Source organism: Myodes glareolus, chromosome 8 (genome assembly GCF_982192425.1).
Source record: "Myodes glareolus chromosome 8, mMyoGla1.1, whole genome shotgun sequence".
Lineage (NCBI taxonomy): Eukaryota > Metazoa > Chordata > Mammalia > Rodentia > Cricetidae > Myodes > Myodes glareolus.
Genome location: NC_142033.1, coordinates 54193871 through 55347303, shown reverse-complemented (window position 1 = coordinate 55347303; position 1153433 = coordinate 54193871). Strand labels below are relative to the sequence as shown.

General features: G+C 41.9%; 2 protein-coding genes and 3 long non-coding RNA genes across 7 annotated transcripts; 2 read left to right on the top strand and 3 right to left on the bottom strand.

Moving 5' to 3' along the window:
* Nucleotides 1–273107: 273107 nt before the first annotated feature.
* Nucleotides 273108–906888, bottom strand: Ppargc1a (PPARG coactivator 1 alpha). Of its 3 annotated transcripts, XM_048414959.3 has the most exons (14): nucleotides 906594–906888; nucleotides 722995–723059; nucleotides 362617–362796; nucleotides 314031–314225; nucleotides 311748–311870; nucleotides 310684–310888; nucleotides 306851–306896; nucleotides 306668–306741; nucleotides 292833–293748; nucleotides 292207–292311; nucleotides 291930–292050; nucleotides 282239–282360; nucleotides 281743–281894; nucleotides 273108–277067 (listed from the first exon to the last, which is right to left on the bottom strand). In XM_048414959.3, the coding sequence occupies exons 2-14, from the start codon at nucleotides 723010–723012 to the stop codon at nucleotides 276964–276966; spliced, it is 2361 nt and encodes a 786-aa protein (XP_048270916.1). In that variant the 5' UTR covers nucleotides 723013–723059; nucleotides 906594–906888; the 3' UTR covers nucleotides 273108–276963. The 3 variants fall into 3 exon arrangements, with proteins under 3 accessions (XP_048270916.1, XP_085548030.2, XP_048270915.1); XM_085691904.2 differs by lacking the exons at nucleotides 722995–723059; nucleotides 906594–906888 and adding an exon at nucleotides 380520–380646; XM_048414958.3 differs by lacking the exons at nucleotides 722995–723059; nucleotides 906594–906888 and adding an exon at nucleotides 367711–367882.
* On the top strand, nucleotides 592942–595735 carry LOC146893862 (uncharacterized). Its single transcript, XR_015002731.2, has 2 exons — nucleotides 592942–593807; nucleotides 594775–595735. It is a non-coding gene; the product is annotated as an uncharacterized LOC146893862 (long non-coding RNA).
* On the bottom strand, nucleotides 902845–903967 carry LOC148121171 (uncharacterized). Its single transcript, XR_015738501.1, has 2 exons — nucleotides 903593–903967; nucleotides 902845–903476 (listed from the first exon to the last, which is right to left on the bottom strand). It is a non-coding gene; the product is annotated as an uncharacterized LOC148121171 (long non-coding RNA).
* A 44949-nt stretch (nucleotides 906889–951837) lies between the features above and the next one.
* Dhx15 (DEAH-box helicase 15) lies at nucleotides 951838–992144 on the bottom strand. Its single transcript, XM_085691903.2, has 14 exons — nucleotides 991923–992144; nucleotides 986068–986503; nucleotides 982809–983002; nucleotides 973378–973537; nucleotides 972385–972603; nucleotides 969272–969439; nucleotides 964352–964438; nucleotides 963681–963830; nucleotides 963224–963332; nucleotides 962550–962741; nucleotides 959833–959955; nucleotides 956575–956765; nucleotides 953632–953801; nucleotides 951838–952403 (listed from the first exon to the last, which is right to left on the bottom strand). Exons 1-14 carry the CDS (start codon nucleotides 991991–991993, stop codon nucleotides 952286–952288), a joined length of 2388 nt encoding a protein of 795 aa, XP_085548029.1. The 5' UTR covers nucleotides 991994–992144; the 3' UTR covers nucleotides 951838–952285.
* Nucleotides 992145–1112601: 120457 nt separating this feature from the next.
* On the top strand, nucleotides 1112602–1141827 carry LOC125387515 (uncharacterized). The gene is made up of 6 exons (XR_007227877.3): nucleotides 1112602–1112719; nucleotides 1129270–1129533; nucleotides 1135198–1135278; nucleotides 1136946–1137083; nucleotides 1137646–1137812; nucleotides 1141529–1141827. It is a non-coding gene; the product is annotated as an uncharacterized LOC125387515 (long non-coding RNA).
* Nucleotides 1141828–1153433: the final 11606 nt, after the last annotated feature.

The window sequence follows — 1153433 nt, the reverse complement described above, 5'->3', positions numbered from 1 at the left end:
CTGAAGAATTTTTATTTGTCCTGTTTTCAAAAAAAATCATGATATGTCTGCATTTATTTTATCTTTTTCCTGTTTAGGCATTATTAATCTTGATTCTGTAGGTTTATATCTTTTAATAAATTTGAATATAATTCTGTTGTCATATTTTCATATTTTTTTTAGCTCTCTTCTGGGACATCAATGATATGAAAGCTAGGTCATTTGTTATAGTCCCTGAGACCTCTAAAACTCAATTCATGCAAGTCATTTCTTAAATTCAACTTTCCCTTTGTTATTCCTAGTGAGTGACTTCCATTATTCTATCTTCTAGCTCACTGAATATACCATCTGTGCCATCCATTCTGCTTTTGAGTCTATCCATTGAGCTGTTTATCTCAGTCATTGCTCTTTCAGTTATGAAGTTTCCACTTGGTTGTTCACATGTCTTTTAATTGTTTATGGAGACGTTTTGTCCTTTCTTTCATCACCAGCACATTTTTATTGCTCATTAAAGCACTCTTTTCCTCTTCTAACATCTTATGTAATTTTGGCAGTTTTGTGGTGTTGGTGATGGCATCCCTTGATTTCCATTGTTTAAAAAACTTCGGTTTGAGTTCTTCCTAGTGTTTAATATGACATGTAAATTTTGATTGAAATATGGACACCTTTGTGCTACAAGATTCTCAGTCTTAAGGCATCTCATTTACTTTTTTAGTAGAAAGGTAGATGCTTGCTCCATTCTCCTGCAGCCAAAGCTTCACTAACAGGTTGTTAAAAATAGCATCACCTAGACTTAATTTTTTATAGCATGTTTACTTTATGAAAAATTCATAGATCTGTTCATTTGAAAGATTACCTGGCTCGTGGCGTAGTGGCTGTGCCCAACCTGCCCAAATGTGTGGATTCAAAATGGACTTTTGTGTTGACTCATAATATTGGCATCTCTTCAGTCTCCCAAAAAGCAGAGAAAATGATTATCTACTTTTAATGTTCACTTAATACACAAAGTACTTGAACCAGGCACACCTAACACAGCCATGCATGTAATATTAAGAATAAACAAAAAATTGTCATAAGCCAGACACATTATCTTAATGGATGACCTATTGTTCAAAACTTAACTGACTCTGGTGTCTAGGTTCTTTTTGTTTTGTTTTGTTTTTTTGTGTTTTTCAAGACAGGGTTTCTATGTAGCTTTGGAGCCTGTCCTGGAACTAGCTCTTGTAGCTCTTGGTCTCAAACTCACAGAGATCTGCCTGCCTCTGCCTACTGAGTGCTGGAATTAAAGGCATGCACAACCACTGCCCGGCATAGGTTCTTGATTATTAGAGACTTTGGAAGTTTGAAATATGCACTTAGTGCCCCAGATTGAAAACCACAGATAGTATTCTTGGTCACAAGAATCTTAACATTTAGCCCCAGTGATCAACTTGCAGCTGGGATTTGCACACATATGAGAGAAAGAGAGAGAGACAGAGACAGAGACAGAGACAGAGAGACAGAGACAGAGACAGAGAGAGAGAGAAAGATAGAGGACTGTAGTGAGGGGCTGGCTTGTTGGGGTTTCTGTCCCACCGGGTACCTCACAACTGGCAAGTCTCAAAGAAATCACAGAGTCTACATTAGGTTATAAACTGATTGGCCCATTAGCTAAGTCATCTTATTAACTAATTCTTACATCTTATGGTAACCCATAATTCTACTCTGTGTTAGCCATATGGCTTGGAACCTTTTTCAGTTGTCAGCTCACATGTTGCTGCTTTGGTGGTCTGTGCAGGAGTGGCGGAGGGAGCTTCCTGCTTCCCAGAATATTCCTGTTCTCATTGCCCCACCTCTATTTCCTGTCTGGTTGACCCACCTATACTTCCTGCCTGACCAATCAGTGTTTTATTAAAAGACATGATTGACAGACTACAGACAGTTCTCCCACACCATTTCCCTCTTTTTTTTAAACAAAGGAAAATACCCATAGTCCATTTGTTGGGAATGTGGGCATAGTATTTCAGGCTACTTCCAGCTGGTTGGGGGGCATTGATTATCTTATGGGGACCTAAAGAAAATTTAGAGTTATAATCAAGTCCTGACTGGAGTTTCCTGTGAGTCTTGATCATCTCAGGCAGCAGTCTTGAACCTGTTCTGGATGAAGAACTCTGTCATCTGGGCTATCTGTTCCTATTGGAGATTTCTCCGATGGTCTTCCTTTATCGAATCTGATTTTTCTTAACTCAGAATGAATCCACAGCTTCTCATTTTCTGTGGAAACAAAAGCAAAATCTCTTCTACAAAGTAACATACCTTTTGACTTCAGTTTTGAAGCCAAGGTATTTTCAAAATACCTATCTTGGGTTAGTTCAGCAGCATTTATAAACAAAAGTCTTTTAGCAGCTATTGCGTCTTCCTCAATATTCAAACAATTCAAAGAGAGCATAATAACATACAACATCAAGATTCTCTGTGTATTTTCCATCTTTATGTGGCTTTATTTCAACATCTATTTCTTTTATTTTTACTTTTAACTTTTGGCTTTTGAGACAGGTTCTCTGTATATATCTTTGTCCTGGAATAACTCTGTAGACCAGGCTGTCCTTGAACTCACAGAGATCCCTCTGTCTCTGCCTCCCCAGTGCTGGGCTCAAAGGTGTTTGCTACCACACCTTGAACTCACAGAGACCTGTCTGCTCTGCCTCCCAGGCATTGGGATTAAAGGTGTGTGCTACCACACCTTGAAGTCACAGAGGTCAATCTACCTCTGCCCCTTGAAGTCACAGAGGTCAACCTACCTCTGCCTCCTAGGCATTGGGATTAAAGGTGTGTTCTACCACACCCAACTACTCTCTTTCTTTCTTTTTACTTTAAGAACTTTAACTTTCATTCTGCATATATTTTTAACACACTGTAAGCCATTAAGAGGCTTTCTTCCTCTTTGAATTTCTCTTTACTGTATATCTCTCTTTTTCTGACCACATGAGCCTTTAATTTACTAAGCAATATGGAGAGCCGTGGCTTTGACGGCTAGATCCAGCCCATTTCTTAGCTTTTCAGCCTCATGGCAGAGGTACCGGCTGTAGCCATGTCTATTGCCACAACTCTATGGTGTTTCAAGGTCCCTGCCAGCAAGCAGGCTGCAGCATTCTGCAATCAGACCACACTCAGTCGGACTGCCTGCCTGAAAGAGTCAGTGTTTGCCCTGGCAGGAAGGCCCAGAAAGTCGGTATTTTAAAACAGTGCAGCTTTTTTCCTGCTACAGCTGAAAACTCGAACAGCATGCATTCAGCTTTTCATCAACACCGTTTAAGTGTTTCATGGCAGGACCTCTTAAAAGAGCTGCAGGGTTTTGCAGCTAAAGCTGAGTCAGGAGTCAGGAAGCCTCTCTTAGATGAGAGCATTTGCTTGCCTCTTACAAGCAGAGCAGACCTGAGAAATTGCTGCTACCAAGAAAATATGCTTTACTCTATTCTTTCCCAAGCTTTTTCAGGCTTTCTGTGGATTCAATTATCCATGTCTGGGCACCATATGTATCATGAGGGGCCGGCTTCTTGGGGTATCTGTCCAACCTGGTACCCCACAGCTGGCAAGTCCCAGAGAAAATCAATTACACAGAGATCTCTGTAAGTTATAAAGCTGATTGGCCCATTAGGTCAGGCTTCTTATTAGTCCTTGTAACTTATATTAATCCATTATTATTATCTATGTTAGCCACATGGCTCAATACCTTTCTTGGCATGGCAGCTCACATGTTGCCTCTTCAGTGGTCTGGGCAGGAATGGCGGAGGGAACTTCCGGCCTCCCAGAATATTCCTGCTCTCATCGCCCCGCTTCTACTTCCTTTCTGGTTGACCCATCTATACTTCCTGCCTGGCCTCTCAGCATTTTATTAAAATACATGATTGACAGAATATAGACAATTCTCTCACACCAGAGGACTGTAAAAGAAAAGGAAATTATGAGTTCACAATTCAGGTCAGTGTGAACTTGACCCATTTGAGGGAACCTGATAGAGATTTAAGAGTGGTGAGAGTAGTTGTGGAACTCATAGGGAACAGAACACTTTGTTCCATTTTCTCCAACATTGATAAATAACCATAAATCATGTTAATAACAATGATGAACAAGCAATCATCTTGCCACACAGCAAGGGCTGAGCTAAACCGTCACATACATGTTAATAACAAAGGATATACCTTTGGCTCAGGCTTGTATTAAGTGTCATGGATTTTCCCTATCAAATTCTAAAAGGATACACATAGGATCCCAGCATCCAGCACTAAAGGCTTCAGAATCCTTATGGAGAAGTAGTGCTTTTTCCAGAAACTAATGGATCATAGAATGTGAATCTTGGACTTTGAGTTTATGGTGATGTAAACATTGTACCATGAAATTTTAATACAGTGGGTGTCATCCTTCCTCATGCTATGACTCTCTAACAAGGTTTCATGTTGACTGAGGTTTCGGTCACACCCGGTCCCACAGCCATTCAGCCCCAAAGAAATATACAGAGGTCTACATTAATTATAAACTGGTTGGTCTATTATCTCAGGCTTCTTACTAACTAATTCTTACATCTTAAAGTAACATATTATTCTTCTCTGTGTTAGCCACGTGGCTTGGTACATTTCAAAAACAAGGCATTCTCATCTTGCTTTCTCTGAAGCTGGGTCACAACTGCAGACTGAATCTTTTTCCTTCCCAGAATTCTCCTGTTCTCATTGGACCGCCTATACATCCTGCCTGGCCTCCCCGCCTATGTCTGGCTACTTGTCAATCAGCAATTGTTTTAAACAAGTACAAGAAACAAATCTTCACAGGTTAAAGCTGTTGTCCCACAGCAGTTTCTCATCTTATGGTCACACCAACCATAAAATTATTTTGTTGCTACTTTATAACTGTGATTCTGCTATTGTTATGCATCATAACATAAATGTCTGTATTTTCTTATGGCCTTAGGCAACCCCAGTGAAAGGGTTGCTTAATCCCCAAAGGGATTATGACCCACAGGTTGAGAACCATTCTCTCTCTTTTTCTTTTTCTTATTAATTTTTTCATTTATTTTACACACCAACCACAGTTTTCCACCCCCCCTTTTCCCCATTTCTTTTCCCCACTTCCTATCTACCCCCTCCATTCCACTATTCCTTCATTCAGAAAGGGGCTGGCCTCCCATGGAGTCAACAAAGCAGGGCATATCAAGTTGAGAAAGGACAGTGTTCCACCTCTTGCATCAAGGCTGGACAAGGCATCCCAGCATGTTAAATAAGTTCCAAAAAGCCAGCTCATGTGCTATAGATAGGTCCTGAACCCACTGGTAGGTGCCCTGCAAACAGATCAAGCCACACATCTGTCACCCACATGCAGAAGGCCTAGGTCTGTCCCATCCAGACTAGCTCCCTAACAGTTAGTTCAGAGTCCTTGAGCTCCTAGGAGCTCAGGTGGACTGTCTTTGTGGAATTTCCTGCCATTATCTTGATGCCCCCTTACTCATACAATCCCTCTTATCTCTCTTTAACTGGACTCCCAGAGCTTGACCCAGTGCTTGAGTGTGTATCCTCCTTGTTACCTAGCTTCTCTGGGATTGTATGTTGTAGCTTGGTTATGCTTTGCTTTACATCTAATATTCACTATGAGTGAGATCATACCATGTTTGTCTTTCTGAGTCTGGGTTATCTCACTCAGGATGATTTTTTTTTGTAGTTTCATCCACTTTCCTACAAATTTCATGGTGTCATTTTTTTTTATTACTGAGTAATACTCCATTGTATAAAAGTACCACATTTTCTTTATCCATTCTTCAGTTAAGGGGCTTCTAGATTGTTTCCAGTTTCTGGATATTATGAATAACACTTCTATAAACATAATTGAGCCAGTGTCCTTGTGGTATAATTAAGCATCTTTTGAGTATATGCCCAAAATTGTTATAGCTAAGAACCACTCTCATAAAGAATGAAAATTCTTATCTTTTTCCTGTTCCCTGTTAAGATTGGCTTAGCAAACTTTAACAGATCAGCAGTCTATACATATTAGAAAAAATTATCCCAGAATCTATTATATTCACTGGAGACACCCATAATGATCAAATGCAAGGGTAGAAATCAATAAAAGGTACTGTGCTGGCTAGAGTCATCTGAAAGAAGGGATCCTCAGTTGAAAAATGCCTCCATAGATAGGGCTATAGACAAGCCTGTGGAACATTTTCTCAATTAGCGATTGATGTAGGAGGGACAAGCCCACTCTGAGTTGGGCTAGTTCAGGATTATGACCCTGGGTTCTATAAGAAAGGAGGCTAAACAAACCAGTAAACAATACCCATTCATGACTTCTGCATCAGTTCTTGCCTCCAAGTTCCTGCCCATTTTTGAACTCCTGTTCTGATTTCCTCTAATGATGGACAACACTGTGGAAGTGTAAGCCAAATAAATCCTTTTGGTTTTGGTCATGGTGTTTCATCACAGCAACAGTAGCCATAACTAAGACAGAAATTGGTACCAGGTAGTGGGAGTATTGCTGTGACAGACCTGAGCATGTGTTTTGGGAAGGATTATGGGAGGACTTTGAAACTTTGAATGAGGAAAGTCACTGAATGTTCAAAGCTTGGCTACCTGCTCTATGAGAGCTGAGAAGATAAGAATGTTGAGAAAAGTTGCAGATGATGGGAGGCATCATTGAGGTGAAGTTTGGTAGGAAGAGTTTCCTGAGCCTTAGCACATCGAAGCTATGTTCTAGAAGTGGCCTAGGTTGTACCTTGTGTAGCTGCCAAACTTGGTACTGTACTAGAGTTTCCCAGGCAGTACTTGTTTTGAATGTATGAAGGAGTCATGGAGAGCAGTTGAGGCTTGGCACTGTGACAGACCAAGTTAGGCCATTGATGAAGTTGTAGCCTCAGCAGCAGGTAAACTCCAATATCAAAAGGGTCATGAAGAAAAGTTGAGGCTTGACACAATGAACAGAGGCCAGTAGAGGTTATTGGCAAAAGTACAACCCAGTGTCAGCAAGAGACCCCAACATTTTGGAGATTCCAGTTACATGGAATGACCACTAAGACAGAAGCGGCAGTGGAGTGGAGCCATCTGCAGCCTAGAACAAGCTAGATGTGCTGCAGAACACAAAGCAGAAGAACCCATGCCCTGTTGGGGAGCCTAGAAAATCGTGAGTGGATCCCAGATATTAGATACTGAATTATTTGTAGTTGCAGTTTGGTTTGGTTTTGTTCAAATTATGACTGTGCCCTGGTTCTTCCCTCTTGGAATGAGAAAATATTGAACTTGTTTCTCATTTTATAGGATCCCATAGTCGAGAGACATTAGATTTTTAAAAGACTGGATTTTTAAAGGGACTGGATATTTTAAAGAAACTGAAATTTTAATGTGTTTGAATTTGTAAAAAACTGTGGAACTTTTTACTTTTGTAAAATATTTTAGATCGCAATGTCTATATCAATGTATAATCTTGGAGATGAAAAAGAAAGGAAAGGTTGTGACTTTAGCAGTGAAGTATTTTTGTATCAGGTTGACAAGGGGTCAGTTGTGCTGGCCGCTTTATGTCAACTTGATGCAAACTAGAATTTTCTGAAAGAAGGGAGCCTCACTTGAAAAAAATGTCTCCATAAGATAAGACTGTGGGTAAAGCTTAGAGAATTTTCTTGCTTAGTGATTGATGTAAGAGGAATCAGTCTACCCTGATTGGGGCCACTCTCAGGCTTGGGGTCCTGGATCCTGTAATAAAGCTGGCTGAGCAAGTCAGTAAGCAACACTCCTCCAGGGACTCTACATCACCTCCTAACCTCTAGGTTCCTGCCCTGTCCTAACATCCTCTAATAACGGACCACAACGTGCATGTGTAAGCCAAATAGACCCCTTCTTTCTCAACTTGTTTCTGATCATGGTGTTTCATCGCAGCAACAGAAACCATAAGTAAGGCTATTCTTGATATCTTTCCAGCTATCAATGATTTATTCAGTAACTAATTACTGAATATTTGCTCTATGCTGGAATCATGTTAAGTCTTTCAGTTACATAAAGGAACTTTGTTGAGTTGATTGCCAAAAAATGACTACATAACACAGCAGATGCACCAGTTAATCATAGAAATAACATAAAAGAGTGGATTAGCTGCTGCAAAATTGAGGTCTTTCTTGCTAAGAAGGGTTTTGTGACACTGTGCGGCAGAGAGCAAGAGCCCAATCCAAGAAAGCAGAAAACTTTCCCAAGGGAAGTGACATTTAAACAGATGCATTGATTTTGAGTGAGGTGAGCAAGGCCAATGTTAAGACAATTCCAGTCAGACAGAACGACCTACGCAAAAGCCCTAGGTCTTGGGGTTACGCCACAGAATGAAGGAGCCACAGAGAGGTGGTCACTCACCTCTGTGACCACAGAAGTGTGGAGGAGAGCATCTCAAAGGTCAAAGAACAAAGCACACGCTGGCTAGCATGCTTAGAGTGTCTAAAACTGACCAGCTCAGTTTAGTTACTTTGTGGGTGACAGGAGTCTCTTCCTAACTCTGTTGCCTTTCTCTCTTTGTACTGAGTGAGGATGTAAAAGGTGCCCTCCTTGTATATTGAAAACCTCATCTTCTGCACAGCAGGGGTCTTCAAGGCACCCCCACTGGCATTTGGAGAGCAGTACTGACTGTGTCTGGTGAAGAATCATCTCTGAGCAGAGAGAGTTATTTCTGTGTCAGCTCCTCAGATCACAGGCAGCTGGACTTCCAGGATCTTCCCAGCCTGCTCAGGTCACCACGTGGCTTATGAAAAGTAAAGGAACTCATCCAGCTACAAGTACTAGCATGGACTAACTAGACGATATGCTGTAAGCTACTTGGAAACCTGAGGATGGCTTTTCCTCTCTTTGGAGCTCATTACAGCACTGAGCCTACTACTGACAACCGCACTGAGTCTCCTATCAAAGAACAGCAGAGAGGTATAATTTCCTACTCCATTCAGTCATCCCATTTGCCTGAAACTCACTTCACTATAAAATGGCAGGGTCACATAAATCTTATAGACTTTCCTCACTTACATACAGTTGAATTCCTTTGGCAGCATTTTTTGTTTGTGTAGAGAACAGCTATGCTACTTTTGAGGGAGTAATTAGCAACCACGTATTGTTGGAACTATTGCTTACATGACTAATTTCATCAATTAAAAAAAATGCTGGCTGATTCTACTTATCCATAAAGAACACTCCTAGGTGCTAGAGATGCAAGGAAAGAGACCCTTCAAATTCCTAACAATGTAGCTCAAAAAAAAAAAAAAAAGAAACTCCGGCAAAGGAGAGGGCCAGCAAGATGGCTCCTTGGGAATGGTTCCTGCTGCCAAGTCTTATGATTATGATTCAATCTCTGGGCCTTGCATGGTGGAAGGAGGGAACTGACTCCTGACTGTTTCCTCCACCCATGTGTCATGGGATGCACATGCTCACACTCATACACTCACATAGAGATCCACATGCTAAACAGCTAAATTAAATGTAAAATCAAAATAAGATGAAAAGAAAGAGCACAGAAGAGATGAAAGAGGAATAAAAGAAGAAACATAGGCAGTAAGGAGGAGAGAATAGGGAAATGGGGGGGTAGGGGAAAGAGACTTCTGGCCATGTAATTGGTGAAGAAATTCAAAGTGTTTGTGTTAACTACCCTTGGAACATTTTCTGACCAACAGTTACCATATGGCACTCGACTCCAAGACTCTGTGACTTGAAACAACTTGGCACTTTTAAAAAATGGGAAGGTTTCTGGATTAACAATTCTGGAAAGATTCAGTTGAAAATCTCTCTCTCTTTCTCTCTCTCTCTCTCTCCATGTCTCTGTCTCTCTCGTGTGTGCTTCTGTTTCTTTTTATATCCCATAGTATTTCATTCTTGAGATCTCCAGATCGCCATGTAACTTGAGTTCCTTAAAGCGTATTCATCATAAGAAAGTTGCAGTAACTAACTGACTTCTGATGAAAGTAAAAACTTCCAATCATTTCATGTCAAAGCCTAAAGCTAGACATAGCACCTGGCTTGCCGCTTCTCTGGATAGGAAAGCTCACAAACTCCATGAGTCTCAAACAGATTGTATGAAGGCCCACCTTCCAGGGGAAGAAGTGTGATGACATAAGCAGTCATTTGTCATCAACTACAGGGTCTGCGACACAGTATGGAGTGCATATGTATACCGTTTCTCAGGAGATGGTAATGACAACTGAGTGCAAAATGTCAAAAAGAAACTTAAATGTTAGTCCCCCGAGAGCCAACCATACTGGACCAAGGGGTTAACAAGCATGTGACTCATGAAAGGCTGCTATATGTGGAGAAAAGCGTGACGGTGTGGGTGGCTAAGACTTCTCAACCCAGAAACAGACTTTAAGGAGAAGGGTGGGAAATGTAGAATCAATTAATCCTGGGCATGAATTTGAATGCTACCCTTAGTGTGCATGATAACACTAGAAGCTTTAGAAAATACAGTGAATGAACTATTAAATATTTCAAGGACCACAGGAGCTCATAAGCAGCACTTAGTGTAGACACAGAGAGGTAAGATGCACTCGTGCAATCTGGACAGCATGGTTCCTCGCAAGCTCTGCAAAATGACAATATTAGTCAACATGCCAATGTTGATGAGGGAAATTTTACAGGTCTTACTCCTAGATGAGAAGCTAAAGGTAATCAATGACTACTAAGAGACGGGAATCACTTTTCTCTAGGGATGAGATTCCTGATAGATTTTCTGGTCAATCCTAAACACATGTACATGTGAGTAACATTAAATAGACTCAACAGGTGTGTGTGTGTGTGTGTGTGTGTGTGTGTGTGTGTAAAACAATAGTAATTATTTTATATATCGCTGTAAAAAGTTATGCATATATAGTTATACATCTATATAGGTATGTGTAAAAGCAATAAAGAGGTCATGAATTTAAGAGAGAGATTTAAGAGAGAGTGGAGGAGCATGGGTGGAGTGGAGAAGGATGTGTGGAAATGATATAAATACAGTACTCAAGTAAGAAATTCTCAAAAATACAAAAAAATTGAAAAAAAACCCAGCAGATAGAAGAGCAGTCAGGGTACTATAGTGATAATTAAAGTTTGAGGTGAAAAAAAAAACTTGGACTAGCTTCATTCCATGTGACATACATATCAACGTAGATACATCCAGTGTACTTGAATAAATTAAGTGTGGAGACCTATATGTATCTATAGATGTCTAGGCATAAATACAATCATATATAGATTTAGAGATATATCCACATAAACATTTAACTAGACAGAGATATTATGAAATATATGTGCATATATACAGAAATACACACACACACACACATATATACACACACAGAGGAAACATATCTTAAACTAATATAGAAAATAGTCTATAGATAGAGATTTAGATAAAGATCAAGATAACATTAAAATAGCCATATTGATTTGGACAAAGGTAGATGCTCCAGAAAAGGCTATAGACACATTTGAAATGGAGGCAACACAATCTGCTAATGGGTTATGTAAGAGACTAAGGATGATATCAGCAATGGATGTTAGAAGAGTTGACTTCATGGGAGGATTGGAAGTTGCTCTGCTAGAAGAGAAGAACAGACTCAGGAATAGCCCTTAATTCTGCACTACCTGTATGGGAATACATCATCTCTGTGGGTACCTGCTGATATTTTACCCCATCACCCCATGGACACCTTTCCTTGCCCCTTCCTTTCATCTTTGCATTCTTTTCTCCTGCACTGTTATGTTGGGAGATGATTTGTAATAATTGGAACAAGAAAGAACTGTGATTCACCCAGGTGACTGCCAAGTACAAGATGTATGCTGCAGGCAAATCATCTCACTTCTTGAAGCTTCTGTTATTCAACTTCAAGTAAATAGCATGGCATAGTCTTGAAAGGCTGCATTAAAAAAAAGCATAAAATGTATGATATGTACTTAACATTGTAGCTAGAAACCAGTAGGGTTCATATGATTGTCAAGTGTCTCAAACTTGCTTGTTCTTCAAGATCCAGTCTTTCTTTGATGGTACATGAAATTTTTTTAATCATCCCCAGGCTTGATTGTACTAATGCAATGTATCAAGTAATCTCATCCTACAGCTAAAATATGGCATATTTGTCTTTTAATGTATTTGTTACAAATAATTTGTTTTATTAAAAATATGATAATGATTGAATTTAACTTTAATTGAGTCCCTGATTCACTGTTCAACTTACATTTCACTCTCTTCTAACATCTTCCCAGTCTGGAATGCTTCATAAGTACAATGCAATTCCCTACAGATTAATCCCCATTATTTTTCCATTTAGTGACTAATTCTCCCCTGATATTAAAAGTCCAGTAGAAGGTGACTTTTATAAATTTTTGAAATAAGTTAAAAGTTGTAAAAAAAAAAAGATTTTAATTTTAAGAGAGAGATAAGTTGGAGAAATCTTGGAGGAGTTGAAGGGGAGAACAAAGTGTGAATATGGTCATGATACATTGTATATATGTATGAAATTTTGAAAAATAAATAAAAAAATAATCTGATATAAGATGGTGGAGACATAATGAAGGGTGTGGATGTAGGTTAGACCTTTTGGAGTTCCAGCTAAAGATCTACTCTGGGAGAAGAATCTGTCAAAGAAACCACAAAACAATTCCTAGACTATAGTGAAGAATGATATCATAGGAAAATTTTAAAAGGAATTGCAAAGTTCCATGTTTTTAAGAAATAAATGTAGGGCTAAAAATGTTCATGGCATTTAAAAGCCCTGCTAGATGTGGTTGTACATATCTTTAAGTTCACCACTTGGCAAATCTCTTTGAGTTTGTCTCAAGCCTGGTCCACATAGAGAGTTTCATGCCAGGCAGGATTATATAGTGTGACCCTGTCTCAAAATAATCATAATAATAAGTTATGGGTAAACGGTCAGTAGGTGGAGGGCAATAGGAGTTTTATTATAATGACCCAAAGTATGCATCTACTACAGAAACAGACTCCTATGACAAAGCACCTGACACTTGGTTTCCAAGGGGGCAGACTTGTAATGTCTTCTTGAATAAATTACACGAGAGTTAAGTGATGCAGACTTCTAACACAGAATCTACCAATTAGTGTATATTCAAATGGTTTTTTACATGTTATTTATTTATTTAGTGCATGTCACTGCACATGTGAGGACAACTTGTAGCGTCACTGCTCTCCTTCTACCATATGGATTTGGGGGATTAAACTCGGGTCATCAGCCTGGCAGCAAAGGCCTTAACCCACTAATCTGTCTTGACATCACTCTAAGTTTTTTCAATTCACCATTAATTCAGAGTTAATGTACTCCACTTTGCATGATTTAAAAACAAGGAATGAATTTCACAAAGATGGTGACTCATTTTCTTAACTGATGACTTTTAATGAGGTAATGCTTTGATGCACATTGCCTTTGCAGAATTCTTCTGGAGAAAATGTACTATCATGACTTCAATACACTAGCCAGAAGCATGCATTGTGAGCTTCATACCCAGTACACAGCCTGTGCTATAATAGGGGATGTAATACCCAGCCTCACTGATGTCATCATAACCATAAGGACATAACAGAGAAAGTGCACACATAAAAGGAGATGAAATATTTACCCATCTTTAACTTCTAAAAGTTTGAAAATGGGAGCCTTTATCCATATGTAATAGTACTCTTTAGACTTTGACATGGACAGAGCTGACAGTGTTCTATGTAGGCATTAAGAAACTAGTAAAGAAAGAAAAAGAAACTGGTAAAGATAATGAATCATGGATATGAAAACACTGAACAGGGTATGAGACCAAGAGTACAAATGTAGCATTCTGTTATACAGACACCAGCATGGCAAGAGTTGGGCTCCATTAGTGAGAAGAGTGGAATTTAAACTACATTGACTAAGAGAACACTGTTACTGTTAAGTGTGAAGTGTGTTAGCTGGTTAAGTTATAACCTACGTTCATGTGACTCATCTCCTCAGGAATTATCCTCCCAGGGTGACAATGTTTGATTAGAAACCTGTTGTATCTCTAAATAAATTCTGGAACTTACTGCGTGGCATAGTGCCTATAGTTAATAATACTGTATTGTGTTATTACAATCTACTTTTAATAAATAACAATACTAAAGGGGTGAAAGGAAACACTGGGGGGGGAAGTATCTATGTTTATAGTCTTGATAGTGTTGTTGATTTCATGAATATGTGTTTATCTACAAACTCATAGAGCTTTAGAGACATGCACTAAATATATATATATCTTTTATAACTTTTAAAAAATTAATTATTGTTACTGTGAGGTGCCTAGGTACATGTGCATGCTCAGAGAATGACTTTGGGATTCAGCTCTTTTCCTACGCCTTATTGAGAAAGCTGTCATTTATTTCTGTAGTACGGCATATACCAGGATACTGCCCTCAAGCTTCTGGGTTATTCTTGCATCTCCATCTTCCATTTCCTCTTGGGAGTGCTAAGATTATAGATGTATACCACTGCATCTGTTTTTTTTAATGTGGGTTCTAAAGATCAACTCAGATTGTTGAAATTGCAAAACAAGCATTTTGATCCACTGAGCCATTGTGCTGACCTTAAGTATCTACAGATCCTGATAGATTTATCATATTTCATCAAAGTAGTATAAAAAGAAAGTAGAGAAAAAAACATTTCTTTCTATAAACAGAGACACATATTGGGACACTGGACTTAACTCCTTAGGTCCAAATGAGAAGCAGAAGGAGGGAGAACGTGAGCAAGAAAGGCAGGACCAGAGGGAACCTTCATCCGACGATGAATGGCGATAGAGACGGAGACCCACATTGGAGCACTGGACTGAGCCCCCAAGGTCAAAATGAGGAGCAAAAGAAGGGAGAACATGAAAAAGGAAATCAGGACCCTGAGGGGTGCGATCACCCACTGATACAAGGGGACTGATCGAATGAGAGCTCACCAAGGCCCGCTGGACTGGGACTGAACAAGCATGTGATCAAACCGGATTCTCTGAATGTGGCTGACATGGGGGCTGACTGAGAAGCCATTGACAATGGCACTGGGTCTTGTTTCCTCTGCATGTACTGGCTTTTTGGGATCCTAGTCTGTTTGGATGCTCACCTTCCTAGACCTGGAGGGAGGGCGGAGGAACTTGAACTTCCCACAGGGCAGGAAACCCTGACTGCTCTTAGAACTGGAGAGGGAGGAGGAGAGGGAGTGGGGGGAATGGGAGGGTATGGGGAGGAGGGGAGAAAGTGGAAATATTTATAAACAAATAAATAAGTAAATTTAAAAAAATTTCAAGCAAATGAGGAAAAGAAATCTTTGTTTACAAGTACCATATTGCTGGCTACCCAAACTATTAATAATATCTCTTTGGTAATTAGAATAGTGACTACCAGAAAAATTTATATCAAAATTAGAATCCAATCAAATATTCTGTTTACTTAGATTTTATTGATAAAATTATTCAAAATAAATGGACTAACAAAGATATTTTTTAAAAGATTTTTTTAAAAAATCCTCATTGTTACATTTATGGGCTTTATAAACCCATAGGCATCTCTAGCCTCAATGTTAGGGAAACTTTCTGAGTTTCCATTAGTTAGGAAGTTCCTCTATTGCTAATGCAGAGCATACAGGCCACAGATTCTTTCCTGATCCTGCTGTTAAATCTGCATTTGAAAAATGTCAGATGATGATCCATGTACCTAAAAAGACAAGCTTACAGAAGGGATTGAATGAACTTTTCAAACTCTATTTCTAAATAAATATTTAAAAATAGTAGTTTATGTGATTTTAAATTTTGATTGTACTTTTATGCTTATTGAAATAATTAAATACCTAGATAACTTTGTAGGTTAGTTAGTCCTGGCCCTTCTCAAACTATTGTCTGGCATAATTCTATCAGTAATAATGCAAAAGCTGCATTATCTAGATGTGTTTAAAAACTGTGTGTAATGCGAACACAGTTGGAGGAACACATGGTGGGAAGAAGTAATTTTGAATATTTAAAAATAGACATGATTACTATGACAAACGCCATCATCCAAGAATTGATAAAATACAGATACCAGGGCTCTTCTCCAATGAACCCGTTCCCTTCTGATTCATTCAGGATCCCTGTTAAAACTCATGTGATTATCTTGTCTATATGGCTTGGGTACCCAGAGCACACTGCAATAATCACTGTGGTATCTTCTGAACACAGAATCACTCATTAGAACAACTTCTTATGAGGCCATTCATTTCTCAAGTGTTTCATAAAGGCATTTTACATTCAAACATCTAGAGGGAAAAACTGAGACCTCTAAACACTCTATGGCTAATTCTCTAAATTATTGCATATTTCTCCACTGCATGATTCTGTATTTGATGCATATGGATTTTAATAGAGAACATAGTACCTCACTGGACACTGAACATTACATCTATAAGTAGGTTTGGGAAAATTGACAGGGTGCTAACTTCCTCCCTCAGAATATGCCCCATAAGTCAACACAAAAGAGTAGAAATACATGAACAAATCTCTGTAATATTTAGATTATACCTTCACTCCATCTGTTGGGAATACTGATTGACCTGGAGACATTTTCCAATGCCTTTGCCTTTCTCCTAGAGCACTGATAGAGGAAACTTAACGTGTGCATCATTCTGAATCCATTCTAAATATGCTTGACTGGAACACCAATTGACTTTAGGTCTTTGCAAGTGGAAAGTAGCTTTAGGGTTAAGACCACTTTGGTTTCACTTTTGTACTAGAGAATCAGCATCAGCAGTCAAACGGAACATGTCTACCTGTCTACTTGATGTTGAGACACGTCTGATGGGAAGGAACAGAGCGTTGATAGCAAAATAAGTGACAGTTCCAGGAGCTTGGTTTTTTGGGTTTTCCCTCTGTCCTCCTTCTGTGATATCTGAATAAGAGCCAATGTAAGAACTATCGTATCATCATAGGTCTAGAATATTCCAAGGCCATTCATCTGGGAGTTGCTTCTTTTTCCTTTACATGCTCATTTTCTGATATATTCTTATGGATTTCAGCTGAGGAATATTTTTAATAGGAGCTGTGTCTTTTCATACAACATCATATAATTTGATGGGATAGGGCAGGAAAACTAATTTTTCACAAGACACCATTACAAATGTCCCTGTGAAGTGCTTCCTCCTCATTTCAAATGAACTCTTGACTGAGCCTGGAGTCAGCCAGAGGCATGAATGCATACTTTTAGGAAAAGCGTTTGCATTATCCAGTGCAGGTCTGTGTCAAGGCTTCTTGGCATTTTTAAGCTGCAAGAGAACACTTTAAATACTTAGGTTTTCAGTGAATTCTTGTGTGTTCTGTACATATCTAGAGCTGTTTGCAGGCAATTTCTATGTGGCAGAAGAACAGATCCTGGCGTGGCTTTGTTAGACATATGTATCCGTTCAGCTTCAGATTGATGCATCTGTATATTTCTTGTATATTTTTACCTCTTCGAGGTTAGAGAAGTTTCTAACAGTCTAGTCTTTCCTACAAAAAAGGGAAACAACAAATTCCACCTTCCTTGTCAATTGGGTTCTCAGGACAGGATTACCAGAATCCCATCCTCTACTATAGGATTTCGAATCAGCAGAATTGCAGCTTTATTGCATGGTAAGAACAGATTGTCAAGGCTCTAAGGTGGGATTGCCAACCTCTGTCACTGTTTTATTTGGATTTGGGTTTTAAATTTGTGGAGTCCCAAAACATGGAAAGAATCTCCCCTCCTGAAACAGTGGTATCTGCTGCTTTTCTCTAGCTATTACCTTTGTGCTTCAAGAAGACATGACCAATGATTCTGAATTACAGTGACCTGGTGACTTGTCAGTGGCAGACAGATATGATGGGCTCCTAAACTAGGCACATCTTCACCAACTCCAGTATTGACTTTCTCTTAGCCATTCATAACCAAGATTCAATACTATCTTAGAAACTTTTAAATATCCAGATAACCTCTTTAAGATAGACAGTTGGAATTTGAAAGAGGATCCTGCAATATGGAGGGAAGTACAATTCTTTTGACAAATAAGGTTGGGCTTCAAAGCAAGGAAAACAGTTCAAAGACAAAAAGAAAACACAAAGAAGCAACCCACAAGGATTCTCATTTGTTTCATTTCTGAAAAAACCTCGCCCTTCCAGAAATGGGATTTCTCTCCTCTGTAGAAATATTCTCTAGGAAAATTCTGGTTGCTTTCTGGACTCTGTGGCCCTTTCTGGTCTCACCCTCTTCCCCACCCCACCCCCCCATGTGTGTGTGTGTCTGTGTGTGTGTGTCTGTGTGTCTGTGTGTGTGTCTGTGTGTGTGTGTGTCTGTGTGACCCTACTCGACCTCTTCCTCATTCACAGCTATCACTTTGAGTCACCTTCACAGTTTCTCTCCCAGTCCCCTTGGATACGTGTAAATTCCTGGAGAAGTTACCCCACTGTGGTGTGTTTGCTATTCTGCTGGCTGCTCATCCATGGGTGCGTCCCAGAAGTTCCAATGTTTCCTTTTATGAAATCAACTCTCCCTCACGGACTAGATAGGAGATGGCACTGTAGTTCACTCATTCCCTGCACTACAAATAAAGGCTGCTGAAATCCTTAGAAAGAGGACAGGCTGTTTGAGCCAAGTCTTTTCTTCGCAGCTCATTGTGCAGAGGGTAAGTGGACATTCAACTTAATCAGATTCTTTGTCTTGGAACTTTGAATCTCAGCAAGAGAGATTTAAGATCTGAAAGCGTGCTTGATGCTCATTTATCCCAACCTGACCCTCTTGATATCCTGGCTGAACAGTCCTCCTGTCCTGGTTGTGCCTCTTCTGTTGGGAACTTTGTATGTGTGATCTTGTTTTCTGGTCTGAACATTTATTTCAGGAGCTATCCAATATCTTTCCAGTAAATTTGCTTCTGCTTACATGGTTTACAATAGGCTTTTATTATTGCAGCTAGAAACAAACAAAACAAAACAGAAAGGCTGAGGGATGTATCCATTGTGAAGCACTTTGGAGACGAGGTTAATTAAGTATGAACACAGACTTTTGTCGTGATGCATTTCCTCGGGAGCTGGAGCTTGTTTGAACCCTGAATATCTGTTGTGAGGCAACTTTAATGAAAACTCTAAATATTGATTGCGCTTTTTGTCAACAAAACATAGTAGACACTCACTATGTATCACCTTCCAGGTGGGAACAGAGTGGGTGGTCAAGCGAAGAAGAAAGCACTCTTGAGCAGCTCCTAACACAAGGAATCCAGTCAAAGAGAGGGAGGAGGGAATGCATAAGCAAGGGAGGTCAAGATCATGATGGAGAAATCTACAGAGACAGATGAACCGACCTCATGAAAACTCATGAACTCTTTGCCAATAGCTGTTGAGTCTCCATGGAACGAATTAGGCTCTCTATATGTGGGAGACAGTGGTGAAGCTTGGACTATCTGAGGCACCCCTGGCAGTAGGACCAAAATCTATCCCTGGTGTATGAGGTAGCTTGTTGGAGCTTTTTCCCTGTGACAGGATGCCATGCTCAGCCTTAATATGGGCAGGGGGACTTGGTCCTTTCCCATCTTAATGTGTCAAACTTTGTTGACTATTCATGGGAGCCCTTACCTGTTGGGAGGGATGTATGGGGTGGGCTGGGGGGAAGTTTAGGGAGGACAGAAGGAGGGGTGGAAAGGAGAACTTTGGTTCTAATATAAAATGAAATTTTTTAAAAGTCTATGAAAATAAAAAAGATTAAAAAAGAAAGTTGCTTCTGACCATCACATGTATGTTTTAGTATATGTTCTCTCCAATAAATAAATAAAACAATTAACAAATTGTGAATATTTTATGTTATAAATTTGTAAAAAAATAAATTTGTAAAAAAATAGAAATATCATAAAGGAAATGGTGTGAAAAGAAAAACACCCCAAGATACAATCTATTTCATAAATTAGGATATAAAAGAAACTAAAGTGTGGACAGATAAATAAGAGGAATACATGCTAAAACATCAATGATGTTCTCTTTATATTGTGAAAACAGATGTTATAGAGAAATGATGTTTTAATCTAAAATATCTACTTGAACTACACCTTGATGCATCAAATACTCTCCCCTGCTGGGTACATTTCCTATATGGCCAGCTGACTGAAATCTAGAAGGATGAGTTTGTAAGTACATCGGCCAACTCTCGAGACATTCAGACTTATGTCTCTTAAGAAGCACTCTTATAAACCAGGGGCTCTCCCAAAGAGATACTTTTTCACTGTCAGAAATCCTCTTTCTTTAGGAGCTGGTTAACATACATAAGACTAACTCTCTGATCAAAAAGTTAGTTTCCTCACGACCCAGTCAGAAGTCAGCATAGAAATGATTTAATATCCAGGTGATGACGCAATGGACAAGGAGTACTGAGCCGTCTATGGTGATACAGATCTTCCCCTTCACTTGGAAGTCCTAACGCCCTTTTCTGCTGAGAAGTTCCCCTTCCACTGGACATGACGAGAGAAGATGGAGGAGCATTGCAGCTCAGTGTCTCATAGGATTTGGTCCACAACTCATCGCATTGTCTTGCCAGGGTGTGTGTAAACTGTTAACTATTTCTAAGCAATCAGTTCTACCTAAGTGAACTTAAAGGAGTTTGATATATACTATTGTGTTGGAAATATAGGTAATAGATTTCATACCTTCACTAACTTAATATCATGAGAAATGAGAACCTTACAAATATTGAAGGTAGAAATTCTATGTTAACCAGTTGCTTTATAAGAAACAATGATTATGATAACCTCTGGCCCCCATATGAAAAATAAACCAAGGTAGTATGGCAGTACTTACTCCTTTATACTGCTTCCCAAAAGGCACAAGTAACTAGGTCAGGATTTTTTGTTTGTTTGTTTGTTTAACACTGTCCCAACCTGATGGTCCTCAGCCACGATCTACATAACACTTCCATGTAAAGCACAAGTCATCTCTGCCTATAGAGCACTTGAATCTGGCAGCTGTACAGCCACCTGTCATCCTTTCAAATAAGACTTTAAGTGCAGAATGGCAGGGAGTGCCATGAGTATAAGTGTGGATGTTTCTGCCCAGCTGTATGGCCTTCCACCCCAGGGCCACCCACTCCTCACAATGCTTATTGAAAGAAAACATAAGGCAAAATGTGGCTGCCACATGCAAAGGATTCTTATGCTTATGTTTTCAAATTTAAACAAATCTCCATGTTTATCAAGAAGGGAACCATACACCCCTAACTCCCAGTCAATGACAACTGATAACAATACATACTTCAGCACTATGAAGACTTTATAATAGATTTTATGAAAAATCTATTAAAGGTAATCAATGGCATAATAAAAATCTCAACTTTTACCTCAAAGGGAAGGAGAGAGTTTAGAATCAAATATGAAAGACAATAGTATGGAAACACAAATTCAGATTTCCCTGAACTTCATATTACAGTGTGGTAATAGTTTCATGAAGATTTTATAGCTATAAAAAAGAAAGTCATAAATCAAGACATTTTTTAAATGCATTGGTGTAAACATCGGTGTAGCCGACTAAAGAAAGCTCTGCTATAGGCCTCAGATGCTATCTGATGACAATCTGGGTTTGGGGTTAGAGGAAGCTAGTGGTCTGCTAAGTTAATACAACCCCCAAAATTTCATGTGGTAATCACAGGACGATGAGCAGGATATACAAAGATGGGCAATGAATGACTATGAAGGAGTCTAAGGATAGCCAGAGATAATTTGGTTCTAGGTCTCTGTGGTGATTGGAATAAGAACGGTCCTCACAGGCTCATATATTTGAATACTTAGTAATCAGAGAGTAGCACTACTTAGAAGGATGAGAAGATGTGGCCTTATTGGAGTAGGAATGACCTTGTTGGAAGAAGTGGGAAGTGTGTCACTAGGAGTGGGCTTTGAAGTTTCAAAAGCCCAAGGCAGACCTAGTGCCTTGCTCTCTTCCTGCTGCTTGTGGTTCTGGATATAGGATTCCCAGCTACTTCTCCAGCACTATATCAGCCTGCATGCCACCATACTCCCCACCATTATGATAATGTACTAAACCTCTGAAACTGTAAACAAGCCTCAATTAAATTATTTCTTTTATAAAAGTTTCCATGATCATGATATCTCTTCAGAGCACTAGAACAGTAACCAAGACAGTCTCCAACATTCCACCATCTATCCAAACACTAAATTCTAACAAACCAGTTTTTGGAGACTGTCAGTAAAGATGAAGCATTGTTTCAGAAACCGAAGTTCACATATGAAGTAACCTCATAGTCTGCTTGAAGTTAGATGATATGACAGTCATTTCTTTCCTTCTTTTCCAATCCACATTGAATTAAAGATTGTGAAATATGGACTTAAAGTAACCCAATTGAAATGCCTAGTGTAGCCAATTATTGTGTTTCTTATAAAACTTCATCTGTGATTCTGTTGAAAATTTTTAAAAAAATATGAAGACCAGTTTGCAAATAGTAAATAAATCTTAAAAAGATTTAAGGTTATTTTTGCTTTGTATTAGTGTCATTAGGGCTCTGGCCTCTCCTTGGTTCTAATTCTCATAATCTCTGCAAAAGGAACTCAGAGGAAACACACTTCTCCCCAATGCAAATGACTGCTATGCAACTTTTTTGTCTGAATGCCATTGCTAACCTCTAGGCCTAAATGGTTTTCCCGTCTCTTCTGTCTTTCTCTTCCATGCTGTTGATAAGATCTAGAGTTTGTCTGCTCTGGGTTTTTCTTTAAAACATATTAAAATTTTCCTATAGCCTCTTTCTTAGTGAGTTTTTAAATTATTTTATTAATGAGATTTAGAACCCTAGAAGTCAACACTAAGTTCCCCAGTTACTTATGGCATTCCAGATGAAACGTCCCCAAGTTTCCTGTTAAAAATAAAATGCCCTTCAGTTGTTAGGTGTGGTGGAACACACACCTTTAATCCCAGCCCTTGGCAGACAGAGCCAGAGAGGCTGATGGGTCTTTGAGTTTGTGGCCAGCCTGATTCAAAGCAAGTTCCAAGATAGCTAGGACTACACAGGGAAAACCTATGTTAAAATAAAGAAAAAACAAAAAAGCAGACTAACAAATACACAAAACAGCCCTTCGGACTGGTAGTGTCTAACTAACAATTTCACATTAGCAAACGCACACCATGGGCCTGCAAGAAATACGCTCTCAGTGAAAGATTAAATGAACACGGTGAGGAACACCAGGCCTGCATATGCTCTGTATGTGGTTTAAAAGACAATGCATTTCAGGAGCTTCCTGAAGAAACTCTGAAATAGAGAACAGAGTGAGATGACAACATGAGACTTCTCACCTGTCTTCAGGCAGAGGGATGTATTGAGAAGCTAGAAGGAGAAATACCAGAAGACCATTATGACCAAGTTGTCCTGAGAATTGAATCGCAAAGTGAGCTTCCGTTCAGATGATAATGTTGGCACTCCAAGATCATTCAGTCTATTTTTGAAATTAAATTAGGTTTACCATTATGAAGCTTCTTAAGTGTTCCATATATATACATATATATAATATATAATATATATTATATATATAATATATGAATATTTCTGGAACCCCCATCTTTCCTTCTATTTTGGAACAAGAAGGAGGCTGAACTTTCCTAGGTGACCAACCCAGGGCTTCCTATGCTCAGGCATTCTGATGTCTCCAAGTCCAAACAAAGGAGGCTGAAATGCAGTTGCTATGGAATGTAGTAATTAATTACATTTACTTTACATAATTGGCGTTAGGGCTTTTTGAACAAAAATGCAAATTTATGGAAATTGGTTGAAATCTTTATGCAAAATAATATAAAAGTGGACTCCTAAATTATTGGAAAAAATAAGGTAGTTTTAATTGAACAGCTAAAAGATTTGTACTTCGTTATATGATTACATCTAGTAAACTCGATTTAAAAAATAAGTTCATTTGCTTTTATCTAACCCTTCCATCTCTTGCTCAGTATTGTTGCTATAATTATCACCAATAAGGGACCAATCTTATTTTCTATCTTACTTTGCATCACGCGTTAGTTCTGTAAACAGAAATGGAATATGTTATTCTTTTGAACAGAGCCTCGTGCATTACAAATTAGGCAGAGTTGGGCCAAAGCATAGCAAAGCAGCCAATTATTGCTTATAGGACACAATGCAGCACCCTGTTCATTTGCTGCTTTGCAGCGGGAATGACTTTGCTTTAGAGTCAGCCATTCCACAAAGGATCCTTGTGGCACAGTGGTAAAGATGGCCTTGCACTCAACAGAGTCTACCTGACAACTGTAGCAGGAACCTGTGATGCTGACAGTCCTGTAGTCAGTAATACAACGGAAAGGACGCCGAGATGCCTATAATACAGGAGTGAATACTGATAAATGATACCTTATTTTTCAGGGGCCCAGAAATGGGAATGCACATGGGCAAACACTAAATGACAGAAGGGAGAAATTAAATATTGTCAGGTTAAGAGGCATAGACATTACCACACAATTAAGAAGCTGTAAATTATTGGTGGACAACTACCCAAATTCATAGAGATTCAACTTAATATGCATTCAGTTCACCAAGAAATTAGACTGACCTCCAGACTCTGAGGGAGTATGGTAGCATCACAAGATTCAAATCATTACATTAATCCTGGAACTTTCATATTCAGGATTTTTCTTGGGTGTTTGAAACAGAATGGATGTTGGGGCCCCTAGCACTGGTTTATCCCCTACTTTGAGCTAATTATTCCTTAAAATATGATTGGAATTCAGCTTCAATTATTCTCCTTAGATTCCTACCATTAAGCAAAATGTAATGTGAGATTGTGAAAGAATATTTAAAGCTTGCCAGCTTCTCATCAGGGATGGTGGGTGAATTGATCTTGCTTGACAAAGATGGGGCTGCACTCACACTTTTTGCTCCTCTAGAATGAGAAGTAGCTAAAGGACCAATCTTTGCTTGTAGTTTAAAGCAGAGAAATAAAAATTTTAAGTCTAATGATTGCCTTAGATACTTAGAGTTTTCAGGCTTCGAAGCCTGTGATCTTGTTACTCAGTGCTTAGGCTCATAAGCCTGCTGCTGTTCTTTTCCTGTACCCCAAAGAAACTAAGAAATAGAAATGGGCGAAAGAAAAATGGATTTAACTACAGTTTGGTCTAATAGAGAGGACGGGTGATCTCAGAGTTGATATCAGGGTTCTAGAGTCTCATGTTCCTGAACAAGGAACCGAGCAGAGTGATGCAGTAGCTTTAGAAGCCAAGGTGGTTTAGCACGTGATAACACACTCACAAGTAGGAGGGCACTACGCAGGAACAGAGAGAATTCAGCAGCTTCATTGCCTCCTGTACAAAATGTTAAGTTTTTACGTGACCTTAGTGGGTTTGGCTCATTTGTATAATGTGTGATTTTTTACCTTATTTGCATTCCATGGGCTTTTCCGTGTACACTCTGCCTGGTATATATAATTCCATGCCCAGTTTCATGGCTCCCAAGCTCCTTGCCATCTTAAATCTCTACCCAAGGATAGTCTGGTCAGTTTTGTGAGTTTGAGCCTGTGGTTTTCCACCTTATTACTTTGCAACTGTTTGTCCTTCCCATACATTTTCTGTAAGGCGTTGCAGAAGATCTTCCTGTGGGACATTGCTGTGCTTGATGCTCCACTCTCTCCTCCTGGCTCAGTGGAGAACCTAGCTCCCTCCCTACTATGTCCATGGCCATCTTCAATTCACAGAGAGCCATGAGTCAAAGACTAGAACATATGAAAGTGAATCTGTGATACAAGCTCTCCTGTCAGTTCCCAGAGGGAAAGGAACCTGGACCCTCATGGTGTCTCAACTTCATTCACTGCATGCTTCTGTCACTTCTATTACAGGAAATTAGTCCCGAGAAGAAACAAAGAAATGCAACTCATTCAAGACTGCTACAAAACCAAAGCTTCCCAGGCAACCAAAGTAACCAGGGAAACCAGGCAACCAAAGTAACGAGGTCCTAAGGAGAGGGTTGTCTTTGTGCTGCCAAGCCTGACTCTACCCCCGACCTCTGCTGTCCAGCTAGCCTTAGGGCTTCAGATGGAAAAGGATGATAGGTCTTCAGGCCTCTCACAACTCTCCTCTTCTTCCTTCCCCAAATTTCAGCTGTGCAGAGAAGAAAGTAACAGTGTGTGGAAAGTCCTGAGATAGGCAACAAGAGATAGTTGAGCTTCTGACACCATCTGGTTAGGGGCACATACTCTCCTTTATAGAAATTCACCTAGTGACCTGCTTCCTTCATATGCACATGCTGTGCACACATAACCCTCTCCAAAAAATGCACCAAACAGCATTGGAGACTTCAGCTCCCCACTTGTATCTGGATATGCATGCTCTATCTCTGAGCAATCATGTTTTTCTTCTCCTGGTAATAATTAAGTTGGGGAAGTTTCTATTCAGACGTATTTGCAATGTATCTGGGTATGAAAAATAGAAAGGTTATTTCAGCATGTGCTTTTTTTGTATGCATGCACAATAAGACATAATTGTATCCCTTAGTTAGCTTCTAGGGAGGATCCTGTGCATAATGGGAAGTACATATTATTGGAATCAGGGCATTGTGGGAAAGGATACACACAGAACAGGAATAACTGTTTAACCCAATCTAACAATCAAAATAGAGAACCACCCAAACTGTACCTCTTAAGAAGTCAGTCCCTCCTTCCTTTATACCCCATAAAAAAAAAAAACCTCAGAGGTTAGCCTGGAGCCCATGAGTACTCTCACTCCTGTGGCCTGCTGTCAATCTTGGCAGTATCTGTAATCGGCACCGTCACATTTGTTCAAAATGAAGTTATCTTGCTTCTTTCACAGATCTGTGTGAACCATTATTTCCAATTTTTTGGATATGAAAACAAGAACCTGAAAATACCTGACCTGGACCCCAGCACTAAAAACAAGGCTTACCTAGGTTTGAATGCTCACTGCAAAATTATGATGGCATTAGTTGCCACTGTGAATGTATTGGGAAGAGGGAACTTTACATCACGGGACTGCGCACGTAAGATGACACTAGTGTCCACCTTGATCCTATTCTACAGTGGATAAATTATGCGTGAGTAGCTTTGCTATAAAAGGGAGCCTGTTCTGAATCAGCACTCCCTGGCCCCCACTTTCTCTCTCTCTACACCATACGTTCTGCCATGGTAAGATCCAATAAGCAGGTGCTTGGCAGGTGTAGCCCTTTGATCATAAGCTTCCCACACTCTTCAACTTCAATGAAGAAATGTCTTTTCTTTACAAATTACCCAGTGTGTGGTGGTCTGGGATAGTAGCAGAAAATGGATTCAGACAAGGATATATTAAAAGGTGTAAAAAATTAAAATTAGAGATAATTAGCGTCCCTGTTCCTAGATTAAACATATAACAAATCTGACTGAGAAGTTCACTTCTCCCCAGTTAGTGATTGACATCCCATAGTTCACGTTAGCGTGGTTGTTAGCAGCAATGAGGTGATTATGCCACATTTCCTTCTTCCCTTCTTGTCTCTCTTCATTCATTATTCATCCTTAAGTTAAAGCTCTTCGGTCGCCCTGTCCAAAACTTCCAGGAGAAACGCTTGCCAAAATTATGTGAGGTACACATTCAGAAGGGCATGAAAAAAAAAAAAAACTTGAGATATTCACTTCAAATGTTTGAGCACTGTGATATATAAATTAGATGCCAATAAAATTGCTACAAAACAAACAGAAATCGTGAGTTAACTGGGAAATTGATACCAATAAAATCATCAGAATAATTAAAGTCTGCTTACCAGTTCATTCATAAATTCTCTCAGTGTATTGTTCATTAAACATTTTATGCAACAATGGAATTAGACTCATGCATATAAATCAGCCTCCACCCTGGTGCCATCATCAGGAGAAAAGAGGCAGACGTGTCAAATATCGTTTAGCACAAACAGAAGGGTACCGAGTCAATGCCAACAGCTTCAGAATTGAGATATGGGGAGAGGGAGGTTCAGGAGGGAGGGTGGACATACCAGGAACACCAGGAATGTTAAAAAAAAAAAGATCCTTGGATATGGTGGGCTTGGAGTTTGATTTCTATGGTGTAATAGATGTTAATGGAATAAAATGCATGTCAGGTTTTGGAAAGGCAAGAAAAGGAAGTCACCAGGAGGCAGGGTAAACATGGATTGAACTTCAAGCAAAATATTTTAATAATGACAGCACGGATCTGAAGGAAAAAAGTTCAGTCTTACTGAAGATATTAGTTACTAGTCTTATTATTAAAAAGTATCTGAAAAACAACTTATGTAACTGAGGATTTGTATTGACTTACATTTTAAGTGAAGTCCATCATGGTAGGCAAGACCTGGAGCCAGCCATAAGGTGCTGGCCACATTGAATCCTCAGTTAAGAAGCTGAGAGTTCTGGAATTCAGCTTGATTTCACTTTTATATCACTCCAGGTTTCCCAGCCCATGGAATGGTGTGCTGGCCATGGTTAAAGGTTTCCCTCATGGTCTGTTCGAGACAACCACTTATAGGCACACCCAAAGAACTGTGTTCTAGTGAGTCTAGATCCTTTCAAGTTGACAACCAGGGCAGTGGTGGCATACACCAGTAACTACCACACACGGTATTGCAGAAATGATGAAAAATGGGAATTAGAGTATATAGTTACAGAAATTAAATAAGGTACAGGTCATCTTAAAGTTCAGAGTTTCCCAACTGCTCCACCATATTTACATTTGTATAGTTTAAAAACTGGAGTGGAAAAAGCTCCATTTTAGTATTCTTCATCACAACCTAATTAATATGGAGAAAGATGGGAATAGAGAAACCGACAGAATGCAAGAGTGCTTATGTTGCCCCTCATGGAATAGGTTCTGGGCCAAATTTTGGAATAAAAAGCATGTTGGTTTTTGAAAGGCTTTGAAACTCAATGTCTTGTAATTTTTCATATGGAAGTTCATATTCAGTGCTAACCAAGTACTATATGTAAACATATATTTATCTAATTCTCATAATAATACTAAGATTAATTCCACAATTAGAAACATATAAGTAGTAGGTATTTCATAGTAAATACTATCTGAATCTAAATTTATTATTGAGTCTATTTTCATCATTTAAATGAATGGAGCACTTTGACGTTTAAGTTTCTTGTCTACCAAACTTCTAGGTAGGTGGGAAGGCTGAAGACTTGAAAATTAATGTTACGAAGAAAGTTGATTTCTATAGAAATAATAAGTACAAAAGAGAAAATAATTTTTAAAAGTCAGGGCATGTATTAGAAAGATTTCTCATAATCCAGTGACATTCTAATCCCTACTCTTACAGGAAATTGCTATAAGTACCTCTATTTTATTGAGGAACACAAAGTGTATAAAATATTTATAAACTTTAATCATTGACATCTGAGCTCTTTTTTAAATTATAAGATACTTCTTAGTTTTATTATTCTTACTTCTTGTGTCCTTTCAACCAAATTTTCAGCAACACTCTACCTTTCACATTGCCAAGGTTTATAATACCATCATTAATTTCATAAACTATAATTATGCCATCTGGCCTCGTCTGAACTATTCCCCCCAAAGCTGAAAATTCATTTTATTTAGCTCCAAACAAGGTAGTTTAAACATAACTATAGTAAACTCTCCCTCTTAAAAGAGATTATTTTCCAAATCTAAGTTATCTTTCCTCAACTGCTCATGATCAGGCCATGCTTTTGTAGCACAACTACAAATGCATTTGATCCACTCATGTTTAACCATTTTTAAAATGTATTAAACTGTTGCTACCTGAACAATTTCCTGGAATAATACTCTTTTTAGGATATCAGAGGGGTAGGACATTGAGAAGCTTCCTTTATCCTCTAACATTGTATTTTCTCAATTTTTAGATTTAGTTTTGAAAAAGGTTTAACCTAATTCTTGAACAAAATTATTAGGATTGTCTTAGTCCCTTTTCTATTGTTGGGACAAAGCACCATGACCAAAGTAACTTATAGAAGAAAGAGTTTATAAATGCTTATAATCTCAGAGAGTGATTTCATGACTATCACGGTGGGGAGCATGGCAGTATGCCGGCAGACATGGCGCTAGAGCAGTAGCTAAGAGATTCCATCCTTATCTGCAAATAGGAGGCAAAGAGAAATAAAAAAAACAGAGAGTTAACTATGAATGGCAGGGGCTTTTGAAACCTCAAAGCCTACTCCAAGGAACGTACCTCTTTCAACAATGCCATACCTCATAATCCTTTCCAAACAGGTTCATCAAGTGCAGAATAAATATAAAATATATGAGTCTATGATAGTCATTCTAATTCAAGCCACTCAGAGTGATCATATATACATTGTTTTCTCACCCAAAGAATTTTCTTTTGATGCAAAACATTTCTCTTTCTAAAGGTTCTACGTCCTTTGGTTTATAATAAATTATTTACTTTAAATTTGTGAGACTTGAAGCATCTCCAACAGAGTTCATGCATTCTATCACTTCTTCCTGGATAGTCTTCTCTATGAATGTCTTTTCCTTATCTTGCATACTGATGTTCCTCTGCACTGTACATCCTGCTCAATTCTGATCCCAAGATTTACTTCATGTGCTACTTCCCTGGTTGGGAATGCTGCTGGCTGGCAGCTGCAGTCTTTTCTCTCTATCCTTGAGTCCGTGCTGAAGCAGCTTCCTAAGGGTGAAACAGGATAGAGTATATCATGCAGGATAATTCCAACAAGAACAGAGTACAGTAAAATGTTTACATTTTTGTGTCAAAAATCATCTAGTTTATTACCATATAGTTGGTAGATAGATTGCATGGCTAAATACTTCTTTAAAGAAGAAAATTTCCTTCTGAACTTTTAATATGATTCTTTATATTTTCTAGACTTGGGTTTGCTAGAAGTAAATCACGTCTTGTTCTTCTCTTTTCCAGGCACCTGACCTTTCTTGAAAGCTTTTATGTTCTTGCCTTTATCTCTAAGTTACAAACTTACATAATGATTTCTTACATCCCCCCCTTTCTCTCTTTGTTTCCATCAATTATTTGTAAGAGTTTAATAGTGAAATAGCTATGGAAATTTTAACAAATTAAAGTTGTTAGAACATTCTGCTTTTGTTCTCCGGTTAACTATTTCTTCCAGTGTAGTGGCTCTTACTCTTTCTAAAACAGTGATCATTCTAAGCACCTGAAGAAACTGACTTTGTAACATTGCTGGTGGAGTGGAAGATGGTAAAACCATAGAGAGACCTTGCCAGATTTTTGTGTTTGTCACTTCTGCTTTTTTTTCTATTTGAGAAAAGATCTCCCAAAGTCCAGGTGATCTTGAATTCACCCTATAGGCAAAGATGACCTTAAATGCTTGATCTGTCTGCTCCCAAGTACTAATACCATGATACTATGTCTGGTTTTGTTTTGCTTTATTTTGAAAATGTTTTGTTTATTTGAGAAAAGGCCTCATGTAGCTCACTTTGAACTCCAGCTGATTCTGAAGAAGAAGGAGACTGTGAACTTTCCATCTTTCTGCTTCTACCTCTCATCTAGGGCCTGTCATCACACCCTGAATTTTTTTTTAAAAAAGTCAATTTCCCCTGCCCCCACTGTCACCCTTTTGTCTCCTGTGTCCTTTGAATAACAGCTGTCCCTATTCAGTTCTGAGGAGTTCCAACCAGAGGGCTGAGTCTGGGCTATCCGGGGCAGACTGTCCCGGAAGAGAGCACAGCCCCCATCCATGAGCTTATGCTGCAGGGTTTTCTGTGTTCCACTGGACCCTACCCTGCCACCAAGGTCACTCTTCTGTCTCCTGTGTCCTTGGAATAACAACTATCCCTACTTCAGTGCTGAGGAGTTCCATTCAGAGAGGAAGAGATGGGCAGGCGCCAATGCAAAAATTCCTCCAACAACCTGAAAGGCAACATGACATCACCAGAACCCAGGGATCATGAAACTAGAAGAATTGAACACCTTACTCTGGAAGAAATAGAAGAAATCGACTCTAAGTGGAACTATATGAAAATAGTAGAGGAACTTAATCAGGGGGTGAAAATCTGCCATAAAGAAATGGAAGAGAAGTATAACAAAAAGTTTGAAGAAATAAGTAAATTCATAAATGAAACCCTGGGTAACCAAGAAAGAAACAATCAAACAGGAAATGGAAACAGTTCAAGAATTAAAAACTGAAATGGAGGCAATGAAGAAAACACAAACCAAGGGCCGGCTGGCTATGGAAATCCTAGGTAAACGAACAGAGATTTCAGAAACAAGCATAACCAATAGAATACAGATGATAGAAGAACGAATCTCAGATTCTGAAGATACCATAGAGAAAATAAATGCTCTGACAAAAGAAAACAGAAAATCCAACAAACTCTCATCACAAACCATTCAGGAAATGTGGGACACAATAAAAATACCAAATCTAAGAATAATAGGGGTAGAAGAAGGAGAAGAATTGCAGATCAAAGGCCGAGAAAATATATTCAACAAAATTACAGAAGAAAACTTTCCCCACCTAAAGAATGATATCCCTATGAAGTTTCAAGAAGCATACAGAACACCCAATAGACTGAATTAAAAAAACCATCCCCTTGCCATATAATAATCAAAACACAAAACATTCAGATTAAAGAAAGAATATTAAGAGTTGCAAAGGAAAAAGGTCAAGTAACTTATAAAGGTAAACCTATCAGACTTACACTGGACTTCTCTATGGAAACCATGAAAGCAAGAAAGTCCTGGATAGAGGTACTGCAGAAACTAAGAGACCATGGATGCAAGCCCAGACTATTATACCGAGCCAAGCTATCGTTCACTATCAATGGAGAAAACAAAATATTCCAGGATAAAAACAAATTTAAACAATACGTAGCCACAAATCCAGCCTTACAGAAAGTATTAGAAGAAAAATCACAACCCAAGGAATCCAACATTGCCAATATTGCCTACAATAACTCAGACATTTAGCGACCCTTCACAAGCACAACTAAAAGAAGGGAAACACACAAACTCTACTACCCCCTCGCAAAAAAAGGAAGGAAAATATTCAGGGTCAACAGCCACTTGGTCATTAATATCACTTAATATCAATGGACTCAATTCACCTATAAAAAGGCACAGACTTAGAGATTGGATACGAAAACAGGATCCAACATTCTGCTGTTTACAAGAAACACACCTCAAACACAAAGACAGACACCTACTCAGAGTAAAGGGTTGGGAAAAGGTTTTCCAAACAAATGGTCTTAAGGAACAAGTGGGTGTGGCCATTCTAATATCTAGCAAAATTGACTTCAAACTAAAATCAATCAGAAGAGATGGAGATGGATATTTCATACTCATAACAGGAACAATTCATCAGGAGGAAGTCTCAATCCTGAATATCTATGCCCCTAATATAAAGGAACCCACTTATGTAAAAGAAACACTTCTAGAACTCAAGGCAGTCATCAAACCACACACACTAATAGTGGGAGACTTCAACACACCTCTCTCACCAATGGACAGGTCAATCAGACAGAAACTTAACAGAGAAATAAAAGAATTATTGGGGGTATTGAATCAAATGGACTTAACAGACATCTATAGAACATTCCACCCAAATAGGAAAGAATATACCTTCTTCTCTGCAGCTCATAGAACCTTCTCGAAAATTGACCACATACTCGGCAACAAAGCAAACTTCCACAGATACAAAAAAAAATTAGTAACCACCTGTGTCTTGTCAGATCACCATGGATTAAAGTTAGAATTCAACAACAGTGTTACCCCCAGGAAGCCAACAAACTCATGGAAGCTGAACAGTCAACTACTGAATCATCCCTGGGTCAAGGAAGAAATAAAGAAAGAAATTAAAGTCTTCCTTGAATTTAATGAAAATAAAGACACAACATACTCAAACCTATGGGACCCTATGAAAGCAGTGCTAAGAGAAAAGTTCATAGCACTAAGTGCCCAATTAAGAAAAAAATGGAGAAAGCACACATTGGAGACTTAACAGTACACCTGAAAACTCTATTTAAAAAAAAGCAGATTCACCCAGGAGGAGTAGAAGACTGGAAATAATCAGACTGAGGGCTGAAATCAACAAAATAGAAATACAGAAAACAATCCAAAGAATCAATGAAACAAAAAGCTGGTTCTTGGAGAAAATCAACAAGATCGACAAACCCCTATCCAAACTAATCAAACAGCAGAGAGAGAACATGCAAATTAATAAGATGAGAAATGAAAAGGGGGACATAACCACAGACACAGAGGAAATTCAGAGAATCATCAGATCTTACTACGAAAGCTTATATGCCACAAAGTTGGAAAATATAAAAGAAATGGACATTTTTTAGATAAGTACCATATACCAAAGTTGAACCAAGACCAGGTGAACAATCTAAATAGACCTGTTAGTCGTGAAGAATTAGAAGCTGTTATCAAAAATCTCCTACCAAAAAAGCCCAGGACCAGATGGTTTCAATGCAGAATTCTACCAGAACTTCCAGGAAGAGCTAATACCTATACTCCTTAATGTATTCCACAATATAGAAACAGAAGAGTCATTGCCAAACTCCTTTTATGAAGCTACAGTTACCCTGATACCAAAACCACACAAAGACACAACCAAGAAAGAGAATTACCGGCCAATCTCACTCATAAACATCAACGCAAAAATTCTCAATAAAATACTGGCAAACCGAAACCAAGAACACATTAGAAAAATTATCCATTATGATCAAGTAGGCTTCATCCCAGAGATGCAGGGCTGGTTCAACATACGAAAATCTATCAATGGAATCCATCATATAAATAAACTGAAAGAAAAAAACCATATGATCATTTCATTGAATGCAGAGAAAGCATTTGACAAAATTCAACACTCTTTTATGATAAAGGTGTTGGAGCAATTGGGGATACAAGGATCATACCTAAATATAATAAAAGCTATTTACAGTAAGCTGACAGCTGACATCAAATTGAATGGGGAGAAACTCAAAGCCATTCCACTAAAATCAGGAACTCGACTAGGCTGTCCACTCACTCCATACCTCTTCAATATAGTGCTTGAAGTTCTAGCAATAGCAATAAGACAACATAAGGAGATCAAGGGGATTCGAATTGGAAAGGATGAAGTTAAATTTTCGTTTTTTGCAGATGATATGATAGTGTACATAAGCGACCCCAAAAATTCTACCAAAGAACTCCTACAGCTGATAAGCACCTTTAGTAATGTGACAGGATACAAGATCAACTCCAATAAAATCAGTTGCCCTTCTGATAGGATAAAGAAGCAGGGAGGGAATTCAGAGAAACATCACCTTTCACGATAGCCACAAATAGCATAAAATATCTTGGGGTAACTCTAACCAAGGAAGTGAAAGACCTATTTGACAAGAACATTAAGTCTTTGAAGAAAGAATACCAGAAAATGGAAAGATCTCCCTTGCTCTTGGATTAGAAGGATCAACATAGTAAAAATGGCAATTCTACCAAAAGCAATCTATAGATTCAATGCAATACCGATCAAAATACCAACAAAATTCTTCACAGACCTTGAGAGAACAATAATCAACGTTATATGGAAAAACAAAAGACCCAGGATAGTCAAAACAATCTTATACAATAAAGGAACTTCAGGAGGCATTACCATCCCTGACTTCAAACTCTATTACACAGCTACAGTATTGAAAACAGCTTTGTATTGTCATAAGAACAGAGAAGTCGAGCTGTGGAATTGAATAGATGACCCGGATATTAACTCACAAAACTATGAACACCTGATTTTCAACAAGGAAACTAAAGGTATGCAATGGAAGAAAGAAAGCATCTTTAACAAATGGTGCTGGCATAACTGGATGTCAGCCTGTAGAAGAATGAAAGTAGATCCGTATCTATCACCATGCACAAAACTCAAGTCCAAATGGGTTAAAGACCTCAACATTAATCTGACCACTTTGAACCAGATAGAAGAGAAAGTGGGAAGTAGTCTACAAGACATAGGCACAGGAGACCACTTCCTAAGTAGAACCCCAGTAGCACAGACAATAAGGAAATCAATGAATAAATGGAACCTCCTGAAACTGAGAAGCTTCTGTAAAGCAAAGGACACTGTCAGTTGCTACGGACCGGCTCAGGGGTGCTACTCAGACTGTGAGGGAATCAGGGCGATGGACGAAAGATTTCAGGATATGGCGGAGGAATTGACAGACAGACCACTCTCAATGTATTTTTGAAAATGCTGCAGTGTTTTACTTTTTCAGAGTGAGGTTTTTATATTATTACAAATAAAGAATTTGGTAAAGGCATACATCATCAGATCATAAAAAAAGCATAGAATGGTTTACAAAAAGAATCTTTGAAAATGCTTTGACTTGGGCACAAGGACTTTCGCCCAGTCTGTACCAGGCGGCTGGCAGGGCTAAGTGACCTTGTGCTCAGAATATCTTGGGGTCTGAGAGGAGAAGGCCACTATCATCCCGGGAAAACTTTCTGCTAGGAAATTTTAGACATGATCTCAAACTTGTCTGAATCTGGTTTCATACCATAAATCTCAACTTTCTTCCCTCCCCAACTCTCAGGGTCAGATGTTGTAATTAGCCTAGGTTTGTTCTGGCCATCATGAAGGCTGCATAGGCCTCCTGCATGTAATTCTCAGGCAAACATCTAGTGTTGCTCCAGCTGTTTTCCTGCAGAAGACCTCTAAGGTTTCTCCTGATAAGAGCAACTCCTTTTGCTCCACATCATTAAGGAATTATTTTAACGATAACTTCCCTATTTCCAGAACTGGCTATTTCTTTAAAGGCTTTAATGAATAGGGACGCAAAACTCAAAAATGTCCTCAGCAGTCTTGTTTGTATCTGCAACTGCCTGGAATAGTCTGATCTGTTAGCAATATGCAAGGATCGCAAAGAACACACAGACAAGGGAAAAGACAGACATATAGCACCAAGTACAGTCAGGTCGCATCAGTACAAATGGCAACTCAGGTAGCATTACACCACAACTGATTGCCACGGGACAGCCCAGGACACAACTCCGAGAAGCGCGGATCCTGATCCCTCCGGCAATATTTGCCCATCCAGTCAGCATTTCTGCTACACTGGCGAGACAGCCATGGATGTAGCAGTCAGTAAGACAAAAAGGCTACCTTCTGACTGGGAGAACATCTTCACCAACCCTTCATCAGACAAAGGTCTGATCTCCAAAATATACAAAGAACTCAAGAAACTAGACACTAAAACTCTAATTAATCCAATTAAAAAAATGAGGTACTGAACTGAACAGAGAATTCACAACAGATGAACTTCGAATGGCCAAAAGACACTTAAGGTCATGCTCAACCTCCTTAGAGATCAGGGAAATGCAAATCAAAACCACTTTGAGATACCATCTTACACCTGTCAGAATAGCTAAACTCAAAAACACCAATGATAGCCTATGCTGGAGAGGATGTGGAGTGAGGGGAACACTCATCCATTGTAGGTGGGAATGCAAACTTGTGCAACCACTGTGGAAATCAGTGTGGCAGTTTCTCAGGAAACTGGGAGTCAACCTCCCTCAGGACCCAGTAATTCAACTCTTGGGAATATACCCAAGAGATGTCCTATCATACTATGAAAGCATTTGTTCAACTATGTTCATAGCAGCACTATTTGTAATAGCCAGAACCTGAAAACAACCTAGGTGCCCCTCAATAGAAAAATGATTAAAGAAGGTGTGGAACAGATACACATTAGAGTTTTACTCAGCGGTAAAAAAAACAATGACATCTTGAATTTTGCATGCATGGATGGAAATAGAAAACGCTTTACTGCGTGAGGTAACCCAGACCCAAAAAGAGGAATATGGTATGTACTCACTCATAAGTGGATTCTAGCCCTAATTAAAGGTCTTTGAGCCTATTATTCGTGGTCCTAGAGAAGCTAAATAAGAAGGTGAACCTGAAGAAAATCATATAGTTATCCTCTTGGATATTGGAAGTAGACAAGATTGCCAGGCAAACTTGGGTGCACGGGGTGGGGTAGGGGGTGGAAGTAAGGAGAAATGGCTAGAGAGAAGGGAGAAGGGGAGGATTGGGGATAGCTTGGGGGATGGGATGGGGGGGAGGGAGGAAGGATGGATATGGGAGCAAGGAAGGATATAACTCAACTAAGGCAGCCATTTTAGGGTTTGCAAGAGACTTGATTCTAGAGGGGTTCCCAGGTCCAAGGAGAGGTCCCCAGATTGTTTCCTCTGCAGCAGAGGAGAGGGTGCCTGAATTGGCCTTGGCCCATAACCATACTGATGAATATTTTGCACATCACCATAGAACCTTCATCTGGCAATGGATGGAGATAGAGACAGAGAACCACATTGGAACACTGGACTTAACTCCCTAGGTCCAAATGAGAAGCAGAAGGAAGGAGAACGTGAGCAAGGAAGTCAGGATCAGAGGGAACCTTTATCCGACGATGGATGGAGATAGAGACAGAGACCCACATTGGAGCACTGGACTGAGACCCCAAGGTCCAAATGAGGAGCAGAAGGAGGGAGAACATGAACAAAAAAAGTCATGACCACGAGGGGTGGGTTCACCCGCTGATACAAGGGGACTGATTTAATGAGAGCTCACCAAGGCCAGCTGGGCTGGGACTGAACAAGCACGTGATCAAACTGGATTCTCTGAATGTGGCTGACATGAGGGCTGACTGAGAAACCATTGATAATGGCACTGGGTCTTGTTTCGCCTACATATACTGGCTTTTTGGGATCCTAGTCTGTTTGGATGCTCACCTTCCTAGACCTGGAGGGAGGAGGGAGGAACTTGAACTTCCCACAGTGCAGGAAACCCTGACTGCTCTTAGGACTGGAGAGGGAGGAGGAGAGGGAGGAGGGGGAGTGGGAGGATATTGGGAGGAGGGGAGGGAGTGGAAATATTTATAAATAAGTAAATTTTAAAAAAAGCCAATTTGAAGATATGAAAGAAGGGAACTTTATTGTTTATAAAAATAATAAGAATATTAACAAAATTATCAAAGATCAAAAATTTCAGAGCTGATATTGTAATAATTGAAAGGAATTAAAATTAGAAAATGGATAAATGTTGTGAAGGACAAATTTTAGGATGGTTTAGTTGTCTTATTTCTATGGATCGAAGTAGTCCTGAAAGAGGACTGATAGTTTAACTGAGTAACAGAGTTCACACTTAGCATACAAGTCTGAGTTTAGTCCCTAGCATGTAAAGAACAACAGACAAAGAGAAGGCTTGAAAATTTAGAGCTTCATATCCTCATATCTTTGTGGGGTATGAAAAAGCAACCCAACAATTACTAGGAGATGCTAAGAAGGTGGAAAGCTCCCACCAGAGCTCTGTCACTGGGAATTGTCATGGTTTAATCCATTATTCAACTTTAGGAAGATCTCCATTCACATGATTTGTTTTCATGTGTTCTAACTCAGAGTTCACTCAATGTGTAGACTTCTCTCATGACCCTTGTCATTCCAGTAACTGTTCATTCTTTGTCATTGCTGGTTTCAGGGTGGATATACCAACTGAAGCCTTCGAAAGGATTATCAGGAAACTTAAGGTATAAGAATAAGATAGTCTTTGGTATATTAGAAGCACTGGACATCTAGAAAACAAGATGCATTTGAGAGTTATATACTGAAGAAGGTTGCCATCTCTCACCTTTAGTTAACTATGGACTTTATGTCAGACAAAAGTAAAATCTACAGTAGAATTAAAAAGTCAAGGATAATTGAACATGTATCCCAAACACATAGATTTGTGGAAAAGGAGGGAGACCTATTAAGGAAATATGCTATTTACTCAAGCCAGGGAAGCAGACAGATATTGGAAACAACCTGGATGTTCCTCAACAGAATAGTGGATAAAGACAATGTAGCACATTTTCACAGTGGATATTACTCAGAAAGAGACGGAGGAGGAGCAAGAAGTTGTTTATGAAACTCAGAGTTAAATGGATGGAGCTAGAAGAAAAACGTGAGGAATTTGGAGATAAAAAGACAAATATAATCAGTGCCTTGTCCAGCCATCATTACAGAAGGTTCCTGCTGCAGCAGGGGGGAACCAATACAGAGTGCTCCGACCAGACATTATGCAGAGAGTAAGAGACCCTGCAACCCTCAGCTTTAAATGGGACGTCTTCATCAAATATCTCAACACAGGGCACAGTGAACCCCTCAGAAGAGGAGGCCAGAGTGTAAGAGCCAGAGGGATGCACAGCACCAAGGAAACAAGATCCTCTAAATCAACGTGATTGACACACATATGCAGGCATCTTTGGAGGTTTCTCGTTTCACAGTGTTGCTTTATGGCTTTTCTTTTTTTTTATTTTTAATTCTTTCTTGTTTTTTTATTATTTTATTCATGAATGTTTTTCTTTTTTATCTTTTTGCCCTATAGGTATGTTATGCATATATTATGGCTTCTAGTTTTGTGTTGATATGGTACTCTGAATAGGTGATCTAGTGAGTCTCTGTTTCTTATATCTGCTCTTGGACTCCTTTCCTTCTCTTTGCCTTCTTCAATACTAATGTGTTAATTTTTGTTTTATGTTATTTTGTAATATTTCATTTTATTTTATTATTATCCCTTAGAAACTTCTTTGTTTTCTGAGAGAGAGAAAGGGGATGGATCCATGTTGTGGGGGAGTGGAAAGGAACTGGGAAGAGTTGAAAAAGAGGAGATCAGAATATACATGAAAGAGAAAGTCTGTTTTCAATAGAGGAAAAGAAAAAGACATACTCTGTCTATTCATTACCTATGAAACACTAATTATATTAATTAATCTTAAACATTAATTTCCATTTTGCCATATAAATATTGAAAATAATCAGGTTTCAACAAGGAATTATGAAAGACATGAAGAAATAGAATGTTGTGATTCTTGCATAAGAATAAAAGCAATCAATAGCAACTAACTTCAAGAAAAAACAGAATTAAGAAGTAATAGAGGCTTACATTAACTATGATAAATATACCCAAATGAATTATGGAAATCCTACCTAAAAATATAAGTGTGAGAATGATGTTTCAGTGAATAGATTATAAAGATACAGAAACTATAAAAGCAGCCGAATAGATGTCATTGAACTTAAAAAGAACAATAAATTCACAGAGAATTTAAAATTGGATTTGAATGATCAGAACCAAGAATTATTATGCTTGAAGACAGGTTAATGAATGTATTTAGTCTAAGAAAGTGAAATTAAAAAAGAATTAATAGAAATAATCCTGAAAATCAGAAATGAATGGTCAAATATAGCATAAGTGACTTTAGGGAAAATGAAGATATTCTGATATTATAGAAATAGGATAGTTTAATAAATGTTTGTAAAAATCTGATGTGGTTGTTTTATTTAATTGGTAGATTGATAGGGTACAGGGTCACATGAACAAAAATCTCTGAAATGCCCATGACAGATTCTCTTGCTCACCTTGATTGATGTTGGAAGAACTGACCACTGTGGTTGGCATCATTCTTTGGATATGGGCTCCTGGTCTATATATGATAACGTGGGCTTAGTGTTGTCGGGGGCTGCTAGTTCATTTCCAGACTGCCCTGACTTGAAATAACGACAGAGAAACTATATTAATTGCAATACTGCTTAGTCAATTGCTTAAGATTGCTGTTAGATAGTTCATATATCCTAAACTAATGCACCTCCATTAAACTGGGCATCACCATGAGGTTGTGGCCACCAGCAAAGTTTCAGTGGGCTCTGGTGGAGGTGTTTGTCTCCTGCAGGCAGCTACATGGCTTCTCTTTGACTCTTTCAGCCTGGCTTTACTCTGTTAAGTCATTGACTGAAAACAGCTTATTTAATAACCAATGGCAATAAAATATATTTACAGCATACATCACCTCTCTTTTTCAGTCTAAATAAAAAGGAACGTGTTAACTGTAGCATAGCAAGATTACATGTAACAAAGCATGTATCAAGAAAGACTTGTAGCTACAATATTTATATCTACTTTATCTTTTATTGTAACTATGGAAAACGATAACTATAATGATCTATTCTTCAACTCTATCAAAGCCCCCCAGAATGTTATAATATCACCTCAGTTAACAGGAAGTGTAGTGTAAGCAACTTCCAAAACTCTAGAATTGACAGAGACATCTCGCTGCCTGGATAGATACTGGCCCATAGTATCCAACAGACTTTTCCATGAAGCAGGAAATTTCAAAGACAGTTCCACCAATATTGGCAGTTTGTCAGTCACTTTCTTCTGTGTCCTGCACAATGTCTGGCAGACTCCTTCATAAAGCAGGAACCCAAAAGGACAGTCTCACCTTCTTTAGGCAAGCTCAGCAGTCATTTCTCTGTGGGTCTTGCAAGTCTGATCAAGCAGTTCAGGCAGGAGCAGTTTTTTGCCCAAATGGCTAACAAACTGCATAAGGAGCCTCTTTGATGTCCAACTTCCTCTTGAAGTAGTCAGTGCTGCCAGGAGCAAATGTGTCTCATTGTCATAGAACTGCAAGCTCTTAAAACTTTTTAAATGCCATATTCTGGAGTCTTTGAAAGATCTGAAGAAGATCTATCCGTCAGAAATACATCTCTGTACTTCTAGAAAACCCTGCTAACATGACTACAAGCTTGATGTTCATAGATGACTCTCTATTAACCTATATTTCTTAATTATACATTTCATTTTAAATGAGCTAAATAAACATAATACCTTAATCAAGAATAGAAATATAATACAACAAAATTGACCTTAAATTTGTATCAATAAACCAAGATCCACACCAATGCAAAGTACCCATCTCTATAGCATATTCCCCTTTAAATGTAAACAAACATTTATAAACAATATTTGGGAAGATGGTAATTGTTCTCTAAAATCTTCTTTCTGCTTTTGATTGGGCTAAGTAATTTCTGAGGGTGTTCATGGTGACCTTTTGGGGGGGCTCTTAGTACATGAAACCACATTAGTCTGGAAGGAATCCACAGGTTCTCATCTTCTGCGGAAACAAAAGTAAACCTCTTTTCCAAAGAAACATATCCTTAGACACAAATTTTGAATCAAGATACCTTTAAGATATATATGTTTGTTTGGCTTAGCAGCCCATACAATGAAATGTCTCTCTGTACTTAACTCCTTCACAGTCAAAAAATTCAAAGAAAATACAATAATATGCATAATCCAGACTCTCTGTGTATATTCCATTTTAATGTGGCTTAGTTTTCCTTACTCCCTTTTTTCTGTGACTGTTCTCTGTCTCTTTAAAGACACTCTTTTATTTTTATAACCACTTATTTCTTTTTATAACTGTCTATATTCTTTTTCTTCTCTCTCTCAAGGCTACATATATTTATCCAACACTGCCACTCATTTAGAAGTCTTCTTTATCTGAAACCGTCTTTATTGCATATCTGTAATCCTTTTATGACCAAGATTGCTTCTTAAAATAGTAAGCAGCTTGGTTGCAGTGTCTCTAGATGCTGGCTCCACTTCTGCTTTCAATATGACAAAATTACTAATACTGCCAGTTCTGGGACTTCCGGGTAGGAGCTGTACTCATCACTTTAACTCTGAGAAGGAATGTGCAGCCCATAAACCCTTTATATCTGAGTAATAGGTAAATCTGCCATACAGCGCACTGTGCAGCCTGGAAAAATCTCTGTGTATGGAGGTGGAAATCCACCATGCTCTCCTGTCTATGAGCTCCTAAAAGACCTAATTCTACTGCCTGCTCAGGCAGGACGCACTTAGCTGAACCATGGGCATCTCAGCTACATTTCTCCTGACCCCAAGTGGGCACAGAAGTATCTGGACCCAAAGTGTGTGGTGGGCATCAGCCCCAAATGTTTCTGACCACATTGGTGTGCCAATTTGCTGGCGGAGGCTACTAGTTTGTTTCCTGACCACCCTAACTCAAAATAACGACACAGAAACTATATTAATTCCAACACTGTTTGGCCAATAGCTTAGGCATATTGCTAGCTAGCTCTTATATCCTAAACTAACCCATCTCCATTAATCTGTGCATTACCACGAGGTTGTGATCGACTGGCTCCTGTGGAGGCATTTGTCTTCTGCCAGTCACATGGCTTCTCTTTGACTCCGCCTACTCTCTCTATATATATAGTAGCCTGGCTTTACTCTGTTAAGCCAGTGGCTGAAAGCAGCTTCTTTGTTAACCAATGGCCACCCAAAATAAACCAAACATATTCACAGTGTCCATCACCTCCCACATCAGCTTAAAGCAGCTATTTGTGCACTAATTCATTGTTCTCTGCTCCTTGACTATTGATGTGTCCAGCTGCTTCATGATCCTGCCACTGTGGATTGCTCAAAGTGACTCTGAATTGGAAGCAGTGAGCCTTTTCTCCCTTATTTTGTCGCAGAATTTTATCTTAACAATAAGAAATTAAACTCTAGCAGAAATGGATAACAGTATCAATTGCTGTGATCAACTTGAATATGAGGGTGTTAGGTCTTTGGAGTTATTTTGTTGGAGAAGGATGGAGAGATTGGAACTTTGGGCTAAAAGAAACCAGTTAGTAGAGCATAATATGTAAGTTTTATGGGCACTTCGGAGACACTAATTCTGATAGGAATGCAAGCAGTGAATTCCCAACTCAAGGAATTATGGAAGGGGGAAAGGAGTCTGTGGTAATAAAGCTAGTATTATATTTTGGCCCAGAATATGACATCTTCCTGCCAATATTCTGAGAATTAGAGTGATGTTGAATGTAAAGATATGGGATAATGTTGTTTGATAAGTTAAAGTTGTGTGAGCAGTCTTAAAGTTTCAAGTTACGAATGCGTAAACAACAAAGAAATTGTTGTTGTTAAAAGGTTAGAACTCTGAAAAGAAAATAGAGTGTTCTTTACTGGGCCAAAATTATCTCCTCAGTGTGAGGATACAGTGTGAGGATACACTGTGGTCTAAGAGGGTTGGGCTACATCTTCATTTGATGACACATATGGAGAGGATAAAAACAGACTAGCCTTAAGAGACAAATTGTCTGTGCTATAGGTTTCAGGGCTGGAGAATTGAGAAAGTTCAAGCAGTTGATTAAATTTTAGGTCCCAGATGCCAGACATGGAGCTGAAAGCAGTGTTTTCACTGCTTGATTTTGCTTTTGGGTTTGGTTGCTTGTGGTTGTGGGAATATTTATTTTGTGTCATTATGTGTTAGAAACATATAACTTATTTTGAATATATAGGACCTCAGTTAAGAGACTTTGTATTTTGAACTGCTGGGGTTTAAAAAACGGATATATATATATATATATATATATATATATATATATATACATATATACATATATAGTGTATGTGTATGTATAGATATAAATACAAAATAAAATAAATGTGTGTGTATTTGTATGTGTGATACATGTAAGTGTCCACAAAGGGCATTAGAGAGAATGTAATTCTCTGGAACAGGCATTACATGCAGTTATGAGTCACTAAATATCAGTGTTGGAACAGAACTCTAATCCTCCAAAAGAGTAGCAAGCACCTTTAACTGCTAAACCATCTCCCCAGTCCAAGTATGAGACATTTAAAGCTGTATTGCTTTTTTAAAGCACAAAATAAACATGAGATTTGGGAATAAATAATCGAGGGTTATAGCTAAAAGTGATTCATTTATATGTCAGGATGTCAAAGGATGGTTAAGGGATACTTTTGATTGACAGCTTTTCACAAAACTAGTAACTTGAAAGAAAGGTCACTAAGAATGTCTATGAAAGAGTAGCTCGATTGCCCTTGGTATAGAAAGATTCACGCACTATGGGCAGCATAATCTCTGAGTATGAGGTCCTGGAGAGTATAAGAGTAAAGAGTGCGCTGAGCACAGACATGCCTACAGTAGTTCATTGCTCTCTGCTCTTGCCTGTGGGTGTAATACAGTCAGTTTTCTTCAAGTTCCTGTCACTTTGATTGCCCTGTAATACTGGAATGAAACCCAGAACTATTAGCCAGATAAACCTTTTCTCCCTTAAGATGATTTCATAAGTATATTTTATTATAGCAACAGGAAATGGAGCCCAAACACATATAAAACATGAAGAGAAATCTTATATAAACCATAAAGTCTGGGAAGCAATTATTTACACAGAAATGCTAATCAGCTGTAAAAAAAAATGCCACAGTTGTATGTTGAACCATCCCTGCATCTCTGGGATGAAGCCTACTTGATCATGGTGAATTCTTGAATTCATTTTGCTAGTATTTTACTGAGTATTTTTAAATCAATGTTCATGAGGGATATTAGTCTGTAATTCTCTTTCTTATCTGAGTTTTTGTGTGGTTTGGGTATCAGGGTAACAGTAGCCTCATAAAAAGAGTTTGGCAATGTTCCATCTGTTTATATTGCATGGAAGAATTTGAAGACTATAGGTATTACTTCTTTGAAGTTCTGGTAGAATTTTGCACTGAAACCATCCAGCCCTGGGCTTTTGTTGTTGTTGTTGTTGTTGTTGTTGGGAGGGATACTTGATGACTACTTTTATTTCCTTAGGCATTATGGGTCTATTTAAATTGTCTGTCTAATCTTGATTTAATTTTGGTCTGTGGTACTTATCCAGAAAATTGTCCTTCTCTTTTATATTTTTTAATTTTGTGGAGTACAGGTTTTCAAAGTATGACCTAATGATTCTCTGGAGTTTCATAGTGTCTATTGTTATGCCTCCCTTTTCATTTCTGATTTTGATAATTTGAATATTCTCTCTTCAGCACTATTTGTAATAGCCAGAACCTGGAAACAACCTAGGTGCCCCTCAATAGAAGAATGGTTAAAGAAGGTGTGGAACATATACGCATTAGAGTTTTACTCAGCGGTAAAAAAACAATGACATCTTGAATTTTGCATGCAAATGGATGGAAATAGAAAATGCTTTACTGAGTGAGGTAACCCAGACCCAAAAAGAGGAATATGGTATGTACTCACTCATAAGTGGATTCTAGCCATAATTAAAGGACTTTGAGCCTATAATTCGTGATCCTAGAGAAGCTAAATAAGAAGTTGAACCTAAAGAAAACCATATAGTTATCCTCCTGGATATTGGAAGTAGACAAGATTGACAGGCAAAACTTGGATGCGGGGGGCGGGGGTGGGGGGTGGATGTAAGGGGAGATAGTTAGAGAGAAGGGAGAAGGGGAGGATTCGGTAAAGCTTGAGGGAATGGGATGGGTGGGATGGAGGAAGGGTCGATATGGGAGCAGGAAAGTAAATATCTTAATTAAGGGAGCCATTTTAGGGTTTGCAAGAGACTTGATTCTAGAGGGGTTCCCAGGTCCAAGGAGAGGTCCCTAGATTGTTCCTTGGGCAGCAGAGGAGAGGGTGCCTGAACTGGCCTTGGCCCATAACCATACTGATGAATATTTTGTATATCACCATAGGACCTTCATCTGGCGATGGATGGAGATAGAGACAGAGACCCACATTGGAGCACTGGACTTAGCTCCCAAGGTCCAAATAAGGAGCAGAAGGAGGGAAAACATGAGCAAGGAAGTCAGGGCCACGAGGGGTGCGTCCACCCACTTTTGGTTAGTTTGAATAAGGGTTTGTCTATCTTGTTGAATTTCTCAAAGAATCAGCTCTCTGTTTCATTTGCTTCTTTGTATTGTTTTCTTTGTTTCTATTTTTATTGATTTCAGCCCTACTTGTCATCTACTCCTCCTGGGTGAGTCTGTTTCATTTTGTTCTAGAGTTTTCAGGTGTGCTGTTAAGTTGCTAGTGTGAGATTTCTCTACTTTCTTTATGTAGGCACTTAGTGCTATAAACTTTTCTCTTAGCAATGCTTTCATAGTGCCCCATAGGTTTGGGCTTATAGTTGCATTCATTTTCATTGAATTCTAGGAAGTCTTTAATTTATTTCTTTATTTCTTCCTTGACTCAGTGGTGATTCAATTGAGCATTGTTCAATTTCCATGAGTTTGTAGGCATTCTCTGATTAGTGTTTTTGAATTCTAACTTTAAACCATGGAGATCTATTAAGATACAGGGGTTATTCCAATTTTTTTAATCTGTTGAGGTTTGCTTTGTCATTGAGTATGTGGTCAATTTTATAGAAGGTTTCATGAGGTGTTGAGAAGAAAATATATTCTTTTATGTTCAGGTGAAATGTTCTATAGATATCTATTAAGTTCATTTGAGTCATGACATCTGGTAGGTCTCTTATTTCTTTTTAAGTTTCTGTCTAGCAGACATGTCCATTGGTGAAAGTGGAGTGTTGAAGTCTCCAGTTATTTGTTGTGGGGGGGGGGGTGCGGGGGTTGATATGCAATTTCAGCTTTAGTAATGTTTCTTTTACCTATATGGGTGCTCTTGTATTTGGGGGAATTGATGTTCAGATTGGGACTTTATCTTGATGGACTTTTCCTGTGATGAGTATGAAGTGTTCTTCTCTATCTCTTCTGATTGATTTTAGTATGAAATCTATTTTGTTAGATATTAGGATAACTACACCCACTTATTTCTTAGGTTCATTTGATTAAAAAAATCTTTTCCCATCCCTTTACTCTGAGGTAATGTCTGTCTTTGAGGTTGAAGTTTGTTTCTTGTATGCATCAGAAAGATAGATCCTGTTTTTTAATCCGTTCTGTTAGCCTGTGTCTTTTTATCAGTGAATTGAGTCAATTGATATTAAGTGATATTAATGACCAGTAAATGTTAATTTCTCCTATTTTTCAGTGGTAGTGTTGGTGTGTTTCCCTTCTTTGGGGTTTTCAGTGTGAAATTATCTATTGTCTGTGTATTTGTGTGTGCAGCTAACTTCCTTGGATCAGAATTTTCCTTCCAGTACTTTCTATAAGCCTGGATTTGTGGATAGATACTGTTTAATCTGGTTTTGTCATGAACTATCTTGCTTTCTCCATCTATGGTGATTGGAAGCTTTGCTGGGTTTAGTACTCTGGGATTCCATTTGGGTCTCTTAGTGTCTGTAGCACATCTGTTTAGGAACTTCTGACTTTCAGGGTTTCCATTGAGATGTTGGATGTAATTCTAATAGGTCTACCTTTATATGTTACTTGGCTTTTTCTGTTGCAGATCTTAATAGTCTTTCTTTATTCTATATAATTAGTATTTTGATTGTTATATGAGAGGACTTTTTGGGGGGTCCAGTCTATTTGGTGTTCTTTAAGCTTTTTCTACCTGCATAGGCACATCCTTCTTTAGGTTGGGAAAGTTTTCTTCTATGATTTTCTTGAATATATTTTCTGTGGATTTGAGCTGGAGCTCTTCTCCTTCTTCTATCCCTATTATCCTTAGATTTGGTCTTTTCCTGGTATCCCATATTTCCTGAATGTTTTGTTTTATAAATTTGTTAGACTTAATACAAAGTTTCTTTGACTGATAAACCTATTTCCTTTATCATATTTCAAACTCTTGAGATTCTCTCTTCCATTTCTTGTATTCTGTTGGTTATGCTGCATCTGTAGTTCCTGTTCATTTACCCAAATTTTCTACTTCCAGAATTCCCTTGGTTTGTGCTTTCTTTATTGCCTCTATTTCAATTTTCAAGTCTTGAACTGTCTGAACTATTTGCTTCACCTGTTTGATTGTTACTTTTTCTTGGTTTTCTAGAAGAGAGTTACTGATTTCTTCCAATTTTTTGTTTGTTATTTCCTCCATTACTTTTAGGAATTTTTAAAATTTTCTCTTTAAGGGTCTCTATCATCTTCAAAAAGTTATATTTAAAGTAATTTTCTTCTGCTTCTTCTGATTTAGTTTGTTCAGGTCTTCCTATTGTAGGAACACTAGATTCTGGAGTTGCCATATTGTGCTTTAGGCTGTTGAATGTATTCTTGCATTAGTGCCTGCCCATCTCTTCCTCCAATTGTTGCAGGCATAGTGTTTGCCACATGGTCCAATCACTGTACTTGCTGTCTGTGTCTCAGGGAGCCACTGTTGTTCTACTCTGAGAAGTCACCATCTGTGTCTCAGAGTTGCTGAGGTTTCCAAGGATGGGTAAGTTTGGAGGCAGAGTGGGACTTACAGATTACAGGACCTTATGGGGGACTGTTGTGGGAGTCTCCTTGCAGGAAACTTGCCTTCTGGCTGGCTAATGCAGCTGACGCTGGTGAGGGAAGGTCCCAGTGTTCTGCCATAGGACCTAGAAACTAGAGACTGGGTTGTCCAGCTGAGAGTATGGTCACTCGCCTCTTGGTTCACTCTGTGCAGTCACAGACTGTGACTTGGTGAGCCACTGAGGTCTCTGTCAATGTAAACCACCATATAAATAAACTGAAAAAAAAGATGTATGATAATCTCATTAGATGCTGAAAAAGCCTTTAACATAATCTAATACCATTAATGACAAAGGTCTTGGAAAGATCAGGGATACAATGAACTTCTCTAAATATAAGAAAAAGCAATATAAAGAAAATTTACAACAAACATAAAATTAAAAGGAGAAAATAATCAAAGTGGTTCCACTAAAATTAGGAAAAGGAGACGATTGTGCACACTTTCCATATTTATTCAACACAATACTTGAAGTTCTAGCAGAGCAATAAAATAACTAAGGGGATCAAGGGGATACAAATTGGAAAGAAAGAAGTCAAACTTTCACTCTTTGCTGATGATATTATAGTATACATAAGTGACCCCAAAATTCTACCTAGGAAATTCTACAGCTGATAAACACCTTCAATGATGTGGCAGACTGCAAGATCAACTCAAAAAATCAGTAGCCCTTCTATATATAAATGATAAAGGACTGAGAAAGAAATCAGAGAAATATCACCATTTGCAATAGCTACAAATAACATAAAATAGCTTGGGGTAACACTAACCAAAAAGGTAAAATACCTGTATGACAAGAACTTTAAGTCTTTGAAGAAAAAAATTGAAGAATATACCAGAAAATTGAAAGATCTCCCATGATCTTGGATAAGTAGGACCAACATAAAAAAATGACAATCTTACCAAAAGCAATCTACAGGTTCGATGTAATCCCCATCAAAATTCCAACACAATTCTTCACAGACCTTGAAAGAACAAAACTCGACTCTATATGGAAAACAGAAAAACCCAAAATAGTCAAAACAATCCTGTACAATAAAGGAACTTTCAGAGACATCACCATCTCTGACATCAAGCTCTGTTATAGACTTACAATAATGAAAACAGCTTGGCATTAGAATAAAAGCAGAGAATTGGACCTATGGAATCAAATCAAAGACTCTGATATTAATCCGCATGCCTATGAGTTTTGGCTGATTTTCAAAAAGGAAACTAAAATTATATAGTGTAAAAATGAAAGCATCTTTAACAAATGGTGCTGGGATAACTGGATGTCAACCTGTAGAAGAATGAAAATAGATCCATTTCTATCACCATGCACAAAACTCAAGTCAAAATGGGCGAAAGATGTCAACATAAGTCCAGCCACACTGAACCTCAGAAAAGAGAAAGTGAGAAGTAGACTTAAATGCATGAGCACAGGAGACCACTTCTTAAATATAAGATCAGTAGCACCCCCACACTGAGAGCAACAATAAATATAAAGGATCTCCTGAAACTGGAAAGTTCTGTAAGGCAAAGGACACAGTCAGTAAGACAAAACAGCAACCAACTGAATGGTAAATGAACTACTCCATGCGCAAAATTCAAGTCCAAATGACTTAAAGACCTCTATGTAAATCCTAACACACTGAACCTGATAGAAGAGAAAGCTGGAAGTAGCCTTCAATGAATGGGCACAGGAGACCACTTCACAAATATAACACCAGTAGCACAGACACTAATAGCAACAATAAATAAATGGGACCTCCTGAAACTGAGAAGCTTTTGTAAAGCAAAGGACACAGTCAATTAGACAAAAAGTCAGCCTACTGAATGGGAAAAGATCTTTACCAACCACACATCAGGCAGAGGACTGATCTCCAAAATATAGAAAGAACTCAAGAAACTAGACATCAAAATACCAAATAATCCAATTTAAAAACTGCAGCACAGATCTAAACAGAGAATTCTCCACAGAAGTATCTCAAATGGCTGAAAGATTTGCTTAATTGCTCAACATTTTTAGCCATCATGAAAATCCAAATTAAAATGACTTTGAAATACCATCTTATACCAGAAGAAAGACTAAGATCAAAAATACTTATGCTGGAGAGGATACAGAATTAGGTGAACTCTCCTCCATTCTTGGTATAAGTGTAAACTTGAACAGCCACCTGAGGAAGGTTGTATCTTAATGAAATGATTTTTTAAAAGATTTTGACTCCTTTTAATAGATTTTTAAAATTTATTTTATTTGTCTTTTTAAATTTTGGATATTTTTCCTTTATACATAGTTATTATGGCTACCAGTTATATATAATTTATGTGTCTTTGATTTGTTTAACTAAAGTAAACACAATTTACTTGTAAAAGACATTAGACAAATTTGAAGTTTAATGTCCTTATGAATCTGTTTTAATAAAGATGCTTGAATTTCAATCAGTGTCCTTAGTTTCATACTATATTTGGATTTTTTTATTGTATACTATTCATTGCCTTTTAAAAAAGTTACTGGGATGGGAAAAGGTATTCATCAACCCCACATTGGACAGAGGATTGATCTCCAAAATATACAAAGATCTCAGAAAATTGGTCATTAAAAGAACAAATAATCCAACAAAAATGGGGTGCAGACCTAAACAGAGAACTCTCAACAGAGGAATCTAAAATGGCTGAAATGCACTTAAGGAAGTGATCAACATCCTTAGCCATCAGAAAAATGCTAATCAAAACAACTCTGAGATTCCATCTTATATCTGTAACAATGGTCACGATCAAAAACACTGATGACAACTTATGCTGGAGGGGATGTGAGGTAAAGGAAACACTCCTTCATTGCTGGTGGGAGTGCAAACTAGTACAGCCACTTTGGATATCAGTATGACAATTTCTTAGAAAATTAGGAAACAACCTATCAAGATCCTACAGTACCATTTTTGGGTATATAACAAAAGTATGCTCAATCATACCACAAGGGCATGTGCTCAACTAAATTCACAGCAGTATTATTTGTCATAGCCGAACCTGGAAACAACCTAAATGTCCCTCGAATGAAGAATGGGATAAAGAAAATGTGGTACATTTGCACAATGGAGTACTACACAGTAGAAAAAAATATAATGACATCTTGAAATTTGCAGGCAAATGGATGGAGCTAGAAAACATCATATTGAGTGAGGTAACTCAGGCCAAGAAAAAGAAATATCATATGTACTCACTCATATTTGGCTTTTAGACATAAAGCAAAGTAAAACAAGCCTACAATTTCCAATCTGAGAACCTAAACAGAGGATTCTAAGAGAGACATACATGTACCTAATCTACACAGAAAGTAGAAAAAGACAAGATCCCCTTAATCAATTGGGAGCATGGGAACCATCAGAGAAGGTAGAATAGGAGGGGAGAGGAAGAGAGGGGAGCAGAGAAAAATATAGAGCTCAATAAAAACAATTTTTAAAAAATAAGGTAAAAAAATTCTGAGGCTTGAATTTTCTGTGAAAGAAGAAGAAATTATTTTCTAACCAACTCTATTCATCTGTGGTAACCTCAAGTCTAAGTTTCAGTTTAATTGAAATCTCTACACTATGTGAATCAGGTCCACAAACTTAAGCAATTGAAATTCTAGGACCACAATTCCACAGAAAACAATTGATGCTATTTTTTAAATTCTCTTTTCTTTCTCTTATCACTTGAGCACCAAGTCGATTTACTTCAGATCCCCAGGGACAAAGTGTCACCCTGTTCACCATTCATCTTCCCTAGGCAATGTGGAAATGTCTCCTGTTCCATGTTTGATGGAATCTGCTTGCTAAAATCCAAGCTTCTGGTTTGCTAGTGGCAGCAAATATACTCAGATCAAAAACTTTTTTTACCTTTTCAAGGTATCATTAAGTCCTGTCTTTCCATATTTCCATGCACTTCTCACTTCATAGTTCGTCAGTATCTTTCAACATATTTAATATACAAAATTAAATTTTAATGTTTTTTACAGACATTTTTGTCAAACCTTGAAAAGCATTATTGCAAACAATGTGGAACCTCAAACTGAACTCAGTGTCTATAGTTCTGTTTTCGGCAGTGGTGTTTTCTTTTGTGTTAATTTCCTTAAAATTCAGATACTTTACCAGCATGATTTGATGGGACTTGGGAATAGAAGTTTTATTATTTTATCTTATTTTCATTTGCAAATGAAGTTTTTCTCTAAATTTCAAAATAGCTTCTCTACTGTCTATTTTAATTTTTAAAAATACCTCATATGTTGTATTTTCATCTGCATAATAGGAAACTGCCTTTTTTATTATTACATGTGTTCCATTTTTTTTTCTGTCTTCCACACTGGGAATATTTTCTATAAACATTAAACATTATGTTGCTCTGTTCTGTGCGGTTTCCTCAAACCCACTTGTCATGTTCCTGACAGACTTCCAGTTTAAGTTGTGTGTTACTTGTATTTCTAAAATGAATTGTCTTCCTACTGCTTTCATTGTTCTCTTCTTTTTCCTTCTTGAATTTGTTGTGTTTTGTTTATTTTATACTATCATATTTAAGGGAAATGTCTTTTGTTTAGCATCCTGCTTGTTTTTCTTTGGTTCAATACGTGAGTCTTCACGGCATTTGAATCCATGGCTAATTAATTATCTAAACCCCTCTAGTGCTGTCTTAGCTCTTTTATCACATGAAAATAATTTCTTATTTAATTATGTTTTTTAAAAAAACTGAATGCAGGTTACTGATACCAGGCTACCGAATGGAAATATTTCCTAAGGGATTTGTGGCTTTCTGTAAATTCATCCTTCCCATGTAAAGCACTGGGGGTACTGTGAGACCAGGATTTGGCAGTAGGAGCTCATATATTTAAGTTGAAGGACAAAGTAAAGGGTTTTCCTTTTCTCTATGTAATTACACAACGTACTCTCCCATGTAATATCACAAAGGTTATGTTTTCAGTTTCCTGCTGCACACCGAACTCACTAAGAAGTCATAGACTACAATATTACATGAAAAGGCATTTTTATAAAATGTCTTATACATATGTAAAGGTATTTTGAAAGTATAATACTGTTATTATTCTTGCTAAAAGATTCCAAATGATAGAAATGAGGTATTTCTCTAAAATCCTATATCATGAATCAATTTAAGCATGTCCTTATTACACTTATCTTTGATGGCTAAATCAATGTAGGGACTCTAGTGATTCAGTACAAATTTTGGAAGAAGAGCGTAGTTATACATAAACCCAAATTTGGGAGCAAAAATTGTAACTTTGTGTGCGTGTGTGCATGTGTGTGTATGAATGTGTGTGTGTGTGTGTGTGTGTGTGTGTGTGTAAGAGAAAGGTGAAACCAAAGAATATAAATAGCGCATGAGACAATGAAGGTAGGAGAGATGAAGTCAGGTAGGTCAGGGAGAGGGCTATGCAGGAGCTTCTAGGAGGTTCAGTCTTTACTCTGGATGATATGGGGAAGGCCCAGGAACTTCAGGAGACAAGTGATAAAATCTCACCTGTGCCTTCAAAGGGTCCCACCAAATGGTATTTAAAATAAAACTGGAGAAGGGTAGACATGGAATGAGCAGTTGAAAGACTGGTGAGGTAGTCCATGGGGAATGGACCCCTCTCTATAAAGGAGCATTTGAGAATGTATGGAATATAGCCAGATTCCAGGGAACATTTTTTCTTTTTTTTTTCCACTTTTAAATTTCTTTTTTTTCCACTATTAAATTTTTTATTGATTTTTATTGAGATCTACAACATTTTCAGATATAATCAAAAGAATATTTTAATATGTTGGATACGAGCAATGAATGAAATCACATAAAGGAACAATTTTAACTTTCTGGATTTGAGCAACAGAAGGACTTTGTTGTTAAGTAAAATGGCAAAGACACTGGTTTTATATCTGTTTGGGGGCTTAGAATCTGGTGTTTGAATTTACAAATGTTAATTTGTGATAATTCAGGTACATGTTATCCAAAACAGAATGTGGACTTCTATGTGCTTGGTTAATAATGTGATTCCAAATTCATCTACTTGGAAATATTAAATATGACTCTCTTTGAAATGAAAATCTGAAGATATAATAATATTAAATTAAGTTTGTGACATATACTTTATACATATAATTCTTATATTAATATATATACATATTGACATACATATATTTATATGTGTACATATATACATATATACCTGTAGGAGGAGAGCCTGCTGCTTATTCATCCTGGCCTCCCGGCTAGCTTAGCCCTAAAATAACCACACAGAAACTGTATTAATTAAATCACTGCTTGGTCCATTAGTTATAGTTTCTTATTGGCTAATTCTTACATTTTAATTTAACCCATTTCTACTAATCTGTGTATCACCACGTGGCAGTGGCTTACTGGGTAAAATTCCCAGCATCAGTCTCTGGTGAATTCATGGCATCTCTCCTACTTTTCTTTCTTCCCCCCAGAATTCAGTTCTGTCTTCTCTGCCTATCTAAGTTTTGCCCTATCAGGCCAAGGTAGTTTTTTTATTCATTAACCAATGAAAGTTGCACATAGACAGAAGGACCTCCCACACCATATATCCTTGTTTTTGTTTTCCAACATACAGCTCAAAAAATCCAGGGTATCTCTGGTATGATAGTATGATTGTATAAACTACTTGGTTGACTAATGGCTGAAGGTCCCTCAGAGAATCATGATTAGTTTGACAGATAGAGTACATCATAAGAAAGAAGGTTATGATTTTCAATCTTATCTCACAACCTCCGAGGAGAAGATTCATTTCACTGGATCCTATGAGTCACCTAGCACATTGACTAAAATCTGAAATGCAGTTAAAACAACCTTACACTTGAAGCTCTCACAACAAAGACAGTAAGGGTTTGGATGACTGAATCTCTCTGTATGGGTTTTGATGCATGAGTTAGTGGAAAATCATGTACCAGCTGAGTTAAATTAGGTGGCATCTAGTTGATGTCTACTATAGAACTGACAGTTTTATTGGCATGTAGGACAAATATCCACACCTTTTGAGGTCAAAGAAATGTCAGTTGCTTGGGAAAGTAAGTGAGAGTCAGTCAGTTGTTTTTCTTGCACGAGTGAGCCCAGAACTACCATGTATACTGAGGTTGGGGGTACAGATAGACAGGCGCACAGTAGAGAAGGACACATGAAAAGCAGGTAGATTTGGAAGAAATGCCTACACAAGCAAGCAATGCCAGTTATGGCTGAAAGAGGCCAGGAACGATCCTCTACCAGGAGCTAAAGAGAGATGGGGGCTCTTCTGACACCTCGATTTTAGATTTCCACTCTTTCAGGAAAGGATAACTACCTGTTATAGGATATGCATTTTGTAAGTTTGTTATAGCAGTTCAAGTAGCATATTTTGTGTCACCTGTTCGACCCTCCGTCTAGATTCATTCATTCTTGTCTACCGCCTGTTATATTCTTCTGGGTACAAGTGACCCACAGGACTGACTTCCATTTTTATTTTTATTTTTGAAAAAGACCCATATTTGGTTTGTTATCCTTGTGGTTAGTTAGTTGATTCTTTATTATTATGTGAATAATTTTTCTCCACATAATATATACTTTAGATTTATATCTGTGAGATTGATGGAGTTTCCTCATATAATGAGTTTGAAATTATTTGGTTTTCAAAAAATAGAGAGCTCACTTAACAGCTGTCTTCAACATAGGAAAAAATTCCACAAAGTTTTTCATAGAGATGAGAAGATATTATTAAAACATATCAGTTAATTATAATAAAAAGCAAGCTAAAATGGCCTCATGTTCATGAACTGTAATCATGGAATTTGAACATTTAATTCATAAAACAATCCAATAAACCTTTTTGGAAAACGACAGTAGCCTTTCTCACCTCCTGTGATTGCAAGAAAGTCTATGTTCTCATACTCCAAACGACAGCATCTTATTCAAGAGACCTTGCGTGTCTCCTGTTTTGAAATTCTGTTATCTGAATTTGCTTATGTCTGGTAAAAAAAATAATGCCCATTTATCTTTTATAGTACATCCTTGTCATTTTATTCTCTGTCATTTATCCTCATCATTTTGAGTTATCTGCAGCTGTGGACAGAATGAAGCTGGGATAGTACCCCAGAAATTGCAGAATCTCTCCAAGGGTCAGAACGACAATAGGCTTTTTGGGATAGTAATGGGGATTCCCACGTGGTGAAGATACAATGATAGGCTGTGCTGAAAGCTAAGCATCTGGCTTATGAAAATTTTTGCTGTCGCTGCTGGAGCCAGTCAGCATTATGCAGTCCCTTGATCACTAGGGACTTTACGATCTGTCTTAAGCTATTTGAACACTAAAAATAACTCTCACTCTTCCGTGATTTCTACTGTTTGTAGGGGGAAAAACATGTAAATTGTGCCTAAAAAATATGAGCATAAAGAGAAGTTAAAATAAGGAGCTTGTATGTTAAAACAGCAAACAAACAAACAGAAGAAAAAAAAAACATCATGCCATGCAAGAAATCAAGTGCCTTTAGCACAGGAGGAAGAAAAATAGTAAACACAAAACTGAACTGAAAGATGCCAATAAATAAGTAAATTTCTCATTCAGGATCCATTTGGAGGCTGTGTTTCTTGGCAGAGTTACTGCTTACTATTTTCCTGTTTCGAGTTCCCTGCTTCCTTTTGTTGGTCTATTGAAAGCTTGTTAAAATCTCATTGGTTTTTTTTGTTGTTGTTGTTGTTCTTTTGTTATTGTTGTTATTGGGGCTGTTTTTGCCTTAAATTTGGTATTAAATCATAGACTAGTAACGTAAAGTGAGAAAAGGGTAATAAACCCATATAGTTACTTCAGTGGCTGGTTTTGGGGGATATTTTATACACTGACCGATTTAGGTTTTATTCTAATTTGATGAGATAAAATTGGGAAATAAAAAGATATGTCTTCCATATATATTAACTTGCAACCCGGATGTAAAATCAGCATTTCCTAGAAAGAACTGATGGAGTTTGAATGGGAGAGCAGCATAGAAAAGAAGTAACATGGCCATCTATGGTGGTGCCAAAATCAAAGCCAAACAAAAAGCCCACCCCAGTCCTCTTCTGACATAAAGGGTTCCATACATATTTCTGTACTTAAAAATCTTCCATTTGTTGAAGAATGCTTGACATGTAGCAAACCTCTTATGAAAAAGGGATGGCAAAGGCGAGCAAGCATGCAATCAATAAGTTGATGATACCAGTATATCAGCCAACAGAATTAAAAGCTGTGCTAGATCTGGTGGCTCTTATAAAGTCAAAGGCAAACCGTACTCTTGTCACTTGACTGCCTTCAGAAGACACTAGTTATGTAGTTGTTTAAAAAGCAGAGCCTCTGTGGGCTCCCCTTTCCTTCAAATACAATCTGAAGAGGCAGCTATTGAGAAGGGGAGTGAGAATATGCTTTGCTCATTGTTATGGAGCCGTGCTACTCAGGCTAAATATCAGAGCTCACACATAATGGATACCACGGGCAACGACGGTGCTCCATCTAAAGGCAGAGCTGAACTCACTCCACGCCCCTGATTTTCTACTACTTCCCTAAAACTTGCTTGATTCCAAGCATCCTCCAGAGAATTTCCAAAATTATCTCCATTCTTGGCTGCCTTTCATTATGTGAGTTCATCATGCAGGACCTTGATTTGCTTTATACGTGTTCTTCCTCCTCTGAGTTCAACCCCAGTGAACTCCATATTGTGCTGGGACTTTGAGTGACTGCAATGAAGCTTTCTTGTCCATTTCAATCACACATGTGGGATCCTATTAGTATATTAATGCCTTGCTTGAGCTCAATATATATTTTGAATCCTGCTTTTACCTTCTTTGCTTTTGTTTACCTCCCAGCAAGTACAGACAGATTCACATGCCTACTGGGTACTCTGTTTAGTCATTTGTTATTGTTTTCTTGCTCCATTCTCATCCAACTTTTCTGCAGACCAATTCAATGATCCACCGATCCTTGGTGCTGAAGTCTGAAAAACAGGCATCCCAACCTCTTTCTACAAGAACATCTAGGCAATATCTCATAGTGAAATATTTACCAACAAGCTTAACTATTTATTTTACTAGGGATATTATACAACCCCTTTCTAGAAAACGAACAGTGAATATTATACCTCACTGAAACACAATGAAGTTAGGGCCGGTCTGTCCAAAGTAATAGGAGGAAATGAACCTACAGACTTAATATTACTTCTGCTGGCACCATCCCAACTACCTGCATCCTGCAGCACTGGTGCTAAATATAATCTCCTAGCAGTGTGTGTAATGCATATCTAAAAGTCATGCAGTAGTGATCCTTTAGGGTATCCTCCTTCCTTTCTTTATTAATGAAAAGGTTTTGATTTGTGCCCTCTGTTATTCCCAGAAGTACAACAGAAAACAAAACGGGAAACCGTGATTTATCTTCTATTTGATAAAAACATCTGCAGAATAAAATGAGCCTCTTGATGCCGGAATTGTCATCAATGATGACTTTGACAAAATGAGCAATACATAATTTGCTAGCTCCCTTGTGAAGCTGAAACAGATTGTCAAATAAAACACTAGAGGAGATGCATATGGGCTGAGTAGAGCGGCTTTGAATAGGAACACATGCAGGTGGTAGTTTAGTAGTGGCTCGAAGAAGGAGGACTGCCCTAATTTGGAGGGTCATTTGCATTTGAAAATGCTCATTGCTAAATAGTGAGTATTCCCCATAGCAAAAGAGAATGGATCCTGCCAAGAACGCGGCTATTTTTATTCCTGGGTAACTTGAATAAACCAGAAAGCCCAAGGCAAAAGAGAGTGGGTAACACTCAAGCCAGCCTTTATGGTGGGCTGATAGAATACAGATCAGTAATATATGAAAGAGACACTTCTGAAATCAATTGCTTTTTGGATAAAGATGGATTTTTCGTTGGCAAAAAGCAGGAGAGGTGTACTAATGGGTATGAGCTTATGTGCCTCTTAAAAATAGCAGTCAAACGCTTTAACAGTCCTTATATCTGAATAGTAGGCCAAATTCGTATATTGTTTTAGAATGGAATTTTATGTGTCATAATTATTGTTCCGATAGACCAAAGTTGTTATATGTCAGGAAGATGAGGGTCTTTGGTCTTAGAGATCCTGCCTCTGATGATCCCCAGCTGAGTATTAGACAGAATGTCTTTCAGGTGGAGTTTGCAATTTTCTCAATTAGACTGGGGTTATATGGGTACTAGGAGGGGGACCATGAAACAAAAAGGTAATTTTCTTTCATTTTTCTTTTCATTTTTTTAAAATTATTTTTTAAAACAATTTTTCTCATTTTACATACCAATCCCAGTTCCCTGTCCCTCCCCTCCTCCCGCTCATTTTATTAGAAGTACATACTACAAACAGACAAGTCTTATGCTGAATTTTTATTTTCCATAGGTTAGATAACGTTCTTTAGGATTTTCCACTATTCAGTTATTCTTTTCATTCACTCCTGTGTAGAAAGAAGTCACTAGTACTATCCATATGCAGAATGAGGAGTTAAACCTGATCCACCCAAGAGAAAATATTTGCATTAATTATTTGAAGTTCTCTACTATGAGACATCTGCATTTCCCATCCATTTATTTAATTATTAAATAATTACATTTATTTAGTTAGTATGTATTAATTATATATAAAGGGTCTTATTTTGATACCTTCATATATGTTCATAATACATTTTGAACAAATTCAACTCTGTTTCCATCTCTTATCTGCCTGCTACTTCCAGGCACTAAACTTTCTTTTTCCAAGTTTCCACTCTCCTATTTGTGTGGGACCCAGTGAGTCTCACTAGGGTTGTTTATAGAAGTATAGACACCTTATCAGTGGCAACATTACCGAAGAAAAAGTCTTTCTAACCTCCACCAATCATTAACTCTATATAAATCCTCAGGAGGGACTGGGTCCCATCAGTCTCTCGTCTATCAGTCTTCTACAAGAAGTTGCAGCTCCTGTGAGGACGTGAGCACAGTAGCCATGGCATGCCCCCAAATAGCTTCAGCACACCTCTCCTACCACTTTCTCTAGCTCTTATATTCCTTCTCCCCCTTCTTTTGTTCAGAGACTATGAGGAAATGACATACATGTCCCATTATGGGTGGACATTTATTATCAGTTCTTTGCCTAGTTTTGAGTCTCTGTAGTCATCACTGACTACTAATAATTAAGCTTTTCTGAACAAACTGGACAGCGTCACTAATGTATGAACACAGAAGTAGTTATATGGAAAGCAACTTGACAGGTGTATCTTGTCCATTTAGCAAAGGAACAGCAGTATCTTCTCCTCTAAGCCCACGACCTCCCCAGCAGTACCAAGTACAAATTTCTTTCTGTAGAGTAGACATCAAATGCCATAGATAGCAGTTAGTTGCCCCATAACAAATTTACCTCTTTTGCACCAGTGGGTTCTTCTTGCTAGGCTGCAGAGATCTCTATAAGCACTGTGGCCAGCAGAATGTCCATCCATATGAGGCAAAAAGGAAGTCCAATTTTACATGACTCAGTAGCTATATTGGTTCATACTTCAAGAGTCTGATCCTGGGCAATTTATTTTTTATATTATTTTATTTTATTACTTGAAAAAATACCAATCCAAATTCCCACTCCCTTCCCTTCTTCCACTCCCTCCACAGACCCTTCCCCCCACCTCCTCCAATTATAAGAGAAGGCAAGGTACCCTGCCCTGTGGAAAGTCCAAGGCCCTTCCTACTACATAAAGGTTGAGCAAGGTATACATCCAAAGAGAATAGGATCCCAAAAAGCCAGTATATGCAGTAGAGACAAATCCCAGTGCCACTGTCATTGGTCCCTCAGTCTGACCCAACTGTCAACCACATTCAGAGGGACTAGTTTGATCCCATGCTCATTCACTCCCAATCCAGTTGGAGTTGGTGAGTTTCCATCAGCTCAGGTAAATTGTCACAGTGGATGAACCCCTAATGGTCTTGACTTCCTTGCTCATACTCTCACTCCTTCCACTCTTCAACCGGACCTAGAAAGCTCAGTCCCGTGCTCAGATGTGGGCCTCTGCCTGATTCCATCTGTTGTTGGACAAAGTTGTATGGTGATATTTAAAATAATCATCAGTCTGACTCCAGGGCAAGGCCAGTTCAGGCACCCTCTCCTCTGTTGCTTAGGGTCTTAGTTAGGGTCATCCTGCTGGATTCCTGGAAATTTTTCTACAGCCAGGTTTCTTGCTAACCTCACATTGGCTCCCTCAATCAAGATATCTCTTTCCTTGCTCCATCCATACTGTCCTTCCTCCATCTCAACTATCCCATTCCCTCAAGTCTGCCCCAACCCTCCCCTTCTCCCCTCCTCTTCCCCTTCTCCCCTTCCTTTATTTTAAGCACATTTAAGCTTAATAACAGCACAATTCTGGAAAAAATCTTCTTGTGATAATTAACTCAATCCCATGTATACAACGAAGCTTAAGATAAGATCACGTTGAAACTCTTTCTTAAGTACAAGGGACTTCTGTCAGTTCTATTAACTGAGAAACAACTCTAAGGATAAGTCTATGAAGGATGACTGAAATAAACATAAGAGTCTAGGCGATTCGGGTTTTACTAGCCATATGGATAACACAGAAGTCACCAGGCTATTAACCAACTCTACTCCATTTGTAAAATACACAAAACGATGAGTTTACTGACTGAGAAACAATGCTCAAGGTAAGAGTCTAGGGAGGATGACTAAGATACAGGTAGCCCAGAGATCACCAGGTTATTAACCATATCCATTTCCAGTCTCTGGGCAGAAAACAAATTATGTATCTATTACTTTGAAGAGGCAGCCCTGTGTGTGTTAGCATTCCTGTCTTCCCTAGTGAGTGTCTGTGAGTACAAGGACCTCTGTGTCCACACACTTGGCCCAATCAATATTGTTGTATACAGCGTTTACAGCAGAATAAAAATGTTGCTGACAATTCTATTTGTTGATTTGTTGATGGCAAACCCAGCACCCTATGTAGAAACTGCTGCACTATAAGGGTTATCCCAGCAGAGAGACAGCTACCTACCCACTTCTGGCTTGAATACTTTATGTCCTCTAATCAAAACACGTGTTGTGTCCTCAACAGTGAACTCTTACTACCTGAATCTAGTGGGCAACCTATAGCAGGTGGCAATTGTCTATGTATTTTAGGACCTCAGAGGCCTTTCTGAGGCAGAAAATAGATTATACATCTATTCCATCTACTCACAGGGAGGGAACCCATCCCTGGTACTGGAGTTTTTATTTAATAACCTGTGACATTCGGGAGTATCTTTATCTTGGTAGCAGGGGTATCTTCATTCAAACTTTGTTAAAAACATTTTTATTAGTTTACCAAGAATGTGATTTCCAGGTGAATTTTCTATAGTGTTAGCTCGATTGACTCTTACCCCAAATCTCTTCTTCTGCCCTCCAAATCATATAACTTTGAGCATTCCCTTTCCACCCTTGGATCATATGTGTTCTCTTACCTCTGCCACTTCAGAACCTTAAAGAATCTGTTTTCCCTCCTCTAGTTCTTTATCTATAACAGTCACACATAAATTCACATATATAAAAAAGCTAGAATCTGCATATGAGAGAAACATAGAATATTTTTCATTTTTCTTTCTGATCCTGGGTTGCCTCCATTCTTTTGAATATATTATTATTTAATTTTTGTTGATGACTGAATAAAATCTCATTGTATATCTGTACCACAATTTCACTATTAACTCTTAAGTTGATGAATATCTAGGTCCCATACTCTTGCCACAGTGAATAGAGCAAAAATGAGCATAGATATGCAGAATATAAAGTACTTTTTGTACATGCTCAGTACTATAATATGATCATAAGAATTTCTACTTTTATCTTGCTGAGAAGGTTATACCTTAGTTTCCACAGCAGCTGCAAAGGTTTACATTCCCATCAAGTGGATCCGTGTTCCTTTTATGTACATCCTCAGCAGTGTTAGTGGTCATTTGCTTTTGTTTGTTTGTTTTTAGTTTCTGTTTCATTTTTTTAATGAGAACCATTCCAATTGCTGTGATTGAATTTGAATGTAGTTTTAATTTATATAGTTCCCTGATAGACAAGGGTGTTGAATATTTTTTTAAAAAATTCTGAAATTCTAACCCCAAAAGTGTTGAGAGGTGGGTTTTTGGAAGAGAACATGATCATAAACTTTTACTTCTTGTGTGGGATTAGTATGTTTGCTCCACACCAACATTATAAGAATGGACCGTGTGTAAGCAAGAGAGGGTGGCCCTTAACAGAAACCAAACCTGCTTATGCCTTGATGTCGGACTTGCTAGCTTTTAATACTATAGCTAACAAATTCCTTTTGTTTATAAGCACAGGGTTTATGGTGTTTCATCACATCAGGCTGAACGGGCTAAGATAAGCCACAAGCGTTCCAGTCTGTTTAGTTCTTAAGGGCATCTGCTCCAAGCAAGCAAGTCCGGGCTGTGTCTTTGCAGATTCATCTTCCTCTGAATAGTGCAGAGTGGAGTACTTACCCTGCAAACTCAGTTAAAGCTGAAGTTTTGCCTGAATGCCTCTTGTAAGGATTGTGAGTAACATCATTCAATTACTTCATATATCAGAGCTGTAGCTGGCAATCTGTATTTTCAAGACTATATCTAAACGTTACAGGTATTTTGTGTAACTCACACTGCTCTTTCAACCTTGAATTTTTGAATGACCATGTCATCGAAATTGCCTTTTATGTTCCTCTTCAAATTCACTCTGGCTGTGAGTGGTTATCTAGAGGTGTTCCATCCCTGCCGCTCTTTAAGAGAGTCTTTAGGGACTCTCGTTAATTTCTCTCATTCTCTTCATCTACTACCTGAGTCACACCAGTTCTCCACTGACAGTCAAGCTTTAAAGATATCGATTCCGGCTAAGAGTGGAGACAGAGTTCAGTAGGGAAAATGTTTGACACAAAAATTTGAGAACGTGAGTTTGATCCTTGGAAATCATGTCAAAAAAGCTTAGTGCTTCTGCATACATTTGTAACCCTTACACCAGAGAAGCAGCAAGAGAAGGAGTGCCAAGGCTTGGGGCTCAACCAGGGGAGCTTACTTTCACATTCCAGGCCAGTGAAAAACCCTGTCTCAAAAAGAGAATGGTGGGCGATGCCTAAGAATGACACCCAAATTTGACCTCAGGCCTCCATGCTCATCTATGCAAAGCACAGACACGTACATTAAATGACAGCATTTTGATTTCCTTATGACATCCGTAGTAAATAATCAATCAGACAAACTCCTCTCCTCTTCCTCCCCTCCTTCTCTTCCTTCTGCTCCTTTTTCTTCTCCCCTTCCCCCTTCTCCTCTAATTTCAGCTATTCTGTCACACTGCCTACTGCCTTCTTTTTTTTCTTTCTTTTTTTTTTTTTTTTTTTTTTTTTGGTTAGTGAAATTTTATGAGTTCCCAAATTGAAAACTTAGAGTCCAGACTAACGACTGTGTCACAGCACAGGACAAAGTGTGAAATGGCGCTTCCATATAAGAAATGTTTAATCTTCGTTCCTTGGAGACGCCAGAAAACTCTAGTAATTGTGGAAACAAGGATCTTTAACCCTGGAGCCCAACTCTTTATGAACACTGTGTACTGTATGGCACACAAGGGCTCTTTTAAAAGGAGTCATCGGTTCAGTAAGCTTACCCTTTGACAAATGATTGTTTTACTGTATGCAATCCTCCCTACAAAACTTTACTACTATTACACAAAAGGGTAATAAAATGAGATATACCTTCCCCTCTCTATTTGCCTGTCTCTCTCAACTCGGTAACCAAATATAATGTCTACCTGAGAGGAAAGTAATAATTCCTGAGGATCCCTGTGTGGTACGGATGAACTGAGCTGACCTAACAAGCAGTCACTGGCTTGATACCATAGTTTCAGTGTTTTGCTTTGTGTTTTTTTTTTCCCGATGTCTGTCACACCCATAATCTATTAGTCTATAGTCAAACATCAAGGGACAGTGACTTTGTTGAAAGAATTATTATTCAAGTTTAATAAGGTAATCTCTCTATGACGACCAAGGGGCAGTTCCCATTTACTTTTCATTTGACTGCACAGTCTATTAGAAAAATGATTCCATACTGATGCACAAATTTAGCGGTGTCCCTCCTCTGCCTTTATCACTCCCGCACTGTGTGCCCAAAACAAAATTTTTCCTAAGATGGTATCAGATGGAAGCAACAATACACCCCATTAATTACTCTCTCTAAGGAAGAGGCATGTGACACATCTTACAGAATCAGCTCAAAAGACAGAGAATCCAGAGCACTCATTATGTATTTTCTCCTGACGCAGCACATTAAAATCTGAAGAAAGAAGACCATCTCATAAAGTCAGCAAAAAGGGAAACAAAACAAAGCTCCTATTTGCACACCTCTGGCCCTTGGAAGATTATGCATTATGCTACAAATAATATTTTCCAAAGATCCCACAGTGCAGTCGAGGGAACACAGAATCACTAAATAAGAACCAATCAAGTTTCGCAGACTTCGTAATCTATGAGAGCTTCCAGGAGCTGCTTGAACCCCTCTTTTTCTCATAAAGTACCACCTACCACCAAGGGGGACAGGAAGAGTGCCTATGAGACCAAGAAGGACCACTTTTCAGTGATGTGGAATCACTCTTCTATCTTCCACACTAGTCCAGTCCAGCCTACAGTGACTAGTGGCGACTACCAAAGTCCAGCCTATCTCAACACACTAAGCATAGCCTAGTGAGCTCTGACAACCAAGCGCATCTCATTTTAACGAACTCTTCTAGACTCAGTTTACCTCCAGCAGCACAGAGCTGCACCGCCAGAGTTGTAACTCCATCTCCATGTGTCTTGGAGGATGTTTCAATGACTGCAGTGAAGGTCTGATATTTTAAAAACATCTATGTCTCTGTCTTTATATCTTTTCTCCACCTCCCAAGGCAACTGCAGATCAACCACCAAAACAATCTCAGGAGAAATTTAAAAAGTCTTTTTGGAAAAGCATCTATGTGATTCTAGAAATCTCTATTCACACACACATAGGTTAATGAAAGAACCCGACAAAGTACTGGTGTGCTCCTGGAAGCTGGCCTCATTTATGAAAACTGATCATGTTTGTTTGAAAGCACTCCAAACCCACACACAAGCTATCACATGTAGAATGCCAAAGTTCAGGAAAGCTCACAATGTCTTTATGCTTTAATTAAGCAGGGTTTTCTTTTTCTCTATGGGTATTTATACTGTTAAATGTTCAGGCTTCTTAATTGGAACCAAGTGAACCTAGAAGAGAAATGATTTTTACACTCTCTAAACTTTCCTCCAGGAAACAACAATCATGAGCCAAAGATGGAGGTGCCGAAGGCAAGCAGTGCCCTGAAAAGAAGTGAGAAGTTTTCGTAAGATGTACTGAAGATGTGGCTTGTGCTCATTTTTTTTTCAAGGTTTTTACTAATTCTCTTCTAGAGCGAAGCTTCTTAGACCAGATTACAGTACTACCTGGAATTGAATAACTGAACGTGGGATTCTCAAAATATTTCTCAACAGTGAATGGCTTCTGAACATACAGAGACCAAAACTCAATTTAAAATCAAATAGAAAATGACACCGAGGTATCTCTGCAAGTGTCTGCATTGTGCCACTTTCCAGAAGCCCTAGTTCTGAACACATAACATAAGCCCTTGGCAACTCACATGCCTCACACCAGACTCCTGAAATACCTTGGCCCCCATCAAGGACAACTGTGCGTTAGGAACCACAGTGTCTTCATATATACACAAAGGTTCTAACATAATTACAGAGAAACAGGATTCTGGTATAATCACAGAAAGCAAAGATTTCTAATCTTTCCCAAATATCATTGCTCAGTGTGCAAGAATTTAGCTCCTGTATTTTGGGTTATATTTTGTTAGAATGTTTGGTTTTAAATTTTTCTGTTTGAGTTACTGACTTGATTTTCATTCAAAATCATTAAATGAATTTTGGCTTGGGATTAGGGCAGAATTTCCAACAATTTCTGAAATGGCACTACATACACTTCTGCCTTTTTAAAATGTGTATTTATGTGAAGCTGTGTTCTCAACACTCACAGTTATGAAATCAAAATATTAGTCAACTCTGAGAAACACTGAATATTCTCTATATTCTGCAGTATCAAATATTCATCAAACATTTAGTTCTTTATATAAAAACAAACCAATATTATTGAAATTATGAAATTCAAAACAATCCATTTCATTAATATGACAATATGATTCATATTTAATAAATGTGAGATTATATACACATCAAACAGTTAAAACATTGATTTGTGATTTAGTAATTAAATGTAATTTAGTGAGTAACAAAATGATTTATTTGTATACCTAGTTTATATACCAATATACCCCGAATTCCTCACAAAGTTCTGGTGAACTTTTACAAGTGAGCTAGCAACATGGGTCTTGCCCCTAGATTGTACAATTACTCAAAATACCTCCAAACTCATCCATGTTCAGTGTTATCAAAAGAAGTTGGGGTAGCTACAGTTGTTACACAGCTAAAGTGAGACTTAGGGACACAGATTCATTCAGAACATCACAGCGAGGGTTTAGTGCATTGTTTTCTTCCCTGCCTCTAAAGCCAGTCTGCTGCCACTATCCCCTGAGTAGATGACTGGGTGGGCATTCTAGATGAAAGGGTTGATCATCAATCTTCTTTTACCCTTCCTATTATATACCCCAAAGTTCTTATGATAGTCAGGGCATCCATTACCTCTCTCATGTGTCAATCTTTTCATCTCTTCCCTTCTATCCTAGGAGCAAACTTATTTGTTTGTTGTGCCACAGCAGCATCAACCCAAATAAACAAATGACAAACCTAAAACAGAGCAATCTACAGGGCCAAGAGTCTTCTGAGATTTTCTCCCTCTCTAGAGAAATATTTATCTAGGTTTCCTAAAGCGGATGTGTCTTTGCCATTCTTTGCAAGTCTACCCTTGTGTGTGCAAAGTTCTGCCTGTTATTCTGTACAGAGAGACTATCTTTGCCCATCCTATCATGGTCAGAGGTGAGCTTCTGGCTTGGGAACCACGGCTGGCCATAATTAGCTCTAGTTAAACTGCCTCTGTTCATCCTGGCAGGCAGATCACCTCCATCAATACTGCAGCCAGCTTAAGCTTGCTCTGGGGAGAGATTGTGTGTGACAGACTTTATCTTCAGGGCAAGCTGCCACTGGATGCAGTTGCAGAATCCATTGCTCTGCCCAGTTCAGCTGGAACTGTATGTGATGGATGAGCTTTCCGGGTGAATGTCAAAATATTAAGCACACTAATCATTGGCAGTCACATGGTACCACTCATCCTGGGATCTCAGAGACCCTCATCTGCGTTTATTTCTGACAGAGTGTCCGTGAGTGAAGTGTTATCTTTCCCACTTTACAGATGAGGACACTGAGTAGTGGCAAACTTATGCAGGCTCCCCAGCGTTAATCCACAGAGAGAGGATAGTTTGTAGACAACACCTAAGCCCTATCAGTTACTGCTGCACTTTGATCATTGTTTTCTTAATGTATAATTTCAAGAACAAGTCACATATCACCTACTATGTGACCACCTTTCAATCAAGAAGAGTAAATATTTTTTACAGCAAAAATAAGAGCTGCTGTCAAAGTAAAATCAGGGTGCTTTCCACTGTGTCAAACATCCCCCATCTAGATGCCTTATTTTTCAAAGAAAATCCTTGTTTCTTTATTTTTACTTTTCTGTATGTTTGTCTCTCTTTGTGTACATCTGTGTGCATGTGTACAGGGACTGGAGGAGGCCCAAAGAGTAACAGGCAGCTGTAAGATGCATGACACGGCTGCTGAGAACCAAACTCCAGTCATCTGGAAGAACGTTCATTTCTCTCATCTACTGAGGCCTCATTCCAGCCCCTAGACATATTGCTTGTGAAAATTCTTGTCTGAAACTTTTGGTAAGATATATTCATCTCAGAGTAGTTGTTGGTTATTCTTAAGATGGGCAGCAAACATGTAGTGAGAACATTATTCGGTATGAGAGAAAAACGAATTGTTAAAGCAAAACAAAATGAAAAGGTAACTCCTTATTTTTTATCTCAAAAATAGGGAAGTTACTGTTTAAAAAATGTGAAAGTTCCCATTTTCATTCCTAATGAATCTGCGTAAGGAAATTAGAAATTTCGAAATGGGAAAAAGGGCCCAGCTAGAGCTGCCCAAAGCCCTTACTTTGGTCAGCATGTGATCACATTTCTGCTCTTTGTAGGATTACAGAGTTAATGGAAAGGTGAAGGGCAGAGAGAGCAAGCCTGAGACAGATGTGAAGAAAGGGAAATTTGTTTTCAAGGCCCTGCTGTGACCTTTTCTCCATTTGCTTTCCAGTACTCGGGTAGCATGTGGATCTGAAAAATGCGGGGATTTAGAAATAGGAAAATATTTTGCCACTTTTAAAGAAATACTTTTGAATTTTTTTCCAAATTCCTGTGTCCTCATCTGCAGCCACAGGGTGTTACTCTGTTTGTCAGATTCTAGAAGCTAATGTGAAACTGTCTGAGAGCTGTTTGTGTGGCATTTGACCCTTGACAGGTCCTCGAGGACAGGCAGGTGAGTCTGCTGGGTGGTTTTGGAGCATCACTCAACGCCCTAAACTTCCTAATATCCCCAAGCATTCTTGTATACTTCCTTCAGTAAGCCCTCTATTGGTCCAAAGAAAGCTGATTCTCCCATAGGCTCTGCCTACTTTCCCACCCCCACTGCTCTCATCCTACAGCCCAGTCATCTAGTAGGTCTCTGAATGTGATCAGTTAGAGTTCTGGAATCTCCCGTTGTTCAACAAGAATATCAACTCCCTTCTGCCTTTCTCATTTCCTAAGATTATTACACGGAATAAAAAGGGGACAACCCAAACCAGAATGCATTATAAATGGTAATATGCAACAAATTGTAAGTTTCTCAACATTGTTATTATTATTTCTTAAGGCTTCACTGAAGGAAGAAGACTTATTTTAATTACTCACAGTAAGCTATTAGTGACAGAGAGTAAATACTTTACCTCTGCTAGGTACCATTGGTTCCTTTTAGTGAAAGCCGTTAATGCCTTAATCCAAAACTAGAAATGCTAGTGAAAATTCAAGACACAGTAATGAACATGGAGGAGAATTCATTTTAATGAGGAAACTTCTAAATTATCTTCTGTAACGTTAATTTTCAAACAGGGATCATCTTTCTTCAGGTTTGCATGTGGTACAGCATCAAAAGATATTGATGGAGAGAAGCTGATTCCTTGCTTCATGTGTAGCCAGGCCTGCCTTGCCTTGCAATACTGAGAGACTCTCCAAAATAACCTCCATGTAAGCCTGTCATTGCCTCATCACCAAAGCGATGACAAGCTTTCTGATACACCTAGCCACTGTCTGGGAAAGGATGCTAACCCTCCTCATTGGCAGCAGAGTAGCTATGAAGTACAAAAGATCCAAAGAGCCATCCTTCTCCTCCCAATGGGAAATGCTACTGAGCAAAGGTCTGCTTTCACACAAAAAATATTTTCTAGGTCTTTCAGAGGAAGTCCAATACACATTTAAATCTAAGCGCCAAAAGCTAATAAAATGATAAGAGGATCTTGGCACAGATTTTCAGTTCTGTCAATGATGTGCTAAGTTATGCCAAATCATGCTCAGGAAGAACATTAGGCTTTGCCTAAAAATGGGACCAAAGGATCAGCTAAAGCAGTAGGGTTTAGTTAATATTATTAATAATAGCAAGAGTATGTTAAGTTCACCAATCAGCAAGCAGGTATAATATTGACCTTTCTTTCAAAGACAGCTACCATAATAATATTTACTGCCTTTAGCGTTTTATTTTGCAGTAATAATCACAAAGTGATTAACACAAAGGTGTTCCACGATGCACTGATTTTCTTTATTTCTGTTGCACGAAAGGATGATTACATACCATAATTGAAAAACACTAGGGACAACCCATAAGGAAAATGGAGTGAAAATAAACACTAACCTAGCTAAGAAGAATAACACAAACAATGGTAACTGTATTAATTACCTTTTTTTTTTTGCAGTGATAAAACACCGTGACAAAGGCAACTTAGAGAAGAAAGGGCATATTTGTGACTTACAGTCAGAGGGAAAGAGGGAAGATGGAGTAGAGGTACCAGGTGGGAGAAGATAGAACTAGCAGCTGAGAGCCACAAATAGGAAGCAGAGAGAGCACACTGGGAAAGGTCAGAGACTTTTGAAACCTTCAACTTGCCTCCAGTGGCATACTTCCTCCACCAGGACCGTATCTCCTAATCCTTCTAAAAATGCCCATCATCTATAGACCAAATATTCAAATGTCCAAGAGTTATGGGATACTTTCCATTCAAACTATTATAGTAAACAATGCAATATGTCACATCATCCATCCATCCATTCATTCACCACCCACCAACCTCCTTTTCTCTTGCCAGTCTATTCTGTTTCTTTGTTTTGTTTTTGTTGTTTGATTTGGCACTCAAAAATATCTGTCTATCTTAGCCTCAAAAGAATGCATGACCATACCCAGACCAGCCCATTGAAATAGCATTCTTTCAATACGATGATGAAAGCAAGACCACCCTATTTGATATGGAAGAGGAAGGACACACTAACCTGGATGGAGCCACCAATGTTCTGTTTACCCATCTAACAAATAAAGTTGGTTATTCTGGCCAACACACACATTCCTGGCAGTGGCTTCACTTTAACCTGTTGGAGTATGTTTCCTTACATATAAAACAGATTGGAGCAGATAGGTCTACTTACAGTCATTTTTGGTTCAATATAATTTATTTGAGCAAACAGAAAAAAAACTGTCTAATTACTGGGTCTAGACTATACTTTGTTTCATCTGCGCACATGCTGAAATTTCCTATCATTGAAACTTTTGGAATTTTGGTGGATGTCTCTTCTGTCGGGCTTTGCCCCATTGTGTTGCAAAGACATGTTTATGCACCTTCCTGGGTTAGCATAAGATTGTGATTTCCTTTGGGAACAGGAATCGTCTTATTGTGATCACTTTGTCATCAGAACCTGGGATGGAGTTTAGCAGCCAATAAATTTTTGTTACTGAAATGTAATTGTGATTCTTGAAGAGAAATTTTACAATAGCTCATCTGATTCTCCCCTGTGACAATGAGGAAAAAGAATACCTTATAGGATGTGTAAGGGGTGTAGAGAAGGGGACCACACACAAAAGAGGAACAGTAGGTGAGGAAGAAGGCCTAAATGCACAATTGGGAAAACTGGCAGAGAGAATGGAGATAACTTATTGATGTCAGAGGGAGCACAGGGAAGGCTTGAGGGAGTTAAGCCACATAACATGGTCCAAAAGTTCAGTTTGGAGCACAGGGGTCACCCCAAGCAGAACACATAATCACTTTTTGAAGCAGAAAATGAAAAGTGACTGGGAATTGAGAGCTCATAGGTTGGATGAGCATGTAGCCAATATTTGTGGTTTTTTTTCTTTTCCCTCTAACCAGGGCCATGTATTGCTGGGACTTAGGGAGAATGAAAATTTGAGTTTTGATGGCAGGGTCTCAATTCTCCAGATGTCTGGGCCAAGGATGGCACAGCAGGTGAATTGGTCAGGATGCTGGTGACAGTTTCAAACTTGTTTGACAAGTAGAACAAGACAGAATGATAGACTCAGGTGCCAAGTGGAGAATTGGGCCTCTGGTATTGTCTCAACTAATGTAATCAGGGAAAGAAAACATTCTACTCAGTCCATCCCTGCAAATATCTAACCAAGGTTAAGAATCTCAATAAAACAGATACCTCTTCCACATGCTCCTAAGGTCATTTGTTCTACTATTGGTTAGCAAGTGGGTTTTACGTGTTACCTCCCATCAGTGGAAAGTAAAGCTTGGCCAATACTCTTAACAAGCTCTGCCTGCTGCTTCTCTGTTGAATCTCACCTTCATTAAGCCTCAACAAGCCAGATAAAGACGGTATCTGCATAGACCTCTATCCAAATGGAGTATTAAGTTGCAAGTCTGCAAAACAAAAACAATGATCAAATAAAAACTAAAAACTAGAGAACAAAGTGTTTAAGAAGTGCTCGTATGTCGATACAAGCACCTATGTCCTGAATCGAATCCACAGGCAAAAGTAATAAATAAAATTCAAAGTCAGGAGATAATGGCATTAGAGCAGAAGAGAGGGAATAATGTGTAGGATAGGTCTCTCTCGTTCAGCATTTCTCCCAATGTTTTCGACAGAGGTGGGTCATCTTAAAGTTCGACCTCACTGGGCATGTGCAGGTCTGAAATTGCAGGAATTGGTAGAGCGAAGCAAGAGGACACGTTAGAGGCCGGTGTGGGGATCACAGTGAGATACCAGTTGGAAAAAGAAAATGTTGCCTCTCTATATTAGTTGAAATACATGAGTTACAAAATCAATTCTGCTTTTGAAATTTACTTTTGGCTGTGAATTGTCAACCTCCGTTTCATGCAATCTTTTTTTATTCTCTAGAATTTCATACATGTGTGCAATGAAATATCACATTCACCACCACTTCCCCATTCATGCTCCTCCATATCACCCCAACACATCTTCCTCCCAATTCCTTATCATCTGTGTGTGTGTGTGTGTGTTTGTGTATGTCATGCATGAGTACTGTTGTAATATCATTTCCACTTCTCTTTCTTATCTTTCTAACTCTTCCTATGCCCACTTCACTCCATAACCTCAAATTTAAAAATTATTTATATTCGTATATGTATATGCACTTGAATAAAAGCTGCCAAATCCCTTTTATGATGCTTATCCATACACATACATGCATGTACTCGTGTGTGTGTGTGTGTGTGTGTGTGTGTGTGTGTGTGTGTAAAGTTTGTAAGGTTGATTACTTTGGACTAGATAATTTATTTTGGGTTCATCATTAAAATCAACTGATTTTCCATCTCTCAGCAGCCATTAATTGGTCTCATCTCTTAATCTAGGGATAAGACATTATGAGAGTTTTCTCATCACACTGGTGTATCAATTGGTATTTTTATTGGTAGGTCTTATTTATGTGACTATAGTGTTAAAAGTTGATGGGTACAGCTTCCCTGTCATATATTAAAAGAAACTATGTTATAGCACCTTGGTCTTTTGACTTTAAAAATCTTTCTGCCCCCTCTTCTGTGATATTCCCTGATCCCTCGGTATAGGTTTTTAAATTTATTTTTGGTCAATTGTTCTCTGCATTTTGACCAGTTATACCTTTTTGTCATGGTTTTTGTCTGCTACAAAAAGAAGCTGCCTTGATGAGGGCTGAGAAATACGCTCATGTAAGGAGAAGTACTTAGAACAGAATTAGAAATTATACTAGTTTAGGAAAATTATAGTAGTAGGCTTTCCTTTAGGGTCTCTGATATCACCAGGCATAGTTGGTTGGCTATGTTTATGGTACTCGGTATGAATCCTTCCCTTCTGAGTGAGCCTTTTGTCCAATTGGATGGCTCTTGGTTCCCACCAAAATTTAAGTGTCACTACTGCATGCTTGTGGATATGGTATCATCATGGTCATTTTGTGATTCTAAGTGTTTATGTTTGAGTAGGACTATTGGCTCCTTTTGTATCTTGATAACTTCAATAGTATTTGTATATTTTGAGAGTAATTTGTGTTCCAAATCCATTCCAGCTCAATGCCTTCAAGACCTGTGTCTGAAATGTGTGGTGTAGCCAGTAGTAGCATCTTATCTTCAAGCTACAAAAGGCAACCAAAAGCAAAGAGAAGTTTATATTGTTTTAAAAGTCCTTTAGACTCCCCTAACAGAAATCAACTTCACATGTAAAAACAAAAAACCCAGGCTAGCCACAACAATCATGTACAATAAAGGAACTTCTGTAGGTATCACCATCCCTGACATCAAGCTCTATTACAGAGATACAGTAATAAAAACAGCTAGGTAATGGCATAAAAAAAGAGAGGTTGACCAATGGAATCAAATCAAAGACACGGATATTAATCCATACACTGATGAATACCTGATTTTTGACAAAGAAGCTAAAATTATACAGTGAAAAAAGAGAAAACATCTTTAACATATGGTTCTGACATAACTGGATGTCAACATGTAGAAGAATGAAAATAGATCCATATCTATCCCCATGCACAAAACTCAAGTCCAAATGGATTAAAGACCTCCATGTAAATCCAACTACACTAAATATGATAGAAGAGAGAAAGTGGAAAGTAGCCTTCATCAATACATGGGCATAGGAGACCACTTCCTAGGTAGAACCCCAGTAGCACAGACACTGAGAGCAACAATAAATAAATTGGACTACCTGAAACTGAGAAGCTTCTGTAAAGCAAAGGACACAGCCAATAAGACAAAAAGGCAGCCTACAGAATGGAAAAAGATCTTTACCAACCCCACATCAGACAAAAGACTGATCTCCAAAATACATAAAGAACCAAAGAAATTAGACATCAATATTGCAAATAAACCAATAAAAATGGGGTACAGAACTAAACATAGAATTCTCAACAGAATAATCTCAAATGGCCAAAAGACACTTAATGAAAGGTTAAACATTCTTAGAGGTTAGGGAAATAACTCTGAGATACCATCTTACACCTGTAAGAATGGCTAAGATAAAAAATACCAATGATAGCTTATGCTGAAGAGGATGTAGAGTAAGGGGAACACTCATCCATTGCTGGTGGGAATGTAAACGTGTGCAACCACTTTAAAAATCAGTATGATAGTTTCTCAGAAAACTGGGAATCAACCTACCTCAGGACCCAGCAATACCATTCTTGGGTGTATACCCATAAACAATAATGCTACAAAGACATTTGTTCAACTATGTTCATAGCAGCATTATTTGTAATAGCCAGAACTTGAAAACAACCTAGATTCTCCTCAGCTGAAGAATGGATGAAGATTATGTGGCACATTTACACATTAGAATACTACTCAGCTGTAAAAAAAAAATCTTGAGTCTTGTATGCAAATGGATGGAACTAGAAAACATCATCCTGAGTGAGGTAACCCATACCCAAAAAGATGAATATGGTGTCTACTTACTCATAAGTAGCTATAAACAAAGGACATTGAGCCTATAGTTCATGATCTGAGAGAATCTAAGTAATAAGGTGAACCCTAAGAAAAACATACATAGATCCACCTGGAAAGTCTAAATTGACAAGATAACTTGGCAAAAATGGGAACATAGAGGTGGGGGAAGAAACGATCAAAGAGGAAGAGATGGGGAGAAGGCGAGAGGTGAAGAGAACTTGAGGGAATGAGATAGTTGAGATGGAGGAAGGACAGAGATGAGAGTAACGAAAGAGATACCTTGATTGAGGGAGCCATTATGGGGTTAGCTGGTTCTAGAGAAATTCCCAGGAATCCACAAGAATGACCCCTGCTAAGCTCCCAAAGTGATGTGGGATTCCCCTCTGTATACTGTGAATACCATTGGTTAATAAAGGAACTGTCTTGGGCCTGTTCACGGTGAAATAGAGGTAGACAGGGAAATCTAAACTGAATGTTAGGAGAAAAAAGGCTGAGTTAGTGAGCTGCCATGGATGCCCCAGAGGGGAAAGATGAGCCACCAGTTGCAACCTTGCCAACAGGCTACAAGCCTTGTGATAAAATACAAAATAATGGAAATGAGTTAACTCTAGGCGTAAGAGCTAGCTAGCAATAAGCTTAAGTGATTGGCCAAGCAGTGATTTAATTAATACAGTTTTTGGGTGATCATTTCATGTCTGAACAGCCAGGAACAAATGAGTGGCCTCCTACAACACCAAAGTCCAGTTGAAGAGTAGGAGGAATGAGAATATGAGCAAAGAGGTCAAGACCATGATGGGTACACCCACTGAAACAGTCTACCTGAGCTAATGAGAGCTTGCCAACTCTAGCCAGACTGGGAAGGAACAAGTATAGGACCAAACTAGTCCCTCTGAATGGGGTTGACAGTTGTGTGGCTGGGACAGACTGAGGGGCCAGTGGCAGTGCCACCAGGATTTATATTTTTCTAGGCCTGTTGTAGAAACTGTAACCTTACTGATCATGGAATCCTCATGGGGTCCTAGAAAGGTAGGTATGTGGACATCTGATTTCTCTGTTTCTGTTAGACACGGCAGGCATGACTTATGCTGGTATAATCTATTTCTGCATTAGTTCTTGCTAAAATGGGTGGTGAGGTCCTTAGTTCCCAGTTTCTACTGTTTTTATTAATGGTTGCTGAGCCTCATACTTAAAGCAGACTTCTGTCATGCCTGTTTCATCATTCTGCACTACAAATTGGCTGAGAAATTGCCAGATCTTTAATATTTTTCTTAACAATACCTTCTTCAAAGCATCTCTCTTTTCTTACTCTTTACTATAAGCAGTCAGAAGTATCCATCCCTCTTTTAAACATATGGCTTAGAAATCGTAGAAGAGTATCCAACTTTATATTTTATATTCTGTACATTCCACAATAAAGCAGAACAGTACAATTGATTCAAAATTTTCCTTGCTTTACAATAAGACTTGTCTTTTCTCTATAGTCTACAAAATGTTCATTATTACTGTCAGAATCTTTTCAGAACCTTCCTTAATGTTTAATTTTCTATTGATATCCTAGGAAAAAATATGGATGTTTTGTAAAGAAAAATAAAGGTTTTTTATGTGGGGGTCTCACTCTTATCTGGGCCCTCTGGTAGTACAGAAGTATCCATTTCTATTAGGAACCTCAAAATTCGTTTAGTCACTGAGACAGTCACTAAGACACCAAGTCTTCATCACCTTTTTATTTGTTAAGGAATTACCCAATTATCAATACTAGGATATTCCCTAAAGATAGACCCTGTAATTACCAGTGCACACATATAGAAACTTAAGTATGGAGAGACACAGATGGCAGGAGGCTGGGTGATAAGAGATGAGGAGGAGGAAAGAGGGGAGAGAAGGGAAGGGAAAGAAGAGGAACATGGTGTAGGAGGGTCTTCTTTCTATGCGTTGCTTTCATTAGTTAAATAAAGAAAACTGCCTTGGCCTTTTGATAGAGTAGAACTTAGATAGATGGAGTAGACAGAATAGAATGCTGGGAGAAAGGAGGCAGAGACAGAGAGCTGCCCTCCATGAAGCTGCCAGGTCAGACAGCTTATCTTTCCCGGTAAGCCATGAGCTCGTGGTGACATATAGATTATTAGAAATGGGTTGAATCAAGATGTGAGAGTTAACCAATAAGAGGCTAGAACTAATGGGCCAGGCAGTGTTTGAATGAATACAATTTGTGTGTTGTTATTATGGGGTATAAGCTAGTCAGGCTGCTGGGAACCAGGCAGCAGGACGTGGCCTGTTGCTCCTTTTACAACAGGAAAGATGAGGGAGGGAAAGGAAAGGAAGAGAAGAGAAAGGAAAGGAAGTGAAGGGAAGGGAAGGAGAAAAATGAAGAAAAGTGAAGGGAATGGAAAAGAAAAGTAGGGATAGGAAGGGAAAGGAAAAAAGAGAAGAAAGAGGAAGAGGAGTGGTTTCATATAATTATAGAATCCAAGCTCTACAATTTATTGTCTTTTAACTGGGTACTTGGAAAAACCTAAGATGTACATGAAACATACATCATTTATTGAAGTCAGCCAGCCAATGGTAAGCATTCCAATCTAATGTTAAAAGCAAGAACAAAAAAGGCGACAACAGGAAATCAAAATCCCACTGGAGAGTATCCTCCAGTAATCCTGGGAGAGTATAAACCATCTTTCTTTTTGTTAAATTTGACTCCTACATGAGTTGCATGAAATCCATTCACACTGCAGAGGGCCATCTGATTTATTCACTTTACCAATTTAGACAATGACTAGAAATACCCTTACAAACATACTTACAGATAACAGTTAGCTAGATATTGAGCATTGCATGGTCTGAGCAAGTTGGCCTATAAACTTTTGCTCCTGCAATCCACAAATCTCTCTATTCTATCTATTTTATCTTCAGAGCCTTTCCCTGCCAGAGCAAAGGGGTAGAACAAACTTTCTCAAAGGAACTTCCTACATTTCTTATCCATATTATAACATTGCTTGGCTTGTTATTTTATTAGCCACAATTTGTTCAGAATTCTCAGCTATCTGTTCAAGTGAGTGTAGATGTGTACAAATAAGTGCTTGGAAAAGATGAAAGGAACAGAAAAGCATGCCGCTTAAGAAAGCATTTGAAGATCATTCCCCATTTCAGCCTTTGTAATTTTCATGATACAATATCTGGGAAAACACAGAAAGAGACAAGAGTGCATAATAAACCAAGAAAGAAGGATTGACAACTAATCTCCTGCCAAAATCTTAGAGGAATTTCCTCTAATTACAATATTCATAAAGTGGAAAAGAGAAACACAATTGTCAGCTGACATTAGCACATAACTTGTCACTTTCAGGAGATCAAAGCCGCCAATGTGAAGGACAGAGCAGAAGCAGACCTCCACATCTCCTATGCTTTGGATTGGAAATGCAGAATCCACGACAGGTAGCAGGCCTGACTGTCTGATGAGTTACAGCTGCACTGACCCCAAAGCATCTGTGTGCCCTGCATGTATGTGTGAGCATCTTTGCAAAACTGCATTGAAAATGAAAAAGTTCACATATGTCTGTCCATGTGTATGCATGTGTGTATGAGTATTTTATCTAATTTAAACTGCAACTTCTAAATACATTAAGAAATAATAATGTTGGAGAATGTTTTAGATCTGAGGGCAGTGGAGTTTTGATGTGGGAGATCCCTCTGTATGCTGTGAATATCATTTGTGAAACTGCTTTGGGCCTGTTGATAGGGCAGAACTTAGTTAGGTGGGGAAAAACTAAAGAAAATGCTGGGAGTACGAAGGGCAGAGTCAGAGAGAAGCTATGGAGCTGCCAAAGCCATGTGACAATATACAGATTAATAAAAAAAGGGTTAAACTAATATAAGAGTTAGCCAATAAGAAGTTAGAACTAATGGGCCAAGAAGTGATTTAATTAATATGGTTTCGGTGTGCTTATTTCGGGTCTAAGAAAGCAGGAGGCCAGGAATCAACAAGCGGCCTCCTCCCTCCCAGAGTTTTATGGATACATTTTTATATTTTGAGTAAAACCTTAGTAATAATTGGCAATACTGATTCAGAAAAGAAAAACTACTCACTACTTTAGATCATACACAGATAAACTTTTCTCGGGTCGTAGTCATAGCAAACATTGAAGACAGAAAACTTGCTGACAACTCTGCTGCTTGTTTTCTAAATCTCCTCCTGCATTTTACAGACCGTGTACCTTGCATGGTTAGCTTATCATAAAACTCTGTCAATAATTTTACCTGTAATATAGAAATAAATATAGTCAGGTCACATGTGGTGACCCATCTGTAATCCTAATAGAACTTAAAATAAGAAGATTGTGAGTTCAAGTTTGAAGCTAGCTATATAGCTAGACCTGGATCAAAAATGTTTTTAGAATTAGGGAAATTTGGTATGATGATGTGTTCAAAGTGCTTCTGTTTGCCATATGTTTGATATTAATATCAAATCTACATGTTTGATGGAGAATTAAAAAGCAATTAAGACTTAGAAAGCAAACATATAATAAATTCCAAAGGGAAACAGAAATTGGAATTGTTTTCTACTTTGTAATTTCAATAAAATATAAAAACCACAGACTCTGGCTAAAGAGATGAAGGATGAGATTATATGAAAATAAGTTGAGATAAGAAGGGAGGGGCCTAAGAGGCAAGTAGAAGCTAAGTAAGTTGGTATGATAAAGATTGGAAGGAGATTAAAATTGCACTGAAAGAACAGAAATCTGCCTTAAAAGCAATAAAGGGCAACATTAAGGCTGTAGAATTAATGATGATGAGTTTAAACTCCAGAATCGGCAGAAGAAAAGCAGAACAAAGAAGAAACTCTCAAAGACACACATGTTGGTGATAAGGATGGCGGACTGCAAGAGAGACGGGTCAGATATGAGTGTACTTAGCTCTTACAAAGGCCACGGTTACAAGAAAAGTGATTAGTAAATATAGGCATGGGAATGCATGCTGTTTGCATGCAATGAGGCAGTGCTTTCAATAAAATGGATTATTAATGTGAGATATGTATGTAACTGGCATTTGAATTTTCAATGTGTTTGTAAATCAGTGTGCCTGCTCACCAGATGAATATAATGTGCACTTTCAGGAAAAACTGAAAAAAAGAAAATATTTTTAAATTTGTCAACCTTCTATTCCATAGAAATACTCACAGGTGGTTTTTAAACATAAAGCAAAGAAAACCAGCCTACAAACCACAATCCCAGAGAACTTAGACAAAGATGAAGACACTAAGAGAGACTTACATGGATCTAATCTACATGGGAAGTAGAAAAAGACAAGATCTCCTGAGTAAATTGGGAACATGGGGACCTTGGGGGAGGACTGAAGTGAGGAGGGGAGAGGCAGAGAGGGGAGCAGAGAAAAATGTAGAGCTCACTAAAAATCAATAAAAAGAGGGAAAAAATACTACTAACTGTGCTATTAATTAAATATTGTGTGCTGTTTGAAACTGAACATGAATAGAAATGAGATCATGTAAACATAGTAAATACTAATGAAATTTAATAATGAATGTCTAATACATAATTTTACTTATATATTTTCTGCTCAAAAGCAATATTTAGGGTGGTAATGTGCCTTAGTGGGAGCTTGCAAATTTATCATATGCAAGATGCTACGTTTGGTCTACAACAAACAAACCAGAACACAAAGATCATCACTTGGATGCAAAAAAATCTATGAGTAAAGTAACCAACCATTTGAAAAATTCAAATAATTTCAGAAATTTATAAAAAAATGAAAAAAATTATATCACATCAATTCTTAATGACTCAGAAAGAAATTCTGCTGCCATTTTAAAGAACATTCTTGAAAATATCTTTCTATGCAAATGAAGTCAATACAAATAGGATTGGTCATATAAATAGAGAAATTAAATGATATATAAATCCATTTAGTGAGCAATCTCTTCATATAGTCAAGGCTATATCAACAACTTTTAAAATTTAAAGTATTGTATATATTTCCGTGACAAATAATATAGATTTACCTAATCACATTTACAACATTTAATTATTATATAGGTTTAGTCCTTGATTAACTTACTTAGAGCCCAATAATGAAGCCATACTTATTTATTTGAAGGTCCTAAACTGAGTTTTCTCACATTTATAATGTGGATAAATGATACTACACTTGGGTAAAATGGATAGTTAAATGAATAAGCTGGGAACACTTGTGAAACATAGAAAAGAGTTGAGAACATTGTAAGAGCTACATAAGTATCCGGCATTTGTTCATATTTAGATCCTATTTTATCTTTTCAACAACAACAACAAAAATGGGACTATCTGAAGACAATTTAATAAATTTGAGATTTTTTTGTTTCTCAACAGCATGAGAAGGAAGGACTGAGAAATGTCATTTTTAAGCATAGAAACGGCTGACCTGAGCTCATGAGATTTCATGGACTCTGGACTGACAGCTAGGGAGCATGTATGGAACTGGCCTAGGCTCTCTGCCTATGGATGCCAATTGTACAACTTGGTCTGTTTCTGGGGTCCTTAGCAGTGGGACTAGCATTTGTTCCTGGTGTATAAACTGACTTTTTGGAACCTATTCACCATGCTAGAATAGCTTGTACCACCTTGATACAAAAGAAGGAGCTGAGTCTTGCCTCAATGTGGTGTGCCATGCTTTCTTGATTCCCATGGGAGACCCACCCCTTTCTGAACATAGGAGAAGTAGATGGAGGGAGGGAACAGGAAGAGATGAGGGATGGAAAAGTGTGTTGGCATGTAAAATAAATGATAAAAAACTAATTTAAAAAAGAGAGAAAGAAAGAATTAGAATTTAAAATTAGGCAACAAAATAATCTAAGGCTTGGGAAGAACACACATATGAGAAAAAGAAAGCCATGACAATATCATATATATTAAGGTATATATTTAAAATATAAGTTAGCACTGTCATAGCAGCATGTTACCCTGTTGGTAAATACTGGTAGTGTAGCTCCAAAGTAAAATATCTTTTGACTTAAATTTTAAAGTCAAAGCATTTTCAAAATATATGTATTGGACTAATCCAATAACATTTATAATCAAATGTCTTTTAGCAGCTTTTACTCCTTTCTCAGTCATCAAACAATTTAAAGATAACACAATAACATAAATTATCCAGACTCTGTGTATTTTTCAATTTTATGTGGTTTTATTTTAACCTCTATTTCTTTTATTTTGATTTTTGGCTTTTTGAGACAGGGTTTCTTTGTGTATTATTTGCTGTCCTGGAATTCACTCTGTAGATCAGGTTGTCCTTGAACTCACAGAGATCTGCCTGCCTCTGCCTCTGCCTCCCAAGTGTTGAGATTAAAGATGTGTGCCACCGCACCCAACTACTCTCTTTTTTCTTTCTTTCTTTTAAACCATCTAGAGGTTTTCTTCATCTGAATTTATCTTTACTGTATATATCTCTTTATCTGACTACATGAATCTTTAATTTGCTAAGCAAAATGGCTAGGATTAAAGCCATGACTTTGACTGCTGGATCCAGCCCATTTCTTAGCTTTTTTTCTGAGAGTCTAGCCTCATGGCAGATGTACTGGCTAGAGCCATGTTAATTGCCACAACTCTATGGCATTTCAAGGTTTCTGCCACTGCCAAAGGCATGCAGTTAGCTTTTCATCAATACCATTTAAATGTTTAGTGGCAGGATCTCTTAAAAGAGCTGCAAGGTTTTGCAGCTAAAGCTGAGTCAGGAAGCCTCTCTTAAATGAGAGTGCATGCCTCTAGCAAGCAGAGCCCACCCGACAAAGTGCTGTTATTAATAAGCAATGCTTAACTCTATTATTTTATGTCTAGAATTACTTTCCAAGCTCTCTCACGCTTTATGTGGATGCAGTTGTCCACGCGGGCACCATTTGCTGCCTAAAGTTTCTCTTCCACCAGTCCTACAGTCATTAATTCCCAAAGAAACACACAGAGGTCTACATTAATCATAAACTGATTGGCATCCCTGGGTTGGATTAGATTCAGAGTTCTTATTTTAAAAAGGGGGGGTGAACATGATGTGGGAAAATTGTCTGTACCCTGTCACTTGTATTTTAAATAAATGATGATTCTAGGCAGGAAGTAGAGGCAGGACAGCAAGAATTTTGGGAAGAGGGAAGTTTCAGTCTCAGTAGTTATCCTGACAGAGCATCTCCCAGATGCAGAGAAGGCAAATTATAACCACCTCACCAAAATTGGTACCAAGAAGCCAAGTGACTGACACAGACAAGAATAATAGGTTAATGTAAGATATAGGAATTAATTAATAAGAAGCCTGAGCTAATATGCCAATCAGTTTATAATTAACGTAGGCCTCTATGTTTTTCTTAAGGATTGAACAACTGCAGGCCCAGGTGGGACAGAAACCTCTGTCTACAATCCCTCCATTTATTTTGGTTTTGGTAGAACATTGCTAGGAATTTGGCCTGTTCTTCAGCATGCTTTATTTACCCATTGAGACTCTATTGAAGAAAATTAGTGAGTGGTTGTTAATTAGAGATAGCACCTCGGTTATATCCTAGGAATGGAGGCTTGTGTCTACTTTCCGTCTCAGCACTGTGACCCTTCCTGGCTTAGGCTTAAGTGCAGACCTTGTTCATGCTGCCACTGCCTATGTGAGTTCATATGCACAATGTCCACTTGCAGGTCTCTGTATTTGTTCCCATCTACTGCACAATTGGAACAAATTGGTTTCCCTGATGATGGCTGAGTATGGAACTCATCTTTGAGTATAGCAGTATATCATCAGTAACAATTTTATTGTTATGTTTCTTTAGTAAAAGAGTAGGATTTGGTTTTCTTCTAGCTTCATGGCCTGTCTATGTTCTTGAACACCATAGCAATGCCAGGCATGTATTCCATCTCATGGTGTGAGTCTTAAATCTAATCAGATAGTGGTTGGATATTCCCACCATTGCGCCACTATTGCATCTGTGTATCATGCAGACAGTACACCATTGTAGATCTAAGTGTATGTAGCTTGGTTAAGATCTACCCTTTTCCTCTGGTGGTGTGCAGAGTACCTTCCAGTGTGCTGAGCACTAGTCAGTAGAAGTGAAGGCTCTAGATAGGTGCTAGTTATTGTTGACTTCTCCATGTTCACTAAATTATATTGCTGTTCTATTCAGCAATATGGCCTTACCTTTAGTTTGTAAAGTGATAACAGCCTGGATTTGGGAGGCAGGGAGTTTCATGGGGTATTTTTGACCAACAACTCAATTAGATATAGCTCATTTCTGGCACTGAAGGTTTCCTTTGGTAGAGAGATGTATAGTTAGGGCTTTGTCTCCCCCGTTGCTTGGTGATTCCATTGATAAATTTTCTTTATTTCTTATTCATAGATTTTCAGCTGATTGCTTATGCTTATTTTATTAAAATTGTCTTTTGTTTTAAATATTTATCTTTCATGTATTTTCACATATGTAAGACAGAATAAAACAAGAACAATTGCCCTACATGATCTTACTAGTAGAAATATGCACAGATTCTCAGGGGGGAAAGAAGTTAATACAGCGATAGCAGAAAACCAAATAGATCTGCCATATAACACAGCTATCGCACCTCCAGGTGCACATTCTTATGAAGATGAAAACGAAGTTAATATGCCAAAGAGATATCTGCTGCCTAAATTTATTTCAGCATTATTCACAATAGCTAAGCTAAGGATTCAAGAATGTGATAATCATCAGATGAATGGATAAAGGTAGTTATTATAAATCATGCAATATTGACCGCCATAAAAAATTAAATCCTGTAATTTCCAGAAAAAATGAATAGAACACAATGCTATCATGTTAAGTGAACTAAGCCAGACACAAACACAAAAAATCTCCATGTTCTGCATCATGCATGGGATCTTCACGAAGGATGCCCTACATGACAGATAGAGGTTGCATGGATGAATGGATGCAGGATTTAATTGGAACATGATCTAGGTCATAATACAATATGGCACTAAACATGTTTAATTTGTATCTATTAATCTGTATCTATTAGTCACATCTAAAATAAAATGTTTAATACATGGCATGTGTTTAATCTATTTAAATAGATAATGAAAGAAGGTTAAACATAATGACACTAGCATGGTAAATTTTGAAATTTTTAGTTTATCTTTATGTTAGCAGGGGTAGTGAAAGTGAATATGAGCAAAGATTAAAGATATTTATATATGAAAACATCATATGCAGCCCATTATTTTGTATGCCAACTTAAAAAAAATAGTAAAACCACAGTTTTCAAGTAACAGAGAAAAAAGAAATGTAGTCAATTTAAAGGAATTAATATACTTTAAGTAAAATATTTTATTTGATGAGACATTGAACCTTTTGAATTTTTCTGGGTTAAGCAAAAAATACTGACAGTCTTCAGGAGTTGAGATTGTACCACATCTGGGAACATTGCTGGCATAGAAAACTTTGGGGAATACTTGTTATGGAATATAAAATAACTCAGCACAGATTCCCTAGGATTCATACTTTTGCTTATTCCTGTTTTGAATGTACGTCACTTGCTTTAAACTTGGTAGCATTTATATTGTGCTCTGTGATTGCACTTTCCAGGCAACCTGATCTGTACATTTTGTTATTCCATGTAGGCTCCTCCTTCTTAAAAGTTTTCCTTTTTCTGTAACAATTGCATTTGGGATCTATGTTAGCTTTTTGCTCTGCTGTCACTGAAGCGCCAGATGAACAGCTTCAAGAGGACCTCTTTAATCTTGGCTCTCTGTTTTAGAGGGGTTAGTTCAACATCACATTGCTTGATGTTTCTGACCCCAGTATAGTGAGAAAGTGTCACAGGGGTGAAAGCAAGTGACTGAGTATGGCTGCTTAATTCATAGTAAAGAGGAAGACAAACGAAAGACAAAAAGTAGGCAGGGGCAGTATGCCCTCCAAGGAAACACCCTCTTTGGCCTATATCCTCCACCCAGGCTCTAATACTAGAATTTTGGAAACTTCCTAAAATCACCACTAGCTGGGCACCAAAATATTGATCAGAAAAAGCTACAGGTTCTATTTCACATGTAAACCACAACTGAATTTAAACCACAAACTGAATTTAATATTGTTTAAATTATATATTAAGTAAGCAATTAATTAAACAAATATGCACATTTGTTTAATATATATGTATCATTCTTTTGCCTTTTGCTTTTTCCTCTATAATATCTTATAGTGCAACATGTGACAATCCAAAGGAAGTGTGTTGAATATCCCTGTCTCTGTAGTTTAGGCAAAAGTTTGTAGTGAGGAAAACGGATATTCAGACTCTAACCTTCAATATAAGACTGCAAACATCTGTAAGGCCTGTATCCTAAATTCAAATTTTTGGTCATGAGAAAAGTACCTTATACTGCAAGTTTACAGCACTTCTAAATCGTTCAATCTTTAAAACAAACAAACAAAAAGTTTTAATTGAGATCATCAACACATATCCAAGGTAAACTTTAGGAGACCTTTCTTATTTAAGCTTGCTTGGGTTTGTTTATGATGCTAGTCTGGAACCTAGAAACACAACATTCAAGAAGCCAACATAGATTATAGATTCATATATGTGAACTACTGAGTCACTGAAGATAAACCAACCACACTAATGGAATGATGCAGAATACACATAAACCAAATTAAAAACTCTAATATACATTTATAATTCAGATTCACAAACAATAAAAGGCCTCATTAAAAAGTAGAATATCATCTTTATCTATCAGATTGGAGTGAAAAATATGAAAGTGATTTTTCATATAAGCAAATGAGAGAGAGAGAGAGAGAGAGAGAGAGAGAGAGAGAGAGAGAGAAATGTTCAGATGACTGATGGTCCCCACACAATGAAAGATTATGCAGTCTTTGCTTCTCGCAGAACATGAGATTAAGTAGTCACAGGATTCTACCCTCTGGGCATATCAATAGTAGCATTATAAATTGGATATCATTTCAGCACATTTAAGACTGAAACAAGAAATAGATCTTCTCAGCCACCATGAGTCACATGATCCTATTTGTGAGGCTCTTGAACATTAAATGGCTCTTTGAAAATAGTCTTTTTATACCTTAAGTACAGCTCAAATCAGAAACATATATATTTTGCAGCTATTTGAATCACAAAATGATTGAGTTTTTGTCAGTTTAAGAGGGATTATCAACCCTGCATATCATATCTTTGAAAGGCCGATGGGCTTTCCCTTCCACGGGATTTGGACTGGGAGAAATGCACAGTGCTCTCTGGCACAACTCAGTTCTGACCATTCATTACCTTGTAAATTTTTACATTCTCTTTACATATTTTAGTTTCCTATAAATAGGGATGACAGAAAAATAGTTGTAATGTGTTAAATGTGCTCAGAATCATAAAAGAGACAGATGCATTTATATCACATGCTTGGGATTGTAAACGTGATCTCTGGTTTCCACTTCTCTTTACTTCCTCTGCCTCCTTTGCCTTTTTGTATTTCCTGTATACTAGAAGGTGTAGGTGGGAAAGTCAACGCTGGAAGAATCAAGAGAGCATGGTGGAATGGGGGTATGGTTCTTTAAGCCTGACAGAGAATGAAAGGCCTAATTCCTGTCCCTGTAACCCCAAAGGCCACATGGTACCCAAGATGTAGTTCAACCTAGTTCAAAGAATCATTTGGGAACAACAACAACAAAAAATCCCTCTTATTGAGGAATACCAGGCAAATATGAAGAGGCAGAGACACTTTCAGCTCAGGCCATCTGGGTGACATAAGATTATAGAAAAGTCAGACAGGATATAAAAACCCCAACCTGTCATTCACATAGTCTGAAACTGAGTTAAGGATGCTAAACCTTGTCTATATAAAGGGGAATTAAGGCCTCTGGTGACACAGAATACAATTATACTTGATAACGTTTTAACTAATCTGCAAATAGTTACATTCTTTGGTAAGGGAAGTGATTTATGAAATAATAAAACTTTATAACAAATTGAAATGAATACTACAAAAAGATCTATCCTCAATTTTAAGTGTATATGTGTACATGTGTGTTTGTGTCTTGAAGAAATGCATATGAGGGTAGTATCCGTGACAGTCAGAAAAGGGAGTGGGATCCCCTGGAGCTAGTGTTAGAGAAGTGAGCTTCCCAGTGAGGAAGGAGGTGCTGGGAGTCAAACTCAGGTCCTCTGCAAGAACAGTATGTACTCTCTAGTGCTAAGTCATCTCTCTAGCTCCATGTATTTTTTTTAAAAAAAAAAACTACATCAATTACCTTAACACATTTAGGCAGTGATAACAAAACATGATAAACTAGGTAGATTGCAAGGAAATGAAAATTTTACTGGCACAGCTGAAACTGAGAAGCCCAAGATCAGGGCACTAGCAGATCTGAGTCAGCGTCCTGGGCCGTAGGTGTTATCTTCTTACTACGTCCCTATGTAGTCCAAGGGCAAGGCAGCTCCCCAAGACTCTTTCAAGAAGGCAGAAACCTCACTCAGGAAGTCTTTGCACACATCAGCTAAGACCTTCCAAAGTTTCGGCTCAATCACAGCGTTGGTTATCCTGAAGCTTGTAAATTTGGGGGAAGCGCTAACATCTGGCCCATAGCACAGGATTTTAGAAGGGAAGTATAAGTAAACAATAGTAGAGGAAGAGACAGAGTGAACTGTCCGATATCTGAAAGGTCTTGTCAAGGTCAAGAAGAGCTTGTTAGGAATGGTGATGCCTATCAATAATCCCAGCACCTGAGGGGGAGGGGATAAGGCCTGAAAATTCTTAGTTTATGAATTATGTGGGCCATATAGCCAGACCCTGTCCAAAACAACAATAAAAGCAAACACCACCACCACCACCACAACAACAAAAATAAACAAAAAGAGAAATACGGTTTAGAAGAATAAAGGGGTGGATTTTCCTATGTCAACATTTATTCAGAGCTGAAAGGTATTTATTGCTCTGAAAATTCCTTCAGTTTGTCCTACCCAACACTCACCGTAGAGCCATGTACACAATTTATCGCGGATGACTGTTGGTTCCGTCCTCTGTCTTTTCACACTTGTCCTGTTCTGTGGCATTGAAAAGGTCATCAGCTAGTGATTAGACGCTCTCATCAGGTGCGTCAAATTGTCATGACTGCGGAGGCCAACTGCTATGGCCTCCCCTGGTCCTGACTGCTAGAATCTTGATACTGCAATGGAATGTCATGTGTGGCTAGACGGTTTCCTAAATTTCACATTTTTCTAAACTTTCATCTGAGTAAATTCTACGTCTCAATCTCACACAGTTTACTCTGGAAAATCTGGAAGAAAAATCAGCCTACCAGGATGTTCCCATGTGAAGAAGATAGATGTCTATTTTATTTGAAATTGCCAGTAGTAAGACCCAATTATCACTGTCTCAGTGGTAATTACCAAGAGGGATGGAACTCTAAGTGTATGAAAGAAGCACAGAGGGGCACTTTCTGTTGGAATCTAGGAAGCTGGCAATCCGAATTTATTGGAACACAGGAGTGTGTTCAGGACACAAGAAATTAACATGACTAGTGACAGGGAAGGGGCATTTTAAAATGCCATGACCTTCAGTCCGTTGGAGTACAGAATGGCTTGAGTATGCAGAACACACCACTCAAAACATGCAAGTCAGAAAATGAAGTAAAGTCCTTGACTCATCTGGCTTCTATAATTCTTTCTCCCCTCTTCTATAGGATTCCCTGAATTCTGCTCAATGTTTTGGCTATAGGTCTGCATCTGTAGGAGCCAGAGGGGTCAAGGACAGCAAAGAAAGCTCATATAATAAACTAACCTGGGCTCATAGAGACTGAACTAACAACCAGAGAACCTGCATGGAATTGACCTAGGCGCTCAGTATGTTAGAGTAGTGTAATTGGTCATCTTGTAGGACTCCTAACAACAGGAACATGGGCTGTCTCCAACTTTTTTACCTGTTTTTGGTACCCTACTGCTCATACTGGATCACTTTGCCAGTCTTAATACATGGGGAGGTGCTTAGTCTTATTGCAACATGTTTTGTTGTCATGGGAGACATGCCTTTTCCTAAACAGAAAAATGGGGGAGTGGTTTGGGGCTGTGAACAGAGGGCGGTTGTGGGGAAGATACTAGGAAGAGAGGAGGGAGAAAAAACTGCAGCCAGGATGTAAAATAAACAAATAAATTTCTTTTTTAGTTTTTCATATTTTTTATTCATTTTACATTCTAACCCCAGTTCTCCTTCCCACCTCTCCTCCCACCGCTCCTTCCACCCTCTTTCATCCCCCCCCCAACCCAATGCTCATCCACTCCTACCAAAGGGTAAGGCCTTCCATGGGGAATCAACAAAGCCTGGCCCATTTAGTTGAGGCAGGGCTAGGCCCCTCCCTTCTTCATTAAGGCTGAGCATGGCATCCCACCATAGGGAATGGGCTCCACCAAACTAGCTTATGCACTAGGAATAGACCCTGGTTCTGCTGCCAGATGCCCCTCAGATCGACCAAGTTACACAACTGTCTCCCACGTGCAGAAGGCCTAATTCAGTCACGTGGAGGCTCCACAGCTGTCAGTTAAGAGTTCATGAGTTCCTAGGAACTTGGTTCTGCTGTCTCTGTATTTTAAAAAATGGAGTAAACTCACTTAAAAGTTCAAGAATACAGGGTGCATGAAGGGAAGAGAGTATTTCTAGTGAGTGTTTTTAACATAATAATAGTAAAAGTCACTGGAAAAAATTAATGAAAAAGGAATTATCATTGGCTAAATTATTATTATGTGTCAATTTTATGAAAATTATATAATTCATTTGTTCATTCAACAATTATTTTCAAATACCTAATACATTGTTATGTACCAGGGATATCAACATAAAAAATTAAAATTGAAAAGTATGGCTTTAGATAGCTTAAAGCATGAGAGATGATAAGTAAAATAATAAACATGAAATACATTAGGCATAACTTATGAAGAAAAATATAACAGGAATAAGGTCTGAAGAGTGTGGGAAAAATTTTCCCAGTACAAACTTTACATCAGTATTCAGAAAAATTGATTAATTCAATACTAAGCCATTATAAATGTACCAAAATGCATTTCAAGCTGAAGACATGATTACATGATTATGGTGACATTTGAATTCAAGTGACTTTAAAACACAACTCTTGAGAACATATCTGTAGTATTAATCGTTAAAAGGCAATAAAACTGAAACATATTTAATAATCTTTCTGGATTAAAAGTGATTTTTTTAAAAAATTATTGTATGTTAGCTATAGGGCAATGGAAGTTCAGTAAGTTCATTAATATCATCTTACAAGAGTCAAGTGTTTGAGAGCAAGTGAAAATAAATAATAATTTGCCTATAGAAACACTTTAAATTCTTGCAATACAAATCTGAATTGGAAATATCTTATGTAATTATATTATCTAAAGCAAAATATGCATTTCATGGCCTGAAAGCAATGTGTCTGACTGTGTTCAGTTTGGGGCCCTATGTTATTCAGCAGTGGAGTTAGGACCCTTTGACGGGTAAGGGTCAGGAATTGTGTGTGTGTGTGTGTGTGTGTGTGTGTGTGTGCGCGCGCGCGCGCGCAAAGAATAAGGAAGAATAATGAAGGTAAATGTGCACCATTAAAATGTCCTACAGTACAAACCATTTCAATTTAACTTAAAAACAAAATCTTTGTTTCTCCTCAAACTCCCACACAACATTACTTGCTTGTGTCATTGATCTATTACCTTCAGCAAAGAACTCTAATAATGTGTAATGTTATGTAACATATACACTATAAACAGATGTATGTATATCTCTATATTCATATATGCATATATAGTTCTTAAGACCAAATTTCTAAAACAATGAGATCTACCAGACCACACATGTACTAGAGGTATTTATGCATAAGATTTTATTTCGCTGTTGAATCACCGAAGTGCAAATAATAATAATCCATGAGAATAACATCAAAATACACAGAATACACATCTTCACACCACAATGACTTCACAAGGCAAATTATAAAAACTTAGGGGATCTGAGGGTTCTAGGATGGAATGCAGAATGTGACATAACACAGTCTCTAATAGCATTCTGAACAAACATCACTAAAGGGGTAGAAAGTGTGGGAGATGCTAATCTAAGTAACTGGAAATGAGCACAGACTGTAAGACTAAAGGCAAAAGAAACTAGACATAAGTACTGTACTCTAGTTGATGAAGCTGTGTCTCCTGGGCTTAGAGGTTAATAACTCGGATACGTCTGTATGTGTACACAGTAATTGAAAAGTTAAATGTTGGCAGATGGTAGGAGCCAGATTTCTCACTGTTGGAGAAGAGGATATAGATAAGCAACTGGAAAAGTCTCAAATGTTCTAAATTGCAAGGAATTAGATTCCCGGACATCAGCATGAATTTATATGTAATGTAGCAGATACAGATTGTTGCACATAAAAATAATTATAGATACCTAAGCAAGCACATATTAGTATGTATGATCACATGTTCCCTAGGTATGTAAGTTGAGATGCCTAATAATAAGATACACTAAGAGCAAGAAGTTCATCTAGAGACAAGACCTTGATTTCTAACACTATTCTCCATTGAATTGAACTAGGGTTCCTTGAGAAAATGTTTGATTTTAAATTAGGGACTGGAAAGTGTGCCAATGCCTAAAGAGTACAGTAGCACCAGAAATTAGACACACACAATGACAAATGGTGAGGATTTGGGGCTAGGAGTGAAGGTGAGTGATACTAGCGTGTTGTGGGAGCTTGGCTTCTACCCCAAATAAAAAATAAATGAATACACAAAAGTGAAAAGAGGGATTAAGATGAATAGTAATCAAGAAACAAACTAAAAGGGCTTCAAATAGAAAAAGTAGAAAAACATAAAGTAGGGTAAGATATTAAAACATAAAGAACATGCATGAAGCCATAGTACTCTAAGAGTAATAAACTCCAGGGGGCAAATAGACAAATCTTTTTCAGAATTCCAAACAACTTTCTTACGCTTCAGTTCACCAGCCACATTATAACTCTCCATCTTTAAGTGCAGGCTGGGCAGTGCTTTTCTTTTATAAAATGCAGACCATTTAAGAAGAGAAAGGAAGAGTAAGTTTACAGTGGAGAAATCACTGGTAAGCACACACTTAACTTGATGTTCAAGGTCAACAACAACCATAACAATCATATTGATATGGGCATCTCTATTGCTATAATAAGAACGGTTTGCTCCTTTGTTCTCTATGTAAAACCCATTGATACAGTCTAGTCGTGAGACAAACTCAAGACAAAATGAGAGATACCCTTCAAAATACCTGAGTAATCCTCACTAAACTTGATATTGCTAAACAAAGGGAAATCAGTAAAGTGTAACAATAAAGAGAAGTCTTCCTAGACATAACTACTTGATGTAACACAGTGTCTCAGATGAGATTCTGTAACCAAAGAATCAAAGGCAAAAGTTGAACAAATTCTAATGCAATGTTAACTTTCAGTAATAATAATTTATCAGTATTTCTTTATTACTTATAATCAGTGTATTATACTACTTTGAGATACTAATAATACATGAATTATTTCACTATGACCTCAAATTTTTATATATCTATGATAGTTTAAAATTAAAAACTGAATTTAAAAGCTATATCTGCATGTGTGCTTACTATTTAGAAAGAGGTGAAATTTAGAGATATATCCAGATACTCTTCCATTCTTATCTTACATGAAAAAAAAGATGACATGATGTCCACAGAGACTGACTTTCCTGTGGAAGTTCATGGTACTTGTTCAATACCATGATATTTCACATTGTCAAGACTGGTGACAAGGTTTGAAACTATCCCATATTCATAATTTTATTTTAAAGTGATTAAAATTAATTAAATTCAATCAGGAAAATATTCTCAAACAAATGGGGTCTATCAAGATGATATTTTGCCCAGAGAATTACTAATAGTATTTCCAATAGATATGGATAAATGAAAGCTTAAAGACCTCACTCATATGACTTGAATCATCAGATTAATTCCTATAGTTCTTAATTTGGCCTAGAGTCTTCAAGCCCAAAACTGTTAGGGCTTCAGAATTAAACAAACTTTTAGAAATTCACTCTATTATTCAATTTTTAGAAGAGACCATTTCCTTTAAGAAATGTATTGACTCATATGCAAGAATGTATGTAATTATCTCATAAGCCAAAATTCTGGAGGTAACACAAGGAGCCTTATCTTCCTGTGAAGGCTGATCAACATGAAAAGCCATGTTAAAACAGATAGTGTTCATGCATGCTACAGAAATAAGCAAGAAAATGTTGAACTGTTTGTGAGAGTTAAGTCAGTCTCCTAGGTAAGCCCACTGCTTCCTCACTGGTCTGGGTACTGGTAATGCCTCTGAGTCCTCCACCCAAATTGTTGCAAAATTAGAATTATCTCAGAAACCTCAAAGAAATAGGGATGTTGAAGCCCCTCCCAGAACAACTAATTCCCAGTATTCCCAGGAGGCAGGACTCTAGCCATACCACATTTGTACTTGTATTTAGCACCATAGACTTATTTAACATGCATGACGCTACAGATAAAGTCACCAATTCCATATTCCCTATGTCCCATTAACACTCTGAAAGCCTGTTTTGCTTTGAAACTTCTTTTAAAGAAACATAGGAATATAACATGTAGAATGGCAATACAAACTTTATACTTTGACAGACAGGTGCCACCAGTATAGCAGTGTCCACAATGTAAGCTGATGAATTTTCATGTTCAATTCAAAGAAACATATCTTTATTTATACATACTTCCAAATCATCTTATGTAAGAAAAGGAATCATATTTCTGTCAAAAATCTGAAGTCAGAGCACAACTCTCTGCAACATTTCCTAAGTGTGCTGTGAGGCTTGCCGTCACTGAGGAATATAAAAGAGACGCTAAAGAAGTGGAGTCTTGATTAGTCCATGATTATTTCTGGTTTCAAAGTGTATCATTCCTATGGGTCTAAATGGTCACTTCTTGATGCAGCCCCTTTCCTCCAGTGACCAGGTCTAAAAATGGGTTTTTGAGGTGGCAGAAGACATTGCACATGACTCATTCATGGACTTGTACATATACATTAACTATCTGTCTTCCTGCATCACTTAAGACATGAAAATATCAGCTCTTCGCATCTGCAAAGTGAGAGCAAGGATGAGAACATGGTCCAGACAAGTTTTATATTGGTCTCATCATTAATAGTTTCTTGTTCAATTTGAGAAAAGACATAATAGGCATCATATTTGAAAATAATTAAATTTTAAATTTAACAAGAAGTTATATGATGGCAGTTTTAAAAATAAAATGTGTTTCACAAAAATATAATTGTAAACAATATCTATTCAAACAAAGGCATAGAAGAGGTATATAAGATTTTTTTAAAGTTAAAAACATTGAAAGTCTAAAGCCTGGTAGTTTCATAGTATGGATTTGGCAATAGTCCAATGTGTTAAGTCCAAGAGTTTCTTCATTTCCCTAAGTGTTGTGGTGCATTTCATTTTCTGCTTATACTGATGTTGTTTGATACTCAACAAACAGCTGTATTTTCTGCATCTAAATATTGGTGAAAACTCAGCCACCATCCATATTTACAAGTATGTTTGCTTCCACCTTTCACATTTTTCTTTCAAATCTTTGGCTAAGGAGACATACACACCTCACTGCATTTACACATCTGGCTTCATCAGATACATCTGCCAGCCTATAGTGCAGATGTCGAATGAAAATACATCTGTCCAAATCAAGTGTATGTATCCTTTACCCACAACCATTTTAAGTATAAATTTTGTTGTACCTTATTATTTTCAGTATAGTCTCACAGTTTAATTTTTTCCCTATGAGTAACAGTCTGGAAGAGGAACGTTTCCCTTTTCCAAAGCTTATTGGTTGTGACTTTCATTCCAAAGTTCTAAACTTCTCTGAATTTGAGTGATGGTGTTATTTTTAGAATGGAAGAAAATCAAACAACAAAAAGCAGAAAAAATGAGGTGATGTGGAATTCATCTCTGTATGTTGTGAATACCATTGGCTAACAAAGAAACTGTCTTGGATCTTCGCAGGGAAAAGAGGTAGGCTAGGAAAACTAAACTGAATGCTGGGAGTAAGGAGGCAGAGTCAGAGAGAAGCCATGGAGCTGCCAGGAGGCCAGGAAACAAACCAACAGCTTCCTTACAATAATTGGCACTCACATGGCAAATTAAAATCCACTTAAACCTGAGAAAGCTTAAAAAGGAATCCTAGACACAAAAGAACAGAGTGAAGCAGGTGTGGTAATGACATTTTCTTGTCTGGGCTCTGTTTGCTAGAAGCAAGCATAGGCATGGCTTCTTTAAGAGTGGTTTTCCTGATTCAGTGGTAGCAGAAAAAAAAAGCCTCTCTGTTTTGAAAACTGCAGCTTCCTTGGCTGCAATAAAAATACAAAAAAAAACCCTCAATATGTTAAGAAATAATGGAAGATGTATGCATGAAACACTTGGGGAATTCGAGAGAAGCTCATGGCTGCATCCAGTGATACTGAAAAGGAGAACTGATGACCTACAGATGAGATGTGGACTTAGAGAATAAACATTGAAAGGCCTTTACAGCAAGAAAATGAAGAAAGTAAGAATATCGAGATAGTAAAGGTGGGTGGCTTTGAGAAATTGAACAGGGTTAGTGTGTCTGCTGCACTATGAGGAGGGCAGGCTTTAAAACTGTAGAAGTGCACAGAAGATGATCCTTTGTGATCACAGAATTCAGAATCATTCTTTAGATGACAAGGATCCACTGGAATGATATAAGGTCTAAGGTGATTTTCCAGTACTCTAACATGAATATCAGAAAGAAAGGGAGTGGCCTTTACTGTGTAGCAAAATGCAGGGAGCCGGAAGACATAGACAGGATAGAATGGAAGGCTGAAGTCAGCCTTTGAGTCACAGTGGGGGAATCATAACAGGATTTTCTTAGTAAGTTGTCCACTTTTAAGTGTTTTAAGGTGTGAATGGGATAGAGAGAGAGTCATATGAGTCAACAACATGGAGATACTTCTCAAACTATGAAGGTGTAGAATAATGACCAATGTCAGTCTGTGGCAGGAAGGGGAATAATACAAAGTGAAACTTTGCGGGAACGTATGCCTTGAGGAAAGCAAATGGAATGAATCCGTGTATCAACTTCCTGTAAGGAAATCTCACCACAGTCACTTGTGAGGTTGTTTAAAGTGTGCTGAGGCCTCACTTTTATCCTATCAAATCGGAATCGACACCCTTCAAGAAGGCCCTGGCCATGTATAATCTTGGAAAGCTCCACATTGATTCAGACTCATGCTTCCAGATAAACTGTGAAGTAGAAATAGAGAGTTCAAAATAGCGTAGGGACAGATGTCAGTGAGATAACCTCTAAACTGAAGACCAGAGGGTCATTATATTGACAGCTTGACTACCTTGTTACTTCTAGTAAAATGACTTAGTGGAAAGAAAAGAAGTGAAGAGGGCTTGCATTCAAATGCTGTTCAGTTGACTGTGCTTCAATGACAAGCTACCTCAGTTTCAACCGCACTAAGGAACAAGTTAATAGAAGCTCTGTGGGATATGGGAAATGCTTAACTGGGTCCTCTTCCTCCTGAAAGTCTCACAAGACCAGAGTCAAGGAATGCAGTAGACTACGTCTTCTGAATAGGAAGCCTTAATTTCTAAGCTCACTCACGTTCTCAAAAGCGATTTTCTAGAGGTCCCAACTTATCTGTTGGCTCCTAGATGGAAACAACCTTTAACTCTCACAGTCCCTTATTATCACCAATGCATCTCCAACGGTACCACTTAATTCATCTAGCCAATAAGATTCTGAGGAGTAAGACCACTAGCAAGATTGACCACTGCATTATCATGGAAAAAAATGATGCTTTCCGTCATCTGCATAGTCTTCTTAGCTGAAGCAAGGAACAGAATTTGCCCTTAAGCACGTAGAGGATATTGTTTGAGAACATGGTCCAGGAGTAGAAATGACAGGAGTCTTATAATATTCTCCTATAAAGTCACACATTTTCTATGCTGAAGTTCAAGTTAATATAGAGATAGAAAGACAAAGACAAGGAAAATGGAAAAGTAGACAAATAAAGCTATTAATGTGCTTTTAAGAAGCCAGTGTTAGTCTGTCTTCTGCTGCTATAACAGAACAGGGGGACTCATTTTAAGGAAAGAGTTGGTTTCCCCACAGTTCTGGAATCTGGGAAGTCTAAGAGCATTCAGCCAGTGTCTGACGAGGTCCCTCATGTTGTATCATAATGTGTGTAGAAAGCAGAGGGCAAATGATATGGGAAGAAGATAGGGGTTAAACTGTTGCTGTAATTGTCCTATGCCCAAGATTATAATATTAATTAGCATAAAGGGGCAGGGCCTTTATGGCCTAATCAACCCTGAAATGTCTCACCTCTTTATGTATTTACAATGGTAATTAAATTTTGACATAAGTTTTAGAGAAGAATATACGAGCTACTGCAAAATACCTAAGGGTATGTGATGACATCACTCTCTCCCTTGAAATTCTCTGTGATTCTGGGACTAAATGAGGCTACAAGGTAAAGACCAACAATCTGTAAAACAGCAACATGCGGGAAGACAGAAGGCATGACAGAAACGAGTTCTATACTTCTTTTTCATAGAAGTTTCTTCGTTTTCATTGTCAAACCTTTTGTCATTGGTTTGTTTTGCTTATTTGTTTATCTTTGCCTGCTGCCCTTTCTTATTGAAAATGAACAATCTAGTAAGTCATTTAGGTCTCTCTTAAGTAACTTTTCTCTAGTCTTTCTCTTCTTTCTCCATCCCTACTTCTCTCAATATTATCCTCTCCCACCACCTCTTTCTCACTCTTTAACCCCCCTCACACAACACAACACACACACACACACACACTCCACAACTTCTCATATTCTTTCTCTTCTAAAACAATAAACTCTGGAATCAATACATCTGAAACATCTATCTGCCCAACCACTTCCTAAGCTCTTAGTTTAAACTTTTGGGGGTGGAAATAAGTTTGTTTTGAAAATGTAATAAGGTTATCTGAGACCTACACTGGACACAGTACCTAACACATACAAACTATGTTTTGTTTGATATGGTTAAGATATGTTTGTGGTTAAGATAAATGGCGACAAAAATGATGATACATGGACACAGACATATATTTAGAACTTCACTCTGTGGATTTGTGGACTAGCTGCAACTATGTTGCCTATGTCAACAAGAAAGGAAGCACATCAAATGGCTGGCACATGCTGTCCTAACCCTTACTTTCACCCAAACAAGGGGAAATCATAGGACAAATGACGACTGACAAAATCAATAACTCAGAGTGTGAGGTACTTAGGTGTTGCCCAATGAGAAGAGTAAATAAGCTTGAGAGTAGATTCAGCCGATTCACGTTAGCTTTTGATTCTTGTTTATGCTTCCAGGGAACATCAATCGATAGATTAGCCAGGGACACTTACTGATCATTCATGGAAGGGATTTCTAAGGACAGCGCCCTGTCTTTGGCGTGTGTCTCTCACCATCTGGGGGCACCCTCATTCCAAATTCATACAAATGATACAGAATGTTCACAGGACCTATGTCACCCCATCCAAGAGAGTGTTAAGAAGGCAATTTTGCTTTGGAGGCATGAACAAGACAGATTATTGGGTGACCAGAGGAGTGAGAGAAACCAGAAGGGACTCATGTAGAAAAACCAAATGAGCCATGAAAATGTTTTTGAAAGCTTTAATGGAGTGAAACAAAGCCTGTGGTACAATTATAAGTTTAAAAAAGCACAAAATTGAAAACTGTATACGCAGCAAATATTCTGAGACATTTATAGTCTTGTTCGTCTTTAGACTTACTGTCAGGCCATCCATTCAAATGCACACCCATCATTAGAAAAAAAAAGTACCATCATTGTAATGGTTTATGGTATTTGGATGGTACAACCTACGATAATTGCTTTCTTTATTTGTTTTCTATCATCTCCTATTATCTCAACGTTTCACAATATAGATAAATAAGTTCTACAACTGACAAAAAACAGAACGAATAAAGATTCTTTTCTTTATTATACCACCTGACTCACCTGACTGACCTCTGCTTGCTCATTTCATTTTCACTTTATCCGAGAAGACATTCCGTTCCAGAAACAGAAGCTCAAAGCCCTTTCAGTTATTCCCCTGGCTCTCATGTTCACCCCCGCCACTTGTCCTATCTAGTGTAATTAATTTTCGGTTGCTATACTAGATGGCAAACTCTGAAGACAAAGACCAGGTGTGACCTCATTATTGTGGTGGACCTCATCCACTGTTTAGATTACCTGACATAGAGTAAGGATGGACAGAAGAGAAAACAGAATTTATAAGGAAATTATAAGTATAAAAGAGAGTTCAAATTTGATTTCACTTTAATGATGAGAAAAAAATGGAGTGCAATGTGATTAAGTGAATGAATCCAAAATGTGCCGAAGAAAGAGCATGGTGAAACCTGTCAGGACAGGAATAGTCTGCTAAGGACAGTGACAACCTGCTAAGCGAAAATGAGCAAGTATGGACACTCTGCAGCCACCTTGTGCCCTTTGAAGTTCAGTGATATGAATTTCCCTGATACAAGGGGTAAAAGAGACATTTTCCAGAAGAACATGAACAAGAATTGGCCTGAGGAAAAGTAACACGGAGGAGGGGTTTTCTCTCTACTGCTAGAGAATGTTTTAAGTGGTAGTTCAAGCCTGTTCCCTCTACTCGAAGAGAAAGCACACTTTCATTCCTCTTTTCTCTGGAGTCCTGAAAGTGCTGTGTCATCCTGCTGCAGCCTTTGTGGCAGGAAGCCTGGCAACAGCTCTCTCTCCACTCTCTCCAGGGGAGCTAGGATGGGAGGACCAAAAGGGAGTCTATGCTAGGGGACAGTCCAGGCACACCTACCCCTGCTCTCTCACATGACCACACCGGACTACCCTTCTATGGAGGCGTGGTAGGTCTCTTTAGAAGAAATATATTTACAAGTAAATATGTAATTTTGATGAACTCTCTATTAAGCAAATAAGGTCAGAAAGAATAAAGTCTTTCCTAAGGACAGAACTCCAAGTCAGTTAGTTATGTCAGTTTCTTCTTTGAAAGGTCTCTCATGGAGAATGTTTTCCTCGGTGAGTTAGAGGCGCGTCAGCAGTCTGTATGTTTATCATGGGGAAGGTCATTATGTAAAAGACTGTAGGAAACTGACCTTTGGGGTCTTCGGTCTGCTTCTGCTGTTGTGAGACTTATTAGAAATCCAATGCACCCCTTCGGGAAGACTTGAATTACGAAGACGTTGCATAATCGACCTTCCATCTTCAAAATGTTAGAGGCGTTTTCCACTGGCCAAAAGATATATTCTTCTCAACAAAAGGTCTTGAATAGTCAGGGTAACAGCAGAAGGAAGAACGGGAAAAAAAGATAAAAGAAAAATCTGTGTATCTAAGAAGCTGGGTAATTCGGGAACATCAGATAATTAAAGATTCTACAGCACACTGCAGTCCTCGGCTTCAATTTGGAAAGTGACATTTAATCCCAGGAGTCCACCTGCCTGTGGTCATATGAGAATATTAATTCTTAATTCTGACTAGAGCCTAAAATATGTTTGTGACTTTAAAAACATTTTTCAAAGCGTAGAAATAATACATTGTAGGCACTGATGATTTTTTATTATGCTTTTGTGGGTAAAGTGACATTATAGAATTTAGCCTTTATTTTTAACTTTATCTCTATGCTGAAATTGCTGTCTTGAATTAAATTAAAAGAAAATATTTTCTGGTGATTAAAAGGCAAGGTGATTGTCAAAGTGGGTGTCATCAGTAATTTTGTGTTGAAAGCAATGTACACTTACGCCAGATGACATTAGTGGAATATAATTCACCGAACAAGTAAGAAGAAATTCACAAAGCTAATAATAATTGGAAGCATTGGGTTTACAAATGAACAACAATCAAAAGAATTACACGGTATTAGGTAGGCTAAGGCATTGCAATCATTTCACAACAGTACTCTAAGCAGTTTTCCTTACAGTTAAAAATGTGCTCTCCAGGAAAATGGAGTGAATTTCCTGTGAGTTAGGAAGTAATCATCTCAAAAGTCTCAGGAAGTTTCTGAAACAAGTAAGGTTTACTGGGGCTGTCTTGAAGGCTATGTAAGCAGTAAATAGCTGCTAGGGAATAAAAAGTGAAGTGAGCTGCTTTGGAAGATTCCTGGACCTGTTCAACTACTTATGAGTTATGCAGAGAATTACGAGAATGTGTATTTAGTGAGCCCTCACCTGTGCTAGGTGGGCATCGGTAATGCAGTTATCTTTGAGTTCCCATGCTCATGGAAGTAACCTATCATCCTTACAAACTAAGTAACCACAGTGAACTTATGGATTTGGCAAAAAGAATTTGGTGGAAAAATTGCTTTGATCTTTAACTGGGGTATGAAGATATTTGTTCAAGGCCAAGTAAAGTCTCATAGAACAGGCTGGAAATATCCAGCAAACTGGAAAGAAAATAATTTCTCATATATTCTATCACCACTGGGTAAAGATTTGAAGCCTTAGTCTTTTAAATTATGAACATAGAATGGATGTCTTTTATTAGTACATTCAAAATTGTTTTTCATTGATATTTTATGCTTTTCTGTATATAAGTTCTTTTATTTTTTCCCTGATTGATTTTTATTTATTTGTATGTATATGTTTCTTTGTATGTGTGTGTATATGTGTATGTGCACATGTGTGTAGGCATCCAGGGAGGCCAGAAGATATATCTGCTGGAGATACAAACAGATGTGAACTGCCTGAGGAAGATGCTAGTATCTAACCCTCCTGGGTTCTCTGGAGGAACAGCAAGCACTCTTTAGGGCTGGGTCATCTCTCCACCCCTGACAAGTCTTGACTTACTTAGTTAAAGAGATCAGAGCACTTTGTTTTTCTGAGTTGTATAGTAAATGAGATTGTTTTCTAATCTTTGAGGTTTTTCATTGTTAGTGTGGAGAAGTACAACTAATTTTTGTATGTTGAATATGCGTCCTTAGAAGACTAACAGAATTTTTGGTCAAGCTTTATAGGTTTTGATTTTTTGTAGAGTTTCTCATTTAGAGAATCCCAAAAGCCTAAGACAAGTGTCTCTCTTGGTGGTAAGTTCGTATGTAGTAGGTAAATTATTGCTGTTTGGATGACCAAAATGAGTTCCTTGTGCTTATTTTTCTTTGATACCACTAGGTGATCAATGCCACTTTGGGTTTAAAAAGTGAAGAGGGACAAATTCTTTCTCGCTACTTCTTTAAGCTTGGGGTTCAGTATGAACTAGCAGAAGCCAGACCACAGTGAAATGCCAACATCCTTAGCTGACACTGGTGTTACAGTCTTAAGAGTTTCTCAAAACCTCTTCCAGAAAAGACAGGTTAAACCATACCTGTCTTATTCATGTTTTCTGTCCCAACATCTTGCTTGCTCTCACTTTTGCTGGCAAATTAATATCTTCACTGGCTTCAGAGCCTACATCTTTTGGGATTCTGGTGTATATTTAAGACCCAGCTGAGACATCCAGCCTCATGGGCTGAAAATCTACTGGATTCTTAGACTTTCCATTAGTAGACAGTCATTGTTAGACGAGCTGGACCACAGCCTGTAAGCCATTCTTCTATCGGTTTTCTTCCTCTAGAGAACCCTGACTAACACATGAACATGAGAGCCTGTTTTTCTAAGCTTTATAAAGATTTATTTTCTTATTTATTTATGATTTGTCTCTGAGTGTGTCTGTGCACATGCGCCTGGTGAGGCCAGAAGTGAGGAGAGAATCAAATCCTTTGGAGCTGGAGTTAAAAACAGAGTGAGTTTTCTTGTCATAGGCACTGAGAGCCAACTTCATTCCTCCCCATGAGCAACAAGTGCTCTTAGCCACTGAAATGACCATATGGATATCCAAAGCAGCTGTACCAGTTTACACTCCACCAACAATGGAGGAGTGTTTTCCTTACCCCACATCCTCTCCAGCATAAGCTGTCATCAGTGTTTTTAATCTTGGTCATTCTTACAGGTGTAAAATGGAATCTCAGAGTTATTTTGATTTGCATTTCTCTGATGGCTAAAGATGTTGAGCATTTCCTTAATTGTTTTTCACCCATAGCAGCATTATTTGTCATAGCCAGAACTTGGAAACAACCTAAATGCCCCTCGACTGAAGAATAGATAAAGAAAATATGGTACATTTACATAATAGAGTACTCCACAGCAGAAAAAATAATGATAACTTGAAATTTGCAGGCAAATGAATGGAACTAGAAATATATATAGAATATATATATATATATATATATATTTGTGTATGTACATACATGCATGTATTATATATATATATATTTCCTCTGAAATTTTTAAGACAATATCACTCTTGAGTGAGTATATATCATATTTGTCTTTATGTGTCTGGGTTATCTCACTCAGTATGATGTTTTCTAGATCCATCCATTTGCCCAAAAATTTCAAGATGTCGTTTATTTTTTCTGCTGTGTAACACTAATTGTGTACATGTACCACGTTTTCCTTATCCATTCTTCTGTTGCGAGGTATTTAAGTTGTTTCTAGGCTCTGGCCACTACAAATAATGCTGCTATGAGCATATTTGAGAACATGTCCTTGTGGTATGATTGAGCAACCTTTGGGTATATACCCAAAAGAGGTATTTCTGGGTTTTGAGGTAGGTTGTTTCCTAATTTTCTGAGAAACATGAATATTGCCATATGAATATCCAAAGTGGCTGCATCAATTTTCACAACCTCAACATAAAACTAACTACACTGAACCTTATAGAAGAGAAAATGGTAAGTACACTTGAACACATGGACACAGGAGACCACTTCCTAAATATAAACCCAATAGCACAGACATGGAGAGAAACAATTAATAAATGGGACCTCCTGAAACTGAGAAGCTTCCGTAAAGCAAAGGACATGGTCAATAAGACAAAACAGCAGCCTACAGAATGGGAAAAGATCTTCACTAATTCCACATTGGACAGAGGGATAATCTCCAAAATATATAAAAGATCTCAAGAAGCTGGTCATCAAAAGAGCAAATAAGCTAATAAAAAGAATGAGATACAGCCCTAAACAGAGAACTCTCAACAGAGGAATCTAAAATGGCTGAAAGACACTTAAGGAAATGTTCAACATCCAGAGTCATCAGAGATATGCAAATCAAAACAACTCCGAGATTTCATCTTGCACCTGTAAGATTGGCTGAGATTAATAACACTGACGGCAACTTATGCTAGAGAGGATATAGGGAAAAGGGAACACTCCTCCAGTGCTGGTGGCAGAGCATTAAATGTTTTAAAAGCTTTTTTTAGACTCTTACACGTCATGCTGCACTGCATAAGAAGCCTGTGATTCACTTCTCACAATGATCCACCCAGCCAGGAAGGCAACTTTAACTTAAACTTTCTAATTTCTGGCAGGGCGTTTCTCTGTTCTCAAAATCTTCCTCCAGTTTTGTCGTATTTTACAATACTTGTCAATGCTTCTTTGCCATGTATTGGCAGGGTGGGCATAGGCTACTTCTGTTACCGTAGGTACCTATGTTTCATTGCCGTTTGTTAGTTTGTAGTGGTTGTTTTCCTCCTTGTTTTATGAAAAAAGAATGGATGTAATATCCTTATACTGTCCTTAAAAGTGTTAAGGACATTAAAAACACAAGAATTAAGGTGGACACACAAATAATTAGTAGATTATATCTTCAACCTTGAATATATTAGACTACATGGGAAACCATCTTGGTCACATATAAAAGCATAGTACATTGTTCTATAGAGTAGTGCGAAGACAGTTTTGAAAGGTGGTTTTAGAGAAAAGCTTTGAGAATACACAATGCAGAGTTTTACTCTATATTATGGGCAATCAAATACTATTGAATAAAGGCCTACATTAACAAAAACTAGATATGTAATTCATCTTTAGATGTACTAATCTAGGCTTGTTACAACAGGTCAAAGATTATAGTGTATACAACAAATTCTTTTTACAGGATGTGATACTAGTCTCTATATTCATTTTCTGTATTCACATAGTAAGTCACGTATGGATAGAGAAACTCAAAATAATTTCAGCAGCACAGGATTGCAAATGTACCTCAGAGCATAGAAGACTTTGCACCTTCTCTTAGTGTCAGGCGAAGGTAAAAATCAAGATGTTAACTGGGGCTAAGGGTCCACTTGCTCCTTCAGCTTCTGTTTAGGTTGGCACAATAGTCTAGCAGAATTTATGTTCTGTTTATCTGATATCAGCTTTTTCTTCAGAGCTATAGGATACACTGTTTTCAGGAAAAACCTGAAATCCCTTTCAAGAGATTTTGTGAAGCTATCACCATCCAGGAAAACTATTCCTTTAGATTAAGTTCAATTGACTTGGATCCTTTATTACACCTACAGTATTTGGCTATCTTTGGATTGCAGTAGAATCTAAAGTCGAAGACTGACTGAGTCTCTTTACCTTTGCCAAATAATTTCACTTTTCCATGGTGTAATTCCATGGGTGCAGATCATAGGTCCTCTTGGAATTCTGCTTGTCATCTACCAGGGTGATCAAACAAGGCATGTAGAACCTTTTGCAGATATGTATCCTAGCATTGTGCTTGAATGTAAGTTGGTATGGACATTTAACCCAGGAATTAACTACACATCCATATGTGCTAAACAGAAACATGTAACAGGTAACACATTCATCAGTCAGCCTTCAGCTACTTATCTAAATAAAATAATATATGACACTTTTTGGAAGAGGCATTTCTTAAAGGGATGAATCAGATGGACAAAGCTAACAAATAAAGGATAGGAATATAAAGCAGGGAATCAGTGAATAAATATTGTTATTTTTACAATATATTTACCTTAAATAATGATTCCTTATAGATTTCTGCTTTAACTTTTATTTTTAAACTATTTAATTGCAACATTTATTGTCATTGATTGCTTCGGGGGACATTCTTTTAAATTTTACACTTGAAGAAATTTCTCTTACGTCAATTAAACTATAGCTTCATACCTCTGATAAGACAGCTACCCAGGAAATGTACATGTGTAGGCATGGTGGAAGTATAAGGAGAAAGCAACCATTAAACTAATTGGCTGGGGTAGGATTGTGGGAAATGTTTCTTTGCTACTGAGAAAGAACACAAGATACTTGCCCTGGAGAATTTCAGAGAAAGCAATGGTTTGGAATTGGAGCAGGACCAGGTCAGACATCCTCTAAAAAGATTGTCCTGTAGCAGAGTTTAGTCTGGTTCTCAAGGGGCTGCCATTCTCTGTTAAAGGAGATAAACTAGAAAATGAATGTAGTAATTATATGATCTACATCCCTACAGTTCTGCTACTACATGTTTCATACACTGAAAGTATTTTAATTTTGAGGTCCACCAGGCTAAACTGTGAAGTCTTTTTGGAGAGCATGAAGGATGGCTTTTTTGACTGTCTAAATGGTAGACCTTTGGCTAATTTTTTTCTAAATGGCAATCACATTTACAGTTGAAGCATTTCCATAGCTATAGGCAGCTTATTTCACCTGAGAAAATGTTTTTGATAAGATACAATGTTCTGATACATGATGTCAGGATTGAGTTTGAGCCTATAGCTTTTATTTCATTTATATGCAGTGATGTTAGCTTAGGAGTAAGGCAAATGAATTCTCACCATACAAAATTGAACAGCCCAGCTTTATAATTGCTTCAGGACAGTGGATTGCCTATTTTGTCTCTGTTCAAAGTACCCAAAGGAAATCTTGCTAGGGCTGCTGAAAATATCAGAGTCTGCAGATGGAGATCATAACTATATGCTATTGGCTGTATATTTAATATACAACTAGCAAGAACGATTCAAGGGAGGGAGCCAGGATTACAATTGGATGCTTGATTGGAAGGGCTGATATTAACCAAGAGGCCAATCTATAAAAGGCTCTTTTACATAGTAAAGAAACAGCATATTAAAAAAAGTATTTACTGCCTTGAAAGATTTTAAATATGCAGAAAATAAATGCTGATGGAATCATAGAGCCATTTTATGTGTCAGGGTTATTTAGTATCTCAGATGCCAACCCCTGTTCTTGCATACCCATCATTTAGCTTCTTTCTTTAGTTTAAATAATAAAACTTTGCCCATCCAAATTGTTTTCTCCTTTGTAGATGGAAACCAAAGGCTCCAATTTACTTTATTTATTGGGGTTTTTCTTTTTCAATTAAAAAATGACTTCAGTTTTTAGTGTTTCTTATCATGCAGAGTGACCATCACTTAACTCTCACGATTGGTTCTTGGAATTGGGGACAGAGTTGTTAATTTTAGGGTTGATGGGGAACAAAAGAGGATTCAGAAGATCAACGAGCACCCTGAGTTTCTAGGACACCTAGCTGAGCTGATCTGTGGGGAGAGTGTTCTGACTCCTCTGGCCTTGTAAGAAGGTTCAACCTTTTCCCCTCTCCCCCTGCAAGACATTCCTGAAAGACTTAATCCCAAAGTAAAGGAGATGGGACATGCATGTCAACAGCACTCAGCGGTGCTATCTTATACCTGATCCAATGGATACCTTCAAAATGTCCAGGAGAACAAGTGCTGGGAGAGTGTGGAGAAGAGGAAATACTCCGCACTGCTGCTGAGACTCTGGACTGCTGACTGGGACAGAGACTGTGACAGCCACAACAGAAAGCACTCCAGAGAGTCCTAATGAAATTAGAAACAGAAAGGAGGAAATCAGCTCCTTGGAATGTTCATCTGCACTCCAAAAGCCTGAGTGACTTGTGAGACAATGGACAAGGAAGCAGTGGTACTTCTAAGCATTAAGATGACATGAGGCAAGGGAGGCAAAGGCGAGCTCATTCCTGTTGAGTTCTGAGGTCAATCTGATTAACAAATTGAATTCCAAGGCCACTGGGACTAGTAGGTGAGATCTTATCTCTAATTGTTCTATTAAGCTCTAGAAGATCTTGACATTTATGAGAATATGGTGATTCTGGGGAACATCATGCTAGATGAATGTGAAACAAGATAAAGAGCAATATTGTACAGTTGTACAATCTCGTCTCTCATCTGTAATGGTCTGTCCTGTCACTTTAAGAGACAAGCCCTGCCCACTCTCCTACATCCAATTCAAGGCAGACCAATCTTTCTTAAGTTTCCTTCCTTTCCCTCTCTCTCCTGAAGAGGCAGCTTCTGCCTCTCTCCCTTCTCCACACTTTTCCCTTCCCCCCTCTCTGTTTCTCTCTCTCTCTCCACCTCTCCCTCTCTGATCTTCTCCCTTCTCCCCTTCCTCACTTGCCCTTTCCCCTCCATATCACACTAAATAAACACCCACTTGTTCTGCATGGCATGCCCATCTGTCTAGGACTGTCTACCCTGCTGAGGTCTCTCACCTGCCATGCAACTCCCTGCCTGGGACCTGCTGCCTGCTGCAGCCACTGGGAAAACAGTGTTGCCATTTTTACTTAAACTATAACATTGGTGCTAGAATTGAAATAAAAATTGGATTCAGAAAAAGAGAAGAAAACAAGTCCCCAGAGTAAGTTTGGAGAAGCAGATAGAAGGGATGACCAAGTCTAGAGATGTACTGCACAGCACAGATTGTTGGTAAGAGTGCACCAACCTGTTATATGAGTAGATTTCAGCTAAAGACAAAATAAGGCAATTTTTCTTTGAGACTGTGAGTGTGCTAATTTGCTTCACTTTATACATTTTTACTATTGTCATTTATCCCATAGCATCATACTGTATTCATTAAATATTATTAATAAGGGTTGGGAAGAAGACTCAGTAAATCGCTTGTTGCACAGGTTGAAGACCTAAGTTTGAACTCCTAGCTGCTATACAACAGCCAGGTATAGTGCTGAGTGACTGTAATTCCAGTACAGAGGATATGGAAACAGGCAGATCTCTGGTGCTCACTCATCAGTCAGAAAGACAGTTGGATGGATGAGCTGAGACACTGTCCTGAAAACCAAAATGGAAAGTAGCTGAGGAACACACTTGACATCTGCTCTTCACACAATTGCACGTACATACAGGCACACCTATACATGCACACAGACAAGAACGTATACATACATCACATGTATACAGAAAACTTATCACATTACTTATTTATAACAAACAAACAAAACACAAAACCAAAGAGGAGAGATGCTTGCTTCCATGTAGGACCTCATTTCAGAAGTCCAAAATTGCCTTCCAGGATGCATTATACTTAAAATCCCACTACACACCACACAGTCTTTTATTACATAACAGAATTTGGAAAACAAGGTTTAAAACATAAATCTTCCTAAGAGAGTTTACATTTTAATTAAATTTTTATTAAAGCAAAAATTGCGAGTCGCTGAGCTTTGCCTGGGAGACTCCACATCAAGAGGAAAGTTCCGCTGTAAGCTGGTGATGCCATATTGAGAGATGTGAGGGATGGAGAAAAAAGAGCCACACTGACCTCTCTCCCTTTCTACCTTTGCTCATATTACTAAAAAAGAAACTAAAATGCAAATATTAACTACAAATAAAATAGTTCAGCTTGATGGAATCTTAAAGCAACAGAAAAGTATGTGAAGTAAAGTAAAATTCAATTATTTTTCTTATAAGTGAGCCTATATTTGTTCAAATCCCACCCCAGAGGCCATTGTTAAGAAAGCTTTGAATGCTTCCCTAGGAACACTCTCAGAATATATACATAGATCTTATCTTCAGTAAAGTAACCAGTGTACCATGGTGGCAAAAACTAATTGTCAGTCTCACTCAATCAAATATCACTAGGATCAAAAAGTCTGAGCAAGCCTTAGAGGAAGTATTGAGGTTGAATTAGTGCCAAGGGATGACCCACCCTAACTCTGGGAGTTGCCATGCTATGTGCTGGAGCCCTGAGCTGAATGGAAAAGGGAAAGTGAGTTGACCACTCAGGTGCATTGCTCTCTGCTTCCTGCGGTAGATGCAGTTTGGTCAAGTTCCAGCCACTCTGCCTTCCTTGCCCATAATGGACTGTTCGGTCAACTATGAACTCAAATAAACCCCCTTTATTTAGAGTTAATTTTGTCAGATGTTTTGACATAGTTACAAAAAATTAACTAATATGCATATATCACATGACTGCTATGAATATGCATGTGTACAGTTCTCAGTTATACTAATGGGAGCAGATAATGTCTCACTTCTTTTGTCAGTGTACATCAAAACCTTTCTCTGTCTGTGCATGCATGATGTCCCTCTTTCCTTTCAGGGCTGACTTCTCAATCTTGTCACCTCAAACATTTTGGACAGATAATTGCTTATTTGGGAAGGTAGTCACAGGTAATCTAGATTGCTTAGCAGCATCCTTGACTTCTAGTCACACAAGCTGTGAACATCACGTGACAACCCAAATATTTTCAGATATTACCAAATGTCCCCTGGGGTAAAGAGTACCTCATGGTTAAGAAACAGTTTTAGAGTGATCCTGTTATAAAAAGTGTACTCCCCCTTAATTCGTATTTAGTTGCTATTGATTTTAAAAAATCACAAGCTGTTCACATTGAGCATTTATTTTTTATTATATTATTATTATTATTTTATTACTTGAAAAAATACCAATCCAAATTCCCACTCCCTCCCCTGCTCCCACTCCCTCCACACATCCTCCCCCAACCTTCCAATCCTAAGAGAGGGCAATGCACCCCAGCCTGTGGAAAGTCCAAAGCCCTCCTTACTACATCTAGGTTGAGCAAGGTATACAACCAAAGAGAATGGGATCCCAAAAAGCCAATACATACAGTAGACACAAATCCCAGTGCCACTGTCATCGGCCCCTCAGTTTGTCCCACTGTCAGCCACATTCAGAGGGACTAGTTTGATCTCATATTCATTCACTCCCAGGCCAGTTGGAGTTGGTGAGTTTCCATTAGGTCAGGCAAGTTGTCCCAGTGGGTGAAACCTTCATGGTTTTGACTTCCTTGCTCATACTATCATTCCTTCCACTCTTCAACTGGACCTTGGGAGCTCAGTCCAGTGCTCCAATGTGGGTTTCTGCCTCTGTTTCCATCTGTTGTTAGACAAAAGTTCTATGGTGATATTTAAGATAATCATCAGTCTGACTACAGGGCAAGGCCAGTTCAGGCATCCTCTCCTCTAGATCTTAGGGTCTTAGCTTGGGTCAATATAAATCCAACCACACTGAACTTGAGAGAGGAGAAAGTGGGAAGTAGCCTTCAATGCATGGGCACAGGCGACCACTTCCTAAATATAACCCCAGTAGCACAGACAATAAAAGCAACAATAAATAAATGGGACCTCCTGAAACTAAGAAGCTTCTGTAAAGCAAAGGACACAGTCAATAAGACAAAAAGGCAGCCTACTGAATGGGAAAAGATCTTCACCAACCCCACATCAGACAGAGGACTGATCTCCAAAATATATAAAGAACTCAATAAATTATACATTAAAATTCTGAATAACCCAATTAAAAAGTAGTGTACTGAACTAAACAGAGAATTTTCAACAGAGGGATTTTAAGTGGCCAAAAGATACTTAAGGACATGTTTAACTTCCTTAGCTATTAGGGACCTCTAAGATACCATCTTATACCTGTCAGAATGGCTGAGATAAAAAACACTAATGATAGCTTATGCTGGAGAGAATGTGGAGTAAGGGGAACACTCAGTCATTGCTGGTGGGAATGCAAGCCTGTGCAACTACTTTGGAAATTAGTGTGGTGGTTTTTCAGAAAATTGGGAATCAACCTACCTCAGGATCCAGCAATACCACTCTTGGGCATATACCCAAAAGATGCTCAATCATACTACAAAAGCATTTATTCAACTATGTTCATAGCAGCATTATTTGTAATAGCCAGAACCTGGAAACTACCTACTTGCCCCTCAGCTGAAGAATGGATAAAGAAAGGGTGGCACATCTACACATCAGAGTACTACTCAGCGATAAAGAAAAAAAGCAATGACGTCTTGAATTTTGCATGCAAATGGATGGAATTAGAAAACATTATTCTGAATGAGGTAACCCAGACCCAAAAAAATGAACATGGTATGTACTCACACATAAGTGGATACTAGCCATAAACAAAGGACATTGAACCTATAGTTCATGATCTTAGAGAAGTTAAGTAATAAGATGAACCCAAAGAAAATCATATATAGACTCATCTGGAAATTGGAAACAGATAAGAAAGCCTGACAACATTTAGGAGCATGGGGGTGGGGTGGAGGTAGAAAGAAGGGGAGGAAAGAAAGAGAAGGGAAGAAGGGGAGGGTTGGGAAGATCTTGAGGGAATGGGAGAGTTGAGATTGAGGAAGGACACATAGGAGAACAAGGAAAGAGATATCTTGATTGAAGGAGTCATTATAGGGTTAGCAAGAAACCTGGCTCTAGAAAAATTCCCAGAAACCCACAAGAGCACTGAGCATTTTAAATCCATATCTTTGAGTAAGTGAAAAGCGTATTAATAAGATAATTTCTAGGTTAGTTCCTGTGTCAAAGGGTTATACATTTTATTTGAGCAGGTATTGGCACATTGTTCTTTCATATGTAACTTTCACTTTGTTTTAGCTTTACTCTGTTAGAATTCACTTCTGATCCTGGGTGGGAGGAGACAAGAAGATTCTCAGTCAAGTGTTCAGGTCACATATTCAAAACTGAAGGTGATAACAAGGCAACCATCAATTGCTTTGACCGAAGCTCTCAAGGAAGAGAAGGTAGGGCATCAAAAACTATGTCAAGGCAGAAGGAAAAGGAGAGAAGGAAAAGCAATGAAGAAGTGGGAGGTGGTGAGAGTACAAGCATCTATTACACAGCCTCTATGCCCAGGTGCTGGGATGTGCACTTTGCATGTGTTTGCTCCAGTGTGGTAGGAATTAACACTGTAGCCTCTGCAGGCATTGGCTGAGGGCTCTGGGCAGGAAACCAAACCAGGTGAGCAGGCTTATTTAAAACCTCATCTCTGCCAGCAGCAATGCAGGTGCTGCTTCCTCCGAGCAGAGTAAGCACCACCTCTTCAGCAGCCCGAAGCCAGCCTCTGTTTCACGACTAGTATATGTCAACCAAATAGCCCATTCTGTCAGCCCCACACAGAGTTCGAAGATAGATGCCTAAAATACATTTCAAGCCCAAAGTCCCAAACTATGGACTAGAAGGTTGGATTGAGCCATAAATGTAGCTTATTTGGCTGTTAGTCTTATGAAAATAATGAGCCAATATTAAAAACTCAAGAAAAATTTATACAATTTTTTTTAAATCTCTTTTTCACTGTTCTTTCTTTTTTTCTTTACTATAATACAAAGGCTCAGACAGGTGTAATGGAACTTCCTATGTAACACCAACTGACTCTGAACCCATAACAATCCTGTCTCAGTCTCCAAGGAAACAAGATTACAGGCATAAAAGGCACGATGCCCGAGTATTAAATATTGGTTTCTGTTTCTAATTTTAAAAAAGAAAGGTGGATGGGGAAATGAATCTGTGGTTAAGTGTACCTGTAGTTCTTGCAGAGGACCTGGTTTTAGTTCCTAGCACCCTATGATAGCTGACAACCATCTAGCCAACCATTTGTAACTTAGTTCCAGGATATCTGACACTCTCTTCTGGACTCCACTGGAATAGACACACACAGAGTACACACATTTTCATGCAAAGACATACACAAGATACAAATAAGTGCATCTGTATGAAGAAGAAGATCTCCAACATTGGGCCTGAATTCACTCACCCAGCAGCACTTGGCATGAGCTTAGGGTAGCCGATGCCCCTGAGGATAGGCATGTGCTGTTCATTTTATCCTATTCCTTCTTGTGCCTGGATGATAAGCTTGCATTGGCTTTGAGAACAATAAGATCATCCTGAAATCACAGAGGATGGAAAGGAATCACCTGTCTGGCTTCCTAGAAAACAAAGAAGACCAGTCTAGTTTAGTAGTTCCTACTACATCTTAGAATCACTTGCCTTTTTTTAAAAAAAAGATAAATCTTTAATTCTTACATTTTCATCTTCATTGACTCCAGAAAGGTCATAGACCTAAGTATATTTTAAATGCTTCCAGGTAACATGGAAGACAGACGCTTGGTGCCCATGTCTAAGTCCCGCTCATACCCTCTATTACTTGAGCATTTCAGCTCTGAATTCCTTGTCCAAGGCCAACAACTTTTACCACCACGCTTATAAAACCCATAACCTAAGTCCACTTCGTCTGAGGAAAGTGCGTATTCAAAACTAGGCTTACTGCTTGGCATAATACTCTCAAACAAGCTCTGTAAATTACAGACTCATCTGAGGTCTATGCTCATTACCTCTAAAAAAATCTTTCTAAATTTTAACCAATTAACCCAGTCCATCCATTCTGTCTGTACCATCATACCTATTTCTGTTTGCTGTGTCTGTTGCTCTTTCTCATCTGTTTGCACTGATGAATGAGTTGGACTGAGAGACCTCAACTGACAGGGTAAAGATTATCTTTCTGATAAGAGGCAAACTTGGAATCATCTCCTATTTTTTGTTGTTGTTGTTGTTGCAGAAGTTTTACTCTCTCTTCCCCACTACAATTTGTACTTCAGCACCATTCCCCGTCTTGCTTTTGGAAGTGTTCAACTGGAGACAAAGTCTTTTATTTCACAATGAGAAGGAGCTTGAGGGAAATTGCCCCTTGAGGGGGCAAAGTAATGAAACAAAGCTATGCTGATGTGTGACTAATTTCATGTCACTGTGTTGGGATCAAATATTATATCACTACCTTTGTGTAGTTATAGGAATTTCAAATGCTTACTGGAAGATTTTTGCAGAACAGAGAAAAATAGAAGACATTTTAAGTCATCAGAGACTTACCACTCTTGAAAAGCACTCAATATTTTGATAAAGGTTTTTTTTTTCCACACTTCTTTTTCTTACCCACTTATCCCAAAATCAAAATCATATGCTGGGTACAATTTTCTCTCTGAAATCATTGTGTAATATTACATACTGTTTTACCCACTCATTGAAAATGCTTAGAAATATTTCAAATGGCTGCAAACTATTTGTGTCAATTGCTTCAATTTATTTAAGCAGCACTGCTCACGATGCTAGAGATGGATTAAGAAAGATGTGAGGACATTTCTACAAATGGACAAGGGAATGCAAGTGTCAACATCCACAGAGCTGGGTACTTTCCTAAGAACCGCAGCTGTGACTACTCTTTGCTTGTGGCTGACTATTTGATTTGGATTTGAAGTGAGTCTTTGGAGGGCCTGTGTTTGGCAAGTCTTTCAAGGGAGGGAAATGAACCTAGATTAGAAGGAAAAGAGGCAGCAGGGGGAAGCAGTCAACAAGAGAATTTATGAAGTTGGGAATACAAACAAACAAAGGGAAGTCAACTTTTTTTGATGGTAGACAACTGTGGATCCAGGGGATGAATGTGTAATGTGCTATAACTTGCTCTATAATTAATTAGAGAGTTTAAACTCCAACATTTAAGCATTATTCACTTGACAGATACACTATCCCAAACATAAAGCATTAGGATGTAAGGATGAACAATGCAGACAAACATCTCACTTTCTGATGTTTGGAAAGTTAGAAATTTATACTCCCATTTTCTCTTGTATAAAATAGAGGTATCTACACAATCCTATTTTTTCAATGAAATATTATTTTTTTCTTTTTGTCCACCTATTTCAGAAATACTTAATAAATGCCTATTCTGTTGGATACCCTCTGCCAGTAGTTGCTATTTCCACGTCACATTACTATCAAGAATTCAAACCAATGAATGTCAGTAATAGAAATATGATTTACAATGAAGTGCAATGGCTTGCTGTTCTGAAATAGGTCCAGAGCAATTGGAGTCACACAGAGGAATACTCTGTAACTCCAAAGGTGAAAGGGAAGTTTCAGAAATCCTGACAGGAAGAAAATAGTGAGGCATCACAACACATGAGCCAAAGCTTTGTAGTCAGAAAATCAGAAAGTGGTTTATGGGTTACAGCGACTTGGACTTGTGAGATAACATGGTGGACTCAGGGTAGAACTAGATTATCCATGATATTTATTCATTTATCAATTCCGCAGGCATTTATTGCATATCATGCTTGCTTGGTATTCGACTAAATGCTGAGATGGAGTGAGAGTCAACAGAAATACAGACAATAAATTTCAAGGGCTTAAAACCTGTTGATAGACCCACTTAATCGACAAAAAAAAAATCACTTGTGAGTATGTAGGTACATAGTCACAGGTTAAGAAAAAAAATCTTAAAATAATCTGTGTTAGTGACATTCCTATCATGTGAGATTATGATATCAAGCAGGGCATGTGTTGCCAAAGATCAAAGATTAAGTGTCAATGATCTTTCAATCCCATCTATTCATTGTGTGTGACTTCTCAGTGTTCACAACTACAAACACCAAAACCAGAAGAAGAAATTGGACAGGGTCTGTGAAACTCTAGAATAAGTAGTATTCATCTGCAGGTACGTGAGCCAAGGAAAGAAAAATAAGATTTATGATTTACATCTCATTAAGAGATGAAGAGCTAAAAAAATTGCTTCTATGCTTGACAATTATTAATAAAATTTGAAACATAATATGTTGTTTTAATCAATGGTGTGCATATGCCAATTACTATAACTCATCATGGAAGTTATTAACACTTAACAGTCTTATAGTTCCAGGAAACATTTAAAAAATTAAATCTCAATTCAAGTATTTGGTTTATTGTAGAGATGTATGGTGAGGCAATCAATAAAATCCTACCAAGCATAAAACACATGATCTTAGGATAAAAAATTTTGAATGAAAAAGAATAAATGTACAAGTTTGAACAGTGAAATTAATGCCTTTATATTTAAAGCCGTTCCTTGTTTTTCAATGAGTGCTGGCTAATACTTAATCACTGTGATTGTTAGAATGTATTGGTAACATTTGAATAACAATCTAAGAGTTTTATTTTTAAACGTCAATATTTGCACTAAGCAAGGAATGATATCTCTGGAAGTTCTTAGATCTAGGATGAACACTCTTAGCTGCCTGCTGAAATGTACAGTTCTGAGTACACACTCACTAAATTCTTTTAGGGGTGGTCCAGGAAAACCTTCAAGGCTATTCTAGAAGCTGTACTTATTAGTGGTCATATTTTACCATTCTTAGTATTCCTAAGTGTTATATATGCATGCAAGCTTGTTCTTCCTGAGTTCCTCTCCATGCCTGTTGAATAACCAGTGGTAGTCATGCTCCCAAAATTTAAAGCTCCCAAATAATCTCTTTTTATCACCAGTTCTAATAAAAGTAACTGATGAGCAGTTAACAGAGAAACATGGAATTTGTTGTGAGATGTGTCTCACAGTAATGTAAACGCTTCACCTGTAACGTCTCATCAACAGGACTTTCTAAGCTTGAGCTGAACAAGGATAGCAACAAGCACATGATAAAGTGAATGGGGGTGAGAGAAGCCCTGGACGCCTCAGTCCTACACAAAGAACCACAAGCAAATAATGCTGAGAAAGAGAGAAGTGAACACCAACTATTTATCCAATACCAAGTGTTCATGCCTGAAAACACACACAAGTGATAGCAAATAAACTGGGCAGGTACTATGTATTTAGAAATACACAGAAACACACACACACACATACAGTTGATATGTATGTATGTATGTATGTATGTATGTATGTATGTATGTATAAAAAGGCATGAGTTTGAAAGAGTGCCAGAAGGATTTTATGGAAGTATTTAGAGGGAAGAAAAGAAAGGGAAAAGTGATGTGATCATATCACAATCTCAAGAAAACAAGATGAAAGAAATAGTAAAGATATTACATTGGTGCTGGGACTTTCTCATTTAGTAAAGTGAGATCCAAATATTTTCAAATGAGCTCAGGCCTCTGTCAAATCAACTCTTATTCCAAGACATGAATCTTGCTGTTTTAACCCCTACCTCTCCTGTGACTTCTTCCACTCATGACCATGGCTATACTGGATGCCCATATTTCACTCTGTCCTTTTTCATGGAGGAGAGATTAAGTTCATGCTGTCTTCTTCAGTTCTTTCTCACATGCAGCATGTCTTTTACATAGATAACGTTCCAGATTTTCTTTCTTTGTTTTTTCCAAAGCTCCCCTTAACTTTTCCTTGTGAGGACTTCTGGCTTTCTAGGTACCTGAGTATTGGGGACTTTTCCTTCAAGTAATTGTCTAGAAACTAAAACTTAACAACATAAAAATGACCTTGGTTTGAAAAAAATGTATTTGCAAGATGTTTTTAGGTACTTTTTGTTACTGTTATAAATTGTCATGCACAAAACTGACTAAGAGACTTTATTTGGGCTTAAAGTTCCAAATGTGGAGTCCTTAGTAGAGAGAGGGATGGCACAACCATACCAGAAAATGAAGCTGATTGTTCCCATTTTAACTGTTCAGAGAATGGACGACCATCTAGAAATAGGAGAAGGTCATAAACTCTGAAAGTCCAACTCCAGTGGTAAACCTCCTCCAGTAAGACTCCATGTCTCAAATTTTCCACCATTTTCCCCAAAACACCACCTACTTGGAACCAAGAGCTCAAATACCTGGATCTAAGAAGCTATTTCTTAACTAAACTCCCATATAAGTGATTAAGGTGCTTGGTAGTTACCTGAGCATGACATACACTGCAAGTCGGTTTCTCTTGATTAAGCTGTAGTGAAGTACCTTTGGAAATCTACTGATTGAAGACAAAAGTTTTTCTTTCCAGGAGAAGGAGGAGACAGCACATTCCCTTTATGTAATTGAAAATTGTGTTTCAAAACTGATGAGAAGCTACAACCACCATGTAATTCTCTGACTTTTAGGGTGACTTCTACTTGCAGGGAGGAAGAAAACGATGTTCCAGGCAGCATTTTAGTGTGTGATTTACTATTCCTCCTTTATACCTCGCCAAAATTTAGTCACTAACAATGTAATTAAAGTCAAATAACCAACTTTGAAATTACTGTAATATCAATGCCAAATTGAAAGATGCTCAAGGAAAAATACTGATGCTATCCATTTTCACCTAATATTCTCCTATAGTACTTGAGCTTTCTAACTCTACAAATAGCCCAAAGACACTTAAACATTCAGAAATCACAGTGTGTGTGTGTGGGGGTGAGTTTGTGTGTGTGTGTGTGTGTGTGTTTGTGTGTGTGTGTGTGTACATTGGTTGCTAGGGATGGAATTTGGGCTTTGAGCATGGTAGGCAAAGAACCTCTAGGCCCACAAAATTCCTATTTACATAATTTCTGTGGTCTTCATGGTGTTAAAAACTCAAGTGGATAACAGACAGCCATCCATTAGTATTTACAGTTTATAGGGTGATAAATAATATACAATTACAAGTTTTGAATGCACATTTTTGCAAAAAGATTAATTTAGCATATATTTACTATTTTAATGGAGGGAATAATCACAACAATGCCCTCTTCTTGACTCCATTCCTTCTGCATACGGTTACAGGGTTGAATGTGAGTATTAGTATTCCCCAACAGTGTTCTAAGTAAATTTTATTGTCCACTGAAACATCCTAGAGAGAGGTTGAAATTTTAGGACATATTTTATCTTGGGGTTTCTACTACTGTAAAGAGTCACAATGACCATGATAACTCTTATAAGGAAAACATTTAATCAAGTAGGCAGTTTACAGTTTCAGAGGTTCAATCCATTGTCATCATGATGGAAAGCATGGAAGTGTGTAGGCAGATGCGGTACTGGCTACATTCTGAACAAAAGACAACAGGAAGTGGACTCAGAGTAACACTGAGGGAAGCTTGAGCAAAACAGACCTCAAAAACCTGTCCCCACAGTGACACTCTTCTTCCAAGAAGGCCACACCTACTTCAACAAGACCACTACTTCTAATAGTGTCACTCCCTTTGGTGGACATTTTCTTTCAAATCACCGTATTTTACTCCTTGACCTCCAGAGATTTGTATCCATATCATAATGTAAAAATACATTTGGTCCAACTTCAAAAGTTCTGATAGTCTATTACAGTTCAACGATGTTTAAAAGTCTAAAGTTCAAATTCTTTTCTGAGATTCATGCAGTCTCTTAATTATAAACCCTTTTAAAAATCAAAATTAAAAAAAAAACAGATCACCTACTACCAATATATAGTGAAAGGCATAGGGTATATGTTACCATCCCAAAATGTAGGAAAGGGAACACAATGAGGAAATACCAGACCAAAACAAGATAAGTTTAAGAACCATCTAGGCAAACTCCAAATTGTGCTTCTCCATGTCTGATGTCAAAACATTCTTCAGATCTTAAACTTGATTCAGGTTTGTTGATTGCAAAACACTTCTTTCTCTGGAAATGGTTCCAGTCCTTGTTAGAAGCTTTCCTAGGCAAATATTCCACAACTCCGGCATTTCTAACATCTTGGGTTCTAAGACAATTCAGGATTCAACTTCACAGCTTCATGCAATGGCCTCTCTATTTGCCTTCCCCCTAGGAATACTCCGGACACATGCCTAGCCTCATTTACTTTACTTAGACATGGAGGCAAATTCCATAACCTCTTTATTCTATCTTTTAACTCTAAAGCCAGAACCGTGTGACTGAAGCTGCTAAGTTTTGTTGCTTTCTGGGGCTGAACCATGGCTCCCTTGTTCAATGACATCTTTATCAGCTTTCTGCTTTTTATTGTTTCCTTCCCTGTCTCAGTGTGGCTATGAGCTGGGACTTGCTTTGTAGAGCAGAATGATGTCCAACTCAGAGCTCCACTAACCGCTGACTTCTGAATATTGGGATTAAAGGTATGTACCACCACACTGGTGATGTGGGGTTTCCCTCTGTATGCTGTGAATGCATTTTGTTAATGAATAAAGTTGCTTTGGTCCTATAGGAGGGCAGAATAAAGCTAGGTGAAAAACTAAGCTGAATGCTGGGAGAAAAGAAGGTAGAATCAAAGAGACACCATGTAGTCACCAAAAGAGAAAGGTACCTGCACCGCAGTACTGGTAAACGATGAACCTCATGGTAAAATATAAAATAATAGGAATAGATTAATTTGAGGTGTAAGAGCTAGTCAATAAGAAACATGAGCTAATAGGCCAAGCAGTGTTGCAATAATACAGTTTCTGTGTGATTATTTTTCTGGTGTGGACAGCCAGGAAACAAATGAGTGGTCTTCCTAAACACTGGGCTCTAAACTTTTCTTTATTTCCTTTGTAAAAGTTGGAAACTTAGCTGGGTAGGATGTTGTTCTGAGATCATCACTCTCTGTATTTCATTTCTTAATCTGTTTATCTCTTAGAACACAGGATTTAGCTCTATTCCTCTACCTGGTGCCCCCTTTTTACAATCTGTACATTTTATAATTATTTTGCTCAGTTTGCTCCTTTTCATTATAAATCTTCATTAGAGTAACCACTAATAGCCACAGACAGAGCCTATGCTAAACTGATTTCAGATTTCTTCTTCCAGTGGAATGAATCTAAAACTCTTCATGTTAGCCTCAGGCAGATGCTTTAGATAAGGGCAAAAAGTGCTCACATTCTTTATCAAAATATCACAAGAATGATCCCTATGCAGCATACTAAAATTTTTCTCCTCTGAAATCACTTAAGCCAGCCCCTAACAGTTCAAATAACTCTTAGGACCATTGTCTTCCATGCTTCTACTAGTATGACTCATTAATCAGTGCTTAAAGCATTCTACTCCTTTTGTAACCCAAAGTACCAAAGTCTAAATTTCTCCAAACAAAAACAAAGTCTAGAATATCACAAAAATGCCCTATTCCCTGTTAGCAACTTCTGCCTTAGTTATAATATCTATTGCTGTGAAGAGACACCATGACCATGGCAACTCTTATAAGGAAAACATTAAATCAAGGAGGCAGTTTGCAGTTTCAGTCTATTATAATAATTGCAGGAAGCATGGTGGCATGCAGACAGACATGGTGCTAATTACACCTTGATCAGATGGTAACAGGAAGTGGACTGAGACACTGGGAATAGCTTCAGCATAAGAGAATTCAAATCCTACCTCCACAGTGACACACTTCTCCAACAAGGGCACACCTACTTCAACAAGGCCACATCTCCTAATAGTGCCACACCCTTTAGGGGTCCTTTCCTTTCAAACAACCACATAGCATATTTTAATGTCTATTTCAATTATATGTACTTGTGAGCGTACACATGTGTATGGGTGCTTCTGGAAGTCAGATGCTTCAGATCCCCCAAGAGCTAGAGTTATAGGTGTTATTGAGATATCCGACATCAATGCTAGGATTCAAGCTTGGGTTGAATCAGCAGGTGTTCTTATCAACTGAGTCATCTCTTCAGCCAGCCCCTGGCCTTAGTAATAGAGCAATTTTGTCCCCCTGAATTTTGTTCTTTCACTCTGTGAGACCCGGTGATCAACTTGGCCATTTCCTTTGCAATCTAGTTCAGAACTTTATCCCTCCTCTCCTACAGGAGACAGGGTATGCTGTACATCATCTATCATTTGTTTACATCCTTGGCGCCCAACGTGGTAACGAAATCCACTTAAAAACCTGAGAGAGCTTAAAAATAAGGGAAAGAGAGTTTAACACAGCTTTTTGCTGTTTGCTAGGACGTGCTGTAGAGAGATTTCCTGTTTCAGCATCAGCGGCAGAAAAAAAGCTGCATCATTTTAAAACATGGCTTCCTGGACCCTGCCATCGGTGCAAACTCCGACTATGGAACATTTCTGGGCCCAGACGTTTGTTTGCCCATTCTGGGTAGGAAGCAAATTAGCTGAGACCATGCTCGTGGCTCGGTTCTTCCTGCCTGAGTAGGCAGCAAGATCAGGTCAACTAGAAAGTGGCAGTTTTCTGAGCTGTGCCGCCATTGTAATCTCTGTCTGTCTCCTGTGGGAAACAGGGCTTTTTAATGGAGCATTTGGAGTAAAGTGCTACGGCTTGCTTGATGGCAATGTGGACTGCTGTGTGCCTGGAACTGTGCGGGGCTCAGGGGCACGAAATGGCTCTGAGGCAGAAGCTGCTTAGCTCCACCACAAGGAATTGTGCTGGTCTCAGGCAGAAACTATCGTAATTATCCTAGTAACAGCACAATTAAGGTTTAGACTGGCAGTAAACGGGCTGTACCATATTACTTCTACATGGCGCAACTTAAGTTTTTAAGAAGTGCTTAACATTTTAAGAAATGCTCCTGGATAGTAAAGAATTACAGATTCACAAAAGGACAAATTCAGACATAAAAGACCTCTGTATGGGTCACAGTGTTGGATGACTGTACGTAGGCTTGGGAAAGAGAAGAAAAAGAATATAGAGAATAAAGTTAATGCCTTAAAAAAAAGGTAAAGTCTTTAAAGAGACAGAGTACAAATAGTTATAGATTAAAAGAAATAAAGAAACATAAGCCACATAAAAATGGAAAATTCACAGAGAGTCTGGATTACGTACATTGCATTTTCTTTAAAAATTTTTACTGTGAAGGAGCTAAGTACAGAGAGACATTTCATTATATGGGCTGCCAAGCTAAACCAGAATGGATATAAGTGTATTATGACTTCAGAATTTGGGTTAAGGATATGATGCTTTGGAGAGGTTCTTCTTTTGTTTTCACAGAGGATGAGACCCTGTGGATTGCTTCTATCCCAATATGGTATGATAGACCATGCCCTCCTGAAAGGTTGCTGTGAAGACCCTCAAAAAATTACTTCACTCAACTGCCAACTGAGATGAACCTGGCACACAGGTTACACCATGAAAGATCTGATTAACAGCGCCCCCATTTAGCACGAAGCAGTTTGGAGAGAAAAAAATGCGCCCATATTCGCAAATATTGTTTATAAATGTTCTTTTACATTTAAAGGGGGATATGATATAGATATGAATAATTTGCATTGGTATAAAGTTAAGGTCAATTTTGTTATATGTATATGTATTTCTGATATTGATTAAGGTACTGTGATTGTGTAGTTCATTTAAAAATGTTCTGTATAATTAGAAAGTATAGGTTGTTAATGTATAATCATTGATAATAGTCAAGCTTGTAGTCATTTTAGATTTTCTAGATATATAGAGATATATTTCAGTTAGATAGGCATTCTTCATATCTTTCAAAGACTACAGAATATGGCATTTAATGTTTTAATAACTTAGGGCTTTCATGACAAAAAGACACGTCTGCTCCTGGCAGCACCAAGCTGCTTCAAGAGGAAGACGGGCATTGAAGAGGCTCCTTATGGAGTTTAATAGCAATCTGGGCAAGAAACTGCTCTTGCCTGGACTGTTACATAAACTGGACACAGAAAACCTTCAGAGAGAGGACTGTTGAACTTACCTAAAGGTGAGATGGTCTTTCGGGGTTCCTGACTCATGAAAGAGTCTGCGAGACATTCTGCAGGACACAGCAGATAGTGATTGAACTGTCTTTAAAATTTCCTTCTTCATGGAAAAGTCTGCTGGATACTATAGGCCTAAAAGCTGAAGATTGATGCCCCAACGGTACAAAGGAACTTTGGGTGACTGTACAGGTAGCGAGATGTCTCGGTCATTTCTAGAGTTTGGAAGTTGCTTCCTTCTTGTTTACTTAGGTAGTATTATATCCTTCTGGAGTCTTTGATGGAGTTGAAGAATGGTTAGTTATAGTTACAGTTTTCCTTAGTTATGATCAAAGATAAAATAGATATAAGTGTTGTAACTGTAATTCTTGTTTGATAGCTGTTTTGTTATATATAATTTTACTATGTTAAAGTTAAAGTCTTTCCTTTTTGTTTAAACAGAAAAAGGGGAAATGATGGAGGAGGGTCATTCATCTATATGTTACTTTCATTGGTTAATAAAGAGACTGCCTTGGCCTTTTTGATAGGCCCTTAAGTGGGTGGAATAGACAGAACAGAATGCTGGGAAGAAGGCAATGAGGCAGACGCCATGACTCTCCTCTCCGAGACAGACGCAGGTTAGGACCTTTCCCAGTAAGCCACCACCTCATGGTGCTACACAGATTACTAAATATGGGTTAAAGAAAGATGTGATAATTAGCCAATAAGAGACTGAAACTAATGGGCCAGGCAGTGTTTGAATGAATACAGTTTCCGTGTAATTATTTCAGGTAAAGCTAGCCAGGCGGGCGGTAGGAAGCGGCCCGCTGTTCCTACTATACATCCTTGGTACTACAACTGCCTGTTTTGTGTATCTCAAGATAGTCATTTTGCATACCACACCCCATGTACTTGTTACTTACAGCAGCAGAGAAAACCCTGTCTCAACTAAGACTCAGCTTTAAACTAAAAGCTTTGGAAGTTATTCTGATTTGAACAGTTATAATTATTTTTTAGTCCATTTTAAACAGAAGAGGAGGGGTTAATAGGAAAACAACTAAATTGCTCAGGCAATATAAGAAGCTGATAAGCCTAAAAAATCTACAAAAATTTTAAATTCAAGTAAAATTTAGAGTGTGGAGAGGGGCCTCTCATCACTCATCTGTATATCTCTAAAGCATCCAATTACGTTGGATGGTTAAACCTTGCAGTCTTCTAGGCTTCCATACAGAAATGACTTCGATACGGTGTTTTCTCCAGTCCACATTACCCTCTCACTGATGTTACATATTTTGCCTCTGTCATGGGCATTGAAATGGCCTTTACTGGAGAGTGAACATCAGCTGTTTAATGATGAAGAAGCATCAAACCTCATATTCAATACCACCAGTTGTTTTAAATGCTGGATATCAGCTCATATGCTCAAAACACAATGCTCCAAATCCTACTTTCTACTCATCTAAAACATGTATTTTTGTTCATTTTGTTCATTTATGTTTCAACTATTTCTCTCACTTTGCATATTATTTTTCCTTCAACACATACCCAAATGTTTGATACCCAAATGCTATCAAAAACATTTCTAATTAATAATATTTCCTGGCATGTGTGGTTATTACTTGGAATATGCATTTGGCTCCAGCCATATACTTGAATTGGTTTATGTTCTTACAGGAATCAACAGCTTTCTACCAAGCATATGGAACCCTTCGGGTGTTCAAAATTTTCATATCCCTTAACGGTATAAAGACGGGTAATTTTTAGTAAACACGAATGAAGTGATTAATATTATTATATGTGATTCTTTGTCTGATGGTTCATTTCAAATAGTTTTGTCTATCTGGGATGATGTAATCAAATACTCTAAATTGAGTGACTAGAGAGAACTGCATTTCCTAGTGTTCTGGAGATCAATGTGGTAGCACATGTGGTGTCTTTAAGGACTTCCCTTCCTTTTAGATGGCACCTTTCAACCTTTCCTTACAAGATATAAGTGGTGAGGAAACTTCTGTGTATTTCTGATAAGGACAATAATCAACATTCTCAGGAAGGAAACTTCTCAAATTTCCCTCCTCTAAATCCTAGTCCAAAGCATAGGTGTCAGGGTTCAAATACAAATTTGGGGATCAAGGACATAAACAATTTGCACCACTGAAAGCAAAAGAAAATGTTAATAACAAAGATAACATTTGGAATACTAAGGTGAAAGACATGAACAGAAGATATATTTATGATCAATTGTGTTGGTTTCAATGAGAATGGCTCCTATAGGCTCATATATTTGAATACTTGGTCCCCAGTTTCTGGAACTGTTGGAAGGATTAGGAGGTATGGTCTTAGAGGAGACATGTCATGGAGTGTTGGCTTTGAATTTTAAAACCCCACTATTCTCAGTTAGCCCTCCCTGCCTCCTGCTTATAAATCCTGGTAAAATCTCTAGGCTGCTGATCAAGCAGCATATCTGTCTGCCTGCTGTCATGTTTCATGCTATGATAGTCAGGGACTCTAACTTTCTGAAACTAAGAGTCCCAATATAAATACGTTCTTTTGATGCTTTGATTATGGTTTGTAGTCACAGAAATTGAAAAGTAACTAAGAAACCAATACACTTTTAAAAAACTACTTAATTTTAATAGTTACTGAAAAAAATATAAATGAAAATGTCAATGAGGTGTGTATTTCAATTTAAAAGTCAGATAAACATATTTTTAAGTAATGTTAAATAGATTTGCATAAAAAGAATATCCTTTAACTTGAAGGCCTATAAAGTAGCACAGTCCTTCTGAAAATCAGTTAGTAATATATATCAAGAGTAAAAAACAAGTAATGCCTTTTAGTATATTTCTGAGAATCTCTCATGTAGGAATGGAAGATTTCCCAGAGAGATATATAGAAAACAATATTCCCAATAGCATTGTTGATAAGAAAGAGAATAAATAATTTCATGCTTAAGGCTATTTTATGCTATCATTAAAACTATATCTGAAAGAGTATTTAATGACATGTAAGATGACATATGATGATACACACATGTATGTATGCACACAAGTAGATGTAAGAAGAGGAAAAGAAATGATTCTGTTAGAGACTAAGTTGTGGAAAAGTAGGGAAATGGGAGATGATAGATGATAATTAGAAAAAGACTTTCAAGAATCAAATAATAAAATATTTTTCCAAATATATAAGCATTGCATTAAATAGAAATGAATGAACTCCCTATCTTTCTTACACCTAAGAAACAGCATCATGTCTACTGTGGTTTTCCTTAGTTAAATATTTAATTTCTGATGATCCCAGGAATTCCAGCCTACATGTTTGTTTTTACATTAATAACTCCACCTTCTCTGTGAAAATTCAATACTTACACTTCATTCTTGCTTTACTAGCATATTTTGGGTCTTCTTTCTTGTGCACTGGTAAGCACTGAGTTTGTTGTCTGAAGGAAATGCATTTGTATATTGAGTTTATTAAATGGATTATTACATATTGTTTCAATGGATGACTTACAACTTACAGTTTTTAAATTTTATGATGGAAAAAAATAAATATATCTTCAGCAGAAAATGTACTTCAAATATTTGATATCTTTTCCTGGGTTAGCAACATGTGGCACAAAAGTCATCCATGGCACAGGGCAGTGGCACTGAGCCATGGTCCCAGTCAGTCTTAATTCAGAGGAGAAAACCAATGCTTTACAGTGTGCTGTGTTACTAAGATTTTTACGTAGGTTAAGAGTGCTAAATACATATTTGACTTACAATTTCAATTGCTGTGTATTTTTTCAGGATGAAGCCACTATAAGTGAAAAGCAACAGTGCTTTTTCCTGATAGAGAATAATTCCAAGTTGTTAAATAACGATACAATAGACAATACTCTCTTGAATTTTATGCAATCAATTCTTACAAAATGCTTCCATTGAATTTTTCCAAACTTTTATATGCTCCATCAAAATGACACTTGCTTCTTAACAAAGAAATATATACAGAATATGAATGGTTTTATGGTTTACTTATATCATCAAGCATTATAACAATAAAATTAGATAAACATTAAAGTCTGACACCTTAGCAAGATAAATTTCTTTACTAATACAGATTATAATTAAGCAGCAAGGTTGGCATATTCTTTACTACTTTCTAGACGATAAATCAAAACAATAAATCAGTCTATGAGCTGCAATGTCTACTGATTCTCCTGGTGTGAATGTTTTTCTGATAATGAACTCCAGATCACAATGTAACATGCCCGAGTGCATGCTGGAAAATTTTCAGTGCACTATTTGGAAGCATCCCATACAGAGATAGAATAGATATCAATCATACAAAGAATTAGCAGTCATAGTAAAAATAATACAACAAATAGGGGAGTTTGGTTTTTGAATTCTCACTTCTGTCTGTTAATATGATTTTAGCTGCAGCATTGGACTTTAACTTTTGATAAAATTAAAGCACATATTGAACAATTAGCTTTCAGAAACAGTGAATACTTGCCAGTGAGCTCCTACAAGTTGGTGGTTTCTGACTGAAGAGCCATATTGGAGTCTGTGTGCATTTCAATATTTCAATATGTTAGTCATCTTAAGCATTGGCTTATGTATTTACTTTTTCATGACTTTTCTCTACTTTTATAAACATGTTTAGAAGATGGTAAAATGGCACAACCTAGCAAAAATGAATGTCTTCTAGGATCTTGACCAGAAGGGAGAGTGGTTTCTCTCTTAGAAACTTCAAGATAGGGTGCATCCTTGCTAACATATTGACTACACTTCAAAGGTACTGTGACAGACTTCTGACTTATACAGTAATACTGTGAATTTTATTATTCTGGCAAACCAGGGGTGATGGGTAACAGCAGCACAATGTTAATAAAGTTCAATGGTTAAGTGCATATCAGTGACATTTAAAAGATAGTTGCCATTAATATTTTTTACAGATTAAAATTAATTACATTATCATCTTCCTCTCATCTTTTCTGTTTAGCAGTCAGAAGATTTCTTTTTAGATCAATACCATCTCCTTTGAAAATAATGATTATTTTACAAATTTTTGTTTATAATTTGTTTATTATCTTACTTTAACTTTTCATTATGCTTCTGAACATTAAGCATACACTCCATCTCGAAGCTACATCCCCAGCCTACTTTTATTTATCTTTCAACATTTCTAATACAGTTGCTCAGATTTCTTTGTATTTATATTACTGGGCTCCACTCAGCTCTTGAAATCAATGTTTTCATGTTGGATATAGGCTTTAAAAATAATATGTGAGTATCTACCTGCTCTTTCTTCCATTTTTCTTCTCTACTCTTTGACTTGGGTTACACCTTTTTAGGCTTTTTTCTTTTGCTCTAAATGTCTATTACATCTTCTCTGAATCCTGTTCGTTCTTTCTATGTCTCAAACTGGGTACTTCTCACTCCTGTATTTTCTCTTTTTCTAACTCTGTTTTCTATTGTGCTTGATCTTTGTAAAGAGAGACTATTAAACTTCTGGTATATTTTGGCACTAATATTTCCATTTTACTTCTTCTCCTATGTCTAAATTCTAAGACAATATTATTTTTCTTTCTATCTATTTTGAAAAACATTTATCTTCATTGATTATCTTACTATATCACAGATGTATAACTATAAGTATTTCATTCACTTTTGGGATTTCTGTGTTTCTTCTTTTGCATTTTGATTATTTGATTATGATTTATATGATTTATTTATTTTGATGTTAGATAATAAATGTAAATAATGTTAGTAATTCTAAAGATGTCATTTAGAAAGAATATTTTTCTCAAATGAATAACTAAGATAAGATCTAATCACCTCAACAAATAAAGACCATTTATCAAGCATTTGCCCTTATTACTAAGGAATAGCCATACCTGACTCTAAATATATTTTCCTTTCCTTATTGTTTAAATTCCACTTTATTCCTCACTGTGTTCACCCTGGGGCAGTAAATAGACATACTATTTTATTACTGTTACTATATTATTATAATATATGGCAATAGTGTGATGCTATTTTGTGATCAAGGAACTTGTTTATTGTAATAATTATATCCAGGCCAGTAGCCAGATCAGAAGGTAATTATCTGAATTTTGATATATTTTCATTGTAAATTTGCTATTAGATTTTAAAACTCTGGAATTCCTTTTCGGTAAGATTTGTTTCATTTTGCTCATAGAATGGTTTAGCTAAGTTGTACAGATATCTATCTTAAATACATAGGGCATGTTGTTGTTACTCACTACAGCTTATATTAATAGAAACTTTTATGTTCTTCTTGAACCCACATTGAAAATATTATCTCATATATTTTTTGGTTTATATTCAGATAATGATTTGGAAGAAGATATATAATAAAAGATATATCTCAAATTTCTTACAAAATGCTTTCTTTATATTTCATATTGTCTTAGTATTCTATTAATGTGAAGAAAAATTATGACAACTCTTATAATGAAAAACATTTAATAGTGGGTTGTTTAAATTTTCAGAGGTTTAGTCCATTATCACCATGGTGAGAAGCATGGCAGCACACTAGAAGAAATGGATCTGTAGACAACCGGAAGAAAAAGACACTGGACCTGGATTGAGCTTTTAAAAATGCAAAGCCCATACCCAGTGACACACACTTCTCCTAACAGGCCATGACTCCTAATCCCACTCTAGTATCTTTAAGGAAGAAGCATTCAAATATATATATATATATATATATATATATATATATATATATATATATATATATATATGTATAAGGGGACCATTCTTATTCAAATCACCACATAGACACTCTTTCTAAAAAAGGCAAAACAGCAACAACAACAACAAACCCCTGCTAATTACAAGATTATGGACAACCCAATTTCAACTCAGTAGGTTATATAACCACAGAAAGACTTGAAAGAAGGAAAGGAATATGTTGGAAAGAATGTTAATTTCAGCTGGAGGAGAAGACAAGATAATAGGGAGGGAGAACAGACTTTCAATATGTACATTTATGAATCTGTCAAAGAGTAAAATGATAAATTTTAAAAAGCATATTCTAACTGCCTTTGCATTGACAGATTTGGTAAGCATCTATTATATACCAAATATTTTGTATTTTAAGAAATGTATTGCAAATTTTACTGAGGTGTTTATATCTAATAAAATAATCCAAGCACTAGCTTCATAGCCTTTGTAATAAATGAGAAAACCAGTTCACAAAAATCACACAAGCAGCATGACAATAAGCTAAAATTCAAGGCAAATATCATAATGCTAATATAGCATGATTACCAAAGAAAGAATAAAATGCCTATGTCTATAAAACATGGCAACTTGGATGCCTACTCTCACGCTATCTTTCTCCTGTTCATGAGAGTCTTCAATTAAACACTACAAATATTTTCTGAAGTAGGATAATACTGTTTTATTTTAGCTTAGTACTTACAAATCCTTTCTTTGCTTATCACCACACTTTCTGTAAAATAAGAGTCCTTTAATTTGCGTTCACATATTTATGCCTGAAGGTACACCTTCAAATGGATCAAACTTAATTGCATTGTGGCCCTTAGCTAGTTCAAATTCCTCAATCAATTCACCTCAGACTCATCTTCTTTCAAGACTAAACAACCCCATTTTTCTTAATCTCTTCTCATATGTTCAGTAATCCCTTCCATTCCATTTATCATTTCTGTTGCCCTATGCTCTCTGCAGTTTAGCTATAATGTTCTTCAAATAAGGTCCTCTATCAGATGTGTGCATGCTTAAAACTCACGCCTCAACATTCCTATTAGGCTAAGAGGCTCTGGTGATTGTAGCTTGCATGGTGATTATGAATCTGAAGGCTGTGAAAAGTGAAAGGTTACATTCTCAAAAAGTAGGAACAAATGACATTTTTTCATGTTTCTATTTTGCAAGAACATGTTTTGCCTAGGAAATGAAAAGGTGAGTCTTCAAAGCCCGAGAAAGGAAATGTTTGGTGTGAGAAATTGATTTTGTAATATTCATATATAAAGGCTAATTTGAAATTTCAGGAGATGAGGTCATAACTATCAATAATTAAATACTGCTTGCTTTTCCAAAGTGCCCAATGACATTTCTAGAGATAATTTATCATTATCAAGGAGGTGCACAAGGTTTGAATTTAGGGGCTCTGTAATAATGGAATAAATTCATCATAAAATTATAATCCACTTTTAAAAATAAGTAAAGCAAATATCTAAATAAGTCAGCCTGCAACTCTCCTAGGCATCTCTAAAAAGAAACACAGCTATAGGAAACATCAATTACACAAGCCCCTTGATGATGCATAGCTACTTCCGTGCAAGGAGTAATTACTGTCTCCAGAGCTGACCCAGAGAATCTCTGTAGGGAGTGAATGTAATAGTGTAGTTGAACCATATGCCATGGGCATCTCTGTGCACTGATGGAGAAGACTAATTTGGGAAAGAGCTGGAAGAAGTCATGTGTGTTTATGCAAAACAATCTTGCTATTCTCTTATAAAGCGCTCGAATGCTATATTCAGATTCTTAAGGGAAAGACAGAATGGCAAGATCAGAAGTTGGTAGAAGCAGTTTGCCGACTGAATCTTGACAGTAAGTGCTCAGTTGAGACGGGCATGCAGAGCATGGCTGAGCAGCCCAAAAAGCCTGTAATGCCTACTATTGTTTCTGTTGGATGTGTTCAAGTGCATTGGCTGTTCCAACGATTAGAATGGAAGAGAATGCTTCTATATTGTTGAGTTCAAGTCACAGGGTACCAATCTGTATAGTTAAAGGAACAAAGTAAAATTTGGACCTGGAAACTAATACTTTTAGTCTTAATTCGGCTTCACATCCAGGTAGATCCACAGAAAATCAAATTGTACCCTTATTCGTTATCTATTGTTTAACCGTGCTTCCATGTTGGCTCCATGGTCTCCAGTCATCATGGGAAGAAAGCGCACATTTCTAATGTTTTACTATTTTCTGTTATCATCAGCTCAATTAAAAAAAAACTGTTAAGTTTAAAGGGAATTTCGAAAGCTGATGTGAATGGTTTTTCCTAAATTCATTTAAATCATCCTTCTTTGAACTAAAAGTGAGATGGCCATACTACTCCATCAATTACATGTCATGAAAGTAGTGGATTGGTGCCTTTCAAATATCATAATGCTACTATCAGAAGGAAAATATGAATGGAAAAGTAGAAAATAATATACTAATTCCCTACATAATTGTGAGCTACTATGAAAAACTCATAGGACTATAGACAGCAGAGAGTGGAATCCTTCTCCATGTTGAAATACACTTGTACTGCCACAAATGTTTCAAAGCTGTTGAGCAAAAAGAGCCTTGTGAGAATAAAAACCTCAATGGATTTCTTTGGCCTCTAAGACTAGTCCTATATCACTCAGGCACAAGAGGGCCATTCACTCTGAAAACACTAGAAATCCTTATGCTTTCTTATTTACAGAACGCTTATTTGCTTGTTTGTCATAAAAGACTGAAAATTATGATGATTTACAATTTTGGCCCGTTTAATTATTTACATGAGTCCAAGCAGTATGAATATTGATAACTCTGCATTTGTGAGGACACGTAGTTACAGAAGGCTAAATGGCAGGGCTTGTGGTGTTCATGATTACTGATGGCAAAACATAGATTAATATACAAATTTCTTTGACTGTTTCATACATAATATAGACACCAGCACTCTAAATTAGCAGTACAGAAGGCAGAGAAAGCAAATCTATTTTATTACCAACTGTAAAACTTTCTGGGTAATCACTATATAAAATTCTCTACCTCTTTGTCATCCAGTAGTTACCTGTCCTCACATGAGCATTTTAAGAGAACTTGGAATAGATTCAGACTCTGGGCTTGCACAGTTTTAAAAGACGGATTTACTTATTTTATGTATTGTTTCACCTGCAAGTGTGTATGTGCAGCACATTCATGTCTTGTGGCTACAAAAATAAATCCCCTGGAACTAAAGGAACAGGTTGGTGTGGGAAGTCCTTCAGTATATGTGTGGCTTTTATTGGTTAATGAATAAAGCTGCTTTTGGCCAATGGCTTAACAGAGTAAAGCTAGGCTGGAAATCCAAACAGAGATATAGAGAGAGGGTAGGTGGAGTCAAGAGAAGCCATGTAGTCACTGAAGGAGACAGACACCGCCACTGGAGCCTGCCGAAAATTTGTCGGTCACGACCTTGTGGTGATAGATTAATGGAGATGAATTAGTTTAGAATATAATTGCTAGGTAAAAATATGCTTAAGCTATTGGCCAAAGAGTATTGCAAACAATATAGTTTCTGTGTGATTATTTCGGGTAGAAGCGGCCAAGAACAAATGAATAGTCTCCACCAACAGAATGGCACCCAAACAACAACTGGAACTGACCCACGTGGCAAACCACACACTTCATGTCTGAGTTCTTGTATGACTGCTTGGGGTTAAGAATAAAGCATCTGAGAACATTCCTGCTGCTCAGCACCTTGGCCTGGGCAAGCAGCCTGATCGAGTCTGTTAGCGGTGCACAGACATGAAAGTATAGGAGATTCCTACCACCATACACAGAGACATTTCCAGGCAGTGCAATGCACTGCATGGCCTATTTAGCTTTTACTCAGATAAAAGAAGGGTTTATGTGTTGCACACCCAGAGTTGAAGTATTGAGGGTAGCTCCCACCCAGCAGTCCCAGAGCAGGCAGTAAACTGCCTCTGCCACACTGAAGACGTGAGAGATGTGGAGTCAACATCTAAGGCCACTGAGACCAAGCTGCTTACCATTGTAAAAGCACTCTTGGTGAGAAAATTATAACAGATATGCAATAAAGACAAATTCAGATGCAAAAGACCTCTAAATGAATCACAGTGTCGGATAAATGTGCATAGGCTTAAAAGAGAGAAGAAAAGGAATATAGACAGTTATAAAAGGAAGGAAATGTTTCTAAAAAAATAAAATAGTCTTTAAAGAGACAGAGTACTTTTCATAAATTGAAAAGTACATAAAAATAAGCTAGGTAAAGATGGAAAATATACAGAGAGTCTGGATCATGTGTATTATTGTGTTGTCATTGAATTTTTTGACTGTGAATGAGCTAAGTATAGAGAGACAATTCATTGTACACACTACTAAGCTAAGGGAACATATATGTGTGTGTATATATATACATACATACATATATATGTGTATATATATACATATATACATATATACATATATGCATATATATATATATATATATATTGAGCTCTACATTTTTCTCTGCTCCCCTTCCTGCCTCTTCCCTCCCATTCTACCCTCCCCTTAGGTCCCCATGCTGCCAATTTACTTAGGAGAGCTTGTCTTTTTCTACTTCCGATGTAGAATAGATCTATACACATCTCTCTAATTGTCCTCATTGTTGTCTAAGTTCTCTGGGATTGTGGTTTGTAGGCTGATTTTCTTTGCTTTATGCTTAAAAACCACCTATGAGTGAGTACATGTGATAATTGCCTTTCTGGGTCTGGGTTACCTCACTCAAAATGTTTTCTAGCTCTATCCATTTTCCTGCAAAATTCAAGATGTCATTATTTTTTTCTGCTGTGTAGTACTCCATTGTGTAAATGTACTATATTTTCCTTATCCATTCTTTGGTCGAGGGGCATTTAGGTTGTTTCCAGGTTCTGACTATGATAAGCATTGCTGTTATGAACAAAGTTGAGCACATGTCCTTATGGCACGGTTGAGTATCCTTTGGGTATATACCCTAAAGTGGTATTACTGGGTCTTGAGGAAGGTTGTTTCCTAATTTTCTGAGAAATCACCACACTGACATCCAAAGGGACTATACCAGCTTGCACTCCCATGAGCAATGCAGAAGTGTTCCCTTTACCCGACAACCTCTCCAGCATAAGTTGCCATCAGTGTTTTTGATCTCAGCTCTTCTCACAGGTCTAAGGTGGAATCTCAGAGTTGTTTTGATTTATATTTATCTAATGACTAAGGATGTTGAACATTTCCATTTTAGATTCGTCTGTTGAGAGCTCTGTGTTTAGGTCTGTACTCCATTTTTTATTGGACTATCTGTTCTTTTGATGACCAATTTCTTGAGTTCTTTGTATATATTGGAGATCAGTCCTCTTTCTGATGTGGTGTCACTAAAGATCTTTTCCTACTCTGTAGGCTGTTCTTTTGTCTTGTTGACCATGTCCTTTGCTTTACAGAAGCTTTTCATTTTCAGAAGGTCACATTTATTAATTGTTTCTCTCAGTGTCTGTCAAAATTCCTACAAAATTCTTCATAGACCTCGAAAGAATAGTACTCAACTTCATGTGGAAAAGCAAAATACCCAAGATAGCCCAACAATCCTGTACAATAAAATAACTTCTGGAGTCATCACAGTCCTTGACTTCAAACTCTACTACAGTACTGAAAACAATCTGGTATTGGAATAAGAACAGACAGGAGGACCAAAGGAGCCAAATCAAAGACCTAGATATTAATGCACACACCTTCGAACACCTGATTTTTGACAAGGAAGCAAAAAATATCAAATGGACAAAAGAAAACATATTTAAAAGTTATGCTGGCATAACTGGATATCAACATGTAGAAGAATGAAAATATATCCATATCTATCACCATGCACAAAACTCAAGTCCAAACAGATCAAAGACCTTAGCATAAAGTCGGCCATACTGAACCTTATAGAAGAGAAAGAAGGAAGTACACTTGAACGCATTGGCACAGGAGACCACTTCCTAAATATAAACCCAGCAGGCAACATATATATTTTAAAGTAATCTTGATTTCAAACTTTTGAGTCTAAGAATATGTTGCTTTGGAAAAGATGTACTGCTTTTGTTTCTACAGAAGATGAGAACCTGTGGGTTCCTTCTAGACTAATGTGGTTTAATGAACCAAGACCCCCTGAAAGGTCTCTGAAATCCCCCAGAAGAAAAATATTTCACACAACAAAAAGGAGGATGCAGCTTGGAGAAAACTACACCCAAATTCTCAATGATTGTTTATAAATGTTTGTTTATATTTAAAGGGGAATATACTATAGAAATAAATACTTTGCATTGTGGAGTACTACACAGCAGAGGGTGGCGAAGAAGTTTTTCCCTTTTTATAGCCTGCCATTTTGTCTTGTTGACAATGTCCTTTGCTTTACAGAAGTGGCTTGTTTTGGGAGGTCCTATTTAGTAATTGCTGTTCTCAGTGTCGATGCTACTGGTATTTATATTCAGGACATGGTCTCCTGTGCAGATGCATTGAAAACTACTTCCCATTTTCTCTCTGTGAGGTTTAGTGTGGCTGGATTTATGTTGAGGTCTTTGATTCATTTTAATTTGAGTTTTATTCATGGTGATAGATATAGATCTATTTGCATTCTTTCACATGTCAGCATCCAGTTATATCAGCACCACTTGTTGAAGATGCTTTCTTTTTTCAATTTTATATTTTAGCTAGCTTGGCAAAAATCAGGTGTTCATAGGTGTGTGGGTTAATATGACAGAATTCTTAATAGAAGAATATCAAACTACTGAAAGACAGTTAAGGAAATGTTCAACACCCTTATTCATCAGGAAAATGCAAATCAAAATAACTCTGAGATACCATCTTACACCAATCAGACTGGTTAAGATCAAAAACACTGATGACAGTTTATGCTGGAGAAGATGTGGTTTAAAGAGAACACTCCTCTATTGTGAATGGGATGGGTGCAAACTTGTATAGCCACTGTGTAAAATAGTATGGTGATTTCTCAGAAAATCAGTAGTCAATATACCTCAAGACCCAGAAATACCACTTTTGGGCATCTACCCAAAGGAGGCACATTCATACCATAAGGGCATTAGCTCAACTATGTTCTTAGCAACATTATTCATAGTAGCCAGAACCTGAAAACAACCCAGATGCCCTTCATCTGGAGAATGGGTAAAGAAAATGTAATACATTACACAATGGGATAACTACACAATGGAGTACTAATTCAACTAACAATGGAGTGGTTAAAAAAAAAATGACATCTCTAAATTTTCTGGCAAATAGATAGAACTAGAAAAACCCATCCTGAATTAGGTAACCCAGACCCAGAAAGACGAATATAGAATGGACCCACACATAAGTGAGTATCAGACATAATGCAAAGAATAACTAGTCTATAGAACCCCAGAGAAGCTAGAACCTTCTTCCAGAAACAGATGGAAGCAGATGCAGAGATCCACAACTAGCTTCTTGAGTACAAACAAAGTGAGGGAGGAGTAATAATATGACCAAAGAGGTCAAGACCATCATGGGAAAACCCACAGAATCAGCCAACCTGAGCTAGATCACTGACTCTGGACTGGCAAATGTGAAACCTACATAGGAGAGAACTGGGACCTGTGAATACAGGTGAAAATGGTGTAGCTTAGGCAATATATGGGACCACTGGAAGTGGGGCCAGGATCTAACAATAATATATAAATTAACTTTATGGAGCCCATTTCTATGGAGAGATACCTTGTTCAGCCTAGGCATGAGGTGGTGTAATGTAGGGACTGTGGCTTGTTCCTGCTGCAAGGAGGTGGTGTGATTGTCTTAATTGACTTCCCCAGTGAGGCCTTACCCTCTCTGAGGAGCAGGAAAGGGGGTGTGATGGGGAGAAGCAGGGGGAGGGAGAGAAAAAAGTGGGAACTTGGATTGTGATATAATAAATAATAATAATAACAATAATAGTAATAATCTGGATCATATGTGTTAAAGATTCATGTCTTTTTCTCAGGTTAGCATGCGCTCTCTTTTTTCTTATTGTTTTTCTCTTTAAGTTAGTACAGAAGTCAATGGGTTGCATTACTGTTTATTTTTATTGACCCTGTGCTAGCTAATTTTGTGTGGGTGTGGTTAACTTGAGCAAAGTTAGGGTCATCTGGGACAAGAAACATCAATTAGAAAACTATTTCATCATAGTGGTCTATTGGTAAGTCTGCAGGCATTTCTTAATGATGGACATGAGAAGCCCTTTCTACTGTGGTTATCTCCACCCCAGGAAGACAGTCCTGCATTATATAAAAAAGCAAGCTAGGCAAACCTTAGAGAGTAAGACAATGATCAGGGTTCATTCCTGACCTCTAAATTTAGTTTCTGTCTCATGGTTTCTCCCTTGAGTTACTCCCCTGACTTCCTTTCATGATGGACTATATGCTGTAAACTGAAACAAATCCTTTTCTCCCCAAGTTGTGGTTGGTCAGTGTTTGATCAGCACAGTAGGCCCACTAACATCTTTTTCTTCCCTGCCCCCAGCTTGCTGACCTTCCATGGCCCTATTTCTGCCTTTATAGCCTATATTTTCTATTACCTTTTCCTCCTTCCTCCCTGTTAAGATTTTGTCTTCCCTTCTCATGATTTCATGTCTAGTGTCATAGTCTATGTATAATAGAGGCATCTTTCTGAGTCTCAAGTATTTTACTTAACATAACAATTTATGGTTCCATTAATTTTCTTGAAAATTTCATTTCATTTTTCCTCATGCAAAACACAGTCCCAATGTGTATATATTATGTTTCTTTCATATGTTTCTTTCATCCCATGCATCAGGTTAGTAGATGTTCAGGCAGCATCCATTTCTTAGTTCATTGGGGATAGCGTGGCACTGAACATGGATGATGCAGCATCTCCGTGACAGGACTTTCCGTGCTTTTAAGTACTAGTGGATGAGCTGCGTCATGTGGAAGTTCTAGTTTCAGTGTTCTAAGGAGCAGCCTCACTGATTTAAATAGTGACTTGGTCAGTTCTTGCACTTATTAGCGGTGAATAGGTTACTAAAGTAGTTTTAATTTACATTTATCCAATGACTAAGGATGTTGAACACTATTTCAGATATTTAATGTCATTTGTGTTTGTTCGCTTGTTTGTGTTTGTTTATTTTGAGAACTTCTGTTTAGTTGATGGAAAGATTTTGGGAGAAGTTATGTGATGGTTACATTTTTCATATATTCTAATTGTTAATCTCTTGTCTCATAGGTAGCTGTCAATGATTTTCTCTCACTCTGTAGCTGGTGCTTTACTCTGGTGATTGTTTTATTTGCTGTGCAGAAGTTTATCAGTCCATGTTATCTTTGTCAATTTGTGTGTGTGTGTGGTGTGTGTGTGACTATGTAAGTCTGTGTGGATGTAAGTGCATGTGTGTGAGTATATGTATATATGAGTGTCTGTGCCTGACTCTGTGTGCGTGGTGTGTGTGTGTGTGACTGTGTGAATGAGTGTGTCCTTGTGAGTGAGTATATGTATGTATGTGTATGGGTGTTTGTGCGTAAGTCTGCATGTGCTTGTGTGTGGTATGTATGACTGTGAGTGAGTGTGTCTGTGTGAGAGTATGGGTATGAGCATATGTATGTGTGTGAGTGTTTGAGGCTCTGTGTATGTGAGAGTGTTTGTGTGTGAGTGTGTAGTGTGTGTGTGTATGTGTGTGCTATTCGAATCTTTTTCAGATAGTTCTTGTCTATGCTTATTTTTATATTCTGAAGTGCTTCTGTAGGGTTTTTATCCAACCATTTTAATACTTCAAGTGTTAAGATCTCTTGTTATTTGGAATGAACCATTCTACAGGGTGGCAGATCAAGAGAAAAAATTTGAATTTTCTGTTTTCCCAGCACCATTTGTCAAATAGAGGTTTATTTCACTCATGTATAATTTTGGCATGTTGTCAATAATTAAGTGGCTGTCACTCTGGGTTTACTTCTGGGCCATCTATTCTGTTCTGATGGCTTACCTGTTGGCTTTAGGCCCACTGCCAGGTTTTTTTTTTGTCCCTGTGGTCTTGTAGCACAATTTGAGATCAGATATTGTGATGCCACTAACATTCTTCTTTCTTTGGGCTGCTTTGATCGTTTAGGGTCTTCTGTGTTTCTGTGTAACTTTTAAGATTGTCTTTTATAGTTCTGTGAAGAATGTTATTGGAATTTTCGTGGAAGTTACCCTAAATCTATACACTGCTTTTGGCAATACATTCATTTTACACAATATTAATTCTGCCAGCCCATGAGCATGGAAGATTTTTTTCTATTTTCTAAGACCCTTTTCCACTATTTTATGTCTTAATGTTTTCATCTTAAAGGTACTTTAGTTCTTAGGTTAGATTTTAGGTATAGTAATAATTTTGAAGCAAAATGTGAATATGATCTTCCCCTAATTTCATTTTTTAGTTTATTATTGGTATATAAAAAATCTACTGATTTTATGTTGATTATGTATACTACCACTTTGCTGAAACTGATTATCATATCTAAGGATTTTCTGATTGAATTAAAAGTGCCATTTCTCATATGTAGGAATTCAAATAAGGTTTTTAATTGCTCTGTTTTCAGTGTTCAAAAATTCTAAAGAAAGTCACATATTCCTATGTCTAATAGTTATTTTAAGAATTAACTAAATAATATGTGAACATTCTTTAGAACAGAAACAAAATTTACTCATCAAAATATAGTTTTATTATTGTTGAAAGCAGCTCCTGCTGGGCGGTGGTGGAACATGCCTTTAATCCTAGCACTTGGGAGACAGAGGCAAGTGGATCTCCATGAGTTCGAGGCCAGCCTGGTCTACAAGAGCTAGTTCCAGGACAGGCTCCAAAGTTACAGAGAAACCCTGTCTCAAAAAACCAAAAGAGGAAAAAAAAAAAAGAAAGAAAGAAAAGCAGCTCCTACAAAATAAATCTCAAGAACTTGACAAATTGGAAAGGAGAATCTATGTTTTCTGGTTGGGAAAAAGGATGAAAGCTGTGTGTGAGGAGGTGAGGTTTTATTTTAATATTTTATTAAAAATTTCCACCTCCTCCCCTACTCCCACTTTGCTCCCCTCCCCACCCCCACTCCTCCTCTCCCTTCTTCTCCAGGCCAAAGAGCAGTCAGGGTAACCTACCCTATGGGAAGTTCAAGGTCCTCCCCGTTGGCCCCAGGTCCAGGAAGGTGAGCATCCAAACAGACAAGGCTCCCAAAAATCCAGTACATGCAGTAGAATCAAAGCCCAGTGCCACTGTCTTTGGCTTCTCAGTCAGCTTCCACCATCAGCCACATTCAGAGACTGATGGAGCATCTGATCAATCCGGACTCTCTGAATGAGGTGAGGTTTTAAAAAGCATAGTTTGGAAAACTTTGTTTCAAATATACACATGATTATAATTTATTCTCCAATCATCAAGAATAGATTTGAGCAATGAGAAGAGAGAACAAAGAATCAGGCATCCACACACCATCAATTCTGTAAACTTGTCTCATTTTTCAATTTTTGGAAAATTCAGCTTCTATAGTTACTCATTTGGGATCATCTGTTGCAGGAGGAGGCCGCTTGTTGGTTCCCGGCTATTCAGCAGCTCAGACCCAAAATAACCACACAGAAACTACATTATTTAAAACATTGCTTGGCCTATTAGCTCTAGCTTCTTATTGGCTAAGTCTTACATATTAATTTAACCCAGCTCCATTAATCTGTGTATCACCACAAGGCTCTGACTTACTGGATAAAGTTCGTGTGTCTGTCTCCATGGGGCTACATGGCTTCTCCTGACTCTGTCCTTTCTCCCAGCATTCAGTCCAGTCCTCAGCCTAGCTCCACTCTGCCACCCCGCTGCTCTGCTATTGGCTCAAAGCAGTTCATTATTCATTAATGGTATTCACAGAATACAGAGGGAAATCCCACATCAATCATCTATGCCCAATAATTTCATGCAGCTTTCATGAAACTATGTAATAGCTTGTGACACATGACATATGCCCAACACGGCTTAGAGTTTTGCTTACTTTCATGTGGTAGGGTTCTACTAGACTCATTCGACCCTTGATTGTGTTCCTTCAGTTAGTACTGCTTCAAACATCTATTGTTTTCCTATCAGGCAAACTAAAATTTAGAAAATTTCTGCTTATTGTATGTTCTTCATTGCTATTACATGGCTGAGTTTTATAACCACTTCTTTCTTCAACTACCGAAACTCTTTCTCGAAACACATTTATTTTCTGCATATCAAAACGTGTTCAGGTAATTGTGGGGCAAGACTGAAAATGTATACTGTTATTTCTTTTTCTTTTTTTTTTGTAATTTTATTAAATTATAAAAAGTTTCCATTTACGCCCCTCCTCCCAACGCCCTCCCACTCCCCCCCTCCCTCTCCTCCTCCCTCTTTGTCCCCTAGGGAAGTCAGGGTCTCCTGCCCTGTGGGAAGTCCAAGTTCCTCCCCCCTCACTCCAGGTCCAGGAAGGTGAGCATCCAAACAGACTGGATCCCAAAAATCCAGTATATGCAGAGGAAACCAGTCCCAGTGTCATTGTCAATGGCTTCTCGGAAAGACTGCAGGCCAGCCACATTCAGAAAATCCGGCCACATTCAGAGAATCTGGTTGGATCACATGCTCGTTCAGTCACGGTCCATCTGGCCTTGGTAAACTCTCATTAGATCCGACCCCTTGTATCAGTGGGTGATAGTATCCCATATGGGATCCCAGGTCCAAGGAGAGATCCCCAGATTGTTCTCTGGACAGAGGAGGGGGTGCCTGAACCGGCCTTGGCCCGTGACCATACTGATGAATATTTTGCTTATCACCATAGATCCCTCATCTGGCGTTGGATGACGATACAGATGGAGGCCCGCGTTGGAGCACCGAACTGAGCCCCCCAAGATCCAAACGAGGAGCAAAAGGAGGAAGAAAATGACGAAGGACTGCGAGGGATACTGTTATTTCTTTTATGTGAGTGCTGTTTTTTGGTCTGCCCTTTTAACAGATATAGAAAAACAGACATCAATGACGGTGCCAGATGTGAAAAAAATGTCTTTGTCATAGTTTGCTTTCTCTCGGTGAAATAAACACCACAACAAAAGGAAATTTGGCTTACTCATCTGATCATAGCCCATCATGAAAGGAAGTCAGGGCAGAAGCTCAAGGGTGGAGCCTGTCTGTAAAAGTAAAGCAGAGGTGGTGGAGGAGTACTGCTTACTGGTTTTCTCTCATGGATTGTTCAGCCAGCTTTTCTATACAATCCAAAAACATTTGCTCAATGGGTATCACCCCTAGTGGGATGCCCTCTCAGATCAATCATTAATCAAGAAAATTCCTTACAGACGTACCCATAGGCAATTCAATAGAGGCACTTTCTTAATTAAGTTTGTAAGTTCAAGACCAGCCTGGTCTACAAGAGCTAGTTCCAGGACAGGCTCAAAAGCTCCATGGAAACCCTGTTTTGAAAAACTGGGAAAAAAAAGGTTCCTCTTCTCATATACCAATAGGTTGTGTCAAGTTGACAAAAATAACCAGGGTAGACGGAATTCCAGGAAAGAATAAAGGAAGGGAGGGAGGAAAGAAGGAAGGGAGGACAGAGGGAGGGATGAACGGGTATAGAGGAAAGGATAGAGGGATAAAAGGAGGGTGAAAAGAAGAGAAGGAGGGAGGGAGAGAAGAAGGGAGGGAAGGAAAATACAAAGACTCTTGTTGTCTAACTACATCCAGTCTCCTGATCATGCAGTATTGATTTCTATTGTTAGTAGAGTACATATCATGCAGTATTGATTTCTATTGTTAGTAGAGTACAGATCATGCAGTATTGATTTCTATTGTTAGTAGAGTACATATCATGCAGTATTGATTTCTATTGTTAGTAGAGTACATATCATGCAGGATTGATTTCTATTGTTAGTAGAGTACATATCATGCAGGATTGATTTCTATTGTTAGTAGAGTACATATCATGCAGTATTGATTTCTATTGTTAGTAGAGTACATATCATGCAGGATTGATTTCTATTGTTAGTAGAGTACATATCATGCAGGATTGATTTCTATTGTTAGTAGAGTACATATCATGCAGGATTGATTTCTATTGTTAGTAGAGTACATATCATGCAGGATTGATTTCTATTGTTAGTAGAGTACATATCATGCAGGATTGATTTCTATTGTTAGTAGAGTACATATCATGCAGTATTGATTTCTATTGTTAGTAGAGTACATATCATGCAGTATTGATTTCTATTGTTAGTAGAGTACATATCATGCAGGATTGATTTCTATTGTTAGTAGAGTACATATCATGCAGTATTGATTTCTATTGTTAGTAGAGTACATATCATGCAGTATTGATTTCTATTGTTAGTAGAGTACATATCATGCAGTATTGATTTCTATTGTTAGTAGAGTACATATCATGCAGTATTGATTTCTATTGTTAGTAGAGTACATATCATGCAGTATTGATTTCTATTGTTAGTAGAGTACATATCATGCAGTATTGATTTCTATTGTTAGTAGAGTACATATCATGCAGTATTGATTTCTATTGTTAGTAGAGTACATATCATGCAGTATTGATTTCTATTGTTAGTAGAGTACATATCATGCAGGATTGATTTCTATTGTTAGTAGAGTACATATCATGCAGGATTGATTTCTATTGTTAGTAGAGTACATATCATGCAGTATTGATTTCTATTGTTAGTAGAGTACATATCATGCAGTATTGATTTCTATTGTTAGTAGAGTACATATCATGCAGTATTGATTTCTATTGTTAGTAGAGTACATATCATGCAGTATTGATTTCTATTGTTAGTAGAGTACATATCATGCAGTATTGATTTCTATTGTTAGTAGAGTACATATCATGCAGTATTGATTTCTATTGTTAGTAGAGTACATATCATGCAGTATTGATTTCTATTGTTAGTAGAGTACATATCATGCAGGATTGATTTCTATTGTTAGTAGAGTACATATCATGCAGGATTGATTTCTATTGTTAGTAGAGTACATATCATGCAGTATTGATTTCTATTGTTAGTAGAGTACATATCATGAAGTATTGATTTCTATTGTTAGTAGAGTACATATCATGCAGTATTGATTTCTATTGTTAGTAGAGTACATATCATGCAGTATTGATTTCTATTGTTAGTAGAGTACATATCATGCAGGATTGATTCTATTGTTAGTAGAGTACATATCATGCAGTATTGATTTCTATTGTTAGTAGAGTACATATCATGCAGTATTGATTTCTATTGTTAGTAGAGTACATATCATGCAGGATTGATTTCTATTGTTAGTAGAGTACATATCATGCAGGATTGATTTCTATTGTTAGTAGAGTACATATCATGCAGTATTGATTTCTATTGTTAGTAGAGTACATATCATGCAGGATTGATTTCTATTGTTAGTAGAGTACATATCATGCAGGATTGATTTCTATTGTTAGTAGAGTACATATCATGCAGGATTGATTTCTATTGTTAGTAGAGTACATATCATGCAGTATTGATTTCTATTGTTAGTAGAGTACATATCATGCAGTATTGATTTCTATTGTTAGTAGAGTACATATCATGCAGGATTGATTTCTATTGTTAGTAGAGTACATATCATGCAGGATTGATTTCTATTGTTAGTAGAGTACATATCATGCAGGATTGATTTCTATTGTTAGTAGAGTACATATCATGCAGGATTGATTTCTATTGTTAGTAGAGTACATATCATGCAGTATTGATTTCTATTGTTAGTAGAGTACATATCATGCAGGATTGATTTCTATTGTTAGTAGAGTACATATCATGCAGTATTGATTTCTATTGTTAGTAGAGTACATATCATGCAGGATTGATTTCTATTGTTAGTAGAGTACATATCATGCACTTTGGAGTACCTATTCTATCTTCAGTCTTCATAGATCTGTTGAAGAAGTTTTCTTGGATATCACTGCATCCTGACTCCTCATCATGATCATTATCCCACTTAGACTCTGAGCATTGATTTCAGACACTTGCATTTCCAGTTTAGGATTCCATCATTCCTAATATTACAAAGAGACTGGTTATGTAGCATCTCTGGTGTAGAACCCTACCCTGGTAGGGCAGCCATCACCTCATCTCTATGATGGTGAATCCATCTCACCAGTGAACTTTTTGTTGATTTGGCTATCAGCATCTATGAGTTCTCTTATGAGTTTACACCTAAATGGAGTCTTTTGAGCTCTTCTTCACCTATGAGCTTTGTGATTCTTCTACATTATTTAATGGAGGTCTTAACATTTCCCAAATTCCCAAGAGCCCATGAATACTGCCTCCTGTAAATTCAGTGGGTGAAATGCAGAGCTCTTATGTCTAGTCTCACATGGCACTTGGAGTCAAACGAGTCTGGTTACAAACTCGGGGTTCTTTGAACTTTTGTCTGAGGACTGCAAGGGATATGTTCAAGTATTACAATATTTACTTTGCCTTTGCCAATTTTAATTAATGATCACATTGCCATTTTGGTGGACTGAGAAATAGAAATCACTTAAAAGTTCCAGAAAGGGCACTTGTGTCATAATTGCTTCCTGAATTTATCTGTGCAGGTGATATAAATGGATGGAGCAGCAGTTATAAGCTCACATCATGTAAGCATGATTTATAATTGTGGAATTATTGAGTTATTTCAGACTATATGCAAAATCGTCCTCCATGCTTTTCAAAGAGCAGTTTTCACCATGAGTTTTCTAGCAATCGCTGCCATGTTGGCAGACTAATGTAGACCTTGCTTGAGATGGCAATAGTACAGCATATCCAGAAGGTTCCTGATGCTTGTCAGCAATCTAGATTTAAAGTACATGCATCTTTCACCACCCAGATGGTGGCATGTGGACTTTTGTTGCTCCCTGCCAGGGCCTGTCTCTCCCACGCAAACTGTGAAGTCCTTTCAGAATTCAGCAACATTTCTCGCCGTGATTATGTCACCAGTCTCTCTGATGGGAGGCTCACCTGCTTCCCTTAGAATGAAGATGCAATTGAAGGCTTAACTCTCAACATTTAAGGCACTTAAGGTGCCAAGTCTGATATATTTATGGCTTCTGATCGATGTCTACTTTCTGTGTGGAACATACACTTGGGATCAGGACTACCTCTCTTCAGTGCCCTCACTGTCCCTACACACAATAAAGTTGACTGTTCCTCTCAAGAACTATCCTGTGCTATATACTTACTTTTTGGTACCCCATCAAAGCAAGAGGCTTGTCTCTACGTGATTTGGGAGTTTAATGCTGTAACTGGAGAACTGTCTGGCCAATATATGCATGAAAACAGTGTAAATTCTGGGGCCACTATGAAAAGCATGTATGCTTATTTACCACTGAAGATGTTTAAAAACATTATTTAAACTTAGTGTAAATGAGAACTTGCACTCGGTCCTCAGTGCCTCAAAAGCAAAAATTGTATTTAATTTGATTTGAGTCTGGGTAAAACCATAGTGGTTGATGGGGGTGGTTAGAAAATTTGCCCACCTTTGAACAACATTAGTTATATACTGTTAATATTCTGCTCCTTGTCTGCTTTACCTTTTAAAATAAACACTTCTTAAAAATAAATATGGGGCTTTGTGGTAGGGGAAGGATGGAGCAAGGATGTAGATTGAAGAGTAAGTCTTTGTCATATCACCTATCTGGCTACAAATTTCCACCGCATTGAAATGATCTTTAAGGCTCTTAGTATTCCAAGAACCTATTTTCCATAATACTGATTGTGTTTTATGTTTTATGATTAGGCTGTGAAAAAGTTATAAAAATTCACCTACGAGTAAATAGACAATCATAATAATAACAAAAATTAGAATCCACACAACTTCATTTTTTTTCTCCATATCAAATCCGTAGTTATTCCAGTATTGTCTACAGGTATCTGATTTTATGGGAGTGCCATATTTAAACATTCATTATCAACTCATGCAATCAGACTTAAGTGCATCTAAGTACACCATCTGTCTTTTTCTTTCTTATATATTCCTCTGTAGTCACACGTGGAGATCTGCTATTCTAGTAGTGTCTGGGGCCCATTTAGCTGCACTAGTTACCCTGCAATCAGCAAAGGATGCTTTCCCTTCCCAGCCCTGATTTTTCAGGATTTAAAAGCGCCAACCTTTATAACGTCTCTACCCTTAAATGCAATGCACTTACACCTTTCTACACAGGTGTGTGTGTCTTTTTTTTCAAAGCTCCAAAGACAGAATCTGTCTTAGAGGAATCGTTTCAAAATCTGAACCTCTTTTCCAAAAACCAAAGCATGATAAAATAATGTTTTGCAATTGCAAAAGGATTCTGGTCAAGGTGCACAGCCATGAAAACCATTTTTAGGCTACTGTGCAGGAAGAGAATGACAGTACGGTGTCCTTCTGTTCCATCACTGCAGTCCCAGGAGCAGAAACCTGGACCTTTTGATTGGGTTTTTACAGCCCTGTTATTCAAGCAGTGTGCCTGGTTTTGGCCCAAAGAGGCCGTAGTTCACTCTCTGCAAAGCAAAGCACAACAAGCCTTTTCAACACATCAGTGATGACTTGACGGCAGCGAGATCCGACTGTACAGAGCACCCAGGCTCAGTGGCAGGTCTGGCATTTTGGCAGTCAAAAGCATAAAAATGAATAGGACAGGGGGCTGAACATGAGGCTGCATGGAAATAAAATATGATCTTAAGGATGTGTTCTGGAGTAATCTATCGCATGCCATGGAAATAAAACTCCCCCAAAGGATACTGACTGTCAACACTCACCTTCATTTCTATCTTTGGTCTCTTGGGACAGAAATAATTCTTGTGAAGCAGGGGAATTAGGCTTTGAATTCAATCATCCTTCTCTTTAAGTCCCAAATCTGTCTTATGTTAGTTGTGTAGTTAGGATAAAGTTGCTTAACCCTTGTTAGCTCTGTTTGCATCATGGATTATATGAGAATTATAATACCTGTCTATTTAGTTGTTTAAAAAATTATCAAAAAGAAAGATCAATCTGCTAATTTTATGATTAGTGCTACCTAAGTGAGATAATAAACACACACACACACACACACACACACACACCTAGATAACTGATTCTCGTATAAGGACATATTCAAGTAGTTATCAAATATTATTTTAATTAATTTTCTAATTAGCCAAAATATAGAATTTCTATCTACAGATGAAAGATTTGCATAGGTTAAATCAAAGTCGTTGAAATATATAAAGTTTTTAGTAAGGTTGAAGTTTTAACCCAGGCAATCTCTAAATCCATATCTCATATATCACTCTATACTGATTTGAAGGAAGCTAAGCAATCCGGACAGTTGACTCTCCATCTTGTCCAATACATAAGCATGTTTAAAAAATGCCACTGAGTATGTCTAGTCACTCACGGCCCTGTGGGGATCACAGCACATCTCCTGCCATCACTGATTTAACTATCTGCATGGCCTGGCTTAAAAACTGCCCATGCAGAAAGGTCAGCAAATGATGATTTGACATAAACCTAAGCATAGGAAGTAAGATCTTTTTTTCTCTAGGGACTTTGGATAAAGAAATGCAGAGAAAGTATATCCTTAAACAGTAACAAAACTAGCTTGAACAAGGGATAAATTCTCTTCCAAGAGTCACACATTGCTGAATAAAAAGCCTAGTGCTTAGTGTTGCAAAGTTCTCTCAAAGCTGTTGGTCTGGAGTGTACCAGAGACATCCTAAACAATACAGGTTATTCCTCCTGTGGGAATTTGGCTGGATAAGTCAATGTTTGGGGGGGGGGGGTTGATGAGGGGCTGGCCCAAAGGGCGTAGGCTTCTCTGGAGGTACCTGACATATTAAAATCCATAAAGAAGAGTCAAATGCTCCCCTGGCAGTGAGTCAAGGGAGCACATATGACTGGCAGCTTGGTTCTCATCGGATTTGCCCTTTGGGAACAGGGTTACGTTATGGCTCAGCTACAGAGTGCTGGTTTGCCAATGGGAATAGCTGAGTGGCTGGTGAGGCAACCTGGATTCCTTCTTCGGTCTTATAATCATTGTGCACAGATTTGATATTAATAAAAGGCAAAACTATCCACATTTATTTCCATTGTTCGTGGTTGCCATCAGAATTTCATGACATGACCCTAGTGCTGAAGACACTACAGGCTTGAATCATAGGGCAGAAAGAACTCAATTTGGTACTAATCATGAATCTACCATCCTTTGAACTAGCTCTCATCGTAGAGAAAGGTGCTGTGTGGGCTGCTAGAGGATGAAGTCATCAACAGTCTTACCTAGCTGTCAATCCTGTGGAATGTAGCAATGACTGGCATGGTTAAATATACCCATGAGTGAATGTATGTCATGGTGGATGAAAAGTAACTACTTTCCACTTGGATTTAAGACCCATTCTGTAGAAGGAAACATATGACTGATACCATAAATATGGCCAAGAACAAAACTTGGTGATGGCCCCAGATCCCAGAGGTGAGACTCTTACTATCGTTCTACTAAATGAACATAGTGTTAAATTGCCCTCTACATTTTTTGTCTCTACTCAAATCAGTGTAGCTTTAAGAACTCACGAGAGAAATTTGTGCAGTGCATGGTGCTTAACGAAGAAACTCACAAGAGATGAAGGTGCAGAGAATAAGAGTCAGTGAAGTGTTCACCCACAATGAATATCTTGATTACCCCCGGCACAAACAAGACTCAGTGGCCACCGTGGATGAAGGAGTGAAAAGATTCAAAAGCCAGAGGAAAGCCAGACTAAAACAGTGTCTTTTGACTCTAACAGGACCATTGTACTCACTAACCCAAAGCACCTATAAAATAAAGCCAGTCAGCATTCCAGTAAGTAGAGGGGAGAGACTCAGAATCTCCCCACACATAGCTTAGGAGCTATTGACAGGTTTGGAGAATGGAGTGAAGTTTTTCTTTAAGGGTGCTACCTCTTACAAATTGAGCACTCTCCAGTAGATAACGTCACTTACATGAGTATATGGATAGTACAAACAGGCTTATTCAAAAAAGGAGAGGGGAAACAAGAAGTATTGTAGTAGGGAGGTTAGTGGTAGATCTGAAAGGATTTAGGGGGAGCAGTTGAGATGCATATAATTAAAATGCAGGTTAGTAACAGTGTTGTTACTAACAGAATGGATTTGTTATGCACCCATCAAATGCACTATGATGCTTTGATTGTCAAGGTAAGGTCTTTTCTCCTGGACATGATTGTTTCACACATATACTCAAATCTTGGAAACAGAATTATTTCACGCTCTACAAATACACTAAGGTTAGTGGCATCAACTCAGAGTGGTCCGATCACGTCTCTCCCTTGCTTAAAATCCTTTGAAGGTATTTATATGAAAGTTTCAGCTTTCATTCTTCTGTTCTAGGTGAACCTCTTTTTATGTGTTTATTGATGACTTGCATATACCCCAGGACTGACATGTTTCTCCTCTCATTTGGAATCTCCAATATGAATAAGTTCCAGCAGGCATCTTAATGAACTTAACAACAGGAGAGTAAGTGTTAATAATGGATTGGTAAAAGGGGAATCAAGAAAAAAGAGGATATTCTCCCAGACTCGATTTCTAGTCCCTCTGTCCTTAAAATCTCTCACATTAGCCCAGTGCTAGGCCCGCTCTTGTTTCCTACTCTCTTAACTTCCTAAGTCCCATCCCATCTTTCAGTCCATCGGCACCATGGGAACTATTTTTTTTCATGTCAAGGACCCCATTTTCTAGTCCTCTTTCCTGAGGATACCCTAACAAAGAGATTAGACTAAATTTAATACATCCAAGGATACAGGAGAGCCTGAAAGGGAAATACAAAGCTGTTTCACCCATGTAGTATGTACTGGATCCCAAAGGCTAAGTACAAATGAACAAATTAAAAAATTTAATCTCTTTTATTTTAATTATCTGCTAAATATATAATAGAATTATTATATATATTTATAATATAATTATATATATTTTATAATTTATAATAATTTATATAATTATATAATATAATTATATATTATAATTTATAATAATTTATATAATCATATAATATAATTATATATATTTATAATATAATTATAATATGTGTACACACATTATTGCTAATTTCATGTATTCTCCATTATCTTTTATATAGGAGAGGCCACTTGTTCATTTTCCAGCCACCTGGACTCCTGAAATAACCACACAGAAACTGTATTAATTAAATCACTACCTGGCCTATTAGCTCTAGCTTCTTATTGGTTAGCTCTTACATCATAATTTAACCCATCTCTATTAATCTGTGTATCACCACGTGACTGTGGCTTACCAGTAAAGTTCCAGCTCATCTGTTCCCCATGGTGGCTACATGGCATCTCACGACTCTGCTTTCTTTCTCCCAGCATTCAGTTTACTTTTCCCAGCCTAGTTCTACTTTACCCTATCACAGGCCAAGTCAGCCTCTTTATTCATTAACCAATAAAAGCAACACATATAGAGAAGGACTTCCCACACCACTTTAGTATGACTGTTCTAGCCAATATTAGTAAATTATCATTTTGGTCACTCATTCAAAATTTTAGCAATTAAAATTATTTATATGGTTTACATTACATTTATGTTAGGCCGCACTGATACTGAAGTTGTGAAAATCATCATTTACATTTTGTCAAGATATAGGAATTAATGTTAATGTTGGTATTTTGAAATTACATGAAATACATGCCAAAATATTTATACTGTGTTTTGGTTGGAATCTCAACCATAGAACATTTACTTAGCATGCGTGAGGCCGTGAGATGAGTCTCCAACAGAACAACAAACTTATAGAGTCCTTATGCTTTAGAGCAATCTAAAATTGTGATCTAGTATATGCAAGTCAAAGTGATGAGAATGACTCAGCAGAACTTAAAGAGAGAAAGGTGTGGAGGATACATAGAAGGTCAGGAGCTCAAGCTGTGCGGAGAGATGACAGCATAGCGCCAAGCTGGTGCAAGGAAAGCATGTGAAAGACTGACGCCTGCCTAAAGGGCAAAGGGCGTAGCTACAGCTCTTGAGGCTACCCCCTTTGTGTCTGGAGACATCAACCAGCTTTCCCTACCGTGTCTGCTCTCCCGAAAGTGATACGTAACAGCTGTAGTAAAATTTTCAGATTTCTGAAGCCACCCTTTGCTTTCCTAAGTACCCTGTTCCTGCTGTTTATAACCAAATATGCTATAAGCATATTCAGCCTGTAGTCACTGTTAAATGACAACTAAACTAAAGGCAAAATCACATCATAGGAATATATCTAAAAGCAGTAAAATAGGTTATACCTCAGAGGATTTTGTTTAGTTTTGTTTTCGTTTTGTTTTGCTTTTGCTTTTTCTCTCTTTTTAAAATTCATTTTACATACCAATGAGAGTTCCTGTAATTGGAGACTGTTCCTTCATTTCTTGTCTCCCAGACCTGAATAATCGCACAAAACTATATCAATTTTCACACCATTTGGCCAAGGGCTCAGACATATTTCTAGCCAGCTCTTATATTTTAAATTAACCCGTTTATATTAATCTGTGTATTGTCACAAAACTGTGGTTTACCGGTAAGGTTTTCACATCTTTCTCCTTCAGTAGCTACATGGTATCTCCCTGACTCTGCCTTCTTTCTCCCTGCATTAATTTTAGTTTTCCTGTCTACCTATAATCTGCCCTGCCATAGGCCAAGGCAAATTCTTTATTAACCAATAGTAGTAAAGCATTTTCATAGCATACAGAGGGGAATCACATATCAAGTTCCTCCTCCCTTCCCCATCTTCCACTCTCTCCTACCACTCTACCTCTCATCCACTCCACAGAGAGTGTAAGGCTTCCCATGGGGAGTCAACTAAACCTGTCATATCAAGTTGAGACAGGACCAAGTCCCTCTCTACTGCATCAAGGCTGGGCAAGGCATTCCACTACAGAGAATGGGCTCCAAAAGTCCAGTTCATCCATCAGGGGTAAATTCTGGTCCCACTGCCAGGAGTCCCTCAAATAGACCAAACCTACACAACTATGACCTACATGCAGAGGGCCTAGTTTGGTCCCATGCAGGCTCCACAGTTGTCAGTCCAGAGTCCAGGAGCTCATACTAACTCGGGGCAGCTGTCCCTGTGGGTTTCCTCATCATGATCGTGCACCTCACCCTCATATGATCGTTCCTCCCTCTCTTCAACTGAACTCCAAGAGCTCAGCCCAGGTCTGGGCTGTGGTTCTCTGCATCTGCTTCCATCAGTTACTGGAGGAAGCATCTATGATGACAATTAGGGTAGTCACCAATGTGATTACAAGAGAAAACCAGTTCAGGCCCCCTCTCCGTTATTGTTTAGGGTTTTAGCTACGGTCATCCTTGTGGATTCCTGGGAACTTCCCCAACACCAGGTTCCCCTAACCCCATAATAACCCTCTCTGCCAAACTGTATCTTTCATTGTTCTCCCTTTCTAACCGCCCCCCAAACTCGACTCTTCCATTCCCTCATGTTCTCATCCCCATCCCCTCTCTTCTTCACTCCCCCCTCCCAGTTTACCCAGGAGATCTTATCTATTTCAGCTTCCTAGGGCAACCCATGCAAGCCCCTCTTAGGGTCCTCTTTGTTACCTAGTTTCTCTGGTGCTGTGCACTGTGCCCTGGTATCTTTTGCTTTATGTCTAATATCCACTTCTGAATGAGTACATATCATGTTTGCTTTTCTAGGTCTAAGTTAACTCACTCAGGATGATTTTTTTTCTAGTTCCATTCATTTGCCTGCAAATTTCATGGTGTCATTGCATTTTACAGCTGGATAATATGAATAATGCTGCTATGAACACAGTTGAGCAAGTGTTCTTGTGGTATGATTAAGCATCCTTTGAGTGGTATTGCTGAGTTATGAGGTAAATTGATTCCCAGTTTTCTGAGAAACAACCATACTAATTTCCACTGTGGCTATGCAAGTTTGCACTCCCACCAGCAGTAGAGGAGTGATCCCCTGACTCCACATTCTCTCCAACATAAACTGACATCAGTGATTTTGATCTTAGCAATTCTGACAGGTGTAAGATGGTATTTCAAAGTAGTTTTGAGTTGCACTTCCCTGATTACTAAAGATGACTAAGGACATTTCTTAAAGGTCTTTTGGCCATTTAAGATACCTCTGTTGCGATTCTCTGTTTAGATCTGTGCCCTATTTTTAATTGGATTATTTGGTATTTTAATGTCTAGTTTCCTGAGTTCTTTATATATTTTAAAGATCAGCCCCACAGAGGATTTTTGTAAGTAAAGGTGTTGAGGTGTTGAGTACTCAGGGAGACACAGTTGAGCTAAGCCATGGCAGGTGTGTGTGTGTGTGTGTGTGTGTGTGTGTGTGTGTGTGTGTGTGAGTGAAGACTCATTACGCCAAGATCCAGTAGTCAGGAGAGAACAGAAGACATTCCCCGATGCTTGTCTCTAGGTTTTGAAACTCATCAAAGATAAAGACAAGTTGGAAATTAGTATCCAATGAAGTAGGTAATATGCCCCATGCTAGTGGCTTAAATTTCATCAACTTGTTGGAGAAGCAGTAGGAATTTAATATGGATCCTTTTTCCAACTAACCAAGTAGAAATTTTCTAGAAGTTTGCCTTTGTGACAGAATTTAGAACTTCATCTTGATTCTTGGCTATTCAGTGCTTCACACATCAAGCAATCATCTCATCTAAGATGAAGCCTAGTCGAACAGTCTCCAAAAAGAGGAGTGTGTACATCACTGCAGGAAAGAACTCTATCATGGATCTCAAACCAGTGCTAGAGTGCCCTAGGGCTCAGTATAAAGGCCTGTGATTAAGAATCAGACCCCCCTGATCTGCCATGTGGTGGCATGAGTGAGAGAAAGGTGCCTCACACACACCTATTACCATCTGTAGCAGATGGGAGAGCTGGCCCGGGGGTCATTAGAATGGGAGAGATTGCCTGACCCTGCTGGCTGCACAGGATATAGCAGGCTCGGCAGCCTGTCTGGACAGCACACTAGAGGTGACCTTCACCCTGGTGAGTCAGCCCTGAGGGCATGAGAGCAGGAAAGCTGACCTGCTCTCCCCCCTTGTCTCCTACTGGAGAGAGGGCTCTGCATCTCTCCTGGGAAAAACAGTAGAGCTGGCCCTGGGGAAATGAATGTGGATGACCTGAACTGAAGACCTGGGAGTAGGAGAACTGGCCCCCTCCTTCTGCAGCCTGCATTGAGTGAGTTGGCTGGAGTAGTGCTGGAAAGTTAGCTGGGGTAGTAACTGGCTGGGGGAAGCTGACTACCACCCAGGCCCAGAACCAGTACTATGAGTTGCCCCACCGCAACCTCCACCTCATCTATGAACTGCTGGAGCATGTGAAGCCAGGCTGCTGTATACTAGAGCACATACTGGGGCTGTTGAGTTCTGCTACTTTGCTTTATTCTGGTTGCAAAGAGGTTGCTTCCAATATGGTGACAAAAGACCAGTGTAGACAGAGGTATCTGTCCCACTCAGTCCCACAGTTGTTCAGTCCCAAAGAAGCACACAGAGGCCTACATTAATTATAAACTTCTTGACCTATTAGCTCATGGTTTCTTATTAACTAATTCTTACAGTGTTCATTAACCCATAATTCTTGTCTGTGTTAACCACATGGCTTGGTACCTTTTGTAAGCAAGACATTCTCATCTTGCTTCCTCTACATATGGGTGACAACTGCAGATTTAGCTTTTCCTCTTCCCAAAATTCTCCTGTTCTGCCTGGTCACTCCACCTATACTTTCTGCCTAGCTACTGGTCAATCAGCATTTTATTAAAACAATACATGTGTCAAGTCTTTACAGGGTACAAGACCATTGTCCCACTGCACTTTCACCCTTTTCTTTCAAAACAAAAACTCTGAATCTACTCTACTTTGTTTAGCTTTTTTCCTGCCCATTATCCATAACAACTTGTAACCAATACTCTAAACAAAGCCAAACATCCATAATTCATTTTTTTAATGTGGGCATAGTTTCCCACTGATTGGGGGCACTGATAATCTTATGGAGACCTAAAGACAATTGATAATTATGGCCAAGTCCCAACTGGAATATTCTATGAGGCTTGATTATCTCAGCCAGCAGTCTTGAGTTGGTTCTAAATGTAGAACTCAGACATCTGGGCCATCTGCTCCTACCAGAGATTTCTTAGGAGGTCTTCTTTGATCAAACCTGATTTTTCTTAATCCAGACTGAATCCACCACCTCTCATTTCCTATGGAAACAAAAACCAAACCTCTTCTCCAAAGTAACATATCTTTTGACTTAAATTTTGAAGTCAAGGCATTATATATATATATGTATATATATTTTTATATATATATATATTGCATTAATCAAATGTCTTAGCAGCTGTTACTCCTTTGTCAGCCATCAAACGATTCAAAGACAACACAATAACATACAGTATCTAGTTTCTCTGTGTATTCTCCATCTTTACGTGACTTTATTTTAAAGTCTCTTTCTTTTATTTTTATTTGTGTTTGAGACAGGGTTTCTCTGTGTCTTTGACTGTCCTGGAACTCACTTTGCAGACTAGCCTGTCCTTGAATTTACAGAGATCTGCCTGCCTATGCCTCCAAAGTGCAGGAATTAAGGGTGTATGCCACCACACCCAACAATTCTCTATCTTTTTTTCTTTTTTAAAAAAGGAAGTTATCCTTTTTCGTTTCTCTTCAAAACCTACATATATTTTTAAACACACTGTAAACCATTTAGAGGTTTTTTTTAATCTGAATCTATCTTTACTGTATATCTCTCTTCTTTCTGATCAAATGAGGCTTTAATTTGTTAAGCGATACGGCTAGGATTAAAGCTGTGACTTTGACAACTGGATCCAGTCCATGCCTTAGTTTCTGAGAGTCTAGTTTCATAGCAGAGGTTGCTACAACTCTATGGAGTTTCAAGGTTCCTGCCACCAACAGGAAGTATGTTGTTGGCTATTCATAAACACCATTTGTGGTGGGGGCTCTTAATAGAGTGCAAGGTTTTTGCAGCCAAAGCTGAGTCAGGAAGTCTCTCTTAAATGAGACGTGCTTGCCTCTAGCAAACATAGCCCACCTGAGAAAATGCTGCTACCAACTAGCCATGTTTAATGCTGTTTTTTTTTGTGTGTGTCTAGATTACTTCCCAAACTCTTTCCGGTTTTAAGTAGATTTGGTTTTCCACATTGGAGCCATTTGTTGACAGAGGTTTCTGTCCTGCTTAGACCCACAGACATTCAGTCCCAAAGAAACACACAGAGGCCTACATTAATTATAAACTTCTTGGCCTATTAGCTCAGGGTTTCTTATTGACTAATTCTTACAGCATACATTAACCTATAATTCTTGTCTATATTATCCACATGGCTTGGTATCTTTTATAAGTGAGGCATTCTCATCTTGCTTCCTCTGCATCTGGGTGACAACTGCAGACTTAGCCTTTCCTCTTCCCAAAGTTCTCCTGATCTTCCTGGTCACCCCAGCTATACTTCCTGCTGGCTACTGTCCAATTAGCATTTTATTAAAGCAATACATATGACAAATCTTTACAGGGTACAAGAGCATTGTTCCACAGCAGACCAGGATTATCTGGTTTTGCCATTCATTCTTTTTTCCCCTCAGGAGAAAAAACTGCAAGTCACAACTTTATGAAAGGTCTTCATTTGTAGTGAAATGGTAGCAAGTTAAAACATAATAAAAATAAACCATTTCCATGTGCCAAAACAGGATCTTGACTACCCTGTCTGCTGAGTATCTTATCTCCAATTTATGCAGTTGCTGGTATCCTCAGACCCTCCAGTTAGCATCTTTAGTTAGGAGTATTTATTGTATTGAGTATGTCAAATAGAGTCCAATCTTGGAGTAACCAATTACTTATAATTATTTCCATGATGAGGGGTTTTCTCTTCAGGTGGCCAATTACTTCCTATCAAATTATCACTGAAAACCATTATTTTCATTTCCATCTGTAGACATCTCAAGACTTTATTTTTCATTCGGTACAAGCAAATGTGAAGGAAGTAATAACAAGCACAGCAATTATGACTGTGATCTTATCTATCTGGACTGATTAAAAACCTTTCTTCCAATCACCTGAACTTTTTACCAGTGTGAAGTTTATTAAAATCCAGGTTCAAGTTTACAGGGTTTATTTTTTAAGGATTTTATTTATTTCACCCCCCCACGTGCACATAAGATGGTAAGGGATGCAGAGCAGAACAGCTAACGGAAAGAGAGCTTGATTTCCAAAAGCACCCAGAATTCACTAAAAGTTGGCTTCGCCACAGTGATTTTTGTTAAAAACTTACTGTCCATTTATCAAAACTTCATCTTTGGTGAATTACAATGAATTACAGAGGAGTGTTTTTAATTCATACTAATGCCTGGAAATCCAGTGCAGTGTTTTAAATCAGAGAGTTAGCAAGTAAGGGGGTGAAAAAGGAAAAAAAAATAGACAGTAAGTGGAAGCCACTATATAGCAAAAGTATCTGTTTCTTCATTTGTTTTCATAATTGTGAGTTAGCTTGTAATTAATTAGGCTAATACATCATTGATAGTAATACAAATTATGTACCAGGAGCTTTCCACAATGAAATAATAGTTAAAAATTAGGTGCAAATTTCTTGTGCAGTGAGTTAAAATAATGCCAGAATAGCAAACTGAACTTGATGAAAGTCAATACATTTCCACTTAATACACTATTCTCTCCCATTCCAGTTTGAATCAGGTGTTGGAATAAATGTATTCTTCAATTCTCACCCAAGAAAACTGACCAGTATCCAAGGAAGAATTATTCACTGTTGACCATTCAGCCTGCTTAATAGAATCAGAGCTGGAGGTGTACCTTGAATCATCACGCTGTGCCTCCAGTCTCCAAGAATCCAGAGGCACCTCTGCATGAGTGCCAACTTACCCCTAACCATGTGGCCTCCATCACCTCTTAGTAGAACAAAGAAAAAATTAACTTGGTGGGAAAATCTGAAAATAGAGTAATATTTTAATACCAAGACATGCACATCACCTTTCTTTGTGCCAGTGATGTAGCTCAGGGTCATAGAAAATAAAAAAAGAAAAGGAGTGGATGGGGTGGGGGACAGGAAGAGTGGAAGGAGAAGAAACCGTGATCAGTATGTAAAATAAATGAAAAATGCTAACTAGATAAAATAAAACTTAAAAAATTTCCATGGAGGAAGACTCCCTTCAAGCTCTTTTCATTATAACTACATAACATTTTTCAATGGACTTTGGCTATATTTTCTGCTAACATTTTGCTCGCACAACATAACAGTAAAAGTTTATTGACAAATGGAATCACTCAACAAAGGTCTCTTCAGCAACCAAATATCTGTACTATGCCATGTATTACCAGGTACTAAGGAGAGAGGCCATGGATCTTTCCTTGAAAAAATTCACACTCTTGAAGGAAAGGAAAGAAGAATAAGCAAAGGAAGAGTTTCTGTGACGAAGCTGCCAGTCGTGCAGGAGACGGCTAGGTGATAAAGGGCTCCTGGCAGAAGCTTTACGCTGATATGTTGGCAGAATGGTGAGCAATGAGCTAGGACAAGAAGACTGGAAGGGAGATCCATAGCTCTTTGTAGACAAGGGATAGAGAGATAGGAAGAAGTCCCTAACAGGCTTTGGATACCAGACCAGAGGCTAAAAGTCCACTTGTTTCAATGGGAACAGCATCAAAGCTGGGCTAAAGTGACCAGGCTCAGAGGAGCTTAATGGGGAGATTTACTATTGTGAGTCTCATGATGCGCATAGTTGGCATTGCCCGAGGGCCTTCTTACTGGGAATATTCTTTCCCCCTAGTGGACAGCAGGATTCATGCAAAACAACCTCCCTATGCAGGTTCAGGGTAGAAGCTGAGATGATTTCATCCTGAGCTCAAGCTAAACTCTCATTTCTTCTAAGCTAACCACAAAAGCCCACAGGGAGAAAAAAAAAAAAAAAAACACCTCAGACTGAGTGTTGGATTCCCATGAAACAAATAGGCCAGCGGAGATCCAAGTGGAAGATAGGCCAAGGAATGTTCTGAACTTTACTTGGAGAAAACTGAGGGTGGTCTTCTCATTTGATGAACCAAGACACATACAGGATACATGTTATCGACTACCATAATGCAAATATAAAAACCACCTTACAGAAAATAGAAAGTGTGAGCATGTGTATCTGTGTACATGTGTATGATCATGCATGCATGTGTGCCAAAGCTTGCTTCAGCCTATTCTGACTTAGAACATTAGTGTGACATAGAATTGTGAATTCTTTTTCATCATTTTTGTTATTGGATCATCTGTTCTGTACTATGGATATGCCTATTTCTGGAAGTATCTTAGCTGCTAAAATTCTGGATGATGCAGTGAAGAAATCTAGGAGGCAATCAGACTCCTTCCAGCATCTTCATTCTCAGGATGCCCTCTCACCCCTCATATATCACAAGGTATTCCCAAACAGCAGACTGATGAGTAGAGAAGAATGGCAGGAACATTGCAAAAGTCAAATGACTCTCCCTAAGTCCTCTGACAGCTCTCCTCCCTTCCTCTGTTACTGCCTGTCTTTGGCTGCCAAGAATTTGCTGTTTGCTTCTCACCTCCCTCATCCAATCCACACTGAGAAGATAATGTGCCCAGCTAGCTCCAGCAGAGAAAACTGAATGTCAGCACACATTTTGCCTTGAATGAAAATAACCTACCCACGCAGAGAGGGCCTCTGGTATCCAGGGCTGAGACCATATTGGGTTGGGTGGTTAATTCTTCAGCCTTCTGGTCCGGGGATTTTAGCTAATGGCTTTGGGGTTTTACACAAGTCACATGTCCCTGGGTTTAATGTTGCCACTGTGGATAGGAGCTTGTCATGTTGTATAATATTACACAGTGACTCCAAAGCAGCTTTCTGGCTAAGTGACAGGATTTGACATGTCCCTAATATTGACAGTAGTGGTGACTTTCCAGTGTTCTATTTATGTCAGGTAGAAAAGGAGCAGAGATTTAAAAGAAACAAAATAAGCATGTGCAAAGGGAGCTTCTGGTTTCGTTTAGTAAAAATGTCAAATGCTCTGAACGCCTGCTCTGTGCTTTTCTGCTGTGAACCCTTGGGGAAGATTAGGAGACTCAGTATCGCCATCTGTAAAATAGAAATAATGATAATGCCTGCCTTGAAGAGTCATGATTATATTAACCAGTGTGTCTAGAATGTCTTATGTGATTCCCAGCTCATCATTGAAATTCTGTAATTATACATACGTTAATTGTGATTCCCATGATGCTCATAAACTTTTTCAATTTAATAGCTCCAACCCAGCACTTCACTTCGAGAATTCTTGAGCTACTTTGTCTGTAGCATGGACTGAAATGATTGGAGAATTGACAACTAAACCCAACAATGTCACTTTTTGATGAGGTGGCAAAAAAAATTATGTCTTGCAATCTCAGTTCACAGAGTCTGATAGAACTTCTAGAAATTCTGCAAAGGATCAGGGAGATGGTATCAAACACTCGACTAAAGAGTTTACAAAAATGTCCAGGAGGATAAATATATGTTTTTCTTTGGGTTTACCTTATTATTTGACTTCTCTAGGATCAATGAACTATAGGCTTAATGTCCTTTGTTTACGACTAGAATCCACTAATGAGTGAGTACATACCATATTCATCTTTTTGGGTCTGGGTTATTTCACTCAGTAAAGTCTTTTCTATTTCCATCCATTTGCATGCAAAATTCTAGAATGCTGGGCAAAAGTTGGGAGCATGGGAGTAGAGGTGGGGTGGGGGGAAGGGGAGAGGGGGGAGAGAAGAGAGAAGGGGAGGATTGGGGAGGACTTGGGGGAGTGAGACGGTTGAGATGGAGGAAGTGTAGATATGGGAGCAGGGAAGAAGATATCTTAATTAAGGGAGCCATTTTAAGGTTGGCAAGAGACTTGGCTCTAGAGGGGTTTCCAGGTGTTTAAGGGGAAGTCCCCAGCTAGGTCCTTGGGCAGCAGAAGAGAGGGTGTCTGAACGAGCCTTGCCCCATAGCCATACTGATGGCTATCTTGAATATCACTGTAGAACTTTCATCCAGCGAAGGATATAGATAAAGACAGAGACCCACATTGGAGCACTGGACTGAGCTTCCAAGGTCCAGATGAAGAGCAGAAGGAGGGAGAAGATGACCACTGAAGTCAAGACTGTGAGGGGTGCGTCCACCCACTGAGACGGTGGGACTGATCTAATGAGAGCTCACCAAGGCCAGCTGGACTGGGACTGAATGAGCACGTGATCAAACCGGACTCTCTGAATGTGGCTGACATGGGGACTGACTGAGAAGCCAATGATAATGGCACTGGAATTTGATTCTACTGCATGTACTGGCTTTTGGAGATTCTAGTCTGTTTGGATGCCCACCTTCCTAGACCTGGATGGAGGGGGGAGGGCCTTGGACTTCCCATAGGGCAGGGAGAGGGAGAGGAACAGGGAGGGTGGAATGGGATAAAAATGGGAGGAGGTGAAAATTTTTAACAAAAAATATTTTAAAAAAGAGTTTACAAAAAGAAGAAATCATGTAGGAGAAGAGTTTGAAGGATGATTGAGGTTAGGAGAAAGGACAGATCAAGCAAAGCAGCCAAGTTCAGAAAGATATGCAGAGAGAAAAAAAATCAATGAGAAGATGGTGAGAAAAACAGAAAAATTGAGAGAGAGGCAGGAGAATGTGGTTGAAGAAGGACCAAGTTACATTAATGGCAAAGCATACATTAGACTATGAACCTTTAGAATGGAGACTTAGCCACATCCAATAGATCTTCTTGAGGTGTGATGGTCCCAGTGGAGGGTGTAGCTTGGAAATATGAAAGATACAACTCTAGAAATAAGCCAGACTCATTTTCTGATTTTGTTATTTGTTACCTGTGGCAATCTTAGAAAGCTATTCAACCTTTATGTGGAGGTAAGAGTGGAACATAGAGTTAGAATGGAGATTAAGGAAGTTAATGGGCGAAAAGTTTAGAACCTTACTTCATTGTAGTCTCAATAAGTAAACAAAGCCATTGTCAGCTGGCATCAGCCGTGGTTGAGCAACCTTATAACTCATAAGCTAGTTAAAGGACATATAAAGTAAACCCTCACTCAGCTCCAGTGTGACTTCTGATACTCCCGAGATTAAAATCACTGTTCATCAAAAGAGCCTGTTTTAATAAATGTGTCATTGTTTCCGTTTGAAAACCAAGATAAAGAAATAGTGGCTACACAGTCTATGTTGTTGCCTGTTTTCTGTGCTCTTCACAGTCTCCTTTCTTTCAGGATGTTTGCCATCATCCCTCATCATCCCATCCTTTCCATAATTCTTCAGAATCTCAGCTTTCTGACCTCTGGTTCTGACCATTCTCTGTAACTCTTTTCCCCACTCTTTTGCTCGACAGGGTGTGCCTTGGAATGAATGCCAGTCCTAATGGTCACCTATTCTTTGTACAAGAAGGTCAACCCCACTCTACCTATGTTGAAAGAACATAATCAGGCAACAGAAATGCTCATATGAAGCTTTATTGGATGCTATGCTAATTCTCAGGGGCTGTACACTGGAGAGAGGTGACCCAGTCACTGCTGTAAATGGAAAAGAACGCTGCTTAGGCAGTGGCTTCTGCACACACACACACGAAGCAATCGCGGACAGGGAATGTTCCTTCTCATCTGCAGCCAGTACAGTTATCACGAGCCACAAGGTAGTCATTGACTGCATTATCAGTAGTTATCAGTACTGTGTATGGGGTCATCAATAGGTCACCTGAAGCTGTCACAGCTAAAGCAAACTCCTGAAGCACTACCAGTGAAAGCAACCACCATGATGAGGCAATTCCCAGGACTGGCCTGGAGTCTCTTTGCCCCCTTACTTATCTAAAGTTACCTCCCAGGACTGGTGGCTAATCAGAGCATTCCTGGACATCTGAGAGAAAAACAAAACAAAACTCCATTGTCCTGAGGCAACCCACTGCTGATGGAGAACTGTTTGACAGACAACTCCCAGACCTCTGTGAAAATGGCAGGAGCTACATTGGGGTTGTTGCTACTCTCTTGGAAGCAGGAGGAATGTTCTTTATGGTCTAAAGGGACTTGGGAGCTATGAGAGAACTGACTTGGGTACAACATCTGTTCTTTCCTGCCGTGAGGCAATCCTCCTGTTCCATTCTCCGTTACACCTGTCATTGTGGACAGGTGAAGGAAAGTACCTGACAGCTGTCAATGAAGCAACCCAATTACCTATGCCAGACAACTTTCATCTCATCAAAGGGAAAATAGCAAGAGATGGGTAAAACAGATTTAACATGCAATGGATAGCTTTGTATTCTTCAAACTGATTTTTCTAATAGTATATAACCTCTAGCCAAATAACCCGAGGGACTCTATGATATATCACACAGTTATAAAACTGAAGAAGCAAAAATATTTTCATTGTGTGTACTTTCACAGTACACACAGAAAGCGGGGAGTTCTATGGCTGTTTCAAACTAACTGACAGTTATCCAGGATTCACACTCATAAGACTATGCTACACAGCAGTTACATGAGGGTAATTTGCCCAGTGTTAGCGACACACACATCAGTTTAGGCAACTCTCTTTAGTTATGCTAGGTTCATTTTCAATGCGGAAATCTGTTGTATTCTAAGTCCATATAACAAACATGAGCTCGTGGATAGACACCCCAAGGCAAACTTGGTGACCTCATGTCACAAGCCTGAATCCCATAGGATAGACTTCAAAGTGGGGGAAACTGAAAATCACCACAATAGCACGAGTAGTAGAAAGAAAAAATTATGCTACAAAATAAATGGGAGAAATTTGACTCTGAGGTCATGCATGGTTCATAAGGAAGCACAGATGACATGACACGTGTAAGCATTCCAGGAGCCAGGAGCCAGAGGCAGACAGGGGACTTGGCAAATGACAGTTGCACTGACCTTCTTCATTTGGGTCAGGCTGGGTTTTCTCATCAGGCTTTGAGGGATTCCATGTGATTTGTTTGATATGAGACAGCTCCATTTTAACTGTAGTTAAAAATAGAAAATCACTTTCTCCAAATCCATAGCACATAGGCATTATCCAGGATTCATTTTGCTGATAGGATACTTGACAACAAACAACCTAAGCGGCAGCAGAATTTCTTAGATCAGCTTGTGGTTCCCATTCCATAGTCCTTATCTCCATAGAATATGGATTCATGTTGGAAGAGAACATCACGGTGGTGTGAAAATGCGGCAGGGGCCACCTTGTTTCTTGTGGATGGAACCAGAGAGAGTCAGAGGGAACTGAGGAAAAACAAAACCCCTAAGATGCCCACTTCTACCGTGGGGACCTCACCCCTAAACTATCCAACAGCTGGGGACCAAGCCTTAAAAAGAACTATGAAATATATTTTATACTCAAAAAAAATAATATTCATGTGAGCTAAAATCATCCAATGGAATCATCTCAAAGAACTCACCCCGTCAGGACATAATTGAAGCACGATTAGTATAAACTCAGAGAAAGAAATTGGGGTTCAACCTGAAGATCTGAAAAGCAAAAGAGTCAGTCACTGGATCTTACCTCAATCAAAGTCCAAAAATGGCAACCCTGCCTCTAGGAATCTCACAATAAGACTGTGTCTGAGAGCTGTTTCCTCCTGTTTTATAATCCTCTCTAGGGTTTGGATTAAATGCAGTCCTCTCTAGGGTGTGCACCACTGGGATTAAAGGCATGCGCCGGCCCGGTTTCTATGGCAACTAGTGTGGCTGCTACTGGGATTAAAGGTGTGTGTCATTGCTGGCTTGTCTATAAGGCTGACCAGTGTGGCTGTTTTACTTTCCCAATTACCAGGTAAGATTTATTTATTAAAATACAATGAAATGCCACAACATGAACTGGTGATAAAATTTGGGGCAATAAAGCATCCATCCAAGGTGGGTGGGAGCAAGGAAACAGCATTTAACTTCTGGGTTCCAAGAACTAGCAGCAATAGCAAAATCATGCTGATATGCATGGCTGATATGAGTGACAGATGTTTTTGGTTCCCTTAGGATATTTCTATTGTCATATTTTAATTATATGTAATAATGAGTTTAATCGTGACATTTTCATATATGTAGTATAATTTGATCACATTCACCCCCATAACCCTCTTCTATTCCTAGTCAGCTCCCACTAATTCTCTTTCTCTTCCCACTTAATTGTATTTTCCTCTTGTCTGTCTGTCTCTTTCCTTCCTTCCTTTCTTCCTTTTTCTCTCATAAAATATTTAGCTGAAATCTATAATATGTATTCAGAGGACCTGGTGCAGACCTGTTCAGGCCCTGTGCTTGCTGCTTCAGTCTGTGAGTTAATATGAGATTTGCTCCATTGTTTGTACTCCTGTTGTCCTCATCCCCTTGGCTCCCACACTCCTTGTGCTTTCTCTTCTGTGGAGTTCCCGAGCTTTCATATGGTGAAGGCATCCCATTTAGAGCTGTGAGTTCCAATGACTCTGCGTATTGTCTGGCTATGTGTCTCTGAATTTGTTCCCATCTGCTACAGGAAGAGGCCTCTCTGGTCACTGCTGAATAAGGAACTGATCAACGAGTTTAGCAGAATGTCTTAGGAGTCATTTATTCATACTTTTTTTTATCAACAGTATTTGGTTTTACTCTAGGTCTCTGAGTTATTTAGTGTCTAGTTTGTGGTCAGCCAAGGAGTATCAGGCATGGATTTCATCACTTAAAGAAGGCCATAAGTCAAATCAGTCACCTGTTGATTGCTCCTGCAAACTTTGTGCCACCATTGCCTTAGCATGTTTTGCAGGAGGGGACAGCATTGTAGATCAGTTTTGTGGAGAGTTGGTGTTTATATTTGTCTTCTGATAGCCTGTAGAGCACCTTCCCAAACCAAAGACACTCGAACATGGAGGTGAAGGCTCTATGACGGCACCAGATCTACCTCTCCGTGTTCAAAGTGTTGCGTGACTGTCGTCCTCAGCACTGCGGCTCTGCTGTCAGTTTGTGGAGAGCATCATATTGTCTTGGCAGCAGCCTGGGCTGTTTGGGGATTTCGATGGTACCTCTTTGACCAAAACACAATTGAATGTAACCCAATCCCAGTAGTGGAACCTGTGTTTAGTAACAAGAGATAACTAACTGGCATTCCTTCTAATTATTTGGAGATTTCATTAGGATCTTCATCATATAATTTACCCTACTTCTTCATTTGCATGATGCAAATGAACTTTCTTAGGATTACTTACAAGGTTCTGGAAGAGGGATCATTTCTAGAAACAATCTCCTTACCTGTGTATACACCACTGGAGGGGAAATATGCCTCTCCCTCCTCCAGAAACCATTGACTTCTTTAGTTACTCAGGAAGAGGGTGGCCTCATATACCTTCCTCCCCCTTACCAATGACAAGATATTGGCAAGCCCGATCTTGTGCAGGCCTTGCACCAGCAATTACAATTACTATATAATCAAGAGTGCAAAAGCAATATCATGTTCCATGGGAAGCAAAATAACTTGCTCAACTCCTTCCTCTGGTTCATTCTGCCCAATATCCTGCAATGTTCACTAAGCCATAGAAGAAATAATAATTTTGTCTTGTTGACCATGTCCTTTGCTTTGTAGAAGCTTCTCAGATTCAAGAGGTCCCATTTGTTATTTATTGCTCTCAGTGTCCGTGCCAGTGGAGTTATATTTAGAAAGTGGTCTTCTGTGCCAATGTGTTCAAGGCTATTTCACACTTTCTTTTTTTTTCTTGTTCTTTTTTCTTTTTTGGTTTTTTGAAACAGGGTTTCTCAAAGCTTTGGAGCCTATCCTGGAACTTGCTCTTGTAGACCAGACTGGCCTCAAACTCACAGAGATTTGCTTGTCTCTGCCTCCTGAGTACTGGGATTAAGGGCATGCACTACCACCATGCCACTCACACTTTCTTTTCTATGAGATTCAGTGTAGATGGTTTTATTTTGAGGTCTTTGATGCATTTGGACTTGAGTTTTGTGCATGGTGGTAGATATGAATCTATTTACATTTTTCTACATGTTGATATCCCATTATGGTGACGTAATGATGCTTTCTTTTTTCCATTTTATGATATTAGCTTCTTTCTCAAAAATCAGGTGTTCATAGGTGTCTGGATTAATATCAGGTTCTTTGATTCAGTTCCATTTGTCATCCTGTCTGTTTTTGTGCCGATACCAAGCTGTTTCATTAATGTAGCTCTATAGTACATTTTGAAGCTAGGGATGGCGATGCCCCAGAAGTTTCTTTTTTTTTTTTGGCTATTTTTTTATTCAAGTAACTGTAAATAGAAAATCAGATTCCATTTCCGCCCCTCCTCCCTCCCAACACCCTCCCACTCTCCCCACTCCCCCTCCTCCTCCCTCTCCATCCCTAAGAGCAGTCAGTGCTTCCTGCCCTGTGGGAAGTTCAAGTTCCTCCCCCCTCCCTCCAGGTCCAGGAAGGTGAGTATCCAAACAGACTGGATCCCAAAAATCCAGTATATGCAGAGGAAACAAGTCCCAGTGTCATTGTCAATGGCTTTTCAGAAAGACTCTGGGCCAGCCACATTCAGAGAATCTGGCCACATTCAGAGAATCTGGTTGGATCACATGCTCCTTCAGTCCCAGTCCAACTGGCCTTGGTGAACTCTCATTAGATCAGTCCCCTTGTATCAGTGGGTGATCGCACCCCTCGCGGTCCTGATTTCCTTTTTCATGTTCTTCCTCCTTCTGCTCCTCATTTGGACCATGGTGGGCTCAGTCCGGTGCTCCAATGTGGGTCTCCGACTGTATCGCCATCCATCGTCGGATGAAGGTTCCCTCTGGTCTTGCCTTCTTTGCTCACGTTCTCTTTCCTTCTGCTTCTCGTTTGGAGCTAGGGAGCCTGTTAGGCATTTTCTTAATTCGTGATTGATGAGTGAGGGTCCAATCCATTGTGCATGATGCTGCTCCTAGGTGGATGGACCTGTTTTATAAGAACTTGGGCTGACTGATCTCCAAAATATACAAAGAACTCAATAAACTAGACACTAAAACTCTAATTAACCCAATCAAAAAAATGGGGTGTTGATCTGAACAGATAATTCTCAACAGAAGAACTTCGAATGGCCAAAAGACGCTTAAGGTCATGCTCAACATCCTTAGCAATCAGGGAAATGAAAATCAAAACAACTATGAATACCATTTTACACCAGTCAGATTAACTAAAGTTAAAAATACCAATGATAGCCTATGCTGGAGAGGATGTGGAGAGAGGGGAACACTCATCCATTGTTGGTGGGAATGCAAACTGGTGCAGCCACTGTGGAAATCAGTGTGGCAGTTTCTCAGGAAACTGGGAGTCAACCTCCCTCAAGACCCAGCAATTCCACTCTTGGGAATATACCCAAGAGATGCCCTATCATACCACAAAAGCATTTGTTCAACTATGTTCATAGCAGCACTATTTGTAATAGCCAGAACCTGGAAACAACCTAGGTGCCCCTCAATAGAAGAATGGTTAAAGAAGGTGTGGAACATATGTACATTAGAATTTTACTCAGCGGTAAAAAACAATGACATCTTGAATTTTGCATGCAAATGGATGGACATAGAAAACACTTTACTGAGTGAGGTAAGCCAGACCCAAAAAGAGGAATATGGTATGTATTCACTCATAAGTGGATTCTAGCCATAATTAAAGGTCTTTGAGCCTATTATTCGAGATCCTAGAGAAGCTAAATAAGAAGGTGAACCTGAAGAAAATCATGTAGTTATCCTCCTGGAGATTGGAAATAGACAAGAGTCCCAGGTAACCTCGGGTGCATGGGGGGATGGGAGGGTTGTTGGAAGGGGAGAGGGTTAGAGAGAAGGGAGTAGGGGAGGAATGGGGAAAGCTCGGGGGACGGGGATGGGGGAGAGGGAGGAAGGATGGATATGGGATCAGGGAAGAATATATCTCAACTAAGGGAGTCATTTTAGGGTTTACAAGAGTCTTGATTATAAATGGGATCCCAGGTCCAAGGAGAGATCCCCAGATTGTTCTCTGGACAGAGGAGAGGGTGCCTGAACCAGCCTTGGCCTATAACCATACTGATGAATATTTTGCTTATCACCATAGAACCTTCATCTGGCAATGGATGGAGATAGAGACAGAGACCCACATTGGAACACTGGACAGAAGTTTCTTTATTGTACAGGATTGTTTTGGCTATCCTGGGTTTTTGTTTTTCCTTATGAACTTGAGTATTGTCCTTTTGAGATCTGTGAAGAATTTTTTTAGAATTTTGATGGGTATTGAATAGATTATATAGAATCAATTTGAGTAAGATGCTGTTCTTACTATTTAATCCTACATATCCAATAGCATGAGGGATCTTCCCATTTTCTGATGTCTTCTTTGACTTCTTTCTTCAAAGATTTAAAGTTCTTGTTATACAGGTCTTTCATTTGCTTTGGTAAAGTTATCACAAGATATTTTATGTTTTTTGTGCTATTGTAAATGGTGGTATTTCTTTGATTTCATTTTCAGCTCATTTACCATCTATATAAAGGACTATGATTTTTTTGAGTTAATCTTGTATCCTGTTACATTATTTAACGTGTTCATGAGTTGTAGGAATTCCCTGGTGGAATTTTTGGGGTCACATATGTACTATCCTATGATCAGCAAATAGTGAAAGTATGACTTCTTTTCCAATTTGCATTCCCTTGATCTCCTTTTATTTTTTGTCTTATTTTTCTAGAAAAATATTCAAGTACTATATTAAATAGATATGGAGAGATTGGAAAGCCTTTTCTTGTTTCAGATTTCAGTGGAATCACTTTGAGTTTATCTCCATTTAGATTGCTGTTGATTGCTGTTTTGTTATATATTGCCTTTATTATGTTTAGGTATGTTCTCTGTATCCCTGCTCTTTCCAAGACTTTTATCATGAAGGGATGGTAAATTTTATCTCAAGGCTTTTTCAGCATCTAATGAGATGATCTTGTGGATTTTTTTCACTTTTTTATATGGCAGATTACATTGACAAATTTTCATGTATTGAACTATCCCTGCATACTTGAAATAAAGCCTACGTGGTCCTGCTGGATGATTTTTAGAATATGTTCCTATATTTTGTTTGCCAGTATTTTATTGAGCATTTTGCAATGGTATTCATGATGAAGATTGATCTGTAATTCTCTTTCTTAGTTGTATCTTTGTGTGGTTGGGGATCAGGGTAACTGTAGCCACATAGAAAGAGTGTGCAATATTTTTTCTGTTTCTATTTTGTGGAAAAATTTGAGTAGTATTGGTATTATTTACTCTTTGAAATTTTGAGGGAATTCTGCACTGAAATCATCTAGGCTTGGCCTTTTTCTTCCTTTTCTTTTCTTTTTTTTTTCTTTTTTTTCTTTTTTTTTTTTGGTTGGGGGACTTTTGTTGACTGTTTCTATTTCCTTGGAGGTTATTTGCTTATCTGGTCTTGATTTAATTTTGGTATGTGATACTTATCCAGAAAATTGTCCATTTACCTTAAGTTTTCCAATTTTGTGAAGTACAGTTTTTTGAAATATGACCCAATTATTCTCTATGTTTCCTCCTTGACTATTGTTATGTCCCCCATTTTATCTCTAATTTTGTTAATTTGAATGTTCTCCCTCTGCTTTTTGTTTCGTTTGGATAAACTTTTGTCCCTTTTGTCGATTTTCTCAAAAAACCAACTGTTTATCTCATTGATTCTTTGTATTGTTTTTGTTGTTTCTATTTGTTGATTTCATCTCTCAGTTTGATTATTTCCTTCCACCTAGTCCTTTTTTGTAAGTTGGCTTCTTTTTGTTCTAGGGCTTTCAGGTGTTCTGTTAATTCACTAGTGTGGGATTTTTTTCAGATTCTTTATGTAGGCATTTAGTGTTATGAACTTTCCTCATTAGCACTGCTTTCATTGTGTCCCATAAGTTTGGGTATGTTGTGTGGTGACTTCATTGAATTTTAGGAAATCTTTCATTTCTTTCTTTATTTCTTCCTTAACCCAGTGGTGATTCAGTTGAGCAATGTTCAGTTTCCATGAGTTTGTGGGCTTTTTGCAATTAGCATTGTTCTTAAGATCTACCTTTAAAGCATGATAGTCAAATAAGACACAGGAAGTTATTCCAATTATTTTGTATCTGTTCATATTTGCCTTGTTATCGAACATGTGGTCAATTTTAGAGAAGGATCCATGAGGTGCTGAGAAGGTATATTCTTTCGTGTTTGGGTGAAATGTTCCACACATGTCTATTAAGCCCATTTGAGTTATAAAATCTGTTAGATCATTTATTTCTATGTTAAGTTTCTGTCTGGAAGGCTTGTCCAGTGGTGAGAGTGGTGTGTTAAAGTCTTACACTCTTAGTGTGTGGGGCTTGATGTGTAAGTTTTAGTAATGTTTCTTTTACAAATGAGGGTGCCCTTGTATTTGGGTCAAAAATGTTCAGAATTGAGATGTCATCTTGATGGATTTTTTTCCGGTAATGAATATGAAAGGACCTTCTTCATCTATTTTGATTAATTTTAGTTTGAAGTCTATTTTGTTAGATATTAGGATAGTTACACCAACTTGTTTCTTAGGTCCATTTGATTGGAAAATCTTTTCCTAACCCTTTGCTCTGAGGTAATGTCTGTTTTTGTAGTTGAAGTGTATTTCTTATTTGCAGCAGAAGGATGGATTCTGTTTTCATATCCAAACTGTTAGCCTGTGTTTTTATAGGCAAATTGAGTCCATTGATATTAAGAGATATTAATACCCAATGATTCCTAGTTCCTGTTATTTTTGTTTTTGTTGGTGGTGGTGCTGTGTGTATGTTTCTCTTCTTTGGGATTTGCTGATGAGGGGTTATGTATTATCTGTGGCTTTGTGAATGTAGCTAACATCCTTGGATAGGAGTATTCTTTCTAGTACTATTTTTAGGGTTTGATTTGTAGATAGGTATTGATTAAATCTGGTTTTGTCTTGGAACACCTTGTTTTCTCCATCTATGTTGATTGAAAGCTTTGCTGGATACAGTAGTCTGTGCTGGTGTCTGTGGTCTATTAGTGTCTGCAGAATATCTATCTAGGACCTTATGGCTTTCAGAATTTTAATTGAGAAGTCGAGTGCAATTCTGATAGGTCTGCCTTTATATGTTACTTGGCCTTTTTCTTTTTCTTTTACCATTTTAATATTCTCCCTTTAGTGTGAATGTTTAGTGTTTTACTTATTATTTTCTTTTTTGGTAAGTCTATTTGGTGTTTTAGAAGCTTCTTTTATCTTCATAGGTATGTCCTTCTTTAGGTTGGAAAAGTTTTCTTCTATGATTTTATCGAGCATATTTCCTATGTCTTTGAGCTGGACTTTTTCTTCAATTCCTATTATTCTTAAGTTTAGTATTTTCATGGTTTTACATATTTCATGGATATTTTATTTTAAGAACTTGTTGAATGTTGCATTTTCTTTGACCAATGAATCTATTTCCTCCATTGTATGTTAAGTGCCTGAGAGTCTCCCTCCCATCTCTTGTATACTATTGGTTATGTTTGCATCATATATAAATATGATGATTTACCCATATTTTCCATTTCCATATATCCCTTGGTTTGTGTTTTATTTTTATTACCTCTATTTAAGTTTTCAAGTCTTAAACTATTTCTTTCGCCTGTTTGATTGCTTTTTCTTGGTTTTATTTAAGAGATTTATTGATTACTTTCATTTTTTGCTCATCTTTTCCTCTATTTGTTTAAGTCAAGTTTTCATTTCCTCTTTATAGGCCTCAATCGTCTTCATAAAATTGCGTTAAGGTCTTCTGTTTTATCTGCATTGAGGCGCTCAGGTCTTGCTGTTATATAACCACTAACTTCTGGTAGTGTTGTTTTGCTCTTTATGTTATTGAGTGTATTCTTACCTTGTTTTCTACCCATCTCTTCGTCCGATCAGTACAGGGACAGCCTGTGTTTCAGAGATTGTCCCTTTCCTTCAATTAGTGTAGATGGGGCCTGTGCCTCTGTTTATTGCTCTTTCAAGTGTAGGCAGAGGGGAGTCTTCAGTAATCATTCTCGAGTTGCCTATGGTTTCAGGGCCCAGATGCTCTATCCTCTTTGTGTCAGCAGGGCTGAGGCTGAGGCTCTGGTGGTCAGATAACTTCCGGAAGCCACTGCTGTCACGACAGCCCACAGTGTTGCTAGCAGGCCAGGTCCACAGCGCTGCTGCTTGTGCTTCCCCTCCTGGCGGTCTGGTTGTGGGCACTTCTCAATAACAAATTATGTCAAAGCGAGAATTCCTGCTGCTATTCTGGCTCATTCCTGGGCTTGATTTCCAGTTTTCACCTAATTAAACTCCTTTCATCTTTCAATCCAACAAAATAATTTCTGTTACTTATAACTAAAAAGTCTGGCAACTAAAAATTTCAGATACAAATGACTATATATTGATTTTGGAAAAAGGTAACACAGTAAAGTCTACGGAAGATGAGAGAGACGATGCGTACCTGTTGGATAATTACTATGATGTAGACATTTTCCTATGGATTTTAAGTAAAATAACCAATTTATTCTTAACAATTTACCTTTGCTTCCCCTTTTATCCAATAAATAAATTGTTTACTTAGTTTGAAATTTTTTAAGAGAGTCAACAAAATATTCAAGGCTACAGAATCAGTATGGTAAATTCATTATTCCCCAAACATCCACCAATTCCCCAATACAGCTTCCATGGGAAGGCTATTTCTTGTTCCAATGATATCTAACTTAGGACCATTGAAACTTGATTTGTGTAGATACTATGTAAACAAAGTGTGAAGTGTGCATGCGTGTAGTAGGTCCTTTGCTCCAGAACACCCATCTTCTCTATGTAGTTTCATTTCTCATCAGTATGATCAAACACTCCATAAAAGCAATTTAATATATAAAAGGAGTGGTTTATTTTGTCTTACAGTTAAAGACTGTCATGGTGGAGAAGGCTTGGTAGACAGAACACGTCATAAGCCTGGAAGTAGAAAAAGGGTATCACAGACTCTGTGCTATAGTCGCCCCCTTCCCCCTTTATTCTGCCTTAAATCCTCAGTCCATAAAAAGTGTGACTCATCCTTGGAGCTACCCATTCCCTCTCAGTTAATTTTCTCTGAAAATAACCTAATAGGCATACCCAGTTGTGTGCTTGAATCTCTGAGTTGCTACTTTCTGGTCAAATTGGCAATGAAGATAGTGATCACATTTTGAAATAAATATAGCATAGTACTCTGTTATCCTCAGAAGGTAGATGGAGAACCCAAAGACTGATACCAATTACAGGAGCTTCAATCATATAAAAAAAAGTGCAGTAGTCTTATTGACACTTGAGTTGATAAAATATTCTAGCCAATTTATACCTCTGATCTTGGCATGTTTTGTTTTGCAACATTGTTATAACAATAGATGACCAATACAGCTAGGAAGCAGTGTACCTAGGATATAAACATAATCAATCTGACTTACTAACTCTCTCCTGGTTACTTTGCTATATCACATTGGAAGTTTGTACTGAACTTCACAGTACAACATCTGTGCTTCAGCACATCTATTCATCCCAGTTTCTGACACCTCTATATTACAGAACCCATTATTTAGAAATGCCTAGTGTTTCATCTTTCTTCTGACCAGAGATATATGATATTCTATAAGATCAGCCTCTGCATGACCTTCCTTGCTCCATGCTGGTTCCCAAGGGAAATATTAATTGATATTGATTCTAATTTACACATCACAGATTCTTAACCTGTGTTACAACAAAACCTTGAAGTTCTACCCTTAGCTCATGGTGTTTAACACCAGATCTTAATTTATTTTCACATTTTTCTCTATTTCTGTCTTAAATTCCAAGTTCATAAAGTCATACAAAACTAGTTCAGGAAGTAAGCATATCTTGTGAGCAACGGAGGTGGCTCCTAACTCTGTTGAATATGTGCTTGTTCATACCATAATTAGGAGTTTGTTCTTTTTAGTGTAAGAAGTATATATCAAGGACTCCCCTGAAATATTCTCCCCGCACTTTTACCATTACTATTTCCTGCTCTCTAGAGGTTATCACATATCTCAAACTACCTTTTAACATTCCCATGCCCATTTGTCTGTTGCCCAAAGTTATAGACTCTAGAATACTCATCTCATGTTCCCTTGCATCCTATTGACCTTGAGGAGCCAAGGACCAGATGAATAGGTGGTGGCAACTTACCTTGTCTGATTGTGCCTATGTTGAGAGGAACAAGACAGGATCGATGGTGACTGATTATTAACAAAGGTGATATCCACCATCCACATTCATTTGTTATACTGTCTCCTACATTGCCAAAGAAGAAAGTAAAATATCCATGTCTGGCTTTTCTTTCACAGCGAATATCTTAGGAATATAAACTTTAGTAATCCTAAAGAAGAGGGGAGCTTTGATTTCCTGAGAATAGCTGTTGGCTATGGGTCCTTCGTGTGTCTAACTTTCAGGCACTACATGTGATTAATTGTCCACAAGGACATAAGAACGGAGTGTGCAGAGCTGGATAAGGGTACAAGCAGATCCTGATCCCTTGGAGTAAAGAACAAGTGAGCACTGTTTTTGCTCGTCTGGCCAGTCACAGAAAGTCCTTACTCAGGGACGTTTCCCTGCTCTGTGACTTGATAGCGTGACTTTATGTTGTAGAGACTAGCATATACCAGCCAGGAAATGATAAACTGGATAGAAGCACCCAGGTAGATGTTCAGCAGTATTGACCCAAGCTCATGCTAGGCAGGAAAGAAAACTGACATGCAAAATTTGTATCTGAGAATTTATAAACACGGAGGAAGGATGACTTGGGTCTATGAAATAAAGGTAAAATTCACTAGGGATTAGATCTTCTCTTCTACTGTAGGTACAACCTCATTTATCCAGGAATTTGTATAAGTAAATGACCTTGATTGTGCCACAAAAAGGTTTTAAGTTTTGCAGACTATTCAAACTATTTTAAAAATAGAAGTAATGTCTACTAATATCTAAAAAGAAAGAAAAGATAAACGTGGCAGATGTTACTAACATAAAAGCAATCTGAGGCTCAAAGATGCATAAACCCTTCATAGAAACTCATTTTCTTTCCCATATAGAAAAATGGGTCAGAAAGTCCAACGCCTAATTCTTCCTACAGACTGATCCCTGTTGGGATTACATATTAGATTCTACTTTTCTACTATGCCCACAGAGCATCAAGGTCAAGTGGGGAGGACAGCTGAACTTGTCTGGCTGATGCATTCAAGGGAGAGGTCATCAGTAGTTTTGGATTTTGGATTTTGTTTGTTTCTTTTGTTTTGTTTTGTTTTCCAAAGAGACGTCATGCTATAATCTTTCTCACACTGAGAGAAAAGCTGGAGGCAGGAGCAAAATTTCTGAATTCTAGCTTTAACAGTCACTTACCAGCCATAAGACCTTGGTCTACTTGTTAGTAACTATAGCTTAATTTTATCTTAGTTTCATCAATATGTTAATTCATATATTATTAGTCTTTCTTTATATGTATTGGCCATGATATGTGCTTGCTTGTATGTGTGCCTGTATGTGTGTACCTGTGTAGTTCAGAAAATGGTTTTCCATACTTACTTCTTTGCTTCCACTGATGGTCCCAGAGATCTAACTCAGGTTAATCTGGCCTGTATAGTAATTGCCTTTTCCCAGCAAACCATATCACTACCACCACCTCCCATCACAGTGTCTTTATCTTTTGTGAGGGTGATACCCTTAATCCCTTCAGCACAAAAAGACCATCCATTATCAACTTTATAAAAGTCTATTCATTTTACAAGTTATTTCACCAAAAAAGAAAAGAAAAAAGAAGAAAATTCCTACAGAAACCCTCTAAAGAAGCTGGCTAGTGCTGATTCTCCCCACCTCCAACTTCTTATAAATGCCTTCTGGATCTGAAGGCAAGAAGCAAAGAAATAAAAGCTTAAATGGAATTTTTGACTGAGATTCTCATCCTATATTCAAATCCAAAATTTGCTGATTTATCTCTATATCACAAACGTGTTTATAAAATGTAAATATGTTTTGAAATGGTGATCTGGCCTCTGTGGTAGAAGGAATTATCTGCAATTCATTTTCCTATTGGATATTTCAAGACAGAAAACGAAGCCTTGATTATTGGCCCATGGAAAAACTCTGGAGTAGTAAAAAAAAAAAAAAAACACTGCAGCAGAGTTGAGGTTCATAAGGGAAGGGTTCAGGAGGCACATAAAACAGTCATTTCCTTTATCAGTAATACAATAGCAGCAGCAAGGAAACATGGCATATCAGGTAGAAAGCTGAGGCCAAAGAGATGACCCCACTTGGTACCAAGGGCTTTCTTCAGGCCGAAGAGCAGAATTGCAGTCCTTCTTAGAAATGGGAACCCAAAATGCCATCTTAGGCTGTGTTCTACAAAGAGAATCCATCAGGATCAGTTCTATCTGATGATGACATTGACAATGAATTTCACAAAGTCACATGGTAAGTTAAAGAATAAGTAGTAAGGAATGTTTGGACAATGAGGAAAGCAGCCAGAGGTCAGATAGAATGGGGAAGACAGCTCCTTAGTGATCCCATTGTCCCACAGAAGCAGCCAAGAACCAGAACTTGACTTATGTACGGTACACAGCTGAAATCCAGGGGTAGGAGTACGCCCCACTTGCCTTATGTTGACTTCTGTGAACAAATATGAGCGAACAGGCCTGTCTGTGGAGAATGCACAAGCTGGTTGGCACTCGACAGTCTAACTTTGCATGACAGCTGTCTGCGGGCTGCATCTGCACCTGGAGTCCCTGGAGCCATGAGAACTTGCGATCTTTCTCCTAGACGGAAAAGGTCTAGGACCATGGAAAGCTGAACTTGGGCACAGTTCCTTTCACTGAGGCAAGAGTCATGAAGGGAGCCAGACCCATAGCCTCATTCTAAAGCACTTCAGGAAGGATCCAGGGTCATTGTAAAAGATATGGCTGGCTCCTCCTGGGGTACTGTGTCAATAACCTAGTATTTTGCCATTGTCCTAGGAATCTAGATAAAGATTTGTAAGACAGATGAAGCCTCCTCACCGCAGTACGTTAATGAAATTAAAACATGACTCACAGTGATCCATTGAAAATACATTGACTAAAATGCAATTTATAGTGACTTTTTTTTGTTTTCTTTTCTGGCTACTTAAAAAAAAAAGTTCCAAGGTTATGTTCCATAAGAACATTTTATTACCTGGTTGAATTTGAGTGACTTAATTGATGTAGTTAAAGCATTAACTTTGCTGATAAGAACCAAAATGACTCAGGGCAAAGCCATTGTCACATTGTTATTATTTAACATGGACTGCAAAGAGCTGTGCACAAGAATCTCTGCCTGGTGCACAGTTAGACACGGTCTATGTCCCAGGGGCATGCAATCCCAGCAAGGTTGTTATATGGTATTCATTGCAATTTGATGAACTTCATTTATCTAGACAGCCACTTATTTAGGACGAATTGGGACCTACTGAATCATCTTAATTCAGAGGCTTCTCCTGCACCATGAGTCTGCAGCCACTATTAAACTTGGGAAGATTTGGTAGCCATGACACAATGAATGTATTATTCCGGAGAAATTCTCTGGTGTGATGAATCATGAGCCTTATGGACAGCTGTTGGGCGATACTTGCTCTCACCTTTCTTCCCTTTAGGCTTTAAGTATGATATCAATGCTGCGCTCACTGTTACTCATCTTTTCCAATAAAGAAGTTATCTGTCACTGGTGATGCTGTTCCCCCAATAGCGCAATCATTCAATTCTTGGAGAAAAAAAATCGCGCAGCCTGAAACCCTGGTACAAGACAAGGGTTCCCCTAGGCACTGAGCTCTCTGAAGCTATGAGTTAATGAGGAGAGAGAATTCTTTCGGTGGCGGATACAGCCATTTTACGGCACTCTGTTCCTAATTGAGAGTAGGCACTCCCATAAACTATACAAGGAGAATTTATTTGGGTTATTTACAAGGCAAAGGGAGGAAACATGCAAATAGAAAGGCTTGAATATAGAATGAATCCAATGGCTGAACAATTGTAAATTCTATTTATGGGCCATAGGGATTTTTGGGTTTTCTTTCCTAAGATAGGTAATATGTATGATTTGGAGAGAGGGAAAAAAAAAAGTTTAGGAGTGCAACTCTCTAAATTCTTAGCCTCTTTCTAAGTTAATTCCTGTGGACTCCTTCAATGTGTACCAAGTCTATAGCTGCTGATGCTCCTGTTTAAATTTGAAAATGAAAGGCTGAACAATATGGATGAATTCTTAGATGCCATGGCGAATTTCAATCATCTTCTCAGACCTGAGAAACACTGCATCCTAAGAGAGGCAGAATAAGTAGAACACAGACACACACCACATGTATACAAGCATACAAAATAAGCTCAGTTACACACAAACACACACGTACACATGGACACACACATGCGCATATATTCACATATATACAGACATGAAAACACACACGTATGCACGCATAGCCACACACATAAATATGTGCTTGCACATCTTTATAACGCATACATACATACATACCCATATAAACACAAACACAAACACAAGTACACATACACATATATGCACACATGCACATATACACAAACATACAAACACACACATATATGCACACATATCCATAACCACACATACACACTTACATATATCCATACTCACAGACATGTACATTGTGATACTTTGAATGTAATTGGCCCCAATAATCTCATAGGGAGTGGGACTATTAGGAGGTGTGGTTTTATTGGAATGGTTATGATATTGTTGGAGGAAGTGTGCCACAGTGGGAGTGGGCTTTAAGGTTTCCTGTGCTCAGGGTACTGCCTAGTGTGTCAGTCAATTTCCTGTTGCCAACAAGATGCAGCATTCTCAGCTCTAGCACCTCGTCTGCCTGCATGGTACCATGCTCTCCACTGTCACAATGATAACAATAATGAATTGAACCTCTGAAACTATAAGCGAGTCTCCCCAATTAAATATTTTCTTTATAAGCATTGCTGTGATCATGGTGTCTCTTCACAGCAATGAAAACCCAAACTGAGACACACATACATAACCATACATTCTACCCCCCCCACGTATACAAAGACACATATATACATATGCACATACACAGACACATAGAGCGTATTGGTCATGTGTTTATAGTTTTGTATCTGAATTTAACCAAGCACAGATCAAAACATTCATAAAAATTGTTTCTAAACTTCACCCGTACATGTTTTCTCTTTCACTGTCAGTATTCTCTAAACTATGCAGCATAAAAAGCTATTTATGAGGTATAAAGCATTATTTCTAAGCTAAAGACAGCTTGAATGTTATGGTATACTATAAATAGTATTACTGTCTTTGTTTGTTTGTTTGTTTTGTTTTTTTTTGAGACAGGGTTTATTTGTGTAGTAGCCCTAGCTGTCCTGGAACTAGCTCTTGTAGACCAGGCTGACCTAGAACTCACAGAGATCTACCTGCCTCTGCCTCCTGAGTGCTGGCATTAAAGGTGTGTGCCACCACTGGCTGCCCTATATCATTGTCAATAATGGGTTTGAATTTCAGATTTTGATGTCTGCAGGAGTCCAGGAGCCACTTCCTCATGGGAACCAAGAGATGACAATGCTCTCTATGCACATGAACTTGAAATCACCATTAAGAAACTGGTCTTTGACAAGACAAGTGTGTTGTTTTGACTGGGAATGGCTTCCATAGGCCCATGTGTTTGAATGCTTGGGTCCCACTTAGAGGAACTGTTTGAGAACGGTTAGGACTTGTAGCCTTTCTGAAGGTGGTATATCACTGGGGTGACTTTCAGTTTTCAAAAGTTCTTTTCTGGCCCAGACTCACTCTCTCTGCCTACAACTTATGGATAAGAAGTAAGCTCTGAGCTACTGCTTCAACACTATTCCTGTCTGCCCGCTACCATGATGATCAAGGACTAAGCAAGCTTCCAACTAAATGCTATATGGTTGGTTTTATAATTTTAAATAGGTCTCTTTCATTAAATACCAGAACTCAATGGGTTTTATAAGTCTGTTCAGTAAGCAACAGCTTTTAAATCTATAATCTATTTCTAATCCTTCTGAAAGAGCTATGATCTTAGGGGGTGCATTAGGAATTTTTAAGATAACTATATCTATAATCAGACAAGGTAATTTGGTTTCTCCCAATGATGAAAAATTAGTTTATATTAAGGGTAAGTACATTTTAGCATAAAGATTGTTAATAATCTAGAAGTTGAGAATAGAGATAAACTTCTGCAACACCTTATAGAGATCCAGACTTCAATTGTGCATATGTTAACCACATATAAAATGAAATTTACCACTTCTACTATTTTGAATACTATATAACTTTTTAATAAATGTTTTAAACTGTAAATATCATTCTAAACTCATGGGTCAAGAAAAAACAGACAGGGGCTAATAGCTGTGAGTCACAGTGTGCCAACATTGAGTTCATATGAACATAATAAATACACTTTTTAGCAGAATAATTAATGTCCACAAAAAGTGTGACCTAAGCAAGGCCCAATTACTTTTTTTTTTTGAAAGTAATTTTATTAAATTATAAAAGTTTCCATTTCCGCCCCTCTTCCCAACACCCTCCCACTCCCCCCACTCCCTCTCCTCCTCCCTCTTCGTCCCTTAGGGCAGTCAGGGTTTCCTGCCCTGTGGGAAGTTCAAGTTCCTCCCCCCTCCCTCCAGGTCCAGGAAGGTGAGTATCCAAACAGACTGAATCCCAAAACTCCAGTATATGCAGAGGAAACAAGTCCCAGTGTCATATTCAATGGCTTTTCAGAAAGACTTCGGGCCAGCCACATTCAGAGAATCCGGCCAAATTCCGAGAATCTGGTTAGATCACGTCCTCGTTCAGTCCCAGTCCAACTGGCCTTGGTAAACTCTCATTAGATCCGTCCCCTTGTATCAGTGGGTGATAGCATCCCTCGCAGTCCTGATTTCCTTTTTTATGTACTTCCTCCTTCTGCTCCTCATTTGGACCTTGGGGGGCTCAGTCCAGTGCTCCAATGTGGGTCTCCGTCTGTATCGCCATCCATCGTCGGATGAAGGTTCCCTCTGATCTTGCCTTCCTTGCTCACGTTCTCTTTCCTTCTGCTCCTCATTTGGACCTTGGGGGGCTCAGTCCGGTGCTCCAATGTGGGTCTCCGTCTGTATCGCCGTCCTTCGCCAGATGAAGGATCTATGGTGATAAGCAAAATATTCATCAGTATGGTTATGGGCCAAGGCCGGTTCAGGCACCCTCTCCTCTGTCCAGAGAACAATCTGGGGATCTCTCCTTGGACCTGGGATCCCATATATAATCAAGTCTCCTGTAAACCCTAAAATGACTCCCTTAGTTGAAATATATTCTTCCCTGATCCCATATTCATCCTTCCTCCCTCCCCTCCATCCCAGGCCACCGAGATTTCCCCATTCCTCCCCTACTCCCTTCTCTCTAACCCTCTCCCCTTCCAACAACCCTCCCACCCATCCCCCCCCCCCATGCACCCGAGGTTACCTGGGACTCTTGTTTATTTCCTACCTCCTGGCGGATAGCTAAATAATCTTCATCAGGTTCATCTTCTTATTTAGCTTCTCTAGGATCTCGAATAATAGGCTCAAAGACCTTTAATTATGGCTAGAATCCACTTATGAGTGAATACATACCGTGTTCCTCTTTTTGGGTCTGGCTTATCTCCCTCAGTAAAGCGTTTTCTATGTCCATCCATTTGCATGCAAAATTCAAGATGTCATTGTTTTTTTACCGCTGAGTAAAACTCTAATGTGTATATGTTCCACACCTTTTTTAACCATTCTTCTATTGAGGGGCACCTAGGCTGTTTCCAGGTTCTGGCTATTACAAATAGTGCTGCTATGAAAATAGTAGAACAAATGCTTTTGTAGTATGTTAGGGAATCTCTAGGGTATATTCCCAAGAGTGGAATTGCTGGGTCCTGAGGGAGGTTGACTCCCAGTTTCCTGAGAAACCGCCACACTGATTTCCACAGTGGCTGCACAAGTTTGCATTCCCACCAACAATGGATGAGTGTTCCCCTCACCCCGCATCCTCTCCAGCATAGGCTATCGTTGGTGTTTTTGACTTTAGCAAAGGTCTGATCTCCAAAATATACAAAGAACTCAAGAAACTAGACACTAAAACTCTAATTAACCCAATCAAAAAATGGGGTACTGAACTGAACAGAGAATTCACAACAGATGAACTTCGAATGGCCAGAAGACACTTAAGGTCATGCTCAACCTCCTTAGCGATCAGGGAAATGCAAATCAAAACAACTTTGAGATACCATCTTACACCTGTCAGAATAGCTAAAGTCAAAAAACACCAATTACTTTTTAGCATAAGCGATAATAGCAAAAACAATAGTCTATATGATCCCTGTGTTTTGGCTGAATACAGATTTTTTTTTGTTTTGTTCTGTGTCAGTTTAAGAAAGCACACTGATAAAGGTCATAACATGAACACTGAAAGCTGGGCATACTCCCTGTGATGGTTCATCCATGTGTCTGCTTGGCCAGGTTAGAGTGCCCAGCCGTTTGTTCTAACACGTATAGAGCCATTGCCTTTGGAGTTTCCTGCACATGTGATTAACATCTGAAGTTGATGGTAGGAGAGGACAGAGCAGTGTGATAGGGTCTCATATTATCAGCTGCGGGCTGAAAGAACAAGTGTCTCAGAGACACAATTCCGTCTCAAGGCAGTGATTTACAAACTCTTTTTTTGTTGTTGTTGTTTTTGTTTTGTTTTTAATTAATTTATAAAAATTTCCACTTCCGCCCCTCCTCCCATTACCCTCCCACTCCCCCCACTGCCTCTCCTACTCCCTTTCCAGTCCTAAGAGCAGTCAGGGTTTCCTGCCCTGTGGGAAGTTCAAGTTCCTCCCCCCTCCCTCCAGGTCTAGGAAGGTGAGCATCCAAACAGTCTAGGATCCCAAAAAGCCAGTACATGCAGACGAAACAAGTCCCAGTGCCATTATCAATGGCTTCTCAGACAGCCCCCATGTCAGCCACATTCAGAGAATCCGGTTTGATCACATGCTCGTTCAGTCGCAGTCCAGCTGGCCTTGGTGAACTCTCATTAGATCAGTCCCCTTGTATCAGTGGGTGAATGCACCCTTCGTGGTCCTGACTTCCTTGTTCATGTTCTCCCTCCTTCTGCTCCTCATTTGGACGTTGGGGGCTCAGTCCAGTGCTCCAATGTGGGTCTGCAAGAAATTTGATTCTAGAGGGGTTCCCAGGTCCAAAGAGAGGTCCCCAGATTGTTCCCTGGACAGCAGAGGGGAGGGTGCCTGAACTGGCCTCGGTCCATAACCATACTGATGAATATTTTGTGTATCACCATAGAACCTTCATCTGGCATTGGATGGAGATAGAGACAGAGGCCCACATTGGAACACTGGACTTAACTCCCTAGGTTCAAATGAGAAGCAGAAGGAGGGAGAACCTGAGCAAGGAAGTTAGGATCAGAGGGAACCTTCATCCAATGATGGATGGAGATAGAGACAGTGATTTACAAACTCTTGCTTGAGTTTCCAGTGTGACATCCCAGATACATGCATGGGAGTGATTTCTTTCTTCCTTTTTTTTTTTTTTTTTGTTGATTAAGAAATAGTCTCCTTAGATTGTACAAACTGGTATCATCATTTTTTGTTGTTACCCTGCCTCTATTCCTGAGTATTTGAAAAGGCCAAAGTTACCATACTGCTTCAGATATTTTGGTCTCCAAAAGGTATCATGGGACTTTGCCTATGGATGCTCACCTTCTAGATTATTAACTATCTTAACCTGAAAACTGATCAACTTTTAATAGAAACTAATTATTTGACCATTGGGAGAAGCCAAAGTACCTTGTCTGGCTATAGAAGTATTTATTTGGCAAGGTCCTATGTCCTCTCCTAACGTCATAGCTTTTTCAGAACTATTAGAAATAGATTGTAGATTTAAAAGTTGTTGTTTACCAAATAGACTTATAAAACCCATTGTGCTCTGGAATTCAATGAAAGATACCCATTTAAAACTATAAAACCACCCAGATAGCAGATACCCAAAGCCTGCTGTGACTGTGTCTTTGCTGTCCTTGCCAGCCTCCCTTTGCTGGTTCCATTTTTCCATCACCTCTAGCTATTCAACCTTCCCATTGTTCCCATTTTCCCCCAACATTTCATTTCGATTGATTATTTGGTAATTTCCCATAATGTACGCTGAACACATTCACTTCCCAGGTCTACCCATGCTTGTGATCTTTTCATGTACACACAAGAAGATAAAAAAAAAGAGCTCCAATTAGTACTGCCCATGTACACACTGGAGCACAGTCAAGCTCCCAGTGAATGATCCTTTAAAGAAAACAGTTCTCCATCTCACTCCCACCCAAAGTCATCAGCTGGGAAGAGCTATATTTCAGGATCCCTACCACAATATTTAAAGAATTATCTTCAATGGCTTCCTATCTAGACTGTTTCTTTTGCAGAGAGTAGAGGTGGGTGGGAGAGGTTGTCACGGAAGCCTTCTTGGTCTTTCATTCTCAACTGTGAGTCTTTAGTCATCAGTATCTGTAACATGAGGGCCAGCTTGTTTGGGTTTCTGTCCCGCCCGGTACCCCACAGCTGGCAAGTTCCAAAGAAAATCACAAAGTCTACATTAGGTTATAAACTGATTGGCCCATTAGGTCAGGCTACTTATTAGCTCTTATAACTTATGTTACCCCATTATCCCTATCTACATTAGCCACACGTCTCAGTACCTTTTCTAGCTGGGCAGCTCACATGTTGCTTCTTCGGTGGTCTGGGCAGGAATGGCGGAGCTTCCTGCTTCCCAGAATACTCCCAGTCTCTTTGCTCCACCTCTACTTCCTGTCTAGCTTTCCCACCTATACTTCCTGCCTGGCCAATCAGCATTTTATTAAAATATGATTGACAGAATACAAATAATTCTCCCGCACCAAGTATCACTAAAAAAGAGGCTTCCTTGCTTGCCCCATATAGCAACATGTGCTGTGGATTGTCATATGATTTCTTTTGACAGAAGAACCATGAATATCCACATGGCCTCCATCAGCAAGACAGGCAACAGTCACCAACATGACTTCAAAAGGTGATAGCACGGATCATGGACACTCACATGGCCTTCAGTGGTACCACAGACCTCAGCATGGTCTCCAGCAGCAGCATGTCCACAGTCAGTGCTGACACCTGAAACCATGTTGATATCCAGAGGCCATGTTGCCACTGGAGACCATGTTGGATGTCTGTCATCTGTGCTGCCCCTGAGGGCCAAGATGGGCCATGGTCTGTGCTGGAAACCACGTGGATGTCTGTGAGCTATGTTACCACTGAAGGCTATGCTAATGCCTACTGTTTCCTAAGCAAATCTACTTGGTCTTTTGTCTGCCTTTCAGTTGCTATTGTTACTCCTAGATGAGCTCCTAGTAACTGGTTTCATCTCTTGAGGCAAATGTTCCCAAAATGTGACCTATCTAGACACTCTCTCTTCTTTCTCCACCCTCTTATCAGTTCACTACTGGTTTAGTGATTTATTTTTACCTGCATAAAATTCTGCCTTGAGGTATTTATAGCTTTGAATTTTACACGTAAGAGTTCAGCTATGAGACAGCATTCATCTTGTCTGCCTTAATCATCGCTGTCAAAAGATGTGCATGTATTTCAGGGCCCATAAGAAGTGTTTAGTCAGGAGATAGGCAGTTGGTGAGCAAAGAGAAAGAGCACTGATAAGGCTATGTCCCTGCTTCGTTTTTCCTGTTTACTCTCCATTAGGAGAAAGATCAAGAAAGTGTTGAATATGACCAGGCACTGAACTAGCCTTCCATGAGCATCCAACTATGTCTCAGGTAAAGTACTGGGTTCTGAGAATATATCAGTTAAGAAGTACTAGACCTTTGCCTACAGAGATTCCTCACAAGTAATACATCAGAAAGAGAGAGGGGTTTGATGTAATGTCATATTCCTAAAACATGTCGAGAGTGTATTAGTGACTATATTTTAACTTGCATCATAAACTTTCTGAAACAGCTTTAAGCCAGCATATTTTAGTGTTAACATATTAGATTATTCAGATGTGGTTTTTGAGTAGGTAGGGTTTTGGCACCCTATCAATTCTAATTATAAAGACTTGTACAGATTAAAGCTGAAAAAATTAAAATTGCATATTTTCACTAAAAAACACAATATAGAAAGGGATTAGCTAATCATACATAAAATCATGAATTCTCTGACTGAGCTTTCTTATTTGAAATAAAAAAAGGAAAATGGCTCTCTAAAGATATACACAATACTTTTTAAATTATTTTATTTAATATCCATACATGTGTATAATATATTTGGATCCAATATACCCAACATACCTTCATCTTCATGTGTCCTCTTTTAAAAAATAATACCCACTGAGAAAATTTAGTTCTCTCTGTGTCTGTTTCTCTGTTCTTCTTTCTGTGTCTGTCTTGTCTTTCGGTGTGTTTGTGCACGTGTGTGTGTGTGTTTGTGTGTGTGTGTGTGTGTGTGTGTGTGCGTGCGTGCGTGCATGTAGAACCATCTACTTGAGCATGGGTAGTTTCTCAGGGCCTGTATCACTGATGAAAAAAAATGGTTCTTCCTTTCATTTCTGAATAGCTATTGACTGTCAATAGCTACTTATTTACGGGTGGGACTTCATGAGATCCTCTTCTATCCATGCTGGGAGTTTGGTTGTCTTGAGCTTGTGCCAGCCATTGTGACTTCATATATTCAACTATTCTGTCATGCTCAGCAAAGGCTATTTAAGTAGATATCTATTCCCTCTGGCTGCTGCAATCATTTTAACCCTTCTTCCATAATGATACCTGTGCCTCCAGTGGAGTGAGTATGTTATGGCTGTCCCATCTAGAGAACACACAACAGTCTTTTAGTCTCTAAACACTGACCAATTGTAGGAGACTTCTATAGTAGTAGGTTTCCAACTTGCATTGTCAAATATCTTCAGTGTTAGTTATTCTTCTCCCAGTTTCTCTCTTCTGTTGTTCTAATAACTCATCCCATTCATGCCTTCCTGTTCCATTATCCCCCCACCCCCAGTCGTCCATGTTATATCAACCTCTCCTTGAAATCCCCATACCATGTCCCCTTAATACTTCTATTCCTTTGCTGGGTACTCCAGCTTAAACCCAAATATATAAAGGTTCTACATTAACATCTCATATGAGAGAAATATGTGCTGCTAAGTTTTCTAGGTCTAGGTAATCTCACTCAGAATGATTATTTTTAGTTGCATCCATTTACCTGAAGATTTCACAATTTTATTTTTCTTAATGGTTGAATAGTATTTCATTGAATAAATGTAATAAAATTTTTCACTAGTCATTTATCTGTTGATAGAAATCTAATTTGTTTCCATTTTGGTTGTTTCAAATAGAGAAGTAAAGAATATGAATGAGCAAGTATCTCTGTAGTAGAATATAGAGTCCTTTGGGAATATGACCAGGAGTGGTATATTAGTCTCTAAGGAACAGAACTTATAGAATGAATATATGTGTACACAAACACACACACACACTCACATACATACACACACACACACACACACACACACACACACACACACACAGGATTTAATAGAATTGGTTACATGCCATGATCCAGTCAAACTAACAGTGACAGTCTACTAACACAAATTCTAAGAATCCAGTAGTTGTTTAGTCCACAAGGCTGGATGTTTCTACTAATCTCCAGTATATGCCAGAATTCCAAAACAGTAGGCTCTAATGACAGAGAAGGAATGTGTTTTGTTAGGAACAGCAAAAGCAGGCAAAGAGAGCCAGCTTCCTTTTTTCATGTCCTTTATATAGGCTGCCAGGAGAAGGTGTGGGCTAGATTAGACATGAATTTTCCCACCTCAATAGATTCACATTAAAATAGGTCTTCCCTCTTCAAATTATTTAATTAAGAAAAAAATCCCACAAAGTTATACCTAAGTGCTTGGATTTTAGTTTCTTCCAGGTATAGTCAAATTGACAATCAAGAATAGCCACCACAAGTGGAATAGCTGAATCATATGGTAGGCTCATGTGTTACTTCTTTAAGAATCTCTATAACAATCTCTATAGAGTGTCGAGTCCTTCTGTATATGTGTTGCTTTTATTGGTTAATGAATAAAGAAGTGTCTTTGGACTGTGATAGGGCAGAATAGAACTAGGTGGGCACACAAAACTGAATGCTGGGAGAAAGTCAGCGAAGCCAGTGAGATGCCATGCAGCCGCCAAAGGAGAACAACACTAGGCACGAGCTGGAACCTTGCTGGTAGGTTAAGAGCCTCATCGTAAAATATAAAATAATAGAAATGAATTAATTTAAGATGTAGATCTAGGAATACACATAAGCTATTGGCCAAAAAGCATTGCAAAAAATATAGTTTCTGAGTGATTATTTCAGGTCTGGGCAGCCAGGAACCAACAAGCAGCCTCCATTCAACATATTGGCAGAAACAAGCCAGCTAAATCCACATAAAACCTTAGAGAACATATAAAAAAATTCTACACACATACATGTAAACTAAACAAAACAAAAACCAAAGTTTAGCAGCATTTCTTTTTTAGATGGGCTCATTTAAGAAAGGTCTTCCTGATTCAGCATTAACAGCAAAAAAAGAAAGAAAGAAATAAAGAAAGAAAAGAAAAAAGAAAAGAAAGAAAGAAAAACCAAAAAAAAATCTGTAACATGAGGGGAGCCTACTTGTTTGGGGGTTTCTTTCCCACCCTGCCCCCCAGCTGTTTAGTCCCAGAGAAAAATCACACACGGATCTCTGTAAGTTATAAAGCTGATTGGCCCATTAGGTCTGGCTACTTATTAGCTAACTCTCACATCTTGATTAACCCATTTTTCTGATCTATTTTAGCCACATGTCTCAGTACCTTTTTCAGTGGGGCAGCTCACATCCTGCTGCTTCGGTGTTCTGGGCAGGAGTGGGAGGAATCAACTTCCTCCTCCCCAGAATTCTCCTGCCCTCCTTGCATCATTTCCACTTCCTGTCTGTTTTTCCCGCCTATACCTCCTGCCTGGCCAATCAGCGTTTATTTAAAACATGATTGACAGAATACAGACAATTCTCCCACACCAAATACACATAAGCTATTGGCCAAAAAACACTGCAAAAAATATAGTTTCTGAGTGATTATTTCAGGTCTGGGCAGCCAGGAACAAACAAGCAGCCTCCATTCAACATATTGGTAGAAACAAGACAGCTAAATCCACATAAAACCTTAGAGAACTTATAAAAAAATTCTAGACACATACATGTAAACTAAACAAAACAAAAACCAAAGTTTAGCAGCATTTCTTTTTTAGGTGGGCTCATTTAAGAAAGGTCTTCCTGATTCAGCATTAACAGCAAAAAAAGAAAGAAAGAAAGAAAGAAAGAAAAGAAAAGAAAAGAAAAGAAAAAAAGAAAAGAAAGAAAGAAAAACCCAAAAAGCAAAAACCATGCACTTTCTTTAAGAAACAACAGCTTCGATTTGCATTTCTCTGATGACTAAGGATGTTGAGTATTTCCTTATGTGTCTTTCAGCCATTTCAGATTCCTCTGTTGAGAGTTCTCTGTTTAGGTCTGTGCTCCATTATTTTTTTTATTGGATTACTTGTTCTTTTGAAGTCCATTTTTTTTTTTTTGAGTTCGTTGTATATTTTGGAGATCAGTCTTTTGTCTAATGTGGGGTTACGGAAGATCTTTTCCCATTCTGTAGGCTTCTGTTTTGTCTTATTGACCACGTCCTTTGCTTTACAGAAGCTTTTCATTTTCAGAAGGTCCCATTTATTAATTGTTTCTCTCAGTGTCTGTCAAAATCCCTGCAAAATTCTTCATAGACCTCAAAAGAACAGTACTTACCTTCATATGGAAAAGCAAAATACCCAGGATAGCCAAACAAACCTGTACGATAAAAGAACTTCTGGAGGCATCACAATCCTTGACTTCAAGCTCTACTATAGAGCTACAGTTCTGAAAACAGCCTGGTATTGGAATAAGAACAGACAGGGGGACCAATGGAACCAAATCGAAGAACCAGATATTATTCCAGACACCTTTGAACACCTGATTTTTGACAAAAAAGCAAAAAAAAATCAAATGGGAAAAAGAAAGCATATTTAACAAATCATGCTAGCATAACTGGATATCCACATGTAGAAGAATGAAAATATATTTATATCTATCATCATGCACCAAACTCAAGTCCAAACGGATCAAAGACCTTAACATAAAGTCAGCCATACTGAATCTTATAGAAGAGAAAGTGGGAAGTACACTTGAACGCATTGGCACAGGAGACTACTTCCTAAATATAACCCCAGCAGGCAGCATATATATTTTAAAGGAATCTTGATTTCAAACTTTTGAGTCTAAGAATATGTTACTTTGGAAAAGAAGTTCTGCTTTTGTTTCTACAGAAGATGAGAACCTTTGGGTTCCTTCTAGACTAATGTGGTTTAATGGACCAAGATCACCTGAAAGGTCTCTGAAAACCCCCAGAAGAAAAATACTTCATACAACAAAAAGTAAGAAGCAATTTAGAGAAAACTATGCCCAAATTCTCAATGATTTTTTATAAGTGTTTGTTTACATTTAAAAGGGAATATACTATAGAAATAAGTACTTTGCATTGTGGAGTACTACACAGCAGAGGGTGGTGAGGAAGTTTTTTTCCAGTTTGTAGCCTGCCATTTTGTGTTGTTGACCATGTCCTTTGCTTTACAGAAGCTTTTCAGTTTCAGAACATCCCATTTATTAATTATTTCTCTCAGTGTTTGTGCTACTGGGGTTATATTTAGGAAGTGGTCTGGTGTGGGAGAATTGTCTGTATTCTGTCAATCATATTTTAGTAAAACGCTGATTGGCCAGACAGGCAGTATAGGCGGGAAAACCAGACAGGAAGTAGAGGTGATGCAATGAGAACAGGAGAATTCTGGGAAGTAGGGAGGTTCCTCTGCCATTCCTGCACAGACCACCGAAGAGGCAACATGTAAGCTATCACACTGAGAAAGGTGCTGAGCCCATGTGGCTAACATAGATAAGGATAATGGGGTAATATATGTTATAAGAGTTAACAAGAAGCTTGACCTAATGGGCCAATCAGCTTTATAACTTATAGAGATCTCTGTGTGGTTGATTTTCTCTTTGGGGCATGCCGGTTGTGGGGTACTGGGCGGGACAGAAACCCCAACAAGCCGGCCCCTCATGTTACAGTGGTCTCCTGTGCCAATGCATTCAAGTGTACTTCCCACTCTCTCTTCAGTGAGGTTCAGTGTACCAGGCTTTATGTTGAGGTATTTGATCCATATGGACTTGAGTTTTGTGCATGGTGATGCATATGAATATATTTTCATTCTTCTACTTGTAGATATCCAGTTATGTCAGCGTCATTTGTTAAATATGCTTTCTTTCTTTTTAGATTTTTTCTTCTTGTTCAAAAATCAGGTGTTTGTAGGTGTTTGGATTGATATCCGGTTCTTTGATTCAGTTCCATTGATCTTCCTGTTTGCTTTCGTGCCAATACTAATACTGTCTCTCTGTAGTAGAGTTTGAATTCAGGGATTTCCATCTTACAACTGTAAGAATGGCCAAGATCAAAAACACTGATGACAACTTATGCTGGAGAGGGTGTAAGGAAAAGGGAACATTTCTGAATTGCTGGTGGAAGTGGAAGCTGGTACAGCTCCTTTGGATATTAGTATGATGATTTCTCAGAAAATTAGGAAACAACCTACCTCAAGACCCAGCAATACCACTTTTGGGTTTATACCCAAAGGATGTTCAATTGTACCCAAGGACATGTGCTCAGCTATGTTCATAGCAGCGTTGTTTGTTATTGCCAGAACCTAGAAACAAACTAAATTCCCCTGGACCAAAGAATGGATAAGGAAAATGTGGTACATTTATACAATGGAGTACTACACAGCAGGAAAAAATAATAACATCTTGAAATTTGCAGGAAAATGGATGGAGCTGGAAAATATCATACTGAGTGAGGTAACCCAGACCCAGAAAAACAATTATCATATGTACTCACTCATAAGTGGTTTTAAAACATAAAGCAAAGGAAACCAGCCTACAAATCACAATCCCAGAGGACCTATGTCACAATAAGGACCCTAAGAGAGACATATGTGGGTCTAATCTACATGGGAAGTAGAAAAAGACAAGATATCCTGAGTAAATTTGGATCATGGGGACCTTGGGAGAGGGTTGAAGGGGAGGGGAGAGGTAGGAAGGGAAGCTGATAAAAATATATAGTTCAATAAAATCAATAAAAAGTAATAATAAAATCTAAAAATAAAGAAACAACAGCTTCCTGGTTTGTTATTGTGGTGCATACAGCTCTGGCTCCTTTGGGAAGCCAAGAACTTTAGTGGGGTCAGTGAGCAGCATGTTACAAATTGTTTAATGTGACACACACCTGCTGCCACCCTGGACCTGGGGCAGAGATAATGTAACTCAGAAGCAGCAAACATGTCTCTGCCAAGTTGGAATGAGTGGAACAAGCAGGAGGACCACTGAATTGGTCCTAGCCATGCTTGCTTTGCAGTTAAAAAGTAAAAGTAAGTGCTCCTGGTCAAAAAATAATTACAGTTACACATTAAAGACAAATTCACCTATAACAGCCCTCTAAATGAGTCACAATGTTGGATAAATGTATGTAGGCTTGGGGAGATAAAAAATAGTTTTTAAGAAAGCAAATGGTTTTAAAAAATAAAACAAAGTCTTTAAAGAGACAAAGTACAGAGAGTCATATATTAAAGGAGTAAAAAAACATTAAGTCACATAAAGATGGAATATACACAGAGAGTCTGGATTATATATGTTATTATATTTTCTTTAAATTTTTTGACTGTGAACAAACTAAGTACAGAGAGGCATTTCATTGTACTGGCTGCTAAGCTAAATCAACATATATACTTTGAAGCTATCTTGACTTTAAAATTTAGGTCTAAGGATATTTTGCTTTGGAAAAGAGATTCTGCTTTTTTTCTACAGAGGATGAGAACCTGTGGATTTCTTTCAGACTAAAGTGGTTTGATGGATCACATTATTGGACAATCTCCAATAGAAGTGGGTGGCCCAGAAGATCTTACATTTCAGAGGACCTCTATTAGAATTTTCTCTGAGCTCTACATGAGAACAGCCTCAAGACTGCAGGTTGAGATGAACAAGCCTCAGAGAATAATCCAGTCAGTACTTGACCATAATCTCAAATTTTCTTTAGGTCCCCATAATATTATCAGTGCCCCCAAGCAGAAGGAAGTAGCATAGAAAGCTGCACCCACATTCTCCAAAAATGGATTATGGATGTTTGTTTAGAGTGTTGATTACAGATTGTTATGAACAAAAGCTAAACAAAGGAGATTAGATTCAGAGTTCTTGTTTTGAAAAGAGAGTGAGTACTGTGGGACAATGGTCTTGTACCCTGTAAAGATTTGTCACTTGTATTCAGTTAATAAAACTCTGATATGCCAGTGGCCAGGCAGGAAGTATAAACAGGGCAACCAGAAAAGAAGAATTCTGGAAGAGGAAAGGCTCAGGCTGCAGCCATCACCTAGACACAGAGGAAGCAAGATGAGAATGCTTCACTGAAAAAAAGGAACCAAGGCACATGGCTAACACAGACAAGAATTGTGGCTTAATGTAAGATGTAAGAGTTGATTAATAAGAAGCCTGAGCTAATGAGTCAACCAGTTTAAAATGAATGTAGGTCTCTGTGTGGTTTTTTGGGACTGAACAGCTGTGGAACTGGGCAGGACAGAAACCTCTGTCAACAATAGAGGCTTTGCTACTTCCCCCCACCAACCATTAACAAGCATTAGCTTTCTCTGCATCCATGGCAGCAATTGCTATGCTACATTTTAGCTACACTGAGATGACATTTTTGTAATGATAGTTCATTTCTGAGTGCCTACGAAGACTATTTAAAATTATATTTTGCTGTATCCTTTTTATAAGATTTTTCTGTGTACTTTGTACTTTCTTCATCCTGCATATATAGCTCAATAATAGACTGGTGGCTGTGTGTGTGTGTGTGTGTGTGTGTGTGTGTGTGTGTGTGTGTGTGTTGTACTGCCTTCACCTCAATCACCAACACCGCAGACACACACATACACACACACACAGAGAAACAGACATACATACATACAGACAGACAGACAGAGGAATATACAAAAAGATAGAAAATAAGTAAAACACCCATCTCTAACACTACATTTGATTTTAAAAACTCCAGGTGAATGCCAAATCCCAGGTCTCCTATCCTAAGAATGATCAACAAAAAAGGCTTGGTGTAGATTTGGTGGTGTCATAAGCAAAAATTTCAAGAGAAGAAGAGACTCTTCACACTGCACACGGTGGGTGTGGGTTTTCTACACGGTGCATGTCGTATTTTTAACTCAGTGCAAGTTTATTAAATAGAAAAAAATCTAGCCCCACACAATATATCTTTCTTTATGCGCCTGCCAATATCTGTGTCTCATGACCTTGTTTATTGGAATGAATCTTTCTAAATGCAGAGAAAGCAAGGAGAGAGGGGTGTTGCAAGAGAAGGAGGAATAGGGGGGCCGTTTTCTTATTTACTTCATTATAAATACAATAAGAAAATTTATATTCAGATCAGGACTTAAAGATATTTTAATTTTTTCCTTTTAGAATTTTCTTCCCATCATCAAAATTTGAACTGACAGATAGCATGTTGACAACCACCACAGAAGTGGAAATCAGAAGGTCATGCCAGGGAACACCCCGAAAAATCCTTGGGGGTAAATAAATGACTTTTGTTCCAGATGCATTACTTTCCTCATTAGGAAAATGGAGACATCTTATAGTATCACTTACCTGCTTTCTCCTAAATGTAAATTGCATTGTAAAATTTATCATATGTGTAGATAGATAGATAGAAAGATAGATAGATGCATATATGTATGTGCATGTATATCCACATACATATAATAGGCAGTTAATTTTAAGCAATAAATCCATATAGGAGACAGGCTATTTTCATATTTTTCATGATGGAAGGTGCATACATGTGTCAAAACATGTAATGCTGTGTTCTTTACCTGTGCACTGCCTGCTGTATATCAACTGTGTTTTTTAAAAGCTCCAATAAAAGAAAGCAAGCATGATGCCTGAGAGTGTTATCTTCAGATAATAAAATCAACAACATGTTGGAGAGGGAAAAAAAAACAAACATACAAACAAAAAGACTGAAATGTATTTCCCTGCATGTACTTTTTGGAACAATGAAAGCACCACTGCTTGGACAAGTGAAAACACACACACACACACACACACACACACACACACACACACACACACGAACCCTTTAGTCTCCACTCTGCCTGCCACTGAATAATCTTCTACACAAGACATGTCTTTGAGACCAAGTGAATTGTGTTTATGTCTAATGGAATTTATGAAAACCTCTTGACTTGAATTTTTGCATGGTTATTCTTCATTGTTCGAAAGTAAGAAGCTGTCGAATCTTTACCATTCCATGCCTCCTGTCTGGAAGTGGGGCTTGAGGCTCCACTACTGACAGGCAAGAGGAAGTTCTGTTTACCTGCCAAAAAAGGCCTGGAATAGGCACAGGAAAGTCCAAACAAAGCATGGAAGAGAAAAACAATTAAGTCAGACAGACCACAACAAAAAAGTAAATTTCTCTGAATTGAACTGTATTTTGATAGACTATGTTCAATAAAACCAATTAACTGAGCATCCAGTAGCTTTGGGAACAAGGAGAAAGGAAAAGCAGGAGGAGGAGGAGAGTATGCAAAGGATAGAGGGGGATGGGGCAGTTTGCAGCTTTGCGGACAACACTGATCTTTTCGAGAATCCCCAGGTATCATACATGCCAAGTATGCAAACACAGGAAGAAAAATGGAGAATGAGACCAAAAACTGTGGGCATGAAAGAACAGGCCAAATGTGGAGGAGATCAAAGCAAATTCTCTCTTTACTTTGAATTATACAGAAAAATGGCCTTGGTGATTTGTTTCTCTTTCTGCTGGAAACAAGAGTTTAAGCCAAAAGAAAAGTTGATTCAGTTCTTTCTAATTATTTTATCTGCTTGGGTAATTTAGGAAAAGGACATCTGAATCACACACCCCTTTGCAAATATGTTCTCTTGTTAGGGAACTTTACAAAATTCAGTGATGGTCAAGAAAAACAGTATATTTGTTGTTTTTCAGATACTGTAATAGAACGTTAGAACTTAAGTAATATATATATATATATATACATATATATGTATATATATGTATATATATATATATATATAGACATTTACTTGGCTCATAATACCATAGGTTCAACTGGAGACCTCAGAGAAGATGACATCAGAACAGCTAGAGCATGTAAGAGACCGAGATGGGGGGAAGGAAGCCAAAGACTGAGGTGAGAGAGACTGGTCTCACGTTCATGACAATTCACCTCCATCGAGTTCACAGTGGTCCCATATGAACCATTTAAGCCCTTCTGTACACCAAGATGACTGCAGTGATGATCACCGTATTCATAGTCCCCATCTTTACAATTTCATCACCATCTCCCAGTATGATCACACTGAGGACCATGTTTCAATGTGTGGGCTCCTGAGGGGCACACATGCTCCCAACAGCCAAACCACAGCAAGACAGTGGCAGAAGGTGAGAAGCTATTTATTTGCTCTGGTGTTTTTAGTAAGGTTTTGTTTTGGTGGACGTGTAAGCAGTTTTTTCTTCCTCAACACCAAAATAGACTTCTTGATGAGTTATCTGTGTGTTATAACCAGGTCTCAATTTTTTCTTGCTTTTTTTTTCAAGCCACATAAACAGCAGGAAAGACAAAAGAACGGCCTGGGCAAAGCCAAAGCAATGGAGAAATGCCTTTAGTTATTATTACCAGAATAAATGAAGAAACTGCACGCCAGATGGGTGTACATTATCTATCCAACTAAAAAAGTGTCTTGTTAACAGAGATAAATGGTCTGAAATGGCAGAACATTTTCTTGCAATTTTAAAAAATAATAGCAGCAATATTTCAGAGGATAATTTTGCCATTTTTTCAAGGTTTCTGCTAAAAAACCACATTTGATATTGATAGATATATCCTTAAAGTGCTCATTGGCACATTCATAAATATGTGAAGCTGAAAAGGGATTTTTAAAACTCTCAACTCTAATAATCATCTTGGAAGCTTGAAGACACAACCCAAGTGTCAGGGTCATGGTGCGTGTGTTTCCCTTACTCCTCCTCAAACAAAGCAGAGGCAGTATGGTGCAGTGAGCCTGGCTGTGGCAATGACTTCGGGTGTGTAAAATGTTGTGGAATCAGTTTGCAAGTATCCAGGAAGTAGATAATCATATCACTATCACGTGGGATTGCTATAAGAATTGGTGTGTTGATGTTTTTCTGAAGACCAGAGAAACAGCTTCCAACACCATCTACCTCCTTTATGAGACGAGGTCTCTCATTAGTCCAGTCTTCCCTGTACAATTAGGCAAGACTGACTGGCCAGCAAGCCCAGGGATCACTTACCTATGTCTTCTTGGCACAGGGGTTACAAGTGTGTGCACCTATGCCCATCAATTTTGTATAGATGCTGGGGATCAAACTCGGGTCCCTGTACGTTCAGGGCATGCATTTTACTAAGTCATCTCCCCAGGCCTGCTATGAACTTTTATAAAAGACTCTAAGTATCTTTCTGGTGCCAGCAAGTTGCCACTGAAGTATTCACTTCTCATTAAGCATTATTTGTCCTTAGTATCAGGAGGGGTTTCTATTATACATAAAAGCTTCTCATATTCCACAATTTTTCCAATGTTATGGGTATATCACTCCACTTGGGCAGAGATCCAAACGAGACCGCTGGTATAAATATATAATAAATAACTATCCCCTTATGTAGACCTTGGCCTAGTTAAAGCTATGTTACAGCTAAGCTTAAGATCCATTATGAATATAGAACCATCACCTTCGTTTGCATCCAACCATATTTGTAGGCAAAAGAGGTTGTTTACTAGAAGAAAAATACAATTAATTTCTGAGATGTATTATTTCATTTGGAAAGCCTCATTCCTCTGAGAACATAACAATGACTTACTGATTTATAAAGTGCTATACTTTGAAAGTAGTCAAAATGCTTTCTTTACAATTGTGATGCCCTGAATTTCTAATCTCAATAGTACCTTGCTGCAACTTACAAAGTGCCCACAGAGAAGGTTTGAGCCCTTTTTTTGTTTGTGTCACCTCAGTTGCCCTTGTAGTCACACAGGAGCCTGGAATAGGTTTAATTTTCCATTTATCAGGTGGCTAGTTGGTTTGTGTAATTACTAAGCACACTGAAGATTACATGTGGCTTATTACCTTGACTATATCAAAAGAAGTGTCTGTGTTATATGTAACATCCCAGGCTTTTAAAAGAAAGATGAAGGGCCTCCTTTGAAAATTACAACCCCGTTATATGGAGTTTGGATGTTCCCATCATGCATAGGGGCATAGATTAAAGCACAAAGTGATGGATTATCCAGGGAAAACAAGCTCTTGGAAAGGAAGAAGGGTCCATGTGTGGATCCCACAGTATCAAATCACAGTCCACAATTTGCTCTTTGCAGCTCAAGTTAGAGTTGTTTACTGAACTGAGGAAATTTACCATATGAAAAAAGCAACATTTCAACCCAACATGGTGGCTAAGAGGAATGACAACCCCATCAGATTCTGATACCTGGTAAGGGAGAACTCTGGCCCTGAAAGAGCCTCTTCTTTGCATGTATGGGACTAATGGGTCTTTGCTGAGACTCTTCTACAATAGTATTCTGCAAGGGGAAAATACTCTTCCTGAGACCAACCCCTTTCTTATGCTGCCCGAGTACTCACGACTGCAGCTGCCATGTTTTCATACACCCTCTCTACTTCCTGCTTTCTGGACCAATCCCTGCACGTCCCATGCTAGCTAACATTTTAGAGCAAGGAGTGGGTTATACAGTCTCCCTCTTGTGGTCAAAGTAAAAAAAATGTAAATCTTTGTGACATGCCTTTCTAGAAACAGTAGGGGAGCTGAAAAGAAGAAAGTTGAGATGATTTAAGTGTTTATCCCAATTATTCACAAGACTCGTCCTCCTCTCTATATGTGGCTGCTCAACGTTGCCATGGCTGTGGGCCTTGGTAAACAACCCTTCTAGCCAATAGCTTGCTAAGGGTTCCTTTGCTGACACATTCAGACTCAAACAGTCACACTGGTATTATTTACTGAGCTCAATTTCCTCTGAAACAAAGTGGGAAATGGTAATCTGATGAAACCCCCATCATGGCATAAATGGCTAATGGCGCTGCCTCTGCAAAATATTTCATTTTGACAGTTGGATTTCATAATTTATTCAGTTCCCTGAGTTTTAATGTCCTCATCAATGAAATGTTTGTGATAAATGAGATCAGGGTGCTAATACAGGCAGGAGAGGCATAGCATCCAGGCAGTGGGAGTGTACCTATCCCAACTTCCTTCCTCAAAGACCTTGGCTCTGTTTCAGAAGCTTTCTCAGTAGAAAAACAAAAGGACAACTGACTTTCCTTCCTGGCCTTAAAAGATTCCACGTGACCATGGAAATGCTCTTAACACACACCATTGAAGTGAATACACCGAGTATCCATTTTACGAGTAAGAAAATTTAGGCACAGAGACATTTATGGTTTACTTGAACCATTCAGTCCCTTTGGACCCCATTCTGCCTCTACCATCGAGATCTATGAAGGTGGAAGTAACTAAAAACTCTGTGGAGCCTCCCTTTGTCCAACCTGAGCACAGTGATCTTTACTTGGAAAGAGGGAGAATAGGACAAGAGACTTGATATCCTCTATGCAAATAGCCTGGAAACCTTCTCCTTCCCCCTCTTCCCCAGCCTTCCCTTCCCTTGCCTCTCCCTTCACTGGGCCCTCCCAGGCTTGTCTACTGTTGGTCTAAATCTTCGTTGCTTCTCCCATCATCTCCCTTGTCCTTTGCCCCACCTTACTTTTCTCTACCTCTCTCCTCCCCTGCCTTTCTTCCTTCTTGTCTATCCCTCCCCTTCTCTGCCCAGTGCCCCCGGCTCTCCTCTAGTTTTCACATCACATCAGTACCAGATGTGTGTACACCATATTATGGGAAGGACGCATTATTGTTTTTCTGCAGCGATGTAACCTGGTGGGTAACATTTCCAAAAGGTTTTAACTTGCCAGTGAGAAATAACAAAACCAAAGTGAAGCTGGTTCAAAAACCCACTTCGGATCCCAAGCAGAGATGCAAATTTGGGGTGTAAGTATGCCATTTAGTCAGCCATGCAAATTAGCACATGCTCACTTCTTGCCTGGGGCCCTGAAAGAAACCAGAAGGGGAGCCACAAGGAATTTCAATCTGTTCTTTTTCTCCTTTAGTTGACTTTTTGCCATGTCTTAGTTTATATTTGCTTCTGTGGATGCCTGTGTCTGATGGTGACTGCTCGTTTTCTTTTTCTTTTCTTTCTTTCTTTTTTTTTTTTTAAATCTGGGCATTGAGAAGCAGAGGTGAAGTATAATAAAGGCCTTAGATTGAAGCTTAGTAATGGCAAACCTTAGGCGTGACCTTGGAATAAAAAGTGTGCACACATACACACAAGAGCAGGGGAGAGAAGAGAGAGATGGGGAGAGAGAGATTCTGAGACATTAGATTGATTAAGTTGGAAATGCACTTGTTTTATCCTGCTCTCTGTCTCTGTCTCTCTCTGTCTCTCTCTCTCTCTCTGTATCTGTGTGTGTGTGTGTGTGTGTGTGTGTGTGTTTGCTTATGTGTGTGTCTATGTGTGTGTTAAAGATCACCATTTACTATTATTACTTAAGAGTTTAGGGGTTAGGAGGAACATATTCAATTTCAACTGTTCAAATACACGCTCCTCATAAAAGCGAGTGTCTTACTCTGACAAGGGTACAAACCTCATGTGTCTCCTTTAGCTCTAACTAAAACACAACTATTAGGTCCCATTTATTTATACCTTCTTGGTGAAGATTCCATTTCCCAATTATTGGAACAGTGAGTCAAATAAAAGCAAATGTTGCTGAAAATGAAAATGGAAAGCATCTCACGGTATCTGAAAAATGCTGAGAATGTATTGAACCTAAGGAGTTGGACACACATCTCCACCCATGCCTTCAACTACAAAGATGGTGGTAGGGGTTAAGGGTAAGGGCAAGAGTTTGAAGGAGCTTGGTGCAGAGGCAAGGAGGACAGGAAATTTGTAGAGAGAGAGAATTCTTATCTGGCATTTCCTCTGCAGTTGTTTTTGTCAGGCAGACATTGTGCACATCTACCCAGATTGAGCACACTGCTTTTACAGAAGCAACGCTTTCTTCTAAGATAGATTAAAGAGATAATAGGTGAAACCAGCTGTAAGACGCATCTGCCTTTTTGTTTTTGTTTTTTTTTTTTTTCATTTCAAAGAAGGTGTCCTTGCAAGTGGGAAAATACAGGTTCTAGAACTCTCATGGGATTGTATCTGAGGAGTGAGTCCACAGTTTGTGAATTTGTAACTTACCCTAAGCACAGTGATTCCAACCAATAATTTCACAGTGGCTTCCTCCTCTAAAGCATGGTGGTTATAGGTCATAGAAGGATGCGGAGAAGCAAAGCTATACTTCCCTTCAAGACTTCCGTTCATTACCTTATTCTGAGATTAAGAACTGGGGAGGCTTATAAACAGATACTAGCACTCAAACTATCTTGAACTGCTTAATTCCTAAAGGGATGGGACAGTTACTTCTCAGGCATTATGGCCAAAGGAAGTGATTTGAAATGGGAACTCTGTCACATGACTTGGGGCCACCAAGAAGACTAGGAGAATCAATAGTAATTTTTGAAATGGGATCTAGGGTCTACACAGATTAAAGATTGAAGGTTGGCCAGAGAAAGAAATGTTATCTGGGACAGTATTTATTAAGCATCAATAACATGTCATGTGATTTAAATCTAACATGTCTTACTATATCCTGGAAAGTAAACACATTTATTCTCAGTTTCAGTGAATAAACAAACTTATCAAAAATCTCACCATTCTTAGCTACAGATTTGGGAGGTGTATCCAGTTGTCTTCAGTCACAAAACTCATGAACCATAGAAAATATCCCTTTTAAATAATGTATTGTCTTCTCTTTAAAGTCCCGTTTGTGGAGTGTGGTCTTTAAGACAGTTTCCTTATAGCGCGGACAGACCTCCACCTAGCTACATGGAAGATGATCTTGACCTTGAACTTCGGATCCTCTCGCTTCTACTCCTGGAATGCTGGTATTACAGGCATGCGCCATCATGCTCTGCTTATGTGCTGCTGTGGCAGGAATTCAGAGCTTCATACTTACTAAGTGAGCATTTCACCAAATGATCTACGTCTCCACCCCTCGACGTCCATTTTGAAATAAATAGAAAACTGTTCTGGGATGAAGAGTAACAAAATTGGCTTTCAAGCTGTTCTGATCATGGTACAAATAGCAAGTGAATAACGGCACACTGTGATCCTATATATACTTAACTAGTACACAGTTATAAATGCATATTTACCATCAAAAGATATCTTGTATTTTACATTTGTGGTACATTCTGATATATTCTAAAGTGTACTAGAGTATGGTCATCACTGTATTTATGAATGGTCACTATGAAAACCAGTATCAGGGATCATATCTGAATGTAGATAGTTTTCAGGTATATGATCTTAGGCAGGCAATTCTTCCTATAATAATAGTAATAATCCCATAAAGATAAAATGAGGTCTAAATTAATTTTACACAGAAATCAGTGGCTTTGAAAACTGCCCAATAATATTAACTCTTATTATGTTATGTGCTTTGCACAATATGAAATAAAACTTGAGCAACTTTCTAATAACTGACCCAAAAAATATCAAAAATGTTAGCTATTTATGGTATTATATACACAATATGCCTACTAAGTGGAGGAAGATATGGTTAAATGTTAAACAAAAAAATGGAAGTCTTTGGCAATATTTAAATACATGTGAATAAAGAGAACTGTTTTTCACATTGAGACTATTAATCTAGCCATTTCTTCTTGTAATTTAATATAGAATAATATAACATGTATTCCTGGTTCTCTTATTTTAGATGATTCCTCTATGAGACAGCGAACCCTTTTAAGGCAGAGACTGTATCTATTAATTTGTCACTGTGTTTTCTTGGCCCGGAGCCATGCCTTCTGCAGAGAAGTCACTCAAATTACTGCTGACTGACTGATAAAACAAATGAATGGACCAGAATGATCAGTTTATTGGTATTCAAATGTCAGAGTCTTTCTTTCAGTTTGAAGGAAGCAGTTTCATGGACTATCAGCTGCCGGTGAATTAAACAACTTTCCCCCATGGTTTAGCTCAGTTTTAAAAGTCAGGCTGGGCAGCCACACAATCTATACTCATTGAGAGTTCACTCTGTAGCTCTCCAAGTCCCAAAGCAAAAGGCCAGCAGGAGAGATTCTGCCTTCATTCTATGCACATATCACTACAGAAGCCAACGCGCTTTGGTGAGGAAGGATCCAAGCATAACTTTTAAGTCTGCCAGACCAGGTAAGAGTAGATTGTCCTGACCCCCATTTCAGTCTCCATTTGGAGGAACGAGAGAAGTTAACTGAGATCACAGCCGTGGAAACTTCTGACTGCTGGGCTGGTCAACTTGTGTTTTGTTTTGTTTTTGCTCTTCTCTGTTGATCTGGGCAACCACACAGAGGGTTAGCAGCAGAAGGATTCAAGTCCAAGAAGGAAAAGACCAGGATGCATATTATGACGCACTGTTTCCTGCTGATATTTCCAACATCTCTTCATGCCCACTGGACCTTGTACCTGGACTGCTTCATTTCTATTTCCCACAAAGACTGACTTCTCCTGAGTCCCAAGAGCTCTTGACTCAGAGCAGAGTTCTCATGTCTACAAGGAAGATGGCAGGATGAGCAAGTCCTGAGATGGATCAATCAGGTGTGTTGCCTGGCAGAATACATCCTGTTTATTCAAAATTATCCCGAGCAATGCAAAGGAGGAGAAAGCCAAAAGACCCAGTACTGTTCAATAGCTTTCAAACCTCTTGGGAAAATTATTAAAACAAGGGAAATAGAAAACCATACTCATTATCTCTCTGTGGTGCTCTGCCCTCTGTATCTAACAGGAAAACATGGGTAAGGCAGTGTTTACAGTAAAGGAAACGAGCGGAAGCCTTGGACACTGACATCCCCATCTGAGCTCTGTCATTTCCCGAACAAGTGCTTCTGTGCTGCTAGGACCATGTGTTAGCTGCTGTTTGGAATTTGGTATCTGAAATCCTTGGGCAAAGCGGAAAGCAAGATACGATGCCCGTGTGCATTCAGAAGGAGGCACATGGGTGTTCCCATTTCAGTCATTCTCCTCAAATCCCTCTACCGTTTTCATTTAAATGGTTCAAGCTCCTCCTTTAGTGAGATTTGGCTAATAGTAATCCTTGGCATTATGTTAAAATTAGCCCAAATCAATGACCCAAAAGTAAAGTGCAAAAGGCAAAAAAATTAAGGAGGTAAAAAGACACAAACCTTAACAAATCTTGGGTGGATTGAAATTATGCAATATTCTAAACATATTTCCTGAAGAGAATAAGTTAATCTTTATAAACTAAAGATTTTAAATGTAGATATATCTTGTGTGTTGTAAGAATTATACGATATAAGGTTTGTGATATTTAACACAGTTCTTCATGTACAAATAATTGTTCAATACTGATTTTAATATTTTCCTCTTCTAAACTTGAAATTAGAACATTAATGTTAGATGCAGCCATTTCCTGCTTTCTCTTACTCCTACCTAAGATAGTTCTAAAGGTACTTTACTTCTCTGGCTTCATTGAACACTAGTGTTTCTCACTCTTGTTAATTATGCGCCTTTTTGATTTGTGAAGAATTGATCATTTATTTCATTTTGTTCCAGAAACTCTCAAAACTCTTAATTCCTAAAATATTAGTTTCCCTTCCTGAGGAAAAAAATACTTCATCAAAGATCATTACTGACTTTGGCAAAACTCATTCTTCCCAGACCTTTCGAGGGTATGATCACTATAATTTGTTCCTAAATTTCATCTGACTTGTGATTCCAATTTAGCTAAAATTATGAAATGTCCCTTCAGATTAAGTAAACCACAGAAGCCTTTGCACTATCTGCAGGATGACAATATATCCCATTAGCCCTCCACTACAGATTTCAGGGAAGTCTAAACTCATTTGTAATGGGTCCTGGCTTGGCATTTCTGCCCTTGATCACTATCTTTTTTTTTAAAAAAAAAAAAAAGGCCTATTGATGAAAAGGAAGCACCAGCAATCAATAGACAATGTTTGCTTGCAAAAGGCTCCTGTCACTTGCAGATGGCTACTTACTGAGATGTTGGCAGTAGTTTGTCACGAATCAAAGCATTAAAAAGAGGACCTGGTGAGACAGATCGGTTGGTAAAGGCACCCGTCATCAAGTCTGATGACTTGAGTTCGATCCCAGGACCCATAGAGTGGAAGGAGAGAACTGACTACTGACGTTGTCTCCTGACCTCCACAAGGCAGGTACACACTTACACAAAGAGATAAAAAAAAAATAAGGAACCTTTTAATACAAGAAAATTAAGGAAATGCATTACCATGTATGAATTTAAAAGTGGGAAGGTTAAAATATGGTATAAGGAGAATGACACTCAATATTCCTCAAAGGAAGTGATTGAAGGGAAGCACCCAAGAGTGGACAGTCTGCCCTGTGTCTTCAGAGAAGGCCTGTCTATGTCAAGTGCCCAGAGGGCTTAAGGAAGTGGATGATGTCATGTGAATGTGAGATAGGATAAAGTATTCCATAAAACCACCTTAGGGAAACCTAGAGCATTTTTTTTTGATACCACCCTTTAGGACGCAACCCTTTCTATAAATCTTTAAAGGTTAACCAATATTACCTGGAACACAGAGACAGCAGTAGAGAAGGAAATGGGATTGGGAATACACATCTATCCAGCTTCTGAATCCACAGTTCACACTGGTTACTAGACTAAAGAGCAGATTCATAATTGAGAACATACTATCTTGAAGAAATTTCTGGGGAAAAATGAAATTTTTGAATTATGAATTCAGTTTGCTTCTACAAATAATGATTACTTTTTCTATGTGATATTAGATATTAAACCTCATGCATGCTAGGCAAGAACTCTTTTACTGAACTGTATCAACGACCTCCATTGTACATTATTGTTTTCTTGCCTAATATTGTTTCTTTTGAGGACACTAAATCATTACATATTCAGCTATTTATCTTCCAACTGTAAGTGTTTCATTCCCATTCTCAAGAGTTGAAATTAAGGGTAAGGAGAGGTGGATCAGTGGGTAGAACACTGGCTACTTTTACAGAGGAACAGAATTCAGTGTTAGCTCACTCATGGCAGCTCACATCTACTCCTCCTTCAGTTCCAGAGGACACTATACACTCTTCTAGGCTTCAAGGACCCCAGACATTCATGTGGTATACATATATAAGTACAAACAAAATGCCCACACACACATAAAAAATACCCCTTAAATAGAGTTGAAATTGAGCCACATTCAAAATGTCATTTATTTAGCAATTTATTGAACACTGTCATCCAACCAATTCTTCTATCCACCAAGACATCTCTATAACATATCATGAACAAACGTTTGTAGCAGCAAGCTTAAGGATTCTGTCCAGATAATCTGAAAAACACCACAAAGTTTAAAATGAGAAATAGTCTGCATTACCAGGTATTTCTACTAAAAACTTAAGCCATCCACTTAATAGTCATACTGAAACACAGAAGCTAACTTTGATTTCACTATGTAGCCTAGGTAAGTCTCGGAATTATGTTTCTTCTATGCTTGTTTAGTTAGCATGTCAGTCCCGTACTACCAAGTCCTGCACTACCAAGCCCAGCTAAAATGTCTATCACAGAGTCTATTAGTGTCCTATTGGAGGCGATCTAGTCTAATCGGTATGCCTATGAGATATAGTCAGATTCTTCTTGTCTCCTGGTTTCTGCTCTGCTACTCTAAGTGTGTAAAGTTGGAGAACTGTGCTTAACTCCTTGAAGCCCGGGTATTTCTCACCCTTCAATGGTTTTTAAAATGATTACATGAATAATTTTATGAAAGATAAAGAAAACTTATCCAAGGAAAGTGCTTTCCCTAGAACAACATTTATACAAGGTAGTATTGGTATTGCTTTCATTAGAAAGTTCTGTTTTAAGTGAATATAATCTAGCAAATGTAATTCAATTATTCAATGCCAATGTGATTTATAAGAAGAGAATGGAATAAGAATACCTAAAACACTACTAACCAGGACAAGGGAAGGGAGGGGCCCCATCACCATAACCTTATCCAGACTGAGTGGGTGTTGCGTAGAAAGCAGGACTATTGATGAGTAGACAAGCTCAGGAAAATAATAGGAGCAATATAATAGACATTGAGAAGATGAACTCTTACTTGTCTATTTAAACACATTTTTCTGTTATATATTGAAAATATCAAACAGTACACCTTTGCTAAATTTGGTGACTTAACCTTTGTAGGCAAAATCTATTGGGCAGCAGACACAAAAATCTACACTGGAAGAGCTCGCCACCCCGAGAGTTTTTCTGACCTTTTAAAAAGAATCTGGTTTGCTTCTCCTATTTAATATTCTCTGTTAGCTATTAGTCTAAGAGCTTTGGAACCCTTTGTTGTTTGTTTTGTTTTGTTTTCTTTATCACTTCATCAAGGTTGGTTTCCTATGTTCCCAACCAATGTATTAGTCAGGGGGAAAGGGTGGTAACAGTTGCTAGAAAAGAAATGAGGAGTCTCTGGACACTCCTGTAGGTTATGCTGGCCCACATCTTTGGAGTATATCATGCAGATGAGTGCACCTTTGCCCCGTTTTCTTCTGATCTAGGACAACTGAGAGTCCAGTGGTAGAAATAATGACGGATTCCTCCAACACTGATATGGAATCACTGGCAGTGAATCCTTATGCAGTCCCAGTTCCTTAAAGATAGAACATTCATACCACTTTCTGGGCTATTAGGGTCCCTAAAGGGCTGCCCTTTTGTTTCCAAACAGTGTGTATACAGACCTTCACCAAGGCAACCTTGTTTTATAAAAATTCTCTATCTCATTCTTCTGTAGGAAGTGCTTTCATTGCAATATAGCAGAAAGTGGACCTACCGATGATAGGTTTAGATCTACCTTACTTCATTGCCAGACAGCTCTCAGGAGATTCACTTAGCACACTAAGTGAATTTGGAATTTTTCCAAATCTCAGCCCAAGACAATTCCCTGTGGCTAATTCTTTGTCACCCTCCTCTGGGGTTCACTGATCTGCTTTCCTTTTCTTTCCACCTTCCCCCTTTTCTTTGCTGTAGACATCACTGTTTCTCCATGTGCCTTTCATGCTTTCTACGCTGTAACTTTTTAACTTGACTTTTGCTCAGCTTTTGCCTGGGCATCTTTTTTATGAACTTTGCTCTCTCGGGTATTCTCTCCCCTTATAAACCTTGTCATGGGATTTCTTTCAGAGCTAATTTTCAGATTTTGTAAAAACACTTAACAGGAAGCAAGGTAAATTTCGAAAGTAAGTCTTGACATTCAATACATCCTGAAATATTCACCCCCAACGGAGTTCTTATTCCCATGCTGTTTGTCTTTCTCAGCAGACAGATAGGGTGGAGAAAGGAAGAACACAATAGGTTTGCTCACATTTGTCTTATGAGACTGATATTTTCCTGGGAGGAGCCTGTTTGTTTATAGACAGGGCCCTTGGGTCTCTCACTGTTGGCGGTTGCCTTGGCAGAGGCACAGTATCAGCAGCAGGGATTCACTTCCACCCTTTCTCCACCCCCACCCCCCATTCACTCTATTTGCTCCCGATTCCTTACCAGGCAACAACAGAAAATCAAAACACTATTTAGATGTCTTTGTCAGCGCTCAAGTTTATATTTAGAGCAGCCACGCTTGTGTTTGCTGAACTAAGTTACCTATTTGTCTCCATTTCTAAACACCCTACTCTGTCATCTTCGCCACATTTGATCACCCTGCATATTAACTGTGTAGGTGACTCCAAAGTACCATAGAAGATGGGCCCATTGCTGCTTTTTCCCCAGAAGTCAATGACCCCCATGACTGCTATAAAAACAAGTTTGGTGGAAAAAAAAAAAAACTAGATTACAGTGAACACATGTTCTGCTGGCAATGGGTGGGACAGATACACTTCACTGTGCCAAGGATAAAAGTATCCAACTGACTGATTACTTAACTCAAAAGAACAGTCATATTCCCTTGGATCTGCCTTTCTTGATTTTACCTCTTGTTTCTAGATCTCTCTCTGGTTAACGATATGGTCTTATTTAACAAAAGTCAGCTATGTTTCCATGTCTCCATTTTGGTAGAAATGGACTCTTTCAGGCTGTAAACTAAAAGTGTATTGTGCCACACCTGAGTCTTTTTGTATTAGATGCCTGTTGTATTGACAGTAACTTGAATTTGCCCGAAGACAGCTCAAATGGGACTTACATTAAAAGATATTTGAATTAGATGCATTGGACTCCGGGATCTTCCTAGAAAGAAAATTTATCCAGAGGCATTTGACTTCTAATGCTTCTTAGTAGCTTAAGGGAATGTGTAAGCAGAGATGTTTTTAAACAAATCACTATGTTAGTAGGTTAGAGTCCCAGGAAACTTTGTCTTTCCCCTTCATGTGATGCCCAGCCCACTCTTTCCCATTGCAGGAAGACAGGAGGAAGTTGGAAGGTTGCTGTAATAACTTCATGCCAGTAAAGTATAATGACTAAACAATTTAAAGACAATCACAGGATCCCAGGCGGCTAGGCCTCTTAGTTTTAAATGGCCATGGACTCATTTACACAGTTGTTCACAGAGGGCCAAGAGTCTATATGATGGATCATGCAAGTCAGAGCTAAGTAATGGTTCACCACAGCCTGGTTAATAGTTAGACAAGCTGTTCATGTTTGATTAGGGTTTTCTTCTCCATTGCTATAATTGTATGATAATTAACTCAGCAGACTTAGATCTCATTTGGGGGAAATACGTACATTTTGAAGTTTCAGGAGTAACAGATTCTACACGATGAGAAACAGTCTGAAATTGAACTGTGGGTCTCCTGCTCAGCCATAAAGATTGGACTGGAAAGTGTGTGCCTTGTGCGCTCTTGTCTCTAAAGGAACTGGTGAGTTTCTTTAGCGCTAACTTCCTCAAAAGGCTCTCTACACAAAAGTGTTCTACCCAGACATCTGTTGATAGATGAGAATTGCCAAGTGGCTAACAGCGTGAGCATCTAATGTAATCTGACTTTGGAGCTCGACTTGAGATGGAGCACATGAGGCTTCCCTAGCAGCAAAAACATCCATTAATAGAAGCAACACCCCACGATCCAGTGTTTTACATAATGGAAGGAAATTCTTTTAAAGCAGATGGCAAAGTATCAGAGTGGGCATCCAAATTAAGTCATTTATAAATTGGCCATACTGATAATCACAGAGATCTTCTCCCTCCTCGGACCTCCCATAAACTCAGCTCTACAGCATATCACAGCGACTAATCATTGATAGCCTCGTGGTTATGCTAATTTCTGGAATTACTTATATATTTAAAGAGATATGAGAAGCTTTGGAACAATGACCCATGTTTGTTCCCTCCGAATCTAGTTAGTTCAATGCTAGCCTCTGCGACCTAATCTCTATGAAGTGCCATTCTGTGGGCCCCCAAATAGTGTCACTTTATAGACTTATAAAGCTTCTATTAGCCATCAGTCTTGATAAATGGTTCCTAATTTGAGATTCTAGAATTTTTTGAATGTATCAAAAAGCAGGACTCATATGTTCAATTTGGGTCTTGGAGAGGAACTAGCTACTATTAGAGAAGGGCAGAACTCAGTAGCTGTTTGTAGCCCAAGACTCTGACAACATTCACTCATTTTCTCTTTAAATCTTGGATTTATTCTTCTACCATTTTTTAGCAATTCAATCACATGAGGATTTGAAAAGGTAAAAATCCTTACATAGGGTATCAACATGGGGGTCTTAGAATAGAGTATGGAAAGGTGGTGAAATTCAGTCTACAATTTTGTCCTTCCTTCCTTCCTTCCTTCCTTCCTTCCTTCCTTCCTTCCTTCCTTCCTTCCTCCCTCTCTGTTTCCCTCCCTTCCTCCTTTCTTTCTTTCTTTCTTTCCTTCCTTCCTTCCTTCCTTCTTTCTTTGTTCTCTCTCTCTCTCTCTCTCTCTCTCTCTCTCTCTCTTTTTTTCTTCGTTCTTTAGCTAGGGTCTGCCTTTGTAGTCCTTGTAGTCCTGGCACTCACTATGTAGATCAGACTGGCCTCAAACTGACAGAGATCCATCTGCCTCTGCCTTTGCCTCTACCTTCTGAGTGCTGGGTTTTTAAGGCCACACCACCATGTTCAGCGTTGCCCAAGTTTTGTGAAAGACTGTGATTTTACTTGACAAGTCAGAAGTTGCTTATCACCTTTAACTCTTGTCCATGACTGTCTCTTCTTCCCAGAGTCTTTGGATCTCCCAGTTACTAAAGGAACTAAAAACTAATCATCAAAAGAGGGCACTGTTCTTGTTAAATGTAAAGGAATTCTGGAGACCTAATGTCCCTTTCTTAATCTTTTTTCCCTTATTAGTTCTTTGAGAGTTTTATGAAATGTGTTTTGATCATATTCACCTACTCCCCCAGATCTCCTCACCCCCACTCAACCAATTCTATGTTCTTTCTTTTTTTTCTAAAACCCATCAAGAACAATGTGGGTTATTCTTTGGACATGTGGTCTTCCACTGAAACATGGTCAATTTTCAGGAGTCTATACTCTTAGAGAAAATTGACTTGCTCTTTCTTAACCACAAACAATTACCAATGACTTCATGGTGAGGGATGAGATTGTATATTTAACTCCCATCTCCATGGTGTGACTTGATCTTGCACAGGTTTTGGGCATACTGTTGCAACTGTTGTGAGTCCAAAGATGCACTAAAATTCTATTTGATGATACAATACAAATTTATAGTATTCTCTTGGGACTTTCCCCCAACTCCTACCCATTTTCATGGTGAGAAAGAAAGTTTGCCTTCTTTCTGATGTGTACTTTGGGAAAATCCCTGGTTCTACTTCTTTGAATATCTGAAATCAGCAGATACTCTAAACAGGCAATTAAAACTACCAAAAACCAAGCTGACCAGATATATGGGAGGCTGACTGTCCAAGGTCTCAGCTTGTCTATGCCTCTGCCACACATACCTAAGTAGTAGGGTTATGGACGTGAAAATCTCTGTCCCAGTTATGGTTTCTACTGCTGTGATGAAATACCACAACCAAAATCAAGTTGGGGGAGGAAAGGATTTAATAGGCTATCACTTCCATATCATGGTCGGCCATTGAAGGAAGTCAGGACAGGAACTCAAGCAGGGCAGGAACCAGAGGCAGGAGCTGATGGCAGAGTCTACAGAAGAGTGCTACTTGCTGGCTTTCTTCTCCAGGCTTGCTTAGACTGCTTTCTTATAGAACCTGCGGTGACTGTACCCACTATGGTCTGGACCCTCGTCTGTCAATCGCTAATGAAAAAAAACAATGCCTTACAGCCTGATTTTCTGGAGGTGTTTCTCAATTGATGTTCCCTCCTTTCAGATATCTCTAGCTTTGTCGAGTTGACATAAAAGTACCCGGCACAAGCACCATGTCTGGCTTTTTACAAGGGTGTGTGTGCTGAAGATCCAAACTTAGGTCTACCTCATTCTAGACTATCATATGAAGACAATTATTTTCCACATACTTGTAAAAGCAGTGAAAAGGCTTTATACTCCATATTTCCTGTCCCCAACACAATTATTTCACCCAAAGTTCCTGCTTCATCAGTCACCACATTGCTTCTCTTGCTGTCTGACTGCCTGCTATGTTTCTGAAGATTTATCTCTCAGACATCTCTCTATCTCTCTGACATTCACAGGTGGAACTGCATCTTTATTATAGCTACCAACAGATAGCACCATTATGGACAAAGCCAGCATTTCTGGCTCAAAATATTTAGACTCACAGGATCTTTCCATTCAACTGATGGAGAATTTTAGCTTGAAAAGCAAAGAACTGAAAAGAAGCCTTCTTCTTGTGACCTTCTTGAGTAATTCTACTTCCCCACCTTGGGTTATCAATGATTTTTCACATTTGGGAAAGATAATAAATGATTCCTTGAAGTACTTATCATCATCAAAATGCAAAGAGAAAACGGTTTCAGGTGGTGACATAAATATACAGTTGTTAAAGCATACTTTGAATAAGTATGAGCTTTCTTGAAACATATTGGGCTTATAGACATTGAAGTAATGGGTCTTGTAGTATCCTAATAAGGGTTCCACTGAGTTAAAGGACAGAGTGTTAAGGCTGTAAGTAGCTATAATAGTCAACATTAGGTCCTCTCCATACCAGGGCTTATCTTTCCATATTCTTCAACACCAGGAGGCTTTTGAAGTCAGGAATTATGCAGTTTAAAACTTTTCATCCTTCAGTTAGACCTTTGGTTTACTAACAAATGAACACAGGGATGAAGTCTGCTATGGAGAATTCTGCTTTCTAGGGAAACCTTATTTAAATCTAGATTAAAGAAAATGTAAGCAAATTCAAGTAAAGTTTCATTTCCTAAATGTGTAGGAGAAGTGTTTAGGTATGAAGGACACAGGTCTGAGAACACCTGAGTACCAGTCTTGTCCCTAAAATAACTAGGGATAATATTTTCAGCAAATTATTAATTTTATGCTGTTTCCTTATCTAATAAATGGTAGTAACTCTATTTCACTCCTAAGATAATTGATGATAAAAAAACAATATTTTTGAAGACTTTGGCAAGATGTTGACTCAGTATTCATACAATACTAGGTCCAGCTGTTGTCAGGTATGTATCATAACAATAACAGAAGTAGATCACAGCTGAAGAAACTCTGGGTCAGATGTGTGAAAGTCTGATCATTTCACTATCCAAGCCATCTCTCTACAGCTTTCTAAGATCTAAAACTTACATTAAAATTTGCACTTAAATACCTTACCTCTGTACTTGTAATCAATTGGGCTTTCTTTCACACAACTGAGGGTTACCATGATGCAGGAATCAGCAATGAGATCAGAGCAACAATAACATGTAGCCATCTAGGCCCCGTGAGAATAAAGAACTCATGATGCTGAGAAAAGTCATGACCCTCTAAAGAGTTCCCATTCTCACAATGGATACTAAGCCTGCATATCCACAGCAATGGACACATACTAAGACTACATGCATGTATGTATTGTCTGGAATATCAGACTTAAGGAGACCAGAAGCAGGGCAAAACAAACCAGACTGGAAAAAGTAAGTAGTGCCCAAGGAATGACTACTACATTGAGGTGATGGCTTGTGGCTAAAGTTGCCCAAAGAAGACCTTTGTGGCCCGACTCTATTTATAAGACAAGCACACTTAGTATTTATCAAGGTGAAATCATACTCGTTTGCCCAGGAATGGCACATCAATCAAAATGGGTTCTTACGCCCAGATTGTAGTGAAAAATAGGAAACATGAGATAGTATCAGATGCTTGTAGCATTGTGGCACAACACGGAGAAAGGTTTTGAAAGAAATGTCATTAAAAAATAAAACAAAGTCACAGACATCTATCATTCCTCAGGGTTGAGTTGACCTAAAGAGGCATGTCCCAAAATACATTATTCCTAGTATTAAACTTCTGAGAAGCTCCAGGAAAGAAATTGTGCTCAAGTAACTGAGAAATGTGGCATGCTAAAGCCCTTGCAGAGTTATATTAGCATATTAATGGCCTGAGAAGTCCCGTTAAAAAGCATGCTTATATTGATTTAATCTAACATTTCCCAATCTTGTAGCATCATCATTTTCTTTTCATAGCACTTAATATTCTGTGAAATAACCTTAGGAAATTCTGGCCTGGTGTCACCCATATCATAGTAACTGCATGTTTTTGATTCTCCGTTTTCTGAATTGGATAACAGAGAAACTCAGAACATCATAGCAAGATTCAAATAAAGTACTGTGTACTAAGTACCAACAAATATATACTGATACTCAGAAACAATGGACAGTAATGAGAAGAGCTAGTGAGTGTCGTAGTAACTAAGAAGAGTATGTGTTAAAACCTACTGAGCCTTTGAGACATCAAAAGTAAGTGTTGGGATTTTAGTTCTCTGCCTGCTAGAACCTTCATCGTTAAGCATCTCTTACTGAAGTCTCACACTATGAAACAGCATTAAGGCTTATTGTGATTAGAATGTAACACAAAGCTCTGTTCCATGTCATCGCTGCCTAAAAGCTCAGTGTTGTTTTCTTCCCATTTTCATCATGTACCACAGTGCTGCTTCATATAGCGCATTCAAGAACACCCCCAAATCAGATGGTTTGCTTGAATGATTCCCCCCACGCATATGTATTTTCCAGAACAGCTCTGTGGTCTTCAGCATCACAGCCTACGGATCTCTGTGATGATATTTTGTTTGTACTATAATAAACAAAGTTTGCCTGGAGATCAGAATGTGGAACTAGTCACTAGCACGCCATAGAGACCACGCAGTGGTGGCACACACCTTTAATCCCAGCAATCAAGAGGCAGAGGCAGATAGAGCTTTGAGTTCAAGGCCACTCTGGGTTACACTAGATTGATCTAGTCTCAAAGAGAAACAGCCAGGCAGTGGTGGCTCACACTTTTAATCCCAGTACTTGGGAGTCACACAACTTTAATCCTAACACTAAGGAGATGGAGACAGGAAAGGCTGGGAAGAGAGAGAAATATAAGGCACAAGGAGACAGGAGCTCAAGGCATTCAGTCTGAGGACTTGTAGAGACAGGATACCCTTTTTGGTCTGAAGAATTCATAGAGGTAAGAACCCTAGTGACTGGCTGCTCTGCTTCTCTGATCATTCAACTTTCACCTCCTAATATCTGAATCCGGGTTTTATTATTAGAACTGGGGCTATGGATCTCTCCAAAAATCTCCTGAGTAATAAATCCTGCTTTCATAATGTCATGTAAAGTAAAGCAAACGACACACAGTGGTAAAAATATAAAAAGGATATGGTGGCTTGAATGATAATGGCCTCTATAGGCTTGTGCATTTGAACACTTGCTTCCTAGTTAGTGGAATATTTGGGGAAGGATTAGGTGGTGTGGCATTGTTGGAGGAGATATGTCACTGGTGGTGGGCCTTGAGGTTTCAAAAGCCCATGCCAGGCTCAGTCTTTATCTTTCTCTGAGTCCAACTTGGAGATAAGATGTAAGCTCTTTGCTTTTCCTCAATATAATGCCTGCCTGCTCAGTGTCATGCTTCCTGACACAATGGTCACGGACTCTGAAGCTGTAAACAAGCTCCTAATAAATGCTTTTTAAAATAAATTTCCTTGGTCCAGAATAGCAAGAAAGGCAGAGGCAAGTCCAAGAAGTCCAGTGAAGCTCCATAGAGTTGTGAGAGCACACTAATTGAGGCATGCTGGGAGTAAGACATAGTTCTGCTGCTTTACCTGAATCGATCGCCTGTTGCTCACCACATCTCCATCAGACAGCGGTTCCATTTTCAGATAAGAAGCTTTAGATACATAAAGTATAGTGAACGTCAAAGACAGCACAGCTGAAAGCCGGTGAATCTCGGATTAGAACCTGGTTACTTTGAACTGACCGTGCGTGTTTTCAACCCTAATATAAGTTGTAGATGATTTTGCTCTTTGGATTTAAGTGAATTAAGAGACCGCTTACATAGATGCAGCAATGTTTTGCTGAGCGCCTACACTGGAGTATCATAATGGTAAAGAGAAAAATCCCTGGGAGAGGCAGCAGAGCTCCAAACCTTTCTGGCCTTGAAGGCACTGGTGAGAGCCTTTGGCTTTGATTGGAATGTAATGAGAACTCAGCAGTCATGTGGTCACATTTGCAGATGGGAGGCACTGTCTGCCTAGTGGAAAATGATCTGTAGGGGGCGATAGCGAGTGATAGATGAGACTTCTGGGAAAGGGACTAAGCATGCCCTAGTCCACAGAAGGAGTGAGATGAGGTGCGGTCTAGAATGGAACTGTTGGAACTGGTCAGATGCACAACAGACTTCAGAAGAGAAAGCTACCAGGATTTGCCAGTGCTAGGCCTTCCCCCATGCGTTCTTTTAACTCTGCCTGCTACATTTCACTGTATGACTAGTCCATTCTGTGCTTCATCATTCCCTATTTTTAAGGTATGCCTCCATTCTGCCTTTCTAAAAAATTAGCAGGTGTGCTAAAATGTCTGTTCATATTCATGGCTCTTTATGCATGAGTGATTGCTTTCTATAGGGCTATAAAGTAAAATTGCTAGGGCACAGAGATGTGAAAATTTAATTTTCACACATGCAGCCAAATAAATCCCCAAACTGGGTTTACCACCTAGCCTTCTTACGTTGACGTTTCTTCGCCACTCCTCACAGGTTTGCCAATGTCATTTCAAAATGGCATTGAAAAGAGTGCTCCACTTCTTCCAGTCACCTGTTAACCAATGATAAAATGCACCCTGTTCCATTACGAGTCTTCTACTGCCTGGCAGGTCTGATGCCCAAGAAACCCCCTACTTGCTAATCTTCTTCTGTGCAGAGTTGAGAAGTCATAGGAAAGAGGTGTGGCGAGTCGCAAAGGAGACTGTAAGTCCTGCATTTAGCTACTCTTGTAAATACCCGAGTACAGGGAGAGCCCTCATAAGTCCGGTTATGAAAGTCACGTGTCCTGCAAGTGTCCTTTCACAGCCCTCGTTCAGGGTCAGGAACGGACTGTTAAGAACAGGTTGCCCTGTAATTAACTGATTTGTTACAATCTACTTGCAAGGCCTGTGCTTCCTCTAACCTTGAACACCATCCAGTACCGAGGTCTCATTGACCCATAAGTTGAGGGCTTTCGGGAAAGAAGATAGCTGTGCCCAGTAATCTTTCTGACTAAGGCTTCATAGCCCTCCGCTATCTAGCACACTCACAGGTAGATTGCCTATCAAAACTGACTGTAGACATTCTGATAAACACAGCCTTGGATACTTTCTAAACTTCTGCCCATTAACCCTTTCCACCTCACATGCAGGCTGTGTTACATTATTCTAAGATTACCCAGGTTAATCTGAGGAATAGAAAGGTTAATTGACTTGGCCAATATCATAAAACCAACTACAAAGCGAGTCAAGAACACAATTCAAGTCTCTGCCAATGCTTTCAGTCCAGTGCGGAAAATGTGAGTAAAGGGTTATTTCCCAACTTGACTGTTCTTTTTTACAACCTCATACAACAGGGAAAGCTTTATATTTTAAATTCTTTTAGTTATATTTCTTTGCATTATGTTACACACACTCACACACACACACACACACACACATAATATAGCTACTATTAGGAATCATCAGAATAAATGAAAGGTACTCTTTGTTGTTCAATGTGGTATGCCTTTTTAGGGGAACACATGAAAAATCAACTCTTCACCCCATTCAGGGCACTGATAATAGATGAAAGAACTGATTCCATGTATGCCTAGCTTAATGCATAAGCGAGTTTACTAGAGTTACTTACAGACCATAAGCAAATCAAACAGTTCCATCATCAAAAGGCAGACCCTAGCATGAATAGAAACTTAGGAAAGTTCCCTTCCTTTCTTCCTTTCTGCACCATTTAGGTAGTTCAGTTGGCCAGAGATAGCTATTTCCTCAGAAATTGTCAGTTAGGGATTAGTGAATATTTTAGGCTTCAGGAGTTTCCTGAATCTTGTAAATTTTGTTTAATTCCTGAGTCTTATGAGCCTCTTTCCCCACCTCGAGGATAAATGTCTCAATTTACAGGGAATGGTTATGCACCAGACCAGTTTTGAACTCCAGCTATTACCCATCTACCAGGCTGTGCTGAAGGCTGAAGGTATCACTTTCTCCATCAGCTATTATTCATATGGGGAAAACCCATGGAGAAATTCTCCTGATTCGTACCAGTTAAACTTCATCGTTACCCCTCTGCCTGAGGAATGTCACAGAAGTATGGCAGTATTTATAAACTACTTTCAGGTATTCTGAGAATCTTCAAGACCTTCGGTTTACAGGGGGCTCTGTGTGACTGGAACTATAGCAGACAAGACTTATATGAAGTAGCTAGAAAACAGGGAAACTGAGGGGTGAACGGGCTCTAGGATCATGAGCATGATGTGACACAAAGAAAATGGACTTGACCTCGACACATTTCTTCAGTAACAATGGCAGTGTAGAATATTCCAGGAGAGGTTAGAGATGGCATCAACATGATTGCCTTCTTAACAATTCTTCTTAGTACTCCTATCAATACATCGGCGTACCACAAATACATAATTATCTTCTCCACACAATAATTTAATTGCCCTCCCTATGCAAGCTATAATGATTTCTTGTCAGGTACGGGGTGGGGAGGGAGTCCAGATTCGTTTTCTTGACTTGAAAAATTCTTAAGACTAGTCTCTAGGAATAAGCTATTAAATGTCACCTTATTTACTGCCTATTTCAAAATTGGACATTCAAGCCACACCAAGGAGTGTTCCTCTTACCACACTGAGCTCTCCTGGGTCTTCAGGATGAGTATAGGTTTGGTTTGTTTCCTTTTTAAAATAATTTTATATCAACATATACCGTAATAGGCCTCATTGTGTCATTTGCATACATGTGTCAGTATACTTTGTTCTTATCTACCCCTCCTCCTTTCTCTTTCCCCAACCCCCTTTCCTACTTTTGATGAGCACCTTCTTCCTCATAAACATTTCTCCTTCTTTCATGTAACAAGCCACACACATACACACGCGCACACAAACACGCACACACATAATTTACCTTCTTTCTCTGGTAAACTCCATTCCAACATCTGCACAAAACGTCCTTCTTCTTTACAGTTATCTAATCACAGGTATTACTGGGCCTCACCTTCTCTCTCATACATTAATGCATCTTACAAATGAACATTTATGTTCTATCTCTCCTGCCAGATAATGGAGTTTACCACCAAGATCAGTACTAAGACTGCTAACATCATCTAGCATGGTGTAATGGAAGCATTCCACAAGTGTTTGTTAGAAGAATTGGATAGATAGATGCTCCCTGTTCAAGTATGTTTAAAGACTAAGAAACTGATAACCCTCTCCCTGCGTCCAACATTCAACCAGAAGGTGCCTCAGTGGCACAAGCACACTTACATCCATGCATAACTCTGAATTTCTTATGACTTAACATTTTGCTCCAGATGTCACCTCTCTCACCCAAGAAAAGAGTGCAATGATACAAATTTTACAAAATTGCCATGTCACCAACCAAAAGTCCATCTTTCTTCCTTTCACTCTTCATTGAAGACACTCATGGGTAAATAATAATAAAGTGTACTCCTAATACCAATCTTTATTCCCATTGAAGTCTTCCCTTGTATAAAGTACATTCATTATACCTGTGAATTCATTTACCCTAGTGAAGAGAATCTACTTAAGTACATATGAATACCTGAAAATTTCTTTATAAGGATTAATGTTTCAAATAGCATATTCAAGATGTACCCAAAGAAATAGGCAAACACAAAACATGAATACACAAAAATCAGGTTCCCAAAGTTATAAAATAGGGGGTAATACAATATAGAGGCCAAAACATCAGGCTAGAAAAGATCCTGGTGAATTCGGACAATATCCCTCTCTTGATAGGGATAAGATAAAATTTCAGTTTCCATAATTGCTCGTGGATGTAATAAATATACTTAACTCAAAGACTCATTTTTTTAAAACTCTAAATGTAAAACACTTGGCACAGAGCCTAGAACATTGTATATCCAATAACTGGTATATTTTTTTCTGTTCAAATCATCTTTATTTGTTTGGAGTTCCCCCAAATCTACTAGTATAGACTTCTTCAAAGTCCCTAATGACCTTATTCACCTATTCTTGACATTCTCCCATGACATGAATCTTACCAACTGAGGAGTTACAAAAATAGGTGAAGAGTGGAGTATAGGAAGGCAGGATATGGCCACAGCAATTCTGCTTGGGCAGTTGTCTGATGCCTCTCATTAATCCCACTGGTACCAGCAATGCTGTTATGATTTTATCTCATTCTCAAAACTCTTTGTCCCCTCTTACCGTCTTATACTTTTCATAGTATCCTCACACAGCTGCATCTAAACACTGCTACTGCAGGACCTCCTGTGAGTTGTGTTTATTCCACCAGGCTAAGCTGTTGCCATATCAAAGTTACACCCAGTTTTGGGCTAAAATAAACTTTGCAATCATCTTTGTATTATACTTGTGACATAGATACAAAAATTATTTTGGCTTGTGATTTTATGTTTTATAGAGCTTTTGACATGTAGGTAAAGACCTCAGGCTAGTATCAATCTAGATACTTGAAAGTGTTCTATTCATTTTGATATTGTTCCCTTTGTAATGACAGAATAATAATTATGCATGAATAATTATGCGAGTCAGTTTATTTTTCGATTGCCTTAGAAAATAATGTCACTGTGTGTATGTGTATGTGTGTGTCTATGCATGCATGTGTGTTCTTCAAGCTTTCCTAATCACATTCCATGAGTAACAAATGTAATCTTATGTGAAAACCAACTCTATTTGATGTATTGCCTTTGGTGAATTTTGCATCCTCTCCATGATAATTATATTAACACTGTTCTTATCCAAGATTCTTGGGTCTGCTACACAGCTATGTAGTTCCTTGAATATCACACTAAGTATAAGAGAACTCATACCCTCAGGACGAGCTCCCAGATCAGACTTGGGAAGCATGAGTTCTCTGTCAGGAGAATCCTCTTTACTCATACAGAGCAGGAAAACAGATTGCTGACTTACTCTTCCTATCTATCTGTCAAAAAATCTCTGAAATGGTCCTGCTAGCAAGAAAAAAGCTTGAGGTGAGATGAAATCCTTTGTCTTTCATAGATATCAACACTGCCTCCCAAGAATGTTCAGCAACCTTGGTTTTTATTCTCTCTGCACGTTTCTCTACTAATTGTGAGGTTCTGTTGACTCAGACATCAAGCAAAGAAGATTTTATGTTTACAATTACTGACATAGATTTCATTGCTTCAAAATGTGGTCAACACAAGAAAAACTGGTGATTATGACTTACAGATACAGATTTTTATGGAAATAAAGCTAAAGACAGAGAAAATTAGGGTTATGCAAGGGCATTTAATATCTTCCAGAAAATAAAGTCTGCTCAATTAGTACCCTCTGTGTTTTTAAGCATTTAAAACAATTATAATACATTATATTTTACATACACAACAAGTAAAAATTCCTTAACTGGTTTACTCAACAGCCCCACATGTACAGTTGTTGCAACTCTTTTGCATAAATATCTCTTTCAGATAAGCTTGTCAACCATAGAAAGCATAAAGGACCTACCAGAAGTACCAAAATTATTTTGAAAATGAATGTCTTCATATTTTGGTTTAGTTAGGAATATCAGTCAACTTAGAACTCAATATTAACAGAGTGGCATGAAACTAATTTCTGAAATAGGCAGAAATCAAGAGCAAAATACATTCAGCAAGAACTGAATGTCCAAGTAGTAAATTGGGGCTGTGTTACTATCACCTCCATGACCATGTAGCTTTCATCAGAACAAGTGGCAGTTATCGTCTGAGATATATAGACATACGAAGTTCATTTCTCTCGGCTTTATTCTTTCTAAAAAGCCAAAACCACCTTAATAAGGTTTAAGTACCAATGCAAGCTCCAGTGTAGACGAAGCTAGACAGAAAAGGCTACATAAAACATGGGTCCATGCATATGAAACCCACAGAATAGTCAAATCCACAGATCCAGAGAGGCTCTTCCACAGCCTGTAAGAAAAAGGGTGGATCACTATTGACAATGGATTTCTTTTCTGTGTGATGAAAACTCCATGATGTACTAAACTCCATGGCACTTACAGGGGTGAATTTTATAATAGATAAATGAAAAAAATTCTTCACAGACCTTGAAAGAACAATAATTAACTTCATATGGAAAAACAGAAAAACCAAGAATAGCCAAAACAATCCTGTACAATAAAAGAATTTCAGGAGATATCAAAATCTCTGACTTCAAATTCTACTACAGAGCTACAGTTCTGAAAACAGGCTGGTATTGGCATAAAAACTGACAGGATGACCAATGGAACGGAATTGAAGACCCAGATATTAATCCACACAGCTACAAACATCTGATTTTTGACAAGGAAGCAGAAAATATACAATAGAAAAAAGAAAACATATTTAACAAATGGTGCTGGCATAACTGGATATCTACATCTAGAAGAATGAAAATAGATTCCTATCTATTGTCATGCACAAAATTCAAGTCCAAATAGATCAAAAACCTCAACATAAAGCCAGGCACATTGAACCACATAGAAGAAAAAGTGGAAAGTACACTTGAACACATTGGTACAGGAGATCACTTCCTAAATATAACCCCAGTAGCGCAGACACTGAGAGAAAAAATCAATAAATGGGACCTTCTGAAACTGAAAAGCTTCTGTAAAGCGAAGGTCATGGTCAACAAGACAAAACAGAAGCCTACAGAACTGGAAAAGATCTTCACCAACCCCACATCAGACAAAGGTCTGATCTCCAAAATATACAAAGAACTCAAGAAATTGGTCATCAAAAGAACACATAATCCAATAAAAAAAATGGAGTACAGACCTAAACAGAGAACTCTCAACAGAGGAATCTAAAATGGCTGAAAGACATTTAAGGAAATGCTCAACATCTTTAGTCATTAGAGAAATGCAAATCGAAACAACTCTGATATTCTATCTTAGACCCGTAAGAATGGCCAAGATCAAAAACACTGATGACAACTTATGCTGGAGAGATTGTGGGGCAAAGGGAACTCTCATGCATGGCTGGTGGGAATTCAAGCTGGTAAAGCCCCTTTGGATATCAGTATGACAATTTCTCAGAAAAGTAGGAAACAACTTTCCTCAACACCGAGGAATACCACTTTTAGGTATATACCCAAAGGATGCTCAATCGTGCCACAAGGACATGTGCTCATCTCTGTTCATAGCAGCTTTGTTTGTCATAGCCAGAACCTAAAACAATTGTGGATAAGGAAAGTGTGGTATATTTACACAGTGGAGTACTACACAGCAGAAAAAAATAATGACATCTTGAAAGTTTCAGGCAAATAGATAGAGCTAGAAAACATCATATTGAGTGACGTAATCCAGATCCAGAAAGACAAATATCTTATGTACTCATTCATAAGTGTTTTTAAACGTAAAACAAAGAAAACCAGCATAGAAATCACAATTCCAAAGAACCTAGACAACAACAACAACAACAAAAAGACCCTAAGAGAGACATACATGGATCTAGGTTACATGGGAGGTAGAAAAAGATAAGATCTCCTGAGTAAATTGGGAGCAAGGAAACCATGGGGGAGGGTTGAAGGGGAGGGTAGAGGGAGGAAGGGGAGCAAAGAAAAATGAATAGCTCAATAAAGTCAATTAAAAATATATACTTTAATAAGCATCCATTAAGGTATTGGGGACAAGAAAGGTGTGATAGCAAGTGGAGCTTTGAACCAGGAAAAAGACAAAATATGGCAAAGAAAACAGAGGACGTGGTTAAAATAAAATTCTTTAAAGAGCTATGCTAAATCAGTCATTTTTGTATAAGCTTTTCGATAAGCCCCAAATCATCTTTGGACCTTTGAGTTTCTGTTTTCCAATCCAAAATGCGACAGTTTTCAAGTTGCTAAGATGTTAGCATCCCCTTTGCTTTCTTTGCTTCTTCTTCCCCTGACTGGATTTTCTAGTAATTTTGAGTCAGGTGGCGAGGAGGCCGCTTAGCTAGCGCTGTTCATTATGGAAATTGATTTGACCCTCATTTGCATCTATTTGCACCGCCATCAAGCTGATTTAGAATCTGAGGGTGGCTGCAACCTCCTCTGAAGCCGGCAGATTTGCTCTAAAAACAGAGCCCTGGAACTTTTGCAACCAGCTCTGGAGAACTCGTTCCTTTGCCCTTTTGATTTCTGCACAACATGGGCAGAGTCTCAGAGAAATACAACTAGCGTTAAAGGGGAAGAAAGGAAACCTTTGTTGCTGTCAGCTATAAATAGCCTCTGTTCCCTTGTCTCCCCTCCAAGCTGCTAGTCAACCTTGCAATACTGGTTGCACACAGAAATAAATACATTGGTCAGTGAATCAGGTAGCCACAGGCAAGCTTGTAGGCTGGCAACAGGAAGCAAAGGGCCTAAATCTTAAACAACAAAACGTGGTCTGCACACACGGCAATCATCCTTGCTGTACAGACACACAGGTTTCTCACTGTCCCGGAACACCACAAACTGAAGGACTGTTACCCTACCTGGACCCAAGTGTAACCTGATAGGGACCTAGGAGAAGCATGCCTTAGCCAACCTTGTGGTTGTCCCTCCCCTCTTTTACTCCTTTTACCTCTACCAGCGCTGCTGCCCCCACTGCTCTCTGTCCAATGATTCAGACTTGTTCTTTTTGGCCCCTTAATATGTCTAGCAAGAACCACCACCATCTTTGGTTCCCCTGTGAAACCTACCTTGTCCTTTATTGTCACAGTGAAAATAGCTTCATTGTTATTCATGATTGTAAACCATTACATTTCTACTGTAAACAAAAAAAAAATGAGTTTATCCGAAAATAGCAGCAAGAGGGCTTAAAAATTAACTATGCTCTCCTGACTCAGACTCATCCAGCCTTCCAAACCTTCACATTCAAAAAGAACGTTTCTTTTCCAAAGCCAAAGCTGAAGCGGAGCTAATCGCCACATAGAAGTCCATAGTGTGCATGTTTCCTTTTCAATAAACAGAGATCTGTGCTATCATTTTTAGCAATCTCTATAAATGTAGCTGTAATTGGGACATTTAGTCTGCTGCTTCACACATACATGTGTGTGTGTATGTATATATATATATACGCATATATATGCACACATATATAAACACACATACATGCGTATATGTATGTATATGTGTGTGTACGCTCACACACTCTGATAGATAATACACACTTTCAGACTTTTTTTTCCCTTATGCCCAAATTATCCATTCGGCCCTCTTTCTGTCCTCAAGTTCTCTAAGTCGCACCTGACATCTGGGCCTCCCGCTGCACTGAACAGTCTGCTGATCAGAAGTTACCCATCGTAGACAATTCCTCTTGATACTCTTCTAACTGGAATAACGTCGGCTCACGGGTTAATCAGTGCAGGGGCCTTTATTTAGTTTCCAGGATGACTTGCGAGAGTACTGGAGTTCAGAAATAACCTGATAGGGCATGTTCCTACATTGTAACTAAGAGCATAGGTTACAGTGTGGGCTTTAATGTGACACCAGAACTCCTGGTGTGTTCTCCAGAGACTAAGGTGAGCAATCCGGGAGCCATCATTTAATAAGCTTCCCATGTGATCCTTTTGATCAGTCAATTATTACAACCTTGATTTTTATCAGTCTCTTTATCTTTCAAATGAGGTAACATGGGGCCAAATAGATACAGTTTGTCATATCTGCATGGACAATTAGGGGCAGGACTTGAAGTAGTGTCTCTATTTCTACATCCGCAAGTCTGTCATCTTTTCACTGTATCAGACATACTTAGTTCAGGGGAAAATTTCATTAGAACAAAGGACTTCTTCACAGAATACCGTAGCAGGGAGGATTTTTGCCTGGAACAAAGTGACAATTCTAGAATATAAAGTGGGTTAAAAGAAGATTGAGTCTGAGGCAAGAGTTTCTTATTGCTACGCAGATCATATATCACACGAATAGCTGTTTATAACTTCTATGATGTTGTGGTGTGTGTGTGTGTGTGTGTGTGTGTGTGTGTGTATTTATAGGCTATATGTTCAACTTAGAAAAATTAATTAAAGACCAATATAGTTATTGTGCCAATAATACATTGTTTGAGAAACAGTTCCTAGATTTGTCTGCCATTTGCAATACACAGAGATGTATGTGTATGTCTATCTATGTCTATATCTGTATTATATCACATACACATATATATATATGTATATATATGCTTATCCACAAAGACAAGATCCAATAAAAAGTAAAAATTTCCTTTTATTTGAGTCTGTCTTTTTTTTTCCAGTGCAGAAAAGTTTCAGTAAGACTTCTACTTTTTTCATTTCTGTGGGACTGTATGTAACACACACCACAGTCAGACTAAAAAACAACTCCTTATTGGAAATTTGTGGCAGGATCTTTTAATTCAAAACCCTTAAAAGTAATAAAAGTGATCATTTAAAATTCCCTGATTTCATGATGTAGAAACATATTTGGGAAGTAACCTTTTCTCTGCAGGATATTAGTTTTGTCCAGGAAGTCTTCAGAAGATAGACTCTGTTAATTACAGTGTATAAAATGAGAGTTTTTGTGATTATCATGATACCTGTGAGAGGGTGAATTGTATTCCCCCAAAATATTAGAGTGCTTTTTTTGTGGCTCCGAATATGACCTCATTTGAAAGTAGGGCCATAGCAGATACAAACAGTTTCATATTCCAGTGCCATTCTTTTATGTTATCCCAATAAGAGAGAAGATGGAGCAGAAACACACGTATACACACACAAGAATATATTCTTCCATAGAGACGGGTGAGAGAGCTGTAACAGGTGCTATCATATACCATTCTGAGCAAGCCCAGCCAAGCTTGTACTCTTGATACTTTGGCCTCAACCGGTGAGAATATAAATTTCTGGTTTCTAAACTATTCAGTTTTTAGTACTTTGTTGTACGTGCCTACAAACTAGGATACCTTTCAGAACATACTCTCCACTATCTGACATATTTTAAGTGAAAGTCAAAGCTATGATCAGCTATACTCTGGACATCAACTAGTTTAATTTCACAAAAGCTTGATGAATGTTAAAAGAGGAATGCTCATATCATGACATGAACTTTGAGTCCCTTAACATTTAAGCAATCTTTTCCTTCTTAGCCATATCTGTATTGAAGGTGCCCTAGCAGCTAGAGAAGGATGACTATTTTTTCATGAGTGATTAATTTATGGCTACAGAATTGTAGTCATCAATGAGTACCAGGAAGATGAAACAAAGAATACCACCAAGAACAAATATTTATTACCATTTACCTTATGGTATCAAAAAAATTGGAAAGTTAGAGCTATATCCCTGTGGAAGACAAGAGTACTATGAAGACAGAGGTATGGGATACGTTTTCAGAACAACACCTAACTAAAAGGCAACTGGCCAATAGAAAGTAGAAAGAGAATTGAGCATATAACCTCAGGTGATAGTTAGAACTTACAACGAACCCTCATGAACAGTTACTAAGGTATGATAGAAGAAGTAAATGTTTTATGGTTACTGATTTATATCATGATCTTCATCTGGCATTTCAGTTTTCTACCAGAATAATGAATGTAATTATACCACCACCCACACTGATATAATAGGTTTGTATTTCTTTGTTTGTCATAACCACTTAACAGATGAAGCAAGACAGTTACCAAGTAATTCCTGCCATTCCAGACCTGCTCACTTCTCTTCTACACTCTGCTCTTGGCCTTGGAATGAAAACCTATAGAGCTTACGCCAATAGATTTCTGAACTCTGGATAATGGGAAGTATCAGTGAGAAACCAAGAGAAGAGAAGGACCACTGAGAAATCAAGAGAAGTAGAGAAAGATGTCATGTTGCAATTGGCTGTTAACTCCTCAAATGAGAGAGACTATGAAGTGTCCTATGCTTCGTTTTCTTCTCATGTGAATCTAATCACTATTTTTCTGCCTCCCTATGTCTGTAATAGGCTGTGAGTACCCTGTGCCCTTAATTTAATAGCCTCTACATACTTTCCTCCACATATTGACATTTTAATAGCACTTTGAAATTTTTTTCCCTTTCAAGTACTCTCCAAATTATTCAGTTTGATTATGAAACAATAGAGTTTTCAAGACCTGGTTGAAACAGAAACCCAGATGAAGTGGGATTCCTCTCTGTATGTTGTGAATATGTTTTATTAACATTGGTTAATAAAGAAGGTGCTTTGGACCTATTGCAGTGCAGAATAGAGCAAGGTTGGAATTCCAAGTAGAGATAGAAGAGAGAAGAAAGTAGAGTCAGAGAGATGCCATGTAGCTGCCGAAGGAGACAGAGGCCCAGGAACCTTACCAGTAAACCATGAGCCTCATGGCGATACATAGAATAATAGAAATGGGTTAATTTAAGATGTAAGGGTTAGTTAACAAAAAGCCCTAACTAATAGGCCAAGTAGTGTTTTAATTAATATAGTTTCTGTATGATTATTTTGAGTCTAGGTGGCCAGGAAAAGAACAAATGGCCTTCATTTATACCCAGACATATTTAACTGTATGCACATATAAGTAAAACATAGTACTGAAAACTCAAACTCTATGAAAATAAAATGTTCCTTCCATTTCCTGTGTATTTAATATACTATAGACTCTTGCCAATTGTACATAGCTGTGACTGTCCTCAGAGGGGATAACTGGGCTGCCTTGATCTCTAGCTGACCTTAGATGGTTCCCTAACTATGTCCAGATCAATTTTATATTCAAGTTAATTTGTCTTAATAAATGTGTAAGAGTTTAAGTTTTAGTGATTTAAATTTTACTTGAGTTATCTGCATCTTTATTTACAATATTTATAACGTTTATGCTTCCTAAATTAGTTACTTTTTCTTATTACTGACACACACAAACAAACAAAAACCTGAAACAACTTGAAGAAACCATTGAGAGAGAAACAGATTTATTTTGGGTCATAATTGAAAAAGGTCCATCTTGACAGGAAAGGAATGGTGGGCTTTTGTGCTAACCCAAATATGCAACTGGGTCATCTCACAGTTCAGTGGGACAGGAAGTAGAGAGAATTTAACTTGAAGCAGGCCGAGCTACAACCCATGTGGCCTGTCTGCTTCAGTGACTCACAGCTAAGCTCTATCTTCCAAAATGTCTGTAACCTCCCTGTTGTAGTTTGGGTTGGTATTGCTATGGCGAAACAACATGACCAAAAGAAATGTGGGAAGTAAAGGGTTTCTTTCCCTCACAGTTCCACATTGCAGTTCATCCTCAAAAGCAACAAGGGCAGGGAATCAGCAGAGCCGAACCTGGAGGCAAGAACTGATGCAGAGTTCATGGACTGGTATTGCTTACTGGCTTTTTCCCCATGGCTTGCTCAGCCCAAGTTCTTATAAAACAGGTCCATCCACCTAGGAGCAGCATCACGCACAATGGACTGAACCCTCACTCATCAATCACTAATTAAGAAAATGCCTAACAGGCTTGCCTACAACCCATTATTGTGGGGGCATTTTCTTAGTTGAGGTTCCCTCACCTCAGATGACTTTAGCTCATGTCAAGTTGACATAAAACTATCCAGCATGCTCCCCAAACAGCTCTACCAACTAGTGACAAAATATTCAAACACATGAGCCTCCACGGGACATTTTATATTTAAATGATAACATGATTCTTCCCATACCTTGACAAAATTCTGACTGGTTCTTTTCTTTAAAATGCCCTCATCTGACATGGCTTCTCTTTCTCACTATCCTCTGCCTTCCCTCTCTGCCCTCTTCTGTTCCCTCACTTCTCAACTGTACAGCACTGGGATAAGGACCAGTTTATTCTGAATCTCTTTTAGAAGAAATGCCTTTTTTAAAAAACTAAGAAGTAAGCTCAAATGTATCATGTCTCATTTAATAGTGGCCCTGTCTTCTTGGGATGCAGTGACTGAGCTATCATGTATGTAAATTAAGTATAATCCCTCTCCTGAATGTTATGTAGCAATTCTTAGTGTGACAATGGCATTTGTAAGATATTAATTCATGTTGCAGTCCCATAGTGACTTAGGAGTAGATATTTGATTTTCATTGCTCAGAAAATACTATTGTTCAAGAGATGAAACTCACAATCTTCTCTTTCCTTGAGTTTCAGCCACTCAGTTCAATTAAATAGAATTCATTTTAAATCAAACCTGACGACATACCCACAGTACTTGAACCACATGTTCTTAGTGTTGTCATCACTTTAGTAAGGATAAAGCTATCAGTTTATTCTTAACACTTTCCTATCTTTAGTCCTACTTTCACCTGTATCACCCCCACCTCTTTCCCCTGATGTATCCAGAGCAAGCACATGATGCTGCACAGTGATCAGGAGAAGGTTGGGAGTTCTGAATCCCATCCAGGTGAAGTTCTGAGTCCCATCCATGCTTGATACAAGTACTTCCCAGTTAAGTTGTACAACAGTTTCCTTATCCTAGATGCATTCCAAGCAAGACTTGCTTTAGTCAGTGTATAGAGATCTAGTAAGCACCTAATCTAAGATGAAATGAGCATAGTAAGAACTAGCCTGATTGCCTTTCCCCGGTGTACAAGTCTGTGCTTGTGTAAATGGTACAAGGCAATGGAGGCCATTATGAATACAGATCAAAGTTTGCAAGAATTTAAGTTGGGGAAAAGACACTAGGTGGAAAAGGCCCAGATGTTTCCCACCAATTTTCATCTTGCCAGTAGGGTGCTTTCCCCTCATGTAGAGTCTTTTTCCAGAATTCATCTTCACAAAGACCTTAGAGTGTTCTGTGTTTTGCATTTGCAATTGAGGAAGGTTTTTTTTAATCAAGAAGAACAAACTTTATGCTAAGGGAGATGTTGAGGAGAAAATAGTCCAAAATCATCTACTACAGTCCAGTTGTTTTCTTTGTAGTACATTTATTTGGAGAGTCACATGCCCAATTTTTCACACATATTTTGGCATTTATAATTCACATAGAAGATAAACCATTCTAGCTTTCAGATGCATTGTTCTACCCCACTTGATATACATATAACCCCTCAAATCAGATGGGGAATTTCTTTTTGTACATTCTCCTTTCCACTTTCCATTGTGAGTTCTTTATATGCAATCCTATCCTTAACTTTTCAACACCAATCTGTAATTATTTGCTTTCTTCAAAACATGACATCTGAGAATCATCCACTACTGTAAGCTTCTGAACTTGGATTTCCCCATTTACCATATGCTGTTGACTTTTCTATTTGGCTACATGCTTCAAACTTTTGTGCCTCCTTTTATTTTGCTGAGTAATATTTTATTGAATGATATACCACATTATTAAAAGACATTTGCAACTGAATTGTTTCAAACTTTTGAGTTATGAATAAAGCCACTAAACTTTCCTGTAGATCTTTTTGTGTAGACAAGTATTTTAATTTATTTTATTAATTCTTTGAGAGTCTCATATAATAAATATTTTTTATCATATTCGTCTTACTCCTTCCCCAACTCCTCACAAGGCTACATCCACTCCCCCTTCCACTACCAATTCAATGTCTTTTTGCTTTGTTATTGATGTTGATGTTTGTAATACTCACTAAGTCAAATTTATGTTATTCATACCTGAGTGTTGTGCCAACCACAGAGGTCATACCCTTAAAGAAAACTGGCTCTCCTTCCCCCACAAGTCATCAACTTGTAGTAGCTCTTCAGATAGAGATAAGGACTTTTGAGCCTCTCCCCCTTCTATGTCAGCATATTTCCTGGCTTGATCTTTTTTAGATCTTGTTTAGGTAACCTCGGGTGCTATGAGCCTGTCAGTGGAGCACTCCTTCATATCTAGAGGACACCATTTCTCTCCCTGACTTCTGGCTTTTTACAATCCTTCTACTCCTTTTTTCGTGACACTCTATGAACCTGTGGAAATGTGATGTTCAATTTGTGACTGAGCACGCCCACTGATACTTATTCTTACTCTCTGTACTTTAATCAGTTATAAATGTCTGTACTAACTACAGTCAACTGCCCAAAGAAACTTGTCTGATGTGGTCTTTAAATAAGTGCCCTTTTTTCTCTTTGATAAACACTGAGCCATATCACAGCAATGTGAAGAGTTACAAATTTTCTACGTCATCACCAACATTTTGAATTGCACTTTTTAAATGAGGCTTTCTAGTGTAGTGTATTTCTTTATGGTGGCATTAACACTGGTACGCAACTTTGTCTGTGATTGCTCGCTCTGTATATATCTTCTCTACTGAATGTCAATCCAAAAATTTTGCCTATTTTATATTCATTTCTTACTATTGAGTTGTTAAGGTTGTTTTTAATATAATTTGGCTATTAATCATTTTTCAGGTGTGTATGTGTGTGATATTTTTTTCTCTATTCATGTGCCTGTGTATGTGGTTTAAAATAAAAATTTGCTGGCAAATATTATAAAGTAAAAGATTCATCTTTATTCTCTTTCATTAACTTTTGAGTATCACTCACACATCTTCAAGTATTATATTTTTCTTTCAATCTTTTAGTCTTTCAGAAATGTTTATATATACATGAAATGTATATATATATGTATATATATATATATATATATATATAGCGTTTTGCTTATAAATGTGTACTGTGTATGTGCCTGATGCTGAAAAATTCCAGAAAAGAGCAGAAGATGCTTTGAGATTAGAGTTACAGACAATTGTGATTGCTTGGAACCAAACCTTTGTCCTCTGCAATAGGGGTAGGGGCAAGTGTTCTTAACCTCTGAGACATCTCTCCAGGCCAATATTTTAATCTTAAAATTTTATTAAAATTACTTTAATGTCAAATGCAGACAGAGGTACTATTGTCTCTTCATAAAATTCTCTGTATGCATGTGTGTTTTGTATTCCTTTTTGGAAATCCCTAAGATACCTTCTCCTGTAGTTGCACATGAACTCTGAGCCATGGATCCCAAGCTAGAAACCTATGTAGGAAGCCAGTTACTGTTAATCTGCATCTCTAACCACCTACCTTCTCTAACTTAAGTTGGCACAACTGTTTCCTGATGCTAAGCAAACCACACAACTGTGAAAATTACTACACAACAGATATGCTTTTATCCCTTTTTTTACAGTCTGCAGAGCTACTGTAAAAAATACAGTACTTTTTCCTCATTCTCTTAAGTTTCATGTTTAATTACCACAGAAGCTAGCCAACAAGCATTTAAAACCCTTTTTTTTATTATGCCTTTCCCCTTCACTCCCTGCAGATGATCATGCCACTACTTTCTAAAGAAAGACGAAAAAAAAATCCATTTCATTTGAACTCCTGTAACTCAAATTCAAATTCGACTTTCTTCTATTTATTTTAAATAGAATTAATTATACAAAATGATCTTTTGGGGACTCCAAGTCCATCCTAGCCTGAGCTTGCTGCAAAAATCATCTTCACTGTTCTACTAATGATATCTTTTGAAATTGAAGCATGTTCTCAAGATGATGCCTTATTTTTTTCTCTCTAGTTGCTAAAAAAAGTGATTTCTCTAAGTCTGGGTACTACTTCTCAAGTTTGCCGTCCTTTATCCCATTAATTATCTCTTTTTGAAAAACATTTTAAAAGATGTTACTCTCATTGATTCTAATGGTTCTGTTCCTCCAACCATCACCAACTCTATGGCATGCATTCTCAACACTCTATTAATATTGCCCCTCACAGAGAGTAAATAATTTCGAACTTGGAACTCAGGGGTTGAGACTGCAGCTTTTGGTAAAGCATTTGACTAGTATGTGAGAGGTTATACTTTTATCTCTATCACTGCAAAATACTGGCATACATTTATGTGAACTTGACATTTTCAACCCTTATTTTATTCGACCTTTGGAAATATTTGATATTGCCGACTATTTCCCATGACTTATTCTTCTGTCTTCCCGAGCAATATTCTCTTCAAACTTTTATGTTAATGTCTACACATTTCTCGTGGGTCTCTTTGACATCTTTATTGCTGTACAATACACTGGTGATCCTCAAGCCTGTCTGGTAAATATTATCTTATTCTCAGTATTCCTGGATGAATGAAGGGCATGACACTTTCAACTATCACCTACTTATCCATCAAGAAGTCATAACTCTTGATCTCAGCTTTCCTGATTTCTTCTAATATACCACTCGAATCCAATTTCCCTAACTAGATGTCTCCACTGGTACTTTTCCTAAAGTCTTTTTCAACTTTTTTCTTCCCCTCTTATCTGTAAATCTGTAATTATTCCAACCACATTACTTATTCTCTAAGAGAAAAATCCAGGAATCCCACAAATTCATTTTTTATTGTTCTGATGTCTCAGTAGTTATTTAGTCATGTTCATACCATTTATCCATATAAAAAATATTTACTGGCCACATACCAAGTCGTAGAGACTCCTGTAACATTTTGAGATAGTCAGATATCATATTTACTCTCAAATTGCTTTTGACTTAGTGTTGCAGAGACTGCATAGTATATTCAACGAGTGATTCAGGGAAGGAGAACCTAAGCAGACTGAGGTAAGAGAACCAAAGAAACTAGACAGAGACAAATCTTCGGTTAAATGATGGTATATGAATGAAAGAATAAGGATTAGGTAAACAAAGGACAAAATATTCCAAGAAGCACACAGGCAACATGGTGGTCCAACTTCCAACTTCACTCATGACTGTTACACTTCCGTTGCAGGTCTACTGCCAAAAGCTAGATACTTTCTGAAGAAGCTTCCTGTTTCTCACCCGCATTATTAAAATTACTTCCTAATGGGGCTTATAGGCCTCTAATAGTCCCTTCCCCCCGTCTGTCCTCCACAGCGCTGCTCTGCAATTCACTGCACTAAGCGTCTCTCCTCTACTGGAAAGTAATCGATATTTCCCATTTGTCTGTATTTGCATCAAAAGACACAATGATTTAGCCCCTCGCAGGCCTGACATGTCCAATGAGTGACCGTCAGCAGTCACTATATTGACCGTTCAGTTTCCTGGATGTGCCAATGCTCTTATCAACTTGATCTTTGGCAGGTGTGGTCTCCTCCCCACGAGGAATTGCTTCTTTCTGGCTGCGTGACTGCTACCCATGGGCAAATTCATCAACACTCAGTGTATGCCAGGTCTCTTTAGATGCTCAGGCAGATTTAAGCACTGCATTTTTATGTTCTACAGCAACTTATGCATTTATTTATTATTCCATATATCACATCATAACTATTTACTTCTCTATTTCTCCACATAAACTTAGAGTGTCTTGCGGAAAAGAAAAATGCCACATTCATCTTCACATCCCCAGTGCTCAAAACAGTCCCTGGCATATCCATAGATACTGAAAATATTATTGAATAGACATGAATGAATTAATTAATATTAGATACTGTCCTTGATTAATGAGGAAGATTTCTGTTGTGAGGCTGAGAGAATATGTCTTTCCTCCAACCCTAAGCTGCCAACATGAACTTATCGAGTTATCTCTACGTGGTATCCATTGTGCTGGGTGTTAGTGCGTCAAAGGTAGAAAATACGGTCGCTGTTTCAACCACTTACAGTCCATGAGGGAAGACAGGTATTTGAACAGAAAGTTTAGAAAGAATGAAGAGACTTAATATTGGAAAGAAATAGAAGTGCATAATTCTGTTTGCCGAAAGAAGGCTTTGTAGAGACAAGCAGGGTTATCCTCAGATTGGTCGGATGGATAAACATATGAGATGACTATTTCAGACACAAGGAAATTTTGGATGAAGTTGAAAACACAGCTCTTCCAGAAACATAAAGATCTTTCTGGATAGACCGCAGACTCCCAGGAGAGTAAGTAAAAGGTGAAATTATAAAAGGCTCTAATAGTTCACAGGGATTGCAGCAGGGAACAGCACAGATAAGGTTATGTTCAGCTGCTGATTGGAGGATATGTTAGAGAACTGAACAATAAACACTGGAGAGATCAGAACACAGGCAACTGCAGTCATTCAGGCCAGAGCTGATGACGGTACCCCAGGAACACCTCACTCACCATCCTGTAAGATTTTTATTCTACTGGTAAGAAATGTCCCTAAGCTCTGAAGAACCTTGGAAATGACAAGGAAGCAGAACTTCAATGGAATAAGAGGCATAATGATGCTGGCCAGGGAAAGCCCTCTATCTGATTTCACCTGAATGCCAATTTCCATATGCAATACAATTCTTTATAAGACAAGGCATGAGGAGCTCAATTTCAGAGAATGACACATTAATAATTAGGCCTTCGCTGGCCACAGCACAGAAATGAACTGGTTGCAAACTACTGTCTGAGACAGCAACAATACAAGTATGTACCGTGTGCAAGAAGAAATATCTGGTCTCAATGTTCTGCTGAATAGCAGCTGAAATGACTGGCAGTAAAATATGAGTCTTTTCAATGGGACAAAAGTTAAATTCAATAGAGAGGCAATATAATTCCACAAAGAAGCGTCTATTCATGTACTTCCTGGTTATGAAATGGATGAAAAATGAGGCTTCTCTGGGTTTTGCATCATAGCCTTGCTTGGGCATCTAAGTTGCACCCAGATTCTTCCAAGTTTTGGCTGTCACTTTGCTTTCTTAGAGTCCAGCTCCAAGTCCTTCCTTAAAGGAGAAGTTACTAACATGAAAGGGAAGGCAGAATTGTAGGGTGGGAGCTCTGACTATTTCCTGAAGTCCTTTTTTGTTCAAAGTAACTGTTGTTGGAAGAAGAGTTCCCCTCATCCTCCCCACTGAGACCTATATTTCAGTGCTTTACAGTGTAACTTTCTCTTGGATTCATAATTGAAAAAGAATGAATTCAAATAGCATCCATGGCCCTAATGTTGTAATACAACCAGTCCTTTGCTATAAATATTGAGCTCTATTTTATGAAAATGAGAGGTTCTCTTGTCATGTATTATCAAGTGCAAAAATGTACATTTTGGAGGCACAGCTTTTCCATAATCCCCCAGGCACTCAATTAGATGCTGGAATTATGGCACGAGATCCCAACTCAGTTCTATTTACTCCATATGAGTTGCGATATATGCATGGTATTACATATTCCCTAAGAAAAGCCCACGGCAAGTTCTGCAGAGCTCTACTCCCTAGTTATCAGTCCATCTCATCCACTTTTTAAAATTTTCTAATGGCCATTGTTGTTACTTTCTGCTACTATCTCTTATCTGCGGGAATAAAACTGGAATTTTTTCCCATCCAACCCATCTTCCACACCGCAGGCAGAGCAATTCTTCTGGAAAGTAAAGTAAATGAATCATGACTTTCCTCTACTCCTGGGAAGGGGACACTAATTGATCAGCCAATACCAAATGGTTAGCACTGGAAACACACATACAAGTAACAATGTACAGACCGGCTGGTTGTATACATACATACACACACACACACACACACACACGTGTGTATGTATGTATAAGTAAAGAAAGCAGAGGCCATGAATATGAAAAAGAACAAGGAAGCTGCATATGGGAGGGCATGGGAGGCAAAAGGGAAGGGGGAAATAATGTGATTATATTATGATGGTAAAAAAGTAAAAGAAATAAATTTTAAGCATTCATCAAAGACTTCCCAGTACCATTAAAATAAAATACAAACCTCTGGCCCTTGGTGGCCTGACATCCCACCTTCCTTTCATTCCCGATCTTTCTTCTTCTCCTTTTTCACACTACGGTCTAATCAGGAAATTTTCACTTTTCTAGTTCTTTAACATGTTGTTCCTACTCTCTGATTGTTTATGGGATCTTTGTTATTCCCTGCAGATGTCTTTAAAGAAGCTTTGCTGCCCATTGAGAAAGACTAACTGTCCCATCTCTAAATTTACAATATCTCTTTCAATTTGTTTTGGTGACATCACACTATAAACATTTATTTAATGGTTTGATTCCCTTGATAGATAATAATAGTCTAAGGAAGCTCTACCAGCTTTTTTATTTATTGTACTTTTTGTGTCTATCATAATAGTTTGGATGCAATTGGATGGATGGATGGATGGATGGATGGATGGATGGATGGATGGATAAATAGGTGGGTGTATTGATAAGAAAATATGAAATATATAGAGAACATGTGTATCAAATGTAAAGTAGAGGGTGGCCTACATCCTCCTATTAAGCAAAAATGACACAAAAAAACCATATATCTAGTTTGTTTTAATCAATCCCTTTCAGAATGTCAGTAATCTTTAACAGTCAGAATTGTATTACCAGGAAATTTTACAATTAAATGAATGATTGAGAAAAACTAAGAACAAAAGACATAGTTTGCTAATAAAATCTAAGGTCTTACTGATATCTTGGGCCCACTCTTGGTCAGAGAAAAAAAGCTTTAGGCTTTTTGACAATATGCAGCAACCCACTCACATTTGTCGGGTCTCATAATAATGAGGTCAAGGGAACACTTTCTGCCCTAGGGTCCAAGTTCAACACTTATTACTAGAGTTTCTTTCTGCCAAATCCATAACCTCTGAGACTCTGGAGCCTGATGGTGTTCTAAGATCTATTACACCTTCATGTTCCCCCCGTCACAGCTGACCTTCCTGTCTTTGGTCTCTTGGCTGCCTACATGGGAGGTACCTGATTAATTGGGCTTCTGCTCTTCACCCTTTCTTGCTTGGCCTATATCCAGGAGGGGTCAATGGCTTTAAGGATAAGCCCTGGGCACTAAACTGTGCCAAGATACACAGGAAAGAAATGCCACAGCAGTTGGTCCGCATTAGCATAATTATCTCCTGAATCTACTTTCAACCAAACCATACATTGTGTCTAACCAACCTATTTTTGACCTTCTCTTTATTTTTATTACTTCCCTACAACTGACTCTTACAAGTTAATATTGTTCTTTTAAAAAAAAAAGACTTTGACTAGCATTCAAATAATGTGATATATTCTTGAAAAAATGTCAGAGTTGATCCCATGGGCCCTTATAACAAGTACTATACTTCTATGCTGCCATAACTGGATATAAGCCAGATATACTATACAAAATATCTAATAGCAGAATATTGGTTCATTTAGCTAATGAAATACCTGACATAGTTCTTTTGTGAAGAAGTTTTTAATTAACTTCAAGTTTAGAAAGTTCAAGTACATAGTACAATCGCTCTATCTCACTATACCATATTACAACAGAGGCAAATGGGGCAGAATTTACCTCACCAAGCAATGAGTCAAAAGGACTAGAGTCCCCAAATCTTGTCCAAGAGCATGTGCAGTATTTAAGAGCCTTCTTATTAGGCTCAACTTTCCAATAAAACTATATTACGGCCAAGCTTTGAATCATAATCCACAGTTTGGGGACATCAAAGACAAGCACTAGAAAGTAGGAAAGAAAAGCATCATGAAGAATCAAGTAATGCTGGGAGTAAAACTAAAACAAGGTCCTCAAAGAGCTCTGTATGGTGGTGAGCACTGATCCTGAATGATAGATTCTGAGAGGACAGACTCAAGGAATGGGTGAGCACCTACCTATTCACTAAGGCATAATGCCAACATTTAACAACTGCTTTAGCTATTCCGTCATCCAGATAGTATCTTCAAACAAGACCCTATATCTTTCATATCTTCATAGGATATTGCATATTATACTAATTCCTAAATTTGGGTACTAGGAGGTAGGTTTTCTCATGAGTTCAAATTGAATCTCCACAAACATTTTTCCTCTCTCACTATCTCACATGAAAGATGTCAACAGCGTCATCACGACCATTAGTCCTTTAGTTTGCATAAATAAGAAATGAACTACAAAGTTACACATTCCTTCTCTAAACTCTGCGTCACATGTGGCTGTGAGGAAAATTAGCATATGCATCTCCTGCATCCTTCCAGATACTAGCCTTACTTCCAGAAAATACGGGGAGGAGTGGATTTCTAAGACAGCAATGTATCCCACTACCAGGACAAAAATCTTTCCTATTTGTTGACATAGCTAACTTGTATGTCATTCTCAATCCTCTCTTTTCAAAGCTGTAATGCTACTCTAACTATCCTGGCCTATCATCAATGTTGTATGCTAGAAAAAGGGAAGAGAAAACTTGCCCTTTAGGTATTAGTCACTAGACCAGAAAATCCATATGTGGATCTGATCATGAGGAGAATTCATTCATCACCAGATGATGTTGCACTTTAAGCTAGATTTAAAAAAAAAAAGGAAAAAAGGAAAAAAAACAAATGACAAGGAGCTACCTTCTGTGAAAATGAGATTAGTAAACACAGTGAAAATAAACAGAGAGAAAGAAAAGGCCAAGTATAATATAGCCCCTAATCTGAGGGCTATATTGTGACAGACAGAGTAGTTGGCTAACTAATACTTGCTCCAATGAGGTATTGCCTCATTCATTAGCTAGAAAAGTTAGACACGCAGTCTGAGCTTCCAGTGCCACTAGTTGAGCCACAGGATAAAGTTTTTAACAAACGGTGACAAAGTTCTAAGGACATGTGTATAATTTTTCTTCAGAAAATGAGTAGAGGATTCTGGTACTTTCCTTGGCTCTGCACTTGCTAAAGTAGAAAGGAGAATTGACAATGTGGCTTCCAAGCAATATCAAGGAGAAAAACTCCAAGAGATAGAGACATGAGAAATCTCATGCTCTCTTGGTACTAAACAAATGTCAGCAAAGATCAACTTCCAAATTCTTGCGGTGTGAAAAGCCATTGTTCATGTTACATTAAGCCAATATTGACTCTTGTTTATTCCTGTTCACAACTGCGAGCACAGAGCAACTGAGAGCTCTTCGTGGTGAATTTGAAGGGTCTACTGCTAGGTTTATGATAAAAAAAAAACAGAGACAAAGAAACCAAACAAAAACAAGTAAAGCTCTGCTTTTTTAGATCAAAATACATTTCTTTTCAGTTGAGGTGGGATATGGGCTCTGTTAGAGGTGACAAATAGGGTACAGCTTTGTAGTAGCTCCAACTGGGTAAACAATACAAGGGTCAGATGAAATGTAGAACACATCAATCTTTACTAAACAAAATTTTAATACAAAATTTAGAAACAACAAAGATACAATTAAACATGCTACAAAGCAATAATTAGCCATAAATAATGAAAACTGTGTAGGATGCTTGCCAACATGTCCAAGAGAAATGTCCATGGCTGATATAGCTGATGGTCATTGCTCTTTCTCTCACATATCCCTCTTTTTAATGTCTGTTTTTATTAATAACTAATGGTACAATCACACATCCCTCTTGATATCGAGAACCTCTCTTTAATACACAGCTCTAGGATTCATTTCCAGTCAACTGAAGCTGGCATATAACTTGGATACTCATTGTGTTTTACATATGTATGTGTATGGTGTACATGTGTATGTGTACAAGTGTTCATATATATGGGCACACACATATGTATTATTTACTATACATTATATATTATATATGCATATGAGTGCAAGACTGCACATGTGTGCACATAAACATATGGAGGCCAGACATTGACTTCAGGTATCTTGACCACACTCCACTCTCTTTACTGAGTCCTGACATGTCATTGAACACAAAACTCATCAATTAAGCCGGACTCTTTTTAATGATAGATAATTTGCCCTAATGTAATCCCCTTTCTCTGCCTCCTAAGTGTTAGAATTACGAGTAGACAGCCTGGCTTTTGGTGTGGGTGCTAGAGAGTTCAACTCTGGTCTTTGTGCTTATATGGCAAGTTCTTTGTCTACTGAGCCATCTCCTTAGGCCATATTTCACTATGGATTTCATTTCTTAGCAACTTTATCAACACATTAGGCAAAAATATTGTTCATGACCCAAACACGTATCTGTTCCCCAGAAAATCATATCTTGTTAAAGTAAGGATTCTGAATTTTCAGTCTTGTTCTGGATTCTCCTCTTTCCTTTGAGTCCTAATTAACTTTATCTTAATGGCTACTCAACAGGACATGCATAATCTTACCTAATTTATTGAAATTTCCCCATTATGATGCTAGCAAACACCATCCCCTTCATAGTGATAATTGACACTTATATTTCATCTCTCTTTTCCTTATATCTGAGCATTTGAAACTTGTCTATGAGTATTCTTATTGTTATATACACAATGATGCCTTCACCACTTCTTATAAAAGACTTGATCAGTCCTTTTGGAGAAATTACAACTAGCATTAGAAAAAATTTTTTTCTAGGTGCAACCTGTAGACTAAATGTCTTTCTCCTATCCAATAGAATAGATCCCTGCTGAGTGACCTTCTGTTTTCTATTTCAATTCTACATTACAACTTAAGTGGAAGAATAGATAAAAAAGGAGAAAGATTTTAGGAGTTAATGTTTACCTTCTCACTAAGTAAATGGGAAGGAATTTATTTGACTTAGAATATATTGAAAGAGTACTAAAAGAAACTATAGTACCTACTAAAATAAATAGAGAGTCTATCAGAGACTCAGAAAAATATCTACTAGTGGCTCAAAAGGGAAGGATTGCACATAAGGACAACTGAGACTTTATTAAAAATATAATATAGTATATAAAACAATGAAAGACAAAATTAGGTTTAAGACATTTTGAAAATGAATAGTTTTATATAACAACAACCTAAAAAACCAGGCTTCTACTTAACTAAATCAGAAATAAAAGGATTATAATAATATAGAAAAGTTAATTTAGCAATTCTCTGAGGTTAGTGAGACAGAATTAGCCTCCAGCTCCTAGCTCCTTGTTTTATAGTGGCACAATCTTGAAGAACAACTCTAAGGGCTTTATTGTGGGGATACTGTCAACCTCTTCCCAAGGGAGATACAAGAGATCCGCATAAAGTCACTTTAAGAAAAGAATAAAGGTGTATTGACTTTGAATTCAAGCATTAATTAATTCAGATATTTAATTAGTTTCTACTTGTGCAAGGGATTGGATTTGTAGGGGTTCATCATCTACCAAGAACCTCAAAGCCTTGCCCCTGTGGAACTTGCATTTCTCATCAGGGGAGAAGATGATACAACAAGAAACAGTAGAGATGACATTACTCCATATTGTACAAGGTTGTAAGACGAGCATTTGATAGACAGCTCCTCACACTCCACAGACCTGTTGCCTAACAAAATCAATGTAAGAGAAGAATTAGACATTTGCACATAGGAACCATCTGGCCAGTCATATGAGTGAGCTTCTCCTCCTGTAGGAAACTGTATAGTAAATAGTAACGGCTCGGTTTCCCAATATCCTTTTTCTGAAGTCGGCGTTAGATCATGAAGGTTAAAATAAAAGAGAGGAGATCAAACAAGTTATATCAAAAAAAGAAGCACTGCAAAAACACTCAAGGAAAAAGTATATATAACAATGGGATGAGGGAGTTACAGGTTTGGATAAGGGCTGTTACCCTAGATAGCGGAGCCATCCTCTCTGCCATTTACCCATCATCTACTGGCACACAGATGTTAGTTCATTCTATAAGGGGAGAGAAACTTGTACAAAACATGGGCAAGCTTTTCTAGTGGGAAAGAGCTATTCTTGTGTAAGTTGGCTGACAAACTCATAATTCAGATCTTCTGGTGTTTACTCAATAGACTTGTCAATGCAGTTGACTCCTGAAAAAGCAAAACAAAACTGCAGCATAAGTCATATTTGGCTCAACCCAGGCTCCTTTTTCTTTTGCTGTTTATTTTCATATGCTTGCATTTCTTATTTAATATATGAGTCCCTGGTTCATTCCCCAAAGTAACTGGTGGTCACATCAAAGACTTAAAATCAGAAACCTTTCCTCTTGCAGTTCTGACATGTTTTTGGTTTGACTGATGTGGAGATTCCACAAAGCTTTATGGGAAGCCCTGAGAAACTCATGAACATGTCTTTGAAGCCTATTCCCTAACATTTCCTCAAGACAAAAATTAAATAACAGCCTTCTGTAAAAACATTGAGGATTTATCTTTCGTATCTTCCCACTCATTCAATCTGATGAGCTTTTCATCTTTTTATTATTACTACACACATGCACACACACACACATGCACACACACAAACACACACACACATACATACACATGCATCCTACTGAGTCCATTTAAAGTTATTCGCATGTATACGTGTTTAAGATTGAGTTCTATAGCTTTAAATAGCCTATCAGGGGACTCATTCTTGAAGAAAAAGCTGGTTCTTCCTCTCCAAAGGTCATTGATTGCCTATAACTCTTCATCTATTAGCAGAACCTTGTGAAATTCCCCCATCTATGATGGCAAATCATTGTAGTGATTACATAATTAAGTAAAACTTGTTCAGGCTACCATGTTATTGAGATTTCATAAAAGTAGCTTCCTTGTCGTATAAAGGAGAAAATGCCTCAGAATTCATCTATTATTCTGGTTCTTTCAATCTTTCTGCCCCCTCTTCTGTGAGGTTTCAGAACCTTAGCTGTAGGGTCTGCACTGTAAGTACGCCAATTGAGATTGGGCATCTCATGGTCTCCTACTCTCTGAATTTTGACCAGTTCTGTGCTTCCGTAATAGTTTTCATCTACTGAAAAAGAGTAGTTTCTTTGATGTGGAATGGGAGCTACCTGTGGGCATAAGGATAAGTTTTTTTTAAAATACAGTTTGAAATTATATTGGGTCAGGAAAATGGAAGCAGGAGATTTTCCTCCACAGTCTATGCTAGAAATTGCATAAATACAACACTAGTGTATTGAGTTCTTAAAAACAAACATAAAAATTGTAGTTCCCCTTTAATGTAAAAAGGAAAGAAAAGAGAAAAAGAAAGAGAAAGCTGAAGGAAGAGAGAGGGAAGAGGGACAACGAAGAGGAAAACTATGCAAAATGATAGGAACTTTGTAAGCTCACCCTCCCCTTAGCCCGCCTTGAATCCCTCTGACACACTTTCAGGTCTGCCTTACAGCAACGGGAGAAACTCTGTGAAGTCGAGATTTATAACTTATGACAAGTCAACCTAGATCCTTATGAAACTAGAAATGAGTCAGCGACATTAGAGCTGTTTGAAATGCAGGGCCTTTCAGAGTGAGGGGGAAGAAATCCTCAGAAATTTCACGGCAAATATTTTACTCTGAAAAATTGCTAAGAACTCTTCAGAAGGGAAGCAGTGGATGGCTTTTTATTTTCCACAGCCAGGAGGTGAATTAACCAAGACTTGACAAACCAAGACCAGATGATAGGCACACCAGGTCATCATGGCAATGTTTAATTGCATGCCCACAGATTTTCCTAAAATGAGCCAATGTTCAACGGCCTCTTGAAGAAATGATTCATAATACAAAATATAGAATCCAAGCCCTTCAATGCACAGGGTCCTGATTTTGTACCTATTACCGTATATCACTGCAAACATCAGCCAAATTGGAAGGAAGTATTTTATTTTTTAATAATCAAGTTTTTATTTTCATTGAATTGTTCCTGTTAGTTTCATAATATTATAACTCTCACTACACTTAATAAAATAATAGGTCTCCATGTACTATAATGTTTGCATGCTCTGTATGGGACACGATCCTAGAAAATTACAGATTATGTTCTCATTCGCACAGAACCCTTACAAATGCCAATCTTTGTTAAGGCTCACGAAACCAAAGTTGGACAGGGCCAGAGCTTGTCAAAGTTACCACAAGTCACATGTGGCACACACATGTGAGCTTGCCAGATATTAAACATGCCACTCCTTCTGCCTCCCTTCTTGAGTCGCTGCCCTTGACTTCTATGATTTGGTACACTATGACTGTCCTTAGACAGGTTTGCTTTTTGGCTCTCTGACCTATGGAGAAAAGTAAGAATTTCTCTTGCAACTTGACAAACACTAGGGATTTCCAGGACTCATTGCCTTCACACTTATCTCAATCAATTGTTTATGTTTGTGCCACTTAGAAAGCAAGATCTTGGGACTGTTCTTTATAGCATTTACATTATTGAGCATTCAGTAGGTGCTTATACAATCCCCTAATGTGTGGCCTACACTGAATGAATAAGTAAATTATTTGAAAGATGCTTAGTAGACAATCATGACATTTCAGGAACCTGATGTTTCAGGAACCTGATGGAGCCCAGGAAAGAGCCTTTTCTCTAGCCTTTCTCAGACAGAGCCATCAGAACCTTTGTGGTTATAATCACTTGTCTATGGCAAAGTATTCGGTGCTCTACTTTTTTTATCCCCTGGCCTTACTCTTGCCCAAGTCACCTCTTAAATGATACTGAAACGTAACAGACAAAATTGTCTCACATCAAAAGGAGATTTCTAACTAATAAGAAAAGATGCTGTATGGGACCTGAGAGAGAAGACATAAGAAAGACATTAGGAAGCTTTATTGAACTGCAACCCAGGAGAAATGTGGCCGGACATGTCCAGATGTGGTTAGGGGAACCAGGAACAACTTTTACTGTTGACCTTAAGTAATTTTTCCTTTTGTACAGATCTCTAAATAAGAATGGAGTAGAGGAACGATTAGCAGGTGTGGTGAGAAGAAAGAAGGTTTCTATCAGAGCTTAGTGGAAGAAATGCTTTCCTTCCTTCACTAAGTTGAACAGACTACCAGTGGACTGAGGTTTAGGGAGGGGGCCCTGAAGGGCTCTGCTGAAGATGAATTATGTGTATCCCTTGTCTCTAGTAGGCTTGATGTCCAGGACAAATCCAAGAACAGGACACAAAATCAGGGATCTGCTGATAGAAAACACTGATTATTTTTCTTCACACTTTTGGAAGAAGAGTGAGTTATGTGAAAACGTTTCTGCAAAGTCACTACTGTGTAAAAGTACCTTCCACAACTGTTTAGTGGGGGGTTTCTAGAGTTTGGATATGGCTTGTCTCCCAAAATTTCTTGTCATGGAAGCTTAATCCTCAAGTTTTGAAGTAAAGGAATATTGAAGAGATAACGTAATCATGAAATGTCACCTTTATGGATTGTCCAATGCTGACTTCTCTGGGTTCATTAAGCTCTTATGAAGGGTGATTATATAACAGTGAGTTGAATCACTGACCAGAATCCCCTGCCACAGGACTGTGAAAATTTTACTGATCTTGTGAAGGACCTAGGTTGGGTTCCCAGCACCTACATGGTGACTAGGACTGTAACTCTAGTTCTAGGAAAGCTGACACTTCCTTCTGTCCTCCACAGCTCCCTGCACATATGCAGTGTACATGCATTCACACAGTAATATACACACAAACATTAATAATAATAATAAATATTTAGATTGTAAAAGGCCATACCAGTTCGATAGCATTGCACCTCCTAAATATTGGATTAAATAAACTTCATCATGAAGAACACAGGCCTTTTGTCATAGTTCCTTAAAGTGCACTAAAATAGCAGTTTAAGTTTGCAATAAATTCAATGATTTATGCTGTAATTTGCATGCTAACAGTATCCCATAATTCCTTATATTAAAGATTAATCCCCAAGATGACACTATGGGCAGATGGTAGTAAGTATTGGGTGTGAGACCTTGTTGGAATTTAACGGCATCAGAGGCATGCCCTTGAAGAAATCGTGACCCTCGTCTCTTTCAATTTCTCTTTTGTAAGGGTTCTTGAGTCATGGAGGTGAGCAGATGGCTGTCACAGGCTCATATCTAGCTGTGTATTACTTGTGGGATGCCCAAAGCATTGGCACCTCTTGCTCCTAAGCTGAAGCTTCCAGATCTTGGAGCCAACAAAAACCTTTTCTTTATATGCTAATCACCTGAGTTATTTCATTAGAATATCAGGAAGCTGACTCATAAAATCTTGGCATCCAGTGCCCTGAGAGGACTTGGTAATTGCTGAAGAAGCTACTATATGCCTGTTGAAGAAGAAGAAGCAAAAGAAGAAACAATGTTGGATAAACTCAGTTGTCAACTTTACTGACTCTAGATTCAGCTAAGAGAGATGGCTCTGGGTTGTTCTGTAAAGCTATTTACTGGAAGAATTAAATGAGAAGACATCCCCTTCCCCAAAATAGGCAGCATCTTCTGGCAGTGGTGACCCAGATGCAAGCATTCAGGGAAAAACCTACTTTGCCTATTCACCTTCACTCCTTGTTTTTGAGTACATCTACTCTGCTGCTGCTACTTCTACTACACTGTACATTGACATCCAAATCCAACTTCTTCAGCCTTCCCATGTGGGTTGAATACCAGTGGCTCTCCATGAATCCTCGAGGTCTACATCAGTGATTAGGACTGCTAAGGCCTCCAGCCTTGTAGATAGAGTGGTGATAGGTTTCTCAGGGTCTCAAGTGTGAAGACAGCTATTATTGGACCACTCAGTGTGCATTATGTAAACCACTGGAATAAATTCTCTTTGAGACCTATTATTGTGTCACGGCTGCACTTATGAAATATGCTACATATGAAATAATGGACATGCCTTCCAACAGAGATGGTCTCCACAAAATTCATGCATTGCGTTTTCGGAAAGATAATCATGATACTTATAAAAAGTCACGTCTAGTGATGACTGGCCTGCACACTTAAATCTTACTAAGCTACCAACGGCTATAGCATTCTTTGTTCATGGTCTGGTGAGCAGCAAATGAGCTGGTCAGTGTCTAGCATTGCAAGTGTCTCAACAGAGATACAATCCCTATATCAGTGTGTACTATCATGACAAGCCAGAAGGCTATTATCCCCATTCCTCAGCCTTGGAAACTGAAGTTTAGAAGTTACACATAAAGGAACCAGGCCCTAAGAAATGAACTAGAATGCGGTATGAGTTGTGTTGTGGCCAGTCTGTGGAGGTATATTATTAAAATACAAGCAAGTGAAGAAACAGAAGAGGAGAGGAGCGGGTTCCTGTGGCCCTATGCTTTCACTCGGAGGAAAGCACCTAGGGTTATTTTCCAGAGCTTAAACAGCTTACTATTTTGAGTGGTGAAAGAGTAGCTCTTCCCTGGACCAGTTTCAACAAAGTCATCCCTGACCATCATCTTGGAACAAACCTGTTCACAGTGTATTTACTGGGAACTTTCAATAACTCCTTGGAACTCAATTGCATTCTGACATCCTATTCATCTTGGAGCTTATTTCCCATCACTGACCCTGATCTTATTAGAAAAGCCTTGGAGAATATCAGTAATAGCACCTTTTCCTTCTCGGTGTGACAGGTTACTCCAGATTGCATTTAATATCCTAAAATTGTCATTGATTGAAACTAGTTATTCTAAATGAACAGTTTAAAATGAATATCCCCCTTTTCTATTCCTTAATCCCTTTGCTCCCTAGCCACCTACTTGATCTTTTCAAAGATTTCTTTTTAAGTGGTCAACAAGGTATGAAATTGTCCAATGAGACAGGAACAGAGAAGGGAAATTCCTCTCAGGGACTGGAGCTCTTCCCACTGGTTCTTAGAGCAGAGCTTTGTATCGTCGGCACTCAAGATAAGAAAATGTAACAGAGCCAATAAGTCATTCCTAACTAGAAGGTTGTGTTTCCACACCCAGTTTTTCACTGGGGCTTTTATGGGCAAGGAAGGACAAGCAAGAGACAGCATGTGTTTGAAAAGGGTAGCTACTATTCAGACTATCTATACTTTTAAAAAAAATCTCCTCCAAACCTCATGTGTGTGTGTGTGTGTGTGTGCATCTCTATGTATACATGCATGTCCATGAATGCAGAGGCTGCAGGTTGCCTGCATACATATGTCATTTCTCATATAATGTCTCCCTTGTTTTGGGTATCAGAGTTTTTTCCAGTAGCCTGGAGCTTACCAGTGGGTAAGTGCTCAAAGCACTGCGTCTCCAAGGATCTAGATTTGCATGTTGCAGGAGAGAAATGGTGTCGCAGGAGAGAAATGGTGCAGCATAGTAATGCTGAGTCTGGGATCCAGCTCCATTGCTTTTACTGACAGGGCCAAGTGACTTGCTTTATGTTGAGCTCAACATTCTCATTTATAAAGAGAAGCTACTTGCCCATCTTATTCCAAGGTGCAAAACGGTGTGAGGGAGATCATGAAAATGCCTGATGCGGCACCGCGGGCTCAGGAGGCACAAAGTAAGTCGTGCTTGGTTGTTGTCGTTAACTACTGTTCTTTTAAAGATAGTCTTTTTCCTCAAAGTTTTAATTACACTTATTTTTAAAGTTATACCATTTTTATTTATTTTCTGAGGTGGGGCCATATGGAGATCAGAGGGACAACCTGCTGGAGCCACTCCCCTTTTTCCACCGTAGGCGTCCCCGTACTCAAGACATCAGGTTTGGCAGCAGTGACCTTTGCCCACGGAGTCTTCCCACAAATCCTGAAAAATGCTTTTTTTTCCCCCTGAAAACTCCTTTCTTAATCAAATAGAAAGGAAGAGAAGCCAAGGAGGGAGCAAAGCAATAAGGAGCAGGCAAAGCTGGGCTGGGCTGATCTGTAAGCACTGGCTACCCACACGTACTCAGTCCCTCTTCAGGTGCACACACTTTCCTAACTTCGCTCGGCTCTTGTAATTATGTTCTTCTCACCCAGGCCTTCAGGAACTTCATATACACAAGCAATGGAGATCAATAGAGAAATAGAAACAGCAAGCAAGAGAGGTGTTCTAAATTAACCAGAACCTTGCCTTTGCTGGTCCTGAAGCCCCAGGCAGCCCTTGTGGGGAGGCGGGAGCCCTAAACTGCAAATATGAAACCATCCTTTATGAAATAAGATCTCCATGACTCTCACTGTAAAAGGCCAGAGAAAAAAAAAAGTCTGGCTGAGTTCAAAGAGTGATGACTCTCAACCCCTTCTACCGAGGTAGGCAGCATTATCTCACCGCCTTTGGATATGCTTGCACAGAATGGACTCCATCCTCCCTGTGAGGTTTTCAGCACCTCTTCAGAAGTATTCAAATGAGCTGAGACAACTGCTTCATTTGGCAGGAGGACCAGCTCTTAGCTACTCCGGGGCTCCGGTGCTTAGTCACTTCTCAGCTCATGTCGCTGACACTGTTCTCACATTTGACACTGACTCCAATAACCTTGTAGCATCTGCCCTCTCAATTCCCCTGGAGACCGTGGGAGCAGCCTGCTTCTGCGAGGGCTCCTTTTGGCCTCGCTTTCTTTTCCCCTTTTGATAAGGAAGAGCGCTATCAAGTACCTGGAACATTATTTTTAATTAAACGTATAATTCCTGGAGTCCTTGTCCTCACTTCTTCCCGGACATTTGCTTCAAGATCTGCTCCTTTTTAAACAACGGCCTAGCACGGAGCTGAGGCTTCTAAATGTTAACTCCCTGGCACTTTTCCCATAGGTGCTGAAGGGAATTTTACCTCTGATTTGCACACAAACCCTGTCATTCTGAAGCATGGCCGGGTCAGCTCGGGCTTGTTGCCTTGATCACAAGGTGGTTTCGAGGCCATGGTCAGGGAACAAGATAAAGAAGTCTATTGCAGGCCATCTTTCGGCCACTCTCACCGGAGACTAGGGAAAAGCACACAAACATCCCTTGTTCTTACTGGTACTCTTCCTTGAACATAATGCCATGGTGAGCCCTCACTTACACCCCAGCTTGACAAATTGCCTTTAGGGAAGTCTGCATAGCTCCCTAGCAGCCCACTTGTGTCATTTTCCTGTCTGTCCTCAGAGGAAGCTGTTAAAAATTCTTTTGGTAGAAAAACTTCCTCTCCCCCGGTGTCACCATCAGCATTAACTCCATCAGAGGACCAGGGGACTGGAGTGTCTAGTCTGGGAGCAGTATTGGTTTCACAAGGCCCATGTCCCCCGTCCGGATTTCTAGATTCCCCTGTCCAATTCTTCTCCCTCTTCCTTCATTTTTCATTCCTTTGTGTAGAAGGGGTGGGGTGGGAGTTGGGGTGTGGTGGGGGGTAAGGGTATGGGTGGTTGGATGCTTGTAGCGTTCATAAGAAGGTGGATCTTTTGGAGCTGGAGTTAAAGGCAGTTGTGTGCCTCCTGACAGGGGCGCTGGAAACCAACTCATCCTCTGGAAGAGCAGCAAGCTCTCTCAAATGCTGAGCCATCCCTCCAGCCCCTCCACTTGTTTCTCAGAAAGAAAATGGAGCATGGTAAAAGGAAAAAGAAGATAGGAAAGCATAGGTGAAGGGAAGACGCAGTCATCTATTTCGAATCCATTCGTTAACTCACAAAGGCTTCTTGGGCGGGACTATGTGAAGCTGGGAAAGGGTGGGAGTTCAGCGATGCAGCTTGTGCCGCCCGCACCTCCAGATACTCGAGCATCTGTAGAAGAAGCTATTCCCGGGGCTTAGGAGCAGAACTTACTGTTTTAGAGGAAAATATAAATACCAAGGGAAGGTTCGGGTTCAACCAGCATTTCCCAGGAGGAGCATCCGAACTGAGTCTTGACTGAAACATCTACTCTATGCCAGCTTTGCTGTGAATCAAAGGCAGTGACAAGTACTATACACCCATGCCAGCACAGAGTGAAAACCACCTGGGCATTGGAAGTATGCTTGAGGAAGGGCAGAAGAGGAGCTTAGGATTCAGTTGGAAAGGACAAGTATTAGCTATCCTGTATTGTGTATTATTCTAAATATGTCACATTTAGTCTTTAGAACACACTGTTAAGGAAATATTATTGTTTCCATTATAAAAGGAATATATTCAAGGAGTTATACACACAAGATCAAGTATTTTATTGTAGGTAGGTCTTACTCAAGAGGCTTGATGCTTACTCTCTCTGCAAACATACACACTTCACTTTGGTAGGAAAAGAAGCCATTTCGAGCAGAAGGAGCAACTTCGGCGAAGTTTTGCAAATATGAGGAGCACTGTCAATTCCAGAATCTTCAAAGACACAACAAGGGTACAACTGTAGCACAAGAGAACATTTAAAAGATATACTGATGCTTGCAATAGCTGAGAGATGAAAGGGAACTAATTTGGACAATTTGAAAAGAAAATCAACAAGGTTTGGGAATTAATCTACTGTGGATATGAAATGCTGGGAGAATTTATGGTGACTCCTAATATTTTACTTACTGGAGTTTGTCTGGCAAACTTTGAAAAGAGGAACTTAAGTATGATATTTTCAGTCTGGTCCTAACTGTGTTTATACTACAGGGAGAAACTCAAAAGCAGAGTTCCAATAGTCCGGTTCCTACGCTTTTAATCTTCAGCAGGCGATTTTCATTGGACAAATAGATTTAGAAGTCACCTCCACAGTCTCATAGAATTCGATGCTGCCAGAGTCATTGATCTATCTCAAGGAGAGGGTGAAAAAGGCAATGGGAACTGACAAAAATGACCTAGGGATTCAGCATAAGAAATTCAAGTCAAGAACGAGAAGAGACAAATGACAAGGATACCAGTGTGAGTCAGAGGACCAAGGAAAACACAGAGGTTGACAGACAAATACATCCTCCTGTTTCCTGAGATGCCACGACTGGGAGCTGTCTGCCTATTCATTCTAGAGACGTAGGAGGTGACATACACAGTCCTACGGTGGTTGCCCCTGGCCAGTGTTACAGCCAGAAATAAAAGTCCCATCTTCTAATTCCAACCCACGTCAGAACTACTGTTTGTCTTTGCTTTGGTTTTTATTTTGGTGAACCTCAATGTGGAGAACAGTATATGAGAACTCAACAAAGAACATTGAAAAGTCTGTCTTTCCAATCTCAGACTTTGCTTTAACTTTCCGTTTTCTCAGAGACAGTGTTCATTTGGGCACTGAGAGAAAGGAGTGAGTGTGCACACTGTCTTCCTGGTTCTTCCAGAGAGATGATGAGAGGAAATGTCCTATCCACTGCTGTCAATGGGCTTTATTTTCTCATTTATCTGTTGAAGAGACTGACGCTACAAGATACAAAGAAATGAGGAAATCTAACGTCATATACCAGGATGTCATTATGTCACATTCTGCAGTTCTAACAATGGCTTATGTGAAGTTCATTGCTTACTTCACAGGCAGGTATTCACCACTAAAGGATATAGGGGGCTGGGCAAGGTTGTTAATACTTAGGAAAGAGTAGGTTGGTTTTATAGTTTTGTCATCTATATTGGGGGAGTAGGATGAATTCTAATATATTGCTTCTGTGTTTGTGAACTTGACAATATCTTCGGGGAAATGCCAGTAATTGAGAAGTAACTCCATGGTTATTTAAAGCATCACTGCTTTCTGCCATCAGAGCAAGTCTAGCATTGTGCAAGGGCCTCATGTCTCATGTTAGAAAGGAGTTAATGTAGTCACAATATGACATACTGTTTTTGTTCCTTACCTGGATCAGCCATAGTCTAACAATGCATTTCAAAATACTGCTTGCTGATGGAAGTTCCAACTGAAACCTGTTCTCTCCGATAAGTATCTTCATTCCATTCATTATAGAAGAAAAAATTCTTCCTGCTAGCAAGCATTTTCATATGCTTTGGTTTGAGTCAGAGATAAACCATGCCTACTGAAAACTAATTAATATCAGTCGCATGGAAAGCAGAAATTGGGAGACAACAGGCTTCTTTCTTGATAAACAGATTGCTGGGTAAGGGATGCACATGAATGTGACAATTCATTTAGCCAGAGAATTAGTAAAAATGAGACATTTTTCAAGTAGGTATTTGGAAAGCTTGAGCAACTGTCCCCGGGCTTCATCTATTTGAGTACAAGAGAGTCTTGCACGACATTGCAAGCTTCTCTCAGTCACCAGGAATCTGTTGGCCTCCAGGGAAGTGCCCTTACAATAGTAACTACCAGAGCTGTCCAAAATGACAGGGAGACTGGCTTTGAACCCACATCCTCAGGAGGCCCCTTTGGCTGACTCAAGTTTCTACTGCATACAGAACCAAGAAGCTTGTTCTGAGTACCCTATACCCAAGCAATTCCAATCAGAGTGTGATATATAGAAGGAAGAACCACACAGCTTTCATGTCTAGAGATGATATAGGCCATAGGAAATCATGGCTCTGAAGATAGCCCATGTTCTGCAAAAATCACATGAGGTTAGCTCAAGAGAGGACTCACAGCATTGTCTTAACAGACTGTCGTGACCTGGGTTATTCTATGAATGAGCCATGAAAAGGAAAAAACTATTACACAAACACTGCCTACGTGTAATTTGTCAGAGAAGTCTGGAAGGTTCATTTTTCCAAATGAAGAGTCATATAAGTCATTTATACGAGTTTCAGTAGAATGACACTCTATAAATAATTCATGGATCACACCTTTGGGGATTGGTTTAGTTAACCATCGAACTCTATCCAGTTTTATTTGATTCTCTGTATGCTCAGCCAACATCCATATCAAGGTCATGAACAAAAATAAAGCAAACCAACAACTCTGAATCTGATATGATACCCTCAGTGCTAGATGAAGAAACCAGAAAGAAGGTATGAGGTCTAAAATCTGGCACGGATGGAGGACGGATTGCCCCGGAAACAGCGCTACGACTTTCTGTAGCAATGTGTTCATAAGCACATGGGTACCAACACCTTGGAGGCTCTGAACTCAAGGACATACCTGGAAGAACAGAGTTTTGCTACTCCTGTATGGATCATTGTACATATCATGGACTATCTTAGTGCCTGGAGAATCCTCACTGTCCTTCCTCTCTTGTTAGTTGCACAAACCTTACTATGTAACTGCGGCTATTTCCTTGTTCTTCACTCAAGTCATAGAGTGTACTCATCAACTTCAACTTGCCTGAGAACAGGGTAGCTTGTGAGGTTATTTCTATCACTTTCATGATGGCATTGCTGTCTGAGACATATTGAGAATTCTTTTCATTTGTCAAATATTATATATGTCTCTATTCTTGATTAAGTATTCCTTGGAGGTAGGAATGAATAGATTTGGCCTTCAGATAATTGGCAAGGTACCCCAAGTCCATGTTCAGAAAAAGTTTAAGTAACGTACATAAATGTAGTCTTGTTTCACATTAACTTGTGAAGTGAATGGCACACTGCCTAGTGTGTGCATTTTTTTCCCTAAGCACACACTATTACACTGCGTAGTGAGGATTTGTGTGTCTATATTTCCTCACCTTTGCTCTAATACAACTAGCTCTCATCATGAAATGAACTAAGCAAGAACACATTAGAACACAGTATAATTTATTTTTCCAGCTTAATTGAATGCCCCCAGGACGCTAAACGTTAAACTTTCAATGCTAATTGTAAGGTATACAGGAGGTGGTATAGGTGGACATGCAAGTCTAGTAGGTACCACTAGGATTTTTTTGGTTCTCATGTCTTAAAAGAAGCTATTGGGCAAGGACACATTGTAGAAGCAGAGACTGTTTATTAAGATAGATAGTGGACCACAATTGGGGTAAGGGTTAGAAGCTCAGTCATGCTGTGCCTAGCAGCCTGACTTCTTGTTAGTCATTGCATGGAATGCTTTCCTACATATGCTTTTTCTGTTTACATGGTGGCATTGGTGGACAGGATATCTAGTTTTGCTCTACACCAGTTAGTTAGCGTCTTTCATATGCTTATTCGGACTCCAGTCTCTGTCTAACTCTCCTATTAATGCTGCCTTGTTGTCAAGCCACATGTGATGGAGCATCCATTATTTTTTCTGTCCTTCTAAAACAGGTTGTGCTACATGAGTATGTTTTTATTAAGAGCTTTCTGGTTCACATTCTGGTATTCTGTGATTCCAGGAGACTGCTGTTGTAGAGGAAACCATTTGATTCTCACTTGGTCTGTCCCACTATGTGACCTGAAGCCTGGGTCTTACCACCTGTGGCTCTGAGCATCCTCTTTATGTTCTTCCATAACCACACTCTAAAATCAGTTCTAATTCTTCAAGTCTCTGAAAATGTGCAAATAGAGTATGTACAAAATCAACCAATGCAGGATGTCACTTCATCTTCTTAGGTCTCTTTGGGAGTGGAAGTGTGATGTTGGAGGAATATGATGCATGGCATGGATTTTGTGTTACTTACTGCACAAGATGATTCTCTAAGCTGTCAAGAGGTTCGCAAGCTACCAAAGGCTCTCAGACAACTCCTATTCAGTCCTTTCCCTGATCTATGGAGGAGTCCAGGAAATCTGTAGCAATGGAAATCTATGTAAATAGAATGATTTCTATGTGTGTATTAGATAGTGGAGTGGAGGAACATCAAACTTTTTCCTTCACGGTCATCTCCTTTTAAAATTTAGATATTCATTGATAATGTGCCTGGACTCCAGATGCAGAAGGACCAACATATCATGGAGTGATACCCTGCAAATGGATTCATACACCAACTACAAGCAGACCCATAAATCAATCTTGATCCCAATTTTTCCAGAATTAAATACTACACTTCCTCCATTAAGCTTAACCTCCTAGCAACAATTCCCTTCATGCTTGGTACAAGAAATGAATTATGAAGAGATTATTTTCTGGGAAAATTGGTGGGGAAATCCTGATGCAGACAGTTCCTGTCTGATGGCAAGCTGACTTACATGTTTGAGAAACAAACCCCTGTTCAAGAGTTTCTAAGTAGAATTCAGCAAAAGAGATGGGATAGAAGCCCATGTGACACTGTGTAGTAATCAGATCATAGATCTAAGTGTCAGTGCTGTATGCCTTATTCGCACATTCAAAGCCAACTCAATAGGTCTTTTTATTTACATTTTTACCTGCATGCATGAAGTACTTTGGAATACTGAAACAATTTAGGATCGTATTTAGTTTGAAGCAGTTCAATTAACTTAAGTTCAGAAACATGTGCTCCAGCAAGTAAGTAGTTTAATTGGTTCTATTATGAGAAATAATTTCTTCAGTGCTGGGCTTCAAAGTATCCTCCCTGGAAGAGCATAGACATTCACAAACATTTGGGGATGTAACTCTGAGGAGCTCAGCAGAAATCTATGACTAAAGAAAACACACACACACACACACACACACACACACATACATACACATACACACAACCTAAGGCTTGGTTTCCATTTTCTCCTATGATTTTATTGCATTCTCTTTCCTCAGAATAACTTTATAACAATCCATAAACAAGACAAAGGCATGGGCCAAGGGTTCAAAGACCTTTACAGCTATCGCTTAAATACATTTATAACCATGAGTCAAATTGAAACAAAGAGGAATGTAAAGAGCTTAGTGAAGCATGATTAGCTGGGACAAGGGACAAGCTTCTAAGGCAACGCCACACACTGGAAGAAGAGAAGGCCACCTCCCATAAAAGGCTCAATTGTTCTGATTACATTTTTACTAGAAGGTACAATTAGCAAATTGCAAAAGGAGAATATCATGAAACGGTCCAAAGACACAAGGTAATTTTGCATTGTGCCTTTGTTTGCAACAAAGTGTAATAAAAGAAAATGTCAATGGAAAAAAAATTCATAGAAGCTACTGAGTAGATGGAAATGAGACAAAAGAGGGAAGTGACTTGTTTTAGGAACAGTATTGGGAATAGAGAGATGACTCAGTAATTAAGAGCATTGTTGCTTTTGTAGAGGACCAGGATTCAGTTCCAAGCACCCATGTTGTGCCTAGTAACTGTAACTTCAGTCTCATGGGCCTGACATCCTCCGCTGCTGTGCTAAGGCACTCCATGAATGTTATGTACTTACATACATGTAGGCAAAACACTCAAACACATAAAATAAAAAGAAGTATTTAATAAAAAGAAGGAACAGTTATAGTGGAATAGTGTTGAAATATCATCAATTTGAGAGGCAGTTTTATGTGGTTCCCTTCTGTTACTGTATATAATGATATGTTTATTGCCAATCAATAAAACTTCTTTGCTAATTATGAAAATCCCAAGTCCCAGGGTTTTTTCAATGATGGTTCAAAGACTTCCAAAGATTACACATCACTGAACAACTTCCATTCTTCTTTTCTTCTCAATTCTAAAGGACCTCTTTCTTCCTGAGCCTGGCCACTGCTTGGGATGAAACCCAGACTCTGAAATTTTAAATATTGAGCCCCTTCTCCCTCATAGTAAACATAAAATGTAAGTGTGGACAGGTTAGCATGGTAGAGAGAAATCCAGATACAAATATTCCAGAACTCTTAAGAAGGTATTCTCAATAACCCACTCACATCAAAGTAGCCACAGGAATAAAAAAAACATTTGGTCAAAGGATGTCTTGTCAGTATGTCCAGTGCTTGCCAGGTACTGCTGCCTTAATCCAGAATCTTCTAAAGTTGCTTAAATATCATAAAGAGCTACAATATATGATATTGTTGTTATTTAATTCCTCGGTGGTAAGGCAATCGCATCTTAAACCACCAAATCTCCTTTAGTGCAATAATTGGATTAACAGTAGCTATAACAGAGACCTATTGCCGGTTCTTCAACAAGCCATTTAAAGTTTTAATTAGAAAATGTTGCAAAGACACATGTTGGTTCATACAATACAGTACTTCTAAAGGAGGCTGTACACACATTCCAAGATCCTTCCTTCCGTAGAGGAAATCTGTTCTCTGTCTTCACAGACATTGGTCATATAGATGTTTCAAATTTAAGGTAATTTTAAGATTTTTTTTATATTAAGATAGTCTGTAAACACTACATATTTACTGAAAATTATGCTTCACAGATTGATCTTTTCTTAGGATAGCACTGTTTAATACAGTGTTCTCTTGTGATACTGGACCAGCAGGTGGACTACAGTTACCAGTGATCCCTGCGCTCATGAGGGGAGTTACAGAACTTGGCAATTTCCTATTCTTCTCAACGGTGAGGGCTCAGAGATTATACACATGGGATGATTTCTAACTAGATTAAACATGTTAAACTTCTAGTATGTTTATTGGGAAATAATCTCCATCAGTCACTGATGCAAGCAGTGCTCTTCAGAAAACATGGCAAATGAAAAAGTGTATGTGTGAATGAGGCTCATACAGAGACTCTGAATGACCGGCTGCTGCTCTTACGAAATTTACATTTCAATATTTTTTTTGTACTGGTAGCTAGGTGTGGAACAGGATTCGCATCTATCCTTTTCTGCTCCTTGTATAGGTTGCAATCATCTGCATGTTTGAATTTCACCACTGTACAATGGAAGGCTGTAAACTACAGAGAGTTTTGATACAACCAGAAGAGAACAACAAAGCTACACAAATGCTTAGGTAGCCAATTTCCTCTGACAGAATTTTTTCTCTTTAATCATCAATATTTTGTTCCTGGAGGCTTTATACATTGCATGACAGGGAAATACGTTTTGAGGTCAGTTCAACTTTGCCCTGTTCTAGACAGTAATTGTACCAAACCTCTATTTCCTCATCTATAAAATGGGAAGGGTTATGTTTCTCCTTTATCCTTTGGTTATATGGACTGATTAAGAAAGTGCCCTGTAATCAGCTAGGCAAAATGACTGCTGAGAGGGCAAATCCATAATAAATGGGAACTGATATCATCATTGCAATTTTCATTATCTTCATAGTCTCATGGCCTGCTTATCTGGAGTTCCAACTCGAGGTAGTTTTTTTTGTGTGTGTGCCTTCATTCAGTGAAAGTTTTGCCTTAATGGACAAATTTGCAAATATCTGAATGGAGGATATTTAAGAAAAAGTTTCAGATCCAGCCACACCATTATCTGAGGTCAAATTTGGGGGAAAGGGCAACAACCAGGTACATCTCATAGTAAGAAAAGAAGTCTTCTTTATTTTTTTTATTTTTTTATTCATTTTACATACCAACCACAGTTTCCCTCCCCTCACTTTCCCCTCCCCCATCTTGATCATGTTTCTAAATAAAATTTACATGCCAAAGTTAAGAGGAAAGAAATGTCTTTCAATATCTGCAATACTACAGATTTATATATGCCCCTGCTAACTAACAGATATGGCTTTTAAGGGAGGTTAATGTTAACCTCTAAATTCTGAAAGTCTGCCAGGATCTCTTGTTGCAAACGGCTACTTGGAAATGGCAAGAGTGAACCATTCGGGAGAGAAAAAGGAATCTTTCCGAAAGCATAAATGACATATGGAATACCCTTCGTGTTGTATGTGGGGTGAACCTTATATTTTATAACAGTACGACATGAATGTTGTATCTGAAATCCTCCCTGTGTTTCCATCCTACCAGCAAGGCAGTAAACAGGGCTTTAGTCAGATCCTCTAAGCAAACACAGAGACAACCCAACACATGAAGCCAGTCTACAATATTCATTCTCTTCTTCAGAGACCAGCTTCCTATCCGTACAACCTCTTCCTCTGTTTATGTGACCTCATGGAATGTGTAGACAGAAAAGGCAAATCAGACCCAAGATAGCTTTGCCTGCCTTGCTTTGTACAGGATGTTCAAAGGTGTTTGATTAACCTTCTATTTACTCCTTCTGTTTCCTTCAGATGACCTTTACTTAGTCCATGTGATTGTGTGACACACTGGCACCATGTGACAAAGCAGCCCTTGTGATCTCCCTATGAATTATTTCATTCATCAGGCTCTTGTGCGTCCCTTTATGTGCTACAAAGCACCTGCTGTTGGAAGTGGGAAAGACCAGCCCAGGCGTAGGCACCTCCCACACTGCAGAGGCTGAAACCAAATAATGGGTGGTGAGTTTGAAACTTTCCCTCCAATTATTGTCCTCGTGGAAATCTCCATTGCAATTTAGATCGCTGGCCCAGGGAACAGTCATTCACTGATAGAGACATGCTTTCAAAGGTTGATATCTCTAAGCAAGATGAAACATGTAATGAAAGGGTGTGCTTATCACAGGAAAACCTGCTAAGTGGTTAAGAGAGGAGGAAGAACAGCTTTGCTCCTCTGAGTAGTAAGTAAGACTTTTAAGTGTTCTGTGGAGCCGCTCTAAGAACAAGCAAGGCACCTGATTGGAAATGAAGTGAGAAAATGGTAACGCAAATGAAGACACGACCAAATTATCAGGAACACCCGAGTCAATCAAAGGAAAGCACCTGTGAATTTCCTTAAACGGTTTGCTGGAGGGTATTGTGTGGTAACCACATCACCATAGCTGCTGTTTCTCTCATCAATTAGTATTGTTACGAAGGAACTTGACTATAGAGCACCTAATAGCTGCAAAAAATAAATTCCCTCCAATTAAGTAGTCTAATAAGCTATTTAGGGTTTCGCCACTTAAGATTCTTTCCTCCCCATTTAATTTCAGCTTTCACTTGAATGTCATCTTGTTGAAAATTCATCAGAACTATGTGTGTGTGGAAGGGAGGGGGGATAATGTTCCTAAGTGCCCTGATGCTCAAAGCCCAGCAAAAGCACAATAATTTTCCCCAAGCAACCTAGGATTTTGACTAATAATTTAGTTTCTTCCTCCTAGAAGTTAATATATGAAAATATATGAAAATGGTCAATATGCAAATTCAAATATCACACTCGCTAGTTGCCTTCAGTAACTGCTATGTGCATAAATTTGAAACAATACAATATTTTAAGATTCCTGATTATAATAATGCCTTGGTGTGCATATGTGCATGTATAATTATGTTCATTTAATTTAATCATGAAAATATTACAGGATCATTTGATTTGTCTCCTCTAAAAGTTCTCTCACTTTTTTTCAACTAATTAATTCCACTAAGCTTCATCTGTGAGTCTTCTGGTTACAGGCGAAGAGCGTTAAGCTAACAGGGACATGGTTGCGTTGCTATGGAATTGTGGACAGCAAGACAGCATCGGGAGGGTGGCAGTCTCTTGCCCTTAATCAGTGAGCCTGGCTACGCTTTCCAGTAGAAATGGGTCTTGAAAATATTCTAATTTTATGTTCATTTCTTTCAGCGAGTCCTTGGTACCCTTGAATGCTGAGAATTTGCCCTGAAGCAATCACCTGATTGCACAGAAGAGACCTGGAAAGCAGCCCATGTGACCCACACATTCCACATGCTTCACTGGAGTGCAGCTTTGGGGACGGTGTGTAGTTACAGAATCACATGGGATAGCTGAGACCAAACGGGTGGAGGACATTGAACTTTATGCACTAGAAACACTGACGGCACCCCTATAGCAATAATGGAAGAGAGGAAGGCTGACCTAAAGGGGATTGAATGTTAGCCTTCTCCTGCCAAAGAATCCATGTCTTCTTCACACAAAAACTGTTCCTTTCCTCAACATATTACCAGAGACCAGTAGAAAAGAAATAGGTTGCTTTGTACCCATCAATAGAATCTATACAACATCTTTTCCTCGGGGATTAATTCAGCTTTTGATTAAATCTTTCTGAGATTTAAATCATGATGTTACAAACCTCCAAGGAACTTCTCTCTGAGTTGTGACCTTCTTTATTACTCTCTGTTGTTTGATAAAGTACAAAGATTGGTTTATAATGGTGCACAGCATGCTGAAACAAAAAAAGGGCCAAGGAGAAATCACACAATGTGAGATTAATATAAAGTAAATATTGCAAAAAGTAGGCTTTGTTTAAAGTGTTCCATAATTAATACTGAGTTAAAACTGAATATCTAGTAATACTAGTGTCAGATGAGTGTAATAGTAATATTTGGACTGCAAAAATCATCCAGTGATCTGCTAAATAATCCCACAAATATGAGAAAACTGGCAATGTTGAAAAAGAATTTCAACTCAGTATCACATTGTTTATAGCTTAGACAATTTTAATATGGAAAATTTTTTAAATGAGACAGAAAAACAACTGTGATCAAGTACTTAGTTACTTTTGGTTCTGATAATGATTTTTGCCAATAGTATCATCCAAGATGGAATTAATTTAACATTACGAGGGCAGAAGGAAACAAGCCTATTATCTCCCATCAAGATGTTCCAATACAAAGCTAGCAGTTAAGATCACTTAGAATCCCCATTAACTATCTACCCTCCCCCAAAAGGCTTATTATGGTAAATAGTTAATTCCTTCAGATGTACTTTTCTTATTTTAATATCCTGGCTGCTTCCAAACAGAAGATAAAAAGATTCCCAATACAACATAAGCAAAAATGGAAGGTGAGTCAGCTCTGGAACATTCCCTGGATCTCAGTAATACTCAGGATCTATAGTTGTATATCTGCAGGACTTAACATTAAGATTTTTGTCTCAAATGTTGACAACATATGTGAATGAGCTTTACTATTTGTGTAGAAAAGAAGTAGCACCATAGAGAGTGTGTTTCCTATGTGATTTGCAGGTTTTTAGTGTATTTTAATGATAGTTTAATCACATTTCAATATTCACAAACATTATTTTCTCTGGATTTTGTGGGGTGAGTGGGAGAGAATATATTCAGCTGTGAATCTCCCAATGCTGTGTTTACTCTGGTCTTGAAAAGCAAATGGTTTAGTACAGAGGAACACATAATATCAGCAGAGGCTGTAATAATGACAATGCCTTTTATCGTTAAGATCACAACTTGCTACCAGGCACAACAGACAGCCAGACAGCAGGACATACCTGCCCATTCCACATACAACCTGGTAACATGACTAGGACAAGGCCTTTCTCCTGATGTGAGTCATCAAAAAGTATCTGACTCATCTATAATAGAATCAAGATCCACGCCAAATATTTACCTGATAACCCACCAGGCAATAATTTAACCTTAAAAGTACATACTTTCCAGGGTTACTTGCACAAATAGAGCTGAACCATTTGATAAAGTTCCAGGTCAATTTTCCCCTGCTCAACCTTCATTATAGAAATCAACCACACTTCCCCTTTACACTTTGCAAAACACTAGGTAAAATATGAGAGGGGCACATGTTCTCAGAGCTAAAGCACATCCATTTGTATGGGAAAGCAGAGAGAGAGGGAGAGAGTCTGGGAGGAAATTGAATAGTAAGCAGTGATGTGTACTGATCTGAGAAACATGCCAACAATTTGGTTCCGATAAATAAGAAAAGCAGAAGTAGATTTGAAACATTCGTTTCCCTTTATTAGCTCAGTGAGGCTGATGTGTACTGCACATTAAAAAAAATCACAGGAATTTTTATACAATGAATAAAACCACAACAATACATGTAGAATTGGCAGGTGGAAAAGAGCCGGCAAGGGCTCAAACTAATCGCTCACTTTCCCTCTTCAGCATAGTTCAACCAACAGTGTTACACTTTCACCTACAAATCTTAAAGTAGCTCCATCAAATCAGCAGTTTTCACATTATTGAAAATGTCTGTCACATAGGTACAAATTTAGAATCATCACATTATATTACATGGCTATTCTAGGTCATCTATAGATCAGATCTTAGACTACAGTGATTGAAGTTCTCGGTACAGCCATCAAAAAAGGACACATGATCATTACCTACTGTTAGCTCACATCTAAAGGCATGAAAAGGTTTCCTTTTTTCAACTGACCCAAACACTTTACCCCAATAGTGCCAAGTTCCCTCTCTGCTGTTTTGAGTGTTGACAGCTCAACCGTTGTTCTCGGAGTCCTTTACAAAAACTGATTTTGTTGCACTGAAAGAATTATTCTGCTACATTTCTTTTCTTCTTCTTCTTCTTTTTTTAAATAAAAACCCTGCATTTCTAAAGCACCAGTTCGGGGACCAAAATTGTAGATGTAGTACTTACCACAGCATGAAGGCAATGGCCCATGGTCATCTGAAAGTCTTATAGATCTATGCTGAAATTTGCCTCCCATGATGTTGGGGTGCATGTGTTGTTGGAAAGATTCTCTCCCAAAGGAAGTGGGGAAAAAAAGAAAGAAAGGAACACAGCATACAGCTTACAGTCTGATGGGCTACCCACAGTGTCTGCATAAGATACAAAAGCTTCACTAATTTTAGATGCAATCTGAAGTCCATGGAGGAAAACTATCTTCATGGTAACAAGATTTGTCAGGCCAGAGGGTGAGGGAGATCAATAAATCCTCAACATGAAATCTGTAGTGTTGTCTTTTGATAAGTAAGAAAAGAAACCACGTATTTCAGTCACGTCCATGATCCAGGGCAAACAGATAACGTATTTAAAGTTGGATCACAAAAATTGAAAGGCAAAATAGAGAACGCATCTGGTCCTTAAACACATAACAGGATTTACTAAATATTGATTTCTTAAAAATAATTTATTGCTCTTAATAGTCTTTTGTATTATTATTCTACAACAGAAGATACTCAAAATTCAGAAAGAAAGACTGTAAACTTTAGTTTGGCGTTCACAAAGAGTTAAAATACCTGCATTGAACCTACAGAACAAGAATTAGGCGGATTAAAGATGTGTTACTGTTGTAACGCAGAACCTGTGAACACAATTCTTTTATTTCATAGTTATTTATTGCTTTCTATCTACTTAGAAATAGTAAGCCAAACACTTGAGCAAGCATCCGACAGGACAGACAGTGGATTCACTCAGAACACAATATGCTGGTGATAAATGAACGCAGCCATCAAAATTAGCTGCATTGGCCTGGGGGGTGAAACCCATTTTGTAAGATCGTGTTGGGTGAGAGAAAGGAAAAGAACAATTAAGTAAGTAGTAGGTCTATCACATCTTCCAGAAAAGTCACGTCAGCCAAACAGTAAACACATCTCAATTTGGAAATCTAACACATACTCCAAACTTTAGTGACTTCCATGGCAGCAGCTCCACACTCAGATGAAATCCTGATGCTCAGAATGGAGGGTTTTTTTCTGGCATTTATTAGTATTATTATTATTACCAAATTTAGCAGAAGCAATGTCACCACGAACAACATCATGGTCACGTCAGAGGCCATGCTAGTGAGAGAAGGAACACCGCTTCTGCGAGAGCCGAGTTTCCCAAATGAAGAACTTACACTCCCACCTGACAACCGCCATGCACCCTGGGTAGAAAGTCTCCACTGGCCGTATTATTTTAATCATCTCATAATTTATAATAAATAGGCTATCTGCAACTGATAAATATGTCTCTTTAGTAAACAAAGGAATGAAATATCAGTATTTGTACAGGATGTATAACTGTAAAAAATACAGATTAAATACCATCATCATATTCTGCCAAGGGAAAGAGATACTGGCTTCAAAGATAGTCTTCAGACACACATTAATTATTGTAAAAATCATACTGTAATTATTACCTCAGCATTTTGTATCAAATTAAAATCACAAAAAATTAAAACGAAACAGCATTTTAAAAAGATTTTTTTGACCTCTAGTTTCAAAACTACTGTTGATAGAGAAAATAAAAACATTTCTTAATGGTTCCCCATTGAGAGACTTTACATAAAATCATGATATCGTCTAGAAAAATTTTAGATGAGAAAATTTCATTCCCCTAACAAATCCAGTGTATAAAACTTCAAAGAAAAACAAGCAACAGGAAAATGTGGAAAAATATCGCAGAAGTGGTTAATACCTTTAGGGGCCTAGGACTTTTGTTTTTGTTGACAAGATGCTTAGATCGAAGCTCCTAAGAGGGGATGGATGTGCGTGAAGCGTCAATTTGTAGTAGTTGCACTCAACGGACACACACACACACACACACTGTCTTTTGTTTTGTTTTGTTTTTTTTTTACAATCAAATATATATAAGCAGTAAGTTTAGCTTCTAAATATGTTAGTGTACAATAATTGTTTCACCTCATAATTACATTTGAATATTCTTGATTAAGAAAAATTTAGCAGTTTTGAAAAGAAGGCTGCATTTACAGTGCATAGCTGTAACAAAAAAAAGAACATAGTTGTAGAGTATGTACATAAAATAAAAATACTCCATTTAACATCTGTAAATACTTAACTACATCAGAGAATGTAGCAATTACACGATCTGAACACACCCAGACAGTTCTACTCAACTCTCAGTGGTCATGGAACACCAGGTCTCCTCCTCAGAAGGAACCACCGAACACACTCCCCGCTCGACCAATGACAAGGCTTTGCAAAAATTTCCAGTGGATGATCAACATTTTGGACATATACATAGGTGTCAGGACAAAGGACGAACTACAGAAACTTCAAAATGTTAGGAAAGTTTAGCATCTGTTGCCTGCAGTATCCTCTCCCACCCAGATTCCATGGCAAAAGGAAAGAAAGAGGAAGAGAGAGGGGGAAGAGAGAGAGAGAGAGAAAGAGAGAGAGAGAGAGAGAGAGAGAGAGAGAGAGAGAGGACATTAGTTCTGTGGAACCTGTAGTGTCTTCGGGATTGTCAGGTAATCGTTACGTTAAGAGAGAGAGCTTGCTGCAGGTTGGTTTTGTACTTTCTGGAAAGACGGTACCGGAGGCTGACAACGGACATCAGCAGTGTCATTTTAGGGTGGCTGTGAGTTTTCTTTCCTTTTGATTTATATCTATTTATTTTCCTTTTGTCTAGAATATGAACATTTTGAAGTTCTAGGTTTTAAGTGTGTCTTCATGGATATGCTGCCATTTGAAGGGGTTTGCCCTTGTTCATTCTGGTCAGGTGCCCCCAAGTCCTCACATGTGCACACATGTATGCCCCAAATAAGTACACACACACACACACACACACACACACACACACACACACACACACACACACACACTGTCACCAAGAGCCTCCAGGGAAAGCAAAGCTGACACCCGTGAATAAACGTGTGCTTACTGGATTATCATTCCATCTCTTGCCTCTTCAGCAGCTGTGTTCATGTAAACCGTTGTTGTTCTTGTTCTAATGGTTGTTGTTGTTTTGCTTTATTGTTTTGTACAGAGAGTGTAAAGTAGGAGAAATTCCTAAGTATGACTTGCGAGAGTCTTGGGAAAGGACACGCTGTCCCTTGAGGTATTGACCGTCTCTCTGTCATCCTCAGCCAGGGAACATGTTACCTGCGCAGGCTTCTCTGAGCTTCCTTCAGTAAACTATCAAAATCCAGAGAGTCATACTTGCTCTTGGTGGAAGCAGGGTCAAAGTCATCTGAATTTGAATCTGGAGAAACAAACAAAACAAAACAAAACAGAACACCAAACCAGGTTAGATGCCCCCTTTGCTGGTGGCTTTCAATGCAATTCAAGATACCTGGTTCAATTGTAATGTAATGAATCAATGTACTTAAAAATGGTGCCTGAATTTTATTGAGTATATATATATATATATATATATATATATACATATATATATATATATATGGGAATAGTTGGCTTTCAAAATCAAAAGCCAATTGATTCACTGTATACCTAAAAACTCAGAGAACACAAGGGTATTCAATGCTTCTTTAATATTTAATATTTTTATAGGTGACTACATTTCCCTTATCTCAGCATTTTAAATGACTTGCCAATGATTCCCCAATAACTTAGATGGAAAGGTAAAAGTAGAAACTGGAAATACTTTTCCCATTAATGGATTTAACTTTACTGAGCATAAAATTCAGTAGATTATGATGGACAAAGATCATTCTAGACTGTCTTGGATTTTTCAATTTGTTCAAATCTGATTTTGTGCAAAATCCCACATATTATGTCAAACAACTCTTTTAAAACACTTGTGTTTAACAATGTATGTTAAAGTAAAATACTGTTAACACTTCCAGTCATTCTCTATTTAGAGCTACAGAAAAAGGTAGATGGTGCATGCTGGTCTTATAAGTGAGAAAGGGTTTCTGGGAATTATAGCCAAAACCTCCTGTGAATGAATTACTTTCTTGGGAAGTATTTATTTGAAGGGAAATAAAACCTTTCAGAGACACATTAACAATTCTATTAACCATATAAGCATTCCACATTTTTCCTAAGCTAAGTTACAGCACAAAAATCCAAAGAACAGGAGTGCGAGAGTAGAGACTGTGCAATCATAAATTGCAATATGAAGACGCACTTAGCTGGGGCTGGGATTGAGCTCAGGGGTTTTGTATAGGGCAAAACATTAGGCAACCACGGAGGGAAATTTGCATCCCTTTTACATGGAGGGAATTTAGAGAAGTGTAGTTACCTAATGTTGGGTTACCCTAAGAATAATTAATCCATAATTTAATATTTTGTATTTCTTTTGATAAATATTCAGAATGCCGGGAGACAATATTTCTCAAAAGTTTCTTCACTGTGGTGGACTTCACATAGACACCCACCTACACAAGCACACACATTATATCTCTTAATAGGCATCCAAAAGAGATGTTCCTGTTGGATGAGACAGCCCTATGTGAGACTGCAGGAGGATCTCCACCACGCCCTCTCATATTGAGGAGAAGATGTTGGGACATGGCTAAGATATAATGAAAATGTGGAAATAAACTAAAAGCCACCTCATTCTTTTCAAAAGAAATTATTAGAAATAATGTTCCCATATTAATGGACACAAAAAAATCACATTTGTTTTCTTAGCACCTGGAAAACTGTTGCTCTAGGTAGGTAGTCAAATTAATGTTGTTGAATGGATGCATTAATCTCAGGCACCTACATACTATTAAAACCATAGCTGAAAATATTCATGTTGGGATCTGGAAATTATTTACCAATAAACGGCAAGAAAAATGTAAAGATATATATATATGTTTCTATGTACATAACATAATATAATAGTCTACTATTTGTGTAAAGAACTAATTAAGAATGTATTATTTCATTTTTCATATATGCCTGAACATGATTTCCATCTGTTACTAATACTTAATCAAAAGCACTATATTCTTAATACCAAGTCACCTGTTCTGATTCTGCCTTTCCTGATTAACAATTTTTACTTTACATTTATTTACTTTATACACCTGAGTATTTTTCCTGCAGGTATATATGAGCATCATGTACATGATGATAGAGGGTCCCCTAAAACTGGAGTTATGAACAGTTGTGAGCCACCACATGGGCACAGGTAATCAAGCCTAGGCCCTCTGAAAGAGCAATATTTATTCTAGACTACTGATCCATACATCCAGTCTTTCTTAATATTTTTTCTTAATATTTTTTAATCAAGACATTTTGCTGGTAAGAGGCCTTTGCTTCCATAACAGTAAATAGAACCAATAGATAGAAATTCTTAAATAGTAGAGCCAACTTCAAGTCCTGGCTTCATCACAGTAGCCCTAATCAAGTCACATTAATTTTTCACTCTCTCTTATAAACCTAGCTAATAAATAGTAGCTGCAATCATTATCTGCTCTTCTAATAGCAATGCAGTCATCATTAGGCAGTTTTGTGGTAGAGAAATAGGATGCATATGATAGGTAACTTCATTTGGAGAAGCAAATAAAACAGGAAAAACCGTAAAGGAAGAATCTGCCTAAAATAATACAATATTTTTCCGTTTCAGTCCAATTAATAACTATCATGTCAGTTTTCTTTAATTTTAGCGCATCTAGGAGTTTCCAATTCCTTTATGAATGTAGTACATTATTATGTTTCTTTTATTTAGATATCACATGACTTGAAACATTTACTCTAAATTCTTCGTGGAAACAAAGACAAGATACTGGAAAACTTCACTGAGCTTTTAAGCTAGACCCTAATGTTAATTCTTCCATTTAAAAACAATCCCAAATTTCTAACTTCTTATTGCTCTTGCTTTTAATTGTAGCCCATTTATTTTATAGTAGGTATTGTGATATCAGCTCCTCCACAAACATTTAATATTCCTCCACAACATATGAGTGTTTTTATAAATAAACAATCAGAAGCTAATGAAGCTGAAATGCTTATTTCAAGATCAGCAGTGAACCAGGTCTCAAACATAGGGTGACTTGATTGTAATGCTGAGGCTCCTTTGGCCACCTCGTCAGTGTGTTGAGAACAACATCGTTATGGCCTTAACATGCTTTAGGGACTTCGAATATCCCAAGGTATTGCAATACGCATCAAACATGCTTTTCAAAAGCTAGGGAGTGAGCTTAGCAATGGTCAAGTTTCCATGGCTGCTGGCTAGGCAGGGAGATAACAAGCTGAGAAGTGTTCTCCTTAGAACTATTTCAGGGAGGCGCCAGTTCAATCTGGAAATACCATCCAATCCTCCCTCTCCCATGATGAATCGGGATCTAAAGACCCCTCTAGGTAGCTTGTTTTAAACTCTAGATGTTGTGAGAGAGTAGAAATACCCCGGCCTTCATCACTGAAGAAAATAAGTCAAATCAACTCAAGGCTCCAATCTGTCTTGACTGTTTTTATCAGCCAGCATTTGAACAAATGACTTGCCAGGTTTCATAATTTCATCCCTAGGCCTCTATCTCTCTAGCAGTCAGATGCCGCTTCCCTGTTTCCCTCTATCTATTTAGCTTGTGAAGTGAATTATAGCATATTCTCCCAAACAATGCTCGGCACCCATATCAATTACTCCAGAAAGACACAACTGTCCTGGAAGGGAAAAAGAAATCTAAGTCATTGGTATTTGTTTTTGTCTTTATACAGCATCAGAGCAATGGTGAATGGAGAGCTACTAATGTTGAAGAATGGATGTGCATACTAATTTTATGCTTATTATAAATTAATTTAAAATAATGATAAGGCACATTTACCACTTTTCTTCATCCCTTCCTCAAAGAATTAAATGGTGTATAACACACATATTAGATAAGGAATGGAAAGCAATGGGACAAAATTAAAATTAGAAAGAACAGTAAGATGCCCATTGTAGCGTTATTTATAATATCAAAAAATTAAAATAAATACAAATAGAAGTATAATGAATTATCTAACTATAATGATACTACATGCCCAGTGAAATAGTATGCAACCATTAAAATATATGCATGAATTATTTTTGGTCCCATGAATCACATCAGGGAATGAATATATGTATTATTGATGAAAAAGATAGATCTTAAGCTATATGTCCAGGTATATCCACACAGAGACATATATACATAACATGACCTCAACTACAGAACAGCAGGAACTCTCAGACAAAATTCTGAAATCAGATGTTAATATCATCATCTGTGGGTAATAAGCTGATCAAAATTTTATTTTTCATCTGAAGAGTCTCCTCTGAGAAGTAAATAGTGATGTGTTTTATTTTAATGTACAGAGGGCACGGCAACAGCACAAACCTCTGACTGTGATTTTGCTCTCAAATGACAATTGTTTGCTGAGCCTCCCATACAATATGTAGGATCCAGAAATACTCTACAAGCTTGATTTTTGTTTTATTTTATTCTCAAGAAATTAAGTCTGTGGTCATTTAGCTAATGGACTTCATCTCTCTCTTCTCAAGTACAGTTCATAGATAATAAGAGTGTTTCCAAGTACTTGTGTCATAATGAGGAAGGAAAAACAGTCCTTGCCCTATCCTGTGCTACAATGCCAATGCTTGAGTTTATAGAAAAGGATTGAGAGTATGGATAAAGAACAAACATGAACATGTGCAAAACTTGAATAAATGTAAACAGAGATGCATATAACACATGCACACATAAGACAGTACCGCCAGCACACACAAACACCACAAACGGCTTAGCATCTCTTCAGGGAGTACAAGTACATCTGCCCTTCAGGGCTCAGACTTAAGCACCTTGCTCTGAAAGAGTCTTCTACAAAAACAAAACGCTATTCATACATTCCCTTCAGTAAATCTAAGTGGTAGCCTAATGTAAGGGGGTCTATGGAGCACACTCATTTCCATTAGGAGCTCTATACTATAGATTCACCCTTCCATGTACAACAGTTATATACCGTACCTAGGTCTGCATAGTTAGACTTGAAAAACTGCTTCCGTCCACAAAAGTACAGCTCAAAGTCAGTTTCATTCGACCTGCGTAAAGTGTATCCATTCTCAAGAGCGGCGAAAGCATCACAGGTGTAACGGTAGGTGATGAAACCATAGCTGTCTCTGCAATGGGCAGGGAAGAGGCGTTCAGAGCTGGTTATGCAGCATTGGCACAGAGGACTGCAACCCCTTCTACTTTGGGAGACATCACTGGTGCCAGCATCTCTGCCACCACATCCATTTATCAGTGTGATTGTCCTGTCAGGCAGCTAAATACTTATTCTGAGACAGGAAATCTCAACTAGAAAGATTAATAAATAGGGATGAAAGAAAATAAATAAGGTTCTGAACTCAACATGTCATCTGTCAAAACACTTACATTGGCAACTCCCATCCCGGTAATCTTAGGGTCATAATTTTTAACATACGTCAGCTTCTAAACAAGAAATAATTTTGAAGATTCTCACCCATCATCCCGCAGATTTACTGTGCATTCCTCAATTTCACCAAAAACTTCAAAGCGGTCTCTCAGTTCGGTCCGCGTCGTGTCAGGTCTGATTTTACCAACGTAAATCACACGGCGCTCTTCCTATAAGCGAAGGAGAAGCAGAGGCTTTTTCTAGCTCTGGAGACAAAATGCAGCTGTGCCACTGGAAGCATCCACGGACATATAATCATGTACAAGAACTCAGAGAGCAGTCTCACAACAGATATCAGATCTAAGGAAAACTACCACATGGGAACCAAGTTTGACTTTCCATGCCTTGTGTTCATGCTCTTCGGTCACACTAAGTTTTCTTCTTCACTGAGCTTCTTTCCCACTTCTTCTGTCCCACCCTTGTCTTTCTTCCCGTGAACTTCATATGTCAGAGAAGACATTTATTCAATGAGATTTTTTTTAAATCACCGAGAAGATAACCAGGACATATGAAATATGTGAGCACTTATTACTTGGTTATTAATCTTCAGAATTGGTATAATAGCTAGCCTGGCTTATAAAACGATTTAAGTTCCCAACAACTTAGAATTCTAATCTGAAAATGTACAAATTTTGACATTCTCAAAGGGTGGTTCTTAATCCCTAATACCCCAAAAAAATCTTCCTGCAGGAACGTGACCCAAATGCAATTGCTGGGGTTTATCCAGAAGGTAAACAAAAAACCAAATGGGAGATAAGGCCTCAGTGATCTTCATTTATAGCAAGGACACAGCAGTTCTAAAGTCTGCGTTCTGAAGAGAATCATTTGAGATACAGTCTTGAAATGTAGGCCATTTTTAGTCATGGGTCTCTGAAGAGTAAGGGCCGAATGAAAAAGGATGTAAGTTTTACTTCACCAATAGATTCAGTCCTATTTTAAGAACAGACTAGAAGGGTGTAGCCTCATTTCTACAAGTGCAGTCAATATGATCATAATGTAAAAGCCATTAGAAATTTATAACCTACAAAACACAGGAAGACCATACTGTTGCCTGAAGATAAGATTCCTTTTATATAAATGTGGGCTTCATGCTTAGTGAAACCCTCTTGAATATTTTGTTCTAGGGCAGGAACCAAATAGAATAATGCCTCAAAACTGAGGAAAGTTTTAAAGAACATTTGGCACAAATATAGAGGCTGTCCTTACCAACTAGTTATGTGCCTACCGGGGACAAGCAAAACAAAGTGAACTTGAGGTTGCAGAATTTAAGTAGGATCAAAGCCAAGAGGCTGGGAAACATGGGGGTAGCATACAGATTCAGACGCCCAAGAGTTGTTCTCTGGTTATACCGAGCGCCTCATTCTTAGAAGCTACAAAACTCACCTCAGGCTTAAGATAAAGAGACGTCCACCAAAGTTTATTGGCAGCTTTTCCTTTTCCATACATATTAGCAAATGATCTGTCACAGGGGGAGCGCTCACTAGCACCTGTGCAGGACAACTAAACAGCCTGCGTGTTTTGTGGCTTCGTCGATGGTCTGCTCATCTCTGACTACTCACATTTATTATAAACAACACTACTGAATACCTTATCAGGGAAGGGAGCTCCTCTGAGCTCCAGATAACCAACCACCTACTGGACGTCCTCTAGACCTCGTCAACTGGAACAACCTTGCCAAAGCACAGTGTCTAACTACACAGCAGGAGGCCAAGAGGGCACATGATCCTCCAGAAGAAGAATTACAAAGAGGCGTGAGCCACCATGTGAGTGCTGGGGATTGAACCAAGGTCCTATTAAGCTTTATCTCTTTAATCTCACTTTAATTTGTCTTCCTTATTCCCGCTCTCCAGGCTAAACATCCAACTTTTCTTTATGGACAACTTAAACCCCCATGTCTGTGTTCGCTCCCTCTAATTTGTCCTTTTACCACAGATGGAATAATTTTCAAAAAGTCCAGAGGATTTTGTCACGTCATGTACCATTTAAATTAAATGCAATAATGGCCTCTAATACTTCTGGTAATGCATCTAATTTATTATAAAGACCTAATAGGTGGGGCCTGCAGAATTTAAACTTTTCTGTGTGGTCTTTCTCCTGTAGCTCATGTTTCCTTCACTCTGGGTTTTACGCTGAACTTCTAGAGGCCCCAAGTTACTCTGTGTCTCTTCCATCTCCAAGGCTTTGCACAAGGTGTTCCACTGTAATTTGAAACACATTTCCTAAACTGTATTCCAAGCCCCTCACATTTACTGTCCAGACTTACATTAAGATCCGTGTCTGTGTCATTTGAGAATTCAGATAAGACTCTATTAGCCGGTCTTAAGAAATCTGTGTTCCCCTCTATTTCTGCTTAAGTACAATTAAATCATTATAGTTTATTCATTGTTCAATGCCTCTCTCCCTTGTCCAATGAAGAATTCATGAAATTAGAGTCTATATCTGTTCTTTGCCCTAATTTATGTTAAGTATGAAAGAGAATTTCAGTAAATATTTGAAGCAGAATTAATTAAAAATATTTTTTTTTCATTTTTTATGTGTACAATTATTTTAGCCTGAATATATATGTGTGAATCACATGTGTGCCTGGTAACATAGAGAGTTCAGAAAAAGGCCCTGAATTCCCTGGAACGAGAGAACAAGAGTTGTAGTAATGGTTGGAGTTAAACCAAATCTGCATCCTCTTCAAGGGCAAAAAGTACTCTTAGAAGTTCAGTATCTGCTTCAGTCATCAATTAATACTTTTTAACACTAACCCATGCCTGGGTGACCATTACTCTCTGAAATAATCCAACATAGAGGGGGTATTATTTGAATATGGCCCTCTATTAAGGAAAAATCTCTGCTTAGGCAGCTCAACTGAATGAGTTACCAAAAGGAGTTTACAGATTGAAGGGCGAGGAGGATAGAATAGATGCAAGTTAGCAGACTCATTGTAGAAAGAACTCTGGAACTCAGAGGGCAGTCTCCACTCAGACAGCTGGAACGGAATTCCTCTGCTCATGCTATCAAGACTTCTACGTGACCTGATGAAATAAAGCAAGCAGACTCAAGAGTCACTTGCATGTATATTGCATGTTGCAACTGAAGTCTGAAATTGTTTTTCCAGAACATGTAACATGGTTGTGTAGTCAGTAGACAGAAATGGCTGGGGAGGCTCGAGACAGAGCAGTCCTTCACACACGTTTTCCAGGGAATCATAACACCACATTCCATTCTATTTACGCACCCAGTTTCAGCCCAACAGCCAAATGTGATGGGACTGTTATCTAAACTTAAACTTCCTGGCGCCTGCTTGCATGGTGTTATGGATTTTTTTTTTTAATGAGCCTTTTAGGGAAGTTACTACTGTGTAAAGAAAGGAGAGGGAACTGCAGAAGAGAAAGGAAGAAATTGAGCCATCGCACAGAAATTGCTCAGCTACCATTATGGGAATACACACAGCCTATGTATTCAAGGAAATGTGAAGTTAAAGCGAAAATCGACCATATGTGCAGACATATTGGGACAGTTTCTGAATTGCGGTTTTATACAAAGCTGTATGCAACAATGATCTTCACTAAAAGAGATAACCCAGAGGACCTTTTGTAGGACTGAAAGATTCGGCAGTGAAAGGAGACACATCTCTATAGAGCTGCTCTTCCATCACTCAAATTGCCTTTTAATCCACCAGTTCTTTTTATGAAACACAAGGATGGGCCATGCCTTGCTACCTTGTAAAGAGCAGAAGACTGAGGCCAACCTGGCATGCTCTAAAACGCACGGAAGCCCTTTGTTTTCAACATGCTAAACACGAAAATAGTAGGAAGACACCTTAAGGTCTAGACAGCAAAGACAAAAATCTTTCGTGATTGACCAAGATTTGCAGCAAAGAGTCGCCCTTTTAACACGTTGCAGTTGAATTAGATGGATGAATAGAGTTCATATCTTTAAAAAAATAACATTTACATCCAATTTTTCAAGACATTAATTTCCAAACAGGAGATGAAAGGAGAAGAAATCAAAATGCTTAATAACGCTGCTAACTTCTTAGGGGCTTGAAGGAACTCAGAACCTTTGGAAAAAGCTGGTTGAAAAATTATTTTCCGACCAGTTTTCACTATTGAGGAGCACGGAGCATTCATCAAAGAACTTTTAGCTGCAATTTTCACAAAGGCTAGCTTGCTGATGGGGTGGATAATAAAACTGAAGATTTATGTTGCATTAACCGCCGCAGTAAATCCTCGTTACACTAAAACACAGGAGATAAATAAAGAAAAAAAAGTGTGACGGAATTAACTGACTTTACATTACTAAAATCTTTATCAAGAAGAGAATAGTACTTGCTGGTTATCTGGGGAAAAGAAGCAACGTTGTTTCTCATGAAATGAGAAGTGACACTTTGTAAGAGGGGTTTGATGGAGGGAAGATGGGAAGCAGTAGGAGCTTCCCATCTTCCTGCTCACTGTCTAGGCCAAGCAATGTGGTAGATACGTTCGAACAGATTACCTCAGTGAAATGCCCTATAATCCCAGGCACCATTGTGTCTGGTATCATTTTGACTTTGGTCCCCAGTAATTTTATTCTACAGTTTTTTTTTTATTTCAGAGCCGCATTAAAAAAGTTAATTCTTCTCTCTTGGCAAAGAGAAATCCATTTTAACCTTCAGAACAAAAGATTTTTGTTTTCAATTCCAGAGTATTTGCAAGATGACTTCGGCAAAAATGCTCAAGGTACTTCTTAGGTAATAGCTCAGGGGGTAGAGCCCATGCTCAACATGCAAAGTCCTCGTGTTTTACACACATACACACACACCGCCCAACACTCACACACACCTATGAATATTATGCATGAGTGAACATTCTAGTTAAATAAAGTTTTTTTTTTTAAAAAAAAAGGGTAGCAGAGTTGACAGCCAAGCTAGATATAAAGCTGGCCAAAAAGAAGGATTAACTGCAAAAGGACTGAAAAAAAATCTCTTGTCCTTGTTCTTACTATTGAGCACACTTATACAGTGGAGAAACCATCCACTGAGCATCTCTTAATAAAGTGGATTTTCAGGAAAGAAACAAAATGATAGCATTCAGATTTCCAAAATGACCTGTCGGCAGATACTATATGGAACCTCCCAGGCTAAAAGTTAAGGTTACCTTGAACCAATCCAGAAGCAAACAGCCAAATAAAAGCTGAGATGAACCTAAATCTATAGACCAATAATGATGTTCTTTAAGAGCTTTATTTGAATATAATCAGAAAATAAAAATTGCACATATTCAATGTAAATACTATTATGAATGTGGAAATATATTTGTACCTGCCAAATCTTGACTATAATAAAGGTATTAATATCCTAGTGTTACTGCGGCACCCTTCTCTCTCTCTCTCTCCCTCCCTCTCTCTCTTTCTCTGTGTGTGTGTGTGTGTATGTGTATTATTGACAGGTGTACACTTGCTATGAGATCTATCATTTAAACATTATCAAAGTGCACACTATCGGGATGATGCTGTAAATAAACCTCTAGCATTTCTCTTTCTTATAAAACTGAAATTTCCAAATACCGAACTTAAAGTCATGATATAAGACCTATTTCCCTCTACTGACAACTCCTCAAAAAGAGGCTAAATACTCAAGAACCATGATAAAAAGGTTTATACATGAAACTGAATTCTTTTCTCTAAGAAGAATAACTGACATTTCTACATTTAGAGAGAGGCATTTATAATCAACAGTAGTGATGTATTGGTTGTGACTCCTGGACTTTATAGTGACCAATAGAGGAGAACTATGTGAGAGCCTAGCCATTTTTCAGCATCTGGATTTGGTTTTAAGCACTGAGCCACATCATAATGTCTAGATTTGTTCTTTAAATTAACATCCCATTATGATGCTTTCTGGCAGGAACTGTACAGATTGCAAATGGAGTTGGACTTGGATTTCAGCAAGAAATTAAAACAGTGACAGTTCAGACACTAAGTACTAAACTCTGGCATTCATAGCTTTGGTTTAATCTGAATTATTTTAAGCTTAGGGGACAGAGAAAGGCAGAGAGTCAATTGGCTTTTGAGAGTGGGTTTGAATGGAAGTCATGGGAAAGCAGACACTGACATGATCATGCTATCCAGTCATCACGGAGAATTCTGTATTTGCAGCTTCCAATCGTTACTGCTAGCTTTAGAAAGGCTTGCTCCACCTGAGCTCTATGAAGAAGCCTTTAGAACTTCAATTCATGACAAATTTGCAGATCTCCTTGAAAACTCAACGTAGATATGATGCAGCCCACGAGACAAAACTGAACACTTATTCTGCAAAATATCAACGAGCACTTTTTACCGCTTTTTAAGTTTTCTTTTGGAACTTCTGAATTGCTGGTCCCTGAGTACATGATTGCCCTCCTTAGCAGTTAATGTAGTGTGGCATCCAAGAGACTGCAAATTCAAGTGGGTATTCATTTCATTACTTTAAGGGTATCTCAAAACTTGAATGGCAGTCACCTATTTAGATAACTTGGGTGGCCTATCTTGGCTCCCACAGCTGCTTCCTGAATGGAATTCAAAGCAAATGAGTGAAAAAATTATTGTAGTCATGCTGTGTTCATGTACACAAAAGTTTATTTTTCCAATGTTTTTCCAAGATTTTTCCATGACTGGCACATGAAAATGGCCTTTATGATGGGAAGAAGGGAACCACTTAAAAAAATCTTTCTGTGTCACAGTGATCAACATCTTTAGTGTGAGTTACAAGGCTCCAAAATCTGCTTGCCACTGCAATGTATTGGCTTATATCTGATCCAACATCCCCCAGTATTAACAGTTAAATCATTAGGGATCGTCAGTATAATGAACTATTTTCTAGAGATGCATTGTAGGCACACTCTTGAATATCAATGTTCAATAAAAGCATATTACAATGTAAGTGAGAATGTTCTAAAAGCCACATTAAGAAATATAAAAAGAAATAGATAATAAAGCTAACAATGCTTACTATTTAGTTCAGAATACCGAAAACAGCATATGACTCATGAGAGATAGAAAAACACTTAGAACTTTCCCATCCTTCTTTGTACCAAGTCTTTAAAATCCATTCACATGGTCCATCTTAATTCTGCCTAAGAGAACTAACCACGTGATTAACTTTGGCCACCCTGTTGAACATTCTAGTTGCTAAAACTGACAGCAGGGGAACCTGCCTGAGACTGAACTACGTCCTCTGAATGTGGGTGACAGTTGTGTGGCTTGGGAAGTTTGTGGGGTCACTAGCAATGGAACCAGGACTTTTCCCTAGTGCATAAACTGACTCTTTGGAGTCCATTCCATAGGAAGGGATACCTTGCTCAGTCTAGATATGGAAGGGAGGGCCTTGTTTGTTGATTCCCGATAGAAGGCTTACCCTCTTTGAGGAGTTGATGGGGGTGGCAGATGGGGTGGGGAGAAGGTGGGAAAAATAGGAGGACAGGAGAGGGAACTGGCATTGGTATTGTAAAATAAAATTGTTTCAAAAAAATTGCCCTCCCTTCCTTCAAAAATTTGAACAATTTCAACTACCCCATGCTTGCTCTTCCATACCCACATGCTCTCATGATGACTTTTAACCATGTACCTTAGATGAACTCTCTATCAAACCATTAATCACATTATATTTTATGCTTGTATGTCTTTATCTGTCAGCTGACTTCTAACTCTTTGGATCAGGTGCTGGACCTTACCTAAATGCATATCTCAAGCACCTGGCAGTTACTTATCACAAGATTCTGAGACTTTGTGTGTGGTCAACAGTAAAAGCATTTACCTTTGCAAGTGGGAATTTATTCCACAGAAAGTCTCCGAAATGTATGAAGCGCTTACTACTTGGAGATCACTGTGTTAGTAGGCAGTTTCTGTTCCCTGGGTTTTTGTTTTTGTTTTTTTTTCAGATCTAAATAAATACCAGTGCCAAAAGTCTCACCAGTGTCCAGTTAACGCATAATGCTTTTATATAGCCAAGGTGACATTTGAATTACTCCAAGTCCTCTCTCAAAGGACTTGAAAACTGATAAGAACTGTCTTGGGCAAAGAATTAAGTTAACATTTGAGAGGCAAAGGAAGGAACGGGGGAGTTTAAGACTGCTTTTGTCTCATGAGGACTAATAGCAAACTAGTAGATGTTTTCAGAGAAAGCTAATCCAGAAAAAAAAAAAGTTTGACTCCCTCCCCTTCTTTATTCTAATTGGATATCTAGACCTAAATTATTTTGGTAGGCAGAAAATAAATACGTGTCATTTAGCTACATATTTTTGATTAAAATATTCATCTGGCTTTGATTAGAATTGCACTGTATTTTGCCCAAATGAGCAAATAATACCCTATATTTAAGGAAAATCAAGAACTTTGTACGATATGAATTTATAAACAGCAAATGCAGTGAACCAGCAAACACTATGTGACTGCAAGTTTTCTCAACATGGCTCACTTTCGTAATTAGTGACTGTAGCATGTTCTGTGGAAAGGCTTTGTAAACTATAGAGCGCTCTATAATGTGAATTATGATAATTATTGAATAGGTCATTAATTAAATACAGCGATATTAGAAAAGTGGAAATTTCCGTTTTCATTAGTCTTCCTAAGTGTGAACTAATGACATTCTGGCAAATCTTAACATCACAGCTTACTTGAAAATTGAGAACGAAAATGAGGTAAAGTGTTATAACTCACAGGATGCCTTTGATTCAGCCCTTGGTAGATGCATAGTTAAATGGTACCAAACATCCAATCTAACAATTCAATTATTTCTCACTTCTGTTTCTTCCGATTCCCAAGATAAACCATCTTTCATTTAACCTTTCTACTCTGGCTTGTGACAGCTAAGACTTGGTTTGGCACCATCAGGAATATATTTGATACAGTGAGTTTTACTGTTCTCTCATTTTTTTGTTGATATTACTGGATTTTCTTGGAGGTGCCACTGGAGCCCACCATTAATAGCTGGCATTGATTTCTCTGGGGCTTGCTTAGCTTATATGCAAGATATGTCAGATGCTGCCTTGCACTGCAGTGACTTGAAGCAGCTTGCAGAGATAGGCAGCGGGGGCAATGAACCAAAACAGTGCCATATCTCATCAATTAGCCACAGCTCCCAGGAGCACTGTGTTGGGAAAGACCTCAAGGCTCTGCAGGACCTCAGAGGAACAGAGTTCCGTGATTGATTAAGAGTGTCTGCCATGGGCATGTACTGGATTCTGACCACCTGAGTGCCACATTATTAACACCTAGTGAAGGACAGTACTATACTTCAGAGAACAAACAGGTTCATCATAGCTTGCAGGTTTACACGTGAGCATCAGCACTGACCACATGTTAGGTGACTATATTAACACTCCGTCCCCACCGCCAGTCAGGTGATGTCCAGTCCAGAGGTAAGAAATGCTAACTTCCTTAGCCAGACTTCCAATATGACTTTAAATAGAATCTGAAATCTCCTTGCACCCCACTCAACGAGTAACAGGAAGCAGCTACAAAGACATGCATTCTTCATGTCCTGTCAGACCGAAGGATCCTCCCGTTTCTTCATTTTTCAAAACAAACCTTGAGAAAGCTACTGAATGTCACAATCCAACTATCATAAGTCTACCGACACCATTTTTTTCAAATAAGAGCACCTTAAGATATTTTTAAAGTCAAAAATAATGTTAACAGAGCATTAGCTTTCTGTTGCTGTTTAATCTACCAAAATAAAAAAAAAAATCTCAGAGGAAAAGCAAAGAAAAGAAATTAGCCCCACACGGCTTACAATTGCTTTCTGCTTCTGCCTCTCCCTCTGCTTGGCCCTTTCAGATTCCCGCTTCTCATACTCTCTGCGGTATTCGTCCCTCTTCAGCCTCTCATGCTGATGTGCTTCGTAGCTGTCATACCTGGGAAACACAACTTCATCATTAGGCCGCCCACCACTGTTTGTATGAAAAAGCACATTGTCATTTGGGGAGGGAACAGGGAGAGTTTGGGGGTAATGTCTTGCCATCTAAAGGAGGGGATACAGGGAGCTGAAAGAAAAGGACAGGCCTCATTACCTGGGCCTACGGCTGTAGGGTGACCTTGAACGTGATCTCACATACAAGGGAGAATTGCGGTGTGTGCGGTGTCTGTAGTGACTCGATTCATAGTAGTAGCAGGATCTGGGAGAGAGGAGAAAACCAAAAGGATGTTTGCGACTGGCTCTTAGCCCAATGCACCGGGACCACTGAACACCACTGGAAGCTCAGGGCTGTATCAGTTGCCTTCTCCTTACTAGCAAGATCTTCCAGTCACAGCTTGTCATGAGCTAGTCAGACCAGAGACCAAAGAAGTGACCAATTCCTTCTCCATGTCTCTTACTGAAGTTACCATGGCTCATGGAATGGGTATTCTGTCTGGTTTATCTTATATGGATATCAGCTCTCCAGATACAGGGCTCCTTTTCAAGAAAAGGAAAAAGTTACGCAAAACAAGTTTCTTACGAATGTATCTCTGTGTTCTGATTGGCCAATGTAGAGTGCTCAGAGCTGGGTGTGTGAGAGAACATGAAGAAGTGGGGTCTGGGGGTGTCCGCACCTCAGTTAATTGGTAGACTGGCTCCGGAAGAGTAACCCTGAGGTTGGAAATTTTCTCTGACCTCTGAGGAAACACTTCAGCATTGGGTGGATTTTGACAACCTTACCTTGAAGAGGATCTACTGCCTGGGGACCTTGACCTTGACCTGGAATATGGTGATCGGGAACACGACCTGTGTCGAGAAAAGGATCTTGAACGAGAGCGCATCCTTTGGGGTCTTTGAGAAAGTAAGCATTTGGGCGGTGACACTGAATCTCGACACGGAGAGTTAAAAGACGAGCAAGAAGGCGACACATCAAACAATGAGTAGAACTGCGTGCCATCCCAAGGGTAGCTCAGTTTATCACTTTCATCTTCACTGTCATCAAAGAGGCCATCCATGGCTAGTCCTGAATTTATAAACACAGGTAGTTTGGAGAATTGTTCATTACCGAAGTCGCCATCCCTCAGTTCACTGGTCTTGTCGGTTGCGTCATCAAAAACAGCTTGACTGGGATGACCGAAGTGCTTGTTCAGCTCAGCTCGGATTTCCTGGTCTTGAAGCTGTTTTCTGGTGCTGCAAGGAGAGACTTGCTTGCTGGGCTCCAAAGTCTCTCTCATGTAGCATTGGCCTGAATCTGTGGAAGAGCAGATGTGCCCCTGCCAGTCACAAGAGGCATCTTTGTAGTCTAGTTGTCTAGAGTCTTGAAGCTCCTGTGATATGTTAATGAGTAAATCCGTTTTGGAATTGATTGACTGACAGTAGTCATGGTCACCAAACAGCCGTAGGCTGGGCCGTTTAGTCTTCCTTTCCTCGGGTCCCCGGCTGAGCACTGAGGACTTGCTGAGTTGTGCATACAACTCAGATTGCTCCGGCCCTTTCTTGGTGGTGTGGCTGCCTTGGGTACCAGAACACTCACTGTACCGGGCCCTCTTTGATGGTGGTGGCACCACGGTCTTACAAGAGGGCTTCAGCTTTGGAGAAGCCTTAAAAGGGTTTTCTTGGTTGGCTTTGTGAGGAGGAGTTGTGGGTGGAGTTAGGCCTACGACGAAAGAGAAACAAAACAGAAATGTGGGGAAATAGAGAAAAGAAACAAAATATTCTTCAAGGATAAACACATTTTCTAGTTTTTTTCTTGGATTTCATTTCAGACTATGGTTAAAACTGAATGAAGAAAGAGGAAACTAAATTCATGACAAGTCCTGAAAACTGGACTCTACTCCCAAGTCCCTGTCAGCCTGCAAAAGGCAGATGGGCAACGCCAGTCAGCAGCAAGGGCTGTGATATTTTGCTATTTCAAACGTCTATGCTAACAAACTCTGCAGCCTAGAAAACAGGAATGTGTCACTGCTGGCAGCCCCAGCAGCAGGTGTCACCAACACTGGCATTTTCAAGGGTGTTGCAGGAGTCACGGAAAGCAATCCATGGGCCGGGACCTGAGAATCATGGTTCAGCCTTGGTGGCATTTGTCTACAGAGAATGCTGCAGGAAAAATACAAGTGGTTCAAGGCTCTTAGAACAATCAAGAATCTACCCTTGGGGCAATGTTTTTCAAAAAGTGAAATGACTGAAAATTTTGGCCAGGGTAAGAATGACATACATAGAGAATTTTGAACTAGGTTCAGCAAAACAGGATGGGCCCAGCTGAACACAGGGAATCAGAGCCCCTCCACAACTCAACAGCAATGCGTCTTTGTCTCCACAGTTCATTAACTTAGTAAGCCATGGCTAATGTAGGTATAATACATTCTTGTAAGCATAACTAATACATTCTGTCTAAAATATGGTTCTGCAACGGAAAGCTAAGTGCAAAGTGACTCTAAATATCTCCATGCCAGGGGACCATTTTGTTTGGAGCACATCGTCACCCAAGGCATGAGACAGTGGGACTAAAACAATTCCAAGCTTCAGCAGCTAATCACATAAAGAACAAATAAGGGAAGACAGGGCATCTATGGGTTGGTGCCTTATCTGCCTGGCTACAGAAAATTCCAAAGCCAAGATAGGCTAGTTCGAGACCTAGTCGTTACCTCAAAGTCTCACCCATGAATAATAAACTCGATTCACTCCGTCCTACTCAGGAAGAATCACTGTGAAGCTCCAGTGTCCAAGAAACTTTGAAGGAGGGCAGGCTGCAGTTCAAATGGTTTTATGCTTACAAGGGAACATTTTAGTTTACAATACATTTTCTATTTAGGAGGATGGGCGAATGCTATTCAGCAGAAAAAAAAAAATGGTTTCAGGTCTGTTAACAAGCCTGGGGTGAGACTTAAGGCAACTGTGCATTTCAATGGGGAAAAAATTCCTACCTTGCTGCAAAAAAATATAAATATGTCAAGAACCAAGTAGGTCACAGAGAGCCACATGCAATTTTGATATAAACGGAAAGACGCTGTCTTGTTCTCCTACTTGATGATAAAGATGCAGAAGAAACTAATGTTTTCCCTTAAAGGAAAGATTCTGGCCCAATCTTAGGCAACTTTTAGCATGTTGAGCTAATTGTCTCCACGGAGAAAGGTAGGGGCGGCATTGAGAAGGACGAATACAGGCATGGACACTCTTCCTTTGGGCACACCTGAATCCACAGGAGCTGGCTGCATCCATGTGTCCACTCTGCTGTGGCTGAAAAGCAGGTAACATTTTCCTGCATCAAACTTCTGTGCCATTGAGATGCATGCTCTTTTTGCTCTCTCCATGAGAAAGAGCATGGCTTGTTTCTAGACTAAGAAGCTCCTATTTCTTTTCTTCCTCATTTTGTTTAGACTTTGCATTGCTCTGTGTAGAGATTCCTGTGTAGAGATTCCTGTGTAGAGAATTCTACCATAGGTTATTGTGTTGTGTTACCAACACAAGACATTTTAAAGTCCCCATGCTCAAGAAAGAGAGAGAGAGAGAGAGAGAGAGAGAGAGATGTCAAGTTCCTGAATAGTCGCTATTAGAGTCAAAGACGCTCCTAAACTGATGATGAGGACAGGGGAACTGGCTCAGCCAGTTATGTGCCTATTGCATATACATGAGAACCCGAGTTTAAATTAGCAGTCTGGTGTGGCAAAATGTATCTGGAACTCTTAAGTGATGGGCATCAGAGACAAATGGGTTCCTGAAGTTCATTGGCTGGAAAGCCTGGCCAAATCCATGGTCCAGTTTCAGGTTCAGTGAGAGAGTTCGTTTCATAAACAATAAATAAAAGCTAAAGAGAGCCTGAAGGAAGCCATCTGAACCTGACCTCTGGCTTCCTAATGTGCTTTCATCAATGTGTACCTTCACACACATGCACACACCAACGCTAACAAATACCATGCCACATATACACAACACAACACACACTCAAACACTAATGATGAGTAAGCTGAGTGCGTGCCAATAAGTGCCAGTCAAATAACCAAAAGAAGTGACCCTCGAGGAGAGACCGCCATTCAACATCCAGAATCAATCTACATAAATCTCTTTATGCCCATCCAGTTTATGACAAATTTTTTCAGTTCTAATGATTCATATTGGGGTGGCTTACTTCATCTGTACTACATGTCTCTGAATTGTCTTTTTAAAAAAATGAGAATCACATCAGTTTTCTCCAGAGAGATCATGAAGGCTTTGTAGGACGCTGCCTGAATGTAATTGTGTACAGGTTATTTTGTTTATTTTCACTTTTGCAGTATCTTTCTGAGTAGTTGGTCTCACATGTCAGTGGCCTAAGAGCACTTAGGAGTCTAGTTACAAATTTTTAATGAGATGGTTCCCGGACCACACGCTGAGAACCAAGGTCTTTGAACATCTGTGTCGCACATGGCCTTTACTCCAAATATCTGTGTTTTGACTGACAGTCCAGATGTATAAAAAGAAACCCTGAACTTCAGAAATGCCAAATTAGGCCACTATAAAAGAGAGACTAGCTCTAAAAATACCTCAACTATCTAGGGATTTTAAATATAGAAATTCTTTTACTCTTGAAAATTTGAAACCCTTGTCCCAGTATCTAAGTTCATTATTGTTTAAATAAATGGTTTTCCAATTGTTCTTGGATGTGGTGATTCCCTGATCACAGTTCCTCTCAGTTAAAGACAACTTTTTTTTCCCTACAGATATGAGAAGCTCTTGCCACTGAACAGACATCCATAGCATACCTACTGTGTGCCAGATGTGGGTTGCTGGTATCTCAAGGACTCCACCCCCACAGACAACACAGCCGCTTTTAATGAATAGGTAATTTTTCTAGCTCTGAAATAACTAAGTTTTTTTGTAGATATGTTTAAAGTGGGTGGCAATGTTCTGGGGGAACGGTATGTGTGCTGCGAGGGAAGTCGGCAGGGCTAAGAGTCTCTGCTCACATCACCTGCTGAGTCAAACCCTACTCGCTCACCAGATGGCAAAGAGTAATCTGTCAGTGTATGGGAGGGTAGGGGACAGATTCTAGATAATTCACTGTCTTTAGACTCTTTACCGAAATCCCCAAATTCAGAGAATACCTGTGACCAAGACTGAGAGATCTCGTGAATGATAGACTTTCTATCACTCAGTGCTTAATTGAAAATCTATTTCCAAATATAGTTGAAACCTAAGCTAAAATAAAGGAAAGCAGAAGCACAAAGGACATTTTTTTATTATTTCTTTTAGTGTTGTGTCAAACTTTTAAGCACAGCTGATGGGACAGGTTACCCCCCTTGGCCTCTGAATCAGCTATATTTCTCTAACCTGGCTTGCTCTGCCCACAGTTTCTTCCCCTGTGGTCCAGGAGAGGTCACCACTCCGTTCCTTAATGCTCAATTCCTTTGCTCATCTTTCCACTAATGGCCGGACTCTCGATTTCATGCCACAAGCCTAAATCAACAGTGCTAATGCCTCCCGTAACCTCTGGCTCCTTTCCTGTGTGTTGATTTTTCTGGGGAATGTGTACATTTTGGTGTTGACAGTACAAGGTATATTCTATGCTCTCTCTTGAACTTAGCAGGTTTTGACAGATTTATGTGAGGACAGATGGCCATTACAGGCTGAAGGCTGACAAGAGGCAGTTCAGAGCATTGTTAAGACACTTGCACAAACTCTCAGCAGTGCAGCTCCGTGCAGAATGTAATTCAGACTATAGCTTTTTTATTGCTGCCTATTTTCTTTTGTCAAAAGAGCCTGCTGTGCAGAGCAACAAATGGCTGCTATTACCCAGAATGTAATGGGTGTCAGACAAATCACGTAACACAAACAATCAAGAGTATGTAGGTCATATTTCAACAGAGCACAACCTTAGCAATATTTATGATTACTGCATTGAAATGTGCTCTATAATAAACAAGTACCTCTACATCACTCACACTCTGCACTGCCGATCGGGGAGAAGTGGCACACACTCTACAAGTCATCGCTCGAAACAGCCCTTTTATTTAAAGAAAAAAAAGTCAGAGGCAAGTTTTGTTTTGCTTTGTCTTTCATTATGTGTGCCATGAAGTGTGGTTTGCTTTGAGCAGCTCTCTTCGGAGTTTGTTTGTTTAATTGAATGACTCTAAGAAACGATGAAGTTCCAGCCCTGTTTCCTGAGCCCTGGTATCCACCTAAATTATGCAGGACTATTTTTTTCTTACCTTTTTTTTCGTGCACGATTTATAACCTGGTTCTGAATGCCCTGCCCTCTCTACAGTTAACTTCTGAGGTAACTTAACAGCAGGATTTTCCTTGGGTTGTGTGACAGTTTAGGGTTTGAAGGGGAAACACTGAGAAGTAGTGTGAAGACAAGCAGGTCTTGTCTTTCTCAGGTATCCCAGAACTTCAGAAGTAGAAGGGCCTGTCAGGAGAAGGAAGAGAAGGCTGATGCGCTGGGACAGCGGCTACGGCTGAACAGCTGCTCAAGTATTGGGCTGATCTTGGTTCTTCTTCTGTCCTCCATCTCTCTTCCGTTCCGAAGAGTCACTTGTGGATCACAAAATCCATCCACTAAAGTATTAGCATTTGGCACGGTAAGTCCTCCTATGCATTACCCTGGTTCTCTGTTGAGCATCCATTCACACTGACTGGGAAGTCCCTGCCTGACATCACCGATTACTTTGGATATCATCCTGTTCATCAGGGATGAAATTGACTTCGCAGAAAAGTTTCAAAACTTTTCCTACCCAAAAAAAAAAAAAAAATCCAAAAAAACAAAACACCTAACACTCCAATTTTTACCTGTGGAATTCTTCGAAGCCAAGGTTATTACTAATTGTTCCGTAGGCCCTTTCCCACAGACCTGAGGCTGGCAACCTGGAATTGCAGTTATCCACTACCAAAGCCGGAAGCTGAGATGGGGTGGGAAGTTACTTTGTTAGCCTTGGCTTCAATACGCCATGGGACAGTATCATTTCCAGGAAAGCAAACAGAGGACAGAGTGAGTACTACAGACCTCCGACCGTGATGAATGAGGCTGGAACTAGAAGCTAGTGGGTACCACACCTGCTAGTCAGAGTCGCCAAAAACCGCCCTGGGTCCCAAAGTCTCTCTTTCATGGATGCTTCCTAAACGGGGAAGGATTAAATAACCTGCCAAAGTCACTTCACATTTTCCTTTTAAAAAATTACATGCATGCATTTTTAATGTATGTATGTGGTGGCAGTTGAGTGTGTGCGTGTGCCTGCATGTATTTGTATATGCACAGATAAGTGTGTGAGGGCTTATGAGGATGAAGGTCAGAGAACACACGGGAGTCGGTTTTCGCCCACCACCGCAGGAACCGCAGTGATCAAATCCAAGTTGTCAAGCTTAGCAACACGTGCATTTCGTCACTGAACCAAATTTTCTGTAGCAGTTTTTGGTTTTTTTCCCTGTAAAAATACTTTTTCCCAAAGTATTGTTTATTCTATGCATTTGTCTATTTTTCTTGAGGCTTATCAAATGCAGAAGAAATGGCTATCAAAAGAACATGCTGCATATACTCTGGCAATGCTTGTTTTAAAGAAGTAAAGATTCATCTTTTAAACAAAAAATTCAAAATAGGAGAAATTAGAAATTAATTTGTAAATGTGTGTTCCTTTTCACCGCAAGTTCACTAAATGCACATTAAATAATTGATTATTTCAGCCAAATGAAAATACTCGGTTAAATATAAATGACAGACAAAATGCAGATGATAAGCAACCATGGAGTGCCCAAACCCGAAGTAGGACATCTATAACAGAACCGCCAACCCTAGATTTTGAGATCATCATAAAAGTAAAGGTAAAGAGATAGTAAGAGCCTGAAGACCAGGTTGACTGTTGCATGCTCGTGTCTTCTGGCCACGGCCTGCATGAATCCATGAACTCTAAACAATGTGGCTGTCTGCATAAGACCTGAATGTAGGCAGTGAATGGCTGCTGAGGGAAGTGGAGCCAGTTGCTGTGCTGTTTTTCTCCTCCTCCTTGTCCTCCTCGTCCTCCTCATTCTCCTCCTCCTCTTCCTCCTTTTCCTCCTCCTTCTTCTTCCTTTTCTTAATTTTTCAGAGATGAGACTTCAATCCTAACTGGTTAGCCCTAAATAAGAGCAACACTACTTGTACTGCGTGTGTGTGTGTGTGTGTGTGTGTGTGTGTGTGTGTGTGTGTGATGTATGATGCATTAACTACAGAAGGATAGGACTTGAAAATGGGAGGGGATGGTTTGGGGAGGAGTTGTGGGAGGGTGGAAATGACGCAAATACAGTGTACTCATTTATAAAATCCTCAAAAAAATAAAATAATAACAAATTAAATTAGCCACATGTCCATCTTATTTAAAACGGTGTAGCCAAGGCTATGTGAACAGAGGGAGATGTGGGCAGAGCCCAGTGGTCCCAGAGTGAAAAGGCAGCTGCTTGTCCTCTTCTGCTCACTTTCTTCATCCCTTATAAAGCAGCTCCATCACTTTCGCCGTGTTTATCGTGATAATGAAAACATTTAAGCATATACATAAAAGCTGGGGACCAGTCATTTTGGTCCCCAACCAAGCTCCTTCATGTCTTGTGTTTCAGACTATCACCTTGTTAAGCTGACATTGCTTTGCCATTTCCATTTCAGACACAAAAATGTGTTGGTAGTGTCTGAAAAATCTCCATATGCAGTAGATTTAAATGCCTTCTGCCAAAAGAGCGTTCTCTTTTCTCTCATCCTACTTCACTAACAACAGCTATTTTGAAATCAAATTAGTTTTTACACCTGTAAAAGAGAAGAGTTTTTTTTTTCCTTTATCAGTCACAACAAGCTAGCGTAGGACAATCACAAGGAAGTCAGAGCAGCCGGCAATACCTAATAAAACCAACTCCCTCTCTCCTTCCTCCTGCCTCCCAAAGATGTTGCAGATGGGGCACACACATTATTCTGGAGGTCTTAGAATTCTGTCGAGTCTTTACATTTCCTCTTGAATGTTTGGGGAAATTCACTAACAAATGTTTAGAGTCAGTTAAAAGAAGACAGGAGGAGGATGCACACAGAAGCTTCAGATACCATCTCTGTCTCTACTGAACAGAATAGGCATGTAGATCAAAGATCAACGAATCAACTGTATGGATGCTGTTTCTGCTCCATTCACCCCCTGCTGCACCTGTGGCAGACATCACTAATTGATCATGACATTCCCACTGAGTACAAACTTGGCCTCAGAATCTCTCTCAACACACTGCTTCTGGCAGTCAATACCGATCAATGGCGCTTTGGCAAGACAGAAGAAAACTATTTAACATAACAGATGCCAACTACTATCTTTAAAATTCAGAAAAGGAATCTACACTCTGGTGAGATTTCTTTGAACCCAGAGTTCACCAGGAAGCTACTGTCAACATACAGCTTTTTCTTAGATAATGGGCAGAGAGTCAAAATTATATATATATATATATATATATATATATATATATATATATATATATATATATATATATATATATTTAATGCCAGAGAGGAATCACCAGAGTAGGTGGCAGTAGTAGAAGTAGGTGTTGACAGAATCTGAAATATCTGTGGCTTACACCTCCATTTCCTAAATCCTCTACGTGTACCCAAAGCAGTATTCATTCAGTGTTTGCAGAAGTAGAAGTCGGCTAGTGTGTGCCATTAAAGAAAAGAGAAAACATCATAGGTTAGATTGCCAAAGAGTCTGCAGCAGAGAAATCAGAAGTGTTAGAGACAGTTGAGACTTGACAATGTGAGCGGCAAGGTGCACTGGCCTCCGCAGAAGCTAATATGGACCGAGGGCCTGTATGCTATGCTATGCTTGCCATTGTCCTCAATCTCACTGAACACGCCCAGAGACTCCGGCACTAAGCTGAACTTGAGTTTATCTGACATCAGAGTAGTCTTTGTATAACTTCACTAAGACAGGCTGTCTCTTTGATCCTAATAGTGTACTTTTAATTTTATCTTTGCTGTTTATAAAGTGCTTAAGGTCAAATTGTGTTATATGCAGTTGCCATATTTTGTAGGGCATGAGTGGTTAAACACTGAAATTATTGTATTCAGCTACTTTGAGTACAACAGTATTCTCATTTAGTAGTTGTGAATGTAACCTAAAAGGTGAAGCATGGCCAAGGACGCAGAACAGTCTTAGCAATCAAAAGATAAAGAGGAAGAAGTATGAGTCCCTTCTTGTGGTCTCTTGCTGATATCATGGCTACGCCAGGCACACTGCCATCGGACCCTCTCATTGGTTCTTTGCCTTCTTGATTCCCTCCTTCCACCCCCTGTTTCCAACTCCAATGCAAACACTTTTCTTTCTTAAGAAGTGCTGAGTCAGGAGAGCCCACTAAAAGCCCAATTCCCTTCAGTCTGCTTCCATGGGTCTCCTAGGCTATTACCTAGAGTAATGGCATTGCCTTGACACTCCTTCCAACCCTGCAGTCTTCTACATTCTAAATCTTCTGTGAAAGCTCTTCCCTGAATAGAGATGGGGTATCACTGTGGTTCTTTGGTGATTCCCTTTCTTCTTTGTGGTTCCTGATTTGCAATGTTGGCCATTGAGCAATGCATTCTACAGAAGATGGGCATCACTCACTACATAGAATTCCTTCTATACCCACAATAGTGCCTGTCACTATAAAATTCTTCCTTCTACCCAAAATCCTCCTTTACACTAACTAGAAGACTGCACCCTCAACACCTTTCAGCCCTTCCATTTGACTCCTACTTTCTTCACCCCAATTCCCTCTAGTGTATAGTGCAATTTGATTCCAGCTCAGCTTCCCTACATAGTTACTGATGTCAAACTTAGCAAACTAAAAAAAAATCATCCTTTAGGCTCATCTTTCTTAAAGATGCCAAAATATTATAAATAATATGCTGCTTTTCCTTTGTGCCATTTATCAACGAACATTCTTTTCTCAATAAGCTGTTAGACTATATCTCAAACGTAAAGCACTTTACTGTAGAACTCCTTTGACTAGATCCTGTTTTCAGCACTAGACATGGAATTGTTTCTATGTCTTATCCTGACCATTGTCTCCCCGAAGCCTGACATGTTACCAACAATGAGCAGAAAGGAAAGGCAATCATGGCAAATTGGTTTCCATTGTACAAATAGTCTTTCAATGAAATAAAGAATGACGCATTTTAATTGATAATATAAGCATAAAGTCCTTGACAAAAATAAATGTATTATATAAAATGTTAAGGATGTCTAGAATCTACAAAATAATCTCCACATACCTTTCCATAGAGCAGGCTACTAAAATCTCAAACTCACATAGAGCTTATTTAAAACTAAGTACCTGGGATGGGGAATGCAACTTGGTGGTACAGTGCTTGCCTAGTAAAGTGCAGGGACTTTTCCTTCCTCCCAAATAGTACAAGAATAGATAAATCAGCTCCAGAGCATGACTCAGAGGTTAAGGACACTGGTCGCTCTCCCAGAAGACCCAGGTTCTAATTCTAGCGCCCCACATAGTGGCTGTCAATTGCTTGTAACTCCAGCCCCAGGGATCCAATGGTCTCTTCTGGCCTCTGCTGGCACTGCACGCATGTAGTGCACAGGCATACATACAAGCAAAACATCCGCCAAATAAAAATATAAAACTAAATAAAATCTAAAAATAAAAACAAAAATAAATAAAAGAAGGAAATAAAGCTGAACATTTTGTAATATCATAACATCTTTAGTGGGATGCATATAAATGGTGTGACGTGTTCATATTTATAAATTAGGAAGAAACCCTGGCATAAAGACATCCAATATCGACCTAGATGTAATGAGGCATGGATGTCCCCCTTAGCGCTAGTGGGACTATAAATAGAAATATCATTTTGCAAATCAATGTAGCAATGTATGTATCAGAATGCTCTAACATATTTAAATGCTTATTTTTGGCAATAACAACTATTAGGAATCTATTTTGAGAAAATCAGATTTTAAAATTTATGCACAAAGTTTTCTCCCAGAGTGCTATTTCAAAATAGTAACATTATAAACAACCTAAACATTTAAAAATGAGCATTTGAGCAAATAAGTTTCTATTTACCTACTCAAATGAATATTATACAGTACTGCCATATCCTGATAACAGAATTTGAGATGGTACAAAAAAAATAGCTTATGTTATGTGAAAACTTTGGCTCTAAGATTATATAAGCATTTACTGACATACGTAATGATTACAGTTACAAGCATCTATCTAAAGAAAACAATTCTATGAATATTTTAATTTTAGAACTATGGAGAATTTTCAGCTGGCTTATGTCTATAACATTTCTCATTAGCTGATATTAGTTATACTCATAACAAAATATCTGTTTAATTGAAGTTAGGCATTCGTACACAACTAGAGAAGCTATCTTGCTCATTTCTAAAACAGAGTGTCTAACTTCACAGCTTCTGGACACTCTCAATTAATAGATCACTTTCAACTGTACACTACCGAGCTGCACAGTGCTGAATCTTCTAAAACCTGCTAGTGTTCACTGGTCCATGGACTGTTATTAGGTGAGATGATAAAGTTTTATATAAATGAATAGAATGTGAGTATGATCATTTGTTTATATTAAAAGACACAATTAATGTAAATTTCTAGAATAGATACTGTCAAATTAAAATTAGTGTGTGTTGTATGTATATATGTATGTTTGTGTGTATGTTATTGCAAAGCACTGAGAATATCACCAAAAAATCCAGAAAATAAATGCACTCAGATTATCATTCCTCAAAAAAACATGAAATAAAAATTGGAGAGCCTCATGACATTTCATTAGTGTGATTTATGCAAGAAAAGATGAATGAATTCCTGGTGAGCACACTGAAGCTCAATGCCATGCCCGCAGTCTCCTAACAAAAGTATGGTATTTGAATGTGCATTTATATGTTCTAAGCAAAAGTTAAATGAAGAATTGCATATCAGTTTTTCAAAGAAACCCACCAACTATTTGTCTTTGCTGGTCAAATAAGAAGGCCTCTCATACAGATAATGTGTGCACACAACAGTTCTTCCCATTAAAGCATATAAGTATAATTTATTTAAGAAATCAAGCTAAATCAAGATGGTTCAACTGTTTAAGAGCATGTTCTGCTCTTCCAGAAGACCTGGGCTGCATTCACAGCACCCAAGCCTGGTAGCATTCAACTACCTGTAACTCCAGCTCCAAATGGATCCAACATTCTCTTCCGTATTCCTTGGGCATCTGCACTCATGTGCACAAATCCACACTTACAGACATATAAATATAATTTTAAAAACTAAAAACAATGATTATAAAAAGAAACAAAGTTATGCACATGCTTACCAGTGAATTGCATGAATGTGTGCATGTATATGGAAACCTGTGTGTATATATATATGTGTATATATATAAATATATATATGTCATCTGCATACACACACCATGCTATTAACTATTCTGCTGCTTGACCAAACCATGCAATCATGCAGTAGACCTTTGATAAGAAGGTAATTTTGCAAACTCAAAGTGTGAAATTAAACTTAACGACAATGACCATGGTGCGTGTAGGCACCACAGTTCTGGTTGAAAGCATCTTGTCTAACGTACTGTCCCTTTATCCTTATCAGTAATGGCCAGAGCCAAGGCCTTTCTGGTGTAGACATCCTAAAACTTACTCTCTCGTGAATGCCAAGATCCTCCATTTACAACCTAAAGCACCATTTACAACCAACTCAGAAACTTGCCTAGGAACTCTTCAGTTAGTCCAAGTTTTAAAGCTCCTTTGTCTCCATGTGACACATGGACTAACTAGAGCAGTTCAGAAGTCTCAAATGCTCAATGATGGAGACAAAGAGACAAAGAAACACGCACACACACACATTGTGGCTTGCTTAAAAAAATATTTTCATTTTTCTTCTTTCCTGGAAAGATATATGTAGGAATGATGTATACGAATACATATATATGAATGACAGATAGATAGTAGACAGATATGTATATGATAGCATTATACTGCTAAATATGTGAAAGAGTGAGAAAATCTTATACATGAAGTACTGACAATAAATTTGAATATAAGCGTCACCTCTGTTTTCCCTCTTGGTGACATTTCACACATTATTTAAAATCACTAACTTATTTTTTTTTTATCAAAAAAGACCACTCTCCTCATTTGGTCACTGACTTGACTGAAACACTTAGATGTCAGTCACAGTTATTGGGTGGGAGATCAAAGATGTGAAGTTCAAAATGCATTGTATAAAATTCTCAAAAGAATTAATACTAATATTATTATTAAAAAATAAACTGGAAAAAATATTCAATTCTCTTCCTCCTCCTCCTAATGTCTGGGTGTCTTAACCTGAAGTAATGTTCTTTGAGAATCCAGAGCAAAATGATCTGTCCCAGGGGCTGGGCTAGTCCTGAAAATGAGTGAAACCATCTCTTTAACACACTTTTCAATTTAAGGTTCTGGGGGTTTTGGTGTTTTTGCTTTGTTTTGATGTAAGCAACTGAAGACGCTTGGCAGATGACTTTTTATTCAGTTCCACTTGTCCTCTATGTAAGTGAAAATGTAGCCTATCATAGACTATGGATTTCACAGAGAGAAGTTTCAACTGAAATGAAAGCTTACCTGCAGTTCCAGAGAGTTCCACACTTAAGGTTCGCTCAATAGTCTTGTTCTCAAATGGGGAACCCTTGGGGTCACTGGAAGATATGGCACATTTATAAAAACAAACTGAAATGGAGTTGCTGTAGCCAAATGTATTAGAACCCCCTTCCCTTTCTGAAAATGGTTGCATTTCTTAATACTTACTTTGGTGACTCTGGGGTCAGAGGAAGAGATAAAGTTGTTGGTTTGGCTAAAGGAAAGAAGAAGAAACTAATTATAAAATATTGAGTCTTTTTCAGATCGACTTTCTGCTATACTCAAGTAGGAAACAACGAGGCAACTGTAGGAATTAAGTAAGGGAACCCTGAATGTTGGCTGGAAGACAGACTCTAGTCCATTATGCCCATTATGCTAAAGCAAATTCCAAACCCCATTTGAATCAGTACAATACCATTAGGAAACACATACAAACAGAGAATTTTCCCACAAATGCACCATCTCATTAAGGACACGAAATTTGCATCATATCATGAAAGAGAAATATTGTTTTCTGTTTTTAATTTGAAATCAGTACACGGCTTGTTTACACTGGGAAATAGCGGAGTAACTACGAGGTGACAGATCGCTATGAATATTCAGTTGGTTTTACGCCTAAAATGCATAGTTTTATATCTAGCCCTGAGAATAGGAAATTTCTGAGACTAAGACTCGAGCAATAACCATCATCGAGAGATGATGACAAATTGCGGACTTTGACCTGAATGGCTTCAATGGAGTTTGCATCCCAAATCTGATAGACACGTGACGGTGTCACATTTATCAGCTAAAATATCAACAGACATTCTTCTATGCTCACTATTCCTTTCCGTCCTGAGTGTCACAGAATCTTACTTCCGTTGGTGTCCTTTCTCAACAAGAAATGCAAGAATAGGAATCTTCTTGCTCTAATACGTCAACTACTTTTCTATGTCAGTCTTGTGTGTTGAGTGGGAGGAAGAGGAAAAATGATGACAAATCTACAGCTACGGATACATGTAAGATTTTGTTCGTTTTTTGCTAATTACTTTCAGAAAGTCAATAGGTAACTACGTGTATAATGAAGATCACGGAGCTGAAACAAAAATGGCCTCTGGAATAGCTTCTTACCTTGTGGTTGAAAACTCTAAGGCCCAGAGATGCTAAATGATGCCTACAGGACCATATAACCAAATCTTGGCAGAGCTGGATACTAGGATGTTCCCCTCCTCTTATTATCAAAAGAAACTGAATTCAATATACTTTAAAGGAAGTTAACCAACCCTGATAATTAAGGTTCTTTGAAATGTAAAAATATTATTTATGTCTAAATTAGTCTGGAATAAGGTACTTTATGTGAAAAATAGTATTTACATATTTAATTTGTAGATTGGAATTTAATTTGGAAACAATTGAATAGTAAGTATATCATCTATCCGAAGTGCATCCAGAAATATGAAGCTCATGCTGTCTTCTACAAATTAGGTACATTGATTAATTGGCTTTTACATATATACAGCTAGATGAGCTGATTGTACATTAATTTTTGAGTATGCCTAATTTAATCAGCCTTTCACAAAGAATAAATTTATGAACAAATTTTACTCACTTTTATGGTATTTTGCTAATAGCCAGGATAATTTACGCAGGTTCTATAGACAATACTACCCGATTAGGAACAGTGAGATAAATCACACAATAAATGCACATTGAAAATCAGAAACGAGGATCTACAACAGGCCGTGTTAAATTCTCACGCAAATGCTTCCAAAATTCGGATAGCTAGACACAGGGAATCCCAAGAGCAATAGAGGGAGAGAACTGGTCCCAGCCATGCTGAATACCAGCAGAGTCAAGCAGAAATGAGAGGCCTGTACAGGGGTGCAGTCCTCCAGCCACCCTCAGCCTTGAACCTGTGACTGCACGTGGGCTCACAAGCACCACTGATTTCATTTGTAGGGAATTTCACTGGTTCTGTTCAAGGACTGGTTGACCACAGGCTGTTAGGGCCCTTACAGTTACCCTTCATGTCAATGCTACTTTTGAATAAAGGTGTGTGTGAAAGAATGAAAGAATGAGACCCGATCACACACTGTAGATTAGGCAATTATTCTAAGGCAGCAAAAAGTGTATAATGTCACCATGTAAGGAAGAGCAGAGCAAAAGCCCAGTCAGGAACATACCAGTGCAGGAAGAAAGTCGCCTCCCTGTCCTCCTCAAAGTAGTCTCTGACTGTTCATACGACTTCAACTTTTTAATTTGAAAAACTTAATCTTAGAGAGTAAGCACCTATTGGTTATTAATCATAGGCTAGGGGTCATTTCCCAAGGCTTCTAATAACTGTAGAATTTCTTTTTCTTTTGATTCAGATGGTTTTGTTCTGGGATGAACACTTTGGGCCTTATCACAGATTTATACTTTAAAAAAAATTCTTCATATACCTGGTCCCCCTCAGAGAATCCATTTTTCCAGGACCTATTTAATTGTTCAATGCCACGGTTTATAAAAGTTTATGGTAATATTTAAAGGTAAATGAACTTTAAGAATGTCTCAAACTCCAGAGAGAGAGAATACAAGAGTAAAAGCGAGAAGGGGGGAATAAGAGACAAAAAGAAAACTTTAAACTATAGGCTAATTGGCCAGATTCCTTAACACAGGATTTCAAAGACCCGGAGACTTTCAGTTCAGCGACAGATGAATGTATGGCTGGGAACTGGTGAGGAGGAACCCAATGGATTCTTCACTCACTCACTCCACCGAGCTCAGTGAGCTCCTTTTCCTAGGTCATTAACATCATCAATCCCTCTGATAAAACCAAACCAACACAGCAATAATAGAGCTTGGGATCAGGCCCAAGGAGCTGGAAGGGAATTTGGCATGTATAGTTAAATTCATCTTCACAAAGTGACAGACCCAGGTTGATAGCAAGTTTCATACATCCAGCAAAGAGAACAAAAACAAAAGCAAACAAACAGCAACAACAAAACCCTAATGGAGAGCCAACTTAAAACATGACAGGAAAATTCCTAAGAGCCTTCTAAAATAGGAAGACAGGGGGATTACAAACCCCGAGGAAGAAATGCTTATTAAAATCAGCAGCAACAACACAAAGCAGCGCACCTGTTGTTGTAGGAAAGGATCCCGGCTCAAACCAGACAGGGACTACCACCCTGCAGCTGTAACTTAGGGAGTCGGAAACACAAAGTAAGGATATTTGTAGCTACCATTGAACATGCCTGGGTCTAGGACAGGATTCCAGGTAGGAAGCAGAAGTTGGCATTTTTAAAGCAACGATTACTTTCAGAAAAACTCTCTTTCTGCTTCCTGGACTCCCACAATTGACAGGGAGAGAGTTGAAAGAGGAAACTGTATCTCGGCCAAGAGAGATTTTCCCCAACTCATCCGAATCTGCCTTGCAAGCATCAGCCTCCTGGCTACATATGGGACGAATAAAGATCACCCAGATGTTTTGTTTAATCTAGGTAGTATTTTTAAAATAAGAAGGGTGGAGGAACTCAGGAACTTCCAAGTCCTTACATGCAAAGTTAAAAATCTGTGAGCATAGCAGGTGGTCTTAAAACGTAAAACAAGAATGTACTTAATCAGAAAGGCTGCGTAAATGCTGTTTACGGCTTCCCAAGGTAGATAGAAGAAATCTCCAGCGCCTCATTTTTTCCATGGCTGGAAAGGGAAAATTAAAGAGCCCTGCAAAGAATTGGCAAGCGACCGAACATAACCGTCAATGATCTCAGTAATCCAGATGCGTATAAACCTCAAAGGTGTTGTAATCCCTGCGGCCCCCCTCCACCTAGCTTAACAATGCAGGTGTCTTCAGAGTGTATTACTCACGCTGCCTATCTGCCAAATACGATATGTTCAAGCTGTGGCCAGGGAAGATCCCAGCCCACTCCTCCACCCCTTTTGTCCGAGACAGACACAGATGGGAGGAAGCACAGGGTCCACTTGCTCAGGCTTCCCAGGGGCAGTCAGCGCCCCTGCTGGTTGTTGCTGCTCTGGCATACCTTGAGCTTGTTGCGACTGCGGTTGTGTATGGGACTTCTTTTTGGAGGCGCATTTGTCTCTGCTGCTGTTCCTGTTCTCTGTGGGTTTGGTGTGAGGAGGGTCATCGCTTGTGGTCAGATACTTGAGAAGCTCTGAGCAGGGACGTCTTTGTGGCTTTTGCTGTTGACAAATGCTCTTTGCTTTATTGCCCCATGAATTCTCGGTCTTAAAAAACAAGGCAGAAAGAAAGCTAAAATTAGTGAAGTGAACCTTATCAGAATGGATATAGGTTTTCTGAAGAGATGAGATTTTCGGTGAAGTGCTCAGTCTAAGTGTACTGGATCTATGAGCTGTGAATAATTGTTTGCAGAACAAGGAAGAAAATTACATTTAAAATTCCTAAATGCCATTTATGCAGCTTTTTATTTCATTTCTCCTACATCCCGATGTTCCTACTCAGCAACATGTAACTAACAAGACCCTACAGCGCCTTTACTGTGAGGAAAGGGAAAAAAAAAGAAAGCTGCTTTAAACCTTAATTTACCGCTGATTGCCGAGGCCCAGTATTCACAACTCTCTTAAGTACCCCTTAACGCTCCGCTTTCGCTCACAGCGAATGGCAAGACAAACATTGTTTAATACAGCCCGCTAACTGAATTATGTCATTGCCAGCATTTTCTCCAATTAATGGCAGAGACGGATCTTTTGAAGTGAATTCGAAACCATCTTTCTCAGGTTAAACAGCTGGCAAAACAGCCATCCTGCATCTTAAAGCCGTCCACAGACCACAACTACCAGCCTACCAGTAAATCGTACTGCTGTACAGACCACTGCGTGCATTAATCAAGTGGGAAAGGAATTACACATTCCGATCTTCAGAAAAACAATGCCTGAGGGAACTCTTCCTACTTTCCTCCCAAGCACCAGTGTTTGGAGACAAGGCACACTTCTGGTTTGCTTCCCTCTAGGGGCAGCTACTGGATCCTGGCTGAATGAACACATACAAACTTTATGTCCGTTACACAGATTTGTGCAACCCCCACCCTCTTGTTTTTTCTCTGTTTTAAAATGCTTGCACACGCACCTTAACAACTGCAGGGCTTGTTCTGATCCTGTGGTTATGGTTCGCATGGTTCTGAGTGCTAAGACCGCTGCATTCATTGTAGCAGAGCTGAGTATTGGCTGGTGCCAGTAAGAGCTTCTTTAGCTAGACATACCAGAGAAGGGAAGGCAGGAAACATTACACATCTTCTAAACTTCAGATTGGTAACTGAAAGTTGACTAAAAGTAATTGAATGTCTCTTTAACTATACCACGCTTTAGCACAAGAATGGTAAAGAAAACAAATTTATTAAAAGTAAGAAAAGATTTATCATTACAGTGCTACCTAGGTAAATATTCCCTTACCATTTATTTGAAACTTGGCATTGTTATCCTCAATTTTTAAATGACTTTTTATGTAGAATAATGGTGCTATCTTCCCTAAAATGATTCCGAAAGCAAAACCATCTGGGGTAAAGAAGGCTGCCTTGCCCACTAACGCTTTGGAGGCAGAGGTTAGATATTAGCTCTTTCTTCTTTTCACCCATCAAGTTCACGTGATATTCAATAAAAACATTTCTGAACCATATTTCATAACTAAATATATAAGCTGATGAATTAAAAATATGTGGATTAGAGCAGTGGCTAGCACTGGTGTGAGGAAAGAAAGGCTTTGTAAATAGGGTGCTGTTCAACAGCCTACATATGGGTCACAGCACCAGACAAGCATTTACTGTCTGGGCTTGCATCTTTGCTTTTTGAGTAAGAGCCTCCTTATGCAAAGACCTGTTCCTCCCTCAGCCTCCTAAGCAGCTGGGTCATCCGTATGCACTACAATGCCTGGGTTTAGCACTTATTCCATGACCCCAGTTTCTTCATTTGGTTCAATGACTCTCAAGAGCATACCTGCCCTTGCATGTTGCCCATGTAGAAGGCCTTTACCTCCACAACACTACGCAATTGAACAAACTGTATAGATGCAAATCCTTGCTGAGGAATTAGGATACTAGACTATAGAGCCAGTGACACATGGCGGGCATGGTGAGTGAGGAGTGATTTACACATGTAATATTTTCGTGAAGAGCAGAAATCTTAGACTACAAAGAGGAAACAAGCAGAACTCCATATGTTCATGTAGAGTTCCTTAAGACTTAACGATTTGAGAGAATCAACCTCCAAATAGCATGCCAGAGTATTTTATTAATGTTAGAACAATGGCGTTCCATAATTTACACAGTACTGCTCTTCCATGAGATTTATAGCAAATGACAAATGGCTATCATAGATGGGGAGGCAAATGATACTCAGAACTAATAAAATTCTGGTCAAGCATTTTGTTGAAAAGAAACGTCACTCCTCATGGCCAATGAATTTTTTCTCCATTGCCTACCACAAATCTTAGTAACTTGGGCTGCAGATAAGCTATTATTTTTCCATCTACTTAAGAAATGCTGATCTAAAGCCTTAAGCTACAGCATACTGCCTGACTTGCAATTCTATTTTTAGAATCATATGCAAAGAAATGTAAACATTATTATATAATCTGTAACAGCAAAAACATGGAAAGAAAAAACTAAACATTTCCCTGGTACTAGATTGCCTAATAAATCAAAGCATCTCCATACAAAAAAATACTATGCAATCGCCAAAATTTTTGCATACGTTGAAGCCATATACATAAACAACAAAAAGAGACCTGGCAGGTTAGATTTGCATATGTGTACATATATGTGCGTGTGTGTGTGTGTGTAACAATAATAATTAAAGAAAAAGAGGCTATTAATTTGAGAGTGGGGATCATGGGAGGGCTAATAGGGAGGTACCCAGGAGAGAATGGAAGAATGATAGAGAAGGGGAAAATTGATAAAATTGTATTTTAACTTAAAACTTATAGAAATAAAGAGATTTCTAAAAATCATAAAATACAATGACATATCCATCTTAAATTTTAAATTCAAAAAAATTCAGTCATTTTGATATGATAAGGTTTTAAAAAGCACAGGTAAATGTTTAGTCTATTCTTTCTAGATCTTGCTCTTCTCTTAAGGCTTTTATCATGAACTTGAATAATTCTTAGAGAAATGATCACACACACAATAAGAGTAAAAGATTGTTGTCATAACCAACTTCCATTATGCCATGTAAGAAATGCCTTATCAACACTTTTAGTAGGGAATTACAGAATTGGAAAATCTAGGCTGACTGGTAAATTTCTTTTCACTTGAGTCTGAATTAAAAATCCAAACCTGATTATTTCTACACAACCATGCACTGGTCAGTCAGAGGCAACTCTGACCACTGTTTAAACAGAAGGAAGGGTTCTTACTAGAGACGGCTCTTCTGCCTCCTGAGGCGGAGGGGTGCCGTCAGGCATGGAGGAAGGACTGGCCTCGTTGTCAGTGGTCACGTCTCCATCTGTCAGGGCATCAAATGAGGGCAATCCGTCTTCATCCACAGGGAGACTGTCCAGTGTCTCTGTGAGGACTGCTAGCAAGTTTGCCTCATTCTCTTCATCTATCTTCTGCAGAAGCAGTGGACAAATACAGAAGACATGAGTTAGTTGACATGAGGAGGCAGGCGCCATGATTAATCAGCATCGACTGAACATGCCCGGGTGGGTGAGGAAACTGTATGTAAAATTCTCAAAGCCCATGCCAGGACACAAAGATTATGTCTTCCACAAACTTCTAAATCATTTTTAGTCTAAATTATATGACTACCAAATCCTTTTACTGATCTTGGAGCTGTCTGGTTTAGCAATCTGCTAGGTCAGTCCTTAGTACTCCTGCATTTTCTGTTGTGTTCACCGTCTTTTTTCACATCCTTACATCTTCTGCCTCCTACATAAGAAATCTCAGGCCCTCGGAGAAATGTAAGCATCATCTAATCTTCATACACAGTTCTTAGATCTCCCACTCAGGATGCCACCCCAAATATTTAGACAACGTTTTCCTTGAACACCATCAGAAACTCGAACTACGCAAAGGGAATCTACACACTTTTGTGATTTCAATTATAATCTCATCACTGCTCACTCCCAAATCATTTATTTCTCTTCCTGACGTCCCTCCCAACGTAAGTCATAAATCTCTGCCCACTGGATACTTCTACCATATAATGGCTCTCTTGTCTCCAAAACTCAAACTTGGAACCTTTCATAGCAAAACTACTATTCTTTTTCTTAACTACTTTAGTTTGACTAGCAATTCTTCTGGTTTGCGCTCTGGGATGCCTGGGCTCCTTATTATGAAGTCAGTTGCTAAAGGGAATCCTCCCTTTGCAATGAATCTTAACTAAACTCATCTCTAGTGCCGAAGATATAACTTCAGCATAGTATGGTTTCTAGTAGGGGCTTTGCTTCTGTGATGTATTCTAACCTTCTTTCCTTCCGCCTAAACTCGTTTTCATTGATGCTCACACAAAACTAATATCGTCCTGCGCCTTCCTTGGATATTATTGAATGCCTTAATCTTGGCAATGTCATGGTAAGGACTAAACATAGAAAGAAAAAAGATCGAACTCTTCCTTTTAGTCGAAAGGTAAACAGTCTATGAATAATATGAACAAATTATATAAAGGATAATATTAGTCTTGGTTCTCTGTATAAAAACTGTAATGTCTATACCTGTTAATATAATAGTAAGTTCTTGTCTATGCATGTAATCAGTCAACTCCAGCGCTGGGCATGTGGAATATATACTCCTTGGTTAGTCAGAATAATTCAGTGATAGCCTTTATGGGCACCCATAGAGACTGTGCACATCATTTTCTATTCTTTCTTTTCGAATTCTGCATTGTTTATCCAATTTGACCTGTTTCCAAAGTTGTTTTTCTTTCTTTTTTTGTCAAGTTCTGTATGCTATGACATTAACAATATGGCTAAATTATTCCACAAAATTCTATTACAAAATGCACCTAAGCTGCTGGCATCTAATAAAGCTGGCAATACCCACACTTCCATTCTCACTAGCATTGAACTTCGGTTAATTGACCTGACAAAATTACAAGAATCACAGAAAAAGACAGCTAATCAGAAAATCAAATTATATTACTAGAGAAATTAGGCAGGGCCTTATCATGTAGACATTCTATTTTTACGTGAGAAAAAAAATGTCTTCCCTCATTACTGGTCATGCTCTATCTAGGAGTCAGACTACAGGCTTGGCTTTTGTTTGTTTATTTGTTTGTTTGTTTGTTTTAGGTTCAAGAGGCCAGGAAGAATCATTTTATTCTCTGTGGGCATTTAAAAAACTCTCTAACTCTTGCGTATGGCATGTTCTTACTGTCTCCGGGTTTGAGGCTACAGACACTGTGTACTTTGGGCACATTGCAGTGTGACAAATGGATTGAGTTTTAAGCTCTGATGAAGACGAGAAACTCAACCCGAAGCTTGCAATCCCTTTCAGAGAGCACACTTACTTCCACCCACTAAACATTCCTCACAACCTCAACTGCACAGTAGCAAACCAACCAACCCTCAGGTCCCAATGCTTCTGTGTCTTTCCATATACTCCCAATAAGAGAAATAGTAAAATATTTTTCATTCTCTGATTTATACCATAATCTACTATCCAAAAATTCTAATGACTCAATTTTTGGTACTCCTAAATTCTAATTACCACCATATGCCAAAAATAAACCAAAATTAAATGTAAGTCATCAAACTTTTCTCAATAAAAGTATATTTAAATAAAATATGCCATTGTAAATCTTCTCAGATTAATGAGATTTGCACTGCTATAAATGACTATAATTCTAATAAAATAATCTTTGAGGACTCTCAAATACATACACATACTCAAATATATGTGCACAATATCATTAAATTGAACACTTTTCACAAATACCTATCTCATTTTCAAAAAGGTTCAATTCACTGAAGTCAAAAAAGAACTCAAGAAAAATTGTTAAGAGTGTTTACCAATAAATGAGTAATTTTGTTTACCCTGATTTAAATTTTGTATTTGGCTTTCCAGCGAGACTCCAAGCTGCTATTTGCTTTCAATCACAGGATACAATAGTGCCTCAGCTCGATCCGCTATGTAAACAAACTCTGGTAATTCCAATCAAGTCAAAATGACAAAGAACACTTTAACTGGTTTTCACCAATTTCTTTAATAAGCCTGAGCGAATGTATATGCACACAATGGCAGAAATATTGGAGGTTGATGATGTCATAGTTAATTTACAAGATCTTATCAACCCACCAACTTTTGAAACTCTCCTTCCTTGAAAGCGCAGTAGGAAGGAGGGCTTCTGGAATGGGATATTGCTACAGTAATGGGATAGATGCTACAGTGTGCATGGCTGAGACCCTTGGGTGAGGAGGCTACTGCTATCCAACCAGAATATACAATACAAATAAAACCAGTGTTTTTACACTGTCAATTAAAAATGGTCATTGGGTATGTTTACTATTCCTGTATGTTCAGGTGCTCCATGACCATTTATTTCGTAATGTGTGTTCTGAATTTTGGAAGAATGGGTGTTATAATTTCAAACTCTGTTTTTTTTCTCATTAATTACGGGACCCTAATGATACACCTCTGTGTCAAAGACCAACCAATATTCCTACGTGCAAAACTGAGTGGCTGCTGTCCCTCACCGTGGCAATTTCAATTAGTGTTGTGTGAATTTCAAACGTCATCCTCACAGAGAAGGCAACGGATATGACAAAGAGGACTGGGTTAAACAATTAATGTCGCTTTCCATTAGTCCTCTGGTCCCAGTTTACAGAGCAAATAAATCAAAGTCGCCACGGATGAAGCACAGAAGCCTATGAATACATGTCTGCTCACATGTGACAGGGAATGGAGGCACATGAGTGAGCCAGGGGACACTGAAGGGGACACTTTCACAGCCTTGGCCTTTGCGCTCCTCTCCAGTCACTTGAAAAAGCACTATTACAATGAGGAGCATCTCTTGGCACCATCTGAAACAGTAGTTCTCAACCTGTGGGTCGTGACCCCTTTGGGGCTCTGGAACATGCATCCTGCATAGCAGACATTTACATTATGACTCGTAACACTAGCAAAAGTATGGTTCTGAAAGAGCAAGAAAATAATTCTATGGTTGGGGGTCACCACAACATGAGACATTGTACTGAAAGGTCACAGCATTAGGAAGGGTGAGAACCACGGCTCTAACAGATTGAGAAGTAGAGAATCTAGGATGAAAGAGCTGATGACTACAAGGTGTGTGGACATCACCAGCTCCATTTGATTCCTTGCAGCTGAAGAGAGGTAGGAAAGCCCAGGTCAACAGGCGCCTCCGGAGCTGCTCTGCAGCCATCTAGGGCATGTCCTGTGGGCAGCTTCAACCCTGGCTTCTCCTTACATGGTCCAATTCTGCTGCTAGACTTCTGACCTAAATAAAGGTCTGTGCGTCTGTAAAACTCCACTCTCCAAGGGCTCTCCAGGAAGAAAGGAGGCACAGCAACAAAACCTCCCTCCAGGTGTAAAGAATTTCCAGTGACAGATGATACACCGGCTTTTGTACTGACAACCCCAAATCTGGAATCTGCAACAATTCTGAAGCCATGCGCCTCATCATTAATAAATGATGGTTCTGAACAGTCAACAGACTCTGGAGTCTCATTGCTGTTCTTTGAGACTTTGGTGTCCTGAAATGGCTTGTGCACTGGGTGTGATATAATCCAAATAGCACAACTAAAGAAGGTAGACCACGTTCCTGTGGGTTCTCAAGGTCACCTGAAGATTAAAATCCCAGACTCCAGGCCTGAACTGGACTGTCTTGCTTTCCTCATAAAAGCAAAACGGACCTTTCAACTGATAAAGAAAACATGGTGGTTGGGCACACAGCAAAGTCAGCTTATCCAGCCACATGCCCTAGAGAGCAAACAAATCCACCCAATCAGGGAGAAGATGAAGGACTGGGTTGCTAAGGGACACCTGGAGGGAGAAACCCAGAGGAGAACCGCATGTGGCATTCCCAAAGGTTTCTAAATGCAGCCTATTATGGAAAGACCATGCCCTACTCATGATAGTAATTTTTCCTGCATCTTGTAGCATTGCAATTACACTCTGCATCCCCACATTCTCACACTCGCTTGATCTCTGTTTGATAAAAATAGTTTAATAGCCATTTAATCACAGCTTCATTATCCTAGCTCTCTTAATGTGAATTAGGCCATGAGAATTCTGCTTCCTCATTATTCAAATCATCAATAAGAAGGAAACAGGGGGGTCTTCTTATCACTCACTAATCAATTTCAGTTTCTTAGGAACTGTTGACTCAGAGATCAAACTCTGTGAGAGGTCACTTAACCTAACAGTGTCTCTATTTTCCTGGGCAAAGTTTCGGGTTTTCTGCCTCATTCCTGTTATGGAATTTATTCTTTTTTTTATTCCTCTGAATTTATGATTAATAGGATAAACAAAAGTGTCAATGCAACTTGAGAATCTTCAAGATGGGTTCCCAGAAGTCTTTGCAGTGTACATGCCCATCATCTTGATTACCCACATTTGAATTTTCTTCCATGTGCACAATCTACCACTGACTTTCCACTCTGGGCCAGCTTCCCCCAAGTACCCAGCATGCCCTAGGCCCCTTGCTTGCCCTACCCTGCTGATTTGGAAACAGCTAATGAAGACGAAATTAACTTCTTCTTTAAGTGAGGCCTAATTAGGAAGGGAAATCTGAGAGAGTAACATCTGGTAGTGTATTCCAAAGCCAAATATAAATGACATTTTTGGATTATCCACTATTTTGGATTATTTGTTCCACTACATCCTACCAAGAGTTCAAATAACTAAATAAGAAGTTACTTTAAAGATGGATTTGAAAGTTCAAGTGAGAAATCCGTTTGATCACAGGTACCCTTGCCTGAATCTCCATGCACAGAGCTCTTCTGTGTCCTGGGTGTAAATTGGCCAACAACAACAAAAATGTCTACATGTGTGAATTTTAGATTTGATGTATAACATTCCAAGAGTTGGGATAAGATTCATTCAAAGTATAGAAAATAATAAGATTTTGCTGCTTTTGTTGTTTTGAAATGAAATTAAACGTGAGCAATCTAGACTAAGACCCTGAAATCAAGCTGGTTTTCATTTTTTTCTTTGAAGGACTGTAGTCAGGGTAGATGCTGTTTCTCTCTTCAGTGCCAGTGTGAGCGCTGAGGGGTTTGGGCTTCTGAGGAAGGCCGGGTGAGGTGTTTTGAATATCTTTAAACAATTCTTTAGCACCTCTTTCTTCTTTTGCTGTACCTTTCACAATCCACTGTGGTATTTCTTGCTCCTCTAAGCAGGGACACCCAAAGCTGGTCTGCCTCCTCTCTCTCAACAAGACACAGGTAAGATCTCCACATAGATCACTTGGGGGACTCCTCGACATTTCCCCATTCTGTAAAGAGGGTCCCCCAAAATATTCCACTAGCTTTTATCTACCATCTGGAGTACAGGACTTGGTACAAGGTTCTGACACTTGAAAGCAGAAGAAAGCATGAGATTAAAAAGCCCACAAGCATACATAAGGAACAGACAGCGACTTAAATAGATTTCCTTAACTTCTAGCATACGTTAGAAAACACTTCAGTGTGTTTTCAATTTCCATAGAGACGCCAAGGGTTTGCTTATTGCCATTTATCCTTAGGACCAACAACTTCTGCTGAATGCTAAAGGTGCTAAAATTTGAGAGCCAAAAATAATACAATTTTAAATTCATTATTAGAGCACAGACACATAGATCATTTAAAATGTTATACATTTATAATATCCCTCTTAGAAGCATAAGTATATATAACAAGTACATATTTTAAACAGTATTAAGTCACACACACACACACACACACACACACACACACATATATATCAGTCTCAGTCTGTCCTTGTTGACTAGATAACCATATATAATCAATACTTAATATTCTCTGCTTTAGTTATTCATTTTAACCAAGGAAAGCAATGATCAATAACTAGGGATAATTCTTGCAAAGATGAAAGAAAATTCAAGTGGAAATAAAATACAGGCAAATCTGAAGATATTTTTTTCTGCATGGATATATTTAGATCTGTAGGAATCCATTTAACTCCCATGAATACATATGGCCCTATTTAAGCAGGCATAAAATTCATATTCACATCTGTACTTAGACTCCATTCTAACTTATTAACTTATATCATAATATTCATGAGTTAATAAGTATGTACAGAACATGTGGAATTCATTATTCTGAAGTTGCCGTAGGAACCAATGTGTAGACACAGGAAGGATCGATAGAAAGGTTGGTGTGGGTAAAATGAGCTATCACAGAGGAGAAACAGAAAAAATGACATTTCGCATCTATTTCTCCCAGTAGGAGGAAGAGGGAACTGAGTGGTGGCATTGAGCAGGAAGCTCAACGGACTCAAGAAGAGTCAGCAAGGCATTCTTTTTGACCTTGGTTGTAAATGAAGAGAAACATTATTGCAAAAAGTGCAAGGACACCAGACAGCCGGCTAAGAGAACAGATGCTTCCGTTCTCACTGCTAGCAGCTGCACAGCCTCAAGTGGAGCAACTCAAATCTGGCTGCAGTGCATGATCTAGAATGACCATTCTTTTAACCCCCCCCCCCCGCCTCTCTGTTTCATCCCACACCGAAGCCTAAACAACCCTGATAAAAAGTGTGTCATGTCTCACCCCTCTCCCTGCCAGTTCCCACTCATGCCCTCTCATAGCTCCAAAAATCAAACCCAAACTCCAAAGAGTAACATGCTAGCTAGGTGTTCACCAGATGATTTATTATCCAAATTAATATGATCAGCTATACAGGGTTGGCCCACACGATCACAGGTTAAATGGGGCACATTGTTATCCTTTTCTAAGTCAATATCATGTCACCCGTCAATGTCACTACTTACCTGCCTGAATTCTTGCCATCTGGTCCACCAAAGCACCAGTCATTCTCTCCTAAGACCTTGGCATTTGATGTTTCCTATTCTATAAGGCTCTTCTGCCAGGTGGCCACAGGTTCTGCTCCCTTTCCTTTCATTCACTCAAATATGCCCTCTCAATGAAGCTTCTGCAATGATTCTCAACACATTCTAGCCATCTTCCCTAGCCTGTTATTCTTTTGGCACCCATGTCTATAGCTCAGAGTGTATCTTTCTGATTTTCCTTGCTCATAAGCTATCTAAAACAATGTCTCAGAAAGGGCTATTTGATTATTAACTGGATACTTGGCATATGATGCTGGGAGTACAGCTGAGTGGTAGAGAGATTGACTAGCATGTGGGAGGTTGTGGGTTTTAGCACAGAAAAAAAGACAGTTGGCATATTAGAGATGGCTAATTTAAATGACTAAGAACTTTTCAGAACACCCAGAATATATTGTGACATTTCATTTTTCAATTGTTTTTAGTTTTCTCTGTAATTTCCACCTCCTCCTACCCCCAGCATATTTATCTTCTTAATAATGTTTATCTTAGACTATGATTTAGAATTAGTTTGCATTCATCTCACACAGACCAGATGAGAGCCCAGGCAAGCAGCCAATATATTCTTGCTGGGAAAGGAGGAAATATGAAGAACTAGGAATACAGAGGGGCTACTTTTTTGTATTTGAATCTGTATTTTGAATTTGTCCCATGGACTCTGAACCCATAGGAATCAATGCAATGCCCATGGATGATAAAAGAAGAGATTTAGATGAGTCCATTTAAAGACAGAGAGTAATGCATATCAGCCTTGTTTTGGGGAAGGACATTGGAACACATCACCAAGCAGCCAATTTGCAAACATGTCAGAAGAAACAAAATGGTTTTATGAAAAGAAAGCCCTGCCATATAAACTTATGATCCACCCAGTTGGGAATCCCAGGTGACCAAAAGAGAAGAAGCAAATAACCCATTCCATCAGGGCCAGAATTCCTTGTGTCACTTCATAACCAGGTCTTCTCTGAGCAGTGGGTTGCATTCATCTTAACCTGGGGTTTAAATTGGTGTTCTGTGAAAGAGTGGACACATTAGTGCAGACACTGTAAGAACCAACAGTGACTATCACTCTCATGTGTGTTATACACTTATGTCACAGGTTTTAAATACTTATATGTTTTATAAAGCAACAATTCCAATGAGTTATTTAGCCTATAATGAACATAGGAGACAATGCCACTGCGTTAACCATGCAACTGAATCATTTTGTATTTGTCTCAGGATTAGGAAGGAAGGAAAGAAGGAAGGGAGGGAGGGAAGGAGGAAGAAAAGTGAGGGTGAGCAATGTGAACTTGGAAACACAAACATTTATGATTTCTCAATCCTCTTTGATTAAACCAAAAAAGAAAATAATCTGTTCCTAAAAGTAATTATAAGATACTGATCATTATTTTACAGCTAGTTTTTTCTGTTCATTTAGTGTTATAGTTCTCTTAGATAGGTGTTATTTTAATTTAAAATATCAAAAAGAACAGTTTATTTTTAAACTTATTTTTATTTATCCTTTTAGAATTTTGCCTCTGCAAGCAATGCATTTTGATGATGCTCACTCCCCATCCCTTTCCTACAAACTCCTCTATCTCCCTGCTAAGTCCCTTTCCCAATTTCATGACCTCTTCTTGTTTAGTATTAATGATCCATTGAGTCCAGTTCATGTGGACATAGATGTAAAGCTATACAACGAAGTACCAAGGGTCACACCTCCAAAGAAACCCAACTAGAGTCAGCAACTGCCAACAGAACTCAGCTAGGAGAAGAACATTTTAAGTCCCTCCCCTACCCATTCAGTAATGCTGGCTGATTTGATCTTGTGAAGGTCTGGAGCTAGCAGCTATAGCTATAGCTATAGCAACCGATTTTACTGGAAGCTTCCCATGTTTCTAACGCTGAGTTAATTAGTATATATGCACTATTTCATTTAAACTATCTATTTAACACTATTATTAGTCTAAAAATCATGAGCCTAATGAGAGGCAGAGTTGAATATCAACCAAATATATTTGATAAAGTATGGCTACCCACATTCTTTACTAGAATTGTATGGGAGAGTTTATAGGAAAGGGGAGCTAATTTGGGCTATTCTAATTTATCTTCATATTGGAAGGCAAATCTATATTTAACAACAAATAAAACCAAAATGTCCAGGAAGCTATATTCAAAGAAGCAGAGCAATCCTCCACATGGCAAGAGAGGACGACTTTGAAATTGCTTCTTACTTGTTTGGCTGGCTCATGTTCCATTGTAACCTATCTTTACTCGTAGTGGATATGATTGGCTGTACTGCTAGAATGTTCTTTGTCTTGTCTTCATGTGTTCCTACTTTCCCCATATAAAAGTTATATTAAACATTCTATCCTCAAAAAAGGTAACTTTGCACAAACTCAGATTTTCTAGACATCTCAAAGCTACCCACTTCCTTTCTGAACAACAGGTGCCTTAAGAAACAGAAACAGAGTTCTGGACCCCAGTGTAGATCACTTAATCTAGATCTATAAATCAACATTTCTTAACTTCGGCAGGTTAGCATCAGTGGAAATAATGAGTGGATAAACCCCATCTGGATAAGGATCCAGAGTTACAGAACAAGGAAAGGAGCAATCAGGTAATTTAACCACTCATCCTTTAAAGAATTCCATAATACCAGGATGTAATAACACACCAGCAAAAGAGAGTGAGAGCATAGTGTTCAGTCATGCAATACTGTTGTTGCATGGGAGATGAAAAGAGGGACTCAAAGTGTTGAGCAAACGTTTTTGAGATCAATTCCCAGCTGATCTAAGTCTGCATAAGAATGGGAAGGAGAAACAGAGAAAGACAGAGAGGAAGAGAGCAGTTGAAAGAATAAACAGCTTTAGGATGAGAGCATCAGTGGATAAGAAATTAAATTTATAAAGGTTGCATTTCAATAGTCAAAAATTGTAACCAGCGATCACCCATGAGCCCTATTCAGTCCAGACATCAGCACCAGGTCTTCAGATAGAAGGAGGCTATAAATAACTTCTAAGGTTTTATTGTGGCAAATTAGCAGACTACATGAATCAAGGACAGAGACAGTACTTTTTTGGAGTGATGATGTAAGCAATCTTTATTCTATATATGATAGTACATTTTCTGCCTAAAAGAAATGCTTAGACAGCAACATCATAAAGGTCAATGTTACTTGTTCACAAAGACTTAGCACCACGAGATATGTGTGAGATTGCGCAGCTGCAGATGCCCGGCACCTGGATCCATGTGGCATTTCAGGTTGGGTACACTAAGAAGCAGACAGTGTCAAATGATCTGATTACTGTGCTAGCCCAGCAATAGCATAGAATGAGCGAAAATTGTCTCTGGGTAGCTGCAAGCTATTCAGAGGCAAGCCTGTCCTCTGTGGGGCCATCTAGGGTAAAGGAAATCAAAGTGTGCTTCCTGGTAATCCTCTGTGCTGTCCCTGGCCCTTCCCCAAGAGAGCAGAAGCCATTAGAGCCGAGATTGGATCTGAGACTCCTTGAGCAACTTTCATACCCCACTAAAGTGCTCTGCACAGAGGAGTGGGCTGTCAATAAATAATTGCCAAATAAATACAATATGAGAGTTTCATTTTCTCAATGATTTCACATCTAACAAATCTACATGGGGTTTGCTTTCCAAAGCTTCTGAATAAGTTTGTAATCTCTTAGGATTTAGATGCTGGGCTTCTTTTTAATGCCACACTGAGTGTGCCTTTCATGAAGAATCTTTAAACACTTTTCACCGAGTTAGTTCTCAGTGCAGGCTCCTTTGTGGTTATTGGTGATTGGTATGCATATGCTGGGAGCATGCATCATAAGGTAGCGTGAGACACCCTTTACACAGAGTGTCCTATAAGAGCCATAATGTTTTTTAAGTGAGTTGGAGAGCAGAGCTTTAAAAAGCACATTCCCCTGTAACAGCATGGGAAATAACAAGAGTGGGCCAGGCCAATCTGGATAAGAATTCAAGAGCTACAAAACAGCGAAAAGAAAAGTTAGGTAATGAAAACACTTACCCTTTTCTCCCTTCCATAACACCAGGATGTAGGAACACACAAGCCACAGATAATCCGAGTGCAGAGTCAAGTCAGGCAATGCTACTACACAGGTTGTGAGAAGACGGGCACTCAAAGTGCTGAACAAACTTCTTCAAGACCAAAGACCTACAGACCTCAGTCTGCATTTGTTCTGATCTAGGCCAGTGTGATGGTTAGTTTTGCCCCTGGTCCTGTTGCTTCCCGGGAGAATAAAAGAAAGTAACATTTAAAGAAGTATTTTTTTTCTTAGAGTGCTATTTTCCTTCCTTAATATTCAACAACATTTAAAATGTCGTCGATGGAAAATTCCAATATATTTACTTCCAAAGAAATAGCGGGCCATAATTACCAAATTATGTCTCCAAATCTGTGTTTTCCAATAGATAATGTGCACCTTCGAGTTAGGTATTGTGATTTGCACATCAAAATGATCGGGGACAACATTAATAATTACTGTTTGAGACTTTACTATATACCAGGCATTCTTGATCCTGGGAATATAGCAATGAACACAAATAAATAAAATCCTTTCCCTCAGAGAGCTTATTTTGAACAAGAAAGGAGCCCAGTGACTGACAACCTAAATTACTATAAACATGCTAAACAACTGTGAAGGACAAAGAATGGCTAGTGCAATATGAATGCTACTTGTGGTTAAGAAAAGCCAAACATATTTAAGAATCAGATTTAATTATAAAAGCAGAGCATGAATAGTTTGCTTCGGAAAGACTTCACACTGAGATAACTTAGAAGCACTTAAAGTTGAAAATATAATTGGTACTATAAGAACTGGACTCACGGACCAGTTTGCTGCTATCTTTTATATGAAATGAAAGGTAGCTGGAGAGCGGTAATTCTCAATACCGGCTACTCAATAGAATCATGTACGCACTTTAAAAATATTTATGCTTTAGCCCTTACTCCAGAGCAATTAAATTAGTACCTTTGCAAACGGGAGTTAGTGTCTCTAAAGCTTCCCAGGTAGGATTCTAATGGAAGCCAAGATTGAGAGTCACGCCTTTAAAAAACTAAGTGGTAGAACCTTTGAGGAAAGAGGAAAATGAGGGTTCCCATCACGGGTCCAAGCAAACAAAGCTTGCCAATGTATAAGGTTCACTTGTCCTGCTTCTGGATGCCCAGGGCCCTTCCCATGTCTTAGAAATACTGATGCCACAACCCATCCTGGAGCCTGTACTACGGGGGCTTTCTTTTCAAAGTTCCAGTGTTTTCCTCGGTGACCTGTCTTAATCTTATTTTAAAACTTTTAGCTTCATTAAGTAGATCTCTAGTATAGAAAAGGGACACCCACCAACCAAGAGCTTCTACTAGTAATGTCAAACAGACATTTGTATAAACCATCAGGCTTCACAGACAGGAGAGTGTACTGACACACAGGTAGTAAAATTAAAGGACTTCTAGGGGAATCTGTATGAGAAGATTATTTTTTACATCTATTAATGTGATAGCATGCATTTCAGATTAAATCATTCAAAATATTTACTGAATTTGGATTATACTTTTAGATGGATTGAATTAATATTTTGCTCATAAAACATTGTGACAGCAAGTGGGAAGTAACCACCAGTGTAAAAATAGCAATAAAATTAGAATGAGACTCTAGCAAGGGTCAGGGACCAACAGAATTCTAACAGTACGTGTCTCTAACCTGCTCTGAATCCTCAGTACCCCAGCTGGTAGCAACAGTGACAGACAAACTTCCCAATACTCCTGGGATGGTGCAGCTATAATCTGTATTAGCTAGGGTTCCTCCAGGCACTGTGTGAAAACAACAGTTGCAGCAATTGATAGCAAAATAGTTAGATGCCACCAAGGCATCAATTGCTGCTCAATTTGTCCCTGGAAGAGCATCCAATATTCTCCAAACATTAACCCAAGGCCTCTCGATTCACTGCTCTCTTCGTCAATAGCATGTCCATTGTGAATAATTACAAGACATAGATTGGAAATCTTATGGGATTTTTGCCTTAGAAGAATGAAATTAAGTTCTAATCTTGTCACACAGAAACTTGTGTCATTTGGGAAGTCATTTGGGGCCGCTGAACCCAGCACTGTCAACTAGAGAGAGTTGCTTGGTAACAGTACGTGATGCTGTACATCAAGCATATCACAGACCTCCGTAGAAATATTTCTTACTCAAAAGAATTTTCAAAATGTTGCATTATCAACAAAGAACAAATGTTCCAAAGATACCTCAGGAAGCTATATGGCATAAGAAGTCTCACTGAAGATGAGCCACAGCCTCATCTCTACCAGTGTGGTTGGCCATAGTTAATAAAGGTCCACAGATACTGATTTCAATTCCCAACACCTTACCTAGAGTAATATTACTTTTAAAACAAAGTAGGAGTCAATGATTCATAGGAAATATAAACAGAAAATAAATAGATTGGTTCTTTTTAGGATGATAAAGGAAGAAATAAACTGATTTGTCTTATTTAAAAATAAGAGTATTCTTATTTTTAGGGGACATATTCATCCATAAATGTGGTAGATAATTTACTCAAATTCTTTAATAAAAGGCCTATTGTATAGGTATAACAAACACATTGTCATACTTAACCCTTAAATATGAATAGATACTGTGTCTCAATCAAAATAGAAGGGCCAAAATAAGTAGCGAAGCTGCTCCAAGACTAACACGGTGCTTAATTTGCCCTTATTTTCTCTTTCCTCATCACCCACTAGGCTGAGGAAGTGCTTTTGGGAAGGCAGGCAGATATCTCAGGCAAGTAGAGACCCAAAGGCAGACTTGAAACACCATCCTCAGCTTTACAATGAGACATTCACTAATTCACAAGTCAATAAAATTATTTGTTCAATTAAAATAAAAATAGGCTAAGTTATGATACTAGTGCAGCAAAGAAAAATGAGAATTAGGAAAGGAGATTCAGAGAATAGAAGGAGAGCTGATATAATTCTCACTTTAGTTGGAGATGAACTTCTTTTTCTGTATTCTACTCTTCTTTGGGACTGTGGACTTTGGGAAATAATTGCTGCCTTTAAAATGTGAATTAAGATTTTAATCACCACTCAGAATGTTTCAATAGCTCTTTGTTCTTAACATCATGAAGATTTTCTTGGGTAGCTGTAGCTCTAATGAAGTAGACGAGGAGCATCCAGATTCATCTTTGAGCTTCTAAAGCTATCGTCTGAGTAAACGACCGTGGAGGCTATATAGAACTAGTCAGCATTTACCAAGGAACCTGAAGGTAAACTCCAGGTGTGCAGAAACAGCCCATATATACAAGGTACAAGAAGCTGTCAAGATACAACCACCTGATGACCTGAAGTCTGATTATGACAGAGCATATAGGGTTTGCGTGCTTATTAATAGTATTTTTATATTCAAAAATAAAATCTAAGCTATATCAAGATAAAGGTAAAAGACTATATGACAAGTGAAAGATTGTTATATGCTGCACAATGCTATTTCCTTCCATCTACACAATAATCCCTGCGATAATCATTATTGTGCTGGTCTACAAATGGGACAGAGGCTTGAAGAGTTTAAGGTGACATAACAAACCTATGACAGACTGGGAATTGGAACCTAGGTTCACTTTCTTGAGTAAACTTAACCTCTTCCGAGCATTTTTCCAATGAAGGAATTTAAATCTCTTCCCGCTTCAAAGATTAAAAAAAATTACACTTAATTGTTCATTTTATTTTCAAGATGTCTTTGGGGGGCAAATACAGCTCGCTGAAGTTTCTAGAAAAAGAAAAGTCATGTGTTTCATTGCTTCTAATGAGTTGTTGCAGTTCAGAAGTTTCATTACATTCTGACAATTAAGTTGCTAATAAACTGAGGAACCACTAATTGTCTTATCCCTCTCGCCAACTCAAGATCCAGCAACCTAGAACACAGTTTCCATCACTGGACCCCAAACCACTCAACATTTTATAATCAACTTTGTGATCTGATTTGCTTTGTGTAATTTACACATTGTTCTTACATTTGCCATGAAGTCCTGACTGAGAACACACATGTCTTTGGGCATATGCTCATTAATAACATGTTATACTGCTTCAGACTGTATCATCAGAACCAATGACAAGATAGTACCATGCTGGAAGCTACACAATGACTGTGGACCCAATAACAAAAAATTTATGGGAATTGAAACCAAAGAATCTTAGGGAATGCAGTTAATTTCACAGAGAACCAAAAGGTCACTCTATTCAATTTATACACAAGACTCAGTACAATATTGAAAACACACACACACACACACACACACACACACACACACATACACACATACATACACACACGAAAGTAAATGATCTTATCAGTTGTCCAGGATTTAACAATTTACTGACTGTATAAGGCAATTTACTGATTACAAAATAAAAGCATTACCTGTGCATTGCTTCATATTTAGCTCCTCAGATTGTTATACAGAAGTTAGCACTACAGATGCATTGCTAAATATATTGCCATTACCCAATTAACTGCTCCGCTCAGTTCCAGCGAGAGTAAACCTTTCTGTTGTTGCTGTTCCTTGGTTCCACTGGTGATGGTGAGGGCTCTCTGAAAGTCTGCTGTCTACTCAAATTGTTGCTGTAGGCACTGTCTACTAAGAATCCCTAAATAAGAACATGTAGTACACCAAAGCTGGTGCTTCTCAAACATCCAATGCAAAACACCTAAAAATAGTAAAATACAGATTTGGTATCAGGATACATAGAGTGAAGACATTCTGAGCCTTTAAGGAGTTTCCAGGTCATAAGCCCTTAGCATGTATATGTCATACAATTAAGTAGTGCTCTTTTGTGTGTGCTAAGTTCCATTCTTTAAAATATGTACTTAATACACATTACCTGTACAAGAATGGGTTCACTGTAAGATTTTACCTTTCTAAAACGCATTTATCGTGTGTGTGTGTGTGTGTGTGTGTGTGTGTGTGTGTGAATTGGTGCTCGAATGGCATGGCACACTTGTGGAGTTCAGGTGACAAGGTGAAGGAGTCAGTTATCCCCTTCTACTATGTGGGTTCTAGACTGAATTCAAGTCACCAGGCTGTGGTTCCCTGAACCCTCTCACTAGCTCCTCATTATAAGATGGTCATTCAGGTATATAATGTGCTTTGATCATTGTCTACTTTCTTTCATCAAATCAGCACATTTTTATTATATTTCCCCACAACTTACAGAGCAGAAAAAAAAAACTGAGTTAGATTATACTGAATACCCTTATGAGGCCCTTGCTTCTCCTGACTTGTGGAGGCATGCTGCCACAGTCTGAATAAAAACTTCAATGTTTATGCTATTTAATTCATACCAATTCATGTTGCAAAATGGGGGTGTCTCTCCATAAGAAGCCCAGACAATGATTTTGTTCAGTTAACATTTGTCTACAAAAGGTTCTTAAACATTATGAGATGAGTTAATAATATTTTCTGAAGTTAAAATTTCCTCTGCTACTTGTGCATTTTAGACATGAATCAAAAATGCCGATAGATGGGAGCTGGGAGTTGAGGAGCAGCTGATCACTTCAGAAAAAAGAGACCTATCGATTGCCACTCTACGTCCTCACAGCCGTGACACTGATGTCTATGGCCGTCCCATGTCTACTAAGCTATCATCCACATGGTTCAATACCCTGCCTGTATCCTCAGAATTGGAGTCACTCTGATTTCCCTTTTCAAACTCGTTCCCACTTTCATACTTCCTCCTTATGGTATATAGCTCATGTCAACTATTTCACCCATTTTTCTTTCCTCATAGATGTGGTATGGGTTTTCCTTCTGCTTGAGTTCTTCTGTCTCATGAAATATTGGTTACCAGAATCACTCTCTGAAGTGCTTTGATACATCATAAAAAGTTATATACTTATTATGTAAAGTCTACTTTTATCCAGGGCTCAAAAAAACTCAATGTATGAAGAAGAGAGAATGCAAGAGTCAGAAGATGGGGAGTGCTGTGAACAGCTGTCATCTGGACATAGCATGACTGACGCATCTAGGAACTCCTAGCAAGAGTGAACGTCCAGTACAGTCCCACCTGGAGTTCTCGGTGCTTTACAAAGTCTGTAGTGTCTTCAGAATCAGGGTCTCTTTAACAAGGTTTACACAAGAGCTGCCCGAGGCAGGGCCCATTGAGATGCCATCACAGGCGGAGCCAGGCACCCTAGCATCCATTGAGGAGTTAAGCTGCGAAGAATTTGGGGGATGGGGAAAGAGTCATATTCTTCAGTGTGTAGCTACAGGTAAGTTGTCCTTATTCAAGTAAGTAGCATCCATTCGTGGTCAAGCAAGCAACTGTAACTTTCTAAAAGAAGAAGAAGAAGAAGAAGAAGAAGAAGAAGAAGAGGAAGAGGAAGAGGAAGAGGAAGAGGAAGAGGAAGAGGAAGAGGAAGAGGAGGAAGAGGAGGAAGAGGAGGAAGAGGAGGAAGAGGAAGAAGAGGAAGAAGAGGAAGAGGAAGAGGAAGAGGAAGAAGAAGAAGAAGAAGAAGAAGAAGAAGAAGAAGAAGAAGAAGAAGAAGAAGAAGAAGAAGAAGATAGAAGACTTGGAAGGAGGAAGAGGCTGAAAAAGAAAATTGGGAGAGAATATGAGCAAATTAATGTGTGAACGGAGGTGGGGTGTATGTATGTATGTGTGTATAATTGTGAAGAGTAAAGGTAAGAAAAATAAATAATAATGAAGTATATGTGAGAGCATATATGTGTGTGTGTATTTATATGTATTTATGTGTATATGTATATGTATATATATATACATACATACACACTATTAGACACCACTACAATAAGCCATCGGATTATTATTTAAAGAGGTGAAAGAAAGATAAATTTATATTTACAGTGTTGCCCCAGATAAATGAGATACATTTTAGAGAACAGAAAACATATTAAATTAATCTCATATTTAGGGTCTGACAGATTCACATATCTGCATCTGAGAAGCCCTTGGGCTCAAAAAAAGTTTGATGGTTAGAGTGAGGAGAAATCCTACATAAACATCTTTATTGTATCTGAAATAACTCCTCTCACTGTTCACACTCTCACTAAGAATGGTCACGCAACTGTCTTCCATGTCAGACTCGAAAGGGTAGAGAGAATCTTGGTAAACTTTCAAAAGCATTTAGAAAAGAACATGATAAATCAATGCTTTCATATTTTTGGAGCATCTTCCAGGTGCAATTCAGCGTGTAGGCTAAAGTATGAAACCTCTAGCAAAGTGAGAAAGTAATTATCAAGGGCTTTAGGATCTGCAATCAGATCGTTGGGCATGAGTCCCCAGAACCAGCTAGGAATGGCACCTTCAGGAGCTACAAAATTCCTCTGATATTCCATTTCTCACCCATAGTTAAGACAATAATTAAACACCTAACACATGCCTCATTGCAAAGACTGAATGCATTAAAACACGTTAAATACTCAGAATGCTGCCTGACATATACAGGCCTTCCATAAATTTTAACTATCATCAATGTTCGTTGTATTGTTCTCCAAGGGCTTATAATCTAGTCAAGGAAGTGAGACAGGAATAGTAAAAATATAACCAACTCCACAAGGCTATGTGTACATGACATGTGGCAGATAAGGCACTCCGATATGGAGTGTTAGTTCTAAGGAGAATCATTTGGAGTTTAAAATAATGTTGCCAAGAATCCAGGCAAGGAATTTCTTATCAGGTCACAGGACTTTTAGAATAGTTATGTTATTTCGGTCATGGAAATCTTTTCAACAACTCGTTCAGAACAGCATTCTCCTCCCATCTGCACAAAATAGGCCATCCATGCTTTTCCTCTGATGGAGACTAAGAGGGGGAAAGGAAGAAACAAAAGACCGCAAGCCTAGGCTTCAAATAAATCTTATTAGAGCCCTAGCTGATCACTAAAGATTGTACACATTTCCAAGGTACTGCTGTGCTTAGCCGTGCCAAGAGGCCCCGAAGGCAAACAGTTCCATGGGTTAACATAGCAACCTAGTTTAACAAAAGGAATTTGAAGTCTATAAACGAGGGTGGCCTTGCCCTAGCAAGGTGAGTTTTTACATGGAGATAAGCATTGTACTGAAATGTTTCACTCAAAGGCAGATAGATTAAACTTCTAAAAAATGTTTATCAATGTGCATTTCCTGGGGAGCATGAGCCATTTATCTTTGTATACCAGGCATCTAATAAGACAGAGCAAGCCAAGAATGAATGACCCTCAGATGGATGGATGAACAGATATGAACAGATATGAAGGAAGGGGGAGGGGCGATAGGAAAGTCTTTTCTCAACAGAAAACAGGTTGCCACGTTCCATCAGGCTCTGTTAAAACACCTGGTCATCCGGACAGTTCTAAACCCTGATTGTCTTACAAATTGGCCCTTTGTCACTTATGACAAAGTGGCAAATTATTGAAATATTAGTTGTACTTTTAAGAGTCTGACTTTTGCATAGGAAAATCCTAATAAACAGAAGCAGGCGAGATGTTCCAAAACCATGCTTCAAATAAATGAGGAGATAAGAGTTAGGAAGAAGTTTCCTGCAGCCCAAGCCAAGTCCCCAGTCAGCCTGGGGAAAATACTCCATGCTATCCTTTGCCTAACAAACCCCAAGAATCATTTCTGACTGTTTAGTTCCTTAGTTGTATCATTCAGTATAAACCTACTGGGTGTGTTCTGTGTTTCAATACTCAGTTAAATAATGGAAATTTTTTTTTTTTAAAAAAAGAAAAGTCACAGTACAGATTCTCTCACACAGTTAAAAAGGAAGAAAAGATTGTGAGCAGAGGGGGTCCAAGGGGCCCTGGGTAGAGGCTCTAGGGCACCCAACTGTAGTAAACTGGCTGTCTCGGGGAACCAGGTACTAGTAAAGGAAGGGATGCTGGTGGATAATAAGACTTCAGTGTATAAAGAGGAGTATAAAAGAAGCTCTATATCAGAACAAAACAATGTCCAGAAAGTGTCTGGTCACCAGGTTTGGCGTATAGTAGTCATTTCCCAGACATCAAATACATGAATAATTACACTCACGTTGTTTTATGGAAACCAGCTGACATTTATGAAAACCTGGTCCTCCAACTCTGAACCAAATAATATTTGGTATATAGAAATGTGTTCCCACAGTTGTAAGAGGAGACAAAACATTTATATCTCCACATCCATCTCCCAGAGCTGGCACAAGATATATCAGAACTGACTGTGTTTCCAGAATGTGCCATCACAAGCGTAATGCAAATCAAACAGCAGTTGTCAAGAATGCCAAATGCTAAACTTCTGTAGCCAAAGTTCTGAGCGAAGTTCTCTGTGGTGATGTTGTCTTGTCTTGTACACCACTGCTTCCTGGCTTCTGCTTGCCAGAACCCATTCGTCACTGCAAACATCGTGGACTAGATGGAGTGGACTTTTATGTACCAAATACCTTTGCTTGCTGATCTTTTCTGGTCACATGACAGAGAAGTTCAGAGCTGCAGGTCGCCTAAGGAGTCACACTTTCATTGTCTGTCATCCCTCTAAAGGAGACATTTCATGACAGAGATTAGCAAGACATCATATCCATTCTAGGATTGCTTTTCAACAATGATCTTTGCTACTCAAGCCAACAGCTTACTTGTTTCCCTGTGGGTGTTGTCTAGAGCTTCCCAAGTAGGTCATTTCTCCAAACAACATTTTTAGGTCATTTCTATGTGCTAGGAACTGTGCTATGTGTAGGGTTGTTGAATGATGTATAAAACAGACCCCTGGAATTAATCTTTGATACAAGTACACAATGGATCCACGTTGAATATCTAGCAAGCAGAAGTCCCATTCTTATTAAAGGACTCTCTCAGAGGCCAGGGACAGGTAGTTGGATGTTTCCTCCCTTGCAATTGAATCTTCACCAGATTCAGGCAATTTGTTCCCAAGGACATTTTTGGTTTTATAAAGCTTTCCAAGAAATCCAGCGTATCGGATATCTTTGCAAATAGCCATTTATTGACTAAAATTTAAGAATAAATATCAAACTAGGCATTTTCCTAGCCTTATTTCTACATACATTATTAGAAAACTTAAATACATTTTAAGAAGATCCAGCGGGCTGGCTCAGCAGTTAGAAATGCTTACTGCCAAGCCTGATGACCTAAGTCAGGCCTCTAGAATCCGCATGGTGGAAGGAGAGCACCAACTTGCTCAAGCTGTCCTCTGCCCTCTACATGCACCATGACTACACCCACACAAATTAAATAAACAAACAAATAGGCAAATAAAATTGTAGATGAAAAACCAAACTTTCTAAGTAGAAATAAATAACTGATTTCTCAGGAATGGCACATAATGAGAAATATCCCTGCCTACTTCCAAAGTCAATACAATACTGGGTTCTTAAAAGATGCTCAACACTTATGTACTGTAACTGTTCCTAAAGCTGTTTTGACAATAAAAATAAAGCAATAAGTGCATAGTAGCAAATGCCAAAGAGCTTCAGAGACCACAAGAAACAGAGAAGGAGCACCTGTCTATGACAAGTATTATGGGAAACAAAGTTTTACAAAACATATTTAAAGTCCATATGGCTGTACACACATATGTATGAAGATCAGTAGGTATTTAAGCAACATGTTTTAAAGACGAAGAAAATAACTGAAACGTGAACACCAGTCTAATCTGTGGAATTTCAGAGGATAGCCACTGGGTGGTAGAATTCCTGCTGTCTCACTAAGAAAAGGAAATTCTATCCCTTCCTTGAATGGCAAGTCTTTTCTATTTACAAGATCACCCATACAGCTTTTAAGACCAAGATCTATCAAGAATCAATTCTCCAGAGCCCTATATGTAAGAATGACCCAATTTCCTTTTACAGAATAAGCTTCCCCTGGATTCACATAGGGAACAGTGGTCAAAAACTTCACTTTCTCCTCTCCCCTTCAGGAACTGGCACTGACCCAGGACAAACCTACTGAAATGGGATTCTGTTCAGAGCCATGAAGCCCAGTTTCTGTGTTCCAGATACTAAAGTTGCCAAGCCCAATTCAACACCCTCTTGTCTCATTCCATCCACCACAGATGCCCTTCTGTGTGAGGATGCTAGAGTTGATAATCTTGGTCATGACGACGATGATGATGATTTTGTGTGAAACTGATGAACTACAAATTATAAGCCCCTTTACTATGACTAAATATTCATGATTTCCATAGAAGGAATTTGTTAATATTTTGACATTAAATATTGTCGATGTATTTATGTGTGAGTGACTGTTGTCATCACCTCAAGGTGTCCATGGACTTTGTATGCATTTTGTCAACAATCATTTATTGCATGCCCTTGTTGTGCACTGGAGAGCACTCCTAATGCTGTGTCACACTCAGACGTACCACAATCACTGTTAACAGTAGCTCGACAAAGACAGGAGTTCCTACTCATTGACTCCAAACTCTCTAGACTCTCATACGTAACACTGTGATTTGTGAATGTTCATTGAACGAACACATAACTTTATAAAGCCGGAAATTCCAGAAGAAGACATGTGTCCACTTGAATCAAATGACAGACCAAGAATAAGAAAAGCAGTTACTTCTCACTATAGTTCTCTTTTTTCCCCAGACATCTTATAATAGCACCTCTGGGGTTGTGGCATAGAAAGAAGAAAGAGATGCCTTGTGACCCTAAAGAGCTTGACAAGGTATTCTGAGTTCTGGGTCCATCCTTGGGAAATGGAGACATGGTCCCTGTGTGGCTTCTTGAGGAAGTCTCTGCAAATACAAAGTACCGCCACATAGTATTAATTTCTTGAGACTGGGAATCTGTTTAATGTTCAGAAAGTCAGTTTAAGGTCAGTGCTGATCTGTGTTATTCTTACTTCATAGACAGGCGGGGCTCTTAACTGAGACTCAGTTCCACAGCCAAACATTTGCCTTTTAGTTCATTTAGGGAGACAGAAAGACTATGGGGAAATTGTATGGGCTGTCTCTGAAACGATTTATAAAGATAAATCAAGGTATACAGCTATATAGCTTATGTCGGGTAGGATATTAGACATTAACATAAATTAAGATAAAACACAAATAGAAGTTTATATCATGAAAGAGAATTTACTTATAAATATACGTTAAAGTATTAACAATAATGATCTTTAATATTAGGCTTCTCTAGCACATTGTTCAGGATGAATTATCAACACCACAGACTCTCCAGAGAATAGAATGGTAGTTAAAGACCACTTGAGCTCCATTTCACAAGCTATTTTTCCTTGGATAGTCTCTCTTAATTAAGGAAAGGAGGCATTGCTTACAATGCCACTGTAAAGTCAGGCCAAGGCAAGGTTCTTAGTTCACTGGTGCCAACACAATCAGACACTGAGGCCCCAGGGAGCCATTTCAGACATAATCTTTGGCTTTCCCAGCTAGATCTCGTCTACCTGAATACTTAATGTGTAAGAGAGAGGTATCTTCAGGATAGCCTATCCAAAAGAACAAAGAAAGAAAGCGAGAAAAGGGATGTTCGTGGAAGAAGAAAAACTGCTAGCCTATAAAGAGCAGTCACAAAAACTCAATTATTTATATTAAATACCAACAAAACACCAACAAAGACAGAGTTTCACTAAAGGTTGGCCAACGGAAAGTATTCAATAGCACAGGAAAGTCGGGTAGAATTGGGGACCTAAAAAATAGACCTTTGTTATACAAGCAAGGGAGGACTAGGAAAGATGGGAGGGGGTGGAAGAAGTGAAATGCAGGTCAAAGGATACAAACTTGCAGTTGTATAGGATAATAAGATCTAATATCCTACACTGGATATTGTAACTAAAGTTACTAAATTGTACTGTATTCTAACATTTTCCTAAAACAGAAGTTAGATGCTTTCACAGCACCAACAGAAGTATGTGAAGCAACTGTTATGTATATATACCATAGGAATAATATGCAAAAAGACATTTGAGGACATCATAAAAATGATCATTAAACTCAAGAGCAAAGGGATTATAGGCAATGACAGTGTTTGCTCATAATTCTTCAAAAATTACCTCAGGAAGCATTTAAAAGGAAGAAATAGAGAATAGAAGAAAAATGTAAAGAGCCAAGAAACTATTAAAAAATAAAAATGAAAAGATGGGTACAGGCAGAGGTAAGGGTTGGAATATAAATGAATGAAGGAATTAGACAGTATAAATTTGTCCTCTCCGATAACACAGTTCACAGTACGCACACACTAAACACTCCTACAAAGTCTATTGAGATGACCGAGCTCCCAGGAAAAGCAATCGTGTCAGGAAATACTAGTTGCATTCTTGGATATTTATCTTTGTCCCATCAGCAGTACAGCTGTTATCATAACACCCTGATCAATACTTTGCTACCCAAACCACAAGGGCAAAGACACACAGCAGTCCTTTCTCATGTGCTGCAAGGGGAATGGGCATTAATAAGTGCATGTTTAGGCAGCAATAAAATACTGTTTTGTCAACGTAACCAGAAATGCAAAATGGCTGTCACTTTATCTTAAACATGCAAGCACAGAAGCCCGTACTGTTCGAAACTAAGAATGAACAAACTGAAGCCAAATAACTGACCCATCTGCAGATTTCAATGCAGTCTGAAGAACCAGGCCAGCAGCTCTTCAACAGATCCAATTACTCAAGTAATTTTCCAAGTCCCCTAAAAACACTTCCAGAATGATTTAGAAGATTATAAGTTAATGTCATTTGTTCATTCATATATTCACCAGCTAGCTACTCAGTTCTGTTTATATACAGAATTTTGAATAAGAAACCCAGGGAGCTAGGAGAACACAGGAAACAAATGAAAAATTTAAAAAAGAAATAAATAAAGAAAGAAAGAAGGAAGGAAGTGAAATAAGAAAATAAGAAAGAAAAAGAGATCTTCTTCTCTGCTTATAATTTAGCTGATAAACGACACTACCTCTTATAGCATGTACTAAGTGCAAGCACTGCATGGAAGAGGAAGGTGAAAAAGGTACAATTGCTCAAAACAAAGGAGACCAAAATATTAAGAAAAATTATGTAATCACTAGTACAAAATGATTTAGTGCCTACTAAGGGAAGGAGAACTTAGAATGATTTGACTAAGGAAGTCAAAATTAAGAATTTGACTTAAGTGAAATTTGTAAAAACATTGTTTATTGGGGAAGCATACACATAATTTGAATTGCACTTAAAATGTGGTAGATTTGATACTGGAGTAAGGCAAGAGCAAAACTGACTGTGGCTTGTGTTTGGATGATTGGGATAACTGGCCTTACTTAACAAAACTATGAGAAACGTATGTGGGGGAATGCATTTCCCACTAAACTTACCTTTCAGCAGACCTTCATCTGAGTCTACCTTATAAAGATATTTCCAAGGGCCCAATGAACAAAACTGAAGCCAAGTTTAAGACACACTATTAATACTTCATAATTGCCTTCATCTTCATTCAAATATAACAACAACAAGAACCTTAGTCAACCAGTTAAGAAAAATGCTGAGAACATTCGCTGTGGAAAGAGAAGAACTGAGAGTCCCAACATCACAATGGCAGTATCTCCTGGGAGAAAAATTAGAGAGAGAGAGAGGCAGAGAGAGAGAGACAGAGACAGAGAGAGAGAGACAGAGAGAGATTCTTGTGCAGATTGAAGCATCCATGGCTTTATGAGCCGCAGGACATAGGTGACCGGGATAGGGGGACGGCCTTTCATGCTGCACTTCCCAGCACACATATGTATTAAAGGATCGGTTACTACCCTGGCTGTTCAGGTAGAAGTAGAATTAAGCAAAGAACATTTCCCGAATTTCAGAGTTTCCTATAATTTTTAAATTAGAAAGACTGAAAATAAGAAGACAGAAATAATCTCAGGCATTTGGAAACTTGAAAGAGTCGGAAAGTAAAGGGGTTGAAAAATCTCAGAGCCTGGCTATACAAGGAGTAACTATGAGGCAGCATAGGAAACAGTTAAAAACCTGTGTTTCATAGTTGTAGGTCAGAAATGCTTATCGGTTCTGCTGTCTGCTGTGAGACTTGACCCTAGGCAAGTTACTTACTCAACTTCAACTTTCAAACTGTGAAATAAGCAAATACTTCCAACGCAGTTACGGTGATTATGAGAACTAGCAAAGAGTAGTATTTTTCATAAGTAAGTTGATAGAACTAAAATTTTCTTTTCATATTAAAACATTATTTCAATATGCATAGCCCTAGTACCTGGCCTGTAGAAAGACAACCTGCTCCAGCCCCATACATTCATATACGTCAAACCATTGCTACTATCTGTTAAAAGAAACCTGATCAATTTTGGACCTCAAAGCCAAAGTGAAACATCTTTGTATACAGAACAAAAGGAAGCCCTGAGATCCTTCCACAATATATCCGCCAAATGACTACTTCCTCATGGACAACGTCTTCCTACAGCTGTCTATGACTGTCCCATATGTTGTGAATCAAAGTACCTCCAGCCACCACCAAAGTATATGGTTGACAATCGACTCAGGTTATATTCTGGATCCTTCTTCTTGGCTTCATCCTTGAGTCGTTCACTTCCCTTTTGCTTCTTACCTAATCTCCAGTTCTCCAAGTCACCCAAACTGTTGAATTGCAATCACTTAACTCCTCTCACACTCCACCATCAAAATTATCCCTCCCTGTAATGAAAATTTCCAACATCTGAGGCATCCATTCCTTCTTCTCATGTCTCTATAACTTTCTGAAATCCTACCACATGAACTCAAACTTCCTAACTGGATACCCCTCACCCCATCTCAGCCATTTTCACCCTAAGTCATCTTCCATATAGTTTCTAAGAAGCTATGTGATGGCTTCTTGCTATAAGCAACCTAACATTCAAAAAAAAAAGCAACCTAACATTCTTGGACCTCAGTTTCCCCACTTAAAATGTGCATATGAGACATAATATCACCTCAGGTCAGTTCATAATTTTTGTTCCATTGTAGCTACTGTCCCTTCCACCTAATTAGCTAGCTCCATCTCTTGCTCATCCCAGCCATTTTCCTATCACTTTTGCAATTGAACACATAACTACAGCCTTGGATCTTAATTTGTAGTAAAGGAATCCTGCAATCAAACGTGATGTCTGAAATACCTGTCTTCTACTCTGGTGGTGGAGACCCTTCCCACTTAGAAGCTATCTGCCCTAGATAGCCGCTTCCCTATTTCCCACTCCTAAAGATCTGAGTAGTCTGCTAACCCTTTGCCGATGGTCATATGCTTCCTTATGCAGATCAGCTCCTGATGGATACTGAGTGCATGGGGTAGTGGATGAATTTCTGTACTTCATCCGGGGCCTAGGAAAAGACTTTGTCAAGCAATAATCTACAGTGTAGCTATAGCTGGTGTTTCTGTCACACATGTAAATCTAGAATCTTTCTAAGGTTAGGAATGTCCCAAGGAAAAGAACTCTTGACTCTCAGATAATTCTTTTTTATGTACCACAGTTTCTGGCAAAGTTCAAAGATCGTAACAGGAGTTCCAAAGTACAGCCTTTGGATTCAAAGTCAGGTGACACATGTGTAGAATGTGATCCGATCAGGAGCAGGGGAAACAGGAATCAGGCAGCAGTGGGGGTGTGAGGACAGGCATGACAATTTAAAGACTAGTGGGGATTCAAAAAGACATAAAAATTATGAGAAAACACTTACACACATAAAGTGAAAACAAATCTTAAAAAAAAATCCTATAAGCCAATCTTATTTCTCAGGCAGTGCTGGCACGTGCCTTTAGTCCCAGCACTGGGGAGGCAGAGACAGGCTGATCTCTGTGAGTTTGAGGCCAGCCTGGTCTACAAAGCAAATTCCAGGACAGGTTCCAAAGCTACAGAGAAACCCTGTCTCAAAAAAGAAAAGAAAAGAAAAAAGTAAAAGTGAGCATTCATCAAATAGCTGGAAGGAAAGGAAGGAACTCTCTAGCAACAGACTCTTGGCAAAAAACAAAGGAGGCAATAAAACAAGAGGGGGAAAGTGAGAGGGAGATAGGGATCGAAGGCCTGAGATTTAGGGGGCACAACACACTGGCTTCTGATCCCTTGGAGCACATAAACAAGAAGTTAGGCAACCTTGTGTGCCCTGGGTTGCAGAGTCAGCCTCGTGCTAAAGATTAACAGCCAGACCCAAAGGAGACTAAAGATCAGGCAGGGCCGGCAGTGCACCACCAAACACCTCATGGCAGCAGCTTGCCCTGCAGGATCTTGACTGCCAGAAGATCCCAGGTCCCATCATCTAAGAGTCAAAAGATCACCATGGCAAGGCAAATATCCTCCTTTATAGCCACATGGCTAACCAACGCTCCTGAGATTTCCAGAGAAAAATGGTAATCTCACCTCACTGCCATTGAAGAGAAGCAGTGGGTACCAGAAAAGAGTTCTGGTTAAATTCTAACTTCTAAATTCCTAATCTGCGGGAAGACAGAAACTATGTCCAACCAAGGGTAGTGCCTGGTACTTAGCAAGTCCCCATAAAACCTTGGGAGATGCAGGCATGGTGTCTCAGACAGAAGGAGACCTCTGTGTCTTCAGTCTCCTTGACTGAGGTATTCCAGGGGCATAGACATCTCAGTTCTGCAGCCCCAAGCATGAGAGTCAGAAGCCTGACGCTCTGCGTTGCAAACATGTATCTCCCACTGCACCTGCCCAGCGTGCTGTAAAGCGCATGAGCTCAGAAAGCATCTGGCAATCGATGCCTCATGCTTAGCATCTGCAGCTGAACTCTGCTTTGTGCTGAAGTAGGTAGTGCGCTCTTCTGACTGGAATAGACTAGACAACCTGGAATTAATTTTGAACTTGAATAATTGGAACCATTGTTTCTGGTGCCCTGAGCAGAAGCTACCCCATCTTGTGGTCGTGGACGTAGGAGCAGTGGTTGTGCTTCTACCTAGACAGCCTGAACCTATACCTGGGTACCTGTGCCCCCACGTCCTCTCTCTGATGAAGACAGTGAGTTCTAAGAGATGATAAACTTGTTGGAATATACTACGTAAAGACAGACAGGCGCTGACTGAGCAAGAGTCTCAGAAAAGCTTTAAAATCAAAACTTGCCAGACTACTGTTTTAAACTACTTTCTCTTTGCTTTTTGCTCTTAAATTACACGCTGCAGCGTCACTGAGGAGACAGCTTTCATTTACTATGATATAGCTCACCAGTCTTTCTTTGCCTAATAAATAAATACACAGATAAATGAATAAATTTAAATAAATAAGTAACCCCCCTGGAAACGTTTTTTTCTTCTCGTGGTCATTAATAATGACAGCTTGAACTGTAAAGATTTGCCTCTACTGAAGGTAATGGGGTAATGTTTATTTCCATTAGATTGGGCCTATAAAACCCTCTTTTCATAACAGTGAGTCTACAATTTCCAAACAGCAAAGCTTGACATTTTGATCCCTGACTGGCGACACTTGAGAGTGGGGTGTTTTGAAAATCTATATGAAGGAAGCCATTAATACGAAATAGGCCGAGTGGTCTCCCCACAAATGGTTTGTTTTAGCCATTGCTCTTCCTCCTGGGTGGACGAGGCAAAGCAGACAGCTTATTGGCTTAGTTTGTTAGGCCAGGTTAAAAGGATGCAGCTTGGAAAGGCTCTTAAGGGAGATTACCCTTGGGCTAAAAATAGCAAGCACTAGAGAATTATCTTAAATATGACCAAACTTGCTCTGTACAGTGAATACAGATAACTGTAATATATTTCCATTTTTGGTCATTGCAGGGCTTTTTCCCCTTAGTTTGGCTTGCTGTAGCTGACTATTTAATTCATTTCTGATTCTATTTGTCACATTTGCGCTCAGAGATATCGCCCAGGGATGTTTGACTCAGGAGCCCTTCTTATTTAGCTGGGCTGCTTTTGTTAAAAATCTAATGAGCTGTTGGATTGCCAAGCACAGTCACAGAGCAGACAGGGCTGCTCAGAAGGTAAATTCATTAAAACATGTCATTAAAAACCTACTATGTGGGACTGGTCCTAGAGCTCAGTCTGGAGAGATCTTGCTTAGCATGCACAAAACATAGGGTTTATCCTCGGCACTGTGGGATAACATTTGTCTGTAATCCCAGTGTTCAGGAAATAGAGGCAAGTTCATGGATTCAAGGGCATCCTTGGCTATACAATGAAATCAAAGCCTGTATGATATCCTCTCTCAAATAATATTTTAACTACGACACACCCCCTTGCTTGTCTACTTTCTGGAAATGCAATTTATAGACAAACAAAAGTTGTGTTCCCTCTGATTGGGTAACATCTCAGGAGTAAATCTCTGACATGTCAGTGAACAATTTTCCTCTCATGTTATTACTTGTCAACAGACATTTTCAGTCTCTCTTGGTCTCCTTGATGTTCATTTCTACTTCTGCTGCAGGACTCTTCCTCTGTTTTTTTTAACTCAGGATTGTCTTCAGTAGATATGCAATGCCCACGGGGAGTTCCTGTATCTTATATCTCATGGACGTAGGGCATTGCAGTGGGATGAGTACAGTGCCTGCCACATGCCATCTGCTAATTACATGGCCGATAGTGCCATCCACTGATGAATGAGGAGGAGCAGACCTGCACTAGGATACCACTATAGGAACAGACTGCATTGCCACATGTAAGTCACCCAGACATCCAAAAACGTGTAGAAAGGATGTCTAAAGAAGGTCCACCACAGCCCCGATAAAACCAGCAAAATCCATCACAAGAAAATACAAGGACAATGATAAAAATTATTTGCAAAATATTGAAGTTTGCAACTGTTCAGAAAGTCAAAAGCAACCTGGAGATAGGAATACAGCTTGGAATGGTATACTGGAGACTGAGATATACTGTATTTTTATGAACTGGGTGAGAATTATCTAGTTCCTTACATATAAACAGAGGTACTCGGATGATCGTGAACCCAAGAAAACTACCAGATCCTTAGTTCTTGGCTCAAGGTGGAAAATTCCCTCATCTTGTTCTTGTACTACACAGGTGAGAAGCAGACGACATGTGCTGTGCACTGTGCACACACATGGCCTGACAGAGCGGCCTATCTCCTCTTCAGCACTGAAGTTTCCCCTCATATCTTCATCTGAAGAGCAAATCTGCTCAATGAGTTGGAAGGTAGGTTCACAGTCCTGCTGGCAGGCATACAACACGCCGCTGTCACTGTTGGCTCTGTTTATAAACCATCTCTTGGAGAACATGTTCTCAGATCTTTGACATGTCTTATTTTTAGCCCGATTGGTCAGGATGGCTGGGAAGGTCATTTTATTCTCTGTCTGTCTGAACTCAGTAGAACCACTGTAAAGCCATCTGCTAAGAAGCACTGGAGGCAGTCCCAAGGTGCATGTCACTGTCCTCGGCACTGAGGATTGAAGACGCAAACATGGAGCCAGCTTTCCTTCATGTGATCCATAATATATTGAGATATGTAACCCCAGAGCTAGGCAGCTGCGTCATAACCCAAAAACTTTATGGAAAGAGGAAAAGACACTATTCTGCTTATGTGGCAGCAGTTCACTGTGTGCCAAAAAGGGCCACAGATACCTTCCTAAATTTGGCAGATTAAGAGTTTATCCTGTGCCTGGCAAAGCCTCCAGCTAAACAGACACCAAACCACCCATCTTTAAAATAGCACATTGTTACAGGACCGTTTATGGAAATGGTGTCCACAGAAAATTTCTCTGGGGCCCTCCCTCCTGAAGATTTACTTCCAATGACCCTCAGAGGAGGGCTGATTTGATTTCTGCTGGCCTGCAACCACACACCTCCTTCCACCCCAGCATTTCATTTGCATTGAAACTGCCCTTGCCACCGAGAGGCTCCGTGGAGAGCCGAGCAATAGCAGGGCAGCCTGCCTCACACACAGCCTGGAATCAGCTTTTATGCCACTAGACAAAAAAGGTCAGGTGGAAAGGGCTGGCGCTGGCACAATTAATCTGGTCACTCAGGGACCATCTATTGGCTTAAGAATAGCTTGCAGGTGAGTGATGGACAGGGTCGTGGCTGCCTGGCGGCATTAGGGGTCATTATGACAGCCATAAAGAGAAGGGGAAAAATTGGACAAGGGGAAGAATTGTTCCTGAAAGGGACATGAAGGAAGACACAAATGCCGCTCTACAAAGAAAAAGTTCGAGAAGGGGCGGAGGGGGGCAGGGCCACTTGCAGTGGTGGCAAAGACAGCACACTTTGATATTGCCAAAGTTTGAATATTAATGAGGGATCATGGTCCAGCCAAGTCTCAGGGTCCACACAGGGGAAACTCGGGCTATTCACTTTTAGGTACAAGGTGTGGGAACTAGTCAGGAAACCTGGGTGAAGATGGAGCTGGAGGGGTCCCTGGGTTTCTAAGTGCAAATTAGATTTAAGAAACTTTGTCTTCTACACTAACTGCAATCCAAGTCAAGGATTTTTAATAGTTGGTTTGCAAGCCTTAAGTCTGTGGATTTACTTAAAAGAGTCTCCAGATAAAATGGAGAGAATGAAAAAGGGAGGAATTACTGTTGGTGCAGATATTTTAACTGAGCATGCTCAAGATGGAACCATGTGGGTGAACTGAATACCTGGGATGAATGTGAGTTACTGGGGTCTGTATAAAGATGGAAGCAATGAAAGGGGTACATAAGCAATTTCATTCTAGTGCCAGGAATAACAGAGCAGTAAATAGACTGTGTTGTATTTGAATTTGACAAAGACAAGCTTCTCTGCATCCGGAGAATTTTATGGCTAATAAGTAAAATAACCAGAGGTGTCATCATCACTAAAAATCCAACTAAATAGATGTGTTTGTTAAGTGGAGGAGTATCTCAATAGACTATTGTCAATGATAATAAAAATAATATTGCAAAGTTTCAAAGAGCATTCTCTCATCTACTATGTTCTGCTACATGGAAAAGAATAATCTGGAATCCAATGGGTCCCTGCGTGATAAATCTAATGTGTGTTATGAACTTGATGTGTGTAAAAAACAAACTTCTTTTTACATTAATTTACTTACTTGGAGGTTGGCATACATGCCCCTGCACATTGTGTAGAGGTTTTCAAAAATCATTTACATATTTCATACATGTTAAAATTTATGAGGCCTGATTTTTATAGCATTGTTTGCTCTTGGAAAATGTTAGTTGGGAATGAATTAGGCACACAGAGCTTGTCTGCCTTTGTAATAAATGGCCCCAGATAGTTTTCTTCTAGGTGTTGAGTTTTGTTAATTTTAGTCTCATCATTTGGCATGCTTAAAAATTCCCCTATGATGTCCTTGCCCCTACCATCGCATGAGTTTCTAAAATCATTGCTATTCCTGTGTCTTATGCTCTCCAAAGAAGTAACTAAGACTCATTTAGACTGCACATCCAACAAAAGGAAGCAAGTGTGAAGTGAGGGCCAGAGAAGCTTATCTGGGAAGAAAACGTGTTAAATATGAGAAAATTTATCTGAATCTAGCTTGGCTTCTCAAAGACAACTTTACAAAATGGTGTGTTTCTCAGCTCTGCTTCAGACAATTAATCATGTTAAGTTAATAACAGCCAGAGAAATGAGGTCTTCTAGTGCAAATTATAAAAGTAGCCACTGTGATTGAGTCAGATTGAGATGCATCTCAATTTGAAAGACAACCTCTCTCTCTGCCATAGACTATGTAGATGGGACTCACAGTGAGTCAGACACTACAGGTAAAACATAAGATTCCTATTTTGTTCTTCTATACCCTGAAGAAGCAAGGAGGTCACACTACAGGATGATAGCCCCTGTAGAGAGTATCATCGCTTCTGCTGACTCAGAGAAGAAATTTGCCATTCAAAGGCAAATTAAACAGGACAGGGTATGCACTATGTGGAGTCACAGGCTCAGTTATCTGCCGAGACCAGGCAACATTTAGTCACCTCCAAATGCATCTCAACAGAGAAAATTCTCCAGCTCAGGGTGGACAGAATGTCTTTGTCAAAATTGTCAGTTTGAACAAATATGGCAAAGCAGTCCAGGCTAGATCTGTCCCAGGAGAAATTGACACAAATTCCTGTAGGACGGGGGCAGCCACATAGCTGGGGATTGAGGGTGATAGGATTAAAGGAGCTGGACAGAAGCACGGTGACCTAATGTACCTCTCAAAGCTGCGGCATGCAGAGCCCCAGAATTGGGAATCAACAACAAAAAAAGAAGCCACTTATCTTGTGGAGAATCACTGTGTTCCAGTTCTTGGGCATTTGCCTGTCTCTCCTCCAGCATGAGGAAGAAGTGTGCCTACCCATTGGGGCAGCACTGCCAAAAAAAGAAGAAAAGAAGAAGAAGAAGAAGAAGAAGAAGAAGAGGAAGAGGAAGAGGAAGAGGAAGAGGAAGAGGAAGAGGAAGAGAAGAGGAAGAGAAGAGGAATAAGAAGCAGCCAGGGAGACATACAGCTCAGAGGAGAGCAAGGTGTCCCTACTAAGCATTGGCTGGCAAGACACTAGAGGATCCTGACATGAGAACCTTTTTGGACGGAATCTGAGCTGGCTAGATTCCTTGGACACCCAGGAGAACTATGTCTGGAATACAGAGGCTCCGAGCTCATATTTGAGCAGATGAGATGACACCCAGGGAAGCTAATATCCTTAGGCCAAGAGTCCATGCAAAACTCAAGGGCAATCCTAAAATAGAGGGTTTTTTCCCACTAGGAAAGAGCTGTTCAACTGGAGAGAAAGACTTCTCACAGGGAACCTGGGAGAAGAGATTTAAGTCAGAGCACTGCAGAAATCTGAATGGGATTTGGTTGAGTTAGGTTGTTAGCTAGAGGGGAGCGGAGGGATACAGGCGATGCTTTCTGTAGTGCCTCTCTCAAAGGGACAAGACAGTCCCTGGGTTGTACTACCAAAGGAAGAAATGGGATGCCAGTTTAGAGATGGGGTAAAACAGTTTGCTCAGAGAGAGCAACATCACACATGCAGGGTGTTTGGTACCAGCCAAAAGCGTGTGAGCCCTTCCAATTGGACTGAAATATCATTCTCAGAGAGAAAGGTCACCAAGCCTAAAATGGGACAAAATGGTGCTGGTCCATGGAAACCCCAATACACACTGGCAGAGATACCACATTTCTGACATATCAGATGTGCACGCTGGTGTAAGGGCCCTCTGGGGACCAAGGGGCTGTCTTCCTTGAGGTTCACTTCCTCTCGATTTCCCTCAGCAATTCCAATGGGCAAATTTTCATTTGATTCATTGAATTTCCTGTAACTTGTCTAAAATCTCTTAATTTCAAACATTCTGAGTCTCTGCCTCAAAAATTTTAGATCCTATCTCTGAGTTCCTAGTTGAAAAGAGAAAGGTGCTGTAGCTGGGGAAAGGGATCTCCAGACAAGTCAGCAAACAACAAACAATCAAAACTGCATTTCAGGGAGGAGGTATTTTTGAAAGAAAGGGCAGAATTTATCTTTTTGATGAGCAAAATAATTAGGCTAAAAAAATGTCATTGCTGTTCCCTTTAGTCTAGAGAGCTTACCTCCCTCAGTATTAGAGTAGAGGCCTGTTGTCATCACTAACCGTGAGTTTCATGGAGACAGGGAACATGTCTCCTCTAAGCCATTGTATCTCTAGAAATTGGTAAAAAGCTAAGCACGCTACTGTATGACAATAATTATAATCATTGAAAAAAAAATCTGTGAACTTTTAAACCCCAAAGCCCAAAGAACTGCAAAAACGAGACCAAGAGCTTTGGCCAGCAAATCATTTCTCCTGCAGGAGGAGGCAGCCATCCATCTCACAAGGGACACGGGATGAAGAGAGCAGGGTTAGCCATAAGCCTCAGTAATATCTGCATAGAGTGTGATTTAAGGCAAGACAGTGTCCTGAGGTCTTAGAGTTAGCAACTTAATCGCCTAAGTCAAAATGATTGCAGACACGGGCTGCCATGCTTTCTTGTCTTCAGGCCATTTGAAGAAGGATGGGGAGAGTTGAACACATCTAAGAATTTCTCAGAAGCAGAAAAAGACTTGCACTGGCTTCTCCTTGTGCCTCTGGTACAGAAATTTCAGCCACTGTGGACACCGGTCTCTGAGTTGCTCACTAGCTTCCAGCAAACACATTTCATTTGTCTTATCTCCTTTTTTTCCGGAAGTTGCAAATTTGGTACAAACCTTTCCTTCCTGCCTCTCTCTCTCTCTCTCTCTCTCTCTCTCTCCCTCCCTCCCTCCCCCTCTGTGTGTGTGTGTGTGTGTGTGTGTGTACATTTTCTGACTCAGAAAAGTTTGAATGAAGTATCTTCCTGTCTCTATTTCCTACTGCTCTTATAATGAATCAAGAGTTAACCAGGGTGCAAAGGCAGGAGAAAGCCTGACAGAGCATAGAGTTGGAGGGTTTTGTAACAATTAGCACTGATTTTCACCACAGGAATAGATTTAAAAACAAAAACAAAAAACTTCTTATCGAAAGCAAAAAAAAAAAAAACAAAAAACAACAACAACAACAACAAAAAACCACTCAGACATATAAGGCCCTCCAGGGTCTGGATAGAATAATATCACTAGATCACTAGATGACAGAGAAAACACATCCAATTAACCAATTAGCATTCACTGAAGGAAAAGTGAGCTTCTTAGGAGAGAGGGCAAATAAGGAGTGTAGCAGCCGGCAAGTCAGCTTTACAATAGCTGCCTAAAGGAAGCACCAACCACCTCTCCACCTTCTTTTTCTTTCGTCCTTTTTTTTTTAATTTTAATTTTTTTGTGACCCTCTCGACAATTCTGGGGGAAAAAAAAATGTTAGTTCAACATTATCGCCAAGCCAGAATATGACTCTATTTATGTGACAAGTTGACAACATACAATTTCATGCTTGTTGAACTGATGGGTGTTATATATTCACTGCGACTATTATGAAGCCTCACCATTATAAATATGAAACAGTATACACTTATTCAAAATAACTCCAGCAGTGGCAATTTATAGCTCGGTTGTTTGTGCTCTTATGAAGTCCAAATGCCACCTTAAGAAGCTGCAGCCCGCAGAAACAGATGTGCAGTGTGACTGTGACCAAAATGGATTGGCGATGACCTATGTGGAAGCGGGCTGCTATGCTTCGGTCTGTATAACAGCTGACACTCGCTTGTATTTAGATATGTGAGTGTTGGGAACACTGTGTCCTTAAAGCTCTCTTTAAACACGGTCCAAGACATTTGTCCGCTGGACTAATTATTTTACCACCCTTCCGTGGCAAAGATCCGAGCGCCCCCCTCATTACCTCCCCACCTCCTCTTTATAAAATAAAAGAATGTGAGTGTATAGCACCCATATCCACCAGCCCCGTGTTCCATCCTGTTTCATAAAGTTACCTCAAGGACTTTAAACCCTGGTCATGTCAGGTGAATGTTGGCCAGATTTCTGGAATGCCTGCATAACAGGATTGTACTACTTTCTTGATCAGGTGCCTGGGAACAGGGCAAGGCCACACACCATCACCTCATGAGCTGTCACAGCAACTGGTTTTCAGTCAAGTTTTTTTTTTCTTCTTTTCTTCCCCCCCCCTTCCCTCCCCTCCTCTCTTGCTTGCTTCCTCTTAGGAAGTTTCAACCAGCTTGCAAGTGTTCACTTCCACAAGGACAAATTTGGACTCGTGAAGAACAACACAATTTCTCCAAATGTGGAAGGAAATGAAGGAACCGGGCACCTTGCTAAAGCTAGATATCAAAAATTTGCATAAGTAGTTTCCTAACAACAACAGAGGTGCTATTTGGAACAAAATAAATTAGACAAACCTTGGCCAACTTTGCGGTGGCTTCCCTGCAGGCGCATTCCCTGAGTCTCAGAATGTCAGACTGGGAACTCTCAGCAGCTAGATCTAAATAGGTAATTGTCTGTAGACATTGAAGTCATCCTCATCCTTGATGAGGAAGGAAACAAATTCAAAATATTTGAACTGTGAATTGAGTCCTTGTGCCTCTTGTGTGTCAATTTGCTTGATTTTTAAATACCCTCTCTCTCTTAGCGTGAGTTCTATGGGGGATTCAGACACTGGAATCCTAGGTCTCTCTTGAGCCATGTTTCTTTAAAGTCAGATATTTTAGAATCATCTCTAATATAAATTTTCATTATATATAATCCATTGCCTTTGGTGTTGAGTTATATAAGGACATTTTCATATAAAAACTACTTTATGTTGTTTGGGAATTTAAAGCCATCCTGACAAAATTTACCATCCAAAATCTGCATCTCTTCCTACTTGTCCTGTGGGGCCATGGTGAAGGTTCTGTCAGTCCATCTAGTAAATCCAAAGTGAGAGATAACGTAATCACGCACATTCATTTCTCGGGGACCTTGGCGGCTCTTATCTGCTGGCTTTTATGATCTCTCGTGAACAGCCAGGAATAGCCATTTGCAGCCTGTTTGTAAAGCCATCTTAGTCCAAGGCTCGCCTTTTCCTCTTTTATCACACGGTGCTATTCTGCAGCTAAGTCCCAGTCACCACAGCAAAATGTGCTCTGAGCTCCATTTTAGAATAATGTAAGTATTCTCTGGGAGCGTGGAACATATCAGACATGGAACAGAGGGCAATTATCATTTCAATGAACTACTTTTTAATAGAAGATGTTTTGTGTGCTTTGCTTAGATTTATTGATATGCTGCCCACTGTATATTGTAGCCTGAAGCTATTTAGTTCTTGCTCATCAGCATCTCAAGCAAACATCTCCACCATTCACACAACAGTGGTTTTTCTAAAGCCTCTGCTCAACTTGATTTTACTATTATCTCACCTAGAACATTAAACACCAGACTCTAGTTGTGTGTGTTAAATTACAATTGTTTCCTATTAAGTGTTCCTGGCTACCCATTTTTATTAACAGTTACTTTATTAAATCCTTAATAACACAGATAGAATAGTTAGTTAATTTGTGTGTTGAGCCATGGATGTTAATTTGTAAACATAATAACATACTGCAATCATTTGCATAATAGCATTTTAATCTTTTTAGTAAAAGCTGTAATTCCCTACAAAGTACACTGCAGTAGAAACTAAGCGACTATTGGTAATAATACAAAAGGCCTTAAAATTCTGATCCTATTATGGTGTTGGAACATACCCAAACTGCTTGCATAATCTCTGAAATGTTACTGTTCTCTGATTTAGGTGTCTGTGTCAAGAATAACAATGAAGTGTAACTGGTACTGTAGACGATTTCCTACATATAATTTAGTATTCACCAAGCACCAGCACTTTACAAATAGCTCTAAGGTTTTTCCGCAAAGTTCAGAGCTTCAGCTATACACATTGAACGAGAAACCCTACAGAACTCACTCCCAAGGCTGAGCAGAGGAGAGAAAATGGTGCGTATTTGGCATCAGGAAAGCCCTTGGTTACCAAAGATTTGGTCACTGAGTTATCTCTCTCATCCCTGCCGACCAGCCTGGCTGCGCTGTTGCCTCTTTAAATATCTGCCTGCGAAGGCGAGTTGAGAAAGAATAGGAAGTGGGAAAGATGCTTACAGAAGGTATTTCCAAGGGAAAAGTTCTACAGAGCTCTGGTTGTAGAAGCGATAACCCCAGTCACAAGACTAAAGGGAGAGGGAAAGAGAAAGCTGTGTGTAAAAGCCACGCCGAGATATTTTCCCCTAGATCTGGTAATTCATTAATCCATCTGGTTGTGAACCTTGAATGGGTAATTTGCCGTAGGAATGGAGAAGGGCAGGTACACACACTGTTATCTTTTGGACCTGAAACTGTGTGACTGCTCTGACATTTTGGGAAAGAGAAGGCGTCGAAGTATCACCTATGGTCATTTGGGGACAACTGGTTTCAAGGATAAGAAGTTGCTTTTGCTTTGAGATATTGCGCTCTTGCCAAGTGTAAGCCCTGCACATCATCTCACTGTGGCGGCCTTTCGGCTTCCCCTTGCACTCACCCTGGCTGCTTACAAATCAGCGTCTTTGACAGCCAAAGGAGGTCTCCGGTTTTGCCTTCCACCTGAATCTCACAGGGCGCTATCTTAAAAGGAGGCTTGAGAGGTTAAGGAAGAAGATAAAACCGGGCCTTCCAGAATTGTTTCATATCACAGGCAATTCATTTTATTAAACCCACAATAAAAGTTTTCATTGCTAAAAGAATAGGTGCATAATTATAGGGACAAATTAACCTTGTTAAAAATGTGAAGTCTGGGACAAAAAACCGTGCAGGAACAATTTGGCTCTTGGTTTAACAACGTGATAATGTTCATCATTGTATCTGCTTTGTGGGTTCCTCTCATGCCGAGGTGAGCCATCTGCTGGGCTGAACTTCTATGACAGCACACATAGCTAGATGTCCATGGACAAACACACACAGCATATGTATGAGGTTACACACAGCACCCAGGTGCTGTACATAAGGACTGTTTGCCCAATGCAGAACACAGAGGAGTGTTTGCTTTAACCTAGATGGATGGCTTTGAAGTAACACAGAGAGTCAACTGACTCAACTTCAGGATTTTCTTCCTGTTAATCTGGGTCTCCACTTCCTTCTCTTTCTTTCTTCCTTCCTTTCTTCCTTCCTTTCTTTCTTTTTTCCTTCCTTCCTTTCTTTCTTTCCTCTCTCCCTCCTTCCCTCCCTCCTTCCTTCTTTCCTTTCTTTCTAATCACTATACATATCCAAGCAGAGGAATGTTTATCTTTAAATAACTCACTTGAGATTCTGGGAAACCAGAAAGCACCAAGACAAACAAATGGCTCACCTGCTTCCTAGAGCACACAGAGTGTCTGACATGAAATGTCTTTTAACCTCCTCCCCAAACCTCTCTCTCTCTCTCTCTCTCTTTCTCTCTCTCTCTCTCTTTCTCTCTCTCTCTCTCTCTCTGTCTCTCTGTCTCTGTCTCTCTCTCTCTCTCTCTCTCTCTCTCTCTCTCTCTCTCTCTCTCTCTCTCTCTCTCTCTCTCACACACACACACACACACACACCCTAACCACTACTATCTAAAGTTAAGGGGAAGGATGGACTCAAGTTGGTAGAGTGCTTGCTTTGCAAGCAGGAGACCCTACATTCAATCTCAAGCCCTGCCAAAGAAAATGAGTGAGCAATAAAAAAATCAGTGTGCTTAATTAAACATATAGATTCCTACTTTACAAACTACAAAGGCCAGGAACTGAATCAGCTCTCATGATGAAGAGCAGCCAGCCTCAACCCTGGTAACTACCGTCTTCATTAACAAGACCCACAACCGGGGAAGTATGTGCTAGTGACCCCTGGCCATGCAACCTGCATCCTGTGACCTGCTATTTATTAGCAAGGGTGGATGCCAAAAGACACAGCCCTGTGGGGCAGGACTCCTAAGCCATATTTTTCCAGTGGTCAGCATAATGGCAGGGAGAAAATAGGGTGATAAACCAGATGTTCCCAAGATAAGCCAGATGTTATCAATCCAAGAAGTCTAAAATAGCATTTACCTAAGGTGCATAAATGAACACACACACACACACACACACATACACACACACACATACACCCACGTGTGCACACATACGCATACACAGGCTCAACCCCAGTTGGTCTCTCTGCATGATAAGCTGATAATCGCAGTTGCAGATGCAACAGCAACAGCACACAGGCTGGATCCCATTGTTGGTTTCTGATTTGTGAGTCTCCAAGACAAACATCTAACTGATTTATGCTCAGAATTTGAAATTTTGTGGTAGACTACAAATGCAAAGATAAGTACAACATAAATTTTTAAAATACTCCATAAGTCTCTGTGAGCTTCAACATTCTTCAATGTTCTTATGTTACAGCCAATTATCTCCCCACTTAAATGGCTATTATTTTCTTACTTGAAGTCTATGCTCTCTGAAAGTGTCATTACGAAGTGTGGCAAAAAATCTGGTTGTGGGTTATAAATTTAATTTAAATGGCAAACATTTATTGATTGCAAATTGGGAATCCTAGAAATCTTTAAAAAGTGATTATTGTAAATGAATTCTCTCTCTCCACACAACAAAGGAGAATTTATTCTCTTGATGATTAGATGAGTGTAAGATTTTTTTTCTTACATACTTTGTTATGCTAAAATTCCAAGAGGTTGACCATTCATAGAATAGTCTTCCTGGTCACTGTCATAGTCAGAGGCAGGAACTTATTGCCATGGAAAGATTCAAAATGTCCACCCAAAAGACAAGAGAGTAAAATCAGACAAGTAAATTTGTTGGTTGGGGTAAAAACGGTCTGCTTGAGACAACAGGGAGATGGAGCACTCTTTATAAAATGATTTCCAAGTCTAATGAAGTTCTTCCGTTTGCAAGAGTGAACAGTCACGTGGTCAGGAGAGGGACGCATGAAGACCTGATTCCCTTTGGAATGTGTTCAAGTCAACATTACTTGTCGCCTCCTTCTATATATAACTCATATTGTTAGGGCTGATGGAATTTTTCTGCAGGGTTCTTTGAGTCTTTTCCTGGATATTATCCCTCTAACCCCGTCCCTCCCATGCCCTAGCATTGCACACAGGCTCTCTAGCTTCTGCCTACTTCCTTGTTGCCGCTACCTCTTAGATCTACCAACCCGGTTCTCTTTGATACCACCTCCATCACACTGGTCTCCGGTGGGACATCAGTTTCTATCATTCAAACTTATGAATACTTCCCAGTGCAACATGGCCCCCAACATAATGTAGCTACTCTGCATCTAAACTTACACCACAGCTTCCCATGAGTCTGTATGCTATTTTGAATGAACCAAACTCTTTGCTTCCCTACTCCCTAAATCTTACTCACTAAAAACCTTTCTCTCATTCTCACACTAGTTTTGATGAATTTACTCTGCTGTTTCCTTAGTTAGAAATACACACAGACACAGCACACACACACACACACACACACACACACACACACACAAACATTGTAAGTATTACAGCTCTGAGGGAAAAGGTAGCCTAGAGGTCGGAATTCAGGGAACACCACAAAAATCACACCACACAACAAATCTCACACAAGAGATTTATTGGGAAAAACACAGGAGGTGGTTGCCTCTGCTCCAGTGAGAAGCAATAAAGAACTGAGGGGCAGGCAAGCTTATACAGGGTTTCTTAGGGACAGAGTTTTCCAGGGTTGAGATTGGCAGGTATTCAAGTACTGAGCTTGGAGCAAGCTCAGGGATTGGTAGGATTTTAAGTCCTAGAATTCAGCTCAGCTTTTTTTACCCTACATACATGATCATGCAATGTTTGCTAGTTGCACACACACACACACACACACACACACACACACACACACACACATGTGCTAGATAATCTTATTATACACATATATGCATATACATGGTTATATAATCCGGCATTATTTTTCATTTGTTAATATATAATAAAAGCATACATTTATACATTTGCACACATACATATTCCTGTAGCCTTGTATTGTTGACTACTTGTTTTATATTTCCACATTTGATCACCCTAACTAGATTTAAATTTCCTTAGAAAATAGAGATTTCTTTTTTAGCTCTGTAGGTATTGACTCCCTCCTCACTTTTAAGCTGGGAAACCTTCAGTGACGATAACCAGCAGGTCCTTTTGTAATGCTAAGGGTCTGATGAATTTACCAATATAGGTTATTTTAAGTTTTTGATATGTACATAATATATACCTGCTATTGAAAATGTTAGAATATAAATAGAAAACCACGAGAAGAATTATTAAAGTCCTCTATGCTCTTATCAGGTTGATCAAGTATTTTGAGAGCTTCCATCACACACGTCTTTGGCAGCAGACAGGAGATCACCTTCCACACAGACAATAAGGAGATACCACGCACACTTCACCTACACTAGTTCAGAACCTCAAACCTCACTGTAAGTTGCAGTCATTACCAAATCTAAGTGCTGGCTGCAGCTACTGGGTGTTCTCAATTAGCATAGGCTGCAAGCAATGACCTCCAGACACTGCATTCCCACATACCAGTGTTCTAAGGAGCCCTAGGTAGCTGCATTCAGACGAACCAGATGAATGAATGAAAGGCATCTATTCACCCACATCATGGAGGCAGTAAGTCGGGTATTAAAATGAAGCACAGACAAGGTGGCTCACAGTGACCCAGAAAGGCCCGGGCACTAATTAAATGAACCCCATACCACCCATCTTTATACAACGCTGTGCTGTAAAGGCACGCCTTTTTCTCCACCACACAATGTACAAAGGCAACCAGGGAAAGAAGCCACGTTGCAATATTCTAAAAACATAAATCTTGCTCCCAGTCTGTTCCGAGACAGCATCCTGTTTTCCTTACACATGGATCAGGCACTTGAGGCTGTCCTTATCGGCTTTATGCCCCATTTCCCAGAGTGGCCTCTGGATTATACCTGGTCTCCAGCATTTACACATCCAAGTGGGGTGTGGCAAACACGAGTTAATGTGTGGCCGGTGAATGACTCAACCAAGTAGATGTTGTCACAGCTGTCGTCACACTTAGAATCTATTCTTCCATAAATTGTGTTGCGCTACCTTATTTTGTGTGTGTAGAAATATGCATGTTTGCATAAGGTATTTGTACAGTGTGTGTGTGTATGTGTGTGTCCAGGTACCTATGCACATTTACATGAAGACCAGAAGTTGATATCAGGTGTTAGCCTAATCAATCTCCACCTTAGTGTTGGCACAAGATCTCTCACTGAACCTAGAGCTGACCAGCTGACCTGATGGGCTAGCAGGCTCCTGGGAGCTTCTTGTCTCTGCCCCCCAAGCACTGCCACAGGCTGGTGCGCCCATGCTTGCCGTCTGACATGGGTGTTGAGGATCCAGATTCAGGTCCCCGTGCTTGTGCAGCAAGCGCTTTATCCACTGAGCCATTCCCCCAGCCTTCCAACGCCATTGTTTCATTGGAATTTCCTTCTTCTATGATAGTGATGTTGAGCAAAATCTAAAGTCATGCACGTATGGTATGCTAGAGACTGAAAGGAAGTGGGATACTCCACACTCCCAACACTCAGCCTCCCATGGTGGCTTTGCTGCACCATCATTTCAGCCTAAATCTCACTTGGGAACCCCACCACTAGTTTTCAGCCACGTCATCAGGGTGCGACTTGAGTCGGGCAAAATGTTGAACTCCTCAATAGCTTAGTTTATCCTGTGAGGCAGAGGTACATAATAATGCTTACAGTGGACAGATCGGCCCAGGCAGAGTCGTGGCTGTTTGGTTTGTTCAAGGCCAAGGCCTTCTCAAATGTGATGAGGCAGGGCTTGGAGGATCAGGAGAAGGGGAGCAGAGGAGGAAAGTCCACGGGAGTTGGTAGCCCTGGGAAACAGCTCTTGTGAAAAGTTCCTTTGGCAAAGGGCCACGAGGCTACAGTCCAGGCCAAGGGAACTCTGTCCCTGAATATGGAACGACTCAATTTTAGAATTTCGTTCACTTTTGATCCCATCATGGGAGGACAAAGAGTGAAGGCGTCAGCATGCATGGTGACAGCGCTCATGACCCTGCGGCTGATGGGGACAGGGTTGCCACACAAGACCTTACCCTTTGCCTAGACAAAGAAGAAGGGATCCTGGGACATCAGAGAGGACTGCTATGAGCCTCTGTCAAAAAGCCACTCTTATCCTCTGTCACTAAGAGAATACCTAGCACATGAACCCTGAGGCCCAGAGAGATCTGCAATTTTCCCTAGAGTCTTATTCTTCATATATCCAACACTGCACTATAGTTCATTTCAGAAATCAGACCAAATCATGTGCACACATCATAAAGGGGACTTTTAGTGATTCAAATAACAATAACAACAACAACAACAATAATAATCATAACAATAATAATGCAACCAGGGTCAATCACCAAGCACTCTTTTGCAATCGGCTGTTGTACACATTGTAGAATATTTAGTGTCATTCCTGGTCTCCACCTACTAAATACCAGTGATATCACCTTGTTGCCTACTCTTTGCAATCAAACATACCTCCAGACACTGTCAGGTATCCCCTGGAGGTACAAAATTGCCTTCTGCATAGAATCATTGGTTTAAAGTGACCTAACAAGAGATTAAATCAAATGAACCATGTATTTTGCAGCCTTGCGAACAATTCTATCAGTGTAGGACGTTATATAGGGAAACAAAAAGAGTGTTGTAGCATAGGTTAAGCATCTATATATAGGCCGCTGACTGACTGCTGAGCCCAAACTCCTGAAGCTAGAAATGAGAAGTCCCCACGCAGATTCCACAACATGAAATATGGGGACAGAAGGTCATGGGGAAAGTTCTGAAATCAGCCTCCCTGGGAGGTAATGATTACAACATTGCCTACCCCCACCTTTCAGTTCTCCCCAAACCACCATCTCCAAAATGTGTGGCATTTACCCAGTGTGGAACAGCCATAGCTGGTCATGAGACAAGACGTCTATAGAGATAGACGTGTTTTAAAAGAACGATTTATTTAATGCTGCATGGCGAATGGGCCTGTAGCCTGACAGGTGTGCTGGCTGAGGGACGCTCTGTTCACCAGTTCTAACCAGCCACGTCCTCATGTGAACTTTCCAAGACCAAGCTGAGAAGCCTGGGAAAGTATATCCATGATTTCGGTGTTTCCTCCTCCTTGCTCACTCCCCTGCCCTAAGTTACCCACCTGAAGCATTCTCTTAAGACCCACGTGATGTCCCAGGCATGTAAGAGAATTGTAGCTATCCATAGAACTGACAGGCACCTCAGCTCACCAGTCACCCAGTGCCTCCCCATAGGCCAACACAAAAGGGAAACATTCTGTTCTATTTTTAAGTATATTGAGCAAAGAAGCAGCTTGATACATCATTGCAAACGATGGCTGTCACCCAAGAATCACTGTCTTCCTATTTTTGTCAATGATATAGACTTTGAAATCAGACAAATTTAGAAATTCAATGTTAGGTTTCTATTTGTCAACTGGGTGATTTTGGTGAAATGACTTAACATTCTTTGAAACTCAGCGCCTGCATGTATAAAATGAGAATATATACATATATACAGAAATATATGGAATAATCTATGAAAAGAAAAGGTGTTTTGAAGGATTGTGTGTGTGTGTGTGTGTGTGTGTGTGTGTGTGTGTGTGTGTGTGTGTGATGGCATGCAGGAAGCAGGAATGTTCCAAAATGGTAGCCATCATTGTTGCTAATTGTTGCTCATTGACACTACCATTCTTATCAGGCACACATTCAACAATCATTTATTTGTTCAGCACCACCTATGCCCTCGGTAGTCAGAAAACTGAATTACTATTAAAAACATGTGCTCTCTTGAAGAATGGAGATTCTAATTGGGCAAGTGGGAAGACAGCCAATAATCCACTGGCCAGTGGCTAGTAGAAGTCTTGTGTGCAGCCTGATACAGAGGGACTCAAAAACAGTTCGACGGTGCTGATACTGATGCCGATTTTGATGGCACAAATTAGTTGATTTGGCAATTTGCACCCAATTCACTTGTCACAGTACTCCCTGAAAGCTTATCACTATAAGAAATGATTTATTTTCAAGTCAATGAGTCCCGATCTTGTGAGAGTGAACCTCGTTTCTCTGAGTAACACTTTAATAGGAGTAGATTAACATTCTTTATTATAGGGTAGGCTCATAATAGGCGTCTAGAGTCTGGGCGGTAATTCTCACTACTGAAAGGTAAATGAATTTTGACTAATTTATAAGTACATACTAGATTTTTTTTTGAGTTTAGAAATTTGCCATCATGCGAGAAAATGAGGGGTATGAAGCAATAATATAATAGCAATAATCAAAACTGCTCACCTACAAGGTAAAACAAACGGCGATAGACATTAACCCCTTCGTGAAAAAGAAACACCGACTTCTGCACTCATTCCTATTACGCAATATTTGCTGTGAGGTCCCTTTCCGTGGGAACAGAAGGGAGTCAACAACTTCACACCTTTCTCGGCCTTGTCCCTCACGCTTTCACAACCCCTTGTATTTCAACACAGTCTAACCCACTCCACTCTCAGTCCTTAGCACCATTTCCCAAACGTTGTCTTTCCATCACGTCGAAACCCTCTAGCTGTGATGATACATTCCCTGCTGGCAACCACGTAAGAACACACCCATGTCCAGGCCTGGCACCGCATCAGTTCGGCACAGGCCAAGGTCAATGAGAAGTTACGTTCTCCAGGGGAGAGACGCTTACCTCAAATATATTCGCGGGCTCATTGTTGTACTGGTTGGATATGATTTCTGATTGGTCGCTGCACCACTTCAGGCCACCCAGAAAGCTGTCTGTGTCCAAGTCATTCACATCGAGTTCAGAGAGGTCAAGTTCGGGAAGATCTGGGCAAAGAGGCTGGTCCTCACCAACCAGAGCAGCACACTGCGGGAGACAGCAAAGAGAGGACAATGGTTACTAACGGCGGGCGTTCACTACACAGTAATGGCATGTGATAGGAATTAACTCTGGTTAATTCAGCCACAGCGCCTAAGCTGGCCTCTGGTCTTTAATCGCCAAGGGAAACACCTTCCATTCTTCATTCTCTTAGCTCACCAGGAATATTCAGTCAAATTTCCCCCATCCAAATTCTAAACCCAGACCCAAACTAATTACCATGTTTGCATGAAGGCTTCCCAGAGGCTTCCAGTTAGAAACCAACAGGATGTATTCCTACCTCCAGGATAGCTATACTCTGTGGGTTTCAAACCTTCTTATAGTTAGCTATGCACATGATTTTATTCTGTCCTTATCAGAGGACTGATTTGAGAGAAGTATTCAAGTGGCTTTGTATCTTGGGATTCACCATCAGATATAATGAATATCCCTATGAACAACTGTTCCCTGAGATAACAGAACTCAAGAATTAGACTAGGAAAACTTCCTCTGTGCCCACTCCCTTTAAGTATTATAATCCATAGCATTCATTTAGCAACTAATGATGCAAGTCCTCTGACTCATCTATGGCTCTCTTGAATTGTTATTTAAATCATTTACTCTCACTTGACTTTTTATGAGTTCCCTGACTTCATCCTTAACAGGTCAAATGCAAGTTCCTTGAGTTAAAGAACAAAATTCATGTGATTTTTTGATGTGACCTTTATAGCCTTCAATAGGAATACTTTGCAAGGTTGGGGGCGGAGGGGATTGGGATCACCTGTCATCTAAAAGAGAAAATTGAAAGTACTGTATTATGGTACTATATTTTGTATTTCATGGCATTATACTTTGTGTTTTATTTTAGTATGTCAAAAATACATTTGTGGTAAATTTAAAAATGATTAAATTTGTATGGAGACATAAAATGCTTACAGTACATTGAAAAGTTTAAATGCTTATCAGGAAGGCTATTTTTGTAACCTTTTTCGGGGCTTAGAAAGTCTTTCCATGCTCCTGACCTATTGCCTTCTGAGGAAATCAGAACCCCTCACCAATGAGCTGGTCTCCTATATTTTATTGGCTAATTAGTTGCTGAACCAAGCCTGGGTGCTCTAAAGAGTGACGAAAATGCTTACTCTGGGGAATCTAATGACAGCAGAGTCACCACAATTTCATCCGCTCACCAACCATCTGCCTGAATCCAAGCCCTCACAGGCAGAGATAAAGAAGGCCCTCGTGTCACAGAGAGCGAATCTGAGGTTCCCATCCAGGCAGCAGGGGGACGTAAAGCGGATGAACTTCCCTGACATTTAGATTTTGAATCAAATAAGTTTTGTTCAAATTTGATTTGGGGGACACCCCTGTCATCGCTGGTGGGCTGTATGACACAGGTCATGTGCAGCAGCACCATCTGAAGCCAGATGCTGAGGAGTAAGTACTGGGTAAGGGGATCAGCAGGTGAGGAGAGGCAGGACAGAGGCTGCAGATCATTGCAGCTTCTGAAGATGACCACCAGGCCCCAGAAGATCCCCTAAGGCAGGCACATGGCCACACCAAGAAAAAAACCGCTGAAAAAAAACAAAAAACAAGTCTTCATTCTCATTTTGTTGGGCTTTTCTTTCTACTATCTGAGTCAGCCCAAATCTACAGTCTACAGGTCAGAAGAAGTGGCTAGGTTTGTGAGTGGAAGCCAGGCCAAAAGGAGCAGATCTTGTCTGAGTGCAGTATTAGTGTTTTGTTATGGCTATAACATGCCCAAGACTCCATTCTGATCCACCTATGTATTTTCAGATCACAACCCTTTTTCCTTAACTCCTCCTTCAACACCATCAGTGCAGAGACGAGGGGAAAACTTTATCAGCAGTGTAGAAAACCACACAGGCTGTCATGGGTGGAAGATCCCTCTAAAATATTGAAGAACCACAACCAGAGAGCATCCAGACAAAAACTGAGTCAGAAGACAGCCTGGTCCACCTACGGCTGCTACTCCCATGTCAGAGCGACACGGAAAGCCTGTTTGGGAATGGTAAATTGTCACACTGACTTGTTAGGAGACAGCTTCTCGTCATCTCTCTTTAACTGCTCTCTCTAAGCAAAACTGGTCTAAAGACCCTTTAACTTTCAAGAATATATGTGTGCATGTGTGTATAAATATATGCGAATATAGCTTCTAACAACTATTGAGCAGATAAGATCAGTTTGCTGTTTTAGTATTCTCTTTCCTTGGGTTTTCCCCCTCTCTCCTTCTCTCCCTCCTTTCTTTTCCTTCTCTCACACACTGTTCATTCTTATTCTTACATTATGGCTCAAAATAGTATTTGTGTTCTGCCAATGTTGACATCCTGATCAAATCAATGCTTCTGAATGTGGCCTTGTCCCACTAATCTAAAACACATCCGTCGAAGCAATTGCTCCTGTTACGAATTCATATGTGGACTTGGACAATGCCAGGCTTCGCAGGCTGAGGCCAGGAACTGTCCTTGTCCGACACGTTGCCACTGATGGCGCCCCTATACATCTGTAACAGGTGTGCCTTGGGAGATCCCACAGATACTCTCCTGCCACTTTGCAACTGTGGCAGCGATTTCGCAGCTGTAGCCTTCGTTTTACAGTAAGATTTAAGAGGCTGAAGCAGTCACTAACCACAAAAGACTAATTATTATATGTTATTTCACCCCAACAGACTTTTCCCTTAGCTAAGGAACAGACAATAAATTAGCTTAACTGCATGGATGATAATGATTCATTATAATTAAGTATAATTCTCCATTAACCTTTCAGAGGTTTTGGTGCCATTGGTGGTAAATTTTAAAGAGAGAGAGGGGACTCAGCGGCATTAATTATATTAATAAAAAAATCTTAACTTCTGATAAAAACATGAGTTGAGATGGGAGGAGGGATTGAGAGAGATGCAGTAAAGAAGGACAGTCTTGGGGAAGTGTGTCATGTGAACGGTCTCTACCCATCTTAGTAACCTTATTGTACATCACCTCCATTAAGCTGTGAAACACCAGGGACTCTGGGTAGCTCTGGTGATTTGGGCTTTTATTAACCAATGCACCGTCCTGTCGTTATGTGCGAAAGGGCATAGTAGGTTTTAAGATGACAGCAAACATTAATGATTCAAAAAATGAAAGCTGCCCACGCTACCTGCTGCTTGTAATATTTCGACAGGCAAGGGTGATTCCCAGAGCCACAGCCACCAAGGCACAGGCTTCCAGCAGCTGGCTGTCTACTATGTGACTGCCCAGTCACAGCTGACCCAAGACTCAATCTAAGGCTGGACGCTGAGCCCAAATTCCCTCCTCCATAAGGAAAACAAACAAACAAACTTAAAGCGGTAGCTGTGGATGACTAAGAAGCGTATTCGCAAACAACTGCAGGAATTCTGAGCATGGAGGCAAATCTATATTCCCTTTAGAGCAGCTCTTCAATCTCTGAGCAGCATCAGGAAAATACAAGCCGCAAAAATGAAAGTGGATCGAGGAGACCCACGGTGCCAGCCAGACAACCACCCACGGGACACTCTGGCTACTCCAGCAATTAGGACTTTGAAGCCGTTTAGAACTCAGACTCCCAATAGCCACAGGACACATGAATTATCCATATCAATTCCGCCTTACCAAGAAATCACAACAAGATAAGAATAATTATAACCCGCAAATCCGATCTTGCCAAAGCCAGGAGACGGCAAACAGAGCCAACATCTGCAAACCCAGCAAAGAGTTAAGAACCCAGGACACGCCTGGCTAGATAGGAAAAATGCATTCGCAGGCGGCCTCGCCAAATCATTTTCACTTTAGATGTGTATCGCTGCACCACACGGACATCTTATTTAATCAAATCACGTGTGGCACTTGACCCTCCCCCTTACCCTACGTGCCCCCGCTACCGGGAGGAAGCACCATTGTTAGCTAGCAGCTCCGATCCTCCGCGCAATTCAATTCGGGTCCATCTCACCAAGAGTCCACAAAAGTTTCACTTGTTTTCCAACTTGCCCAAACTTTCCGAGAACATTCCATTGTACTGAATGCAAACACGCCGAAGTCCTCGGTCCCCAGCTAGACTCCGGAGATTCCGAGGAAGCTGCTTGTGTTTTTTCCTCCCCTGTATGAATTGTAGCCAGCGGAGACTGTGGAATTGATGTATTGCGGTCTATTTTTACACAAGCAGTGAGTAGCTCCACACACACGGTCTGCATAAACTCCATTCTCTCCCAGCTTCAGGCAGCTCTCCGTGGTACAGAGAAATTTAACCATTCGGTTTCTCGCCAGTGAAGCAAACAGAAAACCTTCCTCTCTTAAGGCTGGGATTTTTTTTTTAACTCGCTAGCCAACCCTTTCAGCCACACACAAGTGTTTTAAAGGAAACAGCACCGTCGTTTTGTGTTCTGTGGGAAAAGCAATCTAGCTCAGACCCAGCAGGATTATTTGGGATCTTATAAGTTCTCTGCTTAATGAACAGAGAGAGGAGGGCGGAAAATAAAATTCCCGATGAGAGTCAAAACGGACTCTCTTTGGACACATCCATTATAATGTTTATCTTCATTTTCTTATAAATAGAAATGGCATTTCCCCAAGCAGGCCACTCAACACTGGAAAGACTTCAGCTCCTGATTCATATCAATATCTTAGAGCATAAATATTGCATATGAGTAGAAACAGAGCCAAAGGCACATGGAGAGAGTTTCTAACTGCTACAGATACTGATGACAGCAGCTCCGCTTTGATTTGCTCAAGGCATCTCGGAGCCACCTTAAAATAGCAAACTTATTGGAGTTAAGATAAGATCGCGATTCCCCCTGCAAAAGCTCCTGCCCGGCTGCTTTCTAAGTCCCCTCCTTTACCCTAGCCCATCCCCCTCCAGGAATCATCGCATCTGAGGGAAGCTCCGGTCCTGCAATGCCCAGCCCCAGCTCACCTCTATGTCACTCCATACAGAGTCTTGGCTGCACATGTCCCAAGCCATCCAGCTCCTGAGTGACGCCAGTCAAGCCTTTTCAACTCCAATCCACTCTAACACACAGCACACACTCATGCAGGCAACCAGCCCCTTACTGAGAGTGAACTGAAGGCACCTGTCTTACTACAGTCCCCAGTCACATGACAAAGCTATTAAAAAGTAGGCTGGGCTGTCACTCACCCAGCCTCCCTTCTCCTGTGCAGCTTGCTGCTCAAACTCCTGACGTCACTCCAAGGCAGCCCTCTGCCTCAGTGAAGTAACGCTTAGAGGAATGAAAAAAAAAAAAGAAGAAAGGAAGGAAACACTTGGCCTTTGAGAGGTTTCGAGCATCACACTGTGACTGAAGCCAGCTTTGAATGCCACCAACTCTAAACCGAAGCCCTGGTCATATAACTAAAATCTCTTTCAATCTTTTTTTTTTTAAATTTATTTTACATCCAAAATAAGCAAGGAGTAAGGTCCCCTGTTTCATGACAGAGTGACTACACTCTTCTTAAAACGTGTTTTCTTTAAGGACTGCTTTCTAAGTGGACCCAGACTCAGCTTGGAACTAAAGCAAGAGTCTCACATGATACATTTTTGTGAGATTTTTTTTCCCCTGTTGGGGGAGTGTTTAAAAGCAGCGAATCAGCTTCTTTTTTTTCTTTTCTTTTTCTTTCTTTCTTTTTTTTTTCTTGTTTGGTCAACAAAATAGCCCCATTTGTTTAGGTTTCAACAAACTCCTCCACCCCAAATCAGCTGTCTCCTTGGCAGTAGACAATGCAGGCTCCAAAGCTGTTACTGCGGTTTACTGCTCCGTATAAGGAGAGCAAGCCACAAAACCCTTTCCTCTTAGGTTATCTCCTGATTCTTTCCATTGCTCCCACGGCTCCCAGAAAACAAATGTTAGTAAATACAGTTGCTGTTGCCATGCCTAAGACAGCTTAGCTCCTCGGCTGCCTTATTTTATTTTTTTTTCTTTTTCCCCTTACATGTAGCATTTTCTTCCTCTCTGCCTCAGGGTGCCTTTTTGAATAAACATTGGATTCCAACCCTAGTGCCCTGGGTTGTGCAGTTTGCTTTTGAAATCAAGAATGTCCAGGGAATGAAGGGAAAACACTGAAATGCTGTCAGCAGAGAAACTCCTGGCTGGAGCCTTGCTTACTAGTATTGTTTGGCTGTACCTTGAGACAATGTGGACTAATGGAGGTGCAACTGTTTCTATTACGACATTGCATACTGAATACATAATAAACTCCCAGCACTGGACACAGAGGAAAAGCTCTCCATAACAGGAGGGGGTTCGGACTTAACCCTTCCAGCAACAGCGAGAAATCCACAGGGTATCTTTGAAAACAGATAGATTTTTCACAATACCTCAAACCTTGCAGACTTTCAAAAAGCAGCTCATTTCTTTTGCTTGACAGTAATATAAAAAAAAAAATTCCTCCCCTTGTATCTAAATATAATTTATAAAACACCATTCATTTAAATTCCTATTCCACTGAGGTTAATTTAGTGTGTTCTTTTTTGTCTGTCCCCTTAGATGAAAAATAGTGGTGACTTCTCTCAGTATATATAGTCAGCTGCTCCAACAGTAAAGTGAAAGAAAGAAAGAAAAACCAAGAAAGGCCCACCAGCCTGCTGCTTACTTCAGACCCTGTGTAAGGGGTCTGTTTGCTCTGATGTCCACAGCAAGTTGCTGGTAAATTTCTAAATAGTGTGACGAAACAGACATTTTGTCATCAGTGAATAGAACACGGTGGCCAAGAGCTTTGACATCTTAAATTAGGTGAACACATTCACTGCTATAACTGTCCTAATCCAGACAGCAGAAAGTATTGGAGATTAAAATTTCTAATTCAAAAAAAGAAAACCAGGAAAGACGACACTGGGGAACACTCTGTGCATGCGATTCATAGCCTTACCCTGCACTCCCACAGAGAAACACCAATTTTCTTCCCAATTAGATTTTTACTTAATGTAAAACTTCAGTAATCTATTAAAATTCAGGACAAAGGTCATTGGCTCTATCCTCCACACAGTCAACTGTGAAATAATATTGGCCACTTGGCTACAAGGAGTCAATGGTTATTAATAATTGTCAAGCCATCCTGACATCCGGATGGCAATCGACACATTGGTTTCTATTCTTTCATTTGTTCGGCATTCACCATACTTTCGGAAAATCCCACTCACACCCCTTGGAGATGTTCTCTGCACTAGATCACTCTGTGTTGACCGTTTTGATATTTGAACCTGCTCACACTGAACTATGGCAGTTTCCTTGTTTTTTCTTTTTTTTTTTTTGTTTCGGCCACCTAGTTCTACTTTGAAAAAAAAAATGATCAGATCAGCAGATCTATGAAGCCGAAGGTATGCTCAGAACAGCTGTTCTAGCCTCTCCCTTCACAATGGGGCTATGTGAGGATAAAGACGTTCCACGACAGATAAACAAAGACAGGCTGATCTCCTGCCCTTATGTTTCTTCTGATATGTAAGTCAACTTTAAACAGCTTGTAGGACAAGTCAGAATACCTTCTACTTGTTTCTCGGGCCTCAGAATTACACCTCTAATGAGAAGGATATTTAAGAAGTCTTATCATTTGGTTAATTAACTCTTCAGATTAAATGTCCTCCTTTGTCCAGCTGTTTTTCTTTTCTTTAAGAGAATTTAAATTTTTAGCTGCTCACCAACCTTGGATTTTCCTGGCTCCTCGGGCAGTTTCTATATTTAATTCTCTCTCTGCCTTGACTACTGTTGCTCTCTCTGTAGCCTGCCTCTTGCTCCCTCCACAACTTTGCCTTTAAGATTTCTGAATGTTTGTTTTCAATCAACAAACATCTATGGAAACCTTACTATGTGTAAAGCCACATGTTGAAAGGACTGTGCAAAAAATAGGCATATAACACAAACACACAAACAGTCTGGGGAGCAACTAAGCGGTAAGAAGGGAAAACCGTTTTCTCTATGAAAACAGTTTCATCTCGTTCAAAATCCTTTTCTGTCTTTAAAACATGCTGTGCTCAGGGACAAGGTCCTTACACTGACCATCACAAGTCATAACCAAATCAAACCACGTTTAGGCAAAACAATGGACAGAGGTATTTATTAACACTTGGTGGCCGCCCATAGTGTTGTGTATCTACACAGATCCTAACCCCATGGAATCCCTCTCTTCACTAGTTCTGTGAACATTAGTTTTTCATGTTCCAACCATTGCTGGAGGCAGGAAAACCTAGCCTTAAAGTTGATAATGTGTGTAAGGAGGGAAACAGGGGAAATCAAGGAAAATGGAGAAAGAGAATATAGTTGATGTGTTTGTTTCCTTCTCCACTTTTACCTCAAGTATAGGCTTTTTGTGTTCTTTATACTATTTCTAAAATGTAAAGACAATCATACAAACCAAAATATTCTAATGCAAACACCACAGACAGTAACAAGACGATGACTTTCAATGTCAGTGCTGTCTTGTGAACAGAGAAGGAATCTCAAAAGCAACGGCTAACAGCATAGTTTTCTCTGTCCACTTACTCCTAAAGCTTGCAGTAATGTACACACGAGTAAACTGGAGTTTACTCCAGTTTGAACAGATTCTTTCAAGAAGAAAGGTAGACAGGGAAAACCGGGGGCAGCCAAGCTCACAGGAGTGAGACAGTACAATCAACACATCCTATAGGACATGCCAATCCATGTAGTCCTCAGAAAGCTCCCTCCAAAGAAGCTATGTGCCAATAAATCAGAAAAGTCAGGCAGATCTTAAATAGTCATTCTCAGAAGACTTATATCTATTCCCAAATGAAAGAACTTGCAAAGATCCTGTGAGAAAACCCCTGGAAAGACATATGTATGAAAGGAAACCAACATTCCCAGGACTTCAACTTGCTTGGAGCATTCTTTCAGAATGAACAGGGGCCTGCCCCAAATCACTAACATTTGTAGAGTTAATCATTGCTAAAAGGCATTCAATTGTTTGTTTTTAATTCCTAGAGGGCCCTTGATCTTGACACCCCCACAGCACTTTCTGAGCACAGACATTAGGACTCTAGTTTGAAGGACTGTAACAAGGTGCCAGGATTGCAAGCAGGCTAGAACGTAACAGAGGTCTCTACTCTGCAAACACTCTCTCTCAGACTCAATCTGATTTTATAGGACCTGCGATGGTGGTGGCCAAGGGAGCAAAGATCGTTCAGTGAAACAAGTGTGCAAGAATAGAGTGGATGGACAGTGTTAAATGCCTGGTAACATTCGTGTTTTTCTTCTTTTAATAAGATTTGATCGACATGTTGAACAACACAGCTTTCAACCCCAGTAAAACCTTTCGCAGAGCCCCATGGAATGGAGCCAGCCTCAGTTTTAACTTAGGCCTTAAATGCGCTTTTGGCGTTTTTTATAAAACAACCAAAAATAACATGAAAAGTAATCTGAGCTGTAGTCAAGACTAATCTAAGCATAAAGCAAGAATTGTGCTTTCTAGAAGCACAAATAAGAGATAATAGAGCATTGACTAAGATCTGGTATTGTCTGATATTTAAATTGGACATGTTTGTGAAGCTACAGTTATTTTCATTTATCCTAATTATTTCGGGTTAATTCATCTATAGTGTTCAGATTGATTATTTAGATAAGAAATGCTTAACAGGGTTATTTGCAAGCATTATTTTCTGGAATCAAAATTAAGGCACATTGCATATTTTTAAATGTGGAAATATATTAAAATTTAAAGTACTATGGTACCCCAAAGTATGATATTTAATTCAGGAAAAATGATGTTTTATCCTACTACCCATATTTAGTGAGGAAGAGGGAAAATTAGACATTAAAATTTTTTAAATGTAGAAAGAAAAATAATCAAACTGTGTTCCTGGTTCTTAGTTCTGGAGGTAAATCTTATGCTTATCAGCTTCACCATTCTTGACTTTGTGGGAGAGAACTGTACTTTACAAACAGCCAGAGGAGGATGAGGAGGAGGAGGAGGAGCAGGAGGAGGAGGAGGAGGAAGAAGAAGAGGAAGAGGAAGAAGAGGAAGAAGAAGAAGAAGAAGAAGAAGAAGAAGAAGAAGAAGAAGAAGAAGAAGAAGAAGAAGAAGAAGAAATGAGTATTATTTTTATTTTTATTTTATGGGTCACATCAGACAACCTTGGAATATTTGGTGTGTGTTTGGTTTTGACCATATTTTTCTCCATAGCTTGATATTTGAGTTTTACTCTAGCAAACTAAAAAGTGTATCTCTAAGGTATAGAGGCAAATAAATGTATTATCACCCTAACTAGCAATTATCTTGAAAGTCTAAGCTAAATTTTGTGCACTATATAAAATCTTACTTGGTATTAGCAATGTGAACTCAGGAATTTTAAAGAAATTTCTTTAACAAAGAATGGCACATCTAGAATAGACCGTCACTTTTTACAACTATATCCAAAAACACAGATATCACTTACACATGATAGGGTTACAAATGGATACTTTTTTAGGAAGAAGGCAAATAGGTAATATGTGTCAAGAATATGCTAAATGGATAGCCCACCTTAATCCAGAAATTTGAATACTACAACTATCTAAAAAAATAATAGAGGAGTGCATACAAAGATTTTCAGTGTGAGAGTAAATGATGCCGTATCATGCTGTTGAAAACTTGAATGCAATATAAATGCCCAACCTTAGGTAGTCTAATGAAAAATTCATAAAGTGGTGTTTATACACATGGTATTAATGCTACCATGACAATTCTACAAAATACATTTAGTAGCATAATGAGAAATTATTTCAAATTTATTGAATTTTCTTATTATATTTGAAGTAATAATAACCATAAAAATTGAAGCTAAAAATTTACACACATGTGTAAACATACTGGCAGAAAGAAAGAAGGGTGGTAGAGAATAGTTCACAGTGTTGAGGACAATGTAAGCATGTTTTAATTTTCTTTAGTGTTTGTCCATAGTTTCCAAATTTTCTTAAATAAACCTGCATCACTTATATATTCAGAATAGAACTAACCATATTTTTAAAAATAGAGATATAGGATTAGGCTGTGGCTTCTTAAAAAACATGAGACAGAAAAGTAGAAACAGTCCCTGACATTCAGAGTCATCCTCCAAAGACTCCTCATCTATTTAAGAAGAAGCCAGCCTCTTCTCCCCTCAGGCTTACCCAACACTGAGTGGAGTCACAGCTCAGTCACTTAGGAACCTTTGAAAGAGGGTTTCAGAGGTCAAGTTCACCTCAGATACCACTCCCATCTTTTTGTTTTGAGATGAAGACATTTTGTTTTGTTTTCTTACTGAACATTTTATCAAATATTTAGGCACTTACTCTTATAAAATTGTAATTATCCTTGGGAGGATTAAAATTTCAACCTCTTACATAAGGCATCTGTTCGTTATTCCTGGTTTTCCTTCCCTTTTGGCATCCAGGTCAGGAGCATAAATCAAGAGAGGAAAAGAAAGAGTAGTGTCTTCAAGCATTATCTGACTTACAGAGTAAGTATATTTGTTAGGAGCAGAGTCTACTGATTAGGGAATGGGGTTAGGGTCCAGTTAGAGTTTACTGACTGGGGAGTAGAGTTGGGGTACAGTTAGAGGCTATTGGCTAGAGAGTAGGGTTCTTGTCCAGTTAGAGGCTATTGACCAGGTAGTGGGGTTGGAGTCCAGTTAGAGTCGTTGATTAGGGAGTGAATTTTGGGTACAGTTAGAGTCTATTGACTGGAGAATGGGGTTGGGGTGCAGTTAGAGTTTATAGACTAGGGAGTGGGGGTGGGGTACAGCTAAGGGAGAGTTAACCAATCCCTACCCATGAAGGGTTTCTATTAACGACACCTGGAATGGCCTGATGGGGTAAACACAGCTTCCATTTCAGACAAGTGACTTGCAAAACAGCCAGTCCTCAGATGTGGAGCTGCCTACATACAGGATCACATGATGCTGCACCTTAATCGAGAAGGAACTTTCAAATATCACAGGGGACCCATCCACCTTTCTTTCCCTGGAGAAAAGTCCACAGAAATGGAAACTTCACTATGTATCAATTAAACCTAATGTTCCCATAGTTTCCTAGGTCTTTCAAGGAAGTTCCTCTTCCCACATGTTGCCGGTGATTAGTTTGACAATAAGGAATATAAGAAAAGGAATAGGAAGATGAAAACCAAACCTGGACGGGTTCAAGTGGTTCCTGGAGATTCAAGTCCATCTGATGAATAAGATCACTCAAAGGGGAAGGAAAAGGAAAAATGATATGGGACTCAACCCTCATTGGCTGTGTCGCTAGGTCACAATCAGACTATGGGTAGGTAGTTCATTCACCGATGCTAGGCCTCAGACAGTCTCTTTATCAATCAAAAGACATGAATTCAGTTATGTCTAAGATCACTCCCTGCCAGATCTCAAATGCCATGGTGTGACACCATGTCATATGTGAGCAGATCAAGAAGATCTTTGCAAAAAGTGAACCCCAACATCTTAAGTCCCCGACTCTGCGGTCAGTAGTAATAAGAAAGTTCCACATCCATCTGTGGAAGAGAGCACAACTTCATTCCTTTTCTTCTTATGAGCATTTAATTACTACCTGTTCTAGGGAAAGGACTCCGGAGAACTGATACCTATCACACTACAAACCACATGACATTAAGTCACATGTAAAACAGAGTCACTGTTTGAACAGTCAGTCTCAAAACCACACAGCTGGTATGGCAGTGGCTGTTTACTTACATCTGCATAGAGATAGAATAAAATGTACCAACGTGTGATTTGGTTTTGAAAAGATAAGAAAGCAGTATTGCCGAGAGAAGACTGAAAAAGAAACTGAATCCTAAGGTTAAGATTTTGGAAAAAGAAAAGGGCTTTGTAGCATTTAGTCAGGATTTGAAGTAACCCTCTTGTCTCTTAAAATCATAGTCATGCTTCTTAAATAAAAATATTTTTGTATTGAATAAAAGAAATCTTCCACATAAATTTTGGGGAGAGGAGGATCAGGTAAGATTGTCATACAATGCAAAGGAAGAAAAGAAGGTCATGTGCCTGTATATTAGCATGACATCATGAGAATATCTATTAAATTGGGGCTATAGAGCAGGAGGGATAGTTCATGGATCCTGGGGATTAGAGCTTTCTTGTTCAACTTTTTTTTTTCTGTGCATTCAATTCTTTTTAGCAACTGGTACGCTATTTACACATCAGGATCTACCATCATTCCCCACCAGCCCCCCCATCTTAGAGGTTCCCTTCGGGTTGAATGAATAGCCACAAGCAAAATTTGGATAAGGAGGGATGGTGACAGGAGACTGGGAAGAGCACAGGTGCATGACAAACCTCAGCCAGGGCAATGCCTCAGTATAGCACCAGTTAGCCCCACACAACATCTCTAACTCTTCATTTTCCTGAAACCAGCAGAAGGAGAGGAAGACACATAACTTAGGGGAACTTGAGTTCAGTGTCTGTGAGCAGACTGTGAAATGGGCTGACTCCCCTCATTGAACAAGCTGAACCCTATGTCTTTTTGTAAAGACTCTGGGCCATGCTTTGTACAAGTAGTTAACCAGAATGGATTGCTTCTTCACCTCCTTTTGCAACGACGGTCTCTACTCCCAAGATGGAACTTTCTGTACTGCACATTTGTAGGTTTGCGTCCATGGGGAGCACCTAAAAATAGGCCATACCTAACTTTTCCCACAGCACCAAGGAGGAAGTCCAACTAGGATCTCCGATGTGGGTATTTTCAGCCTGCGTGCTGTGGCTTTTGTCTCTTCTATCCTATTCCCTAGGGTGACAGCACATGTTAAAGCTTTGGGCAGAGGAATTTGCTGGGATGTGTCATGTATTGACACCTCCTGGAAACCATGTTATTTTACTTTTAAGGCTAATAAATCCCCCCAAAACTTTTTCAATAATGATTAATGGTAAATAAACACACGCCTTCTACTTTGAATAGGATGATTACCAAGGCTCAAAGAGTTGAAAATGAAAATGAGTAAACTTCTACATTTCCAAAAGTACACAAACGCCGTGAACTTACAGTGATGCAAAAGCAGTTACACATACAAAACTACAATACCCATAATTCCATTTAAGTAATCATCAAAATGGATGACTCTAATCCCTGCAGCTGGAGGGCAGGATTGACTGCACTTGCTGGCAACAAGGACACAGTAGGGGAACTATTCATGGTCTCTTTTTTGCTGTCAGTTCTAGTTACATGGGTGTGATCCATCAGGAGAAATGAATTTATCTCAACCCTTTAATGAGGGTTAACTTTCTTGAAGGACATTATAGTTCACCAAAAGGAGCAAACACACTGAGAGAAAGAGCCAGAAATATTTCTGAACCACATGTTTAAACGTTTACTTTTTGTTAATTAAAAAAAATTCAAATTTCATCTTACCTTCTTGGGTCATTACACCACTCAGAGAAATAGGAGTGAGACATGTATCAAGAAACTGGAACTAAAGAGCCTGAAGTCTAGGATTTGTCTGATTGAACTTGGAGAAACCACTTAACTTTCCTTTACTTGTGGGTGGGATTAAGTGTTATACGTATATACTTCTTAAGTAACAAAAAGAAGAATTTTTTCAAATCAAATATTTTAGTACATTTATCTTTGGTTCAAAATTCATTTTTGAACCAAAGAGTGTCATTTGACTAGGTTTAAAAATGTAATCTGCTTCTCCAGAAAAATGGCCCGAGAAGAATACTGTGGAATCTGTGAGCTCTCCAGTGAGCTACCAGCATCACCCATAAAAATGACAATGAAGATATTTATTTGATATAGTCTACACTAGGGTAAATGGTGTCTATTAGTCCTGTGACTAGCATATAAAAGTAGTCAATAATGATACCTGTTACTCACATACAAATACTTAAAATCAATCTAATATCAAGCAAGTGCTGAGTTTGATTTTTGTCTGGTTTCCTCATCTATATGAAAGAGAGAGAGAGAGAAAAAGAGAGAGAGAGAGAGAGAGAGAGAGAGAGAGAGAGAGACTAAAATAAGGAAGGGAAGGAGGAAGGAATGGAGGGAGGAAGGCAGGGAGGCACGGAGGCAGGGAGAAAGGAAGGAAGGGAGGGAGGGAAGAAGGAAGGCAGGGAGGAAGGGAGGGAGAGAAGAAGGGAGGCAGGGAGGGAGCTTCAGAAGATAACTCGAACCAAACTATTGTTCACATCCTGCCCTAAACGTGTTTTCTCTGAGTGCCTCAGTAACCACAACTGATAGATATGCCCAGTGCCTGTTGAGTTCTCTGCCCACCTAAAGAAAGGGAAAACAAAACGAAGCAAAAACAAGCCCTTGAATACCTTTTAACAAAAGATAAAAGTACTAAAATATTTGATTTTGAAACCTGACCTGACTGCCTCAGAAGAAACCATTTTGTTTCCAACCAGCAAGCAGGCCACAAAAGTATTTGAGTCCAAAGTCTTTTGAGAACTTCTCTAGTAAGAAACAACCATATGGTGCATATGAACTGACAAGACCATGAGTTTGCCAGTGTGGGAGCATCAAAAACGTTGTAGTGGGCTTTAAATGATGCCACCTGAAACGCACATGAAGGCAGGAATGAAAGCAAAGACAGGGCAGAAAAGCCACGCAATGGAAAGTCTCGTTTGCCCCACGTAGCCCGCCAACTAGACTATCTCAGCATTCACACTGGTGGAGAATCTCTGATCAATAGCACAATTGCTTCTGAAATTGATGAAGTGACACCAGGAGTAGCTTGCTATATATTGTTTGCCATCTTGTGAGTTTTAAGTTTTCAAAATTGAGATAGTCCTTAAAATGTGCCTATGATTTCCAACTCAGTGTGAGAAATGGAATGTGAAATATCTCATTAATAATTTATAGATTACATGTTGATAAAATATTTTGGATGTACTCTGTTAAATAAAAGATCTTATTAAAATTAAATTTATCTTTTTGAAAGGCAGCTACTAGAAACTTTTAAATTACATGTGTGATGTGTATAATATTCCTCTTCAACAGCGCAAACCCTTTATTTAGTCTTCAGGTTATATTAGAGATGAGAAATCAAATCAGTGAATTATGGGAACAGGAAACTGGAGAATTAAAAGGCACAACTGAGCAGGGCCACAACAGCACTGAACAACTCCAGGGGGCGCCACTCCCATCACAGTCTAGCGAGAGGCATCCCCACCACTGTATTAAATGCGACATAATCTATCCATCCACTAAATCATTAGGAATCCTTTCTACAATATCCCTGGGGCAAGCCTATAAATCTTTTCAGCACCTTCCACGCCTTTTTCAAAGCACATACATAATAATGAGATGCAAATAGGAAAACTTTGCCCAGTATTCTGAAATTGGGACTGTAGAAACTAGAACGGAACACATTATAAAACTCTGATCGAGGGCAGAAGATGGCCAGAGTTCACTAAGCACACACAGTGCGGGATGTACACAGTGCGCCATGCTCTCCAGAAGACAGCTTTTGTGTTTTTGCAGGGTATCATTCTCTTTATAAAATATACTCACCTCTCTCTTCCAAGAGGAAAAAAAAAAAGGCTGTTGTCACCTCTATGATATAGCTTTAGTTTTTGATGCCAACATGATTCAGTAAACAGAGTTATGCGACAGTTTATTATTTCTTATTCAGTACTCAAATTAATCTCTGAATAGCGCTGGCATTAATTCAACTTGATGCCTGTACTTAGGATTTCACATAGGTGCCTTCATCCAATTCTTCCCAACTAATGAAACCTTAATTCATGGTAATATATTTATTTCTAGTTGAGTTCATGTTAAGGAGTATGGTACTTTACAGAAGACTAATTAATATCAATCATATATTATAACACTTTTAATGGTTCAGTGGAAAATGCTACACAAGAGAAAAGATTAGATGAAGAGAGGGGTCTTAGTCCATCATATTTACTCTATTTTTAGGACTTGAGTATTACCAAGCATTATTTCAAACATAAATTTAATTGAAATTGTACATCATAGGAAGGCTGGGAATTAAGAACTCTGGGACTAGTCCCTAATAAGACATTGATCTGATGTGGCCCACGAACGTAATTCATACCCTCAGACTATTTTTCTACCTATTTTGTATAATAGCTATATAATTTGCAAGTTGGTAAAGATATTCAAATTCAGATTCATGGCACTATTAAAATAATGAACTACTTCACTAATGGCAAGCCTTCTGCAATTGTGGGTAACAATTCTACATTGATGCAGTGTGTGAGTAGTGATGATGGCATTGAATTTCCTGAGATTGTACATACAGTCAGCAGGAGAGCTTAAGTGTGACATAAATGGTACCCCCTGGAGTCATGCAATATAGTAGCCCTCACATCCCTTTAAGAAGTTATGTTTAAAAGAGCTAATCCTCCCCAGGCTCAAAGCACTGAAGTGCTGAGTTCTGCACTTCGAAACAAAAATCCCACAATTAAACAAAACCAACATGGTACACATTGCCTCAAACACACATTGATCATTTTCAGTCTTTCTGGCTTACAGCTTTCATTTACTCCGTAACAATGTCTTCATAATCATGCAAAGAATACTGTGCTGTACTCTTATCTCATTTTGCTTCTTTAGTAATAAACACACAAGAGTAGGGGATATAGTCTGGTGGGGAGTGCCTGACTCCCACGAATGATGCTCTAGGTTCATGTTGTCCTACAGCAGAATAACAACAATAATCATATACACATATAATTTTCCGATCTTATATCCTTTTTTAAAAAATCATCCTCATCATTAGGAATAAGGCAAAGGCTACACGGCCATAGCATGATGGGTAGGAGGTGTGGAGAAAACACCTCCTGGTACTCACTTTAAAAACCGAATCCATGGATGACAACCCCAATATCCATATCACTCATTCTGCTGCGGTGCAAACACTCGTATGGCCAGTCAAGAAAGTCACAACAGGGGTTTGCCCCAGCTACTTTTTAATTCATACAAGCACAGTGACGTCGGAAGGCACCCGGGAGTCACTGCTCAATGAATTCCACAATAGGACACAGATTTGAAACCTGATCTAGGCCAGATACGGACGTAAGAGCAAATATGTACAGTATCATGTGCTTTCCAACAGCTCCGAGTCTCGAGGGAGCTCTCTGACATCAGCAGTGGAGACAGGTGGTTCCCCTTCCAACTGTGGAAAATGAAACCCTAGTGCAGAGGCACCGGGCAAATACAGCAGTACTGTAGTTGTTCCTTGGTGCCCTCTCCCTGCGACTTCTGCAGTTAAATCCCAGGATATCCGACCATGCCAGCAAAGGAGGGAGCATTTGCAGAGAGGTAGATCTGGACCTTTAAAGAGGGTGTTTTTGCTACTCTGGTTTTCCTGTTTTTCCTACTTTAGCTGTTAGAGGCAGAACTTTCTTCCTGTCTTGATTCAGGATATATTGTCAAGTAGCTGCCCAAGCCTCTGCTCGCCAAAGTCACCCTTTGTTCCCTGTTATTACTACAACTCAACAGGAAAAAAAACAGACAAGAGTAGGCATCTTAACATCACGTGCAAGGCTCAGGTCAGGACCAATCGTAGCCAGTTTGAGTCTGTAAGCTCAGATCAGCTGAGATGCACTAAGCCCTTTGTGGTCACAACTATTTGCTTTTGAATTTAAGAATTACTAGCAGAAGGGTGCCCTGTAACGTGTGTATAAAATTACTTAATTCAGCTTCTATTTCCCTTCCTCAACATAGATACTTTTACACTCTGACAGCCGCTGGCTTTTAAAGCATTCTCCTTTTTGTTGTATCTCCTTAGAAACACAAATCTTGTTCCCTGGCAGCAGCGGTGCTAAGTGCTATGCCACATGCCCAAACTAGTTCTCCCTTGCAGCTTTAATTCACAGTAAGTGGCAGGAAAGGAGGTCAGCCCTCCTCAGAAAACCCTCCGAGTTCTTTTCGGCTGCAGAATCTATTTCAGAAAGCCACGCTCTCCGGCATGTAAAGAGTGATTTCCCGTTTGGAAATCCTGGCCATAACTATTGACAACTTTAAGGCATGGTCCTCTAAGGGAGCAAGAACCGAGAAACAATCCTGGTTTCAACTTCTGGTCCTAAGTTTTAGTAAAGTCAATTAACTCGAGTAGAGAAAAATTCAGGAATTGTACAGCGCCCTTCTCCCCAAGTAACCCTTTCATAGAGAAGCTACTTATGGAATGTATACCTGCTTTGATGTTTCTTCCCAGAGGTGCTCATTGACTGATTTGCACAATAATGCCACCTTAATCCTAGACTTTCCCGTGCTAGACTACAGCTGTAATAAGTCTAAGGAATGGGAAATGAGGCCAGGTCCCCCTGCTTCTCTGAACTCATCCTCCAGCATGCCAACCGCCAAGTCTTCTTGGTTTCTTTGTGTTCACAGTTTCCCACCTTTGCGCTACGGCAAATTTCACAGTAAGAAAGAAATGATGACTGGTCACAGAGTTTTGACAACAAGTACCAAACTATGCTGAAAATTTAGGTGGTTTTTTTTTCCCTATTTAATGCTTACACTAATAATAGAAGTGAACACTGTTGTTCTGCCGACTCTAAGGATAACCTCACTGAAGTTTAATAAATGGAAGAAACTTCACTTAGAATAAACAAATGGAATGTGGAAGGCTGATGCTCTCGGTAAATCTATCTCATTCAGTTTTACTCTTATGGCCAGGTTATGCAGAAAAAGAATATTTTTTTATTTCTGCCCAACAGTTACCTAAGTTAGGCACCTTAAGATGCCTCACAAATCAGAAGAAATCCATGGCTTCAGGTAAAGGAAGAAAGTAAAATCACCATACACATGAACCTAAAATGCCAGAGAAATGTGGGCAAACAGAAATCAAAGAACACATTCTGGACATGGCATTTGATTAAAGGAGGTATTAAAGTGTTTACAAGTTAGATCTTGAATAGCATTTAAATGAATGTAACTTTCTTTGCAGATCAACGTCTATTATGAACTGGGGGTGTTTGATCCAAACCATTAAAGAGTACTCTCAAAAGAAGAGATAGTAGAAAAATGTCCTTCGATGGAAGGAAGACTTTTTCCAAAGGTGGTGACTCCAAATGATGAGCAGAATAAAACACATATCTAAGCCATATGTTAAACCATCTCAAAAATGTTTTCCATATGCCATACACACTCTCCTGCGAGCGTGTTCAATGAAGTGCCTTCAGTCCATCATCTCACCTCCAACAGAGCTCAACAAACAGACTTCACCACTGTTTTTCACTATCCATAGCAGAATCAACTTTCAGCAGCTGTTTCATCTCTGTTTGGAAATGAAATCAGTTATGAAAATTTCACCTAATTTGGGACCACTCAGAATTCTTTGTGTTGGTCTTTAAAAGAGGGGGAGCTAAGATGTGTGGTTCCTAATCCCTTCTGACTTAGAAAATATTTGATAAAAAAAACCAACCAAACAAAACAACAATAACAAAACAAACAAACAAATTAACAAAAACAAGACACTGAACATAGGCTGTGGTGAACACTTTTCAGTCCAGCCCTTAGATAGCCTTTCTGTGAATTCTCGGCAAGCCAAGATTATATAGGGAGACCCTGTCTTAAAAAAAATCCATTGAATACACTTTCCCTAAAAAAGCAGGCTTTGGGGGACCTTGGCTTTGGTTTAACAGTAATTGCAGCTAAGATCCAAAGCCCTTGGTGGACATCATTCGGTGAGTCCAAAGCAAGTGGCCAGAAGACAAAACCACCAGATATCCTCACATCTACTTTGCCTACAATAGCAAAGACGTTCTGAGACATATGACAAGAGCCATACACATGCCAGTTAGTTCTGAAAAGTTCACAGTCACCATCACCACAGCTAACAACCGCAGCTGCGTGAACTGTAGGGTAACTTACTAAGAAAGGAAGCAACATGTTTTGAATTGTAATATTTTGAGATGAGATGCAAAAGAAACTTGGTTACATTGGGGAGCATTAAGCGAATTTCACATCTACTGTGCTTTTCCATATATACAAACTACACCACCAAGAATAAGCTCTTCAAGGTGGGGATCAGAATCAGATGGATACAGAATAGGTTGGTTGCGCCGATCTGACCACACCCCTAGCCAGAAGCTTCAGAGACATAAGAGGAACGTGGTTCCCGTCAGCACACACAACCTCAGTGACAGCCCTTGAACTGATAATCACTGAGCCTCAATTTTCTCATAAAATATGGGATAATACCTCCTGAGTCACTTAAACAATTTCCAAAGTTTCCGGCATGCAATGGGCACGACCCCATGTCTGTTTCCTTCCTGGTTGAAGGTGCTTAGTTCCAACAATGCCTCTGTCCCTTTTTACTTGGGAAAATTTATGATGTCTGTATTTTTTATTCCATATAGGATTGATGCTGATAAACGCAAACATGAACTGCAAACTCTGGTCCATGTTCTCCTCTGGCGACCTTTGCACAGAGAACGGAGAAGTGCGAATATACTTGGAGCCTGAATCAGGTGAGTAATGAATATGTAAGAGGGATCAGTTTTCGACACCAAAGTCATGCATGAAATGAAAAAAAAAATGACTTGACAATTTTAAAATGGAGATTAAAAACAAGATTTGAATTCAAAACTCTTTAGTTGTGAAAGTTTATGAACTTAACATGAGCAAAGAGACAGTGAAAATTGCCACTTAGTGGAACTCTGAAGGTTGATGTCACATTTTCCTATGTCAAGTGTCCCTTTAAAAGCCATCAAAGATTAAACATTTTTAAAATGAAAAGTAAAATTTCCCCAAACCTATGGATTTCTTGCTCAAAAGGAAAACATGATAGTTAGGCTACTCATCCGTACCCCAGTTTTCTCAGGCTGTTTATGCTGTTGGCCTACTCTATAAATACCCAGAATTGGAAATAAGTGAAACACAGTGGTAGCTGAGAAGTAATGCATATTGCTCATAGAATATCTTTGCTAAATATTATCAATAACCACCACCGTTAGAAAAGAGTGGGGGACAGAAAGGTAAACACCATCCTGCTTGGGAATCTAGCCACAAGGAGTCTGGCTCTTCAGTCCATGTCCACAGTCGTTATTTATAGCCTCCGACTGTAACCTTAGATGTGTCAAAGGCGACAGAACGAACTTCCTTCTCCCTCACACGAACTCTGCCTGCTACAGGTTGAAAAATCTCTTCTCTGGAGTGCTGTAGGCCAAGAAGTATTCTGGAGTTGGGATTTTTTTCTTATATTAAAATTTTTGCATCCATATAACGAGATATACTGAAAATATGACCCCAGATCAAAACCAAAAATTCATTTTCGGATCAAATACCTTACATAACTTGAAAATGTGCTCTTGAGTTTTGACAGTAAGTTAGCAAGAAGTCAGCTGTACAGATTTTTTTTTTATTTTTGGTTGTCATGTTGATATTCAAAAACTTTTTTTTTAGGTTTGCAGAAGGGATGCTTAGCACATAAATATGAACTGTTAAGTCTTCTTGTTCTACAGAAGTAGATGAAATTGACCCTAAAAATATACAATTAGCTAAACATTCTTGATAAAAGAGTCCACTGCAACAGCAAACACACACATCAGACATTTCTTCTGTGGTGCCGTAGATGTCAGACTGTACTGACCTGCAAATGCTTGGCACAAAATCTCATAAGAATGTAGTGGCAAGCTTCGAAATACGGCCGAGCACCGTGCCAGGTGCTTAGCTTGTGTAAGATTTTACTGGTGTCTTTCTGAAAGCTCTTATAGTCTTAGGGTTGGACACCCCATCAATCCAAATACCCACAAGTGAACACAACAATCATGAATGTGTTGCGGGAGCAAGGGTGGGGATCAGTTAAAGGCTTGAAAATAGATTTAATTAATCTCATAAATAAATCCAGGCCCATAAAGATATTTATAGATACCTGCCCCATGTGTAACTCAAAATATAATTTAGACTCATTCCAAAATTATGCGTATGTACAGATGTTCAGTGACGTTATACCCTCCATCATAACAGTCAGACCAGTCGTTTCTTTAAATGTCAAATAGAAAAAGAATAGTTCTGCAAAGCAAAAATGTTGGTCCCGTGCTATGTTGGGTAGGCAGTCACCTGACTGGTGTAGTGTTGAGTAATCCTGTGTGGATGCCAACAAGCAAGTAAAGGAAACAGCATGCCAGAGTCTTAGTATTCCATCCATGGGCCCTCCCCTATGACACCTGGGATCCAGAACAAAAGGCTGTAAGAGGCATGCTTGGCTGGAAAAGGACATGTAGATATTCCTGGTTATCGGTGAGATGATGGGGAGAGAGCATACTAAGATCCTGAGAAAGATGTCAGAAAGAGGAAGACCAGATAATAGGGTCGCAGAGAAGACAGCTTTCACTTTGATGCGAGGCAGACCTAGGCTGTGATGCTTCCCACCTCGGGAGGGTTCAGTGTACTCAAATAAAGATGATATCCCTGCCCACATGGGTATACAAGGATCAGACACTGGATTGCACCTCACAGACATTTGGAAAATGTTACTTCTCCTCAATACTAAACGGCTAAAGAAATAAAATATCCTGATGACAAATGATGAATTGTACAAGGTCAGGGGTTTGCTGCTAAGAAAAATACAAAGAAATAGGAACGAGAGAGAGGAGGAGGAGGAGGAGAAAGAAAAGGAGGAGGAGGAGAGGGAAAAAAGGGAAGGGAGGGAGGAGAGAGAGAAAACTGAGTTTTGACTTTCAACCAGGTGGTGGTTTTTAACCACTAACATGATCTCACTGTGGAAATTCGTCTTTAACCCAGAAAATGTGAGAAAATCATCAGACAACCACAGATAGAAAGAAAACAGAGAGCCCTTTAAAATAGAAGTGCATATTTGTGTTTAATCTAAACGTATAATGTCCATCATGAACCCACTACTGTTCTAAGGGCTTGATAGATACTCTCCCACGGGAGGAAACCTATGGTTATCCCTCCGTTGTCGGACGGAAATGGGTGCTGAGAGTTCACACCACTTACTGAAGGTCTCGAAGGAATTAAGGAAGAAGGTTGAAACTTGGCCCTGGGTGGCCTGACTGCAGAGTGGATTTCTCTAGCAGGCACTCACCCTCCAACTACCTGCCACCCTCTGTCAGCTGCTGAAGGCTTGGCTTTTTACTGCCTAAACTTCTGGGAAGCACTGAAACTAGAAGTTGAGCAAGACCGAGCTCCTAGTCTCAAGGACTCCACAGTCTTAACAGGAACAATAGAATCTTTGATCCTGGGACCACAGAGGAATCTGAAGGATACTCTGAGTGGAATGCAAACCTGTAGGGAACCCAGGCTGCCTATGGGAGATGGAGATGGAAGGGTGAAATGGTATTAGCAGAGCAAGTTCTTTCTCCCTCTCTTACTCTGAAACCACTCTCAGTATTCGCATACTCACTGGAAACAACAGCCTTGTGTCTTTGAATCATCCCAATAATAGTATTGCCTACTAATCTTATTTATACATCTAAACCAAATGCAACCTACCCCATGAGACATTTAGAATCTGATAGGGAAAGATCCTACACACAAGTAATTTGAATGCACATCCCCACATTTTGAAGTATGACCCCCAATTCTAAGGTCACAGACATGATACACAAATACAACCATGATGTTATCACATGCCACCTTCTCTCAGTTATCTGATGAGCTCAATAAGCCGGAAGTCTCAAAATTCTCTGCTGTTAATTGTTATCAAATCAAAATAAACCATCATACATTAAACCAAATCATGTATCAAATCACAATAACAATATTTAACATACATGTATAAACTAAGCTTAGTAACATACCAATCAGATGAAGTAAAATGGCATTGCCCATGGAAGACTAGGGAGTTTACAACAATGCATGTGAATGTCAATACAAGTACACACCAAAGAGTACTTCACATTGTGACTTTTGATTTGAGTCCAATTTCATTATTGAAGCATATTTAATATGGTGTCTACATTCTTAACTCTTCATCAGAGTTGCAACACAAATCTCTAACAATGGGTACAAGGTTATAGAGAATATCGATAGACAGAACATCTTGTCATGGCTAAAACTAAAGAGTACCTATTCGTCTTATTTGATGTTGAAGAGTGGATTTTGAGATAGGGTTTCACTCTGTAGTCCAGGCTAGCTTTGTACTGTTGGCAGTCCTTCTTCTTCAGCTTTCAAGGTGCCAAGATTACAGGCACAGGTTACCATGCTCAGAATAAGAAAACCATTTTGAAGTATGATTCTGATAGCAACTCTGGATTTGCCTATCTCCAAACAAAATCATTCACTAACTGAATAACCATAAAATAGGAAAGAGAAGTTCAATCATAAAAAGGTCATTAAATGTAATTTGGAAAATTTTTAGAGAGATAACCAATATTAGAGGCTTTCAAAAAGACTGTCTACTTTTATTTTCCATGTATGAGTGTTTTGCCTTCACTCTTTGCATGCAGTGCTCAGGGAGACCAGAAGAGGGCATCAGAAACCCTGGAAGTAGGGTTACAAACAGTTGAGAGCTTCTCTATGGGTGCTGAGAACCAAACCCAGTCCTCTGCAAAAACAGCAAGCTCTCTTAACTGCCGAGCCATCTCTCTAGCCCCCCAAAAACCAGTTTTGAAAGCAGTAGAGTTGATTAGAAAAGATCAAACAAGAGAGAGTTCCAGGTAAGAAGATCACATTTTCAAAAGAAGGTTCTCTAGTGGATGTGCAGTCTGTAGCATGGAGCCTTAGCTCTGACTTCTGATGCTAACCTCAGTGACTACCAGGCAGCTTAGGACAAATGATAGGTTCATTTAAAGTAAGAGTCATCATGCCCACTCCTTAGGGGTTTATGGGGGTGCCTCCAAGAATTGATACCATTGGTTGTTAATTTGATACACTAGTATAGCTTAGCCCTTGATGCCCAGTTGTTTAGTTGAACATTAGAAAACACTAGCTTAGACATTGCTGCTGAGTCATCCTGCAGATGTGATTATTATTTATCACCAGTTGCAAGCATGCCTTGCCCAGTCATCTGAGCATCCTGTGAACAAAGCTGAAGTTGCCCTGAGAAAATGAGAGTTTCTAGCCTGAGCTGACCTGTGAAACTCTTCACAGATTTTCCAACCTGCCTATTAGCCCTGTACAGTGGAAGCCTCGACGGTCCCAACAATCATGTGCTACCTACATCCCATGATTGTAAATGTGCACAGGAGACAAGCATCCTGGAGACTTTAATTCCCAGGAATTAACTGGTGAAATGCCTAGGATCTTCTAAAAGCAGGTTCAGAACCAAGGAGAGGAAACACGCGTGAGATGAAGCCTGTGAAGGTATTAACCATGCATACCCCATGGCGACAAGAGCATTGCTTTAGTTAGGTTCTCATGTCATAAAAGAAGGCCAACTGACTCAGCAAACAGGCGTTGGATGGGTTACAACGTTCTAACTATGAGGAGATGACAGAAAGGCTTTCCCAGTGCCGATCCCACAAGCCCCATTCTAAGACAGTGACAGAAGGCTACAGAGGAAGCATGTATCTGTCCATCTGTCCATTCCATTGATGGGCATCTTGCACTTGCCACACTCCCCAAATAGGACCAGCCTCAGCATTGTGAGGATGCAGATTAAATTCTCACCTTTGGAGTACTCCCTGGTGAGCAGGGAAACAAGGAGGCAAAATCATATCAATAAAACATACTGGAATAAAGTCAGGCATGGAACTCTGAGAAGGGCCAGTGAATGGATGTCTCACCTCCTTTAGTAGGGAAGGTTTTACCCATGTAGCATTCGTTTCTTAACTGAAATCATTACAAAGCTCAGCTCTGGCCAAGCATTATGCTCTGCCTTGGATGTAATCAGAAGATATTCTGTAGAATATTAATGCTGGTCAGCTCTCATTGTTGCCTTGTTATTATACCAGGTATTTTCCAAAACTCTGTACATTCATTTCCTGTTCTCTTTACACACTAAAAGATTGGTTCAACATTTTCACACCTTTTCCTATAGGACCATCACCCGGATACGAACTCATGTATTTACCATTCAAACACTCGAAGTTCCTACTGTCTACAAAACAATCTGTTTGGCACCAAGTTAAGCAACAAGCAATATCTGTCCTTATGTCTAGAGGAGGGACAAACATTCACAACCACCCATAATTTTGGACTACCTGACCCCACAGTCTTACAAAGGCCTTGTCCTATATGTAAGTAAGCCACCTCCCAAAAACTTGCCAAAAATCTAAGAATATAATTCTGAACACAATCAGCTGAAATGAGCTTTTAGTGTTATTACCTAAACCTGATATAAGGTAAATAGCCAGGAACTGGTGGTATTAAAATACAAAAATGACTTCACAATTATGTTTATAACCCAGAATCTGTCTTTTGTGTTTACATGACTAACCATGTTAACTGTAGTTCAATATGACCAGATCCTTCTTTAGCTACCAGAATGCCAATCAACGCCATCTTGATTTATATCCCAGCTATGTGTAGCATGAGACACTGTTTCTGAACTTCTCATTGCTTGAAGAAATGAAAAGAAAAATAAAAATTGAGCCCTTCAACGGGATATGAGAGTGTAAATAGAGGTAAATAAAGTTAGTTATCCTCACATATCCTGTTGTAAGGCTCAACTTCCATTGTTTTTCTTTATCTCACTGTATTTTTTCTTTATCTCATTATTGATAAATAGCATGTATTTGCTATCAATTAGCAGCAAGTATATATTGCAGCCATTTCTAAATGAAACTTTATAAATAACCGTAGCTTTAATTATCCTGGAAAACTACAACATCTTTTAAGATTCACAGCTGCTGCCAAGGATCATGCAGGCCCTAGAAAGTTTCCCAGTTCTTCACAAAGGTCAAGGTAAATAGACAACAAAGATTTCATTATCATTGAAAAGAACAACTTTGAGTGTGTGCGTGTACAAATATGTATGCATCTTCACATGTGGGGGGGATATTTGTACATACTTTGGATGCCAAAACTCAACCTTGGGCATTATTGTTCAGGAGACTGTCCTCAATAGCTTTTGAGAAAAAGTCTCCAGTGGAATCTGAGGACTGATGTAAGGCCGGTCGACCAGTAAGCTTCATGAACCTCCCTGCCTCTGTCTCTCCACCACTAGCATTATATGTATTTTTATAGAGGTACTGTAGATCCGATTTTGATATTCTTATTTGCATGGAAAGCAGTTTAGTTACCGAGCAACCATACCCCAAGCCCAATGTTTATGTATCCTAAAGTTAAAAAGGCATTTTATTTCAACAAAACCGAGTATAAACCTTCCTGGAAATAAATAAGAAGGAAAAGCAGGCACGTGCTAACCTTTGGGTGTGGGCACATCATTCATGTTAGAAAGAGGCAGTAAAAGGAGAGAGGAAATGAAGAAAATGTGGGTGAAAAATTGTTTCCTTGGGGCTGAAAGAGATTGGGGTATCTTGTTTCCTTCACACTTTACACAAATCCCATTTGTTTAGAGAATGTTTAAAAATTATACGCTAGGCATTATGGGAAGAGGTCAATGGTACAACATTTGTACAACATGAGCAAGGTTTTAGGTTTAATCCTCAACACCATAAAAATAAACAAAATGGCAGGACTAGGGGTGCCACTCAGTGGTAAAATACTTGCCTAGCATATGTGAGACCCTAGATTCCATTGCCGGTACCACACATAAAAGAGTAAAATAATGTGTTCCAATTGTCAACGAAAGAATAAAAGTGGAAGTTGGAGTTGCACACAAAGTTAAATATGGAAACAAGAAAGTAAGCGCACACACACACACACACACATACGCACATACACAAAGTAACAGCAAAAAGAGATCAATCTGATTAAAGGGAGCAAACAATAAATGTTGGTATATACCCCGAATAACTAAAATGGTTGGATTAAGTAAATATTTTATCCAACAGAAGGAAATAAGACTTCCCTGTGCTCCAAAATAATGCCATTCTGATTCTCAGTGCCTGGGCATTGGTACCCCTCTGTCTTCTTTCCATATTTTTCTTAGCAGCTTCTATCAACATACTAAATTGTATATCTTCTGGTTGTTTCCTTTCCATTCTTCTGTAATACAAAGTGTAAAAAGACACAGGTCCATACATTGGTTTCTTATTTTACCACAGGCTCCTAGAATGGTTTCTTTAAAATGATAGATGTTGGATAGAAAAGCAAGGAGGGAGAGAAAGGGTGTGAAGGAGAGAGAAAAAAAGAAGAGAAGGGGAGGAAAAGAATGAAAAAGTTATAGAGAGGGAGTGAGGGAAGAGAAGATGGAGAAAAAGAGTGGAAGATGGGGGAAGAGAGACTGAGAGATTTCATTCCCAATTTGAATTAGAAGAGAAATTTATCACGAAGTCCTATTTAAAAACTACAGCAGACTTTGAGGTTATGCTTGAGTGGGGAGATTATAGTCCAATAATTATGTTAATCGTCAAATAAAAAGTACATGCAAATGTATAGTGAGAAAGGAACAGAAACAAACAAACAAGAAATCCTACAGCTACCATATCCTTCTTTCTGTCAGGCAACATAATAGAAATGAAACTTACAAATGCTGGAATCAAGTGTGTGATGTATCTTTAAACCCTAGCCTTGCACCTAGAGGCTCTGTGAGCTCTGAACACTTCTATAACCTCTCTGCACTCTGAACGTCAACTGCAGACTATGGCTAATGTTCGTACCTCAGTCAAGGGATTTCTGTGAAAATTAAATGAACTTTATACATCGATCATCCAGAACACTGCCTGGCCATGAGGAAAATTGTCACCGGTTAATTTGAACGCCTGCTCTTCCTTTGTGAAACAGGAAGAGCCACTGGCTATGGGTTAATTTTAAGTCTGAGATGAACTTAAATAAATAAAAGAAGCTTAAGTTTTCAGTTGTTGGCTTTATCACTTTTTGCTTGCTTTCTTTTTATGAAATTAGAATACGTTCATCAAAGGGATTAGATAATTCAGAAATATAGAAATAAGAAAACAAAATTACTCTGCATCCCAAAGATGAGATAATATGAACCACTATTATTATTTTTTTATAAATTAAAAGATTCCTTTCTATTCCACAAACATGTGCATGTGTGCTTTTATAACAATACCATCTCCAAATAGTTGGACACACACGATGCACTGCTATTCAACCTGTTTATAGAGATCTTACTGTGGGTGTCCTCTTGACAAATCAAGGTTGACAAGCATTCTACATAACATAGCAGCGGCTAGTTTCCCGTTGTATGAAATGCCTTGACTTACTTAGCCAAGACTCCATTCAGACACAGCTGGGTTGCTTCCAGCTTGTGAAAGTGCTTTGTAAACTAAAAGTAATATGCAAATGGCAGTTGTCATCACCCTCATTTCTAAGATAAACATGCAGACGTTATTATTAACGGCTTGGCTTTTCAAGACGTGACCTCTTCTATTTCATTATTGTCTCCCAGAAGAGACGCCTCCATCTGGTTGCATTCACACCATCATTTTAAAAACATGACATTTAGGGGTCCCCATCTGAGGGCAAAAACCTATGAACCTCTGAATCAGAATGAGGAGAGGGTGCTGAGAGAGATTTCCAGAAGATGCTTCTCATTGCAAAGGTACGACTCTTCCCGTGCCCAGGCTACCTCAGCCAACTTTGCTCACAGACTGACATCGTTCACCAATTGCTGCCCTTTCCCGCTGAATCTATGCATGGCCTTAGAGCTCATTTTTGACAATGGACTTCAAGTAGCCATTTTGAAACTGTAATAGATAAGCGATAAAATGTGGTCTTGCTGACCCCAAATTGAAGATATAAGGAAAATCAAAAAGATGTCTTTAAGTGCTCACTGAGTTAGTCCTAGGGGAGAGACGTGCTGTAGGTGGCGGACTTGGGAGTATATTGATCAGTATCACAGCCCTTCTAAATCTCTGGGATGCTTGAGACTGGGAACAACGCCTCATCTTTCTCTACAATAAGATTCTGAGGAAGGAGAGACACCACTTAAATGCTCGTTTTATGCATGAGAAGTTGAAATATCAGACGGAAGTGCAGCCTGATCACATGAGTTTTACAATCTCATTGATTAATAACTGAAATTAAAAGGATCAATCTATTTTCTGTAAATAAAGCTCACCATACTATTTCAGGTAGAAGAGAGTTGGATAGGATATGGAAATACAAGAAAATAAGTTAGAATTGTTACTCTTTTTTTCCCTTATTTATTTATTTAAAGAATTTCCACTTCCTCCCCTCCTCCCAATATCCTCCTGCTCCCCCGACTCCCTCTCCTCCTCCCTCACCATTCCCAAGAGCAGTCAGGGTTTCCTGCCCTGTGGGAAATCCAAGTTCCTCCCCCCTCCCTCCAGGTCCAGGAAGGTGAGCATCCAAACAGACCAGGATCCCAAAATGCCAGAATCCGGTTTGATCACATGCTCGTTCAGTCCCAGTCCAGCTGGCCTTGGTGAGCTCTCATTCAATCAGTCCCCTTGTATCAGTGGGTGAACGCACCCTTCGTGGTCCTGACTTCCTTTTTCATGTTCTCCTTTCTTCTGCTCTTCATTTGGACCTTGGGGGCTCATAATAAATTTTCCCCATTAATTAATGCTGCAACTTACAGCAAACATGCATAGCAGGAACTGGAAGACCCTGCTGATACCAATTTTACAGGAGAAGGGAGTTTATGCATGGAGATATATTGCAGATGTATTACTCCCTGGCGCAGGTCCCAGCATGGGCTGGATGGATCCAGCTTATAAAACTCTGGCCTTTCACCTTTTCAAGGCTACAATTAACTTCTCTGTGAGTTTCATTCATTCAACAAATATTTACTGCATGACCAGTACATCCCAGGCCCTGCAGTAAGCGCTGGATGTGAGGAAGTCCAACACGACAAAAGAAACAATTGAGATGCAAAGCAGACTGCCCATGAATATCTCAGGCCTCTTAGCAGTGCATCCCCCGGACAAATGTTACGTCTGACGATCCCAGGTAGTTTAGTACTTTTGTCTCTTAATATTAAAATAGGGCTTCATCGCCTGACCCAGGAAGGAATTTTTAGCCCAATATGGAAGTGAGCAAATACTTTTATTGTCTCCTGCATGCTCTATTTATTTCATCCTGGTCCACGGAAATGTGTGCGTATGAATGCTAGATGGACGGTGAGAACTGACTCCATGCAAAGTACCGAAATCAGTGAATAAGCTGTCACGAATAGGTGGGGTGAGTGGCCGGGGTGTCTAATACCTGCCCTTCCTATCTCATTTCTTTCGTGGTGACCCTGCTTCTCCATCCTCTCTTGGTCATGCTACATAACTCCATTCTACTGACTCCTGGGGACTTATTTTAGGCTCCATCTGTTATATAAATCACAGCCCAACATGGTGACTAATGAAGGCTACCCCCCTCCACCGCACACCATCTCGCACCCGATTACATATCAAACCTCACCCTTCTCTAATGTCTCCACTTGGAAATGTCTTCGATGTCACAGAAACAAATCATAAATCTCCTTCAGAGCGTCCACCTTACAGCCCACTCTTCCTAGTGCAGTATGTATCGGGTGTGTCTCTAGGGTAGCCTCCAGCGTTCTGCTAGCAAATACATTCCATATGAATGTATGGGGGAAAGCTCCACCTCGAACCGTAAATACCTGGTTACACATGACCACTTTCTATTTACCATGTGCACGGCTTTTGATAAAAAAAAAAAAAAAGCATGCAAATATACGGCACTTTAGTTTCCCCTGAAATGGAGACATCCTGATAAAATCTCTGAGGTCCAAATAGAACTATTGTTCAGTGACTCCTCATACCTTAGAGAACACTGCACTTCACCAAGGACTCTTGGAGTTTTCGGAGTCTCCTCTTATTAAAAAGAGGTGACCTGTAAATCCCTTTGAGAGGCAGTTCAGCTTTTACACACTCCCTATTCTAAGTTCTCAGTAAATGAGTATTGTTGATTCTCTCCTTGGGCTTCAAGCCACTAAAAATAAAATAGGTGCCCCTTTTTTTCTAACAGAAGAAGGATTTGAGTGATGGTCCTTACACTGATTGGTCAGGAGCCCAGATAAAATATTTTTATTGACAGTCCCTTTCGTTTTCCATGCACTGCTAAGTAGCTTAGCACAGCACACACATAAAGAACAAAAGGCAAAGAAGTAGAGACTCAGACTCAATGGGGAGAATCCCATCAATACCTATGCTCCCTGCTGATAAAAGAGCCAGGTATGATGTTGCCACCTAAGCTGTCCTATTCATGCAAAACCAGTCGGAAGGGGGACACAATGCAGTATGAACCGGCAGCGGCAGGCGAAAAGTTAAGAAAGGAGCCAAGATTCAAAAGGTTGATGTGCCCTTTGACCCCTGAGGTCCGCATAAGATCAAATGTAAATGAAATCACCTTAGAGACTGTAATGTTTTTTAACTCAGCCAAAGGAGTAGTATGCATAAAGAAATTCTATCCCGATCTGTCAAAAGCTACCTATTGATTTGAAAAGATAAAGCATAAAATGTTCAAAGAAGCATCATAAATATAATGGTACGGGTCAAGATCAAGTGCAGAGACGTTTCCCCCGGCAGGATACAGTCTGGTGATGAACTAACTCTGAGCCTGGCCAAGTTTGCCCAGGAAAGATGCCTCTGGCAACGAGAACTTGATCGTACTTTTAAAGGAAGAAAATAGAACCCCGACTCGTGTCTGGATTAGTCCTAAGAATGGTGATCTGCTTGTGCTGTTGGTCAAGACCACTCATGAAACATGGCATAGCTGGCAGCTCAGAAATGCAGCCTGGGAGCAGGACCTCATGAGAGAGCAAGCCAAGCTTTGGCTCTTAGGTAATTGGCCTTGGGCCTGGTCCCTGGACAAAGCAAAGCTGAATTTTCCCTGACATCCTAGGCTTTTGAATTTAATAAAGAACCCTAAAATTATTCATCTTGCCTTTTATATTTTCTTCACCAACTTTCCTCAACCTGTCTCCCTAAAACCCAGCCTTTCGCTCCCCCCTCCCAGAAAATTAAAAATAAATAAATAAACAGCGCAAGGGGAAGTTTTACTGTAAATCTTTGATGTGGTCTCTCCTATCTCCCACTGGGTTATCACTCAGCTTCCAGATGCCTCCTTCCTGCTCGCCCTGATATTGAAATGACTCAGGCTCCTGTTTGGAAGCAGAGGAGTGCCTCCCATTCTTCAAACCAGTCCAAACCACAGGGAACCTGTCCTGACCAGCACTCCCTCTCCCGGACCTACCACCTACAGGTTCAGCGAAGGCAGGCCCACTGTAAACAGCAAGGGCCCAGCTGAAAGCCTGAACTGAGCTGAAGGGGTGAGGCCCAAGTTCTCCCATGAAAAGGGTAGATAAACCAGCCCTGCCTGCCATCACCACAGCCTGGCCCACCACCACTTTTCTCAAAGGGCAGAGAGTGGGTTTCTATGACCCAGGGGAGAGTGTGGGTTTCCACAACCAAAGCACTGGCAGAGTGAACAATTCCTTTCTCCCACACTTGCACCATTCTTCTGAGGAATGAGGTTGACTTTGATTCTTCAGATTACATCTACAATTAAACTCTTCAAGACTTTGTACCCTGGGAAAATAGTAAACAACTCAATGCTTGTCCTCAGATAACCGTGTGTGTGTGTGTGTGTGTGTGTGTGTGTGTGTGTGTGTGTGTGTGTAGATGGGGGTGTGAGTAAGGAATTCAAATGAATGAGAAGGATTCTTCACCCCCCCCACACACACACCAAAAGTTTCCACAGGGAGAATGCATGTGGGTGCAACACCTTGTAATTTAAAACACTGCTTCTTCCTGGTTCTCCAGACCTCAGCCTGAGCAAGGCGTGGGATTTGACTTGGCTGCCTTTACGGGCCAAGGCACCAGGGTGCCAGGCAGCCCATCACGTGGGGCCCCCAGGCACACTGAATGCCACCTTGTTTGACATTTCATTGGCAACCACAAACCAGTCTGAAGAGGCTCCGACCCCGCCAGGAGCAGGCAGGTGGGAGAAGGAAGGGCTCATAGGCTGAGCACTCTTCCTCAGGGGCTCTTCTGGAATGGATTGGGAAAGACACACGGAGGAGACAGAGGGAAACCCGTGTTTGGCAGGTGCACCCTTTGAGATTCAGTTGGTGGAGGAGAGGGAATTATTTGGGGTCAGTTTCAAAACACAGAGAAAGGAGAAGGTGCAGTACAGAAAGGGGGAAAAAAAAGCCATAGTTCTAGGGTCTAAAGTAAAATAAGCCATTCACCTAAATCAAATGTCACCGCTAGTTCCCAAATTATAGTATGGTGCTAAAAATGTCAGCGCGCCCAGGAGCAGGGACCCTTATCATTCATTCATCTTGCATGTGCTTACGGAACATGCACGGTGTTCATGAAATGTGCCCCTTTTTTGCCAGAGAGTGGGCAGAGAGAAGAAAGACACCCTGGTAATCAGAGATGGAGTTTGACCTTATGGAATTTGCAGTCTGATAGGGAACGGGGGAATCCACAGAGTACACAAGCACCAAAGATCCTTCAGATCTAGCACAAACGCCAGGCAGGCTAGAAGCGGTCCTCCAAAGGACTGGGAGTGCGGCACTCCACCTGAAATTGAGTTCAGCTGCAGAAAAGTCTTTTGCTTGGCTTCGGCACCCACAAGAAGATGGGGAGCCCTCAACATCCCCTCACATCGACAAGGGAACATCTGCTAAACAACTCCACTTTCTTGCCAAAATATGCGGGTTCACACCTATGTGTGGCCGGAATTTCTATAAGTATCAAGGGCTCCCCACTCCTTTCCCCAGTAACAGCAGGGAGTAGGTGCTCCCATACAATAGCAAAGTTTCTAGTTTCCATTTCTTTCTGTGTAGTGTTTTAAAAAGAACAACTTTATTATTCTGTGGGGGCATTTTTGTTATTGTTGTTTCTATGTTAGAAACCACAAGCTGATTTTCAGTGGTCCACCATAAGTTTCCGGCCCTCTGGGTATGAGGTAGAGGGTTTTTTTTTTTCCTTGTTTTTTCTTTCAGCATTCCGGCTCTCTGGGTATTTGTTTGGTTTACTCCTGACAGATACAATGGAATGCTTCAGTGAAAACCTCCCAACTCTTTTTCCATCTATGAATGAACAGAAGGTATCCCGTGGCTAAGGAGGGACAAGCATCTGCCCCACGGGGGCCTGCTGGCTGCTGGGAGTGCACCATTCCTCAGCCCACTCTGGCCTCCGCACGCAATTTACTAACGTTTGTGCTGTTTCATGGCAGGGTGATTTATCACTGACACCTCCTTGCCACTTCAACTGGGGGCCACTGCAGTGGGGCAAGGTTCAAGGAAGTTGGCCGAAACTGAAGCAGACATTTTATCAGCTAACTATTGCATTTTCTGCTTCTTGACTTTTCCCAGGAGCTTTGAGTTTTCATTTCGCTCACTGCCTTTAACTCCTCTGGTGCTGCTCAGGACCAGGGCCTTTTCTCTGAAAATAGCAGTGCGTCAGTACACTGGGGGTGCTCGGTTTGCTTGCTTTGTTTAAGAATACAGAGGCCCCTTAACGGTAACCGCTGAGTCCAAACCCGGTTTGGAGAGGAGAAGAATTCGCACTGAAGGCTCTGGCTAGGCAGGGAGCCCAGCCTTCTGTGTGTCCAGGCCAGAAGAGGGAACTGAGGCACGTGGCTCAATCTGGGACTCACCGACTCAAAAGCTATCCTGTCCCACTATGTGAGACTCCTAAGTCTTCACTTGCTCCGTTGCTTGTTTCTTTATCCATTTACTGGTACATTTGAAAGGCGAGAGCCTAATAAGAAAAGTATTGCTGGGTACCAGTGAAGAAAGCAAACCAGCAAATAAACATGGGCGTTTACCCCTCTCGGTCCTGGGGGGGGGGGTCGTGTACTTGGCGGGCAAATACTTTTTGATATAAAAAAGAACATCAGTTAAACCGCTGCTCAAAAAGAAGTCTCATCAAAGCAACGTTATAATAAGGAGTGGGAAAAGGGACAAAACAAAAGAAGTTAGAAACGGACGAGGGAGCAGACCCTGACCTGTATGTATTTTCAAGCAGATTTCAAGCATGCTCTTTTTAATACTGAAATGATTTCCTAAAGTGGTAGAGAGCCGTCGCTTTATCTCCCCCAAGAGAAGATATTTCTCAAAAAAGTTCACTTTCAAAATCATCCACCAGCCCCTTCTCTCCTGCTACTCCTCATCCGAAGTTCTCTTCACATTTTGATTCGTCTTCCTCTTTTAAAAACCCACAAGGCAGAATACAAAGAGCAGTCAGGCACATTCTTCCTACCGCCCGAACACTCCCAAGCTTCACTAAGGAGAGGCTCTTTTTCCAAGAAGCCAGGGCAATTCCATGCTGGCTCAGTCCTGGCCCCTCCTGGGCACAGGTAGGAATGATACCTAGGCCTATGAACTCTCAGTGGCTTTTGAGGGAAAGAATCAGTCACAGGAGACTGAGTGGACCATTCAGCCCATTTTACAACAGGACAAACCAGATTAGACAGCACGTAAGGCAATCTTAAACTTCTCATCCCCATTGTCCATGTTGGCAGATAGATATGTGCTGTTATAAGGTGTCCCAAGCCATTTACAGGTATCGGAGTTCGGAGGAAGGATAGTTTAGTGAATATTCAAAGAGGTGCCCACATAAGCAAGGCCAAAAGTCACGTCTGTGGTTTCACGTCTTCGTAGAAGCCAAAAAGAAGCTCAGGGGCACCTTTTCTTTGTATACGTGTACGCCTGTGCATCACCAGGCCAAGACAGGACCAATTTCATCAGAGTTTGCCAAGGACAGGGCTGCTCTCTCGTTCCGCACACAGCTTTCACCTAACACCCCTGCCCTGTCCACCTTCAAACACGACACAGAAAGAGGGCAGTCTCTCCTTGTTTCTTATCTTTCCCAGAGCATGAATGTGTGCCCTGTGTATAAGATCAGAACATGTCAACTTCAAGCCCAGCACACGATGTTTGTGACAGCAAGAGCAACCTGAACAATGGAAGGGCTTGAAAGACAAACCTTTCAGTGTCCTCAGAAGTAATGTAAACGTGTCAGCTTCTCCCACTAAAACACAGAGCGAGAAAACTAAATAGGAAAGCCTTTGCTTTTTTAATTAACTTTTCCCAAAAAAAAAAAAAAATCCTCTAGACATGAGAGTGATCTCTCACCGACCCTTTGTCAACTGGAGGAAACAATTATTTTGGTCATTGAAAGAGCCACTTTGACCAGTGAACTGTCATTACTAATCAGTCTAGAGTTCCCTACACTAAGTAGAAAACAATAAATGAACGGGGAGAATAAATCGGTAAGTGAATAAATTGTCTGCACACAAATCCCCGCAGGCCATGTGTTTATAAGTCAACAGCTTAAAATGAAAACATCTGATGAAGGTAATACACCTGCCAGAAGAGCATAAAACGCCAAGCCCAATGGTAAAATAGAAAGATTAGAAAGCCTTTTAAAGGAGCCATCAAAGCAAACTATTAAATGAATACATCTGCTCGGTGCTAGACTCCGGTTTATAAGTGCTACTCAAAATGAAAGAGATTTAGGACAAACATTTCATAAAAGGATATGAAAGGCCATGAAAAGAACATGTCTGGAGGATGATGAGAGAAAATGGAATGGATTCAGTTAAAAGAAGAATTGACCTCAAGCTTCGAGCCCAGGACGCGAATGGGAGGTTTGATGGTTCCAGTTTTCACTGGAAGGGGTGAGAAGCAAGGAGATAGAGCACAATCATTTCTCACGTCCCACTTCATATTTTAGTTTTAGGCCACAGGCGTAGGGGAGGCGATCAGTCAGTGAAATTTATTAGTTAAAAAAGAAAAAAAAATAGATTTAAATCCATAGAGAGTAAAAGAATCCTTCTGTCAAGGCAGATCCCATAAAAACTAACACCTACAAAGTGACTATGGATACAAGGGGGAAGGGGCTGGTGTTAATTGTGATGTTTGTATGTCTGCCGAGCTGCCTGAATTTGGTTTTTATCCTGTTCTAGTTTCGTGTTTGTCTTTCCAGCCTCTCTCTCTTGCTTATTAGTGTCTTGTCTTATAACTGCAATATCCCCTGAAATTCAATACTTCCTCCACGTCCCTTGTTCTACTCTGTCTTCCTTGAAGAACCTCACTGCTACTCAAATCTGTCACTGTATCTGTATCTGTGCAGTGTTAGCTCCAACATCTACATCGCTAATGCAAACCACCCCATAATAGCCTTGGAACCAACTACCAGCAGAGACCACCTTCATCTTCCACCAGCATCTTCGAGATCCAGGACCACAAAATACATCTTCATGGACTTTAATATCCTCCCCAGCATCAGCTTCTTCTCCATTCAAGTTCTCTGTATTAATTGGTAACACAATCCACCAAAAATGTCACTGCTGCTGATTTTTCATCGTTCTTAAATCTTTACCATTCTCCCCATCACATTATCAACGTCTTAGTTTAAACTAAGTGAGGTTCTCAAATCGCAGCCCTGGTCACAGAACCCCTTGGCATATGCAACTTCCATGTCTCCGTGTGGACCTAAAGACCTCCTGACCCTGGTCTTAAGGCCTTTGAGTTTGACTAGTCTTTTTATTTTATTTTATTTTTCCTACAGTCAGACCCTCCTTGCATGCTGAGCTCCCAACTTTCTAAAGAGGACCCAACATCAAGATTCCTTTTCTCGGTCTTGGCTCAAGCATCCCAGAAACCCTTGTCGCTCTTCTTCCTCTAGGAAGCATCCCAGACAAAAGTTCTCTCTGGAAGTCTCACTGACCCCTGGAGGCCAAGTCAACTGCTGCCACTCAGAGTTCTTTGGGCGCCAGATGTTGTGGTCCACTGCTGCCCACCGTGTTAGAGCCATCGGTCCAGCTCTCTGTCCCCCCATACACATGAACTCATCAACAGCAGAATTTCTCTCTGTTATTCATCTGAATACCTTCCACACACATGGTAGTTAAGAGCTATTCAGTGCATGCTGTGTCTCATTAAAAACATGCCACATACATCTCACACATAGGTATTTTAAAGATCTATGATATCATGTCAGTAAAATCAAATCCTCCTCTTGACATACTTTTTATAAAAGGAAGCACATGCCTCCTTTGTTTCTGCCTTCTGCTTTGTTTTGTTTTGCAGTAAGAGAAGAGGGTAATTGGATCTGTTTCACCTTTTCTTGAAACCAATCTAATTTGAGCTTGAGTTTAACCCAACGTTCTAATAATATACATAAGCAATCCTTTCTGAACCTGTCATGTTGAAACACTGTCCTCATTGTTTTACGTGTCTGAATTAATTTATCCTCACATCAGCTTCTGCTAGTGTGGGGGTCTGGGCAATACTAAGCCCCCATCTATACAAACTAAACCATCGAGAATAACATATGTAAGACCACAAAAACCAAAAGACATGGAATCTTAACCTAGCCCAAGCCTTCCAATTATACCGCTCATACCTCAACTGAAAAGCACGTTCTAACACTTTACTTCCAACTCGTGGAACAGACTTGCGTTCTCTCTACCAAAACATTTGTAAGAATAATAACCAGTACAGAAACAAACACCCAAGCAATGTGGCTAGGGACTATGCTATGGCAAAGATGAATCGTTTATTTCCTGGACATTGAGGCAGTCAAAGATGTTCCAAGAGTATATGACACTATGACATTGTAGGTGGACACTCAGAAAACCTCCCCAGAAGCTACGTGACCCACTCCTGTTTGTGTATTTTGATACCTGATTATGCTATAATGAGACTCAGCTAAAGAGTAACCCTATTCTGATTTATCTGACTTAGGATACTTGGATTATTGTTATTGTATGTATTTAACAGAATTTCCTTAGGTGGGAAAATGCTACTTCTGGTGGAGAAACTGAGGCAGCAAAATAGTTCTGTGCACTCAACTAGTCTGACTAGATATATGAGTAGAGACAATACCCAAACTGAATTAAGTGTTGTGTCAAACAGGGAAAAGCACAAGACAACAGGCGTGAAGCCAAGGTTACCCCTGATCTCTCAACTCATTTTTTGCTAGAGGGAAGCATGTCCTTCCACTTCAGCCCATGAACCCAGCTAGATACCAATGACAGGTTTAGTACCAGGTATTTGTAGACAGGAAATACTGCACTCAGTGTGGGGAAGGGCCAAGGCTTGGACCGGCTTTGCTGTCAACGGAAAAAGGTTGAGACAGCCCCAAGGTTGAATCCTTCTGGAAATGACAACATTTCAATCAAGTATTCACATTTTGCTGCCTGCTTCTATGGCGCATTTTCCTAGAGATAATAACAATAACAGGAATAATGAGGAGAATAACACCTGACACCTTTCACTAAGCACCCGTTTGCCCTAGACTAAGTCTTTACAAGGCTCTTCCCATTAAATCTTTTTAATAGCCCTATGAGGAAGGTATTAGTATTGTTCCACTTTATAACCGAGTGTTAAAGGGGCCCCAAGCTCATCAAAGAAACATTGGCACCATGGCTGCTGTGTAACACCCTTCACCAGTACACCAGTCGACTGTCTGCCATTCCAGGGCACTCTATTCATGTGTTAGCATCCGGCATGGCTTCCAAGGATAACATCAGAACTTTCACCCAGACACCCTGCTTTATTTACTTCCGTGGCTTCAAACCAGATCTGAAGTTTCTTTTCACACAGACGTAAAGACCATTCATATTGTTGCACCTAGCTTCAAGCACAGCAACAGCCTTCTCTGTCCGGTGAGTGACTGTGATTGTGATTTTTGATGGCACAGCCCTTGCTGAACTGCCGACCACTGTGCTTTTGCGGATGCACTCAGGGCGACCTCTAAATAATAAATAACAGAAGCTCCTGTGTGTCTTTTGCACCATCCAAGACGTCAGTCATCCGGTGGGAGTAACGCCCTCTCAGGGCTGACATTTAGGTACAAGGCTGCAGGACTATTTCTTTGCCTAGGACTTCCATTCAGTTCTCTGGTATCATAAAGATCAACCTTAACTACTACAAAGGCATAGCATTTTAGCAGTGCAAGGCAGAAGAAAGGAAAGATTTGGAAATATGAACAATTTTAAGACCATGGGTTTTTTTTTTTTTAATCGACAGTAAAATAAAACAAAACAACAAAACCCATATTCTACTCAAGCTATGGGACAAAATAAAGTATGGCCCAAAGGTCACCCAAATGGGAACCTGTAGGGCCCTTCAGGATTCAAGGAACTTTTCTGATTCTCTACCCTTTCTTTTTTTTACCCAGGCCCTCAAGGAGGCAAATTGCTATAGAATTATGACCTGGGAAAGAATGGGTTAATTTAAGCAGTCCTGTTCAGTCAGCGATGTCTTCAATAACCATCACATGGTCCCTATAATCTTTCCCATGCTGTCAGCACTGGGTTAGTCATAATAATATCAGATAAGAACTGTTCAAAGTGACACACTAACCAACATGAGAGCCGCATGACTCGCTGGCACGGCGACTGCCCTTCAGCTGAACTTTGGCTTAGAACGCAAGGCTCCCAGAGGCAGCCGGCACATGCCACCCGGTGGCATTTTCCGTTGCTAGGGCCTCTGTTGCTCCACAGTCCCAGGGAGAGGCAACTAAGACTGAGTTACGGGGAGTCACCTGCACACCCACACCTCTGGTGCCAGCAGGGAAGGACCTGCAGCTGTGGTGGCAGCCACTTTGAAGTGCTGGGACTCTGTGTCCCTTCCACACTTGATTAGTTTTGCAAATGCGTGTGTAGCACATTATGCCAAGTGACCCAGTAGGGAAACTCGGACCCCCAAAGGGAGTTTGTGCTGGAAGAGGGAAAGAAAGAATGTGACTCTTGGCTAAGAGGACACAAGGCAAGGGCAGGAAAGGCGGGGCGGGGGGAGCAATCACTCTGGGTGGAAGGTTATTCTGGACTGGCTTCGGTTGTAGTGGCCTTTTTTGTACCCCCCCCCCATGCCTCACACCCCGGCTCCCACCACCACCATGTTTTAAAAACCTGCAATATGTTTTAGATTTTTAATCTGTAGACTCCCATATTTTAAAGGAAGCAAAGACTAGAAGGAAAGAGTAAGGAAGGAAGGTGACCCATTCAACTCACTGACTAGTTCATTCACAAAGCACAGAGCAGAAAGGAAGTGGACGGAAGTCATCTGACATTGAATTTGAGAACATTTATTGGCTCTGTGCCCCTGGCGGACTTACCTAACATCTTTTTCTAAGCTTCATCCTCTGCAGTAAAATAGAAAAAAAAATAATACTTAATTTACAAGACTGTTAGGGAGATAAAAAGAGGTGGTGCGTGCTAAGTGGCCAGCAAGTGGTAGGCGCGGGGAGGCCGTGGGCGCTATGATGGTCTTTACTGAGAGATATATCCAGGTACAATGTCTGGCTGCACCACTTATTAGCATGTGACCTCACCTTACAGAGCTCGAGTATCCTGGCGCAAAACGGGGCAAACAAGACGCAACTGTCAAATTCTTCCAAGGAGTCACTGAGAACAAAGTCAGGTGCGTGGCTGATACAGAGCGAATAATGACTCGTCACAAAAGCACAGGCAGAAGGCAAAGAGAGAAAAAGGAGGCAATCTAGTCATGCCATCCACAAATGAAAATCTTAAGCAGTGCCACGCTATCCAGATACATTAATAAAAACTGGAGGCAGTTGCCAAGAGATTAGAAGATTTCCAAGAGAATCTAAGTACAGAAGACCAGGGTCAGAGCAGGATGTCTCCATGGGACCAAGGTCAACTCACGTGATGAGAATTTCCCTGTGTATTCTCCTACCTATGGGAGGTGATACCACTTCTCTTGGCTCAAAGATTGAAGTCCAGAAACAGGCAGTGACTTTCCTAGGATCACATGGCCAGTAAGCAGCAGAAAGAGACATAAACCTAGGGCTTTGGCTAATACAGTCTTTAAGAAAGAATGACAGATGGTTTATAAAGAAGAAGAAGAAAATTCACGACACATACACATACAGAGATAAAAGCAGCAACTACAGAGACAGACAGCAGTGAATTACAGAAAATGTTTGTTTGCAAAGCAGGGAATGAAAAAAAAGGGAACTAGTTAATTTTAATAAAGAAGAATATTTTTAGAAAATTATTTTTTAATTACAAATAAATATTATATTCATTAGCAAGTCAGTTACCAGAGATAGGAAGATGAGTATCCCAGGGAGCTTAAGAAGAGGGGATTCCAGTAGCAAAGAGTCCAGTAGAAATTTGCTTGATGCCATGCCCCCCTGAGTCTGAGGCACTGTGTGATCTCCAGCTTCCCTGACAGGAGCCAGAGCTAATGGCTCTAAGAGAATGTCACCAGTCCATGGGCCTCGGGGCTAGTCTCAGTATCTCTGAGATGCTAGCATGAGATGGGAGCTTAAAGAAGAGAGATGCTTCTATTGGCCAGGTTGGCAGACCCTTCCTCAAGCAGTGCCTCTAATGGGATCAAAATGAGGAAACCCCAGAGAGAGAGGCTCAGAGGGATGGAGTGGAGCCACTGCCTGGAGTGTCTTCCCAATTATTCTGGTGCCAAAATGTCTAAAAGCTGTGTGCACGTTTTGTCAAGTGGGGACCATTCTCTTTCTAATAGACAAGCAGAATGCTAGGGCAGGAAGCAATCGTGAATGAGGATGGTGGGCAAGACAGGGATTTCCTCAAAGCCCCTCATCCCCCTCAGCCTCTTCTTCCACCCAACTTAAAAAGAACGGTGTGTGTGTTGAGGATCTATTGAGAAGAACAGGGTATGTGTGCCCCATATCCCTCAAGCTATGAACGCCATTCTTTTTACTTAGCCTTCAGGACTAGCTGCAGATTCCCCTTCCCACTGCTGGGTTGGGTCACCTCCTGCACACTGCAGTCTGACTTGGTGCTCGTGGAGCTGAGACTAGAGAAACTAATGTGAAAATGAGTGAGAGAATGAAAAGAACTGTGATTTAACGTTCCGGAAAGTAGCCTCCCACCCTGGCCTGCTGTGAGATGCTACAGGGTACAGCGTTTCAGACAGCTTATGATTATCTAAGTGTGCGAGTGTTACCCTTTCTTTACATCGCATGCATTAATCATCTCTGACCATTGCATGACATTCATAACAGCTTATTTTCCATGGAGTCTTTTAGCTTAGAAGTCCATATTGCCATATGGACTAGTTAGTCATTCATGTACCCTGGGGTATCAGCACTGCCAGCCAGTCATATGCTGGGAGTGGGCAACACAAGCCTTGACTTAGATGACTCTGAAGCCCACAGAACCAGTTTCACCAGAAAAAGAAGTAGCGTGCCCTGTGTTGTAGAGTGTCTCTCAACGTGGAATACTGTACACGGGGGAGAGATGAGCAGATTGAATGATGTGTGAGAAGACCCATGGAAAGAAAATCTGAAAGGTGGCATTTGTTGACCAGGGGTATCAGAATCCTATTGATAGTTGGAGCAGTCTCTACTAAGAAAGCTGCACGAAAGGATTTGGAAGAAGTGTGGGAACATCCGTGGGTGACAAGAGGAAGGCTGGATGCTACTTTGTCTGGGCATAGGGATTTGGGGATACTAATGGTGATCAGAGAAAGGATAACATGGTGCCCAAGAAAAGGGACACCATTGGATCTGTGGAGAGGTTGTAGCAACACAGGACGGGAACCAGTGTGTGCTGCACGATGCAGGATCAGTGTTCAGTGGTGACACAGTACCTGAGGCTGCACTATCTATTGATCAATGACATGGTACATACTTCCAGGCCTCAGCTTGATATCCAAACAGAACCCAACCAATAAACGGCTGGGAGATGGCTGAGTCAGTAAAGCACTTAACTTGCAAGCTTGAGGCCCTCAGTTTGAGCCTCAGCATCTGTAGACTGTCAGGCACGGCAGCTCTTCTGTAAGCCTGCTGCTAGGAAGACAGAAACAGGAGGATCCCGTGGGCTTGCTGACCAGTAAGTGTCACTGAATAACTTCAGTGACAGACTCTGTCTCAAAAACTAAGGTGGAGAGCAACGGAAGACACCCAACATCGGCCTCTGACCGCCACATGCACACATGTCCACACACACACATGCATATGTACACATACAACTAAAAATGAAAACCATATGGAGTCATCTTATGAAAATCAACCATTACTTATCTTAAACAGCTTTGACCCTGATCTGACTTCAGGAAAGAAGACTTTGACTTCCTGCTAGCAGTGGTCTCTGAGGACTAGTCAGAATCCTAAGAAACAGAAGTGAATGTGTGGCCTCACTGGAGAAGTTGATCATATTGGTGAGATTTGTTACATACACTGACTAGACAACAAATCTTGGCTAGATACCATGACCTAGGCAGACATTTATTAGGAGTTTCAAACTAAAGAGTTTGAAGCTCATCTAGTTAAAGTGGGTTGCCCAAGACTGGGATTCTAGGAAGTGGAGGATCAGGCTTTAATGGAGAAGATTCCAGGTCAACGAGAAACAGCTACCACTGCATTTCCTCCTTTGGACTAAGGTGGAAGATCTCACGGGACCTGGCCTTAAGCTCTCTGCATGTGAGCGGCAGAGTTTCACAAAGGTTCCCTGTCTTTTCCACTCCCCTACATGTACTTGGGTAACGACCAAGCTCGAGGCTCGGCTCACATGCTTGTGGTTTGGCTCCCAGCTGGGGATCACATTCTCTGCTCCACAGGCTAAGCCAAGGATCCTGCTTGCAAAATACTACTGGTGTCCTGGTGCCACCTCCTGCAAAACCAGCCTACAATACCCTCGTGCCTGGCAGGTGGGGTTCGCCAGATTGAGCCCTGGCAACCAGGACATCGAGCAAGAAAAGATTACGTCTACTCTTTCCCCTACTAAGTTTCGTAAGGCATAGACTTGTTCATTGCATAATAAGATACACATTCAAGAAAACCTTTCTAACACATATTAGTGACATTAAAGAGGGACAAGGTACAAGATCGTATGCAGTATACTAATTTGGACTTTCGTGTCTGCTGACATTCTGAGCAGAGACAGAACAATCTGCCATGTACTTCAGATCACAGGTTCCTTTCCTGGCTGGATCATCACAATAGCACATTTGCAGCTGTCAGTGTCTAGATCAGGACCATTTACCACACTGCTCCAGCAGAACCTTGTACTGCGATTGTTGTGTGAATACTCTCCCTCCTGTGATGGGCAATGCGGCTTTTGGTATAGAACACTTCTTCCCTTCTTTTGGGTGTCAAGATTGTTTACATGAAGTATCTCTTTTGATCATAAGGATAAACCATGGATGACATTCATGTCTCTGTCTTACAGATGATAGAAACCATGAACAACAAGAATTTGTGTTATTTATTTGTCTATAGAACTTCTGGTAAGCCACAGAATAAGAATTCAGGCTCAGTCATACCTAGTGGTTCACACCTTTACTGATGCCCTCGGCCTTTGGGAGGCAGAGGCAGAGACTGGCAGAAAAATCTCTGAGTTCAAGGCCAGTCTGATCTGCACAGAGAAGTCCAGGACAGCCAGAGCTACATAGAAAAACCCTGTCTCGAACTAACTTACTAACTAACCAACTAACTAACTAAATAATAAAAAATACAATAAAATAAATTTACAGTTGCCTGAGTTCAAAGAAGCTCATGTTCACAACTATTTTGCTTCTTTAACTGATGCCCTAGGGTAAAAAAGAGACACAGACTTGAAAAAGATAAATACAAAGCAGATATGCATCTATATATCAACCCTATATACAAGCAGTCCTTCGGCTTTAGTTTTGCAAAATGACAATAAAACAAATAGTCGTACATTCTCTTCTTAATATGTAAGATCGCTTGCACATCTGTTCAATTTAGAAAATATGAAGTATTGACTCTACTGCATATTAATTCATGTCCACATCCAGAAAGAAGTTTAATAAATTTTGCTTAATTTTAAATAAGCTGATATCATCACAAAGCCTATAAATACAGCTGATCCACCCAAATGACTCTATGATGTACTAACAGCAGCTAGGCACTGAGCAGTTCCTATGTACTAAGTACTATTGTGAGCTACTTTCTGCCTAGTCCCCAGACATCCTACATACTGACAGCTTCCTTCTCATCAGTGAAGGATATACTCTATGACCCTAGTAGCTATCTGAACTATAGATAATATCAAACTCTATATGCAAGCATTATTATTCCAAAAGACCCGATAACTAAGATGGCTAGGTGCCTAGAAGCCAGGCAGGATATATAGTATGATACACGGGATAAGGGGTGAACCATGCCCTTCTCTGGTTTCTCGGGTTTAGAAAAGAGTTCACAAAAGTTTGGATGCTATTCTGTATCACACAACATTTAAAATTATGAATTATGTCTAAAATTCTTCATCGAAAATTTCGGATGATACTGGGCCACATAGTGAGTGAAACAGACAAAGGAGAACTTGTAGGAAGCACACATGGTTATTAACAATGCTTTATGCAGGTATGTTGAGCAGTGGCAGAGCACAGGCCAGACAGTGTGGCTCGTGTCCTGCTCGGCAGCATAACGGTCCAAAGAGGGAGAGGAAAACAAAAGAACGCAGCCAAAGCAGGCAAGACATTATGTAAAAATTAACTAAGGAGTAGGTTTAGTGTCCAAACAGGGAAAACCACCAAGTCATCAGGAATGAACTTCTAACAATGCCTGAAACTGAGGAGGATCATCTGCACAAAGCTACTAAAAAGATCAGAAACCAGGATGGATGTAATGACAGACAGTTGTTATGGCAATAAACCGTAAACATCAAGGCTGATTTTATTGTGTGACTTTACCAACCACGTCTCCTTTACAAGGGGGGAGGGGGGCAAGAGAGAGAGGGATGAAGAGTAAGGAGGTCGGGAGAGAGAGAGGAGAGCAAGGAGACCATGAATGATAATATGAGATTCTATAAGATGATTTAAATACCCCTGTGGTCCCCGTGTAGCTCCAGCTTCTCCTGATTTATTTTACCTTCGCTGTCTCTGCGGTACTTTTACAAGTGAAATCCATGTTTCATTTATTTAATGTTTTTCTCCCACTAACATAAGACACTGATTAATCTTCAAAATACTCCCATGCCGCACGTGCAGATGCCTTAAACGTGCCACTATCCCTGTTCTACGTCAGGAAATTGGGGCATAAAATTCCATCACTTCTGCTTAAAGCAAAACTTGGTCCTAAGCCAGAGGGAGAAGTGTAGATCAGACCCAAGAGTCCTTATTCCGATTCCAGAAATCCCTCCTTCTCTTCACTAGAAAAAAAAATTTCCCAAGACAGAGATGCTACTGACTTCCGTTAACAATGTGTCCTATGAAAATGAATAACATTTCTGCCTATCCTTAAGAAGTTCTCTTCTTCTAGAGCGGTAGGAAGGTATTGTCAACTGACTTATCAATCCGTGAACACAGTTCTACTGGTGGGCTATTATTCTCACCCATCCTGCAAGTGTGGAGGAGTCAACAGCTGTGGACAGAAACAACCTTTCTGCCTCTCACTTGCCCATGAGGAAGAAGAGAACTAGAAGATGCTGCTATTTCCTGCCTCTTCATCACAGCCTATTCAATTGTCCATCTTCTCATTAGTGAGGATCTGTCCCCTTGCACCCTGTCCCAGAGGGAAGTCCCTTGACAAACATCCCATTCATCTCAACAGGACTTTGCAAAGTCAGAATAATATGCACAAGCACAACTGGGCTCCGCGGCTGGTCCAAGAGAAACTATCTGTTATGGTCACATGGGAAGTTTGAAACAACTAAGCTGCGTCCTGTGAGATCCAGACTCAAGGCTCTAGAGACATTGAAAGGGAAAAAAATGAATGCACAGAGGAAGTGGAAGAATTGGAGACAGAAATACCTGCAGAAATTAGGGGATTTTGCTTGTTTGTTTGTTTGCTTAGTCTAGTTTTTGAATCTTACATCGGATTTCATTTCAGCATATTTGAGTATCCCAATAAGGAGCTATTAGAGACCGTCTGAGGTACCTTGAAATGCCACTATTGAAAAGCACAGACCTCAAAGTACACATTTTCATTTAGAAGAGATTGTCCTTTGCATGATGTGCCAGGCATTCTTTTAATGGCCCCTGTGTCATGTGATTATTTTCTTAGTGTATGTGATGATGGCATTCATCTAAAAACATACCTTCAAGAAACTCGCTATGGAGGTTCTCCAAGATGGGCTGAAGTCTGCAATGCTAAGGAAGTGAGGAGAAGAGAATGGCAGACTCTGCTTATAGCTCGACAGGCCTTCTTGAAGACGGAGATACATGGGAAGGCAAGAACATTAAAGAGAGGAGAATACTGTCCCATGGGGAGGCAGCATGGTAGCCCCTTTGAAAAGATGGGGACCTGGGAGAAAAGAAGGAAGCTTAGGCAAGAATCGGAGGATGAAACAAATATCAGAGTGAACAAAGGCAGGGAAGTAAGTCATCCATCCCATTAGGACATTAGCAGTCACACTGGGGAAGAAAGGGGTACCAGGAGACACTGTGTCTACTGCCCAGCAAACATCAGCCTTTGGTGGCTGGAAGGTGTCTTGTGGCTGCCCGTCGGGTGCCCCCCTGGTGTCAGGAGAAGCCTCCACAGCTGCGCTTCCTGAGATGCTCAGTGAGGCTATTTTGGGCTGGATGGGGTCCATGGTGATGATTGCCCGGCCTGGGCAGCTTACCCAGTGTTGCTTTTTAGCATTCTGTTTTCCTTGTCATTTAGCTCTCTACCGTACAATTACTCAAATAAGGAGAAAGGGAAGAAAGAAAAAAAAAAGCAAAGAAGAACATGACTACGTCTTATTTTTAGTACTCAAATCAATGGTGGCAACCTCCTCTGCATTTCAATAGGAACTTTGCATATCAAAATCTTCCAAAATAAAGCATAGTAAACATATTAAAATTCATAATGACATTTTTCAGTGCTGTCTCAAAATGTTTGTTTGTTTTGAAATACTGAATTGGCTCAGCCCAAATTAAAGACTAATGCGCTGACAGATGGGCAACAATCATGTTCCACGGCACCAAGCACCCTCTGGAATGTGCAGCTCACCTTCTCGCCCCTAGGTCAAAGAACACTCAGAAGATAATAGCAGCTACATTTTATTTCTAAACATGGGCCTTGTAAGGATCTAAAACACATTGCAGAAGCAACTGAGGCCTCGGGATTCAATGCACTTGGAGTTCCTCTCTGTCTTTTGGGAAGGGATTTCTACCTCAACTGAAAATTGGTGGCAGGGAAAGGGTTAGAGGTATCTCACTAATAAATGTCACTGAGTGAGGCATCAGGAATCTTTCCAGGTCGTGAGTAACAGTGCCCCCATAAGCAACTATGATGAATCCCACAGCTGAAAATATAATAGCATAGTTTGATCATGGGGAGCACACCTCATCAGTTTACTCTATTCTCTCTCTCTCTTTCTCTCTCTCTCTCTCTCTCTCTCTCTGTCTGTCTGTCTCTCTGTCTCTGTCTCTGTCTCTGTCTCTGTCTCTCTCTCTCTCTCTCACACACACACACGCATTCACACAAATACTTCGAGGATTCAAAAATATATAACCTTGTACAATTCCTAGAATCTCCTCTAGAACTCCAAGTTCCCAACCACTCCCATACATCTAAATTGCTAAAATATAATCAGCAATTTAAGAAAGCCTACGCAAATTGCTTGAGTTGTTCTTCATTTAATAATGAGTCTACCACTCATCTATTTATCTACAAAGGTGAAAGAAATACCTTCTCTGTCATGAGGTACTCAAGAGGTATGAGCAAATGAGCCCCTGCAAGCTTACTGCTTCCTTCTACAGCTAGCTTCAAACTTCCACGGGAGCCACAGGAATGTGGACGAGAATGTGCCGGTCCCACCACCAGCTTCTGCCATACTCCAGAAGGAGGTGGCATTCCACTGAAGTCTTAGAAAAGGAATAGGATCTTTTTTAATGTGACCTCAATAGGCTATTGTCAAAAAAGAGAAAGTCTAAATTTCCAACTGAGAAAACGCTACAGCTATGGCTCTCTCTCATTAAAAAACAAAGGCAAGGAACCTCTGGCCTTCACCGACTCAACTTGCTTATGATAACACTGTACGCATTGCAGCTGAATGGCCAACGACAGAAGCATCATGTCACAACATGGCACCCACAAAGAAGAAAGTGAAACCCTCAGCTGTTGCAATGTGTGTAGTTAGCTGGGATGGGCAACCCTCTTTCTCTGAGCTTTTCGACAACATAGCCCCAGGCCTCACAGAGGCAGCTTAGATGACTCAATTCTAAATTTCCCAGGCCTTTCTTGTTTGCTTGCTACTTAAATATCCTGGCTTAAGATCACTCCCCTGCAGACCCTATGGCACAGTAGGAAACAGATAAACTTTGAAGCTCCAAATATAAAGATGTTTCTGCAATCCACAGGCTAAAATGTAACTTCCTACAGATACCCCATACTAATGTTTGTTAAACAGAGGCCTCAGAAACATCAGATGCTGGGTGAGTGCGATTGCTTAGCTTGATGCCCAAGTCTGATGACCTGGGTTTGGTCCTGATTTCCATCCCCAGACCCCACACATGGGTGAACAAAGATAAACAATTCCACAAAGCTGCCCTTTGACTTCCACATACACACCCACACTCAGACAAACCCAATATATACAATTGTAGTGAATTGAAGTTTTTCAAAAAGCAGAATTCCGAATCACTAAAAGCAATTGTTTTTAGTGCTTATATACAAGAGAGACTGAATGTACTGCTCTGTAAGAGGGAGGATAAAATTCAACATACACCTTAGAGCAGTGGTTCTCTTGACTCTTTAGGGGTCGTGTGACCCTTTCAGAGGGTTCGCATATCAGACATCCTGCATATCAGATAATCATATTGCAATTCATAACACTAGCAAAATGACTGTTACAAAGCAGCAACAAAAATAATTTTATGCTTGGGGCCCCCACAACATGAAGAACTGTGTTAAAAGGTCACAGCATCAGGCCAGGGGAGAACCACTGCTTTAGAGCACGGCAGCCTTCAGATTGGATCAGATAAGACACCGACTCAACAAACAAGCAAATAAACAAATAAAGAATTTCCAGACCTTCTCAAAAATGGAAATCCTGGCCTGCCTTTAACTTTGGTCCTAAAGGAACTTACAAACCTTATAGACTAGGACACAGGTCTCATTTCACATAAATTCCTACCGGGAGAGAGAGTGACTCTGGTGACGGATTTCTGTGTCAGAGGGCATGTGCGGTTGCCTTCTGGAGCAGGTATTGTGATTCACAGCTGCTTTAACTTTATGGGAGTCGTGCACAGTCCCAGGGCACAGTGTCACCACTAAGTGGACCCCACACCCATCCATCCTTCCGTGGGTTATTTCCCTGGGTCCTTGTTGGATACTGTCACTTAAGAAACTCACTACAAAAACCCAGCCACAGCATTGCCCACCGCTACGATTCCATTATAAAGAATGGCTGTAATATCTTCCCCTTCCCTGCTTACCTGCACTACTAGGAAAGATTTTAATTGGATTTGGAGACTTAAAGTCCACCATCATTTCAGAGGTTGGCCAGAGCTCTTTGTCCTCCCTGCTTTAGGCTGAGCCGTCTTTAGCCCTCAAAATCAACAACACACAACGGGAGCATTACATGAAATGAGAGAACAGAGGATTTCCATGTGCAGAGAAGAATGCACAGCTACAAAAGCAAAGGATAAAGAAGAAGGTAGCCTCATGGTTGTCCAACTTCCTTCTAGTCATGCCAATCAAAGCATTTTCTCAAATATCCCCGCCCACACCCAGTCATTCATTCAGGACATATTCAAGAAGGCATCAGACAGCAGCAGAATAAATACTGAATTTACCAAAGAAACACGAAAATGTCCCTCTGGGAAAAGACTTAATATTGATAATTTGATTTTTATTTTATCTAAACAATCCCCTGTTTCCTACCAGTTCTCCATGGTCAGATTGAAGACGGAACAAAACATGGATTTTGCTGCCAATGCCCTCGGCATTTCTTCTGTCCAGTATACAACGATCAACCCAGTTCAGAGTTTAGGACAAACCCCAATGGTTGAAATGCCAGCATTACTGTTATTTATTTAAAATGCACTTCTTCACTTACTGAATATGCACCTCTCTGTTTTTACCATATCCCATTTAGCCCTCATCCACTTGGTATTAGTAAATTGGTCCCTCTGGGAATCTAAACTTAGGCACATGTAAAACTACATCTTGGAATTCATAATTCTTTCATAATCACCTCCCATTTGGCATCTGTGAACTCACAAAGGCAGGTTTCCTCTGGAAAGATCTGTTCAGAGTTCAATATTTACATAAACAATTTCTGTTTGAAGTGTAGGCTCCTTCATGCACCAATAACCTCTCCATCTCTGTAGGTCTCTAAATTTCATGTTAAATAAATTTTAGCACTACAAAAAATACCCGAAGCAATCTTCACCATTTTCTTCAGCATGAAAAGTCATGTAGACAGTCTAAGGAGGCACTTTGCGAATTGCTAATGGAATAAATGTAAGTACAATTTGAATTGAAGGCGTTATTTCGGTTGCAGGAATAATTGGAGCTTCTCTGTGTTGGCTCATCCCTAGACTGAGAAATCTTTGGGAGTAGGAACTATTCCCTAGTCTAGTGCTCGGTCCAACAAATACTCACTGAATCAGCTTCTTAGTTAACCCCAGTTTGGTCCATTCTGAAATAAGGAAATTCATTCTTAACCTAGCAGCCAAAATTTAGCTAAAACTCTGCTCGTTTTAATTGTAAATGCACTAAATGCCTAAATCACTTGCCTATCAAATCAATGGTTTAAGGCAGTAGTATCCATAGAGCATTACTCTGGCTTGGAGAAATTGGCACTCATGAGTGTAAATATGTACTAATTTTCTAGAAATTAATTTATTAACATAAACTTAATGATGTGTATAAAGATGCTCATGCTGGTCCCAATTTATTAAGGAATTAACTCTAAATAAAAGAACTTGAATGTCTCAAAGATATTTGTAGGGAATGTTCATATGATATTGCAGGTAGTAATTGACAAATGAAACAACCTCAATGTCTATCAAGAGGAGATTTGGAAAGTTAGCTGTAGCACATCCATGAATATAAAAACAGTCTTCACCCCTAACCCAAGGTTCAGAGACCATTGAGAAAGATGGCATGGAAAGTATCTGGAAAGAGTTAATGAGTAAGGGTGAATATGACCAAAATGAATTGTACATATGTATAAAGTTTTCAAAGATTTGTATTAACTTTTTTTAAAAAATAAAAGTAGATCAAAAGCACAGTTGTGCTCTTTCTTCAGAGACATGGAAATATAGTGTTAGGCCTTTGAACATCATGCACAACTCACAACCACTATTTAGCAGCCTTTAAATAAGTGAAGGCATTATTATGATGCTGAGTAAAAAACAAACAAACAAATGCAAAACATTGTATGTAGCATGCCCTATTTCAGACTAATGATATGATCCTGAGCAAGTCATTTCATACCTCCAAGCTTCAGTTTCCTCATTAAAGTAAGCATGAGCACCTCATGGGAGAGAATGAGTACACATCACTAGGACACTACTAGGTACCACACTACATAATCTCTCTCTCCCTTCCTACACATCCCCATCACCATCATCATCATCATCATCATCATCATCATGGAGATGTATTCATCATCACCATGGAAATATATGAATAAAAAGAGCTATACCAAACATAGATATCTACAATGACCAACACCAATATTTTAAAGATTTTAAATTATTTTACTTTAATTTTTGCATGTATGTTTATTTTCAGGCACAAATTTATGTAATTGTTACTTAAAAGATTAGCCAAAGGAATACGTAAACATGCACACCCTTGATATGTGCCAAGGTTTGAAAGGTACTGTTTCTGTCCTCCAAAGAATTTGCAGTCTACCTGAAAAGTCTACGGACATCATAACTTCTAAAAAGACAAAGACTCATTTGCTAAGGCAATGTATAAAAAAAGACACCTTCAAAGTGTCTCTGATGAGCACGACCAAAAGGAACAATCCTGAGGACAGAATGGGAAAGACAGGAGAAGGCAAGTCTCTAATAATACAGCTAACCTACGGGAGGGCAAAATGGAAGGCAAGATGTCCTCTGAGAAACAGAGGGACAGGGGAGCTTAAGGGTTGTCAGTACGTCAAGCACACAGCCTGCTCTTTGCATCTTTATCTATACCTGGGTCTTTTCATTGTTGCATGGCTCCACATTTGTTTTTGCAAAAACTCCTGATCAAACAATAATAAACCCTCATCCACCATTCCTAATCTGCTCCCCTTGCCTCGACAAGGGAACAAAAGACTAAAAGAAGCAGAACCTGATTTCTGAGTTTGTGTTTGCAATGCCAGTGACACAACATGTCATGATGGTCAGCTTCATGTGACCTGCAATGTGAGTCACAAGTGGTTGGAGACTCAGAACTGGCAAAACCCAGAGCAGCTGGAGGTGAACAGAGAATGACAGTTGAACCCTGCCTCCCTCCCTGGAAGAGCCTCCTCCCTCCACAACTCAACTCTAATGGGTGTCCTTGGGTCCCTTTCTGTGCTTTAGGAGAGAATAGGGGAAGAGCAAGGAAAGAAGCTAGCTTCAGTCCTTTGAGGGCACATCTTGGGTATTCCTCTTCCCCTTTCCCCCACAGCACCCATCTGGTCTCCCAGTAGAATTTAAAAATAGTTTTGCTCAACGGTGAGGGCAAATGCTGACTCGGTCTGGAAGAGATCTTTTCACCAGGCTCAGCCAGGTCAGGGCAGGTTCTTTTTAGCGAGAGAGAGCCTCTGGTGGAGGCACAAAGGGGAAACTCACTTTTGTCTTCCCCACAAGCCCAGGCTGGGCTGGGCTTAACAATTGCCAAAATGCAAAGCCGCAGCAGCACAAAGAACAATAGGCTCGCCGCTGCCACCGCCAATCCCAGACTAGGGTTTCCCAGAGCCCAGCTCAAGCTGAAAGTAGAGACAAATTCGTCCCTACTCTGGGGTGCCAGGAACTTGACAGTAGAATAATATCAGTAGGAAGAACTGCAGAGATCCAGAAACCCAGACAGGCAGGAGAGAAAAGAGGACAGGAATAAATCCTGCTCTCCCAGCGCAGGAGACTGCTGTGCTTTCATTTTTTTATTTCCTCTGCCTTCCTTGCTCTCTAAGACTTGAGTTTGGCCTTAAAGCTTCAAGTCCGGGAGTAGTTTTCAGGAACCTATATTTTGTTCATGGCAGGTGAGAAAAATTATATTCAGCCGTGTGTTGTTTAAACACAGATTTGTTTGGAGAAACGCACAGCTAGACGATTTCATCATTGTTTGAAACATAGATGGTTATATTATACATGCACTATATGATATAAATATACACGCATACATGTCCCCACTTATCCACACGTGTGTGGATGTGTGTGTGAGAGAAAGTGTTATTCCTAGAGCCACGATGAATAAAACCACATGCGAATAAATCAAGCTCAAGAGAAAATGTTGCAACCGAAAACAAGGATACGCACAAGGTGCACAAGGCTACCCCTTGTCCAACACAGTACCATTTTACATTAAGCTACTTTTGGCAAGTGGGAGGAGCACAGTCTGAAGTCACAACTGAGAGCACAGTACATTAAATGCATAGACCAGCAGTGTAGTCATTTGTTGCCATGACCAGGTATCATTTACACTGCATAATTGTTCTCAGCTTTTTACGACTGGTCGTTCTGGTCTGTCCACACCAGCAACAGCACGAATGTGAGAAATGCATTGTACTTTAATGCTCAGACAGCCAGGATGCCATAGTTGATAGGGGTTTGCACTTTCATTGAAACCTTATGGCCTCACAATTATATGCGTTGTCTATTGTAGATACGGAAAGTTATCTTTCCGTGAAGCGAGGCTGTATACAAAAGTACAGGTCTTGTGGTTAACTTCTACAAGGTAGGCCTTTTTGAATATCCCTACAGCATTTCTAGTGCAAATTTCTCGTTTTAACAATCAAATTCAGCTCACAGAGCCCAACTGCTCAACCTGCCCCTGGCAGGTCAGTGCAAAACTCAATTTGTACTAATCAGCTTCCGGCTACTATAGTACATAATGTACTTGATGTGACAAGCCCTTCTCTCAGAACACCTTCTACCCGACATTCCGAGTTTCCTGGTACTGGTCAACTGGGACCAATCACTTCTCTGGGGGAGTCTAGTCTAATGAAAAGACAGGTTCAGGACCCATTAATAATAAAGACAATGCCGAAAATCCTAGTTAGTACCGATATGAAGAACAGCATCTCCTAGATACCCCATGCCTGGCCAAGTACTGTAGTAAGTGCTTGATATGGATGATCTCATTTTGTCTTCACTTTCATCCTGATGAGTAGATATGGCTCTTTTCACATCTGTGGGGTGAGGGGATAGAGACTGAAAGTGTTGGATCAGTCTCCCCAGCATGCCCAAAAGTAATGCTGCTAAGTAGTATTCATCCACGACTAAGAGAACTATGACAGACTCCTGAAGAACATTTGCTCATGCCTTCTCCCTCGTGCTTATTCATAGGCCATGGTGCAGACAGGAAACCAACAGCTACTGGGTCAAAACGCAGCTCCTGTGACTTCCCAGCCACTGTGTGCAGAACACACGTTCTTGCCAAGGCCATTGTGGAAACAGTTATTCCCAGGTTCCTGATCTGTCCATTGCACACTGGGCAAGTGACAGCAAGTTAGAACAGTCTCCTGAAGAGCAGCTACGTAATTGCCCGTGTAGGAGGCAGAGAGTGGGCACAGGGGAAATTACATGTGTTTTTCCTTCCCTGCTGTGCTGGGCTCCATATAGGCTCCTGCTCCAACTGGGAAATCCTTCAGGAATAAGGAAGCCAAGGAAGGGCAGCAGGATGCCATTCTCCCCACGCAATGCTCGTCCCCCCTCGAGGAGCCTTCCCGCTTTACGTCTCTCAGCTGAGTTTCAATCTGGGAAATATGGGGCATTCTTTTGCTTCGTGAAGTATTATCAATCAAGAGTTTAACCTCACTCTCCCTATCAAACCTCTGCTTTCGAATGACTGCTTTCTTTTACTCTTGATCTCGTTCATCTGTCCAACAAATGTCATGAAGGAGGAAGTCTGTTACAGGCACCACAGGAGTGGCATAAACTTAATCAGGCGCTGGTGTTTCCTTCCAAGGACTTAGATTTTAGTAGGGAATACACAAATACAACCCCTTACTTTAAACATCTGGGATTTGGTTGCTATTGATTGTCAATTTGACAAAATCTAGAATCACTGAAGACGGGTTCCTGGGCATGTCTTTGAGGGATTACCTAAATCGGGTTAGCCTCTGGGCACAACAACGAGGTTAATTGGGTGAAAAGATCCACCCTTAACATGGACAGTGCCATTCCGTGGGCTATGTTCTTAATAAAGAAAGAGGAAGTGCCAACAGTGGGTGCTAGAATCCATCACTCTCTGCTTCGCCATTGAAGATGTAATGTCACCAGTTGCCTCGAGATCCTTTTATCATGACTTCTCTGACTTTAACTGTGAATCAGAATAAATTCTTTCTTCTTCAGGTTACTTTGGTTGGTATTTTGTCAAGGTAATGAGACAGTGAACTACTGTAACATCCTTATCCATTTTCCTCCATTTCTGCATGGAATAGGTAGGTGGAAAAGAACAGAGTCACGAGGACAAGGAGACACTACAATCCCCACATGATGCTATGGTCTCTTCAGTTCTGGGAATCAAGACTCTACCCCTCATTTGACAATTCTCTTGGGCACAGAGTGGCTCAGTACCACATTTTCCAAAGACAATGGAGCCTCTGAAGTTTCTCTTTAGCAAGCCGTTGGCTACTAAAAACATTGGAGAGATGTCTTAAGTTGCATTTGCCGAGCACATTACCGTTACATATGGACTCACACTGGCCTGTGCATAGAGATGTGCCTGTGGTCACTCAGCAGCTCTTATGAATCCCTCTCCCATCTTCAAGTGTTCCATGTTCATGATAAACTATATAGTATCTATTCTTCAATTATATTCTTAGTTGAGTTGGCTTGGAGAACACTGGTAGGTATTGTTGAAGGCAAAATTTCCTTCAAAACAGCTTTGGGAGGACTTAGGATGGAAAGGGTGGTTGGTAGCCATCAAAAGTGAGAGCCTCCCACAAATCATCCAGTTCTAAATCCCTTGCTCTTTTTCCTACCTTAGCATGGCTGCTTCCTGTAAGAACCACAGCCTGATGCAAATGGAAACTCTACCTCTCAAACTATGCTACTCTTTGCTTGCCTTAGCTAGTTTTCTCCCTCATTTTTCAAGTCACAGGGCAAACAGATAGCTCAATGGTACAGCTCTGCTCCAGCGAGCATCATTTATGAGCTAGCTGCCCATTATTAGGAAATCAGAATAGAGGTCAGTCAGCTGACCATTCAGAAACTCAATGCTCCTATGAATGGTTGTGAACCAAGTCCAGTGCTTTCCTTTCCCACAAGAAGTCAATATATTTGCTAATTTCTCAAGCACATTTGGAAAAGTGTGCACAAAAGAAACAACATGGGGTTCATAACGATGGGCTTTCTCTGTGCTGCGCTGTTCCATCATGGAAGTCCCAAAGCTCTAGGCACAGGACTAAATTACATACAGGTAGAGGCTGGATATAGGCTGCCAGCCGGCTTTCAGCAACATCCCCCATATGGCTAGGAACACTTGTGCCAGTTAATTAGCACTGGCATTAATTGAGAGAAGGAACATTGACCAGGACATGGAGGTTATCCTTAGACTATTTAAATATGTCATGTGATCACTCGGTCCATCTGTTATCAACACACTTCACACTTAATCCAGTAAATAAACTCCCGACCATTTTCAGCAAATGGATTCCATTTTGTCTGGTCTCTTTAGACTCTGCAAATCTCAAGATGTTTTCTTTCCCTAGAATCTATATTATGGAGTGCCACCGGGTTCAATGACACAGCCTAATGTGAATTCAAGGGCAAGAGCCACCCATTCCCATCCACAAAACTCTAGGGAAGTATCCACAAGAGGCAGGGACTGAAAATAATCACAGCCATCACTCACTCAAATGCAGATTTTTTTTTTTCACTTTGCAGCCACCCTACAAATCTGCCTTGTTTTCTTTTCTTGCTCTCAATTCTGGAGAAAGCACATAGAAATAAGGCCTATTATTCAAATGACGTTCGCTGTGCACTAAAAGTGTGGCTGAGTCGAGATGGAAACCCATTTAAAAAACGCTCTCCACTGAAATAGATGAGGTCTAGTGAGATATAAAGCACTTGAGTATTTGCAAAGGCAGACAGGCAAAAGTCCAGTGCCCAAACCTTCCATCGGGAAATTGACTCATCATAGGTATAACCTCAAAGTAGATTTTACATCCGCTAGCTAGAAAGGTATATATTCCATACATCTTCAAGAAAACAAATATAAATCTTCCCTGAGACACTTATCTACAGTAGAATCAGTTTTCTTGCCTGAAGAAAAGATACATATTCCCCACCTCATCCATCTCTAGCATTTATTGCCCACACCTTCAGCAAAGCCCCTTTCTCTCTGACAGCATCTCCAAAGACAACTCTCTATAAATGTGTCGAATGACACGCCATTTTCTCAGTACCCAAGAGGGCGTTTAAAGAAGGACCAAACCTTAATCCAGGCTGTATATAGTAGGAAGCAATGGTAGACAAAAGCAAAAGTGATGCCATAATGGTGGAGCCATGTTTCAGCGTGGAACCACAGCTGGGAAAAACAGAACCAGCACCAGCCCTCACCCGGGAAGGCCGCGATTCAAATTCACCTTCCTGTAGAATGGTGACTTCGGGGAACATGGTTAAAATTCTTGCAGTTAAAAGCCATATTTGGTTCACATCAGTTGACACGAGGATTTAGTAAGGTTAAAAGCCGTGTCATTACTACCTTCTCTGTTGTGCACTTAATAAGAAATGATCATCATAAAAGATATTACCTCATCTGTCCTCTAAGTCTTAGCAAAAAGTACAACTTACTCTTTCAGGAAACTTAGTGGAAAAGTAGACACTGGTCTAATTTTACCCCAAGCATAGGGAAAATCCAGAAGTCATCTCAGGAGCCAATTAATCAGAGAGAGATAATTAAATTTTACACATTGGGCTAAGTTTTAACTAGGACACTAGGGCTACCTTGAGGATTACACACTGCTTTCTACTTTGGGGAACATGAAAAATTTTGCAATTATACGATTGTTCAGTTCGACAAATACTTATTGATGACACACTACAAACCAGAGCCTGCACACTCCAGAGACTGTAAAGTATTAGATTCCTTCCCTGACCTCAGAAGCCTTTTCCAGTAGGTAGAGTCAAGTGTACAGATTTTGTTGTGGTACCTGACAGGAGTGAGACAGAGGTGTACAGAAGACTGGCAAATGGTTTCCAAAAGAAGGATGATGAATCTGAGCCAATCTGAGTGCAAACTGAATGAGTGTCCATGAGCAGAAAGGGTCGTCTCAACAAAAGGACTGCACAAATAGACTCCATGGAAGTCTGAAAGGAGCTGTCCATTGGTCAGTCACACTAGAATGTCACCATGAAAGGGAAAAATCTAGAACACAAGACTCCAGAGATGCATATTATAAACAAGTTGGAAACAAAATGCAATACAGTATCAAGAGATTTCTTTCCTATCCACACATAATAGAGATTTTTTTTCTTAAAAGTCAAGAGCAATATAATCGAAATACAGTGTATGAAATTCTCCAAAATAAAAAAACATTTCAGATTAAAAGTAAAAGGAAATGGTTAAGATGATTTAAAAACAAAGATAAAGACATATAACCATAGTTTATAAAACCTAGGCTGAAAATAAAATATATGTTTCAAAAAATGTATCTATTACCCCATTTAGGGACTAACAGGGCCTGTGCAATGATGAGATAGTGAACTCTAGTGGACTTTGGAAAGGATGGTTGTCAACTAAAACTCTCCTAAACACCGTGTCTGAGGATAGTGCAAAATCTTCAAGCCTAACTACCCATCCCTGTCTAACCAGCCTCAGCTTATTGACTTGAATATCTGTGGTGTCTCACCTAGCACCTACTCATAGAAACGATGCCGCCTCGATCCCACTAGAAAGCTCATCTCCAAGAAAACACGCACAAGTCACGTGATCGTATGCGTTTATCACTGACGTGCAAATATTTGAACAGTTACCAAAGCATGTTTAGGTATAAGGTCCAACTGTGAATTTTGGAGATGAATGGGTTTTGATTGCAATCAAGGGTCATATCTAATATTTCCTTGCTAAGTTTATTCATGGGGGACATCCTGGACCCAGATGCACTATGTGTTTTGCTATTGTTCTGCCTGAGGCTGTTGTCCAAACCCATATAGGGAGCACACACAGCTTTAAATGCTGCAGTACATTGCGTTAATCATATCACACGCCATTATAAGAACCTCTTCGGCTCATAGGCTCATTGTAATAGATAAAGAAAAATTCAGAAGCTGGAATTGTATCTGGAAAAGCCCTGAATGAGGGACTGGGACATGGCTCTGTTGGCAAAGTGCTTGCCATGCAAGCATGAGGACCTGAGTTAAGATCCCCTGCACCTACATAAAATCCAGGGCCAATGGTGCTGCTGGGAAACACAGCACTGGGGAGACAGACATGTAGATCTGTAGCGATCCCTGAACAATCAACCTAGCAGAATTAGTGAACTTCAGCTTCAGTGAGAGTCAGGTGCAGAGCTACTAAGAAAGACACCTCACACCAGCCTCTGATCTCTACAGGCATGTACGTGTACTTGTACTCGTATGCATGCATACATGCACATATACATACAAGCACACATGTACACATACACAACAGCAATGATATAATTCTTGAATGAGAAAACAGATCACCCTGTTAATTTGTTTTCATGACTTTAATGACTTTTCATCTCCTTGCCTATATCCCCTGACACCACCTCAATTTTCCTTCCTTTTCTCTTCTACTTTGTCCTTAGGAGACCAAAGTACAATCTCACTCAAGCTCCCTTGCATGTTGGCTTCTTGTTAGATATATCCAATGTGAAGTTTCATCAACACACCAGAAAATGAGATGGGGAGGGAGAGGATCCAGGAATATTTCCTCATGTTCTCCTGCCTCTGACCCACTATTCTTAAGGAACTATCTCTGCAGTTTGACCTCTTTCCTGCCTTTGTGACCTTAGCTCCAGTTTTCATGATCTCAGTTAAGTGGTTATGCCCCTTCTTGTCTTTTGTCCCCAGGGCAGTTAACTCCCAGAGACAGAGCTAAGTTATATGGAGCTTAAATCTGGTGTGGTTAAGTTTGTAAATTCTGTATAAACTATATGTACATAGAAGCATATTACTGGCCTTTCTTATATCTTATATTAGAAGAGGCTCTGTGGGAGATGAAACATTCCAAAGCTTAAGCTTCATTTGCCTCATGTTTCATGCCCAACTTTGAGCTAAAGGCTTTCAGTTTCTTCCAATTTCTTGCCATCTCCCATATGCCTATTTATTTTTTATATATGGTCACATATCTCTAAGTAGTCCCTTCACGGAGGATACTCCATTACGACAATCTCCATAGATTCTGTGTCTGATGACATCTTTCCCTAGAAGCCCATTATAATGTTATGTGAGGATTTGATTGACAACCTTTCTTCCCTCTATGCCTGCCTACTTAGAAAACATTAAAGCTCACTCTAAGTTATTTCTTTTTAACATGTGAATCTTAGCTTTCTTTCTATAAGAAATAAATTAAAATATAAGCAAAACTAAACTAAGCTGGGAAACATTTTATTCTGTTGCAAATTCTTGTTTCTCAAGCAGGTCACAAGCTGATTGTGTTGGTTACACGCTCATTACATGCATAAAAGAAATGTGATAGTACCTTCCTAAGGACCTGTTTGGTCAACTCTGATTTTCAGCTGTCATAATTGCAGTGGCGCTAGCTAGCATTTCTAAACTACTTCCTGCTGATGCTTTTGAATAAACCTCTTAGTAGCTTCCTTGCTCAACGAATCACTATGTTATAAAGCCAGACCAACTGTATTTTGCAGTGACGATGGTTTGGCCTTAACTATACAAACTGCATAGTCTTCAAGCATTGATACAGATATTAGGATGACCAACTCTTTGCCCTCACTATGAAATTTCGTGTATAGAGCAAAAGTCAGGAAATTATTAAATTATGAGGCAGCATCCTCTCTGCAGTGACCAGGGTCTTAACTTGAACAGTCATAGCTCATTGAGGTTGAACCTGCAATGGTGCACTGCCTCACCTGTTGATTCAGCTCAATTTCCAGAACCTGTCATTATAGATGCTCATGGGTAGGATACTTAGAAACAAAAGAAACGGTGGTCATTTTTATAATTGACTCAAGCTGTCAAACTATATCATGTGCCAAAGTTAGACGTGCTCAGGCCAAGAAAAGTAATGCTTTCAGGGCTTCACTGTCACCTGCGGAAATGCACAGCAATATTCCAGATATCAAATATGATAATGGTGCTTCAAATTAGAATACCACACCCCTTGCTACTGAGATTTTTCCTTAGAACACACTGTCTTACATGTGAAAAACTTTTGGATTAAGGTTGAGATGGAGCTCAGTAGTAGAGCACTTGCCTAGCATGTGGGACGCCATCATCTGGTCAACACTGCAGAACAAATAAGTAAACAGACAAAAATATGCTAAAATTAGATTACTTTTGAAAATTTTTTTCATCTTTGTTAGGATTTACCCACCTAACCTTTTACAATCAGTTAATTTTATGCTTTGCAAATTATTTTTACAGCTAAAACCTTAAGTCACTTATGGATTCTATATATCTTTCACAACCAAACTAAAATATGTATATTCAAACTTTTACTATGTTGATTTTTCTGGTGTTGAAGGGAACATCTAGATTTCGAAGAATTTTATGCTTCTTCTAAATCTAGCAATGCTAATTACAGTGCAGAAAATAAGGTTAGTTTCCCCTCTCTGGAGGGTTAGTCGTGGCAACTGCAGTAAAACAGTTCTCATTTATTTCTACTTCTTGATAGACTGGTCCCAGACATATGTCAGTAACCAAATACATATGTGTTCCATGCAGCAGTCATTTAAAAGCTCTTTGGATAATTGTACACTCTTTATAGCATAATGTAACAACTATGCTTTTGCATTAATACAACCTAAGAGGCTTTGTTCATGTTATGTCATGACTGAAGGTCTTCTAGAAAGAACTCATGTCTGAGAATTTCATTGAAGAATTCTGAAAGAAAGCTTAAAAACTTCTCAGCATTAAAATATTAATTGTAGCATAGTTCTAATGATGTCTACCTGAAATACAATTGTGTAGTTTGTAGTTGGCTTGGAAGGGCAAAGAAATGGAAACAAGAAAATGAGTAGAAAAACATGAGCATGTTCTTCCCTGCAGAATTGTAAGGAAGTAGATTGTTTTGTATTTAGGTGCTGTGCTAGTTACTTTTCTGTTGCCATGATAAATACCGAGACCAAGGAAACTTATTGAGGAAAGTTTATTGGAGTTCATGCCTCCAGAGGATGAGAGTCCATGGTGGTGGGGAGAGACATGGTAGCAGAACAAGAAGCTGAGAGGTTAGATCTTGACCACAGGGTTAAGCAAAGAAAGGAACCTGGAAGTGGCGAAAGTCTCTCAAAGCCAACTTCAAGCAGCGTACTTCCTCTAGGAAGGTGCCTCTCCTAAACCTCCGCAAACAGCATCACCATCTGGGGACCAAATGTTCAAATACCCGAGCCTATGGGAGACATTCTCATTCAGATCAATACGGGAAGGATACTTCATTCTTTTTTATTATATTTTATTTAAAACAGTACATTTATTCTCTCTGTGTGTCGATGTCTCTGTCTTCTCGGTGTGTTTGTGTGTCTGTGTGTGTAGGAGTCAGTTCTCTTCTTCTACCATGAAGGTTTGGGGAATTGAAGTCCTCAGGATTGGCAGCGAATGCTTTGATCCACTAGTCCACTCCAGGGAGCTGCCTTACTGACTCAATTTTTTTTATATTTAATAAAATAACTTATAAGAGTTAAGTAAGCATCCCGATTTTCATACTCATGAAGGCTGTAGTAAGAGAAGATACTTAATAGTAATTGAAGACTTTCAGGAAATCACCTGATATTTAACACTCCTAACCAAATGCTCTCTTCACTTGAAGGAAATAGCAACACATAAATTCTTGGCTTTGGTCATCTTCATCTCTTTACAAAGCATCAGTGGATATCAGTGCTTGCTAGGCAAGACACCACAGTGTACCTAATAAGAAAGGGTGGCTGGGGAAAGGTGGCAGCATTCATTTTTCTCCAAGCAGTATCTTTTTTTTTAAGGAAAAGTTATACTTCAGTTGAGTAGATAAACAAAAGGTTTATCTACGTTCAATTTAAATTCAAATCAAAGTCTCAACTATTAAATACCAACATGGCTATTTGCAACATTCTCTCAGAATGGGAAATACCCATGGCAGTGATCTCTTCATTGATGTTATTTAAATATGTTTAAAATGCCCAATGATTGTGAGTTTTATTAATAAATGATAATTCTTTTCCTTAAGAAACCTCTGGAAATTCACAGCATCTGTCCAGAATATAAAACAGCTTTGATTTATGCCTTGAAAGTAGAATTATAATGAATAACAAACAAATTCATTATGATGACATAAAAATCCCCAAACAAATTACTCCCCAGTATCTATCTCACATTGGAGGTTATTAGTTATAAATATCATTATTCATGAGGTCTAACTATGGATGTAAAAGAGCAATTTTCTTTATTACCACACATTTCTCTAAAATAAGCTAGTTGGACATGAGAAGGAATGAAGGTAACAGGAAGTGCAGATTCAGGGAGGCACCAGGGTCAGATCAACATGAGGAAATACCTATACCCAGAGGAAACAGACGTAAAGCAAAGGATGTGGGTTATAACTCACTGAGGAGCTGACTCCTGTGCTTATTAACTAGAATAGCTAACTACATTCTGAGCACATATTACATGTTAGGTTTAGGAATGGGTAGACATGCTTTCCTATTCTCTATGCTTATGATCCCTTGGGGTTAGACTATATCTTCATCCCATCACAAGCTGAATCTGTTTTAAGTCAAAGGTGGAAAGATGGTCTTACCTACAGAACATCACAACTTAACAGCAGGACACTGACGGATCATTGTTGCCCCAGCATCAAGAGAGTGTATGTATTGCAGAATAGCATTATCTCAGGAAATAATGAGGCCCAGTTTCTCGGCAATGCACCTGTACAGTCCTCACATGATTGCGATGACAGCATGGAGCTGTGTGAAGGCAGAGACAGGTAGGCTATGTTATGCGATCCCTAAGCTCATCACTGTTCTATATGAAGGGAAAAACTTCTCTTAGGTACAGTTGTCTGAGCTTGGAACCTGAGGCTCGGTGGTAAGCAATTTGAATGTAATTGGCCCCCATAATCTCACAGGGTGTGACACTATTAGGAGGTGTGGCTTTGTTGGAGTGTGCATGACATTGTTGGAGAAAGTGTGCCATGTGGGGTTGAGCTTTGAGGTTTCCTATGCTCAGGATACCGCCCAGTGCTTCAAACAATTTTTTGTTTTCTGCAAGACGTAGGACTCTCAGCGACTTCTCCAGCACCATGTCCACCTGCACGCTACCATGCTTGCCACTATGATGCTAATGGACTAGAGCTCTGTAACTATTTTCCTTTAGAAGAATTATAAAAATTATAAAAAAATTAATTGTTTTCCTCTGTAAGAATTGCCATGGTAATGGTGTCTCTTCAGAGCTATAGAAACCCTAACTAAGACAAGTTCTTTCCCCTATTTTTATGCTCCTCTGTGAATTATTTCTCCAGATGCTTCTTCCATCTCCCCTCTCCAGAATCAATGACAAACCACATCTTCTAACAAGTCTGCAATCCTCTTCTGCTTTTTCGCTGTTGTTTGTTTGCCCTTTGCTTTTGTTTTGATTTTTGTTTTTCCTATCCTGTTCAAAGTCATCGCTCTATTTGGTAACCTGGAAGTTCCTTCTTCTCAAAGTTAAATTCTAGTGTTTCCCTCCTGATTTACACCCATCTCAGTATACACAGAGCCAGATTCAAGTGCAGTTTTGTTATAAGGTCACTAGACAAACTGCCACTTGTAACTAATTGTGTGTGTGTGTGTGTGTGTGTGTGTGTGTGTGTCTATATACATACAATAATAACCACAGTCAATAACTTCAGTCAAGCTGCTGTTAGGTAGATGGCAGAGCTGTACTTTGCCTAGTCATCCCTTTAGAGACTACTATATGAAACATATATTATAATTATTTCCATTTAATATACAAGGGACCCAAAACAAAAAGAAGTAACCTAAAGTTCTAGATCCAGTATTTGTACCTAGACACTCAGGCTCCGAGGTCATACTCTAAGCAGCACAGAACATTATTTTGTTCTTAACTTAGAAGACAGCCATGTCCTATCCTGTCATTAAGCCTTCTGAGATTCACTGTTTCCTGTCTCTTCCTACTGTTTTTGTAGTCAATTCACATCACCCCTCAGAGAGTTTCCCATTTTTTCCCTGTCCCCAAAGAATAAAATATCCAGCACCATTATTTTTTCCTTGGACTGTATCTCCCTGTGATCACTGATCTCACTGAAGGCGAGTCCTCTACTTTCTTCTGGTACCAGTATCCACTGATATTATTCTTGGTGTATGGTGGATCTTTAATACATATTTGATGGATGAACAAGAAGAATGTGTAATGAATAAACAGTCAATCAATTTAGCAGACTGTTCTTGGCCATATTTGCATATCTGTGTAAAGAAGGCATTGAGCCACATAAATTTTAATTTGTTCTCTTGAAGGTCTATCATTCATTCTTTTAATCACTCACACATTCACTGCACTATTTCTTGAGTATCAACAGCATCTCAGACACCACTCAAGGTCCTACCACACAAGAGCATAGAGAACAACCCACTCATGACTGTGCCGTTTACAGTCTGCTGATGAGAGAGAAGAACGTGCGGTCGTGACCAGTGCCAAAAAAGAGAATGGGGGTATTCTTATATAGATGCCCACACACATATAACAAAGCTTTGTCTATCCAAGGTCCTATTTATAACTTTGTTGATTACTCTTAAATACACAACCAGGAAGCAGGTTACACACAAGATCAAACTGGCCAAAACGCCTGTATGGGCAGGGGAGGTACCTATATAGTGTCATCCATAGTAGAGCAATTATTGGCAATCAACAGCTGCTGGAGGAGGAAGAGACTTTTCTTTAGGAATGCAACCCCTGAGAGGCTGTTCACGCTCCAGTAGATGGCCCTACACCCATGCTCATACTGGCAACACAATGGTCTCAGTGGATATAAAGGAATACGCGAAGTTGGAGGGAAAATGTATGTGTGGTAGGAGTGGATAAAGGAAGAACTGGAAGGGCTGACGCAGAGGTTGGATCCAACCAAAGCACATCATATACATATAAGAATTCTCAACAAATTAAACAATTCAAGCTTTTCTGGCTTTTGAAGGATATGGATTGCCAAGTGTTGACTAAAGGACAAAGGGAGGCATTGGGTATAGGATGGATACATAGTAGCTTGTAGCCTAAACACTGTAGGACGTTCACAATGGACAGAATCAGTTGCCAAAGTTCCTATTCTTAGGCATGCGTTGAAATGGGTATATTTTAAATAAGGGAAGTGGAGAGATACCAAACAAAACATCTCATAGCTTAAGGAACAGGTAGTTGTCTTGGTGGAGAGTTGATTTTTGTTCAGTTACACAGGGTATACAGACAACCCAAATCTGATTCAGGTTTGAATAAAGTCCCCGGAACTGGGTATTTTAATAATAATCATTATTGTACCTATTTCCACTTTCACTCTTTTTTACTGTATGTAGACTTATATTTGTAATATAAATATTGCCTATACAAAGAGAGAATCTTAAATCTTTATAACTTTCTCTGAAAATTCCAAAAAGACAGACTTGTGAGTTGGTGTATTAATATGCAAGCAGTGAATAACTTTATTTCTGATGACCCACAAGTTTGCAGCAAAACCAGATTTGAACCCAGGGGGTCTACAAACCTCCTGAGATAAAAACACAGAAGACTCTTTATGTTATTTAAAATTCTGCTTTATTTTGAGTCAGTTTGTCTGCATTAACTGTAAATTGCTCTAACAATGCATTTAATTTTAAAGGTGTCAGTTTTTCTCCAATGCAGGGCAGTTTTAGACAAATGGTTTTATGCGGATATCAATACAAACCTCTGCTTGTGAACATAAGTCATTGCAGTTTAAAAAAAATACAAAAAGCTAATGGAAAAGAAAGTATTTACAGCCCTAACATTTATAGTAAAATTACATCTAGGAAGAACTTAAATTTACTTATGAAACAAAATTATCTTTAACACAGACTCAGACACGACATCAAAAATAGACTCAAATGCTCTTTCTTCCTCCAAAGTCTAGAAAATGCTAGCAGTTTGCCACACAAATAAAACAACGGCCATTTAAAAAATGTTTAAGGCTTTGTATATTAGTGTTATTCAGCCCCAAAAGGTTTATTCATATTGACAGAAGAAGTAGAATTTGGAACACGTCCTGGAACTTCAGTATGCAAATAAATGACTCAAGCTAGTACTCTTGATTTATTTACCAAAAATAAAGGGAAACAAAATAACACAGGCAAAAAGCGACTTCTGCATTCACCAAGCAGATTCAACGCGTAGGAAAGGAGTCTCCCTGCCACCATCACAGCAGAGGCGGCGTGCAAATGTGAGCACACTGATTGAAGGGGAGGCACAGCCCACCATATGGTCCTCCTCCCTGCAAGCCCACGTGTGGAGGAGCTCTTTGCTGATAGAGAGCAAAGCAGGCAACAAAGTGAACACCTGGTCAAATAAAAATCCATCAGGATAGGCGAGCTGCTGCCCAGTCTCCAAATTATTGGCGAGCGTCAAGTCCAAAATGAAATGTTCCCCTCTTGCATGTTTCAGCAATGATGACAGTGTTAGGATGTGTATGACATACCCCGAAATGGAAAACCTCCTCAATTGGCTGGTATGACTTTTGATGCCATAGATGCTGATTGCGAGAAGCAGGAAGCAGACTCCTAGATGGTGACAGTCTGCTATCCTTTCTCCTTCAAGCACAGCACCACAAGAAGTGGCTTTCGCGAAAATCACTCACTCTATCGCCATTGGGATCATTGGGAAAGATGCCAAGGCAGACTCTGCCTCCCTTTGGACTCTGAGGGGCCACAGGTTAGACACTCCAATAAGGGCGTAGGAAGGAGAGAATGTACAGTGGGAGACTCTGTCTCTCCTTTCCGGTTCCCCACCCACCCTCCTTTGTCCTTCTGTTTCTAGAGTGGAACTCCCACCTCAGCTGGGAAGGTAATGGTGCAGAGACCTGAAATAGTCAGGTGCCCAAGAAGATGCAGCTTATCAGTCAGTGCACCAGGCCATGGAAGTTCAGGGGCTGTAGCAATCAGCATCCAAAAGCCGAGAGAAAACCTTGAGTCTGTGAAGGAGCAACTCGGCCCATAAAGTTTGTCAGCCTGGGCAACTGCTCCAAATGGCAATTTCAAGGCCAGACTAATGAGCTAATAAATTATAGTCACTTCACACACAACATGGCATGATTTTTCCTGCTGAGTTGAATCAGGTAATAATCCCAGCTAACCTTTAAAAAACTGATTGGCACTCTCCCAATAAGGGGCCCAGAATGATTCGGCCTCTGGATCAGATACGGGAGGCTTGAATCTACAGCATTCCGTGTCAGGAAGAGCTGTTTACACCACTCCTGTCCACCAGGGGAGACTTGTCTACACTGGAAGTTTTTTATGTGACAACTGGGAGGGTAGAAAATGGAGGTATTACTAGTATTCAGTGTGTGGTGCTGATGATAACTCTCTATTGCGTAAGAAACCAACAACATAGGGCTAGTAGCTAAAAATGGCTCTCCGATTGAGGTCTTTGAAGAAACCTTTCTCTAGAGTACACACAGGTAAGTAGCTCACAGCAAACTTAGTCAACAAAACAAACTGGCCATCTTTGGATCAGAATCTGGGGGGGGGCGGTGATAGAAATGGGGAAACACCCCAAGTCTATTTGAATTCCACTGGGCACACATTAGTCCAGTGAATTTTCCACAGAGTTCTGTCAGGAATCCCTCACTTATCCTGTGGAAATGACGAAAAGGAAAAAAGATGTAGAAGTGATCATTACTTCTGGCAGAGAGCCCCATCATCTTGAATTGCAGGATGTGTCTTGCAGATGGTTAAGATTTAATGAGCATGCTCAATTAGCTCTATCACCTCTACCCAGGGGAAAAGTCGTCAAACTGGAATATGGCTTGAGACCTCAGACTCCCATTCATCTGCCCAAATTCATAACATCACTGACGTAAGTCATTCAAATCTCTCTGAGAACCTGGGGAGACAGTCTGGCTTACAAGCACACAGCAAAAGCAACAGTAGTTAGAATAAGTGCTCCGAGGATCAGGAAGCCTCTGCGTTATCAAGCAAGCAATCTCTGAAGGATTACTCTAGCATTCTTCCATGTCTTAATTTAACTGAATATAAATGTTGATGAATAAAATTTCCAAAAGTTGGCTGAAGAGATGTGTGCATGTGTGCCTGTATTTAGGGACAGGGATTTTTCTAGTTAATGTTATTTTTTTAAAAAAAAAATCACACATATGTTTCTGCATGGATGTGTGCATATGCAGGTGACTGAAGAGACCAGAAGCTGTCAGATGCCCTGGAGTTGAAGTTATAAGCTGTCATGACCCACCCGACACGGGTGCTGGAAACCAAACCAAACTCAGGTCCTCTCCAAGAGCAGTAACTGCTGAGCCATCCCTCCAGTCCTTCACATATCTTTTACCTAATAAATATTCCCAGGGAAATAGAAGGTTTACTGCATCACAGTTTTTATGTTATAACAACACTGAATTCCCATGGAAGAGTGCCCAGAGTAGAAGACGGTGGCAGAATAGCAATTCACCACCTACTTCCCCCTGATCAAGATTCTGTCATTTGAAAGGTCAAGGACCAGAGCCTGGCAGTGCCATTTGTTGAGGATTCCAGGGATTTAATTAAAACATGTAGCTATTATATCTTTGTGTTTCCACAGAGACCATAGGGTACTGACAAGTTCTCGCAGTGTTCAAATGCATCTTCCTAATCTTTGGGGGAGACAGAGTAGCTCTCTTGATGACCCCTATACTATGTTTTTCACTTCCTAGAAATGTTTAGGACATATGTGGGCAATTTCAGTATGAATTCAATCCCAATGCAACATATGGCAACTGAAATAAATGACAGTGTGCTCCGCTCCAGCCTCTCATGTCACCGGTGACTGCATTGTAACCACGCGGCATAAGGGCTGTCTTTTCACTGTGGTAATTGGGACAGGTATGGAATGACCACATTCTCTGTCCATCACAGTCCCCTTCGCATGTTAGGCAGTGATGAGATGCTCAGCACAGATAACTCTTCTGAAATAATCCTTCCCCATAGGGTGACAGCAAGCCGCACGATGACACAGCACTGAAGGTACTGAAATGAGTATGTTAACTAATAAGCTGTTTTAAAAGCTTTGGACAGAGAAATGGGTCTGTGGATCATGACCAATAAAGATAATGAGCGTTTTCACTATTAGATGACATTTTCTACTAACTCAAACCCTCTGGCCAGTGAGAAAAAGTCTATGGAGGAAAATCAAGTAGCAAATCTGCTGAGAAGGCCCAATGGGCCCCTCTGGTGCAACCCTTCCTCTTGTGTTTTAAATGACAGCAAAAAAAAAAAAGAAGGAAAGAAAGGAAGGGAAGGAAGGAAGGAAGGGAAGGAGGGAGGGAGGGAGGGAGGGAGGAGGAAGGAAGGAAGGAAGGAAGGAAGGAAGGAAGGAAGGAAGGAAGGAAGGAAGGAAAACATCAGACAGCTATATTTTCTTCTAGATGAAGTACACTGGGATAGAATATCTAGGTAACCATGATTGTCAAACTCCATTATACTTTGTTAGAAGAAATCAAGGAACTTTCAAAGGAAAAAAAAACCTACAGGGGTCACTTAAGCACAGCACATAAGAAACCAACGCCCTTCTGCAGAAAGAGGCCCAGAGAGGGTGAACTCAAGGTGAAACCCTACTCCAGACAGAAGAACAAGAAGTCACAGTTCGCACCCTACCATCCTGTCTGTCCTCCCTGTTCCAGCAAGATCTCTGCAGAGTTCACTGTCTCTGAGCTCCAGGCTGACAGTTAGCTTGAGAGTTAGAAATGGTTCTTCAGGAGTTGAAACGGGTGTTGCTTGAGGAGGCTGGCTCTTCCTAGTCAGGAAGGTATTTGTGTGAGTTTAAGTAATCCCAAAAGTCAATAGAAGTTTCCTGTTTGCCAAGGGCTTACTGTGTGAACTTGGTCTTCTGGGAGCCTACATATATAGACTGTAACCCCGACGGAGGCCCAAGTGGAAGGACTGATCCACGCGCCTGCCATTAATTAGACTGTGCCTTTTTACTGGTCCATTTCGATTGTCTCTGGCCCTTACTTGAGCTCATAGGAAAGCTACACAGCGGGCACCACTAAAAGAAGGGAGGCCCCTTAAGCTCCAGGGACTTGAGCTCCTAGCTGCAAATTTCCTTTCACTCAAAAGAGCACTCTCCACCTTTCTCCCAGCACAACACTTAGCATGCCCATGAGGGGGGAAAGTGTTTCCCACCAGGAGGAATCTGTAGGTATATTCGAAAATTGAGATTTTTGAATTGCAATTGGCATCTCTCAGCGCCTTTCAGACAGGGGCCATCTAACTATAAAGTGACATTTTGTGTTCCTGACATGGGAGCGTCTACATGAAAAAAAAAACCCACAATCAATCCGTTTCTAAAACACAGGCTCAAGAAGCAAAAAGCTGGCGCTAAACCTAGATGATCTTTCATGATTTCTTCCTTGAAAGAAAATAAGCAAGGGACATTCAGGTTTCAAATTATTCTCCCTCCGAAGCCTCTTTCTTCGCTATTACTATGAGCAATATCATTCTTTACCCACGGCAGGAAACTTTTGTGAGCAAAATACCATTGAAAATCCTTACTTTCACATCCATTCACTCCCAGCGAGAAGTGAAGCTGGATGAACTTTGAGTGCCCAGCTGAGGAAATGAATGACCTTTGATTGATCTAATTTCCTTGTCTCTTTTCAGCCACGTATGATTTCTACAGCATGGCTACTGTGGCTGTGCCTTTGTCTTCCAGCACCTGCAAGCCCTTCCTAATCACTAGTTAAGAGCCACAGGCCGTCTAAAATAAGAAGCATCTTCTGGATGCAGAACTAGAGACACCCTAGGTAAGGGTACTGTGTCCACATGGAGACTGAGTCCCATTTGGAGCCCTCAAGAGAAGTCAGTACTTTCCAGCACTCTCTGGGCAGGGCAACTCAACTGATGTATGTGTACTGCCATAATATTCAGTGCCATAATACTCAGAGTGGCCTCTGAAAGCCCTACACTTACTTTCTACACTCCTGGAAAGTTAGCCAAGGCTTGGGAAGTGAGGTGAACATCTTCAATAGACAGACAAGGAGTGAAAGGGGGCAGTCATAGGAGAAAATGTCAATGATTATGATGTCTTGATCAATAGCAATTGGGTGTTTTAGTAAAATGAAATTCAGGTTTTAGAGGTCTTTCTAGCAAAAGGAAGCCAATTGCAATTACATAAGGGCTTGGTTGGGCCTAGTTTTGTGGTGGGATGAAATGCCAGTTTGTTGAGTTCTAGGACCCAAGGAATTAATTTTCCTTCTTGGGCATCAGCTAGTTTTCTAATCTTTACTAAGGAACTAGCAAATATCCTAATATGTTGGAAGGTTTTGTGAGATAAAGCTGAAGAACCCCACACAGCATCCTGATCTGTAAATGTCCAATTATAGTTGCAAGCACTTGACGGTGCTCATCCATGCTCAGAGCTGTTCCTTTACTCTTGAAATCGTCATAGTTCCAAGACAGGTATTAGAGGCCACAGATGTTTTAGAAATGAGGAAACTAAACACTGACGTTACAGAGCCAGTGAGCAAAGACACACTCCAAATCTAAGTTCTGTGCCCTGTGTCACTCCTTCAGTAACATTGCTAAGACGAATCACAAAGGCCACAGATTGCAAATAGGATAGATTTTGGGTACGTTCAGGACTGGGGGATAGGGAGAGAAAAGGTTCCTGGCTTACTCTTGGGGTGTCAGTGTGTGATAAATGATGATATATTTCCCTCTGAAGAAGAATGAGAAAAAAGGCAAACTGAACCTGTGAAACAAGCCTCTAAAAATGACTAATAGTTACTATATTGTAATTTATGTTATTATGTTATTATATTATAAAAATAGCTGTAGTTATTTATATATGGGACTTAAAGGAGGAAACAAGGCTAATATTCTATACTGATTTCATCCAGCCATTCATTCATCCATGCACTTATTTATTTATTCATTCATTTATTTATTTATTTGAAATATTGGGCATTGAACCTAGGTCCTCAGCTGTGCAAGGCAAATGCCCTCTCACTGTGTTACAGCTCTAGTCCTCACAGGCTCTAAATTGGAGGAATCACTTGAAAACTATGTGAGAAGTTGAGTAGATGACATCCACACGGAAGTGGGTTGAGTTGGAAAAAAGGCTGAAGAGAGCCTGCCCTTGAGAACAGAGCTTTATTTTTTTTTCTTTTCTTCATTTTTGGGAAACAAGGTCTCATTATGTAGACCAGACTGCTGTTCCCATCATGATCCTCCTGCTTTAGCTTCCTGAGCACTGTGTTTGCAGTTCTTCACCACTATACATGCCGGAGGGCACCAACTCTTAGGGCTTTAACAGAAATCCTTAAAGGACAGCAAGTAGGAGTAGGACTCAGACAGAGAGAAAGAGGGATTTCAAAGCCTTTTCTCTAGTTTAGGTTCAATTCAGACATAGAGAGTTGGATACTGCTTACTAAAGGATGAGGATGGGTGATGTGGTATTCCCTCTGTATGCTGTGAATACTATTGGTTAATAAAGATGTTGTGTTTGGCCAATGACTTAACAGAATATAGCCAGGCTAGAAAAGATATATAAAGAAAGTAGGTGGAGTCAGGGTAAAGCCATGGAGCTGCTGCAAGAGACAGATGCTGGATGCTGGATGGAACCTTACCAGCAGACTACAACCACATGATAATACACAAATTAATAGAAATGGGTTAATTTAAGATATTAGAGCTAGCTGTAAGTATGCATAAGCAAGTAGACTAAGCAGTGCTTTCAATAATATAGTTTCTGTGTGCTTATTTCGGGTCTAGGCATCCAGAAAACAAACAAGTGGTCTCTGACAACAGAACAGCACCCAGCGTGGGACTGATTCCCACCACCCACTTTGGGTTTGGGTGCTTGTGTGCCCTCTGGGGGTTGGGAGGAAAGTGGCTGAGACCATGCCCATGGTTCAGCACTCCCCAGCTAAGCAGGTGGTGGAACTGGGTCTGCTAGGAATGTACAGGCAGGAGAGCATGGTGGATTCCCACTACCATACACAGAGATATTTCCAGGTCATGCACTGTGTTGCATGGCAAATTTAGCTTTTACTAAGATAAAAAAGGGTTTATATGCTGTCAGAGCTAATTAGAGTTGATGTGGCGAGTATAGTTCTCACCTGGTGGTCCCAGAGCTGACAGTAAGGTACTTCTGCCATATTAAAAGGCCAAGAAAGGTGGAGCCAGCATCCAGGGCCATTGCAACGAAGCTGATTACCATTTTAAATGTACTCCTGGTCAAAATTATTACAGAAGCACAATATAGACAGATTCAGACAAAAATAAACCTCTAAACAGGTCATAGTAAGTTTAAAAATATACTTAGGCTTAGGGAAAAAAGAGTATAGATCATTTTAAAAAACTAAATGGTTTTAAAAAATAAAATAAAATCTTTAAAAAAGACAGAGTACAGACAGTCATAGATTAAAAGAGTAAAGAAAAATTAGCCAAGTAAATATGAAACATACTCAGAGAGTCTGGATTATGTATATTATTGTGTTTTCTTTAAATTTTTTGACTGTGAATAAGCTAACTACAGAGAGATATTTCATTGTACATGCTACTAAGCTAATCCAACATATATACTCTAAAGGTGTCTTGACTTCAAAATTTGGGTCTCAAGATATGCTGTTTAGAAAAAGAGGTTCTGCTTTTGTTTCCACAGAGGAAAAGAACCTGTGGATTCCTTCCAGATTAGTGTGGTTTGATGTACCAACCCCCCAACCTCCAAAAAATCTACTTAAACCCCTAAAATTACTTCACCCAACAAAAAGCAGAAAGCAGTTTGGAAAAAAACTATGTCCAAATACCCGAATATTGTTTGTAAATGTTTGTTTATATTTAAAGGGGGATATGATATAGAGATAAATACTTTGTATTGGTATGGATCTTGGTTTATTGATACAAATTTAAAGTCAATATTGCTATATGTATATCCCTGCTCTTAAGGTATTGTGTTTATCAAGCTCATTAAAAAATATAATATATAATTTAAACATACAGTTAATAGATAATTATCTATAATAGTCAAGCCTGAAGTCATGTTAGTTAGGTTTTCTAGATATATAGAGAAAAAAAAGATTGGATTAGTTAATGGGGACAAAATTACAGCTAGACGTAATGAACAAGCTCTAGTGTTCTGTACATGTGGGTAACAGGCTGTAGTTAACAATAATTTATGGTATATTTCAAAACAGACAGAAGATGGGAATTCGAATGCCCTCGCCACAAAGCATGATTAAGGTTAGTGATGGGTATGTTAATGACTCTGACTGCATCATTTCATATTATATACACATAGAGTCCAAGACTGCATGCAACTGTTACACTAAATTAAATCCATGAAATGAAAAAATAAATAACTAGAACTATGTTCTTTCATCGAGAGGATGACTCTATCTCCTGCTATTTACCTCTCTGGTATATCACCTACTTTCCAAACACAGAGATTTACAATATAGTCTAGATGGATGGGTCCATCCCACCTCAAGAGATCATGGGATGAAGTGAAGTCAACGGAACTATTCTCCTGTCTCTGACCATTCAGAACCCAACCACTCAGTCTCAGAGGTTTCTCCTTCACAGAGCTCCTGCAGACACTCCAGCTGAGAGTAAAGAGTTTCTTCACTGTTTCAAAGCACTCCACGCATACTTAGGACACATCACTTATTTTTAGTGTGAGGCCAATGACAGTTACTATGTAGCTAACTCTTGCTCAATTTCTTGCTAGTTCAAAGCTTTCCTGATGACAGGAGCCTTATCTGCCATTTCTGTACCACCAGTATGTGTATCAGTTGTCACATAGTGAGTGTTGAATACATGCAGTTGACCTTAACTGAGTTTTGGTTTTTAGGGAAACCACAGTAGGTAGTTGGCCACCACCTTTGTCCCGGCTCAGCCTCTTATTTATGGTGTACTCTATGTTAATGTATCTTAATGTGTGCACTGAGGAAAATAGCAAAATCCAAAATTAAAACGCTCACAGTATAGCACCCAATACTATCACATATCATCTCTGCATCTTGAAAGATGGCTGTCCAAACCCCTCTGTGCATGCTTCCTGGGATCCCCTGACTTCTCTGCCCTTCCCACAGGTCCCTCACAGACCTAGGGTCTCAGTCCCCAACCATTCCTTTAGCTCCTGTCCTACAGGATTTACAATCTGACTGTGACAACTAATTTTGGGACTGTAATGCCTCCTGTCATCTTCCATAAATTTGACATAAATAAATCACAAAATACCCTTTTTATATTGCTTTTTATCTTGCCACGCTCCTTGTTTCTTTTGGAAACAGTTTTTATGGCAAATGCAGAGTGTAAATCCACCCGACAATAAAGCATGCCAAACAAGCGTGTCGAACAGGCACCTGAGAGGAAATTGCCCACCATTTGCAGAGCTCTATGCAATTATCAGCAGGATGCTCTGGAGTGGGCCTGTTAAGCGCACAGCCCTGGATCCCTCACGCGTAATCCGCTCGTCCCCCAATGTACACAGTGTTGTCAAACAAAGGAAAATGAGCACACTTTGGTCCACATCTTCCCAGTAGCCTCCTCTGGTGGCAACATGGAGTAGAGACTTTGAATGGCATCTCTCCTGCTTGTTTCATTGGAGATATCTTCTCTCCGAAGGTTGTGATGGCCCAGGTGACTTTCCACATTTTCTATCTGTGCTACCCAATATGGAGGCTAATGGTTCCATGCGGCTATTGCACACATTTATGTAGGTGCTGAGACAGAGGAACTATTTTTAAAAATTATTATTATTTATTGTAAGTTTAATCTGTTTACATGTAAGTGGACATGGGAGCTAGCGACTAGTACATGGAGATCACGGCCAACAATGCTTAAAACCTTCTACTTCTCATACCTGGCTCCACACATCTTTGACAATAAATATAAGAAATCTTACTAAGTTCTCATTGGGTACACTATCCATCCTCTTGGCCTTCATCTTAGCAGTGATCCCATAGAGTAATTGTTTCTCCATTACTTGTTTGAAGTGGATATTTGAAGGCCACATAATTTAAGAGGCAAGTCCATAGTCTCTAAGCTAATCTATAGTGGAATAAAGATTTGAACACAGAACTGTCCATCAAACCTTGCTTGCCTTGGTGTAGTCATCAGAACAAACACTTTGACTTTAGGTTACTAGACTGTTGATAGAGGTTTTCTGTCCAGTCCGGTCCTGTAGCAGTTAAGTCCCAAAGAATCACACAGAAGTCTACATTAGCTATAAACTGACTGGCCCATTAGCTCAGGCTTCTTATTAATTAATTCTTATAACTTACATTAGCCCATAATTCTTGTCTGAGTAAGCCATGTGACTTGGCATTGTTTTGGGCGAGGCAGTTACATCTTGCTTCCTCTGAGGGTGGGTAATGACTGCGGACTTAAACTTCCCTCTTTCCAGAATCCTCATTGCCCTGCCTCTACTTCCTTCCTGGTTGCCCCACCTATATTTCTTGCCTGGCTACTGGCCTATCAGCATTTTATTAAAAATAACACAAGTGACAGGGAACAGACCATTGTCCCACAGCTTTAGATCTGAATTTGCTGGGTCAACCATGAAAGCTTTAGCCAATCAGGTAGGTTCCATTTTCAGTGGAAAGAGTGTGTATCTTCAGAAAGAGCGAGCTGTGCAACACACAGAGCCACGCCCTTCCCAAAGCGCCTGTGTGTGGATGCAGAAAGGAATGCCACCCCGTTTACCTCTCAAGCATCTTGAGAGCAAGTCTGGGAGTCATTTGAGGATGAATGAAAGACCACAAATGCTGTAAGGTTAAGCCTTACTATTAAAGGAAATTCTGATGAATCTTATCTCACCCTATTTATTTCCTGCCTAAGTTGTCACAAAATCTATATGCAATATTATTACCCACACCAATCCTTACAAAACACCCCTAAAAGCCTACACTCGGTACAGCAAAATTGAAGGAATGCATCCCATGGCCTTTCTGTAATACCAAATTAAAGCAATGACAATCCACAGCAGAACACCCACGCCACTGCACTGATTATTAACATGTTAATTTCTATGTCCTAGATTTGAAAATGATTCTGGGAACTACTTATTGAATTTTTAATTTGCAGATTATCGACCAAATTGGCTGCAATGGCTCTGAGCAATGAGAGCCACATGTCAGCCAAACAGGTAAGCAGATACATGAAGACAACAGTTGTTCCTGTCTGAGGGGCTAGCTGGCCGACCCAAGAGTCAGCTCTCATTGGTCCAAGATAAAGAAGAGGGTATTTCCAATAGGGGTAGTACGCATACAATAATTCTGCATTAAACACTTTGAAAAATGACTTCACAATCTGAACTTCCAGACTCAAATCTCAAATTTATTTTTCATTATGCAAAGCTGTCCTTGTTTTAAATCTACCCATCTATCTATCTATCTATCTATCTATCTATCTATCTATCTATCTATCTAAATATGTATATATACATAGATATAGATATTATCAATTCTTTGGGCATTTTATAACTTTGTGCCACATATTAGGATCATATTCTTCATATCTTTCAATCTTTAGGGCCCTCCCAACACATCCCTCTCCCAAATTCATGTCCTATTTGATTGTATTTATTTTTTCTTAATGTTCCACTACATACAATTAGTATTTCACACACACACACACACACACACACACACACACACACACACACAGACCAAACACAGTGTTTTCGAAGTCTCAAGATGGGTAGACTGAAATAGATGTCTCTTTCAACACTTGAAGCCACTTATTCTTGCCACTTTGGCTAACTTTGGACTTCTTGTCTTGCTCATTTCCCCTTCTTTATTCTTTTTGTCCACTCTCATCCCTTCCTCTTTCCTTTGCACGGCTTAATGAAGGAAGCTGACCCTGTCTCTGCTTCCACAGAGCTCCTAGTGCAGTGAAAGACTCTGGGCACAGACGGAGCATGTGGGGCAATAGTAGGAAAGGGCTGTGCTGGAGAAAGCACACAGGTCACACTCTTCAGAAAGGGTAGAGAGAGTGAAAGATTTCTTAGAAAAAGCAAAGTAACTAAGGAGCAGAAGAGGATAAGGTATGGGTGAAGAGAGAGAATATTCCAGACCTGCTCTCTGTTATTATGGAAACAATGGAGCTCTCAACATTGAGATCCTAGACCCTAACACCAGAAGAACCACATCCAAATCCCATGAGTACCTGGTACTTACTGTGTGGACTCTACAAGTGAACTCAATGCTCCCAATGAAAGCTATTTTGTTTCAAAATTTGAGAATATATTGAATCTATTTCCATACCTAAGAAATACTTCAGAAATAAAGAGATTGTGACCTTGTGATTATCATCATGACAGATCTTCTTCTCATAAAACTTAGTCTCTGGTCTTCTATTCCTCCTTTTAGATAATAATACTGATTCCACTACACCCAACAAGTCCTTTAAGATCGCTGTGAATCCCTCTTCCACCCAGCCTTCTCGCACTCCTTTCCCTTCCTATTCATTCTTCTTTTCATGCCATCTTAGAACAACAATTATCCCCTATATGTCTACTTCTGCAACTAGATTCCAGTAGCGCATTCCTACTAATAAATGTCATATTAAGATAATATCTACTGGGTCTTTGTCATTGGTCTGTGTCCACAACTGTATTGTTCACAAAAGGCTCCCATTAACAGAGCTACTATGGAAATAGGCAGAGTAACCCTCCAGTCTGATGTACAGCGTGGAAAGTCTCATTTTCCATGTGAGAAAGAACACTGCTCTGTTCATACAGAAACTTAATGACTTGTCAAAAGCCACATAACTGCTTGAGGGTTGAACTGAGGCTAGAACTCAAGCCCTCAAACCACAGCACCAATGGCAGAGTCTTGATGATGTCTATCTAGGGTCTTGATTTGAAACAAAGTAAAAGTTTAGATTTTATTGAATGTTTATTGTAATGTTTTTCTAAAGCATTCTGTTCTTTGAATAAGTTAGCCTCAAAAGGAGCCCATGAAACAGGGTCTAGCACAGAAAACTTCATTATGGAGGAGGAAACTGAGTCGACAAGATGCTACATTATCCTACTAAACGATGAGGCTGTGACCCCCCCACCTGACCCCCAACTTTCCAACTCATATCCATACCACTCACCTTTGTGGTACAATGTCTAAAACCCCTTTTGGATACTTCCAAAAATAAGAAGAACACAGTTAACATAGAGATGCTTCAGTAAATATCCTTATACTAACATTTATGGCAACTTGCTCAATCCTAGGAACTATTAAGCATATTTTAGAAATCCAGGTAGTTTCAATTGTTGGTATTTTCCCCAAGTTCCTACAATGATTTTAGCTACTCATGCACCAACTTGCTCTGACATCTTAACTTCAGTTTCAGTCCTAGACCCCTATGGATGTTTTGATAGGTGAATTCTTTCTTCTGCTACGTTAGCCATTGGTCCACCTTACAGTAGGATTCCCAGATACACCTGCCACAAAGGCAGCTGCTGGGCCATCAATTACAACTCTCGACAGGAGTCAACTTTGATACAAACTGCTCAAAATGTGCTCTTCTGCCCTTTAATGTTGTCTAGAGGGTAAGTTAGGGCTTTGCACTTCCCTGTTTCTTTCTCCCCGCCCCCACTGAGTTAAGGAAACCCCTCCCAGCGATCCGCACAGACACAGAAGCCTGCTACCTCGAGTATCCTATGGCGTGTTTAGACTAGGACCACCCAGGCTTCATTTGCTAAGGGCAATGTAGACTTACAAACTCCGGGACGCTTTATTGAGCTGTCCTTTGCTGCCAAAGTCAAGGATGCCTGCATAACTCTGCAGAGGACTAGAGCGAGCACTGCGGCACAGCACACCCCCACTCATCAGAGCAGTAACCGCTGGAGAGGAGGGGAAGCCAAGTGGCATCACAATGCTTCACCTGCTCCGGCAAGGGCGTAGAGGTTGTGGTGGAACCTCCTTGGGCTTTGCCACTGGTGCCAAGGCTGAAGGAGTTAACGGGAGATCTGAAGTCAGATGGACCTTGCAGCTCTGAGCACATCCCGGCTATTTTGCAACATAGCAGAAAACAAGCTGTTAGCCACATGGCCCGGTCTAGCCCCTCCGATTTCTTTCAAATCATGATTTATATGCTCAGCTGCTGTGTCTAGAGTAGGTATTGAAAGACATGATCACAGAGGAGGAGGTAACCACGGTAAAGTACCACCTGGAGGACTGGCACAATTCAAAGCTAAAATGTGACCCTCAAACGAAATGATGGATTCAGTTCATGGATTTCTATGTCATGTTATTTGCCTTGATCAATTAATGCTTATGGATGGTTTCTGATCCTTACGGAATATATGACTTGCAGCTGAATCATGTCAGATAATCACCTCTTATCACTCTTTCGTGTCTTGGTGGAAAGAATACCAAAGTAGTGTCCATTCCCCACAGCTTCAACGCCAATGCTGCTGATTCAAGGTTAAAAGGATGGTCCCGGCTCCTGTTTTCCTTTCCATGTGAAAAAATGATGACTATTTCTCTTTCCTAAGACCCCCTAATTATAAGCCCTGTCCTGATATTCGCAAAGCACAACTGCACCCGCTATTACAATTTAAAACATGTGCTTTCTGGTTACTTGGACAATCAGATGCACATCCCATAAAATTTTACAGAACTTTCTAGAACCCACCAAGTAAAAAGGGTGCACTGAACACAGCACTGCAGCAGGGTCCGATTGCCATGCTCCAGCTGGACTTCCAATGCCTGAATGAGTATACCTGTAGGACCCCCCATCTAGCTCTCTTCTCTCATGTTTATATGCACTGCACATGGAGAGAGAGATGCATGCACACACACAAACACTAAAGTGTACATGCATATGTAATTTTTCTGAATATATCTTAAGATGCATGGGATACTGAATGCAGAATGCTTTAGACAATCTTGGAGGTGAGATTTCACATAATATCCAGGTACTACACAGTAATGATCCATGGCATCTGTAGAGTTGAGTATGTTTAGAATCACCTGCTTTGCTATTTGCTGCAGGTTAATCCACCTCTGCTAAGAAAACTGCCGAAAACAGCAATCTTGTCACATGATGAAGATAGTACCTGGTCCTGTATTTTAGGTGTCCTAACTTTATTTGTTGAATTTCTCCTAGTTTGTTTGTTTGTTTGTTGTTGTTGTTGTTTTTAACAGAAAACAGTACTTTTTTAACTAAACCTAAGCACAGAATCATCACCTAGAGTAGCATCCCTACTTCGCAGCAGCATGTTCTGACTGGCCCCTCCTTGCTCCTCCCAGTGATGCCAGTAAATCAGGATGAAAAAGAGGGAATTCACTGTCCTCAAACCCGACCAAGGCAGACAGGCACAGGCATTTAAAGAAAGAAAGGGAAGTGTGAAATGCGAAGTACCCATGGTGGCTCTTAGGAATAATGAAACTGGGAGACGTTCAACACAATCAGGTTTAAAGAGGTACTGATAAAAATGAAAACCTGAGATCTCCTGCCAGCAGCATAAACCTAGGCTGGGATAGAGGGATTCAATATTTCCTGCAAATAAACACTGGCTTCTAAAATTAGAAAGCACAGATGTGTAAGGCAGAAAGTTTCAAAGAATCTTCGGCCCAGACAGAGGCAGCAGAAATTCTCTCACTTGTCCCCGACCAGGCACTGCTGCCCCTTAGGTAGGTACAGCGCACTAAGCTGGCACACATTGGGACAGTATGTCCTTGATGGAATGTCCATGTGACCCTTTCCGATCACAGCCCACGAGAAGCCTTCCTGGAGCACCATGCCTTTATGTCCTCGGGTGCTTTCCACGGAATCACAGACCTGTGAGCTGTTTACTGCAAAACAAATCTACTCTGCCACGCGGTGTTCCACTCCGAGATGCTCACGACACCCGTGAATATGCTGAAGACTCTTAAGTGTCCTGAAATAAATTGGATTTTTTTCTCTTTTTTAATCAGTCGTTCTCAAATTTAACAAGGCAAAGACATCATTGGCCCATGTCATGGTTTAAGAAATATGCTCCAAAAAAAGTGAAATACTACCATTGTCCTCCTGAAAGACTTTTGAAAGAGAAGTTTTCTGTACGTGTGGTGAACTGTCTTACTAGGAGGGTCCTATAGGGAAACTGCTCATTCTCTAGCCTGTGGCTTGCTATCTGTGGCCAAGTCAACTGGGAATGCTGATTAAGTAAAGATTAACTGCATTCCTTAGATCCCGATGAGACAAGGCTTTTCACCATGGATTTCTTGGCTCACGATGGAAGCTTGAAAACTTCCCTATTGCTTCCTCCTTCTCTCTTCCTGCCATGCATTTATTTTTTTATCACTGACAAGTGTTTGCAGAAAGGACAATCCTGCAGATGAAGACAGAAAAACAGATTTGGAGTAAGTACCTTCTTTTAAGGAGTGCAGCCTTGGCAAAAATGTCCCACATTAGCTACAGTATCGGGTTCTCAGTTCTTCCTTGCTTCCCTCAGGTGCCTGCCCTTGGCTCTCCAAAGGCTTTCAAACTTGATTTTCCTTTCTCTGATTGTGCTGGTATAAAGATGGAATTGTAAAGGAAATGCATCATAAAATTTATATTTGGGCAGTCTTATCAGCATTGGACATGCACAATCTTCCCTTGCAAAGTTTTTGCTCTGAAATTGCACACAAATTTGTTTCTTAAAAAAGGAGGGGAAAGCCTCTATGTTTCTATGGTGTTTGATGTCTATTTATATGTTTCTTAAAGATAAAGCATTTATTCTATGCATGATTTGAATTTTCTGCATCTCTTCTCTTTGCCTTAACGGAAGTGAATTCTTATTGCATCACCAAATTTCACACTCAATTTATTCTGCAGAGTAACTCCCTTCCTCCAGATGGGACCATAAACCAGCAGAAAGAAGGGATTTTTTTAAGTGTTCCTAATTGAATATATGGGATGTACTTCTGAAATGAAATCAACAGCTCAAGGGAAAACACAGACCAGCATTGATAGAGGACGCTAACATACATAAAACATAGCAAATTTGCTGGTGCCAGAATGCATTGGTAACCCCTGAGAAGCACCACCATCAATCAGGTTAAAGAAAAGACCAGCATGCAGTGGGAATACAGAGGGGCAAAAACTTTCTTGGGAAGTGAACGACATTTGCCAATTGATTTGAAGGCTTTTGGAGATAAATAGAAGGACCTCTAATAGCCTGGAAGAATGAAAATGGAGAATAATGACACAGAAAGCAGGAAGAAGTGTTGGGTGGATTGAAAGGTAAGTTGCATCAAGTCCAGTATCTACAGAGAAGCCAACAATAACAGAGCAAAAGTAAAACCTGTTCTCTGCTTGGGAAAGTGTGGGTGAATTTTTATGAAACATCTGCAACAATCTGCTATATGACAGCAGAATAAATATCCTCAGGGGATCCAAAATAATACTAATAACAGCGGTAATAGCTCTACTGCATAGCAGCGCAGGAGCACTTGCTGCATGGAAAAAGTCAGGCTAGCCATTTGCAAGTATTTTTTGATTTGAACTCCGTGGTCTTTGAGGCCAAACCCCTGTCTCTTTGTATTTATGGTTATTAAAAGGTGCTAACTGCTCTTTGCATTAATCAAACACTGACTTAATATGATGACCACTATTTTCCATCCTATATAGAAGAAAACTGAGTCTCTGTTTTGAAGAGATAAGGAAACTATACAGTAAGTCATTTCTCAGGCTTGCTTGCATCTAGCCGTGTGTCTCTGTATTGTTTAGGTAAATAGTGCCTCAAATACCAAGTGTGGGACCAGAGAATTAGGAACCAAGACTATGGGCATAGGCAAAGCCAACAAGATGGAGCGGGGATGACTGCAATGCAAAAATCCATTTAGAGTGTTGGGTACATTCTGAACTGTTTAACTGTCTTAACCACTTAGCTGACCTCTGCTTCTTTATCTGCAAAAGGCAGGCATTGAAATCTATTTACATAATGGTGAAAATTTGGGACCATGTAGACAATAAGTTATTTACACATTCAAGCCTGGTTAAAAAAAGCTGTTTATGATTTGAAATAATATTAACACCCTCAGTTGCCTAGAGCGTGTTGTTTGACATTTCATTGCATGTCCGTATGAGAATAAGAACCATGTGAGGCCTTGTTCTCTTCATTATTTTAAGCAGTAATTTAAACTACAGGTTTCCTGCTTATCCATGACTGAATAAGAATCTCAGTCCAGGAAGCCTGATTCTAGTATCCATGCTATTGGCTTGTTTCATTCTTAGAAGGTCATAGTATAACTTAGTTCTAGAAAATTCCAGAAACCTATGTAATTAAATTTACCGTTGTTGGCAGTCTTTGTCATCATAACTAATGTCTCCTTTCTTGACTTCCCTGAGAGGGGAAGTTGTTGCCTTTCTCTGATGCTCAGCCCCAGGACTAATGCCAGGCAGATAGGATCCCACCTCCTGTACATAAGCACTGAGACCCTTAGCATGTTCAGCATCTCTCTAGTCACTTCAGTGTCTGAGGGCGATGAGCCCACTGAAACCCAGTATTTCACATCAAATTGCTTCTGCCTATGATGGAGGTCCATCTTTCCATACAACTTCCTACTATACAAAACGATGAAATTACTAAACAAGAGCTGTCCACATTTACACGAAGTTACAATAGGAAATTCAAATGTCTAAGAAGTGGATTGCTTTGGGTAGAATAAACAAAAACAAACAAGCAGAAGTCATTGTTCACTGTGATGCAACTCCTAGGACGGTCACACTCAAATAGCCCTACTTTGAAGGCCAACATGCTATCCGCTTGCCAAAAACTTGGAAGTAAAATGTACATGTGCTTTGAGATGGTTCTGACGTAGAAACCATGGGGTAGATCTGCTTCACAATTTATGCTAGTTTACCTTCTGTTTACACATAAAGTGGGTGTCACAACACTTTATAAAGATCACTGGTTCATTGGGCAACAGGCACAGATGAGCACATCCGAATGACAGCGGTCCCAGTGGGCACTGGTGGCACGGCCATTGATATACAATGGACCCAGTCAGCACTCCACCACCTCTTCCAAGCAATCCATTTTTATCCAGCTCTGCTTACTGGCTAAAGAAAAGGCCTCAGCTTTACACCGAGCCCACTGCAATGTGACAGGGGAGGGCCATTTGAAAGGAAATAATGTATTCTACAGTGAAGTCCTTGCCTGTGAAGTTCCCCTAGCCATCTTTCTCTATTCTATTTGAGTTTACTGGCTGGAGACTACTTTAATTCACTTTGCAACAGAACAGTTAGATCATGCTCCATTTATTATAAACATTTGGTTTGCATAGAATATTTGATATGTTTTATTAATCTATCTCATAGACTTTCTAAAAGTATGATGAATGAGTTAGCATAAAATGTCATCCTTTAGACACTTTAGGTGGTTGGGCAATTAACATAGCCAGCCTCAGCAGCGCGTCTGCAGCCCGATCGAAGGCTGTTTTCTGATGCGGATCCCTCTTGCTCACACCATCTACAGAATTATAAAACACATGATAAATCCAAGCTTTTGGCAGTGTTATTTCTATAAGGTTATAACCTTCTTTGATAAACTCAGATCAGCAGTAAAAACTATACTGGATTAATGAAAACACATCAGAAAAGCACCACGCCATTTCATTTCAGGGAATTACAGCTGTGAAACATTCTAAAACATTCAGAGTAAATGGGGCAGGCTTTTTAGAAGGATATTTTATTTAAAATGACTGGAGAAAACAAAAGGAAAAAGAAAAAAAACACCCATAGGATTGTATGTTCATCACATCACATCCAGAAAGCTTCAGTAGGAAGAAAATAAAATGAAATGTGTTCTCCACCAACGAACAAGGCTTCTTCAATTATAAAAAAGTAAAGTGATAATAGAATCGCAGAGAAAAAGAATGGTAGAACACTGGCTTCCCACCTGCTGTCTGTGTAAGAGTCCTGCCCCATCACCTGCAGAAAGGGGCAGGAAGAAGCAAAAGCAAACAAACAAACAAAAAACGGAAAATGAAGAAACTGTCCATGTTCCTATACACGGCTCATATTGCAACTGAAGAGAAACTTCACATCTAAAAGTGGTTGAACTCGGCAAGGCAGCAAAAGTCCCAGTTTGTACGTACATTCTGAAGAACAATAGAAACACCTCTTGTTTTTTAGGAGATAAAATTCATATTCAGATGCTGACCTTTTACCATGCACTCTGAAGCCATTAATAAAATTTTATTTTAACACCAACAAGACCAAAATGCTCTGAAACATCAATTTTCAAGAATATATTCCCCAGTATCCTTTATTATAAATGTTACACAGACAAAGGCTGAAACCGAAAATCAATTTTTAATATATTTCTTCCTACCACAGGGCATGAGAAACATTAATGGTTTCTGCATCTACATGGTTCCAATTATTAGCATTGCCGCTTTAAGGTGGTGCACGTACCGGATAAGTAGGCTCGGTTTGCGATTTGGTGGCAATGGGTGCTCTTTGCGACCATTTTCTGGATGCCAGTTAATAAGCAATAGTCCAAGATCTTAACAGTCATGCCAGTACTTGCTTCCCCCATCCAACATCCTGATACTTGCACAATCACTTATCAGAAGACAGCGGAGCAACTTAAAACTTAATGATCCCAATTCACGACCCTGCAGGGGGGACTGGAAGCTGCCGTAAACCTATTGAGGGATGCTTCCATGGGTCTCTGCTACACAAGGAAGAAAAGAACCCAGAACAGAGTTTCATGACCTCTCTATTCAGATCATCTCAGGCTTGACTTGGTACTGCAGCGCAGTGTTTCTGGGACTATCTCAACGGGCATCACCTATTTTCCTGTTCATCACATCCTGTCTCTGCCTTCTCTGGGTTGTCCTATTGGGGTATCTATCAGTAGGGACACATGGCTGTCTCCTAGGCAAGAGTGGACATAAGAATCCACTGGTTGGAAAGATGGCTCTAGCGATCCCAACTCCCAGCTCCTCAGATGGCTTTGTTCCTGCCCTGTTGAGAACCTGTTTTCCCATTTTCTTCTTATTCAGCAATTCGCCCAGAGCTTATGGTGACTCCCTTGATTAATTTAGCCAGCATCAGTTCCTGTGGTTTAATCCAAATCACTAGCGAACAAAAAGAGATGATCAGCAACTTGGTCTTCATGTTCCTCTAAACTCACATGAAGGGATATCATCTCTCTGCTTAAATCATCTGTAGTTCCCTCCCATGGTTCCTCGACAAGGTATTCAAGGTTCTGGTCACCTGATTTGATTTTGAATAGCCAAGCCTCATCTCTGCCTCTCGCTGTAAGGAATTCTATGCTGGAATGAAATCATTTTCCTTGCTTAACCCCAATCTGAGTGTGTGTGCATTCCCTTTGTCGTTCTGCCGGTAGGGTCTCCCAACCTTCGTCATCAGCTGGGATTCTTAGCGGTAACCACCACACCATCCTGTGTCAGTAAAGACAGAAAAAATAAGATAAAGCTAAAAGTGACAAGATATAAAATATTTCCCAGAAATACTTGAAAACTTAACGCATCAGCTGGAAGCTAAGCAATGAAGAGAAATGTTCAACTGTGATTCCAGGACAGCTCGGTGGAGATGTTAAATGCTTGGGGTAACCTCACCCTGGCCAGTCATGTCGGCACTGAGGCTGGACTTTGAAGATTTCAACTGGATCCTGTCTTTACTGCCTGGGCTGTTAAATTCTAGAAGTCTACCATTTTAGTACTTTGTTTCACACAGGTGCAGAATCTAAATGCATGCCTGCATGCACCCTACTTTCAGAGGAGACTGAGAAATAAGTTTCTTTCTGCCATCTGCCATCAGAGAAACACTGATCCACAGTGGGATGACTGGTCACGAGCTTGATAAGTGCCCTCTGTCCCTGCGGTGATAGTCCTCATTCCTCCACAAAATCTTCTTCAAGCATTCTAATAGGTATTGAGCCCGTTTTAACTTACTGTCTACATCTCAAACACTCAGTTGATTATGAACATTTACAAGCATTATAATTTACGCCGCACTCCTACACATATCTCGTTTGTTAGATGGGGGTTCCTCATGCTCTCCTTCTATAGAGAAGGAACGGAATTTGAGTGACAATCAATGACCTGCCCTATCTCCTCCCTAAAACATGACATGTATATTTCAGTAAGCCCATCATGAACACACAAGTCAAGGACCTGTGTTCTTTGGGTATCTTTTTCTCACACTGCTGGCATCCAAACAAAGAATAAACAGCTTTGCATATGTGCGGTTTTTCTCCTCAGCTTACATAATAGCATAAAACAGCAGAACCAACGATGTAAGAAGAACACAGACCAGAGAAACCACTGCTGAGAAATCCCCCTCTAGGTCTTTTTTGGAAGCTACTGAGGCCAGCTGGGCACCAGAGGGAAAATAGGTGTGAGAGGAATAAGACTGGTCCTGAAAGGCAGAACTAACATCGTCAAGTAGAGAGAAAGGTAGGAGGTGAGGGAAGGGGCTCCAAAGATAACAATGGCACAGGTCCGAATCCCGTTAATGTTACCAACAGCCTAGCACCTGCCGCATGCAGAAATGCTCGAAGCTTGTGCAGCCATGTGATGTCTCCATGTGCACTGGATTTTAGATGTTACTCGTATTCCGCATTTGTCATCAGCTTTGTTTTGCTTTCTTTGGATTTGTTTGATCACAAGGTGGCTGGGAGCACTTTTCTTTGAGGTCATAAGAAAATGGGCAGCTGAGAAGATGCCAACCCAAAAGAAAAAGGAAGCCCAGGGTTGGACAAGAGTAACTGAATTTTAAAATGAATAAAATAGAGAGAAAAATCAGAAGAAGCAAGGAAAAAAATTGCTAGATCAAGACAGGGGTCAAAATTTACCAAGAATAAGATGTTTTGACCTGGACACAGCAAGAAAATGATGGTTTTTCATCTCATTGATTCCCAAATTCTAAAAGTATATATGCTGCTATATACAATTAAACGTATTACTGCGACTCTTGTGAGAATATTACTACTTACCCTGGAAATAAACCTTTATATTAGGAAACAAAGTTAGATGCTCTAACAAATGGCCCCCAGAATAATAGTTTAAACAAAAGAGAAGTTTGTTTCCCACAACTATTCAAATAACACACATTCTTGACTGGGTGCTAACTCTGTATCAGGTGCTCAGCACAGCTTCCGATGTCTGGATGGAAGGGATGCCAGCAAACACCCTGACTTCATGCTGATCGACGGGATGAAACAGTTGTGGGATGGCCCCGCTCCTTCCTTTGTGGATGGTAAGTTATGCTGGGTGTTTAATTATCATGTGATGTTTAATTATCATGAGTTGTTGAAAACAGACTCAAGGAGCGAGGGGTGACTGTCATCCTAGCCTCTGACATGTTTATATCAAGTGTCCTGTAAAACTTCTTGTCCCTGAGTCAGCCTGGCCACCTGACTCTATAATAGGCAGAAAGGAGAGAAGAAGACATCTAGGGGCATTAAAAACATTGCATCCTTGGAAATATCTGGAAGGAAAAATCATTTACAAAAGAAGTTAGTATTATTTGTCTACCTACCTATCTATCTATCTATCTATCTATCTATCTATCTATCTATCTATCTATCTCTCATATATATATATATATATATATATATATATATATATATATATATATGCTTTTTGTAGGAGCAAGAACTCAGAAGCTCATCAGTGAAGAGACCTCTCTGCTCTGCCCGAGGCTCTCAATCAGGAATGCTTGGCAGCCTCGACAGGGCTTCCCAGTCCTTGCTGCTGGATGCTGTAAGTACCCAATATGTTGACGTTTGCTATGCTATTTACTATTTGTTCTCTCTTTTGTTTGCTACGTTCCTAATTAACCCATCCATTCAAAACCACAACTACAACTATCATAGATCATTCTCAAGCAGTAACGCTGGACCAGGAAGTTTAAATCAGTCATACCCCAGCGACTAAAAGTGTAAGATTGCCATTCATCATCGTAAGGAAGACAGGGAACCATAGTCTCTAAGTACGTCGGCTACCTTAGAGAAAAGAAGCAAATGTAGACACGGTGAGACAAGTAGCAACATTTCCCAGCAGCCTGAAGACAGAAGAGAGCTGGGAAGTACCCAGCTAGCCCCGGGCAGCTGGAGCCCTGTCACTGACAAGCTGCTGAACCTAAAGCAAACTACTTCCCCAGTTGTCGATCTCCTTGTATACAGAAGAAGATCAGAAAGGTTACTCACAAAAGAGAACTGTGAGGATTGTTAGAATTCTGGAAAGCATTTGGCTCACAAAGTGGCAGCTGATAAATAACAGTAATTAATAATTTATTAGTAATATTATCTTTAATAAGGATTGGCTAACTATAGCCCATGGGTCCAATTTGGCCCACCACTTATTTTGGTTAATAAAGTTTTACTGCAACGTGTCCATGCCAATTTGTTCATATATGGTCTGCATTTGCATTTTTACTAGGAGGGCAGAGCTGGGATTCTGTAACAGAAATGATTTGTGCCGGGAAACCCAAACTATTTACTATTTCATCTGGTCCTTACAGAAAAGTCTTTGCTGAGTTCCGATCTAGAAAATCAAACAAATCTTTTTTATTCTTGAAAAATACGTTATTCCCTTGGTTGTAATGTAGAACCATTATACATATTTCTAAGCATTATTGTAAAAATAAAAGAGAAAAATGCTGACAGGTGTGAGGACAGGGTCAAGTGTACAGTAAACACTTGCAACTTCCAATCTTTTCCCATTCTCCTTGTTGTATAAGCACCATTGGCCCTATGAGGACCACACTAGCTGCATTCCAAACATCACAAGACAAAGCTAAGCCTTGTATTTGGATGTGACAAGTGTCAGTGTTAGACTCAGCCATTGGTGCGATCCCCAGGGCAGTGAAGTTTTGCACTTGATGTGCCAGGGACTGCTGTGCACATTCTCAGTGACCGTCTGAAGTACAGGTAAGGAAAATAACTCGCTCATCCAAATGATGAGAAGTTACTCAAATAAATGTGCCCCAAATCAATAAGCTTTTGAATAGGAAGTTGGAAAATCAAAGCCAAGAACTTTGATAAATATAGACTATTTAAAAAGATAGAATGATGTCTGACCCATTAAAATATTTATTAAAGGAACAAAGAAGAAGGAGGTAAGAAGGCAAGAAAATAAAAGGAGAGACCTTGTTCAATGTCCTTTTAATACCTTTCCAATGAAGAAGAAACTACTGCCATCCATCTGTCACCCGCCACTCATAACCACACCCTCTCATTTTGGTCTCACCAACTGCATTACTCTTCTACAAATGTCTGAAAACTGCCCGTGTCCATCTTAACATCTCCATTCTTCAGGCATCACTTCCTGTCTGCCTGACGTCATTGCTCCAACCTTCTCTGAATGTGTATTTTCCTTGGTAAAAATATTTTAGCAATCAATTGTATGAATTCTTAGCTGCTTACAAACCATAATGAATGATATGCATAGACTATATGTGAAGGTTTTTCTCCTAAAATACCAAATTAAATAATGAAATGATAGATAAAAATTACCATGACTTTTTTATTTTTTTAATATTTCTTACAGCTCTGGGAATGCATCTCTGAGTTTCTTCCTGCTAATCTTCACACTTTCTCATTTTACATCAGTACCCGTTTGGAAGGTCATTCCTTTCAAAAAACTCATCTTCTACCATAAGGACCCTCTCTTACATGTTCTTGCAGCTTATTATAGTTCTCCCCCGTGATACTTGTTATAGTTTAAACTGTTTATATGTTTAATTCAGTTAACATCTTTTCTATCAAACACACCTCATCACCAATTCTAACAACTCATGTCATTTTCAACTTCTAACAAAGATAAATATCTTATTAGATTTTCTTGTTGGGCTGTTTTTTCATCAATGTTTTGGTTCGTTGAAGGTAAAACTAATATCAACTAGTTACATGGATATACTAATTACTCTATTAAACAAAGGCCTTTTAAAGTATTAGAAGATTATTAGTTAAAATAAGGAATGTCTTCTCAAGAGGTTGCTGGTGAGATAAAGTCAGATGACCTGTATGGATGAGAGGAGGTCACGTTTGGGAGGCTATCGTTTCTCAAAAAGCATTTGCCATTGGCCACTGTATCAGCTCCTCCAAGCAATTTTTTAGTAGATGAAGGTATGGATTTTTATCTCTGTTTTGCAGAGAAGGAAACCGAAACTCTCAGAATGGAAATGATGATATGGAAGCTCCACACAAATGGTTGGTAGCATATTATGAATCAAAACCTACATCTCCCCAGCCTCAGCCCACAATGGTCATTATCAGACAGGGCAGGATGAGTGTGCTGGAGCCCTGGGAAATTCCTGATACTTTCCGGAAGATAGGGTTTGAAACTGTCCTAGGTACAATGCCATGGATCACAGACAAACATTCCAGGGTGGCCAGAGGACAGAAAAGGACATGATTAAAGCCCTGAGGATGGGAGTGAGAAGGCTTACAGAGCTGTTAGGAAGGATAATGAACAGAAGCCGGGAGATGGGTTACCATTGGCGTTCAGATCCATCGGTGTTAACACGCAACAGGGAGGAAAAGGGCTGTGTTTTACCAACAAAGATTCTTATAGAAGAAAACCCTCCACTCATGACACAGGTGTCACGTGAGCAAAACAGTTATTGGGTAACAAAAATAATTTCGTGTTTCTTGTCCTCTGACGCTACTGGGTGGTAATGGCTCACCAACAACATTCTGGCACCAAGCCAAAAAGAAAGCCACATTTTCTGGATTCCTACAGAACAACAAGGCCTGCATTATGAAGTGCTTCTTCTTCACAAGGTAAAAAGGCCATGATGATCAGACACATCTTATTTACCACCCCTGAAATATAGGCAATGACTATTAAAAATGACTATAAGGAAAAATATTTTAGCTAAAGAGAAAAAAAACATATGTTTGGTTAATTGTGATATTTTGGTAGTTACTTCTCTAAGTGAGACATAAATTCAATTTTGAGAATAAAGGGGAGACAAACCTGGGAAATCATACCCTAACCACAACTCTGAGGAACAGGATAGAGGTCATGTAGGTCTCTCTATTTTTATCTTGAAATTATTGAAACATGGAGTTCTCAAAAGACCATACTGTTACTGGAAAGTGGCGGGACTTGTAAGTAGTAGGACCTAGGAGGAGGAAGTTAGGAAATTACATACATGCACTTCAAAAGAACATTGAACCCTTTCTTTATCTTCCTTTTACTTATGAGACACATGAGGCGAGCAGAATCCCTGCTACTTGCCCCTGCTATGCTGTACTACCACCCATTCAAAAGCAATGAAGCCAACAAAGCTACGGACTGAAACCTTCTGCATAATGAGTCAAATCAAACCTCTCTTCCTTGTAAAATGTTTATATCAGGTGTTCGTCACCTAGGTAGCTAGCATGATATGAAATGTTTATTTATATGCACACATATATACAAAACTCAAGGATATATACATATACTATATAGAATATAGTATATAAATATCACATATTATATATATATATATATAATGTCTTCTTGAGTTATTTCATAAAATGGTCAATCATACCAAAGCACATTGTACATTATCTCCCAACCAAGTTTTTAGTGAGAAAATGACGAAGCAATATGGTAACCTAACCTGAAACACAGTGATCAAAGTATAAGGAAAGCTGCCCTTCAGCCCTAGCACTAAAGTGAATCCTGATGGCTGTCATAGGACCCTGGAGCACACTCTTCCTCTCTCTAGACCTCATTTCCCTCACCTATCGGAGGAGAAGGTTTGGTGGATTACACTCCATGGCCTCTCACAGTTTCGAAACAGCTTAGAGTGGTGCCAGACTGTGAACTCATTAAAGGTAAACTATATGATGAAGTTCTCCTTTGTGTTAACAGAAAACTAGAACATTTCTAGCAAACATTTGGAAAGTGAAGTACACACTGGGATATGTCTGAATATTAATTGAAATGCCTTGAGGCAGCATTTTAAAAGTCTTTAAAATATTTACAAACACTTAGTAGAGATTATCTAAACAGAAAAGAAAATTCTCCATACTTTGGTTCCTGGCATTCTTCATCACTTAAACTTAGGTATAACTACATAGTGATTGCGGTTCCCAAACTATAGTGAGTTGTATGTGAGTTCAGGTAACATTGAGTTAAAGTTCAATAGCTTCTGTTGCAAGGCAGTTAGCACTTAACTGGTGAAAACACCATTATGTGGCTTCTCAAAACCAAAGAACTACAATAATGATTGCCCTGATCCGATATGCCGATTAGCGTAATAGTTATTCAACTGTTAAGGCATAAGCCAACAACTCTCTGCATGGATTTGAGACCTGTTCAACAAAATAGAACCCATACATTGCACCATTGTTGGGGTCGAGAACATGAGGTTACATAGATCATTGACCTTAGGAGAGAGCCTGCTCTTACTATTCTGCCAAATGAACATAGTACCAAAATGACTCCATGTGACTTTGCTATACCCATAGATTAGTACAACCTTCGTCACAGAAGTTTCTTTCAGTAGGTGGCAGTTAATACAGAGACCCATTGGTTACTGAGTAGAGAGTGAGAGATTCCAGAGTGGGCAGCTCTGAATGGGACGTTCATACATGCCTCCACCGCCCCTGCCAAGGCTCAGGGATTAGTAAAGGAGAGAAGACTGTGGGAGCCAGAGGTTATAGATGACTACAATAAAACTTTTTTTTTCTGGACACAACGGAGAGGATGTATGTGTGATCTCATACTGATTGCTATAGCACACGCAAAACCTATACAAACTCAAGTCAGAATAGATGCCAGAATGGAACTGGAACTGGAATCCCATTTCTGTATAAAGAGCGACTGGCAACTGACAGCTGTTAGGCGAGAGAAAGATGTTTTTCTTCTAAGATTGCGACACCTTGTAGGTTCACCATGCTCCAGAAAAGACCACAAACCAGAGTTTGGGTTTGAAAAACGAAAGACAAAACCTGAAGTTGGGTAGGTATGGGTATGGATGTGTGTGTGTGTGTATGTGTGTATTGCATGAATATCTATTGCATGAATTAACATAGAAGAGAATCAGATCTTTTGGAAACTTAATGGGCATTGCAAAGGCCAAGCATTTCAGCCACTGTAAGTTCTGTCCTGTTATTGCTGTGTTCTTCCATGCAGTGCTTGGTGCCACATGTGTGCTGTTCAATGCTTCCCAGTCTCACTGTACCATGAAGTAATGCATTCTAGACGGTACAAGTAGAGCTAATACCTATTAGCACAAACCATTTTCCTATGGTGATTGCTGGAATTCTACGGATCCACAAGACAGCTACCACACATTCTCAAGAATCATTAGGAACAATGTCCAACCTGATTCAATCACTGACTGCTCTGGGCCTCAGCTTCCATTGAGAACATTACATTTCCACATCACTAGGGAACTTGGGCTTCGTTCTCAGGTCCAGCTCCCCACTATGAAGTAGTCAGCCAAGCTAACAGGTGAGGCTTCTGGTAGGGCTAGGAACTCAGAGGTGAACAGTAGAAATGAAGAAACATCACCAATGATGTACAACTTGCAATTAATTTCTTTAACTGGATAGCAGAGCGAAAGCATATTCCTGGAGGAGATGGGGAGAGGCATCTCCCTCTAAGGCAGAAATGTGCATCTTTTCCTAAAACTGCCCCACAATACTAAGATAGAGAAGTAGTGTAGCATCTTACCCAAGAAAATTGGGTGATGGCTATCAAATCATCCTGAACATAGACTTGTTCAAATGCAGCTTCCTTTCCAAATTCCCTACTCACGCATGAGGAAGAAGTGAACTTTCCAGAATTGCCTTGCTCGTCAGGAGAGACCTCAAAGGTGGTCAGCAAAGGACACAGGGCTCCCTGTCAGGAATCCCAGTACACAAAGCCAGGCAAGAAAGGGGGGCAGATAAACTGCCCTGCTCTTCCGGGTAGGAGAGATGGAAGACCGCGACAAAGGCTCTGTCAATTGAAGACCTACATGTGCTCTGTTCCTAAAGAACAATGCAGTTCAATAAATACGTGCTCAATAAATCAAGCGACCCATTAGCCTGCAAAGAGAGAAGCAGCCGTCCCCGAGAAAAAGATGCAAACACACACACACACACACACACACATACACTTGCTTTCCCATAGTCCTCTTCTTAAGGAACATGTTTTCCTTTACAACGGGCCTTCAAAGAAACCCTGAGAGGAAAAAGTGTGTGGCCAAGGCAAGGATTTACAAGACTCAAAAGCTGCTCAAGAAGTTTGACCTTTGCTCCCTGGCTCTATGTCCCAGCAGACCTGGGAGTCATTTCTGGAGCTTAAGCCAGTTGCTCACACTTCAGTCATTTCAGCCCAAGTCAGTACATCAGAGGGGCTTGCAGTGCAATGTTTACTGCAACACTGTTCCCAAGAGCTAAGGTGTAGAACCAACAAAGGCATCCAACAGCAAGGAACTGACAGGAAACTGTGGTATGCATAGGCACAAAGGAATTATTTTCACCCATAAAGAACAGAATGGGGCCGGAAAGGTGACTCAACAAGTAAGATCTTGCAGAGGACACGGATTTGATTCCTAGCCCTCACCTGATGGTTCACAACCATCTGTAGCTCCAGCTGCAGGAAATTCACTGCCTTTCTGCTAGCCTCAGTGGGTACTGTACATACATGGTACACAGACATACAGGCAGGCAAAACATTCAAGTACATAAAATAAACGTAAGCAAATCCTTAAAACAAAAGAATGAAGTAATGCCATTTGCAGAAAAATAGATGTGTCTGGAGGCAAAACTATTAAGTGAATTAAGATAACCTCAGAATGACGAGTACCATAGTTTATCTCTCTTGTGGTTCCTAAATTTTAGATAGTCACATAAAATTATATAAGAATATATTAAATGATAGAAGATGTGAATTGCCCAGGGAACAATGAGGATTTGAAGGAAAGGTGGGGGGCAGGAAAAGAAAGGTGGACGAGAGAAGACACTCATCATATGATATATACCTATAAGAAAAATTTTATTTAAATTCTTCATAGCAATAAAGAAATAGCACAGCAGAATCACAAGTTTACGCTTCTAAAACAACTGACCTCTCTGCTCACTGGTATTTCTGCAAATAGGTATGAAATTAACATGGGCAAAGGTCAGAGGCTAAGACATTGAGAAGAGGCAGAAAAGGCACTCTAAGACATCTTGGCAAAGGGATGCAACAACACAGAAGCCTGGGGAAGTGTGCAATGGGGTGTTCTAATATCTAGAAAATCCCTACTCCTTACTCAGGGCCAGACCTTAATTCAACAGAATGGAACATTCCCAGGCACTGGTATAAGAAGAATTTACCTTGGCATTCCTTTCGGAATGTGCATTAAGCAATATAGAAAACACCCTGGCATCGGTTTGCTCCCATTCATTCTCCCCTTCCTTCTGACGGGAGTTTCAACCCCATTCCCTTGTGTCTGTCATACAGAAAGCAGAGCTCTCTCAGTCAGTCTCTTTGTCCCGTTGGGCTAGGACAGGGATGCACCTGACTGCATTACTGCTAACATTACCATAACTATCAGGTAATAGAGTTATAGATATTATATTATCTTATTGTGTATGCTGGTAATCACCCTGAATACTGTGTATATCATTTCATTTAGCTTACATAAAAGTTCTGTAAAATGGGTACTCTGCTTCCCTAAGTTAAAAAAATACATACACACGCACACACACACACACACACACACACACACACACACACACGAGAGAGAGAGAGAGAGAGAGAGAGAGAGAGAGAGAGAGAGAGAGAGAGAAAATAAAACAAAGGTTATAGAACTTCCTATCAAGTTTGCATCTAGAAAACAGCAGAGCTGGGATTTAAATCGGAGTGAGTTTGACACCAGGGTCCATTTTTCAGCCACAGCTAAATGGAGGATGCCAGGCTTTGTGGGTGCTAATCGTACCTTTTGACAAGCTGCATGGTCCCATTTTAAAAGAGTGATTGAAAGGCTTGATATAGCCCATTAATTTTATACCCACTTGTATCAAAATCTCTTCAATTCCCTTTGTAGCCTTTCCCTGCTTTCATTTTCAACTCTTCCTCCCTCTGCTGCTCTGGCCCTGTGTGTGCATATGCGCACACTCAGAACGAAGTCCACAGACGGCTCTCGCTAAAATCCCTCAATATTTGAAAAGCCGGAGACAAACAAATTCCTCTTGCACCTGAAAGATACTGCATTTGCCCTCTCCATTCTTTCTTTCTCGGGAGCCTTGCTCTTCATCTCATCTTCGTACAAACCGAACATTGCTGCTGTTTAATTGTGACCCTTGATGTCAAATGAACTTCACCCCCCCCCCCCCAAGGCTAGGATCTAAAGGAAACAGATTCCACTTTGCCCGCCCTTAAACACCCAATGGTCACTCAAACAAACAACATACAAAAGGACAAAAGAACATGTTTTGCATACATAATAATTTTTTTTTACATGTTTCAAAAGTGATGTCAACATCACCAGTCACAGACGCCAATAAGGACGGTGGTAGCATTTGGAATGGATGAAATGGCTCAGGCAGTAAGGTCGCTGACCACCAAGCCTGATGACTGAATTCTGTCTTCAGAACCAACATGGCAGAAGGAGAGACTTGACCCGCACAGCTGTCCTCTGATTTTCACATGCATCTAATAGCCCATGCATGCCCACACACATTATCAATCAAGGTTTTAAAAGAAAGAAGGCTGATTGCATTCAACAGTTATTAAAGTTGTTCTGGGTGCCACAGAACACCAAGCACAGATTACTTCTCTATTCAAAGCTGAATCATGATGTCGGACACTGACTTGCTACGGGTGGAGTAAATATAATCCCTGCAAAAATACCAAGAAAATGACAAATGAAGATAGGGAAGAAGTTCACTGGGTTGGCACACCAGGAACGACTTAACGATAGCATCTCAAACAGTTGCCAGCCAGAAAATGTTTACCAGCATGCAACAGGATTTTGGATCAAAAAGCAATCCATCTCTACAGTAGCAGATTTGAAATTATTCATTAACTGCTTCCTGCAGCCCCTCGGCATGCACTGTTCCAAGTTGAACTATATCATCAGCTCCATTTTACAGATGTCAGAACTGGGGCTAGAAAAAAGCAAGTAAGTTGCACCAAGACAGACAGCCCGTGTAAGCAGCTGACAGGATTAGAAATAAACCCAAGTTGTTTGGCTCAAAATACTACGTCTCCATGCTGTCGGGGCTGCTGTCAGCTACATATATGGATGCTGAACTCCTGGAAAATCAGTGAGGATTCAGAATATAGAACAAAGGAAACCATCTCTCCCCTCAACAGTACAACGAAAGCTTAATCATGTCTGGGATGACGACAATACCGCCAATACCTTTAAGGGTAATTTTCTCAGTGGTGGCCCAGCAACTTAAAACAATCTATCAGACAACATCCCTTCCTTAAAGGACTTCACTATTAAAAAGGTTGTCATTTGTTTTTGGCATTTCCTCCTAAGGTTAAAAAAAGACAGGGTAAAGTTGCCAGAAAATGTGAATTGGAGATAAAAGGCCTCGAGCTGGTCAGACGCTTAGGCCATGAGCTGGTACTAAGCTGAGGATTAGAATCCTAGGCACCTCATTTCCAAGCAAACACTCTCTGTGCTAACATTCTGGCTATTTCCCCTCTGTCTTGGCTTACAAGCCCATCCCGCCCCATCTATGTAATCCCTGTGTTGTAGGAAGTAGCCAGTCAAAGGCTCCTGAGAAGATTTAAAATGTTCTGAAGCTCCAGGAGTCCGGAGTCCTTTTGATCCTGCCTAGAAGATTTGGCAGAGAGACTTTACAGAACAGGTTGGAAAGAATTATAGGAAGGGGCCGTTTTGTTTGCTGCAGTGAAAGTCTTCCCAGAGACTGAGAGGAGAAATGGTCAATGTGAAAGTTGGTCTTTCTATTAATAATTTAGACTTGACGGGTAGAGACACACTTGTATAGTGCTCGGGGACCAGGAAAGAAAGGAACATCTCCCAAAACCTCGACTTGGGCAGCTCCCATTTTCCAGGGATGTAAATTGCAACAGACGTAATGCCTGTCACATTGCATAGATACAATGGAAAATTAACAATGGCCTGCAAAATGGGTTCTAGTAATTTCATTTACAGACCGAAGGAAAGGAAGAACTTTTGCCCAAGGTCATGGAGATTAGAGCTAGCATTTCTGGATCTCGACATCATGCCTGTGAGTTTTAAGTCCCGTGTATTCTTTGTAATGCCCACTACCAGTGAGGCAGCGGCAATCTTGAAGGAAGAATTCAAAGGGCAAGAAAAAGAAGGGAAAGGCATGAAAGAGCTCAAAGTGAAAGAACACCACAAGCAAAGAGGAAGTTAGACAACTATGCAAGAAAGACCTCGAGTCCCACCAGAAATTATCATGACCAGACACTACCAAAGGAGCATAGTTGGCAACCGTGCTATGCATAGGAGAAGACAACAAAAAGAATTAGAAATCATAGTACACGTGAGATCCATGAAGACTTAGAATGCTTATCACATCTGTCCTTGCAGGACCGCTGGCCCAAAAGAAACGCACGTATGAGCAGGTGTGAAGTTGATGATGCTCTACTTAAGTGGGCATGTTCAAACAAGTTAGTGTGCATCAAAAAGTCTTATGATATAATCAACCTCTGTGTCAAAACTATTGATATCAAAAGTCCATGAAAATATTCCTGATAGCAACCAAATATCCCAGCCTAGCACAGTACCTAAGGAAAGACTGACAGGTTCCTGTTGGCCAAGGCCCTGGGCCAGCCAGTGGCCTATAAAGTCAGAAGGTCCTGTAGAATGACGCTGTTAAAAAGAGAAATGTACATACACATGCATGGAAGTACACATGTATGCACACAAGCACACATCCTCGGGAGGAGCTCACACTCCTCCATGTTCCCATGAACGTATCCTCCTGGAAAGCAGCATACATCAGGGTCCTGTTCCTCTGTGCTCCAGTCTACGCCATCTTCTGAAGACTCATTCACCTGTTATTTGATCATGCACCCGTCCCGCTTACTGCCCTCAGTAGTATGGTGGTTGAGAGGCAAATTCATTCCGCTTTACACCCTAGTAGTCGTGTGGTTCTCTGCACAGCTGCCGCCCACCTCTCCCCAGCACTCTCCAACTGCAAGGATATTCACCCTGACACTGTTTTTTAACATCCTGACTATTCTTCACAGGCCTCAAGCCTGCTCTAACCCCTCCTCCAATTGCCAAGATTGACTAGACCTCCTTCTCAGGAGGAGTCTTCGGTGACTCTCCATGAGCCTTCATATGGTCAGTGGCCCACCACTTCCTTCCTCATCCTAATTTCCGTTCATCGGCTTATTTTACTGGCTGACTGTGGTGAGGAAATGAGCTATATTTAGTTATATGGCCATTGCTTAGTTGGATGAAACAGTGAAGAATCCCTGTCAGCAATGTAGAATGCTTTCAGAAGTGTAATAAATTTTAGGCAGCCTTCCGTAGGACATTTGAAAATAAGCCAGACCCAAATGGTACTTACAGGCAGAAAAGATTATAATCCCAGAAACTTGTAAAAATACTAGAGAGAAAGTAGGTGCTGGTCATCATTACCCCAGGACACAGAGGACAGTTCCCTGGACCTTGGATCTTACAAGCACCTTTTGTAAGGCATTGTCTCCATCTACATCTGTAGTCACATGGAAAGTGAGAAGCATCCATATTCCAGCCCAGGCAGAATGATGGCATAACCCAACATCTTTCCACTGTAAAGCAGCATATGAAGGTGAGAACAGTCCCTCTCTCTGCAGCTCTGACATGCCATCAACAGAAAGGATATACCAGGCTTCTGCCATGATAGGGTCTCTGATAACGACAGTCAGTGCTTGCTACTCCAGGGACATGGTTATCTGGTAAGATCAAGTTCTAAGACATGGGTAGGAAGATGCCTTGGTCTTCCCTTTCCTCTGCTGGATTCACTCTGTTCTCACACTGTCCACTTCTGCAAAGGAAGGGAAAAGGGGGAGGGACAGAGGGAGGGAGGGACAGAGGAAGGGAAGAGGAAAGGAAACAACTAGATAGGAAACATACTAAGATCTAGGCCAGAGATCAGTATTTCTGTAAAGTTCTACAAACCAAGTATTTTTCTACTATAAGACCAAGCTTTGAAAAAATATATACATTACTTATCGTATTACAATATTACAATAAAACTTTATGAATACAAATATGTGGCCAACCAAATTTGGCTTTGAATTATCAATTTGCCATTCTTAGTATAGACTAAGGACAGTGAATGAGTTTTATCCCACAACCCACCTTTGTCATCACCAGTGGATCGATGTATTCATAAAGCTTGGTATTCAGGAAGATTCTAAGGCTCTCTACAGGCTCAAGAGGACTGGTAATCAATTAGTGATGTCTGCCGTGGCTGTCAGAAGGGTCACTCTGCTGCATGCACCAACTTCGCCACCTGGGTTAAGCTTTGAGTGCACTTGAAAGTTTCTGAAGGACTCCATGAAACAACAGTTTTTTCAAGCAAGTTGAGACTAACCAAAGCTGAGTGATCACCAGCTGACGCCTCTGCCTTTTTTCTCTAGTAAACTTCTTATCTTTTCTTTCCTAAGTGGGTCACTAGTCGGGAGTTCCTGATGTAGAAAAAGAAGAAAGTAAGTCAATAGCCTATCTACAGACTAAATCTGAAAAGTATATCGCACTTTGAGCAGCTGGATGAAGCAGGATTCCCATTTTTATCTGAGTTTGTATGTCAGATTACCTAGGTTTAAGAAGTATCCTGCTCCCTGTGTAGCAGAAGCAACAGCAATGGATGGAAATAAACTCAGCACTAATACTTCCAGGAGAGCCCTTTCTACAGGCAGTGTTGTAGTCAACAAAAGAGATGGTTCAAGACATTTACTTTGATTTAATGTTAAACTTGCAAGTAAATACATAAAGCCTCGGTGTCATAAAGCTAATTTAAAAGGGACATTTCTCCTTATGGCTCCCTGGAGTATTACAGATTCTCTGATATTCCTCTGCCACCGTGTAGGCTACATTAAAAGAACTGAAGCCATAATTGTGGATATCAGAATACATGGGGTCAATGGGATAAATCATCTAAATGAATTGGTTGTTACAACTTCAAGTCCTTGGTAATAAGTTTTCCTAAGCCCTGGCAGGTGGGCAAAAAGCCCTAGAATAAATCCAGTTTTTAGAACAGCGGAAGAAGGAATTCAGACAGATTTCCCAAACATGGCAATTTTTACACACAAGACAATTTCTTCTTTGCAATATTATCCCTGGAGAATAGAAAATAGTAAAAATAGACAAAATGATACCTGCATTGAAAAATAAGTATGTCAGATCTGGTGGTGAAGGGCTGTAATCCTAGATATTTAGGAGGCTGGGGAAGAAGGTTCATGAGTTCGAGGCTTGCCTATGCTACACAATGAGTTCAAAGTCAGCCTGAGCAGCATGGTCTCTGCTCTAACAAAGAGAGCAAAGTGAGCACTAAGAATATTAGGGTTCTAGGTTCAATCCCCAGTACCACAAAATTAAAATAATAAATAAATAAAACTTACGCTACGGATTTTCAGACTTATGCAATAATTATGTATATTATTTATGGTTATCAATAATTTATTCATATAGGAAAAAAATTTAGAAATTTAAATCTAACTGGAAAGTAAGTACCAGTTTGATGGCAGCCAGTGTAGGCCAGGTTTTAAATCTAGTCAAGTTTTTCTGATTGCCTCTTTGTTAAATAGACAGTAAAAATAACATAGAAAGCCCACTGAAAGTTATGCAAATTAGCACCATCTTGAAAGTTATACAAGATAGCATCATCTTGCTAATCTATAGAGACATTGGGATAGCAGGAATTTAGGATAATACAGCTTCTACAATAAACAATTCTAGCCAGTCAGTGGTGGCGCATGCCTTTAATCCCAGCACTCAGGAGGCAGAGGCAAGTGGATCTCTGTGAGTTCGAGACCAGCCTGGTCTACAAGAGCTAGTTCCAGGATAGGCTCCAAAGCTACAGAGAAATCCTGTCTCAAAAAAAAAAATAAAATAAAATAAAAAATAAAATAAACTTAGTTCCAATTATACTCACAATCTTAGATAAGCAAAAAATTTTCTGAGTGCACTGGTCAGATATAGATATAATTCTGTCTGTTTAGATTTCTGTGTATTCCCGTTCATAAAATATGTATGACTTTATCAACTTCCTAAGGAGAGCAAGAGGCTGCATCCCTTTAGAGTAGAAAAAGTCAGGGAAAAGCCAAAAAGTCAATAACACTCCTCACTAAATGCTGGAGGAGCTTAACGAGTGGCCTATGTTTGAATGTTTTGATCTCTCTTAGTGGTTATCAAGTTGAAGGACACTTTCCATGATGAAAATTCCAAATGGAAAACTGTGACCAAAATCAGAAATGAGGACGCTTGATTTGTCTGTGCGTCATCCACACTGGGATCAACCCACAAGTACGTATTTATTATAATAGGGAGGAAGCTGTCAGGATAGCAGGAAACCTTGGGAATTCTTCCACCCAAGTGTTATTTCAGCTATTTACCCACAACAAAGCCAACAGCGGTTTCCGTCCTTCTACAAAGGGCATATCTGCAAGAACACCAGAGCTGCTTCCCAGGTGTCTTCCTAAGCTCCTATCCCCTGACCACTAGTGTGCAAATTATCGCTGTATTCGATGTTGTTGAACATATTTGATATGAAAGCATTGTCTGTGTGCTCCTAGTATCTAACAAGTCTCTCCCCCAGAGTTGCCAGCAAGGTGCTGATTAATTAACTGAAGTAGTGAAGCTGAATCATGCAACAGCTGTTTCGAGACTTGTCATTAGCCTGGTCTCCTTTCCTGTCTATTAGCTTGTCTTGCAGCCATGGCGCAGAAATGCAAACCCAGAAAACTCACTGCTAGCAACCAGTTTATCCACCAGTGCCCTGGTGGATGCCAAAGGGACATGAAGGGTCGGGATGAATACTCATTTAAGGGAAACTAGATGAGGAAACAGGTTTGGAAGAGAAGAGCAAAGGGAGAGGGGGACTCTGGAAACTCCCCAGAAGCCAATGTGTCTTGTCATTAGTCTTTGACAGGTGACAGCAGGACTGCCCTTTGCGTGACACATCAGAGGGGAATTGCCAGATCTCAGGAGCTGGTGCGACAGTTCCAACACTTCCTCCTGAGACCTCCTGCCAGGGGAAGAAGCTTTCTGCCACTCTGAGATGGGCAAGGACTGCAGAGCAGAGCCGAGAGGCAGATGTAGAGGTTCCTCTGGAATGGTGACAGTTGGCGGCGCATTCCAACCTGTGGCCCTCAGTTGGCCCCAAGAACAAGATGGTTATTCAGACTGGCAGGTCGATATGAAGCAGCAGATTGGAGGGAGGGCTGCGTCGATGAGACACAAGCTCGTCATTAAGTCTTGTGTGGTAAGGACCAGAGAGCAGACCAAAGGAAAAAGCAGAGGAAGTGAAGAAGTCCCTTCCTCCTTCCCTTCCTCAGCCTTGACTCTTTTCTGCTTTCTTCTTTCCCTTTCTTCTTTCCACCGTCTTTCCTTCCTTTTCTGTCACTGTTGCTTGCCTTCCTTCTCCCTTTTCTTCCTCCCTGATTCTTTCCCTTTCTCTATCCGTCTTCCCTTCCATTTCTTCCTTCCCTTCTCCTGTTTCCTTTCCACTCTCATCCTTCCCTTTGTCCTTTTCTTTTCCTTCCCTTATGTTTGTCCATTTTTCCTTTCCATACATTTCTAAGTCTACCTGCAGACTTTTTGAAAAGCAATAATAGCTACCACACACCATCCAACAAGGTTAATTCATAGCAATCTATGTCTAGTTCATCCTAGGTACCACTTTGTAACCCTACTAAGCTCTGCCCACTCTCTGACCTGAATAGCAAGGACTCGGTACGGAGAGATTGATACTAACCATTCTGCTGCTGCGACCTCCACTCTTCACCATTGTATTCGCTGTGGGTCCTCTTCGCATTGGCTTCACTTTATCACAAGCAACTAAAGATGTTCAATTCTCAACATAGTGAAAATTAAAGACGCGCTTAAATAGCAACTAATCAGGTCATCGGGGCATATAATAAAGAAGTCATTGCATCCCCCAAATGCAGCAGGTGCTTTTGTGTTAATGAAGCAGATAAATGCAGCCATGGATGCGCTGCTACAGACAGAGCATCTGCCTTGTGATAAAATGAAGTCTTGTGACAGAAATAAATCACGGTGGGGGAAGCTGTAAGCTATTATCCAATAGGAATTTTTCTTATTTTCCTAGGTGACAGGATGTATCGGATTCCCCAACACTAGACGGCTAAGTGCACCCACCAATTGATGATAAATCAGAAAAACTGCAGGGCTAGAAATTTAACAGCTACTTATTTTTTCTGCGATGTGGAGATAAGGAGGAAATTTTAGTGACTATCTGCTAAATTGGGAATCTCCTTTTTCCCCCCCCGAATAGTCTGGTCCTCTGATTCGGTGTCACAACATCCCACAATGCCAACAACCAGCAGTGAGGAAAATAGATTTTGGACTAAGATAAATAAGGAAGCTACTTATCTCGCTCTTGCTCTTCCAGTAGTCAGCTTTATCTAGAGAGTACCGGAGAGAGGCCGCTTCCGTCATGGAACATACAGTTCTTATTAGGCTTCCCTTTCCATCCCTTCAGGGCTTTTCACAAGGGCAGTAGCACTGTGTTCTTTCTCTTTAAAATGCTTTCACAGCTGAACAATACAAAAGGAAAAGTCCCTATATCATGTAAAAACACACAGGAACTAAGAGAGCTGAGGCTCAGTTTACCATTTGTGATGAATGTGATTGGTAAAGACACCTGCACGTTTCCAGCATTCCCTTTGTTACAGTACCCGATGAATGGGCCGCGCTGGGGGCAAGCGATCTGTCTCCCAGGACGTACCTTTACTTCTCCACACTGAACTATTTCAGTATCCTGAATCTTTTGTTAAACTTTGTACCAATCACTAGATATCATGACGAATAGTATAAATTGCCCTTGGAAGCAGTAGAGAGGTAAGAGTGACTGATACCGTTGTTTTTTTTTTTTTTTTTTTTTTTTCTTTCTGGCACTGTTTTTTGTTTTTTTTTTAAGTGAAACCATTGTACTGTACATCTTCCAAAGGAACTCTGTCCATTGGATAAAGACACAGTGAGGATCGAGGATCGAACACAGCAGAAGAGACTGGGGAACAGTTTAAGTCCAGCTACGTTTCCAAAACCAGACTAAACCGTTTCATTGTAAAAGAAAGCAAGCCCATGACTTTCAAAGCTGCTGTTAGGGAGTCCTCCTCGCCTTATGTTTTGTAGTACAGGAGGGTGGAAGGCGGCACTGGCTGGAGAAACATTAAACATTCATCACGGATAATTACGGATCTCCTTCAGGAACTTCAGCCTGTCTTCAGAGAAAGCTAATTCTACATAGCAGTGTGAGGGAAGCTGTTAAAGAATTATAAACACACCGTTGATACTACCCTTTAATTAGAGCGCGAAGCCAAAGTGGATACTGGAGAACCAGAGAGAGGGTTGATGTCTCTATCGGGTCAAGAAGAAAGAGGCATGAACAGCCAAGTCGCACACTGAGCACAACGCTTTCCAATGAACGGAACGAGGAGATACACAGTCAGTCACTTGGCATGACTGTCAGGAAAGTCGTCATCCCTGTGGGTTATTATTCACTTACTGCAATCCATAAACTGGGGGATATCACGGAAAAGTAGGACTTGAAGACAAACATTCTGGTGAGAGCCTGCAAACCTGGCTCACTCTTCTGCTATAGACGGCACATGGGAAACGAGGCCTCACTCCCAGAGCAAAGAAATCACTATCATACCGTCTGCAATTGAGTTGGTAAATAAATGGAGGAGGAGACAAGAGTGGGGGGGGGAACCAAGTATGAGATCCCAGCCCTAATTACAGCCATGATTCTACCTTTCTAGTTTTGTTTTCTACCGCATAAACAAAATTGGCACATTCTCCACAGGAGTCACAAGATAAAGGACCAGAGAAGACACCTCACAACATCCTTCATAGTCAGTCACTGTCCAGCAGTTTGAATGCAGTTAGTCAGAAAACCATACATATACACGCTGCATTCTCTCATTCCTGTGACTTGTTCCTGTCGCACGTGCTAAACACAAGCCTGGGGCAGGAGAGAGGAATGCGAGACTGATGGAAGACAGGACACGACTCCGGATCTGCCTCACAGAGCCTGGAGCCCTCCAACAGCACAGACAATGGACACACACCTAGCATCCCAGCACTCTGCAGGCTGAGTCAGGACGATGCTAAGTCCCTGTGCTAGCCTGTGCCACACAACGAGGCCCTGTTTTGAGAAAAACTGAAAAAAAAATAATTGAAATGAAAAACTATGCTTAATTTACTCTTGTTAGACTATTTATAATATATAAATATTTAATAGAGTATGACTATTCTCTAAATCAACACTGGAAAGCCTAATTTTATAATCCCATAAGATTACAATCGTGTTTGAAAGTTTTGGTCATGAGTCTACAAAACAAGCTGAAATTCAAACTTTCCTATTTTCCAGAAGAGAAAACTATAAGATCATTAAAAAAAAATAGCCTAGATATACAAGTGATTAGCAAGCGAGCCAGTGAAAAGCACACAGTCACATATATGGAGTTCAAAAGTATCCCCCTTTGTGCAGTCAGGTCTCCTCTCTTCCTGCCCTGCAAGTGGAGAAAAGACCTGAAGGAAACCAGAGATTCATTGCTGCGGCCTCCAAGGACTCAGCTATGTAGGTTTTTAATAGTCTACATGCACCAAGACTGCTAGAGCAAAAATAAGAACACAGTTTCAGAATGGAAAGATACAAAGGAGAAGATTTTCTTGGAAAAGTGTCCAGTGCTGATCTCTGAAGCTAATTAACACATCTTTGATTGCTGTGCAGACCATTTGCATCACTAGGAGACAGGAACTGCCAGTGTCAAGGGGCAAGCCCTGCAGACATCTGCACAAAAGACATGCTAATGGTGGGAAAGAGCAGAAGCCAGGGAGCAGGCGTGAGCGCTGAAATCATGAAGACTAAGATGCTACCTGGAAAAGGGAGGGATGGAAGAGAGAGGTAGGCAGCCACGAGCTACCATGGAAAGAAATTTGGAATTTTTAGTAGCAATAGGAAGCAAATGCAGGGTGTTAAGCAGGGATAGGATAAGATCAAATTGATATTTTTTTTCTTCCCCCAAATCACTTTAGCCCCAGTGTGAAGAATGGATTGAAGAACTGAGATAACACACATGAAAGTCCTTCTGAAAGAAATACGTTCAGGCAAAACTAAATGGAAGCAATGGCTTGTCATTACGTAAACAGCAACACAATCTGCGAATATCATAAAGCAGATATTTCAAAAGATGTCTCAAACTTTGGAGCCAGTCAAAGGTATACAGTCTGCCCATGTTCTGAAAAAAAATGAGTTTAGGACCTTTGAAAGCAATTAAAAATAAAACTGAGTTTGAGGCTAGCCCGGTCTACAGAGTGAGTTCCAGGGCAACCAAGGATACACGAAAAAACCCTGTCTTGAAAAATCAAAAACAAAACAACAATAACGTGAGAAAGCAAAAACTGGTGGGCGCCAGAACCCATCCATCTGTGTTGACATAGCACGCTGAGAAACCTGAACACAGGTGAGTTTAAAGCTGTAACCATTTCAGAGTTTTGTTGACTACACTTTGCAAACTGAATACAGAGCAGGCAATACTTTGAGGAGCCCTAAGGATGCTCCAACTTTCAGAAGCAGTAGCAAAAACGATCTGAAGGAGAGAGAGTTGCCGAATAGAGAAGACTGCCAATATTTCTAGACTTAAGGTTTCCAAATTCCAAATCTCTATCTCCCACAACTAGACGCTTCCTAAAATAAAGGCAAATTAAAACCTGTTCACTCCCTTCTAGCCATCACTAACCGCGCCCTCCACTGCCTGTTAGCATAAAGACAGTCATCACCTTGAAGGTGGCTTGGAGAATGACTTCACAGGGATGTTCAGATAAGACAAACAGGAGAGGGACAGGCTACAGCTTCCTCTCAGAAATCACCGACTGTGTTGTTGATCTCCGCTAAAAGATAAGCAGCTGGGTGGTAACACTAACCACACATCATGAAAAACTAAATGTCTTGAATTTGAATAGGCAGCCGGCTAGAAGAAAACCAGGTCTGTCCTAGTCACAGTTACTGTGTGGTGAAACACCATGGCCAAAGCAACTTGGGGACAGAAGGGTTTATTTGGCACGTACCTCCATATCACTGTTCATTATCAAAGGAAGTCAGCACAGGACTTCAAATAGGGCAAGAGCCTGGAGGCAGGAGCTGATGCAGAGGCCATGAAGGGGTGCTGCTCACTGGTTTGCTCATCAAGACTTCCTCAGCCTGCTACATTGTTGAACCTGGGACCACAAGCCCAGGGATAGCACTAGCCACAAGGACTGGGCCCTCCCAGGTCAATTACTACTTAATAAAATGCCCCCTGCAGCTGGATCTTACGGAGACATTTTCTCAATTGAGTTCCTGCATTTCAGAGGACTCTAGCTTGTGCCAAGTTGACACAAACTAGACATTAAGAACTAGCTTTCACTTTGAATCTTGGTTCCACCTTTCACTGCTGGAATAGTTCAAAGGTTTCTGGTTCTAAACTGAAAGTCATGTTGTGACCATTATGCAAATTTGGGGAAGGGGTAAAATGGGTTTTTTGTTTGTGCGACTCATTGTAGGCATTCAATAAAAGTGTTCTTTGTGCCCATTTGTCTCACCTTTATCCTTCAAACACTTTGCCATAGTCTTCACAGAAATGACATCTTCAAACAAACGAGAATCCTTAAAACAGAACCCTGAAGAAAAGGCTTGAATTCATATATTATTGCTAAGAAAGAGGATTTGAATTTAACAAATAGCCAGAAAGACTCTTGAAGCCAGTGGCTTAGTAAAAATTATGAGTACCAGACTTGTAAACCAATTTCTATTTTAATGTGAGATTTTTAAAAACGATTTTTGGTAAAAGATATGTGTTTTTTTTTTCAAAATGACTTAAGATAAGGTAGAGAGACATGGACTGTCCTAGACTTGCTAAGAAGGAATTCAGCTTTCTGAACTAGAGCCAGCCGAGGGCAGAAGCCTGGAGAGTCAAGTCCTAATGTGTCACCACCAGCTGGGTCACCTCTGGTGAAAGCCAGCTCATCTGTTCAATAAGCTAATTAGCTGAGACATCCCTGCAGATCCTGTTGGATCTGGCACGGTGACACTCTCATGGCCTCAAGCTCACAGGAACTGAGAGGGTGGGACTGAGTGTGACGATACTCACAGATCCTGATGCAGACATCACTAGACTCACAGACCTGACATGCTCAGCCTGTGATATGGGAGAGACAGAGGGTTAGACTTCTGAAAACAACAAGCAGTAAGTAAAAGTCAAGGCAGATGTAAAAGGAGAGAGGCAGCAGAAAAGGCAGAATAGTTACTGGTTCAAGAACAAGTTGATTGGTTAAAGGGAAAACTAGATCAGAGGCAGAGGAAGAACAGAGGGAAGAGAGAGCATGCCTTCCCCAAACCCAGAAATCTTATGATCCCATCACCAAGTGGGCTGGGGAAAAGCTCAGATCAAGAGTAGGAATTGGAAGCTTTATAGAGGTATGTTTTTCCACTGAGAATCACAGAAACAGAACCTTCCGGACACTTATCTAGTTATAACCCAACACAAGGTGCGAGGTCCCTGATTTTTGGCCAGGTGATCTTTCTATTGGGCGTTCTACCAGATTAGAGCATAGAGAAATGACATCAGTACCCATGTGTGGAGGATATCCTGGGACTTGAGGGAGTGGGGGCTGCCAGATTCAAGCAATGGGTTTGTCCCTTGGCATCAACTCACGCCAGTTTGAATCAATTTGTCTTCCAAACTAACAGGCCACAGAAACAACTCTGAAGCCATCCGTGATGACCTTACTTTCAAAGAGCTAAGAAGAAGGTCACTAGGCGGCTCACAGTCCTGTACTCTGTAGCTTGCAACCCACTAGTCCCTAACTTAGTCTGCGCTGTTGAAATTCTCAGGGTCATTTTATTTCTACATTAGAGACTATATCCCACAGTCGCAAACACCTGGTTGCCTCTCAGCAAGCAACTTGGGTATCTTTCCATATACCCAAGGGCATGCCATAGAATCAGTATTACAGAAATTGATGGTGCCAGTGGTCCACAATTCCAACTGATTCTTTAGAATACTGTCAATTCAACTCGGTTTTCCTAGATCTATGTATTCCTTTACATTGCCATCTCACATTCTGAAGTATAGAATAGAAATTCTTCCTATAGTCAACGTTCAGTCATAATTTGCTTAGCAGTGTTATTTTTTCTTAGTGATTAGGATCATGTATCATATAATTATAGATTCTTAAGTCAATAAAATACAGCACGCTAAGCAGGAACAGATGCCCATGCCATCATGATATCTACAAACTACCAGAAAGGGAAAAGGATACGCTTGTGTGTATGTGTGTGTATGTGTGTGTGTGTATGTATATAGAGAGAGAATATATATTTTTATTATCATTATCTTCATCCTTCATCCTTTCCTTAATTTAACCAAAGTTTTCCAAAGGCCCCTCTGTCAAAGGCAGAGTGCCAAGTAGTAGCGATAACAGAATGAACTCAAACAGAAGTGACTTCTGACGTCCTGAAGCTTACTTATCATCTGGTAGGAGAGATATGCTTTGATTAAATACAGCAAATGGTAGCCAGAGCTACAGCACAATGCTCCAAAGGAGAAGAGCCCGGGGAAGCAGAAGTACAGAACAGGACTCTGATCCAGTCCCGCTGGAAGAGACCACTGAGGAAGAGAACAGTGGCCTGATGGGGCTGAGAGAGAAGAAGTGACTTCCAGTATTGAAAGCAGAGCAGCATGCAGAGGGAATAGCCTTGCACAGAATGCAGGAGAGCTTTGAGAAGGCCGTGTGAGAACAAAGGGGCACAGATGCGGGTTGACAGAAGCAGACGGTCTACCGGTGGCATGTCTCTGTCTTCATCTCAGGAGCAAGCTGGAGAAACTGCAAAGACAGGACCAAGGGGAGGGTGGGAGAAGTACGCCACTCAGACCTCATGCAGCACGTGAGAGAGCATGCGCAACTGTAGAAGGGGTGTGAGCAAAGAGACGACTGCAGCAGTCCAGGCAAGAACTGGTCCGATGGTGGGAGACAGACTTGATGTTGTGCTCTGTTCTGGCTCAGCCACTCAGCTGTCATCTCCTACACTCTCCACAAGCATCACAGTGACATCCTGGGAGTAATACCCAGAAGAATGAGGTCAGAATATTCAGTAACGGTTCCTGCATCAGATGGAAGAGCACCATGAACAAAGGCAGACAAAGAAGGGCCTTGGGAATGCAGAAATAGATGCAGGAAACCCGGCCCACGCACTCTGCCAGACCTCGCCTAGCTGGGAAGTGAAGGACAGAACTTGACTCTCTCTACTCTGAACTCTCCAGTGCTGGGTCCACCTTTTGTACCTTGGTTCGGTCCTCATTAGATGCACTGAAGACCTCGCAGCAAACTTGAGGAAGATAAAAGTTCATTTGAAGCCTGAAAAAAAGAGAACTCTTTATTTAAAGACAGCACAAAAAGATCCATAGAAGCTTTTTTCACCTCTCTTGGCATATATCGACTTATAAACCCATGCTCTTTGGCTAATTGCAATGTATCTATTTCCAGTCGTCATACGCGTACCCTGTGAATTGCAATTTGATGAAGCCACACAAACAACTAATAATGTCTTGGCATAAAAACAATGCTATATATGCTTAGGAAGAGAAAACGTAAAATGTCAATCCATGGTTTATTAAAATCCCTATGTAAGCACAGTTTACAAAGCTAAATGCCAATAACTATACGTCACCCTCTTGATAGCACTAGCTAGCCCTAGAAGGCCTCCTATATCTGACGGCATTCAAGCTTGGTTGTCCCTCAGAAGAACCGAAGCCTCAACTCCTTTTGTATGAAAACACTCTTTGATTGACAGACTGTGATCATGAGAAGGGCAGCAAACTGTGGGCACGGCATGGCTCCCTGTTAATTTTTTTGTTTTGCTTTTCTTCCTTGCAACATCTGTAGGAATGGTGGTCACATAGACATGCAATTATGGACTGAGGGTGTTTTTAGTCTGTCATTGTCCTTTTAAAAAAAATAGGAACCTTCCTTGGCAAAGATAAAAATATGTGGGTTCTTTTCCTGCAGTTTATACATTTTGAATCTTTGATCATTTTTAGAGCATCTTCCATCCCTGTATTCCATCATTTATCTTTCCATTCTCAGCAAGGGCCAGTTTACTTAATACAAGAAGACCTTCACATAACTTTCTGCCTTTAATTATCATTGCGGCACAAACTCCCATGTGGAATATTTGCTACAACTTATCCCACAGTGTATATACATATATGGAGGGATTGGAGAGGGAGAAGAAAAGGCAAACATCCTGAGAACAATTCACTATTTTGACTAATGAATTGAGGGTTTGATTGTAAAGCTTGGGACATCTCAGAAGGAAATGTGATACAGTCAGAAGCCCCATCCCAAGAACAGGGTACCTTCCTTTATGGCCTGAAGATTGTAGAGCAGTGTGAATGACATTCAAATAAACAGCCCCAAATGAAAACTAAAAAGCCTTTTGAAAGAATTAGCCCTTGAGGATGGCAGCAGTGGAATGAGCCTTGTACGGCTGATGGTCCCATCAGCTCCTTTCTCGGGCTCCTTGCTGGAAAGACCAAAGTGCTCTGCAAACGCCCGCGATGAGAAGCAAAGCGAACGAACCAGGCTAATTCAAGATTTTCACGGACAGCTGTGGGTTTAGAAGGATGAGGGAAGTTGACAGGATATCACAGCCAGATCCCACCACTGCAGTCTGGGATCAGTGTCACCTTCCTGCAAACATTGTCCTTCGCCCCTTCTGTTGGGGACACCCACAACGGTACTGGCTGACATTTGTCAGTTTAACCTGCCAGTATCAACAGAAACACCTTCCCCCTGGCCCCCACCCTGCCATTCATTGCACTCAACACCACCTACACAAGTTGTAGGTAGGGTATAGACAAAGCTTGACTATGTGGTCAGGCACTCTGCTGGGGGCTTTGCATATAGAGAATCCCTCGGTTCTGGAATGGTTGGCTGAGTCAATGAAGTTAAGAGAGACACTGGGGGCCTATAGTGTGTCAAGGCATGACTTTGGAAATACTAGACCTCAAGGGAATGTTGGGGCACTCATCACGACAATGCCATGCTCTAAAGCAAGCCCGTAGCCTTCCAGCCTTTCGTTCCTCCAAAACTAAGAATGTCATCATCGTATGGCCTCAAAAAGTATACATGAAATGGCTACCCAGCTAAGCACTTATCTCAGTATTAGAACACAAAAGAGCACCAAGTAAATGCTAAGTCTCATAGTGGTCCTATGCAGGATGAAGTCCTTAAAGGAGAGGGCAAATCAGAAACATCTACAAACCAGACTTTGGCATTATAAGCACTATTTGTTCACTGACTCAAGGTGATCTTCTCATTTATTTACAAATAGTTATCAAATACCTGCTGTAGCTCCAAATACAACTATTTTTTCCTCTCTTATAGATTTTCTACACCAGAGGTTGTGAACGTGAAGAATAGACAAGAAACATAAGAAATTTGTAACAAAACAAAAGAGAATGATGCATTTTAACTAAATATTTAATATATATTCATGGCATTGCATTTACATTAAGGTTTTCTGATAGGAGGATAATAACTTTTGAAAATATAAACTTATATTTTAAAAATCACAGAGATAGACAGAAAATTAGAACTTTAGGAGACACAGTCTCCTCCAGGCACATGGTGTGACCACAATTCTTGCCTAAGAAGCACAGGAATGTTGGAGATTGTGACCACTGAAGTTTTCCAGGCCGGGACAGGGTCTCCAAACAGCAGCACTGAGATCTTGGTCATGAAATAACAAATAGTGTCCCCACGGCTGATAATTTTCTTTTGGCATCACACAGAAGTCCTGAGAACTGCTCAAGACCATCTGTTCAACTCTGATAATGAGGGGCAGGGGGCTTCTCTGGGGACTGTGCCAAGATTCAGGAAGAACTCGTAACAGAAATGGGACCTTGGCCATATCACAAACCAATAGAAGCGACTGACTCCACCATCCTCTGATGAGCTCTCTGCAAAGCTATATGCTCCCCTCACTTTTTGTCTCCTTGACTTCAAACTAAGTCATCTGCAAAAGAATGCACTTCAAAGACAGGTCATCAGTTTCAGAAATGTCAGAATTTTCCACCTATTGCTCTGGAGCTCTTGGGCAAATGTGCCCATGTAAAGTAAATATTATGAGGCATCAGAACATTGCCTTCTCTTTCCATTTTAAGTGCTGGAAAGACGAGCTCTTGACGAACACACACAGACACACACACACACACAGACACACACACAGACACACACACACACACACACACACACACACACTGGAGACTCATTTCACACCGACTCTTGGAGAGAAAACAAGCCACTTCAAGCCTAAAAGGACAAATGCTAATGTTTCTTGGCTTTCTAACCTATGGAGTTCAACTGACAGTCACCTGGGACTCTGTGAAGGCTGTCCAAAGGCCTCTCTTGTGTTTACAAGATCCTAGATGTTCCCATGCATCAACCTTCCCTGGATCACAGTCATTACATCTGAATGCACAACTCAGCTCTTTCATAGTCAAGACTTGAATTCAACCTTCCAAGAACCTACAGGGAAATGGCCAAATTAACATCAGCATCATCATGAACTTGCAGCCGTAGCTTTGTGTGAAATCTGCAGCCACCTTGTAATGTTTTTGAACAAGTATTACCTCTTTAAGGACAATTAGGTGTTAGGTGCAATATGTAATTTCTTCTGGCGGTTACTGGTTTATGGAGGTATGGGAAAACCGCCAGCGTATCTGAACTGCAGTTATGAGCAGTAACAAGGGTTGTAATTTACATTTGAATTCTGTTTTTAAGTTAATGAGGTATCTAATGTATAACCCAAGAAAAGGCCTTTTGTGCACATAGCCTCTTGCTACCTAAAATAGAAATCTACTTTTAAAAAATATTATACCTTTCATATGTTCAACTTCTCATAGAAGTACTTAGAATATTCACTGAAAATTAGTGATGGAGCAACTTCACCACCATGTGCCTGGTGAGATTTAGAAACCAAGAACTTTCTGTAAAGATTTTCCAGAGGAGAGGAAGTCTGAAAATGTATGCATGAAAGAGGTGAGTAAGCCTTTGGGGAGAAAAATCCATGCTGTGAGCCACCAGACCTCCTCAGACTGTGTTGGTGTTGTCAGATTAGAATAGTGAAGGTACAGTATGGCTCAAGGACCATCTCAGTGGTTGACCTGAATTTTTCTATGCCCCTGATGCCCTTATTAGACCTCACATACAATTTCTCCTGCTCCCCTAGAGCCTCCCCTCCATGGGCAGCTGATAGCGGAATCTCTTCCTCTGACATAGTCTATGGTCTATAGTCTGGCATTGCCTGTCCATCTGCTTCGGGTCCTGTCTGTGCCAGCCCTTTGATGACCTGCCGTGTGCTGAGTTGGTCTTCTGCTGTGCACTTGGACCTAAGGACTTACTGGATCGCAGTCACCTGTCTTACACTCAGACCTGACTCACTCCTCAGCCTGCAAAGTTTTCAGCGTCCCTATACCTGGCAAAATATCAAAGAGGAGACCCTTACGAAGCCTCATGAATCCCTTCTTCATCAAGAAAGCCAGGTGTGAAGGAACACAGATGACTAGTAAAAGGGATACTATTTTAATTTTAAAAAGAAACCTCACATGCTTAAAAATTGCATTGAGTCTAATCACTATTCCTGCACTGACTTGCATCATTCCTATAGAGTTTTGCTTTTGTGAGTGGGAAACACGTCCCAATTAGGCAGTCATGAACATGTAAGCAGTTGTCAGCTCCTTCCCTTACTTATTTTTGCTTGTTTGCTTGTTAATACAACCATGCACATGATCTTATTAGAAAAAGCTTCTGAGACTGGGAGAGGTGGCTCAGCTAGTAAAGGGCTCAAGAACCTAGGTTCTATTCTCCAACATCTACATAAAAAGCCAGATGTGACGATGTACCTATAATCCCACAACTGGAGAAGCAGAGACAGGAGAAGAATCTCTAGAGCTTGCTCGACAGCCCCTTTAGCTGAAGTGGTGAAATCCAGGTTCAGTGAGAGGCACTAAGGCAGAAAGAGATTGAGGAAGACACTGGATGTCCATTCTGGTCTCCTCATGCATATGTATATGACCACATATACGTGCATGTACATTAGTGCACACACACACACACACACACACGGGAGGGGTAAAACTCTTGTGGCAGGTTGTTCATTGGTGAGAGTCACTCCTGTAGTCCCCTCACTGAGCTTAGCACTGACTACAGGAAAATAACCAGAAGATTTTGTAGATTCAGAGTAGAATCAGATACAGATGGCTCCATCCTGGCAGCGCCCCCATATTGCAAAATGCTAGATTAGTAAGGCATTAATTAGTTTTTATTTTGTCAGGCATTGGGCAGTACAAAGGTTTTCCTGAAGCTACACACAATTCCACGTCCAAATTCAACTTGTCTTGAATAATTAGTGAGTTCCTCGACACTGCGTGTTCTCTTACATCTGGCCAGATTCCCCTTATCCTTGCTCTGTCTCGCAAGCACTAGCTCTCGGGTGTCACACGCATTTCCTTTCCCTGTCCTGTTCATTTATGTTTCTTTGTACTCGCTCCTGCACAGCCTATCAAAAGTTCATCAAGTATCACTGCGGTCTACCTGTTGTCTGATGAGCCCATCCCCTCCCTCAGGTATGGGCTCCATTCTCTGGACCGCTCCTGTTTGTGTAGGAGGGAGCTGGGAATGAGTTCGCGGAGATTCCTGTGCAGTCCTCATATGAATTCCGTCCTTCCTCTCCTACACAGTCAATCACCGTTCTCATTCCCAACAGGGCAAGTTCAATAAGCGATTAAATTTTTGGCAAAATGAAATGCAATAATTGCACATGTCCCATGCCTGGACATTTAGTCAGTCAATTCATGGCGAAGGAAGTCACCGTTGTGAGGCACTGCTATGATGCCAAGAATTAATTACCCCCAAATAAGTTCTTGGGGAGGGACCAAGTTTCCCTCATCAAAATTCAAGTCAAATGCCACCACACAAAGGGAAAGAGGAAGAAAAAGCCCAGAAGCCTGAACAGGAAAGAACATTTAAAAAGAGAGTAGGGACATAAAAAGAAGTGTGCTGTGACTACCACACACCTTCTTCTTCACCTGCTGCTGTAGGATGACATGACCATAAGTTCATTTCTAAGACCCCACTTCTAGAATCAAGTGTCTGATATTTCCAAAGCAAGGGCAAGCTAAGTATTTTTGTCCCCGGAGAAGAACTTCTCCCTGTGGTCATAATAGAATAAAACAAGCACCAATAAAAGCTAAATTTGTGGATATAGAGCAAAGACACCAGCTGGAGCCAGGGCAAGCAAGGGACTCTCTGTGACACAGACCTTGCTGGGATCCCAGCTTTGGTTTCACTTGGGGAGGTAGATGAAAGAAGATGCCAAAGAAGCAGGTTGTGGCAGACATGGGTACCACAGATCTGCTGTCTGAACACACAGATTTTTAGATGTTTATGATCACTTCATATTTTTGAGTTATCAGCCATTAAAATTCCATGGCTTAAAGTAACACATATTTATTGCAGTATGGCTGGTGTAGGTCAGAGAACAGGCAAATCACAGCTCTGCTCAGGACGGCCAAGGATGTCAACGAGGGATGCACTCTCTGCTAGAGTTTGGAGTCTTCTCCCATGGCCAAGTTCTTCTCAGTATCTAGGGCTTTAATGTTGTGAAGACTGAGGTCCTGAGGTCCTTGATGTCACCAGTCACTTTAATAACTTTTCAATGGAGGACAATCACTTTCTCTTCAAAAAGGACCTGGTCCTACTTGAGATTTTCACCCAGAAAAGTCAGAGCCACTTGTGCCTAGAGCTGACTTGATTAAATCCTATCAACTGATTCTTAAAAATCACATCCGAAAAACCATCTCACCTGATGTCACAGTTTCTTCACAGATGTGAAGTGTCATCTTGGCACACTCAGTGGGCCTAACCACCCTCTAGGGGAGGAACCTAAATAAGATCCCATAGCCCAGGGTGGGGAGCTCAGACACCATAGTGAGATTCTGTTCAGTGCAACACTGCTATTCTCTCTGGCAATCAAGCCCCCTGTGATTTCTCAAACAGAAAGAAATTGGAGTGAAAAGAAGTAGGGGAAGGGAGACAGGAACCCATTCTGTGTCAGAGTTAGTGAACCGAACCCTATATGACCAATAAGTCCCAATGTTGTACATTTTGAACAACAGAAATGGTTAATATATAACAGGATATATCCTATAAATATGTGCATATATACTTCCACACTGTAACCTGTAGAAACACAGATGAGATCTAGAGCCAGGTAAGATAAACACAGAAACAGTACAGAGATGGTCTGCTCTCACACATCCTGGTCTCTGTCCTTCTCTTAGCTAGAATTTCTACTGCGGTGAGAAAACACCACAAGCAAACAGCATGCTGACGAGGAAAGGCTTTATTTCCCTTACACATCCTCATTGCTGATCCTTATGAAAGGATGTCAGGACAGGGACTTAAACATGGCAGGAACTTAGAAGTAGGAGCTGGTGCAGAGGCCATGAAAAGATGCTACTTGGACTTCTCTTAGGACTGGAGAGGGAGGAAGAGGGGGTGTGGGGAGAGTGGGAGGGAAATGGGAGGATGGGAGGAGATGGAAATTTCAAATAAATAAATAGATAGATAAATAGATAAATAAATAAGAGGCTACTCCTTGCCTTGCTCCCTTCAGGCTTGCTCAGCCTGCTTTCTTACAGAACTCAGAACCACTAGCCCAGGGACAGCACCACCCACAACAGACTGAGTCCTCCCCTATCCATCACTAAATAAGAAAATGCCCTACAGGCTTGCCCAGAGCATGGTCTTACAGAGGCGTTTTCTTGATTTGGGTTCCCTCCTCTCACATGACTTTAGCTTGTGTCAGGTTGATATAAAACTATCCCACACTGTCCTCAACCTCTCTGTCACGTGAATCTGTTCCCCAGTTTGGTACATCTTATTTGAATTTTCGCAGAATCAATTGTTCTGTATATAAAGGGGTTGTTATTTACTTTCCATTAATAATGGGCATAATGGGTCCTCTTTTTTACCTCCAACCAAAAACCATGGAGTGTCAAAAAAAAGTAGAACTAGGGAATGAGCCTTCTAGACCTACTTTTCACCTTCAAGTCCAGCTAGCCTCGCAACTGCCTTGATTTTCAGCTCTTCAGATCCAACACAGCTCTTGGGGGGGCATGTGAGCAAATGCGTCATGCTCCTGCTTACATGAACTCTGTGGGGTCTGGTAGAAGACCCCTTCAAAGTACTTGTCTTTCTCAGGGGATGAGTAGAGTTGTGTCTAACAGACAATGCATATAATTCATTTAGAGTTCCACAGAGGAAACCTTGTCCAAAGCTAAAACACAAAGCAAAATTAAACAAAGCTAATGTTCACTCTGTAAAATGCGGAAACTTTGGGCAGAACTCGTCTATCACATTGAAGGAGGCTTGCTTGCTTCAACTGCCAACAATGGCCGTAACAGGGAAGATCTCTCTCCTGGGACCACAAGAGCACAGAGGCAGGAGTTCTTTGGAGGCTGATAAAACATCACCACTGTGTTACTGCATGTTCCTTGGTTTGTTGCTTGCAGAGCAGTGCCATAGAATTCAATAGCTGCAGTAAGTAGGGAAATCTGAACTCATATTTTCGATGCATTGGCGTTATACGTTCTTAAAACAGGAAGCCGTCATTTCAGTGCAGCTCTGTTCGAAAGCAAATCCGTGCCAGTATCATTACTGTGGACAGACACCCCATACCGAGCATGCTTGGCCCACAGTACAATGTGGTGAGGACAGGGAAGAAACAGAAAGGGAGCTTCTTGTTCTGCTGAGCACGCAGTCAGGTACACAGGCAGAGTGGCCAAATCTAACCTGTTTCTTCTCTAGTTTGTGCACAGCTAAAGACAAGATGTCACTGTTTTGTCCCATCTCTCTCACAAAATGTGTGAAAGAGAACATACATAAAATTATTCATGCATTTAACAAATATCCCCAGTGTTCAATGAGGCTGTGGTTTATTGGCGAAGCACTTACTTGCTAGCACACATGACTCAATGGGTTCAGTTTCCAGTAGCATCATATAACATGACACATCAACAATCCCAAAGCAAGAACAAGACCCCCCATGGGCATAAGCAGCATGTCCATGGAAGGAAAGAGGAACACAGCTGCTCTCCCATGACAGGGTCTTTCCAAATCTGAATGTGGTAAGCATACCTGCATCATTGAAAGCTAGACAGGTACCCATAAAAGTGTCTCAGTCTTTCCAACTGCTGTTATTGTTCAAAGTGTGACAAGATATATTTAAGCCTGCTTTATGACACCCTCCAAAGTTTGAAGGAATGAATAACACCCTGGAAAAATACCAGATGATGAATTACACCTATAGCTCTAACTGGCTGGTTGACTCAGATATCATTGACCTTGAATGATAATATCGTGTTGGTATCAGCATTCCTTGTCTCCGGTTCAGCCAGAATTCCCATGGTTCTCACCTTTTGAGGTAGAAGGACAAAGGTTTCTGGGAGAAGAATTGCCGCAACAGGAAGGAAGGGAAGTGGGTCAGCAAAATGAAATGCCTACCAAGGTTAGGGCTATTGCACTGCTGAATTCAGGTCCCCAGAGACACTGGGTCTGGAGTTTATTGGAGAATGTGGGGTCCTTTAACCATTTCAGTTCATCATTTCATAAGAAATGCTCCCAGAATGGTTAAATCTTCTGATTTAAAAAAATACCAAAATATTCACGTAAAATTGTAAAACCTTAAACTAAATTAAATATCGCTGGAAGAAAAAAAAATAGGTGGCCAGGAGACTAGTCGTGACCTTGATCAAAAAAAAAACATGAAACATTAAGGTGTATTCATCTCTTGATCCTATGCATGAACTCAGTCTACAAGCTGCGGGGAGATCTTGCTAAGCAAAATGCTTGCTGTACAAACATGAGGACCTGAGAATCAGATCTCCAGTACCCAAGCGAAAAGGTTACCCTGGCACACATCTGTGATTTCAGCACTGGGTGAGTGCGATGTAGAGGCAGGAGGACCACGGGGCCTGCTGGCAGGGAAGCCCAGCAGAACTGGGGTGCGTCCAGGGAGGAATCCTGTCTTGAAAAAGTAGAGAGTGATAGAGCAAGACACCTGATGCCAACTTCTGAACTCTAAGTGTGAACACGCAACATGTGCATGCGCATATACCACATGCATGCATGCCTGTGTACATGCGCGTGCATGTGCATAAACACATACACACACATGCATGCACACACACACAAAGCTTAAAACAGCAATTCTTAGTAGCTATAAAGCATCTGAAGAAAAGAATAATGATGGTAAGTCTTATCAGAAAGCTGAAATCTCATATCAGGAAAGAAAATTCTAGAAGAGGAGGTGATTTCTGCACTTAAGCACAGTGAACAGCAGACAGAACAAAGGGAAGATGAGATTGACAAGCAGGAAGAGCACACTTTCATAGAGCTGGGGGCAGGAGGGGTTTTCACCAAAGAGAGAGAAGCAACGGCAAAAATGGGCATTTCAGGGACATAGACATAATTCATCTGCATTTGCAGGCATACGCCTTCCTCACAAAATCGTTTCTAGAAATTTTTAGTGACAGCAGTAATGCTGTCATTATTTATGAATAAATAATACACAGGGAATTCAGCATATTTTATGATGCTCAGTTGTCGAATGTGATAAAGACAAACTGGATTCTATACTAAATTTTACTGTTCCTGGAATTAAACACTTAACAGATAAATAGGAAGTGTTGGTGGATAGTCCTGAGAATCATATAGGTTTAGAACAACTACAATTTTCAAACACACAACACACACACACACACACACACACACACACACGGGGTAAAAAAGGAGAAAATATTCATAAATGTGCTTTAACTTTTGGAGAGGAAAAGACCTATCCACCAATGTTCAAATGCAGGTTTCCAGAAGCATCCCAACTTTAAAATCTATATTCAGCTAGAAGCTTTCAAAATCTTACAATGCTCGGGGTCAAGTTGCAGCATCATAAAAATGATAAATCCCTGTTCATAAAAATAATTTTCCATTTATAAAGAAAATTAAGGGACCTGGTCCACTCCTCAAGTATGAATATAAATAGATATTTATGGCAGTCACGTGCTCCCTTCAAACATTATTTCAATTTTTACAAAATCCATTGGGATTTAGACCCAACTATTTCAATAAGAGGTTGATATGAAACTGTCTTCGGTTACTCTCTTGTTTCTCTCCAAATAGGGACAATTTCTTTTTTCCTGTATTAGTTTCTTTCCACAAGAGTCAGTAATAGTGTTTAAAATGTCACAAGGTTTTTTTAAATTTCCATCCAGATAAGTCACATTTTGAAAATGACAACTGCAAAGACCCATTTTAGAAAGTTTTACAGCTTGTACAATTTAATTCAGAAGGTGCATGGGTGAGGGCTTGGATGCATGGCAATGGTCGGTGCAGAACAAATAAGGAGCTATACTGCCCATAAATGCCAGTCAACCACAAGTTGGTGGCACAGGTCTCCATTTCTCAAATGTCAGTAAGTCTTATGTGTGTGTGTGTATATATACCACACGCAGACACACATACACGTAACTGCATTGTTGCCATGCCTCATGGTCTCATTTTCAAATGTTCGCAATCTTTCATACTCCCCTCACATTTTCTGTTGGAGTGACCCCACCATGTTCATGTCACATCCCAAATTCTCAAACAAAGACTCACTGACATTTCAACTTTTAAAAAGAAATAGTAGAGAAGATCTCTTCCCTAGGAAGCCTCACCCCTACTACAACGTTCTTTGTTTTCTTCCAATTAAAAAAAAATAGATTTCAACCAAAAAAAGCATGTGGAGTGTGTAAAATTCACAAGGTTTAAAGATTTTACTTCTGTCATCCAAGGTTACTCTCAGGTGTACTTGTGAATGTGAAGAGGTATGGAAGATACTCCTTTGCATTCCAGTGCTACGGTTAAATTACTGTGAATACTGTTCTGTACATTAATGTCGAACAAGTGGCTCTTTCTAAACGAATCAACCATTGTCTATATACACCATCATATATCCAATCCACTCAAGTTCTTCCCTACTATAAACAATGCCAACAAGGACCTGCTTCCAACTATAACTTTGCACTCTTTCTCCAGGCGTGTGCTGTCGTAGTCTAGAGTCCTAGCAACAGCGGCAAACAGAAGTAATTCTGATCAAGGACTTACCTTTTATCAAGTTCTGATGCCACAGTTTCGATGCCCTATCTCTCTGAATCTTTGCACCACTCCCGACTTTACAGGTTAGGAAATGAAGAGGTGATAAGGATAACTAACTTGCCTTGGGGAAGCGTGCTGGCAGCTCTGCCAGAAGTTACTAAATACCGAACCCCTTTAACCACCTGCCCTATTCTACTGCACTAGAGGTAACGATTCCAGATCACATCATACCTACAGTTCCAAGTATTTGAGTGACACATACCCTCCAAGCTTGTCAATGCCCACCGTTGCTGTGAATGCAGCCATTAGACTTGCCCAACTCTCCAGAATTCTCCAGAAATGTTTTCTATGCCACTTAACCACCACCTTTCAGTTAGCTTTAACTCCTCAGGAAACAGTGCTATAAAAATAAGCAAAAGACCAGGGACCCAAATGGAGCATAAAAGTTGTTACAGATGTTTTTTTCTTGACAAACAGCTTCTCCGGACCACATAAATTGTCCAAAACCTCTTTAACCTTTGCTCTGCATCACCCGCAAAGGACTGTGAAGGGGATACACAGAGGAAGCTGCAGGTTAATTGAAAAATCATTCACTGGAGTTGCGGGAGGATTCTGCTCCATGTCTACAGACATATAGAGACACGAGGAGCATGGGGAATCTTCCCTCTGCAGAGCGACTGGCTAATCGGCACACTCAGAGGAAAAGCTTCCCCTTTTCCTCTCGTGCATGGCTGAGTTTGTTTAATAATTCATGAGAAATGCAAAAGGGAGGGACCTTCCATCGAGCAGATCAGGTATCGTAGCCCCTTCCATCCCTGCATCTAAACGGCTCCCATTTCAAAAAAGGATTGCAGAATTGACATAGAAGCCAGCTCAACCACATAAGAGCAGATTCTCCTAAACCTTTCTGTTCAGAGATCGTTATCATGGTTTTCTGTCAGCTGGACCAAGTAAATGCTGTCCTAAGTGATTCTGTCATTGGCTTAAAAAAAAAAAACACTTATTTTGGGAAGAAATGCTCAGGATAGTACAGGCAAGAGGACGACTATATTAACTCTCATTTTGGAAGATTTTCTCCCTGTCTGTTTGGAGGTGCAATTAATATTGACTGTGCTTATCGTTTGTTTTCAACAGTCAGCAAGGGATTTTAGGTTTTCTAAGTATAACATCAAAAAGCAGACTGACTTAGGAGCTCTTGTTTATTTCATGTTTAATGCCCATGTTCAATGTTCTCTATCCGCACAGTGTTTCACCGTTTAAGGTAACCAGCTACTAGAGGAAAGTGACATCAAGCTTGAAAGGGAGGAGCATCCTCAGTTCCCCAGAAGGCAAACGTGAGTCAAACATTGTGGCATCCTAGTAGTGTGCGAAGGTCATGAGTGTGGAGAGGTGAAAAGAAGCAGAGATGGAAACTCCATCACCTCCATCGTCATCTTCATAACTCGTAGATTTGGCCCTCTGTATCCTGCATAGAAGGCATGGACAGCTCAGCATGTATTTTCCCTCTACCGAGAGAAGACTTCTGGTGTACTTCTATTCTGAAAACCACCTCTCCTAGCTACGCCAAGCATTACTAGAACACCAGGAAAGATGCAGTGTTGAAATGGCTTCCTGACTTTGCTCTAGCCAGCAAGGCCTGAGGCAGCTTACCTACAATATTTCTGAGGCTATGCTAATTGGTGTGGTCGTCTGGGTACCAGGGCAACTTTGAATCATTACCTGAAGGTTTTGACCAGCATGTAGGGCTCTTGGTCCCCCAACCTTGGTCCCACCTTCTTCTTTCAGACAAAGGAGAAGCTGCCGAGATACTCTTGGTCGGGGGAATGAACCATCCACTGCCAAGAGGATCCTCACACCAGAACAGCCCTCCTCCCGCATTCCGTGCCGCCTCAGGGAGCCTCACACCAGACAGGGGTCAGGAAGGCTTTGCACAGCTGTGCTGAGAAACGGACAGGTCTCTGGATCGCCTTCTTCCAATGGCAGCACTCGCTGTCCTCGGTGATGCTGCTGCAGGAACTGACTCCCTGCCAGGTGCTAAACTATGCATCAAAGTTGTTTGTCCGGTCCTCAAATAGCTCACAGGATGTGGTATCTGGGACGATGGGCAGGGAGGACCAACGGGAAGACATGGAAATACCACAAAATTGTGATAAATTTAGTGTAGGAATGGGTACACGCTGTCTGGATGGGTTTCAGTCAGGAAAGTAGATTCCCTAGTATTTTATAAGCTAGTGTACATCTTAAGCGAATTCCTAAAACTCTCCGCCGCAGCACCGTGCCCACTCAGCTGAAGCTGACATATAGTCATGATTTTTACACAGTAACCATACAATATATACATTGAGGACTTTTCTATTATTTGAGAATGCTTGCCACCAGTTTATATGAGGGGTCACCATTGAAATGGATTGCCAAGTCAAATTTATTTTGATTCTTTTTGATCCCGTAGGCAGCAAGTGATGGGAAACAACCAACTCAAACTGGCTTAAGTCATAGGAAATCTTAGTGTTTCCCACCAGATGTGGAAACCTAACTTGATTGACAATAGATAGGTCTATCTTCTGTACTTATAGTAGGTCTAGAAATAAAGAGGAGCGGATCACTTGGTATTCTCACTCTGAAGAGGACAAAATGAAGCCCCTTCATGTTGCATATGGGCATTCCTACTCTCATGGTTGAAGATACCTGTGATAATCCTTTGGGGTTTTCTAACCACAGTATCTTAAATTTCAGAATTGACATCACAAGAAACAATACATGCTCTTATAGTTGCAGCAATTTATGCTTTAATTCCTTTAGATACCAGGGATATACCTTCATTGACCAAGAGAAACTATGACAGGTCAGTACAATCATCTCCCTATTTGATAAAGACTATTTATTCACTCCCCAAACCCTAGCTGAGCTCCAAGCATAGCCAGGGATTGTACTGGATGGGTCTGGCTGCATCAAAGCTAGACCACATAGCAATGCGGTCCAGGGAAGACTGTGAACCTTCAAGCACATGGTAGGAATATCTCGTGACATGAGAGGAGCAAGAGAAAGGCAGGTGGCACCCCGTACAGTGGACAGCAGAAATGGCCCTGTTCTAAACCTTCAAAGCGATGACATATAAGCTTCTCTTAGCAGAGCATCCCAAACTGTGCCCGACTTCAGAGGCAGTTTATAGTGAAGCCGCCGTCCCATGGTATCTATGTTGCACACAGCTCATGATCCACTATGTCTGCTTTCCCTCTGGTGTGATCAATAGCAGGGACCCTGGGCAACCAACACCAACCAGGCAGACTAGAAAAAGTGATGGCCAGCAGCCATGCTGGGTCCAGAGCAGCATTTAGACATAGCTCACCAGTGGATACCTTGTTAAAGTCAGGGTCAGGCCACTGCTGCTGGGACCAGCATGCTCAGCTCCAGTCTTCTTGGCCAGCTCTGACCCAGATATCCTGCATGGCTTATAGCAGTCCCCACACACTCGCTTTCTATGCAAGGACACTGAATCCAGGAGTCAAATCATGCCAGGTGTAAATGAGAACCAGAGCGTACCTGATCCCGTGTGTCATGCTCTCTGGCAGCAGCAGCTCATCCCTAGCTTAGTTCACAGGAAGCAGCTTCTGCCTGCACTCTCCCGGTCTACCTGCATCCTTCTGGTTGGCTCAGGTTCTGGTTTTGACTTCACTCAACTGTCTCTTTGTGTCATGCTCCATTAAAGGGCATGGTGGATCGGTAGTTTAAAATTAACCAGACTAGCTTAATATAAAAAATATAGCTTTAATAAACAGAAGAAAGGAAAACTTACAAAACCAGGGTTCCAACGATCCGAGAACGCAGGGGGGCAAAGAGAGGAAGCGGCAAGTACACAAGGATCTTTTATTTGTTTTGTGTGGCCCCAGGGGGACACACCCTAAGCAGAATGTGATTGGCTGAAGTTCCCCATCACTCCATGCCCAGTATAGTAAGACAGTACCTATGTTCCATATTATCCACTTAAACCATACTGCCCAAGTCTTCGGCAGGGACAACTTCAAAAGTTATAGGACATAGAAAGCCCCACATAAATAGGTATAACATTTCTCTTATGCCACTTTCGGTCTCTTTGAGGTTTTATGCCTAGGCTATCCTGAAATCCATTCTCATCCAGCATCCAACAGCAGTCAGCTCTCCCATCACCTCAGTTTAGGAAACCATCCCATCCATGCGAGCACTAGGGCACACCAGGGCTCCACGTGGGGGGTGGGGAGGTCTTCTAGTCAGCTTCTGTGATCCACAGACCTGTATCACTTATCCAATAGCTAATCTAATAGCGAGTGACAGCCGAAACAGGCGACTTTCACCTCATCTTTGCGTGCTGTATGCAAAACAGCTCCGTCCCTGGCTTGATTCCTTAAAGTGTGCAAGATTTAATTATCTCCTGCTGCTCTCGAAGTAATGACATTTTACTTAGTACTCTTAATACCGGTAAACACAGTCCTTCTGACAAGGGAACTGGAAACACTGATCTTATGAAGCTGTGATAGAAAATGTCCCTGCTCTTAAAAAAAAAAAAAAAAATATTGGGGCTTTCCTTATCTAAAGTTGGAAATGACCCTTGTCTTCAAATTGATTGCCCTCGGACTTTAAAACTAGGATGTACTTAGAGCAATGTGTTCTGCGTTGCTTTTGCCCAAGAAAGTCCAGCTTCTAAACAGGATAAGCAAGAAAGAATGGAAGACAGGCAAAGGGATATTGAGGGCAGCCGCTGTGTGTTTTATTAACACCGATCCTGGGATAAACATCTGTGGGAGTCTCCGCACACTTGAATGAATGCCGTCATCTTTATGTCGCACGGAAGGCCCTGGATTGGGAGGGAGCAGCAGAGATTCATCTCCCGGACTAAACTCCAGTTTCTCTCAATTCACATGCGTTTCTACCGTCGTTCTTAAACGGATTCTCTTCTCCCTCCCCAAGAACCACGGATCAGTTCCCACCACTTAGCCTGCCCCCTGCTAATCTCTCTTGTTTAACAGGATTTGTCCTGTTTACAATACTCACTTAGAACGGTCTGTCCCTTATGGCCTACGCTTTGCCATCTCACGTCGTCACCAGGAAAGATGGCATGGCCATGAAAGCAGGGGACATAGAGGCCAGCAAGGCCTCTGGAGTACGAGATGAAGGTACACAGGAAGAGGCAAAGGCATCAATAGAATGTGCAGCTGAGGTGGAGTGGCTGCCCACTCTTCTCTGTGCAACACGTGCCTTGGGGGGATTTTTAAACCATCCCCAATGCTAAGGACTAAAAAGAGGGGCATGATTAGAGTCTTGGGGTGTAAATGTCCTTCCCAGAGTTTGGATTTCTCTGTGTTTTCTGGAATCTTCTGCTGGTGACATTTGGTCTTTACAAACATGAATGGTCCTTGATATCGAACCAATCCAAAGACATGTGACGATTGGCCCATCCCCAAACCTGCAAGGTCATTGTATGAGAATCCCTCCAACACTTAAAATTAAAATGTTTTATGGAGTCTAACAAGTTTGCAACTTTGTAAGTCCAAAGGTGTAGCAGTCCTGTGTAGGCGCTGCCTTCATTAGCCACGGGCTGATTTGGAGTATCGGCTTCTCGGAATGGGTCGTGTGGTCACCAGCTCGCCACATCTCCCTGTCCTGTGCCACTCACTAGCATGACCTGCGAAACCATGAGTTTCTGGCTCAACATAGACTCCCTCAGAAGGACTGTGCACTCAGAGTCAGAGGAAAGACGCAGGGTTTTGTGGACGTCTTGGTATACACTCAACAGATGCTTCAGCTTGGCCACATCTCTTGTCTGACCCTCAGCTTCCATGATAGCATAATAAAGCATGTACAGGAACATCTCCCGGACCCCTTTTGCTGTGTGTATTTGAGAACAGAAAGACTCTTTTCAAAGGAACCCTCGAGACAAGCTTGGAAAAATCCAAGCTTCAAAACATTTAAAAAAAAAAAAAAAAGCTCCGCAAACCAACAGCTACTACCTTCAAAGACTCCACAGGGGAAAATTGTCAGGTCTTTAGACACACACACTTCTACCAAATAATTGTCCATCCACTGCTCTAAACCATGGAGTGGCCACTTTGCACAACAGGCAATCATGTGCAGTTTATCTAAGGAGCCAGGCACATACGGAAGCTGTGGGCAGGCGCAGCTGCCCAGGCTCTCCAGCCACCGCGCAGATGCATGTATTTAGGATGAGAACCAGCACCCTAAGATCAAAGCCCAAATGAGAAGCCGGTAACAGGGCTTAAATGGCACTGCTGGGCCTCCCATCCTGCCTTCTCTACCCAGAATTATGTAACTAGTGTATAAGTAGGAAGGGAGTCATTTAAATGATGGCTACTTCCCAATGCGCCAGTAATGTTGTGGAGAAACAGAAGGAAAGCTACATTCAACTTGTGTTTTCCAAGGTTTTCAGTGGTAGATAGGACTTTCAAGAGGCACCAGCATCCCCTTAGTTTACAGCGAGGGACACAGAAAGTCAGAGTAAGGGAAACACTAGACCCAAGAAAGGGGATTGTACTCACCTCTTGCCAGGCTGAGATATGTGGGGTGTGAGTATATCTGTATGTATATGTGCATATACAGGTGTGTGTGCATGTGTGTGCATGTGCGTGCATGTTTCCATGTACGACACCCTTCTCTCATTTACAGAGCATCAAGGCTACAGAAGTAGAATGCTTGATATCTATTTTCACTGCCTGAGTTTCCATCTCTTTCCCTATACTCTGGTTTCCTGTCCATAAACATAGAGCTCACGGCAATATTCATCTCATAGCACTGTGTGAGGATGAGGTAAGGCTACTCATGCCAAATGCTTGGAACAGAAGTCCAATGTATAAGTAGAACTGGATAAATATTAACTCTTTATTTATGAATGCTTTTATCTGATTAGAAACTACGGGGGGAAAAACAGTGTGTAATATAATGAGGTTTCTCCTGATGTTATATTGAGGAACCTCGATGCATTTATTATGGGTCACTAAGCAGTGACTTTGCCACCCTACAACTTAATTAGTAGCCAGAAAATTGTTGAGAAGATGTAAGGGATAAAATATAAGGAAATGATCAACAGCATATCCAACATGTAGTTGTTATTAAGAAAAGAAATTGTAATAATCAACTATTAATATTCGTATTCATTTTCTCAGGTGGCTTTTGATTGAAGGCTGTGGGTCTCCGCATATAATGAATGCATCATGTCTTAGAATCTTAGCCCTTTGCAAACCTTCTAGTGCACCAGTCATCACCAATAATAAGGTTAATCTTCTCACAGTGCTTATGATCTGGTCAGACACTATACTAAGGGCACTGCATACATCCATTTACTCAACCCTCCAATCTCACTCTGAAACAGGTTGTACCACTAACATTCCCATCTAGTAGATGAGAGAACTGAGGCTTGGAAAAATAAATCCAAGGCACACATCGACTAATGAAATAGTTATGTATAATTATAATAATGAAATAAATGAAATTTATCATCAGACCTTGGACCTCAAGATCCCCCAAAGTAGCAATATATGTTGTTCCACTGGGTCCCCAGGGAAACAAAACTTAGTCTCACAATATGCACTAGAGCTAGTCATTTCTGCTATTTATAGAGCTCAGGAGTAAATATGCAGACATTTGAAGAGATAAGACAAAATTTAACTTCTCCCATTGCATAGAAACCTGACAAACCATTTTCTGACATATACAACAACTGAGACACATTGGCCTGTGAAATGGTAAATGCATCAAATCATATAATCCCAGATAACCCCTTGGTCATTATTAGCAGGCTATTTGGAAGTGTGCCCTTGTCAAAATGAATGGATTCTATTTATTGAGCACATACACCATGCCAGGGGCCGTCCATGTGTCACTAATATGTCACTTGATGCGGATGTCATCCATGAGCTAAATGACCAAATCAGAGCTCACTGAACACCCGTCCCATCTTAGTGGAAGACCTGTACTATGAGTCACAGCAAGATTCAGAGATATTAACACGGAAGACTCTGGAACCTGCCTTCCAGTGTTAGATGCTGGTCTCACTCGCTGTATGGCTATGGAAAGTCACTTTCGGTGTCTCTGTCACCTGTCTGCAACATGGGATAAATAAATCCTCTGTGAATGCCTGAAGAAATGGCAATGGTTCATAGACAGGCTACTCACTGTGCAGCCATGGGCCCTGCGAGCGTGCGTCCTTGGGCAAGTACTGACACGTGAGAGAGTAACTCGTGTTCACTGTCTGTGTTCATAGAACAAGGGGCTTGTGTTTTCTGACGTTGAAACTTCCATTTTCCGTCAACCCAGTCATATAGGACACTAGTCAAAGAAATATTGGAAATTTTATATCCAATGCCTACCTGCCCTGCAAAATTCCCCCAATAAATGTTAATTACTGATATTTTTGCTACACTATTTCTCTGCTTCCTGCTAAAGAGGCAAGATAATGATGAACTTAGGGACACAGGATGATGGTGAGACTCTGACCCAGGCTCTGGCTCAGGACTGACAGGGAGAAACCACGAGTCAGTTTTGAAGATTCTCCTGGTGCAGATCAGTGTCTATGGAGTGCATGATTACAGAGTAAAAAGGAATTCAGTTCCTCCTATTTCCCTTCCACTCCACATCAGATAGGCTCCTTCCTATTTTCTCAGCTATAAATCTTTTCTTCAGTCTTGACTTAACCTTCTCCTGGCCCTTCCTTCTTCCACTGAAGGTAGTTAATGAGATTTATCAGGTGCAGGCAATGCCACCTGGACTGTAAGTCTGGCTCACCAGTAGACCAGCCATGTGATTTTGGATATGTGATCATTCCTGGGCCTTGATTTCCCCTTCTGAATAGCTGAGGTGAGGACAGCTACCTAGAGGAGGGATGAGATGACATGTCACATAAAGAACTCCCAGCAACCAACCTCCTAGTCTTTAGCAGGTGACCTGGGATAGCATTCACTGAAAGGTCAATGACAAATCTAAGAACAGGGTCCTTTTATTCTTATTACTAATTTAACTATGAGACCTAAGAATATCTGGAAGGAAGTTGGTGTGAAAGGCAGAAGTCTCCATTTACGTTTGGGAAAAGCAAATGTGTCCTTGGTGAGACCATGCCATTGGAGCCCGAGAGGAAAGGCCTGTGTTAAGAAATGGCTGAAAGTCAGATGCGTCATGAAGGCCTCACTGTGTACAAGGTGTGCCAGTCCATAGACATTGCTTCTAAAAGGAAGCCAAGATCAGGAGAGGCTCCCATTCAGGACTCCCCTATAAATGAACACTAATCTCCTATTGACAAGCGCAACAGACCATTGACCAACCTGAGTGATTCTAAAACAATTGAATTAAATGTTCCACAATAGTATGTACCAAACAGTTTTGGTGCAATTAGTTGTAGCTGGTCCCAAAGTGACTCAGGACTTTTGGTTTCAATAAGGGTTACTGGAGACAGATGAAGCACCTCTAAAGAACATTTAACGCATCCAAAAATTCCCTCCCTACCCCCATATGCCCTACCAGAAATTACTGTTCTCTCTGGGAGGATCATTTGCAATGGTTGATGTTACCAGTCTCAGAAGGGTTTACATTCAGTGTAAATAAGGTAGATTTGAGAAGTTAATGAGTTCCACTACCCAAGCTGTTCCTTATTAATTCACACAACTTGAAGATACCTCCTAAAAATAATGCCTTTTGAGCCATATACCATCTTTATAGAGATCATTAATGCTTCCCCATAATAGAGCAGTTACCAGACCCATTTTTCCCCTTGATCACCTTCATGCTTCTGACCCACCATGCCAGCTCACCTACAATTCTCATTTGCATTAAAGTTCCCTCTGACCCCACACCCAAGTGATTGTCACCTTCCTGCACCCGTGTGAAGTGTCAGCCAGAAAACTGCCTCTGTCCCTCCCTCGTCTCTCTTTACAAGCTGAGATACACAGAATAAGTTGGGCTACGAGTCAAGGGAGATTCTCTAAGAATTTGAACAAAGACTGGGATTTGAAGCTGTGCCCCATTCACTAATTCATTCATTTTCTCATTCATTCTGCCAGTAAATTTTGGAGTGCCTGTCCAACATCAGGCCTGAGGCAAGAGGAGAGGCCTCTGTGGAGAAGCACAGGGCTAAATAACTGGTGGAAGAAAGAGCTTGGGAAGGAGGCATCTCTGTGTGGGAGTCTGGAAGGAGGAGTAGGGCTTGCCTGGTAGAGAGAGAGCCAGGCACTAGGAAGCTCCTGTTACAAATCAGACGCTCGTTCCACTTCAGAATTGCTCTGTCACCAGCAAAAGCCCAGAACCTGTTCCACCGTGGTAATACTATAAGGAGTAAATATTGAGATAATTTCACAAAGAAGTCCTCACCAGAACATACCACTCATTGCCTGTCAGTTCTCTAGCAATGTGGACAGAGACCCATTTCTACTCCTCTTCTGGGCCTGTGTGATGTCCCATGTTCCCCTTTAAGGCATCTGGTTCTGTTTCTCTCACCACTGATGTTCCCAACTCCCTGTGGTCAAGAGACATCAAGAAGAGGAAGTAAAGCCTTTTAAAAAAAAAACCAAAAAAACTTCTCAACAGCTCCCTCAAATGACCCAAAGACATGGTAAATAGTTCATGGAAAGAGAGTCGCGGTTAGCTCATTTTGTTCTGAAAACACAGGGAATGCATTAAACAGGGTTTGTTGAGCATGGGTGACATTTTAGTCAACTTTTTGTTGTATAAGATTTGTCCTGTGTATTGTGAGATACAGGCTTAGAAATACCCTTGGCATAATCAATATATCAGTTCCCACCTAGCTATCACAATCAAAGATTCCCAGGTGTTGGTAGATGTCATTGGGTAGGGAAAAGAAAAATAACTCAACTGAACAGGACTATATTAAGTTCAAATTTGCAGGCAATGGTGGGTCTGTTGACGATCCTCCCCAGCAGAGTCTCCAAAGGTTACCATAGAATCTCAGTACAGGAGTGGATCTTGGAGTAGACCTAAGCCATCTCAAGACTATGCTTATAAAAAAGACAAACCCAGACAGGGATGTGGCTCTCCTGTGAACACCTATCAACAGCTGTAGAACAAGTGACAGACTTCCTCCCTGACTCAGGAGAAACATTCCACCACACCAACACTACCCAGAACATTCTTTTCAAGGCTTCTAAAAGTCAAGGAAACCAGCACTGTAATAGCAACAGTTCAAGTGCTTTCTCACAATAGTAATAAAGTTAGAACAAAGAAGACGCACACCAATAATAAAGAAGCCAACACCAAACAGCTGTGATGCCCCAAGCAGCCTTTGAAGAATCTTTTCCATTCACTCTCAACCTCTGAACATCAAAAGCACACAAATCCTACTCAGTACATATTACTACTTTTGTACCCAAGGGACAGAGCTCATCAAGACTAAGGACTTGGTCCATAGCCCATCCCAGAACATGCATACACTGTTCATGTGGGATACCAATTTAACATGCCTTTTTCTTTCCTCTTCTATGGTGTCCCCCAGAGCTTGAATTACTTCCTGGATCCAGATCCCCACTGACCACCGTCCTCAGTTTGAGCAGACTGCTGAGTGAGCCCTGTTCTACCTTCTGCCCTTTCAGACACCCTTTTAGCTGACATTTGTATTTTCAGACCACAGTGGGGATCAGGAGCAGTTGATGGCATCCATCAAATACAGCAGATACTCATTGATACCTGCCTATTAAGCCAAGCCCTCAGCTTGGTATATAAAGCTAAATGTGGTTAAACAGACAACTCTCTCAGCATTGTCTAGATGGGACACTGTGCATCTCTCCACAAGAGAGGAAGCCCCAAGGGGACAGTTGACCATGTCTGATCTGTTCATCCTCTGGTCTCAAACCCAACATAGACTATTTGTTACACGGTGCTTGCTTCTTTGGAACCTGTTTTAGTCCAGGTGATCTCAACTTTCTAATATATCTCAACTGAACTCACACACAGTGCATAAGGTACACCTCCATGTCAAAAATATAAATGCGGCCCCGAACATTACACAGCTGACAAGCAGCACTGTTCCTAAGATCGCCCAGACGGAGCAAGAAACTTCCTTTGATATATGTGAGCCACGCATTTTTTATCAAGAATAACATTTGTAAAAGGAAAAAAAAAGAACAAATATGTCATTCAAATTGAAAAACATATTGTTTTTCATGATTCATATACACAAATCCAAAGATGCTGAACAGAGACGTATTTGGAGACACAGATTTGAGAGCTAGACTCACGGGTTAAGAGGGAGGGAGACAACTCTAGTCCAATACCTATTACCTGCATGACCTAGGACCAGAAACTTCTCTCTCCTGGTTTCCTAGTCTATAGAACAATTACAATTCCTCCCCCAAGGACTTGTGATTGTCTTCATTTCTCAAATGAGGAAACTCAAGTACAGAGATGCTAAGAGATGTTAGCTTATTAAAGAGGCTAGGCTAGTGAGTGGCGGAGAACTGTGATTAAATACATGAGCTCACAAAGCACGCACACATTGCCTGGTATGGAATAATTTATACTTGTTTCTACTTATATTTTCATAATAAAATGGGAAGGCAAGACTCACGTGCACACACACCCCCCCCCACACACACACACTACTAAAAAGAGAGAGAAAGGGAGAAAGAAAGACAGCGGTTCAAGGGAGGATCAAGAGTAGTTCAGAGAGAAGGTAGAACAGAAGAAAATAATCTTCCTTTGCCCCACAGGAAATAACACCTTGCATTCAGGTTTTTTGCTATTCCATTTAGAGTTGCAAAAACACATCCTTGTCTCAGACATAAGCCACCCTTTTTACTAGCATTGAATTCAATTTAGTTTTATATGCTGCTTTTTAAAAAAAAGAAAAGAAAAGAAAAAAGAAAAAGCACACAATTCCAAAATGCTTTCAAGTGGCTGGCGGAGAGAGCAGGCACATGCTCAGGCGAAAGACATCATTCCTGCCACGTGCTGTTCCCCGGTGGGAAACCGACTAGGCGGAGTTCAGCAGAGATAGGACTGCGTGGAGGCGGGTGATGGGTGCTTAACTCCGATTCATATTCATTTAAGCTGCTTTCAAACCAGTTTTCCTTCCAAAACACCATTCATATCCCTGTGGCCAAGCCCTGGCTCTGAAGCCTGGGGCTGCAGAGGATCCGTTTTCACCTTCGTCTTCAGAAGCCCATGTGTGAATGGTGAGCAGCGGGGCAGTGGTGGCAGAGCATCGCTAAATAACTGATTCTATAGACGTCTGTGGGGCACCAGCGATGGATTCCAAACAAAGACACCGTTAGTTTCCTGAATAGCTCAGAAGTTCGTCTCAGGCCTTTTCTTCCAAGATACGCAAGAGACAGGAAAAAGGAACCCTCCACTATCTGTATTTTATTTTATTGGTCTAAATGAGAAAATGAGCATGATGGATAGTCAGTAAATAAATTAGGATGTGGGGCTGTGGAAATGGCTCAGTTAGTACAGCTCTTGCCTCAAAAGCATAAGGACCTGAGTTCAAGTCTCTGAACCTAGGAACAATTCCTGGTGATCTAGTGTAAGTTTATAATCCCAGTGATGGCCAGAAAAGAGGTGCAGACATTTGGGGCCCTGGAGCTTGCTGGGAGACTAGCCTAGCCTGTTTCAGACTCATGAGAGACTGATCTCAAACAAAAAGTAGAAGGTGATGAAGAACAATTTCCAAAGTTGTCTTCTGACCTTCATGTGTGTGTGAGTGTGTGTGTGTGTGTGTGTACAAAGACAATATGCTTCCGAGCAACTCTGGGACACATGACTTAGCCTACTGCTCAGTACTGAAACTTTCAGCCATGGATAATCATAGTTCTTACATCGCTCCACTTCTGAGAAGCCAGCGTAAGATCTAAGACAAAGTCAACTGTGTGACACCCACTTGTATGCTAGTTAGCTCGACTCACCTCTCTATAGCTGATGCACTGAATACGAAGATACTCTTAACTATACAGAGTCACACATACTTAAAAATTTGTCAAGTGGGTAATTTTGACATAGTTTAAATCAAATGTTTATCAAGTTATAATTGGTACAACAGTTCATAAGATTTTTTTTGTAGTCCCCAAAGCAACTGTCCTTGGGAAATATATACTTACATATTTATTTGATGTATGCTTATATGTATATGTTTTGGTGTTTTTGAGACGGCAGCTCATTCTGCACTCCAGGCTGGTCTGAAGCTCATTATGGAGCCCAAGCTTGCTTCAAATTCATGGCGCTCTTTTGGCCTCAGCTTCTCAAAGAGTTGAGATTACAAGTACGAGCCACCATGCATGGTTTCTATTTATTTTTAACCTTTTCTACGATAAAAGCAATCAGTACTGAAATAGCTACAATACTTTGGGAATGATACAGTGATTTGTATCTCAAGTTATTAAATAAATACGTGTGCCTTTGCTAAAAGCTAGAGCAGCGAATAGCGCTGGAAGTTCCTCTTCACTGGCTTGAAGTACGGCCACGTGTTTATCTCTCACGGGCATCCCCACTATGTAGTAAAATATGTAGGATGTGGACTCTGGAGCCAGATAGTCTGCATTCAAATCTTCTCTTTTTCATTCATTTGCTGTGTAATCCTGAAAAAAAAATATTGACATGTCTCTACCTCAGTTTCCTCATCTGTGAAATGGAAACAATAATTCCAATTCCATGGACCTAATATGTGAATTAGATGTAAAGTGTTGGGGAGATTAAACCAAGAAAGAGCATCCCAGAGAACAAAATGGCTATGGGAAAGCCGGGCAATACTGAGTGTTGACACAAACCTGGAACTAACAGAATGCTCAGTGTGCATTTTGCTCGTGATTCTGTGAATGATTCAAACGTGGTGTAAAGTTACTTGGCCATATCTACTAAAATTAAACAAAAACCCACACCATGACCATGAAATTCTAGTTCCGAGTTCATATCCTGAGTCCCAAAACCATTTCTAATGGACATAACCGTATTATCCCCACGTTCGCAACAACCCAAAGTGCCCATATGCAGAGATGCTAAGTGAAACGCCATGAATTAATGGACTAATGCACCGCATAGCAAAAAAGTAAACAGACTCTGATTGGTGAAAACACATGGGACCATCTTACAGGTGTTCCTAAAGAGTCGAGGAAAACAGAAAGAGTCCCACTTCCACAGTAATATAGTCCGTTATACAGTACAGTAACTGGTGAAAGGCACTGATAATAATAGAAATAATCTTTTATATAGGCTATTGACTTTAACAGGCGCTAGGGAAGTTTCTAGGGTGTTGGAAATAGTTCACACAGACAAAATTCTCCCCTGAGCTGTAAACGTCACGTTAATACACTTTACACAAGTTACTGTCTGTAGTATCTCTGTATGTATGTGAAAAGAAATTCCTTTCTAAGGTGCTCATGCCAACACCAGGTCTGCAGCAAGCACGGAAGCTGGATTCCACCTGCTAATATTTGTTCGTCTAATCTGCCGGTAATCTGCACATGTCATAGTCTCCAAGTATTTCTCAAGAAGCCTGGATGTATTGTGGGGTATCAACGTTACAAAAGACAGTCCTCATTCTAAAGAGTGGTGATTCACTTGGGGGCACCGCTGTCCCATGAGCATCATGGCTTAGCAGTCGAACAGGCTTGGGAATCGGAAAAGCCTGCTTTGGATTCCTGGTGCTGCCATTGCCAACCTTCACAATGTAACTTTCCCTGCAGCCTTAGCTTTTCTACATTGACCACTTTGTGGTTGACGGTAGACGCAGTCTCTCATTTGAGATACTTGTTGGAAAGTTAGCAACCAAGGATATCACTGGATGATTGCATTTCTCTTTAATTTTAACAGAGAGATGAACAAAGCAAAAGTGGAGAATGGTATGTCCATTCATCACAATCAAGTCGCCTACGTTCCCTGGATTACTTCCACTTAGCTGCCTTCTAAATGTCTCTGTAGGCACTACCTAAGAGAGGACCCATGGCCTTGCTGTGTGACCACAGAGGAGCAAAAAACACAGTTCATTTACAGCCGTGCTTGTGAAAAAGCCCTGTCGATGTGACATTCAGTTATGGTTTTATTTCTAGGTATTATCTCGATTACAAGCAGAGAAACGCGACCTCCCTAATTGTGTGCCTACATTCGTTATTGAGCTCCTGACAGATTTTCCAATGACATAAAAGAAAAAATACACACACACACACACACACACACACACACACACACACATGTGCGTATGTGTGACGACCTTGTCTGTGTTTGTACCTCGGTGAACTTGTCAAACCATATGTGTGCCTCCTCTTTGTATAAGTGGAGTGTGTGTGTGTGTGTGTGTGTGTGTGTGGTGTACATGTGTATGTGTTCATGTGTGTGTGTGTTTTCATGCCTTCCACAACTCAAAGGGTACCCAACAAACAGGGAACCTGACCCAGGTGTGGCAGAGGTTTCATAAACCTTCCTTAAATAAACAAAATCAGAAGCATTCATTCTGTATAACCCGTGTTCTCTCTGAGCCAGTGCGGTTCGCCACCCTACAACTTCTTTCTTTACTTACCTGGCTGCCAACACCACTGGGTCCTAAAGAACTCAAAAAGCAAGAGTCATGACTGGTTCTCCCCAAAGCCACCAGAACTTCGTATGGTGCCCGGTACAAAGCAGGCACTCAGCAATTCGGAGCTGGCATATACATCTAGGATGAATCAAGCTGTTGCTAGTCTAAATGACAGCATTTAAAAATCCGGCTGGATACCACCCCATGTTTCTTCACCACAGCACATAGTCTAGCAAGCTTACAACGGACTGGCTTTGAATCCCTCTCCTTGCTTTGAAAATCAAATATCCCTTGCAACGAACCACTCACCTAAACACAACTGGATGACCAAAAGCATGGGGAAACCTTGCAGAGAGAGCTGAAATGAAGCGTCTGTGGCTGCACTCTGCCTAATTCTCTCACTCGGGATTACTGCCATTCCCTCTGTAAAACTGAGTCTGGAGGTCTCTGTCACCTCTAGATGTGACAGCAGTAACTCAAAGGGTATCCAGCTAACAGGGAGACTGACCCGGGTGCGGTGGAGGTTGCCCAAACCTTCCTTAAATAGACAAAATCAATAGCGCCTATTCTCTGTAGCCCAGGAGCCCCCAGAGCCAATGCAATTAACTCAGGTCTGGAACCAAAGTCTGTAAGTGATATTTACAGTTCAGGGAAAGGAGCTGGAGTAATTGCCTCTCCTGATTCGAACCCTCCAAGGTTATTTGGAACCAGCTTGCAATTCTGATTCCCTCTTTCAGCTAAGTCTAGAGAAACAACATCCTCCATCCAGACCCTGACAGCATTCCCAGTACTCTGCCAGAGGGTGACATTCCCCCTGGGATCTCTGTGGTGTGTGTGTGGTGGGAGGAATCTCTCTTTTCATGTCCTCTCTCTCTCTCTCTCTCTCTCTCTCTCTCTCTCTCTCTCTCTCTCTCGCTCCCCGCCTCTCTCTCTCTCTTTCCCAATCTCCTCTAGTGTTTATGAAGGCTCTCTCCTACAATGGAACTCAGTCCTACCCTAATTCTATTAAACTTTATTTGTGCACCCCAGACACTACACTTAAACGGGCATTCAGAATTCAAATAGAACTGCTGATAAATGGAGGAAGCCCACAAACCTTCGCCCTTCACTCCTAAGTCTTGGGATTTCCCCATCAGAGCCCTGGCAGCCTCACCTCACGTCGCCACAGAGATTTAATAGCTAAGAGCCACAGTGAGGTCTTGCCTTACACAATTTAATTACACACACAGAAAAGACAACAGTGCGTGTACTGGCCCGCCATTAACTATGATCATAAGCAATTTAAACTCAACAGCACTTGTCCAAATATATGGACAAAATGCAGTCTATCATCCCAAGCCCTTTAACGTTATCTCCATAACAGTGAATCATCACAAATCCACAGTAATTCATTCCATATTTCAACTAGAAGTGTGTCCTAAAAGGAGAAAAGTCAGAACGTGCAACACTGTTGCTAGTAAGCTTATCTACCTGTTATCCAACATAAATTAAGGAGCCATACTTTAGTGATTCAATTACACCACTGAGTAATTGAAAATATGCAATTACAAGGACTTGAAGTTCTTATGAGAAATATAATGCCTGCATTCCAGATTCCCTACTATTTGATTTATAATTGGGATATTGGCATAATATTCTACATTTGAGAGAAATCCCTCCCCTCCGGGTAATTCTGAACACTGAATATTTAAGGCTACAGAAACCCTTAGAGTCGTCTTGCTTAATCCTTTGTTTTTCAGATGAGGAAAAGGAACCCAAGCATGAGTCAATTTATAAAATACAAAGAGAGGTCACTCTGGCCTCTCAGCCCGAGCTTGAAGTTGTAGCATTATGTGGACTTCAGTTCTTTGAAGTTAGACAAAGCTTCTCCAGAGTGGTGCGCCAACCACTTCCCACTTCAGCGCAGTTTCCCTTCCTTTGGAAGAGCGGGGATGATACCTAGACAGAGACGATATCTAGTCATAAAGAGCTGAATTAGTTTCTTTGTCCAACTAGGGTGGCTACACCAACAACAATGAGCAGCCTCTAGCAGGTCCTTGAGTGGCGGACAGAAGCTGCTTCCCCCAAAGACACTCTGCAAACTGTGAGGCACACAGTAAGACCACAGGAAAGAGAGAGCTGCCACTGACACGTCGTCAGCATGCGCCATGTCCCCCTACTGCCTCATGTCAGAATCAGTCATGTAACTCTCGATATCTAAGCAATAATTTGGGAATGAGACATAAAGCTTAGATCTTTGCATGCTTTGCTGAAGACAGTCTATCTGTGGTATACTTCCTTGGCACAAACAGATTCCTGTTCATTTTAGGAGTGTAACCTAACCATCCACAGAACACTGAACCCGTGGCTCATTTCTTGGACTTCCCACTGACTAGGTATGCCTGCCGGACACGTGACACTGTATGTGATCACTTTTCATCTGGCAGATGTACCAGCTCAACCGTACAGCCAGGGGCATTATCCTTTGAAAAATTTACTTTAAAATTTTGCATCTTAATGTGCAAATATTTTCAAAATCACAAATGATTATTCCCATCGTTGACTTCCCCTCCATTTTGCCTCCTGACAAAAGAATTCAGAGCCTCTTTAAAACCCAAAATAGGCACATGTGATCAAATGCTAATTTAGCAATAAACAGAAAATTGACTTCAAATCATCTCTCTGTCACTCTAATTGATTAACAGTCACATGAAAATTGATAACACGATTTTCAGCGAGAGAGCGTGTGGCACAGCTCTTCAGTTCTATTGGCTTGGGATATTGACTTCCTTCCAGATAAAGCTTTTTAAGAGTACATTAGTGAGTCCACTAATAAACTTAAAAGGCAGTCTAATTGCAACAATGAACTCCATACAATGAGTTAATGCAATCCCAGAGTTTACAAATCCAAGCCTTTTGCTGAAACAAAGCCAGATGCAAGTTCTGTCCCCACTCAGGCCCCGTAGCCTTGCTTCACAGGTGTGAGCAAACAACTCTTTTCCCTCCTTGCATCTCCAGCATTCTGGAGCGAAACTGGTTCTCGAGACATCTGAATGCCTTTAAAATTATTCCAACATCTTTAACAGTTGCCTTAACGTGAACTTGATTTTAAGCGGCTCACCCTCAACTGGTTTTAGTTCAGAATTAGAAACCATTTCAAAAAGCTGAAGGTTGCAAACCATAAAGCTGCATTTGCATTAGTCTAGGTTCTAACTGCTTCTAAGCAGAGCACGTTCTTACGGCAGAACTTGGCTGCAGTTCCCATTGGCAGTAGGGAAGCAGCCCTTGGGTTTATAATAAAATGTGTTAACTAAGTGTCCCCATGTAAGGCATTCTGTCCAGTTCCTCGGATCCTTGATGTACCCTTCTTTACCATCTGTGCTTCTAGGGCCCTGACCTTTGAGTAGGCTGTGACATATGAAGGCACTATCAATAAAGTCAAGGGCAAGAAGACAATTTAGTGGGGTACCCTGCCCCCTCATATGCCTTCTTTGCTTATTATGGAGAGATTATGTTTACTCCATCAAAGCCTGCATTCTTGAAATGCATCCTCTTCCCTGGCAATAGCTATAGCTCTCTGGACACAGAACCAGCTTGCTCCTCCAGCATCTCCAGGCCTCCCTCCATTGCTAGCCTGAAGGGAAGCACCACTTGTTGGTTTCCTCTACCCTTCCCCACACTCTTGAAAATGGTCTCTTCATTAAACTCTAACCCCATTTGAGCACACCATCTGTTACCTGCCAGAATCCTGACTGATAGGGCCACCTTCCATTAACCCAGTGGTTTTCTGCCTGTGGAGGGTTACAAACCCTTTAGAGAACCTAAATGAGAACAAAAATTACAGAGACCTCTCTTCAGAAGTGCGTATCGTCTGTGGATGTGGCTGTTGTGATACTGTTTCAAAGAGTTGTGAGATGCCATAAAGCACACACATGGGTGGACCTCAAAGTATAATATGCAACTGTAGAAAGGTGAATTTTTATTTTCAGATGTGGATGTATACAAACCATGCTAATCTTCAAAGAGTGCCACTCTGGAGTATTGGGTTGTGCAATAAAGCATTGCAAGCAGTTGGAGGCTGGAGAGAAGACGCAGAAGTTAAGAGTGCTTGCTGCTTTCAAAGAAGTTCAGAGTTCAGTTCCCAGCACCCACAGCAGGAAGCTTACAACACCTGTAGCTCTAGCTCCAAGGGATTTGATGCACTCCTCTGGCCTCTGTTGTCAACTACACACATACACATGTGAATACACACAGACACAAGGAAAAATAAAATAAAATAAAAGTTTTAAAAAGAAGTGTCTAGAAAGACAGCTCAGTGTTGGCCAACGGCCTGAATTTAAACCCCACAACCCACATAAAAATTCTAGGTGCAATGGCTTGTACTTGTAAACTAAGTGCTTGAGAATGAAGACAGGTAGTTTGCTAGGGCTTGCTGACCAACCAGCCTAGCCTAATTAATAAGTTCCTGGCCAGTGAGAGACCCTGTCTCAAATAATAAGGTAGTATACATCTGAGAAATCATACACACACACACACACACACACACACACCTCATAAGGAAATGCCTCCCCGAAAGTCAGACTCTCTGAACAATGAAACGGGTGTCAAACTTTACTTTGTATTGTATCTTTATTAGTTTGGTCTCTCCTTTTTCTTCACATCATGTGAGTGTTTTATCAAAGAGACAGTTGGAATCTTTTTTCCCGTCAGCCATGGTTTTACCGACTTGTAAAGTTCACTATTCATTGTCAGTGCTTGCTATCTGGACTACAGATAAGCAAATGTCTTTAGAAATCTCTGGGAAAAAAAAAGATTTCTTAAAGTTTTATCATACACCAAACCCACTCAGCACTCTAAAGCCTGATCTCCCAGGAGACTGATATGTATTCAGCTGGCTTTTTTTTTATTAACATTCAGGCTTCATAATATTAAAAATGTTTATGCCCAGCTACCCCAATAAAAAACATGCATCCATTGGAAGGGGGAAAAATCTACTTCAAGCAGTCACCTGTCCTTTCTCTACTCTTGCCCCCGGGGTACAGCATGAGCAGCCCCTATGGGATTCTATGGGAGACGAAGAAAGTTTGAAGTCCAGCACTCCCAAAGGTTTCGGTCTCTTGAGTTCTCCACCAGTGGCTATTAAAATTTAAAGTACACTGGGAAATCCTTGACTCCACAAATTCTTTAAGCTCCTGGCAGCTTACAGTATTCTGTGTGGTTCGGAGGGAAACAAAAGAATCCATGCAGTAGATATGAGACACAAATGTCACTGAGAACAGGCTGAAAGAAAACCTTGGTTCACATCTTCTTGCTAATGTCAGCGTCTTAATGATCCTGCAGTCAAAAGTCATCCTTTTGGAAAAATAAATAAATTTGTTTAAATATCATGACAGAGGGAAGATAAACTCGGGTGTGTCCTGTGGGAATATAAATTAGCCTCTCTATTTTTAGTGCAAACATAGGGTAAGGACAAACGATGCCCCTGGGGTCATGATTCTAAAGAGCACAACCATATAAAGTCCATAACACTCATGGCTTATAAGCAGGTGCTTTTCTTTGTTACCCTACATCTTTCATCAGCAAAGTTCTCTTTGTTTATTTTTGTGACTTTTATTAACATCGTTCATAAGCAATAAATAGTAACTTTCATTAACATCATTAATGGTCAATGATAGTAATGCATGATAGTAGGTCAAGGATCTGGCCCAAAGTTTTGGTCTTTGTCACTCAGGATTTCCTAATCTGCCGCAAGGGCAGCTGAGTGGAGTCAGTGACACAGTGACACTTTCTCTTCGGCCCCCTCCCACCCTGATGCTCTCCCACTGAACCAGAAGCTAATTTACTTTAATTTAGAAAATATCCAATTGAATTTAGAAGTTCAGTGGACCATCTCATCCTGTTTTCTCCTGTTCACCTATGTACCCTGCCCCTGACTCCATCCAACACACTACTGCCAAGTTAATCTTCCTAAAAGCACAGCCTGGACGGTCCTCTGTCACTCTCCCCGGCCCGTGATGCTCAACCTCCTCAAGTGCACTTACGCCCCAGTGAAAGAGAATTGACTCAAATTCCATACCCTAGCCGTCAAAGCTTTTGTCTTGCAAACAGCAGCTCTTCTCTGGTTCTTACTTTTCTTCTCCATATTACTGTTGGCTCCGAAAAGATTGCGGCACCACTCAACAGAGGTACCACACATTTTAAAAATCTGTCCTTGCTTAACTGTCCTCTGTCAAGACGAAATACCTTTCTTCGGGTGGTTCAAATACGAACGATGTATAACATGTTATGATTTTAATACCTTCCGACAACCTACCCACAAGCTCACCCTCAGTGATTCATGTGGTAGCAGTTTGCCAAGTTTTAAACTATGAAATTTGGTTTATCTATTTACAAAATGAGGCTAGGAATAAAAATGACAAGAATTAAATACGTTAAACAATTAATGCAGTCAAGGTTTTTATGGTAATGCTCGTTACGATTGCTAATTTATCTTAAGCAAGTTAAGTGTATAGCTAGAAAGTTGAGACTTTAACAGTATTTTGGTTACTTTCCCATCCTCTTCTGTTCCTCATACCACTTAGGAAAAGTAGGGACGAGGTATGTATGAAAGCAGCCTCCCTTCTAGGGCAAAGAGCAGACAGTTTCTGATTCTGAGATCAATGTGTACGGACAGCGTGTGGATGTCAAACAAAAGCTTAACAGTGTCAAACGGTCCACCACACAACCCCGGCTGCATCCTAAGCGACATCAACTACCACATTTGGGCTGAAGCTTAATTGAGCAAAATGGCAGTTGGACTCAGCAAGAACTGCCTTTGCTATGCTGGCCCTTGCCTCCTCCTCTGCTTTTCTTCGCTAACACAGAAGGCAAATGAGATGCTTTTCTGTCATCTCAGTCGGCTATTTCTCTCACAGGGCTGTCCTCTTTTAAAAGACCTTGATTCTAATCTGAGTTGTAGTGTGATGAGTCTCTCTCAAAAGAACTGGCTTGGTGCCTGTGAGCACAGCAGAAAGTGGTAGGGGAAAAAAATCATCGTTAGTCAAAATCATAGGGGCTTTCCCAAAAGCTTCACATGGAGTCACAAAGGCCCTCTTGGATGATTTGTATTAGCAAAGAATTCACACTTCCCTTCTAGGTTGTATTCTTCTAGAAAACGGCATCTCGAAGCCTAAATGCGGCATGCAAAAACAGTCTAAGCTTAAGGCCCAAAACCACTCTGAGATATTGCAGGCATCACACATCCTGAGTTTCGTTTGCAGAACCTCTGAGCCTTAAGAGCACTGGGCACATCTCAAAACGACACACAGTGACACAGAGTTCCATGAGAGCACAAGCCACCCAGTTAATTGACAAGGCTGGTCACTGGAATGTACACGCCACTCTCCAGAAGCTGGAAGGCCACTTGTACAACACCCAAAGAAATCTTTCAAGTGGACGAGAGTCCTCAAAACTCCACACAGGCAGCACACATGATGGCCAAGGACACTTCCCTATTTGCACTTGTCCTCTGCACCTCCCAGGCAATGCTCCGGGGAGGAGAGAGGGGGAACTTTTCTAAACGGACATATAGTTTAAGCCCTACCAAGCACAGGAGTCCTGAGGGGAATAGCTCAGAGACTGCAGGGTCACTGCTTCCTAATTTCCCTGGGTAGTATCTGATGATTCAGCAATAGCCCGCATCCTAATTCTTGCACGGAAGGAATCACCCTAGTTCCAAGAATGCGTACTGAGCCAGAAGACTTCAGTTCCACTCACCAGCTATGTGCACCGAGGCGAGTTCCTTAACTCACTAAACGTTCATTTCTTCTGCAGAGGAAATACTGTAATGTGAGAATAGGAATAGCTGGGAAAAGGCAACTCTCTTAGAAGACAGGGGCTTCAATTAATGGTGAGTTTAATGAGTGGATATTTATTGCGCAGAGTAAAGGTTTTCATTGTAACATCTTCACGCTTGTATATAATGTAGCATAATGTATACAAAATAATATATAGGATATATATATATATAAAGTATATAATGTGCATTCTTATCTATTTTCCTCCTGGGCCCCCTCCACATTTTTAGTACCTTCCCTTTTAGTTTCATAATCAGTCTCCATGCTAAGTAATACGTTACACCTCTCAGCTAAAATCTCTTTTTTCTCTGATGTTCTCTGATCCAAGGCTATGTAAATTCCCTAGGTCTGCTTCACAAAGTCTACCCTTAGCTGAGGCCTGAAGGAAGAGATATTTATCCTCTCACATGTATGGGTCCTAGGAGTACAGAAGAAAGAGGCCAGTGGTCCTCTCTGAAAAGCAGAAAGCAGGCTGTGTTGTCTCTTGCTTCTTGTGGTTAGATAGCCCATGTTATTACCTCTTTTGTAGGTAAGTCACTCCAATCCTTGCTTCTGCATTCATCCCTGTGTGCCTGTGCCCACACGTCCCTGGTCCCATAGAGATACCAGATGGCTTTAAACTCCACATTAACTAGAATGGTCTTACTCAACTATTAGACTCTATTTCTAAAGGTCACCAGATGAGTTACTTTCCCCATTACTCTGACACCACCACCATCATCTTCAAAAACAAAACACAACAAGGAAGAAAGGGCTTATGTTGGCTTATGGTTTGAAGGTGTGATAATCATGGCAGAGAACACAGAGTAACAGAGATGGCCCTCTGCTATGGTAGCATGAGCAAGAGGCAGCTGGTCCCACTGGCTCTACAATTGGTAGCCAAGAAGAGATGAATGTAGGCACTCTACTCATTTTCTCCTTTTTTATCAGTCATGAATCATTGCCCATGGAATGGGGTTGCCCACATTCAAGGTTCATCTTCTCTTCTTGCTTAAGTTGTCCTAGAAACACCCTATCTTCCAGAGGACTGTCTTCAGGGTAATTCTAAATCTGGTCAAACTGACAATTGAGATTAATCACATCATAGTTATAATTTCATTACATCATTGGGGAAATATGATAAAACCTATAGATCTACAGAAGGCATACTCTAACATAATAATTTAAACTAAATATCAGCAGGGACCTGTACCCCAGACCAGACATCCTGACCCTCTAGCAGCAGTCAGCTCAACATGTGGCATACGAATTTGGTCATTCTTCCATGTTTCTCACTGAAAACTAAGCCCCTTGGATAATATCTTTAGTATTTCTCTATTATATTACAAGTATTTTGATTTCCCTAGTGTAATGTAGATCCTGGAAAGTTTCTTAAATAAATAATATCTAAGTATTTAAAGGAAAATGGAACCATCTGTACTAAGCACTTACATATCCCAGCTAAGAGCCCTGCCATACAGCACTTCTCTTCATCTCCGCTTCATGTCTAAAGAAAAAAGTCATTTAGAGAATTTACTTCTCTTTCCAGAAGATAACTGGCATATAACTGTGTCAGGGTTCGAACCCACACAGACAGAGAGACATAGAACCCTCAGACCACAACCCCTTGTTGACGAACCAATCAATGATATGTAATGAGTCCCTTTCAATCAACAGAATTTCCAGCAGTCTCCAAGAAAATGAGGTGGGCCAATCCCTGGGTGCTAGGAAAGCCAGACTCCCCCAAAATCTCTGCCTATGAACGCCCCCAGAGGCACACTTCTGTCCATGCTTATTGTCCCTCCTAATCACAGAGCAGTGAGTGAATCTCATTCCTTGAAGGGATCACAAATGTTTCAAAGGTTTGCTCTAACTCTTCCAACTTGCACTTGACTTCCTGCCTTTTCTGGTTCACCACCACTGCACTTAATAGGTAAATGGGAAAATACAAACCGTTCAGGCCACACTAGGCTTGTCTTTTGATGTGCTCAAGCCTGAAAAGGAATGTAACTCATGCGACAATGTCTCAGGCGCTTATGATATGAACAATTTTCCTTTCCTTTTGCTCTTTTTGTCCTCTAAGCTATCTATGTGATATTACCTCAATCTCTTTGTACAGTAAGTCACACTCTAATCCATTCATCATTATTGCCACCCTTACTGCCAGCCTTTCCATTTCATATCTGTCTGTCTGCCTGTCTGTCCATCTGTCTGTCCGTCTGTCTATCTGTCTGATTATTTCCTTAAGCAAGATGGTACTCTAACACAAATCTATAGACACCTTACTCCATGGTCTCCACTCTTTCTTCCAAGATCCTCTCCCAACAACAGTGGCAATTTCAAGTCTCTCCTCCTGCCTCTGCTCTAAACAATACCTTCCTTCTCTTCAGCTCTCATCAGTTTCTTTCAATAGTCACAGCTGGTGTTTTATCTGCTGTCGTCTGCGCAGGGTATTTCCTTCATTCAATGGAATTTGTGGTTTGATTTCTTTAATCTTGAGAATTAGTGCCAAAGTGACTGAATAAAGCAATAAACCAATGTGGTGTCCTGTGGAATCAGGGCTCAAGCAGGATTTACTAGGGTGTTACAGTATCAATGTAAAGGCCTCTCATGCCAAATGGTACCTGAGACAATGGACCAATATGAGCCTATGGGATTTATGAAAGAGGAATTTTAGTATTACTAGTGGTTTTGTTAAAAATACTTCTGTCACTCTGTACACAGAGATTATGTCCCTCAACTTTCCCATCAAACTCAGTCTTACACCCCGCTCTCATCTCTTACCAGCCAATTAATTTCACTTTTCTGTTTAATTTTTAAAATCTGCTTTGCTTTATTTTCAGTTCTTAGGACTGAACTCAGGGACTCGTAGATATAGGCAAGTGGTCTACACTAAGGGATACCCTAGCCCTCAGTCAAGTCTTTTGATGAATTAATTTTAGTTAATGAAAATTAAGATGTCTTCCTGTCTTTAGTGAGTGTATGACATTTATGTTTATAGTGGAAATTACACTCTGTTCTTTTGCATGTCTTTAGAGAATTTTGAAGTATCTTTATGTTTATAGTGAGGAAACACATTAATTTTCATAGCTTTTCTCTTAATTCTACACAAAATAAAAAATTCTTATATGGGTGTCTTCTGAGGCTTACTTGATTTATTGGGATAAACTAGGGAAAGGAAAAACTTGAGAAATGCCCCACCCAAAATACAGGATCTGTTTTGAAAAAGTAAAATAAAATTAAGGACAGATTTAAGGGAAACACGCCAGGTTACACTTGGGTGAATCTGGGGGCAAATTCTGGAGAGAAAACGAGTCTGTGCAGGCTGTGGCCACTGAAAGACGAGGCCAGAAGGGAATTAGCTGTGGGAGCTCCAGGCGTTCTCCTTCCCAGCACCTGCTGGAGAAGGAACAGTGAAAACCATTGGACATCAATGGATAGCTTCCTTTTTCTTTGATCTTCCTAAGTCTCCCATGAGGGCGTTTAGCTTTATAAAGGTTATTTGTAGGTTATTTGCTTTCCTTTTCCACGGCTATGGTTGGTTCCACCTGCCCAAATCCAGAATGACCTACTTCAATGTCTGTTTGCTCTTTTGACACAACACCTCTCAACCCTAATGGTGAGCACCAGAGGATCCCAGTGAGACATTAGCAAGAAAGTTAGAAGATTTGCTGCTCTTCTGCAAGGGAGGAAGCAAAAAAGCATTTTGAAAAAAAAAAAAAAGCAATAACTTGAAGATGATCCAAAGTTTGATTTGTCTATATTCTCCTCCATTATTGTGTTCAATCAAGGGTTGACTGTGTACAGAATTACTCATTTCCATGTTCCTAATATTCACTTTATACTTTTGGAAGCAAATTTTTCATGAATTATTTCCTTCGCTTCTTGTTGAAAAAAAAAATTCTTGGAATAAGTTCTATGATTTTGCTGATTTCTATGATGTAGATCAGTGACTGACAGTAGTCTTTGGTTTAGCTTCTTGTGTAGCCTTCTTCCTGTATTAGCCAAGAGCTGCTTGGCCTTGGCTGTAAGTGTTTCTCTGTGTGATTTGCTTAACGGGGAGGCCAAAGTCACTAATTAATTCCCCTGAATCCGGGCTTTCTAGTAGTGTGGCTCTTTCCCTCTTCATGTAAAGCAGCCGGCCTGACTCCTTAATCACCTTCCCTTTCTAATTCCATTGCTTCAAGGAAGTATTTTTGGCTGTGCTGTTCTCTGGCATTGTGGGACCCAGTTCTACAAATTGCAGTGTGATTTTTAAATGCACATTGACAACCAGCTTATCTCAAAAGCAATTTTATCAGCCTTGCTACCAAATCCAATCAGCATTGTATGGAAGACCTAGTCTGTACATAGAACTCTACCCATCCACGCAATTGCTTTACAGAATATCAGATACTATACTCGGAACTGGAAACCTAATTAAAGGTACAGTTCCTCTGCTCATTCGGAGAAAAGGGAGAGGGTTCCAAAGGACACATCCTTGTATTTAAGAGAAACAGAAAATGTGATACACTAAATTCTCTCATAAGTGATCAATGGCATTGAGGGCTGTTCGCTGTGTAGTGCTGTGGCTGTGGATTGGCGCTCTGCTAAGGGCTTTTTACAATAAGTTTGCCCACCTCATTTAAAAAAAATCACAACAACCCTAGGAGTTAGATTCTCTTCTACACCATCTTATAATGAGAGAAGGAAGGGTTAAGGAAATGAAGGACATTAAGCTCTCAATCATTCAACTCCCATAGTCATGCATATTGCATTTCACCAAGAATACAGGCAAATTCACACAGGAATATCCAGTTTATAGGAGCTAGGAAGAGAGCTACTGCAAACTCAAGGCCAGCCTGAGCTACCTACAAAGTCCCAGGATAGCCAGGAGTAGATAGCAAGACCCTGTAACAAAAACAATAAATAAAAAGCAACAAAACAACTTTTTCTGTGTCACTGTAGTTTAAGGAGTTAAATGAATATTGTGATCTATATATGTTACTCCAAAGAAACTCTGTGCAGCCAATTTTTTTAAGTATAGCAGAATTTGAGGCCCAGTTCAAGGTTTATAAATATGTCAGAATATTAATCAAATAGAAGATCTCTAAAGTAATTATATTGCCTAGGGAATTAGTCTTAAGTTGCAAAACAAAATTAAAACATAGAAAGAAATAAAAGTAGAGGGAAATGACATGATGTGTATAGTTTCAAGGCTAGATGCCACTAACTTTTTTAGTTTTTAAAACTTACACAACCCACAAAATATGCAGATGAAGGGTAACAAAAAAATAAAAATAACAAGGCATCGTCCATTCTATATCTCTGCAATCATGAAAAATTGGTGTAGGAGGTCCTTCTATATTTGTGTTGATTTTATTGGTTGAATAAAAAAGCTGCCTTGGCCTTTTGATAGGGCAGCCCTTAGGTGGGCGGAGTAGACAGAACAAAATGCTGGAAAGAAGGGAAGTGTGGCAGACATCATGCTTCTCCTGCCCAAGACGGACGTTGGTTAGACTCATGCCGGTAAGCCATGACCTCGTGGTAACACACAGATTAACCCATTAATTAATTATTTAATGGGTTAATCGAGATGTGAGAGTTAGCCAATAAGAGGCTAGAGCTAATGAGCCAGGCAACAATTTAATTAACACAATTTCCATGTGGTTATTTTGGGGGTTAAGCTAGCCGGGTGGCAGGACACAGTCCGCTGCTCCTTCATTACAACAAAAAATGAACTATTTAGATAGATTCTTTCCATCCCTTCAAATATTGCATTAATAGTAAACAAGAGCCACAGGCTTTCTATTTGTCAGGGCTTCTACCATTGTGACAAAATCCCACTAAACAACCTAAAGAGAAGAAAGGTTTGTCTTGGCTCATGCTTTCAGAGACTGTAGTCCACGCTTGGCTGGATGCATCATTTCTGCATTGTCGAGAGGCCAGAACACTACACTGGATGGAGTGGTGGGCAGAGATATTTATCTCATGGAAGCCAAGAAGCAGAGGGAGATAACACGCCTGGGAGCCAGCTTCTTCTTTCTGCCTAGTTCTGACATTTGGGAGGGTTTCATCCATAGTCAGTGAAAGTCCCCTGAGTTAATCATCTCAAATACACCTAGAAGGATGCTTAATTAACCTTGGGTATCTCTCAGTCCAAGCAAGTGGTTACTTAAGATCAATCCCCACAGGCTTCAAAGTTAGGCCCATGTTTGAATCTCACCACTCTGTTACTCACAGAGTGACATGACACAAGATAAGCAACCTCTCTGCCTCAGTTTCCTCACATATATATATGCATTTATGTATATATACATGTATATACATGTACACACACACACACACATTGCTCCCTATCTTGTTTTTAAGACAAGATCTATCACTGAGCTGGAAGCTCAATCATTCAGTGAGCCTGGCTGGCACTGAGCTCAGGGAAGACTCACCCACTATGGGTGGTGTCATTCCCTACTTGGGAGCCTGAAGATAATGCCTCAGGTTAGTTGCAAAGATGAAATGAGATAATGCTCCTAATATCTGAGTACCTGGTAAGAGCACAACAGCAAATTGATATTATTTTCAGAATGTTACAATGTGGTGGTTCCTAAGTATAGAAGCTATTGCACTGCACTGGGTGCTAAAGTGATTCTACAGCTTGCCCACAATCTCCTCAGCTAAACAAATCTCTGGACATGAGGGTGCGCCAGTCATCTGAGCACCATGAAGATATGGAGGGAATAAAATTCTTGTGGAGTAAATTAGAAAAATATACATTGGTTCCTGGTCTGACATGACAAGTGCTTGGGATTACAGAGATCTGAGTCATCAGCTAACTGGGGCTGCTCAAAGGTAGTGGAGAGATCTCCAGTAGAAGAGGATCCGCTATCAGGCCGAGCTGTTTGCAGGGCTGGAATTATAAGAACCTGCATGTGATTTTCAGAAGTGATATCCCAGGGCAGGGCTGGGGCGTGGCGGGGCGGGGGGGGGGGCAAAGCACATTTTTCTGTTGATGGTATTATTGCTGATGAAGAGAGAGTGAAACACAGTTTCTCTTAATGTCATTCGTCAAAAATTTTTTAAAAACCCTACATGGCCACTTACACGTGCTTGCAACAGGAAGTCCCCATCTGAGAGAACAACTTGGTAAAATCTTGCTTTAGACAAAAGGCAGAGCATTCTGGGGGCCTTGTCTTCATAGGCATTTTCTCTGTGCTCGGGAGTAAGTTACACTCTGCTGTGGGAGAGGCTTAAAGATCTTTCAACAGGGTAAAAATTTCACATCATTTACATTTGGACATATGTATTTACCTCTCATGAGAAAAACATAATTTCACTCAGTTGGTAAATGAGTTACTTTCACCACACTTTATTAACTGTGAGAAAACATATTTAGAAAAAGAAAGGCTATGTATTCCATTTAGAGCACCTAGTGATGGTTTGCTATCTTAATTTCTTCTAATGTTTCTGTAAATAAAATACCCTAAGAAGAGTAAAGCAATGGAGAATGGTCCTGTCTTAGCTCACAGCAAGGTCACCATGGTGGGGATGTCGATGCAGCAGGAGTTTGATGCAGCTGGTCACATGACACCCACAATCAGGAAGCAGAGAGGAATGAAAGCATGCCATTGCTAAGCTCCCTTCCTTCACTTGCATAGCCCAGGCTCCCAAGTAGGGAATGGCACCACCCGCAGTGGACAAGTCTTCCCTGGAGCTCAGTGCCAGCCAGGCTCACTGAATGACTGAGCTCCCTGTGCGATGATAGATCTTGTCTTAAAAAAGTGAGATAAGAAGCAATGGAAGCAGACATCTAATTGTGTGCACATGTACACACACACACACACACAAGCACACACAAGAGGGGAGGGGAGAGAGAGAGAGGGCGCAACATGGTCGCAGTGGAAAAGAAAGCTTTGGGGACAGATCGTAGTGGTGGTAGAGGTCACCGTGATGTCTCAGTGTGTCACATGTACAGCTCTCCGAGGATGAGGCTGGTTCCCTGGAAGGTGTGTGCTTTCAGGGTCGGAACAGAACATGATACAAAAGGGATTGATTTCTTGCACAGCAAAGGTGTCTCTCTTTGGGAACTGAAAGCCGGTAGCGCACTGAGAAGGCTCAGCATGGCACTGGCAAGGAAAAGCATTCAGGGAATTGCTCCAGCAATTGGAAAAAGGTATTTTAATTAGGCTGGTTGGTTAGTGGTTCCCAAAGCAATGGGCTCCAAGCAGAATATAGGGAGTAAGCATGTCTGTTTGAGCAGGCACATGAATGGGGGCGGAGGGTGGGGGGATGGAAAGAAAGGAAGCAACCTGTCGTGAACAGCCTATGATGCTCTGAGCACGAGCCCCTCAAAACGCAGGGCACAGACTTTTATGTTTTGGGGTCCTAAAGGCTAATTTCATCTTCCTGTAGCATCAGGTGAGAAACCGTGTCCAGCAAGGAAGGCCTGGAAACCTGGCACCTGAACTTCCTCCGCTGACCTCCACTGCTTCAGGAAGTCTGGAAGACAGGGGAAGCGAGTACCTCATGGTCCAAGGCTAATAACAATCATAAACCTCCGAGAACAAAATTGACTGAAAAGAATAAAAATTTTAAAGTGAGACCGTTCTCTGTCATTTCTGTCTCGGATTATACTGGAGAAGGTTGAACTCAATTTTATTGAGAAATCAATTGTAATTTGGCACTCTGCATGATCCTTGGCAGAGGACGCTGATAACAGTCTCTGCTGAAATCTGCAAGCTAATTTACCTCTGCTGCCTTCACACTCACAAACACGCCCGCCTGAGAGGCCCTCTGCCCATCACACACTAGGGCAGCATTGATCGGCAGCCCCCTCCTTGGGTTTATGAGATAAACAGTAAATCTGGGAAGGGAAACAAAAGAGAGGGTTCAGGTCAACCAGGAGGAAATTCAGACTGAGAGGCAAAGATAAAAGTAAGAATGTGCCTACGCGCTAAGGACAAGTGACCAGAGGAAAGGGGAGCGAAGTGAGTGGGCATTGCATATATGCAGGGAGGGGTTATTGAGGGTGTTTTGCCAATGAAACTCATCGTAGGCTCCCTGATAGCTCGTTGCCAAGTTTATTTTAATCGAGCAAGGTCAGTTCGACCAACAAGAACCTTGCCAGTGTGGTAGCTGTCTGGAGGGAAAACATCCGCACATGAAGTTGAATTGAGTTACCAGGAGCAATGCTTCCCTGGGGCTTCCAGCTGGGGCACCACCGCCCTGCACTTTACAAGGGAAGGGCCAGCTGGATCAGCAAGCTGGTTAGCCCCAGGATTTTTCCTCAGAACTTATCCAAGAGATTGATGCAAATCCACCCCAAGTATCATTTGTTCAGGTGAGGACGTCAAGGTTGGAGGCTCCCTGGAGAGACAGGTGTCCTGGGGAATGCAGTGTCCTCACAAAGAGGCATAGCAAGCCCTTTGCCCATATTTCTCACGTCCCACCTAATGGTCATCCTCCTGACACGCCCTGGATGACTTCTGGGGAAGTCATGGGTGTGGGAGAGAAGAAGGGAGGGAAGTATGTCCCTTCACTCAGGGCTCGCCATCCCACACCCCGACACAGCCATGGCTGTCACACACGCTTGTCCCCAAAACAAACCTATCACCGGTTTTCCAACGGCACTCACCACAGCAGACTCAGACCACAAGGGAAAGTTTGCCTCCCAGCTCCCCTTCTGGAACCTCCCTCCAGCCATCTTCGTCCTCGGTAACAAAAATCCCTTTCCTCAATGTTATTCCCAGGGCCGTCCAAATCTAGGGCAACGTGACCTAAAGTCACCACTTCCTTCAAAGTCGAGGCAACTGAAAGACAGCTGCATCCCTGTTGTCTGTGTCTCGACACTGGAAGGGATGAGGCTTGGAACTACCCCTTTGCTCTGGGGACCAAGACTGTGACACCATCACAGTCACGCCTGGAGAGCTCCATCCCCGAGAATATCCAGTTCTGACAATCCAAAAAGAAAAAAAAATATATCTCACTGAAGTTGTGTTTCAGGCTTACCTGGAACATGGGCTTTGAAGCTCTGAAGATTCCAATGGGAGACACCAAACTCCGCCTGACTCAAGCCCAGAAAGTGGAAAGCGAAAAAAAGGTGCAAACCCAAGCCAAAGATTTAATCAACAAGCAAAGAGTTGAGAGTACCCGCTGGTTCTGCATCCTGTCTCATGGGCAGACCTGGAAACTAGCTTTCTTTCATGTTATAGGCAACTCACCTCAGGGCAGGATTACAGAAAATATATATCCTTAAAAATATTACAAGCAGCTTACTGCAGTAATACCTGTAATTTTTCATTCATTTTAATATGCCTGTTTCTCACGTTTAGAATTTTTAGTAACTCTACCTTATTATGTTTGCTCGGTTGATGTGCCTATATAATCGGATAAACATTTGTCTAATGCTGGGTTGGGCTATTTTTAAGGTACTTCTGTGGAATAACAGCAGCAACAAAATAAAAAGCACTGGAGAAACAAAGGCACCCAAACACGGTACTTGAATATTTAAGATTTTCTAAGGCTGGGCAGACATTAGTTCAGGAAAGGAGGAAGGAATGCAAGAGATGTTTGTGTAACATTCAGCTTGTCAACCACAGCGACCAGGCTCCTTGAACTTTTTCAAATGAATTATCTCTTTTCAGTGAGGGAGTGCGGGGCGGGGAGAGCCTACAAGATGGCTTGGCCGGTAAAAGTACTTGCTAGGGAACCTTCCAACCTGAGTTCAATCCTTGAGACCCAGGTGCTGGAAGGGGAGATCTGATTTCAGCGAGTTGATCCAGGAGCTTGCACACATACTCACTAAATAAAAATGAAAATGCAACAGAAATCTAACTGGTGAGAGGAAATAGAAAATGCTTCATAAGGTCTTCCTTGAAAGTCCTTATGTTATTTATAAAGAATTACGGCAGTGACCACACACTATTCAAAGTAATACCCGTAAGTGTCTCATCTACATCAGGTGGGGCAGGCCAGCACTGGACATGAATTAACCCACTTCAGTCATTGCAGATGCTGCCTGTGAGGGTTACAGGACATGACATTCACGGTGATCGGAATGAGAACTATCCTCCTCATGCTTCAGCAGTTGAATACTCTGTCCCTAATTGTTGACTTCCAGCCTTGTTGGAGGAGATATGTCACTGGAAGTGGGCGTTGAGCACTCACTGCCTCAACCTCCTTCCCGTTTGCTCCGTTTCATGTTTATCAGTAAAGACGTGAGTTCTCAGCTCCTTGCTCTAGCCAGTGTGCTTGCCGGTTGTGTTCCCTCCTCCCCAGGCTGGATGCTTTTCCCTCTGGAACTGGAAACTCAAACTCTTTGTTCTCTAAGTTGCCTCACTCAGGGTGTTGAGCACAGCAATAGTGAAGTATTTAAGACAACACTTAACCCTGTGTTACAGGAGAGAACCAGAAGGGTATCTACCAAAGAACAAAGACTGTAATAAATGTTGATGCAATTATTTAACTCTTGAAGCACTTGCTTTTATTTTCATACCGTAAACATCTGTTTTCTGTTCTAAAAAAATACAGAACGAAAAAAGAAAGATGTAAGAGTTCCAGGATGTGTCAAGGTGCTCCCAGAAGTCAGTGTAAAATGACTCCAGTCACAAGCTAAGGCAGTTCTGATAAACTTTTCCTGCAAACTGACCCAGTTTCTACTATTTTGCCTTAAATGGGTGGGCGGGAGTTCGACTCATTCACAGCGCTAAAGGACAGTCACCTTGGCTGGGAGCCAGCATTGGCCTGATGACTTGATTCAATTCACTGGAGCAAGCAGGCAGGCAGAGACCTCGCAGCTTACACTACACTGGGCAAGAGTGGCCAGAGGAGTAGCTGGGTGAGGGGATTAGAAATGCATGAAACGTGGTAAAGGCCATTCCTTTCTACTTCCTTAGGTCTCGTCAGTCAGCGTAAAATGGGTCCTTCCCCCACTCTAGGCACTGAAACTTTTCTCAGCACTGTACACATCATATGCCGACCCGTTTCTCCTTCAGAGAGGAGTGTGGGTGCCAAGGAAGAGCATATTCCGGTCCACGGTGCGGTAAGAGAGGGGTGTTTAGAGTGGAAGGAAGGAAGAAAGGAAGGAAGATAGTCAAGCTGCTGAGTCATCTTCCTGTGGTTCAGTCTGGTTCCAGGTACGGGTATCCTCGTCTCTACAGCCTTTCTTCTTGAACAGTTGCTCATAACTGGCATTCACAGACAGTTGGCCTAGAAATCAACTGGAAACCAAGAGAAAGGGGACTATTTACTTCTACCCAGTGTGGATAAAGAACTCTTCAATGACACTGCCTTGGGCCAGCGATCTGCCTGGAGCTGGAATTCCAGAGAGTCTGGGGAGAACACTGCCTCAATGACTAATTAGTATGGTTCCCTTCGCCTTGCTGCTTGCACAAGCTGCCTCTAGAGAATTTTCACCACAGAGGTGATGGCAATGGTCTGGTTAAGACTTTGGCCGCCAGCATTCATGCCGCAAACCTCCCCTTTTTCTGTTCCTAGTGAGATGCAAAGCCAGTGGAGATTCAATCCGAGGACATCACTCTAACGCTACTAGTCAAAACAACCACGACAACAAAACAAAATTTTAACAAAGGGCCTCAAGAAATTTTGAAATTCTGTGATTTGACTCCTAACACAATTACTTCACCATCTTCCCTAATACTTTCCAGAGTATGTGACAAATGACAGAGGCACTGCTGTAATATTCACAGGATAAGACTCAAGACCCTCCACTCTTGATGCCTCTTAGAATTTCCATAGTCCATGACTGTGTTCAACTAGATCAAGCATTTCTAAACCACTTTTGTTTGCTCCAAAAATGAACCAGCTGGTCACTACCTACATTTACTAGTCAAAAGGTGCCAGTTTCATCAAGGTCAGTGTGAGAAAAACGTTCTCTGTGAGCAGAATCTCCTCAGCAGAGATCATTTCTCCCATGGGGTCATCGCAGCATGAAGTCCCCATCTCCACTGCGCCTCTTCCATCTTTGTAACTCTTCACTCCTGTGCCTGCCACCACTAACACAGGGTCCCCACTGGCAGAGTAGGTCCATTTTCTGCCGGCATGTAGTCTAAGGCCTGTGTCAGCTTCGCCATGGATCAAAGAGTGGGAACGAAGTGGAAAAACAATGGTTCTACCGCACTCTGTGGTGCTTGTCTTTCTTAGACAGAGGACTAAGTGCTTAGCCCAAAACTTGCACCATTGTCCTTCTGTTACCAACCCAAACCGATCTCTTCAGAAGAAAGACCCCACCCACAAATACCATCAAAGCATTTTTCCAGGCGCAAACCATCTCATATTTACACAGAGGAATGTTGAACTCCCCTGCGCATCTCCTGAGAGATCTCACATGAAAGATGAAAACATGCTCAAAGTTCTAGAAGTCTGGACTGATCACTAATGTTTTGTCCCCTCTAAATGCCTTTCGAAAACTCCTTTGATCTGGGGCTGTTTACCTCCCAGCTTTCTTAACCTTCACGTTATCTTTTAAAGGCACGTCCGCCTTCTTTGACCATTAGAGGTTCCCCTCTCCCAAGCGTCCGGTTCATCCTTGCTGAAAGTTCTATTTTAAAAAAAAAATGCTGCCTGCTACGTGCCAACCACAGATCCTGAGCTGGCAGATTTAATTGGCAGAGAAGTGAGAAAGAGAACAGCCCATGAGAGGCAGCTCTCACAACTCTGGCAAGAGAGAACTTAAAGTCAGAGAGAGAGAGAGATGAGACAACTATCCTGTCCTGCCTTTTTCCAATGTGTCCCTTCTTCCATTAAACAAAGGACACTCTCTCATTCTGCAAGGGCTCAGCATACTTTTCTGGGATCTGTCCCAGGGTATGGTCCCACCACTCAGTACGTAGAGAGTGACTTCTGCCAAGTCACTTAACCACCCAATCTCAAGTTCCTCATCTGTAAAATTGGGATAATATTTCTCACCCGACATCCCAGGTTCCTAGCGATAAATATTAATGTCCACAGAGGGCTTTGAGATCCCGGAGTGAAGGATGAAGCAGAGTGTTATTTTTATGACGTTGCAGCTTCCATAAAGCATCAAATTCAATGAGAAAGAGGAGAGAGTGGGCACTGGGCTGGAACCAAGAATAATGTGGGCAGCTGCAGCCCAAGCTTCCCCCACTGCTGGTGCATCTCCACAGTCTGTCACTCTTCAAGTCCTAGGGCTCTCGTTCGCATTGGTGACCTCTCTCCATGTTCCCTCTCTCCTCCCATGCCTCAGGATCCCTATTTAGCATCACACTAGCATGGAAATTCATATCGCTGATACGGACCTGTGCGTGCATTGCAAACATCAAGAGGCCTTGCCTGGCAATCTGCTGGCATTAACACGCTACTCAGCAGGAAGCCTGTGCTCACCGCTCAGGAGCAAGCCAGCCTTCCAGACCTGGCCAGGTGCCCACATGCCAACTGCCCAAGTAGCTGCTTCTGGCCACCACTCTCCTCTCTCACAGAAGAGGAGTTTCGGGCCCCCAAGGCAAGGAAAGGAAGAACAGAATGCTATGCACAGGCCTCCATTCCAAAAGAGAACCTGGTTTTATTTGAGGATAAAAACACTTGAAGAAAATTCAACGAAGAAGGAACAGCCGAGAAAATTAAGACAGTGGCCTGAAGGAAGAGTGAAGGGGAGGTTGCAAGCTGCCTGGGTTCAAACTCTTTGACACCCTAAGAAGGCACTGTGAGGTCTGAAGCAACATTTTCCCTCTTACACAGGAGGAAGCTGATGCTGTGGGCAGTTACGATGCCAAGAAACAAAATAAGCAAAACCATACCAAATCTCTCAGTCCGTTCATACATCTGTACATGTCTCAAATGCTCACCGTGGTAACTGCAGACCAGCTAGAAATTAGGCTCATGTCATCTCTCTCTGCCATCTTAGGGCCACTGACCGTAGGAATCAGGAGCCTGCTTTCTGAGTTTCAAACTGCCTTTTCCAAAACATCTTGGACCCATTTCCTACTTTCTTTGCCTTCAGGTCATATCAGGCTTCACCTGAAGCCCTCTGTGGAGCGCTTTCCTCACAGGATTTAGAAACAAATTTCTGCCAGAACTGCACAAGCCAGCAATACGGAGGCCGAGCCCTGAGTCTGGAGATGAGGTGGAAGAGGTCTAAGACAAGTGAACTATTGCCCAGTGAGTAAAATAGCCATTTCTTTCCCGTGATAGCAGCTATTGCCGGTTTGTGGGAAAACAGCAACACACACATTAAAAAGGGAATATTAACACTTAAAAATGTATTCCCATTGAAAGAGAGTTTCAGAAGGAGAATCGCGACCCTTACAAACAAGAACCGGCACAAATCTCTATTAGTGAAATGGTGCCACGACACTGCCTAAGTCCCAATAATGCAGTCCTGGCTGTCTTCACAGGCCAAAGAAATGGAGCAAGAATATTGTTGAGGGTTCTGTCCCTCCATCAGAGAGGATGGTTTGTATTCAGGGAGCACCCATTAGTGCTAATGAGAACTACAGATGTAGGTCCCCAGGCACTGGGATGGGGATGTCTTTTGGTGCTTTTTGCCAAGATTCCTTCCACCATGGCAGGTGCATTGAGATCCAGAAATTCCTCGCTCATTAACACAGCCTCTCGCTGAGGGTCATTTGAGAGTTAGCCCCGAGTAGGAGAGACTGAATTAGTCTCTCTTTGCCTTTGCCACGACATCTACAGTCTTCCATGTTTTCGCCTGTAGATATCGTGCCGCTAAAACATAGTCTAAGACAAATGCCATTTTAATTTGCTTTAGGCGGTGAAGACCAACACACATTTCAGTGGAGAATGTTATGTGTTTTAATTGCCTTATGAAGACATAGCATATGCCCTGACACACTTAAATGATTAACAGATTACTCCAAATGCCTTTGGCATAGAATATCTATACATTCATTAGCCAGGACAATTTATCTTCTTGATAAAACTAAAATTACTTATACAGCAGGTTTACTTTCTATGATTAATAAATGATAAAAATCTAAATTATCCGTCTGAAATGTCTCTTTTGGCCATTAATCTCACATTTATCAGCTTCTATCATACATATTATTAATATAAAAATTCAATGTTCCAAGTATTTCAATTTGCTAAGAAAAATGAAAGATATTTAATGCAAAGAAGCATCCAAATTAGTAGGAAATTCTGCATTGGTTTTGAAGCAGTCAGGGAGTAAACAGTTAGCTTTAAATATGCATTTTAAAAACAGATGAAATCCAGGCACATGCAGGCATCAAAACAACCCCTCCTCAAGGATTTCTCTCGCACACATACTTCCAAAAGCAAGATGAGAACTGTGGGAGGATTTGACATCATTCTGTGTGTGTTCATAAGGACAAAATTCAGATCATGCTCAGAAACAGAGCTGGCAGCCTGAGATGTAAAATCTGCAAAAGGTCACCACGCCAGGTTTGCAAGTGGCAGGAAAGTGAATTCCGAAGGCCTGAATTTGGTGGGAGGAGGAGGCTTTGTGGGTTAGGTCCTGCGGCTAGATTTTTAAAACGTTTAAGTTGGCCTGGCCTCTAATTAAACCGATTGAGGGAATTCAGGATGGTGTGTTAGTACCTCTGTTCTAGAAAACCTTCATTGAAAGCCCTAAGGTTCATTCCAGACTTCCAACTTCTGAGATCTCCGTTTTGATGGTCAATTCTTGATTTCTCTGATCCCAACTGCCAGAGTAACTGTGGAGGCCAAGCCATGCATCTTCCAGCTGCCATACATGGAGGGGAGAGACATTTGTCACTACCCTTGGTCACCAGTTACTAACCAGAAGAGTCAGGGCCGAGTAGCTACAGAAGAAATGCATGGTCCTGCATGAGAACCAGGTGTGCACAGCCCCTTTGTGCTCACAGACACAGCCTGGGCCCTACTGAAAGGCTGACAGTCTGCAGGGCTCAGGGCGTGTAGCACTGAAAAAGGCCAAATCTGTGTCACCCTCAGAAAATAATTATTTAGTGAAAACCATGGTCTAATGAAGAAAGGGCTGCCATGCACTTGATCAGCCTCTAAAGAGTTACGACTGAGACTCCAGGCCTATGTCTAGCTCTGATGTTGAAGGAAGAGGGAAGAAGGAAATTATGACTCTAAAGGGGAAACAGAACTGAGTCAACAAGAAGATGAACAATGTTGACTGCAAAGTCAGTAGTTAAAGAAGCTCATGGTAAGAATGTTTGAGTACCTACCCTTCACTTACCACCAACCACTCAACTAGGCACTACACCAATGGGAAGGGATGCAGTGGGTATCAAGGGACATGGACTCAGCCCTTTCTGAACTTATAATCCCATGAACCTTGGGGAATCACATATTAATTCTGTGCAATGAGAGGGCAGCAATGAGTGAGGACAAAGAACCAAATCTATGATGAATGTGTGCTTAGCAGAATCACCTCACTCTTATTTATGAATGAGACTTCTACTGAGTTCTGCGCTCGTTCTCTCTCTCTCTCTCTCTCTCTCTCTCTCTCTCTCTCTCTCGTGTGTGTGTGTGTGTGTGTGTTACCTCAGAAATATGGTGAGAGAAAAGGACTCACAGACCCAGCAGAATGACTTCCAGAAGAAATGGGTATAAAATTGTGGCTGTCTGTGTGGTCTTAGTCCACAACGCTTACGTGACCCTTGGAGGGTACTAGTCTACTATAAACCCGAGTTGCCCTCAAGGCACGCTCAGCCTCAAAGCCTTTGCTTCCTCAAAGCTCCAACCACAGACTTTCACAGTACCTTCATGTGCCCTAATTCTGCACTCCAGCATCATCTTCTACAACAGGACTGTAACAAACTGAGCAGAGTGTTAGGGTCAACCCCATAATCAAGTCTCAGCCCTGGTCTGGAACAGGTACCCATCACTGACATCAAGAATCATACGTGTATTTGTAGAACACTTAATACATGCCAGGTACTTCCTACACGTCAGCTCATTCAGACTTCACAGGAATACTGCAAGAGTGCTGCTCTTAGGAGCCCCTATTTACAGGGAAGGTGAGTAGAGCAAAGAAGCATTCAGGGCCTCGCAGATAGCCCCACGGTAAATTCAGGGGGTAGTACCAAGAATCGCTACCAGGAAATTTGTGTCCCAAGAGTGTGTGTTCCTAACCAGTGAGATATCTCTTCTTGCTCTCTCTCATCTTGCTTTTCTTAGATTCAACATGCCTATGTAATGATGATACTAGTGAGTATCAAATTAATAACTTCAGTACCCTCCCTGTTCCCTACTCATACTCAGGACACACAGAGCTCCTCCTAAGCTCAGCTATCTCCACAGCCTGTATTCACTTTGTGTTGTTTCACAGAGACTCCAAACATTGAGTCGATCAACGTTGGCAAGTATCTTTTTAAACATATAATTCTAGTTTATCATCATGGAATGGTAGGCCACTCAAGAGAATAGATCCTCATCAAAACAGTTTAGATAAAGACAGGATAAATGGACATTACAGACATTTATGTGTAGAAGATATATATTGGGAAGTAAGGAAGTGTTTTGCAAATTAACTGAGTTAAGAGTAATTGGTATCTCTAGCTACCCAGTAGATCAGAAGGAACTAAACTTTCAAGCTAAATTTTAATTTTTTCATTAAATTCCTCTATCTCCTTAAGTACCCATCTTATTTTAAAGTCAAAGTCAAAGCTCCCCATGGCTTACAGAGGAAAAGAGGGACCAAGTGCTCAACCAATACCAACATAGCTTTTACCTTTCACCTCCAAGGCATAAAGCGCCCTCATACATGACAGACAATGACTTACGCTAAGGAGGGTGACACGAATTAATAAAATGAGTAAATATTTTCTACTGACAATAAACTATAAGAATAATTGGGCTTATCACATCAAACCTTATAGGTGACTTCGGATATCAGCCCTACCAACTCTTAAATTAGAGGCAGGCTGCCATGGCATGCAGGAAGAACAAACCAGTTGGAGTCTGCTTGGCTTTGAACTAGAGTTCTTCTCTTTTATTCCTGTGTGTATCAGTGTTGTTTTATAATATGAAAAAGAGTTTTATGGAGAAGAAACAATGATATTAGCATATGATATTTCTGTCATAATGAGTGTCAGGAACCAGTCAGACTTGTATAAGTTAGAAATGAGAAAGAGCGTTCTAAGTGATCATTGAGACACATAGCTAGAAACTGGATATGTATCTGGGGTTGTTAGTCAGTAGATTTGCTTATGTTATGAGAAGAAATTAAAGCCCCAAGTGGTATGGGACAATGGTTTGCATTCTGTCAATTATATTTTAAATAAACGCTGGTTGACCAGTAGCCAGGCAGGAAGTATAGGCGGGACAACCATACAGGAAGTAGAGGCAGGTCAATGAGAACAAGAGCATTCTGGGAAGAAAATCTTATTCAGCTGTCCTGACCCAGCCACAGAAGAAGATGTGACTGCCTCGCCAAATAAGATACTGAGCCACATGTCTAACACAGACAAAAATAATGGGCTAATATAAGTTATAAGAGTTCATAAGAAGTCTGAGCTACCAGGCCAATCAGTTAATAACTAATGTAGACCTCCGTGTGATTTCTTTAGGATATAATGACTGTGGGAACTGGGCAGGAGAGAAACTCAGACAACACCCAAGGATATATAGGAGAAATGTGTACACCCTACGAAGCTAACCAGAATGAGAGTGTGCTGCAGACCAAGAGACTGCTGTGAGTTGGAAGTAATGGCAAACATGTCCCGTAAAGGGGTCTGTGTGATGCAGTGGCAAGTCCTCTGTTTAATCTGCTGGAGACCAGGAAATGGGATTTTACAGTAAGAAGATCACACGCTGCTCTTTCCCTGTCTGTGTCATGGCCTCAGACCCATAGAAACTAAAACAAAACAGAAGGCACCAGCATTCCAGAAACTACAAACTTAGGGAGAAAGGATAGTGGTAAGTTGTCTCTACCCATTTTCTGGGACACAATGAGCATTTCTCAGAAGGCAGACCTTGAGGCCCTTGGTCAGTAGACTGCACTGAGTTAAGCATACTACCTGTTGAACTCTCTGAGAATCAAGAATAATTTTATATTTTTAATTGACTGAAGACAACAGTAGCAGGAAAGCATTTTTTTGGTTTTCAAATGTCAGTGATCATGAATGAAGTCTTCCTAGGTCACAGCCACAGGCCTTGGTTTCTGAATTTCCCATAGCTCTGTGTCCGCTATAAAGGCAAAACTGAGGAATCTCAACAAGAGCCTTATGTTGGCAAAGACCAAAATATTTACTAGTTGGCTCTTCACAAAAATAATTTTGCCAAGCCCTTGTCTAAGCCAATTAGGTTTTCTTTCAGCTTGTGAAACTGACCTCACATAGCTTAGCTACTCCCTGATTAAGCTCCTTCAGGTCTATGACTAGATTTTAAATGTGTCAGCCTATGTTAATCTCTCTCTCTCTCTCTCTCTCTCTCTCTCTCTCTCTCTCTCTCTCTCTCTCCCTCTCCTCTCTCCCTCCTTCCTTCCCCATCCCTTTCCCTCTCCATAAATTTTGATTCCTATGATCGTGATCTTCACAGCCTGAGAAGGCTTCTATCTCACTATGACAGTATTTTCTGTAACCGGCCATAACCCCGAAGCAACAGTGCTCTGATTCTCATCCAATGACCATGAAATGACAAACTGAAGAAATCACCATATGTGGGGAGACAGTACTGGAATTTGACACTGACTCTGGAGAGCTCCTCCCAATTGTACTTCATGCCTCTATGAATAACGGTTTAGCTTTTTTTTTTCCTATTCCAAATTGTATGTTTCTTTCTATTTTCTTTCCAAACTGGGTCGATTATATGGTATGTTATAATTTTATAGGTGGACTAGTCGTGACACTGTCTTAAATATCAACAACACTGTTTTTATTGTATTCACCTTAAATGGTCACCTTTAAACAGCCTCACTTTTGACAGAAAAGACCAAGCTTCTCGGATGCAGCAGTCAGTGGGTGCCTGGATTGTGACAAAATAAAAGTCCCAGGAAGCAAGCAGCACTGCCCTGGAGATGAAAAGGGCACCGGAGCCAACGTACAGCTCAGGGTGCCATCAGCTGACTGTGGACACGTCCTGCACCTGCCTGTCCCCTGGCCTCTTCCTTTCTAGTCTAGGGCGACATTATCTGAGACAAGAGAAACTGTCCCTTTCTCTATCCCTCAACTCCAGGAAAACGCTCACTCAACTGAACTACTATTTAGCATCACCAGGATGCTTAAATGTTACGCAGCAGCTTAATTCAGATTTAAGGCTTTATTTTGCCATACACCAAAAGGCAATATTGGTAATGCTATTTATCTTTAAGAAACGGCCTTAAATTAAGAAGAGGTAGGCCAGGAAACTATTGCTTTTTCTTACACAAAATTTACAGGATTTTATTTTTTAAAAGAGATCATAAAAACATTATATATTCTTAGACATATTTTTGAGGCAGAGTGCCACTTCATATTCCAAGGCTGCCCTTGAGTTAACTGTGTAACCCAGGTGAACTTTGGACCCATGACCCTTCTCTCTCAGTCTCCAGGGTAGTATCAGGACTGTACACATGTGCTGCCCACACCTGGCTTTTTATGTTATACTCAGTTTTTAAACGTTTAGTTTAAAGCAGGAGGAGGAATGGACCTTTCTCCCAGTTCACCTCTTGGTGAATAGATTAGACTACTGAGTGTTTGCCATGCATTGACTTTGCGCCTACTCTTCGGGGTCACTGCTGGAAACGAGAGGGACAAAATGGCTGTGAATTCCCTCCTAATCCCAGACTCTTCACTTCTGTCTCCTTTTGACTCTGTCATTTTTCTCTCTGAACTATTCCCCATTTGCAAGCAAGGCCCCCAAGAACTAGGCAGGTGGAAAGTTTCAACTTCAAAAGTTCATTCGTGTTTTTTCTCGTCCCAGCACACACACACACACACCCACAAAAATTAATGAGATTACAATAGAAAATATTTTATTTCTTCAAAACTTCAAAAAAATCATTTAAAACAGATCTTGCATGAGATTTATCCCTTCAGGCTGAAATAAAGCATTAGAGTTTCTGCTAAGGGAAACATTTCCTAGAAATGAAAGAAAACAGAGCCGTAATGGAAATGTGAATACAGCCGTCACAGCCACACCATCTAAGAGAACATTAAAGCTGCGCAGTGGTGGACTGCTCTAATTTTATGTACATATATTTTTCCACAAGAATAGCGTTTCTTTAGTTTTATAGATTGTTCTCACTCACTTAATTGGTGATACAATAACATCTGAAAATTAAGAATTCAAACACATACACAAAAGAGAAACTCTATTCTGAATGATGTTAACATTTTTTCCTATGGATTCTCGCCCCTCAGTGGGCACGTATAGCCCTCGTTTACCAGCCATAAAGGAATGCCAACTAACTTTTTCGAACTCACAAATTTTTCCAGGTAATCCCATCTTTGCAGTCTCTATTATGATTTCTATTGCTATTATGATATTCTATTATTCCTCTCTTGAATCCTGAGTCCTATTGAATAAGGAGCCCTATTCCTGCAAATCCTAGCTTCTGATAGCCAAAGACAACCTTGAGTGAAAAGAGCCACTTAGACACCTATTCTGCGCATTCTTCTTAACAGATGATATTAAGATAATGAAGGTGGTGATCGCAACATTTGTGGTGGTGGCAGTGGTGGTAGCGGTGTTTGTGGTGATGGTGGCGGCAGTAGTGATGGCGGTGGTGGTGCTGACAATGATGGTGACTCTGATGGTGTTGGTTGTAACTGCGGTTATCATTTTACAGACTGGAAGCTGAAGTTCATATGAAAAGGAGAAAGGTAAAACATTCTTACTGACCAGTAGTCAACAGAGGCTTGAATTGCTTTCTACTACTGGGCAGACATGAATCAAAGACTTCTCTACAGACATTTGGGAAGAACACATGACCAGATTTAGTGTAGAATACCCTGAGATGGAAGGGGAGGGAAACACCATGGAGAAAGCCATGGCATCTATGGTCATGGCTGCTGGAGGGTCTGGAGCCACCCTCAACGGGACACAAACAGGTGGACAACTGAATCCAGGCTCCAACAGTGTCATCCTGTGCAGAGGATGCAATTAATTCAGCTAAAGCAAATCATTCCTGCAAGGAGGATTACACTATCACAGCGCATCCCTGATAAGGAGGTGCCAAGACCCTGGAAAACACTGGGAAACAAAAAAGAATTAACTTTCCCTTCACATGAGAAAAAGAAAATGCTTGTTTTTTAGGCCAGAGAAGGAGAGAAATAAAAATTATCTTTCACTACTTATGTGGGTTTGGATGCCCTACAGAGAGTTAGCTTCATCCTCTCTTGTGAATGGGGGTGGTTGTATAATTATTCCACACTTGTGAATGGGAGTGGTTGGATAATTATTTCTTCAATATTGTTCTATGGGTTCAAAGGATGTGACCACACATGCCCAACCATTGCCTAGGATGCCATCCACTGATTGCCTATTTTAGGACTTCTTCTTTCTGGTTGCTTAGCCCCTTTACCGGCAGTTTTATTGGGAAATAAAAATGTACACATTTCATTCCCCAGATAGATTGACCCATGATAGCACCTTAATCAGAGGAACACTTTGGCTTCTTCTTTATGTAGCTTTTGTTCCTGGAAGTGATTCCCCGCCCCGACATGTTGCTTCCATTTCCCTCCCTCTACACCCTCCACCAACATAAAGCAAGAAACCCCTACTCTTTCACACTATAGAAGTGTCTAGAGCTTGGGATAAAATGTTCTCCCTGCAAAACTCTGGAACTGAAAACCCTTGCTCGGTGCAGGGAAATGCTAATAAGTGTGCTGTCATCTCTAAGTGCATCTGTCTGTCTTTGTGTTTTCCACATGAGAGATGAGTTTTGACTCTTCGATCCATAAACATGAACAAGGTACACTGAACTGGAAGCTCCCACTTTCCCTAAGAGGAAGATAGTACTGTGCCTGAAAACAGAAGGAAAGACGGAAGATTCCCCCCACCCAAGAGCACCCCATGAATTCCCGTTTCCTGATTTGGAAATATGGGAATGATCGCCATAGAGAGAGCTACATCCTTTCCTTGGATGGGGAAACAGGTTCTTTCCTCCGCAGGAACTTTCAGGTTTCTATGAGCCCATCTCTACCTCATCCATCAGAGAACAGGGCCTATCATCAAATAATATATCATGTCCTGAAAACACTCGGTCACAAGTGGTGCCTTCCTTAAAAGCAAGGAAATTGCCACATGGGATTCAAATGACAGAACCAGTGACCTAGCAGTCTACACTGTGGAAAAACTGGATAGGAGTGATCTCTGTGATAAAGACAAGGTCTCTGTCTTGATAAAGACTAAAGATCTAGGCCAAGCTTCCCGCTTCTGTTGGCCATCTCTAAACTATAGCCATGAAATTGTCAAAGGGTTTACAGGATGTCTTTAATATACAAATATTCTGTGGATAACTGAAAGAAATGGTAAACCCTGTGACATTTCTCAAGACAGTCTTCCTTTAATTGTCAGAACTATGATAGTCAAGTTATAGTCTATGCCAATCCCGGGTGATTGCACCAGACCCCAGAACAGTTGCACCCACTTTGGCTTCTCTACTCTACTCCACGGTCCCCTCCAGCATCTTCATCCAAGTCTCCAGCAGTCACAGACATTATTTTAACATTGCAAATACATTTCAAAGGCAGAAGACTTGCATCCAGACCTCCGCAATTAACTGCTTTCCTTGTCCATTTCTTCCCAAAGGTATTGCTAGGTAACCACACACGCCCAACTCATGTATGAACTGGATGCTGTGTCAACCTTAGTCCTGCCAGATGCCCACTCTTTTATGCCCATTTTACAAATGAGAAAGCCAGGACTTGGGGAATATGCAGTATTCTTGCCCAAGGTTAGAAAGTTTTCTAGAAGAGCTGTCCTCTAACCCAGACCCAAGGTTAAAACAAACACTAAACTAGCCCAGACATCAATCAAGCAATCAATACATGTGTGTATGCATATACTTATATTATGTTATTACTCTTCAAAATATTTTTTTGTTTTGGCCTTTTAAAATGAACCCCATATAGAAGAAAATTAATTGTGGTTAATTGTTTTGATACTAACATTGGCTTATTGAAAAACAGTCTTCTATTGAGTGATCTAACTTGAAGATATAGGAACAAGGGAGAGAACACATTTAGACAGACCTCTCCCAGTAGCTCAGTAGTGAACCTAGGAGATCAACAGCCAGAGTCCAGATTTAGATGTGAAGCCTGGAAAAAGAAAAACCTGCAATCTTGCCTTTATTCCTTATTTGCAAATCATAATAGCCCATCTCATCAGGCGGCTCCTCAGATATCATCTGCTGACTTTCAAATATGGAAGAGTAGAATTGGGTACATGTTCAACACACATGTATCACTCTTCCCTTATCTTTCCAATACGGTAGCTTCATGACTTTCTTAAATGAATATTTAATGTCTATAATATTGTAACTACTTAAATTTTGTTCGCTACTGGGTTTACACAGTACAGCAGCATTATATAATATTCTAAATACATTTCCCCTAGATAATATTAAAGATCTTATTTATTATTTCTTCTGGGGAAGCATTATACCAAATTCTTTCAAAGTCCCCCTCAATATGTGTGAACTCATCAGACGATTGATCAGTTACACACACATGAGTGAGAGGGAGAGAGAGAGAGAGAAAGAGAGAGAGAGAGAGAGAGAGAGAGAGAGAGAGAGAGAGGAGAGCGAGCTCTTTTTAGAAGCCCTTAATCCTCCCTCTCTGGTTTAGACTGGCTTCTCTCCAGGCATCCTAAAGAGCACAGTCCTGAAGAATCCTTTTTCCCTTACACCATAAATCTTTTGGCTTCTTTCAGAGGTTTGGAGCTCTTTTTTTCTGGATATCTTTGTTGCTTTTATGGCACACATCCTTTAGTATCTTTTGGAGAAATGTGTAAAGCCCTTGCATATCTAAAAACTCTTTATTCTCTTCCATAACCTTGCTACCTTCCTGTCATCTCATTTAAAGATGTCTTCTACTTTTATTCCTAAGACAGTAGGAGACAGCGGCAGAGTACTGACTTCTAGCATCAAGCCATGTTTACCAGTAAGATTCTTAGTCTTTGATATAGGAATGTATTTTACTTTCTACTTAGAAATTGTAGTGTGTTGTAGCCATTCCATAGGCTCATATATTTGAATACTTGGTCCGCAGTTGGTGGAACTGTTTGGGAAGAGTTAGAAAGTGTGACCTTGTTGGAGGTGGTTGTCACTGGAGATGGGCTTGAAGCTCTAGTAAGCCATTCTCAGCTATCCCCATATTTTCAGCTCTCTCTCTCTCTCTCTCTCTCTCTCTCTCTCTCTCTCTCTCTCTCTCTCTCTCTCTCTCTCTCTTTCTCTCTCGCCTACTGCTCCAGAACCATGCCTGCCTGCTGTGGCCATGCTTCCCACCTTGATGGCTATGGATTCTAACCCTCTGAAACTGAGCCCTCAATTAAATGTTTCCTTTCATAAGTTGCCTTGGTCCTGGTCTTTTGTCACAGGAACAGAAAGGAAACTAAGACAGTGTATATCCTAAAGAGTTTTCAATGAAGTGCCTACATGTATGAGTGCTTGCAAATGTGCATGCATCTTCATTACTCATTCATCAAATAGACCTTTAGTAAACGAAAGATATACTATATTGTCTTGCCTCTCAAATGAAATAGAGATGCTTTTGATGGCTTCATCTCTCCAGTACTGCTTCTGCGTACTACCATTACTTCATATTTCTGTTGTGAGGTCTTTTTCATATTAGAAAACTTCCAGGAATATATAGCCATGTGCTCTCCTTAAGTACAGAACATCTGAGTCTGGCTAGATGTGCAGATGCATGGGAGGGGATTCCAAGAGGTGATTCTTCGTGTAATATGGGGAATAAGCAACCTTTCCAGCAGACGCTCTTCTTGAAGGGCTGGCTGGGTTTCCGAGAAAGGAATCCCTTGCTCTCCTCCTGGTCAAGTGTAAAGCCATTTGGCAGCATTGTGGGGAGAAGGGAGACTGGAGTCTACTGTCCTCCATACAGACTTCTGCTGGAAATCTTGCTGTTTTCTGTATGTTCCATCTGCTGTGCCAGATTTCTCCAGACCAGATCTCTGGCTCAGCTTTAAGAGAACAAACTCTTTTATGGCTTGGTCCTTCACAGAGGGTAAGAGGTGGTGGTGCCCCTCGATTTTCCCTTTCTATAAACCCACTCAGCTGTTTTCTGCTGCTTTCCCTCACCTCCTAAGACACCTGGCACCTCTAGTCCCTACACATTTCCAGAAGTTGGCACAGCAGCCTGCCAGGCCGCCTTGTTTCCTTCTCCTACCAGCTTGCATTCCACTATTATTGTAATGCTGTGCCAAGTCAGTTACCGTTCATTTGTGTGTTTGCTTTTCTCTTATCTTTACAAAACACAATTGACATTTCTTTACCAATGGCATCTGCTCTTTTCTTCCTGCCCTCTGAGGTTTAAGTCTTTTTCAAGATTTTGCTGTCTTTTATTTTTTTGTAGGAGTAAAGATGCCAGATTTAACCCAAGCTATCATCTCTACGATTTCCACTTAATTTTATATCAAAAGCTGACTCCACCACACTAAATACTAAACCTGCTGCTTTCCACGGCTTGCGCATGTCTATCCTTCCTTTGACCTGTGACTGGAACTGTAGGACGAGTCAGCATTCACTGTATCAGCAACTCTGGCCAGAACTCCCTTTCGCACGAAAGGGTCTCTTGCTCTTTCTCTCTGGTACTTTCTTTAAGATTTACTTCTAAAATAATATTGTTACCTTTCTTCGGTTATTGACACTTGTTACCTGATTGATTTCCAGAAAGATGGTTCTAAATCACTCGTCTCCTTGAAAATGAGGCCGTCACCACATGGGCTTCACCCCTCCATCACCAGCATCATCAGGGACATTATCCATTCTCAAAATCTCCGCCAGCTGTGTCTCATTATTGCTTTAATTTGCATTCTCTGCTGATAAGTGCCATTACACTTTTTCATGTATTTATTAGTAACATATATCTCCTGTTAGTTGCTTGGGAGCCAGAACTGCATTTTTCTTAGTAGAATGCTAAGTTCTCTCTCTCTCTCTCTCTCTCTCTCTCTCTCTCTCTCTCTCTCTCTCTCTCTCTCTCTCTGTGTGTGTGTGTGTGTGTGTGTGTGTGTGTGTGTGTGTGTGTGTGCGCACGTGTGTGTGGTACTTTTATGTGAGAGGTTCTGATCGTCTATGAGGGCACATGCAGAAGCCAAAGGAATGACGAATGCCTTCCTCAGTTGCTCCTCTAACCTCTTTCTCAGTCAAGATCTCTTACTGAGCCTGGAGCTCACCATTTCAGCTACACTGTATGTCTACTGTGCTCCAGAGGTCTGCCTGTTCTGCCTGTCTCTGCATACCATCCCTGGGTTTGCAGATGTGTGCATTCTGCCTGTCTCTACACAAGGTCCCTGGGTTTACAGATGTGTGCATTCTGCCTGTCTCTGCACAACGTCCCTGGGTTTATAGGTGTGTGTGTTCTGCCTGTCTCTGCACAACATCCCTGGGTTTGCAGATGTGTGCATTCTGCCTGTCTCTGCACAACGTCCCTGGGTTTATAGGTGTGTGTGTTCTGCCTGTCTCTGCACAACATCCCTGGGTTTGCAGATGTGTGCATTCTGCCTATCTCTGCACAACGTCCCTGGGTTTACAGATATGTGCATTCTGCCTGTCTCTGCACAAAGTCCCTGGGCTTGCAGATGCATGCATTCTGTCTGTCTCTGCAAAACATCCCTAGGTTTACAGATGTGTACATTCTGCCTCTGTCTGCACAACATCCCTGGATTTACAGATGTGTGTGTTCTGCCTGTCTCTGCACAACATCCCTGGGTTTGCAGATGTTATGTGTTCTGCCTGTCTCTGCACACCATCCCTGGGTTTGAAGATGTATGTGTTCTGCCTGTCTCTGCACACCATCCCTGGGTTTGCAGATGTATGTGTTCTGCCTGTCTCTGCACACCATCCCTGGATTTGCATCTGTCAACTTTTGTATGGGTGCTGGGGATCTGAATTCAGTTCTTTATGCTTCTGCTCTGAGCACCATATGCACTGATCCATCTCCTTGGCCCCAAAATTCTTTGCATAAATTCTTGATTTTGTAAAGATACCAATTCTTTTGGACCCAGACTTAATAAACACATCTTATACTTTATTATTTGTCATATCTTTTTGTTTATCATATTTCCATTTTCCATATCTCTTTTTCTTCTTGTCTACAAGTCTTCCCATACCATAAAAAAGAATTCTATTCTATACTTTTGGCCTTTAAAAACAATCTATTTTGAGTTGTTTTCCCTCCGAAATTTCATGGGTAGTCTCATCCTTCCTTGACAAGGATGCATAATTTGTCAGTTCTTCAACTAATGCACAGTTTAAGTGTGACCACATTCTAAACTCTTACTATTGATGAAGTCTGTTTCTGATATTTCACCCCATTTATCAGTCGAGTCTTATTCTAGAATCTCCTACTTTAATTACCAGAGTTCTTAAGCTATCTTCTAGTGTCTACTAGAGAAATGTCTGCCTTGCTGTTCTTCTTGATTCTTAATATTTTTGAGCTCTCTTCTTCCATTTATTATTCAAGATGAACTTTAGAATGCTTGGTGAAGTTTCCAGAAAACAACAGGGGCAACATGATTTTGATGGGAATTTCATTAAAGATGCACATTCATTTGGGAAGTATTAAAGTGTTGACAGCCTGTCCTGCTCCTCTCTAGGAAGCTGACACCTATTTCTCTGCATCCACCACTTCTTTCTTACCTCCTGCTAAAGTTTTACTGTATTCTTCATACAGAGTCAGCATAATTACTCAATACGCTTATTCCTGGATATTTTATATGTCAGTGCTATTCTGCGTGACTTTTACCTTCATATTTTCTAACTAATTATGACTACTAAACCAGAAAGTTATTACTTTCCAAATGTTTATTCTATGTTGCATCAACAAACTCAATTCTCATTGTTTCTCATGGTCTTTTCTGTTGTTCTAAGTATCCTTCTTTGTTGTTAAAATGGTTACTTTTGATAATATGGTAATTTCTATCTCCTCATTTCTACAATATTCTTGCATCATGTAGTAGCAAACTGGTGTTGGTAGACTTGTAGATAACATTGTCATGACTGTAGTCAATGCAAATAACTCTACTACAAGAACGGCAATTGCTCTTTTTCACCGTGGTTACTTTGCCAGGGGATATAGGTGGGTGAGTTCCTGTGATCCTCCCAGTCATTTCCGGGGAAAGCTACTATTGGAATTCCTGTTTGAAAATAGTAAAGTTGAATTATATGAAGCATTACTCAATTAGTTCAGAGCAAATCATACTGGTGAGCTCAAGGACCAATGCTGGCCAGTAATATATTTTAGTATTTTAAGAAGTCTTATGAATTGGTCCAGGGAGTATGAAGGGATGCCTCCAAGCAGAGGCGGAGATGATGGCTCAGTCAATCAGCGTGGTGTGCAAGCATGTGGACCTGAATTCAGATCCCTAGCACCGACATCATAAGCTGGTACTGTAGCAGGCACCTGCAACCTAGCAGGAGGGGCGTAGAGACAAGAGAATCCCTGAGCTTCACTGATCAGTCAGTACAGCTGAATCAGCAATCTTCAGGTTCAAGGAGGGAATTTGTTTCAAAAGATAAGACAGAGTGAGAGGTTACAGAGGACACCAAATGTCCTCGCCTGACTTCTACAGGCAGATAAGTGAACACACACACAAGTCTGAGGCTTTTGTGTATGTTTCATGTTTGTTTTGCTTCTTTCCTTGCTTGTTTGGATTCAGAGAGGCTATATAACAGAGGAGCGAAGGTTAATGCTAGGCAGATGCCATATAGACACAATAATATTACGATGAAAGCCAAGTACAGTATAAGATGTGTTCCTTTAGCTTGAGATCAGTTACCAAGGAAAAGACTTTACGTCAAAGACCAAAACAAAAGGCAACTAAAAATTTTCACCTTACTACCACATTTTACTTTCCAAATTTCAGTGTCCAGGTTTTCTGCGAAAAGCACTTGGGTCTCATTAGCTCGGATCTAAGTCACTGCGTATCTGTGTGAAAGGTGCTGTTGTGGTGGCTGGGGCTGTGTCAGCCTCATCTTGGCAAGCAGCTGAGTTGGATGAGATGGCATTCCTCCTTTTCTAGTAGGAAAAGAAAAAGGAATCCAACAATGCTAAAAATAAAGTCTCTTAGAGTGTTACACGAAATTATGTATTTCTGCAGCATATGCCCAGATTACTGACTGTGTAATAGCCCTGCTGGACTCCCGCCGCTGTAAGAAGCCCATGCCCCGAGCATCGTGATCAGTTCAGGAAGCGTGAACATTCTGCCTTTCCACCAATAATTTCATTGTTGGGATTGGTAGGAGAAGCTCTCCCTTAGAAATGATCACATAAAGATTTAGCTCAATTTATTTCCTCTCTCTCTCTCTTTCTCTCTCTCTCTCTCTTTCTCTCTCTCTCTCTCTCTCTCTCTCTCTCTTTTTCTGGTGGTCGTGTCGTGTGCATGTAATTACACACATATATGAGTGCATGTACATGTGGAAGCCAAAAGAAAATGCTGGCGTTGGTTCTCAGGCACCATCCACCTTCATTTTTTGAGACAGGCTCTTATGCTAGCCTAGAACTCACCATGTAGGCTAGGCTGGCTGGCCACCAAAACCCAGGAATCTGCCCGTCTCTGTCTACCTGATACTTGGTTTGTAAGTGCACCATCATGCTTGGTGATTTGGGTTTTGTTTTTAATGTGTGTGTTAGAGATTGAACTTAATTTCCTGTGCTTGTAAGGCAAGCACTTTACTGAGTTACTGCTCCCATCCAAGTAAAGCTAAACATGCCAGTCTCTTTTAGGAAGGGACAATGAATTGGAGCTAATTAGGGATTGGGGCAGGAATAGTGGCACATGCCTATAATTTCAGCAAGCAGGAGGCAGAGTCAGGATATCCGAGTTTGAGATCAATCAGGGCTCTATAGCAAGTTTCAGGCCAGCCTAGGAGATACAATGGCTCCTTGCTTCAAAACAATAAGCAGAGAACACATTTTAAAACCTAAGAAAATGGATCTTTGACTAACGAACAGAGAGGCAGCTCAGTCTGAACCCAAAGCACAGCCTTGTACTTCAGCTCCTTGTCTGGCTGGGCGAGGCTCTCATCCTGTAAGCCCTCTGGGTATTCACTCGAAGACTGGTGCTAATAGCATAGTTGCCATTTCCCTGCTAGGGCTTCCTTGAGTTTGGAAAAGGATTATAAGTGGAAGGGGGCTTTTGAAAAACTGAAATGCGCTTGACATGTGTAAGGAAAGATCCAACAGTTCTCGGCACGCTCTCCCTAAAGAGCAGTCATATTTATTGCTCAGCCGAACTCCTCTGAAAAAGACAAACAGTCATCAACAGTAATGGAGTTCTGCCGAGAGCCAGCCGATTCCATTTCAATTCAAAGCCCTGGAGGCAGCAAACTTTCAATCCAGGCGCTGCCCCTGATTGTGGAGTACATGAGCCTGCTTCCCCAACGTCTGCAGTGAGCATTTGACAAGATCCTATTCTCCGGTCAGGCAGTGATCCTCAGAATTCGGAGGCTGAAGGAGAAATGACCTATTTTACATGAACTTGATGAGAGGCCTCAGAGAGTGATACCATGGGGTCCCGGGGCCACTTGATAACCTAAGCTTTGGGTTGGCACGTGGCTTCTGCTTCCCTCAGTCCCCTTGGCCAGGCATTTCTTTAGAGTCATGTAGTGGCTCTGTGTACTGGGGACCGAGCTTAAATTGAGCTTGAGACAGGGGCCAAGAAATGATTGAGTAGTGAATTAGATAGAAAATTGTGCCTTTTGTGCCCTAAGTAAGAGAATTGCAGCATTCAAGCGGCTGCTACAACTCGAGTATTTCTCACTGCTTTTGACATCTTTCCTAACAGGGAGGATTTGATGCAAAGCATATCGGCCTTCTCAGAAACAAAGAAATGCCTTTCCTCCTCAACTTCTGGGAGGATCTGTGTTCCTTGACTAAAATGGTCCTCAGTTAGCATGATGGCTAATCGTTATCAACTTGACTGGAACTGGAAGCACCATAGGAAAAATATCTTGGAGGGATTATGGTGTTTCCAAAGAGATTTAATGGGTAAGGGGAGGCCCACCCAGTGGGCAGCTCCCTCGCATGGCCCAGCATCTTGGACTGAATAGAGAGGGAGCATGGCAGATGATCACCAACATCCATCAACTTCTGGGTCTGGACTATAGATACAGTGTGAACAGCTGTCTCATGCTCCTGCAACCGTGCAGCCCCAAAGGTTGATCTCAAAGAAGCCCTTCCTTCCTAAAGTTGCTTCTTCTCAAGTAGTTAGTCATTACAATGAGAAAAGTAGTCAATACTACCGCCTTAAGGGTAGATGGTAACCTGCAGGGATATGGGCTGTGAAGCCTTTAGAAGACAGAAATGTCTGAGTTATCATTCTACACAAAGCCATTGGACCCTCATCAGAGCCAACGGGAGCACAAGCAACTGGAGGTGAAAGAGCGAAGACTATTAAGGAGAAGGCACATTTAGGCCACTTGGATTTTATTTGATGGTTCCCATTCCAACTTTAAGTCAACGTAGAAAGCTAAATGATTTAGACTCATTTACCTGTGGGTGTTCTCTTGTGTATGAGCATAATTGGTTGTGCCTAGAGATGGGGGCATTGATTAGACATGAACTTGATCTCAGCACATGTGAAGACTGAAGTTGGCATGTGTGATGCTGTGCTTGGCTCTCATGAAGTTGAGAACTAAAGGAGATTCCAGTATTGACAGCTCTGATCTCACACAGAGGAAGAGAACCACTAGGCTGCACATCTTTATCGGAATCGTTTGGGAGCCAAGACGTCTAGAATTCTGTGTTATTTTCCGATCTCGTAGTATTTTAATATCTACAGTAAAATATCTTAGATATGGGGCCCATACCAAAATAAAATCCCTTTGTTTTTCATGACTCTTTATACAACCTAGGCTGGAGGCAATTTTGTAGAGTATTTTAAATAATTCTATTCATTAAGGGGCTAGAGGAGAAATGGCTCCGCAGTTAAGAGCACACGCATCTCTTGCAAGGAATCTAGATTTGGTTCTCAGCACTATCATAGGCTATCCACAATCACCTGTAACTCCAGCTCTCAGGGGATCTGATGCCTTCTTCTAGCATCCATTCACACCTGCACACACACACACACACACACACACACACACAGAGAGAGAGAGAGAGAGACAGAGACAGAGACAGAGACAGAGACAGAGAGAAAAATGAATATATAAAAGAAACAAAGTTTCATGATGGCGGATGGGAAGAGGGGAATAAAGGAGAGTGGAGAAAATGTATAGCTCAATTAAAAACAATAAAATGATAATTTAAAAAAGTTTCATGATGGAGAATTTTCTACTCAGGGTTTGCATGCTGGTGCTTAAATGGATTTCGATTTCAAAACATTTTGCATTGTGTATTTTCAAATCAGGGATGCTCGCCCTGTAGAAGAGAAACACTACATGCTTTGGCAGCCTTTCTACTTGATCCCCGGCATTTGGGGATAGATATAGGTCACAATAAGTATGGATCAGCTTAAGGGCAAAGCGACAGTCCAGAAAGGCTCCAGCTCCCGTTACTATCCAACACACTGTATGTCCTGCTCACACATGACCACCAGCGACTGTCTCCACTCCGCGTTCTCCAAACACGTGTTCCCATTCTCTCCTCCAGGCTTCTCTGCCTAGGATTTTTTCCACCGTCTTCACCAACCTAGATAGCCCTTACTCTTTCTCAACTGGCCCAACTCAGGAGTCGTCATAGAAAAAAATGTGCAATCATGGCTTCTGGTAGGTCAACCCAGAAGCATATGGATAGCATAAAATAGACCCCAAAGGTTATTAAATTTTATCTTTAAAAAGAGAACACAAAGTCAGGGTGGGTGGGTCAGGGAAGAGTTAGGGAGGAGAAGTTGGGTAGGTATGATCAAAATAAATTACATGAAATTCTCAAATAATTAATAAAAATATCTGTCAAAGAAATGTACAATACGCAAATGGCACATGAGCTAAGAAACATATTAAGCATGTCATCCTCCTGATGCTTGATACTTTTCTTGATGCCTTTAGTCACGTGTCTCTCCAGCCCCTGACCATTCCCTCCCACTGAAGCCTCGTCATGCTGGGCGATTAACTGCTAGTTCACACTACATTCAAGCACAGTGGATGTAACCACAAACAGAGCTCAGCGTCTTAGTTCACCCTTTCACCACTTACAGAACATGGCTGGAACAAGGTACTAACCCCTCCCCAAGCTCATTATGAATATTTTTTTCTTTTAACCCTCACTACAACTGTGCAGGACAGGTACTGGTATCCCATTGTGCATGAGAGAACTGAGTCAGAGGTTAAAGTAGCACATTCCCTGCCATCTGACTGGGGAATGAACTATGACATCCGCCTTAATGGCGACATTGTATTACCTTTCACTCATCTGGTTCTTGCCCCCGGGCTTGGCTGCAAGTTCTACTTTTTATCATAAGGAGACAGTAACTGTGTAATAACTAAGTGCATGAATGATTAGATCGTTGGCCAGGTTAGCACTGTCTAGATCCTCCTGAAAAGTTCTTGGTTGTAGAGTTAAGAGGAAGGAACAGATTTGGAGACGGTTCAGAGAGAGTCAGGAAGATGGAAATGAAGAATGATACCTAAGGATGGAGGTTGCTCAGCCTTGAGAAGCAAGGACTGAAGGCTGCTTTCCTAATGAACTTCAAGGCCAGGAAAGCTGATGCCTGAGGACATTGACTGAACTGTTTTTCTCCACCTCCAGGGAGGATGAAGCAGCAGAACCAGGCCTCTGTAGCTATGGGCACAGTTTAAAGCTGCCACGAGGAAGAATTTCCTTAGCCTAAAAATCGTTTGTTAGACCCAGGAATGAGTTATGGAAGGAGGCAATATTAGGTCATCCATCTTTAACCATTTGGACTTGCCTCCACACAGAGTGAGAAACATGTAGGGGAAAAATAAACAATCCCAAGGTCTCTCCCAGTCTTTTGAATCTATACTATTTGAATCTAAGAAATACATCAAATACTTTCCCTTCCCTGATCCCATGACTGAATAAATAAATGATCCCCATATAAATACAACAAAAATTGATAACAAGACATAAACAATAGAGGATTCTCATAGTACCTCACTGAGCCAGAAATTTGATAATTGATGATAAATATGAAGTCTCGGAGATTCTATATTCAATCCATTTCTTTCTAGGTGCCATGCAGTCCTTGACATATAGTCAAGATGGATCAGCTCATATCATCACATGCTAATTTGAGTCCACCTTCACCATCTACTCACTTAAGGGATGAAAGAAAAATTTTGAAGCAGGTTCTAAACATGAACTAAACTCAAAATATGAACCATTGTTAATGCCAGGTAGTGGGACAAATCCTCCCCGCAGCAGGAAGTCACACCAAACTGATGTGTTTGCTTCCTTGCCTCCATGAAGACTGAAACACAATGTAGTAATTGGAACAAAAGCTGAGTATACAGGAGACTATTTTATCCTTGCTATTTTTAACAATGTGATTGTGTTTGATTTTTGGTTGGTAGCAGTCAAACCCCACACAGTGAGCAAGGTTGCTTCAATCATAGATTACTTGAATAAATTTTTACTAGCAAACAAGTGCTTTTCTTCTCAATTTTTTTTAACTACTGGATTTTTGAGAATTCAGTACAACGTATTTTGGTCATTTTCTCTTTTTAAGACTTATTTATGCTTACTTTGTGTGTATGAGTGTTTTGCCTCCATGTATTTATATACACCAGTACATGCTTCATACTCACAGAGGCCAGAAGAGGGCGTCAGAGCCACTGGAACAGAAGTTCTCAACCTGTGGGTCATGACCTCTTTGGGGGGGGGTGCTGTATCAGGTATCCTACATATCGGCTATTTACAAGATGATTCATGGTTGGGGTCAGCACATGAGGAATTGTACTGCACTGAAACCAGAGCTACAGGTGGTTGTGAACTGTCATGTGGGTACTGGGAACTAAACCTAGGTCCCCTGTAAGAGCAGCAAATGTTATTAACCAAGGAATCCTCTCCCCAACACTTCTTCTCATCTTAGAGAAAAGGAAGCTTTTCTCTAAGCTTTTTCTCACCAGAGGTGAGAAATTTGCCTGAGGCCCATACCCAGGACCCGCTGATTCCTAGCTAGAGCAGCTGGCTTCTAAAGTGAGTTCTGCCATGTCCATTCTGGGCACTGAGCTCTTACAACCTGAGCCAGTTTCCCTAGACTGTCCTTCACCATGTGCAGCCTCTGCTAGGCACAGGGGCACTGGTTTGTAACACGTTACAAAACTCAGACAATTGAAGACTCTTGGGCTATCTATGTAAAGGAGGCAAATTTGCCCACCCTGAGCAGAGCCACAAGAAGCAAGAGTCCAGGCTCTGCCCCAGCCTTCTGCTTGCAAAGCTCTGCTTCTAAGGACACCTGCTTCAGACGACATCTACTGTGTGACATCACCTATGTCCCCAGCACCCAGAGGTGGTTATATGCTTAAATACATACTGCCTGAGCCTTAGTCCCAGGAACCCAGACATATCTATGGCATGCTAGCTTCAAATGTGGTCAGTCCATACAGGGAAAGGAGAGAAGTCAAATAATGCCCAAATGTCTTCAGGGTGGTTAAGTTATCTTATCCATCTGCCTCCTGTACAAAATGGGAACACAGGTAGCTTCTGATACCTGCAGGGGAGCAGATGAGTGATTCCGCACGTTAATGCAAAGCAAAAAGTTGCCCTTGGGGGAAATGGTCATCAATATTAACTCCTTCCATTTTGGTACCTTCACTGGGCTGGCTTGTCTTCCTAGGATCACATACTATGTATGACACATATGCATCATCATGATATTTACCATCTATCTTACCATGCACCTCCTTGTCATCTTTCTCTGCAAATTTCTTATCTGGTGATAATACCCATCTCAACCTTGGCACCTTCTCATACCCTTATTTTGGCAAAGGTCTATCAGCAAGTCCTACTTCTTTCCACGGTCTTGTCAGGCCTCCTTGAAAAGGTCTGAAGCAGCTTCACTGTGTTTCTGCCCTCCAGTCTTGCCCCATACCCAATTATCCTCCCCACCAAAGTTGGGGTGATCTTTCTAAAAGACTCTTTCTGAGACACAGAACCTATCATCTCTGCCTCTCTGTTCACTGAAGATGCTGATCCTAGCTATTTAGGATTTTTCTCCTGCCGGGCTACTTAGACTTCACCCCTGGTTCTTGCTTCATTCTGAATGGCTTGTACCATACAACAACTGGCTGTTTCTTCCACACATTGTTTTAGCATTCATCTCCTTCCTCTGTCTCTCTTTCCCTCTGATGTTTTCTCTCTCTTGACCTTAAGGACCTTCCAAGTTCTTCTTCTGGCTTACTTCTCCTTTTTTGAGTAATTAGTATCATCAGCCTTCAAGGCTGTTCTACAGGTAGCTCCTCCACTCACCTATGGTACCAGGCTCACTGGTGCTCCCCCAGAGTTATAAAGACCTGCCTATGCTCTCCCTACCAGAATCTTGAGCTTGAAGTTAACATGTCAAGTAATTCTTTTCACCTACATACCTAGACATGTTCCCCCACATAGTAGGTATTCAAACAGTATTGAGTGGATATTCTTAACGCAATAATATGTAAGTAATAGCCACCACAAACTATGAGCCAAATGAGTCACTAAACAATTGTTAAAATGCTCTAAACATTCTCCCTAAATTACTTCATTTAATCCCACCCAATCTCATAGAGTAGCTGCTATAATTATCCCCACTTCACACATCAGAAAACCAAAGCAGAGAGAGGTACTTTAAATGTTACCAGTGTTACACAGTTAGTAACTTGGGCCGCCAAATTTAGATGGGACTTGAAAGTTTGGTTTAGAACTGCTGTTTCTTTTTATTAGTATACATTAATTATACACAGCACATTTAACTATAAGTTTAATACATGTATGCATTGCATTTTGATCACAGGTACCCTTGATTGGCTCTCATGTTCTAATGTCACACAGAGAAGGGTATCTTCATAAAGAACGATGTCTGCTAAGGCTTATATCACATTCTTTCTGTGAATGTGAAGGGCTAGGAAGGAGTAGTATCAAAAGAGCATAGGAGAAATGAAAGGGGGCCTGGGAGAGGGGCAAGCTCTGCTACTCACGGAGAGCCCTGCAGCCTAGGGCATTCACTCTCCATCCCTTTGTGAGTGTAAAATTAAGGCCTTGGAGCTAGATCATGTCTTTACTTCCTTACAGATCAAATATGCAATTCCATTCAGCTCAGCAAACATCCATTCTGGGTTTATGGTGTGGCAGGTTCTGTGACGCACCTCTGCCCTTGAGGAATTCATCTTCGTGTGGAAGACAGACACAGACAGACAATATTGATAGATGCGTTCAAAATGGCCACACAGCAACTGTGTGGGTCATTTTAAAGGGAACCCCCAAGATAGTGAGTGTGCCATGCACCTGGAATACCAGTTACAGGGGAGGCTAAAGCATAAGAACACAAGATCTCAGGATTTCAAGGCTAATCTGAGCAACGTAGCAAAACACTTGTCTCGAAAAACTTCAAATAAAATACATTAACCAAACAAATAAAACACCCCCGAATATAACATCCAAAAATGATTCCCTTGCCTTTCAATATCTTCTGACAATTGCTTAGGCAAATAAAAACTTTTCAAGGCATCATCCAAGTATCAGTGCCTTAATGACAAGAGGAGAAGAGACACCAGTTCAAGTTATTCTGTCCTTGGTGCCTAGGTTCTCTGGAGGCACCAGTCACTATCCTCTCTATTGCCTCTCGAAGCTGGCAGAGCTCCCAAGAGACAGGAACAGTGACTTTGACACAGCTGTTGTTGGTTTTCCAGTATGGACTATATGCTTAAATGGATTTTCAGATTTACAGTTGACTTTAGAGATTGCATCCAGCTCATTTCCAGCTCCATGGGTAAGCCAGTTCACTTAAGGCAAACGGCATCCAATTAAAACACATTCTGAAGAAGTAAGTACATGAGGCATTTTGCCCAACTCTTATTTATGTTCAAAAGAAACTATTAGGGGGACTTCTCAAGGACCAAGCCCATTACATCACTGTGAGGGCAAAGAATTCAAATTTTTTTTAACAATTCAGGAAGCAAATAGAATTTAGAAACACACTGTAATAGACACCCAATTAATAAGATTCAGGGACAGGTCAAATAGGTCCACCTCTGATTTAAGTAAGCATCTCAGTGGCTATGTGACCTTGGGTGCGTCCCATGCATGTGGGAACCCAACATAGCAAGACAGATGACCTGAGAGTCACAGCTGCAAACAAAAGTTACAGATTGTTGGGATGGAGACAGAAGCGGATGGAACGGTAAGCGGTGCTCTTTGAGCCTCAGTTTCCCCCTTACATGTAACAGGAACGAAATCTGTCAGAGCGCTTGTAATAATTTTCAGCCTAGATGGATACCCAGTCTAGAGAAAGGGTTAAAAACTAAACGATTAAAAACACTTTATTAATGTCTTAATGATTCAGAGATTGATTATTCCATTAGATGATCATCATGCAGTTTCCCTCTCTTCCTCTCGCTTCCTGCCTGCCCACACCACAGCTGCTTACAAGCTATTATACTAGGAGATTAAAAAATGAGAAGAAATTCAGCTCACATGGCACGGCAAGTTAGTGGGAAAGCCTAAACCCCAGAGTGAAACATGCCTGAACTAGACCGTGGGTGGCTTTGGTAGGGACTATGTAACTTTCCCACACCTCCGTTTCTTCATCAGTAAAATGTAGAACGGCACGTATACATTTCTCTCTCTCTCTCTCTCTCTCTCTCTCTCTCTCTCTCTCACACACACACACACACACACATACACAAACACACACACACACACACACACACACCTTGTAGCGCAGTGGCTGGTAAATCTTAGGGCCTTCAGTGTTTGTATAACTAAACCTTAATATCCATCATAATTTAAGGCTCTTTTCAAAATAATAACCTCAACCTTTAATCTTATTCCAATGCCTCCATTGTTAGAGTGGACAGGACAAAGGACTCACTCTTTCAACAAAAGCCACCATCGAGTATAGTATGTGCACGGCTAAAGGGGGGTGGCTACAACATAGCACTACAGGCAACCTGAGAGTGAAAATCGCAGGCAGCATCAAGGAATGCTGGGAGAAAGCAGGAGCAAATGAAATGCTAGGCCACACACAGTGCCAGTCTTTCCAGAACTGATGGATCAGAAGGACCAAGGCAGAGATAGGATGCCTTGTCTCCAACAACTGGCTCCACAAGCTCTTTGGAAGGGTTCTAGTTATTATGAGAAAAAAGATTGCAGGACCAACCAGTTGTAAGAGAGGACATCTTTAGAGGCCAAGGGCAGCAAGAATATTTTTGTTGTCTCTGTCTGAGAAGGCTTACTAAGCTGCAGATTCAAGGGTGCTCACAGGAACAGGACACACACATCAACATAAACATTTGGACTCTGTGGTTTTCATGTAAATCTCTTGCCCACAGAGCCCTCTGAGTCATCTCTCCACATCCTTCCTCCACTCTCCTTTGAAATGGAGACTATATATAAAATGACAGCCTTCTAAAAGGAAGCATAAGCAAAAGACAAAAGAAAAACAAAATCTAAGTCTTGTTAGGGCTAGCATACCATAAAATATCCGGATATTTGCTAGGGCTCCTAATGTCTGTCTACATGTCATCCTCAAAGCATCGGGCAGAGATTTGTTTTGTACCTCCCTGCTTTCTAAATAACACCCCAGTCAAATCAGAAAGACGCCAATTACATAGCAGGCTAGAAGAGGAATTCCTGAAATGCCGTATTTAACATCCTGCTGCCGAGAATGAAGCTCACCTGTCAGGGCCAGTAGCACAGCTCACTTAAATAGCTACTGCAAGGAGGGAGAAGAGATCTTATTTTAAATGGGAGACTTATTTTGATTCTTTTTTGATTCTTTTTCTAAGTGGATGGTGGAAATCAACTCATCCTGAATCATCATCCTCACATGAAACATTCTGTTATGGACAAAATGGATAAAAATCAGTTTGGCTTTTGCCAACAGCAGCCCTAAGATAGGATCTATGCTTGGAAGGATGCTTTTCCATGAGGCAGTGGCATTATGGGAAGAAAACCTCAGGCGTTGCTCCTTGACGCTGTTGTCTAGCTAACTGGCCATGGAGTGAATGTGTAACAATGTGCATTGGAGGTATGGAACAGGCGAGGAAGGGAGTGTGCACAGCCATTCAACAAGGTCCAGGAAAGGATTTCTGTTGGCTGCTTACGAGACGGGAGAGTATCATTCTGCTAATTTGAAGTAGGTATTGTAACGTCTAAACATCACCACTTTGCATATTTTAATGAAAACTTCCTCTATGCCAAAATGAATCCTGTAGCTGGAACTCTCTATGTGCCACAGCTTTTTACCTCTGACGAGTTCAGCATAAATAAAGAGGGCACACAGCCGCGTTAAGAGAATGGCCACCTCATTAAAATAGGTCAAAACCAAGCCCTTTCTTCTGGACTACTCGAAAGTCATAACATGGGTCTTGTGACAGGTGTTGTATTAAATTTTTATACTGCAACAAACCTGTACTCACACAAACCAAATCTGCATGTTTCCTTTGATATGCACCTGCAACTTGTTAATTCAAGGGCCTTTATTAAGAAAGTATAAATTTAGCAGCATCTATATAGATTTGTAAAACCCTATTAACTTGCTTGAGAATCTAAAGTTAATTCATTTTTGCAGTTTGTAAAGAAGTGGAAACTAATGATGGCTTGTCCCAAGCAGACGTGCCTGAAGATAACACAGCTCTGCAAATACATTCGTGTGTATTACCAACACATGGGGCTAAGAAAGAGGAGCAATTTGGGTCCCCTCTGAGGTTGAGGACATCGCTTACCTGCCAATTCACTTCTTTCTGAAATCCTTTTCTCCAGTATTCTTCCAGGGCTGAGGAGGTGTCATCCATTGCTGAGGTTTCTGGACAAACAGGATTCACTGTGGTGGTTTCTCTCTTTCCTTGCGAGCTTTTTCCAGAGCCGTAGTGAGGGCGGCTCAGGGACAGACTGTCATGGACAAAATGCCATGCTAGAGGATGAGGGATAGAGCAGAGGGAAGCCACTTGGGGATGCATGTAGGCTCCACAGAGCTACCCAGACAGCTGCCAGCTGACCAGCCTGAAAGGACAGTGCAGCCACAACGTGTCCAGAGACAAGGAACCAAGCGCCAGAGCCAGTGGGTCATTCTTATGCTTCTGATGTAAAGGTCAGGCGAGGGTAGAGGAAAGCTCTACTCTCTGGAAATAGGCATTTCTTCCCATCCTCTCCAAAACAACATGTATACACACACACATACACACACACACAAATGCACAAGAATTTGTATTGTTCTGTAGGACTGTGTCAGTGGGTCATTGAACTCTTGAATAAATAATCTCTTTTAAAGAGTAGAAATGTGTTTCATTTGAACAGATCTCCCCAAAAATGTCAAAGGTGAACAACTGACTGCCCTATTTCATGCCCATTCCTTAAGCAGAGACCCCTCTGCTCTTTAGAGCCAAGGCTCACTTCCAAGAGGTTCACATTTAATTGGAATATCATGGACCCCAAAGCACTGGAATTTCTTTTTTAAAGATAAAGTTATATTATGTAATCCAGGCTGACCCAGAACTCATGATCCTCCTGCATCAGCTTTTCAAACATTGGAATTACAACTGTATTACAGCATATGTGAGTCAACACTGATGTTTTTATTAAAAAAAAAAACAAGTTTATGTATGTGTCTATTGAGCCGCCAGAATTAGAATCACAGAATTCATATATGAACATTTACAAACACATGTATGTATCACACACAAATACACATACATAAATACACACTTACAGAGAGAGAGAGAGATAATCACAAAAGTCACTACTAGCAGTCACCTAAGGTTTCCTTAATCTAATCATTCATCAGATGCTGGATTCCCCTCAACCCTGACAACCCTGTCCTGTGTTTGGTCATTTGTGATCTGATACCATCTTGCACACTCGATCTGTTGACACAGTACTTCTTAATCATGTAAAGACTACAGCTGAAGCCTAACATGTGATAGGCCCCTACAGAGTCTCCAAAGATCATAGCAATGCATGCCCTCAAGTTTCTACTGACTAGTCTGCTTCCTGGGTGAAAGGTTATTATTAGATTCCTTAGAAAACCACAAAAGACAGCTTCAGGTCATTTCTCCATCCTGATCACCAGCCTCAAATATATATCACAGTCTTCAGGACCCCAAGAATGACTATAGTATTTCCAATGATCTACCAGTGAAAATAGAAGCAAACAATTGCATGCCTCCTCAGAAAGATCTCATGCAAAACCAACCACAAAAAAAAAGCAAACAGTATTTATGGTTCATGGACTTCAATGCCCAGGACTGTGATTTTCTTTATTTAAACTCTTTCTATTCTCCTTTGCAGTTTCTGAAGTCATCATTATGCTTCTGATTTACAGAGAAGAAATTCAGGAAAGATAAAGGCAATGGGCTAGGTGATAGAACCAGCCCTGACTCAAATGCCTACTTTAGGCTAGTGACAGCCCTTGCAATAATGCCACCTCAACTGCCAACTTCTCTCTAGACACGCATACATCCCTGCTATGGAAACACACGTACTCCCATTGGAACAAGGAAGAATAAGAAAAATCGTGATTATTTTCCAGGTACAGGCCTCTACCTCTAGCACTTGCCTCTCAGCCTGCCCGCACTTTCCACTGCAGTGACTGGGGAACCACACTGATTCGATGTACGCTGACATCAAAGCAGATCAGAACGCTGAGCCAGCTCACGGAGACAAGTCGCCTTGAGAGTCACAACCAGTATTATATAAACAAGAAATAAATACCCTTGGCTGTGCATGATCACAACATAGCCCAGCCTGACCAATACACTGCCCTTAATATACAGATCTCTAAGGACAGCATGAACCCTACCATAGCTACAGCACAGACCACAAGCATTGACTCAACATGCAATGTTCATGGAACAGGTTTAATTTGCCATCTGCTCTGTTTTGTCCATTCTTCACACTCCACTAGTGCCTCCTTGTTGGACAGTCTTGGTTTTCCCTGCTGTAGACTGATAGAAATAATTGTGGACATTTATAGAGCTGTCTCAGAAATATGTTTTCAAAAAAAGGAAGAGTATGTGTTCAACAATAGTGCCCCTCTGTCTCTGAAGGCAAATTCAGAATACTATGGTTTTAGTAATAGTTAACACATAGCAAGAAAATTAACGAAAGCAAAATGAAGCCTCCAGTCATAAATGGAGCCTAGTATGAATCCATGGCTGTTAAGCACAAGTATGTGGTTCCCACTGTAAACATAACAAAAGTATATGTGAACACAGGAATTTCTTAATAGCTGGATTTTGCAGCCAAAAAAAAAAAAACAAACAAAAAACAAAAATCAACAACAACAACAAAAAACCACGTCAGCTTTGCTTCTGTCTCTGATAACTGTTCTCACTCAATGAAGGACCAGCTATGAAAATAATGGGTAAGAAATCCAGAGCAACACCTCTAACGGGTCGCACGCTGAGCTTCAAGAACCTAGAGTCCTACATTTCAAATGCCCACACCTCTTAATTCCTCGCTCTTGAGACATCACCTTGAGAGTCTTCTTGTTTGTAGGGTTTTCAAAGGCAAGTCAAGTACTTATACTGTTCTCAGTTCCACAGGTGGCATCATATTAAACTCGAAGTGGGACTCTTCATCCTCAGCACTCAGAACATGACCATATTTGGAGACAAGGGTTTTGCAAAGATAATCAAAGTTAATGAAGTCATCGGAGGAGGCTCTGATGCAATGGCATCGGCATCCTTATAAAAAGGGGTGCTTTGGGCACCGAGATGGACGCTCTTGAGAAGACCATCCTGGTCAGGAGGGGCTGAAGTCAAAATGGTGCATCCGTTAGTCTGTATTGTAAAGAACACCAGTAAACACTGGGCGTTTGGAGGGTGAAACAGATTCTTCTTTTAGAACCCACAGGAGGACCCAACCTGGCTTACATCCTGGTCTGGGGTTTCCAGCCTCCAGCCTGGGAGCCAATGAATTGCTGGTGTTTAAGCCACCGTGACTGTAGACCTCTCTCTAGCATCCTGAGCAGACCGATGCGTCCTGCTTTCAAAAGATATGCTCGAATGTAGTCTTTAAATAGAGGGATCCGGGCACGGCATAAATGCGTGCCTTCTACACTCCCTTGCCTCTGAATAAACAATGCATGTTTATTACATCGGGAGTTGGGCTCTCAGTGAGGTGATTCAGCTGGCGGTACCAACGAGAATAAAATAGCAAATTGATGTCAAAAAGTAATGGAAAACCCTCACGATTTTTCCCCCAAGATACAGCAACATATTATAAACGTGCTGACTAATAAGAAATGGAAAGACTTTTGGAATTTGTAACACTTCCCTTATGAAAAAGTTGCATATAAAAACTTATAAAAGGAAAAATTCTATACTAAGTGAATCAGTCAATCCTCCCTTGATTTTAAGGAAAATTCCTTTAACTTACAGAATAAACATGGGTGAATACTTCATTGGCTAAAACCATCAAGAGATTTCCGGGAGGATTAACCACCCTCTACAGTGCTGGCTGCCGGCTGAGAGAGGGCACTCTGCTCTGTGAGATGCACATCTTCAGTCTGACAGAAAAACTGAGAAGAAGCTCCTATGGAGTGCGCCCGAGGACCTTGAGCAAAAGGAGCAAGAAACCAAGGAGTCCCCATGCGTGGGAGCAACGGGTTGGCCTTCTTCTCACATTGACTGTTGTCCACATTTGTGCTTACACTGTACCAGACTACAGAAGTCTGCGCTGCCTGTTTATGACATGTTCCACTTCAAGCCCACTTTAGTGAAGTCTTCCAACCCATGAAGACGGGAACAGCACGCATTCCCTGTAAACCTTGGAGCTTTCGTTCTGTTTTTGTTGCATTTTGCGAGACAATAGCAGTGACAAAATGTCTAATGATCTATTGAAGCCACACTCTCAGTGGTATATCTGTAGATTGACTCCAAAAAGAAAGAAAGGGGGAAAAAAGTGAAAAGAAAAGAAAGCCAGCTGTCATTGAGAGTTGTAGATCTGAAACATATCCCTGGCTTCACAACCATTGTATTTCAGCAGAAAACTCAAGCGCAGTTCTCAGGTTCACGTTTCACAGCGATAATAATGCTGCCATCTTCTCTCTCCAGTATCTAAATGGAACTGCACAAACTCGCAGCCTTGTGCCCGATAGGAGACCTGTGATTGGCAGAAGGATCTCCCAGCCTTCCTCTTTCACTGAATTAGTGCCAAGAGTCATCTGTATTTGTTCCCAGTCCTGTTTATACCAGTAGTGCTGCTAATGTAATTATGTAATTTAATCAAATAATTATATCTATAAAATATGAGTGTGCATGAAATAGAACTTGTTGCTTTTTGAAACGCAAGCCCAGTGGTTTCTTCTTTTTGGAACGACTCCATAAGAAAGCTTGCTATATAAGAGTCACTCCAGGGAAGCCAGGGATTCTATGAACCGCCCAGACTCCATAGTCAGCTTGTTGGTTAGCATCTGAGGACTTTTAATTCGCTACACCTGAAGCTAAAATTGTAAAGGCTCCACTAGTGATACAGATTACATGGGAGAATCTTAAGAGTTACATTCCGTAGGCTCACACTCAGAGCAAAAGTCCTGCCTCTGTAGCAACTCAGTGGTCAATTAATGTGTATTTGTGCACCTGATGCAAAAGCGGAAAGGTCTCTATTGTATATAATTTAGGATTCTGCAACTTAATCAGTTTGCAATATTAACTGGTCCTCTGTCACCTTCAGATATATGGAATAAGAAGACATTTTTATAAGAAAAAAAATGACATACTTAGACTTGTTTCCTAGCCTACATACAATGAGCAGAGGCCAAAAAGGAATAGAATTAAACATTCAAACTGAGAAACAGACCCATTTCAGCCCTTCCATGAGAAGCAGCCTAGCTGTAACTGTAACTGTGTGACTCTGTGCCATGTACACGTCAATGCATGGCATGACTGTGCTTTTCGGTAACTATAGCAGTAATGCCAACTGCCTCTAATCAGAGGGACTTAGGAGATGTGTATTGGGAGAAGTCAGACGACTTTCCCAGTATCTGAATTACCTTGATACGCCTGAGCACAAGCAAAACATTATGAAAGACATCAAACAGATGGAGACCTCAGTGTTTTTTCCCCTCTCCAGATGAATCTGTCCCTCATTCAGAAAGAATCAAAGCCAACTCCAGCCAAGGGGAGACATTCCACCCTTCCCAATTCAGTGTAAAAATAGCTTTGGTCTTGTAGCATGTTTGTGTCCTGTTTCTGACTCTATGGTATTCTGGACATTAAAAAGCCTCCGACATTAGAAAACAGACCTGGCAAATACTAAGTGCAGTAGAGATGATGTCAGGAGTGCTCTCTTTCAAGAGTTTGCATTAAAATAACATCGCCGGTCACATGACCCTCTAAGAAAACTTAGCAGTAAACTAATGCGCAAGTGCAATGAGGAGTGGCTAAGGACGCATGTGAAAGCAGCTGGAAGCCTCTCCCGCTGGCCCTAATGGCCTCCAGTCGTCTAAGAACTTGACCACATCGGCTGCTTTAGACACTTTGGGGATTGGTTATGAAACTATGAACACTCCGGAGGATGACAGCAAGAAGCATGCCTGCCTGACACTAAAGAAGTCTTTCCAGTTCTTCCTGGAGACTAAGACTGTTAGCAGCCAGTCCTGGAAAGGTGTAGCAAGGACATCTTGCAAGAGCCTGGACAGGTGACAGGTGCCACAACTTCCCCGGGCACAAGTTAATTTTTACAGAAAGAATCCAAAGACTCATGAAAACCAACTTTGTAAACCTCTGGATTCTTTTGGATGCTGATTATTAAAAGACATCCCCTAGGGTTACTTACTAGGTCCTCAGGATTGCTCCAACATGTCTGGTGGAGTTGGGTGAAGGAAGCCCATCTTTCTTCAGTATCCCACCCTACTAATAGCCCAGTGTCACGGGAATCTGTGATAGCACCTTGCATTTCAAAGTAAGGGTGACTTAGGATGACACTATGCACAGAAGACAGGCTAATTGCCTTCTTACTCAAAGTACAGGCCAGCATCAGAAAGAAAGTGATTAGAAATACAGATCTTGGAGGGGATTCTCCAGACCTGCAGAATTCCGCGTGCATTTTGACAAGGTTGATGGCTTAAGTTTAAGAGGCAATACGTTGGGGCGGGGGCAGGCTGCCTTTACTGTCGACGTGTGCACAATAGCCATCTTCCTTCCTTTCTTTTCCCTTCGAAGGGAAAGACTGACAAGCATGATGGGGAGGGATGCGGCTGGAGAAGCTTCTCCATGATCTCTGTTTCAGCATTCTGTAAGGATTTCTCTACAAATTACATGGTTGATGTGAAGGGCAGGGCTTGGGACCTTAAATCAGTCAACACCCTGGATGGACATGGCCATCCCACTTATTAGTTCAGAAAAACAGCCGATGACAGGCGCACGACACTTCCTCTGGACACTCAGATGACTGATTTTTGTATAAATCAATATCGAGTGCCACAAAATGTCAGAAAATACCAAATGAGGAAAAAGGAATCGATAGATAACCTTGGAATTAAATGAGTGATGAATAATCTTTACCAACTAAAATAAATTAAACTGTGCAAACTGAGTTAAAGTAACATCAAGGGCCTGACTTAAAACCACAGGAAAACAATATAATTTAGAGGTAAGGGCATTTGTGACAAACATGGCTGTTCATTTCCCCCCTCAGGCGTGCATCCTGACAGGAACTACACAATAAGAGGCTGAATTCATACTTGGCAGCCTCTGTCTGAACAGCCATAATTTTTTTTAGGTTCTACAACAAATAAACTACAATTTACCGATGCCGACCGTGTATTAACCTGGCATCTGTGAAATTCAGCCTACGTTGTTTTTTTTTTTTTAACACTTTCAGAGAGCAGGTGGTAAGAGCAATGAGACAAATTCTACGATTTATTTAATCCGCTTTATTTTAGATTGTAAATGTGCCTCCCAGAGTGATCAGACAAACTATAAATTTATAGGTAGACCAAACTAGATTTCAGCATTCAAATTTAGATATTCTCAAGCCCTCAGAGTACTACATTGCAGATATATGGCACCCTGCATCAGAAATCAAGATGTTTTTCTCATGGAGAAACATTTGCAAGGCCAAGCTTGTATATCTTTAAACTATCCTGGAATACTTTTATATTTTCAACAGGCATACATTAAAGTGCACTATGTGCCATGCATAGTGTTAGGGGATAATGATTGACAGACAAGGAAATGCTTTTTCATTTTTTTCTTTTTTCTTTTTTTTTGCTTTCGCTGTACTATAAAATAGTCAGGCAAGACAACTGTTGCATCTGCAAATGCTATCTTGTTTACCCAGAATCAAACCTGCCCAACCTGCTCTAGGAATGCACCCTAGCCCAACTCTCTGGCTTGGCTCATTCCCCAGAGTCCTCAAACACACTGCACAACCCACATGAAGAAGAGCATGGCGGATACCACGCTCTCTGTTAGCATAAAAACTCAGCAGACTCAGCCCCATATCTAAACATCCATGGATGTCACAACAGCAATCCTATGCCGGCCAAGAGGGCCTCCTTTGTTGAAGTTCAGGTAAGGATTTGTATGAACAGGGAAACATGGGAACAACGGCCCTTCTGATAGTCCCCCAAGGTCCTATTTCCCCTAAAGTTCCCTTCAAAGGTAGGCCAACCCCCAAACCAGCAAATATGTGTGTGTGTGTGTGTGTGTGTGTGTGTGTGTGTGTGTGTAGTCTTTAAAGCTGAATAGCAGAGAGACTGAAAAGCTTGCCTTCTTTGGAGAAGTTTAAAGAGTAGGAGAGACTAAATCTCAAAGGCTTGGATATAAAGAGGAGTACCTGAGTGAGACCTGCTGATTTCTGCCTCATTGGAAGAAGCCATGTTGTGTTTCCAGTTACAATTCCGTCTTTTGGGAAGGGATTGTGGGCTTCTCTTACTTACCGAGGAGCTACAAGGGAGGCAGAGAGTGGGGTGTCTCCTGGGAATGGGGTTGGATACTGGTTTTCTAAACACAATTATTCATTTAAAGTCAAGGTTGTCATTCTGCTTCAAACAACCCTGGGAATCAAGGCTGAACACTTGGGAACAAAATTAAACCAAGACTCTGCCCTAGGATGCAGCTAAAATAGCAAATACGGGTATTTCTAGGTATCCTTGGAGGACTGGGTCTCTTGTTTCTCAAATAACTAAATCAGAAGATGTTAAAGTCCCCACACAGAAAACATTGAATTTACATATGTCTGTAACATACATATATCTGTTACACCTTTCTAGAAGCCTTAAATCATTCCTGGATTACTTATACATAATGTGATAGAAATACTGTGTCAATAACACATTATCTTGCTTAGGGAATAATTACTAAGAAAACAGTCACTACATGTTTAGTACAAATGCTTAGCTTCTAAGGTCTTTGTTTTGTGCTTAGTTGGGTCCCTGGATATGGAGCCCATGGATACAGAAATCCAACTGTGGATCTTGATGTCATGTCTAGAAACGAATAGAAAGCTGAGAGTCACTGGCCACACATCCTGTTGTGGTGATGACACTGGATACGTAAACACAGCCACCACTCACTACATTCTGGGTACTTGAATCTCTAAAACAATTCTGTAAAATGTGCCTAGCATCCCCATTTCAAAGATGAGAAACCTGATCCGTGGAGAAGTTGAGTAATTCCCTCCAGAGCTCCCCTGTCCTTAAAGGAGCAGAGCCTTAGTGAAATGCCTAGAGATTCCAGAGACCTTGGAAGCTTCATGTCCCACTGCTTTCTCTGCGAAATCAGCCACTGCAACAACAGACCAAGGGAAGGGTTTACCACCTTTAGGATGCATTTCTCAGGAACTTTTCCCAGCTTCATTACAAATTCTGAGGACATAGGAGTCCCCTCAGAACAGGTGTCAAGGCTGGAGCCTGAGAGCATGTGGCACACCCAAAGGCATAAAGGAAATGGAAGGACAGAGAATGGAGCACTTCAACCCAGAGCCTGGGGCGCCAGCTGCTGAAGGAAGCGTGCATCTGTCCCGCTGGCCCAACGAGTACTCACAAAGTTGTTTGCTTTTAAGATATGTTTAATGCCTTCTTTAAAAAAAAAAAAAGTGGAGGGAAAAGAAAGAAAAAGCCTTGTCAGTATAAAACGGAGCAGAATTAGCCCTGCAGCTTTGATGCTGTGTGTTATTTTTGGCTGAGGATCCTGCTCCTCTGGATTCCATTGGTAGGGACTGAGGCTCACTCTAGTAACACAGGCTGACTGCTGTCCCTAAAGGACCCCGAGCAAAACAAGAGGGACTACCTTGAAGCCTTCAGCAGACTGGGGAGGTTTAACATAAATAAACGCCCACTTTGCATTTTTTTTCTCTCCAAAAAGAATCCATTCATTATCTTTCTTTCCGACAGAGTATTTATGAACCTTCCTTTCACCGGGACTCATCAGGGCAAACGTCACGGCTGCTGGGGTGAAGCATGGCTGACGTTTTCCTCTTCTCCTAGGAAGATTAAGGCCAATGAATAAAAGAAAGGGGGATGTGACCCCTATATTTAGCTCCCCTTACAACAGTATGTCTCACGGGTATTAAAAATAGACCTAAATCTCCTGAAGACATTCTAAAAAATCAGAACTAGGATAGCTTTCCAGGAGGAAATTTGAAACATTCTCAGTCTTCTTCCTTACTGAGTCTTGCTAGTGAGGCTGTTAAGTAACTAGCACTATTTTTTCTTTTCTTTTCTTCCCTCTCTCTCTTTTTGTCAGATTTCCCCTTGGCCAGAGGCCTGACCAGAATGATTGATAAACTATTCACTTATTCCATCTCTAATTTGCCCCCCAACATTGCTTCTCAAGGCATCATCTGTATTCTAAGAGAAGTCTGGGCTGGCCTGGGTTTGAAAGTGCAGCGTAGTTTCCATGTCCAAATACTTCTCTATCAACCGCCTTCCCCACATCTGGCCTCTGACTCTCCCAAGGTCTCTATCAGAGAAAAATCAGCTGAGATTCAATTCACTGGGCAAATATGCGTGTTATTTGTGATGGGCAGGCACCAAGCCAGGCAGGGTGAAGTGAGCAGAGGATACGGTGACCTTGTTGGCATGGGTGCCAGGTAATTCTATGAGTAAGCGAATCACCAAAGGCCAGAGACAAGAGCTGAAAGGAGAGAGGTAAAGCCTCATCCGTTGGGATCAGAGTGGACAGGAAGCTGGAGACAACATCTGAAGCAGGGTATGGAATAAAGGGTAGGGATGGGGGTCTCAAAACACCTGAACCCAGGTGCAAAAAGTCAGGAATTAACTGTGATGCCTCTCCTCTAGAATATACACTTTGTAAGCCCAGTCAGGAGAGCTGTTTAATACTAAAGAATAGGGCTGCCAACTCTTGAGAGGACACTTAATGATGTAGCTCTTACCAAGTTCTGTGGTTTACTGCCTTTACTTGAAATTTGAGTGATGAACATCTCTTCCCTGAGCTCCAGTTTTCTTTGCCTATAAAATGGGGATCTCACTTCATGGGACTGATCTACCTTGTCGTGGACCTATAGCCATATAGCCCTCGTTTGTGGCGAGTACTCAGTAAAGATATGCAACTCACGTGACAACCTCTACACAGATTCCCTGGGTTTACATGCCTGAACCTGGGCACACAGTTCCTCTTCTCGCAGAAAGGTCTGGATAAAATTAGAATCTGGTGAGAGTAAGGTAAGAAGCACTTTCCTTTTGGCATTGCCTACTTTTCAGATGCTTTGTGGTTCCCACCACTTGGCCAAGTAAGAAACTCACGTGGCCATCACTGCCCTTCAACCAGCAATGTAAACACATAGTCTTGAAAACTGGATTCTCTTTTAATAGAACTTCATTTCCAGCCATACCATAGAGAGCTGTCACTTCTGAATCGTGAAAATAGTGAGGGAAAATAGTGAGGGGACACTATCTAACCTATGACCCAGGGTGAAAAGGGCTCCAAGATGTAAACAATGGGAAAATAAAATGAACCGTAAGTAAAAGGTAATGTCCGGGCTAGGGATATAGCTCATTGGTAAAGCACTTGCCCCATAACCATGAGAATTTGAGTTCCTTTTCCCAGCATCCACATAAAGAGCTGGGCATGTTGATGCATGCTTGTAATCCTAGATCATGGGGGTCATCAGAGATAGGCAGATCTTTGGAGTTTAGTGGCTAGTCAGTCTGGACAATAAGTGAGTTTTCAGTTCAGAGAGAGACCTTTTATCAAGAGATACTATCTTAGTGAGGGTTCTGCTGCTGTGAAGAGACACCATGACCAGGATAACTCTTATAAAGAAAAACGTTTAACTGGGGCTGGCTTACAGTTTCATAGGTTTAGTCCATTATCATCATGGCGAGAAAACAGCAGCATGCAGGCAGACATGGTGCTAGAGAAGGAGTTGAGAGCTCTACATCTAGATCTTCGGGCAGCAGAAGGAGACTATGACGGTAGGTCTAGCTGGAGCATATTAGACATCAAAGCCCACCTCCATAGTGACACACTTCCTCCAACAAGGTCACACCTACTCCAACAACGTCACAATCCCTATGGGCCAAGCATTCAAACACATGAGTCTATGAGTATCATGTGTATTCAGACCACCACAGAGACTAAGGAAGACAACCAACTTTGACTACTAACCTATTACATGGGTATGTAATCATGTCCACAAACATACACCACATTTACACACACACAAAAAAAATCAATCTTAGCAGACAAGTGGTATATTTCTCAAATGAAACCATATGCATGAGCTTCTCAGCATGTTATTAGAATACATGATCTCTTCCTCAGGTTTGAAACAAGGTCTTAGTCTCCAATATACCCAGGTAATTCCCAACTCTCAGGATGTAGACCATATTAGAACGTGATAAATTCAACAAGGAAGTTATATGTCCATAACTTTAGCCTAAGAAAGAGTTGAGTGGGTAGATGTCAAACACCTCAATTAACAAAGGAAAATGAATAAACAAGATGGCAGATGCATGGGCTGGGGCCCACAGGCAGGAGACTAACCTACAGGGAGTCCAGAGGACAGGTTTTCAGAGACACTCCAGCTCACGACGTTCCCGGGTATTACTCATGGTGGCTCTGAGTCATTCCCAACCTTTTGGAATTGTCGATGGCAAACATTTTGGAGAGGACCGAGATGAAGGAAATGTGCTCCCAGCTAATAACTATGAAGCACTAAGTCATTCCAGCAGCCAGACACAAATTATGCTCTGCACTTGAAAAATAGCTATTGATCAGGCCCTTCCTTCTCACGCCCTCCAACACCCCAGATCAGCATTTCCCCTTAGCCCTAGAGGTTCCTCTCCCTTATAGACTTTGCCTTCCTAAAACACGCCAAGGAAGAGCCAACCCAGAAGTTTCTCTGCACGTCCATCTCCTATGAACTTCCCCGTGTCTTTTCTCTATTCATTACAGACACTAAGGCAACAAATCAAGTGATCTATCATTTCCTGTGCAGGAAGATAAGAAACTAAGAGAGCATGAAAAGAACAGGATGTAGAATTAGCTTTAAAAGATTAACTTCTATTTCAGGGACAGGTCAAGCAGTAATGTTCAGTAGCTTTCACAAGGAACTTGAGTCTCAAAGCGGAAAGAGGAATTCCTTAATCGTCCTAACATCTCCCTCGACTTGTTAATCTTTTTTTTTTTTAAAGATAAGCGACATAGATCTAATAGAGGCCTGTACCAGTGCTGTTTATCTGCCCCTGTCCACACCCACACCTTGGGCCATGCAACTTTGCAACTTCTCCCAAGCAATGGGATGGTTGGTTCTATGCCTCACTCCTTGAATACTTGCTACCTCCTGGCTTGCAATTCATTGCGTTAGAATATAGCAATCTAGGCTCAGCGGTCTTACCCACGCTGTATTCTTTCTTCTGCTTTCACCAAGAGAACAAGCCTGAGCTCACCTGAGCTCACCTGACTGTCTGACCAGGTAATTATCTCAGACACAAAACAATGGGCCCAGCTGAGATCTGTTGAGCCTGACTGAGATTCTCACATTCATGAGAACGAACAAATCACGGTGGTTGCTTTAAGCCACCCAGTTTTGTTTTGTTTTGAGTGCTTTGTGATGTGACTTCATTTAGAGGAAAATTAAAAGCTGGCATAGCTTTCTTGGAAAAGCCACAATAAAAAAATAAATAAAAAAGATCAAGTACATACGCAATTCCAACAGGACACTGGCTCTCCTCTGGCAAAATTATTAATGAACACAAATACATTGTAATAGCATAAGTACATCATTTATAAAAACTAAAAAGAACACATTAGGGGATTAGATAATAAAATCTCATTTCTATATTAGTTTTCATTTTTCAAATGGTTTAATCTATTAATTAGTAGACTATATTAGCTCATATCATTTTTTTAAAACTTGACTAGACTTCAAATTCAAGTGGACCTTCCTTCTTCTATGTCTTCGGTAATTGAGGCTTAGGTTAAACACAATTGTGCATGCTCTAGGGGCTTCTAAAGATGAATAACATTTGGGACCTTACTCTCAAATAACTCCTATCTAGTAGGGTTGACAAATGACATGCTCAAGTACCCTTTCAATTCATTACAAAATGGAAGATACAGGGAATGCCATGTATATTGTTGCCATCACTACCATTTAGATTTTCCTCATCTTACCAGCTGCAGATAGCAGGGACCTCAGAGTAGCACTAGCGTTTGGTTTGGTTTGGTTTTCCTTCTCTGGTCATGCATAAACATTGTCAACTTTAAATGCACAGGTTAAAAGATCTAGAGCAAGTTGAAAAGAAAATCTAGAACATTCATGAAACTTAATTGTCTAAGAAGCTTAATTTCATATAGATCACATGTATGTTCTCAACTCTGCAGGTATTAATCAATCATAAAGGACTTAAGAACCTGGGAGTATGTCATCAAAGCTATCGCTTAGGAAAGAGTATTGGGATGCCTCAGGCTCCTGCTGTGGACTTGGCTAGTGTTGAGATGAGAGAACTTCAGAAAGGATGAAATTGCCAGTATTATATATTGAAGATGATGGAAACAATCTTGGGTTAGCACGTAGCTACTGTGACTCTGGAAAGTGAGATTAACAGAACACATGAGAGAAAGAAAATAAAGTATGTTGGTTGAGATAATTCTCCACCACAGAAATTTTCTGGGTAGAAAGCAAGGCATAAATGTTTACAAAAAGAATTTGGGGATGCTCATACAGCATCTGGACAACAATTAGAATAAGCCCTCCTGATCAGGCAGTGATGGCACATGCCTTAAATCTCAGCACTCAGGAGGCAGAGGCAGACAGATCTCTGTGAGTTCGAGGTCAGTCTGATCTACACAGTGAGTTCCAAGACAGCCAGAGCTACAGAGAAAATCAAACAACAACAACAACAACAACAAAAGTATCAGCCCTTCTGCAATGCATTGCTCTGGTTGTTCTAAAGTCCCTGAGGAGCTTTTTTGTTTTCTTGGGGGTTGATGCTAGAGAAAAAAACGACTGGGATCTAAAGGAGCATAGGGTGGCTAGCCTGCAGCCTTCTTCTTTCCTTCAGCAATAAACTGAACCTTCTTTCCTTCCCTTGTGCACAGAAGTTATCTGCTAGATCTCACTTAGAAGAAGGAGGAAGAGGAGAAGGAAAGGAGAAAAGAAGAAGGAGAAGGAGAAGGAGAAGAAGAAGAAGAAGAAGAAGAAGAAGAAGAAGAAGAAGAAGAAGAAGAAGAAGAAGAAGAAAAGGAGGAGGAGGAGGAGGAAGATGAAGAAGAGGAAGAAGAAGAATAAGGAGGAGAAGGAGGAAGAGGAGGAGGAAGGGGAGGAGGAGGAGGAAGAGGAGGAAGAGGAAGAGGAGGAGGAGGAGGAAGAAGAAGAGGAAGAAGAAGAAGAAGAAGAAGAAGAAGAAGAAGAAGAAGAAGAAGAAGAAGAAGAAGAAGAAGAAGAAGAAGAAGAAGAAGAAGAAGAAGAAGAAGAAGAAAACTAAGATACCTTCCCTAGATTAAGAAATAATTTGAGAACTATAAGCCAGATGATTCCATGGTCCATTCTACTTGTAACCTAACAATGCTTACTTGAAAGTACATTATCCTTCAAACTAGTGAGTGAAGTAAATAATCAGGAAATGAGCAACTAAACCCTCCTATGACAGGCTGGGTGCTGGGCCGCATATACTGAAAGGTTTCTGCGGATCCACTTTTGGATTTACACCAAGGGTTTATAGGAAAGGAGTCCTCGTGTCTATTCTGTAGATAGGGAAACTGGGTCCCTAAAAGATGAGATGACTTCTAGGAAGCCCAGAATGGTGACAGAGTCTGGACTCTTGACCTTTATGTGACATCTTTGTATACCTCCTGATATCCCTGCAGCCCGAGCTTCTTCTAACAATCCCCAAGGATCTCTGAACATGGCATTTCTACAGGGCCCATGATTTTCAATGCAGGCCCAAAGATGCTACTCAACTCAGGGACTAGAAGAGACAGATTGAGAGGAAAATATGGAAGAAAGAAGGTTGTAAACATGGAAATGGTATTGGTAGATTTGTGGAACTTGAAAGTAATTTGGGGGTCAAACTGGGAAGTTCTGTCTCTAGAGGTATAAAAAATTTATATGCACATACACACATGCATGTACCATAGCCCCCTACACACACACACACACACACACACACACACACACACACAAACAAATACTAAAAATCTCATTCAGAAAAGGCATGTCTAAATAGCATAAAAGGTATTCTCTACTATGGGTTAAAATAGATCTTAATTTGAAACATGTGAACTCTATGGCCAAGCTTTAAAATCATAGGTTCCAACAGATTTTATCTAATCTACTTCATTCCTAATTTCAAGTATTCCCTGATTCCTCACTGCTCTCTGCTTTATTTTTCTTTTTTCATTTATGCCATTTTGACCTTTTATACATTACTATTTAATTGCTTTTCCCTGTCTCACCCCATAAGATATATGTTTTTGTCCTGTTCATTCTTATTTGTGATCGCACATTTTGTATCTCCTACACCTTCTATAATGTCTGAATAAATATTTGTTGGAAAATGAATTTGTTAGGGCTGGAGAGATGGCTCAGCAGTTAAGAGCTCTGGCTGTTCTTTCAGAGGACCTGAGTTCAATTCCCAGCAATCACATGGTGGCTCACAACCATCTGTAATAAGATCTGGTGCCCTCTACTGTCCTGCAGGCATACATGCAGGCAGAACACTGCATATATAATAAACAAATCTTTAAAAAATGAATTTTTTTTGCTTTTTGTTTTGGGACTTTTTGTTTTGTTTTGTTTTTTCGAGACAAGGTTACTCTGTAGCTTTGGTGCCTGTCCTGGAACTAGCTCTTGTAGACCAGGCCTGCCTCGAACTCACAGAAATCCGCCTGCCTCTGCCTCCCGAGTTCTTGGATTAAAGGCCTGTACCACCACCACCTGGGGCTGGAGAGATGGCTCAGAGGTTAAGAGCACCAGCTGCTCTTCCAGAGGTCCTGAGTTCAATTCCCAGCAGCCACATGGTGGCTCACAACCATCTAGAATGAGATCTGGTGCCCTCTTCTGTCATGCAAGCAGAACACTGTATACATAATAAATATCTTTAAAAAGAAAAGAAAAGACACAGCTTTGTTTAATATAATAAGATTCAAACACTTAAAGGACATTTATAAAAAATGAATTTGTTACTTTGTTAACAATTGTTACTTTGTTACTACAGAATGAACCTTTATATTTCTCTATTCCTCATCTCACGTTATGCTACTTGGAACGTTAAAATCTCCATCAATTACTGGTCTCTTTAACACTTCTATGGTAATTCACATTTAGTGCTTTCTGTCAGTTATTGATCCTCCAACAGTCAACGTTGAAGACAGACATAGAGTAGCGGTATGGGTTCAGCTCACACGTCTTTCCCTTTCTAAGCTTCTACACAGATGTGGGAAAAATTAAGTAAGGGAAAAGAAAGCTCAAAGATGTGAAAGAAGAGGAAATAGAAAGAGATATAAGGCATGTGAACCTGGTCTTCTTTTACATACTCAGTAGTGGTGGCACAGACGTAGAGATCCTCTACCAGATGTTACAGGTGAGTCCAACATCCCCACGGGGAAAAAGAAAAGAAAGAATCCCTGTGAGCCTAGATAGGAGAAGGTATAAAAGGCAAGGGTGTCTCCCCAGCCACTGTCTCCCGGTAGAAGTGACAGATTCGGCTCTCAGAGTACTCCATCTTCACAGGTGATGCCAGGCTGTACTTCCTTCCTCCCCACTTACTAACCCCATTCCACGGTTAGCTGTGTATCACAATAAGCCTCAGTTTCTTGACCTGGATGCCAAAAGACACACCTAACCATCTGGTCTACCCTACTCAGTTTGACTGTATAAGTAGAAAGACCAGTGAGCATGTTACAGATGGCCAAGACCAAAACATGGTTAAACAAACAAACACACAAACAAAAAACCAACCCACTAGATTGTAGCCCAAGAGACTGGTAGGCTTTCCTTCACTTTGAAATATCTCAACTAATGGGTTTTAGGTTCCCCCTGAACATGAAATCAGCTCCAGGCTGTTAAACGGTTTGAAAAGCACTCACTAAACCTCTGCTGGACTAAGTCAGTGAATTGAATGCTGTGGGACTTCCAGCCTCTGCTCCATCTCTAGCAAGAAGAATCACAAAAGCACGAGGAAGACAAGTCAATAGCAAAGAAAACTCGGGTACCAGCTGCTACTCAGGCACTTCCAGACAATGCCGTGGATAGTAACAGGAAGATATTTTTCATGATCTCAGTGCAGTAATATTAGCTATTGTCAAAAAAAATTCCTGGCATAGAACATACAGAAAATGTTTTCTTTGTAAAAGTCAAGAACGCTAACACATGACAAACATAATTGGTATCTCCAGTGTGCCAAGCACTAGGAGATCACACAGGTAGCACCTGATTCCAACCCTAGAAGATACATTAGATCGGTCTTCGTTTGCAAATAGGAAGCTGGCAAAGAAGCCGAAATCTCTAATAATTTGCTTTGAAGACACTCAGTTTCAAAAGTGGAAGAATTAAGCCTGAAAATCAGGCCTTCCAGTCTTGTTCTTCTTGGCTTTGTTTCTAGCCAGTGTCTCCCTCTGTAGCCCTGCATAGTATGGGACCCTTTCTGTAGCCCGAGCTGTCATCCGTGTTCCTTCACTCTGGGCCCCCCAAGTACGAGGCTGAGAGGCACGAGCTACAGCATGAGGCTCAAGTCTTCTGATTTAAGTCAGGAGGGGCAGTCATAGCACAGAAACAATGTAAATGTGTGCTTTATTTCCCATTGCGTTTAGCTTTTTCCATTATTCCTTATTTTTCAAGGCTTAGGGGAGAAAGCATTTGAGGCATTTAATCTTTTCTTGTTGTTGTTCTGAGATCACATATCTTCTATTGCCCTGGGAGCTTACAGCAAGCCTTACTTACTGTAATACTGTTTGATCACTGAACATCTATCGAATACTCATTGATTGTTAATAGGGATTCCTACTTGACAAAAGGGGCGAGTGAGCCCATTTCTTTTTGCACTGCTGTAGATATTGACTTCATTATTTGAAGCCTTCATCTTTCCCTCATGAACATTCTCCAGACAGAGTCAATTCAAAAGCCGGCTCTCTCTTCTGGCGTTTCCAATCTTCAGCAGGTCATTCATTATAGATACACCAGCTAGTAAATACATTTTAAAAGATAGTTTTTGACACACATAAATTCACGATATAGGACACTTTATGCAAGAAACTTCCAACAGCTAACTTGCCACCAGGCTGTGAATAAACATGTCGTAGAAACTGCCTTTAAAGGGTAGCAATTAGCTACAATGATTAGACAAAACATGGTTCCACATTAAATTAAATTGATATTTAAATGTAATTGTTTTTAGTTCTGTGATGTCAAGGTGCTACATAAATCCATTATTACTACTATTTAACAGCAATAGTAACAACAGCAATAACTCAGCCAAATTTTCCAAGATTGTAATTTGCAGTGCCCCAAAGAACTTAATTGCATTATTGGGAGGTGTGTTAACTCTTTCAAGACACTTAAAACCATTTAATGAGAGTTCTACAAAGTCTTAAATGTTTTCCAATTGCCTCCCAGTAGAGGATGTATCCACATATTTGTATGTGTATAGCATACACAATTCATATATATATATATGAATTTATATATATATATATATATATATATAAATCTGAAGCAATATTAATTTATTCAACCAAATTAACTGCACTCAAACTTTTTTACCCAATTTAAAACTGACTCAAATGGCAACCCACTGTTAAGAGAACTATTAAAAAACACAAAGTTATACTTGACTTTCAACAAAGCACTCAGACAATGCAAAAACACTTAGAAGACTGTGGTTAACTCTGCTCTGATGACTTTCAAAGATAAAGAGAATGGTTTTGAAATGTGTCTGCTGTCCTTAGACTACATCTGGGCTAAAAAAAAAAATCTCCAAACCAAGTAAGTGACAGAGGGGAGTCAGGTACAGCCAGCAGTACACAATAGGGACAAGTGGTCTGGTAGTGTTACGGCCAACTGAAGAGGATACAGCCTGGCAAAACAGGCTGGGACTTCTTAGAGCCAAGTAATTACTGTAAGATTGTGAGCCCAGAGTTTATGCATCCTTTTATTTTATAAAGAAGATCCATAAATCTTTTTGGATTTATTTTGAAAGCATGTATCCACCTGATGAGATATAAACACATACTGAATTTGATCCATAAACTTGAAGCTTGTCCCTCTGCCCTAAACGCTTTCTGACATCAAGCATCAGTTAGCAGGTAGACCATTTCTGGGTATACATCTAAGGGCTATTTGTGCCAGTTTGTCGTAGAAACATATCCAAGTACAGGGCTATCTACTTCCAAGAGGGAGGAAAAATGAAACGCCACCAATGTCATGATCATCCGTCACCGTTAATGTGTTTGATGGCTTCTATTTCTTCTCTTGGTTTTTGCTATAGTGATCTTGCCCTGGATGCATCACTTGGAGTCATCTGTGACATAATTCCAATAGCAATCTCATCAAAACCAGCTACCCAATTCATCCCCAAATTCAAATGCACTCATTATCAAGTGAGGTGAAAGACCATTAAGACCCATCTCCTGCCCTATCGCCCGCCACCCCCTTTCTCAACCAGAGAAACTTCACCACAGATGTGTTGCCAGCAGTCACAAAAACACAGTCCTGAGGAGCTGTCAAAAACAACTCCCAAGGGAGTCGGGGCTTCTTTTTCCAACGAGAAGCCTTCAGAAAGGGCTCTTGTGTTAAATGCAGGTGTTATGATAGATCTGGACCACTCAACTCACATCTTGTTCTAGAAAGTTGCTCTGATCCCTCACCTTTGAACTCAAAGTTCAATGCATACTTTATATTTTTAATTACAATTGCTTGGGTGTGTATAATTTCCAAAATAAGTCAGGGTTCCATGTTTAATATAGATTTCTAATCCACAAACCATTTAGTATACACAGCTAGTTTGAGCTATGTTCCAAGTACTCCTTAGGTGGGTTGATGGATTAATAAAAAGAAACAAAAGTATTGTTTTGTCTTGGCCCTAAAAGAAAGATCATAGTGACTTGTGACTAGCAGAAATCCCATGATAAAAGAACTGCTTGAAAAATGCTTTGTGGACAACAAAGCAGACAAAAAAAAAAATGTTGAGTGTTCAATGGCATAACCCTGTTTTTTCTCTGTTTCCTTCTTTCAGAGAACCCGAGACCTCGGGTCACAAGGATCCTTCCCCACACCTTAGTTCAATCCTGGTTATTTGACTACTGTTGGTAATTTCTTTGAGGGACAGGGCTGCAATGACCCTATGCTGGCCAATGAAACTTAGGGAGAAGCCTTTGGCACTAAGCGAAGGGCCTCCTCTCAGTGGAAGAAAATAAAAAAATCAAAATCTACAAGCTTTTTGCCCTTCCCTTTCTGTTTATAATGCCCAAGGTAGGTGGATGCGATACTTGGAGCTGCGGCAGCTCTCTTGAAAACATGGGGCCATCAGCAGAATAGGAAACAGCCAAGAACAACGGCTGGAAGGGATGCTCAGAACCTCTATTCTCAATGGCATTGCCGAACTGATAAACTCCGGGACCACTGATTTCGCATTAAATACATCATAGACATACTTTGATAGCAAACCACTGTGAGCTGGATTTTCTGGGTTTATAGTGAAAATTAAACCTACGCCATGCAGCCTTTCACCCGAAGACAAACGACAACAAACACCCACAGGCCAGATGGTAATGGGCAGAGGAACCAGTGACACGGGCTTGAATGAGACCTGCCTTCCTCCCGGCAGCAAAGGAAGAGACAGTTGTCGCTGTCATAACTCAGGTTCCCCAGCTGCTCATCACCAGGCAGAGCGAACAAGGAGTGGCCACCACACATGCTGAGCGCATCTCCTCTGGAGATGGATGGCTTGGGGGCTCATTCCCTCACCGCTGGCTTCCTCCATTTCCAGTCCTCGGGAGCACATCTGGGCGTGTTTACTCTGGACTAGATACATGGCCACTTAGAAAGACAGACCTTCCTAAATTGGGCAATTTGTGACTCTGTACCTCAAATTTCACTCACCTCCGATCTGTAATACGCTAAAAGTACATTATTGCTGCTTAAGATGCAAACTACTGCCCTGAAAAATATGGCTTTTTTGTTCAAGGTGAAACAAGCTATAAATTATGGCTGGTGGAGAAAAAGGTGCCCGAGTAAATAGAAATCCTCATAACCATGTGTAGACCATGCTGCTTATATGAGGAGCCAATACTTCCCAGCGGATTAATCACTCTTTTCTTCTAACTTAATTTATTTCATACTTTAAGAAACCAAAATGTCCAGTAGCCACTATACTTGTGACAAAGAAACACAATAAAAGCAATTTCTCCAGCACAAAAAATAAAGCGTTCCCGGTAATGCATTTTTGAATCCAGCATACCTTCCCCTAATGAGGTTTCGGCATGCTATAAATAACGCTAATGAGACTTTGTCTTGCCCATGTAATATATTTCCTTGATATAGCCTCAGATTCTCTGTGTTGCATGGAAAACTAACAGCCCCAGAAAGAAATGTCGTCCAATAGCACATTAAAACGAAAAGCACAATTAAATATAAATGAATTCAGTAATTTAATTGCACAATTGTCGCTTTAAAAAATTCAGAAGAAAAGTAATGATGTCATTTTTTTTAAATCGGTAAATAATAAAAGTGCATAAGGGGATGGCACGATATTTAAATAAACATTTTTCGGATGAAGGGTAGCTAGCAGAGACAATCACATGTGCTTGGGGAAATCCTGTGACTTGGAAAAAGCAAAGCAAAACAAAACAAAAAGCCCCAAAAACCTGAAGACCGTGACATACTCCATCCCATCTGCGAGAAAACACACATCTCAATTCCAACCTGATCTTCAAAGTTTATCTGGGCTCAGAGGATTTTCCAATTCTGGGCATTAATAATCAGCCTCCACTACATTCCAAGGAAACTCAAATACAACCTGGCAGAGCACCTAAGATGCCTCCGTGGATGCCCAATGTCACTCCTTCCTGCTGACAAAGTTTCAGAAGATCGTTAATGGCTCATCTTCAGCTTCTTCTCCTCCAAAGGCTGACCCAGCACAGCCTTTCTCCACCATCCTCCTGATGAGATCAGAGGCATGAGACTTTGCCTGAGATCTAAAGGGAGCCTTGGGCTTTGCTGGGCATTGATTTGTATTCAATTTCAATCAAGCACACATCCAAGAAATTTACTTACTTGATTCCAGCACTACCGTGAGGATAATGCAGGGAAGAGGCTTTTTAATTTTGAGTTAGCTATTACCTTACATCCTGGTTATCGGATCTGACAGAGGCAGATGAGAGGACAGGCCTGGTCAGCTACCCAAGCAGGTTTGGTTGCAGCACACCCGCACATGCAAATGGCCTCGGCTTAGCATTGCTCGGCGTTTGTCCTATTCTGCTCGATATTGACAATGGGTTGTCCTGCTGGCTTTTCACACCTAGATCTTGGATGAGCCTCCGACTAGATAACTCAACTATGCATTGTTGCATTCACCGTTTCAACAGGTGTTTATCCCGTACCTCGTCTGCTGCAGGCCCGGATCTGCAATAGGATTATGTCATTAACCAGTCCTGGTTCCACTCTCAAGATTTGGCACTCGGTGTGTTTGGTATTGCCGATCTTCAAGAGCTAGGCAAATATGAAGATTGTTTCAAAAAGAAATAAATGCTACAAAGGACTTGACACAACACAATGGATGTTCTTTAAGAATGTGGATACTGACCTAGGAACTCAAAGAAAGTCGGACACCTGATACAAAGACCTGAGAAGCCAGTTTGGTGGAAGGAATAGAAAGAAAGATGCTCACAATGACTCAGAGGGAACAACAAATCTAGGATGGAGGTGAGAGGCATTCTGTTTGTTTGTTTGTTTGTTTGTTTGGTTGGTTGGTTGGTTGGTTGGTTGGTTGGTTTATTTTGTTTCTAACTTTTCCTTTATTTTATTTTTTGAAAAAAAAAGAAAACAAACTATCTTTTTTCATTTTACATACCAATCCCAGTTCCCACTCCCTCTTCTCCTCCCATTCCTTCCATCTTTCCCCTCACCCCCCATCCACTCACCAGAACCAAGACCCTCCCCACTATATCCAAGCTGGTATCCAAGCTTGGTATCCATCCAGAGAGAATGGGTTCCAAAAGGCCAGTACAAGCAGCAGGAGAAATTCCTGGTGCCAATGCCAGTGGCTGCACAGTCTGCCCCAACCATACAGCTGTCACCTACATTCAGAGAGCCTAGCTTGGTCTTATGCTGTTCCTTCCCTATATGGCCGGAGTTGGTGAGCTCCCATTAGCTCAGGGAAGATGTTTTAGTGGGTGTAAGGGACATTAGTGGGCATAATAAGTCTCATGGCTTTCCTATTATTGGGGATGAAATCAAAGTCTACATGGGATTGTATAAAAAGACTGAAAAACTCAAAGTCGTGCCTTGAAAGTACTAACCCTATCCCTCCGTACACCATGGGTAGCTTGTAAGTTAAAAGAATCTTCTGTGTCCTTAGGTACAGAGTTCCTGGTGGTGTGTATGACAGGGGACTGGACTGCGTTCCCCAACTGACTTCTCATCTGGTCTTTGCAAAGCTAAAAAAAAAAAAAAAAATCAATGAGGTAAATAATCACAGGAATAAAAGTTTCCCATGCCTCTGAAAAGATTAGGTTTGTACTGAGCAAGGGCAACCGCAGAGGCATTTGGAATCTGAAAGTAACTATTTTCCCATTAACAGAAGGATTTGTACTTTTCCAAAATCAAACGGCCTACATTCAAATCCCACCAATACCTTTACCCGCTTTCAGGCCCTGGGCTCATTCTGCGCCTGTATCCTGCCTGTATCCTGCTGGATAGAGTAGAACTAATAGCCCTGGCTAGCTGTGACAACCCTGTGCAGTGACCTTGCCCATTTTATAAGGAAATCAAGAAATGTACCAGGAAGGACACCCCAGGTATACCCTGGTACTACTGCTTGTCAGCACAGTCTTCCCAGACTGTTGAGTCCAAAACAAGAGACTCAGGACATAGTGACAGACCCCTAGACTCCACTTGGGAGGTAGAGGCAAAAGCATTAGCAGTTCAAGGTCATCTTCAGCTATGAAGCAATTTCAGTTCTAGGCCAGCATGGGCTACATGAGACAACACTCTCTCAAAACATCAAATTAACAAAATGAAGAAGAGGAGATGGGAGAGAGCAACAGAGAAAAATCTCTCTGCCTCCTTACAATTATTCTAAAGAGTCATTTGGAAAACAGTATATATATATATATATATATATATATATATATATGTACATATATATATATATATGTCTTCTTGTCTCTCTGGCCCATGAACCTAATAACCTAATAGGTAGAAAATTTCACCTCCTTATTAGCCTTCAGTGGTAGCTAGCATGCCATAGCACTAATAAAAGCCCAGTGACTCTTGAGAAGCAAGCACTGCCTCGTCCAGAAATATCAACTGTTTGGTAGATATTGATAAGACACAAGAACACTGTGGAATGAAAAGGCCCTTGGCAGGGACAAGATACAATGAATATTGATAATCAACAGTATTAATTACTAAGGAAGATCTATGGAGATGGGTAGATTTACATTATGGCCTCTTTGGTTCTAGAATATTCCCCCTTAAAGATCTAAATGCAGCCCACAGTATCCTAGCTAAGGTCTCTACTTTGTTACACAAGTTAGGCCTCTCTTCTCCTCCCCAGCTCGCCCCAGCACAGGCTCTGTGCAGTCTCTGGACTTCTGAGGACTGGGGACACCAGCTGCGGGAGGCTGGCCCGTCATTCATCTTTCTCCTCTTAACCATAACTCAAAAAAGCCGGAGATCACTACTTGGAAAGCACCTCTGGTCTGCGCCTCTGATCTGGAAGGAGCAGCAGCAGACTGGATTTACAACAAAGCCCTGCCTGCAGAAATCTTCCTGTCACCGACAGGCCACACAAACCATTAGCATCCCAGGCATAACTTGCACAGTCAATGAGCTGCGCAGGCCTTTCCAAACAGAGCACCTCAGGGCAATTTACAGGTCAAGGCCGTGGAGAAGCTGCAACCAACTGCTGCAGAACCCACGTGCCCACAGTTTGAACATTAGAAGGAAATTCAAAGACAGATTCCCCAAACGTTCAAAGGTGCTGTTTCTCATGCCTGGGTCTCCGTGCGGGGATTTCAGCTCAACTCTCCATCGGTGCCCTCTGCTAAAGAGGAACCGGCAGAAGAATCGCATCGCTGTCTAATTGCCCTACGCACAGCTCTCACCAAAAGCAAGCCACAGCGGAATATTATTATTTTTAGAACACCATCCCGTTTTAACATTTGAGCAGCCACGTGATCTCTCGAACCACAATGGTCCTTAAATGAACCATTTTCCCCTATTCTCTGAAACAGATAAATATAGACATATATATTTAATAAGCCCTTTACCCTTACACAGGCTGATAAAAATACACCCAAACTCTATATCCACATCTATTTATAAGAATAACATATACACATGGGATATTTAAAGTGTTGATTGGCCTTCCGTAATCATTTTTTCCACTTGCATAGAAAATTAAGTAGAGGTCAACACAATGAAACATTTTCTAAGTCACTCTGTTTTGTTAGGAAGTTCAGAATAATAAGCTCCAACCTGGAGGGGGAAAAATGTCAATGCAATCTAAAAATAACAGAAGGTGCATAACAAATTTGTCCTCATTTTGTTCTTAATAGAAGGTGTTTCTGGTGCATCGGCAAGAATGACCTATCAAACGCATCACCTTGTACAGTCAATTTATTCCTTTATCAGGCAGTCGTTGGAGAGGTGTTCGGCTCTGCATTGTCTCAACATAAAACAGAATGCCAAGCCTGCTTCCCTATGCAGAGACAGCAAAGCATCTCCAAAAGACTTTGATCAAGCCAAAGGGGATGGGGCAGGGACACTTTGTCTCTCTTTCACTGAGTGCTGCCCTCGCTTTGACTCAACAAAGCCTCTCTGTGGACTAGGCAGGATGGAAAAAGGACAGCATCACCCCGGCAGCACATGAAGCCCGCTCCACAGACCTTAACTGTTTCCCAAGATCTGAGGAAGGAAGACAGGGGCCCTTCCCATTGCTCAGAAGTAAATACCAAAGGCAGAAGAGACTAAGGGCTTAGAGGTCAAGCAGCAAGAGATCTGAAAGGCTCACTTCCTCACTGGCACCTCAGCCTTTTAACAAATCAAAGGAGGAGACTTGCCCAACCTCACAATAAAATGCCACATGCATTTATCGACAAAATTTGTGACATACAGTATACAAATGGCATAAATACACATACATTGGTGTGCACACACACATGTATATCAACTTACTGGAGACTTTTAATTTGGTTAAGTTCCATGTTTTGATAAAGAGAGGCAGCAAAGAAAAGATGAAAGCATTCTTTGATTTCAGATGTGACTGAAGGGACACATCATCCACTATCCCCTAAGCCTGACCCAAACCCATCTCTGATTTTCAGACTCCTAGATACACCCATTTTCCTATAAATACATCCCTTCAGTCTTCAACCCTGTTTTAATAACATTTCATTGGTACCAAATATCCTTGGGATGATCGATGCTCCAATAGATCTGAGAATAATGGAAGAATTGGAACCAAGGAGTTAAAGACAGGAAGCGAACAAAGATTCTCATAGGCAAAGATAAAGAAACAATTAAAAGCTTGCAATGTTCCAGGAGCCGTGAGCATGCACGTAGATTTTCTGAGTGCATTGTGAGAAAGCTGAACGTCCTGGGCTCAGGCAGCTGGAGAACTGAGGAAACAGGCCCCAGACCCTCCAACAAGTTCCTCCCCATCCAAGGTGTCCAGGAGGGGTGTGGTAGTGCCAGCTCAGGTGCAGTGAATATACCTTACTCCAAAGACCGCTAACAGAGGCAACAGCTCTGTGTTCTCAACCAAGGTTTACTGAACATCACCAACCCCTTTCTTCATAAGCAAAGTCTCCCTTTTCCTTTTAAAGACTTTGGACCGTGCCTGTTGCCCTTTTTACACATGAGAAAATCAGGAAAAATAAAGAACTCATGATTGGTCTCACAACTATTAAATGGCTGCTAGGGTCTGAAGACAGTCCATTGGGTATTTCTACGATGACTCATAGGGTTTTAAGCACTAAGAAATATATTTATTATTTTTCTCACTTTGATGAGAAAAAAAAACAAACTCTGACAAAAGCAACTCGAGGAACTGGGAGTTTATTTGATTCACAGGTTGACGATGTAGTTTGTCTGGGGCAGGCATGGCAGCGGGAGTGAGGCAGCGGCCACGCCGGGTCCACAGCCAGGATGTGGAGAGAGATGAAGGATGCTGCCCAGGTCACTTCCTCAGTCTTATTCCATCTGTACCACAGCCCATGGGATGGTGCTGTCCACAGTGAAGGTGGTCGCTCCATCAATCTAGTCTAGAAAAATCCCTCCTTCTAGCTACTGTCAGGTCGTCAAGATCAACATTAAGCATCATAGGAACTTAGGTCTTCAGGAACTACGTTAGCTATAGAACATGCATGCATACATGAACAGAATGTCGTTCCTATTAAAGAGTCCTGAGAGAGCTGGCTTTCCCCTTGGATCATGTAAGAACACAGCAAGAAGACACCCTCTGCAAAGTAGAAATAGAAGCCTCAGCACTGACTCTACTTTGGACTTCTCCATCTCAGAAGGTAAGGAATAAATTTTTGCTACTCCTAAGCTCCCCAGTCTATGACATTCTGTCACAGACTGCCAGGTTTGAACCTGCACACCCCTCTCTCACAGCAACATGCACGAAGCATCTGAGCCCAGACCACCACTCTGACACACTAAGGGACCTCTGCCTTAGTCCCAAAGAGCACAGGACTAAGTTCCTGGCAAGGGGACTGCAGAATTCAATGTCACGCCCCCATTATATCTGAAGTGCCAAGGTTCCCAGTCATGAGACAGTGGGTAGCCCCTGCAGAGAGTTGGCTGTGACCAAGAAAATCCTATCCGGACAAGCAAGGGCCCTGTTTCTCCAACAAGTTAGAACAGCAGCCAACCCTGCCCTCAGGAGCCTGTGGCGGATCACAGGTCTCCAAACAGCCTCGCCTGGACACAACGCTGGGGGACATGGAGAAGTTGAACTGAGGACTGTTCAAGTGTCACTGAATGGGAGAAAGTGGTCACACCAGTTCAACCCCAACAGCGCCCCCTTCCAGGCCAGTCACCTCTGCCCTCTGCTCTTCCTGAACAACCCAGAGTGACAAGTGGGAGAAGCACAGCACAACCTCATCCACAGCTATATAATTGAAATAGCAGCTCTTCCCCACAGCCCTGTGTAGGAGGCGAACATATGGTCCTACATCCATTATATTCCTGAGTTTAGGTCTGAAACATCATATTTTCATTACAAATAAGCTTTGACGACACCACCTATTGCAACGACTGCAACGCATGGTTAATTTTATCTGCGGCAGCGGTGAGACTGGCATACCAATTTACTGCCAGGGAGGACAAACTCATTTTAGCATCTTAACCCTGAACTCGAGTTCCCTTTGTTCCCGAGAACTTTGTTTTAGCAAGACTTGGATTCAGAGCGCCTGGGAAGAGCGCGTAACTGATGTTGACTCAAAGCGGATGGTAAGATCACTGGGGAAAGGAAGCCGTGCAGGCGGCAAGGGCTGGGGAGAGAGGTAAGGTGGGTGCAAGTTTGGGCTCCCTGGGGGAAGTGTGCTTAGAACTTGAGTTTCAACCAGCATAGCAAGTCCTCGCAGTTTGGCTGGCAGTCTGGCAAGAGCAGACCTATTTGTGAGGTTCTTCTGTTCGGCCTGACTTCAAGCCAAGCCAGGAAGCAACAAGAAAAGGCCTCCCTCGTAGAGCACTTTGTTCTGGGCCAGGAAGTTTAGAGAAAAACCACAGGGTTGGAATAATGTCATTGGCGGGATGGGTGGGGAGGAAGGTAATCTAAGGCACTCTCGCTGTTTCGCGGAGGCGGCCAGAGAGAAACAGATATCCACTCTTCTATACATCGGCCCATTTAAAGCTCAGTTTCATTATCTGGAAAGTTTTGCAGCAGCCCCCCCTTCCCCCATCCTGCACTGTCAGTCTCTCCCTTCTGAACTCTGAAGCCATAAGGTCTTGATTCTCACTTCTAAGAATTGCAATGAAAATGTTACAGCGTATTTTTCATATTTAACGGAAAGATTTTTTTTCTTAGGAATGTTTATGAATTTGTGTCCAAACACAACAAAGAAGGAGAAAGAACTAAAGGTAATCACATCAAGTCTCAGTCAGGCAAATACCATGTGATTTCTCACAGTTTTAGGCATGAGGTGTTAGAGGTAAATGTTATTGGTGCAAGTTGGCGGTTAAACTGTTTACTGAAGAGAAAAGGAAGGAAGACGGGGAAAGAAGTGCAGAGTTCGGGGACAAAGGGTAATGTACTCAGAGTGCATTATGTACTTGCAGGAAAATGACCTTGCCGCCCTGTATAATAAAACATAAGTTCATTAAGAAGGGGAGAGAGGATAGAGTATGAGTCCCTGCTTATTGCTGTTTTCGCCACTTATTTACATTCTGCTACACTGTATCTTAACTCTTCAATCACTCAGTAGACATGTCAGAAGCATCTACTTGGTACCACAAGGTCCCAGGAAAGAAAACAGTTAAGAATGGGTTTCTCTGCCTAAGCAACTTGCAACTAGCCTGTGACCTAAAATGGCAAGGCACCAATTTTCAAAGGTGCGTTCTGCTGTGCAGATGCATCGAGGATTCTGAGGAGGAATATCTGATTCTCACTGGGGTATTAGACAAGACTTCAAGAAGGTAGTTAAATGGGAAAGTGCCAATCCTAGCAGATTAAGGGAATTAACCAGAGGGAAGTCACCAGAAAGAACAGCCCTTCCAAAAGCCCAGAGCTAAATATTACTCAGCTGGAATTTGAGAAACCAGGATAAGAAGAACTCCGGATAATATGTCATGAAATAATGTCAGTTCAGATATAGCAAAGAACCTAATCCAGTCCTCTGTCCAGTCCTAATTTTCAAATGGAAAGGGCTAATGTTCTTCAGTGAATGTGAGGTTGTGCATAACTGTGTGTGTTTGTGCGTGCGTGCGTGTGTGTGTGTGTGTTTGCAATGTGCATTCGTGTGTGTGTGCAAGTGCATGTGCATGCATGGGTGTGTGCATGTACCCACATACAACGTTAGTGTATACAGAAGGCAGAGAGGTTGGTGGCCGGCTCCCATACAACACAGTCTCCCGTTCTGATTGCTCCAGAGTAGGCCAATTAAACAGATGCTAACGAGAAATGTTACACTCATTCTGAAAGATGCAGCCAACCAGAAGGGTTCCTCTCCACACGGACGCAGAGAGGACCCGCATTATCTGATGCTACCGAACTTCAAGTGTGACTAGATGCGTTCGGCTCTTGAACCAAGGAGAACTCGCTCGCCGAGGGTCTCTCCGGTCATCTTACGCACCACAGCTTGTGCTCGCTCCCTCCTATGTTGCTCTCCATGACTGACTTTTTGGAAGCCGCTCCTTGGATTAAATAAGATTTTTCACAGTAACTGAATCAGAGTGGACATCATGATAGAATGGTGAGGATGGAACGCAGCATGATAGAAGATATGTACCGAAATGAAACCTCACTATGAAGAACTGCAGAGTCCATACTAAAGAATTGGGACACTTGCTTGAGATGCAATGAAGAAGCATGCATAGCTTTACCAATGGGTCAAAGTCAAGGCTGTAGACTGACGCAATTTGTTTGGCCCAGTAAATACTTTCCAGTCCTGCGTTAAGCTGGGTCTCTCTCTGCCTTCCTTGAGTAGGTGAGCAGTCTTTCCTTTGCCAGAACAGCATTGCTCTGGCAGGATTGATTTGAAGTGTTTTCTCCAAGTGTCCGTAGGTACAACCACACTTAAAAGCTTCATGCCTTTGGGAAGCCTGACATGTGTAGAAATCTAAGTCTGCTTTAAAGAGAAGAAAAGCTCCACCAGAATCAGATTTGCATGTTAAAAAGTTCACTGGAGCAGAGTATTGTAAAAGGACAGAGAGGATGGATGGGGAGAGACTAGAGGCAGGAGAACGTGCCAGAGAGTTAGACTAACCATCAAAACCGTGCATGCAGAACACAAGCGGAAATGTCAAGAATGGCTATGGATACCCCTTTAAAGCCCAAAGTCTAGCTGGATGCACTCTCTCTCCATGTGAACCTGTAACCCCATAATCTAAATGCAAATGTTGAGGTGTCATAGCTGCATCACGGTTTGACAAAACTGATGGGAAACACAATAAATACCGAGGCAAACACACCAGTCAGAAGTAAAGTAAATTAATAGTACAGCTTAGCTGGGCTCGCAAATGAATCACTCCGAAAGCAATTTTGTCCTGTTGCAAAATGAGATAAACACCTACTTGCCAGTTATTTTAGGAATAACACAAATCAACCCATCTGTCTTACTTCAGCGACACTCATCATACATTTTTAAACTTATCACTTCCTGAAGAGTCGCCCCACAGATGCCAGCAGACACTTTATGCTGACAGTCTATGGCATGACCCACAATCCCAGTGTCATTCCGGAGCAGCGTGGCAACCCTGAACTACTGCACGTATGCGCTGAAAGTGACTTGTTCCTTAGAGGGCGGGGGAGGGAGAACCCGGGGTTGCTGGCCAGATACGGTCTTCAAATGACATTGGCAAGGGAGCTGAAGGCAGGAGCGCCTTTTGAGAAGAGGATATGTAAATGTTAGCCCAGAGAACAATTTACTGCAAAGCAAATGACTAATCAATATCTGATCGCGGGACAGACTGTCCATCAGGGCTGCCGGGCTCATATTCAGTGTCTGAAGGGTGAGCCTTGAAAGAGAGACTGCTGGCTTTGAATTTTACTTGCTTTCTTTTTTTTTCTCATTCAGACATAAATAAGCTTGCTGATCATATCACTGTCTCGGATTTATGGTAAACACACGAGAGCATAAGAATCTCAGAAAACCTCCCTGAGTTTTGTGATTTCTTGGAGCAAACATTGCCTATGTCCTCCAAGAAAAGAAGGAATCGAAAGGAGGAGGAGCCCAGAAAGACTGTGCAGTCATGGGAAGGAGCTAGTCATCAGAGAAGATCCCGGGTTAAAGCACCAGAAGATCAGGGTAGAGCAGCAAAACTCTGTGAAGATGTTTTATGGCCAGTGCAAGCTGCCTGCAGAATAACAGTCCCCTGTTATATAGTGGCCGACACGACGTATTTCACACATCTTATATTAACCATGGTGGGGACCACATAATTAACACCTACTTATTGTTATCATTCTGGGCCCTTGAGAAGTTCACCAGACTCTTCCTCCATAAGAGCAGCAACAAAACGCCTATAAATTTGATGTTGCTGCTGTGAGCTCACTGAGGTTGCCTTCCCGTCTGCAACTCAAGGGTGATCTCCACACAAGTACTCCTCAACTTTCTCATGATGTAAGCTGAAGTTGTGGACCCGAGGCCTTCGAATCTTCCAGATGGGTCCTTGTACACCCCAAAGCATCCACCAATGGTCCCGAAAACATCAACTTGGGACCCCTTCTTCAGGTAAGGTATTTCTGCAAGGCAAGCAATTTGTCTGTTTTCAGCCCAGGCTATGATGGAAATTTCTATCCCTGCCCTTCTTTCTGTTTCTCTGTATCTTAACATTTATGTTGGCAATTATCTGTTCAGGAAAGCTGATGATTTACAATTACCTGCATCAAAAACCTGCTGAAAAGTTACCTAAACTCTTAAAGATCCCCACAAAAAAATTCTGAGCCAGACACTAGAGACCTCATATGCTAAGGATATTAAACACCATTTTTAGTCATACAAGGCCACTGGGTCCTTGGTTTCTTCAGGGAAGGCTGCAAGGAGTGCCCCCTGTAGTAACCATGTGGCCCTGGCACCTCACAAGCAGGGCCTCTCAAGTCTCCTTGAATAAATAAATCAATACAGGCGCCCCCCCTTGCCTCAATAACACTGAAATTAAAAAAATAAAGGTGAGCTGAGAAATATAATCCTTTGAATGCTCTGACTGCCTAAGTCAGAAATGAAGGTGGTTCTTGAAACCTCAGGCTGACCTACTGAAGCAGCCATAATTTTCTTCTACTTCACAGGTGATGGGAAGGAGCCTCAGATCAGAAAGTTGCGGGACTTCCCAGGTCACAACTAACCACTGTAACTGCCACAACCAGGCTCAAGTCCAGACTTACTGGCTTAATAACCCAGTGCAGATGCCAATAGGAAGTCCGTAACCAGTGTAATGCCAACTGTGCTTCATTTGACAACGGCTAACCTCTATAACAGCAGGAAATATTGAGACAGGAATTTAAGCACTGGTTCCTCTTGGCTTCTCAGCACACAAGCAGAGACGGGGAGAGGGGATGGAGACGGAAGAGATTTTATTTGGATAAACTGATTCAAAGTCTCTGTAAACGAACTAATCAGTAATGCCCTTTAAAGTATGAAGCTATACAAAGGGGTTAAAACCATGTCTCTAGTTTCTTACCTTTAAATGTGTTCATCACAGGAAGCAGACTGACTGGGACACGTGACCCCAAAAGGACTGAGAAGAAGCCGGGTAGCAGGATGAGCTGCCTAGTTTTCTGAGCTACCCTAGGGCAAGTGAGTCTCCAACACAGAGAGGCAAGAACAAGGCCTGCAAATGATGTCTCAAGAGCCATCTTATGATGGCAGAAAACACCAAAAGCTTGCCCAGGGCACATCGAACAGTCTAGCAAAGGTGTACCAGGGGTGTCCCAGGAGTCTGACAACATCACTGATAATTGCGCTTTCCCGAGGACTCTGTGCGTTCCCATAGCCGGTACCTGTAACTTTAATTCTGGAGTCTCCGTTCTCTGTTCCAGTGAAGGAGTCCTCACAGGAGATGGCTGCCCCGCCAGTTTCTCAAACACAATTATTTTTATGATGAGGTTCAAGGAAGCTTGGGGCATCAAGAGGACTCCTCAGATCAATATCATGTTCACAGCCCTTCTGTTCCGCTCCCATCTGTTAAAGGACGAGTCAGCCTGGGTGGCCGTTTTCATCCCTGAACCACGCTGTAGGTCAGCAGCTGCCCTGCCTGCCTCTCTGTACTGCAGGTGACCTGCCCAAGTCCTGGATCACAGCTGACTAAATGAACTGGATAATTAAAAGAGGGGATGAGCCATGCCTGGAGACTCTGTGTGCCTCATCGAGAACACCGTGTCCTTTTGATCAATCTACTCGGGGTTTTGTTTTTATTTTTCTCCCTTTGAAAAATGATTAGCCTTGAGAAACTTCCTAAGCATGGCACCATCCACCATTAGCTGTCAGGGCCAAAGTCTTTAAGAAGTTTTAAATGGCTTTGCACTCAGAAAACTCTGATAAAGACTAGGAAAGGAAGCACGGAATTCGGTAACTTTTTTTTTTTTGCATCATCAACCAAAGCACCAAAGTTTTCTAAAAGTTTAATGTTCGTATAACAATAAAAGCGTTTGCTTCAAAATGTATGATCTGGTAAGGATGAAGGTAGGAACAGAAGTGAATCAGACTTTGGTGATTGTTGTCCCCGTACAATTTCCAAGAATCATATGATTAACTTAGGTATGTGGATATATATATATATGTGTGTTTATATGTATGTTTATATGTCATCATACAATCATACACATACATGAGCATATGCATATCTGCAGCTACACTGTATGTGTGAGAGTGAGTGGGGGCACAGAGAGAGAGAGAGAAAGAGAGAGAGAGAGGAAGAGAAAGAGAGGGGTCATCAGTTGCACGAAAGTGTAATTTGCTAAGTTCTGTCAATTTACATTTCTTCCAGGAGAAACTTTAGTAAGTCAGGATACTCCATTGAGCCTGAAAGAGAACTCCTGGTCTCCTCTTTGTATGGTGCTCCAGAAGCATCAGGGAAGTGGGGCTCTATGGTTCTGGTTGGCATAAAAATGATAAATACATCAGCAAGGTTGATGTTAGACAAAGATAATACAGTCATAGTAACAGAAATGCAAAGCATCCAGCCAGAAAGGACCTATAAGAACCTCCCAAAGCCTGGGTAAGACCCTCAGGATAGAATAGGCTTCAGAAAAGTAGCCAAGGTTTGCCTACGCTTATCATTGTTCTGGAACCAATGTTTACACCAAATAGAAACTTCACATCCTTCTGTTATCCATTTGTCTCCCGACCTTACCTAGAACACCTCAGCATCCTCCATGAACATGTATACATGGGAAAAGATAGGGCCAAGAGAGAAGAACACTGCTGTACTCATTAGACTCTGACCTTGGAAAGTATGTCTCTATCAATGTCATCTATAGGCTAGCACGATACCAGAGAGCATAGTTCAAATTCCAGCCAGCCATTCGCAAGTTTGGGACCAATGACTTAGGATCGCTGTGGGTCAGTTTGGCCTGCTATATGATGGAATGGTGATGCTTCTATGTAATGGGAAAGGTGGCACATCTCATATGGAGGACCGTGAAAATCAAATAAATTGATATCTGACTACAAAATCCTGAGAAAATTGCCTCACAAATAGTTCTCCACAAAGGACATTGAATTTACCATTATTAGATTGTTAAAAGAGTGAATTGTGTGTTCAACTCTGAATAAACGTCAATAACAAAAGGAACTAGGGCTGATCTCAGCACCCAGTATCCAAGTTAACATTCATGTTTATCCCATTGTGTACATACAACACACGTGCGTGTGCGTATCCAATGAGAAAAAATGGCTCATCACCAGACAAGTGATGCCAAAATCAGTGTGTATGCACACTTGTGACAGTGGCTGTCTTCTGTTAAGTTTCCTTCATTTTATTAGACACATTTAGATGAAGTCAACATAAATAATTTTTTGTCTTTTTTTCTTTAAAGAACAATGTGGGCCTGGCTCTGTTAAACCTTTGCTGGCCTTCCTGCAACAGAGAGAAAACCCTGAGCTTTTTTGTTAAATGAAGCAGAAAAACATAACCAACCAACAAAACCACACTAAGACAACAACCACAGAAACTAAGAAAATACCCTTCATCTTCTGAGTGGGGAACCAGCATCATTTTACCAGGAAGAACAAAATGGTCTCCCAAGGAGTCATGGTGCATCACAGAAGAGAAATAGGGGGGATCAGAAGTTATAAACATGACTCCATAGAAAAATACCTATTTTTACACTAATGGAACAATAAACCTGAGTGTTCTGGTCATCTGAAGCATAAATATAAATGATAAACATCCATCCAATAAATTTCAGGCATAAGAGTTCATCTTCCAAACATCAATTCTTGACACAGCCACTAAGGCTGAGGAGAGCTGTGGTTGTCAGGGTAATCTCACATCACACAAGAATTAGAGCCAAAAGCCTCCATGAGTTGCTCAGTTGAGATCCACAGGTGATGCTATAATTCCATGCATCAACCCTGGCAAACAAACTCTATGCCATCACATAACAAGCATCTCATTTTGATAACATCTATAATGTATAGTCTGATCAACTAGGTAGTCCCTGTGGCTTTGGGGCCTTGAAGAGAGTTAAAGAAAAAGCTGCATGGTATATTGGAAAGAGTACAAGACATGTCATAATAAAAATAATATATTAATAATGGATTACATTTGCAAGAGCCTGAAGTGTTAAGAGGACTTTGTTGCAACTGTATTATCGTTTAAAGCAAAGACAATCAATGGGATAGAAATTTTTTTGTTGCCAAGAAGCTAGGCAGCCAAAATTAAAGCTGCCTACTCAGTGATGTTTGGTTAAAAAAGTGAGGCAACCAAAGCTGACACCCAAGCAAACTGAGTAAAAAAGGCCAGGCATAACCAAACCTTGTATGCATGTCTCCAGCTCAGGGCACCACCAAAGGCCTTCACAAGCATTGTCTCCTCCAAGCCTCATCACACCTATCTGTTCACCTGGGCATTGGACAAAATGGCTGTCTCTATCTTAAAGATGAAGTAACTAAGGTTAGTAAATGAGGGACATGTTTGATGAGGTGTTACAAAAAAGACGACCAACTCAGTTTTGGCCATGTATGGTTTTGGTAGAAGTCACCCATGGAGTTTCCTTTGATGGGTTATCACCTTCAAGTGAAAAGGGTCTAGCCTAGCCTAAAACCTTCTCCTGTTCTAGCATTCAATATTCCCGTAAATAAAGAGTAACTCATTCCCCAAGCCATCACCCAGCACTGCCTACCTTCAAGACATGCTCTAACCTCCTTATATCAGACACAAGTCCTTCCTCTCTTCTCTTTTCTCAAGCACCCACACTGTTCTTATATCCAGCTATAGCCCACTATGCCCTATGGGCTCTGCTTTGTGCCTTCTGCTTAAAATGTTCTCTTCTCTACCATTCTGTGCCTACCAAAGCCTGCTGAGTTCCACTACCTACTTTACCCTACCCTCACACACACACACACACTCACGCACGCACACACACACACACACACACACACACACTCACACACTTCATGGAGGAAGTTCTCAACCAGGTAAGACAGAAGTGACCTTCAGGGTTACTGCCTCCTGTCTATCTCAGAGCCTGTCCTGTTTTCCAGCATTTCTTTGGTGCTCTGCCTAGCTCCTTCCGATGGACCACGTCCTCTTGGGTACCCAGCACACAGCTGTTCTTTCATAAATGTTCACCTAGTGAGCAAAGAAAAAGTTTGCTGTCTGAAGAAGGGTTTCCAAGCTCCAATTTGTGCCCTGAAGTTGTGACTAGCACCCCCTCCCCGCATAAAAGCATTAGCAGCTGAAAAACTAATTCCACCATCACCCTACACAACTATTCTGAGTCAACAAAGGTTAACGAATATCCAGAAAGTGCGAGGCAGAGTTTGGAGAACATATACCCTGCAATCAGCAAGACACATTCCCTGCTCTTAGGGAGCAGCGATGTTAGACAGGAGGCCTACAGAGTCACTCTATCAATAGCTGCTCTATGAAATGACATGTGCTAGAAGAGAGAACGCTCACTCTGTCGAGGAAAAGAGATGGCATGCAGCCTTCCAGTGGTGTCTAATTAGACTGGATGAAGGAAAGGAAAGCACTTAGATTCTGTTTCCCCTTCTTTCATTCACATAACTAGCCAAACAAAACCACACTTTATTAAAATATTACGATTTAAAATACAACTAAGATGCCAGAAGGTATTCGCGAGGCACTCCTTTTTGATATTAGTTTTTGAGGAACTTAAAACACGCATATTAACACTGAAGATGATGTCAGAAAGGAAGTTGATTGTCTTGAATACCTTGGAAGGGTCCATTCTGCATGTGTGAGCTCTCGTACACCCTCTCTCTCTCTCTCTCTCTCTCTCTCTCTCTTTCTCACTCACACACACACACACACACACACACACACACACGCACACACACACAGAGAAACACAGCAAGTTATCTGAGGCTCTTCGAGGTGATGAGGACCCCTTCTGCTGAACCCTTAGGACCAGCCTCTAGACTGCAGGGCACATGAGCATCCTCAGCACTAATGAACCCCATTTATGTGACTGAACGCAGCACAAGGAGGCTTGTCGCAAGTCCATCCTCCTCATCTGCCTTCAGTTTTTAGTGAGTGTTAAGGACACTTGGCATGAATTATCTTACTGAATCTTTTCAACCTCCCTAGGGGGGTACTTCTAGGACTATCCCCGTTTTGAGAAAATGCAGACTGTGACAGACACATTGACTGTGAAACTGTAGGTGTGGGTTTAGGCTCTTGGAAGTGGTGGGGTCCAGGTCACCTTCTATACATCAATTATCCTCATAACTTTGTGAAGCTTCATGTACAGAGGGAAGGAAGGAAGGAAGGAAGGAAGGAAGGAAGGAAGGAAGGAAGGAAGTAAGGAAGGAAGGAAGGAAGGAAGAGAGAGAGAGAGAGAGAGGGAGAGAGAGAAAGAAAGAAAGAAAGAAAGAAAGAAAGAAAGAAAGAAAGAAAGAAAGAAAATTCCAGTATCAGAAATAATCATCAAACTTCATTTGGGTTTATGAAAAGACCATCATTGCTGGGAAGCCTGCTTTGACGATCTCCTGGAGACCCAGTGTCTCCGCTGGGACAATTAAAAAGCATTCCCTTCTAAGTAGCTAAGCAGAAGAGAACTCTCCGGGCCTGCAGTGGCTGCTAACCACGCTGTCACCCCCACTTTGTTTAGTCAGCGTTTGTTCCTCAATGACTTTCTTCTCCTGCTATGTGCTTAGGTTACTGATAGAAATCCGAGTGTCTGCTAATGCAGAGCACACAGCTCATATGAAACGCTGGCTTCCCATCTCCTGCTCTCCCAGAAGTGACCTTCGCACCAGGGTCCTGAAAGTAGAGCTTCACGCGATTCCGCGCTCCATTCAAGATCTGGTGGAAGGGCTTTTCCACATGTTCCTCCCTTAACATCCGCAACTCAGATTTTTTTTTTTCTCCTAGACAAACAGCATCCGTTCAAGGGTTCCTCAGGCACCTTCCTCACTTGACCTACCTAATTTAGAGAAGTCCCCAGTGCCATCTTGGTCACAGTGTTGTTTTGTGACAGCTAATACATACGCATACATTACTGCTGACATTTAAAAACATCCCTAACAGTTTGTGTGAGGACACGGTAAACAGATGCTATGGGATTTTTTACCCATTATCAGTCATCTCTGAAGACTGCAGTCAAGTGACAGGTTTTTGAGACTTCTCGGTCTAACAGCAAGAGATTTATTTTTAATAGAATATTGATATTATGGTACAAAATGATATTTGATGTTTACTTTTCCCCCCTCCAGCAATGCAGTTCAGTTTGGTGGGTTACTGTGAGGCCCAGGTACCCTCTAGACTCTCCATAACTCTGTTGTGGCTTTTTTTTCCTGGGGAGGGGGGGAGTCGCAGACTTTTATGAACTGTCTGATTAAAGCGGCTCCATCTGAATGCAGATTAAAAGTTCCAACACCTGAGAGCTCAAATCCAATGAATATTTATACCCCAAACCAGCAGATGAATACACTCTAAATCTTCAAATGCAAGTCTAGTCATGGGTTTTATCTTATTTTAGGACTTACTTTTTATTAAAATGAACTCTTGCATATTTACACTACAGAAATAAATGTTATTTGCAAGCACAGTGCAGTGGAAACCTTACAGAATACACGACCTGGGGGAAAGCAACTTTGCTCTTCGGGCAAAGATTTTATTTCTTTCTCGGTTCTTCCTCGAAGAGGAGTTTTGGTATAATTGGAGAACCAGAAAATACATTCATTTGGGGAGCGTATTTGTTTAGTGACACCCCCCCCCCCCCAAAATCATACAGGACCTTCTCCGCAAGACCAAGATCGTGTTGATGTAACATTTGCTCAGCATCATCTTGACAAGTTGATTTGTCTCTCTGTCAGGTGGCTTAACACATTTTGGATTTCTGTTGAATGTCCCACCTGACAGTTGCCAGGTGCTCCTTGTTCTAGAACAAGGAGCGAACTCGAGATGTACCGAGGTGACCGTCTGCTCCTCGGTCCCTATTAGAGTACATGCATGCCGGCTGTCTGAATGCTCATCTCAAAGAACAGGACCAGTTTGCACAGCCAGACCACAGTCTAAGGAGGCCCACACTACAGTTCCTTACCTGTCTCCCTCAGGAACCCAGTGGAGGTAAATATTGTCATGAAATGACATCACGAGGTTGGTAAATGATCCCCAAACAAGTCTGAAGAAAAATGTTTCACCTTAGCCCAGGCTTCCCCTAGGACCCCCCACAACCTTCTGCTGTTTGCCAAGATATAAGAGGCCCCCAAACGGAAGGCCAAGTGGGCTAATCAGAATTAACTTCTGGTTGAACCCACCGGCATCTGGAGACACCCATCCCCCTCGCATTCCGAGGGCTCAGAATGTGCAAAGCTGCCATTCCACCCTGACTTACTCCTTCTTTTTCATAAAGTAAGCTCAGAGATGAATGTTTACAAATCCAGCCAGTCATCATTTCTTCATTTTAATGCTTAAACGCTTCATTTTGATTGCTGTCTTTTTGACATTTTACCAAGGAAATATGTTTGTGTGTTCGCAGTGCCATTGAATCAGCAATTAGACCTCCATATTCCAGATGTCAGGAAACTTTTCAATGCATCTCCCAATAAAATTTATTTCTGAACTTTGAGAAAGAAAAGAACAATGTACTGTGTATAAATTAGGCACATTATCCTCATTTTTCTAATTGCTGTGTGCGCACAGTCAAGGCTTCTGAAACTACTGATTCAAGGATTTCTCATAATTCTGCATAATAATTTTTCTTGCAATTTTTCACACAAGTTTTAATGGGAACAATGTATACATTTTGATTCACTAAGATTTCTTCAGGTAGAACAGGCTTCATGGTGTGAGTTTGTGCTGCGAGCAGCACCCTACAGTTTATATCCACGGGGGTCTTCAAAAGCTTCGGCCCTCTGAAGAACGAGAAAACATTCACGGGAAAGTGAATGTTCAAAACAAATGAGAATTCTTGTCTCATCCATACCTGCACCGAAACAGTTAAGTCTCTAAGTTCCTTTCTGCAGCCCTGGTTATGACTCTTGTCTCATGCACAGGCCAGCTCAGAAGCGGTATTTCTGTAACCCAGTAGCCGGCATATGTCTAGATGCTTAAAGCAACACAATGCCAATGTTTTCCTCTGTCAAATCTTGGCGAATGACAGACTGCTCCTCAGCCCTTTGCAACAGCTCCTAATGAACTCTTTACAAACCACAATAAACCCAAACGACTGCACAACTGGCATCCTGGCAAGACTCGGGCATTTCAGTGAAGTGAGGAGCTATCTCCAGGAGGCACATCTTGAATAAGCCCAGGCCTAGTTGGGTGGGAGAGAAAAGAACTATTTCTGTATTTCTGCTTTCCTGGATCCAACCATTAATTATATGTGTGCATCGCTAAGTGAACAAACCTTGCTGGTGGCTCTCCTGCAAAAGGCCTAAGTGTGACTCTCTCTGTTTTTTCCTGTAACCTGTATTCCTGAACACATTCTTCTCTTGTAAGAAAAATGACACCATCCGATGTTCCTCTGACAAAGGCTTTATTTGGTATATACCCACGTCCAGAGGATGACACCAAAGGAGTTTGATTCTCTGTTCTCTGCACCATCAGTGGAAGGATTCTGTAGATGGCTTCTTCGAGCCTAGCCCACATTCTGCAGAAAACCTCTGAGCACAAAGTCATCTGTTAGAACAGAACTGCGAGCTGCCTCTTTCCAGTTAGAAGTCAGACGAGAACTGCTACTGCTCTAGCAAATTTATTTTGCCTTTCAAGGGTTTAATTGCACACAACATGGTGCAGTTTTGATTAATCCTTCAGAATTTAATATATACTCTGGGGGGGTCAATATGTTGATTCGCCATGCATCGCTATCATGGGAGTAACTGGAATGCGTTTAAACACCACAGGAGGTACACTTCTCCAACTTACCTGGCCCTGCCAAGGGTAAAAAGTGCTCATTAATGACTCCATCCAGGAGGGGAGCCAGCAGAGGGAAGCGCTTCCTCCCTGACACTATTTCTGGTTTGTTTGGCAGGCACATGTCCCTTGGGGAGGTCCCAGGTGAGCCACACACTAGAATCTTCCAGGTTCATGCCCTGATCATTTTAATGAGAAAGCAGTGTCCAAATATTGGCATCTTGCATCCAGCCAACATATGGGGATGCTGGACAAGTGCTTAATTGAACTATTTAGAGATTATGAAGGGGAGAGTCAGCTGGGTCAATGAGTGCTAATTCTCTGAGTTGGGGTAGAAAGGGGTCATCCAAAGGTAATAAGGAGTCCACTTGTAATTTCCGCAGAGGACACTCTTTAAACTCTGGGATCCACGTTTCCAGAGTTAGATGGATCGTGCAAGACAGAGACACTCTGAGTGATTGTGCATTTCTCACCGTGCGAACATGAGTAAGAAGAGTCAGAGGTGAGGTGGTAGCCACAGCACACTTGAGAAGTCAGTGTGCCAAATGGCCCCAGGAGAGAGGTGTGCTGCGTTAAAAGCAGGGAAACAAAACAGAGCGTCAAATAGAGCACGAGGCAGATATATACAGAGAACCACACAAAGACCAAGGTCAAAGTTACAAACTTGGGAAAGACACTTCTGAATATAATGCAGTTTGTCAACCCCCTGATCATCAACCTCCATAACGAAGAGGAAATAAATATATCTTGCATGAGCTATCTAGACAATAGTCTACGTTACAGCTTCCTGACCTAACTAAGGCTAGTCCAAAGCAATCATATACAAGAGGGAACACAGACCCTCAAGGAATTTTGGCTCTCTGCCATTCCATTCTCCCCAATCCCATCTCATAGAGACACAAAGGAAGCAGCTGCCTCAAGATCCGTTCCCTAAAGCTGCTAAGAGCAACGAAGCAGGAAGTTACCTTCCAAAATTCAGAGACCCAGCCCAGTCTACGGGTCCACACCTAGTTTTTATACAGTTACATAAAATCATGGGTGTATGTCTAAGTGTTATAAGAGTAGAAGCAAAATTACCTAGGGAGCAAGGGGGAGTAAGAAGAGGAGAGAGGAGTGTAGAAGAGATGGGGAGCAGGCACGGGAACAGAAAGGTCCTCCGTATACAAGGTACACTTGTGTGAAAGTGAACTTATCTAACACAGTACCATGCACAGTAAATCAGTGCAATGAAACACACATTAAGATGGTAGCACAGGGCATGTAGGAAACCACACTGAAGAGTCTAGGGAATCGGAAAGGCTTTTTGCCATGGGCAGATTCATGCCTCAGCATCACTTCAATGTTACTAAAGCCACAAACAAGGGCCAGCAGGAGATCATTGTCTTTAAGCCAAAGCTCTTTTCAAGATCCTTTCCCTGAAGGACTAGCCAAACAACTGAGGAATATCTACCCCATTTTTCCTAGCTCACACATAGGTAAAACTGTCAGATCACTCTATGATAAAATGTATTCTAGCCACTAACTTCCCCCCTCCACAAAAGCCATCTTCCAGAAAATTTTCTCAGAACTATTTCTATGTTGTTACACAAGCATCTACCAGGCTCCTTGCCAAAAGGAAACAGAAGCACCAGAAGGCTAGGATCATCATGGAAGCCAAGGTTCTGAGTATATAGCTGCCCACACCCCTGGGCTGTGTGCTCACTAGATTAAACCAGCTACAAAACATGCAAAAGTTAGAACAACAAACACACCGCCAGGACTGTAGTTAAACTACAATCCAAGGAGGCCACCAAGTCATGTGTGCCCCTCTTGATTCCCCTGAAGAATCAGGTGACTCACCCGAGGCCCAAGAATTGTGTCTATCCACCCACAACCTGTTCCGATTCAGTGTCCCGAATTGAGTCAGGTCTCTCTCAAGCTCCAATTCTTGGCAGTTTTAAGAACCACAACCTAAGGGACAACTGGACACAGTCCAAGTGGTGGCCTTAGCTACACTAGGGTACACCGAATGGGCACGTGTTTACTCAACATGTAAGTTAAGGTCAACAAGGAAAGGTACACTTCCTGTTCACAGATCCTTTAGGGCTGTTTGTTTTGGGGCCTCTGGCTGTTCTGGTAAAAACCCAAGAGCATGTACCTAGGACAAACCAGCTTGGTCATGTGAAAAGCCTCCTCTGTTATGAATCACTAACATCTTCCCTGTCTCACTGAATCCTAAGTTAGGTGATCAGAAAGAATTTTCTATCAGTCTGTCTGTCACTATCTGTCTCTGTCTCTGTCTCTCTGTCTTTCTGTCTCTCTCTCCCCTCACAGTACAAAGGCCTTTGAGCATTTGACTGCCCCCCACTTTGACCTGCAGACTCAATTCAGCAAGAACTACCACAAGAAATCCACCCGAATGCAAAGACCCTAGTATGTGCGTGTGAATACATTTCTCCCTATCCGAAACCCCAGCAGGGACTGTCTATTAAGCAAGAGTATTGATTTTGAGACTTGTTCCTTTAACCTGCAAGACACTCAGTGGCCTCAATCCAGCACCTCTTTTAACTTCTTGTGTTTGGAGCTGTATATTGTGATCCACCAAGGGAAGCTAGCTTCTATTAGCAATGTCTCCCCTTGGATGCTGTCGAGCTCTCCAGGGCAATGTTTCATCCCTTGGATCGATGGGAGATGCAGAGTGCATCCACCAACTATTTTAACTGAAGCAAGTTACCAGGTAGGTTTTCTCCATTAACAAAAACTTCTGATAACTTTACAGGTGATTTTTCTTTTCCCTTCCTTTCTTTCTTTGCTATAAAGTTGTTATAATCAACAAACATTAATGGATCTGTAGAACACAAACTAATTGAATACATAAGGAGTTTATTAAAGCATAAGTAGAAAGGAAAGCAGACTTTTTAAAGATGTGTATTTTATTTATATATGTGCATATTTGTGTGTGTGTGTGTGTGTGTGTATTCGCACGTCCTTGTGGATACCCAAAGAGGCTAGAATAAAATGTTGGATACTGTGGAGCTGGAGTTACAGGGCTTTGTAGGCTACCCAATGGGGTACTGGGAAACAAACTTGGCTCTGCAAGAACTCTAAGCCTTGAGCCATCTCTCTAGCCACAAAACAGATATTGATATTAATTGATAAAAATTTTGAATGATGGCACTTAATGACAAACACACAAAATTCAAGCATCATCCTTGTCACCTGGCTTTTCTGCCAATCTCTGGCTCTAAGGATTATGACAGCGTTCATTAGAGTCCTGTGCGTACCCTTCCATGACTGCAGACTTATTTTCCTTAGTCCCTTCACCCATAAATAAACACTTGAGCATGCGGAGCAGGTGAAGGACACACTCATCGACACCCAAGGGAAGAAATCACTTGTAAGCATAAATGACGAAACTGAATGCACCCAAGAAGAGGAGTATGTAACACCCTGGTCCAGGGTGACTCCATGGGATTAAACAAAAGGGAAGAGCCCCTAAAGCAAGTTACCTGAATACTTAGCTGAATGCCTTCTTCTAAACTACCCGCTCAACCCAAGCAAGCTGGCTTCCTTCCCAGAAGTAGAGCTAAGTGCTCAGGTGCTTGGGTTATCTAGTACAGGCAGGCCTGTCTCCTGTCTTACCACCCTGGAGATCATATGGACAGCATTGCTGGGTCAGGATCCAAAAACTGCCCACAATGTCTGCCTGCTTGCCATCTGGCTGCAGGAGACACTGGGACCCAAGAGCACAGGTGAGAGAGTGAATTTGTCCTCAACATTGCTACCAAGGGTAAACAAAGCATGGTGGCGACCAGAGCTGGAAATAAATCCATCTTCAAACGCTGAGGACGTATACAGAGATAAAGGATGGGACAGCTATAGATAAACTTGAGTTATATTCGGGAAGGCATCCGTCTTGGGTCACCTATCTGATCACAGGTCCTGTAATCACACAGCCTCAAGACAAGAACAAGGGATTTCTTTTGTTCACAGTAACGCTGAGGAGCTGTGATTTTGTGGCTGTTCACTGGACATTGCTGGGTTGAAGACCTTCTGAAAATAGCACTTTCTCCGAGTCCATGTGTAACCACAAGAGGATGATAATACACTGTGCCCTCAACTTCGTCTGACTCCATCCAGGCCTCTAGAAACTCCTAAAAGGCATGCCAGCCCCTTGTTGCATGAGATGCTGGATTATATGCCAAAGCCCTAAAAGTAGGACACTGCTTATGAAAAGGGGGAGACAAAGAGGTGAGTCTCTTTCTTTGTGCTCACACGGCTAAGAGAGGCGTGACAGAGGAATTCTTTCAAACTCTCAGTGTCTGCCAACCATACTGATCCTCAGAAGCATGCGAGCTATGTGTCTTTTCAAACTTGTAGGCAATGTATCTTCTGCCTCACTAGGCCCTTCCCCTAAAGAAAACAAAACTAGAGTCAATCCCATCTAACAGTGATGAAGAGGGTCCTCTTGACAGGCCAGACTTTCACTGTTCACTCTCCTCTGAACCATATTGGATAATTCTCCTAACAAAAGACTGATAAAGAGTTAAGAGAACTCCAGAGAGAAATAATCACCGTGCATGGGCCTTAAACAGCTTTTAGAGACACCAGGACCTGCTGAGCTAGTATCCTTAGAGCGGTGAGTTAGTAAGCAAAATAGCAAAAAGGGAGGCTGGAGAGATGGCTCAGCGGTTTGACTTCCTACTCTTCCAGAGGACCTGAGTTCGGCTCCCAGCACCCACGTCTGGCCCCTCATCACCACCTACAACTCCAGTTCCTGGTGATCTGATACCTTGTTCTGGCCTCTGACACCTGCATGCACATCACAAACACATAAACAAAAATTAAACTACATCTTTTTCTTAGATATGGGACAATGAGGAGGCGTCACCCCCACATCCAAAAGACTTTGATACAATGTTGACCATGTCCTCAGTGGCTCACGAATCAGTGGTGTATTCTGGAGCAGGGGACACATCTTGGCCAAAGGTCTCTGAGGCTGTGTTAAAAGTCCTGCTGTATTGAACTCATCCAGCCCTTGGGTTCTTAGCAGCTATGCAGCTGACACAGGAGGTGTGAAGTCGTATCACCATCTGGGTATTGATCGGGAGTCAACCATGCTGACACAGTTCAGCTCCAGATCTGTGGTTTCCTAACCAGCAGCACCATTTCGTACTTCTCAAAGTAATGAGCAGGGACTGTCAGCAAAGTAGAGACAAAGAGCCTGCCATGCAAGAAATTAATTCATGATGGAAAATTGGAAACTGCTGGGGAAATGGCACAAGGGCTCCCCCTTCACATATCATGTATCAGAGGGCCAGCTAACTCCTTAGAATCCCCACTGTGGTGCCAAAAGTACGAGTGGGGAAAGGGCCAGGGAAGGGAGATGAGTGTCTGTGGTGTGTCTTTCCTACTTGAGAGCAAAGCCTACTGCTGCGCTTGGACTCAAGAGTAAACAGGCCGTTCTCGCTCATCAGGACCCAGAGATGTGACTGTTTGAAAGGAAGAAACTCGGTTTCCCACAGTGAAAATGAAAAACCACCTCAGGCCAACAGGTTCTAAGAACAAATGCCAGGAAAGGGGACTAGGTTTCTAATGGAGACACAGAGTCTATTACCAGAGGTTGAACAACTATGGCTTTGCGCCAAAACTTAAGACTCATAACACTAATTTGTGAAGCTTCCCTAAGACCCTCAAAGAACTATTTATCTCTCAGGCATTAATTACAAGAGAGTCGGCAAACTATATTCCATACACTCTTTGAAATCCATATGACTTAAACAATCTGATGTCATGCTATGGAGAAGTAACTCACTCCACACATAGGTCTTAAAACCAACCCTGGTGGAGCATTCCAGGTCCCGTAGTTCTGGGGTTAGAGCAACAGAGAAAACGGGGTAAGGTGTGCTGTCCTCCTGACATAAGCATTTTAGGATGGGCGGATATAAAGATCTGATGAACGAGTAAAGCATGTATTCCAGGAGGAGGTTCTAAATACTACAGAAAAATGAGAGAAGGAAGAGGAGAAAGTGAGCTAGGGCTATAATATTAAGGTGGCCGCAATGGTAAAAGAAGAGCCTGCCAAGAACTTGATGGTTAAGCGAGACCTAAAGCAGATGTAAACATCAGTGCAAAGGAAGACGTTTCCAGTGCGCAGGCGCAGGATGTAATAGGCTCTGAGTCTGGAACACACCTGTGAGCAAAGAACCAGGAGGACACTGGGACTGAGATCAACCATAGCAACAGTGAAGGCACAGCATTAGACCTATTATATGGGGAAAGTCAAGGGAGAAAACTGTGAGTGTGGGGTCAAAGGATTTTTATTAAAAATTTGTATATATGTAGTTGGGGACTTGGAACAGGGTCTCACTATTTTCTTCTGGTTGTCCTAGAACTCACTGTGTAGGCCAGGCTAGCCTCAAACTCACAGAGATCTACCTGCCTTTGCCTCGTAAGTGATGGGACTAAAGGCATGTACCACCACACTTGGTTTATCTATATGTATGCCAAAATATTAACTTGAAGGGGAAAATGATGATGATGGGAAGTAGCTTCTTATTCTTTATATTTTATGAATTTAATTGTTTTTTTTGGAAAATGTTTGTGAAGATTCTTCTGTATCTTTTGCACTGGGGGCAAAATGATACACAAACCAGACAGGCCCTGGCCTCCCAGACTATAATGTTAATCTTGATTTTCATCATGGCAAGATTTAGAACTGTCATTGATACAAACCTCTAGGCATGTCTTAAGGGATTGTCCTGATTAGGTAAACTCAATTGATCAGACCCATCCTTCTATGAGTCAGGGGTATAGGGCCCAACGCTAAAGGAAAAGGAAAGCAGTGCTGAGCAAGAGCATGCATTTCTCCCTGCTTCCTGACTGTGAAAGTCATGTGACCAGCTCCCTTCTGCTCCTGCCACCATTTCCACCACATCCTCCCCACTATGATGGACACTATCCTATGGCACTGCAAGCCCAAACAAAGCCTTCCTTCCTTGGGTACTTTATAACATCAATGAGAAAAGCAAGTAGTACATAGACTGGCAATGCCATCAAAGTCCAACAATGTCATGAACTGGGAAATGTACCACGGAGAGCAACAACAGCTGCAACAAAGAACATGGGACTGAAGAAAACGTGGCAAAAGATAATGTCACTGAGATAACTTGACTTGAACCCACAAAAAATAAAAACTTGCAGGGAGAACCTAGCAAGATTCATGGAAAGGGCTAATCAATTAATATATGAGGTGATATAAATATGGCATATACTTACAATAACACTTATAATAATGAATATGACCTGCAGCAGGGTGTAATAGTACAGCCCTGTAATCCTAGTACTCAGGAAGCTGAGGCAGAAGAACTTGAGTTCAAAGCCAACCTGGGCTACCTAGAAAGAGCATCTCATGAAAGATTAAATGTCTTCAAAGGTAGGAAGGGACCTAGGTTTAGTCTTGGTTATATGAGTGTTTTAGGCATTTAGGTAACACATTCACCAATAAGCATTTATTGAGCATATATCACATGTCCACTATTGCGCTGGGAAGAGGGTTATAAATAACACAGACATGGCTCCTGTTCTCAGGAAAGCTCAAGTCAAATCAGAGGCGAAACTCCCATCTCAAGAGCTGCCACTTGGCCTTACAACAAACTGGGGAAGAGCCAGCAACTCGGAGGATCCTGCCAGCATGACTCCAAGATTGCTGTGAGTTTGAAGCAAAAATAGCAGCTACGTGAGCTTTCTTTAGCACTCCCCTCGCTGAGGCCCTGCGCATGTGCCTTTCGTGTATCCATCCATTCATTCACTGGGGCCCTGCTGACCACACGCCCCGCATCTCCGAAGCACTGAAAGACAAGAGACAGAGAGGGAAGAAAGTGTCCTCTGAAGGAGCTCGCAGCCTATCTGATAAGATACGAAAGGAAATAAGGGCAATATACACAGCATCCCAAGGGAGCATCTGTATGTTTAATCTTGGGATGGTTGTCAGGGGGGCTAGCAAATAAAGTGGACAGGTGTTAACTGTTGTGTTTACCTAAACGTCATAAATGTTCAAAATGCCCCCCCAGTGCTATGTATGATTTATGATGTTAACTTTAGGAAGGAGTGGAGTGTCATGAAGACACTTGGCGGAACGCTCTGATGGGGTTCTACAGTGGCCGAGGAGAAATACGTAGGGGCACCTGTTTGGTAGCTTTAAGGATGATTGTTCAGACAAAGTGCTTGTAGGTCCCAGATTTAAAGGAAGTAGGAGTGATCCAGGGGCTTCTCTCCCATTCCCGTGTCGGCACTGGACAATACCACCTAAGCGCCGTTCTGTGTCTCTGCCAGGAATGGACTTGTATTCATTTGCAAGCATGGGGAAAGCAATGAACGGTGTGTGTATGTGGGGGGGGGGGAGGGGTCGTATTCTTTCTATTCTTCATCTGTATCCTTAGAAACTAGTAACATTTAGTACCGCACGGTTCTCTCTTGTTTTCTACGGTGTCAACACATCTCCTTCCTGGAAAAGCGAGAGCAGGGTGGATATGTGTGGGCATGTGTGCGCACATGAAGGTGGAGCACAGCCCTAAGCACTTTATTTTGGCCTTGAGTCCCCACAGCTCCCATATTACCAGTTCTGTTTCATGGGGAATAAAGAAAAGAAGCGGCTTTTTAAAGCCACTGTTAGTATTAACAAAGAGTCCAAAGACAAACCTACGCCATACTTGCCGCTCTCGCAGTGTGACGCCTTGCCACCTGCCGAGGTAGATAAGGTCATTTTACCATCTCTGCCAACAGACAATGGTACAATAAGTCAATGAAAATAAATGCTGTGCCAAGGGCCACACCCTCAAAACCTCAATCCCTTTCTCTGAATTTGTCCCTGATTATTTTCTGTAAAGCCCTGGAACTCCGCAAGTCTTTATAACCAGAATGACAGCTGTCAGCTCAGATGCACGATGACTCTCCTTCCCAGCTTTGGCTATCCCATTGATGGGAGACTACGCGCCTTTAAAAATCACCTCATTGTTCTGTGTTGGGCAGAAAAGAAAAATAATATCACAGGCTAAGCTTGACGAGTATCCAGTATGAAGCAGCTAGAGACAACAGGAAAATGCCAGACGCAGAGCGAACAAAGCAAATTTAGTAGTGTGGGCCTTGTTTATATACTTCTGCCATCAACTTTAATGATGAGCCTATTTATGCTAAACTTCACTACATTATCAAAGTCATTAGTGCCTGTAAGTAAGTGATAATGTTCTTGAAACTTCCACGCATCCATGTGGCTTCCTCTGACTCTTACATTTCTGTGTTGGGAGATGCAGGACCAGTGACTATTTTCAAACATTCTCCTGGAATGACTATTAGGCCTTACGCCCTGGGAAATGGACACGGGATCAGTCAAGTTTGAGAAGGGAAGTTAAAGACATGTCTTTCTCTTGAAGTTTGTAGAAAAAAACTCAGGGAGTAAACTGTTTATTGTACAAACACAAGGTCCTGAGTTCAGATCTCAAATACTCACAGGAAAGCTGGGCGTGCTGGCGCACATCTTTAGCCCTAATGCTGTGAAAGGAGAGACAGGAGGCTCCCTGTGCAGTTACCCTATACAAACAGATGGGTTTTGGGTTCAGTGAGAGATCCTGCCTCAAAAGAAAAAAGTGAAACATTACAGAAGATAACCAATATCAAACTCTTGCGCGCGCACACACACACACACACAAACACACACACACCAATGTTCATCAACATTCATGTATGTGTTCATCTCACAAAAACGCCAAAGATCTCTTTCCATTCACAATCCCCAACAAAGCACAAGATAATGTTGTTTTCTGGGTCTATAAGACAGAAGATGCTATGTTAGATTTTCTGGAAGTATTGAAACAAAAAAAAAAGAGGGATAAATCTTACCCCTCTGGCTATTGGTCACTAACATACAGTTTCATGGAAACTAAATAAAATAATCACAGAAAATCCCAGTTGTAAATGGAAAACCAACATATAAACAGAATACACTTTGGCTCATGGGTTATTATTTGCCATGCGTGTTCTTGGCTTGGGCAAAGGGCAAAAGTGCACAGTTATACAAGTATGAGGTCCTCAATAAGAAGGACACCAAGGTTAGAACGAAGCAAAAAACCTCAGCCTCCTAGAGCAGTCTCCCCTCTGTCTGGGTGAGCCAGAAGTTGCACATGACCTCGGAGAGTCCAGCCTTGGGATTTGGAGCATCTTTGTCCACTGCCTGGAGAAGCACAGTGCTATCAAAACCCTAGTAGAAATGCACACTGAAGACCCCATCAGCATTTTCCCCAACGATGAACCACATTTAGAAAACAAGCTATGTGCTGCCGAAATGAAGCCTGATAGAGAAAAACCAAAGCAATCGCCTCCCCAGGATCATGCCAGCAGCTCAGATGGGATCTGCTTGGAATAGGCACCGGGGTATTCTCTTCAGCAAACATGTACCCCTTCTGGCAGCATCCCCTCATCAGGAAAGCCTCCCTTGACCACCTTGTCTAGTGGTGCCGTCTAGTGGCTCCCCAGCCCAGGACCCTGTTTTCGCGAGAATGTCTTGTCTGATACTGTTTTGTTATGTTTAATTGCCTGTCTCCCCTTTCCAGAACACATATCACATGGTTGGAAATAGACGTGTCATTTTCATCTCCACAGCTCCATGCCTCGAGCGGGGTTCCACTCAATAAATACCTGGTGACTGTCAAGAACGTTCACTGTTCAGACACTTTGATTCCAGGAAACAGATACCCTGGGATGGACAGTCTTGAATTTTTACTTGATATAATGGTCATGTTTCCTCACACCTGGGCCTCCCATCTAATCAGGGCAAGAGAAGTAAAGAAGTTAACAGTATTGCCAGGAAGAGACTAGAACGCAGGTGAAGAGGCAGGGTGTGGCATATGTCCCCGGATTCATACTCAAACCCAAAGACCAGGTTCTTCCTGGACTCAGTGTTGACATGTGCCATGTGGAAGAATTGTTCCCAAACTTCTGAACCAGAGCAGTCAAGGCCAGTCACATGCTCCAACCTTCAGGTGACAGAGCACCTGGCAAAGTCTTTAAATCTGCCAGAGAACACCACCCCATGACTTCTTATTTTCCTCATCAACTTCTCTGAGTATATCCTGTGGTCTGCCTTGTCTGTCATTCATTTTAGCCTTAACCCCTCAACTCCTCTGATAAGCCTACCTGTCTCCTTACTCAGTCTTGACAATCTAAATCAGAAATTGTCCCATGTTCCCAGCCAGCCCACCTTGAGAGAATGACAAAGATTCTTCTGAGAGGATGCCCAAGAGTCTCTGAGACTAGCATTCTGGCTGTGGACGGTAGAATTCTAAGTCATAGCATGTAGTGAAAACTCCCAGAAGGGAGGATGAGCAAATGAATCAAACTACAGAGAGATGGGAAAAGGCAGAAAGGATGCTCTGGGTAGCTTCTGGGACGAGGGAAACTTGAAAGATCCAGCTCTTTTCTCTTTGAGACAGAGGCAGAAAGAGACATCGCCCACTCTTCTCAGATGCCAACTCGCCAGATGTGTGATTGACTTGAATTTCTTTATCCTGTGTCAGGCTTCCACCTCACACATGCTCTCCTTGAACTAATTCATGTGGCTTTTCCTACCTTCAATCAAATATTGACCAGACTGTCTGCCTTTGAGTCTAACAAGCTCTGTACCGCTGTCCTTCATCTGTGTTCCAAGAGCAATTCCTGCGGACATCCTCCTTTCATGGTTGAGCTGAAATCTTACCGACGATGTGTTTGTGAGGGAGCACAAATGTACGTCCCGGTGAATATGTGCACATGTGTGTGAACGCATGCATGTAGAAGTCAGAGGACAACCTCAGGGATCATTCCTCCGATACCTTTCACTTTAGGTCTTAGGCGTGGCTCTCATTATTAGCTAGTTTCAGGTAGCTGACCAGACAGCACCAGGCGTTCACCTGTTCTGCTGTTGGAATTATAGGTTGGAGCCATCACGTTTGACTTTTTTTGCAAGGGTTCTGGAGAGTCACCTCACATCTCTACACTTGCAAGGCAAACCTTTACCAACTAAGCCATCTACCGGATCTTCTTATCTATTTTTTTTTTAAAAAAAGTTTTCACTGAGCCCAAGTAGAATGATTCCTCTATAGTCACAGAGCACTTTCTGAAGCCAGCTGATTGTTGAGCATCTACTATGCGATCTACCAGGCTATGGATATGTAACAAAAGAGACAGTTGTCAAACACAAGGAGCTCTTAGCGGTATGTGGAAGAATTAGCAGCATATCAATATGCAACGAATCACAGCGTATAAACAACTGAATTGCAACAAATGGGCTGGGAAGCCTGAGATGCCTGGAAGCGCTCAGAAAAAGAATATGTGTACTGCACTAAGATGGAAATCTACGTTCAAACAGACTGAGTCAGGGGAACAGATTACTGAATCAGTATAATTCAAAGCTAAAACTATCTGCTTGGCAGTGGGGGGAGGGGAGGGAGTTCTATGGCGAGAACATGAATATGGTGTGTGTTCCCAAGACAGATGGAACATCAGTGAGGACACTCAGGAACAGTAGTCCGGACAACCCATTGCCGACATATGGATAAATGCCTCACTAAGTGCAATGTACACACACTTGCTTGATTGATCTGTCAAAACACCAGCAGCCGCTCAGCATCAGAAGCTGTGTTCATATCATGTTGTATCCAAATATTAATCTCTGGGTGGTCTTCCCCTTCATTGTGCCCATTCAAATTACTGCCATACTTATCCTTAAGTAGGATTTTACAAAAGAACACCTATTTCGTTGAATGACAAAAATAAAATGGGAAAATTGCAGAGAACATGCTCATAGCTACATGGGAGTAAGCAGAAAATGGGCATGATGGAGAGTTCCCTATATGAATATGACTATTATTAGTCCTATCTATCTTGCATGGTAAATCAAGAATAATGAAGACATGCCACCTATATATATTTCCATAATTCGTTATTTGCCTCCTAACGCCAATATTTCTAACAGATAAAGCCAAGGTAAGCAGTATTAATGACTTGTTGGATGCAGCAGTTTGGGAAAGATTTTAGTACCTGGCATCTTTTATGACAATATTCTAATAAAAACAATAAATTGGCAGTCGAAGGACAGAATCTGTCTGCTCAGGATTAGGCTAAGGTTAAAGCTAAAAGGCCTGTTGACGGGTTCTTTTTATTACTAATTTACTTTGTTCATTTAGAGAATCAGTTTGATGCCATTAAAGGCTTGGGTTCCGCATATTTTACAGTTTATACACATTTCTCCATGTGAATTAGTGGTGCGGTTTGGAAGAACCCAGATGAGTGCTCTTCTAAGGGCCTAGCAGACACACTTGTTTTAAATGCACAATGATACCAAATGGACTTCCATCCTATGCAAGGGGTAGAAGACAGCAGCAGCCTGGAATCCTTTGCTGTGTGGCGATGTATATTTATAGGTCCTCTCACAATAAGTCAGTTATAAAATAATAAAAATTAAAAGGGGACCCTTCCTAGCCAAAACTGTTTTCATCTCAATCTAAATCTAATTTTTCTGTACTCACAGCAAACCTCAGGGGTGAAGCCAAAATGCATTGATTTGGAATAGGATGAATGAAGTCTCTTTCCCAAGACCCTTTAGAAAGGTGGTGCACCCTCCAACTTTGGGAACAAAAGAGGTTTTTACAGATCATAGTGAATCAATAATTCATAGATGAGCGGACAGGCACGGAATATCCTTAACTTAAGATGAAAAACAAATTGCACATTGAGGTCTTTAATCAATAAAAAGCTAACAGATCAGCCGTGCAAACAAGACAAGACAATCTTATTTCAACCTTAGTCATGAACTGAAAGCTACAGTGGACTGAGTCCTGTGGTTAAAAAATTGCTCCTGGGATGGCGTAGTTGTGAACTATCAAGCAAAAAGGTCAGTAGAGACCAGCTCACTATGGGATTCACAACGCCGAAAAGACAAGTGGGCGGAACACAAAAGGGCGCACTACACAAATGTCAATTAATGTATTATTCTTCTCCTGAACTTCGGTTAGCAAGCATCATGGTGGCTTTGAAGCCTCTGTGTGTCTCCTGGGAGCACGAGTGAGAACTCTTACTTCAGCTTTTGATTAACTAATGTTCAAAACACGAGCCCCCGTCAACCTGCACTAAGCTTTACACAATAAACCTGGAGGGCTGACCCTCCCCAATTAGCCTAATGTTTTTGAAAGTTTAAGGTCAACAGGTTTTCTCTTTTCTTGTTAAAGCTTGTTCTCATTAACTCCTTGATTCCAACATCTCCATCCTGCATGCAGGAGAATACTAACAACGGCTGTCTTTGGACTACCGAGGGCATAAGACACATGCAAACTATACCCACTTTACAGATGAGGCTTCTGACTCCGAGAAAATGGTCAAAATGCAGAGGAAAACTGATCACAGGGTGTTCAATCCAAACAGATCCATTCACATTGCAGCTGCTACACAGACGGCTCTAGAAACATGGTAGGAAAAGGTCTGGAAAGTTTGTAAGAGCCAGGACCCGGACAACTGCTGTGAAGTTGTGTCTTCCTTATGTGACACGGAAGCTTCACCTTGAAAATTTCAAAACTATGGTCACCTAATCAAGATCTGCATAATGACAACACCAGTTGACATGCCAACGTGGACAGGGGATGTCTCACAAGGTTCATCCCATAGATGGAGAGCTGCATGCAAGTAATGGCTGCTGAGAGAGGGGGAATCAGTCTTCCCTAGGGACAAGCCCCCTGATAGATTACCTTATCCCAAGCATGTGCCTATGTCCCAAATGCAGGTACATACGGACAGCACTAAATGACTCATCGGGTTTATTTAAACACACACGTTATGCACACAACAATTAAAGAAGAGGTTGTGAATTTGAGGGGAAGCAGAGAAAATGGGAGGGGTTAGAGGAGAGGGAAGGTGTTAGTGGTGTGAATACAGGGCTTGAAATTCTGAAAAGATTAGAAATTAAAAATGAAAGAAAAAGAATGATACCCAGTGCCATTCACTGGCAAGATAAAGATGTGCTCACTTGCAAGGCAAAGATTCCAAAGTCTGTGCCATGTGCACTGTGTGTGGCTGGGTGCTGCTATCAAGATCCAGACAATCGTCTGTCCTGGTTGCCTGCCGCCTCCCCACAATCTTTCCTCCTCTTTGTGCTCACACATCGTTCTTAGTCCACACATGCCATGTGCCTTGCCACATGCAGGGTCTTCCCACACAAGCTGAATCCTGTCCCATCCTAGAGTCTACCATTCGCTAAGTCTCATGGGAACCCCACCTGCTGGAAAACCAGTCTCCCCTGCTTTCCTCTAGCAAGCACATCACTTTCATTGTCCGAGGGCAGAAGCTGTGTGCCTAGAGCCATAACACAGGCTGCTATAATAGTTGGCACAGACTACACGGCTTAAACAACAGAAATTTATTTCTCCTTGGGCTAGAGGCTGGAAGTTCAATACCAAAGGAGTAGAACATCTGGCTTCTGGTAAGGGCTCCCTTTATAGCCTGCAGGCAGCTTCCTTGCTGCTGTGTCATCTCCTAATGGAAGTAGAGAGGGCTCTGGGAGCTTCCTCTAGAAACAGATGTTCTCCTCTTGTCACAGGGGCCTACTTCCCAGTTCATCTCCCCAGGGTCCCACCTCTGGAGAGCATCACGTCGGTGAAGAGGCCAACCGTGCCAATTTTGCAGGAACTCAATTGCATCTATTTTCATGTCAAACGTGCGAGTTCTTTCCATTGGTTAGAAATACAAACCCATTTAGTTACCATAGTCACCTCCACTAAGGGTCCATGCAGTGTAACACAAGAGCACACAGAAACAGCCGATCTGTCACAGAGCTAATGAAGAAACACAGAAGTCACCCTCCCCATCTTCACACCATTGAACCGCCAGAGGGGTCTGTGCTTCAAAACTGCATCCAGCAGAGAGCTTTCATCTCAGGTCAAGACGAGTACGGAATGCAAAGTATTGGAAAGAAGCAAAGGAGCAAGGGCCAGGGAAACATTCCATTGGTAAAGCACTTAAGACCTGAGTTCAATCCTCAGAACTGCATTTAAAAAGAAAGAAGAAAAGCTGGGGAGGTAGAAACAGGTAGATCCACGTGGCCCCACTGGTCAGCCAGTCCAGACTATGTGGTAAGTCCCAGAGTAGTGAGGGACACTGCGGGGGGGGGGGGGGGCGGGGGAGTAGATGACTTCTGGGAAAAATACTCAAGATTGCCTAACAAAGACACACAAATGCACGTGCACACGCATGTGCATGTTTGTGTGTGTGTGTGTATGTGTGTGTGTGTGTGTGTGTGTGTGTGTGTGTGTGTATTCTTAAAAAACTCAAAAGTCTGTCTTAAGGAGTCCCTGGCTTGCTTGTTTCAACAGTGTTGTACAGACCTGGTAAAAAGAACAGCTTTGGATGAACAAAAAAAGCCATGACACTCCTCATCTGATGGAGTTTCTGGATACCTCAAGGTCACTCAAGGTCATTCTTTCTTCTTTTAAGCCACTTCCACCCCAAACACAGAGTTGGCTCAGGAAAGAGGCTTTTTATCAACCACAAAGCTCTTGCAACTGTCTCGCTTCCCTATCAGTACTTAGAGCCTTGAAAGGCAAGTAACTTGAAAAGCAAACTGTTTCCTCCGCTGGTATTAAAATCAATGAAACTCTGAAAATCGGCCTTCCATTCATGCAAAGATTTGCAGAGTGCCTGCAATGCTCTGAGCACTGCCCATTGGTCGTGGGGTACCGTGGTACAAGCCGCCATTCCCCAACAGGGAGACGGCTTTAGGAAGCGCAATGCCAATTAGAACACCATCTCCAAAACAGACCTAAAGAGTTGGGAAGAAGCATACAGAGATCAAGGTGGCTTTGGGGGCTGAGCATCGTTTGCAGTTGCATTTGTCCAGTCCAACAGAGAGTGTGAGAGAGCTTTACAAAATATGGGACCAGGTCGCCATTCATGCTCATTATAATTGACCATATTATCTCCCAAGGACTGCAAAAGGCATGAGCTAATTTGATTAGTCAGCTCTATAGCTACCATTCTCCCAAAGTTAGCCATTGAGGTGAAAAAAAAAATTCCTCCCTTCGTAACTCTAGGCCTTCAATAAATAAATGTCTATTTATGTATCACAAATAAATTGGAATTTAGCTAATCTCACCTTGTTTGCCACTCGGCAACATTTCCATGTGCTAACACTTCTATTCAAGACAGAAGACATTAATTAAATAATTAGCCTTGAGCTCAGACATGTAAACAAACACAATAGATGAATTTGTTAATTGTTCTTCCCTGCTGTGGACAGGAGCTATTGTTAGCGACAGTAATAATAGCAGGGATCTGATTTCCAGGAGACTCTTTGGATTCCGGAGAAGGTAACTTCAGAGAAGCATAAAATGTTTGCTGAAAAATACGACTTCTGCAACTGCCCTGATTGTAAGCCGCATGGAAGAGGAGCAGGATTTGCCGGTGAACTGAAAATAGCCTAGTCACTGGGTATTTGAATTTTCACCAAACACTGACAATTCAATTATTTTTGCCAGGCTCCCAGCCCTCAGAAATAAAATAATTTAAAAACATTCCAAAGAAATGGCACACTTTGAAAAAAGAATCAAGCATTAGCTGCCGCCTTTTCTTCTCACCAACAGGGCGATATGATCAGAATAAAAATGAAGCTAGATGGTACAGATTGGTGTTTTAATGTTCCTGCAGGATTTCTTTATAAATGAAGTATAAATAGCAATTATCCACAGACAAATGTACACTGGCCATGGAAGACATACGCCTGTTGACAACAGGTTTCCAGTAGGAAATACAAGAATAAGTCGAAAGCAAGCCAAAATATTTTTTTCTGCTGTTTATTAACATGCCAATCACTCCTTAGTCCATAAAAATTTCATAAAATGCTGTAAACATTTCCCCCTGCTCTCCACTTGCATGAAAAACTGATATTGTTTTCTGCGTTGTGCTAATGGCAGTAGATGATGATGGTATGGATGAACGGTGGTGGTATGATCTGATTTTGAGATGGAGTTTCTATCACCACAAACCTAGGAATAAGACCCAATCAAGGCCAGAGAGAGGGATACCAGGATGGCCAAACTAAAACAGATCCCTATACGGGACAAGTGTTATTATTTGGATCTAAAATTCCTCCAAAGATTCATGGGTTAAAGACTCAGTTACCAGCTGATGCATATAGGGGAAATGAAAGTTTACACGTAACCGATGAGTTCACCACTCAATGGGCTCACACGCGGGTAGACAATCGGAGGTGATGGGAACTGCAAAAGCTTTCTTGATTAGAACAAGTTGGTACTGGAGGTGTAAATTTAAAGGCCTATGCGTATGTTATCTGTCTATATCATTCTCCACCTTGTTTTTCGAGACAGGGTCTCTCGCTGAACCTAGAGTTCACCATTTTGACTAGATTGGCTGAGCTATGAGGTAATAAACCTCTCTGCCCCACTGGGGTTACAGGTGTGTGCCACCATGCCTAGTTTTTATGTGAATTCACAGCTTCATGCTTGCAAATTTTATCTGCAAAGTCCTCTCCAAGGGCCTGGAAGGTTGTTCTTTATGCCAGCTCTTTCCTGTTCCTTTCTTCTCCATGGCTTCCATGACCTTCAGCAATGATGTCTCTACCTTGCCATGGTTTTCAAAGCAATGGAATCAACCAAATGTGGAGTAAAGCCCCTGCAATGTGAGATGAAATAAATATGTCCTTCTTTAAAGCATTTTGCTGCAGCCAATAAAAAAAATAACAGAAAAAGAAAGGCAAAGAATGGAGAAAAGAGGGCAGGACAAATTGCCCCAGAAGAGCAGAGTATCACAACGAAAGATATGACCATACCCAAGAAGAAGGAAGCCACAAATCCTAATTCACATGTAACTGACAATACTCTCGCTATTATTTTTCATTTGCTCCAAAACTAAGATCTAGTTTCAAGGCCATCTCCTCCAGGTAGTTGTGTATGGACACATGAATGTTTGTTGCTATTACCCAGGTACATGCTACAGGCAAGGACTGTGTCCACCCTGGACTTCCAACATGCCTAGGAACCTTTTGGGAGCAGGACTTTTGCATTCCTCAGTTTTGTATTTTCATATTCTGGCACGATGTCCTGACTACAGGAGACAGAATCATCTGTCAGGTGAGTTAACCAGTTAAAGCACTTCTTCCTAATAGTCATAGAACCTGACGTCTTAATTGTCTAGTAGAGCTTTACAACTCTGGAAAACAGGAGCTAGGATAGGGGCAGAGATTGCTGCAAATCTCAGCACCGTGGCATGCAAATAAAATTTCTTGAATTGTATTCACACCTCATTCAAGGTCCTCTCTTTCTGGCTTAACATTTGCCTACTGCCTATAAGACAAGCAGAATACCCGTCCATTTCCTTGAGTCAAACCATAGAGACGTTGATGAATAAGTAAGTGAATGGCAAACTGAGTAAACGAGATGAGAGCAGCGCCCCTCTCTCTTCTCAAGGGACACAGTCACCCACAAAAGACAAAAGAAGACACAATTATGTAAACCAAGATAAAAGACAAGGCAGGTCAAATTCTGTCCAGGGAATAGAGTGACACTGACCTCACAAGAACGTTGGGGACAGCTCTTTGGAACAGTGGAGTCTGGCACTGAAAGGTCCACAAGCCATCCTCCACTCACATGAGGAACAAGGATGTTGCAGGTCCGGAAAGTACCAGGTGCTCTAACCAGGAGTTGAGGTTTTGCTCTACAAAGAATTAGGCTCCAATATCATGTCACTACTAAGAAGGCTGGTGACCTTGCGAGCATCTCTGTCCTCTGAATCCCAGTTTCTTTACCCACAGACAGAAAGGTCCCTTCTAACCATCAACAGACTCCTGAATTAAGTATAGTAATGTATTCAAAAATTTCCCAGCAAAAGGTCTGAGTTGAAGGTAGAGACTCAAAATTTTAAAGTACAACTTAGAGACAAATCAGTATGCATTTTATTGCAAGAGGTTACCCAAGAAACCCAACAGGTACTGGCAAAGCTGCAGACGTGTTTCATTTTCTGGGTCCTCTGAAAGCTGGAGACCCGGCTACTAACACATGCAAGCACCAAGAGAGTAGGACCTCAGACTCAATGGCATCTACAGTGGCCAGATGTCTGCATTTGACCCCAACATTGTCAGGATGTGGAGTGTTCTGTGCTAAAACCAGGAAACCATTGTATGCCATCTCCCTGGAGAGATACAAGCAACAAGTCCCACTAGAGACACAGGGCCATTCTGGTATTATGACCTGCATAATTAGGGAAGGATGTGTGTGTGTGTCCTGACCGCTCTTACCCACAACTATTTTTCTTCCTATTTCCAGGGCTCTGAACATTTTGAAGTAGATCCGCTCACCTTCAAACTCAATTTGAAGCGGGACCCTTCGCTTTGAATCTGAAGCCCGGCTTTCTGTTGGGTACAGGCGAATGCTGTTTTTCTCATTTTGAAGATGGATAAACTGAGCTCCTCTTACACACTAAACGACTTGTTCAAATCAACGACACAGCTGGAAATAAAATCCAGTTCCTTTAGCTCCTGGTTCAGTGTGTATTGGGGGGGGGATGTATAACACGAGCTTCAAACAGTGTTTACGTTCCATCTAACCTTAGTGGGGAATATTCCAATTAACATATCCACCTCCGGGTATTTCTCCCAGTTGAAATTCTCTCCCCTTTCTGTAAAGTGCATAAAAACACTCCCCCCACTCTCCATTTATTTTTTTCCCCTTTCCTACAGCTGGCAAGTGTGAACACCTTCTCTGGTTTCTGCCCTATGCTGTGCAAGAGAAGCTTGAAACGTATTCCATTTTCTGTTAGGCTCGGGCTGTGCAGGGGTGGGAAAGATCAATCACGTATGAAAAATGCTAGGTGTCCCATTATAGGATGATAAGTTCGGCTGCGTAGCATATGCATTTTTTGCTCTCTGAATAAATGGCAGAAGTCAGTTCCCCATAAATTCAAAATGTATATTAGAACATGAAATCATATTTTAAGTGGATTTCACATATTACTTCTCTTCATCATTCTAAATAGCAAAGATTAAGCTTGCCACTTGGCTCTTGTGGTTTTCTCTCTCTCTCTCTCTCCCTCCCTCCCTCCCTCTACCCTTCACTCTTTCTTTCTCACTCCCTCTTTCCTTTCTCTCACTATCAAAGATTAAGTGTTGGTCACTTTTATTGTTTAAGAATACCCGGAAATGGAAGACAGAATATGAACTCTGTCCACTCTCCACTCTCTCCATTCAAAACCAGACTGATTTTCATTCTTATCGTGTCTCATCATCCAAAATGGCACCATTGCCAAACCATGAAGTCGACCAAAATATATTCTCTCAAGCCTCTGCTCCTTTAATATTGAATTGCTCCATCTCCTCCCTCCTTTTTAAATTTTTTCAAAAATCTCACCCAGAGACAGTGTAGGGTGGTAGTTAAAAAGCAACATACTAGAGCAAAGATCACCAGTTCAAATTCCAGCTCTCTCACTTCATCACAACGTTGGCCAAGTCACCTAAATTACCAGTTTCTGTTGCTGTGGAAATAAAGCGGCAGCTCCTCCACACAGCATCAGCTGCCAGGCTGGTCCATCCCCGTGTTCACACCAGTCAACCGCTCTGCAGTTCTGACCTGCCTCCAGGGATGCTGCTTCTCCTCAATCTCCTGTTTCTTCTATAAAATTCTTCCTCTTCTGTAGTGACCCACTGTGGGCTCTTCCAGAATCTTTTGGTGGGTCTTCTCTCCCTCTAAACAGCTTCTCTACTCTATTTTTCTAGAAAATTGTATATGGGCATTAAATGGTATCCTAGTCACCATAGCTTTTCCTCCTAAATCATGACTTGAATATGTGAGGTCTCTCTATCACTATTTGTATGACTGTCAGGCATCTCAATGGACCCTGGAATACAGACATTTCCCTGAATATATTCTTTCCCGACTTTTTCCCACCTCAGTAAATGGCAATTGCTTCACCCCATTTACTGGGCAGGCATCTTTATTTTACTCCCTCTGCCATTCATCCAAACGCATACCTAAGAGTTCTGACTCAAAAATTCACAACACTCACTGAGGACACTATGAACTTCAGATGCAGGGTTAGAGTCCTTGCGTTGGAACTGATCAGGAAACCTCTTCCCTGAAAATTATCTCTTAGGGTACAGGAGGCACCATGCAAGCTTCCAAAGGAGAGAAGCAATCAACAGCCCTACCCAGCTATGGTGTCTATGAGCCATATAAGGCCAGCATAGCACAATAACTTTAAGAATGTAGTGTGGCACATAAACTTGGTAGTAACCAATAGCTCTCTAATTGAACTGACAAGACCCACTCAACAGAGGGAAATTGTGCCTGGTACTGGAAACTGAGCCAACTACGCAGGGATAGTGAAGCCATGGATCTCAATGGAGCACCTACAGTTGCTTCTTCACTAAGCCAGCAATCCTAACTACATTCAGAACATTTGCCGTTATACCCACAGATAAGTGTGGTTCTCCATCCTCTTCAAGAAAACCTCTCTTGGGGCTGGAGAGATGGCTCAGAGGTTAAGAGCACTGACTGCTCTTCCAGAGGTCCTGAGTTCAATTCCCAGCAACCACATGGTGGCTCACAGCCATCTATAATGAGATTTGGTGCCCTCTTCTGGCATGCAAGCATACATGGAAGGAATGTTGTATACTTAATAAATAAATAAATCTTTAAAAAAAAAAAGAATGACTCTTTAAAAGAAAAAAAAAGAAAAAAAAACTCTCTTTGAAACATGTGGAGACCATTACAGAGAATCACAACCAACCAAAATACAGAGTTACAGAGTCCAGCCCCAAGGGATATGTCAGCTAAACATCCCCCACACCCAAGGCTCAAGGATCACTGTGGAAGAGGAGGAAAAGGTGTAAGAGCCAACAGTTCAGGAAGTTTGCTGTAAGGTGTGTCTCCTAAGAATGTCAGAAGCTCCACCCATAAAGTCTCATCAACATGACTGCCTAAACATGAGCGGAATAAGGACAAAAACAATAGACACTCCCAAGTGATTAGGGGAAGACCACACGGCCTCAGCTCTACACAAGAACTACAGGCAAGTAAGGGATGATGAGAACAGAAGAAACAGTCTTCTCTCGGGAAGAGTAACCAAATGCTAGGTTGTCCAAAACCAAATGCTCAGCCTTGGAAACCCACATACAAGTAATGTTGTCCAGACAGTTGTGAGTACTCACGTATTTAAGAATATATATGTATATACATATATGTATATAACAACAAATAATGAAAAAAAAGAGGCTATGAATTTGAAAGAGCGCGGAGGAAGAGAGCGGAGGAAGCTCTCTCATATGGGAGAGCTTTGAGGAAGAGAAGGGGGAAATGGTGTAATTATATGACAATCTCGAAAATAAAAGAAATAATTTTTGAAATCTGCACTTCTCAGACCATTTCTCTGCCCCTCTACTACGACACTTGAATTGCTCTGTATATGTGTAGGACCATTCCAGGTGATCTGCTTACTTTGATGGCAGTCCTCCATTCCCCTACTCTACAGTTGTCTTTATTATGCAGTAAGACATATTTTTTAACTTAAAACCAAAAGACAACATAGATATTATCCCCTCTGGGTTTGCCACTGCAGTCCACTCACTGGTGATCTTTATACCTCGCATACAGAGCAAACTCTTGTTATCACAGCCTTACCAAGGGCCGTCATGATCCAGCCCTTCCTGGTCTCCCCTTCCTTTCTGGCCTCCACACTTACTACATGCCCCACAAAACACCATCTCCCCATGGCTCTGGTAGTTGCTGCTCCTCTCCTCCCAGTACTCTGGCCTCAGGCCTCACCCAGCGCTCTCTCTGCCATTCTACAGTAGCCTCAAAATCAGTCCCTTCCTTTCTATCTCGCTTTATTTTCGTCACATGCTTCAAGACCATCATCCAAAATATTGATGGTCAGTCGTTTATTATCGTCTCCTCTGAAGTCCAAGAAAGGAGGGCCTGATTCAGTTCACCCTTCCATTCTCAACAATGTAAAAGGCTGGGCATACGTTAGGCTCACCATTAATATCTGTTGAGTGGATGGATGGCCAGCTTTTAAAATCTCTTAATGCCCTAAATTCATCCACATTACTTTGGTGAGATGTTCTGCAGGCCTAGATAATTATATTGTAATTAGTCCGAGGGAAAGGAATTTAAGTTCTAAGTTAACAAGCAGATGAATGGCTGCTCTGAGGACACTGACCGCTTGCTCATTACCTCCAGAGTGGAATAAATAAGCAGGGGCTGGTTGGAAATGTTGGGGGACAGCTTGACTTAATGTAAGAAAATTGGGTTGATTTTGAAGGTCATGAATAATTGAGAGAGGCTGTAAAGAAAGGTGTCAATGAGCAGTTCCTACACGACCTGACAAAGACTACCCAATTATTTGCTTTAGATGCTTGGATAATTTATGGTCATTATTAATGGGTTACAGAACATGTAATGTTCACAATATTTCAATCATTCTAGAATGTGCATTTTCCTATCTTGGATATCAGAATGCCTCATACTTGTTTGCACATAAGAGTTAAAGGGACAGCATGCTCTCTTCGTGCTATGTAAAATAATGGTCCTTAATACATTGCATCTTAGACTCGATAAAGCATAACAATTCTGATAAGTTATATTTATTGAATGCTACCTTCAGGCAAGCATGTAGACATGTTTTCCTACTTTATTAATCTCGCAATCAGCGTCTGGGATAAATTGCATTAGTTCTATTTTTTTAAGTAACTAAGGAATAGGATGATTAAGTAATTTTCTAAAGCTGCCCGGTTTATAAATGCTAAAACTCATCTTTTAATCTAGGTCTATCTGAACCCAGAGCAGTTCCCATTTCCCTGTTCCTGCTGTAATTACTGTTAAATTGGGCTGTATACCTAAAACACAAAATACCCACCACAATGAGCCACCTCGCCAGCATTCAGTTCCTTGAATTCTCTCTGCTTGTGTGCATTTGGCAGAACCGAAGCACATGAACCTTACTGCTTCCACAATTCATGTAGAGCCTCTTGGAAGGCAAACTTTGGCAGGCAGAGTTTGAGGTCTGGCCTTTGAAAAGATCTGAACCCATATCAAAGGCAACACGTTAGCTCAGAAACCAGTGGGACCCTCTAATGACGGAGCCCCAAAGGGACCACTCTCTGAGGAATGAAAAAAGAACAAAACAGCCAAATTAACTCCCTGCCTTGATCTGAACTCAAGGGGTACTCATAAAAGTAGACTCTGGAAGCGGGTGGGTCCTCTGCACTTGCCCAAAATGGGAAGTGGTGCGGATGCCTTAGTTTTAAAGAAGGCTTGTCTAGGGTTCAAATCCTAGCTCTCTTCTCTATGAGTCAGTCCAATTAACCTCTCTAAACCTTAGTCTTCGAACCTGAAAGAGTTTGACAAGGACTCACCGAGCAATTTCTAGGCTAGGAAGGATACATCGTTGAATGAAACTGCTAAGTGGGTCTGCCTTTAGCCAGCTTTCATCTTAATGACTAGTACCGATGGAGGTAGAATATCTGAAATATTATTTATTGACTTGTTAACATGTGAGACACATACAATCACATGAAATACTAAAACCAGAGTCAGTGTCTACTCAAAAATCATGCAGAAGTTCTGAGCACAGCACCAGAATGTTCTCTCTGGTCTGGGTTTCCACCCCAAGACCTTTCTTTGTCAAGGTCATGACTCAGCTAGCTCTTCATCAGACAATGAAACGACTACATACCCTCCATGAGGAAGAGTAAAGAGCCTTTCTCACTTTTGCGCTGCCCTAGGCCCCCCAACATGGTTAGGTTTCACCACTCTGTCCATGTGCTGAAGTTCTCATTGTTATGTGTGATGGATTGTTTACTTTGCCACCCCTTGCCAGCAGAAAAGCTCCCTGAACATGGAACCCCCTGATCTTCACACCTTGTGTTAGTCTTGGCATTTAATATTTGCATGAATGAGTTAAGGGAAAATGAAGCTGCAATTTATAAATAGGGTTTTAGTTCAAGGACAAAACTGGGGGCCTCCCACACAGAACATTCAGACTGTTGCTACCAATAACAAGTGTAAGGTGCGTGATTGGCAAAGGCTTTTAGAGACAGACTCCCAGATCGTGGGAAGACAAATCACTCCGCTTAGTTCTGAGTCCTGAAAACTCTCAGAATCAAGGTTTGCAGATCGCTGCACAGTGGAGATAACAAACCCACAAAGAGATCTGGGGTACGGCTGAGGGTGGAGGCAATGAACTTGAAGGCAATGCTTGATCAGGTAACTCCTCTGAGAGGGCAAGCGTGGGAATGAGGAGAAAAGAATTCACAGGGCTTATTTAGCCTCAGAAGAGACTTCTGACAGCATTTCAGATCTGGGGCCATTAGAATACGGAGTCATGCTGGGATTGTGGGAAGCAGACTGACGAGGAAGGGGGAATCAATGCATGGACAAGGTATTTATTGAACACTTACTATATACCTACCCAGTGCCGAGTAAATCGGCTCACAGACAAGACAAAGTGCAACTAGAGGGAGCCCCAGGGGCTGCACTGAGGTCGACACCTCCTTTAATATTTTCATAAATGATCCAGATACAAGGATACACCAACCTCTCCAGCTTTGCTGAGCCAAAGAAACTCTTTGACTTCACAAAACGCTGAGCTGATTGAACAAAAGGGCAGAGAGAGTTCAGCACACGACCTGGAACTCAGAAACCCAGCAGAGAGACATTCTGGGGAGTACAGAAACGCTGCTCACGAGTGCCCTAGGAGGCATGCTGAAAGCCGAGGAAGGACAGCAGACACAGACACGTCATCTGTTTGGATTGTCACACCATCCTTAGATCTAACGCAGAACCCAACACATAATGGAGACTTTGCAGAGTTCAGGGGAAGAACTCTGGCTGGCTTCGATGTGCCTGGCATTGTGATTTCAAAGCCCTGGTCAGGTAGAGATTTTGGGAACAAAGAGAAAACATGAAGTTACCTCCTCACCAGCTTGGCTTCCTAAAACCTGAGGAGACACAGGCTGCTTACCAAGAAAAACAGCCAATTCCACTGAGTCTCAGAACAATAGGGACAGCAAAAAGAAGGTAGGTGATCTATAGGATGGAAGCCTCTGTCCAAAGAGAACATGCAGAAAATCAAGACACCCCTGCCACACTCAGCTAAGTAAGGCGTTATTTAAACAGTTGAGAACTTGGCTTTGTTAACTATTGCCCATCTAGACTAAAGTTATGACTAGCTGGGTAGCCACAGCTCTTGTATATACCCATAAGAGCATGGTGGAGTTGTTGTCTGTCATTGGAGTCATGTGTGTGTGTATGTGCACATGCATGTGTGTGTGCATGCTTATGTGTGCATGTTCTAATGGAACATGTGCATGTTCTAATGTTCTAATGTGCATGTTCTAATGTGTGTGGATACATGTATGTGCACATGTGAGTAGAGATCCACCTCGAATGCTGGCCTCCTTGTTTATTTCGAATCAGGGTCTCTCACAGGCTTGGAACTAGCCATGTTATCTAGGCTGGTAGGGCACCAAGCTGCAGGGATCACTCAGATCAATCACCAAATCTGCCTATGAGCATATGCCAACACAGCCAGCGTTTTTATGTGGGGTCTGAGGAGCCAAGTCAAGTCCTTGAGCTTGTGGGGCAACCTCTGTGACAAGTGAGCCATCTCCCCATCCCCTATAGTCTGATTTCTTGACTCTGAGAGGTTTTCAGAGAACAGAAGCCTGAAACTTAACAATGGAAGAAGAAATAGGTAGAAGCATTTCATCGGCAATGGACTTGGGAGGCCCTGGCCCTGGGAAATGATCTCCCTCCTCATGCTAAAGCCCTTGGGAGGTGACGTCAGCAAATCAGGAAGAGACAAGCAAATGATGCCTCCTTCCCCCAGTGTCCTTGGGTTTGAAGGGAGCGTACCCAGTAATACTGAACCAACCTTCCCATGGCCTAGAACAGAGGTTCTCAACCTTCCTAATGCTGTGACCCTTTACTACAGTGACTCATGTTACAGTGACTCCAACCATAAAATTATTTCTTTACTACTTCATAGCTATAATTTTCCTATTTGTATGAATTGTGTTGTAAATATCTGATACGTAACCTCAAAGGGGCCACAACCCACAGACTGGGAACTGCTGGCCTAGAGGAAGGCAGTGGCAGATGTGTGCTATGGAATACTCAAAGCGCAAGGGAACAATTCTTATGGTAGAATAGGGGAGCATGAAAAGAGCTTGTCAAAGCACCAGAGATATACTCCAGAGAAACATCTCTGAAGGTCCGTGGACTGTCCTAAATCAGAAGAACATGACTTCCAATTGCGGTAGCCACAAAGGAAGATCATAGTTATGTGAAAGACTCAGATCTCCTTAGTGGAGCCCTATGAAGCACCTGCACTCTAATGACTTTATTCTCTCTTCCTGGGATTGGTTGTGGATGTCCTTGCTTCTAAGATTTCCTCCTAGAATGCCCAACTCATAACAGTCCTATCTCCCCCTTCAAAACCCAGCTCAGATTCCATAGGAAAAGAGCCAAACTTTGAAGTAAGGCAGACAGAGCCTCTGATCACAGGCCAGTTACCTATGAGATGTGTGCCTAGAAAAAAAAGCCATTCAATTCCCCTGGGCTCCAGGTTCTTCACCTGGAAGATGATATGAACAACTTCCTAGCTGAGGTTGCCATAGGAGATTGGAGACACGTGAGAGAATGGAGTTTGGACAGGCAGCAAACAAAGGGGCTTTGCTTTTGTTGAGTATGAACTACAGAGAGGAAGCTAAGAGAAGAGACAGCTTTCAGAGGTTCTGAGGGTACATCTCGCAGTCGGAGATGTAACTGGCAGGGGCTTATGGCTTCTCTGAGTAGACACTAGCTCCACAGGCCCTGGAAGACACAGAGGTGGACAGCAATTGGGACCATTCTGTCATGACGTTTCCACTCCTGTAGAAGGAAATGGTCTTTGGAGCCAGCTGGTCTGAGCAGGGACTCCAGCTCCACCATGCCCTAGCAGTTTGTCTTGTGCCAGTAACTTAATCCGGTGGAAGCTGTTTCCATAGCTGCTAAGTGAGCTTAGGCTCCCATAGCTGTCCAACAAGGCACTACCATGGTCTAAGTATGAAATGGTCCTCATCGGCTCAAGTGTTGGAACACTTGGACCCCAGCTGGTGGTGCTGTTTAGAAGCTTGCAGGACCTCTAGAAAGTGGAGCCTCCCGGAAAGAAGTTGAGTCCCTGACAGGGGAGACCAGTGCTGTCTATCTGACAATCCTTCCTGTTTCCTCTTTCATAATTGTGGCTACAACGTGACCAGACAGGCCCCTGCTCCTGCCTTCATGCTGTCCCCATCTGCTACCATGTTTCCTCTGCCATGATGGACTGTATGTCCCAGGAACCGTACGACCCTTGGTCACTTAAGTTGCTTTTATCAGGGTATTTTATCACAACTACAAGGCAGGTCACTAAGACAGACACCTTGGGCAATTGTTATGAAGAGCAAATGGGTCCAAATGTAAGGGACCTGTCATACAGGCAGGCAACTGTCTTCATAAAAGGAACATCCCTTACTTCCTTTTTACCATATTTTTCTGCCATGCCATAAGTGCTCAAGTCTTTGTTACATTTTTCACTAAAAGTAACAATGTGTGCACAACAGACACGGAGTATATTTTCCCATATCCCTCTCTGAAAAATGATATTTTATACAGTATTGCTATCTGTGTTTTGCTCTGATTCTGCATGATGGCTCGCATACAACGCTCTTCATTTCTTTCTGGAAAAAAAAAGCATAAAGGGCCTAATGATTTGAACAGTCTCTGTCCTGCATGATCAACAGCGGTGACGATTTGTGTATGTTTCCACTAAATTATGTGCCGTGCTAGATAAAAGATTTGTTTTGAAAAACAGCCACTTCCAAAAATAAGAGAGTTTATCAATTCCAATCATTCTTATCCAAAATTAGTTGTCAAGTTTCGGTGGCTGAAATGAATTTAACCACATAAATTCAGGACTTCTGCTGAATGGCTAATGTGGCCTTGAGGACCCAGTTCCTCAGCATGGCTGGGGTTCACCGGCGACATTTAATATCAGCACTTTCGCGTTATAATAGAGCCTATTAACAACAGTTGACTGACATTAGGTATAGTCCAAAGTAAGCTTCAATTAAAAAAAGATGCTGACGTCTCCAAAAATTAAGAAGTGGTCCCACATTCGCTGAAGGGAAATTGGAATAATTACCGTGGTGTTAGGAAACTAAGTCACTTGCCTAATAGACAGCAATGTGTTTTCCCTGCCACAAAAGCCAGCAAATACATTATGATGCTGTAGCAATATTGATATTCATAAAATCTCATTAGGCCAACTGGAAATCAAACATTAGCCAATCGTGCTCCTCATTCCTACTTACAGATCAAAGTTAAATACATGCGTTAGCCAGTTAGAAACAAAATTGAATTTGAGATCCGCATGGCTCTCATTAAGTAGCACTCTATTAGGCTGTGTTTAAGAAGAACAGCCCACAGGGAGCTTTTTCCAAACCAATGAAAAGGCCTCCTTCCCCTATCAGTCTTGAAATACCATGCCTGTTCGTTGAGATAAACACATTTTAAAGCAGCATAGCCTTCCATTATCCTAGCTTCTCTCCCATGCTCTTTTCACCTGATGCTGTCTTTTTACAGCAAAATAGGCATACTGTTGCAACCAAATAATCCTCATTTTCAAAATAAACATCTGTACATTGTGTTCCAGTGTAAAGCCAGCAGCTCTCCTCCTTGCATCCTTATTTCTTGCTCCCGACACAGGCTTAATTAAAAAGGAAAGACGAGTAAATGGATTTGAACAGGTGCAAAGAGTGCTCCGAGCTCCGCGCTTCAGAAGCCACGGTTGAGCCCATTTGTAGCCACAACAAGCTGGAGTGTGGTTCGGAAGCATGACCTTGCTCTCCCTGGTGGCTAAGAAAGAGCCAGGGGTCCTGTCCCTGCATGAGACCATGCCTTAACGTCCCAATCGGCAGCCACGCGGGGCAGCACTGGCACAATGTGGCTCCCTCCATGCTGAGTTGGTTCACCACCTCTCCTACATCATGGAGAGCCCACAGCTGGGGACAACTGCACAGGGGTATCAAGACAGAAATGACACCCAGAGGTGGACAGATCTGAGCTGAGCCCAACCGCTGGCTGTGTCTCCACGGTGTCGTATAAACATATCAATACTCATACGCACCACATGTGTGTCACCTAGCTGATTGACGCAAGTGCCATCAAGCAGAGAGGAGTTGGCTTGATTTGACTTGATTCTTTTAAATTAGAAGCCTGAGAGAATCTGTTTTAAAAGAAGGGAAAAATGGGAAAGAGGACCTGCAAGGAGGGAGGACTGAGGGCCCTCTAATTTCTCTAACGTAGCTACTACTGGTAATTACAGCAGCTTGGATTGGAATAGGAAACATGCACACACGTCTCTAGAGCCAGCAGCACTTTACGACACCTCTACATGCTCCCTCTCTCCTTGCACACACACACACACACACACATAAAAGATGCAAGCTTATCAGAGGGACTCGAGAGCCGAACTATAGCGCTCAGTCGACAATCCAAAGCTAGAATAAGATAAATGACGGCACCATAGTAGAGCTCAACTTATAATACAAACATCAACGTTTGTGAGCCCATGAATCCATGGTTGAATTAATAAATGAATAAGAAGCAAATTTCCCACACAGCAAAATTCTCACTAATGCCTGGGTATGAGTTGGCTGTGAGGTTGTGGCGTGCAACTCCATCATGTATGTGATCGCTGTACATGGAGACTCTTCCCCAATGAGCCCCACTCCGGGGTCCATAAGAGCACTCACCCAAGATTCTCGCACTATGGCCATTGCAGCAACCTGAACATATTGTCAACGAATGTTTTACAGTAAACATTTAATAAGACCATCCACCACGCGAGGCCCATCTCTCCCTCCCATTCAACTGACTGATGAAAGACCAGACTCCACAGCTGCGAAAGAGAGAAAGAGAACTTCGCAAACACCATGTGGCAGGTGGCACTCCCCACGATCCGATTCCAGTCCCAACAGTTCTCCACTGAGTGGTGGTGAAGGGTGACAAGTCTGTTAGTCCCTCACAGCTGGAGGTGGAAGCTGCAGCGGCCTCAGCTAGAGTGTGTCTGCACCCAGCAGGAAAGAGCTTCTAAAACTGCAATGTTAAACGCCTTGGGTATTGACAGAGCAATCCATGTGGCAGCTAAGTGGACATTAATGTACTATAAAGTACCTGTTGGAGCTGCACAAACTAAATTATTTTCCCTCCTACCTATCCACCAAGAGAGTATAATCTACTGAGGGGAGGAAAAAAAAAATCTTGATTTTTAAATTGAGCTAAATTGCAATGTCATGACAGGGAGGGGGCCCAAGTGAGACTCTCGTTGGTGGAATGAAATGTTGTATTGAACTCCTGGGAGCTCTTTCAACTCCCATCCCCACTACAACAAAGCCAGGGGTGGATCCCAGAGGCACACACCCAAAGCAGAGCCACTGAGTTCAAATCTCCATCACTCAGGCCCCCTTAGCCCAAACAGCCACTTTCTATTTCACAGAATCATGATGTCGTCTCAATTTTGCTAGGATCTGTAGGCTCCTTTGGTGCCTCATCCATCACTACAGCATCCCCGACAACAGATTTTCTGCTTTTCACTGGGGCAAGGATCTCACTAGCTATCAGCATCCTGTCCAAGAATACCGTGCCCCTGCCTGTACCGTTTCACAGATATCACATCTCACTCTTCCTCCACTCTAGATAGCTGGCCTCTTGCCTATGTTTAATATGAATTTACAAATGGCTCAGCTCTTCACTCCTAAGAAAGCCCTCTGTGTGGTGAGTAGGACATTTTACAGGACCCTCTCTGCTACCTAGAGAGCAAGACATTAGCAGGGGATGCAGGGAAAGCTGTTTAGCATCCCATTTCTATGCCAGGGTAAACATTCTATCAGTGGTTCTTTGTTTAGGAAACAGTATTTGGAATGACGTCCAGGATTTCGTGTCTAGTATACAGGCAGTCTATTGAGCGACAGCCCCAGATATCAACTCTGTCTTTAAGGTTGACTTTTAGTATGGAAAATACAATGTCATTACATATAGAAAGTGATGGGGAAGCCACTGATCTCTTGTTTCTCACGTCGGCACTGTGGGAGGATTTCCAAAGCACCCATGATACTCATGGATCCATCTCATCTTCTGCAGAGGGACTGGCAATGTGCTTTCCTTACGCAAAGTGTTGAGAACAGGCCAGGACTATCCTATGTCTGTGCCCTAAGCTCACAGGAAGGACAGACCAGAAGAAGGCCTCCAAGCATCCGCTACTACGGCAAAAGCTCTCTCAAACTAGCAAAGGGAGTAAAAGCTGCTACTGAACCCCCAAAGCCTCCCAAGATCCGTGACAGCAGAACAGGAAACAAAAGAAAATGCCTGAAAACCCTTCTCCCTACCAAGAAAGGAAGCAACTCATGAAGAATCCCGTCAAATGCATTGGTACACACACTTGTTAGGTACTGAGGGTACTTTGAGGCATTGAACACAATGAACCTCCTGATTTTGTTACTCGACAGACGGAGGCCCACAGAGCTATCTCTCTGCAGGCTTCTGAAGGATTAAAGCCCGGGAGTGTGTTCATGGGCTGAATGTGAAAGAAAGAAATGAGCGTCTGGGGGTTTCTCTATAATCCTCCCCTCTTTTGGAGGACCCCGTGTCCCAGCTTCAGCTTCTCTGTTTCTGCTTCTCAGTCCGTTTCTCACAGGCAGACAGTTCATCCGTTGAGATCAATATGTAGGAAATCAATAAAATGCAAACACGGCGCTTTCCCTTGGCCGGCTTGGACTTCCTCCCCGCAACTCTGAAAACTCTGCAGTGTTTCTTTCCCTCTGCCCCACGTGACCGAGAGGTCTCCATTTTCACCTTCCTGCCATGCTCCTGGCTTCAGTGTAAGCAACGTTAGAGATCAGCTGAGGAAGACTATTCTTGAAAAACTCAGGGATCCTATGTCCTGGATTTGGGCATCCATTAAGTTCTGAGCTCTCTACTTTGGTGGCTTTGAATTTCCCCATAAGACTGACAGAAAACCATAGAAGGACATCCGTGTAAACAGACTGGTGAAGCCTTCAGCCGCTCTCACAGACAGTCTGCAATGGGAGCAAATCGTCCATGCCTGTAGACCAGTGGTTCTCAACCTTCCTAATGCTGTGACCCCTTACTAGAGTTCCTTATGCTGTGGAAATTATTTCCATCGCAACTTCATAACTGCAATTTCGCTACCGTTCTGACTCATAAGGTAAACATTTGACATGCAGATGGTCTCAGGTGACACCAGTGGAAGGGTCATTTGATGTCCCCCCCACAAAGCAATCATAACACACAGGTTGAGAACCATGGCTGTAGACACTCAAGCAGAAGGTTGATGGAGAGTCATGAAGCAGGTGAGATGCTAACCCTGAGGGTTGGTTCAAAGCTCCATTAAAGCCCCTTTGAGTCCTGAGATTCTGTTATTCAGATTGGAGGTGGCAGATCCAGAAGATTGGGTAGGAGCAGAATAGTGGGAATGAAAGCCCACTCTCTGAAGAATTTTGCAGAAATACTTAGAAAAGGCAGACAGCCAAGGATCACACAGACTGAAGGTAAGGATATGGGGCCTAAGAGCAACAGCATTAATAGGACTCCATCTAAACCCAGCAGATCAATTCATCTGTAATATTATAGTGTGTAAGCAGAGACTACCTCCATGTTAGTCAGACATCTTGGGTAAAATTGGGTTCCAGTAACATCCCTGCCAACCATTCGAGTAGGAGATACCTTAGAAGACACAGGGGACAGCATTTGAAAACAAAAACAAACTCCAGGCCCGGCAAAGCTTTCAGTACATTTCAGAACACTATTGTTATTTCTTATTACACTGAAATGTCTAATTTTCTAGATCATCATTATGGAAAGAAACTATCAGCTGTCCCCTGTCATGTCTAGGTTTTCGTATCAACTGGACACAGCGCTAGAAGTCACTGGAGAAGAGTGCACCTCCATTAGTGTGTCTCCATATGATTGAGCTGTAGGCCACCCTATAGGGTATTTTCTTAATTAGTCATTGACATGAGAGGGCCCAGCCCATTGCGGATGGTGCCTGGGTTGTTCTATAAGAAAGCAGGCTGAACAAGTCGTAAGGAGCAAGTCAGTAAGCAGAACTCCTTCATACCTCTGTATCAGTTCCTATATCCAGGTCCCTGCCCTGTTTGAGTTCCTTCCATGACTTCCTTCAGTGATGCTGAACAGTGATATGGAAGTTTAAGCCAAATAAACACTGTCCTCCCCAAACTGGTTTTGGCCATGATGCTTCATCATAGGAATAGAAACCCTAACTGAAACATCCTCCAAAAACTATACTAAAGAGGGTGATTCCAGAGAAGATGCCAAGCTATCTGTACCACAGTCAAACCATAGGACACCTCTTATATACTGTCTCAGTATGTAACTGAGGGACCTCCCAGGTAGACATATTGCTACCGTAGGGAATGCTTAAATGGCAACTCCACCCCAATCAGCATCTAGTATTGACAACACATGAAACGTGCGAAGTCCACTCTGATGGGGCTGTGTGAACCAGGCACCTTCCTTCCTATCTCTTTAGAACCCTGGGTCTTGAACTGATACTCGCTTTAAGCTTAGAAAACGTTGGAGTCCCTTGAAATGTGGAGCGATGCCAGCAACAACAACAAAAACCTCAATCTGTCAAAGAGATGCAGCCAAGCCACCCTGAGGTGGTCATGACAGAGACACAGGGCACCTCTGCTCTGTACACCTGAATCAACATGACACTGCCCACAATGACGGGGTCATCATGCTAATCGCAGACCAAGGGCTGCATGACTGGGATACCTAACAGGGTCAGCCATGCACTTGACTTAGTCCTGTGGGTGAGAAAGCAAATGAATCTTCTGCAGCCTCTTCAGCCTTGCTGGTGTTGTCCAGCTAAGTCAGACTCCAATCACCTGAGACAACAGCGAACACACAGACATCGGAACAGCTGTCGAATCTTCATTAGGAGGTCTGGCGGAAGACCATGGAGTCTATCTTAGCAGGCGTCCTAAGTCATTCTCAAGATGGAGCATGTTCTCAGACCTGTAGCATAGTGGGCATGCCACCAATTGTTAACATGGTTCCTCAATAAGCATTCATCTAAGGCCTAGCATGGGCCAAGACCTTTCTGATGTCATGTTCCCTAGGTTATCTCTCAGTCCTTTTGGCCTCTGTGTGATACAGAGACATCCATGCCTAGGGTGTCATTGTTTCAAGTTTTAGTAAGCATACAAAATAATGAATCTCTTTATGACTTTGTTTTCTTTTTGAGACAGGGTGCTGTATAGATCACACCGTCCTTATATGTAGTGAAGGACGACTTGAGTTTTGATCCTTTAGCCTCTGTCTCTCCAGTGCTGGTATGACATATATATACCACCATAGCGATTTATACTGTGCTGGGGATCAAACCAGGACTTAGGTTTCATGTATGCTAAGCACGCAACTACCAACTGAGTTACATCCCTAGCCCATGATAGTTTCCCACATTATTCTCTCCCTCACATGACCCATTGATCTTCAGACAGACAGCCAAGTTCAGTGAGGGAAGAGAACCACTACAGAGCCACAGCCCAAGCCTTAGGAGTCTTCTCAAGACCTTTTCCATGACACCAGGATTGCCTTAGGAATCTAAATCTTACTCTCATCCAAGAGTCCTAAACCAATAATCCAGGTTCCTATTTGAGACTCATCATGTGATCTTCCCAGACTAACTGGGACATGTCTTTCATAGCTACAAAACCAGCTGCCTTCCAAATTGGATGCCACAGGCTAGAGATGGCACTTTGCCCAACACGTGGCCTCTTTAGACATCCTGTGAAAATGCTCTAAGAATGTTCTTACAAAGTGTTTATTTTCTCTGGTAATACTAAATACAAATGTTGTGTCTCTGGAATCTTGTAACACGGAGCCCAGCATCTAACTTTATAAAGGTAACTGCTGCCTCCACATTGCTTCCGAGAGAGGCCTGGATGTATATATATATATATATATATATATATATATATATATATATATATATATACATATATATATATATATATATCATTAGTTCACAAGCTTCAATGTTGGGTAAAAATGCCATTAGAAAACATATCATTTACCCAACAGACAGAAATGAACCCCAAGGAACTCTTCCAGTCTAGCAGGTAATTATGGGGGAACTCTGTATTATTTACTATCAAAAATGGAAGGCCACCCTGGGAGACAGGAAGTTTTTCCCATACACATACGCACGCGCGCGCGCACACACACACACACACACACACACACATACACACACACTTTTTCATATAAGAATAGATCCCCATATGTTGTTGCGTTCATTCTGACTACTGGTGACACATTTTTATCTTTCTGTTGCTTTCCTCAAATTGTGCATCCAGCTAATGGCCCCAGGTTATGCATAAAAAGTAAATATTAACATTCACTTGAATCCCATTCACAAGTCTGCCTCCTGGAAGAGAAAGTATAGCCCCAGAATCTCGTTCATTTCATGACCACATGGATGACAACTAATACAGGCAGCTTACAGCATCCTCTCACTTCCCAGGATCCAGGATCATAGGCAACTGACTTACTATCAAGGGCAGCCACACTGGGGGTCATAGCCAAAACACAGTGCGCTAACCGTCATTAGCACGCATCTTGAGTATTAAGATTTTCTTAGCTAGGACTTGTTCTTCTCTGGTCTCTAAAAAGCCACTCCTCTGAGCTTTCCAACAATGGAACAGCTAGAGAGCATAGTTGTATCCCTAGTGCCTACTTTAGTTTCCAGAATTCTTGGGGTGTACAGTAAATGTGTACACATACAGTAGGCTTCTTCTTCCACCTCTCCAGCATCCTACAACTTGGCCACTCTTTTCAACATCTTTGTACCTAACACAAAGCACCTATAAGGACATAGCTACCTTTAAAACTGATGGTTTCTTTCTATTTTAGAAATTGCTTCAAATGACTTACTTATGTAAATATATATAGTCTTTATTTCTTAGGTCCTCACCATCTCTTAAAGTCCTGTCACTACATGAAAAACTGTAATGTAAGGCTAGAGGTATAGTTCGGTGACAGAGCACCTGTCTCAAAGCATGTGTATGTGAAAAGCCTGTATTCCATCTACCAGAACTGCCAAATTCATGCTATTAATACAAAAAAAAGGTATATAAATTAAACCATTATTGGAAGAACATGTAACATAAATAGCAGTTGCAAAGCCATGAGGTACCATTTAAAGTAGAAGTTCAGGTTAGGGTTAGGGTTAGCATCGGGTGACGGTTAGGGCAGGATAGCATGAAAACAGAAAACAAGTTGGGCGTGATGCCACACTCCCAGCACTTGTGAAACTGAAGCAGGAAGAACACGAGACCATGGGCAACTTTGTCTACACAACAAGTCAGAAGACCCTGTCTATGCCCCTGCCTTGGCCTATAGCAAAGGAGGTGTTGGTTGCTAGGAGAGTGTTGACAGAGTCAAGTCAGGCTTGGGTGATCAGCTCTCTATGTGGGTTTCTGGTGTGCACACTCCATTGGAAAAATGTATACCAGCTTTCACTATAACCATCCTACTTGTGAAATAGGAAAAATGTGTCACCAGGGTGCTGGCATATGACTCTAGAGGACTAATCAAACTATTTCAAGCAATTTTGATTTCTTCTCTGCCTCTGAATACTTCTGAGTTCTCATTTGTAAACTAGGAGATTGGCTGCCTTGTGCAACGATGAGAAATGTAGATTCTTTTAATTTTCTGTGATCGCTGTTTACATAATCTGATAAAGATATGTAAGTGTAATCAAAGAAACAAAGAAAGAAAATTAGAAAGAAAAAGAGATACTTGTAGAATCTGTTCCATTAAAAGTGTATTTTCTGTAGACAAGAAGTACGTGGCCTTTTTCTGGGCACACCCTGTGGGGCATGGAGACGAGCTAAGGGCCATAGTGCTCTTATTTGCCAACTTCCTCAGAGAAAACCATGCCAGATAAAGAAAAACAGCAATAGTGAGGTTGGATCCTTCAAAATCCACATGTTCAAACCAGAACGGGGGGCAAGGAGTAGAGTCAGGAGAGACAGAACCAAAACAGAGACCACAGGCCAATCCCTCAGCTCACTAGCAAGATGCCAACTGCTCTACTGCCTCAGCACCAGCCAATCAACTTCTGAAAGGGAGGTTTCAGCAGGGTTTTCAGGCCACAGAAGAATTTGGGGACATTCTAGTGCCCGGCTGGTCAACAGGCGCTCTGAGACACATAGGTGGCAAGACACAGCTGCCCATCTGTTTGGAGTCTGCTTCAGCAGGAGTGAGCCAGCCAGCAGAGAAAACAGACACTATCGTGACCATGGAGACATCTTGGGACACAAATAAGAAGCAAGACATGAGTGAATTCCCTCATGCGGGGTTACATGGATTGCAGTCCTGGGAAATCATCTGCAATTCTGAAAGTTGGGTCCTGGGTTGGATACCTTATACTCCACAAACCATCATCAGGTAAGCCTCAGGGGAAAACAGACAGTCGGGAGCGGGGGGGGGGGGGGGGGGGCGAGGGGGGGGTAAGGGGGAGAATGTCTTGGCAGGAGGATTTGGGTTAAGCACTCCCTACTTGCAAGTCCCTGAGATTTAAGGGACTACCCACTCCAAGCCTTTCAGGGCCCACAGTAGGAAAATAGAGCAAAGAAGTATATTTATTAGAGGCTGCCTACTATTCAGGTCTGTGTCTATGCTTTAAAAGAATGTGTACAAAGGGTTAAAACCGCAAGTTCTAACTGGCATTTTACTATTGGTGGGATTTCTTTTACCTGCCTTAGCCAAATAACGCCATAAACATGTGTGAGGCTATAGTAGAGGAAGAGAAACAGAAAACGTATTGAGTCCTCCCTTGGGAGAACTAACCAATAGTTTGAAGACTTTATTATTATTATTTTTAATCTGACTTTGGACAACAACACAGCATGCTCCGTAATCTTACTAGAAGTAGTTAACTGTGGGGAGGGAAAGTTGAATATTTCTGGGAGAAGATTGTCCATTTCTACCTGCTAATGCACACTCTAAAATGACCATTTATATGCACAATCATTTACCTGATGCATAATACTTAACTTGAAAATTATCACTAAGAGGTACCGCCAGCACCCACGCTGGAGCACAGGGTTTGGTGAGGATGCTAAAGTGTTTCTATGGATAATGGAGCACTCCACAAAGTGCCCTTTGTTAGACAATAAAAATAAATGATTTCAAAAGCCATCAACTGGTGACGAACAAGTACGTTTTATTGCCGAACTGTTGTAGATTTGAGGGGTAAGCTCCTATTTCACTACAACGGGCCCGCTCTCTCTCCCGTTTTTGTTTCTTTGTTAATCACAAGCTACTCAGCACTTGCACCTATGGCTTAACTTCCTTTCATTAATAACAAAAGCGCCTCTGCCATTTGTGGGAGTTTTCTTTGCACTAGAAGTGGGCTAAGTGATTTGCACTCGTGGAGTGTATTTTCTGGCTCGTTCCCTTTGTATCACAGCCGTGACAGCTGACGGGCTACTACATCACCACCTTGTTACATATAATGCTGCTAAGGACTACAGAACTGAAGTGACTTGCCCAGGGTGATATATTAACCGAGTGGTTGGAAGAGACCATGAAAAATGGCCATAATACTGCCCTCTGCAATAACCGCCCCCCTTTGCAATGGAGTTTCGGCGGCATTCATCTGTGCTGGCCTTGCACTTGCTTTGATGTACCCATGCGTCCAAAGAACCATTGTGCCAGTTCTGGAGTCTTCTGATCTTTTGTGCCGCAAGAAGAAGCCCAGACATGTGGGTCTATCAACTCCTTCACTGCAGGAGACACCTGGCCAAGAGCCAAGTGCAAATCTACGTAACTGGCCAACAGTTGCCTAAAACTCTGTGCATGCCCTCAGATAAAACAAAACCAAACTGCAGAATCACAAACTTATGAGAGAGAGAAGACACTATTTTAATGACTAAATTTTTGGATAGTATGTTACACAGCAAGTGCTAGCTAATACATCACACTGCTGAAAGTGAAGTTGCCTTGTATATTCTTATTTCGTACCAAAAAAAAAAAAAAGTCTAGAATTGATTTGTTTGTAAGAAAAAGATAAAAGTTAGGGACGAGTGGGTTAAAGTAACATGACAAGATAAAAAGACTTCACTATTTTATTTAATAATCAGAGTGCTCTCTCTGTCTCTCTGCCTCTCTCTCTGTTTGTCTCTCTCTCTCTGTGTGGGTGTGTATGTATTACAAGAATCATCCCATCATTCTATCAGAGTGTTAACTCTCCAGAATTTACCATTATCCTTGACCTCTATAATCAACTTTTCCTTAAATTATGGGTGACTGTACCTACTCTGGCGACAAGCCCAGTTTGATCTTTGAAAAAACAATGAGCATGAAAAATGTTTGCTGCTATGTACATACAACAACACTACAGTTTAATGAACATTGCCGTAAACCAATATTCTTCTAACCCGATTTATTTATATATCATTGATATGACTTTTGCCAATCTACAAACTACCTAGATTATTATAATTTAGTGAAACACTTTTCTTTAAATAAAATTCAATTTGACTCCTACATCTTACTCTGCCTGATCGTCAGCAGTAACCATGAGATAATTTATTTTATAAAGTAGCTATATTTTGTACATTGCTTAAACCTTCAAGGGATGTGTATTTGTAGACGTGTCACCGGAAAGCGCTCGCTGTACTTCAGTCTTAAAACTACCGCTTCAGCCATGTTTGGTGTCCGTCATCTCCTCAGACTTCCAAGACTTCCCAGGCCTTTACCAGCCATAGGGAACTCAGGTAGTGATAACAATTCACCAGTTACTTACTTTAGTCATGCTCGGGTGTGCTTGCTAGTTTCCATTGTCAACTGGACACAAAATAGACTCACCTGGGAAGAAAGTCTGATTGTGTGACCATTCGGATCAGGTTGGCTTGTGGGCATCCCCATGGAGGACATTATCACGGCTATATTAGCTATTAGCTGTTGTGGGAAGATACAGCTTCAACGCGGGTGGTACCAGTCACGGAGTTTGGGTCCTGAGTGTCTTAAGACTGGAGCGATTGAGCTCGCATGCTCGCATTTCTCTACTACTGTGAGATGTGACCAGCAGTTCAAATTCCTGATTGACATGACCACAATGATGGTCTATCACAGGGAGTTATGAGCCACATGAGCTATTTCTCTGTAAAAGTTCCTTTTTTGGTGGTATTTTATCACTGCAACAGAAACGAAATCAGGACTCCTGCCATCTAAAGAACTGTATACAACTGTAACTGTTGAGTCCAGAATGATTCTCCACTGGCTAGTACTCATGAACAGAGAAGCCAACTTGAAGTTGGGCATGGTAAATGTCACTCGGTCCTCTGATGGCTCTCTGGCCAGAAGACTGTTTCCAACTGATAATTCCCTATCTGCATAGGCCAGAAGATAACCGTACCAAAAAAAAAAATGTTGTTAAAACTATTTCCAATCAGTTGCTGCATTCTAAATTCATTCCATCTTCAACACAAGCTCTTAATCAGGGACATTAAAAGTCATTGTCTCTGTGTCATTTAAAAAAATCACAATCAAAACTCAAGATGTTACCATCTGGAACAAAAACATGGACATGTGCCCCCCACACACTAGATAACTGCTTCCACCTTGGAAACACAGTTTTGGCCCTTCAACTATTGTCCATAGAAAGTATCAATAAAATGTCCTAACTAAAGTAAATGTTCCCCATATCCACTGGTCGGGGCCTGATCCCAGAGCATCGTACATGCCAGGCAAGTGTTCTACTACTTACCTGTAGGTTATCTGTAATCCACCTGCCCTCAGAAGAAATCTTAATCATTGAATTGAACAAAATGCACTGTGCCGTCTTTGAGAATAATATGGTTCACTGAATTGAAATATTTTTAACAATTTTCAAAAATTCCTATGAGCAGGGAACATTATAACTAGGAAGTAAGAATCATAAGCAGGGGGTACAAATGGGTTGGTATCTAGAAGAATAATCAGGAAAAAAGTCAGGGGTTCAGATCTTCTATTGGTGTATTCAAACATGGTCTAAGGGTCCAGCATAAATCACGGGGCTGCCCTGACTAGGCATCTAATGGCCACATATGTGCGGCAGTGATACTACTTGTCATGTACACTGGTCCTGAATATTAAGTGAGCTGATTTATCCAGACCTTAGGAAAGAGCTGTCCACGTACTAAGTATCACTAGCCATTGTTATTGTGGGTAATTCTGAGAATGTGTATTATAAACAGCAATATAGGAAACCGACACTGGATATCACAGGCTTTTTCTGCCTCCACAGCCTCTCCGGTTCCTTGAAGGAGGGTCTGTGAATCCGACAGGTTAACTAGGTACAAGTGGAGAGAAGATAAGAGAGGGTTCACACAATAGACATCAGAATGAAAGTTCTGAGACTCTCTGACAAATAGAAACTTGGGCACAGAGCCAAGGAAACTTCATTTAACAGGGACAAAGGTAAAGTCCTATGTGATCAGCTGCAATTGTGTGAGGAAAATCTTGCTTCAGCGAGTCTATTTGGTCAGACACAGGTGGGAGAAACAGCAGTGAGGACAAGCCACCGAGACCTCTCCACTAGAAAATCCAGAGTTCTGTTTTCCATGACAGAATGTATCCAACATTCTCTGCGCTGACAAGATCTGGACTGCTATATGACACTCAGCTCTCAGCATCATATCCAAAGAGGAGTAAGATGAATGAGAAAATAATGGAAATAAGACACCTGAAAAGGAATTCAGGCTCATGCAGGGCCAGAAAGCCAGAGTGGTCAGTACCTTGATAAGCCTGCCTTTGCAGAGCATAAGGAATGATAAGGCACAATAACTGAGCAGCAAGTACCCCTGCCCCCAGCGAGCCAACATTCACATGACCCAGGAAACGTCAATGACCAATGACGTCAGACTTGTAGAGCAACAAAGAGAAAACCGCTTCTGTAATGCTAAGGAGACAACACCGAGCGGAAAAGCTATAAAGAAAGAAATAAGGATGAAGTGGGCGCTTCATGTGACGCATTTGTCAACAGGCAGAGTGTAGATTGAAAGCCGCAGATAGGGGCGACACCCACCAAGGCCATGTTCTCAAGGACTTACCAAAGGTTCAGCTGCAGGACACAGCCTGGACCCTGAAGTCTGCCTGGCCAGGTAACAGGTCTTATCATTTCCATTAGGCAAGTGGGGACACGAGCCCTCAGGGTGCTTAGAAAATTGCCTGTGGTCATATTAATTACAAGTTAGAAAGACGCTGACTGTGGAGCAGGCAGTGCAACTCCAGAACCTCGGGGCTTCCCAGCCTTGCCCTCCAACTCAAAATGTATCTTATTTATGAGGAGTGGTAGAGTGGAAGGCAGAAAAGCATCAGAGTTCGCATGCCTCTTCTTGTACTTGAGAAGAGCCAGTGAGAGGCATGAGATAGTATATGTTTGTTGCACTCTGCATTAGATTCTAGTGAGAATCGGCTCTGTTCAGAAAAGGCAAGCAGTGAGTGAGGGTCACTTCTATTATAGAGAATAATCTTATGGTGGCTGTGAGTTTCTTTCCTGACCCCTCTCTTTAACTCTTCCTTCATTGACCTTGGAAACTACATCAGGGATATGCGAGCTTAAAGGGGATCTGTTTCTGACAAAAGGGAAGATCCACAAGTCTATGCAGTGCCTCACTTGGTGACAATGTTTTTGAATAAAATGGTGTTGGAGTCTGGGTGCTGGGAAGTGATTGTTTTGCAAGCTGAAGAAAAGATACAAGACCCAAGTACATGAGGATATCATAAAAAGAAAAAAAAACCCTGTTCTTATTCCTGCTGCTATCCCTCCCTTCTTCCCTGTGCAGTTTTTATTTATTAAAAATACATTTCATCACGAGCGTGAGAGCAGATGTGGTCATCTTCTACCTGTGTCCCAGGTGAGTTCTGGTATCTTAGTGACTTAGTCCGCATCAGCTCACTCCTTCTGCTGAGACATCTTCCATGGTGGTCCCTGGGAAACGATCTACATGCTCTATCCGTTGAGAGCAGTGTGTATCAAAATGCACAAGGCAGGTTGTTGCATCCGGTACAAAGAATAGAATGTCTTCCATGTACAGAGAATGTCTTCCATGCTTAACCTCAGAGCTGTGGGAACATGCCTTGCATTTGTGCAGTAACTGCCAACAAAGAGCATGCTAAACAACAAACAAACGAACAAACAAAAAATTGCACTTCATGGCTGCCATGACCCTGCATTCTTCTTTGTAGTTCTGTCCTCTGCTATTCTGCTAACAAGAGGCAAAGTGTAGTCTTAGGAAAGTATTGACAAACTACCCGAAGTTGGTGATAAGAATTCTAGAAAGACAATAGACTCGCAGCCAATAACAGACAACAATAGGACCAGCAGCAGACGACAATCAAATTTTGTAACATGTTGGCACTGCCCTATGAAAGTCTTCTAAAGTTTACTAGTTAAATTTTCCCCAGTTTGGTAGCTAGAAAACTGATTTCTAAAACTTCTATGCAAAGCTACTGGGAAAGACAAAGAGTGGTTTGTTTTCAGGTCAGACAGATACAGCCACGGTAAGCATCACAGCTTCGTTTTTATCTCCCCCACTTCTCACATGCCTTTTTTAAGACCTTTGAAACTTCCACTGAAAAGGTGAGTAAGAAATTAGCCGAAGGTCCTTACCATATATCAGTGGTGGGTGTGTCAGTTTTTCTAAAATCAATTGTATCAGGTCACCATGGGGTCCCACAGAGATTGAACTGACAGTCAGGGAGCCTGCATGGGACTGGCCTGGGCACCCTGCATATCTGTGCTAGTTATGTTGCTTGATCCTCTTGGGAACAGGGGCTGTCTCCAACTCTTTCACAGACCTTTGGGGCCTACTGCTCGTGCTGGGTCCCCTTGCCTAGTCTTAATGTATGGGGCAGAGCTTAGTCTTACTGCAAGCTTGATATGTCATGTTTTGTTGATAACAGGGGTGACCTGCCCTTTCCTAGACAGATGGAAGGGGAGAGGGTTGCTGGGTGGGAACAAGGCAGAATAGAGGGGGTAGAAGAAACAATAAGAGGAGAGGAGGGAGGGGAAACTGAGGCCAGGATGTAAAATGAATGAATGAATCAATGAATGAATCAATGAATTTATTAAAAAAAAAAGAGCCTCCTCAGGACCTGGCCTGGTGTCTTGTACCCAGTAGATGCTCAATAAATACCAGCTGAGTGGTTGACACTCAACCTTTGTGCCAACCTCATCCTGGGCCAGATGAAAGTGATGATGTTCATCTCCACACTGGCGACTTTTCTCCTTTGTCACCTTTGTGTCCTGCAGTAACTTGAAATTGCAACAAGACCCAAGAAACCTGGAACAATGCACCGAGGCCCAGTCTAGCTCCAATTTCCTAGCTAAAATTGTTTTTAGGGTCAAGAAATGGCACACCCCAGAAGAGAAATGAAGAAATCAGGGAGTGCCATTTTAAAAAGTTGGGGTGAGGGGTTGAGAGGACAAGGGAACGGTGGGGTGGGGATGGGTAAGAAGAAGCAGAAACAGCCGTCCAAGACTCTGAACCTGAGAACTTAAAGGCACCAGGCTCCAAGCAGAGGGAGGCGGCTCACTATCTACCAGGTGTAGAAGTTTAATTAGGATTTTACCAGCGTGTCTGAAGGAAGCGCTGACACCGCTCTATACAATTACTCTCCTCAAACACAGACATTTTACCTCTGTTTTCACACATGTAAAGTGAAATCATCAGATGTACCAATGTTGACATTTTCCCTCATGAAATACCAGATATTTTTCTGAAACTGGAGTAATTATGTCCTTCACCACACTCCACAAAGAAACTCAACCTGTCACAAAGTAATTTCAAAATCATTAAAATTCTTAAGTCGGAGATCAGAGAAACTGAAAAGTCAGTGGTATTCTCAACTGAAGCCCAAAGGCTAAGGCCTGCTTCTGTTTACAAAGTCAAGGCCGGGATTTTCCAAAAGCACCAATACCTCAGAAGTGCCCTAAACACACACAATCAATACATGTCACCATTCACTCTCAGGGGTAGAGGTGTTGGCTTTGCATTCCCCCCGCCCAATCCAAGAAGCAAGAGCAGCATTGCCAACTTTCAGGATGAAGAGTGGACTCATTGTGTAGGTGATTTATCACGTGCTTATAACTGGGCAGAATAGATTTTCTTTGGAGGCTCCAGAATTTACCTTTTTCCTCTCCATTAAGGCAGCACAAGAGTGGAAGGGATGACAATCCCATGGCTCAGAGTCTATTTGCAGAGTTTGAGGGGGTGGAAGAAGGAGAGATGAGAGAAACAAATCCCAAATGAATCTTTGGTACAGCAAATTCAATTCAAATGTTCATGACCTTATGGCTTGCTGCTAGATCTTCCCATGTGTCAGTTATCGGCTCCATGGACTATACCGATGCTAGAGACTGCTTTCTGTGAAGTCGTGAATGGGGCAAAGACAAAGGAGGGAGGGATTATGAAGGAGAGCAGGAGACACAGAAGATCCCCCACCAAAGATTAGTGAGATAGAGGAGCACCGTTACATGTGTCTTGGAATTCAAGAGCTCTCTTTAAGTCCAGTGATTTGGACTCCACACATCTCCACCGGTCACCTAACACAACAGTGCTTCCTTCCAGTGACCCGACCCATAGAGCAGGAGCTCTTCTAGATCCGACACCTTGGTTCACATGCATCATGTGTCACCTCGGCCCTGGATGATCTTAGGCATTTTATTCACATTTGCTGTGTCTCAGTGACCTTCTGGATATACAGAGCCTGGTGAACAGGGTTGTCAGAGCTTCAACTGAGTGCGAAATCAGGGGAAGAGTCTCCAACAGTGCCAGTGGGGAAGGAGAGCTTTGCAAGCAACCGTTTCTCCTGCTCACACTTTCTGGGGGCCATACAGTCACTGGCAGCAGGCTGCAAGAGAGTGGGGCCCCACATTGAGCTACCTTAATACGCATACTTCTTTACAAGAAGACAGAACTGTTCTTACAACCCAGGAGGGGGCTGCCAAAGAAAGAGCAGTCAACGGCTAGCAAAAGCTCCTCTATCTGCTGTGGCCACTGAGACTGCTGTCACACACACAGCAGAGGTATTTCTAAGATCAGTACTGAGCTGTGGAAACGCTGAGTCTATGTTGCACTTTTCTTTTTATTTATTGTCAAACGGTGCAGAGAGGACAGTGTGACCAGGGCTCCCCTTGCCTCTTCAGGGACTTTTGACCTTCCAGGCAATAAGATACCATAACTATGAGTCATGCTTGCCTATGCACCATAAGATAGTACCACTGGACATCTGCAAAGATGCTCATTGCCTGGAAACAGTGGTGGCATTGGAGGTGTGATGCTCAGGGCAGAGATTCATTGAATGCTTTCTATACTGGTGATATTTAAGAGCTTTCCCTAGAATATCTCATGTAGTTTTCATGTTCATTGACAGGTGAGACAGGTGAGATGCTGAGGTTCATCTACAGTCATCGAGTTGGCCTGTGCTGATGACCCCAGAATCTGCACTCCTGATCCCCACATTAAATCTACTGTTAGCATTATCCAAAACCAAAATCAATGGGCTCTGCACCCTCCAGGGGGTTTCGAACTGTGTTTATCCTCACCTGGCTTAGGTGGCTTCACCTCTTGAATTCAGTGCCTTTTTCCAAGAATTAAAAGCTTTTATGTTAAATATGTTCCCTTCAGATCAATACTTACATGAGGAATGCAATTGTCCATTCGGCCATACATCTACCAAGTCATAATTGAACATCAAGCACCTGTTAGAATTGAGGCACTGTGGTGGTCTTTATGCAAAGAAGGAGGAAAAAAACAAAAAAAGAAGGGGAAATAGGGTCTGTCTCCTGCCTTCTTGGAGCTTGGGGTCTAATAGAGAAAGTGGGGAGAGGGTAGGCACCAAAAGAAGAAAGTTGAGGGGTTCCTTGGAAGAGAATGGTGTGAAGGACTGATTTAGCTTGGGGATTTACTAAGGCTGGAATATTAAAAATAAGTGTGGACAGTGTGCAGAGTGTGAAAGACCATGGAACAGTCAGCCCTAAATGGGATGACTTTATCATACCCTTCTCCCTAAGGCCCAGGAGTCTATGCAGAAGAGGAGGCAGGAGGATTGTTACAGGCAGAGGCAATGGAGGACTCTAAAGAATAGCATCTCCCAGACACAAGAGGACTGATGCACATAGGAACCCAGAGACTGTGACAGCTCAAGACCTTCACAGGCTCCGACCAGCCAAACCCAGCACTGAGAAGGGGAAGAAGACACAAGTTCCGCCCATAACCGAGAGGCTGCTTGCAACGGACCGCTGCTGGGCAAGGGGAAACCATTTCCTCCACGGGAGTGAAACTGAGCATATGAAGCACACTCCGGGACAGGGCCTGAGCCCAGGAGTAGCTGGACAACACGAAACACAATGCATGATATTTTGTGTGCTTTATTTTGTTATGGTTTGGAGGGGTTTTTTTGTCCTTGGGTTTTATTGTTGTTTTATTTTCTTGTTTACATTTTTAAGAACATGAAGTTGGGTGCTTAAGGGAAGTAAGGAGGATCTGAAAGGACTTGGGGGAGAGAGAAAGAATATGATCAAAATATATGAGAAATGAATTTAAAAATCAAAATACAATAAAAAAATTAAGGCTTGGAGAAAGGCAAGGAGAAGGTAAATTAAAGTGCGTCAGAAAACATTCCACGTGAAGGGGAACATCAGGGATAAAGGCCTGAGGTTGGAAAGACCATGGTGTTTTCCAGAACTTAATACAAAGCAGTGTAGCTGAAGAACAGAGAGCAAGGCCATCCCAACGCTGTCACTCCTGTGGAGTGGTTCCTAATTGCCTCTGCTACAACTGAGATCCCCAACTTGGCCACTGTTAGCTCTTACATCATTCCCAGCATGGCCGATCATTTTCCCCCCACTTGTAATTCACAAGGTCAGAAGCACCTTGCAAACAACTTACCTAATCAAAAGCATTGTCATGTTTTCTTTTCATATATATAGATGACGGCCATAATCCCAGCCACCCCACCAACCCTCTTCCATGGCCTCTTGCTCCATTTACACTGCCCTGAGCTCCCCACCACAGCATTCACCTGCAGCCCTGTGCCTTCTGCCATTTCCTGTCACCTTCTCCTCGGGCACAACTGCTCCATGCTCCATTGCTGCAAATCTCTGCCTTAGTGACAAGGATGCGGATTGGTGGATCTAGTCATGAAAACCTTGTTAGCACGGGACCTTGTAAAGGAGATGCCCCTCATGAGTTAGCATGAGGCTGGAACTGCCCTGGGCAGCCCAGCATTACAGAACATCTGTAACCATCATCGCCCTTGGCCATAGCAATCTCCTTTGCAGACCAGCCTGTGATGACATCTTTATATCTGGGTGGCCACCAGTGCAGCCCATGGACACATATAGGTCTATGTGAAAATAAGTACTATTTGTGAGTTCTAGGTGGTCCCCAGGTTCTAATTCTTTAGGATCTAAAAGTAAACTGTGAAAAGCAAGGTGTGATAAAGATTCACTACAGGTCTCTATGGCCTGGGTGGGCTCTTTCAGTCCTGCCACCCGATTCTTTTAAAGATTAAAGCAGATTTCAGTCACGGTCAGCTGTTCTCTCCCTGAGTTCAGAACATTTTCCACTGCTTAGTGGAAAGTACTGCCCCTTAGTTTTTCTAGAAGGTGATCTGATTGTCCCTTTTCTGGGACCCCTGCACTAGAGAGCAGAGGTGGCTAAAACCCTGCTCCTCTTGGTGAATCAGGACATGTCAGTGGTTCGAAATCTGAGCCCTGCACAGCCATCTCTCTTTGTGTGTGCATGACAAAGCTGTAGGATCTCACACGGGTGAATGAAGAAGGCAGCGATGTGTGCTTTCTGAGCTGAAGCCACATCTCATCGCAGCAGAGCCAATATCAGCGTGGACGTGAATGAGGAAAGAGAAACAACATCCAACCTCCAGCAGGTGCCAGGTACTAGGCCAGGCCTTTTATACATCCGTTCCCTGAATCGTCTTCAGAGGGATGCGCTAACTAGAGCCCCGCTATGCAGAGAAGTAAACTGAGGCTCTGAGGGGCGATTTGCGAGGGGTTACACAGCCAGCGAACGGCCGACTTTGGAGCGATGCCCAGGCCTGTCTCGCTCCCAGGCCAATGCTTTTCCCATTATCCGATAATGTCTCGCCTTTGCATGCTTTCCGGACTCCATTTGTTGTGATTTTCAGTGGCTTGGATAGATTGCACACTTGGAAATCCCCCAAAAGCAGATCCTACATCTTTAGCAATCCACATAAATGGGAGGCCGAATTCTAGCCATGGTTTTAACAGAAGAATTCTCTGGCTTGCACAATGGGGCTTTAAGAAAGAAAGTAGAAAGAAAAAGAAAAAGGCAAAAAGGAATCTTCCCTCCCAGAGCCGGCCTGTGGGCTGAGGACGCTTGTGGGTAGCAACAGCTGTCACGGGCACAGCTGCTGACTGGGAGAATGATAAGGTGACAAACTCAGTGTATAAAGAACGTCATTCATTGGGTCATTCAGCAACTGGCAGTAAGTGCCTCATTGGCACATAGCAAAGCATTATGGGAGTGAAAAAGGTGCAGAAAACTTTTCCCTCAGGGGAAACATAAACACTCAGAGCTCTCAGAGAGAGCAACAGGGCAACCTAACAGCAGATCGTGAAGTTGTCCAGGCACACCTCAGTAGAGAGCACCACATGACCTTTCACCTCAGAAGCTTGACACGATAGCTAGCGTTTCTTCTTCCTTTTCTGCTTCTTTCTTGCATATGAGTTTAGTTTTACTTCCTTGCCCCTCTGTCAGATTTTGAGTAGAGAAAGCATTGTCCTGGAGACAGAAGGAACGTGTTGTGCCCCATGCCGGCTCTGCGATGCTCGAGTCCTTTGACCCTGAGCCAATCACCAGGCCCCCTCAGTCTCCACGTGGTCGTGGGTAAAGGCAGTGTACAGATCCCTGTCTCGGAGGTTACACGGGGCTAACTGAGAGGAGAGCCTGTGAAAGTCCCTTGAAAATAGTAGACGGTTAAAGAAAAGGTAGAGTCACCACCAGTGTTGATACGCAGCTGAGCAGAGAACCTTGCCGACTGACCATTTTGAATTTCTGCGGATCACCTCTGGCTTAGCAGAAAGGAAAAGCAAGACAAAGAACACCGAGCTCTCCCCCCACCCCAAAAGGACAGCATTGTAAGTCTGCTGTGAATAAAGAGCACAAATTATATTCAGCATGATATAAGTAATGACATATCAATTAACTGTGTCAACAAGGTCTAAAAATATGCAAATTACTGTACTTCAATTAGAAAAATCTACATCCTTGGAGAATATTGTAAATCAGGAAATTTGGGAGACATTAAGAGCAATCAGGGAGGGAAAGCGTGTACTTGTTGCCGTATCCTATTTTTACACATACATAATGAAATAATTATAGCCACACTGTATTTATGCCTCTGCAAAAATATTAAAATCTTAAGATCTTTACAATGATAAGCTAAGTCTGTATTATGTTTTCAGACAACATTAATTATAAGAAAAAGAAATCTATTATCATTCAATATAAGTAAGTTGAAACCAATTTGGACATGTAAATTAGAAATGTGGTTTTTCTCCGTGCCAGAACATTAAGAAAGAGAGAGCATGAAGAGACTTCTAGATCAATTACCACTGAGTCTATAAATGCAAAGCTTAAGCATGTTTAGGTTGTAATGCAAATTTAAGGATGTTTAGCAACTTTTCTCAGAAATATCCAACTATCGGGTGTAACCTTTTCTGGTGTTCTCTCCTTAAAATGCATTAATCCGTCTGTTTGGGATGTGTTTGTCTTTACTGAGCTGGTCCCTAGCTGTAACTCTTGAGTAAATAACTGGAGGAGAGGCTGAGAACACAAACAGTGGCACCGAGTTTCTGTGACTCAGATGCTCACCGCCTTAACACGAAGTGGTACCTCACTTTGAAATTCAATTTCCATCCTCTATACAGATGTCGGAAGGATGCAGGGAGAAGCTTGGAACAGCAGCACCTCACATCTCCCCCACCTTGGAGAAGTACCTCGTGGCAGGGAATACCCCATGCCAAGACCCCGATAGGACTAATTACAAGCTGTGTGAGGCTTCATCAAGACCCGAAAACCTAACTCTAGAAAGATATTTTCCTGACAAGTTGCCACGTCCAGGCAAGTTCCCACACAGAGAACATCATTCATAGATCAAGATCCAGAGTTTGTTTCTATACCTATGGCGTGTGTGTGTGTCTGTCTGCCTATCTGTGTTTTTCTCTGTGTGCATAGATAGGCACACACATGGTGCATGTGGAGGTCAGAGGTAAACTGTCATTCCTCAGGTGCCAGCTACCTTTTAATGAGGCAGGGTCTCTCGCTAGCCTGAAACTTGTCCTCAAGAAAGCCACCTACCTCTAGCCTCCTCGCCCTGAGATTTCAAGCGCATGCTGCCATGGCTGGCTTTGGTTTGTGTAAACGTGGATTCTGGGGTTAAACTCAGCTGCACAGACTTGCAAGGCAACTGCTTGACGGCTTTGCCACGGAGCTACCTAGCCAGCTCTCCATGTTACAATATACAAATGACTCCTGCCTCTTCTCAGTGTAGCCCAGACATGTTGATGGCTTGTTCCTTGCTCACCAGTCTCGTCATCAGAAAGCTCTGTCAGGGCAAGTACTATGACTGTGCTTTGTGCTCAGGGTTCCAGTACAGTGTCTCCTACAGAGCAGAAATGAAGTCAACATTACACCAGTAAACAAAGGAGGGGGACTCCAACAGACTGGGTAGATGAGCGCATTGTCACCAGGAAAGGGAGGGGGACTCCAACAGACTGGGTAGATGAGCGCATTGTCACCAAGAAAAATTCATTTCCCTAAATCACTCTACACTGATTCAACCCATTTTTGGTGAAACTGGTTAAATAATCAGAGAAAGAGAAGATAAAACAGTGAAGAAGGCGTCAACATATATCCGTGTTCCTGTAATCGTGTCCTGTTGCTTTCCCCTCCAGACCTACAGTATCCTCCAGTGCCTACCAATGGCCACTCTCCTCGTGTTTTCTCTCTCTGCTCTCACTCCGTCCGCTATTCTAGGAAACATCTGGTAAAGCTCTTTACCTTAAAAAACATCCTAGAACACAGAATACCAGATACGGTATGTCAGAATAGTCAAGGTCTAAGTTGGGAATTTCAAATATCAGTGGTCCCAAACATAATTTAGGGAGTAAGGCACATTTCTATCATCTCTGAAGACACATACTTACACACAGACATGTGTGTGTGCATGGGGAAACCACTCTATATGCCTCTTCAACAGTTGGTTTAAATAGAAATAGGTATTCCTTAAAATAAGGCTACAGATAGATGCTCTTAGCATGATTGTATCGTGTATCATGAGATTGAAACAAGGCAAGAAATGGCATCTCTGCTGAAACAGACTCATATTCAGTCTTTAAAATACTAGACAGCCAATGTATTTTCCAGCATATTCTATTGTCTCTGTCTCTGCCTCTCATATATATTGCCTCTCTCTGTGTCTCTGTCATCTCTGTCTCTCTCTCTATGTACATATATAAATATGTGTACATGCATATCCATATATGTGTGTGTACATGTAATATACATGTATATGCATATATGGAGAGTCTGCTACATGACCGGAATACAGAAATCACATAGCTAAGCAATTGTGAGTACCGACTTCTAGACCTGCCTTACACAAACTTGAGTTCAAAATGTAGCCACGGTAACTGTGTTCTTTTGGACACCTTATTTAAATTCCTCAAGGCTTAGTTCCTGTATCTGCAAAACTGAAAAGATCACAATTTTACCCACAGAGCTCTTGTGAAAATTAAATGAGACAATTCTAATGAAAGGATTAGTATGATTGGTAGCAAAAATAACTCTTAGATGGTTAGAATTTTTAAGCATCTCCAGAGTACAATTATGTCTGCCCGGATTTCTCATTGCAAGGCTGAGGTTGGGGTGGACAACAAGTAGTTACCTACGTCAGCGTTTTGAAATCATTAAGGCTACCCCTTGAGTCCACATGCCCCCTGTCACTCTGATGCCTAACTTATTTAAAAACTTAGGGCACTAAATACTTGGGTCAGTTTTGCTTAGTCGGGTGACTTTTCAGAGGAACAAAAGCATTAAACAGCAAGAATTAAAATAGGATTGAAGACTATGAATTCAATATTTATGTGGTACACAAACCTTCAGGATATCGACATAATATTTCTATATATTACTGCTCAATCCATCTTTCAGCTTACTTTCTTTGTGTTCTTGTTCTCTTCCTTTTCATGTCTCTTTGTTCATATGTTTAAGTTTTACATCTACTATGATTCATAGCAAAGGCACCATGCTCACAGGAAGCTAAAGATTTCTGACGGTGGATTGTGCTAACAGACATGTCTGTGCTCGAATCACCAAACTGTCCTGGAAAGTTCAAAGAAATGGGCCACCAAGAAAAACTATTCCAGTCAACTCTTTAGAAGTTAAAAAGCCAAGAGGTCCAGACCCCACTAAATATGTCTGCCTTCTCCCCGTGCTGTCATGGGATGGTCTCGGCTCAACCTGTCTGCTGTCTACTCTTGAGCACTCAGGGGCAAAGAGAAAATTCACGAGCAAAGAAAGCCTCTATCCAACCCAAGGGGTTTGAGGGATGTCACCTCTGCCTGTCTTCTGTAATACTGAAGTGAGCATAAGTTCTACAACTCTTAGTTTTTAGTCTGTTTAAAAGTAAAAGAGAAGAAAGAGGGAAGAGGATTTCCTCCAGAAAGGAAAGCAGAGGGTGAAAGTGGGAGAAAGACATGTGCTACCCCACAGCCCACCTTTTCCTGCAGGGCTCCTGCTGTCTCCGGAGCCTTGCAATTATTTGGCTATTACTTATCTTTAAACATCAGCTAAAGAGATCTCGCATTTTGGAAAGGTAATTATACCGTAATGCAGATGGCGGTAATAACAATTACCCAAGATAAGCCCTTGCAATGATCTTTACAGAGCAAAGCAAAGTCCTGTCTCGTGAAGGACCTCCAGTGGAGACAGCTGCAAGGCAATATCCAGGCTGTCCCGGAAAGCGACGGCCAATGCCAACTCCGTCATCCTTGTAGGCAAAGCTCTATGGTGGTTAAACATTCCTGGAGTTTAAAAACGTTCCTTGATGTTGGAGAGCCTTCCTGGCAATTTTTATCTAAGGTGACCCCTAGTCCACCTCAAGTTCGAGGGAGGAAAAAAAAATCCTTTCCTTGCGCAAGCCAACTTCAGCATCTCTTCCCATATCTGAAACTGCCTGCCATGCGCATTTTAGTGGGGAAGGATTTATCCTACAACGTGATCGTTGTTGAAACAGGGGGATCTAATAGCTTAGAAATCATTAATTGCTATAAATAGATGACTTCTGGGAGTCAATGAACTATACGCAGCAGAGACAGTGTGTTTGAATGTCACGCTTGTGCACTGGATATTTTTATGACTTGTCAGTGGCTCCGCAAAGAGCTCACACAGCGAAAGGTGCCTAGTCAACCTGGACTGATGGAAATTGCCAGTTAGAAATAGATTGCTCTTGTTTTAAACCTTGATCTCACTCCTAACAAATCACAATGTGCATTTACGCTGTATTACGAAGGAAAGTTAGTCTCCGCCACTAAAGAAGGGCGGGAGAAAGAAGAAAGGAAAAAGGACCGAAGAGGCTTTACCTGATCTTTGCAATTTTCCAGGGCATAAAATAACAACCTGTCATCTACCTTTTGCAGGTCATTTTTATCACGTTGAGGGCCAAAATGAAATCTGACCTCCATTTTCCATCTACAGTGGTGATGATAAATTCAATGTGCACTGAACAAATGAACAGGAGGCCCAGAGAAAGCCAGATTAGTGTGGGATTATTCATTCCTGACTTGCCACAACGAGAAAAGGCATTTCTTGCCTTTGAACCATTATCATTTTCCTTCCTCTAAGCCCCTCTGTAGCACCCATACCTTGAAGGCCTGGACTGAGTAATTCCACATGGACTTCCTGCATCCCTGTATGATTTGGTCCCTCTGCTCCTAAGACTTAAACAAAAAAGTTGACATATTCCTGAATCTGATCAAGATACTTTTTTCAACAAAGAAGCCAATAAGCGCCTCTTTATAACTGCCTCCTGTCCCCACACCCAGCAATAAAAGAGGATGGTACCACCTTGCCAAGGAGAACGTGCCACAGAACCCAGCTTGCATGGCCACGGGTAATGGAAAAGCAACTGAGCTACCGATTTAGCAGTTTCTCAAACCTGACGAGTTGACTCACCACCGCCCCCCACAGCTCACACTGACACCCAGTGTGTCTGCTAGAGCACATTGTCACGTGCTCCACACTAACCCTAGAACCCACCCATCCCAAGGTAAGAAGCACTAGCCAGAGCGCCGGTACTTCAGGTACCGCTTCCAAAAGTCACAGCACTTCTCCAATTCCAACCGGCCTGGTGTTCCTCTGTCCACGCTGCCTCCTTACCTGTCGTTCTGCCACATGCTTACAAAAGCAGGGAACACAACCAGTTCTGACCAGAATAGTCAATTGTGCGATTCAGTGCGGTCTCAGAAAACACGATTGCCTCTCGGATCAGCATGACTTGGGAGGCTCACAAACCCGTTGGGTATGTCTGTTTCTTTCAGAAGTACGTGAGCATGTATTTGCGCATTTCAAACCGCAGGTGCACCTGCCTCTCCACTATTCAGATCTGTTCTATTCCTCCACTAGGAATGAACCAACTGCACAACTATTTTGGCCTCACAGGGTCCCACCTCATCTTCAGCTCTCTGCCTTAGTCTCAGTGGCTTCTCCCTTTGATCCCGTTGTTTCTTTCTTAATTATTTTATTTTATATGCATTGGCGGTTTTGCCCTGGTTTTGTGTCCCCTGGAAGTGGAGTTACAGACAGTTGCGAGTTGTCATATGGGTGCTGAGAATTGAACTTGGGTCCTCTAGAAGAGTGGTCAGTGTGCCCGTAACCTCTGAGCCATCTCTCCAGCCCGCCCCACCCCCCAGTTGATTCTGTAACTGAAACATACTCCTTCCTCAGGTTCAGATTAGACTTGTGTTTCCTTCTTTCTGATGCCTTTCCTTCTTGTGCTCACGAGCCCGCAACCTTTTCATTCCTGTCCTCCATTGGATAAGATCTTCCCTAATGATTTGACCCTTCAAGAACTCTCAGCCCCAGCAGCATTTTCCACTGAGGTTCTTCCAGATGAAGGTAGAGAGTTTGGGAGCAAAGAGTTTGGCAGAGAGAGTTAGGTGGTTTAAGAGAACTAGAAGGAGGAATGAGGAAGTTAAAGAGGGAGGAAAGAGATCCAGCAGAAGGTAGCCTGCTGAGCTGGTGGGCACTGAAGACAATGGAACTTGCCAAACCATGGTAAGTATCTTAGCCGCTGTTCTATTGCTGTGAAGAGACACCACGACCATAGCAACTCTTATAAAAGAAAGCATTTAATAGGGAGATTGTTCACAGTTTTAGAGGTTTGGTCCATTGTCATCGTGACAGAGAACAGTGCATGCAAGCTGGCATGGTGCTGGAGAAGTAGCTGAGAGCTTTACATGCTGATCTACAGGCAGAGAGAGAGAAAGTGAGACAGAGAGAGACAGAGAGAGACAGAGACAGAGACAAAGACAGAGACAGAGAGACAGAGACAGAGACAGAGACAGAGACTGGGCCTAACATGGGTTTTGTTTGGTTTGGTTGGTTGGTTTTTCAAGACAAGTTTCTCTGCCTCCTTCTCCAGAGTGCCGGGATTAAAGGCATGCACCACCACCTGGCTCTGACATCGGCTTTGGAAACCTCAGAGTCCAAATCTAGTGGCACGTGTTTTTTCCAACAACAAGGCCACACCTACTCCAACAAGGTCACACTTTCTAACCCTTCTAATCTTTTCAAACTGCTCCACTCCCTGATAACTAAGCATTCAAATATACAAGCCAATGGAGCTCATTCTTATTTAAACCACCATAGGAAGGGTCAGAATGCTGACTGCAGCACACAGCTCACTCTTAGCTCCCAGAATCCACCAGCTCCTCTGATTTGGAGAAGACTGTGCAGCAGGAAATGTTACAGAGGCAGCTGAAGTCAGAAATGCAGAATTAGTGATGTGAGACACCGCTCACTCCCATGTCCCTCTCTACCATCTAAGTCTTCTGTCCTTTTATCTCTTGAGCATTGGTTTTTCTGCTCTGTATGTGCTGTTAATCACCTTTCTTTCCCTGGCACGGTAGGGTTTCTGTTGCAGGGATAAACATCATGACCAAAAGCAACTTGGGAGGAAAGGTTTTATTTTGACTTACAGTCTATAGCCCACCACTGAGGAAATCCAGGACAGAAACTCAAGGCAAAAACCTGAAGGCAGGAAGTGAAGCCGAACTATGAAGGGATGCTACTTACTGGCTTGCTCCCATGGCTTGCTCAGCCTGCTTTCTTATATAGCCCAGACCTGCCCGTCTAGGCATAACACTTCCCCAGTGCCTCCCCTGGGCCCACCACCTACATCAATTAGCATTCTTGAAAATGTCCTATATGCATGCTCATAGGCTGACCAAATAGAAGCAATTTCTTAGTCCCTTCTCCGATGTGTCCAGGTGACAACTGAAGCTAACTATAATACAACCCAATAAACACACATATAAGAATATAAACTTTGGCCCTTTGAGATATTCCTAACACTTCAAAAAGTGATGAGCAGATTATATCAGATTAACACACTCATGCATGCATATAACAACCATTTTCTGAGTTAGATACGGGAAGACAGTAAAGGTGGTGTATAATGTCTCTGCCTCAGAATCTTGCAACCCAGTGATGGCAACAGTCACAGAAAGGAAGGAATAGTACAACATGGTAAATGCAATGGGTGAGGTTGGTGCAGAGAATTACATGAGCAAGAGGAGTTCAGAAGAAGAGATCTGGGGTGTCTGAGAAAGGGACTCAGGGGTCCTTTTCACTGGGACCTGAAAGATGAAAAGGAATTCACCATTCATTGACCAGAAAGGCACTCCTGGAAAAGAGGATGAGTTTGTCAGTGCTAAGGGGCCATGTTATATTACACAAATCTGGAGCCTAAAGTATGCTGGCGGGAGCTGAACTCTGTAACACAGCCAAGACTCATTGGAAATAAATTTTTATTCAAAAAGCTAGAAGAGAAAGTCCAATGACGTCAGTGTGGACCAGAATATGCAAAAGCAGGGGCGTTTCTATACTATAGATGAAAATACCAATTAAACACCTTTGGGGGGATAGTTTACCAATATTTAGTAGCATTGAAAATATAACTCCACAACATTTGAGCCATTTCATTTCCACGTACCTGCCTAAAGGGACTGCGTTAACGTGTGGGAGACAACCATGAAGGTGTTATTGATACCAGAGTTAGCTAGAGTGAAACACGGGATGGAAGACATGGGTATCCATGAGTCAGGAAATAGGTTTGTACCAGTAAATTAGTAAATAAATCAAAAACAATAAACAGCAGCTAAAAGCTTAAGGTTGTCTCCATTGTACATGGGGGACAGTAACAATGCTGACAGAAGAAGACAAGACATCAAAGAGGACTCTACAGCCTGGTGCCACCATGTTAGTTCTAATGCTTCTAGGACTCTGGACAGCATAAGAGAAATATAAAACCATGAATAACTTCCTATGTACAGTAGCCACCTCAGAAAAAGCCAGTGGAGGAAACAGATCAGAAAGAGTGCTAACAGCAGTTTCACATAGCAGAAATGTTTCATTTCTTAAGGAAACCAAATCTGACACAATCATGACAAACTTAGCATTTGTTAAATATGGATATTAAACACACGGGTGCTTCTTGGGTGTTTGTATTCTTTGTAGCATTTTCTCTGTCTTTCTCCCTATTCAGAAATACTGCGTATTTTTAAAATTTATAGCCCAAGGAATTTTTCTGAAGAGACAGACATATTTTAAAGAGTTGTGTATATCATTTGTGACCTCATTTGTACTGAATTGACTACTCCACCCACTCAGTCAGCCATATACGTAGCCACCAGGTCTTCCTAAGCTTTCAGTGTGTAAAAAGGGACCATGCTACACAGATATAGGAGATACCTACAGGCTGCAAACACAGCCTCAATGGGTTCATAATCTGTCAAGAAGGAAAGAGCACATACAGCCAAACAGCTCCTGAGCAGTTAAGGTTGTAGATACTATATGCCATCAAGGTCAATCACAATAGGGCACCTTGTTCTACTCGAGTGGGTGACTGGCATTAGTGTAAAATAGAACTCAAGTCAAGGATACAACACCAGCTCTCTTTCACCTCTCAGCATCTCTTTCACCTCTCAGCAGTTGTCAGGATCTGAGAGCGCTGAACTGTAGAGGTGACTGGGTGATTAAGAGTATTTCTTGCGGATTCGGCTCCCAGCACCCACGTGGTGGCTCCCAACAATCTGTAACTACTGTTCCTCAGAGATCCAACTCCTTCTTCTCCTCTGAGGGCACATAGGCCCAAACATACAAGCAGGCAAAATACTGATGTACATAAAAATAATAAAAACAAACAAACAAAATTAAAATACTCTTTCAAAGATCTAAGAAAGTCACTGCAGTAAAGCACAGCGAAATTCCCTGAGGCCAAAGAGCCAGGGGAGATGCACTGCCGACTCGCACCCCATTAACACAGACGCTGTGGACGAGAGGAGCAAATGAAGACAAACGGTGGGGGCCTCAGGTAGGTGCGCACCACCCGCTCCGTCAGCCATTTTAAAGTCATATTGATTATTGCAACTACCCCTCAGGCCAGGCTTTGGGAAAACCAACATCATCCAGTTCGCCAGCCTTCCCTTCAACGTGCAGAGCAGCGATGGGAAGGACACTCGCTGTGTCCCTCAGCTCCATCATTTCTCTTTTCCGGTTACAGACAAACTGGCACTTACATTCTTATCTGTTCTTCAGATGTCGTAAGCAACGTGCCTGCATTGCCCTTATGAAACCGGAAAACAAACACATAAGAATAAAGATGATGAAGTTCTCCTTTCCATACATGTGCCCACATTCATGAACATAGCTAAATACTTTTAATATGAATGGCTCCTCACGAATGTCAGATTCTTTTTTTTTTTCCTCCCATTTAGCAGCCTTGGCCATCTTTCCACGCCATTACCTATGGTTCTATTTGCAGCATTCATCTTAACAGGTGCAGAATATCCTACGTTTTAGTTAGATCATCATTTTTAAGTATTCCCATTCTGGTGGACATCAAGAGTGTTTCTGGTTTCACTGCAATTTTAAGTAATGCTGCAAATTCATTTCCACGTGAAGCTCAATTCCACACAGCTGGGCACTATTTTCCAGCTGCAGCATACGTCTGTGCCTTGGTCCCAGTATGATTCAAAACTCGCTTAGGAAGGAGTGACTATGCCATATTCTTTGTTGTGGTTCCACTGAAATTAACTCAGAGCCAGACATATACACAGGACGTATAGGCACACGGATGCGCGGAGACTGTGACCTTAGTTTTCCCGTTGTCTCCAGTTCTCTGGTGGGTGGGAGTAAAAGCTGACAAGTGGCCCTTTCTATGCAGTAAGCACACTAATCAGTATTGAATTATCCTAGCAACTTGAATTAGATTTAAACATTATGCCAGAAATCTGGGAAACTATCCATATGAGACAAGCCTTCCCTTTTCTGTCCTCTGGGAACAGAGAAGACACCCTAGGGCAAAGAATCAACCCATTCATCATCCTGCAAGGCCCCTCCCAAGGAAGACACCTGCCAGGCTCCTCTTGCTACTGTCTCTCTCGAGTGGATCCAAGCAAGGTTATTACCTGGTGATATGAACTCTCCTTATCTGCCTGGCCTGTTTCAGAAAAGAGCCATTGACAGCCAAGAGTCAGTCTCTCCTCTAAAGCCCTTTCCCAGATAAACAGGTTTTAAAGAGTCCACAGAGCATATGACCTTTGAAGAGAAAAAGTCAGCAAAGAAGGGATGAAGACACTGTCTGCTTACTTGCTAGGATGGAGTCTTTCCACCCAAAAAAATGCTCATAGCCTCAGAAGGGGCATCTAAAAGTAGAGAAGCAGTTCTGAGCAAAGGGCTGTTACCAATCAATCAGGGTGGGGTTTTTAAATCCAACCTGCGACCCAGGGAAAGGTAAGAACTACCAGAAACCAGGAAGATGTCTTGATAAGAGGTGTGAGCCCACCAGCAAGTGGGAACCCACACAGGACCCAGATATTGCATAGAAACTGGCAGTAGCTGAATTTCACTCTTTTGATATAAAATGAGAAACAATTCCAAGAAAGGAAAAAAAACTACACAAGCAAAGAAGAGAAAAAAAATAAAGAAGTAATTATGAGTTTAGCTTTCAAGCACAAGGCATAAAACATCTTCAATATTAAAGTCCACCCACCTACAATGGTCTTTTGTCCTGTCACTTGTATTTTAAATAAATGCTGATTGGCCAGTAGCCAGGCAGGAAGTATAGGTGCGGCAACAAGGCAGGAAGTAGAAGTAGAGCAATGAGAACAATGAAAATTCTGGGAAGAGGGAAGTTTCAGTCTGCAGTCTTCACCCAGACAGAGAGGAAGCCAGACACAGAGCAAACAAGATGTGATTGCCTCGCCAGGAAAGGTACCAAGCCCCGTGGCTAGCACAGGCAAGAACTATGGGCTAATATAAGTTATAATAATTAATTAATAAGAAGTCTGAACTACTAGGCCAATCAGTTTATAATTAATATAGACCTCTGTGTATTTTTTTTTTGACTGAATGGCTGCCTGATCTGGCAGGACCGGATGGGACAGAAAACTCAGTCAACATACTAGCATAGAGCATAGCGTCCAGGAGTCAATGCTGTAGAGATTTGCTGTACACAGATATAGAGATGAAGCCCTCCCTGAGTCAGCCCCTAAGGAGCCCCTGCTTGAAAACCAGATAAAAGTCACAATAGAAAAAATATAATTTTAAAGGACGACTTGGATCTCTCTCGGGAAACTTGCACAATCAGCCAGCTGATCAACAAACATTTAACAAGGTCCTACCACGAACACAGCATGGTGCTAATAAAACTCATGCTGGGTCAGAAAAGAGTACAGGGACCTACCAGGAGCCAAAGGGGATGCTTCCACTTAGGGCAGCAACACAGTAGCTTGGAGGGCTGCTGGGAGGCTGACAATAAGACATTGTCATCAGGACCCTTAGTAGAAGCCACTCCAGCTCCCTGGACTATCAACTCTCTGAAGACAAGGACTGTCTGGGTTTTTAACCCAGCCTGGAATCGATAAAAGAATGAGACGAAGGGGTGGAGGAAATTTCCAGAGAATAATTCTCTAGGAATTTTTTCCTGCCCGCATCCATCAGCAACGGGCACCCAAGAAGACAGCATCTGAGCTGTGACATCAAGTGAGTGCCCCAAGCAGGGCTCGTTCTTCCCAGTATTGTCATATTTCCTTCCCAGGTCTTCTGTTTGGGCTTGTTTACTTGACTCTGCACATAAGGACACAAAGCCAGCAAATACCTACATAGAAGCCCCATAATCTCAAGGCTGAAGATTATCCGCAAGAGAACTGCCACTCACAGAAACCATGTTTTCCTCACGTTGTTGCTAAATCTCATACCCGTGTGCTGGTCTTTCCAGACATGTTACAGGCATTACCCAGCCCATGATGAATCATCTTCCTCGTGTTCATAGTAACTTAGAACATGGAACATGGCAAGAGCCAAGGAGGTACATTTGAAAAAAAAAAAAAAAAAAACGATTTTTGAGAGCAGCCAAGCAGTATCTGCCACCAGTGTGAGAAAGAACCTCAACAAGAAAAAATTACTAGAAAACCTCTGGCCAAAGGCACACAGCTCCTATCCAAAGAAGACACTTTTAGAACACAGATCCATACGGAACACACATATACATAGCAGGTAATGGCTCTGTCATGAGTAGTAGGGAAGAAAATTGAGAGGAGTGGGTAACTAGAGCAAGTGTTGAATGCTGAAGAGGTTTACACAGCCCCCATGCTGTGCTGCTGTCCTCTGACCCGGAAGAAAACAGCTGCACTCCTTCACAATGCAGCAATGTGTGGTGCAATTTTCATTCAGAACATAGCACCCATGCACATACACACACACACACACACACACACACACACACACACACACACATACACATATCAGAATAGGGCATTTTGGATCCATTCTGTTGAGTTGGGAAGTTCATGCCTATGGTCAGCACACCATACTTTTCTGTTCAACACAATTCATATTCGATCTAAACATAATAAATGCCTGACAATGGAATGTCACTAGTTTAGAAGGAAGCAAACTTTGAATGATTCAAACTCAGCACTGAAAAACGAGATAAAAATCTAGCCTGTATTCTTGTTTGGGCTAAGGACAAGTCAATACCTGCTCTTGGAGTCAAGGGCAATAGTGCTTACCTGCCAGGACTCATGAACTGCTAGTGACGCCCATCAAGCCACTTGGGTACTTTCTTCATAAGACTAGTCCTTGCTTAAGATGTGGAAATTTAAAAAAAAAAATCAGACATAGCATATTGGGGAGATAGCTGAGGGTTCCCAGAACTTATGTGAAGAAGCCTATGTTTAAAGTCAAGTTTGTATAATCCCATACTGCAAGAAGACAGGAGAATCCCTTGGGTTCACTGGCTGGCCAGTATGGTCAATCCCAGGCCAGCAGAGAATCTATCTCAAATGTAAGGTAGGTGTCTTCCAACTGCATGAGCACACACATGTACACACATACAAACACACACACATGCAAACACAATATATGGCCAAAGAGCCCAGGTCCATTTTGTTAGGATGAATTAAGACTACAAGGCAGCTGAGGACTACTGGCAATACGAGAGTCTCTCCTTTGGGGCTATGTCTGTTACTCATGACCCTATTAGAAAGCTACTCACCTATGTGCATGCAGGCAGTACTAATTGGAACCAAGAAGATATTAATACCAAAAACATTTAAAAGATCATGAAGCTGGGAAAGATACAGAATGGTAACTCTGAAGAAAGTTGCAGATTTCAGTGATAGATGGATCTGATCAATATACATTGTATACATGCATGGAACTTTCAAAGAATAAAATACACTATTTAGCGAAAGGTACAAGAACCAGATAAAGGACATACGCCAGAACACACTGACCTCAAAAGAAATCTGCAATTTTACATAACAAAAGTGATGGGAAGAACTTCAGTGTCTAACAACAAAGGAAGAAGCTGACCAGTGTGGTTTATTCATTGACGTAGAGATTGAATTCCGCAAGTTTACAGCAACATCGACCCACAACTATGAGATTCATGAAAGGAAAATCACACAAAAATGCAGGCACACAAACAATCATGTCTATCACCCCCCTCATGAAGGAAGCTGCCGTGCAGGAGATGAAGATCACTGCAGAAAACGACAAGTGGTCAAAATGAAGAGAACAACGGATTGTGATATGTCCAGCCCCAGTTAATAAATCTACAACACAACTCCTGCACCAGAGCGTCAGGAACATCGCAGAAGGGGGGCAAAACGATTAATTAGAAGAGCCAGGGGATCTCCAGGAAATCTGATGTGAGATTCTGTCTCCTGGAAATAACGGGAAAACTTCAGCTCAGCGGTATGACTGCCTACACGAGGGCACCACCAATACACATGCTAACATAGAAGTGGTAACTCGCATAGGACCAGACAAAGAACCACAGACAATTTAGTGATACTGAGAGCAGAAGAAATAGTTTTCCCCAGGGATAAACCCTTTAAGTCATTATCTGAGGCCAAGTGGTTAGGCCTGAAATCATATACATGCAAGACTCAGCAGGTTGCATGTATACATTTATGCATCTCTATATTTATGTAATCATAACAATTAAAGAGAATGAGGTCATGAATTTGAGGAGCAATGGGGGAAGGGGTATGGAAAGAGGTGGAGGGAAGAAAAGAAAGGGGGAAAACAATATAATTATATTTTGATTTTACACTCTTTTTTTAATTTTTTTAAAAAAATAAAATAAATTTTATATGTAATAAAAATAAATTATACATACATATATGCATACATACATGCTTTGGCATGATGTTATAAGGCAAGGAAATACCGAAGACGCCAGTCAGTTCATTTTCTGTTGCTCTTCTGCTAATGGTCATGCAGTTTACCCTTAAAAGTAGTTTATTTTACCAGCGAGACTCAGAAATTGCTTCTTGGTTAGGAAAATTGTCTCTCTTCTCCTTTCAGCTCTAGAAGTCCAAATGGTCTAGACCTGTGCAAACTCTGTGCATGATGCTTCAATCTCTGTGAGTTCATATCAGCTTTGGTTATGTTGGTATGAAGGAGGGAGAACGTGAGCAAGGAAGTCAGGACCACGAGGCGTGAGTCCACCCACTGAGACGGTGAGACTGATCTAATGGGAGCTCACCAAGGCCAGCTGGACTGGGAGTGATGGAGCATGTGATCAAAATGGACACTCTGAACGTGGCTGGCAATGAAGGCTGACTGATAAGCCAAGGACAATGGCATTGGGATTTAATTCTACTGCATGGACTGACTTTGTGGGAGCCTGGTTTGTTTGGATGCTCACCTTTACAGACCTATATGGAGGGGGGAGGACCTTGGACTTCCCACGGGGCAGGGAACCCTGACTGCTCTTAAGACTAAAGAGGGAGGGGGAGGTGGGGAGGGGGAGGAAAAAGGGAGACGGGAAAGAGGTGGAAATTTTTAATAAATAATAATAATAATAATAATAATAATAATAATAATAAAGGCATGCAGAAAAAAATACTACCTTCCTCAGCCATCATAGAGAATCCTTTAGGAGATGAGAAAAAATGTGACTCACAATCAAACTTTATTCAGACAATGAAAGACCTTGGAACACTCAGCTCAAAATGAGGTGCCTCCATTGAATTATTCTTCTTAGGACACAAGAAAGAAGAATCAGAACTAGTGTTAGAGCCAGAGGTATTGGAGGGCATCAATATCTTTTTTTTAATTTTTATGTGCATTAGTGTTTTACCATGAGTTTCAGGTCCCCTGGAACTGGAGTTATAGGCAGTTGTGAGCTGCCATGTGAGTGCAGAGAATTGGACCAGGGTCCACTGGAAGAGTAGTCAGTGCTCTTAACTGCACAGTCATCTGTCCAGCCTCATATTTTATTTTTAAAAATAAATAGAATATTCTAAACTAGTATAAAATGTGTGTATGTGGTAGCATCACAGCATCTTGCTTGAAATCCATGTTCAGTAATAAAGACTAGATCCATTTCAGACCATCTTTAAAAATGTTAATGGTAGTGAGAAACGGACAGCAGGATTCTCTATAACTTTCATTAGTTTTCGTTTTGTGCTTTGAGGTTTTCTAATTTTTTCTTCTAGTTTTATAATGGAGGAGATTGAAAACCTCTATGCCTCTGTCATTTACTTCCTATGGGACTCAGATTCCTTGCTAAGACAGTGTTAAAATAATCAGATGTTGCCCAGCATGGTGGCACACTCCTTTAACACCAATGGTCAGGAAGCAGAATCAGATGGATCTCTGAGTTTGAGACCAACCTTGTCTACAGAGTGAGTTCCAGGACAGCCAGAGTTACACAGAGAAACCATGTCTTGAAAAACTTATGGTTCAGAGGTTAAGAGCACTGACTGTTCTTCCAGAGGCCCTGAGTTCAATTCCCAGCAACCACATGGTGGCTCACAGACATCTATAATGAGATCTGGTGCCCTCTTCTGGCATGCAGGCAGACATGGAAGGGATGTTGTATACATAATAAATAAATATTTTTTTAAAAAAAGAAAAAATCAGATGCTTCTTGCTTTCATTTCAAAATAAAATTTTGATGCAAGTAGACAATTATATGTAATTAACATAAAGCAGTCTTTGAGTGACCCCAGACAATGGAAGCATCAAGCTCCTCGCCACTTAGTCCATTAATATCTAAAGAGAGGTTCTTCTGTTAAGTTGAGACAGGATATATTTTTTATTGCATGCTTTTTCAAAAAAAACCATATCTATTTGAACAGCTCACTTAGTTAACTAGCAAATCACGCATGCATGCTTAGGCCCACAACTCTCCCTCCACCCTCCCGTCGCCCATCCCCAAACACCACTAATTCTACTTTCATAAAACATATTCTGAAAATTGCAGGTTTGAGATGCTGAACATTTGAAAACTCTACAACATTAATGAGTCAGAAAACAGTGGAAAATTTTTCCCTTTTTTTTTAAACGGGAAGATAAAAATCATCAGCAGTCATTAGTGAAAAAGAATCTCACTCGTTTTAAACAAGACTGAAATTAAAATGGATGCTGTTCTCCTGTTTGTTTGAGTAATGACACAGCGAGGCATTAGCTCAAATCAGCCCGTGCTGCTGCAATCAATTCTTCCCTGAATTTATCAAGCATTGTTATGTTGGACTTAGAGATGAATTTTTATGTATTCCCAGTATTAAAAATATTCTTCAACGTATTTTTTTTTATTTCTGCAAAGCCACAAAAGGGTTCTACTTTTTCTTAAACTAGTCAGGCTGAGGGAAGGGGGGGAAATGAATCAGCAACCTGAAATTAGATAAGAAGAGTCACATTAGGAAGCCAAGCTCAGAAAGATAACAGGACCACAAAGGTTACAATGAAAACCAAGGGGGAAATTAGATAGTCCTGACAATTTCGCTTCTGCATGATTATTGATGGGACAAGATGATGAGGAGCCCCTTCATTTTGAACCTCATATCACAAAATAGAGATGCTTGAGCTGCCCCACCTCCATGCCTCCATGGAAGAGGCCAATACACTCCTGCTGGTTGCATGAAGTGTTGCGGCCAGAGGACTTCTGTAGGAAGTACTTGAACGGCGCTATTATATGTTACATTAAATGTAACCTAGGAGATAGCAATCATGTTGGGCTTTGCAATGGCATGCGAGAAATAAGCCATATGTACATAGAGTCAACATCAGTTACTGCGCACCTATGCATTAGCTTTCTGTCACATAAGAAAATATTAGAAACAATTAGCTTGTACACTGGAAAGACTTATTTAGGCTTACACTTTCAGAGGTTAGGAGAAATCCAAGATTAGGTGGCCCATTTCTTTGGGCCTTGGGTGAAGGGGAGATGACATGGTGGGTCATGAAGTTGGCTCAGTAGGTCCCTGGAGCCATGAGCCAAGAAATAAATGAAAAGAGAATATGGAGGGCCTATTCCATAGCCCGCCGCACAGACAGGCACACCTTCAGTGACCTCCCCCAACACCCCACCCCCTCATAGTTTCTACCAGTTCTCAATGGGTCTATTCAGGGATCAAGCCTCTGGCACACAGACCTTTTGGGAACATTCAGCAGTCTATTAAAAGTCACAATGACCTCGAGAATGGAGAACTAGTGACAAATAAGGCAGGTCTAATGCCCATTTCCTGGAATTTGAAATCATCCCAACAAACTTAGAAACATATATTTACATTACATATTGCATTAGTATGTATAATTCATGAATCCTTACTGTGAGCCAGGAAAGGGTCTATTATATGTCATCATCATCATCATTACAATCAAAATAACAGTTCATCATGCTTGATAAGAAATAGGAGCAGCCGTGTACCAAGTCCTGCAATCCCAGGACATAAGCATATCATTCCTCACATGCCTTAGATCCACTTTTCAGGTGAGGGGAGAGTGCTTCATGGGGTCAAAGGAATTGTATAAGGTCACAGATAATAATGACAAAACTCGGACTTGAGCACATGTCTGATCGAACCCGGACTCCTAAGCTGCTAAGCACCATGCCTAGATTCCGTGACACTGGTCCCCTACAATGGTCAGTTACCCTGGAACTGTTCCAAGTCCATCATCAGTGAGGCACAAGGAGCTAAAATTAGACACGGTACTCATGGGTCAGGAGGCGTCCAAAGGCTGATATCATCGCTGAACAGTTGGCCCTCCCTTCTGGCTGGCCAACCAGAAGAGCTGACGAATATAGGTTGGACTCCAGCCCAAGAGTCCTCTGGAAGCATCTAAAATGGGCCAGATAAAATGCCTCCAGACGTAGGCTGCTGTGTGCCATCTTCTAGGGCGTAAGCAAGGGGAGAAGATCACTAGTGTTGTCCCAAGGCAGTGGTTTCCAGCTGGGACAACTTTTCTCCCTGACCCTCTTCAGGGAACATGAGCAATGCCTGAAAATCCATTTAGCTCTCAAACTTGATAAAAGGATGCTACTGGCATCTAATGGCTAGACAGACCAGAGATGCCATTCAGTATTCTACAATGAGAAGCAAAGTACTTCTCAACAAAGAATGGCCTGTGCCAACAATACCACTGCTGAGAGGCTACCCTGACACATGTCTGCTGTCTGGTGAACTTTTCAGACTGGATTTTATGGCTGAATTGTGGGCCCTGACTTGTTCATGTATTCATACTTATTTTGTTACTATTGTGGCCAAACACTTGACAAGAAGTAATTCAAGGAAAGAAGGGTTTACTTTGGCTTATGGTGCGAGGTTACAGTCCATTGTGGCAGGGAAGGCTGCAGAAGAAGTTCATGGTTGTGGCTGCAAGGAGGCCGCTTGCTGACACCTTGGTGGGCCAGGAATGCTAAGGGGCCATGCTATCATCAAATATTTTTCTCCTTCTCCTCTTTTTATTCCATCCAAGATCCCAGCCCCCAGGATGGGGCTGTCTACACTCAGGTTGGCTCACTGTCCCTGCTAATCCTCTGCAAAAGCACTCACAGGTACACAGACACCCAAAGCTGTGCTTCACTCATGCCTTGGGTGTATTTTATTCTAATCAATGACTGTAAAAACGAAGAGTCGAACTGAACTGAGAAAGCAGCATAGCCTAAGTTGTAGGCTTCAGTGTGGGATGCAGAAAGAAAACAGGGCTCATTGTGTGTACCTTTCTGGGTCTTTACATTCTTAGTTCTTGTGTTTTATGGAGCTTACCAAGCACTATAATATATGCCTTAGCCTAGTCGTGAACAAGCATCCATTTGTTAGAGGTACTTGCTCAGAAATTTTACTGATAGTAAAATGAAATCAGGGAATATTACAAATCATCAGACTAGACAAAAAAAAATCCTCAAACAGTAAGCCTCAGTATCTGAAGTCACGTGGCTTCCCCCATGACCTCTGGGATGCTCTCTAAACTCCTGCATGATACTATCAAGGCCTTTGTCAATCTAACTCAACCTTTCCTGTCTCCCACACTCTACCTAATCTGTTGGTCCTTGACCATCCATCATGTAAGATCAAGGGCTACACTGTTTCCCTTGCATATGGCTTTCACACCTACATAGCCCTGCAACAACCTTCTAGGTAGCAGAAACAAATATTCATGAGTTCCCATCATAATTTAATGGAGTATTGAATATAGATCTGAAATCAAGGGAGGATGGATCTCCAGCTTCAACTCTAATAATCGTATGGCCTCTGTTTAGCTATCCTAAAAGGAGAGCAGGAACTCTCATCTGAGGACTACGCAAAGAACCAGTGGGGTTTGGCTCAAGTGATGCTCATTCCCCTCAGTCTAGGCTTTCATTCCCTTTGCCCTAGGATTAAGGCATTTGGATAAGACAGAAATTGTCAGACCCAAGTGCCATCATCTAAATCTAGTTATGAATGTTCCTCCTGCTTCACAGAGTAGGCACGAAAGATCAAATCAGAAGGAAGCTGGTAACTAGCAGAAAATACAGAGGATTTATAAATATAAAGCTTTGCCTCTAACTGCCTCCACGCAACCTTCTACCAAGGGATTTCTGATAATTACTCCTTTACCCAATTTGGAAAAGCAAAGGTCGACATTCAAAAAGGAAAGGGTTTTGGTTCAAATGAATCTGTGTGGCTTTTTATTTTCTGCTTACCCCGTTTTACCTTCTCAGCTGAGAAAGTGCTTAAATATTGCAAAATCAGGGATTTCAACAGTGGTAAATCCGGTTGATCAGCGTGGTGTGTGGGTTTTTTTTTTTCCTAGAGGGAATTGATTCACAGGCTGTGAAAACACATTGCCTCACAGACTGACCGCACAGCCCAGCACAGACGCTGACCGCCTCCTGGACTGGGCTGACGTCAAATTGCAGGGCACATGGCCCCGGGGCGCTTCCAGATCAGCACAAGTCTGCCACCCACGTCCGACCTGGGATCCGTGCTTGATCATCTACAATTCCAAGTGTGTATTTTTAAACTTTGGAAAATGAAGTGTGTTCATACAAGCACTCTCCAGAAAGGTCAAAAGCAAGCAGGAGCCAGGGCGCCTTCCTTGGAGGGGCCTGAGCTCTTGGAGCTGTGCCCAGTGGGAGCCTAGGAGATGAAGAGAGCTTAACCCCCAACCTAGATTTTCCTGGCATTTCCCAACTTTCTCCCCCTCACTCTCCCCACTAGAGTTAATAACAATAATAGCTCACCATTTTAAGGCACTTGAGCTTCTTAAAGGAGTAATGAATATGATCTCCTCAGCTCTTCAAATTGCAGTTGCTTGCTTACTTATGTCAGCACAAGATACGGGGCTCTTTGCAGGATCCCACGGGCTCATTTCCTCAGTTCAGAATTCCCAGGACCTCCTTGGCGTGTGCATGGCCCACAGGAGGTTCTCCATTCTGGTTTCTTTAGGACTACAGCAGTAAGCAGCTCTGGATGGGGAGAACACTGAAAGCAGGGGCCCCACTCTGTGTATCCAAAGCTGGTTTACTTTCTATGTGTGTGCACTTGTGTGTGCTGGAAGCCAAAAGTCGACAATAGGCGCCTTTCTTGATTCTTCTCCACTTGACTTTCTTTCCTTCAGACTTGTAGCTATATAACTGAGGATGACCATGGATCCAGGATCCGCCGGCCTATACTTTTCACATGCTGCAGTTATAACTATGCATGTGATGCTGGAGTTCAAACCCAAGGTTTCGTGCATGCTAGGCAAGCACACAACCATCTGAGCTGCAGCCTTGGCTCTCACACATTTGTGTCTGAGAGAGTCTCTGGTTGAACTCAGGGCCCACTTTGGCTGGTCTAGCTGATAAGTCCAAAGGATTATCCTGTCTTTGTCTCCCCAGATCTGGTAGTATAGACAGGTACACGCCACTCACTACACCTGGATTTTCTCAGGGGCAGTGGAGATCCGAACCTGGGTCTTTAGACTTGTGCAGCAAGGACTTTACCGAGCACACAATCTCCCTAGCCCATGTTTTTTCTAAATTACAGAGGCGGCTAGAACTCAGGTCTTCTGATAACAGCTCATCAGAGACTCCATCTTGAAAGGCAATCCTTACCTAAGAAAGGCAAATAGAAAAAAATGCTGATTGTCATTCCCCTAAGCACAGTTAGGCAGGATGATGCCAGGATTCAAGAAACAGAGTAGAATCCTCAGAGTGATGTCAAGTCAATCCCATGCGCTTGTGCCTCAGGCATATTTTGTTCCATGAAGTCGACACAAGTGCCCCGATGCTCATGCACAGCTTGACTGTATGGGCAACGACAAGGTAGACCCTGACACTCCACCTGGACCCAGGGAATGCCACCAAGCTAACCAGACTGGCCCTCCGGATCTGGAGTGAGTCAACTAGAATATAATCCAATTCTAGCATTTTAAAACAACAATGTCTCCTTTCAGCAAGTGCTCAAATGTTCCTCCATTTTTGCACCTGCAAAATGACAGACATAATGGAACTGACTTCCTGGGGTATTATAAGGATGAAATGAGTTCAGGTATTTTCAAATGCCCAAATTGACAGGTCCACGAGCATCACACCCTACTAAGTACTCTAGCAGGTGTACTCAACCTGCAGCCCACAGGCCAAATTCCTCCCACAGTGTCTATGAATGTGGTCCAACCATATTGTAAACCATAGCATCATGCTGCAGTATCAAAGCTTAGACATCCTTCAGGGTACTCTCCCTGAGTGACATCCCTTGCCATTGTTCCCTCGCCCATTCTAGCCAGTGCCTACTTGTCACTCTCCTGAATTGGCCTAAAGGCTTCTTACTGCAAACTGCTTGTCTGCCAGATCACTTTTCTCTGAAACAGTTGCTTTCTAGTCCCGTTTTGTGACCCTCGGCTATCGAAGAGATTCCCTTACGTAGACAGGTATGGCCTCGCAGTGCCCTATAGGATATAGGGTGCTCCTAACCTTCACATTGGATCTACACAGTCCTCTGAAAATATCAGGCCGAAGCACAGATAAAACATGTGCTCTCTGAGTTATTTGTATAACACAGCCGAGTATTCAAAAGAGTCACAGTCTGGGGTTTGGTGACAAGGCAATCAGGGTGTCCATCTTCACTTTGATACTTGTTTGCTGTATGCCCTGAAACAATTTAAGTAAATGCTCTGTGACATTTTGCTAGTAAGTGAAGATGTTGTTCATGCTACAAAATGCTGTGGGATTTCAATGGAATTATGTATTCAAAGAATTTCCCACAATGTCAGCTCGACTCTCAAAACAGAGCAACTAAAACTAAACTCCATAGTTTAGGCTCTTGGAGCCAACCTGAATATCCAGCTAAGCTCCCTCATGCACACACCTCCAGAGAGAAGCAATAGGCCTACTTCTAGACAGACCCACAGGCATATGCTTAAAGTATAAAATAAGCACAATGCAATGAACAGCCTGCACCCGCTCACCTCTCCCATGGCTTTCAGAAGAGAGACTAAAGAACAGTGGTCCCCTGCCTCGTAGACTCCCTCAGGAGTGGCGTCAGCCAGGGATTATCTCCAGGTCCAGTGTGACAGTCTGCACATGGCCTCTGCAAGACAGCCAGAATTCAGGGATGGCAACAGTTCAAGGCAGACCCTTGACCAGGGTAGTCCCTTGGCCAGGGTAGTCCCTGCCACCTTGTTCACCTACAGCACAAGTCCAGAAGTCACTGCCAAAGAAGCTTCCTTTTGTATTGCCAGCACGCTCTTGATGACTCATGAGTCCTAGCAAAGGGTTTTCAGCTGACTGGAGCATACATGGTATTTCACTCTTACTCCCATGGCCTTCTGTACCACTCACGTGACTTCAACCTACCCAAGAAGAATGGCTCCTGATGCTTAGAGGTACAGACATCAGTGTCTCCATACTGGGTCTTTCCTCCTGCGAGCTGGCAGCCAAGAAGAGGTTTCCAGCAAGCAATTTAATAAAATATGGATGCTGAATAGACAAGGGTGTGTCCATGCGCTTGCATATGCATTGTGCATACAGACATGTGTTCATGCAGGCATGTGTGTCTATGTGTACAGATAAGTTCGTTTGTGTATAACACACAAAGATTGGGAAGAGAAAGAGCTAAACTCTGCCTTCAAAAATTCCTCATTGATTATCTAGCATGGCATGTTGGCTCAGGTAATTGAGAAAATTGAAATTATATGTTTGTACAGAGATAATCTATGCTTTAAAATATCAGGCCTGAGAGGAGGAGCGCTGATGAACACTTTAAAAACTCACTTCACAAGGGCTTAATATGGGACTAATTCCGAGTCACAGAGTTGAAGAGTTATGGGCCTCCCCATAAAAGGTACCAGTTCACTGAGCACCACAGCGAAAGAGAAGACACACATAAAAACTCCGACAAGAGCGGAATGCGAGGCAAAAGCACAATTTCCCCCCAATCTGGACTATCAGCAGGATTTGCGCGTGGTGTCTGAGGTTTTCTGGGGTAGATGGTACATTACAGTGGAGCGTCAGCACTAATGCTACATGGCAGCTCCTCGCAATACCATCTGCTTCGCCGGGAACTGTTAATATAGTTGTAATTATCTACTTCTAAGCACTTTATTGGGAATATCATTTGCAAATTAATCAACTACAGACCGGTAAAACAAATGACATGCTTCCCCGAAACAACAGCATCCTTTTATGTTCTTTTCCTAAGGATTCGAGGAAGCCGGCGTGAGTGGTGAGGAGGTTTTATGCCTGCCTAGAAAACTGTGCTCTGTGTAGAAAAGTTAGGCTGAGAGAATTACAGTTGAGGGCTCTCCATAATAGTCTTGGGAGAATTTTGGAAGCAGATAAGAGAAACCATAAAAACAAAAGAAATGAGCAATATCACCTTGCAGATGACAGCCACCCGATATCCAGACTATGATAAGGACAATTCCCAGAGTGTTCTGTGCCTGCCACCTTGAGTAGTATGTGCGTCTGCAGTCGCTGGTGTGCCTTTCCTGCTGTATGTAGAGTAAGGATGGCCCTATCACATGGCCAGGTCAGTCCCAGAGGTCGGTGAGCCTGCGAGTTTGGGGAAAACAGATGTGCCCAGGACCACCCACGCTTCATTCTGCAGCCATAAGGGATATATTCATTCTGACAACAACAAAGATCTGGAAACCAACAAGCAATGAAATCCTGGAATCCACGGAGGAGGGGGGAGGCAAACTCTTTGCTTATATGTTTGTTTGTTTGTTTGTTTGTTTGTTTGTTTAAAAGGACCAGAGAGCTAAGGGATTCACAGCAGGGGGGACCACAAGTACCAAGCATGTGGCTGGCCTCCTGTTTTTTTGTAACTAACCAACCAAACAGCTCTAAATCATGGTTCCTTGAATGTGTGGCTATAAGCCAGAAATACAGCAAGGGGTAGGGGGAGAGGGAGACAGGAGCTGAATCACCACTGTAACCCAAATGTGCCTTCAGCTGGCAGCAGAACTGAGAGGTAAAGGCAGCAACATGCCATGCTGACTCCCTTTCTTGGAATTCAGCCCCCAGTATGGCTCGTTTGGGACCCAGGACTCTTTCTCTCTCAGACTGCCTACAGACAAACGGCCTTTCTATGGATTCGCCAGTGTCTTGTCAACTTATAATTCTTGCAGCCAAAGAGAGACCATGTAGTATAATGGAGATCATGCCCACTTGCCCAGACATGGAGCACACTTGAACAGAACGAGCTTAGGAACATGGCCAGATTCCATCGACTGTAGAGAGAGCTTATTGCCTCATTATAAATTATTTTTCAAGAATTTACTAATATCCTTAGAGAGAGGAGGAAAGAAAAGAGCAAGGGGAAGGGGGGATTTTTTGTTGTTGCTGCTTGTTTTGATTTTTAATGTTTTAAGATGGAGTCTTGCTACATACTCCAGACTGGTCTTGAAGTCCAGCCTGGCCTCTGCAGTCTGGGATAACAGAAGTGCAACACCAGGCCCAGCTTGGAGAAAGCGTTTGGAAACAGACACCCTGGTCATGAAGGGGAGTTTGCCTTTGATAATGACCAGTTTTGTAATCTCATAGTTAAGTTTCATCTTTTCTAATAATGTGTGTGTGTGCATGTGTGCGTGTGTGTGTGTGCGTGCACACGCACGTGTACTACCATGCACACAGGAGTATGTGTGTATGAATGTACATGTACACCTGTGCATGGAGGCCAGAGATCAGCAGTAACCGTTGCTCTTGTGTTCGCCTTTTTTTACGAGACACGGTCTGCCATTGGCTGAGGCTCACCATATAGGCTAATTTGGCTAGCCAACAAGCTTCAGAGATGCACCGGGTTCGGCTGACCTGGCACTGGAATTGTAAGTGCACACCGCCATACCTGGTTCTGTTTTTTACTTAGGCTCTTGGGGAAACCAAACTCGGGTCCTCATGCTTACAAGGCAAGCCCTTTACTAGCTGAACTATGACCTCCATCACCATCCATCAGCTCTTGATAGCTCCTTTAAACAGTTTCCTTGCAACTCCGAAATGTCACTATACTATTATGGAAGACGGGGAGACGTGAATGGAGTTTAAGACAAGCATGGTGTCCCAACAGAGAAGAAATAAAACATCACTGTGTGGATCCACAGTTCTCTTTCTGTAGGTTCATGGGGGAAGACCCAGAAAATCACAGTGGGGAAAACCCTAGGTGGATGAGGAGAGAAGGCAATCAGTTACAAGATGAAAATATTGGGTTTCCTTATGCTGAGATGCCGTAAAAATGGGCTCATCTGGGAAGTATAAAATCCTCTGCCTGTTTATTCCTGTAGCCTATCCCAGACCTGAAAGAGAGGCTGTGAATACTCTAGTCACAGCGCAAGGGGCTGTGAGTACTACAACTCTTGTCTACCTGGGCTACCTCCAGTGTATGCAAATCTCTGCAGTGGGTTTTAAATGCATGCATTTAAGGCAGGAGTTAGGCTTAGGTGTTATCTATCCTGCCCAGATGTAGAGAATGGCCGCATGGCTCTGTGTTCTGTATTCTGTAGACCTCTTTTTAAAAGACAGAGCAACGTGTCTCATGCCTCACTGTCTCACTGTTAGTTTTTTGGTGGGGAGCGGGCATATTTAAGTTCTTTAAGTTGAAGAGATACCTGGACACTAGTTCTGCTCTTTGGTGGTTTTAGGTTTAGGCCCAAATTATTGCTTTCAAGAAGCATAGCTTTAAAAACAAACATTCTTGGGCCCAAGTCTCTATGCAAATATTTGAAGTGGAGTTAAAATGACAGTTGCCAGAACCTATAAACAAATCTTATTACCAGAAAAACAATAGCAAGTAAATCTTACAGAAGACAGGATCATACTAACAAGCACCTCTTGGATTTCCTAAGCCTGCAAATTCTCCCTAAGGGAGTATTCATCAAGTTTCCAGACCTGGCTGTGTGGCCTTGTGTGCACTGTTCAATCTCTCTGTAAATCTTTCCTCTTGCTATCATCGCTGTCACAAGATCACACGACAGATAACACATGCATAGCACTTGACACCTAGCCAGCCCTCCGTGTGCTAAGCACTTACCCCACCAGTACCTAGAGCAAATCTCTGCAGCTCCTGGAAGGACGGTGGTGTGTGAACGCAGACGTGGTTTACGAGGAAGGAGAGCACAGAGAAGGCAATACGGGGGTGAAGACCTGGTGGGGCCTTTGAGGATTTTTCTCCTAAATGTGTCAAGCTGAACTTCCCCGATTCATATAACACTCATATTCTTCGGAAGGAGTAGATCATGAAGATGATTGAGGCACTGTGAAACGAATTAGATGATCAAAGATGGAGAGGCAGGATAAACCTCTGGATGAGAAAATGTAGGACTCAAACTTTCCTTCTTGATGACATGGTTTTCCCTGGACCATCCCAATGCCTTCATGGAAGTCAGCCCCATGAATACGGGAACTGGGAGGCATCCAGTCGTACACTACCTACTGTCATTGTTTAGTTACAGAATAGAAGGGCATAGAGTGTGTTGGATGCTGACCACGGGGACAAGGAAGGTGGATCAATACAAGAGAAACATCCGGGATAAGTAACTGGCTTAAAATAACAAGCAATGTGTTCCTGTTTCGAGAAGGCATGTACTCTTCCAATGTTTTTACAACAAATGACTAACATTTATATAAAAATAAAAAGTGTAAAAATGTCAAAGTAAAAAATATACTTTTGAATGAAGGTATTAATCTTGGGTGCCTGGGAGAGAATGCTGGTGTCACCTAGTTAAGCTTTGGAAATCTAGAAAAGCAAGAAGTGTGGATCGTAGCTTATAGAATGGCGTTGAAGCTCCTTAGGCAGAGGGTGAACCTAAGAAGCTGGGGGTGCACACAGAAACAACCTAGTACCTAAGAAATGCTTGTAAAATAATAAAAGCCATGAATTCTCTGCTCTGGGAATCAAGGAGTGCCATGTGCTGGACAACCTCTTTCCTTCTGAGTCTGGGACATCGAAGATAGAAAAGTAATCATTGTGCCAGAAAAAGCAAAGCTATAGAGATGCTGGAAACCTCGGATTAAGCTATGTACACTGGTTTTTTCATACGTTGTGGGTAGAGAAAAGTGGCCGATGGGTGAGGTTGCCAGTGAGAACAGAAGTAAGTGGCCCTTGTCAACTAGAGTAATAGTAAGCATGGTAGGACCAAGATATGTGTGCGTGCCAAGGAATTTAATCCTCAACTACCCTTCAACAGGTTGTTTCCATATGAAGAGGTACCCAAAAGTATGACTGAAGCTTTAAGATGGAAGAAAGAAAGCTTCCTTAGTATTCTCTGTAATGTCCCCAACAACTTAGTTCTGGTCTTGGCGCTCATGCTCCACTCATTAAACCAGTCAACAGTTTCCCTCCGTCTCAGAAGCCAGCTTGGGAGCCAACCCCTTTAGTCACTATATCTCTCCACATAGCCTCATGCTGCACGTCACAATCAGGGAATTTCTTTAACCATTCAGTCTCTTCCTTGAATAGTCAGAAATCCCAACACTGCTTCCTTCATACACACTGCTATTTAAATGTGTCTGAGATTTACGTCCCAATATACCTAATTTGGCTTTGTATGCAATGTCATGAGGTCAGTCATCTTCCCACACCATCGCTAAGGCCATGATAAAGAACATATAACCCTGTTCCAATTAACAAAATTGTAATCTCTGGGTTGATGTGAGAGTGAAGCACTAATTTCCCCTTAGACTTCAGATTTCTAACTGATATAAGAAGCAGCGGCAGCAGAAAGGTGAGCATATAAGACAACTGGTTTCCAGCCAAACACCTTGGAGAGCCTGCATGGCCCCATGACCCTTGGAAACGCAGCCAAGGAGACAGCTCTGCCTTTCTCCAAGTGCCAGAATACCACCAGGGGAGGCATGCCCAGGCTCTGAACGCTTGTTACCTGGCAGCAGCTGACACCTAGTATCTCTCCAAGCCTGAGTACAGCTGTCAGATCAATGTCTGCAGGTTGGAACTGCTACAATCTTGGGCAGAATACTACAACCAGGTCGTTAGCTTCAGCGTATGAGACTTTCACTTCTCCAAACTCCTTTGGTTCTTTCCATCACTGCCTCTATGGTGTGAAGGTCATTCTAAAGATAGGAGCAGGGTCCTATTCAACTAGCAACCCATCAGTCAATGAGGTGTCTCCTTTATCCCCTTAACTCTTGTCTATCTTCCCTAAATACCGGTAGCCACTGACTAGACTCCAGAGACCTGCCTCCCCTGCCCCAAACATGGGTGTTCCCAAGACTAGTTATAGACAGAAAGGTGGGTTGAGGCTTGTAAAGCAGTGGTCTTCAGAAGGTCCCAGTATTAGAGAGCATTAAGCCATGACCCAACACCAAGGTCACGTCTAGTGTAGAATATCCCACTGGCCTTCCCCCTTGCTAAGAGGCCCACATGTGATGGAGGGGACTCTTGATGATAACATCAATAGAAGGATAATGCCATTAGGGAGAAGTCATTTTCCTTTGGACATTTTAGACATGAAGTTTAAGAATTTGGTTCCTTGGAATAAGTTTGCTTGTGCTCTAACTCCTTTGTGCAATTCTAGAAACTACAGAGGAGTTATTCACCCAAAATATGAGGGGGAAAAACTAAGATATTGCTAATACACACGTAAGAAACTCTGCCACTTTTATTAATGTCCATGGGAGAACAATGCCCATTCATTCTCCCTTATAGAGACCATAAAATGGAAAATTTGAATAATGAGTTAGGAGTTACTCAATTGGGGAAAGAAATCAAGAAAAAGATGATCTGCTCCCTCCCCCCCCCAAAAAAAACCTTTGAGGTGGGACCTTATCTATGTATTTATTAATATATGTTATTATTACCTAACTTATTGAACACTTGCTATATTACAGGTGCTGCCTGTATAATTTATGATTTTATGTATTCTCTACAGCAAACCTGCTAAATACGACAATAATATCCTTATTTCACACATAAAGAAATCAGGCAATGTGTCCAAGGTCACAGGAAGAGAGACGGATGGTAGAAGCTGGTTTGGATCCAGGACCCTCTGACTCTAAAACCCAAGCTTTTGATCACTGGGTTGAATGACCTGCCAAGTAAGAATAAAAATTCATTTCATCCTTTACAACCAAACAGAAGAGACATTTGTGAATGATATAATTGGATAAAATGGTGCTTTTCATGAGCAATGGCTTGGTGGCAATTAAATTAGCTGTCTGAGAGGGTTTGGTTTGTCCTAATAACAATAAGACCTGCGTTCACTCAAGTTCATCATTCTTTATGGTAGGGAAATAAAAGTGTACTAAAATCATCCCAGATACTTCAGTGTTCAGAATGTCTGTGTTAATTTTAGCAAGCCCCAGTGCTCTAAACATCTGCTTCATTGAGAGATGCCCATTGATAATAGGAGGGAAGGAAAGGAACAGGAGAGGGTACAATGCAGACATCCTCTTCAAGGGCAAAAGACATCATCTGAGTGTGTGATCCTGGGCTCGAGTCAAAAGCAGAGGAGGCTGGGAAAAGTGCTTTCAGTTGTCACAAGAATAAACCTCCTCCTCCATCCCGAGGGTGGGAAGTGAGGCTCATTAGCATAGAAAAAAAGTCCTCTGGAGTCTGCATAGACCTCCCATCCACACCACAGTGCATTAAGCGAGTGGAAGGCGGTGCCTTGGAGTGATGGAAACGGGTTTAGCATCGGACTGCATTGTTTGGTAGCCCTGGTTTTTAACGTATGAGATGCATCACCTTCTCTGGGTCTCAATTTCTTCATCCATCCATAGGAATAACAATAATAACACCTATTTTATGAAGTCACTGTGACAATTCAAGGAGCTAATGCATACAAAATGATGGTGACTTTGTCCATCAGATGGTAAATGTCATTTGTAAACATTTTCCACTATCATTATCATGTACTCAAAGTGGCTGCAAGGAATCCGCTCTCGCACAGTCTGCGACAGAACAAGCAGCATCAGCGTTCCTAACAAAGTCTTGAAAATTCCAAGGTGAGACAAGGAACTTCTCCGAAAGGTCCTTGGGAAAACAGCAAAAAGTCTAATTAGATTTGTTCTCAGAAACAAAAAAAAATTGATTTTCTTTTTCAATAATCCTATTAATTCAGTCTCCTCTACCACCTTTGCCAAAGACCAGGATGTTAGAGAACAAATTCTAATATCTGTTACCTCTTCCACCATGTTAGTAAAAAGTCACTTTTATATGAATCATAAATTGACTAACAGTTCTTATGCCCCCCTAAGTAGCCAGAATAGTGCAAGTGTAAAGCAATCTTGAGATATAACACTAGGCAAAAAACCAAACTAAACAAAATCTGTAATACCTAGTGCTGGTTGGGATGAAATTAGGCACAGATGCACAAAACACATTTTAGGCAGCAATGTGAAGCACTGTAGCCATGGGACCTGAAGACAGAAGACCATTTGTTCCCCTATTAATATGAGCCAAGAAAACCATAAAACAAGAAATACTGGAGGCACAAAGTCTTCCACACTAGAGGTTTATTTTTTAATAAAACAAAACTGTGGAATATACATCCCGGGTTCCAACTAGTATATTCCATTTTAAAGTATCATTTTCTGGGTAAATTTTCAGTCTTTCTGCAATGCGGTTTTTATTTTGTCAATGAGGACATTTGGAATCATGTTGTTATGTCACTTCTTTTTTTTCCCCTTTTCCCTTTGAATGGTCACTATGGAAGTGATGGTAATCTCATAAATAGTGGCATCTCACGGACAAGGAGATACAGTTGTCTGACACTGTAAAAAACTGGAAACTATGGAGACTAGGTGGAAATGTAAAATTATGAAAGCTAGCCACACTAACCTGTGCATGAGCACAGGTGAACATAGAAAAAAAAGTGCTGGTTTTCACAGGTAATAGCTTTATTCTTTTCACTTAGAGCTGAGTTGATTATACTATGATGTTAGACAAGTGTTGGCGTTTCTCTAAATGTTTGCAAAAGAAATCTGTCTTCTCTTTGGGTTGATGCTCAGGAGACCCTGGGTCACAGTATTATAACTAGTTTAGAAGTGAAAAATCGGCTAAATACCCCATCACTGTAAATCATCTGGGCCTGGGGCAAATGAGGAGGAACACACAGTGATATTCCTGGGCACATTTGCCTGTTTTCATACCGTGAATTCTTCAAGCATTGGAAAAATTCCTAAAAGCAAAGACAAAGCCGGAGGTAAATCAGGGGCTTTCTCAGAATGCTCATCCCTCGTGAGCTTAAACCAAAGGGAACCTGGGACCACAGGAAGAGAGGCAGAGGATGAAGATGAGATTGGAAGCGGAAGTGAGGCAGGTGAGAACAGCAGGGCATCAATAGGTTGATACAGAGATGGCAAGAGAGGGCTTCCTGGGACATCTGGAGGACGTAACCCAGAGGTGTTTTCAACATTTATCTATCAAAGGAATCCGTGAGTGACAGAACAGCTTATGTCTAAAGGCTACTGTCACGCTTGGTCATTCCTTATCAGTACATTCATGCACTTACTGCTTTTATTCATTCATTTATTCACTCAACAAACTATGACCACGTGTTACTTGGAAGGCAATGACTGGATGCAAGTGACAAAGCATTGAACAAAACAGACAAGAATCCAGGCCTTCAAAGAGCTTACATTCTAGTGGGGGTGAAGGTAAAATGGAAGGGAAGAGTACAGGTTACTGATAATAAACAACAAATAAAAAAAAAAGTCAGATCTCCCATTAGATCACATTACAGAGCATGATGGAAATGCGTGGGTTCATGTGGATGAAAGTACTTGGGCTTAAAACAAGAAAAGAGGGAGCTTATAACTCTAAATGGGGTGCTCAGGGAAATCCTACTGGAAAAGGTAAGATTTGAGAAAGAAAAGCAGAGAACTACACAAGCAAGCCATGTGGATGTCTGACAAAGGAAAGTGGAAGCAGGCACAAGGACTCTTGGAGGGAGCGTGTGGAGCATGTGCAAAGATCAGCAAATCACCAAAGCTGGTGTAGATGGAGGAGAGCTGCCTGCTCAGAGATGGAGGGAAGAATTTGAGGCCTTAGAGACTGCTTTGAAACCAAAGCTTTAGTGTGAGGGGTACTGGAAATCCTTGAAGGGTTGAGGCCAGAGGAAGCCTATCTGCTGCTGATTTAAGAATAGTCCATTTGATTCTGGCAGTGGTGGCACATGCCTTTAATCCCAGCACTCAGGGGGCAGAGGCAGGTGGATTTCTATGAGTTTAAAGTCAGTGTGGTCTACAGAGGGAGTTCCAGGATGGCCAGGGCTGTTACACAGAGAAACCCACCCCCCACACACACACACACAAAAGAATAGTCCTTTTGGGGGAAAAAAACACCAGGGGAAACTATTTTAATAATCCATCTAAGAGATACAGAGTAGGGTGATAATTGATGCATGTCAAATACGGTTGGATTTCAGGGTTGTTTTTGGCATGGGTACCACTAGATATTTAACTGGATATGATGTGTGATAAAGAGAGGCCAAGAATGGCCCAATGTCTTTGGTCTAAACCAACAGGAAACATGCTGTCTTTATGCTAAGATGGGAATCCTTGTTGGAGGAATTGGAGGAAGGAATGTCTTTGGGGACATCATACAGTTTAAATGAGCATGAATTCAAGAAGAGCTGTTCAGAAGACAAGGCCATATGTTGAATGAATATGTGATCATTCAAATGTTCAAACAACAGAAATGGAAGAAGTAAAATTAATAGTAGAGCTCTATGAAGTAAAACGTTAGAAAGATGAAATAACAGTAAAAGAGGTAAATGCTAAAAGAAGGGTGCAGCAAATGAGTAGCAATGAGGATTTGGGGAACAGGGCAGATTACTCAGGCTTCTGCAAAGAAGGGAACTGATGGAGCCCATGTCCTCTCTAGCAGCTGTGCTGTGGGAGCCCCAATTCAAGGTCCTGCCTCTGCTGTCTTCACTTAGGTTAGGTCAGCAGGGAATGGCTGTTCACCATGGAGAAGTAGAGACATGAATCGAAGAAAAAGTGCGATGGGAATCTTCCAGTCAGCAACTCTCACACCTTGCCTCCAAGTCAAGTTAGAGCCCCCAGCATAATCACAGGAAGGCCCCTGCCACGATCTTCCCTTGGGGTTTGTTTCTTTGGTTGTGAATTTCCACACTCAAGGATGCGGAGCTTAATTTACCCAGAAGCCCTGGAAGCTACACTATCACCTATCCGTTGAGTCATCTGCAGTCGGTCACTCAGCATCCCAGCACTTAACCATCACATTTAGAAGAAGTAAAACAGCAAGCACTTACCTTCCACACTTCAGGAAGTCTCATCTGGAGTGATGGCTCAGCCCCCATCAGCTTCTGCTCTGTATCTGTGACTGGGTTACACCAGGAAATAGTGAAGCACTTGAGGGCAGGGGTATAGAGACAGTGCGGGGAAACAGATGACCTCAGTCAAAACCCTTCACCTCCAACTATAATTTCTTTGGGGATCTTTTGCGGGGGAAAAAAAATCTTTGTCTTTACTCAGAAAAGAGTAACCACATGAAATTTTGGAGGAAACCACATGGTTTGTTTTCAGCCAAAGAATAGTTTTAATTCTTGGATCCAACATAATTAAGATACAATGTTGAGCAAATGACCAAACCTTTCTGCATCTCGGTGGATTCATCTATAAAATGGATCTAGAGTAGCACAAAGAAATCCTAGGTTCTAGATGCATCAAACATGACAGCTGCCAAATGCCAACTCAGTTAGTCACAGTCTTAGCACATAAATAAAAATAATCCCAGATAGTTTAAAAGAGAGGGATTTAATACTGAGGGTCATTTACACAGGTGATGAAGAGATCCCCAGCATTCCTCCATCCCCAGTCTCAACTTGGTCTCTCATTCTTCAGTCCTCCAAGTTTGGGGCTATCCCAGAATCCTTCTTACCTGGTAGAAGAAATTAGGGATGACAGAGGCTCCAGGGGGCAGTTTTCAGACATGAGAGCCCGTGTACCTGAGTTGTGAAGGTTCATAATGGAAGACTCTGTAAACGGCGGCTATGCGTTCACCTCCCAGCTACCCAGACCCGAATAATCATACAGAAACTGTATTAATTACAACACTGTTTGGTCAATAGCTTGGGTGTATTTCCTAACTAACTCTTACATTTTAAACTAACCCATTTCTATTCATCTGTCTATCACCACAAGGTTGTGGCCTACCAATAAGGTTCCAGTGGCATCTTTCATCTTCGGCAGCTACATGATATCCCCTTGATTCACCTACTCTCTATATATCTCTTCTAGCCTGGCTATATTCTGCTCTGTCATAGTACAAAGCAGCTTTATTCATTAACCAATAAGAGCAACACATATACATAAGGACATCCCACATCAAGATTCTGATTTTAACGTGCCTACCAGTTTCTGTTGAAAATTTAATTGTTGATTTTTATATTAATGGTATATGGACTTAAGGCCCTTGAGAAGTCATGAGGGTGGAACCATGGCCTCAATAAGAAGAGATGCCTGAACTTGTCCAATTGCTCCATCCTATCATGTGACTTTTTCTACCATTTGATAACAAGGAGGCCCTCACCAGAACACAATAGATGCTGCTGCCATGATCTTATACATCCCAGCCTCCAGAACTGTGAATTAAATAAACTTCTGTTCTTTATAAGTCACCCAGCCTCTCATCTTCAGTTACAGCATTAGAAGTCAGAATAAGACCTAGTGATTGAGAGAAGCCCTTCTGCCACACCTCTTGCTCTATGGAGAAATAACTCCACTCAAGAGTCTGCCTTTTCCTCTGCATTTCAAAATAGGAGAAACCAGTTCCTCTGTCCAAATTTGAGAAGAGCAACCTATCATGCTTTACTCAGACCTGCTCTGTCTTTCTTGTGTTGAAAAATGTCACCTTCACAGAGCCAGCAAGCCCCACCTGAAGGGGATAGCATCCTCCAAGGACCAAATAGATAATTTAAGTAGACTGGGTTACAGTGGAGGGCTTTTGCTTTACATAGTCAAGCCTAATATCAATTCCAGCAGAAATGACTGGTAGCTGGCCTCCATTCTAACCCACTTCTCAGTTTGTTCAAAATCCAGGGAAGACAATGAGAAGCCAGACCCTTTAGAAGTCTCCAGCAAGGAGCAGCAACAGACACTCTAATGCTGTGGTATCACACTCATGACAAATAATAAGAACTACTGGAAATCAACAAACCTATAAATTGTCCAGATTATCAAATCGGTGACAAAATTTCAGTCTTTGGGTTTGATTGGTTTGTTGGTTTTACTTCGGTTTGAAATGGGATCTTACTCTACAGCTCACACTGGTTTGGCACTCTTGGCAATCTTCCTGCCTCAGCCTCCCTAGTATGGAGGTTACAGAAGTGAACCACCATACCTGGCTCCAAAATTCATCTCTTATCCCTCTTTAGAAAGTAGATTTATATCCCTCCTTTCTCCCTCCAGTATTGCCCAAGTCCTTTAGGAAATTTGTTTAAGTACACAAACCCAAGCTTCAACCTCTGCGAGTTAGAGTGACTACCTTTACACACACCAACTGATTTGGAGGTCCTCAACCTTGCTTACACATTGGTGAAACTGTAGAGTCTGACTGTGATCTAGGCCCTATGCCTAGCAGGGCATATTTCCTTGATTGTGCAAGAACCTGCAGCACTTCTATGTTTATAGAAATCCTCCAGGTAATTCTTACATCTTCTTTAAGTGGCACAACTTGGTGCGTCCTCTCAAGGCTAGCCTTCCACTCATCTCAAACAGGGACAACACAGAAGCCAGACAAACCTCTGCAAATGTAAAAGGATATCCAAATCCACAGCCTCAACATCCAACTCATGACCCTGACGTCCCCTCCCCATCCCATCTTTCTCCACTCTGATTCTAACCGGCTTTCAGCCAAAGTGTGACTTACATCTCTTTAGCTAGACATATTGGCATCATTACTACTGCAGTCCAACGGACTACAGCTCTGCCCTCAGCAACAAGTCCCAATTTTATCATCTTCTGCCATTCTTATATGATTTCATGTGTTTAAACATGAAATCTTCTTTTTATAATAGCACAGTGAGATGAAGACAAAAGATTAAATGCCCCTTCTTTCTCAGGGAGGTGAGGCTAGAACAATCCATGGCCAAGTTTAGTGAGCGTTAATTCCCGTTTTACGTGGACTGCTTCATTTCAAAGACGAAAGAATAAGGTAAGGACAAAAGGTGTGCTCATGTCCCTAAGTCTACAGTTGGTTGGCGGTAAAGGCAGAGCCTACTCCTTAACCCCTCTGGACGTGTAGAGACACTCACTATAGTGTCTTTTTTGCCCCAGGATTTGGTCTTGAACTTAAACTAGGATTACTACAAAAGCAAGGAAACCTCCTAACAGGAGGCTTGAGGGGACAAAGCCTCAGAGTACTGTGAGGAGGGAAGGGGACTCCAGGCAGAAGTTAGGTTAGGTCAATGTGGAGGGAGCATACAGGAAGATTGTTTCTTCAATCTCAAGCAAGCCTGGTAAGACTGGACAGGGAACTTCCAACCACCATGGTCAAGTGAGTTGGTTGTGTTAATTTCAAAGCGAAAAGATTTTTGTCAAAGGTCTTATCTTTGCATACGGTCAGAGAACCAGACAGAGCATAAAAGGAATTTTTAATAGGATTTTTTGACAAGGGGTGAGATCATTACAATCTACAAGTCTCATCATGAAAGAGGAACAGAGGGGAAACAGCATGAATCACAGGCAATGATAGGTAAAAGAGGCTCCACTGTGCTTCTGAGGGGAAGTAAGTGTCCACGGGCTTAATATCAACTTCCTTCCGGCTCCAGTCCCTTGCCTGTGCACTGTGCTTCCACTGATGCCCTGGGCAGCTGATGATGATCCTACTCAGCTAATGTGCGACTGAAGAACCCTGCATGGGAAGCAACTGCCATTGGCTTTAAAAGCTCTCCCTGGCTGTAGTCTTTGACTTGACCTGTGAGCTGCTTCGTTTCCCTGAACACCACATATCTAGGGGCCGTGACCTACAAATTACCCCAAAATCCCAGACCGTTCGCAGCCTACGGTAAATGCTGAGCATTTCCCAACCATGGAAGTCATTCACTGCTGTGGTTTGATTTCTCTCCTAGTGGTGCTCAGTATGAATTTGCCATAAAACCTGGCCCGGGCCAGCCCAAAGGAAGGGCTCAGTCTCAGGCATCTTGGGAGGCAGCTCAGGGGTGGGAATTTTACCTGGAAAACAATGTCTCAGCAGGAGTGGAGATTGCAGTCTCACACAGCTGCAGTTTGAGGGAGAGATGAATTGTAAAAAAAAAAAAAAAAAAAAAAAAAAAAAAAAAAAAAATCCCCTCATAGGAAGAATGACTATCACAGGGAAACACGGAAGATGAGGGTACAGCTTTATTTGGGTATTTGGGACATGGTTTTTGCCCTCTCTTCTGACAACTCAGAATCCAGTCTTCTCGTCAAATGTCATCCTAGCAGAGTGAGGCTGACAAGACATCCAATCAAGTTGAGGGAGAGAAACACAAAGACCTAGATGGCAACCTATTTATTTTTCCAGAAGGGAAAAAAAGTGGCAAATATCCTAGCAAAGAAAATAACCCTGCATCTGGTCCTTATTCCCCGTCTTTTCCTTCAGCTTATGAGAGAAAAAGTCTTTTCAAATTCACACAAAATGGTATATACACTGTCTCCTTTCTGCAGCCGTCTTCAAATGTGTAACCTTTCAGGTCAGCATGAAACACTTTTTTGAAATATGTCTCAATCTGTCTTTCGGTGTGACAATGAAATTACCAGGCAGTTCGGCTTGTGACATGACTGAATTAGGCTGTAGCTGACCAACTGCTATGATTATCAGACACTGTTGCTGAGAGAGCGGGAGAGGATGGGGAACTATCCTGAAAGAGAATCATGCCGCACTCTGCATGGGGGAAGTGACCCCATGGAATTGGATTCTTCCCCCTCTGAGCTCTCGGCTCAGTCTCACTCTCAATACAGAGCCCGGACTGCTTAAGTACCTCTTTTGCCACAATGCCAGTCCCCCATCGGCGACTCTATTAGTCACCTGTACCTACCCGACTCCCTCAGGACTAGCAGGGAACATCCTGGAATGTTTTCAGGCTAACATAGTGCAGAAAGTACTTGACCTTCTAAAGAAACACTGATCAAATTTGCCTTGGCTCTTTCGCTGTATCACATGAACAATCATAAATGGCATATAAAAATTCAACAGCTGCTGGGATCAATAAACTACCCACCAAGCAATAGATATATACATAACACATAAACAGATTTTTTTTACAAAATTGCTAAGACATGCCATTATTGTCTTGGAATTGGTCTAGTTTCTTATGCTGGAGCAAGGAAGCTGGCTGTCAGCCCAGTCTGATCAGGGGACATTTTCAGTGTCAAATGAAAAACTTACAATGGGCACTATCCTTTTCACTTAGAGCATTGACTATCAAAGAGTTTGTTAAAAGCTGGGTGTGGAGATGCCTCCGCTAATCATAGGACTTCATAGGCTGAGGCAGCAGGAGCCAAAGTTCAAGTTCACCCTAAGCCATGCTTTGAACTTTGAGTCTAGTCTGTGCTAGATAAAAATCCTGTCTCAAAAAATATATATAAAGAGAATGAAATAAAAGAACCTGTAAAAATGCAAATAATTTTCAGATCAGTAGCTTCTAAGAGATTTGCATAGATATCTTTACCGACTTAGCAAACGGAAAGCAAATTTTTTAAATTGGGAGTCAAACAGGTAGGTGGGATGGGACACTAGGTAGAGGGAAACTCGGGGTGGGTGGAGTTGATTCCGAATGTCTAGCAGTCATTAGAACACCCAGGGAGATATGCCCAATGTCGCACCAAAACTCTGATGGTGGAGACTCAGTATCACCTCCTCCCCACTCAGTACTGTGGGCCCTTTCTTCTAAAAGAAATGCAAAATCAATGTGTCTCAGTTCAAAACATCTCACTCAGAGGCACAGGTAAATGCAGCAAGATTTAAGAATTTCTTCTCAACTGAAAACCAAGAGATAAAAGTCTAATGAATCACCAATAACCAAGCAAATGTGGTGATATTTGGGTTGTTTTCTACTGTCAGCCTTTCAAAATAGGCATGATAATAAAGAGTTATGCCTCTCTGCTGGGTCTGGAGACCGTGGCCTATAAACCCAGCTGCTTTGGTGACTAAGGCGAGAGGATCATGAATTCAGGAACAGCCTAGGCTATAGACTGAGTTCATGGACAGTGTTGGCAACTTGATGGGACCTTGTCTCAGTTTAAAATAAAAAGTAGTCAAAGTGGCTTGTATAACACTTGCCTAAGATTAGTAAGGCCTTGGATTTGATCCCCAAACTAATGGAAAGAAAGGTGTCTCTATATCTTTATTTTCTTCTCCTTCTCTCTCAACTGGCTTTAATGGACACTAAGACAGTAGTTCATCAGAATGACAAACAAGCACTAAAGTGTGTGGATCATGGAGACTCTGTTAGTTGAAGATTTCTTCATTAACTGAAGCTGACTAAATGCATACAAAATGTGCATGCATGCATGCATGCAGATACACACACATGCTTGAAGATCTTCCAAATATTTCGAGAGTGGATCTACCTCATAGTCAATGGGATTTTCTATACATGTGCTTTAGTGGTCATGTAGGATATAACAAAAAAAAAAATTGATAGCCTAAGAAGGCAGAACTAAAGGCCAAAAAGTGAAAAGCTTTCAAGGCAAATAATTTGAAGAGGTGGGATAAAATCCAAAACAGAATTTAAATGGCCACAGCCTAAGAAGTTATAAAAGATCAAATCCTGACCTATGACAGAACTGAGAACTTTATTGGGCACGTAATCCACAAAGACAGAAAAGGTTGCTACACAATGACTGTCAGGTGAAGGATTTAAATCTTAGTCTGACAGGGTTGAGGAAGAAAACAATGCAATACTTACCAGAGTGAAAAAGAGAGGCATGCTGTGAGAATCCGGAGTGGGAGAACTTACACTACATAATTAGCCTCTTTGTAATTAACCATCTAGTGGGCCTATGGAAATTAAAGCGAGATGGGTAGCTTCAGATTCCTCTGCATGGAGTCAGAATGTTGAAGCAGTTAGTTTACCCCAAGCTTGGCTGGACACTCCAAGAGCTGCCAGTAAGTGGAGCTTAGAGACCCCTTTGCATTCCCTGCTCCTCGCTGACCAAGAGCGACTGTGTTAAAAGTCCTCAGGAGGGTTAGGGAACACACAATACTCCCGCCACCCTTATCTCCCTGACTACTCCAAAGGGGCAGCTTACCCAGCTATTCCCTCTCTCCTGCAACGCCATCCCAGCTTTCTGCCTGGAACCCATACCCTCCCCTCTCCTTTTTTCGGGGCTTAAATTCCTCCATCTCAGCCGGGGTGGGCACCGCGGGCCAGGTTAGGCGGTGAGTGCAAAGGGACTGGAGTCCCTTTGTTCCAAAAGCCGGCCTGCAGCAAGCCAAGACTGCAGGCAGGGGCACCTCTGACCAGCGAGGGGCTCGGATCCTGTGGAGGGATCCCTCATCTGGCGTTGGATGACGAAACAGTTGGAGGCCCGCGTTGGAGCACCGAACTGAGCCCCCCAAGATCCAAACGAGGAGCAAAAGGAGGAAGAAAATGACGAAGGACTGCGAGGGATACTATCACCCACTGATACAAGGGGTCGGATCTAATGAGAGTTTACCAAGGCCAGATGGACCGTGACTGAACGAGCATGTGATCCAACCAGATTCTCTGAATGTGGCTGGTTTTTCTGAATGTGGCTGGCCTGCAGTCTTTCCGAGAAGCCATTGACATTGACACTGGGACTGGTTTCCTCTGCATATACTGGATTTTTGGGATCCAGTCTGTTTGGATGCTCACCTTCCTGGTCCTGGAGTGAGGGGGGAGGAACTTGGACTTCCCACAGGGCAGGAGACCCTGACTTCCCTTGGGGACAAAGAGGGAGGAGGAGAGGGAGGGGGGGAGCGGGAGGGCGTTGGGAGGAGGGGCGTTAATGGAAACTTTTTATAATTTAATAAAATTACAAAAAAAAAAGAAAAAGAAAAAAAAATAAAAAATAAATAAATTAAAAAAAAAAGTCCTCAGGAGATGGCTGTGCCTTTAGATTTTCTGTGGGACTTCAAGAATAATACTTTTCAGTTCTGGTAGTCTCTGGGATTAGAATCTGAGTTCTTTACAGGCATGAGGTTAAGGCTAAGCACACCTCTAGGCCAATGATCAACTCACATCCCATGTTATGTGCTTCTAACGTCTGATGGTATTGAATGAGTTAGGAAGGAAGAGAGAAGAAGGTAGCTGCAGTTAGGTGATGTCTCTGGAAGGCATCTACTACCAACCTTCTAGAACTACATGACAGTGTCACAGACTCTAGCTTTCTCATTAAAAAAAAATGGAGGAGAAAAGAAAGCAGCTTACATACACATTGCCAACATCATGTACCAAATCCAAGAATTCACCTCACATGAAAAGAAGAGATGTTGGGGGAAAAGATGTATTGTTTTCCTTCCCATTGCCCCTTCATACAATCCATGGAAATGCCTTAATAGCTATATACTCAATTTGTCATGTTAATTGGAGGGAAAATTAAACACACCAAAAAATATTTGCTTTTTGTGTTTCTTTTGCTTTTGAGACCAGGTCTCATGTATCCCAGGCTGCCCTCAAACTGTCTGTTTCTGAAGTTGACCTTGACTCTTCTTCCTACATCCTCTAGAGGGCTGGGATTGTAAGTATGTGGCATGGCATCTGGTTTCTGCAGCGTTGAGGATCTAACCCAGGGCTTCGTGAATGCTAGGCAAACACTCCTTCAACCGAGTTATGGCTCCGACCCAACTTTTCTTTTCTTTACAGACAGTCACTTATTTCAACTGTTTGTAGCATGAACATAAAGCACCATAACTGTAGAGGGCTCAGGGAGACATCTTAGTCTCTATAAGAATCAACAGCACAAATCCTTGGTTCCAGGAGTTTCCCAAAGTCTCTTTTTAGGAAGACTTTTTAGGATAAAAAGAGAAGGAACAATATCAGTCTCATTTTAGTAATGACTCATCAGAAGAAACATTTGCTGGTCATTTACTAGCTACCAAGGCACCCAGAATTAAAAAGAAGTGTCTCCTTCTGGGGTCAGAATCCTTAAGCCAAGGGAGACAGTGACTTTAAGGAACTGACATTTATAAGAATCAAGCAAGGAAGGCGTCAGTAAAAATGTGGTAAGCAGGAGCTCTTGGGCCCTTAATATAGTTTATCTTCCACATAAAGGTATCTTGCAAACCTTTATACAAGGCCTTTATGAGGGAATAATTTCTGAGCCTGGGCAGACAATGGTCTTTCAAATCCATTCTTCGTCCAGAAAGCATTTGTAAGGAGGATTTTTTTTCCCCAGGCAAGGCCTGAGAAGTGTGATGCCCTTGGAAATCTCTGTAATTAACAATAAGCCTTTCTCGCAAAGGAAAGTGGACCCTCTTACCCTAAAGTACCACTGGTGTTTCTATTTCTGACCCATACCCTTCATTTTATGCAATGTCTTTGTTTGGGAAAAAAAAGAAAAAGAAAAACACCAAGGGCAAGAACAACCTAGAGAGAAAATTTCAAATTTTGGATCAGAGCCACCAAATCAATAATGGCGGAACAAAATGAATTATCAACCTCTCCTGCCTCAATCACAGGGAAAGGCAAGGAGTTGGCCAAAAGAGAAACTGTAGTCAATGTTAAGAAACAGAATGAATTGACTTTGAGGTAAGCTTATATCTAATTAAATGAGACGGGGGGCAAAGGCAAGGTAAACTCATCCAGGACTGAGAAAGAAGTGGTCCGAGCAGGTGAAGTCAGTTCTTTTCCCAAGCCCTAAAGGAGAGCGGAGAGAGCCATAGAGCTGGGAGACTCAGTAGGACTACTGCATGTCCTTAGAGCTGTGTTTCCTCTCGTTCTGGGACAACACATATTAGATCCAGCCAACTTGCAGCACTAGCAGGCAGATTCCTGTCAACGGTCAAATGTCTCTTGTGGGTCTAAGGGATGAGCTCCTTGCTGTGCACTACAGAAGTAGGAAAACCATGAGGCACACCCACTACTTATTACTATTCGTGTCCCAGTAGTTTTTGAAAAGTCTGCCACATGTTTGAAGACTTCATATAAGAGTCCTAGATTCTTGGGCTGTCTATGAATGGCACACATCCAGTACCGTCTGGGTCATTGGGTGGCGTGAGCAAGCGCTGTCTAAAGGCAGAAGGCATTCCTAACGGCTTCTTTATGAATCCCACTGGGGTGTGACATTAAGATAATCATGTGATGAGATCCTAGATGAAGTCAACTTCATAAGCAACAGCTCCTCTTCTCATTTTATGAGGAGTGTGGTATCCGAAGTTACACACAGAAATGCCGTATGTAAGGTTCAGTGACGAATCCACCTTAAGTGGGAGGTCTCTGCATGGGCTAAGATCTTATGAAGAAAAGGGAGACCCCCCCCCCAACTCTCCAATCTCCCAGTCCACTGGCCATGGAAACACTGACCACTAGTGACTCCTGTGTCCTGCCCTGAGAAAGGGTCTCTAGAGTCTAAAGTGACCACTCAGGTTCAAGGACAGTGTTTTTCCACTGGTGTAGCCCTTATACATATGCATTCGCCTTTCCTGTTCCGTTCGCAAACACAGTGTTCTTTTAGTGTGTGCAAGTGACACCTGGTGCCTAAGAGACACTTTAAAAATGCCCAAGATGGCTCACAGTTTTCAGGTCCTGTGCAGATAATTGTATGTTCAAATCCCTTTAAGTCACAAAACTCTCTCCCTGTGCTCTGAATGTTTTTAAAGGGCAAAAGGGTTTGACATGAAGGAGTGGGCCTGTAAGAAATTTTATACCAGTAAAAGATTAACATGAGCACTGGAAATAGTCTCTGGCCCCTCAGTGGAGCTGAATTCAAGAGGCATGCACAGGCTTATCAGGAAATTAGAGATCTTACTGGCAACCTGGGAGGCAAATGCCAAAAACATTTAAATGTACCCCATTTCCAATTCATGAAGCCCATTTTATCTTTGTATTATATTTTATTAGATTTATGCATTTATCTGGGAACTTATTATTCCAATAAAATACAAAATTTAAGTATTGTTTTCTTTCACTGAGACCCTGAGAATTATTTTATTGCTTCTCCATCAAAAGTGATCCCAGCTTTGGATTTTCTTTTCTTCAACATTGTTAAAGAAATGTCACTTCCTCTCTGCTTTTCATAATAGTTGTGCTGTGCTGCTTAATGGGGAAAGAGAGAAAAACAAGTTGAGATGGAGGCTGTAAGTCAGATTCTTTAGTTACTAGGACCTACTTCATTTCTTAGATTTTTTTTTCCTATGATCCTTTCTGCCCAGCCAGGTTTCCAGTCCTCATTCAGGGTCCACTCATTGAGATGACATTTGAGGAAGACTGATCTACAGATGTAAGTTGCTTGTAGCTGAGTGTTCATCTACAATACTCATGGTGGACAACTGAGCTGCCAATCACAGGACAGCCACTCCTGCATCCTATCCATCCCTCAAAGATGCTTTTACACTCCTTCCTTTCACCCCTCTTTCCACTTCACACTTCTTGCCTTTACCAACAGAGATGAAAATACTTTTAAAAACACTAAGGGGAGTTATGTTAGGTACAAGACACCACAAAAGATGCCAGCCCACTTTAAGAAACTATCATCGAGTCCTGAGGAGATGTCCAGGCCTCAGTCAATGGCAGCATCTCCCATAATCCTTAGACAATGTCATTAGGTAAGTGCTAATGCTGCTTCCACTTAATCGATAAGGAAACTGATGCACAGGCTAGACTGTGAAAGAAATGACATGGTCCTTAGTATTCATCAGTGGAAGAGTCGAGACTGGAGTCCCATCTCAAACAAATAAGACAACCTCACCTCCTTCCACTGAGCTGAGTACCACCCTCCCGCTATATCTAAGAGCCGTTTCTATACGCAGCTGTTTTTTGACTACATGTAGACATCTCTAGGGACTCCAGGGCCTGTTTTTACAATGAATCAAGCATAGATTTTGAAGATTTTGATCCTGGCTCTGTCGTTGATCAGTTTGGGAACTTTTACCAGGGTCCTAACAGCCCCTCACTTGCCAAATAGAGATAATAACAACACTCACTTCTGCAAGTTATCATAATGGTCAAATAAGATCACATAGCCTTATACCCGGCATACACTGGGGGCCAGTTCAGTCAGGCACTCACATAGGGTGCAAATGTTTTGGGTGCATATCAACAAGCGGAGAGATGACCTGATCACAGTCATACTTTGGTGCTCAGACGTGTGAAACGTAGAATAGGTCTAAACCATGTTGTGGTCACTAGAGTATCCATTGTACAAGCAGCTATCCACTGATTGTGAAGCTTCCTCCTCAGTCCCAACTGGACATTTTGCCTCTGTGGAATCACATCAAGGCTACGCTGTTTGAATGTGCGTATGTATCCATGGACATGAATTCCTATGTGGGTGGATATGGCTTGATTCGTTGCATTTGTACGTCTGTGGGGTGTGTATGCGTGGGGCATGTGCTTGTTTGTGTGATGTTCAGAGCTGCCTGTGCACATGTGTGTGAGAGTGCCTGCACACATGTGTTGAGACCAAAAACTAGCCGTCAGGTACCTTTCTCAGGTGCTTCTCTCTGAAGTGAGGGGTCTCTCACTGAACCTGGGACTCATAGACACAACTAGGCTGGCAGTCCTCCTCGGGTCCCAGCCGTCCTACTGTCTTCCTGTTCCCAACTCTAGGATTACAGAGGAATGCTGATGTGTGTGGGTGCTGGGGATCCAAATTCAAATCCTCATATTTATATGGCAAACACTTTACTGACTGAGTCACATGCCCAGCCCCGTTCTAATGTGTTGTGTTTTCATGTAAGCATTCTGTGGGCAATGTTATACAACATTTTCTGTGGATGTGTTATGAAGATTGGAGGGGTAATGTTAACACCTACGCCATGCTCCGTGTTTCAGGCATGATAACACCACAGCCTGTGCAATATTTTTAGCTATATCCATTAATCTGGTAAGTTGAATATGACACTATTAATCGGAATTTTACAGGCCTCACTATAAAAAGAAACTGTTTGCATTGAAAAATCAGGTTCAGTTTACTATGTTTATTTTATGCACTCAGTAATTGAGCATCTGAGGCAGAGCACGCCCTGGTTGGAGGGCTAGGGATACATGCCAATGAAAACAGAGACCATGCGACAAGCCCTAACTGAAGCAATGTAAGCATGCAATGGAAAAAAAAAATGATCCAGTCTCTCCTGGAAAATAAGGAGAGGCTCCATAATCGTGTGCTAAGAAAAAAAAAGCACGGACATCCATGGGTGGGGTGCAGCTCCCGCCACCTCCTCACCACTGGCTTTGGTATGATACCAGGCAGACACTTGGCATATCTAGCCTTTAATGTCCCTATCTACCAAATAAGGTTAAGGTCAACAGACACAGCCAAGGCTGTATACCCTCCCTAATTACTGAAGACTGGTAAACTTCTTCAGGAATTGGAATCTATACCTATACAAGTAAGGAGAGACGTATGTATGAGCAGGATTCATTCTAAGTTCCACAGCAAATAGCTGGCTTGTCTTCAAAAAACATGGGGGGGCACTTTTCTACATTCTCAGTGGAAGTAACCATGGAAATCCTTCTCTCTTGGACTCCCAAGACTTATATTGGCAAAATATAAGTGTGTGATCAAGAGATAGCATGCATGATTGGAAGAGAAGAAGCTGCTGGGGTCTATAAGCAGCAGAGGGAGTTCTCTGTGTCTCCTCTAATCCTTCTGTCTTGTTCTCCCCTTTCTTCCCCCTCTTATTTTCTGTGTCTCTTATTTCTGTTCCTCCATTTCTGTTTCTTATTTCTGTTCGCCCCATCTCTTCCGCGCACATACCTGAACTACCTCTCAGTGACAACCCTTGAAATCAAGCACAGCAAATGACAATGAGGCAAACCCCACACATACACACTACAAATTAACATGCTTCACCCAGGTGCAAAGTGTAGGAAAAAACATTGGCGACCGTGACTAGTCCAAGTTAGTGCCTTTAAAAGATTCCTCGTAATTTTCTAGAAAGGTATATCGTGTGCAGAGTCCCAAAGGGATACATAGCAGAGTTAAGAACAAGAAGAAAGAAAGACGGAGCCCTAAATCAGAAGCTCGGAGACACGGAGTCCTCCGGAAGCTCTGCGTGTCAGGTGGGAGGAGGACTAGAAGACTCACTTCTCTTTTAATTATCTGATGCGCACACTACCCTCCTCTGTTGCCTTCAGCCAGACCTGATAAGAAAAGGCCCCAATAAATATCGTGGCGGTCTGAAGGGAGAAGCTATGTTTCATGGGACTCCCTGCTTCTGCAGCTGTTGTTAAAATATTACTGCTAATTAGCTGGCTAGTTATATATAAACCCTTACAAAGGAGTATTTTTACACAATCATAAAATAAATTAAACTACCAAAAATTCACGCTGTTAATTAAAATAACCCCTGTAGGAGGGGGGGAAATCGCTACAAGGCTGAGGTAAACAGGAGGCAATTTCACAAGCACAAACTGATTAATTTTATTTCCCATTACATGTATTTGCTAATATCATCAGAATTAGGAAATAAAGCAATTTTGCCTTGACAGTAGTTCAAAGGGAGGCAGTGCTGGCAGAGGGGATGCAACCAGGAGATGCGTGCTCAGCCTCAGGGCAGCTCTGCTGGGTGTGGAAGGGGTGAAGGGCTTTTCAGCAATCCTCAGTCCCTGGCAAGGACACAAAGAAGGGGACAAAGGATTTCGTCATCTACTGGAGCAGCCTCATAGAACCCTAGAGTGGGCGTAGGACCTTTAAGAGTCCCATCCCTCCCACACCCAAACATGAAGACACCTGAGAACAGAAGGGACACCCCTTGAGGATGACAAGGGGGTATAGACAAGGAACTTCCATTTCAGGAATGTCCAGGACACTTTACATGAGTTGAACATGGACAAAGTATTCCTTCGCTTCTGCCCTGAAGTTTATAACAGGAATGGACGTTTTGGTAATCTGTGTAAAAATCCTATATTGAAATGGCTGTCCAAGCCTCTTGTGGACAATTCTTTCATAAGACTTCACAATGAACACATCAAAAAGCCTAAAATATAGTTTTTGTAGCAACCACAAAATACCATTTGGGGGGGACAAGGTAGACTCGGGTAACAAGATCTTTGATTCTTTTCTGTCTGTAAGCCTAGATAAACAATCAACTTTAATTCAGCGGGAACCCCTTCCACAGGCCAACTTCACCACAGCCAGTACTGTTCAAATATTCATGTAGAAAAGAAAATAGTCTTGGAAGCTCAGATAAACTATTTTACAAGCCTTTCTGGTGAGTCAGAAAACTTCTCAATTATCTTTTGAACCCACAATTTATGAAGCTATTTTAGCATACCGTGTGTGTGTGTGTGTGTGTGTGTGTGTGTGTGTGTGTGTGTGTGTTCTACTTTCTTAAGCCCCTCCTATGCATCTAAGGCTCAGGTCTTGATAAACATCCAGTTTTATTAGGTAGCTATTTTCAAAGATTGCTGAGTTTTGCCAACTGGACACGAAACATCTGGAAAAGGAACTTCAGAACAAAATCCAGATGTCATGTCTGTGTAACTGCAAACATCCAGATGTTTGATTGAAGGACAAAACAGAATCATATAATTAATACCCCACTTTTAACAGAGAAAATAAAGTATTCTAAAGAGCAGGTAAAAAAAATAAGAAAAATTCACTGTCGTTTGTGTAAGTGTTTCAATACTGAAGCATTTTGTTTCCTTGTAAAGTGTATGCAGGTTGCATTTTGTACTACATAATAACTACCCTAACCCAGCATTGCCACACTATAGAGAAACAACTGTCTATTAGTCTGTAGCATATAAGATGCCCCCGCCCCCAACTCTAACTCCTGTTGACTTTCTTCTCCTTGGCACTGAATGTCCTGATGCATCCGCACAGTAGCTGAGTAGCAGTCCTGCATCATCAGCTGAGGACCTTGGTCCCCTGCAGAGGACATCTACAAAGCCTCATCTCTGGACACCTGCCCACCAAGTCTCACGATGCCCAACCGGCAGCCTTGTGTGCTGGTTCTCTCTTCTGTCCTTGGTCCTGAGATGCAGCCTCGGAAGAATAACGAGGTGTGTTCTAGAAGGTTCTACAGTCTTTATGTCTGCCTCCTACTGGAGTTGCTGGTCCCCTCTCAGAACATTGTCCCTCGCAGCTGCCTTGGAGGACACTGCTCTCTCTTCTCTTTTTCTGTGTCAAGGATTAACGTCATCATCTCCAGCAAGCCTGCTATGGCGTCACTAGAGGAGTCTTCTCTGGCAGTCTTGGCACGCTTGCGTGTTTACCTCAGTGCCTTCTCCTTACAGATAACCATGACTAATGCGGACAATCTCACACCCTTCACAGTTCCTCCTTCCCTGCACAGACTTTATGTTCATAAAACAACAACAAAAGAAAATAACCTATAGCTCCTTAAAGTGCTCCTGAGCTCAGCTGGCTTTCTCACAGAGGATACTATGTCCTCATGTTTGCTCTTGTCACCATAATAACTCTCTAATTAGGAGAGTGACCCCTCTCCAATCTTAGAACTTCTTTAATGCCCACACATCCCGTACACCCTTTCCCTCCCTCCACTTTCCTTTGCCCAGTCAAAGTCAGTGCCCACAGTTCTGTACTCTCAGAACAAGCCCCTTCCTCTCAGACATCTCCTAAGAGGTGTTCTCTTCCACTACACTGTGACCTGCACAGAAGCAGGATGACCTTATGTGCCCCTGGATGCCCAGGATCTAGCAAGGTCCCTGGTCCCTCAGAGTATCTCATGAATGCATGCGGAATGAATAAATGAATGATTTAGCATCACCCATGCTGACACTATACCCTGTCAGTGCAGAAGCTGTGTCTGATTCATATTGGAAAGTAGGTTGCTAGCATACGTTTCTTAAACTACAATTGGAGCAGAAACAGATACCAGGGCAATTTCTGAGTCTCTTATAACTAGACTGTATGGTTAAAGTATAAATAGTAGTTCTCCATCTTCAGAATCAAACAAGGCGAGAGAAGATGCAGCCAAAACCTTCAGAAACAGTTTAACCAATGAACGGGGTCTCTCTTCTCCCTTCCCAACTGCACATTCTATGGTGCAACTTTAAAGAAGCAGGGCATAGAACAGAGACGACTTCAGGAATGGCTTAGATCTCAACAGCCTTAGTTAGAAGAGAAAATGTTAGGGTAAGTAGGAAGAATGGGACTTGTGCCACAGTTATCTTAATTGTTGGCAGGTAGCAGTCCTGAGAGGCTCTGTGAACACAGGAGCCATGACCGGAGGCGATGTCAGAAACTTCGGGCTTAACCAGCCATCTGAGACTGACTCCTGTCTTCTTAGTCTGGCTCTTATTTTTAGATTTCGATATGGTTCAAAGGGGACTCTCACTTTGAAGGGCCAAGCAGAGAATTGTTCTAGTCGCAGGGAATCACTTTTACTATTTCCGCAGCTATTTCCTGAGAAAACAGATTTAAAAAGAAAGTGACTTTGCCTTATCTGAAGCAAAAGAAAAAGGGGGATCTGGTGTCCCGTGAGTGAAGAATGGGGTTCAGAGCTGTTGGGCACAGAGCGGTCTCTGTCTTTTCAACCCTTCTGCATTTTTACATCCAAGAAACTAAATGTGCCTGCCATGACTCTTTGTGGGGCTTCTCAGTAGAATGGTCCTGTCAGGAAACAACCTTGTTCCTCATCATCTCTCCTTCAGTTCCACGAGTCTCATAACTTTGGTCAAAATTATTCTGTTTCTGGAGCACAGGGATAGATGGGAATGGGAGCAGAAGGACAAAGGCCGAAGCCCAGAGTGAAGCCCACAGCGCTACACTTCGCTCTCCATGTGGCTAATGGTCCATACCGTGGGTCTGAGAACCACAGCATCCGTTTTCTAAGTATGTTTCATGCGCTATTTTCATTGCATTCATTAGTTTGCTGGGTCTCGATGACCTTAGCCGCTATGTGCCATTATGCCTGTATGGTAAGTGGAGAATTAAAGGCTTCGATAATTCACTAGCCACAAAGCACTGACGCCAGGATTCAAACCCTGTGGATCCTGTGAGTGTCGGTGAGACTTCTCACTAACAAATCCCAGTAGGTCATGAAACTAAATCAACAAGAGGCCATCTTAGGCACGGAGGAATGCCTGGAGGCATTTTCAGTTGTCACAAAGGAGTAGCAGCTAGTAGATGGAGGTCGGGGTGCCACCTCCCCAAATGCTTCAGTGTACAAGAAAGCCCATACAATGAAAAACTGCCTCGGAAGCCACAACATTCTGCATGAGACATTTTCATCATTGTCTTCCGGTTTCCTGCCACCCACTATGATGTGCTGTGTTGAAAACAAAAGCAGCCAAGGCTGAGATGATCACTTGGTTAATGAAGAACTTGTTTTTGAAATCCTACATAAGTAAAGCCGGGTGTCCTAAGCACTGTGGAGGTAGAGATGGGTGGATTCCTGGACCTCACGGATCAGCCAGCTTAGCCCACTTTAATGAGTTCTAGGCTAATGAGAGACTCTGTCTCAAGCACCAAGGTGTATTGTGTCTCATGCATCTTAAGAATGGTAACTGAGATTGTCCTGTGGTCTTTACATATCTCTCTCTCTCTCTCTCTCTCTCTCTCTCTCTCTCTCTCACACACACACACACACACACACACACACACAAATGGACCAAAGAGAAGTCTGTAACTTCTTTCTTTCAGCCAAGCTTCCTCACAACAAGTTATGAATCTCTATGTGTTCCCTGTTTAATAGTTTCTTAATCTACACTTCCATGCTCTGCTCAGCCATGTCTCAACTTGGAAAAAGGTCCTTTTCAACGATGGAAAGGGGAAAGAAAGGGGAGGGATGGTGATGGGAAGAGAAGGGAGAAGAAAAAAAAAGTGAGAAAAAAAAGAACAAAGAGGAGGAGAAAACTAAGATTAGAAACTGGCGATCCACAGCCTTCCATGGCGGAGTCACATTACATGGAAATCAGTGCAGTGACAGCACAAGGGGCCGCTTTGTGTCTTCATGAATAACGCTATGTGCTGGGTAAATGCCTTTCCCCATTTAGAAACAGGTAGTTAATGGGAACTGAAGTGATCAAATGCTGTGTACCCCAAGGTTACTTGCATCATGGGCCTGAGTGGCCCAGAGCTCATAAATAAAGCATCAGAGTGTCTTATTTTAGACCCGGTCAGATAAGCAAGGCCTTGCATCATGTGAATGGAGCCCACAGTGTGATATGACACTGAGCCTGGTAATTCCAGGAGCCCTTGGAATGTGACATTTCAAGCCCAGTACACTGAGTTCATGCCCCATGGAAGCGCTCAGACCCACCAGGCCTAAATATCCCATCACCCCCTTGATTCGGCTGGGAAGAGAGAGGACTGTCACTGAGCCGGACTTTAAATTTATGCCAAGCACATTCCCTGCTCTGCAGAAGTTAATTTGAGGCACATTTGCAACTTATAACTCTGATTTACTCATTTGCTAGTACGAGGCCCACACGCAGCTTGACAGGCTGCCAGCTTGGGTAGACCATTCCCTCTGAAAAGATTTGGCCCACGTCACGACCCAGCTTGGCAGCTTAAAAAACAAGCTGCCGGACACCGGAGGAATGTGAAACTGTCCATAGGCGGGGGAGCGTTCTTCTCTTCCTCAAAGTCTTACATATACTTATGTAATCATATCCCTTTTTGGATACTTTGACACAAAACGTGTTTCGTTAAATTGCTGTTAATTTGTTGTTTGATTAGAAGTGCATGACTTGTTTGTGTACATGCACCCACAAGCTATGGGCACAGAAACATGCTCACACAGACACGTGCTCAGAAGCAATGACATTGTTTTGCAGGTAAAGAAAATGAGCTCAGTGAATAATTACTCCCATGGACGGGACAGCTAAAGGCTTCAAAGGGGGCTTCTTTGCATGGTATACAAATTACTGGATGAATAACTTAAATGTGATAATTTGCTGCTGTTTGGGGGTTTTTACTCCCAGATTTCCTATAATAAAATACCAATCAAATATGTATGCTCTGCATGAAATACATTACCGTCAGGATTTAAAAAAAACAGAAATGTTTACATGGTAGGTATGATTCCCCATGTTTGATCTGTGTTGTACTGTTTGTCATGTAGATCTTAGGCTCAAAAGGAAATGTTATCCATGAATGTTTGTGCACTTTATTTTGGGATAAGACAGCCTACATTTGAGGATGTGGCAGTAGCTCATCATTGACTAAATGTCACCGTCAAGCAACCCAAGGGGCCATGTTCCAAAGTACAGAGATACATACTACCCTCCTCTTCCACTGGACCCTGCTTGAGGCAATTCTTCTGCCTCAGATGCTGATTCTCAGTGTGTTAACCTACAGAATGCATATTTGTTAGAAGCAGATATCCTAGCTACACTACCACAACAGCCAAGAAATTGGAAAGCCCAGTTGTCCACCAACAAATGAAGAAATAAAGAAATGTGCTACATACTCTCAATGGGATTTTTTTTCAACCATAAACAAGAACAAGAGCATGATATTTGCAGGGAGGAAAGATGGATGCATTATGTGAAGTAAAACAAGCCAGAATCAGAGAGAGAAACATTATGTTTTCTCTCATCTGCAGAATCTACATTTAAATTTATGTGCATGTGTGTGTACAACATGAAAACAGAAAGAAAATTATAAGCAAGCAGGGATGACTCTTAAGGGGGCAGTGAATAGCATTTAGTAACTACTCATGACATGGAAGCAGGAAGGTTATCTGGGAGGAGCAAAGGGACCCACAAGACGGGCTTGAGGCTGACAGAAGGAGGGCAGTAGGGACGTGAAATGAATAATAAAGAAGTACACTGGTGTGTGTGTGTGTGTGTGTGTGTGTGTGTGTGTGTGTGTTTTGGTAGTCTATCACTTTCTCTGCTAACTTTAGAAGTATGCTGTTTGTGTGTGTGTGTGTGTGTGTGTGTGTGTGTGTGTGTGTGTGTTGGTAGTCCATCACTTTCTATGCTAATTTTAGGAATATGCTGGGGTGTGTGTGTGTGTGTGTGTGTGTGTGTGTGTGTGTTTGTGTTGGTAACCCTTCACTTTCTACACTGACTTTAGAAGTACACTGGGGTGTGTATGTGTGTTTTGGTAGGCCATTACTTTCCATGCTGACACTAGAAGTTAATTTTCAAGAGGAATAAAGACCCTACTATATTTGTTAAGGTGATGTTAGAAAAGAGCAAGATGCTTAACGAAGATTTCCGGCTGCTCTTCCACCACTGTCAGGCCAGCATCGCTAGGGAAGCGTACCTTCTAACTATATTTCAGGTGAACTTCGCTTGCTTCTGCTTTGTTTGGAGTTATTGTTGGTGGTGGTGGTGTTGATAGTGGTGGTGGTGTTGATGGTGGGTGGTGGTGTTGATAGTGGTGGTGGTGTTGATGGTGGTGGTGGTGGTGTTGATGGTGGTGGTAGTGGTGGTATTTTTTTGGACTTGTTTTGTTTTTGTTCTTGATCACATCCAGGGCCTCACACATTCTAAGCAAGCACATTACCAATGTACTATGTCCCCAGCCCTATTTGAGTCTTGGAGAATATGGATTTGGGGAGATTTATTTCCTTCTTTTCAGTTGCTACAACTGAGTATCACAGACTTGATAACTTACTAAAGAAGCATTCTTCTTACAGTTTTGGGAGCTGGGAAGTCCATGACTGAGGAATAGAGTCTTATAAAAACCTTCTTGCGTGTAGGGACTTTTTGCAGAGTTCAAGATTAATAAAAGGGCAGCAAACATGCCAGAAGGAGCTGTTTTGATAATGAACCTATTGCTTTCATAATCTAGTAAATCACAAATCAATTACTTCATTCATGAAGGCAGACTCTTCATGACCCAACTCCCAAAGGTCTCACTTCTCAAAAGTTATAACAAAGGACTTTGGGAGTCAGAGTACCAGCACATGAAGCCTGTGAAGACATATTTAGATCATGGCAGAAGGTCTTCCTTCCCCAATATGAGGGCTATAGTAAGAATAGAAACGTGCTAATGAGCCCACTGCATGTGAAAAACAAACAAGCAAAAAGTCCTAACGGAACTATTTTCTATTCTATAAGACACCTACTTGAATAATGCTCTTTGTCACCTCAACTCACCAAAAATATAGTAATAAAATAAAGCACCTGCTCAGAATGATAACCCAGCAGGCCTTACAAGAAGAACACTTGGTTTACACCATTAGATAATGTATATTCGGACAGAAACACAAAACATGAGTGTGAAAATACAATAGAAGGTATTTTTCCAGCAAAGGCTATTTTTTAAGTTTGCACTAGTCTAGTAAAATTCTCCTTGCTTCCCAAGCATTCTAGTTTATGAACTGCTTCACTGTATTTCAGCAGATAATTACCCCTTTCATTTTCTATTCCAGCTTGCCACTATGACGGCAGTAAAGTCGGTTTAATTCAAAAGTCCTGAAGATGCTTAAAAGCCAAACAAGTAACAAAACTTACATCAAAGAGATTGGCTATCTACTTGGAACCGCGCCTGGGCCAGGAACGCAGATCGCCAGCCAATGGTAGCGCTATGAGCCTTCTTTGAGGCAGTTAACAGGCTGGGTTGAGTAAGTGAATACAGTATGGTGCCTCAGCAGGTACAGTCGCTCACTGTGGTTGTGTTGGTGACTGTGGTCCTGCGAATGGAGTTGCAGGGCCTGGTCACCTTCTATCATTGTCTACCAGCCTACAAATGGAACAGGCTAGAGGGAAGAGGTTGACATTCAACATTTGCAACAATTTAAACAGAAGCTCCTTAGGCAGAAGATCACCTAGCTTCCCCATTCTGTCCAGCATCTCTCTGGCTGGGCACAGAGCTGTTCCCTACAGAAGATACGTGGGGCATGATAAGAGCCATCCTTGGAGGCAGGCATCCAACAGCGACAAAGAAAATCCTTGATCTTGCTCTACCCAAATTCAAGGACACACTCTAATTCTCACAGAACCGATGGATTTCCTCCCCAAAAGACTCACAGAGAGAGATGTCCACCTCACAACACTTGGAGAACAAGGATTAGACCTAAGCTTTTTGCCAACTGTTTTCTCTTTGTAATCACAGAGGAAGAAAATTTCATGCCCTCCCACAAGAACCATGGCACCTCTGTCTTGAACCCAGCTGTATTCAAGATTTACCATGTGGCCCTGGGCAGCTCATCGGACCTCACTGGGTCTTAATTTCTTCATCTGGAAAATGAAGATGCTATGTACATCACCGGCACAGCATCTCAAGGTTAATGCAGCGGGCTGATATTGAAATGCAACTGAATGGGGGAAATATCTAATTCTGGGAAGGAAGTGAGGCACAGCAACCCACACTTCTGGATGCGGATAGCATGTGCAAGATCATAGCACTGAGCCCTGGGGTCAGTCACGCTCATGAGGAGTGCAATAAGCCGTTCACAATGCACCACCTGGAGTCTTTTATTGTTATTGCCAAGTGGAGTTGATAAAAAAACAAACAAAGCAAAAGGTCGAAGGCCTAATTTATCAAAAGTTATTGATACAGATTGCATATTGACAAGAAAAGGTCTGCTTTTAGATTCGCATCAATAAATCCATTTCATAATACAGTCCAATCCCAACACGTCGCTCCCAGATCCATCCATCTAGATATTAGAAATCCATCCCGCTTTGCCTGCAGTCTGTCAAATGTCACTACGAAGTGCAGAAGCCACCCTGCCAAGTCTATATCCTGAACTAAATCCCAATGGAAACTTCCAGATATAAATAACTACTAGGCACATGCAGGGAAGAAAAACAGCTCTCAAGTCGCACTGTTACTTTCTTTTCAACCTTTCACCTATAACAAATAAAAAGAAAAAAATCATGTAGTCACTGTCCAAAAACACCTAAACCCACGTTTAACCAATTCCACTTTCAAGTTACTGTGAAGACTCTTTCGGTCTGTGGAGCTGCATTTGGGGCACGGGCAGATGTTCTTTGGTGGCGTTTCCTTGGGGAATTCCTGAAGCTTTGTCGCCTAGGTTCATACTGGGGAGTGACATCTGATGACACTCCATGTCTTATGCCACGAGGGCAGGGAGGAATGTTCTACCTCCTTGCGGGCAGATGATGGAGATGTTCAGTCCTAAGGAAACACCAGTCTACCAGGAGGAGAAACTTACTCCCCAGGGGTTTATATGACACACGAAAGTGGTGTAAGAAAGCAGAAAGCTGAACCCCAACATGGAGCTATCCTCAGGTAAATTGTACAGAGCCAAGAGTACACAACCTAAGATAAATCTCATCACCTCCCTGAGCCTGAGTTTCCTGATCCTCCGCAGGTGAATAGTATACCATATAGTAGATACGATTCCATAGTAGATACTCAATAACTATTTGTTCAAACGTAATTTAAACTGATAAATTCTGAATAATTAATATCTCCCATTGTCTAAAGGGCAATAGTCCAGTGTGAATATATATCCTTTACCTACCAGATCATAAAAAGGCAGAAATAGACAAGGACGGGATGAGAATTCTTTTCCTCAACCTCAGACAGAGGAAATGAATAAAAATGGATAAAAACACCTGGGATACGTTGAGGGGAGTGTGTGCATGCACAGGCGCACATATGTGCATGTGCATGTGCGTGTGTGTGTGTGTGTGCATGTGTGTGTGTGCCTGTACCTGTGTGCATATGTGTGTATGTGCATGTGTGTGCGGGTGTGTGCGCATGCGTGTGGGTGCATGTGCACGTGTGTGTGCATGTGTATGTGTGTGTGCGCGTGTGTGCGTGTGTGCCTTACACTAGCACAGCACTGTAAAGCTAGAGCCTAAGGCAGGGCAGGCACCCCCATTCCAGTTGTAGGGCAGAAGAATTGCCCACCACTGCTTGCTCTGGCGAGGGTTGACTCTACGATGGCTGCTTGCGATGTGTGAGCTAACACCTGTGCTCATTTGCTCAGGGAGCAGAAGGCCACTTTAATATTAGCCTCAATCAAGCTGTTAAAAACAGAAAAGCTGCTGCAAATATGAAAGCCTAAGCAAAGATTGCTTTAAGATTATCCAGGCTTTGGGGTCTTCTGACCACATCTGAAGGAGAGACTCCAGGGTAGACACAGGTACCTTCCAGGAAAGTTGGGAAGTAAATTAAAATGCTACTGGGAGAGGGTTTTAGACCCTTTGCCTATTGAGTTGCATTAAGCATTTCGATTCTTGGGCCATAGTCTCTTTAAAATCTATCTTCATGCAAAATTAAAAAGGTGGAGAACTAGTTAAAACAAGGAGGAAGAGGGGAAGAGGAGGAAATATAAATCAAAAATATCCGGTTTCCCAGTCTCTGGAAATTGGCAAGGCCATGGGGGGATTTCTGTGGCTTCCCAGTGGCACACAGGGGATGGAAGCGAACTTCACTCCAGCTTCAAAGTTCTTCCTTCCCTGAGCTTCCAGCCAGGGTGAACCGACTGCTTCTGTCTCCAAAGTCAGAGAACGTATCGTCATTACACATGACTGTGTTAGAGAACACGACATCCCAGGTCCCCTGGGATCCCCAATCTATTCCTGCCGCTATCATTCGCTGCCCCAGAATTTCCCAGGCAGTTCATCTGGGAACCACCCAAAGGGCTTTCATCATATCTGATTGCCTGCCTCTCTTCCTCATCTCCCTCATCTCATATGGCTCATTAAATCAAGTTACTTTGTAAAAAAAAAAAAAAAAAGAAAAAGAAAAAAGAAAAAAGAAAGAAAAAGAAAAAAATTAGTTTTACTTACAAAACCTTACCATTTTTGCAGGCGCCACTATCAATAACAACATGCCTTTTTTTCTATGTTGTGATCTTTTCTTAATGTGGGTAGGCTCACTATTATTAAGACAGCATAGCCAAGCAATTAGGAGAACAGATGCCACGTGTTCAAATCCCAGCTCTGCCCCTACTAACGTTGTGGTATGGGGCAAGTTAAATTCTCTGTACTTCAGTTTTATGTTTCATTAAATAAATAATACCCATCTCATAAGTCACCATTTGGATTAAACTAATTAATATTGGTAAAAGGTCTGTGCCATCTAGACCCTCCCATATGGACAACACTTTCGGAAACACTAAACTAGGCAAAAGACCATCTGTCGTCCTCTACTGCAGGGTTTACTTACACCATGGTTCCTCCTTGGCATAGCTGCAGAAACCATGCTCCTGCCTCAACCAAAGCCAGAGCCAACCGACAGCAGATCCACCACCAACACAAAACTTAAACACAAAAGTCCTGGCAGCCACTTACTGAACATCGATTAATTTGCAAGGTCTGTATGCAATACTAGCCCACACATCACCTATCTGAGTCTTCATTCTGGCCCTAAGAGGAAAACCCTGGTTTCAAGAGCAATTCCCACGACTTGTAACCAAGAGTCAGGATTCCAACCCAGGATGTCTGACTTCAAAGTCTGTGACCATGTCGTTGACATTACCATAAATTCCCTGTCAAGAGCTCTCTCCACAGCTCAGCTGGATGGCAGCATCCTGCTCTCCCCAGTCATGCACAAGCCTCCCCCTGGCTTGGTAACTCTACACTGTAATATAATTCTGTTTGTCTGCCCCTTGACCCGGCTCCATCATTCAGGATAACTGTTCCCACTGTATGCATTTTGGAAGTAAAGCATTCTAAAATTTCATTGAATTTGAAAAAAAAAATAAAGGGTTTACAATACACTAGACTGAACTTAACAGTTTCTTTACAACTCTGGTCATCTTTAACAACACCAAATACTGTCATGTTCTGTGATGTAAACATGACCGCAGGGCAAACTTTCTCAGAGTGGTGCAGGGTGACTGTTAAAAACCTTGACTCCCGAGCCCCTCCCCAGATCTATTGAATCAGAACCTCTGGGTTAAGGGGCAGGAATCATTGCAATTTAAGAACTACTGCCTTAGGGGATGTACAGGCTTCTGACCCTGCTTAACACTCTCAGATACAGCGGGACCCTGGTTCTTGTGTCTGTTTTTCATGCTTTTTCCAACCTCTCCCACCCTTCAAGTTGACAGCTTTCTCTTTTCACTGCCAAACGACATGGCTGGGTGAACATCTCCGATTTCCTCTTCTACCAACTAATGTCACGATTTCTAAAATGTTTTTCTATAGCTTTAACACAACTTCCTTGCAAGCTGCTAGGCAGATGCCCAAAATGAAGCATATCATCTCAGAGCTATTTGATAGGCATGAGAATGACCTGGGTTTCCAAGACTAGTCCCCTTCCCTCTTCCCTGGCCTCCATCAGCAGCACCCGGGAGTCCTCACACCCCGCCCCACACTCTTAGGGCTTCCACAGAGAACATGGAAATAGCTGTCTGGCATGTCTTGTCATACTTTGTGACAGACACCTTATTTTTCACTAATGGTCAGGACGATCAGAAAAGAAGGAGGGGGTCATACTCATTAGTCATTGTCATCCAAAATCCGAAGTATAATTGTTTCAGTTTGAGGCCACACCCCCAACGTCCAGCAGAGCCACTGCGGTGTGTCTGGAAAGCCATTCTTCACAGTGGGTATCCATACTGCGGAAGGCAGTGATCTCTGTGCTAATAATGAGACTCCCACCTACTTTTGGAAGACTCTCATGAAAACCATGGCCCAGGGAATTTGCCTTTAAAAAGCTAAAATTCTCCTCTATAGAAGAGAATGTCACTGCATCCAGAAAAATCTCCTAACCTTTAAGTTGTAGTTATCTTGCATTGACCACATTCTAAGCATGTTGGTATGCTATCTAAAAATAAGATTTAAGAAGTGAGTTTTAAACCATGTTGTTAAAATTGTAAGAAAAGTTCTTTTAATGCTCCTATTGACTTCCTTTCCAAAATTTACAAGTTGGAAACACAGATCTTAGGAGGTAAATGTAACGCTACGGATACGGAGTCAGAAGACAGGCGATCTGTGTTTGAGCTCTAGTGCAGTGACGGGAAGATAGAAGATGTGGGGAATGAGGTCAAAGTTCAAAGGTACATATGCCGAACAGGACAGAAATGAAACTTGGTAGAGATGGGTCCAAAATGTCCCTAGGGACTATTCTTTCAACTTCTGTAGGTTCAAAATTCTTCAAAAATGAAACTTGGTGGGGAAAAGTTTATGTGCATACATGAACAAAAGGGAATCCAATGTGTTCAGCCGGATGTGGACTTTGGTGAGAGACGTGACGCACTGAAGCCTCAAGGACTACGGAAGCACTTGCCTGATCCTCAAGGGACAGTCGTTTTTATGGTCTGGTACCTATGCACCTATGCGCCTCGGGTTTACCCTCGAATCCAACAGTATCAACTAAATCGATATTCACAAACTGGCTGTGGCAACCACTACCGACTCCTAAGGAGAAAGAGCTTAAAGCCCATTTTACTGATGTCATTTGCTCAGTGAGTCCAGTTGGTGCTAAGCAACTCCCCTGCGACAGGAACCTACCCTGTGCTCCTGTACTGCTTTGAATTCCAAACTAAATGGTAAGAAGCCCAGTTGTTGATGAGATACAAGAGACACAGAGGACAAGCCAGCTCCTGCCATCAAACATACCTTTGTTCTGCACTCGGTGCTATTTTGATCATTTTGTCACCATTCTCATCATGGTCATCACCAACATCCTCATGCTTCTAGCAGTCTATTTCCCAATCCCACTGAACTATTGCCAGTCAGGTAACGATACCATCTATCGTTATTTCTTTGGCATCATGGAGAGTGGTGCATGAAGGATTCAACAAATACTCCTTGGGTGGGCGGAACTGTAAGTCTGTTTTGTTCTTCACTTGAACACTTGCTACAGTTCCCGTGAATATGAACCCTCACCCTGGACTGTCTAATTAAAACAGTCACCATCTACTAGAGAACTATGATGTGCCCAGTGATTTCTCGGGTCCTTTCGTATATTAACCCAATTCGACTCTGCACCCCACCAAGATGTGAGTAGTAAATGTCTTCTTTGACGAGTAGGCAGGAAGAAAAGGCTATCTTTTTCCACTGTCACACACCTAGAAGCCAGCCATACTATATTTGACCTCTAAGAGGTTCCATGAAGCTATCTCACAGCTACTACATAGAGTGGGCCTTTCTTGGTTGACCGGCACACATGTTCAGATCCCTTTTCACCCATGCTATGTGGAAGGATCCAAGAAGCACCACGGGGACTTTCAGAGAAACGATCCTCAGTCCGCATGGCCTGGGCAGGCAGGTCAGATTTGGGGAATTTCCTGCTTGGTTTCACCTTCCTAAATACAACTGACTAAAAATAACCTGCAAGAGACGTGTCTCCAAAGGGCGAGAGGAGTCGCAACCGCTCCCGAGGGCACACGATGGGAAGGGATGAGCCTGGCTTTCGAAAATACTTCGTGTGCTTCTCAGCATCAGCAAGTTGTGTGTTGTGATGAGGAAACAAAGCTTCCAGTTCTTGGAATTCCATAGTGTATTTAATTATGCAGTTAAGTTACTGTATTAACAAATACTAGAGCACAGCGCCAGTTGCTGAGATTTGGAGAATTTGGAAGAACAAAATTTCTTCTTTCCCCCAGATGATTACTTCTCAAGAGTCCACCCATTTTCTGAATTATGGAAAGGATGCTATTTTTGAGCTGCTACATTCAAAAATATAAAGCAAGCCAGACCCTGACTCTTGCAAGCCCAAATTTAACCCCAGTACAAACCAAACATATTTCTGAGGAGAAACATCCACGAATCCACATCCTATTTCCCCATGAATGTCTTTAGACTCTTTTTCGCTTTTGAAATTCCAATAAATATAGTGTAAATAGAAATTTAAAAAGTGGTTGTCCAAATTGAATGTTTTCAGTGATGTGAACACAAATGCATTTCTGTTCATTTGCTTAATAAGGACTTATCCCACAAAGTTCATAAATCAGGCTGTAAAGCCTGGAGCACACCATCAAAACATCAAAAATAGGTGTTCTGTGAGGCCTCTGTTACTTCAGCAAATGTGAAATGCAATCATGCAAAATTAAACATTCCATACATTTGCTATTCATTCCCTAACACTCTCCCTATACACCAAAATGGGCTATCACACTTTTGAGTTTAAAGGGACAGAAAGTGAATCAAATGTCTTTTTTTCTGGAAGCCTTACAAGTAATAGGTCTTTTCATCTAGAGCTTTTCAGCTAAGAATCACCAGGCTTTACACATAAAACATAATTAACCCATACAGTCTGCGGCATCCCTACCCAATGGTAGCTCTCTTTGATGATGGAAAAGCCATCCTTCTATTTTCTAGGCCTGAATGTGGTCCAGGCTTTTACACATGATGTCTCATTTCCTTGTATGTGACTAAGAGGTACAGTCTTGCAGAGGAAAACCTGGCCCTTCCTCCCCAACAGGTCAAGGACACAGACTCTGGACCCTGACTAGCTCACGCTTAAAATTAGCCACAAAATGGGTGAGATGAGCCACATGACTTCCCTGGCCTTTGGTTTTGGAGTGGTAAGATTTGGGATCTTGTCAGCTCATATGCCACAGGACAATTGCGATATAATGAACTAGTACATGTAATTCACTTCAAATGCAGCCTTTTCTTTTATCATCCAGCCTTAATAATGTTAGCAGTTGGTATCAAGTCACTTACCTATAACGCCTGACCTTTTAAATCACATCACAATGACCTCATGGGAGTTTCACCATCTTCCCACAAAGCAATGGAAGCAGAGGCTTTTTTTTCCAAATCTTCTCACGGATAAGGGATTTCAGACAGGTCTACCAGCACTCAGAACACAACCCCCCCGGAAGCCAGGTTAGCATTATTTCCTCTGTGCCTCTTTCTACCCATAGAAAGCTGACTGGTTCAGACAGGTTCCTGCCTACTTTGTGGGGGGAGTAAGGGGGTCTTGTTTCAAAGGAGACATTAAAAAGCATTCTGCTGCCAAGGCCTGTCCTGCATAGCAACAAAAGATCCCGATCGGCAGGAGACAGGACAACAAGACGCCATCATCATGATTTCTGCTAACTATGAAAGAAGTTAATTTCATGCTTTGCATCCACGGATAAAAAGGTTCAGAGCTGTTTAAATTCTCTTCAGCCCAATGACAGTTAGTAAACAGGAGGCTTCGTGTTCTAATGCTTCAAATCACCCTTCGGATCTCAATATATTATTTATGCACTCAGCTTAGAGTAAACAACAACTCTGAAGTAGGTGAGTGGTCTCGTTTAGGGTGAACTTTTTTTTTTCACTCTGACAGTTACTTTAAAACATCAATAAACAACCTTAATTCACTTCTAACGGATTAGTAGGCTGCTGCTGTGTCTACAGGAGGTGAGCAGATTGTATTATTAACCAAAACAACTTTCTCCCTGTCAGTCATCTGCACCTCACAGAAGGATGTAAGTCTCGCGGTCCTGATGCTCAAAGCAGTCCCAGGGCACACCTGCTTCTGCTTCCGGATGGCATCTTCTGAGGTAGCTCCCTTCCACTTTGGACTAGCTCTCTTGACTCTGGGGTGTAGAGTAGGGCCTGGAGAAGGTAGATTCTCAGTGCTGCTTGTTAAGAAAGATACAAACAAATGAGAACCTTTGCAAAGGGGCAGACTCTGGGCACTGTGACGATGGGCCTCCTTTTGGATAGACAGTAACCTGAGACTAACCTTCAGAGATCTGTCATGAATAGCTGAAAGGGTTTCATATTTAAGGGGGAAGAACTGTTCTTGGTAGGGATGGATGGTAAAATTAAGATTCAGGGGAGGTACCTTGAGAATGGAGTTGTCATCAACTCAAGGAGAATGAATGCTGTTGGTACAATTTCTGCCTCCCCGCAGAGACACTCAACCATTAGTGAGATGGAGCCCTTAGAATCGGCCAACAGATGTAGATGCTACAGACTCATACTAGAATCCCAAGGCTGGGCAAGAATATGGACTCCAGGAACTTTGTGAATTCCTTTGGGTTGGGAGTTTTTTTAAGGTTACAATCTACTCTTTCAAAAGAAAATTCCATGGATTAAGTACGGGGCACATAGCCAGCCAGCCTCCCTGGTCAAATACATAATTCTAGGATACTGGTTGATTCAGAAAAATAGCAAGATTCACCACTACCAAGGGCTTTTTTGGTAAAAGAGTGGCTGGAGGACAATTCTACTTCTGCCCCACTCCGGGGTTGTATGGCTTTGCGATGTTTGCCTTCCAAGGGATAAAAGGCAACTTCAAGTCACCTAAACAGAAAACAGGTGTAAGAGGGATGTCTGAACCCATCTCCCCATTCTCTTTGGCCTCCTCCCCTTTCACAAAGTCTGGAAACATAACACTCAGCAAACAATCTAGTTGGCTTTTATTGTCAAGACAGCACTCACCCTTATGGAAACCAGCCTCTCTTCCAGATAAAAACTGAGGGCTCAAAACACAAGCGCAATGCAATCAGTGAGGAGAAAGAAATGAAAACACCTTGAATTTATATCAACAGTTTATGGCAACATTTTTACACACAGCACAGACATTTATTATTCCAAATTATATAGTCAAATTTATATGAACTTATCGCTCTTGTAGAAGAGATATTTTTTTCTTTATCTAACATCTAGATAAAACATTTAAGAGGTCAGAAACATTAAATTCCTCAAAGACAGTCAGGTTATCAATATCTGGGTGTGAAACATGGTGTAACTGAATCCCCAATGCAGTAAAAACAGACATCCGGTATTCGCACTCTGGAGCAATAGAAAAGAACATGACAAGAATGTGGTATACTTACAAAGTACCCTTCATCCATGGGGCTCCAATTTTACCAATATTAGTTCACTGATTTTCGCAAAAAACCTGAAAGGCAGAGGGTAGGTTTGTGTTACCCTCACTTTGCAGATGTGGACATTGAAGTATAACAAGGAGGAGGGTGCATTATAGGGCTATTACAGTGAGAATAGGGGAAGGGAAGGAGGAGAGAGTTCTAACTTTGGTCTTCCATATTACAACATAACACGCTCACCGTGCCTCCCTTGGAGACTGATATTCCCATGTGATTCTTCTCCCAATCTCAACTTACACACAGTTACCCCAGGGAAAACAGTGGTGAGGGAAGCCCCAGGTTCTTAGAAACCCCGACATCCATTTAATACCCTGAGAGGGCAGGAAACACGTCTCATGCTCAGTTTAAAACATGGAGGGAAAATAAGATAGACAAAATGCAACCATCCAACTAAAATTTGGCCTGAAAAAGAATGTTTCTGCGGCTCAGTTTGTTGTACTTATGTTCACATTTCAGCATATGGACTTGTGTTTAAAGTACATTCCAAGGGAGTCAGAATGCTTCAAATGTAATCTCACAACATTTTTAGAAGGGTGTATTTTTAACAAATCTTTCTAAGACATCACGTTCTTTCTATCACTCTCAAGCCATTGTTCACACATTTTTAAAAAATGTATTTATTTGATTGTTACTACAAGTAAGTTTATCTCCACATGTGGTTTCTTGGAATTCACAAGAACGTGAATGACATGGGCCTTCCTTGCCACCAAGACATTTTTAATCCTGTGATTTGGTGATGTTAATACAGATGCAACCACCATGATCAGAAAGCTTGCAGAATGTTCTTTCAGCTTCTGGACACTCCTAGTGAGTCATGGACATTTGTCTCAAAAAGATAGTCCCTTCAGGGACAACTCTTGAGAGAGATGAGTTCGGGTTCTTCGTGTGTGCCATGCTCCCTGGCATGGTAAGACATGCCTCTGGGAAAATGGGAATCTAGCGTCTTCCCAAAACCCATGACTTCAGGGTCACAGTATCACACACTTTTCTCTGTCCTCATCCATGCAACACGAACCCATTTTCTCCTCAGACGTCCAAGTACTTCCCCACCTCCCACACCCTGCCTTCCCATGCACACCACTGCCACAGCGCCATTGTAGGTTACCATGTCAATTCCAGGGCTCACTGCCCAAAGACCCCCTCACTGAACCCTCCTCCAACCACTTTTAAGGAAGCCGCAACCCATCACAGACCTCTCCCTCCCTCTTTTCTCTTTTCTTTCTAATACGTATCATGCCTTAAGACTTATCATACACCAATATATATATATATATATATGCCCATCTCTTTGTTTTTCTATTTCCCTCTATTACAAAAGGAACTTCACCAAGCAAGTCACATTTGATCTCTGAGGAATTTAGGACCAAAAAAAAAAAAAACCATATGCATAATCAACAGTATGTGGGTAGTCCCAGGTCCTCCTTTCTTTCCCACCTCTTTTCCTTCCCACAGGGTACTGTTGTAATTAGTAATGAAAGAATGTCAATTTTTTGCACTACCCATCCCCCACAAAAAAAGTAAAAAAAAAATAGAAACTCTTCTAACATTCAGTGAAATGGTTCAAAAGAAAGTATAATAAACATCCAGCTTATCAGTTTTTTTTTTCTTTTCTTGATCACTGGAACAAAAGCTGGGTGACCTCCTTGCCTGACCAGCTCGACGTTAACCGCTCTACCGCCCTCACCTCTTCTTTTCCCTGGCCCTTTGCTTCTCACTATCTGAAGTATGAAAGCTTCTGGTGCAAATTTCCCAGCTTCCTCCTAGTTCAGAAGCCAAGGAGATCAATAATAGGATAATAGGCCACACCATCTCCAAATCTTCTTCATCTCCTGATTTAATAGCACCAACTAGGGTGCAAATTTACCTCGAAGGTCTCAGGGTCACCATTCCATACCAAGCAAAGTGGGACCCTTTGAGGGGGGACAATTTGATCACCTAAGTGTATCTAAATGCACTCGGGTTTTAAAGAAACACCATAGCTATTTCTGCCAAGCTGTGTGCCATCTCCCACTGTCACACCACTAACATATGACAGACATTCGAAGAACGGTGCCACCTCTGCCACTTAGGGCATCTTCAGTCACAGACACTTCACTCGGATCTCTAAACAGACTTCCTGTTTGCTTCCACATTAATAAAACTCACACCTTCGCCAGTCAGAATTTTTTTCTTACCCAAGCATCTGAACATCCAAAGAGATTTAGAAGCAATTAACGTTCCCGAGTAACAGAGCGATCAACATGGGAATTACTAATGGGACTGGACAGAATCCAAAAGCTGATATTAGGATAATAGCAAGTCTCTGACATGGGTTATGGTGCTAATTCGGCAGGGCTCAGCTTTGGTTTGATTTCAGGGGCTTTGTGGACTGATGTCACAGTCATATAAGTCTGTTCTAAATAAGGTTCCCCACCCCCTACAACATAGATTTTTAGTTTTTAAGCTGCCAGTGAGAAGAAGGCCCTTTTGCATCGTTATGAGACAACCTCTAGCATTAATGGTATACATTGAATTCAAGTTTATTTTTAAATTGCCAACCTGACAAAACTGTTAAAATGTCATTTTTCCCCATTTTGGGTCTCTAGACTCTCTTCACCTACTAGCTTTTGTAGCTAGAGGCCACAAAAATAATAGCTATGGATTTCTACCTTGCTTCTCCCAGGTAATTCTTCCCACTTAATATGTGTGTGTGTGTGTGTGTGTGTGTGTGTGTGTGTGTGTGTGCGCGCGCGCACGCACAATTTCATACAGCTCTGGAACACAGAAGAATGGGACACATCTATTCTTGGGAGATCTGGTCCGGCCACCTTATCAGCTCTCCTGATTCGGTTTCATAAGAATCACTCTAGTGCTCAGTACCACCTGAACATCTGCCACCCTACCCCACACACCCAAGGCTAAAGGAACATTAAGGAAGAGAGAAAAAGCTTATGACAGACTGGTCGAAGAGGCTCCCTGTGAATCAGTGTCTTCGGAACACAGCCAGGCCATTGCACTTAAGGGCTCACAGCACCTGGGGTCGCCAGCACAAGACTTCTACAAGATCAAGCTGGTCACTATTCCAGCATGGATAAGCAAGGGGCTCACAAGGTCTGCTCCTAAGCAATGTGCTACTGGGAGTTGGTGGATCTAATGGGAGTTGGCAGCTATCGTGAAGGGAGGGACATTTTCCTTCAGGAATATGACCACTAGTAGATTTCTGCTCTAGTTGGCTTTCGGTTGCAGAGACAAAACACTCTGGCAAGGAGCAACTCAGGGAAGGAAAGGATTGTTTGAGGCTTACACTTCCAGGTCATAGTCTGTCATTGAGGGAAGTGGGGACAGGAACTCAAGCAAACTTAAAGCAGAAACCATAGAGAACAGTGCTTGCTGGCTCGCTCACAGACCCTTGCTTGTCTAGCTTTCTCCTACAGCCCAGAACAATGTGCTGAGGAGACGGTGCCGCCTGAAAAGGGCAGGGTCTTACTACATCAAGACATTTCTGCAACAGACATCTTCACAGGCCAGTCTGTTCTGCACGGTCCCATCATCAACTTTCTTCTCTGGTGACTCCAGACTATGTTGAATTGACCGTAAAAGCTACTTAGGACAGCTGTCCATGCTCCTGTGGATTGCCCATACCTGTGTAAGGGTAGCACTAACTGAACTAACTGGATTAAAAAACAGAACAAAAAAATCCCAAGAAGTGGGAAAGGGGAAACGTTGGGATGTGGGGGTCGGGGAGAAAAGGAGGGATGGAGATGAGTATGATCAAAATACATTGTGTGGATCTATAAAATCCTAGATGAATAATAACACAATAAAAGCTATTTTCTAATGCATAGTATGGATTGAAGAGATGACTCAATATTTAGGAGAACTTGCTGTTCCTACAGAGGATCCAGGTTTAGTTCCCAGCATTTACGTGGTGGCTCACAGTCATCTATGACTCATTTTTCTGACATCTGTGGGTATTGCACATACATGGTACTTATAGCCATGTAAGCAAAATACTCATATACACAAAATTAAAATAAAGAAATCTTTTCTAAAGCATATTGTACTCAAAGGCAGAGATTAAATAATTTGAGAGTTTGGGACAAAGAGGAAAACAAAAGAAAAGAATGACTCCAGAAGTCAGAAGTCCACTCCTAACTCCCCAAGCCTTCGCCCTGCTGGGAAAGCCCCCACATGGTCAAGAGTGTTCCAGTTAGTCTTCTTGCCCTTCTCCAGCCTGCTTCACTCATCGCTAACTCCATCACAGACACCATTGTGTGTGCTCCCTCTTTGCCTTCCATTGGACCAGCTTCTCGAATCTCAGTTCTGGCATCTTTCTCTCACTTTGTCTGATGAAGAAGTAATTCAGCCCTTAGGGTCTCTGCCTCTCCTTGCCCACTCCCACCTCAGGGCCCTGGGCAACCTCCTTCTATAGAGATGGCCTATCTCACTTGGACAGAGGATGAGCCTATTCTGGTGATTCACTTTGTCCATATTTGCAATTTATTTATAGTATCTATTTTGTTTATATACTCTGAGTGGTTTAAGAGATGAACTGTGTGCCTAGAAAGGATTTTCATTGTTTCAACTGCTTTAGACATCAGCCTGTGTTTGGACAGATAACCTCCTTTTGATTGTGTTTCTGTTTTGGTTTGTTTGGGTTTTTCTTTGCTTTTCTCTATTTCATTTGTGTTATCTTCCATTTCTCTTGTCCTCCTAGCTTGGTGTTTCTGGCTATTAAGAGAGATCCTTCTTTATAATCTAGCATTGTTATTTTTATTCCCATCTTCCTACCATGGATGCCTACCCAATATAAAGTTCTTTTCTCTCTCTCTCTCTCTCTCTCTCTCTCTCTCTCTCTCTCTCTCTCTCTCTCTGTGTGTGTGTGTGTGTGTGTGTGTGTGTGTGTGTGTGTTTGTGTGTGTGTGTGTGAATGCATGTGGGGGCCAAACTGAGATATCCTTCCTCAGTAGCTGTCCACCTTGTTTTCTGAGACAGGGTCTTTCAATGCCCTAGGACTCACCAGGAACCTAGGACAGCTGGCCAGTGAGTTCCAAGGATTCATCTTTCACCAGCTCACCAGCTTTGGGATTATAAATGCCCATCACCATGCCTGGTTTTTTTTTATATATATTTTTTAGGTTCTGGGTATCAAATTCAGGTCTTGATAATTGTTAAGCAAGCATTTTTTCTGACTGAGCAATCGCCTCAACCCCCATCTCTGCCTTTAAAGTCTCCCTTCAGACTCTAATAGAACCAGCTCCTGGTGAACAGCTTGCCACCGCCAGGCTGTGTGTGTTCAAAGCCTGTTTTAACAGTTTTAACCCCCAGGATCCAGATCATCCGCAGACTCATTCTTAGGGATCCCCTGTTTTATCTCTGGGGAGAGTCCTTTAATACTCTCTGCAGGTACCCTCACTGTGAGAAGGCTCAGCATCTCAGAGCCTCCCACCTCCCACAAGTCAGACACTGCCTTCCCTCCCCAGGTAGCAGCAGTTGAGATTAAAGTGCTTCTGGAGTGCTAATCCAATCAGGGCCGGCTCTTCCTGTCTCAGCTGATGGGGAGGGAGAACATCTTGGCAGAATGCCTTTCAACTCAGCTCTGCTTTCCTCCTGGGGTCAGAGGCCTGCGCTCTTTTCTGATGGTTCTGCAGGAGCGAAGGTGGCTGTCACCTGCCTCACAAAACCATCCTTCTGCCACAGTCATGACAGAGAGAAAAATGGGGAGGGGAGAGGGCAAGAGATGTGGCTGAGCTCTGAGGAACCGACAGGAAGGGGCCAAGGGTGCAGAGTCACGCAGGGTTTTTTTTTTTCCCTAAATATCAAAGTTTAAAGAAAATCCATTTTCCATCTTTTATTCTTGCCTGAGCATCACACTTGCCTAAGCCCACCCAGCTTACCAGACAAGGATTCTTCGGCGGGGGCGGGGGGGGGGGTCTTTGATTTCCTGGATCCCCTCTGATTTCCGGGGTTCTCTGATGGAACCCTCTGACCCTTTCCAAGAACGGCATATGGGGAACTACAGAGAACATTAATGATATGAAATCTCTTCTGTCCTGGGTTACGAACATCCTAGGGAGTGGAGTGGTTTGGGACGATGGGCAGGTGAGCTGTTATGAAGAAGGGCTTTGGAATTTTGGAGAAAAGATCTCTGCTGTGGAAGTTGGGGGTGAAGTGGAAAATGGGGTGTTGGCCTTCTCCACTGTCCTGTGGCTGCCCTTCTGCCAGTATATGAGATCAGAGCTGTATTTGTGATGCAACCAGCCCCATGCACTCACCCAGAGCCCTTCAGCACTCGCGATATGGAGCAGCTATGAATGTGGATCTGCTTTATTTACAGTCCTAAGTAGATTTTAACTACTCCTGAGAGAGAAGTAGACAAGTAAAGAAAGCAATCTGAGGAGCTTTCAGGAAGCTGAGGTAGTAGTGAAGACTTGCCTTGGACAAGTTATTACTTCACCAACTACTTACAGAATCTCTACTGCAGATTCACCGTGGTTGGCAAATGACCTAAAGATCTTTCCCACACAGAGGTAATATTCATATGTGAAGATGCAAGCCAGGAGATAAATGCATGTGCCAAATTGGTAAATAGTCCAGAAAAGAACAGTGAAAGTGAAGAAGTGCAGGGGCATTTACATACTTCATATATATTTTATTTCCATTTCATGTCAAGAAATATGTGTCACTGGGCTCCAGCTACGATTCAGGTCATGAAATGGAATCAGCATATAGCTAGATGATGGGTGGAAAAGGATAAAAAGGTTATAAACAGATGACAGATAGATAATGATGGTGCTGATGATGACGAAGATAGATAGAGAAAAGACAGGCAGACAACACAAACATACATGCACACCATCAGCCCTCTACATTCCTGGGTACTACTACATCTATAAACCAAACAAGCTGAAGACCAGAAAAATAAAATTTTCATCTGTGCTAAATATGCGCAAAACTGTTTCCTCTGTCACGGTTCTCTGAGTGAAACAGTCTAACAACTATTTCCAGAGCATTTGCATATCCTAACATAGATTATATTAGAAATCTAGAGATGATGTAAAGTAATGTTGGGATGTTGCTGTGTAGAAACACCATGCTATGGTATGTAAATATCTTAAGCAACCTTAGATTAATGGAATTCACATCAGGCTCTGAAACCATTGTCCTTCATTCCACACCCTACCCATGGAGTGATCTACACAAATTATACACATCCCCTCTGAGTTTCAGGACTGTCATCTGCAAAATGTCACCGATGAGTTGCTGTGCAGGTCACAGGCAGGGATGCAAGGAGAAGACACCCTGCAAACACACACCCCAGAGGAGCTGGTGCTGAAGAAGTGATAGACAAGTCACTTCCATCTTCTCACTCAGGAACAGAAAAGACAGCAGAACACAAGGCCCCTTACAACGGAGGGGAGCAGAGCTACCCTTTCATCCTTGTTTTCATGGCCATGTGACCTAATAATTTTAAATTCGGTGACCTTAGAGCCATAGCGATGTTAAACCAGCCATAGTGGCTCACATAGACAACCCCAGCAGTTGAGAGGGTCAGGTAGGAAGATTACCTTGAGTTTGAGTCTGTCCTGGGCTATAGAATGAGACCCTGTCTCCAACTATCCCTCTCTACCACTACCAACAAAGAAAAATACTAGGTATTACTTTAAAAAAAATAGCCCATAGTTGTATATATTCTAGAAATAATAAGAAAATGAAGTAATGTAGTTTCCCATCTTGGACATCACATACAAGGGATGTCAACAACAACCTTTCAAATGACTCCCCAAGGTACTTCAGCAAAAACTCTTTGACAAGGAAAAATTGCCTTTGATGGCTAACATAAGGAATCAACTTTGAGAAACATTGTGCTTGCTTTTTTAAAAATGAAACAAAAACTAAGGAGTGTGCACCCATTTGATTCTGATGTGCTCTGATGACTTTCTTTAAAAATACACATTTGAACACATTTTCTGCTTACTAAACAAGCGTCTCAGCAGTGATTCTTAGCCACTGGAACACGGCAAGTTTTCATATGAAAGAGTCATTATCCCAGGACCACAGTGCAATCGGGGGAAATGCCAATATCTAAACATTTCTCATTCCCCCGGACAGGTAATTCCCCAATTTTCCACCGAAAATGACCTCTTAGAATAGTTTTGTTAATTATTCCCTTGAAAGCCAAATCCCCTTGTTGCTATGCCTGAGAAGCCTTCTCCTGGAAGTCACCCAAGGTTTTAGTATCTCAATGGTTCGCAGTGAAGTAGGGAAGAAACTTAAAATACCAACAATTACTTCAAACATGTCTAGCTTTTACATACAGACACACAGACACACAGACACACACACACACACACACAATGTGTGTATGGCTTCTCATGGATACTTTCTCTCTTATTAGAGCAAGAATTAATGTGAGGTAGAAGGGAGGGCTGACCTCACTCCTCCTGGGCTTACAAGACAAGGAAGGAAGAGCTTCGGCTATATTCTCTGAGACCAAAGAAAAGGGGAAAGAGGTTGAAGGTGAGAGCAGAAAGTGTGAGAACAATGATGGAAAGGAAGGAAAAGGAAAGGAAAGGAAGGAAAGGGTGAAATGAAACAGTGAAGAGACAAGCAAGGGACTGGGAACAAAGAAGAGGTGTACGTGACAGATCTGTTGGACCACCGAAGGGCTCATGGTCCAGCATAAAGGTGAATGGGGAGCAGACGGCTAAGTCAAGCGAATCAAGAGTAGAACATACCCACTAGCAGGACTTAATTTTGAACTGAACATCTTAAGTAAGAAAGCCTAGCTAGCCGGGACGTTGCCATGTTTCAACCGACTACCAGTGTATGGCCTGCCTGGCAACAGAAACTACCCAACTAGCTACAGTCTCCTGCCTGGAACCAGATGGCTCCGGTGAGCCTGGCCCCTTTGCATGTCACCCTAGAGTTGGCCTGCATCATAGCAGTAGGGAGGATGCTTCAGGTCCTCGGAATCACTTGGCAATGAGCACGATGGGTGGAGGCAACTGTCTGTCTCCCAGAATTGTGGAACTCCTGGGTTAGAATCAAGCGTTCATTCAATAAGTCAGTCCTTCACCAGTGCCCCCAAGGAAGTCTGGAACTACAGCATGGCTTTTGAATACCATGGCAAGCAGCCCCATGTTTCTCCTTCCAGGATCTCATCATCTCCCACGGAGGGGAGGGGGAGGTGTATTTTTCTTGGCTATAATTAAGAAGAGGGACTTGAAAAGTGACTAAATTTAGGAAGTGCTCACCTTACAGGCATGAGGGCTGTAGTTCAATCCTGAACTGGGAAAGAAAGGGGCGGGGAAGGGGAGCAGTCAGGCGTGGACACCTATTTGCCATCCCAGTGCTGGGAAGGCAGAGACAGGGGGATCCCTCGGTCTTGCCGGGGAGCCTCGTTTGTGAGTTCCAGGTTAGTAAGAAATATAGCTCAAAAAGCAAGGGGGTTGGGGAACCTTAGATCTACCTTATGCTACCAACCAAAGGTTGCTCTCTGGTCTCCACACCAACACACGTGTACATACACAGAAAGAACTGAGGAGGAAAAGGGGACGAAGGTTGGTAGGAAAGGTAGAAAGGAAGGAAAGAAAGGAGGGAGGGAGAGAGGAAGGAGAAAAGAGAAAGAAGGAAGGAAGAAGAAAGAGAGAAAGGAAGAAAGAAAGGTGAAGGAGCAGAAAGGAAAGGGGGAGCAGGGGAGGGAGGAAGGGAGGGAAGGAAATAGAGACTCTGGCTCTGCGGCTCAGGGCAGCGGAAATGAGCTCAGGGGAGAAACGTCTGAAGCAGGAACTTCTAAGTTAAGACATGAATAACACAGAGGACATTACCTTGCAAAGATCCGAGAAAGAGCAGCCTGGGAAGGGAACGGAGGACCCTCCGACTCAGCACCGGCTGCATCTCCCCATCCCTCCCTTCCAGCTAAGCAGGCTCTCTCCCAGCAATCCAAAATTCAAAAGCACACAGACACGTTTAATTCTAAAATCTCAAATTGCATACTATGCCGCTAGGAAAATATATCCCGAAACTTAGATTATTTTTAGAATAGTCCACTTGAGTTTCCTCAAGTACGTTTTCCCCCTATTCAACTAGAAGACCCAAATAGTCCAGGTACATCAGCCTCCTCTGAATACGGAAACTGCATTCATCAGCCATTTTCCAAAAATTGGATCTTACTTCAAAGCTCAATGACTTGATTACTCCCAGAGCAGAATACATTACACTGATTACGGGATTATTCACGTGCTGTTTCCAAAAGGTTGGGCAACATTGCTCACATTCCATCCACCAACAAACAGAAGAACAAACAGAAGAGGTGGGAAACTCAGTGCTGGTATGCAAAGCACCTCCACACTGTGGGTGTGATGCCCAGGTTCATTCCTCTTTACAATGTTTGTTAAACCGATGTTGGAAAGGGGAGATGTGGTAGTAATTCGGTACCATAGAGGTCACAGAAAACAAATAAAAGAGCTCCAGCAGTGTAACATGAGGGGCTCGCTTATTTGGGTTTTCTGTCCTGCCCAGTTCCCCCAGCTGTTTAGTCCCAGAGAAAAATCAACCACACAGAGGACTCTATAAGTTATAAAGCTGATTGGCCCATTAGGACAGGCTACTTATTAACTAACTCTTACATCTTGGCTAACCCATTTATCTGATCTATTTTTAGTGGCTTAGTACCTTTTTCAGTGGGGCAGCTCACATCCTGTTGCTTCGGTGATCTGGGCAGGAGAGGGAGGAATCAACTTTCTCCTCCCCAGAATTCTCCTGCTCTCCTTGTATCATTTCTACTTCCTGTCTAGTTTTCCCGCCTACACCTCCTGCCTGGCCAATCAGCATTTATTTAAAACATGATTGACAGAATACAGACAATTCTCCCGCATCACAGCAGGACACAATATTTGAGATGACTTCTATGGTGTGGCACATACTAGGTCCTCAGTATGACACATATTACATTCTCAATAAATAGGGATTCTTTACACCTTTCCTTTTGAATATCAAAACATGAAAAGTCATTTTTATATCTGTAATTGACAGATATCATATTTACTGATTCATATTTTGGTCCTAATGAGTCTAGTGCTGTGTTTTGTAGCCTCTGGCAATTGCAGCAACTTCAAACAAAAACAAAAAAAGTGGCCTGGGTGGGAGGAGAGAAGGAAACTTCACAGGCTGATTTCCCACCAACCAGTGATGAGCATTGTATGCTCAAGATAATCAAATACCTCATTATTTTACTTTTTCAATATTTAAAAGAACAAATATTTAAAAATCAAAATAAGAACAGGGCGTTGTGAGTTCAAATAAACAATAACTCAGAAAAAGAAGCATAATTCTCCTGAACTCTATGTCATTAGCTAATCAGCATGTCGCTTTCATTTTTTTATTTTTTTCTGTTGGCATCTACTTACTGTCATGTCATTTCCACAAGGGCACCATCTGTATTTATAAAAGAATTATCTTTGTGGTGATCTCGCAATCTACAAACAATGGTGCTATTTAACTTTTCTTAGGGGATCAATTGCAGAATTAGGTTAAAGGATTTATGAGTCTCCTTTTCATGATGATCCTTGGGAGGATTTGCTTGTGTCTCAGGGATGGTGGAAGCACTTGAAGCTAATAATCAAACAAGGGAGAGTGTAAATAATTTTGATTTATTACAACAGAAATTTTAACATGTTGCTTGGCATGTACATTTTGGATGCTGGCATGAACATTTCTTAAGATTTTACCTTTATTTTTAAATATGTATGTGTATATGTGTGCATGTGTGTGTGCGTGTGTGTCTGCACATATGTGTATGTGAGAATAGGTGCCCTTGGCGACCAGAAGCCAGCAGTAGACCCCCTGCATCTGGAGTTACACATGGTCGTGAGTTACCTAACATAGATGCTGGGAACCAATACCCACTCTTAACCACTAAGCCATCTCTCTAGTCCTAACATGTCAATCTTTTAAGCAGGCATGAAGAGGGTCTATTTTACAAGTCCAGTAAAATGATCACAAACTAAATATTTTCTTTTTTTTTCCTTCTTTTCTAAAAGAATGGGTTATTGTCCAGTATGCTCTGGTAGGCATCTTCTGGTTGAAACAGAACAATATTGTATTATCTGAGGCCATTGCTAAGAGTTCAGCCAATATTTTCTTGCCCAATAAGGTTAATTATAACAAATATATGATCAAATCTTGCTTTCTTTGGTTCTTAATGCTAACTTTATAGATAAAAGCCCTAGTCTGGTGATGGTTGGTCAGCAAGACCCCACCTCTGAAGGAAACAAACATTCAGACTAGATACCCTTCAGTTAGGCATAAACCTCATAGACAAGTAATGGATTTCAATGGCTACCAAGTATGACCCAAGAAGAATAACCTTCTGAGACACAGGAGTGTATTACTTAAGCTTTAGGTCAATACAGAAAGATGAAATACAATTTGAAAAATATCGAAGACAGAAGTCTCTACATTGGATGCAATTTCTCCAGCAGCAATCAATTGCTTTGTAAATTTAAAGCAGTGTTTAAAAGAGTTAGGAATAAAGTAAGTAGGTGGCATGCTGATAAAATAAAAAAGCAAATCGGAAACTAATATGCACATATTTATGGAATTCCTGCTATGGGTCATGTACTAAAGCAAGCAAAAGACACTTGAATAAACAAAATACACAGAGGCCCTACCCTTGTGGAGCTAGTATTTTCTAAAGTGTGTGCAGATGAACCATTAAGTGTAAACTCGCTAAATCATAATAAAGATAAAATTAATACACATAACTAAATTATTTTACATGATATAAAATATAAGGGCTATGTTTTTGCTCTCTGTATAATGCAGTATGATTGCTTTCAAAATCTAAAATATTTCTTTTAAATCATGTGATTATTCATAAAAAGCAAAAATAACTTTCCAGGATTGGGTTTTATATTTTTTTTCAGCATTGAAGTTTTAACATTCAAAAGAGATTGGATCCCCTAGAACTGGAATAATAGAAAGTTTTTAGCAGTCATGTGGGTATTGGGATTTGGACCCCAGTCTTCAGGAGAACAGCAATGTAACATGAGGGGGGCTGACTTGTTAGAGGTTTTTCTGTCCTGCCTGGCCCCACAGCTGTTTAGTCCCAGAGAAAAATAACACAAGAGATCTCTATAAGTTATAAAGCTAATTGGCCCATTAGGTCAGGCTTCTTACTGGCTAACTCTCACATCTTGATTAACCCATTTTTCTAATCTATGTTAGCCATGTGGCTCAGTACCTTTTTCAGTGGGGCAGCTCACATCCTGCTGCTTCGGTGATCTGGGCAGGAGTGAGAGGAATCAACTTCCTCCTCCCGAGAATTCTCCTGCTCTCCTTGCATCATTTCCACTTCCTGTCTGTTTTTCCCACCTATACCTCCTGCCTGGCCAATCAGCATTTATTTAAAATATGATTGACAGAATACAGACAATTCTTGCGCACCACAGCAAGCTCTATTAAATGCTAAACCATCTATGTAGCCTCAAATATAAATTTCTTAGAAAGAAGTCAAACTTCATTGTAATTGGAGCTGCTGTAGAGGCTCCAGTTCTGAGAGAACATTATAATGCAATGCAAAAATCTTCAGTATGGGTCCCAAATTTCCCCATCATGAGTGAACTTGTGCAAACTTGAAGAAACCCCTCTCTCAAACTTTGAAAAGTGAATTTTCTTTGCTTTAAAATAGACCTAATAAAACTTGTGAGAACGTAGATAGGGTGTCAGTTTCATGTATCAATGTGACTGGGCTGCAGACTGCCCAGCTCCCTTGCTAAACACGACTCCAGGCATGTTTGAGAGGGTGTTTCTTAATGAAGTCACCACCTAGATCAATGGGATAGTAAATGAGGCTACCCTTTCCAAAGCCAAGTCTTCACTCAGGCCACTGGAGTCTTGAACAGAGCAAAAAGCTGAGTGGGGAGAATTCTCTCTCTGCCCGGGGATCTCTAAGGTGATCATGGTCCTTCTGCCTTTAGACCTGGACCAGAACTTATACCACCAGCCTCCTGCTTCTCGTGTCTTTGCCTTTGTCCTCACTGGAGTTGGGAGGGACTCTTGAGTCTCAGACCACAGACAGAGGGTTGTATAGACTTCTAAGTCTTCATAAGTCACAAATGAAAAGCAATCAATAAATCTCTCTCTCTCTCTCTCTCTCTCTCTCTCTCTCTCTCTCTCTCTTTCCTAAATAAATAAAAAATATTTATTTCAGTGTGTGTGTGTGTGTGTGTGTGTGTGTGTGTGCGTGAAATCTCCATTGGTTTAATATCTGTAGAGAATACTAACAATCACTACTTAAAAAAAAAGAAGAAGAATTATACTGTCTCATTAAATATGCTACTAATTTTATAGGTACTGTGTTATAGGTAAGTGTCTACTAAAGGCTCATGAGTTAAAGGCATGACACCAAGTTTGAGGGCTTATGGTCAGTTGGTGGAGCCTGTAGGTAATGAGTCCTGGTAGAAGGAAATTAGGTTATTAGCGACATACCCTTGAAGGGACTATTAGGACCCCTGCCCCTCCACTTCCTATTTGTCTGTTTCCTGATGCATGAAGGGAACAGATTCCTCTACCAAGGTGTTCTTTCTCCACAGGCCCAGAAGCAGTAGAGACTACCAACATAGGCTGACACCCACAAAACTGTGAGCCTACATCAGTGCTTCGAAGCAATTATCTCAGGCATCGGGTCTAGTGGTGGAAATCAGACAGCATAGTAGATTTACAGACTCTAGTCATAGCCTCTTATACAATAGCTCTCACTTAACTGCTTCGGAAAGGCTTTGCAAGAAACATTGTGAATTTGAGTTTTGGGCATTAGTTAGACAGACTCTCCTGAATCCTCTGGATTTGAGTTATCTGGGCGGGAAAGTAAAGAATATCCTTTTAACGAGGAATCAGGAACTGATATGCAAAGTGCCCAGGAGAGTTTAACACACCAGAAAGTCCTGATGAGCCCTTCCATCCCTTTCAGGGAAAAACTGATTCGATATTTTCCATTTTGACTACGTGTAGTCCCGGGTTCTAAAATGCTTCAAATGAAAAGCATTGTAAATAACCTTTGAATTATCTTTAAACGATTCTTTATGATTTGGAGGGGAAAAAAATCTATAGATGCATAAAACACCCAGGAGGTCAAATATACAGTACCATCATTCTGCATGATCACAGCTAATACAGTTCCTTCTAAATTGCAGTCCCATATTTGACATAATTATACATAACCAAACACTAATAAAAATTGCTGCCTTATATTTCAAATTGGTAATTACGGTAGTAAACATTAACAACATGTCAGATATAAGATGGTGATTTGTTCTGAAATGTATTAGAAATCATTATACTGTATGATAATTTTAATTACAGTTTGGTAGCTGGAGAGCATGCGGCAGTCTCCTTCTCCAAGTGCATGATGGGAGCCAGCCACTCTCGGGTTCTGCCCTAGCTCTGGCTGGAACTGTTTCACTGTCTTTAAATAGTGTATACCCAATCTCTCAGCAAAACTGGGATAGCATGAGCGTCGGAGCCACGCTTCCAGGTTCTTAACCATTGCTCTGTCACTTTCTGGGCACCTGAATTCAGATAGAGGCAATTCTTCTGTGCCCCCGTTTTCTGTTCTCTACCATGGAGGACAGGGTTCAGTGGGATGGCCCAGTGCATGAAGGTGCTTGCCATCAACACCAGATATCAGAATTTGGTGCCCAGGCATCACATGGTAAAAACAGAACTAGTTCAAACAAGTTCTCCTCTGACATTCACATGTTCAATGGGACACATACGCGTGACCACACACATGTGCGCATGCACACCCACGATACACGACACACTGAAATAAATAAATGCAAACTTTCAGTGGAAGCCAAGAATAGCTTTTTCAGAGGTCTGTAGTGGCAAGTCTAGTGACCACTGTGTGCAATGCTGAACCTAGCAAAGGGAGCATGGGAAGTCTGAAATGATTGTTACCATTTTTTTATTAGCAGGCACACCAGTTTCCTCGGCTTTCAAGGTCAAGCTCTAAATATTGTAAATGCAATGTTTTATTTAATATCAAACATGCTAAATGTTATTTTCTAGTCTTGTCTCAGGACGCCGTATTCTTCAGAATAAATGCCCCTTTTCTCCTCTCGTCATGCTTTCTACGCCATCTTTCTTTTCCCTACCCAGTGTTGAGAGTCAGGTAAGAAGCTTTGTTTTACACTTTCAGCTCTTGGGAGTGTGTATCTTGGCTTATCTTCTCTTGAGCCTTTCATCTGTACTCTACCATGACCCTTATTAAGCATGCCCTGGGTACCCGCCTTGTGGTCAGCCCAGCAGCAGTGGTGAGGCACTGAGGAGACCCCATCCCCCAGCACATCAGCAGGAGCACCATAAAGTTTCTACCTATGTCCACATCATACCTTACATAACCTGTCCATAGGACCTAAGTTAGGAATGTAATGCCCTCCCTGCTCTCCCCACACACACTCTCTCTCTTCCCCTCTCTCTTTCTCTCTCTCTCTTTCTTCCTCCCTCCCCCACCTCCCCCCCCCTCTCTCTCTCACACACACACACCCCAAAAAAGGAAGGAAGGAAGGAAGGAAGGAAGGAAAGAAAACAGAAAGACTACGTGAAATGTGTTGTTCTAACACAGAGACCATTTTTGTTTACCTTTATTCCCATCTCTTTTTAAAATCTCCAGGTCTTACATCTTGCAAGACGCTCCTGGCTCTGAGACCTCCATGTAAAGCGAGACAAGCCTCCCGGCGCTGTGATAAAGCACCTTCCCTGTTCACATTTCCATACCATTTCAGATAAAATATTTGGGAGAAAAGACCGGACTGCTAATTAGAGAACTGTCTGGAACCACCACGAAACACATTTCCGTTGGTGCAATAAGGAAAGACTCTTCATTAAAATCACTGTCCTCAGTAAGAAAAAGCTGTTTCAGGCGCCATAGATCTAATTCACAGGAGTGATCATGCAGACCCAGGTACAGTATTCATTATTAACTTAAAAAGTATGCCAAATCAATTAAAAACCATTTTAAGGGGAAGGAATAAAATTTAGTTCTACCTAACTGCGGCTCGGCTCTAATTTATCTCCCAGCCACTTTCAAGGGATTTTACTTGGTTCTTAATCTAACATTCATTGGAAAGGGTAATTCTCATGAAATTACAATGCATCTCTTGCATCGTTTAATGCAAATGCCCCTCTTCTTCGGCAATGGAGAGCGGCTTCTCCAATAAAGACTCCCTTCAAAGCGCCAAGTGGGAGAGCCCCGGGAGCTGCCGGTGAAGAACAATGCGCTGCATTCCTGAAGTGTCTCCGACTTAAAACTCTGCCCGCATCCCTGTGACAAATTGGCTTCCAAATATAGGTTATTCACAACGTGTTTGTTATACGGCGAGGCATATGAATTCTAGTTGTGTCTTTCTTTACAAACATGTCAAGACTTGTGAACCCTTAATGAAATGCAGAATTTTCTAGGCAAGAAGCTACGAAGACGGCAGGAAGAGGAGGCCCTGCTTCCTGAGAGTGGGACCTTCTCATGCTTGGGTCGGGACGCGGAGATACCAGGCCACCTCTGAGGTCACCAAGACCATTTACTTTGTAGTTTACAAATAAAGAAACTGAGGACCCAGAGCAGGCACGTCTCCGTCTCCCAGTGTTGTTAGAAGGTAGAGGCCCGGAAGTCCGGGGCTCGCACCTGCCTCGCCGAGGCTGGCTTCCACTGTTGCTGAGCCGTGAATAAGCCTCCAAAGCATCTTAAAAAAAAAAAAAAAAAAATCCCATGCAACACCAACCCTCTGATATTCTTAAAACACTGTAGTGAGCTTATCCCTGTAGCAAATTAAGTCACGTTACACAAATTAGTTGGACTGGTTTCTTCTTAAATTAAGGCCGGCACCAGAAGTTCCAAACAAAGACTACCCATTCCCTGCTCAATTACGTCCTACTATGGGACTTCCTGATGTGGCCACTGTACATCAGTCCACCCTTGCTTTGCTTTAAAGCAGGGGTCAGCAGACATTTTCTTTTAAGGAACAGATGTGACTGTTTCAGGCTAGTCTCCATGGCAACTGCTCAACTCTGCCACTGTCGTACAGCGACAGACACCAGGGATGTATAAGTGGATGAACACTCAGTGGGCTTGATCCATCTCGCTCACTATAGTATGATCGCTCTTAGATCTCAGTCAACAAAAGTCCTAGCTGGGCATGGTGGTACACTCCTGTAACTCCAGCATTCAAAGGGCTGAGGCAAGAGGTGTGATTTCAAGTCCACCCTGGGCTACACAGAAAGAAAGGCTTCTTTCAAGAAAAGAAATCTGGAATATGAGAAAGTAGGAGGGGAGGAAGAGGGGAAATTCTGTCCTGTCTTGCCATTAACACCTTTCTGACAAACGCATATTTTTTTTCTTCAGCACGCATGCTTTCTATTTGTGTTGGAAAAAATAAGAATTCAATAACTAAATAGTTTCAATGGCCACAAGGCGTTGCTGGGAAAGATATCTTACTTTAAATATAATTGAACGGGCTGGGTAGTCACCAACCAAGATGTAAGATTGTGTCACTACAATTAGCCAGATGAGGGAGAAATCTCCATCCGTGGGAGGTTGCCCTGCGACCTAAGCCTTTAGGCTTCCTGTGTAAGTACTGCTTAGTTTGGGAAAGACATATTTTAGCTGCATACATGAGCAATAGCAGCATCAACATATCTGTCATTTGGAGTCATTATCCTTCTTTTGTCTGCACGACGAAGCAAAGAGAAACGCTCGATTTAAATACCTTTGCACAGAGTACAACTCTACTGGCATCAGCATATTACAAAAACCAATTTTCTTACATCAACTTCTATCTACTTCTAATTCTGTAGCATAGCTCTGGGGAGTTGCTACAAGGTCTGTGTAAACTGAAAATCTAAATAACATTATGACGCCTATTACAGAACTAATTTATAATCTAATACCCCGGTTGAATTTAATATCCTATTTATTTATTCAAGCAAAATATCTGGAAAAAATATGTCACATCATAATGTAGTTGTTATGAAAATGGAAAAATAAAACAGAATTTTAGAGAAGGTCTGATAATTGCTAGGGGCAGGTACAAGCAAGAATTTCAGAGCCCCTTACACAAAGAAGAGGCAGGAGCCCTTTGATAAATAGAATCTTTGCTTTATAACACAATTATTGTCAAATTTAGTATTTTACATCAAATTTACAACTCTAAAATGTGATTCCTATTAATGTTATCTGCTTAGAGCTACTGCAGCATAAAACTGTTAGCCAACAGATGCCACCTCATCAGCTGTCTTTAACAACTCCATTCCCATCTTGGATGGAGGAGCCCAGCTTTATGGCAGCGTTTATAAGCTGTGCTGCCAATACAAATGTGTAAGTGATGTGCATATATATAATACACACGGGCTAGTGGAGAGAATTACAGCACTGCTTCTCAGAATACTGAGTGTCCTGCTGATTTCCCCCCGTAGAGGTAAAGAGAGGGAAGAGAAAAAGGGAGGAAGGAAAGAAGAGAGGGGAGATGTTAGTGCAATGGAGGAGGAGTTGCTACGGAAAGCAGAAGGACCAAGCCCTGCAAAGAGCAAGCACTATGTCCTGTGGCTAAACATGTTAAGTCATCCAGGAGGCTGAGATAACCAACGGGAAACTTTAGTAAGTCCAACACAGCATTCACATTGACTTTCCATGACTCAGAGAATGCCCAGGAATCTCCGTTTCTAAGCAAAGTACCTACTGCTTGTTCTCGCTTGACACAGGAGCCATTTTTATAGTTTAGGTAGCAACTCGGAGCCATACTGCTAGAGAAAAGACACAGACCCGCAAAAGACCTGCGTCCTGTCTACACGCACAGTCACTTCTGTTCCTCACAGAAAAGCAGACCTGGCAGCCCTTTGTATCACAGGGTCTCACACAATGAACTCTTTGGGTCCTATTGCAACCATGGCTTGTCTAGATTATGAGTCCTGCTCTCGATCTCCTGAACTTTTAAAAGACTGTAAGGTTATTCCTATGACTTCCAAGTTTAGGAAGTCGTGGTCCCTGGGGTCATATGCAAAGTGCGCCAGAGAAGAGCCCTCTGCTCCTGAGATGGTTGCAACACATCTCTCAACAGTCTGGAGCTTCATAATTACCCATTCATTTCTTTGCCTTAAAGGTTTTCTGGTCTCTGAGGGTGCTGAAATTAAACTCAAATATCCTTGGGAGAAGCAATATCTTAAGTTCCCTTATAGGATGATACTGGGCATCTACAGAAATTAAACAGAGAAACAAGAGGACCCCCTCAAGGGAGATACAAGTCACAGGAGGAGATTCCGTCACACGGATGGAAACATACATGGGCTCTCTGATTATATAGAATCTCTGAACAAGCCCATGGGTGGCATGTGTCAGCTACCTGGGCTTCATCGGTGAGGAAGGCTGAGTACAATGTGATAGCAAAAAGGATCCCCAGGACTCCTGAAGTATTCTAGGAGGCACCAAGCTACCAAGACTTCCTTCAGGTTTGGGTGAAGAAGCCACACACCTTTCCTTCTAGCAGAGGGACATCCTTGATGGGTAATCTTCCCCAAATATCAACATAAACCCCTGCTATTTCCTTGTTATCCCTCCCAGTGTAAATTCTGTCTTGCCTCTGAAGCCCCCTTCAACACCCCCACACACACACCCAGCCCACCCCTACTCCTGATATCAGCTAAGGTCTTGGGGAGCTGAGCAAATCCATTTTACCTGCTCTTTGTGAAGAGTATGTATATGCAACAGAAACCCAGCTCGACACTCTATTGATTATTACCTATAAATCTAGCTAGTCATAAAAAGCTTCCATGAAATACTATCCGGGGACATAAATCTCTCAGAGGGAGAGAAAATCTGATGGGAAATAAAATTCTCTCATTTCATTTATTCCCTTGTTTAAAAGACTGACTTTCCAATCAACTATGAACATTAATGCGAGTTGGCAGGTAGATGGGGGCAGGGTGCCAGTTGGAGGCTTAGTCAGACAGGAGAGCAAATATGACCAGCTATGTGCCATAAGAGAGTAACTCAGCCTTTCTGAGCTCCAGTTCCGTCATCGCTAAAGAAGAATAGCAAACAGGGCTACAGGGAGATTAAATTAGATAGACTGAAACATACCAAGTCTATCTTAGCAATTCAGGATGGCAGCTGTCACAAGGAACACATCTACCATTAAATATTTAATGCAAAAAAATTATTAGCAACCAAAAAAGTGATTCCTACTGCCTTCCCAGAATTCCAAGCCATGATCAATAAAGTGCATTCATTCATTTAGCTGATGTTTGCTGCACACAGGCTATGGGTCAGGCTTTGTCCCAGGCTCTGGGAACTCGTCCCAGTTTGATCCCTCATTGTAAAAAGTTATAATTTCGATGCTTCAGGCTATACACAAGATGAAACAGATGGTAGGCAAGTAATAAGTTTTTGCATAAATTCATATTCTTCACACAGGCTCAGCACCCAACCCTTCCTGACCGTTGCTGACCTGCCTACTCTCGGGAAGGCTTTGGTTACCCCCACCGTAGCTATTGTCCTTGGTTCTCAGGACCCCTGGACCGGATCACTGTCTAAATGATCGCCACACTCTATTGCTGTTTTGATTCAACAAACTGACAACTCCCTTCCACTGTGGATTCATATCAGAAGGGACAGAGTCTCATTAATATTTTACTGCCCCCTACTAAAAGTATCTGCACACAGAGTCAGCCTGCATGGCTCCATCTCTGTTTCAGAACAGACAAACTTGGCATTAATTTCTCTTCTTTATCCCTTCTTGTGACTCCTGTGCCCAAGCAAGGGCATTCCAGATACACCTTCCCACAGCAAAAACCATCAATAGACATGGTTCCCCCAAACAAGAAAAAGATCTGGAAAGCCTGGATAAGCATTATGTTGGGATTGTCACTACTGCTGACCAACGACTGACCAGTTTCTCCATCTAACCATTTTTTTTACTCTATTTTTTATTTTACTCTATTTCTGTGGTCTTCTCTAGCAAAGAAAATGAAGCATTCTCTGCTTCTTCCAGCACATTTTCTCAATAAAGTAAGTGGTCCTTGGCTTAAGCAAGCCAATGGCCTCTAGGTTTGCCTACCCTAAATGTGAGATGCAGGTAACTAAGGGAGCCTGGACGTGGCCAAATGTTGGGCAAAGAAACTGCAAAGCCAGCCTGAGTTATTTTCCAGGCATAGTGAAAAAGACTGGCCACAAACCTCCTGAGTGACCCTGGCACAACTCTGACTTAGAGTCACAGTGGGAGGGTTTGAAGCTGGAGAAGATGACCACACATATATCTAGGATGACCAAGAAAAGCCTCCGAGGCGAGAAGAGAAACAACCTCGTTTCTTCTCAGAGCCCACAAACATGGCCAAGTCTTCGTTAGGACCATGTCTAGCTCTCTAAACCAAAAAGAAAAAGGGAAATCAAACAAGCGATTCAACAGCCAGAACCAGGCAGATTCTCCTGCATGGACTCACACTTGGTCTCCTCACTCCCTGCTCCTGCCTCAGATGGTGACAAAGCTCCGGTGATACAGGCAACACCCTCAGGAGCTGCTACTACCTCTGCAACCCCCTGCAAGGATGAGTGACTGTTGTGCTGATGTGGACATAGGCCAGCCTCCGCTCCCCCTTCTCCTTCTCCGTGCTCCCGGTCAAAATGGCGCACTGCTAGAAATGTGCTCTGGAAATGTGATTTGGGGCAGATAGTTGCTGGAGTCCCCATATGCTTAAGGTACATAACTGGGCCACTGAGAAAAAGGAATTTAAACATTCTAGAAAACAGCAGGAGAGCAAATTGGCCTTTCCCTCTGAGAGCTATTATTAGAGAGGCCTAGCCCAATTCAACCAGAAAGCCAATATCCAGCTCGTTCGCTCTTCCTGAAACAATGCCCCCTACGTCCACCTCCTTCCAAATAGGAAGCCCCAGGGCTACCAGTCAGACAGGGATCTGGTCTTTCTCGCGTCCCACTGCCTTGCAGAGATCAGTAGATGCCTCTCTTCCCGCACAGCAAATCCGCAGTCCAAAGTTTAATTTCACATGATGCCGGGAACTCACGCAACATGGCATTCCATTTGATTTGTACTCTGTACTCGTGGAATTTGGCAGCCGGCTAGCTCTCTTCTCTGTGTACCTGCTGAAGTCACAGCTGCTGCCTAAACTTTGTAAATAAATGCTAAACAAATGCCAAATAAAGAAACCAACTTCCCAGGAAGCGGAGAGGGCAGGAGATCACAGTTTTTGTTCTCAGAAATGTGCTGTGACCTGTTTCAGCGCGCACCCTGGCAGCTCCCATAAGTCTCTGTTCTCCTGGGCCTTGGATGCTCTTTTAGTTCAGAGAGGGGAGGGGAGAGGGGGGAGTGAGCGGCATACATGGCCATATTCTTTACTACAGAACACATTTCCTGTGGAAACCGGAGCAAAGTTTCTCGCTGGACTTCGTCTGCAACTGTGCACTGAAAGTCAATAAGAGCGACGGCTTCGTTTCCCCTGACCCTCCTCTTGCCCAGCTGCTTATGTGAGGACCTTGTGTCTATGCTCCTTTTGTGGGTCCTGGTCCTTTGACCCTTTGGGTCACATTTTTCAACAGCAAATTCTCACCAAAGGGTTGTGGAGTTCATTGCTCAAGATACTCAGCCAGACTGTCCACGTTCTGCAGGGCATAGGTAAAGGCAGGCCACGATCACCAACCACGGCTGGAGATGCCTGGTATTTGTCATCAAGGATCACAAAGCGACTTTTGGAGCGAGTTGTCAAACAGCCTCCTCCAGCTCCAAGCCTGTCTCTAAGGCAGCATCTGTTTTACACGCAAGATGAGAGGTGAGAGAGGTGCAGCTTGGTGGGAGGGTGCAGCCCAAAGCGCAGTCACCTCTGCCTTTCAAATTCTGGCCTCTAGTGTCACCAATGTAGGCAACACAGTAACAATACTCAGAGCTGTCACTTACTGAGCCCTGGCAGTGCATCCGGCTCTATGCAAAAGTACACAGTGTGTCTTGTCTTCCCCTGGCAGACCACAAGTGCCATGAAGGGTACCCATCTCCTCCCCCCATCGCAATTGTCTTTGCCCACAGCAGTGGCTAACATTAGTCCTAACTCGGTAGATGGCTAAATGTAACACATCCTAAAGGGTTTCACGTGGTCCTTTTCTGCTATGTGTGTGTAAGGATGCTTGGGTAAGTTAGGGGATGCTCACCTACCTGTGTGCATAAGTATGTGTGTAAGTCAAAGGTTGGTGAAGGGGTATCTTCCTCGATGGCTTCTTTTTGTTTCTTTTAGATAACATCTAAACCTGCCATTTGAATTTTTCAGCTAAACAGGCTGGCCAGAAAGTCTCTGAAATTTGCCTATCTCCACCCCTCCAATTTACTCCAGCACTGGGATTACAGAGCATACAACCATGACTGCCCTTTACATGGTGCTGTGAATCCAAACTCACCAATTGAGCCACCCCCAGCCCTGCCTCTTGGTTTGTTGTTGTTGTTGTTGTTTGCTTGCTTGGTTTTTTTTTTTTTTTTTAGCTATATCAACTGCTTCTCACCGTGCTTCTGCGGCTGCCCACCAAGTAACCATTGAAAACAAAATTCCCACAGCTACTCTGCTTCCACAATCCGTTCGTAACCTCTATGCTATTTTAAGATGTTTATTAAATCAGTAATTTTTTTAAATGAGTGAAGGAATTACAACCCTATAGAGCAATTATGATGATTTCTATCTACCAATTTAGGAAGACTCAGAAGGTGAGTAGCTAGCCCAAATCCACAAAGTCACAAAGGGATTCAGTTCCGGTCATTCTCACACCAGGGCCGTGATCTTCAAACAGCCGCAGTAGTGAAACAAGGCACTGCCTTCTGCTCCTGGTTAGCAGCTTCACTTCCCTTTCTTATATGTAACAGTTTCTATATTCACAAAGAAGCTTGATTGCAATAACACAGACATAACCTAAGCAGTCTCTCGATAGACTTTAAGAGAAAAGAAAAGTCATTGTCAGTGACCAGTGAGATGCAGGCTAAGAGCTTTCAGGGAAGCCTGCCCATCAGGTCTTGTCATGTGCCCACGTGGTCCATTCTGCACTGAACACCACATGTGGGTCTGCACATCCCACTAAGTACCAGTATCACCTGACGGCAAGTGACACCGAATCCAGCGTTACTGGTGCCACTAAATCTCATTCCCCTCGTCTGTGAACCGGCGAGCTCCTCGGCCACAGGGAACGTTTACTTTGTTCTAGCACTGGCTCCGTCCCCTTGGCCCCTCAATGACTGCTCTTCCAGCTGATTATTTTTCTTCCCTTCCCACCTGTCAGCCAACTTTTCACTTTTTAAAAAGTTTTAAAAATGTATTACTCCTGAAGTGAGGACCCGAGAACGTGCAGGCGATTAGCAGAATCATTTGACTGACCTTCAGGAGACCCAACGGCAGGTGATTGATGACAGCGCTACAGGTTTGAACAGAAGGTCAACTTCAATAATACGGCTCGTACTTCCTAGGGCCCTTACAAACGAACTCGGTCGGTGGCCTTCACTTCTCCTTTGCAACAAGTTTAAGGGAGAGACACATGACTGGCCACACAGCGCTCTTCTGTGAGCCTCAAAGAGAATGGTCAGGACATGGTGGTGGCATTTGATCCGGAAAGACCAGGCTCTAACGTGGAAAACGACCATTCTTGGCTGCGAAGTCCGCCACTAGGTATGCTCCTCTCCAATCACCGGGTCTGGCAGGAAGCTGCCTGGATGGAGTCTCCACCATGGCTCAGCTTGGTCCTGTGATTCATCGCTACAATCCCTTTTCTCATATTCAACACGAGAGTCATGCCCTTTTTCCACCCACCTGCAGATATGCAACACATTCAAGTTCTTTCTCACTGTGAGCATTTGAACTTGAATGACACGGCAAAATAAGGAAACTATCTTATCATTTAAATAGGTTCTGGCAATTTTTAAGGGACATCAGAGATCATCCTTTTAATTTCATTGACACCCGAAGATACACTTCATGTTTTCTCCATAAATAATAACAAACAAATAAATCACCGTGATTCGCCTTCTAAGTGCACTGTGCTATTTGTCCTGCAGCATCTTAATGTTATGATGCTAGGAAGCCATGGCAGGGAAACAGTTAAGAGCAAGGGCAGCTGCATGTTCTACATACTAGCATCCCGGTGCACCTGCTGGCTAGCACTGTGACCTTGTGCAAGTCACTCAACCTTCCTAGGCCTCAGCTCCATACATCCAGAATGAGGACACTGTACAGGGCCCTCAGGATTGCTGCAAGGATTAAAGAAGCCAGTGCATATGACGTGTGAGAATAGGTCTGGGGACATTATAGGAGCTCAGAGAAGCACTGTTGACTATTAATTTTATTAATCCAATTTTATGGATGAGGAGACCAATGCTTTAAGAGGTTAATTAAATGATATGCTCAAGGTCATGGCTGTTGAACAAAGGCAGAGGGAAACACAGAGACCTGAACCCGGCAGTCAGATGCCAGAGTGTGTATTCTTAACCAGTTCCATCCTTTTTGTATTCAGTTTTCAGCTGTGAGTTCCTTCCCCAGCCTGGGCCTTCCATTGAAAATGGGCATTTTAGAGGGTAAAGGTCCTCCAAGAGCAACTCAACCGGTTACCCAGTGTTTGTAGAACGCAAATGAAGATCAGGTTTTCCAAAATGCTTTAAAGTTGGGGACAGCTCTGCTCTCTCTTCTCTGAACTTTCATAAAGAATGGAAGAACCTTCCTGATCCTGCCTGAGGTAAGATGCAAGGCACAGCAGAAGAGCTCTCATCCTCAACACAGCAAGATTTAAGTCATGCACTGAGGAGAGAGAAGCCAGGCTGCGCATCGTTCTTCCCGCTGACAGGGGCTCTGACCACAACGTCAGTCTTGGGCATAGAGGCAAAGAAGTTTTGCCTACCTAGACTGATTTAAGAGGTCACAGAAGAACCAGATGCAGTGGTACCTATCCCTAATCTCAACTACACGGGATGCTGAGGCTGGAGAATTACTTCAACTTTTAAATTCAAGACCAGCTTATACAATAATATGGCAAGACCGTATCTCTAATGATGATTTTAAGGATGGATGATAATGATGATGGTGACAGTGATGATATAGAAGAAAATAGTGTCCACTAGCTAGGTGTGTGTGTGTGTTTGTGAGTGTGTGTGTGTGAGTGTGTATGTGTGAGTGTGTGTGTGTGAGTGTGTGTGTGCGTGTGTGCGTGTGAGTGTGTGTGTGTGTGTGTGTGTGTGTGTGTGTGTGTGTGTGTGTGCGCTGATTTTGTTTTCTTTTGTTTTGTTTTGGTTTTGCCACTGATGTCTTGCACATGCCTTTGCCTTTAGCCTGGTCCAGTCATCTTCTTTCAAAATGAAAATGTGCCTAAGATAGGGAAAAAGTTAGCCCCCTACCCCTAATAGCACCTATATCTTTTCCTGTATCCCTTGAATCCCTTTTTCCTGTTGTAAGGCACCCTGGAAACAGCCAGGAATGAATAAGACACAGGAGGGGAAAGGGAACTTTGAAAAGAAAGGTAGAAAAAGAGAAGCCAAAGGCAAGATTGTCACACCCAGAAAAAGTCGTCCCTCCTGTTCTCCTGCCCTGTCACATGACCTTGTGAGCTATAGATGAGAGAACTGAGTCTCACAGAAGTCAAATGGCTTGCCCGAGACCACACAGCTAATAAGACACAGTGCCTAGATTTGAATGTTTATCTCCTAATTCCACTGTCTTAGCCTGCACCCCTGCCTCTGTCTGCTAAACAACCTCCTCTGACCACTCACATGTCCACGTGGGTCTATGTTTCTAAGGCAGAATTTGTGTTTAACCACTGGGTTGATAAACGTTTTTTCCCCATAGATATTCTTGATCTTTCCACCACAGCAAGAAGACTATGGTCAGAGGGTCAGAGACAAGAGAAGTAGAGTTCAAGGCAAAGCAAAATGATTAGGTCCTGTTTCCTCCCTCTCCAGCGCCTCCACCCCAGATTCAGAGGGTACAACGCTCTGTATTCCAGCCACACTCCCGTGTGGTGAAACCAGAAACCAGGAGCCAAATACTTAGACTCATAGTTTCTCTCCCATCTTCCTGTACCAATTCTTTGCAACGAAAGCATTGCAAAGTAGGAAATATCAGCTGTAAATGATGCCATGATGAGGGGACCAGTCCAATAAGTGGCTCTCTTACCTCCTCTTAAAGACACTGATTTCTGCAGTGAATGGAGACCATTACAGAGACCCACAAGTGGTCAAAATGCAGAGAATAAGGGAGCCCAGACTCAATCAGTACATCTGCAATATGGCCTAATATACTGCATTCTAAGCTTCAGGGAACATTAGAGAAGAGGTGGCAAAGAGATTATAGGAACCAGAGGACAAAAATGCCCAATACGAGACATGTCTTCTCCTCGTGACAAGGAAACCGCATTCATGAAATCTCAACAATGCAGATGCCTAAACAAGGGCTGTATAATGACAACCCCCGTAAGCATGGCTAAAAGGGGAGGGATAACTTCACAAGGCCCCACCCCTATCTGAAAAACTGCTAGCAATTAGTGGCTGTGTAGATTTCTCTAGGATTGAGACTACTGATAGGTTATCCAATCCCAACTGGTCAGCCCCAAACATGTGTATATATGAGCAACACCAAATGGACTCAGGAGATTTATATATAAAGCCCAGGGAGGGCATGGAGGAAATTAGAGGGGTAGAGGGAGGGTAAAGATGATGTAAATACAGGATATGTGCATGAAATTCTCAAAAGAAAGGTAGAAGAAAAAACACTATATTTATGTTGTGAACAGAACTGATCACTTAGAGGACAGAATAAGAGCTGCAGACAGACTGACAACCAACGGCGCCAGACACTGCAGTCTGCATTTTCAGTGGAATGCACTGCTTTGCAATCCAGTGTAGGTTGTCATAAAACGTATTTGAGTTTCCAAACTACAGGAGTAAAGAGAGATCTATAGGATTACACCAGCACAGGAGCCCAGAGACCTCGCCAGAACTTTGAATCAAGATATATGGCTATTTCCACTAAGAAATGGCTATCTAAAGCTATAGGTTTCTGGTCATGGAGAACAAAGCATGGGATTTTCTCCTCGACCTCTGTTCTTTATCAATGACAGAAAAGGACTTATCATGAGAAAGCCTAAACATGCTTACTAGTTACTTTCTCAGCCTGGCCTCATAACTGAGCCATTGGTCCATGTCTTAATCAGCACCACAGGGACCCTCAAGTGAAAGACCCATAGGTGTATGCAGAGAAAAGCTTACATTCCCAATTTTAAAAATGTAGCCAAGAAGAGCCTTCCCTCTGCCTGTGGAGCTGAGGCCTATAGGTCCCTATGAGCATGAGGAAGAAGTTGAACTTGCAGAAGGTGGTGCACGGAAAAGCACGAGCTAAGACGGGATGAGATCATGAAACATCTGTCCCCGAGTTCCTTGTATGCTCGTTGTCTGTCGCTGCATAACGAGACACCTCCAGATTTAGCATCTTAGTAACAAACAGCCCACAGTGTTGGTATGTTACAGTGGCAGAGGCAAGACAACAGGTTCAGGGTCAAGGCCACCATTAAGATGCTGGCCTAGGTTATAATGAGTCTAAGGCTCACTTATTGGGCTGTTGGCAAAATTCAGAAAGTCCATTTCCAAATTCCCTTCCATGGGCCCTTTCCAAACAGTCAGCAACAGTGCAGTCAAGAGAGGATGGATGAGACTACTGAGATGGAAGACTCACTCTTCATAACGTCGTCTCGGAAATGGCACCCTGTAATTTCCTGTCATAGTCTATTATTTGAAGAAAAGGCTTCCACGTGTCTGGAGTTGCCCAATTCTTTGTTCTGTGCATTGCTGGGATATATAACGGCACCCGTTCTCCACCTACTAAATGCCAATGTGGCCACAAGCAGAAGTCCCGAGACATTGTTAAATATTCCAAGGAGATGAATCTCCTTAGCTTAGCCCTGGTGGCTTCTTACAGGTACCAGCTCAAGCCTATATCCAGGTGCATGAAACCAAGAAGTAGGGGTCAGAGGGAAACATCCTGATGGCCACACACTTCCCCCTGCTTAATGAGACAACCAACTTCTCTGATGTTGAAGGTGCTTAACATTGTCCCTTTGGTTACCAGAAGTAAAGGTCACTGATACAAAGTGACTAGCCACTTATTTTAGCTATTAACGCATCAAGTAAACACTATAGTTAGCAAAGGAATTAACCCTGGTGTGGAACTAATACCTCCAGGTTCTGACCAGTGAACTTCTTGGTTATCTGCTCCTTCACACACATGTATGCACACACACGCACACACACACACACACACACACACACACACACACACACACACACACATGTATGCACACACGCTCATGCCTGAAGGATCCATATCATCTGCTTCCATCTTGTGCATTTTCACTGGATAGACACAGCCATTAGAATACAAATGGTAGCAATTTTAACAAGAACACCACCACTTCCAGAAATGATCGGCCTTATTACATCATCAGGAACTCTTCAAGCACTTAGGAATATCCATGTGTCCAGTAAAAGGTTAGGTATTCGGATGAAATAGGGGAGAACACGCCATCATACAGAAGTCACTTTGCAGCAAACGAGAAAAACAGCCCACTGCCTGGAGCATCCACCCTCTCGTTTCTGCCCAGTGACATACTATCCCCATTTTGTCTAGGCTTCTTCAAAGCAAAGTACACTGGAGGACCCAGTGTCTAGGATTTTCTCTCTCTCATCTACATTCATTTTTCAAGCTTTCAATCCATTTCAGTTTTCTGGCTGGTCCCATCTTCAGGCTCCCAGTCCTCAACTGCAAGAGCCCCAGGGATTTACTACCTGAATTTCATCCTTTAGAACATGCAATAGCTAATCCTTCTCTGCTCCATGACAACCTTCCCGGGGAAAAAAACTCCTCTCTACTGTATTATGACCCTACCTGTCTTCCTTAACCTCCAGACTCTGGACACACTGTCCTAGGAAAAGGTCATATGGCAAATTTTGTTCAAAAACTCTGGGTCTTTTTCTTGGCCTAACCCACCTCTCTCCAAAGCTCCTTCGGGAAACTTCAAATTCTGTAACAGGCATCCAAAACCAATTATCAACTAAGGGGTAGTAGTCCCCAGAATAACTATAAAGTTCAAGATGAAAGGCTCAAAATGAAAGCTATTTCCAACACAAATAACTCTTAGAATTGTAGGACTAAACCTTGGAGGGGGAGGGAACAGCATTATTGTAAAATGCGTTTTATGACATTGTAATGATTAATGGCACTTCACACTCATAAGGCTGACAGGAAGAGGATGTGAGAGGCTAACAAAAGTGTAAATACAAATTTCCTTTTAATATCACCAGTCTTCTTCTACAAGAACAAGACATGCACCAACAGGATAAGAGAAACGGCTATTTTAAAAACGCTGAATAAATAAATAGGCAACAGTGCACACCAGTCATGGAACTGATACACGGCAAGTCCGGTCGGGAGGGTTCCTCAGGGACTCTCTGGCAAACATCTCTCCCTCCATTTCATCACCACACAGAATGGGCTGATAGTTGCACCTGGTACCGTGGAATCTTACCACTTAGCGGAGAAGTGAGTCAGACAAAGCCAGAGACTCCACCCACTTCCCACCTATGCATTGCTCGCTGTAAGCAAAGCCTGGTCCTGCATCTCCTCTCTGGACAGTTCCTTCCTTCCCTCCAACCCAAGATTGTCCCTCGACCGCCAGCTGTTGCGTTTTTCTCTCCTGCACCAGGATCTCATTCTCTCCTCTACGCTTGCCTTCATAGTTTTTTTTTCTGCTCTAAATAAACAACCTCATGGGCCATATTTACAAGCCACTAGCTCCTTGGTCTTCTTTCTTTCTCTGGTGTGTGCAGTGAGCGATCTCTGTCCACATCTTCTCCCTAGGTATTCCTCCTCCGTGTGGGAGGAATCTGAACTCCAGTATTCCCTTGCATTCTCTGTGGAGACTGGCCACCGGGACATGAAAAGTGTCATTTGCCCCAACCAAGTGCTGGGCTATTCCGCTCTACTTCCTAGGGTACTCGAACACTAATCATGACTACCCTAGCTTCTGTTTCTCCGCCATTGCTGACCTATCCTGTCCCGACTTCCCTCCACTTCCTCACAAGTTCATTGGTGCGTGCCTTCAAAATTCAGTCCCCAGCCGTCTGCTTCCACACATACCGCCATCTTTATGTCTCCGTCTTCTCATTGCTAATGTGGAATATTGTCATGTCTTTCTGTCCATAGTGTGCAGCATAAGTAAAGTCAATGCTGAACAAGGCACCATCTCAAAAATCAAGTGACTTTGGCCTGGAGTTCCCACTTCTTACCACACTAGAACGTCATCTCCAAGAGGACAGGGATTTGCTCTGCTGGCTCAGAACTCTAGTTTGGAGAACTGTGCTTAGCACACAGTAGGTGCTTAGCACACAGTAGGTGCTTAGTAAGCAGTGAAGCGAGAAAATCCTATCATTTAATGATTCGACATTGGTAAGGTCTAATCACACCCCCTTCTTGCTACGCCACTAGGCTCTCATTCTGAAATCCATTTAATGTGACACGAAACTTGTCCCAGTTTCAGTTGAGTCACACTGACTGAAATTTAGTTCTGGGTCTCTTTCTCTTTGAGTCCCCCCTCCCTTTTTTTTTTTTTTTTTTTTTGCAAAAGGCCTCATTTTTGTCAATTCAAAACAAAGGCAGAATCAAAACACTATAGTCAAAATCTGGGCTCATCTTCTACCCTTTTGTCTTGAGCAGTGCGCACCACCTCTGTATCTTCTGACCTGCTGGCACTGGGTGCCCTTCAGCCTGCGTCTTTTCCCTACTTTCTACCTCTCACAACAGTACTTCGGCCCTGATGGGCTTTCTCTTCCCAGAATAGAAAGGAATCCCCCCAGGCCAGGTGGCTGTCTGTCTAACAAGCTCCTCGTCTTTGCTTTTTCTAATCAACCCAAGTTCCCGAGTCTAAAACCTCTGCCTGTTTAGCATGCTCTCACTGAGCGCAGCCGTGCATACCTGTAACCCTGCCGCTCTGGACACACAAGTTCGTGGCCAGCCTGGGCTACATGAAAATTCTCTAGCCAGTCTAGGCTATCTAATGAGACTCTGCCCCAGAAAAAAATTTAAATAAAAATAAACTAAGCTTGAAAGGAAATCCTCTTACTATATCCACACATATCTTAATGATATCATGAATTAACTTCTTCCCTCCATTTGCCCTCTCTTGGTTTTGAGGTAGATCAGGGGTCAATCGAAGCATTCCAACAAAATGCATCTATAATGTACTTTATATAATGTATAAGCCAGTTGGAAGCTACCTTAGTGGGTGAAGTGTTTGCTACAGAAACATGAAGATCTTACTTTGGGTCCATCACATGCACATAAAAATCAGGTGAAGTAGTATGCATTTGTGACACCAGTACTGGAGGCTGTGATGAGCTAGTTTAGGCAGAGTGTGAGCTCTGGGTTCACTCACACACACACACACACACACACACACATACAGAGGGGGGAGAGAGAGAGAAAGAGAGAGAGAGAGAGAGAGAGAGAGAGAGAATGATAGTGGAAGACACCTAATGTTCATCTCTGGCCTTCGTACTTTGCTGGCAGGAGTGGGGCCGAATTTCTTGAACCTTAATACCGCAAAGCAATGGATATTAGCCCATGCCTGTCATTCACTTGTACACATTCTCTGCTAGGCAAGATGCTGAAGACTCCATAGGACTTTTCCCCAAGCCTGAGAATACTGAGGCTCAGGGAGCTGAAACTGATTTGTCTGCAAACACACAGTTACTGAAGCAGTAGAACTGCCCAGCTTCTGTGCCAAGCCCAGAAGACTACGAAGCCCATGGTCTGAACCATCTTGAACTCTGATGCTGAACTCGGGCTGGTGTGCCAGCAGTAGAAACCAGCAGACATGAAGAATAAGTAAATTAATTAAAAGAGAAAAGTCACTGGAAGAAAGCAGCAAGTCAGAGAGGAACATCTGGTACAGAACCAGTGGAGAGCGGAAGAAGAGAAAGAGAAACCTCTTTGGAGAATGGGAGAAATGAAGACGTAAGTGAATTTGAGGAGAAAAAAAATGTCTAGAGCAGCTACCAGGGCTCCTTTAGGCTCCTGTGAGCACCAAACAGAACAGGATTAGCCCATTGCCCAAAAGGCAGCCACAGAAAGCCAGCCAGAGGGACCAGACATCCTCAGAAAGCAAGAGAAGTGGGTGAAGAGTACAGGTACCCTGATCAAAAGGAGGACTCAGATGCAGAAGGATGTGACAGATGCATCTGGATCAAGACGTCTCAAGGAACTCCGCTTCTACCAAAGCTCGTCATAGGAGTTAGGCCAAGTCCTGTCTGCCGCACACTGGTGAACCCCAGCAGAATGTATACAAATCTCAGGGCCTGAGAGACCATTCACAGAACACTTCCCGTACTGGAAGAGGCAACTGCTGCAAGCTGTCTGGAATAACCTGATTGTGCCAATCCCGATCCCTCTGAGAAAAGAGGGGCATGAAGAGCCAGCGGGTCAGGAAAGCTGTCCACGGCTCTACAGGAAATGTCAGCTGGAAATAAGCGGTGCCCTCGGTCTGATGCTCCGTTTCCTGAGCACAGTCTGCAACGAAGCCTCAGAAGTGCCTCCTGTCATGGCTGCCAGTCCTACTTCCCAGCATGCTCCTTCCTACCCCTGGGCCTCTCTATCTCATCAAAGCCAGGCTTACTTTAACCCTAATTCAGGGACTCTAGCGTTCCTCTGGGCTCTATAACAATCTCAGTCTCCAAGTTCCTTCCTCTGGCTCTGAGCTTTGGTATTGCAAATCACTTTCAATTGTTTTCTGATTGTTACAGGCAAAAACAGGTCTTTTCCTTCGAACTCAAAGCAAAGACCTTGAATATCGAAACTGCATCTGCTCAGTCCCTTCCCACAGCATTTTCTTAGGCTTATGCCAAAACTGAAACTATTTCCATGATGTCAATGAAGAGGTGGATAAATGTATAAATGCAAGGAGTAAATTTACATCAGACACTTGGCATTGAATTTGGTAGGCAGAAAACCTATAAAAGTGCTGGTTATTAATGTAATTATTTTAATAGTATCAGAGCCTTGCCTGGTACATAGCTGATGCTCAGAAAATGTGAGCTGAGTGGGGCTTTTGTGTTCATAACACACTGGCAATATCTCTAAAATGGGTACTATGGTTTCTCCATAAAGAGACTAATTTTTATGAGCTTTTATTTCTGAAGTCTCTCTCTGGGAATAAATATGATGCTACAAGTGATATTTTTTTTCTCAAAAAGGAAAGGAAAGGAAAGAAGAAGGAAGAGAGGGAGGGAAGGAGGGAGGGAGGGAGGAAGGGAGAGAAGGACGGAGGGACGGAGGGACGGAGGGAGAGAGAGAACAGGACATCATTCAGAGTCATGGTTAACTTACAATTTAAAGGATTAATGAGACCGAGCACTAATCAGCTGAGTTACTAAGAAAGCCTGGTGAGGTCTGTACAATCTGCCCCCACAGCACCCCCCAAAACTATATCCTATAGGTTAAGAATCTTTGACCTTTGGATGTTCTTAACTATATCCGTAATTCATAAAGCTCCCTTTGCTCATGAATAACAAACCCCTATGTGGTCAAGTTTTCCACCTCTTTCTTTGAAAAAAGAATCCAGGCCAGGGATTTCTTTCACACTCTGTACTTCCCAGTCCCACAAAGATCCAATGAAACAGCAGAAAGGGCACCCAGTCCTTCGAGACTAAGTGTGTCTGTTCCTCTGGAGTGGCATCCATCAGATTTCTGGGGTGGAAGTTCTGCACAGCCTCCCTCCTCGGCCCTCTCTGGGTCAAGCAAGCCATCTAAGAAGCAGTTTCATGGGTCATCAGCCATTCTGTGGTCAATCAACAGCCTCTGGTTTTAATCTGACTGCCTCTCCAGCTGGTGCAAACTGTTTGGTTAATACCCTGAGTATCAGAGTTGAGTGGCAGGCAGTCTCACGGACTACTGTATAAGGACAATGGTAAAATCTCACCATTCACCACTGCGGGGTGTCTTTGTGTTTTTGCTTTCACTTTTTCAGTCTACTCCCAAGGAAGAAGATGGCAGTGATCTCTTTTCCTCCATCACAGCTTTGAGAGATAATTGTTGAAGCCAAAACCTCTCTTGACGTTTGCCAGTTGCTAAATACGAGTTGTTTTTCCTGCCAAACATTTCCTCTCTTTTGCAGTACTTATAAATAGATCATATATAAATAGAAAGAGTGAATGCTATTCATCTGATGAATGGGATTAAAATAGATGAACACGAAATTAAGGTTAAACAGAATTCTACTGGAATTTGTGGGGAAAGCATCAGGAGTAGTAATGGACCAGAATTCTGAACATCGGATATGGGGAGAAAAATCCAACTGTACCCTGTTACGGCTTCTTTTAACTTGCTCTGCCAAACTAATAGGAGAATTGTTGTGTGGACCCCAAATAAGATTGCCAGCTTTAGGGGAGAAAAACAAACACAGGCCTGCCACCCAGTTCCCAATAAATCACACAGAAGTTTATTCTTTTTTCTGAATGCCTAACCTTAGCTTGGCTTGATTCTATCCAGATTTTCTTAGATTATCCCATCTACCTTGTGCGGCTGGGTTTTTTTTCTTTCTCTATCCTGTATATTTTTCTCTACTTCTTTCTTTTTGGTTTGCTCTATAGCTAGGTATATGGAGTCCTCCACCTTATCCTGCTCCTCAATCTCCTCTTCCCAGATTCCTCCTCCTATTTATTCTCTCTGCCTGTCAGCCCCACCTCTCCTTTATCCTGCCTAGCTATTGGCCATTTGGCTCTTTATTAGATCAGTCAGGTGTTTTAGACAGGAAAAGTAAAACAATTCCATGGAGTTAAACAAATGCAACATTAAAAAAAAAATCAACACATCTTTGCATCATTAAGTAAACGTTCCACAGCATAAACAAACGCATCATTTCTTAAAATACTACTCAACAACAACACATGTATACATCTATAGACATATATATGCATACAAAATATAAACATATATGTATATATACATATTATATATACATATAGACAGATACGCATACAAAATATCCACTTGAATTTAAATGCTAGATATTTTTAAAAATTTTGAATAGGACAGACTTATACTTTCCATTCCTTATCTAAAACTCAAGTTTATGAGTATAGTAATTTTTAATTTGCAACTTTCTCACTTAACATTGTAGTTTAATCCTAAGGAGACAAGAAATCGTGTCTTACTGGCAACCCATGCAAAGGTTTAGCTCTTGACCTATGTTCCTGCGGTTAGATAATATTTGTCTGATGCGTTCACAAGTTCAGGACACAGTCTTCATTCTGCCACAATCAACAGCTAGTAATTTAAACATCTGTGCATATCTGATCGGGGTGTGCCTGTGGGACAGCTTTTCCACGGAACCCATTCATATTCCCTACCAAAAATGACTGTCATTGAGACCATTTAGATTGCTATAACAGGCTTTGTAGCACTGCCTCACTTCATCCTCCCATCTATGTGAGGCCTGGGGTAGCCTTACCACTGTTTCTTAGCCAGCTGCAGGGAAGGATCCAGTGTCATTCAATTAAGTGAAGATGACCAAATGCACATAAAAACCTGTCGTATTGTCCGGGACACACCCTCCTATCTCGCCATTCCTCAGAATCTTTTTTTCAGCTGCAAATGTATCCTGTGCATAGGACCATGTTAGATTTAGGGAAGAAGTGAAAAGACAAGTGATGTGAGTGTCCTCAAGACAAATACATTGAAGCAGAGCCAAGGAAAAACGTAAAGACATGTCAAAGCAGCTCTCAGAGGACGCGCACACATTGGAAGGCCTGAGCATGAGACCATCACTACAGATAAGGAGCGGTGTTCCGTGTAAATCCACCACACAGCAGGAGGAAGGTGAGCATCACTAGCTTGATGGCATAAAGGAGGAAATGGGGCCAAGGTGAACAGTTTCTCCAGAGACGCCAAGTAGGAGATACAGGCACATTAAACTTGTGTCCCCCACAGCTCCCCTGCCACACGGCCCATGCTCTGACCCACTGCAAAACCCTTGTATATGTTCTTTACAGAAAAGCACTGGGAAAGCATCCCTCTTACACACGAGTCCCTTGTTCCTTTCAGCTCATCTTAATGTGCAAGCATGGTTCACCTCCATGAGCCACCGTGGGAGTGTATAACACTTGATACAAACCAATGAACAAATCTGTGTATCCTTCACGTCTAGAAGAAAAGAGTCAATGCCAAGGAAAATATAAAGGGACTCATTGCCAAAAGGTCAAGAAAGGTCAAATTGTTTGTTTCCATCCTAGAAATGAGGGAAAAAATGAATGTATGAGCTTCGAGAGAGGAAAGGGTGAAATTTCTGCGTTTTTATTTAATTCAGGCATTGAATGGGAATTCAATTTGTACACAGGAGGATGGTGGCCACAGAAGCCCAAATTTCCTATATCCAAAGCCTCTACTATTCCCTACGCATAGCACTGGTGACAAAAATGATTAGTAAGAATGAGTACTCCCCTGTCAGCAAAGCTTCGGGTCAACCGCTGTGGTTGCATGGAACAGAAGCTATCTGGGGCAAGATACACTGAAATAATTTTTTCAGAGAGAGAGAATGTGAAGCCGTGTGGAAACACAAGGGCTAAAGGAAAGATGGGAGAATCAGGTTGCATCAAGGATGGAGGATAGCTCAGGGGAGCCACATAACAGGACAGCAGACCTTCTGCTCTGCCACCTTCTGCAGTACCTACTTGAACTCCAAAGATGCTCAGTTTCTAGTACCTGGTAGAGAAACTCAGAATGGCCTGGTCTTAATCTTGAAGCCCAATTGAATGAAGCAAAATCAGGCACTTTAACCAAAAATATAAAAAGGTAAGAATAGTGAACAAGAGGGGAGGGGAGGGGAGGGAAAGGAAGGGCAAAGAATGGTAGGATAAAGGGAAAAAGGAAAAGAGAATAGATGCTTAGGCTGATGAAAACATTAGATGGCTAAAAAATAGTGAATTATAGTTACAGGTTCAAACTCTGCATTGGCTGTCCAGAGTTCCAGTCCTGGCTTTAAGTCTTATAAACCATGCAATCTTGGAAAAAGCTGCTTAACCAACTGGTTTCACCTTCCTGTCTTACAGAAGGAAATGTTGATATCAAGTGTCTCATTTAGCTGTTGTAGGGATTAAGTTTTGACACATGGAAATATGTAGAATTGTGTCCACCACACTGCCACTACTCCATAAATGTAGATCATCTTCCCATCACTGGTGTGTGTTTGTGACTGCCACTGCTCACCTTGTTTGGGACAACTAGGACCTACCTCTCCTGATGATGTTATTTGGCCCTCATGACAGTCTAGTTCATTTTAACTGAAACGTAGGTACCTGCAGGTGCCAGATTCTTAGATAGGCACTGAACACACACACACACACACACACACACACACACACATACACACACACAAAGTCCTTCCCAAGCTTACAAAAGAAAAGAAAATGTATAGTGTCTCAGTAAAGTATGAGTTTTAAAATGTTCAGTTTGACACACAAAATAAAACCTAGAAACAGATGTCCGTGAGGCAGAGTCCCTATAGAGTTCTTGGGTTTTACTGGTTTCTATCATAAAAATTTACTCCTCAAAATGTAAACATCTCAATGCACCTACGCCTCCCTTCTGTGAAACAGCGTTTATACTACATATGTGTTTAATAAATGTGCATACTAAATGTTTAATGATAAGAGCCTAAACAACCCCTCTTGCTACAGTAATACAGCAGCTAATAGGCCACTAGTGGACTGCACAGTAAAAAGGAAGTACAGAATTGAGTCAACTAAATCCATAGGTCTCATTATCATGATAGGGATAAAATATTCCACACCCAAACTGGCCCACACACGCTGACAAAAGTCATGGCCAAACACACAGATTGAACACAAAGAACAGCCGCAGTGAGAATTTTACCCTCCTTGTTATACAGCTCCTCTAAGGGCCTGGCTTTAAATCCTACCCTGACTTCTTCCTTCGTCAGCACAGATAGCCACTGCTGACCACGGGCCCTGGTTGATGAATGCCACGTTTGCTAATAAAATTTATTCACTGAAGTCACACTCGCGATGGAACGTAAACTATATTGACATCCCGATGGCCAAAGTCTACATCTTGTTCATGAGCATTTTTCCCTAAGAAGCTGTGACAGACGGCATTTACAAGGCAGCAGATGGGCTTCCTAAGACGGAAGGATGCTCTGGGGTGGTAATTTGCTGACTAGGGCTTCTTCAAAGGACTGAAATGGTTAACCACTATCCCCAGCTTTGCCTGGGTGAAAGAGCAAGGCTGTCCGTGCAGAATCTCACAACTGTGGGCTAACTACACTTCAGGCTAACTTAGAAAAATGAAAATCCAGCTCTTATATAAATGGTCACTTGGACATGGATTGCATTCCAATCAAATCTTCATGGCTTGGAGCATCACCAATTCATCCCTACCCAAATATATCGATGGCTCTGGTATTAGAGACCACAACAAAAGAAACAACAAGCTAGAATGTTTAGATCCATCAGGAAAGAGCCATCTTATCTACAGAATGAATAGCAGCACTTTAGCTATGGCCCAGAAAGCACCATCTTTGGAACTATAAAATCCTTGTGTATTGGCTGTGCATGTCAGCCTCGTCCACTGGAACCATGTGCGCTCAAGTGATAGTGGGAAGCAGAAAATCATGCGGAGTTTTGTTTGTGATGTGAAAATTAAACATTTTCGTAGCTGCAACTGACGCTTTTGCCTGATTCATAATTTCCAATCTGATTAAGGTACCCATCAGAGCCTTCAAAAGGTCAGGCCTGATGAGGTGGGAACAACGTAAAGCAAGCCCGAGGCTTTAACTTTGCTGCTTTTGTTGTCTACCCAGCTTCCTTCTTAGGAGCAGATTTATGACATCATGTTTTAGACTATTGTTCAATGTGTCACATTTTTATATATGTAGGTCTTCACTGCCCAAAGATAACGTGAAACCACATTAAAATGCCTTCATGTTTTTCCTTCCTTTTTAGCAGTGGGATTTTTCCAACTGTAGCATTTTGCCAAAGTTAAAAACGTACATGACAGAGACATACTTGGCATGCATATGTGCCTATACGATGAGGCACTGCATAAGCATGTCTCAAAGTACATGACTGTGTAAAAATAAGTATTTATAGACACCCACATACATAACTATAAGTGGATAATATCAACTTCCAGTTAAATAAACTGATTTATATTTGACTTCTGGCAGTAATCAGACACCTTCACTAGATTATTGTCTAGTCAAATGGATCGGTCAGTTTATATGTAACAGACACTGACTACCTAATGTCAATTAGCAAAGTCACCTACCTACCTAGGATTCACTCCCTCCTTCTCCTTAGTAATAAAATTGCAATTTCATTTGGAGCACAAGGCCCCCAGTTCAGTCCATGATTCACAGCTTCTCTTGCAGCTAGTTGTGGAAAGGTGCTCAACCAATGAAATGCAAGCAGGGGTCATAGAGATGGCCAAGAAACTACTTTTAAAAAATGACAGGAAATTGGAAATACCTCTTGTTTTCTTGTTCTCTCTCTCTCTCTCTCTCTCTCTCTCTCTCTCTCTCTCTCTCTCTTTCTCTCCTGAAAATAACAGCTGGAAATTTTTCAGTTAGGTTTTATCTTGATAATAAAAGATGACACACTCCAGATGAGAAAGGAAAGGGAAAGAAGTGATCTGGGTCCTAATAAACTTGAGGTGACTGCATTACCAATATGGAGCTTATTTCCACCTTTCATTAAAAAAGATTTTTAAATCCTGCTGATGGAGAAATGGCTCAGTCACTAAAGTGCTTGCTTGCCATGCGAGCATGAGGCCCTGAGTTCAGAGCTCTGGAACCTAAGAGAAAGGCTGGGTATAGTGACACGCGCCTGTGGTTCCAGCTCTAGGCTGGGAATGGTGACACGCACCTGTAGTTCCAGCTCCAAAGACAGCAGACACAGAAAGAATGTGGAAGCTCACTGTCCAGTCAGCCTACTCAACTGGTGAGCTTCGGGTTCAATGAGAAACCTTGGCTCAAAAAACCCAGGGAGAAAGCAATTGAAGAAGACACATGACATTGTGCTCTGGCCTCCACACGTGTGTACACACACTCAAACACACGAATACATATGCAAACATGAATACACAAAAAAAATCTAAACTAATTTTAAGCCAAAATATATTTGTTACCTAGTTGGGTATGTTTAAGGGATCTCACAGTAAGATAAAAATAGTCATTTACAAGCCTGTTAATAGTGAATAAATGAACACAATTCCGGTTTTGCCTTCCTATAAGACATCTTTAAAAGCACAGAATCTTTAAGGTGCCGTGAATTGGAAGGATTATGCCTGGCGAAACCACTCCAGCCCAAGGTTAATGAGGTCCATGTTGATGAGCTCTGAACTCGAGCTGCTACGTAAATAATCACATCAGTAGAGATTTCAATCTAACATCGCGGAAGTTTGTAGCAAATTGCAAATTGCCCTATGGGGTAGGTAAAATTACCTACCTACGTTTATTGACAGAGAAACTGAGTCAGCAGGTCCTTAAGTGGCCTGGGGGGTGTTTAGTGAACACCAAGACCAGTTAATCAAGATCGTAGTCAGCTTGCTAAAGCCACCAAAGGAAATTCTGCAGAGTCGGCATTTCAAATGTATCCCCCACATTGTACAGCCAACAGTCAAAAAGTGTGTGTGTGGGTTTTAAAGGAAAGGGATCAAATTTCTTACTTATAGCCAGTGACTCCCTAAGATTCAAAGTTCTGGCTGGGAACTTCCTATCACTGTGCCCGTAACCTAGCAGGCGATAGGAATCCATAACTGTCTCTTAAAGGAGCCGCCATTGTGCAGACTCATGCTGGGTAGAGCTCTGGTCCACATAAGGAACAGTTCTTTCTTTTGCGGACACCCCCTTACCTACACCACCCTGGAGGAGTGATTATTAGCAACCATTTCTGGAGCGCTTAGCATTTCACTTCCTCCCAAGTCATCCTGGGGAGACAGACACTGCCTTCTCCGCGCCCCCCTCCTACTCTAGATTCAAGCCACCTCCAGAAATCTATCTTCCTTCTTGCTTCATTTTTCAGCGTGAACAAGGAAATGGTTTGATGACAGAATAATAATTGATGGTTGTGCTATCTGATGTCCTATAAAAGGCTTGAATTCACGGCTGCATGATTCTTTATAAAACACCGCCTACAAGAAAAGAAAAGTTGAAACCGTTCTGATTTCTGTCCCTGCTGCAAATGCTTATTTCCAGAGATCGGCGCTGCCCACAAAGACTGATGGACAATGTTGAAATTAGTGGACACAGAAATGTCCCCTGTCCCCTCGCAGGCTGTGATTATGAATGGAACCATCTGCCTTCTCTCCTCCCTGCCCCTGCCCTCCAGGCCACTACAGCCGCTTGTCTTCCGCCGGGGCACTTTGACAGAGTGTTTGATGGAGGAGGCCCTGAGGCGGAGGGCTAGTTTTATTGAATCAAAACGCCATAGCTTCACTCAAGACCTTCCATCCAACCACTGTTGAAGGCCTTCCAGGCCCTCATTTACAGCAGGTGGATGGAGCGCGCTTCCCATGGTCACTTCGTGAGTCAGGGGGCCAGGCAGGGCATTCCATAATCAAGTCCGGTGGCCATGAAACCTCCACTTCTGCCATTTGTCACACACATATGGCTGTTTCTCAAATGGCAGTCAGGAATTATCCATCCAAAGGCTTTCTGGGAAAGCAAAGTATCCACAGAATGAACCTAAAGGTAGACAAATGAGCTGCTACCCAGGGAGACATGCTGGTGATCTGATCCCAGCATGCTGGGGTGATAAGCAAACCACCTTAACATTCTTTCCCATTGTCAGCCTATGCTAGAAGTCATTACAGTCTTATATAGGCAAGACATGTTGATAAAGAGAAACTATAACATGAAGCAAAAGGAAGCTCCCTTCCCCTGTAATGAACACCCAGACCCGATGGAACTTCAGCCACCTGCCAAAGTCCTTCCTCAGCTTCCCTCTGACATTCACAAGGCACCCAGAAGTGACAACTCCACAGACTCAGTTAAAACCCTATTTGGAATATTCACTTTATTTCTAAGACCAAAGTTATTTTTGAATGAGATGGAGGGGCAGAAACCAGAGCTGAGGTTATTTACAGAAATTAGTTGCAGAGGAAGAGGGTGGGGGGAAGCTGTGAATCTAAATGGAGAGATTATCAGCATAGAAAGATGTGTCAGAGCCTAATCAGAAAGACAGGACATTCGCAGCAGATCTGAGCAGAGCCATTAGCGGCGCGGCAGAGAGTCTGTTTACTGTATTAAAGCTACCTTTGCTGGTTGTATAGAAACAAAACAGAACAAAACAAGGATTGTATTGGGGCCATCACACTCTCATCTTTTCAATTACAGAGATAGAACAATCTCAGATTCCAAAGCTAACTACAAATCAAAATTGTGTTATGTTATCTGTTGAGACACAAATGGAAAATAAATACTGTTAACTGTCACCTTCCATTAGGTAACAGAAATTCAATTACATTTCAAACAAGCCTCCATGTCAACAGAATAAATCTGTTTCATAAATGAGCAGGTAACCATTTTTGATTCCAACTTCCCAACGGGAAAAAAATCAATTTTAATCACGATTCTTCAATTTTTTCCCATATGAATGTTTTGGAGTCGAGTACATCATAGGGTCTAGTAAGTGTTACTGTGCAGGACAGGGAATGCTGAGACCAGTGGTTTCTCCCTCATGGTGCCTTTTGAAGTCGAGTCTGCATGCCCAGTTTAACTAAGCTCTGCATTGCTCAAATGTTCTCACTTTAGAAGCAAATGCAATGCCAGGAAGGGGGTGCTGTCCAAGGGACATTTTTCTGCTGGGGGGGGGCGTGGTCTGGATAAGAAATATACACCGCGAATAATCGTCTCCTAGTTTAGGAGCAGACCTTCAGGCGTCAACCCCACCCAGATTCTCTTCAACTGTCCTGAGACTGAAAAGACAGGCTTCTGCTCTTGAGGACTTGGTCAACCAAAGGACAAGCTCACAATTTAGAAGGCCTGTGGGAACTTGGAGGAAACTGTTTCCTCTGTACAAGGACTATTTTGGTACCCTACGTTTCGGTGGCTCATCGGCTTGTGTCCCGAGAGAACAGCGTTGGAAGACAAGCATTTGTGAACTTGATATGGATTTTAGGAATCACCAAAGGATAGGTATTTCTAACAAAGGCCTCGGTGCTCTGTATGATTTGATAAGTTGGACACGTTATTAGAATTAGGATACTGGGATGGAATGTTAATAACTACCCAATAACTGTCCCTGACAGTTCTTCTGGTGACACAGGGATGGCTGAGTATATGGTGCACCCTTCTATGACTTCATCTCATTTGCAGTCCTGGAAGGTAAATCTTTGTCTTGCCTCCAAGACAGAATGGAATCACAAGAAGGTTAACTGCCGGCCTAAGACACACAGCAGGTGTTTGACGGTGTAGTCATTCAAGCCCAATGATCCAGCTCCAGAAACTGTATTTATAACTATCTCCTCCAGCCCCCCAAATTCAACTCTTCTCCGCTCAGCAACGTTTTTTGTGTGTGATTACCTAATTCAGTCACCGAACCAACCAGGACATTCCTGAGGACAAAAAAAAAATGAGTCTTTCTAATAATCATCCTAAATGAACAGAAGCAAGCTTTAACTGTTCTTGGAAAATGGGAACATGAAGTCCTCTTTAGTATAAGAAATACATGCATGTTATAAAGCGAGTTCAAAGAAAAGAAAAGAGCTAACAAAAAGTGTCATGAGTCATTAGTTCTTAAGAAAGATTAGAAAGGGTTGAAAAGCCATCCCGTTTATTCAAGCAAAAGTTCTGTGTATCTATTGAATGTCAAGCACTGCACCCGACATTCAGGTTTTGGCTGAGACCAAGTCAAATTCCCTACCCAGTTGAAACTTACATCCAAATAAGTTGTAAGGATTGACATCAACTACATGAGACAATATGCCCAAGAAGAGCTTTTGAGGATATTCTGATAAGGTGTATGTGTGTGTGTGGTGTACACATATTTAAATACACTCTACATGCTTATATAATATATATGCATATACACATACATACATATACACACAAAAAGGGTAACTCTCCTGTTTACCACCTTGGTGACTATCTCCTAACCAAAAAGTAGATGACAAATGATAGACAGATAGATAGATAGATAGATAGATAGATAGATAGATAGATAGATAGATAGATAGATAGATGGGTAGTAGATGTATAGATACATGACTTTAGAGTGAAATACTGCTGGATTCTAATTCAACCTTTACTATTCACTATCTCTATGACAGGAACACATATTAACTACGTCGTAAGTTCTTTTCAGTTGTAAGCATAATGTCTTGATTGCAACAGAATGATAAGATGCTACATGTTACATGCCTAGCAAGATGTCTACTATTGCTAAAAAAGATGCTGGTCATTATCATTGTTGGGGTGTGGACATCTGGATCATCACATCCAAGACAGATCATGATGCGACAGGTATATAGAGTTGACAGAGGACGTGGCTACCGGATTTGCACAACTGAACATAGCCTCCAGGAGATAAGCCAATAACAGCAAAGATCTGTCCTCATTCTATGGGAGAAATCTGAACGGCACCAAAAGTAGGGTATGTTGAGAGTAGTGAGAGCCTGTCAGTTAAAAGAACACAACCATTAGAAGCAGATTAAGAAGTGGATAAAGTTAGGCTATTCACTGAGTTGCTGACGTATGCCAAGAGCCTGCCAAAGTGGGCACTGAGTTCACTAATCTTTTTATCTACAAGTTTTGAATGAATGTCTAGGCCACAGTCTAGCAAATTTGATAATAAAGGGCTTGTCTATAAATATTTTAAGCACTACAGAAACTACTCTACATTGTATACTCTCCTTAGAGTCAAAAGTAATCAATATATTAAAATATTAATATGGAAGTATGACACTATAACTTTATCAACAAAAACAAGCGTGAGCAGATTCGGACTGATTTGGTCATGATTTGTCAAATGTTGGTTTAGAATTCTGCAAAGTAATGATTGAAGGAACCAGGTGAGAAATCATAGACACATAAGATTCGGAAACCAAAGAGCCTTTCAAAATGTGTAGTTCATACTTACCTGCATTTCAAATACAATATCATCGTTGGCAGTAAATATACCATTATGGGATTGAAGGTACAAAACAGAATGGTTTTCAAAAATATGAGCATTACCATCATTAGGCAGGAAGTATGAGTCTATCCAAGCCTTATGAGAAAGCTGCAGAGCTCTAGAGAGAAACGGTGTCTTAAATCGGCCAAATAAAAATAATAAAATCAACTAATATCCTAACAGTACCTCAATGAGTATGAGACTTACTCAAACTCCCTGAATCGAGGCAGATCTTTCACTGTGAGTCTGGGTCATTTCTCCTTCCAACGCCTCCCACAGACAATCACCAGCATGGCTATGCACATAAAGCTAGCGTAGGGAAAGGTTTTCTGGGCCCCAGCTGTAGTTCAATGGCAAGCATACCCTTTGAAGAGTTGGAGATGATTGAGCTGGTGATAAATATGATAGAAAATATTCTTCCAAGGAATGAAAGCTTTGGGGAGAAAGATATATGAAGGTCTCTGTGGGTCTTGAGAAACACTATGGAGAGACAGTCATTAAGAAAGGAAAGAGAACCAGACCAGAAAAATCCAGAAAGGCACTTGAGGCAGCCACCCCAGTAGACCTTTGGAATGAAACTTCCACTGCTGTTCAGTCTTCTAAATACACAGAGACTGCTTTTGCAGAGCGGAAACTGCTTTTCTAAATTTGTGTTTAATTGCAGTGTCAAGGAATTTGAGGCCATTTTAATATCGCGCTATGGTTTGACTATGAAATGCCCTCCCTATAGCCTCCTGCATTTTGACACTTGGTCCCCAGCTGGTGGCTCTGGTCTAGTGCTACAGAAAATTTGAAACGTGAAGTACAGGCGACACGCCCACAGAAATGGGTGTTGCAAAGCTCTGAGTCTCCAGTTCTGCATAGCTTTTCGCTTTCTGTCTGTGGCTGTGATGTGAAACAATGAGGGGACCTGTGCACACACTCGTGACAACCCTTCGCTACCATGACAGATGGTACCCCCGAAACCATGAGCCAAAATAAATCTTTCCTGCCTTAACGTGTTTTTCTCCGGTATTTTTCAGAGCTATGAGACAAATGACTAATGTACCCACCTTGGGTTCAAGATGCTTTTGCTCTTCCCCAAGTTACACCAGGCAAAACAGAAGATGAACACCATCCTATTTTGCTATTGGACGTGGTTCAAACGAACCAGGAGAGCCGAGCTTGTGTAAAGCACTAAAAGACGCAAAGGCTATTAGGCACTGTACAAACTCATATTCTCTTAGTAGCACAGGCACACATGAAGACAAGGAAATCTCGATGGAGTCTCTGCAGAAAGCCTGATTCCAAAGATGAAATATGTTTGAGCTATTAATTAACGGCAACCTCCATCCCAACTGAAACATAAGCCATCCTTCTGTGTTGCCATGGTTCCTCCCACTAACCTGCTCTCTTTCTTTAATGAATACCCAAGACAGTACTATAGTGTGATATTCCATGCCTTGCATTTGCAGAGTAGGTAGGAACCGAGACCTTTGTTCTAGGCCTGTAATACCCAAGTTCCTGTTTTTCCAAATAATAGAGGGCAAAACGATGCCCTCAAAAGATTTACAAAAATACTGTGGAGATCACTCTTTTTGGAGGTACATTTATAGTGTATAAACTTGTATTTACTTTTTGGGGCCAAAAGTCACAAAATTCTTGCCTTAATTTGTGTATCAAGATTAAATAATTTTGTATATATGGCACATACATGCTAATTATATGTTTACCATAGAGAAAAGTACAGGATTTTATTACCTGTGGCTCACCATATAAAAATTGATCATATTATAAAATCAGAGACTGCTTGGGCTTAAAAATCACAATTCTTTGGTTGTATTCTGAATACTTCAGAACCCAAGTGCAAATCTCAGAGGGTCAAGTGTGAGATCGGCTGGGCAGTGGGTCTACCACCTTGCTATCAATAGATCCACTTGGAGTTCAGCACAGGACTTTATTTGAAATGAAAGAGAGCAGTTTACCTAATGCCTACAATGTTGTCAAGTTCTGATTATCATTCAGATCCTTATGTCACATGTAGAAAACAGTACCCCAAGAAGAGAAAAGCCTTACCCAACACCATTAATTACCGCAGGAGTGGGAAAATCTCAGAGGGGATTACTATCAATAGAGCAGATCACAGTCCAGAGAAAACCAAAACCAAAACCTCCCAGCGTAATGTGTCAGAAGAGGGATGGCTTAGATGAGTTAAGAGGGTAATATATCAGGGAAAGGTGATAGCTCAGCATTCCTGCTGCCTCTCAGTCACTCATTCGACGGCTATATCTGGGTATTTTCCACCTGAGAGATGCCACACCAGCACTGAAGAAGCACAACCCAGACAGAGTCAGATTCTGTATTCACGGCACTAGGGCTCCAGATTTGGGAGGGAAGATGACAAACCAATAAATAAGCAAAATAATTACAAATATGACACACACCAGGAGGGAAATAAACAAGGTGATGAAACAGAGCAATCTGCAGACTGATTAGAAAAGGTCGTTTAAAGAGGAAAGTATGTGAAATCAAGCAGGAAGATAAGAAGGCATCCCTACAAAGGGGCTTGGGAGAAAACTCCGGGTCAAAAAGGATGGTAAGTGCAGAATTCCCAGGCATGAGAAGGACTGAGAACTGCTTCAGAAGCAGGAAGGGGACAGCGCCATGAGAAAATGGCAAAAGAAAGGTCGGAGAGGCAGACAGAAACCAACTGGACAATGGCACCGAACTTCAAATTTATATATGAATAATAAACAAAAATCATTCAAAGACGTCTACCCAGAGAATCACATACTGGGATTTCTATTTGAAGAATACCCTGGGTATGGTACATTATAAATAGTTTGAAAGGGATGTGGGGTAGATCCGCAGAAGACCAAGGTTAAGCGCTTGGCATTGTCGAGGAGAGAGAGTAACAGCGGCCAGGGGTAATAGTAGAGACAAAGAGAAGTCAGCTAATTCTTTGTTTTTATATTAAACTTTTACTTTTATTTTATATGTATGGGTGTTTCGCCTGCATGGATAACTGTATGCAACTTGTGTGCCTGGTACCTACAGAGGCCAGAAGAGGGCATTGGATCCCTGGAACTGGAGTTACAGATGCTTGTGGGCTGTCATGTGGGTGTTTGGAATCGAGCCCAGGTCCCCTGGAAGAGCAGTCAGTGCTCTTAACCTCTGAGCTATCTCTCCAGCTTCAGAGTCAATCAATTTTAAGGATGCGGTACATGGACATTCAACAGGATCTCTTCTAGGTCAAGGATTAGTGAGAAATAGCAATTCCAGCCTGCCTGGAACTGAGGAAATGACTTAGTGTGAACAACTCTGGCCTCCAATGCACAAAACCCTGGGTGTTTTGCCTACATGGGATCTTTTCTCAAGACCTAGCTCGTCATCGAGGAAGAGGGCATTCCTTTTAGTGAATGGAGGTAAGGAAGGACTTTTACCATAGATAAATTAAAATAAACATATAAGGTATATTATGTGTTAAGATGCCTGCTACATATGCAAATGGAGATGAAAAGTAGGCTTTTGACCACAGATGCTGGGCACCTAAAAGACTGCTCAAGACCAGAGTCCAAACTGGCATATGGGTTAGAGAGCTGACGCTGCAGTTAGAAGTAGTGAGTGTTCTTCTTCCAGGGCTCCAGGTTTGTTTTCCACATGTCAGTCCACAACCATTTGTAGCTCTAGCTCTAAAGGATCCAATGTCTTCTTCTCTTTGGGCACTGAACATACGTGGTGCACTTACATGCATGCAGTCAAAACACATGTGCACGTGAAACAAAAACAAATATATCTTAATAAAATTGTTCTATGCGTGCACGTAGACCCGGTGTTTTAAAACACAGGACTGAGACTTCATCCAGGGTAACTGGAAACACCCCTATTAAGTTGACAAACCTGAGGATAACAACTAGAAACTCTGGACAAAATAACACAAACAACTACATGAAAGCTCTAGAAAGTAAATAAAAGCAGGCAGATTCCCCCCAAAGAAATCAATACTGGATAAAAGATATTATCACGGGTGTTTCCCATGTTTATGGCTGTAGCTGATCTAACAGAAGAACCTATTCTTCAGGACTGGAGAATCTAAAGGTAGCAAATCCCTGGGGACCCTGTACCACAACATCTTGGTGTTTTCAATCAGCTAAGTAGGACACAGTGGAACTGAGATTTCAGCTGCCACTCAAAAGGTGGACTTCTGTTTTGAATTCAGCCAAATTCAATGCCTACTAAAATGAGTAGACTGAATTCCCACAACATAAAATTCTCAACGTCTGGGATATAATTTAAAACACTTAAAACTCTGGTAAACTTGGGGAAATAGTTCAGGATTGAGAAATATATAAAAAAGATAGCAGATTTGATTCAGAGAAATTATTAGAGCTATTGCCCAAAGAAAAAAAAGAAACATTTGTTGCTGGGCACTGTGGCACATGTCAGGAGTTCCAATCATCAAAAAAGAGAGGCAGGAAAATCAAAAGTTCTGAGTCTTGGACAACAGAGTGAAGAAGCCCTTTTTTGGAGAGCGACACAGTGAGCAACCCAGCCAGAGATGAATATTATCAAAATACATATGTCCGTATGTGAAAATGTCATAACAAACACATTGTTATATATAATCAACATATGCTAATAAAAACATTTGGAAAAGAAAATAAGCATGTGAAAATATGACTCCAAAGGATCTAACACAAGAAAAAATAAACACTAAAAATTATTTTAAAATAACCAAGTAGAATTCTGAATTGGAACTGGAGGAAGAATATGATCAAAATGTACTTATGAAATTCTCAAAGAACTAATTTTTAAAGAACTATATTAAGTAAAAACAAAGCATCTCTAGACGTTTGTTTGTTTTTCTCAAATAATAAACACTGTACTGTATGAAGAACAGACCCCACACAATATGAGTAATAGAAACTATACAATATGAATAATAGACACTCTGAGTTTGGGAAAGCTAGGCAAGGCTTCAGTGCCTTGCAGTACAATATCCGTGAGTCTGAAGTGCACAAGCTACTGTAGGAGATCACCCAGCTCATCTGAAGTGTGCATCATCTAACCTGTGAAGTGAGGCTACCCAGCTGGACAAAAGATGGAGCTACCCACGGATGGATGGTGGCTCTGCAGAAGAAAGAATCAACAAGGATGAAAAGAGAAGGCATTCTGACTTGTTTATCAGAAAACCCATGTTGATATTTCGTTAATCTCTTGTCTCAATTCTATGACTTATCAAAGGAAGGAAGATGGCCACTTCAGTGACCCATTATCCCAACAGTTCTCTCTCCTGTCACTAGGACTTTACCAGTTGCACAAAAGGCAATGATAGAGTAAAGCATCAAGAAATGTATGTTCATTTGTTCCCTTATTCATCTACAGTTGAGAAGTGTATACTAGTCTTCCTACAATTCGGTCTTGGAAAATGCCCTGAAAGAGAGAGTTTCCAAATTTTCAACCTATAATCTTGGTTCTATAATCAGAACCAAGAAATTAAAAACATGGTCCAAAAAAAAAAAAAGCATCAAGATTCAGAAGTTTATTGAGACCAAAGAAAAAGGATTTTCAAAACACTGAAATCTATTCCCGTATGAGGCTTACAGAAAAATCAACTTTAGCAGGTGAGATGTAAAGTATAGATTAGAAGGGATTAAAAATGGTGTTTGAAAACAAACAGCCAATGATAACACAGCAAATAATATTAAATTCTTTAAGTACATCAGAAATAAGACGACTGCAAAGGGATCGGTGAGTTGGAGAGACTAGCCAGGCACCGAGGAGATATTCGGGAGGATAAGGTTAGCGCAGGGAGACTAAATAATGTATTTGCATCAGTCTTCACGCTGGAAAATAGAACAGTGGAGGAAAGAGAAGAAAAACTTTATTATGTGTGTGAGAGAGGCCCAGCTCAAACAGAGACATCAAAGGGAGCCAGGAGTCAATGGGACCGTGAAGGAGGTATTTGCCACGTTGCAGTCAGAGCAGGGCACTCGCCAGAGACTCAGAACGGGGAGGCAGGGGAGTAGGGGGAGCAGAATCTCTTATTCCTTTTTTCCTTAGCTCCCTCTTGCCACTTGAAATGCTTCTTCACACTGTGGCCAGCTGGAGGCCAGTCACAATCTTCCAAGTTGAAAAGCTTGCTCTTTCTATGAGAGAGATCTCCAAAGTGCACAGACCAGCAAGATGCACACACACACACACACACACACACATATATAGACACACATTCAGACAAGCAAACACACAGAGACAAACAAAACACACACACACACACACACACACACAATAAACCTAAAACAGCAATTCTTCGAAAGCTCCACCCAGACCAGGGAACTCCTACCTCCTATTGATCAAAAGTCAAAGAAGAGAAAGAAACTTGACTCCAATCCACCTGAGAGCGTACAGCAGTTGCAATTTTAATCCCTGCTAGTGGGACTATAACTTGGGAATATAAGCAATTGTAGGGAACATTTATATTCCCTTGTAATATGCTTATATTTTATTTAATATCAATATTAAATATTAATATTTAAACTTTCATTACCTAGTGAAATTTCAAATGTCTATGCCGGATGAACTGTCAGTTTCATTGTTTGCTACACACACCAGAGAAATTCCCAGGGAAGTTACAAGATTGTTCGTGGCAAGATTGTTTGCAGAAGCAAAAAAAAAAAAAAAAAGTAACAACATAAATTTCTGTAAGAAGGAAATGGATAATACAAATATAGATTCATATAGTAAATTATAAGTTTTCAACTCCTAATGAACTTGGACTCTAAGAGTGTAGGAAAGCTTCAACAGATTAACATTTTGAAAGACATTCACAAGAAAAACAAATAGCATGTGAAAATGCCTGTAAAAAGATTGAGATCTCATGTTTTCTTCACATGTGTGGGTGTTCTCCCTGCCTGCTGTCTGTGCACCATGAGCATGCAGTTCCCACAGAGGCCAGAAGAAGGCTTTGAATCTTCTAGAACTGTAATTACAGACAGTTGTGAGCTTCCAGGTGGGTACTGGGAAGGGAACTTCAGTCCTCTGGTAGAGAAGTCAGTACTCTTAACCACTGAGCCATTCCTCCAGAGTGGCCATTAAAAGTTTCAAATAACTCCTAAAACAACACTTTATTTTCACAGATGGATGTATGTGTGAATAAGAATAGGAAATACACAAGGAAGACATATAACAAATTCATTTTTAAAGGCATTATTTGTGCATGGAGGGGGTACCCACAGAAGCCAGAAGAGGACACTAGATTCTCTAGAGCTGAAGTTCAGGCAGTTATGATCCACCCAGAATGGTGCTTGAACTTGAATCCTCTGGAACAGTAGCAAGCACTCTTAAGCACTGAGTGATCTCTCCACCCCAGTAGATTCTTAACATGGCACAGCTTTGAAAAGATTGGCAAGAACAAGAATGTAGGAATTGCCCAGGTATTCACTTTACCAGTGAATATTCATGGTATGGTTTAAATGTGTCCCCTCCAGAAAATTTACATGGAAACCTAACCTTGGTGGTGGTGGTACCCTATTAGAAGTGTTTATATCATAAGAACCCTGTTTTCATCAATGCAAGAACGACCTACACGAGGGCTAGAGTAAACTAGCTTATGTCTTTGGGGCCTTTTCACCCCTCTGTCATGTGAGGATGATTCTAGAGCTCCACATAGAAGCAAGAAGTCCTTACAGACACTAAGCTCCATCTTGGACTTCCCAGCTTTTATAACTATGAGGAATAAATTATTGTTGCTTACAAACTACCCCTGCTGATTGATGGGTACACTGGGGACACAAAATCTGTCACTAAACCTGGCTAGCTCTGACCAGACTCAAAAGACTGGTCGCCAGCCGGTGCCCATAGAGCAGGGTTTCCCCATCAGGGCCAACTTTGTTCCTTTCCCAGGGAATAGTTAACAACATCTGACGACATCGCAGCTGCCATGACTAGGAAATGCTATTGGCAAAGCATGGGTTGAAACCAGGGATTCTAGTAAGCATCTGATAACGCAATGCACAGACTTGCTCAAAAGGAATCGCCTGTCCCAAATGTCAATTATGCCGGAGGTGGGAAACTCTTACCTTAGACCAGACCAAACTCATTGGGCATAAGATGATCTCAAGCTTTCATTTGGGACAGAGCCTTAAAGGACAGTGCCTGCCCAAATGCTCCTGTCTGCATAAAGCGCCTCAGTCAGCACATACCCAGTGCCCACCTCGACCAAGGCGAATGTGCAGCCTTTGAATCCAGTGTTTCTCATTCTGCCCTCCAGGGGCTGAGGGTTCTCCTCAGTTGGTCCCTTCTGTTGGATTCCAGAATGGTTTTGGGGATCATTAATGTTCCCATCCATCTTGGTCTACCTGGATGATCACAGTGACTTCTGATAGAAGGGACCAGCCAAAGTGACGCTGTGTCTGTCAAGCCCAGATGTGTCTGTCACAGCAGGTTCCATCTTCACTGTACAAGGACAACTGTACTGGGAACGACGGATATGTGGACAAAGCAGCAAACTAGGTCTCACCAGCTGCTGAGTCAGTAGGGGAATCTTGTCAAGAGTCTAAACCAGAACTTCTGACGTCAGCCAGCACAAAGTCCCAATGGTTATTTAATTGGATGTTTTTTTAATAACCTGCTATCATATGCCCCTGCAGAAGTAAAAATAAAGAGGCCTGCTGCTGCTGCTGCTGCTGCTGCTGCTAGCCTCCATTACATGCAAACTCTCAAACATTAATGCAAGGATGCTTTTTTAAAACTCCCTCTTGCCAAGGATCAGGGACTGTCACATTAGAAGGGTTAGAAAGATTTTATGAGTCAGAAACTGGGGAAGATTGAAATGAAAGTGTCTTCCAGACATGACAGAATGCCACCCTCATGAACACACAACCGTGTGGTTGCCCCCTAAGATGGAGCCAGTCAGCATTCCAGGAGGAGGACATCACGAGTCCCTATCCCTAGCGGCAGATCCGTGAACAGTTGATGGCTTCTGGGAAAGGGAGAGTCCATATTCTTTAACACTGTGGTCCGACGTGCATCAAACCACAGTCCAGGAGCCGACACTCCACGCCCTGAGTTCCCTGACAGTGCAAATAGGACTGTGGGTTACAAAACTTACAAGAAGACACTTAGTGAGTAGGGGTGGGGACACGAGCCAGGCGGAGCAGGGGAGGGTAGGTCTGGGGAAGGGTAGGCAAGAGTAGGGACGAATAGGACCAGAATTCATAGTATGCATGTATGAAATTCTCAGTGAACTAATAAAAATGTATTTCAAGCCCTCCATATCAGTTCCCGTGGCAGCGTTTGTATTACTTTTCTAATCGCTGCAACAAAACGTGTCTGAAGAACAGCTTCAGGAAGGAAGGATTCATTTCGGCTCACAGTTTGAGGGGACCATCCATCATTCAGGGAAGACATGATGGCCTAAGCATGAGGCAGCTGGTCACATCGCATCCACAGTCAAGAGGCAGAGAGTAATCAGTGTTTCTCTGCTTGGTTTCTGCTTCTCGTTCCAGGGCTCCTGCCTGGGAGTGGTACCACCTCACGCCAAGGGTGAGTCTTCCCAATGTAGAAACTCCCACACCAAAATAACCAGAGGCCTGTTCCTTAGCTGATTCTAGACTCTATTGGGTGGATAATCAATATTAAGTATCACAGCATCTTTCAAGCCAAAGACCCCACTGCAATCCCACAGTGGGAGCAAGACCCTAAGCCCATTCTTGGCTTTGCTGCACATTCACACAATAACCTTGTTCTGGACCCTGTGAGCTTCCATTTCACCACCTGTAAAATGGGAATGGAAACTCATTAGCAAGGACTTATTCTGACGGATAACTGAGACCATATATGAACCGCGCCTGCATGCTGTAAGAACTTTGAAAATGGTACTAATTTTTAAATGAATATTTTTATTCTTTGACAATTTAATACATGTATAAAACCCGAAACTCCTTCCAAACTGCCTCCAATAGTCTCTCCGTTTCATCTGCAGGTCTTTTGTTTGTTTTTATAAAGTCCCTGAGTTCAACTAGTGCTGCCCAAATGTGTATGAGTATGAGGCAAACCCCTGGAGCATGGACAAGCTACCAGTGGCCACAGCCACACAGAACAGTGACACTCCCTCCGCCAAAAGCCATCGACTGGCAATACCCTCTCAACCTGTGATAGGGATTCATGAGCCCCTCTATAGATCTTGTGCAGGTAATCGTAACTGCTGTGAGTTCCACAGTGAAATCACTATGCCTGTCACGATCAGGAGGCCCTAGTTCTCAGCACTCCTCCCCACCCTCTGGCTCATTCCTTCTTCTAACCCTTCTTTCACGATGGTCCCTGTCTTCTGGTTATCAATACAGACATCCTAAAAATGGTGACTAGTCTTTAGTAGTCATCTGAGAAGACAGAGCACTCAGCACAAAGACAGCACAGTGTTAGAGTTACAAATATCCCAACCACTTCCACAGCCTTGCGTGCAGATAGAAGGAAGGTTACCTTATTTGCATTCAGCAATGAGAAGTGAAGCTATATCAAACTGCAAGAATCATTCCAGGATTGTTATGGCTTAGCCTTCACTGTCCCTCTAGGGGTTGCATAATAGTATCCCCACTACCCAGGCGAGAAAGGTGAGCCTCTGGAAGCGCAGCCTGGGTTAAGAATGTAACTCAGTGGCACAGTTCTGACCCAGAATGCACAGACCCCAAGTTCAATCCCCAGTAGGGAAAAAAACAAAGGCATAAACACACACACACACACTCAACAAAAAAAAAAAAAAGCTTGCATAAGCATCCTGCCCATGGTCACTCACGTACATTCTGCATGTAACCATGACACTTCAACCCTGTCTATTATTGTTATGTGTAATATCTTAAATGTCTCAGATGTTGAAGTGACTGGACCATGTGGGTACTGGCTTCACCAACAGATGATGAACTTGTAGGCAAATGGTTAGTTGAAGGTAGGTCTAGTTAGAGGAAGTAGGTCCCTGAGGGCATGCTTACAAGCATCCTCTCTCTCTCTCTCTCTCTCTCTCTCTCTCTCTCTCCCCCCCCCCCCCTCTCTCTCCTTTCTGGCTACCCTCTTGCTTCCTCTGCCATGCTGTTCTGGCCAAAGCAACAGAGCCAGCCGACCACATACTGAAATGAAACCATGAGTCAAATGCGTCTTGTGTACTCTAAAGGTTTCAGATATTTGCCACAGTTTCCAAAAGTCTACCTGATGCACCGCCCCACACACTAGAAGGTGCCAGGAAAACTTGAGCTACTCGCAGTGAAACTCACACAAAAGAGAAACTGCTACAGCTCACGATCAAAAACCAAAGGCATTACTCACAAGGCCTCACGGAAGGAGAAGTCGTGTTGGCTTTGTGGACTGAAAGAGGGATAGAGATGAAAGAAAAGACGTGAACAAAAGGCTTCGTATGAGGAGGAATTTGGGGAGGCCTGGCATTACGAGCACAGGAGAGAGAAGACAGCTAACTCCAAAAGGGCCAGCCCCCAAAATGATGCGGCCAGCCGACTCCCTGGCGTCTCAGAGCCCGGCATCCATTGTTTGGCAGGGTTTTTCTAGGCAAAGCTGCTGATGCCCTCTGAAGCCCCAGCGCCAGCGCCAGACAAGCATCCATCCATCTTGACCGAGCCTCAAGACAGCGAAACTCCACAGAAAGGCATTTCAAAGCACCTACAGAGACAAACGTGCACTCTGGCCTGGTTTTTTTTTGTTTGGGAAAATTGTGTGCTAAAAACAGCAGATAAAAAGGAATCTGTGGGCATAATTTATTTAGACTCTCTAAAGGCTGTTGGGAAGGTCTCTCTCATAGGAGGCTATTAAACCCAAGCGGGCTAGCCGGGAACCGTAGGGTAAAAGGTGAACTTCTGTCGTGATTAAAGCCTTCTTAACCGAGAGGAACCGAAGCGCCGGAATAAATAGCCAATTCTCCACATGGGAAGCTAAAAATAATGGGGCCGCTCAAAGATTAGTCCCGAGGCCAGTGTTGTGCTATCTATTTTTAATGATTTGTCAAATGAAGTACAGTAAATAGAAAAACGCAAGTAGCTAATGACAGAAGACCACGTGGAGGGGGTGGCGGCTGAGCTGCTAGGGTTTGGGGAGCTTGGCCCAGCACAGGCCTTTTCTTACATCCTCCCTCTGTGCCTCTTGTCTCCAAAGCTTCAGCATAACGGGAGGATGCAAGATATTTCTGAGATGCTTCAACTCTTCTGTAAAACCAATTAAAACTCTTGAAACCTGAGAAATGAGCTGCTGAGAGAAGGGGAATCATGCTTCTTTCGAATAGAGCACCCTAATAGGCTATCCAATGCCCAAGAGGTCAGCCCTAAACACATATACATAAGCGCTGCGCAAGACAGACTCAACAGGTTGTGTGTGTGCATGTGTGTGTGTGTGCGCGCCTGTGTGTCTGTGTATGTGCCTGTGTGTGTGCCTGTGTGTGCCTGTGTGTGCCTATGTGTGTGTGTATCTCTGTGTATATCTGTGTGTCTGTATATCTTTCTGTGTCTGTGTGTATGTGTCTATGTGTGTGTTTGTGTATGTGTATGTTGTGGGAGTAACTTCCGCTGCCTCAACCAATAATCACTGAAGCAGGAGCCCACAGTGCAGCGGGGAGCGACTTCCGCTCCGTCAGCCAATAGCTGCTGAAATACCAGCCCACTGGGGCGTAGTATATTTCTCTCTTAAAAAGAGAAGCAGTTCCGGATAAGGCCCTCTTGGTTCCGGCTCTTGGTTCCGGTGCTCGGTCTCAGCTGCTGCTCCCGGCTCCTGCTCCAGCGACTAGGCTCCCTTCCTGACGGTTTATGGTGTATGTAAGTTTTACCCCCCGGCCAAATAAATAACCCCTTAAAACATAACTGGTGTGGGATTGATTCGTTAATATGTGTATCTGTGTGTGTCTGTGTGTGCCAACATGTCTTTCTGTGTCTGTGTATATGTCTGTGTGTATGTGTCTGTGTGTTTGTGTATGTGTATCTGTGTGTATCTGTGTGTGTGTGTGTGTGTGTGTGTACCAACATGTCTTTCTGTGTATATGTCTGCATGTGTGTGTCTGGTGTGTGTCTGTCTGTGTGTGTGTTTTGTGTGTGTGTTGGTGTAAAACAATAATGATTAAAAAAGAAGAGGTCATTAATTTGAGAGGAAGTAGGGAGACATAGGAGAACTTGAGGGGTATTAGAAATTATATAAGTACATTACCCATGAATAAAATTATGGGAAAATGTATAAATAAAATAAAAAAGAACTAACATCATGATCTAAAGAGTGTCTAGAAAGGTAGTCAATAATTCTACTCTGATTGGCTCAGAATAAGTGATAACTTTCTAAGAATGCTCCAATCATGGCTAGCCAGCTTCATGAGTGTGCCTAGTCTGTCTAGCATCCCCCAAAGTATCAGGAAACCACACACACACACAGCTTTGTGAAAAGCACTGAAAGCGCAAGGAAAAACAGTCCTAGGCTGTGGCCTACATCAAGCCGCATCCCACCCTGTCTCCAGTGCTGTCTAACGGTCTCTGTCAATCAGGTAAGCACTAATGAAGATGAGGGTGTGTATCTTGGGGGACCCCCACATCTACTCTCAAGAACTTGCAGTCTGATGACAACACGTTACTGACTATGGCAAATTAGGGGACCAGCCAAGAAAATCCAAAGGACCTATAAACAAGGTAACAAGTGAACATCATCACCAGGAATGACTCTACTCTGTGAACAGAGGAGAACAGATTAAAATAAATCAATAAATCAAAAGAAAGGAAAAATGGGTGGGGAGAGACAGGAGGACCAATTGGAAGCAAAAATAGGGAAGAGATGAAGAGAAAAAAATCTCATTCAGGTGAGAAAAGGTTTCATGTTTCCTGAGAAGAGAGTGATTCGTTGTGAAGAATGAAGTACCAAGAAGAGAGAACGAACTCGGGCATTAATATGTGAAGTTCGCGGTTGGATGTTTTCTGTTACCTTGGACCAAAGATCAAGGCAAGATCAAGGAAAATTTTCATGAAATTAAGGAAATTAAAAAATAATAATAAATGCATTGGGGGAGTACCTTGAACAGAGCACAGTTAGTTTTGGGGGTGGCTTATGCGGACACTATTTCCCCCCAAGTATTTTCAGCACACTTTATATCTTAATGGAATTGTGTGTTCCTTCAAGTAACGGCTGCATCTGTAGTTGCGGCTAATGTTATTGGTGCTCATAACTCACCACAGACGCTGGGGTCTGGGAGAAGTTCTTCCCTCCTGTTCCAATGTTTGCCGAATGCACCGGATGTGCTGTAAGAAGGATGTGTGGCTTTTCTCTAAAGTGCCGGTTTCTGTCCAGGAGGTTACTGTTGATTTCACAGTAATTCATTCCCTTTTTCTTTTTCCCTTTTCTCGGGTTTGTTGCCACAAATGCTGGCTCAGCAAAAAGAAAGACAATTGTTCTCCAAAAAGCCTTCTGGCCCCTGCTTTATGTAAGGCAAAGCCTCCAGAAAAACAGCAGCCTCAGACGACCAGAGTAACTAGCATGGACCAGAACGGTGCACCAGGGGGAGGCTCCCGAAAGGAATCTAGAGGATTTCTTTTTCATTTCTTGTATAAAAGTAAGTTCTAAACAGTGGATTTCCCTAGAACATTTGCATTTGCTATGAACTACTGTGGTGAGCACACCCTTCCTGGGGCATGGTGTTTCCTCGGGGCTTGATAATGTTTACTGAGATTGTTATCCGCCCTCTGCTTTTTATCAACTGAAGGGAAGAAGAAAAGTTTACATCTCTTTTTCCTTCCAGAACATGTAACACAGCTGCTTCACAGAGTATAAACACCGAAGCATCCATTCTACACCCCATAGATGCTCTCCTCCCAGACAGACTTACGTGGCCCTGGCCAATTGCAGAGGACAGTAAACAACCCTAGCATTCGATACAAGTCATGATTTATCCGCTCCTCCTACTCCCCGTTCTCATCATAAAGAAATGCATTTAAAATGAAGGCTCGCTTTTCACTCTCTTTGACATTTCCCAAATACATTAAGCATTAAGAACTTGGAAACATTTTGCCAGGTAATGAATTTCTTTTGAAAAACAAAACAAAAAAAAAGCATTCTTCTATAAAGACAGAGACACAAGTCTGGAGGCCTGAGCCAGGAAACAGGTGTCTCTTTTCTAGAAAGTGAAGTTTCTGGGAATGTGTGCCAAAGGTTTATATGAGAATACTTCTGCGGGGGGGAGGGGGGGGTTGGAGAGGTGGATGAGTGGTTAAGAGCACTGGTTGCTCTTCTACAAGACCTAGGTTCGATTCCCAGCTCCTCTACCACAGCTCACAACTACCTATAATTCCAATTCCAGGAGATCCAACACCCTCTGATGACCTCCTCAGGTACTGCACAGGTACTGCACAGGTACACAGACACAAATTCAGGCAAAACACATATCCGCATAAAGTAATACTAAATTAAAAAAAAAAAAGCCCTTCTTGGTGTGGCATGCAGACCCTCCAATACTGAAGATTAAAGCAAAAGGAAGAAAGACTGGCGGGCCGTAGGAAGATGATGGTAAACTGCTGAGTGCCTGCTTGTTATTTTACCAAGATTTGAACTTGTGCAAACAAGGTCAAGAGCCAGAAACAGCCCGCAACAAGCCTGCCCCCAGAGTCCTCCAAAATGCTGAGCCTTTCCGACCCCTCTAAAAGTCCCCGACATGGCTGCAGAGACATCAGGTTCCCATTCCCTTATAGAAGTTCCAGCTGAAGCGGGCGCCCAAGAGGTAGCTTTAAAATGTAAAGCCTGACTTCTCTTTATGCAAACCTGAATTGCCTAAGCGAGCTCCAAAGAAGAGGCAACTCACTTCCCTGCTAAGTCATCATGTAAAGCTTCCAAAATCGAGGTGCCCTTAGAATTAACTGCTGCGCGGCGTCGACACCCTCATCCGCAAGGATGCGTGTAAGAAGGATCAAGTGATTAAAATGAAGGGAAAAGAAACAGAGGTCACCCAACACCTGGCTTTTAAAACCTCCCTGGTTTCCAAGCCTTGGGAGAATAAGATGTGTGTGACGTAACTCTCCAAGCAGAGGCCTTCGAACTCCTGGCCCATTAAAATGCACAGTCCCATAATGACGAAGCTGGCAGTCTCTCCGTGGTTTGACTCATTTCCTTGCTAAATATAACTGAAGACAGGTTTTTCACCAGGGGCTACTGTATTATTTTTCTTCCCCAAGTGAGAATCAGAGACTAATTTCAGTCTATAGAGAAATCAAGGCAAAAAAAAAAAAAAAAAAAAGATGGTACACAGATTTCTCTAATTTCTTCACAGAATATCACGATGTACCACCTTTCCAGGTCTGGGAGGGGTACCAGTAGACATGTTGATGGATGGACAGGGCCACGTCTGTCAGGAGTTGTATCTGTTACATGGAATGTAACGATGTAGTTGTGGTGGGTGATGACCAACGTTGGTTTACATTGTCTAGCTTTGCAAAGGCCACTTCCAAAGAGACCAGCCTTTCACTGACTGCTATGTCTTACCGAGTCAAATGAAAAGTGACTCAAGAACCGACAACAACTCAGCAGGATGCCTATTAGAATTCTTCGTAAGGACTCTGGCTTGCAAGCCGCAACTCTGGACATGTCCACGGAAGAGAATTAATCGGCCACTGACCAAGGGGCTCAAATCAAAATTTTCACGGGCTGTATGCAATTGGCTTTTTTTTTTTTTTGCTTTTTCCTGTAAAATAGATCATGTATTAATGGAGAACACTGACCTAATAGAAGCGTCAACTATTTTTAGAACATAGCTACCCCCAAGAAGCCTTGCAAGGAATTATTCAAGCCACAATGCTGGAGACATTGTTACCCACTGAGTCAAAATCAGCTCAAACCCATTTGCTCTTATGTCGAGTCCCCTGATGCTAGCCTCCACTCATTTTGCCCACATACCAAATCTGAAAATGTTTTCTTTTTTTTTTAAATTGGTAACTTTCAAAGCTGGCTTTACTGGTGGCCAAGATACAAAATTATTTTCTCCTCCTCAATGGACATTTATTATTTTTTAAAAGTATTTGGTGAGGAATTCATTTTGAAGGTGAAGCTTGAGTTTCATCATTGGCTTCACTACAGTGGGGAGGTAGAAAATCACCAGATGCTAGCTTGTCTCTTGTCCCCACTGACGGTTCACCTGGTAACACTCCCGATTCCATATTCCCTGCCAGGCTGTGCCTGTGTGTCACTGTACATTTTTAGCAGAAAACTCTGCCTTGGGTGTATGCAGATCTGCATGTGAGTGCAAGGAGAAGAGCAAAAAAACATACTACAGACAGGGCTGTCAAGAAGTGGACTCATATCGGTTTCCCAAGAGCCAACTGTTAAATTTGTAGGAGTTTTGCAAGCTAGTTGAGAACACATCAACAGCCTGAAGTTGGCCTGCATGGGTATTGCCACACCGCAGAAAATCCCACATGGAGAGTCGGCTGTTCAGTAGACATGTCAACATGCTAGGACACCAGCATCCATCCTGACTGGCCACTGTGTCAGCTTGGCCTAGCTCCTGTTATAACCGCTGGACACTTAGGTTGTCACTTTGTGTCCCAAATGAAGTAACTTCGTGTCTACTGTTAGACTTTAGAGAAGTGTCAGATCCCATCATTTTAAATACGCTGTTTTGGGAAGGAGATTGGACCTCAGGTACTGAACATGTTCCTCCTGGCAGCTCACTGTTACTAGATCCCAAACAGATCATTTGGGAAGGAAGAAGCATGCTGGGCCTTAGAGACTAGCAAAATGACTCAGCGCTCACTGCTGGCTTTGGCCTGGGCAAAGCCTGAAGTCACCCGGCATGGGGGGAGTTTCCAGTCAAAGGGTTGAGGACGGGGCCACTTATCTGCTCAGGCACATGGGAAGACAAATGACAGTAAGCCAGGGATAGCACGAGCAGCCCCTCCCCCGCGAAGTGGAAATTAACAGGCCCCCCAATCAGAGCATTAAAGCACAGCTCGGCCAACATGTGGTTTTAGTAAACAGAGTAATTTGGGCTTTTGGAAGGCATGAAAATTCTGTCAAGATTATAATGTCTTCTACCACAGACCTTAATTTCTTCTGTCATGGAGAATATGATTAAGTTCTGTCCCATTTGATTGTAGGGGATGTCAGTTCCCATTAACAAAGGGAAAGGGGGATTCTGCAATGTGTTCCAGGCTTTAACCCCTGTGGGCAAGAAGGACTTTTTCCTGCCCAAACTGCTCATTTGAAATCCTCAGGCCTTTCTGCCCAGGCAGCTTGTCTAGTGGGTAGAGCGTTAACCCCTTAAGCCCACCTCTGCCCTCAAGAGAAGCTATTTCTTTTCCTCGATGCACAAGAAAAAGTGATAGCCGTTTGCATGCTTTATTTTGTAAGCCCGGGGCATATTTTTTTCTCCTTATACAGCCCATTGCAGCCTATGGGAAACTCTCTTCCTTGCACAAGGGGAACTGGATTTAAATGGCTCGATTCTTTCTGGGCAGCAGTGGGGAAGCAATGTTCCTTTTTGGCCACGCTCACTGTTTGACCATTCAGCCCAGGAACTGACGCAGGCAGGTGTTAATCACGCGCTCAGAGAAATGCCAGACCCAGCCTCTCACCTGGAAACATCACCGCCTGGGCCTGGCCACTTCAATTCTGTGGAACTCTCAGAAGTTCAAACAGGGCACCTGGGTCAGTCCACGGGCTTAGCCGGCCCTTGCTGACCCTGGCCGCCCAGCAAACAGTTTATGTTAGGGAGCAATGGAGAGATTTCCTCCGATAAGGATGCTATTACAGACCGGCAAATGTGGAGAGGGGCCGAGTGAGCTGCCTTTGTCCCGATTGACCCCGGGTGGGCATGCTGGGATTATTGCTGATTGGAGATAAACAGCAACTGGTGATTTATTTGTTCAAGTGAAACCAACCGAGTTCATCCCTCAACACCATCTCCCATCTCTTTAAGTTTTTTTTTCCTTGTTCTTCTTCAGGTAAAAAGACTTAGCAATTCGGGGACGTCTTCAAATACTACCAGTCCAGTGAACCCCATTACCCTTAGGATTCAATCTTCAGGCCTTAAGGATGCTCTGCAGTGATGGAGTCTGAGTGATGGGGTCCTGGTCCTCCCCAGCATGCGCTCCTTCCCTGAGCAAACTCAGAAGCAGACTCAGCCCTAGGATGCTGCTACATGCTGGAGAAAACTCACATGGGGAGTCTAGTGTGCTAATAAGGTAGAATTTCCCATGTGGCAAAATGCTCATGCTTTTGCCTCTTTTTCTCAGTTGCACAAAATATGTTGAGCCACCATCCAAATACTACTAACTATAATTTTGGATTTTAATTACTGGGTCTGCTTTCTAAGGAAAAAATGCAGAGGGGAGTTAGGAGGTGTGTGTGTGTGTGTGTGTGTGTGTGTGTGTGTGTATCAAGACCACCTATGTACGGGTAAGCATGCCTGTGTATATGTATCTAAGTGTACGCTAGAGAACAACCTCATGTGTTTTGCGTCAAGCATCATCTGCCCTTTTTGGAGACAGGGTCCTTCATTGGCCTGGAACTTAACAAGGAGGCTAGGCTGGGTGATCACTGTGCCCCAGGGACCCCTCTATGACTGTCTTTGCAGCATTTGGTAGCACAATCATGTGCCACTATTGTCCCCCTTTTTCGCTGTGGATTTAGGGGTTGAGCTCAGGTCCTCACACTTACAAGGCAGGCACTTTGCTGACTGAGCTTGCTCCCCAGCCCCAAGGCATGAGTCATTAAGAGACTGAGCCTTCTCCTTCCTGAGACACCTATAAGCTAGAGAAAAGGCATTCCCTACGATGTGATGCATACTTGTACTGGAGAAAAATGTAAGCTTGTTCTCCTTTTGTGTAAGGTTTTCTGACTTGGCTTTCAGAGGATACAAAGTGTTTTGATTTCTATATTTAGAACCCCTAGTCTTCTTGGTATGCTACAAATCACACGGAGCCAGGCCTAATTGGAAGCACTTGTACTTAAAAATTAGTTTCGAGAATAAAAACCTTCAGAGGTTTCCATATTGTATTCCACTGGAGTATCATTAAGGGAAGCAATTACTTATCAGGATGTACTCAAAACAACTTTATTGCATTCGGAGGAAATAATGGGAGCTGTCTCTCCAAATTACCAGGCAGGAGCCCTGGAAATCACTTAGCATCATCGTTGGCATAAGGTAGACAAGTCAATGGGTGGAGTAAGGATCCACGTGGAGGACCACCAAGTATGCGTGAAATGAGAGACATGTGTCACGCATAATGCCCTTAAGTCAGGCCTGACCACTTTCATCCACCCCCGAGGAACCTGAGATTCTGAGAAGTTAAGTGATGCTTTCAAGTTGGTGGGTGCCAGATGCCCGTGGCATGGATGTCAACAGCCTCAGCAAATCCCAGTCCATAGTATAAGTCGCTCCTCCCTGGCAGAGACTTCAGAGGGTCCTGTACTCAGGAACACTCAGGAACTCAGAGCTGTTTGTGTGCAGGCAACAACCACACGCAGTCCATGACACAAGGCTGAGGTCCCAGGGGAGATCAGCCGCTTCAAGAGGCAGGAACTCGTGGGAAGAAAACGTTGTCTGGCTTCCAGTTTGAGTTAGAAATGCTTCCTAGAGACTAAGTCAGGTAGAGCGGCCAATTTATTTACTGTTTAACGCTGCAATCGCTAAATAAATAACAGCGTAGTGACTGTCGGTTTATTATCCAGAACACAAAGAGGCCTGGAGCAATGAAAGAAATCTGGGGGATTCGTTACATTCCCTCAACACAACCTTTCTGACTGTTTCTTCCTGAGCCTCCATTCCCCTTTCCTGTCAAGTGTTTCTGTTTTCTGTGCCCTTTCTCCAAATCTGGCCCCCTTCTCTCTGGAGGACTGGTTGCCCCTTTGCCCACAGCTTCTCCTGTTTGCTTGGGAGAGCTTTGCCATCTGCCCACAAGACCGCCAGCCTCTGCTGCTAGAAAGACACGAGGTGAACTAAGAGTGAGTACACTGGAGCGATGGTATTTTCTTCCAAAATGCATATGGAAAGTTATGCCCAACTGCAACCTTGTCTAATTGCAAAAGGATGAAGCTGATCTTATTTGCGGTGGTTCGCTTCCGAATTATAAAAGTAGTATTTATTGAAAATTCAGAAAACTGAAAAGAGCAATCACCATTCGTAATAGTTTTGAAAGCAATCACTGTCAAATACGTGTTATTCTTGCAATTTAACAAATATCATATGTTTGCACATATTACTAACTTAACATATATTTATATTGTCCTTGATACTGTATTCCTTGTTAACATCAGTCTCAATGGCTGCATCGTATTCCAGCGTGTGAACATATCTAAATACTCTGGCTCATGTGCTCCTTGGAAAAATGTTTGTCTTTCGTTGTTCAATTTTTTAGCATTAATTCATTTAGTGTTTGTGTGGCACTCAGAGAACAACTTTTAGAAGTTTATTTTCTCCTTCCACCACATGGGTTCCAGAAATCAAACTCAGGTGTCTGCCTTGGTGACAATCGCCTTTATTTCCTAAGCCATCTTGCTGGTCCTCTAGTATTATTATTGTTATTATTACTATGTACTCCATAATATTACCATGAACAACTGTCCATAAAAAGTTCTTCCTACAATTTTTAGTTATTTTTTAGTAAATAATTCCAAACGTAGAATTATTGGATCAAAAGTTAGCAATCCTTTAAGTTTCTTTCTATTGCTAAATTATAATCCAAAAGAACTGTGCTCTCTGCAAGTCTTTAAGCAAGCAAAGAGTCTTCTAATGAATTTTATAAAGAAATATTGGAAAGTCAATAATCACGTCTCGGCTTTCCATTCACAAAAAGCGTCCATCTTTCCCCTGCCTCTCGCCACTACCTGCACACATCACCTATCGGGGGTCACCAGTGTCTGCCTGCTATGTCTTATTCCTCTTTTGTGCAGAACAAGTCTAATGAAGCCATTCTCCGATTGGTTCACTCAGTCACTCCCTGGACAGTTTTTCCCAGGGTGTGAGTTGCATACTTGACCAGCGTGGTCTGTAACCTAAAGGAGCAATGGTGCCATGTGGGGACAGACACGTAAACAAACCACTATACTAGGAACCATGTTCTCTCATGCATGAGCCTAGAGTACGCCATAGGCTCCTTCAAGGGCAGAGGATGAGAACAAGAGGCAAAAGGACCTCCAGAGGCGTTGCTCTAGGACCGTTCACCCCATGACACCTTGACAACTTCTCTTTCCCGACACTGGCAGTAACCAACCCTGCCTTCCTGACTCTCCAAACAGCTCTACTCACAAGATGTTGTTACTCTTTCACAAATAGCAAAACCAAAGTTTAGAGAAGTAAATAATTTGCCCAAAAACCGTAAATGAAAAGTGATGCTGAGTGGAGCATGGACCATCTAAACTCACCTCAAGTGATGCTACATGGACCATCTAGACTCAACTCAAGTGATGCTACATGGACCATCTAGACTCAACTCAAGTGATGCTACATGGACCATCTAGACTCAACTCAAGTGATGCTACATGGACCACCTAGACTCACCTCAAGTGATGCTACATGGACCATCTAGACTCAACTCAAGTGATGCTACATGGACCATCTAGACTCAACTCAAGTGATGCTACATGGACCATCTAGACTCAAAAGCTTATATATACCTTATCCAGGATCTCCCACAAAGACTTCACAAGTCAAGTGAGACTCTCACAGATCTAAGGTGTGACTTAATTCATAGGTCACCCCTTCTCCCTCGAAACCGCTTCCTCTGAGACACCTTCCTGTCTGTGGCCTCCCAGATTTTCTCTCGGATCAGGCTGTGGAACATTTCTTTGTCCTCGAATTTCATGGCCCAGTATAGGTCACCTTGCCTATCCACGCCATTTGTTCCTATCACCAGACAAACAATGAATTCTAACAGGATTCAATAACGACTCTCTAGGCCCCAACTGCGTCTCTGAAACAAGAAGATGTGATGTGGTGATTTGTGCACCCCTTTTTGATTTTCTGGCTGTGAAATTCTACAAGACAACGAACCACACACAGCTATTAGAACAAAAAAAAAAAAAACAGCAAAAATTTGGTTCAAATGGAGAACTCGGGCACTTGTGGCATTTCCCAATGAAGAAGAAAGGAAGAGAAGTATTCTAATGATGTATTTTAATCATTTCCCTGGAGCACACAATGAGAACATATTTCCTGGGGAATGAAAAAGAACGTTACATCAATTCAGTGTACAAAGCTACTCTAAAGACAGAGGGTCTTGTCTCACATTTTTCATTAATTCCAGGCTGCTAACTTGCAACATTAGGCCCTCATGTCTCATCCAGCCTGTGTTTTCTAGAAGTACACAAAGAAATCAAAATGACTCTTGCACTGCCAAGAAGTCTTTCAAAGAGAAGATACATGTCATTTTCCTGCCCTCCCACTAGCAATCCCTCTATCCCCTTCCCATTAGAAATGTCCACATACCGATGCTGTTTATGCTGATTACCTTAAAAGTACAGGGACCAAAGAATCATCTTCTTCTGCATTAGAAACAAAGATAAGCTCAACATAGTTGCCAACCAAAGTGCACAGCTGAATAAATCCAACAGCCTCATTCCAAGCCCTTCATTCTGCTCACCTCCTCCCATTCATAAGCCTACAGTATCTTCCCATTGCTTGCAAAACCAATCCCAACCGATTATATTTTCCCTATTGCAGTAAAATGTAAATCTAAGCTTTACCACCCTCACCGTTTTTAAGTATGTAGTTCATGGCATTAAGTTCATTAATACTGATGTATGTATGGGTATACCCAGGACATGGTAACAGGTACTATGCTGTACCTATCTAAAGATAACTAACATTTCTGCCTTCTCCATTCTAGGAGGCAGGTCTTCCTTCTGTCATAGTGAATTTGACTTCTAGGGCCTTCATACAAGTGGCATCTTGTCATCACTGACCTCACTCAGCTTCTGTTTCTTCACATCTGGCATACTCTGGTAATTACAGCATCTTTAAGGCCCATCCATGTCATATGTGTATCAGAAGAACTTCCCCTTTTGAGGCTGAATAAGAGTCCATTGTATTCACTTGTATAATGTGGTAAACTTCACACACTGGTGACTTATTTCCTTTGCTCCTAAGAGTTTCTCGTAACACAGGTCTGCATGCCCTGGCTCAGAGATTAAGCAGGCGTGCAATGACTTTGTTCTAAGGATTTCAAGACGTTTTTCCTTTGCCCACCTCGCACCCTGATTTCTCTCATGTAAATCCTGTGTGCTCTATGGTCTTCATTACATACTTGTGTCACAGGCCAGTGGGGTGACAGTGTTTGTAAAGCAAGCCGGGAGCCTCCGTGTAATTCCCAGGACCCAGATAAAGGTGGATGAAGAGAACTGACCCCAGAAAGTTGCCCTCTGAGCTCTACACACGATGCCTTTGTATGCAAATGTGCCTGTGCACATGCATGCATAAGTAGTTGATTTAAAAATACCTGTTACATGACTTTGCTACTGAGCACACTCTAGGTTTTCCAACCAGCTACAAAATAAGAGGAGCTCAGTCCGACCTCCAGTAAAGCAAGGCAGTCAGTTTTGTCAGTCATTTGGATATTCCTATTTTTGTTGTTTAATGGATTTATTTTTTTTTGCCTAAGCAAAATTATGGCTAATGTATACGGAGTGTGCATAAGTAATAAAATGAATTGCATGTGTGATCTCAGTGTGAAACTGTAGTCATGACTAGCCTTTGGAGACACTACACTATTTCTGATAAAAACGAGTGAGCAATCAAGACATACAACTTGGTTCAATAGTAGGGCAAATATAGTTTCCTCTTGATTTTTCTTGCTAGCTATAACTAAAAAGTATACTTAATGGCATAAATAAACTGAAAAGGGTACAACTTCTCCTCTATCATTCAAATTGCTTCCTGAAAATTCTGACCGGGTATTTCTCTTTAAGATGTGCCATTAGTTCTTATACATCATTTTTTGTGGTTAAATTAGTAATAACAGCATTAAAATCTTAAGAACTGTATAGTACTATATTTAATTATCTCCTCCCATAATTACATTGATTAAACACAGCATAAGAGACCATAAAGACAGATAAAACATTATGGCTACACAACTTTTTTTAATGTCCATAAAATGACTATTAAGCCGTAGGTGACTAAATTAATATCACCCATACGATTTTATGGGGTTTCCGTATGAGTCCAACAGCATCATTGAGATGATGGCAGATTTTTTTGCATAGCAGTATTAGAGCTTGGAAAGGCCACATTTTCCAAAAGAGAGTAAGACCACAGTGTGGCTCCACTGATTAAAACCAAAAAGATGAAGTTTGTTTGAGTGATACTTGACCCTGCTATCAACTATATACACTTAAACATGAAGACCACCCAACTTCCCTCTCCAACGCCAGTAGGCAGACAAATGGGTAGCTGACGTTCCCCACATCACCTTTTGTCTTTAAGTGGTCTCCAGATGCCTGGGTTTCCTCTGATGATGTGGGAAATCAGGGAGAGATTAACATTGTGCAAGTGAAGAATTGAGCCTCTGCAGCACCCAAGAACTTTCATTCTGAGTGGCCCATGCTATCACATAGATGGGCAGATCACTCAGAAATCCCGAGGAAAATAGCACTCTAAAGAGCTAAGCCTGTGAGGAGGAAAGAACCCTGCTTGAAAACTTTACAGTGATATAGACTCTAGCTCCTCTGGGATCACACTTTAACAATTAAGGCGTGTGTGTGTGTGTGTGTGTGTGTGTGTGTGTGTGTGTGCGCGCACACGCGCACTTTTGAAAGACACAGAACAAACATACCAACATAAATACATGTATTGCCACTAAAATCCTGCACTTGCCCTTCTGTACTGGTGAAATGAAAATATATTTTAATACCACACCAAGTATTCTACCCAATCATTCTACATATCTTAAGAACCTAACTGGAATAAGTTAAGTCCTGTATGTGGCGTCTAAGACAGTAACATCAACACAGCCTGGGACATCACGGAGCTGCCGGTGTAGCAGATGAGACAGGAAACAGTGAGACAAACCATACTAAGTGTTGTGCAATCGTAGTGAAGGACACTTTGGAAAAGGATAATGGCATTTCCCTTAGATTGGGTTTGGGCTCAGAGACCTATAAGGTTTGCTGGGGGAAGGAAAACTGAAAATATAAAGGATAGATGGAGGCTGGCATGAAGAATACATCGAAAGGGAAAACACTCTAGCATAGGGGAGGCACTAGCAGAATGGTGTTCTTGACGGGCTCAAGGCTGCATTGTCCACCACTCCACACAGATCAATGTCTCCTGTACATCCAGAACTCATGGCAGCTCTGCTGAGTGACTAAAAAGAAAACTATGCTGTGTTTAGGTACAGTGATACAACTAGCATCTTTTTAAAAATGTTCTAAACGGTAGACAGATTTCAAGAGAAGCCTAACAAAAGGCTATGTATCCTGGGGGTGTATAGGAATAGAGAAAACAGGACCCGGCTATTTCCTTTACCCACACCACTCATCCCTTTAGGAGGGAATGGTACAACATCCCACACCTATGGAATGCTTCCAGTGTGCCAGAAAGCATCTCACGCCCAAGAACACATTTGACCTTCATAGCAGACCCTTTAAGATGCTTATACTGCCCTCCTTTTACAGATGAGGATGCTGAAACTGACAAACTGGACAATTTGTCAATCACGGGGCTAATAATAGACCAGGATTTGACCCTGGAGCTCTGGTGTTAGAGTCTCCATGATTAACATCAACAAAGCAGAAGATGGAGAAAGGAATGTCAAAAAAAAAAAAAAACCCTAACTTTTGAAAATGAAAGGACAGTTGAAACCGGATGCCTGGAAAAATCAGTTCAAAGTTACAGGAGGAAAAAAATCAGGAAACCACGCAAAAGTTCTGGGTAGAGGAGTGGCCTTGTCAAAAGCAGGTTGGATGCAGATATTTTACTACTATAGATGTTTTTTCTTGAAAATTCAGTTATATGAATTTTTTATGAAAAAAGTTATATGATATTCATCTCCGGGAGACTGGCTTAATTCTCCTACTGATTGTCCTCAGTGGCATTCATTTTGCCACAAGTGGCATAGCATCGTTTTTGATGGCTGAGCAGAGTTGAATAAACATTGGAAGGCAGGTAAAAATGTTATCATATCATTAAACGGACATGTTTACAAACAGGAAGCAGCGCGTTCGCTGATCAGTGGAATAGAATTGAGGATCGAGTCATAAGCCATCTGACTTTCTTGTCAAAGATGCCAAAATTACACATTAAGGACAGAATCTTCAACAAATGGTGTCAGTGAAACTGGATATCTACATGTAGAAGAATGAAACTTGATCCTTCCCTCGCAGCCCACATACAAATCCGTCCCAAGTGGATCAGGGCTCTCAGTGTTCAATCTGAAGCTCCGAAACTTCTAGATGAAAGGATAGGAAGCACACATAAGGATTTCCTGAATAGGATCCTAGTCGCCCAGGAAATAGGATCAACACTAAAGAAATGGGACTTTGTGAAATTTCAAAGTTTCTCTGATAAAAGAAAACTGTTAATTGACTGAAGGGGCAGCCTAGAGAAAGGGGGAGACAATCTTTGGCATTGTACATTTGTCAGAAGATGTATCTAGAATATACGAATAATTTTTTTAAAAATGAAGCACCAAGTGGACTATGGAATTGAGCAGAATTTTCAGAAGAAGAAAGATACAAATGGCTAGTAAACCAAATTTTTTAAGTGCTCATCGTCCGTGGCCATCATAAACACGGAAATTAAAACTACTTTGAGATTTCATCTTGCCCCAGTCAGAACGGCTGATAATAAGGTAACAAAAGGCAGCAGCATGCTGGCAAAGAGGTAGCAAATGGGGAAGAGTTACTCACGGTTGCTGGGAGTACAAAGTCCTGCAGCCACTATGGAAATCAAAGTAACACCTCTGAGGGAAAACTGGAAATAAATCTGCCACATGACCCAGCTGGACCGCTTCTGAGCTTGTACCCAGATGGGCTCTGTTTCCTCCTACAGAGGTTCATGGTTATCCGGGCTCACAGCCACACTAGTCACAGTACATAGGGCATGGGAGCACCCCAGATGTCCACCAACAAATGAGTGAATAGTGAAAATCTACCTAGATACAGTGGACTTTTTTGACTGTAAAGATAGATTAATTTATGAGGTAAATAAATGAAGTTGGGAAACATTATACTGAGTGAAGCAGAGACCCAGAAAGTCTCTAGATCTGCTATAGGCAACAAAGAGGAGCCAGGTTTAGCTTTGCGGTTTCAAGGATTTTCATTCTTTCCTGCATGGAGCAAAGCTGCAGAGCTGAGTACAATGCTCCTCGGGTTCTAGCATCAGAGCGAAAACCTCAAAGAGAAACTGCGAACCTAAGGACGTCAATCAAGCCGACTCCAGGAACTGAGCTGGACTCTACTCTGTTCCTATTCCAAACCCCTAATGAGATGTGTTTATAACTATGTAGAGCCACTGGGATTGGGGCAGCTATGACCAGGAGAGAAATGGAAACTGACCCAGATATAGGAATCAGCAGGGAGAGAGGGCTTCAAGCCTGAGGGCAGTGGCAAGCTGGGACAAACACACACTGGCATCAGTCTCGGGGGGAGGGGGCATCTGATGAGAGGTGCCGGATCCAATCTAGGTGAGGGCGAAGCTACAACAGGGATGGCCGGCACAAATAGGCCAGACCTTAGCATTGGGCGGAAGAGAAAGTTCCAGAAGCTGGTGCAACTTTAAGCAAGGTAATTTGTGAGAACAAATGGCTGGCTAGCAGCGTCCAGTCCCTATGGGTAAAGATAACCTGAAGATGTGCAGTTTTCCCCTCATATATGAGTGGTAGGGTGTACCTGGCTACACAGTTCTGTGATAAGATATTCAAGTCCGACCATCAGAACCAGGCTGAAGGCTGAGGCTTTCTAAACTGCAAGAGATACAAGGATGCTTTGGGCATCCTTTCAAACCAACCCATGAGTGGACCTATACCACCAACAACCACACCCAGCTAAGCTATCCCTTGGTTTCCTCCCCACCTATTCACCAAAGCCTGCCCTCACAATCCCTCTATCTCTCTCTTTTTCTTTCTATCTATCTCTGTCTCTCATTTGTGTATGTGTATGTACATGTTCGTATGTGGGGGATCACATGTATACGTGGATGCATGTGTGTGGAGGCCAGAGGTCAGGTTCGAGTGTTATTTCTGAAGAGCCATTCAGTTTTGGCTTTTGCTCTGCTTTTTATTTTTATTAGTACTTCAGGAGATTAAATTTTACCTCTCTTAAGATTTATTTTTATTTTATATGCATAAAGTTTTTCCTGCATGTATGTGGGTGTACCGTGTGCTGGTCTAGCACCCATGGAGACCAAAAGAGCCAGTCATATCCCCTGGAAATGAAGTTAGACGTAGTTGTGAGCCAACCTGTGGGTGCTGAGGGCTCACCCGGATGGGTCCTCTGCAAGAGTAACAGGTGCTTCTAACCACTGAGTAACCTCTCCAGTCCCACGCCTTTGTTTTGTGAGACAAAGCCTCTCACCAGACCTGAGACTAAGCTGAGAGACCAACAAGCCCCTGGATTTATAAATGCTCATCGTCACACGTGGTGTTTTCTATAGGTATGAAGGCTCAAACTCAGGTCCTCATGCTTACAAGACCAGCTGGCTGTCTCCCCAGTCTTCTGTTCATTATTACAATCACTCTCCTCTCTTCTCGGCAAGAAGATCATTAGGAGCCGGGTGTGCTTTCTCCGCCGCTTCGCTGTCATCCTGGAGTTAACGCTGTTCTGCCAATATGTATTCCAGCTGCATGCAAAGAAGCCATCTTCCACAATGCCGGGGCACTGGGCTGTGTTAACCATTAGATGGCCGGCATTCTCTCTAAGAGACATGTAGGACTGTTGAGTGGTTTGCAGAGGGTCCTACTATGTCAGGGTCACGTTGTGAGTATCTAATCCAACCAAAATCCCCCTCCCCCAAACCTGAATCCCTTTTAGAGGTGGCAAAGCTGCAAAACCGGTCCCAAGTGACACTTGGAAATAATCTTTTTATTTTTTCAGATCCTTTTGCCTTCAATATCGGCTTGATTCCCTTGCGAACAAATTTGTTGTTCGTCCTGCAGGCTACGAAGTATCGCTGGCCATGATTAGAAAGCCCAGCCCAGAGACAACTTATTTGGAGACAGAGATGAACTACTTCCTCTGGGTCCCACCTTCCCACTGTGGGTTTGTGAATCCTATGGACAAAAGGTCTTTTACTTCACTCATTTACCAGTGATCGAAGATTCATTAAGGAGAGATTGGCAGGATTCTGCCTTTTTTTCTAAAATGGGAACTTACTCTGATCTCCATATGACCTGGAATTCATTATACAGACTAGCCTCAGCCTCCTTAGTCCTGGAACTTTAGATGTGAGCCCCCACATCTGAGTTGATCTTATTGGTTTCTATGGCAGAAGAATTGGCCACTGAATATTGATATCCCAACTCTTAAGATTTGTGTGTTAAGAAGGGACAGAATAGAAAAAGAGAACATTTTCTGGAGGTCCGGAATGTTGGCATGTCACTCATCACTTCTGCAGAAAGTCCAGGGAAGACAGCAACACATCAGAAGCAGGGTCCCATGTGTAAAGGATGATAGCACATTACAGATGACTGTGTGGGTTAAGAGAGTGAGTATCTAGCAGGGTTAGATACATGAGGATCCACTGAACATTCGCTCCGATCTTCCTGGAGCTCCATCACTCCTGCCTTTCTGACCTCCTGGCAACTTAAGAGCACAGGTGAGGATTCTTCGCAGCCAGAGATTTGTTTGGGGATATTGAACAGCCCACTCTGCTTGCAGCATCCAGACCCTGGGCTCAGCAGGAAAGCTGATATATGGGTTCCCATCACTTCTACAACAGTTGACTATAAATGTATGGCTTCAACCAAAACAAATGCACCTTCCCACTGTGGCTCGGAACCCTGACAAGCATCTCACTGGTCTCCAATCAAAGACTTGTCAGGACAGAGCTCCTGCCTGGGCCTCAGGGGCAGGATCATTTACTGCCTGTTAAGGTTGATGGCAGTTCTGTGCACACAGTCCTTTATGTTTCAAAGTCATCAGTGGGTGCCAAATCCTCCGCAGTGTGCTCATTCTCTCTCTCTCTCTCTCTCTCTCTCTCTCTCTCTCTCTCTCTCTCTCTCTCTCTCTTTCACACACACACACACACACACACACACACACACCATGGCTAGGACACAGTCTCCACTTTGAAAGACTCATGTGATCTCTTCGAGCCCACCAAAACTATCTCCCTACTTTAATATTTTGTAACCTTAATCAAGTCTGCTTAGTCCCACTGCCATGTCAAATGGCATTCTCCAGCATGAGAACTGGACAGAGAGACCTTAAGAGAAGGGAGGTATAATTTTGCCTACAGTACAGAGGAAGTGTTGCACCACCACCTTCAACACTGTTCAACAATCAACAGCTAGGCTGCTGGACGTCAGCCAAAAAACTCACTGATGGATTAGTACGTCACTTGGTTTTCCTGTATTGCTAACACTTAAGCTTCTCAAGGCAAATCGTTAAGACCAAAAAGTCATATGTCACTTAAAACCATCCCTTTGTCTTACCTTGAGCTTTTAATATTAAGCATGTCCTCAAGCAAAGTCAGCTGAAACCAACAGGTAACTTGCCGACAGCAAAGAAAGATCAAAAATGTTCCAAAGCCCTGGCTTGACTTCTCTCTGAAAGCCGGGGTGACTTACCAAAGCTGTGTTTGCCTCACCCTCATCTCCACTTCTATTTAACAAACAGAAACAACTCACTCGTACAATTCATGACTGATGGAGCAGGAAACAAGAGCCAAACAAATTTTAACTGCCTTGTCCATCATCCTTTCTATAGCTTATGAAGCATAGCCAGCCATCCACCTTATTAGGCAAGGGACATGCTAAGCAACTTGGCCACTGCTCTAAGCAGACTCTGGTGCCAAAAGAAAGAGGGAACAGTGGAAGAGAGAAACGCCATCACAACAGACATAATAAACTGCCTTTGCCTGCAGCAAAGGAGGAGCTGTGACTCAAACTGCCTCCGTTGCAGGCTGACCCTGCAATCCATGCCCTCTCCCCTTCTCTAAATTGGATTTATAATCTCCAGTCTCTTGTATAGAATCCCAGGTGTGGGTCAATGGCTGCCAATGTGAAAAACAAGAAAAAAGGAAAGCTGACTGCTTCCTAATGCCTCTCAGCACCAAGGTGAGCAGTGCCCTTTGTAGGGTGTTCTGCTTTGTTCCTCAGTAAGTGCCCAACTGGGGCAACGTTAATGTATCGGAGATCTGAGTAGGAAAGCACATGCCACGGGTTGGGGAGATGGTCCTGCGGGTAAAATCACTTACTGTGATGACTTGAGTGAGGTCTCCAGCATCTACAGAGAAAGGGGTGATCCCAGCATCCCCACAGGAAATGGAAGGCAGAGAAGAAGAATCGCCTGGAAACTCACAAGTACCCAGCAGCAAAAGCAAGAGAGATCCTGCCTCAAAGAAAAGTGGGGGGTAGGGGGGCAAGTATAGACTACCAGAAGTTGTGCTTGATCTCCACATGTGCCATGGTGCACATATCACTCACGTGTGCACACACACACACATGCACATGTACATTCACACACACATTAATAATAAATTAATAAAAAAGAATTAATTTTAAAACCAAACATGTGCACCAGTCTCAAACCCAATGCCACAAGGAATGCAGTATTCATATCATGTCAGAACTATTTTTATACTAAGACCATCTACTTAAACACACTGGTCAAAGCCAAGCCTCTGAACTTCGAGCGGTACTCCAGGCAGTCTCTGTGTGACATAACCAGGTTCCCAAGCGCATGTGAGTTCTGTGTGGGAAGATGTAGGGATTCGCTCTCAGTCACCACGCACGCAAAGTCACTTCACAGGGAAGACCAGGGTCTGACCTAAGCTAATAAATGATTACCCTCTGCGACTAAACTCGGGACCCTAATTAACTTGCTAATTGTTGGTCTGTGTTCACGGACATTAACCTGAGTTATCCCACTATATACACCTGTAAGTAAATTACGGGCTCTCTACTCAGGATGAACCTACTGTCTGAGTGGATAAATGTCCTCAATGTGTCGGACACACATGATTCTTTTAGGGAACCAAGGGTGCAAGGCACTATCGTGGGCATTTCTCCAAGCAAATTAAATAGACACCATTTCTAATAATTTATTTCCTGAGCACTGTCTATGGACGCTGTTCGCTGGAAGGTATAGCTGTCTTGTTTGTGCCGTTCTACCCTCTCATAACAGCATTCATTGTTGGTTGGGCACAGACCAAGGAAAGGAGGATAAACATTGAATGCTTGTCTACGGGTCCCCATCAGTCACCCACAGTCCACAGCGATCTGTACTCCACACAGACTGCAGGCATCTGCTGACCAAAGCACAACCTGGAGTTAGGAAGAGGGTTCAGGCCACATGATGCTTATCATGCAAGCATGAGGACCTGAGTTTCATCCCCAGAACCCCATAAAGAGTGTGGTGTGATGATGGGCACCTCTAATTTCAGTGCTGAGGAACCAGAGACAGGGGATTCCCTGAGGCTCCATGGCCAATGAACCTAACATAATCTCCAAGTACTGTGTCCCAGTGGGAGAGCCCATCTCAAAACACAAGGTGAATGGTGAGCCAGAGGAGGAACGTGCATATACAAGAACACACACACACACACACACACACACACAGCAATAGGAAAGTAGCTCAAACTATGAGCTATGCACACAACACCCTGAACTGTATTATTCACTGTTGACCCAAACCAATCCAAACATGAAAATCAAAGCGAAAAATCAAAATTGCTACTTTTGATGCAAGCCATACAGGTGCAGGTTGAGAAACTAACATTCAGAACCTGAACAAAAAGAAAGCCCCTCGCGCTCATCCTGCCATCAAGGCCAGCTTTCTACTATGGAGGGGCTAGGGTCTCTGGGATTAGATCAGCTGAGAGGCTGTGTTCCAACATCTAGAAAGCCAGGAAGATGGCAGCCGCCAACAGAATCCTTCTCTTGGACTAAAACCATGGTCTGAATGAATTCCAAAATGAGAAATAAAGAAGAAATGGTAAATCACTATCTGGTGAATGTCTCATAGGAGCAGAACTCGCTTAGCAGTAAAGAGGCCCTGGGTTCAATCCCAACGAAGGAAGGGAAGGAAGAAGAAAGAAATAAAAGAAGAAACAAGGAACAGAGAGTCCAGCCCTGACATTCTGAGAGTTTTTCTGCCATAAGAAAGCTTCAGGAACAGCCGGAGGACATCCTGTTTGGAACTTGTATTCCTTCAGTGTTACATTGGTCCAGAGCTCTCAAGCCCCAGGACCAGCAGCCAAAGAGACTCCACCCATGGGTGCTCTGTCCTGCATCTGCATTGACTTCGGATACCCATTGTGACAGCCTTCATGTTTAGGAAGGTTTGTCTCCTGTCTCTCATTTTGTGACCTCCAAAGTCACAAGCTTCAGGCTCCTGTGCCGCTTTCGCCATCCAGCCCGATGCCTCAGGCCCGGCAAATGACCAAATGGACGAATGAACTCATTAGGAGGTCAGAGTTCCCTTCTTGGGGTCAGAGAAAAAGTAAATGCACTTTGCATTTGTTTTGTCTAAAATGAAGTGCAGGGTTAGATCAAATGATTAATGTTTTTCACCGCTAACTAAATTCCACAGCCAAGATGTAGCCAAGGATGAGCCACGGCGCCTTAAAATGGATAAAAGCATTTGCTGGTCCACTCTCCCCACTTTCCGAAAATGAATAAGATCTTGCCTCTAACTTTCCAAGAAATGTCTAGAGGTTGTTCATCCATTCACAGACAGCCAGGCACAATTTGATGAGCTTCCACAGACTCCTGGTTGAACACCCCTGTTCCCTTCCCCACTTGCATTAAGGGAGCACACAATCACTTTCCTTTCAGGAGGCAAACGCAGGAGCACCAGGAACTTTTTAAAAATTTTTATTTATGTATTTATTTATTTATTTATTGGTTTTTTGAGACAGTGTTTGTTTTTTGTTTTTTGTTTTTTGTTTTCAAACGCCATGCATCGACTGCCAGGTTTCCTAAGGCCGATTGAGAATCATTACGGGGATTCTTCTCCCGGACCTCACAGTCATCAGCAATTTTTGTGCAGAGAACTGGATACTCACAGGCTAAGGACTTCTTTCTTGATGTCATGCTCTCCTAGATACCCTGAGAGATTTCCCAAACAATGGATTCTTTGAAGAAGGAAGAGGAGGAGGAGGAGGAGGAGGAGGAGGAGGAGAAGGAGAAGGAGAAGGAGAAGGAGAAGAAGAAGAAGAAGAAGAAGAAGAAGAAGAAGAAGAAGAAGAAGAAGAAGAAGAAGAAGAAGAAGAAGAAGAAGAAAACTCTGCCCAGAGAACACTCTTTTATATACCTCCTCTTGACAGTGTGACCTTCAGAGGGTAAAGCACACCTGCAGGTCACACTCAACATTCCAGTTGCATAACACGTGTCAGCAAAGAAAAGCCAAGGCACTTTACCCCAGCCCTATGCCCGGAGCCGGGGCTCACTCCTATGCTGCACTCCAGCACTTGTATTGGTTCAATACACACATTTGGTGCCAGTTTGATTTAATTGTATCACTAATTACTATTGAATTATAGTGGGGATCCCACAGACACACTAACAACACGCAGGCTAGGATGAGGACGGGAGCATGTGACTAACGACACTCACGCAGCTTTCGGCTTGGTAATACACCATAATGAGCTGGCTATTCTATTAAAGTGTTACTAAATATTCACTTAGCTCCGAAAAACACAGTGGGTGTGAAGTTTCTTTGTCATGTTTGGAATTTAAACGGCACTCTCTGTCAGATTTCAGCCTGGTATGGAGCCCCAGCACACAGACTCTGCCTCCTCAAGGAATGTTTACAAAGGCACAGAAAATATCCACGGAAGGAATGCATTTATCATAAACAATACAAATATTTACTTGATTATTTAATGGGTGCCCAGCATGTCTGTCCTTAATGTGGCATTAGCTGACATCGGGAATGCACCATATGTGCAAATAATTAATTCAAATTATGCTTCTCTTCCAGGGAGTTGGCTTATAAAAGAGCAGAATTAATGTAGAGGCGTGCTCTGGAGCAGAGGCTAGAGGTCCCTCTCCATGGCTGCCTTCGGAGTACCTGCTTTTGAATGCGCCCTCCCCATTGTCATTCTGCTGCCAAGAGCCGGTGGCATTTGAATGCTCCTACCGGATTCCTTATGTAATCGGCAGGATGACTAACATAGCGATTAAAAAAACCTGACTTGGCTAAAGATTTTCTCTGGAGACTAAGCTTTAGATGCCCAAGATCTCCCTACTAAGTCCATTCCTTTTTAAAACATCCACGACTGCAAAATAAATGGTTGGCAAATACCGACAGCGGGTGAGCCAGCCTTCCTGGTTCACGGGGACTTGCAAGCAAGGCAAGCTGCTAGAGATTTAAGGGTTCAGGTGTTTGAGGCTTGTTTAAAGACATTCAAATGATCGGAGAGGGTTTTCGCATGTAACGACACAGTCCTCTCTCTGCATTAATGAACTGCAAACTGTGTTTTGCATGGCAGGTCCGAAGCGTAACCTGTAGGCAAAGGAAGTCTCAGACAAGAAATGCTGCCTTAAAGGCTGTTGTTAGGAATGAAAACGAATTCAGCCACTCTGGTAGTCAGTAGATAGGTTTCTCAAAGACGAAATAGATCTGCCCAGCTGAACCACTCCTAGGCATTTGTCCCAAGGATCTCAAGTCCGCATGTCAGAGATACCTGAACATCAATGCTTAATACAGCTTCACTCACAACAGCTAAGATGTGGAACCAAGCCGTGTCCAGCAACAGAGGAATAGACGGAAAAAAAAATGTGGTTAATATCCACAGTGGAATGTATTCCCATAAAGGAGAACAGAGTCCTGTCATTTGCAGGGACATGGATACAACTGGGGATGATCACATTAAGTGAATTCAGCCAATCTTGGAAAGGGAAGCATCATGTGCTGTCTCTCAGCTGTGGTTTCTAGCGCTTAGATGGACACAGAAAATCATGTATGCATGTATGATATGAACATAGAGATAAAACTGGCTACGGAACAGACAGGGACAGCAGAAGAGGAGATGGGGAAATGGGAGGACAGGAGCATGAGGGGAGAATGAGCTCAATGTGTCATTTATGTATGCACACCGATGATAACTTAACACCCTAATACTTTTGTTTAACCTTCAAGTGCTGAAACCATGAGTTGCATCATGCTGTGTTCAGGGAGCAAGCCTCAAGGACCCCTCCCCCACTTCCCATCGCAAGAGACCAAGGTCTTGGGCATCTTCTCCCTTTCATGACACCATCCCTCCATCTTCTTCCCGTGGTTGCTCTGGTTAGCTGTCGCCAAGCTTCCTCTTTCCTGGAGTCCTGAAGGAAGCTGGACTAGGTTTGAAGATGAACCGCACACTCTGCCAACTGAGCTGTAGCCCCCACCTTTTTGCACTTTTTGTGTTGAGACAGGGACTCCATGAGTTGCCTAGGCTAGCTCTGAACCAGCTCTTTACCCCAGTCTCGACTTGGATTTGTGGTCCTCCTGCTACAGCCTCCGGAGTCACAGGTACTCCAGGCCTGAAACACCAAGCCTGCCCCTTTCTTCAAAGAGAATACGGAGAAAAATTAGAAATAAAGAAATGTAAACATTTCTCTGACAAGAACATTGGGTCCTAAGAGCAGATTATCACCTTTCTATAAGTCCCACTCATTTCCATGTTTCTGTGTGAATACATAAACAGCTGCATTTGTACCGATATTAATGTCTGTTATACACATGCTGTATAACGACGCGACAATTACGTATCGGTCATGAACTAATTAGCATAAAGCCCAACCACAGCCAAGCTCTCAATAAACGTGAGCTACAGCAACTCGTGGAGCGCGAGACCTGCCTGAGCACCTGCGCCGAATAAAGGGTGTGTGAACGAACTGAGCGAGGCCTCGCCACACCCCTCAGAGAAGACTGGGGCCCAGAGAAGCTCTGTGACTGAGAGACCTCTTTCTGGAAAAAGAAGTCTAGAATCTGAACCAGATCTGTTGGTGTCAAAACTCCCCTGCTCCCTCCACCATGCTTCCCGACCTTCGAACACCTACGGGAACACAAGCGAAGAGAGATCTGAAAACTGGGACAGCTGACTGGTCTAGCTCAGCTCCCAACAGGACTTTTAAAGACAAAAAAAAAAAGCCAAAATAAAGCAAGGGCGATAATATCCTCTGAATCTCAGCAAGATTTTTCAGTATTTCGCAGCAGGCTATGAGAAGTCCACATGTGAAGCCATAAGCGTATTCCCCACCCAGTGACTCTCGCTTTTCTAATGCATCTGTAGTTAAGAGGAAATTTCCAGAATTGAAACGACGGCCATGATTGAGTCTTTCATAGCTCAGTGAGATATTAGCAATTAATTGAATGCACCCAGCACTGGGGAAAACCAGGATTCTCCCTTGTATTTATTTTATTCCATTTCATTTCCTGGAGCTTGTATATTCCCCAGAGCAATTCTTCGTAGTAATTTTACCTTCCATGCACAAATCTAATCATCTCTCTTGTTCTTAAGCATTGCAGGTGCGGCAGCATTATTATATTATTAAAGGTACATCAGATAAATTCCAGTTGTGCAGCCGTCTCCAAACATGCCTTTCTTCCCCGTCACGTAGTCTCTATTTTTCAGAAGTGAACACTGGGGCCTTTATTAGAAATACGTTTTTGTGGTTTTTTTTAATGTATGCTTTAACTTTTCTTCTTCAAGTTCCGTTGCTAATCACAGGATTTAGCCGATATCTTCATGCGCATTCACGACTCTGTAATCTTAAAGAGCTATAGGCAGGTGATTGACAGATAACACTTGACAGGTTCAAAATTAGAGAATATACAATGAAAATTTTAGAACAGCCAGCTCTCTTGCTATGCTACAGTCTGCTAATTTTGGCGTCTCTCATAATCATCAACTGGAGAGGCAGAGAGGTCTAGGCAGAGGAAGGCTCTAGCTAACCCCTGCTCTCCAAACTACCGGGTGGGACCCTTTGAGCCTAAAAGGCCTCTCAGTCAGGAACTTCCTAGCCAAGAGCTGAAGTTCACAATGTCAAAAATATTAAACGGAAAACTGGGATTCTGTGGCATTTAAACCAAAAGACCAGCATCTCCTGTCGAAAGTCATCCAAAAATCCCTCTCACTTACTCTCTTCACAGGCTTCCACTCACTGGCAAGAGTTTCAGCTTGCGTAGCATGGCTCTTTAAATCTTTAATGAGAAAGGAAATCATGTCGTGTTTATTCAAATGACTAGGCCAATTTTTATTGACTGTGCAATGTATGTGAGAGTGGATATTTACCTGAGCTAGTCTCTTCCAGAAATTCTTTATCGGTGACTTTTTTTTCCCTAATGTATAACGCAACTTCTAGGAAACTAGCTAGGAAAAGATGTTTATTGTTTTGCCTGCCTCTTTTGTCTTCTAATTCAAGCCTCCCTACTCTACCTCCAGCAGTAGACGCTTCCCTCTGCTTCAAACAAGGGGGCTGGGGAGACACAAACTGACTTTGTGTCTAGCATCTTGAAATTTCCAAAGGGCCTAGAGACTCAGTCAGATGTTGCCCAAAAACCGTGAGGCCAAATGGAGGCTTTCTATCCTGTCCTTAAGGTTTAACGCCTATGCTCTTGTTTGGTGACACCTTCCGCATAAGGAATTTAAATCCTGTCAAAACTAACATGGGCATGCCATTCTCAGAGGCCAGTCAAAGGAACAGGCCGCTGGGACCAGCCATCAACAAGAGGGTTTACTTCTCTGAGATAAAAAGGAACTATTTTCTTCTCTTTCCGGGTACCTCCCAGCTCTGATCATGCTCTCAAGATGACAACTATGCTGGGATCCTATCCAGGAACATTCTAGGCGGGGAGGAAGCAGTGAGGAGGGAGTGTTACTTTATGTGAACGCTTGTGAAGAAATGGCGAGGCTGTGTGCGTTTCTGAACTCTTGCTCTCTCCTGCTGGATACGATCAAAATAGATCATAATGGATAAAATTGTTCGAAATGTGACTTTGGTCCCTTTGAAAGGCAATTGCTGTCAAGAGAAGCATTTGGGCTAATGGCTGGTTATTGCTATTAACAGCCCAAGGGTTAGCGGTCATGGCTGTGTAAGGAAAAGTGGGCACCTGAGGAAGAAATGGGAGGCAGTATCAGGAAAATTACCCAAGAGTATAACCCTGGACTTCCATCATAAGAGAAACAAACACTAACCAGCCATAACTGGACCAAATTAGTCATAAGAATCAAATCATCTACTTTGAAACCAAAGTTGAATGGATAAACTTAGCCCGGAAATGTAGATCCCTAAATGCACCTCTTGACTTAAAAAGCACTTATGTAATCACTCCAATATAAAGGGCTCAAACACTAGAAAAGTCCAGGTGAAATAAAGTTTGCAAGGAGCTCTACCACGGCAGAAGTCTGTTCAGCAAATGTCTACAAACAATGCTGGCAACTTCCTTTTTAAAAGATAAAAACAAGTCCAGACTTAGGCAAATAACTGTTTCAGAAGGGGCCGAGAAAGTGTCAGAGATCACCTGGATTGCCTAAAATACCTTCCCCTACTCGCTTAGAAATAGAAGTGGATGTCTATAAACATTCTTTTTAAAAATTACTTACCTACTTATTTATTTATTTATTTATTTATTTATTTATTTATTTATTTATTTTACAACCCAGCCACTGTTTCCCCCCCTTCCTCTCCTTCCAGTCCCTCCCCACTGTCTCCACTCTGCCCCCTCCCCAAATCCACTCCTTCTCTGTTTCTCAGAAGTAGGAAGACCTCCCATGAATATCAACCAAACATGGCATAACAAGTTGAAAGCCAGACAAGGCAACCCGCTATGAGGATAAGAGTCCTAAAAGCCGGCAAAAGAGTCAGAGACAGCCCCTTTTCCCACTGTTAGGAGTCCCACAAGAAGACCAATCTACGCAACTGTAGCAGTCTAGAAACATTCTTCCTGAGTCAACATGTGTTAATATTCATACTGTCTTAGTGAAGATGTTGTCGTCGCCTTGTTGTTAGAAATATAAAAATGCAGGTCAGTCAAGCCCCTTTTAGCCTCCTGTGATGTTTAAAAAGATAGCTGGTGCTTTGGACCAAACGTCAAGACAAACGGGGGAACACTGTAACAGGAGAGTCACAGCGATCAGGGACTGGTATGAAGCTAGCAAATGCAACCTTGCATTTAAGGGAAACAAATCCCGTCACTCCTATAGACACCCTGCTTTTATGCACCTACAGTTCTACATGGAGAAGAGAGGAAGTAAAAGACACCAAAATTATATAAGTCATGTTTGTCTAAAAATACCTTCTTGTAACTTGCCAAAATGACAGAGGGATTTCTCACTGACTATCGGGTCCCAGTAGCCAAAGGCTTTGCTGTGTGTTAAGATGTGAGACATGATGACCGTCAGCAGCTGGGTCAGAGGCATACTGCAAGATACGGGGAGGCGGGATGAGTTCTGAACTCCATTTGCACAATATCTGGACTTCTCCAGTTCGGAACGGGCAGTCTGTTCAGGGGGCAATTGTGAAGTACTGAAGAGAGTGCACATCCTAGAATAATGGATGGGTCAGCCCCAGAGGTTAACCAGATACTTTCAATACATGATAAAGGTATTTTGCAGGCATAACCTTCAGGCAAATTTAGAATTAAAAGGGAAAGAGTCCTCTTTATTTTACTTATAATTCTCCCCTTTACTATACTCCTAATGAGAAGCCAGGTAGCCAAGATTCCTACAGTAATGGAATTGGACTTTATAGAGTTTCTCCCTTCAAGCTATAACTTCATAATCTGAAGGCAGGTCCCCGACCAAAGGCTCTTAAAATACCAATATGTTATTCCATATATTTGTTCTGTATAATACACACCACATAAGATATGGGGGGGAAAAAAGCCTGAAGTGTCATATCTGCAGTGGGCTGTGCCGGGAACTGACTAATATTTTAATGCATTCCTTCTGCACTGTGCAGAAGGGAGGCAGTCAGAACCTAACAAGCATCAGATCAGAACTTTCCTAATACTGAACCCAGCATATGGTGTGTGCACTGGGTGGCACGAGGAGCCCGAGGAAGGAAAGGAGAAGGTGAGTCCCTCACAACCTGTGGGCTCCATTTCTTCCCTTTGAAAGAACTTGCACAAACTCTCCTGACAGGAGGATGCAGACAAGTCAGAGATCCCCAGACCTCCTCTCCATCCCTTCAGCCTCCCACTGGCACCCCATCTGGTTGACCATACACCACAGCAGAGTGGCCTCAGTCTGGGCAAGCGCCCATCTCTGCCCAAGGCCACAGGACTTAAAGATCCATGGTAATTAATAGCAATATTAACACAAAAAAAAAACTGAGGAGAAAGCAGGGTGAGAACACAGATAATGGAGACTTTCTTCTCTGGGCTTTTTCCTGCTTTGCCAAAGTTTCCAGTAAGCGTGCACGTTTTGTTTTGTTTTTTTTTTCAATAAGCATGCACATTATTTTTATACAGTTATTTTAAACAGGAAACAATTAAATTCCAACAGAATCTCACTTCATGTTCAAACTCTGAGCATGGCTGTTCCATCGGGGACAGGAACCTTGTCCAGCAGCTCATTTTCACCGAGCAGGGCAAGGGTTACAACAGCCCTGCTTGGTAGCATGGGAGTTACAGGTAAATTAATTTGAATAGAGTAATAGCAATACTTTACATCTTAAATGTGCTTGCCAATCACCGTCTCATCCATCATTATCATAATCCTGTGAAGCAGGTAAGAGAAGCTGAACGGAAGCCAGTTTATAAAGGAGCAAACCGAAGCTCCAGCGGAAGACGAAGAATGCTCTGGTCACATAGAGAGAGGAATAGAAAACACCAACCTCATTCACTTTTTAAAAGCATGAGAGCTGGGACTGCGCCATGCTTCTTTAACACCCCCACAAAGCTGTAGCTATAAATGCAGCGAGAAAAATTTTGGCATATTTGCCATTGCATAATCACTTAAGGAGGCACTACTGTGCCGTCAACACTTCTGACTAAGTCACAATGAAGAGAGGAAGCCAAGGCTTGGGTGCCCGCCACCCTTCCAAGCTAACAGGGACCCAGCAAGTCACAGCCACATCCTGGGGATAAGAAAATAGATGCCTTTGGTGAGCAAGGGTTGCACACAGCACTAACCCTGCACTGTGTCCTTTCCAGACTGCTTCCACTCTCAGAGACACTATCAAAGGATGCTTTGGCTTGGAGACAATAAGATTTTTCCCACCTCTCCGAGTTCTCCCAAATCCCATACTCCTCAACAAAGGACAGACCGGCTTCAGTTTCCAGCTTTTTGATAGATTCCAGTTCACAGCCTTTAGGCAGCAGGGTCTGCCTAGATGTGTTAACTTTGAGGGGATCCTTTCAGCTGCCTTTCTCTTTCCAGCATGAGATAATGATTTTCCATTGAAAACAGTAACATGAAATTTCTTCTGCGAATATATTTCTGAAGGTAAAAAAAATGAAATAGTTTCCAGATTAAAACATGTGAAACTCCAGTTTCTTTTTTCTTTGGTTGGTTGGTTGGTTGGTTGATAGTATTTGAAAGGGTGTTGTTATTGTTGCTGTTGTCGTCATCATTGGTGGTGGAGGTGGTGCTGGTGGTAGAGGTGAGGGCGGCGATGGTGGTGGAAATGGGGGTGGTGGTGATGGTAGTAATGGTGTGGTGGTGGTGGAGGAGGTGGAGGTGATGGTAGAGATGGTGGTGGTGGTGGTAGTGGTAGTGGTGAAGGTGGTGGAGATGGTGGTAGTGGAGGTAGGAGTGGCAAGTTTTGTTGTTTCTTTTGTTTAGCTCGTATTACTTTGAAAAATTATCTTAAAAATTAAGTCAAAAGCGTGGCACCTGTAGATTAGGTTCTAGCCACACAAGTGTAAGGACCTAAGTTCAGAATCCCAGTACCCATATGAAGCCAGATACCATAGGGTCCATCTGCAATTCCAGCCCTCCTACTGAAAGATGCAAGGAGACAGAGGAACATACAGAAGTGCACAAGCCTGCTAGTGGGTGTATTCAGCAGTCACCCTTCCTCAAGACAAAGGGAATACAAGGACCTGAGGCTGTTCTCTGACACGTTCACACAGGCACACCATGCACACAAAGATTCATTTTAAATGACACCCTTTATGTGGTTTGACCCAGTGGGTCAAACCACAGCCAGGTTGGACTATCTCCAGCTTACATAATATCTGCATTCCTAGGGTTCACCTTCTTCCCAAGCTGATTCCTAATTTAGGGATTGTTAACCTTGTCCTGGATCCATTCATTTGCACAGCTTCTCTTGGTAAAGAACTTGATCCACGACACCGACACCTCTTGGCCCTACCCAGAGATTGCAAATACCAAAGGACTAAGGTTCCTTTCCTGCACCCCCCCAAGAGACTTTGTAGATGGTAAAAACGCAAGCATTACAGCAGTGGAGATCTGCTTTGCAGTCCCCACACGGTGACCTTAAGCAAGCCACTTCATCTACCAGAGGTTTGGCTTTCTCGGCACCAAAAATTGGGGTTATAGTATCTATTTCCTGAGCTGTCGTGAGGAGTGAATGTGCACAAAGAACAAATGGAATGTCACTCGCCACCCCCCCCACACACACACAGCCTGAAGGTAACGAGGGGTTCTGTGTGCATGGGAGAAATAGCTGGACAAAAGCCAGGCTGGATTTTTCTAGAATCCCTGTCTTTAGCTGAGCAGATCCGTGTCAGCCAGAAAGACCCTCAGAGCTTCAAAGTTCAGCCTCCCTCCCATGAGCGGTGACAATCCTCCCGCCATGTGCTCCGAAGCAGTAAGGTGCGATCCATCCAGCTCCGCACCCTGGAAGGGAGAAGCTACCAGTGTGAACTCAGAGAACCGCGGGCCCGGAGATAAGTAGGGCAGACCTGGACTACTGCAGCCAAGAGAGCAGGAGAAGGGAGGTACGCGGTCACAGGGAGCTAATGGGCAAACAGTCGGTCATGCGATACCAGGGCAAGGAGGTGTCTGCACAGATGGAGGAGGAGAGACAAGCAAATAAAAGATATTTGTTCTTTCCGTCTTTGGCAAGGCCACTGAATGAATTTCTCAGACTACTGAGAATAAGCAGAAAGGAAAAGGCTGTACGATTTCTGCCGCAAAACAGCTTTGCTCCGTCTATGCACGTACAGGCAAAATAACGAGGCTGAGAGGAGACACGTGAAAACTACGTGAATAGCGCTTATCTCTGAGTATTGGACTGCGGGTGACTTCTGTTCTCTCCCAAAGATAGATAGATAGATAGATAGATAGATAGATAGATAGATAGATAGATAGATAGATGATAGATAGATAGATAGATGATTGATAGATAGATAGATGATAGATGATAGATAGATAGATAGATAGATAGATAGATAGATAGATAGATAGATAGATAGATGATAGATAGATAGATAGATAGATAGATAGATAGATAGATAGATAGATAGATAGATGATAGACAGACAGACAGATATAGATATATATCTGCAGATTACAAATCTACAATATCTTTTATGGGGGTGGGGGCGTCAAGAGGAACACAAACAACGTGATGCCCTTGCTCGTAGAGGGAAGATGAGAAGGATAAGGAGGGAGGGATGCTGGCTGGGGGTGAGGAGGAGGTACGCACAGAAGTAAGTCATCAAGAGAGAGTTGTGTTTTTAAGAGCAGATCAAATGAAACTCTAGTGGTTACTCACTCAAAGGACCACTTTGCAGACGGAACTTAGATCAGAATTTGTAACTACACATAGCAAACAGCCTACGGTCTATGTATTCGCCTTTCTTGCCTGTCGTGTTGGCACGGACTCTTCCTGTGTTTTGGAAGTTACTGGGAACCGCTGTGTAATGGCAAACACAAACAAGCCTCAGAGGGATGCCCATGCTGACGCTACAGAAAAGAAACCTTGCACCAAGCCCAGGCATCCAGAACCCCCCCGAACCAAAGCAAGGAGGCAGAGAACTCTATTTTCTAAAAAGTCACCTCTCAGGTTTCCTCCCAGCATGAAAACACGGGAGGGCTCTTGAGACAGCACACTGGGTACAGCCTGACTTCACCACTGTGGTCCATGACAAAAGGAGAGAACCAGCTCCCATACGCTATCATCCGGTTCCACATGTGAAAGTGTGTGCACGCATGCGCGCGCGCGCGCGTGCGCACACACACACACACACACACGCCAGTACACACGTATACATACACACACATAAAGTTTAAGTTAAAAAGAAAAGAAGTGAAACTTCCTATAGCGTGCCATGGATTTCAAAGAGGAAAAGCGAAATATCAGAGTGAAATTTTCCCAACTATGCTCATAACGCTTCCTGTGTTGAAACTGGGATCCTTAGTGCCCCCGACGAGGGACAGTTCATGGGACAGGCTCACTTCCACTGATCCAAGGCTGGCATGTCTTTTCTTCTATCTGTTTCTACCCTTGGCATGCTGGTATGGTTGAAAACGACCCCATAGCCCCTCTCTGTCGTTCTAGGACTTTCCACATGGTCTGGCTGACAGAAGTCATGCAGAAATGCTGTGTCCATCATCCGCCCTGTCAGGCTGAGGGATGCAAAGACATGTTGAGAAAATAGCCGAACATCCACGATTAAAAGTCCTTGTTGATTTTCACCTCCCAAGACACTTTTAATCTAGCCCCACATGTTAAGTTTTGAAGAAATCGGTATTGTTAAAAAGGAAAATTGGGTTGGGGTGGGTTCAGGGTAGAGTTAAGATTTGTTAAATGTAAGGTTCCACACATTTCAATTAAATGGTACATCGATCCGTGTACCAAACTGTACTGAAATCTGCTCAAAGTCCCATTTGTCAAGGTTTATCTGCCACCATTTGGATTCAAGATGACAGACTGAGTTATAAATCCAATTCAAGATGGAACTGGCGCTCTGCAGTGTACCAAATTTTATCAAAATCAGTCAGCTTCTTCAACAGTTAAACAGAGGAGGGGCCCAAAAGACAGCTCAAAAAGGAGAAATTCGTGTCAACTAGCTGAAGGAAGAATCATGCTTATGTTGGGCACTTCGGTATTAATTAATCAATTAATTCATTTGATGAATATTTATAATTCGGCACTCATGCCAAGCCAAGAAGAATTATGCGAGCGTAGAATTTGACAAGCAACAAGGAAAACAATAAAACTCACTGGGAAAATAGTTACTACAGAATATCACCATAAGCTGAGTCTAAAGCCACCATAGATACAGAAAGTGTGTTGTGGTTAAGAGGGAGAGAAATGGGCCATGGTATTCATGACTTTCTTGCCACTCTGACCAAAGGACCTGAGAGGACAACTTAAGGAGAAGAGAGGTTTGTCATAGCTCGTAGTTTCAGGGGTCTCAGTCAGTCTTGGCAGGGTGCATAGAGGAGCAGGTCAATTATATCAGAACAGTCAGTAAACAGAAAGGGAAAACGGACATCATTCCCAAAGCATGGCGACACAGTCTTCTGGGCAACACACAGCCATCACAGTCACAAAATCAACTGCAGACAACCCCACTGGGTCTGCGCACGAACCGGCCCATCCACAGTCAGGCACGGAGGGAAGCAGGTACAGAGGCCCTACCAACCACTGCTGGACGACTCCCTATTGACAGACGCAGGACACGGGAGTTATTGCCTTCAGCTGTAAACCCACTGATGGCCCCACCAAGGGTCTAAGGAATCACACTAGTCCAGTGGTCACACAGATCACAAAATAAAACCGAAAGTCACAAATCTAATAAGGGGACTTTTTGGGAGGAGAGGGTGTTAATAAGGAAAGAGGGGAAGATAAGAAATGACTGGGGGTAAGAGTAACCCAGATATATACATGTGTGAAATTGTCAAAGACTTAATAATTGTGGAAAGTATATACTTACAAGTATGTGCCCCTATAAACTTACTCCCCCCCCCAACTTGGCCCCACTTTTCACCACTTCCCAGTGTGAATCCATCACGAGACTAATCTATTTGTTAGCTCTGAGTTCTCTTGATCTAATGGCGTCACAGACATGACCGCAGTCACAGCTTCCTAATCTTCTAGGTAATCTCTCAGTTCATTCAAGTTGCCAACAAAGACTGACCATTACACCTACACCTGCCTTTGAAAGAAGAAACTTAGGCTGAAGGAGAGGATGGAAACCATCATAGCATGTGTCCAAAGCAGAAGGACCATGCAAGCCCAAGACCCTAAGTGGGGCTTCTTATGTTCTCAGTCAGAGGAGCCTGAGGGTGAAGGGGCAGAACAGGCCTATGATGTAGACAGCGCAACTGATAGCCCTTAGAGCAGAAAAAAAAAAAAACAAAAAAGAAACCACTGCACATTGGCTTCTATTTCCCTTTTAAGAGCTCTCCAGTCACACGTTAAACACTAACAGCCCATACACTTTATTTTCCTTTGGGAAATAAGCACTATTAAATATTATCATCAACTCGTTAAGGAAACATTCAGTGTACTGCATATAGTCATGTGTCACTCAACAATAGGATACATTCTCAGAACTGGACGGCTAGGGGAATTTATCAGCCTTCGAACACTAACACTGTGGAGGACTTACACAACCAAGAACGGTGTCAGTGAGCAATTCACCTTCATGGGACCCCTGTTGTATGTGTGCCAATCCCTAGCTGAGACACCATTCTTGGGTGCATGACTGTAGTTGGTTAATGCATGTAGCATACACAAGCACATAACTTTCTACCTTGAACAAGGCAAGAGCCCTTCATCAATGGATGAGATTCAAAAGCAATTAGGTATTTGCTGCGTGTCTCATGGTGCACACACACTTTGGCACTTCAGTCCTGTAGGGGACAATGAGGAGGGACTGTGATAGTGGCCAGGTCTCTGTGAAAACGTGACCCACTTAGGACACACTCCATCCACTCTGCAGATAGGGTTGTCTTTATCTTCAGATAATGTTAAAAAGATCCCCAACTGCGTAATGTATCTTCCCATTCCCCAACCACCAAAAACATTAGAAAGTTTATGAAAATCCCATCTTAACATGCTCTTAATCACACTTGAGCCATTCAGAAGATAAAACAGACTGCCAAAGTCTCCCTTAAGCAGCTCAGTGATCTGTTCCTTGTCACATCGGAATGTCACATTTGATGAAGGGTTGGTATTCTGGAAGTATTTATGGATGACTAGAAGGGGAATATAATTAGGTAAATACTTATTCCCATTCCGTAAGACATGGCTTGTTGCAAGGAGTATTATATCCGCCTGTGCTACCATCCTACCTATTTTCCAGGGACACAAGCCCATCGGCCATGTGCTCTGCTTCTGGGATTTTTCTTACGCTGAGTGTAAGGGTACCATCCCCCAAAGAAATGGCTAAATGTTGATTATGTTTTCAATTACACTGGATTTTAATTTTCTTCAAGTATGGTTTGATGGCTATGTCTAAAATAAAATAAGACAAATGGCCTAACCTCTTATCAATAAAATGATGCGCAATATACATACTGAACCATTTACCAGTTACCAAACTGTTATAGACTAGATAAATACTAGACCCCATAATTCTGTATTGAAAAACCAAATTTGTAGATTTTTTTTTTACTTGGAAAGAAATCCATGGTGTTAAATGGAAAGACCTATAGTAGATCTCGGTTTCAATACCCCAAACACTCAGCCAGGTTCAGCCTGGGACAGGCCATGGGTTTCTGTTCAATGGATGAGACATAGAAAGGAAGGACCCAGGAACAAAAAGTAATTACGAAAGCTGAGTGAACAAGAAGCTAAGCAGAGGGCCAGCGACATGGCTCAGTGGGTCATATCTCTCGCTACCAAGTTTAGGAATCTGACTTCACATGTGCATACCCAGGAACCCCAAAAGAGAAGGCTACAAACGCTAAAGCAAAGCTACTAGACTTCTGCCAGTATGTGTCCGATGGACTGGAAGTTTGATTCAAGTCTTGGTGCCTCGAGCTGCAGCAATTCTGATCTTAACTCCACTACAACCAATTTTCAGTTCTGGCCAAGGAAAGCATGCACCATAGGAAGGTGTACTGAGCATTTGGAGTTGGTGAGTAAATATGGTTTGGTTCTATCCTGGGTCTCTGGGTTGTCCTGACTCTCAAAGCATTCTTACCTGCTGATCTGTCTCCCCAACACCAACACAATACTTTAAAAGTGAAAATCATTATTCAAAGGAAAGTCATCCGATGGTCACAGGGTGCACTTTGAACCTGGGGACATTCCATTGAACAGAGAGAATGTTGTTTAACGGTAGAGGAGAAGAGACCCCATGTGAGCTTCCTCTCCAGGTTCATCAGACCCCACCCCCACCCACTCTCTTTAAGTGTGCTACAGAGATAAAATGATCTTCTGCCATCTACAAATGCTGCAACTTTAAGGCCTCCACAGCACAGAATGAAATCTTTTGCCTCAAAATACCAATCCTTGGAGCTGTAATGCTGAGCATCAGAAAGAATAATTTATACTTATGGCCAATTTTTATTTATCCTTGTGTATTTATAAATGTACTACAACTTCAATAACCATGGTTAGAACGAATAACGTCATCCCTAACCACTACCTTTGACTGGAAAAACAATTTTACCGCAACAGATAACACTAAAATACTCTGAGAATAATCTATAAATGAATGTTGGATTACTAGTCTAAAGACGGTGGTTATAAATGATTACATGAAAGAGTTGATGTTGCTTTGAAAATCTTAGAGCCTGTCTATGGATTTTTGTATTTTATATGTAACATTTTTATGAAGTGATTTTGCCTTTACATAATAGCTTTCATCTTCAAAGCACTTCACAAATATGAACTGGTTACATAAAAAGCTATATTACTGCAAAATCAGAAAATGGGAAAGCTGGGGTTCCCTTAGCGCCATTCCTCACACACTTTATGTTTAATCTACAGCAGTGGTGATGTGTTTTAAACATGTGTAATTATCAACACTGTGGAAAAAATCTAAAGGGTTAACGAAGTTTTTAATATGCCAGGCAGCTGTTACTTGACAAACAAATCTCTTTGACTGACTTGGTAAAGTTCTAAGAAATTAAACTTATGATCAGTCTTCCTTGTACTCTTCTATCTCATAAAATCTGTTAAATATCAATAAAAGCTATTCAATGAAGCATTAGCATATTTAAATTGGAAAAATTAAGCATGCACCAATGAGAAATGGTTACATAAATTATGGTATATCTATATGATATAATATTGTCAACTATAATACAGCCATTAGAAATTATGTTTTTGAAGACTAAATACACAGAGAGGTTTTTCATAGCATTTCCTTTATTAAAGTTTACAAGAATCTCTATGGAAATAATTACAAGGGTTAGAAATGTAGTTCAGTTGACAGAGAGCTTGCCTAGAATGCATGAAGCCCCAGATTGAATTCTTAGTATCATATAAAACCAGGGATGATGATTTGCATCTATAATCCCAGCAGTCTATAAGTCTATAGGTAGACAGGAGGTCATCATTATGTGTATTTTAAGTTCAAGACCACCTAGGTATGCATGAGATCCTGTCTCAAAAATAGAGAGAGAAGAAAAGAAAGAAGAAAGGAAGGAAGGAGAGAAGGAAGGAAGGAAGGAAGGAAGGAAGGAAGGAAGGAAGGAAGGAAGGAAGGAAGGAGAGGGAGGGAGGGAGGGAGGGATAAGAAAGAAAGGAAGGAAGGAAGGAAGAGAGAAAGAAAGAAAGAAAGAAAGAAAGAAAGAAAGAAAGAAAGAAAGAATGAAAGAAAGAAAGAAGTAAATATTGGGGGTATAGTTTTACTTACTTGGATTTCATTAAATTTTTCATGGTAAAATGTAAAGTGGTTGCTGATTGCTTTTCACAGTACTGAGCCATGATTCCAAGGCCTTGCGCATGTGATTTAAGTTCTCTGTTACCAAGCTACATCTTGTTCTGACATTGTTTTGAGATAGGGTCTTGCTAATTTCTCCAGCTGACCTAAACTTCTTCTTCCAAACCTTCTTCTCCAGCCTCTCCAGGAGCCAGAGCTCCAGGCTTGGGCCACCACACTTGGGTGAGAGTGTTTTGCATTGGTGTTTTAATTGTAGGGCATAGACATTATTTCAAGGAAAACATGAGCATGATCCTTGCTCTCAAGAACTCAGACCCTACTGGAGAGATGGAAGATTGTCAATCTCTGTGAGACTTTCTAAGAGAGAAGAGATCTCGGGGTGCCAGGAAGTAACACGGGTGCAAAGTGAGTGGAAGAGGGGAACCCTGAGTTGAATCTTACAAGGAGAACAGGTGTTTAGGAAGAACACAGCAGGCAGGGCAAAGGGAGAAACATTCTAGACCACAGTGAGCAAGATGCATGGAAAAGTAAGGAGAGTCACTGTGGCCAAGTCAGTGTGGCCAAGACGCTTAGAAGGTTATGATGAAGATGCATGGCTGGCCACAGAGTCTGACTACTGTGAAAGACCAACAGCATTCTTTCTTGATGACACAAAGAGGCTTCTGGGAAGGGAAGCATCTGCAGAGGTCAGCTCAAGAGTGTGATAGAATTCGATGAGTAATTTTACTACTCTGACTCAAGCAAGAAGAGGACTGAAGGAAAGTGAGACTAGATGCAAGAATACAAATTAGGGTAGTCCTACAGTTTATTCTCGGCAGAAACAGTGAAACAGGTAAGAAAAGAAGGGCCAGCAAAAAAACAGAAAAAGTATCTCCTGGTGATCAATTAGATGTTAAAGAATGAGAAAGTGTGACTAATGTAATTCCTAAGTTTCTAGAGAAGGTAAATGAGTGAAGAGTGTTACCATTACGTAAGTGAGGAAGATCTGAGCAAAGGCAGAATTAAAGTTGGGAAGTAGAGAATCAAAGGAGACTCTGGATATCCAGGGTAAAAGGAAACAGCAGCCAACAAGGACTGGCATGCAGCCCATAGACGCAAAGGGTAGAAGCATACACCTGAGAACACATAGCTCATAGTCCTGTGTATATGAGTAGAAGTCAGAGGAAACTGAAAAGTGTGTGTGTGTGTGTGTGTGTGTGTGTGTGTGTGTTCCTGTATGTGTCTGTGTCTATGTGTCTGTGTGTGCATGTGTGTGTATCTGTGTGTGTGTTTCTGTGTGTGTCTGTGTGCATATGTGTTTGTGTCTGTGTGTGTGTGTGTTTCTGCGTATGTCGTGTGTGTGTCTGTGTGTATATGTTTGTGTCTCTGTGTGTCTATGCGCATGTGTGAGTGTGTATATGAGTGTGAAAGTGTGTGGGAGTGTCTGTGTGTTTAGGGTGTAGGGATGGATTTCTGTAGACGGCAGGGCAAATTGAGGAGTTCAGAGACCTGAATACTTCTCCACATTGGGTCAAAGACAGGGTCAGCAAAAGTAACCAAGATGGGCACCTTGATTCTGATTGAGATAATGGGGTCTGAGGAGTGGAGATTTTCAGGAAACAAAATCCCAGTCGAAGGTAAATGAGGCCAGGACAGGTATGTTTCATAATAGAAATCCTCACTGTCCTTTGCTGGAGCGATTTCAGCGATAACATGGACAGACGTTTAGAAGGAGGACTGAGTCTAATTTAAGAAGAATGGGAATGTATCAACTCCTTATACAAACTTCCCCATGAACTGGGGAAGAAATGAGCAGCCTTAGCAGTGACCATGGGACAAGGAGAGAAAGAACAGTCATGAAATTACAAAATGAAGTCATCCCAAGATACGCCCAAATGCTCGGTCTTAAAATGCCAGAATCTTCCAGCTAACATTCACACCTGCACTCAACTGTTAATGAGGAAAACGCTGAGATTCACCTTCTAAAATCTTGCCTTAAATATTTATGCTGCCAGGTCACTGAGCAAAATGACCTGCTCAGTGACTCTACTATGACTCTACTATGGAGAGCTCAGTTACTGTCCATAAATAACTTGAAAACAGAATTGAATTAGTTTTTCCTAGATTGGTTAGCAAGTGGTCAGATTAAATTAAATGAATAATTCTTGCAACATTAAGTAGACTTGAGGTTGGTTGGGTAAAAATCCATTTGTGTAGCATCAATAGTTGAAGAAATTCAGACCAAAACTTTGAAAGTTACATTTTAGGCACAGACATATTTGATTTCGTGTTAGAAACTTCGGCAGAGGCAAAAGCTAAATGCAAAAATAAATTGACTAGGAACTATCTAAAGAAACAGAACCTTAAAAACAACTAAAAACTCAACAATGGGAAAAATTCGACATAAATTATGGACTTCAGCTTAATGGAATAATGCACACTCATTAAATGCATGAAACAAAGCTGAGTAAGACTGTTTGTTCACTTCAGCGGCAATCATATAATTATAAATTATGTATGCAAACCAAAAAATTTCTTAAAGATTAAATAATATGCAAACTCATAGCAATAAAAAAGAGCTATGTTGTAGGAATAAGAATTATTTTTCTTGTTTTTTCCAATTTCCCTTCAATGTTCTTATAAGAACATCCAGAATTTAGAACAAAGAGAGAAGAAAAAGAAAGAGAAGGGAGACTGGGGGTGGATGGGAGAATAATCGAGGTTAGAAATCAATAGAAAGGAAGTGGTCTGAAGAAGGAAACAAATTCTAAAAAGTGCCTCTACACGTGTTTGTAGACTATTTGTAGACTGTGACTCATCTGTAGACGCTGAGCCCTGCTTAGAACTGAGTCAAGGTGAAGCGGAGCTACCCGTTTGCAGGCATGAGTCATTGGAACATCGATGACAGGTACCCTGTTAAGTCAGTGTCTGCCAATAGCGTTTCCGATCTCTTTTTCATCTGTTTTTCTTAAAACCAAGATGGCAGACGGTTCTAGCATAAACTGTTACTATGCTTAACTAGCCTGGTTTTAACATTAAGGGACTCAGACAGGCAAAGTCTGTGTCCCAGCGTTTCCAAGACACTACACGTCTTATATCTTATAACAATGTCTTGTCGAACGATTGCTTCTGCTTACTAGTTTGAAAGCTTACAATCTTTAGAAGAGAGCTGTGAGTCAGAAGGGCTCAAATCTGAGCTCCGACATTATTAGTTTGGAGACCTGCCGAGAGCTACAGAAATGATCTGTGCTTCATATTCTTCATTGGCAAAATAGGAAGAGAGTATCCCTCTCCAGAGGTCTTGTAGATATTAAATGAGATTAATGCATGCAGGGCAATGAGAGATAGGTCTGGAACAAAATAAGCACACAGATAATGTTAGCTGCTATTATTATTAGGGACTACAGGGATCCTTGGGAGAACCAAAGCTCTGGCCTTGAGAAAGCCTGTTCAGATTACAACTAATAATTATAACATAAATAAGGACAACAGCCATGATTATTATACCTTTTGAATACATACCATCATTTGAATGCATATCCTCATTTGCATACAAAACATCATTTACATATGTGACGCCATGTGCATACACGTCATCATTTGCATCATATCTTCACGACGGCTCAACAAATCAGGTCCTGGGCCCATCAGGTAGCTCAGAAAACTGAGACCCAGGAAAACAAATCAACTGGAGACGTCTCCTAAAGTCGAGATGTTAGTTACGGGACAAGAGAGGCTCTGTTTCAAAGCTACAAACTGAAGCACAGATGGTGTCAACTGTCGTGACATGATCTAGAGTAGAGAAAACTGGTTGGGATTTTATGATCTGCCTTTTTGTTGACAAAGCCATTTAGCTGGGCTCAGGGTTTTTTAACGGTACTGTAAAACTGGAGTAATCATTAAACAAGGCTTGAATTGTAAGTAACTTTCTTTTTCTTTGAGAAAAGGGCTGAAATAATGAGTTGTGAAAAACTGCACTCTGGAAGCATACTGTAGCAGCCGGGTCCAAGGGGCCCTGGGATGTGGTCATTCCTCAGACGGACGGACCTGCGATTGTAGAGGGAAAATCCCAGCACGGGAAGTTTCTATTTCTTCCCCCTCAGATACAAATTAAAAGATCCCTGTTTGAAAAACACTATGATCACAAAAAAAAAAAGGAGGACTTTTCACAATTTATGGAATAAGTCCTAACTTGTCTTACCCGGTGCTTTCTAGAAGTGTGTGCACGTTCTCGGGCCTAGTGCTGTAGATAAACCCCTTTTGTATAGAAAATGGAGGGAAAAGGAAACCACTTGCTCTAAACTCTGCAGTCCTTGGCCAGTGTCCATTTTATGTTCCCTCCATGTGTATGGACAATGTGTACTTGTGCTTGACACACCCCTCCATACACATCCTGTCGTCATGACCCATTGTTGTCATCCAACACAACTCTCCTCATCACAGAAATAATGGGTATGCTGATTTATTCTATCCCGTTTGCTATTAATAGTTTGGAAGGAGCATGGCCCATGGTATCGGTTGCTGTTGGAATGGCATTTTTAGTAACCTTCAGATTTTGGTCATTCCTCTTTAAAGAGAGACCCCAGTGATAGACTGTTAATATGCTTGTGCCTTGGGTCCCAGATTCTAGGACCAACACAAAAGAGAGACAGAAACAGAGAAACAGAAAGTTAGAAAGGATAAGAGACAGAGAGAAGAAAAATGAGAAAGTAGATTCAAGAGTGTCTTGGGCTTCAGACCTCTCTGACATGATAGATCAAAGAGTCAAGACTTCCAGGAGATTCAGGTTAGCACATGTACAGATGACTAAAGCAACTTAGGACTGTAATTCATTTTGCCTTAAAATTTCAGAAGAAGGAGTAATTCCTCTGCTTGCCTCTTCCAAGAATCTTGGGATACTTCAAATGTTTAGGTATGAAAGTCTTCCTTAGCTCTATGGTTTGTCTGCCAAGAATGCTAAGAGTAAAATATTGTTATAAAGTTCTTAAAAATCTGATTGTACTAGAAGGTTGTTGCCTTTCTAAAAATATGTCTCTGAGTGAATATTGTTCATAATACTGTGGGCTTATTAAAAAACATATTTAAAGATTTCTTTATTTTTATTTTGGTTTGCCTGCATGTATGTCTATGTACTGTGCGCATGCATAGCACCGCTAGAGGCCAGAAGAGGACATCAGATCCTGTGTGACTGGAGTGGCAGATGGCTGTGAGCTGCAAAGCAGGTGCTGGGAACTGAACCCAGGTCCTGTGCAAGAATACTAAGAGCTCTCTCTTAATCACTGAACCAACTCTCGAATCCCTTAAGCATTTACTTATTTTATTCTTAACTCTCTCTCTCTCTCTCTCTCTCTCTCTCTGTGTGTGTGTGTGTGTGTGTGTGTGTGTGTGTGTGTGTGACAGCATTTATGAGAGTAGCTGCCCATAAGTCTTGGAAAGGGTGTCAGATTTGGAGCTACAGTTGCAGGTAGATGTGAACCACTGGATGTGGGTGTTGCCAAGCTAACTCTGACCCTCTGCAAGAACAGTATGTACTCTTAACCACTGAGTCATCTCTCCAGCTGTATAAAACTGTATTCTGAAGGCAGGTTTTTTTTTTACCAGTTTTATTTACACACAACAGTGATTTCTCCTGTCAGAGTTTACTTCACACACCCCCACACACCTTGTTCATAAGACACCCAACATTTCTAATTATCAGTAAGTTGGGTCATCATTAAGAAATCTATTCCAAATCAGTGAGATGGCTCAATAAGCAAAAGCTCCAACCTCACAGGCCCGTTGACCCAAGGTCAATCCCAGAGCACAGGAAGCAACAACCAGAGGTGGCCATGCGTATGTATAATCCCAAACGGCCACCCAGCAGGATGGGGAGCCGGCCATGGGAGCACGGGCTGAGAGCTCACAGGTCAGCTGGTCCGCGATATTTGCAAATGATGGAGACGCCCCCGGGACGAAAAGTAGGAGAATCAGCTTCCAAAGAATTGTTATGACCTCCAAAAGCACACCCACATCGACGCTTAGATGGGCCTCCACACAGTCACACATAAATAATCAATTAACAAACTAATTAATTAAAGGAAAAGGAGGAAATCTAGCACAGCCATGCAGGCTTTCTTCTAGCCTGCTTGTTCCCCACCTAGAGAAGCCTTGGTTGCGGTCCGACTCAGTTGTCTGGCTAGCAACTGAGCTGTGTGTGGAGGATATGCTGATCTCACGGAGGAAAAAACCACAATCATGGGGTGGTCTCCTGAGAATACATTTATTTCTGCAGTATAAAACAAAATTAAATTCTTCAATCTCAAAAACTATTAAAAGGTTGTATTTAAAATGCATGAAGCATTAAAAAGACATCAAAATTAAAATAATCTCATAAATCTCTTCATTTAAAAGACTTATTAGAATACAGATCGAGGCAGAAAACAGCTGCCCCATTCGTGGGAGCAGTAAATTATGACTATTTTAACTTTCTTTTATTTTCATCACTGAAAATTCTTTTCCAGAATAATCGTACTGCGTAGCCAGACCAACTGTCCCATATATTTAAGATGTGACTGGTAAATCGCTTTCAGTGGACTCAAAGACAGATTCGCTGTGTGCTCTTTCAAAGACCAGCAGAGCCCAGGGTTGTCCCCTGCCATGGGATCCAGAAGGTAGCGGCAGAAATTAACTCCTAATGGCAAATTTAACCAGATTAATTATTATTCCAGTTCAGCTTGCCAGAGCACTAGGGAGACCCGAGGAAACACTGATACTGGAAGAACCTTACTGTCTTCCAGTTGGACCTATCAGCTAAGACCCAAGGAAGCAATCGGCGTACCAAGGGCATCGAGATGCGCAGCTGCAGTAAATCATTGCCCACCCCCAACTCTCCTTTGTAAGTGACTGACAACCAGGTGAAGATCTTCCCTTTCAAATAAAGGTTCTCCCGCCCTAGACCAGCACTGTCAGTCTGGACTGTACGAGAGCAGTCCTTGGAGTACAATTAACCTATCATGTTGATAGCACCTCGGGGCCTGCGAATCCTAAAAGGAGGAACAGAAAGCCCAGAAGCATACCACGAGGCCTCATGCCACAGCCTCCCTCCCCCCATCAGATTCTTCAAGAACACACTGTGAGCTGAGCAGAGCTATTTTTGATAGAGAACGGCGCGATCCGCTTTGAAAGTCTCACACGAAGATAAAAGGTGTGTCCCATAAAGCTGCCTCCTATTTTTATCGCCTCCCTTCCGCGGGTGGACTCTGGCATCCGTCCCGGTTGGCAGAGATATGATTAGTAAACAAGGGGGCTTTATGAGGCGCTGCTTAAGCACCACGAGTCCCCCTGAACCTGATGCGGTAGTTAGTGGCCTGGGATCCCTTTTTGGCTTTCTCTCCCCAGGAGACAGCGCCGGGGGCAGAAGGAGCGCTCTCTGGCAAAGCAGCATCTATCTTTGTGATTCCGCACACTTCCCCTTGCCTCGGCTGTGCAGGCTGAGCAAAGCTCCTTATCGAAGAGCCGGGAAAGGATAACGGGGCTGCTGGAGTATAAAAAACTGCTAGTATTCTATTTATCTCGCTTTCTTTCTGCTTAGATTACCATTATCTTTGGTCACTGAATTTTGTCTTTTGGACTTCAAATGAAGAGTGAAGTCAAGCAGAAGATACCCTCTAAGCCCAATGGAGCACCTCTCCCTCAATGCGTATGTGCACAGATGCACGCGCGCACACACACACACACACTGGCACACAGGGCACACAACCTCCTGGACTTTCTTTGGCTTTACCCTAGGATTCCCTTCCTCATGAGTAGTGGTAGATGACCCAATTACCTTACTTGCAGTATATATAAATATATATATATACATATATATGTGTGTGTATATATATATATATATATATATATATATTCAAAAGTAGGGAGAGACAGGGAGATGTCTGGCACCTGGCTGAATATCTTCCTGAGAGGACATAGAATGATAGCTAGCTCCATTATTTTTCTTACACCTACATAGTAGTCATGGAAATGCATGAAAGGACAGCCCCTATCAGTGAGGTTTCCATCACAACAGAGACAGGGATGTGATTCTCTGGTTATGGTAAATAAGATTAGAGCAACAATGTAGTTAAATATCAAGCACCATCCTGCAGGCATGTGGGATCTGTTTGGGCTAGGAAAGTCTCACATATGAAGCATGGGGTTCTGATATTAGTGAGACGGGATTTAGCAGTCGAAGGGGAAAACATGGGGAGCAGAGAGGTTTCCTGGAACAGGGTCACCACCACCTCTCGTTTGTGGAGTGAGTTTCACATTTGTAGGTCTCAATGCAGACACACGGAATCTGCATTGGTTGTTGCTTAAACGTTATTTGTTTGTAATCCTTGATACTCATACTAAAATCTCTACTTCAAAAGGCAATTCTGAGACACTGCTATAACTGGAAAGCCAATGTCTTGTGCACTACATAGGACAGAGCTATACAAATATGACAAGTGGTGATGTGAGCCCAGCCTCCATCTGTTACAAAGGTAAGGCAATGTATCTCCCATCCCAGCTATTCCACTCCTCAGACATATACTGAAAAGAATCAAAGTCAGCCTGCAACAGAGATCCCTGCAAGTTCATGTTTATGGAGGCACTATTTGCAACAGTCAAAATACAGACTCTGCCTAGATGCCCTCAATGGATGAGTAGACAAAGAAACTGTGATTTATATACATGACAGAGTATTATTCAACGATAAGGGAGAATAAGATCATGTGTTTGTAGGAAAATGGGTAAAAGTGAGTGAAATAAGACTCGGGAAGACAAATACTGTGTTTTCTTTCCCATGCAGAATCTGAGTCTAAGAAAAAGACATTGAAGTAGAAGGGAAAGATGGGGATGAATGTACACCCAAGAGAGAATGGGGGACAAGAGGGGGTTCATAGAAGGTGATTACAGTCAAAATTCATATGAAAACATCCATCTTGAAATTCATTTTTATGTACAATTATTATGTTAAAAGAGAGAAAGAAACATGCAAAATGAAGGCAGAATAACAGGGTGTTAAAGATTCCCCATGATCAAAGCCAAGACCTGCTCCTTGTCATATCCAGAGAGGTTGCTGGAAGAATTCTTAACTTTATCAAGTACTCAGAAGTCTCCCAGGTAACTCAGTAGCATAGTGGGTGGTAGGGGACTCCTGTAGTCATTGTGAGCTCTGTTAACAAGGCTATCACTGTCCATTAGGGGCTGATTTTTAAAAAAATGTAGGAGAGAGAAGCAGAGATACCCATCCAGTTGAGAGACACCAAAGGGCTTAGCCAGAACAGCAGGAGATGGGACGGAAGAGATTGTGCCACCCCCAGCTGTGCCCTGTCCCAACTTTCCATGTCACACTGTGTTGATGCTCCCTTACACTGCTCACCCTCTTTCGGAGCCAAGTCGTTATTAGTGCTTTTCATCAAGTCGAAGATGTTATCAATTGTGAGCTACACCATTATTTTATGTGCCACTAAGAAAGAAAAATGCTGCCAATTAAATGATGATACACCATCACTTGTTAGAAGCATCCAATTTGAGAGATGCTAAAATGGAGGCGGGGGGGGGGACTCGTTATTAATCACTATTGCTTAAAAGCAAATAATACAGACCTTGGGAGTTAATTGGTATTCAGAGAACAATGAAAAGGCGTTTCTGGTACAATGCCCTGCTGGGTAGAACTAGAGCAAAAGACTGTGCCATCCTTTAGAGACGAGGCAGTGTAGAATTGTTACTCCGGACTGAGCCAGAGGATCCAGGTTTGAGTTCTGCACTCATTGCTTCCTAGCCATGGAAATCTAATGAGTAACAAAATCTCAAAACTTGAGTTGGTTCGTCCAACGTTACAGTGGAGAAGAACCCTAAGCAACTTCCTCACTGGATCACCAGAAGTGGCATCCAAAAAAAGCTAATCACAATTAGTACCTCATGCTGTCAGTGATCACTGGGTAGTAAGGCTGTTTTTCATCTTTATTTTATGAGATCCAAAGATCCAACACACCCAGTGGCACCAGCCTTCTTGCTGACTACATCAACAGCACAGATAATAAGACTGATTGGCAAGAAATAGAGCTGGGTTCTGTGTGAGATCATTTTGACTGGTCAGTTTGCAATGCCACACTGAAGCTCCCCGCAATTTACTGTCCCAGGACTCTTCCTGAATGACAGATCTATACCTGTGAAAATCTATATCTGTAAACCATCCGAAGGAGGATGCGTGGAGTGCTGAACCCCATAGGTTAGGACTTGGAACTCTTTATGGTAAGGAAGCTGCATCAGTTTAATGTGCGGGCTACTCTGTAGAGTCTTTCAAACTTCACCACAACCTCAGCCTCATATCAGGCTCAAGAAATAGCCAGGGTGTCATTGTTAAATACATAGAGGAAGGCACCAACTCAGACATATCACAAGGGGACCTACCTGGTGTCACACCACTGGAAACAATGGGGCCAGTAAAGAGAGTCAAAGGATGCTAGGGAATTGGCCATTCTCAAGGACAATCACAGAGAGCAGAAGGACTCAGTAGACAATGGTATCACTCTAGAGCAATTGTACAGTGCCAGCTCTTAGGACAGATGGGGACAGTGGTGAAGGTACAGAGGGCAGTTGGGCCTGCAAGAAGAGGCTCTCTCTAGATTCACTTCAAAAGTTGACAAATTTGGGATGGTAGGCCAACTTCTAGCTCCCTCTGCTAGGTGAAGGTTCCATAGAAGAGAAAGTTTATCTGTAAGACTCTTTAGGTACTCAGCCCTAGACAAGACATTCATACCACCTCCTCTAAGGCTCAGAGAACAACACAGAAGAGAGGGGAAAAAGGCAAGAGCAGAAAGACAGGGAAGGAGCTGTAAATGCTGTCTTCTGAACATTGCATGGGCAGCGCAATCATGATCTCAGTTCTGTCTCCAATGGACTTGTAAAGACTAGGCCTGTCAACAGTCAGTTACAGACCAGGGAAGGGCCTACATGGATTCCCCTACTCCAAGTTGACGTATGGGCTACTGATAGATTCTAAGGTGGGGAAGACATTCTCTTTGGTGGTCTACCTATAGATAGATAGCACTGGTTAATCTTAGCAGGTACAAAACAAGACAAAATGATATTGAACATGGGGAAGGGACTTGCAGGAAATGGGGTGAGTAATAGAGATTAGAGAGAAGTGGAGAGGGGAGGGTGACAGCAGTCAGAATACATTTTATACTTGAATGTTTATTTGGTGTGTATTTATGAAATTATCAAAGAATAAATTTAACAAAAAAATTTAAATTTCTAAAGATGTATTCATTGTTGAAATATAATAAATATATACACTATGTAAAGTCTTATTTTTCCTTTAACAATGTAATCTAATATTTTATAATGCTCTAACAGAATTATAGTTTTCAGAGAATATAATATAAATATGATGATTTTTAGCAAAAATAAATAAATAAAATAAAAATAGTCATTGGATCTTGACCTCTAGAGTCAAGTGCTGGAGTGCTTTGATATATTCTTGATGTAGGCACCCTACAGTGCAGACTAAATGAAACTATATCTTCTACGCACGCTTAAGGGAAAGACAGGCAAGATGTCTCTGTTGGATGGGGCCGGTATCTTTACAACCTGCTCTCCTGTGAAACAACAAAGGTAAGTTGCTCTGAGTGTAATCTTTCCCTCTTCCCCTCTCTCTCCCTCTTCCTTTCCCTCCTTCCCCCTCCCCCTTTCTCTCCTTCTCCCTCTCCCTTTCCATTCCTGACAAAGCAGGATCCAAATGGACCTAACAATCAGTTCATTGATCAAAGAGCATTGCACTGGCCATGACTCATGCTTCAGATACTCTGCAGGACTCCCTTTCTCCTACTTGTTCTTGCTTTTCTGGTCTCTTTCTAGAAAGTTCCTCTAATTTCCACAACTAGATCCTATAGGGAAAGGCTATGGACTCAAACCAGGACTTGTGAAACTCCAATGCCCTCACAGTAAGATATAGAAATTTCTTCTCTACTTGTCAATGACATAATGTCCTTCTCATTCAACCCCACATTCCAAACAGGAGACCCCCTTAAGAAGGTCTAGAAGTTTATACACTATGTATCACATGATCCTTGAGTGTTACTAGTAATAGAAAATAAATACGTAAGTTTAGCAATAGGAAACATTTATATAGTAACACGCCTTTATTCTACTCTATTTCTGTACATTGGGATGCTTACTTATAAGTAAATGTTAACATGCAAAATTATACCTGTATAGAATATTTTGCCTTGTGGAAATGCTTATAAAAATTTCATATGAATTGTATAAAAATAACTAATACTGCTCACTCTGAGTGATAAAGATAAATTCTGTTCAAATTTCTGACAATGAAAACAATTTACATTTAATTTCAACAATTTTATTTTCATTTCTAGATGTCCTGATCCTTTTTCAAATCTTCCTAGTTTCTTTGAAAGACTTTTAGGTCTGCATATGATACAAATCTGTTTCTGTGCTCTTGTTTCCAGGCCTCTGACTTGACTGAACATTTTAAATCTGCCTGTCTCATTGTCCATATTGTTTTTCTGCGCCACTGGAACTCTGGTGTGTAACATACGGCATACTTAAGGGTCTTGCATTGCCATTTGTGGTTTCTCTCAACTCAAGTATATGACAAGGAGATTCCTCGTGGGTTTGCACTTCTGGGTTCTGAAGTCATCTAGGTGTTTCTAGAGCGTAGCAAGCTGACAATACTAGCCACGGTGATGATGAGGCTCTTGACAGTGCTGGAGGTGCTCACGGCTTTTAAATGCATTCATGGTAAATGTGAGGTCCACAGGTCAAGTGACTAAGTACAAAGGCCTCTGCAGAACAAATAGAGCCTCCTTTGTCTGAACAAAGCAGAGTTCACAGTTGTTCGTCGTGCCTGGAGCATCTGAAACTGCATCAGATGTATGTAGGTAACTGACACACGCTTTATTCTTCCAGGAAATATTAGCATTCATGTAGACGAACCACTGTACATATTATCATGATACAATTCACAGGCATCGGGTTTCACAATTCCAGCATGAAGTCAAAGTATATTACACACCGAACTCAAGGTCTACCAGGGTACCTTTCTTCTACTGTTCAAAGACCCTCACGCTTTTAGGTGCAAAGAGGAAATCACTTCACCTTCAAGGACTCACAGTTAATGTTTTCTGAGCACCTAGCATGTGCCAGGCTTGGAGCTCAGTGCTTTCCTTGTTCATTTCTTCCTATCTCTAAAAAACCTTCTAATGGAGGTTCTTAGTACCAAGCCCCAGAGGAGTGGAGCGCAGCAGGACCATTAAGGACATGATTTCTGGAATCAGTGTATCTGGTCTGAATCCTGGTTCTGTCACTTACCTTGAGCAAAGCGACGTCACTGCCTTGGGGTTCTAATCAACCAGTAGGTATAGCAGCAGGAACTGACTTGGGGTGAGAGGCAGAAGAGTCAGTAAGTTGGAAGCTTTGGGAGTAGTCAAGGCCAAGATATACTGTCTTACTAGCAGACAAAGAAACAGAATGTGATATAAGAAGTTTGATTACAGGCTGGAGAGATGGCTCGGTGATGAAGAGGTGCTGAGTTCTATTATCAGTGCCTAGATGAGGGTGCTAAAAACTGCCTGTAACTCCAACTTCAGGGAGATCTGACACCTCTGGCGCCTGAGGGCATCTGCACTCACCTGTGCACACCCACACATAGGTATACACACATATGCATGGTTAAAACTAATAAAAAGAAATCTTTTTTCAATAAAGGAGCCAGATTAGATTACTTAGTTTTTAGAAGGAGAGCTGGGCCTTGAACACCGCCACTCGACTTCAAGCTCTGACAGAACGAGGCAGTGAGATACACAACACTGTCTCCATGTTACCAGAGCTCTGTCTTCAGAGCCACACCTGCTCATGTACTGTGGCCAAGTACAGGACCGTACAGAAACAAGGAAAGTCCTGTTCTCCGGGCATGGCCAGCTCTTGACCTGCCTTAGCCTGGCACAGTCTCTAACTAGAGGGGATAGGTGGCTGGAGAGAGGTAGAGAGAGATGTCCAAACCTGACTCCTGCCATTGGCTTCCATACCCCAGCCACAAAGTGGTTAACACTAAGAAAGATGAGGGTCATGTCTTCCCTAGCAACATGAGCACCGTTTGAGAGCCTGTGAACACCATCATCACCAAGCAAGCTTGCGTTCTAGGAGCTTCTTAACATGACCTTCATGAGGAGCTGCTGAGGCAGAGATTGTCATCGATAGATAAGGAAGCTGAGAACTGGAGGGGTCAGGCCAACTGTCCAAGAACATACAGTTAAACAGCAGGGTTGGGGCTCAGCCCAGAACTGGGTGGGTCACAGTCCTTTCTACTGTGTTGTCCTAAAGCATCAGCCAGAGATCATGACAGAAGGAAAATGGCACAAGCTTCCACTGCAGCCAAAGACCCTAAAGACAAAACCTGGGCTTGAACTTGGCTCCATCCGCGTTCACCATGGCTCCACCTCCAGCATCCTCTTCTGGAGGGGCTGTTGTACCCTCCGTGTCACGCTTGTTCTAGACTCTAAGCCCCACCCGGGAAGAAGGAGAGTCGGACTAACTTCCCACTGTATCTCTGGAAACTAGGACAATTTCTTGGTTCTCAGTAAAGGACTGAACAAATATTTCTAGAATGAATGAGTCATGAATAAATAAGCAAAAGAAAGTCTCCATCTCCCTCCTTACAATGACTCTGAGAAGTAGAATTTGAATCCTATGCACGCAGGCAAAGCAATTAAATCCTCTATCAAAGGTCATGCGAGTCAACGAATGGTACAGATGAAATCCAAAAGCAGCATATCTCGTTCCCAAATCATATTCTCCTATTCCCAAAGGAGAGTGTGTCACGCCCCTACTAGGCCTCCTGTGAAGATGAGCAGAGATAAGGAGTATGAACTCACTGTGCTAACGCTGCACCTTGAAAAGCTGGTAACTGATTTCTTAACACAGAATCAAAGCCGGAAGCCAAAACAGCACAACTTAAGTGGAATTTTAAATACTGAGATGAAAAAAGTGTATTGAGAGGGGCAAAGGGGGCATAAAGGAGAACCATCGGTAGCTTTGAAATCAAATTACACTGCTCCAGGCGGCCACCTTCTTAGCGTGTAAACGGAGGACAGCATCCCCAGTTTCCAAGCACAGATTTGCAAGATTATGCAAGGGGCACCAAAGCGGCGCCCTGATGAGTGTGGGACCCTCAGCAGACTAGTACATCAACCCTGGCTGCTTGCTAGTGACAGCATAGCATAAGGAAGAAGGGTCCTGGATACAGGTCTGGAAACAAGAGACACACTACCTATGATCCCCGCTCAGAAAGTTCCTTGAACTTCAGCGCTCCTTTTAGATTCCTAAGCAATCTGTCTAGCCTAAAACTCCCATGGCTAAATCAAATGATTCAATTACGCTTGCACAGCAAATTAGAATTTAGCAACACCTCGCATCTAAGGAGTGTTCTGTGCCATGCTCCTCTCTCTGGTTCTTGGAATAGCCATATCCTCCTTTTCCTTCTAAGCAGAACCTAGATACATGCCCAGGAATTTACCCCCCGACGACCAGGAAATCGAAACCCAGCTGCAAACGTGGAAGCTGGATAGACCTACACTTTTCTTTCTTATCCCCCAAAGATGGCTTAACCCAGATGAGGACACTGGTAGCAATTAGATCTGATAACAGTCGTGAATGCTTGCTCAAGAACACGAATGGAGCACCAGCCAACGGTGGTTGATAAAATAAACATCTTTCTCAGATCTCCAAATCCTGGATCGTCAGGATTGGGAACCCATGAGGATAATCTTGAGAGGTTTGGGGTTTTTTTAAGATTGCCAAGTTAAGGCATGAAAAAACTGAAAGATTATTGCAAAGTCCTTCAAGAATGCTGCCCTAAGTAAAACCCTCATATCCCTATCCTCTCCCCAGTTGCTGGGAGAGAAGCACAAAACCTTTAGCTGGAAGCTTCCAAGGGTGAGGACATCAGGGGCTCAAGGATGAGGGAGCAAAAGTCAGGGGCCACTCAGTCTTAATTCAGCAGAATATAGGCCTTGGGTTGTCATGGTTTGTGAAATTTTTCTGGAGAAACCAGATGCCTTTTTATTGGGGAAACTGGGGAGTAAAGATTTATGATAATGAAAAGGTTTAGACAAGCCACCACAAGCTGGCCGTCTGCAGCCTTTTCCCTTGTGGGCTGATTTGTAGTGCCTAACACACAGTAACCACACTGGACCCTAAAGACCCCACTCTCAACCCTTCAGCTGCCAGCTATCCACCTTTCCCAGTGGTCTTTCAATGCCTTCCCTGGGCTTCACTTTCTCCAACAGTAAAATGAACTTGAGGAGGCCTGCCTTGCTCCTGTCATCCAATTTTTGCATAAATCCCATAAAATAATCGTTTCAAAAGCAAGGGATGTTCACTGTATGTTCTGCGTGCCAGTATTCAATCAAAATAAGAGGAGATAAAGCTAAAAAGTCCCTTGAACTGGAACGCCTGTTGCCTGTTGTAAAGCGGGTACTGAATGGGAAGTGTCACCCGAAATGGAAGTCCTCCAAATTTTCAGTTATGTAGAAAGCATGCAGGTGGCCAGTGTGTTTCCCCTCCAAAAGAGTTCATTCAACAGAGATAATGGAAAGTATATGTTTAGTACCAGGAAGTGAGAGAAAGAGAGGGAGACAGAGAGAGGAAGGAGGAGGAGGAGGAGGAGGGAGAAGAGAGAGTGCTTTTATGCAAATTTTATTCCCCTATAATAACTAAAACTATTCTGCTAGAAGGAATTATCTCTATAGGCTGGCAGCTGTGGTAGGCAGTGAATTAAAAATGGCTCTGGATATGGGAAAATCTGTTCTATAATCGGTGCTATTCTTGGAGAGGACATCAATCGAGCCCAGCTCCCATGATGCTCCACTGTGCGAACGACACACAGGAGTGGGGCAGAAACTCCTGTCAATATCACCCATGAATATGGCAGCCCCACCTAAGACACCACACTGTTCTCCTAAGATGAAGGTGGAAAAAATTGGTGACTGCTAAGCAGCCAAAGAATCCCTTCACTTGAAAGGACAGAGGAGGACAAACGAGTCTACCGTGCTTCATCCAATTCCACATCCGTAGCTTGCCCGGATCTAGCGGTACAGTACAAGATTTTCTACGTGTCTTCTTTTCTCACCCCCCTCCACTTCTCCTCCCCTCTAATCTTCCTTTTCCCTTGATCCTTTCTCTCGTTTTCTTCCTTTTCCTGCCTACTGATACAAAATGAAAGGTACGGCTCAAACCTGACCGCACAAGATGGTAGCTCTTGTTTGTGGGAAGGCACATGCTACAGAAACAGATCTGAAGCAGTAAGCAGTCACTGTCAGGCTCTACCTAGAGTGTCATCACATTCGTAATGAGGCAACTGCTTGACCAGTAGAAATATGGTGTAGGAGGTTCTTCTGTCTATGTGTTGCTTTCGTTGGTTGAATAAAGAAACTGCCTTGGCCTTTTGATATGGCAGCCCTTAGGTAGGTGGGGTAGACAGAACTGAATGCTGGGAAGAGGGGCAGTCGGAGAGCCGCCATGGAGTTGCCAGAGTCAGATATGCTGAATCTTTCCCGGTAAGCCATGACCTCGTGGTGAACACAGATTATGAGAAATGGGTTAAATCAAGATGTGAGAGTTAGCCAATGAGAGGCAAGAGATAATGGGCCAGGTAGTGATTTAATTAATACAATTTTGTGTGGTTATTTCGGGTGTGAGCTAGCAAGGCAGCCGGGGCAAACAAAGGGACCCTCTCTCCCTCAACAGAAATATGTACACCCTTAGTGGTCAACATGCTCAAGGTAATAGAGGTGCCACTGTGGCAACTCTAACCAGCACCCCACAAAACGAAGTCAGGATTTACCTATGTAAGTAGTCATGACACAATCCTCGCTTCTTGATGGACCAAGAATTTTTCCTAGGAACATATGGCCCCATTACACCTGAGGTACCTATCATCCCTCCCTGAGACACAGGCACCACCTTTGTGTCTACTACAGTAATGGATTTCACTCCCTTCACATCCTTTAAAGTAACTTACAAGCCAAGACCAGGCATGCCAGGAGATTGGCAGAAGTAGTCATCTTACCCTTTCCAACATTAGCCAACATCCACAATCCATGATCCTGCAGATCAATCAAGTTACCGGCGTTCATAGCCACAGAGCAAATCGGTCCCCTCCTGAGGACAGAAGGAGCTCCATTCTAGCCCAACAGGCAGGGAACATCCCAAGAGGGCAGTAAACAAGGGCACGGGTTAGATAGAGCAAGTCTATTTGATTCCACGTTAAAACTGGACATCCATCACCAAGTCAGTCCTACGAAGCTCCCCAGAGATGCCGAAGGGCTGCTGAAGCTCAGCTGTATTCCCTGGAGAACAGGAATTGTTCCTGATATCAGACATCACCACTCAAGACAGAGAAGTCATTCTATATACGTCTGTGTTCCCCCTAGGCTGGCTTCCTTCCAGCCTTTCTCTTTCCCAACCCAAGCAACCAACAATACATACCAGGCACCATGAGGCATGCACACATTTTTTTTTTATCCCCACTCACGCTCTCTCTCTTTGAAGCTCCTGAGAGCTCCAAAGTCTTCACTACAGGCACAAAAGCTAGCTGCATTCTCATTTCCGCAGGAAAGCAAAACAGGGTGGCCCGGCAGGGTTCCTTTAAGAGACAGCTGCGTCCATTTTGCTCATTACTCTTCATGTATAAACTGCAAATTGCATTTGCAAATATTTTCTTTAAAATAAAATCGTCATTTTTGAGCTTCCTGCAGGCGCCCGGTGCCTGGATAAAACTAATGGCACTAATGGAAACCGGGGGGGGGGGGCAACATCTCACGCCCTTTGCAGAGGCAGCGGCCACACCCTGCTGACCCCATCACGCAGGGAAAAGGCCCAGGGAAGGGGATGTTCATACGAAGTACATCATTTTCCTACACCCGGAAGCTGTGGCACAATTTGCTCACAGTCTCCAAATCCCCCTGGATGTGGTTCGGCGACCCACAGATTTTGAGAGAGCAAATCCATCTGTAAAATTCTCATTTCTACTCACACCGACCTTGTTCTTTCACCTGAACCTGGGATGGTTTCCCCCAGAAATCCTAAAAATAGAACTAAGCCACCTGGGGAAAAGGATTAAATAGAAGAGACCACCACCTAGAGGCTTGGCACGGGACGGGGGCGCTGTGCCTCAATGATTGCCTCTGCAAAATGGGGACAGTTCAATGTCTCCTCTGCTGGGTTATTGACGAAAACTAAATCAGGTAATGAACCTGAAGAGATTCTTAGCACCTGGTAAGCACACAAGTACAAATGTAGACCCCGTTCGGACCCATGGCGGTTCAGCTCGCAAAACGGGAGGCGGATACTTCAAAGCTCCGTGTAAAAGGCTCAGCTGGAGCCAGAAGCCCGGGATCCAGCACTTGAAGCCACAAATCAATTTCCCCATCATGAGAGAGAGGAAAGCTGATTCTTTTCTTCCAGAGTGATGCTCTACGAAGTACACACCACCACCCACGAGTTGTTTCTACCAAATCCTTTGGACCTGAATGCTCTCAGGCTTCTGGACCTGGCAGTTCGTTTGCAAACGTGAAATGAAGGGAACAGAGGTCCACTGAAGATGCTGTCAGCACAACACAGACCAGGGGATTAAACAGGAGGACCACTCTGCTTAACAAATGACTAGGAGTGAGGGAAAAAGGAGAGGGACCGTCTTCGAGTAGAAGAACTGCGACGACACGCCCGCCAAATGTGACGCATAAACCTCTTTTTTTGCTCCTGCTTTGTGGGGAAAACAGCTCAAATTAGATCAATTTGAACAGTAACTGATGTCTATGATAATAAGCAATTATTCCTATTTGTTAGCTGTTTTTCCCATTGAGAGAGTCTAATTCCTGTATGTCGAGTCTCCAGCAGTCTTAGTGATTGGCTTCTTCAGTGGAAAGAATCAAAAATATGTACCTCAAAACTAGGTCGTTTGTACCTCCAGCTTCTGTTCATGTGTCTTCAAACCCTTGCTCTTGGGATATTAGGTCTGAGAGCTCAGCAACTACGCCTGGAGAAGAGAGACACGTGACCATCTCTAAGAAGTTAATGGCCACATCTGTGTCTCCAACTGAGCGTCAGATGAGCAAGTGACTCAGAGATCCATGCTCACGCACTCCCAGATGCAGCCATTCTATGGGAAGGAGATCATAATCACACTGAACTCCAAATGAAGTCAGGCAGGCCACAGAACTGTGAGAGAGGACTCTGAGCTGGCATCCAAGCCTCAAGGTTGGAAGGTGGTCCATTATGCAGCAAAACACACTTAGGAACTGGATCTGACAGAGGCACGTTCTTAGACGGTAACAGGGGGGAAAAAATGGCATCTATTTGAGATCTTTAAATCCATCCAGCTGACAGTTAAAATAAGCTTAGCCATGAACGACTTTGTCCAAATGCGGATAGGCATTAGGAGGGAATAGACTCCTCTCCTCTTGGATATTTTTGAAATGGTTTCTTGTGGGATGTTCTTTGTGAGAGCCCTAGATTTAGCAGGCCAGGGTCTGAAGTGCACAGAAAACGGAAATATTAGGGGATGTCAGAGGTTTCTACCTGATAGGAGAAACCACAAACGTTATTTAAATGCTCAGTCTTGGAGCATTCCTAGTTGCCTGTCAATGTGTGGAAATCCATCTCTGAGATAGCAGCAGAGAAGAAAGAACCTAGACAGTCAGGCCAAGCTTCACTTCACCTGGAAGTCCTTGGCCACATTCTTCAACACCTCTGAGCTGTGTTGGTTCATGCGAAAAGAATCTTTGCCCTGACAAAGCTACCATTGCTTAGAGTGTTAAAGGGACAGGGGATAAACAAATGCTCGTAACGGTTAAGAAGAGGAACAGAAAAACGTCATACTCCCAAGGCTCTTGTCTCCGATCCCTGGAGATGCTTACATATGCCTACTGGTGCAAAGAATGCAAAACACTTGTTCTAAAACACACATCGCACCCAGAAACTGGACAGAATGGGCATCTCTTGAGAGGATATTCTGGAATACCCCATGAAAATCGAGCCATGTGGGGTGTATAAGGTTCATCTAGTGGTGTGGGAGAATTGTCTGTATCTGTCAATCATATTTTAATAAAACGCTGATTGGCCAGGCAGGCAATATAGGCGGGAAAGCCAGACAGGAAGTAGGGGTGGAGCAAAGAGACTGGGAGTATTCTGGGAAGCAGGAAGCTCCCTCCGCCATTCCTGCCCAGACCACCGGAGAGGAAAGATGTAAGCTGCCCCACTGGAAAAGGTACTGAGCCATTATGGCTAACATAGATAATGATAATGGATTAATATAAGTTACAAGGACTAATACGTAGCCTGACCTAATGGGCCAATCAGTTTATAACCTAATGTAGACTTTGTGTGATTTTTCTTGGGATTTGCCGGCTGTGGGGTACTGGGTGGGACAGAACCCCAACAAGCCGGTCCTCATGCTACAATCTAGGAGCTTGGGACATCTTGAGAATGCGCATGCTCACCATTCAGGGCATCTGGAATGGGATTCTCAAGAAAGCATACAGTGTTCAGTCCAGAAATATGTTCTCCCTGGACCAGAAAGCCATGAGTGCTCGCAATGGGAGGGCCACATGGATGCTTCCCACTGAGGGCAGCTCCCTGTCAGAGCCTGATGACCGAGCTGCTCAAAAGCTCATTGACATTCAGATAATTAATTATTGGCACACACAACACCAAGTAGGCTAGCAAGTCATTAGCTTCACTAATAAACTAAATTAATCTACTAACATGTGCTGTGTTATCAAGAACTATAATTCTATGTGCATCTCTTTTTATGCACTGAGTTTTGGGGAAGAAAGGAAAAGCTATGTAACTGAAGCAGATTCTTCTATTAACCAGCCTTTCCCTTCTGTGCATATATGTACACATGTATATGTGGGTAAACACATGTGTGGGCACAGTTGCCCATGTGTGTGCATGTGCTTGTGGTCAATGCTGAGTGTTTTTCTCGGTCTCCATCTTATTTTCTGAGACAAGGCTTCTCACTGAACCTCGAACTCAGTGACTGGCCAGTCTGGATGGCTATCAAGCTCCAGGGCTCCTCCCAGTGCTAGGATGTCTGACCCAACTTTTTGTGTGGGTTCTGGGGATCTTAATTCAAGCCTTCATACTTGTCTGGCAAACACTTTACTGACTGGGTCATCCATCTGGTCCCTGCCTTTCTATTTTGATAGTCTGTTATTGGGGGCAGGGGCCCTTAACCGATTGTATTTAAGAAGCTATTATAAGTTTGTACATTTGCTAATGGCTGGTAATTTTCTAATAATATATAACAATGTGTTCAGTAACATCCAATTGTAATAAAACAAAATAAAATGAATAGCATCAGGGAAGACATCGTTGCCTTTCTCCTCTCTACCAAAATGTCTCTACCATGTGGCTACCTATCTGTGCCATTAATTGAAATGCCTGAAGCTAGCATTGTCCAAAGACTGAAAAAGACCCCAGGACACCTAATTTTAATGGTGTTATATCTGTCATTTGACTTTGAAGATGTATATGTGTGGGAAACATGGGGTTAAACAACCTTAATGAGAATTTTGCATTTGGTGACAGCTGTTTTTAAAATGACAAGTCTCTTCAGAAACATGAATGTGTGTGCTGTGCATCTCTAAAAGGTACCCAGACATGTTTTATTCAAGGGATAGTTCTCTGGATTCTTGTTTCTGAGAAGACCCAGGGGAAAGAAGAGACAGTAGCTGTACTTGGTAACTAACACTCCCACAATTTCCTGTTCACTGATTGCTTTACAAACCAAGCCTGCGATGCGTGCATAAAGACAGGTCTATCAGGAGTTCAAAGTCATCGCTGGTCACGGAGTAAGTTCTAGACCAGCCTGGACTAGGTGAGATACTGTCTCAAAACAGACCAGCAAAACTAAAACCCATCATGTCTACTGGACAATGGCGAGTTAAATTGAGCAGGTATTATATTGAATGGACTTTTTTCTTTACTTAAAACTTTTAAAAAAAAAATGCAGGGAGATCAACCAGACCCAAAGCCGGTACATCTCGATGACCTTCTATACAGACTAGCCAACACAAAGTTGCGGGTGGCGCTACAGATTGGATTTTACATTTTTCCACTGTCATTTATATTTGAGACGAGGTCTCATTACATAATCTTAGCTGCCGTGGAATTCACTATGCAGACCAGCCTGGCCTCAGACTCAGAGAGGGCCTCCTGCCTTGGTGAGAGGATTAAAAGTGTGATCTACTGCTCCTGGTTCAAATAGACTGCATGCACTTATACATTACTGAAAAATGAAAAACTAAACTAAAGTAAGACCAAGTTAAAACTAGAGAAACAACTGACCTTCTAACCGCTTTCACGGCCTAGGAGCTCATGTCTACACTGTGTCCCCATCATCACCCTGCCTTGTTATTTTACCCTTCCACGATAGCCTTCTCTCCAGAACATTTAGATAGCCTTTATTTTTAATTTTTAAATTATTTTCTCTAACTTTATGTGAATGAGTGTTTTGCCTATATAAATATTTGTGTGCCACATGTATGCCTGATGTCTGCAGGAGTGAAAAGTGGGTGTCAATCCCCCTGAAACTGGAGTTTCAGATCGTTATGAGAAAACATGTGGGTCCCAGGTAATCAAACCCAGGCCCTCTGCAAGAGCACCAAGTGCTCTAAACTGTTCAGCCATCTCCAGCTTTGTTTGAGTTTTTTTGGGTTTTTTGTTTCGTTTTGTTTTTCAAGACAAGGTTTCTCTGTGTAGCCCTGGCTGTCCTGGAACTCACTCTGTAGATCACACTGACCTTAAAGTCACAGAGATCCACCTGCCTCCGCCTCCTGAGTATTGGAGTTAAAGCCGTGCACCACAGAAGACACAGAGGGGCCCCGTGTCTCCCCTTCCCTACACACGCATGGCCTCCTCCCCACCGGAGTAGGTGGAGCCTGTATCCCATCAGCCACTGGTGCAGCACAACTGTGAGGGGACATGCCACCTCTGCCACCACCACCGCAGCAAGCTACAGAACAGTTTCTCTGCCTCAGGTTACCCGTGCTGCACCTTCACCCCTCCCCGACCCCACTCCGGGGTCCCCACCAACCTTGTCTCTACTTTCATTGCCCTACCTTCTCTAAGATGTCAGAAAGTTGGCTTCTGACAAGTGTGTTTAAGTATCTGATAAGTATGGTTGTCACACAGGCTTCCTTCACTGACTACTGGATTTGGGGATCCCCCCCCCCCGCCTCGTTTTTCGTAATTTAATAGTTGGTTTCTTTTTTAGCACTGAATAACATTCCACTAAGTGGTAACATTGTAGCTCATTTCTCTATTTACTTATTAAAGGATGTTTCGGTTACCTCCAAACTAGGTAAATTATGAGCAAATAGCCATGCGTAGATTTTGGTATGGACAGACGTTTTCTTCCTTGGGTAGAATGTGACTGCTGAACCAGATGGTAGGTGGGGTGGGGCGGGTAATTTTATGAGAAACTGTCAGATGCTTTTCCAAATTGGCTGTTTCACTTTGCATACCCATCAAGCAATAAATGAAAACCCGCAGTATCGTGCATACCCATCAAGCAATAAATGAAAACCCGCAGTATCGACGGTTGGGATCAGTCCACAAACTGACATATAACCTATGGTAAGTAGGCTTAGTTAGTGTTTTTTTTTTCTTATTGCTTGCTAATTTTTTTTCAAGACAAGGTCTCAGTGTGTAGCTCCGGCTGACCTAGATCTCATTATATAGACTGGTTCACCCTCAGATTTATGGCAATCCTCCTGCTTCTGCCTTCTGAGCACTGCCACAGCTAGTTTATCTGATTTTTTTAAATAAACGAATAGAACCAAGCCTCCAAATGAAGTTCCTGTGGGTTTCTTCACTTCACTAGGGCAGGGAATCAGCAGCTATAGACCAGAAGTCAGGTCCCCACACACACATACCCTGCCCCCTGCCCCACCTTCCGCCCCCCCCCACACACACACACGATGTCCTACAGCCTAGAGTCAAGAAGGACTTATATGTCTTTTCAAATTACTTTTTACTTTACGGGGGGGGGGGGTGTAGTGTATACACATGTATTTGTGTGCATGTTCATATATGAAGGTACATGTGTGTATACATGTGCATATGAGCGTGTATGCATGTGTAAGAGAAAGAGAGGGCACATGTGGAGGTCAGAGGACAGCTTCTAATGTCATTATCATTGACCTTTAGGACAAGGTCTCCCATGAGCCTGGAGCTTACCAGTTAGGCCACACTGCATGTTCAGTGAGACCCTGGGAGCCTCTTGCCTCTGTTCCCTCGGCACTGGGAGTTCAGGCACACACATTCCTGGCACTTTCAGGCGTGTTCTAGGAACTGAACTCAAGTCCTCACAATTGTGAGACAAGCACTCTCCCAGCTGAGCCACTTCCCAAGACCCACATAGACTCGCCAGAAAGCAAGCTAAAAGAATAGACGTAACACGTGAGAACTACAGGAATCCAAACGTCAGCGCCCACAAATAAAGTTTCATTGGCAGACCAGTCATGCCCACTTCTTTCCCACTGTCTGCAGCTGCCTTTGCTCCAAGCAGCTGAGTGGCACCTGCCAAATAGGTAGTGTGCTCTGCAAGGCCTAGAGGAGACATTAGCGAGGCTCGGAATGTCAGGTCCTATTAGGAGCATCACACCCATGAGACAAAGCCAGGCTTTGCCGCCATCTTCCAGAATGCGCCAGCTGGTTGGTGGAGAAACTGTTTTCCTTCCCGGTAGCCCTCCCCAGAAACCACCTTATTTTCCCACACACCTTCGAATTATCTAGGCAGTCATGCTACAAGGAGAAAGTATTGAATTTTGACTCTGCCAGCCGGACCAAGTGCAGTCTCTAAGATTTAACCAGCCTTTCCCCTTCAAGGGAGCTAAGCAGTAAGTATCCTGCCTGCCTTTTTTTTTTTTTTTTTTTTTTTTTTTTTTTTTTTTTTTGCCTTAAGGTTTGTTTACACTCTGCAGGAGGAAAGGTAGGAAGATAAAAGCAAAGCAGAAGGAATAAAGGAAGACAAGACTACAGCAAAACTCAGAGCAGGCAAGATTAGAGGAACAAGCCCTGGGGAAGAAAGTGTACAAGTTAGCAAGACTGCCGTGGAAAGGGAGATTACACCAGCAACAAGGTGGCCGATGGAGGAGAGAGAGGCAGAATCGCCACCAGCAAAGGTGACTGAGAAGGAGTCACTCTCCCAGGGGGAGTCACTGACGTTGTTAAGTTCATCCTGGTTGTTAGCTCCTCCAGCTAGCTGAGACCCTTGCCGACGCTCAGAAAGGACTGGAGCCGTGGGTTGGAGGGCATTTGAGAGAAAGGGCCTTACCTGGTTTTCCTCGGGAGGATCCCTGTCACTGAAGATGGCTGAAAAAGAAAAGCTAGCCTTGGTCAGCAACTTCCAGGTGAGCTGAGGAGCAATGATGATTGAACGCCCATTGCACCACAGTTGCCGCAGGAAATGGTTTTCACGTGTCATGTCTTTCATCCTGTTTTCCGTGTGTGTCTGTGTATGTGTGTGTCTGTGTGCCTGTGGGTCTGTGCATGTATGTACATATGGGTGTGCATTGCCATAGCATACATGTTGAGGTCAACCTTCAGAAGCTGGATTTTTCTTTCCACCATGTGGTTTCTGGGGATCAAACTTGGGTCACCAGGCTTGGAGACAAGCGCTTTTACCCATCCAGCCATGTTGGCTGTCCATCTTAGATCCCTGTTAACAGCCCAGAGGTCAGTCAAATCTCTTAGTGGGAAAGAATTAGAGACGATAAATGACCATGCTATCAAGGAGCAAGAGAGGGAGCAGAGCTGGGATTCGAACTTGGGATGAAACATCTCAAAGTCCATTCTTGGCAGGGAGGGACACCATCGCCTTGTCAGCATTAGAAAAGATAAGGACCTGAATGCACTCAATTAATCCACCAGGAGCTGGAGACACTAAAGCTACTGCACTTATGGGTGCTAATTCTGAGCATAGATGTAGATATAGTTACCAGTTCAGGTAGATCCCACAAGCATTTGCATCTTACAAAGAGGTTTTCCCTTATTTAGCTCATTTGAATATGCCTGGAGCCTTAACAGGCAAAGAAAAGAATGCTGGGCACTCAGCTAATATTTTGCCTCCCGTTCTCTCTTCTCCTTCCAGGATGGTAGCAGACCTTAGCAATGGGAACAAGATGAAGTGTAATTATACTCACTACTGCTCTGAGTTCATCTGGGACCAGCTCAACTTATATCATTTATCCCCTCTCCCTCTCAAAAGTCCCAATTTAAATGATTAAATATATACTCAGCCTAGGTCGGTGGTCTTCAATGATTTACCTTACTTACACTGAGTCTAAGGATAGATATTTTTTAAGCCCCCATGCATGTTTATTTTGTTGTGGGGACCAGGTACTGCATCAGCTCTAAACTAAAGCTGTTGGATAGAATTTGTGAGGAGCGTGGTTCGGTGGTCTTCTTGTTAAGAAAACTACACACGACGGCTGGAGCTCGTCCAACCATGTGGACCCGTGGGGCTCCCTTGAGTATGAGAAGTATACACCCAAGGGCAGAAGTAGTAAGGGCTGAGGTCACAATTTCCTAGGAACTCTGGGGTATTCTTCAGACTAGAACAAAATAAATAAATAAATCTTTTTATTTCCAAGTCACCGTCTCCAGTATCTCGGCCCAGCAGCCGAATGCAGTTTTTAAGTAACACAGTTGTCACTGCTTCATCACAAGTAAGCAGAGTCGCCCGGGATCACACAGCTCCTAAGGAGCAGAGGCCAAATGTTTCAGGCGTGCCTGGCTCCCGTCTTGTGACCTTTCCACTAGGAAGGGGACAGAGTGTATTTTAAGGACAGAGGAAAGGGTTCCCACTTACAGCAGAACTCTCCAGACATTTCCAGTGACCTTCAGGGCAGCTACTTTGGTCTTCCATTCACACGTATTGCAGGACACAGAGCAAGGAGAAGGCCCGGAGAAGATCCTGTTGTTTTATTTCCAGTACAGGTGGGAAGGGTTGCCGTCAAGATATTGAGTCCTTGTAGGTTGCTTTATAGTGTGCTTACGTGTCCAATAAATATTAATACAAAATGCCTTGAATTCCAAATAAATGTGTTTTCTCAAACAAGAGTTTTGGAGACCATGGGATGGGGACGAGACCTCGGCTCAGAGGGAGGCTGAGACCGAGGTGCGAAGAGAAGGATCCGTATTGCTGCCCACAAAGAGATTCAAGTCTTTAAGTGGGGCCTAAGTCACAAACCAAAGTAGCTACAGTAGGTGTTTCGGGTCACTGGCAAAAGGATGTGGTTGACCAAAAGGGACCCAGTCACCTTTGGCTTCAGAAACCAGACAAGGCTTCCCGGAAAAGGTAGGCAGAAGACAGCAGGCATTACTGACTTGTCCCAGCTCAGAGACTGAGCAAGGGTACTAAGGCAGTAGGAAGGAGGCCCAGTTGGACTGGAATATGATGGGTACACTAGAGAAAAGGGGTGGGTCTGGGTCTTAGCTCAATGGCAGAGCACTTGCTTAGCATACCCAGCATCCTGGTTTAGACTCTTAACACTGAAAGAGAGGGTAGCCAAGGCCAGAAGGTACTTTTGGGTCAAATCACCAAGAGTCTTCAAGGGAATGGGGCTATGACCTATCTGGAAAGATGAATTTGCCAAGCCTGTGCAAGATGCCTTGGCCATGGCAGGGAGGCAATGGGACCATCTGGGGCCACTGCCACCATCCAGGCAAAAGGTGATGTGACTAAGAATTGGGGAAGAGGTGGTGGATAGAGGGGAAGGCCGAATGCCAGATAGCCAGAGCATGCTGGGTAGACTTTGCAAGAGTGGAGCGCTCAATCACAGTGTAGCAACTCAACAACTGGATGACTGAAAACGTAGCCCAAGAAGAGCAGAGGCTTCAGTTAGAAGCTTCCAGAAGTTGAATGCCCAGCACTTGGTAGACAGTAGTAGATTTATGAGGACTGGGATTGCAGAGTTTAGATGCAGTGGTAGACAGGGGCCATTCAAATGAGGGAGGAGCCACAAGAAGAGAAATGTATTGATAACTGTTAGGTAGTGAGGAGGTGAAGGGAAGAAGGTGACAGAACCAGGAAGGAAACTGAGGAAATACTGTGCTAGAAGAAAAGCAAGAGAGGGGACTAACATCAGAGTTTTCCTTGAGGTTTAATGACATCACTGGGTCTGCCTCTTTTGAACATGGCTTCGCTTCTAGACGTAGCTTTGTTCTCTCCTCAATGAACTCCAGAAGTCTCCCTTTTCACAGAATTCTAGAGACACCCTGGCCATTGCCACCAGACAGATTCTGTGACCTCCAATGACGAGGCAGGGTCGATTGGTGACCAGGTTCTGCCTCCCAGCTAACTTCCCTAATCACCAGCTCTTCATGATTCACGGGTCAAGACCAACTGGACAATGTTACATATCCTAAGATATTCCATTGCCACGTTGCTTTATTATGTTCAAATCTGGAAAGAACCGAAGTGGCCGGGAATAGGGGTTGGTTAATAATCAATTAATTATTACATATATGCCCTGTAGATCACTCTGCAGCTATTAAAAATTACGACATACAAATAGTTTACTGACACATAAAATGTGGACAATCTACCACTCTCCAGAAGTAAACTATAAAACATGATTTCTTTTTAAAATCACATATTACATATAAATATTATGTTTGTCTCTAACTCTCAAAGGGAACGGTGACTTATCATATTTCAGCTCTTCTACAGCTGCTCGTTTTTCTAGGTGAAACATTGCTACAAATAAAGCTTTTTATTGTTTATTTTCATAATTTCACACACACACATATATATAGTATATACTCTTCCCCGCATCCTCTCTTCTCCCCTCCTCCTGGGCTCCCTCTTCTTACCAGCAAGCCTCTTCCTATTTTCCTGTCTTTTTGTTGTTGTTGTTGTTGTTGTTAACATAGACATCTTTAAGCAAAATGGCTTCTATATATCTATCTCATGTTGCTTCCAAATTAGACTAATTGTGTGGGTCTTCTTTAAGAATATGGATTGCACAGAGCTTTTAAGATGAGGCTATTATTCGTTACACATAAGTTTTTTTTAATTTTTAAGAACTCACATTCTCCACAGAGTCTCATTAACCACCCTTTAGCCTAAATCAAAGAAGCTAGCAGCCAAGGCTCTGGAAGGTTCTTAACCCCAGTTTCTCACTTTGTAATCCAGTGAGACTGATCACCTCAGCTCACGACTGGGGACGGGTAAAGTGAAATGACGTGGGTTCCCATCTTTCCCACCTAGAAAAAGATGCCCATGGTTGAAGCCATTACAGTACTCCATACATGGGAGGGGAAGGGGGCTGTTTGTGTGCTTGCTTTAAGGTCATGGACTAGTCCAGCTTTCTAATACTTATCTATGGGTTGAGCAAATGTATGCGGAAGTCCTACTGTGGACAAGCTGGACTCCACAGAGTGAGACACAATACTGACTCTGTTACTACCATCACATCTCATCACCCAGTCATTGCTCAAGCTATGAGACACATGGATCAGAACCCCACAGCTCTCGCCTTTGGAAACCCAAGCCAGGGGCTGACTTACCACCTTGTCTTCACATGCCAAATAACAATATCCATTTCAGAAACTCGGGCTGAACACTAAATGTTCACACAGTAGTATCTGACACAAAGGAGGACTCCAGCAAGCACAGACATCACTATTTCTACTATGACCCCCATTGCTTGTTAGATTACCGACCAAAATTCTGAAGCAGTTTTTTTCCTAGAGTTATTGGATAGAAAATGTAATTTCACCAGGCACTCTTCAATGTTGATCAATATCACAGCTTTCTCCAATTAGGCAAAATCTACTGATTCGCTGCCAAAATTGATAAAATCACTAATTCTTGTATTTTGAGAGCAAATTCTTTCTCTTTTTAATCCTATTTTTACCCTTTGATGATCTTTCTAGAGTCTTCGAGGCTGGAGTCGGGTTTCTAGATTTCAAATACTCGGCTTCTGTTTATAAAGGGGGAAGTGAAGCTCATTTCTTTTGGATGATGATCTGTTTTTCTCAGTGGTTAGATACAGAAAAAACAACTGGAAGAGGAGGCTGGCACACGGAGAGAGTGCTGTGACATTTCCCAGCTTCCAGAACTCCATAGTCTCTACTGAGAGAACATTTCCAGTACGTAAACACCAAAGAAAAAGGTAGGGTTGCGAGACCATCTGTTGTCCAGCTGGAGCAAAGACTACAGCTCAGAACCCACTTCCCACTCCAACTAACGCCAATCCCAGGAAATCCTCAACATGCACGTGTGCTAATGTGTGCCTGTGCGTATCATGGCGCAGATGGGAAATCTCACTCCCGAACCAAACACTCTTTCTTCTTTGCTGTCAACGGCCTTGATACATCGAGCGTGCAACAGGATCCAAAGACCCCTGCAATCCAGAGAAGTCGGAGCCCCACAGGTCGGTCCTTTCCCAACTTCAGCCCTGGAGGACTTCCTTAATGCCACAGCCGAACTGTGTAACTGTGACCACAATTCCTTGTGGCTGCAGTGCCACCTAGTGGCCAGGTGAGCTAGGCGTGCACCCGTTCTCCACAGGCTGAAAAGGCAACCTCCATCAGCTGACTCTTCAGTTCTTCCCCAGAGAAAAGCAGAAGTGGCTGGTGCACATGACAGCCAGAATTAGGAATCATCAGGGTTCTAGCACATTCAAACTATTTCCTGATTGTAATCACATCCAAATCAGCCCGAAGAGACAAAAGACGATAGGGAAGATCTTGCCAACTTTAGGTTTTCATGTCCAAATGCATCCTCATGCAAGCTCACAACTATGCAGACACTTAGAGCTAAATCCAGGCAACCCTGTGCCCTTTCAAACATCGGAGGTCTGCAGTTATATAAATAAAATTATTTTCAAGGAAAAAAAAGAGGACAACGTCTAAAGACTCTAAAGACCTGTCATGAGAGTCCTCTTTTCTCTTTTCCATAAATGGTTTTGTCAGTTGCTGGCATTTCTGGTGTCATCCATCAGACAATCACAACAGAATCGCAGCCTCACCCTGCAGAGAACAACAGAAAACACGTGCCCACCTTGTCGAGACGACAGTTTAAATAATGCAATTTGTTTGGGACTTAACCTGAGGGTACACAACCTAATTCCGCTTGTTTTTTAAAACCCAAATTATGCTGGTTAATAGCCTGCTGGAGCTCAGAACAGAACGTGCGCATCGCAGCTAAATATTCCATATTAAAAATAGTTTGTGATGGGATATGCTTTTTTTAATTAAAAGTTTAATGTACATTAACATTTTTAGATGAAAAACTGACAATCCGAGAACAGCTCTCAATTCTCCTTTGATTATTTTTCCAGGCACTGAAAGCATGATAGAGCTACGCAAACAGGCAAACACCGAGCTGCGGCGAAGATTCATTTCTGTCCTGCCACGTAGCCGCCTTCATAACCCTCCGGTGGTTTCCTTGTACAGAACCTGGTCATGCACCGACTTCTGGCTGAAATTCCAAGTCATAGCATCTGCCTTCATTTCTGACCCATGCTTTCTGAGGAGGTCAGCATCTCTGTCCTCTCCTGAGGCCCTGCGTGGACTCTGTCGTGTAAACCAAGTTGACACTTTCATGCCAGCCTTCTTCAGGAGTAGCATTCCAATCCTCCTGCCGCCATTAGCGTGTCCTCAAAGTAGCCTCTGTTGTCACCAAGTCTTGGTCTGTTTAGGTTGCTATCACAAGATGCCTTAGACTGGGTAGTGCTTAGATGGCAGATTCATTTCTCACAGGGCTAAGTGTAGAAACTCAATAGTCATGACCCTAGAAGGTCAGACATGTTTCCTGCCTCATAGACAGCACCTTTTAGCTATGCCTGCAGAGGGTGAACAAGGCTAGCTTCTTCCACCCTCTCTATGAGGGTCCTAATTTCATTCATGAGGGTAGAATCCCATCCAAAGCCTCTCCTCCCAACACCATTGGAATTGGACTTTTGAGTTTCAACATATTAATACCTACTCCCCACTGTGAGACCCACATTTTAAGACCACAACTCTAGATCCAGCAAAAAGGAAAACAAGACACCAATTAAATCCAACTTACAGATTTAAAACAAGCAATGTCTTTAGTAGAAGCATGCTCCAATGTAATTAATATTGGGGATAAATTCATGCTAAAAAATTATTGTTTATCTGGAAAATTTAATGGATAGTCTGTTTGAACCAACAACCCCAGGCTAGAGTCCTCTGGGTTGTTATATTGTGACCCACTCTTTCATACGGCAATCCCTGCCCCAGGCCTTTCTCAGTTAGCCTCCAGAATGATGTCTTCTTGGCTAAAGTCTTCTGAAGCATTCAAGGGACAACCATCCATTCTGAGACACTGGTTTTAAGTCATCTAGTTATGAGAAAAGGAAGAGGAAGAGGAGGATGAGGCAGTAGATGAAGAGGACAGGAGGGGGAAGGACAGAGCAGCTCATGACTGAGTTGCTTTGTCTTCGTTGCTATTGATTCTCAGCAATTCCCTCTCAGTAACACAGAAATACCGCTCGGTTGTGAGGGTGGCCTAGAGTTCCTTCTGAAACGAAGGCTTAAGTCGACGGCCATACCACCCTGAATGCGCCTGATCTCATCTGATCTCAGAAGATAAAATGAAGGCTTTAAAAAAAGCAAGTCAACATGAAGGGACCAAGCAAGCATCAGTGCAGACTCTGTTCAGGTGAAGTAATGTCCAAGCAGTAGTGTCCAACGGAATAAAGTAATGTCCTCAGGCAAAAGTTAGCAAATTGTTGCCGTCTCCAAATCAGGCCTATCCCTGATTTTTGCAAATACAGCTTTATTTGGGACAGATCCATGACATTCTTCTTTGTACTATCCGTGACTGTGTTCATGCCACTGAGACCACATTGCTTGTACACACAGCCCAATATATTAACTGCTGTACTTTTCCACACAAGAAGAAGAGGAGGAGGAGGAGGAGGAGAAAAAGAAGAAGAAGAAGAAGAAGAAGAAGAAGAAGAAGAAGAAGAAGAAGAAGAAGAAGAAGAAGAAGAAGAAGAAGAAGAAGAAAGGAAGTTTACTGACTCTTTTTGCTAAGCGTCACTCAACCAGAGAGTCAAATAACCAAACAGAACATTGGAAGTCCCCACAATGAAGACTTTTGGTACCCGAGTGACCATATGACAGAAGATCATCTCGAGCTCCCTGGGGCTTCCATCTCTACTGCATATTCCTGTGATGAACCTCCTTCCCATACTTCCTCAGCTTCTTCCTAAGCTTTCCACCTTTTGTTCTCATGCTTGAAAGTTCAGAATAAAATCCACTTCTTCAGTAAGCCCCCTTATTAACTCTGGCCCACGCACGCCCCAAACTCTGTGGCAGTGGGAAGGCATCAGCATGCCTTTTATTTGGTTCTCCTTAAAAATGAAGAAGAAAATCTTTTCTCTTTGAAAACTCTAGCCACATAAGGCAAATTGATTGTAATAACTTCACTTTTTTTTTTTTTTTTAGTGTGGAGCAAGTTAAAGGTAACACAGTAGCTTCCATAATCGCGCACAAATTACTTCTGAAACAATGGGTAGGCTCGGGAAAGAATGCCTTAATCAGTTACAAATGCCGAAGTAAGCATAATTGCACCCCACTAGTTAAGCATCCTTAAGCATGATAGCTTTGGAATCCAACAAGTCAGCAGTACTGGAGCAGCTCACGCCAGTTCACACAGATGAGGGCACAGAGGCACCCTGGGTCTGAAGGGGAATGAAATTACAGCCCTATTGTGTGAGCAAAGACAGTAGATAGTCCAAAAACTCTCCCAAACCTTGAGAAACACTACATATACTGAAGCTCTACTGTAGCGCCTTACAAAGAACCCTACAGTGACCCAGACAAACCTTGTGGCCACTCATCTGGAGCTCTCTTACGTAGTGATAAGGCCAGTACCATCAACTTGCCATCGTCCACATCCAGTGACAAGCCAGTGACCATTGCCTCCAGACAAAGGCCTGTGTTTTCTTCACTTTCCTACAGTGCCTCACGCATGACAAGGTCATGGGTAAGGTTGGTTGAAGGTACAGTCCATTCGTCTCTATCGAAGGTATTCCAAATGAAATGCAAAGAGAAGGTAACTACATGTTCTATTCAAATGGGGAGACAAAACAAAGCCAAGCAAATAGTTCTCATTCTTCAAGGGAGCATCCGACTTGTAGTCAAGTTTTGTTGACTGTAGAGGTAAAACATTTAGTGAGCTGTGTTGGGTGACAGAGAGGGAGTTAATGGCATCTGAGCCTTTCCCTTCCCTATGCTTTCTCTTTCCATCAAGTTCTTTTTATCTTACTCATTCCGCGGCTTCTTTCTCAGAAAATAAGCCGGTCGCTGCACATTTGTGCAAATAATAGAGTTACAGGCACAGCATTGGTTCTAGTAGTGGCTGTAAAGGCAACATCCCAAATTTAAGGGTCTAACAACATGTACAACAGGCCAGGAAAAGGAAAGACTTTCCCACTCTGCCAGCAAGAGGAACAGGACACCCCCCTGGCTCAGATAGAGAAATACAAAATGGCGGCCACGATGGCAGCACTCCAACTTTGTACAGTAATTCTTTCGAGAAACTCCTACAGAGACCTGTGGGCTCTCTATGTTTGTTCAAGAACATAATATCATATTATTTGAAGCTACTGGGCATGCATGTAAAACTAAAAGTCTTGAGAATAAATAAAAGACTTTAAGGAAATTTTTACCATATTCATAATAAAAAGAGAAATCCTGTTTTTTTAAAATCAAGAGTTTTGGTTTATATGTGGTATTTTTAGTCTTTCAAGATCTAGAGATGGTTTTTTTTGTTTGTTTGTTTCTCGGTGTTTGGAAAGTGTCAGTGGTTATGGCAAATGGGAGAGGGTGGGGAGGCTGCTAGGAAGAGCAATACTATGGAAACTTCTCAAGTAACCACCCAAAGGAGAAGCGGAAGGAGGAGCATGTGCTCCGGTATCTACCCCAGTTCAGATGCCACCATCCCAAGGGAGATGTGCTATAAAAAAGCATAATTTAAGTATCATATCTCATCATTCAATATAGTTTTTCAACCCTCTCAAAATTACATTGAAAAATCTATATAATGTGTGCTTAGATTAATGAACTGTTTGAATCTGGATCAATAAGCACTCGAGGCTCCGTGCCATTGACACCTGCTGGGAACATCTAGAGGAATGCTCATGGAAGGCAGAACCAGCCAGCATTTTGTAACTACAGGGGTTCTACTTAATAAATAAGCAATCTAATATATGACCTCTGCAGATTAATTTCCTAAGAGCAAGTAAATAATCTACATTCAAATTTTCCCTGATTATGCATATAATTACAGTATCACTCACCAATTAACACATTGATTTAAACCTTCTTGGATTATGTATTTAAGAGTATAAAGAATTGCCCTGGCATCATCCAAATATTCAATGGCCCTTCAGGATGGCAAAGAATCACAAAGGATGCCACTTGCCAGCCCATCAGATTTCTCCTATAAGAGAAAAACTATGATGGCCACAGATTGTAGAGCAAAACCATAAAATATCATAGGCCACAATTACAGTCTCAATAACCGGACCACACTGACTCGCACTAGCAGAAGTTTGGACATGGCATAATAACAAAATCTTGGGCAAGCTTCATCCTCTCCTGAAATATTTCCATAGAACTGCAGATTTATAAAACGGCTTCCCTAGCTTGGATTATTATTATTTTTTAATTTACTGCGGCAACTGGGGTATAATTTATCCAGCACGAGACAGTTACATAAATAGACAAAGATATACGGTGTCGATTCTTCTCTCCTTTCGACAAGTATAATAATTAATGGTAGTTGTTCCTTATTCCTACATAAAATCTCCCATTAAAAATGTTAATATGCGCTTGCAAAAGTCTATGTCGCTATGGAAAAGAAGAGGTACAAGGAGAATTGCTTCCTGGCATGCATACATATGTAAAAGGAGTTAAAATAATAAATCAACAAGGCAAATATAATGAAGCCTGCTGTCCAACAGTAAAAGCTGTCAGAATGAGGCTTCACTATTAAGACCTTTATACCAAGCAGTTCAGCTGAATAAAACCATTTCCATCACTCTGCATTATCATGGAGAGAATTTCTGTCTTGGATCAAGTGTCATAATGCCTCAGTCCTGGGCTCCCCTCCCCATGTATTAATATCACTTTCTGAATAGCTATTCAGATCTCCACAGAGAACAAAGATTGATGAAAGCTAACCAAGAAAAAAAAAATGAGTTCTTACAAAAAAAAATATTATGGTGTTTTTATTTAACAGTAAATATTTCAAAAAAAGATTGCTTGCATGTTTGCAAACTAAAGACCGTACAAATTCACAGTCCAGCACTGCTGCATTCTCAGGAGCCCACACATCATCACCACACTATAATCAACAATTACAAGGCAAGGAGATGCTCACCGTGGGCTAACTCCAGACCCCAGCCTCAGTTCACGTCTTAGGAAGGTAAGAACTCCCAGGGAGCTGCTTCCTAATTCTGTAATATCTATCACTGACACTGTGATTTCCCTGAGCTATAGTACTAATTATTCAAAAAAAAAAAAGTAAGAAAACCAACAAATCCAAAGCCAACTTTCCCTCCAATCTTAGTTCCCCATGTATTAAAAGAACTGGAAAACACAGCTTCTCCAGGTAAAAGTCCCAAGAGCTACTTAAAAACCAAAGGAGCATTTCAAATTCACTACACTCCCCTCGACAGCATCTGAACAAAACAGCAGCTGTACACAACATGCAGTAAGGGCCCAAGACGCCCAGCTACTGTAATCCGACCTCGGAAAGTCTGGGTGTCAGCAGCTACTCAATAAAAAGGAAAACTGAAAATAGTACCAAAATGGCTCCTAATAGCAATAATGTATAGTTCTGTGGTCATTACCGGCCAGATAATAACCGGCAGTGACCTTAAAACCCTGCATTACGGGTAAGTATGGCCTAGCGCGCACTGCAGATGTGGGCCTTCCGAACAGCCAATGCAATCTTGCTCCGAGTCCTCAAACCACACCACGTCTGGCTCACATGCATGGACTTCTCTCCCTCTACTGTTATCACACCAGGTATCTTATAATGATCTGAAAACTATGTACCTTAGGGTAATAGAGCTATCCTGAGAAGATAAGGGCCCAGACAGTGTGATCGAACACACGTACAGAAGACTGACTGCTTGAGACAGACTCTGGGGGACATCCCAGCCTTTTTAAGCATCAGATGCTAGGAAAACTGCTAGGCCCTGAGTTAATCTGTTCTTCACCTATGGGAAATGATGCATCCGTAGTCCCATTGTATAGATCAAAACAGTAAAGCACACGGAGCCAAACTGCCTGCCAGGAAGGAAGCTAAGTGATGTCGCTGACAGTCCACTGTTTGGGGGTAGGCTCAGAGTCCCATGAGAAGGCCAGCTTTTGCACAAATGATGAACACTTAAGGAAGGAAATATTGCCACCCTGCTGTGGGCAGGTGGGAAGGAGAGTGGGGAAATAATGTTTTCTGGACTTGACAGAGCTATGACAGCCATGAGCTCACAGCAGATGTGAGTTCAACTGCACAAAATCCTGACACAGATGGGGTAGATGCTCTACAGGCCCCGCTCCTCACAGAGGAGCTCTTCACCATGGACCATCGCTGGGGAAGGGAGAGTCATTCCTTTCGAGGATGAGGTCACTGGTAGGTTTCCATGTCCCATGTATGTATGGGCAGCACTCACTGGACTTAGTGGGCTACCGAGGAGAAGCAAAACATGAAGTTGGCAGGGGTTATATTGGAGGGGTATGTGGAGAACAGGAGAAAAATGGGGTTATGTGTGATCATAATTTATGTCATGCATCTATGACATTCTCAAAAAATAAAGGGAAAATTTAGAAAGATGTGATATTGAAAAGTGAGAAGTGGTGGTTTGACTGAGATGGCGCCATAGTCCCAGGCGCAGTCTCCAGTTGGTAGCACTGTTTGGGAAGGATTAGGTGTGACCTTACTGGAAGAGGTGCATCCCTAGGGTCTGCTTTAAGAGTATAATGGCTTTCAGTATTTTCAAGTGCGCTCTCTCTGCTTCCTGCTGGCGCTGCAAGTTGTGAGCGCTCAGCTTGGAGCTTCAGCCCCCATGCTTGCCTCTTCCCCATGATAGTGATGGGTTCAGCACTCCAGAGCCAGAAGCTCAAATTAACCCTTCCATCTGTTAGTTGCCTTGGTCATGTCGCAACACAGCAGCAGAAAAGTAACTACTACAGGGGGCTACCTGGAAAGAGAGCGAGGACCAGTGGGAGGGGCAGGAAGGAGAAACAATGGTCACAGAGAGGAGATAAAGAAAGTGTGTAGCACATATGCATTAAAGTGTCATAATGAAGCTGATTATTCAATGGATATATTTCAATAAAAACAGGAAAAATATTTTTTGAAAACTTCATAAGCCCAATTTTCATGTGTCAATTAAAAACATAATTTTAAACTATTTTCCAAATGTTGCTTTCATTTCCTTCTTTGAAATTCTTCTGACAAAAGTAGGAATGCTTTTTTTTTACATACAATCATCTTTGCAAGTAGGTCTATGACCGAGATGGTGGGGGTGGGGGGGAGGGGAACAGCTCCAGTCTAAAAGCAATACTTGGGCATTGAAGAGCTTGAACAAAGAGGAATTGCAGGATTCAGAGTAAGACCACTGTTTGGTTCTCGACAAAGCCATAGAGGGAGAATAAAGGAAACTGGGTCCTTCCAAGAAGATAAACTAAATCAGTAAGTTTAAGGATGTTTTGACTGAGTAAAACACCAAAGTAGATCAAGGTTGGAACCAGTTCCCCTCTGTTTATGCCTATGAACTCATTCCCCAGAAGAACATTCCTGCCCTGTTCTTTTTGGGTCCAGCCAAAGCCACATTTTCACCCTTTGATCATAAGGTTTTATCCCAAAGCTGGCAGCAGCATCAAATAAACTTGAGTCTATTGTCACTGGAGAATTCATCTGGTTGTTTCATTGTGTGGGTTTTCATTTGGAGAGGGGTCTATTGCTGTGATAAACCAGCATGATCAAGGCAACTTTTAGGAGAAAGACCTTCTGCTATCAGAGAATTAGAGTCCATAATGCAAAGCAGAGGCAGTAGGCAGGTCTGGTGGGTGGAGCAGAAAGTTAAGAACTCATATCTCAAACCACAAAGTCCAAAAACCAAAGAAAGTGATCACCAGGAATGCCACAAGGATTTGGAATATGAAGGTCAGCCTCCAAGTGGCAATTCCAGCAAGGCCACACTTCTTAGACCTCCCCAAACATGGCCATCAAGGATCTAGTGCGCTATACATGAGTGTTTCGCGTGTACGTGGGACATTTCTCATTCAAACCACTAAAAGGTCTCAAAGATGTTTGAGGTCTCAAATATATCTTGGGCTAGTCTCAAACTGTCTTACACAGACCTGAATAACTTTGAATTTATAACCCTCCTGCCTCTAGCTCCCTGGTATTAGGATCAGAGGTTTATGTGCACCTGGGCAGTTACCAGTTTTCTTAATATCAGATCTTTTTCATTGTGCCTTCACCTATCTTGGAAATAAGGTTATTTATCTGGTCTTTGGTGGAGTCTTTAATGAAGGAACTAGAAGACCATTTATTTTTCCAATCTGTTTGGATGGTAGCCTACCTGACACCGTCAGATCTGCTCCACAGTTGCAGCGTGCTCTGTCTGGAATGTGGCTGCCATAGGGCACTTTTTCTCTACAGGGGACACTGAGCCGTGGCTGGACACATTGAAGTGGTCATAGCTAAAGGATCCAGACAAAGGTGATTACTAGTATCCAACGGGAATATACAGAGCAGTGTGACAAGGAACCATCATTCCGCAAAAGTCAAAGGTGTGCTGGGCCAGTGCGGACAAATGACCAAGAATGGCCCTGCTGTCTTCCCTTACCGCATGCAACCTGAGGTCTTCCAACTCTTCCTTTTGCCAGGTTCCATTTCCTCCCCCGTCCCCTCCACACACCCATCTTACTCTGCTTTCTAGTCTTTCACTTTGCCTTGGATTGCCACATTTGAAGCATGTCCCAAGTCCAAAGCTGTTTAATCCACATGATTGTCAACACAGCCAACAAGGACCATTGTCTATCTTTTACTTTCAAAAAGCACAACCAAAGGTCACAGATAGACATATCTTGTCAAAGCCACCAAGTTCCAAAGGAGCTCAGGTAAAACTAGATTTGTGCCCATCCCAGAACCAAGTGTCCCTTGACAACAAAGGATATTCATGAATGTTATTTGGTCTCCCTACAAAGAGGTAGCAGACATGTTCGAAAACAAATTTTAAAACATACATAAGCAGTTAAGATATGTCAGTCATCTGCTGCCATGTCTTTCCGAGGAGGGTTGTGAGTCACATCCATTCAGAAAGTGGAGAAAAGAAAGTTATGTCTTCTTCGTCGTTAGGTATACAAATGTCTTATTCCAACAGCCTGGGGCCATGGTATAATCAATCCCCAGTTTTATGAAGACATGGACCCAAAGTCACCAGCCACTGACCTCTATAAGTGATGAAAGACCCAAGACAAGGCTAGAGACAGGTGTCACACTGCTGCTGTCACCTGACAAAATGCTTGCACAATTTCACTAAGGTCCACAGCTCATTAGCCTGAGACTGTGCTGACATCCTCAAGGTCAGTACCTGGTCTCAGGAATATGGAGCAAGGTAGTAAATACCACAAGGTACCCAAATAGCAAAATGTTAGTGGAGTATGTAAGTGTTTCTTGTTGCCATGACAGTAATGCACAACTTCATATATCATATATTTTCTTTTGGTCATACATATACAACCATACACACAAAAATTCTGTGTCCCAAGCCCAAAGATACAAAAATAAATTGATATTCCACCCTCTACATGGCCTAATGAGGAAGAGAAGACCTATCAACGTAAATCACTTTCCAAAAAAGGCCAACAGAGACAGAAGATGAGGATGCCTTTGCACACAAAATGAACAAATAGAAATAGACCTGCCCAGGGAGGACCAGAGAAGGAACATTGATGCTGAGATGTGGAAAAGAAAGAATTTCTCTACAGAAAAGAAAATCAGGCCAGATGGCAGGAGGGATGACATCATAGAGACATGGTTGGGGGCAGGAAGAGGCCGTGCCCATGTCACCTGAGAAGAGAGTTAAGAGATCTCTTAGAGTGGAGAGGTGCCTGGGAACCCGAGGAGGACAATGACAGTGGTGGAACCGACGTGAGTCTTGTCTATCGCAGACTCGCAGAGCCAGCATGTGAGAGACTCTCCAGATGCTACTCCCCAACCTCTGGCACTGCCACGTGTGTCTATAACAGAAACTAAAGGTACACAAAGCAACCTTCCCCCTTCCCGTGTGAAACTCACCTGAGAATTTCTGTCTTGCAATTCAGAATATTTGCTGCAAGCCACATGATATTATAGACACAAAGAGACAAGGGAGTCTTATAAAATTGGGAAATAGCCAGGCGGTGGTAGAGCACACCTTTAATCCCAGCACTCGGGAGGCAAAGGTAGACGGACCTCCGTGAGTTTGAGGCCAGCCTGGTCTACAAGAGCTAGTTCCAGGACAGGTTCCAAAGCTATAGAGAAACCTTGTCTCAAAAAAAAAAAAAATGGGAATGACAGATCTGGGGAGACACTTCAGTGGTTAACATGGCCGCCATGCAGGTGTGAGGACCAGAATTCAGATCATAGAACTCACACAAATGTCAAAGAGGCATGGTGACACACCTGTAATTCCAGCCTTAGGAAAAGGAGACAAGGAAACCACAGAGCAAGCTGACGGGGGAGGCTGGCCGTCAGGGAACTCTAAACTGAAGGCAATCAAGGATGATTCCCAACATCAACGCCATGTTTCCACAAGTACTCACACACATGTGCACCGATCCGTACACAAGAAAAAAATGGGGCAAGTGGGAAATTACAAAACCAGGTACCCATGGGGTAGAGATTTGGGCAGCAAGGTGAAAGGAGACTGGCGTGCAGAGTACCGCAGCTAGGGAGCAGCAAGAGGACAGGAATCTGTTCAATCTGAGGCACAGATTCTGAGATCAAGGAGAAAAAAGGCCAAGACCCAGGGCCTTTAAGAAGCAAAATCAGCCCCCCTCCATAACTGCTAGAGTAGGGATGGGGCACAAGTTCTAGATCAAGAGACTACTGTCTGTGGCCAGGGCAATGAACACGGCTGAAGAGTAGACTCAGGTGATAAAAGGTTGTTGCTCGAAACTTGGCAAATTTGAGGACATTTGAGTGGAAATGTCCAGTAAGTGACTGAAAGGGGGAAAATCAAGGTTAGTACACGCATCTACAATGGCACTATAGATGCATGTATAATGAGCAAGCTGTCTAAGAGGCCTGGGACAAAGAACAGCGAAGAACCAGATGGAAGACTATCCTGAGATGTTGTCAAAGGCATTGGAAAATACAGGGTTGGAGGCCATGGAAGCTGCTTCTTGGCCACATCGTTGACATCATTTTTCTCCTCATTTCTTTACTCTTCATTATCTGCTTCTTCCACTGAAATACATTATACAACTGTGTCTCCAGAACCTAGGATGTGGCTCCGAGTGCTTAGTAGGGACCAATAAATATGAAGTAAAAGAAGAAACCAAGGAAGGAAAGGATTTCCAAAGAGCAGAGTTGTTTTAAAGAATCGGGAGAGAAGAAAGATTGAAAATAGGTCATTAAATCTGAGAATTAGGTCAGCAGTGAGCTTAGCCAGAGTCATTGCAGTCTGTTGGTAGGAAAACTAAATCATTAAGGCTTTGAAGACAGTGAAGGCAGGACAGTGGATCAAGAGACTAGAAGGCTAATTTGGGGAAGAAAGATGGAAGCAACCTGGGATCAAATTGTAGATTTCAGCAAATCAGCCAGAAAATGAAAGTTAAGCCGTAAGTGAAGAACTGGAATCAGGAGAAAGTGGTACAGAGCCCAGAATAAGAGTGAAAAAATTGAGCTGTGTATTTTTTCCCTAAGGAGATGAGATCTGATTGTCAGGACCAAGTGTTTAGGTGTATATATATGTGGAAGAGAAATGAAACTTCTCAAAGGATGTGACCCAAGTTCTCTCTTTGGAAGATGAGGATGGCGGGACCTCCTTTCGGATGGCTCTAATGAGAATCCAAAGGTGGCTAATCAGAAAGGCAGACCTGGCAAGCATGCCATTCCATGGTATAAGCTGGCACCATCACCGTTTCCTGAAGCACAGAGCCTCGGAGAGGAGAGCAAGAAATGAGAGCATGGCCATGAAAATTGCACTGAGTTAGACAGACCATCATTTGTTTGCTTTTTCTTTTTCCTCTGTTGCTCAGAACAATGAATCTTATACTTAAGGTGCTGCAGTCTTGAGATTCTATCATTCTTTTGTAAGTTTCTTATTTAGAGTCGTCAGTTGTGATATGTCTCTTAACGGTGGGGATATGGCTCGGTCATATAGTCCTTGTCCAGCATGTAGGAGTCCCTGAGTTCCATCACAAAGACTGCTAAACACACACACACACACACACACACACACACACACATTGTTCTGGTCCCACTAGTGCAAACAAGATGGTTATCTGGGCAGCTCCTGCATCCTGTTCATGTTGCTGCTTTGGTGACTCCCCATGGTACAGTATCTCCACCATCTTTCATAATATGGTTCCCTAAGGACACACGGAGCATCCGTGTGGCATATGCCATCTCCTCTCGCTGTGAGTCCCAGCGGTTTCTGGCCCTGGAACTCACAATTTTGACCTATCAAATAAGAAAATTTTACAGCCACCCTAAACTCATTCCCTGTCTATTTAAATTACTTCCCCATGAAGAGAAGTCCCGCCAACTCGAATGCCTTGGAGATGGGAACTGGAGAGAGAGAAATTTGCTTTTGTTAGCAGACTCCATAATTACATGGAGATATGTCCACCTGGGTAATAACTAATGGGATTTTTTTTTACTTTTTATATAAATATTTCAGTGTCTTGGCTTCCTAGATTGACTTTTTCCTCAATATTAATTGCCTCCATGGTCTTCATCTGTGACAACATTTCCAACCAGTGTCTCTGTACATTTTTATTTCTTTCTCAGGAGCCTGCTCCTGGATGGCTTCATTTGGAAATTGTAATACTATGAATAAAAATTAACCTACTTTGCTCAGGGGTGGACAAGTGACTCTCTGGAGGGTGACTGCCAAGCCTGCAGCCATTTACTTCATGCAATGGGTCACTGGGTTTTAGTTTGGCCTACAAGTTTCATAAACTGGAAAAATCAAGGTCTCAAACATTATCACTTAGCGTTATCTGCTGAACGGTCATGGGAGCCCCCACCTCCCATGCCCCTTTCTAGAGGCCTTTAGGTTAGCGAATGAGTCCTCTTGCTCCAAGGAACACGTGACAGGCTCTTCCATACCAATATGCCAATTCGTGGATCCCACATCTTCTTGGGGATGAATCCTAAACACGGCCACAACTTTTTGCACTCTGTTCTATTTACCTGCTTGTTTGTTTCAGAACTTTTCAGTCAGGATCTCACTTTTTTGCCCTAGCTAGCCAGCAACTCCTGGCAATCCTTCTGCCTCATCCTCCCACGTGTCGGAATAACAGGTTTACGTAAGCCACCAACCCAACCATTTTTTCCCCGTTTTTGTTTTTATTTCCTATCCTTGGAGTAAGAGCTTCGGTTTCATGGTCTACCTTTCCCCTCTGCCACAGACAATGGGGTAACCTGCGATACTAAGCTGCAGCTATAGTTACACCTTTTGCATCCTTGCAGAAGGTCCTCGGGCCTCACGGTTTGTCTCTCTACACATGCAAGCTCTCCTAGCCTTGTGCTCGTCTCTGCCTGACCCTGGGTCTGCTGCATGCCGCCACATAAGTGACCCGCAACCGAATGACGTCCAGACCCTCCATCTCCCCATGTTTAACTGAGCCCTAGTTCTTCGCCATTCCTGAGCACACATTCTGGTCCCCGATTTCGCTGTAGAAACTCAAGAAGCTTGAAGTGTCCTCGGCCTGGCAGGGGCCCAGGGCCAGATGGTGCTCTCCTGCTTTATCATAAAGCCTTGGTTCGCAAATGGCTCCAAGCTCACTGGCCTCTAAAATAGCTGCTTTTCCCCATCCTCCAAAGCCTTGGGCAGAAGGACAACTTGTTGATTGCCTCTCCTGCCAACACTGTCAACACCTTGTGACCTCTGAATGGCACAAAATCTTCACTTGTGTCCCCCCTGATCTCTTGAAGGCTACTGATGAGAATGGCCTCCTCTCCCAGGTGGAAAGAAGCCACTATGGCTATGAGGGGCACAAACAGCAGGCGACAGAGGGAGTTCTGCTGTGAACCCGCCACCTCTCAGATGGGACTTTTCTCAGGTTGGTGGTGACGAGCCCCCTCAGGAAAGCTGGAGCTGTTAATTGCTAAGCCGGCATCATGGGGTTTGGCTGGCGGATCGGCTTTTGGTCAGATATAGCTTTTCTCCTAAGCTGATGGAGCATGCCACACATGGCCCTTGTTGTTACAGCACTCTTGGGGTGACTGGAGAGCCGAGGGCCTTCATAATGGGATATAGGAGTTCTCACCTCTCGATCACTGGCTCCGAAGCAAGAGCTAATACCTTCTGGTGGATTAGATGTAAGTTTCCATGCTGTATCAGCCATGCAGACGCTACTTGCAGGACCGACACACCATGGCTCTTCATGGCACGACTTGGAAGTGCATAGTCTCTGAGGTCCTGCCATGAGACTGAGGAACAGAATCAGTGGTCCTTCTCCACCTGGCTTGTGACCTCTAGAGGAAATGGCTCTGCCAACATTAAATAGCACAGTTCAACCGTTTTGGTCTTCCTGGCTCTTCTTTTTTATTTTTTATTTTTATTTTTCATCCACTCCTGAAAGACTGGTGGAAACATATTACCAGTTACCAGCTAAAATCTTTAGGGTAACCCTTAGCTCACCTGCCTCGTGGGCAAATGAGCTGCCTGTACGTTTGTCTGCAAATGTTAACACACTGGAGAGTTTTCCCCAGCACGGGAGCCCCTTCCACAGCTTGGAACCTTTTCTTGCCAAACACTTGAGTTATTTCTGGAAAGTAACTTTTTTATTTCCCCAGAAAAGTGGCAGGTGACACAGAAATGTCCCTTCTTGTTTACTCACTGTCTGCCATAAGGTTGACTCCTTCTGCCATAACTCTTCTTCCTCTTTCTTCTCTCTGTGAGGTTTCGCTTCCTCCTTTCTGGAAACTTCCCAAGAAGTACAGTCCTATCCCCAGACTTAAGTTCTTGGAGGTGAAGGCAGAACTGTTCTTCCTAAGGGTGGCTTAGTCAGCCAGGGGAAGCTTCTAGAATTCATCCTCTCATCACCCATGGCCCGGCAGAGAGGCTAGTGATGGGGAAATAGCAACATTAATGAACACCCTGCACTCCAGGTTCGTGGGTTCGTTTTTTCCTATAACCTCCTTTGCCCAGACTCTTCTCTTCCTGGTGGCCCTTTCCTACCTGCTGTGACCACCTGGATCCTAGCTTCCCCAATGAAGGCCTCCCATGGCATCTCACAGCCCAGCACAGGGACTTAGGATGAGTGAGTATGACCCAGAAGAATTTCCACTGCCCCCTCTACCTAAAGGCTTCAGGAGGTGAGAGTGACGGCAATGCTTCCATGTCTCTTTCTCACCTCTGAACCCCAGAACTAGAAGGAAAGCCATGGGCACTCTGTAGATAGGCATGGAATAAGCCAAGCATCTCCTTAATGTTCACCACAACCCAACATGGATGCTTTTTTAACTCTCCATTTGACTACAAGAGCCTGTAGGGCTCCAAGAGGATACAGTCTGCCCATCTGTGATCCTAGCACTGAGGAGACAGAGACAGGTGACTTTCTGGAGCTATCTAGACAGCCAACACAGCCAAATTGGTTAGCTCCAGGAACAGTGAGAGAGCCTGTCTCAGAAAAGGAGGAGTTGAGCAATTGAGGAAGACATTCGTGGTTGACTTCTCACTTCCACCAGCATATGCACACATGTGCTTACACACACCTGCACACATGTGTATGTGTGCACATACACATAACACACACACACAAAGCCATGGCATCAGCATCTAGAGACATAGCACGGTGGTACAGCACTCATTTAATATTAAAGAGTCAGAGAGAGGGAGCAGGAGAGATGGCTCAGTGGTTAAGAGTACTTGGTACATTGCAGAAGACCCGGCTTTGTTTTCCAATACCAACCTATTCAGCAGTTCACACCCATCTGTAGCACCGCTCTCAGGGTATATCAAATGACCTCTTCTGACCTCTGTGAACATCAGGAATGCACATGGTGCATAGACAAACGTGCAGACAAAACATGCATAGACATAAAATAAATATTTTTTAAGTGAGGAAGAAGGAGGCAAAAGTTTAATGATAAAGCAAAATGCCTGCATTTGCATAAAGACAGAGTGGGCAAAACCCTTCCCGCTGCCCTGGGCTCCAGGATGGCTGAATGGGGATCCGCTCTGAGATGTGCAGCTCTCAGGGGTGAGCAGAGGTGGCAGACAACTTGGCATCTATCAGACACCTCAAAGCACAGGCCCATGACGGGTCAGGAACATCTGTCTGGCCTGCTCTGTGAAGAGCCCAGAGGACTGTCCACGGATGTGTGAGCATTTTGTTTGTCATGGGTGATGTTGCCTGTCCTCATTAGAAGCGGAGCTGCAAGTCTGGAAGCCGCAAATGATGGAGTGCTACTTCCTGATGTAGTTTCAAGGGCCTCTGGACCACCCCAAGTTCTAGGAGAATGTCGCCCTCTAGAAGCAGTGAGGCCATGGCTCTAGGGAGATGGGCAGGACTGAAAACCCTCAGGGGCTACTTTAGCTGACATGGAAAGATTGGAGCTCTTAGGAAAAGGGACTAATAGCTGTAGTCTTGAAGAATGGACATGAGTCAGCTCTAAGCTGAGGGGACGGGAGTATCCGAGGGTTGATGTGGACTGGTAGCTAAGCTTCCAAAATGAAATAATGACTCAGAAAAAAGTGCATGGGATAAGGAAATCCCAAATGGCTTTGAGGAGCAGTAAAGGAGTTAGGGATTGCTTTGTAAGAAAGAGAAAGCCACAGGCAGGTTGTAGCCGAAGAGGGCTGACCCAGGGACCTCAGTGACACTCAGTGGTAGTGATGTTCAGTCTACTGATGGTACAGTTGGAGGAGACCACGAGAGTCAGGAATAGGGAAGTGGGAGGCAACATTGTGGTCCATTTGGGCCAGGAGCTACCAGATGCAGCAGGGAAGGAAAAATTGACTCTAAACACAGTCTAGCAGCCTCTTCTTCAATATGGAGAAGCAGAGGAAAGGAGGGTGATCTTGGGTCTTGTAACAGGATAGAGTTAGTAAAAATACTGAAAGCAAAGGATATGAAGGATTCAGGGTGGAGTGAGGGCTTGTCGGAAGTATGATCCTAGAGAACAGGAGACACACCTACTCCAACGGACGTATCACCAGGTGAGTACAATCACCCCAAACTGCGGTCTCCATCAACGCCCTCACTTGCATCTTACAGCAATAAAGTTTATTCCCAATAATACTGCTGCAAATGTTTACCAATCATCCTTGAGTTTTAGAATTACCATAGCAGGGAAATTTATATTCAACAGCATTATTACAATTTTCGGCGACTAATGAAATTATTGTTTCTGTTTGTGATGTGTTTGGGAGCCATAATGATAAACATTTCCTTTCAAAAATACCACTGCAATGTTTATGTCCTCAAAACCTGCCATAAATGACAAATTGCAGAATGGCCCTAAGCAGCTAAACTCTTTTCTTAGGAAGGCTGGACTTCTCGCTTCTGGCGTGGTGGGAATTAGATCCTGGAGTAGATAGGATTTGCAATACCAAAGGTTGACATTTATAATCCAAGACTGTGTGGTCTCCGGATATTTTTGACATTATAGCTCATCAGCAAAAAATAAAAAAATAAAAAATAAAAAACTTAAGTTTTTTACATACTCCTAAAACATGCTGCTGTTAAATTTATAATGTAATTTGACTGTTATTTTCCACTGAGCTAATTAATATACTATGCATATGTAGAGCCAAACACAGAAAAGAACTTGAGGAGATATAGAGTCACGCAGACCTGGTACCTCCAACCCTCTCTCCATCATTGGGGAGCTCACCCTGGGGAAACTCCCCACAGTGTGGAAGGCCTAGAACATTGTCTTCCCACATTCTCCATCTTTCTCATCCTTGGAGAGGAGAACCAATGTAATATTGGATTCTCAAGCCCCAGGGCTAAACACAGTATTCTGAGAAAAGGCTTGGGGGGAGAGGTGGGAGCACAATTTTCATCTGTTTTAAATTTGAGGGTTTTGAGTGAGAAATTCAGTTGAGCACTGGGCTTTGCAGTTAATAAGATCAGGTCTAAAATACCACATCTCTCCAGAGCAGTGAGGGCTCCTGGTGCATGCTGGGAAGAAGTCACCTGCTTACTCCCTCCCATCCTTTGCTATACTTTGCTTCTAGGTTTTACTTTCAGGTCCAAGCAGTCCCAATGTCTCCTTACAATGTACAACTGGTACTAGGCTGACTCTTATACCCAGGGACGACACAGCCACCATCTGAGTTTTAACAGCAACTGCTTTTACATAAAACTATATTTTTTTTTCAGAGACATTTTTAAAAAGTCTGCACCAGCATTAGGTCACCTCTAATGAGCACACACGGGAACCCTGAAGTGGTACGAAACGACTTCTGTCACAACTATTCTTATCCCTGGATATCAAAGGTTCAAGACCCAGCTAATAAGATGGCCAGTAGGCAGTTAGACACACAACCGGGCCTGGGGGCCTGGCTTTGCTTGCTAGCTTCACTTCCTGTATACCCCTCTGCAAGTTCATTGCCTTGGACCCTGTTCTCCAGAGGGAATTTTCCTAGATGAGAAGCTACCCTCGCCCCATCTTTCACTCTCAATTCCCTCCTCTTCATCCATCCTATTGTGGAAAACATATCTGCTCCTTTGGTGGCTGGAGATCCTTTGGCCTATGAAACCCAAAGAGAGGTCCCCCTCCTTCCTCGGAGTTCCTGTAACAGAGTCTTCTATGCTATTCACGTGACACTGAATCCTGAGAGGCCTCTACCATGTCCTGAACTATTATTTCAGTCTGATGGTGGGGACATTTGCAGATGCCCCTCCTTTACTCTGAGGTTGACCAGAAGTATCTGCAGAATACAAACTCTTGTACAATTTTCTGCACACAATGGGTATCGGGGGACATTTGTCCCCCGATTTGTTGAATTCAAGTTCTCTTCCAAGCTCTCATTAGCTTCTTCCTTTAGCTCCTATCAAAGGAATAACAGTCCCAGCCTAGGACTGAGGCTAGACCCAGATAGGAGGCAAATAGATCAGAGAAATGCCCAATACTACCTGCCACACACAATGTACCAAGTTATAACCTTCGGCCCTAGACGCATTCACATACACCCCGCCCCAACATGCTTATTAGGTAATGTTCATGTTTTTGCGTTTTGATTTAGTTGTCAACCATTTAAAAACGAGCAGACCCACAAAACAAGCAGACACAGAGGTAACCCTAGAACAGCCGTGTAGGCTGAAAAAGCCAAACCTACAGGGCAATGGTTGACTAAGAAGGGCTGCCTCCTCCCTAGACATGGAGGGTTTATTTTGTTTACAGTGTCCCCATATTGCCAAAACATCAATAGCAATATGAAGCTATGATCAGAGAGAATGTAGATTTCATGTTCCTTTGAACGGCCATCACTTATTGGCTGGAGACACTGTGGGATAGTGGCAACTCTGACAAAGGACAAGAGCATGCTCCACGCGGCCAGACCCCTGTCAACCTGGGAGAGTTCCACCTGCCGTAGGTGTTCAGCACAAGTCTCCTGACCCACTTCCCCGCTCCTGACGCTCCTCTCCACGCTGTGATTTATCTTTGCTATAATTACCTAATTGCTTCTGTGTCCTTTCACTTCCTTTTCCGATTAGTATTCCCCTGCCCTGCTCCTGCCGTGGGATCCTGCTGGTAGGACATCTGAACCAGACCTTACCTCATTCTCAGAGTCTAGGCTACTGCAGCCCTGCTTCTGAAGCAAGTCAATGAGGAGCAGGGGCGGAACCATGGACAGGACCCTGGGCAGGGCCAAGGGCAAGGCCACCCCAAATGAAAGTCTTTCCTAAGGCTGGCTAGAGTTGGCAGAATGGGACAAGCTCAGTCTTGAGCCATGGAGGCACAGGAGGTAAAAGGAAGGGTCAATACCCACAATGTGCTGCTTGCTGGCCTGGTCCAAGGCCGGCCTCACATCTGTCCTCCCCACTGACCAGGCTATTTGCCAGGAGAGGGAAAGGAAAGGCAGAGGAAGGGGAAGAGAGAGGGGGAGAAAAGAGACAAGAGGAACAGTGGAGAAGGGAAAGGAAGAGAGGAGAGAAGAAGTGAAGGAGAGGGAAGAAAACCCCTGAGATCTAGCAGGCTCCTCACAGAACTGCCGATTCTTACCCAGAAGCACACAGCACTACCTGATTTAAGCAAAGCAAGAAATGTGAAGTGCAATTTGTCCTTAAAATTCAACAGCACAAGAATGAAAAGGAAATGCTTCGCCGAGTTGTGACATTTAAGTGGTCATGCATTTTTCAGCATATCGGCTATGCAAAGATGTTTATATTCGTCTCCTACTCAGCCATGTTTCATTTAAATGGGGTGAAAAATGTCTTCAAAAAGTTTAATTAAATAAAATAGAAACATGGAAATCAAAGTTAGCTGCAAAAGGCTTTTTTTCAGAGGTGTTTTTAAAGGGGGGATAAAAACACAAATTCCATAAATAATAAGGGAAGAAAATAAAAGCCAACGAGGAAACAAAATAAATATTGTTATCTCGACTCCTTGCTGTTTCAACTCCAAGTGTATTTTTATCTTGTATTATATTTTTAAAAATCCAGAAGGAAAAATGTCAGGAGATGACAGCGTTAAAAGGTTCATGGATGCTGAGTTAATCTAAAACCTTTAGCAATAAAGAAAAAAAAAACCTCATTTAAAGAAGCAGTTTCTTTATTTAAAAAAAACCTGTGGGGCTGCATGGATAGATTTAATTCATCATTTTGCAAGCATGCACAATGAAGTTCACAAAGGTCTGATAGCGGCCCCAGCTCGATTCCGGCCCATCCATCTAGGCTCTCTGCTCATACATGCCAGTTTTAATATGCACCATAACGACAGCAACAATAATGACCTTAACTTGGGTAATCCATTTGTTGACAGCAGGTGATAATTCGGCCTTCCTGATAGTAATCTGTTTTTTGGCAAACGGAGAGAGGGCTATTTGCCACGTACATTTGTTTTTATGGGGATGACATGTTTTATAAAGCTGGATACGGGACAGTACAGGTGTGGAATTAATTGTCCAAGTTGCAAAATATGTTCGTGATGGTATGTTAAATCTATGGCACACAGTGGCCCCGACACAATTAAACACTGACTTCCATTAAGTAACCACAAGCCTGTATTTCCAGTCATGGCCCTGCTTTCTGCTGAGTGGATGGCTTAGGGCTTCCTTCTGCCACTAGTTTATGATCTGAGCTCTTTAATTTTCCCAATTCAACGCTTAGGGCCACCAAGACAAACCGCCTGACTTTTAAATAATATATTCCCCTTTTAAATCTCTGCCTCCTACCATTTCCTGGGAGTCCCATTTCCTGTCACCATAATTACAATAATTTGTATGTAGTTCCTGGGATCACATTCCTAATTGAGTCCTAAATTGGTTAGCCTCATGAAGTTATTAATATGCTTTTTAACCTGCACAAAATACCTATTTTTCTGACTGGGCAAATAATCTTCATTGTTCCATATATTCTTTACCTCTTTTCCTTCAGTTTTAATATCACTATTTCAGTTCAAAACATGAATTTTTGAACAGAAGTATAACAGCTGAAGGGGGAGATTTGGGTGGGGGACCCCCATGAGAGCCAAGACTCAGTGGCGTGAGAGCTATGCCACACATCAATAGGAAGAAAGGACTCCCGGTCGCTCTGGCACTAAGGAAGAAGTGTGGTAAAGCAATAAGGTCATACCACGAAGCTTACACAGGACTGAGCCTGAGTCAGGCTAGTCTAGAACCTTCTAGGTAACCCAAGCGGCTCTGTTGTTCTGTGTCCTCTTGCCTGAGTCCCTGAGTGCTGGAATTATAGATATGAAATCACCCTGTCCACCCTGTGAAAGTATTTTTAAGGGATTATCACAGTCAGACTTCTGTTTTTAGGAACAATGATTTTAGGCAGTCCAAATTAATAGTCTATAGAACTTGTCCAAGCCAGAAATAAATAAGTACAAACATATAAACTAAAGTTATAGCAAAGAGAGAAAAATAGGACTTGAGAATTTTCACTTTCGGGGAAGCTGCTATTCAATTGGAAGATTAAACCAGTTCAATAAAACAGAAAAGCTTGAGTGTGGACCAGAACCATGAGCTAGCTTCTCATGCCTTACTGGGAAACGGCGACTTGAGTATCTTTTGAGCAACTAAATCTATCATCTACCTGGGAGAAAGGAGAGCAAAGAAGGGCTCTTTAGACAACCTTACCCAGACCTGGCAGTGCAGCCATGCTTCACAGTGCAAGGCCTAAAGTCAGCTCAGGGAATCTTCCACTGAAACCTTTTCCTGCTATTAGGATACTGAAAAGCCAGGTCTACCTCTGCGGGGCGCCATCCCGTCCAGCAGGAATGAACCCCACCAAAAACGAGAATTCCTTCTCTGGTCACATCTTTATTTGGAGCATTCCCTTGAGGAAAATTGGGGGAAGGGACGATAGAGCAGGGACGAGAGAAAGCTTAGAGAGAGAGCCTTGGGCCCCGAGGCAGTTGCTTTTAAACGGTGGAGCAGCTTGAACGCTGTCCTGATTGGTCAATGCCACTCTGCTGGTCTGAGCATGTGCAGGCAAGGGTGCAGGCAAGGGTGCAGGCAGGGGTGCTCAGCCCCACATGGCTACCTCCAAACTGCAGGACCACCTGTGCCTCCAGGTGGCTCCCAACATCTCCCCCTAATTATTGTCTTTAAGAGCAATAAGGCAAAACTATTTTCCAATCTGGTCCCCACCTAGACGCAGCATGCCAAGGATATCTCTGCTCCCACCCATCTCCAAGGAGGGAGAAAGGCAGAATAGAGTCAGTCAGAAAATTGTTAAGAGATAAGAGGTTGCACAGGGTGTTGCTCAAGTCGATGGTGTGAAACAGCTGCTCTTGACACCGCCCAGAAGGTCATCTCTGCTGCCTCCGCACGAATCTTCCACAGCAGGACACTCAGCATCTTCTGGGTCATCTTCTTTATCTCTCTGGTCGGTCTCGCTGGCATCCAGATGTATGTCAGCATTCCTAGAAAAACATAAACAAAACTCTCCTCCCAAATAAACATTTAAGAGTATTAAAAACTCTCAGTGTAAAAATTCAGCACAATCAGTACTGGAAGTAGGCTGGTTTTGAACTTAGAGACTTGCATGTCTCCGTTTCAAAGAGCAAATCTTGTTTGCCTGTACCAGCAAAATTTTGAATTAAAATTAAGTGTAAAGAATGCAAGAGAAATCCTTTCTCTGGGGGAAGCTGTCACTGGTAGTGTAGTCCCCCTCTATTGTTTAAAAACCAAAGCAGTTGTCACTGGGAATTGAACTCAGGGCCTTTGGAAGAGCAGTCAGTGCTCTTAACCTCTGAGCCATCTCTCCAGCCCTCTATTTAGATGGAAAAACCTCTAGGTAACATTGTTTATTTCACCCGTTGCCAGGGGCAATAGGTAATGATAACCAGGTTGACGCGCCTTTATTATGATAATTAGGACCAGTTCTTTGAGGGAGAATGGACGTCGATCATCTGGCTACTTCCTGCTGACAAAGGGGCGATGTTTGGGGGATAAATGTTTTTATCTGACTAAATTTTTGGCGACAAATGTTTTTATCTGACTGAATTCTTGGCGACCTTGACTGAGGGCGGCAGCAGCGGAGGCGGCGGCTGCCACAGCTCCGCCTCTGAAGCCCATTATGGCGCGCTCCGCATGGCCCGAAGGCATGGCTCCGCCCCGGGCCGTGGGCGGGCTCGCCGGTTATCCCGTAACTGTGAACTGTACCTCAGCCTCACCTCAGGCATTGAATTCGCACCGCCAAGCTCCGGCGAGGGGGGCATCCACCCACCCGTGGGGGGGCTTCTCCTGCCCGGTCCGCCCGCGCGCAGAGCCCCGTTCTCTGGGAACTCATCTCCGCCCGCCCATGATGCTATGGAAACACAGTTTTTCCGCAGAGCCGATTCAGCTCCTCTCTGCTTTCTATGGCGCCGCTGCTCACCACGCAGCTTCCGCCTCAGTCAGGCGAGTCCGCTCAGGTGCTGAAAAAGTCCTCCAAAAACCATAGCCCCGCCAGAAGGCCGGGACATATAGCCTCTGATGTCACACGGACTTTAGCCCGCCCGTCGGACCTGGCTGTTCGCAGGCCTCTGAGGACTCCAGCAAATTTCCCGCCAGCAACTGGTTAGCATGGCCATGCCTCCCGAACGAGCTAGCACTGGAGAGTGCAATTTTGCGTCTCCCTCCTGAGTAGCTGGGATTACAGGTGTGCACCACCGTGCCTGGCCCACTTCCGTGTTTTTAATCAGGCATTACCGCTCAAAGGCGGGCCGGCTGCCGCCAGCACTCTCAGCACGATCAAGCAGCTTGTCTTTCTCAGTCAAAAATTAAAGTTTTTTGTACGTGAGAGCCAGAGACTGAGCTCTCTAACAAAATTAGGCGAAAATCACCTCAGAAACTCTGTGGCTCTTTAAGAACAGGGAAGGCAGTGATCAAGCTCGCCTCCCTACGAGACTGTTGCCTCCAGTCTCTAACAGCGAGTATGCACGGAGGAAGCCGCGGATCTCCCAACCGTAAACCTCGCTTTTTCTCAGCTCCACCTGCACTGAACTTAAGGGATTTTTCTTCCCCGTTGCTTTCTGTACCTTCTTTCAGATACCTTAACTTTGATTTTTTTTTGTATTTTCTTTTCTATTTAGGCCTATCCTTTGAAATTCTTTTTTACATTTCTTTTCCTCCCCTTTCTGGGGATTTACAGACGTCACTCACCGCTCCATGTTCTCAGAGTTCTGAAATTCAAGGCTCTCTGTGTCCTGGTGTCTGATCTTGGCTTTTTCTTCCGGGCTTTCTCAGGGTCCCCCGGCGTAGTTGTCAGGGTCCCTCAGCGTCCCGGAGTTTCGAGCACCAGTTGCGGGGCGCCATCCCGTCCAGCAGGAATGAACCCCACCAAAAACGAGAATTCCTTCTCTGGTCACATCTTTATTTGGAGCATTCCCTTGAGGAAAATTGGGGGAAGGGACGATAGAGCAGGGACGAGAGAAAGCTTAGAGAGAGAGCCTTGGGCCCCGAGGCAGTTGCTTTTAAACGGTGGAGCAGCTTGAACGCTGTCCTGATTGGTCAATGCCACTCTGCTGGTCTGAGCATGTGCAGGCAAGGGTGCAGGCAAGGGTGCAGGCAGGGGTGCTCAGCCCCACATGGCTACCTCCAAACTGCAGGACCACCTGTGCCTCCAGGTGGCTCCCAACATACCTCAAACACACATCCATGCTCAATCACTACATCAGCCAGAATCAACACCTTTTGGTCAGTGGCATCCACAGGTGTGACCATTGAATAAGATCTCAAGACCGATTGTCTTGCTCTATTGAAGGCCTATAATCCCTCCCCGACTGCTTTTTCATTTAAGTGTTTTCTAAATCATGTGTCCGTGAGGCTGTGTGGAGACAAAAATCAATACCCTGACAATTCCTCTTTGTCTCTTCTGACGACACAACCAGGCCGTCAGTGCCGTACCCCGAGATTTCACACGGGCCCCTTTCAAAGTGCCAGTGAGGGGGGTTTATCATAATTAGCCAAGAATAATGATTTGACGTGCAGAAAATAAAACGTAGTGTTCGGGTTGAAAGCCTTTCAGCGGTCAAGAGGACACAATCCTTGGCACATTTAAAGTTCTCAGGTCTGAAGGGCAGAAGCAATGTGTAAAAATAGTCTGAAGAATCTCACCATTAGGCACATCTATGTTTATCGGGCAACCGCATGCATGCTGCTAGTGCAGATAACATATCTGAGAAAGAGGTGCTCGCTCAACATCACGGAAGCCCTGCTGGGAGTGCGGGTCTTTCTCAGCGGGCGTCTAAGGCCCAGCAGCACCTTGCTCTGGAGCCTGGCACGAATCAAAGCCAGAATGAGACAGCAGACAGTGAGTGGAGTTTCTCCACACCTCACCAACAGCTGCTGCTTTCGTTTCTCATACTTACTGGTTTTCTGTAGTAGCTAACTACATAGATGTGGGATAACATCAAATTGTGGTTTGGATGGGTGTTTCCCTGATGTTTAGTGACTAAGTTTCCTTTCATATCTGTCAACCATTCTGCATCTCCTTTGGTCATATGTGTATTCAGGTCTTTGGCCTAGAGTTTTCCATTAGCTTTTCTAAGTCAGGACACAGAGTAGCGGGTTTCATCCTGGCATCATTGTGTGTCCTTGTACTTGATTCTCATTTGTTCCTTCCCTAGCTCCCCTCATCAGTGTCTCTCCCCCTCTGGCTGCTCCCTGTCTTCCCCTAGTCAATCCACACCCTGCCCTTTACATTCCCATCACAGGAGTCCCATTATTCTGTTTCCCACCCCACCACCCCCAAACAGCTCCTCCTTCAGAGCAAAAGAGATATGGCTCGGTGGTTAAGGGTGCACAGTGCTCTTGCAGAGGACCCAAGTTTGATTCCTAGCACCCACACAGAGCACCTCACAGGGGCCTGTAACTTCAGCACCAGGGCATCCTGACACCTTTGGCCCCTGTGAGAACCTGCACTCATGGGCTCATGCCCACACACAAGTACATATAAGTAAAAATAACAAAATAAATCTTCTTTAAAAATCTTCTTCACTCCCTTCATGATTCCTCTTCTAGTTTCATGTTGCACACACACACACACACACACAATATTTGGGCTCCATATATCAGAGAAAGCATATGTTATTTGTTTTTGGAGTCTGCTTTAGCCCATTTGGTTTTCTATTATTGAGTCTAGAAACTCTTCCCGTATTTTAATCCGTCAAGGAAAAGGAAGAGACACAGACTCTGTGTAATAACAACATGGAAGGTGCTGAGGAAAGGGCTGGTTATCCCAGTGGAGAGTGTGGCAAACGGAATCTTCTAGAGAACTGTCTCGCATCCTTGAATTTTCTTGCAAGTCTAAGTCTGTGAACTGTGCACACACATATATACACAAACACCACACTCACACTCACACACACACACACACACACACATTCCTTTCCAATAATGTCCCTTTTACCCTGCCAGCCTTTCTCACCTGACTATTGCCACTTCTGTTGTGTTGCTCTCGACCTCCCTTACAGACATCCACAACTAGCCCACAGTGCCTTCCCCAAGGACCAGAAATTCTCTCCGTCCTCGCTCTCCTGTCGCAGGCTGGCAGACAATAGTGCACGTCCAACATCACCTACCCAGCTGTGCTGACATCCTGTCCAACCAGAGGGCTCCAGGCTCCCATCACTAAAGAGGACGAGACCTGCGACTACAAAGGCTCCCCACAAAGCACTGGGCTGCCCCCCTCAAAACTCCTCAAAACTGGGCCAAGTGAAGCAGAGATCGGCAGCGGAGTGCCACAAGGAGATGGCCCTGGCCCGGACATGGGGAGAGTACGGGATCAGAACATGCCGGCAGCCCTTGTGCTGACCTGAGCCAGGTGAGTCAGAACAGAAATGGGCTCTGCGAACCACCTGGCCTTATGTCACGGGAGACACAGCTTCACCCCATTCCTAACTGCAAAGTATGTCAGAGTCTTCCCAGGGTATCTGCTATGAAAGCCACTCTCCCAAACCAAAGAACCAAACAAAACAACGAACAAAGGCCAGGATTCTCCTGTGTCCCTGGTCTACTCCTCCCTCTCTCACATATACATACATACTCAACCTATTCCCACCCCACCTGGGTTCCCCTCAATATTAGAAAGAAGCATCGGCTTGAAACGGTCCTGAGACATTCTCTTCTACAGGACAATGGCAGGCAATGACTCACATCTTCCAGAAATGTCCTGGCTGAACCCTTCCAACTGGGCAGCTGGTCTGCTCCCTAACCAACAGAACAGCTGTCAACTTTCATAAATATCCAAAACATTCATGTGATAAAAACTCTGCAGAGTAGAGGTTGGGGAGATGGTTCCGCGGTTAAGAATACTGACTGCTCTTCCAGAGGACCCAGGTTCAACTCCCAGAACCCACGTAGCATTCACGACTGTCTGTAACTCACTCAACACCTATGGTAAAACACCAATGCACATGAAATATAAAGAGCTAAATAAATATATAATTGATAATAAATAAAGCACCTAGAACCTGTCTCCCTTCTTCTCAGCCATGGAATCAGGGAACCTTGGACACCGGCCCTTAGCTTCTGCCATGCTAAATTCCCTTGCCTCTTCCTCAAATAAGCATGCTTCTCTCGCATAGGCGGACAGAGAATTCTTCACAATAAGCTAACCAACGGCCTGCGCCATGAAGGTCAGCACATCTTGGGCCTGGAGGCTTTGTCTGCTGCCCAATGCCTGAGGGACTGACTTCAAATCCCTTGTTCTTCTTACCAAGCATACCCATGACCCCAGCATACTGGCAAGCAAAGGCAGTTTTGCAAGTGTTTTGGGTTTTTTTGTTTGTTTGGTTTTTGGTTTTTGGTTTTTTTTGTTTTTTTTTTTTTTTTTTTTGGTTTAAATATGTTTCTTAGCTCTTTCTGCCATTGCTGTGATAAAAGACCCAAATGAGAACAGTTTGGGGGCGGGGGTTTACTTGGCTCACCATCCCAGGTTACCAGGAAGTCAGGAAGTGGCAGTAGCAGGCCTGGAGGGAACTGGTCAGCACACTTGGCAGTCGGAAAGCGGAAAGCTATAAATGCTCAGCTTTCTTCGTTTTATACAATCCAGGGTCCCAGTCAGGAAATGGTGCCACCCACAGGGAGTGGGTCTTCCCACTGCGGTTGAAGCCATCACGATAATCCTCACAGGCATGCCCAGAGGTGTGGAGATGACAGTCACCTCAGTTAGCAATTCCCTCCTTTAATCCCCACCACAGCCGCCTCTCACCTGCCTTACACAAGAGCCTCCAACTGACCTCATTCTTGCCCCCTCTCCGTTAAGAAGCCAGACTGATCTTCAGAGAGCATCAATCAGGCCTTGGACTCCCTCTGCTTAAAACGTTCTCCATGTCTTCAAATATCACCGAAGTAAATTCTAAATTCCCCCATGTGGCCTGCAGTCCAGCAGGACCCGGGCTGTATGACCAACCTATGACCTTATCTCTGGCCACACCCTCCCCATAGCCCAGACACAGTTGCTGGGTTGACAGTTCTTCCCCGGGGGCCTGCCCTGGAAGCCTCCCTGCGACGACCCCCAGCCTGGACACTTCCCAGCTCATGTGTGACCCATTCTTGCCACGGGTTACCATCTGTTCTGTCATGCGGCCGGTTGTTATAACAGGCACAGCCGTCTTCAGATAGCATCGTGTGGTGAGGTCATTCTGTCCAGGGAAGCTGGAGCTGATTAGTTTTGCTCTTGCTCTGTGTCCAGGTCCTCGAATTGTGCCTGCCATAGGCACTCCCGAAGCATTATTCGGAAGAACAGTCCCCTAACTTACGCTCTAAAGAATGGGTGTTTTTGAGACACTTTTGTTCATAAGACATCCCCCCATTTCTAAGCCCAGAGTACTAATTTCTACCTTGATATTACTTTTCCCCCAATAATAGAAATAATAGCCACCATTTGGCTTTGAAATACCACCTTATATTAAATACCTAGACAATCTGCATTTATTATAGGTCAACCAAAAAAGAACTGGATATTACCTGTCTCCTATAATTGGATTGTATTTTCTGAAGAATCATGTTATTCTAAAATTTTGCCTTCTAATTTTCTTTGGTATTATATGTTTTTATTCCTTGCAAATAAATGGGCAAATTGTTCCATTTTGCATGCAGAAATCAAGGGGAAAATACTAAAATCTTAATCAGACTACAAACCTCCTAAAAATGACTTGACTGGGGTATATTTGGGCATAAGGTTTCTGAAGAAAGCAGTAAATATGTGTGTTCTTAGAAAATGCTGGCCGGGCAGTGGTGATGCACTCCTTTAATCCTAGCACTCAGGGAGGCAGAGACAGGCAGAGACAGGGGGATTTCTGTGAGTTCAAGACCAGTCTGGTTTATAGAGTGAGTTCCGGAGAATCAAAGCTACACAGAGAAACCCTGTCTCAAAAAAACCAAAAAAAAAAAAAAAAAAAAAAAAAAAAAGAGTAAAAGAAAGGGCTAGCTAGACCAAATAGACTACGTTTTCTCAAAATGGCCTCTTGGATATCTAATTAACATCATTTAATATATCATCCTTTTGTCTCTTTTGTTTTTAAAGTCTTGTTAATTCATATAAATTATACATAATAATGGGTCATTATGATATTTTCATCCATGTACACAATATATTCTATCATATCCCTTCATCTTCTCTTATCCCCCTCCCACACCCTTTAACCTCCTTCTTCCTCCCAACTAGTCCCTCTTCTATTTTCATTCAAGCCGTGTGTGTGTGTGTGTGTGTGTGTGTGTGTGTCCCAATTGGGTTTCTTGGCGTTGATTGCAGTAAGTTGTATGAGAGAGTTTGCTTACAGGAGAATGTTCACCTTACTGGCGGCTACACCACTGAAGAAAATGTCTGTCCCCCATCAACCATTATCTGCAAATAACAGGAAGGTGGGACCCCAAAAGCTCTTTCCCTCTCCTTAACAGGGTGCTGTTGGACCAGTCTTTGTTAGATTATGTGTAGGTACTCACAGCAGCTCTGAGTTCAAGGGTACAGCAGCCATGTCATGCCCTCTGGCAGAATTCTATCCACTCCTTCCCCTCCAGTTCTTGTTGTCCCTTTTTCCATAATGTTCTCTGAGCCTTGGTGATATCTGGAGGTGATACAGACTATGCCTGAGCATTCAACGGTCAGTTATTCTCTATCATTTGGCCCCTCTGTCTCTCCGTATAAAACTGTCTTCATTACCCCTTGTGTTTGCTCAAATGTGTTTCTAAGCCCATCCCGAGTACGATCTCACTTAGTTCCTAATGTCGGAAAGTAGATGTCGCAGGTCCATTTCACAGATCAAAAAACAGGGTTCGTAATGTCCAAAACCAATTGTCACATTTAGTCTCGTTTGCTCTGGAACTTCCCTGTGGGACGATTTCACGTTAGGGAGGCTACAACGTTAGAGCGATACAGAATCCTTCTACAAGACTACCTAGGAAGATAGAAATGTTACCGAGAGTCTTTTCCTGGTAAAACTGAAGAGACAACACTCACTAGCAAAATTGATGGCAGCACTAATAACACCCTTGTTGAATGTATCACTATGAGTAACCTTTCTCTCTCGTCTTGATTTTATAAACACTGCATATTAAACCTGGACCGGGTTCCTACAGTCATCTTGGAAGAAAGTACTTCATCGTCAGAATACCTGGCCATTTGAAGAAAATGACTTGTCCCAAGTTCCTGCCTTTACCAGTGTTTTCATGGCCCAATGACAATGCAGTTAATGTGTGAAACAATCCCATACCAGTTGGGATTTAAAGGGGGTATTTATTTGGGGGGTAAAACTTACAAAACACCAACTGTCAGGAAAGGAGTCTAGTCGCTGGTGCAGGAGCCGGAACCAAGAGAGCGAACTGAGGCTTGCCGCTCTTTTTTAAAGAGAAATAGACTACGCCCCAGTAGGCTGGTATTTCAGCGGCTATTGGCTGAAGGAGCGGAAGGCGCTCTGCAGCATGCAGTAACCTGCTTCTTCCTACCTCATGAATGACCACCCACAGATACCACTTCTGCTATGAATGATGTTCTCAGAAACCAAAAACTGTCTAAGAAAACAGTGATTTCTTCTATGAACTCTTCTGAGTCAGCTTATAGGCAGGAAGCACCGGGCACTTGAAGAGAGCCAGAGACAGAGTAGTAGTGGGGAGCCAGGCCATTGGCGCTTGAGTCTGCCTTTCTAATCAAATAACTACTAGATTTTCACTGTTTTACCCATTCCAAATACATACCACAAACTCTGATCTCATGTTTGCATAAAAATGGCTATTATTTCTATATTTCTGTTGTGTCTTATTGGCCAGAATTTAATTAACCCTCAAATAAGGATATTAAAGTTTTCTTAAACACTCAGGGCTTTCCCCATCTTCTCCTGGAGTTACCCTAAGTCCTGTGGCTATTTCTTCCAAAACAACTGAGTACTTTCTTAAACATTGGCTGATAGTCAAGTCACACAGAATCCTAAAGACACTTTCAAGGTCATTCCCTCGATACATTGTAGTGCAAATTCTAATTGGTTTTAATAATGAAAACCCCAAGTCAGATATAGGGGTAAACGCTGAAAGATCCGAGAAGCAGAGCAGCCAGTCTCTAGCTCTTACCTCTTCAAATCTTCAGGGCGAGTGGGCGGTCCTGTCTCTAGGAATCCTCAGACTGAATGCCGTCTCTACAAAACCTCAGACTGAATTCTGAGCTGTTCTCGGTTGTAGTCATCTCTCTGCCCAGCCATCTCACTTCTATCTCTACCTCCTGAGTGCTGGGATTAGAGGTGTACACCACCACTACCCGGTCTCTATGGCTAACTACTGGCTAGCTCTGCACTCTGATCACCGGGCAAGCTTTATTTGTTAAAGCACAAACAAAATATCACCACAACATATGTATACAGATCAGTGACTAAATTATTTTTATCTGATCTTGCCTGCGATATGGCCACTACATTCCATGCTATGGGATCATCAGAAACCGACTGTGTAGTATATTATCCTACATGTTCACTTGACTAGCCCACAATGCCCAAAGGTTTGACCAATCATTATTCTAGATATTTCTGTGGCAATGATCAATATTTAAGTGAGTGGCTTTGAGAAAAGAAGATTACCCTCTTTGGGATGGGTGAACTTCATCCAATCTGAAGAAGGCTGAGCGAGAGTTTCTTGTAATTTGTAATTTACGCTGTGGCTTTTCCTGAATCTCCAACCTGACAGCCAACCTGCAGGTTTTGGACTTACAAGGTCTCTCTGATTGGCATGAGCCAATTAATTACTAACAGATCCAGTAAATGATAGAAGATAGATAGATAGATAGATAGATAGATAGATAGATGATAGATGGTAGATAGATAGATAGATAGATAGATAGATAGATAGATAGATAGATAGATCGATCTTGTCTGATTCTTTATGATTCTTTAGAATAACACAGACGGATTCACACATTTCTAGCATCATTGTCATTTTCAAGGTGTCCCGTTTCTTTAGTTAACAAAGCCTGTGCAATTGCACAGCAGGTCTGGGAAGTTCCACTCTGTCAATCTTCTGTCATTCTGTACTGGTTAGAATCTTGTTGTGAATGAGTGAAGTCCAGAATCGTTTCATACCCATGATGGTGGTCCGCCTAAAAGCACAGAACCTGCATTAGCTACTCTTCTTTACATTACAAATCTCGAGATCATCACGTCCCTGGCAGAGCGAGTTCCCAGGATTGCTAATTTTACTTCTTTTTCCATAAGCAGGAAATAAATGGAGGCTTTGTTCAAGGTAGTGACTATGTATCAGGAGATCTACTATTCCGTAACTTAGAAGCCGTGAAGGCAAATGTCCTACCTTCAAAGAGCCTAGAAAAGCAGATAAAAATGGTGGCCAAAAAATATAGTAACACTTGTTATTGGTCATTTTACAAAAGCATGAGAGTTCAGCCTTTTCACTAGAACTACATTGTTTAATGTGTGCACATATTTCATGTTTGCATATGTGGTTGCAGGCACACACACACACACCCTGGCATGTGTATGGAGATCAGAAGAAACCATCAAGTATTAGTCTTCACCTTCTAGGTTAGTTAAGGCAAGTTCTCTTGTTAACAGCAAGGTACATCAGGAGAGCTGGCCCAATAGCTTCTGAGGACTCTACGCTCTCTGCTTCCTATCTCCCTAGAGGAGAGCAGAAATTACGAACATGTGCACCATGTCGGGGTTCAATGTGCCTGAGCTGATGGGAGCTCACCAACTCCAACTGGACGGGGAATGAATGAGTATGGGATCAAACTGATTCCTCTGAATGTGGCTGACAGTTGGGGCAGACTGAGGGGCCAATGACAATGCCACTGGAATTTGTCTCACTGCACGTACTGGCTTTTGAGGATCCTATTCTCTTTGGATGTATACCTTGCTCAACCTGGATGTAGTGGGGAGGGCCTTGGACTTCCAAAAGGCAGGGTACCTTGTCCTCTCTTAGGATTGGAAGGGGGTGAGGAGGAGGGTGTATGGAGGGAGTGGGAGGAGGGAAGGAAGTGGGAGTTTGAATTGATATTTTTTAAAGTAATTAAAAATAATAAAATAATTGTTTATTATATATATATATATATATTGGGGTTTTGTCTACATGTTTGTTTGTGTGAGAATGCCAGATCTGCTGGAACTGGAGTTACGGACAGTTGTGAAAAGCCATGTTGGTTTTGGGAATTGAACCAGGTCCTTTGGAAGAATGACCATGGCTCTTAACCACTGAGTCGTCACTCCAGCCCCACCATGTCCAGTTTTATGTAGGTGCCCATGGAGCCTGCTCCTCAACCCACAATGTAATGAAGTTGAAAATAACTGATAGTTATACTGACAGCACTATTTTGATTAAGTTTAAATTGAAGTCTTCAGAATGTGGTGGGGTGTGAAGAAAGGGTCCTTGCAGGTCTAATTATATTTATAGGAAAAAATGAAGTATCCCCTAATACAACATGACCAGTGTTCTCATAAGAAGGGAAATTTTGGCAGAAACGCATAGAAAAGAAGTATTTTGTGCAATGCAGGGTAAAGGTGACCATCTTCCGGGAAAGAAGAGAAGCCTTCTGGAAAAAAAAAAAAAACTGCCAACATCTCAGACTTTCAGCCTTCAGACTCCAGTAAGGTAAATACTAATGGTTTAGGATGCCCAGTTTCTGGTACTTTGCTACACTGGCCCTAGGAAACGAATGCATAAGTCGAGAGTGAGAGAAACATGTTGAACAGCAGTAGAAGGCGTAGACAAATGAGAGAGCCACCATCAAGGCGACATCATCCTGGCTTGATGGCTGGCCACAATTAAAAGGGAAAGTATGAGAGATGTGAGTCAGTTAGGGTTACAGATGCAATGAGCTATAAGTGGCTACCCAAAGACAGACTCCTCCATCAACAGTTAGAGTGTCTTCCTCTCCTGAAGTCTGAGCCTGAAGCTGCCCCTGTGATTTGCTGTAACCAGTAGGATGAACTAGAAGCAATCTCCTATGAGCCCCAATGCAAGCCTCCTGAGACCTCCCTCACTCTTCCTGTTCTTCTTAGGAATCCTGCGATTGCTACCATTGAGTAAGTTAGAGCTAACTTTTGAAAGATGGATACTGGATCCACATATCAGTTATCCCCATGCGCTATCAGTAGCCAGCCATCTGCCACCACAGGCAAAATTACCAGGTGCTGGCTGACTGTAGACACAAGTGAACCAACCGAATACGGCAGAAGAACCACCCAGCTGATCTCAACCCACGTTCTTGATACATATGATTATGCGTACAAACACTTACACATGGATGTTGTTGTAGACTAGTCTTGGGATGACTTCTCGTATACGGCAAAAAGTAATGGCACTGTAGAATGACTATTGTTGCCTTCTACTCAAATAAGTAATTCAAGAACAAAGCAATCTGGATGGAAATTCTGTCTTCAACATCCTGCGTAACAACTATCAGTGAGACTGCTGAGCACTTCGCTGGTTACATAATCCTGACACACACACGAGAGGAGGCTTACCTGAAATACAAATCTGAAAGACTGTGAGGTGGCTGATTTCCGTGCATGGGAGGTTCCTATAAATGAATATGGACAAAATGAAGGGGGAATCAATTCATAGTGAGAACGAGAAATGATCAACATTTCAGATCAGATCAAGGAAGACGGTTAAGAAAGGAGAGAGGACACAGTGACAGGTAGAAGCAGCACAGAGAAAAACAGGCTATTCTTGGCAGACCCAAATTACTGATACCTCAAAAAATATAGGGATGAATCAAGCATGGTACTTCTTTTCTTTAATTCCAGCACTCCAGAGGCAGAAGCAAGCAGAGCTCTGTGAGTTCCAGGCCAGCCCAGACTACACAATGAAACCATGTCTTAAAAAAATAAGATGGGGAGTCTAATAAAATTCCAACATTTGTGGTTGAGGAGAAGGCTTGAGCTTGCCGTAGAAGCCTGGTAACCTGATTTCTGATCCCTGGACCCTACATTTCAAAATAAAACAAGACAAAAACACATCTAGTATCTGCCCCTCCAGCTCTCTTACACTGAGATGGGGGATGAGAGCCCTGTGGGGCAGCTGTCCTGGACACACAGTGCAGCAGCCAACAGAAAGACTCTGCCTCTAACTAAAGTGGAAGGCAGAGAACTAACTTCTGAAAGCTGCTCCCAAACTCCACAAGCATGCTATGACATGTGTATTCTCTCTCTCTCTCTCTCTCTCTCTCTCTCACACACACACACACACACACACACACACACACACACACACACCACATCACACAAATATTTAAGAAGAAAAGAATCCCAACATTTATGAATCAGGACAGCTTTGGCAGAAGACCAGCAAAGTGTTGAAGAAATTCATCTTAGAGGTCACTAATTAGTGAATTAAGGGAAGGATTTAAAATAATGAGCAAATACGGTTCTCTGGTTGAGCCTAGCACAAATTTATCACTCTGCCTTGCACAATTTCTGACTCTTGCTCCAAAAAATCCATGAGCTACAAACACAACTAACCTCAGGTATAGAGATTGATGTCATTAAAAGTTAGGGTCTCTGGTATAAGCTGAACCTTTCATTCCACACAATAAAAGGAAGAAGGAGGAAGACAACCCTTGGAAGAAGGTGAAAGGCTCACAGAGGAATGTCTTAAAAGAAATTTGGATGCATTTTTTTCTAACCTTATTGAATTGGGAAGTCATAAGGGATGGATCAAAGTCTAGAAGATGGAAAGAGGTTATTATGTCCACGGCTTGGGTGGAAGGAAAGCTAAGGTGGTGGTCTGGAGATAAAAGACCAGAAAAATTCACACTGGATGACTAGGAGGAGTCCAATGAAGGTCAAGGGAGTCAAGGGTAATAAACAGTGTTTGAGGTTGCAGATACAGACAGTGAATGGTGCTGAGGTTGAGAACAATAAAAATGTCAGTGTCATTCTTCGGAATAACTGGTTTTTTACCAACCCCATGGCTTGCATGATGAAGCAAATAAAGCAGTTTGGCTTGACTGGTGGAAGACTGGGATTTTATGGACAGACATAAAAGGGTAAGAGATTGTGGTCTTTGAGGCTTAGACAGGACAGCAGTTTAAGTGATAGATCCTGAGATTGTTCACTCATTAAAAGGGAGTAAGGGCAGGGGGATGGCTGACGGTTGGGACGAAGGGAGAACAGTTCAGGGATCAGAGCGCTCGTAAATAAATGCTCAAGGAAGCTAGAGGCAGGGCTGTAAGACTGTCGCTGTCGCCAGGTGTGGGTTTAGCCAGGTGTGGCTCGACCAGAGCCTGAGGTTCCAGAAGCAGAGGTATTCCAAAGGATGGCGCTAGGGTGGTGTGGCTGGGCTGCCTGCACACAGAGCAGGGAAAGACTGCGACTGTGAAGCTAAGTCAGCAGCTACTCCTCCACGTGCAGATGCTAAGACGGCCTTGGTGGTAGAAGCTGGAGCAGTGGAGCAGATGAGACAAGCAAGCAGCTCAGCCCTTGGAGAGAGAGGGAGAATCATGGATCTCATCTCATCTGAGCAAACGGCTGGCAAGAAAGTAAGGTGTGGGTGATATCTGGGGAGAGTCGTGCAGCTTTGCCCTGGAACCTGGTCTCAAAGTTCCTCCAGGCCTAATGGGTGTGGACAAATGAACAATAGTCCCCATTCTCTTAGCCTCTGGACTAAGGAAAACTCAGATTGTAGCAAATACAAGATGCAGAGAAAAAGAGTGGATGTTCAATGGACAGGATCCCCCAAATCTGTGACTGTCAACTGAGGGAGGAAGGGGAACAAGCTGGAGAGCAACCACAGTGACTGGTTCTGTGCCACACAGGCACCTTTGATTTTGTTTAAGGATCTTATTTTCACAGAAATATTTATGGCTTGTCCCGGGGGCAGAGGGGGGCAGTCCACACCAGCAACACGATACATTGCGATCTTCTGCAATGTCGGTCTTAGAATTTCCCGGGGATGACATAAGATCCTGACTGGAGCCCAGGCTGACTTCTTGTTCTCAGTGTAAGTAGCTCAGTAACGAGAAAGATATTTTTCTGTATATCTTAGCACAATGGAAGCTTCTAGGTTTGTGCAGAGCTACAGGAAGGAGAGAACCAAGCACCTGCCTGAGAACCAGGGTCAAACTCCACACCACTGGCTTGGATCCCATGTTACACATTTTGTTCCAGTAGTCAAAAGAGTTTGCAGAACCTAGGGTGGAGGAAGGTCTTTTCTGCTTTGAATGTGACCCCTGAACTGGCATGACAACTGGAAGGTTTATTTTTGAGTTTCAGTAGAGAGAGAATATTCTGAGAAAAGAAGGTGCATTTTATGACAGCCACCATTTGGTACCCTGGCACACAGCTTCCACGGGTGCAGCTGATTCTTCTTTATGGAAAGACAGTGAAATTTTGTATGCCCTTTATCCAAGAATTTCTACTACTGTGCATTATCCTAAAGAAAGAATCATGGGTATGCACCATCTAGTATCAATTCGTGACACCTAAATACCTAATGGTACAGAAAGATTAAGCAAATGATTCTATAATTACACAACAGAACATCGAACAGTCACATGAGTTGACACAGAGAGATACAAAGCAGCGTATGGAAAACAGGCTAGCATCAGGTTATAAAAGCACAGGTAATGCCTAGGGAAAAGCTGGGGCTGATGAGATGGCTTAGCAGGTAAAGGTACTTGCCCCCAAGACCAATGACCTGAGTTCAATACCCAGGACTTACATAATGGACGTAGAAAATCAATTCCCTCAAGTTGTCCCCTGACCATTATATACACACCATAAACAAATAAATAATTATTAAAGCTGGAAAGATTTGCATCAAAACATGGTCTGTGGCTCTCTTTAAGTCTTTAGATTATGTAGGGTTTTGATTTTTCTTAGAGAAATCCAAAATGAAAAGGTTATCATGCAAGATATATATCTATAATAAGAAAAATGTTTTTAATCATTTTTTCTGGATATGATTTCTATATACTAGCTTTCAACAACAGTACCCTAGGAAACCAAGTATAAATATATTTTTTAAATTACCCAGTAAATTATCAAGACAATATTCCCTATAAATTAGAATGCGGTTCAATAGAAAGAGTTCTCCTAATTCCAAGAGAAAAATTCCACTCTTCAGAAAATGTCCTTTTGTGGAGGTGTCTAAAGGAACGTTCCTAGCCCTTCACCTTCTGGTCTTTTTAGTTTATACCTGTGTGACTAACAAGATATCTATGTCTCTAAAATGCTAGAGTGAGTTCAAGATTACTTCTTTCATAAATGATCAGTAAGGATACTAGTTGGCACCTACTCTGTGTCTTTCACTGTATTTAATGTCTCAAGTGATATCTGATGTCAAAGTAGAGACACAGTAAAACACACATGGCTGGACAGTGGTGGCACATGCCTTTAATCCCAGCACTCAGGAGGCAGAGGCAGGAGGAGCTCTGTGAGTTCGAGTCCAGCCTGGTTTATAAGAGCTAGTTCCAGGACAGGTTCCAAAACTACAGAGAAACCCTGTCTTGAAAAAAAAACCAAAATAAAATAAAATAAAACACACACATACACACACACCAATGCAAAGAATTCAAGACATTTAAAGATCAATTGAGGAAAAATCTACAGCTATTTTTACTCTAAATACAAAGGACATAAAAGAACTAGTTACAACTCACACTAAACAGTGCTTAATATTCATACAATGATTTTTTTCCTTGGATTTTTTGAGACAAGGTCTTGCCAAGAAGCCCTGACTGACCTGGAGCTTGCTATTAGACCAGGTGGAGACCTTGAAACTTATGGTCATCCTCCTGCCTCTTCCTCCCAACTCCTGGGAATACAAGTTTGACCCATCACACCTGGTTTGCAACCTTCTTGAGTCTGGCCTGTTTCTACATACAAAAGAAAGCATTTTCCCACAATTCTCTGGGAAAGGAATATTTGAATATCACATTACCGAACAATCTCTAATTACTTTAGTTAAACAACTAAGCGATGCTTGGGGAAGACTCATTAGCCTGGGATGACCTCAGTAAAAGCTCAGGAAGGGATTGTAGAGCTTGCCATCCTAACAATCCTAACACTATTGGTTATACAGAGAGTGAAGGGATGGACTGCAGCTAATCATGGCTCCCAGCCCCACAATGCAAGTGGTTTGGGGGTTTTTTTGGTTTTTTTTGATTATGGGTTGTTTTTTTGTTTGTTTGTTTGTTTGTTTCTTTTTTTTTTTTTTTGGTCTCTTTGAGCCAGCATTCAGGAGGCAGAGGTAGGTGAATCTCTGTGAGTTCAAGGCCATCCTGGTCTACAGAGCCATTTCCAGGACAGTTAGGGCTGTTACACAGAGAAATCCTGTCTCAAAAAACCAAAAAAACATAATAAAACAATGCAAGTGGTTAATGTCACTATAAACAAGCACTCGACAGACCTTCCTGAATAAGCAGCCAGTGTGGTTCTTTAACATCTATTTTATTCCTGGGTCTGTATTCAAGGTTGATGGTCCCTCTTTTCACAAGCAAACTCTTCTTCCACCATGAGAAACGCTACGAGAGAGCCCTTTGCAGTTCTCAAACGTCCCCCAAACCATCTTCATATTGGATATACTGGTGTAGTGAAAGAATAAACAAGAAGAACATTTTTGAAAAATAAAGAAATATTTATTTATAATACATGTAAACAATGAGTCAAAGCATTGTTTCTTAACAACTTGTTCTTCAGGACCAGTTTAATCAGGGGAAATGATTTTTAAAGTATTTTTTAATGCAACTGTTACTATCAGGGTCAGAAAAATCAATTAGCAATGGAGTCTTACTTCTTAAACCCACAAGGCTTTGACGAGGATTGCAGAGAGGGTTCCATTCCCATTTGTGTTGTTTTGGGCTCTTTTCTTCAAAGCCCTGTAGCCCTTTTAGGTTGACATCATGCAAAGCAAGGCGTCAAGGACTTCATTAGCGCGGCGACACGGGCCTCAGAGTGTGTCCCCAACTTCTGATACGATTTCACTCTCTAGCTTGGGTGACTAATTTCAATCTCAAAAAAAAAAAAGTTTAGCCATCCATTGAAGTGCAATAAAACCTCAAAATAAAACTTTACATTTGACTTACTAATTAAACTGTTCTTTTGACATTGTCAACCAAGGAGATTTCAATGATGCCAAGATCTTAAGTTTCCCCAAAGTTGGAAAGTGTGTTTGCTTGCTGGCTGGCTTGAGATATGACAATGTGTAAAAACAACTCATAAGTCTGGCTCACAAAACCCCAACTGTGCTGACTTCTTCCCTTCACTAAGCAGGGACGCCTGTTGGGTAAGTCAATAACCTCAAAGAAGGCCTCTGGTTCACACAGCAAAGTGCATTCCTGTCCATTTCATACGGTGTAAGACTTCACGATGACAAAATGAGAGGTAATTAGATGGTAGGTACTTACAAAGATAGGGAGATATGTGATATCCAGATGACAGATAGGTAGATTCATATACATGAATAGATGATAGATAAATGTACATGTATATGTCATATATGGATAGATATGTCTATCGGCTTTGTATGTAGACATGTGTAATGCAAACAGAATCCATCTACTTAAGAACCTATCTCACATATACAAGTCATAGGAAAAGGCATGTATGTGTGGCCTACTAAATTATATATCTCGGGAGAAGACATAACACAAGCACAAGGAAAGTGGTCAATGTAGTTTATCAAATAAAAGGAATTATCCAAACAACTCCCCACTCTGAGCTGCATCCCTCTTGTGCTTTTCTTCTTCCAGGAATGCCCTTCTTCTCCGGTTTGCACACCTATTATCTTTGCCTATATTCTCTGTTCCCCAAAGCCCAGAGTTTATAACAATGATGTGGGATTCCCCGCTGTATGCTGTGACTATGTTTTATTACCATTGGTTAATAAAGAAGCTACTTTGGCCTATGGCATGGCAGAATATAGGGAGGCAGGAAAACTAAATTGAATGCAAGGAGAAAGAAGGCAAAGTCAGGGAGACGCCATGTAGGTGCCAAAGGAGAAAGACACCAGAACCTTATCAGTAGGCCACAGCTTTGTGGCGATACACAGATTAATAGGAATGGGTTAATTTAAGATGTAAGAGCTAGCTAGGAATATGCCCAAGCTATTGGCCAGTGTTGTAATTAATATTGTTTCTGTGTGATTAATCAAGTCTGGGTGGCCAAAAAACAAAAAAGCAGTCCCAGTTTACATGGTATGATCTTCTGAAACTCTTCAATTCCTCCAGCAAGGAGTTAGGTCACTCCCCCAAACGGCCATAGTGATGGCCCTTTCTTTGAGTCTCAGTCACTGTCTAATTACTCTGAACACAGGTGAGGCTCCCCATGATGTAGCCATTTTCCCTTCATCTTTCATGCTCCTCTGTCCAGTGACCCCTCTGTTCATCTAGCTAATGGGAGCCTGCATTAGAGTTCAGACTTTGACTTAGAAAACAGGCATGCTTAAATACGCATCCCAGCACTCCTACTTACCAGCTGTGAGATCTTGGCCATGTCACTTCGCTTCTCTGCTTCTCAGCCACTTCATCTCTAATGCATAACACGGGTAACAGTAGCCACCCCCAGCTGGCTGCTTTGAAGAGTTCATCATGGAAACCGCTTTAATGGGTTCTTAGTGGTACAGTAAACATTCAATATATGGATCTTCCTGTGACCGACCAATATAATTTCCTGCGAAGGTACTGTGTCTTAGACTCTCCCCTAGTAGGTACCCCATAGAAAACCCAATAGCTGAGAAATCCTATCTGAAGCAGGCCCTTTATGGCCTTATAGGTCTCCCAGGTCCACTGTCTCTCTGAACCCTCGCCAACTGTACTAGGGATGAGCGCTGTCTCTTCTGCTCTGCCCTGCACAGCGGAAGGCGAGCGTGGTGGGTGAACCGCCTCCCAGCAGTCACCTCACAAGCCCTCCAACTTCCAGAGACTTTTTTCCATTCCCTCCTGCAGCTCCCTCGACTTCACACGGAGCATCTTCCCCAGCATCTGCTCATCCCGACTCCCGTCATTAGATACATTCTTGTGTGTTTATAATGCACCACTGATTTGTTTCAGACTAAATCGTGGGATCTAAAAATAAAGAGATGGTGAACATATTTCTTTGCATATTAACTTTAAAGAAATGGATTAATCTTTTAGAAATAATCAAAAATGAATGATCCACTCAGTGTGCAGCCATTACCCAAGAGTGCTGAAATGTAATCGCCCTGATTCTCACTTACCCCCTTACACTTTCTGAGTGTATGAAGCATATACTTTATACTTTCTCATTTTAAAAATTAAGAGGTTTAAGTGAGCCTATGGTAACCCAACCATGCTCTTCCCTGGAGACACGTTAATGGAAACGAAATTCATTTGTTCTCCAAGTCGTAGTCCCATTTTCAAAAAAAAAAAAAAAGTCATTACAGAATTGACTTTATCTTCCCAAGCGAAGGAACACAGAAAGATAAAGTGATACATGTAATCGCAGAAAAGTTGTTTTCTGATATCTGAGCCATGTGCCCAGCACCAACATGCTGTCTGCTGCGGGCTGGGCACAGGGAGGTACCAGGAACATATAGAACCATGGCTTTCTCTCCAAAGGAGCTTCCTCAGGAGAGCATGTGATGACAGGGACCCGTAAGAAATTAGAATCAAGAGAGAAAGGTTAAAGCGGGAGAACAGAGAGACGCAGAAAATCAAATCAAAATATGATTCACCCGTTTGATAGGTCAGGTAAAATGGTTTTCCTTCAGCCTATAGTGGCACACACCCGTCTGCACTCTGATACCTCTTCCCTGCTGGAACCTGACAACACCCCCAGTCACCAGCCAGCCTGTGTATAGTCATCTGTCACCAAAGCCTGGTGACATAATTCAATTCTTTCAGAAAGGGTTACAAGCAAAACGAAGTATATATGCTGCGTGTAACATGAAGTAACGAGGCAAAAATACGGCTTATAAAATGCAGGCACTCGGTGCCAGTTTCATCTCAGAAGAGGGAGCACTACAGCCAACGGGGTGGGAACAATTACCAAATTGTCAATGGAATTCAATAAACGTTGTTTTAAAAAAACTAATTATTTGTTACAATAACCAGCTACTCCTGCCACTTTGTATTTGGAGGTTTGTAAACTACTTCCATTTGAAATGTAATTGATTCCATTTTTATCATTTGTTCAAGTTTATGTGGTTGTTCTCCTCCTAAGAGATGATAACATCTATTTTCAGCAAATTATACATTATAATTCCTCATTCAAAAACAGTAACAGAAAACAAAATGCTAATTTATGCTGTAAACGAAACTACGGAATCCTAATCACTCATTGTTAACATTAGGGACAACTGCTACTGGAAATAAGAAATTGGGATAAAATGTGGTTAAGGTTGCTGCTGTGTCTCCTGCCTTCTCCTTCCTGGCTTTTTCCGGCCAGTTTGATTTCTAAGACTATTTCCCCAGAGAGATTTCTTGGGTGTCTTGTCTTCTTCCAGTAGAGACCAGACATCCCCTTTACCCCTAGCTATTACCTGCAGCTCGATTTCAAACGTACAGAAAGACGAGCCCATAGAGCAACCTGAAGTGCGCGCTACAGAGGGAGGCATGGTAGAGCCTCACACCTGCTTCTCCACATTCCATTAAGTCTCCTTTCCTATGTTTCCCTACACATCCCGTAGGGTCCCTCTGTACTGGGGTCCCTCTGCAGCTCCTTCTGGCCAAGGGGAACGAACCCTCCCTTCAGTGCAAGCTCTCTTAAGTGAATATACCAGAGAAATAAATAAATAAATGCACACAAGCCCAGTTACTTTCCATAAATCAGGTCGATTCTTATTAAAAAAAAAAAAATAGGGGGTGGCAACAGATTTGGCACCATGGTTCAGAAAGGCACCAGGCTTTGTTTAAATAAGTATCTTTGGGAGAAAAGATTGTAGTATCAGGTAATGGCATTTTCCTCTTTTCTTCATTTTTAAAAGAAAAGAAAAAGATCTAAATACAAGTATTATATCAAAAATGTGAATTCTTTAAAGGGACCAAAAAGTCATACACTGCCTTGGAGAGTGAGTCACGTTTCTGCTGCCCTTTGATTTAATGCCATCTGCTGCACGCATTTACCTCTTTGCTGGCAAGGTGTGATCATTGATTTCCTATGGTCTCTCTGGAAGGAAGTTCTGCTCCCTTGATGATGACTACAAAGGGGGAGGTGACCCTGTTCTCATTCCAATGCAAACCCCGCACTTTTACATTTCCACCAGGGCCACAAGAACAGCGAAGCCAGCAAGAAGCACCCTCTTGGTGTACTGTCTCCCTGCCGGCAGGCAGGGTCTTCCTTCCCCTTCCCACAAGCACACTGTGGCAGAACAGAATAGAAGGGCCCAGCCACTAAGAGGCATTGGTTGAGGATGGACAAAAAGGTTGGGTGCCCGCCTCCTTACAGAAGATGTCTATAAAAACATGAGGGTGATGAGGAACGCGTGTCTCCATCTTAATGGCAAACATAAATAATACTGCAAACCCAAACTGATATGAGCTCCTGTGTAAAGGGGACTTGAATACATGCATAAATGTGTGGGAGAGAGAGGGTGTTTATGTGTGTGTGTGTGTGTGCATGTGTGTGTGTGTGTCTGTGTCTGTGTGTGTCTGTGTGTGTGTGTCTGTGTGTGTGTCTGTGTCTGTGTGTGTGTGTGTGTCTGTGTGTGTCTGTGTGTGTGTGTGCGCGCATGTGTGTGTGTGTGTGTCTGTGTGTGTGTGTCTGCGTGTGTCTGTGTGTGTCTGTGTGGGGGGGGGGTGTCTGTGGGGGGGGGTCTCTGTGTGTGTGTGTCTGTGTGTGTGTCTGTGTGTGTGTGTCTGTGTGTGTCTGTGTGTGTCTGTGTGTGTCTGTGTGTGGGGGGGTGTCTCTGTGTGTGTGTGTGTCTGTGTGTGTGTGTGGTTATATCTGAGCAATTGTAGAATTATTCCTTTGATTTGAAAAGCTGGCCAATCTAAAGGCTCCATCTGTTTCTGGCTGAACCAACTATCCAAATCAGAGTGTGATATACTCAGGTATCAAGGTCCATCACCAAGGGGAATAAAGCATCAGGTGGTTACGGTTGGCTCCACCAAAACTTCACTACAGGGAATTTTATCTGGTCATATAAAGGAAAGAAAAAGCGAGCTGGGGAGATGGACTAGTCAGCAATAAAGTCAGTGAGTCAGGGACGTGCTGCTCAAGTGCTATCCCCAACATCCACACAAAAACCCCAAAACTGGAGGCAGAAACAGGAGGATCACTGGGGCTTGCTGGGCAAGCTGTCTAGCTGAATCGGCAGACTCCAGATTAAGTGAGTGGCCCTGTCTCAAAATCCTAGAGTGGAGAGCTACTGACGTCAACCTCTGGCCTCCCGTGCTTGTGTGCATACCCACACATACCCTTGTGTAAACACACATGGACATAAACCTGTGCATACTATACACAAAAAAGGTAGAAAGAAAGAGAGAGGTGGGAAGATTTGGGTAAGCAAAGGAGACGTCCACTATCTGTAAAGGCCAGGAAGTGACACTTGGAGACACTGGTCTGGCGCTCACCATGTCATCAGAGACATGTTAGAAAGGGATGGGCAGCCTCACCTTGCCTTTGTCTTGTAGGAAAAGGGAAGAAAGAGAGTAAGAGGAAGCTGGCCTCGGGCTGTCTAACCAGCCCCCAACTTGCTCCTAACCAGCACTTACTTCTGTCTTGTTTGCATTATCTGTAACATGGGAACAACAAAACAAGGCCCTACTTCTGTGCTGTTATGAGACTAAAAGAACCATGTACTTGTAAAGTGTTCAGAACAGCATTTTAAAAAACTAGTAGCCCCTGTGAATATCCTTTGATGCCAAGTTGATAGAAATTTACAAAGGGTACAGAATATTTTCAAGCTGCTACCCGAAGGAAGCTCTTCTGACACGAACACCTGCAACAGGCCTTGGTCATGACAAGTCTTTCTCTCCATTAATGTGTATTGTGTCGTGTGCATGTGAGGAAACTCACATGTGTGGATGAGTGTCCACGTGTGTGCCTGTGAGGTCAGAAGACTACCTCAGATATCATCCTCGGGTGCTCTGCAACTCTCCTTGGAGACACTGGTCTGGAGCTCACCAACCAGGATGAACTGGCTGTCTAGTGAGCCTCAGGCATCTTCCTGTCTCGGCCTCCCCAGCATGCCACCATGACTGGCACTTCTATGCGGGTACTGGAGAGGGAAAGAGACTTCTCCCACTTGTAAGCCTCGGTTCATCTCTATGGATCTAAACCCTGTTGTCACCTTAAGAGTTGTGGAAGAGCCAAAAAGGAAACATACATGCACTCAGTTCTTTCCGGGGCTTCCTGCTTTGACTGTCCCTGTTCCTGGAAATAGTGCTAACCTTCCTTCCCCTACTCCTCCGATCAAAAACAAAGGGCAGAAGGGGAAGTGTTCGACCACTCACCCACATCCTGTAATGAATCTGTATTAAAACTTCTACCTTGCTAGGCAAGAGAGTACCAAGAGCCACACACACTGTGTAGCAATAGGACAGGGCCTAGTTCAGCACAAAGACTGCCGGCTCTGCAAAGGTATATCAGGTCGTTCTTTCATGAGGCCATTTTATACTGAGAGCCTAGAGTCTGATGAGGCAGGAGGCAAAGGAGAGTTAAAATGCACAGTCACACCAGACAGTGATGTCTCTTTCACAAACACTCCATGAAATGACCAGGTAACCAAAGAACTGGCCAATCAGGTGAGGGAAGTCAGATGTCTGGCCTCTGGGACACCCAAGCAGTCAGCTAATTGGCTCCATTTTTCACTTTCAATTGATTGATTCTGTATCATACAGACCTGGCCGGCTTCGATCTGGGCTTGCACAGTGACAGCTAATAAGGTGACCTAGGTCCAAAATGCAAGCAGGTAACGGCCAGCCACTACAGCCACTACTGAGGATGGAGCCGGAAAGCTTACCCAACTCCAGGGGAGAAACCCAGGCTGAAAGGCACAACATGAAAAGAGAAAGCTCCGAGTGTTGGAAGCTTACTCTACTGCCATCCCTTGGCGTGAAACTGTAAATTAAAGAACGGGCCGCCGTCTGCTGCACTGAGCCCAAGGAGATACATCTCACAGATAGACTTTAATTGGGGGTTTCACTCTGAGATTCCACCTCAGCAGATGCTCCCCCCACACTCCACTCCTGCCCACACACACTTGTGGTTTGTTTTGCACATTGGAAAGCCCATGCAAAATACCTGCAGCATGGTCTCCCAGAAACAGGATGGAATCTCCCAGTTCTCAAATGGTAACAGATGTAGTTTCAGCTCTAATACACATTAGACTCTTTCCCCCTCTCTCAAAAATAAGAAAAAAAAATCACCACCACCCCAGCTACAATGAATGTCACAGCATAACTAAAATCCTCCCCTTAGACAACGATCCAGAGCTGGAGTATTTTGAATGTCTGTTTATTTGCTTGTTTTTGTTTGCCTGGTTTTAGAAGTGAATACATGACTCGCTCGCTTCCAGCTCTCCGGCGCTATGTATCGACAGCCTCCATCTTCGTCCTATTTTTCACTCTCGTGTTTATAATGAGCGGTGTCATAATCGTGTTTCTCGTGAAAACGAAAGAAATCAAAACGCCTCGTGGTTCCAGGAAAAGAGGTTCTTAGTAGACATGCCTGCCTGCTATTGATGTTGTAAAAAGGTTCCTTTTACATGGTATTAGATGTTGAGAGCACATCATATTGATCTAGAAATAAAAAGCTTGATTTTTTTTTAGTCCAGCCAACCCTTACTTCCATAAGCACTTTATAACACTAGGAAGAGGGTTTTATTTTTAATTGAGGTAAACAAATTATACCTGAAGAACGTTGCTATTTTTAGGGAATGAAGGATTTGGAGCTTTTTGGCAGCCATTCAGGTAAAATCATGAATAAGTCTCACTCTTTCAAATTTGGCCCAGGCATCTCCCCATGTCAGCTCTGCCTGAATCCTGGGCTAGGATTTAAACTATCGCCTTTGTTTTCTCCTTGTTCTTCGTAGGAGCAGTTGGGAGCAGTTCTCATAGCCCGTGTTCAGACGCTGAAAGGACAAACTCGAGATCAGCAAGGCCTAACGCACAGACTGTCCAGTCTCCTTCCCCGAAACGATGGTGGTGGTAGTGGCTGAGCTGGAAACAGCCAGTCCTGCTAACTCACCGCTTGCCAAGACTCCCACCGGACAAGCACAGCTTGGATGGTGACTGCCCCTTCCCCTAGCGATGCATGTCTCTCTTTGTTTCTGCACTTTATCTTAAAGTTCATACTGTATCACTGGAGAAGGAAATCAGTACTTCAAATCACTTATTTCCCCTACACACACACCATCCAGTTCCTCTGCATTCAGGGTAGCTCGCTCCTCAGTACCATTCCGTGAGCTAATCACCCTCCGCAGCAGCCCCTTTTTCAGAAATTCTCTGCATTTTCTTAGCAACATGAATGGCCCTTTCTAGAAGAAAAAATGTGTTTGGAGGAGCTGGAGCTGTTTTCCCCTAACCAAGTTAAACTAACTTTACCCAGAAAGACGCCAATAGTTTGCCTCTACAACGACTCCTCTACAGGATTCTCATCTTTCCTTGACCTATCCCCTAAGAACCCGCCCCTCACCCCTCCCTCCCGCCGCCCACCACCTCGGGTTTCCAAGGAGTTCGCACGTGATTGCCTATCTTGCGAAATAGGGGCCCAGGCCTCCGCTTTTCTATGTTCTCCGACTCGTTCCCTATCTCCTTAAAGACACTGCGAAGCCTCCCGTGGCTCCAGAGCTCTGTGGTTGCGTGCCTGGCGACACCCACCGGGTCTCCCTTTTCTCTTCCTCCAGAGGAATAGCAAGCAGCCGAGTTTCTGCTCCCTGCGTTGGTGCTGGTCTGAGCCACTCGCCTGGAAACTTAGCCTAAAGCATTCAGGTCCAGGAACGCGAGGCGCGGCGCTGCCGAGGAATCCCCCACATCCCCCAGAGCTGGTGGCAGGTGTGTGCTTCATGCCTTAGGTCTGCGCCTCCGTTCTTAAAGGCGAGCTGGCGAGCTGGGGTTGGTTTCTGACTCATCGACAGGCACACACGCGTCACACACACACACACACACACACACACACACACACACACCAGGCGCGCGCACTGAGGCTCCTGGAGACCGAGGGGTCTGTGGCTCTCGGCAAGCCCAAGCTGCTTCGGGCAGGCGTAGAGAGAGCACCCGGAGCACGCCTTGTGAGGCGGGGTAGCTGGAGAAAAGCCTCTGGGAGCTCGCAACCAGCAGCCAGGGCGCCCCCTTGATCCTATCCGTGTCTCTCCGGGGTCCCCAACTCCACCGCAAGCGCGACCACCTCGGCAGCTCCTGCAAGTTTTGGCTCACAGCCGGGGCTGCCTTCTTGCGCCCGCCCTGCGCCCGGCGACGGGCCGGCTGATCTGGGGGCGGCCCGATCGTGGCGATGGCCGGCGGGCTGGCGGGAGCTCGGGGCCCATTCCGGAGCAATGAGGCGGCGGGAGGCTTTCGGATCTCCAGAGCGGTTTATGTATTATTCACTCCCGCGGCCACGGCGGGATCCGGAGAGCCCAAGCCAGGGAGGCGAGGTCGTCACCTGGCCACTACTACTTTGGCTATTTGTGTCTGCGAGACAAGGAGGTTGACGGGGGTGGGCGGTGATAAAAGGGGCAGGGGATCACATTTTTTAGTTGTTTGGCTTTAGGGCTTTGGCTTTGGCTTATTTATTTATTTATTCATTTATTTATTTATTTATTTATAATTTTTTTGCCTATCCGCGAGCTCGCAGGAGCGCGCTGAGATCTGGGCCCCGGAGGGAGCGCGCCAGCGCGGGCAAGCGCGGCGAGCAGCCCCGAAAGCGGCCAGAGACCGGCGGACGGACTCCGGAGAGAGACGCCGCAGCAGCCTGGAGAGTCGTGCGGGACCGAGCAGTCCCCTCCGGCCCCCTCAGGCTCACGGGCCCGCGCCCTCGGGTGCGCGCTCCACGGGGCCCAGGAACTCCCGGAGCCCTGGCCGGCCCACCGAGTTGGTGCCGCCTTCATCGCTGCTCTTCCACCTAGCTTCTGGCCCCAACTTTCCCAAGCCGTACACACACGCGCGCGCGTCGCCCCCCCCCACACACACACACATACACACACACATACACACACACACACACACACACACACACTCCTCTCCCTGGACCCCAGCTCCACTTCCCCGTGTAGTTTGAAGATGACAGATGCCAGCAGACTTTCACCAAACAAGCAGTGGGGGCAGCAGACTACAACAGTTATTTAATTAAAAGGCATTTTTTTTTCCTCTAATTCTCGCTGTGGCTCCCGGAATAGCTTTGGCACTCCCTCCCAGACCCTAAACACACGCCTGTCCCTCTCCAGGTAATCAGTGGCCGGCGGACACCAGTCTCCTTCCACGCCCCCACTTCCCTCATCCACCTCCAGCTTCCAGGGGCCCCCCAGTCACACCGAGTCACACACCTACAGGCCGGCAGCAGGAAGCGTGCAGGACACGATGCAGCCGGACTGCATTGCACAGTCATCAAAGTTAAGTGTGTGTTTGTGGGGTGTTCGTGCGCGCCCTGGGAGGTGCGGGGTCGGAAGGAGTAGAACCTCCACTTTGCTTACCACCACTACCACCCCCATCCCCGCGGGTCAGGGGACGCAGCTACTTGAGATTGCAGCCATTTTAGGGAAAGAGGTGGCTCTGGGCCCGGAGGGAGTGGAGGGAGGGACAACACGTCGCGGGGGGTCTTACAGCTAGGCAGCCCCAGGGCTCAACTGGAAGGCGGGCGGGCGGCGGGCGCACAGGGGCGCGGCGCCCGCGGCGACTTGGTGAAGGTTGCGCTCGAGTTCCCTGCTTTTGCCTGGAGTTGTTCGGGGTAACGCGCCAGCTCCTGCCTCTTTCTCGGGTTCCCGCTGGGTTGGGAGGTTTGGGGGCAGATAGGCGTCCATGGCAGAATGGGCACCGGAGGGACGCGACAGCCCCTGGAGCTGGCGCTATGTGTGGGGGGCATGGAGAAGGAGGAACACCTCTGTCGCCGGTTGGCGCTGACCCAGACAGTGCGACCCACTTGGCCCCCCATCCTCCCCACCCCCTCCCGAGTCTCTGTCTACCCGCCTGGTGCCAAGTGAGAGAGCAGCAGGGGGTACGGGGGAGATGCCGCCCGGCACTGAGCCACCCCTTACCTGGTTGGAAGGGGTTTCCCAGGAGGAGCCGTAGTTGTAAAAGAAGGAGGAGAGGAAGGTGTCTTCCGACAGCCCGCAGCCCGCCATGCTCTGGATGCAAATAAAACGAGGAAAGAAAAAAAAAAAAAAGGACACACACACAAAAAATAAAAAAGCAACCAAAAATGTTTCCAAATCAAACGAAATCAATAAGGCAGCTGAAATTCTCTCGCAAATAAAGAAAAGGAGGGGGGAAGGGAATGGCCGAGGGAACGGGAACTCTCGGCGTTGCTCCCTCTCCGGCTGAGCAGGGATGCTCGGGCTGCCACCGTCGCCGCCGCTGCTGCCGCCTTCTCAAGACGGTACCTAGAGAGGTTCGTCCTGACTCCGGCAGCCGCCGCCGCCGCCGCCGCCTGAGCCGGCTGCGTGTATGCGCGCGTGTGTGCGTGTGCGTGTGTGCGGTGTGTGCGCGCAGAGCGAGAGACCGCAGGAGAGGCGAGAGGGCGAGAGAATGAGCGAGCCGGGATGCAGGGCGCAGAGGCAGAGCGGGCGGGCAGGCGTGTGCGCGCGCGAGGCTGGGTGCGTGCGTGCGTGTGTGAGTGTGTGAGTGTGTGTGCGCGCGCTTGCGTGTGCGCGCGCGCCTGGGTGTGCGTCTGTTTGGGGAGCTCACCGGAGAGCCGGGGCCATCACGTGGGCTCCCCGACTCCGCCGGCTGCCGGGGACAGCCTGTACTACAGCCCAGGCCACTTAATCAGCCCGCACCACCAGACCTTTGCAGCCCCTGTTACCGGACCTCGAGGTCCTCCCCTCCCGGCTGTGAGCGTCCCGGGACGGCAGGGGGCGCAGGTGCTGCCGCGGGCAGGTGGGTGGATGAGGAGGGGTCCGCCCCAAACCAGGCCAAGGGAGAGGATACCTAGGAGATACACAGCACCCCGTTACAACTCGAGCCTTCCTCGAACCTGCTTCCCACTCTGCTGAAAGATCTTTAGCATTTTAATTCCTAAAACTGCCTTTTCATACAGGGACCCTTCTTGCAGTCACAAAAATACTGTGTTTACACAGTTAACTACGTCCCGATTTTCATCCTGTCCGGTACCACTAGACCTCCCCAACCCTGGCCGCGCGCGCACACAGACAGACAGACAGACAGGCACGCGCACGCGCGTACACACACACACACACACACACACACACACACACACACACACACACGCTGGCGGCTGTCTTCTCAACCATTCCAAATGCAAACCCACTTATTTCGCCGGTTGCTGTAGTAGAAGTCAATGCTCCATCAAACTAGGCTAGGCTGAGAGGACTGGAAAGTGGATTTAGGGGACAATACTGCCCCAGCAGGAAGAAAGGCTCTGGTCTGCTGTTGTGTTTATTTAACAGTTCAAAACGAAAAACGATTTTGTAGCTTCTGCACTAAGAGTCGGGCCCCTCGAGTCCTGATTCTTTAAAGAAAAATATCCTCGTAAGTGCATTTTATGGAATACAAATGTAAGTGGATATAATTTCCTCCCGTCCCCTAGCCACGGTGTTTCAAGACCAAATCTTCGTGTCTCAATAACTGAGCAGCTGAACGTTTCTCTCCCACTGCAAGATATTCTTTCCTTACTTCTCCTGACTCTTTCTATAGATATTTATAGAAAGTAAAATTCCAATTAAAAAAAAAAAACAGGCATATCTGTGTTTTTCCGAGTACTTCATTCCTCCCAGGGAAACTTGCAAACAACCTCTTAGCACTTTATATTGTTTTCTTTCTGAATCTCCTCTTTCTGAAACCAATTTTGTTTTTCCAAGAGTGTGCACTTCCTCTTCTAAATTCCCCACGTGAGGTCCAACTCCTCTGTGGAATAAACATTTCCACAGCAACCCAGTGATGTCACAAACCTTGGGCTCATGTTCGCAGAAGGGAAATAAAGCAAGAAGAGAGGATCTCTCCAGAAAGACAACTCCCTTTTTTCTTGCAAACACAAAGGCTCTCTATTTTTTAGGTTTATATATTGCATTTCTGGCTAACTGCCTGTGTTCTTTCTTTCTTCTTTTTCTTTTCTTTTTTTTTTTCTGTTTTGAGATTGACTTATTACGAGATTGACTTTCTGTGTCTAATGACCTTTTTAAAAATTAGGTCAACATCCTTTCTTCTGGGTCCACGAAGAATGACATTTCAAATCATTGGTCCCTAGATGTACTGGCCATTTAGATTTTTAATAAGGGGGAAAAGGATTGTTTCTCAAAAACAAACAAACAAACAAAAATGCTGAAAAGAATACTAAGAGATGAAATTCAATGTAGTAACTTCAGAACCAAGTAATGCTACGTGGCTGAACTTCAAACATGCAACCATATTTTTTAAATCATGAAACTCACAGGAATTCTGTTCACTTATCCACAACTGATCTCACCCATGTTGACTAGGAGGGCTTTCTCCTCTGCTGGTCCTTCTCATATTTCCTGCGCATCCTGGTTGAGATGAAGAAGGGGCTCTTCATCATGCCTCCGTTTCCATCTCTATGATGAGGTACCACCCCCCACACATTAAATACAAAGGGACTAGACAGTATAGTCAGGCACAAAACCTGGAGTTACCGTTGGGCCCGACTTCCTGTCCCCCTTCCAGGGCAAACAGAAGCTCCCTACTTCAGTCTCTGTCACCAGATCTCCTACTTGTTGAATGGATGGATGTATTCATCGCAAAAGAAAAACAAAAACCCTCTGGGGTGATTTCTCTCCGTTCCCAGATGGAGCAATGGGCTCAGAGATGTCCCCGGCCATGCAACTAGGACATGAGAGGCATTCGGTGCAAGGCTTGGGCCTGGCTCGTCACTCGTCTGTGTCCCCCACTCTGGTACAGCTGAGGGCAGCACTGCAGTGGCTATTTCACACATGTGTACTCACAAATGGAGATTACAACCCCAGCCTTCCCATTGATCCCAGTTGATGACAAGTGCACGTTTGTCTGGGCTCTCTAAGACGGGGGGGGGGGGGGGGGTAGTTGCTTTATAAAGCAGAATATTACTCTGTATCCCAAAGAGGACCTAGACCTCACTGTGTAGACCAGGCAACTCACAGCAATCCTCCTGCCTTGGACCCTCGTACTGGAATTGCACCTGTGTGCACCATACCTGAACTTGATTTTGTTTTATAGATAAATAAAATGAGTCTCAGTGGGAAACTTTTGCCTTCCTCTCCTACCTCGACAACTGGGTCTTGAAAAAAGACTTCGGCCCAATACTTCTCTTTCTCTGAAAGTTGCTCTCACCCCGTTGCTAAACACACAGGGAAACGCGTACATGGACCCACTAAACAGGCCCAGAACGTTGCAGAGGCATCAAGAGAGGAGCAGGGGGGACCACACGTGACAAGAACTTCCTTGGCACACACAGGGGAACATTTGAACTCATGAAGTTTGCTCTCTAGCCACGAGCCTTTGGCTCCCCTCAAATCTCTAGCATCTGACTCTCTAATAGGGACACCTGAAAGGAGGCCATCAGAGTCAGCTTCTGATAAACCGACTCCATTATCCATCCCACGCAGCCCTCTCCTGGGGCAGCCCTGCCACCCCGAAAGAATTCTGCCTTCCTCGGTAGGTTTGTTCATCTGGCACGCGCATAGCAATGTGGAAGTTTGGTTGCTAGTTCTCCAACATGAAAACAAACCATCCCCGCCACCTCCAGCCCCCAGAGACCAGAACAGATGGAGCCAGGCCCCTTGGGAAGCCCTGGGAGCAGCAAGCTCATTGAGAAACGATAGTCACCTTGCCAGGTCTTCGCTGTGCCAGAGACAGACGTCTGAAGATGGAAACCCACAACAGCAAGCTTCTGATTTCCAGACCGTGGTGGCTGGTTCTCCCAAGACAAACCACAGTCTTCCTTTATCGTACCGCCAAGTCATGACTTGTAACACTGAAAAAAAAAATGCATGATGTGTTGACCTGCTGTGGTCTCACTAATGAACCATCCACCCTTATTCACAAACACTTTCCTCCAAAGACAGAAGTTTAGCAATAATCTCACTCTGGAAATTGGTTAATAGTCCAGATGATGTCTGGGTGGTTTCCTTGTTTATAAATGAGTTGCATTAACATTCTCATACCACTAGGGTGTCATTTAGTGACAGGCTGCTGCGCTTTGCGGATACAAGAGGCCAAATTCTTATGGATATGGATATATTTTTTAAAAAAAAAAAAGAGGATAATTTTCAGCTAAAACTGCAGATGGGAAGCAGATGTAGTTCACAGAGGAAGTGGGCTCCACTCAGTCTCCCATCTTTATTAAAATCGAGTCTGCTGGATAATCCTCTTCCTCTTCCTCCCCAATCTCCCCCCTCCCTTTTCTTCTTCTTCTTCTTCTTCTTCTTCTTCTTCTTCTTCTTCTTCTTCTTCTTCTTCTTCTTCTTCTTCTTCTTCTTCTTCTTCTTCTTCTCAACCAGAATATGGCTAAAGGTGGCACAGACAGGTCTCATCCAAAGAGTTCTAGCTTGCCGTGGCAACTCCTGACAAAATGAAAGTCAATATATTATCCCTCTCTCCAAGAGGTGTAGAGTGTTAGCAAAAGTCTGGACTACTGTTTGTTTGTTTGTGGTAAAGTCATTGCCAAATTTTGTTTCTAATGGCTTAGGTAATGTGGTTTTCTCATCAAAATTGTAATTATTGTAAGACATAGTAAGGTGTGGAAAGGTGACAGGACAGAAGAGAGGTTGTAACAGAGGAGAAAGATACTCTTTATGGGACACAGGACAAAGGAAACGGCGCTTAACACTGAGAGGAAGTAAGGCAGAAATAAACTCAAAATCACCTTGGCAGTAATCATGGGATTTATTAAATGATTGTGCTATGTGCTAAGGAAAATAGATACCAAATAAACTACCCTACCCAGCTTGCCCGGTTATAGAATGGTAGGAACTGAAGCCAATATTATTTTGGCCCCTCTTGGGGTACAATCCCCACAGTAAGGCATTGGGAGGATGGAAAGTGACTACGGTGTTTAGGAGTGGGAAGATTGGGAGATCAGGATTAGTCAAAGTCACCACCATTGAGCACGGGGACTGTACAGGAGGAGGAGGAGAGACCAGAAGAACCCTGTCCCCCATCACCACAGCCAGCCTTTCTGCCTTGGACCTCCAGAACCACAAGCCAAAATAAGCTGTTTTGTTAAAAACATGCCTATTGTGCTATTAGTCACACTGATATAATATAATGGGCATGCTGGTCTTCCTAAGAGAAAGAGAGGAGCCACTGATTGTTTCAGGAAGTGATCCAAGGAAACCGGTAGAGAAACAGATACACTGGGCAGTAAGCCTCCAGGCCAGGAGACTCCAGTTCCATTTGAACCCGCTAGGGGCAGTGTGGTACCTGTCTCATTGGTATCCCACTCTAAGGGTGAGGTGGCTGGGGTACTGATGCCCAGTTCCCTGGTGGAAAGCACCTGCCAGGTGTTGTTACCTCCCTGGCACATCCTGCCTACAGCCAGGACAGTGGTGGGGTCTGGCAGCAGAGAGAGGGTTCTCAGCCCCTCCGTTGCAGGTCTAGTTTTGGGGGCAGTGAACCTGGCATATTTAAGGGCTGTGAGGATGAGGGGTAGCAACAATATCTGGCCCAAGCATTAACTTTTCTTATACAAGCCTGATGAAGTGGGAGTGGTCACATCCCCCATTTTCCCAGGAGGATACAATAGCACAGTGTGGAATGGATCCGCTGTTTCTACTCAGACAGTACTGGGTCCCTGCTTTTCCAGACCCACTCCCCTTCATTTCCTTCATCATCCCAGATAACTTCCCTCCATGAGTATGCTGGAGGGAATCCAACCCCACAAGCCTCTGCCTTAGATTTTGCGGAGGTCATTGGGAAAGGGTGTTCTTCTTCTGCCAAGAGAACAGAGGGAGCCTGGAGCTGCTCTAGGCTATGTTACTTATTCTCATAAGAAGAACAAATACCTCCCAGAGTTTAGGGCAGTTGGATCCAACCCAGCCTGAAGCTGGACACTCCCCTGGACTTTTGAGGTGCATAAGTCAAAAGAAAAAGAAAACAAAACAAAACTTTTCTAAGCCAAATTAAGCCCACTTCACAGAATGAAGTAACTCAGACAATATCACACATCTAGAGAGTGTAGTGCAGTATTCAAGCCCATGTAACCTAACTGCTGTGTTGACCAGAATCCCTGTTCTTTACCACCAAGTCTATGGTGGCAGTTTGCATACAAGACAACTCAGAGCCACATCACATTTCTCATGTCCTGTACCTCACTTGGAGCCTCTTCCCTTTCGAAAGTAATTACCTCTTAGCTTTGTCTGAACTGTTTCTTCTATCAGATTATCAAACTTGTAGTTGTCTTAACCCCCTGGAGAAGGGTTAGTGTACAGGTTTGAACATAGGGAACTGAGCAAGATCTTTGGTTTTTGTCAAGGGATAGTTATGGATAGTTTATGTTTTAGTCAGGACCCTTGACTCTTGACTGCAAGTGACAAAAAAAACCCACTAATGCTTGAGCAATAAATATGTAAGTAAATAAATGAGCAAATGTTTCAAGGGACCTTTACTGGTTCAGCTCACTGAAGAAGCAAAGGACACTGCTGTTCCCAGATGACACTGGTCTAGACAAATTTTAACTCATGTTGACAACACAATTTTTTGGGTTTTTAAATTTTTATTTCATTTTATTGTATTTTATTTTAGTTTTGCCTTTGACAGGCAAGCACCGACAATGCCTGGTTCACCTCCTTCATCTCCCCTTTTCTATTAGTAGTCCCCAGTAGTACCTGTCTCTTCCCTCCCTCCCCTCCTCTCTCCGACCCTCTTTCTCCTCCTGTCTCCCTCCCTACTCATTCAGGAACAAGCCCTGAAGTTCCAAGTGAATTTCATTGGCATACACCTACACGGGCTCAGATTGGTAAGGCTCAGTCCCCTGTGCTCCTTAACTGGGCTCACCAAATCAATGACTGTATCTGGAGAAGATGTGGGATTCCCCAGAGGAAAACTAGGACAAACATGTTCATCTCAATCCATAAGAAAGATGAGTAGATACTAAATAAGAAAACATGGCAGCAACTGGCGCTACAGAGAGAGCTCATGGGAGTGAACGAGATAGCTGAGTCCATTGATATGTTTGTGATCAAGCCTGATGATGTGAGTTCAATCCTGAGAACACACATTAAAAACCAAGGCATGGTGGCATGCCTCTGTAATCAAAGCACAAGGGAGGTAAAGATAGGAGGACTCTTGGGGCTTACTGGTCAACTACCTAGACAACTTAGTGAATTTCAGGCCAATGAGAGACCTTGTCTCAAAAAACAAGGTAGGCAACTCATGAGGAATGACACTAAAGGTTTTGTGCGTGTGCACACACACACACACATACTTGAATACCTGCATGCACATCTACACATATGTGCACCCTTTGACACAAATGGCAGTTATCCACAGGACATCCATTATCCATCTACACGGAGGTTAAGATTATCATAGACGCATGAGCTCTTTCCTGTCTTTAAGAAGCTCAGACTAGCCAGGCAGTGGTGGCACACATCTTTAATCCCAGGATGCAGAGGGCAGAGACAGGCAGATTTCTGTGAGTTCAAGAAGTTCAGCCTAGGGGCTGGAGAGATGGCTCAGTGGTTAAGAGCACTGACTGCTCTTCCAGAGGACCCAAGTTCAATTCCCAGCACCCACATGGCAGCTCACAACTGTCTGAAGATCCACTTGCAGGGGATCCGACACCTTCACACCAATTCAAATAAAAAATAAAGTTAAATAAACCATAAAAATATTTAAAAAAAAAAAAGAAGAAGAAGTTCAGCCTAGTCTACAAGTGCTAGTTCCAGGACAGGCACCAAAGCTACACAGAGAAACCCTATCTCACAGAAGAAGGAGGAGGAGGAGGATGTCGTCTGTGTCTGTGTGGAGTTGTCTTCATGTTGGAAGGTCTTGCTCCCTGGGCAGCTAGTCTTGAGCTGTGTAAGAGGGCTAATTAAGCATTAGCCTATGAGCCAGCCAGCTAGCAACTAGTACCCAGCTAGCAACCATCATCCTACATGACTCCTGCTGCATACCTTAGTTGTGAGTGGATTCTGTCAAGAGAGGTTAATGCTGGATGTACTGATGAGCTGTCCTACCTTTGGGTTCTTGCCTTCACTTCCTTCCGTGATGGGCTGTGATTCGAAAGTGTAAGATTAAATAAGCTGCTTTGATAGTGGTACTTGTCACAGCACCAGAATGTAACTAAAACACTCGGTCACAGGATCTATCCTGAAAAGGCGTCTGGGAAGTGGAATTTTTGCTTTCAGGTCTCTATGTGCCTTGAGCTAACTGGGAGAATGCTGAAGTGGAGAGGAGTAAGTTAATTTGCAGTATTTCTTTTAGAGGCTGTGGCATCCACCGACAAGAAGATGGTGACTGGGCCTAGCATCCAATAGCCTGACTTCATGTCCGCATTTTCTATGTGAGAGGGCCTAGATGACAGAGACATGAAATGGCCAAAGAAGCCACGCTGGCCAAACCTAGTTCTGGAGGCCATATGAAGAGAGCTGTCAGTAGAAGTGTCGGGAAAGCAGAAGTGGGGACCATGTTGCAGGGAAGGCTTGACACTGCCTCCCCCATATCTATATCCAAGGACCCCCCCCCAACTACTCAGTCACACAGAGCAGACCCCCTTTCCCTCCCGCCCTGAACTTACAGTAGAAGCCTAGTCGGTCTTCTCCATGCATGCTCGCTCTCTAGCATGCATTCTTCACTGTGCAAAGAGGACCATCTTTCCCAGCATGCATGGAATCATAGCTTCCCTTTAAAAGCTTTCATTGATCTTTGGATCAAAATTTTCATCTGAAAAATGACACCAATTCCTTCAGTTTAGTTGCCTGTCCCCTACCTCCAGCCTGATTTGTCTTCCCATAACCCTACACAGTCCCCTAAAGAAATGCAAGGTCCCTAGGACAGGATTCCAGCCACATGCCTATTGACTCCCAAGAGCTTTTTCCCATGTCTCCCAGCCCAGGTGACATGAGGACAGCCAACACACTGAAATTCTCAGCGATGCTGTTCTCCCCTGGGGTATGACTCCACATTTGTATTTGCTCTGCCTGAAACACCCTTCCTACCCTGTCCTGACGACCCAGCAAACCCCTTCACAGGCTCTAGCTTTGAAACCATCTTCATGGGGCAGGTCTTTATACTGGCCCCCGAGGCTATCCCTTGTGTCTCGCGTTCCCCATTCATGCGGTTTCCTGCAAGCTGAGCTCCACACCTTGGGTTTCTGCATTTCAGGACCTGCTCAATACAAGTTGACTGGAAAAGACTGTATAAACCTCTAAAAGAACACTAAGGAAAAAAGCAATCCCCTACACAGAGAGCAGCAATAAAGAAAATGTGTTCTACTACCACCTTGGGACCTCAATTAATGTGCTTTTCTCCTCGTGAGTCCTTGCTTCAAACAAACAGAATCTGACAGGCTGAATTAAATCATTTATCTTTCTAGTTCTCTGCGTTGGTTCTAACACTAGTGTAAAAGCCCTGATATTTCATAAGAAAGTGGCAAAAACAGGAGCTCAGACCCAGGACCTTGACTTTTATCTGGTTGTGTGGTCTATAAATACAGATAATATGGGAGAAAGCATTTGTTTTCAATGCAACTGCTACCCAGGCAGAATTAAATACCAACAGATGATGGTGGTGTGTGTGTATGTGTCTGGTGTGTGTGTGTGTGTGTGTGTGTGTGTGTGTGTGTGTGTTCAAATAAGAGCAGGAAGAGGCCAGAGGTCAGTCCTCAGGAGAGGGCCACCTTTTTAAAGACAATGTCCCTCAGTGTTCTGGAACTAACTGAGTAGGCTAGGCTGGCTGTCCAGAAAGCTCCAGGAGCCTCCTGTCTCTGCTTCAACACTAAAATTACAAGTGGGTGTCACCATGCCCAGATCTTCTATACATAGGATCTGGGGATTGAACCCAGGTCTCTGCAAGCACTTTACCAACTGAGCTATCTTCCCAGTCCCCATATATGATCTTTTGGTCTCTCATAAATTCCCAATGGAGTGTGTGTGTGTGTGTGCATGTGTGTATATATACATCTGTGTATGTATATGAGCCTCTGTGTGTTTTATGTATGTCTTTATCTGTATATCGTCTGTGTGTCTGTGTGTGTGCATGTATACACTAAGCGTGTTATCCAATTCTGCTTTCTAATGTGGGTTACAACTCCAACAGCCCTGGTAATGAAAGAAAAGAACCAGAAACAAAGCGAACTCCTGTTAACTGTCTGTCCCGCTTGCTTCCTACACATCTCAGTGACTTCCATGCAGTGACCGCTGGACTTCAAGGCCTGAGCCACCAAAGAAACAGACCATTTGCACTCAGCCCTGAAGAGCTTAATATCTTGATGAAGCTTTCTCCAGTTGTGCTTTCGGAGCCGAAGGAGGTTTGTTTGCATTCCATCCCTGCGTGTGAATAACCGCAGCAGGAGGATTTACCTTTGCTTTCCGTCACTAGACCCTTAAATCAGAGCCCCCTGAACAGCCCTGGAACAGATCACAGAGGCTTCTTGTTTGGAAGCCTGAAATACTTAGTTTTCCTTAAATAACGAAAATATCCTATTTATTGTACGCTATTTGGCAAGGGATAACGGAGATCTAGCCACTCCACAGACAATTCCATTCAGGTCTATGGATTCAAACCTCTCTCTCTCTCTCTCTCTCTCTCTCTCTCTCTCTCTCTCTCTCTCTCTCTCTCTCTCTCCCCATTCAAACCTTTGTCCGGAAGCTACAGATCATTTTCCACAGTGGCTAGTCCAACTGTTGCTGTAACTCACCTTTGCTGAGATCTGGAGACTGGAACCTCACAGAGATGAAGTCAGGATCACTCGGGGAGAAGGCAGGCAGTGGGGAAATCCTAGGGTGAGATGGGGACTAGGCACTGGGGAAAGAGCTAGGGAGGTACCACATGGAAGTAGCAGGGACAGGGCTTCTCAAACTTCACTGGGCACACAAGCCACCAGAGATCTCTGGGAGACAGATGGTGGTGTGGCTGGACTGGTATGAGGTTTATGATGCTACATTTTCTAGGAAAGTCCTGGTGTCGCGTGACCCGCCTCAGCCTGACGCTCACAATCCTAGTGAGAAAGTTAGAGACTTCGGGCTCCGACTCCCACGGGAGAGGCTGGTAGTCACAGTCTCTGAAGCTGTGCACCCCTGACCAGGTCGCCTGATACCCTGGTCTGGAGATTTCACTGTGTGGCATGAAGGAACCTATGGGCACAGGTCTTCCCCGAGGTTTAAACTGAGCTGTGTCTATGAGGGGGTTAGTGTAGCATCTACTGCTCCACAAAGGCACTTGATGAAAGTGACGTCACGTAATATGGTTCTGATGTCGCTCATACTGAGTGAGGGGCATTCATTGAGACAGGATGGGGACCAGGGTATCCTCCTGACCCCCTGGAAATGGTAGCTTGCTCAGTTCATTATTTTATCTTTTCTGATATTTAGACTATGCTCAGTCTTTTTTTTTTTTTTTTGCTCGTTACACAAAGTAATCCATATTTATGGAAAAGAAAGTCATCACAGTAGTTAGAGGGGTAGAGACAGAAGAGACAAGGGCCAGCACGGTGGTGCACATTCAGGAAGCAGAAGCAGCAGCATTCCAAGGTCAAGACCAGCCTGTGTTGTTAGGTAGGACCTTGTCTCTAAAGGAAAGGAAAGCAAAAAGAGAACAGAAATAAAGAAGCAAACAAAAAAGATCTTTTTGTTTTTATTTTTGTTACCTTTATAATTCTTTTCTGAGCATGTGCAGGCCACAGCTCATACGTGGAGATCAGAGGACAACTTGCACACGTGGGTTCTTTCCACCATGTGGACTCCCGGGTTGGTGGCAATCGCATTTACCAACTGAGACATCTTGCTGAACCAGATAAAGTATTTTAGCATGGAGACCAAGCACTATTTTGACATACATATTTCCAATCTACACTTCTACTGTGCACAGTATTTTGCAATCTTTCTTCTTGTCTCTGGTACAAACCATCAATAGCAGCAGTCGGGATCACCACGGCGGTAACCGGTCTTACCAGGCTCTTGCATTGTGCTCCTTAACAGTCAACGGAATGCCTCCTTGACACAGATTCATCCTTATCTTATAAACGAGAAAAATGGCACACAGGAAGTAACGCTTGGGGGGGTCTTGGGCTGGAGAGCACATAACTTGGCAATGCTACTTTCCCTTTAACTCCACGTTCCATAGCCTTTCCTTTTCTGTCTCTAGTTTTGTTGCGTTTATATTTATTTTGTGAGTGTGTATGCGGAGGCACACGCATGCCCTAGCTCACATTCATCCTCAAACATTGCCTTACAGCCCGACCTTCATTCCACTTGCAGCAGTGTGAACATCCACCCATACTCTTCCATATCTGTACTTTCTGAGTGGTACGTAGTATTCTTGCCTGTTATTTTATAAGTGAGAAAAGCATGGCTTACCTGTGCAGATCACTGCCAGACAGTAAGAGGGGAAGGATCACAGCATGTCTAGAAGCCCGGGAGCTGTCACTCGAGAATACTTGCTTACAAAGAGACACCAAGCACCTACTATGTACAGGACACCTGATGGTCTCAATACAGCCTGAAAGACAAGTACAATTCTTCTGTTGTGGAACTTGGGGCTCAATAGGGTAAGACACACATGAAATAAGTAAGAACAGTCACAAACAAGGTATTTGAGATGGGGATACAAGCTGGAGAAGCCATTGTCCTTGGGACATGATGGATGTGACAGTGACATCTCAAAAGTCTAGTGTGGGGGAGGGGTACGTTCCAATGGCTATGCAAATGTCAGGGAGGGGGTGACAACACAGTCATCTAGAGTCACATTCATTTAAATCTCCACATAAAACAAACCCTTCACACAGCAGCTCCAGGGACGGTGCCTAACACAGCCTTCTAAAGACAGGGCAGAGAGCAAGCAGCCAGGATCCGGAGTCAGAAGCTGGTGAGGTGATCCTGACTCTACGCTGGCAGCCTTTCACAGGATCAGCTACCTCCTCTACAAGATGGGCTGTGACACCTGCTGGCAGGACTTGAAATAAGGCATCCAGCCCACAGAGAACCCTGACTGCCTCTGCTCCTGTTGTGATGACTGCCGTGTGCTATGGTTTGCACCTGTTTGAGCGTGTCCCCCCCAGTGGTTCATGTAATGGAGGTTTGGCCTTGAGGCGGCAGCAGAAAAGATGATGGGCATTTAGGAAAGACCTAATGGAAGTGGTTAGGGAATGGCAGGTATACCCTCTGAAGAGACAGGAGCTCCTATGAGACCTTGGTTAGCTGAATGAGTGAACGTGAGCTTGAATGTAACCCAGTGGTAGAGCCTTTGTCTAGCCTCTGTGCACACAGCCACACAATTTTTTTTAAAGTAAAGTAGACTGACGTTTGACTCACTCCAGCTTCTTGTCACATATGATCACTTATTTACTCCCACGCATGTTCCCATCATTGAGGACATCACCACCAAGCTCTGGCCCAAGCATAGCAGAAGCCAGCATTAAACCTCCAGAACGGGGAGCTCAGCACCTCTTTTCTTCCTAAGATTTCCAGCTTTGGATATTTTATTACGGAAACAGAAAATTGTCCACAATATTTGTGTGCAATTGTGCTGTCATTGGGAGGGTCAAATCTTGGACACTAAGACATAAGGCTTAGCCAGTAATAGAATTAAAAGATTACTGAGACTCACAAACTACACACATGGAAATAATGGCATCATATCATATTTAAGATCCGTTATTTGCTAAGATTCCTCCACTGAGGCAGCTTGGAAAATTCAAGTTAAGTTCCTTCAGTTTGTCATTTAATCTGTTTACTGGGATGAACTGGTGGACCTAGTACCTATGCAGACCACGTTTGACCTTCTTAATTCTCTGGTGGGACCACTGTTGAGTAAGAGGGCTTAGGGAAAATTTTCTAGCTCTTTTACCTTTGTGGCGGTAGATAACACTAAAAATGGATCAGAGCCCATGGCAGGCACTGGGCCAAGCACTTTTTTCGAGAATGTACGATGGACCTGCACCCTCCACCATACCTTCTCCTGGTTTTACAGATACGAAAGTCCTCAGGGAGGTCACAGTGCATGTAAGCAGCTGGGTCTGGGCTGGGTCCTCTCTGTCACTCGGGCACTATCCTTACATTGTCACATCAGCCTGCATGCAACAGCAGCTCCCCGCTCCATTTCTCCCTGGTGAACTCTGACCTTGTCTTCAGATCCGCTGTGTCACTTCCTTGGGGAAACACCGACGTGATGGATCAGTACCAGGCTCTGCATCTTATCCTTCATTCTGCCAATCATAATTACACCTGTGGAGCTGTTCACTGGATCCCTTGTCCAGTAGGGTTCAGATGCCAGATGTGGGGTTTGGAAGCAAACCTCACCCCCACTTTAAGTGCATGGATTTGGGAGCAAACGCCACCTCTCTTCATCCGAATGATCTGGAAAAAAGCATTTAACTCCTTCCCATCTCAGTTTCCTGGTCTGTAAAATGGTAATTATAGTCACGGCTGCATCACGGGATGGCTGCAACAATGAAATACTCATGTGACTGAAGGACTGGGGTAAGTGTCCCACAGATGGCACTTGATATGTGTGCATGAGGAGCACACTTTCTCCCCAAACTGTGTGAAAGCCTGCACGTGGGCAGGCCTATGCTCACTTAGCAGAGGAGGCAATGCACAATCATGAGTGAATATTGGTGGAGTACCAGCATGGTCATTCTTATTAAATGAGCAAGACTGAGTCCCTGTTCAAGGTTCCCAGCCAGTTCAGAGGCTGAGGCTAAAGCCCCTGAGCCTGCTCCTTAGCTCTGTGGCGACCATGGGATCTTTCTCATAGGCAAAGTGGAAGAAGCTAACTAGAAGCTACAGCAGTGCATGGGGTGCTGATCTGGGAACCATGAGTGCTGCTTGCCAGGTTGAAGGCTTGACCCTAGCCTAATCCCCATTTTGATGTCTATGGAAGGGATGGAACCTTTGGAGGAGAGGGGATCATAGAAGGTCTTCCGATTATTGGGATGTGCACTTCAAATAGATTGTGGGAGTCTCATATGTTGGCAGTTTTGTCAGATTGGTGGGATTCACAATCACTATGGAAACATTCCTCTAGGTGTGTCCATGAGGATATTTCCAGGAAAGTTTTATTGAACTGGTGCTCAGTTACTTTGCTATGGCTGTGAAGAGACTCTATGACCAAAGTAAGCTTTAAAAGAAAATGTTTATTGGGGCTCATGATTCCAGAAGATTAGAATCTATGATTATCATGGAGGGAGCATAGCAGCTGGCAGGGCTGGTGCTGGAACAGCGGCTGAGGGCTTACTTCTGATTCACAAGAACCAGGCAGAGAGAAAGCTAAGGTAACTCTGTAAGCTTTTTTAATATTGATTTTATTGAGCTATACATTTTTTCTGCTCCCCTCCCACCCTCTCCCCTCCCCTTTAACCCTCTCCCATGATCCCCATACTCTCAATTTACTCAGGAGATCTTGTCTTTTTCTACTTCCCATGTAGATTAGATCCATGTATGTCTCTCTTAGAGTCTTCATTGTTGTCTAGGTTCTGTGGGATTGTGATTTGTAGGCTGCTTTTCTTTGCTTTGTGTTTAAAAACTACTTATAAGTGAGTACATGTGATAATTGTCTTTCTGGGTCTGGGTTACCTCACTCGATATGATGTTTTCTAGCTTCATTTATTTGCCTGCAAATTTCAAGATGACATTATTTTTTTCTGCTCTGTAGTACTCCACTGTGTAAATGTACCACATTTTCCTTATCTATTCTTCCATCAAGGGGCATTTAGGTTGTTTCCAGTTTCTGGCTATGACAAACAATGGTGCTATGAACACAGTTGAGCACATCTCCTTGTGGTAAAATTGAGCATCCTTTGGATATATACCCAAAAGTGGTATTGCTGGGTCTTGAGAAAGGTTGTTTCCTAATTTTCTGAGAAATCGCCACACTGACATTCAAAGGGGCTTACCAGCTTGCACTTCCACCAGCAATGCAGAAATGTTCCCTTTACCCCACAACCTCTCCAGCATAAGCTGTCATCAGTGTATTCAATCTTGGCCATTCTTACAGGTGTAAGATGGAATCTCAGGCTTGTTTTGATTTGAATTTCTCTGACATATAAGGATGTTGAGCATTTCCTTAAGTGTCTTTCAGTCATTTTAGATTTTTCTGTTGAGAGTTCTCTGTTTAGGTCTGTACCCCATTTTTTATTGCATTATTTGTTCTTTTGATGAACAATTTCTTGAGTTTTTTGTATATTTTGGAGATCAGACCTCTGTCTGATGTGGGATTGGTAAAGATCTTTTTCCATTCTGTAGGTTGCCATTTTATCTTGTTGACTATGTCCTTTGCTTTACAGAAGCTTTTTAGTTTCAGGAGGTCCCATTTATTAATTGTTTCTCTCAGTATCTGTGCTACTGAGGTTATATTTAGGAAGTAGTTCCCTGTGCCAAAGCATTCAAGTGTACTTCCCACTTTCTCTTCTATGAGGTTCAGTGTGACTGGCTTTATGTTGAGGTCTTTGATCCATTTGGACTTGAGTTTTGTGCACGGTGATAGATATGGACCTATTTTCATTCTTCTACATGTTGATATCCAGTTTATGCCAGCACCACTTGTTAAATATGCTTTCCTTTTTCATTTTATATTTTTTTGCTTCTTTGTCAAAAATCAGGTGTTTGTAGGTGTATGGATTAATATCCGGGTCTTTGGTTCGGTTCCATTGGTCCTCCTGTCTGTTTTTATGCCAATGGAATTCTGTAAGCTTTGAAAACTTCAAAACCCATCCCCAGTAACATACCCCCTCCAACACGGCCACCTCCTAATCCCTTCTAAATAGTCCTAACCACTGGGGACCAAACATTCAAATACTTGAGCCTACAGGGGCCATTGTCATTCAAACCACGACAGTTGGAAAGACCCTCCCTGAACTCTGAATGTAGGCAGTATGGAGTCACCAGCTAGGGGTCCAGACTGAGACTGGGTGGGGGTGGGGGAGAAAGCAGGCAGAGCACAGCACTCAGTGCCGCTTCCTGGCTGGGGGCACAATGTGACCAGCCGGCTCTCATCCCTACCCATGTCCTTCTTACTGCGATAGATTCCTCCCCTCCCGCCGTAAGCTGCAGCGAGCGCATCTTTCCTACACTGCTTTTCGTCAGCTCTTTGACTACAACCAGGGAAGTCACCGGTGCCCTTGGTCTCTTCCTTTCTTTCTCTTGCAAGCCATGAGACGATCAGTTTCCCTCCACATGCATTCCTTGCCGTGACATGTTCTCACAGGTCCAAAGCAAAACCAAGAACCCAAATGTCCCCATTCCTCTCAATAGGTCGGTCATCTCAGGTATTAGCAACACCAGTGGATCTCTCAACGAGGGAAAGGTGATGCCGCCAAGCCTGAAGACCTGCGTTTGAGTCTGAGACCCACATGGTGAGAATTAAAGAGAGAGCCAATTCCTGAAGATTGGAGGGACCCACTCCAAAGTGGATAGTATACACACACACACACACACACACACACACACACCATCGCCTCCTGCGTTTTTAGATTACCCTTGCAATTTGGCTGCTCTGAGCAACTGCTAACAGCTGGAAACAGAGATGCAGCCAAGGGGCTATGGGAAAGTCCAAAGAGCCTTGGTAGGCCAAATCACCTTACCTGGAGCAGTGCTACCTCCTGCCGAGTCTACCCTCCTGGGCAAGAATAAGGACCGGGACCTCCCATGTGCCAAATGTCACGGTATTTGGGACTTGCTCCACCACTTCTTGGTGGTTCTCCCCTTCTACCCTGGCCCCACGATTCCCTGTGACTGTTCTGCTGGGGTGGTCTTCCTCGTGTCTTCAGAGGAGAATTAATCTAGCCAGACTGTCTCCACTTGGCTCCCTCTACCATGTCCGGCCAAACCAACCTGCTATGTTTTCCCTCTTGAATTTAAGAGCCTTGCAGACACAAGGATCCTTTTAGCTTTTAACATAGTTAATAATTTATTATTTATCTGATATTTTTGTAAATGCATTCCTCAGATCATGCCTTTGCTTCTGCAGTTTCCAATTTGCACCTTTCTGACATCGTTTATCTTGCCGTCCCTTGATGCTCTGAAGGGTGGGCTTCCTCTTAACACTTCCTCAAAGCCCTAATGAACTTCCGTGCTTCAGTTACTCGGGGAGATGGTGCACACACGCACCCTTTTGCATTTTTCTGCTCACAGGCATACAAATCATACGTGCCACTAATACAGTGTTGATTTCTCCCTAGGCTGCTTTTTTAAAAGACGTTTGCCCTTCAGCCTGCTATTAACCAGTTTCTTCCTACTTTGAAAAACTCACTTTTTAAAATTTCATCATACAGTATTTCCTAGGGGATTTTACCATTTATTAAGAAGTCAAAACCAATTTTGGAGCAATCATATATACCAAATAGTCTCATGAATCTTTTGTATTCTCCACAGCTCCAGCGCATAGGTGGGCACCCTGCAGGAACATCAGAAACACTCATTGGCTAATCCGTGTGGCGAGCAGGTAGCTTCCTGCCAGGTGGGCTGGTAGCGCAGAGTGGAGAACTCAGGCTGTGCACGTCCGCAGCGGCATCCTCTCGGGTTAGCTGTGTGACGGGAAACAACTGACTCATGCTCTGTGTATCCTCTTGTGCTGCAAAATGAGAATCTCTTCTACCATCCTGGGGTGAGGTGTTAGCATCTAACGCACAGAAACCTGGCTAAACAGGTTTTCCATAAGCAGTAACCTATGCTCTGGGGATATGGCTCGGTTGTAGAGAGAGCACTTTGTCTGGCATGGGCAAGGCTCTGGGTTCCAAACTCAGCATAATAAATAGATAAGTAACTTGCATTCTTTGAGGAAGTTTTTGGGAGGAATTTAGATACTCGATATGTCCTTAACATACTAAAGCAAAATGGTTCTTACATTACAAAGAGCGGACGTGGTGAAGGTGACAAAATCTTGGCTCTGGCTGTCCACACAGGCATTCAGGTGTATGGAAACGATCCACCCATCCAACCCAATGACAAAATGTCACGTTTGTGTGACCTCGAGGTCACTATCTGTAAAATGGGGATGGAGCCCACAATCCTATTCTCAAATCTATCACCTTAGTTGAAATAATTTCTTGCCTTTTTAGTTATCTACACACCTGTTGGAGACAGCAATCAAGCCACACGTTCCCTCCGAGGACGCCTCCGCTCAGGAGACAGCAGAAGAAGTGCCCACTAGGGGGCGCATGCGTTCTCTCGACAGGCCCCGTGCTGGGGAGGGAGGGCGATCTAGGTTTACCTTTGGGGTTCAAATGTGTGCACCACTACTGGCCATTCCTCCACTGCCTAGCTCAAGGTTGAATTTTCTCCATATTAAAACTAAGAAATCTGAGACTAGCAGGATTAGTCAGCTCAGCCAGAATCTCAGAGCTAAGAGAAGCAATAGTGATGGAAACTGAGCCTCTCTTGCTCTGTCGGGGAGTCTCCAGGACCCAGAGAAAAGCAGCAGGAGACTTGGCCTGCAAGAAGGGAAGAGGTGTGGGCCACTCCAAACAGGCACGGGAGTGGGCTGTTACCCAGTGTTTCGCCAAGAACATGAACGTAAGTAGGTGCCCTGTGAGAAGGGCCTCGGGTCTTAGCAGTTAGTGAAGTGTGGCAGTGGTAACCCTTCTCAAACAAAACGTGCACGGTCCTAAGAAGGCTCTGCAAGAAGCAGGTGTGATAGACTGTGCTGAAGCTGCCCGGCATTGGCCCGGCCTGCTGGGTACCCTGAGAAGATAGGTGCAAATGCTCACTTATGGCTTGGCAAAGGAAGGGATGCCCTGCAAGTCAGGCTGTGGGGCACTGTGCATTTGAGTGACAGCTTGGCGTCACTGTGTCCAGGGCAGAGGAGGAAGGACCTGACCAAGGTGCTTCTGGAAAGTCTGGACTGTAAAACAAAATCTGACCCAGAACCATAAAGTGTTTAATTCAGAGGACTCATTTCAGTGCTCAGGGACTCCGGAAATGAACCCCAAAAGCAAACGGATCCTGACAAAATGCATTACATCACAGGCCCACAAGCTCAGCTTTATATGTCTTTGTTCTTGGAAATACACTCAGAGCCTCATCCCAGCATGGGTCCCAAGGTAGCGCTATGGCCATGGTCATCAAGGTTTTACTGTGCATGCATGGAACGGCGTAGGATGCTCAGTCCCCACTCCGCAGCATCGCCAGCAGTCTCATCTTCATTTTCCCCAGAGATCAGAGGGCAAGCAAGGAGCCAGTGCTGCCCCCCAGCTGCAGCAGCAGCAGGACATGACCTTCAGGTGACCTTCCGTAAGCACAGGAGCCTCCGTTAGCACAGGGGCCTACAGATTACATGACCTCACCTCAGGATCACAGGAGAGGGTTAAAGAAGGGCTGAAGTCCCTCAATCCCCTGCTCTCAGGACGTGGGGTCTGACTCCCTCTTTGAATCCCAGCTGCCTGCAATGGCTAACATGACTAAGAAAAGGCAATAGTGGTGTCCCCAGGGCCTCTCAGAGGCTAGCTCAGGAGAAGGCAATAGTGGCGTCCCCAGGCCTCTCAGAGGCTAGCTCAGGAGAAGCATTACAGCTTCTTTCCATCTCCAGGAATCCCAAGTCTCAAAACCCAGCCTTTCTCTGAGAAAGGCCAAGGTACCAGGTGAGTCCATGTGAATCAGGGACTGAGCTGTGGTGAGGACCATCTTGCTAGCCATCTGCCTCAGTCTTCTTGGAAGCAGCCTGCCAGTGTGGCAAGTCATCCAGCCACACCCCACCTGACTAACCCAACCCCAGCGCTACATTCCACTCAGTTTTCCTCTGCTTTTTTGTTTTGTTTTGTTTTTTAGTTTGAGGTTTTGAGACAGAGTTTCACTATGTAGCCTTGACTGGCCTAGAACTCACTATGTAGCCCAACGTGGCCCTTGAACTTGCAGTGATCCTACTGCCTCTAGCACCCAAGTGCTAAGATTACAGGTGTGTGGCACCACCCCAGGTTAAAATGGTTGTTTTATGCTGCTATATTTGAGGTGATTTATTAAGCAGCAAAGATAATTCACCATTTAACTGTGCCATCCCTATGTGGGAGACACCGAAGCTCATCCGTTGTGCTCTCTCCCCCAGTCCGTTTTGAAGTAGGGGCGCTCATATCCTAGGCTGATTTCAAACTGACTGTGCAGTCAAGAGTGACCTTGAAATCCTGATGCCCTTGTTTTGTCCACATCCTGAGGGCAGCACCATGCCTGGTTTTCTAACCCTGGTGTCTCCATAACCTTAAGTTGCACGTTCATTGAGAATGATGACCCAAATCAACAACAGACACATTGGAAACATAATCAAGGGATCTAGAGAGACAGCCCAGCAGTTTAGACAGCTCGCTACTCTTACAGAGGCCTAGAGTTTAGCTCCCAGCACCCACATGGCCAATCAATGCTTATGACTCCAGCTCCAGGGGATCAGACACCCTTTTCTGGCCTCTGTGGTAAACATGGTGCACAGACACATATCTATGCAAAACACCCATACCTGTGAAATAAAAATCACTCATAATACACGGTCAAAGCCACCCAGGGAAGTGATTAAGAAAGGCTAAGGCCTCTGGAACAGCCAGGTTATCGTTAGTGACTTACCAGTTTTCTGAGTAAGGATCATGTTAGCTATTTCCATAAAATTGTGGAGATTAAATGAGATGATGCATGCATGCATGCATGCAGCAGTGGCCACACACCTTTAACCCTGAGAACTGGTAGTCACAGAGAGGAAGAGAAGGATGCTGCAAAAGCCAGCTGGGAGAGAAGAGGAAGAGAGCTCGGGAAAAATCAGATGGGTAGGAGTGCGGGTCACGAGGGCACTGGGATGTCTGGTCCTCCGAGTTCCGAAAGCTCATTTAAGGAGAAACTAAAGACAGCTAAGTCTAGAGGGCCTTTTAGCACTGAATGCCATGTGTTGATAGAAGCTAAGGTAACAAGGTTTCCAGATGGAAGCTTGGACCTGATGGGCTGCGTGAAGTGGGGTGCCAGTGCAGGGTCAAGCCAGTCGCAAAGGAGCATGTGAGGACATTCAGGAAGGGATGCTTCAGAATCCAGCATCCTGGTCCTGGAAATGCTCACAGAGGCTGAAGGAGAGCAGGAAGGGCCAACCTCAGGCCTCACATGCAGACCAAGGAGGCCTCCTAGCAGGCACAGATGGCCTCTTGAGGAAGAAAGCTCTGGGGGCAGAAGGATGTGGGAGCATGTGTACAATGCTGTGGCAGGTTTCAATGTCTTCCCTGTGAAGGGGCCACTGTCATCACTGCCAGTCACTAACGTGCGCGGTGCCCTGCGGGGACCACATCCTACCTCCTTCACTACTGCCCCAGGCTCTCCTGGTGTACCTACTATCCCACATGGGCAGAAAGCGGAACCAAGTCCAGAGAGTGGACAAAATCACGCAGCTCCAAGATGTAGCAGAGACTCGAATCCCGCTTTCGAAACACACTATGATGCCAAACCCATTTCCTGAGATGTCTGAAGTGAATGGAGGGCAGAAGGTTCCAGAACCCGGATCTGATCTCAGCAAGAACACTTTCCTTGTTGGGGTGGGTGGGGGGGACTCAAGCAGAGGCGGCTGCTGAGAAAACTGTCTGGTAGGCACATTAGGACATTTTGATGCTCCCCTAGTGTCTGATGCCTGGGAACAGCATCCCCACACCCAGCAACTCAGTTCCTAGTCATGTGATTCTCCTCCTCAGGTGAAAGGCATCTTCCCAGCCTCTCTTGCAGCTAGACAAGCATGTGACCAAGACTACACCAATCAGGAAATGGTAGACTTTGATCCTGGAGAAACAGGGAGTCTGTTTTGTCAGAAGGTGGGTATCTGAGGATGGCAGCACCACACAGACAACTTCCTGGCAGAGTTCTGTCAAACCAGTGCTGGGAACTGCCTCAAGATTCAAACAAAAAGCAAACTCCAAGCACAGAGGCTGCGTAACACTGATGGCGTTTTCACACTCAGTCCAAATCCACACTTTCAAATGTGCTTCCTGGACATGGAGTCCCATTCCCCAGAGCCTTACGTACAGAAGTCCCCAACACACACTTGCTAAATTCCTCCCCCACTACATCCACTAGATGGGAGCCCATTTCCTCTATGTGCCGCCCACAGTGCTGCTCCCAGAGGAAACTTCAGCATCCTCTGAAGTCGAATACTACATCCCATGCAATGCTGGGTCCTGAGCTTAGCAAATGTCAATTAGCCATAAAAGGGGTGTCCAAAATGACCTTGAAAGGGAGAGGGCAACCGGCTTCTACAGGTGAGTATGTGTGTGTGCATGTGAGGATGAGAAGAACTCGACACTAAATCTACAGTGTGGACCAGGGGGCTGGGGAGCCAGGAAGACTAGACACTAAATCTACAGTGTGGACCAGGAGGATGGAGAGCCAGGAAGACTAGACATGGGATCCACAGTGTGGACCAGGAGGATGGAGAGCCAGGAAGACTAGACACGGAATCCACAGTGTGGACCAGGAGAATGGAGAGCCAGGAAGACTAGACATGGGAATCCACAGTGTGGACCAGGAGGATGGAGAGCCAGGAAGACTAGACACGGGATCCACAGTGTGGACCAGGGGGCTGGGGAGCCAGGAAGACTAGACACGGAATCTACAGTGTGGACCAGGAGGATGGAGAGCCAGGAAGACTAGACATGGGAATCCACAGTGTAGACCAGAAGGATGGAGAACAGGAAGACTAGACATGGAATCTACAGTGTGGACCGGGGGCTGGGGATCCAGGAAGACTAGACACGGAATCTACAGTGTGGACCGGGGGCTGGGGATCCAGGAAGACTAGACACGGAATCTGTAGTGTGGACCAGGAGGATGGAGAGCCAGGAAGACTAGACATGGGAATCCACAGTGTGGACCAGGAGGATGAAGAGCAAGAAGACTAGACATGGAATCCACAGTGTGGACCAGGAGGATGGAGAACAGGAAGACTAGACATGGAATCTACAGTGTGGACCAGGAGGATGGAGAACAGGAAGACTAGACATGGAATCTACAGTGTGGACCAGGAGGATGGAGAGCCAGGAAGACCAGACACAGAACCCACAGTGTGGACCTGGAGGATGGAGAGCCAGGAAGAAGATGGATTTGAATGCATTCCTCCAGCAGAACAAATTCCCTTTTTCAGGAAAGTCTTCAGGAAAGTTGAGAATCAACTTTCACCCAGTCAGTCCTCCGAATTGAACATCAAATCTATATACCCAGTGTGTACCTCCGCATTGGACTGCTTATCTGTGTTCTGTGGTCTAGCCAAATTCAAACATAAAACTCACCCTAGTAAGACTCTACCCCACCACGCAACCTGGGAAAAGAGAGCCTAGCAACAGTGCAGGGGTGAAAACCCCCGGGGAGAGAGCTGCCCTGAACTTCTCTCCGGAGAACACTAGAGTGCTGCTGGACTGTCTCCGGAAAACCACGCACGGGGCCAAGGACTCTTTCTGCTGAGCAATGTCTATTTTAAGGGCCTTTGGTCAACTTGAGGCCGTTTGAGAGAAACGTGAGAAGACCTTAGCAGAGCCAGGGTGGAGCCGAGGCAACTGAAGGACACCACGGGAAGGCTGGCCACTTAGCCACTGTCCCACCACCCAGCTCTGAACACAGCGCAGGTGTCTTCCTTACAGAGACCATAGACAGCTGAGCTGCCTGAGATAGGAACCTGGAAGTTTCTAAACCGCAATTCTCAATTCAGTTATGAGATGAGAGGTAAGTTTGCCATGAGTCAGGTGCGGCCGGCTGATACCTCGTACTGCACAAAGCGTTCAGTAGTTCTTGAAACTCGGCTTCTGTCTTCTGGGTCTGTGTGTGTGTTTGTGTGTGTGTGTGAGAGAAGGAGAGAGAGAGAGAGAGAGACAGAGAGACAAAGAGAGAGAGACAGAGACAGAGAGAGAGACACAGAGAGAGAGACAGAGAGACAAAGAGAGAGAGACAGAGAGAGAGAGAGAGAGAGAGAGAGAGAGAGAGAGAGAGAGAGAGAGAGAGGAGAGAGAGACTCTACCGTAGGCAGCCTGGGCTAAAACGTCCTTCTCCTATGGGTCGCCAGCATAGGGCTGGGAAGCCACTGGAATGGGCATACCTTTTCTCACTCTGACCCGACCATTTCCTGAAGTAACTGGATCCTTGATAAGCTACATTACAGCTGTCTTCAACCTGTGGGTCACGACCTGACCCACAACGCAGCATGAGGAAGGTTGAGAACCACTGAGCCAGGAGTTAGAGAAAGCTAGTCCAGTGGGGTGGGTTTACAGAGCAACTTCCTCTGTTCAGATGGGGTGGGGAGTAGAGACTGTCTCTTTCTGGGATATTTTGAAACATGAGTATGAATTGGGGTATGAGCATCAGGAGTCGGCAATTTGCAAGCTCACACTCGGCTGAGGTAACAGCACACGCAAAGGACAAACACAACAGCCCACAGCCCCGTCTCGAAGACACAGTTAGTGTCTTCGTTCTATTTTACTAACTCTGGGGAAAAAGTCAAGGAAATGGAGTTCACTCTAGATGTGGAAAAATTAAGCTCAACATGTTTACGTAACGAATTAGCTCAGTATCCTCAGGACACTGATCCAGGAAAAAAAAAAAAAAGAGCAAAAGAGGAGGCCCTGATGGGAAGTGATGGACTTGGAGCTTCCATCAGAAAAGGCAGCCACTGGGACTGCATGTGGTGTGCCCAGCACTGAAGCAGGCAGCAGGGAAGGGAACCTCGGGGCTGACCTCTTGAGGAGACCAGGTTCAGTGACTCACACAATTTTGTGGAAAACGTTGGTGCAATGAATGAATTCTATCAGTCCCGTCTTCACTCCGCCTACCCACAAACACAGTGGGTTTGTCTGGAGCTTCGGTGTCTGTGCATTCTACCTCGGACAACCGGTTCCAGGAGTATCTAGTCAAAGACCATCTCATCCCCACAGTCTCAGAACCGGCTTCACACATTGGGTGAATGAGTTAATATTTTTTCATCGTTTTAGAGACAAGGTCTAAAGTAGCCCAGACTTCAAGTCCCAACTCATACCTACCTCTGCAGTGCCTGGGTGCCTCCACCGCCTCACTTTAGGTGGTGATGGGGATCTAGTCCAGAGCCTCTGCTAAGCTAGGCTAATTCAGTTGCTCTAGCAACTAAGCTGCACACCAGCATCTCATCTAACGGCTCCCACTGGGACACGGCCCCACTGTGCAGCCCTGACCCGGAACTCGCTATATAGACCAGGCTGGCCTCAAACTCTGAAATGGATCTGTTTGTATTAAGCGTGTGCACCACCATGCTCAGCTATTACTGTGCACTTAAGCATTGTTTTCCAACACTTTAAAAACTGTCATCTACTGGGAAGAAACAAGCTCCATCCCCCATCTCTATAGCTCGGAGAATGAATGGCTCAGAACAGGGTGCGCTTCATGCTTAGAACTGACCTCCTTCCATAGTCTTTGTGGGGCAAGAATGATTTGCCAGGTCATGAATAGACAATTAACTAGACCTACCTTCAAGGAACCTCGTTCTAGAACCGCACCTCCCACATGTTGCGTTCTATAATGCTATGACGGCCATAGGCACAGTAGCCTGTCTCACCCACGGTGACCATGGGAGGAGGTTTCATCCTGACACTGTATGCTCACTCATGCCGGACCAAATGTGCCCCCTCTCACATTGCCATTTCCTGTCCTCTAGTGAAGGGATGTCCCTGGCTTACAGGAGAAACAAGCCAGCCGATTCTGGGCCTTCCCCAACCTCGTCATACATTAAGTGGTAGTTTTCTCAACTAAGCAGCTTGTTTATTACCCATGGACCATTTGATGACGCCCACAGCTGGTACCTTGCTGGAAGCGCCACTTGCGTCTGCCCCCAGATGGCCACCTAGTGAGTTAACGTCTGCTCGGGAAAGCCATCAAGGCTGTTTTACTCCGTCCGTCCTGCAACAGATACCTGGACCCTATGAGGTGGATGTGAATTCCCGTTCTGGAAACACGTAAACCAAGACAGAAGACACCCATCACCAGAAAGCATTATTCCATTGTTTTGTTTTGTATTTGTTTCTTGATTGCTTTGTTTGGTTTTCTTTTACTTTTACACTTGCCTTACAAATTATGAAAGCTACTTAAAAACAAACGTGAGAAGAAGTTCACGTTCCTATAAAAACTGAGTGGAGCATTCTGGCATGACTGGAGAGACGCAAGTTGCTTAAAAGAACATGCTGTAGGCTTTGGCAATGGTCCAGAAACACATAAAGTGTTGGAGGTTAGAGTAAGATTCTCAGATCAGTTCTGCAAGTGTATTTAAGCTCCTCTTAGAGACCACAGTTGCTCATTAGTTAAGGGTGTAGCTTATACAAGACAAAGCACTTCAGCCCACACGCCTAGATGACACAGAGGAACTTAGGCCAGCGAGGAGTCTGGGGTGCACATTTTCAGGAGGCCCCGACTTTCAGGAGCAGGCAGACACAGGGGCAGGCACTGAGCCAGCACATCCTTCCAGTGCTGTGGAGGCCCCAGGAGTGAGTACCTGCTTGTCTCCCCCAGCTCCAGCCCTGCCGGTCACCTTCAGGTATGCACATGCTTTAAGTTAAAGCGTGGACAGAATAGAACACTATGAACATTTCGTCAGTTCGCCAACGACTAGCCACGTCTAGCCTTGTGGGGAAGAGTTTCTACGACCTGCAAAGCATTTCATGGGCTCACTCTAGTGAAAGCGAATGTTTACTGAGCGGGTCCTGTGGGCGAGGCAGTGTTCTGAGTGCACTACCAACTGTAGGTGCTGGGACCTAAGTATGGCCTCCCACAGAATTCTCATGTTGAAACTCTAACCAATCAGGGATGGGATCAGAAGACAGGAAGCCTGGGAGGTGAACTAGTCCGTGGAGCTCTCACGTACTTAAGAGGATTGGCACCCTGAAGAGACCAGAAAACTTGCTCACCCCTTCTATCACTTGGAGTTAGTCTCAATAAGACACTATCTCCGAACTAGAGAACATCCCCCACCAGAGTCTACCAATGCCTTGATCTTGGGCATCTTCTTCCATCTGGAACCACGGGAAACAGGCTGCTGTTTATAGACTATCCAATGATGTGGAATTCCACTCTGTATGCTGTAAATATGTTTTACTGCCATTGGTTTAATAAAGAAGCTGTTTTGGGCCTATGGCAGTGCAGAATGGATCAAGGTGAGAATTCCAAGCAGAGATAGAGGAGAAAAGAAGGCGGAGTCAGGGAGACACCATGTAGTTGCCAAAGGAGACAGATGCCTTACTGGGAAACCACGAGTCTTGTGGTAAAATATAAAATAATAGGAATGGATTAATTTAAGACGTAAGAGTTAGTTAATAGGAAGCCTGAGCTAATAGGCCGAGCAGTGTTTTAATTAATGTAGTTTCTGTGTGATTCTTTTCAGTCTGGGCGGCCAGGAAACAAACGAACAGTCTCGGCCTACAACCCAATCAAAGGTATGTTATTAGAGAAGCCCCGCAGGTCTAAGACACAGCGCTGCAGGTACTCTAGGTGCTGTGTAGGTACTGAAATTCCTCTTTCCAGTGAGCAGGTGAGCAAACAGGCACGGTGAGATACCTGGAAGCCAATCCGAGAGCTTTACTCTAGCCTGCTAGGGACACTGGGTAACTCAGCTGAAGGAGTCCTTGACCACTTACTTCTTTCCCCTTTGGCTCAAGGCTCTTCCTGGGGCCATTAACTTCAGGCAACTCTGTCTAGGGAAAGTCTAGGGCAGAGACTACGTTACCAGGCCGAAAGGGTCATAAGATCACCAGTTACCTGTCAGCCTTTGCACTGAGCCCAGAGAGCCAGAATTTCTATCCCAACCACAGCACAGAGTCTATTGCGTCTGGGAAGCTGGGGTTCTGAAGAGAATAAAAAGATGTTCAGGAGCTGGCTACTGAGGTACCACTGAGGCTGACGTGAGAGCACACTGGCTAGGCTCCCACTTAGTTCTATTTTCTCTGCTAAGTTTAGGTGCTGAAGTAGGATCCAACCTTACCAGGCAACATGGCTTAGGAGAGCCCAGGTGGACCTAATGGGCTCTTTCCTCTGCTCTTGGCCAGGCACAGCAGCCTAAATCCCTGTAACTGTGGTTTTCAAACCCCGCTGGCCCTGGTCTAGGCACTCATCTTTGTCATATATTGGGTTAAATAAACTGGGATGTCTTGCTGGCGATCGGCAGTGCTTCAAGAATTCCATAACTGAAGCACTATCTTCATTTTTTAGGAGACGGTTTTAGGAAAAATATCCAAACTATATACCATGAGAAGGCGGATGAGGTGGAGCCATCACTTCGGAAGCCCTTAAGAGAGAGGACCCTTTCAAGTGAGTTCCTTCCTCCCTTTCCTGTTTCAGCAATGACTCAATGGGCCCCCACTCTGTGCTAGTGAAAAGTGAGTTCTGCTAAGCTCCTGCTCCCACATGGAAATAAAAATACAAGCTTTTGGGGCTGGCAAGATGCTCAGCAGGTGAAGGCACTGGCTGCCAGGCCTGGTGACCTGTTTTCAATCCCTGCAACCCACATGACGGAAGGAAGGGAAGAAGCCTCTTCCATAGGTTTCCTCTGACTGCCATGTGCACGCGCGCACACACACACACACACACACACACACACACACACACAGACACAGACAGACAGACAGACACACACACACACACACACAATAAATGCAAAAAAGTTCAACATAAAAAAGGGCACTCTTGCCGGGCAGTGGTGGCACATGCCTTTAAATTCCAGCACTTGAGAGGCATAGGCAGGCCTCTGAGTTCAAGGCCAGCCTGGTCTACAAGAGCTAGTTCCAGGACAGGCTCCAAAGCTACAGAGAAACCCTGTCCTGAAAAACAAAAAAACAAAATTAAAAAAGGCACTCTTCTCACCCATACCCAACGCTCACTGATCCCAGTCATCTCCATTCTTTAATTCATGTTCAGTTAGGATGCTCCACAAATAAAGGGAAGGAATTTCCCAAGTTCAAATTAGTATTCTTAATCACAAAAAATGGTTTTTTAGTCTTGTTATCATTGTTTTGATTGAATCACTTATGTAAATTAAGAAGTCCTACAAGGGGCATACAAATAAAAAATGGGGGGCACTCTTGTAGGAAGAATCCTGTGGTGGGGTGTGATTTGAAACAGACCTCATCCAGGTACATTCCAGGCTTGCAGAAGTGAGCAAGGCTAGCAAGGCTCCACGTGGGTATGTGGAGGAGGCATTTCAGGAAGAGGCAATGAGAAGAGACAGTCACAGTGACCTACAACTTTTATAAAAGTATGGTCTCCTATTGTTGCTTGGACAAACCATCACAAGCTTACTGATGTAAACAAAAACAAAAACAAAACACAGCCTTATTACTGGAGGTCCTTAAAGACTGTCAGGAGACCTGCATTCCTGCAGCAGTCTTTGGGGATGAGGTTCGCTGGTCCTCTCCAGCTTCCAGGCTACAGGCGTTCCTCCCTTGCTCACCTCATTCAACCTGTGACCCTTCTGCTTCCTATACCAAGGACCCTACTTTGGGTCCAAGTAAGCATCCAAGATAATTCATCACATTTTAAGAATCTTAAGCACACTTGTGAAGTCCCTTCTGGAATACAGGGTAACAGACTCTAACACTCAGGGATTAGGATGTTGACGACTTACACCATCCATTATCCAGCTTACCATGTGAGTACACTGCCAAGCTCTGACCAGGCAAAATGCTAGGACCTCAGTCTTCACACCTGTTGTGGAATGCTTGCACACTGTTTGAAAATGCATTGCTGTGATTGGTATAATACCTAGGCGGAAGGTATAGGTGGGACTTCTAGACGGAGAAAGGAAACAGGAGAACTAAGGTACGCAGAAGACTCCATGGAGGGAGTCTGGCATACAAAAATGAAAGAGGTAAAAAGCCACCAAGCAAAATGTAGATTAATATAAACAGGTTAATTTAAGTTATAAGAGCTACCGGGACAAGCTCGGGCCTAGCTTTCATAAAAATAAGTCTCCCAGCCATTATTGGAGAGCTGACTGGTGGGGCTGAAAAGGCTTGTTACAACACCCTGCGGGCCTGGTTAGGGAGACCAGAGAAGGTGTATTCAGTAGATGACTAGTGAACGGATGAAAGCAGAGAGAGACAGAGGAGAGGGAGAGGAAGGGAGGAGGAGGTAGGGAGAGGGGGAGGATGAGAGCTCACACAAGGCAGCCACACAGGTGAGACTCCCGCAGGTGGGAACGCTACAGGTACACTGAGAGATAAGAAGCCCAGAGTAAAGGGCCAAGCGGACACCAGAAGCAAACCATTACCCCCATCTGGATGTGGAACTATTGACTGTGTTTTGGGTTAACGGCCTACCTGCTGCTTTAAAAAGCATCACGATAAAGCAAAGCTGCAAATGGAATTTTAATGTAAGGACATGTGGTCTCAAACCGGCTTTAAAACGTTCCTGTGTCAACTAGAAAGCTGCAAGGCAAGCGCTGTAACAAAGGGGGCAGAATGTTAACTGGTGGCATAGGGGGAGGCAAGCACGGGACTTCGCTACAGAATACCCAACCAGGTTTGAAATGGCTCACTGAAAAGCTGAACCTTTTGGAGACAAGTCAGTTGACGCTTATAGGAGGAGCTTGGCTTTTCCACCACAAAAGGAGTCCTCTGTTCGCACGAGCACCTGTGCAAACTCTCTAGCCCAGGAATGGAAATGAAAACAGTAAGTGTCAACTCAGGAAAAGCGAGAAGGCAAACGAAGGCCAACTGCTGGCAGCAACGGAGGTGGCAGTGTGCACGGAGGAGCCACGGGGAAGACTAACTCTGTGCTGCCAGTTTGGTCTCATGGAGCCATATACCCACAGCAGCATCACGGAGACCAGCAGGAAGCTGAAGATGATGCTGGTGTGTGCCTGGGAGAGCGCGCGGAGATGGAAGCTGTAGCTTCGACCAGCGCAGGGCAGGGGGTGAGCAGCAACAGGTGAGACATGCCCACGACAATACTGTGAGCACTGAGCTGGGAGGGGAAAATATCTGAACTCAAAATGCAGCTCCACAAAACAAAATATGCACTTGGGATGACACATAAAACAAGAAAGTTTCTAAGAAGCACTGGATAGTTATCTAGGAGCAGAGACCAAACTACCACTCTTTTAGGTCAAACCCAACCTTAGCCCATGCCCCTTCTTTATGTACTCTAAGGAGAATTTTATTTGGACAGATGCTGTCAGTTACTAAAGATCAGACATGATTCACACAAGCTTTGGTACCTTTGTTTTCCTTTGGAAACAAAAGGAATGGAAGGATCTGCGGGGGGCGGGTATGACTCAATGGCAAGATCACTTGTCGCCAAGTCTGGACCCAATTTCTGTGCTGGGTACCCGCATAGTGGAGGGAACTAACTCCCACAAGTTGGCCTGGCTTCCATATGCACCCATCCACCTTCACATAAACAGAAGAAACTTTAAGGAGAGTCTTCAACACTGACAGGCCTAAGCATTCCTGTCTTCTCAGCAGGAAAACAAGGTAAGACCCACTTCAGAGGCAACACACCACCAAGCGTCATGGGAATTGGACCCTGCTCCATGGTCAGAGGCCATGGTTGGGTAACACAGTAGGAATGCATCCTCCCACAACCCGGATGTTCTCGGTTATACTTTCCATGCTAAGACAGACACCAGAAGGCAAGCTGCAGACCAAACACACTGGGACCTGGGAAGGTCAAAGAACACCAGTAGATACAGAACCAGTTTTTCATAAAGGGGTCTGGGGTTCAGCCCTAGCTCTGTGGCTACTGTCTTGTCAGCTCTCAGGACAGAGAGCCATGTGAGGGTAGGGTCACCTCAGATGGATGGGAAGCCAATAATGTCCTATAAGGTTTGACAGTAGCTACTGTCGCTGAGGTATCAACATGTTTTATATTTCAGATGTAAATGTTTCTAAATCAGAACAAAGGCCTTGTACATTAATGCTAATACCACCTCATTTATGACTAATACTAAGGTATACTTTAGGTCATACAAAGGGCAGCATCATCATTGACCAGATATGTAAGAGGACCTTGGGATGTGCAAACAGATTCTCAGATGTCAACTGAGACATCACCTGGGCATGTGGAGCCAAGGTCTGCATTCAACGCTGTTGTCTGATGCCCACCTTTCCAAGACTGGAGACGGGCACTCTGATTCCAGTGGGCAGATCCAAACAAGGAGATAACCCCCACTCAACTGAGTGTAACCATCTAGCACCTGCTTAGTAGGGAAACACAGACTGGGGCCTGGGCTGTGCAGGCTCACAGGCCGTTCCATGCTAGCTCTTGCTCCCTCCAAGAAGGTCCAGATCTTTCCTGTTAGCTAATGAGAAGCCACCAATGTCACGTGAAAGCTGAGATTGAGAGGGGATGTTCTGGAAAATCTGGATTAGAGAAAAAGAAAGATCCCAGTGTAGACATGAGAACCCAGGCAAGCCATCTAAACCTTGTCTTTACTGGGTCTGTGTCACTCAAACAGACACTGGTCCAGGACATAAAGGGCAGACTGCTTGCCTAGCATGTTCGAAGCCCCATGGATGAGCCCTAAGGACTGCACTAAAAATGAAGAAAAGGAGAGAGAACAAGAGCAAGATGGCAAAAGGCCTTCTTTCCTGTTCTAGCTATGGTGTGTGTGTCCCACTCTTTTAAAACAAGTTATAGAAACTTACTGACCCCTTGACTGAGGTTTGGGGCTATGGTGCTAAGTGCTTTCTTACTTAACACAAACATGAGGGAGCTACGTACCCACTCAACAAGGTACAAATCTAAAATGTCAAGTGATCCCCATAATTTGAATCCAAGCCCATAACTTTACATCACGGTTTTCAACTGTGTATTCTTTTTGGCATACTAAGCTTTGGCCATAAATTTCTGAAGTGAGAACCAGTTTGAACCACAGTGAAGTAGTTCTTAAAACACTAGCAAATCTCTTACTTCCCACTCATACACAGAAATTCACCAAGGTAAATACAGTTAAATAATAAATGGAGGATTCATAATTCATAATAAATGATATCCCCAACGGTTTGGAATGCTGCTCTCAGCAATGGAGGCATCAAAAAATACCTGATCTCAAATATATATATACTGCAGAGGTATAGCAGCAAAAATAGCCCGGTACTGACATGAAAAACAGGTCTATGAAATAAGGCCAGAAGTAGAAGCAACAAAGCTATGTATGGTCATCTAGCTCTTGACAAAGGCAACAAAAGGACAAGCAAAAAAAATGACAGCCTAGTCAACAAACGGAGCTGGTAAAATTGGCTATCCACCTGCGGAAGAACGAAATTAGAAAGTTATCTTTCACCTTGTACAAAAAGCACAGCACTTCAGAAGCAGAGAAACGTGGCTCTCTTGAGTTCAAGGCCAGCCTGGTCTACATACTAAGTTCCAGAATAGCTTGAGCTACATAGAGACCCTGTCTCAATAAACCAAAAAAAAAAAAAAAAAAAAAATCACAATAGATAGCTTTGCCCTCACCATACACCTCCTTTGACTGTGTCTCTGGTAAGACCTGTGTGTACAACACAGTGCTCAGAGCCTGCTAAGTAACAAGGTCTCTATGGCTCCCACCAGTCCATTAGATGCTCACTTCCATCTTGGGTAGGCTGTGAGTTCTGCTCTCTGGTGCCACAGTGGGGGGGAGCTTGATGAACGGCACGTGGATTTTTTAGGCTTCCCTCTGGGTAAGTTCTCAGGTCAGTGCTTGGTCTGAACTAGTCTTTAAACCAGAACTACCTAGAGCAGAGCAGAACAGAGCCTACCACAGGGAACTCACATTACATTTGTCATGTAATAATCCTCTCGGTACCGAGATAGGAATTCATAACTGAATGAGGTGTCAGTAAACAGGCGTGGGTTCAATTAGAAAACCCAATGCAACAATTCTGAGCAACTGTGCACGGCAGGCTCTTTTCAAGCCTGGCCCGCCTCTTGTCTCTCCTAGTCTCCTCCCCGGACCTGCTGTTTTTGACGGGTTTCTTTTATATGCACACACCTGAACAAAAGCCAACTACATCATTTCTCAGCTCAGAAACTGTTCCTTGAAAGGCTGGAGGAAAATGTGGCCATTTTAAAAAGCATTCCTCAAAAAAATCTAGTGTGCATCTCTACCACGTCTCAGGGAGCCAAGTCTGAATGAGATGTAAATGTGTTTTCTCTAACAAAAGGCAGGGAGCGTGGCCGGCAGCTATCCCTGCCCTGGGCTGGACCAGCCTGTTTGGATGCAGCCAGAACACCACACCACTCCCCAGCTGGCCCCCGACCCAGGGCTTCAGCCACTTCAATGGAGACTGAAGCTGGAGGCTGAGAATTTGTTTTCAGTTTTCTGACCTGGAAGCCTGGCCACTGGGTGTCAGTCACCAGGGGAAGTAGAATAAAGAGGTGGTTATCACCCCGCTTAATTATGCCCACAGAACTCATGTGAGATTTGCCGAAGGCCTGAAAATCAATCTGCCCGTGTATGTCAGTTACGGCAGGGAAAGCTTACTAAATTTTCACTCATCCGAACATATCAATATTTATTGGTCCCAATCTGTACAAATAAATCATTAGACAGAGGAGTGCTATGATTTCAACCCTGTCTCTTGATCTAAAGATGAAGTGGGAATGGCTAGTGACTGTCACCAACTTAGAAGACAACCTGAAAGGCTCCTGACACTGAAATCCCTGGAGCTGCACAGTGGAGACGACCAGTGACTGACATTTCCAACAGTAAGGATGTGAGCTGGTGGGCTCTGACATCTGCCAACAGGCAGACAGACAGAAAGAAGGGAGAAGGCAGACAAGTGTAGTGGAAGGGGCACAGGCTTCAAACCCTGACATCTGTCTGCACTGGTGGGGGTCAACCATGGGACACAGCATGATAGAGAGTAAGTTGACTGCACTGTGAACCCTATGGTGTTCCCAATATCTGTAACTGCGTACCGGCATGGCCGGCTGGTGACATACCTTCAGTGTTCTGTCTTGGTCGGGCTATAGTGAACAGCAAGGGGAAGTGCTTAGCACTACCACATTAAAGGTTCAAAGAGAAGGGCACAACCAAAAGGCAAAGTTTGATCTCTGGGAGATAAGTTTCCAGTTATCTTATTTCCTTAATATAATCACTATATGTTTATTACCTACCTACAAATTAAAGAAAAATAAGCAATTTTCGTCTGTAGTTGTAAAGAACCAAGATGTTACAGCCTTCCCAGAAGCTAATCACAGTCTACAATTACCAAAGGCATACACTATGACCACAATTAAATCGTTAAAATGAAGGAAAGCATATTCTTTTGAAAGTACCTTGTTTTTACATCTCTCTTACCTTCATGCCACTTGTAGGGTTCAAAAATAACTTTGTTTTTTGAGACGGGGTCTCTTTGAAAACCAGGCTGACCAGGCCTCTGCTGGGATTAAAGACTTGCACAACCACACCTACTTCAAAATAATTTTTATGAGCCAAGAGATAACTTATCAGCAAGAAACATTTGTTGGTCTTGTAGAGGACCTGAGTTCAATTCACAGTACCTACACAGGGGTTCCCTGGTCTCTAGAGGGAGTCAATGCCCTCTTCTGGGCTCTGCAGGTACCAAGCATGCGCATCATATGCATGCAAGCAAAATACACACAAGATGAAGAATCTAATATGAAACTGGGTAAACTGGGGCGATGAAGCAGGATTTAAAACTAAAGGGCACCAGAAATGTGCAGAGCCTGCCCCGTTCACAAACAGAGCTAGAAAACAATCTGAATGACCTTGAACACAACTTTTTATCTCTGGACTTGTTTTCTTAGATGAAAATAAGGTTTAAAGTCAATGACTCTTGAGCTCCTCCTATAATTCTAGCACAGTTAATCCAATTACAAAGGAGTTCCCCACTCATATGGCCCTCCCATTCCAGAAAAACAACACAGCATCACTTTCAAAGTCAGGCAGATTCTGGAGTCTTGTGCCAAGTGACTATAGAAGTTAAATCCTTTCTCAAACAGCAGAAAGGTGGGCTCGCATCATGTAAGGATATGACCTGGTGTCAGCTCAGAGTTTCTACCAGGTTAAAAATCCATTTGGTTTCACTGGTGTTGACAAAGCACGGAAAAGTTAGCCCAAATGGTTGCAGCCTTTCTCCGAGCACCTCAGAAAATGCTTAGAGATCTGTGTTTACTGTGTATGCCACAAGAAGCAATGAGGCTGGCGATGTGAATATGATATGCTTAGAAGCGGAACCTTCAGTAACTAGGGTAAAGTCTTCAAAAACTAAGAATAAAAACTCTACAAACACATAATATGAATTGCCTGACTGTATGAGCAGTAAACCATCAACTAGGTTTTCATGTCTCCAACTTTTAAAGTCACTGGATCTTCAGACGATTCTAAGTTTAAATTTCCCAGAAGTGGATACAGTGAGACATTTTCCAAGTGACTTTTGATGTAAAGTGGAACTTATGGGGAAAAATCACTTAAGAAACCAAATCTTAAATAAAAATACTATAACTTTCACACATCTGCCTGTGGATCCCAAGGGCTTCTCTGAAGAGAACCCAGGCAATTAAACTGCTTTCACTCAAATGGTGTGAGAAGGCAACGACCCTACTTACCACCACTGATAAGTTATGACAACACCATTTCATAGCCTGTCGGCCTAGTCCCTGTAACCCCCACCAAAAGGCCTAGGCTGTCCTCAGTACTAAGGGCTTATCACAAATGCCTCAGTGCATCAACGGTAAGAAACCGGGGTGGCAATGCTGTAGCCAGAAACCAGATAATTACTTGGATGAAAAAGGAACAGGGGTGGTGAAATGGCGTTTTACTTTCAAAGTTTCCTAATGGACAGCTTAAATTGAAAGTTAACCACAAAAAGAAATGGAACAGTCCTGAGAGTCTACAGGAAAGCCAATGGCTACAAGCAGCTTCCAGAGCACTACCGGTGTCAGAAGTCAGTAGGATGAGTGTAAGCTGAACCGACAATTACTAAGTAAAGACAACCTCTGGCCAGAAACAATCACACCGCACCTCTCTCCCTACAGAAAAGGTTTTTTTGTTGTTTATTTTGGGCAACGCAGCAGACTTTGTGCCACTTGGGTTACGTATTTAATCCTTTTGCCTTTTTGGAACTGGGGACTGGGGTGGGAGGTGCTGTGCCTCAGAAGGCTCACATCTTCTGTCCGTGCAGGGTACTAAGCCAGGAGACTGAAAAGTGGACTCTTTCCGTGAAAACCTAATAGTACACCTTTTATAGACACACAAACTTGGGCCATTCACTTGTAGAGTCAGAATCAATGGAACAAAATCTACGACTACCATTACCATAAACACTACACAGGAGTCAATAAAAAAAAAAAATGTAGCTTCTCCATGGAAAGCTTGTGGTTCTCACATTCATTGAAAGCCTCCAGGCACAAGGTGACACGGCTATTCTTCAGAAAACTTCAACTAAGAATCCTAAGCGATGGGGATTACTGTGACCTCTGACACACCACAGAAAATGTGTCCAAGCCTAAGCAACTTCATTCACACTCTACAACTACTGTTAATTTAATTCTTCTGCAATGAAGGATGGGAAACTGTCAGTTAGGGTGGCTTCCCTCCTCTGCCCCTAGGTATTGGTTGGTTATAAACTCCAGTAACCAATCCTTCCCCTCTGTAAATGAAATGGTTCTAAAAAGTCACAAACCCATCATCTCGCTGTCAAAAAAGCACGGGGCTAACTTAAACCTAGTTCCGTCTATTTGGGCTGCTCTAGCTCCTCAGATTACCTACCTCATTCTACCTTGGTGCTTGGACAGTTGCTTCTAGCTTTGTGGATGAAATTGGATGTAGAAGGAAGAAATTCATTACCGCAAAAGGAAGAAAACCAGCCATAAAGTCATAGCGTTACACTTTAATAGATTGGGGGGGGGCATGAACCTGGAGGGCATGGGGGAAAGCAAGAAATTAGAATAACACATATATTAAAAAAATGCCACAATGAGAATCTATTTGCCAGATGGATTAGTGGGTATAAGTGTAGCAGTAGAGATAATCTGAATCTGTTCTCTAAGACCCCTAACAGCAGAACTGTGCCATGGGAATGGATGCAAACACAATGTAATTTGTTTTGCTTTTGTTATTTTTTTTTTTTCCAGAGAAGGTTTCTGTGTGTAACAGCCTGGGCTGTCCTGGAACTTGCTCTGTAGACTAGAATGGGCCTTGAACTCACAAGAAATCCACCTACCTTTGCCTCCCAAATGCTGGGATTAAAGGTGTGTACCAACACCATTTTTGTTTTTACAAAATAATGTTTTCAATTTTTTAAAATTTCATATATAGTGTTCTTCTTGTATGTCTGCCTGCACACCAGAAGAGGGCACCAGATCTCATTACAGATGGTTGTGAGCCACCATATGGGTGCTGGGAATTGAACTCAAGACCTCTAGAAGAACAACCACTGCTCTTAACCACTGAACCATCTCTCCAGCCCACAAAGTAATTTTTTAAAAGCCAAAAATGAAACCCGTTTCTATATGCGTTCATCTAAAACATTAACTAAAAAAAAAAAAAAGTAAAATGCTTGCTGAAAAATTATGGTTTGGTGCTATACCAGAGATATACTTAAAACATGGCTCTCACAGGTTAGTAGAGGAAAACTGCTCTGAATTTCAAATTTCCAAGTCCAGAGATGGAAAAGATAACAAATACATCACCAGAATGGTCCCCAGTCTCAATGAAAGGAGTTTGATGTGAACAAGCAGAAGGTAAGTTTACCACACAAGGTCTCTAAGCAACAGAAACTCGGGAGTAAGCCTGCTTACAAGTGCACAGCACCGCTCCACTAGTGCCATCCCGAGTGGCTGCACTGAAACCTACTAGGATAGGAAGGCAACCACTAGCTTTACACAACCCACCTTGGAGATGGTGAGATAGTTCAGTTAGAGCACTGGTCAGGACCTGGGTTCAGTCCCCAGCACCAAAGTGGTAGCTCACAACCATCCCTAACCAGGCGCACACATGGTGCACATGTCCAAACAGTCATACACATGGTCTTTAGTTCCACTTCTTACAAAATCAGTAAAAAGGTCACCTGCCCTGCACGCCACTCAGTTCTGATCTGAAATGTTGGGTCCTGGCAACAACCATCACTACTTGATCGCTTTCTTCTCTCCCACTATGCCATTTTCTCTACAACCTGGTACTCAAGAGCAACCTGTACTGTCCTCTACCAAAACACACCCATCTGCCACATCTCAGTCAAGAAGATAACTATGAGAAGTTCCAAAGACTTCCCCAGTCTCCATCAATCTAACTTTACCAATCCACTGGAGATACTGCTAAAGCCACCAATTCTGTGTATAAACTCTTACTGCAGTCCCTGCAAGGTATAGTAACCCACTTAAAGCTTGGTGAGTGCCTTCAAGGTCAGCCCCCCTAACTATAAAATTGAAAATGAATGGTAAACCGACCTCAAGTAGTTTCACTGGGATATAATTAAGCTTAAGGACTAAGTTACATAAACATTAAATTATAGTTTTAAGAATTTTATTTTGTCCAAGTAATCTTCAGTGTTCAGTTTTCTATACATTGAAAAGAATACTAAAAGCAACTGCGTTCTCACCACCAAGAGTCGGAGGGTTAAAAACCCTAACTATCCTCTAAAATGAAATAATTTTCCAAAAATAAACGTTTTTCTCTTTGAGGATTTTTTTTTCAAAAAAAAAAAAAAAAAAAAAACCACTGGTCAATTGTCCCCTGGATGTAATACCAGGTTCCTTGTTAAGTTACTGAACAGTGACACCCAAAGACCTAAGGTATTTCCCACCTCCTTGCCTTGCCAACAGTTGTGCACTAAACTCACACGCAGCTAACATTTAAGCATTAAGCTACCATTTACTGGTGGTCTCTGCCATCCCCCATAGTAGCCACATTCTAATTCACTATGTTTCTTTTTCAAGAGTCTTCAGACTGGGGTAAATTGTAATTTCTCCTTTAAAAAGCCCAATTATTTCTGCAGGCAGCAAATCCATGAGCAAGTATCACCAATACTAGCCTGAATACCCCCAATCAAGCCTCACGGGACCACAGCGGATACAGAAAATAAATCTATGTACTACAGAAGCCACACAAATCTGAGTACAATGTATTATTAAATCCTAAATTAATTTAAACTGAAGTGGTCTTCCCATTGTTTTCAGGTCCCAGGCTGCTTAGTTCAGTCACATTTATACACACATTCTTCCCTGACAAGATAAAAGAGGTCACTACCATTAGAGTTCTCCCAACCTTCCTTTCTATATTCACCATGACCCAAGACAAGTGTGGCTTTTCAAGCCTATCAGGTGACTGAGTGTTTTTCACAAACAGTAAATGTTTTTCTTCAGAAAGTGTTCACGTCCTTAGTCTCAATGTTAACTCATGTAGCTCCTATAAAGCTTACAGGGAGTCAGAGATGGAGCAGTAGTTAAGAACACATACTGTTCTTACAGAGGACATGAGTTTAGTTCCCAGCACCCTTGTTGGGTAGTTTGAAACTGACTATAAAGCCAGTCCAAGGGGATCTGACACATGTACCCACACCCAAACATATACACAATTTTAAAAAAAAATAAAGCTTGCAGGTTTTATTTTAAGCAACCTCTTACCTTACAAACTCAAGTCAGAATATTGATGGCAGTATGCAAGGAAAGCTAGCAAACTGAGAAATGAGAAATCATGTACAAGGTCAGGCATGGGCCCAAGCTTACATGCTAGACTTCAGAGATCAGATCAACTTGTGCATGTTGAGAAAAATGTGAACTCCCTCTTGGATGTTTAAAATGACTATTTAGTGTAGAAGTTCCTTCTGTTTGTGTGTTGCTTTCATTGGTTAATGAATAAAGAAACTGCCTTGGTCTAGTTGATAGGGCAGAACTTAGGCGGGGAAGACAGAACTTATTGCTAGGAGAAAGGCAGAGAAACGGAGAGACACCATGGAGCCACCAGAATCAGACATGCCGAATCTTTCTTGGTAAGCCACTGCCATGTTAATAGATTATCAGAAATGGGCTAAATCAAGGTGTAAAAGTTAGCCAACAAGATGTTAGAGCTAACAAGCCAAGCAGTGATTTAATGAACAGTTTTTGTGTGATTATTTCGGGGCTAAGCTAGCAGGGCAGCCGGGATGAAAAATACCTCATGAGGATCACACATAGACATAGCAGTCTGCATCTGACCCCATTAGCTACCTGCCTACCACCTCTGCTTCAAACCTAAATTAACTGGCTAGCTAAAAACCAAAGCCCTTCTAATTCACAGCCGTCACCAAGATAGACTGTTCTGTGATGGGAAATTGCAAAAATTTATTTTCACCTACTCAATTTTAAGAATAATGGGTAATGAAATCTGACAAAACTTTAGCAAGTTTAACATTTGAAAATAGTAGTTTTCAAAGTTACATGACTTATTGTATACTCGAACAACCTCTATTAAGTTTAACTCAAGAAAAATAAAAACCCATAAATACACAATATTAGAAACCATAGATTCAACTCCTAACCAAATATATAAACATGGCACGTAACAAGTAATGAACAATAATACTGATACATACATTTGAGTCCTGAAAAGCGAGATATAAGACAGTGTAATTCCACTTATGACCGTTTTAAAAGGCAAAATTAAAAACAGAAAAGTACAATGGTTGATGAGAACAATGAGAAGAGACAGTAATCTGGAGGGGCAATAAAAAATTGCTGTGTATTTGTCTATCTTTATTAAACTATAAGGCAGTTTCCTATATGTAAATTATACTTCAATATCCAAAATGTTGCAAATCATATAGGAAATGTAAAATATTAAAATTACAGACCTTATGAAAAGAGGTGGTTGACCCTAATGGTTCATACTTAAAATTTAATTTATTCTACTGCCTACTGGCTTCACTCTCCTGTGACTTTACTAATCTAACCATTTTTGTTAAAGATTTATTTATTATGTATATTGTTCTGCCTGCATGCCAGAAGAGGGAACTAGATCTCATTATAGATGGCTGTAAGCCACCATGTGGTTAATGGGAATTGAACTCAGGACTTCTAGAAGTACAGTCAGTACTCTGAGCCATCTCCAGACCACCTGTTTAATCTTTAATTGACCCTGCCTTAGGTATCCATCTCTTGCCATATTGCTTGCACATAGCATCACATTATATCAAGATGGTCCTGGACAATCTTAGTCTACTTTTAAAGATGGCTTCACAAAATGCCTCCTGGGGCTAGAAATGGTATAGAACACTTAGAGCACCTGTTAATCAAGCATAAAGACCTGAGCAAAATCACATCAAAACGGAACATTGTGGCACTCACCTGTAACCCTAGTACACAGCTCACTGACCAGAACCAGTGGGCTCTCCGGGATCAGTGGTCAATGCATCCATACATATATTCAGTCTCTCTCTCTCTCTCTCTCTCAATTTCTCTCTCTCTCTCTCTCACACACACACACAAAATTTAAAAGTTAACAAGTTGTATACATATTTCTTATAGGTTCTGTTCTTAATCAGGTCCAATATATTCTAGTGTAAGTTTGGTAGATTCAGCTCAAAATACTCTACCCACCCCATGACTACAATCTGTTAATTATGAGTCTACAACAATTTTAGAGAGAAAAACAGCATAGTAATTTAACACTTGCCTAACACCTAGGTTTAAGCTCACCTTGTAAAGTAACAATGAGGAGACTAGCAAGGAACACTTCTGCTAGGTGAATTCTAATACCCTGAGACAATTCACAGCAGGCAAGGCACAACTCAAGCTTCCATAACCTGCAATTATGCTTCTAAATAATTACCCTTGTGTAATGGCTGCCTGTGGCGCTTTTTACTCATAGGCCTTAAAATTCAAGTGGGGGATCAGTAACAACTCTAAGAAAGTGACTACCTTCCCAATTCCTCTAATATGTGCATTGTTATGCAAAACAATCTAAAAGTATCTACTGAGCTAGCCAACTTTACATTTCACATGGATTAAAATTTATTTTACACTGGTGAAATGTCTTATCAGGCAGATATTTAACAACAAACCTAACAATCTGAGATCAGTTCCCAGGACCCACTTGGTAGGAGAACCATGCATGATAGGAGTAACAACAACAACAAAAAAACGATATACAGTGAGTTCATAAATGAGAAGCAAAAAGGAATTCCTAATCAGTTTCTCTATGAAATGTATGATTCTGAGAATCCTAGGGTTGTTAGTACACCTGAGTACTTTTCATAGCCTCCTAGTAGATTCTGCTTTTTCTTAAGACATAGTGAAACAAGAAAGGATTGCCATGTAGTTCTTTGCAGGGAACTCTCACTTTCTCTTACTGTTGAGGTCAATGAGCCAGTTTTGTTTTCCCCTCATCTCTCTGATGTGGTTTCTAGATACCCTGAACCACAGACATCATTTAAAAAAGAGGCACACTACTATCAAATTCCCTGAAACTAACACATCAACAGAACACAACTATACATTTCTCTTTTATATTAAAAAACAAAAAAAAAACACAGATGGCAGAGGCAGGAGAAACACTGATTTCTGAGGTAAAACTGATCTACACAGTGAGTTCAAAGTTAGCCAGGACTTCATAGTGAGACCTGTCTCAAAAAAAACAGAAGGGAAAGGGGCACCCGATGTTAATAATAACAGTAATAATAATAGTCTGTAAGTGAAAAATTTATTGCAGTACATTTGACTGGCCACATCAAGCACATCATTTTGATTTCAAAATGATTTTAGTTTGTCAACTGCCTGTTAATAGGAAAGTCAAATTTTTACTATAACATACTATACATATTACACTAGAAAAAGCTTCCAACATCCAATATTTAGTAAACTAATGGTGATCCACAGTACTGTTCCCTCCTACCCAGTACAAATAAACATGCTAGAGTCTGGAGTACTTAAACTGTTTGTCTGAGTACAGTAAGATCCGACAAAAATGCATTTAACAAGGTAATAAATTATCAGCCTTATAAAATGAATTTTAAGAAGAATGAGGAGAAAGACATTCTTCCATTATTCTATCTCTGGGGATCCAATTTCAAAAAATATTACACACTTTATCCCATTAGATCACACACCGATTAACCTGACAAAGCGCTACATTATGCTGTTTAAAACCTGGCTTTAATGACTACTGTACCAAAGGAGCACACCTTTTAAAAAATGCTAAATATGTAGTAACAATATGATTACAATGAGAAAAGAAAAAACCCAACCCTTGGGAAAAGCAGCTGCTATACTTAGAGACTAGAATAAAAGATACCAAAGAACTTGGCCAAGATTAGTATAAATAGACTTTATTGAAGTCAGTGCCTCTGTACGGAGACAGAAGATTGTGTCTACATAAGCACAAGTTGTAACATTTCACAACTTCTAAAAGGAATGTCAACAATTACAACGATCATGCATACCATGGTCGATAATCACATTTTAGAAGCATTTTCAACCATTTCTAAAGAAATGCTTGTAACATTGTTATATATAGAACTACTTTCAATAAACTGCAAAACATTGATCGACTTTTCCAGTATGAGCTACAGTGTCAACACAAAAGGGAGGCATAAATGTTTAATTTATGAAATCAGAATGGAATATTTACTGTAAAGAAAAAATTAAAAAGCTTTCAAATAAAGGCCATTATTGAACCACCATGAAGAGCACAACTTGAACTTGACTTCATTCATCTTTTAAAGCTGTCCTCTGAATAACTTCAGTTCTAAGCATTGAATTCAGTACTGTGAATATTCCTTGGACTGAAGTTTGGCAATAATGCGGTCCAACTGTCTCTTTGCTTCACACTGTGGGAAATTGCTCATGTCATAATATTGAGGGGCAATTTTCACCAACCTGTCCAAAAAGGGGGGTGGAAGTTAGGAAATCAGGAATTTAAGTAAGCACTAGAGTTACTAATAAGTTAGAAATGAAATCATTTATTGCTGAATTAAGACAAAACAATAATAAATATAAACCCACATTTTAACAAACATCACGTTTAGAAATTTGGTTTAGCAAAAATACTAATTTTCTGTTGAACTTATCAACTTTGAAAAAAAGTATTGGAATTTTCAAAATATTTATTTAAATATTATATAATATGAAAATACAAAGCTATGAAGTGTTTCATTTGACCACACTCCTTTTTAATCTGTGTTTTAAAGATTATAAAAATGAGACGCGTTCCATTAACTATTTTGATAGTCAAATGACTTCATTTTCTCATTCTCAATGTCTTCTAAACTACAAATATAAAACTGTATGACTTATAAAGACCACTATACATTTGTCCCCTCAGCAAAACACGATAAAATAATTATTTTCTGCATTTTATTGTCAAAAGTCATAACTAGTGACAGATGGAAGCTGCAAAATACTGATACCACTAACATAAACGCCTTCCAGTTCATTCTTAGCTGACATTTCCATAACTTATAAAATGGTGGATGGACTGGTGGGGAAGAATCACAAAACTGGATTTTGCTAAATATTGGTCAGTCATAATTACAATTTTTAGAAATTAATGCTAGCTAACATACAACTTGATGTAATTATTATCTTTGCCTAAGTCCAAAAATACCAACATTTAATAAATAATTAAGGACAAATAAAACACTTAAAAAAAACACATCCTTTCCACCTCTCTCCCGAAGAGGTAGCTGGCAGTGGCTCTTCTCCCCTTCTGTTTCTCTTTCTTTCTCTGCCTCTCTCTGCCATTCCCCCTTCCCCTCTATATAATCCACTAAATAAATACCTACTCTCTCTGAAAAAAAAAGCAAAATATTAAAGACAAACATCTGTAATCAGAGACTACAAAATGGCAAAGAAAGTCCTGATACTATTCAAGTCCCTGCCCACACAAAAATTCCCACTGTCCTCTCACCAAAACAAAACAAACAAAAAACTGACTAAAACTCCACCATATTATGCAAATTCAAGATCTATACATGGGAATACACATCTAGCTAAGAGGCTCAATGATATACAATGAGCAGAGAACACTAAATTTACTACACCCACAGTAAAATTCTATCCACAGCACAATACTAAACTTGAACCTGAAAACAAACAGCATGCTTACCATTCTGGCTTGATATCTGTACATGTCCGGATGTAATTCTTTGTTGTCAGCACAAACTCATTATAAAGCACCCATTCAGGCTTGTGATCAAGCACAGTAGAGGGATGCAACTGGACCACCTGGTTATCTTTCACAGTTAAGTAATGCCCTGTTCGTTCTAAATGTGCCACCTGAAACCAAAACAGTAACAAATGAAATAGCTAAAAAACAGTTTGAGATATTTACAAGAAAAAAAAAATCTTTTCTGAGATTTCACAAACACATGCATGTTTTGCCTGAATATTTATCAGTATACCACATGTGTGGCTGTCCGAGGAGGTCAGAAGAGGGTGCTGGACCCCCCGGGAATTGGAGTCACAGACTATTTTAGTTACACTCTGTGGGCACTAAGAATTGAACCCAAGTACATTACTCTTAGTAATGTACAGTACAGTACTGTACAGTACTCTTAACCAGACTATTATCTACTGTCTGGACAGAATAAACAAGTACCACACTCATAACTAAGGTGAAGAAAAGAAATCTAAGCAAACACAAAAACAACAGCAGCCTACAAAGAAAAGAAAACTGTAAGAAAAAAATAGAGATCACATAATTCTTTCCTATATTTCTTTTGCTAATAATACACTTAGACTGCAACATCTACCAAATAATGATGACAAGAATCTTTTGTCCTTTCCAATTCTAAAACTCTGGGTAATGTGAATCAATGTAATTTAGTAAATATTTATACTATATACATACTACTAGGCGCCAGTTAACATTTGCTGGTATTAAAACAGGAGCTGAGAAACTAGTTTCTTTTCAAGATTCACACACACACACAAACACACCTATCTGCATGTACATCTTTATGCCAAAAGAAAGCATCAGATATTGAGGGCTGTGAGTCTCCATGTGGTTGCAGGGAACTGAACTTGGGAACACTGAAAGAGCAGCCAGTGTGTTCTTAACCACTGAGCTATCTCTCCAGCGATCCTAAGTACTTAAGGACAGCTTTATCTCTCTCTCTCTCTCTCTGTGTGTGTTGTGTGTGTAATAACAAAAGCAAATTTAAGAAATATCAACAAAAGACTACATATTAAATTAAATATCAAGAATATAATTAAGTTCTGGAGAAAAAAAAACCAATGATTCCTTACTGTATTATTCACTTTATACTACAATAAGTTAGTGACCACACACATCTGCAATCTCCACCCCTGGAAAGTAAAGGTCTACTGGAGCTAAGAGTCACCCTTTCTCACAAATTCACCAACCCACTTTTCCTGTTACTGGTAGGGGAGAATTGTCTGTATTCTGTCAATCATGATTTTAATAAATGCTGATTGGCCAGGCAGGAAGTATAGGCGGGAAAACCAGACAGGAAGCAAAAATGATACAATGAGAACAGGAGAATTCTGGGAAGGAGGAAGTTCATTCCTTCCACTCCTGCCCAGATCACTGAAGCAGCAGGATGTGATCTGTCCCACTGAAAAAGGTGCTGAGCCATATGGCAAATATAGATCAGAATAATGGGTTAATATAAGCTACAAGAGCTAATAAGTAGCCCGAGGTAATGGGCCAATCAGCTTTATAACTTATAGAGATCTCTGTGTGATTTTCTTTGGGGCTAAACAGCTGTGGGAACCAAGCAGGACAGAAAACACAAACAAGCAGGCCCCGTTCATGTTACATGTTACTTTGATTCAAAGACAGCAACTTCACAAAATACCTTTGGCTTTAGGTGATGGAACCAAACGCACCAGGTTCCTTCTAGCTACTTTGAGGCTGATATATTTAGTTTAAGAAATATCCAATGATAGGGAGACTAAATAAGCATGAGCAAGAGGGGATGGTTTAAAAAACCAATTTCAATTCGAGCAATAAATTTTGAACTTATACCAGAGTTTTTTTCAAGTATCACTTTGGTTTACCCTAACCCTTAAAATATTTTCAAGCACGGGAGAGGTGGCTTAGCAGTTACGAGCTCTTGGCTGTTCGTGAAAAAGACTTGGGTTCTATCCTCAGCAACCACATGGTGGTTCACAACCCACTTTAACCCCAGTTTCAGATGATCTAATACCTCTATCTGCACCAGGCATGCAACTGGTTCACACATACATTCAGGCAAAACACCCATACATGATAAAATGTAAAAAAATGCTCAGGGTATTCATCTGGTTTTTCTCAAAATTCCACTTTCAATAACTTTTAATATAGTAAATTTAAATTAACTTATAACAATGGTTTAAATCAAAAAACACTGGATTTTGCAACACCCCAATGGGATTGTGTAGAACTATAAAATATAGTTATTTAGATGTGGAGACACAGGAGCTTGAGAGGTGGCTCAATGATTAAGAAAACTAGCTTCCAGAGGATCCAGGCTCAATTCCCAGCACCCACATGGTATGCAATATACACGTATATAATATGTACATACATACACAAAAACAAATATATGTGTATGAAGAGAGAGGAGAGGGGGAGAGAGAGAGAAGGGGGAGTAGTAGTAGAGATAGAGAGATTAAGGCAAAATAGGCACACATAAAACACTAAATGGCAGAGGAAAGTCAACTTATGGATTCATGCACTTAAATTTTATTTTGGTGGTCGTAGGATAATGCATTTCCAACTAAGACCAAGATAAATGCCTTAAAGTATTTATCAGAAATCAAGAGCTGAAACTCCCATCTGTATCTGAAAACGGCCAAAGTATCCATTTGTTATTACAAAGACTCCATAACAAAAATAAGTACTTCTAAAAATTATATCCAAACAAATAAGTCTTCTATCTTATTATTCACTAGACATGATTCTGTGTATAACAATTCATTTGAAGAAACTAGACATTTAGAATTAAGTTTTATATATATTCAAGTCAAACCAAACCAGTAAGTTTACTAAAAAAGCAAAAATTACATGAACATTTAATTATGGAATCCTGATCTAACTACTTACCTGCATAAAATACCCAGTAACCAAAGCTTTTCTTATATTAATATAATAGTCCCTGCTTGTGAAATCAGTACTTCGACGGGGCAAATTAAATCTGTCCATAATTCTTGATAGCTGCTGGCGTACATTGTCTGCAGACATCAGCGACCGGTAGTTAATGAAGTTGTCATAACACCACTGAACAGATTCATGATCTAAAAAGTTGGGCAGAAGAAAAAAAAGGGAACCGTGAATCATCCACACAGTAGAAAATTCTGAAAGGCAACTTTTTATTTAAAACAAAAAAACCCAAAAAACTACAGGGCTGGAGACATGACTAAGTGTCTTAGCAGAGGACAAGAAATTGGTTCCTAAGCACCCATGTTGGGCAGCTCACACTGGGACATCTGTAGCTCTGGCTCCAGCAGTATCTGAAGCTTCTGGTTTCCTGGGACACTTGCATTCAATCACTGACGAACTCTCTCTCTCTCTCTCTCTCTCTCTCTCTCTCTCTCTCTCTCTCTCTCTCTCACACACACACACACACACACATCAATAAAATCTTTAATAAGAAAAATGTATAAACTAAACAAATTAGAGAAAAATATTTATACACATCATCTTCTCTAAATAAGTTGTATACTACCAACTTTTATTCAAAACAAACAATAAGTCCAATTCAAATGAATTGAAAGAAACAGTACTAAAGTTTCTGACTAATAAATGCCAAAACAATGATTTTAAATCAATGGTTCTTAGCAAATTGAGTTATTTACCTATTAACAGCCACCTGGCTGTTTCCAACAAAGGATTATTAGACACAGGTAGATTCAGAGAACTTGGTAAAATGCCAGATTTTGCCAATTTTCAAAGAAATCACAGCCTTAACTGAAGAAAATCAAATACAACATTAAGTAATGAAGTGAATTTCAAATACCTAGCATGATGCTCTCTAACTGTGCCTGAACTAAGACGCTAACTTGTAACTGGCACACCTGCCTCTGCAATTACAAGCAAGCTTTTATTATCTGTGTCCTCCAAGGCCTATGAATAAGCATGTCAAGTATTAATAATTTCACTACATGTATTATCAAAAAGATATTTCTTTTTGAATGATTTCTTGAAAAAATTCTAATCAACCCAGTACTATTCAGCTCAAAGTTCAAAAAGTACTAACTATATCAAAGAAAAAGAATCCTTTTGGAGCGACCTGCTTTTAATGACAATCATGAAAAAAAACTCCATCATCTGCTTCACAGATCCTTTAATAAACTGAGGTTGCAAAATAAAAAAAAGCATTAAAACTAGATCATGCTGATCTTCCTCAGATAGTATTATTTGTGGTATACTGTTTTGTTCCTGAGGTTGAGATTCAAGCGATATAAGATTTAACTTTGTCTTAAACAGACTGAGTAAGCTGATAGAAAGGTTCATTATTACAAAATACATTGCCATTTCAGAATAGAGTAAGAAGGAGTATGACTTCAAACATCTTCAAACTAAAGAATATGACCAAAAGTTGGGCAATGAAAATCTCTAAGGTGTTGTTGTTTTTCACACCGGATCAAGAATGCAGCTTTCAAAATTTTGCATTTAGAAATCAAACATCAAAGAGCTGGGTGTGGTTATTAAACACGCCTGTTATCCAGTTACTCAGAGGAGTGTCACCTAAATTCAATATCAGCTTGTGTAAAACTAGCCAACTGACTGATCAAATGACAATTTTAGTTAAGATGAACAAGTGTCACCTGATGGTTCTACCGTATTTCTAAACTGGTGAGAAATAACTAAATAAATGAGACAGACATCTAAAACTAATACTGCCAACTAATTCTTCACAATGTTAAGAGCTACTCTTAAAGGTAAGAGAATTGTAGATTAGAATAAAACCGTCCACACAAAGGTGTTATAACATTTTCTTGTCTGCATATACGGTACAGATATTAAGATGCCATCTTATTAACATGACATCTTAAGCTTTCCCATATCATCCATAGTCCCGATGAAAAATACTTTGTCCAGTATTTGAAGCATACCTACAAGTCCAATGCACTCAAATATTTTAATAAACAAGACTAAAATCTCAGACTCAATAAACAGAATAAAAAATAAGGGCTGGAGAGATGGCTCAGCAGTTAAGAGCATTGACTACTATTCCAGAGGTCCTGAGTTCAATTCCCAGCAACTACATGGTGGCTCACAGCCATTTATATTGAGATCAGGAAGAATATTGTATACATAATAAATAAATAAATCTTTATAAAAATCAAGTAATGGTATGGTGATGTGGATAAGCATGTATTTTTTAAAAGGTAGCAGTTAGTGAATGAATAATAGCTAACAACTGTCCTTTAAAGGGTCTGCTGCCTCTGGTATAATACAAGGATACAGAGTATTTTAACAGGCCTAAAAAACAACCAAGGCTTACCAGGAAAAAGGTTTTCTGGTAGCTACAAGCACTTAGTATAAAACAATCATGCCTCTAGAGAATTAATGTTTTTGTCTAAGTCTTTACCCCCTCTGGTTTCTGGTCCAACTACAACAGGCAGAGTGAGACATCTGTAGATATCTATTAATACTTTCACCAAACTCACCTACCCAAAAGTCAAAATACTTACAATAAAACTAATGTTATAATTTCATAATTGATTTGCAATGAAATTGAGGATATTTTCAAACTTATTTTAATTGTAACAACTGCAGTATGAGAAATTAGAGACATTTAATATTTAAGTGGGTATATTTTCCATTTTTTGAGACAAGATTTCTGTGTGGCCCTGGCTTTCCTTAAATTCCTTTTTTAATCTAGGATTAAAGGCATGCTCTACCACCACCTGACTACTGTTGTCCAGTTTCATAGTGAGAAATAAGGCAGGTGAACTTTCCCCTCCATGTTTACAGACCATTTGTAGTTTGAGAACAGTAACTCAAACCTACTGTTCATTCAATTTGTTGGCTTTATGATTGAAAAATAAATATATATAAAACATGAAACACATTACAATTTTTTGTGTTAGTAGTAAATTTATACAGGGTCCATTTTTATTACTGTATTTCTCAAGTTTTCTCTGATTGCTCCTCTTTCCCTTATTATAAATCCAAACAATTTTGAAAAAGATTGGCAATTCTATTTTAAATGCTCGTCAGGAGTTTTTCTAACCAATCTCTGGGTTTCTAATGTAACGTTGTCACAGATAATAAATGAAAGTGAGATGAAGAAACATCTCCTATGCTGCAAGTGACATTTAGATAAAAGAGGTCCTTCAATCTAATTCTACTTACTTTGTTTAAAAGCGTGGTAGACATTCAGCAGTGTCAGATGATCTCCATCTATGTGGGCAAATCTCATCTTGGCCTCATCTGCAGCTTTCTTGGCCTCCGTGGGGCGAACAAAACACTGTGGGACTAAACAAGGTTGGTATGGGCCCAACACAAACGCCCATATCGATGAGTCACGCATTCACAGATAGAGGAACAAGGCCTAGCTAGGTCAGTTCACAGAGCATAGGGCAGGGCAGGATGGCCTCCAACTGCATCTTGGACTGTTTACTACCTTGATTTGGTACATCACCTAACCACATCTGTAAGACAAGAGGGTTTCAAAGCTACAGAGTACCTGATTATTTTAACTAGATCTAAAAGTAGGCATCAAAACAGCTATTCTGAAGGCCATCAATTACTAGAAAGCTCAACTTATTTCAAAAACCAGTGCTGATAGCTCTACCAATAACCAGAAATATGGTGTCAATAGCCTTTTAATTAACTAATTTTTCAAAAGGCGATCCATTCAACCCATTGAATGGCTATAGTTAGGAAGCTGTACTTGCCCACTAAATAACAATAACAACTTTGCAACCAGTCTACTGCCACATTTCTATCAAAATTGTTTCCCTAAATCTTTGGCTATTACCAACTGGTGGGTATCACTATTAGCACCGGTGAGTAAAGCATATGTAAACATAAAAAAAAAAAAAGATTTGAGAACTCTTGGGCTTGATGATAACAGTAGTGGTGGAAGGTTAAACCGCCTTAGAATTAAGAAAATTCAAGGCTGGAATGGTCAATCTAATGTTGCAGCATTTTAATTAAAAATTAGTAAAGAAAGCCCCAAGTTGGAAAAAAAACTGAATCAAACCCTGAATATAAAAGTAAATCCAATATTAAAGAGTTGACAATTAGTCTGAAACAGTATTTCAAGGGTCAAAATATTGAACTACAGTAGTTGTTTAGAGCCTCAACATTAATTCACAAACTTTTAAGTTGTTACAAAGTATGCACTACATTTTTTAAAAATACGACCTTCCTTAATTCATGTTAGCAATTTCATAGCATAAAAAGTAATATCAAAATAAATACTTAACAAGCTTGGGACTTTTCAATGTTTTGAAGCTTTTATAACCTTACCAATAAAAATCATGAATTATCAGTTCAGATAGAAGATAACGGGAATAATCAACATCGAGATCAAATACAGTATTAAATTACTCTTTCCCATACAGTTTTTCCCTTTAAAGATGCCAAAGTAGCCAAATAAAGACATCAATGCAATCATAGTGAACTTTAAAGGTCTTGCTTAATACAACCGAAGCAAGGTAACTCGTAAGTACGGAAACATGACAGCTCTAAGCACTAACATGAAATAGCCACCAGAGTTGAATGGGAGTAAATAGAGCCCCATAGGCCTCTGGTTTCTAACTCAGAACCTCAAACTAACCAGCAAACAAAGCTTCACAAGCTAACTGCTTTTTGTCATGACTTCTCCCTGATTGCACATTTTAACATTGTCCAGAAATGACCCGTTTTAAAAAAAAAAATCACTGTACATTTAATCTCTTGATAAAGACAACCACCAATAAATTATTTTTCCTAATTACTACTACACATAAGACTAAGATCTAGCTGGATGAGTTCACTCTCACCACAATGACCAACTCCAAAGGACTAATATTCTAAACACAAAAGTATTGTTTACTATATCTGATATGAGAACCTAGAGGGGAAAAAATCCTGGTAGGTAACAGACAAGCACACTAATAATTCTTGTCCCAACTTCCCTCTAAAACCTAAGATATACTGGGAGAAAAACAACTGGGAGAATATAACAAGACATAGAAGCAAGGCAGACAACAACCTACCACCACCTCTGCAAATAAGACATTTACTTAAAACATTGCTACTGCCCTGCCCATCTGCTCTGAGTCTGATCAGTCATAACTCTGCAAGAAAACATTTATCTACTGCTTAGATAAAAGTCACACCATTAGAATATACCATACATCTGAACTATGCCATAATTTTATATTTAGAAAGTTTAGTTATCCTTTAATTCCATAGAGTTTGAATTTACAGTATTAAATAATCAGGACCAATAAACCACTCTGCAATTAGAGTCAGTTCTCTCCAGGACTGATACTAGTAGTATACAGTATTTTGATTATCAGAATTCTTATATTGTAAGGTCTAACTTTTTAAAGTTATCAAGTGTATCAAAAAGTTTCTGCCATTGTAAGAGTATCAAAGTCAGATTTTTAAGTCCCAAATTATACATTACTATTTCTATGTGACACTGAATCAGAAACTCATGTTTGTCACTGAATACACATACATGTAAGTAAGGAAAGGCTCAATTTAAATAAAACAGGCTCACTAAATAGTGTCAAATACTAACCAAGTTTTTGTACCTTCAATAAACTTTTAAAATAGCACTAATGGATCTAAAGAAAAATGCAGTTACAATTGTATTCAAACATATTCTTATTGCAACTTCTATTTGTACTCAATAGAGCAAATGTTTTACTGTATTTTATGAACACAAACTTTACTTTTTGTAAGGGATTTTATAAAGCTATTTACAAGGTATTTAGGAGGCAAACTAAGATCCTTAAAGCCATCTATAAAATCTACCGCCATGCTGAATAATGATAATAAAAACAACAAAAGGGAAGTCCACCCAAACTCTGAAGAGCTGGGCTTTTGAAAGGTCCCTCTCCCTCTATTACCTGACAACATAGCAGTAATAGATAGGACCTCATTAGAACAGTTGTAGTCACAACTTGCAATAACCATTTTAGCGAGCTGTGGATCTAGAGGAAACTCTGCCATCATGGATCCCAATTCAGTTAGATCTCCATCATCATTTAAAGCAGCCAAGTAATTCAGAAGTTCGAGGGCTCTCATCAGAGTTTCAGGAGCTAAAAAAAAAGGCAATCTTATTAGACAAGTTGTCTTAAGTAAGCAAAAATATGACAAAGCACAAACTATTATAGCAATCTCATTTTTCACCCTATATTCGACCCAGTTCAGAACTCAAACTGTGATCAAATTTAATCATATAGATATAGCAAACAACACTATGCCAAAATGACTTTCAAAAGTACTTATATGTAAACCAGGTGAATTAGTTCAAGGATGTCTTTTGTTAAGATTGAAGCCAGCAGAACATTACTTTTTCATAAAAAATTAGAAATATTACAATTTTTACATTTCCATGCCCTGGCAATAATTCAAACCTAAAATCCCAGACTAACATAACTGCCACCCTTTTTAAAGTTTTAACACTGCTTTGTACAACCAATCTTAAATGCATTAGTGGAGTCAATAGGCAAAATGCACTTAATACATTTATGTTCTACAGGATACACAGAGCTGACAAAGGTCCCGTTTTAAGTCATACCTGGTGGGTCCATAAAATCAAAATGTACCAAATCATCAATACCAAGCTTCTTCAATTGCAATACAACTGATCCTAAATTAGAGCGCAAAATCTCAGGATAGGTGTTATCCTAATAAAAGAAAAACACAGGTTATGGTAATAATACCCTTCACCTCTAATTCCTTAGCCTCTTGCTTTGGTATTACATAACTTGTATATAACTATCTCATGGGGGAAAAACACTTGAGAATTATACCAAAACAAAAACCAAGTCACGCCTTTCAACTATTTCTACAATATATACATTTTGGAGCTAGCCGTAGAAAGAAAACAGATATGTCAATAGGCTATGACATAACTCATTAAGGATAAAGGAGCTGAGGCTCAAAAATGTTAACTGAAATAAAGTTCCTTTCCTCCCACTAGAACATTACATTTATATTCTCCCAAATGTGTAAGATACAGCAATACTCCTTACCTGCATTTCTGTTTTATAAGCTTTCTCTGTGTAAAGTCGGAAGCATTTCCCAGGTCTGGTGCGTCCAGCTCGACCAGCCCTTTGCTGAGCTGAAGCTTTACTAATTGCTGTCACCAAGAGAGACTCAACTCTGATTCTAGGATTATATACCTATTGAAATGGAAACAGGGATTCTCTTTTCAGTAAAACACAAAACTGAATCCAATACAATCATTCACGGGCCACGATTAATGCCAAAATAAAAGGTAGTTTTGCTGACCATGAATATCAGCTCCCATGATGAGAACTGCTTGTTTATGATCTACCTTTCTTTCAGGCATTCTGGCTACCGTTCCAAAAGACTGAAGCTAAAATTCTCAAACAAATAGATGATCCAGAATTTTCTATTACTACCACTTTTCTCCTTACCATATGCTTAAGTCACCACTATAATACACAGAAGGGACACCGAAGCAGCCTGATACTAGAGCACAAGGGGCATGTAGTCTATCTAGATTACTGAACACAGCATTAATTTCTGAAAGCTAGACAGAACACAAGAATCATGTCAGAAATTTGAAACTGAAATCCAAATTGGGGAAGTAACCCTAAAAATTATTTAAACCACAAAATGAGCAACCATTTAGCACACTCAAGCTCACACTGTATGAAGTAAGCTCCAGCACAGTTACCTTTTGCTTTGCAAATCCAGGGTCAATCACAAACACCACACCATCTATTGTCAAAGAGGTCTCTGCAATGTTAGTTGACACAACCACCTGTTTAAGAAGCACAATTGCCATGACTTAACGCTAAGACAACAAAAGGACTTTTAAACCAGTGTATAAATATCTACGTATTTTTCTTCAATGACTAAGACCTTAACAGACAAACTAAAAGTGCAAGACTAACCATTTCAATTATGTCACAACAGCAATTTTTATCAACACAATTTGACTATCAACCACAATGATAATCCCTAGATTTTATTCAAAAATTAGTTTTAAGGGGTTCATTCACCTCAGGGAGTGCTTGACTAGCACTCCAAAGAAACCATGTTTGCTCAAAGAAGAGAGAAAAGAGAAAAACAGGTCTGACTTGGGAAATAGTGGAGTTTTTTTTCCTACAGAAACAAAAGGAAGTGGATGCTTCTTGCTGGTGATGCTGACATTTGGAGACAGTTGACATGCAAGTGGTTGACACATAGATCACACACACACACACACACACACACATAATGTATGACAATACATTATAATTTCGAAGGTAAGGTTATAGACATAGAAAGTGCAAATGACAAAGATATGCTTTGAGATTAAAAAGGAGTTATTTTCTACTTGAATATAAAATAGTTTTTTAGCATAGGATTCAAAGTTTACACAAAATATCTCAGAGGAGATGAGCCACAAGAGGGTCAGCCTAGCCAGGGATTTATATTTAAGTATGACTACAGAAACAGACAAGAATTTAAAGGACACGTATTTATCTCTCTTCTTTCACTTCAGGAAAAAAAAAATTCGTTATTCAAGAGTCTTAAATCCAGTGACTAATATTCAATACTTTAAATAATACAGACAGTGTTATTTTCTAATAGGGAAGGTTACTCAAAATGCCAGCATAAAACCTTGGATCTAACAATGAATATTTCAGAATCATTTAATGACTTTTGTTGGGTGGTGGCATACACCTTTAATCCCAGCACTTGGGAGGCAGAGGCAGGTGGATCTCTGTGAGTTCAAGACCAGCCTGGTCTACAGAGTAAGTTCCAGGGCATCCAGGCTACACTTTAGAAACCCCATTTTGTCTCAAAAAAAAAAAAAAAAAAACACAAAGGCTTCTTTATACTGGCTGATAAACAAATGGCATAAACTTTTTTTCTATCTATAGATCATACAACAAATAATTAGAAATGAAATACACATAAAAAATATAGCAGTAACAGGAAAAAAGTACAACCCAACTGTACTTGGAAAGAAAGTACACTATTCTTGTAGAAAGTCAAGTTTTTGTTGTAACTGGAACAAAGAGACACAAAGTGTCAGAGCTAGAAATCAAACCAGAACAGTGTCTAAAACCCTAAGTGTCAGGTTTTTTTTTTTTTAGAACTCTGTATTAGACTAGTTAACAGAGTTGTGAGGAACAAAATTAGAGAGCTGAAATTTTAAATGCCATATAAACTACCAAAAATCATATGTACACTTGACTTCTACACCAAAAGATCATGGTTCTGAATACATTTGAGACAGTTAAAAGACAATTATTTTGTGTTACGTTAAAAGTGCATTTCATAGGGTTCTTGGAATATATACAACATGATAAAATTTCTTGAAGTGATCAATTATAAGGAACTAAAAATAAACAAATATCTATATTAGAACACAAGCACTATTCATCACTTCACAAGACAATCTTCAAGTAATATATACACTCTGGGTCGGACGGGTAAACAGATGAAGATTCACATCAAGTACAAAAGGGAACAGGGTGGTGGGAAATGTCATCATGCTGCTTAGGACAGCTTAAACTTAAAACCTGGGCTGTGGTAGTTTGAGAGAAAATGGCCCTCACAGGCTCATAGGAAAGTGGCACTATTAGAAGTGTGGTCTTGTAGTTAGGTGTGGCTTTGTTGGTGGAGGTATGAGGTCTCAGAAGCTCATGTGTCATTGCAACTTCCTGCTGACTGGGGATTCAGGTGTAAAACTCTCAGCTCTTCCCAACACCATGTCTGCCTGAGTGCTACCATACTCAGGGCACTGCTGTTAATGAACTAAACATCTGAACTGTAAGCCAGTCCCAACCAAATGCTTTCCTTTCTAAGAGTTGCTATAGTTATTAAGACCTAAGACATGGGCATTATTCTTTTTTCTAAAATTTCAATATTTATGACATCCACAAATAACTAACACCAAGGAAAACAAGGCTATGGAGACGGGCGCCCTTACTTCAATTAAAAAATAAGTTAGATGGTGGTGGTGCATGTTGTTAATTCTAGCACTCAGAAAGCAAGGCAGGCAGATCTGTATGAGTTCAAGGCCAGCCTGATCTACAGAGCTAATTCCAGGAAAGCCAAGGCTTCACAAAGAAACCTTTTATTATAATATATATGCTCTGCAAAAAACAAAAACAAAAACAAAACACATGGTCATCCAGGTAGTTAAGAAAAAGAGGATCATGAGAACTCAGCAAGCTCTATGTCATTACTTTAAGTGTCTCTTGCTAGGAAGAAAAAAAAATTCACACACTGGATTCACTGAGTCCTTCAGGTCTGCTGGAGGCTTTTCATTTGATAGTCACCAAAGTCTCTACCACCAAAAGGATAGGACTTAAAAACCATGAGAGGTTAGCTTTGGGAACAAAAATTCAAAGTTTTTAGAATTATAATATTATTTCTTATACAGATTTCACAAAACTGAAAATATCAGGTGCGGCTAAATAATACAACATACATGCCCATAAGCACACATAAACTTAATGAATGGATAAAAGTTAAATAAATGAAATTTATTATTTATTTATAGAGTTGTTTTGCAACTTCAGGTAAAGCAAGTAGTAAACCAGATCTAGATATAACAGTTTACCATCCAATAGGGAATTAGTCAGCAGACAAAGTGGGAATGTTACAAGACTTTTCTTGACTGTAATTTTGTAGTAAGTGTTCAAAAATAGCCTTACAAAGTGTTAAAAATCTCAGAACTAAGAAACTATCTTAAGATAAATGACCCACAATATAGAGCATGTCCTTAGTTGGCACCAGCACTAAAATTCATAAAATTTATAAGTTATCCTCAATAACTAGCCTCTAAATGGAACCAATATTTAGTTCATCAACTGCTCTTCAAATAGAACTCAGGATGCCTGGGTTGCCCTATATGAATACTGTTTGGCCACAATAATCTATTTAAGATAATTTGAATTTTTAAAAGTCATTGTAACCTGAGGAACAGTTTTTCCCTTTAATTCAAACACATTTGTTCTTTTGAGACAGGGTTTTTATGTATAGTTTTGGCTGTCCTGGAACTCTCTCTGTATACCAGGCTGGACTCACAGAGATCTGTAACCCCAGCCTCCTGAAAGCTGGGATTAAAGGTGTGTGCCACCACCACTGGCTCAAAGACATTTCTTAGCTAATGCAGTTAACTACCTTTAAATAATGGAACAATAACCTTCTCTTCAAAACCATGGAATCATCTCCACAAGAGCCATATCTCTTTTACTGAATCCCTACTTTGAGATGTAGTAATTAGTAAGCAACAGAACCCAGCTAATTATTTTAGCTTGGAATGTTCTTTCATGCTTGCTATTCCAAAACTCAGGAGACTCAAGCAGAACGATGCTGAGATCAGACTGAACTAAAAATCAATCAATCAAATCAATTAATCAATTTCTCTCCCCTTAAATTGCTGCATCTTTGCGCTTGGTGACATACTTAAAATAAATCAGTATTTTCAAACTAAAAGCATACAAAATACAAATATTTTTACTACAAATGTATTCACTGAGAATCTTCCACAGAACAGTACCACAGAAATGTTTTGACATGTCCCAGGGAATGCATTACCTAAGGTCTCTAATAAGAGACCTTCAACCCAATGAAGCATATTAGATCAGAAATTAGTAGGAATGTTTTCAAGTTGAGGTCACTGCTCTAATATTTTTCACAGTGCAGTCTTATTTTCAAGACTATTAAAACCTGAAATCTCAACATCTTAGCTTATCTTGAAACTGGTACTGAGCATATACCCCCTTGCTCCCTTACCTAGGCCAATTACACATCCCTCTACCAAAATAAAGTAATATGGTTCCTGCCTTCAAGGAATCCATGTATTTATTCAGTGTGATTAATGCTTCGGAGTCTGTAGAGTCAATATTTAGTACTTATTGACTTAAAATCTGTTGTTGTTGTTTTTTTTTTAACAGAAAACTCTAGAAAGGGGCCAAAGCATGGAACTAAAAAGAAAAAAAAAAACCATTTAGCTGTGGAGTGTCATACATCTAATAGGACAAGGCAACATTTCCCATACTCTCCTGTAAGTACTCTTCCATCTACTAAGAACCAACTGCCTCTGTAGGAGAAAGCAATTCGTTCTGTTTTGCTTTTGTTTTTCAAGACAGGGTTTCCTCTGTTGTAGCCTTTGGCTGTCCTGGAACTCACTTTGCAGACCATGCTGGTCTTGACTCACAGAAAACTACCTGCCTCTGCCTTTCGATTAAAGATGTGCAATGACACCATCTACCCACAGTTCATCTTCTGATACAAGGATTAAAAAAATTGGAGTTCATCTTAACACACTTTTCCATTTACTTCTGAAATGCAGAGTATTTTGTTGTGGTCAATCATTTTTGGGTGCGTGTTTTTTTGTTTTTTTTTTTTTGGTTGCTGTTTTTTGGAGATACGGTCTCACTATGTAGACCAAGCAAATTTCTATTCGTAACCCAGGATAATTTTACATTTTTTTATTGTGATAAAAATTTTAAAATCTTTATTGCTTCTCTGAAAGAATGCTAGAATTACAGAAACACACCATGATACCCAGCTTATAATTTATAGTTGTTTATATTTGGTTTCTCTAAATTTTCCATTATCAATAACTATACGAAATATTTAATGTTACCTTTCTTCCAATTGCTCCATTCTGTTTTTTTGGAGGTGGTGGCTCAAAAATGCGTTGCTGTTGCTGGGGTGGAAGTGTAGAATACAATGGAATGATTTTAATATCTCCAACTTCGGGGCCCAAATCATCAACTTCACGCTTTATTCTCTTACAGGCCTCATCAATTTCCTATAAAACAAAAACATTGATGATGAAAACAAAAATCATGGAATATAAAGTATTTATCGTAATCCACATTACATTTCATTTGTCATCAATGATTTGCCTTCATTTTCATATCGATAATCAATGCCTATCATTTCTATAAATAATCTAAATTTGGTAATCAAAAATTAAACAAATTTCAGTGTGATATTGAAACAACCAACAAAATTCTGATTTCTGTATTGAGGCAGATATGTAACTGCAATATTTGTATTCCATGCCCCTTTTCTTGAAGATTCAGATGTCCTAATTAATTCTCAACAAATTGTCTTAAAATTGAAATTTCTCACCCAGGAACATTTAACTGCACTCATAACCTTTTCAATGTTCACAATCTAAAAGAAGCCGATGTGTTAGATATTTAAAATAAGTCAATGAGGCTTTAATGTCACATATCACTACTGCAATTACATGGAAGAATTGTCTCACTGTACCTAATGAGAACAAGCACCTTTACAACAATATCAACATAGATATTTAAAAGCAAGCTGACACACAAATGCCTTAGAGCTGCTTCAGAATTTTCCTCACCAGGGCAAACTATTCCAATGCATTCATATTCAAATATAAACTTAAAAAAGACATAATAAATGCATTTGAGAGAGGAGCAGTAATTCTGGGGTGACAAATGGTTTAAAAAGGGATGGTTGGTGGACAAATATTTTGCTGAAACAAACTTGGAAGTACACCAATTTATTCAAGTCTGTCATGTATATAACGAGGCAGTCACCTGCTCTAACCAATAAGTTGTTTATTGTTTAAATTCTTTTTCATTAGGAATATCATTAAGAGAAAAAAGTAATTTCAGGTAAACTGGGTTTCTACCAAACTTTCCTAAAAATGATTTTAAACCAATTTGCAATTACTTCTATGTTAAAAAATATAAAATTTGGGACTGGCTCAGAGGCTAAGCACACTGGCTGTTATTCCAGAGGACCTGAAATTGGTTCTGAACACCCAAATAGCAGCTCACAACTGTCTATGTAATTCTACTTCCAGTGTATTTGGTACTCTGTTCTAGCTTCTTGAGCACAAGGCACACAACACATACAAGCAACATGCATAAAATTAAAATAAACCTTTAAAAAATATACAATCCTTGGGTACAATAAAACAAAACCCCTTTGCCTACTATAAAATACCCTTTTAAAAAAAAAAAAACCACTATCCTAAGGTTGCTTGACACAAGAAAATTACTACTAAAAACTCAGGGTTTCGAGACAGCAGTAACAGCACACTACTTTCCACTTGGAAGGCAGAAGCATGTGGATCTCTATGGGTTCAAAGTCAGCATGGTCTTCAAAGCAAGTAGGACAGCTAGGGCTGTAACACAGAGAAACCCTGTCTTGAAAAAAAACAAACGACAACAAAAACAAAAAAGGAAGAACCCATTGTTTCTTGAGACCACGTCAAGTTTCTAGAAAATGAAAACAGAATGCCATATATATATATAAAATTGCTTTTAAATGCTCTATCTAGATCAGAATGCCCCCTGCTGGCATATAAATACAGAATTAAGAACCCTATCAAAGTGAAAAAAGATTTTAAATAAGACAATTAGACTATCAATGTTTCAGATTTGGTAATGTCAGCAACACATTGAAAAATAAGTGATCAACATAATACCTACACTTCACCTATTGAAAGACTATGCTAAGCACAGTAAATGAAATCTATGAAAAACCAGTCAAAAGTCTTCAAATTCAAAACATATCAAGAGTTCACAGCTACTTCATTTCATAACATGCCAGCACACATGAGTAAACACCACATGAAAGCCTTCCTTTTCTCTATGAATGAAATAAATTACATTAAGCTGGCTCAGAAAAAGATCCTTTTGGTTTCCCCAAGAGATCACCCGAAATTTCCAATACTATTCAAATATGTCTAGCTGTTGAAGCAGGTTTAAGCAAAGAGGAAGTAAGAAACTGTAGAGACCAAACAAACAGAGGACAAAATGAGCACACCAACAACATCAGCATCAACAGCTACAGGACGAATGCTGTTTACATGCCGTTTGTAAAGCAGTAAGTCTTACAAAAGCTTTATGGAATTTTTCCACTAAAACTGCATAAAAAGGATGAGTAGTTCCAATAGAGGGAAACTTTACCCAGAAAACTGCATTTGTGACGCACCTTAGCTCACAAAAGAACTAAGGATGAGTCTTCACAGGAAATGAATTCACAAACACCTTTCCCCAAGACATTTGGCAAAGTCTACACATGTCTTTGCTGGCCACCTCTCACGAAGTATTGCTGCATCTAATATGAAAAGGCTGGGCAAGCTGATGATAAATGTCCTACAATGATAGGTATCTGACAAGACAAATTTTCAACTCACAACATAAATAGCATGTAGGCTGAAAACTCAAACTCTACAAGGGAACCATGCTTAAAGGTACAAATCCAGGCCAAAGAACAATTCCAGGTTTAAAAAATTATCCAAAATTTACAGCTCTCAACTGAATGGCATTTGCTAAAATATCATCTAGGTAACAGTACCATAGGAGTTGGACACAATAAAAAAGGTTTTGGTGAAGTCTAAGAAACTAGCAATCTTCCATAACACTGAATAGGCATCATGTACCATAATTTTTTGGAACTATAAACACTTCTCTAGAAAAGCAATCCAACGTCTTAAATGACTTAAAGAGCATGTATGCAAAGCTGACTCTTGCATTACCTCCTTTAACAGAAACAAGAACTTGCTTTAACAAATTCTCTTCCTTCAGATCAGAAATCTATTGAGAAAAACATTTTAGAATAGGACTCAGTAAATAGTACCCAAACATTTCAATTGTATACTTTTCAACAAGAAAACTTTGAATGACTAAGGTGAGATAAATATGGCCAATGTTTGTAATATTAAGCTTATAGCTCCTGGCTAATAAAAATCACTGAATGAAATACCTCTTGACCAGTCAAGAAAAGGAGAAGGTCTCCTTCCTCCTCTTCACACATATGTATCTGGATCACTGTTCGAATTGCTGCTTCAAGATAATCTCTCTCTGGTTCGGGAGTATAAAAAATTTCAACAGGATGTGTTCGGCCAGGAATAGTTAAGAGAGGACAGTTGTCAAAGTAAATCTGGAATTTCCCAGCATCTAGGGTAGCACTCATAACTATAACCTGTAGGAGGAAAAAAAGCAAATTACTTTTGAAATTTTAAAAATTTACATAATCTCAAAAGGGAAAAATAGCTATGGTCCTAATTAAACATATATTATCAGCTATATAGACAGTCCTTAAGGCTGGGTGTGGTAGTGTATGTCCTCTTTAATCTCAGCACTAGGGAGATATGGGCAGGCATATCTGTGAGGCCAAGGGCAGCCTGGTCTACATGAGTGAGCTCAGGACAACATAAATAGCGAGAACCTGTCTCAACACTCCACACTCCCAAAAAAGGTAATCTTCAAAGATAAAGAAACATTAAATACACAAACAAATAAATAAATGCAGAAAGGAATATATTATAGCTATTTATATTTTAAAATACGAGACTATCTGACAAGTAAACCCTATGTAAAACACACTCATTATACATCATGAAAATAAAGATTTGCTAATATAATATGATTACTGAATAATAAAATTTGCTCATTTCTCCTAAATTATCTTAATGAGCAGTGTATTTTGAAAACCTTAGGTATGTTAGGGTCTTCAGGCTGGCCGGCCCAAGGCCCAGGAATCTTCCCATACCTACCTTTCTGGCCCAGGGATTACAAGGTATCACCATACTTATAAGACTGTTTCTTTGGGTATGTTGGCCCTGTATATAATTGCTCCCATCTGATTATACTAGGGCATCCAATACCTCTGGCCTCTGCTAGCATCAGCACTCATGTACACATTCCTACGTGCACACACACAAACACATGACTAAAAATAAAATGACTTCTTTACCTTTAAATCTGATCTTTGTCTTACAACTTCCTTCAAAACACCCATGAGAATGTCTGTAGCCAATGTTCTTTCATGAGCCTCATCAAGAATTATCACACCATAACGCTCCAGGAGGGGATCATTCATGGCTTCACGAAGTAGCATCCCATCAGTCATATACCTATAATCACAAAGACAACATTAGTCAAGACTCAGCTGTGTGATTTTAAAACTAAGCATAATGACATAAGTAACAACTGCAAAAATTATACAAAAGGAGTTTAAGAGTACATGAAAGTTATCATAAAATCTTACCAAATATTGCAATATACTGAGAAACATAACTCCTAACTGTGGCATATAATGATCACATGGTTTCATACAAACACTAAAATCAATCTGTCATAAACTAAAAAGGGGGAAAAATCCCTATAAAAAATTTAAAAACAAGTTAATAAACAAACCATTTTAAGTTGTTTCATGCTATCAAACAATTAAAGTGTTACTATATGCAAAATGTACATTTTGGGGGAAAAAATGAAACCCTAATTTTTTAAGGTAATAATGTTAAAAATAGCTGACAGCATAGAAGCCTGTTTGCTATCCTCCCCAACACCAATGAAATGATATAAAGGACAAAAATGGGTTCATTCATAAAAGTTCTGGGAATAACAGTATCAGCACCATAAGAATGTTGATACTTAAGTGTAAAATAAAAAGTAAATGACATCAGACTGAATGGTGAATCAAAAAAAAAAAAAAAGGAAAGAAAGAAGCTAGGCTTAGAAATGGCTTCAGAGAAGGCAGTTAATATGGAATCCAACCATTACAGAAGGAACCAGTAGAGTCAGTATCAGATCAAGGGTGGCTTGTAGAACACTGTCAGTCATCTCCTGTCCATTCCACTCAGGCCAGTGCTGTCACTAGCACAGAACAACTATCTCTAAGTTTGGCACTTAGACAAAACATAGCATGCCTTTCAATGCTAAAGCCACAGTTCGTGGTCAGTTAAATAAAAACCCATTTAGAAATTTAAATCTGAAGTCATCATTTATGACGTCATTTTGGCTCGTTGTCCTATGTCTAACCATACCTAATCTTTCAGCAGCCAACTTGACTTCAGTTTAAACCATCCAATGAAGCAGTTAAGTTCAGCATTCTGACAGTGTACAAAATAATGAACCCCTCTCTTTATTTCATCTAAGTAATCACAAATTTATTTACAATATTTGGCAAAGTATACCTTTGGTGTGGGACAATGGTCTGTATTCTGTCAATTATATTTTAAAATAAACGCTGATTGGTCAGTAGCCAGGCAGGAAGTATAGGCGGGACAACCAGACAGGAATTAGAGGCGGGTCAACAGGATAATTCTGAGAAGAGGAAAACTTGGTCTGCAGTCCTGGCCCAGCCACAGAAGAAGCAAGATGTAACTGCCTCACTAAAAAATGTACTGGGCTATGTGGCCAACATAGACAAGAATAATGGGCTAATATACGTTATAAGAGAAATACGAACCCTGAGCTAATGGGCCAATCAGTTTATAGTTAATGTAGACCCCTGTATGATTTCTTTGGGACTTAATGACTGCAGAAACCGGGCAGGACAAAAACCCTGACGACATACCTTCACTACTCACGCACAAGTCAAATTTCAGGAAAGGGCTTGTTATACAAGAGTCAACATACCTAGTCTCTATTTATACAGTTTGTGTTTCTTTAGTGCTCTTAAAAATAAAAACCACCACCATTTCTGAAATCAATTCCCAAGATTTTATTTTAAGGACATGAAAGAAAAAAAGAATGTCAATTAAACAATGACTGAATGTCATAACAATACAGCATAGCACCTAATAAGTCACAGTGGCTTCTAGATGTCTTGAAATTTTTCATCTATTTGAGAGCATTTGGCAATTGCTGTTTTCAAATGAGCTACTAAAATGAGTGACAAAGTGATTGTGGATAAATGCCTTAGTGGCAAAAAAATTTTATTTTAACTTTTAGGGGAACAAGAAAGAACTATTTCAACAATATTTGTTCAAATACCTATTTATCATACCTCAGTGCTGCCTCTACACCTTTCTGGACTATCAGTTGTTAATCTTTCAACAGGAAACCCTACATTTCTGAAAACCCTTTAATTAGCAGATTAATTCAGTCCGTTATTTCAAAAACTTCATAGTGTATCTGAAGTTACAATACTCAAAATTTGATCAGTATCAAATATTCACAGGTAATATCCAAACACCTACTAGTTACCAGACTTCAAATGATTCTAAGGTGTACTCCAATTTATAAGAAAGTCACGAAACTGGTGTGTTAATGTCTCTAAATTATACAGGCTTACATACTTACTTAATAAGTTAAAACCAAGTAAAACAAAAAGTGTTGCTGGTGCTGAGCAACACTATCCTAGCTTAAGCATTTTTCAACTAATATATACAAATAACATAGGAGAGTGACCAATAAACTGCTTGAAAGTTACTCTTAACTTATGGCTGCTAATGAAAATAAACTTCTGAATGCTTTTATAAAGGTGTTTCCAGAAACTTTAAAGTGAGAGGGAAGATTCACTCTACATGTGGGGCTGGTGGCATTATGTCACAGGCTGGGCTCCCGGATTAGGAGCTATCACCTGAGCTTTATTTCTATTTCTTTCCTGTAGATAGTATGAGCAGCTGCCTCACACTTCTGACCACCATGCACTCTTCATGGTGTTTCCCATCCCTTCTTAACAGGTAAGCCTTATGTTGCTTGTCTGGGATGCGGTCACAACAAAGAGAAAAATGAAAACAGCCAAATTAATATGCCTATTTAAAGAAGTGTATAGAAAACAATTTGCTGGACCAATTTTTTGTTTTTCGAGACCCAATTTCTCGGTAGCTTTGGAGCCTGTCCTGGAACTAGCTCTGTAGACCAAGCCTGCCTCTGCCTCCGGAGTGCTGCAATTAAAGGTGTGTGCCACCAATACTTGGCAAAAGCAACTTAAGGTTGTAAAGAATCAACATTTCTCAATGACATTATGATATTTGAATATGATATCCTTGAAGAATTGGTTTCAGTACACCAAGGGGACACCAAAATCTGGGTCTTATTTTATTTTCTAGATACCCAATACATAATCATAAAATTTTATTTAATCTTTTAAGGAATGACAAGCAAGCGTCCAAGTTTAATACAGATAGTGATTTTTTTCTGGATTATTTTCATTTTCACAAAAGGAAAGTAGTGTCAACTCTATTCACCTTTTGCATTCCTTTAACTATAGAATTTCTGAATGCCAACAGTAACACAGAGAACAAAGCAAAAATGGCTTCATTGACAGAAAATAGTTCTATAATAGAGACTGCCCTCAACCCAGAGTAGTTCAACTTTACCCTGTTAAAACAGGGAACTTCTGATGGGCTAACTCAAAAACTTATACCATTAAGTAAGAACTTTAAGCAAACTTAGTCAATATGAATAGTTTTATTAAGATCTCTTTACAAACAGCCCATTTATAATTCCTGGCTATGTCATACATTCCAACAAACTCAGTTTGGATAGTTAATAATCTCAGTGTCTGCATATATATTCACAGCCAACTAATTGAATAACTACTTCTGCTATGAGCTTATCACCCAAAATTATTTTAAATTAATGAAAATCTCCTAAATAATTTAAGTCTATTGAATCATGTTTTCATTGTAACAATGTAAATAGTAACATTACTACTAATTCAAGATGGTTCAGTATTTTATCAACAAACATTTCTTGATAACTTCCACAGGATCAAGTATAACTTGACACGCCTGAACAGTAGGTACAACAGTGTTAACATTAGTGGCTACAGCAGCAGTCCTTAACATTCCTTAAGCTGCAATCCTTTAATATGGTCCTTCACATTGTGATGACCCCCACTATAAAATTACTTTCATTGCTACTTCATAACTGTAATTTTGCTGTTATGAATCATAATGTAAATATCTGATATGGAGAATATTTGATATGTAACCCCCAAAGGGGTAACAACCCACAGGTTGAGAATCACTAGGCAACAGCGAGAACTACTAGATGTAGATGCTCATCTAAAGAATATACAATATTTTAAATACCTTAATGTTCTAATAAAGCAAGCAAAGCAAATACCAGGAAACATCCAACTCTCTTTGCAATACATACATATTCATTCTTAGCTGAAATACTTAGCCCAGACCCCTAAACACAATGAACACACACTTTGTTATAGTTCAGAGACTTAGAATATTTAGTCTGTTTCAGAATTAAGAAACCTGTAAGAAAAACATTAAAAATTTAACTAAAAACAAAAAAAAACATATTATTTTAAAATACTTTCACAGCTCCTACAACTCTAAATTTAAGACAATACATGACAGAAAGCCGAGGTTGCAATTTCTCATGCAGTATTTTCTAAAACAATGGTAGCGCGTAAACAAAGTGAGTCTTTCTACAAACACTCCTTGGCAAGTGCATAAATAATATTAGAAATATAAGTAGATAACCTAATTAGTTTACAGAGATACAAGTCAGTAGAATTCTACTTCTAGGGGGGAACAGCATTTCCCTTATAAACTATGGATCCGAGTTCAGTCTAATTTAAAAAATCAACTTCAAACCTCAACAAGTTGTGAGGCACAAGTTTCCTACACAAACATTTTTAAAAAAAAAGAATTCAACTTGAATGCTAACAATTATTTTAGTCTTTTAGTTGCTTAAAGACTAACTAATCATTTACTCTAACAGGTCAAACTAAACCATTTAGCTTAAGTACTACTGAGGCTACTACTAATTACTTTTAAATTGTACAATTGTGGACTTAAAAGCAGTAGCAGACCTGTTTTTACCTTTTACCTCAAGTCCTAAAAGTATTTGCCTACATTCATTCCATGACAAACATCAAATTTTAATTCATGCTAACCTCCCTCAACTGTAACTCAAATATCATGATATATAGAATTTTATTACATTACTTTCTTAAGTCCCTTTTTAATTCGTTTAACTGGTGTCTTAGTTACTTTTCTATTATTGTGAGGAGACACCAAGACCAAGGCAACTTAAGTTTATTTTGGATGCCTGCTTTCAGTTTCAGAGGCTGAATTCATGACCACCACGGCAAAAAGGATGGGAGCAAAGAGACAAGGCACTGGAACAGTAGCTCGGAGCTTATACATTACCAGAAAGCCAGAGGGAGAGTGACAAACTATGACCCACCCCTCGTGACACACTTCCTCAAATAAGGCCACACTTCCTTCTCAAACTGTCCAATTTGGAAACAAAGATTCAAATACTTGAGCCTATGAATGGTATTCTCACACAAACCACAACTGGTTAATAAGATTCAACTTAGTGCATAAGTCAGAAATGCACTACCACTACCACCAGCAGCAACTATTAGCCATGTTGACTACACACTGCTAATCTACGTGTAATTACTTAGGGCTGTACACAGATCAACATACTCAGAGACAGTTACCAACTCCATCTTCTGAAGACTTGCAACTAATTTTCACACTTTAAGTAGCAGGGTAGGTAGCAACTCAAGACTAGGACAGAGGAGACATCATCATGGTTCTCAAATTCCCCATCTGCTAGATCAGTGTGCCCTGTTGGCCAGCACTCCAGATTATAAATTCTTATAATCAGTTGGCACATCAGTATTAAATTTGCCATGTAATCGTTTATAATCCACTGGTGCCAACCTTAAATGTTCTATACCAAGATCCTTACTGAGTAGGGTTTGTATTTTGCTCGGTAAGACCTTTTTGTGTTTTCGTCGTCTTCTTTACCTTTGGCATTAAAATTTTGACCTAGACTTGTAATTTTTTTTGTTAAAAATGTATTTCCTTCAAGCTTTACATGGGGTAGCTTATCATAATGAAACACAAGACTTCCACTCATTTTCCCCCTCACATATCTCAACCACTTCCTTTGGACTTTACCTTTTCTTGGCTTCCCAGCAGCTTACCCTCAAATTATACACCAGATAAAATTCCCAGTAGACTATCAGAACAATAATCAACAGAAAAAAAAAATCTCATGTCTCCCAAAAATACTGTTTAACCCCACACTGGGTCTCCTTTAAAATTCCAAAACCAAAGTTACTCAGATAACCAAAATATATTCAGAATGAAAAGGAAATTACATAAATCACTAGATTCCTATGTCCCACTTCATCAACAGAACCTTTAAGGATTTTACTGAATCTGCCTCCTTTCCTAATTTTGGTAAATATTCATTAAGATTCTTGAAGTTACAAGTTTCACGTTCCTCTATTGCCTATTTCACTTCCCCAGATTAAGTGGAGAAGGGAAGGAGAATCTACAAAAGTTACATACAAGGTAAGTGTAAAAAATGTGAGACATAAATCCTACTTCAAAGATAATTATGGCTCAACTAGACAAGACACATTCAAAGTGTTGGCAATGATTTTATAATGTGTCCATAATAATCTAGTTCTTTAATATCTTAAAAGGTACCTCGCATAAAAATGCTTATACAAGTTTGTTCGATGTCTAAATTTTTTATTAGAAGTAACTGTAGTATTCTCCAAAGCAAAAAAGTTAACTGTTCCTCGTGGTAGCACATGCCTTTAAACCAACACTCAGGCAGCAGAGTCAGAGACATAACTCAGTTCTAGGATATCCTGGTCTGTACTAGCAAAGGCCAAGACAGCTAGAGCTACAGACACCGTATCTCAAACATACTCACAGTTGTAATTACCACAGAAAGATGGCTCGGCAGATAAAAGAACTTCCACTACACGTGATAATCTGAGTTTGATCTGCTAGAATCAACATGGTGGAGAGAACCACATGTTGATCTGTTATATCCGCATGCGTTAGGGTGGGTCGTGCTAAAACACACACTCAAATTTTATATATTTAAAGACTTAAAAACTAACCTTTTCCTTAAGGGAACAAAGAAAAAAATTCTATCCCATATGCCCAAAATTCTTTCACCCTATACGTAAATCCTTCTATTAGCTTCACCTGGGTCTTAGATTTTAAACAGCGATTTTCAAGACTGAGACACACGTATCTAGTGAACGCAGACCCTGGGTTGGACTCCAAACCAACACCCTGACAAACCAATTTCTCATCTTAATCGATCCATGTAAATACCATGTTCTGATCTGAAACCTTGTATTTGCTCTTTGCTTTTGATGGACCAGATTAATTTCTTACTACACTGTCGAACACATAAAGCACTGTTAAATAGCTGAGTATGCATTGAAAAATGCTGGGTTCCCTCAATATCAAGTTTCTTCTAATTGTGCATCTGAAAAAAAAATTATCACCCTAACTACCAGTAATATCAGACATGAAGTCAACTCTAAAATATTTTTCTATAGGTATGAGTATCAAACTGTTCCCTTTCATAAACTATCTGTTCCATGAAAATAACTGAGAAGTTTTTTATTATTTACTGCAATCCATACTACAATGTTCTTCAGTGTACTAAAAAGGTATTACAGCCAATGTCTTCTTTGACACATCAGGACGTACGACAGTTAACAGAGGCATTCATCCCTACCTAACCCACTAGTTTCCACAAGCCGGACTGATTCTTTAACTTCCTCGAAACTATGTTCAGTTTTTGTTTGTTTGTATTTCATAGTTTCGATCCCAAAACAGCAACAGGGAAATAAGCTTGGGGCCCCGAGATACCTAACAATCACCTAATCAAATACAAAACCCTGCCCACTCACCATACCGCTAAGAAAAATTTTCTTTACTATTCTTTTGTATTAAAAGTTTATTTGGCCGGGCAATGGTGGCGCATCTCTGTGAGTTCGAGGCCAGCCTGGTCTACAAGAGCTAGCTAGTTCCAGGACAGGCTCCAAACTACAGACAAACCATGTCTAGAAAAACCAAAAAAGTTCATTTGACTATTTGATGAACATATGAGGACTTTAATTTCTAGATAGGAAAATAGCTAATCTACTGTAAAGAGCTGTTCTATGCATACACTCTTCCTACTCAATCAACTGTACAACTGACCTTAAATTTATTAAAGCTTTAGCTATTTTTAATGAGTTTTCAGAGAGTTAATACATTACTATAGCAAACATATCCAGGTACTTTTACAACAGCTGCTTAGTGAAGCAGTCAGTCCTGTCAATTAAAACTACTACTAGCACTCTTCTCATTAAATAACAGTTACAATTTTTCTAGAAAACAAATGAAGAAATAAACCCATTTCCAAGGCTGTTAGCAATGCCAAGTTAGTTTAAACTACTGAACAGATTATAAAATAACAACAAGCTTATCAGGAACATTCTTTTTCTAAAGCTTAATTACAATTTCTGGGAAATGCTTAATAAGGTAATACAATACCAAAAATGTTTTCACTTTGAACTACTGCACTGTTTTAAAATGAGCTGGTTTTTCACAAAGATGCATCTTTTCAAAATCTACCATTCATTTACTTTCTACCACACAAGCTATAAAGGCTTGTAATTTTCTTAAATTCCAAACTGCTTTCTCCCGATAAATGTACTAATCAAATGTCAAAAAGTAATCCTTTGAGAGAGGAGGAAACATACTCAAGAAGTAGAAAAAGTATATTAGCTAAAAACTGAATATTCTAATAAAAAATGTTTAAATTACACATTTTAAAGAAGAACATACTAAATATTTAAAAACAAAAATATCGCATCTGTTCTACTTCTCCAGACATTTAAAATTCTTTCCCTAATTCAATCAAGTCAGTCTCATTTATCTCCTAAGTTCTATCCACACCACAGGTTCATGTCACTGACCACTAAATACGTGCTACACATCACCTTCTTACAATGCAACTGAAAATCACACCGTAACCAAGTTATTTCTAAAACCGACTAAATGTCCTATAAATGCCAACACATAAAAGCATAGAAGAAAGTAAGATTTGTGGGACAATATATATCGCTACTTATACAGAACATAACTATAAGATACAGAAAACAACTATGCAGGCAAAAGTTATGAGGCTCAATATGGCCATAAGCAGAGCAGCTATCAGAAAGCAGGATCTTAAGGAGCTATCATAAATAATAATTACAAAGGATTCCTCCATGAGTTGACATACAAGTACTATACTATTAATTTCCCTTACCCACAAATAAATCATATTAGTTACTGTTCTAAAAGTAACTTTTTAAAAAGTGATTTTTTTGCTCTTACCATATCCAACTGAACAATCTATTAATACTTCACATTTTATGACATCTGTAACATTTCACAGAAGATGTAGTACCACGTAACTAAACCTGACCTTTAAAATGAAATTTCTACTGAAGGGATATATTATCACCAAGAAAAAATTAATAAAAAAATTAAGAAGCCACCTGGCATGTCTAAGACAGTCTACTTCATACTATTCTAAAACTGGTAACTCCGTCAGTAAAGCTCCGTAGCTAACTGTAGAGAACGACAGTTAGAAAAGCATTCATTTTAAAGATGGAGTACTTACTTAAGAATGGTTTTTGCACTGCTGCAGTCTTCAAATCGAATGGAGTATCCAACTTCCTGGCCTAACATTACATCCATTTCATCAGCAACTCTCTGAGCCACACTCATTGCAGCCACTCTTCTGGGTTGTGTACAGGCAACTCCTCTTTTGGGTCCTGGCAATGATCGCATATACTCCACACACCACTGTGGTATCTATGAAGCAATTTGACATTTAAATTTTTTTATACTTTACTTAAATACAAACTATATGCACCATCAAGTACTTTATTTCACTCCAAAAATTTAAGACAAAATTCTATTATGCAAATAAACTGTTTATAACTCAGGTTACGATAACATGAACTCTCTAAGCTAGAAGTGTTCGTAGGTAACACTGATGTGATATAACTATACTCCTGGGTGGGCTAGGTCCACTCAGACTGCTCAATATGCTCAAGAGTAAGCTGTACCATAACTATTTTTTAAACAAGGGGGAAAAAACACCCAATTTAAATTCCACCCTTTAAAAACCTCAAAAGTTAAACTATAACGTAGTTCTGAAAAACACATTTTTAATTATAAAATGTAAGCACAACTATCATATATATCCTCTTATGACTATAAATTACAATTCATCAAAAGGTCATATTACTTTTCCTCCAGGAGTGGTAAGCATAATGACAGTACTTTAGGTACGATCTTAAAAGTAAGTTCTTAAAATTGCCACCTTCAAGTTCAATAGGATTAAGAGCAGCAGCCAAGGAAAAGAAAATTCCAAGCTCAAGGTAGTCGTTATGATGAACTGTTACACTATGGAGACACGAAGGGATTCTCACTGTTTGGTTCTATAGTCATTTAACTGGAAAGAATAATGAGATGCCAATGTTCACCACCTTCAGTAAGAGTCCACTGCTACAAGTACCTGGGCCTGCCTCCGTCAAAGCTTCTGAGATCACAATAGCTACAGAATGCAGAGGGTTTGGATCTAAGCATTTATATGATGCTACCTGATGAAAAACCTTAGTTGGCACACTTATATTTTAGATTACTTTAGCCATTATAGGCTAACTATTGCATAAAAAAATAACACAAAGGGGAGGTAACTATGCTATTCTCCAAAGAAAATAGTATCTTTCAAGGGTTTACATAAAGAAAACTACAAACTAAAATAACAGTATCTCCCCTAGTTCTGTAAACCAACAGACCCATGGTCAGGTGCTTTTCTTGGAAAGCTTTATTTATTTGCCTTCATTTCACAGATCCTCCTCTAAAAGTAGAAAATAAAATGTGGTGACCAAGTATTGTGAAATTCAAACCACTGACTAGCAGATCAAACGAACAATTAATCCTTACTTCTTAAGTGTTTGGATTTTGGGAAAAAATCCATTCCAGTAAAATGAATGATTTAATCTCATTTTAGAAACAAGACAGTTAGGTTAATTTGGCAAATCTCAATCTTTTAGGGGCTCTTTGTATTCTTAACTGATGACAAAGCAATACACTTACCTATTAATTCCTAATAAAAACCCATCTTCTATAAACTTGTGCTTTGTTCCTACAAAAAATATTTTTTCAAACAAAACTTTCCTAGTAGGGTACATATTTTACATTGTCCCAATAACAATGTCTGCCTTGATAGCACTTGGTTCTCATCATATCCTCATCTGCACAATGCAAATAATCTTAAAAGGCGAGCTATAAAAAACTTAAAATGGATAAAGTATGAAAAATACATAGCTCCTGTCTTTCCAAAAGTGATAAACAAGTTAAACAAAGATTGGCAATATTATGTAAACTTACTGGTATAATATATGAATTTAAAATTCAATGACTAATAAATTTACATCTATAATCTTCAAGAATCATTTTTAAAGATTTCAACACATAAAAGTTGGAGGGTTTTTTGAAACAGAATCTATTTCTGTACACCAGGCTGCCCTTTTGCCTCTGCCTCCCAAGCAATGAGATTAAAGGTGTCACCAAACACAGCTAAAACTTTGAGCTCTTAATATCATGTTGTCCCTCAATTAAGTCTTTTTAATATTTTTGGTTGCTACAGTATCAAAATGTCTCCATGAAATACTTAAATTGAATTGTAGTACATAATTTTAAAAAGAAATTTAAAAATAAACCCTAAACCATACATGAAATTCCATGTCTGTAATAACAGATTACAGAAGGATGCCAAACTAGAGGCAAGCCTAGACTACAGAGCAAGACCTTTGCTCAAAAAAGCCATATAGATCAATGCACTTGCCTGGCAGTATACTCAATTATAAATGTTCACCTATATTCACAGGCATGAAAAAAATAATCCAATAAAAGCATATTATCTTTGCATATTTTCAGAACACATGAAAAGCAGTTAATTTCACTCAACTTGGCAAGGAAATGCCTATTAATCCCCATAAGCACTACTACTTTTCACTTATCAGATTAATAAGAGTTTAAGTTCAGGGATATAACCAAACAGTTTACAGATGTTTATGGAACAGTAAGTTGACACGCTCCTTAAGAAAAGGGCTACAATAAATCCAATCAGTTCAAAATCTATAAACATACTTGCCCCCAAAGCCAGCAAACAAAGCATTATGGTCAGCAAGTAAACACTAGCTAAAGACACTTGCCATTAAACCGACAGCTTGAATTCAATCTTTCTTCATTCTTTCTTTTTCCTTTTTGATTTTCAAGACAGGGTTTCTCTAGAGCTTTGGAGCCTGTCCTGGCCTCGAACTCACAGAGATCTGCCTGCATCTGCCTTCTAAGTTAAAGGTGGCATGCACCAACACCACTTGGCTTCTAACCTTTTTCTTTCTGTGAGATGGTAACTCATGTAGACAAGGGCAGCCTTGAATTTAGCAACCCGACTACCTGATTCCTAAATGCTGGAATTAAAAGGTATCTGTCACCATGACAGAACTTTTGACACTATTCACATAATTCAAATATTTTAACAAAGAAACAACTACCCCAATAGTTCAGATCTCCCTACACAAGCACTAGAAAACAAACTCTGTACTCTTAACTCTATCTCAGGGCTAAAATGTGTTGGAAATTATCCCTGCCATACTCAAGAAGATGAGAAAACATCAGTTATTTTTCCTGTATAGACTAAAAAACCCCAATACTCTCTATTGGAATAAATACCATGAAAGTCACTAAAAGGTGATCACCAAAGTACTCTTCTTCAAGGTATTCTACACGACAATGGGAAACGACCACCATGACCAATCAGCACATTTAGTTAAGTTTAAACAAGAACATATTTAACAACTCACCTGTGTTGTCTTACCAGACCCAGTCTCACCAACGAGTACGAATGACTGATGTCTAACAAGAATATCTGTAAACCTATCCTTGTATTCCCAAACAGGGAGCTGAAGCCGTTTCTTTAGAATATCATAATATCGAGGAGTATGGGGCAGGTTGGTAAATGGATTAATGCACTGTGGAAGTGATGTGTGACCTGCATGTCCGGTGTGTGTTGAATGGGCAGAATGTGTAGAATGTGTTGAATGAGCTGAGTGGGTTGAATGAGCGGAATGAGAAGCTTTTAAAGGCGGCAATCCAGCACTGATAAGCATAGCGTTGGTGGAAGCTCTCAATTCCTTTTCCTTTTCTTTCTCCCTCTCCCGCTCTCTATCTCCTCTATCGCGTTCTCGGTCACGATCTTTAGATCGGTCTTCTCTATCACGGTCTCTATCCCGGTCTTTCCTGGAAATAAAAAAATTGAGAAATCAGAGGATTATATATATAAAAACATGTCTCTCAATGAACTATTAGAAATGATCGGATTCTTTGTGCACCAACCATTAACATCCTTACTAGATGAGGTCTCTTGTTTCATCCTTCTAAAACCTGAAGTATGACAACATTAAGACCTGATTCACAGGCCACCAAAATGACCCAGCAGATAAATGTTTTATTAAGCCTGAGAGTCTGAAGTCAATACCCAGGACCCATATGGTAGTAAAGAGGTCCAACTCTTCTATGCTCTCCTCACCAAAAAATGCAATATAACATAACTTAAAAGAGAAAACCTGAAGCTAGACATGGTGACACAAACCTTTAATGCCAACACTTGGGAGGTAAAGGCAGGTCGATCTCTTTGAGTTCGTATCTATGACAGATAATAGAGTAAATCCAACTCATATACCATAAGCTGCCATATGGTTGGCTGGAACTAAAATAAGTCATTGTGGAGATGACAGAAACAAATCCTTAAGCCTGTCATTGCTCTTTATTTACAACACATAAAGTCCATTTCCTATGACTCAAGCACTTATATAGCATAGCAAGAAAGAGCATTCACTCTCCAGTCAAGTAGGGGAGCGACCTTAAGCAAAATAAAACTAAAATGCTTACTAAATACAGCACTGGTAAACTGATAACTTTATCTGATCGAGTTCTTAAAATATGGGATTCTCGTTGGGTGGTGGTGGCACAAACTTTTAAACGGAGGCAGGCAGACCTCTGTGAGTTCAAGGCTAGTCTGGTCTAGAGTTAGTTCCAGGACAGCTAGGGCTGTTGCACAGAGAAACCCTATCTTGAAAAACAACAAAAAAATACGGGACTCTATTCTGTACAAACATGCAGTGAAGAAAAAAGCCTTAATAGCATGGGACTTCTCCCATCCTAATATCCACCTACTACAGAATTATAAAACATAGGACACAAAACTAAAATAAAGCTTCACCTGTCACCCACAACCCAAAGAAAGTAAAAGTATATAGGTAAAAGATTACTTTAAAAATACTAAGAAAAATGACCAGGCCATAGTGGTGTAGCCTTTAACCCCAGCACTTGGAAGGCAGGGGAATTCAGATCTCTGAGTTCAAATCTTTGCAGCCTGGGCTACAAAGAGAGATTCAGGACAGCTATAACTGTTACATAGGGAAACCTGCCTTGAAAACGGAGAGGGGGAGTGGAAGAGGGAAGAGAGAGGAAGGAGACAGGGAAAAGGAGAGAAGGAGGGAGGGAAAGGGGGAGAGAGGGAGAAAGAGAGAAAATAGAGAAATACAAGTCTCAAAATTTCAAACTTGAACATTAACCTATCTTTGAAAAATATCCCCAACCATCACCTTTGTTAATTTTGCTTCTCATTTAAGTGTTCCTTAAGTGGGTGTTTACATCACCGCAAAATGTGAGTTAAGAAAGTTTATAAAGCAAAGAAATAATCATATAGACTCAAACAGCTCAAAGACTAGATACCTTTGCAGGCCTAGTGGTTGGGTGGGTAAAAGCACTTGCTGTGAAAGCAAGCGAACCTGAGTTCAAATCTGAAGCTCCCTTGTACGCAAGGCATGGCCTCATGGTACCTGTCACCCCAGCACTGGTGACGGTGAAGGGAGACAGGTGGGATCTTGAGAGTTTGCAGGCCAGTTTAGCAAAAACAGTCAGCTTCTGATTCAGTGAAACCCTGTTTATAACAAGCAGGAGTGTGTGAAAACGGTTTCTTTGTAGATATCGCTTCATTACAAAGGATAAAAAGAAGCTGAATAAGTATCTTCCATATTTAAGAATATGGAATCAGACAGTTAAGATACAGACCTAACCTTTCCAAATCAACAAAACCTGGGGAAAGATACTAGAGAAAGCAATCCACGTAATGCTATGTGATAAATTAATACCTACACTTACACCTTTTCCAGGACACAGTTCACCTACAGCACTATTACTATAGCAGAGAAAGAAGTGCAATGTAAAACACAAGAACCTGCTGATCAATAAAGTGAGAATTTCACACACAGCCCAAAAAGAGGGTCATAGCAACCACAGCTGCAAAACCACAGCAAAGACGTAAGACTAGCTTATCTACTATGCAAAATGAAAATATTAACAAACCATCAAGAAAACATTTGGAATGCAGAAAACTAATTCAATTGCCTAGGAATGTTGCAGTTCACACTGGATACTCTGAATAACAAAAGTTAAAAAAAGCCCTGTTATATCCCTCTCCATACATAGGTCCACGTGTCCATGTGCATGGTTTCTTGTTTAAATAGGCACTGATCATAAAAAGTTGTTCATAAAAATTTGCTAGTTAAGCATAATTTTAAAGAAAGTAAAAACAATCCTGATGTGGTGGTACACATCTTTAATCCCAAAACTTGGGAGACAGGCAGAATTCGCTGGTCTATACAGTGAGTTTCTAGGACAGCCAGAGCTATTGGGGTGGGGGTGGGGGTTGGGGGGCAGGGAGGAAGAGAGAGAAAAGAGCGAACTACTCTAAATAGTTCTTAGTTAACACTGAAATTTATCAAGAAAAGTCAGTGTTTCCTTGCTTGCATATAAGTTCTGTCCACTGATATGGAACTAAAAACATTAAATAAGCTGATGCTGTGATAATGTTCTCTGGCATATCTGAAATGTAATAATAATTACTGATTACTACTGATGGTCCAGTTTAAAATGTACATAGAATAACAGGCACAAATATATTGATAATAATGATGGAACTACTCTACATTAGAATATTATATTAACACTGCTTTTTCTGACAATCTCACTTTCAGAACTTCTTAGAAATTCTAAGATTTCTAAGATACTTCACTTCTAAGATTTCACGGATACTAATACTTTCCATCTACAAAGTAACAAAAACTTGGGAATTACTTAACATCACTGAGCAAGACAGGAGACACGCCTTACAACTGGAGTACTATGCAACCTATGGGAAGGCTAATGTTGCTGATGAGTGAAAAAAAAAATCAAAGCATACATCCACACAAATCCTGAGAGCTCACTGTTATTACTGTTCTCACTCATGAATAAATATGCTCTCCAAAGATATAAATGAAGATTTGGAGGAATTTACAGCTTTTCCCCCCTTTATATCTTTGCATAAGAATTATTTCTTGTCCACTGCATCTGATTATTTAATCTCAGATACCACACAGGATTGCACCAAAACACTTCTACATACAAAGCACCTACAACAGTATCAGGTACTATTCTATAATTAAAAGTTCTGATCAGGAATACTAAAAACCATTAAAATGAAAATGTCCATATCTTCAGATTCTTCCAGAACTGGTGAGATGCTCAGCCAGTAAAAGCACTTGCCACCAAGACTGGAAAACTGAGTTGATCCTTGAGGTCCACATGGTGGAAGAAAGTAACTGACTACCACGTTTTCTTCCTAACACCACAAGCAGTGGCATGTATGTGTACACACACACACACACACACACACACACACACACACGAGTACTGGAAAGATAAGACAACAGGGTCTGGTGACAGCTGGGCTCACAAGCCTATGCTGTCAAATACAATAAGCAAGAGGGGGGAGGGAGGGGTAAAGTACATTCAAACTAAGTGAGGGGGGCTGGAGAAGGAACCAAGCACAAATGTTGTATAAATTCATTACTAAAGAAAACCACTTCTATAAGAAAAGGTACTCAAAAAACTTAGGAAACAGTGTAAAAACTGCCCTCCAGAATCTCTAGAAATTAAGGAATTACTGTACAAATGAACTAACTCTTCTATACTCACCGACAAACATGTAACATTCAAAAGAAATATGAAGCTACCATGCTACACCAAAAGTCCATTGAACCAAGGTTGTTTTGCAAAAAGGAAACCACTACACTTGTAACATGGAATCCCTAATCCCAATAAAAGCTTTCTGAATGGTGAAAATACACACAAAAAGCACTTAATGAACCGTTTCCCAGTGTTTATTCCAATGCGACTTCTGAGGAGAGAAAGTCAGTTGCACCTTAGCCAAATGTGACATTTCAGCTTCACAGAAGTTCAGAACCAAATGTTGTCCCCTGCCTTTACCAACCCAATATAGATGTCATTACGACAGGTGGTGATGTCTAACTACATTACTAAGTTTCATGTTGAGAAAGAGTCCTAGACGCCACTAGAAAGTATGGAAAAGCTCACTGTAACTTTGCTCTCCCTTGGAAAATATCACTGTGTTACAACCTCGAAGTACTGCGACCGAGCTCATATACTAACAGTGGGATTTTTGCTTGAGGAGACTAAGAAGCTGTCTTGTGGTGCTGTTATTTCAACGCCCAGTATTGCAAGATTTAAGAAAAACACAAAAAAATACAAAATCCAAAAGTGACAAACCCGATCCAGTACTTCAATCTTATGAGAGTATCAGAACACATCCTTATCCTGACTTATACTTCACACTGTTAGAACTCAAAACTCCAAAGGGCTGCCCGTGAATTAAAAACTCACAGGGCACAAGAAAACGATGAAATCATGCAACAAATTTGGATAGTCTGTCTTCCAAACAGACTATCTGTTTTGTTTTAATGAACAATTAAAATGTGGATTCTGTTTTGTTTTAATGAACCAAACAGATCTCTGTATTGCCGAAGTGAAAACACACGACGGCCTGAGGCGGCGGGCAGGAATATAAACCACAGTGCATCCAAAGTATGAAACTGGGAAAAACAAAACCATGGAGGAAAAATAGTAACTGCATTACATGTATAACTGCTTACATGATACATGCCTCTTCCCTCTGCGAAAGTCTAAGAAAGGAGCCCAATAGCCAGATCAGGAATCGGTGCGAGCATTTCTCAATCGGCACGTGGGTTATGTTTGCTCCTACATGCTTAACAACACTTTTTGAAAAGTGAGTCCAAAGTGGCGAACGGAAAGGAAATAACTTATGGAGCGGAGGAGGGCACACATCTTTTCGCAACCCTATTCCAGTGATGCTCAGCAGAGACGATTTTTAAGCAAAGCAGGAAATAAAGGAGATGGCGGGAGGGCAGGCGGAGGGCGGAAGTTGGCAACGGCCTCCGCTGAAGTGCCTCAATGGAAGGAGGCCCGTCGTCTCCCGCCAAACACTGAGCCCCGCGGTGGGAGCGCCTCTCTTTGCAAGCGGACTGCTCCCGCCGCCGCCCAGGGACGCCCCGCGGCCCGGTGCCCTTGACCGCCGCCGGCTTCCGGCCGCTCTCCCCGGCTGAGGGCCTCACGCGAGCACCGAGGCCTCGCGGCCCGCTCCTCGTGGCCGCCGCAGGCCTCTCGCCCTCGCCGCACACACTCAGCCCGCGCCCACGGCCGCCCGGGGCCAGACAAAGACTCGGCCGCCGGGCCTGCTCCTCGCCACAAGCCAACAAAAGCCTGGGCCGCCACCGCGCGCCCCGGCCTGCCTTACCCATCGGTCCCCGCACGCTTCTTGCCGGAGGGGTAATCCTCCCCAAGATCCAACCGGTGCCGCTTGGACATCCTCGCACTCCTAGAGCGAACGCTTAGGAAGGAAGGGAGAAGAGAGACTCCGGCGGCCTGATCCGCACAGGAGAGGCCCGCTGCTCAACTCGCGGGGACCCCCACCCCTCCCGCCACCACAGCCCGCTCGCTGCGGCCCGAACCAGGAGCTAAAATGGCGGCGCGACGAGGGCTGGGCCTGCGCACGCGCCTCCGCGGCGGGCGTGCCGGTGCGGTGCGCGCGCACGCCGAGCGGGACCGCCAGCCCCTCCCGCCGTGCGATTGGCTGAGAGGTTCCTGAGCTCCGCGGGCTCCTCCCTCTTCCTCCGAGTGGTGCGCCAGTCTGAGTGGCGGCTTGGCGGGATGGAGACCGGGCTCAAGCTGTTACTTGCCGTCTAGAGTTCACTCGGAAAGTTGAAAAAGCCTGGTCCGAGTTAGGAAATCTATCCGTCTGTGTCTTTTCTTTTGCTTTTATAGGGTCTGTAGCTCAGCAAGATTAGGAAACTAATGATGATCACCCAGCTGATAAGTGGCCGAGCAGGACCCAACTATTTCATAACTCCAGAACCAGAATTTGCAGTTGTTATGCCCTATACCCAACTGGGTGAGAAAAATGTTAATTTACCTCGACTCATTTTGCCCGTTTGCCACAGGACAGAGAACATCTATTTATTCAAAATATAGGTGTTTTGGATAGGGTGCAGAAAATTGGCAGTAATCGTACTGTGCACCTTATTTTGCCTCTGCCCTAGTCTTCCTCGTTTGTGTGTATATAAGTGTATATATAAGGCACCCGGAGTGTTAGCTCTGCCTCTGTCTTCGTTTGGTTTGGGTTTCTCTGTGTAGCCCAGGCTGTCCTGAAACTCGCTCTGTAGATGAGGCTAACCTCGAATTCAGAGATTAGGCTCTGTCTGTCTCTGTCTCCTAGTGCTGGGATTAAAGGCCTCTGCCAGAGTACCCGGCTTTTATCTTTAGTAGAGTGATCCCTGGAAAAGCATTTTTATAGACATGATTACCAAGATTGAAGGAAGTCAGCTAATAAACTCAACCAGTAAGACTCTACTGTAGCCAGACGGTGGTGGCCGCGTTCACATTTATTTTGTTTTTGTTTTTATTTTTCGAGACAGGGTTTCTCTGTAGCATTGGAACCGGTCCTGAAACTCACTTGGTAGACCAGGCTGGCCTTGAACTCACAGAGACCTGCCTGCCTCTGTCTGCCGAGTGCTGGGATTAAAGGCATGCACCACCAAAGCCAGGCGAAAATGAGTATTTTTTTATTGCTTTCACAATATCCAATATCCTAAATATACATTAACAATTTATTAAGCCAAGGTGGCAGCACACACCTTTAATCTCAGCACTCCAGAGGGCAGAGGCAATCAGATCTCTGAGTTCAAAGTTAGTCTGGTTTGCATAGTAGTAAACAACCAGAACTACTTAGTAAGACCCATTTCTCTCTCTCTCTCTCTCTCTCTCTCTCTCTCTCTCTCTCTCTCGCTCTCCCCCCCCTGTCTCCCTCTCATGCACACACACACATGCGCATGTGTGCCCACATACACACACACACACAAACCGCTGGTGCTCCACCAATGGCAAGAAGGACTCACAAAAAAAGCAGGAGCACTGAAGAGTCCTGTGGGCAACTTACAGGCAACTAAGCTACGGAAGAGTCCCACCCCTGTCGGGTGTTTCCTCCATATCTTCTGGACAGGAGGAACCTCTTGTGCAGACTCTTGAGCCTTGTAAACCCCATGAGATTCCTCTTCTCTCCAAGATGTATGTTAATGGACCAGATCTTAGAAGGAGCACATGTGAGTTATCTTCACAGCTTCTCTGATAGAAGATAATGGTCATGTCGAAACCGGAGGTGACAGCTGCTCTATAAAATTATTACCCAGTTGCAGTAGTTAGAGTTCTCTAGAGGGAAAGAACTGAGAGAATATATTTGTGTGTGAGTGATATGAACATATATGTATATTTATATATGTTATGTGTGTATATATGATATTTAGACATATATATGAATTCATTAGAGTGACTCACAGACTCTGGTCTGGTTAATAGCTGTCCCCCAACAGAAAGGCCAAGAATTCTGTAGTTGTTTAGTTCACGAGGCTGGATATCTTAGATGGTCTTTGGTTTATGTTGGAGACCCAAAGAAATGGGTTCTTTTAGTTTTGTTTTGTTTGTTTGTTTGTTTTATTTCTCAAGACAGGGTTTCTCTATATAAGTTTGGTGCTTGTCCTGAAACTAACTCTTGTAGACCAGGATGGCCTCGAACTCACAAAGATCCGCCTGCCTCTGCCTCCCAAGTGCTGGGATTAAAGGCGTGTGCCACCACCTCCCGGCTTTCTTTTTAACTCTTATAACTTATATTAGCCCATTTTTCTTCTCTATGTTAGCCACATGACTTGGTACCTTTTTCGGTAAGGCAGTCACATCTTGCTTCTTCTGTGGCCGGGTCATGACTGTAGAGAAATGGGCTTCCTTCTTCCCAGAATTCTCCTGTTCTCCTTGACCCACGTCTATTTCTTGTCTGGTTGTTCCCACCTATACTTCCTGCCTGGCTACTGGCCAATCAGTGTTTATTTAAAATATAATTGACAGGATACAGACCATTGTCCCACAGCGTGTGTGTGTGTGTGTGTGTGTGTGTGTGTGTGTGTGTATTATTTTCCTATCACTGTGATAGAACACCATGACCAAGGCAACTTACAGAAGAAAGGGTTTATTTTGACTTACAGCTCCAGAAAGTGAGTTCATAATAGCAGGACGGGCATGGACGCAAACAGCAAGCATGAGGACAAGAGCAGGAAGCTGAAAGTTGGCATGTTGAACTGCAAGTGCAAAGCAGAGAGAGCAAGCCGGAGGTGAGCGAGGCTTTTTCATCTCCAAAGCGTTCATCAAGTGACATTCTTCCACCAGCAAGGCTGCACCACCTAGACCTTCACTACCAACTGGGGACCAAATGCTTAAAGGTCCAAGACTATGGAGGACATTTCCCATTTAAACTGCCACACACTCTCCTTCCTGACATATACTGTAAGGGGAACTGCTCCACCATGCCTGCCCTGCCACAATGGAGGAAACACTCTGCAAACTCGAACCCAAGGAAAGTTTCCCTTCTGTAAGCTGCCTGTGCCGGGTAATTCAATCACAGCGATGGAGAAGCTGCCAATGGAGGTGGTATCTCTGGACCATAATGCATTTAGTCATCAACTATGTGATGTTACCTCCGACCTCAAAAGTTAAGGTCAATGTCCCTAACAAAACGGAAGCTGCAGGGCTGGGGAGAGGATGACTCGGTGGTCCAAAGTACCCGTTTTTCTTGCAGAGGAGCTGAATTCAGTTCCTAGCGTCCACATGGCAGTTCATAACAACCTGCAGCTCCAGATCCTAGAGATCTAACACCTTCTTCTGACCTCCACAGGCTCCGGACACATACACGACCCACATAAGGTAAAACACATGTAAAATAAAATACATAAATCCAACAAACAAATAAAAAACCCTGAAGGTGTCCTCTCCCTCAATGTTATCTGTAAACTCAGCTGTCCTCAGACTGCTTGGGCCTCTGTTCAATCAGCTTATAGTTCCAGAATAACAATTGGTTAGGATGACTTGCAGAACTCAAGGAAGCAAATCGTTCACGACTGTGGTTTCATTATAAGGAATAGGCTCTTTTCTCCTAGGTTCGGGACATAGGACCCTGCTCTGCACCACTGTCTTCATAAACCAGGAAGCTTTGTTGAGTTGGGCTTCAGTATAAGAATGTCTTTCTTGCAATACTAGGCTTTGCTCCTGCTAAATACGAATTGTACTGCTAGGAACAATCCAAGAAAGCATGTGCTGTGAGGGATTTAGAGTCAGTAATCTATCACTGTCACCTGTGGTGTCAAGTAAAACATCTACCACAGGGAATCGGGTAAACCAATGAACCTCTCACCTGCACTGTACTAAAGAACAGATCATAGCAAAGATCTCATAGGAAAGGTCCAATGGTGCCCAGCAAGAGAAAATACAGTTCTCAAATATGGGAGAAGCAGTGACAGCAAGAATTTAGGAAGAGCAATTACTTTCAAATTTATTTATTATATTTTAATTTAATTTTAATTTTTGAGACACGTACTCATGTGCCTTAGGCTGGCCCCCAACCTGCTAGTAAAGGAAGACCTTGAACTCTTGATTTTTCTGGTTCCTACATCTAGACTACTGAGATGCCAGGCATGTACCAGGATGCCTTGTTAATCTACAACTTGGAGTATGCCCAAGGCACTGGGCCCCATCCTCAGCATCCCAAAACAAACAAACAGAACAAAAATCCCTTCCATTCGGAGTAGGGGCAAAGACCAGGGAATCTTCTGAGGAACTGGAGCAAGTCAGGGAGAGAAAGCTGAGGACTAAGTGCCAGACTCAAGCCTAATACAAGAAGGCCAATAGCGAACTTCCAGACGAGATAAAGCTCCTCCATTAAGCCAGGACACTGAAACCAAGGGAAAACTTGAAATTCTAGCCTCGCTTGTCTTCAGTTACTTTCAGTGGACTTTACCAGTCCAACTTCTGTTGGCAATGCCACTGGGCTACATTGATAGCCTCCCACTAGCATGGCTACGGATGCGCCTTTGGAGGGTGCTGTGCTGACAGTTGTCTGGTTTACCTTTGAGCGTCTTGCTTGATTCAAAGAACCAACTCTTTGAGCTTGCACAGCTGTCTGGTGGGTGAGCTCTTTAATGTCCAGAGATAATACCATATCCTCAGACATGCTAACGAACACCACCATTTTGGGAAGGAGTATCCGTAAGTGAGTCATGAGAACGCATAGATAGACACTGACTCCTTCATACGCAATCATGCTTCCCTGTGCCTATGTTACCTGCTTCCTTACCTGCTAAATATCCTCTATCCATTCTCTTCATGCATGAGCACTTGGGAGGCCATTGGTCTCTATGAACTCATGCACTCTGAACTCTGCCTGGGCTATGCAGTGAAACCCTCTATGTAAAAAACAAAAAACAACAATAAAAAAACACACTGGGATAAATTTAAAATAAAAATTAAAAAGGAACTGGAGTTTATATAAAATATTCATAGACCTAAAATAAGAATAAATCATTGGTTGGTGGTGGTGCCTGCCTTTAATCTCAATAGGAGGCAGAGGCAGGTGGATCTCGATGTTTGAGGCCAGCCTGGTCTACAGGGCAAGTTCTAAGACAGCCAAGGATACACAGAGAAACCCTGTCTCAAAAAAAATCAAAAATAAATGAATAAATTTTAAAAACAAACTAGCAACACCTTCCCCGCCCCACACAGAGTATCTTAGATACCCAGACCTTTGTGTTCTATCTATCAGGAAAATAGCTCCAGTAGAGGTCAATCACTCAAAAGGCGCAGGGCGCTCTGAAGGGTAGCATGTCATCTCTGCAATGTTACCTCCAGCTGGTGCCTCCGCAGTGGCCTCTTGGTACTGCAGTATGTGATTTCAATAGCAGCCCCTAGGCTTGTTCCTAACTCAGTAGTAAGGAATCTCACAGTAGGGATGGGAGTTGGCTTATGTCAATTGGATTGCATATGGCTTTTTAGTGCCTTCTGTAAAATGGATGTTTTCTAATAGGTATGAATACGTGAAACAAAGATCTTCGCGCTGTGCCCACTTCCATATGGACCCTATGAACTTGTTTTGGGCCTGCGGATTCCATATTGGTAGTTTGAAACCAACCATAATGGAAAGCAAGTTTTTGCTTTCCAACATTCCCACTTCTCTGTTTCTATCTGGGTACCACATTGCTCCAAAAGCTACATTTTGAAAGGTACATCATTCTCTTTTCCAGTTGTTATGGCTTTGATCCAGAATCTACACTCTGATTCTCCCATTGGAGTTTGCCATAAAATCCACACATCTTTTTTCCCCATGCAAGACACCCCTCATAGCCAGCTTTTTGTCTTGAAGCCTTAGACCACCTACTGAGGAGTGTGTGTGTGTGTGTGTGTGTGTGTGAGAGAGAGAGAGAGAGAGAGAGAGAGAGAGAGAGAGAGAGAGAAGAGAAAAGAGAGAGAGAGAGAGAGAGAGAGAGAGAGAGAGAGAGCGAGAGCACTAGAATAGCATTCTAGAACTATACTGTCTCCAGGGCCTGAAGAAGCTGTCTTGGCAGCTAATGTGTCCCTGTGATGAGAGCTCCAAGGTAGGTAACTTCTCTACTTTGCAGATATCCCCATTGCCTCAGGTCACTACTAACAAATCATTTGTGTAGTGAGCTCCCGGCTCTCTTGTGCTATATTTCCCTCAATGGTACCTGTAAATGACTTAACTTTCCACCCTCCTGGGTACATAGTCTGCCTAGATCTTCAAGTTTAAAGCATACACAGCTTCTCTTTCCATCTCTGCCTTTTTAATCATTTTGCAAATACGTTTTCCTTTTGCAGGGGCCCAAGGAAGAGTCATCATTTCGGCATCCCAGAACCAGCCTGATGTTGTTGGTCTATGTTTTTCCCTTGAGTGGGATTAATGAGGCACTGTGTGGGCTTGCCTATTGGTTCTTGTTCTTGGGAGTGAGCATGTCCACATCTGTGCAGCATATGTATACTTGGTGCCTGAAGAGAAGGTGAGCCTCCATGTGGTTGCTGGGACTCAAATCCAGGTCTTTTCACAACAAGTGCCCTTCACCACTGAGCCAACTCTCCAACCCTGTCTGTTTGTTTAAAGATAGGGTTTTTCTGTGTAGCCCAGACTGTCCTTGAACTCACTCTGTAGACCAGGACTGGCCTCAAACTCACAGAGATCTGATGCTTCTGTCTCCCAAATGCTGTGATTAAAAGTGTGGGTCACCAGTGCCCTGGTTTTTTGTTTTGTTTTGTTTTGTTTTTTAATTTGTTTTTGTGTTGGGGGATCTACTGTTCTAGAAAGAAAAGAATTCTTTTTCTTTTGTTTATTTAGGTTTTTTTTTTTTTGAGACAAGATCTCAGTATGTAACTCAGGCTGGCTCTGAACTATGGTCCTCCTGAATCAGCTTCTCGTGTACTAGGATTGCAGGCATGCACCACCTTGTCTAGTATATTAGAGAATTTAATTTGCTAACATACTCTGGGAGTGAATTTATCCTTTCATATACTCTCACATTGCTAATTATCATCTTTTCATCTCACCCTGAAGATCCCTCACAGTTCCTGTAGAACAAGTTTGGCACTAAGGCACTCCCTCGGCTTTTATTTGAGAACATCTTATCGGTTCTGCAATTCTCAGGAGTAGCCTTCTCAGGCTAGGTATTCTTGACTGGCAGTTTCTTTCAGCACTTTGAACATGCCTGACTTTATAGGCATTCTGTTGAGAAGTCCGCGTCCAGTCTAAGGGGAGAGGTTGGCTGCACTTGTGTGTAACTAGTCTATTCTCTTGTGTTGCTTTCAAAATTCTGTCTTCAGTTTTTCCATGTTTGTGCTTTGGTTTTTTGAGGAAGGATTTCTCTGTGTAGTCCTGGCTGTCCTGGAACTTGTGCTGTAGACCAGTCTGACCTCAAAGTCACAGTTCTGTCTGTCTCTGCCTCTGAGTCCTGAGATTAAAGGCAAGCACCAATACTTCTAGGTAAATAATTTTTAGATTGATGTATTTATTTTACTTTATGTATATGAATGTTTTCCCTGTATGCATATATGTGCAGTAAGTGCATGCCTATTGGATTTTCTGGGGTCAGAGTTATGTGGGTGGTGGGAATTGAGCCCAGATCCTTAGAAAGAACAACAAGTGCTCTCAATCACTGAGCCATCTCTTTAGTCTCAATTTTCATCAGTTTGTTTATAATGTGTCTTTAGGTTGAATATATTTGGGAGATATTTGCTATGGGATGTCTTCCTATATGTTGTGAATATGTGTTGCTCCCATTGGTTGATAAATACAGCTGCTTTGGCCTATGGCCAGGTAAAATAGAGTCAGATGGGAAATCCAAGTAGAGATAGAGGAGAAAAAGGGCAGAGTCTAGGAGACACCAGCAGCCGACCAAGGAGCAACATGTCAGAACACCACTGGTAAGCCACGGGCAATGTGCCAATACATAGATTAATAGAAATGGGTTAATTTAAGATGTAAGAGCTAGCTAGTAATAAGCCTAAGCCATTGGCCAAATATTTATAATTAATATTAAGCCAGAGTGATTATTCTGGAATTGGCGGGCTTGGATTACAGATATTTGAACTTCATTTACCAGAAAGACAAAGTCCATAATTGGAAGGTTTTAGTTATTCTCTTTCTCTCTCTCTCTCTCTCTCTCTCTCTCTCTCTCTCTCTCAGATTATACTATTTTAGAAGTATGAGTACTTTGCCTGCATGTATATGGATACCACATGTATGCCTAGTACCCAAGGAGGTCAGATGAGATCATTACATTCACCCTGGGTCCCCAGTAAGAGCAAATGCTCTTACACGCTGATCCAACTCTTCAGCCACAGTTATTACTTCCTTAAACAAGTTCTGCCTTTTGCACCTTTCTTACTAGACTCATCTTGACCTGGAGCAGCAATTTCGTGATGGTGCCCTGTGAGTTCCAAGGATTTTCTTTTATTTCTTTTCACTTAGTCGTAAGTTTTTCTTTCTTTCTCCTGAGATAGGGTTTCTCTTTGTAAATCTAGCTGTACTGGAACTCTGTAGACCAGGCTGGCCTTGAACTCACAGAGATCTGTCTGCTTCTGCCTCCTGAGTACTGGAATTAAAGGCATGTGTCATCATACATGGCCAGTTTTTCTTATCTGGAGAATTTCAGATAAACTGTTTTCCATCTAGTCCACAGATATTTTTTCTTCTTCTTGATTGGGTCTCCTAATATTACTTACTGAATTTTCCTTTAGTTCATTGTGTGTTTTGGCTCCAGATTCCTGTTCAGTTGGTTTAGATTCATACCTCCTTGTTGCTGGTGTAGGTCACATGTTGTTTTCTTATTTGTTTAAACTATAAATCTACCTTCTATCCTTGCCTTTCTGGTGCTACAGGATTGACCCCAGAATCTCATGCGAATACCTATTGATAGCACATAACTATGGCCCAAGAACATAGATTTACGCAACCCCAAATTCCATGTTTCAGTGTGGGAACAGTTTCATGACCTTTGATAGCTTTACAGGACAAAGACTGTCATAAATCAAGGCCATTTAAAATATATCAGTGGGTACCTTAGAGAGGCAGATACAGTGAGATGGAGGGAGCTTTTCTTTCTATAGGTTCAAGATGCTGTCTGATAACATTTTTATGTTTTGGTTTAGTGGAAGCTCATTTGCTAAGTTAATATATTCTAAAAGATTTTGTTTTTGTTTGTTTTGTTTTGTGAGACCAGGTCTCTCTGTGTAGCCCTGGCTATCCTGGAACTCACTATATAGGCCAGAGTTCTGCTTGTCACTGCCTCTTGAGTGCTGAAATTAAAGGCATATACCACCACCCCAGCATATGTATGTATGTATGTATGTATGTATGTATGTATGTATGTGTGTGTGTGTATTTTTTTGTGTGTCGGTGTTTTGTCTGCATGCATGTCTATGCACCACATGCATGCAGGTGCCTGTGGAGTCTAGGAGAGGGTAGATTCCCTGAGACTGGAGTTACAGATGACTGCAAACTGCCATCTAGGTTCTTGGTAGAGATCTGGGATCCTTGGCAAGCACAGCTTATGCCTGCAGCCACTGAACCATATCACCAGATCATCCTGGCCCTGATCTTAATGTGCGCTATGCAGGAAAATTCAGTACATTTATACACCTTCTTCCAGAACCTTTTTTGTCTTGGAAACCAAAACTCTACCCACTAACCTCCTTGTTAACATTCACCGACCCCTCATCTCGCCTCAGCTCTCGGCAACTGGTGTGGGAGAATTATCTATATCTTGTCAATCATGTTTTAAATAAATGCTGATTGGCCAGGCAGGAAGTATAGGCGGGAAAACCAGACAGGAAGTAGAGGTGGTGCAATGAGAACAGAAGTATTCTGGGAAAAAAAAGCTCTTCTTCCATTCCTGCCCAGACCACCGAGAGGCAAGATGTAAGCTGCCCCGCTGAGAAAGGTACTGAGCTGTGTGGCTAACATGGATAAAAATAATGGACTAACATAAGTTATAAGAGTTAATAAGTAGCCTGAGCTAAAGGGCCAATCAGTTTATAATCTTAAGAGATCTTTGTATGATTTTCTTTGGGGCTTGTCAGCTGTGGGGTACCAGATGGGACAGAAACCCCAACAAGCTGGCCCCTCATGTTACAGGCAACACCATTCTATTTCTGCCTCTAGAACTGACTGTCTTTCAATGTTACTGTCTATTACAAGTAACTGTCTATTACAAGTTACAAGACGTTGGTTCAAACACAAAGGTGTGCAAGGACTGGTTGTTCTCAGGGCTAGACCTAGCCCCAGGTCAGATAGCTCAACCCTGGACTCTTAACATTTCAAAATCTCCATAGAACCATAGCTGTCATCAACCCACCTGTCTCTGTAGACAGAGATTCCTCCCAGAAATTCTCATGCATACGCTCAACCACAGACCTATACCCCAGTCACCATTTTATCTTGTATTTACTGGACTCCCTTTATACACAATTATTTTGCATTCCTTACCAGGAAATCCATAAGTGTTCATTTCTCTCAGTTTCTAGAAAATCACAGTTCCTTTATTAATGTCTGTTTAAAATGCTCCTGAAAGTCATGTATTGCTCCTTTTTCATTCGAAGAAGTAGTGAACTATCATAGTCTTTTAATGGAACTTGGAAGTAACAGTTTGTGCCCCAAGACAAGTCTGGCCTCCTATCCTCAATAAGGGAATTTAAAAAGTGAAATTAAGCCTGCTGGTGGTGACACATACCTTTAATCCCAGCACTCGGGAGGCAGGGACAGGGGGATGCTGTGCACTCAAGGCCAGCCTCATCTACAAGTTGGGTTCTAGGATAGCCAGAGTGGTAACAGAAAACCCTGTTTTGGAGTGGAAACCAGAAGAAGAAAATGCGTTCAATATAGATAGATTGGAAAAAGGGACCAAAGGATCCCATCTGTCCCTGAGGTCTTGAAGTGAGATTTAATACACAGCCAAAGATTTGCACATCCAAGATCTCTCATTTTAGGTGTGGTTCCACCTGACCCTTGTCCTATAAGGTGGTCTGAGTTGATAAAACTGTGAAATCTCTTTCTACAGGACACATTCCCTCTCTTGACTGCTGATTTTCTTTTCTCTAAACATGAGATTTCTGGAGAAACTGGCTCTTCCTTGGGGTCTGCTGTTGGAATACCCTAATAGATTGAGAGACACGTGACGTAGGAGTGTCTTCTATCTATCTGCTGCTTTGATTGGTAATTAATAAAGAAAACTGCTTGGCCTGATAGGTCAGAACATAGGTGGGTGGAGTAGACAGAACAGAATGCTGGGAAGAAAGCAATGAGGCAGACGCCATGCAGCCAGCCACCAGGTCCAACTTGATAAATCTTTCCCGGTAAGCCACCACCTCGTGGTGACATACAGATTATTAGAAATGGGTTGAAGTCAAAATGTGAGAGTTAGCCAGTAAGAGGCTGGAGATAATGGGCCAGGCAGTGTTTGAAAGAATACAGTTTCCGTGTAATTATTTCAGGTAAAGCTAGCCGGGCGGCGGGAAGTAGCCTGCTGCTCCATTATACAACAGACACGAGGCTTTTTTGAGAATGCCTTCATTTCTGCTAGGCCTGTTACACTCTTAATTAACTTCAGAAAAAAACCTTCACCACTCAAACTTGCCTAGAGATCCTGAGACTCTTTAACATCTTTTCTTCTTTTCTTCTTTCCTTCCTTCCTTTCTTCCTTCCTTCCTTCCTTCCACCTTTCTTTCATCTTTTCTTTTTTTCCTGATTTTTTTTGAGAGGGTCTCTCTATGTAGTGCTGACTGTTGTAGACCAGGAAGGTGTTAGATTCACAGAGACCCTACTGCCCCTGCCGGCTGAGTGCAGGGATTAGAAGTTTGCATCACCAATCACCAAGACTACCTGAATCTTTTCTGTGGATATAATTGCTCCATATACCTTGTTATTTCCCGAGGCATGTGTGTACTGAAATTTTATTTCCTTTTTTGATCTTGTAAAGTGAAGTCATGGGCGAAAAGCTTCCCTTTTGTTTGTCCTAAAGTGGTTTCCTGAAATCATCTAGTGAAGGGATTTCTTTTACTGTTTATTGATTATAAAAATTGAGGATGAATATAAGAACCTGATACAGTCACCATGGCCACGACACATTGCCACCATTCTCCAAAATATTCTTGCAACCTTCGGGCCCTGCCTATTCTCCCTGGGGCCACTCACTCTTTCTCTCGTTGACCCATTCAGGTCAGCTGAATGTGAACACACCGCCTCTCAGATATTGAACTCTAACAATCAAGTTAGAGGCTTCTTAAACTTTCTTGCTCACAATTTTTTTTTGTCCAAGAATTTTTTTACACAACCCTGGGTAAATAGATATATAAAGCAGGCATATGAACCAAACATTTACTGATATTAAATAATAAAGGTATATATATATATATATATATATATATATATATATATATAAAGATTTATTTGTTATGTATACAGTGTTCTGCCTACATGCATGCTTGCAGTCCAGAAGAGGGCACCAGATCTCATTACAGATGGTTTTGAGTCACCATATGGGTGCTGGGACTTAAACTCAGGGCCTCTGGAAGAGCAACCAGTACTCTTAACCACTGAGCTATCCCTCCAGTCCAAAAGAATATATTTTAAAATAATTTCTTGACATACACTCAATTTTACCATATATTAAAGATGAAAGCAATTTTACACATAACAAGGTAGATGTACTTATTTACTTTTACACATCCAGATGTAGAGGTTCATTGTCTTTAATCCCAGCAATTGGGAGGCAGAGGCAGGTAGATTTCTGTGAGTATGAGGACAAACTGATCTACATAATGAGTTTCAGGACAGTCAGAGGCACAAAGTAAGACCCTGTCTTGAGGAGAGAATAAAAAAGAATTAAATGTACCTGGTAGGTAAGATTGTATTCACTGATATACTAGTGACACGAATGTGAAAGAGGTAACCAACAACTTTCTGATTGGATTGGAAGCCTCCTGCCCAGTTGGAAATTCATATTTCAAAGCCCATTGCTTTAGTAGGTCAGAGGACCTCGAGGGGAAATCTAATGTGGTTGTGCTAAATGGACCCCTTCAGTGGCAGCCTTGAGGGGTCCAGGAAAAAAATGTACCTGACTTGAGCATTTGATTTTCTGTTTTCTTCTCTCCTCTTCTCTCCTCTCCTCTTTTTTTTTATCTTCTCTGTATCCAAAGACTCAAGAGCCATCTGAAAAAAGCTCCTAATGAGTAGTGAAATAAAATTACATTAACAATTATGCTACATTGAAACCATATCAACACACTGTGCTTATTTTTATTTGGTTGTTAGGAAGGAAATAAAACAAAACTTGGTTGCTGTCTTTAGTAGTTTGAGAAGACCAACTCCTCTAAAATGGTCTTGTTTTCTTCTACATTCCCAGGCACTAGGTGGTTGGAGAAGATGCTGGCTTTTGTAGAAGGGATTTCTGTAGTTAACAATAATGAAACTGATGAAGCCATTTCAGCAGTGTGGAGGTCCTAACAGACCAATGGATGGAGTTCTGACTAGAACCACAAGTAGACCTTCTGTAATACAAGTAGACCTTCTGTGCTATCTTTTAGATGAAGGCTTGCCAGAAATTTGATCCGAGTCTGATCAACCTTCTGGATCTAACCACTAAAGCATGTGAATTACAGCAGACAGACGACCATATTAGATGACACCACAGAGGTGCAGGTACCAAAACTCAGGCTAGGGAGATGTTCTTGGAAAACAAGCTCTTTCTTCAGGGAAGGTGGGTGAATGGGAAGGATTCTGTGGATCCTTCCTAAAGACTACCTAACACTTACCTCCACCAACCCCAATGACAGCCTTAGCTCCCTTAGTAAAATAAGCCATGTGATAACTGGGGAATTAGAACAGTGACTAGATATCTCTCTATACCAGTAATCACCTAATTTTAAACATGTGATAATGGGATGGAGTGGTAGTTCAAAGGTTAAGAACACTTGTAGAGGATCAGGGTTTAGTGCCTAGTACTTAAATGTTGAATTCCAATAGTCTGTACTATCCAGTTCTGGGGATCCAATGCCATGGGCACTGCATTAAAAAAAAATGAAATAATTTTTAAAAAATGTGTAGTAGAAGGTCGTTTGTTCATTTCCAGCTGCCCAGACTCCTGAAATAACCACACAGAAACTGTATTAATTAAATCACTGCTTGGCCAATTAGTTCTAACTTCTTATTGGCTAGCTTTTACACCTTAATTTAACCCATTTCCATTATTTTATATTTTACCACAAGGCTCGTGGCCTACCAGCAAAATTCCAGCACCTGTCTCCTACGGGGCTACATAGCTTATCCTTACTCTGTCTTCTTTCTCCCAGCATTCAGTTTAGTCTTTCCCTGCCTATCTATATTCTGCCCTGCACAGGCCTAAGACAGTTTCTTTACTAACCAATGTTATTCACAACATACAGAGGGGAATCCCACATCACCTCCCCTTTTCAGGTTCAATAAAAAGGAATGTTTTAATTTTAACACAGAAAAAATACATATAACAAAACAGGTAAGTAAGCAAGAATTATAGTTACAATATTTATATCTACTTTATCTTTTATCATAACTAAGGGAAGCTATAACTATCTATTCTTAAACTCCATCAAAGACTTCAGAAGGATATAATATTACCTAAGTAAATAGGCAGTGCATTGTAAGCAACTTCCAAAACTCTAGAATTGACAGAGATATCTCACTGCCTGGACAGTCACCCAAAGTTCTTCTGTACCGTCGGTGCATCTATCTTTAGCCTACAGGCCCATAGTATCCAGCAGACTTTTCTGTGAAGCAGGAAATTTTAAAAACAGTTCTACCTATATTGGCAGTTTGGCAGTCACTTTCTTTTGTGCCGTGCAGAATGTCTGGCAGACTTTTCATGAAGCAGGAACCCTGAAGGACAGTTTCACCTTTCGGCAAGTTCAGCAGTCATTTTTTATGTGGGTCCTGCATGTCCAGTTCACACAGCATAACATCAAGCAGTACTGCAAGAGCAGTTTCTTGCCCAAATGGCTAACAAACTCCATAAAGAGCCTCTTTGATGCCTATCTTTCTCTTGAAGTAATTGGTGCTGCCAGGAGCAGATGTGTCTCACTGTCACGAAAAGTTCTAAGTTCTTAAACATTTTCAATTCCATATTTTGTAGTCTTTGAAATGTTTGAAGAATGCCTATCAATATGAAGTACATCTCTGTATATCTAGAAAACCTAACTAACATGACTACACGCTTGACTCTTATAGATGATTATCTGTTAACCTATATTTCTTAATTATGCATTACATTTTCAAATGAGCTGCACAAACATAATACCTTAATCAAGAGCAGAAATAGACATATAACAAAATTGACCTTAAATTTGTATCAAATAAACCAAGATCCATATCAATGCAAAGTGTTCATCTCTATAACAAAAAGGTATTGAACTTTTTGCATATTTTGATGCACAGTGACACTCTTAAGCAAGCAGGAGAATCTGAGTTGCTACCCTGGTGGTTCTCTCTTGTACAAGGGGGAGTGAGTTGGACAGGATCATTAAAGAATCCGCACACAAATATATGATGCCTGAGTTGCAAAGGAAAGTTCTGTAGAAGATAAATAATGAGAGGCCTGTCTTCAACTGAAGGCTGCCGTGATAAAAACCGTGGTAACACAATCAACATGGTATCGGCATCAGGGCAGACAAATCAGGGGAACCGAAGAGTGAATCCAAAAATAGATCTCAGCATATATCATAATTTAATATGTGACAAAGGCAGTATTTCAATTCTGTGGGAAAGAATGGTTTATTTAATAAATAGTGCCGGTGTAACTGGTTATTCATCTAGAACAAAATGAACTTGGGTCTCTGGCTCACAAGTCTAAAAACAAATTCTGAATGGATTAAAAACTTAAGTGTAAGCAATAAGCCTCAGAGAACACATATAAAAACTAAATCCAGAAACTTAGGAAATGTACAATGTATGACAAGAAAAGTTTTAATGTTTAAATGGAAAAAGATATCAAAACAAATCATGTCAAAACTGGAATAGGAAAGCATGCGCACCATGGACAACACACAAAGGGTAAATATTTCTCTCACACAGCAAATTCATAGAAATTGATAGGAAAAATCTCATTTGTAATTATTTTTTATATGCATTGGTGTTTTGCCTGCTTGTATGTCTGTGTGAGAATGTCAGATCTTGGAGTTACAGACAGTAGTGAGCTATCACATGGGTGCTGGGAATTGAACCTGGGTCCTCTGGAAGAGTAGTCAGTGCTCTTAACCACTGAGCCATCTCTCCAGCCAAACATTCCCTTTTTTAATGGGCAAGACAGGGAATTCACAGAATAACAAGTCCAAGTGATTAATAAGCATGCTAAAGGTTTATAAACTCAATAGCATCTTGGGTACTGCAAATTAGGATAAACATGAGGTATTTAGCCAGGTGTGGTGGCATAGGCCTATACTCCTGTACTCAGAACAAAGAGGCAGGAAGAACAAGGCCGTCCTCAACTACATGGTGAGTTTGAGGTCATCTTGGGCTACATGAGACCTTGCCTAAAAACACCAAATAAAAATACCCTCACCAATTATGCGGCATTACTTTACATTCACAAGACTGAAACCATGCAAAAGACTGCTATTGCAATCTCACACATTGCTTGTGAGAGTGTGAACTGTTGCTGCCTTTTGACAGAAAGCAGTCTAGGAATGTCTCTTAAAATAAAGAATCCATATAACCTTTGACCTGGCGATTCAATTCCCGGGCATATAGAAATAATTAATAACAAGCCAATATAGAAGGCTTTATGCAAAGTTACAGTAAAAGAAATTTAAAGTAAAGTGAGCACATCCATGAGGGAAGGGTTTAATAAATGTCCTTCTCTCTCTTTTTCTCTCTCTTGCTGAATTTGCAAACTGGCTGAATGATGTCCCTGCTTCACAAAATCCTAGGCTTCAACTTTTAAGGTGGAATCAGAACTTCTTGTGAATTAGGATTCTCACAGTGCTGAGGGAAACGAGCAAGCCGCTGTCTTCCGGTTCCTGGAGTCAGACTAATACTGCACTGTGTATGTTTGTATGCAGACTCCTAACGGTTTATGATACACGAGCGTAAGGACAATGTGAGGCATGGACTCCTTGGTGTTAGCAGCAGTTCTGCTGTGCTGGGGTCAGATCTGGGTGGACGCTGAAAGGAGGACGGCAAAAGAAAAAACTGACTGAAAATTGGCTAAGAAAAACTAGCATGACATACTATTAATGTATCTATATCTTAATGTGCTCATCACTCATTTTTCTTGTTTCTGTGAGTAAATACCTGACAAGAAGCAGGTTAAGGAAGGGTTTGTTTTGATTCACACTTTAGGGGTAATGGTCCATTGTAGCAGGGAAGCCACAAAGGCAGAAACAGCTGTGATGACAGGAGCTCAAAGATGCTAGTTAACATCTGGGTGGAGCACACAGCAGAGAGGAGACCGGAAGTGGGGTGGACTATTTTCCTTCTCAAATGGTCCATAACTTCCACAAATATTACCGCTAGCTGGAGACCGAATGTTGAAGCACCTATGCCTGTGGGAGAGATTTTGCATCCAGACCACGATACTGTATTTAAACATTGTGAGTACTTCGTGTACATATACTTAGTATAATGTACATTAAATTAGCAGAACGAGATTGTATTAACTACACCTAAATATTTTGGGGGATGTGATTAATACACTAGTAACATTTAAAATATGTGATGATTGTTTGTCATCAAGCAAAGCATATGCAAGAAGGTGTAGAGAGCTGACCTACATAAATTCTTATAGTACTGAGCCATGCAAAAGATAGGAAGGGACAGATGCTAGGTTGTTAACTTGGTACCCCAAAGTTTGGGAGGAGAGACAGGTGAAATAATGGATTATTTTCTTTAACAGAGTTCTGCTGTTTTACTTGATGTCTTAGGGTTTTATCTTGCTGTGAAGAGACGCCATGGCCATGACTACTCCTATGAAGAAAACATTTAATTAGGGTGACTCACTTACATTTTTAGAGGTTCAATCTATTGTCATGATGGGAAGCATAGAGGCATGTGGGCACATGTGATGCTGGAGCTCAGAGTGCTACATCTTGATAGAAGGCAGCAGGAAGTCAATTGTCAGTCACACTGAGTGAAGCTTGAGAAAATGATCTCAAAGCTCACCCCCAGTGACCCACTTCCTCCAACAAGACCACACTTCCTAATAGTGCCACGGCCTTTGGAAGCCATTTTTTCAAACCACCACACTTGCTCAGTCCATTTGAATGCTTCATAATTTGAAATAAAAAATGCAAATACATGTCTTTCCCTAAGGACACAATAGTCTCCGTTCTTTACAGGGGTCTTCATTTCTTCCCTCTCCCTAACTAGTTTCTTGGTCCCTCTAAGCATCCTCTTGATATTTACTCTTTTTAAGTTGAGGATGAGTATTTGAGGTTTATCACTTTTTTTTTTTTTTTGCATCTCCTGAGACGGTCATCTAGTTGTTCTCATTTTTAACTGTTATCATCTGCCGTAAGTGTGCTCTCCTATGTGGTTGCCTTATCCAGTCTCAGGCCTTTAAATATTAACAGGTCCCGAGCTTTATCTCCTCTCTGGGCTCTCTTGGCTCCCAACGCTGGCTTCCTGACTACCCACAACTGCACTTGAACATCTGTTTGTACCAATTTCAGTAGGACCCGAAATGGAACTTTAGACCAAAAGCCTCCCCACCCCCGCCCCTTCTTTCCTCCAAACCTCACATGACCTCAGAGGGGTTCTATTGCAAGTCAGGGCAACTCCATCTAGCCAGTTTGTGAGGCCAGACATGGATTATTCACAATTTTCTTGGGAAATTATGTTTTTCCTACTTTTAAAAAATATTCTTCCTTTTGTTTTGTGTTTCAAGATAAGGTTTCTCTGTGTAATAGTTCTGACTGTCCTGGAACTTGCTCTGTAGACCAGGTTGGTCTCAAATTCACAGAGATCTACCTGCCTTTGTCTCCTGAGTGCTGGGATTAAAGGCATGCACCACCACCACTGTCAGGCCAAAAATATCCATAACAGGCCACTTTTATCACCACCCTGTGATGATAAAAGGGTTAGTTAGGGTTTCTATTGGTGAGGCAAACTCCATGACCAAAAACCAAGTTGGGGAGGAAAGGGTTTATTCAGCTTACACTTTCCTATTGCTGTTCATAACTGAAGAAAGTCAGGACAGGAACTCAAGCAGGGTTGGATCCTTGAGGCAGGAGCTGATGTGGAGGCCATGGAGGGGTGCTGCTTACTGTCTTGCTTCCCTTGTCTTGCTCATCCTGTGTTGAGAGAGGTTTCTGTCCTACCTGGTCCTTCTATGTTAGCCACACCACCTACAGTCGTTTAGTCCCAAATAAAACACACAGAGGCCTATATTAATTATAAACTAATTGGCCCATTAGCTCAGGCTTCTTATTAACTAATTCTTACAGCTTACATTAGCCCATATTGTCTACATTAGCCACGTGGCTTGGTACTATTTTTGGCAGGGCAGTCACATCTTGCTTCCTCTGTGGCTGGGTCACGGTGCTTCCTTCTTCCCAGGATTCTTGTTACCCCGCCTCTACTTCCTGCCTGGCTACTGACTAATCAACATTTTATTAAAAATAATATAAGTGACAGAATAAAAGCGATTCTGCTTTCTTATGGAACCTAGGACCACCATCCCAGGGATGGCACCACCTACCATGACCTGGACCCTCCTCTATTGATCATGAATTGAGAAAATGCCTCACAACTGGATTTTCTCAACTGAGGCTCCTTCTCTGGTGATTCTAGTTTATATGAAGGTGACACACAAAACCAGTCAGCACACACCCTGACTAGCAAAACCACCATCCCTCTCTGGGTCACTGGTTTCCCAGTGTCTATTCTTGCCCCTCTTATCATCAGTTCTCAACAGAGTCAACCTTGAGCATGTATGTATTAGATGCCATCCCTCCTCCACTTAGGACTCTGAACTCTCTTCTCTCTCATACTCCCCTGCTCTTGCCTTCACTTGTGTTAAGGTCATCCCCAAAGTCCATAGCGGAACATCTACACACTCTCAATCACTGCACTGTGACCCTCAGTCTCAGCCCTTCCATTCTCCTAACTTATCCTCCCAGGCCACTATGGCTTCCCTGCAGGTCTTCCAACCTGCCAGGCGTCTTCTTTCCCACCCCGTGCCACTGCGCTCTGTTTCTTAGAATGCTCTTTCACAGAATAGTGCTCCAGGGAACTCTCTTCACTCTTCCCAGAGCCCATTCCTGGATGCCTGACTCAGCACCCTCTCTCCTATCCTGACACAAGTCTCTCTGGAGTTAGGCACGTGTGCATTTTCCATACCTCTCCCCATTTTCTGATATACCGAAGTGTTTATGTTTTCTTAGGTAAAGTCTAAGGTAAAACAGGTGACCTCATACTGGCTATATAGAGCTCTTGATCTCCCTGTTCTGGCCCCCAAGTGCTGGAATTGCAGGTGTGAGACACACGACACCAGAATCATCTTTTGTTGCTTGTCTCCTCATATAAGAGAGTTCTGAGAGGCCTGGTATGATGTTGCAAGGCGTTAACCCCAGCACTTGGAAGGCAGAGGCAGGCAGATTTCTGTGAGTTCCAGGACAGCCTGGTTTACAGAGAAAGATCCAGGACAGTAAGGGCTGTGTAGTAAGACCGTGTCTCTTAAGAAAGAAAGAAAGAGAGAGAGAGAGAGAGAGGGAGGGAGGGAGGGAGGGAGGGAGGGAGGGAGGGAGGGAGGAAGGAAGGAAGGAAGGAAGGAAGGAAGGAAGGAAGGAAGGAAGGAAGGGAGAAAAGAATGCTGGTAGAGACAAGCATGCCATTCTAATCATTGATTTGACTCAGATGCCAAGAACAGTGCCTGGAACACGGAAGGTACTTAAGGACTGGGGACATTCTCAGTCATATAAGCATGAGGACCTGAGCTGTATCCCTAAACTCACACAACAAAACCTGGGTTTGGGGACATATTTTTGCAATCCCAGTGCTGGGGAGGCAGAAACAGACAGATTCCTGGAGCTCACTGTCTAGTCAACCTAGTGTACTTGTTAAGTTTTGCATTAGTGAGAGACCCTATCTCTCTCTCTCTCTCTCTCTCTCTCTCTCTCTCTCTCTCTCTCTCTCTCTCTCACACACACACACACACACACACACACACACACACACACACACACACAAAGATAGATGGGGGCTGGAGAGATGGCTCAGTGGTTAAGAGCACTTACTGCTCTTCCAGAGGACCTGGCTTCAGTTCCCAGGACTTGTTTCTGGAGGCTGAAAAATGTGAGCCTATTCCACCTTGTCTGAAGGTCAGAGAGTTTGAGCTTGCTCAAAGTTGTTGACAACTGTGTCTACACACCCTAACTTAGGGTGTGGTTACTTGGTGTTTTGGACATTAAGATGGCCCATAGAGGTAGATCCACTCCACCCTCACCTAAGGTTAGAGAATTCAAGCATACTTCTGCTCCTTCTTTAAAATAGGAGGTTTGACTTAGGGAGTGGCTGCCTTCAGGATACTTGGTCTAGGGTGATTCACTGTCTAAACAACAAGAAATAGTGACTTGACGTCCCAAGTACTAGGACAGACAGCTGCTCTGGTTGTCATTTGTATCACGTTAAAGCCGTCCTTTCCCTTCTTCCCCCTTTTGGATTGGGATAGAAACCTGTGTGGCAAATTAAACATGGGTAAGCTCAGAAGAAGAATTCAGTATTCTGAGCTGCCCTTCCTTGACTCTCCTGTGTCTGTGACTCTTTCCATCTCTGTTCCCCCTACCTAACTTTTCTAACCCTCACGCCCCTCCCCTGAATGTGCAAACCCTCTGTGGCTAGGACTGTGGCAAAAGTCACCCAAAAAGGTGGCTCCCAACACCTTCTTGATGGTTCATGGTGGTTTATTTAGCTTCAGTTCTGGGAGCACTGATGTTCCTCTTCTGGCCTCTACAGACACCAGGAACCACAATGAAGCACACAGACAAAACACGCCCCCCCAACAAAACAAATAATAAACAAATAAATTATTTAAAAAGAGAAGGGGCTAGGAGACCATGGTGTTGCATGATGAAGAGCACCTGCTGCTCTACCAGAGGACCCCAGTTCAAGTCCCAGGATCCACACGGTGGCTCACAACTGTCTATAATTCCAGTCCTAGGGGATCCTATGTCCAGAGGACCCTAGTTCAAGTCCCAGGGCGCACACGGTGGCTCACAACTGTCTATAATTCCAGTCCTACGGGATCCTATGTCCAGAGGACCCCAGTTCAAGTCCCAGGGCCCACACGGTGGCTCACAACTGTCTATAATTCCAGTCCTAGGGGATCCTATGTCCAGAGGACCCCAGTTCAAGTCCCAGGGCCCACACGGTGGCTCACAACTGTCTATAATTCCAGTCCTAGGGGATCCTATGTCCAGAGGACCCCAGTTCAAGTCCCAGGACCCACACGGTGGCTCACAACTGTCTACAATTCCAGTCCTAGGGGATCCTATGTCCAGAGGACCCCAGTTCAAGTCCCAGGACCCACACGGTGGCTCACAACTGTCTACAATTCCAGTTCTAGGGGATCCTATGTCCAGAGGACCCCAGTTCAAGTCCCAGGACCCACACGGTGGCTCACAACTGTCTATAATTCCAGTCCTAGGGGATCCTATGTCCAGAGGACCCTAGTTCAAGTCCCAGGACCCACACGGTGGCTCACAACTGTCTATAATTCCAGTCCTAGGGGATCCTATGTCCAGAGGACCCTAGTTCAAGTCCCAGGACCCACACGGTGGCTCACAACTGTCTACAATTCCAGTCCTAGGGGATCCTATGTCCAGAGGACCCCAGTTCAAGTCCCAGAACCCACACGGTAGCTCACAACTGTCTACAATTCCAGTCCTAGGGGATCCTATGTCTAGAGGACCCCAGTTCAAGTCCCAGAACCCACACGGTAGCTCACAACTGTCTACAATTCCAGTCCTAGGGGATCCTATGTCCAGAGGACCCTAGTTCAAGTCCCAGGACCCACACGGTGGCTCACAACTGTCTACAATTCCAGTCCTAGGGGATCCTATGTCCAGAGGACCCTAGTTCAAGTCCCAGGACCCACACGGTGGCTCACAACTGTCTACAATTCCAGTCCTAGGGGATCCTATGTCCAGAGGACCCCAGTTCAAGTCCCAGGACCCACACGGTGGCTCACAACTGTCTATAATTCCAGTCCTAGGGGATCCTATGTCCAGAGGACCCCAGTTCAAGTCCCAGGACCCACACGGTGGCTCACAACTGTCTATAATTCCAGTCCTAGGGGATCCTATGTCCAGAGGACCCCAGTTCAAGTCCCAGGACCCACACGGTGGCTCACAACTGTCTATAATTCCAGTCCTAGGGGATCCTATGTCCAGAGGACCCCAGTTCAAGTCCCAGGACCCACACGGTGGCTCACAACTGTCTATAATTCCAGTCCTAGGGGATCCTATGTCCAGAGGACCCCAGTTCAAGTCCCAGGACCCACACGGTGGCTCACAACTGTCTATAATTCCAGTCCTAGGGGATCCTATGTCCACTTCTCTCCTCTTAGGGCACGGAATGTACATGGTGCACAGATGTACCACATACATAAAGATTAAATAAATAACAAATAAAAATCCAAGATAGACAGTATTGTTCTTTTAAAAAATAATATGATGTTGGGATGGCCCGGGCGGCCTGCAAGCCCGGCAGAAGCTGCCGCCAGAGCAGTACAGGGTCCCCGGGCGAGCGGCAGAGTCAGGCGGCTGGACGCGGTGGACGGCAGAGTAAATGGACATAAGGCTATACATAAAGCTAGACATTTATTTCTTAAAGAAAAGGAGACATAGACAAACATAGAGAGAACAAAGACACACGTACACACGACACGAAACAAACACACACACACACACGCGCACACACACATACACACGAGAGAAGATGGCGGCGGGGGGAGGTCAGAAGTGGCTGGGGTGGGCGTGGTTAGTTCTTAAAGTGACAGCAGAAGAATAACAGACAGTTCTTAAGGAATGACTGCTAAAGTGCCATAGTGCCACCCATCTTCCACATAGACACACTGTAATGGTTTGTCCTGTCCCTTTAAGAGACAAGCCTCACTCCCTCCCTCCCCTGTCTGCTGAGACAAGAAACCCCCCCCCCAAGCCTGTAAGCTCTTCTTTTTTGGTCTCTGTCTCTTCTCCCCACTTCTCCTCCTCCCCCTCTCTGTTTCTCTTTCTCTTTCTGCCTCTCTGCTCTTCTCCCTTCTCCCCTTCCTCCTTTCCCATTCTCCTCCATAACCCACTAAATCAATACCTACTTTCTCTGCATGGTGTGCCTAATAGGTCTTTGTCTCTCACCAGCTGCGTGGCTCCCTGCCTGGGACCAACTACCTTTGTGGCCTGCCATGGTCTCATGGCCCGCTGCCCACTGCTTCCACTGGGGGACCTGCAGCGGTTTACCATAACACACACAACTCCCCCTGCCTCCATAACAATACAAGAATAAGTTAGTGCATCATATTAGCTCTCCACACGGCACTTAACTAAACCAGTCCTCCTAAGTGTTTTAATTTTTTATTTCATTATTTATGTGTGTGCACGCGCACACACACACACGCACTACAATGCACAGGTAAGGGAGTTGATTCTCACCTTCTATTATGTTTGTCCCTGGGAATGAAATCAGATGTCACCAGATGCCCTTCCCTACTTAGCCATCTCTCCCCCTATTTGTATGTGCTTTCAGTGATAGTTTTCTGTAGGATGCTTTCTGCCCTTGACGTTAAATCCTGATGCTTTCTCTCTCCTAAGAATAATTCCGTGTTTGCAGCTCTCTGGTGAAGCTTTCTGTTGTTTTCCCTTCACTGTGACAGACAGATTCTTTCTAAAAGTAACTCTCCAGTGCTTCCCTAGGAACTGGCAGTTGCGAGCCTCTCTTACCCATCACTCAGTCTTCTACCTTGACCTCGGGAAGTCAAGTGCTTGCTTTGTGTCTTCAAATCTGCGTGAATCTGATGAATTGAAGTTCCTGGACTTTGGTCCTTGGTGACCACCGTTCCTTTTACAAGGTAGTTTCGTGAAGCCTGCCTGGGCTCCCAGCCACCCACTTTCTCTGTGCACAGCTGCCGTCCATTAACTATACCCTCGCCCGTATTAACCAAGGCATTATGAAGTATGCTTCTGATTCGGAGAGGACATGAATGGCACAAATGTGAGATAATAAAAATGTGTTCCTAATGCCTGACACTGTGTTTCTTTCATACTAATCGGCTCAATCGTAAAATCAAAGCTAGCCACCCACATCCTTTGGGAGCTCATTGAAAATCTCAGGCAGCTGAAAAACTTTCTAATCTCCTTTTACCATGGTTCTAGTGTCAAATTAAAGATGTTTCTAAATTCAAATGTGCATTTTATGCCTGTTTTCAAAATCACTAAAAGACCAGCGTTTGACCATTGACTTCTGTGCTGAATATGCTTTCCAAAAAAAGGAAGAAAAAAAAGGAAAGAAAGAAAAGAGTTGAGAGTATGTTAAATTATTTTTATCTAACTTACTTTAGCATAGTATTTCCTTTCTGGATAGTATTTCTCAGTCACAGAAAAGCATGCTTTTAAAAAATTCTCTCTTTTCCAAACAACGAGATCCTCCAAGCCTCTGGTTGTTTAATACAATTCTGTGACATGTTGGGCTTGAGGAACAAACTGGTCTCTGGTCACTCATTTGTTCAAGGCCAAATATGAGTTAGTAAGATCACAAAGTCACACAGTCACGCAAATTGTGATTATCTGTTTACTTGGTTTTTATTTAATGTATATAGGTTTTCTGCCTGCATGTGTGTCTGTGTACTGCATATATGCCTGTGCCTTCAGAGGGCAGAAAAGGACATCAGATCCCCTGGAACTGGAGTTACAGACTGAAGTGAGCTACCATGTGGATGCTAGGAATTGAACCCAGATGCTGTGAAGATCAGTCAGCGATTTTAGCCACTGAACCATCTCTAGTTCCTGGTCCTTCTTTCCTTCCCTTCCCTTCCCTTCCCTTCCCTTCCCTTCCCTTCCCTTCCCTTCCCTTCCCTCCTTCCTTCCTTCCTTCCTTCTTTTTTCTTTTTTTTATTTGCATGTAGTCCTAGTGAAGTAACCTAAAACCACATACATACTAGCTAAGTGCTCTGTCATTGAGTTCCATCCTAGACTATCATTGTCATTGTTATATACGAAGTCAGCATCTCTCTCAGCTGGCTAGACCAGTTTTGAACTTTCCTGAAGCTCAGAAGGACCAAAGCTGACAACCCTTCTAGATCAGTCTCAGACTCAGAGTATGGACCTATGCTATCAGGCCTAGCTCAGAACTGTTATTTGTTTTTTAAAAAACAATCAAATAAATATACACAGTTATTTTAAAAGTTATATATAACTTATATAAATAAATTCTTATATCATATGTTATATATTTATACTATATATAAATATATGGCATATTTAAGTTTGTGTGTGTGTAAATGCGATGTGTACATGACATGGGGTACACGCAGAGGTCAGAGGACAACTTTCAGAAGTTGGTTGTCTCCTTCTACTTTGTGTTTAGGTTTGACCACTTTTATTGTTTATTTTATATTTACAGTTCTTTATTTCTATTTTTAATTATGAGTACGTGTGAGTATGCGAGAATACGTGCTATAAGTGCAGGTGACTTTGGTGGCTGGAAGAGGGTCTCAACAGATCCCCTGGAGTTGGAGTTACAGCCAATTAAGAGCTGCCCGAGGTGGGTACTAGGAACTGAACTCAGGTTCTCTTCAAGACTGGTATGTGCTCTTAACCACTGAGCCATCTCTCCACTCCTCCTCATGTTGCTTCTGTCCCAACGAGTACTCCAGTCAGAATGACAAACTCTGGGGCAATTCTCTTGTCCCAACTGTAGGAGTGCTATCTCTCTCTAGAGTAGTGGGGTTACAAACATGCTGCCATCACATTTGCCGTTGTATGTGGGTTCTAGAGATTGAGTTCATGTTCCCAGGTTTCATCCATTAAACAATCTCACAATCCCAGAATTGCTTATTAGTATTCATTATTTTAATGTCTCTTGCTCATTATTGTTGTGAGGGTGGGTGCCACGCATGCTGTGGCATTCATGTGGAAGCCACAGGACAGGCCTCCAAGCCAATTCCTTCTATGTGTGAAGTCTCAGAATGGACCTCAGCTCAACAACCATGCATGGCTAGCGCTTCTCTTTGCCCATCTAGCGTGTCAGACTGCCGAAAAATTGTGACTTTTAAGAAACCCACTTGCCCTTTGACTACACACGTCAAGCAATGCTGAGAAGAGATCCTGCATTCTCCATGGAGTGGGAACTTCACCTGAGAACAGAGAACAGTGCTGACCAGTTTCTCCACATCTCCATGCTTAGCAGGAGACCAATGGCCTGTGTAGGTTCTGAGTCCTGCCTTTTTCCTTTACTTCTTTCTGTAGCATACTCCAAAGAACACCAGCTCTCAGTAGGAGGAGTGCTCAGGTTACAGGTAGGAATCTGCAGGATGCTCGAAGGAACTCCCTCTACCTCTCTGTAGGAGTGCTTGAATTACATATAGAAAGGAGTATCTGCAGGATGCCCCAGAGAACTCCTTCTACCTCAGTTCTGAACTGTTTACAGAGCCTTGGCATGTATCATTAAGTACAGATGTGTGAGGTAGGGCCCATCTTTGTTTGGAGTTTATCCTGTTAGACTAATGCCACCATCATAAGTAAGTTCTTCCTTGTGCTTATCGAAACCTTTTGGAAAATTTGCTCTTCACATTTTTTTTCTTCGTCCAAATGAGGGGACATGGACGATTTTTGCTCATTATCTTCTGCGTTATTTTCAAGGACAATATACAAGTTCTCTCTTTAATCCATTCTATTTTCACTTTTACTTGTGAAAAACGGATGGAAACCTACTTTTCATTCCTTGTCATGTTTTGGATGCTGTTCAGAAATTCCACGTGACTGGTAAAATGTGGCCGAAATGAGAGTCTATTGACGAGATCTTTGTAGAGACGGTAGTTTTTGAAAGATTGAAACAATGGGAGAAATTAAACAGGAAGCGACAAATTTAACTGTAAAATTCTTGCGCTTTTGTGCTATAGAAATTAATAACTCTCACTGGAGAAGTAGCTGCATTATGTAGCACAGCTAAGACTCACACGTGTGTGTTTATACATATATTATACATATATATGAATGTATTTGCCTGGTATTAATGAATAGTTACATATAAGGTAGTTTCAATTAAAACAATTTTTTTTTTGGGTACATCAAGTCTCCAGGAGGTCTTTTTCTTTTCCTCAAAATCTAATTAACACATCATGTTAGAGAAGCCCCCGCAGGTAAGTCTTTAATTATGTAAGCCCTTCTCCAAACTCTGTGACCCTACCTAAATCATAACACAGCCCATCACCTGTACCAGAGTTACTTCAGTTCAAAACTGTCTTTTAGCTACATTCCCTGCCAGAAATAGCCACCTGATAAGAAGATGGAACACAAGAATGATGACGTCGCAGCATTCTTTCTGCCTTGTCTAGCTTCTAGGTGCTCCAACGCACACACCTTTAACCCCAGCACCAGGAAGGCAGAGGCATCCAGATCTCTGTGAGTTAAAGGTCAGCTTGGGCCACACAGTGAATTCCAGGTCAACTACTCTCAAAACAGTAATAAACAAACATTAAAAAAAATTCTTCCAGACAACCCAGGTTAGATTCTCAGCACCCAAATGGCAGCTATCTATAATTACAGCTATCTATAATTATAATGTAATTATAATTACAATTATCTATAATTCCAGTTCTGGAGGATCAGGTTCCTCTTCTGGCCTCTATAGGTATCAAATACATACACACACACACACACACACACACACACACACAGGGGGGAGGGGAGGGATGGAGGGAGGGAGAGAGAGAGAGAGAGAGAGAGAGAGAGAGAGAGAGAGAGAGAACACAGGCAAAATACCCATGCGTATACTAATAAAAAAAATTAAACAGGGGAACATACCTGTTAAATTCTTAAATGTTGGGCCATGTTTGGAGTTAACTCTCTGTCGACTGGTGTGGAGACAGAGTCCATCAAAGAGGATTCAAACTCAGAAACGAACAGAATCACACGCATGAGGGCTACCTAGGGTTGAGCTGGTCTCCACGGTGGTGAAGAGACGGCTCTGTTGCTCTTTCTCTCACTTCATCAACAGGCCATGCTGCAAACAAGGGGGAACCATTTGACAAAGGCCCCTTGGATCACTTCTTTCAACCAAAGGAGGGTCAGTGACTCCAACTCCCAAGGAAATGCCACAGAACTTCATCTATCTAGAAGAAAACAGGTACATTTGAAGCTTGAATGAACAGGACTGTAGTAAATATAACATGGAGTGGAAATACTACAAATAATATGGCTGATTATGTAAATATTTCTGCAAACTCTGAAATTAGTATTCAAAGGAAGTCTCTCCCAAACCAATAACTCTCATAGACAAAAATAAAAGCTAAACAAGAAACAAAAGAAATTTCTTGGTATTCTTCATACACAAAAGCCTGACTCTTTGAATGTATGAAGAGTTCATAGCAATCTACACACAAGACCAAAGGACCCCCCCCCCCCCGAAAATGGATACTGGATGTGAACGCATAGGAGAGAGGTAGGTGGCTGTTTCGGTTAGGGTTCCTATTGCTGTGAAAAGGCATCATGACCAGGGCAACTCTTATAAAGGAAAACATTTAGTTGGGGCTGGCTTACAGTTTCAGAGGTTTAGTCCAGTATCATCATGGTGGTGTGCAGGCAGCCATGGTTCAGAGGAGCTGAGAGTTCTACATGTTGATCCACAGGCAGCAGAAGCAACTGTGTGCTGTGTTGTTGAGTTCCAGGGTCGCCGAGAACTCAGAGATCTGCCTGCCTATGTCCCCCAAGTACTGGTACCAAAGGTGTGCACCACCATGACCCACCTTAAAATTGGAATAAATAAATCTTAAAAAATAAAGAAAAAGAAAAAAGAAAGAACTGTAATAGTTAATATCAATTGACAACCTGACAGCTTTTAAAATAATGTAGGGGGACATTTCTCTGTCTGCAACGATGTTTCCAGATAGGTTTAACTGAGGTGCAAAGACACCCTGAATATGGGCAGCATCATTCCATGCCTGGGGCTTAGACTATATACAAAAGAGAAGGCCAGTTGCACATCTGCATTCCTCTCTCTCTGCTTCCTGACTGCAGGCCTTGTGACCAGCTGTGGCATGCTCCTGCAACTATTACTATGGCTGCTCTCAATGCCTACCTTCCCTGCCATGATGGACGGAGCCCTTAAACTGGGATCCCAAATCAAACCTTTCTCCCTTAAGTTACTTTTGTCAGGTGTTTTGTCCCCAGAAGAAGAAGAGTAACTGACAAAAAGGGCAGCTGTTCCACAGTGTAAGCTCATCTGCTGGGTGACGTCATCACTCAGTGAGCTCATCTGCTGGGTGACATCACCACTTAGTGAGCTCATTTGATGGGTGACATCACCACTCAGGGAGCTCATTTGATGGGTGACGTCACCACTCAGTGAGCTCATCTGCTGGGTGACATCACCACTCAGTGAGCTCATTTGATGGGTGACATCACCACTCAGGGAGCTCATTTGATGGGTGACGTCACCACTCAGTGAGCTCATCTGATGGATGACATCATCACTCATACACTAGCCGATTCACCCCTGGCCACAGATCTCTCCCCATCATCTCTCACTCCAGCAGACCTTCCCATAACTTGCTTCTCATTCTCCTACTCATGTGCTCATATGTCCTTCAAAACTGGAGGATGACAACCTTGGCTCTTGTAAATCTGGCTTCCTCTTGAATGTCCCCCCTCCATCCCTACCATCCTAGTTTATGGTCCGTTGTGGTGACAAAACCGATCATACACAACTTAGGGGAGGAGGGGGTTTGTTTCAACTTACAGATCCCGGTCCTTCATTGAGAAAGGTCAGGGCAGAAACTCAAGGCATCCGGAGGCAAGAACTGAAACAGGGACCATAAAGAAATACTGCTTATTGACTTGCTCCCCATGGCTTGCTCAATCTGCTTTCTTATACAACCCAAGAAAACATGCCCGTGGGTGGTGGGCTGGGCCCTCCCTCATCAATCACTAATGGAGAAAACAGTCATAGACAGGCCTACATGTCACTCTGAAGGAGGCAGTTCTTTAACTGGTAACTACAGCTTGTGACAAGTTGACAGAAATGACCAGTACACCCCATCTCATGGCAATTTTCAAGCAAGACAAACTATTCAATGCTCTTTTGGATTCCAGAAATACCCAGCAGGTATACTGATACCTTCACTTTGGAGGAGGGGCACAGATGCAAGGAACAGCTGGGCTTCTTTTTTTTTTATTTTAAATTTTAACTTCCAGCAAGGTTCCCACCTAGCACAAGAAGACCTCGAATCCACCCCTGACCTCTGTCTTTTCTGTCCTTCCCCGTCACCTGTCAGCTTCCGTTCCTCTCAGTCACCCTGCTCCTGTCCCCACCACGTCTGCTCCACCCAGGACCTTCTTACACCTTCTTTCAAACAATATTTCTCTCTCTCTCTCTCTCTCTCTCTCTCTCTCTCTCTCTCTCTCTCTCTCTCTCTCTCACACACACACACACACACACACACACACATATCTTCCTCCTTCCACCTTTCAGGAGAGCTGCGTGTGAAATTGGTGGGAAGTCTGTAAGCTTCAGGAGGACCACTTGAAAATGATCTCCAGTGGGGATATTTATTTGTTGTCTAAGTCACCCTCCCGCGCCAGTGCTGGCTGTTAAATACCCGCCCACCCACCCACCGCTGCCCACTCCTTCATGATCTTATTTTCTCTCCTGCCTCCTGCAACCTGTCTAAATTTAATTCAGAAATCACCATTTCTGCTTAGCACGGGCTCACAGAACATTTGTATTGAAGATATAAAATGCTTAAGAGCAGATGGTCTCACCTCTCAAAGCCTTCATCTCCTGTCTGCACTGTGGTGATAACATGTTCCTTTTCGATGAGGGTGGGATTTGATGAGGACACATGCACATACCTACACACACACACACACACACACACACACACACACACCTGCACTCGGCATAATCCTTGCTGGCTCATGCCGTTGCTGTCCTCCTTTGCACTCACCCAGCCTTGGATTACTTAACTGACAATTTGTGGTCACCCTTATTAGCTAGCACTAATCACTCATAAGTGAAGTGTGTTTTGAGTGCAGAATGGTTTTAATTGGAAAGGTGGGGGGGGGGAGCGGCTCTTACCAGCCAGTCTTCACTGTGTGTCTCCATAGTATGTGAAAAGCAGGTCTGTTTTGCACAGCTGGACCCTGAGAAATTTGGGAGGATTCTAAATGGAATTCCTGGATCGTTGTCCTCTTGGACTCTTTCTATTCTGGGATTTCTTACCTAGTGTTGGGCTCTAATCAACTTTGCCTTAGTTTTGGGGAAACAGTTTGGCAATGTCACTGTGACTAGCCTACCCAAGACATGGGGGATATCTCTATTCCTTAGTCTGAAATGAGGCCTTCCGGGATATCCAACATCTGATTTGGAGAAAGGTTATGGAGCTGTTTTTCTCAGTGGAATTTAAATTCCTTTTGCATTGTATAACCAGCTACATGACTGACAGGAACATCCTGGCTCACGGTCTCAAAGAGTTTTCGGCCTGTGGAGTGAGGAAGGTACAGGATAGAAGTGGCCCTATCTGTGGCAGTGGGAACAGAGTGGCTGCTCATGCACCAACCCATCAAGGAGTGGAGAGAGTGGAATCCGACACAGGGTCTGGGATAACTTTCTACAGCCTGCCTCTAGTGACCTAACCAGGTCCCGCCCCTCTAAGGGCTCCACAGTCTGCTCCAAGGGGGCCACCGGGTGGGCAACAAGAACCCCAAACAAGCCTGTGGAGGACACATCAAGTTCTAAGAGCCATAGAATTTATATCTGGTTCTTCCTCCAAGGTTGATTATACTTGAGACTGGAACTACTTTCCTATGCCAGCATTGCCATATATGATGAGATCCATTACTCCCTACCATTAAAACTACATATTTTAAAGACTAATAGGTACCTCGGGAAATGCATGAAGTTGAGCTTGGAGAGATGGCTTGGTGAATGAAAACACTTGTTGCACAAGCATGAGAACCTGAGTTCTAATCCTCAGCACCCTTGTAAAAACCTGGGTATGATTGTTAAAGCCTGTAACTCCCACTGCAGTTGACAGTGGAGACTGGAGGATCAATAGGATTTCCTCACTGCACGCCTAACTCCAGGCTCACTGAGAGACCCTGCCGGAGCAAGATGTCTGACCTCTGAACTCTTCTGCCATCTGCCCCATTTGTCCATACATGCTACTTATGATAAGCAAGCAAACAACAGGATAACAGGTTTTTCGCTTTTACTTTTGTTTGAGGTTGTTTGACTTTAGCAGGGGCTAAGGTCTCTTTTTGCTGTTGTGTTTGCTGCTCCAAGGCTCCATGGAAGAGTTTATTTTCAAGTTTGGTGTGTTGAGGTATAACTCACATGCAAGAACACCTGTTTTGGTATTGCTGTAGGACAATGTTCTTCTAGCCTGTCAAGATTTGTCATTTGTATTGCTTTAATAAAATGCTGATTGGCCAGTAGCCAGGCAGGAAGTATAGACAGGGCAACCAGACAGGAAGTATAGGTGGGGCAACCAGAACAGGAGAATTCTGGGAAGAGGAAAGGCTGAGTCTGCAGTTGTCATGCAGACACAGAGGAAGCAAGATGAGAATGCCACGCTGATAAAAAGCTTCCAAGCCACGTGATTGACACAGACAACAATTATGGGTTAATGTAGGATGTAAGAGTTAATAAGAAGCCTGAGCTAATAGGCCAACTGGTTTATGATTAATGTAGACCTCTGTGTATTTCTTTGGGATGGAACAGCTGGGGGACACCTCTGTCAACAGGTATGAGTTTTGACAAACCTGTGCTGCAACACAGTCCACATACAAAACATCTGTAAGGCCTCCACAAGTTTCCCAGGGCTCTGCAGAGGCAGCCAGGCTCTCCAGCCCTGGCTCCGACAACCACTGACCTGCTTCCCAAAGACCGATTTTTCTTTGGGCTGCCAGCTCATTAAAAATGACACAGAGACTTATTACTAATTATGAAAGCCCAGCCAATAACTTTGGCTTGTCCCATTAGAGCTCTTATAACCTAAATTAGCCCATTTATATTAATCTGTGCATTTCCTCATGACATTTTGCCTCTCTTCCATCCTATACCTGCCGTTCCCTCTCTGTGTCCTCTGGTGTCTCTCCCATGCCTAAATTCATCTCCTCTTCTCTCTCTCTCTCTCTCTCTCTCTGTCTGGAAGTCTTGGATAATCTCTTCCTGCCTAGCTATTGGCCATTCAACTCTTTATTAGAGCACTTAGAAGATGCCTTGGCAAAGACACATTTTCACAGTACACAAAAAGATTATTCCACAATGCTTCCGTCCCCAGAAAGGGCGTTTTCCAGGGTGGTTGTGTGGTAAAATCATTTTACATGTATCCTTTTGTATTTGCCTTCTTTTGTTTAAATGAAGACATTTGAGACAGAGACACTGAGCTTGTGTTAACACAGTGTGCCCTATGTAACAACATTTTAGGTTAGTGGTTCTCAGTCCTTCTAGTGCTGCGATCCTATAATACAGTTCCTTACTTTGTGGTGACTCCCCCGCCCAACCACAAAATTATTTTCGTTGCTACTTCATTAACTGTAGCTTGCTACTGTTATGAATCATAATACAAATATCTGAAATACAGGATATATGATATGCGATCTACCAAAGGGGTGGATACCCACAGGTTGAGAACCACTGTTCTAGCCCCACGCCACACTGCATTTATAATGACAGTCCCATAGATTTTAACAGAGCTGAAAATGTTCTGCCATCCAGCAACAGCACAGTCTTTATAGAGCCATCGTGTCACATACTTGTGATGAAGGTGAGGGAAATATACCACTGCCCTGCCACTCAGAAGACAGTTGAGTGTGCAGTTACACACAGTACAGAACCCTCGCTAATGACAAGAAACAACTGCTTTACCGGACTGTATATCTGCTACACTTTTTATTTTGATACCTAGATGGATGGGGGGGAGGTCCTCATGACTTGAGCCCAGGCTAGCCTCAAACTCCTTCTGTAGCATAGGTTGACCTTCAAACTTGCAACCCTCCCACCTTAGCCATGTGGCTTCCATGAAACTACCATGTATTTTACGTGTTTTAAAGTGTGTTTCTCCCACTTACAAGCGAAGAGGTTGACTATAATACAGTATGCCATCGCAGACAAGCAGCAGACTCATCGATCTTGTGGTAGTTGGGTCTTTCGATGGTTTCCAGAGGCTGTATGGAGTGATTAGCCTGTGACATCCATATTTGTGTAAGGATACTTTGTATTGCTGGCACATTAGCACAACTTTCTAGAATATGTTTCTCAGAATGTATCCCATCATTAAGCGATGAGTTCACCCTCTCTATTGCTAAATACTATTCTGTCATGTAAAAGCTCCATGGTTTCTTTAGCCATTCATCAGTTATATAGGGTGTTAGGATTGCTTCTAGTTAGCGGCAATCATGAACCAAGTTCCTACACATACCGACAGACAGAGTTTTACATAAACTAAGGTTTCTGTTTCCTTGGCTAAACTCTAGGGATCGTTATTTTTTGCTTCCCCGCCTTGAGGCTTCCAGGTTGGTTACCATCCTCAAACTCACCAATATGAAGACCTATGCATTATTTTTCCAGGGTGCAGTGTGGTGCATGAGTTCCAGATCCAGGGAGTAGGGTCGTTCTTTGGGTCTTTTGACAACTGAGGTGCCCTCAGTGGACATAGGGACAAATGGAGAAATGATGATGGAACAAGGCAGGAGTGAGCGAAGTGCAGGTGACGACGAGGGGACAGGGCTTCTGGGTCAGGTGGTGTGATTAAAGGCTTCTTAGTCAGCAGCCCAGCTGCCTGCAAAAATGGAATGCTTCGCTTCCAAACCGGAATGGGGGCTCCCTGAGTTCTGATTTGCTGCAGCCCACACTGGCCGTTTGTGCCTGTGTGAGCCAATCTTCTGCAGCTGATCTCTGGACTCAAGTGAGATGATTGCAAGGTCTCTGGTCATCAGAGATTTCTATTAATAATCCGGCTTAAATACCGATCCTAGCAGGCTTATCATGACAGATGCAAAGTCATAGGATCCTCGTGGTCACCTCAGAGCTGGCAATGACTTTTTTCACTTTGAAGATTTTGCAGGATCTGAGACACAGAGGTGAGGTGTCTGGCAAGGGGCGGTGCTGTAACAGAAACTGCCCATTGGATTCGCAAGCCTCATCCTTGACCACCAGACCACCCCACCTTCCGCTCTTACTGCTGGGATTCACATGCCTGGCATCTCTTCCCTGACCTTTTCACCAGTTCCTCCCTCCTCTTCCTCTTCTTCCTGCTTGTACGTTTGCTTGTCTTCTGTCTTAGGCCACCCTTTGAACTCGCTTTGAACTTGAAGTTGGCTTTGAACATGCTGTAGAGCAGAGGCTAACACTGAATTCTGGATCTCCCTGCCTCCATCACCCAAGTGCTGGGATTACAGGTTTGTACCACCATGCCTGACAAGGGGTCTTACTCATCGCTTTTACAGATACAGGAATAAAGACCCAGAGAAACGAAGGAGCTAGGTCAAGGTCTCCACGCTTGTGGATCCTGGATAAGAATGAAGCCCGAAAGCACATGCTCACTACCACCTCTCCCTACCTCTAATAAAATCACTTGCTTTTCCTTGGACTTGACCTAAGTTGAGAGCCTGTCGAAGACATGAAATGAAGATGAATTTGCCCGAATCTCTGTTAACCTTGCTGCCTGAGTGTTTCTACTGGGAGCTGGCTCCACGCAGCCTGCTACCCTAGAGAGGATCTCTGTGGGGACCAAGGGAACATTGTGAAAACAGTCTTGTTTTTACCTTTTCTCAAACAATAAACTCCCCTAGGAAAGCTCAGAGAGAACAAAAATAAATACTTGTTAAGAGTAGATTTACAATAGATGTCCTTTGCGTTCGCTTGGCTCACATTCTCTTAATAGGCCGCTTATTCTGGGCACCACACTCGCTCTAATTAGTTTTTGCATCATGTGGCGGTTTAGCCCCCTGGGAGAAAGGGAGCCCGAAAGCTGGAGCCACAGTTAGGCTATAAAACAGTCAGAGCAGCCCTTCACTGGTCCAGTTCATCTTGCCTGCTCACAAATGCCCTGATGCAGGGGATGTTTGCTGTCCATCATTGGCTCTATCTGGACTGTACATCGACTTTCTGCTAGCTCCGGGCTCAGCGGTCTTGGAGGCTTGCTCTCGCCAGCCCCCGCCACAGGCTTTATGTAGCTGTCAGTCTCCCTGCTGAATTATGAGCTCCTGAATATAGGGAAATAGATCATCCAGGATGAATGGGATCAGGTTTCCCATCACCCAGGAGCTGCTAGTTATGTAGGAGAACCTGACAGATGTGTAAACAATCAGGCTCCAGGGCATGCTCTGACTGTGCCATAGTGACATCAGTAACAAGAAACATTTAAGGAGGGTGGATCGTGATCTTGGCACCGGGACAAGTCCTGCTCATTTATATGCTTTATAAAGTCTGCAGTAAAAGTGTTACTGTATTGGGTATCTATTATCCTAAAGCTGGGTAACAACCATAAAAGTTGGGCAACTAACATTTATTTTTGGGCCCTCGTTCATGATTGGCTGGGCTCTCCTGCTTCCAGGGCAGCTGGCTGCTCTCATGGATATCTGGGCTGCTGGGGACTGGCTGTTCTGCTGAAGCAATTTACTTCTGTTTTAGAATCTGGCCTCCTCCAGCAGATTAGCCATGACTGGTCCTCCTGGCAGGGGCGGGCCAAGAGAGCCATTCCAAAAGTGCCATACTCGAACCTCTGAAGACCGAGGTATACTGATGGGACACACTCATTTCTGATGCATTTGCATTTGGCCAAGGGAAGAGTTTTCAAGGATAAGCCAGACCGAGGGAATGCAGAGACAGGTTTTGAATCTTAATGCAGGGGAGTTCCAAGATTTACCCTGTGAAGGGTATGGATTCCACGAGGGTTAGAAATTGCAGCCCCGTCTTGGAACTGGTGTGGGCTCCATTGCTATCCCTGTTCTGCAGATGATGGAACCAAGACACAGGTGCACACTGCAAATAATGGCAATACGGACAAAAGGTATAGCATTGCCAACAAAGAGAAGTTGGATCCTTTCACAAGACTTGAACACTGCCTCAGCTTAGAAAAGAGCTAGCGCTACAGCGCTGCTGCAGAGGCCAAGCTGCCTTGCCCCAAAGGTCCTGTGGGTCCCTCCGAAGTCACTGCTGCAACTGACGGCTCCCATGTGCTACCATCCTCCCTGAAAGGACTCTGCTTTTCTGCTGGAGGCTGTCCCCAGTGCCAGGATGTACCAGTCACAGTAACGACCTCCAAGCATCAGATGTAGTGCCCCCAGAGGCAGCCCCCAGCTAAGATGGTGCGGGTGCTGCTGCTTCCTTCCCCGGCTTTCCCATCGCAAGGTGGGGGCAGTTCCTTAACACATCTTGCAGATTTCCTAGGAAGATGCCCAAAGGGACTGAGGGCTCAGATCGCTCTCCGGAGCAACTGCTCACTAGCTTTACGCATCGCGCTTCATTGTCTTTGGCATTCCGGTAAGCCGCCAACCCTCAAGCCCGCATCGCCTTGGGTCTGCTTCTATAGGAGTCAAACTCTGACACCTGAGAGGATGGATAAGCTAGTGGACACGCGGAAGGAAGTCCGTGAGGAGTGCACGGTAGAATATTTCTTTTGGACAGTTTTGAAGATTGCTTCTAAATTTCCATTGTGTAACAATACTATGCAGGTGTAATAATGCTTTCTGTCAAGTTTGGGTTACATTCCACAGGCTTCCAGCCACAGTAGTCCTTGTGTTCACTCCTATCCTGGGAAAGGTTTACAAGGCTGAGATTTTAGGGCAAATGGAAAGAGTTAGTCCATTTTCTGCTGCTATAACAAAATACCCAAAGTTAGTACTTTTTAAAGAAAAAAGGCTTATTTGACTGAATACCCATGATTAAGTGACCCAATCAAACTAGTTCCTCTTAAGACCCTTGCTTGGGTCTCAACATATAGATCTATTATATAGATCTAATCATGGTGAAAGAGTCAGAAAAGGGCTTAGTCATGTTCTTTTCATACCAGTCCATGTTTGAGGGAGGAAATTGGGTGTCCCATAAGAAGGACATTAAGTCCCTCCTAAAAGTAGCATTTTTAATGATCCAGTAACCTTTTACTAGTCTCCACCTCTTTTTTTAGAGTTTTTTTTTTAACCCTTTGTTCTTTGGGGACCAACCACCCAGTTTCCAAATAAATACATGGAGACTTATTCTTACTTATGAATGCCTGGCCTTGCTTTTCTTAACTTAAGTTAACCCGTTTCTCTTCTACATTTTGCCTCTGGGCTTTTATTTTTCTCCCTTCTATATACCTTCCTTTCCCTCTTACTCCATAACTAGTCATGTGGCTGGGTACTGGCCCCTGACATCCTGCTCTCCTCCTTTTCTCCATCCTTGCTTCTTCCTCTTCTCTTTTTCTCCTTCTATTTATTTTCTCTCCTTGACAACTCCATCTGTCCCTCTCCTGCCCAGCTATTGGCCTTTTGGCTCTTTATTAGACCAATCAGGTGTTTTAGGCAGGCAAAATAACACAGCTTCATAGAATTAAACAAATGCAACATAAAAGAATACAACATATCTTTGCATCATTAAAAACATATTCCACAGCATAAACAAATGTAATACATCTTAAAATAATATCCCACAATGTGTGTGTGTGTGTGTGTGTGTGTGTGTGTGTGTGTGTGTGTGTGTGTGTGTGTGCATGGTCTATTTGTGTTCACCATATGTCCAGAAGAGAGTGTCAGGTGTCCTGGAACTGGAGTTGAGGTGAGCCATCTGATGTAGATGACAGGAACTGAACTCCAATGCTCTTGATCCGTTGAGACATCTCTCCAGCTGAGATCAACTAGTTGCATATCGCCACACTGGGGATAGCTCACTAGTGTGTGAAAGTGTGGGGAACGACTACACCCAATCGGTAGCAGTGAGCGACTTTGTATTTAGCAAACTACATACATCCCAACTTAAAATTAAATATCTGTGCTAGTTAATTTTCATTTTCAACTTGCCACAGCCTAGAGTCATCGAAGAAGAGGGAGCCTCAGCTGAAGAATTGTCTCAGTCAGTGGCCATGCCTGTGAGCGACTATCTTGATTGGTGATTGATGTGGGAAAGCCCAGCCCATTGTGGGTAGCTCCATCGTTAGGCAGGAGAGCCTGGGCAGAATAAGAAAACTAGCTTGAATGTGAGCCAGAGAGCAAACCAGCAGATGGATCCCCTCCATGGTTCCCGTCTCCTAGTTCATGGCCTGACTTCCCTCAGTGACAGATTTTGACCTGAATGTAGAAGCCAAATAAACTCTTTCCTCCCCAAGTTGCTTTTGGTCATCATGTTTATCATGGCAACAGAAAAGCAAACTAGAACAACATTCCTATTTTAAAAATCAGTTGATCTATCTTACCATGCACTTTGCAATCTCCATATTCTCCATATGTCTATTTTTTTTTCCTTACTGGTCCTTACCTTTTCTACTTTGGTGGTCATACCCCAACTTAAGCTCCCCATCCATTTATTTTCCAATTCACCCTCTTCATCCTGATCAAAGTCCTGGTCAAAGTCAACTTTTTCCTTCTGGAAGTGTGCAAATGAATCATAGCCAGCAAATGCATCCTGTGAGAGGGAACCAACCCGGGGTACAAGAGGCAGAATGTCAGAGGGTCCAGGCAATTGATGACCTTTGGAGAGGAAATGAAATAAACATGGCAAAACTTGAGAATGACCTGCTCAACTTTCTGTTTCCCAAAATGCAACCCCATGGCCTCCAATTCTTTGCTTTGTTCTTGCGGACCCCTGCAAGCTTTTCGGTTCTCTATTAAAATGCAAATACCACCTGGGAGTTGTTAAGCCTTATCAGCTAATGGTTGACTGTGGAATGAACACAAGATCCTGCCTTAATAGAGCACAGGACAGCAGAGGGACAGGGCCATAGTGTGGAAGATTCAGGAAGGAGAGAAGGTATTTATGGAAGGGTCATTTTCTGGTCTGTCTTCTATTTTGGTCCAAGTGAACTTTGCTCACCATTATCTACAGCCACCTCCTTTGCCTTCTCAAGAACAGTGGATTTAAAATGGTTGGTTCATTTCTCCTTGACCTGAGCATCCACTGCATTAAGGAGGGATGCTGGCATAGCTCTGCTTTGCCTAAATTAGGCGGAGTAAGAGCAATGTGAGGAAATAGCTATCACACCCCCTCTCTGGGCTAAATTTAGCTGTACTTGATTGCATGAGTCCCCTGGTACACATGTGGCCTTGGTGGCCCAGTGAGTCACAGCAAAGTCTGAATGTGGACAAAGAGTTGGGGGAGCTTCTTCTAAGGCAGGAAGTAAGCCACCATCCTGACCTTGGACTTCCCGTGGGTGTCCACCACGAGGGACCCAAAAGGTATGACTACAGACTGCCCAATCCACCTTAATTCCCTGAAAAAAAAAAAATCACAGAACCATAGCCTGACTTCCACAGGAAAGGACAACTGAGTTCTAGGCTCTGGTGGGAAAAGGTCTCCATCATCTGTGGCTCAGAACGTGCATCTTTTGGCTCCTGCTGCTCCTGCACCCTGAGCCCCGCAGCAGGAGCCCAGACTGCTTCACTATGGTAGAATGAACATACCCATAAAGGACTGGCGGCAAGGCAGAACCATTCCAGAGCAGGATTAAATAAGCTTTGTCCTCGACTCCCTCCCCACCCTTCCCTCAGGATTTGGCTTCTCTTTACAGGTGTGATGTTCAGAACACTTAATAACCAGTGAAAAACCAGTACTAGCCAATCAGAAAGGAAGCAGCTTGCTTGCTCCGAAGCAGGGTTCTAGGGCTGTCTGGCAGACAGCACTAACCCTTTAGTTCCTGGAGCGTCAGGCTTTTCAGGGTGGTGTGAGGAGGAGATGGATCAGCAAAGGGAGCCCAAGAGGACTCAGAGGAAACCTACTCATCTGCTACATGGAGGTGTCCCCATTTTGTTCTATTTTTGTTAGCCTCACCGTTGCTCTGGTATATCCAGTCCGAGTGCCCTGTCCTAGGCCCTCAGCTCCAACTCTGAAGTTCTGAAGGAGCTGAGCTAGGGAAGCTTGCTCTCCTTGCAAAGCCCTGAGTGCTTCTGTGTGTGTGTGTGTGTGTGTGTGTGTGTGTGTGTGAGAGAGAGAGAGAGAGAGAGAGAGAGAGAGAGAGAGAGAGAGAGAGACAGGCAGACAGAGAGAGAGACGGACAGACAGAGGCAGAGAGAGAGAGGTTTCCAGATATTGCAAAGCCAATGGCCCCTGGGGGTAGAAATAACTACACACACACACACACACACACACACACACACACACACACACACTCACACTCAAATAGTCTCCTTGTGACCTTGAAACATCAATTTTCTGTTTCTTCCATTTATTCCTTAGGCTGTTACCCCCACTAAGAAAATAAAAACATTTTCCCTTTTCCCAGTTACCCCCTTCAGTCAGGAACAGCGGTACACAGCTGTAATCTCAGCCCACTCACAACACAAATCGGGAGGATTCAGAATTCAAGGCCATTCTAGGTTACACATTAAGTATGGAGCCAGTCTGGGTTACATAGTAAGACTTTATCTTCAAAATAAAACAAAGCGTATTTAAAAAAATAGTAAAAATGAAACCAGGCAACACTGATCTGTGCACCATTGGTAGGAAAGCAGGTGCTTGTGGTTTGCCCTGGTGGAGGACGGGAGGGTGAGCCTGCTCACTAGACAGTGTCCAGGACTCAGTTCAGCTTCCAGTCTCTATTCAAGTCTCATGGTTCTTGGTCTCTTGCAGGACGGGGAACTAACTGGCTCAGGGGGTCTACACAGGTAATCGTGGACCTGCTGGGGAAGGAGCAAGGGAAGAGAGGAGGGGGAGGGGAGGAGGTGCCAAGCAGAAATGTGAGCTATTTGCCGTTCGTCAGAAATCCTAATGGAAATTATAGATTAACAGAGTACTCTTGTGAGCAGCTAAGATATTTAACTTCCACCGGCTTAGAGGAAAACAGTGGAGCTAATTGGCTCATGCGATCAATGCACTGGAAGAACTGAAGTGTGCTCAGCCTTGGGGACAGCTAGCACCAGGGCCTTAAATGTCACCAGGACACCGTCTCCTCGCCTGTCTAGCCCTAAACCTGGGTTCCTTACCTGGGGATGGGGAGCGATTTTGCCCCCTTTCCAGGGCACTGACAGCTTTGATGGGATTTGTGGTTACCACAGCCGGGGGCAGGGGTGAGAATGCTATGGGCATCAAGCACAAAGACAAGGCTAACCATCAGCGGTGACTTAAATGGGAAATGCCCCACCCCGTGGGCTGGCTATTTGAGCATTTGGTCTCTTGGTGGTGGTATTAGGCGGTGTGGCCTTCCTAGAGGAAGCACAGCCCTGGGAGAGGGGTGCCTGTGAGATTGCATAGCCACATTCTGCTTTCACTTTGCTATCTCCACTTCCTATTTGTGGTTGAGATGGTAAATTCTCAGTTTCCTGCTCTGCTTGCAGTGCCATTTGCTGTCATGCTTCCCTGCCGTGGTGGATGCTTCTCCCTCTGGAATCATAAGCTCAGACAAACTCTTCCTTCTGCAGTTGTCTCTCTCTGTCATGATGTTTTATCGCAACTATAGAAAAGTAAACAATGCACTGTCCTATGTGACACAGTGTGGCCTCCCTTAGCAGAGCAAACCCACCTCAAATGTCAGTAGTTATGGTCAGAGCCTTCTTGCTTCTCTGGTATTATCCAATGGTAGAAGATATCCCATGACTGAAAAACCAGAGAAAGGGGGGGTGGAGAGAGAGAGAGAGAGAGAGAGAGAGAGAGAGAGAGAGAGAGAGAAAGAGAGAGAGAGAGAAGAAACCCATCTTTTAAAAATTAATTTATTTTATGTGTATTGGTGTTTTGCCTACATGCATGTCTGTGTGAGGGTGTTAGATCCCCTAGAACGGGAGTTCCAGATAATTTTGAGCTACCATGTGGTGCTGGCAACTGAATCTGGGTTCTCTGGAAAAAAAAAAAACAGCCATTTGCTCTTAACCACTGAGCCATCTCTCCAGTCCCCCTTCTAAAAAAATACCTTTTTTTATGAGGCACTCACTCATTATTAAAATGGCATTAATCTAATGCTAAGTGTGCACCTTTCAAGTTCCCACCTCCTAATATAACCACTTGGGGTTAAAGTTCTCAGCCTATAAACTTTGGGGGGCACATTCTAATCAAAGATGTCTCCTTGTGGCTGGACAAATGGCTGCTTGTAGCTTTCAGATTCAAACCCAGCAGCGTTGGTAGCCACCTCTCCTCTCCTTGTCCTGGACTGGACTTGCTCACGCTAATGCCAGGGCCAAAACTTCTTAGGAAGTTCTTGATGACTGAGGTTGGTCCAGGACCCACTCTTAAGCTAACCGTTATAAATAAATAAATAAATAAATAAATAAATAAATAAATAAATAAATGGAATTTTAGAAGAACATGGAAGCTCTTTCTAGAAGGCCAGTGGCTGGAGTAGGGGGAAGCATTGTCTGACAGTGGTGAAAGACAAGTCAGGACACAGTTGGGAGTAAGGCTACAAAAGGAATCGCACGGCTAGGGCTTGAGAAATCATACTTTCTTTGTGTGTGTGATGTATATGCACGAATGTCCACAGCTAAACGTGCAGAGACTCAAGAAAGGGCATCAAATGTTCTGTTCTGTTAGATTCTACCTTATTCCATTAAGACAGTGCCTTTCACTGGGCCTGCAGGGAAGCTGCTGGCCAGCAAGTCCCAGAAATCCTTCCTCCTCCTCCAGCACTAGGGTTCTAGAAAGGCATGTGGCCTTGCCTGTCTTTTTTAGTGGGCACTGGGAATTTGAACTTGGGTCCATGCTTGTGAAGCAACAAGTATTCTTATCCACTGAACCGTATTCTCAGCCAACAAGAGGGACAATGTTTCTTGAAACTTGAGGATACAGGGGAGCAAAGAAAGACAATAGGTCATTAGTAAAGCAAAGGTTGGGATCGTATGAACCCACTAAATGACTGCACAGGCCAAGCCAGCGTTCTGTGCCCAAGACCCTTTTTATCCCACTCTGCTCATGGAGGCCATTCCTGGGGGACTCATTCTCCATTCGGAATCAATGGGTGGTAAGTGGCTATTTAGATAAACTAATTATTGCTAATGTTTAGCTAGCTAATGAGTTATTCCTTCTAGCTGACATAATGCCTAACCCCATTATAACTGCATATCCCTTAGAAGGGCTTTAGCGCAGGAAACCGTAGAACTCACTGCCAAAGAGAAACTTGGGAGGAAGGTATTTTTGGTTTGGAGGCCTCCAGGCTCAGATGATTCAAACAGGCAGCAAGTCAGGCTACAGCTGAGTTAGTTATATCGATGGTGGGCATTTTCTGAAGTCTACACTCTGGGAACACAGAGTTCCTGGGATGGTGGTGTTGCTGAAAACAAAGCTTTTGGGGTTTGTTTGGGAAGTACTAGCTTGAGTGACATTTAGTCAGTTTGTTTACTGGAAGACTCAAGCCTTTCACAGAATGAGTGTGTCGCTCCCAAAAAAAGAAAAATAGAGGCCACTCAGCACATGGGGTTTCTTAGCCCATAGGCCAAAGGGACTTCCTCATTGAGGGGCATTTTACCCAGGGTAGCAGCCCCACTTCACATCCTGCCCGTTGTCTACATTATTAAAGGTGACACACATGCCCACAGAGAAGGCACAGCACTGAACTTGTCTATGCTACTTGGAGAAGGGGTCTTAGTCTAGCCAACTTGTCTGTACATTCTTGAGAAGGGGAGTGTGGATTAAGGGGAAAAAATAGACGAGAGACTGAAGACGGGGTTGGGAGGGCATTGCAGTGAATACTGAATCTGAACCAAGTTTATTTTTTATAGTCCTTTTATACCCCAAGCCAAAGGGGAGGGCAAAAAGACTTTTTATCATTATACACGGAACAAAGAAGAGTGATTACTTCCCTAATATCCAAAGCATCTAATAGCTATGCCCTAAGTCAAACATTCTGTTATTTGGAGCTCTACACCTTAGGCCAGATATCCTATTGTTTGACCTTGTAGGAGCAGTAATAGGCTGGGACTCTCTGGCAGCCTTCAGCCTATTTTAAACCAGCCTTGGAGAAATAGCCAGTCTTAGCAGACCCTAGAGGAGGTCAGAATGAGGATTACCAGGAGCTATGCCTTCCCCTTGTCTTCTGAAGCTCTTCTATGTTGAGTCTTCAAATCAAAGCCTAGATAATCTCTTTTACAAGTTTGAAAGAACGGGGCAGTAGAGATGTCTCAGTTGTTAACAGCTCTTTCTGAGGACCTGAGTTCAGTTCCCAACACCTATGTCAGGCAGCTCACAACCACCTGTAATTACAGCTCCAGAGGGTCCAACTGTCTTTTGTACTTCCATGGGCACCTACATGTGTTAGCACATAAAGACATACATAAACATGTAATTAAAAAAACAAAATAATTTCCCCCTCTAATCCTTCTAGTCCCTCCCCCACCTTCCTTGTCCCTCAGATCCACTCCTCCTCAGTCCCCCTCCCCCCAAAAAAAATAGACCTCCCAGGCTTATCAACCAAACATGGCTCATCACACGTTACAATAAGACTGGGCACAAACCCTCAACAAGACTGGACAAGGCAACTCAGTAGGAGGAAAAGGGTGTTAAGAGCAGGCAAAAGAGCCAAAGACGTCCCACCCCTACTGTTAGGAGTCCCACAAGAACACCAAGATACACAGCTGTAAGGTATATATGCAGAGGACCTAATGCAGAATCATGTGGGCCACCATTGTCACTTCAGACTCCGTGAGCCCCTATAAGTCCTGTTAATTGCTTCTGTGAGCTGTGTTCTTGTGGTACCTCGACCCCTCTGGCTCCTACAATCCTTTCTCCCCTTTTTCTGTAGGATTCCTCTGGCTCTACCTAATGTGAGTCTCTGTCCCCATCAGTTGCTACATGGTGCCTCTCTGATGACAATTGGGCTAGGTGTTGATCTATGAGTATATCAGGATGGCAGAATATCATTAGGAGTCATTTCAGTGATCTCTCTCCCCCCCCCCCCCAATAGTGTGTTGTTCGGACCTAGATCCATGGGGCATCCAGACTCTGGTTCCTGGCCATCCAGGCAGTGTCAGGAATGGGCCTCAAGTTGGACCAGACATTGGCTGACTACTCCCACGCTTTCTGTGCCACCATTCTTCCAGCTCATCAGGTCAAGCTGTAGGTCTCTTGTGGCTGGGTTGATGTCCCAGTCCCACTACTGGGAGGGAAGCCTTACCTGGTTACTGAAGATGGCCAGTTCAGGGTCTGCATCCTCCATTGTTAGGAGGCTTCACTAGGGTCACTCTCACAGATTCCAGGGAGTTTCTGCTGCATTAGGTTTCTATATCACCCCCCAATATCTCCTCATTTTAATCATCTTTCCCTCCTGCTCCCATCCCCATGTTCTTCTAGGATACCCACAAAACCTATTCTATTTCCCCTTCCCAGAGAGATCCATGCATCCTCCTCTTGAGCCCTCCTTGTTACTTAGCCACTCTAGGTCTGTGGACTAGCATAATTCTTAAAAAAAAAAAATTAAAAAAAAGCAAATGAGATGGCTCAGTAGATAAAGGTATTTGTTGCCAACCCTGATGATCTGAATTCAATCCCCAGTATACACATGGTAGAAAGAGAAAAGCCAACACTTGAAGGTTGTCCTCTGAATTCCACATACATGACATGGATGTGCATGTGTATCCACATGCACAGCTTTCACCTCAAAGGGAGTAAAGGATGACTCATTCTGGAGTCAAGAATAAGTGACCATGGCCTGGGAATGGATTCACGTTGCCTCAAAGACTCTTTCCCAGTGTGGCAATAGTTTCTTGGAGTTGGTTTTTTTTTGGCAGCAGAATAATAGAAAGTCATAAATCAATGGACTCTTAAAAGATTTATTTATTTATATATTTTGTGAATAGGTGCGCTTTGTAGGCACGCACACCTGCACACCAGAAAAGAGCATCAGATCCTATTATAGACCATTGTGAGCTGCCATATGGGTGCTGGAAATTAAACTCGGGACCTCTGGAAGAATAGCCAGTGCTCCAACCACTCAAGGCATTTTAAAACTGGGGTAACTATCAGGTAGATGGGTACAGCAAGCAGGGTAACTTCTGCTATAAGTCTCAAATGTTTCTAATGATGTTCTTAGTTTGGGTTTGGTGGAAACTAATGGTCTGTCAGCATGCTCCAAATATCACAGCAGTATTAGGGCAAATAAAAATCTGGGGTACTAAATGGACTATTAAAGGAGATTAAAAATAGCTCAAGATGATTTGAGCCAGACCTGCTGTATTTCAGTGCTCCACCCTCATGGGTCTACTCAGTCAACAGCCTTGTAGAATCTTTAATACCAGTTTAATTATTTTCCTTCGATTCATGGTTGCCTCCACTGGCCAAGCATCACAACCGATGCAAGTGAAGGCCAAATACTGATTTATATACCATGGTGCCGAGAATGTTTAATTCTAGGATCTGATAAAGATGAGGTTGAGGTGGCAGGAAGCCAGTCTTCAGGAGAGAAATAGTTGGCAAAGTCATTAAGGAAGAAATATCTCTGGATCATTTTGACTTAACAGCCATCATGAGCTGGGATTGGTTTCCCTCTTTATCTTTGCATGTGAGATTTAAATATACAGGAATATTAGAAAATCATCAAGAACACTGCAAGGCCTGCAGAAGCAGACAGCAGTTGAAGGAAAACAGGTATTTCCCCCCAAAGGCAATTCTATTGTTTAATTAGACTGACTTTGTTTCCCCTGTGTCTATAGCGAGTTGTGCTTTATCAATGTTTTATTTACATTTGGATAATTTTAAAAAATTAAACTACTTTCAAATTTCAATTTTCTCTAGGAAAGATTGTTCTTTAGTATCTGAATGGTTGTAAACTTCATTTATTGCTAATGGTTTCATTTGTCCTATTGTTTTAGGATTGTAGTAGAATTTGGGGAAATAAATGGCAGGAATCAGACAGAAACACTGTGCCACTTCAAACCCCTTCTGACAAGAGCATCTTTCCTCGGTACCAAATATTAATGACAGGGATTTAACAAAAGGAAAAGGAAGGTCAGGGGCTGAGGAGGTGACTCAGCAGTTAAGAGCACTGACTGCTCTTCTAGAGGACCATGTTGGGCCTCATGAGGCCTGGGCATGAGGCCCAGTGTAACTTCCTCGGTCAGACTTGAATTTGGTGGGGCCTAGTGTGGCTTCCTGAGCCTGGCTCGAGTTTGGGGGCCTGTCTCTGGCTGTACGACCTGGGCTGGCCTCTGCCAAGCCACCACTAGCATCGTGTTCCTTACTCTGCCTTAACCCATCCCAAGCTTTCCCACCCCGTCACAACCATCTGTAAGCCTCTGTTTGATACCATTAAATGAGTTCCTGCTTTGACAGAGTCCCGACTCAGTGGGTGTGTTTCTCCCCGTGCCCTAAGAGGAGGGCTGAATCACAACACTCGCCATCCCATTCAGCCCCAGAGAGAGTTTGGTGGGTCCGGCTCTGCCCCTGCTCCTTCTGCCAGAGAACCCGGCAGGACCAGGGTTCAATTTCTGATACCCACATGGTGGCTCACAATCATCTGTAACTCCAGTTCCAAGGGATCCAATGTGGTGTTCTGGCCTCCTCAAGCACCAGGTATGCAAGTGGTACACAGACATACATGCAGGAGAAATAGCAAGTATATAAAATAAAAATAAATTCCTGGATGGTGGTGGCGCATGCTTTTAATCCCAGCACTCAGGAGACAGAGGAAGGCAGGTCTCTGTGAGTTCAGGGTCAGCCTGGTCTAGAGAGTGAGCCTCAGTACAGCCAGGGCTCCACAGAGAAATCCTGTCTCGAAAATCAAGCAAACAAACAAATAAAAATAAATCTTAAAAAAAGAAGTCATAATTGTGAGACATTGGAATTCTAGAGGTTTTCGTGGGTATAGCCAATTCTTAGAAAGGAAAATGAGACTCCAGGAAGTCACTTTGTAACATTGCCCATTTACTTTTTATTGACAAAATGTAAATGTTGTTTAATTTTTCTTACTTGATGTGGCATTTTTCTCTGTATGCTGTGAATACTATTGGTTAGTAAAGAAACTGTCTTGGGCCTGCGCAGAGCAGAACGTAGCTAGATGAGGAAAACTAAAATGAATGCTGGGAGGAAGACAGGGGAGTCAGTGAGAAATCATGTAGCCCCACTGGAGAAAGATAGCATGGAACTTTACCTGGTAAGTCACAGCCTCATGATGATACACAGACTAATGAAGATGGGCTAGTTTAGGATATAAGAGTAAGCCAGAAACACACTTAAGCTATTGGCCAAACAGTATTGCAAATAATATGGTTTCTGCATGATTATTTTGGGGCTGAGCAGCCAGGAATTAACCAGAGGCCTCCCTATAACGCTTACTTCTAGTCAATTATACCCTAGAACACCTTAAATACTCATTAAAATATAAATAAACATTTACCTACTTGGTGTGTTTATGGGCAGGTGCATATGGAGAGGTCAGAGGACAACCTGCAGGACGTGGTTCTCTTTCCACCGTGATGATCCCTATATTGAACTCAGGCTGGCAGCCAGCACCTTTCCCCCCTGATCCATCTCACAAACCCTCAATACTAGTTAGCCAAGAAACAATTATTTTTTATTTTATTATTTATTATTTTATTTTATTTTATTTTTTGAGACAGGGTCTTGCTGTGAGGCTCTGACTGGCCTGGAACTTCCTAGACCACCACACCTGCGTCCCAAAACAGTTGCTAATCCCATCAGTCAAGAACAAGACCAATTTGAAGGAAGCTTTAATTAAACACTGGCCAGGACCATCCTGGGGTTCCCAGAAAATTATCATGAGTCACATTTTGTAGGGGCTTAAAAAGGCAAACCCAGGAGTCTGGTGGTGGTGGCACACGCCCTTAATCCCAGTCCTTGGAAGGCAGAGGCAAGCGGATCTCTGAGTTCGAGTGTGAGGCCAGCTTGGTCTGCAAGAGCTAGTTCCAGGACAGGCTCCTAAGCCACAATTCACTACATTTTCTATCTGGTCCAATCAAAGGCAAGCATACATCTGATGTATTTCCTACCTATGTATCTCCTGCCTACATCCAATCAGGGGCAAGCTTACATCCTGATGTATTTCTTGCCTATGTACCTCTTGCCTACATGGTGATCAAGCACACCCAGCGCAGTGCAGCTGGGTTGAACAGACTTGTTTAGGGGAGTGAAAACATGTGGCTTGTCCAAGCACAGATACTTCCTGAAATGCTGGAGGCTCTTATTTAGGGGTGATGACAAGCCATGTTTTCACTCCCCTAAACAAGTTTGTTTGACCCAACTGCACCAGATGTTCCTGGTCCCCACAGAGACAGGAGGTACATAGACAGGAGGTACAAGTGCATTGGTGTTTTGCCTGCATGTACAAGAGTGTTGGACCCCCAAAACTACAGTTACAGACAGTTGTGAACTGCCATGTGGGTGCTGGGCTTGAACCCAGGTCCTCCAGAAGAATAGTTGATGTTGTTGTTAACTACAGAGCCATCTCTCCAATTCCTTCATACATACCTCTTAAATTAGTAATTCTGAGAATTTATATTGTAGTGCATGATTAAATAAAACAAAGTGACTTTTTGTTTTGCTATTCTGTTATTTTCATGAATTTCAAGGACAGAGTGAATTTTACCTCATGCTGTTTTATACTCAAAACGATACATAAAAAACAATTATCCTGAACACACGTAACACAATTACATTAACTCAGAGTGTGCTTGCATTTCAGTTAAAACAAAAATGCAAACTTTACATCTCTGTATGTGTTTGATGTAAGAAAGACCCAGCCAAAGTAAGAGGATTAAACTAAGCTTGTTGTGCAGATTTAGGTTACTGTATTTCCCTGCTTAAGAGCTAATCAGGGGGCTGGAGATGGCTCAGTGGTTAAGAGTCTTGCTGTTCTGTCCTGAGAATGGACATTTGAACCCCAGTATCCCATCTTGTAACTCATAAAGTTCATGGCTAATCAGTACCTGTAACTTTGGCTCAGAGGGATCTGATGCCCTCTTCTGGCATCTGTGAGTACCTGCACACATACTCTCATACACACACACACACACACACACACACACACACACACACACACACACACACACAAATAATTAATAAAAATAAATATTTCAAAAAGCACTCATCAGCCCAGGCAGATGCCCTTGCAAATGGAAGCTTTGAAATATATGAAATATTCATACAGGATCTGCCTTCCCTCTAAGTTTTAGCCTAAAACAGACCACAGTGATCTTTTCCTTTGATAAAGAAGTTTGTTCTGCTTGGAGATAAAGTTGGAAGAGGGAGGGGACAAGGTTGGACAGGAAGGATGAAGGGAGGAAATTGAGAACACAGAGAGTCCAGAATTTATCTCTAGTTCTGACACAACCTCTAGAATTTTCTTATTAATTTTTAATGTCTTTAAATTTAGATATGGTTTCTAAAACATTTTTTATAAATTAGCAAGTTCATCCTTTCTTGTCTTTCTTTCTTGTCTTTCTTTCTTTCTTTCTTTCTTCCTTCCTTCCTTCCTTCCTTTCTTTCTTTCTTTCTTTCTTTCTTTCTTCCTTTCTTTCTTTCTTCCAAGACAGGGTTTCTCTGTAGCTGTAGAACTAGCTCTTGTAGACCAGGCTGGCCTTGAACTTGAACTCACAGAACTGCCTCTGCCTTCTGAGTGCTGGGATAAAGGCGTGTGCCACCACTGCCCGGCTCTTCCTTCATTTTCTTGAGTTACTGTAAAACTCCAGCTATAGTAGGCTGCCCATTCATGAGTTTTATTTCTATTCCCTGGAACTGGATTAGCATGATTTTTTTTAACTAAATATTCTCCAACTGAGAGGGGCACACAAAGTTAAATTATCTTTGACCATTTTTCTAGATATTTGCATGTTGAATTAACGCAATCACCAAAGATAAAAACCAGCTGGATTTGCAAATGGCAATTCCCCCAAACAGTTTCTTCTTCCTTGAATCTCTATTTTCCATTTTCTCCTGACAATCGCAGGCTTCTGTATGACAGCTAGAAGATGTGTGTATCAGGTTAGCTTTATATGCTGTATCCCTTGTTCTCATACCTGCTGTGTCTCAGGTTTGTCCTGTGCACTGACAGGAATATGGCAGGGGGGTAAATATTCAAACCTCGGGTGATCAACCTGTATGTGTGTGTCTTCTCTGCTGAGCCAGTAAAAGTTTCTTCCCACCTAGGAATGGGGTTTATTTTATTGGATCCCTAGCTTACACATTCTGGGATGTTTTTCTTGCCAGCTGGAGAAGTCAGGTACCTCTTATCTTTGATATCACCATTATGATTAGTGGAGTGCATTTGCTGCTTTCCAGTTGCTGTGGTGAAACACTGTGACCACAAGTGACTTTAGGAAGAGCCTGTCTTGGCGTAGGATTCCAGAGAGCTAGATGTCTTAATGGTAGGGAAGGCCATTAAGCATTGAATACACTCCCTGGTCATAATGATGCTATCAAAGATGAAAGGCAATTGTTTCCCTCCAGCCCAGAAATATACAACAGTTAAGGGAAATACCCCAGAATGTATGATGTGGGGAGCTAGTGAAATACACCTTATTTCTAGGGTGGAAGGAACTTGGATGGTTTAGCTGGGAACACACATATAAAAGTAGACCAGCCAGTGGCATAGTGACAGAACAGAAGAAAGTCCTAAGTCAAGGACCTTTTCAAATACATTGGTGGAGGACATCAGGTAGGCAGAGGAACCTCTGCTAGATCCCTCCGATATTACCAGATAGTACATACTCTGAAGTTAGTGGCCTGATAGAACATTCCAAAAGGATAGTCAAGAGTGTTAGGTCAGACACTGAGCTGTGTAATGAGTTAAGGTAACTAAAGACAGCCCAAGATGATTAGGTTCTAGGCCTGCCACATTCCAACTCTCCACAAGAACTTTCTGTCAGTCAACCTAGGAACTTTATTTCACAACACAGTAAGTACCGCACAAAATAAACAATTATTTTAAAATTTGCCAAAAGGAAAAGTGACGAGGAACCAGTAGCTACATGCCAAGGTGCTCAAGGTGTCACATGATCAGCTCTGGGCTGCCTGTAGGAAGACTTGAGTGTCTTTTCTTAAGGAGTGATTGACGGGGAAGGCTCAGCCTATTGGGGGTGGGGCCAACCCTGGGCTGGTGGTCAGGAGTACTGTAAGAACACAGGCTGAACAAGCCAGGAGGAGCAAGACAGAAAGCAGCACCCATCCCTGGCTTCTGCTTCAGCTCCTGCCTCCAGGTTCCTGCCTTGAGTTCCTGTTCTGACTTCCCTGGATGGTGGACTGCAAGATGTAAGGTGATGTAAACCTTTCCTTCTCAAGTTGGCTTTTGGTTGTGGTGTTTTATCACAGCAACAGAAGCCCTCAGACAAGCGTTTAAGGAGAAAAAAAAAATAAAAACCAAAAACAGGAGTCAGTAATGAGTGATGTGTGTGCTTCCCAAAACATTCATCTCCAGTGAAATACAGAACTAAATACAGAATTAAAGACTACAGCTACAGCCCTCTGGTGCCAGACAGGGAAGAGGTTCAATCCTGGTGGAGTCTGGGTGTGACTCCCTGAGGGCAGGCTCGAGGAGTCTTTGTGACTTCTTGACCTGGTTAATTACTTTCCCTTTTTGCTCTCTCTCTAACCCAACCATCACCCCTGCCTGTGTGGCAGGCAGGATAAGACCATGGGGGGTGGGTCACAAAGTCACAGATCTGGGGACATTTTCTTCAGTCCCTGTTCATCATTATGCAAAATGGGAGCAATGTGAGAAGGTACTTAGAGTGTCTATGTTGTACTGTGATGGCTGATCAAAAGAAGACACACTGAACGCAGACAGCGGCAGGCTCAGGGGAGTGAGCAGTGTGACTGCCACCAGTAGGGCTTCTATTGCAAAGTCAAGTGGGTGTCTGTTCTCGGGAGAACTTGATTGACTCCTCCTTGCTTCTCTTCCCTTCATGCTCAGCTTCTGTTCTGTTTGTTTTCTTTTTGCTCCATCTTCACGCTGGTTTGTTCCTTATGGAGAGCCATGTTCCATTTCTCCTTCCCCACCCTATTCCTTTTTTTCTTTTAGACCCTTATTTTTTTTATTTGTTTATTCATTTTTTTTACTGATTTTTAAAAATTATTTTTCCAGCTTTTTGGTTTTTCAAGGAAAGGTTTCTCTGTGTAGCCTTGGCTGCCTGGAATTCATTCTGTAGACCGGGCTTGCCTGGAGCTCAGAGATCCCCCTATCCCTGCTAAAATTGAAGGCATGTACCACCATACTTGGCTTTTAAAAGTGTTTGACTGTTTGTTTGTTGCTTGTTTATTCATGGGGGCAAACCATGATGCACATGTGGAGGTCAGAGGACAACATGCAAAGCTGATTCTCTCCTTTTATTGCATGGGTTCTAGGTATCAAACTCTGGTCCTCAGCTTTAATGCCACACGCTTTCTTCTTGTCAGCCCCCAAATATTTTTTTATTAATATATACTAATTCCATATAATAACTGTTTCATTATGGCATTTTCATACATGTACTCTCTGTACTTTGATTCTATTCACCCCCTTGTCAACTGCCTTGTGCCCTGCCCTCTCCGACTGATCCCCCTGTTCTTCCCCAATGACCTGCTTTCCTTTCTTCTGTTTTGAATTCATTTAACAAATACTTATCAGGGGATGGCTTTGTTTCGCACATATAATTCCAGGTGCTAGGCAGACAGCTGAAAACAAATCAGCACAAATGATGGGTTTATGTTCTCATGAGCTTGCTTCCTAGGGGGAAGGAGGCTATGAAGGAAAGGATGTCAGGCCTCCCCAGCCGCTGCACTGGTGTGCCTATTCCTTTGTCTGATCTCTTCCTTTTCCTGCCATGGCTCGCCTGTATCTAACTACTTGGGCTACCTTCTCGAGAGGAAAATTTATCCTTCTGGTTGACTTGCGAATACCCTGGGTGGCTCTAGACAGGATGTAAACAACTGGATCCCTCCCTGGTGGGTGCTGTATGCTTTTCCTACTTGCCTTTGGCCTTCTCCGAGCTAACCAGTATTTCCTGCCTGGTTCTCTTAGAGGCCCCTCCTTTGGTGCAAGCCACAACTCCCAGTTCAGCATCGCTCTGAGGATAATCAGTGGGCTGTTTTTGCCCTCTCCCAGATCATTAATGAAGATGTTGAACGCAAGTGCATCCCATCCATGACGTACTGCTAAGAGACCTCCCCACAACTCTGCACTGCCCTTGGCAGTTTTCTTTGCCTTTGTTTATCTTGCCAGCTCAGGCTCTTGGTTTTGCAAGAGGCAGAAATCTTGGTATTTCTGCCGCTGCAGAGCCTCGCTTAAGGGCGGGGACTTTAAAGCCTGGCAGATTGTAAATGCGTCCTTTTGAGCCCGAATTAAATATGGATTATGAATAGACCATTGTCAGTAAAAACTCGGCTGCTCTCCCTCCTCTCGGATGCCTTTGTTTTCTCCTGACTTTCCCTAGCTGTTCTGCCTTTCTGGGAGCAGAGAAGGTTGGACATTTGTGTCCTGGGTGCAGGGCTGTTGCTTGGATCAGTTTAGCTGTAACTGAGGTTCTTCTCCGGCATGTGTAAACCTAGGTGGGTGGATTGCATAGCATCTTAGCCTTTCTCTCTTCCCTGAATCCAGACCCCTTTCAGTCTAGCCTCAGTGTCCTCCACCTGGACTCTGGTCCAGCCATGTGACTTTCTTTGCCGAGAGGAATTAGCGAAGACATAATGCAAAGCTAGGCTTGGGGACAAACCATTGTGCCCCTGCTTAAGTGCATGTGTCTCAACCACTTCTATGAGAACGTGCCTGGGACAGCGTGCCTTGAGGATGACCATACAGAACATAGCCTGGTCACTCTAGGTGTCCAGTCAGGACCATTCTGAGTCTTCTGACAAGGGGAGGACCTCCAGATGTGAACCAGATTAGGCCATAACAGCAGAACCTCCAAGCCAACCATTAAATGCAGGGCCAGCTAAGTGTGTGATTGAAAGTGAGACCCCAGCCCTCTAACACCCCTATATCCAAGGAGTCTGGGATGAATGATTGGAAGCATCAACCCAACCCCTGGCCTGGGAGTTGCGTTGGTCAGGACTCCAAGTCCCAACCTGCCAAGCACTGATCCTTCCCCAGAGAGGGTCAGGAATACTCCCACAGGGTATTTAGGCTTGCTCCAGAAAAAGGAACACGTGGTTTTGGGTTTGCATGGGCTCCTCTCCCAAGAGTGTCGCATTTATTAAACACAGGCACTTTAATTCGATTTAATTTGGTTTGATTGAAGTTCTTTGCATTGGCAGAGTGGCTTTTCTTAAGATTAAACCAAACACTACATATTACAGAAGGTCTTGTTTAGCCCAGTTGTGGTGCCACACCCCTTTAATCCCAGCACTCTGGAGGCAGGGGTAAGTGGATTTCTGAGTTTGAAGGCCTAGCCCGATTTACAGAGTAAGATCCAGACAGCCAGGGCAACACAGAGAAACCCTGTCTCAAAAGAACAAAAACAAACAAACAAACAAAAACCCACAAAAACAAAACAGAAGGTCCTGTTTGTTACACAGCCTTAGTTTGTAGATGAGCACATATCTGGAATCTGAGGGACTGAGAATTTGCTGATTTTGCAAAGGTTAACACACAGTGGGTTCCTGACACACTGCTTTATTAAAAAGGAACAGGACGGCTGGGGGGCTAGCATAGTGAAGTAATGATTGCTTAGCACACAGGGGACTTTGAGTTAGATCTGCAGAAACGCACACACACGCATGCACACACATGCACACACACGCATGCACACACAGAGAAGAGAAAAAGTCTTCTAAATAGAGATTCAGAAGTCTAAAAGTGAGAAAACAACCCCCCTTTCCAATTGGTTAAAAATGTATCTAGTGATATAGTCTGTGCTTAGCTTGTATGAATTCCATTCCTAGTAAAACACACATAGAAGTGTGTGTGTTGGGGGGAGATTTTTGAAAATAGAAGGTTGTTACTAGACTCTGACTTCAGGCTTTAAAAGCCAAAAGAATAAACTGGGTGCAGGTGCACAGACCTTTAATCCCAACACTCAGGATGTAGAGAGAGGCATGTGAATATCTGTGAGCTGGAAGCCAGCCTGGTCTATAGAGTGAGTTCCAGAGTTCTAAACCAGCCAGGGCTACATAAAAAGACCCTATCAATAAAAAAAAGTCCAAGAATAAAGACTATGTGTTTTCTGCTCAAGAGTGTTGAAGCCTTTACTGAGTGTCCTCTATGTATGGAATCCTTAAGAAATCTGAGCAGTGCAGCAAGCTGTACCAGTCAGGGTGTGAAGGGCTCCGTGGAGAACTAGAAGAATATGGGCTACACACAGACACCTTTTTCCAGTGACAACAGCAAAGAGAAAGGAAGGCTGGTCTACTTTGCTTTCTATTGCCAGGATAAACACCATAAACAATAGCAACTTGGGGAAGAAAGGGCTCACTTCATCTGACACTTCCAGGTCACAGGCCATCCCTGAAGGAAGTCGGGTAGGAACCTGGAGGCAGGAACTAAAGCAGAGCCCATGGAGCAGGGCTGCTTCCTGCCCAGCCCCTTCTGCGGGCTTGGCAGGCTCTCCTATAGAGCCCAGGCGTGTCTGCCTAGGGATAGTGCCGCCCACCGTGGACTGGGCCTACCTGCATCAACTAGCAATCAAGTAAATGCTCCACAAACATGTTCATAAAGCCAATCTGATCTAGGCAAGGCCTCCATGGAGATTCCTCTTCCCAGGGGACCCTAGTTTATGTCAAAGTGACGATAAACACCTCCCAGTACACTGTCCAAAGGACACAGCCATTGCGCCCCCTTGTTCCATGCCCGGGCAATACATCCTCTCCAACCGTGTGTCTCCTGAGAGGGCTCTGCCTACAACTGAAAACTACTCCTCAGGTTTGTGCCAGCACAGTGGCAGGTGGCCTTACGGCGAGGGCAAAGCCTGGCAAAGGATTGTTGACACTGTTTAACCGGAATGGCAGCATGGGCTTCTGAGTGCAGAGGAAGCTGTCACTAATTGCTCCTCGGGGATTCTCTTAGCCCCCTTCCCTAGGCTTCCTCTTCCGGAAGGCTGACACCCGCTCCAAGGACTACCCTGCTCAAAGTGGAGCTATAGGCTGGAGGTTTAGGCTCACCTCGGGACTTATTAGATTTGCAAGCTCTGGGACCCCACCTCACTTGGGCTGCACCGACGTTGACACTTTTCCCAGGACCCTAGAGAATTCAGGCACACACTCAGGTTCCACAAGAACGGATCTTCAGATTCTGGAAGCTCTTATAGAGGGGACGTCACCTATGTAGCCTCCTTCAGAGGCTGAGCTCCAGAGGGCTAAGCACATTTGAGGGAACCCTCAGGGTCCAGGACCATGCCTGGGTGTAGGAGGCACTCAAAATAAAGTTTGTCAAACGGCATAAGCAGATGCTACTGAACAGCCAGGCCCGCCTGGGTGACCGCGCTATCCAGGGAGATCTTTGTTCTTCACGAGGGTCCCTGCAGCAGAGACTACCTTGAGCATGTAAATTGAGAGAGAGAGAGGAGAACCTTGCCAGGGGCTCAGCCCAGCTCTGCACATCCCAGAGTTTCTGGTTTGAACACTGACGTCAAGCTCAACTTGAAGTGCATCTGAATAAGCAACTTGGCCCCGCATCCTGCATAAATTTGAATGTCTATGTTGGAGCCAAATTAAGGCTTTGCTCAGAAATGTGCCGAGCCTTCCCTAGTTCTCTCTGAAGTACACTAGTAGGTGCGGAGGGGGGAGGGGGATGGGGCTGGGGGACACGGGTAAGGAAAAAGAGAATGACCCTGAGCAGAGAAGGATCCAGAGGAAGAAAGGGGAAAAGGGTTGGTGCTTTTGAGAGGTGCAGTTTGCCTTCCGCTTTCTAGAGGGACCTGAAATTTTACTACCATCTCTTGGTATCATTGATGTTAAACAGCCAGTCTTCTCAGGCCCACATCAACTTGAGTTATATGCCACAGCCAAGGCACTTCCCAACACCTCCTCTTGTCCAGTTTGTGTAAAGAATGCTCAGACCTTTAATGACTACTGGGATTTTACAAATGATGCATTTTGCCACACACTTTAGGCTTTTGAACCACCCTGGACACTGTATGCTGTGTTGACATGGTAGTTAGGGATAAAAGGGGTGTTAGGAGAGGTGGGATTTTGATTTTCCATAAACCACCAATTTCCCTGTAGTGAGTAGAGACCTCCTCTTCTAACTTCAGTAGCCTTGAGTCAGGCAGGAGACAACCAGTGTCAGTCACAAGGAAGAACAGAACAAGGTAGCAGTGGCAGGATGTTCTTACTGTTCACCAAATCCACAACATGACCAGCATGGCCAAGGATTTTTTTTTAAAAAGCCATTTTAAATTTATTTGTGAATACATGTATATAATGCATTTTTATCATTCTTTCTCCCAATTCCCGTGTCTTACACTCTTCCCACTTCCTCTGGTCCCCTTCTTTCCAGTGAGTTCCTCTTCTACTTTCACATCTGACTACACCCCCTGAAGAAAAATAACTTCCCCTCCCTTAATTGCCAAGAGTTCCACAAGTGAGGGGTAGACCCTCATGTGCCTTCCAACATGCTGTTGGAAATGTGATGGTTTTATGTAGGCAGACATGACTGCAGTGGGTTCATAGCACAATGGCCATGTCACATCTAGAAGGTGGCAGTTCACGTCACTCCTCATCTCTGGATTTCTCGGGAGGTATGAGGACAGGGTCGCATGATTTTCCTTGTTATCATTCATAAAGAAGTAGGACCGCTGGTGCCACGAGGGGCAGTGGCGGGCCACCCCAGGCCTCAGCAGTTCCCCTTGGCGGGTGGGAGACTGTGGCGGGTGAGAGACAGGCAGATAAGCCATGCAGAAAGGGCTTGAGTGTATTAGGAACAGTATTGTTATGTCCAGATTATGGAGTCCCCTCAAAACCAACCAAGAAACCAAGTCCTGTATGTAAAAACAAGGAGCCTTTATTCTTACACATGTTTGCAAACTCGGTCTCTCCATGTCCAACTTACGGAGAGCCCCAAGCACAGTCAGAGTTGGGTTCTCATAGTAGTAAAGGTGAGGATGAGGGATTTCTAAGGTTTACGACACCTGATTGGCTGACATTTGTCTAGGGGTGTTCTGGTAAAAAGCGATGGGTGTGTGCTGGCAGGTGATCCTATCTACAATGGTTGGAACGTTAGGAATTTCCTCTGAAAGGTCTGCTTGTGGGCGGTGCCTGGGTGGTCTCAGTTTATGGTCTTTCTTGCAACCAGGTATTGCCTTAGGGAAAAGTACTGAGACCCAGGCCTCTATTGAGCTTGTCATGGCTGGGTCCTATGGGTATAAGAGTAATGGGTTGTGGAGGGGAGGGGATGAAGGGAGAGGAAGAAGGGGGGCAGAGAAAGAGAAAAAAGAAAGGAAAGTGGGAGGAAAAAAAGGGGGGAAGGGAAGAAGGTAGAGAGGCAGTGGTTACCTCTTCAGTAGAGTACCAGACAGAGAGAGAGGGTTGGTGAAGAGGCGGGAGATCTGAGATCCACTTGCCTCAGCAGAAGGGGATGGAGAGAGGTTGGGAATGGGCAAAGCTTGTCTCATAAAAGGATAGGGTACCCAGGTTGTTGTAATCCCTGCAGATTACAGCATTCCTGCTTCAGCTTCCTGAGTGCTGAATCCGTATTCATTACTATCCTCAGCTTTCAAAATAATTTCAAACAGGTGGATCCGTGACTTTCAATCACTTTTTTGGACGTAATCTAAATCGGCCAAGCCTAGACTCAAGCAGAAGCTAGGGACAAAGATCGGAACAGATTAAGTGGTAGCAGGAAGCCTCAGAGGCCCACCCTGAGCTAAAAGGTTTCTACTGCAAGGGAGAAACCCAAAGCACATCCCTATGCTTTGGGCTCAAATGAGAACAGCAGCAGCACGGTGCACACTGGTAGAGAAAGTGGGCTCAGATACTCGCTGGGTCATGGATGGATGACAGTTCTGACTTGAGAGACTCTGTGTAAGCAGAGATATCTTAGTTTGAGTTATTTAACCTTTCCAACTGCTGTGCTTAATCCATGGGGACCCCAAAAGACCACCAGGGAGACGGACTCACCCAAGGCAAAAGCAAGGTTTAGTGTGTACACAATACAAGCCAGCAGGGACCGCGCCAAAACAACTGGCACACCAGTGGCAAGAGGAGGTCCCCCGCCCTTCTAGAGGGCAGTATTTAAAGGCAAAACACAGAAAAGTTACATTAGCAGGGTGTGGGGTGATGGGTTCAATTCTGATTGACTTGTGTCTAGGGACTTTTCTAAAATTTTTCTTTTAACCTTGCCTGTTGCTTGTCAAGTTTTCATATCAGCTAACCTTCAAGTGGGGACATTCTGTGGTTATCTGTACTTTCCAGATGGCTACCCTGTTATTTTTGCCCCTAGATATTTCTGAGGACTGGAATGTTTTATGGGAAATAGTTTATACAAGACACAAAATGGAGGCAGAAAATAAAATGGAGGAATTTTCGTTCTTCACCAACTCTTGTCTTTTCTAGCCTTGGAAGCAATAAGGAAGTACTCAACCCCCTAGACCAGTGGTTCCAACCTTCCTGATACTGCGACCCTTTAATACAGTTCCTCATCTTGTAGTGACCCCCAACTATAAAATTATTTTCATTGCTACCTCATAACTATAATTTTGCTACTGTTATGAATCATAATATAAATGTCTATGATTCCCAATGGTCTTAAGTGACTCCCAAACAGGGTCATGACCCACAGGTTGAGAACCACTGCCCTCGACCAACTAGCAAAGTGTGGACGTAATGCTGTCACCGAGGCGCACTTCTGATGTTTCAGACCTGAGTGGAAGACCCTGGAGAGACTTTCTCTCACATAGACAAGGGCAGAGTCTTGCTAGGAGAGATTTCTCCTCACCTCCATTTCTTGCCGGAAGCACGATTGTGTAGCTGGATGTGCAGCAGCCATCTTGAGGTCACGAGCAGCAATGCCACATGAGGAAGAGGACATGGAAGTCCAGATCCGTCACGGCATTGCTCAGCCTCAGCCCAGGTCTTCCGCCCGCTGGCCCTGACTTGCGGCTCTGAGAGAAAGCTTCACCTCTGACTTGAAACACTGTGGTCAGGTTCCTGTCATCCTCTCAGTCAGACACTGCCTCCTAGCTCTGGCCACTGGCCACTGCAGGAACTGGCCCAGGTGTCCCCAGAGTTTGGACGCTCAGCATTCCAAAGTGCGATAGACTTCCCAGAGGCAACAGACACTTCCTCCACTCTTCAGTCGCCTTCCTTTTCCCCAGATACCAACACCAGTTCCCCGCCTGTGTACCATCTTCTTGGCTTTCACCTTAGCTCTCTGTGCACACTTGGCCGCCCTGCCTGGTGGCTTTTCAGTTGGCCTCTGGGGCATGGCATTATCAGTATACAGTATACAGATATATTATCAGTATATCTGACTCTGAAAGAGTCAGAGCTTTTGGAAATGGACCACAGCCAAAGACAGGGAACATAGGGGATAGATACCCAGCTGCCGGGCTGGCAGTGAGTGAGCTCTGTTGGGTAGTTCTGCACACCTGGCTTTCTAGGCATCCCCTACAGAGCGGCAACCCAGTTGCCGTCAATGTCATCAATGGTAACCTGGTAGTTGATAATGCCCCTGGTTGACTGTCTTCCCTTGCTTCCCTCCACTTCCCTATGGAGCATTCTTTGGTCACACCTGTGTCTTTGCTTGGTGTTGGATTCTGGAGGAACTGAAACTAAGAAAAAATGCAAATGTTGTATCTCTATATTATACCCTTTCTCCCTCCTAATCTATACTATGTATATTCCTATTTATCATCTATTATTTACCATAAATCTCTATCTATATCTCTCTATTGTGTATATTTATGTATATATATCATATATATATATATGCATGAGTGTCCATGTAGGCATATATATATATAGGCTGTGTATTAACATATTGTATAGGTCCATGAATTTTGCATAAATTACAATATTTTACATCTTGCTTTTCCCCTTATGTATCTTGGAGAACTCTCCTTATCTGTAAAATGAGCTATCTTTTATTGTCAATATTGTATTTCTTTGTATAAGAATATGAACATAGATAGCTACACTTTTTAGTTTTCTGTGTTTAGCAATGTTGGTGAGGCACACACACACACATACACACACACACACACACAGAGAGAGAGAGAGAGAGAGAGAGAGAGAGAGAGGGGAGAGAGAGAGAGAGAGAGAGAGAGAGAGAGAGAGAGAGAGAGAGAGAGAGAATCATTCCTGTGTTCATCCAGACGTTCAGAATCATTCCTGGTTCAATGTGACAGACAACCAATGTGTTCTGCTCCTCTGAGGTGACATTTCCATATAAGACCCAACAGTGAGACAGCAGGGGACGTTTGCTTTGCTCAGATTTCCTGTAGTTTAATCATGGATGTCTGTTCTGAGCGCTCACCGTGTGTCTGACAGGGCTGCTGCTATCCTCACATCCCCGCCCCTGCGCTACAGTCCTACAGTGAAGATGACTGCAGTGTTTTGAAGGAGGATGCTCCACATAGGCTCATATACTTGAGTACTTGGTCCTCATTTGGTAGACCTGTTTGAGAAAGACTGGGAGGTGTGGCCTTATTGGAACAGGTGTGTCACTAAGGACTGGGCTTTGAGGCTTCCTGATAAGCTTTCTCTGCCAGTGAGCTTCAAGGTAGCCAGAACTACGTAGTGAGACCCTGTTTGGAAAAAAAAAAAGCAAACAAACAAAACCTAAAACCAAAACTTAAACTTTTAAGAACGATTTTTAAAAATTGTACAAAACGAAACAAAGTTTTGTTCCAGAAGTTCTCAATAGGCGTTTAAAACTGTTGCTGGATTCCCCATCGCACCTCAGCACCATGACCGGTGTGGGTGTGGGGTGTGGTGGAGTGTTGTGTCCTTGGGAGGACGATTTCACAAAAGTCTGCACTGACCCTGATACTCACATGCAGAAATCCAGGCTGTCTAATTTGATGCACACCATCTGGCAGCTAGAGAAGAAAAGGAAGGAGAAGAAGCAACAGCCATGTAGTAGGAATGTAATTTCTAAGCTAACTTATTCAGTCACTGTGCTTCATGTAATCTGAGCCAAATTTAAACATGCCGACGTACCATCCTGCTGAGTTTTCAAGTGCCATAGGGTCCATCTGGAATGTTCAATGGTGGTGACGTAAACATATTTACTAAAACACGGAGCATTGAAAATGCAAGCAGTATATTGTGGCATCCTTTAGTTTGCATTCACATAAATGGGGGCTCTCTGAAAAATGCAGATTAAGATGCAGCAGAGCGTGACTATATCTTTAAATGTTCCAAGGATTATAATTATGATGCTTCAAGTCACCGAGTCCATTTCCCTCTCGTTAGATACACGCAAACAGTCTTAGGTTAGTTTTAAAAATACATCGCAAGAATTTAAAGATTCATTTTTATATTTTAGCTATGTGTATGTGTCTGTGAGAGTGGTATGCCGTGTTGTGTGAGTACCAGTCAAGGGCAGAAGGTGTCAGATCCTTTGTAGGTGGAGTGATGCATGGTTTTCAGCCACCTGATAAAGGTGCTAGGAACAGAACTCAAGTTCTCTGCAAGAGCAGCAAATGCTCTTAACCACTGAGGCATCTCTCCAGCCCCCCCAAGGTAAGTTTTTGATGGAAGAAGAGAAAGAAGCTCTAGAGCCCTAGGAGGCAAGTCGTGGGGCAGCGGGGGCTGCACACTGAACTACCCGGTCTCTGGAACACTAAGAAACAAGCACCCTTCCTCCTCCTACCTGCTGTGACAGAGGTGAGGTAGGTAGCTGTAATGGCTCTCCTAGTATCTCTTTTCCTTCTCCCCTAAGTTTGCTCTGAGAATATGACTGAGGCTCATTGGAAAAGGCTTTTAGGATGTAAGCCTGTAAGAAAGGATAGCATCAATCACTTCTCTTATTGCTGTGACCAAATACCTGGTCAAGTCAACTTAAAGAAGGAAGTTCTTTGTTCGTGGGTCACAGTTGAGGGCACGGTCCATCATGGTAGAGAAGGTCTGGTAGCAGGAGTGTGAGCAGTTGCTCATGTGTCTACAGTGAGGAGACAGAGAGAGAGAAATTCTGATACTCGCTTGCTCTCCCCTTTTGGTTCAGTCTGGGACTCTAGACCATGATGGGATGGGCTGCCCACATTTAGGGGGATCTTTCAACCCCAATTAACCTTCTCTAGAGACTCCTCCACTGACAAGATCGGATTTGTCTCCTTGGGGACTCTACATCCTATCAAGGTGACAACAGTAACCATCAAGGGAAGGGAGCAGAAGCCAGCAGAGCGAAACGCTGAGCTGTGATGTAGTCTCCACGGAGCTCCAGCCAGCGCTGTGCTGTGTTTGGGAAGCGAGGACATCCCTGCAGCACTGCCCCAAGCTGAGATAAGGGGATGGAGTGAGCACAGTCAAACTAACACCCATCAGATGCCAGGAGCCCCAGGCCAGGCAGAGCTCTTCAGCTCAGGTGGTTGCTAAACTGGGTTGATCCTCGTGGGCTGGCTGCGGGCAGCACGCTTAGATGCCAGAGGCTCTTCTGTGCTTCAGGGCAGCTTGGAAAAGCACACCCCAGTGTTTGTCAAAGCAGCAAAGTGACTGGAACCCAGGGAGCTGTGGGGAATGTTGTGTGGATAAACCGCTCTCAGAACCTAGGGACAGACCTGGGAGGACAGAACAGGTTGTGACTTTCCTGATGTGGTTAAGGGATGGGAGATCCCTTGACTCGTGGGAAATTAGAGCTCCATTCCACCTGTCTCGATGATACCTGGAATTCCCTGGTGTTCCTAGCTACAGATCCTCTCTCAGCTGTGCTGTGCTGAGACACAGCTTTTGGCCTGATGATGGATAGTGCTAGTCACCTTTCTTTTCTGCTTGGGCACTGGAAAAAACCAGTAAAACTTATCCACTCTTCCGCAACACAGAGGTCTTTTGGGCTTTCCAAACTACGTTCTAAGCTAGGGATAGAGGCTGTCATCACTGCACTTGGGAGGCGGAGGCAGGATGACCACAAATTCAAGGCCAGCCTGGGATACAACAAACAACAACTAAAGCAAAAATGAGCTGTGGTCCCTTCCCCATCAGTGCCCCCCCCCCAATAGCGTCCCATTCTCATGCATCCTTGCCCTGACGCTCTATCTTAACGCTTATTGATGTTTTCCTGTTTCGATTTTACATTTCAAGTTTCTCCTGGTCTTTGTGGGACCAGACCAAGTACGAGCATGCGCAAATTTGTATGTTTATTATCTTCTCTGAACAGTTGGTGTTTTGGGACCCAGTCTCACTGACAGTGTCTCTCTTGTAGTATGACATCAAGGGTGATGGATGGGACCCTGAGGATTACCCTGGGATTTTTGACAGTGCGTCTTTACTTTAGAACTATTATATCAGATTTCAACAAATCTCCAGTTCTCAGAGCATCAGGCTCTAGAGAGCATTCTTCATGCACACAGCAAATAGTTGTATGGGCTTTCATGTAATACCACCTTATGTCTTGGATTTAGTTATATATTAAATATAAGTTTGAAAAGTATCAATGTTCTCTTTAATGATATGTCTACTCTCAGTCAGGCTTTAGTGTTTTGGCTTAAAAAAAAAGTCACAGCTCAGCATTTGGAGTCTGTGAAGCAGGTAACATCTGTTCCCATCCCCCAGTTTCCAAGAGTGGACCTTGCTAACTTCTGTAGAGTTCCTAGGTAACATTGATGCTATGATTTAGATGTATTTTTCCCTCAAGAAAAGATGGTAGAACCTGCAAGAGCTAGGACTTTCTGAAAAGTAAAGCCCACCCTCACATGTGAATAAATGGTGTCTCCCCAGTGTGAGTACTACAGGCCAGCCCAAACGCTTGACCTCTTTGTGCACACACACGGCACCCTTCCTGGTTCTGGATCTGACTGTGGTGCATCCAGGGAACCCTCTTCACGATGGCAGCACCTTTAGGCTTGGACCCTATGGCCACTAGTACCACTAGAGAAAGAGATTTGTCACAGAAAAGTTGCTTAGCCTGGGGTATTATTGTCATGGCAACCCAACACAGATTCAGACACTTGATCCAGAACAGCATCTTGCTCTTAACAGATCGGTTATCTGCAGAAGAGATCATTGCTGTCTGAATCTGGTCCGTGGCTGCAGCAGAAGTGGGCACACCCCTCCAGACCTCCGTATTGAAAACTAGGTAAAACCAGCTTACCTGGATGCAGATCCCACTACTCACAGGTCAGGCTGTCCTTTATGGAAGAACTTCCATATGAGTCCAGGATGGATTCTTGTTCAGAAAAACATAGCAAAACAAAACAAAAAACAAAACAAAAACCTCAGATTGCCCCATCTCTTAATCTCTAGCATCTCTCTTAATTGACCAAGGCTTCTCCCTCTCCAGCTGATTTCTGATGCGGGAGAATTGTCTGTATTCTGTCAATCATATTTTAATAAAACGCTGATTGGCCAGGCAGGCAGTATAGGCGGGAAAACCAGACAGGAAGTAGAGGTGATGCAATGAGAACAGGAGAATTCTGGGAAGCAGAGAGGTTCCTCTGCCACTCCTGCGCAGACCACCGAAGAGGCAGCATGTAAGCTGCCCAGCTGGAAAAGGTACTGAGTCATTATGGCTAACATAGATAAAGATAATGGATTAATATAAGTTATAAGAGTTAACAAGAAGCCTGACCTAATGGGCCAATCAGTTTATAACCTTATGGAGTCTTGTGTGTGATTTTCTTTGTTGCTTGCCAGCTGTTGGGGTACTGGGAGGGACAGAAACCCCAACAAGCCAGCCCTCATGTTACAGATTTCTACTCAGCCTGGCCCGCTGCTGAACAGTGGCAGCTCTCAAAGGGCTGGAAGCCATCCTCAGTCTTACCCCTTGATCAGGTGCTCAGCGAGAAAACAGGCTAACCCAGAGCTCTCGTGTGTGTCCATTCCTAAACAGCTGTGTATCAGCTCCTAAACAGCAAAGACTGGGCACGGGAGTGGAGATGGAGCAAGTTGGTTTTCTTCTTGTTGGGATGTGAGATGTCTCGGAGTCGGAGGGATTTCCCTGCTTCAGACAAACCCACTGAGCATTTACTGGACAAAAACAGCACCAGAGGTCATCCGTTAGGTCACTGATCTTATTGAACTCTTCAATTATCTATCTGTCTGTCTGTCTGTCTGTCTGTCTACCCACCTATGCACCTATCTATCTATTTTTACTCCCTGATTGAGACAAGTTTTGCCATGCTGCGTTACATAAGCGTCACGCCCCTCCAGGAGACTTTCTGGGACATCTTGCACCTTGTCCTACTGTAACCCCCACTACAGACTGTGTGGTCAGCCCAACGTGAACTGCAGGTGGATGGCTTCCCGGCCATGTGCTCCCTGGTGAGTCACTTGACTTGCTCAAACCTCAATGCTCTTATACATAAAATGGAGATCTCATTTGGCTGAAGGTTAGAAATCACCATTTTTTCTAAGCCAAAATGGCCAGACAGTGGCGATTTCATGGAGTTTAACCTTCGACAATTAAGATTTGTCCTGGGGATTAATGAAATTTATATATTAATATTTTAATCTCTCATTATAAGAGAGGGTGCCCTCTCAATCCTCTTTTCCTTGATACAACAATAATTACTACTCATATTAGCAATAGCAAGTAACTAAAATTATTGCTTAGGTCTGAGTAAGAATTTGGAGATTCCACCATTACCCCTTTGATTCTAGACCAAGCCCATCTAGAACTCTAATGATAAGTGAGTGTGTGTGTGTGTGTGTGTGTGTGTGTGTGTGTGTGTGTGCCTCTCTTGGCTCTGCTGTCCTTTCTTGGATGTATGCAGGCAGAAAACCTGGATAGTTATCTTAGTGTCAGAGACAGTCACCTTCCCCTGCAGGGTCCCAGCTTCACTGGTGGGTGCTGGTGGTAGGGACAGGGAAAAGCAACAACCCCACATCTGAGCCATATGCTACCATGGAGATTTCAATTGCAACAAAGCAGGTATTTTGATACCCATCTCCTCACGCACAGTTCTCTCACCCAGTTTAGGATTTGGGCATACAGAGAGCCATGGAGTTAATGTGTTCCCTCAGTGCCCTAGGAGGGGCTGGGCCGACTCAGCTTTTATGTGCTGCGTAGGAAACTAGATTGGTGAGGTAAAAGGAGTGGGTCGCTGAAGGGCAACAAGGAACCATTTCAGGCCATGGGCTGGGAATGGGAAGGCAAAATCAAGCATAAGGAGTCCCAGTGGTGGTGGCAGTGGTGTGTGTGTGTGTGTGTGTGTGTGTGTGTGTGTGTGTGTGTGTGTTGGGGTAGGGGTGGAGTGGGAGTAGAGGGGGTAGCAATAGGAGGAGTGGGGAAGTAGACTGGGTGGGGAGAGGTTGGGTGAGTATGGAATAGTAATGTTTTCTGGGCTGTTCCAACAAAAGACCTGCCCCCCACAATGTTATCTGAGAATTGTTTGACCTTGATCTCTAGCTTTCTTTTCTTACAGAATCTTCTCTTCCTAGATCCAGAACCTTATTACTTTCATGCCTGTAATACTTTAGCTCCAACCCCCCTGCCTAAAGTCCACCTTGGACCAGTCTGCACCTCATCTTGCTATTCCAAGGTCAAAACACAGCTGTTCTGAGAAAAGAGCTATGGGGATTTGGGGGGCTTGGGGTTTCTGTGATTGACAACAATGTTCTGCAAGCCTACAGTGGGAAACAAACTGCAAAAAATCCCTACATCTTGGCTTCTGCTAGCTGAGAACTAAAATTTAGCATTTCCTTTCGCTATGAATGTAAGCAACAAGCCACAACAGAGCTAGCGGTATTTATGAATTCATCATCAATGGAAATCACAAATCTCTTTTTAACACACCATGATTGTTATGATGAATGTCTTTAAATATGTATACTCCTCACAACTTCGAAATTATAGTACTTATCAGACCCGCTGCTAGAGCCTGTGGGATATTATCAAATCATAGTTTAACTAAATGGTTTGGTAACTGTTGCAAAGCAACTGGTTTTGTTTGTAATTCTATATTTCATTTGTTTTGCCTTGGGAAACACTATTCTGAGGAAACATAAGTTTTACCACATTGCCACAGGGATCCAGGGCACAATAAAGATATAGAATTCTAGATGGACTCGGTGGCATACAATTGTTAATTCTTGGATTTAGGAGGTGGAAGCAGAAGGATTCTGAGTTCAAGGCTAGCTGGGGCTCTATAGTTAGACCCTGTGTCAAGAAGCCAAAGCAAATAAACAAACACACAGCTTCCAAACAAAGCAGATTTATAATCCTCCTTTGGCTGGCAAAAGTCTAGCTGACACTCCTGAGCAGTCAGGACCGGCTGCCAGGATTAAAGTCGTTTCAACACAGACCCTGCCCATCCCTGAGAACAACAGCAGAGGGGTGTCTCCAAACCCTCTAATCAGACCCTCTCTACGGTGAAGAGGAGCTGCGGTACCCTGCTCTTGATAGAGGGTGGATGCCAGACCTTCTAAATGCTGAATGTGAGCCAGGTTTTTGTTCCCTCCAGAACGATCCCTAGCTGAGCCCCTGCTGGTGCTACCGCAGCCACTGGAAATGGAGGTGCTCTTTATGTGGACCCCAGACTCAGGCACTATCTGCCACTAGATAGAGAACCCTAACAGGCATACTTCACCCAACCCAGGTCACAGGACTAGGGGAGATAGTAAGGGCCTTTGCTCCTGGTGGCTTGTCCCACAGCAGCAACAGAATATCAGCTCCCATGGTACATTCCTGTATGACCTGCTGTGCTCTAGGCTTTACACTGTGACTTCTGGGGAAAAAAAAAGGCAACTTCCGTCCAAATGTGAACATTTATATTATAAAAGAGTTTTAATCATGGGTTTGCAGGTTTCTGCTTGTCTTAGTTAGGGTTTCTATTGCTGCGAAGAGACACCATGACCATGGCAACTCTTATTATAAAGGAGAACGTTTGATTGGGGCTGGCCTGTGTATCAGAGAGTTAGTCCATTAGCATCATGGCAGAAAGCATGGAGGCATGCACATGGTTATAGTGCAGGAGAGGTGGCTGAGAGTTCTATACCTGGAGGCAACAGGAAGATATTCTGAGTCACTAAGCCTGCCTTGAGCCTCTGAGACCTCAAAGCCCACCCCCAATGACACACTTCCTCCAGCACCACACCCACTCCAACAAGGCCACACCTCCTAACAGTGCCACTCCCTAGGAGCCTTTGGGGGCCATTTTCTTTCCAACCACCACAGTCCCATATTAGACCAGTATGGTCAAACAAAAAAAAAGTTCTGCAGTTTGGGTTCATTGTACCAGAATGGCCCTGTGACTCATATCCAGCATCAAAAATAACTGAATAAATGCTAGCAAAACAACCAGCCAACAGACCTTGTGCAGTGCTGACAGCGTTCTCCACGGCTCTGTCCGGTCTGGTGTTCACCCAGTGCACATCGGCTGCTTTTGCATCATCGTGGTCAAACGCCTGACAGAAACAAGGCAAGTCAGAAGTTGGATTAATTAAGGTTCACTGTATCAGAGGGTGTTTTAGTTTCTTTCCTGTTTCTGTGGTGTGTGTGTGTGTGTGTGTGTGTGTGTGTGTGTGTGTGTGTGTGAACTATAAGCAATTTAAAAGAGGACCATATTTAGCTCACAGTCAGGGTTCCAGTCCATCGTACAAGGGAACTCACAGCAGGGCAGCTTGGGTGGAACTGGTTATGCAACATCCGTCATTACGAACAAAGAGCAAGGACTGTGTGCACGCCAGTGCTGGGCTCACCTTCTCTACTTACTCACCCACATCTCCCCCATAATTCCAATGGGTCATCCATCGTTAATGTAATCGCAGTAACCCCGTACAGGCATGGTCAGAGGCTCACCTCCCAGTTAATCCTCCATTTTGTCAAGGTGACAACTGAGGCAAAGCAACAGGAAGTTCAGTCCACCCTAGTGAGGAGGGCCCAGCAGTTGATAGTGGTGGGGGGTGTCTGGAGGAAACTCCTCAGGTGGTGGCAGACAAGGAAGCAGAAATCATTGCAAGAACAACATGGCAAGTAGGAAAGCCCACACATAGCGACCTGCTGTTGTCAGCTAGGCTCCGCCTCCTAAAGCCTCCACAGCCTTCAAAACAGTGCCATAGCCTGTGAGGGACATTCAAATTCAAACCATAGCAGGTGACTGAGTCCTGGTAAGAAGGCTAGTACAGCCAAGAAGTTGGGTGTTAAACATTACTTAACGCCGGGAGGTGGTGGCACACACTTTCAATCCCAGCACTTGGGAGACAGAGGCAGGCAGATCTCTGTGATTTTGAGGTCAGTCTAGTCCACAAGAACTAGTTCCAGGACAGGCTCCAAAGCTACAGAGAAACCCTGATTCCAAACAGACAAACAAAACAAAACAAAACAAAACAAAACCCCACAACATTACTTAACTGTATAGAAGCTGGGTGTGCAGGTGGAGAAATGATTCAGTGATTCAGAATGCTTGCTGCTCTTACAGAAGATCAGAGCTGGGTTCAACCATATCAGGTGGCTGGCTCTTGTGTATACACACACACACACACACACACACACATGCACAAATAAAAAATAAAGTAAAATTGGAACAGTTGTGGGGACTCCATCCTTAATCCTAGTATTCTAGAGACAGAAGTAGGTGGTCTCTGTGAACTGGAGGCAAACCGGGTCTACACAGTGAGATCTTGTCTCAGAAAACATGGGAAGGTGGTGAGAGTGATAGAGAGTTGCTTCAAACATTGACAGCATGTTCTGCTCTTACAAAGGACCGGAGTCTGGTTCTTAGCACTCAGATGGTTCATAACCACCTGTAACTCTGTAACTCCAGTTCCAAGGAAACTGACACGATCTTCTCACCTCCATTTGAATCCATACATCCATATGGCTGTATGGATTTTATGGATACATATGGATTTTATGTATACACACATACATAAAAACATTTTAAAGATCTGAAAGAAGAAGAAGAAGAGGAAGAGGAAGAGGAAGAGGAAGAAGAAGAAGAAGAAGAAGAAGAAGAAGAAGAAGAAGAAGAAGAAGAAGAAGAAGAAGAAGAAGAAGAAGAAGAAGAAGAAAAAGAAGAAGAAGAAGAAGCAACAGCAGAAACTAGGTATAATTATCAGGTCTATTATCCCAGTGCTGAGGGAAACTGAGGCAGGAGAATTGTTGCAAGTTTAAGGTCAGCTAGATTGCATAAAAGTTCCAGGATAACCAGAGCTATTGTGTGAGATCCTTATTGGAAAACATAGCATTATTTTAGGTTGCTATACACCTGTGGATATATACATTCTTTGTTCTTGTTTCTTGTACATTTTTTTTTTCTGAGACAGAGTTTCTCTGTATAGCTTTGATACCTGTTCTGGAACTAGCTCTTGTAGACCAAGCTGACCTCAAACTCACAGAGATCCACCTGCCTCTGCCTCCCAAGTTCTGGGATTAAAGCCGTGTGCCAACACTGCCTGGCTTGTACATGCTATTTTTTTTTAATCCTGGGGAAAATATTATCTGACACAACACTATTAATGATTATTGAAGAGTTTACTTTTGGAAACAAAATAAAAACAGCACTGAAAACGGAAACATTTTGCAAAGCTGGAAAACCACTAACTCTACCTAATTGGTTTGTATGTACCAAGAGGTTGTATAGCTTGTAAGGCTGTATGGGAGAGTCTGACAGCACTCAGTTGTCTAAAGCCAGGTAGAGAAAGAAGTTTAGCCCAGCTCTACTAATGACTGACAATATTGTCAGGAGCAAAATTCTCCCACTATTTGTTCTCTCTCTCTCTCTCTCTCTCCCCGTGTGTGTGTGTGGTTTATAAGGCTTGTATGTTAATGCCAGTCAGAAGGGTGCCTGTGTGTGTGTGTAGGGGCGTGTGAATGTGTGTTTATAATACATGTGTGTTTATGGAAGTTAGAAGTTGATGCTGTTACCAGGGAAACTGAGGTCCCCTTTGTGTGTGTGTGTGTGAGAGATTCTAAGTCTCCTCAATAAAAGAATTTGGAAACAGACTCAAGAGGAAGCATAGGGCAGTTTCATGAGAGTTTAGAAAAAAACAGCAGGGTGATCTTGGCAGTTGCAAGGAGAAGGGACATGAGAAACTTTTTCCCTGCCCCGTCAAAGGCCCATATTCCTTGAACTTTTCCCTTTCCCATCATTCTGATTAACCAGCAGATTGTGAAGTCGAGTTCTCACAAGTGGAAGGAGATACAGTAACCACCTGGGCTAAAGATAAAAGAGAGGCCATCTTGGCCACGTATGTTCACTGCTTGGTTTGGGTTCTGATGCATTCTTTTTACAAAAATAAACTGCCGTGCCAAGTTACTCTTGTTTTGTTCCAGTATCCTGTTATGTAATTCCAAGATTATTCGCTTCCAGCAGAAACATCTAGAAGAGAAACCTGGACTGTTTGCAATGGAATTCAACAAGTAGCCGCCCTGGGGAGGGAGGAGGAGGAGGCTTCAGAATCTCAAAAGCCCAGAGTGCCAGAGAAAGCATGTCTGTCCCCCCAAAAAGATAAAGAGAAAGAAAAGTTTTTTTTAAAAAAAGCCATGTTTTTCTGAGTCCTTAATAAGGCACGTGGTAGAGACTCCATAACGCTGCTTGATGGAAGGAACTGTTGGTCTCTGTGCCGAGAAAGGTCACTCAGAAGAAAGAGTGCACTATCTCATTAAAAGGATAAAGTAGCAAGGCTTTCTCTGAAGTGCCAGTCTCCTAATAATGACACAGAGACTTCTTATTTAATATGAAAGCTTGACCTTAGCTCAGGCTTGCTCTCAGCTAGTTCTTATAATTTAAATTAACCCATTTATATAGTGTATGTTCAGCCACAAGGCTTGCTAACCTCTCCTCCACACTGCAATCTACGCCCTCCACATCTTATCTCACTGGCTTAACTCCTTGAGCCTCAACTTCTTCCCTAGCTCCTCTCTCCCCCTGGAAATCCCGCCTATTCTTTCTTGCTAGCTATTGGCCATTAAGCTCTTTATTAAACCAACCAGAAGGCACCTTGGGCAGAGACACATCTTTGCAGTGTACAAAAAAGATTATCTCACAACAGAATAATAGTCTCTTCCTTCTAATTTTGGGTAGCCTAGAAGGTCAGGTCTGCACTCCGAGATAGAGATGGAATGGAGAACACAGTCTAGATCCCTTCTTTACACATAGTAATTTAAATTATAAAAATAAGACCCAGCTGATATTTACATTTCTAGTGTTACCAGGGAAACAGGAGGTGGGATCCAAAGCTTCCATAACCTGAAGCTACTGTAGCAATGTTGAGCTTCTTTCTCTAGCATCCCTCACTCCCCACCCTTCTCTCTTGAGACAGAGTCTGAAGCTTAAAACTCCAACAAGCAGGGGCTGGAGAGATAATTTAGTGGTTAAGGACACTTGCTGCTCTTCCAGAAGATTCAGCATCAATTTCCAGCACAGACATGTTGGCTCACAATCGCCTGGAACTTCAGTTCTAGGGGATTCAATACTCTCTTCTGGCCTCTGTGGGCACTTGCATACACACCGTGCACATACATACATGCAGTCAAAACTTATATGCATTAAAGAAAACAATTAAAATTGATCTTAAAAACTAATTGAAAGCAAACTTAGCTGACCTCCAGGGGTCCTCCTCCTGTCTCTGCCCGCTCCTCCGCTGTGATATTGTAGACTCATGCCACTGTGCTGGGCTCTTTCTGAGGGTGCCAAGGACACCCTCATGCTTCAGCAGCAGACATTTTACCAATTGAGCCCTCTCCTCAGGCCAGACCAACTTTTGGCTTTGTTTTTGTTTTACTCTTCAGGAGGATGTATACTGGTGTGTTGGTTTGCATAAGAAATGTTCCCCCCAGGCTCCAGGATTTGAATACTTAGTCCTCAGCTGGTGATGCTATCTGGTGTGCTGTGGAAGGTGTGGCCTTGTTGGAGAAAGTGTGTCACTGAGGGTAGGATTTGAGAGTTTGAAACCTCTGCTTCATGTTTATGTTTGAAGATGTGAACTTTCAATTTCCTGTTCCCACTGCCATACTTGCCGTGATGGACTCTGGTCCCTCTGAACTGTAAGCCAAGATACATGATTTCTTCCATAAATTGCTTTTGGTCAGTGCTTTGTCACAGCAGCAGAAGAGGAATTCATTCATCCAACTGGGTTCCAAAACATGACATAACCCGAAAGTTGGAAGCCACGCCAGTTCTTAAGGAGCTCTGAATGAGTATCTACAGTATTTACAAGGAAAACAGTGTGTCACTGTCAAAGCCGACAAGCCACAAAAGCTAATAGAGAGAAGAATGGTGCCAGGAAGACATCCTGCCAAATCAACTCAGCAAATTGTAATCCTTTGTAATGAGTCCATTAGTTAACGGGCCACAGAAGGATACTGTAAAAAGCTTCAAAGCATTTTCCAAAAGAGCATCCACACACCCCTCCCTCCTCCGCGCGCTTAAGGAATACTTCACTCAACAAGCCCTTAAGTGATTCAAGGAAGTCCATTTCAGTCTTGTCTGAATTCTCAAAATTTTCACAAAGTAAACATTTTAAGGATCTGTAGGGAAAAGCTTCCACAGTGAAGCAGAAGAAAAGCAAAGGCCACTGGTGAAAGAATATGAATTCATGGCCGTTCATTGAGCATCGCGGACTCGCTAAGGGTACCAGGGACAGTTGGGATTTTTGTCTGCCTGCAGCCTCTTATAGTATAATCAGTGATTGACAGTGTAATTATGAAAAGAAACAACATGAGCCAAATGTGAGTTCAGGGCTAGAGTGTTTATTCCTCTGACTAGTAGTGATCGATTTTAAAAAGTTTCCAAATACTGAGCCCTAAAGCAAAATGTTTTAGAAAGAAGCTTTCTAATCATTCTAAAAATGTCTTTAAAAACCAAAGAAAGACCACAGCTCTTTGCAGGAAAACAAATAGAGACAAGTGAAATATGATGAGACGCTCCTAAGGTCTTACTATCAAAAGATAAACTTGAATTTTCCATCCTTATGGGGTGCACATGAAAGTTGTGTATTTATTGGCCAAACAGGTTTTTACACATTGTCTAAAATCTGGTTTCCCCTACTTTTTCCTTCTCCTTCTCATCTTCCTTTTGGCTTTTCAAGAAAGGTTTTTTTTCCTTTGTAGCCCCAATTGTCCTGGAACTCGCACTGTAGACCAGGCCAGGCTCAAACTCAGAGATCTTCCGGCCTCTGCCTCCTAAATGCTGGGATTAAAGGTGTGCGCCACCATGTCTGGCTATTTTATCCTTCTTAATAATTAATCATGAACACGTTACTATGGTAATAGGCTAATAACTACAGGATCTCTTTTGTTTATTTGCTTTTTGTTTTTCGAGATAGAGTTTCTCTGTATAACAGCCCTGACTGTCCTGGAACTAGCTCTGATAGACCAGGCTGACCTCAAACTGTCTGTCTCTTCTCCCCAAGTCCTGGGGTTAAAGATATGCACCACCACCTCTAGGCTTTATTTATTTATTTATTTATTTATTTATTTATTTATTTATTTATTTATTTATTTTGGTTTTTCGAGACAAAATTTCTGGGACTAAAGGTGTGCACCATCACTGCCTGGCCACAAGATCATTTTTTACTGTCAATATTGCAGCGAGGGTCTTCGACCAGCTTATTTTTTCTCGTCTTTTTTCATCAAAAAGATGGTCTAACCCTGTCTTCATCTGTGCCTTTAAATTTCCATAGGAAATGACATGACTAGGTGAAAGAGCATCACATACTTCTGTAAGAAGATACTTCCCAGTTTGAATACAATTCAGAATAATTGAATAGTATGGGAGTTTAGCTTTGATCAGACAGGGAATAGAAGGTGGATAGGCTACATACCCCCTTTTGCTAGGAATCTCAGCTGGAGTCATCCTAGTAGATTCCCGGGAATTTTCCTTGCATTAGGTTTCTACCTGACCCTGAAATGTTCCCCTTTTCCAGTTGTCTCTTTCAGTACTCTCTCCCTTTACCCTCCCCATCTGATTCTAACCCCTCCCGCCTCCACTTAGGGTTGTTTTAACAAGACCAGGAACCTTTGAAAGAGAGTAGGGTTTTTCCAAGACATAGCTTGACAGATGTCTGATGAACGGTTGTGTGATCTTAAGCCAGCGAACTGCCCAACCTCACAGAGGCTGTGGCACAGTGCCTGGCACATGGTTCATGCAGGCATCTGCCTTTTTCAGGAATGTAAGCTATGCACACAATGTAAGTTATGTCTCTTTCTCTAGGCTCTTGCCATTGGACTGACTTGGTGGCAGGAGACTAAGGCAGAAAGTGACATCACATGTAGTACATAAAAGAAATTAGTGGCCTGGAGGAAGAATAGAAGCTTGCCCCCACTAAGGCCAATAAGTAATAGACACAGTATGAGCAGAAACAAACAACACTCCACTCCCCCCCCCACACACACTATGCAAATGTCTTAGTTAGGGTTTCAATTTCTGTGAAGAGACACCGAAACTGTGGCAACTCCTATAAAGGAAAAACATTTAATTGGGTGGCTTACATTTTTAGAGATTTTATCCGTTATCATCATGTTGCGGCATGGTGGTAAGCAGGCAGATATGGTGCTGAAGAAGGAGCTGAGAGTCATTCCTACATCTTGACCCAAAGGCAACAGGAAGTGGTCTGAGACGCTGCGTGTGGCTTGAGCATGCATGAGACCTCGAAGCTGATACCCGACAGTGACACACTTTCTCCAACAAGGTCATACCTATTTCGACAAAATCACATCTCCTAATAGTGCCACTCCCTAGCAACTTATGGGGCCAATTACTTTCAAACTCCCACAATAACCTGTAAAGATCTGAAACCCTCAGTAAGGGGCCATGGATCTTCTGACCTTTCTCATGGCTCTAGCCCACTTCTGTTCTTGGAGTGTTTTTTTAATTTAATAAACCATTTCTGCTTCTGCTACTGTCTGTGCTAGTTAGTTGTTTTTTGTTTGTTTGTTTGTTTGTTTGTTTGTTTGTTTTTGGTAGCTTGACACAAGCTAGAGTCATCCGGGAAGAGAGAACCTCAATTAAGAAAATGTCTCCATCAGATCAGCTTGTAAGCAAGCATGTGGGGACATTTTCTTGGTTAATGATTGACGTAGGAGGACTCAGGTGGTCCTGTTCTTGGACTGGTCATCCTGGGTTATATAAAATAGTGAGTGGAGCAAACCATAAAGCAAGCCAATAAACACTGTTCCTCAATGGCCTATTTCAGTTTCCACCTTGAAGTTCCTGCCCTGACTTCCCTTTGATGATGGACTGTGATCTGGGTGAGTAAGCCAACCAACCTTTTCCCTCTCCAACTGGTTGTGGTCTTTATAACACAGGAATAGAAAATAGACCAATAAAATGTCCCTATGGAATTTCTTTTTCTAGGTTGCATGAACTTGGACATGACGGTGGATGTTACCAGACCTTGATATCTCCCTTAACTCTTAGAATCCTCACTGACGCTGCAAGTGGACGGGACAGGAGAGACAAGAGGATGAAGAAGGGAGGAGACAAATGAGAAACCGAGGGAAGAAGGGAGACTGAGAAGACGCAGAAGGGGAGAAAGGAAGGGAGGAAGAAAGCATTAGGGAGGGGCGAGGGCAGTTCAGCAAGCACAGACCCTGCACGCCTCTTCTCAGAAGGCTCTTGGTAGCTTTCCCTGCCTTTATTTACCTCCCCCAGCCTTGTACGGAAGCCATGTGACCCATCACTTCAATATTTCAGTCTGCTCCCTGAGTATCAGGAAGGGTTAAGACCCACGCGCCAGGGCAGAATAGAGCTTGTTTACTGCAAGATTCATGTCTGCTCCTGCAAGGTATTCCCTCCCTCTCCCCACAACCCTGATGAAAGGGAAGACCGATGCTACACCAAGGGCAAGGTCATGGTGAGGCATGCAAATTGGCGTTGTGGGGGCGGATTGTGTCCGGGCAGGCAGCTTCTCCACCCCCACGCACATCTGGATCACGCCTGCCCAGGAGACAATCAGACAAGCTCCTTTTCTGCCCTTTCTCCCTCGGCCAGCTCTCCAGAGCCTCTTTTCCAGGCGAGGGTCTCACAGGGGTGTTTTTCACGCCACAACACATTTCAGTCAACTGCTGCCTCTCCCAGGGGCTCCTGCATTTCAGGACACAGATCTCCGTGTGGGATGCAGGGTTGTCGGAGTTACAATGTTTATTAGTCACTCAGGCGGCCCTGCTCCCTTCCCATCCTTCTTTCCCACAGTCGTCTATTAAACCCCTCTCGTCTGGGGCTGCCACACACCACAGCCACTGGGAACGAGACAGACAAGTCTCTGCCCTCTTGGAGCTTATGTTTTGGTTGGAAAGAAAGATGTAAAACTAAGCACGCAAACACACACCCCATGATGTATTTGCCAGAAGTGGTTACTCGGGACAGGTGGTTGAGAAAGAGCCTTCAGTGCCAAGAGGCAGAGGCGGCAAGTTAGCGCAATGGACATGCAGATGCTGGGGTTTGAATGTCCCCTGAGGTAGAGCGGGGTGCTGATCATAAAGATGAAATTGATCTACTTCCTTCTCTTTTCCTTCCCCTCAGATGAGAAAGGACGTGAAGGCCTCCATCTGATGTTGGTGCGTTTTTCTGGGCTCCCCTGCCTGCAGAACTGTGAGCCAAATGAACATCTGATTTATAAATTACCCAGCCTGTGGTATTTTGTTATAGTATCAGAAAATGGCTTCCGATAGAAAAACTGATCGGTAGAAGTGCAGATGTTGATGTGAAAGTGTAGAATTGGCTTTGGAGCTTAGACGGCAATAGAAGTGGAGGAATTTGAAGGAAGACTAGAAAGATGCTGGACTGCTATGAGAGAGTGTTTAGGGTGACACCGGTGAGGTCTCAGGAGAGAGCTATAGGGCAAGTATGTGTGTTCCCCCTGTTTGGTCAAGTGAGATCCCAGCTCTCTGACACTCCTATAATCCAAGGAGCCTGGGATGATTGGAAGTGTCACCCCAGACCCTGGCCTGGGAGTTGTCTTCGTCTGGACTCCATCTTTGGAAAAGCCCACCAAGCACTGACCCCTACCCAGGGAGGGTCAGGACCACTCCCACAGGCTATTTAGGCTGCCGCCCAGAAAAGGAACAAGTAGTCTTTGGGTTTTGCGTGGTTGCCCACCCTCCACCCCCTCCCAGCATGCTCTCCCGGCCACTCGAGAGCGCTGCAGTAAATGTGGGCATCTTTTATTCAGCCTAATTTGGTCTGATTGGAATTATTTGCGTCAGTGGAGAGGCTCATCTTAAGATTATTCCTAACAACACCCCCACACCCCCCCACCCCCTCCCTGATTGCCTAAGGGGCTGGGGCCAGATTGTTGGCAGAAATCTGAAGAACAGAGACCACTCTGATGAGATCTCACCGGGAGGGGGGACAGGGTTTTAAATTAAGGAAAGGCCACCTCCATCATGGGTTTGTGACCATGCCATAGGGGTCCGTGAAAGGTGGGGCTGGAGAGTGCTGGGCTAAGGGACCTGATGGAAGGGATATCCAAGCAGCACAGAGTCTGACCTATTGCATGGCTTATTTGTGTGTGTGTGTGTGTGGGGGGTCGGTCATGTGGTACACGCACATGTGTGCACATACATGTGTGTGTACACCCTTGGGTGGCTGTGTGGAGACTGACGTCACATGTTTTCTGCAATTGCTCTCTGCCTGATTATTTGTGTGTGTGTGTGGGGGGGTCGGTCGTGTGGTACACGCACATGTGTGTCCATACATGTGTGTGTACACCCTTGGGTGGTTGTGTGGAGACTGACGTCACATGTTTTCTGCAATTGCTCTCTGCCTGACTTTCTACTTTTATTTTCATTTTCTCACATGTATGTGTGTGGTATGTGTGTGCTTTTTACATGAGTGCTGAGGATTTGAACTCAGGTCCTCATGCTTGGGCAGCAGGCACTCCCACCCACCCGGCCATCTCTCCAGCTTCACCTTAATGAAAGCTTAATGGAGCTTCACTCCATCCTTTGAGACGGAGTCTCTCACCGAGCCTGGAGTTCACTGGTCAGTTCGCGATCTTCAGGCTTCCGCCTGCCAGAGTTCAGGCCACTCATTGCTGGGGAATCCAAATTCAGGTCCTCATGCTCGCTCTGCTCCTTCTGTAGCTGGGGTCTTTCTGGAATAATCATACGATTTCCCCTCCTAAGAGGAGAGAGCTCTGTTTGTAATAGCAAGTGCCCTTCAAAGCATGGGCCCCGTAGAGGGCGAGCATTAACTTTAGAATTCTCCTAGATCCCAGGCAAATGACAAAGGAACTTTTCTGTTGCCCCAAAGGAAGAGTCCATAAGCCTTAAATTACTTTCTTTCTTTCTTTTGTTTTCCTCCAGTACTGCCTAACCCTTCCCTTTGGAGGAAATAATCCAGTTGGATCAGCTGATGTTCATTTGTGTTGCTGGAGACACCCTCCGTTTGGTGTGGAGTGGCACCCTGCCCTGCCTTTCCCTCCCCGGCTGTGAATTGGTTTGAATATCATTGACATAACCAGCTCGTGTTTGCATATTCCTCCTGCTCCCAGAGCCCGCTGTCATTGCAGATCCACACACGCCCTGTCCTCTGGTTCCCCCGAGAGGGTTCGTATGGAAATTATTGACATGCAAGCGCTAGGGCAAAGGGACAGGGAGCAGAAAGCAAGGGCTTAGCAGGAAGTTCCTGATAATGCACAACTAGAAATCTGCTCCGGATTCTCTCCTCTGAGGCAGATGCCCTTTGAGGAGAAATGCTTTGAGCATTTCCAGTTAATAATGTAAAGAAGATTAATATGCATAGCATTTACGTTTGCGAGGCCATTCCCAAAGGACCATGATTTGTGTTAAATCCTGTGGCCTTCCCTCAAACAAGGGGATGGGCCTCAGACCATTGTCAGTCCGCTGTCAAAGGAACAGGTAAAACCTGACTGTAAGGGTAGATGAAAGCAACTGGGTGTTGGTCACCCAGCTGGTAATTGGTGCCCTTGAGACTAAAGTCCACGATGCTGGAACTTAAGGTCAAGAGCCTTCTGCAGACAACAGTTTAACTCTACAGAGCAATATAGACCACCATTTTTGCATTCTTGGTGGCAGCTGTCCAGAAGAAGGATTCAAAGGGAATTGGACATGAACTAACCAGGAGGGGGTGCTGTGGAGATAACACAGCCAGTGAGACATCTGCCACACCCATGAATGAGGATGTGAGTGTGGATCCCCAGAACCTCCTGTAAAACTCCCGCGGTGATGTGCCCTATGTCTGTAAAGCCTCTGCTGGGGAGGTGAAAGACGTAATAATAAACAAACAAACCCCAAAGTGGGGAGTGACCAGGAAAGGCATCTGATGTCAACTTCTTCTTGTGTCCACAAACAGACACCACGCACACCCACACACTAAATAGGGTGTTGGGATGAATTGATTGACTGGGTCATTCATCTCATAAAATGTCAAACACTGTTACCCATAATGTAACAATGCATAGTACCCTGAACCCCAGTAGAATAATATTCTGAACAAACACTGACCAGACATTTCTCTCCACCACCCCTCCCTCCCCCACCATGTTCCCAGTCTCCCTTGAGCCAGAGTTCTGGCTAACAGGTTGAGAATGGAAAACATCTTCTCCTAGCTCCTTCCCACAGATGTGCAATGAGAACTTGAGAGCGGTGAAGAACTGCTCCTGCCAAGGTGGAATACCCAGTAGACACAGGTTTGCCCTAACCCAGTGGGAGTTCAGCATCTTTTACGGTGATTAGTGCCACTTTACCAAAACTTCTAGCCAGGCTGCAGGGCAAGAGTCAGATGAAAAGAGTTAAAGTGACCACAGTAGGTAAGGGATTGACATTTTAGTTTTGCATTGAAAATGGATTAGCTTTATATAATTCTTGGAAGAAAGGAATAACTCACATCATTTATCATTTTCCATAGTCTAATCCTCCTGAGAATCCCATGCTTAGATAGACTGGGTATATATGACGCCATTGATTCTCTCAAGGGGTTTAGTAACCTAGCTGTGGAAATTGGACAGTTGCACATGCACCTCTGCAAACAATCAGGAAGAGGAAGCTTGTTTGGCCAGGCTTCATCCCCGGGATGAACTCAGGGAAAGTCTCTTAGCACCCTCTCACAAAAGAAGCAGCTGAATGTTCAAGGTCACTCACCCCCTGACCCACTCCACCCAAATCAAGAGGCCGAGCTAAGTCTGAAGAACTCTTGCCCACACCATTGAAGCAGCTTGACCTAATTCACAATTCTCTTTAAGGCTGCCAAGTGACCAGAGGGCCCAAGGCCGTCCCCATTGTCAAGGACAAAGAGAAGGCTCCTGTTTTGGAGAGAGAAGAAGGTCTTTCTCCAGCCACACTGAGGTCTTGGTCATCTTTAAATTGATATTTTAGAATGTCCCACCTTGGGTCTGTTTGTGGGAAACCAAACCAGATGTCATGAAAAAGAATTACAGGAGAGTATCAGTAAAAAAGGAAGAGCCATCTTCAGAGCGACTTTAAAAAGGGGGACTAATTTATGAAGAGTTTGGGAGATGTGATTGGAAGAGCAAAGGATTGTTAGTTTACAAAGAGAATTAGGTTAACTAACGACCATCTTCCTAAAGCTTAATTAAGTCTCTCAGCCCTTGAGTGAGGCAAGGAAATAATTGATTTCTGCATTGCTGTTGGGGAAAGTGAGGAGGGGAGGTAATTTGCTTTTGGCCAACAAGGGAGCCAGCATCTGTCCTGGGATTAAAAAATCTAAGAATTTTTTTTAGCTCTTGGTCTTTTGTTTTACTTCTGAATCTGGAATGTTCAAGGCCCAGAAGAATTTTGGGAACCCCAGAGCAGGACTGTCAACCAAGATATTCCATGCAAATGAGACCAAATAATTAAGGAATTATTTCTTAGTAATTTTCTGTCCTTCAAAGAAGTACCACAAACAATTCATCACTTGTGAGTCAAGGGGGGGGGGGAATTTTAATAAGTGCCAGCACTTTCCATTGTTAGATTTGCCCATTCCTCAGTGGCACTGCTTGTGGTGCCAGAGGGTGTTTGGAAATCTCAGCATTTAAAACAACCAATGTCATGAACAGAGGGAGACAGTGGTGGAGGGGAGAGGGGGAAGGTTGAAAGAGGGAGGGAAGGGCAAGTAGGAGGAAGGGAATGATGTGGTGAAGGAGAAGGAGGAAGAGAGAAGGAGAAGAAAGGGAGCAGAGGGAGGAAAATGGAAGAGGGCCAAGGAAGAAAAGACTAAGGAGCATGCTTAGAAAATTGTGTAGAGGAGCAAGCAATTATTAAATGCTTGCTGTGAGCAAGGACTGTTAAAGACTTCCTGAGAAGAACCCTGAATTTGTGTGTGTGTGTGTGTGTGTGTATGTGTTTGCATGCGTGTGTGTGCATGTATGTGTGTGCATGCAAGAGAAAGAGACAGACAGACAGAGAGAGAGAGAGAGAGAGAGAGAGAACACGCGTGCTCATGGAGGTCAGAGTACAATTTGTGAAAGTTGGTTCCCTCCTTCTAACGCGTGGGTCCCCAGAAATTGAACTCCGGTCATCAAGCTCCGTGGTAAGTGCCTTTACATGCTGAAGTCCTCATTCGATTACTTTAGGTAAACTCATAGACTGATGGAAGGGTGAAGCCTCTTTCTCAAGGCAAGCAGGAACAGCAACAGCATTTAGATCCATGTCTGCCCACTAGCCTGTGGTCTTCATGTCTGCCCACTAGCCCGCTGTCTTCATGTCTGTCTGCTAGCCCACCATCTTCATGTCTGCCCACTAGCCCATGGTCTTCATGTCTGCCCGCTAGCCCGCAGTCTTCATATCTGCCTGCTAGCCCATGGTCTTCATGTCTGCCCGCTAGCCTACGGTCTTCATTACTGCCCAGCACTGCCCTCTGCCTAAGACCCAATTAGAGGAGAAAAAGGAAGGGATTTACTAGAACTCATGTTCTCACACTTCTGTTTTCCTCTGCTGGACTGGAAGCTCCCTCAGGATCAGAATCAAGCCTTATTATGTTATCTCCTCAGAGACAATCTAGGTTTTGAAAGGCAGGACACAGGGAATGTTTGGAGAATAGAACACTGAATGAGATCTACAGCTAGCAAGCTCCAGGAATCAGATCTCCCCTTCTGATCTTCAAGCACATGTGGTCTCCCAGGCTGTCAAATCATGGGTACCTTTAATCTCACCAATTGAGACCAAGACCACTACTACAGTTTAAACCAAATTTGAAGCAAGCTTTAATTAACTGGCCAGGTGGATGGGCTCTGGCCAGGTACATCTCTGGTTCCCAGAAAAATGACCTCAAGCCAAGGTTTACAGTGACTTACGTATTTCCCATCAGGTCCAATCAGGGGCAAGCATACATCCTGATGCATTTCCTGCCTACAGCCAATCAAGGGCAAGTGTGCATCCTGATGCATTTCCTGCCTGTGAACCTCCCGCCCACACGTGATCATGCACATCCGGTGCAGATGGATCAGACAAACCTGTTGAGGGAGTGAAGCCGTGTGACTTGTTGTCTCCCATCAACAATAGCCTCCAGCATTTTAGGAACCATCTGTTCTTGTGTGAGGGGCTGGCAGAACAGAGGCATTTTTGTTTCATGGATCTCCATGGCATCACAATTAAATCTTAAAATGTAGCTACAGCTCTCACAGTACAATCAATTGAATTAATCATCCTAACCAATTCTACCAACTGAGAAAAAAGCTCAAAGCCCTATCTGGAATATCAAGGAATTCCTGGGTTGGGGCACAGCTTATACCTCTAACCCCGCATCCCCTGATGTTCCCACTATGCTCACAAGATAAATGTGATCTCCAGTTCTTGCTCACTGGCCTCGGACACGTTGACTTTGGGTTCCCAGATCCAGTTACTGTCTCTATAAAGATGATTAGCTTGCTAAAGATGAGATGGGGATGGGAAAACAAACGATTGTATATAAGGCCAAGGTCAGTGTTGAGAATGAGTGATGAACAGGTGGCTAGAAGGGTAAGGAGTGGAGACGGAGTCGTGGGGTTACAGCAGAAGTGCTAGCTCTGGCAGCCTGGCAAGCCAGGCTCAGCTGTGCATCCCACATGCCAGGTAGGGAGATGAGTATCCGTGAAGGCAGAGAGAGGCCGGGTCAGTACACACACTGGGAAGAACAGATAAAAGGGTCCTGTGACCCATGTGTGTGTCGTTAGGGTACTGATGAGAGGGTTAGGGCTGAACAGGGAGATTGTTGACAAAAAGCAAGAGGTGTGCATAATTAAGTGTTCCTGATTCAGTTCTTCATTGTCCCAGTTCTGATTCTGCAGCATGATCCGAAGAAGTCTTACTACTTAGGGGGACAAGCTGTTTTCGGAAGATGGTGGCTTTTGTTTCCAGTCTTGCTGTCATGGGTAATTACCTTCATCTAAGGATGGCCTGCCCTTCCAGGGTCTGCTGATCCTGGACCATAAGATGATTGCAGGTTTAGGGCAACTGGGACCTTTAGGAGGTTTGGGGGACTCAGGAATGGGACATGGTGAAAAGTTGGGAGAGTGTGGTACCAGTTGTTCTTGTGCGTGAGTTTTTAGCCTCTAAGAGGAAGGCAGGTGACTGTTTCTAGGTCAAAGGTTCTTGAGTCAAATGGGAGACCCAAGTAAGGCAGACTGAGGTAACAGGGAGGCAGATATGCCAGGATTTCTCCTGACTTTACTTATCCTGTGAATCCAAGTGATGGGTTGTTGCTTTTTAACAAAAACATTTTTCAGGTGTTTTGAAAGAAAATGGCCCCCAATGGGAGTGGCACTACGAGGAGGTGTGGCCTTGCTGGAGGAAGTGTGTCACTGTGGGGGAAGGCTCTGAGCCTTTCTCTCAAGCTTCCCTCAGTGTGACAGTCAACTTCCTGTTGCCTCTGAGTCAAGATGAAGGACTCTCAGCTCCAGCACCACATCTGCCTGCATGCTGTCATGCTCCCCACCATGATGATAATGGGCTGACCCTCTGAAACTGTAAGGAAGCCCCTTCAACTAAAGAGTTTCATATAAGAGTTGCCATGGTTATGGTGTCTCTTCTCAGCAATAGAAAACCCAAGACAGGTGCCCAGTACAGGAGAAATCACAGTGGATAGGAAAAGGGCCGAGTCACCAGCCACCCTAGCAGGTAAGAGTATGATGAGGCCACAGTTCCACTTATTTGAAAAAAACTTCAGGAAGTCTAGACTTTTATGCAACTTCCTTTTTCTTCTCTTCTCTCTCTGTCTCTCTTTGTAAATCTTAGGAGTTTTCTTTTAGATGATTTTTTTTCAAAAAGGTTTATTTTATGTGCACAAGCGTCTGAGTGTATGTGTGTGCACCATGTGTACAGTGCCCTCAAGGGCTAGAAGAGGGCACCAGATCCCTCACAGGTGGTTCCAGGTGGTTGTGAGTCCCATGGGAATGCTGGGAACTGAACCTGGATCCTCTCCAAGAGCAGCCAGTATTCTTAACCATTGAGCCCTCTTTCTAGGCTCCAATTCCTCAGTTCTTGAATTTTTTTTTCTAGAAATACAAAATGAGCCAAACTTAACACATTCATGTGGGAACACAGCCCGTGTCCACCCGAGCACAGTTTCTGCCTCAGCCATATCTGCTTCCAGACGTCCTTCCCACCTCTAAGAGCATGTGGCCTGGTGGCAGATCATCCCTTCAATCCAGATGGCTTTGCTCTTGGTGCTATTTCTGGTTCAGTTTAAGCACAGTGGACGAGGGTTTGAGTGTATCCGTGTTTATAAACACGCCGGAAAAATTCCATATGCTGTGCTCGAAGTGAAGCTGGCTTAATTTGAAAAGATTAAATGCATGCAGGCAATTGCAGAGTTGTCTGTTTTGCAGATCAGTGCAATTTGTCGGTGGCAGGGACAGGAGGAGAGTTCTGTGAAGCGCGGCTGCTGTGACCAGCAAGCCTGGTGCTGGCGGCACACGCAGCCTCCAATACTGATGGCCACTACGTTTTGCGTGTGGGCACACATACGCATACACGTGCACAAATACACGAATGCATCTCACCTTCATCCCCACCTCTGGTTCAGTTTGCTGTTGTTGTTTGAGCTATGTCCAAATGATGAAGATGTCCTTCAGGTGAACAATGTGACAGCTGTAGGCGGCTTAGACCTAATTATTTATTTTTAGGGACCTTGTTTGTTTATTTGTTTTGAGATAGGGTTTCAGGCTAGCCCAGAACTTGTTGTGTAGACCAGATTGGCATGGTCTCTCACAGTGAATCTTGCCTCTATCTGTTTGTTGAGTGCTGAGATTAAAGATGTAAGCCACCACACCTGGCTCGCCCCAGATATCTTGACAGACTGGCAGCTCTGATGGGACAGAAGCCTCCAGATGCACAGTTTGTCTGTCATTAATATGGACAAGAGTGGGGACAGTTTTCCTACCAAAGCCTCAGGTCTTGCTCTGTGAAATAATGGACAGGCTCTTGGATGCACTGAGAGTATTCAGGAATATCTCGTTCCCACCAGGCAAGCAAAGAAGGGGCTCATTCCTAGTCCCTAGCTGAACATCGCTTCTGTATCAGGTCGTGAAGAACAGTGTACTGGGTTTGTGTCTAGGTGTGTCAGTCACTTTGAGTACTTGTGGCCAGAAGAAAGGACGTTCAGCGAAGCCGGTCATGTGACCCTCAAGTGTGCTGCTGTATTAGTTATTTCTCTCATTGTTATGATCAAATATCTGACCTTAAAGATAGAAGGGTTTATTTGGCTCACAGTTTGAGTGGATGCAATCCATCACGGTGAGAAAGACGTGGAGGCAGGTGTAAGAAGCATCTGATACGGTTCATCACGGTGGGCAATGCATATCTGTGGGCGTCAGAGGCAGCAAACACATTGCATCTGTGTTTAGGAAGCAAAGAAACACAATGCCTGTGCTTAGCTCTTGCTTTCTCTTAGTTTTCAGACCAGGACATTGTCCTTGGAATGGTACCAACTCACACCTTGAATGGATCTTCCTTACTGCAATTAACCTAACCTAGAAACAGACAGTTGCTAGGGGGTGGGTATGGATGGTTTTCTGTTTTGATTGACAGGCTTAATTTGACAAGCCTTTCTTCATTGTGTGTCCTTTTCTGGGCTGTTTCTGGTTTCAATAGCATGCATGCCTAATCATGCATAGACACAAGATGGCGAATAGGAGTTTTTCCTTAAAAATTCACTCAGAAGAGAGTTTGTTTCAATGGGCTTGCACCAAAAACTAGTTAAGGCTGGATGAGCACCGAGTTCTCAACTGCTTTCTGAGACCTGTTTGAGTGAACACAGGAAGTCACAGGAGGGTTGCTAAGAGGAGCTGACTTACTGTAATTGTTTGGAGTGGGGTGTACATGCATCTCCTTGCTGGTGCATGCTTAATTCTTAAATGCATTGCTGGGAAAGGGGTGTGTGTGTAGCTTAAGTCAAGCATTGCCTTGAGTTGCTGTTTTCCATATCCTTGCCTGCCTCAGTTTCTTCCCTTTTATCAGACCACTTTTCCTTCTTTGTAATAGAGTGGTCTCCACAGCTTCAGGGGTTTTATCTTTACACATTGATGTCTTGTCCAGGCTTCATAAGTGCCACATTGGTCATGAGTCCCTATATTCATGTTCAATTTCTGAGCAAATAAATGTAATTACACTGGTGGATTTTGCACAATCCAAGTTCTCCCTAGACCAAGAAGAGGTTCTGCCTTCTCCTGAGGTGCAAGAATCCCCATACTAGAGCAAAGTCACAATTCTGAGGACATAGGAGGATGGGAGACTTGGCTCTTAGAGAGACCGCTGTTTGCCTGCATCACACGCTCACTTCTGCTGGGGGATGGTGAGGACAGGAAGAGTCCATGGAAGAGGAGGAAGGGCAGGGGAGAGAGGAGATATCACAGAGCCTTTGGAATCAGACGTGGGTTTCATTCCCACCTCTTCTGATCCCCAGCTGTGTGTTCTTGAACCCTCCAAGCTTGGCTTCCTTATGTGCAAAGTGGATAAAACTTGGGGTTTGTGGGAGTTTCAATAAGAAGACGGTGGGAGGAGCTATTCAGAGTTCATGAAGCAATGTTCAGCTAAGGCTAGGGAAAAGATGGACACAAGGAGGCCTCTACAGTTGATAAAGTGCTTTCTCCAGTATCATCCTTCCTGGGGCTGACAGCACGCTAGTGAGGTCAGCAAAGGAAACATCTGGTTTGCTTGTTTAGGGACAGAGTCTCGCCGTGTTGGCTCGGTGACCTTATAACTCCCTGCATAGACTTGCCTGGCCTCAAAGAACTGCCTGGTTTTGTCTCCTGAGTCTTAGTATAAAAAGCATGTCATTTTCAGTCTGTACTTTTATTTTTAAATTCTCTCTCTCTCCCTGTGTGTGTGCATGTGTGTGTACATGTGTGTGTGTGTGTGTGTCTGTGACAAGTTCGCCTCAGGTGTCATTCTTCGAATGGTCATTCACTTTGTTTTTTGATGTGGGAGTATCTCATCATGAGCCCGAAGCGCTCTAGCTAGACTGGCATGCCTGCCCAGGAGCTGGCCTATCTACCTCTCCATTGCTGGAATGACAGGTGTGCCTTGCCACGCCCAGTTTTCTTACATGGGTCCGTGCGATCAAACTTAGGTTCTCAGTCTTGCAAGGCAAGCATGTTACTGACCGAACTATACAGATATCTATTTCAAACTTTTTTTGGTAGTGCAAGGGTTCGAAAGCAGGGTCTTACATGTAGTGCACTACTAAGCACTGCAGTGTTTAGCATGTACTGCACCACTGAACGACAGTGGACACAAACAGGACAGCATTATCTTCTGCTTTTGTGGATGTTGAGAATATGGGCTGGTGACTTACCTGACCAGCCTCAAGTCAGTGAAGCAGATCTAGGGATTGTTGCTGTTTGTTTAAGGTTTATTCATTCTTATTTTCCTGTGTGAGTGTTTGGACTATATGTGCGTCTGCGTACCATGTGTGTGCCTCGTGTCCATGGAGGTCAGAAGAGGGCGTCAGATCTCCTGGAACTGGAGATTAAGGTTGGTTGTGTGCCGTTATGAGGGTGCTGGGAACCAAAGCTGGGTCCTCTGCAAGATCATTAAGTGCTCTTAGCCAGAGTCATGCATGATTCGAGCTCTAAGAATGTAGGCTTCTGAAGTCCAGAGCTCCAGCAACTCTCAAACATACCTAGGCATGTTATGAGGTGGGGTAGGGGGAGGTTGAATGCTGCAGTATTTCAAAAACGTAATATTGTTCTGGCAGGGGGAGGAACCCATACAATGAGAAAACTGCATTGTGGAGGTCTTCCTGTCTTCCCAACTCCATCCTCCTGGCTGTATATCTAGGCTAATTAGATTCAGTTCCACAAGAATGCTGAGTGCTAATCAGATTGACTGGTCTCTAGAATGCAGAGAGGGCTAGAGTAAACTCTTTGTACCCAGGCAGCTCAAGTTGAAAGGGACCACTGATTAGTGTCACCAATGTATGTATTTAAAGGCACCAAGCATTTGAGCTAGTATTTCTTTCTTCAGCTTGTCCTTCATTGCATCTAGTGGTCTGCCAGCCAAGGTTGTACACGACACTGTGTTTCTTGCGGGGAAGCATGACACTGAGAGTAGTTTAGACACTCTCATAGACTCTGCTTCACCAGAAAGGGATCGCAGTAGGGTCTGACCCTGGCCTCAGAAAGATATTTATCTCCTCTGTCCTTCCTCTGCATCCCTATCTGGGACAAGACCAGGTAGGCATTTTGGCTCGAGTTTGGACACTGTGCTTCACCCAAGCCTCAAGTCAGCTGAGGTTGCTTGTCATAAGGGTGGAGTGTGAGGGTCACCTGAGGAAGTGAGGCAGAGATTCCAGACACCCAGCTGCACTCTCTAGATCCTCTGGAACATTCTCACAGGAGACGACTTCTAGCCCCTTTGCAAATGGTCCCTCAAGCTCTCTGACCAGTTCCAAGCAGAAATTACCTTAGTGAATCATGCTCTTATTTGAGGGTTGATGGCATCACCCAACTAGCAGCCACATTAGTTAGTCCTCTCAGGGAGTCTAGAGCTGTGTTTTCACCCATAGGAGGTAAAGATTCAACCAGTTGGAGTACAATCCCTTCTGTTGGAGTACTAGTAAAGATAATTCACTTATCAAAGATAAAATCTTAATAGTATTGGCTAACATAAAAGACTATTTGCCTTCCCAAATGTAGCCTTGAAGAACAGTTAGATCTCCTCAAAGCAGTATATCAGGGTCCCAGGATCTTTCCAGATTGTGGCTCTGAATTCTCTAACATTTGGCATCCTAATCCCTTAAGTTTATCAGCATCAATCAGTGATGGTGAAGAGGCTTGGACAGAGGTTTGTATGGGCCAGGCCAGGCAGATGTAGGTATGGCATGTATACACACAATACTCTAGAGTTCAGTCTGCAGCTATACCAGACCACTTGTAAGGCTGGGAAACATGTTCCAGGCTAAGTTTGGGGACTCTATGGTACTATCTTTTTGATCATGAAGTAACTTTTATATCCTTCTTCCCAAGCATAAATGCCCCTCCTCCATAGACATAACTCAAAATCCCAGTCTTGTTCCTGTGTTGTGCTCTATGTCCCAAATGTCTGGGGAGACTCAAACTTCTTAGTCCAGTTGCAATATTTCATGTCTGGTGACTTGGAAACCCCAGAGTCAAGCAACATCCTTCATGTCCCCAAATGTCATGATGTACCAATAAGGGTCAAGCGTAAGTCTCACTGCACTCACAGCAGGCACACTGTCCTCTGGAGACTTGGATTCCTTCATCTCTTCTGATTTCCAGAATCCTTTCCCCATGAGAGCCAGAAAGCTTTAGCAAATTGGAGGTCCTGGTAGGTGGCTTAAGGCAGGGTCGTCCAGTCTCACTTCTAACAAAATTTAAGCCAGACAGTTCTTTGGTGCTAGAGATGTCCTGTTTTCTGTCTACTAGATGACATTGGTTAGAGGCTATGCTGTGATAATCAAGTATCTAGCTAGACAGCACCATGTAGCTCTGAGAAACAAAATCACCCTAGCCTTTGATTTAAGGCCCGAGAAAAACTCAGCTCATAGTTTCTTTGGCAACACTGTCAATACTGCTCCACAGTCTTAGGCTTCCATTCAGCTCTGTGAACAGTAACCACAGACAAAGTGCTTTCCTGCACAGAGAATGTTCTTGTCTGATTTCTCTCTTTGTTTCTGCCTTTTTTGCTGCTGTCTAACATGGGCTTCATCCTTATTGTTGTGATCTGCTGCTGGCTTGTCCTGCCACTTGGGTACCCTGTCCCTTTAAGAGACAAACCCTGCTTACTCCCCTCCTTCTACCCTGGGTCTTCTGCCACCTTCAGCCTGCACTTTCTCTCTTCCTGTCCCTCTTCGGAAGAGGTGGCTGCTGCCTCTCTCTTCTCCCCTTCTCTCTCTCTTTCCCTCCATCTCTCTGACTCTCTGTTTCTCTCCCCCTCCCCTTTTCCTTTCATAACCCACTAAATAAACTCTACACCCAACTTTTCTGCATGGCGTATCTGTCTGTCTCTCACCCACTGTGGACTCCTACCAACCTGGGACCCACCAAGGCCTCAGGTCGTGAGACCAGCTGCCCCTCATGGCTCACTGCTGGCCCTTGGGGAACCACTGCCCCTTGGGTAACCTCTGGGTCATCCCACCGCTACCAGCTCAGGACACCCACTGTTTTTAGAGACTAATACTTCCAGTTTGCAAAACCCTTCTGTTTGCTGTTTGTCACCCATCAAAATCAGTTCAGCACTAAGAAGCTGATACCAGGAAGACTTGAGGTGACCATTACCTGTGCTTGCTTAGAAGGCTGTATGAGTTACTGTTCCATTTCTGTGGCAACATACCATGACCAAAAGCATTGTAAAGTGGAGTTTGTTTTGGTTTGTGGTTCTGTAGGGCTAGATTTTCATAATGACAGACAGCACATGCAGCAGAAGCAGGAAGCTGAGAAGTCACACCTCAGCTACACAGTGGAATCAGAGGCAGTCAACTGGAAAAGAGGCAAGGCTATAAACTCTGGAAATCTATTCCCAGTGACATATTTCCTTCAGCAAGCCTCCTTGTCCTTAGAATCCTCCCCCCCCCCCAGTGAATGCCACCAATGATGAACCAAGCTTTCAAATCCATGAGCCTGTGAGGGACATTTCTTATTCAAACCATAACAAAGCCAAGCACTAAACGCTGTATGATTTAGGTTTCCGTCCTGGTCTGCTTCCTTTCAGTAGAACTTCTGCTTCAGTTTAGGGATTGATCCAGAAGCAGCCATCTGTTAGGGATCATTTTCTCAGTGTCCCCCTTACCTTCATGCTCAACAAGGATGGGCTGGGACAGTAAGTCCAAAGTTGGACTGGTTACATTATAGACAAGCTTAGTGGGAGCTGCACTATGGGGTTGAGGAAGAGGAGGAGGAGGAGGAGGAAGAGGAGGAAGAGGAGGAGGAGGAGGAGGAAGAGGAAGAGAGGAAGAGGAAGAGGAAGAAGAAGAAGAAGAAGAAGAAGAAGAAGAAGAAGAAGAAGAAGAAGAAGAAGAAGAAGAAGAAGAAGAAGAAGCAGCTTAATGGGAATGATCTAAAAACTCACAGCAAGATTGAAATGATTTAAGGAAATGCCAAGTTTGTGCTGCTTTGGGACAGAATTATCTCTACTAAGTTACCTTGTCTTATTAAAGACAAAATTGAGGAGTTATAGATGTCATCAATTAACTTTTTTTAATAAGAAAATTTACGAATGTGAGTTGCCCCTGAGCTCCTATGGTGGAGGTGAGCTCCCAAATTAGGCTAATTAAACCCAAGCAAAGAGAAGATTTCAGCAACCAGCGGGGCCTTTCTGCCACCTTTGACTAACAAGAGTGGTGTAATAAATGCCTGGGAGCCTGCCCTCCCCAAAGCTATCACCTTCCCAGGCTGGCACATTTTCTCCAGTGGGAATCCTCTATCCCCAACTTCCTCCCTCTGGAAAGAGGACACACACACACACACATGCACATGCACACACACTATCTATCTATCTATCTATCTATCTATCTATCTATCTATCTATCTATCTATCTATCTATCTACCTATATTCCCCCTTCCTCTCCCTCTCTCTCTAAGAGAGCCAATGCACAACACTGTTTGAATCATTCAGCAAGCATGGCAGCAATGAGCCAGAAGTATATGAATTAAATTTCCCCTCAAGTCCCATAGAAATCCAATAAATAAATTAAGTACATGTGGATTTAAAAATTAAAGGCCAAGAAAGCTAGCAGCAAAGTGCATTTGACATTTGAAATAATAGGAAACTGAGGGGAGGCACATGGAAGATGTGAGTTCACCTGGCATCATAGGGTCCTTGCTCACCATGTCTTCTTGGAGTCTGTGGGTATGGCATAATGAAAATGGGAAATTCAATAAAAAACTGTCAGGGCACCAGGTGTGAGCTGAATGTCATATTTTAGAGGACAGTGTCAGCAAGTTCTGACTCAGCCCTGAACCTAGGAGGGCTGTGATTTCCAGACTCCTTAGTCCCTTCCAAGTAGCCCTTACCTTGGGAAATGTTTCTCATAACAGGGAACTGGGTCTGGGAAAGGGCTACCTCTGCTCCACCCCACATACTGAGCCCCCACAATGTGTTGCAAGAACATAAAAATTGGCTCATATATATTAGTTTCTTCTCTATTGCTGTGAAGAGACACCATGACTAGGGAAATTTATACAAGACAAAGTTTATTGGAGGCTTGCTTACAGTTTCAGAGGGCTAGAATCCATGGCCACCATGACAGGGAGCATGAAGGCAGGCAGTGTTGTTTGTGTGTACACGTGTTTAGGGCTGACCAATTGGATTGGATAACCCATCAGGGACTGGTCCCTGGAGGAGACTGATTCTCCCTCTCTTAACGGCAATTAAATTGCTTGTTGGTTTTCACAAGGGGTGAGAGCTTGTGACATTTTTGCCATCCACGCTGGCATGTCACCAGTGTTGCACTTGTACAGGTCTTATTTAGGTGACTGTATTGCTACAGTTTCATGGGTGAGATGTACAGAAGGCACAGTCTCAAAGCAGACTTCTCGTCCTCTGACTCCTATGAATGCCTCACGGGGGTCAGACGAATGCACTGACCTGAGTTACCCAAATCCCATTCAGAACTATGGGAAGCTGATACCACTATAGATTCCTAGGCGCCCCTCTTGCTGTGGGAACTAGTTCAGTCAATAGCCTTTAAGATACTAGCCCACTTTGGGCGCGGTCTTATGTACTATAAATGCAAACAAAAAGAGTGCACTGGCTGGATTCAGTTCCAGTTCCCAGCGCCTGCAGAGGACTGCGGGTCACTAATCTTTCTGTGAGTTCACACCCCCTCATTAAATAAACCTTTATTATGCTCCATTTTGGGCTAGTGTGAGACAATTTTATAGTAAATTGCAACACCCTCTGCCAAGTTTCTCATCATCCCTGGTCCCAGACAATCACTGATAAAAATTTTATAACTAAACATAAACATTACTTGCTTCAAATCCTTAGAAGAATTTTTTAAATGTTTTTTTGTGACAACTGTAGCTAGACTAGAATTCCTTAGTAGACCAGGATGGCCTGGAACTTGCTGATGATCCTCCTGCCTCCGCCTCCCAAGTGCTGGGACTACAGGTGTGTACCACCACACTCAGCTTCTATTTTAGGATTTTATAACAAGAATCATGACGTCTAAAATACTTATGAAGTGCTCTTTCTGCTCAGTGCCAGAACTACATACATATGCCTGAATTTCCCCTTTCTTGATCCTTGATGACATCTTTGAACAATTTGGTTAACCAGTTTGGAACTGCACCCAGCTTGGAATCTTCTGCGACATGAGAAGGCTTAGCCGTTTACGGAAGATTTGGTGGGAACTCATTTCTCTTGGCTTATGTCATAAACTAGAATTTCTCATTAATACCTGACAGTGTTAGGGAGGACACCACAATGGACATAGGAATTGTCTTAGGCAGTGTTCTATTTCTGTGCAGAGACACCATGACCACGGCAACTCTTCTAAAGGAAAACACTTAATTGGGACTTGCTTGCAGTTTCAGAGGCTTACTTCATTATTGTCATGGTGGTAAACATGGTGGCACACAGCCAGGCATGGTGCTGGAGAGACAGCTGAGAAGGCAAGCAGCAGAGACTCTAGGCCTGGCTTGGACTTCTGAAACCTCAAAGCGCACCCCCAAGGACCCACTTCCTCCAACAAGGCCCCACCAATCCAGCAAAGCCACAGTTTCTAATCCTTTTCAAGTAGTGCTACTCCCTAATGACTTTGAATGCAAATATATGAGCCTATGGAGGTCATTCCTATTCAAACCACCACACTAACCTAGTTACAGCTTGCTAGAATAGAGAACTGGATGCTGTGGGGCTATCTTCTTTGATCAAGTTACATTTAGTGAAGGTATTTGCTAGAAAAATGTAAGATGTAGTTGGAAAAGACTTCCTACCACCATTACCTTGCTGCTTCACTGAACCCCACTGGCCTGGCCTGTAATCAATGTGCTCAGAATCCACTGTCTCAGTTTTACTTCCAAGGCCAAGACCCAGGTTCTATTGTTCTGCTTGGAACCCACTTCTGCTGACCCTGAGAGGAAGCGCTAAGTGCAGCTGCAGTGTTGGTTGTAAAACAAGTCGGCAACAGGCGGCACTCTTCCCCTGGGACACCTCAAGATATGTTGACCAAAATGAGGAAGAGGCTTTCAGAAATGCCATTTGTCAAAACCAGAGAACTGCAGCTGGCTTTACATCTGTGGCCTCTCATTCTATGTCATTGATTGGCATAACTGTGTCTGAGTCAATGTCGTGATGTCTTTTAATTACTCTGTAGTTTGACTTGGGACTGGGTATGGGGAGACCTCCAGTATTGCTCTTTTTGCTCAGTCAGAATGGCAATCATTCGGAAAAACAACAAATACTGAAGGGAATGAAGACAAAAGAAAAAGATTCCCATCACTAGTGGGAATGCGAACTAGCCAGACACTGTGGGGATCAGCATGGGGGTTCTCCAAAAAATAAACATAGAAGAACTCCCACATAATCCAGCTCTCCCACTCCTGGGGATTTATCTCAAAGACTCCAAATCCACATACCACAGAGGCACTTGCCCATCAATGTTTCCTGCAGCCCTGGTCACAACAGCTAAGTCGTGGAGCCCACTAGCGTGTCCAGCGACAGACAAATGGAGAAAGAAAGCGCGGTATATGCTCGCACCGTGGGAGTCTTTTCTCAGCCACAGGGAAGAATGAAACTGTGTCACTGTGCAGGAAAACGGATGCAACTGCAGATCATTATAGTTCTCAGAAAGACAAACTCATGCTTTTGCTCACTTGTGAACCCCGGATTTTGCATAGACGTACCAGATCATGTGTGTATGTGTACATATGACATGAAAAATAGCAGCAAGCTGTGTAGGGAACAAGGGAACTAACAGGAGCGGGAGGGGAAAGGAAGGGCTGGGTGGGAGAACGGGATCAAAGTACATTGTACACTTGTATGACGTATCCTTATGAAACCTAATACTGTGCGAAGTGGTTACACACCCATTTATTAAAAACCAGAAAAAGGCAAATAAATAAATCAGAATGCCTTTTCCGTCTCTAGGAAATAATCTCTCCCTCATTTTTCTCCGTGGTAGCAGTAGTCTCAACTGTCCTAAGACCAGTGGCATTAACAGTGGATGTTTGCTAGACATCAAGATGGAGCATTAGTGACATATGTCTATAGGTGGAATATTCTGCCCCACCTGCGAGCTCCAAATAAGCACAATGAGACTTTTTATTTATGAAAGCTAGGCTGATAGCTTGGGCTTATTTCTAACTAGCTCTTACAACTTAGATTAACCCATTTCTATTAATTCACTTTCTGCCTTGTGACTTTATTACCTTTCCTCTGCCCATGCTGCTTTCCTGCTTCCTCTGTGTCTAACTGGCAACTTTTCAGGACCCTGCCCTTCTTCCCAGCGTTCTCCCTGTCCTGAAAATCCTGCCTCGCTATTGGCCAATTAGTTTTTTATTAAACCAGTCACAGTGAAATATCTTCATACAGTGTAAAGGAATTTTCCACAACACGTGTGGGAAGTGTCAGATGCTCTAGTGATGTTGATCTAATCACCACACTTCATTCATAGATATGTATATGAATATGTATATGTATATACATGCATATATCTTTAAATGCCAGGCTGTACCCTATAAATACAAACAACAATTTTTTTCCTGGTTTTTTAAGACAGGGTTTCTCTATGTAACAGTCCTAGTTGTTCTGAAACTCTTTTTGTAGATCAGACTGGCTTCAAACTCATGGATATCTGCCTGCCTCTGCCTCCCAAGTGCTGGGATTAAAGGCATGTGCCGCCACCGCCTGGCCAAAGAGCTACTATGAAAAAACAAATCTGGGAAGTGAGTTAGAGACTTAACGTGATCTGAGTGCTCGTCAGAGATACCAGCATCATGTCCCTGAGATAGGACGTGCAGTCATTCACTCCTTTAATTTCTTTTATTCAGGCTTCACCCTGGGGGAGGGAGTGGAGTACCTCAGGAAACAGACCTGGGTCTCCACATGGACCAATGACAGCGCCTTGATTGAGTTTTACATGTAGATGGCATCTTTGTACCCCTGGCCTTTGTGCGAGTCTTCAGATGCTATTGAACACCGTGGATCTGCCCTTGTTTGGGGCAGGAAGTCTGACAGGATCGTGGCCCTCACAGCACCTGAGAGGCTCTTGGCATACTGCATTGTCGAACACATTCCAGTGTTCTGGGCTTTGTCCTCCTCCTGTGGTGTGACAATGACACCCTTCATGGAGAAGAGGGCTCAGGTCAGAGTTCTGAGTGTAGCAGGTCTCTTGCTTTAAAGTGTAGCAGACCATGTTACTCTTTCTGGTCCTGCTTCAAGACACATGCTTAGAAAGCCCTAAGCGAATGGATCCAAGACGTTCAATAAGCCTGTTGTAGCCACATGGAGCCAGAGGATGCTTCTGGAAAGCCCCAGTTGTTCCTACCCCAGCATCACATCTTCTGGTGAAGGCCTTAGAGATAAGTCCCAAAACCCAGTTCTGTCTGGACTCCCTATGGCCTCATGAGTGGAACAGATGATTGTTTTATGCCATGAGTTTTGGGATAATATCACACTTGTAATGGAATAAGCTACGAGGTAGTTGAACAGACAAAGTGAACCATGGGTACCATCCAAAGAAGCGTTGAAAATGGCCACAAAGGACTGAAAATAAGATATAACCAGGCAGTAGGGAGGGAGAGGCAAGCACCACTTTGCTGTACCCAAAGGAAGTTCTGATATAGAGAGAACATCTGTGCTCTGGAGACCCAGAATAGAAAGTGGATACAGAATGAGCACCAGGCCACGCAAGGGCCCTGGGGTCATCACAGCTGGATATGATCAAGGGGCAGAGACATCGCTGGCACCCTGGACTACAGTGAGGGGAGGCTTGAGGTTCCAAGGCAGCGGAAAGTGTCCAGGTGACCTAGTGTGGAGAACTGTAAGACAGTGACAAGGGATCTGGATTTTCCTCCCAGAATAATGAGGAAGTCCTTGGAAGATGCTCGGCAGCGTTGAGACGAGTAGCACTTCCTTTTGTACTAAAATTCCCTTCGACTGCTATGTGGTGAAGAATGGGGAGTGTGGGAAGCAAAGAGGGAGGCTAGCTCAGAGCCAGCTGGAGCCCAAGCGAGAGCAGGAGGCAGCTGGTTGGTGCAGAGTAGATAGATGGACACATGATGTAGGTGGGTCTTCAGTCTATGTGTTACCTTCATTGGTCAAATAAAGAGACTGCGTTGGCCTTTGATAGGATAGCAGCTTAGATAGGCGGAGTAGACAGAACAGAATGCTGGGAGAAAGAAGCAGAGTCAGGCAGATGCCATGAAGCTCTGGCCCGAGATGGACGTAGGTTAGAATCTTCCCAGTAAGCCACGACCTCATGGGGACATACGGATTTATTAGAAATGGGTTAATCAAGATGTGAGAGTTTGCCAAGAAGAGGCTAGATATAATGGGCCAAGCAGTGTTTAAATGAATACAGTTTCTGTGATTATTTCGGGGGTAAGCTAACCGGGATCCAGGCAGGAATGCAGCAGCCCGCTGCTCCTTTTACAGACACAATCACAATACCCCGCGTATTCTAGTGGGGTTGCTTCACATCTCTGTGGATTGCGTGATTTTATCAAATAGCTCCATTATGCTGGTTCAATGACAGCCCGGGAATATTACCTGTGAGGTGGCAGAGTGGGCCCCTCACCTAGGCTGGCCCTGTAGTGCAATGCTCTGTCAAGGACCCAGGGGTGGGGTATGGAGGAAGGCTGGATGTGGATGAACATGGAGCAGGGTGAAGAGAGATCTTGGTGTGCGCTGCAATGAATTGTAACTGGCACAGTGATGAGGGGTTGTGAGGGCATCGTTTGAAATAGGGAGGTCTAAGGAGAGTCAGACAGAACTGAGCCAGGACTGTACAATGAAGCTGGACTAAGGCCCTGTGTGTAAGAATGAGCAAGCTAGTGAGCAGTTAACCCTCACTGAGCAGTCAAGGTGAGGTACTGACTACATACAGGCTAATGTTTACGGGCCTGTAACTCATTTAATTTTGAGATAACCTAAAGAAATAATGCACCATTATGGCTTTATTGAATGAGGAACAAAGAGGCTAAGCCATCGCTCAGAGGCTGCAGACCTGTCAGCTGGGGATTGGAACTGGGCTGACTGGCTCTATGCTATACCCGCTGTGCCCTGCTTCTGAGGAAATGAGCCAGATGTAGAGTAAGATCAGTTAATGGTATTGTTATTGTTGTTCTAATGTGGTTGTGTGTGTGTTGTATGTATGTGTGCATATGCGTATACATGTATGGCAGCCAGAGGTTGACACTGGGGTCCCCTTAATGACTTTCCACTTAAACATTTTTTTGAACCAATGTATTTGTGTTTTGCCTTCCTGTATGCCTGTGCACCACATTAATGCAGTGTCCGCAGAGGTCAAAACATGGCATCAAACCCCCTGAATTGGAGATACAAATGGTTGTGAGCCACCACGTGGGTGCTGGGAACGTAGCCCAGGTCCTCAGGAAGAGCAGCCAATGCTCTTCACTGCTGAGCCATCTCTCCAACAGCTATACATGGTTGGGTTTCTTTATAGCATGACTGATCCACAGCAAAGGATCTGCACCCTCAGGGAAGGCGCAGTGTCCTGGCTAGCCCAGATCGGTAATCCTGGAAGTCAAAATTAGCGGATATCATCACCTCCATGGCTCAGGGCAGAAACAAGAGAGGCAGTGACAGGAGGCCTTGCAAGACTTCAGGGAGCAAGAGGGGTGGTAGCAGTGTCTGCCCAACACACACACTGATTCAAGTGTGCTGAGGAACAGCGGCGACTTGTGTTGAGACCATAAATGCAGGCTTGAGGTGAGACAATTCCTTCTCTACAAGCCATCACCCCTGGCAGGATCTACAGCAAATATCAGAGGTTGGTATAGTGACATTTACACTATTTTAATTACCTGGAAAATTGGGTAGATGGACTTGTTCAATAGTCTCAAACAATGTAATAAAATCAAATCTTTTTTGATTTTTCTGATTTTTATCAAATCAGAACTGGGGATGTGGCTCAGTTGGTAGGGCACTTGACTCACATGCATGAGACCCTGGGTTTGATCCCAGTGCTTCATAACCAATATGGTGGCGTTCTTCTGTCTCCTGGTTAGTTTCGGCGGGCAACCTGACATAGCCCAGAGTTAGCTGAGGGAACCTTAATTGGAGGATTGGCCTGAGGTCATGTCTGTGAGAAATTGTCTTGACTGATAGACACCCACTGTGGGTGGCACCATTCCTAGGTATATGAGACTGGAGTATATACATGAAAGCTATCTGGGTACAGGCCAGGGAGGAAGCCAGTAAGTACCCTTTCTCTGTAGGTTCCACTTTAAAATCCTGCCCTAAATTCCTTCTGGGATAGATCATGACCAAATAAACCCTTTCCTCCCCTAAATTGCTTTGGGTCAGAGTGTTTTATCACATCAACCAAAAAGTAAGCCAAGATCTGTAGCATGAATAATAAAAACTCAGAGACAGATGTTGGGGTTCAACCTGAAGATCAGAAAAGCAAAGCAGCCAAGTCACTAGAGAGCTCTTACCTCTATGAAATCTTCAGGCTGAAAGAGAGCCAGTCCCTGTCTTCTCCTGTCTTATATTCCTCTCGAGTGCTGGCATTAAAGATGTACACCACCACCATCTGGCCTCTATGACTAGCTAGTGGGACTGCTGGTTGAAGGTGTGTGTCACCACTGCTTGGCCAGTGTGGCTGACCAGTGAGGCTGTTTCGTGTTCTGATCTTTAGGCAAGCTTTATTTATTAAAATACAAATGAAATATCACTACAAAGATCAGTCCTACAGAGGTGGATGTAGGAGAACCGAGAGTTTAAGACCAGTTTTGCATAGTATACAAGCGCCTGTCTAAAAAAATACAATTAAAAAAAGATGCCTTTCTTGTATGGCAAAATTTACCCTTACACCCTCTCTCCCTTCCTCCCTCCTTACTTCCACAGTATGCGGAAGTAACAAGTTTTTTAAATATATTTTTTATTAATTTTTTGAGAATTTCACACACACACTCACTCACACACACACTCACACACACACTCACACACACTCACTCGCACACACACTCACACACACTCACTCACACACACTCTCTCTCACAACACACACACTCACACACACACACATGCAATGTATTTATGTTCATGTTCACCATTCCATTCCTCTCCCCAAATCTCCCAGAATCCACCCTATTTTTATTAATATAATTAAGACAAATTCCTTGAAACTTTGGTACAATAAAAATGAAAAAAAATATGAGCTGTTCCCTTGCCTTTTATTTTTCCCCCCTCTTTTTATAAAATTGTTGTTTCTCAGTGGCTCCCCATATGCCAGGCTCACAGCAGTAAGTCAGGCTGAAATTTGGCGATGCATGTTACATTTCGTTATATTTTGCTCAAAAATTGAAACACAAAAATGAAACCAAAATCCCAAGGAAATTCTGGGAGGGAGAACATTTAAAAGTAAGGCCGCATTCCGATTTCTAGCCTTGACACAGTGGGGCGTGTGCCTTCGCTGCCCTTCCCTCCGCAGTGGCCCTGGCTGTAATCCCACCGTGAGTCTAACCGGACCTGGTCTTACATGTCTTCATCTGTGGGAAGAGCCCGCTGAGTGAGCATACCTTAACTTCGGAACCGTATCCTGAGATCGCTCTTGGAATGACGAAATGAGAGCATGCAGGAAACTGCACAAATCAGTGTTCCTCCTGCCCCCGTGGCTGAACCCCGTGTAATACCTTGAGCCTGGACTGACAATTTGGACTTGTGGACACCAGACTTAGGTCTCATTTCAAGAGCACTAAGAAAGGACTTATTCTGGGAGAAGATATGACTATGGGAACACGGGTTTGGGCGGCCCCAGCAACGCTGTTCAGCACGCCGCAGTTTCAGGAGATTTTCTTAGAGTTACAGAACAAAGGAAAATCACAAGTTGAGACATTTTTTTTTTCAAGTGGTGGAAACACCGGGTAGGTGGGCACAGCACAGCAGGGACACTTTTATGGTAAATCTCAGATGCCATCTGATGACTTTCTTAGGCCTTGGGCTAGAGGGAGTTAGAAGTCTGCTAAGTTGATACAACCTTAAAGGTTTCACATGATATCAGTGTCGAGTCGGTTAGAGAGGTGGGCAGGGAATGGCCATTAAGGAGCCGAAGAGAGCACAAAATAATTTGGCTCTGGACTGACCGGCAGTGTTCCAACTCTTACCCCGAAGTTCAATCAGTATTTTAGAAGCTATCAGCCTTTCAGAACAGAGCCGCGATGCCCCGCCCACTTCAGATCACGTGTACTGCAGGAGAGCTGTGATGGGGCCATTTCCAATGTTAAACGTTAGCCGTGTGTCTCTCAGACAGTGCTTGGAGGAAGCGACCAAGCATTGCAAATCAACGCTCCAGGCCCCCAGGCTGCGACACTGTGATCTGAAACTTGCAGCCCATGCTGGAAATGCCCTTGGGAGAGTGGTCTTTGCTCAAGAGCTCTGGCTCCAGATTAGATGAAGAATGACACCTGTATGACTCTGGGAGAAGTTGTTAACCGTAAGCTTTTCTCTTGAATAACCTTGAGTGGAAAGATATCCCAAGACAGGCCACATCCCCAGATGAGGACCATCATCCATGAGGCTGAGGAACGCCATTAGCAGCTAACAGATTAACAAGTTTGCAGGTCACCTAGCAGAACTGGCGCTAAGACAATGAGGGACCAATGATGGGCAGGACCACACACCTTAATCGGGGATGCGTGCCCTCTGTTTGCACCTAAACCTATGTCAGCATCCTAAAGATGGACTTGTGGGGGTGTCACTGAACCTCTTGATCTTCTCAGTGTAGCCGCCTTGAATAAATGTCTGCTTTCCACCATCCGGGGACAATGGCCAATCCTAGCACGTCTGGGCTGCCAGAGCCCAGGTTTTTACTTTAATCACTCCAGCGACAAGGGCAGCTGATTCTCTCCCTGATGGGGAGATCTGCAGGTGAGATCAGGTTTCTGATGTCCCTGTGGACATTCCATCCGCACAGAGCAGCCCGTTTCCCTGCTGAATGCAATGCTACCAGAAAACAGTTCTCTCTGGCTTCAGTCAAAGCGTCCCAAACAGGATGTCCTGCCTTCCTTTCCCAGGCTGCTTAGAGGTATGAAGACATGTGGTCCCACCATAGCAGGGTCATTCACAGACTGAATGTGGTGTACACATCTGTCATCCTAACTCTTGGACAGCAGAGGCAGGAGGAACTAAGAACACCTAAGTTCTGGACTAGCCTGGCCTACACATCAGATTGCAGGCCAGCCAGGACTACATGTGAAGTTGTCTTAAAACAAAGCAAACCCAAAAAAATCCAAATATACTTCACAAGGCTGAGATAGATAGATAGATAGATAGATAGATAGATAGATAGATAGATAGATAGATAGATAGATAGAGAATTATGTAACAATATACAGCATTCACTGTGTTCAGGTAGTCTATCAGTGATGATAGGGGATGAGAATGACCTGCCTGGCAGCCCAGGTCTATGAGAGTCTTCTCTGTCCAACAGCATCTTCCTGCCCCTTGAAAACAGCGTCCTCCAAACCCTGCTGCTTATGTGGCCTATTTGAAAAACACTGATGCTGCAATCTCTGTCTTGACAATGTGTCAAGTGTCTGCAGTCTTAACAATGTCACAAAGCTCAAGGCGACATGTTATCCGAGGTTCTTCTTCAGTTGCCTAACGAGGCCAGGAATTCAAAGCTGAGACAAGTGGGCAAGAACATGAATCAGTTCCCTCCTTTCCGGGAGTTTCCCAGCGAGGCTAGCAACAAAGGAGACCTGGGACCGTGTAGACAAAGGTCTACGCTCGCCTTCCTTCTGCCCATCACCTCTCCTCATCAGGTGTGGTGGGGGATGAGAGGTGGAGTAAGGGTTGGTGGTGGGTCCTGTTTCAGGGGTTTCTACACACAAGTGATGCACACTGAGCTCCAAGTGCTGTGTTTTGTGTCTTGTTGGGTGACTGGTGATGCACAAATGATGCTTCCTCACCTGGGAGAACCTAGAGAGCAGGAAGATGGCCCCAAGGACAGACGGTTCCTTATGGTGATGAGAGCCATGGGGAAGAGGAGAAGGGCTTGAGAGAGATGCTTGTATCCTTGGTATAATACATCGGAGGAAGGAAACACTGGTCTGGAGGAAGTAAGGCTGAGTGGGAGGTGGGGGATTGTTCCAGAAGCATCTGCTAATGATTCTTCAGTTATCTGGACATGTGCCAAGTGTCCCATTATGTTGTTGTTATCATTGTTGTTTTTTCTGACCAGGATAAATTGGGCATGGGGACTAATTAAACTGGATTAAATTAAAAGGGGAAATATTTTTCAAGAGGGGAGAATCTGCAAGAACCTAAAGATAAAAACTAGAGCCACAGGGCACGGGCAAAGGGTTGTTTCTCCTCCTCTGCCTCCGAAGTGTCCAGTTGCCTGTTCAACAGGAACCTTGTGCCATTGAGGGCTCACCTGTCCAGACCTGGGAACAGCCTGCAGGAAGAGTCATAGCATCATGGCTATTTAAAGGACTGTGTGGGCTCAGTGTCTGTTCAGCTGAAGTCCAGATCGTGTCTGCAGAGAGGAGAGAGGAGGAGTGGGGTCAGGATGCTGATGCAGGAAAGCTGGAAGGACCCTGGACTGCGCCAACTAGTTAGCACTTACTCTGAAATGCAGAAAGCAAATTCGGTAGGTCAAGGTCTCATGTGCAGGATGAGGAACAGTCAGAGGCAGGCCCATCTGGAAACAGGGCCATGTCTGTTAGAACTTGATCTGAACCGTGGCCATTCATTTTCCCCACCCAGCCTCAGGTACACTTTCCATTCCACCGGAAGGATTTCTCATTCTGCAAATATTCACTCTAAACAGACACTGCCTCTCAACACGGGGGTGAAAAGATGCATGGAGGGACATCACCTCAGCCTCCTGCAGCTCTTAGATACACAACCCTAGCTTCCAGTCTGTGTGCGATTGCCAGGCTTTCAGAGCTGGGTTCTTTTTATTTTTCCTCCTCCTCCTCATCTTCTCTCCTTCCCTCCCTCTTTTTCTCTGTCTGTTTCTGTCTCTCATGGAGGCACTGAAAATGCCTTGCTGCAAAACGCCAGTAGTGTCCAGTGCAGCGGTGACGGCTGTGCTCCCTCTGGCCAGGTCTGCACGTTGGAGCTGGACTCCCCACTCTCTGGAAAGAAAGCTTTCTCTCAAGGCTGTTCTCTACCTCTCCAGCATTTCAATTGCATCTGGGAATGACATAGTTACCTTATCTTTGAAACTTTTATTTAAAGTTTGCTATTGCTTCACTGGGAATCTCAAAAAGAGGACAAGGAAGGTCCTGGGAACCCCTTAGCCCTTTCCATGGTTTCTTTCAACAGCTAGAACCGAATTACAGTGAAAGTTAGGAAAATGACATTGGACAATGGGAGTACACAGATCTCTATCATTTTATTAAATGTTGATTCATGGCTTCATTGAGGACCGCAACCACATACTCCATTATAAGATGGCGCTGGCATCCAGTTTCACCGCCAGGTGAACAAGATAACGCACATGTGCTTGGTAACTTCCCATTGCTGTCCCTGCCTACTCCCGAGGCATCATCTGGGATAATGGGCAGCGGACCAATCCAAGAGTGACATGTCCTAAGCGAGGACTGTTTCCTATATAAGGGATGGGTTCCCTCATTTTGGGTCTCCGCTTTGGAAGCTTATGCTCTCTCTCTCAAGATGCATTAAAGCTTTTTTGTAGAAGGATTTTAAGTGTTTCGCATCGTTCTTGCGGGCGAGACGGTAGTGCGGGACATCTTAGTCATTTTGGTAAGCATCCAACGGTTATGATAGTTCCCTGTACCTCCTTTCAAATACAAACTTTGGCCGCTGCCTCTGACTATTGGGCCATTTTGGTTACCACCTTTTCAGGAAAAATTGATAATCATTATCCCAAACACCCTCTGCTGCAGTTCGCTGCATGTCATCCCATTGTGTTTCCCCGAGTTATGTCTTCTGCCCCGCTAAAAGACAGGATGACGGTATATACAGATGGCTCCAAAAATGATATGGGAGCCTATGTTATGGGTTCCAAAATATATACAAAGAACTTTTCTGCCACCTCACCCCAGGTGATGAAATGTATGGTGGTTTTAGAGGTTCTTCAAAGATTTCACTGTCCCCTTAATATTGTTTCTGATTCTGCCTATATGGTTAACGCTGTTAAATTATTAAAGACCGCTGGAATTATAAAACCTACTAGTACAATGGCAGCTCTTTTCCAGAGGATACAGGACTGTTTACTAAATAGGAGAGCTCCATTTTTCATCACACACATAAGAGCACATTCGGGGCTCCTGGGCCCCATGAGCTTGGGTAATGACCTGGCTGATCGCACTACGCAGCTTGCTGCGGTAGCTCTTGCCTCCCCATTACAGACTGCTAAAACCTTTCATGATAATTTTCATGTTACAGCTGAAACCCTGCGCAAACGTTTTTCACTTACCAGAAAAGAGGCTCGCGATATTGTAACCCAATGTCACAATTGTTACCAGTTTCTCCCTATCAGACACACTGGCATGAACCCCAGAGGGATTGTGCCTTTGCAAATATGGCAGATGGACATGACTCATATCACTGCCTTTGAAAAACTTCAGTATGTGCATGTGTCAATTGACACATGCTCTGGCGTTATTCATGCCACACCACTTACAGGAGAAAAAACCTCTTATGTCATTCAACATTGCCTTGAGGCATGGAATGCTTGGGGCAAGCCCACATCTTTAAAAACGGATAATGGGCCTGCCTATACTTCTCAAAAGTTTAAACAATTTTGTGCACAGATTCAAGTCACACACATTACAGGCCTGCCTTATAACCCCCAGGGGCAAGGCATTGTTGAACGAGCACATCACACACTCAAATCTTATCTACTTAAACAAAAAGGGGGAATAATGAAGGAGTTGCCCCTGACGCCAAGAGTGGCCATTGCCATGGCTCTGTTCACTATAAATTTTTTAAATTTGGATGATAATGGCCAGAATGCGGCAACACGACATTGTTCAGATCCGCAGCGGCCCAAGGATTTGGTTAAATGGAAAGATGTGCTTTCTAATTAATGGAAAGGCCCGGATCCCATTCTATTGAGATCCAGGGGAGCTGTTTGTGTGTTCCCACAGGATCAGGAAAACCCATTCTGGGTGCCAGAGAGACTGACCCAAACGGTGAAAAGTGACCCACAACATGCGGACTCGCCTGAAGATTTGGCTTCTGTTCCTCCTGTCATTTTGCAGATGGATGACAACGGTTATGATGGAGCAGCGATGGGGGATACTCTCAGCCTTCCCGAAGCTGACACCAGTCAGCCATAGAGTGGCGGTGTTTCCTAGGTTTTTTACAACCAATAAGACTCTGGGGCTCCCCTACCTTCCTAGAGATGATTTATAAGCTTAGCCGAAGGATTCCAGTCCTGGGTCGTGTCCTTCATCTCCTACTTCAAAGAATGGGTGGGTGTGGGAATGTTTGGGGCAGCCCTATGCTGTGGAATAGTATTTCTCCTCTGGATGGTCTTCTGACTCAAATCCCAAAGTCGTAGGGACAAAGTGGTTATTGCACAAGCGCTGGCTGCCCTGGAACAGGGAACCTCTACTGATGTGTGGCTATCTATGTTGAAGCAGTAAGGTTTATGCCAACCAGCTCCTGCACCCCTAGGACAGTGGTTCATTGCACAGGGTGGAGTGCTTGGCTTAGCTAACCCTGAAGGTTGTCAAGCTAAAGAGCATCGCACAGAGAATGGCCCTCTCTGAGAGATATGTCACCCTGCATAAGGGTTTCCTGCCGCATATTTCCTTTCCCAGAAAAATGGCAGAGGGCAGGCCGGATAAGTTCCAGGTGTCATGAACCTAGGGGCAGATTCCGTGCAAGCCCATTATAATGTTTCCACTTTGGGAAGTGCGACCTCTATCTTTGCCTTCTGAGGGAGTTGCCTTTCTGCAAAGAAGTAAAAAAGGGGGAGATGTGGAGGACCGCAACCACATACTCCATTACAAGATGGCGCTGGCATCTGGTTTCACCGCCAGGTGAACAAGATAACGCACATGTGCTTGGTAACTTCCCACTGCTGTCCCTGCCTACTCCCGAGGCATCATCTGGGATAATGGGCAGCGGACCAATCCAAGAGTGACATGTCCGAAGCGAGGACTGTTTCCTATATAAGGGATGGGTTCCCTCATTTTGGGTCTCCGCTTTGGAAGCTTATGCTCTCTCTCTCAAGACGCATTAAAGCTTTTCTGCAGAAGGATCCTAAGTGTCCCGTGTCGTTCTTGTGGGCGAGACAGTAGCGCGGGACATTCCACCTCAACTACTTGGTCATTTTCAGGATGCTTGTACACACAACGTCATATAACGCATGCTCTTTGGTGGATCAATCTTGTCTGTACACAATGCCCTTGCCACTTATGCTGCCAGCCCTTTCTTCCTGTTCATTTCACAGACTAGTATTGCCACAGTTTGTCAAACTGTTCATTCATTGGAGGATGCTTTGGTTGTTTCCAATTAGTTAGTTATTTATGTGGGCCTCTAAGAATGACCAGGCTGTGTACAGGTATGAGGCTTCATACTTCTGAGACTCACATTTATTTGTTTGTTTATTTAATACGTATACATGTTTTGCCTTTACGTATGTAAAGTATGTATACATATAAAAATATGTATGTATTTTTTGAAACAAGCTTCTCAACTATGCAGCCATGGCTGACGAGAAACTCAATATATAGACCATGCTAGCCTTGAACTTATGCGATCTGCTTGTCTCCGCCTTTGAATGCTGGGATTAAGTGTGTGCACCACCATGCACAGGCCAAGCTACTTTCTAGTGTGGTTGCTCAGTTTTACACACTCATCACCAATCCCCTGGAGATCCAGTCTCTGTGCCTCTCCCTCAGTATCTGATATCGCCAGGCTTTTATTTGAGCTCCTTTTATAGGTGATAAGTCCGTGTTTAATTTGCACTCTTCTAAGGTCAGTGACATCGAATGGCTTCCGCTGTACTCCTCTGCCATCTGTACATTACAGTGTCCATTACAGTGTCCATGGTTTTTTGCCTATTGTCTAGTCACATTTATTATCTTACAACGGTGTGTGTGTGCATGTGTGGGATCTGTGTGTTCACAGGGGCATGACCTGAGACTGTGGGTATGGGGAGATCAGAGAACACCTTCCAGGAGTCAGTTCTGTCCTTCCCCTGAGGGTTCTGGGGTTAGAGCTCAGTTTGTCAGGCTTGTGTGATAAATGCTTTTATCTGCTGAGCCATCTCATGGGCCCTTCAGTTTTTTAATGCTGACTTCTGAGAATTCTTTATACACAGATGGTGACTGACTTGCAATGGTTCCACTTGGCAGTATTTCAGATTTATGATGGTGTGAAAGGGATACACATTCAGTAGCAACTAGACTTTCAGTTTTGGGTTTTGCCTTTTCCTGGGCTGTGGATAACTGTGTGATAATGCTGGGCTGGACTGTGCTGGGAGCTGCGGCTCCTAGAGAGACTCGTGACCATAAGAGCAAATATCTGGGGCTACTGCCCTCAGCACGTGCAGATCGATTTCATACATTCAAAACCCATCGGGTCAAAGAAACAGTCATCTTTGTATATATGAGATATCCAATACGTTATTAAAAACAGATGGACCCCTGAGATGGCCCAGCAGGCAGAGGTGCTTGCCACCAAGCCCTGTGACCCCAGTTTCATCCCCCTGTCCCCGAAGAGTGAAAGATCGAACTCCACAAGTGGTTCTCTACCTTCCACACATGCCTATTCCCTGCCTCAAGAATGAATACATAAAGCCTTTTAAATTACAGTTATTGACTTTGCGTGTGAAGATTTTTTGCCCAATTGTAGGAAAATATGAACGCTTTGCACATGCTTAAGGTTGAGCCATAGTGCTTTACGGAGTAAGTATGTCAAACACAGTTTTGACTTGAAATATTTTCAATACACAGTTGGTTTATCTGGGTGTAATTGTACTATTAACTGAGAAGCGTCTCTTTTCCGGAAGTGAACCTCCTGTCAGATATGTGGCTTATAAATGTTTCCCCTAAGCCTGTAGCTTCCCTCTCTACTTTTTAACATGGTCTTGCATGGTTTTATTCAAAACACGTTTTATTTTTTATTATTTTTAAGTTTTTATTTATTCTTCTCTCATACGATATATCCTGACCACAGCATCCTGACTCCCTTCACTCCTCCCAGTCCCCCCACCTCCCCTCTCCTCCAGATCCACCCCATTCTCCCCCCAGAAAAGAGCAGGTTTCCCAGGGACATCAACTGAACACAGCACAAGATACAATGAGACCAGGCACAAACCTTCACGTCAATGCTGGATGAGGCAACACAGTAGGAGCAAAAGACTCCAAAAAACAGGCAAAAGAGTAAGGGACACCCCATTCCCACTGTCAGGAGTCTCCCCAAAACACCAAGCTGTGCAAGCTCCCACAAAGGCTCCATGATTGCCATTTCAGTCTCTGTGAACCCCTAAAAGCTTTGCTTAGTGGAGTTCATGGACCACAGAGCACCCATTTTAATTCTGATGACCTTCAGCCTCTTTTCAAAATATAGGCTGATATTAAACCAACAGGGCTGATATGTTCCAAAGGAGAGAATTTGCGGATGCGTACAAACACCCAGGGTGGATCACAAAGACGCTGAAGAAGATGGTTGGTCATCTATAAGCAGAGGGAAGCATCTTCACAGAGACCACTCTGCTGGCTGCTGCCCCAGATTTCCAGCCTCCAGAACTGTGACAAGGTAAACATCTACTGTTCCAGCCACGGTCTCTGGGTCTTAGGGCAGCCTTTGCACAGGAATAGACTTGTGGCTTAAGATTTTCTTTTTGTTTTTCTGTTACTGATTTTCATTGTGGCCAGAGAACACACTCAGCATAGTTTCCAGTTCTTTGAAATGTGTGAATTCTGTTTGTTCGTAACAGCCCAGCTTATCGGCCTTCTTTGGGGTGTATTCTGTGGGTGACAGAAAATAGCAGGTCCTCTGCTGCCTGGGAGTAAAATGTTTCAGAGACGCCTATCATGCCCTTGACCTGACACAGCTGCGGAGTTCTAGAAGCTTACCAGCTCCGTGTCTGACCCCTACCAATTGCCGTGAGAGATTGCTGAAATCTCCAACTGTAACTGTGGATACACTAGTTACACTTCCAGGTCAACCAATGTGGTATAGCTTATTTTGAGGTTTTGAGTTTTGGTAAGGCGTATTTGGAAATTTTAAATACTTAACAGGTTTGCACTTCTAAAAATATTTTAAATTTCATTTATTTATTTGGTGTGTTTGTGGTGTGTGTGTGTGTATGTGATAAGTGTATCATTTGTGGTGTGAGTATTTGTGTATGTGGTGTGTATTTGTGTATGGGGTGTGCTTGTGTGTGTACTTGTGCACGCACACACATGTGTGCATGTGAAACAAGTGCATGTGAAAGTCAGATAACGACTTGCAGGAGTTTGCTCTCTCCTTCCACCATGTGGATCCTGGGGATGGAGTTCAGGCTTGTGAGATGCCCCGCAGTCATCTTGCCTGCCCGGGTTTTCGCTTTTATCATGTAACGTCCTCCTCTTTCCCGGGACAAGTGTTTGAAACACATTTTACCTGACACTCACATCGCCTCTTTTGATGTCTTTATTTTTCTTTTTTCTTTTTTTTTTCTTTGAGACAGGGTTTCTCTGTGTAACAGCCCTAGCTGCCCTGGAACTCGCTCTGTAGACCAGGCTGGCTTTGAACTCACAGAGATCCACCTGCCTCTGCCTCCTGAGTGCTGGGATAAAAGACACGTGCCACCACTGCCTGGCTCCTCTTCTGATTTATTTTGATATCAGAGCTTTCACATGGATAGGGAAGCTTTCACCTGGAATATCCTTTCTCACATTCTTATTCTAATTTATATAAAGCAATCTATTCAGAGTGATACCTGGGTAGGAGGGTGGTATTAATACCAGTTACTGAGCATGGCAGTCTTGACTCTATGGAGTTCTTAACTGGATCCCAGGCAATATGGGGAGGTTCACCTTCTTCAAGCTGGTGGTGGTGGAAGTCTAACCTTCCACAGGCTGCTGCTAATCCTACAGGAAAAGAAGGGACACACTGCCTGGTGCTGCTGATCATGGAGGTGCAGATTCCTCTTTGGCCTTCTCTCTTTCACTCCAGGAGGGAAGTTGAGACATTATGGCCAGAGTGTTGTCTTAGCCCTTTCTGATAGGGTTAGAGGAGGGTTGTGTGTGTGTGTGTGTGTGTGTGTGTGTGTGTGTGTGTGTGTGCATGTGCACAGGCATGTGTATGCGCATGTGTGTGTGCATGTGCGTGCACATGTGTGTGGTTTTAACTAAATGAAGGAAATCATTTCCATCTTGTTTGGCTTTTCTAGTTTGGTTATTTTCTTCTTATTATTTATTATATTATTATTTATTAAAGGGAGTGGACTTTTTTGTCTGCTCTCATCAAAACTTCACGGGGAGCTTATCATCACTGTACCCAATTTACAAAAGAAAAAAAGAACATCTCCAAAGTGGAAATATTTATTTTTTGAGATGGCAGCTTAGTATGTAGTCCGGGCTGGCCTAAAATTCTCTGTGTAGACCAGGCTGGCTTTGAACTCATAGAAATCTACCTGTCTCTGCCTCCAGAGTGCTGGCATTAAAGGTATGTGCCATCACACTCAGTTTCAAAAAGAGTCTTTTAACACCCAAAAACATATAGAAATATAAATATCACTGTAAATTTAAGAATATAGTCAAATTCAGAGTACTCTAATACTGTAATGAATATATGTAAATCACGACTAGCTGCAGTATGAAAATTAAAGATAGAATATAAAAACTATAGCTATCGTGTCTTTTATATAATATAAAGAATGCAAATGTTAACATCATTAGCATAAGATGGGGGAAGAGAAACTGTAGAGAGATGCGTAGGTTTTTTTTTTTTTTTAATTGGCAAAAGTTACCAGCTTAAAATCAACCGTTCAAACTCAGAACGTTTCATGCACCCTCTTTCTTTAAATTACAGAGCAAGACTGTGCCTGGCACACAGAGATAAAGAAAAGTACTAAATCCTAGCACTACAAAAATAATGACATCAGAAAAGCCATGAGGCTAAACCCTGGTCCAGCAGCACCAGTGTCTACACAAGACAGACACTGTGTGTTCGCTGTCTCTCCGCCACTTGAAGACACACTGAGGAAGTGGCCATCCGCAAGCCAGGCTTGTGAGCCCTTGACAGAAACTGACCAGGCTGGCATCCCAGTTTCAGAATTCCAGACTCCAGAACAGTAGACAATAAATGTCCGTGGTGCCAGCTGCAGGTCAATGGCGTCTGTTAGGACAGCCTGGGCAGACTACGACCTGAGTCTGGATATATCTGACTATTGAGAGAACAGACTGTTAGCTTATCTCCTAACTCTCAGAGTAACCCAGCCTGCAAGTTGTTTTGATAAGAAACACGGAGCAATAAATTTGAATTGGAAAGCAGTTTCTCGGAATATGTAAAGATGACCTTATAACAGTTCCCCATAAAAAGTTGGTGTCTGAAAGTCGAATCACAGATTTTTTTTTTTTTTTTTGAAAAGACTTCCTGTCGTGGAGGCTCTGAACTTCCTGTTACAGGACTTGATGAAAGACATAGAGATTAGCAGCCAGGTGCATTCCTTTCGATGGCCAGGGGCTGGCAGGTCTTTGTTTCTGAGCAGTAGCTTATACTTGGGGACAATGAGGAAGCTGTGTCTGTGCCATTATTACGCACTCTAAATGACAGGGTGAAGCTTTGGAGGGATGTCTGATCAGGGTGGCTTCAAGGGTCCTCAGCGATGCTGTGGGGGGGGGGATCAAAGAGTGTGCACTTGGCTAGAAGTAGGGATCTGACCTTTTCAAAATCCAATGGATGCCTTGCAAGAATATTAGCATGTCAGAAAATGCCTTAGCACAGAATCCTACCAGGGGCTCACAAACTGCAAGCTGTTTGTTCTCAGCTACCAGTCACCTCACGGAAATCCTGAGACACCATTCCAGCCAAGAGAGGAGGGCGAAGTAGCTCCGTCCTGCCTTCCAGGGGATCCAGCAAGAAGAAATTGGTTCCAGAAAGTGTAGTATTCAAATTGTGTTGATCAGGAGTGTGAACCAGAGGAAAGCCAGGTGTATTTGAGCAAAGCAGCTCCTGGGTGGGTTCTCCAGACCCAGAGATCGCAGCTGGGGAAGCTGTGCCCACGAATGAAAGCAGGGAGATTATACAGGTAATAGCTCAGGGTAATGACTTGTCTGCCACAAGCTGGGTTTGTGCCCAAGTATGGTTCAAAGCTCTATGCTTAGGCCTGGACTTGGGCTGCTGGAATCTTACGGGGAGGAGGTGCCATGGTCACCAAAAATACGGAACTGGATTTTTGGTGCCTCCCCTTTGTTGAGAGATTCTATGAGTGTGCAGTGTTTAGGGAGACAGGAAGGGGCTTCTCAGACTGTTCAGGAGGGGCAAGTTCCAACCAACCACTGACGAAGGCAACCTAGAGAAGGAAGAGTTGGCTCTGGCTCACAGTTTGAGGGCACAGCTCATTATGGGGGACCAGTTTCATCATGGTGGCTGGAACTTGAGGCAGCTGGTCACATTGTCTCTGCCGTCAGGTAGCAGAGAGTGACAAGTGTAGGTGTTCATCTCATCTTGTCCTTTCCATCCTGTCCAGGATTCCAGCCCAGGGAATGACGTGGCCCACCATTAGTGTAGGTCTTCCCACCCCAGTTAACACAACCTAGAACTCCCTCGCGGACATGCCCAGGAGGCCATTTTCCTAGATGATTCTAGACCCTGTCAAGTTGACAGAATTTATTAACCATAGGAGGCCCCACGGAACAATTCTTCTGACTCTACCGGGGTGTCGTGAAAAAACCTTGGAGAGGAATCTCTTTCCCTAAGGGGCGGAGTCTCTGTCCTTGATTCCTTATTTCCCATTGGCACGGCCTTTGGAGGAGTTTCTAATGCAGTTAGTACCATCCTTCTTCGGAGTGCTTGGTTAGGAGATCTGCCATGCTCTTGCAGCCGTGGAAAATGCACCCAGGGATTGAAAGGCCCAGCTCATGCAACATTGCTCCAAGGATTTGAGGGTTCCATTACTGCACAAATCCTTTAATTAAAGCCTGTACCTCCAGGCTCCCATTGCCCAGGTCCAATCCACACTGTCCCTGGTGACCTTGGGAGGGTTGATTAATTGACGAGTTGGCAATGCAGCTATTCCGTCAAAGATCCCCAGATATGTCTGCTAAACCAAAAATGCCCCCGGTCGCCATATGGTCCCATGTTTGCAACGACTCTTTAAAATTTATCTGCAACTTCCTCCAGCGTGACTAATGCCTGCTGCCTGCTACTCAGTGGCTGTTGTGACCCATCACCCTTCTCCTCTGAGGCAGAAAACTTTTCCGCATGGAGGTATTTTTGGAAACTCAGGAGGCATCTTTGCTGTTTGGCGGTAGGAGGTAACACTCTCCACTGGGCCCAAGTTACCGTTAATATCAAAGCGGCCAGATTCTTGAAAAATATCTCTGCCCTGGCTTTCTGGGGACTCAGCAAGCAGCAATGGCATCTGGGAACACCAGCATCTAGATTGCACTTATCACAGGAGAGAACGGGAGGGAAAGCAGGTGAGACGGAAAGGCGGGAGACTGTGGGTGGCAGCGTTTTCTATGGCGACTCTTAAATGGGATTCAGTGCAGCTTTGGAATTCTGGGTTTTCCTTCTCCGGCCTCTGTCAGTGTTCCATGGACAAGGGAACTGAGTTATGACTCATCCTCATCGAAGGATACTAAGGAAACAAGAGGAAAGGATAGGAGGGTGGCTCTGTGTAGTTTGTCCATCAGAGCACGAGGCTGCGTCGGGGTGAGCGTACCGGGGAGACTTTGCTAAAAGGTGAGTATTTAAGGGAAGATAGCGAGGGGCATCCAGCGTTGTCCTTGAGGTGAGAAGATTTTTAAAGCAAGGGACAGGGATATTCGGTTGCAGGAGGCAGACGGCTCTGATGTGATGTCACGGCTCGCTCCATAGCTCGTGGCTTCAGCAAAAGTCTATCAATTCAAGTGGTTTTAATTATATTATTATTATTGCTGTTGTTGTTGTTGTTTGGAGCCCAGATTGGCCTTGGACTTGAAGTGCTCCTCCTTCAGCCTCCTGCGTACTGAGATTAGAGTGTAGAGCAGGATCTAAGGGACAACGGTCACTCTAGCCGGAAGGTGTAAAGAGAGGCTCAGGAGGAACCTCGAGAGCCATAGGTCAGCTATAAGCTAACCAGGGCTATAGAGTGAGACCCTGTAGGTCACCTGGCTTTATGGGCGAATGCAAAATATCCTGTTTCGTGTGTTTGAGTGCTTGGTCCCCAGCTAATGTCTCCTTCAAAGGACAGAGAAAGGGGGACCAGGAAGGTGGGCCTGGAGTGGCCTGGTGATGGGCAGCAGCTAGCAGATGAATGATGGCCTGTTTCTCAGGCCACCTGCCTTCTTTGAGGACTGTCTTTGCTCTTAACCGGTGACCTAGACGTTGTTGATGAATACATGGAACGTTCTAGAGCAATATAGATATAGACGAAGGCTTAGGCCTGGGCTCAGCCTGGTGCTGGTGAAGGTGCTTGCTCTTGCCTGTCCTGCCTGAAACTTCTTGTTCTCATCTTTGTTCCTGTGAGCATGGAGCAGCAGATCTGGTCGCATCCCAGGGTCTGCCTCCACTGGGTAGAGGGGGCTCGTCGAGGTGGCGTTGGGTAGAGGTCCATGACAGTTTCTGCGTCTGTGGAGGCTATACTACTGTCGCCGCTGTTCGGAGGCAGCCACGCTGCTTCCCAGATAGCACCAAGAGGGCGAGGCAGGGAGGTGGTGGAGAATGATACAAAAATTTGGGAAAATATCATTCCACATTAGAGGCACGCACCTCAAACATTTCATTCTTGCCACCATTCTCAGCCTTTGGCTTCTAGTCATCCTTCCTGCATTTTTTTTCATGGAATTTTATTTTATTTTTTTTTGCTTTTTATTAATTAAATCTACTTTTAGATAATTTTGCACATTGTACATAATGCATAAGGCTACTCTCACCCACCACCTTCCCACTACCCTCATCACACCCACTCTACGCCTTACAACTCTCTCTCTCTCTCTCTCATTCCTGACTATTCATTTTGATTTGCAATCCACTGAAATTAAGCAGCACTGTGTAGCACCCTGCGTTTAGAGCTATCTTCTGGAGCTCAGTGGCCTCAGCAGTGGGAACACAACTGAAGACAATGCAGTTCAGAGCTAAAGGATGTGGCTCTGGGGGCCTCCCTCTTCCTTGAGTGATGGTTGACGGGGCCGGTCTTTTGTGGGCCCAGGGCAGGTAACGGCGCTGTGGGTTAATGGTTGTGCTAGAGGCCGACATTTCACAACCCTTCACCCTGCCTCCCACCCTTCCCACACTTCTTTCCCTTGTGCTTATCGAGCCCGAGAGGGAGTGGTCTGGATGTCATGTTTAGCTCCGGGCCCCTGGCTGTGGCTTATTCTCTGACCTTGGGTAGCCAGCCACGAGTCTCTTGAATTCACAGCCATCCCTTGCTGAGAGAGCTTTTTCTGACCGAAAGTGCAAGAAGAGGCTTGCACTTCTGCCTTGAAATGACAGTTGATGTGCTGTGCTGGCTATCTGTCTGCCTTCTAGAAGGGAAACCTCAGGCAGGTGTTAGGCCATGCTTGCTGAGCTGGGGACAGGGTGTACTGCCCCGAAAGCCCACAACTCAATGACTGGTTAAAGAATCAATTGTTTAAGAGAAAACCTTGGTTAGAGAAGATAATCCAGATGGGTGTGACATTGAACCGGAATACTTGCTCGGCAGGCCTTTGGTTTATGACGTGTGACATTTGGTTGGAACCAGGTTCTTAAGCCTCAGCCCTTTCCTTTGATGGGATGGTGGGAAACCCCACGGGCACCCTATTGGTCTCAGGTGTGGCAATACAGCTTGCCGTGGCGGATAGAATAAAAGCGGAAGTGTTTGCCTTGCTTCCAGGTCAAACACAAACGCTAGCACAGGTGTGTGGTTTACTCTTTTCCTCTTCTGTGATCAAGTTGGGATCAAGACAGTGTTGTGGGAATTCATTCCACCAATAGTTTTGGGGTACCAACCTTAGGGCGTGGCTTCTGTGTGCCAATGTGATCTCTTATAAGGAAGAGGACAGGTCGCTCTTACCCATTTTGGGAGGTCTGAACAGAAGCAATCCTTCAGGTTGCTCGTCCTGGGCAGAACGGCAGGACATGGCATCTGGACCCATGGCAGCTGCCATCTTGTCCTGTATTCCTGAGTCTGTATTTACCGTAAAATCCCTATAATAAAGACTTTTGTAAATTCTTGCTTCCACAGAGTTTCTATCAACATGAGTTTCCAGGTGACTGTGGTCCACAGAGCTCACTAGTCAGCCCATGGTAGGTGTGGGCCATTGATTAAGAAGCAAACTTGTCTGCTTAACAACTGAGGCTTCCAACTGTTATTGAGCGCCACGCGGCCCATCCTGATGGACAGGGCCACTTCCATCTTTCCTGCGATCTCCTTTCACACAGGGAGTGGACCAGGTCTAGAAAGCCACTGGTGTATTTATGCTGCATTTTCTGCATGCTGGGATTTATATCCAGGCTGCTATCTCTCAGTCTCTCACAGCCAATGAGACAGGCAGGAACTTTCAGCTTCCCTCTAGATTTGGAGAAACCGAGGCTCAGAAATAGGAAAGTCCCTTTGCCTCACATAAGGTCCTTTGGTTCCTACCCCAAAGCCCTCCTCCTTTGCTGGTCAAAACTGCTGCTGAAACACTGAGAAGGTCACTCTGGGGAGGTGATTTTGGATCTTCAGAAAAAGAATAACCTTTACTAATGACCTGGTAATTGTTTTTATTGCTTCCCAATGAAGTGTGAAGTGTTCTAAGAGAAGACACAAGACAATTTCCTTTGATGCTAAACTTTCCCAAAGATTGACTGCCTCACAGTTCCCAGGCCACTCCCTGTGCCCTGGCATTGGTATGTTATTGAGCTGACTGGAACTTTGAAAAAAAAGACAACACAAATTAGAGGCAACACTAGCTCAACTTGGTCTTTATCATATTTTTAAAATCTACCTATTTATTTTACGTGTGTGGCTATTTTGCCTGTATTTGCATCTGTGTATCATGTGTGTGCCTAGTGCCCATGGAGGCCTAAAGAGGGCATTAGATTCCTGGATCTGGGGTTAGGAACAGTTGTGAGGGAGCCTCTATGTGGGTGCTGGGAATTGAACCCAGTTCTTCTGGAAGAGAAGCCAGTGCTCGTACCTACTGAGCCCTTTCTTCAGCCCTTTGTTTACTTTAAATCAAGGATCTTGTCCTAAAAACAAACAAACAAATACTCAGGTCTGGGAAGCAGATAGGCTGACTGTAGATCTTAACTCTCTCTCTCTCTCTCTCTTTCTCTCTCTCTCTCTCTCTCTCTCTCTCTCTCTCTCTCTCTCGTGCTCCAAAGCCAATCCCCCAGTCTCATCCCCAGCTCTTTAGCAGAACACCTGCTGGGACCTCTCCTCATTCTCTGCTTTAATTCCTTAGGGTACTAACTAAGAAGATCCTGGCAGAACACCCTGTTTTCCTCCCTCTGATGAACCCCTCAGCCCCACCCATCCACCCATTCTCATTCCTAAGTATCAGCTCCCAATACCTAGAAACACCTTTTGCCTGGAACCCCTAGCAGTCACACATATCAGGTTCCCAGCAGAATTTCCTGCCAGAAAACACACAGCTACCACATTCTCCTAAGAACCAGACAGAACAACAGAAATTAAGGAAAAAATTCCCACCCTACAAAGGCGATGCTAGGTATCAGCATCTAGAATTACACTCTTCCTAAACCCAGATGCCTAGACGCCCACGTAAAAACACAATCCATAATAGCCAGGACAATAAGTCTCCCCTAGAGACCAGAAACTCTACCACAGCAAGCCCTGAATCTTCCAACATAGCTGAAGCACAAGAGAAAAGACCATAAAATAAGCTTTATGAATATGATTGAGGTCCTAAAAGAAGAAATAAATAAATTCCTTAAGAAATCTATAAAAACACAGACAGTTGAAGGAAATGAATAAAACAGGTGAAGACCCGAAAGTGAAAACAGAATCAATAAAAGAAACCCAAACTGAAGGAAATCTGGAAATGAAAAATTTAGGAACTCTAGCAGGAACCAGAGAGGTAAACCTCCCCAACAGAATACAAGAGATGGAAGAGGACATTGAAGACATGATAGAAGAAATGTATACCTTGGTCAAAGAAAACGTTAGCTCTAAAGACTCCTGGTGCAAAACATCCAGAAAACCTTAGACACTACATAAAGACGAAATCTAAGAATAATGGGAGTAGAGAAGGGGAAAGAAACTCAGGTCAAAGGCACAGAAAACATTTTCAACAAAATTATAGAAGAAAACTTTTATAACTTAAAGTAGCATATGCCTGCTATGGTATAAGAAGAATATAGAACACCAAACAGTTTGGGCCAGAAAAGAAAATCCCCGCAGCTCCTAATAATAAGGACACTAAATGTACAGAACAAAGAAAGAATATTAAAAGCTGCAAGGGAAAAGACCAAGAAACATACAAAGGCAGACCTATTAGAACAACACAAGACTTCTCAGTGGAGACTCTAGAAGCCAGAAGGGTCTGAACAGATGTGCTCAGACCACAGATGCCAGTTCAGACTACTGTTCCCAGAAAAGCTTCCAGTCACAAGTGATGGAGAAAATAAGATATTCCATGATTAAGACCAGATTTAAACAATAGATATCTATGAATCCAGCCCTACAGAAGGTGCTAGAAAGAAAACCCTAACCTAAAGAGGTTAACCACACCCAAGTAAACACAACGAATAAATAACCCCAGGTCAGCAAATCAGAAGAGGGGAAACACACATATACCACACCACAGCAAAATAACAGGAATCAACAAACATTGATATCTCTTAACAACAAGGATCTCAATTCTCCAATAAAAAGATGCAGACTAACAGAACAGACTGAAAGCAGTATCCATCCTGCAGCATTCAAGAAACATATCTTAGCATCTAGGATATACATCACCTTAGGATAAAATGACGGGAAAGGATATTCCAAGCACATGGACCTAAGAAGCAAGTTGGGTATAGCTATTTTAATATTTGACAAAATAGACTTCAAACCAAGCTAATCAACAGAGACAGGGAAGGACACCACACACTCAACAAAGGAAAAGACCACAGGAGATCATTACAATTCTTAACATCTATGCACCAAACACAATGGTATCCAAATTTGTAAAACAAACAAATGAAATACACAACAACAAAAACAAAACACTACTACTATTTAAATCACATATCGATCCTCACACACTGATAGTGGCAGACTTTAGTGCCCCACTCTCACCAACAGACGGATCATCCAGGAAAAAACTAGACAGAGAAATGACGGAGCCAATTGATGTTATAAACCAAAGGGACCTAACAGAACATTTCACCCAAACACAAAAGAATGTACCTTCTTCTCAGCACCTCATAGAACTTTCTCCAAAACTGATCACATACTTGCATACAAAGAAAGTTTCAATAGAAATAAGAAGATTGAAACAACATCCTGTATCTATCTGACCACCATGGATTAAACTTGGATATTAATAACATCAGAATCAACAGAAAGCTCACAAACTTGTGAAAACAGGACAACTCAACATTGAATGAAAAATGGGTTAAGACAAATGAAGAAAGAAATTAAAGACTTCCTAAAAGTGATTGAAAACGACAGCACAGCATACCTGGACTTATGAAACACAGTGAAACAAGTCCTAAGAGGCAATTTTGCTGTAGGAATTCCTACCGCCAGTAGCCTTTAAGTTACCCGCCCACTTGGGCGTGGCCTCTTATACTATTTATACCAATGTAAAGCGTTCATCTGGCCTCTTTACTGGGGGATTCGGTTGCTGTTCCCCGTTCCAGCAGAGGATTGTGATCTGTGAGTCTACCCCTAAAGAAATAAGCCTCTATAAAACTCAATTCTGAGCTAGTGAGGGGTTTCATTTAAATGTTCTTCACAACTTCATATCATTAAGTGGAGAGATTTCATATTAGTAACTTAACAGCACAACTGAAATCTCTAGAAGAAAAAGAAGTAAACACACCCAAAAGGAATAGATGGCAAGACATAATCAAACTCAGGGCTGAAACTAATTTTAAAAATATGGAGAATCAATAAAACAAAGACTTAATTCTTTGAAAAAAATCAATAAACTTGACAAAAATTTATTCAAGTTAGCCAGCAGGTGACGTGAGAATATCCAAATTAACAAAATTAGAAATAAAAAAGGGGACATGACAACAGATTCTCAGGAATCCAGAGACTCAAAAGAATCTACCTTAAAAACTATACTCCACCAAAATCTAAAAGAAATGAATAGTTTTCTATAAATATACCCCTTACCAAAGTTAAATCAAGATCAGATAAGCAATTTAAACAGACCTATAACCCCTATTGAAATAGAAACAGTCATTAAAAATCATCAAACAACAAAAAGCCCAGGGTCATATGGTTTCAGCACAAAATTCTTCACAGACCTTGAAAAGACAATTATCAGCTTCATATGGGAACACACACACACACACACACACACACACACAATTCAGGATAGCTAAAAACAATCCTAAATAATAAAAGAGCTGCAGGAGGTATCACTATTCCAATTTTAAGTTGTACTACAAAGCTTTAGTAGCAAAACAGCATGGTAGCATGGTATTGGCACTAAAACAGAAATGTTAATCAATGAAATCTAACTGAAGACCAAGACATAAATTCACACACCTATGGAGCCTGACTTTTGATCAAGAATCCAGAAATACACAATAGAAAAAAAGCAACATCTTTAACAAATGGTGCTGGTCAAACTGCAAGACTGCATGCAGAAGAAAGATAATAGAAAATAAGAGAAAAAAGATCCTTACTTATTACCCTGCACAAAACTCAACTCCAAAGATTTCAACATAAAACCAGATACACTGAACCTGATGAAAGAGAAAAATGGGGAATAGTTTTAGACTCATTGGCACAGGAGAAGACTTTCTGAGCAGACCATCATTAACACAGGTATTAGGATCCAAAAATTAATAAATGGGACCTCACAAAACTGAGAAGCTTCTGTCTGGCAAAGGACATTATCGTTTGGACACTGCTGCAGCCTATGGAATGGCAAAATATTCTTTGCCAACTGCACAACTGATAGAGGGCCAGTGTCCAAAATATATAAAGAACTAAAAAAAAATACTGGACATCAAGAAAACAAATAATTTGATTAAAAATAGGATACAGATCTTAACAGTGATTTCTCAATACAGGAAACTCAAATCACTGAGGAGCACCTAAAGACATGTTCAGCATCCTTAGTCATCAGGGAAGTACAAATCCAAAGTACTTCGGTATTTCATCTTATACCTGTAAGAATAGCTAAGTTCAATAAAACAAGTGACAACTCATGCTGGCAAGGGGTGTCGAGTAAAGGGAGCACTCATTCGTTTCTGGTGAGAGTGCAAACTTGTACAGCCTCTATGGAAATCGGTGTGTTGATTCCTCAGGAAGATGGAAATTCCTCAAGATCCAGCTAGACCACCCTTGGGCATAAACCCAAAGGATACTTCATGCTACCACAGGTTCTTACCTAACCACATTCATTGTTGCTCTATTCATTATGGCCAGAAACTGGAAACAAACTAGATGTCCTTCAGGATGGATTTTAAAGGTGCTATATTTACACAATAGAGTTTTACTCAGCCCTTAAAATGAAATCATAAAGTTTACTAGTAAATGGATGAAACTAGAAAAAAAAAACCATCCCAAGTTGGTATGATAACCCATACCCAGAAAGACAAATATAATATGTATTCAATTATATGTGGATATAAACTGTCAAGTCAATGATAGCCAAGCTGCAATCTATAGAACTACAGAGGTTAGACATAGAGTAAGGAAATAGGGAAGGCAGACAAATCTTGTTAGAGAAGGGAAACAGAACAAATAGCTAGGAATTGATGGGGGTTGGAATGGGAGGATCAAGTGGAGGGAGAGGGGATGAGGGAGAGAATATAGGAAAGACAGCTAAAATTTAGGGTCATTTGAGAGGTAGTATGGAAACCTAATACAGTAGAAACTTCCTAAAATATATGCATATCTGAAGTGAACCAACTGAAATCTCCAAATAACAGGGCAGAAAGAACCCAACTGAGCATCTTTTTTCACCAAATGCAGCTTCTAGCCCTAGGATTGGGTTACATCTAATTGAGTTGTTGTCCTAAGGGGTCCCATGGGAATCCCCAAACAACCCAGGCTGTTGTCAAGACTATAAGTTGCTCTCAACAAACTGATAGCAAGCTCCCATTGCTGGAGACAATACCTACACAGCTAATTGGTCATGGAAACGTGGAGATGGAGCCCACATAAAGCCTTCACCCCTATGTTCTAGCATCTTTGGTACAGGAAGGTATGCTAAATGCTATCAAAAAAATGAGTGTAAACACCAACTCAGCCACAAACTGTTGGACTGGCTGACAATGGTGTCCTGCCTGACAGATATGCTAGAACAATGGTATCACAAAGATTGTGGGAGTAACCAACCAATATCTGGTTTAACTTTAGGCCCCACTTCATGAGATAGAACCCATACCCATCACTGCTTGAGTGACCAAGAATCTGAGACTAAATAGCCCAGTGACCTAGAGTAAAACCAATTATTACTGTTCTTGGGGGAAAAAAAAGGAATAACATGGCTCCTAATGACGTTCTGTTATAGATCAGGGTCTTACTCAGCCATCATTAGAGGATGTTCCTCTTGCAACAGATGGGAACAAATACAATGACCTACTGCCAGGCATTATGCAGAGAATGAAAGACCCTGGGACACTCCGCCTTAATGGAATGTCTCCATCAAATCCCTTATCCTTGGGGATCATGGAATCCTATGGAAGACGAGGCAGAATGAGTAAGAGTCAGAGGTGATGGAGGACACCAAGAAAATAAGGCCCTGTAAATCAGTATGAGAGATGCACACATGAGGTCACAGAGACTGGGGCGGCCAGCACAGGGCCTGCACGGGTCTGCACCAGGTCCTCTGCATATGTCTCATGGTTCCAGTTTAGGGCTTTTATGGGATTCCTGGGTGTGTGAATGTTTCTTGCGTCTTCCCTTGGGCTCTTCTCCGTCTGTTTGTTTTGTCTAGTTCTAATGTGTCAGTTGTTTTCTCCTATTTTATTTCATCCCTCAGAAACTTATTTGTTTTCGCATTAGAAACAGAAAAGTAGTAGATCCAGATTAAGTTGGGGGAGGGGACTGGATGGGGTAGAAGGAGGGGCAACCATAATCAGGATATTTTATGCAAGGAAATGAAATCTATTTTCAACAAAGGAGGCAGATTGCTGAGCCAGAATACTAAACCAACGGACCTGAACACTGAGTCTGGCCTTTGATATTTGTTAGCTACACTGTCCCGTTTTTTTTTTTTTTTTTTTTTTTTTATTGCACTGTGTAGTCTCTGACTGATACCTTGTTATAGGAGAACAAATAGGTGATTTTCTATGAAATGTAGTAAGAGTCAAGAAGACAAGGTGGGGCTTTTGTTTCTTTGTTTTCATGTTTTTCAAACATAGGCACTAGTTTTTGAACGTAAGCATTTCCCCCACTATTTTTGGTTTATATTCTGTTTGGGTTATTCCTGGCTCTATCTGTATACCATGCAAAAATAAATCAACAAACATAAACAACAACAGCAAAACATGTCTACTTTTTTTGTTTTGTTTTCTGAGGACCTCTCTAGGTAGTTCTGGCTGTCCTAGAACTTACCATGTAGACCAGGCTGGCCTCAAACCTACAGAGATCTTCCTGTCTCTGTCTCCCAAGTCAAGGAAGACTAAAATGTGCCTGAACACCTAGTCAAAATGGTTGCTTAATAGTGTGACCGTATTCTGTTGTACACCTCCTCTGTCCCAGGACCAGGTTTAGAGTTAAAGGTCCCCATTGTGTTCATAGCTGTTTTTGTTGCTGTCGAGGTAATAACCGTGCGAAAGCAATCTAAGGGAGTAGGGCTTATTCCAGCTCATGGTTTAGGGAGCTCTTCCCACTATGGTCAGGGAGGCACAGCAGCTTGGGCTGGAGGCCGGCTGTTCATCTTTGAATGCACAGTCAGGAAGCAGAGGGAACACACAATGGAACCATGGCAGCAAGCCTCAATGCCTGCCCTGGTGACCCACTTCCTCGAGAAAAACTGCCTCCTCAAGGCTCCACAACCTCCACAAACAATGTGACCAGCTGGGGACCATGTGTCCAAACACCTGAGCCTATGGGGACACTTCAGATTCAACCCCCCACAAATGCCACCACCCTTCCTTTCCTTCCGTGGTTGGAGCAGCACCACGTGCATGGCAAGGACTCCGTAGGTATTTCCATAACAAATGAATTATTTTCAACAATTATTAGCTGGGCCTGTTATTTTGAGTCCTGGGCAAATGGAACAGAATGCTTTCAGTGTGAAATTTTATTGATAGAGGGGGAAATGAAAGGGTTAGTGTTCGGACATCTTAATTATTTAATTCGCATTCGAAAAAGCCATTCTAAATCCCAAGCAGGCTAGAAAATTAATTCTAATTGAAAACATTAATGATTGTGCGATCAGGGTAAGGTCAAACTTAAGGCAGAGTAGAGTTTCTTTCTCTTTGCTCTGATAGGAATAATTGAATTAAATCTGTGCAAAGCATGTGTGTGCCTCAGGATAGTGCCTTTTGTGAAGATGCATCCAAGTTTATTCTCAGAGCCCCTCGTCAAAGGGCCCTGTGCGGTCCTCAAATTCCCCCTGTGCTGCCCAAGGGCTGACACATGTCTTGTGAGTTGTAGTTGAGGAAGCTTGTGACACTCTAGGATCTGCCGGAAGCCACAGACTAACAGAACAGTCGGGATTTGAACTGGGGATTCCGGCTTCTAGCAGGGAACATTTCCCGTCCATCCTCATCCGTGTGACTCTGGTAGGTTCTGAGGGGCTAAACAAATGCTTGCACTTTTTATAGTGGTGGTAGGCTTTTTTTGTTTGTTTGATTTTTTTTTAATTTAAATATCTTTGGGATTTTTTTAATGTTTAATCTGTGTGTGTGTGTGCGCGCGCACGCACGCGCGTGCATGTGTGTAGGGGGTGATACCGTGGTGCACTAGTGAAGGTCAGAGAACAGGTCCAGTTTTCTTACATTCTATGTGAGTTCTGGGGCTAGAACTCAGGTCCTCAGGTTTGGCGACAAGCATCGTTACCCACAAGCCACCTCATCGGCCTGTGAGCCTGGCTTCCATAGTGTGTGTTTAATTTAAGACTTACTCAGCACTCATCGTCTTGGCAAGCCCGCTTTTCCCTACAGAGAAGGTTAATTTTACGTGTCCTCTTGTCAAGGCCATGGTGCCCAGCTGTTCTGTCAATTACCGGTGCAGATGTTGCAGAGATAGTGTCTATTATCCGGGATCAACATTTAAATCAGCAGACTTTAAGACTTTCCTACTCTCCAGCAGGCCTTGTCTAATCAGTAGAAAGCCGTCAGGAAAAAGACCGAGGGTCTGGGGAGCTGACCCAGTCAGCAGAGCACTCGTCACGTGTGGTAGTTACTTTCCTTCTTGATAAGAGACAGCTATCTGACTGAACAAGAGCCGGAATGGCTCGCGGTGCCTACAGTTCCAAGGGGTCCATCACAGAGGGAAAGGATGGTCCCTGCAGCAGGAGGCCAGTGGGTCACAGCGCGTCAGAGGTCAGAAGTAGAGGATGAACAGTGAGTCAGGACAAAGCTTTGCCAAGTCCAACCCCCGTCACCCATGTCCTTCAGCGAGTCTCTTCCCAAAGGTTCCCTAACGGTCTCAAACAATGTCACCAGCTGGCATCAAGTGTGCAAACACAACAGCCTGTGGTGGGCATTTGGCATCCAAACCCCAATATCATGTAAGCATGGGGACCTAGTTTGACCCATAGTGGGAATCTGTAGACATGACATGGAGAACAAACGGACAGATGGATCCCTGAGAGTCACAGCCAGTCTAGCTGGATCTTGGCGTTCCAGGTTCAGTTGAAGAACTTATCTCAAAAGAATAAGGTGGAGAGAAATGAGGAAGACTTAATGTCTGGCCTCTCCACATTTACACAAACACACACACACACACACACATATACACACACGCACACACACACACACGCACACCAACTCTCACACACATGTGGGGACACCAACACAACACAAAACATGTACACACACATAGACAGAGATCTTCAAGAGATGAAGGCCTTTCCCCCCCAGAATGACTTCGGGTTTCCGATGGAATGAATTAGTGGCTGAACTTCCACCTGGCTGTTCAGTCTTAGTATTTTACACTTATCGCCTTCCATAACTCTGTGGGCTAATTCCTTAAAGTGGATCTCTCTTTGTGGATCTACATCGTTCATAATAGCAAGTGCCCGTGTCTCCTATTGATCTGCTTCCTTGGGAGTGCCAATGGATGCCCTATCTGATGCCTTGCTGGTAGGTGGTGAGAGTGGGGATGACGTGGAGGTGGTGATGGCGTTCATCCGATGTGCCCGTTGCCTGGGAGACCTGCTTCATGTAATGATCACGCTTTTGTTGTTCCTCACCCTACAAATGAGGAAACTGTTGAGTTATCAATACGGGAAAGCTGTTAGTGTGGGACAGAGAACGGAACCAAACTTCCAGCCCTAGGCTGGACCAAACTCTCTAGACTTCATGTGATCTTCCATCTTCTGAGCAGTCCAAGAGCTCATCATTGCAAAACTTCCCTAGTTGGTCATAGTTTTCAACTTGATGTTTTCTCTGGGTAGAAGCAAAAGTCCTTTGATCTAGTATATTTGAGCATATGTCACAGAATGCTTTGACACAGGACAAGGACAAAGAGGCGAACAACCTCTTCTCTAAGTCTGTCCACAATGGTTCCATTATCTGTCACCTGGGATCTCAAAACACAGACAAACTAACAGAGTTTCTGTGTGGGGGGTGAAGAGGAAGGTCTGTCTCTTTCCATTTGGATTTTGGTTTGGAAGGAGTTTGGGGCGCAGGGTAGTGCAGAGTAGGGTTGAGACGGTAACGAATGACCGGAAGCTGGCGCTTTCTCTGTGCCTATGTCGTGTCCTTGGGGAGTGCGAACTGATGTTCCTGGGAGATGACAAAGACAGGTGAGCTGGCGAGCGTGTGCCTGCCACCTGTCCCTGTGCAGTACTTGAGCTAGGTGTCATTTATCTCCCCTGTCACATTGCACACACACAATTATGTGAAACCTTGGGAAAACCAACTGTCTGTCTTTTCTCTGGCACGGAGAAATTCCCTTCTTCGTCCCGCATGGAAACTCACGAAGGCGTTGGAAGTTGAAAGTACAGTCGAGGCACCGCCTTTACAACTCCTCTCTCCTATGCAGGGTGGCAGAGTTACTGGGGATAGAGTGAAGTCATGGGTAGGTCACCTCTACTGGGCTGTCTAGAGCCGGTGACACGCAAGACAAAGCAATTGCCCACTACCACTCTGATGGAGTGCCAGGGATTTCTGCAATTACCTTAATCCTTTCCTCCTGGCATGAACTGTACAGGAAAGCCACTGCCTGTCATTATCCCCCGAGACCCTCTCTAATCTCTGTCGACACAGCAACCCGGCAGATGCTTTGCTTCCTGCCATGTCGCCTGCCTCTCCGAGCCCAGTGTCACCGTGAGGCCAGCTGTGGATGACAGATTGCTAAATCTGGCCTCCTAGAGGCAGGGAATTCTACAATGAAGTAGTGCTGGCTGCTCCAGACACCCTATGGGGCTGAGGCCTGGTTTTAGGCAGGCCCAGAAAGTTCTGGAAGGTTGCCTGATGACTCAGGCAGTCTCTTGTAGAGAAAGTCCTCCCTCGACCACTGGCAGGGCCTGTTGTTGAGAGCTTGCCTTGCTTAGGATTTAGATTTGGGCATTTGCCCAGGGAAAGTCCCTCTCTTCCAACAGTCACCAGCTACCAAAGCTAACATGGTGAAGAAAAGATTGTCTGGTCCTGCCTGTTGTCTGAACACCTACCAATCTGTTTGTATTCGGTTGTTTCTCTTATTTTCACCGGCCTGCACTTGCGTTGCTTTTATGAGGCTGTTCATTTAGATGCAGGAGTTGCCGGGAAACATCAGGCTCTGCCTGCCTGAGGGACCTCCAGATCACAGCTCCTGGGCCTCAGTTTACTCCTAGTATATCAATTAGTAGGTAACTTCTGTTTTATTTTGTTTTTCAAGACAGGGTTTTTCCAAGTATCCCTGCCTTTCCTGGAACTCACTCTGTAGATTAGTATGGCCTTGAACTCAGAGATTCACTTGCCTCTACCTCCCAAGTGTTGTGATCAAAGACATGCACTACCACTGCCTGGCTATCTAAGAAACATTTTTTTTTTAGTTTAGTGCTTATTTGATTGTCAAAGTATGTGTGTATGTATGTATACATCCATGTGTGTATCTATATATTCATGTGTACATGTGAGCACAAGGTGTCTTTGGAGGCCAGAAGAAGACATTGGATCTTCTTGAGCTAGAGTTACAGGCAGTTGTGAGCTTCCCTACATGGGAGCTGGGCACTGCACTGAGGTTCTGTGTGAGAGCAGCAAGTACTCAAAGCTGCTAGGTCATCTCTCTGGGACCACAAATAACAGCTCTTGTTTTGCAAAGTCTTTGTGAGGATTGAGTAAGATGGTGTGATGGTTAGATTGGTGTCAGTTTGGCAAATCTAGAATCACCTAGGGAACAATCCTATGTGAGGGACTTTAAGATTACATTAACTGAGACACAAAGACCCGCTCTAAATGTGACTGGCACTATGCCACAGGATGGGGTCTTGGGTTGGATAGAAAGGGAAACTGTGAGGGCTGAGGAGATGTCTTAGTGGTTAAGAGCACCGACTGCTCTTCCAGAGGACCCAGGTTCAATTCCCAGCACCCACATGGCAGTTCATAACTGTCTGTAACTCCTGTTTCGGGGAATCTTGATGCGGGAGAATTGTCTGTATTCTGTCAATCATATTTTAATAAAACGCTGATTGGCCAGGCAAGCAGTATAGGAGGGAAAACCAGACAGGAAGTAGAGGTGATGCAATGAGAACAGGAGAATTCTGGGAAGCAGGGAGGTTCCTTTGCCACTCCTGCGCAGACCACCGAAGAGGCAACATGTAAGCTGTCACACTGAGAAAGGTACTGAGCCCGTGTGGCTAACATAGATCAGAATAATGGGTTAAGATAAGTCATAAGAACTAATAAGTAGCCTGACCTAATGGGCCAATCAGTTTATAACCTTATGGAGTCTTGTGTGTGATTTTCTTTGGGCTTGCCGGCTGTAGGGTACTGGGCGGGACAGATACCCCAACAAACTGGCCCTCATGCTACAGAATCTGACAACTACCTGCGGGCAAAACACCAATGCCCATGAAATAAAAATAAATAAGTTTAAAAAAGGAAAGAGAAAGTGTGACGGAGTGGTGGCACGCGTCTCTCTCTGATTTTAACTGCGATGCAGTATGACTAGCTGCTCCTGCTCACTGTCTCCTTAGCCACGATGAACTCTACCTCCCAATGGAGAGTTCGAGTAAGCGCCTCCTCCTTCAAGTTGCTCTCTTCACAGACATGAGAAAATTAGCTGATACAGATGGTGCCGACAGTGTGCCTAGTGTACAGTATGTGCTGGGTCAATGGGACCAGCTATTCCTAGTGTGCACACCTCCGGGGCTTCAGTGCATTTTTGTTTTCCAGGCAACTTCATGCAACACTTTTCTGTTTGCTACGGAGGGACGCACTGTCATTGTCATGTTTAAAGAAGGAGGTGACAGATGTTAAGAAATGATGAACTGTGGCCTATGGGACCAATTCGGCCTACTCTTTGTTTTAGTCAGTAAATTTTTTAATTAATAATTTTTTAAGACAAAGTCTCACTATATAGCCCTGACTGTATTCAAACTTGCTATGTAGACCAGGTTGGCCCTGAATTCACAGAAATCCACTTGCCTCTTTCTCCTGAGTGCAGGGATTACAGATGCGCACAACCACACCCAGCCTGTCCATAAAGTTTTAATGGCCACAACCATGGTCATTTGCTTCCATGTTGCCTGTGGCCTCTCTAGTGCTGCAAAAGCCGCGTTGAGTGGCTGATGCTTTTGAAGGTTAATGTGTTGACTTTCTGTCCTCAGGCAGAAAAGGTTTGCTGATCTATGGTATGGGTTATCAGAGGTGGAACCAGGATGCTAACGATGCTCGTATCTACTGACGCATTAACCTGGCTTCACACTGGGATCAGGTTTTCTCTCAATAGAAAAAGACGTGGTGGAAGTCCATAGACAGGGAACTCTGCAGATGCTCTTTTGTGTGTTTGAAAATCAATCTAAAGCTCACCTTTGCACCCTTACCCACAGCTTCTGACTCCGCAGAAACTTGCAACCTGGGATTGTTCTTCTTATTCCCCTGCTAGCATTGCTGACTACGCAGGCTGCGCACCTCCTCTTCAGCTGGGTCGGAGTGCTCTCTGAAGCGTTTTAAAGAGCAGTTCAGTGGACACGAGATTGCTCTCAGAGGTGCTGCCAATCCACCAGCAGAAACACAGCTCGCCTTTCTCTGCCCCCTTCTCCCAAGTATCTACACCATGCTAAGTCCGGTCCCAGGAGCAAGGAGAATCAAAGGTAAGTTGTGGTTTCTTCTTTAAGTATCATTGTTACTGGGTGAAAGGGGCACAAAAAGCAAAAAAGCAGAAAGAAATCATGGTATGCTACCTGCTAAAGCAATGTATTATTTCGTAGGTCCAGCATTCAAATATGAATTCTGGGGATCAAAGAGACACACTGAGGCCAAAGTGCAGAGAGGAATCTTCCTGGGCTCTACTGTATAGGCTCCTAAGATCCGAAGTCTTCCTGAGGGCAATGTCAGGTCCCTGGGGTGAGCTGGGGAGTGGTCTCAGACCTACCTCTACCTTCAGGGCCCATAATCAGTCATCTGCGCTTTAGGTTTCTTTCCCCTCCAGTATTGATCGATTTTTATCATCAGCTTCGTCTGATTTAAAGTCACCGAGAAGACACACCTCTGGGTGTATCTGTCCCAATACTTCCAGAGAGGATTAATTGAGAAGATCTACAATGAATGAGGACTGTCCAATGTCACAGGCTAGGGTCTGAGACTTGACAAAAAGAAGAAACTGAGACAAGGGCCAGCATTTATCTCTCTGCTTCCTGACTGTATACACTCCCCCAGCCTCCAGCCAGCTTTGTCCACATCCTGTTCCTAGACACCACTAGGCCTGGCCACAATGCTATCTTCGGGAGAAGAGGCCCTCACAGGGCTAGAAGCCACAGAGATGCAAGATCCCATGTGTCCAGATCCTGGTCTAGAACTGTCTCGGGGGAAGGTCAGGTGGGAAAAAGAGTTGTCAATGGGCTTGGGTGGGAGCAGCCACTTAAACTATCGACTTAGGGTCCTGTGAGCAGAAGTCCAGCTCAAAAGAAGCAGAGCGGGATCCTCTTCAGTGCAGAAACCAGAAAAGAAACTGTGTGGGCTTTATCATGACCAGGAGTCTGGCACAGACAGCGTAAAGGGAGGAAAGACTTACTTTATCTCACAGTTTCAGAAGGTGCACCATGAAGGAGGACAGATCCAAAGGGAGTGAGTGTCTCACACAGGGTGACCAGAGAAAACAAATGGCTGCCTGGCCAACTTTCACCCTCCCCCTTCTATCCCACAGAGAACCCAGCCCCTAGGATGTTGTGTCCATATTCTCCTCTCCTTAGTGACCACAACCAGGAAGTGGCCTCACAGACACATCCAGATGTGTGTTTTTGCAATCTCTTAGGCTCTTCTCAATTCAATATAGGGTGCAGCCAAACTCAACCACTAGAGAACTCAAGGCCAGGATACTCCATATTCCCTGATTAGACTGGGCAGAAGAAATGAAGTGGGGCCATTTACAAAAACGGGACATTGATGTTGGTCTGAACCGAGATGAAGGGGATGAGATTGAAGGGTAAGATTTCAAAACAACTAGGAAATGAGATGGACACGTGTGGTGTTCTTGGTGCTGCAGTCTGTTCTACCATCAGCTCAGGCTCGGGGAGTCCCTAAGCATGGAGGAGGACATAAGAAGAGTAGGGTTAACAGGCAGGGGTGGCGCACACCTTTAATTCCAGTACTTGGGAGGCAGAGGTAGGTAGATCTCTGTGAGTTCGAGGCCAGTCTGGTCTACAAGAGCTAGTTTTCAGGATGAGAAGGAGGAGGAGGAGGAGGAAGAGGAGGAAGGTTCTATGTGAGTATAGATGAACAGCTAAGGAAGGCAGTGTGGAGGGGAGATAGAGAGGAGAAGGAACAAAAATAAGGTCAAATAGGAGGAGACCAAGGCCATGAAAGATTTGTGATGAGCCAACCTGTGTGTGTTCCGCAAGGTTGGTGTAAAGGAAGGAGGGTTCAGCAGTAGAAGGAACTCCTGCAAGTGGCAGTACAAACTGGTGTACTGTTTGGGAGTGCATGTTAGGGAGGGGAGGAGTGTTCCAGGAGATGCGTTCTGAGAGATGGAGGATGGGGTAGGGGGGTTGATCTACACACTTTCCCAGCCAGGATGCTCTGAGATTACTTCCTCTCCTCTGGGGACAGGGAAGAGAACAGAAAGCATTGAACCTCAAGGATATGGAGATTAAGAAATACCAAAGACATTACACATATACCAGGGAAAATGGAATATGTTTATTTTCAACACAAACACACATCTAAACAAAGACACAAATAATGCAACTGAAGTGTTGAAGGCCAAACGTGCCGGGATATTGTTGTTGTTGCTGAGAAAGGGTGTCACTCTGTAGCTTCATCAATCCTCCTGGCTTGGTTTCCTGAGTATTGGAATTAAAGATGTGAGCCCACTGTTTTCAATGAACTCCAGTCAAGTTGTTATTCAAGGCCACATGATCTTGGAGGACTCCTGGGTCAGTTAGCTCTAGTTGGAATGTTGTCTCTGTGCTCTTTGCCCCAAACAGGGCCCCCTTCCAAGAAGATATTATATTCTCGCCATCACAACCTGATTTTATGGGCATTTAAAATCACACTAGCAAAACACACTGGCTTTGTAGTGAGGCGCTGAGGTGACTCCAGGACACCAGGCTGCCAACATTCATTTTCCTCAGGAGCTTGAATGCCCTGAAAAATTGCCCTTGAGGCTCTTCTGAAACAAGATGGCCCTGTCAGCCTTGCAATACCTTGGAATGAGAAGTTCTCTCCTGAGGATTGCCATGCAGTTTGGAAAGAGCCAGGCTCTTTGGTCTGAGGATGCTGGCTAACCTTTTTCATTTCAGGTCACCTCAGTCAACTTGCCTACTGAGTCTCGGGCTACTGGTTTCTATGTCCTCCATTCAGTAGTGTTTAGGAAATGATGTGAGACCTAAAATTAATCCCAAACACAGTGTCTTGTGATTTCTGGTGAAATGGAAAGGGCCTCAAATGGGCTAACCACAGGTTCCCCTTACCACCCTCTTCCTACAAATAAGGTCTGTTTAGCAACTTTCTCATGAAATGAACCAAGAGGAGTTCTGACTGGTCCCTGACTTCTGAGTTTCCCTTTCTTGTCAGCCTGCAGAATTATCCAAACAAGACAACCATATATATAATCACGTAGAATGAAGTCATCACCACCTCCTCATGCCACGAATCCCATAGCTCCCTGTTTCAAAGTGTGTTCCTTATGAAAACTGGCACAGGTCAGTGACTCACTTCCTGCTGCTGTGACAATGTAACTAACGAACGAGGTTTGAGGAAAGGTTTGGTGGTCCAGCTCATCATGGCGGGGACGGCACGTTGGTGAGACATGAGAAGACTGGCCACGTTGTCTCTGGAGTGGGGAGGCAGATGGCTGGCGGTGCTGGGTTCTCTTTAACCTTGCTGAACTTTCATTCAGTCTGAGACCCTGACTCATGGGATGGTCTTATCCACATTCAAGCAGGGACTTTAGATGAGCTTCTCTGGAGTTTCCTTAGCGACACAGAGAGAACTGTGTCTCCTAGGTGATTCCAAAGTCAGTCAAGGTGGCAGTGAATGCCAACAACCACAGTGCTCCCTTTGAGTACCTGTGACTAAGCCACACTTGTCATCTATCCCTTATCAGGAGTCAGGCATCCTACTGTTTCTAAGCCCGAGGGAGAGACTCTTTCCCTCAGCAGCAAATTCAGTAGGAGATCTTGAAATAATACAATGAACAACAAACCCTGTCTGTACTCCCCAAGTTTTAGTTGTGGGACTTGAGCAAATCATTTAGTTTCCCAGAGTCTGAGAGTCCTGGACGAGCATCTGACTCATGAGTTACTGGGAAGATAATAAGGGTAATTCATTCAACAACTCTTCGGTGAGGATTTTGTTGGAACCCGGAATCAGAACTATATTGATAAATGTGATCAGGAATTCTGTCCACAGAGAACAGATACTCTTGAGGTACAATAGAAACCATGTGTTTAGAAATGAATTATGTGAAATAGTATAAAGTGTTAGGAAGAAAACTATTCATCAGATCACACGGGTGGGGCAGTACGTGGGTAGGTGTTTCTCTTAGTGTTTCTATTGCATGTCCCTCTCTACTGTTTCTACTGTGACCCTCTCATCCCTTCAAGACCAGCACCACCTGGGTGACTCTTACAATACCAAGTTCAGCCGTCAGCAGGATGCACAACCGTGGCTGCCTCAGGAACACAGCTTTTGTGTGCTGACTTTCGAGAAACACTTCCCAGAAGATTTCACCTCAGTGATGGTCTTTTCTTGATCACCACAGCCCTCTCTGCTCTAGCTAACTGGCATCAATTGTCTCGGCAAAGGAAAGGTTTTGACTAGAGTGGTTGTAGTCTCTTGTTAATTACAGCCAAGTCTTCAGCTCCAGCTGACCAGACACCACAGATTCTTCACCCAAATGGCTCAGTCTTTGCTTCATTCTGGAACTCCACAAGCCAGGCCTCCATCATCTGCCCGGGTTTCAACATTTTTACCTTCCAAGTTCCTACAGAAGAGCTCAATGAACACTCAATACTCAATGACTTTTCTAGCCCAAAGTTCCAAAATCCTCCCACAATCTTACCCCAAACAACACGGTCAGGTCTGTCACACTGTCACACACAACAATACCCCACTATCCTGGCACTACTAACTTGTCTTACTTAGACATTTTCCTTTTTTGATTTTTTTTGAGGCAGAGTTTCTCTGTGTAGCTTTGGAGCCATCCAGGTACTCACTCTGTAGCCTAGAGTGGCCTCAAATTCACAGAGATCTACCTGCCTCTGCCTTCCGAGTGCTGGGATTAAAGGTGTGTATAGTTAGGGTTTCTTTTGCTTTGATGAAACACCAAAACCCAAAACCAAGTTGGGGAGGAAAGGTTTATTTGACTTACACTTCCACATTGTAGTCCATCATCGAAGGAGGCCAGAACAGGAACTCAAACAGATCAGGAACCGGGAGGCAGGAGCTGATGCAGAGGCCATGCAGGGATGCTGCTTACTGACTTGCTCCCCACAGCTTTCTCTGCATGCTCTCTTAAAGGACCCAGGACCACCAGCCCAATGTTGGCACTATCCACAATGGGCTGGGTCCTCCCTCATTGATCAGTAATTAAGAAAATGCCTTACAGCTAGACTTTATGAAGACATTTTCTCAATCGAGGGAGGCTCTCTCCTTTCAGATGACTAACTTGTGTCAAGTTGACATAAAACTAGCCAGGACAGTGTTAGATATAGACTTTGGTGGGACCTGCTGAGAGGGGAATGCTATCAAGTTATGAAGTCTGAATTATGACAGCTCAACCATTGGAAGATTCTCAAAGAAAACAATGAGGGCAAAGGACATAGTGTGAGGGCTAAGCAGGTGGGTTGGACGAACCTCAAAGCAAGCAATGGATGTTCAAGAGTAAGACAGAAGGACCACCCATAGTACTTACTTGGGGACAGAAGGTACCTTCTACGGGAATATCTCCAAGGTCAAAGCTCCCCAGGCAACCATCACGCTGCTCTCCAGAAAGATACAAGCTCAGTAATTCAGATGAAAGTGAGGCATAGAGGGGAACCCCCAGGAGGAAGGAGAGGATTTCTTGTGTAAGCTAGTGTAACATGTACCAGTGAGACAGTCTTGAAGGAAAGAGCCCATTCAGGAACAGACAGAAGGAAAGAGCCTGCTCAGAAACAGACAGAAGGAAAGAGCCTGTTCAGAAATGGACAGAAAGAAAGAGCCCATGCAGAAACGGACAGAAGCAGAGCAACACCAAGTCTGACTGCAGAGAAGTGTTGAGAACTGCATTAGTGAATGAATGCAACCACTTGTCCCACTTTTTTTTCTTCATTCAGTCCTAGGGCTTGAACCCAGGGACTCATGAATGCTAGCACATCGACAAATGGAAACACTGAGATCCTACAAGTAGTTTTCAGGTAAGAGAAGAGAAATGCCTCAACTTTGCAACCTATCTCCATGATTTCTGGATACATGGAGCTCGAACAATGTTATAAGGAACTGTGAGCCTCAATTTTCTGTCTATAAAATGGGGATGTTGATAGATTAGCTATAAGAAAACTTATCAGAGAGCCCTTGAAGAATTCTCACATCCTAGCACTGTCCTGATAAGAGCCCAGTCATTCATAAATCAGTTTCTAGAATATTTATTCATTAACAATTACTTGCTGTCTTCCATTCAGAGATTAAAGTCATAAATAGTTTTGCTTTGTCCCCAATTATCATGAGTTCTGAGGAAGTGACTAAGTGAGCCTCCGCTGTCTTATCTGCCTGATGTTTCCTAAGGTTAAGGGTATCGATAATTGCAGACAGTTTAAAAAATGTGATTCTGTAAACAGTTTTAGATTTGCTTTTCAGTTAAAACTGGGAAATACAAGGGTCTGTCTTTTTTTTTTCTATCAAAGGGTTGAATAACACAAAATTCCATTCTTAAAAAAAATTGTAAAGAAGCCACTTGGCAAAAATTCCAATTTTTTAGGGTCAGCACTTCTTGAAATCAAAACAAATTCTCAGTTCATTCCTCTCTGGGCACTGTACCTCTGTATTAGGCAGTCCTGAAAGAGTCCAGGCAGAGCTCTGACCACTCAGGAAGGCACCAAACCTCCTTGTTTTAGGAATAAAAACCCAGCAGGAACCCCCACAGGGTGTGCTTACTTGCTTGATTCAGCATAGCTATGCAGTCTTCAGCAAAAGTAAAACTTTTTGCCTTGCATAAACACTGTGGATTGTGTGGCCTCATTTGAGACCCCCGGGTCTACATCTTACAAAAATAATACAACCCCACCGGAGAAATTATAAAGAACATAGGGAAGTATTCAGAAGGAAGTAAAAGCTGCCTTTAGCTGCATATGCTCACAGGTGTTGATATACCTAACAGTTTTCCTTCCACCTGAGGCTTTTACTTCACTCCATTTCAGTTTTTTAGACAGGGTCTCACTATGTAGCTGGTCCCCAAGTCACAGGCCTACTGCCTTAACACCCCGACTGTTGCCATTTCAGGTATATACCACCATGCCCAACATTCTATCTATTTGTAACTTTATGTTTTATACCTTATATGTATTATTTTTGTTCTAATGTCAAGTTATAATTATAGCAAAAGCATGTGCACATTATCAATGATTTCCCCAAACACCTTAGGTGCCTGTGTCATGTTGTATTATTTGGATTTGCCACGGTTTTCTTAATGATGTCCTTACCACTGGCCATTTAGACTATGACTTTTTAACCTGTAATATATTATAATTAACACTGGTGTTGTGGGGCAATAGTCTTGTACCCTATAAATATTTGTCATTTGTATTGGTTTAATAAAATGCTGATTGGCCAGTAGCCAGGCAGAAAGTATAGGTGGGGCAACCAGAATAGGAGAATTCTGGGAAGAGAAAAGACTCAGTCTGCAGTCGTCACCCAGACGCAGAGGAAGCAAGATGAGAATGCCTTGCTGGTAAAAGGTACCAAGCCATGTAGTTAACACAGACAAGAATAATGGGTTAATGTAAGATGTAAGAGTTAATTAGTAAGAAGCCTGAGCTAATAGGCCAACCAGTGTATAATTAATGTAGACTTCTGTGTGTTTCTTTAGGACAGAATGGCTGCGGGACCGGGCAGAACAGAAATCTCTGTCAACATGCTGGGATATCAAATGAGGACACCATGACCAGATCATTTATTGAAGATGAAAATTTTATTGAGTTTCACAAGATTCTTAACCTTATGTAAGGTGAGGAAGACCCCAAGTGGTACAGAACAGAGGTTGCCTAACTGGCTTTGGGCCAGCCCTAGCCAGTCTGTTTGTGGAAGTAAAGTTTACTGGAATATAACTAAATTCTTCTGCTCTTATATCATCTATGACTGCTTTCCTTCAAGGGCAGAGCTGAACAGTTTAGGTCTGTGAGACCTTTGCTTGCTAAATGACCCTTTATTAAATCTTAGCACTTGGGAGGCAGAGGCAGGCAGATTTCTGAGTTTGAGGCTACCCTGGTCTACAGAGTGAGTTCTGGGACAGCTAGGGCTACACAGAGAAATCCTGTCTTAAAAAAAAAAAACCAAACAACAACAAAAAGTTTTTACAAAACTTTGTCAATTTCAGGTAAAGAATGCAAAATATCATCCAAAACCAACAGTCCTAGACTGTGTCTTTTCATCAACAGTTGAAAAGTTCTAAATATTAGAATAAACTCTCGGGTGAATTAATATGTGATAATAAAAAAGAGAAAATGAGCCTAAAACTTCAAATGCAAACTTCTCCTTATAACTCCTGCGCTTCTGTTTTAAACTTTTAGGTTGGAATGAATATTGACAGAATAAACATAGACTTGGAGGAAGATAGAACGTGTATGGAACTATGCTGTAATAACAACTATCAAAACCACCAAGAAAGAGATAATTTATTCTGTTCTTGGTATTTGCTGTGGCGTGAGGCAGGATCTGATTCAAGCCATACACAAAGGTGAGCACAGATAAATGATGTATTTATCTAATTATTGTCTATCAATAAAAAATCAGGAATCAGATATTAAGGCTAAGAACCTAAAAGACCAGAGAAGCAGCGGAGCAGCCACAGGTGACCTCCTATCTCTTCTGCTTCTCCATTTGAAAGGGCTGAGATCCTCCATCAGCCCCCCTTACTACTTCCTGTCTCCTCTCTGTCCTCAGTCCTCCAAAACCTCTATGGTTAATTTTGGTCAGCTAGTGGCTAGCTCCGCCCTCTGACTCCAAGTAAGCTTTATGGTCAGAATCTGATCAAAATATCACACAACAGATGTAGACCCAACTGAGCAGGCAGAGCTCTGCAGCAATCTTCTTACCATACATCCTCTTGACAATCTGAAGACACCTACACACTCCTTCTCAGAATAGCGTTTTTAAATGTGTAAAAAGGAATATGATTACCAAGGAAACCAATTATGTAGAGTAATGCAGAGTAAAATATGTGACTTTTAAACTAAAACATGAACTGATAAGACCTAGTATGAAATTTGAAAAACTACAGTAATTTAAAAATCGTGATGAGCCTAAACAAAAATGTAAGGTATCTCCACCAACTGTAGATATAAAGTTAAAATATACTTAACTTGCTTTGGTTACAAATTCAATGTCTGCTAATACTACTCAGTGCCCCACATATATGCTAAAAAGAAATAATATCTGCTGAAAGTTAGTTAAAACTGAAGTGTAATTTTTCTTCACCCCAAGTTGGTTGATCCAGGGACATCTAGGCCAATGCTGTCTAGTCAAAAAACCAAAACCAATCATCCATTAAAGCTGATAGAAACTGAGGGAGGGTTATTCTTGCCTTCTTAAGGCTAAGGGGGATCTCTTAAAATAATGGCATCCAAGTACACAAAGAATTAATGAATTAATTTTATTAAATTTTAGCAGTGTGGGGGCTAGAGTGATGGTTCAGGGGTTGAAAGCACCTACTACTATTGTAGAAGACCTGGGTCCCATTCCCAGCATCCATATGGCAGCTCACAAGTGTCTTTAATTTCAGTCCTAGAGGATGCAAGGCCCTCTCTGGTCTCTTTAGGTTCTACATGAGCGAAGGGCACAGACGCACATGTACGCAAAACTCTCCTACACATAAAATAAATAAATAAATCTTCAAATTGAGAATAAGGTCTGGAGAGATGGATCAGTGGTTAGGAGCTCTTGCAATGCTTGCAGAGGACCTGAGCTTGGTTCTCATCACCCACAATGGGTGACTCACAACTCTCTATGCCTTCAGCTCCAGGAGATTCAGCGCTTTCTTGCCGTCTTTGTGGGCACTGACATGCATGTTCATGTACACACACACACACACACACACACACACACACGTTTTTTATCTATAAAAAATGAAAAGTTTTGTTTAACAAAACTGGAAGAAGGTGTCCAACTAGGAGAAAACACCTAAAAGCCTTCAAAACCAAGAAATCACAGGGCTTCAGTAAATAAACACGGAATGAACAAGAACCAGGGGCGCATGAGCAAAGGGAGTAAACTGAAAGCTCCTGAAGACAATGTGGGGTCCCAGGGCAACCTGACCACACGTAATGGGGCCCAGGCCATGTGGGTCCTAGGGCAGCCTGGTCATAGATGGAGCCCAGGTCTCACAGCAGCCTCGTAGGGCAGGCAGCACTGGGCTCCAGGAAAAGCCCTAAGTTGACTCCACCCAGGGAGGGCCAACTTCTAAAGGGAAGGCCCTGACAGTCCATTAGGTAAGATTAGATAAGACCACCAGAAGTCCCGAACCCAGAACTCACTTACTCTCCTTTTACCAAGGCCCCTAGACAAATGTCAGCCAATCAGGGTCCCGAATCCTGGCAATCCCCTCACCCCCACCTCTACTGAGTTAAAAAAAAAAAAACAAAACGCCTTACCCCGACTGGGCTTGGCACTCTCTGCTCTCAGACACTTTGTTGGACAGATGGAGAGTCCAGGCTTAAGTTTGAATAAAGGTTCTTTGCTTTTACATACAGGACTCGGTCTCCTAGTTGGCGTTTGGGGGACTCCGTGATCTGGGCATAACAAACAAAATGTGGAAAGGGTAATACATACATGACCAGGTGCTCAGCCTTAGCTATGATAGGTGAGACTGAAGTGAAGCCATCACGAAAATAGATGGCACTCAGGGCACCAGAGCCTGTGCTTGTGACTAGAGAGTCAAGTGCTACGCAGTATTGGCAAGGATGTGGGGCAATGAGGAGCCGCATGCCCTGTCGATTGTCACCATTAGAACCAGGCAGGGGTACCATGCAGTACTACACTTCCTATGACTCCACATTCCTGGCCAAACAGAGAGCTCTGCCAAGACAGCCTTTAATGAAGCAAACATGGGGATGTCTCCCTTAATCTTGTCAGGAGTACTAGAAACTGGAGACGACTTGAATTCCCATGGGGACAGGGCTGGGTGCCAGTGCTGCGTGTTATGGAACACACACAGCCCTGAAGGGCAGCAAAGTGTTTATACACAACATTCCAGACACACTCAGAACTCATGAAACTGAGTTAAGAAGAAAAGTTAAGAATGCCAAGATGTTTCCTTAGCACAACACTAGCTAGGAAATTGAAAACACAGGCCCACGGAAAACGTGACATATTTGGTAAAGCACTTGTGTCTTGAGAAATTAAATACCCATGTAGACAAAGACTGATTTACAGGTAAGACAGAACTGTGACCCGTAGTCTGCATCCACCTGGCTGTTAAACCAACCCCTGAACTTCAACGGTGAGCCCAGAGGGCCAAACGATTCTCTGTTAGACTTGCGAGAAGTCCCAGCTGCTACCCACAGAATGGATCCAAGAAGCTAAGTGATCTGATAACAATCAGTCCCAGATATCCAGGTCTCCATAGTCACTGGCAGCTTTCACCATTTTGTCCTACTATCCATTTGGGGCCAAATACATACTCAGAGCCAATCATATAGGATGTCCTGTCTTGTTAGTCTGCCCCAAACTCCCCAGGCCATGAGCTCCAGGCAGAGTTCTTTTCTACTACGAAGCTCTAACCTTCTGTCTGCATTTGAGCCTAAACACAATTAACAATAGTCAGGCCCCTTGCCATAGTGAGTGTTGAGCAAAGTAAGCATTTTTTCTCATTTGATAAATTGCTTAATCCCACCATCTCTGCAGAGGGTTGGGCATATTCGAATGGCACCCCTTGGTGAGTGGAAGGGAATTGGAACGGAGAGCAGAGATCAGAGTCCTGCATATGTCCCTGGGGGTCCTGGGTCACATGCCAAGAGATTGACCAAATGCTCATAGGTGCACAGAGCCCCACTGGTGGGAGGATCAGAAAGTCCCCAACTCTGAACAAGGCACCATTCAACGATTCTATCTTCATCACGTCCGAATCCTGTTCTACCCCTTCCCTCTTCCTGGCTGTCACGTGCCTGAACTGTCTCCAGATTATTCTTCCGGCTGGGTGGAGGCACTCAGGGTGTCACAGGAAGGAAGTAGAAGCACGGCAGAGTTCTTGTCAAGGCCTCTGTCAAAGCCAAGCTTCTCCGGGAAAGCCTCAGCAAGGGCCAAGGTCAGAGGCTTGACTCTAGATTTCCCTCTGGCCTGGATTTGTCTCTGTTAGATCCAGTTTAAGTTGATGTCCTCCTTTTGAACTATTCAATACTGAAGATTAAGGGGAAAATCAGCCCCCCTGATTTCATCTCATTCTTTTCTTTTCTTCAGGAAAAATTACTTTTCGAAATTATTAAATCTTCTGTGAAGGTTATAACAGAGGACTTAGGCTCAGTTTAGCCATTTATTAAGATATAGGCTACAAAGCCCGGTGGAAGAAAATAAACAAACAACGAGCAGTTTACTCGGATTTATGCACAGTCGGACTAATCAATCAATCTGTAAACACTATGCAAATGTGTGTAAACGCGAACGGAGCCCGGACTTTACGTATGCATTGTTATGTAAACGATCAATCTTGTTAAAGTAAATATTAATATAAAACTGACATTAAACACGAGTTTACACAGCCCCTTCGGTTGAAGCTAGTTTGATTTACACGAAAATGTAAATAGCAGTAGTGCTCTTTCTGGGGGCTCAGAAAACAGGCTAACTGGAGGTCACCGGTTGGTTAGTCCTGCCTGGTCTCCAGACCCACTCCTGGTGTGTTCTCTTCATGCATTGGATGAAGAATTTGGGAAGAATCTGGAGAGGGGCTATCTGTCTGTCCTTGTTTTTGAACCATCTCCTTCAAATCTTAGGACTAGGAAGCCCCAACTCGGAATTGTTGGAGGGTGTCACACAATAGTTTCTCTTCAGCGGTGATTGCCGTCTCAGAGCTTAGGTGTATTGTCCTTGATTAGACCACCGGGCAGCTCTGTGATACGTGAGTCTCAAACCCCTCTGCTCAATGAATTCTTTCCTCTTATTGTTTTCTCATCTTCAAGGCTATTCTAATACATTTTGTGCAGTGTTTTTTTTTTTTTGTGTGTGTGTGTGTGTGTGTGTGTGCATGTATGCACTTGTCTCACACACATTCCGCACGTAGCGGTCACAGGACTACTTGTGGGAGCCCCAAGTACTTTCACTGCAGAGCCATTTCAATGGCTCTTTCAAGGCTATTTTAAACTGGACCTCTTCAGATTGGCCTCCTGTGGCCATCTGCAACCAAACAGACTCCATCCTTGGCTGTTGTCCAGAAGACACCACCATTATGGCATCCATTCATGTTGTATAAACCACGTTGTATAAACACCTTTTCACTTACACGTTTGCTTTTTCCAGCCTTCCTGTCTCTATGCTATGGGAGAGCATCCACAACCAATGAGCACTTTACACTAAGACAGGCCATGTCTTGGAAAGATCTGATGCATGGATGGATGGATGGATGGATGGCGTCTGGGGCAAAATCCTGATTTTATAAGTTCTGGACCTGGGAAAAGGCGCGAACTCTGACTCTTCTTTATTTACCTTGAAAACTCTGAACGTGAATATTTGTTTCTCAGGGCGGTTGTGATGACGGAACAAAGTTGGAAGTGTAGCCCCAAATTTTGAAAACTACATAATGTTTCTCATCTCTCCCCCAGAGGCTGAGGACCCTGGAATCCTGGGACTCTGTTAGTCCTCTCACTTCGCCATCTTCTTCCTCCAGCCCTCGCTACCTAAGCTCCCTTGTGTTGCCCAGTGTTCCTTCGAGCAGAACGTTATATGGAGTGTCCTTATGGAGCATCCAAGGATGTCAGTCATCCGAGTTGACCCTGAGGAGGCTATGACCAAGGTCCTGCAGGTGAAAGGGAGACAGGTGACCACAGGAGCTGGGGAGATGGCTCAGGGGGCAACACACTTGCTGTATAAGCACGAAGGCCAACGGCTTGATTCCTAGCACCCACATAAATACTGGGATCAAAATGGCAGCCCAACTGTCTGCGCAGTTCATGATCAGAGAGAGGGAATCCCCAGAGCAAACTGCCTAGCTAGACTGGTCGAGCTGGTGAACTCTGGACTGTAGTGAGGGAACCTGTTCTGATGTATAAAATAGACAGCCGTTGAGGAAGACTCTTGATGTCAACCTTCAGCCTCCACTCACACACATGTATTTGCGCCTGTATAAACACACATGCCACCTACATATATGCATACTACATACTCTTTTTTATACAGGTGAATTAGTTGCTTAAATGACAAGAAACTTCTACACACAAATCAGTCCTAGCCTAAAGCTCTTTAAACCACGTGGGCAGACTGGACTCGCCAAGCGATGCCTGTCCCACTGTTCACCAGACTGCTCGCAGGTGTCACTGTTGGTGGCGGGCTTGGGTTCTCTGAATGAGCAAGGCCCCTGGCGTACCCATCTTTGGTTCTCAGTAACTAACACCATGCCAGCACGGGTTAACTAGTCAGACACTCTTGGCTGAGCGAACACATTCTTCGTATCTCCCAGGCCAGACTCATCGCACACTGGTTTTTAAAGATGTATTTTTTATTATTATGTGTGCTTCCCTAATGTGTGTGAGGGTATATGTGCGACTGAGACTGTGGAGCCCAAACGACAACTTTGTGGACTCAGCTCTCCTTATCCACCTTTACGTGGGGCGTGGAGATTAAATTCAGGTCTCCATGCTCGTGTGGCAAATGTCTTTACCTGCTGAGCCATCTTGCTGGCCCTGCAATTCTCTTTTGGTGCTGTTTCTTAGAAGAGTATTTTTAGAGGTTTTCTTGGCTCCTCATTTGAGTGGGGATTTGGGGCACACTGGGAAGCAAGCAAAATTTCTTTCATAAACTCTGTATGTCTTTAGGCCTTCCTGTCAAAGCATTTCACGTTTAGACTGTGACTCGGTCCTTGATCAGATGGGACTCAGTCCCTGAGAGCCAAATCTTGAGCCTCTCCTCAATTAACGGAGCTGCCATCCCCGAGAAGAGCTCCTGGCACAAGCAGGGGCGCCCACAGGAAGGGGCAACTTTGTACTGTCTGTAGCTAAAATGAGAGACATGGAGTCCCGTGATCCTAAGGTGTCCTGTGCAGTGTCGCCTTTGAATGGATCGAGGCTCTTTCCTGCACTGTCACGTCCATTTCTCATCACCCCCACCCCATGGAGGTGTTAACATAACCGCTCTGCCGATGGAGAAAATGCTCAGAGACGGGCCACAGAAGCCATCAGAATCTTCCAGCATGTGTTCTCCTCATGCTTGAGTGAGAACCCAGGCATCCCCTGGTGACTTCGGGGTACCTCAAGGTTACTAGCAGTGTGGAGCTGGCCAGCTGGATGCCCCTAGTCGAGTGGCTATCATTGTTTTGACTGTCACAGGTTTACAAACCCTTTTCTGGAGAGAGGAGATGTTAGCCAGGATGGGATTTTCCCTGAAGAGTCCTTTAGAAAGAGTGCCAACCTTTCCTTTCCACCTTGACGGTCCCTGGAGACAAACTGAAAGGACCTGCTTAATGTCTCATCCGAAGGGTATTTGTGGAGCTGGCTTCATCATTCAGGGCAGGAAAAGGCCTTTGTCATGGTCAAATGGCTTTAATGTGTTTTGAATGCTACATAAATTCAAACTTGATGGCTCATTTATTTGTTGGATTGAAGTTTTATACAATAAACTAAGCCTTGGTATTTACTAATAACTTGTGCGCTGCCCTTTGTTTGTTTAGAACAGCCAGAAGGCAAAGAAGTTGACCGAGTCCCTCATGGTCAATGCGATGTTCCCATGCTGGCATTTCCAGGGTCGGTTTATGGATTGGCAGGAGGGGCAACGAGAAGGTTGTTTGTGGAGTGAGGGGGTAGAAGGGAAATCCCGCAGGTAGTTGCTTTACTCCAGCCTTGTGCTGACAGAGCTCCGCCATGGTGCTTCCTCAGCTGAGCCCAGGAGCTGGAAATTAAGAACTTTGAGTGACAGGCTAGGCTTGACTGGTGACTTGTAGCCTGACCTTGGAAGATTCATTGTCCCCCTCCTGTGCCTCTCTATCTGGCTCTCAGAGAGGAAAGAAGGCATATAATAAATTCTGCTCATGGCTCAAGGTGAGCTTCCATGGGCGGCTCTCCTTTCAGAAGATCTTTGCTGTTTGCCCTTCTCTCTAACAAGTCTCAGTCTGGTGGATGTGTCCTTCCCAGACGCTGAGGGCAAGGTTTCAATGTCAGAGGGAGCCCGGTGTGAATCCAGCACCGTTCATATTGGATTGATTAAGTTCTGGGAGGGGAAGGAAAGGAGAGAGAAGGGAGAGGGAGTTAGGGAGAAGGAGACAGAGAGAACAAAAGAATGCACACATCAATGTCACTGTGCTGTTGTGGGCATACATGACAGCAATAGGCCAGGTTGTCATCAAATGCATGGCATTGAGGAAGTCCTCCTGATTAGGTTTAGGTTTTTCATACAGCATAATATACACTCCTGAAGGAAAGAGACCGTGTATTTCCTGTCCATTGCAGCATCCAGCGTGAGACAATGAACCCATCTCCTGTGAAAGCTCATCTTTACAGCCTATTTCCCAGAGACGATAATGTGTCTGTCTCTCACTTCCCACAGAACAACAGCACCTCTGGGCTTGTTCAGGGATGTGTGTGTGTGTGTGTGTTGGGGGGAGGAATTGCAGAACTAACGTGATTAGGCAGACTCCAGGCATCGCTTGTTTTGTGCAGGGAGAATGTTCGTGTCAGTTAGGACTAGATGGCAGGATTTGCCTTCAGACCCTCCCCCTATCCACACATCTAGAGTCAGAGAGGCTCAAGAGCCACACTGGACACTCAGGGAGTGGCCTCACAGAGCAGATCCTCCACTGGATCTCTCTAGGCCCTGTCACTCCTGTCTTCTGGGCAATCAGGCCCTAGACTATACCCTCTGCTGCTAGGTGACTGGCCCTCTCCTCCTTCATTGCTGGTAGACTCCTGATTTTCTTTCTGGATTGACATCTCCAGGCCACTTGGGTAAATTTAGATTAGTCTCAGGCAATCACTGTGCCACAGTCGTCAAATGTGGCCAGTGAGCCCAGCTTTGTACAAGTTTCTTGGGTCTGCAAAAGAAGGTGAAAGATAGTCAGAAGACCTAGCAAGCAAAGGCAAGACTGTGTGTGTGTGTGTGTGTGTGTGTGTGTGTCTGTGTCTGTGTCTGTGTGTGTGTGTATTTTATGTGACACTGGCTTATATGTATGTATGTATGAGTGAGTGAGGGTGCAGCAAATGTCTTGTGACTATTACAGGAGATTGGCTAGTGCGAAGGTAACATGTTACATTCACAAATCTGCAAATCTGGAGACCCAGGAGAGTTGTGACTTTACACCCAGTCTCCACTCAAAGGCCCAGGACAAAAGCATCTCCACTCTTGGAGGGCCAGCCAGAGTCAAACAGATGGGAATATGATGGGGGAAAAAAAGTTGTTAGCCAATTATCTTTAAGAGGTGGGTCTTAGTTAAGGTGTGGCTTCCCTGGGACCCAGGTGCGCTCTCTCTGGGTGATTCCTGTGGGACACAATGGAACTTGGACTTCTTGTTTCCTGTTTCGTGAGTTTTTCCCCTTTATTTATTATTTTATAATTAATAAAAATATAATTGTTTCATACTTTAGCTAGCCTGGTTATTTCTACATTTGACTCCCAACGTTTGGGTATAGAATTCCTGCCCCTGAATGCCCACACCAGGCTCAGTGCACCTTCGGCCCACGCTGCCTCTATCAGCTCACCTCAGCTGAGGTCTGTGCAGAGCCAGCAGATCATTTCAGTATATCTTGGACCCCTAGCCCCCATATAAAATTTACCATCATACCTGATTTGCCTTGAGGTGTTATGTATTTGGCCTGTGCCTCCCAAAATATACGCAGGTCCTAACGTGGGTGCTCAAAAACCTAATATTATTTGGGATGACCTTGTCAAAGTGAGGCCATCCCAGACCAGCCAGATGATGTCTTTAAGACAATCTAACTCAGGTTCTAATAGAAGGGGGATTTGGACATAGTAACCCATGACCCAGATGCCAGAAAGAGAGGCTAGGATTATGTTGCTGTAAACCAAGGAAAACCAAAACTTACTCAATGTTTGGAGAAAGGCATTCTTCCAGAATCCTATTTAGGAAAAATAAAATGTCCAGAAAATGCATTGACCTTAGCCTTCTGCCTTTCAGAACTGTGAGATGATGATGCAACGCATTTCTACTATCTTTGCCACCCAGTTGTGGCCCTCTGCTAGGGCAGCCTCAACATAACAGTGTGTGAAGATTTGGTGTTACTGTGTAATTTTTAGAATTTCAATGTCCATAAGGACACAGGGTGACCAAGCCATCCGAGAGCATCTGGGTCAGGGGTGACTCTGGAGAACTCCAGCACGAATCCACTTTGGGACTCCCCAACCTTGTGCAACCTCAGACCATGTGCCCTCTGTTGTGTCAACACTTGGGTCTGGTTGCCTGACATTTGCAGCCAAGTGCACCTTGACTGATAACTGGATTTCTCATTATTGCTCTTCTATATCTTTTCTCGGTGTGTGTGTGTGTTTGTGTGTGTATGTGTGTGTGTGTGTGTGTGTTTGTGTGAGTGTGATACAATAACAGGTTCCCATATTATCTTTTTAAAAGAACCAAATGGCAGATATGCAGTTGAAAACCAACGGAGTGAAATGGAAACTGTATCACAGTGACTCAATTTCATATTTGACACAGCATAATTAATAAAGCAGTTGGTGTGGGAGAATTGTATGTATTCTGTCAATCATGTTTTAAATAAATGCTGATTGGCCAGGCAGGAAGTATAGGTGGGAAAACCAGACAAGAAGTAGAGGTGGAGCAAAAAGAACAGGAGAATTCTGGGAAGCAGGAAGTTCCCTCCGCAGTTCTGCCCAGACCACCAGAGAGGCAAGGTGTAACCTGCCCCACTGAGAAAGGCACTGAGTCATGTGGCTAATACAGACAAAAATAATGGGCTAATATAAGATACTAGAACTAATAAGTAGCCTGAGCTAATGGGCCAATCAGGTTTATAACTTATGGAGATCTCTGTGTGATTTTCTTTGGGGCTTGCCGGCTGTGGGGTACTGGATGGGACAGAAACCTTAACAAGCAGGTCCCTTCATGTTACAAGCAGTGAATGTGAAGATCAATCCATCACACCTTCCACACGGCTTTTAACAATGTCCTTAGTGTTAGTTATCTCTCCCCTCTCTGCTCCCCTCTCTTTCCTTCCTTTCTCAGTCCCCTTCCTGTTTAAACCTCCAACTCCATTGTTTGAATTCTGCCCTTCACATCAGGCAGAATGATACTACCCATAAATTGGTACTGCCAGGAAGCTTTCTCCCTGCTGGTGGAACTTCATAGTACTAGAAGGTATTGTACAGGCTATTGGGGGAAATCCTCAACAGTCTTACCTAGCTCTGAAGCCCATGATCTTCAGTATCAACCAATGTGGCAAGATATGCCCATTGCTGCAATAGTGGTATGAGTATTATGGGGTAACCAAAACCCTTTCTGATCTGATTAAGGTCCAGTCCACAGGAGAAAACATGTGCCTAGAACTACTACCTTTCAAGAACCCTTGGTTGGAGATCACAGGGGTGAACCTACTCTTACTATTTTGCTTCATAGACATAGTCTCAAACTACTCTCTAAATTTATATCTCTATGCCTGTAGGTTAATGCAGTTCTGACCTCATCAGAGAAGCTTCTTTGGGCATCAGAAAACAATTTAGCACATGGATTTATGACTGTCCAAAATACAGGAAATAAATGATTAGGGAGGGCTCCCCACAAATGAGATATAAATAGCAACAACCCCCCTCCAAGGCTAAGGAATTATCAAGGAAGAGGGTGCAGGAAGATTTTAAGGACCAGAGGTCAGGGAGGAGAGGACAGCATCAGCATCTTCTGGCATGATAGGGCCTCTGTACTCACGAACACAGCAACTGTGGCTGCCTGCACAAGTGTAGTAGGTCCCCAGACCTCAGCACAACTGATGCCATGCTTGAGGCACCATTCCAACCTAAGAACCCAGTGTATAGACTCCAACACTTGTCCAAATAAGAACAAAAAGCCAATCCGTCATAGTCCACAGTGCCGGGAAAGTTCCTCCTAGACGCGCTAATCTTACTTCAGTTGGCTTCCTCTATTCCACTTCTTATGAACTGTTCTTGTCAACTGAAGATGTCAAGCCATGATGTGGTTTCATGATTACAAAACCAAGAACAGTAGGTCTCAGGGCTGCATGATGTGGGCGAGTTCCCTATGCAACCACAGTCATAAAGATTTTCCCTTTGACTCTAAGGGTCCACGTGCGTTCTCTGGTATTGTTACCTCACAACATAATACCAGCAGAAGCTCAAGCCAATCAAGATGCCAACTTGGAGAGGAGAAATGCTCATGAGGTCCTTACCCAAGGAGCAGTTGGCAGATGGCTTCTGGGGAGACAGAATCACCTTTCTTTAAGAGTGTGGCCCCACTGGGCAGTGGTGATGCACACCTTTAATCCTAGCACTCTGGTGGCAAAGGCAGGCGAATCTCTGTGAGTTCGAGACCAGTCTGGTCTACAGAGCGAGTTCCAGGACAGCCAGGGCTGTTAAACAGAGAAAGCCTGTCTCAACCCCCTTCCCAAAAAGAGTGTGGCCCCTAGGAGGTCAGCCATGCTCCAGTGGATGGCTCTCCACCCATGAGTAGATGCATAACACAACATGGATTTGGTAGATTATTTTTAAAAATAGAATAGGAAGTTGAAAGAGGGTTGGGTAGAGAGACGTTGAGGAAAGGAGAAGAAGGTGAGTATGGGCAAAATCCCTTGAAAGCTTTGTGAAATTCTCAAAGAATTGATGTGAATATTAACACATATTGTCTGTTGGCTTCTGATAAGTCACTGTCTTACGCAGCAAGCACTTTAACCACGGAGCTGTATCCCCAGCCCAAGCTCTTGCTTTTCCTAGCATGCCTTCCTCTCTTAGTCCTACTGTGCTCATGGAACTGACAGAGTGATGGGGAATCCCCAGGGTAAAACATTACCGAGTCCTACTTATCAGGGTCCTGGAGCTGCTGCCGTGGTCTATTTCGCTCAGTTATGGGTTGTTTGTATGTAGAGCAGTTTGCTGAGATCTTCCCGCTCCTTCCCAGGAAGTCTTCCGTCTTCAGTATCATTTCATCCTTGACAGTCGGTTGCAAGCTGCTTGGCTGGCTCTGCCAACCACAGGCCCTCCTCTGTTGCAGCCAGCAAACATACCTACGACAATGTTAAGCCATCGAGCACTGTTGCCGCAACTTAAAGATCTTGTCCGGGAATGATCCCAAAGAGGTGGTACTTTCTTTTTTCCTTTAGCACCCTGACAAGATTCTAAATGTCCTCCTGCTTCCTCCCTTGCAAGGGCTCTCCTTGTTCTTGACTCGTTCAAAGGCTGGCTCTCTGGCCTTTCATTAGCTCGGGAAGGACCCCCATGTCTACCCAATAAATGCCTTTCCTGTTCAAGGGAGCCAGAGCCTGTTTCTGCCGCTTGCAAACAAAGGGCCTGATGGATGCTGCGTTTCAAAGGGTGTTCAGAAGGGAATCTTCTAAAGACTTCAGATAAGAGGCCAATTATTCACTTGACAGTTTTCAGGACCGCTACAACACACACAGGCCTGTGGGAAGCTCCTGCCCCAGCGGTGAGCAGCGTGCCTGATGAAATCCCACCGGAGGGGCCAAGTCTGCACCTGTCACCAGCCACAAAGAGGCTCCAGTTTTTGTCCATTTCATCTGGAGAACCATCTGGGCTGGGAATTGCAGTAATAATAACAAATCATCGTCACCAGGCTTTCTCACACACAGCGCGACTTTTTTTGTAGGCTCCTGTTTAAAATCAGGGTTTCAAATCTGCGGGCAAATAAGCAGCCAGCAATAGTTAGAACGGACGATCTGGACTGTAATGGGAAAGGATCATGACAGGACCTGGGAATGTGTGCAGGGTGAGAAGCGGCTGCTGGCTGTCTTTTCTAGAAAGTTAGGAGGTGAAAAGAGAAAGTCCCAGAAGTCTTGGTACCAAGAATCATTCAACGGAGAGTTGAGTAGCAATGGCTTCTCTGTTGCTATTGTGTATCACATGATTTTTCGCTTTTGTTTGCTGTGACCAGAAGCAGGATGTGCTGATAAATTATCGAGCTTGCCTACCAAGCAGCATTAATAGAAGCATTCCTTCTGTTATGGTAAGTATGTGACTGTGCATTTAATGAAAGCCATGTTTTTTTTAGTCCATATTTGGTTGATATAACAAAATACTTATATCTGGGTATTGGACAAGAAGACACATTTCATTCTTTGTTCTAGATATTCAAGGATGTGAGGCTGGCTTCTGCCCCAGTGTCTCAGGGTGGATGGCGCCACCGTGACAGCTTGCATTACAAGGGCAGGTGCATATGTGAGATGTAAAATGCCTTTGGCAAGATAGGAAGCTAGAGAGTGATTCAAGGGCCTGGCTTACTGTTTATAACAATAAGCAATGTGAGAACAAATTCAAGGCTCCCATGAGAGCAACATTGGGCCCTCCAGTGAGCTCACCCTAAGGTTCGTCTCTTACAGCTTCAACCACCTTTCAACATTGCACGCTGCAGTTCAAGCTTTCAACACACCTGTCCTTCCTCCAAACCACAAGGAGGCAATCGTGGTTTCTGTGCTTCAACCTTTTTACATAATTCAAGATCATGTCTCAGGACTGGAGAGATAGCTCATTGGTTAAGAACACTTATTGCTCTTGCAGAGGACCATAGGTGGTTCCCAGCACCCACATCAAGTTGTTCAACTGCATGAAATTCCAGGCCTAGGGCATTTGATGATGACCTCTTCTGGTCAATGTGAGTACTGCATACATGTGTGGAATTCACACACACACACACACACACACACACACACGTAGATAAAACACAAATCTCTTGTGAGATTGAAGAAGAAAATTATGTCTTCATTTGAGACACCTCACATTTTACGTGCTATAGACAATCACACAGTCAAAACAGTCACGGTGGTAAATTAATGCTTTCATGCATTGAACAATAAGAGGATGTGAGCTTTAGAGGGGAAGTAGCAGAGATGCAGAGGGATGTAGACATTCACAAACTTCTGCAAGATGTGTAAGCAGGAGAAGGATAGAATCTGTTCTCTGCTCCCAGAGGCAGGTCCAGGATAAACTGAGCAAACCTTTGGAAAGACACAATTTAGTTCCATATCCCACTACAGAAAATATTTACATATGTTTCCCAAAAGTTACCTAGAAGTAGGCTATTGCCTTGTAATCCCAGTCAAAGGATGCATCATTGTGACGATAATTACAAATACTTATCTCTGTAAGCGGCAGGGTGGCAATGGTTGGATAATTGCATGCATGTATATGTAAGTCTCTGCTCATTTACTATTTAAAAAAAATCAAACTCAACACTTTTCGTCAGGTTGTAGCCTGTAATGGCAAATACGTGTTTTCCATTTAGAGAGCACAAATCCTATTTATAGAGTACCCATGTGAACTCTGAGCATTCTTTTGCTCAGAATATTTAGGGGTTTGACTTAACAAATTTGGAGAACTATGAAGCTCTCAAAACTCGAAGATATACTCACAAGACTGTAAAGATCAAATAGCTGACAACTGAGAGGCTGTCACGGAACCTGGAGGAAAGGCCAGAGATTTGAAAAGCCAACAATTCTGTGACTGTTGGTCTGAATCGGTAGACGAGAAAAAATCCAGCAGCCATAGTCAGGATGGGCAAGCACAGCATAGAAGATGCTGGAACCGTGTGTGCTGTTTGAATCTTGGAGAGTAGCATTGTAGTGTGCTTAGCCATCTGAATGATCGTAAGTTGCAGCAGCAAGAATCAGGACCACAGCTGAAGGGAGAAGGTGTACCTTGAGTTAGAAGAGGCATCTTACTGCAAAATGCAGCCTTGACGGTGAACATTTTGGGGAGTAGAGCATAGATTGCTTCTCAGTTTTCTTTGCTCCTGCTGCTGGTCACCTTTACTAAGGACTAGCTATAGTCACAGCCTTTGACACCACTGACGTGATCTGTCTATACGTTCTGGAATCCATCATCAGCATGCTGCTCCCCTTTTCACCCCTCTTGCCCCCAGATCCACTCCTCCTCTGTGTCCCCTCAGAAATGGGCAGGCCTCCCAGGGAGATCAACCAAACATGGCATATCAAGTTGCAGTAACACTAGACTCGTCCCC

Coding starts and splice junctions, on each gene's coding strand:
- Ppargc1a (XM_048414958.3), bottom strand. CDS start 367,758: ATGGCTTGGGACATGTGCAGCCAAGACTCTGTATGGAGTGACATAGAG. Junction 311,871..314,030: donor AGGCAGAAGAGCCGTCTCTA/GTAAGAACCCTT, acceptor TGGTATGTCTAG/CTAAAGAAGCTCTTACTGGC. Junction 282,361..291,929: donor GGCAGAAGCAGAAAGCAATT/GTAAGCCGTGTG, acceptor CTTCGCTTATAG/GAAGAGCGCCGTGTGATTTA.
- Dhx15 (XM_085691903.2), bottom strand. CDS start 991,993: ATGTCCAAGCGGCACCGGTTGGATCTTGGGGAGGATTACCCCTCCGGC. Junction 964,439..969,271: donor ATGGAGCAATTGGAAGAAAG/GTAACATTAAAT, acceptor CTTCTTAAACAG/GTGGTTGTGTCAACTAACAT. Junction 963,831..964,351: donor CTGGATTTGCAAAGCAAAAG/GTAACTGTGCTG, acceptor CCATTTCAATAG/GTATATAATCCTAGAATCAG.